General features: G+C 33.0%; 10 protein-coding genes and 2 long non-coding RNA genes across 21 annotated transcripts; 8 read left to right on the top strand and 4 right to left on the bottom strand.

The window, feature by feature from the left end:
• Window positions 1-144,979: 144,979 nt before the first annotated feature.
• On the top strand, window positions 144,980-292,100 carry LOC147068591 (uncharacterized). 6 transcript variants are annotated; one of them, XM_085953210.1, is made up of 8 exons: window positions 145,015-145,044; window positions 145,408-145,552; window positions 199,568-199,665; window positions 261,760-261,982; window positions 263,800-263,939; window positions 287,834-287,912; window positions 289,507-289,675; window positions 290,402-292,094. In XM_085953210.1, exons 4-8 carry the CDS (start codon window positions 261,892-261,894, stop codon window positions 291,273-291,275), a joined length of 1,353 nt encoding a protein of 450 aa, XP_085809336.1. In that variant the 5' UTR covers window positions 145,015-145,044; window positions 145,408-145,552; window positions 199,568-199,665; window positions 261,760-261,891; the 3' UTR covers window positions 291,276-292,094. The 6 variants fall into 6 exon arrangements, with proteins under 6 accessions (XP_085809338.1, XP_085809336.1, XP_085809337.1 ...); XM_085953211.1 differs by having other exon boundaries at window positions 145,021-145,142; XM_085953212.1 differs by lacking the exon at window positions 199,568-199,665 and having other exon boundaries at window positions 144,980-145,044.
• Window positions 292,101-320,370: 28,270 nt separating this feature from the next.
• On the top strand, window positions 320,371-340,704 carry LOC147068590 (uncharacterized). Its single transcript, XM_085952799.1, has 8 exons — window positions 320,371-320,428; window positions 329,333-329,458; window positions 331,284-331,439; window positions 332,087-332,248; window positions 334,198-334,350; window positions 335,558-335,875; window positions 337,729-339,246; window positions 340,428-340,704. Exons 1-8 carry the CDS (start codon window positions 320,398-320,400, stop codon window positions 340,502-340,504), a joined length of 2,541 nt encoding a protein of 846 aa, XP_085808925.1. The 5' UTR covers window positions 320,371-320,397; the 3' UTR covers window positions 340,505-340,704.
• A 2,010-nt stretch (window positions 340,705-342,714) lies between these two features.
• On the top strand, window positions 342,715-349,373 carry eIF4E1 (eukaryotic translation initiation factor 4E1). 2 transcript variants are annotated; one of them, XM_085951982.1, is made up of 5 exons: window positions 342,715-342,784; window positions 343,210-343,391; window positions 345,072-345,249; window positions 347,893-347,980; window positions 348,126-349,373. In XM_085951982.1, the coding sequence occupies exons 1-5, from the start codon at window positions 342,755-342,757 to the stop codon at window positions 348,278-348,280; spliced, it is 633 nt and encodes a 210-aa protein (XP_085808108.1). In that variant the 5' UTR covers window positions 342,715-342,754; the 3' UTR covers window positions 348,281-349,373. The 2 variants fall into 2 exon arrangements, with proteins under 2 accessions (XP_085808108.1, XP_085808106.1); XM_085951980.1 differs by having other exon boundaries at window positions 342,715-342,799.
• Window positions 349,374-352,602: 3,229 nt separating this feature from the next.
• Window positions 352,603-364,168, top strand: Sms (spermine synthase). 3 transcript variants are annotated; one of them, XM_085951979.1, is made up of 8 exons: window positions 352,603-352,989; window positions 354,311-354,422; window positions 356,248-356,356; window positions 358,717-358,839; window positions 359,920-360,006; window positions 360,954-361,111; window positions 361,416-361,607; window positions 363,636-364,168. In XM_085951979.1, the coding sequence occupies exons 2-8, from the start codon at window positions 354,402-354,404 to the stop codon at window positions 363,801-363,803; spliced, it is 858 nt and encodes a 285-aa protein (XP_085808105.1). In that variant the 5' UTR covers window positions 352,603-352,989; window positions 354,311-354,401; the 3' UTR covers window positions 363,804-364,168. The 3 variants fall into 3 exon arrangements, with proteins under 3 accessions (XP_085808105.1, XP_085808104.1, XP_085808103.1); XM_085951978.1 differs by lacking the exon at window positions 354,311-354,422; XM_085951977.1 differs by lacking the exon at window positions 356,248-356,356.
• A 652-nt stretch (window positions 364,169-364,820) lies between these two features.
• Chmp1 (charged multivesicular body protein 1) lies at window positions 364,821-369,178 on the bottom strand. Its single transcript, XM_085951976.1, has 4 exons — window positions 368,987-369,178; window positions 368,205-368,449; window positions 366,425-366,645; window positions 364,821-366,047 (listed from the first exon to the last, which is right to left on the bottom strand). The coding sequence occupies exons 1-4, from the start codon at window positions 369,006-369,008 to the stop codon at window positions 365,924-365,926; spliced, it is 612 nt and encodes a 203-aa protein (XP_085808102.1). The 5' UTR covers window positions 369,009-369,178; the 3' UTR covers window positions 364,821-365,923.
• Window positions 369,179-369,504: 326 nt separating this feature from the next.
• Window positions 369,505-386,452, top strand: LOC147068586 (uncharacterized). Its single transcript, XM_085952551.1, has 10 exons — window positions 369,505-369,904; window positions 369,996-370,159; window positions 371,201-371,313; window positions 371,536-371,660; window positions 372,434-372,508; window positions 382,232-382,391; window positions 382,796-382,928; window positions 383,283-383,482; window positions 383,570-383,673; window positions 385,508-386,452. The coding sequence occupies exons 1-10, from the start codon at window positions 369,728-369,730 to the stop codon at window positions 386,324-386,326; spliced, it is 2,070 nt and encodes a 689-aa protein (XP_085808677.1). The 5' UTR covers window positions 369,505-369,727; the 3' UTR covers window positions 386,327-386,452.
• Window positions 386,453-392,264: 5,812 nt separating this feature from the next.
• Window positions 392,265-402,086, bottom strand: LOC147068585 (akirin-like). Its single transcript, XM_085953077.1, has 3 exons — window positions 401,669-402,086; window positions 395,810-396,184; window positions 392,265-394,234 (listed from the first exon to the last, which is right to left on the bottom strand). Exons 1-3 carry the CDS (start codon window positions 401,850-401,852, stop codon window positions 394,224-394,226), a joined length of 570 nt encoding a protein of 189 aa, XP_085809203.1. The 5' UTR covers window positions 401,853-402,086; the 3' UTR covers window positions 392,265-394,223.
• Window positions 402,087-414,450: 12,364 nt separating this feature from the next.
• On the top strand, window positions 414,451-441,633 carry app (Palmitoyltransferase app). Its single transcript, XM_085952550.1, has 11 exons — window positions 414,451-414,689; window positions 418,860-419,053; window positions 423,384-423,544; window positions 424,240-424,424; window positions 425,678-425,789; window positions 426,595-426,755; window positions 426,897-427,018; window positions 427,597-427,654; window positions 430,683-430,755; window positions 430,893-431,162; window positions 431,618-441,633. Exons 2-11 carry the CDS (start codon window positions 418,881-418,883, stop codon window positions 432,025-432,027), a joined length of 1,725 nt encoding a protein of 574 aa, XP_085808676.1. The 5' UTR covers window positions 414,451-414,689; window positions 418,860-418,880; the 3' UTR covers window positions 432,028-441,633.
• Window positions 441,634-491,621: 49,988 nt separating this feature from the next.
• On the top strand, window positions 491,622-926,792 carry LOC147068583 (uncharacterized). Its single transcript, XM_085953004.1, has 33 exons — window positions 491,622-492,018; window positions 585,358-585,514; window positions 631,308-631,387; window positions 681,340-681,462; window positions 691,384-691,559; window positions 692,695-692,867; window positions 747,881-748,061; window positions 758,340-758,499; window positions 788,221-789,088; window positions 793,908-794,102; window positions 808,378-808,589; window positions 808,910-809,203; window positions 809,740-810,167; window positions 810,361-810,605; window positions 817,952-818,160; window positions 822,925-823,071; window positions 829,740-829,861; window positions 894,145-894,308; window positions 896,796-896,919; window positions 902,683-902,794; window positions 903,858-904,142; window positions 905,222-905,399; window positions 910,258-910,637; window positions 911,476-911,646; window positions 912,320-912,505; window positions 914,056-914,254; window positions 915,522-915,659; window positions 916,462-916,545; window positions 916,756-916,900; window positions 917,205-917,277; window positions 922,048-922,152; window positions 923,273-923,351; window positions 923,543-926,792. Exons 2-33 carry the CDS (start codon window positions 585,403-585,405, stop codon window positions 923,557-923,559), a joined length of 6,165 nt encoding a protein of 2,054 aa, XP_085809130.1. The 5' UTR covers window positions 491,622-492,018; window positions 585,358-585,402; the 3' UTR covers window positions 923,560-926,792.
• A 7,900-nt stretch (window positions 926,793-934,692) lies between these two features.
• On the bottom strand, window positions 934,693-996,918 carry LOC147068580 (protein FAM13A). Of its 2 annotated transcripts, none has more exons than XM_085952545.1 (4): window positions 996,780-996,918; window positions 937,989-939,926; window positions 936,318-936,533; window positions 934,693-935,327 (listed from the first exon to the last, which is right to left on the bottom strand). In XM_085952545.1, the coding sequence occupies exons 1-4, from the start codon at window positions 996,795-996,797 to the stop codon at window positions 934,824-934,826; spliced, it is 2,676 nt and encodes an 891-aa protein (XP_085808671.1). In that variant the 5' UTR covers window positions 996,798-996,918; the 3' UTR covers window positions 934,693-934,823. The 2 variants fall into 2 exon arrangements, with proteins under 2 accessions (XP_085808671.1, XP_085808672.1); XM_085952546.1 differs by having other exon boundaries at window positions 996,887-996,918.
• LOC147068582 (uncharacterized) lies at window positions 978,436-981,778 on the bottom strand. Its single transcript, XR_015071350.1, has 3 exons — window positions 981,036-981,778; window positions 980,368-980,806; window positions 978,436-979,399 (listed from the first exon to the last, which is right to left on the bottom strand). It is a non-coding gene; the product is annotated as an uncharacterized LOC147068582 (long non-coding RNA).
• On the top strand, window positions 986,177-989,131 carry LOC147068581 (uncharacterized). The gene is made up of 3 exons (XR_015071349.1): window positions 986,177-986,684; window positions 987,019-987,418; window positions 987,471-989,131. It is a non-coding gene; the product is annotated as an uncharacterized LOC147068581 (long non-coding RNA).
• Window positions 996,919-1,094,148: the final 97,230 nt, after the last annotated feature.

The raw sequence follows: 1,094,148 nt of genomic DNA, 5'->3' as shown, positions 1-1,094,148 counted from the left end.
TATCAGCGTGTAGATTTGGTATCTAATATATAGTATGATTCATCGGCTTGGCGTATGTACAAATATTACATAAAAAATACAATAAATGGCTAAAACACCAAAAATATTGGACACAATACAAAGTGTAAAGACCTCGAACTTAAGATGAACAGACCACATCGATCTAGGAACAGATCATTGCTAGATAAATATGATAATCAAGTGGTAACCAAGAGGTATTGAAAGAGCTAAGAGTTAAACCTCAAACAATTGAACAACTACACCTATCTGGGACGACAATAAATTATGTATCGATAGATGTTTAATAACCATTTCATTTATTCAACGAATAATTCACAAGATTTTAGAATGCAACATTCTATATATTGAACATACATAACTTTGAAAACACCTGAGATTAGCAGCATTTAGTTGAAATTATCGTTATTAAGTAGGAGGCTCGTAGCTTAATTGGTTAAAGCACATTGGCACGATACCAATGGATATACGAGTTCAAATTCCTGTCGGGCGTCGTATTTTTTCAGATGTGATTTTTTCTAGTGGGTATATATCTGAGGTGTTTTCAAGTTATATATTTTCAACATATAATCTATATAGATAGATGTTTCTTTGCATGTAACGACACACGGCGCACCCATGATGTTCCTTAGAGTAAGTGGTGGTAACGATGAATCCATTGGATCGATGAGATGATCAAGTTTAGCGGAAGTAGGTACATGGTAACGAAAGACTGACGACGAATAGAGTGGATACAGCAAATAGAGACCTTAGCCCAACAGTTAATCGATATTACCTAACCTAGTTAAACATGATTACATAGAAACATATTCAATACCACTACGATAATCTCCCATCTTCTACGAATATAAGAGAATAAACGGTGTACAAAAGAGAATTTGATAAAGGAACTTATAAAACTCGTTGTCTATGGAATATAATTAAAACAGTGAAAAGAATAAAATCATTGCTTGTCCTGTTATTGTAAATAGTTGCGCAACCATGTTTGATGGTGTTGACAGGTAAACTGTCGTTGGTCTCCCCTGTAAACTGCAGGGAATAAATAATACCTGCACGGTCACATTGGCATACGTGTCGAAGCGAAGAGACGGAATACGTTTTGTTAGGCATACTGCACATACCTTCAGCTGGCTGGCTCAACAGTGATGAAGTGCTCATATTAAACGCAGAGAACTAATGCAATTAAACCCGACAATAAACTTTAAATGCTTTTTAATTGTGTGGCGTTTAGACCTAATCTGAAATCGGGACCCGCTTCAGAAAGGCCATAGTGAAAAAATGGCGAATTTTTCGTGTGGAATATTTTGTAAAAGATTGTTAACATGTCGATACTACAAATGGTCTTTTAACTACTTGAGTTGGGTATATCCTTAATTCTGTTCTGCCAGATAAATATGAAACTGAATCCAGTCGCCCTTGCTTTGTACTGTGACCTTCCCCGCATATTGTTAGCCTATTCTGGGAAATTACTAGTCAACATTGGTTTTACCACTTGACCGAAATGATGTGGCTTTAGTTAATTATTTACGTTTACTACTAAAAAATCATCATCAGCTGGTGTCGATCCATTGTTTTACTCTTCACCGTGCGTAACTAATCCTACATTTCAGGATCGAGAGATGTGCGTTGGGATCTAACTCAGTGACTGGTGGTTTGCGTCGGCAAACTGCTTTAACACTTATTGAATATCTACATACACATATTTATCAACAATTAACTACCTACTCACTGTGCAATGTATCCCGCTCATTTATAAGTCCATCATATCGCACACATCATTATATACAAAACTTTATTATGTATAATTCGAAACTGTCATTCTAATATTTACGTTAGATTTGTGGGAACACACTACAATATTTTAGGAAAAAATATTGTATGAATTTAATAAATTAAGATTTCGTGTTATAGACTAAAAATGGTTAAATAATATTTTGCATAGTCATTCAGAAAGTATCATTGCATCTTTCGGTGTAATATAGTCATTGTGTCCGCGAGAGTTGCGACCCACTCTATCTAGCTTACGACGCGATGTCTACTTGCCATGTCCATAAATGAAATACGAGGGTGTTTGCCTGATTTCATTTTATTCTGTTTGATCGCCGTGCCCACCACTAGGGTTGGCGATCGCGTAATTGACCGACTTCTTGACCATTAAATAATACGTAATCAACATTATCTACAATTCTACAACTTGACGGTCGTGCCCTGCTTTAGCATTCACCTACATATACTGTAAAATAGTGAGATATATTAAGAGGGAAGAATAATATCAAACCCACGCCCTGGATATATATATGTATTTGTATAAAAGGTGTTAAATATGTATGTTTGTTTAAAATATATTTATAATTACTGGAGAGAAAGGTAAAATGCAACAAGAGCGTAGGTAGAAATGATTCTCTTGACTACGTAACCACAATGTCAATAGTGCAAGTAGCCAACCCACGATAGGGAGATATTCTACAAATTCAACCAACCTTCAATAGAAGATGTCACTAAGATATGTTAAATAATATGTAGCTAGAGCGGAACTGAATCCAAGACGTCAGCTTGGTGTGTTGAGAGTAATATTAAAAAGTATCTATCACTAATTTTCGTTAACATTTGATTATTTTGCAATATTGTATGATACCCAGAGACAGAGGTTTCTTGAGGATCTAAGTTAACATAAGTACCAATTGCCACTAGATCTTGCGATATTTTTGGCTCAGCCGAATATCAAGGCGTTCCAGTGTATCGAAGTGTTTCTGAGGGAGTGTGGCCTTCAAGTGTAAATTGTATTTTTTTTTCTTTTTTTTTTGTAAATTTAAATTGTAATTATATTACATGATTAATTGTAATAATAATATTGTAATCGAGTGTATGCTATCTAACTAAGTATGTAAACGTAAATCCAAATCCGATGAGACTTCAGACTTCAAAAAATGATAACTCAGGTTTCCTATATTTCTTTCATGATTTCAATATGTATTTGTCAATTTATGAATGACATGACAAAAACATTACATACTTACATGACTAGTTTAGTAGTAGTCTACAGAATGTTTATATCGCTTGGTGCTAATGAGTAACCACATATAAAACATATAAAATATGTGTTTACCTCTATAGTAAGTTTTATCAAATGTAAAGTACTCAATCAGTTAAATGTAGCAATCAGTTTTATTACAACACCACAATAGGCATAACCCTAAATTCTCAATGGGACAGTATATTATATAGGAAAATTGAGTAGCATAAAAATAGCCTGCTATGGAAAAACATAATAATATACATATACGTTGATAAATTACTTCCATATTTAATTACTGAGTGTAAGACCTATCATTTAAAATTTGCATCTTAAATAATCTATTGTATTCAAACATTTTTTTCAATCTTTGCATGTATGAAATAAGTAAGGTAAATATCATTATTGCTCCAATATGGAACGTATGGGCCTCCACAAAATGGAGGTTACCTTACACGAGAAACTTCTGAATGTGTGGGTTTTTAAAAAAATTAATTTGTGAAATAATATGAACCTACATAAATCACAGATATTTTAAATATTTTTTTATATTTATTTAGAATCTACTCCTACTTATTTAGAATTACTCTTACATTGTAAGTTTCATCCGATTATTATCTTAAAAGCATATGAGCCAAATATTTCAAGATATTAAAACTGTAGATAGACTACAAAGGTACATTGTAAAATCTGTTTTGTATTAGCAAAACACGAATTTGTGGAATAAGAATCGCATCTTTGAATTTGTTTCGTGACTCTACCATCAAGATTCGCATTGCCTTTTAAACGGAACTTGATTGATGGACATAAATGGAGATTATTTGTTATAATTTTGGGTTTGATTGCTCTAAGCGGTACAGAGGAGTGTATGGTGGTCCATTTTCTATCATCTATACTTTCTGTTTTTGATTAGTAATCAGTAATAAATCATATGTAAAATCTCGAATTTAAAACGTTTTCACAACCTTTCATGTGGATATTTCTAATCATTTTGAATTGCAGCAATAACTGCCATCAAGTTTCCATAATCTATAATTCAAATTGAATTGACTGTATAATTAATTTGATAAATCGTAAATGTCTTGCCTATCACAAAAAAAAATATAACACATAAAACTCTAACCAATAGAATCATTATGTTATGTTTATACTTATATACACAATTATTTACACTAATTTATATTATAATAGCACGACACTTACTATATACCTACATACTTTTAACGTAAAATGAATGTGATCTTTATGACGTGTTTCAAAAGAGCATAAGTTTAGAACAACCCACCTGCAACTACTAAAATAAGCATAATCTCATCCATGGCCCACACATCCTGTAGCGGGCCCCCAGCAGCCCGATTTCCTAACTATCGTCTGGTGCCACACGAGACGATAGTTAGGAAATCGGGCCCCAGGCCAAGATCTTTGCGGGCCCACCTAGCTATCGCTAAGGTTAAGGGCAGTGTGACGCTCTACATCAGTGTTTCCAAAATTCTACACGGGATTTATTATTTAAGTCCATCAATCAACATATCACATCAAATTACAACGCATAACTACACATTTAAAACATTTAATACCTAGTCCTGGAGTAAAGTAGCAGGCGATTTTTTTTTACTGTTAGAGTAAATTTTCGATTTGTGTTAATCTCACTTAGCTGGTCGACCCTCCACGCTGGGCCTTTAGGCTGGAGCCTTGTCACTCCCCCATCGTGGGGGTCATGCCCTCATCACTTCCCGCATATTACAAGATGAGGAGGTCGACTAAAGTTAATACAATTATTTTCAGTAAAAATAATTTACTTTTACCGTGCGGGTAAACATAGGGAGAGATAACTAATTAGGTAACAAAAACAAAACAGTTAAATGACGATTAAATTTTATTTTTATCACATAGTTTACATAGTTACACATGGTTTGGGCAAATTATAGTCCGCGGTGATACAAGACTAAATTTAAAAAAAATATACAAATTTAGAAAACGTCATATAATGTTTTCTTTCGTTGCAACGTGTTATTTAAATTATATCGATAAAATTATCAGGTTTTGCTCTACGGTCAGACGAGAATGTCTCGCCATAGCAAAAGAATGCACCGTGTAACAAATACAAGTGATAACAAGATAATATTCCAAGTACCTATTAGCGACAACTAGGATGGCTCGATGGCATGAGGCAGCTTAGGCGTAATATTTCAGACACCTAATAGTTCCCTACAAACAAACCCACCCCGCACCACACTCCAAATCACCTGCTACGCATTGTGAAATAGATGATAATCTATACTATAATTTGAAGAATATATTTGGATGTGGCTACGACCGCGTCGGTTTTTCTTTATACAAATCGACACGCGCAGTCTGATTTCGAAAAAAATTGGAGGGTATGCGGAGGCCAACGAGCCGGAGTACGTGGTCGGGGTTTCGAATTACAGATTTAACCCGTTGCACCCCAGGGACAGTTTTACGGTTTTTGCGGAAAAAGGGCGCGCCGCGTACAGGGCCTTGAAACGCGGAAGTTAATGCTGCAACCCCCATTTTTACATATTACATATTTTGAAAAACACATCTGAGAAAATATGTTATGACCAATAGAAAAAATCTTTTTGAAAAATGTAAGACACCCGGAAGGAATCTGTTCAATAATTAGAGTGGTACATTCTTAAATCTTGTGAATTATTCGTTGAATAAAAGAAATAGTTAATTTAGATAGATTAGTTTACAAATATATTTTTCTTACTCGTGATAAATAATATTATTTATTAATCATTAAATGAAAAAAAACAATTTCGAGGTGAATATAGTGTAAAGCGAATGATAAAACGTTTGTTAATTATTTTATAATTTTTTGTGAGTAATTCATTTGATATGGCGACTCTAACCTTGGCTTTGTGTTTGTAAAACAGATAATCGGTACGCCACTGAACATTGTATTGTTGAGACATTTGTATTATTTCATTCGGACAGATTCGTATCTCAGTAAATCCATTAATAATTTTAACTTATTTCAGATCAGTTCTTAAATAAATTAGGTATATTATAAATGAATCATAGATTGATACTTTCGAGCAAATTGGGAACTATTGTTGTAAACGTAAACAATGTGTATGCATCTTCGTTTCGTGAGATGTAATCTATTTTAACAAATAGTATTATTTATTGTATTGATCGAATCTTGTCAGTCAATGTTAAAACAATTCTGTAACTAATAGCTAATTAGCTAATATTTATATTTATTATTATTATTTAATAATGATTTGAGCTGACACTTACTTTTCAGTAAATAATTAAAAAAATCTATGTACAAAAATTGACAAGATCTTCTCCTTTATTTGCACAGATGATTACTATATAAAATATGTTATTATATTATTATGTATCAAACTTGACGAGTAACATTAGGCATTTTCTGTCACCAGTATTTTTTCAGATCAGATTGGGCAGAATCAAAATTATTAATCCACCAATTACAGACCCATGATTTGCGGTACATCTCTACCCGCCATGTATAATAATATGCAGCCGCGATTTGTGTACGACCTTTTCCATCACGCTATAAACGCGTCAGAATTAAAACGGACCCATCTGACCGTACTTATATTTAATAATTATTAAACAAATTAAATTATTAACGGCCCACGTGCTCAGCGTACGTCAAAATGGAGCTTTTATGCTATTTTCAAAGCATGATCCTGGACATTCCTTAAACGTGGTAGAGGTGTCCAGGATCATGCTGTCAAAATAGCATAATCCATCCATTTTGACGTACGCTGAGCATGTCCCCCCTTAATAAAATGTATTTTGTTTCGTTTCCTTTCCCTAGATTCTTCCAGTAAAACTACAAGCACTGCAGTTCGTCATAATATTATAATAAAATGTAATATAATTTTAATAAATATTTTTTTATTCAACAAATAAGACACAAGATTTCAGAATGTAACATTCTATATACTGAATATACATAATTTGAAAACATCTCATGGATATACAACACACTAGAACAAATCGTTTTTGCAGAAAAAAATAGGACGCCCGACGGGACTTGAACCTGTATCTGCATAATATGTAATATCATGTAGGTATATGCATGAGATGTTTTCAAATTGTGTAGGTATATTCAGTACATATATAGAATGTTACAATCTGAAATCTTGTGTCTTATTCGTTGAATAAAAAAATAGTTTATTAAAATTATTAGCAAGTATAAGTACGTTATAAAAATGAAATAATGGAGTAATCCGCGACGTCGGTTAGTAATAAAGGAATTAATTGATACGTACCTTAATTTAATATACCAAAACCGATAACCAACCTTATAACGCAATTCGATAAGCATTTCAGTTAACAGCTACTAGTTAAAATCGTTGCAATTATCTAAGACGCCCGTAGTTTAATGGTAAAACATTCTGGCGCGAATCCAGCAGATACAGTCTCGTCGGGCGTCGTATTTTTTTTCTGCAAAAAGATTTTTTTTCTAGTGTGTATATGCATGAGATGTTTTCAAATTATGTATATTCAATAATAATATAGTTAAACTAATTAATAATTAAACTAAAGGATATCATAGAATTTTACAATGTGGAGACTATTAACATATTTTTACGGTTTCTTTATATTAATTCGTGGGCTTATTTATATGCGCTGAATACAATGACATTAATATGGACGACGCATCTGGAAAGAAAAATGACACTCACTTTTTTGTCGGGTCTGCCGAATGGCATAATCTGTTCTAACGCCATTGTGATATTGCTATAAATTCCCGATGCTTTGTGTCGGGTCTGCCGAATGGTTCGGTTCGAACGGGTTCGCTCAAATGATGATTGTCACTAGAAAAACTGTTCTAAGGCCATTACAATAAAGGTGATATTGCTATAAATTCCCGATGCGTGATGTCGCATAATGGAAATTGCGTGACGTCTACCTATACATGTGCGAATGTCGCTATGCGTGAATTTATTTGCTAACTACTGTATTGAGTGAGTCGTCCATTAATAATGTCATTGGCTGAATACAATATAAAATATAAGTACTATTATTTACTTATAACTTATTTATAACATTTTAGATATTATAATATTGATTTAATAATACAACTTTTTTTTCTTTTTTTAATAAAAATAATTTGTAGCTTCAACATTAGAATATTATAATACCCATGTAAAGTAGTTTGACGAAACCAAACTTAACTAGAATTGTATATTACGAAATTATTGTTGAAACTGGATCAATTTTGTCGAGTCATTATTTTGTTATTGAATGCATTCGATAGTTTCCGATTCCGAGAAAAAAATTAAGACGAATTTGTATGTTTGTTTATAGATCGTTGACCTGATATGTTTCACAATATACACACGTAGTACGTACACACCAAGCTACATACACTTTCCTGAACATAATAATGTATGTAGTTCAAATATATCGAGTACCTATATATATTGTACTATTTTGATTTTCAATAAATGCCCAACTATTATTTTATTGATTTGAAATTAAGGGGAAAACTGGCCATCTCTCTAACTCGTATTGAGTAGGTACTTCGGTAACTTTTGGAAGTTCCAATGAAACATAAGTATCATGATCTGGTATGATGACAATAGATCTACATACTATTAATATACTATGTATGTATATTTATTTCTCTCGGTGTTATACCACCTACCATGGAACACGGGTTAGCGCGCTAATCTTCTCTAAGCTAAACGATGGCTCCTGAATACTAATCTCAATAGATTTCACGACTCTACGTAGGCAACTTGTACATAAACAATTATTGTAGGTTTGATAAAAAATTATCAGGCCAATTCACAGAAGGCAGGAAAGCATATTTTTTCATCAATCAGCTCTTTGTAGTTAGTACGATTTTACAACGTTTTTATTAGCTCGTATACTTGTTTGTCCGGTGGTTGTTTTTCCAGTACAAATCTTGCAATCGATTTTTAACTAACTTCCCGACTAGCTAGACATTTGAAACTTTTAGAATATATCAGAACACGATGCCAATGCATTTTTTAATACTTTTAGCCTTCTTTAAGCAGAATTGAATTCATTTTCGGTTAATTCCGTTTTGTATGGAAAGTCATTTCAGAAAAATCCGTAAAAAGTAAAAGACTATTATTGGTTGTTAAGGGGGTGGTCCTAGCAACTAAATTATTAATATATTATATGTTCGTTACAATGAAAATCAAAATGACATTTCAGTATTCTATATTATTTGTTTGTTTGTTTGTTTTTTATTTACTTCATATCAAGTACAAGTTTGAGCATATTGAGCATAATAATTCAACAGAAATTACAATTTTGTAATTATTTTTATTATTTGAGATTTGTAAATTTGATAAATTTATATTAAAATTATTTAATCTCTAACCCGAAGTTCTCGGCCAAGACCCTTCAAGCAAGACTGCTTATTATTTTTAATTATAACTTGAGTTGAAAAACTTTGCTCCAAGAATTTTGAATCCGAAGATATTCTTTATTACCCGAAATCCAGAAAATACCCAATGGAACATCGGCAAAGTTCAGTTTTAGCATCCCGTTGTTTCCCAAATTCAACCAATCCCTCTCTAATTTATAGGGAAATCGCTTCTATAGAATTTTCGTCATTGATTGCAAAAGGGTTTCGAATCCAGTCGTATTGATTGTATGAAAGTAATGATGAAATTTCTTTTGCAGCAACGTTAAATGTTTTTGAGACGGATCGAAAATTAATTGTCTGTTTTCAATGGTGGTCTCGTAGGTCCTTTGGTACATTTGTAGAGATTCTTGTCTTAACTCCTAATTTATCAGAGCACGTCAATATATTTTTTATTCTGATTTTCACTGTTTTATTAAGTCCATGCAGGTGCTCAAATATATTACCAGTCTAACCAGTCAGTTACTCATTTTTATCTCGTACACCATTTAGAAAAAGCGTCACGTTGCCTTTGACATTAGCGATAGGCAGGGGGGGGCGCCAAAGACTCTGGCCTAGGGGCCCGTTTCAGGATGTGGGGGCCAAGATCATCTCGAAAACCAACAATAATAAATAATATATACATGTATTTTTAATGAAACTTACTTCCTACAAGAAACCTTTGCGAGATTATTGAGATACATATTATTAAAGGGTGAAGTATACGTGAGGTCAGTACTCCATCGCTTGCGTACCCTGCATTCTGATCATGTGATATCACAGCTGCCAATTACGTCAAACAAAGGCGTTTCATGTCACTCGGATCCTGACTGTACCTACAGTAAATCGACTGCTCTTTGGACAGCCTGATTGATGATGCATCCGTAGCTTACCTTCCGAGAAGACCGCATGAAGAAATTCCTCAACCCTTCCGACAGCATTGTAGTTATTTTTTTTACCGCAAGCATGTTTGTATTTTGCTAATAAAAATACAGGCATTCTAATATTCAATGAAGTGGAAAACAACATAACAATATTATGGAATATTGGTGTCTACGAGTTATACAAGTTGGTTTATGTATAATTGTATAATATAATAAATGGTGCGGAAAGATGTTGCAATTTGCAAATTATTTTCTGTGTGGCATAGCCGTTGCAACGTAATATTGTTTGTTTATTTATGCCAGTGATGCACAACACAGTTAGCCAATATATACATTTTCTAATTGTGCGTGCTCCTCATAGGGTACAATTATTATTGTCGCGGATAACGATATAGGTACCTACGCGCAATTCCGGTTCGTGAAACCCTTTAAAATAGCGCTCCGTCTCATGGAATAATTAAAAACTGTGTTTTGGTTCGTGAATCGTTGATAAACTAATTAAATCTAATTATTAAATATATTTTTTTCTTAATGCAGTATAGAAATAAGACAGTAGATATATTTGTACAGTATATATACTTATTTAACATACTTTCATAATTCTGAAAACACTTCTGAGAAAATATATTATAACCAATAGAAAAAATCTTTTTTGAAAAAATCGAATCTGCATCTCTCGGGTATCACGCATGGCTTTTAATATTCACTGAAGCGCTTTCCAAATGAAGCTACTATTGGCGATCTGCTTTTGTATTTTGTAGAGGTATTTTGTAAAAATTAGATAGCGTTGATAAGCTATGCTTGCCCGAATCTTATTGACGTAATATTGACGTTAGAAGTTTAAATACTGTTTACCATTTATTGGTTCAAAGTAAGTAAGGAGAATAGTGTCAAATTCTTTTGGCAATGCAGGCTACTCATTTAGATGTTGGTATAGTTACTTTCAAATGACACTAACATTGTTAAAAAGTGATTTCATCGAGACCGCATTTGCCAAAAAAGCCTGCCCTTCCTCTACTTATAAAGCAACATATCCAGCACACGTATTTCGGAAAATTATAGTACCTACACTCCGGTTCGTGAAAAAGTCTATTTAGAGCTATTACCTAAGTACTATAAGAATATGTTATGTTATACAACGTGGGTATGTGGTCGTGATATCCGCTCACTCACCGTATGACACCGCATTTTTTTAATGTAGTAAAATTGACATATATGCAAAGCAGGTCGGTCGGCCCGATGTCCCCAACAGTTGGTTGAATACAGAATGGTTATTCTATTTTGGTACACATTTCAGGAATATTACTAAGGGTAGGTACGATGATAACACTGTAGTGATAAGGTACAAGAAAGCATATTTTGAAACCAAAATAAACTTGAGAGATTTGTCTACTTGTAATACTCATAGTAAGTACCTATCTTCCGTGCGTCTGCTGCAAATAAATTATAAATACGGATTCAGTGGGTCGTGCGAATTTAGATAATAAAGTGTCAAATATTCCCTGGTTAAGATAAAATTTATTGCTCAACACCATAATGTATCAGTTTCATTTAAGGTGTTAGAGCGAAGTTTGTGTTGAGGAGATAAATAATAATGTACACAAACAAAACAACAACAAAAAAAAAACTAATTGAGCTTAGTCACATTCGTTGGAATGGAAATGAAAATGTTTAGTGCTACACAGGAAATGCAAATAACAGGTCGTGTTTATACAAAGAAAAAAAGTGATAAACTTTTGATTGCCTGAGATGGCAACACCGATATGAAATATTTAAATTTTGGCAGGTTTCAAGTCTCAGGCAAGGATATTCTACCTGTAGGGGCAATTTTCAAACAATGGCGAAAGAAAATACACAAACTAATATATTTTTTATTCGCAGATTTTAAAATTAAAAATACAATTTCGCTCTCATCTATAAATTAGCTACCTACTTATCTACTAAAAAACGTTGATTGTACTAAGACAAAAACTTTAATTAACAATCCTAAAGATTTATATGCAAATGTCGCTTTTATAAGTATCGATTAAAAATTCCACCTAATTAAATAAACGTATTATATTCACTATTTTCTGTACCTGTGGGCCAGACTATCTACTTCTAAAAAAAACTTTCGGAAAAACTAAATTTTAGATTTTTCATGCCCGTGATGTTAATGCAATCACGGCTTTATTGTTTTAAGAATTTCGGATTTATTCAATGAATAGACTCGTTGGACGTGACAGATATGATATTTCAGGCAGACAATCCGTACTATATGCTTACATACATTATCGGAAAATTCTATTAGTTAAAACTTTCTGGTTTCATACACAGAATTCAAATAAAATATAATACTTTTTATTCATTTATTATTTTACATGTTTGATATTAGTTCTTGAAATGAAAAATATCGCAGATGTTTACAATTAGGTTGCAATGCAGTGTGCACTTGCCACTTACTACCTACAAATTTTAATACTAACTCTACTATAATAACCGAGGAATCTCTAAAGATGGCTCCCCAAGCCCAACAGGTTTGGGCAGCCATGATCTAAGGAATATAGTATCACGCTAGAAGTATGATACTCATACAAGGATCGTCTCCACGGTATAAACAATGGCTCCAGTACAAGGACTCAATGGGTTGGGCGATTGTCTAAAAAATATTCCTTATAATAAATGGATGTTGATATAACCTCCACTTTACGGAGGTATAAACTTATGCCCTGCTTAGGACCAAACATGGTAATTTACTTTTTTATTTAATAAATACTAGTTCTTCGTCTTCATCTTCAAGGAAGGCATCTGGCGACGTATTCGTAATCATGGAGTCCACGAAGTACTTCGATCAAATATCCCACGGATAGGCCGACCACATGTCATATGTGGATGAACAAGAGCATCACGGGAAGACCACAACTTCTATGATGTGATGGCTTCAATGAGATTTACAAGCACTATAAGAGACTGGAGAAGGAAAGCGAAGAACCGGACATAGTGGAAAAGTCTGTTTGAGGCGGCTAAGCTTCTCACGGGCTGTTGTGCTGGGGAGGAGAATTTAATAAAATAGTTTAAATTATATTTCTAAGAATTATTTTAGTTGAGTTGATCTATAATTTTATTTATGGAATACAATTGAAGGATATAAATTGCTCTACACTGATCGTTATTATTTAATTATAACTACTCGTATTTTTTACTGATCGTTGTATATTTTTGATGGTGTTATTTTATGGTAATATCATGGCACCTTATGAAAGTTTAAATAAACCATGCACCGAGTTTTAGGAATATATGCTTATGGCGGATGCTGTAACGAGGAACTATGCTTTCTTTCATCATATCGAAATTCAAAGACAGGCTAAGCCACATGCGTCAAGAAAGTCTCAACCTGTCCTGATTGTTCTTTTCCAACCGGACTCCGGCGTTCTGTAAAACCACAAAATACCATCCACAGGGAATAATATACGCCATAACTGCGGGACGTTGGCGTGATCTTGGAAAAGTTGAAAGCGACAGTAATTCTTGAAGGCCGACCGTTTGATATATTATGTACGAAGAAGAAGTATATTATGATTGGTAGACAATATGGTTTCTTATTGGTGACTATGAATATAATATTAATGTTGACATGTATTCGTAGTGAATGACAGTTAAACTGTAAAATTATAGATGACTAGTCATAGCTTAGTAAAATATACATGTACTGAATACTGATATTTTGATAGTTTTAACTCTACTATTTTAGAGTTAACTATTTCGTGCTGTAAAATTAAACGATAACTAAGGAAATTCTACTCTATATAAAAATATTATATTTTCAATTGATCACCGACTAAGCTGGAGTAATCGTATAATGGATCTATTAAAAATACAATACGAAGGAGCGTATTTACATAATTATTATAATACTGTCCATTTAGAATATTAACAATAAACCAACAACAAACCGTTAGTTAATAAGTTATATTGATAAAATTGTAGCATAGAAACTTAATTTAAAGTAGGCATAGTCGATTAATAGATAACTAGCTCAAGTGTGAAATTATACATAACTATCCCGTGGATTTAAAATTTTTCTCTCAACATCAATCTTCTTCTATTTTATTCAAAGTTAATAACTAGCTACTGCGTTCAATTGAATGCAAAACGGATGTAACAGCCAAAGAATCAAAAGATTTGCATATTTGTAACCCATGATAGGCGATGGGCGCATACCGATGTTAATTTGGTATGAAGTATGATGTCATAACATAATCACAATTTGGGATCTTACGGCTGAGTCGCCTTGACCATCCATTGATCGAATTTTGATCGCTGTACTCTGACATGATTTGTATCTGCTCATCAATAAACTAAGTATTAATTTATTTCTCCATTAGCAAAAAAAACTTCAGAGTTCATCTTCACGGCCTGTGAGTTATGGGGCAAAGAACTGTGGCACAAAAACCTATTACCGTCACACCTTTTAATGATATGCATCGACGAAATATGCCTGAAACTAGTAGGTAGGTAGAGTTTCTTTTTTTAATAAATATAATATAGTTGTCTCTGAATATTTGAATATTGATTGATAAAGGATCTGGAGCAAAAATGGTGATTAACATTAAACCATTAAATACATACGTTAATTTCATGCGATCATTTAATTTTAAAACTATGAATGACACTGATTTAGACTAAAATAAAATAATACGATGGCCGCGTGGCTTAAGCGTCGGCCTATGACGAAGTGGGTACCAGGTTCGAATCCTGCGTCTGGTAAGTACCTACACATATTGTTTTTCAAATTGTGTATGAATCAAAGTATGGACATAATAGGTTGAGCAAGTGGCCGACATCGATTTCTCGTAAAAAAAAAGAAAATCTGTTAATACAAATCTTCACTTTGTGGAGGCCTATATTATGATCTTATTAGGATCAGACATGGTCGAAAAAATGCTGATTATATCACCAAAAACTCGTGAATAGTTTTATATTCACTCGTATGTTGGCGACAGTATCGAAATATTCAAACAAGATCATATTATCAATATAGAACAACACTATAATATATAGAGCCACCGGTAAAGCCTCAATCCATGCCAGCGTGTTTTTATCAACTTAATGGATGGCAGTCTCCCAAGTGTAGCATATAGTGCGCAAGTCCACACACGTAAAGGACAGGGATTTAATATCCACATATGCATGCAATAATGGTGAACGGAGTCGATCCTTGTTGTCATATTTTATGATGTTTCATTTTATTTAAAATAATGGTTTTTCACCATGAATCGACAGTGAGTATGATTTAAAATACGAATGGAAATATATTTATTGAGTAAAGTTATACCCCCGTGGTGATGTTGGTCGTGGGCCGCGGATTTGTATTTCGCGTCTGGCCAATTCACATATTATTTTCAATGCTTAAACCATGCAGACATATTAGTTTGAGCGAATGGACAAAACCAATTCCCTTAAAAATCTATTAAGAATCCTCATTGGCGGACGGACGAAATTCACGCCAGATTGTATAGCAATTAAAAACTATATGTATGTACGTATGTATTACTAATGCTTTTATACCAGCGTTGCTAGTCATCCAGATTTTTCCGGGACGTCCCGTTTTAAAAGCAAAAATAGATTGTCCCGCGCGGGACAGCTAAATTCACGATTATTCAACAAAAATACAAATAAGACGTTTAGAATAAGACAAAAGAACGCCATCTCATGCTGTTGAGAGAATAATCAATGTTTAGCCGGATTTAAAATCGTATTTCATGGAGCCAGGAAAAGAGAATTGTCCAAAAATTATTGAAAAAATCTTCAAATTAAAAGAGAAAATAAAAACTCTTGCTTCTTTACATTTCGTTTATAACAATAAATGAGTTATTTGGGTAGAGTTATGAAAGAAAATCAGTCAAATGAAATAGTTACAATAGAAATGTACGAATAATTATACCAGTTCTGAAATAAACTAGATTCAAGGATAAGTACATGACAATTTCTTTGGATTTCAAACAAAACAGCAACAAAACACAGCTCGATAGCGTGAACCATATCGTATTTTATATAATATTATTATATTTCGGATACTTACAAAATTAATATACTAATTATACACTAATAATAAAAGAAATAGAATAATATATTCACTGAGCCGTAACCTATAAAAAATACACTTTCTCTAGTTATGCTTACATACTGTAACTTAAAATTGAGAAGGGATCTTTATTTAGCTACATATTTTTCCGACTTTTACGCGACCTAAATGGAAACTCTGCCATTCTTGGTGGTGTTGGCTTGTGTGTCTCTGATAATTATCTTAGGAATCGACGGCACCCGTTGTTTATTCTCTCAAGGTGCAGAACTAACATGCCATTAGTGATGCCAATTGGGAGGGCAATAACCATGTTTAATGAAATCGCTTCAGAAATTGATATATTCCACTTACGTGAGGGTGAATTTAGGTGGATGTTGTTTTATAAGTTTTTAAGATAGGGTCTATCAATAGTTTACGCTATGTACTTCCATCTACTTTTATTTATGTTATTTTATTTATTTTCTTATTTTATTACTTATTGCATTATTAACTCACATTGCTCTATATTTAAATTTCAAAAATTGTTAACACTTATTTTGTGTCATGTCGTGAACGCTGTAAATCTATAATTTGTTATGTTCATTATATGCAAAATAAATAAATTTGAATTCTCTACCATTAGTCGTGTCGATATTTTCAGTACGAAAACACCTGTTAGACATGTCTATTTCTAGTTAGTTAGACCCTGTTTATTACTGCTAGGGTGTGCCCATAATATGGATGTGTCGTTGTGAGACTAGCTTCAATTAGCGTATGTTTGACTTTCTCGAATATCAACACGTGAAAACCTCTTTGATGCTTATGTGGAAGTCGAATTGCTTCGCGTTTTAGAGTCGAGAATTTATAGCCTTCCACGTTCGTGTTCATCTTTGAAAGATTGCCATCATTCAAATCTATAATTTTACATTTACGGTTACTGAGCGAAAAATAATGAATGAAATTATTGAAGCAAACAGAATAATAATTATTGTTCACTGGATTTTCGTAGTTGATTCGATGTCGAGTTTGACTCGGCAAACGTTACGAATGACTCAAGAAACTGGCCTGCTTTTTATTCAAGTCAACCGGATTACTGCGTCTTAGAAGGCTTATGAATACTATCGGTAGATTTTGTGGAGTTACACTAGTTACAGGATGGTTACGTGACCTGAAGATTTAAAAAGATGTACGAAAAAGAAGACATTTTTTTCTTACATCTTTCTTATTGTGTTAAATGTCATTCATGGTGGAAATAGATTGTATTATTAATGTAAATAAAACGCAAATTTTATTGTACTGAAATATCCCTCGCTGAAAACGACGAAACCGGTAAAATTTGCGTTTTATTAAATTAAGACAATTATTACTTCACAACTAACATTGAAATGCTTATATAAGTATAAGTGGGTAGATATACCGCCGAAAAAGGGGAATGACATAAACCATTGCAGTTAACTTCAGTACAACCCAATTTGGATCTTGGCCGACCCTAGAAAAGGTAGATGTAGATTTCTTAATTCTAATGGATTTACGTTTTGTACTATTCCATTTGAGTATTTTTTTGCGCCCCGGGTTTCGCCTTTCGGCATCTTCAGACACTATATTGTGCACACACCAAAAGGTAAATACACATAACGAATACAGTAAAGGCTATACCTCAGCTGAGGCATGGTCTAAAAAGATCGTGACTAGGCGATGCGCGGAATGCGGGTCGCGGGTGCAAATGACGGAAGCCGAACGAAATATAATTTGTCATAAAAGTTCAACATGCGTCCTTTTTGTCCGAACGAATCGACGTGCAGACGTCTCGACTATCGGTCTCCGAATGACAACGCGGCCGTAATTTCGTTCTACATACAGTTGAAAATTATTTGCCGTTTCACTTATGTACGCTCTTAATTCTAACTTATATAATAGATTAATACAATAAAGTATGTAAAAACTTGATCACCTGCCTATTAAAGTCAAGGATCGCAATAGAAGAAATATATTTCTAAACATACACACAACATAATAAACACATAGCATTCGAACCCGCTGCCCGCGACATCATAAATAAATTGACACTTTACTACTTGCACATTCAGTTACACATATTTTATAATTATAATTACACATGCATTTTCCGCATATATTATATTACAATATAAAGACTTTATAAAACTTAGTAGGTAACTACTTATTGTGAGACCCTATAAAAGCATGTGTTGAGCACTCATGTATTATGATGACGTAACACATATCGCTTAAATTAACTGTATATTATAAACTCCAATATTGTAGTGAATGTACAGTGATTTTAAACTAAGTATCAATTTCGTTTTATTATTATGCACGAACAAGGTAAAGATGAGAGTGCAATCAATTGAAATCTCTGTTTTTAGCAATAATTTATTAATTATACGTATCATATTATTATGTAGGTATTTCAAAATACAGATAAAAAACAAAGCTTGTCTATGGTCACGAAGGATGTCTACCACCTGTCCGTAAGTCGAGTTGTATTTTTTTATGTCCTAAGAACCGAACAGGTTTAAAGGTTGAACTCGAAGATCCACTTTCCCATTTTGACGATGTCAAAAATTTCGTCACAGTTTTTTGATCAGCTGACGGTCGAATTCTGACCCAAATTTTGGCCGGTAAAAACATGCATGACAGGATATAAGTAAGCAGTAGAGATTCTGCTACAATATAACCTGTTTGGTATTTCGAAGACAATACAAACATGTTCAAAAAATCAATTCCCTAACCTTGAATTTGAAAATGAGAATATTTTGTAGGTGCATAATAGGTAATTGAATACAATCGATGTTTAAATATCCATCTTAGATGGCGGTGTAACCGCATGCGTGATTATAGATAATAGACAACATTCTTATAGAAAATACATATTGCCAACCGCTAAAAAAACTGTGATTTTGACATGACATTCGAAAAGTGTAGCTATGTAGAAGATGATAAAAACGTTCATTGAGCGTGCAGGTGTCGATGCAGTGCAGTTCAACGTGAGGTGACCTCATTTTTGTTCTGGTAATTTCGGCAGATTTTGCCAACTGACAATGTTAGTTTAAAGGTTCAAAATGTACTACGGAATGGGAGCACCAGTCTGATAACATTTTAAACACCAAGAAAAACGACATTACACACTTTTTTCCCGTAGCGGCAGCTTACTGTGCCATCACGTGATAATCCGCGACACCTCAATTGGTTCGTGCTTTATGCATCGATACTGGACTATGACAGAGTGAAAATATATCAAAGTAATGTGAAATACCGATGTCACAGTAGCTAACCATTATTGAAATCGGAACTAGGTATGTAACTTATACAATTTTATTGAAGGTTCAGTTCCAATGAAAAATAAATGCAAGGATTCCATTCAGTTAAAAAACAATCAACCCCGGAAATAAATCGCTTCTAATATTTTTTTTTCCAAAAAACGTAGAAATAGACCATCGCTCAAGTTAGTGTAAAATGCAATAGGTAGGTAGACTTTATGACGGATTGGTACACAGAGCCTGGCGACATTTCATTTATATTGTCCGTCCCAGCCGCGTAATGCCAAAGTATAGGTACCTATCGGTTAGCGAAGCAGCGGGGTTTCTATCAACCTATTTCTACCCACTATATTCAGGTCGCGACACGAAACTATGAATTTCGATCGCAGTGCTAGTTATTGCTTATACTTAGAATGCAATATGGTAAACTATTTGTAAAAAAAATATGATTGTTTCATATTGAAAATAATGGTTATACCTTAATATTAACCAAATATGCAATAAAACAATCCTCATTTACTACGAACGTTGCATCATAAGTATAAGCAATAATTAGCACTACCATCGGAACTCACCGATTAGTGCCGCGACCTGATTATAGGCAATCTTATTTTATGCAGCTGGGACGCTGCAGGTATACTTGGGAAAGCGCATTATATCACCACTTATTTATATAAACTAAGTAATGTGAATATATACTATAGACCTACTCATGACACCCACATCCTGAAGCGGCCCCCCAGGCTAGAAACTTTGGCGGCCCCCCCTACCTATCGCTAAGGATTAAAGCAGTGTGACACTCTAGTAGCGTTTTTCAAATGATGTACGCGGTAAAATTAATGTGTATATTTAGTGTTTTTTAACATCTTTTAATATATCTATTCATTTGAATTATGGGGTTGTCGAGTGTCGATACACAATTAAAAATTGTATCGTACAACCACATAATTGTAAATAAAAACATCATTGAAGGAAACTTTTTTTATTATTAAAGCAAATTTGTGATGTGTGTTTATCTCACTTATCTAGACGACTCACCTCGCCGGGCCCCCAGGCTAGAGCCCTGTCAGCCCCTCCCTTGTGGGGGCCATGGACCTACAACTCAGACACAAGTGCAAATGCGGAGATTTGTTTTACATTACAACATAATATGTACAGATACATTTTTATTAGCACTATAAATAAGACCCATTAACAGTGGTGTAGCCCAGACAATGAAATCAAGGTCAAAACTAAGATGGTATGAAACACTTTTGACAAATTAAATTAAGCATCTCTTCAACAACCAAGACATAAGTTTGTGTACATTTCAACCGTATCGGTCTAGACCAGTGGTTCTCATGTGCGGCCACCAGAGGATTTTGCTGTGGCTATCGACTTCATTTTCAGTATTTAATTTAATTAACTGGGCTAACGTTAAATATGCGTTATTGGAAATGAGTCATGACCAAGTTCTTAAAAACCATTTAAATAATACCACGGTTGAAAAATTTTGGTCGAAGTTATACGTTGACCAAGAATCAAGTCAATTCAAAGAATTGGCAACAGTTTCTTTATTAATATTGTCGATTTTTCCTACTACTGCATACTATGAAAGATCATTCAGCGTAATGCACTTCATAAAAAAACAAATATCGAAGTCAGTTGACAGATGTAAACTTAGAAGCAGAAATGCGGCTCGCATTGGAAAAAAGGAGTATTGAAGAATTTCCTTTTGCATTATTTTTAAATAAATAGATATGTAAGTACTAAAATGTTCAAATATCTTTTATTAAATGGACTTGATTTGAGTTGCCCCATCTCCACCCGCCATGTATATGCAGCCGCGGTTTGTGCACGGCCGCCTTCCATGACGCTATAAACGTGTCAGAGTGAAAAGATTTTAGTGCCACACTGCCTTCTCCCGAAGCGATGCTGCACGGGACTGATGTAGCAACCGTGCACCTTGCCTATAAATAAATCGATCCATTTCTTTAGTAAATAAAATTTAGCTTTAAATCGTTCAATTACAACAAAAGTGACATTTGGTGTGGCCACCAGACATCTCCATAGAACTGTCAATGTCAATTGTGCGACCACAGTTAAATTTCACGTGAGAACCACTGGTCTAGACTAGTCTAGAGAGTCGAAGCCTGGGCGTTAAAAGTACGGGCCATTAGAAGACTGAAGGTTTTCAAGATTTGGCTGAATCGATGAACGATGAGGAATTGAATTCCTGGATTGCCGTTATCAATTAGGCGGTTTCAAGTGAGACAATGAGCTAAAAGAACTAACATCTACAAGTCAGAGCTCGTACCATCACCGAATCATCCAACCCATAATGCAGGGTAAGTTAGAGGGATTGAAGGGTGTTAGAAACAATTTTCTTTGATACACAATCTCTGTAAATAGCTCATTATCCAGTAATCTGATATGACTAGCACAGGATAGGGAATTAATTATACTGCAATTTAGTCACTACCTAACCTTCGATATAGGGTGGCAACCAAAAGAAGAAAAATTATAATGCTTCCATTTATACTCGTATTATAACCTTTAACCGTATCAAAGGCTATTCACAAAGAACATTCATTATGTAAATTAAAAAGTAATCTATATCTACATGTAAAAATTGAATATGATCTCAAACATAATAATAAGCAAACTTTTAGAAAGTGATTGTATCAAATGAAGGAAACGAAAAAAAAAACTTTATTTGTGTGGGTTGCATTTTATACTTTCTAAAATCTTAAAATGACAGTTTACAATAATTTTATAACCCGTATTGTTCATTTGTCTATTATACTGCTGGGTTATTTATCGTGCGTCAAATTTACTATAAAATATTTTTCATTAACTGCATTTTGACAGCGGGTTGTTTCGCGCACGACACTATTAATTTTTATCAAATAAGTGAATTTGAATTATTGCAGTCTTTCCAATCTAATCTAACATTTAAAATCTATGGTAAGAAAATTATTCATAGATAATTTTGCACAGTAAAGTCTCGTAATACTTTGTAAAAAGTTAATGTAAAACATTTTAGCCTTAAGATATTAATTCAAGAATATATAACATTAAGTATGTTACATAATTTACATTTTGAAAAATTAATATATAGATGTATTAGAAATATTCTCAAATTAAAAACTAACAAAACATCACGTCTGAGCTGATGTTTTCAATGTATTGTTATTCGCCTGAAGCCATTATAATTGTAATTGAAATAAATATAAGGTGGGTAGGTATTTAGCTTAATTATTTAATCAAAGAATTTAAAAAATAATCTGGAACGGTTGCTTCTCTCAATTAGACATCAATATTATAAAATCTCTATTTTACATTGACACGCCCCAGTCTATCGTCACATCTCGCTCCTTCCTCCATGTGAAACCTATAGCGTGTAGATCACTTTTGTAGCACTGTTGAAAGGGCAGGAGGGTCGGCCACGGCGACGGAACCGTTGAGGTCGTGCCACAAGGGTACGGAGTGTCGCATTCCCTAGCTGCATCAGGAACACACGTGTCACCCACGACTGACATCGAGACATTCATCTGACAAAATCCATGTGAATCTGCATGCATTGACGCCGATACTCCTTTGCGGATTTCCGGTCTGCCTGTCGAGTTGCTGACTAGGTTCAAATACTTAGGTACCAATGTTGCCCATTGATGGCAGTCTTTCCAGTGAACTTGGAATCCGCATGGGTGTGGCGGGGTCTGCATACATCTAACTTGAAGTCTCATGGAAGTCATGGCTGTATTCTGTGAATACCAGATATCGTGTACTCAATCCTACGTGCTACCTGTGTTCATGTATGGCTGTGAGCATGGCATCTTAACATAGTTAAAAAGTCTCGACTTTTGAGCTTTGCGAATCGATGTTTCTGCCGAATTTTATGGGTACATTGATACGACCACGTTACAAACACTTGAGTTCGTAAGCAAAGATGACAGCACTCGGAGATTGAAGTAGTAGGTGTCGTTTATGAGCATATGCACAATTGCACAACTTTCGCTAAACAACAGCTGCAGTGTTTCGTTGTTCTACAATCTACGCGATTAATACACACTTTTAAAATTTATTTGGAGGTAAAATGAAACAAAATAATATAAAGGTCTTGTAATGCTATTCTTTGAGACCAGTATGTAGACTGGAAAAAATATAAATATAAAAATAAGTGAATGACAAAAAGACAACAGAACATCGTTTTTCGTCTCTATGACATTTTACCTGTCGGTTTTACGGTCTTTTACGGATAGTTTATGTACCTAAGTAGTTACCCATTATTTTTATAGGTAAAGATTCGATAACGTCATCATTTGTGCATACAAATATTTTTTGATTCGATTGCAACGTAATTATTTCTAGCTTAACTTAGTTTCCAGAGACCAATATTACGAACGGAAAAGTATAACCTCAGCAATTCACTATTACGGTCTTAAAAAACTACAATCTCTTAAATACTTAAACGATACAGTATTATTATTATCACTCCCCTACTACCATTCTAATACTTTGTCCGACGCGAAGTGCATTTGATATATTATTATGTAAGCTTCTACCTTATACGCGAAACGAGTTTTGTGTGCGTACAAGGGTAAATGCATAATATACATTACCAACCTATAAAGTTAAAAAGGTAGGTATCTCGAAGCTCGTACATACCGTTAAAACGAGTTGCATTGCGATATGTTTCGAATAAAAGAAAAACAAGTCATCTGTTTGCAAGTAAGCAGTACCTTGGATACACAGGGTATGCCATCATCGTAAAATCAATCATTGAAAAGTGGTAGTAACTGATGCTATCGGTATCGCTCAGCCAGTCCAAAGAACTTTACTGAACCGCGTGTGAATCCTTTTATGATTAATAGAAATCATCATTCATTCTTGACACGCTACAGTACGCTTCTGATGGTTAAGTCTGCGAAACTATTGTTCTAAATATGGGCGAATATTTTTTTAGATCTGATAGCGGTTACCATCTTGGTCATCCGGAGAACTGGACAGTTATTCAATCATCCGGTGTTTTAATTAATAAACTACGATGAAAACAATCGCATTAAATCGTCCATTTTTTGAATGACAAAGATAAAAAAAAATAAACAAAACGCCGTTGATATTAAATATTTACTCTATTTTTTTAATTAATCTATTTTATAGTACAATTAAAATTGAAAACTCTACACATGAGTGAAACTCGGGTAGGTATAATACAGAATTATAAAAAATATAGTGTAAATCCGTAAGATTAGGTAAGATTAAATGTTTAAAACTAGGGCTCGAAATGAACCAGAGCGAACCGGAGCGTCTGATGAAGTGTTCAAGACTATCACAGCGTTTCGTGAAAATTTTAAAAATTGCGTTCATTATTAGGAAAATAATTATATTCATTTTATTTGTACAAGCCATAATGATATGTTGCACTATTTTATGAAATTCGTATGTCTATTCAACATCAGCGAACAGACATCGTTTTTATTGTTTGTTTCTCACAAAAACTAATTCTGTTATTTGGAATTAAGATCCCGGGTAGCGCAATTAGAAATCATCTAGGTATGTGGATATATTGTATATTATTACAAAATATCTAACTAATCTATAGTAACTAAGTGCAAAGCAGTGTAGTAGAGTAGGCAGACAGCATAATATAAGAGAAGAAATGAAAATAATTCAATTTTTGTGAGTATATTTCGTACAGGTGAGTTTTTTTCGCGTGACAAATATTGCCTGACCAAATCGACAGTATATAATGCATGTCAGAAATTAAAATTTAAGGCTGTTATTCTATTTTTCTGTCCAAGGTAAAGATATAACAAATAAATCGAGCACACTATTATTTTTCTTTGGATAATTCGTCAAAGACAAGGCATGCTTATTTTTCACTCTCTTGAATCTCGTAGGTCTCTTCTGCTCTTGAAACATGTTTGCCTGTTATCGCGAGGGATGGTTTCCAATCCTGGTGTCCTGTTGAATTTACATGCGCCTGTCAATTACCTACGTGTTCGCAGCCATGATTTTTTCTAGATAGGAACCGTTTCCTCGTGTCAAGCCTATCAGGCACCATTATCGAGCGGTGCAAGACTAATCAATGCGCTCCTCAAAAACGTAGACATTTTCTTATTTATTATTTTGTATTCGAAGTTTTATTTTTTTGTAAGTATAACATTGTACTTTTTTATTATTATTATTATATTCCCTTCTTCTCTCTTGTGAGGGTAATATTCGTTATAATGTAAATCTAATGTTGTGAACGTCTTGAATTTAGATTTTTTATATGTCCACAATGTTTTGTTTTCTTAAATAAACAAATAAATAAATACATTTTCGGCAAATTTTCGAGCGCTCCAGTTCGTAAAAAATATACTTCGAGCGCTGTAGTTAAAACTCTATAGAGGACAAAATACTGAGAGTAATGCGAATTTGTATGTATAATAAATTAATGAGATGAAAACTATATTTAAAAAGCGATGAACCTGTATTTTTCGAAGTGTATATGTATCTTTTATTTTGTTAACTGTCAATTTTATTCATGGTGGAACTGCATTGTATTGTTGTTTTTATTTAATAAAACGCAATTTTTTGTAGTACTTATTCCACTTTTAATCCATAGATTAGGACCGGTTTCGTCCGCCTCTTCTTTCGTGTCCCTCTGAGGCGGACGAAACCGGTCCTAATCTATTGATTAAAAGTGGAATAAGCACTACAAAAATTTTATTAACTAAAAAAAACTTTATTAAATAAAAACAACAATGTATAGGTATCATCATTATTTAAAATTCTCCGAATCAAATCGATCTGGCTCTGGCAGGTTAGTCTTTGGAATAATAAACATGCTGTGGAAACAATTAGTAATTTCTATAAATACCTTGCGTTGTCACACAGCCTTAAAATTTATTTCGTGCAGTGGGAGGAAATGGACGAGTTTACGACTTGCACCATGAGCTCTATGGCCGATGAGCGGAGGCTGACAATGATATTAATATGACCTAAGAAGCATGATTTGTGTTATAGACACGGTGACCATACAACTTACGCCCATTATTAATATGAACAATTCTTCAGTTATTGCCGTTGATGCCTCGGAGCCGAATGCTTCGAATTCCTTGAACACGTGGTGTGGTGAACACACCACAGAATGAAACAAACAATCATCCAGATACTTAATAAAAGAACTGCAGTCAATAATATATTTGCTACGTATACTGCAATTTTCGACAAGTATTACTTATCATGGAACAGAGGATTTGGAGATTGGTGGTTTTGGGTAGCCTTCGGGTAAGACGAAACAGTGGAAAGCTTCGGAGCGCTGTAGAAATGAAATAGCTTACTAGGGCCAGCCTTCGCTTTGCACTGAAAGAAGCAGATGATCGTAAGAGGTGAAGTGGTTTGGTTACGGAGAAGATAACAGAGTTTTAACGCCGTGACGAGGGAACAACCGAGAAGAGATGAAAGTCCTATATGTAATATTTAATTTTTTTCAAAAATCCTGTTTATGCCCTTGTTATTATTTAATGTATAGAAATTTAGCTTTATACGTCGTGAAACAGTTGTTGTTGATTTCTTGACGCACGTTTTGTCGTAAATATTCTTCTTTATATTCTAAATTATCTTCTAAATACCTACTGTGATAGGAAAAATAGCATAGACTGACAGGATTTAATTAAATTATGTCTATGTTTTAAAATTGAAGGTCATGGGTCCAAAACGAAATCGATTGATCATAATAATATGATTCTAACTTTACACAAAACATGTAGGAATGCATTTCATTTCTAAAAAGTATATAATATATATTATAAAAATGTACGTTTATAATTATTCAATATTCTTTTTCTATTTTTCTTCTCTAATTTATTTATACTTTATGTTATCGCTATCTTGTTAGGCTTTACTATATTATATTTTATATATGGAAACTTTGCTTTAAAGGTTGCTACATCTTCTTTCTAATCTATGCTAATCAATGTTAATAAATATTTGTTTTCCTTAATACAATTAATAAATTAATCAAATATGTGAAATTGTATACTAAATTCAGTATTTCAAATAGTGATAAGAGCTGTAATTTTAATACAAAAATCAAAATACGAAAAGGCGCATGTCACGATATCTTTTTTTTTATTAGCACACACGCATGTCCGTTTAAATTTAATAGTATATTTTTAGTTGATTTGCATTCTCCCGGATTTTACTCCCGTTTTCTTTTCGGGAATGTCCTTTAACATTTCAAAGAAACTATCAGTGGCGAAGGGTGACTTTTGAAAAGAAGTAGGCTGTGGATATCAAAGGAAAAGAGCACAGTTGTCAAGTATACTTACGGGAAATAAGAACATAATACGATGTTACTACTGATGAATAGATACACACTAATTCGATGAAATGTCAATAGCTCACTGACAATATAAAATTGAGCGATGAGTTGAAATTATGTATTTTCCTAAACATTTATACACATCAAAAATCATTAAATAAAATATTTTTTTATTTTTCAAAGCAATCAATATTTATGTGATTAAATGCCATAGATTTTTTTTAATTATCTTATTAATTATTTTGGACAAAGCTGCAGTCATAGACAATAATATTATGCGCTAAGGTATTAGGCTTCGCCTTTAAAACCTTTTAGAGCCTGCCGTATTGCATACATTGCGGTAGACGGGCTGAGATCACGTGAGGTAAAGTCCATCATTCCTTGCTGAATAATTCGATACAATAGTTACAGACAGATGGCGCTCTGCCATATTTTTTTTAACCTTTGACAGATGGTTAAATACATTTCTATATATTATACGACAGATGTGGTTGGCAAATTAAATTATTTTATAGGATATAAAATAATCAATGTATTATTTAAATACGTGGCTTAATAATTAAATAATCCCATAGTATTGAGTCTTCGCTACTTGAAAATATGGTCACCGTAGTTATAGATTGTGTAAGTGAAACAAAGTAATCATATTGACAGTATTACAGTGGTTAACCGGTCACGGAGGTTTCCTAGTCTGTCAGCTGGTTGGCCTTATAGAAGTATCTAGTTAGATACTTAAGTGGAAAGATATACGATGCTGATCGACTGATCATATTCTCCAATCTCAAGGAGTGCCTCTACATTGTAGGTATCTATCTATTGGTAGGGAAGAGCTTCTTCAGTCGTTGGATTGGTCGCGATTTGATTTCTACAATTACACCGAATTATATTATACAATAATTGAGTCAATAACTGTTTGATTTTTATATCGACGCAAAAATAATTTTTGTTGTTTAAATAACGGAACCATTTTTAAATGAAAATAATAATCATACAGTGTATGTATCCTGGAGCCAATAATGGAGATGGAATGGACAACATAACTACGAAGCCAACAAGGAATTTGATGAACCCAACATAATACAAAGCAACAAAATTTTCCCATCTAATATGTAATATCCAACGAATGAAGGAAGGAGAAGATAACGAAATATATCTCTGAATGCGGATGGCTACTACACGTGTCTAGTCTAGAACCCACCTTGGGCTGTTGCGCTACAAAAATGATGATGACACTCTACCCTAGATAATATAGTAAAATTGCTCAAGGTGGTAGAGAAACTCCTAACAAAAATGAGGTTATTAATATTCGTTGCGCCACGGTGTACTCCCGTTCAGCAAGTATGCATACAATGCAGGTGGTAGAATGTATGGTATGCAATACATTGAAATTAATTTATAATGTTTTAAACGGTAGGTACTGAAATAAATGGGCAAATAAAAAATAACGTCTAAATCTAGTGCCGTTTATAAAATTGCACTTGTTTAAAATCGGTAGACTGGTAAATTTCATTTTATGTATTATATTCCGGTAGTAAAAGAAAATCGTATTAATTCTTGAACTTTCCAGTGCGCGGTCAATGTGAAGGCATTCGTATTGTTAGGATAAAATGCAGTGTTATTTTATCAGTGGCGTGGTAGCTTGGAGTTCAAATTATAAAAGGTTGATTCGTACTCTTCTCTTCTTCTTGGTCGTGCACTAATGGCTGAGGATCGTGACCACATTTAAATTTCGCCATCCTTTGAGCGACCAAGACTTTCCATCCTTCTCGATCTTCCGCTTCTCTCAGGGCAGAATAGATGGTGCCCCCAGTCAGCTCTTACACTTGGTCGCTCCATCGCGCAGATGCTCTTCCTCTGCTTCGCCTTCCCTGGAGGCTACCCAAAACTACCAGTCTCTCCACTTCCCAATTGATTCTCCCATTGATTAGTACATTGATATAATTTGGGAAATTATAGTATAATAGGTAGGTATCTAGAGTTGAATACATTAAGCTAAAAAGACTCTAATGCGATAGATAGCACTGGGAACAAAATTTGGAAGGAAGAGCTTAAAAAATCGTGGATTTTGGACGGATTTTTTATTTGTCTAGAAGAGCTAAAAAAGCTCTTGATTTTTCTGTCACATAAGCTTAAATCTACCGGTTACGTTTGTATTTGATTACATTTTGCAATCGAGGTATTGACAACGCTGGAATCTCAGGATTTGGAGATCGAAGGTATTTTTATAAACGACAAAAATATTACTTAAATCAAGGGAACCATAATTACTAAAAAATGCACGAAAACTCTAGTTAAGCTCTTGGAATCTGTGAAAGAATTACATCTTATAAATGTTTATATCTTTTTATAATTTTAATAAACAACATTTTGTTCCATTGTGTGAAATATCGTAGTTAATATTATTCTATTTCATCGAAATAAAAGGGAAAATCAGCTTGAATAATAAATATTTATTTTATTCAACGAATAATACACAAGATTTTGAGAATGTTACATTCCATATATTGAACAGACATAACTTGAAAACACCTCAGATATATATATACACACTAGAAAAAATCATATTTCAAAAAAAATACGATGCTCGACGGGATTTGAACCCGTATAACCACTGGTATCGCGCCACTATGCATTAACCAATTATGCTACGAGCCTCGTATCTAATTGCGACAATTTAAACTAGTAGGGCCTACATGAAAATGGTTATCAAATTGGGCTATTATTGTCTATCGGTTTCAGTGTATTAAATCAAGGTATATTAATTAGGTACATTTATTACTAACCGACGCCCGGCTCTCACCAAATATTTTAGTTATAACGTCTACTTGAACTTGCTAACAATTTTAAATAAACCATTTCTTTTATTCAACGAATAATTCACAAGAATTTGAGAATGTAACATTCCATATACTGAACATATATAACTGGAAAGCACCTTAGATTTATTCCCACTAGAAAATTAGATTAGATAGATACGTAGCATAATTGGATAATGCACAGTGGCGCGATACCAGTGGTTATATGGGTTCAAATCCCGTCGAGTATCGTATTTCTTTTTCAAATATGATTTTTTCTAGTGGGTGTGGTATAAATATCTGAGGTGTTTTCAAGTTTCGTAAGTTCAATATACTATGTATAAAAAAAATAAAAACATAAGGCGGCCATAGACGGACAGTTCTCGTAACAGGTTGAACATGGCACAGACAAAAACTGTTCAATAACTGTACGTTAGTGGCCACACCACAGATCAGTTTAACTACCCCATTTAAATCTGTCGAACTGTCAACAGACGTGCCCATATACGTACAGTTATTGTCTGTGGCAGATCAAGTGTCAAAAACTGTGGAGGTTAAGTTCGCGGAGATCATACACAGGGGTACCTACCTAGTGTTAAATTAGTTTTAAGTAGGGTATATTGAACGATATTGATTTTGTTAGATTTATTATGATTACAATTTATTGTTTGTGTAAATATATGTCCAGATTCTTTTATTGTGAATAAATTATTCATAGTATACTAATTGTTGTTTTAATAAAATGTAATTAAGATAAAATACATACGTATTGTTTTATTTAAATCAGGGTTATATACATTAAATTTATGTAATATGTTTTATTCACTCACCAAAACAATTTACTTATTGGTTTTGAATAATATATATTAATTTGGTACAGACATATTTTCTACAGACATACTTTGTCTAGATTTATTTTACATCAACAATAAGAACATCGTATTTTGTTACATCAAAAATTTATATATTTTATTACTATTGCCATTTTTCATCGTAAGGGCAACTATAAAAAAACCTAGTCGACACTTCACAATATTCGTAATTATATAATATGAGTAGCAAAAGAATACGCAACAAAAATAATATACTTCTTATCGAACGAACTTAGAAGATTATGACAGAACTGTCAAAATTAGCCGCCAAATCGCGCCAGCTACTCTTACTTTACGAGCAACGTCACCCGAAAACTTTCGGTGAGTTGAAATTCCAACAGTTTTACAAAAACACGGGAGTGGGGGGTCGCTGAACATGGCACACATCTAACAGGTCGAAAACTGTCCGTCTATGGGCGCAGCAGATTATCTAACAAAGATAACTGTATGGCCGCCATTACGTATTAACTGGTATGTTCAACCTCTTACGAAAACTGTACGTATATGGCCGCCTATAATGTAACTGTCTCTCGATTTCGGGACTGGTAAAAAAATTTACTCGAAAAATTACAAAAACATAACATTAAATATGAAATATTCGATTCGATTATTTCACTTTAACCCTTCTTTGTGTATATTTCCTGAATGTCACTGTCGTAAATATAGCAATGCATTATAATATGATTGCATTCACCTTTATCGAAGCAACCACATTGCGTGTATATTTTACAATAATAATTGATTGTTGTCATGGTTTTGAATTAGACATGTTATGTAATTATTTCAGGCGGCCATTTAAAACCCGTTAGACGTGACAGAATAGTTTTGCAATTTATATTACTTTTAACATGCTCAGTAGCATGGCGTAAAGATTAAATCTGCGATAGGAAGTTTAGTACTACCATAGGGTAGATAAGATAATGTATCGCATATTATGAACTTGCGTGAAATGAATTAATAAATTATTAATGTTTCACTATTAAAACAAACCTGTAAAATATACAGTGGTTTAATGAGGCAAGGCGCATAATATTATTATCTATGTAAGTATGAAGCAAGATTCATATATTATGCTTATAGCATTGGTAATGTCGTTATTTTCATAGAAACGTTTCTACTGCCTAACTTATCCTCAAACACTAGAGACATAAATAAATATAAATAAATGTCAATATAATTTTTAGTACTTATATTAATAACGCAGCATTTGAGCACAATAACTCACTTTGAGAATTAGTTGAAGTACGGCCTTATGATGGAGAGAAGAAATTTCTGAGATTTCTTTACTTTAGCCCAGAGGGGGGCAAACTGCGGCCCGCGGGCCGCATGTGGCCCGCCGGGTATTTTTTTGCGGCCCGATATTATTAATTGTACTTCTGATTACGAATAACTTTTTTATATATATTTTTAAAAAATATTGACAATAGATTAAAATTTGTTTAGCAATAGTACGCGATCCATTTTCAATAGATATTGATAGTGTACCGACAGAGCTACAACTTGAGATTATTGATCTGCCGTGTGACACTGATTTAAGAGAATTGCATCGTCGTGAAGAAATCCCCAAATTTTACAATGCCCTTAATTCAGACAAATTCAACCAACTTAAAGATTATGCAAGAAAAATGTTCGTTATTTTTGGATCAACCTATATATGTGAACAAACATTTTCGATCATGAACCTCAATAAAAATTCTTTACGATCAAATATCTCCGATGCCCATTTACAAGCAGTTTTGAGAATATCAACTACAAAATTAACACCTGAATTAAAAAAAATGTAAAACAGTTTAATTCTTCTCATTATTTTTTTTTGTAATGTTTATTTTTCATGATAATAAATAGTGTATATCTAAAAATGGTATTTTACTTGCGGCCCGCCGCTCATTTTGAATTCTTGAATTTGGCCCTCCAGCCAGAAAGTTTGCTCCCCCTTGCTTAGCCTATATGGATATTATCCGATGCTCCATCGGACTGATTTTGTCTTAGGTAAGCTGACATAACATATGTAATTTAAAGTCGCCACATTTTCTCCCGATTTATACTCACATGTGAATGAAAACTCTGCCATTCTTGATAGTATTGACTTGTACGTCCATAATAATTATCTTAGAAATCGGGAGCATCCATTGTTTGTTCTCCCAAGGTGCAGAACTAACCTGCTATTGGTAATGCCAATTAGGAGGCTAAAAATTGTATTCAATCAAATCGTTTTGGATATTGATATATTCCACTTACGTGACGGTGAGTTCAGGTGGAAGTTGTATTATAAGTTTTTAAGATAGGGTATACTTAGTTCACTCGGTGTGCTTCCATGTAAGTACCTACTTAAAAGTATTTTTGACACTTATTTTTTATGTCATGTCGCAAACGCTTTAAATTTGTAATTTTCCATGTTCATTATAAAATGTAAATAAAGAAATTTGAATGTAAATAATTTTTAACAGTTAAATAAGCATGTATGTAGAATTTACAGCTCACCGGTGCAATAATTATATTCGTAAAATAATTATTATGTAAGAATTATTCAATTGATTAATTATTACCCATGATGGCCGCGCGGCTTAAGCGTTGGCCTATAGCGTCATGGGTCCCAGGTTCAAATCCTAGGTCTGACAAGTACACATATTGTTTTTCAATTTGTGTATGAGTCAGAGTATGGAGATGGACCTAATATGTTGAGCAAGCGTCTAACATCCATTTCTCGTAGAAACAAAATCAGTCAATACAAACCTCCACTCTGTGGAGGCCCCCATATGATCTTATTAGGATCGGACATGGTAGAACAAAAAAATCGTTTTTCGACCTTTCGTTCGTTTAAAAAGGATTGCTTTTTCCGCTGTTAAATATTTATTTATTTAATAATACAAAACATTGTGGATATAACAAATCTAAATTCAAGACCTACACAACATGAGATTTACATTATAAGTCAAACATTACCCTCACAAGAGAGAAGAAGAGAATATAGAAAAAAATATAAGTATATATAATAACAATAATAATAATAAATCAAAACATACTTAAGTACAATTTAATACAGAAAAATATAATTTTTGAAAAAAAAAAACACAATTTTATACAGAAAAATAGCAAAATGCAAAGTACCTACATCATTGAAAATGTCTGTCTTTAGGGAGCGCATTTACTAATCTTGCACCCCTCGCTAATGGTGCCTGATAGGCTTGACACGAGGAAACGGTTCCAATCCAGAATAAATCATGGCTGCGATCACGTAGGTAATTGACATGCGCATGTAAATTCAAATTCATTAGAACACCAGGATTGGAAACCATCCCTCGATATCATCCTTCAATATTGATAGTGATAATCGTTAGTTACCTACTCCATGTGTTGTCACCTGGTGAGACGGCGTGGTTATAGCTTAAGAAGCAATGATTCAGGTTACCCCATCTCCACTCAGCATGCATATGCAGACGCGATTTGTGCATAGCCGCTTTCCATGACGCTATATACGTGTCAGAATGAAAAGGTTTTAATGCGACACTTCCTTGTCCCGAAACGTAGCTGCGGGACTGAAGTAGCAAGCATGCACCAGTCTCGCGCGTGATATAATTACTCAAGCCGGTAGCAGTAAGTAAATCCGTGCCGGTGATATTTCTAGTATTTAGATATAGAAAAGTGGTTATTCGTCTTCCAGCTGTCTTTCGGGGCCACTTTCTCGTCATGGCCGGACTTCTTTGTCGCCGCCCACTCATCTCCGGCCCGATTTGTGCATCGCCGTACAAGGGCATGCAACTTCACATCCAGACGGTGACGTGTTTACCAGTCCGGCGAGATATCAAAATAAACACCTTCCTATTATTAAAATATTATGTACATACCTCCATGCGCATAGTATTTAACAGTAGCGAAGGGTGGAGGTAGACTGTTAAGATCCGCCATAAATAGTGCACATTAAACGTTGTTAGCAATACGTATTTGTTTTTATTGAAGTATGACTACAATTTACAAACAGTGTTGGTTAGTTTTTAATTAGTAAAGCAATTAAACCCTGCCTAAACCAAACCATAATAGTTTTGGTATATTTTGGGCGATACGACAAAATTGTGCAAACTTTTTCATTCATAATTATTTGTTACAAATATCGTTGGTTCATCTTTATAAATTTATTAAGCCCTGCCTAAACCAAATTACAATAGATAAAAAATATTATTCTATCTATAAAATATCCAAAGTTATGTATGATTTAATTGCATAATTTTAGATATTTTATAGATAGACGAGTGCTTTTTGACTATTACCTATAATGGTTTGGTTTTTGCAGGGTTTAATTGAATTTTGAAAACTAACCAACACCATCTGTAAATTGTAGTCTTATTTCAATGAAAACAAATACGTATGATTGTCAAAGTTTAATCTGGACTATTTATAGCTAACAGCCTACCTCCACCCTTCGCCACTGGTATTTAATGTATGTATCTATAACCGGGACTGAATTTTTTTTATTACCATTTAGAATTATTATTAACCATGTCTTGCTTTTTCGTACAAGGTGGTTGTTAGTAAGTAATTTTGAACAATCACAAACACCCAGGCTTTAAGAAAAACACATAAATATTGTGTCCTCACCGGGAATCGAACCCAGAACTCTCGGGTGGAAGAGCAGCGCCTTACGCACTGCATCACGAGAGCCGCATAACCGGGACCGAATTACGATTCATCAAAACATGACCTAATAAGTTAAGAGATGGTTTCTGGTGTATGAAGTGAAGGGAAACATCAATTATTGCATTTTTTAATCAGATTATTTACCAAAAACATACATTTCGTAAAACAAACAAATTGATAAAGGTTCTTCAAGTCTTTTTATGTCGTGTCTGTGTGATTTTCCGGTCCATACACGACCAAACACCTTTGTATGTCGGTTTTGGCGGGTGTCCAGTGAAACAAGTGTGACACTTCTGATATCCATCTTATTAAGAGTTTATTATACCTATATTATAATGATATTTAAATTTATTAACGTGTGTATTAATTACAAGTCGGCGTGTGCTCCGTCCTGAGGTCCACCATGGACACATGGATAGACTTTTGAGCCAGGACACTACACCTGTTTGCTGAAGCAACTGCCAGCTGGGCATCCATGATACGCTTTCAACGTAATGTACTCAGATTTGGAAGCTGGTAGTCGATGGAGGGGTTGGACTGGAGTGACCAGATGAACGAGGACACTGTAGTCTCAATACAACTGACACTCAGTGTTGCGGCGTCCAGAAAATAATGGCGGAGGATTGACAAGGGTGATGTTCTTGTTCCAGTCAGTGGAGATCGAGACCATTAATAGGAAAGGCCAATGACTCAGAATTAAATAAAAATAGTGGAAAATCAGATTTAATAATTGAGCTTTGATCGTAAGGTGAACAACGTTAGTTATATCTGCAGGCCAGTTGTTATCGCTAGACTCAAATTGAGGAGTGTCTGGATATGTGGAATGTATGTGCGGTATTCCGCTGTCGAAGTGATGATAAGCTATAAGTATTGGCGAAGTAAATGTGGATGTCAGTAGCACCTGCTAGATTTTCTTATCCTCGCCGCTCCTGTCACCAATCAATAAAAAATATGGATATCTTTTCAAAATGGAATCCCCTCCTAAACCATGTTTCTGTGTGCACGCTTGCTACAGGTAAGTATATTATAAATTATTATATACCACACTGGACATTCTTTAAATGTACTTATATTTATTTTAATGTGTTATCATTATTGTCTGCCTCCGTCCGTCGAACAGTTTTCGCAAATGATATCTACTTATTTATTGCCTATTAACAATTAATATAAAATAAGTTTCAATTCAATTTAATAAATATCGTGATATTCAGTGACGTCCCTAGATAAAATGCCGCCCTTAGGCAGGGCCAAAATGCCGCCTCATTTTTTATACATTATTTTTATCATCCTTTCATGAGTCCTACATCTAAGAAATGTGTTGTATGGAAAAATTACCAACAAAATATCAAACTAATTATTCGCAAATCTGCACGTGTCGTTTCTGGTCACCAAGGACGTCGAAGATCAAAAGAAGTATACTAGATATCGCGAGCCCGACAAAATCAGTGAGCTGATTTTTTTAATGGAAAGATACTTTCGTTATCACTAAGTTAGATAGCGATTTCTATAAATATTCCAAATGATTTTCCTCGATTTGCCGCCCTTCGAGTAATTGCCGCCCCCAAGCGACGCTCAATCTGCCTACCCCCACGGGCGGTCACTGGTGATATTGACAAAATGGTTTGATTCTATATTGCATTTGTAGTCAAATATTGTATTTTAGTTAAGCCGAGCCGATACGTTGCGATGAGTCAACGTCGAACTTTGATTATTTCCAGTGGGTGCTCTTCCGCCGCCTTCTTTTTGCTGACATAAGGTAGGTCCTCTTTTTGAGCCTGGCATAATAAAACATGCATGCAAGTACTAAGTATATCGAAATGCGGTCAACAGGTTTGTAGTTATTCACTTTTCATTGTTTTAACGACGTGATTGCGTGAAAATGTAGGCTTTCAAGGTTGACTTTGCAACTTCATGATAAAGATATGAAAAATAAAGTCTCTTAGTCGAATTTCACCAAATTTGCTTTTTTTTTTAATTAAGTATCACGGAATTAAGTGGATTGTATTGTTTTTTATGGAAATATAATTTAAATGAATATATAGAAATAAAACTGGATTTTTACTTTCTAATGTTAAAAGAACACATCGCACCCCCAGTAAAATACTGTCGTAAGTCTGAAATGGGCGTTTTCGAGTTATGGATGTGGTTGGATTCGTATTTTTTTTTGCTATTTTAATAAAATACTATCGTATCTCAAACTCAAATAGTGTCGGAGAGAAAGCACTTAATACAGTACATTACTTTCCGAAAACTGTTGAATAGATAATAAAATAGTGTTGTAACTAAGTTACGACAGTATTTTACAAGAAGCTTTCTAAAAAACTAAAACAATACTTTTCAAAAAAATACTGTTGTAACTCTGTTACTACAGGAAAATCTTGAGATACAGCGTAATTTTCTCACTAATTGCATGGATATTATTGTTCTAAAGTATTCAAACAAAAAAAACTGGAAGCAGCAGAGGCAACAATTTTTGTTATCAACAATTAAATGGAAGTAAAATACAAGAAGTATGCAAAAAATACTTTATCAACACATTTGGGGTGAGTGAAAGGTACTGCTTTACTGCATGGAAAACAAGAGATCTTCTTTCCGGAACGCCAATTCCAGAACAAAGAGATCACAAAAATCACAAAAAAAATAGTGTTGTTTAAAAAAATGATATAAGAGCTCACATTAAGTCTTTCCCAGTGATCGAGTAACATTATTTGCGTGCACAGACGTCCAAATTGTATTTAGATGGTAAATTAACAATTGCTGAAATGTATCGGTTATACAAAAAACAACAAGCTGACAGCAATATGCCATTTGGAAAAGAACACTATTATACGCATCTATATTTAATGACGAATTTAATATTGGCTTCTTTAAGCCTAAAAAAAGATTTGTGCGTTGAATGCGACCTATACAATAATTCTTCACCACCAGATGAAAAAAAACAACTTCAAGAAAAATATGAGACACATCAACCTGGAAAAAAGAGGCAAGGGATGAAAAGATCAAAGACGTAGCAGAGTCCCGAACTAATGGCCAAAATAGCGTCATTAATGTAGCTGTATATGATTTGCAGGCTGTTTTACCGCTTCCTTGCGGAAATGTGTCAAATTTCTATTATAAACGAAAGTTTGGCAATGTACAATCGTACAGTCTATAATATCACTGAAAATATTGCAAACTGATACATGTGGGACGAGAGTCAAGCTGCATGAGGATCCAATAAAATTGGTAGCTGTGTACTCGATTACAATGCATGTAAAAAATATCACCACAATGAGCATTTTATTTTTTACAGTGACAATTGTGCCGGGCAGAATAAAAATAAATACATTGCTGCAATGTATTTATATGCCACCGGGAATTCACAAAAAAATACAACGATCTCTCATAAGTTTTTGGTCACCGGGCATAAACAAAATGAAGGCGATATCGTCCATTCTACAATTGAGCAGCAGAAAACCAGGGCTCTAAAAAGTGGACCATTATTTGTGCCCAGCCAAATGATTACCATTGTACAAACAAGTAAGAAAACAGGACAACCATACATAGTTAAACCCATGACGACAAATAATTTTCTCAACATGAAAAAACTAGCAGATGAAATCGGTAAAAATTACAACACGGATGAAAATGGAGAAAAAGTTTTGTGGCAGAAGATTAAAGTTATAAAAGTAGACAGAGACTATCCATACATTATTTTTTTTAAAACCAGTTATCATGAAGAATGTAGGAAATTGAATGTTTGACAACAGCAAATAGGCAAACCGTTACCAATGGATGGTCTCAATATATCCAAAGCATATCAAGAGTGGCCAAAAATAACGACAATTAAAAAGAAGGATTTGCTTTCCTCTGCACCGCTAAACATCGTGAATTTTATTATGATTTTTTGCTTCTCTTCCAAGTGATGTTTAAAAATTAAAAATCGTATGTAAAAATTTTATTTTCCCATTAAATTAAATAATTAAGTATTTTTTTGTTGTTTTGAACTAATAATTGTATTTTTCTTTTTTTTTTCAATAAATCTTTAAAGATTGTACCATAACTTAATATTTTGAAAACCTTCCTTTACAGTGCCCAACAAATTAGTTGAAATTATTAGAGTGATGGTAGGGAAATTTACATAGAAAGTATTGAGTTGATTCAAATTTTAACATGAAATTGTCAAATATCCTAATAAAATACAGTCGTAACTCAGAAATATTCAAATATCTCCGTTTGTATATGTTTTAGAGAAAAATGATGAATACAGTTGAAAATAGATCATGTTTTTCCATAAAAATGAGTAATAATTTTTACATTCAGACTTTTCCTGTATTTACAAAGAATATTTGAAACTTCAAATGGCTCTCCTGCAAAATGCCAATTTTTGACTTACTACAGTATTTTACTGGGGGTGCGGTTTTATATTAAATTTAGTAAATTAAATAATTCCAACCAATCAATACCGGATGTGCTTAATTATGTGTATCATAAGGTCAAAGCACATTGCGAGAGGCAGTACGATGCAAATGTCGTTTAGGCGCCGTGCGTGAATCGCACGGCTTCTTGCAGTGTGCTCCGCCATTAAGACGCAAAAGTTGATGTGACATATCACTACGTGAAAGCAACGTGGGATAAAGTAGAATAAAACTGTATTTTGAGATAAGTATGTCAATTGATAGCTGAATGCTCTACCTACATAATGAATAACTGAGATTTAAAAAAAATGTAATATCCCATTTAAAAGAGAAAATGCTAATGTTGCAATGCAACTTCAAAGCAACAGTGGGATACTGAAACCCCCAACCCACTGTTAATCGAAATTCTGCCATTATCATCCATTATAAGCCGCCGATCCCGGGAACCCGGGATCCCGAGCTATTTGCGATACCTATAAATCCCGGGATTGATAAACATAATCCCGAAACTTTCGGGATTGATTTTTGTATCAATTTTTATGGAAAATAAAGTAAAAATGAAAATATAACAGAAAAAATACTTTTAATAACAAATAACTACATTAGAAATAAACTGAGTTTGAATGAAGTTTGATTTATACCCATGTGTAAAGTTGCCGATTCATTTTATTTTTTCACATAAATTAATAAAAATGAGAAAGATTGGAAAAAAATGCTTCGCACTTTTAACAAAGTAATTCCACCATGATCTCATACGTTTTACGATAGTTTCATTTGTCTGACAGATTTATGAAGCGGAAAGGCCATAAGTACACCATGATTTGCTTAACTATTTTAAATCTCGCTAACCCGTTCATTAAGTCTTTACTATCAGAAACAGCAATCTCATATTAAATTCACATTATTATTTATATTACAATATTATTTACTCCATTAAACTTATATATATTTCCAAGATTGAACGTATACAATATTAACAATAAATGTCTTCAATAGCATAAATTATACTAGATTTATTTTTGACCGATTTTATCAATGTTATTTGTAAATATAAAAATTTTATAGTCCCGGGATCGCGGAATTGTCAAATTAAAATCCCGAAACACCTGTATCAGAATTTTGGCTCGGGATTGCATTCCCTAGCCATAATATTTTGTCCACATTCGAAGGCGATGTTATTTATGCGAAATAGTATTTATTTGGAACATCTACTAATAAATATTTTAAAAGAAGTCCAAATATTGATGTTCGTAAAATCAATCATGCATAAAGTATACATAATTATGAAGCAATCTTTTATTTATGGCTGCAGGCGGTAGGTGTGCTATATACTATATAGTATATAGGTACCTAAAATAATTAAATTTATGTAGGTAGATATCTGCATAAAAATATGAATATCGTCTCACACAACGAACTAATTTTCAACACAATATACCTAATAATGTATAGATTGGACGTAGGTAATAAGATGTATTTTTACAATGTTTTATAGCTGTTTTTTTTAATCATCATCACTATAAGTCTTAAATTTACAGTTTTCGGAATAATAAAATAGTATTATTACACTTATTACAGCAAGTAAAAAAATCGCATAGTAGGTGAATGTTTTCCTATTATTTTCACCGGACGCGTTTGTTTTATACAGACATCTATTTTTGACTAGCAACAGCTTATTATAATATGGTGTGAATCTGTGGTGGTTTTGATGATACATTTCCATCATAGATGGACTCTATATTAATATTAATTCGCTATTTACTACATTTTATAAAATAATACGGATTCGAATAAATTATATCTATTATAATTATATAATATATTCAACCGAAGTATAAGAATTAAATATCAAGGAGCTTGGACTATAAACTAGGAAAAGTCATATAAATTTTTGAATTTTCTTGATGGTGATTCCACAACGTTTTTCGATGTGATTTATGGTTGATATACTTACTAAATTCAGTGACCATTATTATCGTGGTGTAAGTATATTATTGGCAATATCTGTACTATGCAATATGCAATTGACTGATTGAGTGAATCTAAAACTGTGTACGATAGAGGGTGATAAGACTAGAAAGTTTACAAAAGAAAATGCAAGCATCAATGCGAAATGACTTAGAACTAATTTAATCATTAGCTCACTAGGCTAGATTATTATTATATTATATGTTATCTATTTTAAATAATTTATTATTTACGTTAAATTACAAAACCTACTACATATTATTTAGTACTCTTTTATTCAGTATTGTATATATAATACCTATATTTGAATGCACATAAGTTGTGTTTGAATGATATTATGTTTGTGTAGTCTGTAGTAAAATAGTAATAAAATATCGATAACATTACCAGCTATTTTAAGAAATGAAACAGTCATAATATTCGCAATGACGCAAAAACAAAACAATAAATCAGGGCTAGAAATGGATAGGAGCACAGCTCCGGTTCGTGAACTCCTCGAAGTTGGCACGGTAGCAACTAGCAATAATAAAATTTATTTACTTTACATTACTATTTCTTAAAATTTCATAATAAAAATATACTTAAAAAAATAATATAATTGAGCTTCTTTTCTGTATTATTTTACTACAAAGAACATTAGACGATTTCAATTTATATTTAATGTCGTCCTCCAGCAAACAGACATAGCTTTTTTTATGTTTTTGTTATAACTTTAAAAATCATAATAAATGGGTAATGAATATACCTAATGGAGTTTTAGGTTTCTCATTTTATAAATTGAAAAAATATAACTAGCCTTCAATCAAAAATCAATCAATTGTTATAACTGAACTGTGATTTATAAATACAAAGCATAATGCATGTTCAAAAAACTTAGCGAAACCAAGTCCTGATTAAGTAAGGAAAGAAAAGACAATAATACAATTTTCACAGTACCTATACTTGATAGAAATAATTATTTTCGCCTGCGTCGCTAACGATTTTCGACTAATCTATTCTGTACTAGATATAAATGTCAGAAGTTTAAAAACTGTTATTGTATTTATCCGTCCAATGTATGTGTACATATATGGATATAACAAAAACATCGAACACACTTTTAATATATTATTCTATAAAATGACGAGTACTACGATTAGTAAAATTTTCTATTTCGAGCACTGCATAACATAGGAAATACTACCGTACGTTAGGGCTACTAAAACACTTTAGTACCTACTTCTTCTTCGCCTTATTGAAATATTCATATAACGTTCCGTAAAGTCACTTTACTGGTTTAATATAAGATTGAAAACATAGAATAAAAAATACATTATTGCCAGGTAACCGAGATTTGGAGCAACCTTGTGTGTGGATCATAAAATGCGGGATATGGTTTTAAATTTGAATGTACACTAGAATAATAAGTTATTTAAAGCATATGAAATTGCCGGCGACCGTCACACCAGCTGAAAATCAGTCGTTTCCGCAGAAAATAAATACAAAACGTAAAATTCAAGACTGCATATGATATTAAGGACTCACATTTGGGGTAATCACGATCATCATCATCAGCCTGAATCTGTCCACTGCTGGATGAATAACTGAAGTGAGTGATGACTGATGAGTGTTTTTTTATTTCCATGTATCCAGTGACGTCCCATGGGGGTAGGCAGATTGAGCGTCGCTTGGGGGCGGCAGTTACCTAAAGGGCGGCAAATCGAGGAGAATCATTAAGTATATATAGAAATAGCTACCTAAACTTAGTAATAACGGAAATATCTTACCATTAAAAAAAATCAGCTCACTGGTTGGAAACAAAATGTATTTATTAGGTACCTACTATAAAAGTTTAACAGGACTTTTTTGTCGAGTTCGCGATGTCTAGTTTACTTCCGTTGTCTTTGGACGTCACGTTCTTGGTGTAATGTCCACAATATGTTAAAAATAAAAATAAATAAATTGAATTGAAATTGAATTGAAACAGCAATGACACGTGCATACCTAATTTAAAATTTATCCAAATATGTACCTACCTATCTGAAACCGTAGACTCGCAATATTGGCTATTGAAGCAGAGATGGCATTTAAATTAGATTTAGTGGTATAAGTATATCTTGTTAGTAATGTATCCATACAACACATTTCTTAGATATATGAGTCACGAAAGGATGATAAAAAGTAGGTACTGTATAAAAAAATGTGGTGGCATTTTGGCACTGCCTAGAGGCGGCATTTTGTCTAGGGACGTCACTGCATATTATTATATTCTGTACCGCACTGGGAATATTGCACGTGGGCGTTGGTTATTTGCGATCGGTGGGGTTGACAAAATTAAAAATTGAAAGATGTATTTTTACTACCTATTAAAATATTTTTCTTCGACCATATCCGATCCTAATAAGATCATAGGCCTTGCCTCTACATAGTGGAGGTTTGTATTAACAGATTTTGTTTTTGTCAGTCTTGTTTCGTTTTTCAGTTTTGTTGTCAGACCCAGGATTCGAACCTGGGACCCACGACGCTATAGGTCGACGCTTCATAAAAATGTAGATTAAACACATAAATCGCACGAAAATCTGTAAAAAAAAAAATGGAAGGAAAGCTCGAGAGATTAATCTCGACGTTGATTTTGAAACCGATTAGATAGGAGAAAATTTCAGAAGGAAAAATTAAAGAACAGCTGTCGATTTTGATTTTGAATGATTTTTTTAGAAATACTAAGGTACCTCTTGCATGATTTTTGCTGAGAGGCCCAATATTTCCAGCCACATCACTGTTTACACGGTTATCTTGTTTCTGTCCCGTGTTTTTCCCTCTTGTTATTCTCCAATACTTTACTGATGATATCAGTGACAAAAATGGTAAATTCAGGCGATGAATTCACCATTACATGTAAATTGTTCGTAAAACATTTCACCGTGGCACAGTTTTTCGTGAGCTTTCTTATCGGAAAGAGAAAAAGAGTAATTGTATTAGATTCAATAAGAACATTAAGTCAATTTTCATAGATGATTTTGGCTCACCTAACCTTACCTAACAAATAATCCAGTATATCGGCTATTTTCAAAATTTGTTTGCTGCTGGCTTAAGTGTAAACCGACAAGAACCGTGTTTATTTACACATGAATTTTATTTCAGTACTTTACGACCCAAAGAGGTTGGACGGTCTTTACTATACGGCCATATTATATTTCCGATACAAGAATGGCGAATACGGCGAACGAGAAACGTACAAGTTTCCGGACACGATGAATATGTGCCCCAAACCAATGCCAACATTTTCATTACGTTACATTAGATTCTGGATGAATTTGTTTCTTATTATCGCTTTGGATGTTAGATTCCTTTTGAAGTGCGACCTTGTTTATCGCCAATGCTTACTTAATTACAAGGATGCAAAGTGGTGATGAGTTTTAATTAAATTCAGAGTATATGACGTACTTAATTCAGAATGCCTCGGGCAGGCAGCAGAGGAAATCTACGTGCCACGTGTCAACAAGATAAACGGGCCCTTTCGTGAAAACTTAATTCTAATGTGGCTAGGTGAATTGTTAAGTTGACATACTCCGGGGCACGTGCGAAAATGTCAGATAACCTTCGCCCTTTGGCGGTCTATTTATTCAACTTGATCGGGAAAATTAAATGACAGTGAAAACGAGCATTATTTTCCACTCATCTTTCTACCTACAGCAAACACAATTTCTTAGTGTAAATATGATTTTAAAACGTAAGGCAAGTATAAGTATAATTAATTTGTTTAAATTAATTTAAATTGTTATTACCTTCTTAGCTTCATGGTAAGCTTTTTTCGTGAATAACGTAGTGAAATGGATAAAACAAACTTGATAGTAATTACATCAGTGATTTCAAATATTTTCCTTTCGCGGCAAGCTATGTATACATTATTTTGATTAGGTACTTTATTTTCCACATCACTTCATTTTTTAAATTCTGGTTTTAACACCGAGAGATTTTGCACATAGTTTAGGTTGAAAGAGTCTTATGCCCGGTCCACACTGGCAACATGTCGCGCGACAACCTCGTTAAATTGTACGATAAGTATGATAATTATCGTAAAATTTCTTAAGCAATTATGATAATTATCGTAAAATTTAACGAGGTTGTCGCGCGACATGTTGCCAGTGTGGACCCGGCATTACATACCGCGTCAACTTTACTGTCTACACTTGTACGTGAAATACTTTTAATTTTTGCACGAGAAGCAGTGTCACATTTTTATAATGTTGATTTTAATACAAAAATGATAAAAATATAGGTAGGTACTTCGTATTTTTTGTTTAATTAAAATATAGTAAGTATAATATGCTATTATACATTTTTTGCGGGAATCATTCGATTGGCAACGAATGTAACCATACTAAAGATCGATTGATATCTACCTAAAAGTAAAAAATGATTTTATTTTATACAAATTTTAATTTTTTATACAAACTGTTGTTTTATTAAAATGAATTATAAAATACATTTTCTGGAATTATATCGTTTTTTAAACATTCTACAGCGCCTTTGTGGATTGATTGCGGCGAACGCTCAAACTTATCACTTATGTCTGAGATTACATCATAAGAATCGTCCAGTGGTGCCTTTAGCTACATGGAGACCTGAGTCACTGACAGATTTGAAGGTTCGAGAAACTGAAAGGTATGGAAGCCTTCTGCCAAAGAAAATAATGTGCGATAAACCACCATTGAGATTACAATGAATACAGTAATTATTGTCACATCTACAAGATTTGTACACTCTGTGAAAAATAATATGTACTCACCTACATATATTTCAGATTATTTTCATACTTTTTGATGAAACGATCGCCTCGTCTGCTTCATAGAACTGTACACTTGTCGTGACTGAAATATCTATAATACTTGATAATGTTGACAATATCCCTTTGAAGCGAACGAAACCGATACTGACTAATATTAAAAGAAGTGGAACTAGTACTTACTACATATTATTGTGTTTTATTTTAATTAATACAATGGATTTCCACCAAGTATTGACTTAACACCATAAAAGAAAACTATAATAATAGTTCGGTCTTTTTGTCGATCAGCTGTTTCGCCACTATTATTTTCGGGAAGGTTTTTCCTTTATGGAATAAGTATTATGCATTATCTGTTAAGTAATAATTATCAGAGAGATGCATCGATAAAACTGCACTTTGTTTAAATGACGTTGCCTGACATTAATGATACTATTGTTAAATCTATTACAGGCAGAATCTTCTCCTTAATTAATTGTATGTACATAGTATATCATTGTTTTGATCTATGTACTCACACATCTATGTACACATAATATTCTAAATTGATAATATACGTTGGTATGCGACATGCTTATAGAAACCTATTACGTATCGTTTATTGGTTGATTGTTTCATCCTCACGAGTCAAGACTCAAAGTCAAGAGCAAGGACAGTATTTGAATGTAAATATATAGCTGTCTAAAGATAGTAAATAATTAGTGGTGGGGTTCATTCGGTTCGATAAAAATGTGCCTAACATTTCTGGAGTTCGCCGAACCGATATTAATCCTTGTTTCACTGTGTAGGTCAATTCAATAAACTATTTCACGGTAAATTTGACATAATTATTAATTTATGCGATAATCACGAAATTCCAAAAGTTCAAAAGTCGAAAAATATTATATGTAGGTATTCAGTACTGTTGCAGTTGGTCCTGCAGACGTATAAAGAGGGGCTGCAATGAATAATATGTATTACATACATTAAGATATTTGAAGCCACCTTCCATTAGATGCTTAGGACCATCTTGGACCAAATTTGGTAAATAAAATGTAACCATTATTATAGTCTAATCTAATCTTTATTTTATTTCTAGATGGACGCTAAGTTCGTGAGAAACCAGAAATTTTCAAAGAAGCACAACCTGAATCCCAAGAATCTGATTAAGAGACAAGAACAGAAACAACCATAGACTACGACCTCTTAATTACCACAAAACAAAAATGTTTTACGTTTACATGAATATAATTTATTGTAACACTTAAGGGCGGAAGTGCTCAGCGTGGGTCAAAATGGAGCTTTTTTCTATTTTCAAAGCATGATCCTGGACATACCTTAAACGTTGTAGATAATCTATTTGTATAATTTTGAAGCATTATTATCCTTTATATTTATTTTAAACATTTGATGACTGCATAAAGTATTTTTATTACATAAAATAGTATTATTTTAAACCTCTCGCTCTAATGTTTTAGAATATAGTCATATTTCAGTACATAAATGTGCAGTGGTGTTAAGATTTTTTACATTTATTAATTTTTTAACGCATTTATAAAACCATCAGTATAATTTATGTCGACATTATTATAGTGAAATATTTACGATAAAAATATATTGATAATCTCTGTGATCCCAAATTTGACAAGAATTAGACATTTTATTATTCAAAAAATGGGCAAAATTAACACATTTGAAGATAATTCTAAAGATACTCATTATAAGCTATGTCTTTGACCATTCAAGTGTGATAAACATCCTACGAATAATGATTGCTTTATAATAATTATTGACCTAAAAATAAGGTAGTGTTTTTTTGAAATACGCCATTTCTTTTGGCATTCCCCAGTGGTTAAGCTACAACATACGGCCGTAGCCATAAATTGACAAACTATAATTGATGTAGGGAGTAAAATGATGTTAACGCGCGTGTTTGAACATGTACCTAACCAAATTTATTTTTTGAACTGTACATGTTCAAACACGCGCGTTAACATCATTGACAGGGTTTCCCAAACTATGTTACGTGGTGAATAGGTGTTCAGGGAAAATCTGAATGGTTTTATATTATGCTGCAACGACTTCAAAAAATTGAAACATCTTTGAGTTTATTACGAACATCATTAGGAACTTCATTCAAATATATATTTATGTGTTATGTTTTAAAAATATTTACTAAATAAATAATTATTTCTTTTTCCTATTTTTAATTGTATTGATTATGCACTATTTACCTACACTACAAAATAAACAACGTGTTCCGTTAAAATTTCCGGATTTGTTAAGTGTTAAATGGCAGGAAAAGTTTGGGAAACATACAGTTTGATAACCAAGAATCAATTTGGAAGTATTTGAATAAAACTGAAAAAAGGAAAGTGGCGAACCGGTTGTTAAAATATGTTTAATCCCATCACTGTTTAGAGTAGTAGCGATTACTGATTGTGATTAGCAACATATATTTATTATTACTAGCAATCCGCGGCGCAGGAAAATGTCGAATAATGAAAAGATTTTTTTTTGTTTGTTAAAATTAAAATTGGATTGGTTTGGGCAATAATGCGAAAAAAATATATATGTACTATGACGTAGGTATGTACGTAACTACAGAATATTATATAAATGAAACCCGCAACAAAAAAAGTAAGTACTTACCTATTTAATTCGGCCATCGTAAAAAGAAATGTCGCCCATCACTGCCTTACAGGATACAGTTGAATATTTAAAAGGGACGTTGGCATATTATTCTATAAGATAAGAGGGACAAAAATACCCAAGCAAACATAGTTGTTCAAACTTTGCAATAAACTCTCCAACCTTCAGAGTACCTACTCTAAAATTTAAGATGCGGTCAGAAGATACAAATAGCCATTGAAAGTTCATGAAATGATGAAACTCGTTTACAACCTACAATGAATCGGTGAAGTTTGTTTCTTTCAAAAATATTATCATAATATCATCAGTACATTGATACCAGAGAGGGAGGATTATGAATAGTTCTAGGGAAAGTAACCAATGTTATACTACAATAATTTCTATTTTATATCAATAGATACTTACATAAAAATGAAAATAAAAATCTTTTTCCAATATTTTTCGAAGAATGATTCCATTTTTACGATAGCTAATAGTAACCAGTGATTTCCCGCCATATTTGCAAAAATATGCTTATTTTTAAAAATCGAACCGAATGGCGAAACTCACTCAAACGTCTTTTCTTCTTAGAAATTCTTTATAGATTTTTTTCTAATATTTACGTTTCTGAGGTTTTTAAAAATTATGTTTTGTCTAATGATAAATAATTGCTTTACTGACCCAAAAGCAATCCTTATCAATGGCACTCATATCGAGAGGTTCAACAACTACGTCTATCCGGACAATAAATGTCAATTGATGGCGGTAAGTATGAGCCAAATTAACATTGAACGCATTTGAGTGTGTGAATGGTGACCTGAGTATTATCCCAATTCTTCAATAGTGTATAAATACATGTAGAACATGGAAAATTCATAAAATAAATTCATAAACTACGAATAGTCCAACGTGGCATGAAAAGGTGCATGGTGGGCATAACGCGGAAAGACCACAAAATAAACCAATGAATAACGAGGCAGACAACAATATGCAATGTGACATAGGTCGTCAGGCTGATAAAATGGCAATGAGTGGAAAACCGCTGGACAAATGCAATCATACCCATAGGGCAGCAAACCACCACTAAATGCCCTAAAACCCGCTAGATCGATGAACTCATAAAGTTAGGCGGATGTACGTGGCAACGAAGAACTAGGTAAATACCTACTGAGAAGAGAGGAAGGAGCTAGGGGAGGCCCTCATCCAGCAGTGGATCGACTACAGCTGATGATGATGACGATACATATTATTAGTAACATCATAATAATGTTGTAGATACATACTATTGGTGTAACTATTAATGTCATGGCCCCCACATCCTGAAGCGGGCTCCCAGGCTAGGGTGTTTGGCGGCCCCCCCCCTACCTATCGCTAGGGGTAAAGGCAGTGAGACGCACTGCAGTAGCGTTTTCCAAATGGTGTACACGGTAAAATTATGTGTATTTTTAAGGATTTTTTGTATTTTTAATATGTACCTACCTACATCCATTTCTATTATGGAGTTGATGAGTATATCAGCACACAGTGCATCGTACAACCAATTTTTTTAATTAATAATATCATTGAAGTCAAATAGCGCCCTTAGTCAGCCCCTCGCCCCCTTGTGGGGGCCATGAGTGTAATATTTCATACTATATAAATGAGACGTAACCTTCTTCACTGTCTGCCGTGTTCTATCGAAGGTTAGCAATGGTATTATTGAACTCTACCTGTGCTTTTGCTGTTACTTACCATTCCCTGATTTACAATTAATTTTTATTGCAAAAATTATGATTAGTTAACAAAATAATAATGCCTACTTTCATGCGCAAAAAATGCGAGCTGACGATTTCAAAATGCATTAGGCATAATATGCCTAATATTATATTACATTTATTAGAACACATTCCCAAGATATGAAATTTTTGTGATCAATATCGTGAGGGAATTTTTAGTATGCTGCAGGCTATATTATAATACTGTAGGTTCCTGCTCTAATTCAAAATAAATGAAGACATCTTACACACATAAGACGAAGTAATCGAAGTAGGTACTACCTTATAAACGTATTTTTATATATTTTTTAAACATTTTTTATTTTTAGCAGCAGGACAAACTTGATTTATTATATTATTATCAAAAGAGAGAAAAAATCGTTTCTAAATAATTAATATACCCTAGTATTTTTTAATATTATAAAATATGAATGTAGCCATCTGTTGACTAAATTATAGAATACATCTTCGTAACGAGTTTTTACAGTGACATCTGTTTGTCAATAGTGTTTTTATTTTAACTTCTGATTTCTATATTTGAATAGATGCATTATTTTTATTGCTTTACTAGTATAACTACTTACCACGAGATGCCGCTAGCAGTTAATTTTTAATTAAATATGTAATGGTAAATTTCTGTGAAATAATAATACATAATTTGTATGACTATAATATATTTCTGTCAGGCAGCTATCTTATCGCCATCGGCTTATAAGATTTGTAATGTTGTTGTCATAATCATTGAAATATTATCATCACCAGCCGAGGTCGATCCACCGCTGGATGAAGGCCTCTCCTTGTTTAATCTCCATTGTTTTCGGTGTTTTTCGTTGTCAAGTACCTACTTCCGCTAAATATTATGAGGACTCTTGGTTGCCAATTAGATTTTTTTATCTCTGGGGCGCCACTGGATGATGTGACTTGTTTAGCGATGTACGATGTACGTAATATGTAGATAACCAGTGACGTCCCGTGGGGGTAGGCAGATTGAGCGTTACTCGAAGAGCGGCAAATCGAGGAAAATCATTTGGAATATATAGAAATAGCTATCTAAACTTAGTAATAACAAAAATATCTTTCCATTAAAAAAATCAGCTCGCTGATTTTGTCGGGTTCGCGATATCTAGTTTACTTCCGTTGCTCTTCGACGCCCTTGGTGACCATAAACGACACGTGCAGATTTGCGAATAATTAGTCTGATATTTTGTTAGTAATGTATACATACAACACATTTCTTAGATATTGGACTCAAGAAAGGATGATAAAAATAATGTATAAAAAATGAAGCGGCATTTTGGCGCTGCCTAGGGGCGGCTTTTTATCTAGGGATAACAATCTCCGAATTTAATTATATTGTCTATGCATTATACCTATTATCAATACCAATAGTATTTATTTATCCGAATAGAAAATAGGGAGAATATAAAATTATTATATATTATATACCTATTATAACCAATAATATACCAAATAGTACAAGAAAGTTTTCTGCTCCACACACTTAGTATCTACACTACAGTCTACACTCTACAGTTATAGGTATTAGAATATTAGATGATGTTGAATTTTGTTTAGTGATGAAGATCATCCCGCATGAAAATTTGATGCACGCGCCGACGCCCTACCACCTTCCGTGGACTTTGCGCCTAAGTGATGACATTTTAAATGATACACTAGTGACAGCTTTAATTACTTTGAAATCACAGAGTTTATAATATTAATTTGTTTGATCATAGGTGAATCCGTAGTTACTTTGAAGAAACAAGAAATACTTAATTAATTTCAAAATTAAACTTTAAATATTCATTAATTATTAGTATATAACTACTTACATTATTGTTTGATTGACAAAAAAAATCTGTTTGAAAAAAAATGTCTAGTATTTTCTAGGTAAGTACCTAGTTGTATATTTCTCTGAGTTGTTTTCAAAGTATGTGTGTTCAATAAATAATGTTACATTCTGAAACCTTATGAATTGCCTATATAGGTATACTTACATTATCATTATATTAGTATTATCAGTTATCATATTGATCACTAATCTAAATTTGAATTGTAATACTTTTACTTACATTATTATTTCGTTTCTTATACTTATTTACCTCGATCCAATAGGCGGTCTGCATTTTTTAATATAATATTATGTACATACACACTCTGTCCGCTTTTCTTCGTCCACATATAAATTTAATATTAATATCAATATTAATGAATATAATAGACTGGGAGCAACTGGAGACATTGAAAACGACAAGGTCACATTATTAGTTTAGCCTTCAATTGGACAAGGAAATTAAATATTTTTTATTGAAGCTCTCTTCTGCTCTAGAGGCCTAGACAGAAGAATTCCCAATTGCCATCCGTTATATTTTCCATTGCTCAAAATAATGCGATTTTAATTGATTTATGACTCCCGAACGAGAGATATCGTTTATTAGCAGAGCTATGCTCAATAGATAGATGTCTATATCAATTACACATTTTTTCTTCCGTATTGCACGTTATCAAAATAAATTGTAAAAGTCTACCACATAATGATACGGATACAGATTATTTAGTATCTATCTATCCATATTTGTCATCACTGCGTAAATTTAATATTTTGTTCAATTAAAATGTTACGTACCTACCTATATTCTTTAACATGGACTCTCAATAAAAGAAAGGTCCCGCAACTTATCACAGCACGGTATGTATGAAAAATTTCATGCTGGGCATAACATGCAAGGTAAGGAAAAATAATGAAAACCTAATTGGATAAGGGAACAGATAAGAGTATTAGATGGGCCGATCCTTTCTTGTAAAATGTAGACAGATGTAAGACATATAAGAATAGGACTACAATGACATCAGCGAAAATTTTGAACACATTTTTAAGCACATTATTAATCTGTAAACGAAAGAATGAACTCCGTATGAGCACACTTAGATATTATCTACGAGCAAAAAAAGTTTAAAAATTACAATATTTTGAGTTCTTGAGATCGTATCATTTGGTCGTGTTTCTAGCCGAATGCATATCTTTTATTCTTTGAATATTTTTTCCTTGTTTTCAAGATGTTGATGACTACTATGAACATTCGTAATTTATTCTATATGACTCTACTTTGTTTTAGCGCAGTGGCCTTAAGATTTATTTTACTTTTAAAAGCATATTAACTATTATTTGTTCAGGTCTGGCATGGTGGGAAGCTCGAGAATTGGCGATTAACTATTATTTGTTCAGGTCTGGCATGGTGGGAAGCTCGAGAATTGGCGATGGCGAACTTTTGCTTGCCCTATGCACCAATCCTGGGGCGTGACAAGGTGAAAGAAGAAGAATTGTTCTTTATTTCGATATCCGTACTTTATTTTCGCTGATATTTTGGAAAAAAAATAATTTAATAAATACCCAAAAAATACTTAGCATATTAATTACTACATTGAAACGGAGAAAAATGGTTTTACGTCTGATTTTGATAATGACATTTTCGACCATAGATCTTTCGATATAATAGGCAAATCGGACAAGTTATTAGATTTGATATAAGTAATTATTACTTATCAATGAGAATTTTTCCATATATTATGCTGCTCTGAAAATATAAAGAGCACTAAGAAATTCATTTATCAACTCTATTTTCTCCGAAATACCTACGAACCTATAACGGTTTTGAATCAATAATTTATTATCGATTACATCACAATTTTATTAATGTTGTGTTATTGTTATTTTACTATCAGCCAAAAATGTATGATATAATACTCCTGATGTAGGGTTTCCAACTGTCGGTTTGATCGGTCCAGAATCCCGGTTGAAGCTTACCAGTGATGCACAGTGTCCTGGAGCCACGTATTAATATCATACTATGTACTTTGATAAAAGTCAATACTCGGCAAAATACTGTAAAGATTTGACCGGATTTTTTTTGCGTTTGTTCAACTTTATGAATATACTTATCATGGCCCCCACAAGGGGGTGGCTGATAGGGCTCTAGCCTAGGCGCCCGGGCTCGGGAGGGGCCCGACGTGGCGGATCAACCACTTAAGTGAGATAAACACACACTACAAATTCGCACTAATACTTAAAAAATGTCGGCTGCGGCGCTATTTCACAGGTGAAATGTGTGTGTTCCTTGACTAATAAAAATGACTATCCGATATGGCGAAGGGTCGCATGTTACTTAGCTATCACAAAAGGGGGTCGCGAGCAGTGTTTCATAATATGATACCGATTGCCGACAATTTAATTGGCTTTATTTAAAAATGTCCATTTTTTTCGAAAAATACACGGAATACCCTTTATTTTACAAGGAACCCTGGAGTTCCTGTTGTTCAACATTACACTGCCCTTAACCTTAGTAATAGGTTGGGGGGCCCGCCAAACATCGTGGCCTGGGGGCCCCGCTTCAAGATGTGGGGGCCATGATACTTATATAAACATTTTATTGATTGTTTAATTATTATTATTAATAATAAATAAAATGGCTTTCATTTAATGTAAATAGAGAAGTTACTACCCCTACCCTTACACGAGAACCTACTAGTTTAAAGTGTCGCAATTACGTACAAGGCTCGTAGCATAATTGGTTAATGTACAGTTGGCGCGATACTAGTGTTATACAGGCTCAAATCCCGTCGAGCATCATATTTTTTTCAAATATGATTTTTTCTAGTGGGCATATCTGAGGTGTTTTCAAGTTATGTATGTCAAAAAGAGAAGTATTAGAATTGATCTGGGAAAAAAATACCGATAACTAACAACCAATTTATAGAATACTTTTTTCCACATATTATATTATTAATATAGGTAACTTGAAAAAAATATCATCTGCAATATTTGGCAAACATATTATTATACACACACTGGGATAAAACCATTAAATGAGATGTTTGCTCAATTACATTCTCGCAGTTTGTAACATATAGGTATTAGTAAAAAAAAACAAAGAAAAACGATATTTACTCGCGTATCGGTAATCTACGGACAAGCTGGTGAAAAAAATTACATAAATACATGATTTCCCCATACATATATTATGTGAGTTTGACGCAAAAATTCGATCTAATTAAAAGTAAATTGGCCACCCCTATCGACATACTCCTGGACTTCCCGTCTTCAATGGGGAGCCGGAATAAAGTTTTGTAGGCCTAAACGTGCAGTTTGGTCACATAGTCAATTAACAGAATATGAAAGACTTATGACGTATCACTTGGCTATCTGGATAAAAACGGAAAATGTTAAATTTACAATGCTGATTATCATATGTACCTAGATATAAAATTTTAAACTAATAGCTTTAAGTGTAATATTAAGATTGATAGCATTAAAATTGTAATTAATTTAGTAATAGGAATATTTTTTGAAGGTAAAAGATTTTGTTTTATGAGTTTGAAAGAGATGGGTGTAAAAGATGTAAGAGTGGAAGAGTGGAAGAGTGTTAGCATGAAAGTTCTTTTGTAGTAACTGTACTCGGTAAATTATCACGCGAGAATTTTTAAACATTCAAAGAGGCAGTCGGAAGAAACACGAGTCGAGAACGGACGCATACTCCCGCGCCAAAAATAAAACTAATGTGTTAATAATTATTAGGATATAAGTGTGTAAAAAAGAAAACCATTGAAAATATAAAGCCACGTGCTTACAAAAAAAGACAAAGACTTTTTATTTAATCTAATTTTTTGTGAATCCTGAGTTCGACACATACCCTGAGCTAGGCCAGAACTCGGGATATCTCACTATGATATAATTAGGTAAATCATTCTACAGTGACACCATAGGCGATTCGCACGTGTATTGAATTGCTTGCGACAATGCCTGTTTCAATGCTAGCAAACAATACCACTACAACTGCAAGCCGCATTTGCCGTACCCATGGTGCCTCTGTAAAACGATTTACCTATAATATGTGGTAATCAAACACCTTTCATATTTTTGTTTCGGAAAAATATCCCGGAATTTTCTTTAAAAAAGTTGGCAACCCTATCTCTATAACGTATTTTGACTGGCTTGAAATAATAATATGTTCAAAATCCAATTCATCTCGTGATAGAATAAAGTGTATCGAGTATGTTAAACATGTTACAGATCGTGTCTGAAATGCAAATTACTGAATATATTTGCACATTTCGGATGTATAGTAACGCTAAACTGCGTGATTTGCAATGACTAGACGCCTCAGTCATTTGCAAATCATTCTCATTAGCCCAAGTAATTTATAGACCGTTTTAAAATGCCAATCAGAACATGGTTACACCATCATCATGACATCAGACCGCTCTACAACACGTTTTCTAATAGATACGTGATAATAATATAATAATGAATATTGTGATGTGATTGAATTATTTTGACCTGATTGTATCGATGAAGTATCGACGCCATATTGAATGGAATATATTAATTATTGTCTAGACTGGATTAAATAAAATTACTTAAGTAATTGAAAATTAATTTATCCATGATATTATAATATAACTTACTCGTCGGAAGGGAATCCAATCCCTAGCCAAAATTCTGATCACGGGATTTCGAGATTACAATTTGTCAATCCCGGAATTGGCATTTTTTTCCATTGTTAATATAAAAAAAATAGATTCACAAATAACATTGATAAAATCGTTCAAAAACAAATCTAGTATAATTTATACTATTTAAGACATTTATTGTTATTGATGGGGAGGATTGCTGACAGGACTGTAGCCTAGGAGCCCGCCTGGAGGGTCGGCCAGCTAAGTGAGATTAACACACACATCACAAATTTACTATAATAGTAAAAAAAAGTCGCATGTGGCGCTTCTTTACTTCAGGACTGTTAAATATTTTAAATATGTGGTTGTGCGTTGATAAGATAAGATGATTGATATCATAGATGTATTAAAAGTAGAGATAGGCAACGATTTGGCTTCCTCATAGAACTAAATGAAGCATGCCGACAACAGCCGATAACTCACGAGAAATGGCGATGCGATAAAAAAAATGCAGTGCATCACGGAGGATTTACTTGTGTCATTATAACGTACCCATATAATATAATATTAACGTGGAAATTTTGCCGAAAATTGATTACCAATCTGTTTCACCATACTTTTTCGCCATACTTGCCGGCTTCACCATACTTTCATATACCATGCCGCCCCATGATTGATATACTTAAATGATAATTCCCGTTTAGAATTTGGGAAACACTACTGTAGAGCATCACACTACACTTAACCTAGTGATATGTAGGTGACCTCGCCAAAGATCCTGGGCTGGGTGCCATGGTGCTCGCACGTGACAACCAGTTGTTGGTGCGATAGGTCACAGGCCATGTCCTCATTACACGGACTGTTTGGACATGATGAATAGATGCTGGGAAGTGTGGGGTACCGCTGCGGAAGCGATGAGTAGCACAAGAAGGTATTAATTTTATTAAGTAGTAGATTCCTTAATTACCTAGAAATATTAAAAAAAAAATAGAAAAATGCTATATCTACTTATTGTGAAAGTTAAACTATTAACCAATTTAATTCAACCTTTTTACTCTATAAACTTATTAAGTATAAGTAATTATAATACATACATACTAATAGGCAGACTTTACCGAATAAACTAAAGGAATATTTATTATCAGTTGAGCGGTGAAGTCATTCGAATTCCTATAATATTCATTATCTATCTTAAAACGACAATTATTGAAGAATTAATCAACAGTAAATAAATTATGAAACAGTTCATGTTTAAATTATCTCAATGGAGTCACGCATTTATTATTATTTATTAATCAACCATGCCAATATCCTGTATATAAAAAAAATATATTGGTAGGTAGGTATAATCACAAGCTTAAACAGCTTTTCTGTTATCATTATCAATTATCATGTTATCAAGAATGAAATCTAAACAAACATACCTATACGAGTATTGGGTAACAATGTATACATACACAATATATATTATAAAAGCCGAGTATCCTGTCCATTACCCTTTGCTTAAGATTGTATTCAGTGTTAATAACTATAAGATGCATTTAAAACTAGTGTTATGTTATACGATAAGTTAATAGTAGTCTACCAATTATTAGTAATATGTAGGTTACTAAAATATGCATGCTGGAAAACAGGTTATATCTTGTTTGCTTAAGACTCAGCTGAACAGGAACAAGGTCATTCATAGTTTAGTCAGAAATAAACCTCAGCGTTGAAAGTACGTCATTTTAATTCAGTCTAACCTCAAAAACCTCTAACCATCGGGGATTTATTTTAAGAAACGCAATAATTATTAATTACAATTCTCGGTCGAACGAATATCATTATTATTATTCCCTTCAAACATAACATGTATGCGACGTAATCTGAAACCGGCCGAACGAATACAGGGCTGTCAAAATAATATCAATCTAATTTTACGTTTTAAAGAGTTACAAATTTAAAGTTAAAAATAGCTTACTGTACCGATGAAATAATTACATACTTCCAAGCGTCAAACGGCATACAACATTCATCTAAAATAATTATGAAAAGACTAGCTGATTATGTTATGTTATTTTTGTATTGTTCTTATTTTTTTGCTTATCAAAATATTTCACATATTATCTGATGATGTGTATTTTGGATATATCGTCATATGTATCTGGTCTCATTAAAATTGCTATTAAGTTGATATAACATAGGAAAATCTGTAAATCATTAAAATGTTAATTTCGTTATAGTTTTTAATTAAACCGGTGCAATTACATATTAGATTTAAACACTGTTGTACTGTGTGACTTTTATAATATCAGATAAAACTGTAGGATGTCAGCAAAAGAGTAAACAAAACCCAGCTCATGGGATAACCGAATGGTAAGCAACTGTATATATTATATTTTCCCGCCAAATTGCACACAATTAAAAACAATTTATCATAAAAACAAGTAAGACGTCTTCGACAGCCCTGGGTGATTGATTCGATAAAGTTGGCAGTTTTTTTTGTCTTGTTCTCTGCGATCGCTAGCTTTGAATAAAAAAAAATCTATGGGTGACCATTTTTTATGAGTATAAATTATTTCTTGCATTGGCTTTTATTAATTAATAATTATTGTACCTACCAACTAAAAGTAAAGTTGCGTTACTTGTTTGTAAAAGTGTCAGACTAAATTAATTAAACTAATCGGGTAAGTAATAAAAAGTCATTAATTGAGTTAGCATTTACTTGGTAGAATTCCATTTTAAAAGAAATGAAAATATAATTAATTATATTTTCATTTCTTTTAATAAAAAGTCACTTTCTTTTATAATAAACAGACATCACTATATTAATTTTTTTTTAAATATGCATTAGAATTAAACAATATGTACCCATTTTTTTTAAATAGTTATGTAATAGGTCTTACATATTCAAAATAAATACTATTCATTAATAATGTTTTTTGGATAGCACATGAAATAAAAATGTAGGTAGATATGTATTTCAACATCCTTCGTATGTTTAGCTCTCGGACAATTTCAGGTTAAAACGTTATTAATATATTATTATTAAGTTTATATCGTGGCTATCCATCATATTGGTTGCAATGTTTTCCACCAAACACCTGATTAACAAATTGAATTTAGTAACATTTACGTATATTAGAAGATATCATTTTTTGGTCACCCCATATTTTATACACTTTGACAGTGTTATGATTTAAATTAAATAAGAGATCATTATTATTACTTTAGACCAAAGCATTGTCGGCGACCTTTGCATATTACCAGTAGAGCAACAATTCCGGACCACATGTAAAAAAATCATATTTTCAATTCTCAAGGGCAATTCTGTAGAGCGTCCCCTTAAGCAAAAAGGGTATACGAGACATTTAGGCGAAAAATAAAACATCTTCTGATCTATCTTTTCAGGGATTGGGGAACTTTTGTAACCTAGAAAATCTTAGGGGTACATAATGAATAAAAAAAAACAAATCAGAGTCAAAGAAGCGACAATGATAGTAGTTACTTACTGTGTTTTGGAACAACCTACATTTATTTATATATTACTAGCTGAAGTACCCGGCTTCGCACAGGGTCGCTTCGTGGTTATATTTATCTTCGATATTTAAAAAATAATAAGAAGTAATTATTTTTTTAATATTAAAATATCTGTGTAATACAATATGGCAATATGAAAATAATTCTAATAGGAGTAAAGCTCAAACAAAAGAACACTAAATTAAAATCGAATCCAAAATATGAAAACGTTAATAATGTTATTAATATGTAGTAAAAAAAATCAAAATTGGATGGAACAAACTTTGTATTTTATGTAATACTAATTTAGAAACCATCGCAGGTGTGCGCACAACAACTGACAAAAGTTTCATCGCAATCGGATGAATGGTATAGGAACGCATAAGAATAGAAGAAAAAGATGATTTTCTAATTCAGAAATCTTTGCGGGCATGCGCACGACAACTCACCAAAGTTTCATTGCAATCGGATGAATGGTATAGGAACGCATACGAATAGAAGAAGATGGTTGTACTAATTCAGAAACCTTCGCGGGCATGCGCACAACAACTGGTCAAAATTTCATCGCAATCGGATGAATGGTATAAGAACGCATACGAATAGAAGAAGAAGAAGATGGTTGTACTAATTCAGAAACCTTCGTGGGCGTGCGCACGACAACTCACCAAAGTTTCATTGCAATCGGATGAATGGTATAGGAACGCATACGAATAGAAGAAGATAGAAGAAAAGAAAAAGAAGAAGAAAATGGTTGTATCAATTCAAAAACCTTTGCGGGCGTGAGAACGACACTTGATCAAAATTTCATTGCAATCGGATGAATGGTATAGGAACGCATACGAATAGAAGGAGAAGAAGATGGATGTACTAATTCAGAAACCTTCGCGGGTGTTACCACAACAACTGCCGAAGGTTTCATCGCAATTGGATGAATGGTATACGGACCATACGAATACAAGAAGACATAATGAAGAAGAAGAAGAAGATGGTTTTTCTAATTTAGAAACCTTTGCGGGTGTGCGTACAATAACTGACGAAAGTTTCGTCGCAATCGGATGAATGGTATAGGAACGCATACGGGACAGACAAACAGACAGACAGACATTCAGTTTTATATATAAGATATAGCCTATACTCTTCGCGCAAGTGCAAGCAATAAGTTGACAAAGTTTTATCGCAATCGGATGAACGGTATGGCAGCACATAAAATACGAACAAACAAACAAACAAATATTGATTTTTATATATTAAATTAAACTTTGATTCCTGAGAGACAGTGGCGCGTTTTTTTGACGCAACTGATTCGTCAGAAATTTTAAAAGGGGCCTCCGATAGTTCTAAGTATTAAAACCAATCACAAAGTGATGAAATTGTATTGAAATTTAAGAAAAAAGATACATACTTACGTATTTCTCATAATCCGAGTGTAAAATATTACCCATAACATAATTATTGCATTTATAATATGTATGTTAAGCTAAATATTGTTTGTATAATTTATACAAAATTAAAATAATACTTAGATGGTTTGAATGCATGGATTTATTTGGGAAATTAAAACTAAATTGTTATTTTATTTTCGTAGGGGGCTTCTACTTCACTAAAAGCACCACTGCTGAGATATTATATCATTAAAAAGCTCCTCAAGTTCATACGTCGTTGAATAAGTCGACTTCAAAATTATTGTTCTCCGGGAGCTTTTAATATTAAATTTCCCTAAAATCCCGTCATACATATTATATTCTTTCATTTCAGATGGTTTTGTACGGGGGGTTATAATATCATTTAATACAAATAAACATTACGTGAAAATAAAAAAGTTCTCCGACACCTGGTTTATAATACATATAAAAAATTATCGCACTTCGTCTAAACTGCGTTATGTCACGTCTTAATTTTAACTATTATGTCGAATTTATTAAAGCTTGTTTTTCCACAACATAATCAGAAAATAGAAGCTTTCCGTCTTTACTCATTATGCCTGCATGAAATGTTACGTCATCGCACCACACTACAGCACGTGTTAATTATTGCTTGTTCCACGTGTCGAATCATCGGTTCGGGATTAAAAATATCCGCGACTGTTAGCTTAACGTTTTTGTAACATCTTCTGTGTGTAAAACACTCTCCGTTTTTCCAACCTGTAACCAGCACAAATTCATAAACTAATAAACTGACAACCGAGATAACCACGACATTGGTTAGTTAGTTAGGTTATTGGTTTGTTTACTAATATAGTGAAATGCTGAAGTTTTAATGTATAGACAAATTTAACTATTAACGAGACACGTCGTTGGGCTGAATAAAGCAAATTTCGAACGTTTATCTGCCTTAATTTTATAATCGTGGTGTGATGATATAAATATAAATATAAATATGAATATAAATATAAATATGAATATGAATATGAATATGAATATGAATATGAATATAAATATAAATATAAATATAAATATAAATATAAATATAAATATAAATATAAATAAAAATATAAATAAAAATATAAATATAAATATAAATATAAATATCAATATATATATAAATAAAAGAAACGCGCACACAATTATTATCTAATCTAAGAAACACAATTTTTTAAATATGTAAAGTGAAGAAAATATATTATAAACTTAAACACATGTTAAAGAATATGTTATTTTCATAGTTATGTCTGTATGACAATAATGTGCATTAAAGTTTGTCACGTCAACCCATATTATTGTATCCAAGGGTTGAAACTAAACACATAACATCGCGTATACACCAGTGGCGAAGGGTGCAGGTAGGCTGTTAAGATTCGACATAAATAGTGCACAGTAAAATTTGTCAGTCATACTTATATGTTTTCATTGAACTAAGGATACAATTTTCAGATGGTGCTGGTTAGTTTTTAAAATTTAATTAAACCCTGCCGACCAAACCATAATAGTTTAGGTATGCTATGGGTGATCCGTCAAAAGTAGTGCATACTTTTCCAGTCATATTTATTTTGTTTGTTTTCGTTGAATTAAGAATACATATAGTTAGGCGGTTTTGTTTAGTTTTTTTTAAATTCATTAAGCAGTAATCAATAAAAATTATTGTTCTATCTATGGTTTAATGGCATAATTTTAGATATTTTATAGATAAACGAATATTTTTTGACTATATGTATATCGACTATGGCTCGGATTAGGTAGGTTTGTTTAATTGAATTTTAAAAACTAACAAACATTATCTACAGTCTACACGTCTTTGATGTCCAGTGACGTCCCGTGGGTGTAGGGAGATTGAGCGTCGCTTGGGGGCGGCAGTTACTCGAAGGGCGGCAAATCGAGGAGAATCATTAAATATATTTAGGAATAGGTACATAAACTTAGTAATAACCGAAATATTTTTCCATTAAAAAATTCAGCTCACTGGTTGGAAACAAAGTGTATTAATTAGCATAAAAGGTTTAACAAGACTGTATTTTTTCGTCGGGTTCGCGATGTCTAGTTTACCTCCGTTGTCTTTGGACATCACTCCTTCATGACAATGACACGTGCAGATTTGCGAATTATATTTGAATTATGGGTAGGTACATACTTAGGTACCTAATTAATTAATCTAAATATTTTTGTTAGTCATTCGCGAGTTTTGAAAGTTGTGAGAATTTTTAAATATATCTGAAACCGTGGACTCGCAATATTGTCTATTGAAGTAGAGATGACATTTAAATTAAATTTTGTGGTATATATTTTGTTAATAAATGTTGAAAATGTCCCTCTCTCTGAGGCGGACGAAACCGGTCCTAATCTATTGATTAAAAGTGGAATAAGTACTACAAAAAAATTGCGTTTTATTAAATTAAAACAACAATACAATGCAGTTCCACCATGAATTGACAGTTAATAAAATAAAAGAAAATAATGTATTTCTTAGATATTGAAGTCATGAAAGGATAATAAAAAATACTGTATAATGGGGTGGCATTTTGACGCTGCCTATGGGCGGCATTTTGTCTAGTGACGTCACTGTTGATGTCTTAGTTCAATGAAAACAAATAAGTTTGACTGGCAAAGTTTAGTGTGCAGTATTTATGTCAGATCTTAACAGCCTACCTCCACCCTTCGGCTCTGGTACATGCTTAATATTATGAGATTATGACTATTATGAGTATGTACTTTCCAGCATAATATTATTATTTTTGGCTCAAAGGAGTTCATAAGGGGTTATAGCTCTCGCCGCATTGCATCGAATTAATTATTAATACTGACCGAAAATATTTCGCATGCCACAGCGAGATCAATTTCTTTGATTTGTACTTAGCGAATTTCAATGACGTAGTTCTTTTTAAAAATAAAGTCGATAAAGGTACTTACTCACTTTTGTGTGGTCGACTTACTGTGCGGTAGAATCTGCTTATATTGTTAGCAATATTAAATTCATTAAAATTGCTATGTATCATTTCATTACAATTCTTTTATCAACCGAACCCATTCAGACCATCTTACTAAATTAAAAAAACAATGCAAATTATTACTCATTTAATTGGATAATTAATTACCTAACTTATTTTAATATTATATATATATATATTACGATGTGATGACCAAAATAAATATTCTAAGAAAAATATTAGCGAATCATCAGGTGCAGCATTTTTTATTATGGGTATTTGTTTGATAATTAATTTATTTATAGAATCACCTATTTACTTATAGACATGAGTTAGACAATGAACGTAGGTATTACTATTTAGTTGAGGCTGTCGTTATAATCAGCTTTATGGCTCGATTATATTGAGCTACTTTACAAGCTGCTTGTAACAAGCTAACAAGCAGATTGTAAACAATCTACCGGGAAAAGTTGAAAGCCGGGCTACTTTACACGCTACACGCTGGCGTGTGGGCCGATATGCATCTGCGCAGTAGAGCGATAGTGGCGACCTCCCGGTAAAAAAACAACTACTCAATACGTCCTATCAAAATAGTACAAAAAATGACGGTTTCAACTCGCTAGCTTGTTGGCATCTAAGCGAGTAGAAGGTTTTGTGTGTCATCATTACAATCACACTAGCTGACTCGCCCGCTTTTAAACTCGCCAACAAGCAGCTTTAAAGTAGCTCAATGTCATCGACGCATTAGTAGTTGTTCGCCGCCACCCGTAGTGTTTTCTTAATATTTACAAGAAATAGTTAGCCACACAGCAGGTACCCAATCTGTTATGGCTATGGTCTGGATCTGCTGGACACTGAACTCCACAATCCGCTACCTACCTCAAAAATTAAATAATAATTTCTACTATAATTGCAGTCTATCATTTCCACCGCGTACAAGACCAGTGTTACAAACTGGAGATAAGAAAATAAGATATTTATCAAAAAAAATAGATGAATTAAAGTTAAATAATAATAAATGATAAAACTAAAGTTTTGTCGTCAGCGTAAAAAATATCTTCGAAATAACGAAGTGGAGACCTCATTAATTAGGTGTACCAATGGAAATTCAATTTTGTAAATTTTGTTCATGCAGAGCTCATCAGAAATCTAACATTCTAAATTTAAAACATTCATGATTTTCTTTTCATGTGTTACGATGTCCAATTTACTCAACGTACAGATTGGTTTTAACTCCATCGGCAAGAGAACGTTTCAAATTCACATCGAATTAAAACATTTTGAACTATGAAACGTCGGAGATTTTATTTGAAGCTAGTTTTTTCATGAAAATGCTATTTGCGATATTAAAAGTTTCTAGCAATAAAATTTATAATAATATAAACTTAACAAATAACTTCATCTTTATCGTTATATTGATCTTTCATACTGATATCTAGTAGTGCGAGGTGGTACTCCATCCACCGCGACTTTATACATGGATGTTGATTTCCATAACCAGTCAAGTATCCCTAGTTAATTAATAAACATGTTTTAATCCCTTATTCGAGTGCAGGGTTGTTGCCATGTTGTAGTAGTTTCCTGATGTGGGTTATCGCCTAAATAATATTCCTCGTCGTTACCCTAATACTAGATGATAGTGATCTCTTTGAGAATACTGACACATTCTGAATTACTTTTCTCCATCTTTCCCAATCTTCTGATAACCTTGTGGCGGATGCTATGGGTAATCCAGAAAAAATCTTCACCCGATCACTCTACCTTTCCGTCTTACCTGGCACACTACCCAACATAATGATTATTTCGAGGCTTTCTGAGTCTTAGGGAACAGTGTGTCCAAATAATGGCATTATACAGTACTCTGCTCCTATAGTATCGAGGCATTGGTTCTGTACAGTTTTTCTAACGAAAAATATACGACGAGGTAAGAAAATAAGCCATCTTGGCAGGAAAAAATGGTAAATTTTCCTGATAATAATAAAATGACGAGTAAAAAAATATACTTATTGATAGTGAAATAAAATAATAAATAAAAAGAATGTCTTAATAAACTCACAAATAATTGTGAAAGGTCTTTTTAACTCGTCCACTGAACAATCGTCTGCCAAATAGGATTTTGTTTTGTTCGAAGGTTCCTATTAGGATCGGTCGCGAGCTAATTTCTAGTAAATAATAGTAAACGCGTTGTAAAAAAATGCTGGATTTAATATCAATTATGCCAGATGCGATTTTTGCAAGCTAGGCGAATACCAACACAAATATTCTAGATCTTGCAAGGAAAACGCTAAGTTGGCAACACTGGGCCTGTGTTACATCCGGTCCGGAAAATTAACAGTGTTGCCATGTCTACTGAAATTTCAGTAGATCTACTGATATTTTTTGCCAATATACTGAATTTTTGATTTTTTTTCGAAATTCAAGAAATCTACTGATATTTGTGTTTCTCCATAATTGTAAATTAACTGATGATTCTTTTAATAATAAACTTGAAATGATTTACGCACGACCTTTTTTGATATGTTACACTTCTAAATTGATGTAGGAAGCATTGTAACTCTACCCAAGAGCGCCATTTTACCCATGAGTATCATCATTATTTACAATAAATTAATATTATTAGTTATTGTTATTCTTATTAGTTTTAAATCATATCTAATATACTACATTTTCCAAAATATACTAATATTTTATGAAATCTACTGATTTTTTTTGTGAAAATCTACTGAAATTTTAAATTTTGACTTGGCAACACTGCCGGATATCATCAGCTCAGCAATCGTCGCCAGAACCACACGTATAATAATGCTAAGCCTGACAAGAAACACGCTTACCAGGTAACGCTGACATTTATGAATTTATGACATCAAACACCTTGAATAAAGTAAAATACATTTATAACAATGGAAGGGCTTCCGAGCGGATGTAGAATAATAGTGTAGGCATAACGCAATATAATTCAATAAAGTCCGAATAATTTATTTACTACTGTAGTTGTACTGGAGGAAGGTTTATATAATTTTATAAGTATGGACATAAGCAGACCTGTCCTAGGGTAAAGGGCCTGCTTTCCAAACCACAAAAATTGAAAATTCCACAACGGCGACGTACAATTTTCGACTCCTTCAATATCTTCAATAAACATTTCATACTTACTTCTAAAAATATATAGCTAGGTACCTAATACATACAAAAAATAAACTAATTATACTTACCCAGATAAACGTGGTTATCTCGTGGTAAATCTCTGCTCTAAAATCATTGTAAAGTAAATTAATGATATTGTGCCCACAAAATAACCAGATTTTGAGTGGTCAAATTAGCTAGGATAATACACTTTTGCAAAGAACATTATTTAATATCTACCTGGTTTAGTGTATTACTTTATGATTATTACAGTTTTTAATGATTTATACCAGGGTTGGCGAACCTTTTTACGTACGCGTGCCAAAATTTCCCAGATATTATTTTTCGACTGTCTGACGTGCCGATCAGTTTTTCATGGGGGAAAAAAAGTTTTTAAGAAACATATTTAAAAAATGATGATGTTCTAGATACCACTCATAGAACACACATATAACTTTATCACGTTTCTCAATTACGACATACATTTCGGTCCACCAATTTTGAAACTGTCTGCTAGAATTATTGCTTGTAGCTTCACCAAGTTTTTGTTTCTTATTTGGTGCAACCATTTTTTGTGAGTAGAAATTGTTTGTTAATGTATTAATTAATTTGGTTATTTACGCTCAAACTGACACCATGATTGCTCCGATCAAATGAGGCATTCTCTCGCTACAGTGATCTCAAGCATTGTAAATCGATGAAAATTAGAGGTTAGTACCGCCTGATAAGGTTAGTGCGATAATATTATATGTGACGCACGAAGCATAAGGACCGACCTATTCAATTATATACTATTTACATTAAACGTAATGCTTAATTCTTGGAGAGTATTTGCCTGCTATTTTTTATACAATGCGGTGTCATATTTTATTATTGTTTTTCTCTTCAAACGAATGCCATGCAAAATCATCTCGCGTGCCACTGGTGGCACGCGTGCCATAGGTTCGCCACCACTGATTTATACAAAACGATTCGTTGGGAAAAACCTATACTATTAATTGTGGTTAAAAATAAATAAAACATGTAAAAACAAAAATTAACGATTTTTGGCCGCCCTCGTGCATTCATTGCATATTGTGCGCGGGACGGGCCTGTACTATGTTTGTATGGAAGGTAATATGACCTAAGTGCCCACCAAGTACAAGGTTTCTATTGGTTTTGTATTCCAGCACAAAGCCGAACGGTTGTAAATCGTAATGCGACACCTGAATATCGAATTAATTTCACACTTCACAAGCACTCCAATGGGGTTCAAATGCATGACGGATTTAGAACATTGGTTTTTTATTACTTTACCAACTCTGGAATACTGAATAGTTCATAATATTTTAATACCCATTGTTTGTAGACAATATATATTGGTTATTTACTGCGCGTACAGGAGTTCGTGCGACAATTTTTTGACAAACGATTGACACGGTTCAGCCAATTCTGCGGGTCAAAGAAATAGTATTTTGATCGATATATTATTTTATTATCATGTCAGAATGTTAGATAAAAAAGTTCATCAGTTGATAAGGGAAGTATACAATGGATTTAGGTGAATAATTGTCTTAAACCCGTTCCATTCATATTGAATTAGCCCCTATCCCTATTAATAACCTCTACTCCTACTCTGTTCTTATCGGTGATTGTGATAAACTGATAAATTAGGAGTATTTTTTTATTTTCGCAATACAGTTCATTTTATAGGTAGTTATAAGTACTGTTATTAATGTTATTATAAATAATAATGCTCTGCAACTAACATTTTGATTAATGAGGTATGTTATACTGAATTTTACCAATTCTGCTTATGTATCTCAGTGTACAAAAGTGCATAGTATGTCCATAATATTAATTGCAGGAACAAAAATGCAGGTCACACAATACTTTAGCTGGTTATTAGTATCATCAACATGGATAATCCACTGCTCTCTCGATGCTGGTTACATTTATCTCGATACTGTGCCTTACTACCTAATATAATATTACGCCGATCCAGCGGCCTCTAGTAGATACTGCGCATTATCTTCATTTGAGTACCGCAAGCTGACTAATACCGTATCCACACTGGCAACAAGTTGCTGGCAACCTCATTAAATTTTACGACAATTATCATAATTATCGTAAAATCTAACGACGGTGCCAGCAACTTGTTGCCAGTGAGGACCCGGCATAAGACTTCTCAGTGATAATCTCTTCTTCGAACTACGTAGGTATAATGCCCGTTTCCATTCGTATTTAGCAAACTCCGTCACATTCTTCTTTTATCTAATTATATTGTTTTCTCCTCCATGCCCGTTAAACGTAGGGTGCATATTTACTTATTACGCTGTTCAATTTCAATTTATTTATTTTACATATTGTGGACATTACAAATTATAAGTTAAAGACGTTCACAACATGACATATAGAAACAAAGAAATATTATTAAAACAGTATTAGGTACATAACAAAAGAGATAGATCAGTATTAAGTTATTCTACAATATAAATATGTAAATACAAGAAATATAAAGTATATAGGTACAAGGAAGTACACCGGATGAGTTAAGCAGACCCTATTTTAAGAATTTATAAAATAACGTCCACCTATACTCATCCTCACGTAGATGGAATATATCAACATCCGAAGCGATTTGGTTGAACAGAGTTATTGCCCTCCCAATTGGCATCACCAATGGCAGGTTAGTTCTGCTCCTCGGGAGGAGCACATTTAGGTAATCCGTACCTATCTTATGATATAATAGATAAGCCCCGCCTAAAAATATTTTGAAGACGCGAAGGCACCGATAAACAGCTACCGGTACGTCACCCTCTCTGGAACACTTCGAATAGAAAAGGTCACAAACCACATGAGAGATGGGACATTGTTGAAGTGAAAAAACGGCTGTATAATATAAAGTGACTGTGTAGCCCACGTTTATTGAGGAATCATTTATTAAACATATTTAACACATTTATCACAGCATACTAAACACTTTACAAGGTGATACTTATTTTTATTATCACCGTGACCTAGGTCCTAGACAACTACATAATACGTCCTGAACGGTGTGCTGTATGGATTTGACGAATACTAACAAAAGAAAGCTGGTACAACTTCTTCAAACAGATTGTGAATTATATGGATAGACGTAGATAAGTCATCACTCATCATCATAATCGTGATATCCAGCATTCACTACCCACTGAAACGTTTCACAGATACACTGAACCAGGGCTTTTTAAAAAAAAAAAAAATGGTGCCGGAACTCACTTCTTGCCAAATAATTTACCTACTGTAATAACGTCATATATTTGAATAAAAGTATATAGTGATTTCCATGGATAGGTACATCCTGAAGCGGACCCCCTACCTATCACTAAGGTTAAAGGCAGTGTGATGCTCTATAGTAGCGTTTTTCAAATGGAGTTCGAGGTAAAATTAAAGGTGTTCAGTGTATCAACAAACATTAACCAAAAAATGCAATTACACAACCATATATTTTAAAATGTGAATATGTCCGTAGGAAATTAGCGCCGCAGGCGATTTTTTTTACATTTAGAACAAATTTGTGATGTACGTTATTTCAATTATCTGGTCGATCCCCCAGGCTAAAACCCTGACAACCCCCGGTCATGGTGATTTCCAAAGTTCAGTCCAATTTTCGTCCGACTAATCGTCTCGATTCGTTTTCTTATAGTTAAAGTCTATGGCCGAATGTCTTCTTCCACTGAGTCACCACCGATCAATGTATTTTGAATGATCGAAAAGTGTCAAATGTGGTCCGACGAGTTTGATGACCAAAAGTGCCAAAACTGTTTTGGTCTTCAACGAAGCTCTTATTGGGGTAATAATTAGATTCATTTGCGAAAATTCGCGTTCATATTCACTTGAAGAAATGGTAATAGAATTCAATGCACATATCAAACGCGATAATTTTTCAGGATATGTCTTTTCATATGAGATGATTCAGGAAAATTAACTAAAAGGAAAAGTACTATGTAATCGTGAACAATGTTTCATCTCATTGCTTTTGAAACGTTAAAAATATCATGAAAAAAGGTGGCGGAATGCCGTTCCACCGCGTTACATTACAAAAAAATCCCTGCACTGAACTATTTACAAATTATTTAAATTCATTACAATAAATTCATTGCCCGGAAGCTTTACCAGTGATCCATTTTAAAAGCTCTCTGCATTCTTGATGTGCTGTTTTGTAACCGTATCATTCGTTATATGATCCAATAATAATATTCTTTCACATTAAAATAAGCAATGAGAATGCGTTTGATATTGTGGTAAGCATCAGTAAAGCTTTTCAAAGCGACTGTTTAAATATTATTGAATTTCAAGTGGATGAGGCAACGCAGCGCAAAAGCCACGTGAAGCTTATTCAATTAATTATCTTCTGTGAAATGGATTGGATTGATAAGCAGGAAGTAAGCCCGACTAAAGGTGGTTTTTGCATTTCCTGGTTTATGTCTTCATACTTCATATCACAATGAATTACATAAACAAATAGTATTGCGATATTTTAAGTAGGTGTCTGTACTGATTAAATTTGTGTAACGGTTTACAGATAGATTTAAAATAATTACTTATTATTTATCCATCTTGGTAGATCATAAATTAGTACAATAAATTATTATATCATCAAATAAATATCATAGCCCAATCGATACAGTGATAATGTGATTGATGTCAATACTTCAATAAAATAGACGTCAATAAACAGTTCACAGGCTCAGTCAGTTTAGAGAGATGCAGACTAATCATTAATGATTGCAATTCCGGATAAGATTTTCAATTCCTTTGAATACGGCATTAATATTTTTTTCAACTAGGAATTCCGGGATTAGACATAATTATTATACAGGGATATTTAAAGTTTCCTACATTTTTCAAAATTATTTATACTTACTTTATAATATATCCAAACGTTTTTTTTTAAACTTATAACACCTACCCATTTTTTTCTTATTAGACGTTTTAAAACATATTTAAGTAGGTAGTAAATTTCTGCATTTTTATTCTTTTCTGTTTTGTGGAATTGTAATTTAACTAAAAGTTAGATGTTACTTAAGTTATTTTATATATCTAGGTAACTACCTACATTTCTAAACAGATCTTACGGTAGTCTCAATTATTTGAGCAGTATGTATGTCTTATCATTTTTAATAATATGTAGTGAGAAATATAGTATGGTAAAATTATTTATTTTCGATTATTATTAGGATGTAAGTTTTGATTTTCGCAGCTGCAAAATACGTCCACTGAATTTTGGCGCGAAATTTTGTACATTACCTGTATACTAGAGATTATTATCAGAGCGTTGGAGCGGACCCTTTTTTGAGTTGCTCCGCTCCGGGACCTAATACTTGCTCCGGCTCCGCTCCAGGGTCTGCTCCGCTCCAGGTAGTAGGTTTTAATAAGTATTATATGTATACAAATGTTAAAAAAAATAAAAAAATAAGTAAGTAGTTTTAAAATAATCATCATTTTCATTATTAATTCTATTAACCAAAAACTGACAGCAAATCGTCTCTCATTATTTGCCTCTTCTGTCAAAAAATTGAGGTTATTGATCATTCGGCAGTGTTGCCATATTTCAAATAATTCCAGTGTTGCCAAGTGTCAAAATATACTATTTTCATTGGATTTTAGGACGAAAATAAAAAAAAAACATCCGGAGCAGTGGAGGACTACAAATTTTCCGTGCTCCGGCTCCGCTCCTGCTCCGGGTAAAATCACATTGCTCCAGTGCTCCTGCTCCGAGCTCCGCTCCAACGCTCTGATAATTATCATTATAATCAAGATAAGACGGCCTTCTATACTCCTCTAAGTGTATGTTTACTTATTTACCAAGAATTAATGGTGAAAATGACAATTGCTATGTAATACAGGAGTGTAATGTATGTGATGAAGTGCAGAAGATGGTTATGCAATAGTTTCCCCCCTCTGATTGACAGAAGAGTAGTGCGAAACGAGAAAGAATGGTTAAATAAGGATCTCGCACATACAAACTCAATACAAGTAAAACTTTATTTAAACATTCACAAAACAACCCTACTCGATGCACTGAACGAAGCTCAGTTAATTGATTCGACATTGTTGATTGGAAAAAAAAAAGATTTTGTCTTGCAACTAAATTGGCAGTGACTCGGCACGTTTATAAATAAAGTTACCGGCATCCCTTTACGTTAAACGTAACTTAGCGCAACCATTGTTTTTTGAGCGCGATTCTGCGCAATGCTGACAAATACCTTGCAACAATAGATTAACAACACCGTATTTTCTGCCTACCTTTCATTCAATTTATATAAAAGTACACTACTATTTCGTCGGATGACATTTTAATTTTAATCACATTTTGTCGATTTTAGTCGATGTTGACATTTTGATAATAATAATATGTATCAATCAATTTGTTGGGTTTGATGAGTTGGAATTATGGTGAAGTCGTGCCAATTATCTATTTGAATGGTCGCTTAAGTTGTGATTATATTGAGATACATGTCACGTACTACGCTATCACGGCGACAAATTTGGTCTATGATTTCGTCATTTTGCAGAATATTTTGAACGAACATGATCTCTGTAAATTCAATGATGGAATAATCTAGTAACGAGTCTCTGTAAATTCAATAATATTTTGAAAATAACAGAACCGAACCCGCAAACCATAGATAATAGATAACATTATTATAGAAAATAAATAGTGCATAACATGTGTAGGCATGTAGAAATGATAAAAAAACGTTCATTGAGTCATGCAGGTGTCGATGCAGTGCTGTAAAACGTGAGGTGACCTCATTGTTGTTCTGGTGATTTCAGCAGATTTTGCTAACTGGCAATGTTCGTTTAAAGGTTCGAAATGTGTTACGGGATCAGTCTGATAACATCAGTCTGATAACATTTTAAACACCAAGAAAAACGACATTACACACATTTTACCAAGCGGCCGCTTACTGTGACGGTACGTGATAGTACACGACAATCGACGTGCACCATAATATATTTCGCGCTTAAAAATACGATTTGAAAAGGAGGGCGAATAACTTTACTTGTTTGTCTGACGATAAACAAAAGAAATGGTGTTTGGATCAGTATTGCTCATGGTTTGACAAGATTTTTACTTATTTTTTGCTAATTGTGCAAATGAAAGCATTTATTGAAGTATTGTGACCATCGTTTACCAAACTACAAATTTGTTGATGCAACAATTTTATCGTAAATTTTCATTTATGTCATGCGCACGTTTGCAAGATGTGTGGTCTTGAAAACGTCATTGTGAATATCCAATAAAATTCTATAAACACAAGTAAATGACAGCAGAAGAAATAAAAAATGTGTTAACGTCTTATTCCACGGAGATAATGGGAACAATAAATTGAAGACTGCCTTGAAATTTCTTAAATCTTCATACACAGTTAATCGCTAACTGCATGACTTGATTAAAACAAACTCTTTTTATGCGGAACCATGACGGGGACAGCATTTTAATTGCCTAATAAAAATTGTCTCATAAAATCAATGGTTCAATTCGGAAATCTGTAATGCGAATAATGTGAAGTCAAGTGGTAGAACGAGCCGACGCTTCGCCTTTTTAATTATGGCCATTAATCAATCCGGCATTCCGCTACCGATTATAACAACAGCCATCTTCGCTTTACATACTTACATAATATTACAGCATCCAGTAACCTCGGCTACTTCGAAATGGTTCCAGCTGGTTCCAATCATGATCCGCCTACGAAACCGTTTCTACCAGCTGTTGTCGCAGAGCCGTTACCTTAATAGGTACCTACAGGGAACTCAGATGTTCTGTGGGTACCTACTAATATTGAACATTTCCTGGACAATGTTCCCTGGAAGGTGTACGCGCGCACACCCACAAAAATGTGTCCGCACCATTGATATACTATCAATGGTCCGCACACATGTTTTCATCCCCCGCGCAGTCCTCACACAAAAATATTGTAAAATAAAGTTTCCTTTGCCAGATTTTAGTTTTGCTCGAATCTACGTAACCATCACATGCACAATTCTTCGACTCATTTCTCGGAAGACGAAAGTCAAGTACGACTAATGCGAGCACGCAAGTGAAATTTTGCGTCGAGCGTCGAGAAATTATCGTTGTTATATAAAATCACTGAAATTAATAAATGCCTTCAAAATATAAGTTTTAATGAAAAATTGTATGTGTGTGTTTGTGGGGTGGTGTGTAAATTTACCCCACCGGGTGACACCAACCCTAGTTACGCCACTGCTCAGATGCGTTGATGATCCGCACACACAATAGAAAAATTAGAGGGAACGTTGGTCCTGGGGTATACCTATCATTGTTGACTACGATGAATACCCATTTCGACTGCAGTACAGGGCAGATTCTATACCCAGAGTGCTCACCTATTACATCATTATTTGTTTATTTGACTATTTAAATATTTCGCATAACTATGAACGATCTCACGTCAAAAATGATAGGTTAAAAACGCAACATGAGTAAGTAATCCCGGCTTTAATTCAAATTTCTAACTGTAACATGTAAATGAGAATTCTGCCATTCTTGGTGTCCCTAATAACTATCTTACAAATCGGGAGTATCAGTTGTTTATTCTCCCAAAGAGCAGAACTAACCTGCCATTGATGATGCCAATTGGGAGGACAATAACTTTGTTCAACCAATACGTGAGGATGAGTATAGGTGGGCGCTGTTTTCTAAATTCTTAAAGTAGGGTTCACTTAGCTCATTTGTTGTGCTTTCATGCTTTATAATTTTTATATATTTTTTAATTTTTGTACATTTTACTTTACTTTTTATACTGTTTTTGTGATACGTACTGCATATATTCATTTTTCTTTACACTGTTTCTTTGTTTTTAAATGTCATGTCGAGAACGCCTAAAATTTATAATTTGTAATGTTGACCGTATTTAAAAAAATTAATTAATTTTAATATTGCGTATGCCTGGTCACACGTATACACACAAACAAAGCTAGTCATCGCGACTGAGGACTGCTCGTATCTCACATATTTCCTTACCGTACCTCGTTGCTTTTAAAGCGGACCCCACGTAATTTCCCGAGTATATTTCCCATTCCCAGACACTCCGTAATTTAATTATAATCTCGAACACCTAGCCTGCATCTATAACCACTGTTGGAATGCTCAACCCCGAATTGTTGCGACTTGTGTGGTTATTATGCCGGGTCCATACGGGCAACATGTCGCGCGATAATCTCGTTAAATTTTACGATAAGTATGATAATTATCGTAAAATTTAACGAGGTTGTCGCGCGACATGATGCCAGTGTGGACCCGGCATTATGTGCGCGTGGCTTTAATAGTGTTTTATTCAGACTACCTACAAGACAGACGGAGTCCAAACAAAAACGTTTGCATGTAATTCACGATTCTGAAATGGAACCTTCTGAAAGTAACCGGATTGTTTAATGAGAATGACAACAATTCATGACATCAGAGATGATTATTTTGCTCACTGGACATGTTTAGGAGTTAACACACTAGAATACGAAGAATTTCTTGTTATGATAGCAATCTCCCATTCATTTGTCTATGGCTTCAGTTAATTGCTATATTAGGAATGATATTTTCTGTGACATCAACTGTATCGAATTATGCCTAGCCTTTTCTATGCTAGCCTAATGTCGAGATGGAGAAAAGAGGTCGATAGAGGTTGTCAGGTGGATCGTTTCCGTTTGTGATTTCCTCACTCCTCAGGGCAAAAATATCGTCTATTTTCATGAAATTGATGACTTAAAATTACCAAGGCCTAAAACGCTTCTAATCTTGTATAGACATACCTCCAGACAAGAGAAAGCATGAGGCTAGAAGCATTGTCAAGCTCAGGTGCGTGGTACTGAATTGCAAATTACGACGGTGGTGCTAGTTATTTTTGAATGCAATGCGGTAACCTGTTCCTAATAATAATAACGATTTTCGATTGAATATTTCGTTAAAATCATTACCATTTATTTCAATACGTACGCAACAATTATCATTTTCTACAAACAGTTGAAGTTAGAAACTACCATTGAAGATTACAGTTTAGTGTCATAATGACTATAATAGTGAAAATTGGCACCTGCATTGGACACCAAACCTCTGCGCCTTTCTGTTGTCTATTGTAATGATTAGTAATCAAAATCATCGTGTGCGGAGAAACTTACTTAATTTATACAAAATATTTTTTAAGAGATTGGTTGCTTGACAAAAAAAAGATTCTGTCAGGCATCATCTTCCAATCGTTAAAATGTTGAGAAGTAATCATAATAAATTACTTAAATTAGTATGTAAATTTTGCCAGCCCATTTCGACTTGTCTTAAATGATAATGGTCTTGTATCACCATTAATAATTGTGTTGAGTTAGGCGACTAAATGTCAGAACAACTACTACCTACTTACTTAAGTAAAATTAAAAATTTATCTAGTAACTGGGTAGTAGGTACTTACCTACTTATTAATATTAACTGTCATAGTATAAATTATTTGAAGGAGATTCGTGTAAATGAGCCTTTAGCATCACGGGTGAGGGTTGTATCATTTCTCATTGTAACTCACTTTTGGAAACAAAAATTCTGAATGTAGATACAATTTTTAGATATAAAATTAGTACCTAATGATTTCCTGTTGAATACGTAGGCATGTTTTTTTCATATACATAACGACAGTCATTATTTGAATAAATTTATGGTTAACATAAAGTCAAGTTTTATTTACAAAATTTGATGTCAGTTTATAAATGTTTCGTTTTACGTGTCAATATGTCAAGGCTATCCTTTTTAAAGAATCACACACGTTTTATTATTTATGCATACATGCTGACTTACTACGAGAATGAGATTTCCGGGGAGACGAGCGTTAATTTACTACGAAATTTTAATTTCTTGGCAAAAGCTCTGGCTTGAAAAAAGTGACAAATTAAATTAAAATAACACGACAACAGATACGCTGAGAGATTGTTTCAAAAATAAAAATGCACCAGGAACATGTAAATCTTTTTTAATACCTACGATGACAATGAACGTACTTCATACTTCAAGTAATTATGTCATAAATATTACATCAGCGATGCCCAACTAGTAGACTGCGAGTTTGAAACCTTTTTGGTAATTAATATATTATGAAATTACAACACATAATTATAATATAATGCCGGGGCCACACCGGCAACAAGTCGCGCGACAACTCGTTAAATTTTACGATAATTATCATGCTTATCGTAAAATTTAACGAGTTGTCGCGCGACTTGTTTTCGGTGTGGCCGCACTTTTATATAAAGATAATTCGTTTACCAAATGCCGGGTCCACACTGGCAACATGTCGCGCGACAACCTCGTTAAATTTTACGATAAGTATGATAATTATCGTAAAATTTCTTAAGCAAATATGATAATTGTTGTAAAATTTAACGAGGTTGTCGCGCGACATGTTGCCAATGTGGACCCTATTTTTATATAATTTATTACTACTAATACTAGTTACTCAGCGAGTAGACAACCGCTGGACAAGTGCCGGCATACATTGGTACCCAAGGTGTACTAAAATCCGCTTGATATACGAACTCATGTCCTCCACATCTTGTAGCGGGTCCCCAGGCCTGGATCTTTTGCGCCCCCCCCACCCATCGCTAGGGGTAAAGGCAATGGGATTTTTTTACAGAATCGTTTTCTAAATATTGTTTCAGGTGAAATTAAGGGTATTCTGTGTATTTTTAGCGTTTTTTTTGTGTTGTTGTATACATCCATTTGAATTATGGAGTTGTCGAATATCGACACACAGTCATCAAAAGTTGCATCATACAACTAGACATTTTAAAATGTTAAGACTCTAGAAATAAAATAGCACCACAGGCGACTTTTTCCGCATTAGAGAACATTTGTAATGTATGTTTATCTCACTTATCAGGTCTACCTGCCACGCCGGGCCCCTAGGCTAGAGCCCTGTCAGCCCCCCCCTTTGTGGGGGCCATGGACAAACTCATAAAGTTCGGTGGATGTACCTACGTGGCAGCGAAGAACTAGGGACTGACAAGATTATAAGGAGCTAAGGGAGGCCTTTATCTAGCAGTTGATTAACATCGGCTGATGATGATGTACTAATGCTATTAAATTGACAGTGACATCCCGAGAAGGTAGATAGGTCATGCATTGCTTAGATGAGGCACTTTCTAATAGGACGATAAAATAATGAAAGGAGGCGAATAATAATAAGTTTTTATATTAAATTCTGTGAAGATTATATTTTTACGTCTTCGCAAATGAATTCTCAATCATTATGTACGCGTATAGGTATATCACACTTTTAATCATGTTCTTTGCATATATCCAGTTAGCTAATAATATTATTATATTAAATACTATATTCACTGTTTTTTAGATAGCTTTTTGAAATACGCCATTTCTATTGGCATTTCCCAGTGGCTAAGCTACAACGTACGGCCGTAGCCATATATTGACAAACGATAAATGAAGTAGGGAGTAAGATCATGGTAACACGCGTGTTTGAACATGAACATGAACAGAGGTTTAAAAGAATACTATTTTATGTAATACTTTATGCAGGCATCAAATGTTTAAAATAAATATAAAGGATAATAAGGCTTCAAAATTATGTAAATAGATTATCTACAACGTTTAAGGAATGTCCAGAATCATGCTTTGAAAATAGCATAAAAGCTCCATTTTGACGTACGCTGAGCATGTACCCACTTAACCGTTGTCAATTTATGGTATGAAGAAAAGAAATTAATGAGACATAATGTGAGAGAAACGTCCCTTAACTAGTTGAACTAATTTCGCTTGTGCATCGCGTTGAAAGAAAGTTCTAGGAAGCAGTAAATTGGACAGAATTAACTTGCCCGTCAATGAATCAAAACGTATCTCAAATTCAGAACAGGCCGTGTGTGGTCTCATAAGAATTGATGCACTGCCAATAATATAATAAAAAAATCGTTGCAAACTCGCAGTGGCGCACCCAGGGGGCCCTGGCACCCCTCAAACATGAAAATTATCAGAATGATTTTAAACATTGAAATTGAAAGGCAATAAACTATACCTTGAGCTTAGACAAATAAAAATACGGCAAAAAAATAATGATTTGGATTCTCCAGCACACTTTTTAGAAAAATTAATTAATAATTAAAAAAAACACAAAAATTTCGAAACACTAATGTCGGGTTTTTATAGAAACCCAATCCCTGATGTAACTGTCAAAAAATTCTCGGTGTCCACCTGAATTCCGGAGTGGTGTAGGTCATGGCTGGTGAGGGCTAATAGGGCTCTAGCCTGGGGGCCCGGCGTGTCGGGTTGACCAGATAAGTGAGATAAACACACATCATAAATTAGCTTTAATAGTAAAAAAAAGTCACCTGCGGCGCTATTCATGGCCATGAACATTTTAAATTATATAATTGTGCAATATATTTTTTGATTATTATGTGTCGATACGCGACAGCTCCATTATTAAAGTAGATGTACTAAAAATCGCCAATAATTCACTGTATAAGTAGATACCCTTAATTTGAACTAAAACACAATTTGAAAAACGTTAATGTAGTGTTTCACACTGCCTTTAATCTTAGCAGTAGGTAGGGGGCCCGCCAAATATCCTAGTCTGAGGGCCCGTTTCAGGATGTGGGGGCCATAGTGTAGGTACACGGAGTGCAATAGACAAAAGACCGATAAACGAGAAATTAGGCTGTGTTGTGTTGAGTAGGTTTGTGTATAAGTTAAATGCAATAATACTTTTTTTTGTCCATTTTCAATTAATATTTTGAAAGCTCAATAAAAAAACCAAAAATCGACGATAAACATTCGGCGAAAAGAACGACCACCCACTACAGTCGGTGGTGGTGTAAATCAAAAGAATACTTTTTCTCAGTTTAGCATACTAGGCCCACATGTCCAGCATGGTCGCTGTTATTCACTTCCAATCCGCCAGTCGCTGATGACACGCTCAACGGATACCGCCGTTATGCTTCCAATTTAATAAAAACGAGGAGAAACTGTAAAAATATACCACCGTGTATTGTGAAAATATGTAAAAATAATTATATGAAGAAGAAAAAGAGCCTATGGGACTAATTTATATTCTCTTCCTTGCCCCCCCCCCCCCCCCAATATTAAATCCTGAGTGCGCCACTGCTTAATGGCCATGAAAATTTTCAATTATATAATTGTGCAACATATTTTTTGATTATTATGTGTCGATACTCGACAGCTCTATTATTAAAGTAGATGTATTAAAAATCACCAATAATTCACTGTATAAGTACGCGTAGTTTGAACTAAAACACAATTTGAAAAACGTTAATGAGGTGTTTACACTGCCTTTAGTCTTAGCGGTAGGTAGGGGGCCCGCCAAATATCCTAGCCTGAGGGCCCGTTTCAGGATGTGGGGACCATGGTGTAGGTACACCGAGTGCAATAGACAGAAGGACGTTAAACGATAAATTAGGCTGTGAAGAAGAAAAAGAGCATATGTGACTAATTTACATTCTCCTCCATGCCCCCCCCCCAATATTAAATCCTGGGTGCGCCACTGCAAACTCGTCACTACTAATAATTTACATTTTATATGCAATCATATATTATTATGTCATGTCTGATATGAATACCAGTGACAGAAAACAATATATCATTATACTATGTTGAATTTTCAAGATATTAGATATTAGAAGATCATGTCAATGCAATTGTATGGATTAGTTGGGATTGCAGTAACGATAAAATAATATAGGTAGATAATAAAATAGATACTTTGTGTTCCTATTTATTGAAATGATATATTTTACTGACAATGAGCTGAAATCAGTAGGTACACTCATAATGTTTTAATGGATTACATATTATACAAGACGTGTTTTCCAAACTGTGATAAATACACGTATTCTTGGTGGCAGTGACGTACCGTGGGGCAGGCAGGTAGTGCGTTGCAGAGAAGTTGCGCATTATAAAGGGCGACGAATCAAGGGAAAAAAAAATTGTTTCCATGTTTTTCAATGGTAATTATAGTATAAAGGTGATATAATTTCATTTTTCACGTACTTCATCAAAATTAATAGTAATACATAAAATTAAATACGGAACGTGGAACGGATACAAATATTAAACTTTTGAGAGCAATAGCGGTCATCGCAGTTTCAAAAATAAAAGACGTAAAAAAAATCCTGACACCATAGCTATTATCGTAATACATATTGCAATGGCGGTTTATCGCACAGGATTTTTTTTCATAAGGGTGCCTCCAAACCTGCGCCACAGACCTCGAGTACGTAAAACCACCACTGTTTGAGGGTAGGTTTTACGGAAATAATAGTCTGTGTGTCAATTTAACGATTTTTTGTGTATTTGTCTGTGGAAGATAGCCTAGAAAGAAATGCGCAAAGTGACCGATATGTAGGCACCGGACAAAATTGGCCTTTAACGGCAAACCTATTTACAGCGCTCGAAATGGAAAATTTTACGAACCGGAGCGCTCGATAACTTACGAAAATATTAGCTATATATTATACTATATTAATTGTATGTATACCTGCTTATGTATTTTATAAAAAGAAGTGTGTTAGATTTTTTATTATATGACATATCTAGCTCAGACGATCAAATTAATATACATAATTTGAAAACATCTTGAGCATGTATGTATACACTATAAAAAATCATTTTGTAGAAAAAAAAAACAACACCCGACAGGATTTGAAGATTTTGCTGGATTCGCGCCATCATGCTTTTCCAATTAAGCTACAGACATTTTATTGAACTACGACGATTGTAACTGGTAGTTGTGGTGACACGAAATGCTTTTTCTAGAGTTGTTTTCAAATTATGTGTATTCAGTATATAGAATATTACATTCTAAAATCTGGTGTCTTATTCGTTGAATAAAAGTAATAGTGTATTAGGTCAAATTAATATTGCCACGAAACAGAGCGATAATTTTGGGAATTTTATGAACCGGAACGGCGCTCCGGTGCGTTCCGATCCATTTCGAGGCCTGAACCTATAAAAAAACACATTAAATTGGTGGACGTAACCTTTTTTTGAACCAAAGTTTGGTATGAGATTCTACAGTTTTCTATTATTTTTGTCAAACGTCAGTTACCTACCTACGCCATTTTTCCCCCTAAAAGGACCATGGAAAAAAATAATCGTAATAAAAATATACTTACCAATATTTCCGGATTTTGTAAATATCATTATGTACCTACCTATTAAAACAATTATTAAATTTATAGGTTATAAATAAGTATAAATATAGTATGTATTACCTTCTTATAAACTTGTGTACGTATGCTATGAATGCTGGTGCCTGGATCCGGTTCATAAAGAAATGTCTCCCAAAAACAAAATGGCTTCATACTACTGCAAGGAAATATATCAAAACAAATTAATAATTCAGTTAAGTATAATATTTTATTATCTAACATCACAATACGCTACGAAGCATTATTCATAGGTCATAAAGTTGGTGCAGCGATAGGAATTTATTGGAAACAATATAAAATTATAACAGTACCTATGGTGCAACGGAAAAGAATTAATCATAACAAACAACTCACGAAAAAATAAGAAGAAGAAAAAAACTAAATAATATTACTTACCAACAATAAATTTGAATACATTTATTTATTATAAGTTTTTTCAATTCCCTCCTGACAGTTCAAGTTCAAAACGTTTACATTACATAATCTTAAAAGAGCTCAGAGAAAAAATATTAAAGCATTAACGTTGATTTATAGGTCATGAAAAAATGTAATTCGGCTCATTACGTTCCTGCTTATTTTCCGAGCAAGTGAAAGAGAAATGAATAAATTCTGCTGTTTTTTTATTGCGTTTTATTTAATCTTGGCCTCATGGTAATATTTTTCTCGATCGATTCCATTCCGTATTGGCCCTCAAATTTTGTTGCAGTTATATTTATGTTAATCAGATGCTGGACGAGTTTGTTTACTTGATGTATTTCGGAGAAACGCTGCAGCAAGACTTGGTACACATGGCGCCTGACAGAATCCATTTTCTTTTAAAGAATTGTTTACCCATCCCGTGTTAAAGCTCTAATCGTTTTCTTTTATAAAAGAGATTTTCCAACGATGCCGAATGCTGCTACAAAGAGATGTGGAATTTTAGATCTAAATCACTTTCAATTCATTTCATTCAATACTAAACAGGCAAAACACAATAAAAATTAATGTTAAAATTGGGTATAATATCGTGGGATTGCTGCTAAAAGTTGGTGCCGAACAAAATATAATTTGTCATAAAAATTCAACACGCGTCCATTTAATGTTATGTTATTGTTATATTAGTAATAATAATAATAGTATATTCATTGAGATGTTTTCTTTTTCAAGTAAATGGGTAACGTTTTTTAGTCATCTTTACACGATTTAAGAATATATTCCTCCGATGCCATCACAAAACAAATTGATGTGCTCACACCTCGACTGTCGGTCTCCGATTGGCGACGAGTGAAAAATTCCGTCCCACCTACTGTTGAAAACTATTTCCGTTTCACTTATGTCTCTTAAGACGGTACTTCAGTGAAACGGCAAATAATTTTCAACTATAGGTGCGACGAAATGTCGGACTGGCTGGCAATCGGAGAGCGAAAGTCGTGCTGTGCACAAGTCAATTTGTTTTGTGATGGCGACGGGGGAATTAATTCTTAAATCGTTTAAAGATTATTATTACTAATATAACAATAAACATGACATTAAATGGGCGCATGTTGAATTTTTATGATAAATTATCTTTTGTTCGTAACGCGTCGTTTGCACAATCTGCGCGTCGCGTAGTCACGATCTTTTTAGACAATGCCTCAGCTGAAGTATAGCCTTAAAATTACACTATAATATCTTGAACCTTTCTTTCACCATCTGATTGATATTAATGAAACAGTAAGTTCCCATGGTATTTTATCATTGACTGAAGCAAGGATCTTGCACAGTTTTCTGTAGGCACGATCCATCATTGTTTCCATAGTATTACAACGTACAACGCACTAGTATTGAATAAAATGTATAACAGCACTGACGTCATTCTCTGGGGTGGTCATTCGTTACTTCGTGGTTATCGGTCCATATGCACTTCAATTAATTTAAAAATAAATTCCTGTGTCTCTTCGTGAAGTATGATGCCATGTTTCGCCGCAGACGGTCATTCGTCACGGTTTTATTCACAAACAATCATTTCGGATGATTCCGCCTACATGGCGTCTCCGCCCAAGGCTAAACCGCCCATAAAACTAGGCAATAAACGGCAAACCTTGCCTCGCCCGCTTGAATGAAATGGACCTTGCATATCGTTCAAGGTTATTCAAGTTTGGGAATTTATCATTGTTTATTAATATGATTTATCGCTATTTTTAATTTGACACTTGAAAACAATGGTGGAAATAATTCGGAAAAATGCGACAAATTACGTCACCAAGAAAATAATTTGATAAAGTAAAAGAAACTATGACAACCTGAATCCTCAATGCACAAAAGTGTTGTCTTCCATACTGTGTTTGGTAGTAATAATGATATTGGGAAACCGGACTCCCGTGAGCACTACAACATAAATTCTGCGATACTATCTACCTAAATATATTATATTTTGTCTAAGGTCGCTACGCTATGATCCAATTTCTTTGAAACTGAAATTATGAGATGTTAGGTTATGTTACTTGGATAGCCCAGATCTAAACCCATGTTAGGCATAAAGTCCACTAAAGCGGACTTGCGGGGCGCTCGCGCATATTCTATGTGAATCATCGAAAATACAACGTAATCAAATACGCCAGCGCACACTGGATTTGACGACGCATTGTGCCCGCCCGCCCCATGAGTCACCGTTGTGTGGCTTCTCAGCGGCACGAATTAACGAAAATACAACGTAGTCCATTCATTGAACACGGCAAACAAATCACGCTTCTGGCAGCGTCGTCGATAAGACGGGCGAGAAGGCATTATTTAATAACAGTGAACTCTTTGTTTAGTTATTGCGTGCCGATATTTCGCTGGTAGAATGATGTCATCGTGAATATTAATTACAAGCCCCGAGAAATTTAATAATATTTTTATTGCTTTGTTATGAGAGACGCTGATAATAATAATTATTTTGTGCTCCTTGAGCCCCTTATTACATAGGTGAAGGGTAATGCGCGGGTGGGAGGATGTCAAAAGAATTCAATAAACATTATAGTACCATCACGTCATCATCGCAGGCTTATAGCGCCTGTACAGTGCATGGATTTACTGACGGCAATAGTGCTTATTTTAAACTATCGTTACAATAACTGTTTACACGTAAAAGTGCTGACTGTCTCTCCAATTCATTCTTTAAGAGTAAGCGCGACGCGATGTTGTCATTTTATGGTAGGTAGGTAATATTTCGTTTTATTTGACAGGTATCTAGTGAAAATCTGTCAACCTGAAAATTCGTTCGTAGTTCGTTTTTTTGCCGGCAGGTTCACCACTATCGTTCTATTGCGCAGGCGCAGATCGAAGTAGCTTACTGTCGCATGAAAATCCAAGCTTTCTTGATTCATGCATGCAATCTTGCCAACTGCATGATACTACGCATACATTTTCTTTCTGTCAACAGTAAATATATGCACGCGTAAACGGGCTATTAGGATAGTACCGTCGTAGAGGTTCGCTTTCTGGTTTATCATTAGATACCTATCAATGTCACCGTAAAAACTCTTATTCAGATAAGACAGCTCGACGCGTACTCACAAACCATCTTTGGCGATCTAAATTGTAAATCGATGTAAGTACTGACGGCGTGACATGAATTAAAGTTACCTATTAAATGTTTAAAAAGATCACAACCACGAAATATTCTTAATCAAAAAACATCAGATATTATGGGGCTCTTGACGCATACCTATTTCAAGTGAGCGCCTCCTGGTTCTGTAGAATAAGCCGTCATTTATTCGCTTGAACCCCACATATAATATTGTCTACGGTTATAACCAGGGAACTCAGAAATAGGGGAACTGAAATACCTAACGGGTAAGAAGTAGCAGGCAACCGATCTCGAGTGCGGAAGAATACGGGACAAACTTTAACACAACGTCAAGAATACGTCGAATACTGAGAACTGCTCTCGATTTATGCATTGACGCTCATTTAATATTGGTGTATTACACACACTATTGGACGTCCATAATGCATGGTTCATTTTCGTAGGACACGCACACATTCAAAACCCTGCGTCAAAATGTTGTGTACTTCTTGAATATAGCCTATCGGAATTCTATTTATTAATGCTATACCTCAGCTGAGGCATCTCTAAAAAGATCGTAACTATGCGACGCGCGAATTGTGCTAATGACGCGTGCCGAACGGAACATAATTTGTCATAAAAATTCAACATGCGTCCATTTAGTGCTATATTTATTGTTATATTAGTAATAATAATTAATATTTTCTTTTTCGAGTGCAGGCATAACGTTTTTTCGTCATCATTACACGATATAAGAATATATTTTTACGACGCCATCACAAAAAAAAATCGACCATCTCGAATGCCGCTCGGCGATTGGCGTTTAATGCGAAATTTCGTCCCACCTATTGTTGAAAATTATTTGCCGTTTCACTTATGTATGCTTTTAATCTGCTCTGTGGTTATAACGTTATTAGATAGAGTTGCTTCTATTCGTAATACATTCTAAAAATATTTATTATCTATTTATTTTCTTATTACTTACTACATTTATTAATACACGTGTGACGTGAATAACATTCGATTTAATTTTATGCGAGGCAATTAGGCAAAGATGCGAATCAGTGTAGTTAAAAGTGAAAAAAGTGCAAAGTTATCGAAGTTATAAAACGTATACCCTACATCTCCAGTCTTCTACGTCTAGTTTTCTGCACTACGAGAGCCGCACGTAGGTACGTACTGCACCTTGGTCGCCAATCCTTGATCGCAGACGGCACCAAAAGAAGAATACCTACGATATTATGTGGTAAAATCATTATATTATAACACAAATATAATACATATATACCTAGTACAATATAGTACAAATATAATAATCAACACTTTTCATTTTACGAATGGTGCTGAATATTTGAACATATTAAAAATACATCAAATTCAATGAAATAAATTGTTTTTTTTTCAATAAGTGTTTGTATAAAATACTAATTTACATTTACGTAGGAAGTACCTACGCATATTTTTATTTTAGTATGTTTATTTCGTTATGTTGGATGCTGTCTACGTATTTTGGGCATTTGAATCCAAACAAAAAACGAATACCTACCTACGCAATGTTTTCTCGCAAAAGTGACCGCCTTTTGTTTGAAGATTGAAAGCAGTTTAGTCTGGCATTCATCAGGAATTTTTGGTGCTTTGTTAGAACTGCCCGAAGAATTTAGTCACGGGGATTGTCGAATGTCTCGTTAAATCCCCGAATAGCTGACAAATATACAACACACCTTTGAAAGCGTTCGCTTATCGCTGTGACCATTTTCATATTCGCAGATTTCATGGCAATAAAACGATAATTGGATTGCGTTAGTGCTATGTTTATGTCGTAGTTTCCTATGATAAAATAATCTTATAGACGTAATTATTTAATGTCATGTCATAAGAATTCCGAGTTCCAAATATTATACTAGCATGCGAGACAACAGGGAAATACTATTATCATCATATTATCAGATAAGTAACATCTAACATCTAGCTAGAATCTAGATTGGTGTATTTTGCATCAATGTAGAGTAACTTAAAATAAACCCATAATATAACAAAGATGAAAGAAATATGAATTCATATAACTATTTCATAAAAATAATAACATTGACTAAAGTCAAAAGGGTCAAGATTACTTGAAATTATCTACTAAACTAAGTTTAGTATAATATTGAATATACTTACATAGTTTGAAAACATCTCATGCATATATTATTATGTAAGTACACCATATTTACACTAGAAAAAATCATTTTGTAGTGTGTATAATAAATAAATGCATGAGATGTTTTCAAATTATGCATATGCACTATATATAACAGGGGGGGGGGCAAACTGCGGCCGCATGTGGCCCGCCGGGTATTTTTTTGCGGCCCGCCATCATTAATTGTACTTCTGATTACGAATAACTTTTTTATATATATTTTTAAAAAAATATTGACAATAGATTAAAATTTGAAGAATTTGTTGTTTCGTAAATGTATTATCTCAGTACGTCTTCCTAGCGTCTCGTCTCACACTATGTAACCACCATTTTCTACGTTGAACATCGTGACACATTTAAATACTTTTAACTCCGCGTTGCAAGGAAAAAAAATATATGCCCATGATATGGCAAAAAGGTTTGAATCGATTTCAATTAAAACTCAAGTTATTCCTTTGACAAATATCGAATAACAACGTGGACCATTTTCCAACTTTGTAGTTGCTGAATATACCAGAATATAAATTTAAAGAATATGGTAAAATTATTAAAGCTCTGAATGACGATTTTTCACAAAGATTTGGTGACTTCCGAAAAATTGAGACAAGTTTAGCAATAGTACGGGATCCATTTTCAATAGATATTGATAGTGTACCAACAGAGCTACAACTTGAGATCATTCATCTGCAGTGTGACACTGATTTAAGAGAATTGCATCGTCGTGAAGAAATCTCCAAATTTTACAATGCCCTTAATTCAGACAAATTCGACCAACTTAAAGATTATGCAAGAAAAATATTCGTTATTTTTGGATCAACCTATATATGTGAACAAACATTTTCGATCATGAACCTCAATAAAAATTCTTTACGATCAAATATCTCCGATGCCCATTGTTACCAAATATCATAATTCCTAAATCCCCCATCAACAATCCTCCAATCGACAGAGTTGAGAATATAATGATAATATTATTGTAACTGTAAATGAGTCAAGGCTATAAACGATGGTCGACGATGCACAGCGAAACAAACAAAAAGTACGTTACCGTTATCTGTTTCTAGGCAAACGAGGGATCGAGGGTAGGTACGGCCAGTCGGCTACCTACCCCCGTTGAGCCCTTACGTCGCCTCTAAATACGATTCGCTACCTTTTTCGCGCCACAGCGCGCCTTTACAAATGTTATTAACAATTATTTGTTTATCGTCAAGCGAAATATACTTACTTAATGTCCCTGAATCGGTGTTTTTAATAAGTGGAAAAGTGTAAATCAACACCCTCCGCAAACCCATACCTATCTCCATTTACAAGCAGTTTTGAGAATATCAACTACAAAATTAACACCTGAATTTCAAAAAATGTTAAAATATGTAAGTACAACAGTTTCATTCTTCTCATTAATTTTTTTGTAATGTTTATTTTCCATGATAATATAGTGTATATCTAAAAATGGTATTTAACTTCCGGCCCGCCGCTCATTTTGAATTCTTGAATTTGGCCCTCCATCCAAAAAGTTTGCCCCCCCCTGATAGAATGTTACATTCTAAAATCTTGTGTCTTATTCGTTGAATTTAAATATAGTTTATTACTATATTTCACTGATTCTACGGTAGTAGATATATCTACATATTTTTTATGAACCTCCGTCTATTACGACGGCCAACCGTTACAACGGCTAGTGGGTGAGCATAACTACACGCAGTCCACGTAGATTATGTACTGTCTGGGTATGGAGAGATAGGAAGCGGGTTATAGCGGAGCTTCGCTGCGGAAGTAATAAGGTCAGTCAAGGTACGCATGAGGTTGCACGTTGGTAAGGAACATAACTGATTCGAAAACGTCTGGTGGTTAGCCCACCTACCAGCAGTTGCGCCAAGTTTCAGCAGCTGGCCGTAGTAATGGGAGGGGGGTTCTAAGAAAATTAAAATAGTAAAATAGGGATAGTGACAACTCGGTTAACTTTGACTCTTTTGCCCATCAGATGACTATGGGTATCTACTTAATGTTTGGCGTTTTCGATACAGCATTGATCGAAAATGAAAAAAAATGCCTACTCAAATTGTTTTTATCTCTTTACCTGGGTGTATCAAACATATGATTTATTAGAATAGATTTAGTTTCAGTATTTTTTTTCTTATGGTAAAATGAATGTTTTAAAAAAATGTAAGTACTATAAGACAAAATAGAATACATACTATACTACACGTTTGACCTTCACCAATGCAGTCACCATATTTTGTAAGTATATTGTTTAAATTCTATATTATATCATAACTGTTATAAAAAATAGACATTGTCCATAATAGACGTGTTTATAGTATGAAAAACGTAACTAACAATGTGTCAACTAGCTTCACTGCTTCAGGCATAATAAATTAATTACAAAACACGACAGGACTTTATTATAATCGAAGTATCTAGGTATGTTTGTTGCATTGACTTCTACACTTTATAAGTCAAAAGTTCATTGAGTCTCTAGGTCAATTTTATTAAGCCAAAACAAAAACAATGTATAGTTTTTGCAGATTTCTTCAAGACTCACTCACTATCAACATTATTTATGCATTTAAGAAAGTCGACGAATTCATAATATTGTATATACATAAGATCACGTAACATTCTTCGGTGTCAAGACATCAGAAAAAAATATAAGAATAATTAAACTAACAAGGACAAACAATTTCTATCCACTACTGTTTACAGACACACTTCTGGTTAAGACAGCTCTGGAGAAAAACTAAAATAAATCAACCCTTACCCGTATTAAATTTTTGAAAGAAGGTTATTCAGAGACATGATTATATGAAAAACACCTGGCATGAAAAGAATCACGAATTGCATACAATATAGACACAAACATAGACCCGTTCAAACCAACCGTCCTGCACCACACCTGGTCTTAATCGAGTGTATCACAAAGTTTGGTGTGAAGCATTAGCAGTTTTTTACGGCTGGGAATGTCTCAACAGCAGATACCCAAGGTCCCCATATACTTAAGTGTGCTTTGACTGATTTTATTGTGGCTCATTTTTTAGAAAAGTACCCATGTGAGAAAGGAGCATAGTGAAATAACAAAATATTATTCAAAAATAATATTGATAAACAAGACTATGCGAGGAAATCTTCATGTCCGCAATCAGACGCCGCATTTTTTTTTTTAAAGCAATAAAGTTGGCCTTTGATGCGACTAAGTTGGACGCCCAATAGGTCTGCTGGTTGGACTGACATATGGACATGTTGGTCGGGTGACAAGTCCAGGTTCATAGAGATCAAGTCTTTGATGTCACGTCCAGCGTCATTTGACGTATTGTCAACTTGCTCAATAATAATTTTTCAGGGTTTGGAGACGAGGTAAGACTTTATCGTATTTGAGGAGAATCGTGGATGTACCGCGTACCTGTATCTGCAAGTCAAAGGAGAGGGTCCGGCTATGAAAGGGCGTCCGTGGAGGTTGTACGGTAGGGTTAGTAATAGACAATTAAGAGAACACTGCTCTGCCCACTTAATAGAGCAGATCTCATGAAAATGGCAGCTATGCTATTTTGAGTGCCTTTACTTTTAAACCTCATCCATCACCAGCCATACGGTCGACTCTTTGGAAGACCGTCCCATCCTTATGGACGTGGGATCTGGTATTGTGATTAAATATTAACATTGTATCTACTTGCAAGCCGATATAGGTTATTGGTTTGGATCACTAGTATCCCCACGCTGTATTATTCGGTGAGAATAACACTCTAGAACTAGATAGTTTCCCATATATTATACAATGATCCATATTATATTAATGTAGCTACTTATTTTGGCAGTCCAGGTTTCAATGATGAAAGACACATAAAAGGATACCTACCCAAGCTAATGTGACTGAACGGTTTAGAATGTAGAATATACGCGGTAGCTTATGGTAGATAAAGGGGAGAAGACGTTTTCTGGATGAGGCCAAGATATTGCTTTCTTTATTTGCTTTTATTTATTTGCACTCCCTAATTTTATATCACCGGCCGCAACTGATTCTAGTGTCGATGGTGACTGATGATGTACCTATATTCGTCCCGCCAGACGTTTATATTATTGGACACAATAATTGCACATGAGCTAAGGCCTAAGTGCAAGTAAAATTTTCTATTTTCGTCTGACACTTATATTGTAGACAGCCCAAGTTCAAAAGAGTTGTACAATAATAGCACTTACAGAATTCGCTGCAAATCACTCAATGTCTATTTCGGAATGCAAAAAATAACAATCCTGCATTGAAATTCAGTATGTAACGTTTAATATTTGAAATTGCTTTGATTTCGTTTTCACGTCAATACAATAGTTTAATTTTAAAGTAATTGATAGGTAGCTCATAAAATCGGATACATACACCCACCTGGTTGGGCCATTTTTATATTCGTATTCATCCTTTCTTTCCACCAACCTCAAATCCTCAATAATTATTGTCATACGACCACCAGTCGCGTCACGTCAGTCATGATCGACCGTGATGAAAGATACGTTTAGTTAGCTCATGACGACTGGTGTGTGTAGTTTGTAACACAGTTTATTGATTAATTCAATTATACAGACTGATTCAGAGTTGTTCGTGGGCCACGGCCGGGTCAGCTTGATATAGTGTGTCCGTCGTCCGAGCGATGCTTCTGAATACCTGGTAAACCGTGATACCGGCTCATATTCATACAACCTATCATCATCATCCATCAACAGTATACCGTCAAGTGCCGCGCACCGGGTAACCCAACAAAGAATACCGCGGGAGTGATAGTGCAACTAGACCACGGAGCCATCATCAACAACATAAAAGGTCAGTGACTGGCATCCTATTAACCCCCCCTCCTCTAGATCAGGAATCAACCGGCATCACCTTCAAATTACAGTCCACTGCAAAAAGCGCCACCACTACCTATAATTATTTTGTATGATTGTTCTAAAATTTATTACGAAGTTGTAATAGGATTAGAGCAGCGGTCCCCAACCTTTTGGACCTCGCGGACCATTAAACTCAAAATCATGAATCCGCGGACCACTACCACGTATTTTATCCACACTTGTTAAAAATTCGATATGTCAATATAATGCTAAAATAATTATAATAAATAAACTTATTTACACAGATATTCATTACGAAATGCAAAATACAAATTATTAAAAAAGAATTAATACAATAATTATTAAATTAATATGAATTCTACGTCGACATAGACGTATATAAAAGATTAATTACAGGTAACAGAAAGATAATCAGTGTGGCTTTGTATCTGCTTGTTTGAAACAAGCTGTTGGATTCTTAGTTCCAATGACTTTTTAATAAATACGAAAATTGCAAATATATTCAAATTATATTGTTGTTTTTATTTAATAAAACGCATTTTTTTTATAGTACTTTTTCCACTTTAATTAATATATTAGGACCGGTTTCGTCCGCCTAAGTGGGACATTTTCAACTGAATACATTTTTTTAAAACAATATTTATCAAACAAAATTCAAAGCGATAGAAATAATATAACAATAGGTACATAATAATTTTAATTTTTATTTATTTTGACTCGTATTTTGGTTGTATTTGTTTTTTATTCGATCTCACTTCAATTGATAATATTGTTTTATTTTATTTTTATAAAAATTTTATTGTAAATTTTGACTAATCATAATTATTTGTTGATATTGATATTAATGTTATTGTAAGTGTAGATTGTTTCATTTTTTGTGGTTTGCTAATATTTTAAATAATTTGTTTAATGTACCTGACGTAGTATGAAATATTAATGTCCAACCTCATTAGTTTTAAATTAGTCTGTTATTGGGAAGGTATTATTGGACGGATAATTATAGTACTTAACTATAAAAAAAAAATTGCGTTTTATTAAATAAAAACAACAATACAATGCAGTTCCACCATGAATTGACAGTTAACAAAATAAAAGAAATATTCAAATTACTCTGCGGACCACCAAAATTCTCTCACGGACCACCAGTTGGGGACCGTTGGATTAGAGTGCCTACTAACGATTATGATATTTATAATATAACACTGGGGTTTGTTCAGGATTTACATGACAAGCCGGAAGTCTTAAAAATGGTTCATGACGGAAGCTTTAGCAGCTGTATTTAATGATCGAATAATGAATGCCGGTTCGCAATTTAATCCGCATAATAATAATATAAAGTCTTCTCAGAATAACTGTCATAATTCACGAAACCGCTCTCGCACAAGTCTTGTTTGTTTGCATCCTTCGTCTCATTAACTTTCGAGAGCGCATACATTTCAAGGAAGTGCACATGATATGGAAATCACTCGATAGGATAGACTAGAGGGTAAATATGGATAGGTATACAAACATTTATCATTGCGTAAACAGTTTGTTGTAACTAGAGCAGGGATTACTAAAAATTTTCAGATCGCGGAGCCCAAAAGTTATTCTTTTTATGTAAGTATTTTCGCCAACATATATTTTTCCGACGTCTCGTTTTTTTAGTAAAAATATTGGAATTTCGCATTGTCATACAGTTGAACTAGATTATAATAAAGAATATATCTTAATGTCGAAGAAGGGCAATGATAACAAAAAATTTGTAGCAGGCAACGACCTCGGGCCTTGTCAGCGTTATTTCGAGGACGTAAGAAGTACGTAGGAAGTCATTTAACGATCGCACAATCGACGCATCGTCAATAAGCATATTCTACAAGTGTGACATACTTCGATGAGGTTCGACTACCTAAAGCTTGGTCATCAAAACCTCTCTAAGTTGAATAAATGCAGCGGTCAAAAGATTTCCCAATTGCGAACTACACTAACAATGACTCTCGCAATTTACCGAATATTCATGAATATAAATAGTTTATAAAGTTATTAAGTCATAGTTGGTGGGTTACCTCAGTCAGATCTTAGTGTCAGTCAGAAGTCAGTCGCAGTCAAATCTCAGTCTCGATATCACTCCGCATAGCATCACTTCCACCGAGCCTCGGACCAGTAACATAACTCCTGTATCATTAATTACGCTTGTACCAACTGTATTCTGTTTACGCAGCAATAAACTCTTGCTCCCACATTCATCTGAGTAACCTCCAATCCGACTTTCATCTCAACATCTCAACCCCTAAAGGGTAAGAGGGTAAAAGGGTTGTAAAGGAACGAGACCGGCCAAAAATATTATACCTTTAATTAATGGCTTCGTATCTTACATTAAAATTTATGCAAATTGTTAAGTATACGTCTTATTGAGCCAGTAACCAATCGGCAATCATTTCGCACTATTATTCCCAACGTATAGAAACTGTCGTTTTTGCCACTCGATTCATCCTCACCCTGAAACTAGGGATTGCAATACCGGTATTAAGAAAGCACACTCGTTTACGTTTTTGAAAATGAATTACAAGTTATGTGCAGCTAAAATGCAAATATATTGAGTGAATCCCAACAGAGGTGAAAAAATAATACATAAAACAAATTTCATCAAATATATTTAGGTATATAAGTAATTGTCGCGATGAATTATCATAATATTATTTCGAAATAGAAAACATCCGTGACAAAAATGTTCAATAATTATTCTATAATTATTATTGATGACTGCACAAGCGTTGAATTTAAGAAGCTTTTCCTGCAGCCGGACTTATGTTCACTTGATGAACTTTTGAGGGCTTTTGTTAAAATTATCAATATATTCAATTTATTTGTAAAAAATCACCAGTTCTTCAATTATGATCAATACATATTTTAAATGTCAACATAATAAATGTAGATAGGTATATAGGCTTTTGCTATAAAATAATATTTTAAAAGATTTTAATACCTAGCTATATTTTTATTGATAAGCACCTACTTCTGTTTTTTTATGTTTAAGAAATACCGGTATTCAATAAGAAATACCGAAAAATCGGTATTGACATTTTCATTCGGTATTGCAATTCCTACCAGCAACGAAACGATCAATGCGCAGTGGCATAGCTATCAAGCTATCCTATCTCAAGACTCTCCAATCATTGGGGCCCAGCTGCACAAGGCACCTAAATCTCAGTCCGGCAAACGTAAAAGAATTTCTATTTTATAGTATTACACCGTTGACATTTATTAATAGATTTAAAAAAATATAACTAAAACTTCTCGACACCTGAGAAGAACCAAGAAATGAAAGAAAAAGCGAAAAAACGTCGCGACTTTGATTTTGGAAGTCTAGCTTGATTTTTATTTAGGGACCCAATAAATTATATCTAGCTACGCCACTGCCGATAATAACAATGCTACATACTTTAAAATTAATGTGCCCGTTTCATACTAGCGGTACATATTTATTCGATAAAAACCCGCTAAAAAACCTTATAGATTATGTTTTCCATGAAAACATGAAAAACTGAAAACATATATAATAAGTATTACACATTAACTTCTAACTACTGTTGCAGACTAAATACAAACAATATATTACATACGATTATAATTTGGTTGTAAAACTGCTTACTTTTAAAGTTTGCTTATATTATATTTAATTAAATGGATGAAGTTCTTTGAAAGATGACTTCACCAGATGACAGCTTAGTATAAACAAAAGACTCTTTGATGATGTGATCCGATCATTAGAACTTGTTTCACATCAAATAATATATCTACGTACACTTAAAGTTTTAACTCTTCAGTTAAATAAATAAACAATTAAATTTGAAATAAAATCAGATCATAATATTGTTAATACAATTTTATTTGTGAGTGGGATTTCTGATAGGGTTGATCAAATAAGAAGCTTTAAAGCTCCCGTTCATATTTTCATAATGTTAAAGTTTATGCACAAGCGTGATAGTAGATAGTTTATCTTCATTATAACACTGTGTTTTACTAATTATTTAATCTAGTTAGAGTAGGGACTTGTAAAATTATTTTTTATGCTCTCTAGCGATATTATTTTTTAATAATGAATAATGTTGTGGTTATTTAGTAGGTTTTGTTATGTGACACACGTATTGAATCAGTTATATAAATTATTATTATCTAGAATTATTAGAAAAAATAGTAAAAGGGAGATGACGTAGTAATCATGTCACTATTGCATTCAATGCATAGCATCTATGCATGCGTAGAACCGACGACTGCGTAAAATGCAACCGTATGTATTTGTGTATTTGTGTACGCCGTCTATTAGTAAAATAAGCTTTTAAAAACCGAATCTGCTAGGAGGCGTTAAATGTACTTAACATTTTTTATGTCGCGAATAATTATAAAGTTTTTTTTTAAAGCGAAGATTTATTGATAATTATTAGTCTCTTTTAGATCCTGATAGGAATAAATTGTCCCTTTCACCGATATTGCGCACAAAGACTTAATAAAACCTTGCACATTTTCTCCTGCAGTTTTTGGACTGCATTGACGATAGATGTGAAAATACATATTGTTTCTAATAACTTAGATCTAATATTGTGTTATTAAACATACCAACAAAATTTTGATTTGCCCTTGCTTGTATCGTGATGCAATCAATGCCCAGAGTTTGTATACTTTTGGCGTGCGAACGACATAGTTATAAAATATTTTCAATGTTTATTATTGCCCTAATCTAAATAAATAAATATGTGTACGTACAAAGTCTAAATGAAATGACGGCCCTCGTAGTCCAGTTTTACAATATATTTACTTAAGCATTTTCTCAATGTCTGGATGTTTGATTGTTTCACTTCCATTACTACTTACTACAGCACTGAAATTGGGCCACATGACCTGTCGTAGTGTTAAAAATAACATATATGTAATAAATAACCAAATGGATTAATATTTAAGACAGTTGAAACTTAAAACACCCCCCTGTTGAGACAACTGCAGTAATAATAACAACAGACTAAATTATAGTTAAAACAGATATATTATTACTTTCATTTATTGTATCGGTATTGTGTTTGAGAAAAGACATTTTAAGTAATATATTAAGATGGATAGGTATATAGTATGTTGATCGCGATAATCAGGCGTTCCATAATTATGTTATATAACATGGTTCCTGAATTTTTCATTAAAATATCATCCATTTTCAATATTAAAAACAGAACTAAATCTTATTATAATCGATTGAAGTTGGTTTTATACTATTCCATTTGACTAGTTTTTTGCGACTTGGCTGTCGCCTTTCGTCATCTTCAAGCACTGCGTGCACTCACTAATAGCAAATGTACACTGACAATGAATACAGTCATTTCTCGTGTATATAACAAAATAATACAATAAAATAACGTAAAACCTTATTAAGTACCTATTGAGTTAAGGAGCAAATTTAGTATAAAAATATTTTATGATAAATTTGAAGTGTTTGTAAAAACCCGTAGAAACTAGATTAGATACTCACTATTATGAGGCGAACACACTACCATCACTTCACGTGATATAAAGTGCTGTCACATGATGTCACGGTAAGCTCTATGGGAAAAAGTGTGCGATATCGTTTTTCTTGGTATTTAAAATGTTTTCAGATTGAAGTTCTTATCCCGTAGCACATTTTGATCCAATGAATATTTTCAGTTAGCAAAATCTGTCGAAATGACCAGAACAACAATGAGGTCACCTCACGCGTGTCACGCCCCATCACCAACCGCATGAGTAAGTGAACTTTTTTTCTTCATTTTTACACATTTTCGACTCAAGTGACATATATGTATAATTATCTAACGGGGCGAACACATTACCATCACGTCACGAGCTGTGTATCACGAGTATAGTTGGTGCTGTCACGTGATACCTATAAGGTGACTTCATTATAACTCTTTGATTTAAATACAAAATAAAACGACCTGCACATCTTTTCCCCGATATGTAAGCTTAGGTAGGACGTGATTTCAATACTTGAGCTCACGTGACGTGAAAGCAGTCCGTGTTAAAATATAATATCATATCGAAAAATCACATTTCATATTATGGTTAGATAAAGTTTATTCCATGCTTTAATATAAGATTGTCAAAAAACAACTATATTGGTACGCTTTAAATATAAGTAGATATAGAAAATATACTTACCTATATAGTGATTATATTTATGTAATAAATATTCATGGATGCGATCGTGTTTCAATGTTATGTAAATAGTTTATTGACAAGATGAAAAATAGGATTTTTTTTAATTTACGCCAGCTGAATAGAAAAATATTGAGAAGATGCAAATATATTTGTCAACAGTAGCTGGGTGATGTCATTTAATTTACATGGGCGATACAAGATAATCCATACATTACTATCACAATAGGCTGCGAGAAGATTGCATTCATGTCACGTAAACGACTAAACAAAGCCAAGAATAAGAGATTTCGACCGAGAAATGGATTACGGTAAAGTTCATTGTCCGAAAAGACTTTTTATTCACTCCTCAAAACGTTTGAAAAATAATGTTTTATTCATCCATGGGCAAACTACAGTCGTAAAAATGGGCGGTGGATATATTTCCCAGGGAAACAATTTGATTGAGTGGTCTAGTCGGATTGTATTTTAGATTTATTATTTTTATGTAATACCCACATCATAGTTTTGTTTCTCACCTACATTCGAGTTGAGGCCGTTTCATTTAATCATGCTGCTCACTATAAATGTAAATAATTCATCTTCACTCAGCGCTCGATATGGAAAATTTTACGAACCGGAGCACTCGATAATTTTATGAAAATATTAACGTAGTTATTTAATGTTATGTGTATTTTATAGATATAAGTGTATTAGATTTATTGTAATATAGGCAATGTGGCATATCTAGCTCAGACGGTCAAATTATTTTTTCTACGAGATAGCGATAATTTTGGGGATTTTATGAGCCGGAACGGCACTCCAGTTCATTTCAAGTCTTGTCTTTACCTTTCATGTAGATGAGTAATAATTAATTAGTAAAAAATATGTAAATTATCTTTAAAATAATTAAACTATATCCCCGTGTACGAGTAATACTGTCATCCACAACTTTCCGTTTCGGCCTCTTTACAAAGGCATTTCTCGAAGACAGATTAAGACGAGATATAGTTAGCTTGCCGGCAACACCGAGTTGAGTCCCGTTTAAATAAAGCCTTCCAGCGATTAGGAATGCAGAAATTATACAATTTGATTTGATTTTTTACGGCGTATTGAAAATCTGTGCTATTCAAAATCTAAACATATGGAGATAGGTACGACAATTTCAAAACTAGATGTTATATTTTCCTGAAAGGTCATCATCTGCTTATGGTCGACTTTCTGCTCAAGTGTATTATCACAGCCTACTACAGGGTTGGCGAACCTTTTTATGTACGCGGGCCAAAATTTCCGAAATATTATTTTTCAACTGTCTGACGTGCCGAGCAGTTTTTCGTGAAGAGAAAATACTTTACTCGTGAGGTGAAAATACTCACAGCACACAAATGTTTTTGTTAATGTATTAATTAGTTTGGTTCTTATCGCACAAATTGACACGAGAATTGCTCCGATTAGATTAGGCATTCTCTCGCTACAGTGGTCTCAAGCATAGTAAATCGATCAAAATTACAGGTTCGTGGCGCGGCATCCTTCGCCGCCTGATAACGTTAGTGTGATAGGTAATATTATATGTCACGCATAAAGTTTAAGGACCGACCTATGCAATTATATATTTATATTAAACGTAATGCTTATTCTTGAAGAGTATTTGCCTGCTATTTTTTATACAATGCGATCTGTCATTGATTATTATTATAGATAGGTTTATTTTTTTCTCTTCAAACGCGTGCCATGCAAAATCATCTCGCATGCCACCAGTGGTACGCGTGCCATAGGTTCGCCACCCCTGGCCTACTGGTTAGCGAGGGCATTTTGTAATTTATCACCCTGGGCCTTAAAAATTAAAAAAAAAATGTCTAAAGAGTTCTCCCAAACAAAAAATGTTGAGTCACTGGGTTATACTACCATACTTTTTACGAGGAATGGTTACAAGCAGAGACGAGTCCTCTACCAATCACTCCACCGTGAGGTGTAAGCATATCAATTAATGCAATAAACTATTTAACAGCAATAAAACTGTCCATATAAATTCAATTGTAATATTCTACAATCTGTATATACAGGAGCACCTTGTTTAAATCAGGAGAGAGAGAGTGGAATCATTCCGGGTAAAAGACTCCATAGTATTGATTTATTTTACCCAACAAAGCATAATAAAACTATTTTAGATTGAATAATTCGAAGGCTATTATTTTTATGTCATCGTTTAGTTTGATGACAAGATTGTTTCGTTTTTTTTTTTTTTTTTTTTTTTAAATATTTTCGTTGTTGTGAATTCTTAATACCAATAAATAAATATCATATAAATATCTTTATTTAGGCAAAGATATTTTTATGAATTGATAGTGAACTTATATATATTTCACTACTCTCTTATTTTATAATTTATAATATAAAATCATTATTGACGTCTAAATAATACATTCAAAATATAGCCTCCCACCATTATTGCTGAAACTTAAGATGTTTAACCAATATGTCGTTCCAGTATTGTTAAGTGTTGGGTGGATACGATACATCATAATATTCAAAAGAGATCAAAACACTACGAGGTATTGCCTGAATCAAATGGACAAGGAAACAAACAAAAACAGGAAACGTAATAAAATATATCATGCGTTGAAATAACGATCGATATGCCAAAAAAATGAAGATAGACATGGCGGCGTACCGGTAACGCAAGAGCAAGAAACTAAAACAGTGGAGAGATAGTAAGAAGAGGAGACCTTCATTCAGATTGAGAGCGGCTAAGATGGTGGCAAATATATATTAATATGTAGGGTGAATACCCTACCATCCGCATGACTTGGAAGGAAACCATTTATTTATAATTACAATGTATCTTGCAACATAATATTGTTAAAATTGAAAATCAAGCGATGTATGTGAATCAATCAAATTTTAACAAAGCTAATTTAGCAAAAATAATTCAATAATTATATTAATCAATTATTTATAATTTACAAAACGATTTATCATGATATGCACAAAAGTTGTTTATATGAAAATCAATCTTGCCTAATTATTAAAAACTGCCTAATTGTTCAAATTAAAATCAATTATTTACAAACGAGCCATGCATTACACCATGAACCTAATAAGCATGATTATCAAAATATTCAAGTAGTGATAGCAGCATTTTCTATTGTATCGAATCACTATAAAAATACTCATTGCATGAAATCAATATGTCAGTCAGCTATCAAAGATTTAACCGTAAGGTTATCGTTCAGCTTCACCCGGTCGATTTCGTAAATCCGTCAGAACGCACAATCGTGATTTCACCCATCTAAATTATAATCTGTAATCGTACCTGTAATAATTAAATTAATATTTATTTGGAAGGAGATAATAAAACCAGGGTTCATTTCATTCACGCACCAAATTCTGAGTTATTCATTGGAGTCAACCTACCCCCGGTTCCTTATTCCATCTCACTTCTAAAAATATGTCAATTTTAATGATCGTGTATTGTAGTTTCAAGTACTTGCCAAAAATCGCTCAATTTGAGAAATATACTTTCGATCATAATGTTATGTACCTAATTTATTTATTGGCAGGTAGATTATATTGTTAATAACGTGGATTATATGATTATTCATTTATAAATAATAATATGATATTTACTGCATGTTGGTGGGTAAGTAGTTTTTTTTCATTGATAATGAATGGTTAAAAATATTTAATTCAATACTTTGATGATAGAATGAATAAATTGACGTGCATAAATTGAACACACAGATTATATATTATTTACTTGTAGATTTATATAATTATTTAGTTATAATTATCAAATTAATGGTAATAAAAAATTCATTGTTATATATTCAGGTAATAATATGTATTTACGTACACATTTCCATGAAATAAAATCATATCTTAGCATTACTATATATGTATATATGCCATAAACAATACGATTAGGTAATAAATAATATTCCTCCATTGAATGATAAGATTGATAAGTATATAATATTGTAATTAAATGAAAAGGTTTTCTCCTTCAAACGCACCACACACAGTTTTACGACACCATTGTGTCCACGTAATTTGTGTAATGCATGAATACGTGTTACTATTATGAAAGTATTTAATTAAATCATTCAATTGGCAATGATAAATAATTGATCTTTAAAGAATTGATAGTATTAATATTACATAATCCACTGCTTTCTATCAACATTGTATTCCATTAACTGTTGTCTGTTGTCTATAGATAATTTTTGTCACATTAAAATTGTCACATTTAATAAGAAAACATCTTCCATTGAAATTACGTCACTAAACTTTTGGTCATTATTCGTAGGTCAGAAAATAAACTAAGCCGAACTTAATGGCCACCATTAATCGTCCATTTGACCTTCGGTGGTCATCGATAAGTAATTTAGATGCCATAATACAATTTGATGAACAACCCGAAGAGTGGTTTTATCTTGTGCGTAAACAAATAAATTAGGATTATGAAAATATTCGGAATACAAAAATAATTGACTTTTGATTTCCAAATTTGGAACATGTATACAGTATATGCCGATAAATTAATAGCTTATCTATGGTAAAACATTGCCATAGATGCTATATAAAAAATAATACTTATGTTCTCTTTTCAAAATTACATAATGTTTTTTTGTCAAGATAATCAGTTTGACATTCACGATCTGTCAGACATAAAAATAATAGACAAACAATTTGAATTGTCTACAAATAATCAAGAAACGATAAATTTCAGCATTGAATAGCAAAAGTGTGTGAAGGATAATGCATAATTTATAATATCTTGCTCGACACCAAGATAGTATGCAAAAAAAAAACATCAAGAGAAAAAGGAAAATAATTGGTTCGCTCTTTTAATAGTTTCTCAATTACAAAAAAACGATATTGCCGCAAGTCAATAATTATTAATGGTTACATTTTTAAATTTGATAAATTTACCTAACTATTTTATATTAATTAATTTGAACTTGAAACATAGTTTTTAAAAAACAAAAAATATTCTTAAATGATACGATGCAGAATAAAATTACAACACATATTATTTAAATCCCACCCAAGAATAGGTATATTCTTATATGAACAACATTTCCCATTAGTTAAAATGCCTATTTCGAATTATTAATTAAAATTCAATTAAAATACGAAAATAAAGTAGAAAAGCCACCCAGGCATTTGCATAGTCAAGTTGGTTGAATGATCGCAGTAAATCGCCATTTTATTATGATTAAATTATTATGTTCATCAAAAAAACGCCCAATGATAATAACAATAAAACAGTATTTAATGGCCGGAGGTGGAGTGGTTCCATTGCAGGTATTGACGGCATATTATGTCGTTTAGGTATTGCAGATTACATGCCATCAAGCGGCATTTGCGGCGTTGTAATCTTTAATAAATTGTACTAGTCGCTCGCCTTGGAAGAAATGCCCCAAGAGAAAGAATATTATGCACGTCGCACTGTACCGTAAAGAAGATCTGTATTATAATCACTATGCATTATAGCAAATAGCTGCTCTACAAAAATGCGCATAAATAATTTTTGGAGATAAATGCATCTCGGTGTGTAGTTTTCTAAGCATTGATTAAATAATATAATATCTATTATATAGAGTGAGGTCATGAATTAGTATAGGAAATAATAAGCTGTCGCCTCAGTATTTCCCTCTGATCCCGTACTACCCAGCTTCATGTCCACTACCTGTAAAGGTCGATTCAGATTAGTCGAGTAGTTTAGTCGAGTGGCGAGTAATTTAGTAGCTAAACTTGTATGAACAGACAAATTTAGTCGAGTAATTTAGTAAAACCGAGTAAATCCATTTTGTTCTAATTTTTCGGTCGAGTAGCGACCACCACCACCTTCCAATTAACACTAAACAAGCCACGAGACAAGTCTGAACACGTTATTTTTAGTCAAGTTGACAAGTTCATTAGTTGTCGTAGAAATGACGTTTCGTTGGAGCAAACATACTATCTATAAATTTGTTTCGGAATATTTCAACCATGAGTGCCTTTGTTTCTTCTCCTCTCTTTCTTCCTCTAATTCTTTTGATATACCTAGCCATTACAACTGAAGTTTTGTTACGTTGTGCTCTGTTCATTTTGACACGTAACGCACTAATGTCCTGTGTTCGGACACTTTTCAGTTACTAAATCATTTAGTGGTAACTAAATCATTCGTCACTCAACTAAACAACTCGACTAATCCGAATCGGCCTTTATATTTGAAAATGGATACGTCCAGTTCATAATATTAGTTAATCACAGCTTAGCTTACCGATCGACTCGGTAAGCGACGATATGTCATATCAATCAAAGAAAATGTTATATTATCCAATTAATTGTATAATAAATATGGTTTGTGTGGTACTTCCACATGGTAATAAATCCCATTGGCTTTTTTGTACCTTCAAAAAATAGGTTTTTGATGGCATTTTTGACAGTTTTACTATTGTATTGTATGACTATGACACATTATCGGCTGATCGACTGAAAGTAACCGATAGCGAGTCCTAGAAAAATCGCACAAACTGGAATACTAAAAAATCCCTCGATTAAAATCGACTGTGCTTTGTGGTTGAGAAGCAGTGACGTCTCTAGATAAAATGCCGCCCCAATTGTATACAGTATTTTTTATCATCCTTTCATGACTCTAATATCTAATAAATCTCTTGTATGGATACAACACTAACAAAATATATAGGTACCACTAATACATACAAAATTAAATTTAGATATAAAAAGCGAATAAATAATACCCAAATCATCAGAGTCTGAGATTATATGTGGTTCATATTTTACACACATTTCGTTTGTACCATTAAATTTAGCAATATACAGATTTATTATTTCCACATCATTTTTACTATGCTATTATTGTAGGCATGTAAACAAAATAATTTTAGCTATGTCTATATATACCAATTAATTCTCTTCGATTTGCCGCCCTTCGAGTAACTGCCGCCCGCAAGTGACGCTCAATCTGCCTACCCCCACGGGACGTCACTGTTGAGAAGTTAAGATAAGTACCAGGGTTGTCCGCCAATTTTCGATTGGTGGTGTGCCTCTTAGTAAAATTTCTCACCCCAAATTGTGTGGATTTTGAAATTTAAAAATCACCGGGGTTATCGATAAATTAAGTCAAGCACAAGACTACAACGTGTCACACGTCTTGATTACTATTACGTTGGTAGCCATAGGTAACCATTACCTACTTAACTTTCAATGAAATATATTATACCTAACATCGTTTACCTCTCTCCAATAGGCAGTCTTCGCCATTCCTCAATAATGGCTATTGAGGAAGACTTCAATAAAACAAACATTATTAGTTGTTCAGTATTGCTGATATCAAAGAATAATTATTCTTTTATTATAACATGCATTTAAAATTTTAAATAAGTCATTAGGAAATCAAGGAGTTGTTGGTTTATGTTAATTGATTTTTTTACAGTCGATAAATTATCAAAAATAAACAATTCATGATTATTGATAATACTTTTACAGTGAATGCGTAAAGAATACACATTTCCAAGGTCTTCCACAATAAAAATAATTATTAAAACATCCGTAAAGCAATCTCACATAATTAATTTATTTTTTAAAGCACACGTAAATGAATTGTAAATATTAGTTTATTTTATTTGTTTTACATATTATTAAGAATAATGCAGTCCGAAAATTTATAGCATTGCATTTATCTACATATCAGGCGTAGTCCGCACCCATAGAGTAGTATTCACAGAACAGATAATAAATAGAATACCGATAGGCTATATTCAATACGCCGCATGGTGAAGCAGGCTTTTGAATGTGTGAGTGTCCTACGAAAATGAAGTACGCATTATGCACGTGCAATAGTGTGTGTAATACACCAACATTAAATGAGCGTAATTGCATAAACCGAGAGCAGTTTTCAGTATTCGGTGTAAAACGTATTCTTGACACGTGTGTAAGTTTAACCCGTATTCTTCTTTACTCGAGTCGGGTACCTGCTATCGCCTTACCCGTTATGTATTTCAGTTCCCATTATTTCTGAGTTCCCTGGTAGTATTTGTGGTTCTTAAGCGGTATGTATTAAGTCGATAACAAGAAAAATATAGATCGATTCTTAAATTTAAATAACCATCGCATCTTCTCATTGTTAACATAATGCGATTTTAATAAAAAATTGATTCTTTCACGGTATTGTAGTTATATGTACTGATAATTCATGCAAATCTTGACGAAATCACAAATATGTATTAATTGTGACTTCACTAGGAATCGAACCCGACACTCCCTGTGTGATAAGTATGTGCTTTACACATTTAAATATAAAAGTCATAGTATCAAGTATAAGTATTTCATTTAATGATCTGGTTTCCATGGTCGAAATAAAGCCATTATTTTAACAGACATTCATGAAAATAACGTAGGTACTTAATCTTTAGTGAAGTAGAGATATGCAGATTATATATGAAAAATAATGTTGCTAGGATCGAAAGTGATTAACTGTTTTCGCTCTCACTTAAGGAAAATTAATGATATCGTTTAAATTGCAACCTCTTATCATTTCTGATCAGCCACCGCACCAGTTTTGCTAAATAATTTCGATGTAACTATCCACGATATCAGGTATTGTGAACCTATAATATTCCCGAAAATATTAATTAAAAAATGTGGTTTGTGTATCGTGCCAAATAAGTTTTATACTTACAATTATAGTGTTCACATACTTTCTTTTAGATCAGGGGGGGCAAACTTTTCGGATGAATGGCCAAAATTCAGGAATTCAAAATGAGCGGCGGGCCACAAGTAAAATACCGGTTTCATATGACGTACACTATTTATTAACAAAAATAAAACAATCAAATGATTATTTTGCGCTCGAAGACAGCTAATTTGTTTTCCTCGTTTTGAGTTAAGCACCAAGTCTCACAGCCATAAGTGACCACTGGCCTTATAATTGTTTTATAAATTAGAAGTTTACTTCTTCGGCCTAGAATTTTCGACCCCACCAGTCCCTTGCAGGCATGCCAGCATTTATTCCCGGAGATAAGGCGGATTTTTATCTCCTCTGCTGTCTTATTTTGGGTATTTAGGCTGGATCCGAGATACGTGAACTTGTCCACCCCTTCATATGAATGCTGTCCTATGTCTATATTCTGCAGCGGTACCTGATCGCGTGTGCTGACCATATACTTAGTTTTTGACTGGTTTATTTGCAGCCCAGCGTTTTCTGCTTTTATTTTCATAGTGCCACCATGGTCGATCACCCTCTGTTTGGATCTGCTTGTAATTACTATGTCGTCAGCATAAGCACACATCTGCGTTGTACTGTTATCTACCCATCCTCTTATGTTGGTTTCACGAGCTATGGATTCCACCACAAGGTTAAATACCATAGTGGATAGCGCATCCCCTTGTCTCACACCTGATTCGATTTTGAAGCTTTCAGTTTGCTCATTTTGCACAGTGACAACTGCTTGAGTATCCGTCAGTGTGGTCTTTATTAGCCTTACTAGTTTTAAGGGAATTCACAGTATTTTTAGGCTTTGCAGCATCTTATCCCTATTCACGCTGTCGAAAGCTTGTTTAAAATCAATAAACAGGTGGTGGAGTGTAAGGTTGTATTCGTGCGCTTTATCCATAGTTTGCCTCATGAGATGGATGTGATCTATGGTGGATCTATTTGGTCGGAAGCCGCATTGGTATTCTCCCAGGATTTCCTCACCATAGATCATTAACCTGCCATACAATACACATGAGAAAACTTTATAAGCTGTGTTTAGAATTGTGATCCCTCTGTAGTTATCGCACATTGTTTTGTCTCCCTTTTTCAGAATAGGCACGATTATACCCATCTTCCATTCCTCAGGTAGAATTTCTTTTTCCCAAATATTGAGAATTATCCTGTGGATATTTGCTTCCAGTGTTGGGCCACCACTCTTTATCAGCTCGGCTGTTATCCTGTCGGTTCCAGGTGCTTTATTGTTTTTCAGCGTTCTTAATGCTCTTCTTACTTCAGGCAGAGTAGGCTCATCAATAAATTCCTCAGCAGTGTGATACAATACTTCTTCTGTTTCCTCGTGACCATTGCTATAAGCCCGATTTAAAAGTGTTATGAAATAGCCTTTCCATCTTTCCATAATGTCCTCTTTTTCGATCAGCATTTGTCCTTCACTATCCTTACAGGAGTTTAATCTGGGCTGATAGGATTTCGTTAGATTCCGAAGAGTCTTGTAAAATTTTCTGGGATCATTGTTTCTTTGACATTCCATGTCTTGGAGTATTCTCTTGAGCATCATTCGCTTTTTCTCTCGACAGAGTTTTGTTGCAATTTTTCTCTTTTCTTTATAAGTTTCGTAATTTTGGCGCGTTTCCCTTTGTAGGCATTTCTTCTTTGCTTCATTTTTTTCAAACAATGCTCGCCTGCAATCATCATCAAACCATCCTGCATATATTTTTGCTTTGTTTTCCCCCAGAATTTCTGTGGCACTCGTGATAATACAGTTTTTTGTATTTTCCCAGTCCACATTCACATCATCGGTTATTAACTTATTGTGTATAAAATAGATGCCCTGAAAGTATTATACCTCTTACGGAATCCCGCCTCCACTGGAATTCAAGAAATTATTATTAAATGACTGAGTCAACATCAAGAGTTAAGACAATCCGAATATGGAAAGGTATTTATTTTAGATATCCAATAAGTGTGAAATACTTTAATGTTAAACAAATTATAAACTTACAATTAAACTAAATTATCCAATTAAATTATTTCTAAAGAAAGTGTATCAGAATCAATACAATTTATGTTGATACAATAAATCATAGGGTTTCTTGAACATTTTTATTTCAAGTAAATTGAAAAAAATGATTCATTATTGTCAAATTCAATTAATAAAAAGAGGGAAACATAACAGTTTAACGATTTATTGACTACAAACAATGGTAGACATGGAACAGATTATCACTCTAATGGTGTTAACTCATTGTCAATTCTTGGTGGAAAACATTCCATTAATTATAATAAAACACGATATATTATAAAATTTATAATAATAATCAAGACTGTTTATTTATAATACAATAAAATAATATGTGAAATACATATTATACACATATTGTGTTTTATTTTAATTAATACAACACAAGATGTTACCATTTGTCACTCATGTGGTAGGTATAAGAAAGGAAGCTACATAATATTATATTATTTTTAATTGGTATGTCCTTATTTCCTATAACGGCATGTAATAATATAATTATGATTAATTAGATTATTTAATAAAGTTTCTTTTTGCGAAACTAACCCTTGTTGAAATCGAAAATATCTACATTTCGATCCTAATATCAATTAACTCACGAATAATATATTGGAAAGGGTTTTTTTTATATAATAATGTATACACTGCCTATTGGTTTTTTTTAGATAAACTACCTTGTTCACTTTTTTTGTGATTTTACCGAGGCTTTGACTGCGACTCGCTGTCATATCGCCTCTTCTCTTCTAGAAGGGGATCCGTCGATCAGGTCCTCACTCCTATTCTGTTAAACAACTTTACAATTTTGCCTAGCTCCTCCGTCTTACCCACCGCCAGGTCACCCTTCAATTCATCGACATTCTCATAGATATCCGCAATTCGCAGCTGTACTCTGTGAAGTTCATATTTAGGGCATTGTAGTTCTATATGTACAATGTCCTCTAAAACATGACATTCATCGCAGAGCTGCGATTCGCTTCTTCCCATGAGGACATCAAATCTTTTGCCCATGGTGTGCCCTGTTCTTATCCTCAGTATTAACTTAAGCTCATTCGTCGTCAAAGAAGACTCTACAAACCAGGGCATCTCTCGTGGTGATGGTAGAATAGACTTACTTAATTTCCCCTTTTCTAATGATGCCCTATGGTGAAAATCTATCCACATGCTTTGGCACATTTTCTTTATAATCTCATTCCAGTCCAGGTTTTCTGGTATCTACTGATCTGGTACCCCTGAATGGCCAGCTTCCTTTGCCAGATCATCTGCCCTTTCATTGCCCTCAATGCCCATGTGCGCTAGGATCCATTGAAGGCATAGATCTCCTTACCTTGTTCACTTGTATTTTGGATAGCCACGGATAAATAAATTGCAATTATGAGCTAGTAAAAATAACTTTACTAAAATGTTTCTACAATAGTAATAATTAAATATTTAAATACTGTACCTTTTACAGAGACAGTGCTTGAATGTGTTATTTTTATTCTAATAATAATGGTGATAGAAATGTAAGTATATATCTACCAAATATAGAAAAAAAAAACATAGTGATAAGATGATAAGACTGATAATAATATAAATAACAAAATAGAATAAAACCTGTTATTACAAACAATAACATGCACATATAATTTTATGTAAATGCTCTATAATTTAGTTACGGATATAATAAAACCGTTCAACGTAGCTATAAATTTGTTTTTTTTTTACACTATGAAATTATTAATTTCATGATTTTTTTACAATAGCCTTGCCTTGGCACCAAATTTTACACGCTGCAAATCTTTGTCCAAAAGTTCACATTCCCATAACGGCCAATGCCCATACTCTATCTATCCAACAACAACAAAACATAATACACTATTTGGATTTTAACCTTTAAAATCAAAATTAACATTTCACACTTTATATGTATTTCAAAGTTGGCGATTGAAATCGTTCCATTCATAATTTCGCTCGCGTGAAACCTTAAATATAAAAATCTCGAATTCTGGAGAATAAAAATATTTGATGCATCGAATAAGTCACAATCTCTATACCTACGAATACATATGTATGTTATTATAGAGAACAGAATCAGTAGGGTCTGTCGGGGCTATTTTCACACTAGTAGGTATATGACATAATGTTCCGGATGTCGCCAAAGAGTGCGACACTTCGTACCCTTGTGGCACAGCCTCAAGGGTTCCGTTGCCGTGGTCGGCCCTCCCTCACCATGCAGCGGTGCTACAAAAGCGACCTACATGCTGCAGGTCTGACATGGCGGGAGGCGCAAGAGTTGGCGATAGACCGAGGGAAGTGGCGCGAGTTTGTGCTTGCCCTATGCCCTAATGCTGGGTCGTGACAGGGTGGAAGAAGAAGAAGAATATTATGACATATATACATATAGACATATATAGTTATGGGCAAAATGGCTACGGTTATGGGAATACTATTCGTTGAGGAACATGGATCCTGATTTTGATAAAGAAAATGACGTTCGCCAATGAGGTGGAGTGATCAAGACAAAGAATTAGTTATGAGTTATGATTATCATTAATTTCATTAAATTTATTACTGTATAAGAAAGGTGAGATAGGTAGCTACAGACCTACAAACTTATCTAAAGAATGGATGGGGGAGCCACTGTCGAAAACTACCCAATGAAGACTCGCAACTGGACATAATCTGACATTCGAATGACGTCCATATGGTAGTTCGTAGTTCCATTTTTGACCGTTCTTTAGATAAGTTTGTAGGACTGTTACTAGCTGATTAGGAATCCGGCATTGTTCCAGTACGGTCTCGATTCTCATTCATCAGACATACAACAAAGAAGAATATTTTATTATTTTTCAATGTAATAAATAAATGTATTTTATTTTAAGTTTATAATAATAATGCGAACCACTAGGACTAGCAACATTTGGTTTCGAATCACTGAAATATAAAAACAAATTCAAATCCACATTTACGGAAATTCTACCTTTGTGAAGTAGGTATATTAATTTAATGTAGCATACATATTTTTAACGTTTACTGAACTTGATTACGATGACACGTAATAATTAATTCATTCATAATATTATAATAATATTTTATCGCGTTTTAAAAATAATTAACAAATAAAACGTTTTGATATTTTGACCCCGGTAATGATTGAGTGATTATTTAAATTTATTTAAAGACATATTTTTTTCCCATTTTGAATAATCAGAATACACGTTGATAGGAAGCGTGTATATTATTGCAATTCGATTATATATATAGTATATTTGCCTATCCTAGGGTACCTACTTCATAATATAATAATTAGTTTCGTTGTATACTATCAATCGCTGGCATTGTGGTTCAAATCGTGGCATGCCTTTATTTTGTCTTATACATTCCTATATCAAACATGTTCACCGTGGTATTTATTAATAACTTGTATATTAAACAGACTTTACCTAATATTAAGTAGGTATTCTAAATTCTTAGATCTTGTGTATACTATATACCTAGTCATTATTGCATGGCAACCACAAAGGGGGTGAATGACAGGGCTCTAGTCTAGGGGCCCGGGCAGAGGGGCGGGCGGCGTGGCGGTCGACCAGATAAATGAGATAAACACACATCTTAAATTTGCTCTAATAAGTAGTAAACAATAGCCTGCGGCGCTATTTTACTTAAAGTTTATTTCTATTTTAAAATATATGGTTGTGCGACATAATTTTTGGTTGTTGTGTGTTAAAAAAATCTGCACTGAATTTTATTTGACTTCAAACACCACCATTTCGAAAACGCCACTGTAGAGCATCAAACTACCTATCTATATGGGGTATGTATGTGGGGGCCATGCTTTATTGCATTAACTTACTTGGTTGAATTACAATTTTATAACATTGTTATTCTTTGTTTTCATCAATAATATAAAATGCATAAACCGATACTGTACGAGCTGTGAAACAAAAAATCATTGAAAAACCGATACTAACCACCGGCTAGAGCACAGGCATAGTTGGAAAAAGTTATTCCAGAATAATTCAGCAGTACCTGTGCCGGATTTATTACTAAGTTATGAGGGTGACGACGGGGTAAAATGACTTCGAGGCTTGTCAAAATTTCCTACCCAAAATTACCCACCCTAAGTTTGTTTTTAGTGGATTATACATTTCGGAATGATACGATAATAATGTAAATTTTACCAAGAACACTAGATTGAGAAACTACGCTAAATTTAATTGTAGTCGGTACCTGGGTGTTGAATTAACATACTTACTATAACATCAACATGATAAGAATTTTTTAATTTATTAACAAAATATATTATTTTTCATTCAGTACATAAAGTGTGTTGTATGGATTTTGTTTTTTCGCAATGATCCTGAATTGTGTGGTTAATATAAACTTATAATACATACAAAATAAAATCTGTTGATGTATTTATAGTCAAACTATAGATATTTAATGGATCAAAAATAAATATCATTATGTAGTTGATATCAATTGTCTTCATCATGAATGTCTTTGGTTAACTTTTTATAGCGTCATAAAAGTGAATCATCTAAACGATTTATGTTTTTTTTAAATCATTGGCACACACCCTGTGTGACTATTTCGTTATTTTTAAATATAATTTATTGTGTGTTTGACGGTTCTCTCATCGTGTGTAACGATTTTTTCACTATACGCTAGGGGTGGTACCACATATTATAACATTAATGAATCGAGATGTAAAGCCAGTCGCCGTAGGAATTTCAAGCAAGATTTGCTTAATGACTCACTCCACAAACGATTTTTCAGACGAGAGCACCGATAAATAATGCTAAAAAGTGTATTTATTAAATTTAAACAGTACATTTACAGCTACAGTTACATTTTCAAAAAAATTTCAAAACGCTCCAATTAAAAAATACGCATGAAGACGGTTCATTCTCACTTATAAATACGCTGACCATATTTCACTGGTGGAAATTGAAGTAAAATTTGTTTTTTTATGCCAATTTTTCGGAGCAATTGTAAATTTCAACAACATAATTCTCTTCTGAATTTCTACATTTTTTGCCCTCTTTCCATGTTTGTTCTATCCGTCCCGTTTCCCTGTAAAGATATGTGCACGCCAGTATTTAATTCACACTTTCCCCCAATATCCATAATTCAATAATTTACCACTGAAATCCGGAAACCGGATGTTCTTTGGGGTACAGTAGAAACACAGTATCCTATGATTTTCAAAATAAAGATCAAAACTAAGTTTTTCTGAGAAAAATAAATATTAAGGACACCACGCAAAACCCATTCGCTGCGGACCTTTTAATTAATATTACATCACATGCTAATTATATTTAATGGCCACCTGATGGGCAACCCACCAGTTGGGTTGGATGCAGTTTAAAAAAGAACTGTCCTCTTAAAAATAATCATTGTTCACTGTACGTAATAAATGTGCCACACTGTACTTATATAATATTTTTCGAGGACGCGATATGACATGTCGAGTGTGTCGTAGTGAAAGCCTTTATAATTTATAAAAAAGTTTCGATAGTTCTGGCCTATTCCGATACGTCAGGAGTAGGTGATCGGTCACGAGCATGGCTACATAATCATAATTATTAACCTAACCTAACTTTTTGTGCACAGGAATAGATTGTATGGGGATAAAAAAATTCAATCCGCTCAATCCGTGTCAGAATATTGATCGGCGATATTAAATATCCATTTCCCGTAGTGTCAAATTATGGCGAACTCGGCAAATACCATACTGCCATGATTATTTCCGCGATATCCATTTTTCCACATAGTCATCTATTTCCGATGATGCACACTCCATAGCTGACTCAATTATAACATTTATAACTATTGTTTCTTAAATATTATTTTGATTGTGAGTATATCAATAAATAGCGGATTAAAATTCATTGGACATGTCACTAGTATAAGTACCCGGTCTGATAGAATCTCAGTCTCAATATCGCTCCGTACAACATCTCATTCTATCGAGATTCGAACCTCGGAACAGTATCATAAGTATTGTGACATAACTACCGTATGGATCGCGCAACCAGAGTTGGTGCGACACAGATACGAAAGATTGTGTGTAATGGTGAATTTCTGAAGAATACAGTATTCTTTTACAGTTTGTTCTTTTTTGAATGTGTCTATGTGAGTATTCGGACGCCTCAACTCTGGTTACGCGATCTATAACATACTCTTGTACCGACTGCTTGCACTGCAAATAAAACTCGCTCCTCCATCCATCGGAGCAACCGCCAAATCTTGACTTCATCATCCACCATCCATGGCTCCCACATTAATGACCCTCAACAATTATAATATATGCGCAAGTTACATTTTCTCACTATATTAGTTGAGTCTACGATCGGCGATTCTTGTAATCTTCATTCACTAAAGTAGGCAGCCCTACAGTCCACCCACCCTATTTAGCGCAATGCTGACACGGATGATCCAAATATTTCGGATGCTGCTGTCTGTGATATCATTTTTATGCTAGACGCATGTCCATTACGCATTAGGAAGTATTATTATTATTAGTGTTTCGGCGGGTCAGTTTTAATGAAAAAATATTTCTCGTTTGACGGCGCTCGTTCGCAGAGCTTTCAATTATTACGGGAACGTGTTGATGCGAGCTTTGGCAGTAATGTTCTCGTGGAGCATAATAATCCCAAGGCTATGCTGAATCTATTACCGCTGCAGCACTTAACACACAATAATTCAATCTTCAAAGATTTATAACTCGTTTTGAATAAATTCCTCGTAAATTATGCAAACTATTTTGACAAAATCTTAAAAAAAAATACACGCACTTTTATCAATGTTCCACAGTAAACAAACGTTTTCTTGAATATTTTTTTTATAACCCGCGATCTATTATAGAACCTAGATAAATGTTAAAATTACTCTTAAAAATCCCGGATGCGATTTCCAAGGTTTATAATATTATTTCTATCATGAATGTCGTTGGTAGGTATATAAATAATTTCATAGAAAATTTATCTATGATATTTTTTCTATAACCCCCTCCACAAAAATTTACTAAATTCACTGAAAACTCTATATATTTATAATTATCTATTTGAGAATCATAAGGATTAATAAATAACCTGCTGCAGAATACGAAGACAGGACGAATGGCATGTGCTTTAGGGGATATCCTTTAAGACAGTGTTTCCCAACCTTATTTCTGCCAAGGCCCACTTCAACGATTCAAAAATCCTCACCTATCAAAATTTTATAGTTACTTAACTAATTCTGAAAAAAAAATGAATTGCTTCAAATAAAAAATGCACATAGGAAATACTATTTTTAATTACGTTACATGTACCTACAACTCGGAAGAAAAGTAGTGCGATACTAATTATTGTGCTATGCTTCGTCTTCAAATGATCTTCAAAATGGCCTTTTGCCTCCCAAAACATTCAAATTTCCCCCCGGTGGGGCGTACGCCTCGTTGGGAATCACTGCTTTAAGATATTTCACTCACGGCTTCAATTGATACAGATGACGCAATGTATTCGTCTGAAGATTTAAAACGGTGTCTTGGCTTGAAAGATTCGCTGATTAGAACACCAATTAATAAACTGTTCGCAGATTAAAACGCCAATAGAGAATTAAGAGTAAGGAACATGTACCTAATAAGATTGACAATCAAATATCAATATCAGTTATTTTCACTACCTATTATAATACAACTCAAATAATGATTCGATGAGCGCGTTTTAAGTTTTGGCCATGTCGTACTTACTTCTGCCTGTGTACACCACTATAATCTATCCGCAAACAAAATCTAAATCAAACAACCAATTTTTTCAAATTTTGCCGCGCATGAAAACACCTCGTGCATAATAATATAACATCTAAGTTTGCTCATATTTGAGTTTTTTTTACTGTTTCATAATTATCATACTTATCGCAAAATTTAACGAGGTTGCCGGCGACATTTTGCCAGTGTGGACCCGGCATAAGTAACGATATTAATACAATCGACCGAAGGTACTTGATGGAATTTGAATTTAAATTCTAATTGATGTAAGTATTGTACTATTCCATTTGAGTCGTTTCTTGCGACCCGGGTTTCACATATCGGCATCTTCAGACACATTGTGCACTCACCAAAGGGTAAATACACACTGACAATGACTGAATACAAATAATTCTAACTTATATAATAAATTAATTAAAGCAGTTAAAACTTTATCATCTATCTATTAAGTCAAGAATCACAATAAAAATATAACAAACAAATTATGAATAGTTGAAGTCGTCTCTGTTCTGGCAGAATACACTAACTGGAGAATACTAGTTTTGAGTAATTTGACTTTGAAGTTGTTAAAATGTTTGAAATAATGGTCTATCGTGTGAGTTTATTAAGTAATCGTAAAAAGGATGACTTTAAAATAAAGACTGTTTATTTATTAAGGTTTCCAGACGGTAAAGTTTGAAATAAGGAACATTTTGGTACTAACTCAATATGTCATTTTTTCGAATTAGTGTCTTCTGCCAGAACAGTGACGGTGTTTGTATAACGACTCAAATGGAATAGCAAGTACCTACAAAACTTAAATCCATAAAAATGTAAGTAAAGATGCTTGTAAATTTTTGTTTTTATTAAAACTGTTAATTTTAAAGCAATATTTGCAGGTGTGGGTGGATTCGTGTAAAATATAATTTGTTTGCGGGTATTTGTTCTGGATTAAGTTTTACATGTCTTTAATAATATTACCTGTTCTATCATCGTTTGCTTGTTAAAATGTACTATAATGAATGAAACAAGAGCACGATGTTAAAGTGCGGCCACACCGAAAACAAGTCGCGCGACAACTCGTTAAATTTTACGATAAGCATGATGATTATCGTAAAATTTCTTAAGCAATTATGATAATTATCGTAAAATTTAACGAGTTGTCGCGCGACTTGTTGCCGGTGTGGACCCGGCATTAGAGATGGTCCATTGTTTCCAAATAAACGGCTTAAAAGCTTTGTAAAACCAATAATACAAGTAATAAATACTAGTTATTGAAGCTTTATCGGATAAAATAAATTATTTACTTGGCGTAATGTTCATATAAAAAAGATAGAAATAAATCGCTAGGAAAGACAATTTGAGCACTTTGAGTTGATCGGTGTTTTATTGTGTAATAGATTTTAAAGTGCGTTAAATGGACGGTCGTAAAGTTTTATGAGAAACAATGATAGAGATCATAAAAATAGGATCAAATAATGTTAGTTCAATATAATTTGGTGAGTCAATAATAACATGTTCAAATGATTTTTCTTTTGCATATAGTATATTTTTATTTAAAACAATAACTCTTTAACTACCCATTATTTTTTAATGCAATTATTTGGTCATAATAATCATAAGATATAATACTCAATCATAACTTCACCCATATCAATGAATAATTAAATATTACTGATTTATCGTATTGCCCCTTCCCAACTATTTGTGAATGAATGTATATTTTACGTTTCAGAACAACAAACTGTATAGATGAAATCACAGAACAGATTAATATAAATGTAAAAAGCCATCCCCAAGGTTTTGAAGCAGGGTACATTATGACGGTCAAGCTATAAAACCCAAGTAAAGCAATGAGCGATTCATGTACCTGACAAAATTTAATGCATATTATGTATTATTATGATATGCATAACATGAAAACATCTCATATATATATATACCAACTATAAAAAAATATATTTGAAAAAATACGAAACTCGACGGGATTTCAACCCATATAACCATTGGTGTCGCGCTAATTAATGCACGGATTTGCGCGACACCAATGGTTATACGGGTTTCAAGCCCGTCGAGTTTCGTATTTTTTTTTAAATATATTTTTTTCTAGTGGGTATATAGGTAGGTATCTGAGGTGTTTTCAAGTTATATATGTTCAATATATGGAATGTTACATTCTGAAAATCTTGTGAATTATTCATTTGAATATAAGAAATGGTTTAATATGATATAGATGTGTAGGTAACTGTTGAAAATATTAATATACCTATTATTTAATATTTAAGTTTAATATACTTACCATATTTTTTCACAGTCGATATCAGTAGTCTGTTATGACTTATACGAGGGTGGGTCAATAATTCCTTAGAAAAAAGCATTAAAACAGTTTTTATTTTTGTATTTTTTTTTATTTCTCAACATAATCTCCTTGGAGCTCAATACACTTGGTTAGACGTTTCTATTTTTTTTAAACCGACAGAAAAATAAGTTTTCGGAAGGTCCTCAAAATAAGCATTTGTCCGATCGATGACTTCTTCATTTGAAAAAAAACGTTGTCCACTTAGCCATTTTTTTAAGTTTGGGAAAAGGAAAAAGTCACTGGGGGCTAAATCTGGCGAATACGGTGGGTGGTCGACCAATTCGAACTTCAATTCTTCAATTTTAGCCATTGATCGTAAACATGTGTGAACACGGGCATTGTCCTGATGAAAGAGGATTTTTTTCCTGTTTAAATGAGGCCGTTTTTCTTCAATTTTGTTTTTTAGCTGGTCCAATAAAGATGCATAATAATCCCCTGTTATTGTTTTTCCTTTTTCCAAATAGTCAACGAAAATAATTTCACGTGCATCCCAAAATACAGTAGCCATAACCTTGCCAGCTGATTTTACGGTTTTCACCTTCTTTGGACATGGTTTGCCTTCGCAATCCACTGCTTTGACTGTTCTTTCGTCTCGGGAGTATAGTGGTGTATCCATGTTTCATCTACAGTCACAAAGCGACGAAAAAATCCATCCGGATTGCGTTGCATGAGCGACAACAGGACTTTAGAGTCCACCACCTTATTGCGTTTATTGTCGACTGTGAGCAAACGCGGCACCCATCTTGCAGAAATATTTTTCATGCCCAATTTGTCATGTAAAATAGAAATGACGCTACCTTTTGTGATCCCTGTAACCTCAATTATCTCACTCAACTTTAATCTTCGGTCACTTAACACCATATCGTGGATTTTATTGATCATTTCTGGTGTAGTCAACTCTACAAGACGTCCTGAGCGTGGTTCATCCTTTGTTGATGTACGACCACGTTTAAATTCATTTAACCAGTTATAAATAGTTGCAAGTGAAGGAGCAGATATGCCGTGAACTAAATCCAACTCATTTTTTATTTCCTTTGCTGTTAACCCTTTTATATTAAAATGTTTAATAACAGCTCTAAACTCAATTTTCTCCATTTTCCATTTTTCCATTTTCCACAAGCAATTTTTTTTTAAATGTACGAGAAACACACAACAACCCGACCAATCTGATTGAAACTTCGCAGCATACCGAATCGGTAGTGCCGCTGCATGAAAACAAACCGCTTACAGTACTAGTCGCGCCACCTGTCGGCTTTTCTAAGGACTTATTGACCCACCCTCGTACCACACCAGGTAGTTTAAAATTTACCTACCATTCTTATTCTTCTTCCGTCCATCTAACACTGGTGCATATAACCACCATAAAAGATCTTCAGATGTGTCCGTTGTTTGGCAGTTTACTTGAACTACTTCCGCGTGATTCCTGCATCCCACATACAGTCTGATTGTATGACAGGTCATCAACGAACTACCAGAACGGTAGAAGTCTTCTGAGGTTGATGGGTATGTTTTTTATTGTCTTCGTAACTAAATACTGGTGTGTTCTGATCCGTGTATCATCGTTTCTATCGAAGTCGTTCCATAATATTCTTTCATCGAGTGTTCGTTTTTTGCACCCTCAAAATCACTACCTACCTAATGAGACTTTATACTAGAGATTTTATACTAGTTTACTTTTATTAAAGTTACCAAAAACTGATCGTTGTTGAATTGTTAAAAAAGGTACCTACCCATGAGATTGGTATAATAGTATAGTTACTATACTATAGTACAATATTAGGCTCACTTGGTAATCGGATACTTTCCGCTATTGATACTGCAATGAGACAAATTTATAAGAAAAACCTAGTGAAATAATACCTACATGTAGTAGAAAAATAAAGCACATAACGAAACTGGCAATAGGTACCTACCTTGTTTATATAAATGTTTTTATTTAGTTTTTTGTTTAATCTTACGTACCAACTTAAAGTGTTTAGTAAAAAAAATTCTATGATAACATATTTATTTGTATACTAACTTAATTACGCTGGTTGTAATTTAAGTGGACTGTATGAATAGGTAGGGTAGGAGCGGTAGAGTGTGGGGTTCATAGGCATTAACCTTGATGTTTTCTGTGGACGATGAGAATTCCAATATTATGTGTACTAACTTATTGACAGAGTTGACGAACGCGGACTAACTGAATTTTTAATCAACCTGTCTAATTGGTTCCTGTGGGTCTATTCTATACTTATCGAACACTAAATTGATAAATAGTATCAAACTTAGGGTAGGTTTGTATCAAAATATTAGCACTTATTGTAACAATTACACGAAGCCGGTTTTTATTGTTGCAATAAGTGCGATATTTTAACAGCAGCAAGATAGGTGCTGTTAAAATATAGCACTTATTGCAACAATAAAAACCGGCTTCGTGTAATTGTTACAATAAGTGCTAATATTTTGATACAAACCTACCCTAAGTGTGATAATATTTTTCACTTTATCACTTTAGCGGTCGATAAGCATAGAATAGACCCACTGGTTGCAGTTGCGTATGATAATCCTGCAATACACTAGTACTGGCGTGTTGACTGACAGTAGTACTCTTTGCGTTGATGGCGTGTAAGACTATATGTTGTATTTGTAACACTTATTTTTACACTACACGGATTTTTTCGGTGTCACTAAAATTCTCAGTAAGGTAAAAAAGATGTATGGATATAGGGGTTTGGCGTAAACATACGGTTATACTCGTATTTTTTTTAATAATCACTAGATTGGTTTAATAAGAAACAAGATCTCGTCTCTTTTTGTATGTAAAATACTACAAATCGTTTATTTTTATCTAGGGGCGGCAGGTTATATACAAGTATGGTGAAGCAGGCTAATATGGGGAAAAGTATGGTGAGGCAGTGACACGAGCAGAAACGCCGACCTTCAGTTAGTGTTTGTGGCAGAGTATGGTTTAACGACATAACTATACAAATCTAGCCTTGTAGTCAATTCTACTTCTCAATAGCCTTGCGACAACCTCACGACACGGTTCAGACAGGATATATAAGTCCCATGGTTCTAAATTATGGAAGAAGCAGAGAAGAAATGGTCGAAAGAGACCTTGAACAGGTAACCAGTAACGTAATCGTTTAGTAATAGGAAGTAAAATGTATGTTGTTAACCTTTCCTTTGTAAATGTAATAAAATTTTACGTAAAAAATTTTCGCCTCCGAAAATCGAGACTGCTAAAGTGTAATTGGAACGCTGTGACCACAGGCCTCGAAATGTCACATCGCGTAAATTCAGCGCGATGTATTTTGGAAATAATTTCCGGGAAATCTCCATTAAACTTAGAAAATAAGTTATGGGAGAGATTGTTTACGTAAAATTTAGCAAGTACATGCTTCAATAACTTTTATAGCAATAATGGAAATGTATGAAAATTGAAAAAGAAAATTGAATATTTATAAATTTATATACTGTATAATTATGAATAAAGAATTTTAATACTAATTTTATCAATACAAGATAGAAGCTAACTACCGTTATAAAAATACTGCAAACGCGTGCCTATACTTATAGACGCGTAATTATAATTATAGATTTTGTTAATGCTATAACTTGCTGACTATAATGAATATTGTAAAAGTAACAATTGGAAAAACTTAAGATTCTGGTATAGATGGGTTTCTACCCATAAACAATAATAAATCTTAATCGCATCCTAAGTAATAAAAGAATCAAATACTGCAACTAAAAATACAAATTGACGTGTGACCTTGAACTTTAACTGAATTCTGTTCGACTCGAATTTACGGCCCAGCTGTGCTGGCTCGCGAGGTAAAAATAGATTCAAGGTTACATTCAGATTACTATGTAAAAGTCACTATGCAAGATTAAATAAGTTAGTAACTGCTCGTGTATAACATCTTGTTAGGATTAAGCATTTATATATTTAAGTTGAAATGTTAAGTATAATATTATAGAGTTTCTACGTAATAATGTTCGTCCGACAGGTAAATATCGAATGAGAAAGTTTCTGCGGCACCAAACAGTTTTATTAAAACTTAGTAAAATTCTATTGGCCTAAAAAGGCCAAGAGTGGTGGAAAGGACTAGTACATGGGTGTCAACCTTTCGTTTTGACATTTTAAATTTAAAGACTGCCATTCCCTTATTTAGTACCCGAATACCTATTCCGATACCTCGTTGGAAAGCTAGAAACTTTCCCCTTCGTTTGAACACGAAAAATCATATAAAATCAACTATTTTGCTTACGTCATCCTAACTGCGCATTTAAGGGACATGTTCTAGAGGGTGCTTGAAACACCCCTATTGAGTCTTAATTTTGCGAAAATAAAGTAGAGTAAATTTAACCCGACTAAATTAGAAGATATCTCTATTAGAAAGTTGCCAGGAACGGGAGATATACGTAAATTTATCCCGTGAGAGAAAGATATACATCTGCTATCCCTTACGGACTGTTTCCTGTTAAACCTCTATCCGAAGGGTATAAAAGGCGACCACTTTTCCCGTAAAATCATTAGTTTCTACACTCTTCACCAGCGATCTTCAGCAAGCAGCAGTCCTCACTGCAAAGTTGTGAGACATGGTTCTCAGTACATTCGCGATTCATACGTACCAGTAAGTCCCCTTCGGCGGGCAAAACGTAGCGCGAATATCTCGTATCTGTCGGTAGTGACGTCGGCCGCTAAAACGTAGCACGAATACCACGTATCTGTCGATAGTGACGCGCTCGCGGAGTAATTTTATTTTTCATTACTCATCATACGAGGTGACGTAATCGGGATAAATTACGCGATCAGATTTGTTTTATAAAAACAAATTAATAAACTCAGTCTGTAATAATAAATTTTACAAATCTTTTCGGGATTATAAAATAAATTTTTTGAAACTTTATTAAGTAAACATAATTATAAAACAAGTTTTGGTAAATAAATTTGTAAACATAAAAACAAATTTTAGTGAATAAATTTGTAAACATTAAGCAAACCTTTTGTAAACAAGTTTGTAAACACAAATAAATATTTGTAAACATGCTGTGAACATAAATAAACTTTATAAACAACAATAAAATAAATTCTATTCTTTTTATAAACCTAATACTGTGTGACCAAAGAATAAATTATATTTTCTTTCTTATGGGAAAATATTTCATGAATTAAAAATATCCAAAGAATATCTGCGTATACATTCTCTGAATTAGGTGTGACTTTTTGGGAATTTGTGAAAGATTTCACAGAGATCCTATAGTGAACAAATAAATAGTTTACTGATACTTTAATGAGATTTAATTACGGGAACAATGACAGTTAACCTTATTGTGTGACCGTGAACTCTGGTACCTGGATAAATTCGGCACCACACCAGCTGAGAGTTTTATTCGGGAATTCAAAAGTTGTGATACTACAAAGGAGATCCACCTCTCCTAGTTCATCACTAGTCTCCTCAGTGACGGCCCGGTAGCTTTATTGAGCTAGCCGTGAGCCGGGTCATGTCAGCAGGCTGGTAATCGTAATCAACTTGCGGCAAGATTTCCACATTAACATTATATCATATGATTTCGTTATAATGACCATAGTAAATCCTCCGTGATGCCCTGCATTTTTTATCGGGTCGCTATTTCTCGTAGTTGTCGGCTATTGTTGGCCTGCTTCATTCAGTTGTATGAGAAAGCCGATTCCTTGCCCCTCTTTATATTTAATACCTCTATGATTTTTATAGTCGTGATGATAGCCGCCGAAGTTGCTATCGAGTAACAAGAACAAATTTGTGAAATTAATGCACTTAATATAATTAAAATTGCACTGTTATACACTTTAATGTTCATTCATTTTTACGTTGACTTTTATCTCTTTATAATAGGAAAAGATTTTTTTAGACAGTGTGTAAACATTTCAGAAATAACTTACTTACATCGTTTAATTTTCATACAATATTCATACGATACACCAGGCGCGTCCACAGAAAAATAATGATATGTGAGGGATTTTCCATTATGATTAAGGCTATACTTCAGTTGAGGCATGGTCTAAAGCCTAAAAAGATCGTGGCTAGGCGATGCGTGGATTGTGCAAATGACGCGTGCCGAACGAAATATAATTTGTCATAAAAATTCAACATGCGTCCATTTAATGTTATGTTTATTGTTATATTACTAATAATAATAGTATATTCATTGACATGTTTTCTTTTTCAAGTACATGCGTTATGTTTTTTAGTCATCTTTACACCATTTAAGAATATATTCATCCGACGCCATGACAAAACAAATCGACGTGCGCACACCTCGACTGTCAGTCTACGATTGGCGATTTCGTCGCACCTACTGTTGAAAATCATTTGCCGTTTCACTGAAATACGCTCTTAAATACCTGCAATATACTTAATAATTTTTTATTGATTTTTTAGGAGATGATTTATAACGCTATTTTGATATTACCTACTAAAATAAAGTGACTATTACTTATCACACCTCGTCGCTTTTACCGCGGATCCACGAACTTCGCGGGTACATTCCTCGTGCCCAGACATTTATGGCCTGGTCCCCTGACATGCAGCTACAGCCATTGGCTCAATTCTAACCAATGAGTCACTGCGATAGTAATCGTGTGCGCGTGGCCATTTGTATCATCCACGCCATGCTTTCTCACAGGCATAACACACGACAATATTTAAAGTAAACATTTATTTATTTTTATTATCACCGTGGTAACCAATTTTTTTTCGTTGCCAGGAGGATTCTCCCTCCCCCCAGCAATTGTATGGGACTGCTGGGTACAGAGATGAATATATATTATTATTTTATTACCTATCGAAAGTCTGCAATATGTTCGGTTTTTATATGACTTCAGTTGTTGATACTTTGCCAATAATCTCTTTGAAGAGATTCGAAAAATAAGTCCGGTCTGTTTGCGCGTGCCAATTTTATTTAATCTGTTTAAATTAATAAATTATTTGATATCACAAGCGGAAAATCGGTTTCTTATTATGCTTAAATTTATTTCAAAGTAAAAATAATATTCACAGAGACCGCACGAAAATAACGCTTCGCATAATAAGTAGATTTTTTAAAACACAGAATATATTTATATATATTTAGGTATTACGTAAGGATATTCATGTGACTATTTAAAAATTTCCTAGGTTGGTGTAATAGTACCACCTGTTTATTCTAAGTAGGTAGCATCGAAAATTAAAATTCAATACTTTTAATTAGTGCTGCTAACTGACATTTACAAAAGTATGCCAGATGTAAGAAAATATGCTACATTATTTCATAAAAATTCAAATAGTATCTACATCTAGAAGCTAGTTTATAAATGTTTATCATACGTTAATTTATAAATGAATATGAAATAATAATTATTACTTATTGTGTTCACAAGAACAAAAATCAAAGATGGTTTTCGTGTTTTACAACTAATAATAAAATAACTCGTAAAATTAATGCATTTAAGAAGTTTAGTCAGCATTTTGTATGTAGCATTAATTTTACTGAACGTTCAAAAGATCAGCATATTGATTTTCCAGCAAATCTGGTATACTATTCTAGCATTATTATGACAATTGTTAGCTGTTAGCAGTATCGATAAAAGATAGATTTAACGCCGAATGTTCAAACACGCACGTTAACATCATTTTACTCCCTACTTCAATTATAGTTTGTCAATTTATGGCTACGGCCGTATGTTGTAGCTTAACTACTGGGGAATGCCAAAAGAAATGGCGTATTTCAAAAAAACACCACCTTATTCTTAGGTCAATAATTATTATAAAGCAATCATTCTTCATAGGATGTTTATCACACTTGAATGGTGAAAGACATGGCTTATAATCAGTATCTTTAGAATTATCTTCAAATGTGTTAATCTTGCCCATTTTTTGAATAATAAAATGCCTAATTCTTGTCAAATTTGGGATCACAGAGATTATCAATATAATTTTTTATCGTAAATATTTCACTATAATAATGTCGACATAAATTATACTGATGGTTTTGTAAATGCGTTTAAAAATTAATAAATGTAAAAAATCTTAACACCACTGCACATTTATGTACTGAAATATGACTATATTCTAAAACATTAGAGAGAGAGGTAAGAATATTATTTTATGTAATAAAAATACTTTATGCAGTCATCAAATGTTTAAAATAAATATAAAGGATAATAAGGCTTTAAAATTATATAAATAGATTATGTATAACGTTTAAGGAATGTCCAGGATCATGATTTGAAAATCGAAAAAAAAGCTCCATTTTGACCCACGCTGAGCACGTCCGCCCTTAAAGAAGCTATAGGGGGCATTATAACCTGGAGAGACTGGTGGTTTTGGTAGCCTCCTGGGAATGTGAAGTAGAGAAGGGCGTCGGTGCGCTGGAGCAACCAATTTCAAGAGCTTACTGGTGGCAGCCTTTACACTGCCCTGAGAGATGCAGTGAGTGGTGTAGAGTTTTATTCTTACAGAAGATTACTGCATGTCAGGGTGGTAATGATCTCCAACCATGAAGGATCGACTGAAAAGAGAGAGATGTCCCATAATACTATTATAAAAGTTCCAGTAATGTCGCCATCAACAAAACTTAATGCTCAAAAACTATTACAATGAACGAAAATAAAACTATTATAATCATCTTTTCGTCTGATATTGCCAATAAATATAGTGGTACTTACTAGATTTCGTGTCATATTATAATAAGAGAAAAATACCCGTTTAAGATTAGTTTGAGGCTGTCACTAAATATTGGCTGTTAGATACTAATTATTGCCCGCAGTCCATCCGACCCAACATAGCTAACAATTAATGCCACGTGAACTAAAAAGAATTTGCTCTTGTATAGAGTTTATGTTATGTTTCACTTATGATAATCGAAAACCATTTAATGTCGTATCGTATACTAGAACACACAGAATTGAATATCTATGGGCCTTATGGCTATATAATGTAATATATTATTATAAATGACCCAGTTTGATAAAGAAAAGTTAAATACAATGAAATGGTTTTTGCTGATCGTTAATATTCTTTGTAATAATAACTTTTTATATCTAGTTGAAAGGTCCTGTGTGAAAAATTACGTTAAATAATATGGTGATTAATTTTATTATGTAGATGTAGGCAGTATAGGTACGTTGCGAATGGTAATATTTACAAAGTAATATGTGACAATAATACTATCACAATGATGATGAATATTATTATGATGACATTATTTTACCACGCCTATCGAGAAAAAAATGTTACGGACATGATCAATGATCATGTTACCTGCTAAAAAAATATGTTGTGATAGTAATATTTCCAGGTAATATGATACTCATATGAATTTTGTAATATTTAGGTAGGTATGAATTATGTATACTTTTTGTCGTTGATATTTCTATGAATTAATATCTGTCATACGCATTATCATGGAATATCAATGATCACGGGAATGGCATAATATTTGCAGAGCCGCATCGAGGCATATGCGAAATTATTTTTTTAATTTTTTAAAGAAATTGCTGTAAATATGTTTAATTTCGTATGATGTTAAATATATTAGAGTTGTAGGTATTTCGTGTATCTAATATAAAGATTATGATTAACTACGTTGCTGGTCGAAAATAAATTCTCAGCAACGGCATTTGCAATGGTGAATAATGACATAATATTATATCTAACTGTGACAACAAAAAACCTAGACGTATGGGCGTAAGTTCTGCGAAAGCATAAAAATTAGAGAAATGCAATTAGCATGGAGAAGCTTTCATCCAGAGGTTAATTCACAAAATCTGATAATGATTGATGAATGATGAAATATACTATATCACTACGAAATGTAACGTAAGTAAATTAATATATACATGCGGTTAGCGTATTTTTCTTCAACTGTGAAGCATATAAAATACAGTAAAATGATTGCTGTTATTTCGTTTTAATAGACCAGTTGTAAATAATTCTCAACCATTTTCAATACAAGAAAATAGAAAAGATTTTTTATCTGAATTACAATATCTGTCAGGCCCAATTCACACTTTAAGTCTATTCGCAATCGCAATAGAAATCCGAAAATCTTAAAACAATTATTTACACCATTATCAATCATCATAATATGATACACAATCATTAATTACACCAATAACTAGGAAAAATCTTAAATTTCGTTTTCCGGAAAGTGTTATTTTTACAACGTTTTTCTTATGTCGTATTCTTATTTGTCCGGTACAAATCTTGCAATCGATTTTTAACTAACTTCCCGACTAGCTAGACATTTGAAACTTTTATAATATATCAGAACACGATGCCAATGCATTTTTAATACTTTTAGCCATCTTTAAGTAGAATTGAATTCATTTATAGTTAATTCTGTTTTGTATGAAAAGTTATATTTCGATACCATTATTGGTTGCTAGGGGGTCCTAGCAACTAAATTATTAATAAATAATATATACGTGCATTGCTATGGAAATCAATATGAATGACATTTCATTATTCAGTATTTCTATCAAGTACAAATTTTTTTGATCGTTTAAGCTTGTCAAGTCAAGTTTATAATATGATTCAACAGAAAATTTAAAAACGTTGTAAGTATATAAAAAGTTCTTTTTATCTTGTAATTATTTTTGAACTTTAGGTAGTATGGCTCATAGGCTCAAATATTTGTATTCAGTAGGTACATACATTTATGATTTAAATTTTAAAGCACTAGTGATCCAATTTTTTGTTTCACTGTGGACTAAAAAAATGAAAGTTCTGTGGTTATTCAGAATAGCGCAAATTATCCCACCAATAGGTAGGTACTCCATAATATGCTCCACATTGTCGAAAAATATTGAAATCCGATATAATATAATATATAATATATTACCATGTTCGATCCAAAGAAGATTATAATTATGGACCTCCACAGGGTGAAGATTGAATTCAAAGATATTTTTGACTTTACAAGAAATGTAATCTGGGTCTGAACACACGTTGAAAAACAACATTTGAATTTGCGGGTAACCGTTCGGCCATCGCGTTAAATTATGGACGCTGAAGACGCACATGCGCGTAATGACCAGGCGGCCGATCGACGTAATTAACGAGCATTTTAAAGGTGCTAATTAAAACATCATTATCTACTCAGCAGCGAATGCGTTAAGTAGGTACTTTATAATGACAAAGAAATTCTACTTGAAGTAACGTTTGAAATTTTGCCACTCGAACAAAAACGGTGGCCATAATGTCAATTTTCTATAATTTACCATTTGATTTGATTGATTTTCAATTTTCAACAATTAACACTGAAAACTGATTCGAAGTTACACTTGACATGCTGCAATTGCGAAGCCTATGAAATACCAAGATGGCAGCCAAAAAGAAAATGTTTTTTTCTCTAGTTTGATTGATTATATTTTATACATTTATTATATTTTGTATACAAAAAGGTACTACATTTTAATGTTATGAGTATTGAATACTGCCTACCTGCTCACCTACTCAATTATAATATTTTGTTTTACGTTTAATCTAGCAATCTACCTGTCATCATATCACAGCGAACCAGGAAATTTTTCTCACATAATTTAAATAAACAGTTGAATTCTGTTTATTTAAAAATAGAATCATTCACGAATCACGATAGAATGGTTCGTAAATAGGCGCACATTTGATTCTGTGCGTTACCGTAAACTCGGTCAAAGTCAAACGAGCTTATTAAAAATTGGCGTCGGTATTTTCGGATCACTGTGTCAATTATTCATATTGGCAGCACACCCACTTGATATTAAATAAAATCGAATCCAGAAGAAATTAATGAACTTGATATAGATATGTGGGTAATATCACTGATATTATGTTAGTATAGAAACCTGATTGGTATAGAATTAATCTAATAATATGTAGGTATAGTTACAAGTTTGCATGTTATTATACCTAACGATAGGATGGTCCGGGTTCGAACTTCAATACCTTGATTGCTTATTTTTGTCTTTGAAACACTGTGTATTTATTTTGTCTCTAAATTCCGAGCATTGTACTAACAGACATCGAAATATGTTATTAATTTGGTGGGAAATTGTGGTTTGCTTTTTGGCACTATTTTTAAAACTGTCTACGCATAGAAACAAATAATTAATTGTTAGCTGGACCTTGCAGGTCGCTTGGCGTCCTAATCTAATAGAAATAAGTCTAATATTTTAATAAAATCATAAAAAAGTCTAATCATCATGAAACCCATTGACTTGGTTCGCTAGTTTCTTTATGTAGTTTTTTGTAGTAGGTAGTTTGGATAGAATCATAATGGATTTTAATTGAAAGGATAGTCTTATTTTTCATACATTTAGATTATTGCAGTACAAATAATACGTTTTGTTAATTCAATGGAGGAACATCCCATTAGATTGAAAACACGACTAAAAATTATTTCTCGTAAACAGTCTTTAAAGATAATTACCACACTGAAAGGGTGGGTCCATCTGCTTTGCTTAAAAGTAAAAATTATATCTTATTTTAAATTTCAACATGCTTAATTTATTATTTAACAAATTTTTAGAGTTTTGATTATTTGTAAGTCGTTACTGACAATGTAAAGTTGGGGATATATGGGCCTAGTAGCCTATGGGCGAGATTGTAGATCCAATGAAGAAAAAAAAAGATTAATGAAACTTCCTCGTAATGAAAATAATTTCGTAGATACCTATAACATTATTGATCATAACCATCGACACGCATAAGACAGCATGTCAATGGTTTCAACAGTCGTTTTTTTTAGCTAATTCGTCAATGAATGAAGATTGATTTTGTATTAAACTTGCGTAAAAGTAGAACATAAATAATGACGCGCTGTAGAAGTTGTAATAAGATGTTTACATAAATAATATTATTGTTGAAGTATATTTAAAATTAGAATTAATGTGTCTATGAAATTGCAGTAAAGTCGCGCTGTTTACTCATTTCCCACACGTCCATCGACTTTATTTCCATGCCGCCCACAGACCGACACACATTCGCTTTTAAAAGCCTCAAACTCTGACGTTTAGATATTTTAAAATACACAATCGTATGAGCAAAACGTTAAAATGTGGCCTGGCAAACGGACAGCAGACAATATCTGTTTAAATTGTTAAAATATCATCGAGCCGATTGATGTAAACAGCATATCGATACTTTGATTTTAATGTGATGTAAAAGTATTCAAAGCATTTAATCAAAACAAGTGGTACCTAGTTATTCAATACTGGCAACATAATGTGTGTGTTGCTACATTTAAAAAAATCCAGAATATTTCAAGTCCATGGCGCATTTAGATATTATGTTAAAATATTACTTAGGTAGGGAATTTTCTTATATACATAGGTGCTAGTGAGGTGCGGTAACTTTTGCTTGTAGGGATGCTGTTGAAAAATACAAAGTATATGCCTATTATTTGTCACATAGTACTTAAGTACTTAATAACGCTTTTGTCACTAGTTGAATCTTAGCGGGCGCCCGATGAAGTTAATATATTGTGTGGTTTTGCTTGCCTTGCATTGCTTGGCTTGCCTGTCCTTCAAGCCGACCGGATTCCGGCGTCCTGGAAGGCCGCTAAATACAATCTACAGAGTGTATACGGCGGAGCTACGGGATGGTGGTTTGACCTGGAACGAAGCAAGAAGACTGGCGAGCGACAGGTATTCTTGGAGGTCCCGCGTGGTGTCCATATGCTCCAGTTAAGGGGCGGATATGGCCAAAGAAGAAAAAGAAGAAGTGGTTTTGCAGCTTGCAGCCCGATAGATTCGATATATATATTTTAATAGTAATAATATAGAACTTTTATAAATATAATTTAGCAAACGTAATATGTACATATTGATTATGTCTGGGGGTGCGGAGCATCTACAGATCTACAAACTAAAACTGTTTCCCAATCTTATTACTGCTAAGCCCCACTTCAACGCTTCAAAAATCTTCATGTCCCCAATAAATTAAAATTGTATTTTATTATTTTATTTTAACTAAGTATCACTTTATGGAGACGGCAGTTCGGAAATTAAAAATGTATATTTTCACAAATTTATAATAATCAATTAATACTATTAATAAATAAACATGTGGTTCCTAATTTATAATTTATTTTATTATGTTAACTGTTAATTCATGGTGGAACTGCATTGTTTTATTGATTAATTTAATAAAACACATTTTTTGGTACTTACCTACTTATTAAATAATAAAAGTGGAAGAAGTACTAAAAAAATGATTTTATTAAATTAATCAATAATTCTAATTTATAATTTACCCATATTAGCCATTGGCACGCCACTCATTATTACGAATATTTTGGCAAGTAAGAATAGAAAGGTTCGACATCGCTGATGTATACCTACATAAAAAAATACTTGGAAATCGTAGCATATTAGAAATAAATAGTTGTAGAAAAATACATAATTAGTTGGTACCTATACTTGGATAGGTACTTTCTAAGAGGTACAGATAGTTTTCTTTATTTAATATACCTATTCATTAAACTAATATAGGTATAACGTCTCCATGTCATATAATAAAGACTTATTTTCATATTTTGAACTCCTTGTGAGAGAAAAAATCTTTCTAAAGTTTCTCGGAAAATACCAGTTGATTGATCCAGATGAAAACATGTTTATAGTATTTACTGAAACATCAAAAACAAGTCAAGCAAAATGTTTTTTTTTCTTTGTGCACGAAAACATAAACATTTATATAAATAATTGATGATAACCTGTTGCCTCATGCTTCAGCCAACTGTAACATCTAATCTAATTGCAACTTACTTATAAAAATAAAATGAATGGAGATCCATTGTCCTTAGTTTATATTTCATGACCAATAGTTATTTATCCGTCCATCTTATCTTTTTTAATGTTTTATAGGGAAAGTTTACATGGGAATTATTTAGTATTAATTAAGATAGAATCCATATGTGTTAATTAAAGTGAAACACAGCATGTAGTCCTTATTCCACTAATAATAATCAGGACCGGTCAAGCGAAGCGGTTGAAACCGATCCTGGTTATTATCAAACGATGTAGACTCAATAGAGCAGTGTTTCCCAAAGTGTGGTACGCGTACCCCCTGGGGTACGGGAAGAGTTTGATGGGGTACGCGCAATGGTACGCGCTACACCAGGTTTTGGCTGCGCCTGGTGCAACAAGCATTAATACGAAATCAATACAACATCCGTGCTAGAGGGTTTATCGCATGCGGAAGAAGAGCAATTGTTGGAATTAGCTTCAGACGGATTCTTGAAAAATAAATATAAGGAGTGTACTTTAACATCATTCTGATTGCAAATGCAACATATGTATCCAGTTGTTAGTTGTAACAGAGAAAGTCCTGAAATTTATTTTGCTTTTTCCAACTTCATATTCAACAGGCGTTTCGATGTGGACCCGCATCTCAGATTAAAATTAACAACCAGAGAACCAAATTATGGTGATCTGTCTCAACATAAACAATTTCATTAATCTCATTGATTATAATGCATGTTATTTATAATATAAATTTTATTTATTTATATTTTATTTTTCGTTTATTATTATTTTGTTTATGTACGAAAAATGGAAAAAATAAATATATTTTGATTGTACTCAGCGTTAGAAAAATTATACAAGGGTTACACAGATGTCGAAAGTTTGGGAAACACTGCAGTAGAGTAACAAGTAACAACTGACTATATATTGTGTTTTATCTTAATTAATACAATATTTTTTCAGAAAGAATTGACAGTTGGCACGATTCAAAAAATAAACGATAGCAATAATGGTGTACTTTTAAATTGATATATCTTATATCAACAATAATGTATATATCCCTAAGCTTTTATACTAAAATAAGCCCGATCGTATTTAATTATTCCATTGATGGAGTCAATCTATCACCAGTCACTGAAACTCGCGACCTAGGTATTATTTTCGATCAGTATAAAAATTAGTAGAACAATTATTGATTCCTTTGCCATCATTTTCATATGCTTATACTCTATCTCTAGAGAGTACAGAATCCCAAACATATTTGGCCCACCTTTACAGAAAAATAAACTTAGGTAACGCCCCCCTGGAGATATACCTTTTTAACCAAACAAACAGAAAAATGCTTTGACAAATTTACCTTGCATCTATATTTTTTACCTACGAAACATAGTATAAAAATATGTTATAAATATGATGCCCTGATTCTTAAATTACAAAATTATTTATTAAAATTAACCATGCCCATAGTAAAATAATATGCTTTAAGTAAACATATATATTTTTTTTAATTTAACGTATTTATAACGTCGTTGAATCCACGTTCCACTAAATATGATAAAGGTAATGTAATTACAAACGGTTGAACTTTTTGTCGACGGATAAGGTGCATCTGTACCTAGAATTTGCATGTTGTGAGTTTATTGAGACAATATGGTAATCACTACTAGGGAATCCAATCCCGAGCCAAAATTCTGATCCCGGGATTTCGGGATTACAATTTGATATTTACAAATAACATTGATAAAATCGGTCAAAAATAAATCTAGTATAATTTATACTATTTAAGACATTTATTGTTAATATTGTATACGTTCAATCTTGGAAATACACAAGTTTAATGGAGTAAATAATATTGTAATATAAATAATAATGTGAATTTAATATGAGATTGCTGTCTCTGATAGTAAAGACATAATGAATGGATTAGCGAGATTTCAAATAGTAAAGCAAATAATCATGGCGTACTTATGGCCTTTCCGCATCATAAATCTAATTAGTCAGCCAAATATGAAACTGCCGTATAACGTATGATATCATGGTAGAACTACTTTGTTAAAAGTGCGAAGCATTGTTTTTCCCCAATCTTTCTCATTTTTAATAATTCATGTGAAAAAATAAAATGAATCGGCAACCTACACATGGGTACAAATCAAACTTCATTCAAACTCAGTTTATTTCTAATGTAGTTATTTTTTATTAAAAGTATTTTTTCTGTTTAATTTTATTTTCCATAAAAATTGATAAAAAAATCAATCCCGAAATCCCGGGATTATGTTTATCAATCCCGGGATTCATAGGTATCGAAAATAGCTCGGGATGCCGGGATTCCGGGATTGGAATCCCTAATCACTACGAATTTAATTGTATGTAGGTACACAATACATGAAACATATACCTAAGTTTTTAATTTTTTTCTGGTTCTTTCTGCTTCTTCCACCACCTTATTTATATCCAACGCCCCCCAATTACTTTCAAGGCTACTGCCTATCAATGTTCCCTGTAAGGTGTGCGTGTGTGCGCGCGCACACCTACCAAAATGTGTCTGCACACATGTTTTCATCCCCGCACAGTCCTCACAAAAATATTGTGAAAGAAAGTTTCCTTTGCCAGATTTTACTAATAACTACAGGTGTGTTCAGTGTACGTAACAAACAATAATTCAAGTGACTAATACGATTGCTTGAACAGTTACATATTATATAGTACAATAATTATACTTATTAATTACTTATCCCCTAAAAATGTCAAAAAGGAGTCGATATGATATTTCAAATGCGATCGTTAAGAATAAATCCTGCGATAAATTTAAATTGGAAAGGCTCTCTGAAATCGTCGAAACAGAAATGCCATCATCAATGCATTCGCAAAGAGTAAGAATTGGTGATATATTTGTTCATTCGGAAACAGATGATTGTGTCAAACGAATCATATGCTCCGCAACAAATATGCAAGGAGAATTCACATCCGGAAAGAAGTGGATTGAATGGAGGTTGTATCTTTTAAAAAGGCATTTGAGTCAAAAAGTACACCGGGATGGTATTACGAAATTAAAAATTTGAAAAGAGGTGGGATTTTGAAAATAATAACCCGAAGAACGAAAGAATGTGATTGAGATCGCTGAGCGCAAAAAATCTGGTTGCGATCTAGTCAGAGTGTTAATTGATAATGTACCTACTATTTATTGGCTATAAAAATAAATGCTTCTATGCTTTCTGTACAAGATATTCATAATCATGTATCTAATTACACAGATATTCCCGAAAGCTGGTGAAGTAAAAATAAAATTGTGCGACTTTGTCGAATATGCAGTCATTGAAAAAGATTTTTTTGACACATTACGGAAATCTCGGTTTCATACATTAATTGTTGATCTGTGCAAAAAATGCTAATTTTGTACGTTAATTACGAAATTAATAAATACCTTACAAATATAAGTTGTAATGAAAAATTGTACTTGTGTTTGTGGGGGGGGGGGGGGTTGTAAATTTAAATGTAAGTTAGGTGTATGAATGAAACAATATTTGAGACTTTTACGGTTGTTTGTTATCATAATACAATAATAACAAATTATCTTTTGAGAATGGCTTCTGCAACGAGCCTGAAACGTCGAAGAAAGAAGGACGAAGTATATGTGGTGACAACATGAAAATCTATTACGTAATACGAATGAATCTAATATATTGATGTTGTAAAAAACCATATCGCTGATTATGAATAAAAAAACATTATTTTTGAATTTTAATTGTACCTATCTAGGTATGTTTTTTCAACGCAATCTAAACCAATGTTTCTCAACTGTTCTATCCGACCGAACTTTTTATTGTAAAAATAATATTTGTCTTCAGTGATTCATTCACACATATTATGTGCTACTTGCTAACCGTATTATAATTATTATAATCTGTGTGTTATCATTTTGGTCCAGATATTAGGTTTGTGTACTTACTAAGTAAACAGTGTTGCCATCTTTTTATATGCTGAGTATAGTACAAAGGTGTAAAAATTATAATATTTCGGAAAAATATATACTACAGGAACATTTTACGTCTTGAATCCTTTAAAATTATAGTATTTTGGCATGTTTGACGTAAAACTATAGTATTTAATATTTTTCGCAAAATTAAAATTATAGTATTGTACTATAATTATAGTACGGTTGGCATCACTGTAAGTAAATATATGTATTAACCATAATCCCATACTTCGCTGTATATACTTATGCTCTTTTGTTAACACGAACATACGCTAACCTCGATTATATCATCGATTATTCATCGAATTATCATGAAAATTTCTTGAATACCACTGGACGATGAGATTTGTTCAGTGATGATCTGTTCCTCGGACGTTGTGGTCTACCCGTCTCCACTTGAAGGTGACATTATACTATTATTATGCCCAAAACTGTTCTTTGCTTTCTTCTCCACTCAGACCCTATAGAGTGCAAGACACGATTGGGTCCGATCGATCCAATCGTCCTAAGACCGGGTCGGGCCTATCTGGTTTAATCTAATCTGGTTCTGAAGGGAAAGCTTTCAATTGATGGCTTGTTATTCATCGTCAAAACTCAAAAGCAAAGCTGGATTTACCATAGGGATCGGGCTAAAGGGGCTATAATCCCCGCCCCCAAACTGGTAAGGGACCCCGGATCCGAAAAATATTGAATAAAGGATCTGATGAATAAACACAGTTAATAACAAAGGAGATACAATTTTAATAGAATTTTCCGTAACTACGTGGTAAATTTCAGATATAAAAAGATTTTAACAATAATTTGATTGTAAGTAGGTAAGTATGTACCTATTATATTATTTCTGAATTGGAAATATGTATAGGAAAAATGCAAATCTATTGCACCTATATCAGCAATTAACATAATTTTCTATACTGTCATTGTATATAATATACCATTGGCCAAAATTGATTGTTCACTTGCAAAATGACAATGTTGAATCTTAAATTTTAAAAATATTAAAATTTGATACATTTTATTATTATAAATAAATAAATAATATATATGTTCAAAAAATATATTTAGAATATAAGTTATGAAACATATAGGTACCTACGCTAGTAAAATCTATGTCTCTAAGGCATAAAGCCCATTGACGCAGCGAGTGCGGCGCTCGCGCAAAATTTCTACAAGTGGCGCGTAAATCATCAAAAATACAACGTAATCAAATACGCCAGCGCCCACTGGACTTAACGATGCCTTGCGCCCCACCTGCCGCATGAGTCACCGTTTTTCGCTTCTCGGCGATACGATTTAATGAAAATACAAAGAAGTCCATTCATTGAACACGGCTACCAAAATTACGCTGCTCGTGGCTTCGTCGTTCGACGGGCGAAAAGCAATTATTTAATTACAGAGAAGTCATTGTTCCGTGTCCTATATTTCGCTGGTTGAATAATGTCGTCGTAAATATTAATGACAAGCCCCGAAATAATATAATATTTTTATTGCTTTGTTATGAGAGACACTGTAAAAATAATTATTTTGTGCTGCTTGGGCCGCTTATTACATAGGTGAAGGGTAATGCGCGGGAAGAGACGTGTGATTATGGTTATGAATAAACACTGCATTCGCCGAATTCGCCCGCTCGACGCGTTCTATGAGCACTATCGCTAAAGGGATATTAGCATGCTGTAAGTGTGAGAAACACTGCTTTAAAGATTGTTACTATACAGTTGATTGTGAATAGGTTATAATATACCAAATATTTTTTTTGAATCTACATAAATCACAACATCTCACTCAATAAATACTTTCTGGTTATTTATTCGTTAAATTAACATACATTCATAACTTTGGCATGCGTATTGCGTACACACACCTGTTTTCCTTTGGAAAAATCTTTTCTAATCTAAACACAATATTATGTTTAACACAGCAAATTTTCAAATGTGATAAAAGGTGTTAGTTGCGCAAGAGATACGTAGAAAAACATCTTTTGTTATTGATAAAACCTAATCTGTGCGTGAAAATTCTTTTTTTCTCTCTTTGAAAATACTTTACACACACGATGTTTGTTTCAGGTTTCAGAATTATTATTATTACTACGACCAAGATTCACCTATGTACACAATAAAATGCGTGAGGATAGTGCTGTGTGTGTATTTATGTACATACTACATCCGAAGCCGTTGTCATAGTATTTGTGTGCAAGTAACCGATTACGCGCCAGGGAATGATAATGCATTCACAGTGGCCCAAAATAGTAAAATATTAAATAATTAAGTGTAGGTACTTATTAATTTTTTTCAATTAAAATATATTGTTTTATTTAAGCTTTAATGTTATTTAAAACACAATTAACATGTAGATACAAAAGAGATATGATCTGGAAAAAGATCAATGCTTGCGAAATCTCTTTTGGACACTGAAAAAAGTGGGAGAGACCAAATTTGACTTAAGATGTAGCGCTGCGAAGAAGGACATGAATATAGTAGAAGTGAAATAGTACACACATAAAAAGACCTAATATAGTATTATTAACAGTGGGGAAGGACAGATTCTTGTGGCATTGCAGCAACGACTTTGGAACGGTGTTAGTGTCATTTGACACCTAAATGAGTCGCCTGCGCTCCCAGAAAAATCTGGCACTATTCTACTTAGTTAATATTGTTTGTTAATAAAAAAATATTGAATGTACTGTTGACAGTGATGGCTGCAAACGGAGCGAATCAATTTTCAAAAGGTCAGAACGGAACACTACTACAAATACATATATATCAGATATTGTCATGTTGAAAATGCCTTATTAACTATTCATATACTATATACATATTAAAATGTCTATAGATTGTAATGGCATCATAATAATATGTATACACTATTTATATACGGTAATAGTTTATGAGGAACAGATATATTTAAAAATGATATTTGTTATTTTGCACGGCTAACTAAATACCTTGCCTACTGATTGTGTGTTGTGTAATTTTGAATCGAATATATATTTTATATTTTGTCATTATCTCCGTGAACCGTATATGAGACTCAATTGTTTTTCTTGATTAATTATCACTACGCACCAGTAACACACTAAACTAATAACTTTGACAAGACATTGACTAAAGACTTTGAAAGTAATGCTTTGATTTTCATTATATTTGAATATTTTTATGTAAATATATCTTATATATTACATTTTCGTGTAAAAATAACCAAATATCATCCATATAAAACATACTCGTGTCATAATGTAATTTGCTTTATTGGAAAATATCTAAGTATATTTATTATAAAGTTGTATTTTATTGCAATAATTATAAGTCTGTAATATTTAACATCTCGGCATTTGATCTAACCATCCAAAATAACGTGACAATAATCCTAGGGTTTATCTTTATTGTATTAGTAATTTGAACTATATAAAAAAAGTGCATTGCAGGCAGTATTATTTATAAAAGGTACTTGACATCCCCTGATTTAGATCTCGTTCGTTTGTTATACCTTCCTGCCGCTCGCGTTCAGTCTTGCGACGATCTGGCTTGCGGTACGGTGCAGCGCACAGCCTTCATTCAATTTCACATCCACCAAATTCAATTTGCCGATAATATATCGAACGATATCACGCGACTAAATTCACACGCCGTTACTATATTGATCTAACTATACAAATTAGCAGTAAACTTTGCGCGCGGATTCTTTTTTTAAATCTCAATAATTTTCATCGAAAAGAAAATCAGTATCATTTTCAAATTTAGAATAGAGCAGCGCTAAATTTTGTAAAATCGCCGAACTAAACTTTGACACATGTTTTGGCGGGATTTTTACAATAATTATTAATTACGTGGTGACGTGATATAAATTATCTGTTTATTTCCTGAATGATAATTAGTTTATGGTTTTTTTACAGTGACATACATAGTCGTAAAAATAAACTAATTTGGCTGTAAAGTGACTATTTAGCCGGTGTTGTGGTTTGCCGAACATTTATACCGGTCCGGAGAGCGAAAGGCGTGTGCTTATTTTGGACAAAAAGGACGATCAAGTTTTGAACTGTAAGTTTTTTTTTAAATGTCAATTCGATTATTGTATTATACGCATGACTGCGCCGCTATCACGATTTGTGGACGAAAGAATTCTGATTATGAAATAATTATTGGTTAAATCATAATAATTACTGTCATTCACTATATATCAACAATATGTTATTAAGTTATTATATTGTTTCATTGTGTATTTAGTGTGAATTGTTATTTTTATGGTACATACGTGATACCTCTGTAAATAATATGTATAAACAGACTTATTTTAGCATGGAAGTATTGATAGGTAGGTAGGTATACAAAATACATTTACATTCACCAAGTACCTATGTATTGTTTGTATATTAAAATTAGAAAAAGAAATACAGCAGTCACTATCACCGATGTAAAATTAGCCAAATATTCAAAGTTTACTCATTTTATAAACATAATAATTATGGATATTTAATAGATATCTGTATAATAATAAAATTAAGAAATACTTACTTTTTTATTTTTTATTGATTTTATATATTTTATTTATTTGTTGTACCGGCACTATTGTTGGTAGGTACATATTATACGTTATGCCGGGTCCACACTGGCAACATGTCGCCGGCAACCTCGTTTAATTTTATGATAAGTATGATAATTATCGTAAAATTTCTTACGCAATTATGATAATTATCGTAAAATTTAACGAGGTTGCCGGCGACATGTTGCCAGTGTGGACCCGGCATTATATTCATAATAATATTCACAAATTTCGGCATTATTTAGTATAAAAATAATACAACCTAACAAGTAAGTATGTAGGTTCTGCCAAAAAAGTAAAGTAGTTTTGTGTTTGAAATTGATTTCGACTGCATATTTCCACTTAGGCTTATTTTCTTTCCAAATATATTCACTTTGATTGATGAAAACAACGACAAAATGCTCATTCTGAATTGTTTTTTTAGAATAATGAATCCGAATTAATGTTTTTAAAAAAATCAGAAATGGGACGTGTTCTAATTTTCATAATTTATATTTTCACAAAACAGATCGCGTTTTATATTTTAATTTAGTGATGAAAGAATTCAATGAAAACATTTTTTACCGTTAGAATTTTTTTTACATCAAAGAATTAAAAACAAACATATCTACGGTACGTACACATACATCATATTTTATTCTCCGATTATAAGACGGTAACTAGGTAGGTAGGTACTAGGCAAGTTAATATTTTATAATCATAATAAGTACCTACTTTATCGCGAAAAGTCACCAAAACACTATTAAATAAGTAATGTCTTGTCTTGATTTATAGGTAAATATAATTTGATGAATTGTTACATAAGGAAAAAAATCGCAGTGTAGCCGAAATATGGCATATTAATTTTAATTATCTGATACAATCTTTCCGGATCACCGAAGTACGTTTGACATGGAAACACTTTTTTCGTTTTATTTGTGACCTATCATGTTAATTTTTAATTATCTTATCACATGTCATAAAAAAATTAGCCGATGTTTTATTGAAGTGTTGGCGCCAACTGTAAATGTATATTTATTACAGGTGTAGAAGTTTTTGTATTAAATATACATACCTACCTACGTATTTACGAGAAATGGATGTCAGCCACTTGCTCAACCTATTAGGTCCATACCCTGGACACACACAAATTGAAAAACAATAATATGTGTACTTGCCTGATCCAGGATTCGAACCTGGGACCCACGGCGTTATAGGCCGCGCGGCTTAAAATGCGTAAAAGTACAAAATACGAACGTGAGAATTGTGTTGAAAAAATAAATTATGACACGGACGTGGATTGAATGCATGTGGATGTGGCTTCTCAATACTAGATAGGTATTTCGTTTTCTGAATTCAACTCACGGGGTTGATACCTACCAGTGTTGCCATCTTTTAAAAGTGGAATTATAGTACAGAGCCTCCAAAATTATAGTATTTGGGGAAAAAATATAGTACGCGTTGTCATCTGTTGAAAATGTATAGGTTTTTTTTTTCTCAGAAAAAAAAATAACGGAAAATTTGAAAAACTCCGAGACTATTTTTTATTTAGGTATCTCTTCAGACCAAAAATGCTTACCGAAGAATTCAAGAAATTTCATTTAAAACCAGTGAATGGATTATTTTACGTTTTTCGAGAATTTTTTTTTCAAGTTCTTCAAATCTTATATTGCGAAATTATAGTACTTAATTTGTTTATTTATCGAACGTTATTGAAATTTTTGTACTTTTTACATATTTTTTCCAATATTCAAAATTATAGTATTTTGGGCGTACTATACCTGTTTTTTATTGTGCATAGTACGTGGACCAAAATTATAGTACAAATACTATAATTATAGCACGGTTGGCAACACTGGTACCTACCTAAATAACACCGACGTTGACATAGGTGGGTTGGTGGTCCGTGACAACAGCCCCAGAAATTTTCTAGTATTGTACCTACCTAACCCTAGTACGTGACCATGACATTGAAAATTTAATCGTATAATAATTTTACATACTTACTAGATAAGAGTATTTTTATTGGCGAATAATTTATTGACATTATTTTACTAAAATAAATCGATGAACTTTAAATAATATCTACTTGCCATCTGCGAAATTCAGATGAGCGCGTTTATTTTTTTCGGGTCAGGAATAAATTTATTGCTTATTTATCTGACTGATGTAATAATCACTTCGGTTGTATGAGTTACAATAGTTACATCATTGGAGCATACGTTATATTTCTTTCTCCAACTGAAAAAAACCGCGCATTTAACTTTTCACAGTTATTTTAAGATATTGGTCATATTCGTACACAAAGTATGCAAGTAGATAGGTACCTACCTACAAACATGCCGAAAGACATGTGGAAGTATTTACATAGCAAGAATTATTCGAACAAATCTTCAAGCTATTTCCCAATAGGCAAAGTGGAACATTGTTTTACATGGAGTTTTTATTGTAATGTACCTAATGTTTATAACACGAGTATTTTGCAAGCGAACTCAGTTTTATGCTCGCATGTGACATTCGATGTGTTTTATGTCGCTTGGCTGTTTTTAATGGAGTCTGAGCCCGGCTGTCAGATCAATCACGCCGGCAGACTTTTTTAGTGTATATTTTATAGAAACGATAACTGAATTATGCTTTTATTGTAATGTAAGTCAAAATAAAGTTTCGTATATTATATTTATATTTATTTTAAAATTCTAAATAAAATATGCATACGTCATAGTGTCTTACCATACCTATGTTATCTAAACTCCCGTCAAATTTTCAACACTATAATGATATTTACAACATTCCAACGATATTGGAAATACTGTCAAAATATTATAAAATACTTCCACTACCAACAATATATTGACCATTTATTATATACTTTCCAATCAATATAGATACTGTCAAATTACCTAAAAATTATAAAATACCAGCAAATGATTGTGAAAAAGTATGATGATTGAAAATACAGGCTATTCGGATATCTTACCTACTATATATAATTAATTGCTTTACCGTTTATATCAAGATATTTTCACAAAAGACACCCCATCACTAACTTGTCTGACACGCTACTTAATTATAATACTGAGATGCTGCTTACATGGTTTACCGGTTTCAAATTTATTATTATTATTTAAAATAAACGGTAAGTATTTAGTTGTATTATAAATACATGTTAAACAACTTTTGTGTAAGATTAACCACTCATTAATTTTATCTAGTGCAACATTAATAAGATTGAAGAGAAGTATCTGATTAAAATTTCTCAAAATAAAATATACATACCTATGTCATACCTAACAACAACTTATATTATGGAATTTTACAGTCGGGTTAAACATATTATTATTATAATGTAAGTATGCAGTTACAGTAGGTTTTGTTTGAGTACCTATTATTTTATATTTCTCAGAATGTACCTAGATAACTCACTATTATAATCTAGTTAGTTACCCAATATGAATTTATTTATGATACCTACATAATATTATGTAGATAATTTTACCGCAAACCTCAAATTTATCTAGCATGAATCACATATGTTAGGAGGGTATGTACCTAGTAACTATTTTAGTGATGATTGTTAGTAGATTCAAACGATTTTAGTCATGCCTGTACCAACGAATCTAGGATCGTTGAAATAATTACTTACGTGTAATTTTGTCAACTAAATACGAACCGCAAACATTATTGTAGTATAGGCAAAAATAGAGTACATTATCGGACATGCGTTAGGGTGAGTGACTAAGAATCTGAAAACATTCTTATAGTTCAGGCCCAGTCGCACATTGAAATGCAGCCCAGCTGGCAATATAGTCATTAATCAAAACTGGGCGCAACATTGCAACTTTTTCCGTGTGCATAGGCGAGGCAATGCCGGGACAGTGACGTTACCCGGCTAGCCAAAATGAATGACGAAGTGCAACATTTTGGGATTACACCTGCACCGCATGTCAGGTGAAATTTGTTGCATGCGACACCAGCTGTTTTTTCAAACTACAAGGTTGCAATTGCAATCATGCGGTATATTTAGTGACATGTGTTTTGTGAATACCAACAAAATCACATCGACAAATTCGACGTGTGCAGTCGAGATGAGTTTGTATACGTGACCCGGCTTCGAGAGTGTTTTGTACATTAGTGATCAGTGCAACCCATCGGATTCAAACTCTCAACCATGCCCTCAGAGACAGGCTTCTACCACTATTCCACTCTGTTCACTCTAAACCAGGGTTGGCGAACCTTTTTACGTACGCGTGCCAAAATTTCCCAAAAAAATATTCTTTGACTGACGGGCCGAGCATCTTTTCATAGAGAAAAATGTTACAAGAATTCTCTGCGTCCAACGCAACTGGTGCGTTGCCCATCAGGTGGCCATTAAATATAATTAGCATGTTATTTAAATGTGGTAATTAAATATAATTGTAAATCGATCAAAATCAGAGGTTCTACCTAGAGAACCTAGCAATTTAAATCAAATGTAGGTAATGCTTATTCTTAAAGACTATCTGCCTGCTATTTATTATCTATTATTTATGCATGAATTTCGTCGTTTCCATATTATCAAAAACCAAAGAAAATACGCATGGCTATGTCATTATTTTTTAATAATGCCTACTTAAAATATTTAATTGTATTTTTTTTTTAAATTATTATAAGTGATTTTTTTCTCTTCAACATAAAATTTAATTCGCGTGCCATGCAAAATCATCTCGCGTGTCACTATTGGCACGCGTGCCACAGGTTCGCCATCACTGCAGTCTAAAATATATTTTACAGTCAGTATTTTGTAGAGATAATTAATATAAATGTATGGCAAAAGGTATTCAATAAAATACGTATGGTTCCACCTATAATAAATGATAAATGTTTATTATATATCTCGTAGAAAATGCAAGCACACATACCTAGTGCGATATGTGTTTATTCAGACTAATAAATTAAGCAATTATTTTTAATTTCCTATAGTTTACGTACCTACATTAATCATTGAGTCTAAAAGTAACATACATTACATTACTAATAACTAGCTTTTTGCTATACTTGAAACATTTCTAAGAAAACTTTAATTAATAGCCAATTTCCCATAAAGAAAGCGTAAAATCATAATGCATCAAGTTGTTTGTAAAATATTCTGCTATCAGTAATAATAATAGAGTTGAGTAAATCGTTTTTAATAAATGTATATATTATGGTAAACAGGTAAAACACTGGTTGTAAAACATGTAATTATTTTTCAAGTGGGTATCGAAGATTCAAAAGTGACCGATTGAATCTGATATTAGAATAAGTGCATGCATATTAATAATCATTATCGATTTAACGGGTAACACTGGTTGAACTCATTTGCATACTTAATAAAACATGTGAGATTCAAAAAAAAAAATGTTGGCTAAAAGCTGCTCCAACAAATAAATAAATATCCGGTAAATGTAAATAAATAATTAAGTGTAGTTGTTGGAGGCAGACGATCTCAAAGTATGCACCTTGCCAGCCATCCTCGGGCGCCGCATCTAGTTTGAGAATTCAGACGTAGGTAATCGTAATTAAATTTAATGTCACAATAATAGAACCTCACACCTTTGTGACTGTTTTATTTATGGGTTTACAAAATTTCATCGCACTCTTCTTTTATCATTCACCGATCGACATGTTTCGCCTTGCCATTTCAGTAAACAGCGATTTTTTTTAAGTATCACTAGTAACACCAGGGAACTCTGAAATAATGAGAACTGAAACACCTGACGGGTGTCAAGTAACAGGCAATGAATATGGGATTAATTTAAACACATGTCGAGAATACGCTTGTCCTTCGTTCTGACAACTACTCTCGGTTTATTCACGGACGCTCATTCAATATCGGTGCATTTGAAGGTTGCAACACACACTATTGCACGTCTATAATGTGTTGTTAATTTTCGTAGGATACTTACACAATCAAAACCCTCCGTCAAAATGTGTATTGGGGTATAGCCTATCGGAATTCTACTTATTCTGTTCTGTGAATAACAACTAACATTGAATGTGCATCACGTTGTTGCCTCGCTATAATTATAAATACATAAGGGTAACTATGCTAATTGAGTCCAAGATTTTGCTGAACAGGCTACTTACCTGGTCCATTGATTATTATTCATAGACCTCCGTGAAAAAAGTACACACACAAAAGGGCGCCGTGAAACGAATTAGTTTGAAAATCACTGTATATTATGAAAATAGATAGAACGATACAAACTGTGTGCATTAAATTTTCGCTTAGGTACTTCGAATCAATACCGATTACTGCATTACCGTTTAATATCATATTGATTAAAAAAAATTATCTAATAGAAATACTTACAAGTTTATTGTGGTCGGTACTTGAATTATATTTTTTATGATAATATTATATATTATATGGCCGTGAGTAATATCATTCTACTGATAATATCATATTATTTTTTAATCGCATCATGTTTATATTATTATGTAACCATTTGTTTACCTTTTTGTAATCTTCTTATTTTACTATTGAAAATATAAATACTTTATTTTTAATTAGTTTTTAATTGCGAGTAGAGAAATATTATATTATATCAGTGATTCCCAACTGGTTTTAATTTACCCTGAAGGTAGTATAATTTTAGATAAACATGCAGGATTCCAAAAGCTATCCATCTGTCGTAAACGATCTCATCATTATATTATTTGTAAAGTCAAATACCGTCGTTTGGGGTGAATAGAGACTGTGGGGTGAAAAGAGACAAAAACATGGTATGAATTTCAACACAACTTTAATAAGTATCCTACGTATTTATCATGAGTATGTGAATATTTTTTGACTGCTGGTAATCTCATATTTTGGATGACAACACCAAAGCAACTCTATAATCTGTCAAAATTTAAACAACTGCGTTAGACTTCGGTGTCCGTGAATCGTTACTTTTCGACTGCTCAAAAACTTTGATATTATTCCAGAAAACGTAAGTATAACTGTGTTAACATAATAATTTACATTTACCGCAAGTGTTTTTTATACTATAAACACAAGTTTGTATAGTATTTCATCGAATTTCGGCATTATTGGGCTCTTTTTACAGAACTTGAAATTTTCACATATTTTGGGGTGAATAGAGACGAGAAGGGGGTGAATAGAGATGCCATAAGGGGTGAATAGAGACGCAATACGGGGTGAATAAGGACAGCCTGTGGGTGAATAGAGACAGTGATGATACAGAAAACTTAAATTTAAATAGTTTGAAAAGTGACTATGTTTGGTATAATATTTCTTCTTTTTCTTTTTTTAGAAAGATCACTGTACAATATAAACATGCCAAGTGTTTTAAACCAGATCCCCGAAGCACCAAAAGACACCTCAAACACAACCCATAGGTTTTGAAGAATGCTGTACAAGCTATTATATTGGGAAAACTTCCAATAATACTAATTAATGTTAATAACTAAATAATAATGATTTTATTCATTGATAAATATCTTTTTAAATAGTGCACATGTAAAATTAATAATTTCATTTAATACCTAAACTCCATAGATTTGAGCATTTTTAATTTTCAGTTACCTACTCATCTACCTAATAAACTCACAATATTAATTTTATGTAACTAGATACCTACCTATTTTATAATTTTTTCATAATTGATTGATAATTATCTTTCAAAAAGAAACCTAGTGCAATAATTGTAAAATAAATATTTTGATTTTATAAATTCCATAAATGTATGTAAAGTTAGTGTAAGGAAACCAAATGCTTATATATTTTATATATTGATAAATATTATGTTTTATAAAATTGCACTTGTAACATTATAATTCGATTTAATAATCTCAAATGTATGAATGTTTATAAATGACCTACATCTACCTACCTCCCTATACATTTTGTCTCTATTCACCTTCCAAGTCTCTATTCACCCCCCTCTCGTCTCTATTCACCCCAATTCAAGTTAAATAGAGACATCGAACAAAATTGGCTGTTCTTTAATAACCTTAAAGGATATTTGAAAAATATGTCCATAAACATGTAGAAGGACTATAAAAACAAGTTTTAAGCTAATCGTGTTGATATAATTTGGAATAAGTATGCAGATACATTATCGTCAAGGGAAAAAAGTGTCTCTATCCACCCCATTCGACGGTACCTGTTTCGAAATCAACATCAACGGTTTTTACTTACACAAAATTATCTAGATACGTGATGATTGATTTCGCTGATTTTTTTATTTGTTCTACAAACCGACGTTAATCTTGGTCGCCTTACGAAGAGGTATCTAATGCCGGGTCCACACTGGCAACATGTCGCGCGACAACCTCGTTAAAATTTACGATAAGTATGATAATTATCGTAAAATTTAACGAGGTTGTCGCGCGACATGTTGCCAATGTGGACCCGGCATAATAGTTTTTTGTTGTTGCACCTTTTCAACCTATTTGGCTCCAAACAACGTGTCAATTAGACAGACCAGGGATACGAATCTTATGCCGGGTCCACACTGGCAACATGTCGCCGGCAACCTCATCAAATTTTACGGTAAGTATGATAATTATCGTAAAATTTAACGAGGTTGTCGCGCAACTTGTTGCCGGTGTGGACCCGGCATTAGTCTAACGACTTCATAAGCGGACACGTTACCATTCGTCCATCGTGGGGCGAGATATCGATGATAAAACTACCATAATGATTTCATTAGGTGAGTAAGTACAATAGATTATCTTCGTATTTTGACTTCGACTTATAAATTATAAAGTACCTATGTAATAATTATATTATATCAGTTGTCAAAATTTTGCAATGGGCGCACATGCGTCCACAGTCTTCGAAGCCTTTGTGCTACACTGTATGCTAAATAATTGTATTATATTATTATGATAATTGATGACTACGATAAATGTCTTAATTTTTTAATTAAATTTAGTTGTAATAAAACGAATAATAATAAATTACCCATTGTTTTTATAACAATATGATACAAAATATATTCATGGAAGTATAACGTAACTAACTACATAAATGTTATTTAAATTTTAATTGATGGGAGTTTTGCTTGGATCGCATCTTTAAACATAATGTCTTTAAATAAACAGAATAATTTTGTTATTTTTTTAGTACCCAATACCTACAATCAGTTTCGATTTCATCTTTCAGGATATTATTTTACTGATATTACAATACAATTTGATATTTAATTACGATATCTTTCAACCAAGAGTTAGTAATTATTACTATGTTATGAAACTAATGGAATTTCATTAATAATATTGATGGGAAACGTGTTAAATTATCTTTACAATAATATAATAATGGTATCGCCATTCCTTCAAAGTTCATTGTCCTTATAAGTATGTATAATATAAATATAACAATTTAATTGGATCGTTATGAGTGTTATGTTACTTTGTCAGGAATTAATCATATCAGGGTTATAATATCTCCCACCAGTATGTACATAATATTATCATTTATCACCTTATCAGTTTTCTTTATTATATTATATCCCTCATCAATTTAAATTAATTAATAAAAGGAAATGTTAACAAAACCACTAAACATGGTGTGCGATCTTATAAAAACCGCACAGATAATAATTCATCGCCATTTTCATTGACCAGTCAGAAAACCTTTTTAGTAATACCTAGTCCAGGCCAAGATGCATTGGTTTTGATACAATAAAAAATTGTTGTGCTTACATTTTTGTTTTCTGACGGGGATGCATAACATTCTTCATATAGGTGCAGACGTTCTTAGTCTGGACTAGGCTTTAAGTGTCTAGGTCAGGGTTGGCGAACCTTTTTATGTACGCGTGCCAAAATTTCCCAAATATTATTTTTTAACTGTCTGACGTGCCGAGCAGTTTTTCATGAGGAAAAAATAGTTTTTAAAAATTCTATTAAATATTCTAGATAGGTACCACTCACAGAACAGCACACATATATCTTTATCACTTTTTTCAATCACGCCATACATTTCGGTCCACCAATTTTAAAACTGTCTGTCAGAATTACTACTACCAGCTTCACCAAGGTTTTGTTTGTTATTTGGTCATTTTTTTGGGTAGAAATGATTTTTTTTGTTAATGTATTAATTAATTTGGTTCTTATCGCACAAATTGACACGAGCATTGCTCCGATCAAATGAGGCATTCTCTCGCTACAACAGTGGTCTCGAGCACCGTAAATAAGTCAACATTAGAGGCTCGCGGTGGGGCATTCTCCGTCGCCTGATGAGGTTAGTATGATAATATTATTTGTAACGCATAACGTCTAAGGAGCGACCTATGTAATTATACATTTACATTAAACATAATGTTTATTCTTGAAGAAAATTTTCCTGCTCTTTTGTATACAAAGTGATCTGTCATTTATTATTATTATAGGTATTTTTTCTCTCTAAACGCGTGCCATGCAAAATCATCTCGCGTGCCATAGGTTCGCAACCCCCGATCTAGGTTATAGACCAGCGACGGCGAACCCATGGGACACGAAAGAATTGTAGGTGACATCAATTTTACAATTTATATATTGTTAGAAAAATAATATTGGTTACACACTTGAAATGCCTACTGCATTTTATTGAGAGTTGACCCGACGGATTTCTTCATCATTATTATTATGAACAAGCAACTGATTTTAATTGTTTTTGCTAATTGCTAATATTGTAAGTATTTGCATGATTTTTTTTCGGTATTTAGGTATATGTTGATCTGATTGTGTGTAATTTTATGATTTGTCGTACTGACACAAATTTAAAACACAATTTAATAGGTACATAGTAGTAGTGTTCATAATTTTAAATTTTCGCATAATACCTATTCACCGGTCGCTCGCCGCCTTTTAGTACACATGTTTTGCCTTATAAACACAAAAAAAGGAAATCATAGGCCAGGGGAAGCAAACCATGATCAAGTGCCTAAAAAAATATAAAATATTTGGTATTATGGGGGGCGTGCCAAGAGATTTTTGAAAAAAAATTAACAACATTTTTCGCTTGTTCCTTTAACATATTTTTTTAAATCTCGCAAATCTCCCCTGCCTGGTGGAAACATATTAAGGGTCGGATTAGCTACATTAGGAAAAGATTAGATGTGTCAACCAGTGGAAATGTTATATCTACTGAGACAAATTCTCACCTGTGAGCATAGGTTCTTTTTATTTATGCGTGACTGTTACAAACGGTTACATTCAAAAGAAAACTTGAAAATTCTGATATACTCATCGACAAAATATGCTTTCGGTCAGTGCTGCAGGCGAAATTTTTTATCATCCATGGATTCTACTTACCGCTGTAAAACTTGTATTATTTGCATTCCTTATTAATTGGCCACCCCCTATAATTTGGCGCCTAGTTACTAGCATAGCTCGATACTGACAGTAGGGTTAATACTGTTAGTATTTAAATAATTAATAACTGCAGTTTGGAAAAATGTTTATTTAATTTTATTACGTAGGTACCAAATAGCTTTCAAGTCGCATCAACTTTTTCGCAAAATTTCCCAGAACTTGGTTAGGAATCACTGATCTTGTCCCTCCCCCCCAACCTTCGTACTACGGCGTTGGCTCTAAAAACGTCCAGATTACGCGACGATTCCCACTTCTGTTTTCCCAGGTGCGACATCTCCCTATTTGCAATTCTTTCGCGTGCCACACGTTCGCTACCGCTGTTCTGGGCCCGTATCATAGCACGACAGTATATTGTCATACTTACTTAGGCATTCATTTTTCAATGACTATGGAGTCCTAGACTAGGATAAAGTAGAGTAGCTATCTACATATTATTGTATGTAAGAAAGCAATTTATTGTTGACAATTGTTTTCTACATAGTGTTCAAGAGTATCCAATTATTAGAGTAAAAAGTAGAAATATTTATCACATTTCTAACGTCGACCATTCATGCTAAGTAGAATGATATATTTTTATTTTATTAATTTACTACCCAGAGTGGCCCGTGGTTGCTTACTGAAATTATAGCAAAAGTTTTTACGAGGAATACATTTTTGTGATTCAAATTCGGATACCTATAGAGGTTGTCGTTCTATTTGTTTTTTCACCGCGATCATCCACCTTAAAGTACCTACTTACAATATTATTCAACTGCTTACAAAATAATATTACATAATATTATGTCGTATAAACTTTAGTAAAGTAGGTATTTGTTATTAAGTAGGTACGTCAGTACCCACCTTAGACATTAAATTATTTATACTACCACCAAATTCTACTACAATTTCCACAAATTTATTACATTTATTAATTAATTGTAAATGTAAACTGTAAAGTTTAAACCATGTACCTACTGTAATATATTTTTACGCAACGGGGGAACGGAACTGCACTCGTGTCCTTTGGTAAAATAACCTCTATTGTATTGTGTAATCGGGAACTTTGGTTAGGGATGATCACTCCCTATATAAATTCCCCCCTAATTTTAACAAAAAAACGCGGCTTCATACAGCTGAACAATACACACTCTCTATATATTATTACTCTGGAGTATAAATCGATTCTTTTTAGGTAAATACATTATTTATGTTTAATTTCATGTTTTATAAAAATAAATTCAATCAAATCCTAATCAAAATTGTATTTCAATAAGAAATTAAACCCTGACGGCTAAAATTATTAAACATGGATACATGCTTTGCCTACTGATTCTCTGAATGCTGGTTGTCCAAATTCGAAAGAAAATAAAATAAATTGCGGGGCGCGGGTTTACACGTCATTCCCGAAACGCCGATGACGGCCGCAGTGTTGCCAAGTTCAAAATTAAAATTTCAGTAGATTTTGACAAAAAAATCAGTAGACTCCATAAAATATCAGTAGATTTTGGAAAAAGTAGTAGTATTAGTAAGTATTAGATATAATTTAAGTCTATTAAGAATAACAATAACTAATAATATTCATTTATTATAAACAATGATGATGTTAGTGGGTAAAATAACTGGGTAGAGTTACAATGCTTTTTTTGTCAATTTAGAAGTGTCACACACAATGACAAAAAAGGGCGTGCGTAAATCATGTCAAGTTTATTATTAAAATAATCATCAGTTTACTTAAAATTATGGAAAAAAACACAAATATCAGTAGATTTCTTGAATTTCGAAAAAAAATCAAAAATTCTGTATATTGGCAAAAAATATCAGTAGATCTACTGAAATTTCAGTAGACATGGCAACACTGGACGGCCGACTGGAGTCTCTCGCGGCCGCGATACTTTTGCGACGTTATTTTTCGTTACGCCTGTGCGATTTTTCGTAACGAATCCGCCTGGGAGGTCAAGACAAAGGAATGTATCCATCCTAAAAGATACCACACTATTCATGCCGGGTCCACACTGGCAACATGTCGCGCGACAACCTCGTTAAATTTTACGATACTTAATCATACTTATCGTAAAATTTAACGAGGTTGTCACGCGACATGTTGCCAGTGTGGACCCGGCATTTATTTAGAATCACTAAAACGGCACTATGAAAATAGTAAATCTAAATTCTTGGAAACGTCATCAACTCTTTTAAGAATGTCAAAGCAATCAATTATTTTGTCACCATTTATTTTAACTGGCTTTAAAATCGATAGTTAACCCGATTTGACCTATTCGCGTAATTGTCGCGTAACAGCATATAATGCCACATATTATTATGTTGGACGCGACTGACGGGTGACCATAGCTTCTTGGCACATCGGGCAACAGCTATTTATGATGAACTATGTGGACGTGGTCGGAATACACAGCAATAATACAATGCATTCGGAACATGTATTTGGAAGCAATGGACATTTATGATGGCATTTTGAATAGCGCCATTTCATTTTATTGGTTTCTTTCATAAATATTATATGACAATTTTAATATTTTGTACATTTATTTTTTGTATTTTTAATTGAAAAAAATATATTCTCTTTTAGCAATACAACAGGTCACGGAGCCCAATGACAGTGATGTAGGTAGTAATAGAAGTGAAACAATCACAAACACCTAGGCTTTGAGAAACTCGTGTAAATATATTGTGACCTCACCGGGTTCGGACTCGGAGCCTCCGGATGAAAGGCCTTACGCACTTATGAGAGCCGCTAAAATGAAATACACGACCCAAAAAATGTTCCTAATAATAAGTAAAAGTAAGTTACTATTTTAAATACTGAGCGGAGCATATTATGAGCATTCACAGAGTGGAGATTATATTAATTAACCAGCATATTGGATCCGTGCACTGGATCACTAACACATTGAAAAATAACATGATTTTTGGTCCAGCCGTAGGATGAGAGTCGAACCCGACGGTTTGCATTGTTTCATCTGTTTCAAATGACAGTAACAATCCTACTAAGTTTTGAAAATATTTGTGGTTGATGAACCCACTGGATTTTAAATGACTTTATTTTTGTCAGCCAAGTTACTTAGGTGTAACCGATCGATCGGAGGTCAAAGCTTTCGACTTATCTAAGAGAACATTGTCAAAGAAAGGTATGCAGAGAATAAATTTAATTCATTAAGTCCAAATGAAAAAAAAGCTCAATTGACGTATCGCGTGCCGCACCTAATGACTCCAGCAATGTGTGAAAGTCCACTCTAACGTTCTATGTAATTAAAATTAACTCGATAATTATAAACTAAATTGTATAATAAGATTCAATTTAGATGAAAGACTGCGGGAATATATTAATATTCAAATAAAGATGCTGATGCGATGACATTAATTTAAATTCATTCAACTTATTACCCGGAAAATTATACAGCGTTTCTATAGAGCTTTAGCATCAGTTGAAAGCTTTATAAATTTAAAGCTAACAAATACTTAGTCATATTTTTTATCTCAAAAATTCTTATTTTTTACGAGTTAGCTTAAAGGGTTTGTTTAACATAATAATTTGATGAGAATGATGAGATGTTATAGTTATCCCTTTAATATTTCATCTAGGTACCTACTTATAAAAAGAGACAACTCCGTTAGGCATGCCATTTTCAAGACTTTCAAGCATGGAAGACATCCAACCACACGAGTCTCGTCTTTAGTAGACGTTAATAGTAATCTGGAGACGTAGCTTGTGGTGTTTGAAATATGTAGAAAGGGGAGCAGTATATTACATATTTCTAAGGCTGTGGAGTGGGTTTCCGGGGGACTGAAGGATGTGAAGACTTTCCAAAACCCACATTTCCTCATACCAGATCTTTGATTTTACCCAAATAGTCCAAACGATGACATTTTATAATTCACGTTTTTCACAAATTTGTTTCTCACGTGACAATGATGTCGTACGTTATTCAATTTTAGCCCCCACAGTTTCGGGATAATACTTTGACGAGTTCCTTTATCTACGCAAAAAGGTGTGAATGTTATGCGAAAATATTTTTTCCAGACTAATCATATTATGTGCGATCCGCACACACAATTGGAAATTTCGAAGGAACATAGAGTATGGTCGTATGTAGGTAATTATTATTTCTCTGTTCATGCCGTGTCATACAGGAGCATTACTCGAGATTAAAGTATCACATAACCTTCTCAATGATTCGCAATAAAGAACACAATAATCCAGGTTGCTATGAAACAACCCACACAATTTTGATATGAAAGAAAATATCCTTCTACAAAATCATCTGGAACGATTGGAGAACAGCTAGATTTACTATCTGGTGTATGGTAAAGATTCCACAAACACATGATATAGGTAGGTAGTGCAATATTATTTAGCAAATTTATTTATATAGCAATTTTTAGACCAACAAAAAAAAATACATCAAATTAACAAAGCACTTTTTAGTTAGGTATGTATTTACTAATCTAATCCTTGAGTGTTATATTATGTAACGTAAATTTTAAATAATCCCTAGATCAATAATTTAATAAGTGTGACTATTGAATTACCTGTCTATGTAGGTACTTTTATTATGTATATTAAAACAAATATAGGTGTGGTACTTATGTGGTCACAGTCGTATCGTATCTATACATCAATGATTATACTTTATCTATAATCTAAGTAAGTATATAATAATAATGTGCTGAATAATTGAGAAGTAGTCAGATTGAAATCAATTGCATTTATTTACTCAGCAGTCGACACTTACATGGTTTCAATTTTAATGTTTTTACACTGTTTTAATAATTCTGATTGCAAATTGTCTGTTTCTAACGCTTGACCATAATGATCCATTATAACCGACGAAACTGGTCTTTTTTTTTTTTTTTTAATAAAGAATTACAAAAATTGTGTTGTTTATTTTCTATGGTGACCTTCTACCACGGATTAATCAATAAACAAAATGAATTATCTTTGCATTTTATTACCCATTATGTTGTATAGTCTACATTTCTACATTTTATTGTTCGATTTATGAAGCCTTGACGTACATTTCGTACTTCAAACTGATTTTTTTGGCTAAATGAATTGTTATCGATTGGCGTGTGCATATTATGAAAGTAGTTATCAAAAAGTTCTTCCAATTATATAATTTTAACATTTTGTATGAAACTCGATTTACACAACTTATGAGTAGGACGTATATCGGTTGTAAGTCGTAGTACACATATAGGGAATGGACAACTGGACGCCAGGATAATTGGGCGCCGCACAGTCGAATTTTCATCAGTTTCTATCTAAGTAACTATTTAATAATTTTAATTCATTTTGCTCTAAACATATGGTTTTTTATTGTGGTTTAAGAGTTATCGAGAGGCTTTATATAAAAATAAAAGACTCTTTTATTGTTGGAACTTGCACAAATGCACAATTAAATCATTATTTACATGTGCATATCTTAATTCTCACCAATTATTAAATAATAATATAAATCATATCATTAAAATATATATTTTAAAAGTCTATAATTTTATTCACGAACGTCTATTTATTTTCTAATTTCATTCGATTGCGTAGCGCCAGTTGTCCCGGCACCGAATCGACCTAGGCCCTCCATGGCCTACATGTATTTACTGGGAGGAGATTGATTACGTGCAAGTACCAAATATCGCAAATTATAACACTTTAAAAAACTACCCATACTTATTTAATTTTATGATGAAAATTATATTGTCTGTTGAATAAATTCATGAATAATACATACATTTAATATGTATCTTTATTGTAAGTCTTTAGAAGTCAATAAATTACAAAAGCTGTTCCTATATTTTAGAAACTAGTTGACAGCAAAATAAAAATATATTATTTCATTGCCGAATAAGTTTGTTGAAATATCGTGGTAGTACTAAAACTGTTGAAAAATATCCAAACACAGCTTTAACGAGCGTCATAAATATATTAATATTTTAGCAATAAAATGGAAAAATATTTTTATGTGCGTTGGAAATGTGGCATAAAATTCACGCTTAAAACATTGAAATAAGGAAATAATAAAATAATCCAGGGCCATTAACGGAACCGGAACTGAACCCAGGAAGAGAACCGCATGATTATTTTTTTGGTGCCTGAACCTTCTCCTCATAATTCCCTGAATCGGAACTCTATAAAAGTTTTGGGTTTCCCACAGTATTGCGTTAACTAACGTTAAAATAATAAATTATAAAAAGTAGAACCAACTAACCATTATTTAGTATTTTAGTAGATTGTTCCGGAGCATATTAAGTAAATTATATAAAGGCTAGTAAATCTGGGTAGAAATTAAGTAAACCTTTTCAACCACAGCGCGTTTCGAATTTTGTATCACGAAAACTGAATCCAAGGTGTTCTTCGTTGGAACCACTTTTCCGTTAAAAATCCAAGGGTTCAACAGCTCTGGCAGCCGATTTCAATCTAATTTAGGATATGAACCTCTTTAAACTTCTGTTATGTTTTATTGTCCTTGAAGTTGGTATTCTTATCCCAGAGCATTTTTTATACAAATTACTTCATCAAACAATTATTATTATTATTAAGAATGATACAATCATTCTTCATGTAACTGAATGTGTGATAAAATCAATTAAGCATTACATTAATAATGTTTAATATACGAAGATAACGCAATTACAATGACATCAAATGAATCTTATGCAATAGAATGAATAGAATAATAATTAACACTTCTATTAGTATGTATGATAATTTTAAGTTAGATACAATGACATTTCTCACAAGTTACTAAAGAAATTTTACCTATCATGGCTACTGGTTTTGGATAAAAATCTTAAACCTGAATAGGTATTCCATTATTATAATTGCATTATATGGAAGTTTTTTGTCCCAAATTTTCATGGCATATACCTATTATATTTTTTATTACTTAGATAAACGGTATGGTGTATCAGAACATTTTATTACGTATTATTCTAAGCTATTCTTGTATGGTGGTGTACCACATTTGCACATAAAATATTAGAAATCTTTATGGCTACTAAAATTACTGCAGCTATATAAATATGACGGACATAAAAAAATATTCTCATTTCAAATAACAAGATATTTAATTATTATGATTTCTCAAAATTCGTGTGTACACGTATATATATTTCACAATTGATGTCAGTTTGCGGTAAAATTTTACAACTTTCGGTTCAGAAATTAGAGCTTACAAAATTTCGATATAGATTGAGTTTTTTTTTTAATAATCTAGTTTAAATTAAATTAAGTGCGTGTGATTAATTACACATTTTGCATACACCTGTTTTAATCACAAACTCTTACTTTTATTAACATTTTAAATGAAAATTGAATATGATTGGGTGAATAATATTTATGTATACCTAGAGGCTACAGCAGGGATGGCGAACATTTTTACTTACGCGTGCCAAAATTTCCCAAATAATATTTTTCAAGCAGTTTTTTCGGCGTTTTTTTTTAGTTTTCTTAAAAATAGTTTTTAAGAGTTCTATTAAAAAGGTTTGAAAATTACAATTGAGTTATTGATATTCTTTCACCGTATTTCTAGCCGAAGGGATATCTTCGATTCTTTGAATATTTTTTTCCTTGTTTTCAAATCACTCCGATTCCATGAGATCGTGGAAGCATTTAAACCTTTCTCTTCTTTCATATTATATTCTCCATCACTGAGCGGTTTTCCATTTTTAGAGATTATGTTTGAGGTAAAATTTAATAACGAGCAGTTAATATATTTGAGTGACTGCCGATAATTAATTTCATAAGGTTTGTTGATTGTACCTATATTTTTTTATTAATTCCCCGATCCTAAGAACCGACCTATGCAATCGTATATTTACATTGAACGTAATGATTATTCTTTAAAATTTCCCTGCAGTTTTTTATACAATGCGATTTATCATTATGTATGGATGTATTTCGTCGTTTCCGTTTCCGCATCGATTGGTAGGTCCCTAAACATAATATGAAAAACCGAAGGAAATACGCATGGCTATGTCGTAAGACTATGATATATAAGTACTTACTTAACTATATAAGTATTTATTTGTATAACTTTTTATATAAAAAATATTTTTAAATATACCTAAATAAAATAATAATATTTCTAAATGAAAAATTCGCGTGCCATGCAAAACCATCTCGCGTGCCATAGGTTCGCCATCCCTGGGCTACAGGTTCGTCATAGTTTTCAGTTTTATAGATCTTCTAGAAATCTAGCTGGATAATAAAAACTGCGTCACTGATTTTCATAGAAATATAAGAAAATTATTTCGATATTTTACAACATAATATGGTCATATAAAGGCCCTTTTGTGAAATTGATTAACCAATAGTTTTAAAAAATACACAGATTCTACACTTATTAGTTAAGTTAATGTAAATAGGTAGCTGAAATTAAAATTTCTTCATATAAAATCGCGGTCTAAATATACGGAGTTAAGACGGTACTTCAGTGAAACGGCAAATAATTTTTAACTATAGGTGCGACGAAATTTCGGCCTCGCTGGCAATCGGAGAGCGAAAATCAAGCTGTGAACACGTCAATTTGTTTTGAGATGGCGACGGGGGAATTAATTCTTAAATTGTGTAAAGATCACTAAAAAACGTTACCCATTTACTTGAAAAAGAAAACATGTCAATTAATATTTTATTAGTAATAGAACAATAAACGCATGTTGACTTTTTATGACAAATTATGTTTTAGTCTGCAAGCGTCATTTGCACAATCTTCGCGTCGCGTAGTCACGATCGTTTTAGACCGTGCCCCAGCTGAAGTATAGCCTTAACCAAATCTCTTATATTTAGTAGGTACATAGATTATTTGTGTTATAAACTACCTGTCTAGCTACACAGTTCCGAGAAGGCAGACACTAGGGACCTAGGTACCCTGCCGTGCTACCCTAAGGCGAGATTGACCGCTTGTCTGGTCTATATCTATCTATATAGACTGCTTAAAATATTGTATACTCGTAGGTAGAGTATCCTCCACGTAACCATGCCATTGTACACAGTGCATGTATTATTGTGTGTATACGCAACCGTGTAATTGTATTTGTAAAAGCTAGGCACTTGATTGGTTTACTCACGTACGCCGTATAATTGCATTAGAAAATTCCAAGCATTTGATTGGTTTACTCGCGTTTTAATTCAAAAAAATTTATTCCAAATGGCAAGGTTGCGTGGAGGATACTCTACTTACACTGATCGTAACCTTAGTTTTTACATTAACACCGTTCTCCGCTACATCTCTCGATTTTGGATCCACTTTACACCGCATCCTGATAAGAAACAGGCGCCGGCTTAGAGCCACGTTCCACATACGTATCACTAAGTTAGATGTCATCTGTAGATACTGTGGGCACATCGGTGAATCCAAATTAATATATTATTTGGTTACCTATGCTATTAGTAGGTATCCCGCATTCTAAATTTACGGTGTACTTTGTATTAGAGATGTGTAATTCGATTACGACTACATCGATGCATGTATATTTTTTCAAAATGCATGACCTTTTTACATGTAATTATTCTGTTTTACAAACTGTGCTCAGAATAGAATAGTTACAATGTAATATAAAACTTACTTGCTTTAAAGCCTGCTCAAAATGTGGCACGCTATTACATACTAGTATCAAGCATTCAAGCACTATTAAGTAATGTAGGTACATTCATCATCATCAGCCTGTATTTATCCACTGCTGGATGAAGGCCTCTTCATGCTACTTTCATTTCTCTCGGTCCTGTGCGTTGCGTTGCCACGTACTTCCGCAGAACTTTATCATTTCATCGATCCAGCGGCGTCTAGGTCTACCTTGGGGACGTTTTGTACCTCTTGGATACCACTGGATGACTAAATTTGTCCAACGATTGTCTCTTCATCTAGCAATGTGTCCAGCTCATCTCTATTTGAGGCTTTTAATGAACTCTATCACATCGCAAACCCTTGTCTGCTTCCTTATCCACTCATTCCTCTTTTTGTCCTTTCGCGTTATGCCCAGCATGCACCTCTCCATACTGCGTTGTGCTACTCTAAGTTTCTGGATCTCTCTTTTACTTAGGGTCCATGTTTCACACTCATATGTGATTACGGGAAGCACACACTAGTTGAACACTTTGCACTTTGGTACATTATTCATTGTACATCATTGTGGTTGCTGTCTGCTGACGACAACGTGTCGGAAGACCCTTCTTCTTTCAAAGATATCCTACTTCCACTTTGAATCTAAATACTATTTTAAATACATAGATGGAATATTAAAAAAAACCAGATTTTGAATTTGGCGTAGAATCTTCTTCAGTATGATGTGATATTCCTTCTCTACAACAACTCTGAACTCAATCTCTTGTGACCAGCGCTCGCAATAGAAAAGTTTATGAACCGGAACGCTCGATAATCTATTCCAAACATATTAAAATGTGTGAGTTGTTTAGTTCTTAGTGCATAGTGCATAGTGCATAGTTTGTCTACTCCCGCGGGACGTCATTGCTTTGTACTTGTAATTACTGTAGTATTGACAATCATTTAATTAGTTAATTTAGTAATATCATACAATATCCACAGACATTGAAGATGTCGGATGGCAAATACTGCAATTCTTCTTCTTTCTTTCAACCATGTCCGATCCTAATAGGATCATATGGGCATGTTTTTTTTATTAAACTTTATTAAAACTATAAATTAATGTAATAGTTTTCTTATTAATTCCCGGACTGGAGCACCATTTTTAATTTACCCACGAGACGGGAGCGGTAGCTTCGAGAATTTCATGAACCGGAGCAGCGCTCCGGTGCGTTCCAGTCCATTCCGAGCGCTGCGTGTGACTTGCCGCTACTTCCAAGACCTTGCAGAACGTTTTTAATCTCTATATTATGCAATTACTGCACCGACTGCCGTTCATTCTCTTTCTCTTCGGTTCCATTCCAATCACATTTTTTATTGTTTTGCGGATATTGTATTTTCAATTTATTAATATAATTAATTATTGTTGAGTATCCTTACTTGCTCTAGTTTAGAGTCTAGCTAATAAACTGACCGGAATACGGTGGACGCGGTTCAAGCGCCGCTTGGCACCTATTTTTTTTTCAATTAAAAAAAATATATAATGTGTTTCTGATGTGTTGTAGAATTTTGTATAAATTATGTTAAGTAGGTACATTCTCAAATTTTATGAATTATTCGTTAAATAAAAAAATAGTTTAATATATTTATTTGAAAGTTTAAAATAAGTAGTTTATTTTTAAATCACCATCAAGCAAAATCAGATGATTATATTATTTTTATGATATTAATTATGTTTTTAGTTTGTTTAGAAACAAAAACGACAGTCTGTAAGAATATTTTTCTTATATAGCATAATTTCTGAAAAAAGTACCAAGTACTAATAAATATGTATATGACGTTTTAAAAACCAGCATTTTTCAAAAATGAAGCCCTTAAACGAACATTTTAATGCCAATAGAAAGGTCAGAAAGTGGTAAAATCAATGACATGCAAGATAGCTTTATGGTTGATGCTTCATACGTACATATTATTTAAACTCAAAATAAAAAGGGTCGCAACCTAAAACATTTTGAGATGATCTAATTATTTGTATATGCACGTACATAGTTTGTAAACGGAGTAAGATTTTTTATCAGGTGACTTGCGACCGACATTGCGTAACTGAGCTTCCTACATCTTCAACAAACCAAAGAACTATGTATGCTTCACAGTTAAATAATCAACTGATAAGTAGTGATAACAGCAGTTGATACTTAGATATTATTATACTCTTCCTGTACATACGAAAGTATCATAAAAATTCTTCAGATTCCGAAGCACGAACAATTCCAACGAATTTAATCATAGTCGTACTAGTGAAATTCTTACGAAACTGGATCATAAATACTTGACTCCAGGCTTAAGGTATCTACTATAGTCGAACAACATCTTCTTGGCTACGTGTTAAAACTGAACTAACATGCTCCTCCCATTTTTAGCCGCACTTCCATTATAAACTAACAAGCTCCTCCCATTTAGTCGACAACAGCGCCTTCCGGCTTGTGCCTAAATCTTCTTGTTGGACAGCAGCTACCCAAACATAGGTGGACATGAGTGGCGTGCGGTGACTTATTCTTGTAGGGATACAGTTACCATTTGTCACATACTATCTACTTACGGTTTTGTAACTAATTTAAATTTGTCACGTGATCGACGAAGTCCATTATATTGCAATTGTAAATTTACTATGTCCTAAAAATACTTACGTAATATAAATCGAGTTAGTGAAATTAACGATACAATAAATTACACATTTATAATATTATTGATTATTTCTGGGGATGCTCCGCATCTACAGCATCCATAGACCGCACGTCACTGGTGAATATTATGCAAGTAGGGTTAACAGATGAAAAATAACGAATCAATTACAAAATTACTTAGATTGGAGGACATTATGGTAAAGCTATAGACCGCACGCCACTGGTGAATATTATGCAAGTAGGGTTAACAGATAAAAAATAACGAATCAATTACAAAATTACTTAGATTGGAGGACATTATGGTAAAGTTATTCAGATTTGAATTAAAAAGTAATTAACAGAATTGTTTATTTAATGTATAGGCCGATCTACGTTGTATCGTTGCTGGAAAAAATCTGTGGAACTGCAATCGTACCAATAATGCTGCGTCATCATCTGCCACGTTTACTACTGTACTCTCCAATAATAAAGAGTTAATGCTGTACTTTTTCCTATGATGAACCTATTGTAGTTTTCCGGTTTTGATACTAGGGAGAATTTCTCGGTCCTTTCCAATTTGTTTGAGGGCATCAAAATGTATCTTCCCGTCAGTCCAAGGAATTTTGAGAATTCACCATTTAGTCAATGTAACATGGCGATAGAGAACACTATATCTATTATAATAAGTATCAGTCGGTACCATACTTTTCGTTGTTCACCGGTCACGTTGTTAGATGCGATGGATCTAGAGAGCTTTCCATAAAGTTTATGAAAGAGCCCATGGGATTAGGGATTGCAACACCGGGATTCCAGTATTTATCAATACCGAAATACCGGTTTTAAAAATCCAAAATACCGAAATTTTCGGTATTAAGAAACCACGCTCGTTTACGTTTTAGACGATGAATTTAATGTTATTTCTTCATTAATTTGTACTATATTTCCTATCCAATTGAGTGTATAAGTTATGTGCTGATAAAATGCAAAATATTGACTGAAAACATAGGTGAAATAACAATAAAACACAATTCCTTAAATATACCCATTTATAAAATTGTCTCTATAAATTAACATAACGATATTATTTCGAAATAAAAAACATCCGTGACAAATGTTCAGTTATTCTATAATAACATTATTGATGATTGTACAAGTGTTGAATTGATGAAGCTTTTCCTGCAGCCGTGCTTATTTACACTTAATGAGCTAGCCTTTTTGAGCGCTTTAGTTGAAATTATCAATATGTATATTCAAATTATTTGTGAAAATCACCAATAATTTTACAATATTGTGATTAATAGGTTCATATTTTTAAATGTCACCGGCATTGATATTTTCATTCGGTATTGCAATCCCTACCTGGAATGCCCCCGGATTAGATGGGCGGATAACGTTAAGAGGGACACAGAGGGGCTGAGTGTGACTGACAGGAGAGAGAGAACTCGGGATAGAGATCCTGAAGGACGGTTGTGCAGTTGGTGCAGTAATTATGATGTTATTACTTGGCAAATTTATTCAACCTTGTTTTAGAAATCAGGTCACATTAATGCAATAATGAAGCAAATGTACTAGAGTCTGTCTTCTATAAGCTGGCGTGCGATTTCCCCCCGTTGAAAACAGTCGAACGCGGTGACACAATGTTCTCCGTCCACGAACGACGTGACGTGACCCCAGCTTTTAGAATACAGACTACTTCTCTGTAATTTTCTCGGCTAATTTTTTTTTAATAATAATTGGTTAATATCGATGTAAAATGTATTTACATTAGGTACTTGTTAAATGTCTTATCTCTGATATATTTTTATATCCAGTGCGAAAGTCTTTAAAAAATCGTCCACGTAAACACATCAATCGTTTTTATCTATGCGGGGGGTGATTGTAAACATTATCGAACGTGTGCAATAAAATGCGATATAAAAACAACATTTAAATTAAATGAATGTTGCATAATACTAGTTTAGTATTTAATCTGTCTTGATCGACATTAAAGAAACGTTTTTTTATTATTATTTTATAAATTATTGACCGGTCCACCAGGCGCCTAATTTTATGAAGTGTACAATAATATTACATATAACTCGTTTACTCGACAGTTAGGTTTAGACATTCACCCCGGCAAAAAAAACTGATCAGATCATAGTCTTTTTCATAGGCTCTGTAATTTAATTTATATTGAGAAGTCAATAAAACTCTTGCATTTGTATCATTTTATTAGTCTGCACCTACGATGTGTTTGTAACGCGAGATGGTTTGTTTATTTATAGATTTATGGAACTTCTAATTAAAACAACGGTCTGGTATTTATGGAAGGTAGAATACATAGGCTTTATAAATTTGCACTTTTTATTACACTGATACGCCTCTGCTTGATTACTTGAAAATAAATTGATAATAAGCTGTTTAATTATGTAAAAAAAATATTTTTAGAATATAAGTACCTACATCATTTTCATCCTAGAGCCGGAGTGCAAAGTTATAAAGTGGCAATTCTACATCTGATGTATGATTTTCACTACCAATAACCTCTCCAGCCGGACCCAAATGATACGTGGAAGGTCTTACGGCCAAAGCACACTGGGAGTGGCCGTGCGATGCGCGTGTGGCACGAGAGGCGTAAAAAGTACTTCGCTTATGAGAAAACAATACCTCGTATGTCTCAAAACACGAAATGAAGAAAACTCTCTATAGTCACTATTGATGCATAAAAATTCTTCAATTTTTGTATCTCACTATTAAGAGTAGAATACAAACATACGTGATAAATTTGATGGAATCATAGAGATTATATAGATTTTTTTCATCTCATGTACAATTAGTGTCATGTGGCATACGAGGTATTGTTTTTTCATGAGCGACTTGTTTTTCGTCACTTTTAATTAGCATCTTCGCTCCGGTAAGGAACGATATAATATTGGTCCAGGTGAAATGTTTGTTGCACACCTTATAGCTAATTGTGAATCTTTACAACACTGTTTAAATAAAACGTAAAAGTAACATTAATTTGTCTGTATTTGTTGCCAACTTCTTGTTATAAGATCAGCAGAAGCCAGTTGCAGCTTAATCCTCGAAATGGGATCAATTTAGTGGATGTCGTTGGTACGTAATAATCTACATATTTCGTATGTATGTAATTATTTTGATTGCGATAAAATATAACGTCTCCTGAAACCTTCTCCCTTTCTGATGACGAAAACGGATAGAGACTGAAAAGAGGATACTTAAGAAGATGTGGATAAATAAGTAACTCACTAACGTCAGTTATGCAAGTAATCCTACCACGAGCAATGCCATCGATATCAATGAAATGATATCATATTGCATTTGACCCAATTAAGCTTTTTTGTTTTACAATTTTTCATTAGTTCCAGCCTACCTAGTCAATTACTGGCGATTAGCTTGATGAGTCAACCAAATGAAAATTAATTGATATGGGACACGTGCGGTCCGGTTATCAGCCATATTGGAAATGACAGAATTCAATGGAAACGGAAAACTGCGGTTTCTTTAAATCCCCAAGGAAGGCGGCGCCAAGGTGATTCGTAGATTTCCATGAATCGTTTGGATACATTGTGAAAAATACCTTATGTCAGTCATGTGGTTTATGTGTGCTTTGTGTTTTAATTAATAAATTGGTATTTGTAAAAGTAGTGCCCTGATTCGTGTTGTCAACATCATGCAATCGAATTCACGGGTCGCGGCTCGACTCATTCATTAAATCTTGGTAAAATCATTAAAGTGTATCTTTTTCTCTATACCTATATATTTTCATCTATTTTCTCTATGTGGACAGAGTTTGTTTAAATCTTTAAAGAAAACCCAGTTATTAGCAAGTAATAAAGGAGGTTAGGATTTTTTTAAAATACCACGTTAATAAATACATAATGCACATATCATTTAAAGGTTGTAATGGAATCTGGAAATTTCGTGTCAGGAATTAAATCAGAAAAAGCCAATCTCGAATTTCGATAAATTAATTTTCCGAAATTTTTAGACAAAAAATCAATGAGATTCTCGAGACATTGAGAAATTGTTACTAAGAAGAACTAAAAAAAACTCTTGACTTTGATTCTTAAAGAATTTTCTTACCTTATCTGACTTATTTTTGTGAATGAGAATTAATTAGTAATACTACTTATAAATTATATTTATTCATTTCTGAATCGGATTGATGGTTTCGGCTTATTGTCTTACTTACAAATTACCAGACACACATTCAACGGTGTAAGCAGTAAAATACTGCCATGCTTAGTAAAATACAGTATCTTGATTTTAGTGAAGTCAAAGAACCCAAGTTTTAAACTAGGTACCTTTTTACGTACATAATGTAGAATTGTAGAACTATTGGATCGTTGTTTTGACATCATTAAAAAAAACGTATCTTTTTAGAGATTATGTCAAAAGATTTCAATAATTTTATATAGTTTGAGAGAAAAGGTAGTTTAAAAAATGGGTTCTCTGACTTCACTAAAACCAAAATACTGTCGTTTTACTTAGCAGGGTAGAATAGTAGACATTTTAATAAAAAAAAAAACCATCTCACTACATTTGCAGTATGTACATTTGTCTATCTACATTCTACACGAAGATGCCACTAGTATTTATATATTGTTTGTTTGCGTTCAGGTTACCTTGAAAAATAACCGAGTTTTTAAGCCGTCGTCTCTATTTAATCAAACAGTAACTCATCGAGCAATTTATCAAAAGAAATTTAATCATACAAAGCAGTCTGGCGTGTTTGATATCGCGTACCGAAAATAAAATAAATAATTAATAGTTCGTAAAGCTGAATGTGTAACCCACAATTCCGACACATTAAATTTAGAATAAAAATTATATTTACGTTAGAAAAAAAAATTCAATGATTTTATTAGGTTCGGAAATAATATTTAGAGCAGGTTAGTAGAGGTTTGCGTCACTGCTATAAGATTCAGAGTCACAAGAGATACGCGAAAATAGCTGATACTAAAACGTGAATTACTCATAGACGATTTTAGATTTACGAAGCATTTTCATCTAGTACATGTTTTTAATTTATTGCTTTGACTATCGACACAGTTTCCCCTGTGATTTCGTCGGTAAAATAAAATTAAATTGCCACGGGACTACTGAATTAAAACTGTTCTGGTGAATTGCCATTGGTCATATTGAAAGATAAAATAATAGAGTGTCTTAATGAATTTAAAAAAAATATTAATCACAAACCTATCCTCAAAACGATCATCCTCAAATGACATAGAATTACCATAAAGAAGATTTATTTCAAAACCAGTATACATAGGTACCTATTGGGAAGTCTACCACGTAAACGCCAGTTAAATTAATAAATAAAATGTAATTTATTTATTTATAGAAAAGGGTATTAGGTATACAAATTATGGCATTATAGATATAGGCCAATGCGCCACAATCATGGACCCCATAAGGGGAGGAGCTGACAGGGCCCTAACCTGGGGGCCGGCATGGTGGGTCGACCAGATAAGTGAGAATAACACATACATCACAAATATGCTCTAATAGTATAAAAAAGTCGCCAACTTAAAATGTGTGTTTGTGCAATGCAATTTTTTATTAATATTTGTCGATATTCGACAACTCCATAATTCAAGTGGATGTTTTAACAATAACAAAAAATCGCTAACAATACATTGAATGAATACTCTTAATTTTACCTTAAACATTATTTGGAAAACGCTACTGTAGAGTGTAGGGCATGCTTTAACATTGGCATAGGAAGGGGCCCCGCCAAAGATCCCAGCCCGAGGGCCCGCATCAGGATGGGGGGGAAAGGCCATAATCCATACGAAAATACAATACAAAATGAAATTATAAATAGTCGTAAAATGAATAAAAAGAGAAGCAGCAATAATAATTATTTGGTTGTTCTAAGAACAAACTGAGACAACGTTATCGATAAGTAAAAGGGTTTTCTCTATTTTATAAAACAGTATTGAACGAATGAACTGACAAAATAATAATATGCTTGGTTAATCAGCTTATAATAAGCTGGTCAGTTACACTTTTTTATTGTTAGGAAACACTTGTCTTATAAATTACATAGTGGATATAGGTATCAGTTTGTTGTAATTATGTATATCTGGAAAGTTTAGATCTAGTTCATACCATACCATGGACATTTGTATAATATGTTCAATGTTTTCTATCCACGTTGGGAAACAAAAATCCAAGCTCACTTGTATCAGAACAAACTATTAAAATGTACCTATGTAAATATTCGTATACAAATATTTGGAAACAATTTTAATACACCTTTCGAACAGTTTGTATACGTACAGTGTTCAATGCACACCGATCCGATGTATCTAAGCCTGGACCAGATAGATATGAGATACTCTTTATCACAAACATAATTAACAAAAGAAAGCAACCATTTTCGATGCAATTTTTGATCCTACGTGAATCATTTTTAGTTATAAGTTGCATACATTTAATTAATATCAAATAGTTGTATGACTTTTATTGAAGTAGGTACTGGTTTGGTCTGGACAGAGTAGAATGAATTAATAATGATTTGTCTCATATTCATTGTCGTACGAAGAGAACAGTTATTGAAAACGAAGAACTCACTAATATCAAAGTGGGTTCTATTGACCACTGCTATAAAGAAATTTCCATTTGGCTCAACAATAACAGCGTCTACCTGTCACGCGTTCAACGATAAAAACGACGGAACTGTCCATTGTCTTCTTCTTTTCTTATTTTTTTCATGTTCAATTTTAATCTTCACAATTGCTGTCAGTTTGTGAAGCAGTGACGGTATATTAATACTATGATGCAATAATACGGAAATGACTGAAACCCATGGGTGCGAATACATAATATTACTCACAAGTAGGTATTATTATACTTTCTTTTCTTTCTTTCGACCATGTCCGATCCCAATAGGATCATATGGGCCTCCACAGAGTAGAGGTTTGTATTGACAGATTTTGTTTTTTACGAGAAATGGATGTCAGCCACTTGCCCAACCTATTAGGTCCATACCCTGACACACACAAATTGAAAAACAATATGTGTACTTGCCAGACCCAGGATTCGAACCTGGGACCCACGGCGTTATAGTCCAACGCCTAAGCCGCGCAGCCACCGTGGGCGTTAGGTATTATACTAGGTACCAAAAATTAAATTAAGTACAATCTAGGTATAGGTATATTATTCTATAATTCCTATCACAGCTTATTGAAACATATATTTTTTGAAGGTGACTCGATGTTTGAGAACACCATAAAATATGCATCTCATGCCAAATAAATAAAGCACCATCCAGTGACCATATTATATCGCACCTGTCACGTTGTGGATACGTACCTATACGTAATTTGAGAGTAGGTAAATTCTCACCGATAGAAGAGGAAGCAAGATCGATTCTCTTTCACACAAACCCCCACTCTGCGGCCGTTGCTGATACCTACTTGTACTTTGGCGGACAGGAGGGTTGCACCTTTATCGATCTCGTTCACTTTTACCCTGACTTCTCAACTGGATGGATCTTTCAACTTAACTTACTTTTGTGAACGGCCGGTACGGGACGCCGGCCACACATAAAAATCAGTTTTTCTTTCACTTTATTGAACTTTTATTAACATTAATTTCTAAAATTCAGTGTCTACAATTTGAAGGGATGCAGAGCAGATGAGTACCCTATTATTTTTATTTATAATGTTTTTTTTGTAGAATAGCATGTCTTCGCATAAAAAAGATCACCGAGTCTCCTTAATTTCAATTGTTATACTTGTCAAAATAAATTTAATGTTTTTTTGCCTATAATAAACAACTATTGTTATCTCTACATCTAGTGTTTTCTTTATTTACATGGTATTTAATTATGTACACACTTAGACAGCACTTGGCGCCCTTTTTATCAATTCAATTTTATCACACACTTATAAGTCTCTTTTATACATAGTTTTCTCAGTCTATTTAAATTCCTTTTTTTACATATTTTATAGATGCTGGTTCTCTGTTAATCACATACAATTGTCAGCAAACTGATATTTACAAATTTGTTACTCTATAAAACTTGTGTTTAAATTAGGTATGATGATTTTGTAATTTTGTATTGTAAATAATATACTTAAATGACGTATGAATTACTTAAAATATTGCATTTAAGATAATACATTTACTTTTTTTCTCTTTTCCAATTAGTTTTATCTTTTAGTATTATACGTTACATCTGTTATCGAGATTTCTTTTGTTCAAAATTAAGATTAAAACAAAATCTTACAAATTTTATTATATGTTTTCAAATATTCTTTCAACATGTTGTGACAATTTTAATCTACATAATTGTTTTATCTCATTCAAGGTTCACAACTACAACACTGAAAGCTTTTATTGGATGAAAAGCAATGTCGGCTTGCAGAGATTTGTGTCGCAGTATTCCAGTGGTCAACAGCCAAATGCAATCCTGTTTTTTTTTAATTGTGTCTATTACTTTATGGTTGAGGACGTTCAACATCTTCAATCTTAAGTTTTGCTAGGTTGTGGTCATGAGGGCTTTTACGCAAATGCTTGCAAGGACAATTCAGTTTTCACACTAAAACATGTTTTTTCTTTCTTTTGTATTTCTCTTTTTACAACTGTACTGTGTACAGAAATTTTCTTTATGAAATTTATTGTTACTTGACTATCTTATTTGTTAAATCAATCTGCAAAATGGTTTGGTTTCACTTTAGGGTTGTATTTTTTTTATTCTTAGTATTATTAATTAATTTTGTGAAATGAAAATTGAGCTTGTATTTGATAGGAAGTAAGTGTTAGTGACTATAAGTTCGGAGGTCTAGTTTTTTTCAATCTTACTCTATTGTGGATGATTGCTATGCAAAACTTTTAATTTTTATACATCTCCATACTCTCTTTAATTGCGAAGTCGCGGACATTTAGGATTGGTCCTTTACTTTGTAGTTTATCTGTGTCGCTCACAGATACTTTGATTTGGGTCGGGAACATTTAGTGAGGAGCTTTACCCAATCACTCTATATAGTCATTAGTCTTATGGCATGAGTTTCATAAGCTATTGCACTACTATTCTTATTTAAGGTTGAGAAGAAGCAGATCTTATGAATGAATTTGTCACGGAACGGGCTCTAAATTCAGAATGTTTTCCTTGCATGAAAGCATAGTGGTGGCTTGTTTAGCTTAATTCTCGAAACATGACTAAATTCTTTGTTTTGTGATGGATTTTACTTGAATTAGTAATTATCCATGGATATCGTTGGTGGTATCTAACAGTAATTTCGCACTAGCTTTCGATGTAGTTTTTGATGTAGCTGTGTTGCAGCTCTCGTTTATTATGGTTTCTCGTTAGATTCGTTTATTTTGTAATTCTCGCACATTTTTGTTCATGAATGGTCTCACATTAGGTTAATTTTAGATAGTAAGAAAGTGAGTCCAAGAAAGTATATATTTGTGGTAATGGAGAAGTCTCTTTGTTTTCCTTTGCAAGCTTGATGTCCACTTCTACCTTGCAGTAATTAAGCTAGAATTAAATGGAAACTCACCCTTGGTTGTTTCATGTAATTTATCGCACGATTTTCATATGGAACTTCCGATGGATATACAACGATCTATAATCTCCAGTTATGTAACTTGTATAAAACTTAGTGTACCCTTGAAGAAAGAATTGTTGAAGTGTGGCTTCGAAGGAGCATAGAAACACAAATAGCAGACATTAAAGCTAGAATTTTTTTGATTAGATTTTTGTTTTTTTGTCAACAGTAATCGTAATTTTTCTTTATTATTAGTTCGCTAATAAGCCTAATATTATTTGTTAGTAGATTCATGTAGAGAAATCATGGTAGACAGATTTGTGACTAGATATTTCTTAGTGCATCATTTTTCTAAATAACGTTTCGTAGAAGATTTCCACGCATTATCACGCTGGGTTAGTATCCTCGTGGGATAAACAGAATAGTCTGCATACTGATCTGAAATTTCAATTGTATTTAATTTTAATTATAAATGTACGGACTGCTTACAAATAGTGAGATAGTATATAACCGTTGAGTGAAAACCTTGAAGTGAACACCATTCCAGCAACTAAGAAATTCATGGGAAGTAGGAATTTTATTTGAGGCAGTGGCTTGTATTCTTTTTATGCATTTCATTGTACTGCTTCAATCTTTTATGTTATTATTTTTTCCACCTGTTATCCTTATGTGCTTATCGTAGGATCTACTGGTTATTAATAACTACTCTTTAACGCAATAATTGGCTTGGTCGCTTTCTGTTTTCTTTTATACCAACACAATTTTTTGCACTAAATCAACTTCCCAAGAGTTATCTTATCTTTATCTAAACTTATCTATGCATTTCTCTTTGTAAAATATTACTTATATTATCAAAGAATTGTAACTTGATACTTTACATCTTTAAACTTTTATGTTGTATAAGTCATTATTATTATGATGTTGCTTGTGCAATACTAGATTTTGTATTATTTTAAATATTACATTGTCTACTTAATGTAATGTATTTACCTAAGCATTACCATTAAAAGGTAAGCTATTTTGTCAAATCAGTTTACTTAATTGTAAACATATTTTCCTTTTTTTTTAAAGCTATTTCAACTCGATTAAATGAGAATGTCATAAATTATGGCGAGCTTAAAGATAAATTAATTAATGTTCTCGATATCACGTAACGGTATTAAACTGAAGACTAAATTAAAAATAGTATTTTTTTTGCTGGTAGTTTTTTAATTTGGAAATGGACATACTGATAGATGTTATTTTAAATTGCTTATGTATCTTTTTCTTTCATTTATTTGATAACTTATTACTACGCTTTAATTTTATCTTTGCTTGTTCTTCATAAAGCTTTTTATTATTGACGAATCATTGATATCATCTTTTGCAAATGTTTTCTATTTGAAAACTTAAAACCATTTTTTCATTTGCTATGCTGGCAGACTAACAACATGTATAAATTGTATTGGTATTGTTTAACATAAGTTTTTGAATTTTTGTATATTTACTGTATAATTTTATTATTATTTTTTCTGAGACTTTTTGAGACTTCGTGATCAATTTTATTTCTGGTATTTGCTATCATTATCATCAACATCAAGTTTTTTTTTTTCTCAACGTGAAAATGACAATTTTACCTTTGAAGAAACATTCAGTGAAAGTGAAAACAAGGAACGTAATTTCCTTTAGTGAAAAAATAAGGAACGAAATTTCCTTAAGTGAAAAGAATCCAAAGTGAACAAAACGCCTGTGTTGCGAAGTGTTTTTCTCAAACGATGCTCAAAGATTTTCGAGGAAAGACAAGCCCTTGGAACAAACCACTCTGCAAGATGAGGAACTGCTCTCCACTACTGATCTTGGGTCAGTGTATCACACGATGGTCTACTACTTAGCTACTCTGGCAGAGGCAACTGAACTTCAATGGTCGAGATGCTGACGAGCTGTGGGCAAATTCAACCACGATAAGTCACACCATGAACAGCTGACTGCCAATGGAAACCCTAGGAGGAGTTCAATCTTTTTTTCTCTTGGAGTGGAAAAGGGGTGTTGTCACGTTGTGGATACGTACCTATACGTAATTTGAGAGTAGGTAAATTCTCACCGATAGAAGAGGAAGCAAGATCGATTCTCTTTCACACAAACCCCCACTCTGCGGCCGTTGCTGATACCTACTTGTACTTTGGCGGACAGGAGGGTTGCACCTTTATCGATCTCGTTCACTTTTACCCTGACTTCTCAACTGGATGGATCTTTCAACTTAACTTACTTTTGTGAACGGCCGGTACGGGACGCCGGCCACACATAAAAATCAGTTTTTCTTTCACTTTATTGAACTTTTATTAACATTAATTTCTAAAATTCAGTGTCTACAATTTGAAGGGATGCAGAGCAGATGAGTACCCTATTATTTTTATTTATAATGTTTTTTTTGTAGAATAGCATGTCTTCGCATAAAAAAGATCACCGAGTCTCCTTAATTTCAATTGTTATACTTGTCAAAATAAATTTAATGTTTTTTTGCCTATAATAAACAACTATTGTTATCTCTACATCTAGTGTTTTCTTTATTTACATGGTATTTAATTATGTACACACTTAGACAGCACTTGGCGCCCTTTTTATCAATTCAATTTTATCACACACTTATAAGTCTCTTTTATACATAGTTTTCTCAGTCTATTTAAATTCCTTTTTTTACATATTTTATAGATGCTGGTTCTCTGTTAATCACATACAATTGTCAGCGCGATCTCATGGCCCTGAATAATTCAATTATCCGATTTTACTATTCACGCTTAAATCTAATCATGCTCTACCTTTAACTTGCAATTTCTACAATTTATATTTTTATTCACACATTCTCTCCTCTATTTTATTCACATATTTATAATACAGTTTATAGCTAATATTACACACCCCCAGTAAGATACTGTCGTAAGTCTGAAATCGGCGTTTTCGAGTTATGGATGTGGTTGGATTCGTATTTTTTTTTGCTATTTTAATAAAATATTGTCATATCTCAAACTCAAATATTGTCAGAGAGAAAGCATTTAATACAGTACATTACTTTCCGAAAACTGTTAAATCGATAATAAAATAGTGTTGTAACTAAGTTACGACAGTATTTTACAAGAAGCTTTCTAAAAAACTAAAACAATATTTTTCAAAAAAATACTGTTGTAACTCTGTTACTACAGTAAGATCTTGAGATACATCGTAATTTTCTCACTAGTTGCATGGATATTATTGTTCCAAAGTATTCAAACAAAAAAACTGGAAGCAGCAGAGGCAACAATGTTTGTTATCAACTTCAATTAAATGGAAGTAAAATACAAGAAGTATGCAAAAAATACTTTATCAACACTTTGGGGTGAGTGAAAGGTACTGCTCCACTGTGTGGAAAACAAGGGATCTTCTTTTCGGAACGCCAATTCCAGAACAAAGAGGTCACCATGGCAATCACAAAAAAATTGAAGATGATTTAAAAAATGATATAAGAACTCACATTAAGTCTTTCCAGTGATCGAGTAACAATATTTGCGTGCACAGACATCTAGATTGTATTTAGATGGTAAATTAACAATTGCTGAAATGTATCGGTTATACAAAAAACAACAAGCTGACAGCAATATGCCATTTGGAAAAGAACACTATTATACACATCCATATTTAATGACGAATTTAATATTGGCTTCTTTAAGCCTAAAAAAGATTTGTGGGTTGAATGCGACCCATACAATAATTGTTCACCAGAAGAAAAAGAACAACTTCAAGAAAAGTATGAGACACATCAACCTGGAAAAAAAGAGGCAAGGGATGAAAAGACCAAAGACGTAGCAGAGTCCCGAACTAATGGCCAAAACAGCGTCATTAATGTAGCTGTATATGATTTGCAGGCTGTTTTACCGCTTCCTTGCGGAAATGTGTCAACTTTCTATTATAAACGAAAGTCGGCAATGTACAATCTTACAGTCTATAATATCACTGAAAATATTGCAAACTGATACATGTGGGATGAGAGTCAAGCTGCATGAAGATCCAATGAAATTGGTAGCTGTGTACTCGATTACATTGCATGTGAAAAATATCATCACATTGAGCATTTTATTTTTTACAGAGACAATTGTGCCGGGTAGAATAAAAATAAATACATTGCTGCAATGTATTTATATGCCATCAGGAATTCACAAAAAAATAAAACGATCTCTCATAAGTTTTTGGTCATCGGGCATACCCAAAATGAAGGCGATATTGTCCATTCTACAATTGAGCAGCAGAAGACTAGGGCTCTAAAAAGTGGACCAATATTTGTGCCCGGCCAAATGATTACCATTGTACAAACAAGTTATAAAACAGGACAACCATACATTGTTAAACCCATGACAACAAATAATTTTCACAACAAGAAAAAACTAGCAGATGAAATCGGTAAAAATTACAACACGGATGAAAATGGAGAAAAATTTTTGTGGCAGAAGATTAAAGTTATAAAAGTAGACAGAGACTATCCATACATTATTTTTTTAAAACAAGTTATCATGAAGAATGTAGTAGTGTAGAATGTTCGTCAATGGAAAATAGGTAAACCGTTACCGATGGATGGTCTCGATTCATCCAAAGCATATCAAGAGCGGCCAAAAATAACGACAATTAAAAAGAAGGATTTGCTTTCTCTCTGAAATGCTAAACATCGTGAATTTTATCATGATTTTGTTGCTTCTCTTCCAAGTGATGTTTAAAAATTAAAAATCGTATCTAGAAATTTTATTTGCCCATTAAATAAAATAATTAATTATTTTTTTGTTGTTTTGAACTAATAATTGTATTTTTCTTGTTTTTTTTCAATAAATCTTTAAAGATTGTACCATAACTTAATATTTTGAAAACCTTCCTTTACAGTGCCCAACAAATTAGTTGAAATTATTAGAGTGATGGTAGGGAAATTTACATAGAAAATATTGAGTTGATTCAAATTTTACCATGAAATTTTCAAATATCCTAATAAAATACTGTCGTAACTCAGAAATATTCAAATATCTTTATTTGTATATGTTTTAGAGAAAAATGATGGATACAGTTGAAAATAGATCATGTTTTTCCATAAAAATGATGAATAATTTTTACATTCAGACTTTTCCTGTATTTACAAAGAATATTTGAAACTTCAAATGGCTCTCCTGCAAAATGCCATTTTTTGGATTACTACAGTATTTTACTGGGGGTGCGATATTATGAATACCACGAGAGATTTACTCAAGTATAGATTTTCAAAAAATATTTAGTAGTATTGAACACTTTTCAAAGTACGTATTGTTAATTTTTATATACTGATCAGATAGTGATGAATATTTTAAAAGCGATCTTATGATTGTTGCCTTGAGTTATAACTCACATTTTTAATTTTTGAGATACCAAGTGATAAAGGCATCAATCAATAGGTATAAGCTATAAAGAAAAATAGTTCGCTATCAAAGGTCACTTTAAACTTAAACCATGTGAAAATCGTTGACAAAGTTGACTGTTGGTGTCATCATAACTCACATTTTTCAACGAATGATGTGAGTTCTGTCATTCAGGTCAGGCCTTTCTAACCAATCAGGGAACTCTATTTCTCATAGTGTGCCGTTAATTTATATAATATTAGTTTCTTTTGTTTTGTTAACTGTCCATTCATGGTGGAACTGCATTGTATTGTTGTTTTTATTTGATAAAACGCATTTTTTTTGTAGTACTTATTCCACTTTTATACAATAGATTAGGACCGGTTTCGTCCGCCTCAGAGGGACATTTTCAACTGAAGTTGAAAATGTCCTAATCTATTGTATAAAAGTGGAATAAGTACTACAAAAAAAATGCGTTTTATAAAATAAAAACAACAATAATATTAGTTAGTATTATATAATATTTAAAAAAAATGTAAATCGAGTCATTCACTTATTAATATTCAAGGGAGTTAAATACTTTTCAGATAATTACAAAAAACAGTGCTCTGGTGGTTTTTTGCGATTATCTCAAAAAATGATTTTTTGAATATGTGATCTATGACTCAATTAATTGTCTTATGCATGAAAAATATTTTTTTAAATTCACTATGGATGCATTTTATATAATGTGTAGGTTAACTACGTAGCTGATAATCCTAGCGGCATATTTTTTTTTTACAAAACTAAATTATACTTACAGAAAAATTTTAATGTCCGGCTCTTGTCGTAAAACCATCATCATTCCGAATTCGAGTCATATTATAAATGCAAACCTACATTAGTATTAATTCAGATGACAATCTGAATACAGCGTTATTTTGTTTCTTTTTTTCTTTTTCGCTAACTATTCCTGTTTGCCAAGTCTCTTATCTATTAATTTGCATACAATGACCTTCCGTTTGGCGAGACTAATTTGCTTTTAAAATACAAAACAGTGAATGGGTCCAATCAATACGCATTCATCTAAAATGCGGATATATATCAGCCCATGTCGGTAGGTATGTAAATTTAAACGTTATTTTTATCAGAATTTTACACGCGTGCCTAAGCCAGTTATTAAAATGTATGCAGTTGGAACTAGCAATTTAATATGCAAATTGCATATAAATTTTAATATGTATTTATAAATACAATCCACATAATAATAATAATATCAAAATGTTATTTCGCTAATTTTATTCCGAATTAATCTAATTCGCCAAATAAAATTTGCCAAATTCGGGATTTTGAATCATTTGAAGACTCATTATTATGTATCATTAAGCCAGCGCATAACCTGTTCGAATCGCCAATACTTTGGAGTCCAATGTTGCCATCCTTTTCTGTGCTGATTATAGTACGAAGGTGTATAAAATATAATATTTCCTGAAAAAATCTAGTATTTTATATTTTTATGGGGAATCGAAATTATAGTACCTATTGTGCTATAATTATAGAACGGTTAGCAACACTGCTTTGGACCCATATTCCGTAAAGCACGATTGATGTCTATGTGTGTGTGTGGTATGTGAATAAATTATTTCTATATGTATGTATTTTCCTAGTCTGGACATATTATTTTTAATTAAGTACAGATTTTTAGTTTATAATATAATATTTTTATTATAAGTATATTAGTATTATACTACATATGAGAGTATTATTATTTGTATAGCGCCCTCTGTACATGAACATTGTTCATTTTATACATGCACATATTATAACAAGAAACAAAAACCATCTTCCAATACGGCTGGTCACCGAGGAAGATCACGACCATAACCCTCCAAAGGAAAATACAAACACGCAATACAACAAACCTTGCGTCTATGTCCTATGTGTCTATCTTGAGTCCAGTGGGATATCTTTCTTTGGAGGAGGCCTTCACCCGAAGAGGGGTTCTTACAAACCAAACAAACAAACAAACCAAAATATTATTTAAGTTACAAATACAAAAATATATAGATACTATATAAACGTTACATAGCACTGTTTAATATATAAAAAATATTTATCAGTATTATATACAAAATAAAAATCTTAATATATGTATGTATTATATAAAAATATACTTAGATAAAATATAAAAAATCATAGATAGATATATATATACATAACAGATATAATTATAGTTTATATATACATTAGATATAGTCAATTCACTGTCATTTACTCGGTGTCTGTAAGAAATAAAAAGGCTTTTTTATTTTTTATTTATTTATTATTATATAATATATATTATTAATATTTAATAGTTTCCTAGTTTAGACATATTATTTTTAATTACAGATTTTTAGTTTATAATATAATATTTTTATTATATGTGTATAGCAGCTATACATAAAAATATGTATAATATTTAATATTTTCCTAGTCTAGGCATATTATTTTGAATTACATATTTTTAGTTGCTATCTTCGCGCAAATGCATATTTTAAGGCACATTTTCATAACGGTAGTGTTGACCAATCGCGAGATCGCATCGATATCTCCACTTCTCAATGCTTTGCCCGTCTTCGTACGTATATATACGCTATAATATATATATAATACTTAAAATAAATTATCTTCAATGCGTAAATGAAACAAAAAATACTGTGTGTTGTTTGAACTCGCCACTTGATAGAAATTCATTATTATATGCGCCCCGCACCAACTTTTTTATGTGGGTAATAATATACTTACCTCTTTAGTTATCCGAGAAAGTCTATCTATCTATCAAGCTACACATTTATATAATTATAATAGGTAAAAATAGGTAGATTTCCGTTTTCAGGCCCTCCGACCTCCGACCTCCGCACATTGCAGTAGACATGCGTCGTTCATGTACGACTGAATTTCATGTGAGTCAGTGGCTGCCCGTGAAACAGTCGTACAGTCCTACAAACTTATCTAAAGAACGGTCAAAATGAAACTACGAACTACCACATGGAAGCCATTTTGAAAACGTCATTCGAATGTCAGATTCTGTCCAGTTGCGAATCTTGATTGGGTAGTTTTCGACAGTGCCTCCCCTATCCATTATTTAGATAAGTTTGTGAATCTGTACGTCAGGTTTTATGTGAATGTGTCATGACTGAATCAGATGTCATAACTAATTACTCCGTTTCCACGTCTTTAGTGAACGCTAAGCTAGGAGAGAGACATTGGGTAGGTACTTTTTGAATTCTGTGAAGGCAGGAGCGAGTCAAACGGTACGTCATACTGAACGATGTGAAAACAGAAGTCCGTGTGATCTCCGCGAATGTGTTCGATGAGACTTTTGGTTATTCGTGTTTCGAATGATCTACCAAGACATAATAATTTATTTATGTCAAACTTTAAGCGACTGGTTTCCGATCTGCAATGCTTGTTATATTATCAGCTTTATATTTTTCTGCGAATAATAATAATTGTCGTTAGCTATTTGCCCAACTCGCTCTGGATCAAACACATATTATTATGTATTCACAAGACAACATAGGTTTTTTGCCATACGAAGGATTTGAACCCGCATTCACGCCATCATACCCTCTATTTATTTTTATTATGAATTACACATGTGGTTATTTGCCAAAATGATTTCATTTTGAGGTAAGTAGGTACCTACTTTTGTATTGTGACATAATTAACCAAACTGACATAATTATCATAATTCTTGGCACCGCAACTCCTGATAAATCTTGGCAATCTCAAGCACCATTTCCAGGATTCATGATCTTCCACTGGCAAGCGTTATCAAATGACATGTGTCAAATTAATTTCAACGAAAATAAACTTAACTCATATTCTTTTAAAAAGTGAAAGTGCGGTTAAAGCGTACTTAGTAATTGTGGCAGACAGTCACATTAATTTTTGGCAACAAAAAAATTGGCACCCGACTGCGTGAAAATAACATTAATAGTATAATGACAACATGCCCGCTTTGAAAACTGAGCAAAGATACCTCTCAAAAATTTTATTTGCATATCAAGTGTATTTATGAACAGATAACTGCAGGTCTTATTTTTAATTGCAAAATAAACTTCATCTGACGTGATAAGCATTTAAATTACAGTCTTTACGATAACGGCTTTTCTGAGAAGATTTGTGATGATTTTATTCAACTATTCTATTAAAAAAACCAGGTCTCTAAAATGTATAAATTTACAGCCAGGTTTCCAAAAATTGGTTTTTGAAATAAGCTGTAAATTATTCTAATGTGTACATATCTCACACTTATTTAATATTTTGTTGGCTGCGTCAATGGAAGCTATAGTTAATTTACCTGTTATGAGTGAATGAAAACTGAACTAGCGAATACTCATTAAACTTTAATTACGATCATACAAATATATGCAATTAATGCAAGTCGATTTCTTTGCGTGTATTTGTATAACTAGTAACATTTAGGTATTTAGTTTGGAGGGCAATGCATCCGATACGAGCCGGAGTAACTAGGACCAAAACTCCTTAACTTGATGCTAAATAAAAGGAAAATATTGCCGAGTGAGAAAAATGCCTTTAGGGCCCACATGCTCAGCGTAGCAAAATGGAGCTTTTATGGTATTTTCAGAGCATAACCCTGGACATTCCTTAAACGTTGTAGATAATCTATTTATATAATTTTGAAGCCTTATTATCCTTTATATTTATTTTAAACATTTGATGACTGCATAAAGTATTTTTATTACATAAAATAGTATTCTTTTAAACCTCTCGCTCTAATGTTTTATGATGTTTTTATTCGTATGATGTTTATCACATTTCAATGGTGAAAGACATAGCTGATAATCAGTATCTTTAGAATTATCTTCAAATGTGTTAATCGTGCCCATTTTTGAATAATAAAATGCGTAATACTTGTCAAATTTGGGATCAAAAAGATTTTAAAAATTATTAAATCTAAAAAATCTTAACACCACTGCACATGGACGTACTTAAATATGACTATATTCTAAAACATTAAAGCGAGAGGTTTAAAAGAATACTATTTTATGTAATACAAATACTTAATGTGGTAATCAAATGTTTAAAATAAATATAAAGGATAATAAGGCATCAAAATTATATAAATAGATTATCTACAACGTTTAAGGTATGTCCAGGATCATGCTTTGAAAATAGAACAAAAGCTCCATTTTGACCTACGCTGAGCATGTCCCCCCTTGTACTGATTCGGCCAGGGTCTATGCATATAAAACCGCCTTGCAAAAACCCTAGAAAATTCTTTGTAGTACCTACAAGGCGGTGTTTTAATTAATTAATTATAGAAAATTTAATATTTTCTATGAATTTTGGATTCCCATCGATTTCATCATTCATCGATGTTGCATGTGGGTGTAATAGTACCTAATATCATAGTTTTTCATAATATTATTATTTTGGACAATTTGGTAGATATTCAAATTACGTAAGTAGATATTTACTTAATTTCCCTGATAATTATGGATCGATCGACATAACATGTTTTCCTTACTGTGTAATGAAACGGACTAATGAAAATGTTTTATTGATTGTTTCCTGACAATTCAAGGCCACATGGTTATTTTTCTCCATGTTTTATACACAGACTGAATGAAAAAGAAGCCTCACACTGGCAACCGGAAATTGCAAAAACTTCGAAACTTTTTCCCATTAATGTAAATTTGCATACTTTCTGTTGGACTACTGAGAATCTTAAATAAATAATAGTTTTTTTTTTCAAATTAATGTTCTATTCTTCTATCCACGCACATTACCAGTACATACCAAATAGTCTGTTAAGTCGAATCCATATTAATTAAATTTGTTACCGCACACCGCTCAGTTGCGGGTCCTATTGTATTTGTCTGTTACCTGGTAACAGAACATGTTGACGGTATCCTGATACCTCATAACATGACTTGTTACCCAGCTCGGCTGCTTCAGTAATATGTCGATAAAATCACATACTCCAAAAAAAGTAACGCGTTACCCGGTGACAGGTTTGCACAAATTAGACAATATATTGTTACTCGTTACCGCAGACAATGAATGCAGTGTGATAATATGTCAGCCAGCAGGATAGATATGGTCTGGAAAACTGAAACGCGATTGAGTCATGGCCTTAAATGTGGGTCAGAGCAGCTGTGAGTTTTGTGATGTTATCCAACCTCATTACCACACAGTAAAGTAACAGTGCCTATCGTGATAAACTAACAAATTGCCCTTAGCCGGCTCTCACATCTAAACTTGCCTCGTCCGCCGCACAGCCATAAATCAAACCTTCCAAGATCGGCCATCCGGTGTTGCATAAGATTACCTAGCTAGATCGTATAATCGTATAGAAACGTATAGATTTTTAGATGTGGCGATCGGCGAGCCGGTATAGGAATTACCAATTCGTAGGTCGAAGCCCGAGAAGCGTGCAACTTGTCGCCCTTGTCGATTGCAACAGCAGATGTTTTTTTTCAACCTAGACAGTCACATTCGACTAATCTACGGAGCTCCATTTGGCAACGTGTGTTTTGTGAACAACGATGACGTCACATCGACGTATTCGACACGTTGCAGGCGAGGTGAGTTTTGATGTCAAAGCCGGCTTAAAATGCATAACAGCTGATCTTACAGACGGAAAGTTTAATTTTAGTGATTGCCATCCAAATAATGAAGCAAAACAATATATTAAGTTGATTTTAAGTGGAATACAAATTCCACAAAGTGCCTATAGTCAGGGTACTGATAGGATAATCCAGTAATGCCTATATTTTACTATGGGTCTAGTGATGCCAACCGTACTATAATTATAGTACAATACTATAATTTCGATTTCGCGAAAAATGTAAAATACTATAATTTTACACCAAATATACCAACATACTATAATTTTAAGGGATTCAAGACGAAAAATGTTCCTGTACTATATATTTTTCAGAAATACAATAATTTTTACGCCTTTGTACTATAATCAGCATATAAAAATATGGCAACACTGTATGGGTCCCAAAATCATTTATCTATTTGGCAACCGACTGTCTTCATACGACATTGTAGTACCTACCTAATCTTATTTTTATGATGTCTCTTATCAATATTATACATTAGTAAGTTTTTACGATGCTATAAAACTTTTCCTCCTATTTGGCTAAGCAGGTAACTTTTTCATTAGAATGTTTACAAAAAAATAATGCTAACATATGGTAGGTGACCATCCATTTAAGGTACCTGCCTCAAATCACATTATTAATTTATAAAAAAAAAAATCCAATCAGATTTATAAGCACTATAAAAGGGACCGCAGTTTTTTCAAAAAAATATGTCAATCTTGGTATTCGTAACCAAACAGATTGCGAAGTAGTATTTTTTACCCAGTAAGTGGGCAAGTGATTAATTGCAACATTTGATCTTATTACTGAACAACAAATCGAATTCATATTTCATTTTTTTTTATTAACCACTGTTGAACTAAACATCCATCCCCTCTTATTGTAATAAAAAAACGGGTTATAATAATATTATGTAAAAGCAGTGTAGGACCCTTCTGAGATTTAATATAAATTAGTATATTTTTCGAGCTATTGTAACATTGTAAGAACATATTACTAATAATAAAATTATTATACGTGTCTGCAACTTAAGCATACCTTTTCTATATGATAATTATTATGCCATAAGAATGTTGCTGACAATTTACAACATTACAGAAGAAAACTTTGAATATAAAATGATAATGTTTTTTCAGTCTCTTTTATTGTGTTAACTGTCAATTATTGTGGCTGACATGAAACTATGTCTAATAATTATGAATACAATATTTGTACCGATCAGTTGAATGAATAAATAAGCTAACAAATGATGTTTAGATGCCTTCATACTATCGACTATCGAGGTAAATTATGCTCCACCTTGGAGCAGGCATGTAGATTTAGCTTAAACAATAAGTATGTACTAATATCCCTTCGGGGATTAGGCCGGAATTGGTTTCTGACAGTCTTATAACTAGAATTGGACTTCAATTCAAGATTAATCTAATGTTATATTATTATAATATGCTTGTAGGTATACATATTTAATTAGCTGTACGATTGTAATTTATCTTTAGGTCCTTGTATGTTCTGCAGTAAAATCAACAAGCACTTGGTACCGGAAGAGGAAGCCGATTAAATATTATCTATTGACGATTGACTAGGTATTTATCCAATATGGCGAAGGGTCGCATCTTACTTGGCTATCACAAAAAGGGTTCGCTATCAGGGCTTCATAGTATGATGCCGAGTGCCGAAAATTCAAGTGGATTTATTTAAAAATACAAAAAAATGCTAAAAATACACAGAATACTCTTTATTTTACACTGAACCCTGGAGTTCCGCGGAATATCATTTGTGGAATACTAATATTTAACATTGGCCTTAACCTTAGCGATCGGTTGGGGGTCCCGCCAAAGATCGTGGCCTAGGGGCCCGCTTCGGGAATGGGGCCCATGATTATGATAATAATTGATAATATTATTCATTTTGTATGATAATTGTAATCCTTATCACTAAAAAAATGACTTAGTTATTCACTTACCTATGCACTGTTGCAAAATGCAGTCTTGTCAACAGATGCATTGTTGTTGTTGACAATGATTCACAATGGAATCATACAATAAAGATTAAGATTTGACAAACGATATTGCTAATCTTTGCATATTAAATTATGGAAATATTAAATCCTCCTAAATAATACGAGGAAAAATGTTGAACGATGGTACGGATTATTCAACCAAACAAAAACAAGGTTACAGTTCCCACGGGAATCAAAAGGGGGCAACCATTTCGGTGTTTTTATAATATCGTATTACATTTTGATGCGGTTATGAACTGTATCAATATGTACCTACTTACATTTAAACTATTTTGTACACGGTGTCCAAAAACTAATAGAGGAGGCCAGATTTCTAAACAATTAGGTACGAGAAGATACGTACATAATAAATAGATTTGTACGTATATATACATATAAATATCTAAATGCTTTTATGAGATTCCAAATTATAGACACCTATATATTCTAATACTTATCATTACTTTCCCATTAGTAATAATTAATAAATAGCACATCAATAACCACATAACATCACATTTTTTTGCTTGTAAGTATAATATAATATTATCTTTATTGTTATTTTTCTTATTGTTTGTTTACTTATCGAACATACATAATTCCTCATGTATGTTCGAGACCTCAGATATAACTATTCCCTACTAGAAAAAATCTACGACTTGATCCCGTATCCACCTGATTCGCGCCAATGTGGTTTACCAATAAGCCACAGGCGTCCTATCTAATTACGACGAAATTAACTACCTAGTAGATTTTACGTAGGTACCTATTGAAATGCTTATCATATTGCGTTTTACTTATCGTTTACCCATCATCTACTTTTCCGAATTTCATCACTAGTGCATCCAATAACATGACCAGAAAGTTTTGTAAGTTGGAGCTTTGAAAAATCCTTAAGGATATGTTTTAATGTTTGCAATTTTTGTGATGTTTCATGTAAATATTATAAATAATGACTCATTGTAGGTATTACTTGTAGACTTGCTTTACGCCTGTAATACTAATATTTTATCTCTGTGCCACCCTGCTAAATAAATCTAGTGTAGAGCGCAATTCCATTGTGTACGATTGTGTACAGTCGTTGCGATGTTATGTGATTTTTCATTTACAAATATAATAAATTTCAATTTCACGGGTAATCTTGGGAATATCTGCACATTTAATAATAGTTAATAGATTTCGATAACAGTATGAAAACTTTGAAGATGATTACAAATTAACGTGCAATTCGGAATGATTTGCAGCCAGTGGCATTTCATCATTTCATCACCAGAATATACTAAGCATTGTTTCCATAATTTTATAGTTATTGAATTTTGAAATTGTAAGGAAAGCTAAAAAACGATTCTGACAATGATTTTGTGCAAAAAATGGGTGCGGAAAGCCAATTAGATTCGAGAAAAATTTGATAGGACGAACTAAAAAAATCTCGATTTTGGACGTTTTTTTTAGAAACACCGAGGGGGACGACTTTCATGATTGCTCAGTAATTAATAATTCTAACAGCGCTACTGCACCCTTTTTCAGTTTCACTTTCATATATTTAGATTAAGTGTTATAATAATTGATCTAAGGTTTTCTTCATTTTCATCTGTCAATGAATAAGTACGTCAACATATTCATCAGAATCTCCACTGCTTTGAGACGGTGATTTCCAATAAGGCATTGTGGCATAATGTTAAGATTTAATTTATTTCCATCACGTAGGTAGACTAAGCCCTTAGAAACGTCGATGGTAAACGCGGGTAAATAAAGGCATTTACATTTAGAAAGAATACAAAATGTTTGGCTACAGTCCAATTTTTTTGTGGATATCTTGTAGATGTAAATATATACCTACCTACCTACTTCACGTAGTATCACGTTTTGGCTTTGTAAATACATCAACTAGCTACCGGTGCCCGCAGTGTCAACATTGCTTTTTTCGTAACTGGACACCGACTGTCTTTTCTTCGTTGTGAAAATGATTGATCGCATACATTAGAGGTCATTTTACAAATTCAATGGTCAACTGCAATTGAATTCAACTAAAACTATCTCCAATAAAATTTTCGCCTTTAACTCTTTCATCGGTGGACTTTGGGCTTAAATAATTCGATATTCAGATAACTAATAATAATTATCTATTTGCTTAACATATTTTTTTTTCAAAAGACACGTTGAGTACATTATTATTTCAGGACGTTCACAACATGACATTTAGAATAAAAATTACAAGTAATCAGTTAGAGAAAAAACAAGGTAGAGAAAAAAAAACAAAGCAAAAATAGTTTTATACAAAATAAATCATCTACTAACTAGTTGACCTATGTACCTCTCGACACTTTATTAATTAATGTACCTACATGTTCTATTCATAGGACACTTTACATACTGATATTTTACAACGCTTTAGCTCCGCGCATTCTCAATTATCTCATCCATCACCCATACACCCATTATCCTATTCCACGTCTTAATCGGCGAGTCGCGATTTCGAATTATTATTCGTCTGAAAAACCAAAATTCAGTATTTTTGTTTCTACACTGGACTGTAGAACCTATAACAAACTCAGAAAATATTAATAGTTTATCTTCCTATTGTGTAGTAGGCAATTGAATCGTATTTTTTCACGATATTTTAGGCTAGTTACAGAGGCCATTCTCAAGAGGAAAAAGATACAGAACATGGCTATAATGCAAATATGTGGCCCCATAGCCTCAAACAATAATAATACTGTTATGTTCAGGGGCGGCTCTACCTTACGGGACCGAGGGGACGATCCCCACCCCCATCATTCTATAATCAATATTCAATTAAATATTCATGTATTCATGTTACATGTGCCTGCCACAATACATTGATTTTGTTAAGTATAAATTAATTATATATTTTATTTGTACCGTTTGTCCATCCTTGATTCTTGTTTTTTGGCGCAACCCTGTTAATGCTACTGCACTACTGTCTACCTACATAGTAGGTATATACAACGATACTGGCGGGGCACAGAACTTCTGAGAACAGATTTATGAGTACATAGTTCCCTGTGGCGGGGACTTGGGAAATGGACCCTTACAAATCAAAGCAATGCTTATATTATAACATGCTATATGCGATTGTCAGTTATGATTCTCAAAATTCTGTATCGCGTAACTGTGTAGAACATTAAGCACGTCATATGCACATTTAGCCCTACATGTATTGCTGCTGGTTCGGGGATGCGATTCAAAATATCCAGTCCTGCATAAATGTGAGTACCTAGGTAAGAGTTGGCGTAGGTACATATTATTATTATATTATCTTGTCGGTCGGGGCATGTCCTGTCACACACCGCTTTAGTTTGCCAGTCAGACAACAGTGATAAACGGTCATCTATCTATTAAATAAGTTTTAAATTATATTATTTGTTAATACAGACTCTTTATTAGTATTGTAAAGTACTATTTGTAGATAGTTTTCATTTCACGTTAGTAAAATAAATTTGATAAATAATATTACGTACTAGATATGATGAATGAGGTGGATTATTTATTGAAATATAAGTTTAGTACATTGACATAGAATCTACAGCAACAGCCACTACACAAAATAAATGACTTGCATACAAGTAATGTAATATACGTTTTGATTTATATTAATTAGGTATAATATGCATTAGATATTTCACGCCATCTGACCCCACTTACTAAAATATGCTAGAGCCGCCACTGGTTATGTTATCAATTTATTATATTGTTGTGAATGTGATTTTATAGCACGAAACAATATGGTAAAAATATTGTCTTAAAAATTAATTATTGAAATAGTGGTAGGTACATATACATTATACATGATTGAGTTGAACCACGCAAATAATTAATACAATGCAAGTAAGTATCTTTACTTTAGCTTTATCGCATAGTTATACGATTTGTCTATCTGCCTATCGATATTGAGACCAAAACTTCAATACCTAGGTATTTATTTTTTAATACTGTTTCATATTGGACACGCCTTTAACGTATAGTTTTAAATGAGATCAATTTCTCTGATGCTGGCAACTAATAACTAACAACGGTCTCACAAAATCTGATTGACGGGTCGCGGTGTGGCGTCTGCTCGTCGATCAACCGTACACTCATACCAGGGTTTGCTATCTCGGGCAGAACAGAATCCCGGGATTTCAGAAATAGGTTTCCCGAATATTAATTTATTAATTGAAAATATTGAAATATAAATAGTGTTTTTTTCAATAAAAAAAACAATATTTCACATTTAGTGACTTCTTTTAATTTTGATTTCAGGTGTAAACAATAATTATATTTCTGTAAATACATCAATATGAGATGAAATGAGATTTGATTAGGTACATGTTTTATTAATAATGTAAAATGAAATTTTGTACATTTTCTATTTTTTCCAAAGTAGCTTGATTTGGAAGAGCGCTGATGAGTAGGTATAACAAATATGTATTTTCAATAATTAGAATGATACATTCTTAAATCTAGTGAATTATTCGTTGAATAAAAGAAATACATAGTTAATTATAAATCATTAGCAAGTGCAAGTAAATTATATCATAAAAAATATTGGAGAAATCCACGACGTCGGTTAGTAATCGAAGTATCTACTTTGATTTAAGAAACAAAAATCGATTGCCAAAGTAGCTTGATTTGGAAGAGCGTTGATGAGTAAGTATTAAAATTGACCAATACTTAAAATTTGTCGCGTTAGTATGTCACTGCGTAGCATAGTGGTAATGCACGGATGGGGCGTAAACCCGGGAGATGCAGGGTTCGATTCCCCGCCGGGGTGGCTTACTTTTTTCAAAAAAAAAGATTTTTTCCATTGGTTATAATATATTCTCTCAGAAAGCGTTTTTCAAAAATTATGAATTTTTATATAAATATATATTATAGTATGTGTTAATCTTGCCGATTTTTTTAATAATAAAATGCCTAATTGTCAAATTTGGGATCACAGAGATTATCAATATAATTTTTTACCGTAAATATTTTACTAAAATTATCTCGTCATAAATTATACTAATGGTTTTATAAATGCGTTTAAAAATTAATAAATGTAAAAAATCTTAACACCACTGCACATTCATGTACTATATTCTAAAATATTAGAGCGAGAGGTTTAAAAGAATACTATTTTATGTAACAAAAATACTTTATGCAGTCATCAAATGCTTAAAATAATAATATAAAGGATAATAAGGCTTCAAAATTATATAAATAGATTATCTACAACGTTTAAGGAATGTCCAGGATCATGGTTTGAAAATGCAATAAAAGTTCCATTTTGACCTACGCTGAGTATGTCCCCCCTTAATATATATTTTTTACTGTATTCTAGCGAACATTCTATTCGTGTTGTAAATAATTCTTGGATCATTTTCCAAGTCAGTAAATCAATTGATATTGACTGGGCAATTTATCTGCAAAATATGACCTGTCAGTCTAGTTGATATCATTATTATCAAGCAGCAATTTTTTCAACAGTTTTATCATTTATTTATCTAATGTTTCTTAAATATCATTCTGGTAGGTAGTCATTAAAAACTTACATACCACTACAAAAAAACATATTATTTATGAATCGAGATTTAAATTGTAAGCATTGTTAATAATAAATTGTTGGTTTTATGTAACTCCGTGTTTTTTTTTCTAGAATAAAAGATTGTATGCTGTATTGTTTTTTTTAAAAGAGGTGTGTATATTTTAACGTTTTTTTAACGTAAAAATCATTAAACATATACCTACTTGCACAATGCACGCATAGATACTACCGATATTTCTTGAAGTACTCCATTGGACAACAGTGTTCCCATTATTTTACATGCCTTGGCGGGGAAAATGTTTTTTTTTTCATTTACACAACACGGATTAAAAATGAACTAAGTAACATCTAAACGTAATGCCGAACACTTTTAAAACTTCAAATAAATTGAATTTTAAAAACAAACATATTATTTTAAAGGTGGACAAAGGTTTTTACAAAACACTTCTTCGTTCACACGTGTTAGTAGAAGATTCGATAGACTTTGTTACAGTATGTATATTATCAGCTATGTGTATCCTAAATTAGTAAGTACCTATTTTTATACATTTTAAATGTCTAGGTTATTTTTAATGCCTTGTATTGAGTCTCCGCACATGCGGCGCTGGATTATGCCTAGTATCCACCTTGTCATATCGCGATGCGCCACTCTGATTCTGGAGCTCTATTTTACTGAAAGTCATTTTTAATATTTTTTTTAGGTTTTGATTATTGGATAAGTACCTAGTTAGAAATATTGAGGTCTTGCAACATTAATTGTATGGAGGAAAAACAATGTAATCCAGAATCTAGCTAGATCAAACAAAATAGGTAATAATAACCTGTTATTTTTTTTTACACTTTTAATTCCTCATATTAATATGTATTATGTTCAAGAACATTAAAAGCTCATCAGTATTGATTTACAATTAAATTTCGTCGCTTATCCGACCTTTATTTCCTTTATTTCACCATGATCATAGACATGGTCTAAGAAATTTCTCTTATTTTTTGTTTTTCATTTTTTTTAGATTCATCGTTTCGCAGATCATCTTCATCCCCGAATTACTCTGGATTAACCCCGAATTAATCGATGTTCTTCTGTACTTGACAGTCAAAACGATAATAGGTAATATAATATACATAATCTGCTATTTAATTTATAACACGTTATTAAAAATACGGTATGGTTTCAAAAATGTGTCCGAACTCCGTTTTCATAATATTATTATCTATGACTGATGCTTTCGCTGAATTAACACATTACACCACACCACATGCATTTTAAATAATTGCAGTAATAAAATTCAAGCAAAAACGATGCTATCTCTATTTTTAATGTGTTTAATCTCATCATCTGCATTGTTTTACACCTGTTTACTCATTGCATTGTCATTTTGATATAGCTTAAAAATAGAACAGATTAAATAAATTACACTCATAATAAATTCAAATCACTGTTTTTTATGAAGGTCAGTTGTTCTTATTGTCTTTGAACAAAAGCTCATCTGGTACCTCAAATATTATCTTACTGAATTTAAAATACCATAATAATAATTTTGACGTATTTACCCACGTGTTTATCAACATATGTTTTTTAGATAAATCTGTTGCATTTTTATCAGGCGCATGGTCATGGGTTCAATGGATTTAACTAATATTATAGGTAGGTACCTTCTTAGGTTTAATGCAGAAATGTTAATACGTAGGTACTTCACAGCCCCATAAGCAAGGAGACTGACAGGGCTCTAGCCTGGGGGACCGGCCATAGGAGGGGCCCGGCGTGGCGGGTCGACCAGCTAAGTGAGATTAACACTCATCACAAATTTACTCCAATAGTAAAAATAAATATACAAGTATTTTAATAATATTACTATACTTAGTCAAAGATTTTAAACAAAAACATTATAAGTAAGTATGCAATACGAAAGCGAAGCTATACAGATGGCTAAATACCTACTAAAAATAGTAACGCTGACCATTAAGCTATCCGCTAGCTTCTTCTTAGAATCGGATATGGTTAATATAATATATTATATTATATTGAACCAAGAAGACGATGGCACAGTAACGACTCACGAGATACTTAACCATGTTTTAATATTTTGAATATTTTACAATACTTACACAAGATTTGACAAGTTTTAAAAGGATACATGTCAGAATGTATCTATTTTAAATTGAAACGTATGGTCAATCGACAGTTTTAAATGGAAACAATTCGAAATGGATCTGTACAAAACTGGTTTTGTTTGAAAGTATGTAAAATTTCAATTTCAAGTATGGGTTTTTTGGCTCTCAAGGTCTAAATTATTTTTTTAATAATTGTATTATATTTATTTAAATTATATTATATAATATAAAATATAATAATTATATTATATTTAATAATAAATAAATATCTAAATTATTTTTTTTGAATTGTTTCTGTAAAAAACCGACAAGAGCTCATTTTTACGAGTTCATACCAATATCGCGAAATGTCGAATTTTTGACTTGTTACCGTTCAATACTGGGTCATCGAAGAGTTACCTGTATTCGATTACATATTGTCTTCAAATTGAATCGGGAGTCGAAGCGAGTTGACTTGTGTATTATATTGTCAACTTGGATGTGTCCAGTCTTATATGGTAGGTATTTCAATCGTTTTGGTTATCCCTAACCCATAAAAATTATTAGTTTTCGGAACTATGCCATACTTCAGAAAAACAAACAAAATCAGGGGTCACATTGCACGTCAGGAATGCTGCAGCCTGTCCATAATGGTTTTATTTGCCAATTAGTTATGTTGCATTGAGTTGGACTGCCTCCCTATAGGTACTCCTCAAATAACTTCTGCACATTATTGTTAACGTTGCTTTTGTGTAATCAAACAATGTCAGTCGCGTATTAAATTTATTGCCCGGCCATTATGCAAGGCGATACCACACGGGGACATGCGTTTTACCAGCGGGCCACGTGTTCTCGCGTATGCATTATGCACCTAATGTTGTTAACAGGCCCGTATTAAGAGTTCCCTAATTCCGATTGGACCATCATCCTAGTAGGTATATACATTAAACATAAATATATCGTTCCATCCAATATGGATATTGATTTCAAATTAAAAATTATATAAAATGTGTTTACCAAACTGCAGAAAGGTAAATACGAATTACAATCGATACAAAAGTGTATTTTTTTAATTATGATTAGGTGTATAAAATTAAAATTGGTGTTGTAATGTAATAGCATATTGCTTACGTGCCCGTTAAATTTTACGTATTTATTCGCCTAATCCCCTAATGGCTTTATACATATTGCAGTCAGCTTTTGTACCGACAACAGATGGCAATATAGCATTGATAAACCATTTAACCGAATCGTATTTTTGTATGCATGTGCATTTTTAGATACTTACTTACATTTTTTTCCTTGAGATGGATGTTCCAATTACATTTAAATAGATTAGGCATTAATTTATATCAAATGTTTTATAAAAATTACGTTGTCTAATAACGAGTACCTAACCTATCTACTTTTAGATAATTCAGAATTATTCCGGTATTTGAATTTGCATGTTATTATAAATATGATTTTGTGACATTCCCTAGCTAGGTAGATTACCAAAAATGTGCTGCGCCCATATAACGCGTTTCTTTTGGCACTGAACAAGCTAGATGACGTAATTCATTTTTGAATTTGATAATACAGATTGATAACTCTATCGTGACGCACGGCTGATTTGAGATTTAATATGTCGCGATATACTGGCAACATACAGTGTTGCCATCTTTTAAAAGTGGAATTATAGTACAGAGCCTCCAAAATTATAGTATTTGGGGAAAAAATATAGTACGCGTTGTCATCTGTTGAAAATGTTTAGGTTTTTTGTTTCTTAGAAAAAAAAATAACGGAAAATTTGAGAAACTCCGAGACTCCTTTTTATTTAGGTATCTCTTCCGACCAAAAATGCTTAACGAAGAAATCAAGAAATTTCATTTTAAACCAGTCAATGGATTATTTTACGTTTTTCGAGCATTTTTTTTCAAGTTCTCCAAATCTTCTTATATTGCGAAATTATAGTACTTTGCACCAATTTATCGAACGTAAATATCGAAATTTTTGTACTTTTTACATATTTTTTTCTGATATTCAAAATTATAGTAATTTGGGCGTACTATACCTGTTTTATATCGTACATAGTACGAGGACCAAAATTATAGTACAAATACTATAATTATAGTATGGTTGGCAAAACTGAAGATATATTCTTAGCAGTGTACAAGCTGGGTAACAATATTCATTTTTGAATGGGCATAAACAATGTCGCCTCGAGCGGCGAGGCGGTCGACATCACAGGGTGCTTGAGGCGCAACACGCGCGTACTCGAGAGTCTGGCGATCGCGCGAGAGATGATACGCTCAATGAGGTCACCAGTACCTAGAATGCGCGCGAGATATTACGCGCAAGTCAAATCGCGCCATCTTGACAAGGCCATAGGGTCATGTGCAAGGTCGCATCATATCAACCATGCGTCGCCTAGATCGGCCTTATTGCATCGCTGGTGGGTTAGGGAAGGTGGGTCACGACCAGTGGCGGCTGGTGGTTTCCAAAATTGCTTTCATTGGGGGTGCACTCAAAATTTTCTTACCTTATTTAAAAAGCATATCAATTCAGCGTTGTTTCTGTTTACACAGGTAGACATGTTAAGTCAGCCCTGATTCATGGTAAGTATTTCTGAAAGACGATTTAATTCTTTTAATGGTTGAAAAACACTTTTCAATTTCCACAGATGTCATCGGACCATCCTTTTTTTATTCTGACTCTCATTATTATTATTGATAAAGTCTATGTTTACCGACATCATTTTAAAACACATACACTTCACTGATTGAACTATAATTATAAGTATTAAGTATTATAAATCTTTTATTCAAAATTTATCATTTTAAAACACATACACTTCCCTGATTAAACAATAAGTATATATTGTTATGAATTTATTTTTATGAACAAAACTATCGAAATAACGTGACAAAACACCTAAAAAAGCCGACTATAACGACGACCGCAGAAATCATACTGAATTGTATGTAAGAAATAATATTTGAAGAAAATATTAAAAAAACAAAACTATCGATTGTTTTGAATAGGTAGGTACGTATTTTTCGACTCTCGACAAATCGTCAGTTTCTTCGTCTACAAAAAGCAATAAAACTCCAGCAAAATGCCTGCATTGTTAAAAATATGACATCATGTTATACATATTCACTCACTATGAGAAAGAACATGGTAACTGAGATTTTAATTTTTTTATAAATTATATTCAAATATTTGCAAATATAGAAGGAATAAAGGATCGATCCAAAATATTTATGTTGATAATCAATTTTTATTCAATATCAGCCTATTTTCAATGAATTTATATGAGATTTAAATAAAAAAAAATCTATTTTTTTATCAATCCTGCTAAATCTCAGTTACTACATTTTTCCGCGTAACTTTTGAGCTGCGTCCCTAATGGTCATAAAATTTTATGTATTCATGAGTTATTTATCGTTTTCACGTGTCGGCTTGAACTGTTATTACCCAATGTAATATGAACGGCAAATTAAGATCCATATTTGTGCGTTCCGACGAGCGCACGAATTCGGTGACTGTTTACTGAGTATATGCTTTTGGTATAAATTTACATGGATTAAATTGCGATAAACGAGTGATGACTTATGAATAGCATTGTTGCACATTGAGTGATGTTTAGGAAAAAGCAGTGCAGCGCACATGCATGGTGTTAGAGGAGCCGCCGCTGGTCACGACGTCGAACTTATACCTAATCAGATAATAATTATTTGAATAAATTATATTAATGGGAACATTTTGTATATTATCTACTCTTTGGTGTACATATTACATTATATTATATTATCAGCATTATCGAAAAAAACTAATTACGACCCTGACACTGAATCCGAACAGAGTCGGCAGTAAATCACTTGGTGCCAAATCCTAATGTTCTACAAACGAGATAACCTGAATAATTTGACATGGCTACCTGCATGCTTCGGGCAGTCATTAAAATAAAACACACAATGTGACATCGGTATACGTTATAGGCATATAATATTTTAAAAGCAACTGTAATTATTATAATTAGATTTTTCATGACTCAGTGAATACATATTCTGATAGGTATCGAATCTAGGCGGAGTCAACTGCTTTTCTATAATTGGATTGAATAGCAATTATTTGTTTAGTGAGTTTAGTCCTTCCATTTATATCGGATTAGAAAATTAAAGCAATAATATGTCATCCATTACGTACCTAAATCATTGAGCTTGAAATATTGGTTATACAGAGAAAATAAATTACCTATTTAATAATATTACCTACCTACACGGTACTATTGAAACTTTATCGACCATCAAATAACATTTATAGTTTATTGTAAGTAGGTATACCAATCACGTTTGCGGTGCTCTTCTGATTTCTATATTGGGTCACGTGGTGAGGTTTCAACTTGTTTACAAAACTGATAACGCCTGTACACGTGCATGGATTTACTGCCAGCAATAATAGTGCGTATATCGCGGCCATATCAAGAAAATGCACCTATTGTAAATATGTATTATCCTGCAGTTGGCAAGATTGCATGCATGAATCAAAAAAGTTCGGAAGCATAGTTTAGCTTAGCTAGAGTAAATCCATGCATGTGTAAAGTGGGTATGGAGTTAAGTACCTACATTTATATTTAGGTTGTTTATTATTTATGATCTTTCCCTAAGTGGATGTATTTAATTAATTTAATAACTTGATAAAATAATAACTGAACACGTGGATACGCCCACCAGGGTTTTTTTTAATTTAGCGTTTGTGTGTATAGAAGGGAATAAGTTAAAGAAAAAAACGCAAACACAGATGTCGTTAATGGGCGCGGAAGCTTAATTTTACGATTAACAACGTACATAGTTAACACATAGGTCATTATGTGCACAATGATTTATTTGAAACTCAGCACTTGTTCACATCAGCAACTATTGCTATAAAATTAAATGTAGCTTGGACAGTCCACAAGGTAAAAATTTGCGCACTTGAATCAAAATAGAATTCCATAAGAGATTTCCGATGAAAATTTTCCCCTAGATACTACATTTGCATATATTTTCCATCGGTAAGTATCCAAAAGCATGCTTATTTGTATAAAAATATTAAATGTCTTTGTAAACAGTTTTTATGAGTAAGTACAATGTTTTTTTGCTTGCGGTCAGATGGACGGCTCAATGAGGTCACATGTACCTGGAATGCGCGCGTGTCAAATCGCTCCGTCTGGACAAGGCCTTAGCAGCTTAGCCAATGTAACATGAGCGTATGAAAGTTGAAGTAAACGGCATTTCCATAAAAGTTACTGGGTAGGTACGACGGAAAATATAAAAGTAATGAATTCTAAAGAACCTGATCCCATAATGATCATTTGACATTCCGTTACATCATGTTGATGCAGTATTCTTGAGAAATGAAGACAATTAATAATTAAGAGCCCGATAGCTATTAGGTACCTACCTATGTAAGATTACTGTAATATTAACCCAAAAAATCACCCAGTGGCGCACCCAGGATTTAATATTGGGGGGGCCCAAGGACGAGAATGTAAATTAGTTCTATAGGCTCTTATTCTTCAAAGCCTAATTTCTCGTTTATCGGTCTTTTGTCTATTGCACTCGGTGTACCTACACTATGGTCCCCACATCCTGAAACGGGCCCTCAGGTTAGGATATTTGGGGGCCTCCCTACCTACCGCTAAGATTAAAGGCAGTGTTAAACACTGCATTAACGTTGTGTTTTAGTACAAATTAAGGGTACTTATACAGTGAATTATTGGCGATTTTTAATACATCTACTTTAATAATGGAGCTGTCGAGTATCGACACTTAACCCTTATCATACCGGACCCGGAAATTTCCGTGATTAATGTTTATTCCTTTTAATACCGGACCCGGAAATTTCCGGTTTTTTTCCTGGCCGTAATTAATTTAATATTTTCAGCTATCTATAGAATTTTTCGAAAAATTTTGTTTTCTGAAAAATTCGGAAAATTCCGAATCGGAGATATTGGAGACAGTTGGCGAAAGTTGAAGACAGCTGGCGAGAGTTGGGGACAGTTGGCAAGAGTTGGAGACAGTTGACGTGAGTTGGAGACAGTTGAAAACAGTTTTAGACAATTGGAGACAGTTGAAGACAGTTGGCAAGAGTTGGAGACAGTTGACGTGAGTTGGAGACAGTTGAAGACAGTTGGAAACATTTAGAGACAGTTGGTGAGAGTTGGAGACAGTTGACAAGAGTTGGAGACAGTTGACGTGAGTTGGAGACAGTTGAAGACAGTTGGAAACATTTAGAGACAGTTGGTGAGAGTTGGAGACAGTTGACGAGAGTTGAAGACAGCTGGAGACAGTTTTAGACAATTGGAGACAGTTGAAGACAGTTGGAAACATTTGGAGATAGTTGGCGAGAGTTGGGGACAGTTGAAGACAGTTGCAGATAGTTGGAGACAGTTGGCGAGAGTTGGGGACAGTCGGAGACAGTTGGCAAGAGTTGGAGACAGTTGACGAGAGTTGGAGACAGTTGGAGACAGTTTTAGACAATTGCAGACAGTTGAAGACAGTTTGAAACATTTGGAGATAGTTGGTGAGAGTTGGAGACAGTTGACGAGAGTTGAAGACAGCTGGAGACAGTTTTAGACAATTGGAGACAGTTGAAGAGAGTTGGAAACATTTGGAGATAGTTGGCGAGAGTTGACGAGAGTTGGAGACAGTTGAAGATAGTTGAAAACAGTTTTAGACAGTTGGAGATAGATGGCGAGAGTTGGAGACAGTTGGAGACATTTGAAGACAGTTGAAAACATTTGGATACAGTTGGCGAGAGTTGGGGACAGTTGGAGACAGGTGACGAAAGTTGGAGAGAGTTGAAGACAGTTGGAGACAGTTGACGAGAGGTTTTCTATTTATTTTTTGCCGGTATTGAAAAGGTTAATAATCAAAAAATATATTGCACAATTATATAAGTAATTGAAAATGTTCATGGCCACGAAGTATAATAGCGCCGCAGGCGATTTTTTTACTATTAAAGCTAATTTATGGTGTGTGTTTATCTCATTTATCTGGTCAACCCGACACGCCAGGCCCCCCACAGTCCGGGCCCCCAGGCTAGAGCCCTGTCAGCCCTTCCCAGCCATGACCTACAACACTCCGGAATTCGGGTGGACACCGAGAATTTTTTGACAGTTCCCTTAGGGATTGGGTTTCTAAAAAAACCTGACATTAGTGTTTCGAAATTTTTGTGTTAGAAATTAAAATCTAAGAAATTTTTCTAAAAAGGGTGCTGGAGAATTAATACAAATCATTTTTTGCCGTGTTTTTATTTGTCTTAGCCCAAAGGTATAGTTTATTGGCTTTAAATCTCAATGTTTAAAATCATTCTGATAATTTTCATTTTTGGGGGGTGCCAGGGGCCCTTGCCCCCCCCCCCTGGGTGCGCCACTGAAATCACCAATCAAGCATCATAGTTTGAGCTTTTTTTTTAAAAGCTTCTTAGTAAGTAGGAATTTAATCTAGTGATTTTAGGGGTGCCGGACGAAATCCCGAAAATTAAAAAAATACAAACATCAATATTTGCGCAATCTTAAATTGCGCAATTTTCGCAAGAGAGACAAAAAACCCATTTTTTGTGGAAATATAAAAAAAAAAATTCAAACCTAAATAATTGCGCAATCTTGAATTGCGCAATTGTTGTACGAGAGACAAAATCCATGTGTTCTAGAAAATTGTTTCTCCTGTAAAAACCCATTGAAATGCAAAACCCATTTTCCGCTGTAAATGGGGTTTTGTCTTGCGAAAATTGCGCAATTCAATATTGCGCAATTATTGGTGTTTATATTTTTCGTTTTTTATATTTCCAGAAAAAATGGGCTTATGTTTGTATTTTTTTATATTTCGGGATTTCGGCCTTCGGGATTTCGATCCAAACCCGATTTTAGGAAGCGCTATATTTGGCGTGTAATGAATTGACTACATTTTTGTACATTTATAATGCAGGTGTCATATGAAAGTAGTTACTATACGCAATTCCTAAAATAACAGTCGACTAATATGAAAACACTTTACCTCTCAGATATAAAAACAATAATAATAATTCTCCATAGGACATTACTCACTTTAGTTACTCATTGTAAGAATGCAAATTAGTTTGCTTTTTTGTATTGTGTAATGGACTGTGTCATTTTAGGCATTATTTGAATACTGACACTTTTTATTTGAAAAGTAAGGTAGGTACGTATATTAATGTTACTCGTGTAACTTCTTTATTAACAGAAGTCAGAAATAGCAATTTTGAATACAAAGTGTCTTTGCTCATTGTGTAGGTAGCTGATTGTATACAAACAACTAAAATAACAAATAATGCTACATTGTTGTTACGTCATCGTCATGTATATCGACCCTTAATCGGCAGAACAACGTAAGCGACACTTTTTGGTAAATTGCGTTTTAAATGGAGAACTGTTCAATATCACCTAGCGCATAAGTGACAAAAATATTAGAGCCCGATCTCAATCGCGTGACATTTTTTTAGGGTCTGTGCCTTTTAGCGTTTTAACTTGTATCGCATTATAAAGTAGAGCAAAACAACGTAACCGACGTTATTTGATAGTGTAAGCTACGGTACGGTTTATTCGGTGGTCCGTCTGGTAGTGAGTTGTGCGAAAACCGATTTGGGAGCAAAGCTCGCGCCGTCCAGTAAAACTGGCTGAGATAAAATAAACCTGGTAATAGAGTTTATTAAACAATAATTACCCGCCGTTACATCTCACTACTGTCGGAATAATCTACGAAGAATAGTATCTTCCTATAGATTTTTGAAATGTTAAAAATGTATAAGTATAAAATTTATACTGAAAATTTGGATTCTTTGAATGAATCCACTAATGTCGTGATTCGGAATGTTTTCAGAAACGTATTTAATAGAAAGTAAGTTCAACTTGGTTAAAGTAACAAATTTAATATGTCTGAGGAGAGACTTCGGCTAATTGAAACGGATACTTACAAATGTCCCCTTACCGTAAAGGATAAATGCAAGGAGATGTTCTTTAATGATCTGGCCAAAAGTAAAAATCACAATGACATTTTGTGCGCAAGTTTTGACCTCGAGAAGGTGCTAAACACTCCCTAGTCGAAATACGCATACTATAATGAAAGTATCTACGAAAGTGGAACAAATAATGGATACTGCTTTTTATGGGGTGAAACTGATGGTAAACGTGGCAGTAATGAGATCTCAGCAATCATGCACAAATCTTTGGACAGGACTGATAAAGTGATAAATATTATCAAACTTAGGGTAGGTTTGTATTATAGAATTAGCACTTATTATAACAATTACAATACGTTGATTATAATTGTTGCAATAAGTACTAACACTTTTATATAAACCTACCCTAAGTTTGATAATATCTATCACTTTAGCGGTCGATAAGTATAGAATAGACCCACTGGTCGTACTACGATGCCGGTCGATTCCATTCATGCGACAATTGAGTCATTTATATAGTAGTTTGGGCACTATCAAAATGACCCACCATCATTTCCAACGCTAGGTCATCATGTCATATGCAGAATTCCGTGACTGGAAATCTTTCGCTGCTACTTGCATTCCTTCAAAGTTCAAAATTAAATTTGGTGAATTATGAAAGGCATAATTTAAAAAACTTACCAAATATTGTACCTACTCTGGTGACAGTAGGACTAAACTGTTAGACCTAGAAAACGTCATCAGATCCCGATCAAGTGCTGTGATGCTTTAAGCGCAGCCACCCTTGCTGTATAGTGCTAAATCACCAATATCGGAAATCCAGTATAACGAGTAACAGTATAAAAGTCTCTGTGTTAAATGTAATATCCCTCAGAGATGACGGATGAGTTTATGAAACTGCCACATGGATTATCAGTGGAAGATACTTTACACCGGAATCCGATCAGGAAGATGTGAATGAGGATAATACAGCGATTACTGCTTAAAAAATGTGGGACAATAATTTTTTTGTAAAACTGAATAGTTGATTACAATTTTATTTTATCATAATTAGTAGGTCCCCATATTTAATTATGTACGAGTAGATACGTACCTATTTCATTTTGAAAAATAACAATACCTGATAATATTAATAATATAAGCGAAACCTTAAAAATACCAATCATTTATTTTTATTTTACCTATATGTGATTAAGTATCTACAAGCAAAAATATTAATTTAAAAAGTCAAAGTATTTTTAATTTATTTAACAACGTCCCCTTTCGTAAAATAAATGGGTGCTTATGTTATTTATTTTAATACTTAATTAGTAATGCCCTGTGATGATAATTAGCATGAAATTTATAAATAAAAACGACTACGCCAAATAGCGTAAGCGACATGCCTGGAAAAAATATCGTGTCATAGACATATGCAAAACAGCGTTACCGCCACTATCTCTAAAACTAAAAGCACTAATGCAATTGTTTTATAATTTCCGTATAGGCAGTAACCAATTATTATTAACCACATTAACAGAATTCATTTTTGGAACTAATTACGGAAATAATTAAAAAAAAACCTTCTCCTGTAAAATTTATGAATTGTCGCTTACGTTGTTCTGCCGATTAAGGGTCGATATGGTGGCTTTAAAATAAGATAGGTATGCTGAAAAAAAAACATACGGCGCCAATATTCTGTGTCGCGTTTCAACAACCACCTTGTATTAATTCGACACGTTTGGACTCCAAATTAAGTATTTATCAGTATGACCTAATCAAGACTGTCCAATCCTCAGTTGGGCCGATCGGTTATTGCGAGCAATTTTCTTCTCACGTACATGTGTACGGCATCGAACCCGACTACCAAGAGTCCAGTGATGGCGAACCTATGGCACGCGAGATGATTTTGCATGGCACGCGTTTGAAGAGAAAAAAATACCTATAATAATAATAAATTACAGATCGCATTGTATAAAAAATAACAGGTAAACTTAATATTCTTCAAGAATAAGCATTACATTTAATGTACATATGTAATCGAACAGGTCAGTCCTTAGATGCGTCACATATAATATTATCGCACTAACCTCATCAGGCGGCGGTGGATGCCGCGCCGCGAACCTCGAATTTTAGCGAAAGAATGCCTCATCTGATCGGAGAAATTCTGGTGTCAATTTGTGCGTAAAGAACCAAACTAATGAATAAATTAACAAACAATTTCATTTCTACACACAAAAAAATGACCCACAATGAAAATAAGAAACAAAAACTTAGGCAGTAGTAATTCTGGCAGACAGTTTCAAAATTGGTGGACCGAATGGCGTAATTGAAAATATTAATAAAGCTATATGTGTCCTATGTTCTGTGAGTGGTGTAGAACAAGATCATTTTTAATAGAATTTTTTAAAAACTATTTTTTCCCATGAAAAACTGCTCGGCACGTCACAGTCGAAAAATAATATTTGAGAAATTTTGGCACGCATACGTAAAAGGGTTCGCCAACCCTGACCTAGACATTGATTATCTTCGAATGCAATGCAGTCACCTGTTCGCAATAGATGCAAGATTTTCGACTGAATATTTCGTTTAAGGCTATACTTCAGTTGAGGCATGGTCTAAAAAGATCGTGTCTAGGCGATGCGCGGATTGTGCAAATGACGCGTGCCGAACGAATTATAATTGTCATAAAAATCCAACATGCGTCCAATTAATGTTATGTTTATTGTTATATTACTAATAATAATAGTATATTCATTGACATGTTTTCTTTTTTAAGTACATGCGTAAAGTTTTTTAATCATCTTTGCACAATTTAAGAATGTTTTCATCCGACGCCATGACAAAACAAATCGACGTGCGCACACCTCGACTGTCGGTCTCCGATTGGCGACTGGTGAGAAATTTCGTCGCACCTACTGTTGAAAATTATTTGCCGTTTCACTGAAATACGCTCTTTGTATGACCATTTTACAACAATAATCATTTTCTGTTTACCATATTGCATTCGAAGAATAAGCAACAACTAGCACAACTTCGTATCACGCCCTAAGTATTTTCAGTCATGGAACGGCTAACCAGGAACTTGGTAAGTTCTCCCTTGGAAACCGTCGACTTGCAATAATTGTCTATTGAAGCAGAGATGACATTTAAATTAGATTTAGTGGTATTATAGGTCTTGTTAGTAATGTATCATACAACACATTTCTTAGATATCGGTGTCATGAAAGGATGATAAAAAATACGGTAAGTATAAAAAATGGGGCGGCATTTTGGCGATGCCTAGGGGCGGCATTTTGTCTTGGAACGTCACTGATTACAGTACAAGGGCGGATTAGTGTCTTGAGATCGACTCGGAATATTTATAGCAAATCGGCCCAAAAGTATTCATAGTAATATAACACTTGTAAATCTTTAACATGAAAATGAATGATCGTATTGTTGATTAACAGCTTGGAGGGAGGGCCAGTCATATAAATCCAATACGACAATGCGCCGGAATTACTGCATTTCATCTTATTCTACAGTTTCACATTTGTATTTGCATTCTATACTAATTCTTCACGATTGTCAATAAAAGTATTTAAAAGATATTTTTGAAAGGTTGTTGCAAGACGCAGAATACTTATCGATTGATATCATCGATCGAATTAAAAATTACAAATAGATTACATCATAATACAAATATGAGATTTAGACTATGACAACATGGACAGGTATTTCTGTTAATGACATTCACCGTTATGGCTCGGGCTTTTGTACCTACAACTTTAAATCTCCAATAATTCCTGTAATTTACAAATAACGAACCACTCATCTATCTGTCATCCATAAGGTGTGTATATAATATTAATAACCTTATTTACCCGGTAACTATATGTTATTAAATAGCTCAAGTTGCATTTCGCAACGTCATTTGAAGGTATTCATTATCTATGAATGATGCATCTTTCTTGACTATGCGATCAAGTTGTTAATAATAAGTATATAGGTACCTATATTTTAATCAAAATATTTAATCTTTATCTTTACCCATTTTCGACTACTATTTATCTACACTAAACACTTTAAATCCTATAGTCATTTGGTATGAGATCTCTGTAAAAATATTTAGGTTAAATAATATGTAAGAAGTGCTAATAATTAATAAACTTCTTAGTATTAATGTAAGTTTTTTTTAAATATTATGAGATGTACTTAGAACAGGGGTCGGCATAAGCGGCTCTTTGCATATACGTTTTTGGCTCTCCAGATATATACTTACTCCAATTTCACCTCATCTCAAGTAGCCTTATTATAACTTACGAGTTTTGATTTATCAGCACAAGTGGACACTGTGGACAGCTATAAAACAACTGCCTAAAAGAAAAACAATAATATTTGATAAAAGGAATAGTTTGCCTGAAACATATGAAGCGTTAAAAAAACTGGCTTTTGGTATTCTCACAATCTTCGGCTCTACATAACAAACATTCTCATCTATGAACAAAATAAAAAATAAACTTAGAAGCAGAATAATGGATGATAATTTACCAGATATTTGCCAGATAGTAAAGCTATCAAAAGCGATGCATAGACGCCGTTCTTTTCCCCCATAAAAATCCATATCCATAATTATACATTACATTTATATGCGGCTCTTTGGTATCTTTATAATCCTGTTTCCTTGACAATTTGGCTCTTCTCACTTGACAAACTGTCGACCCCTGACTTAGAACAATGCCACCGAAAAAGGCCGTTGTGTTATTGTTAGAATCTTTAAGACTGCACTTTTTCAGTCCAGAAGTTTCTCACAAAATATTACAGGATCGTGTAAGTAAGTAAATTCATCAACATTATACATATTTTATCTGTATCTTTTCGCGAGTTTATCAGTAAAACCACTGCGCAAACACAGACTCTGATCTGTCCAAACACACCTTTTATTTTTTAAGATAATATTGTGTAAGCGTGCGCCATTCTTTTACATGTAACTTTGTGACACATTTGGCCATGATGACAGGTTGAACGAACTCACCTATTTAAACATTAACATTACCCATCTAACTAATTTATTATTTCACGAAAGAAAATCAATTCATCGAATTATTGATGATAAATAAATAATCAGACATCAAAAATTACAATTTTATTCTTGCTATTGGAGTTGGGCATTTCCCGAGAAAATCTCAATCTCGAGATTCGGGAATTCCAGAAAATAATTCTCGGGAATTCTCGAGATATCGGGAAATTTAAAAAAGCCTGTAAAAATCCTAAAATCAGTGTAAAAACAAACAAATTCCAAAAAAATATGATTTTTTTTATTTACTTATGTAAGAAAACAAACAAAACAAAAGTAGGAAAACATGGAATTTCAAAAAACACCGACTGTCAATCGCATACGCTTTTGAGACACAAAATTCCCTGATGTTGCAAAAATTGCGCACATTTTGAGTCGACGTTGGCTTTGAATTGGAATTTTGCTTTGGAATTTGAACGTTTTGTTTTTTCTGTCCACTTTTTTCATATAGAAATCATTTTTTCAATTATTATATGATTATAAAGAAATCCCGAATCCCGAGAAAAGATTCTCGAGATACGGGATTTCCCGAAATGTTGAAAATTTCCATTCTCGAGATTCGGGATGGAAAATTTCGAAAATTTCTCGAGAATTCCCGTCGGGAAATTCCCGAAACCCAACTCTACTTGCTATCACTATGTAGGTACTTCCTCTATTTATTGCCCGAATAGTTTGGGGACAGGGTTCTGTATCCTCAGGTTTGTTTGCAATGACATAACCTTCTTCTATACCAGTGTTTCTCAAAAAATTTCATACCATGGCCCCCGAAATTAGAAAAAAAATCCAAGGCTCCCTCCCGCCCCTCCCCAAAAATTTTAGTATATGTACATTTTTATTAAAAATAACATGTCATTTACAATTTATATATTTAAAACAAAACAAACAAAAAATAACTTTAAATGTGTTACAGTTACAGCCTACAAAATCAATTTAATGAGAAGGGGGTGACTGAATGTTTTTACATAAATAATTTATAAAATATCAGTAAATTATTTATCCATATCCGATAATATATTGTGATCGTGTGAAAATTCGACCTCGAGATTTTAATTGATTTGTACCGGGTTTTTATGTTATTTTTTGCAAATACTGAAATATTTCGCTGGAGCTCCAGGGCCCCCCAGTTTGAGATGTACTGTTCTATATGACTGCACCAACACATCCAGCTGTGACAATGAGCAAACTCATTATATTAAAAAATAGAACACACAGAATCTGGATCACTTTTTGTATGAGACAAATGAGAATAATATGGGCCTCCTCTCGCTATACATATTATATTATGATATTATGTTATGGGCCTCCTCTCGCTGTACATATTATATTATGAAATTATATTATATGCATCTTTCTGCGTATTCCAATGGTCGTAGCAGACGAATTATCGGTGTGGTGCACAAGTTAGAAATTTCTGTATCATTGAGTGAAGTGGACAATAGCAGAACTGCTCCCTGCCAACTTCAGGTAACGAGAAAGAAGTCATCTGCCTACATTTGATACGAATAAATGTCAAATGGTCTAATTCAATCAAATCGGAGCATTACGGATTTCAAATATACGACAATAATTGGCGAAAAGTTTAAAATATCTGCAAATTACCACTCGGTATGCTTGACGAATAACGCGCCACCCGGTCTCAATACCTACTATACCAATAATGTTATTTGAATAAATGTTCAAGGTCATAATGTATTTAAGTACAACTGTATACGTACAAATTACAAAATGTAACCATTTAGTTATGCGTACGCAAGGAAATTCAAACTGTCCCGTCGCTTGTGCAATATTATCAAACATAATATCGTCTTTGTTCTGGCAGAACACACTAACTGGAGAATACTAGTTTTGAGTAATTTGACTTTGAAGTTGTTAAAATGTTTGAAATTGTCTATCATGTGAGTTTATTAAGTAATTAAAATAAAGGCTGTTTATTTATTAAGAAGGTTTCCAGACGGTAAAGTTTGAAATAAGGAACATTTTGGTATAACTAACTCGATATGTAATTTTTTCGAATTAGTGTCTTCTGCCAGAACAGTGACGATATTATCATCGCTCAAGTAAGCAGTTTCAAATAAGCTTAACTTACACGTTGGGAAACAAGATCAGGATATAATACAATTGTAAATATTTCATAATATATGCTTGCGTGTGCTACTTTCGACAATAAAGTAAAAAAATCTTAATTGCCGTAATAAAAAATAATTATGAATATTCTCTAAACGGATGGATTTTCCTCGAAAAGCATCTTGTTAACATTTTTATTGACATTCGTTCTTCTCATGGTTGCGTCCTGTATTATAACGATTTTATATTTTGCTCGTTATTATAAGCCCAAAATATTTATAACCGTGGGAATATATTTATGACACTTCCCACACGAAACGTAAGGCGTAATCATGAAACAAATTTGGTAAATTTGTAATAAATTTGAGAATAGGAAAACAAAGTTTAATTGCATTGGTAATCAATCATTATAGTTATAAGGCCTGTTGTTATGGTCAATGTCCTTCCGCATGATATTATTTTCTTTGCAATCACTGCTTTTGTTTTCCTCTGCTCTACAAAATGAATTTCCCCATTTTTTAAAAACCTGTCAGTTTTATAAATGTATTATCTGAAGGCCTTCTTTAAATTGACTATAGTTACCTACCTAACTGGTATATGGCGGTGAATTTGGATCAATAATATCATTGATAAGATAACATAATATAGTGTTAATAAATCAATTTTACAATTCAAATCAATCAAGTCTTGTCGGCATTTCGTTTGATATTTTGGCAACCATTTTATTTAAGTACTTATACATATCTACCTGTAGAGGTAGAAATATTTAATAATATTATAGCCAATGCGATTTTTATATTTGTCAAAATAAAGCACTTGTTTTTCAATAGCTAAACAAATGTATTCTGAATCAGTGTTTATTTACCTCTTTGACCTGAAGCTCAGAGTAATAATATAAAGAGAGTGGGTATTGTTCGGCAAAATAAAGCCGTTTTTCTTATGTATAACACACAATAGAACCTCAATATTGTTATAATCAACTTAACTGTGGAACGTTATACCATCATGTTGCAAGTACAGCTACCAAATTTAAACACAACCTTATTTTCTACTAAATTAACTAAAAATTATAACCACTAACTTTATATTTAACACAAAAACAATAGCAGTTTTTAAATGACTGTAGTCATCTAAATCAATATTTACCGGCGACGTGTACAAAAAAATATTTAATTCAACCGTAGAAATTCTATCTTACTCTAACGCACATTGCGGAGATATAAGGGTGCCAAATGCTTTCTCACTCGCACTTATGGTTCGTTTTTGTTCAAGCCTTCACCTGGAGCCTCCTTTTGAGTTTAATGTAATATATTTGTGGTTCCCTCGCACAGGGAGGAAGAAAAAACATGAAAAAACGAGCTGTTTATTTTATCATTACAAAATGAACTTCAATGGTGCGTTTGGTAGCGTGTTTGACTCTACAACTGAAACGTTGATAGTTTGAGGCTTACCGTTTTCGAATCAGTTATGGTTTTTCGTTACACATCAGCCGGATTCGCTTTACCGGTGAAATTGTTGTACTGCACGTAAAAAGTTATTCTTAAAAAAAATCATAATCGATGAAATATGTCGGCAACATTTTTAGTTCTCCGGTAAGACACTTTTTTTGTAAGTCTCAATGCCTAGGTACATGTGCTATGTTTACATTACTTATTTTTGACGGTCCATGCCGAGGAACGTATACAATACATATTGAAAATCTCCAACTTAGAGAAATATAAGTGACTATCTCAAATTAAAACAGTTTAACGATGTTATTTGGGAGTGTCTAGAATCAAAACCGTTTGCCTTGAACTTGCGCAGATTACGATTTCTTATACTGCGCACGAAACTACATAGGGTGAATTCAATTATTGTCACCGCTATTATTTCCGACTGCTCTTACATGAGGCATCATATTACATCGTTTTCTCTCGCTCGGCAACTACGTCGTACTTTATGTCAAAACTATCGAACTTCACGCATATGTGATATGTTTATAACAAGCCGATGATTCTATCAACCATTGCGAAATTCAATTCTAATGCATAAAGTAAATTCTTTATCAGTGTACATAATTTTTACCAACACTTATTGCAGTATTGAATTTCGCAGTTTGATAATTTCAAATTACTTACTTATCTCGAAGAAGATAAGCATTTAAATTTTTGTAGTAACTACGTAAATATTTTTATCTTGAGTAAAATAAGTCATTTGATAATATAATGTATCTTTGATAATTATTGTTACGAAATATCAGTTGTCTGTTTTCCAAATGTGTATAACTAACCTGCCACCGTGTTGGCGATTTGGTGGGGAATAAACGTATTCAACCAAATCGCTTCATTCAATCGAATTGATCACTTGTTTCAAATTTTAAATCGACGCTGTTTTTTTTTCCTACATATTACTCACAGTTCTCTGTTAACAATATGCTCATTGTATTTTTATATTAGGTTTATTTTATGTATATCCATTCTTTTCTATCTAAATGTCACAATGTGAACATCTTCAATTAATTACCTTTAATCTCTACACAAATGAATTGAATCGTTATCTGAACAAAAATAAATCAATTCTGTCATATTGATGGCCTAATTTGAATAACAATAAATAAAATTAACGCACTGTTTTGACTAAAAGTATCCACATTCATCTCGTATAAATATTTTTTCTGACAGAATGATGTGTCCAGCACCTACGGCTAAAAGATTCGGTAAATAATTAATTTTTTCGCCCACTGTCTCTTTTAACTAAGGTCTTCTTTTGCAATATTTTATCAAAGTAGGCATTATGTCATACGTAGACAATAAGCAGGTTACGTGATGTTTCATAATGAATTCTTAAAAATGCTGTCACATATTAATATGTCAGTTTTTTTTGGGTTGAGGTAATAAAATTAACTCCAAAAATCTTCAAAATAACCACTACATCGATGTGTGGAACGAAAGAGATCTACCTTATAGGCAGGCACTTAGACCATGACCTGCATTATGAGCTTTTTTATATCGCAGGATAAACTGGGTGTTAAAACATGACGTGTGATATCATATCATTTATTTAAATTATTGTAGAAATGACAACTGACACTGTATCGTAAATTAGTGTGTGTTGGAGTGTGTGCAGTCATGTATATAAACAGATTTATCTCCAGTTTAAGGGGGTACATGCTCAGCGTAGGTCAAAATGAAGCTTTTGTTCTATTTTCAAAGCATGATCCTGGACATTCTTTAAACGTTGTAGATAATCTATTTATATAATTTTGAAGCCTTATTATCATTTATATTTATTTTAAACATTTGATGACTGCATAAAGTATCTTTATTACATAAAATTGTATTCTTTTAAACCTCTCGCTCTAATGTTTTAGAATATAGTCATATTTCAGTACATGCATGTGCAGTGGTGTTAAGATTTTTTACATTTATTAATTTTTAAACGCATTTATAAAACCATCAGTATAATTTATATCGACATTATTATAGTGAAATATTCACGATAAAAAATTATATTGATAATCTCTGTGATCCCAAATTTGACAAAAATTAGGCATTTTATTATTCAAAAAATGGGCAAGATTAACACATTTGAAGATAATTCTAAAGATACTAATTATTAGCTATGTCTTTGACCATTCAAGTGTGATATGAGTGATGCGAGGCTGTTCCACTATTATAATATTTCTTTCTTCTAGTTTTTAAATGTGATATTGTTGTGAATGTGAATTCATTATACCCGTCTTTTACGCACTAATTATTTCAGACATTATTGTGACCCAGAATATTTTTTTGCTAACCACCAGCATACTCAGTAGGTATTACGCATGTAACGCCATGGTATAATGTGACTTCAGTAATTGCTATCTTATTACTATTACCTAGGTCCTAGAATATTATTAAAAAACAAGCGGTTTGCATTCGATCAAATAAAAAATATCGACCACCGGTTCGCACGAGTAGATGTGGGCTGTATGTATGAAGGCTTAATTACATTGGCAGCGCCCAGACCCAACCCGATCCAACGATCCACGCCGACCGTCGTGGCCAACGTTTTACACTATTTGCAATTACACGCAACGATTCAATCGCATTGGTCCTTGTTTTTGATTGTTTTACAATAAACATAGTGTTGCTATAATTAAAAATATAGGTTGACCGAAAACTATTTCTTCGTTAGATTGGTGGCAGCACTGAACAGTATTCCCGCGCAAATTTACGTCAAAACTGAGCTGTCAAACCTAGTGGGCGGTGTTCGGATATCTTCGTACGTTCTTTGCAATCTTCGCTTGGATCGAGACGACGGAAAATAGAATTTATCCCACTTCACTCACGATCGCTCCCGATCATTGAAAACCATAGAGAATAGATTTTGACAGTCGTGGCAGACGAACGGGCCAGACGCAATCTGCCAATATAATTTGAGCTTGACACCGTTGACGGTAACTATTATAATTTATAATATTACTAGCTGACCCGGCAAACGTTGTTCTGCCATATAAATTATTTCTAGTGAATATTTTGGTTGTTAAATAAAAAAATAACGAATGTATCGTAAGTGTGTGGGGATGGGATCTATGACAGAAAGAGAAATAGAGCGCTGTAGACGATGACCGCCGATAAAAACAAAAAAACATCAACCATTCATTTTCTCAATTCAAAATGAGTAATTATGTTCATAATGAATGAATTACCTGTGACAGGATCTCTTTGTTTAATGTTTATGCAATATCCGTCTTGTCCCTTCCAGAAAATTAGCGGATATTGGAGAGCATCGTATGAACGGTGTGTGTCAGCGATGAACTCCAGATTATTGTTTCTTCTTTGAATCACGATTTCTCGCGTCGATGTGCGGTCGCCAACCATGATTCCAGCAATGTCGTCAACAACATGCGCATTGAATCGACGCACGTGCTCTCCAGCTGGTGTTTTATCAGGATTGATGACAATAGCGTGATTGTCACTTTGCAATTCGTGCATGTGTGCTTTGAAGAATTTCAATAATTCATTGTGCTCATTCAACAGGGCGTGTAGTTCGCCGACGATGCGCCTGGCATTAGGCGAATTGAGGCTATTGTAGCCACAACGTGCATCCACATGATTGATGTCCTCACCGCCCATGAAGTAGATTTGTAAAATTTTATGTGGTTCGTTTGGCATTGGCAGCAATGAGCCTACTTTGTGGTATACTTGGCCTTTGATTTTGAACGTAGAATGGAATTGTTGACCATTTGCCGCAATATTGTGAACTATTTCTGTTGCTCCGAACGAAGTCATTTGGAAGCATGGATTGAAAGTGCGAATGGACTTCAGGAACAGGTTTGAATCTGGAACCGTGCCGATGAGCAAGCCGTTCAATGGTTCTGGTGGTATCTCAATTTCTGCTAGTTGCACTTTTCCTGATGCGCAACACATCCCGGTTGACTCATGTTTGAATTTGAGCGCATGACAATGGGGGCATTCTTTGTCCATAGCACCAATCAGCACTTTGGGGTGAGCGGAATATTCAATATCTGGCTCGTACTCGAATGCGAAACGAAGGAACGAAGCGGATGTAAATGTTCGATGTACGTGTTGGCGTTGTCGGTTATTTGCTCTGCGTGTGTTAACTACGAACCGGCGCGCTTGGCTCCGTTCCAATTGTCGTTGTTGATTTCGTTCAGCTCGTGCCTCTTGTGATTGGGGTGCACGCAATTGCAACATGCTTACACGCACGTTTTTGTTATCTTGTTGGATTTGTTCGTCTGTTCTTTCTGCTCTACTATTTCGCATGTTTGTTGCTTTGCACTTTTTGTTTGTTTGATTGTAATACACGCACATAAAAATAGATAAATTAAAATAAATCGTACAAAATTTGGCACGCACTGCGTTGTGATATGCCAAATAAAATGTCAAAATGACGCGACGCTTCTCTTGAATTCTTCTCGGACGTAGTGCCATCTGTCATTCAACAACATAAATAATTTCGTTCTGTTTGAAATACAAACGACGATTAAATTTGTTCATACAAAAATAATAAAATCGCGATTAAAAAATGGTAGGGTGGAGGTAGGAGGGTGAAAATTTGGGGTTATAGGTATTTTTTTATGCCAAATAATTAAAAAAATATAAAAAAAAATTGTCAAAAAAATAAAAGAAAATTTTTCTGGATAGAGATACCCTAATAACCTAGCGGTATGAAATATACTTGTTGACCTATTCTCATACCTAAAAAAAATATATAAAAAATTCATAAAAATCGGTCGAGCCATTTCGGAGGAGTTCGACCACAAACATCGTGACACGAGATTTTTATATATATAGAGATTCTGAGCCACGTGAATTTTTACATAGTCTGATTATAACTTGGAATTTATAAGGACTTTTGTTATATTGTTTTTAATTAAATAGCGCCGATAATAAATAATATTATTGACAGTTTGGGTGTGCTTCGCCTTGGCAATATTATGAGGAGTGATCTCAGTGACCCTGGTTAGGGATTATCAGTCGTCTGCATCAGAAAATAATATCCTCACGGCACGGAGGAGAGGTGTGGTTTTTGATTCATTGAATCATCACGCGGAATATTTGAACGAATCGAGGTGCATTTCGATGGCAAACAGCCTGCTTAAGTGCATTATCCCAATGTCTCCCAACCTTTTTAAACCTGTGGACAGGTGAAAATAGGAGAAATATAACGCGGACCACTAACAAATAAATAAAAACTATTATTTTAACTAGTTTTTAAAAATATATATATCAGTTTTTAAATCATACCTATATTCTTACAGACATCGCAGTTTGAAAGTTTGCAAGAAATATATTTTTTCAATTTTATTTATTAAGGAAACAAAACAGTTACATACCTACAAACTTATCTGAAGAATGGGATGGGGGAACCACTGTCGAAAACTACCCAATCAAAATCTAACACTCGAATGAAATTTTCAAAATGGCGTCCTATGGTAGTTCGTAGTTCCATTTTTGGCCATTCTACATATAAGTTTGTAGGTCTGTACATTTTGATTAAAAAAACATATTCAAAAATAGAATACTGAAAAGTTATTGCAACCAGCAAAGTTTCCATATACTTATAAATTATAATATAGTTAAGCCTAACAAGATAGAAAGTAAGAAGAAACATGGAAATTCTATTGTTAATTGAAATAATCAGTAAATAAATTGTTAATAATAGATTGGTATTTATTCAAAATCTGCTGCTAATATCTTTGCTAGAATAGTTAACCATGTCTTCAGTGCTGTTTCAGAGAGATTTGACATACATTCGGTTGCTCTATTTTGTTTTTATTAATTACTGACATGGGTAAAAAGCCTTCTCGCGTTGACAATCCGGAAAATAATTTAGTAGATTTGTAACTCAGTGATGAATATTGTACTCCTTTTTAAAATGAACCTTCAGAAAATATCTGCGGACCGGCGGTTGGGAAACACTGCATTATCCGATGCAAATAATCGAACATTTTTGTTTGTATTAACATAGTGCAGTCGAACAAACATAATTATTATTTTGTACGTAGAACATACGGAATTATTATTTGGGACACAAAACAGTGTCAAGCGTTTGCTAAGAAGTCACTAATTATATAGTGTTTTCTATAATAATACTCGTACCTAGTTGAAATAGTGATGGATACGTACATACTTGTAAATGAATAGATTACCTATTAATTATTAGATACCTAGGTACTTCAATCAATATAATAAAATGCTTGTTTCATATGACATTATTTTACACTATAAAAACATGGTGTCAGTGAAATATTAATCTCACTTCAAATGTCAAAATAATTAATTATGCATAATGTATGTCTGTAGGTGGGTAAGCATTTTCATTATCAAGATTATAATGATGTAATTTAGCATTATTTCCTTGATCATGTGTAAGTTTTAAGTTTAAAAGAATGTGTGGAAAAAAATCTCAAGAAGTATACCTAATATGATAACTAATTTAAATTATCTTCTACACAATATTACTCAGTATTTTCGTTTTTTTATTTTGTGTTTAATTATCTTGTGAATTGTTTGATATTTAAGTAAAGTTAACACCATGTTTAAGCTATTAAATCCCATTCTATGACCCTGCATCATCCATAATCTAAATATCCATAATCATAATCATCATCCATAATCTTGACTTTCGCAAAAATTAAACAAAAAAAACACGTATATATATAAATCGTCACCTTATTATTAAGACCTCGTAAGTCCGATATTATGGAAAAATAAAGTTTATTCGACAAAATTTAAACAAAAAACATTTTAAATCATATCAAAACCTCGATTTCTAGACTAGTATGCTGTCCATATATCAACAAATTTTAGAAAATTCGTAAATCTCGTGGTTTCAAACATATAATTAAAACCTCGTATTTCACTACCAGTGTTGGCAGATTCAACAATTAGAGAGGTGCTTAAATTTAAAATATTGTTGTATTACGTTTTTTCCTTCCCCTCAACATTCTTCTCAAACAGACTTACGAGGTTTTAATAGTAAGGTGACGAAATAGACATTCGTTCTCACAGAACGCAATATTTTCATGTTTTTTCCACCCCAAAAAGATACTAGAAAAACGGTCCTGCAACATTATAAGAAATCTTTTGCGTCTTTCTACCAAATAATCTGGAATAATAAAGAGCTCATAATGAGTTTCGCCGCGTTGTTAGAATAATATGCGGTATCTATGATGAATGTAATACTAATCTATAGATTATATAAAAATTAATGTTTGTTTGTTTGTTTGTCCCGTATGCGTTCCTATACCATTCATACGCACGCCCGCGAAGGTTTCTGAATTAGTACAACTATCTTCTTCTTCTTCTATTCTATCTTCTACTATTCGTATGTGTTCCTATACCGAATTTGGAAAATCCATGCTTCTCACATGGACAGCTGTATGTGGCCTGCTCACGCGTTGGAAAACCTTCTGATTTATTCGTGTACGCACCAGACGGAAAAACAAAAAATATGTGTATCCAAAAGCACTTCAATAAACAGAATTAAAATTTCTTTCGCCTTCTTTCGACCATGTCCGATCCTAATAGGATCATATGGGCCTCCACAGAGTAGAGGTTTGTATTGACAGATTTTGTTTTTTACGAGAAATGGATGTCAGCCACTTGCTCAACCTATTAGGTCCATACCCTGACAGAGACAAATTGGAAAACAATGTGTACTTGCCAGACCCAGGATTCGAACCTGGGACCCACGACGTTATAGTCCAACGGTTAGGCCGCGTGGCCAACGTGGGCATACAAATTTTAAACACTTTATTTCTTTGGGTGGCATTGCAACGCATGCCGGGTACTCGCTAGTTTAATTATAAGTGTAGATACGAATGTCTACATTATCAGGTTTCCGATAACCGTTTTAAGGATTGGAAACGAAAATGTGTACAATTATATTTTTTTTTTGATAATTATCTACTAGTTTATTATTTATCCTCTACGCGTAGGCGTCATGCATTGCTCAGAGCGGCACATTCTAAGGATTATGCAAATAATTAAGGAAACAATGCGAATAAATATATCGTTTGAATGTAGATTACGCAGAGATGAGAAATATTTTGTGTGTATCTGTTATATAAGATAGCCACGTAAAGTAATAACATATACCTAGTAGATGATGAAAAGACATGGGGGGTGGCATGTTGAGTCTGCTTATGGGTGGCACATTGCGTAGGGATGTCATCAGTAGCGAAGGGCAGAGGTAGGCTGATAAGATCCGCCATAAATAGTGTACATTAAACTTTGTTACTCTACAATGTACAGATGATGTTGGTTAGTTTTTAAAAATCAATTAAACCCTGCCTAAACCAAACCATAATAGTTTTGGTATATTTTGGGCGATACGACAAAATTGTGCACACTTTTGCATTCATACTTTTGTTTTCGTTGGATAAGAATACATACCTACCTATTACACTAATTGTTGGTTCATTTTTTTTAAATTCAGTAAACCCTGCCTAAACCAAACTGTAATAGATAAAATATATTATTCTATCTATAAAATATCCAACGTTATGTATGACTTAATTGCACAATATTAGATATTTTATAGATAGGCGAGTATTTTTTTGACTATTATCTATTATGGCTTGGTTTCGTAGGGTTTAATTGAATTTTAAAAATTAACCAACACCATCTGTAAATTGTAGTCTTATTTATATCAATGAAAACAAATACGTCTGACTGACAAACTTTAATGTGCACTATTTATAGCGGATCTTAACAGCCTACATCCATCCTTCGCCACTGGATGTCATTACCCAGGCAACTACTATACGCATATATGTATTTTACAGATTATCAGAATATTCATATTAGAATATTCTCAGAATAACTCTCACGTGAGAATGAACTTTGTACCGAACCCGAAACGTTTAAAATATAGGTAAAAAATACACAAATTAAGTGATAAAAGTATAGTAAACGTTACTCCGGCATGTAACACATAATAATATTATGTTTGAAAAAAAAGCAACAATATGAAATATCACGTTACAAAACAGATAAAACTGCTTCCGACAGATTTATTAGCGTGAATATTTGATTAATTCTTTAGCTGTTTTTGTATAAATTGTAGCGCAAAGAAAATACAAAGAAAACTCGACAAAACAACAAAAAAAAGCTGTTGAACCGATTATTTCAGAGATAACCAGGCGTGGATGAATAAATACATTTTTTTTATTAAAACCCCTCCAACCGAAAACGAGGTATGATTTATGATTACTTTGCTTTTCTTTTCTATTTCTAGAAACGTATTTATTTACTTAGGTTGGAATTTGTGTAGATTATTATTTGTTTTGTGCGTAAGTCGGTGGCAAGCCAGCAAGAAAAAATAGTCCCTACAAGCAGTAAAGAAGTCACTGCTGACTCGTTTATCAAACGGTAATTGTACCAGAGGCGTGTGACGAGAAGGTGTTCCTCAGACAGGTTGAATTATAAAAGGAATAATTTTACGATTGCCTCTGTCACTCATAATTAATTTTATGAACTTAGTAACTTGTTGCTAATATCACAATTGCATCAAGTATCTAATCGAAATCAGGCGCTGTCGCATAGATTTTATATTGTTGTGAAGATTGGCTTGGGAAAGGGCCTTAAAACATTAACCTATCGTAATTATAAATCACCTTAACCTAACCGATATTTTGGAATTTTGATTATCGGAATTCTGATCGGTAAATATTTATAACACACTTGTTTATTTTATTTTATAATTTATAATAGATGAAATTATACAATAACGCATAGTTTCTTCGATGGCCCAGTATTGAACAGCAACAACTCAAAAACGTAGTTTTGAGATAATCATGTTTTAATATTTAAATATTTTACAATACACAAGATTTGACAAGTTTTAAAAGAAAACATGTCAGAATGTATCTATTCGAAATTGAAACGTATGGTCAATTGCCAGTTTTAAATGGAAGCAAATTGAAACGGATCTGTACAAAACTTCTTTTGTTTGAAAGTTTGTAAAATTTCATATGGGCTTTTTTGCTCTCAAGGTATCTAAATTATTTTTTCGAATTGTTTGTGTACAAAACTGCCAAGAGCTCATTTTTACGAATATTTTGATATCAATATCGCGAAATGTCGAATTTTTGACTTGTTGACCCTTCAATACTGGGCCATCGATATGGCGAATTCGCGAATTAAAGCGTGATTAATTTTAATGTAATTACATATCCCAATACATTTCCTCATTTATCTAGGTAACTCAATATTGTATTGATGTTTTTCTATAGATTTAATAAAATAATATTTCAACATTTATCAGTTACGTTATTTATTTTTTCTTATACAGTTTTGAAATACCTACGTTATTTATCGTAACTAGATGACAGCTTACAAAATAAATGAAGATAGTGAAGTTGATATTCGCATTCAAAATTCATTACGCACCGAAAAATAGTAACTAAAATATTTTGGAATGTGAAAAAGTCATGTTATTTGAGTACCTCCATACCTACATATTAAAATTATTTACGCATGTCCTTCGATCAGCCACTATTTATAGGTAATAAACTAATCATGAATAAAGTTGCATGCTCTTGTTTTTGGCTATACCTCAGTTGAGGCATGGTCTAAAAAGATCGTGGCTAGGCGATGGGCGGATTGCGGGTCGCGGGTGCAAATGACGCATGCCGAACGAAATATAATTTGTCATATAAATCCAACATGCGTCCACTTAATCATGGTTGCAGCATCAGTCCCGTGAGGCTCCGTCTCGGGACGGAATGAGCACTTAAAATCACTTCTTTCAGACGCGTTTAAAGCGTCATAGAAAGCGGCCGTGCATATCCACGGCTGTGCATATATGACGGGTGGTGGTGGGCACTTTAACGTATGTTCTATTAGTAACAATACTAATATATCCATTGAAATGTTTTCTCTTTCAAGTAAATGGGTAACGTTTTTAGTCATCTTTACACGATTTAAGAATTAATACCCCCGTCGCCATCACGAAACAAATTGACGTATTCACACCTCGACGTTCGCTCTCCGAATGCCAGCGAGTCCAAAATTTCTTCGCGCCTATAGCTGAAAATTATTTGCCGTTTCACTGATATATCGTCTTATAAATGATTAAGATAGTAAATGTAAGTGACAATGTGTTATAATGTCTTCGGACTCATAAAAATGTAATCAAAAACCAGCGTGATACGAAAAAGTCCCTTTATATAAATCGTGTACTTACCTATCTTGCTCATAAATACATCAATTACCTCGTTATTCTCTAAAAAGGAGAGTCATTGGTTTGTTAACATGATGCTGGTAGAGTTTTCTTAATTAATTTTGATGGTTCATAGTATAAAAAGTCTCGGAACATTTGATGGCATTAGTTACAAGATGGACACATTTTTTATTCTGTCTCAAAAATATATCTTGTAGGAATGTGATGATTGTCCTATACCTATATCATATCCATATCCTATGTTGATATTGTCAGTTTCAAAAGCTTGCTATTGGATAGGAATTATAATATGATTCAAATTGTTAACCAAATTATACTTTTATGTCCTGTTTTAGTTTGTAAGAAAAAATGTCTACGAATTCTGCATAAACGATAATAATATTATTACATCGTTGAAGTAGGTATTTACCTATTTAATGTCGATTAAAAAACTGAAAACTTCGAAATCTTGGAGTGAAGTGAAGTGAGCTCAGCTCGAAGCACATACCTTTCATCCGAGGCTCCGGGTTCGATCCTTGTGAGGTCACAATATACTGAAGTGATTTTTTCACTACTATTATTAATTACACTACTGTTTCACTACATTACTGTCATTGGGCCTCATGTCATGTATAGTGCTAAAAAGAATATATATGTATACTTATATTATTTTTTAACGTATATGTATATGAAATACCTACCTACAGTGAGAGGTTACTTTTAAGACGTTATACAGGTTCCGAATGTGTTCCATGTCAGTTTGGTAGAGAATTACCTACGTAGAATAATGATTATCAATAATTCCATAACTGATATATTGAAAATATTTATTTGGTTAAACTAGAATGTCATCGTATAGGCATTTCAAATAAAATAGTCATATTAAAATTCGAGTGCTTAAAGTCAGACAACGTTATCTACAAAAAAGTGTTTTTTTTAGATAACGTTATTTTACATTTACGGCTCATGAATAGTCAAACAACGTTATGTCAATCTTTTCTAATTTCTTATTAAATCTTCAGTAAAGTTTAACGCTAACTACATAAGTTACCCTTGTTTTCATATTTTTTTTAAACTATCCCTATACATTTTAACATCATCAAAGCAAGATAAATGTACAATACACAATAAATTATAAAATATTAACATTAGGTTTTAAATAAACATTTCCCTTGTTGAGTTACAAGAATCTAAAATAACGATTTTTGGCTCTCCTGTAAAGTTGCACTTTTGTAGATAGTGTTGTTTGACACTAAGCCCTCGAATTATAAACATTGTTTTATGAGAAAATAATTCATTATTCCACAATTAATAAATAAGTATACTTATAATACAACTAAAAATTAAAGAAGTTACCTGCAAACTTTGGTAATCATTTTATTAGCAAGATAATAGGTAGGTAGATACTAAAGGCTATCGTATTGATTTTAAAGCAGTGTAGGTATAATATTCTGACGTTTTCATAAGACATTTTAAACAGTTTTCAATGTCAGATAATTAATCACTAGATTTAACTTATCGCCATATTATGCCAAATCTGTACTTTGCAATCCTGATGCCTGGAGGGAAGAAAGTTGGCAACGCCGATTACCATTATTGCAGATCTGATTCGTCACCATGTGTGTGATAATATCCAACATGTGCACAAATACCTTTATTTAGATAAAATAGAAAAAATACCCTCTGACCTCAAGCGTGTATCGGGCACGCCATTGTGGCAATTCTCAATCCGTAAGTCGCGAGTTTCGCTCTCCTTGTATGGATAAAACAAGAATTCAGAATAATCGCAGTTTAATCGTTCCACATATTTACTAGATACTTCTTAAATGGAAAATCTTTGTAGTCGCTGCCCACTTAATAAAGGTTGTTTAATTCTTTCGGCTGTCCGTTACGACTTATTTGATCCCACAGAGATAGTGCTTATTGGGATATGTTGCAGTTGCGTAAAGCCAGCCGGAATTAATTGCATGTTTTTTGCACGTTATTATTATGACAGACAGCCAAAATTTGCGAAGGAGGTTTGATATTGAGAAGTCATGCGTTTCACTGTTCATTTTTCAAACCACGGATCAATATTGTAATTAGAATATATTTGAATTTTTTTTTTTTTTTTTGAAAATGTCAATCATTTTATGTCAGACTGAAATTAAAAGAGTGTATGCAACAATTTGTAACTTGTCCACCCTAACCAATTTTATTGGTCTCTTCATATTATATTATTTTTCACGTGTCACCATATCAAATAATTACAAGATAAAAAGAACTTTGTATATACCATGTTTTTAAATTTTCTGTTGAATCATATAAACTTGACAATTCTACGTAGGATTAATAATTTAGGACAAATAAGGCAACAAATCATTTTTTTGCTATTTTGCAACAAACAAACAAATATAGAATACTGAAATGTCATTTTGATTTCCATAGTAACACACGTATATATTAATAATTTAGTTGCTAGGACCACCCCCTTAGCAACCAATAATAGTGGATTGGATTACGGATTTCTTCCGAAATAACTTTTCATACAAAACAGAATTAACTGAAAATGAATTCAATTCTACTTAAAGATGGCTAAAAGTATTAAAAGAATGCATTGGCACCGTGTTCTGATATATTCTAAAAGTTTCAAAATGTCTAGCTAGTCGGGAAGTTAGTTAAAAATCGATTGCAAGATTTGTACTGGATAAACAACCACCGGACAAACAAGAATACGAGCTAAGAAAAACGTGGTAATAATAAAAAATAGTTGTAACTTGTCACAGGATAATTAATTCTTGCTAAGGCACTTTTGGGAAAGTGAATATTACATTAAAAAAATGTAACTGCTTAAGTTGTTGAAAATTGGAGCCTAAATGAATGAAATTAGTTACTCTGCTCTGCTCCACTGATTAAATTAGCTGTGACTTCACCTTGCCTGTTTATTTGAAAAGAATTTCACACTACTTCTACTACGACATTCCACAATAATTTCAGATCCACCCAATTATAATTATAGTTACATACATACATAGCTGATTGCATGGCCCCCACAAGGAGGGGGTTGACAGGGCTCTAGCCTGTGGGCCCGGGCTTAAAGGGGGCCGGCCTGGCGGATCGACCAGCCAAGTGAGTTAAACACATTACAAAATTGCACTTAGGCATAAAGCCCATCAAAACGGACGAGCGGGCGCAATCGGCGTAAGAAGCGTATATTCATAACCATAATCACACGCTTCTTGCCGCGCATTACCCTTCACCTATGTAATAAGGGGCCCAAGAAGCACAAAATAATTATTATTACAGCGCCTCTCATAACAAAGCAATAAAAATATTATATTATTTCTCGGGGCTTGTAATTTAATATCGGACACGCAATAACTAAACAAAGCGTACACTGTTCTTAATAATGGCTTCTCGCCCGTCTTATCGACGACGCTTCGACCAGCGTGATTTTGCTTGCTGTGTTCAATGAATGGACTCTGTTGTATTTTCGTTAAATCGTATCGCTGAGAAGCGAAAAACGGTGACTCATGCGGCAGGCGGGGCACAAGGCATCGTCAAATCCAGTGTGCGCTTGCGTATTTGATTACGTTGTATTTTCGATGATTTACGCGCCACTTGTAGAAATTTTGCGCGAGCGCCGCACTCGCTGCGTCAATGGGCTTTATGCCTTATAGTAAAAAAATTGCTATGCAATTTTGGATTATTATTATTTGTCAATATTCGATAACTTCATTATTCAAGTGGGTGTACTAAAAAAATACAAAAAATCGATAAAAAAAATACCATAAATTTTACCTAAAACACTATTTGGAATATACTCCTGTAGATCGTCACACTGCCTTTAACTTTAGCAATAGGTAGGGGTCCCGCTTCAGGATGTGGGGGCCATGCCTGATTGTATTCATTGGATTGGATAGTTTATAAATGCATTTAATTTAAATTTAACGCATCTCGAATATTGCCGTATCGAAGCAGATATTTAAATATACTATTCAATAATAAATACATATGGACGGATACTTCCTCGTCAATTTAATGTAGGCAGTCAAAAGCGATACATAGACCATTATTTTTTAAGATGAATAATGGTTACGTAAAACACCGAGAAATGCGTACGCAGGTTTTATGTAAACAATGCCACTGACTTCAAAAACCAGAACGCGAGTCACCGTTTTATCATTAGCTATCAATTTAACCACAACTTCTCGTATCGCCATCAAGTGTTGTACTTATTAATCCAAAAAGCTCATTATTATTACTTCAATTAGGCGAAATCAAGGTCTAAATCAAGTCATTAATCAGAATATTAATCCTTGAGGTTCTTTAAATTTCTACCTAGAGCATTCGATTTTAGAAAATAGATGTTTCATCTCATCAACGTAAATATTATTATGTATTAATTTAAATGTCTCTATCCATCACTGGGGATTCATAAAAATCAATTGTGTGCGGGGATTCATAAAAATCAATTGTGTGCATTCCAAAGTTGTCACTACGTTGATTTGAATTATGTTTACTTTTGTTATTTAACAGTACACACAGGTAAGTATGAATTCGCAGGTATTAAAACAATTTAGTATTTTCAAGAAAATTTCTATTTGCTTATGTAAAACGCTAGCATGCCAATTAAATTTACTACACGGTTGGCGATAACAACAAAAGATTTACGTTTTCTAACTGTTAACTTTTTATGGTTTACAATAACAGTAAATTTTTCTGAAAAGGGTACCTACTACCTAACTGATAAACGTGAGATTTGAAGTTTCTAAAATAACCGCAGAAGTAATAATGGTTTGTCGCTAAATGAATTTTCTTTTAAGAAAACTTTCCCTGTACTTTCTTCTATACTATCCGCAAACTACCTGACATCATTTCTATGGTTTCAGATGTGCGCACGGAATCTATTATCATTCAATTTCAATGAAAAGAATTCAATTCTTGTAAGATACACTTTACGATTACACTTATTTTCAAGTTTTTGCTCTTATATTATTGTTTGGACCGTTTGGAGTACTGGTTCACAAAATTATTTAAGTCGCTAAACTCTTTTATAATAGACAAGTAACTTGCGATCCTCCTGGCCACATTTTTAATTTGATGAAGGTACCAATCAACCATAAGATTTTCTTTCACTTTGACTATGCTTGGATAAACGTTATTTTAACCTGTATTTTGAATACGTAATTACCCATCAATCATCACATCTTCGCTCACTTAGACTATGTTTATATGTGAATTCGCAATAATCACAGTATACTCTCATTGTTCATAATCACATTACCTTTATTTCAATTATTTTTCGTTGTATTATTATTTATACTCAAACTGTCTGTTCTCATTTTTAGCCGAAGTTTATTACTTCTTATTTGCGAGGTTAATCGAGTTGCGTATACATATATAATTTTTAAGACAAATAAATCAAAATATTTATCTCTGTACCAAAGAAGGTAGATGTGTTTGTACATCTTCGGTATAGAATTTCTTATTCAGTCAGTCTGTTATCTAAACATCTGAGTATTAAATTGTTTAAGCAATGTGTGTTTCCATTGATTGTAAGAAATAACAAGAAACTGAGAAGGGTGCAGCTGTGGAAAATGCTGTTGCTGCTAATAATTATGATAATATATTTTAAAGAAGCTTTTTCTTAAATCAACTACTTAGGTTTTTTTATGTAAAGAAGCGAATGAAGTGTGTCAGCAGTGATCGCATTGATTTTCTTCTGAAACGTCGAAATTATTTTATTTACCCTGCGAACCTAATATACTTAATGTCCTTCCAACAAGAATTGACAGTTAAACCCATTAAATGCATTTAATTGTGGCAGCTAAGCATTGGGGCGGTTTTTACTACATGCTGAATTAAATAGAATCCTGCACGTGTGTTTCATTATAATAAATGCGTAGGTGATTCAAAATGTTTATTTCAATTTTATTGTATTCGTGTATATAGGGATTGCAATACCGAATGAAAATACCAATACCGTTATTTCGGTATTTCCTATTGAATACCGATATTAATACTGATAGTCGTAAAATAATTAAAAAAGTGTCTAATAAATATTATATACCTATGTAAAAATCTCTTTCAAATATTAATATGTTATAGTACCTACTACGTGTAATTGCTAGTCACCAAGGAAGAACCACGGAAGTAAACCAGCCATCGCGTAACCCGACAAAAAATAATTACAGTCCTGTTGAGCCTTTTATGTTAATTAATACAAAAATTATTACAATGTTAATACATAATAAATAGTTTCCACTTATACTTACCGAATATATCGGTATCGTATTATTTTTAAAACCGGTATTTCGAGTTATCGGTTTTAAAATACCGGTATTGGAATCCCTACGTGTATGGTTATTCACATGGTAGGTAATACCTAGATTGTTACTTTTTATTGTTCCTATCTTTTATACAGTTACTTCAATCATTCTACCAATGATGTCCAAGGACTCCTTCCTTCCCAACGGGTTTGACACGTGATATTGAATAAAACGTATAGGCAGTCTGCAGTCACTGATTGTTTGAATTTACTGGCGAAGTGGTCTTGCTCGAAGAAGTCCATAAAAGCCAATCTGCGCGAAGGCTGTATATTAACGGTGGTTTATGCGAGCCAGCTTCTGGTTGGGCAGTGAAACTTCAGAATTCTAGAGATTGCGACCAGCACTCAGAAATAATACTCACATTCATTCATTCATTGTTTTTTACGTACCTACTTCACATATAAATCATTCACATTTTATTATGTACCACGGTCAAAAATCCGGCACGTTTCTGAATATTAATATCATTCATCATTTTTTTCATAATAATAAATAAACTAATAATAATAAAAATAAAATTCATATGTCAGAAAAGTCTTGTGGTTATTTTTGGGGATGCTAAAAACTGCTTGAATAATAAAATTTCTCGTTTACTGCTTTCCCAGTGCATATTGTGTATCTTATTCTCCCTTTGTTCAGGAAAACATAGATCATATTATTATAATTCATACTTTTAACATTCAGAGTTACGTAAAGGGACAGGATAATACCTATGTCATTTTGACATTTTGTTCTACTTAGATAAAAAAATTTGGTGTTGTACCTACCTATATTTAGTACTTATATTATTTATATATTTAACCAATGTTCAGTGTTGTCAACCACACTGTAATTGTAAGTATAATTATAGTAAGTAACAATATGTACTATACTTACTTAATTTTATTTTGATTCTACGAAAAATGTTAAATATTAAATTGTATTATAGTTTTGCGACTATAAACTACTACAAATATAAACTATAAAAATACTATAATTTTGAAAAAAATATAATCATTTTTACGGACTCACTCAGTGCTCTCCAATGTCTACTTTTTCCAAAATTTGGCGTAAAAACCAATTTATATAAACCTGAGATTAAAAAAAGGTTTAACAAATTTATACAAACAACTTCAAATACGAGTATAACAGCACAATTACAATCTACTGGATTCCTTCACACATTGGAATTCTGGGGAACGAGAACGCAGATAGCCTTGCAAAAACAGCAACTCTTGAGAGGAGCATTGATAAACTCCCCGTATACAGACTTTTTTGAAACATTCAAGAAAATAGCCACAACTGAAACAGATAATTTATTAAAAGAACAAGGTCTAACAAAAGGGAAAAAGTACTTTCAAAGTTATTACAATTCTGAAACAAAACCATGGTATACCAATAAAATGCTAAATAGGGAAACAATCGTCACAATCAATCGCTGCAGAGCGGACCATTATAATCTTGCCTCATCCCTGGCTCGCTTGGGTATAATAAATGACCCTGGGTGCCGGTGCGGAAGTGAGACTGAAGATGTTAACCACGTTGTTTCGCAATGTTCTCTGTATGATACCCAGAGACAGCGGCTTCTTAAAGATTTAAGTAAACATAAGTACCAATTGCCACTGGATCTCACGATATTTTTGGCTCGGCCGAAAAAAAAAACTGTAATTTTGAAACGTTCTAAACGAAAAATATTCCGTGTGTTGTAGCGTTTTTCATAATAAATACTATAATTCTTACACCTTGAAACAACGAGTATCATAGAAAATAGGTCAAAGGTTCTAGGGGCTAAAGTTGTTTATTCAACACGTTAACACGTAGATAATTTCACTAACATACTGAACTAAATGTTTCCTTATTGAGCTGCTGCAAGAAGGGATTAAATAATATAATATTAATATTTCTGTATAACACAGGTGTCCAGTATCTTGACTTTCCTGAGCTAGGTATTTAGTGAAGGAGAATTGTTTTGGGCTGTACATAAAAATAAATATATTATAGTACCTATATTAGTGTATAAGTAATAAAACTTTTTATGTATTAAATTTAGATTAAATAAGGAACTAAGTACTATGTTTTTCCGAAAATCTTGGAACCAGTTTTCAAAGTCAAAATGCAGAGGTTTTTGAATATTCCCCGAAGCAAAGTTATCTCATAAATACATCCCCTTATAATGGAATCGATTTATCAAACATCATTGCATAGGATATAATGTACTCATATAAATAGCGCTCCCTCACGCTGCGTGCTGTATCATTTGTAATTAGAGCTTATTTTGTCATGGCGAACCATTACCGTGATTTATTGTGGCGATTTAGCGTAGATTTACCACACTTTATCAAAACATATCACAGTGTATCTGTATCATTACGATACATATAGATATTTAATACACGACTACCAAATTATTAATATCTTATATTATAATAATGAGAGTCGCTAACATTATTCTGTATATTGATCAGTTCTGTACGTTTCCATATCATTAAAACCAATAAAAATTCTAATGGATTTAAGTTTTGTATTATTCCATTTGAGTCGTTTTTTGCGACCCGGGTTTCGGCTTTCGGCAACTTCAGGTACTGTGTACACTCACCAAAAGGCAAACACAGATTCACAATTTAAATTCAAATTCCATCAACTACCTACCTTCGGTCGATAGCATTAATATTAAAACCAATAAACCTGTGATTTTGAGTATCTGCTATATTAAGGCTATACCTCAGTTGAGGCACGGTCTAAAAAGATCGTGGCTAGGCGTGCAAATGACGCAAGCCAAACGAAATATAATTTGTCATATAAATCCAACATGCGTCCATTTAATGTTCTGTTTATTGTTCTATTAGTAACAATAATAATATATTCATTGACATGTTTTCTTTTTCAAGTAAATGGGTAACGTTTTTAGTCATCTTTACACGATTTAAGAATTAATACCCCCGTCGCCATCACGAAACAAATTGACGTGTTCCCAGCTCGGCGTTCTCTCCGAATGGCAGCGAGTCCAAAATTTCGGCGCGCCTATACCTAGTTGAAAATTATTTGCTGTTTCACGGATGTATCGCCTTAAAAGTAAATCACTGAACAGCAGCCACAACCCACCACGTATTCATTCCTGTTACTAAATAAAACTATACATTAGAGTTATACCACGTATACTCCGTTTACCCGTGCATGGATTTACTGCTGACAGTTCGTATTATCGCTGCCATAACAAGAAAATGCACGTGTAAACATGTATTATCTTGCAAGTTGCATCAAAAAGTTCGAAAGCTTCTGAATTTTCACGCGACAGGTGGGATTCGTTCGATATCTGTGAAAAAAAACGAACTAAACCGCACAGACTCATTTTGAGGTTAACCAATTTTCACGACCTGTCAAATAGTACTATAAAATGACAACATCGCGTCTCGCTTCCTCTTGAAGAATGAGATTGGCGAGACAGTTAACACTTGTACGTGTAAACAGTGACTGGATTATCGCGATAGTTTAATTTAATATATACACACTATTGCTGCAAGTAAATCCATGCACGTCTACTGGCAATATTAGTTTGGAAGATTTGCGTTATCTTATTATATATAAACAAATTTCGATTATTTTATCAAGCGATTGGGGGATTTACAACAAAGTCTAAAATAAAAAAATCTAATAAAGTCTAAAATCACTACTTTTCAGGAAAGTCCAAAGTCGATTGACTTTTTGACAACTTCGTACCTAGGGTATGTGAAATTTCGTCCAGTTAATTAATATGTTAAAATATGTATTAAATCGGAAGTTTATACTTTCATTCTGGTTGTATGTAATATAAAACATTGAGAGTTTTACTTGAACGAACTGAAAATACAAAAATAAAACATTTTGACCGAATAATCCACAAAACAGAACTGTGTACACTAATCGCGTCGGAGGTTTTTAAAAGCTTACGAGTTAAGCAGTGAAACGGCAAATAATTTTAACAGTAGGTGCGACGAAATTTCTCACTAGTCGCCAATCGGAGACAGACAGCGAGGTGTCCCTCACATCGATTTGTTTTGTCGTGGCGTCGGATGAAAATATTCTTAAATCGTGTAAAGATGACTAAAAAACTTTACGTATGTACTTAAAAAAGAAAACAAGTCAATGAATATACTATTATTATTAGTAATATAACAATAAACATAACATTAAATGGACGCATGTTGGATTTTTATGACAAATTATATTTCGTTCGGCACGCGTAATTTTGCACAATCCGCGCATCGCCTAGCCACGATCTTTTTAGATCATGCCTCAACTGAAGTATAGCCTTAACTGTCGGAATATCGGTAAGTACCTATTAATATTTCAGACAAAAATGTATCCCTTTTCTCTCTCACAAAAATATATCAAACGAAATAACAAACCATGATATAGATTTGAGACTTTAAATCTAAGAAACGAAAGATAATATTTTTTGTATCATATTAAATATTTAAAGCATAATCCCATTTTGCATAAAATTCCGTTTGTGATTATTTTATAGTATATTATAGAATAAGTATATAACATTGTCGATAGTGACTCATATTATTATTATTATTAGTTAACAGGTTTTTATTATTTCCGATAAAATAAAATAAAACATTAATAGAAATAAAATCCATGTACAGTATTAAATATGTGCACATATTTGTATAATTATATGTAAATAAATATTTTAATAAAGCCTTAAATTTCGTGAGGGAAACGTTTAAAAATTAGTCACAAAAACAGTCACTGTCTCAACTTTGGTAGGTAAAGTAAGAAAGACATTATCAAAAAATCATAGTTCAAACCAGCGAAGAATAATTATTTAAAATCATTTTAATGTAGTTTTAAGCTCTGCGGGGCATCCGTGCCATTTAAACATAACAGAGCAGACAGAATATTGCTGTGAATGTTGCCATATTATTTAGATTTAAAAAGAATGGCTATTTACATAAAATTACATGTTGAATCTACGAATTTGCACAGATAAATACGTTGGATAAAACCATGAATGATTTAAATATTCCGTTACTTGAAAATCGTGACTGTTTTCGCACAATTTTGCTATAGCCCGGACACGAACCGATTAATCTAGTCTGCCATCAAGCTAACGCCTCGGGCTATAAAATAAAATTCACCACCGACTGACACGACAACGGCATCAAGCGGTCAAAGACCAAAGTTTTGATCATATATGAAAATTTATTTCTCTGGATATACATAACATAAATTTTACCACAATTATAAATGCATTATTCAAGCTAAAGACCCCTAGTGGGTGTGTGGGTGTAGAAGTAGGTAAGTATACAAAAATAATGGCTCTGATTGTGTGGGGGTAACTAATATCTTCTCTTTGTTATTTTCAGTGTTTCATTTCTTTTGCTCATTTTATGGGTTTTGCATTAATACGCATAAATTATATGACTCATAATCCTAGAAAAAATACAAAATGCACATTGTGTTATCTGGATAGTGGTTATGTTATTATGGTCCATGCTTTACCGGATGAGTTTCAGTCGCACACCGAGCTGAACCGGAGGCTGTTGTGTGGATTGATGTTTTGTCGGTTTCGCTGTGATTTGTTATGTGACTAGTTTTGTGATTTTGTTTTGTACCTACTGTATGTTTCTAACAGAATTTTTGTCTTACTATCGTCGTATGATTATACAATACATTATCGTTAAGTATAGTAGGTATAGTAATGCTATGTTTATCAATATCTAGCAAGCTTAACCTACCATTTCAATGTATATTTACATTTATGACGTGTGACAGTAACTGACATGTACGAGGATTCGTTAGGTACTAGTCAGTTGCTAAATCTGGATTCATACAGTTCATCTACTTAAATCACTGTACCCCAACCTTTTTACACCAACAGACCGGTAAAAACAGGAAAAATATTTCGGAACGTTGATTGATTTAAGTTTGTGCACATTGATGAGTGCGCATAGTGCCTGAAGATGCCAAAAGGCAAAAACCCGGGTCGCAAACAATTACTGAATCAATCAACAGAATTATTATTTTTAGACATAATATAACAGTCTAATAGTGAATGCAAAAAAATACGTGAAAATTCTATCTAGAATGAGAAACCGACTAGCAAATAAATTGTTAATAGTATATAATTCTGGAAATTTGATAAAGTTAGTTTTAATTTAAACAATAGATAGGTAGTGCTAAATTTGCTGCTGCAGCTTTGCTAGTATAGTTGATAACCATGGCTTTAGTGTTTGTTTCGGAGAGACCAAGCGCTATATTGACATCCATTCGAATTCTCTGTATCGTTTTTTACTGACATGGCCGACTTACGTGATTTAAACATTTATTGATTGAACAAACAACATAATATGATAACCTATTCTTAACTAGCAACGTACGGACATTTTGACCCACCTGTCAAAAACGTAACATGCTTAGGTACCTCTGCTCCAACAAACGGTTCTTTGATTATAATGCACCCACCTGTCAAAAACGTAACATGCTTAGGTACCTCTGCTCCAACAAACGGTTCTTTGATTATAATGCGATATTTCAACGATGAAAGTGAAAACTAATTGTTTTTTTCTTTTAGAATGATTTGTGTGGGGATATACGGATTTCCAAATAATAGATAAATAATAATGAAAGTAATTGAGGACCGTCCTTTAACTTAAATATCAAAGGTCGCATATAACACAGTTTTATAATAATTTACTACATCATGTGTGGATCTTGGCTTATGTCCAGGATATCTCTCCACCGCAGCCTATCTTGAGCTGTGGTCCAGTTTTGAAGACCCAGTGTAGTATATTAACTAACTCAAGCCATGCTATTTTAGGTTTCCGATTTTTTAATAATTTCACACGTTTTTCGATCTCGTAATTTCATATTAGCCCACTTTTCTACTTTTATTAACAGCATGTCTTTTTTTTATCAAAGTTCATACTATAGATTTCAAGATTTTTAATCCCAGCATTTTGGAATCAAAAATTGAACGCGATTTGGTATCTCGGGATTTTAAACCCTGGCACCTACCTACCTATAAAAAAACGTCCGACTTGTTCTTTATTATAACAGTGGCAAAATTACAATTTAAAAAAACCGAAGTATTTCGTGCGTGATGGCTATTCAATATATTAATTAAATTTTAACATCGCATCCGAGCTACACATTACAACATTACTTCATATTAAACTGGCAACAAGATAGTTTTTAATTTACTGCACAGAGATTATCAGCTTATTGACAGATTCATGTTTCCATCAGACATAAAAAAGGGCAGATCAAAATCGCATAGGCCCATTTCTTTCTCTCGATGAGTTATTCGACAGTGACATTAAATATTGCATCTGCCCACGAGAAATGTAAGTGAATACACAATCAAATCGTAGAACATTTACCCAACAGGAGAGCGGTGTTGATAATGTCAGTAAGCAACAATTACGATAAATATTTTAATAATATTGAGCCTATTTCATGTCCACCGTACGTCCGCCCCTCTGAATAGGTATATCATAATTTTCTGTCAAAACTATCGAACTTCACGCTTATGTGGTATATTTATAGCAGTGGCGAAGGGTGGAGGTAGGCTGTTAAGATCCGCCATAAATAGTGCAGATTAAACATTGTCAGTCATACGTATTTGTTTTCATTGAGATTATACTACAATTTACAGATAGATAGATGGTGTTGGTTAGTTTTTAAAACTCAATTAAACCCTGCGAAATCAAACCATAACAGATAATAGTCAAAAAATACTCGTCTATCTATAAAATCTCTAATATTATGCCATTAAATCATACATAATTTTGGATATTTCATGAATAGAATAATATTTTTTATCTATTATAGTTTGATTTAGGCAGGGGTTAATGAATTTTAAAAGATTAACCAACAACATGTGTAATAATTATGTACCTACCTATTTCTAAATAAACAAATATTAATGAAAAAATGTGCATAATTTTGTCGGATCGCCCAAAATATTCCAAAACTATTATGGTTTGGTTAGGCAGGTTTTCATTAATTTTTAAAAACTAACCAACACCATAAATTGTAATCTTAGTTCAATAAAAACAAAAAAGTATAACTAACAAAGTTTAATGTGTACTATTTATGTCGGATCTTGACAGGCTACCTCCACCCTTCGCCACTGATTTGAATTTAAACTATGTAACGTTTATTTTCTCATTTATCTATCGTTAGCAAACTATTGTCAGACAACAAGAATTCAGCGATAACAGGAAGTCGCTGTAATCGCAAGTAAAATATTTCTAGAGATGTACCTAACTGTCATTTTGGCAACGCGTGTTTATCGGCTATCCTTTTAGATGCTAATCTTTTTCTTCTTCGAAATAAACAAATTGTTTACTAATAATAATTTTAACATCATTCCTGATTGTTTTAGATATAGGTTTATTATAAAACGCTTCAAATTACATAAATTCAAAACAGATCCGTACACCAGGGAGCGTAATTTGAAATGATAAATTTGGGGGCGTTCCTTATTTGAAAATGGAAGTGTGATTAACTGCACTGGAGGGGATTGTTAGTTCACAGTTTTACACGTGGACAAAAAGTTCTTTTTCGTTAGTAAACATGATATTCTGGATCATTCATAAATAATCATAACTAATCTGTATAGCTTACCTCTTTCGAATTGACATACAAATGAAGACAGTTACTATATACTTATTCATTTATACAATTTATTAAACGTGCGTGGGTTTCAAAAAAATGCACTTTCTGATCTTTGATGACAGCTCTAAATAACATTAACACTTACAACAAAATCTGTCTTCAGCTTGTTAATTTCTACGTCTAAACGGAATATCTACTAAATAATATGTAAATTTATTCATGTTGATTCTCGTGAGGACTTGCCATGAAAAAATTGAATCTGGTTTTGAGCGTAATTTATTATTTTATGATAGAATGAGATCGAACTATAAAAAAACTGTTCTCTACGTTTATATTAGATAATAATTTTGGGTACTGTTTGGTTATCAGGAATACAGCGGAAAACACATTTTGAAAATACCCGATATACTGGATTATTTGTTTTCCGCTGTATTCCTGATAACCGAACAGTACCCAATTTTATGATAAAGGGGTCGTTCAAAAATGACGACACAAAATTTCAGATATTTTGTAACCCCCACTCTCCCATCATCAAATATCGTCAAAAAATCCTTTCCCTCGTATTTAAATTATTTAACTTGACCACCCCCATTTGTTAAAAAAACTATTTCTTTAAAATGTATCAATTTCAGTGCAATGTTCCATCGGAATATTTTATTCTCAGAATAAAAATGAGTTTTTAATTTGTTAGTTTTGTGACGTCACATTGTCTACACCTCCCATATCCAACTCCTCACAAATCATCATCCCCTTCCCTATTTATTGCGTAACATTAAATTTCAAATTTAAGACGTTCACAATATGGCATAAAAAAGATAATGGAATATGAACAGTATTTAAAAAAGGATACATACTGAGTATATAAATATAAAAAATATAAAGTACATGGACGATCTCTAATACAATTGTAATCATTAGAGAAGAGATAATTTAACATATTGATGGTATGATTTTTTTAAATGTCTTTATTTTATATTAGGTAAAATAAAAGATATTTTGGGTCGCATTTATGGCAGCAGTTGAAAAATCTGAATATTACCATTTTGTCCCAAATCTATAACTCCAGTATTTATAGAAATATCACTCGATCCTAAATGTATACAAAGAAGATTTTCTTTGATCAACCATTGCTGTTATATTTGTTTACATAGTTAGTGTAGTTTTCCAGGCACATAGTCCATTTCACAATTCGATACCGCAACTTAAATAAGCCATAAATCAAAATTAAAACGACGTAACTGTTGTCAATTGCTTGTACTGGGAACTGGGAACGGATGATCTTAAAAGCAGACACTGCGTCTCGTTCGTTGCAGAGCCATGTTCATTGATTCTTGGATCTTGATAAATAGCATCGCCTCGACATTTTGTAAAAACTGCAACACTACACTAACTATCTCAGTAGGTAGCGCATTTAAATTGTACATTAAAAAGCATGTGGGATACACAAATGAAGCATCCACGTCCTAAATAGTTACATTATGCAATTTCTTCATTGTCTAAAACAGTGGTTTCCAAACTTTACGTTACTATGCCCTCCCTTTTAAAACAATCTAATCTTGGCGCCTCCCCCCCTTATTTCATTAAATACATTTTTACACAAAAATTGCTTTTTTCTACCAAACGGGCTCGATATATGGATTTCATTGCATCTAATGCAGAAAATTCCGTTTCGCATAAATATGGTGTTACAAATGGTAGCAATTCCTACTTGCATTGCTTTTCTTGAGAAAGTATTATATTATTCTTCAGTTCGATTCAACGAAAATTGAACAAAGGTTTTTGTTTCCATATAGCCATTTTTATTAGTCAGGAAATACACTACAAATAATTATAAAATAAAATTGTACTTGTGAATTATCATCAATTATACACACCACACAATCACATCAAATTGTGTCATACGATTTTTTTACTAATAGAACGAATTTGTGGTGTGTGTTTATCTCACTTAACTGGTCGATCCGCAACACCGGGCCCCCAGGCTGGAACCCTGTCAGCCCCCCTCTTGTGGGGGGCATGCACAATAGTATAGAAAAGAGATATAATAAAATTAGTCTCCATATCTTCATACAGGTTTGCAAACAACCTAACTTTTATAGGACTGTTTTTTTATATAGTTTATAACTAGCTGGCATTTTATAAACTATGCACTTGCAAACTGCAAACCTGTGGCTACATTATTGTGTTAAACTTTTCGGGCCTCCCTTTGCAACAGTCCGCGCCTCCTCTGTTTGGAAATCGCTGGTCTAAAAATATGTAATCAGATAACTTCATATAAAAAACTTTTCATAATCGTCCATAGAATAGTGAAGTTCTTTGATCCCTATCATTTGGGTACATACTCAATTTTAAACTGTCGTTCTACAATCTATTTTATAAAAAAATACGAGTAGCATAACAATATTCTTTTTAAATACTAAATACTGATAATATTTAACCTTATTTTTTTATATCTTATTAAAATTAATAACGAATGACTCAGTTTAATAGGGTATACGTCTTAAGGGTGCACCCAGACGCATCCTCTACAATAGACCGGAAGTTAAAATGAGGAACGACAGACCTTTATCTTAATGCCGTTCGATTAAATGAGAAATAAATTTACTTTTATTAGCTCTGGTATAAACACAGCTCAAGTTATGATTTTTAATGTCACAATATAATTATCTAATATGTTGTGTTTATATCAAACAAAATTCAGGATTGAACTCAGTATTCATATGTATGCTAACGGTGCTTTACTATATTTTGTAGCTAGACTACTCGCTTGATCATAAAACTCGATCCCAAATTGAACACTTGAAATTGATTATACCTACTTATTGTAAGGTTTATCTTTCAAACGGTTTTTGCAGTAAAGTTATTAAATTTGTTTATTTGCATAATATTATAAGCCATCGACAATACAGATAGCCTTGCTCTGTCCAGGGCAGAGAAGCGCTTAAGTCAAATGTCACTGTATAAGCTACAGAAACCAGTTTTCGTCGGCAAAACTAGCGAAACGTCATTAGACTTCTTATAATTACATCAAAAATAATTTATAACTACTTAGTACGATTATAGCGCGGTACTCACATTTCTACCAATAGTACCAACTGGAATTTCTTAGGCTTAACCTAACAGTTTACACAAAGCCGAGAAAATAAAATCGACGACATTCCTGCTTTAATGAAAAGCGCACACCTTTAATACATGTGCAACCTATTCATTCCAACGAGAAATTAATTAACTATTTTCCCGCTATTTTTAATTACACGTGTGTTTATACAACACCAGCACAGAAGCTCTCCAATAATCTTTTATCATAATATATAGATTAATGCCACTCGTTTCAAATGTCTCATATCCCATTTCTTAATTACATAGAAAAATAAAAAATCAAAATTGATTTGACAGTTTTAAAGCTTGAATGTAGTGTTACACCCCCGAATGGTCCCCATTTGGGGATGTCTCTGTAAATCTAGAGGCCCAAATCGATACCAAATCGACAAATAGTAAGGGTTAATTACGAAAATAAATAAATAATAAAACTGACAATAGTATTCTAATATGTAATTTAACAAGAATGGCAACACACCATTTTGCGCATTGCTTTCTGCGCCGGACCTTGGCGCGCATGCGCAGAAGAGGGAAGAAGGATTTTGATAGTAAAATAAAAAACACGTTTATTCGAGCTCCGCAAAAGATTGAAATTATATAAAATGTAGCCCCAAATATTCACTTAAATAAACCTCGTCGTTTCCACCACAATTCCGGTGTGTTATTTGTCCACCTCCAAATCCCGAATCCAGATGAAAAACCATACGAGAATAAAAGTGACAGCGTGTTTTCACTTTCTAAAATGGAGGGAAATGACAGTAGGTGTGGTGATAGCTTTTAAATGCCTTACTTACTTACATTACCTACTCAAAAAGTTTAATATTTATACGACTAGTTAAAATAAAATAACGTTAAGTTTAGCAACTTATATAATATCCGTGATTTTTTTTCATGTTTTTTTACTGTGTATAATATTATAATCTCACGCAACATAACCTAACCCACCAAACCAAAAGTATTAGCCCGGATTCCTCAACTAAAGACATAGATAACCTATGCTCGGTTGTTACAATATTAACTATTGTAGAATTATATTGTATTTTGGGTAATTATGCTCACAATGTATGTAGGTATATTGATTTTAGACAAAATTAAATGATGCCCACCAACTAAGGCCGTCTCGTACCACACCTAGTCTTAAAGGTAGTGCATCATGGGTGATAAATGGTGATGTGGCCCATCTGCAGTTATTATGGTCTGATACTGTCTCAGGAGTAACTCTGAAGGCTTAGGTATCCACGCAGTGATGTGTGCTAAATGAATTTATTATTGTTAAGCAGTATTTTTTCGATAACATAGATGATTATTATTTTCCGCCTGTTTATTTTTTATGGGTTTCTTAACTCCAGTCTACCAGCCATAGCGTGAAAAAGTGCATGTCAAATTGATGCTTAATCTTCATTTCCATTTCCATTGCCACAGCAAAAATAGCTCGGTATTTACGAAAATCAGTCAGCAATGTGTGATCGTAAAAAAATAATTAATCACCTATAATACTTTTAAACTTCAAATGTCTGCATGTGCAAAATGGTAAAAAATAAACATCGTCTTATTTTTAACGTGGGAAGTCAGCGTGTATAAAATAATAACTTTATAAAATCCTATTTACAACAAAAAATCTGTGAGAAATCTAGCTGTGGGTTTTTCATAATAATCAGATTATTAGGGGGCGGATTTATATGCAACAAAAAACATTATTACATACGTATGCACTTAAAATCAATAAAATATGCACTAAAACCGAAGAAATATGCAGTTAAAAATTGACATTTTTAGTGGGAAAAATTGTAAATACCCACTTTACCCAATATTACTGACAAAAAATCGAACACGTAGTTAATACTTTTTCAACATAATACGATAGCAGAACAAAAAAACACAAACAATGAATATAAAGTTAATCAATTACAATTTTCAAAATAGCTTTTTCACAAGTACAAATAATTGAATAATAAATGCAATGTAAACCAAACATAACTTAGAAAACAAAAACAACACACTTAACTATTCCTAAATACTATTTTCTGTTTTTTGCCCGAAAAAAAATTACCTACAATTTTTTTTCAATATGCTCTGGCATTAAATTTTTCCGCATAGGTATCTGTCAGTATTTTGTTTATATGCGGAAAACGACCTCTCAACGTCCACAGAGGTGACTAAAGTAACTGACTGAAGAAGTGACTAGGTAAACTAAGGGGGCTAAATAAAAGTGCCCAAGTTGACTTCACTTTTTCTGATAAATCCACAGCTCGGAGAAGGCATTAAAGATGCAAGTGCATCTAAACTATCTACCTTCCTAACTTAGTTATATTTCGATAAAATAATTTAAAAAAACTAAAATTATAAATCCAAAAGCTCTAAAATATGCATTTACTTATGAAATATGCACTAATGTCTCAAATATGCTCTAAAGTCTCAAATATGCATTTATATGCACAATAAAATTTTATTTTTGGATTCAGTGTCTTTCAAAACAGATTTCTGTGCAACTCTCATAGCTGTGCATACACCCTAACAAAACATGCACTAGCACATAAATCCGGGCCCTACAGATTATACATAGGTATATTGGCCAAATAGTGTATTTTAAGTAAGTATATTTTATCAATCTGCAAGTATACCTAGTAAGGTTTTGCAAGTAAATAATTTCTCCAGACTACCTGTTCTATGCTGCTCATAATACATAATTGACGCTGGTCAGACTGCTTTAGTCTGTGATCTATAAAAGTATGATATCCCACGTTTTCCCCGCTTTAAATGGTCGTGTCAAGATCAGGTTTCCGCATACTATTAGTATTATCTATCTATATGGTATAATATTATATAAATTTGAAACGATGCGGCACAGCAAAAATAAAGTCGGCCAATGACACAAAATATTTTTTCTTTTTTGCATAAACTCGTCAACTTAAATTTGCAGTTTATCGTATTAATTACTAGACTCGGTTTCGATTTTGAACTAGTGAAACGATATGTAGATAGGACGATAATATGTATTTTAAATGAACAGATTAATAATTATTGTAGGTACAATTGGATTATAAGTCAAAGAATTATAATTGAATATTGCCGGTATTCTCTATATTTAAATCTTTGTGTGTCTATTAAAGCATCATGTTTAACTGAACAAAAAAAATATTACATCAATAAAAGAATGTTTTGAATTTTTTGCGCGTTTTGTAAACGTTGAAAATAAATAAGTTTAGATATATTAGGGGCCCAAACCTGAACAATATATAACCCTTTTAAGAAATTTATATCATTATTATGTCCTATTTTCTCTCATCATAAGAGTAAACATGTATAATGGTTTTGTTTAAAATCTTTGTAATAAAATTTAAAACAAAACCATATTTTTAGTTTCATGCGATATGCATGCATTTTTCCAAATTATTATTTTGTGCATGCAATTGATACTCAATAAATAATGTAGTATAATTTACTGAAATATTTTGTGGTTATAGCTATTTGTCACTATTTTACGATGCTTTAGTACAGGTGGTATATCTCAGTATCCTTCATAATATTATATAATATTATAATACAATACTTATACCATTCAATAATTTTTATAATGGAACGTGATATTTCGTAGTTATGTATTTCTAATCTTCATCAGATTACCGATGAAAAATCACGTGGTATCAATTATTTTCCCTCTCGAAATAAAATATTAAAAATGCAGCAATTTATAAAATAATAACAAATATAAATATTTGATTTCTTAGCACGTACCTACGTACTTACCCACGCTTTATATGTCGACTAGAATGCATTAAAATATACAAGGTGACATATTTTAATAGCCGTGATTGTTTATCATTTTGCTACGTACCCTAGGTACTTTAAAATCAGGTGCAAGTATTTCACGCCTACGAGCGAGCATCTCATTCATTCATACTAAAACAGTAAACACGACGAATTTAGCCATACTAAAAATTGCACGCGAAACTGTATTCAATATTCATCAAGGTCTAGTGATACCAGACTTGAAAAATAATATATTTCCGCCAATTTTGTAGTTATGAGTCTGTAAATATTATTTTTCTTCAATGTACACATTATGTAATTCTAAATGATAAAGTCGTTTAATTTGAATATGATATTAAAACTTGATTTATCTGCCCACAGCTTTTCGATGCCCACTCTTGCTTTTATCAATAAACGTTTATTTGAAATTCAATTTGATCGGGACACATTTATGGCTATTGGCTATGACCATTAAGATAACTGCATAATATATTGTCTGGAGTGAAACATCTTTTTTCGGTGACAATTTTTACTATTTTTTTTTGTTAATAGTCATGGTAGTCGAAAGATTTTTTTAATCAAATTATAAATAACCTCTTTTTGATAAATTAAATTATTATTCAAACAATAAAATTAGTTGTATCATTAATTATTAGTTAAAATGTTCTCGGCCCTACTCAAAGATTACATACGATAATATTGTTCACTTATTTTTTCCAGAATATCAATGAATAAAATAAGTTTATATTTGGCACATAATTAATACATACAATTCAGTAATTACAGATTAGAACCAGTTTAGCACTATCAAATTATTTTTGTTAAAAATGCTTGTAACTGTACATAAAATTATGTCTACTCCCACTATTTATTAAATCGTGTTATTGATTAATTTAATACATAAAAGTACCTACATAAAATAAAATTGTTTCATTTAAAATTTGCTAAGTAAGTAATCAAAAATATATGTATTTAATCATTGTTTAAATTTACTGAAAAATACACCAAAGTGTAGGTACTTATGTGTATTTAAAAATCAAAAATCTCACAATTGGCGTCTTTTCAAAAATGGGCTGTTTGTGTACACTGAATTTTTATTGCTGTGTTTTACCTTATCAATACATTATTTATAATCAACACGAGCTAGTTAGTTGAGATGATTTTTTTATTAATATTTCATTTATTACAATTTTAATATGCCTAGGTACCTAATTGCATTGTAATCAAAGCAATTCATCGAAAACCTTTATATTAGGTAGTTATTTAATTATCTTTTTAATGAGGAGGGAAGGAAAACAAAATAAAAAAAGCAATTCACTAATTGCTGCAAAATACGTTGTGAAAATTTAGACAACATTACTTGTATATACGACATAAATACAAATAATTAATGATGCATGCAGCCGAGCTGGAAAATTGCTAGATTACGTGCTTTAATGCATTTTTTATATTTTATATTAAAAATATATTCGATGAATGGATGTGTGTTGTTATTACAGCAAAAATATTTAAAATAAAAAATAAATCTTTCCATACGGGTATTGCAATAACCGCCGCATGCTGATACGCTTGGAAACTTTACTGTGGGTTACCTACAAATAATTAGATTGGTTAATTGTCTTGAATTATATTATTAGTACAAAATAATAATAATATCTATCTAGACCAGTGGTTCCCAAAGTTGACTGGGCTCCGACCCATCTAACGAAAATTTCCAATCTTGGGACCCACCTCTTAGCTGTCTTAGAGAAAAGAGGGCATAAATATTAGTAATGCTCAGATTCCCAGTGGGGAGTCGTGGAACTACTTAATGCTGTCTTATTTGTTCTAATTGAAATAAAAAAAATATTTTAAGTGTTACCAATATGAACGAAAGACTGTTGAAATACGAAACACAACTTAAATAAAAAAAAATATTACTGAAATACCTACGCCTGCAAGGATTTTTTAGGGCTAGCTGGCGATATTCCGCGACTGTACTGCCATTAATAGTGCATTGACAATTCAAATTATTATTATTTTATCACAATATTTTCCGTATTTTAAGTTTATTTCAATTTTTAGGAATTATAAATAGCTGAATGAAATATCAATTTTATCACTTCCTATTTTTTTAAATTCATGTATACAGTGGCGAGGGCCCACTCAACATTCGCGCGCGACCCATAGTTTGGGAAACCATGATCTAGACGAAACCGGTCCAGATTTATTTATTAAAAGTGAAACAACTACTAAAACAAATTTGCGTTTTATTAAATTAGTCAATAAATAATGCAGTTTCACCATTGATTGATAGTTAACAGAAAAAATGGTTATAGCTTCATTTTTCAATATTAAAAGCCACATATGACCCGATTTCGGGTTTTTACACGTGTATTTTTTCTCATCAATTGCTGTCATATTATTTTTCACCAATGGCGAAGGGTGCAAGTAGGCTGCTAAATACCGACATGAATAGTGCACACTAAACTTTGTCACTCATGAGTACTTGTTTTTATTGAACTAAGACTACAAATTGGAGATAATATTGGTGCAACCAAGCAAACCATAGGTAGCCATAACCATAACCTATAGATAGATAATTTTTTTTTAGATAGATAATAGTCATAAAATATCCATACATCAATAAAATATTTAAAATTGAGCCATTAAAACGTCAGTTTTAGAATTAGGTTATTTATTAATTTAATAACAATATTATATATCGATTATAGTTTGTTCTAGAATAATAACGTCTATCAAAATTAAAATTTTCTGAAAAAAAATAAGAATCTTAAAGAATTTTGACCATAAGTAATAGAAGACGCCTTATACATTATTTCTATGTATATATTATTTATTTATTGTCGTATATAATTAAATCACTAGGTAGGTACGTCATATTCTTCCATCACAAACATCATCAATTTATGGGAACTGTAGATGGTTCCGTGATCGTCCTCGCATAATACCATTCCATATCGATTTGCACAAAGGTTTTTCGTGTACCTATTATTGATATTCATTGAGAATTCTTCTTACCTACATGACAAATATTCGTAAAAGTTTAAAACGCCAGTATAAATTACATTTTGATTATGCAAGTATTTTATATTTTATGCTAAATGTAGTACAAATAAATGTTTTACTATATAAAAATTAATTTCATGTTTATATTATTACAAATAATAGTCGATTAACTATTCAAAACAATAAACTTGATCAAATATTTCGCTTACTGGTCTAGTATTCAGATTATAGTTAAAAATAAAATGATCCAAAACATTTATTGACATGCATGCGTGGTGTATTGTTTCTCGTATTATCATTTTGTTTATTTTTCTTTTCCGCGGAAAATGCTACACAAACGCTTGTGCTATATTTGGTACCGTATGCATTTAATTAGTAATACCCGATCTTGTTTTCAGCGAGGTCGAGAATTTTTCATCAGCCCCGCATACTATAACCCGAATTGTGTACATCTGAACATATCAGTGGCGAAGACTCCATACTAGGCGATTATTTAATGCCTACCTTCTTAAGAAAAATATTTTTACAATTTTATATTGACATATTAAATAATATAATCACATAATAACATTATATTAAATATGCCCAACGACATCTATCGTATAATTGTCATAATAATTTTACGATCTTTTCCCCTATTTCAATAAGCACTATTTATGTCATGACGTCTCGAAAGCTTAAAAAAATAAGCGACATCTCGTTTCGCTTCACATATTGTATGGATTATGTTCGCGTGTATCGAAAGTTTTTTTTTATATGAAGTTTGTTTCTCATAATTTCCATACGTCTGCGGGGCGGCCCATAGAAATCGGTAAGCTATTTAACGAGCGCTTACATATTACGTAAGAGCACATTTATTCAAAATAATTAATAAGATAAATTCTATGGGATTCAATCACATAAATATTGATTATTGTTAAAAATATAAAATAATTTATCTCGTTATTTTTATTTAACAGTTAGTTCATTTATAGACTAAGACAATTTATTCAGTCAGTTATGTCAGTTAACCTAAGTCTGTGTTTTAGATATAGAAGTATTTTAAAATGTCTAGTTTTACGGGTTAAATTATAAATTGTTATGGAACAGATACACAACAATGGATTTTTTCTAAAGATGACAATATATTTTGAGCGTATCTTGCGTTTATAAAATACATAATTCAAATTAATTGCTTAATTTTATACCATCAGTGAGCTTTTGGAATTTCATCGATTTTTGTGTACCTATTAATCAGTAGTAATGTCGGATTATCTTCTTATGTCCCGTAAATATATCTAACAATTTTCTTCTCAGCCTACCTCTTTACAAAAGTCACCCTTCGCCACTGGAACATATTATTATAAATAGAAATAGTTCTGCAAAAATTAAGTAGCAAATGTGTCCAAAATAGAAAGCTTGTGTTTATTCAAAAACATCACATATTTGTATTGATGGTTTGGTATGCCATTATTATGTTCTCATATTTATAGCGTGAGCTTTCGCTCGACTTATTCCAAAACGATTACGAAAAACAAAAACAAATGCTAATTAGATATTACGATTTGAAAGCTTACGTGCTCTTGTAATTTTCATGGTCTAAAATTATTACTCGCCAGATTTATTAATGCCAGTATGATTTTGATTTAATAAAATTTATTGACTGAAAGGTCATGGTTCGGAGACCTTACATATGGTTTGTTTAACCTTGATATTTGTTATTTTTTAACGTTTTTGATAACAAAGAAAAGCTGTAGGTATACCTTAATAAAAAAATTGTACAGAACTTATATAATACGACACGTCAAGGAACTTTTTCATAAATGGTAAATAAACAGCTAGAGATATGTACCTACCTACCAAGTTAGTACAGTATGACCTCTAATAAATGTACCCATGTCATTATAATAAAATAATACAAACAGATTGAAGTACATATCACTCAATTATAATAAAATTGACAATAACATTTCCTTCAAATTAATGCATAAATAATGAAATCACTTTACTCTGGCATCATGGGTACGACAAATGTCGATTTGCTGTTGTATTTTGTATCATTGGTACCTAATGATTGTTATCATTGTAGTGTTTCATACGAATCGTTCTCTTATAAAGTCTTGTGATTTAGTAAAATAATTCATCTTCTGTTGGTAGTGATAAGTGTGATAACAATATACTCTGGTCAAGATACGGTCACTACAAAGAAAATAACATATATTCACACAGGAGATTATAACGAGTGTTCTCAGCAGGTGTCAAATTTAATGTCCCCTTTCGTGAAAAATCCAAATAGGTACATATAACAAAATAAATCAAACCTACTTAAGATTTCACCATATCAATTATGTAAATTCCGATAATTTTTTTACCTACAGTAAAAAAACTCCTATCTTTATCGATAAAAATTACCTAATCTTTATCCATAGTTCTATCAGTTGAACGGTTGATTTTTTTTAAATAATGATGACAATTTTATTTAGGTCTAATATGGAAAATTGTATATTTTTTTTTACAAAATAACTATGAATATTATGTCCAACGTTGTAAAATAAAAGTCTCTATTTTCTACCCACGTTATATAAATACTTTTACACTTTTAAATTACTGAGTAATTTATCCATGCTCAGTAATTGTATGTATTTTCTTTAGTGTTCACGTATCTATAAATTCGTGATGATGGTAAACAATAGTGTGTCATTCGCCTGCATTACAAGATGGATGCAATATAAACAGCAGATGTTTTTAATCAATAATGAGAACAATACAAAATTATTACTGAACCTTATTTCTCCACATAGACCAACTCAACGACTGTTCAAACAAATCGCAAGGCTGACTGTTCAAACTGTTGAAACGAGATTTGCAGAGGTGATAATATATTATATAAAATATGTACGCATGCACATTGTTCGATCATTTCTATCTCAACGTAGAGTGAGGATTACTATCATTCATAGACTATAGATACATTCAAATCATTCAAACGTATAATGGTCTGGATAACGGATCTCTTTGTCGTCTTTATAGCCACATTAACATTATTTGGTAAGTATAATAATATTGATAATATTATCAGTATAATTCATAATTCTCATAATTCTCACCGTTTTGCACGAATTTGCTGATTGAAAACTATGGTGTTTCGTTGGTGTTACCGTTATGGGTTTTAAGTTTTTTCTTTACTTCATTCTAAAATAAAAACGAAACAAATTTTCCATAAGTACCCACACAGTCAAAATAATAATAATAACATACATTGGCATTAATCGACTAATACACGCGAGAAGAAAGAAAATCGGGGAAACTTTTATTTAGCTATTGATCGGTTTAATAGCCGATGATTATCTACAAAAAAACAATAATCGCTAAAGAAACGTCAAAGTATATGATTTATTATTGTTTGCAGGCGCCTACTTTACTATCAAAATTATTGAGAGATTGTCAAATCACCTGCTCGATGATAATCCTGAAAAGACTATAAAATGCCATAATTTCTGCCTTATGAAAAGCAGTTTGTCAGAATAGGTAGGTATATTGAAGGCTGGTAAGAAAAATAATTACAGGGTATATTTGTTTGTTAATTGTTATAAAATGGAATTTAAAGATAAAAAATAAAGTGAGTGATAATATCTGGCTGGTCCCTTATTTATTATATTTTTTCGTTGGTTTAATAATAAGAAAAGTATAAAGCGCGGTTTCGAGTAATTGTGATTAAAATCAGCGCAAAGTTCCGTTATCTGATTAACTTTCTCTTTAATTATATAATCGAGTTGCGTAGTCGCGAATAAAATAAATTGCATTGTCCAATTTCGGCAACAAAACCAGATTGCCTTCAGACACAAGTAACCTGACCGACCTCACAAATAATAAGTGTCACATGGCGATCTTGCACGCTTAATTGACAGCCATATAAGTGAGATAAAAAAAGAAACAATTCATTCCGAAATAGCGGCCGCAAATAACTTTTACTGGCCGAAGCTCTATGGTTGCGTCTGATTTATCGCGCGAGAGTTCGAAATTCGAAATGCTGAACAAACAATAATTAAACTGTCACGACTGCATAACTTGCAAAAGCTAAATCGCGCGTACCAACCTATTATTCGTAAAACGGATTGTCAAAATTGTAAAGAATACTGATACACCTAATTCAGGGGTCGGCAGAAGCGGCTCTTTGCATAGACGTTTGCGGCTCTTCAGACATAAACTCCAATTTTACATATGAGTTTATGAGATAGAGCCGCCGACACCGTTCCTGGTTCACTCCAGTTGCAGTTAATAGATTTAAAAAGCAAAAGACTGTGGAGCAACAAATTCGCAGATCTGACCAGTCGCTTGGAAGAACTTGAAAGAGAGAAATCCAATTTGATCTCTCAGCACAAGTGGACAGCTATAAAATAACTGCCTATGATAGAAACAATAATATTTGATATATGGAATAGTTTGCCTATGACGCGTTAAAAAAACTAGCTTTTGGATTTTCACAATCTTTGGCTCTACATAATATTATTATATATGCGAACAAACATTCTCATCTTTGAACCAAATAAAAAATAAACTTTGAAGCAGAATAACGGATGAAAATGTACAATCATGCATTCAATTAAAAATAAGTTGGTAGCTATTTGCCAGATATAGTAAAGCTATCAAAAGCGATGCATGGACGCCGTTCTAATTATTTTTTTTAATAAAAAATCTTGAACTTCCCCCCCTTAAAAATCCATATACAAATATGCATATGTATTACATAAATGAGGCTCTTTGGTACCATTGTTATCCTGTTTCCTTAACAATTTGGCTCTTCTTACTTGACAAACTGCCAACCCCTGACCTAATTGATTAAAAATACGCAAGATGCGAGATATGAGGGTTCGGAATGAAAATAGGATAATATTGTAAATATACCACTCAAATAAAATATTAAGCGTTTATAGAAATTTTATGTACATTTAATGGCGTAGTTCCCTCGTTCATAATAAAAACACGAAATATGTAGTACCTACTTACTATATCTATGCATGTAGATTAATGAAATGACCTAAAATGTAGAATCCGGTATTCCAATCGCTCGTGGATCCTGGACCACGTAATCTAACCACCGCAATTTGAGTCTCCAAAAATTTCTCCGCCCAGCCCATTCTAGTCAAGAAGTTTTGATGATTTGGATGGACCATATTGGGTTAACCAAATTCCTAGTCGTACATTTAAAGCTTTTAATTAATCAAAGTGTATCTAGAAACATTGGAAAGATCAATATTTTTTTTAAATTCATAGATAATCGTACAATTTAAAAAAAGCTGTTATAAGCTTTCACCTTATTATTACATTTCCTATGATTATTTTTCAATTTAAATGTATTTTGATAGGTATTATACTTATTGATATTTATTGATTATTTTCGAATACAATGCAGTAACCAGTTTTCAAACATCTTCGATTAGGTACATAAATTTCGACAAACAGTTCTTCTTATGGCCTGAATAGCGGTGTTTGGCCACAGTACTCTCAACACAAAAAGTGATTGTCGTGGGTTTCATTCTATTGATCGCAACACATTCTAATTATATCCACCGTAGGTATATTATAATGATCTAACACTAACATTCTTCTTCTTCGATGGCGCTACAGCTCAAGTCGAGTCCTGGCCTCCTCCACCGCCGTCCTCCAGCCGGAACGGTCCTCTGCACGTCTTTTCCAGTTTCTGATATTTAGCAGGTGGTTGGCATCTTTTGCGATGTTATCACTAGGGATTCCAATCCCGGGATCCCGAGCTATTTTCGATACCTATGAATCCCGGGATTGATAAACATAATTCCGAAACTTTCGGGATTGATTTTTCAATCAATTTTTATGGAAAATAAAATAAAAACGAAAATATAACAGAAAAAATACTTTTAATATCAAATAACTACATTAGAAATAAACTGAGTATGAATGAAGTTTGATTTATACCCATGTGTAAGTTGCCCATTTATTTTATTTTGTCACGTAAATTAATAAAAATGAGAAAGATTGAAAAAAAACAATTCTTCGCACTATTAACAAAGTAATTCCACCATGATCTCATACGTTTTACGGCAGTTTCATATTTGGCTGACTAATTAGATTTATGAAGCGGAAAGGCCATAAGTAGGTACACCATGATTTGCTTTACTATTTTATTAATCATTTTCATTAATTAAATCTTTACTATCAGAAACAGTAATCTCATATTAAATTCACATTATTATTTATATTACGATATTATTTACTCCATTAAACTTATGTATTTCCAAGATTGAACGTATACAATATTAACAAGTCTTAAATAGTATAAATTATACTAGATTTATTTTTGACTGATTTTATCAATGTTATTTGTAAATATATTTTTTTATATTAAAAATGGAAAAAATGCCAATCCCGGGACCAGTCCCGGGATTGTCAAATTGTAATCCCGAAATCCCGGGATCAGAATTTTGGCTCGGGATTGGATTCCCTAGTTATCACCCCATCGTGTGCGTGGCTTTCCCACTGGTCTTTTCCCCCCTGGGTTTCGTTCGAGGATCTTCTTCGGTATCCGTGACTCAGGCATGCGCTGGACATGGCCTGCCCAGTTTAGACTCTGGAGTTGTATGAAGGTGGAGAGTTTTGAATCTTGGTATAAGCGGTATAGTTCCGTGCTAACACTAACATATTATGACATGTATATTTTCAGCCGGGGCAATCCACTCCTGGATGAAGGCCTCCCCCAGCTCCCTCCACTCTTCTCGGTTCCTTGCTTTTCACTGCCAATTACTTACACCAAACCTGACAAGTTCGTCAATCCAGCGGGTTTTGGGGCGCCCCTGTGGCCGCTTAGAGCCCCATGCAGAATCCATGATTTCGATGTTAAGGATAAGTTGCCGAAAAGCATGACTTAACTATAGACTATACTGACTATAGAGTTAAGGAATCCTTAACCATAGACTACTTTTGTTATGAACACGCCTTCTTCTGTATTACCATTTACCACTGACAGCTGCTGTCAAAATAAATTCGCGTGTCTATAAAACAGTCCATACACTCATATTCATTTAACAATTTATCTCAATATGGATATTGATGTTAATTCGTTTAGCATGTATATGCAGAATATTATTTTACTTTTTATACACTAGTCCGCAGAAATACAAAATGCCAGACAGAATGACACTGGACGCTAGTGTTACCATGTTAAAAAAATATCTTGCGGTGCCTGTGAAATCACCTATAATGACTGATAACGGAGACATAAGAGTATTATAATTAAATATTAATTATGTATTTATAGTTATTGCATTTATAAAGTGCAGTTGTCATATTTTTGTCATCGTTTAACAATTACAAAATAATTTACCTAAACTATAGAAAAGAGAATTTTGAAATATGGTATTATTTTCAATAGAAAAAATGAACGAAGCTTTTAAGACAAGGCGAACCATAGACAACCTGATCTTAACTAACGACATGTTTCTGCATAGTGTTTTCTGCTAAGGAAATTTTAGTTATGATAAATGTTTCTGCATTCCGCTCGTCCCTCGGTTACCACTGAATGAGTGTATTCGTCCATCGGTTGTCCGTTCGCCGTGCGATATGTCCGGCCCACCGCCATTTCATCAATTTTGTGACTTCTATCACATGTACTTGACGTTATTTTTTTCTTTCTTTCCAGGCCACTGCGCGGCCCACAAACTGCTGCTGACGACAATACAAATTAACGTAATGACGTTATTACGTCAGTTTTAATGCAACTGTAGCAAATGAAAACATCAATAAAATAAAGTTTTGAAAAAGTGATTTAAGAATGGGGACCATAAAACAAAGTCTACTGCCAAGATGGATTGGTTTCGGAAACTGCATTCCAGCTATATTTTTTATCATTGCAAATTTACAATGTAAGTATAATGTCATATCTATTTTGTGTTTGTTTACTAAGTTTACTTCAGAGTACGTGCACCTGGTGGCCCGTTGTGTTTTATTTTTAAAAAAATCAATGTTCAGCTTTCACCTCTAAAAAATATTTATTTCTAATTCCATCACAAAAAAATATAGTGTACCTATGATAATGTATATATATTATAACCTTTCAAAGAGATTCGGTGTATTCCTACTGATTGTAAATTCACGATAATTTATAATAAATAATATTGTAATAGGTACTCTGTACTTTCCACATAAATGTATACTGAAAGGTTCTTTTACGATATAGGGATATTACACTCACCTGCACATCTAATCTATACAGAAGGCTGCTATCGGCAGCTATCGAGGGTAGTGTATCATATTTATGTATTGAGGCTAGAGATGGGTATTTCCCGATAAAATCTCAATCTCGAGTTTCGGGATTTCCCGAAATGATGAAATTTTGAATTCTTGAGATCCGAGATTTCCAGAAAAGGATTCTCGAGAATTCTCAATAAATCGGCAAATTTAAAAAAAAAACCTGTAAAAATCAGTGTAAAAACAGACAAATTCCAAAAAAATATGATTTTTTTATTTATATAAGAAGACGAACAAAGTAGAAGTAGGAAAACAAAAATAATCCAAAACACTACTTATTAAAATAAAATTTTTAAAAAAATGTCAATCACTGCGTCTGACAATCGCGTACGTTTTTGAGACACAAAATTCCCTGATGTTGCAAAAATTGCGCTCATTTTGAGTCGACGTTGGCTTAATTGTGTTGAATGCCCCGATCAGTCTTTGAACGTTTTGTGTTTTCTATCCACTTTTTTCATAAAGAAAATCGTTTTTTTTTTTCAATTAATATTTGTTAATAAAAAAATCCCGAATCCCTAGGAAAAAGTCTCGGGATCCGGGATTTCCCGAAATGTTAAAAATTTCAATTATCAAGATTCGGGATGGAAAATCTCGAAAATTTCTCGAGAATTCCCGTCGGGAAATTCCTGAAACCCAACTCTAACTGATGCGATTAATTGATACAATTATTTAACTGTTCGAACTGTCAATAAGTGCTATGCTTTATCTCTTAATATCACCTTTCTTGGCTGTGTTAACCTTTAGAGATAGACAGTTTTGACGGCTAGATTACTTATTGTAACAATAATTATATACCCTCGATAGCAGCCTTGTGTATAGAATAGATTCGCTGGTGAGATTTATTTACGTAGGTACCTACCTACCTATTTATATTAATACCAAAATTTAACGTTATATTTAATAAATATACCTACCTACTTTTCCTAAAACATTATAAATATAAGTACCTACTTACTTACAAATATTATTATAAAACATTTTTGAAAAATATTTACATCGAATCTGTGACCGTCGCATTCCGGCATTTTTGAGCAAAGGTGCTATATTCTAGCATAAACATGAATACAAATAATTTAATTATTATCTTCAATATATGTAGTACCTACTTAGTTCTAATTATTTTATACGAGAGGGTTTACAAATTCTAATTATTAATACGTGGTGAACACCAAGTAGTAAACACATTATTTATAAGTAGCGTTTTTTCCTTTTCTTCTCTCAACCCTTTTTTCCAAAAGCTTAAATAATGACAGTCACTAAATACCTACTGCTAATATATAGATGATCAATATGATTGAGCAAATCGTATAAAATTAGTTAAGACTTGAATAATTTTAAGAAAGTTTTCGGGATTTCTATCGAAATAGTAACCGATTCTCCCTTCAAGAAAAGTAGTATAAGTACCTAATTATTTTTTTCATCAACTTTTCAGTTTCTTCAGCATCGTCAGAAGCAAACAACTCCAGATCCATGTACTACGTCTGTCCCCCTGAATTCTCCAGATTGGGCAGCAGCTGTTATTATTTCTCTCCCACCATGGCAACATGGCAGGATGCTCATTTTGCCTGCAAGGTCAGTATTTTCTTTACATTTCCTTCATTGTAATATTATTGTTGCAAAATGACCTACACGCCACTTCTTTTATTGTACGTAGTAGGTATATTTAGAATTTATATGCAATTCACTAGAACTTGTATTGTACGTTACGATGGTTGAATACTATTTTATATGTGTAAATATTAGTAAAATTAAATGATTATAATATAATATATTATAATCATAATATATAATCATATTTCGAATTTTTTCACGAACTTTTCTGTCAGTTTCAAACCCACGATCATATAGACATAATTATGTTATTGAGTAGTTTATTAAGGAAACAACTCAATCATTCCCATGTGGACAAAGTTTAGTAAAAATAATGATTATGCTAAGAAAGGGTTATTCAATTATATTACACATTCAAGATTTTTTGTTACCTTTTATTTAAGTATAGAATTATAAAAAAAAAATGTCTAACGAATGGAAACAATATCTCAAAACCAACAAAACCTTAGTTATTTCCTGAGGGAGGTATCGAAATTATTTCATAATACATTATAACAGGGTTGGTGAACCTTTTTATGTACGCGTGCCAAAATTTCCCAAATATTAATTTTTGACTGTTTGACGTGCCGAGCAGTTTTTTGAGTAATTTCAGCAGGAAAAAAATGAAAAAAATAGTTCTAAGAATTATATTAAAAAGGTTCAAAATTTTCTTCAAAGGAGTTCTTGAGTATTACTATAATGCCTAATTAGTTTGGTTGTTTACGCACAATTGACACCAAATTTTCTCGGATAAGATGAGGCATGCTCTCCGCGACGCGGCTTGCCCCGCCGCCTGATGAGGCCTGTGCTATAATATTATTATGTGTGACGTATAAAACCTACGGGCCGATCTATGCAATTTAAAGTAAATATAATGCTTATTCTTGAAGAGTATCTGCCTGTTATTTTTTATACAATGCGATCTGTCATTTATGCATGAATTTCGTCGTTTCCGTTTGCGCATCTATTGATAAATATTGTTGGTAAAAATATTATTAAAAACTGAAAAATATATGCACTTTTAATATTATATAATATGTATTTAGGAATTCGTAGATTTTTTTTAAAAATTATATCTAATTTTTTACTCTTTAACATAATACATTCGCGTGCCATGCAAAATCATCTCGCGTACCATAAGTTCGCCATCTCTGCATTATAATAATATATTCCTGGAATATATTATTACATCTCAAAGACGTTAGTTACCTACGAATAAAAGTAAAGAAAACACATCACTGAAAAGTAAACCATTATGTACCGTTAAAATCGTAAAAAAATATTTTAATGAGGGTTACTTTATCGCTCTCATTCTTTTCAAATAAAGTACTTACTCGAAACTAGACCACCACAAATTGCCCCAAACTAGGGCGAATATTCTTTTAGGGCATTTTCACTTTTTTGTGTCAAAAGTGGGGCGGCCGGAACATAATTACAATTATCTACTAAAGATAAATATCTATCAGGACAACAACGTGTTCGACAGAATGATCCGTGCATATAGAATAATTATAATGGATTGGTCAAGTGGTTCAGAATATTGCATGCGCGGTTTCCCTCAAAAACAAGGCCAGTCCCAGGAAGTGTGAGGCGCGACTGGAGCTTTTGCGCGAGGTCGCTCTAGTTGCGAGGCATGACAATTATATTCACGTATAAGATGAACATATTTTACACTAAAAATCTCATCTCCGAGAGTTACTCTGAAAAGAAAGTGATAATCACTATTCACTCCCATTCGTTTATTACCGCACGCACCATAGATGTGCTAAATTTGGAGTGCTTCTAACCACTCCAAATTTAAAAAAAAAAAAAAAAAACAGCAAGGGACATTTTTTCGAGAAATTATTTTATTGTATTTTTAAATACCCAATCTCCTAATACCCGAAATATTTTAATCAGCTGTCTAAAAGTATGTTTTTATTCATATTGAGTTAATTTGACTCAAATATATTTATATAATATGTAGGAACGATTTTAATGTCCCCTTTTATATTTTTTTTTCTTCATTTTCTCATGGTAAGTAAAGTACTTACCCAGTTTTTTGGAAATATTTTCTTGAATTAAATAATATTACTAATAACATCTACCTACTAAATTTTGAGAAAAAATCATTTTGAATCATTACAATTTTAATTCTAAAACGATTTTGAATAACTCCCTTTCTGGGTTTTGAATTTTGACTACCGAGCTTGCAGTGTACAGACCTATAAACTTATCTGGAGAATGGCCAAAAATGGAATTACGAACTACCATAGCACACCATATTGAAAAACGTCATCCGAATGTCAGATTTTACCAGTTACGACTCGTGGGTAGTTTTCGACAGTGGCTCCTCCATCTCATTCTCCAGATAAGTTTGTAGGTCTGTACAGGCTTTTCTCGGTACTACTCATTTCGGTAATACATCTTATGAGCATTCACACCAATTATTATTATGCATATATCTATCGGACACGTCTCTAGCTGTCACAGCCATTGTTGTTTATGGCGGTTGACATGGGGTCTACAATCAAGGACGGCATCAAACTAGGCCTCTTTTATTCTCCTGCCAATATTATTTGCCCCCCGAGATAGTGATCCTGAATTTATTAAAAGTATGTCCAAGATGTTTACCTTGGTTTTGACTAAATGCCATGAAGTTTTATTATTTTGTGTGATATATATTAGTGTTATATCGCCGGTGTGATGCATATCTAACTTATATTAAAATAAAAAAATATTATTTTGCATGCATAATAGGTGCATAATCAAATAAAGGGAATGCATATAGAATATATTATATTCATATATGTGAATAATAACTATTGGCACGATATATTATTTTACATGTCAAAAGCGTGCTTCACATTTTAAAGGTATGTCGTTAAAGTCTTCATTTTAATAGTAAAAGTCAACGGAAATGTTATATTGTAGGGAAATATTTTCTTGCAAATTTACTGCATTATCTTTCTATTTTCAAACGGTTTGTTAGCTACGAGCGGTGTCATACCAACATGAGAAATATTACTATCTATATAGGTCAGTGGCGCACCCAGGAATTATTATTGGGGGGGGCCCAAGGAGGAGAATGTAAATTAGTCCCATAGGCTCTTTTTCTTCTTCATATAAATATTTTTACATATTTTCACAATACATGGCGATATACATAGTTTCAACTAGTTGAAAATGTCCCTCTGAGGCGGACGAAACCGGTCCTAATCTATTTAGTAAAAGTGGAATAAGTAAGTACTAAAAAAAAATGCGTTTTATTAAATTAAAACAACCGAATTCCGAATTCCACCGAAAAAAATGTTCTTTTGATTTACACCACCACCGTAGTGAGTGTAGTCGTTCTTTTCGCAGAATGTTTATCGCAGATTTTTGGTTTTTTATTAATATTGAGGTTCCAACATATTAATTGAAAATGGACAAAAAAAGTATTATTGCATAATTTGTAAATTGCACAACCTACTCAATACAACACTGCCTTATATCTCGTTTATCGGTCTTTTGTCTATTGCACTAGGTGTACCTACACCATGGCCCCCACATCCTGAAACGGGCCCTCAGGCTAGGGCAGTGGTCGGCAAACTGCGGCTCTTTGGCCCCTTGAGTGCGGCTCTGCCACAGATGCTCTCTGTCATATTTGACATGGCTACAAAGAAGAAGCAAAGAAAATGGAAGAGGATAACCGTAAATGTGATGTTGAATAGACCGAGACTTCGCGTTTATTCAAAACTTAAATGGCTTCCCGACCTGTATTTATGTGTCGGCAAAAATTGGCGCATTCAAATTTAGAGAGATACTACAACGAAAAACTCGTAATTTTTCGCTAAATATTCTGCCGATGTTGCAAGGAAGAAAGCAGCTGAGGAGAAGAGTCAATAAAAATAAAGTTCTGTATTTAATTAGGTACTGAATAAAATCTGTCAACAATGTTAATATTGCAAGTTTTGTGGTTGGTAAAAAGATTTCCAAGAGAGGAAATTAAGAAATCGATTTATTGATGAGAACCTGGAATCGTGCTTAAAATTAAATCAACAACATACGAACCTGACTTACCCAAACTTTACAAGGAGATGCAAGGCCATTATTCACATTGAGTTTGTCAGTCATTGTCATGATTCAATTTTATGGATACCTGACTTACAATTTAATTTTTATTAATAAATAAGATCATTATTACGTATGATATTCAGTTTTATTCAGTGTACCTACCTATAATTTAATTAGGACTTAAAACTTTAACTAAAGTTTATTAAGTAAATTAGCAGTGTACCTACTTACTACCTACGTATATAATTTAAGTTTAAGAAATTTGGCTCTCAAAAGAAATCTCAATCGTTGTACTGTTGATATTTGGCTCTATTGACTAATGAGTTTGCCGACCACTGGGCTAGGGTATTTGACGGGCCCCCTATCCACTGCTTAGATTAAAGGCAGTGTAAAACACTACATTAACGTTTTTCAAATTGTGTTTTAGTTCAAATTGAGGGTACTTATACAGTGAATTATTGGCGATTTTCAATACATCTACTTTAATAATGGAGCTGTCGAGTATCGACACATAATAATCAGAAAATATATTGGACATTTATATAAATTTAAATGTTCATAGTCATGAAGCATAATAGCGCCGCAGGCGAATTTTTTTTACTATTAAAGCTAATTTATGATGTGTGTTTATCTCACTTATCTGGTCAACCCGACACGCCGGGCCCCCCACAGCCCGGGCCCCCAGGCTAGAACCCTGTCAACCCTCCCCAGCCATGACCTATACCACTCCGGAATTCGGGTGGACACCGAGAATTTCATTAGGGAACAGGTTTCTAAAAAAACCTGACATTAGTGTTTCGAAATTTTTGTATTAGAAATTAAAATCTAAGAAATATTACTAAAAAGGGTGCTGGAGAATTACAAATCATTTTTTGCCGTGTTGTTTGTCTAAACCCAAGGTATAGTTTATTGGCTTTCGATTTCAATATGTAAAATCATTCTGATGGTTTTCATATTTTGGGTGCGCTACTGATATAGGTACTAGGTATACCTATAACTTATTAAAAATAATTGATCATAAATTGTATTATTTTGGCAACACTGTAAACACAAAACATTGTTGTTCGATTTTTAAGTTATTTTGTTTTGAATATTGATGGTATTTAAATATGAAATGCTTCATTACGCATGTCGCATTTATATGCGGGTAGTGTCTTTTGTCATTACTCATTATGCACATTTTCTGTGCACATGAAACCCGATCGTCAATCATTTTCAAAGGCAGTTATGTTGGCGGTCTGCCTAGATCTCTATCAGATGGATACTTTCCACTAATAAGCGTCATGTCCTCAGTTTTCACGGAAATGTGTAAGAATTCTAAGCACATAAGATTGTGTGTTAAATTTGGTCTCTGGAAATTTCAAATTTAAACTAAAATCAAGTACCTACCTTCTGTCGATAGTATTAATTATATACTTCAAAATATTAAATTAAATTTGTTCTCATTATAGTGTCTATACAAAATCGACATAACTAAAATAATGCATAATGCACAGAGAGGTAACGAATTAATTTTTCATTCTCAATATACATTGCAGTCGATAATAATATTCTACAATGGTGAATGGGTAATATTCCATTTAGGGAGTACCTATTTATGATGACCTCTAATCAATTCAATGGAACCGCCCACCATGGAGCATACGTCTGCGCTGAACGCTTGCAAACTGTTGCGATATGTGGGTAGGGGTTCGATATATTACAAAAATTGACTATAGTGTGTTTTCATTCAATGGGTACAAGATTTACTTGTTAATTTATATTTCTTTGATACAAACCTTGGGGGTGCCTGTGACGTCACCACTAGCGAAACATAAAACACAAGCGTGAAGTTAGATAGTTTTGACAGAACATAATATATATCATAGTTATACCAACGCCGAGCGAAAGAAAACGATGCAATATGCTTTATGTAAGAAGTCAGAAATAATAACGGTAACAATCATTAAATTTCCTCCATGTAATTCGTGCGCGCAGTTGAAGAAATAGCAATCTGCGCAGTTGTTCCACTATAATTACTAATCCTAGCAAAAAATATTCAGATATTATGTGATGTGCTTCTACTTGTGAAAGTCTATATTTTTGAATAGTATGAATAAATCATCACACATTGTCATATAGCAGGGATGGCCTGTGCGTCGATCGTGATCGACCGGTCGATCGCGAAGGTATTTTTTGTCGATCGCGGACATAATAATTTATTGTACTGTCTTGTTCAAACGAGTCAAAACTACTCGACGTTCCAGCTCTTAAAATCCGCTAGTTCTTATCACTTCTCTTACCATTATCAAGAAATACACTCATGCGAAGAACATAAGTGATGAGAACTTGGAAGAAATTCTACAGGAAAACATTAATAAAATAGATGTATATTAATACTTTCGACCGAAGGTACTTGATGGAATTTGAATTTAAATTCTAATGGATTCAAGCTCTGTACTATTCCATTTAAGTCGTTTTTTTGCGACCCGGGTTTCGCCTTTCGGCATCTTCAGGCGTCGTGTACACTCACCAAAGGCAAACACACACTGACAACGAACACCCTTAACTCTACCTTATATAGTAAAACAATACAATAAAGTAGGTAAAAACTCCATTACAGAAGAACGATCCAAAAGAGAAGATATATTTAATGCATTTCAGTCGTATATTAATCGTACTCGATTTTTTATTCATAAACTACTATCAGTAACGACTGATGGAGCTTCTGCTATGGTTGGAAATCATGTTGGGTTTATTACTTTATGTACAAATGAGGAAACAGTACCCACTTTTATCAGTTATCATTGCATTATACGCCAGTAGGCATGGCTCCCACAAGGGGGGGTCTGACAGGGCTCTAGCCTGAGGGGAGCCCGGCGTAGCGGGTCGACCAGTTAAGTAAGAAAAACACAAATCACAAATTTGCTCGACTAGTGAAAAAGTCGCCTGCGGCGCTATTATCCTCAGAGGATATTTAAATTTTAAAATACATGGCTGTGCGATGCAATTTGATGTGATATGGTTATTGATGTAATTAAATTATATTAATTCATATTGTGTAGAATTTATTTATTTCCTGGCGAAGGGTTGCATGTTACTTGGCTACTACAAAAATTTTAATATTGGATTTACAGGTAAATTGTGTAACTATGTCAAAATTACAATTAATGTGTACATACTTAATTTTTTTAGAAGTGAAAGACATAATAATATTGCTTAAGTATATTATTCTCGTTAATTCGATGTTTCTGTATCGTTATTTTTTATATGTATAAAATATTAATTTGTTTTCAAAATACATATTTGAATTATAAAAAATGGGTTTTTATTGTTCTCCTATGATATAATTACTAGTGATATCAGTCGATCGCCATTAATATTTTTTTCAACTAGTCGATCCTAGAAAATAAAATTGTGGTCACCCCTGTCATATAGGTATTAAGTAAAGTAAAATCAGGCATAAATTTTACGGAATGACCGGGTATATGTTTTTATATAATACTGTATACCTACCATAGATAAGTATATCATAATAGAAAAATAAGATATATCATAATAATTATCATCCTCTAGGTCAGAGCTTTCCAACCCTTTTTGGTTGGAGGGATCCCGTATCATGTAAATCTTAGGGTAACCGCTACCAGAGTGACCCAGTATAAAGATCTAAGGGCCCTTTTAAAACATCACACATATTTTAAAACTTTCTATATACTTTTTAATCAATTCTTAAAGACCACGTGAATATCTAACCGGGTTACGTCGTCTAAAAATCTTAATTTAAATTTATTTTTACTAAACTATACATTTTTGCGAATTCTCGCAGAACATTGATTAGAAAACATTGCTACAGAGATCTAGTTTCTAGCTAGGGCAATATAACATCATGAGATATAATATATATGTTAAAAATAGTATTATAAAATTGACCTTCTCATAAAATATTATTGAAATAGTTATTCCATGATCTTCAGTATAGTAATACTCCCACAAACCTTGCTTTTAGTGCCCACTCGATGTGTAATAAAATCAAAGGCGTTCCTGCAAGTATCGTAAATTCAAGTATTATGATACCAATAACCAAACCATGCAATTAAAACCACATTCAATACATTCACATTTTATAGATTATTATATTTTGTAATGCACATGATGCATTTTTACCTTTTATTGTTAGGTATTTATACGTGTGTCATGAAAAGACACTCAACAACTTTCCATAATGTAACTGATTCAACGTTTTTAAAGAAAACAGAGTTACTTTAACGGCCCACGTGCCAAACGTAGGTCAACATGGAGGTTTTATGGTATTTTCAAAGCATTAGCCTGAACATTCCTTAAACGTTGTAGATAATCTATTTATATAATTTTGAAGCATTATCCTTTATATTTATTTCAAAATATTTGATGACTGCATTAAGAATTTTTATTACATAAAATAGTATTCTTTTAACCCTCTCCATCTAATTTAGAATATAGTCATATTTCAGTACATCCATGTGCAGTGGTGTTAGGATTTTTTAGATTTATTATTTTTTAAACGCATTTATAAAACCAATAGTAAAATTACTATTAACATTATATAGTGAAATATTTACGATAAAAAATTATATTTTATAATCGCTGTGATCCCAAATTTGACAAGAATTAGGCATTTTATTATTCAAAAAATGTGCACGATTAACACATTTGAAGATAATTCTAAAGATACTGATTATAAGCTGTGTTTTTGACCATTCAAATGTGATAAAACATCCTACGAATAATGATTGTTTTATAATAATTATTGAGTTATTAAGATAGTATTTTTTTGAAATACGCCATTTCTATTGGCATTTCCCAGTGGTTATGCTACAACATACGGCCGTGGTTTTGGAGGTTCAACTGGCTCATAACTTTAAAAATTGTAATATATTTATTTTAATTACTTTTGGATATAGTTGAATTATGCTTAAGTCAGTCATTCCCAATGACATAATATGGACGAATCATCTGGGGAAAAAATGACACTCACTTTATTGTCGGGTCTGCCGAATGGTTCGGTTCGAACGGGTTCGCTCAAATGAACATTGACATTAGAAACACTGCTCTAACGCCATTACAATAAAGGTCATATTGCTATAAATTCCCGATGCGTGATATCGCATAATGAAAATTTCGTGGCGTCTACCTATACATGCGAATTTACTTGCTAGCTACTGTATTGAGTGCGTCGTCCATTAATAATGTCATTGGTCATTCCACACAATTATGAATTAATATATTATTATTATACAATATCACAAATACATTCTGAACAACTGGAATTGTAACCAATAAACGGGGGGGTTCCTATTTTTGATCTGACTGACAAAACCGAGTACCATTCGATTCTTCCATTGGATACTTGATAAAATATGGGTTCCAACTTTCAAATTTACGTAAACGTTTCAATTTACCTCGTTTTCCTACAATTTACACACTCATTTGTCTTGAGTCCATTTTATACGTCATCATTAGGGGTTTTAAGTACTTTCAGAATATACCTAGTAATAGTTATGGCATCAGAATTTAATAAAACTTTCACTTTTTTTACACTCGCATCTGCGTACTTTCTACGAAGCGACCGCTCTCATCTGTTTATGAAAAACCGAGCAACTGTCCGTGGTGTTTACATATCAATATCGTCTCAATTTACTGGCTACAAATAATACTTCAAATATTTGTTGTGATAGGCAATCAACACTTCATTACAGTCATCAATCAAAATATATGTCAAGTGAACAGATTCAGATTAACAAAGATCAATCATCGAATGATATCGACAATGTACTGCTTATTGACTTCCCCCAAGTTTGATGCTATTTTAATACATTGTATAAAATAGAGAGGTTAAAATCAATTTGATAAATCAACACAAAATTCACGTGAGTATTTGAAAAAAGAATTTGTTAAAATGTATTGAGTAGCGGCAGCTATCGGAACTAAAATAATAGGTACCAACACAATACGTTGAAGAAACATTCCTATAAAATATATGTCTAACGGTGGCAAAGAATAGAGGTAGGCTGTTAAAATCCGCCATAAATAGTGCATACTAAACTTTGTCAGACAGAGTATTTGTTTTCATTGAAATAAGACTACAATTAAGTATTTACAGATGGTACTTACTGGTCAGTTTTTAAAATTCCATTAAACCATGCGAAAACCACGCCATAATAGATAATAGTCAAAAAATATATAATTATAATCTATCTATAAAATATCTAAAATTATGCAATTAAATCATACATCACTTTGGATATTTTACAGATAAAATAATATTTTTTATCTATTATAGTTCGGTTAGGCAGGGCTTTTTAAGAATTTAAAAAAAATCGACAATATGTGTAATATGTATTCTTAATCCAACGAAAACAAATAAGTATGAATGAAAAAGTCTGCACAATTTTGTCGTATCGCCCTAAATATACCAAAGCTATTATGGTTTGGTTAGGCAGGGTTTAGTTGGCTTTAAACACTAACCGACACCATCCATTTCTACATTGTAGTCTTAGTTCAATAAAAACAAATACGTATGACTAACAAAGTTTAACTTGTACTATTTATGGCGGATCTTAACAGCCTACCTCCATCCTTCGCTATTGATGTGTGGTAAGTATCAACGTCATGGCCCCCATATCTTGAAGCGGGGTCCCAGGCTAGGATTTTTAGCGCCCCCCCCCCCCTACCCATCTCTAGGGTTAATGGCAGTGGGACTTTTTACAGAATCGTTTTCTAAATGTTGTTTCAGGTAAAATTAAGGGTATTCGGTGCATTTTTAGCGATTTTTTGTATTGAATAAACCCATTTGAATTATGGATTTGTCGAATATCGACACACAGTCATCAAAAGTTGCATCATACAACTAGACATTTTAAAATGTTAAGACTCTAGAAAGAAAATAGCTCCGCAAGCGAGTTTTTTCCCCATTAGGGCAAATTTGTGATGTGTATTTATCTCACTTATCGGGTCGACCTGCCACGCCCCCCCCCCCTCCGAGAGCCCGGGACCCCAGGCTAGAGCCCTGTCAGCCCCCCCTTTGTGGGGGCCATGATCAACGTATTAATAAAAACATGTTAACCACTCTCATTTTGTTATAATTTATTTTATTGTATTCACTGTCAATACATGGTGGAGCTGCATTGTATTATTGATTAATATTAATAAAACGCAAAATTTATTTGTACTTATTCGACTATTTAATAAATTTTGACCGGTTTCGTCCGCCTCAAAGGGACATTTTCAACTGAATAATTGCCATAGGTAAATTTATTTTGACATATACAACGAATAATATTGAAATGAATATGACGTTTTACAATGTTTTACAAATGTAACTAAATAATCTAATATGGCGAATAATCTAGCATCGCAGACGAGCAATTCGAAATAGTGTCTGTGGATTTATTTTCAAGCCAATGAATGTTTATTTCCGAATCAAACTAAAACGTAAAGGAGCAAGAGGAGATGTGTGGTCTATTGATTTTTTTATGACTCGCAAACAGATGCGATCCACTGCATTACTAATGCATTTCGTGGCGATCGTCGATCTCAATGCATACGCGAAATATTTACACTAGCTAAGCACGTTTTTCTAAGGTAACCAAATGCCAACAGAGGCAAGACACGTCTCTACAGATTTACAGAATTACAATCTTTAATTAAATATTTTTTTTATTCAACAAATAATTCACAAGATTTAACGGCCCACATGCTCAGCATACGTCAAAATGAAGATTTTATGCTATTTTCAGAGCACAACCCTGGACATTCCTTAAACATTGTTGATAATCTATTTATATAATTTTGAAGCCTTATTATCCTTTATATATATTTAGATGACTGCATAAAGTATTTTTATTACATAAAATAGTATTCTTTTAAACCTCTCGCTCTAATGTTTTAGAATATAGTTATATTTCAGTACATCCATGTGAAGTGGTGTTAAGATTTTTTATATTTATTATTTTTTAAAAGCATTTATAAAACCATTAGTAAATTTTATGTCGACACACTATGTGACACACAATTTATGTCGTAACACTCTAATTATTGAAGATACATAATTTTGAAAACACTTATGAGAAAATATATTATTATTTTGAAAAAAGACACTCCGGAAATTGGTATTTTTTATACTTAAATCATGACCAGTAAAATATGTCACACCGAACGAAGCTCTCAACACCCCCCCCCCCGCTAGTCAATCGATGTCCTTCCGCCGTAGGAAATGTAGAAGCCAGTTGGCGCGGTATCCCCCCGCGGGTTATATAGGTAAACGTAACCACCAGATGGCGTAATGGGCGGGGAGCTTCAATAAAAGTGTAAGGGTCCCACAGACGTCGATTTTATCAGATCAGAAGTAATATCATATCGTGACAGCATGACCAAATTAGGTTATCTGTCACCTTGATAGATTTTTTGGTGCCAATACGGATAGCTATATAGATTGATGGGTACGTTATTTTGTTTCACTAACTATGTTCTCATATTTTGTCTTTCTTCTATGCTGCTGCTAGCGTGATCAAGGGCATACATAAGGGAAACGGCAAATAATTTTCAACAGTAGGTGGAACAAAATTTCGCAGTCGTCGCCAATCGGAGACTGACAGTCGAGGTGTGAGCACGTCAATTTGTTTTGTGATGGCATCGGAGGAATATATTCTTAAATCGTGTAAAGATGACTAAAAAACCTTCCGAATGTGCTTGAAAAAGAAAACATGTCAATAAATATACTATCTATTATTATTACGAATATAATAATAAACATAACATTAAAAGGACGCATTTTGAATTTTTATGACAAATTATATTTCGTTCGGCTCGCGTTATTTGCACAATCCGCGCATCGCCTAGTCACGATCTTTTTAGACCATGCCCCAGCTGAAGTATAGCCTTATTTTTTCGGCGATAAGTCAAACCGTCTGGCGCAACACCTGTTTAGGTCAGGTTGATTGTCAGGCTGATTAAATCAGAGCCTTGAAGGGCTTTATATTACCTACTTAATGTAATTTGTAATTAAAATTAAACATTTTATTACAGGCGCCTACTCACGATGTTATTTTATTTAAACATTCACCATTGATTACCTACATATTCAATTTTATTATAATACTCACGATGTTATTTTATTTAAACATTAACCATTGATTACCTACATATTCAATTTTATTATAATATCGTAAAATCGATAGCATCGTGTCATTACCTGACTTAACTGAGTGTTTATGTAGATCAGGGATGGCGAACCTATAGCACGCGTGCCGCCAGTGGCACGCGAGATGATTTTGCATGGCACGCGAATGTATTATGTTGATGGGAAAAAAATAGATATCTATAATTTAAAATATTAATTAAAAATACTTTTTTTTTACAAAAAGTTTTACACATAAGTACCTACCCAAATATCATATTATATAATATAAAAAATGCGTATTTTCTTCGGTTTTTAATAATATTTTTACCAAGAATATTTTATCTATCGATGCGCAAACGGAAACGACGAAATTCATGCATAAATGACAGATCGCATTGTATACAAAATAACCGGCAGATACTCTTCAAGAATAAGCATTATAATTAATTTAAATTGCATAGATCGGTCCTTAGGTTTTATGCGTCAAACATAATAATATTATAGCACTGACCTCATCAGGCGGCGGGAGAAGCCGCGTTACGGAGAGGATGCCGCATCTGATCCGAGCATTTTTGGCGTCAATTTGTGCGTAAAGAACCAAACTAAGTAGGTATTATAAGTAATACTCAAGAACTCGATTACTATGTTTTTAGAATTTATTTAATATAATTCTTATAACTATTTTTCATTTTTTTCCTAATCGAACTACTCGAAAAACTGCTCGGCAGGTCAGACAGTCAAAAAATAATATTTGGGAATTTTTGGCACGCGTACGTAAAAAGGTACGCTAACCCTGATGTAGATACTAGGTACTTTTATAGTATTACCGGAGTGACCACTGTTTAGCAATTTATTTATTTTGCGGGGATGATCTAATGATACTAGAGCCACTTCAATGATGTCACGTATATATGAAATGTAGGTCTCGCTAATAATGATTGAAGCATTTACCAGTACGGAGTATTTATGAATAACCTTGCGTTAAATGGTTGTAACTCATTGAATAAAACCAGCATTAATCAGGGTTCGCTTAGCAGCACACTTTACGAATTTCGTAATAGTGATAATTACCATAAATTACTGCAATTTTTCATTCATAAACAAATTTCATTGATTTATTAACGTGTTTTATGCTGTTAGTTTTTTTCTTCAATCGAGTTACGTAATGAGTTGTTTGAAAAAATTGAAACATTTAAAATCATTTAAATAAAAACTTGAAATAATAAAATGAAATTTATAGTATCAATAATATCCAACTTTTTTTAATTTACCTGACACTCGGAATATACCTATAATGTACCTCCCTAAGTCATAAGTAAGTAAAAAAAACCTCATTTTTATTATGATATTAAGAGAATGATGGGAAACACAAAATTATGGTTATGCATCATTGTCAGTTCTCAGGGTGTTCGTCAAAATTAATTTAATAGGGAGGTACTTACTAATTTCACTCAACGTGTGCTTCACCCTTGAAAATAGTTGCTCACATAATAACATTAAAAGTTTACGTCGCATCATTGTTTTATTTTATTTTATTTTTTATCGTTGTCGATTTTCTGGAGCATTACTACCTGTCTTGGGGTACATGTGAACGACGGGCCATAGGCTGGACACGTCACTCTGGTATAGATTTTCCATGCCTATTGTCTGATTATAATTCACTCAAATTATGTTGGTTTTTTGAAGTTACACAAAATTATGAATGAAACATATTTTGTTGTAATGAAAAGACTTTGCAACCCTAAGACACACCATATGGAATTCGACTATTTCATTATTATTACCACGTTTTTATTAGCTCGTATTCTTGTTTTCCAGTACAAATTTTTTCTTGTTTGTCCAAGATTTGTATTGAACGATTGAAGATTTTTTAACTAACTTCCCGACTAGCTAGACATTTGAAACTTTTTGAAATATCAGAACACGACGACAATTCATTCTTTTGATACTTTTGGCCATCTTTAAGCAGAATTCATTTTCAGTTAATTCTGTTTTGCTATTTTACTTTTGCTACACTATTGTTGGTTGCTAAGGGGGTCCTAGCAACTAAATTATTAATATATGTGTGTGTTACTATGGAAATCAATATGAAATGTCAAAATGACATTTCAGTATTCTAATTTATTCAGTATTTCTATCAGGTACAAAAAAGGTATTTATTAATACATAGAATTGTCAAGTTTATATGATTCAACAGAAAATTTAAAAACGTGGTATATAAAAAGATCGTTTTTCTTGTAATTGTTTTCTATAATCTATAAAAGGTAATCAAATTTCAACGGTTTATTAAATGTTTGTATTTTCAATAAAATAATTAATGTATCTGGATCTATTGTTTTATCTTTGTACTTTCTATCTTCACCTCGATAACAGTGATTGAGAAAACGACTAATAATGTCCTATATTACCGTTTCAATATGTCTATCCTTTACTTCTCTGGCGAGCCTTAAAATGCTGGTGTTCAGCATTCCTGGCTCTTGATATCTCTGGCTATAGATCGGCCATAAAACAAAAAAACCTAACACTTACTCATAATTTTAGATAACTATGTAAATATTTTCGTAAAATCATCGAGCGCTCCGGTTCGTAAAATTTTCCATTTCGAGCGCTGATCCTGGTCCGAAATAGTAAAAGAGTTCAATTTATACCGTATTAATTATTATTATCTATGATATTATTATGTTAACGCTATTCCTAATCTTTTTAAACAACAGAAAATCTTTACAGTTTCAATTTTCATGCATCAAGTCGAGTAGACAAAAAACGGGGAAAATGTATTTTTTACAACAAACAACACATGATACTAATCTCGTAATATATCGTTACTATTTTAATATCATGTAGTGTAGAACATAGATAGTAGATATTCAAATAAATTATACCGCCAGTTTCGAAATATCGATCTAACAAATTTAAAAATGTTAAATGTATCTAATTAAAACTTTGCATTTATTTTTAGGCGCCTGTGAAAGTCAAATAAATAATACACAAAATAATTGACGAAGTGCACATCTCATAAATTCAAATTAAGCTCTAGGCGTTTCTTTTGACAGTCGGTCAAAGCGAAAAAATATAAATTAATACGGCGCTTCGTCAACCTGCCCAATCAAAATCGGCCGGACGAATAATGCATTATTATTTCCATCCCGAGGGTTTTGACAGGCGAATATTATCTTCGGCCGAGATCTCACCAAACAATAATGACTTCATTCAATTAAACAGTGTTGCAACTCGCCAGACTTATACACATTCAATTATAATCGGACCGGTTTGCGCTGCTGGTGCTAACATTTTCAGGCCTACGCTTTGTATATTTAGATTTATTTCACTGGCAGTAAAATAATTATATTTAAGCCAGGAAGATAATATCGTTCCAATGTATATTTCGTGGTATCACTGTTATCAACTGGGAATCCATTGCTGGATGAAAGTATCCCCCAGATCTTTCATCTCGATTAGTCGTCTCTACCACATACCTATATTAAATTGTATCCTTATTAAATTACTTATTACTTACTTTTATACCGTCATGTAGCCGTTTTCGTGTTATTTTTTATAGAGGATCGTGAAGAAAATATGTTATATGCAACTAGATGTTCGACATCTTGGCTGCTTCCTGATCCATTAGTTTCGTCTATGTTCTTTTTGCGGTGTTACCCAATATGCTCATTACTGTTTTATGTAGCGATTCTCTTATTTGTTTCTATTTATGGTTTATATATAAATACAGATGTAGATTGAAGCTACTAAAAGTAAGTCTAACAATGTCCAAAATTATTGAAAGTTGTTTTCAATCAATTTTGAAATGAAAGATAATTTATTCAACTAGATGAAGTTTTATTAGCTTGGCTGCAAATGTCCCAAAGTCCTCGAGTAGTTATTTGTTTCTAAGTCCCAAAGTTAGACGCAGTCAGCAATCTGAATTATTAATCTGTGGGTGAACAAGCTTGTAACACTTTGTAAAATAATTCCATCATAACACCAATAAGATAATCAATTTCCTCAAATTAATTGTCATTATCGACGTCCTCGAGCTTCTCAAGAGAAAGACGATAAATAATACTCAATTAAATTGGATTTTATAGATAATCTTGATATTATTTATCTACTAATGAATCTCAAAAAGTGCGCTAAATTTAAGCTTTCTATTTTACTATTGAGATTTTAGATTAATTTTGGAATAACCTTTACTGGCCATATGCAGGTGTTATAAATAATATTGCAACAGCAGATAAGACTTCATTTAGGATTATACTTACAAGTAATAACGAAACATAATTGTAAGCTCTTTTAACAATGGGAAGTAAGCAAACTTTTTGTCTGGTTAGTGATTTACAACTGTCGATTAGCACTAACAATGCACGACTGAGAAATATTAATGCAAAATTTATATTAACCAGATGCCATCTAAGATATCTATTTACAAGAACAATACTCATTTCAGTCTTATTTTCTTGATTGGATGAACTCAATCGAAACGGCATCCATGTTGAATATCGTTGCGAAAATTTCTGCCAAAATATTTCTTTTGTCTTCTCATTATAACAGCTTCACGAATTATTTTTTGTGCGAGCTTTCTTAGTAGTAATTTAATGAATTAATGATACAACCTACACACATCAAAAATAATCAATCACACTTCATTGCGTTTTAAATAAATACAATTACCAAGATATTATTAATGAACATATAGGTACAATGGAATACAAAACACAAACTCATCCAGTGTCCAGAAATAATATGGCTTTTATAAACTTCATAATTATTAGTATAATACATACAAGTCAATAACAGTAACTTTTCAGGATAATAATTTAAGATGTATAAACTGGTTGATAAATGTAATGCTATTGGCGTAGTAACGAAATAATTTTGCCCACTTATATGTATCTAAATCTGATTCATCATTTTATTAATTGCCGATATCAAGGAACCGAAGATTGCCAAATTCCTATGTAGGTATTCTTATGATCAAATCAATATTGTCGTTGTAATCAAAGACAATACTGATAGAATACGTCTTATGTAGGTACCCTTAATCTTAATCCCGTGTGAAACTTATGCCCCGAATATTCAACAATTTCTACAACTGAACATTTTTGACTGATACGTCGTGTGTAGGGAATCCCGTGCCAAAATTCTGATCCCGGGATTTCGGGATTACAACTTGACAATCCCGGGATCCCTGGACTAGTCCCGGAATTGACATTTTTTCCATTGTTAATATAAAAAAATATATTTACAAATAACATTGATAAAATCAATCAAAAATAAATCTAGTATAATTTATACTATTTAAGACATTTATTGTTAATATTGTATACGTTCAATCTTGGAAATACACAAGTTTGATGGAGTAAATAATATTGTAATATAAATAATAATATGAATTTAATATGATATTGCTGTTTCTGATAGTAAAGACTTAATGAATGGGTTAGCGAGATTTAAAATAGTAAAGCAAATCATGATGTACTTATGGCCTTTCCGTTTCATAAATCTAATTAGTCAGCCAAATATGAAACTGCAGTAAAACGTATGAGATCATGGTGGAATTACTTTGTTAATAGTAGGAAGCATTGTTTTTTTCAATATTTCTCATTTTTATTAATTTATGTGAAAAAATAAAATGAATCGGCAACTTACACATGGGTATAAATCAAACTTCATTCAAACTCAGTTTATTTCTAATGTATTTATTTGTTATTTAAAGTATTTTTTCTGTTATATTTTCGTATTTATTTTATTTTACATAAAAGTTGATAAAAAAATCAATCCCGAAAATTTCGGGATTATGTTTATCAATCCCGGGATTCATGGGTATCGAAAATAGCTCGGGATCCCGGGATTGGAATCCCTAGTCGTGTGTGTACGTATCATAGGTAATACTATATTATATAAATCAACTCGTAAATGCATATTTTTCTCAGCTATATATTGTATTGTACGCAGTGCATATTATTCTTGGATAATATTCATTATCTTTTAGCTTTTGAAAGGATCTCTCATTCACGCCATTCTCATTGTAAAACAAATTACAATATGACTATAATTTGAATGAAACATGTTTCATACAAAACGTGTGCACAATAATTATACTGTAGGTAATTAATTATGGTGATTTTTCTTCTAATGCCTATTATATCAATGGATCTAAAAATAAATTTAGCTATATTTATAAACTCATCGCATATTGGTGGTATTGTCCAGTGGTTGTATAATAATAATAATATATTCGATTCGAATTAGGATTGCATATAGCTGGAATATACATGTATCGCTTCACGTTTTTCTCGTGTAGTGAAAAATACAATTAAGCGCAGTTTCTGCCACGTGTTATTTAATATCAACATTTAACATTAAACTGTTTATATTTTTGATTTTTACTGTTCTTCAGCTGTGTTTTTACCGTGACTGATAAATAAGTAATTAAAGGACAGTGTCATGAAGCTGAGGCATGGTCTAAAAAGATCGTGACTACGCGACGCGCAGATTGTGCAAACGATGCGTCCGGAACAAAACATAACTTGTCATAAAAATTCAACATGCGTCCATTTAATGTTATGTTTATTGTTATATTAGTAATAATAATATATTCATTGACATGTTTTCTTTTTCGACTACATGCGTAACGTTTTTAGTCATCTTTACACGATTTAAGAATAATATATTCCTTCGACGCCATCACAAAACAAATTGACGTATTCACATCTTGATTACCTCTCTCCGATTGGCAACGAGTGCGAAATTTCGTTCCACCTATTGTTGAAAATTATTTGCCGTTTCACTGATGTATGCTCTTAACTATGCGATTGGCTGTTTTGTCAAAAGACGTGGACAGCAAATCTGATTTAGCTATCTGATTTATGTTTATATGTATCTTATTTGGAAATATTCCTACGACTCACCTTCAGATAAGACAACTGTCCCTAAATAGTTACTATATTATATTGATCATAATCGTCCAACCCCTCATGACTAAGAATCGTGGTAACTGTGATGGGGAATTCTGGATTAGCTTTCTCCGTCTTTCCTTGTAGCGGATGTTGTAGTTTTACCAGTAAATTTCTTCATATGGTCATTCCACCTTCATCATCCCATTTATTCCATGCCCCTTTTACCTGGTAAGTATTTATACCTACTGCCAAAAATAAAATAACTTTTCAAAGCTTTCTGGGTTTCGATGAACAGTGTGTTCAGAAAATCACACATTAGTACGCAGGCAAACAAAAGACAGTCTCTCATCGATGCTCAACATCGGTTATATTGATATATAGACACTATTCCAGTGTTGGCGAACTTTTTTTCGTACGCGTGCCAAAATTTCCCAAATATTATTTTTCGACTGTCTGACGTGCCAAGCAGTTTTTCATTGGGAAAGAGTTTTTTTTAATGATGATGTTCTAGATACCACTCATATAACATAGCACACATAATAGCTTTATCACTTTTTTCAATTACGCCATACATTTCGGTCCACCAATTTTGAAACTGTCTGAACAAACTGAATTACTACTACTAGATCCATCTAGTTTTTGTTTCTTTTTTGGTGCAGACATTTTTTGTGGAAAGACATCGAATTGTTTGTTAATGTAATGTGGTTCTCTACGCACAAATTGACACCAGAATTTCTCCGATCAGATGAGACATTCTCTAGCTACAGTGGTCTCAAACATTGTAAATTGATGAAAATTAGAGGTTTGCGGCGCGGCATCTCCTGCCACCTGATGGGGTTAGTGCGATAATGTTATATGTGACGCATAAAGCCTAAGGACCGACCTGTACACTTATATATTTACATTAAACGTAATGCTTATTCTTGAAGAGTATTTGCCTGTAATTTTTTATACAATGCGATCTGTCATTTATTATTATTATGTATAGGTATTTTTTCTCGTCAAATGCGTGCCATGCAAAATTATCTCGCATGCCACACGTTCGCCACCACTGCACTATTCGCACAGCATATTATTATAACTATGTAGATACAGTATTAATTCCTCTGCTGCGAATTTCAAGTAAGCGTTGGAAAATTTATTTTTTAAAACCACTTTCTGAAGGCAATTTTCACAATTATTATCGAAGTCAGATAAGTTTCTGAATGCTATGGATTATCGTATGCAATCCTAAGTTGATGTATCATATTAATTGTAATTGTCATTATACTTTCATTTATTAGATTAATGAAACTGTAATGAAATTGAAAACAAAAGTTCCTTCTAGGTTACTAATGCCAATTATAGCACAGCTATCTTAAGAAGACATAAGAATCAGTTTCGAACCGATTTGTTAGATTGCCAAAATTGTAATTCCACATTACTATTCAACTCATTGATAGTGATCTCGCATATCAATCTGTCTACAGACGAGAATAGGCTATTTGATTAATGAGAGCTTTCACAGGCACACGCCTTTCCGAGCTTCGCCATCTTAATTAGACTGTGTGAAAGCTTGATTTTATACCGGAAGATACATACCCTTATATTAATTAAAATCTATATATTTACAACATCGTAGACAATTTCGTTGGAATTAGTTGATTTAAGTTATTTATGTTAGTGCCTACCTGTATAATTACTAATATTTTCCCAGTAACACTATGTAGTTAATTAAAATAAAACACATTATATAACATGTATTCCACATAATTTAATAAAAATATCAGGATTGCCTTCGTCCGCGTAGCAGGCTATTATGTACCAACGAACAAGTGAGTTAAGACTAATTAATTAAGACTGTTCTTCTAGTGGATGAAACTGGTATTTATTATGTAGAATAAATATATATTACCTATATATTTAATTTAATTAAAATTTATATAATACCTTTTGATTATTATCGCCATTAAAGTGGGTAATAGTAGCTATTAACTTTCTTTAGTTCATTCAGGTTTTATTTTTAAAGAAGTGGTAATGTTTTCACTAAACATTTTCTTAAATTTAAAAGTATATATTATCTTCTGAAATTACTATTAATGCTACAATCTTATATAAGATTTAGTCGACATTGATGCAATCAAAAAAAATCATTGATTACATAATATTTTATGCGCATTTATCATTGTTTGATATTTAATATGGATCTAAATCTGTATTTAACTTATTCAGAAACTCTGTCTATTAAATTTCTCAAAGCTTTAGAAATGCACATTCAATATAATAATATGTACCTACATTCAACGCAGCTTTTACGATGTTTCGTTTATCAATTTTATAGTTATTATGGATCCCACATTCAGCAAGCTTCGGCATTTTTAAATATTTTGTTTTCCAAAGATTTGAAAACATGGAGTATATTTTTAGTTTCTCATAAAAATATATCTTTATAAAAATAGGCTTTTTAAAATGCATTTTTGTTATATATTATAACCACTTACATAATATACAGAAACTAATTAAATTATCTCTCTATTTAGTTATTATAATCCGTGAATTTTAGCTAAAGGGTTGCATGATAAACCTAGTAGTTAGGTATCCGTTGTAGACTGAAAAGTGAAATGCCACGTGGTGTTGTGACAAGTTTGTTTTGTCCGCGTCATGTTATCCTTTTTGAATCATTCTAGGTAGCAATGCATAGTAATGAATATTGTTGTTAGATTTTCCACAATTAATTATGCGCGGTTTGGAATATTTCCCAATCATACGAACAGCAAAATTAATAAAACTAAAGTGAAATAATTATATCCAATGAAATATTCTCATTTTTCTTACCGTACCTACCAATGTACTTACATGAGTAAAGTTGGTATTCTATGAATATTTCTATGAATGTTCACTATATATTAATTGTCGCTAACATAAATATGTAAACGATTTTTTATTTCGCTGTAAATTTCATCCATAACTATGTTGAAACGCATTTAATTGCATTGTCAAATTACATACATTTACGGACGAAAATTATTAAAATATTGAACATACATAATTTCAAAACATCTAGGGAAGATAGAGCCTACTTACTAGAAAAAAATCTTGAAATCCGAAAGAAATCCTTGTGAATAAAAATATTCGTTGAATAAAAAAAATGTTAGAAAATATTATAATGATAGGTATCCAACAAGTGTGTACAATATTATTTTGTGCAACATTATATTATCAAATAAATTCTCTCAAGTTCATATAATCCAAATAACAAATATTACCAATATGAATAATGAAGATGCATTTTTGTGTAATGTTGTGTAATATTGAATAAAAAAATAATTTAATTTATTATAACCATTAGCAAGTGCAAGGATATCATAATTAGAGTAGGATAACTCCTGATACCAGCAGACAGCTGTTTGTACACCATGCTAGTAACTTTGATTTAAATTACTAAGTTGATTGCCGTTTATTGGCACTTGAAATGCATCAGATGACGTAGTTAGTCGTATGAGTCATAAACTAATTATTGTTAGTTTAATCGATAAGAGCACTCACCCGGACAGTGAAAATTACCAATGTAAGTTCGAATCTCACTCGATTCACCCTTTTCGTAGTATGTTTGTGATGTTTTTCAAAACTATGTGTAAGAATTTCACATTTGTAAATCATGGGTTTATTCAGTTTTGAATAAAAAAATATTTTATTCATTAATATGTATGATCATATAAGTCGTAATAATAAATAAATGGTTACTTCTTTGTGACTGTGACCATAAAATTAATTGATTAATTAATTTAACAGTTTAATTAAAATATGTATATGTTTTTCTTTCTTTTTAGGATCGAGATAGCAACCTGTCGTCTCCTCTGCGGTGGGAGGATCGAAATGTGAGGAAATACCTCAACAGGCCTGAGATCTGTGAGTAAATATTTATGGCAACACTGCCATAATAACGTTTGCATTAGAAATTGGTTTCCACGTTAGATCCTCACATGTATGAGTGTTGGTTAAATTGGAATATTCTAAGCCATGTGTCCAATATTTGAACTTCGCAAGGCGACATTGAATGAAGAGAATTTGTAATAGAATTTTTTTTTTTAAATATTGTTTGTTTAAAAAAATGGGGAAATATAAAACCATCGAGATATGTATGGTGACCATATTTTCTTGGCGGAAATAGGAATGACATAATATTGTTTTTTTTTTTTTACATATTCTGTCTATTTAGTTTTCTTTCACAGTCCAGCAGGCCTATTCTGACATATCACTTAGGAGAAAAAAGAGCCAATTGTGATAAATATATCACATTTATCACGTATTCTGGTTATTAACCGTCTGAACTGTCAAAAAGCCCCTCGCTTAGCCGTGCTAACTTTGAGAGCGAGACAGAGTATGTCAATGTTACATATTGAGAATTAAGACGCAAAATCCTACTGTTTTACTGCAATCGCATTGACATGAGTAAGAAAATTGCATGTTATGTTTATATGTTTGACGTGTCAATACAAAATTCTTGTGTTCGGCTCATTACCGACTAGATGGCGCTCGTTTGGCTCTATTCGCTTGTGTTCGGTTTTATCCGCTTGTGTTCGGCATTATGAACATATCCGAATTTGACCGACATGTCTATCAACCTAAATTGTTGCCGTATTATGGATTAGAGATAGCGGCCGATAACATTTTTGTTTCTAAAATTACACGGAAGGTAAAGTGATAACAGTTAAGAATAGACCTGCAGGTTTGAGAGTTTCTTTTTTTGTTTTTCCAAAAAATATTTTCCCTCCAAAACGAGTCCATTTCTATATTTATTTTCTTCATTGATTTTCTAAAATCGTTTTTCTTCAAAATGTCATTCTCTAATATGAGTTAGGATGAATGTTGTCTCGGGTTCGAAAAAAAAGAAATGCGACTTTCAAAATAAAATATGCTTAAGACAAAATTGGGATTTTCCGAATAAAATAAATCTAAAGGACACACCATAAAGGACGAAAACTGTATTTTTGCTGTACAATTACGTGGGCCACATTTCTAATTGTAATAAACATGCCTGTTCTAAGTAAAGATTTCCATAATGCAATAAGGCTGCTTATAGATTGTCTTGGCTAATTTTCACCAACAATAATATACTCGATGTTATGTATGTATTTATATCAAGGGTCATATTACATATTACTTTAGTATATTTTGTTCAATTATGTAAATACATACATAATATTATTTCCTTTTTCTAAAAAAAATCGTTTGGTATTGTTTCACATTTCACATTAACTAGCAATATCTAAGTATGTTTTGCATGCTATGCTGACTATGCATTGGAAAGCAAGTATTATTTATAATGTTGGAATCTAACTTACAAATAATACTCATTTAAACTGTGATATCCAAGAGAGGATTGGTCTAAATTCCTCCAATCAATAATATTTATTAAACAAAGCTTATTTCTGTCACACCCATTTGAAATGAAACATAATATATTATGAACTACAAATTTATTGCATTGCTTTTTCTACAGCTCCTCTGGAGAGGTGGATTGGAGGGGTGTACGACTACGAAGCAAGGGCGTGGAAGTGGGGTGGAGAGATGCGCAAAATGAACTACCAGTCATTCTCGAGGATGCGACACCTGCAGCCAGACTCCCTCCGGTGGCATTGCGTCGCCATGGACCCCTTGATTAAATACAGGTAATTTTGATTTACTCAAATGATTTTTAGAAACACTTGTACTGTGTATTTATAATGCTATTATTTTGCCTTAAGTTAAGTAATATTTAATTGGAGCTTAATTTTCTTTTTCAATGGTTTTATGGCCATTTTCGGGCCTTGGTTTCCTCTTATCGATTTGGTTTACGGCAGGTCCCCTATTATACATGAGTGGCTTAGAAACAAAACGGCCGTTTTCATTTTCGTAAATTATTGGGGAGTCATTAAAAATGTCTTTCTAATATGTATAATTTATGATAAACTATTTTAAAATGTTTTTTATATACTTATTATTAATTTAAAATATAGTTTTGAGAAAAAATGCATATAAAAGAGATAAGGATAAGAGAGTAAGGACATTTTTATTGACTTGTAAACATTTTTTAAACATGGAAACTGCCGTTTTTGTTTCTAGAGTTCTCATAATATTGAGCAGAATCCTACCATCTTTCTTGTATAATTAATACACTCACAGTATTATTAACCTCCGATAATCGAAAACAGAATATTATTAAATACTTCCATATTTTTTAAATGTTCTACATTTTCTGTAGCATCCTTTAAAAATAGATTGTAGTCGAATATAACACGTGTACAATTTTACATCTGTATAATAAAATTGAAACGTGACTTGTATTCGTAATATTCTGCAGAATTTTATAAAACTCACCAATTCATAATTGATTTTGATTTTTTTTTTGTTCTTAGGTGGGCCCCAAGAAGCTGTGTTGAAAACAAACATTTCATCTGCCAAACAAAATTACGAAAAGTTCCCAAAGCTGATCGCAACCGACTTCGGAAAAAATGGAACCAAAACGGCAATGGTCAAAAACCGAATGAAATATCCGCACCTGACCTAAGGGACTACGACGCACTACGCAAGCAAGTTTTGATTAACAATGATCTGAATCCCAACCCCCAAATTAACTATAACCTCGACCCGAATGTTATTCAATTAGACCCTCATGGAAGTAGAGGAAATAATCCTGATGATTACATAAATAATAATGTGACTCCGAGACCAGTAATGGAAAATCCTAAATCGTATGAACCGGGATCGTTAGTTCGACCTGACAATACTGCATTTGGTCATAGACCCACGCCAAGAAGAAATGGAAACCGTGTTAATAATAGGAAAAAGAAGCCATTCCGCGGTTACAAGTGGAGCAAAGAAGATCCAGAAGCTGCCTACCTCCACAATGTTAACGCACTAAAATCCGGTAAAACAGGATTATCCAATGCTCAAATAGAGAAGCATTTACAAAGACTGGAAAGATTGCGAAAGAAAGAAGCAGCAAATAGAAAACGAAAAGAAAAAATAAGAGAAGAACAAAATAGAGAAAGAAATATTGTAAACAATGAAGAACGAGACTCAGCGCTAGCAGCACGAGTAAGTAATAAGAGAAGCAGAACTATTCTCGAAAAGAGAAAACAGAACAAGATCAGTAACAGAATAGATCCAGTTAAAAAATCTTCCCACTCCATCGAAAATGTCACCCAGAGGACTTATGTTGAAGACAATCACTTGAGTGCTCTGCATCCTAAGAATATTGTTGAGGTCCACGATTTTTCGTCTTCTTGAATAGATTAAAAGTTAACCCAGTAAACTGAAACCTGTGTCCGAATTTAATAAAGTGCTTGCCTCTTTATTATTGTCCGTTTGTTGATGTGCCGGTCAAATTAAATTTATATCGTGATTAATTCTCTCGAGAAGAATTTCATGTGATGTAAATTTTAAGATATCCAAAACGGTTTTAAATAAAGTATTTATATTTAAAGATAAAACTATTTTTGTATGTTTTATAGCTGTGTAGAATTATTACAACCCAGATCTGCTGGTATTCTTCATTATTCTTCTTTCAATCTATGAGCGTCTTTCATGAACACTCATTTTCAATGTAAGTACCTATCCTTGTAATTTCTTTTGATAATAATTATTATTGTTTATCTAAGTATTTATTTGTGTTTTAAATCTTTAGTCGCATATTCCTAAACAGAATAGGTGTTCAAGTTAAAGTATAGTGCACACATTACATACTTTTACATAGTATAAGAAATGCCAATTTATATACCCATTATAATATATGTATTTTAGTTGTTACTATAATATATAGAAATCCTTAATTTCATGCTAAGTTCTTTTACATACATTTTACTGGTGATTGTACAAAAATGTCATAATGTTTATTACTACGAGTATATACGTACATATTTTAAAGATCTTCAATTGTGTAAGTCTTTAAAAGTCAAAAATATTTTGTATTAAATTTTTCAGAACAAATTTATTTTTAAAAATTGTTTCTTCTTCACCAGTGACTAGGACTTCATTAAATTTTGTTGAAATAATAAAAATTCACAATATTCTATTAAACGTATTATTAATATCGAAAATATTTTGGTGAAATTCAAAAAAAAAAGTCAAATTTTATATAAATCAAGTGATGACGTTGGGCGATATTTTAATTTTAAAATGTTATATAACTTTACTATTACAAATACATACTGTTCTGTGTGACCATAAAAGTTATATAAGGCTTCAAGTTATGTTACCTTTTATATTATTTGTTAAATATAAACACAAATTATTGGATATCCAAAATTGTGTATACCTATCTATATTGATTCGCATTATGCGTTTGTCAATCAAGCGACATTTTATATACATATACAAAAGATTTATGGTACTTGTTTGTTTGTGTTCACAGTCAAAAGTTTAATATAGGACCATCTTCTATTGTAGGAGTTTTAAAGCGCCATTGTATGGATAGCATTCATACTAAACTTATTATATGTCGCTTAGTTTATAAACGCATAACATAATTCAATTACAATTACGTGTATGTTAGTATTATGTGATTCCTATGAGGCATAAGTCATTATTATACGTATTTTTATGCTACTAAAACATTCACTTAATTAAAAAAAACGCATTGTTAATAATAAAATAAATATTTATTGAATAAACCTATCTAGTAATTGATAGATATTTTTAGATGTACCTACGGTTATTTTTTTAATAATAATTTTATTATATTCATTTCAGGCAAATAATATTTACTGATATGAAAATATTAATCCTATTAAAATATATTTTTATTATTTGGCATTGTTATTATGAATGATGCTGTAATAGTAAATTTTCGTATATTATTTAATTTTTGGCGAGACTTTAAAATATCTTCAAACATTACATAAAAATTTACCAAGTAAGTCTATAGATGGTCGCAAATATATTTATTGGCAAATTTTGCTTGAAACTATTGATGTAATTAATGATTAAAATTGAAAAATGAAAAACGTAATTATGTAAATGTCTAGAATAAGCTTGTATAGTGTATGAATAAAAATGTATTGAAAAAAACTGTGTTTCATTGCATTAATAAATAGAATTTTTAAAAAATAAAAAAAAATCCTTCGAAGATGAAACATTGACCCCAGCTCGGTCTAATGCCTCAAGAAAGTCCCAAACCACGCGTCTTTTCTGGATTCTGGCATTCCGGAAGTCAGCTAATTAATATTTATTTATTTATTTATTTAAGAATACAAAACATTGTGGACATAACAAATCTAAATTCAAGACGTACACAACATGAGATTTACATTATAAGTCAAACATTACCCTCACAAGAGAGAAGAGAATATAGAAAAAGAAATATATATATAATAACAATAATAATAACAAAAAAAATATATAATCAAAACATACTTAAGTATAATTTAATACAGAAAAATATAATTTTTGAGAACGAAAAATATACAATTTTATACAGAAAAATACAGTTTCAAAAATAAAATGCAAAGTACATCATTGAAAATGTCTATGTCTTTAGGGAGCGCATTTACTAGTCTTGCACCCCTCGCTAATGGTGCCTGATAGGCTTGACGCGAGGAAACGGTTCCAATCCAGAATAAATCATGACTGCGACCACGTAGGTAATTGACAGGCGCATGGAAATTCAAATTCATTAGGACACCGGGATTGGAAACCATCCCTCGCGATAACAGGCAATATGGCAAAGCTAGGAGATACTACCACGACCTGGGAAAGGAAGACAGTGAAGAAGAGTCTCGTAAGGAGTGGACATTGACAAAGCAGAAAAAAACATTAAGGAGATCAATAATTTAAGACAGGTAATAAGGTAAACTTGATAGTAACATATCGTCACTGTACATGCCAATAATTTTCGTAAGCCTCAAATATAAAATTGTTCAGGAAGTGAAAAAAACTGTGGGCATTGGATTTACTTATTATTTTATATAATATTTATTTATTAATATATATATATATATTATTACAAATTGTGTGGCTTACTCTGTACGTACCCTGTGTGGGTTACGTTTAGAGAGGATTACAGCATTTATTTTGTCTAGAATATTTTTTGTCAAGTTACAAATGGCTTTAAAAATAGTTTTGAATTATTTTGACATGAAATATTTTTTGGGATTTATGATACTTAGCTAGTTCGTGTAAGAGTACTATGCAATAAGTCCATTACCATCAAAATGTCACTTTCGTGAAAAGTGAGGGTTACGGCAATTGGCTTGTACAGTGACGATATTAATACTACGACCCTAGATAACCTTGTCTTTTGTTGCATAATTTACACTTTTTAATTTAGGGTCGCAACAGGATATCGCAAGTTACTGCAAGTTGGTGTGGCGCAGTTCGGGTATGTTATGTGACCCTAAACTACTTCAAAAATGTTAAGAAATAAGAAAATAATGTTCACTAATATCTGATCTAAGGCATTGAGTATAATAATTGGTGAATCGCTAAAAATCAATTTGGGAAAGTACACATTATATTCTAAATGATTTAAGTTTTGTACTACATATTCCATTTGAATTGTTTTTTTGCGGCCCGTATTTCGCCTTTCGGCATCTGAAGGCACTATGCCAGTGGCTCTTAACCTTTTCGAAGTCACGATGCACTTTTGATCATACGAAAAAATTGCGGTGCACCAAATTCCAACTGTCAGAAAACAACGAGAAATATGCGGACATAACTTTTATTACAAATCAAACAGATTACATAACAGTCAATGAAAAGAATCATTAAAGCAACGATATAAGTATACATATATGGAAAAACTGTAGGCTATTAAAATTACCGTTAACAAAATGGAATTTATTTGATGTGAAAATCAATTAATGTTATATCTGAGCTTGTCAGATTTTGATTTCAAAAATATTAAGTCGAATATTTGACATATGTACTTACATATATTTTTTTTTCGCGGTGCATCAGTGGTCCGCGGTGCACCACTCCACCACTGCACTATGCGCATTCACCGATGATAAATACACACTGACAACAATGCAGTGAGAATCTAACTGGAAATATACACCTACCAGTGGCGTGCAGTCTATAGATGCTGTGGATGCTGTGGATATTATTAAAAAGTACTCATATTTAAAAGTACCATACGAAATATTATAAATACGCTCTTATTGGATAAGCATCAGTCAATTCGATCACCGCACGCTACTTATACCTACATATACAAAATGCCTATGGCAGTGGTGGCGAACCTATGGCACGCGAGATGATGTTGCATGGCACGCGAATGATTTATTTTGAAGAGAAAAAATACCTATAATAATAAATTATAGATCGAATTGTATAAAAATTAACAGGCAAATCATAGGATTTAATTTAATAAATAGTTATTAATAAGCATTACATTTAATGTATAATTCCATAGGTTAGGCTTTATGCGACACGTATCAACGCACTAACCTCGGCGGGAGAAGCCACGCCGCGAACCTCTGATTTCGCTTGAGACCACAGTGTAGCGAGAGAATTCCTAATCTAACCGGAGCAGTTCTGATGTCAATTTGTGCATGAACCAAACTAAGTAATATAGTAACAAACAATTTCATTTCTACCCATAAAAATGGCTTTACCATTATGGCAGACTGAAAAATTGGCCGACTGAAATTTATGGCGTAATTGAAAAAAAGTGATATGTGTGTGAACATCATCGTTTTTAATGAGTTTCTTAAAAACTATTTTTCCCCATTAAAAACTGCTTGGCACGTCAGACAGTCGAAAATGATATTGGGAAATTTTGGCACGCGTACGTAAAAAGGTTCGCCCACCCTGGCCTATGGCTTGATGAAAATAATATAATAAATTTAATAATTATTTAACATGTACGCAATTATTTAATTTTGCTTAATATCTAGTATTGTTGAACCTAAAAAACATGGACTGCAATAACGTTCAAAAATTTGTCAGACGTTCTACAGTCAATTCAGTTCGTTTGTCCGAAAGGTCAACAGCATTAGACTTGTATTTATAAACGAGAATCAATAATGGACATGTGAATGGATGTTGTACTTAGTGACAAAGATAACCATGTTTACATATCGTATTATCAACTCATATGTAATGTAATTTTATAATACATTATTATGAATTTTACCTGTATGTATGTAAGTTACCTTATGAAGCGCAATTTTTCATTTTCCTTTTCTGCATCTTCATTTTTAGAGAACATTTGTATATTAAGGCTCATTTACACGAGTCACTGCGGATGATCCTCCGCAGGGAATTGGATTCAGGCATTCACTTTTTGTTTCCACGTGTCACCGAAAGTGAAACACTCGATTCACTCCAAAATGGCGTCAAGTGAAATAGCGAACACAGAAATCACAGAAACAGCAACCAAGAACCACAAAACAACACTCCGTTTATTACAAATACTATCATAATACAATAACTATCAAATATGTGGACTGCAGGAATATCTATTTAACCGGTTTGTTTTCAATTATTCAAAATGACAGTTTACGTACCATAACAGTACTCAGGGGCGCAGTGCGCATGCGCGGAATCATCCGCAGTGATCAAAAAATGATCCAAAGTCCAACTTCATTCACTTTTGATTCCGGATGATCACTTTCGATGATTCGTTGATGAACGTGCTTTTACACGGATCACTGCGGATGATACCTCCGTGATGATCGTCAAAAGTGAACCATGTAAACTGGACTAGACGAATATATCAAATAAAAGATAATACTCGTATTATATAATATATATTGAACGTTTCTCTCAATAAGTTGATTGTGTCACGAGCTATAAATGGCATGTTGCATCATCTTGTTGGAACTACATATCGTCCAGATCAAAATCATCTAATTTATGCCAGAAAAAATCAATAATCATGTTTCTGTAGCATTTACCATTGACTGCATTGTAATTTTCGTTTTCAAAAAAATACGGACCAATTACAGTATTTACACCTTCAAACCGTAAATCACACAAAACTGTTAATTTTTGTGGATGTGAAGGTGTTTCAAGAATAGCATGTGGATTTTCATTACCTACTCCAAATACTCATCACTGAAGATGATTTTTCATGAAATAATGGGTCTGTTTCAAGTTACTCTATCATATTACCAATCAGCAAAATTTCGACGTACCAAATTTAACCATTTTGGATTTTCATCCACTATTTGATTTACAACATCGATATTTTCAGCAGTCCGTTTACGTTTTTGACGGGTCGGATTCTTAAATTACGAATAGTAAACTCTGTAGGTCGATTATTTTGACCTTACATTTCACGTAATGCCCGAAACGTAACACGAATAGATTCATTATTTTTGTAATAAATTTTACAAATATGTATACGTTGCACAACTGTGTATCTTTCCATGACGATTTGCCAAACAATACTGAACACAAATGTCAATTTTGGTGGGAAACAGAAAAAATGGCTGCTATAATGTTTTAAAAATCTATAGTAGATACCAACTAATCTGATAACCCTATAATACCTACATATTGTGTATTATAATATTATGATTTTAACATTTTATCGAACCACAACTCTTCCTAACCACATTTCTTCGCATAGAAAATTTTTTGTCGCATGTAATTTAATTTTATATGGCATGAAGCTATGCATGCTAAACCAGGAGATATCAAGGAGACTTGAGGCTTTCCGAGATGTGGATCTGAAGTTGTATCCACAAAATTACATGAACGGACCATCAAATTCGCATCATATCAAAACCACAAAATCACAGAACGTCAGCCACGTTATGAGAATACAAAATTACAGCATTCCCCAACTCACTATCCAAGGAAACGTAAAAGAGGACGACTCTGCATTTCGTGACTTAGAACCGCTGTGAAATTGTTGCTGAAAACATTGCACACAAAGATAGCCAATTTAACTGTTGATATAGGTTGATATTGATATATATATATACCTACTAAGGGTAAATAATTTAAATTTTGTGTACTTATTATTTCTCTATTTTGTCGTACGTAGTGGCAAATAATTTAATATTTAAAATAATACTATTTTATGTAATAAAAATACTTTATGCAGTCATCAAATGTTTAAAATAAATATAAAGGATAATAAGGCTTCAAAATTATGTAAATAGATTATCTACAACGTTTAAGGAATGTCCAGGATCATGCTTTGAAAATAGAAAAAAAGCTCCATTTTGACCCACGCTGAGCAATGTCCCTCCTTAACAAAACGATCAAAAGCCGCCAAATTTGAATATCACTATAGATCATATTACGCAAGTATGTTCGAAATTCGAAAAATATCTAATCATTTTTTCACTTGTCGCATATACCGACCATAGAAAACTCAAATGTTCATACGACGGTTGCTGTATGGTAGATCAAATGCAATGTATTTTATAATTTATAATCAAACTATCCCATGCATTTGACTGTAAAATATTCCCCTATCGCAACACCCCCATGTAAAGGGTACTCTGTTTGAAGCAATCCATCGAATTGTCGGTCGTAATAGATGGCGTGCATGTCAATTCTGTCCGAAGCCATCACGAAACCTCCGCCGCGTCGGCTCGCTGCTGCAACAACGCCATGGGAATAGATAAAAACCATAGATAACAGTGTTTTTCTTTTAACACACATCAAAGGCGTATCAAAGCTCTCGTGCTTTTGTGTTTATGGCGCTTTCCGTGATCGATTTGAATTGTTTTCATTTGGAATTAATAGACGTTTCTAATCTAATTGAATTACTGAATTATTATTTCCGATCTGACTTTTTAGAACAACTAAAACTAGTTCTAAGACAAAAATTCTTGTCATTAGAATTTACAAGTTTGAAATAATATGTCGATTTTTCGCTAGTATTTATAACAATCAGGAAAGATTTTAACTAGCTTGTCGAAGAAAATCAAGACAACATATTAAAAACTACATATATATTTGGAAAACGCTTCTTCTGTATAGGGATTCTCATCGTAGAGCAGACGCTACACACTTGATACCAAGATTTCAGATTTAAATCACATTGTGGGTTCATTTCAAAAACACTTCAAGCCCAGCCCGGGGTATTCGTTCAGACCATTTATCACCATTCAGTCCACTAGTTCTGGTATCACATTTTTGAGGTCATTCGGAGCTCTTGAAAAAACGACATCCACAAGCGAAGGTGAATGTCTATGTGTTGTTGTCAATTAAGTTGTATGAACACATTTTCGAGAGTAGCCGTAAAAGGTAACGGTAAGATTGTATGTAAATTGTATGTATGTAGAAAGCAGAAGATTGAGAAGGATGGAAAGTCTTGGTCGCTCAAAAGATGACAAAATTCAAAGGTGCTCACGATCCTCAGCCATGAAGGAACGACCAAGAAAAAGATTGTAACAACTTAGGGAGGAAATGCTTACCTTGACTGCTAGATAAGACGATGGGTTGAAATTAATTCGGTTGAGGAGTTGTCCCACGGGATCTGCAATAAAGAACACTTCCACGAAGTACTTAAACAAATAATCAGTCGGAAGACAGAAAGAAGAAAGGGTTAATTTCACATATCACTTTTCTAACTAATATACCAACCTATAGTATGCTTGAATCCAGTCATTAGATTGAGCAAATAGGTAGCCACCAATCATAGTAAAAATCATGTCCGGAAACTTGTACGTATAGAGCTCGCCGTATCACACTAAATCGTGAAGTGTTGTATCGGAAATATACGGCCGTATATTAAAGACCGTCAGACCTATTTGGGTCGTGTAGTACTGACATAAAATACATGTCTAAATAAAACACGGTTCTTGTCGGTTTACACTGTATAGGAAGCCAGCATGAAAAAAAAATGAAAATAGCTGATATACCCACTAGATTAATTTTTAGGTTAGGTTAGGTGTTCATTCTTGAATTAATGAATGTTGCCAAAATCAGCTATGAAAATTGAATTAATGTTCATATTGAATCTAATAAAATTTGATACCGTATAGTATACGGCAGTGGCGAAGGGTGGAAGTAGGCTGTTAAGATTCGCTATAAATAGTGCACACTAAACTTTTTTAGTCATATGTATTTGTTTTTATTGAACTAAGACTACAATTTACAGATGGTGTTAGTTAGTTTTTAAAAATCAATTAAATCCTGCCTAAACGAAACCATAATAGTTTTGGTCTAATTTGGGCAATACGATAAAATTGTGCACACTTTTTCATTCATAGTTATTTGTTTTCGTTGGATTAAAAATACATATTACACATATTGTAGGTTAATTTTTTTAATTCATTAAGCCCTGCCTACACCAAACTATAATAAGTAAAAAATATTATTCTATTTATAAAATATTCAAAGCTATGTATGATTTAATTGCATATTTTTAGATATTTTATAGATAGACATGTATTTTTTGACTAGTATCTATTATGGCTTGGTTTCTCAGGGTTTAATTGAATTTTAAAAACTAACCAACACTATCTGTAAATTGTAGTCTTATATCAATGAAAACAAATATATATGTCTGAAAAAGTTTAATGTGCACTGTTTATGGCGGATCTTAACAGCCCACCTCCACCCTTCGCCACTGGTATACGGTCATCTCTTTCCGACAGAAAACTCACAGCGCACTGTGCCACGGTAAAATGTTTTGCGTACAATTTACATGTAACCAGTAAAAATAGTATGTGTCAAGATACAACCCACGTTATGGAGACAGTTATTTACCTTAACTTATTTTGCATGCAACACAGGTGTTACATCTAAAAAGCAAAATATTACTGAAATAATTCTTTTGTATTAAAACTTATTACTTTTCTAAATCACAATTTACCATAATATTCATAATCGGTCTAATCAGCGGTTCATAACCCTTTATTAAATAAATATCTCCATGACAAATCTTTCGAGCGTTCATTACCCAACTTGTCCCCTACTACTGCCGTGGGTACCCACCTACCCATTATTATATTTTCTAAATATGAAGGTTAAGTACCCTCTTCCCTCTAGCGAACAACTGCGTAAACCACTGTGTAGAAAAATATCAACATACATCTATCACCTGTAAAATGGCGTGCTTTTAAAGAGTGATGTCATTATAGATAAATTTTGAAAGAAAATCGATATTCAGTTCATGTCTATCGCGGGTTTAGCGTTAACTTATGGAATATAGATATCTATATAAACAATATAAAGCGATACACAATAAACTGTCAATGATGACTAACCTGTGTAATGAATACTGCATGTTCATAAATCATAACAATATGTTATACTAAAATATATCCTAGTTAGGTATGTTTACATACAGTCTGCAATTTAGAAGAGATCTTTATTTGCTACGTATTTTTTTCGACTTTTACGAGGTATAAATTAGAACTCTGCCAGTCTGGGCAGTGTTGACCTGTGTGTCCCTGATAACTTACTATCTTAGAAATAGAGAGCATCAGTTGTTTATTCTCCCAAGGTGCAGAACCAACCTGCCACCGGTAATGCCAATTGGGAGGGCGATAACTAAGTTCAACCAAATTGCTTCGTCTGTTGATATATTTCACTTGCGTGAGGGTGAGTTTAGGTGGACGCTATTTTATAAATTCTTAAAATAGGGTCTCCTTAGTAAACTCGGTGCACTTCTTTGAACTTCTATATAGGTATATTTTCACTGCTTATGTATGTTTATATTATGTTCTCCTTTTATATTTTCATTTTTATCGCTTTTATTACTTTTTTCTTCTTCTTTATAATAATGTTTCATGTCGTGTTGTGAACGTCTTAAACATATAATTTGTAATGTCCACAAAAAAAATTGAATTGCATTGAAAATTGTACCTAAAATGAAAAGTACCTATTCAACCAGTGTGTTCGTAAGGTCGCGAAAAATATAAAACTTATAATTGTAGACTATTAATTGATAATTTACGTACCTATTTAAGTGTTTTAATCATTTTCATCATCATCAGCCGGGGTATTTGACTTCTATATGAAAGTCTCCCCTAGCTTCCTCCACTCTTCTCGGTCCCTAATTCTTCGCTGCTATCCACCGAAATTTACGAGTTTGTCTATCCAGCGGGTTTTTGGGCTTTAGTTCCCCTTGTGTACCACTGTATGACAGCATTATTGTCCAGGACCGCGATTTCCTAACTATCGACTCGTGTGGCACCAGACGACATGACGTAATTGTGACGTCAGCCAATACACGCTCGAGGCATGCCGCCCAGCGCACAGTGCTCACCATAGATATTAATATGATGAAAAACCTATATGTGTATGGTGACAATGAATAGCGCCACTGTCTGAGTAGCGTTATTTTCTCGAATGCTATTATCACTCCGGTAGTACGTCACAATGATGTCATATGACGTCATGTCGACCGGGCAGCTGGCACTCGCAAGTTCTAACATAGGGGGCCAGCTCGCCACTCGCCGAGCGACATGTCCAATCTAAAACATTAAAAAGAATAAAAAATTAAACTCATAGATTAGCTTAGGTACAATTGTTACAAAAAAACAAAATGTGAATTCGTTCAACGTTTGAGGATCCCATATTTTTATTACGTATTATTTGATGATTATTTTTATCATTAAAATTTAGTTTCTTATGTTTTCTTATACGCAGGTAGGTACTTCCTAAAAATATTTCATAGTTTAAATGTATTTATATTTATTGATTAAAAAAAACATGTTTTTTTATAATTTATTATAATGTGTTTATAACTTGAAATTATTTTTATTTAAATCAAAGGGAGCTTGTAAAACACACACAGCCAAGATATCTATTTGGATCATTGGATGCTGTGTTACTATTTGTGATGTATGTAGGTACCTGGGTAGGAAAATGCCCCTATCTCACTCGGTTACATGTAAATTGTACGTATACCATTTCATTGTAGCACAGTTCGCCGTGAGCTTTCTTATCGGAAAGAGATGACCATATACTATACTGTCATCTCTATTTTCATAGCCGATTTTGGCAAAATTCATGAATTCAACAATGAAAACCTAACCTAACCTAACTTAACCTAACAAATAATCAAGTATATCGGCTATTTACAAAATGTGTTTGCCGCTATCTTCCTGTAAATTGACAAGAACCATGTTTTATTTATACATGAATTGTATCTCAGTACTATACGACCCAAAGAGGTTGGACTGTCTTTAACACAATTACTGGTGACCTGTTAATATTTAATTACCACATTTAAATAGCATGTTAATTATATCTAATGGCCAACTAATGCAAACGCGCCAGTCGCGTTGTCAGCACTAAATGAGTTAAGAGCGTACTTCAGTGAAATGGCAAATAATTTTCAACAGTAGGTGCGACGAAATTTCTCACTAGTCGCCAATCAGAGACAGACAGTTGAGCTGTCTGCACGTCGATTTGTTTTGTCATTGCATCGGATGAAAATATTCTTAAATCATGTAAAGATGACTAAAAAACTTTATGTAGGTATGTACACACAATGATAGCGAATTTAACTGTTGATATAGGTACCTACTTAGGGTAGATAATTTAAATTTTGTGTAGTTATTATTTCTTCAGTGAAACGGCAAATAATTTTCAACAGTAGTTGCGACGAAATTTCTCACTAGTCGCCAATCGGAGACCGACAGTTGAGCTGTCTGCACGTCGATTTGTTTTGTCATTGCATCGGATGAAAATATTCTTAAATCGTGTAGATTACTAAAAAACTTTACGTATGTACTTAAAAAAGAAAACATGTCAATGAATATACAATTATTATTAGTAATATAACAATATACATAACATTAAATGGACGAATGTTGGATTTTTATGACAAATTATATTTCGTTCGGCACTCGTCATTTGCACAATCCGCGCATCGCCTAGACACGATCTTTTTAGACCAAGCCTCAACTGAAGTATAGCCTTATATATTTCCGAAACAACATTTCACCATAAAGTGTGATACGGTGAACTGCATACGTACAAATTTCCGGACACGATCTGACTCATTGGTATGTTCGCGTGTAGTGGAAGTCTCGGTCCCTTGTTATTAAAATTCGTCAATGGTGAATCTGTGGGGTTGAATGAGTGATTTTCTTGTTTCTTCAGTTTCTTCATTGCGATGTTATCGTAAAGCGACGCGAGTTGTTTACTAGTCTGTGATTTGTTTTCAGTCTGTGTGGTATATAAATTCAATCTTTGTGGGCTTCGGACTTCTGGGGTATCTTATTGCTGTGCTTGCAATATGATTTATTTGAGCGTTTTGGACATGTTACTTATTTATTTAGTGTGTTTTTTACATATTGGTAGCATCCATTTGGCTTCTGGACGAAGTATTTCTAGTTCTTAGACCTATAAAGGCGAATGCTAGATGTTGAATACGGTTACAAAATGTCAAAAGATTTAGATACTTTGAAAAATCAACGTAGAAATATAATTATTATAGTCAAACTATCGATCAATACGCTTGCCAACGTTTCCCAAATAGGGTTCTGCTAGGTAAAACTATGGGCTCTACCCAATTTTATTCTCAAACTAAGAAACTGAAGTATTATGACAAAAGCTATTTATTATTTGGATTCACAAACGTAGAAAATGAATATTGTCCTGAAGGACAATGCGTATTTCTGCAAGAAAATATTAGATATAGAAAGCGACAATGATATTTGTGTTAGCAAAATGACAAGCTATGCTGCGGGCCTTTCCCCTGGAAAAAAAGTAGGTTCCGTTCACTTTACATCTTCGGCATTTTTTATTCATGTGCTTCTTCTAAACATATTTAAAGGGTTCCGTTATATTCTACAAATTAATATAACACGTTTCCGTGACTAAATTCAATTCGGTTACGTTGCTATGGATGTTTATAAAAGAATATGTCTTCCATTTGCGTCACCGATATTTTAAAATAAAAGTTAACTATCTACGATTAGGCCATCCGCTCACGTGAATACTCAAAAAAGACGAGACTGAAACTTCAGTATCTAGCTAATGTATTTCAATGACGGCTCGCTGACGACAAGACTGGAATCTCTCAGTTTCAAAACGTCCACAACTGAAACCAAGGAGACAGTGGTACCAATATCAGTAGATTCGATGAAAAATCATATTTTCTTACCAAAATTGGTAGCACTGAACTGAATTAAATAAGCAATAACAAGTCAACACGTCAAAAGTTAAAGATGGGCGAACCGATTTCTAATTTAAAATATGAGAAATACTCCTGCCTGTATAATTACAGGCTGCCAGAATATTCCCGTAAAGATATTACGGAAAAGGCTTAGAATAAAGTATGAAAAACAATGGGTTTGACAGTTTGAGGTTATGAGATTATTAGGTTTCAGTAGCTCCGTGTACGAAGTATCAGTCACTGGCCAGTTTATGAGATCCACCATCAACCAGTTCGTCAGATTTCAGTTTCCGCGTGAGCGGATGGCCTTAGATGTAATTAAGGAAAATTGGTCGCAACTATTTGATCGATTCACAAATGGAAGACAACCAACCATAGTGGAATTTTCAACAAGTTTAGCATCTCTGCCGAAGTGTTAATTTATACTAATTTTATTTCACCAAAGTTCTTTAGTCTGTTGAGATTTGACAAGCATCTACGATCGTAAACGTTGAACATTAAAATCTATGGTATTTGTATTTTATCCATGGGATCCATTCTTTCAAATACACTTGCGCATCGTATTAAATAGTATTATTTTCTTTTACACTAGGAAATAATCGTAAAAAAATATTGTTACTTGATAAAAAATCTACATTTTAGTAAAAATCTAGCACGTCGTTCGCAACGTCGTTGTATTTTTTAATATTTAAAATATTTCTCTTTCTATAGTTCATTAACTTAATCTAATCGACGCCCTAATCTAAATCTTTAATTTCACTATTGATCGCCCCTCCCCCGCGCCACTTCCAGGGTGGGTGGAGCGGAATTCCCTAGAGTTGCGAAATACTAGAAAAATTATGAAAAAAATTAACTACACCAATTTATTTGAGCACAAAAATAAACACGAAGGTTTAGAAGGCCGATTGACCATAAACATAAGTTAGTTTAGTATATTATTTGATTTTATTCGGTATTTAACTGTTTTGCGTAGAAATATTGTATAATACCGACTTATAATATATAGTTTTAATTATTTTTAGCTATTTTTAGCTTTTTTTGTGATTTAACTATTTTTAGCTAAGCGTGATTAATTATATTATTATATTATAGCGTGACATCAATATTTGATACAAAATTCTAATTATAAAAACAAAGTTCACAAAATTACCTTATATTATTACCTTCAAGATTTCAAACTCTCGTTCGGCCAGTTTTTTCATACAATTCAGTGCTGGACAAGAAGAAACAGGGGTGACTATTTTCGAGAGAAGAGTCCTTCCTGTAAGAAAATGTGCAATCATAATTTGTATTATACACCACATTCGATCTGATGACTTCCGTGGTTAGGACAGACACATGAAGTATGGATAACAGAATGGTGCAAACAGGTGTTTTGCGAGACTCAAACGAAAAAGCTAAGTACATACATCAGTACTGTCGAGCTTTTAATCCATTACTTGAGGACCCATAAATATTGTTATGACCATGATAACGAACATAATGAATAATAAATTAATAATATCTACCAAGAACAAGTAAAAAATCAATATTATATTCAAAATTATCCAAACTATGTCGAGATCTAGGTAGGTAGTAGGTTCATATATTATTTTAGGTATTTTATGAAGTTATACAGTGACACCCCGATTCTACGGTTTTCAGGGGACCCTAAAATAAAAACGATAAATGCGGGAAACGATAAATGGGGGATACCTCGTTTTTCTCCTGTATTTTTTTCGAGGTCTTGAATTATTTTCTGTTTCTCAACTAGAGTTCTAGTTTTCTTTTATGAGGCATAAGAGGCCTTTTATCTAGGCATTTTAGTTGCGACTTATAAAAAAAATAAAATAAATTTAAAAAAAATATCCGCCAAATAAGTGAGCTTGAGAATGAATTCTTCGTCCAGTAGATGTTTAAAAATATATTCAGTTTTCTGAATGAAATATCAAATTTATCACTTCCTATTTTTTTTAATTCATGTATACAGTGGCGAGGGCCCACTCAATATTCGCTCGCGACCCATAGTTTGGGAAACCATGATTTAGACGATAGATCGAGGAAAACGATGAATCGGGATTCGGGGAACGGGTTAATGCGGGATTATTTAACATTGTTCTTATGAGTGTTTGGCGGGACTTTCAAATGAACGATCCTAAAACGATGTATGCGAGAACGGTAGATTGGGATTCCACTGTAGTACCAAATAAACATATCACCCCAATACTACCACTGTGTTACTTTATGTACGCTGTTTTTGAGAATGACGTCTTTATATTATTATAATGCATTCAATAGAAAAAATACGCATAACTTGATGGTAACGGTACGTGTAGGCTTTGGGAAAACAAAGATTCACAACTTTTTTTTCATTTTCTACGTTCTATTCTTGCATGTACCAGTATACTAGAGATAAGTTGGAAATACTTTGTGTACTCAAGTTTCGGATGAAACTACCCATACTCAGTATGTGTTTTCCAATAAACTTATTCCAAAAAACTTGTGAAGTGACGTCATCGCGAGTCGCTGTTCTGTGCACTCGCTAGTTGGTAGACTTTCAACACTATTGACATTAAATGCGCGCGAACGAAATAGCACTTGAATATAGGTATATTTCAATTTATTAGTCTATTGCGTTCGAATGTTTAATAATAGGTCATAAATTTTGTGTCGCAGCACAGTGGTGAGATGACGCATAGACGGCTTGTTATACGACCACTCAAAACAAGTTTAAAATTTTTAAAAAAATCACTGTTATTCATTTTTGTTAACAAGAATATTGTAACCTAACAGAAAAACAACTCATAAATTTAAAATGTGTTTAAAATTTTATAATAAATGGGACTATTCGACAAGCGGAGCTCAGCATATTTTTAGCGATTCTATTGAAGCCGATACACAGTCTGAGTTTCCTGAGCCGATACGTATTTCAAATACCAATGTGGTTTTAGTTTCAGTTGAGTATGAAACTTTTGTCACATACGCACGCCAAACGCTCTATATAGTATTCCAAATACTAGTATAGTATTTAGTAGTCTATTTAGTAGTCTATAGTATTTTGGAACGAGTTTCTATACTAAGTATTTTTTATACTGGTAGTAAGTATAATTAGTCTTCAAAATCGACGAGTTTTCCCATCTCTACAGTATACCACCAAAACTCGTCGGAAACATTGAGTTTTAAAAATATCTAAATCATTTCACCTTTGGTTTTTTATCTTGGTATTTCGGCATGCTTTTTTTCATTGGCTCTATAATTCGACGTGGAACTTGGCCGCTTCAGAGGTTTCGTAACGATATTTTTTTTAGAAATATATAATGTTAGCTACTACTTGCTCAACTTATTAGGTTCACACACATTTAGAAAAACAAAATGCCAATTTGCCAGACTTTGGATTCGAACTCGAAACTCACGACTCAATAAGCGGACACATTAGCACTCTTGCATAGCCGGCGATTTAATTTATTTAGGGGAAGAAATACGCAAAACAAAGCATTATTGTTTTAATTATTTTAAATAGACATCTAGCTTTCTACTCAATATTTAAATCAACATATAATATTGTACTGGGGTTAATGAACCAGTTTTAGTTCGTTTTAAAATAAAGTATCAAATTAATAACCTTTGTCCACGTGCTGGCTATATTAATTTATATGGCATATTTCTAATAATTATTCAAAATTATTGATTACCTACCTATATACAACCTTATAAGTAGCTGGCAGGGTGGAAATTGCAGTCGGTGGTAGGGCCTGTAATTCCGGGATCCTGCTGGATTAATACAAATGATAACGTGTTTTGGAAATCTTAAAGGCGGACGTGCTCAGTGTGGGTCAAAATGGAGCTTTTTTTCTATTTCCAAAGCATGATCCTGGACATACCTTAAACGTTGTAGATAATCTATTTATATAATTTTGAAGCCTTATTATCCTTTATATTTATTTTAAACATTATTTGATGGCTGCATAAAGTATTTTTATTACATAAAATAGTATTCTTTTAAACCTCTCGCTCTAATGTTTTAGAATATAGTCATATTTCAGTACATAAATGTGCAGTGGTGTTACTATTTTTTACATTTATTAATTTTTAAACGCATTTATAAAACCATCAGTATAATTTATATCGACATTATAGTGAAATATTTACGATACAAAATTATACTATTATACTAATTATAAGCTACGTCATTGACCATTCAAGTGTGATAAACATCCTACGAATAATCATTGCTTTATAATAATTATTGACTTAAGAATAAGGTAGTGTTTTTTTGAAATACGCCATTTCTTTTGGCATTCCCCAGTGGTTAAGCTACAACATACGGCCGTAGTCATAAATTGACAAACTATAATTGAAGTAGGGAGTAAAATGATGTTAACGCGCGTGTTTGAACATGTACCTAACCTATTTTTTTTAAACGGTAAATAAAAGTAGTTAAAGATATAGGTAGAATGTTTGCCAAAATCATTTTTTATAACCTCCCCTGTTAATCAATGACAAATTATATATTCAGTTCATTGCGTTGACAAGTCAAATAAAATAAAAATTTTATGGGGCATATTAAAGCTTTCCGATTGTTATTTATAAAGAATATAACATTTTAAAACAAACCTTCAATATCGATATAAATAACCATCTCTTTTTGTAACACAAGTAAAAACTATTTATTTCAATATAGATTTTTTTTATTTGTGGAGCAGGTTAAGGGGCCCACAAAATGCCGGTGCTGTAGTGCGAAAATGTCTTAATTCGTCAATGGATGTATCTACAAAATATTAAGGAATAAGGAAAACGTAACTCGCTTAGCACCTACCAATTATTTTAATTGCAAATAATTTTCACAGTGACGCTGTATTTCATGATTCTTTAGAATTCAATTAAAAGAAAAATGTTTTAAAAAAATTTAAAGCTCTTTATTGTAGTGGATAAGACTGATTTTATCAAAGAGCTTTATAGTTATTTTGGGAATGTAAATCGGTCATAAATCTCAATACATTATTAATAAGTGTTATATTCACACTACTTCAGGTACCTACTCAGACAATAATTGTTATAGTAGTTAAAAGAGCTTTTAAAAAAAGCACAAGTCACTTGCGAAAATATGACATTGCTTGACCTCGAATTTTCTTAAGAATACGTAATGTAGTTGAATTATACTATTAGGTTTAAACATGTAGGTACTCACAATAAAAATGATTATTTTTTTCACTTACTTTTAAGCTAGAACAAATAATTACATAGCAAGGGTAATAAGGTAGCTGGCTACATTAGTTTGGAAAACCAAATGTTATAACATTACAGATTTTCTTATCGCAAATAAACGTACTTAGATCCTAAATCTGTAAAGTTATAGAAACACGAACAGAAGTGGAGCTTATGAGTTCAGCGTTACTAAAAAAACACTTTATGATTATGCCTGATAATAAAAATAGAGCGCAAACTTTGCTGTTGTTTTTACATTGTATTAAATAAATAACTTACTTAGTTTATATTATTTACATATATTACGCATTTATTCGCGTAATTATTTGCAGGAAACACGCAACGAGGTTTGAGGACCTGTGGAACGGGACTGAATAAATACACTACTTATTTAATTATAAACTACATAAATCGTCTTTGGACATTGTGATAATATAGACTTGTGGCGAAGACTGTATGTTGGTAAACGACTATAACAAACTAAAATACCCATCTGGAAATGGAACCGGAACCGAACTCCCGATATCCGTTAATAAATTTGTAATTGGAATCGGGACAGGAACCCTTTATGCTGAGCCTTATATGAGGTGTGCGCATAGTGACTGACGATGCCAAAAGGTGAAACCCGGGTCGCAAATCATTAGAATTATAAAAAAAAAACACTTTTTAAATAGGCTAAAACCTCATACAATTTTTTTAGTAACATGTAAAACCATGTATGTTCTACGACGGGGTAGACTGTAGAGCAGTGGTTCTCACGTGAAATTTAACTGTGGCCGCACAATTGACATTGACAGTTCTATGGAAACGTCTGGTGGCCGGACCAAATTTCACTTTTGTTGTGATTGAAAAAATTAAAGCTAAATTTTATTTACTAAAATAATAGATCAATATATTTATAGACAAGTCCATTTATTTTAATAAAAGACATTTGAACATTTTAGTACATATCAATTTATTTGAAAAAATAATGCAAATGGAAATTACTCAATACTCCTTTTTTCCAATGCGAGCCGCATGACTGTTTCTAAGTTTACATCACTGTCAACTGGCTTCAATATTTGTTTTTTTATGAAGTGCAGTACACTGAATGATCTTTCACATTATACAGTAGTAGGAAAAATCGACAATATTAATAAAGCAATTGTTGCCAATTCTTTGAATTGACTTTATTCTCAGAAACGGACTATTTCACACACGATTTCATCACAAAAACATATTATCGATCATTTGAGCGTGGAAAGAAATTTAAGAAAAGTCATGTTTATTCAACTAATCTCATAATTTAATAAATAAATTTTTGAAATATTATTCCGTAAAGCGCTGGTGGCCGCACATGAAAACCACTGCTGTAGAGCATATGCTTCATAACTTTGCACGTCGGCTCTAGGATGAAAGTGATGTAGGCAATATATTCTAAAAAATAAATATTGTTTTGACATGTATTATCTATTTATTTATTTATTACTACATTATTACTAAAAGTGAATGTCATTTGATTTAATTTTATGCGAGGTAATCAGACAACTAGGCGTATCAGTGTAGAAAAAAGTGCAAAGTTATAAAACGCATACTCTATTCGGCCTAAGACCGCAGAATTACGGTCGTTGCTGATGTGATTATGTGACCTCTAGTGTACAAAATAAGTTTTCAAACGTACCTACATAAGAGTAAATACAATATAATTACATAATGATATTTTTTTATATATAACCAGTGCTATAAGAATGAAAAACCATTTCATATAAAGATCTAAAGTACCTACATTTTTTATTTTAAAATAAACTGCAAAAACTACCACGAAAATTTAAATTTTATCAAAGGTAAAGAAAACATTTTATTACCACTTCACGAGGGAGAGTAACAATGTTTAGGTTAGTGTAATTTCCAAACAATGATCAATGTTGAATAAAAATAAAATAAAATATTTAGTAAGCACTTAATCCACATTATAATTATATTTATAATATCCTGGCCAGTTTCATTCTATTAGATGGATGTTATCAACTGATATTGATTAATTACGTATTTACACAATCCATTCGCTCCACGCCATGGCTCCAAATGATGAAATGAAATCAATGTGGCTGCAGAGGGGAAGGGGTTTGAACCCATAACCAACCCCACGATGAGTCAGATGCTCCAACCTCTACTGCAAGATGGATGTCATAGTTTTACCAAACAATAGCATAATTATTGTGCTTAAAATTCATTTGGATGATAAACGTAGAGGCCAATCAAAAATACATATTAAATATATAGCGGTGATTCTCAAGTATGTTAAATATTAGTAAAAATTTAAGTGAAATCGAGGAAACTAGTTTGCCCAATAGTTTTAGACATTTTTATTTACATTCGTTAGTACGCTGTGGAATTTGAGACGAAAAATAATAAGAAGCGACGTTTTAAGCCTAATTAACTGTTGAAAACGGTACTTTACGAGGTACGTTACCCTTAGTTTCACACGTATATTTTGTAACTCTATAATAATCTTAATATCAGCCAGGTAGGAGAGTTCCATGAGATTCTAGAAAATATGACACGGCTTCCACCAATCAAAAAAGGTTGGGAGCCAGTGTTATATAGGGATGAGCGAATGGCTAACATCAAACAATTAAAGGCTCGCAGTCTTATACACAACCAGTTATGGAAGTAAATATTGGGAAATGCTAAGGATCTTTGCAATATTGTGAAACCCGGGAAAATTGTGAAGGTGAATAGAATTATGAATAATAAAATGAAATCATTCGCAATTTTAAGAAAAGTTATATTACTGTTCAGCACATAGAAGTTACACACAATAAATTTAATTACACATAATTATCAAACCACTATAACGTATGTACGTATTATATTTTATTTCAACAGCAATAGAAATGAAATATTATTCGTCAACCGCGCGTTTACGTACAGCCAGTGGGAAAAGCTTAGTGACGTCATATCCGATACAGTAAAGCTCTGACGTTTTTATTTTCGACGCCGGGAAGTTTCTATTTGGGAACATGTTGATTATGTCCAGTCGCCCGACGCCACTTTCTGTGAATAATTACCACCTCACAATAATCGATAGGAATTACGCTACGTCACCATATATACATATTATGTTGTGTCAAACGTAAAACCTTAATAAATTTAATAATATATCCTGTATCATTATCACTGTGGAAGTATTAACAAATTGAGAAGGAGATCTATGCTAAAGAATAGATTGGTTGAGGAAGATTGGAGCACCATGCGAATGTCTGGGAGTGGCAGGAGGCAAAGAAGCAAAATTCTGGACTGGATTCTAGAGCCGTGGAGAAGAAGAAGTAGATATGTCTATGTATATCTACTCTCAGCGGCCGGCTCCGAAGCTGTAGGCTACGACCTCAAATGCCTTATGCTATGGTAGGCTATGGGTTGATTGGGCTGTAGCTCCTACGAAGAAGATCATAATAATTATTATTTTTTGAGAGACCGTGACGCCATCTAGGAATTAAGCTAGTATTATTGCTCATACGAGTCATACATGCATTCAAAATGACAAAAGATAGTCACTAATATTGAAGGAATAAAATTGAGTGAGAAGGAAGGAACAAAAAAATCAAAAAAATAATGATTAAAAACGAAGAAATTCTAGATATTACCTAAGTTATATATAAAACGTAAATATATTACTTATCAGATTAGATGACTGTCTGCAAATTGTATACATATTCAAATATATTTGTCAATTATCTCAGTACTGTGTGAATACGTCAGCTAAGAGCTTTGTAAAAGTATTTTTTATAGAAGAATCTGGAAAATGATTATTTTCTGTACATTCTCTAGAATTTGCCATTTGAGTAATAAATACCTACTGATTTTTCGGTGGATATCAAATCGATAAATTTGAACTAAGTGTTACAAATTTACGTTAAACTACTTTGGCGACATGTGTATACTTCCCAGAAAACAAATTTTCTATCACTCATAAATTCTGTGTAACACATTTTTAATGTTATGAATAAATTCTATGTAAATATTCAAGACTGGAGAAGTTTCTTAGCGTCGAGTTGGTAGGTAGCTACGTGGTCACGTCGAGTCGGAAGTAAATTCGACTTATAAGTACTCTCTAATCTAGAACACAATAGGGAAAGTAAACCAAAGTATAATGCGTATGGGGTGACCACTTTATCACTATAGAATATATAATAGAATATGTATATAGTCTTGTAACCTATAGTACCAGCGCTCGAAATGGAATTTTTTACGAACCGAAGCGCTTGATAATTTTACGAAAATATCAACTATATTATAATATAATACTACATTGATTGTAAATGTGATTTATAAAACTAAATGTGTTATTTTTTTATTATATGAAATATCTAGCTAAGCCGGTCAAAATAATATTTCCACGAGACGGAGCGATAATTTTGTGGTTTTTATGAACCGGAACGGCGCCCCGGTGCGTTCCGGTCCATTTCGAGCCCTAAACCTAAACCATAATACATCCATATGTACCTACACTATAAACATCTCCATTCTTCAGAAGAGCGATTCCCAACCTTCTTTGGTTGGCAGAACCGTTTGTCAAATCTCTAAAACCCCCTACTTGACTGACATAACATTAGAAAAGAAGAAAGAAAACAAAACTTGTGGACATAATAAATCTAAATTCAAGACGATTACAATATACGTTTAAAATATTACCCTCACAAGAAAGAAGACCTATATAATATTGTTATGTCTTGAGTAATATGTTATAAGTAGATCGATACTGGGTTTGTAAAAAATACGCGCCTTTTTAAGATGTTGCTATATTTTTTTTAATAAACTATTTTTTTTATTCAACGAACAAGACACAAGATGTCAGAATGCCGCGCGAATATGGTGCCCGTAGTTTAATGGTAAAACATACTGGCTCGAATCCAGCAGATACAGGTTCAAGTCCCGTCGGTCGACGTATTTTTTTTCAGCAAAAACGATTTTTTTCTAGTGTCTATATGCATGAGATATTTTCAAATTATGTATATTCAATATTTTTAATATGACTGGTTTGGACTCTTTCGAGGCCCCCTTTTAAGTCTTCTGACGAATGGATTGCGTTATCTGCGTCAAAGAAAATCTCCGCTACTCCAAATAATATATTATGATTTATAATCCTTCTATATTTATTAGTGTATCTAGCTGATCACAAGTTCGCATTTTACCTTGAAAAGATTTGGAACCTAATTTATTGTTTCAATAGATACCTAATTCCCATGATAAAATACATGTAGCATTTTGAAAGCAGTGAAAGATATATTTTTTTAATTGAATTTACTATAAAGTCTAAAACAATGGTTTGAATCTTTTTGAGTCCATCAAACATAACATAACAACAATCGTACATACTACAATATATTGCGAACAGAAAAATATACAAAACTCGTCTATCACAATATTAATATACCACGCAAACTATGAATATAATTAAGTTATTAAATATATTCACTTAAAAAGAACATAATTCAAAACGCACATAAAATATTGTAATACTTGCCAAGTGTAATATTTTTATGAGTGTTATTTATTTATAAATCGTACCCTTTAAATGCCACAGTCACATTACTCAAGACTTCAACCCTAGGGTCAGACAATGGGGTGGTCAAGTATATTCATACGAATGTAAAAATATGGCTGTATAATAACGCATGCGCAGCTATAAAAGCAACCTGGAAAGTTTCAGAATTTGCATGACACACTTAGAAGTTCAATGGACTTATAGGCTGGCATCAAAATTATGATAAATATATGCTCTTAAATTTAATAATATGTCTATTGAATTAATTGCGTTTTCGGCTATTGTTTCTGGTGTAGGTTGTAAGGTGTGTCAACACAAAAATAAATTTAAGTTGAAACGAACCATTTATTGTAGTGTTCTCAAATGCTGAATGTTTCGCTGTTTTATATGCGATGGTGAGATTATTGACGTGGATACCCGACGCACTGACTGATTTTAAGGGCCCTCACGATAAAAATAAAATAAAACTTATAAATGGCACCCCTTTAATAAAAACAATTATTATTGAGGACGACAGTGATGACTCATGAGACATATAATATCAGTAGTTTATTTTGTTATGTATTTAGGTGCAAATGCACATAAATAAAAACACGATAAATATATCTGCACCTACTTAGAGCACCTCATATTATTATAGGACTGATGCGTCACCTCGTGTACTCGATTGTATGTAACGCGGTAGAATCAGTGTATCCCTAAGATTCGGAGGGACATCGATTCTAAAAGATCAAATGTCGCGGCTTGAACATATTGTATTTCGGATGCCGTGGTTGATACTATTTAGTGTTGAATTACGTATTTCACCCAAAGGTAAAATGAAAAAAATACTTTCAAACTATTTTTGAAACTCATAATATCAGACAAAAATTGATTATTAACCTGAAAATCACAGGTTTTGGATTCAATCTTGAATAATCATAACTGAAAGCTGATACAATAACGCACGCTACTCGTGATGAGTGAATTGGAATACATTAGCTGATTCATGGCCCCCACAAGGGGTTGGCGGGTCGACTAATTGTGAGATAAACACATACCAGAATTTTGTTACGAGTATATTAGTAAAAAAAGTCGCAATCGGCTCTGTTTCACTTATTAGATATTAACATTTTAAACTATGTAGCTGTATAATGCAATTTAGAATGGTATGATGATTGATATAACTCAGTGACGTCCCGTGGGGGTAGGCAGATTGAGCGTCGCTTGGGGGCGGCAGTTACTCGAAGGGCGGCAAATTGAGGACAATTATTTGGAATATATTATAGAAATAGCTACTTAAACTTAGTAATCACGAAAATATCTTTCCATTAAAAAAATCAGCTCACTGGTTTTATCGGGTTCGCGATATATAGTTTACTTCCGTTGCCCTTCGACGTACTTGGTGACCAAAAACGACACGTGCAGATTTTCGAATAATTAGTCTGATATTTTATTAGTAATGTATCCATACAACACATTTATAAGATATTGGACTCATGAAAGGATGATAATAATACTGTATAAAAATGAGGCGGCTTTTTGGTGCTGCCTAGGGGCGGCATTTTATCTAGGTACGTCACTGATATAACTAAATGATAATTCACATGTATAATTTTATATTATAATTATTAATAAGTTGGTTCATAATAATACGATGGCGAGTGCCGGCAAATCAATAATTCAAGGAGATTTATTTAAAAAAATAGAAAATCGCTAAAATACACGGAATACCATTGAATTTGGGAAACACTACTGTAGAAAATCACACTGCCCTTAACCTTAATGATAGGTAGGGGGAGGGGCGCCAAACATCCTGTCCTGGGGGTCCGTTTTAGGATGTGGGGGGCATGAGCTGATTATAACAAACTAAATCATTAAATACCCTTTTTATATGTATATTTTTAACTGAAAATCATAGTAACCATTATTTAGTTCCTATATGTTCGTCATCAGACATTCTGCTAAGACAAAAGAGCATAGCGAATATTTTGGTGACAAATATAGTTATTTATGTAGTTAAAATTGACTAGTTCCTTTTCAGTGTCCCAGAAATATGTCAACAAGAGATATTCCCTAACAAATCATAAAGTAGGATATTTGACTAACAATACGCAATAAAACCAATAAAAAAAATACTTCAAACTGCTCTCCTGTAAAGTTTCCAATTGATACGTTTTTTTTCACTTTGCAAGTTAAATACATTCCAATCAAATGATTTTGCATTGAAGTGATCATATAATAATTACAAGATAAAAAGAACTTTTTATATACAACGTTTTTAAATTTTCTGTTGAATCATATAAACTTGACTTGACTAGTTTAAACGATCAAAAAAATGTGTACTTGATAGAAATACTGAAATGTCATTTTGACATTTCATATTGATTTCCATAGTAACGCACGTATATATTAAAATTTAGTTGCTAGGACCCCAGACCCCCTAGCAACCAATAATAGTGTTTTATTTTTTACGGATTTCTTCTGAAATAACTTTTCATACAAAACAGAATTAACTGAAAATGAATTCAATTATACTTAAAGATGGCTAAAAGTATTAAAAGAATGCATTGGCATCGTGTTCTGATATATTCTAAAAGTTTCAAATGTCTAGCTAGTCGGGAAGTAAGTTAAAAATCGATTGCAAGATTTTTACTGGATAAACAACCACCGGACAAACAAGAATACGACCTAATAAAAACGTTGTAAAAATACATCGTATGTATAGAATACGGAAAAAATATAGGTACCTAATATATTGAAATACAATTACGAAAATAATTTTCAAAAATATCATTTTAATATTTTTTTCACTTATTGATAATATCCAAATATTAATATAATATTATATAAAATATAGCTTTTAGTATGTACTTAAACCAATAAATTTAATTATTTTGCATAATATGAACTTTGTATACAGTATGGATCAAGATTTTAAAAATAAGAATAGAAAATCAATATTCGAGCAATTTTCTTTTTATTACATTATAAGGCTATTATTATCGGCATTTTAATGTTGTGCAGTAAAATGCCCACGTAAATTATCGGCCAAAACTTATTTCAAGTATGTAATTTATTTTTATAAATTATTATTACTAGTACCTATTGAATAAAAATAAATTAATACGCACACAATAATAAAACCTACCCCCAAACCCTTTCCTCTTTATTTACACACACCCATACATGGACACGCATACATAAATAATCGTAATCTATTATCAATACACTCGCACAAATAAAACATACAGATTTTCCAGGGTTCCCACTTGACCCTTTACCTATCTGAACAAAAATATTATATTATTCGAGATAGCCGAATTTTTTTGATTCCATGAGCTGTAGCCCTAGAAAAAAAGAAGTCTCTCAGAACAACATCAATCGATATAATATTATTATAATGTAAATTTAAATTATCATTATTAAAGTTGAATGTTTACTAACAAATTGTATTATTAAGTCATGCCGTTTGATCTGTGAATGAAACCATTATTGATAATCAAGGCCGACTATATTCAGGCCATAACACTGAATTGTGAATTACGATGGTAGGTAGTGCTAGTTATTGATTATCTTTGAAAACAATGCGGTAACCTTTTCGCAATAAACGCAGATTTTCGAATATAAAATTATTACCATTTATTTCAATATGCAAAAATCATCATTTTCTACAAACAGTTTGCCATGTTGCATTCAACAGTATGAGCAATAACTAGCACTCAGTGGCGAAGGGTGGAGATAGGCTGAATCCGACATAAATAGTGTACATTAAACTTTGTCAGTCATTCGTATTTGTTTTTATTGAATTAGACTACAATTTACAGATGGTGTTGGTTAGTTTTTAAAAATCAATTAAACTTTGCCTAAACCAAGTCATAATAGTTTTGGCATGTTATGGGCGATTCGACAAAATAGTGCACAAATTTTCATTCATACTTATATCATCATCATCATCAGCCTGAATCTATCCACTGCTGGATGAAGGCCTCTTCAAGTTGCTTCCACTTCTCTCGGTCCTGTGCATTGCGTTGCCACGTACTTCCGCAGAACTTTATCATTTCATCGATCCAGCTTATACCATACTTATATATTTTCCTTGAATTACATAATTGAATTACAACAAGAAATGTTGTTGGTTAGTTTTTATAATTTATTAAACCCTGCCTAAACCAAACCATAGTAGTTAAAAATATTATTCTATCTATTAAATTTCCAAAATTATATATGATTTAATGATATAATTTTAAATATTTTATGGATAGATGAGTATTTTTTGACTAATATCTATTATGGCTTGGTTTTCGTAAAACTAACCAATACCATCTGTAAATTGTAGTCTTAGTTCAATGAAAACAAATACGTATGACTGATAAAGTTTAGTCTGTACTATCTACTAAGCACTAGGTACCATCGAACTATACAATTTCGTGTCACGACCTGACTATAGTGGACCTCGTTAATAGTGCAGTAGGTTCATAAATAACCATGCTAGATATTCTCGCGCAAACTTTCTATTGTCAGACATAGTTCCACGAGTCTTAATGATCTGGAAAATTCGCTGAAAATGTTGCCACCCCTATCGCTAGTTCTGCCCCCAACTGACCAGTACTTATTATTCATTGAACTGGTTAGTTTCAACTTTCAGTAACAGCCTGACCGTCCCATGTGCAGCAGCAATGTCGCTCGCCTCGGAATTAGATATTCCAGGTTTGTTGCAAATCATAAAAAGTAACAATCAAGGCATCACAAATCACAATTAATAACCAAATAATGTCGTATATTTACATTCCAACAAATATCGATCTGAAAAGATCAATCATTATTAGTAAAGGCCCGATCGCTTTTCCGGCGTTCCGTGTTCAATACGTCAAATGTTTACGAAGAATTTAAAATGATGTAAATGGAGACAAATTAGCAATTTCAAATCGATTAGCATGAAATAACTGAATCTATACACATTATTTTCGACTTTACAACATCGGTATTGTGTTTAAAAGTTTTACGGATGTTTATTTATTTCTAATACAGTGTATCCAGTGTCGAATGGATAGTGTTTTACAATAACAGTTAAACGGAAAATCAGTGCCATGGCAACAAGGACTACACACGTATCATTGCAATTTATTTAAAATATACGCACATTTCTTTTTTCATTACATACTACTCGTAGTTTCTTTTGTAGGTGCATTTTGGTTTTGCATAACAATGAAGATTTTATTATATCGTATCTACTCGGTATTGTAATATGTGCCTAGTAATATTTTATTTGAATATGTCCTAAGATTAGGGGCGGATTTAAATATTCGGAGGGCCCTTTTGCAACACCTAATATTAAAAAAACCTTTTTCAACTAATTTTACCTACCTATTTAAAATGGCACGAAAACCTTAATTTCATTTTTTTAATTCAAGTCAATAGTAATAGCAAGTACTTACTAATTATTTTTTAATATTCTCATTTCCTATCTTTCAAAACTGTTTTGAAGTCTTCTTTACTATTGAATACTTTTTTTTACGTTGTGTTACACTTCTGGAATCGTAATCGAGATTATTGATAACATCCTTCAAAGACAATGCATTTCTCTCAATACTCAAAAAAACTTTCGTTATTTCGTTATTCAACATACAATGTATAGAGAAAAGAAGATAATAATACTGCAGCTATTAATAAATATGTATAAATTCTTTATGATAAACAGTTCCATTAAATTGTAAAAAAAGCATTTTCACATTATTATTTTTTAATGTAGTCACCAATTAATATTTGGTTATGATTGCTTATTATTTTTTTTTGACATTAATTTAGGGGACATCTATCAGCGTATGACTATAGTTTTATCAATTATTACAAAATTATCTAAATACGTGGAAAATATAATATACATATTATAGGAGAATTATCCCATATATCATACGCGGGTTATATGCTATACATCCCACCTAACTATTTATTTCAAAACGTTAATATTCATAAGTTTATATTGAAGTTTTTATTTTCTACTTATTTTTTGCATCCATCTATAGATTTAATATTTAACTTTTTAAGTCTAAAAATAATCTTATGGTAATACATGCTTTTTGTTTTAAAAAAGGGACTGCATATAAATAGGTGTAGTTATGAATTATTATGATTTTAAAAGATTTACATATTATTTCAATCTTAACACCTATATAATAATTTATGAAGGTAACATTCGGTTAAATAATACGATTGTAATTAATTTGTTGCTTGGTATAATAATTGTAGCCAATTTGCTTTGAAGCTTAATAATACGTATTCTATATTTTCTATATACCTAGCATATTATCTGTATTTTTTTTATTAATTTTTCTTATCATTTTGACCGCTCACAATGAAGTAGATGTATGTGAGTAGCTTTTGTGATCTGAATACTGATTGGCTACGGAAAATTCACATCTTGTTTATTCATAATATTAAAATGAGTATTTGAAACCAGGGCATGGGTCCAAGGATTTAAGCAAACGGCTGATAACTGACCCTCGTAAGCGTGTGTCATTATACTATTATAAATATACCCCATAGTATGGTGGACCATATGCTTCGTATAACAACTGCAATGATTAATTTAATAAACTGATATAATTTTATTGCCAGTAACAAAGGTTAACTAATTAAATATCGGATAAACTTTTATATTCAGTTTTAAAAAAGATATTACTCATTCTTTTTTAATTACACACTTTCAAAATATATCTTATGATTACAATATAATACAATCTCTCTATGGACACGCCTTTAATAGTTATTCATTTCGACTAACCCTATTGTATATTGTCAAACCTACATACCTAAGTCAATAATGAGTGGGTATCAAATAAATAATTGCTAAGGCGCACAAATTCACCGTCAATAACATAAATAGTATTTCTGAATTTATTCAATAAAATTAAATATGATTAAGTAACTTCAATTATGTTTTAATAAAGTTGAAATCCTCCCGTAAGCATTATCAGGGGGTCTAGGATGATTTGGCACCGGGACAACTGGACGCCACGGTATTCGTAAAAAAAAATAGATGTTATGTACTTATAGGTATTTAATATTATTATTTATATTTAAATGATTTAATAGTTGGTGAGAATGTAAATATGCAGACGTAAATAATGATTTAATCGTGCATATGTTTAAGTTCCAACGAAAAAAGAGTTTTTTATTTTATATAAAGCCTTAGGCATGGTAATTCTCAATCCGCAATAAAGGAGTAAAATGAATTAAAACTACTAAGTAGTAGATAGAAACTGATTAAAATACCACGTCTACGTTCTGTATACGTGTCTACGACAGTTGTCCGGAGTCCAGTCGTCCCATTCCCTTATCAGGCATACATAATAAATTATGATATTTTAAAATGCAATATAAAAAAATCTTCACAATATTGTTATTTACTGGTCAGTAATCTTAATTTAATCATTTCTCCTAATCCTCTAATCCAGTTGTCACCTGTCTGTCTGCATAAGAAATTTCAAACAGAGCTTTTACGAGCTTTTTCAAACATACTTCATAATACGAGTTTATCATAACCAATCAACTTAAAAACGTAGTAATATTATATTTATAAATATTATTTAAATATATTAATTAATTGACATTTGAAAATAACTACAGTCGAACTCGGTTATTACGATCACGGAAATAGCGAGGTCTTGGATGTAATTCGTTGTGTTACACCCCCGTATGGTCCCCATTTGGGGATGTCTCTGTGTATCTGGAGAGGCCCGATTCGGTATCAAATCCAACAAATAGTAAAGCGCTGATTACGAAAATAAATAATAATAGAGCCGAGCCGGCAATGCCGTAGATTATGACCGTTGAAAAATATGTCGCCGTTTTTCGACAACGGCTCTCGTTGAAAGCGAAACACAAGATGACGGGAAGAACGCTGCAACAGCCAAATCGCAAACACGTACATTTCGTCCTCCGTAAAATAAATTATTAAAAATGTAACTATTATATAATATTAACGTAAATATACCTTGCCGTTTCCAAAACAATTCCGGTGTGTTATTTGTTCACCTCCAAGTCCTAAAATCCAGACGAAAAACCAGACAACAAAATAAAAATGACAGCTTGCTAGTCACTTCGAAAATGGAGGTAAATGACAGTTGACATATTAGTTTATAATTTTCTCCATACATTTATTCACTTTTATAACGAGCTACTTATCGGATATACCGAGCAAAAATATCGTCAAAAATTTTCTTAAAACTGTCAATGTGTCGATCGTTTAAAAACATTTTCGACCCTAAGCAATGAAATTCGGATTACGTTTATTACACTTGTTAAGTGTCTAAGTAGCTACCTAATTTGTGTTTTCGCCGACAACATTGAAAAGTATCCACGCATATGGTTGAAATTGTATGTAAAAAAATCCAAGCTTTGTCAAGTCAGTAGGTATGTACCTACCAGCGTTCATTACAATAAAAAACTTATTTTGTAGTTTTTGGATTTTTACGATGGTTTTCATATTTTTTTATGTTCTATGCTTAAATAGAACGTGGCGCGAAAAATGTTTTCACGATATTACGAGTAATGCTTATAACGAGCAAATTCAGTCGGTCCCATCTTCCACGTAATAACCATGTTCGACTGTTTGTTGTTTAATAAGAAATCGAATAATACAGAAATTTTATCTATAGTCAGTTCTATTATACGAATATTCTATCATATTATATTATGTAGTATATAAGAATCTCTAGTAGGTACTTTCCCATAACATGGTATTTAGTTATAATATAATATAACATACGAGGAAGTATCATTGTGAAATCATTTATCATAGAAATTTCAAATTCAATATTATTAATATTATAAATGTCAAGTTAAGTACGTATCATCCATATAAGTAGGACGTAGGTACACATCCATTATGCTCCGTGATATTATTTACACTGATTGTATCTGCAAATACCATTTTATTTGTTATGGAAACAATAAAATTTTCAGCGGAATATACCAATTATTATCATTTTGAAAAATCTAGCTATGAAAGTAAATGATACAATAGTTATTTTTAAAATTCTTAGAAGTAGTAAGTGTTCGAATAACGTAATAAGTTAAAATTAGGTATTATGAACACTTTCTAAAGATTCTAAAGGAATGAGATTCTACATTAATAGTTTTACACTAGTCTTTAAGATTAATTAGTTATTGTTTTTTTATTAAAAATTGATACTAGTGTTTAAGATTAATTAGTTATTGTTTTTTTTTATTAAACATTGATTGTAGGTACACACGATTCAAGAATATAAGATACTTGTCATTGAAAATACATCATTTATATTTTTATTAGAGGAAAACTTTTTCTATAATGTTTTCCAAAATTGTTAATTATTTTCTGTAAGTATTATTTATTTTTGACGGAAATATACGATAATAATATGTAGTTCATAGAAATATCAGCACAAAGTTCATACTTTTAATAGGTACCTATTTGTTTAGTATTTTTTAATTATAGTAAATTCTCCACACTCATGATAATAATTATTATGCTATACCCAGTTTAGTGACGAGGAGGCCCGACGCACTGAACGATTTTGAGACAACCCACCATACGATAAAATAAAAACCATAACAAAAATTAGTACACAATATATCAATGTATCTCTTTCCTAGAATCTTATACTTTAACATTAACTAAATGTAATTTTTATTAAAGACTAGCTGAAGTACCCGGCTTCGCACAGGGTCGCTTCGTGGTTATATTTATCTTAGATATTTGAAAAATAATAAGAGGTTATTATTTTTTTTAATATTAAAATATCTGTGTAATACAATATGGCAATATGAAAATAATTCTAATAGGAGTAAAGGTCAAACATAAGAACACTAAATTAAAATCGAATCCAAAATATGAAAACGTTATTAATGTTATTAATATGTAGTAAAAAAAAAAATCAAAATTGGATGGGACAAACAAACTACAAACTTTGTATGTTATATAATAATAATTTAGAAACCTTCGTAGGTGTGCGCACACAACTGACAAAAGTTTCATCGCAATCGGATGAATGGTATAGGAACGCATACGAATAGTAGAAGAAGATGATTTTCTAATTCAGAAATCTTCGTGGGCATGCGCATGACAACTCACCAAAGTTTCATTGCAATCGGATTAATGGTATAGGAACGCATACGAATAGAAGAAGAAGAAGATGGTTGTACTAATTCAAAAACCTTCGCGGGCGTGCGCACAACAACTGGTCAAAATTTCATCACAATCGGATGAATGGCATAAGAACGCATACAAATAGAAGAAGAAAAAGATGGTTGTACTAATTCAGAAACCTTTGCGGGCGTGTGCACAACAACTGGTCAAAATTTCATCACAATCGGATGAATGGCATAAGAATGCATACAAATAGGAGAAGAAAAAGATGATTGTACTAATTCAGAAACCTTTGCAGGCAAGGGCACAACACTTGATCAAAATGTCATTGCAATCCGATGAATGGTATAGGAACGCATACGAATAGAAGTAGAAGATGATTTTCTAATTCAGAAATCTTCGTGGGCATGCGCACGACAACTCACTAAAGTTTCATTGCAATCGGATGAATGGTTTAGGTAGGCATTCGAATAGAAGAAGAAGATGATGGTTGTACTAATTCAGAAACCTTCGCAGGCGTGCGCACGACAACTCACCAAAGTTTCATTGCAATCGGATCAATGGTATAGGAACGTATACAAATAGAAGAAGAAGAAGACGGTTGTACTAATTTAGAAACCTTCGCGGGCTTGCGCACAACAACTGGTCAAAATTTCATCGCAATTGGATGAATGGTATAAGAACGCATACGAATAGAAGAAGATAGAATAGAAGAAAAAGAAGATGAAAATGGTTGTATCAATTCAGAAACCTTTGCGGGCGTGAACACAACACTTAATCAAATTTTCATTGTAATCGGATGAATGGTATAGGAACGCATACGAATAGAAGAAGTAGAAGATGGTTGTACTAATTCAGAACTCTTCGCGGGCGTGCTCACAACAACTGTTCAAAATTCCATCGCATCGGATGAATGGTATAAGAACGCATACAAACAGAAGAAAAAGAAAATAGTTGTAACAATTCAGAAACCTTTGCGGCGTGAGCACAACACTTGATCAAAATTTCATTGCAATCGGATGAATGGTAAAGGAACGCATACGAATAGAAGGTAGAATAGAAGAAGAAGATGGTTGTACTAATTCAGAAACCTTCGCGGGTGTTGGCACAATTACTGACGAAAATTTTATTGCAATCGGATGAATGGAATAGGAACGCATACGAATAGAAGAATATAGAATAGAAGAAGAAGAAGAAGATGGTTGTACTAATTCAAAAACCATTGCGGGTGTTACCACAACAACTGACGAAGGTTTCATTGCAATCGGATGAATGGTATAGGGACCATACAAATAAAAGAAGATAGAATGAAGAAGAAGAAGAAGATGATAATTTTTCTAATTCAGAAACCTTCATGGGTGTGCATGCAACCACTTACCAAAATTTCATTGCAATCGGATGAATGGTATAGGAACCATACGTATAAAAGAAAATATAATGAAGAAGAAGAAGAAGATGATGATTTTTCTAATTCAGAAACCTTCATGGGTGTGCATGCAACCACTTACCAAAATTTCATTGCAATCGGATGAATGGTATAGGAACGCATACGGGACAGATACACAGACAGACAGACATACAGACATTCATTTTTATATATTAGTATAGCCTATACTCTTCCCGCAAGTGCAAGCAATAAGTTTACAAAGTTTTATCGCAATCGGATGAACGGTATGGCTGCGCATTAAATACGAACAAACAAACACACAAATATTAATTTTTATATATTAGAAGATAACAAAGATGACACATAATAATATTAAGTATTGTTTCTTTTTTATGTTTAAATAATGATATGTGTGGTTATATGGGTCCTTTTGATGTTAGTTATTTTTTTATGTTTCCAGTAATATCGTATACTTACATACTACTGAGAAATGCGCATCTTTTTAAGATTTTGGTATTATTTAATAATTGTTTGAAGACCTGTTTCGAGGCCCACATTTAAATCTTCTGACGAATCGATTGCGTCATTTGCGTCAAAGAAAATCGCCGCTGGCTATGCCTAAACTAGTCTTGACTGACGAACGCTGTTCAATAATTTAACTAAGTACATTATTATCTATTTTAACCAAACGAATGTACATAATATACACACGTTTCATATGTGCATGTTTATAAATAAATAAAATAATCTATCAATCTAGCAGTAGGTATGCAGATACCATACAACCTCCACTCTTTGGAGGACAATAACGTGATCCTCTTGGGATCGGACATAATTTTTTTTATATAAAGTTGACCAATGGTTCGAAGGCGACTAAATATATTTGAATAATTAATTATATAATCGAGTTAGTTATGCCTTATATGCCAAAGGGGGTTGGAGTCACAATTTGCAACTTTACAGGAGAGCTAAATATAATAATAATTTTATTGGTTTTGTATGATATATGTAGGTACCTATTATTACATATTATTTTTCACCAACACCATGTAAAAACCGCTTACATGTAAATTGTACGTAAAACATTTCACCGTGGCAAGTTCGCCGTGAGCTTTCATCGGAAAGAGATGACCGTATACTGTGCGGTCTCCAATTTTATTAGATTCAATATGAACATTAATTCAATTTTCATAGCTGATTTTGGCAAAATTCATGAATTCAAGAATGAAAACCTAACCTAACCTAATAAATAATCCAGTATATCAATTTCAATTTCAATTTTCAATTAATTTTTTTTTTTTTAAACATATTGTGGACATTACAAATTATAAGTTTTAGACGTTCACAACATGACATTTAGAAACAAAGAAATATTATTAAAAACAATATTGTGTAATACTGTAATTATGCAATATTAAGTTATTCTACAGTATAAATGTGTAAATACAAAAAATATGAAGTATATAGGTACAAGGAAGTACACCAGATGAGTTAAGCAGACCCTATTTTAAGAATTTATAAAATAACGTCCACCTATACTCATTCTCACGTAGATGGAATATACCATCATTTTCAAAATTTGCTGCTGGCTTCTTGTAAAGTGTAAACCGACAAGAACCGTGTTTTATTTAGACATGAATTGTATGTCAGTACTAAACGACCCAAAGAGGTTGGACGGTCTTTTAATATACCTACTTACGGCCATATATTTCCGATACAACATTAATTCACAGTGAAGTGTAATACTGCATACGTACAAGTTTTCGGACATGTTTAAAACTTAATACCTCTATGGTTATAACCGTTGTAACTTCGTAGATAAATAGTTATAGATAGGACAATAATAAATAAATTCTAAACAATTAAACCCAATTTTCGTCTGAATTTCCCTTACACTGTAACTATTTTATTGAACACATTCCTCGATATGATATAAAATTCACCATGTGGCAAAAACACTTTATACACTATCTTAGTATATAAGTCCCTAAAATATATTATATATTTTTTTTTTGTTAAAATGAAAATGTTTTGGTTTACAGGGAAAGTTGTGTCGAATTCATCTATTTTAATAATAATCAGTAATTTCTTTTTTCAGAAACGGGTGCCGTTTTCACGTTTGGAAAATCTCATTTTGCTGACAACGAGCCGAGTCATTTCTTTATCAAAAATGATCCTGTTGTCTTTATCGCTTGTGGAGATGAACACACAACTGTCATTTGTCGTACGTAATATTTTGCAATAACTAATATATGTATATTTAGTTAGAAATTAATGTTAGCTTATAATTTATTATTATCATATGTGTGATAAAATTTGGTTTTTGGGGCTGGGAAAATGGGTGATATATAAACACCACTTTTGGATCAGCTATTTGACATTTTTGCAGCAAAAAAAAATCGAATAAATCGTATTATTATCTAGAGCTTGTGAATTGTGATTTCTCGATTTCTTTCGATTCGAGAATTCGAGATTGTTTATTGACTTTTTGAGATTCTCAAGAATTGTCGAGTAATATTTATTATATTATATATAATATTTATAGTCCAGGAGGTTTTCTCAATTTAAAAAATCCGTCCGCATATGAGTGTATTTGGGCGCCTATTATTAGTACCATGATTAAAAATTACAAAAGCTGGTGGTCAATATTAACAAAATTTGGGAAGCACTTCAGTTGCATGGTAAGTTAATTTCGTCGTAATTAAGTAGAGCGCAAGTGGCCAAATTGGTAAAGCATATTGGTCGGAATCCGACTGATGCAGGACTATTTATCTTTTTTTTGACCATGTCCGATCCTTAAGATCATATTATGTGCCTCCACATAGTGGAGGTTTGTATTAACAGGTTTTGTTTTTACGAGAAAAGTATATTGGCCACTTCCTCAACCTATAAGGTCCATACTCTGACTCATACACAGATTGAAAAACAACATGTGTACTTGAGAGTCACGATGGCCGCGCGACTTAAACGTCGGCCTATAACGTCGTGGGTCCCAGGTTCAATAATTTATCTTACACGAGGGAAATATTTCCCATGTTTATTTTGTTTTAAAATAATCCGGCCAAAATCAAAGTGGAGAGTTTTTTGTTCTTTTAATTTCACCTTCATTAAATCTTACAGACTGAATATATTCGTGGCGAACCTCGAGAAATGAGAATCTAGAAATTTTCAATATAATCTAAAGATGCGAGAACCAAGTTTTCTTGCGAATTGAGTCGTCTAATAACAAAAACCGAGTCCACAATTCAATATTTTAGTGGGAAATTACGTTTTTGTGCTTATTGCTATAATATTCCTTAATTATGCTATTTTTTCCTATCGTATTTTATTTTCAACCTGAAAGAATATGTTTATTTCCATTAGATGATTCACCTCTTTTTGCAATAAATATAATTAAATAAATGATTGGATAAAATAATATTGGATGTGTCAACATTTATTTATATCAATTTAAATAATCGGTTTTTTGTAAATCATTAGGTTTTTAATTTTGTCTATGTTATTTTGGGGCGTTTCAGACGTTATAGACAATTACATATTGTGACAAATTAGACACAGAATATTTACGTAGTTTTCGTCAGATTTTGACCGTATCTGTGACTTATCGGTTTTTTTTATTAGACGCCTCAATTTGTCGATCACAACCTCTATTATCATCTAATCTCTAAAGGTATAAGTATAGTAATATTTATTAACATTCCAAAAAAATAGTGTTTTATTTTGTTTATCAAAACAACGAATTATTTACACATACCTACTGACAATACAGTATACAGTGGGTATCAGGGGGTTTCCAATGTTTTAAAAATATTTTTAAATGTACAATAAAAATACCTAGGTACCTACCTATTCATATAAAAAAAACATACTAGTGCATATTGATCGTTATTAATAAAGCAACTTTACTACTAGCCAGTTATGGTTGTGAAATTATTGCGCGTGTCCTAGATTTAGGAAAAGGCCAATAAAAACATAACTGATGGGGAATGGTGACTGATGTACATGATGTATAATATATTCAGAACACAATATGTTTATTTATTTCATAGAGAATGGAAGAGTGTTTGGTTTTGGAGCAAATAGCCATGGCCAACTGGGACTCGGTCACACAAACACCGTAGAGAGACCAGCGTGCCTCAAATGGCTGAAACCAAGAAAAGCGAAGCAGATTGCATGTGGAAGAGGACATACTTTCATATTAACAGGTACCTACTAATCAATATAATTAAATTTCTTCATATTAGGGAATTTTAAACCTTAGTTATCTTTCCTACGTTACACATAATTGAGTTCATTTGAATTTTAGACCTAAATTTATATCTTATATTGTCAATTTTAACAAGATGTAGATAGTTATAATCATGGACCCCCCACATCTTGAAGCGGGCCCCCAGGCCAGGACGTGTGGGGGGCCCTTATACATATCGCTAAGGTAAAGGGCAGTGTGATGTGTTTAGTGATTTTTATATAAACCCACTTGACATAAGTATTCAGTTGTCAGCACTCGGCATTCTCACTTAACTGATCGACCTGCCACGCCGGGCCAGACTAGAACCCTGTCAGTCCCCCCCCCCCCCCTTGTGGTGGCCATGGTTATAATGATATGCTATTGTAAACCACAGGATCTGCATTTCGTTTTATTTTATATTGAGTACCGCTTAATATTTCTTCTGAATACATTTTCATTGGTTTTCATATAGGTGTGGCAAGCTGCTCTTACAATTTTTTTTTAAATTTAAAATATAATAATACGTCTTATGAACATAATTATGACACGATTATTACAACCTTATAATAAGCGAACATACTTCATATTATTATATACCTATGTTAAATTCACACTATTTTTCAGAAAACAACCAATTATTCGCATGCGGAGACAATTCTGAAGGCCAACTTGGCACTGGATGCCAAGAGCCGCAGCTGGTGCCTCAATTCGTGGAGATAGAGGGTGAAGAAGACAGCAATATTATTCAAATTACGTGTGGAGCTGAACATACACTTGTTCTTTTTGGTAACTATAGTTTTGTTTTTCCAAATGTTCTCTTTTCAAAACTAGAATTAAACACAATTAAAATATAAAACTAGGTGGGTAGGTAATTTTTAATTTATTTCTTTGAGTGCTGTGTGAAGGTATAAAATGACCAATTTGGAATATCTTTGCGAGCTTAGCCTAGATAATCTGTAGTGGGAAAAATGTATATAATCTGATGTCATATAATATAGAAAACTTGTATTTTCTTATTGTATAACTTAACATTTATTTTAACGACCACATAAAATATATATTTTTTTAAATTGGCTTTACAATCCTATGTGGATTTGCGTCGCCTCACAAAGGGGTTTCTAACAAACATAAATTAATATAATATTAAGGCGAAATCTACGTATACATTAGCTGGCAATTTGAAACATTCTTTAGATAATTTACAATTTAAACTTATTAATTAATAAATATGTATCTAAAAACATTAAAAAGAATAATATTTTTTTTAATTTTAAGTCAAAGATAATCTTACAATTTAAAAAAAAAATGTTATAGAATGTGAATTGGTTAAGATCCCATCTTATTATTACTTACATATTATTTTATGGTCATATGTATTTAATATTAAAATTTAGTTTATTAAGTTTTCTCTATTGTAATGAGGAGATTTTTGACTAATTCGTAGTTTTGATACGTTTTATATTTATTTAAAAAACATCGATTTATATAAAAAAAATATATAAATGTGTATAGCTCGAAATCCTTTTTATTTATATCAAATCGAGCTTCAATATTGGGACTATACCTAAATAAGATTTGATAAAAACCAATGTTTTTTAAAATAAATATGAAAATTATTAAAACTATGAATTAATCAAAAATCTACGCATTACAATATAATACCCCGTTTACACGTGCATGGATGTACACTGCACAGTAAGAAAATGTATGGGGAAATATGTATTATCCTGCAGTTGGCAAGATTGCGTGCATAAATCAAACAAGATTGGAAGATTCCAAATTGTGATGATTTATTGCGCGCAAGTAAAATTATTGTCAATGCGCCTGCGCAGTAGAGCGATAGAGAACATGCCGGTAAAAAAAAAACGAACTACTCATTTTGAGCTCCGATTTTCAATAGGACCTGTCAGATCAGTCAGCACTTTTACGTGTATACCAGCGCTCGAAATGGAAAAAATTACGAACCGGAGCGCTCGATAATTTTACGAAAATATTAACACAATTATCTAATTTTATGCGTATTTTATAAAAAGAGTGTGTAAGATTCTTTTGTTATATTGCCGATCTAGCGCAGATGGTCAAAGTATTTTTCCACGAGACGGAGCGAAAATTTTGGGGATCTTATGAACCGGAACGGCGCTCCGGTGCGTTCCTGTCCATTTCGAGCCCTGGTGTATACAGTTATTTTCATGACAGTTTAAAATAAGCACAATTGCCGACAGTACTTCCATGCATGTGTACAGGCGCTATAATTAGTTATTTTTGTGCAAAAGTTTTTGGGACCTTGATATATTGTATTACATAGTATTGTTTTATACCCGCTACTCCATTATTGTATGATTTGACCGGTTTGTCGCGTAAATCTCAATTTGTTTGAACTATGCATATTATGTAAACCTAGGGGCGGCAGGTTATATGAAAGTATGGTGAAGCAAGCTGGTATGGTGAGGCGGGCTGGTAATTAAGTTGCGGCAAAATTTTCCACGTACGTTATGATGAGCAAAGTAAATCCTCCGTGATGCCCTGATTTTTTTTTTATCGCGTCGCTATTTCTCGTAAGTTGTCCGCTATTGTTGTCTTTCTTCGTTCAGTTGTATGAGAATGCCGATTCCTTACCCCTTTTCTGTGTGCGATGCTGAACGTTATTATATCCATTTTCCTTATTCCGAATAGGTTTTAATAAAATTATAATGAATATAATATGTATTTGATAACAATATTTTATTTTATTTCAGACAGCGGTAGAGCGTACGCCTGTGGCTCAAATAGTGATGGGCAGCTAGGCCTGGGCGAAAAGGTGAAAAAATCTCCAACCTTCCAATTTGTCCCGTTTGAAGATCGTATCAAAGTTATCGCGTGTGGATACTACAATTCAATATTTATCGCAGGTACGTGAAATTATGTAAGATTCTAATTGTTTTGTTAGTAGTTAGTTATTAAGCCACGCGTACATAATAACCACTTGTGGGTTCGGCAGGTTGCAACGACTCGTAGATGAGCATCCCACCAAAAATCAAAGTGCGGATTATCTGGATTATATGGCAATACGCGCGGCAAGGTGCAGGAGGTATTAGGCGGGATGTAAATTGTACGTAAAACATTTCACCGTGGCACAGTTTGCCATGAGCTCTCTTATCGGAAAAAGATGACCATATACTATACGGTCTCCAATTTTATTAGATTCAATATGAACATTAATTCAATTTTCATAGCTGATTTTGGCAAAATTCATGAATTCAAGAATGAAAACCTAACCTAACCTAACCTAATAAATAATCCAGTATATCGGCTATTTTCAAAATCTGTTTGCTGCTGGCTTCCTGTAAAGTGTAAACCAACAAGAACCGTGTTTTATTTAGACATGAATTTTATGTCAGCACTATACGACCAAAAGAGGTTGGACGGTCTTTAATATACGGCCATATATTTCCGATACAACAATTCACGGTGAAATGCGATACAGCGAATTACATACGTACAAGTTTCCGGACACGCGTCGCTGTGCGGTGTATGTGGACGTCCCATACAAATAGTGTGGAAAATGTAGTCCGCATTGTCTGATTAGTAAATGTGAAAAAAATAGGTTAAGTTAGTATTATTTTTTGTCAATTATGGTTTGAAAATTATTTATTTATTTATTTAAGAATACAAAACATTGTGGACATAACAAATCTAAATCAAGAGGTACACAACGTGAGATTTACATTATAACAAATTTAATATTACCCTCACAAGAGAGAAGAAGAGAATGTAGGATATAATAATAATAATAACAGAAAAGAATTAAATCAAAACATACTTAAGTACCATAATTAAAAACATAAATTTTTTTACAGTCAAATAAAGTTTCAAAAACAAAATGCTAAGTACATCATTGAAAATGTCTATGTCTTTTGAGAGCACATTTACTAATCTAGCACACCTCGCTAATGGTGCCTGATAGGCTTGACACGAGGAAACGGGTATGGCTGCGACCACGTAGGTAATTGACAGGCGCATGTAAATTCAAATTCATTAGGACACCAGGATTGGAAACCATCCCTGATTCTGTCTGATTTAATAAATTATTTGATTAATTTTTTCCTCTTTTTCCAGACACGGGAGAAGCATTCGCATGCGGTGAAAATGACAATCAATATCTTGGAACGCCAAGTGTGTTAATGAGGATTTTCGAACCTGAAATAGTGTCACTGGAGCGACCCATAATTGATGCATCCAGCGGAGCAAACCACACCTTCTTTGTGGTGGAGGGTGGCAGTGTCTATGCTGTTGGTTCCAATGCTAGAGGACAGCTAGGCCTTCCAAAGACTATCGAGGATGAAACTCGTCCGAAGAAGATAACAGAGAAACTTTTCACAGGTTGCAAGATTGCCAAAGTAGCATGCGGCTCGATGCACACAGCATTTGTTACAAGTAAGTGTTTTTTTCTATATTTGCACTACCTACAGCTCAAATTTACAATCTCATTGTATACCTACATATTTTTTTCAAAAATCAACATTTAAAAACCTAGCAACTACGCCTTGCTGATTTACAAATTCATTACACGGTATCGAACAAAACATTTTGAAACTAGTGCCTGAAGATGCCGTAAGACGAAACGCGGGTCGCAAAAAACGACTCAAATAGAATAGTATATAACTTAATCTTAAATCCATTAGAATATTATTTTATAATAATTATTATAGCAATGGAGTCATTGAAATGTGTTTTATGGTTTTCCTTTTTCTAAACATTTTTTCAGAAGTCCCTTACTGGGTTTTGAATTAATAATAATAGTATTAAAATAGGAATATTTGAGAAAATTACCAACAGCAAATCCTCATGGGATGTATTATGCTACACCTGAAGAATGAAATATTTTTATTAATAAAAAACACTAGGTATAAGTAGGTAAGTACTATTAATTTACTGAAGACGTGAAGTAGTCCGGTCACAAAAGCCATGCAAAAATAGCTACTCACTTTTGAAAAGCATTGATATAATATTATAATATAAATAAAACAGCTTTTAAATCTGTACTTCAGAATCAGTGTGGCACCTAGAGTATTGTTTCTTTCAGAGCCAATTTACTCTTTGAGTCTATTTATTCATAATAGAATCATTATATCTGTAGCTGCAGAATAATAAGCGATCGAATATCTATTGTTTATAAAAATATCAAATTACTTTGCAGTAATATATTCCCAGCGAATCCATTTCCAGTAAACAATTCAGCTAGACCAGCAAGTCGACTGGCGAAATTAGAGACGGTGTATTATTACATCATATCACAGCACATTATACCATTACGGTGTATTAGCTGAATAATCATTTTTTATAGTATTTTATAACACTGTAATAACAAATAATATTTCTTTTTGCCACTCAATTTAAAACGCTGACTCTATATTTAGTTTAATATGATTATGTAACAGAATTTAATGTTAATGTACTACCTTTTATTGTATAAATAACGAAGAACAATTTATCTCAATGTCACTCGAATCAGAGTACTTAGCTAGTAACTATCATGTATAATGTACTATTGTACCGATACGCTGCTAATAAATCTCACCCTGCTACATCGTAGACTTCGTCATTATCGTCATCCTCTACCTACACATCGACACCACACTAGAGTGACCCAACATATCTTAAAATCAAAAATAGTCCAGAAACGTCACACGGCTGAAAAATCTTATACTTATTGCCTTTTTTCTGAAACTGATCTTTTAGAACATACTATACGCTGGCTCTTAGGTACATAAATTATAATTTGATGGGAGTTTTGTGTTATTCCATAAAAATCATTTAAATAATTAACTTTTAATAAATTAATAATTTAATTCATATAACTAAATTTGAATCTGATTAATTTGTATTAAAATTCAATTTCCATCAAATGCCCACAGTCGATAGTATGAAAAAATATTAACATCAAGATTTAAGATGACTACATGGATAGGATGGTACAGTACGAATCAGGAAACTGTATGTCAAATAGGAGAATAAAATTCTAATGACTAACTCTAACAAAGTACTATATTTTACTCCTGATAAACTTGATTTTACATTAGTAGGTGCCTAGTACCTACCTAATTACTCAGATATTTTCAATTTATCCCATCTAAATTTTTATGATAATAAATGTTGATAGTAGTACTTAATTATATTCGATCTTGCCAAATTCTTCACAATTTGTTGTGACAGAGTATATAGATGACTCCAATGGTCGCAGGCTTAATTTACATAAACTAATAAACATGAAATTAATTGATTTTTAGCTGATGGACACATGTTTACCTGTGGGGACTCATCTCATCAGAAACTATGCTTAGATTCAGAAGACATTGGAAACAATAACATTGAGAACACTGACTCGCATCATAATCAGTTTCTACCAACTTTAGTAACAGTACTCGAAGGTTTTATCATTGATAATGTCGCTTGCGGAGGTTGTCACACTATCTTATCAGCCACCAAGGATCCATCTTTTCAAAATAACAATTTGGATCCAGAGAATCCAGAGAATCCAGAACATATACATAGCTTAACACTTGGAGAGCTACCTCCCTTACAAAAAGTCCCGTTGTCCATTTTAAATCGGAATTCAGGATCTTCACTCGGACATCATGAAAATGGTACAGAAGAGTTACCCGGAATTAATGGAGAACACGACATAAACTATGCTGAAACCAGTGTTATTACAGACGAAACGGTAAAAGAAAATTCTAAAAGATCGCCCATAGAAATAGATGAAGACGACAATGATGAAAGTGATGAAAACTTGGAAAAGGATACCGAACAAAATGGTGAAGGAAACCCAACTGAAAATTCAGCTGAAAATGATGAAGAAACTACCAGAGAACTTCTTGATGAAAAAATTGAAACAGATAGTCCATATAAAATGGTCAGTGTTTTGTCTACCAATTTGGCCAATATCGAAGAATTGGAAAGTGAAAAAATGGATATTACCGATGAAGCAAAAATCGAGTCAATTGTAAATGTTGAAGTATTGGCTTTAACAGAAAATTGTTATGAAGAATTGAATGGGAACGATGCTTCTGTAGATACCACCGATAAACAATCGATAAACTCTTTGGAACCGAATGTGAGCGGCTCACATATTTTACAAATAAATGATTTAGACTGTACCACAATAATGCCGGTTTCCGTTATAGACATCGTGGAAAACAATGAAGAAATTCAAAATATCCAAGACCATAAAACTGTGATTGAGCATGTAAGTAATGAAACCGTGAATGATTTATCAATGATAGCACATGATTTAACTATTGAAGCAATCGAAATAGTGACACCGATAGAGACTAAAATAGCCGAAGAAGTTAAAGATATTGGTACAATAGTTGAATGTTTGGAACAGGAAACTGATGCCATAAGAAATGATATAAGATTGGAAAGTATTGGATCCCCGATGAAACCCTCATTGCTCAGTGTACCTGAAGGCTTACAGCACAGTCCAATAATGAGCACTAAAAGTGAGTGTAGTCAAAAATCAATCAAATCGAGCACCGGTAGTCCAAAGTCAGAAAATGAGACCATCATCTGTCACTCAGATAAATCCAGCCCCCAAATGGCAAAAATATCGAAGACGCAAGCAGTAATCCCAATATTGAGGTCTGAAGACTCCTCAACCATAATTAATGAACTAATAGACGATGAGACAGATATTGTTCAATCTAAGATATCCAAAACCGTTGACAACGAAGGAAAGATTAGTAAATTTTTCCATGGCTCGTGCATGGGAAAAACGAGAGTATTATCCAGTGTCGACGTTAAAGGTAAAATAAACAGTATTAATATAGATAGTATTTACTCAGTAGAAACTCATTTTACAACAGTATAACGTAATAATAATCATATTGATTTCTATTATTAGTCTATAGCTATTTCAGTTGTCATAATATTGTCAACACTAACATAAAGATTAAAATATAATCTTGACTATGGTAAACTAAAGTATCGATAATGAGGTGAAAACTGTTATAGCTATCAATTAAAAAACATATTTGTGAAATATAATATAGGTAATTGTTATTACATTACGCAGTCACAATGGTCAAGCGGTAACGTATCGACTTGGTATGTCGGGGGTTCTTGGGTTCGAATCCCAGGTCTGACAAAATTTGGACCTAATCTCTTGAGCAAGTGGCTAACATTAATTTCTCATTAAAAAACGTCTGTTACGAAACCTCTTTGTGAGGCGGCTAAGATTCACACCCGGCCCTCTTAGTCCAGTGCGTAAGACATTGTCTTCTCTTTGGGGGCTCTAGGTTCGACTCAGTGTTGAAAAGAATATATATATATCGCATGTGAGTGTAAAACCATAGTAAGCACAAATGACGTAGTTCAGAAATATGAGGGCTTAAATTTTAAAGTTTTCATTTTGTCAAGATTTCTTCATAATATTGTAAAACCAAATTAACTGTCTTCTTTAATGAAAATTATTTATTGTCAATTTCTTCATTTCTACATTAAGAATAGAGTTCTTGACATTTCAAACTGTTTCTTATTTAAATCTCAAAATCAAAATTGCACATGGTTTATGGTTTTACACTCACGGTGCGATTTGTATATAAATATGTATTTATTTAACTATATTGTAGAGCCGATGAACAAAATAATTGTAATTACAATAATAAAATAGAAATAAACATAATAATATGTCACTTAGATTAGTGTTGGGATTTGTAGATTTCACCACCACAGTGCGTATTCTATACACACAGCATTGTCAGCATCCAATTCTTTTGATTAATTCCATCTAAACATGGTGCACCGGATTGAAAAAATTCATTATACATAAGAAATTGACAACTATATTTTAGAATTTTTGCTGTATCAAACGTGTATTCATGAAATTTATTGATTTTCCAAAAAGAAATCAGTGAGTTTCAATTCAAATTAGGTAATTCAATTAAATAGGCCATAATATTATATTTTTCTTCATGTATCTTTTCAGAAGGAAGTACCGATGCTGCTGATGCTTCTATTCAGCTAGCTGACCAAACGAATTCAAAAACATGTGTGATACTTTAAAAAACAATCTTGGTACCTTGTTAGAATGGTCCATATTGAATTAATAAATATATTTTTATCGCTGTAAACCAACTTCCTTTATGTACACTTGACTCATGATTTGATTGTTACCATTGTAGTTATTAAAGTTATATTACTATAGATTTGTACAAATTTTAATATCTGTGTAAGTAAATTTTAAAATAAAAATATTATTCACCAACTTGTGTATTATTGTTCAAATCCATGGAGGTAATAAGTGAAGTGGAGGACAGAGAGTTGCCTGATGTAAAAATTGTGCGTGATAGTAACCATAAACATAAACAATATACGAAATAGCCCCATAAACTTCTTGGTACATTATTAAATAAAAATGATTTTTAATAAATGCACATTTCTATTTTTTTTATAAAAATGATACCTATTATAAAAAAAATATATTAAAACCATAAAATTATTTTTTTAAAATCTTAATAGGTAATAACTTCAGCTTGTTTTGGAATAAAATGAACCCCTTTAAAATTAATACGAAATACCTGCGCATCTCTTCATATCCTTTGCCCAAAAGAGATTGAAGATTGGGAGGAGTCCAATCTCTTTGCCTTTGCCTCATTATTGAGAACGGTTTTCACTTTTCACTGAAATTGCAGGTATTGCCAACAATGTCCTTCCATCTAGCTAGAGTGATCCTGCACTGATCTTGTTGCTACAGTTGCTTTTTTGATGATGTCGGTCCATCGGGAAAGCGCACGGTTTCAAAACCTCATGCTTTTGACGCTACTTAAGATTACTCTTCTCTCCAAACTGTTTGGATCTCTTCTTACAATGTGATTGAAGAATTATTGAAAAATGTGTCTCTTGGTCAGGAGACGTTCTTGGATGCCAAGCTCTCTCAGTATAGCGACATTTGTATGCCTGACCATCCACAGAATACAGGGAATCCTCCACCAGCACCACATTACGAACGCATTGATAGTCTTCTAATTGAATTCTCTGAAAGTCCAGGATCCAACATCATTAAATTTATAGAAATAGGTACCTAGTAAAGTTGGCTAATTGACTGGATCATTAATACACATTGAAAAACATGATGCTTTTTTTTGACCAGCCGCGGGCTCGAACCCGTAAACCACGGTTTTGTAATATGTATATAAACAGCGGTGATCAGTGACGTCCCGTGGGGGTAAGCAGATTGATCGTCGCTTGGGGGCGGCAGTTACTCGAAGGGCGGCAAATCGAGGAGAATCATTTGGAATATATAGAAATAGCTAGGTGGTATAGAAATTTAATGCTTACAACGCGACTGGCGCGTTTGCATTAGTTGGCCATTAGATATAATTAACATGATATTTAAATGTGGTAATTAATCAGTCATTATCTGGTCAGCAGTAAATGTGTTAACTTAGTAATAACGAAAATATCTTTTCATTAACAAATTCAGCTCACTGGTTTTTTCGGGTTCGCGATATCTGGTTTACTGCCGTTGCCCTTCGACGTCCTTGATGACCAGAAACGACACGGGCAGATTTGCGAATAATTAGTCTGATATTTTGTTAGTAATGGATCCATACAGCACATTTCTTAGATACTGCACTCATTAAAGGATGGTAAAAATACTGTATAAAAAATGGGGCGGCATTTTGGCGCTGCCTAGGGGCGGCATTTTATCTAGGGACGTCACTGGCGGTGATCTATGTACCGGGCTAACGCAAATAAAATTAGCTCTTCAATAATTATTTAGATACAGGCAAACTTGATTTATTTAGATACCAACTTATTATCGGAAACTCCCCAAATGAAAATAATAAAATTACTTACTACCACTCATGAAAATACTACGATTAGAACCATGAACTAAACAATGTGGCAATTTTTTTAGTAAATAATGAACTATATCTATAAGAACTTTATCTTATTTTATTTTTAATAATATTATGCCCAATTCAATCTCTTTGTGCCCAATACTATATTTCATTATTTACCAATTAATATAATTATAAATTTAATTATGTAGGTACCTTATTCATTAATTGTAATGTAATTATATCATTTATCACTCTATTTTTACAAAGTATTTAAATAATATAGTTTGTTGTTGAAGGATCAAAAAAATGAGAATTACATTAATAATTCTAACATGGTGGAGTACTGTAGATTTGGCATCATAGTTTTCCTCCTGGTTTCTTTAAAAGTATTATTAGTCTATGGTTTCTATTTTCTGGCAATACTTTCCTTGCGGTTTCGCTGACACCTGGAAAGGTTGGGTAAAATATGGAAGTTGCGAGGGCTGAAGAAGTACAGGTATTTACTCAATTTGTAAGCATATTTTATCTCTTAATAAATGTACGGTTTTCTATTCTTCACTACGTGCCTGTATACATATTTGTTTTCTGTAAGAAATTCGTGCCAGCAAGATATTTTTGTCTCCCGGCTGCCATATTGCTTTTTCAAATGCCCGAATTGACATGCTGCATTCGTGCCATATTCAAATATCGACGTTTTTATTTTATGATATATTATTGACTTTTGCGTAAACATCAATTTCGCCGATATTTAGAATCGATAGACCCTTGTATATTTGTATAAAAATAGCTTTGTATTTTGAGTACTGTCATCGACCTATCACGAATGCATTATCGGGCTTTCATATAAATTTCAATAAATCACACTTGTTGACTCATCCGACCAAAAAGAGATTCTATAAAGATGTATTGTTCTGTTTTCAGCCTCTAGCTGTCGATCCTCCCTCGAAAGAAAATGAGGTGACAGAAATACCCCCTGAATTTCTAATAAAACATCCTTTAGAAAATGTTTGGACTTTATGGTATTTCGAACAAATCAAAGGTATGGGCTGGGAAGAATGCCAAAAAGAAATAACATCCTTTGACACTGTTGAAGACTTTTGGAGGTATGTTAATTTTCATTACAATATTATTGATTAATTGTTACCTGTTGTGACAATAGCTGCTACACTTGGCTGGCATTGAATTATTATTGACTAATCCAAATAGTTATTCTAGATCATTTGCCATTGACCTATATTGTCCGAAGAAAGTGGTGAGGCTTATTACTTATTACCAATGTAAATATAATAATAATTGCCTTTCGCAAATCTGCCTTTAATGGTAGGTGTTTTGACAAATTAATTAAACCTAAAGAGACTAATAATCAAGTAATCTTATGTATTAAGTGACCTTTATATTTTAACATCAGCTGTATTTAATTAATATAACCTATATTGTTTGTTGAAAAGTTATCCTATCAGTAACTAGGTCAAAGTCCTTTCCTGTATAATCAAGGTGTACAACTAGTACTTCTTTACATAATAATTATTGATATTCATAATATTGTAATTTTAATAATATTCGTACCGATTCCATAAAATCAAGATACGTTTTTCAAACATTTAGACGACTACGCCCCTTTTTTACAATTGTTTTTAGATCGGATAATTGCATTCCTATAAGGATAGGTTTGTGCAATGAGTATACTTCAATTAATGAAACCACCGTGTTCAGAATTTTGCCTGTGGTTTTATATGTATCAAATTATTACTCTCTTAACAGTCTTAACATTTTTAGCAATAACTAACATCGCCGAGTATCTAGTATTCTCTCCCGTCAAACGATAATCCTAATGTATTCGAGTAGAACTACATACTTTTCCAACCAGGCGCGCGCACAAAGGAGGGGTTTTTGGGTCAGCACCCCACCCCGCCCAAAAATGAAAAAAATACAAATTGTTTAGGTGAATGGAATATCTATTACTTTTATCTTCATCGAGACGTCAAGACCTCATGACTGAGGATAGTAACCACATATGATTTAGTTATCGAATAGCATTCTCGACAGCTTATCCCCTTTCTCTTGGCATTGTCGATATGTAAAGCCTATGTCAGTGGAAGACCCGTGGCACTCATGAATTAGTACACCCATAGTTATAGATGCCTGCCAAGTATTCATCATTATACCTAAAGTGGGAGGTGTCTGGGTATGGGGAATGTACCTGGAAAATGTGAGTACAGTTGATGCGACAAGAAGCAATAGTCGGTAGGCGGGGTAAATGTTAAAGTCTGTGGCACCTGCTAGATTTTATGCACTCTGCCCTCTCCCCCCACCTTAAAAAATCAGTAATCATTTATTATTAATATTTTTTGAAATGGACCCCCTCCATATCATTTTCTGTGCCAGTCTCCCGACTGTTCTGATGAGTGTGTGTTATTTGTGAGAAGGGTGCTGCGTAGCATATTATACATTTATGGCCTTTGTACTAGAAGTGGATAAATGATGTACACAACAATCTGGAGTTCTACAACATCTTTCAAGAAGAATGTATCTTGCAAATTCGTTAAAGAATCGACAGTGCCCAGTCGCTAAGGAGCATCTGGATAGCAGGTCAACTGGTAGGCGCCAAGTTTAGTTTAGTGGTGAATGGTGCCAAGGAAGATGTTTGAGCGACCAGTGCAATCACCTGAAGGATATTGATTCTGGTCTAAGATAGGAGTTGGAGGAGGCTAGAACGCGCCCTGGGTTTGTAATGAATGATATTAACAAATGTAAACAAAAAGTGTTTTTCTTTGATTATTTAGTGTATACAACCACATCAAACCTGCATCAGAGCTTAAGCAAGGGAGTGATTATTCAATATTCAAAAGTGGCATTCGTCCCATGTGGGAAGATCCAGGCAACAGACAAGGCGGGCGATGGCTTATTAACTTGGAAAAGAAACAGCGATATAACGACTTGGACAAATACTGGCTAGATGTTGTAAGCATAATCTACTAATTATATTTTTCATGTTTCTTGATATATTTATACATGACGTAATCTTAGCAATTCAGATTATTCACAACCTTCTTATCTCATTTTTTATGTACCTACATTTCACATTTTAAATCGCAGAGTTGATATAAATTTGAGGAAACCATACAATGCAATTTTCTGGTGTGTTGTTCCATTTCGCAACTTTGTTCTCAACTTCAATGAAACCCCGATTTTACATTTTGGAAGAACTATTGAAAAATTAATAAAAAAAAAATTGGCTTTGTAAAACACTCTTCACACCTATTATAAATTGATTTTCATGTTTCGTCTTTTACGTCATCAATTTTAGTAAAATAGGTTTTTTAGCCCTCGATATACCTCATGGCATCTTTTGTTGTTGGCATTGGATTTGAGTTCAACTCTTTTTCAACGGACAAGTTTTCTTGGATATGGCTCCACTGTGTCATCAATTTTGAATATTTCAGACATAAATTGCAGGAAATAAAAACATAAAACCGGCTATTAAATTTACTACATTGAAATGGGGTTGCGGAATATGAATTATTTATATTATGACAATATGAATTCTGGACATGTAAAATCGGGTTCCACTGTATTTGTATTTTTGAATCGGTGTTCGAGATCTCCCTAATGCAGGAGCCATGTTTTCATACTAATTTAAGTTCGGCCCATGATAATGTACGTTCATATTGCTATTATACTGTAGGTTACCAAAAAAAACCAACTATTTTTCAATTGACAAGGGAAGTGAATGATCACATGCATGATTGCTAATCATGGAACTCTATATGCCCCACAGAACAGATATTTAGCCAAACTGATTATTCATAAAAAATTATATTGTTGAATTACAACGGTATTTTGTTAATGCAGATTCTTCTAATGGGGCGAACGCATTTCCATCTGATATATTTAATCTATGGTTTCATCATTCCGCAATATATTTTTATTGATCACTATTTCTATAAATCCACGTATGGAAAGTGCCACTCGACTATTCCTCAGATTGGGTAGAGGATATCAAAGCTGTTGTTGCTTTTGCAGTTTTCGATCAACAAGATAAAAAAGCGAAAATAGTACGGACGGGTCCATGGTATAAATTAATACATAAGGAGAAGCATTGGGTCAAGCAATCATTCATTGGCAGTCAAATTACGTATAGCGATTTCCGTTTTTGTGTGCATTTTGAAGAAACATTTTTATAGTGATATCTATTTATTTTTACAAAAAAACATTAACAATTCTTGCTTGGTAGATAAATGCACTGTTGATTACCCAAACCAAAAATGTCATTTTCGGTCTTTAATTTTATCGATGTCTATCAGGTGACGAAAAATAAATTCGGTAACAACAATGCTTGACATTTGATAATATTTCGAATTATTATTCATGATTCATTAATTTTAACAGTTTCTAGTGTGGCTATGTCAAAATTACTTGCAATATTGCATACATAGATAATATTTTTAACAGAACCCAACAGCAGACCATAGAGCAAACCACTAAAAACATTGAGCAGGCGGTTTTGGGCGTGAGTTGACAAAATAAAAAAAAATTCACTTGATGTAGCGTGATATGCATGAGATGACCTCATTGATCTGACCATTTCGGCTGATTTTGCTAACTGACAATATTCATTTTGGGTTAAAATGTGCTACAGAATGGGAGCATCAGTCTGATAACATTTTAAATACAAAGAAAAACGAGCTTACCGTGATGGTAATGTATTCGCCCCATAAGCCCAGTCGTACATTGAAAATCGTCTCGACTGGGATAATAGTCGTAAATCAAAACTGAACACAACATGCTACTTTATTATAAATAGTTGCATGTGCCTCCTGATGTTTTTTTGAAACTAAAATGTAGTCCAGCAGTGTGCGAAGGTCCATAAGAGAACGTGCATTTTGTGAATAACGATGACGTGACATCGATCTATTCGACAAGTTGTAGGCAAGACGAGTTTTGATGTGAGAGCCGGCTAAGAGTTTTACCTCACTATACAGGTTATCATCGCGGGGGATACAATCTGAACATGATCGCGATAAGCGAAATTTCGTGATCAACGAGGGATTCCCCTTTTTGGTCTCTACATTTATTGTGCAAAATTTGCGATTACACACTGTCAAGTAATGCATTACAGTCACATTTTACAGCACTCACTAGCTCGTATTCTTCGTCGTTCTCGTCTAACTCCATGCATTGATTGTGAAGAGAAAGGGCTTTTTCAATTTTGCACGGGAACAGGTTCAGGGACGTCAATTTCTAGGGACGTATGGCAGTCCATTTCCTGCAGCTCTTCATTAGTTAAGGGTTCGCCATGTGATTTTAACGTCTGAATATCATCTACATCTACCTACACCTTCGATGCCTCCGGATATGGTTATAAGGCTACATAATCTCTTCGATGATATTTTGAATATCATTTTCATAATTGCAGTGAACTGCAACAATTTCACTGAACAACCTTTTCCAAACACCACTCATACACGACTGGGTGACTTATTACACGTTTCATCGATGTTTCTGATAGCTTTCATAATATAACCTGCTTAGGAGTGAAAATTGGAATTTACCTAATAACTAAATACGATCGATATACATAATGCAATATTTAATTTTTTTCAGTGTTTATGTCTTATTGGAGAAGCCTTCGAAAACGCTGACGATGTTTGCGGAGCAGTAGTTAATATTAGACCAAAACAAGATAAAATTGGTGAGGGACTTTTATATATTTTTCTATTTCACACCGATTGGACTAATTTTGATGATGCTCTTATTTTTTTGATCATCTTCAATCTCAGTCTTTTAATGTGATCAAACCTGCATTATTTATCATTTTTTTTAATGTTATTTTCTAGCACTTTGGACGGCAGATGCTACAAGACATGTGGGAATAATGGAAATTGGGAAGAAATTAAAAGATAAACTTAAAGTGAGAAGCGTGATGGTGTATCAACTACATTCAAATTCACAAAAGTCTGGATCAACTATTAAAAATACGTTTACCCTCTGAGTGTATTCAATACAATAATCTTCCACAGATTTGCGTTAAAATATTTAATTAATGTTTTAAGTTTACTCATTTCACATCTATATATTTAAATTAATTGTAATAAGGTAGCAATAATGTAAAACAGCTTCAAATAATCAACATCACCTTAATATTATTATTTATGAAGTTTTGTGTTGAAAAAGGAAATACAAATACACATTTATGATAAAACTCATATTGTTAATTTGAATACCCATTGTAATTGTATTCATGGATATTCAACACAAAAATATGTTCTTTCATATCAGATTTGTTCATAATGAAGAAACTCCTGAGGTGCTGGTTAATAAATTACATTTCAAACCTGCCAAAACTATGTTGATTCTAAAATACAACTAATATATTGTAATATGTTACTTTAATATTCTTATAATGTGCAGCTCGCTGAAAATGTTTTTTACCTTTCCGTGCTAATATAATTTCCATCACGTTGTAAAAGAATTCATAACCATCATGAAGGGATAGTTATCTCATGCGTAACTGCCTTGTAAAACCCAACTTTTTCACAAATGTATACATATATTTTATAATATGTATACTTTGTATCATTTGTGTTGCAAAAAGATGATCGTAAGATCTCTTTCCTCCATGGCGGAATATGATTGTAAAACTTTTTATGGGCCTTTAAGTATTGTATCATTTGTCTGGTTAGACAGCTTAATTTGTAAGTTTTTTTCTCTTCGCCTAATGGATGACAGTTGATAATTTACACATCATTAAATAATAATAAGGGTTTCTGCATAATGAGTAGGATATCTTTTTTATTAGGCGTAACGAAAGTGTTGTTTTCTTTGTATTTCTACAAAACGTCGTCAGATTATGATTTTTTCTTAGTATGTATGATTGGTTAATTATGAAAGTGTACTAATAGAAAAGATATTCCCTCATATATTATGCTGGAGTAAGAAAAATATATTTTCTTTATTTTTGTAAATTTTAGCACGTTTTTAGCCAAGATCTTGATTTTCATCATAATATTACATTTGTTTGATCACATAGAGAATGTATTTTTTTCAACCTTTATTAATTAAAATAAACTTTTATTACTTTGTGATACTGTTCTTTTATTGCATTTATATTCCCACATTTTCTTTCGTACAAATTTATAGCTGTGTTTACTAATTTTTGACTTCCATACCTAGAGATGTCTTATCCAGAGTGTTGGAGCAGAGCACGGATCAGTGGAGCAATGGGATTTTACCGGACCAGGAAAATTTATAACACTCCACTGCTCCGGATGTTTTTAAATTTTCACCCTAAAATTCTAAGTGAGAAGAGGCAGATAATGAAGGATAATTTGCTGTCAGCATTTTTGTTAAACAGGGTTAATAATGAAAATGGCGAATAATAGACCTTATTTCAAAACAACTTATTTTTTAACATACATACAATACATATAAAAAAAAATTACCCAGAGCGGAGCTGGAGAGAATTAGTTTACTTAGTGGAGCATCTAAAAAAAAAGTTCGCTCCAACCCATGTCTTATCGAAAGAAAACGTACCAATACTGCTGTCAGGAAAAACATTGATAGTTTTAGAATGTAGACATGTTTTTTTTCTGTGCCAGACAAGAATTTTCCTAGGCTCAAGAAAGAGGTAGAATAGCGAAACAAATCGACACCTATGTAAAAGGTCAGAACCACGTTTTTGGCTATTTCGACTTAGTTACATTTATTAAATATTTTATATGTAAAACGAAGAAAGAAAACAAAAGTTCAATCAATATTTTATAAGCATAACTAAAAAATTACCATTCCTGCACTTAAATTTACGTTGTGGTATCATTAAAATAGTATTACTGAACACCCGCGCGGTGTCGTGGGTCAGACAAGTACACACATTGTTTTTCAATAATTTGTGTATGAATCGGAGTATGGACCTAATAGGTTGAGCAAGTGGCTGACATCCATTTCTCGTAAAAACAAAATCTGTTAATACAAACCTCCACCCTGTGGAGGCCTATAATATCGTCTCTGTTCGTATATTATCTATGGTTCTGGCAGAACACACTAACTGGAGAATACTAGTTTTGAGTAATTTGAAGTTGTTAAAATGTTTGAAATGGTCTATCATGTGAGTTTATTAAGTAATCGTAAAAAGATGACTTTAAAATAAAGACTGATTATTTATTAAGAATGTTTCCAGACGGCTAAGTTTGAAGTAAGGAACATTTTGGTATAACTAACTCAATGTCATTTTTTCGAATTAGTGTCTTCTGCCAGAACAGTGACGATATGATCCTATTAGGATCGAACAGAAAAGTTACTATTTTGCAGTTCCGACATAGGTGTCGAAATGTTCTGTAAAATAAACATAATAAATAGTATATAAGGCCCTCCGTCTTATAGAAAAATTTTAAATGACGACATTACTAAAGTCTGAAAATAATCTCTTACCTAGAAATAACCCCCCTAAAGGGAGGTTTTGCATACTAGTGCCCAGATATAGCCTGATTACATGATTTTTCAGCCATATCACATGGCTGGAAATATCGTAAATTGTTTCAAATGAAAGTGGAAGAGCATTAAAAATACGTAATGAAAATAATCTTTATCTGCAACGGCTACTGAGCTGTGGGACAGAGAAAAGGATATACTCGTATCAAAAATTATAATAGCAAGGTTTTAGTAAAATGCTTATTTTTCAGAATTTCATTTTTTTTTCCGGATCGCAAAAATTAAAGTGACAAGCTTAAATACAAACTGAAATTTTCTTTTTTAATTTTTGCATGCGATGATCTAAATTGAATGAATGTTATCAAATGCCGGAAATTTTATTTGTGTATTCGATTATAGTTTGTGTGCTATTTTACTTGCGATTATCGCAACGGTCAATTATTTATTTTCCTTCTATGTGATTATCGCTTTCAGCTGAATTGAATGTGTACATTCAAAATGGCAGTGATTTTGCTCCTGTGATGATTGCATAGCAGTGGCGAAGGGTGGAGGTAGGCTGTTAAGATCCACCATAAATGGTGCACACTAAACTTTATCAGTCATACATATTTGTTTTCATTCAAATAAGACTATACATAATTACAGATGGTGTTGGTTAGTTTTAAAAATTCAATTAAACACTGCGAAATCCAAGCCATAATAGATAATATCGTCACTGTTCTGGCAGAAGACATTAATTCGAAAAAAATACATATTGAGTTAGTTATACCAAAATTTTCCTTATTTCAAACTTTACCGTCTGGAAACCTTCTTAATAAATAAACAGTCTTTATTTTAAGTCATCCTATTTACGATTACTTAAACTCACATGATGGACCATTTCAAACATTTTAACAACTTCAAAGTCAAATTACTCAAAATTAGTATTCTCCAGTTAGTGTGTTCTGCCAGAACAGAGACGATATTCAAAAAATAATTAAAATTATGCAATTCAATCATACATAACTTAATATTTTATAGATATAATAATATTTTTAATCTTTTATAGTTTGGCTTAGGCAGGGATTAATGAATTTAAAAAAAATGTGGGTAATAAATGTATTCTTATCCAACGAAAACTAATATCTAAGTATGAATGAAAAAGTGTGCACAATTTTGTCGTATCGCCCAAAATATACCAAAACTATGATGGTCTGGTTGGGTTTAATATTGATTTTTAAAAACTAACGAATACCATCAACTGTAAATAATTGTAGTATTAGTGCAATAAAAACAAATACGTATGACTAACAAAGTTTAATGTGCACTTTTTATAGCGGATTTTAACAGCCTACCTCCACCCTTCGCTGCTGTTGCATAGTAGAGCCATGAAATTAATCATTAAAAAATCTAAAAAAAATACCTAGTCTGAAATTCTAAAAATAAATATTTTCAATTCAAAGATGATTTTACCATAAGTTATTATAAAACAACTTACTGTTGTAAAATGAGTTTATCACAAGGCTCGAAATGTACAGGAGCGCCGTTCCAGTTCGTGAAATCGGTAAAATTATCGCTGTCTCGTGGAAAAAAATAATTTGACCGTCTAAGCTAGATAGGCCATATAAAATACATCTATTTTTTTTTTAATAAAATACACAAAATTTGATTACCTACTATATTAATATCTTCAGAATTTTTCGAGCGCTCCGGTTCGTAAACTTTTCCATTTCGAGCACTGCTATCAACTATTATAAAATCTGATTATTATTATTTCCCCATTATTTTATTAAAAACTTTAATTATTATGACCCTCAAAATAAAGACTACTAGAAACACTACTGATTTTTATTTTGTCGGTTGAAAATGGAATATGGACAAGTTTATTTTATATGGCAACTATTGATTGATTTTTAAGTGTCAGTTTGCCGCTAGAACGTGAAATTTTAGGAATCGATTTATAAAATTCCTTGGGGATTTGAAAATTATTTTATTACATAATATTCCCCTAAAATGTCAGTGCAGACCGTATTGCTCGATTTTTCTCTAGATCCCAATAGAGTGGGAGACGAATTAGGTCAGAGAACCTTGTTTAACAAAATCGAGTCGATTTTGAAAGACCATGTTCCTAATCTCATTTTGGCGAGCGATATTAATGTTGTCGGCGGATCCCTCAAAATTTTGACCGGTAAAAACGGATGCACGGTCTCTGTGAGATTTTTTGATCAAGGCCTTATCACCATTAATATTGAATATTACAAGCAAGACGATGTAGACCCACTTATCACATTTGAGGTAAGCCTCTAATATTGGTAGGTACCCATCATAAAAATATAAACTGTATGTAAACGTGCTAGTATTTTTAGAATCGTGCGATTGTTTAAATATTACCAATATTACATACACCGCATTTCTTTAAAATAACTGAATGTTACAAACATAGATGTTAATTAATACAAACTATTCATTGTTCAATGCTATACCTACATACAGTTAAGTAGGTGCATATATTGTGCAAATACTGATTTATTTTTCATGGATGCTGTAGAAAAATGTTTTTTAGTTTTTTTTTTTGTTACAATACCTATCTATATTTCTTACATTGGTGATATTGATTCAGCGGAATTTATGCCCAATAAGTTGATATCCCTGTTTTGTTTAGGATTTAAAAACAATGTTGACTGTTAAACATATACATTTATTTATATTGATGCCAGGTGAATGATGCATCAAGATTTATTATAAATGTTGACAATGGACATGCACTAAAGCTTTTTAATATATTATTTTAAGTATTATTTTTATGCATTACCGGTGAGGCAATTGTTGGAAACTTATTAAAAGAATTGCTGAACCAGACTTCCTTCCTTATTATTTTTTTTATTTTTTCATATCGATTAATATACCAACATAGAATTAAAGAAATAAAACAATATCATTCATTTTTGAATTTAGTTTAATCAAACCATACCTACTGATTTTACTATCGCCTCTACACAACCCATATAATTACTTAATAGTGTGCAAGTATCTAGTTACTTTTACCTACCTAATTATAATCTAAAGAAAGTGGGACCACTTTCCAAGAAATATGGCATGTATTATCAAGTACCTACCCATAAATACATAGTTCGTAGGTATCCAATTTAGATATTAAAATTAAACTAATGTGACTAGATCAAATTATATAGGTGCCTTAATTATAAGATAATATTATTTTGTTTGGTTTACTTTAGTAAGTATATTAAAACATATCCTTGATTACTTATTATGAATTTTATGTCTTGTTACTGAAGTATTATAGTACCTATTAGAAATTAAAAAATATGCCAAATGCTGTCATAATATGGACAATAATAATAAAATTAATGTTTCCATTATTACCATTACTAATTTCATTGACCATATATTTTTTTCTATGTGCACTTTACTTTGATGGGTTATGATCACTGTTCTGAAAGTCCTTACTAGAATAGTTGGACCCTGTTCCCTATCCCTCATAAAAAGCAATTAATATAAAAGTTTTTCAATACCTACTTAGCTAAATTGAAAAAAACCTAGTTGTTAAATAAAATAAAATTGGTTAATGTATTTTTGCATTATATCTGAATTTTAGTGTTCTAAACTTCTGGAAAATTCTATAAGGCTGACGTTGGGATGTGACAGAGCAAAATTATTTCCAACTATAAAAAGAGGATACAAATACGATGTTTATCTCACTAGTTCAGGTCAGGATAACAATCATCCTGGTAGCTATTAATATATAATGTAGCTTTTTTCATGTTATATTCTGTTTGATTTTCATTACCTTTCCCTTGCTGCTTTTATTTTGTTCATGTTATGCTTCCTTTTGTTTTCTCTCCCGCATGCTACGGTGACATGTCATCCGTCCGTGCATTTCAATAAGTAATCGTTCGATGATATCATAGGTATTTTATAGAAAATGCGAAAAGTTATTTGCAATTTTAGTGTTGCAACATCAAAAAAGAATCTAACCGCACCTGGGAGATTTTTTTTATTGAATTGAAATATTTCGATCGGTCCACTGTTACGTAAAGAAACGATAACGGTTATAATTATTTTCCAATAATAAATCCAACGGTTACTTACTTTTTAGAACTATCACGCACTAATTATGCACACGCACAATATGCAGTCATAAATCGTTATTCAATATTCATTTATTTTTCACATAGTTATTGGGTCTAAAATTAAATTTATATTGCTCACTTACATATAACTAAAAAGTACAGTAGATTTTCCTAAAAGCAACAGTCTTTGTGCATGCTTTTATTTAATTTGCATTCACAATCACGCTGAAAGTAACATGTCATCTCTTGTTTGATAAATAATAATGCATTCAATAATTCAAAAGTTACCTCTTGTGACTGCAGTAATTTTATGATACCACCAATGTAAGAAATTACACAGCGTTATGTTTAATAGGTAGTCGTAAGTTTCCCAACATTTATGGGTTAACTGTTTTTATTAAATAGAATCACATTTTAAAAGAGACCAGTTGTTTTGAAACACTAATTTTTGATTTATAAACTTTTAGTAGGTAGGTACCATATAAAAATGTCTTCGTCATCCAATTTGTCTCGTGATGTTTTGTCACAGCTAATGAACGTTTATTGTTTTTTGTGTGCCGTTTTCTTAACACAATTCATATTTTGTAAAATGAAATTTGCACTATTATAGCCTATTTTATTACTTAATTGTGGTATATTTAAAATATCGGCATCACATACAATGTAAAAGATTAATATGTAATATATCTGATAAAGTAAGTATGTATTTGCCTTAGCAGCAATATATTTCTTCCAAGAATTATTCTATATAAGCTTTACATACTTTAAATATTGTCTAGTTTTACTATTATAAATTATAATACTATTATGATTACAAACATACTCTGCAAGCAATTAGCGAGTTTTTAATATACCTGCTATCATTAATAAATTTATTGCTTGTACATTTATAGATATAAAATTTAAAGTTTTATATTATGTAGGTATTTAATTATTTCTATCATATTTATAATACCTACGTATCAAAATATTTCAATTAAAATTTGTAGAGATATGAAATTAGTAGGTGGGTATATTCTTGTAATACGATAGCATTTAGTAGTTGAAGGACAGTCTAAAATGTCTCCAGCAAATAAGAAAGAAATAATTTTAAATATCAAGTTTTTCCATTACTAAACAAATTACAATGACTAAACTGAAATTATTTCATTGGAATTATATTCTCACCATTGCAATCGTTAATGGGACTCCATTTCGCCGACAATTATGGCATTAAAATTTTAATGAAACCCTTTTCGGTCGGCAAATAATTTGTTTAAAATCTATATTGCTCATTAACATTGTTAGCTTGTTTATTTCTATTATTAGAAAATCAAACAACACTGTCAATGATTTTTTGACAGACCTTCAATAATGAAGATTATTTTTGCATCAAAGTATATTTTGCATTTTAGCATGGTTATTTTGTAAATTTATTCCCCAATTTTTGGTTTGTTTTTCTTTTGTTTCATTTATACCATAGACAGCCCGCGTGATGGAGGGTAAAATGATAAAGCAGATTTCTGCTTTCAAGGGGCAGGCCTATCCTCCTCTCAAGCGGACATTGTTTGGGAGATATTTCCCCAGCTCAGGTATGCCTTTTTTATATTATTGTTATCTTTATTTTCAATTAAAATTTAATCACTAACATGATGAATCAGGTAAGGAGGGCACAGACCGGTGGCGGCGAACCTATGGCACGGGTGCCACCTGTTGACATGCAAAAGAATTGTAGATTTTTATAATGTATATTTAGAAAGCCATGCAAAAAGAGGATCGGGTGCACTGATATAATTTCTTTTATCAATTCATTAACACTAATCAGTTGAAATGGATGTAACACATGGGCAATAAAACTCAAGTTCAAAAACAAAACAAATAATAAATTCACATAGTACATGCCATTCTTCGAAACAATCAGGACATAATGGCGGCTTATTATCACATCCTTTGCAAGGATAACTAGTTTCTTTACGAATTTTTTTCTGGTACACAACCCTTCAGAAAAACACATTTCCTTTGTGATCCAGGAATCGATGGATTTTTCTCTGGAAAGTGTTCACCGGCTTGCGAAGTAGAAGCAGCTGATGGCAGGTGGGATTGTACATTTATTGTACTTCTGAGTCATCTTCTGGAGCATATTCCGAAACTGGATTTGGATCCTGGTAATCAGGCACAAGTACTGAATTCCAATTCCTCTTCCTGAGGTGAATCGGTACTGACTGATTTGCCGCTTTCATTGTTTGGATCGTAATCTTCGTCAGAATTAAACTCTTCATCATCGCTTAAAGGGTCATGATCTGAGCCTTCTTCAAATTCAGCAAGAAGAGAGTTGAGTCTTCTTTGCTCCTTCTCATATGGATAGTTAGAACCGGCCATCTATCATAAAAATATAATATTTAGACATATTATATACATACAACAGAACATAAAATCCAAGTACCTATCAATGTATGAATACTATACCTACACAAGAAATCCATATCATATGTGCATCAATAAATAATATTCTAAACAAATTTTATGTTGACCAAAATCAATTAGATTACACATGCAAAGTATTCTAGGAAAAAATGCTTCAATGTAGAATAAACAAAAATCTATATTAGCATGCAGTATCTAATCATGAAATAGAGTAGACGCTCGGTAATCCGGTGTTGACCAATCCGGCACGTCCAATAGTCTGGCATTTTGCAACTCAGCTCTCCTGCTATTATCTATAATATATATATTATATATAATCTGGCAGGTTTCACATTAAGCTGCCGGATTACAGAGCGGAGAGCCGTTCGCTTAGCTTTGACAGATTATTTATTATTTCTTATGGAAATCCAATAATCCGGTAAATCTGGCATAGGTGAAAAAATATGGGTGCCGGATTACCAAGCGCCTACTGTAATTCCGGATTATTAAAAATATTAATTCTTTTTACAGCTAATTTATCATAAAATAAAATATTTACCTTAGATATGTATTGACCGAACAATAGTTATTCAAGTATTAATTGTCCTTACAGTCGGACACAGCGGAAGTTACTAATGAGAAATTCATAGTGTCACAATGTGCATATGATGACATTATCTAATGAAAATACGTTCGTACTGTGACACAAGTAGATAGGGAACCTAATGTTTTAATCCAAAATACGACTTCTATAGATGTCGTGTCGTTTTACATTGTATAGTACAGTACGTCTATGGACGCTCTGTCATATCACACTTCTAAAAAACGTGTCCGCGAACGTGTTGCCCATACTACAATTTTTTTATTTTTTTGGGACGTAAGCATAAAAAGGTTCGCCGTCACAGGCATACGCCATAGGGTGAGTATTAAAACTGTTGAAAGGAAGTTTATTTACATATTCTATTTACTCGAATATAAGGTAAAGTTTTATTTCATATGGTGAATTTGAAAATTATCTGTCATGATATATGTATTTTATGTAAAAAGATTCTTTGAATTTCTCGGCATTAATATATTATCATCATTTGCTGAATGCAGCAATACTGAATACTGATGCCATGTCACATGAATAACGAGGAAAAAATATGATAAAGTATCGTAATTTGATACGATATTAGCAAAAAAGAATCAATATCAGAAAGTATCGGTTACATTACAGAAGGGCAGAATTGAATAGGAATTGGTATGTAGATAGAAGGCAAATATCCGAGATTGGATTGGCATTTGAAGACTTACGGAATTGTTCCACATCACACAAGATAGAAATGCCTTCGCACAAAGTAGTCACCGATATTGGAGGACCTGATATGGCACATGAATGAGTTCATTCTATCCTTCGTCTGTCTCATTGTGGAAATAGTACTACATATGAGTTAATAATATTCATTGTTTTCTGTAAACCTTTAATTGGCCGATATTGTGAATTTCATTTGTCAATTTGGAAATATAATACAATACTCTTATATCGATGTGAAATAATTGTTTTCAGACGAAAGACTTTTGGAATATGACATAGATTCTGTGGTATTTGAAAAACATTCACCTTTTCAAAAGATCCAAATTGTACATTCGAAGAGCTTGGGAAATATGCTCGTGCTTGATGAATTGCAAAGTAAGTTATCGCTTATAACTACATGTAAATTTACAACACAAGTTATCTCACAATATACCTTGAAAATATGATAAAATTATTATGGCTTAATTACATTGGCAGACGCGCAGACCCAACCCGATCCAACGATCCACGCCGACCGTCGTCACCAACGTTTTTACACTATTTGCAATTACACGCAACGATTCAATCGCGTTGTCCTTGCTTTTGATTGGCTTAAAATAAACATAGTGTTGCTATTATTAAAAATATAGGTTGACCGAAAACTAGATATTTCTTAGATTGGTGGCTACACTGAACGCATTCCAGCGCAATTTTACGTCAAAAAAACTGAGCTGTCAGCTGTCAAACCTAGCGAGCATCTGTTAAAATTTACGCGGCCGTTTGACATTATTTATAGAAAGTTTGTATACTTATTGATAATTTACATCATGAATAACTGGGCGAGCTTGAATCTCCAAACCAATTGAGTAATTCGAATATCGAATAATCCAAAGACTAATTTATTGTAGCGAGTATGGCTATATTTCAACTGGCTCAGGCGGTCAGGACTCGCCGTAAACGAAAACACCGGGTCAAAAGTTGGCTAACTGAAGAACAGCGTGATCGCCATTGAATATAGCGGGTTTTTTACGTTCCACACTATATCTTTGGCGTGTATTAATTCGACGAGGTGATACTCCATATATATATTTTTTGAGTTTTCGCCATCTTGTAGTTGTTCAGTTGAAATCGACCAGTAGAATGAAATGAACGACCGTTTGCATGACTCGCGAGCAGGCGCATATTCGGCCATTTTCGTACGCTTTCGGCAATCTTCGCTTGATAATGAATGGATCGCACGACGGAATAATAGAAAATTTTCCACTTTCGTCCCGATCGCTCACGATCCTTGAAAACCATAGAGAATAGAGTTTGACAGTCGTGGCAGACGATCGGGCCAGACGCAATCTGCCAATGGAATTTGGGCTTTAGGAAAAACGATAAATTTTATAATTATTGCATTATCCTTGTGAAATCCATTAATGTGTAATTTGTATTGGCATTATTAAATAAGTGATGTAAAAAATGTTATTGCAGATATAGCGGAAGCTGATCTTATATATACGGAAACTTTAATGCAGAGAGGCAAGGAGAATTATGAAAATAAAGAAATAATTATATTAGGTATGTAAATAATAAATGCACAGAAATATGCATTCCTAATGTTGCAAAAATGAGATGGTAATGTCACTTTATACTGCAAATTTAATGTGTATGCAGATTTACTCGAAACTACAAAAAGTTTCAAAACAGGTTTTGATTCATTGGAATTCATCTATAGGAAAGAAAACAGATGTTTTGTACTAAGAATAATAGTATATTTTGTGGCGTTTACAATGAGGTTTTAAATTGAACATACAATATTTGAAAACATCTGACCTGTAATCGCTGGATTCTCGCCAGTATGCTTTTCCAATTAAGCTACGGGCATCCTACTTAATTATGATAATTTTAACTAGCAGTTCTTACATAAAATGCTTATCAAATTGCGTTAATAATGTGCACATCAGTTTTTGTATATTAAATTGGAGACCTAGGTATTAATTAAATACCTTAATTATTAACCAACGTCATGGATTACTCCAAGTATTTAGTTTTTATAATGTACTTGCACTTACTAATAATTTAATAAACCATTTCTTTTATTGAACGAATATTCACAAGATTTGAGAATGTAACATTCTATATATTGAAGATAAATAATTTGAAAATATTTCATGCATATATCTTCTAGAAAAAATCCATTTTAGAAAAAAATACGACTGTTTTAAATCTTTTGTTTTGCTCACAGACACATCTTTGTAAGCCAAAATCATACGTTTTTTTCACGTTTCAGTTTGGGCACACTTGCGCCTTAGCAGTAAAGTTATAAAACCTCATTGGCTGCAAACTATTCCATGCAATTAGCCGAAACTTCATTAGCTCCATACCGCCTAATACCAATAGGATGACCAATGAACGGCCCTGATTGTTTTATGAAATGTCAAAACTTATATAGGCATTAAACCAATGCGAAATTAGTTAAAAGCCTATCCTATATGATGAATCAATGTCCTTACTGTTGTTGAAAGGTGGTGGAGATGGCGCACTTCTTTATGAACTGTTGAAAGAAAAACCAAAGTACACTTGGATGTTGGAGATTGACGAAGATGTGATGACCGCCTGCAACAAACACATGAAGTCCATCTGTGGAGACGTACTTGAGACTAGGAAGGCTGCTAACTATGAAGTAAGATACTTACCTCTGAATTTCACATTGCCCACATTAAAAGGTTTTTATAGTGGACCATTTTACCTTAGATTTTTTTGAATAATTTTTCGTGAATGGAATTTTGCAAAAACATATTAAGATGTATCCATCTCTAATTAAATACCTGTTTAAAAACACATCTGAAAACTGTTACATAGTATGCATGCTAAAATTCACTTAATATCAAATAAGTCACACTGTGTACAGACTCGCTTAATTATTTTGGGCCCTTCTATTAAAAATACTTGTTATATAATAATATGTATAAATGTTTTTTTTTCAGATAATTGTGGATGACTGTATGGTGACTTTGAATAAACTCGTTTCCCAAGGAAAGAAAGTGGATTATATTTTCGGCGATCTCACGGACATTCCCATATCTGACACGCCGAGTGGGGAAATATGGGACTTCATTATGCTCATATTGGAGACAGCATTCAAAGTCCTGAAACCGTCTGGGAAATTCATGACACACGTATGTCATTTAATATTATTATATTACAGGGTGCTATTTAAAAAAATAATGCAATCGACTGAGGGTATTGGCTAAGGTTGTACTTTTCCAATTGAATATTTTTTTGCAACCACGGTTTCGCCTTTGAGCGTCTTCACGTCTAATGAAAAATTATTTAATTGTAAAAGTACAATAATTGTATCAGATAGGATTTAAATTCTTTCTTTGTCGATTTTATTGTCTATTGATTGGAAATTCAATTTTGTCTATTTTTTTTTTATCAATTACCTACATAATACTGTTTTAAAACATTATAAATCATTGAATCTTAATTAGCAGATGTTTATATAAATGCATCGTTGTAATAATTAAAATCGGAATTGTAAATAATTAACTCATTACTTTTAATTAGTTAATAATTATTTTTTATTCCCCACATGGTGAAATTACACACAATGACGATCTGGCACATATATTATGCTAAGAGCGTTTTAGTGTCTATGATCATATCTATGCCATCCCGACATATTATATGATAGCTATGACATTGTATTTACACTCTTTGACATAGGACGCCAACATAAGAAACGGGTTTTTCGGCAATTATGTGACAGATCGTCATTGTGTGTAATTTCATCATTATTTATCATGTATCTGGTATTATCTAAAAAAAATCTTACAATCTTTGGATCCGTTCGGTCATATAGACTTATTATATATCTATATATCATATAGAAAAATTATGTATGGCCGACAATGAAGCGGTAAACTGAGTCTAAATGTGACAGCCAAAGTTCAATTCGAGCTGTGTCGCCACAGAAGATGAAGGAGCTACAAATTAAGCGTGCAATGGTGCAATTACATTATGATCACGTCACGTACGTTACGATCATGTCACGGCGACAAATTTAGTCTGGTTTCGTCATTCCGCAGAATATATTAAATGATCATTATCTCTATAAATTCAATGATGGAGAGTGTCAACTCTAATGTATTAGTATTTTGAATTGCTATTCATTATTCATGCTAATTTCAATTAATTTTAACAGTTTCTATGTGTACGTATGTTAAAATTACATACTTGCAATATTGCATCCATAGATAATATTTTGTACAGAACCCAACCCGAAGACCATAGGTACACACCAGACATAGATAATAATTTAATAGAAAATCTGCAGAGAAAACCACTAAAAACAACGAACACGCGGTTTTGACGTGAGTTGAAATGTTGTAGACGTGCAGAAAATCGAAAAAAACGTTAACTGGCTAGTCCGGTTCGTGATGTAGCACGATATGCGTCGACACCGCCCAAACCATGGCATCCTCAGAGGCTCCAAGGCCATGAGGCCTGAATCGTCATTGGGCGGATTCATGCAGACATAATCAGATCAACTACGATACAGAAATTTCTAACCCGTTATTTCGAAAAAAATATGTCAAATCATGCATCGACTCAATATGGCGTCACCTGCGCAGTCGAATCTATTTCTTGGGTGTGCAGTGACAGATGGTTCAGCCAGCACGCGCCGACGCATGCGCAAGATACCGCCCGGTCGCTTCGAGCGAGATTGGTTCGTTTTTGCTCTCGCCTTGCGTCGGTCGCTTGGAACCAACGTACCTCGAATTATTTATTTTTAAAATATTATGTAAAGATATTCCGAAAATAAAAAGCCGTTTCCGCCGTAAATCCGCATTGTCAATAAAACCCGCATGTCCCCGAAAGGAGAAGCCACCAAACCTAATCTAGACATTGCATCATCTCAGGGGGGTCCAGCGCCTCCTACGCCCCCCCCCCCTTCTTTCGGAGGTGACCTCATTGTCATTTTAGCGATTTCGGCAGAATTTGCTAACTGACAATGTTCATTTAAAGGTTCAAAATGTGGTACGGGATGTGAGCATCAGTCTGATAAAATTTTAAATACCAAGAAAAACAACATTATATGTACACTCTTTTCCCGTAGCGGCAGCTTACTGTGACAGTAGATAATGTGATGACAATGTATTTAACGCTTTATACAGACTTATCTTAGATTATTTTGTCCATAGGCAAATGGTGCTAGCTGTCCCGAAGCATTGAAGATGTATGAAGACCAATTGGGAAAACTGACTCCAGCGGTAAAGTTCACTAAAACGAGTGCTTTTGTACCGTCATTCTTGGAAGATTGGCTTTTTTATCAGATATCTTTCAAAACCGACAACAATGGGACGGCTTAACACCCGACTGCAGAGTACTTATCCAAATATTTTAAAACTTATCTAGTGATGCAGCGTAACTTCTTACATGCAATAAATACTTCTCATAATGTTAAGCGACGTATACTTAAATGGCCAAAGACTAATGAGGTTTCCATCCATTTTTTTCTTCACTCGTTTATTCACACCCCAGTGAATGCTTATAAGTCTTTTTCTTCTCTATTTACTGTAATGAATATATTGTTACAAGTAGTCATAGCATTGTGTTTAAAATCCTTAATAGCTTTTATTGTGATATTGTTTGAATTAGTTTTAACTTTGTTGAAATATGGCGATTCTATTAGTTGTAAAGTTTTTAAATATATTATGTTATCGATTCCATTTAACTTTATTTAAACACCACTCACTCTCCAATTTTACAATGTCCCATTGCGGCCTGCCCTACATGGACCAAAACGTGCACATGATTCACAAAATGCAGTCGTGCTTTGTTCAACTACGGTTGCTATATAAACTCTTAATATTTAGTTTGACTGCAGCAGTTTTGTGTGGGAAATAACTATGTACAGTAAAAACAAAACAATGATTCGGTTCGTGGATTGTATGCGTACGAATATGTATACCGTCGTCAGCGCTACGAGCACTTCGGCTGCGAGGTAATTTGTAGCACTAGTAGGGGGAAACTTCCGCACGCACACCATCCACCAACCGAAGCATCGTTTTGTTTTTACTGTACTCCGGTCTGATTTGCATCAAAATATGTACATTCCAAGTCGGACGGGCCTAATATGTATCCCCCAAATTATTTGACTATTTATAGGATATTTTTATATGTATAATAAAACTTGAATGTATATATACATACAATAAAGTGATTTTTTTTTGTATGTACGCATCACATCACCTAATTAAATATTACAGGCGAGAGAAAACCGTTGAGAAATCAATTTTTCTTTCTTTAATAATTCTAATTGACTATCGTTTATTTTATAATGACTAATGTATATTTATAAGGATAAAGACAGTGAAAAGACAATGTAAAATATAAGCCAGTATATTATTAAATAATATCATTTACAGTAAAAAATATAAAGTATGTGCCTCTGAAATGTGACAATCGACTCTTTTTGTTTTTCAATGAATGCCTAAAGTCATATCATTAGAACAACAGGCATCACGTTATGGAGTCGATTTTGCAGTAGAGTAACTTTTGTAATATATTACATATATATAAATTACATAGACTTATTGAAACTGTGTTTCTGTATTGCCAAATATGTATCCTAATGGATGGTAATATTAAGTATGTATCGTGTACAACTAAGATCACCGTTCTGATCGCACAAAAGCAGTAAAGTTGTCAAGCAAGCCAGTTACATATAATCCACTTTAGATGATGTGAAAGATGACTTTAGCAGTCTGTAATAAATTATGAAATATCAACAGTTTGCGTAAGTGAAAATTCTTAGTCATTGATTTTGAAATCTATTGTAATATGAATAAAAAAGCTACCTATAACACCACACTTTGTGTGTACATACATATTCAACTTTTTTGTGGTGTAATTCATAATACTACGAACATCGAAATTCTGTTCAAGCTGATGAAGATGAAGTAATGTATATTAAGACACTTTAATTTTGTTTGAAACGATTGCGTGAAGACATTCAAAGAAAAGCAACATTATGCTAGATTATAAAATATAAATAATACATAAGCAATTATAAATCTTCAGCAATTGACCTGACGATGGAGATTGCAAATGGTAATATTTCATACCATGAAACAATCTAATATTTGAATGACAAAAACTATTGACTTGCTATAAATGATAAATCTCTAACAGTAAACACCAAAACTCCTCGTATTTACAATGAAATATAATGTAACTTAATCCAACTGAAAAAAATCACAGAAAAGGTACTGGCAACTAATCCAGCCATGAATTAAAAAGATGTTGTAATTATTTTCAATAATGAATTCATTGTGAGGTAGTTAGGTCATTTACCACTGTTTACAAAATTCAGCATGAAATATCAATCGTAAACTGCAAAGATTCATGTTTTAGTTTTAACTGTGTCAATACTCGACAGAAATATTTGGGAATGGCAGAATTATAATTTCATGTACATCTATTACATCTATTCAGCCTGGCGCAGCCTTGCCAACCGTTGAGTCAATTCATCTTGCTCTTGAGACACGGCAGTGCTACTTCCAATAGTGCTACCGGCGACGCCTTGCGGTAATTCCATGTTCAATTCCAGACTGCAAAATTAGAAACAATTATAAAGTGATTCAACGTGTATTTTGATCATTTTCAGATAAATAAATTATTGGTGAATAAAGGTGATTTCCATTGGTTTTGTGGCTCTCCTATAATAGCAAGTTTCTATACAACTATACGTGCCTTAGTCTAGTAGAACATTGTCATCGGTCACGGGTTCATATTCCGTGTTACCATAACAAACCAGGAACCCAATAGAATGGTTGAATAGATCAATCTGAAATTGAACCCGTGACATATAAGAAACTCATGATTACCATATTCAAGACTGACTCATCGTCCATTCTATACTTGTGCTATTCTTCGAAAAGTCATAGGTGATACATAAATTATACAGAAATGATATAATGGTACAAACCCAGCTTCTTCGGCTACTTGCTGCATCAGAGAATCAACATCACCCTGCGGCACAGTGGTTGTTGTGGTCTGTGACATAGCATTTTCCATGTAAGACGACTGCACGTCCAAATCTTCGAACTGGCTTTCGAATTTATCCATAAGGCCGGATATTTTTTCCAGATTCATTGACTTCATTGCGGCGTCCATCGCTTTGACGACTCCTGCCATGGAATTGGTTACCTATTCAGACAATCACAACAATTCACCAATGCAATTGAGTATTTCAATCACAACACCATGCAGGGCATTACCTACCCAAAATATTGCAATCAGGGCATTTCAACAAAAACGTGTGGTTTTTTAAAAATTTTAATCTGAGGAAGAAAATATAAAATGCTAGTTTTTGTCCATGGTACCCAATGACATTATTAATGGACGACGCACTCAATACAGTAGCTAGCAAGTAAATTCGCATGTATAGGTAGACGTCACGCAATTTCCAATATGCGATATCACGCATCGGAAATTTATAGCAATATGACCTTTATTGTAATGGCGTTAGAGCAGTATTTCTAAAGTCAATGTTCATTTGAGCGAACCCATTCGGCAGACCCAACAAAAAGCATCAGGAATTTATAGCAATATCACCTTTATTGTAATGGCGTAAGAACAGATTATGCCATTCGGCAGACCCGACAATAAAGTGAGTGTCATTTTCTTTTCCAGATGATTCGTCCATATTAATGTCATTGATGGTACCTATTTCATATTATTTATTTAGCTAAGCTATGTCATATTCCAAAGTCAAAAATGTTTCCATTTTAAAATTCCGATTATAATTCAAATATTTTTTAATTGACATCTATTTAATGGTAAAAGTATGAAAACTGCACAATATAAATTGAATAATCATTAATAAATATGGTCTTATCATGTATATATTTTTTTTTATTGACATGGCAAGGAAATTTTATATTAAGATGATGTCTGTTTACATAGACATTGACAGTATAAACAATATAATATGTATTGAGGGTAAGGGTTTACGTAGGGTGTTGATTTACACTTTCCACTTATTAAAAACACTGATTCAGGGACATTAAGTATTACGTCAGTATATTTCGCTTGACAAGTAACAATTAATTATTAGCAACATTATTTTATAAACGCACGCTTTGGCGCGAAAGGTGGCAAATTATTGTATTTAGAGGCAACGTTTAAGGTTCAAAGGTAGGTTACCGACTGACCGTACTACCTACTCTCGATCCTTCGTCTGCCCAGAAACACATAACGGTAACTTTCTTTTTGTTTGTTTCGCTGTGCGTGCATCCTGGTCTAGCCTTGACTCATTTACAGTTACAATAATATCATTATATTCCCAACTCTGTCGATTGGAGGATTTTTGATGGGGGATTTAGGCATTATGATAATATAATAAATATTATTTGGTATCAGTATATAATACTGCTAGTATTTCATATTTATATATCCGATACTCAAAATAGTTTTCCTTTGTTGGAAACTAGTATAAAAAGAACATTAAATATGACAGCTGTCAGATTTCCAAGTTATCCTTTGCGTGTGTATACCATGTACGCAACATGTGTGTGTGCATATTTTATCTCCATTATACACTAGTTACTCGAAAACAGACATAATTAGTGTTTACTGAGATTCTACGCATCTCAGGCTAAATCTGTAAAACTTGTTGATTATCAAGGACATACTTATTATTATATTAATTAGGTCAATAGGTATGTGAAATACATAATAAAATTAAAGAGATGAAAATAATTTACCTTTCTTGTAGTTAGAGCTGTCTGCACTCTACTCGATACAGCATCTACTCTGGCGGACATTCTGAGATAATTTAGGGCTTGATTTTTTTGCCGTATAGCATTTTCAGCATGGATTCTGGCACCTTCCATGTTTCCTTTTTGAATAGCTTTCTTTGTTTTCGCCTTCTCGATTCTTTCTTCCTTCTCACATTTTTTTGAATTTCTCTCTAGCTCTTTCACCGCAAATTTTAAATTAAATAGATGTTCTGAGAAATAATTAGTTAAGGAAAAAATCACATAGTAATCCCAAATAGCCAAACAAAATAACTGATAGGTGCACCTGAACTCAAATTAATATTTAAATCCATATTACATATTGATACACATAAAAATGATAAATTTGTGGGTAATTTACAAATCACCCACTTATTGAGTTTTTGTAGGTAAGTATTGCACCAAGGTCGTAGAGATACAAGAAATAATAATATATGACGTGCAGCTATAAAATTAGTGTGACTGCAAGGAGTAATACTAGATTTACTAGGTTTGTTGGATTTTCAATAAATAAGTAAATTTTGACAAGAAAGGGTGTGATGATGTCAACTAAATTGGGATGAATAGATTCCCATTGCCGCAGCTTGCAACAGTGAAATCCTGCATATAATTAATGGAATTAGTAGCACACATTACAACAAAGAATTAATGAATAAAATTATAGACTGACACTAATGAAAAATTGGACATAACAGCCCTTCAAACATGTCAACATTAAAGAAGTCTTGAAGTGCGTAGAAAAAGGATACTTTCCATTACCGAGGAAGACATTTCGTTACCCGTTTTGAGGCCGTTTAAAGCACAGATATATAAAGAAAAAATATAATTCTATGGGGATAGAATTATGACAACCAGTTCTCCAAATCTTCTTAGAATATTACGATTTTAAGTGAAATTGACAGGTGACTCACTCGCTAAATAAATTGACAATTTACTTTAGTGACTTTTAGTCAAACAGTGATACCAGCCTTGAGGAAAGTAGTAAACAATAAAATTATTCCCTTCCCTTGCCATACACGAAAAAATCATTCTTGATGATTAAGGAAAAATCATAACGGCAAAGAGGTTGGCGGCGCCTATAATCTCCCTGTGTAACGGGTGTAAAAAATATATAATTTTTATGTAAAATAAAACGATTATTATTTTCCTACAAAATTGAAAATAAATCGTAGGTATCCTTATATTATTATACGTGACCTTATATTTTTACCTATCGAACTCGTAGCGGTTTATTTTTAACACAGTAAACACCGTCTATTTCTATTTCGTTGTAATTCTGGCTGTCAAAACCAAAATATTATTTATTGTCGATCGGGTCAAGTGTCTGATGAAATTAATGAAAGACAGTCTAACGCGATGTGAAGAATTCCGCTTATAACTTTTTGATGCAATGAAGATCAATTTTAAAATGCCTTTAAGATCTTTAAATGACTGACAGGGCGTCAGTCGTGTAGATATAAAGTAGTGTAAATTTTCCATACTCCTTAGACATGGGAGGATGTCTAAGTCAAGTTTTCCAGAATGGTAGTGCATTGTTGTCGAATAGTCACGGTCACAGAATATCCGAGGGGACAGCCGCTAAGGTGCGAATTGTTTTTGACGCGCTCGTAGCAAACCCGAAGGCGTCTCTGCAAAGATTGGAAGCTCTTTTGGTTCAAATTCCCAAGGTATTGATGAATCTTTCAACAGCTACACATCTTTAGCAATTACGTGTCTATTTTTATTATGTATATACATACAATGATTCATTGTTTCTAGAATGAAAATATTCTTCTGATCCATGATGATGCCGGCTACAATCTTCTTCAAAAATGTGTGGGTCTCAACCATGTAGATTTGGTTAGATGGCTACTCACTCGACACAATTTGGATGTAAACAGATGCCCCTGCTCACTGCCACTCCATATTGCCTGCCTCAAAGGGTAATTTTCATATCTTATTTTGTCCTTAATGGTCCTAGTAGAAAAACAAATCTTCCTCTGTTTTAAAATTTAAAAAGAAGTTTTTCGTCTTATACACCACAATCTGTATGTAATAAACAAATTGCAAGATAATCACTGGATAAATTCAGTGGTACCTGAAAGGTAAAATTAGAGGCAGCTGGACCAATGTAATAGTTAAGTTCTGCTGAAGTTCATGGCAATGCAACGCACGCAGCCAAAAAGAATCAAATCAGTTTAGAGAATGTAGTAGAACTCATCATCCGGTAGTGAATTTATCCAGGCTGATGACAATGATGATATATTCCTGGATCAAAATTATCTCATATACTTTCGTTACTATATATATATATATTATAATATATAAGTACAGTCGAGCTCGGTTATTACAATCACGGATATAGCAAGATCTCAGATGTAACGAGGAAACATTTGTTGACATTTTAGTTTATGATTTTCTCCATACATTTATTCACTTTTATAACAAGCTCCTTATCGGATATACCGAGCTAAAATATCGTCAAAAATTTTCTTAAAGCTGTTAATGTGTCACTTAATGTCACTTAAAAACATTTCGACCCTAAGCAATAAAATCCGACCGAACAGGATGCCGCCGGGGTCGGATTACGTTTATGACAATAGTTAAGTGTCTAAGTACCTAGGTAGGTACTTTCGTTTCGTACTTGGTGTTTTCGCCGACAATATTGAAAAAGTATCCACGCACATGGTTGAAATTCCATGTAAAAAATCCAAGGTTTGTGAAGTCGGTAGGTACCTACTAGCGTTCATTACAATAAACAACTTCTTTTGTAGTTTATGAATGCCATGCTTATTTCGGGGAAAAATTCTAATTGTGTATTTTTGTTTGAATTGCGACTTTTTGTGTTATGTGACCACTCATTTAAAAATACCTATTCTCTGATATGACGAGTAACGCTTATAACGAGCAAATACAGTCGGTCCCGTCTTCCTCGTAATAACCAAGTTCGACTATATTATAACTATTTTTTCACAAACCCTTAGGTATGAGGAATGTGTGGAACTATTACTGCGACATGGAGCCCGAACCGATGCTGAAGCTCGCATGTGCTTTCCCGGCACACATCTGCACAACTGCGAAGAAAGTGGAAAATATTGTAAGACATCTTACATTTCTAGTTATCTCCATGTTATTATCATCATTAAATGAACGAATTTTATACCTAGTTAACTAAAAAAAAAAACAAAATATCTATGGTCCTTGGTTATATTTTGATACAGGCAACCTGGTTAATTAATTGAACTGGTGTGTACGTGGTAGGCTTCCATTATGTCTTCATTATTCTGCTATTTATTCATTCTTTTCTGTTTATCTATAGCCATGTCCGATGGAGGGATTCCTGGTAGACAAATGGGGAAACTTCAAAGTGCCATCTGTTATGCTGTGGATGGTGATCAGATCAATATTGTCAATATTCTATCCCAGAAAATGGAGGAACCCTGGGTATACATTAAATTTATAAATTCATACCAAATATTATAATAATATTTTGTAATGCAATATTGTAGATAAACTTTAATAATTGACTAGAATTTGTAATATTATAATATATAGGAAATGGTTTTAATGATTCGTGTTTTACATTTCGCCATCATCAGGCTTTTCATAATATAAAATCTGAACATGTTGAAAGGTGAAACTTGGGTTGCTAACACTAATTATTATCGAAATTCGAATGGCACAAAACTCTCATCAATCCGAAATTCAATTTCCATTGAGTAGCCCCTTTTGATAGTATTAATTTTAAATATTGTAGAATCTTCTCAATTTATGTAAGTGCCTAAAATATAGGTACTCAGTACATATTGTTGCCATACGATTAATGAATATTTATCCAGTGTTGGTTTTATATTTACATGGCTTTTTATTGCACATTATCACTGTACAGCGTGGTGTTTATATCGAAAGTACATTTGCTGCATGAACATCCGGCTGCTTTGAGTATGCGGTGTACAACAGCATATTTTCATTCCCCGTTTCTCACCATTTGATTTAATGGGAAAACAGCACCATATGGAATTGTATTACCTATGTAACCTGTCTTTATATGGAACATTTGCTCTTTGATTGGTCACATTTAATATTTTATCTAATTTACTTACTTGTGGCTTGTTTAAAGGCAGGTTTATGGCATATTTAACTAAAAAATTGTCATTTGTGCTGATCGTGACTTACTGGAACTGTGATGTTTATGTTCTTTATCTCTTGTCTTTCAGGTGCCTTTTCGCGTTAGAAAACCTTTGTTGCATATAGCATGTGAAAGAGCGGCATGGAATTGTGTTCAACATCTGGTAAATATGAAATTGTACATCAGTACTTAATTACTTGGTTGGTTCTGTTTGTTGCCTTTAAGTCAATAAAATTTAAGCAGCATTTGCTGTATTCAAAATATTAACTAAAGACATACATATTATTCGCATTTCTAACGTTAAGGTTCCCCTAAACGAGCAACTTTTTATGGCAATATGATACCGCAGTTGTGTTGCTATTAATAGTTCCACAAACCACGAAAATAATAGTGTATGCAGCCAAAATTTTCCGTCCATTGCCCACACTTACTGGCTGCACGGTCGGTCAATACATTGAATATTAAATGGAATCAAAAATACGGCAATAATTATTCATAGACAAATTTATTTCCATAGCAACATCACAGTGACAGCCGATTCGATTTCTCGTGGTGTTATAATTATTATTATTGCTAATCGTCGAATAACATTTTGCAATGAATTAATGCGGTATTCATATGGCAGAAGGGACCATCTGCAAATTTTCCTGTTTTTAAGTTTTGTTCTACAAACGGTTTGAAATGCATTAATCTTTAATGTGGCAAAAGGATACATCTGCAAGTGCACTACAAACACTAAAAATGCTGAAAGAGCCATCTGAAAATGTAAAAAAATAACGGACTATATGCCGGTTGGCACTTCTGCCATAGAAACTTCTGAGGATTTTTACAGATGGCATGTTATACATCACATGCGGACCATCAAATATGCACCTTATGAACAATATTTAGTATAGCTTGGTATTGAAAATAGGGTGTCCTCTGGTGGACTTGTGCAGCTACTGTGGTCGCATATGAGAACCACTGGTATAGATATATTCTTCAACCTAAAAAATATCTATTTAAATACACATTCTCACAATAACGGAAAAAAATATTTTTTTTACTACCAATCTGAACAATCGTAAGCAAACGAGTGAAACATTTAATTATTGGGATCGAACCAGTCAACCCAAAGATCATGTGACTGCGAATTAAAGGAATTTTCTTCAATTACTCATTTATAGTACATGCCCCTACAGAGGATAAGTCGGATGAGGAAAAAATAATACTCGGTGATCTAAATGCCAAAATAGGACGGGAGGAGATCTACACTGCCATTGTCGGAAAACATAGTCTTCAGAATGAAAGTAATGACAATGGTACCCGACTAATTAACTGTGCAGCGTCACTAAATATGGTTATTGGTAGCACAATGTTTCCCCGTAAGGATATATATAAGGGAACTTGGAAATCCCCGGATGGGTGCACAATAAACCAAAGAGACGATATTTTGATAGACAACAGGCACAGATCGGATCTAATGAGCGTCCGGACATACAGAGGGGCTAATGTAGACTCAGACCATTTCCTAGTGTGTGGAAAAGTTAGAGCAAAGATCTCAAACACCAAAAAGGAAATGGGAGCAAGAGCATAACCCTTTGACACAGAGAAACTGAAGATTCCGCAGGAACTGGCTCGGTACCAGGAGAGCTTGAACACTCACCTGAGCGACAATGTTGAGGTTGGAGACCATGAAGAGGTGAATCAACACTGGGAAGAGTGCAAGACTGCCATAGTATCCTCAGCTAATGATACCTTAGGACGCCGAAAAACAGGTGAACGATCAGAATGGTTTGACGAAGATTGCCGCGAAGTCACTACGAGAAAGAATGAGGCTTACTTAATGATGCTACAGAAGAAAACACGGGCATCAGACGATGAGTATAAAAAGCGCCGGCGTGACGAAAAGAAACTACACAAGAAAAAGAAACGTGATTATTTAAAAAAGGAAATGATCCTACTCCAAGAACACTATCAAGCCCAAGAAAGTCGGCTGTTCTATAGAAAGATAATTAATGTTAGGAAGGGTTTCAAGCCTCGTATCACAATGTGCAAGGATGACAATGGCATGATACTCACAGAAAAGCACCGTATTGTTGCCCGGTGGGTGGGTTTCTTTGATCAACATTTAAATACCCCCCATAATGATGCCGGCAACACTAACATTAATACTCATGACCAGGAATTAGTACAAAGTGGCATGGATGATAACGAAGAACGACCGACATTAAATGAGGTAAAAGGTGCCATGTCAAGGTTAAAAACAAACAAATCGCCTGGAATAGATAACCTACAGAGTGAATTAATAAAATGTGGGGGAGAAAGCCTGCTCAAACATTTACATAGCCTAATCCACCAAGTATGGACTTCAGAAAAGATGCCAGAGGAGTGGAAGGATGGGCTGATTTGTCCCCTGCACAAGAAAGGAGACCAACTAGAATGTAGTAACTACAGAGGGGTGACACTCCTTAACTCTGCATATAAACTGTTGTCGATTCTGATATTCCAGCGGCTGGAACCCATTGTAGAAGGAATACTCGGGCACTACCAAGGAGGCTTTCGACGAGTGAGATATGTGTTACTCACATATTCACTCTAAGGCAGATTCTAGAAAAGACCACTGAATTCAATATTAACACGTATCACCTGTTCATCGATTTTAAGGCAGCTTATGATAGTATTAATCGATACCGGTTATACGAAGCAATGCGAGAATTTGAAATTCCGACGAAAATAATTAAACTTGTAGAGATGACAATGACACCAGTACAATGCTGGGTAAAGCTTCAAGCGGAAATATCCGAGCCATTTGTATCACTGAATGGCCTAAGGCAAGGTGACGCTCTGGCATGCCTTCTTTTCAATATTGCGCTAGAAAACGCGATACGGGATGCAAAGATTGATGCCCGTGGTAGCGGCACGATATTTACTAAGCCTGTGCAGCTGCTGGCGTATGCTGATGATATCGACATCATTGCCATATCAGTATTGGCACTGAAAAAGGCATTCACAGCACTAGAAGCCTTTGCCAAAAGAATGGGTTTACAAATAAACGAGGCAAAAACTAAATACATGCCTGTCTATGTCACACCACGAGAAGTTGCACCAAAGTTAGATATTGGTGCATACAAGTTTGATACGGTTGACAGTTTCATATACCTTGGATCTCTTGTAACTCGACATAATGATATTACAGAAGAAATCAACAAGAGAATCATGTCTGCGAATAAATGCTACTTTGGTCTGTTAAGACATTTTAAGTCCCGCTTAACGCCCACGGTGGCCGCGCGGCATAAGCGTTGGACTATAAAGCCGTAGGTCCCAGGTTCGAATCCTGGGTCTGGCAAGTACACATATTGTTTTTCAATTTGTGTGTGTCAGGGTATGGACCTAATAGGTTGAGCAAGTGGCTGACATCCATTTCTCGTAAAAAAAAAAAAAAAAATCTGTCAATACAAACCTCCACTCTGTGGAGGCCCATATGATCCTATCAGGATCGGACATGGTCAAAAAAAAAAAAAAAAGTCCCGCTTACTATCTTGTCGAACTAAAAGCACTCTTTACAAGACACTTGTAAAGCCAGTGCTCACCTACGCATCGGAAACCTGGACATTAACTCTGCGAAATGAACGAGCCCTGAACATCTTTGAAAGAAAAATTCTCCGCCGTATATATGGACCGATCAGGGATGGCACCAATTGGAGGAGAAGATATAATGCTGAGCTCTACGGGCTGTACGAAGATTGCAGCGCAGTTCAATCAATTAAGATTGGGAGACTGCGATGGCTAGGTCATGTGCACCGTATGAATGACAATGAACCGGCAAAGAGAGTGATGTCCAGCAATCCAATAGGACATAGAAGAAGAGGGAGGCCAACGATTCGCTGGTTAGATGGAGCTGCCAGTGACTGCCGTATTCTGGGGGTACCAAATTGGAAAGCGGCCACACTGGATAGGGACAGGTGGAGGGAGCTGTTGGAGGAGGCCAGGACCCACACTGGGTTGTCTCGCCCCTGATGATGATGACCAATCTGAACAAGACAAAATCAGACATCTGACAAAATTGCAATAACACTTTGATGGCAAAAGGGGCCATTTGCAATACATTGTCATATATCTCAGTTAAACCGAATATGATTATTTTTTTCCTTAAACTAAACTTACTAAAAACTAAACAACACCCCAATAGGTTAAACAACACTATTAAATTTGACTTAAACAGTGAAGAAGTTTATAAAAAATTTAAATGTGAGAACCTACAACTTCACTGTCGGCCATTGTTTTCACATGTACGCACAAAATACATTGGCCTCACTTGCCCGGCAATGATGTCGGGCCATACATTGCCCAGCAACTGGGCAATAGTGTCACCAGTTTTTTGGAAATTGTATCGGCAATCTGCAATTTTTGATGCTCGTTTACAGGCCCTTGCCAAGGCATTGATGATAACCTTCTTTCTAAGTCAGGGGGGGGCAAACTGCGGCCCGTGGGCCGCATGTGGCCCGCCGGGTATTTTTTTGCGGCCCGCCATCATTAATTGTACTTCTGATTACGAATAACTTTTTTATATATGAGGCGCCGAGTGCCAAAGGAGCTCAAGCGCCAACTTTACGATTTTTGACATTTGAATGTAGGTTTTTTCTATAAATCGATATGTATCATGCCACAAAGTCTTATCGCTCAAATAATTATAGATATTTTACAATAGAGATTTATTTTCTGTGGCATAATTGTTTTGGTCGTTATGTCGGCACGCCACAGAAGCTTATCCGCCATTATACTATGGAGAGCGCGAGACCAAAACAGCTGTCAGATTTGTCTTATTGAATATGCGTTCTCAACAGTGAAAAAAACTAAAAATGAGCTCAAGAAGGATTAGAAAAATAGTTTCAATGTGTGTTAAACCTGTAAATGAGGAAAATCGCGGTAAGTTTAACATGTTTTATTCGTTTTTCATTCACATACGCTGTTGTTTAAAATATTTTAGATTACTTTTGAAATATGGTTATTAACGTCATTTTAGTAATTATGTCCACTAAACTTTTACTTCCATGAAAGAAAATAACTCTTATTTTTAATTTCATCTTGTTTTACATCCAATTACGATTGATATACACTAAAAAAAGTATTTAAAAAATCACCCGAATCCTTGAGAAAAAATGATGGTGTTAAATTTGAATAATGATTTTGTTATTTTGGCTAGTTTGGAGTAACGATTTGATTTAGTATTATTAATAATATTGGGTATATAGACGGTTATTACGAAAAAAAACAATCCAAAGGCTTTGAAATCATTGCTGTAATGGCAAAAACGTATTTAATATTATAAGGCAAATTTTATGCCAAACAAACTCATGTAACAATCATAACAAATTTGACCATTTTTTCAGTGTTTATTTGGCATAATAAAATTTGTTTATATCAAAATGTTTTTTTATTGCTATCCAAACCCTTACATTGAAACATTTTTTTTAAATGATTTATTTTTTTAAATTAACGCCATTATTTGAGTTTGAAAATGTTAATGCCACAGAAGCTTATGCAACAAAAAAAAGTATCAAGTGCCACCTATTTTCATTTTTCTATATGCCAAAGAGGCTCAAACACCATTTTTTTTGGAATCCAGTAGATATTTTTCATTAAATATTATTGCAAATAATACTTTGATTTTTTTAAATTTGCTTTGCTTAGAAAATAATTGTCCAGTTCAACATACAAGTTTAAAATTTAAAAAATAAATTCACTGAAAACTTGTCGGCCATTTTGTAGCACTTTTGTTAAATGGTGCTTGAGCTCCTTTGGCGCTCGGCGCCTCATATATTTTTTAAAATATTGACAATAGATTAAAATTTGAAGAATTTGTTGTTTCGTATATGTATTATCTCAGTATGTCTGCCTTGCGTCTCGTCTCTTACTATGTAACCACTATTTTTTACGTTGAACATCGTGACACATTTAAATACTTTTAACTCCGCGTTTCAAGGAAAAAAATATATGCCCATGATAAATGGTAAAAAGTTTGAATGGATTTCAATTAAAACTCAAGCTATTCCTTCGACAAATATTGAATAACAACGTGGACCACTTTCCAACTTTGAAGTTGCTGAATATACCAGAATATAAATTTGAAGAATATGGTAAAATTATTAAAGCTCTGAATGACGATTTTTCACAAAATGTGGTGACTTCCAAAAAATTGAGACAAGTTTAGCAATAGTACGCGACCCATTTTCAATAGATATTGATAGTGTACCTACAGAGCTACAACTTGAGATTACTGATCAGCAGTGTGACACTTATTTAAGAGAATTGCATCGTCGTGAAGAAATCTCCAAATTTTACAATGCCCTTAATTCAGACAAATTCGACCAACTTAGAGATTATGAAAAAAAATGTTCGTTATTTTTGGATCAACCTATATATCGTCGTTGCACAAAAAAAACCTCCAATGTGCCATTTTTACGAAAATTGGTTTTTGATGCAAAAATATTCTACGATTTTTTCTGCATCGTTGACAAGAACCTCCAATGTGATATCACTTTTTGGTTTAAAGTTATTTTCGAAAAACTAAACCTCCAATGTGATGGGTCTCATATTTAAAAGTGGATAAATCTCCGATGTGCTGACTTATCACATTGGAGGTATTGTTGTGCACGCACTCGGCACATCGGAGCTAATGAGTACGCTAATATTGCGCCGGTAAACTATCAGTTGCTAAATGTGTGTTATTCGTGATATAAATAAGCTGTTATTCTAGATACTTTACAGTAAGATACTTTGAAGTAAGTTATTTGTATGATTTACATGTATTATTCATCAATTTCGTCGTCCTTCTTTTTGTTTTAATGCTTAATTTGGACATTAAAAGTAAAAAAAAACCAAACGAAAAGACTTCTCGGAAAATCGTATACCGGACAGAAAGTTGTAGAAGGGAAAAAAACAAAAGATATACCGTGAAGAAGGCTTGTGGGCCGTTGTGGTCGTATTATGACCACACCTAAAAGTAAATATTCTTTACTTTGCGGAAATATTTCTTTCCTTTTAAGATTTTTTTCCTTAACACACTTGGCATAAAAGAAGATATTTATAAACAATGGACAAAACATAATGATATAATACGTCTTCCAAATAACTATATAGAAAACAGTACTCTAAGCAGTGTATATGAAGTATCATTTACCAAGGGACATCGACAAGATAAACTCAAGGACGTCAGAAAATGACTCAATCTAATACCTTTAGTACCCAGCCACTATTGTAGAGCTTCTTCCAATAGAAAGTATGTGGAGTCAAATTTTATATCCATTCTGCATATGCATAACATATATAAAGAATGGTGTTTGGAGAATAATCTTGACGCCGTTAATCGAAATATTTTTAGTAAAATACTACATGAAGAAAAAATTTCAATCCACAGGCCTAGAAAAGACCAGTGTAATTTTTGTTTCGGATTTAAGCTCGGCAATGTAAACGAAGAAGATTATGAATTACACATAAAGAAAAAAGAAGAACGTCGTATTGCCAAAAGTGAAGCCAAAGAATGTGCCAACAGCAAAAGAATGTTTATCACCATGGATTTGCAAAGTGTTTTGCTATGTCCGAAGATATTAGCGTCATCCGCATATTACAAATATTTTGCATATTTCAACCATCCATATTGCAATCCGCATATTTCAACTTCACAACTTTACCATCTATCAGTTAAATGATGCAGATGTAATTCTTTATGCTTGGCATGAAGCAGATCGTAATGTAACAAATTCACATCTTGCATTATTGACTATTTAAGGAAATTGTCCAATGAATACGAAGAAATTGTAATGATGTCGGATGGTTGTAACTATCAAAATAGGAACAATGTTCTTGGGAGTGCATTGAGCGATTTCGCAAAATCCCACAATAAAGTGATAGAACAGTTGTATCTAGAAAAAGGGCACACTATAATTGAGGCAGACGCTGTGCATTCAACTTTAGAACATTATTTTAAGCCGCCAATTTTCTCACCTTCCGTTTACATTGCGAGAATGCATTTAGCTGGGCCTAGTCAGCCATACAAAGTAAATTCTACACATTACGATTGTTTCAAAAAATATGACGATTTAAAAACAAATCTATCTTCACTTCGCCCAGTAATGAAAGTTGGTGATCCAGCAGTTGTTGACATTCGTGGTTTAAAATATCTACCGATATTTTATTTAAACTCAATTACTCTGAAGAGTGGCAAACTTTATCTCAAAGACGCAAATTATGTCCAATAATTGTTGAGTCACCTGCATTGTATACTGAGCCTCTATCCATATCTGAATCAAAATATAAGCACCTTCAAGAGTTGAAGGATGTAATTGATAGAAACCTCTAAAATATAAGCCAGATAAGAAACAATAGATAACTTCCAGTATTCCGTTAATATTAGATTTTTTCTTTTAATATTCAAATTCAAATTCACATTTTCAATTTTTCTTTTAGTATCTATTCAATTTTAGCAACGAGAGCAATACTTTTGAATAGGTAGCACATTCTTCGTTTTCGTATCCCTCATTGTTTAAGATCGTGACTCTTTGGAAATGTCCTAGTAACATCTCTTCAGCGATCCCTGCGCTTTGCATAGTTGAAGGTATTGAAAGCCGCGTAGTATCCTACACTTGGTCGGACCATCTTGTTGGCGACTTTCCTCTCCCGTGTCGACCCTCGATATTTCCGCTAACAATGAGCCTTTCCAAATTATTGAATAAATAAGGATAATCTAATAATACAATTTAAATAATAGTATGGCTTTTTTCAATTTTCTCATTGATTCTTCTTATAAAGTTATGGTATAAAGTGTTGTACAAGGATGACAACGCATAATAAATATTTCCAATGTGCCAAAACTGTGCAACACTTACCTCCTATGTGACAGTGTAAACATGTTATTTCTTTTATTGTAAAACTGATGAACATTATCGATCATTTTAACAACTGATAGAGTGTAATTAATATTACTCCGATAAACTGCAGTACTATTAAATTCAAAATGATTTTTTAAAACTGTCTTTTGTCTTTATCTCAAAACAACAATGACAACGCATAATAAATATCTCCAATGTGCCAAAATTGTGCTACACTTACCTCCTATGTGACAGTGTAAACATGTTATTTCTTTTATTGTAAAACTGATAAGCATTATCGATCATTTTAACAACTGAAATAGTGTAATTAATATTACTCCAAAAAAATGCAGTACCTACTATTAAATTAAAAATCATTCTCTTGATTTTTTAAAACTGTTTTTTGTCTTTATCTCAAAACAAGATTTTTGCACATCGGAGGTTTTTTTTGTGCAACGACGATATGTGAACAAACATTTTCGATCATGAACCTCAATAAAAATTCTTTACGATCAAATATCTCCGATGCCCATTTACAAGCAGTTTTGAGAATATCAACTACAAAATTAACACCTGAATTTAAAAAAATGTTAAAAAATGTACAACAGTTTAGTTCTTCTCATTAATTTTTTTGTAATGTTTATTTTTCGTGATAATAAATAGTGTATATCTAAAAATGGTATTTTACTTGCGGCCCGCCGCTCATTTTCAATTCTTGAATTTGGCCCTCCATCCAAAAAGTTTGCCCCCCTCTGTTCTAAGTAAAGTAAATTGCCATGTTCACTATTAATTGAAATCTCCTTTACTAGTAGTGAAGAGTCTGTCCGTGCTAGGCGATTATTTAAAGTAAAGTAAATTTTACTAACCTAAAGACATTTCAATTACAGCTGCCTATAAGCAAGATTTTATTGTCGCCATTTTACAAAATGACAAACTATAGAATGTTATTTTTTATATGGCTACCGATTCAACTGCAATCTCTTGTTATTGTCCAAACTCTTTGCTTAGGTATAATATGTCTTTTATTTTAAATTTAGGTGAATGTTAGATCAGATGAACTGCATATTATAAAAGATGAATACTATCCGATCCATCAAGCTGTGTTACACGATCTGAAGTTTTTGGAATTGTTAATAAGCCACGGCGCTGAGACATCTGTCAGGACATGTACACAACAAATGACATTATTACATGTTGGTAAGGAAATATTATTTCATATTTTATTATGTAGCATAATTTCATTTTCGTGTTCTTCACTGTTGAAGATTTTGACTTTTTTAAATACCCTAGTTAGGTATATCCCTTTAGTAACTCCATTTTTGACATTCGGACAGATATTGTTAATTGCTTGATTTGAGATCGTTTCCTAGAGAGATCAACCCTTGTGAAGTTTTCATAAATGTTATACGGGATGACAGCTTTGACAATCTACTACACGTAATCCAAGCTCGCCTAATATGGCCCCCACTCCCCTCTTTTGATAGTTTTCTGAACCCGTAGGTAAATTGGTAAAACACATTGGCGCAAATGCAGTGAATATACTACTTACCTACTGTAATGTTTCTAAATTGTTTTAGAAAATAAATTTCCATCTGTTTCAGTTCTTCTCGTAGCGAGAAAGAGCGCTGAAGACACCCTCAGTACTGTAAGGCTTCTTTTAGAAAGGGGGTGCAAGGAAGTAATCAATGCACCTGATAGTCTCGGAAATACACCATTGCACGCACTTATAGTCAGGTATTGAAGTACATATATTTAAATTATCAAGCCTTTGTAATTTTATATCGAAAACGCTTTTGACTCATTATGATGGCGACCCTCGTAGACCAATGCTTAAGGCACTGGTTTCTTATCCGGGAGCTCCAGGTTTGATCCCGGTGAAATCACAATGCATGTATGTGATTTTCTGAAAGCCTGAGTGTTTCTGTAGTTGTTTCACTGTTACTACTACAATACGGTTTCACTACTATTAAACTACTGTCATTGAGGTTCATTGCCTGTTGTAGTGTTAAAATGATAAAGAAACATGTTCAAAAAAAAAAAAACTAATTTCATAAAGTTGGTTATATCTCACACGTCATATTGCTTCAGATATGCATTGGAAGAAGCACAATATGGCTACGACCGTTGGAACAAATGGGGGGCATTGAATTTAGCCCGACATCTATTGAGAGCTGGCGCCCGTCCTTCCATCAATAGGCCGGGAAATAGCGCCCTGGCTAGCACCCTTCGTCACGTACGCGATTGGGATGTTTGCTACGAGTTACTCAACATGATGCTGGCACACGGAGGTATGCAGAAATTTGTTGGATATAGTAAACATCCGCATTCGATAACTGGAAACATCCTTATAATTATTATCTTTTTATTTTTTACAGGTGAACCTAACATGGTCGGGAGAGATGGGTCTGTGCCCATTATGGTATGTCTTGTGCCTCTTATCAATAAGGATCCCCTGCATCATTTCACGCATTCAATGAAGGTGATTGTCATTTATTTTTTCCACTGTATTTATTGGTGAAAAGTCTTAATACAAGTATTCTAAAGGGGCTCATAAACGAACATCTTTTTACGGCAATTTGATACGCCAATTGTGTTGCTGTTAATAGTTCCCCAATACACGAAAATATTAGTCTACGTTGCCGAAACTTTACATCTATTGCCTTTGCGTTCTGGCAGCATGGTTGGTCGATATATTGAATATCAAACTCAATTGAAAATACGGCAATAATTGCTAGATAAATCTATTTCATTCTCTCTCTGCTCCATATGTGCGTCTCTGTTTGACCTCACCCCTAGCAACAATAAAAACATTAGTGACAGCCGATTCGACAATACATTGTAATAATTTTTCGCCATGTCGTTATTAATATTATTATGGTGTTATTACTAATCGTCAATTCACACTACTTGCAATGAATAAATGGACAAACGACAGGGTATTGGAGCTTATTAATGAAGTTTATTTATGTCCGGAGCTATGGAACATCGAATCCAAACTATATTATAATGATCCTAATATTATGAAAAGGCCAACTACAAAGCTGCACAAATGTCAAATTTTGACATTCTTTTAAAGTTTTTAAATAAATAATTATCAAGAACTAATTCTTGGCTTATATTAGTTATTGTTTCACGTTTGTTCAAGTAGGGCCTGATCCACATCCTTCTTTTCTTTTTTGATTTGTTAATGTCATTACATATTCAGGATGATATATGCTGCAGAAACAAAAACAATTTCACTGTCGGCCATTGTTGTCACGTGTATGCACAAATTATATCGGCCTCATTTGCCCGACACTGATGACGGGTCATACATTGCCCAGCAACTGAGCAATAGTTGCATCATTTTTTTGACAATTGTATCGGCAATCTGAAATTTGTGATGCTCGTTTACGGGCCCCTTTAGGTGTATTATTATTGTAGTTTTTAATTCTGTGTAAGGAAAAATATTATTTGAATGATCAGTTATCACTAGGGAGCGGATTTATATGCAAAAGAAACATGATTATATGCATGCACATAATATGCACTTAAAATCATTAAAAATATGCAGTTAAAAATTTACATTTATATTACTGATAAAAAATCGAATAACAAATTAATAATCTTAATCAATATAATACAATAACAAAAAAACACAAGTAATCAATATAAAGTTAATCAATTACAATTTTCAATATAATTTGTTAATACAAGTACAGTTGAATATGAAATGCAATGTAAACTAAACACAACTTTATAAAACAGAAACGACACAATTAATTATTCCTAAATACTATTTACTGTTTTTTTGTCTGAAAAAAAAAGGTTACAATATTTTTTTCAATAGTATTCTCTGGGATTAAATTTTTCCACATATATCTATCTGTCAGTATTTTGATTATATGCGAAAAACGACCTCTCAATGTCCACAGAGGTGATTACGCAAAATTTAAATAAAGGTGCCCGCCCAAGTTGACTATTGAGTTTTTCTAATAAATCTACAGCTAGGGGATGCCATTAAAAATCCAAGTGCATCTAAACTATCTACCTACCTAATTTCGTTATATTTCGATAAAATAATTTATAAAAACTAAAAGTATAAATGCAAAAGCCCTAAAATATGCATTTATTTAAGAAATATGCACTAATGTGTCAAATATGCATTTATATGCACAATAAAATTTTATTTTTGAATTCTGCGTTTTTCAAAACAGATTTCTGTGCGACTCTCATAGCTGTGCGTACACCCTAACAAAACATGCACTAGCATATAAATCCGGTCCCTAGTTATTATGAATGTGTGCAGTAAATGTGATTTTTTTGGTTGACAGGTCTGCTATTTGAATTGCATTCGAATATTACTTCAGTACGGAGCGAATCCCAACTGTTCATACCGTTGCAACCTGACGCCCCTGCATGTTCTCATTTTTACCATTAGCGAGAATATAACCCTGAACTGTGGCACTCAAAAGAAATGCAACTTCGAATTTATCAAGAATCTTCTAGTCCTGCTGTTGCAGCACGGGCTGGACTGCAACGTCCGAGTGTCCATCCACACGCAGCACATCTTGCAGAGCTGCGCCGATATGGTTCAGAATGTGAGATGCGCCGAAGACATCTCTTGCATCCACCAGTTGACGTTGACTCTCATGCAGTACGGCGCCGATCCGGATACCCATCTCTCCAGCAAGAGTCTGGTCTCCATATTTTGTAACGAGAACGACACCCAGAGCAATAATCACATCTACCCGACTCCCGAGGCTCTGGAGAGCCGCAACTCATTCAGAAACGGATCCAAGAACTACATCCTCTACTATTATATCACGCTCATCATGAAGAAGGAGAGCATCCTGGTCGACCCTGTGATGCACTTTGCCAAGATCATCTATTTGTTCTATTTTTCGATGGAACACGATCCCCTGTACGCCTGTCTTAAGAGTCTTTACACGCAGTATATCGCCCAGGTGCCGGCAAAGACCACCGAAAATCTCGTCACCCTCATTAAAGATTTGTACAAAGTGCCGCGCACCCTTAAGCAGATAACCAGACTGAAAATCTACAAGTGCATCGGCAGAAAGCCGGCTGCCAATGTTGGAAAACTTAATTTACCGGCTCCGCTGAAAGAATATATTCTTAATTTTGAACTGTGATTGTACCGCATGCACAAATCGTGTTTAATAAATTGGTAAACTTTGCAAAAGAGAATCGACTTACATACTTAGTTGTTTTTTTTTTTTACTTCTATATGTTACCACTATGTCCACAATTTCTTGTGGAGTTATCTTAGTGTATTTTTGTTACAGATTAAACTGTATGTTTGCCATCTTCCTGGTAGTCAGGGGAAAATATCAAGACAGTCTTGCCATGCATCGAAATACATAAATATTTTATCTTCTTCGGCTCGCACAATGCACTGACATTTAGATCTGACAATAAATTAATATTTCACAGCTAGAGAGTATAAAACTCAAGCTTCTTAAAACGTAACCTAATATCCATTTCCAGCACACTCATAGAATGCATCTAATTCCCTATAAACAATTCATTACATAGTTGGCTCTCTTTTGCATAAGACCATTAATTTTATACACATATGAGTGATTTCAACAACTTTACTATGTAAGTTTAAAAAATATATACATACTTCCCCACATTGAATTGTGGTTAAAATACTGCATACCCGCAATTAAAATTTATATTGTTGTAATCAAAGTGTTTGAAATAATCAAACATAATTATTTTAGGAGGTAATATTTAATTTTATGTATGCCCACATATTGATTAATGATTAATGTAAGGTTTATTGTCAATTATCCAATTGACGGCTGCCATATTATTGCTGTGTAAAATTTTTACTGAAAGTTATGTAGCTAAAATTATAAATACAATGAGCTTTTGGTAATTAAAACAAAATGGGTCCTGCCCATTTTTATCAGGCACTATTGTTAAAACTGCCACTACACGATACATTTAGTGGTTAGGAAATAAATTAATGTTCTAATATTTTAAATAATCATAAATAAATTGATTTAGCAGCCATGGAGGATGGGGGATTATTCAGCTACGTTCGGACCGGTGTGGTGACATGAACATAGCAACATACAAAATAACTTCCAACCCTTACACTATACGCACATTAATGTGGCCACGTCAAGAGTTATTGCGGCTACTGATGTTCGATATGGTAACATGCTATTCAACGCACGCTCGGTAGTTATGCTTAGCCCGCTGATGAGTGCGTTGGATATCACAATTTCATAATGTTAAATGACGATTGGTGACTGCAATGACTGATCTGAGTCGTGTCCAAATTGTGAGCATGTATCGTTGGACTAAAGTTACAAGTTTTAAAACTATATTTATTTACACTGGGCATTCCTAAGGCTGAATGGCAAAAGAATGTTTAAATCTTTATTATAAGAAAAACACCGTTTTTTAATTTTCATTTGCAGGTACAAGAGCGATAGTATCATTTATGTTTTTCACCATTATACAAATAAACAGTGGAGTAACTAGAATCTATACTAGCCCGTAATGTGAGATCTCTACAGTCTGGAGGCGCACAACCATATTCAGTAAATTCAGATTGTAGTATAGCAGTTTTTACGAATACATTTAAAATTCTCATTTTACCTTTTTTTACAATGCACATGTTTATTTATATTGTTAGTTATTTTTATACACGATAGTAAATTTTATTTATTACCTACTCTAGATAAAAATTAATAATATTATATCTGACAGATATTTGTAATTGTTTCATTGACAATGTTTTTTTCTTGTTACTGATGAGTAAGGCAAAATGTACGCTGTCACCATCGTAAAGAGGGCGACATATGTGTCGTGTGGTCCATGGCCGGTAAATGTTTGACACAGTGTAAATATTTCAACACACATGGGCACCGACATTCACCTTGCTTGAGTCATTGTGAAGGGGAAGCGTTAGATAATGCGTTGATTTGTAGTTATTTCCAAAGAGAAGGTAGGGGCAGTGACTGGGTTTTGCACTCTTCTCTTATTTGTGTATCTATCACTCGATGAATCTGCCTTTGAATCTATGTATTTTCTATTCCCTATGGTTTCCGTACAAAAATGTTGACGAAACCCTTGTTTGTTTCCATAGGTGTTTTTCCAGTTATAGATGTCAAGTTGAATTATTTCAGAATATATATACATTATCATTGTTATCAAATTTACGATTCTTTATAATATTGTTAATAGTATAATAATTGTGTGTACATAATTATTAAATGAAATGTTGAAACATGACATCATTGCATCAGATTAATTTGTGCATTGATTCATCTCATATTGCATACATAATATATCGTATCTTATAATTAAGTGCAACACTAAAAATCTCAAAAGACAAGTTGACTAACCAACCTAACAATAATAATTATTGAAATTTCATTGCGATGTTACCATATTGTTACTGATCTATAACCGCACTGAACTAAAATCTGCCATCTTTTCTGTTAAAATGAGACATTAAAAATAAGATCTTTTATATCTAAATAAATAATATTTATATGTATGTATTTGTTAATATTTAAATGTGCACATGTTAAGAAATTGGTGTACCTATGTATATAAAATATATTATTATTGTAATAATGAATATTCCACAGTACAATTATTCTAAAGTTGCTGATGGCTCAGACTGAAATATCTAACACAGTTAGAATATAATTTATTTTGTTGTTTCGCTAAATCATTTTATTAGTCTCCGCTTTATGTTATATTGATTTATTTGCTACGTTTATTTACTTCTATGTACAACATTTTGTATTTTTCATTATTAATTTTATTTCAATTTTTAAACCAATATTTTCTTGATTCTAGTTAGCATATTATTATGTATGGTATAATTATTGTTAAATCGACCACAAATCACAAGATAGGCTGTGCCAAGCCATTTTTAAATCATGCAGTACATTTTGTTGTAATATTTGTACAATAACTACTACACTGTTTGATGGCAAAGAAAAATGCAATAAAAATGCGAATGTTATAGAATCAAGGAAGTATGGTAAATAATTACTTATACATATTTTGCAATAATGTTTTCGGAGAAAGCGGATGAACTATAAATATCTTATAATAAACTGTTCTCTTTAAATTAAAAAAGATAGTTATCAACCACGTCTTATTATTTTATTTTTATGTCAAAAGTTATATCCATCACAGTGAATTGTGTCAACAATGTCCTTTTTTAAAAAAATTATTTGGTTTGAACTACGTATTAATACGGCAAGGTAGGTCACACATACAAACTCAGTGCAAAATAGACTGACTGTATATTGTGATCTATGGGGTGAACACATTACCATGACGTTACGTGCTGTCACATGCACTCATTGTAAGCTTACGCTAAGGGAAAAAGTATATAATGTCGTTTTTCTTGGTATTTAAAATGTCAGACGGACGCTGCCTCCCATCGCGTAGCACATTTAGAACCAAAAACAAATATTGTCAGTTACCAAAATGAGATTACCTCACGTGTATCGCCCTATATTAACAACCACATGAGTCGTTGAACATTTATTTTTATTTTCTGCAGGCCTACACATTTTCGATTCAAAAACCGCATACTCGTATTTGGTGGTTTGGTCTAAGGATTTTCTGATCGATTATTATCTATGATTGGTGTTTACGTATATTATCAGATCTATGGTCTGCTGGTTGGGTTATGTTCAAAATGTTATATACAGTGCGAAAATGATTAGTCGTGGCGCTGCGATCTGTGTCAATGTTGTAGTTCTCGAAACGGCCACGCTTCACGTTAAACTTGCCGCACAGTATGCATACCATATCACAAGTAATTTGACGTGCACACATCTAGAAACTGTTTGAATTAATTGAAATTACAATGAATCATGAATAAATTTAAAAATATCAAATCTAAAACATTATTCTTACCTTACCTATCGAATTATTTTCTAAGTTGTAGTCTCCAGGAAGACATCGAAAACGTCATTTTTGGTTTGGGTAGTGTATTCAATCTAAGAATTATTAGATGTTTTTTGTAAAAATAATCAGATGTCATTACAAGAATGTTTTTTTCAAAAACACATGCAAAAACGTAAATTGCTTTATGTAATTTTTACTGCCAATAATTGCTTGAACCAATGCTTCTCGTTTTCTATTAATTTATATAATATAGATCAAGGATGGCGAACCTATAGCAGGCAAGATGATTTTGCATGGCACGCGAATGTTTTGTGTTGAAGAGAAAAAAAATAGATAAATGATTAAAAATATTTTTTTTACAAATACCTAAATATATATTGGGTATATAATATCAAAAATGCATATTTTCTTCGGTACGGTTTTTAATAATATAAGTATATCAATCGATGCGCAAACGGAATCGACAAAATTCATGGATAAATGACAGATCGCATTGTATAGATAGGCAGGCAGCTGATACTCTTGAAGAATAAGCATTATAATCAATGTAAATTGCATAGATGGGTTCTTAGGTTTTATGCGTCACACATAATAATATTATAGCACTGATCTCATCAGGCGGCGGGGTAAGCCGTGTCGCGAATCTCAGGTTTTGATCGATTTACAATCATTTTACGATGGTTGAGACCACTGTAGCGAGGATGCCTCTCTGATCCAAGAAATTTTGGTGTCAATTTGTACGTAAAGAACCAAACTAAGTAGGTATTATAGTAATAATACTCTAGAATTGCTCATTTTTTTCCTGCTCGAACTCCTCGGCACGTTAGTCAAAAAATAATTTTTGGGAAATTTTGGCACGTGTACGTAAAAGGTTCGCCACCCCTGATATAGATACATGCTCTTTCTTTATTCTGTTAATCGATAACTGCAAGAGATTATACATATCAGTTTCAATCTCTTCTTGGCAATCTGAAGAACTACTCGTGTTAGCACTTTCCATAACTGAATACATGGAGATAGTGATCATTCAAAATGACGAAACCATAGACTAAATTTACCAGTATAACACGTAACGTGATGATAATGTGTTCGCCCATTATATTATATGAATTAGTAATTGCACAGCATTGTTTGTTAAGACAACTTGCAATTTAGCTCCTTATGGTTAAAAAAACTGATCTCATTTAGAATTGGTACTTGACGTAAAATAACATATTACATTAATAGGACGAACACATTATCATCGAGTCACGCAGAAAATTTTTATCTATGGTTTCATCTTACAGGTATTTGCGTTGCGTGTAAGGGTCCTTAATACCAAAGTTGTTTAATCCAGATGCCTTCTGTTATTTCCCTATAAAAATCACTGAATCATGTTCCAGTTTTAATTAAGTGCCATTGGATGCAAAAAAACAATGTGTGTACTATGTACGCGCATTAGAAGTTATACTTCTTTGGCGTAACAAAACTTGCGATAACCTAGATTCTTCTACTAGCTCTTAATTATCTTATTAAATTACACACTCAAGAAAAGGGGCCGCTTATTGGAGGCGCGTTGGTTTATTTCTATACACTTTAACGTATATTACTAAATTATCTCATTTTTATTTTTAAAGTAACAACTGTCACTACGACGTTTAATTGTTTGTTTACGGAAGGAATTGCAAATGGCCGACAACAATAAATTCATTGCCTAGGCAATGGAACAATAATTCTACTAATCAAACTTACGTTTGTATACAGCTGACTGATTCGCAGCTAACTTCATACTGTCGTGCATTTTCGTAACAGTGTGCGTGCGGGCTCTCAATTTCACTCTACTTCAAAAATGGTAATCTATCTTTGCCTAATTCAGATGACTGTCTGGTTTGAGAATTGACAATTCAACTCTACAAATCAAAGTGTCACAGGGCAAATCTAGGAAAGTTCCACGCTGTTTTTTTTACATCAATATCTGGAAACCGAGCATAAGAAACATCGCGGAAAGGAATCAGTTTGACATCAGCAAAAATATTATTTACTTTGTAAGAACATAAAGCATCAGCTTACCTGTGTGCTGAATTTCCAGTCTGTGTAGACAGGAAATAGGCCAAGGCAAGTACAAAATGAAAGAGATGTCCAGAGAAAGAGTGAAAGATTGTTGGGAGCAATGAACGAACAAATGAAACAAATAGAGAAGTTTTTAATTAAATAAGTAATTTATTTCAAAGTTACATTTTATCAGTGAAGGTTTGGTGTTACAGAGTAAGCAAATAATAAAAGAAAAGAAATGAGATGCCAAATACTTTTGGGCACTGACATGACAGACATGGTAATGTTTTTATCTTCACCGGTCACGTACTTTGGCAAGGTGGCTATAAATTTTGTTACATCTAATATGCTAGTTTTTTTTTAACAGACAACCGACTAAACATTGGAAAAGAAATACCTTAAAAAATACATAACTTAAATAAATCCTAACTATATGCAGTCATCGGAGATCGGTATCATTCAATAATAATTGCAGCATCGTCTCTGCATCATTTTGAAGTGATCTGCAAGGATTCGATTCCTCCTTAAAAATCCCAAAGAATATACCGCAACTCCACGCCATACATAATAATGTTCACTTTCCACTCGGCATCAATTTATAACTAAGGAGACGGACCTACCGAAACAATATTTTACTAAAAAAAATGTATTAGGACACGTAGGGTCGTGCCTTTCTCCCCCTGAGTCTCTATAGTGAGATGTCAGATGCGACACTAGAAAAGAAATAACGCATTTTTACTCTGATATAATATTATAAGGCCTTATATGGCTTCTCAATTCAGCACGTATCAATATCATAATTGCTTCTTAACTTACAGGAAAAAACCCGCCCACTTCAAACATTACAAATATTTTATTCTAACACATGGAATTTTACATTACACTCGTATTTTTTATAAGATATGAATACATACAATTTATTCTTTTGAGCGAAACAATCTATAAATATTTCAAATAAAACTACAAGGACCAAAAACTCACATTATTGTAGTCCTGTCCTGAAGAACAAAAAGGTAGTTCTTCGAAGAAACCATTTTTACGCAAAATTAAAAACATAAAATTGAACTATCACTCATGTTGAAGATAAATCTTAACTTCATAAAGCGAATGGAAAACAAATATATTTAATTAAAAATTTAAACCGAGGGGCACTGAAATTATTACTTTATTTTCTTGACACACGGCGATGAGTCTTTTCTGATATATTATTCGATTTGTAAAAGGCTACATATTCAGTCACTAGGCTATACTTATGTGTGCCCCCGCCCCGCCTAAAAGTAACAATTTAAAGATGCAGACTTACTTTAAGTGCGCCACCGTAAAGCACAAGCGAAGCATTTTTTACAATATTGTATTTCAGGATATGAAACTGATTTTGATGACAGAAGAATATGTTTGCAAGTAGGTATATTAGTAAGGTACACATGTTCAAAGGATACTATTTCGATGTTGTCAAAGCAAAACAGAAAAAAAATATCAAAATGTTCATATTTTTTTATATTCAGTTACATTTCTCAGGCTCATACACGTAATTCGCGGGAGTGATTTGTTTATTATATTAATTAAGTGAATATAATGTATACAATTACATTTTGGAAATATATCGGTGGGAGCGTGAAGAGATGAAATCAATCCGAGAAAATTGCACAGCATAATAGTAGAGAGTAGATATAGAGCGCACCGCAGCGTTTAGGCACAGCTGCCAATCCGGCGGAGAGAGTAAGAAAATATCATATAACCAAGTTCTTTTGAGTCTACTCAGTGTACCCTGAATATGTATATACATACATTCACACATTGTTAGATCACATACATATTATATATACCCATTTTCATCGAATCGTCCATGTTTACAACTAATGGGAGTAACGTAAGTAAATTTAATAATGACTTGCAAAGCATGGCTGTTTTAATGAGGGTGACGTGTGATCGGCGTTCCATAGTCGACGGCTGCTACGGAGAACGCTCTCTGCCTGCCGAGCCGAGGATTATCATTTTTGTTTCTGTCTCTAATCCTCTTTTATATTAAAAAAAAAAAAACATTTTTTTATCGATTCGATATCATTTCTCCTGTCAATTTTGTTTGTTCCATACTCCAAGTTATTATGAAAGATCTGAAAGGAAAAAAATAACAAGAGTCAGTTTTAAGGGTATTCGTTATTCATAACATTATTATGTGTTCAAATATCAAAGGTGATTTGATATGAAAGTGGAAAACAAAAACTGACAATAGCTATGTTTACTTGTTCACTTCAACGTCTACTTTGCTTCAACTTTAAATTCTCATTTAAACAGCAGTTTAAGAGTAGTTTTACGCATGGAACGTTTGGAACGCACTCGGTCAACTGTCTACAGTTTTACATCAAATAGTTCTCAATGTTCCACTACTTCACAATTAGCAGGATCAACTATTATACATTTTTCGCAGAATCTTCGGTTGGTAACACTGGCGTAATGTTGAACAGGAATCCAATGCTGATGAAGCTACGCAGCTACTAGTTTGAGGTACTAGTTTGAGGCAGCCAATGTGTACGTTACGCATACACTACAATGAGTTCCTATAGCGAACGAAAATATGCACAAATGTAGACCATACTTAATAGGAAAGAGCGGTCGGTTTAAAATTAAATCGAAATGGCCAACCGGTTTTGATAAAATTTAAGAGTCAGTAAATCTGAAAATCCATAATGACATATTATAGTCTTACGCAGAAAAGAACTTGGATTATGTAGGTCAGGAACGAACATACACACGAGTAATTTCAATTAGTCCCTTTCCATTATTTATTTACACCCAAAGTTTGTAGTTGTTTAAAAGATTCACTGTTTACTTGGTAAGTTTTTAACTAACAGTAAGCACTGCTACTAAAGATGTTGGAGAAATTCTTCTTGTATTGATGGGAGTCTAAAAGTACGAAAGCGAAGCAAAAAAGGGCCCTCCAATAAATCTGATTCAAACTCTCAATGTTCTTTTTTTATTCTTCTATACAAAAATGGTTTTCTTGTCAAATTGAAACTTGCTTCAGTGATTTTTATAGGCAAACCACTGAAAGCTCCAGCTGGATAAAGATTCAACATATTTAATTTTCATGTTGTTAATACTTTTTTTTTGAACAGATGTAGCAATCGACGTTCAACATGAAATTATTCATGACACTTATTTCGACGGTGAAAGAAAAAAATTTGCTCCTAACCTGTGCATATGGGCCTCCCCAAAGTGGAGGTTACATGAGCAGACTATCTTTTACAAAGAATGGTTTTTAACCATATTAAACTTATAAAAATCAAAAATCTACATTTTTTTTAAATTATAAATAATTGAAAAACTACCTATGTTGAATGAATTGCATAAAGGCGTGAAAAAGGGATATCCAGTAAATTCCCAAATTATGTTATATAGAAACATAATTTTATAATATGCTATCACCCCATTTCTAACATACAAAAGGATGTTTATTTTCTATCAATCGAATTTCAAGATCGACTAAAAATATTGAGTGAAAACAGGGGCGTAAGAAATGAATTTTAAAATTACAATACAGGTTCGCTATTGATAATATGCTATGAGAGACATCATATCAATAGAGCTTGAATATAGTCACCCCTGATGTGGAAAATAATAGATAAATGAAATCGAAAATTTTTACATGAAATGAAATAAAGAGAGGGGATGTAAAATGGGAGACTAACAAGTGAGATCCTGGGCGTTGTGGTGCAGCCGCTGCACCTGGTCGAGGTTGAAGCGGACGAAGGTGTCGTACTGCTCGGCCAAGCGACCGCTCAGCGCCGCCTCGTACTCCGTCCGCAGGGCCGCCTCTTGTTCACGCAGCATGCGCTCGCAGATTACGCGCACCTGCTTGAAGGTGAAGAGCGCGCGAGCGTGTGGGTGGTGCGGCGAGTCTCCTTCCGAACCGCTGGACGATCCGTCGCTGTCTGCCCGCCCCGCACGCTGGGAGGAAGGACCGCCTCCCGATCCCCCCGCGCCCGCGTTCCCTGCTCGCAGCCGCAGTTGCTTGCGGTGATGGAGGCGCTTGATCTCGTCGCATATCTCCTGTGCCATGCGCTCTGCAAGCAAATAATCATTATCATTATCTTTGTTTCATAACTTCAATAATTGAGCATAGTTATACGCAAAGCAGCCATTCCACACCAACCTCAATCAAAGATAGAAGCACTTTTATATAAAGTGTTTCTTCAAATCCACAAAGCCAGTGTATACTGTTTAAACATTTTGAATGATAGATATTATATATATATGATTTTGTGTAACTTTTAAAAAGCATAAAAACTATGAAATTATGGTGTTTTAGCAGTCCAGCTATTATATAGCAACTATTTTCTTTAAAAAAACCTTCTAAGTTACTCAGGTATTATGGGAATTTCAAAGTTCTGAAAATAATTCGAAAAACTTGTAAATTATAAATTAATATTTAGCTGCCTGGCACTAATTTTTACATGAAAAATCGGTACTGTTCGGTTAAAGCGGATACAGCGGAAAACGCATTTTGAAAATAGCCGATAAACTGGATTATTTGTTAGTTTGGGTTAGTTTAGGTTAGGTTAGGTTTGGTTAGGTTAACCTAACAAATAATCCAGTTTATCGGCTATTTTCAAAATGCGTTTTCCGCTGTGTCCGCTTTAACCGAACAGTACCGAAAAATCTATATATTAAATTATATTATGTATAATAAAATGAAAAACATATAATGTAATTGAGAAAATAATGTTCATTAATTGAATCTAGAAAAACACACTTTACACAGTTAAGATTTTAATAATTAGGTACATAATATAGGCGGACCTTGACTTTCGAACGTTTGACTTTCGCACAATTTGATATTTCGCACATTTAAAAAAATCGTTTTTTTAAAACGTCGCGCTGTGGGGTAAAGATATCACCCTGTCGGTCGCTCACAAGCAAGTGCATTTCTTGCATCCTGCTCACACCTGTCACTTTGCTTGTGAGCTAGCTAGGATAGGTTTAGTGAGTGAGAAACGGAAAAACTGCAGTGTTGATACGAACAAAAAGAAATCAACGACGCATAAAATTCACACGATCGAGACAAAGATGGAAATTATTAGACATTCTGATAGCGGTGAATCTTTTGCATCAATCGGACGTTCGTATGATACAAACAGGTCTACGATATGTTGTGATAATTGTGGAAATATATCTTTAAAGATTGTTTCCAAAAGCCACGGCATATTTATGGATGAAATGGAAAAATCTTTGTCATCATGGATCGATGACCAACATCGAAAAGATGTCCCTCTGAGTATTTCAATTATTCAAGCGAAGGCTCTTAGTTTGCACAAAGATTGGAAGGCTAGATTAAAAGAAGATTCTAACACGATTTTTCAAGCAAGTAACGGTTTAAATTCACTGGAGAATCTGCTGATGCGGATAAAGATGCTGCAAAAGAATTTAATTCCTTATTATCCAAAATTATTGAAGATGGAGAATATTCCTCTAGCCAAATATTTAATGTAGATGAGACAGGTTTATTTTGGAAAAAAATGCCTAGTCGTACATTCTTATCTAAGGAAGAATCAGTTGCCCATGGGCATAAACCTTCCAAAAACCGATTGACATTGCTTCTTGGTGGAAACTTAGCTGGTGAATTAAAGTTGATGCCAATGTTAATTTATCAACCAGAAAATACCAGAGCATTGAAAGGGAAAGATAAAGAATTGCTTCCAGTCATTTGGTAATCAAATAAAAAAGCCTGGGTTACTGCGTTAATATTTAAAGATTGGTTCACTTTACATTTCTTGCCAGCAGTTAAGCAATATTGTAAAGTTAATAATTTGCCATTTAAAATATTTTATTTAAAATAAGAAAAAGAAGAGTGACAAACAGTTAATTCTTAATAACTTTTTATGGGAAACACCCGCAAACCCCACTTAAACATGTCTCTTAAACGCCTCTTAAACTTCTTATATTTACTTGATAAATAAATATTTTAAAATACACAATTTAATTTTTTTTACTTCCCTCTACTTTCGAACATTTAACATTCGCACACACTTTCAGGAACCAATTATGTGCGAAAGTCGAGGTCCTCCCGTATTATCATATGGTTGCTTCATGCAGATCGAAAAAGTCATATTCTGCGATTTGTAAAATCTTTAAAACGCATTTATATGAGATTTTTATGACAGCAGCTTGGCTGATTTGTGCAGAACGTAAAACAAAGATGTGAGATTATGGAAATCACAATAACTCATTTTTCTCAAAATTGTGGCTTGACTGCTTTGTGTATAGTTCTACGCTCAATTATACCATCGAAAGCTATAAATGTAAAATGGGTATAAAAATCTATATTTTCTATTCAATAACATGATTATTACAATTAGCACATTTCTTTTGACAGCAATCAAAACATATCTAGCATTCATGTAAAGAGTTGAAAGTTCAAATAATAAAGTTGCATGTAGTCCTGAGTCAATTAAACAGTAATTAATTATCCATATTTGCTACATTACTTTAACTGATTTAGGACTAGGTACACGCTGTCCTCATTGTAGTGTATATAGTGTAAGCTATAAATAATGATAATAGGTATCAGCACAAACTACCCAATGATGCCGGCTATTCTGCTACATATGCAATAAAAAAGTGGGTGTCAACAATCCAGTTGAGAATATGCCATTGATGTGGACAAAACTGGTCCAGATCATTATTAAATTATGTCAAATAAATATTATAGGTATAATTGTTTTGTTTTAATTACTTTAGAAATAATATCCTAACACTGACTAATCAGAAATAGGTATCTCCCTTTGCAATTACTAATTTAAACTGTGATTTAAGTAACTTAGAAATTTGTATTATTTAAGTAACTTAAATAATACAAATTACTATTTTTATTGTACATATTTAAAAAAAAAACCTGTATAAATAGATTCACAGAACCAAACCGACATGGAGTGCATTTGGGTGTCTGAATAGTATTTTCAAAAGTGACCTCACATTATCTTAAGCGAAAAGTGTTCAACAGAAGTGTGCTACCAGTGCTCATGTATGCATGTGAAACATGGATTCTTAATGAAAGAGAAATCAATGTTGGGCATAACATGTAAGGATCACAGAAGAAACGAAACAGACAGGAGTATATGGGGATAGGAGATAGAGGTCGCTAAGGAGATGAAATGGCAATAGGCTGGAATGTCGCTCGGTTAATAGACAACCGCTGGACAAATGCCATCATACAGTGGGACCCAAAGGGCACCAAACGCCCACAGGGACGCACTACAACCCAGCTCATAAAGTTTGGTAGATTACGTGGCAGCAAAGATCTAGGGACTGAGAAGAGTGGAGAGAGTTAGGGTAGGCCTTCATCCAGCAGTCAATCGACCCCGGCGGCTGATGATGATAATTATATAAATACACTTTGGTATTATGACGTAAATCTATGTAGGTTCTCACATAACGCATGATTAGGTATAACAATTAAAATAAATTCACTATAATATGAAGGGCCTAGTTTCAAAAGCCCCTAAAACGGTTTTCATAAAATTTTGAGTTACATATGTATTTGTCCACTATATGTTGGACAAAGTTATAGTTTCAGAAAAGGCCTAAAACCGTCAATATTTATTATCAAAAATTAGGCTTAATTTCAAATCCCCCTAAAATGAATAAGCCAATCAGCGGCTGGCTGCTCAGAACTGTCAAAAGTCGTTTTAGGGGCTTTTGAAACTAGACGCTTCATATTTATGAATAAAAGCGGTCATCGACTTTTGTACATTCTTCTACTTTCATACATTTTTTAAAGTTTAGAATTTCGTATGTAATGCAAAAACTGTACACTTCCATACAGTCGCTCCCCTCTCCCCCTAAAATTTTTAAAATACACCTTTTGATTTTTACATTCCTTTACTTTCATACTGACACATTTTCAGGAACCAATTATGTATGAAAATCGAGGACTGATGTTTAAACATCTCCAGTGTAAAATCATTTCTAAATCGAAAATGTAAATGCAATTTGGCATTTGTTTATCTAAAAGCGGACAACTTTATTTGATACATTGGAAATAAAATATCTGTGTCGACAAAAACAGAAGAGTCAATGATTCCATCATACATACTAACAATTTTTAGAATGAAAGAAACAACTGAAAGTACTTATAAATGCATTACATAAATTAATTTCAAATAATAAAACAATAAAATTACCATCATGCCTAGTCCAAAACAATATACATAATAAATATCCACATACACTCATTACAGTAGTTTGAAAACTTTTATCACAACACAAATCAGTCATTACTTGAAAGATTGAAAATTCTTAGCACATTCACACCTGTACACATTGTCAGCAAACTAAATAGATAGTCCGCATCATATAAATTTGTGTTTTATACTTAAGTATTAAACATTTCACACGATTGCGCATCATCACTTCCGAAACAGTAAAATCTTCCGGAAAATAAGGTAACGTTTGTTCGTTAGTCAGTACCTACATTCACACATTTGCATAAAAATATTTAGTGTATTTTTACAAATGTTTACAAACTGTTTTTGTTTATAGTGCAGCAGATGATCCCATGACCATATATCATTACTTTTTTGGCAGAAACAGTTAATTCCACGTAGTCATCTGCGGCACCATTAGCCCGTTTTTATACAATATTTGTTTACGCCACGGACAGACGTATCTCGGCCTGGACTAGGCATTCTTAAATTCGATTTACCATATTTATTGTTACAAATTAATTCAAATGTAAGATTTTATTTTTGTACAGATGTGTGAAAATAAAATCATAAGCATCTTCACCATATTAGCTCAAAACGAATTTTTGACAGATGGGAGGTACCTACCTGTAAAGTCTTGGAAAAGTACAAATTTTCGCTGACTTTATTTTCAAAATTTCTACATACGCTCTACAGAAACCCGTGGGAATGTGAATATAAGCAAGAATATAAAATACCAACAATGTGGTCTCCAGATATGAAAAATCACCATTCTTCAAGATTTCTCTAGTGTAAGAAAATAAGGCATAGGTACATACTTAAGGGAGCTGCAATGTTTTTTTTAATATTATATTTTTATAAATTTCAATTGTAACATCGCACAGACATCGTATTTAGCTAATTGCTAACCAAGACATTTTTCTCATTTTAATCCAATAATTTAGTACCCATCACGATTTAAATGAGGAACGGAAAAAAAACAAATGCAATAAATTCATTACACACAATTATTTTTATTTATTCACACTTAATCGATATTGCCTACCTGACAGGTTGAAAATATTGTTGCTACAAGTAAATTCGATCAATTAAATGCGATGAGTTACGAAATACAATAAGAAAATAATTATGACAAAGCAAAACACTTACAACAGTGTAATCGACATTGGTCAAATGTCGTCGATAAGTACAAAGTAATAATTAATTACCATTTATGGACTAGCATTGGTAGTCGTAACAGCTGTTGTAAAACATAAATTTGATTAGAATTTATCAAAAGTATATGACTTTGTCACAATTATTGTCCTCATGCGCCTTTGTTTTCAATAGATAGAAAAATAAACAAACCTGGAGTTAGCTTGGGATTTCCGACATTACTATCTCCGAATGGTGAAACTCGAGTCTCGGCTATTTTTAAACCGGGACTTGAACTTGAGGTGCTAGGAGAAAACGGCGAGCATCTCATACGCTTCGCAGGCATTTGGGACATTGACTCCCAATCCAAATTTCTCTTTAGTGTAGCGCACGCCATTTTCTTTTTACACCCAGTGAAATGATCGTTAGTACACTATATTTTAAGTAAGCTTTGTCATTAAATTATTGCCGAGACGCGTTAAATAGTAAGTGAAAAATATTTAAAATATACTGGCACAAAATATGAAGGCGTATTTTCTTATAAAGAGGAGTCGAAATGTACGATTATTCAGGATTATTGCAATTACTTTTGTAATGGAATTTAGGCGACTCGGACATACATACAGAAGTCACGAAAGCATATTGTTGCCAGATGCAACTACTTGAAAATGATAAGTGAAAAAAATTCCCTAAAATTCTAGTTGAATTTTTCCCTAGTTTACGCCAATATTTAAATGAATTTCGGTAACACTATCAATAATACACATAGAAATCAATAGATAAATATAAAATAGATATCACAGTTTAAAAAATTGGAAAGATCAATGCATATTATTACCATTGTTTATGTTAAAATACAAAATATCATTGGACTTAGGTACTAAGACAAATAAACTTCATTGAAATGTGTCAATATAGTACAATATTATATATCCGATATAATTATATCAATTATTATATTGTTATAGCTCTGTAGGGATCCATATATTATTATATACTGTTTCAATTTTGATTTAATTTTACATTATTCGAATTTGACTTTGAAGTCCTTGAGATAGGGTTTGCTCTTCCTTCTTCGCGTGAGGTGTTATTCTACTAATTTAATTTCCTTTTTCTTGTCGTTGGTCATTCCTCCCTGTTTATTTACTGGTCATACCCGCGCGTTCATTTTTTTATGTAGGGAGTTTGGGACTCCTTTGTCTTCATTCTGGATTTGGCTTTCTTACTGTTTAAAAGTTGCGTTTGACATTTCATTTCTAACTATCAAAAACATTATCTTGCACGACCGTTAAGTGATAGTTAAGTGATCAGTGATTATGGCGCAAAATCTGAATGACCGTGAGGAGGATATTCTAAAAGCAATGGACACCAGACGGCGGAGCAGACTGCTACAGGGGGAAAAATTCAACGTACGAGCGTCGATTAAGATGCTGATGTTTGAGGTATCCTCGCTACGTACCTTATTTCAGCAGGGGGATCGGCAAGGAGTGGCACAACGCCCAAAAACAATTCTTGGCGGCCCCTACGTTTGTAGAATTAGGTCTAAATGACGAGTTGCGTCGGTACGACCACTCGTCATCAGCTAACTATCTGACGGAGAAGACCTTCGCGGCTCTCCAGAATGCGATGTTTTCCAAACGGGACAGCTTCTGGTATGGTATGCAAGGGTTAGTGGATTGAACAATCAATCCTCAAAACATCATAACAGCGATGGGCCTGTACCAAAAAATTGTAGAGTTTTGGGGACAACGCATAATCAATTTTGCGAGTTCATGACTCAGATGCTTACAGATTATGCAAGCTCGGCGCCAGGTGATTTCGTCCTAAGTGAAGGATACCTTCACTCGGGAGGCACTATCAAGGATTCCTCCGAGCTCAGAGTCCCGGAAGGCCCTCGAACTCACATTATAGCCGGGGTACCCCCAAGGGGAGACGTCCTGTGGGAAGGGAGTTCTCAAGGGGAGGTACGGGCTCCACCAGGTGTCCGTACTCCAAGTGGAGGTTACCGCATCTGGACGACCAACAACATTGGGGGCTGCCTAAGAGACTTTCGGGGAGTCTGAATGGCGTAGGGTACCCCCCCAACATTGGTAAAAAAAAACCGTAGCCCCAGCGCTCGAAATGGAAAAGTTTACGAACCGGAGCGCTCGACAAATTTTCTGAAGATATTTACATAGTCATCAAGTTGTATGTGTATTTTATAAAAATAAGTGTGTCAGATTTTCTATTCTATGGCCTATCTAGCTTAGATGGTCAACATATTTTTTCCACGAGACGGAGCGATAATTTTTCGAATTTCACGAGCCGGAACGGCGCTCCGGTGCGTTCCGTTCCATTTCGAGCCCTGCGTAGCCCGCATATCTTTTGTGCGGGCATCACCATTGGTTAGTCCTTCTTTACTTTTACGGAAAGAATTTCAAACGCAACAATCAGCAGATGTCACTCTCGAGATCGAGGAGTTAAAGAACTTAGGAATTCTAGAAGAAGCGGGTCCAACCGCTAGTTTTCTATCAACCCTGTTTCTGATAAAGAAACAAGACGGGACCCTATGCACTGTTTTCACAGCCAAAGCCATTCAAACTAATTCAACATTACAAGGTTCCAGCCGTCTTACAAAAAGAAGACTGGCTAGTGATAATAGATCTAAGCCAGGTGTACCTCCAGGTACCCAGAGCTTCTCAACATCGTCGATTCGTTCGACTAGCCTACCGAGGGAAGCTCCTACAATTCACGTGTCTCCCATTCGTGCTGTCAGCCGCTCCGATTATGTTTGCATTCCTGACCAATTGGGTCGCCTACGAAAGAATGACTGAGAATATTCACTTACCTAGACGACTTCTCAGTAGCCAACCAATCCGAGAAACAGTCTCGGTTCAGGTGGAATACAGGATAACTTGCCTACAGTCTTTAGGGTGGTTAATAAATATAAAAAGATTCTGTCTGATCCCAAGCCAACAATGAGGGTTCCTGGACGTGGGACACACAACAAGCGGAGGTTTCTGTCACCGGAGAAGTGTGTAGCACTCCGTCACCATCTGCTAACGTAGGTACCAAAAGGCAGTTGGTCCCTCAGACAGCCACATATCCAATCCCTTCTGGGGCGACTCAACTTCACATCCTACCTCCACGAGGAAGGTTGCATTGCCGACGGCTACAACGCTCCAGTCATCAATATGGCCGAGGTCCCATCCTCGCCAATTGATGACAATCCTACCACAGGCCCAACAGAACATCAGGTGGTGGCTCTAGGCGATAGGATCCTAAGAGTTGACACAACGCAGGTACAAAAAGGCAGTTGGTCCATCAGACAGGCACATATCCAATCCTTTCTGGGGCGACTCACTTCACATCCTACCTCCACAAGGAAGGTTGCATTGCCGTCGGCTACAACGCTCCAGTCATCAATATGGCCGAGGTCCCATCTTTGCCAATTTATGACAATCCCACCACAGGCCCAACAGAACATCATGTGGGGCTCTAGGCGATAGGATCCTCAGAGTTGACACAACATAGGTACAAAAAGGCAGTTGGTCCCTAAAACAGTCACATGTTCAATCCCTTCTGGGGCGACTTAACTTCGCATCCTACCTCCACGAGGAAGGTTACATTGCAGACGGCTACAAAGCTCCAGTCACCAATATTGTCAAGGTCCAATTCTCGCCAATATACGACAATCCCACCACAGGCCTAACAGGACATCATGTGGTGGTTCCAGGTGATAGGATCCTCAGAGTTGACACACATAACGACATTCAATCACTTCCTGATGACAGACTCAGCCGACACAGTCTGGGGAGCCAACTGAATGAACACCACCTACCAGGTACGTGGAAACAAGACCAGTTAGCATGGCATGGCATTCCAACAGGAAGGAAATATTTGCAATTCAATCGCGGGTACAAGCAATCATAGGATCAGATCTGTTTCTGCAGACAGACAACAAAACAGTGGTGGCATAGATCGAAAACGAGGGCGGCACAAAATCTGTCACCCTACTAAACCTATGCCGAGAGATACTAGTATTTACCAGTCGAGCTAACATCACGTTACTGCACAATACCTCCGCAGAAATTACAACTGCGTGGCAGATCATCTCTCCCGCAGATAACTCATTCCCGAATGGCACCTTATCAACACCGCAACGACCCCCCTGTTTCAAAGATGGGGAGTTCCCGAGGTGGATTTACTCGCAAGCGAAACAGCACATGTCGTGGCAACATACGTCTCACGAGACATTACAGACAGTGGAGCGCTGTTTCACGACGCCTTCAGCCGAGTATAGGACTTCAGAGTGGCGTGGATATTTCCCCTACTAAACTTACTTCCACGAGTCCTAGCGCACCTGAACTCAGCAAAAGGGAAGTACTTACTAGTGGCACCGAGCTGGAAACAATACTTTTGGGGAGTGGACTTACGAAAAAGGGCGATAGTACCTTCTTATACAATACCTCACCTACATACGATACTTACTAGTAGGTACGGAGACCAACCGTCTACCTCCAAGGACCCAGGACCTGTCCCTTTAACAATGGATAATTTCGGGTGGGGTGAAACAACATCATATTGAATGGTGGAAGAAAGGGCACTCCTTACTTCCAGATCGCGGTCTTCGACCTTAAAAACTTACAAACCAGTTTGGAACAAATGGAAGCCAATGACACGGTGTACACGAACCTAATGGATCATAATAACCCTCAACCAATGGAATTGGCCAGAAACCTAGGCTACTTGTACATCACGGAGGGTTTGTCGTACAACACCATCCTGGTGCATAAGTCAGCCATAGTCACATTTTGCAAACCGATGATTATTGGAGATATCAGCGTCAACGTGGTAGTACAACGCAATGTGTTAAAGGCAATTTCGGTACATAAAACCAAACCCGTCAAATCACCGGTTTGGGATCCAGGACGAGTGGTACCTAGATCATCTTAGGAAAACAACACTGGTGGAGTACAACCTATACGAAACGTCTCGCAGGACAGCTACTCGGCTGCTTCTCGCATCGGGACGAAGGGTTCATGACCGCACACTACTCAGTAATTAATAGTAGACAATGGATTAGTGGATAAAGGTGACCACATAATTGTATGGCCAATGTTTGGCGCAAAGACAGATACCGCCAAGCATCGTCAATCGGAATGTAAGCTAAGCGCTTTCACGTGTCAGAACATCGACCCAGTATTCTGGTTACGGAAACTCGTCTGTATGTCAAACCCAAGGAGAGAGGAAGGTGGGGTTATTTCGGAATTACCTATTTATATCTTCAAGAGGACCACAAAAACTAGCCACCAGGACAGTTATAGGGAATTGGATAAGGTCAGTACTGTTAGAAGCAGGGGTACAAGAACCACCTGGCAGTGTCCGCTTAGTGGTGGCTTCCTTAAATTGTAAATATACCCAATATATGAGATCTTAACGAGAGGTAACTGGCGTAGTGAGTCGACATTTCACGACAACTACCAGAGAATGATGGACACACCACCATCAGAAGGGGAAAAGAACCAATTAATTTCTCTATTCAACCCTATACATTGAACGTCACGATGGCCTATACCTCGTCAATGAATCATTGTCACATATAGGAATTTGGCATACCCAACACCAGGTGATAACAAACAGATATCTCAAGGACTTCAAAGTCAAATTCAAATAATGAAAAGAGTTTTACCTATCAATAAAACTCTTATTATTCATGTTGACTTTGAAGTCCAGGTAACTTCTACCTGGTTCCTTGAGCCATATCATAATGAAGACAAAGGAGTCCCAAACTCCCTACACAAAAAATGAACGCACGGGTATGACCGGTAAATAAAAAGGGAGGAATGACCAACGACAAGAAAAAGGAAATTAAATTAGTAGGATAACACCTCACGCGAAGAAGGAAGAGCAAACCCTATCTCAAGGACTTCAAAGTCAACATGAATAATAAGAGTTTTATTGGTAGGTAAAACTCCTTTCATTATAATTATTTATGTAAGTATCTAATTTATTTAATTTGTATAGGTAGATAGGTACCTACTATTAATATATTTTTATTTTTTTACAAAATGTGTACACTTTTTACTTATTATAATAAGTACAAATATAATATATTTAGGTAGGTACCTACTTTTTAGGACATACCTAGGTATATTGGTGAATTTTAAAATAAGAGGAAATTAAATGAAGGTCATTGTGTCTAAGTAGATGTCATTGGTCGTAAATATTTATACATTATTCGCTATTGACTCTGAAGTCCCTTGAGATGTTGATCGTATTTTTTGCCTTGTGTTCTTCTGTGCTGGCCCCTTTTTACCTCCTTTTCTTCTCGATTACTTATCTCTCTGGTTGCTCATCTTGTTTTGCCGGCTGGCAGGACTGACGCTTCTATCGTAGCGTGCTTTGTCTTTGGTTATTCAATTAGTTGATTGTTTTCCCTTTGTTCAGAAGCGAAAAGATTTTGTCAAACGTTTAAGTGCAGTTAAATTGTGAAATTTGTGCAATAATGGAGCGTAATGAAGCCAGCAACGTCGCGGAGGGACTAGCGATGGAGACCGACTCGAATGAGTCGGAATTGCTGTTGGACGATCCAGTGGGTGAACTGAGGGCAACAGTAATGTCACTGGACAACAAGGTATCGCAGATTTTTTCAATCTTGACCCAGCAGGATCTGCCTGCAGTGGTGCCTACTCCGCAGAAGCCGACGGAAAACATAGACTCTCCGGAAAGTTTTTTACAGCCACCAGCAAGGCCTGAAACAGCGGAAAAACCCAACAGGATTCCGTTGCCTGTATTTAGTGTCGTATTACAGGAGCCTGCTTTTCCGACGCCAGACAGAGCTCGGGTAGCGGAACTTATCAGGCTCCAGCTGTTCGACACAGATAATTGGGCGGGGGTTCGCTACGCTGAAACTCAAAAACAATATTTGGCGGCCCCGTCTTTCGTTGAGTTGGGACTCAACGACGAGTTGCGCCCCTACGATCGTTCATCGCAAACGATACATCTAATGGAGCGTACGATCGCCAGCCTCCAAAATGCGATGCTCGCTCAAAAGGAGTGTATTCAGGACGCGTTACAGTGAGTGGTCGACTCTGTCAGCGACCACACCATCGGTACGGCTCTTTTTGAGACGGTCGTAAAGGAGTTCGGGCCCTCTTCGGCACTCAACAAAGTGTTTGAGGACGTCACCCGAATCCTTTGTGGAAAACGGGCAGAGTTGGTTCAGACGAGGCGGAAGAAAATCTTCTCCGGTATAAAAGATACCTTCACCCGAGAGGCTCTTAACAAGATCCCACCTAGCGCCGAACATATCTTCAATAAAGATAAACTGCCGGTGTTCCTAGAAAGAGGTGGGGGTCGTGAGAAGGTCTTCGATCAGACCACCAAAGTGGTTGACCAGGGCAGGGAGAGTCAACCTAGCACTTCGTCAGGTGGACACAGGGACACCTTTCGGAGGCAGGGATACACGAGGAGGATACCAAACCAGGTTAGGGGTGGCTTGCCGAGAGGCCTACGCCCATCCAACCGAGGTTTTCCCAGAGATAACCGAGGTGGTGCGAGGGGCACTAACCCTAGACGCAGGTGACCAGGTCTCCCTCACCACGTTCAAAGGGGGACGCCTCCAGCATTTACAGGAAATCTGGCAGGCCAAGAGTGCACCACCACCATTATTAAAAATAATAACGGGAACCCGTATTCCGTTTATAAAGAAACCCCCTCTAATAATGCCTTCCGTACTATTCCAGAAGGATTTCCAAACGCCACAATTGCCGGAGATCATTTCACAAATCATGGAACTGAAGAAATCGGGAGTATTGGAATTGGCAGAACCATCTCCGAGCTTCCTCTCAACCCTGTTCCTAGTAAGGAAGCAAGACGACAGTCAACGACCCGTCTTCAACCTAAAACGCCTAAACGGTTACCTACAACCAAGGCCGTTCAAACTGTTTTCAAACCATTTCAAGGTCCCAACATTCCTGCAAAGGGAAGACTGGTTAGTAAAAATAGACCTTAGCCAAGCGTACCATATGTACCTATAGCTATACAACATCGCCGATTTCTTCGGCTAGTTTACCAAGGAGAACTCCTTCAATTCACGTGCCTTCCATTCGGACTGTCGGCAGCACCAAGACTGTTTGCCTCATTAACAAACTGGGTGGCTGAACACCTCCGGGGAAAGGGTATGAGAATCGTCACTTACTTAGACGACTTTCTAATGGCAAATCAGTCCAGAGAGATTCCTCTGTCGCAACTGACTTATATGATAGATTTCATGCAGGCACTAGGCTGGATAATCAACAAGAAAAAATCTTGTCTGATTCCATGCCAACAGCGGGAGTTCTTGGGTATCACGTGGGATACTCACAACAATCGGAAATATCTATCAACAGAGAATTGCACATCACTTAGTCACCACCTGCAATTGCAGATCCAAAAAGGCAGTTGGTCGCTCAGGCAGGCCCAACGCCTCCTCGGGCGACTCATTTTTGCAACCTTCGTCACTCCACAGGGGAGGTTGCATTGCCGACGTCTACAATGTACGAGCGGTCAATTATCAAGGAGCCACCCTCACAAATCAACATCGATTCCACCACAAGCTCGAGAGGACATCATGTGGTGGATTCGAGCGGTGGGCTCCTCAGGAAAGATTCACAGGGCAACCTACAATCACTTCCTCACCACAGACGCAGCCGATTCAGGCTGGGGAGCGCAGTTAGACGAGTGCCACCTATCAGGTACATGGACAAAACGCCAATCCACGTGGCACTCCAACCGAAAAGAGCTGTATGCAGTACTCTCAGCCATACAACTCCGGGAGCAAACGCTCAAGGGATCAGAATTACTCCTACAAACCGACAACAAGACAGTGGTGGCCTACATCAACAACGAAGGGGGCACAAAGTCTTCAACCTTACTGAGTCTTTGCCAACAGATCCTGAAAATCGCCAACCAGGCCAGTATATCATTGACTGCATAATACCTTCCAGGAAAATACAACTGCGTGGCAGACCATCGCTCACGCAGCAAAATTATCCCAGAATGGCACCTAGTTATGGCGGCTACAGCTCCCCTATTTCAAAGATGGGGACTCCCAGACGTAGACCTGTTCGCGTCCAACACAGCCCATGTTGTCGCAACGTATGTCTCACGAAATCCGAACGATGCCCTTGCACTGTTCCACGATGCCTTCAGTCGACAGTGGGACTTCAAACTAGCCTGGATATTCCCGCCAACGAATCTTATTCCACAAGTATTGGCACACCTGAACATGGCAAGGGGAAAATATTTACTAGTGGCCCCATGGTGGAAGAAGTGTTTTTGGAGCGCAGACCTACAGCAGAGATCACTGGAACCCCCCTACCCGATCCCGCACTTGGAGTCATTTCTAGTGGATACGGTGACAAACCATCCACCTCCACAAGTCCGGGACCTATCACTCCAGTTATGGATAATTGGGTGGGCAGAGTTACTTTCTAGCTGGTCGATAGAGGACAGATCACTTCTCACTTCCGGCTGGCGACCATCCACTTTGAAGACTTATAGACCTGCATGGGACAAATGGAAAACATGGTGCATGGCCAACACGATAAGCTATAATACCCCCGAGCCTATTGAAGTGGCTAGATACCTGGGTCACTTATACAATAAGGAAGGTCTTTCATATAACACTATTCTTGTACATAAGTCAGCCATAGCTACCTTTTGCAAACCTATGATCAGTAAAGACATCAGCAGTAACATAGTAGTGCATCATATGTTAAAAGCCATATCCACCCGCAAGACTAGACCTACAAAACCACCGATTTGGGATCCAAGAATAATCGTGGATTACCTCAAGAAAACAACACCACTAGTATACAACCTATATGAAGTTTCACGCAGAACAGCTATATTATTATTATTCACATCGGGACGACGGGTTCGTGACGTTACCCTACTCAGTGTAGCGGATAATGGCCTAGTCGATAATGGCGACCATATAATTCTATGGCCAGTGTTTGGTTCCAAGACAGACACATCAAGGCACTGCCAATCTGGATGGAAATTAAGCGCTTCCAGTTGCCAAAACATCGATCCAGTATTTTGGCTACGAAAACTTATCTGCGTTTCCAATGAGAGAAGAGAAGAGAGTGGTAATTAGAGGTGGGAAAACTGGTCGATTTTGAAGACTAAGCATACTTACTACCAGTATTAAAAAATACTTAGTATCGAAACTTGTTCCAAAATACTTACTAGTATTTGAAATATCGGCTATAATAGAATCGTTAAAAATACATCCGCTTTTCGGAAAGTCCCATTTTCGAGACAGGTATAGCTGGAACTATGGCACTATATATCTACCATCGTAAGTTGGCGGCCGGTCGAATTTGAAACTAAAATTGTCTATCGAGGATAAATTTGTTACAAATGCCATTTAATTTTACAACATGTTTGGATTGCATAATATTTGTACAGAAATCTACTACCAATAAAAAATTATAAATTACCATTTTTTGTTAGTTATGGTAATATTCTCAATGTCATACTAGCGCCCTCCCTGAAACGCCAATTTATGATGGTAGATCTATAGTCACTCCTGTTTCAGTAGAAAATACTGGAGCATTAAAAGCACTGGTTTCATTTATCTGTAAAGCATTTTCATTTACAGGTGGAGCTATATTTTGCCTGGCAAATTCAATATGAATAGTTGGGTGCTTGCGCTGTAAAAGTTTCTTCAAATTTGACATTGACTTGTATGAATTTTTTATTTTACAAACATTACAGATGGCATAATTTGTAACTATTTCTTTGGAACGATTCCACACGAAACTTAACCTTTTAGTAGCCATTTTTACACAAATTGTTTATTAAGTATAATATAATTATTATCCATTTATACAATCACGCATACAATTTGAATTCAGTTTATGTTTATAAGTTCCAATTATAACACTAAAAAATCGAGAAAGTCGACGTGACAAAACCAGATAAACGCGTAGTCAGTTAGCGTTATCAGAACTCCGCTATTCCGGCTTGCGACTGACGTCAACTCGATGTAAATGTCTTACTCAACTGAAACTAAAACTAAAGCCAGTCGCATACTAAACATACGCGAGTCGCGACGCTGAGGTGTGATGATTTCATACGTAGCAAGACTACGAACTATCTAGCTGACGGCGAGATCACATACCATGCGTCGAACTACGGAACTCGATAAAGTCTCATACTCAACTGAAACTTAAAACTCTTAAAACTAAAACTAAGGCGAACTCAAATAGTATACTATAAAACGAGTGACCATTTCTGTCCTTCACTATACCAACTTTACAACAGAGGAGAAAGGGAGAACAATGACAGTTGAGTATAATATCACGGCTAGACATACGTGTATCATAATATCTCGCTCGCGCGCATTTAATATCAATAGCGTTGAAAGTCAACCAGCATTACGCGAGTCACTGCGATGACATCATCGAATGCGTTCGAATTCGAACATCTAATACGTTTCAAGTTTCTTGAAACAAGTTTATTGGGCCACAAATACTTAGTATGGATAGTTTCATCCGAAACTTAAGTACACAAACTGGTGACAGTATTTCCAACTCACCTTTAGTGGTAATATCCCGGCATTATTTATCTCATCAAGAGGCCCCCCAAAACCTGCGACTCGAGCAGTCATCGGAAATTGGGTGAAGTCAGTACTCGCTGATGCAGGGGTACAGGAATCACCAGGCAGTACTCGATCAGCAGTCGCCTCTCTAAATTAGTTAGAGAACTACCCCATAGATGACATCCTGCAGAGAGGTAATTGGCGCCAAGAAGCTACTTTTAAAACATTTTACCAGAGACCGATAGACACACAGACTTCTACAGCGGGGGAACAAAATATGTTGACCTCTCTGTTCAGCCCGGTGCACTGAGCCTAAAAGCAAGGAGATTTTATACCTAATTCTCATGTTAGGTTCATCCACCTTATCTTGGAGGATCTATCTTGTTTTACCAGGTAATAACAAACAGATATCTCAAGGGACTTCAGAGTCAATAGCGAATAATGAAAGGAGTTTTACCTACCGTTCAGTACGAGTCCAGAGAACACCTGCCTGGTTTCCTTGAGACATATCAAATTGAATAACTAAAGACAAAGCACGCTACGATAGAAGCGTCAGTCCTGCCAGCCGGAAAAACAAGATGAGTAACCAGAGAGATAAGTAATCGAGAAGAAAAGGGGGTAAAAAGGGGCCAGCACAGAAGAACACAAGGCAAAAAATACGATCAACATCTCAAGGGACTTCAGAGTCAACAAGAATAATAAGAGTTTTAATGGAAGGTAAAACTCCATTCATTATTAAATTGTTTTTCTGTTAGGTATTTATTGATGGAAAGACATTATGGCATGTATTGAAAGAATTAATAACAAATCAAGTACTTATGTACTATTTATTTAACTTATATTAAAACCCCATAATTGATTTCGTCTTGCGACATATTTTATTCGTCTAAGTTTTACTTAGATGACATTTCAATATGAACTATGGATATAATATGGAATGTAGATGTTTTTCGTGCTGATAATAATTTGTATGTCTTCAATATTTGATTCGTATGTACCTACCTAGGTACTTAATATAAAAAGATTGGACGGTGCGTTTAATCACTAAATTGTCGAGGAAGGTAGGTAGATAATTAGTAGTTTTCAAATTTTCTTTTTACCCGACTGTCTTTTATTTGTACTTTAATATTGTCAACTTTACATAGGTAGGTAATTATTTCGTGTTATTATTATTAGAACATGTTGTCAACCAATCAGGTACTATTTTAAATGTGCTAATGAAAAAAAATATACCATAAAAAATGAAGATTTCTATAAAATGCATTAATAAAATTTTATTAAAGTTTAACTGTATATATTATAATACATTATATAAATATTAAATTGTATACGAAGTTAAAAAAATAGTATGCATAAGCATAGAGGACGATTCAAAGGGTAAAGTAAGTTTAGTGGTATTGTAACACCGCATCTTTCGTAAGTCACTTTCCGTCATGTATACTAAGGACAACATTGGTGGTTTATGTTATTTTGCCAATTGTATTTTGTTTCTTTTATAGTATTTGATTTCAATTTCTAACGTTAACAGTTATTGCATAACAAATCTATATCATCTTGTGGCGTTAGTGCATATATCAAGTGAAAATATGTGACACTGGGCTGAAACAATGAGACTGCCGAACGATTGATTCCTTCAATTAAATCTACCAGCTGATAAATTAGGTAAGGTTGATCACACTTCATTTGATTCCATTCTATTTTCGTTTACCTGTTGTATCTAATTGGTTTTTCGATAAAGCACTGGTCGAAGTAAATGATGTTTATAAACACGAAAAGCCATAGGTAAAACGTATAGTCAAAAGGGTTGGTAACTTTTAAATAAATCTAAAAAAAATACCAAACTCTTTGATTTGTTACCTAGTCCAATAAAATCTAAAGTACACGTAAACTATTTAACTTATTGTAATAAAGTTGTATGTAATCTAGTTCTGGCAATGGTCAAGGCTACAATGAAATTGTAGGCCAGTATTACGTTTTGGGGCAGTGGTCACTCCTGGGATTGTTGAGTAACATTCTCTTCCATTGCAGTTTGTTTGAGTAATTTTATAGTACTCCATATCGTTTTTTGATCGAGATATTTTGAGACCCAAAACCAAACCAAAACCTAACACAACCAACTGTAACCCAAAAATAAGTAGGTTGTGTTAGGTTTTGAGTTTTTTTTCAGTAGATTGTGTTAGGTTTTGGTCCGGTTTTTGGTATGAAAACACCTTAACCACAATGACAAGATGGAATATTATAAAATAACTGTTGTTTGACCAACTGCTGGTTCTACGGGTGAAAATGTATCCTTATTTTGTTTCAATATCAAATTTAGATTTATTAATGTTGCCATATTTATTATCTTGCAGTTCAGTGCAGCTTTTCATCCAGCATTGAATACTGTACAGAAGTTCGTAGCGCTGTTTTTAAGTTTTCCTACGAAAATTGTTTTTTTTTGTATAGTCAAATGATTTCAATTCAATTGAAATAAATTATAAACCAGGTAAAGAGGTAAACCGCTAACGTTTATATTTGATGTGAGTGAAACACGTGCCACATTTATTTTTATACATATGGCGAATACTGTCTTGGATTACCACAAAGTAAATGCTGAATTTCCTAAAAAGATTAATTCAAATACTACATGGATACTTCATACAGCGAACATTACACATCGTAAGTTTAAAGCTTTCTGCCCATGGAGGTATTTAACTGTCTTGGACTGTCATAAACTTAGTATCTAATATTTTCCACACAGTGCTGCGTATATTAATTATAATTAATGCAGTAAACTTTGGAGATTTAGTACTAATATAAAGTCGAGTGACAAAAAAAGGGGATTACTTCATTTTCGATATTAAATATTCTGGCAGCCTGTAATTATACACACTTCTGTCATTTCAAAAAATTTCACTCATATTTCAATGTTTTGTTTTGAGTGTAGCCTAGCAGCTAGCATGCTGTATCTCTAGTGATAAATGACAGACATGTTATAAACAATTAGAAACTAATCGGTTCCGTGAGCGATGACGGTGATTTGCAAGCTACTGTTTGGTAATTTAAATTTCAGTCGTGTCTTTGAATATCTAATGCCTAAAACATCCACACCATGTAAAAATTGATATATACATGAAATATAATGTGCTATATTATATGAGTCGCTTAGTTGCCAAACCCGCTCTGGGCGATTTTTCAATATTAGTTTTGAATGTACGTATGTGTCCACTCTGTGGAGGCCCATATGGCCTTATTAGGAACGGACATGGTAAAATATAATATATATGTATATATTGTGCTATATTGATTGGTCTGGTCTACCAGCCTATCGAGGTGCGAGTTTTACATTCTGCCCGGTTTTATCAAAAAATCAAAATGATTATTGAGTTGAGTCGCCAAAGCCACTCTAAAAATAAATAACAATTTACAAAATCCTGTCAACTAACTAATTAAGCCTTCTATACTTGTGAATTATTGTATTTTTATAACATAATAATCGAAGGAAGTTGTTTTTACTATCATATTAATTTTTGTATTAACGTTAGGAGAGTTTTGTAGGAGTAACAGAGTTATTAATGTTCAAATTGTTTTTAATTCTTTGATTATATAACACAATCTCTTGATTTTAAATAAACATTGATCCTCTTACGTATACAAAATAAAAATTATTTTAGATAAACACATGAATGAAAGTTAAATACATGCGATGTGATATATAAATATATACAAATATGGGCCGCTACTGAATTACCGTTTCTTGTCGTCAATGTCCAATGCCGTGTCCAAATTGTCCTGTTGACAAATGTATGACACCAAACCTGTTGTGTTGGGAAGTTATTGACTAAACCCGCTCTTGTGATAATTCAAATGCCTTTATTTGTAATACTGCGCCACATAAATTGGATTTAACGTTTTATTTTACATTTTTTTATGTACCGGAAGAAATATAACAACTTAAATTACATTAACAATCATCGTGAATGCAGATAACAGTTTTTCATGACTTACTCGAAACTCAAAAACACCTCTAGAGCGGGTTTAGCGACTAAGCGACTCATATATGATTCATCAAGGAAATACTCAAGAATGAGCTAAACAGATTTTCAAAATTGATAAAATGATACTAGTCGAAATTCACTCTATTCAATATTTATCTAATAGCTTATATAATTTGGTTTAACATAGCCATTTCCATCCCAGTTTTATCAGAATTACCAAAGTCAGGTTAGTTATACACTTCGGGAGAATTTCCAGTTCAAATGTATGTTATATTTCCAGCAGCGAACATTCAAAAATTACAAGTTCAAGACGATCAAAGTGGTTACATGTAAATTGTTTGTATGTAGATCATCATAATATACAGTTCACTGTGAGCTATTGTACCAGAAACTGATGGCCGTTAAGCATTCAGAATAAAAAAATGACGCGTTGTTCGTGGATTATTTCACGTGCTAACCTACTTTTGAATCATTCATAATTATATATAAATATATATGATAATATTGTATTTCTAATTTACTTACCTACCTATTTTCTTCAGTCTTTCCCTTGTATACTGTGATTTTTATTACATATTTTTTACGTGTTTCATTTAGACATGAATTTGATTTCAATGTTATTATATGGCCATCTGTTTCTGATACAACAGCTCATGGTGAACTGTGATGCGAACTGCATAAGTGTACAATTTTCGGACACAGTTGGAAACATCACTTGAAAAATATAAAGAAAAAAAAGTCCTACACAATACAAACAGCGAAATACTTTACATAATAATATGAATATTAAGAAGAAATAACTGATGTTCTGATTTCCATTAGCCAAAATGGCAGAATTCTCAATTATAATATTATCATGTATATGTCAGAAATAAGTAAACAACCATTCCGGTATAAAAGTTAATATGGGGCTATTGGTTTTCAAGTTGGATATCACCATTTTTGTTGTTCATTTTCTTCACAATTCTGGTTATTCAAGTACATACTTTCAATGTGTAAGTTCATTAATTGTCGAATTCAGCTCCTTTTACTTCTTCTTCTTCTTCTACCCTGTCACGTCCCAACATTGGGGCATAGGGCAAGCACAAGTTGGCGCCACTTCCCTCGGCGCCTCCCACCATGTCAGACCTGCAGCACGTAGGTCGCTCTTGTAGCACCGCTGCAGGGTGAGGGAGGGCCGGCCACGGCGACGAAACCCTTGAGGCTGTGCCACAAAGGTACGAAGTGCCGCACTCTTTGGCGGCATCTGGAATACGTGTCCCAGTTACATAAAGCGTCTCTTCGTGATAACTTCACCTTTTACACCTTTTACTAGTAACAGAGTATTAAACCAGCGGGTCTATTCTATACACAAGGCGACTATCGACCGCTAAAGTAATCAAGTGATAGTATTTATTACATATTTGTATTGAGGTATTATAATTATTACGATAAGTTAGCCATCTAAACAGTCAAAACTGTCTATCTCTCTCTAAATTTTATCACAGCCAAGAGAGGTGCTGTTAAAATATAGCACTTATTGCAACAATAGCGGTCATAACATAACAACATTAGCGGTCGATAAGTATAGAATAGACCCACAGAGGTTGGTTACAGTCATTCATCAGCCGCCATTATTTATATTTTTAGACCAACTCTAAACACGGTTTTCTAATTTAAGTTTAAGTTTAATGTGTTTTAGGGAATTTTATTTCCTTCATAATGCGTAAAAACCACAACAGTTGTGGTTGCACTGTTATTGCAGCAGGAAAATTGTATTTTCAAGTTTCAGTTTATTACTAAATTAATTTGTGCAGCTGAAAGGATTACAACATGTGACAGTCGACTCAAACTGATTACATCTGTATTATTTTAGATATGGAATCACTTTGGTGAGATGACATGCGATGAGAAGATGACTTCCAAGAAGGTAACAAGGAAATGGGAGTCGTTTGCCGGCCGCAACAAGTTCCTGTGCAACGGCCGGCTGATGACCGCCCCGCACAACAGAATATTCTACCTCACCGTACTCCTCATCACTAGTACCAGTATATTGTTTTTTATTTTCGAGTAAGTAACTAAATGTCATCTACTACGATAATTGCTATAATTATGATACATAGAACACTAATACTTATCCTATTCAAACATTACATATCAATTTGACTTTATTGTGCTTGATTACGAACATTGACTGAACGATGCCGAATGGCATAATCCAGCATGCGGTAAAGACTCCGTACTGAACGTTTATTTAATATTTATTATGATTTAATAATTTAAATATGAGAATTCACTTACCTAACATAATACAATTGCCATGAATATTGTGAACCAATTTATTATCCCATCCATAAGTAACAAGATTAGAAACTATCGTCATCATTTCATAGTACGAGGGTGGGTCAATAATTCCTTAGAAAAAAGCATTAAAACAGTTTTTATTTTTGTATTTTTTTTTTATTTCTCAACATAATCTCCTTGGAGCTCAATACACTTGGTTATACGTTTCTCAATTTTTTTTAAACCGTCAGAAAAATAAGTTTTCGGAAGGTCCTCAAAATAAGCATTTGTCCGATCGATGACTTCTTCATTTGAAAAAAAACGTTGTCCACTTAGCCATTTTTTTAAGTTTGGGAAAAGGAAAAAGTCACTGGGGGCTAAATCTGGCGAATACGGTGAGTGGTCGACCAATTCGAACTTCAATTCTTCAATTTTAGCCATTGATCGTAAACATGTGTGAACACGGGCATTGTCCTGATGAAAGAGGATTTTTTTCCTGTTTAAATGAGGCCGTTTTTCTTCAATTTTGTTTTTTAGCTGGTCCAATAAAGATGCATAATAATCCCCTGTTATTGTTTTTCCTTTTTCCAAATAGTCAACGAAAATAATTCCACGTGCATCCCAAAATACAGTAGCCATAACCTTACCAGCTGATTTTACGGTTTTTGCCTTCTTTGGACATGGTTCGCCTTTCGCAATCCACTGCTTTGACTGTTCTTTCGTCTCGGGAGTATAGTGGTGTATCCATGTTTCATCTACAGTCACAAAGCGACGAAAAAATTCATCCGGATTGCGTTGCATGAGCGACAACAGGGCTTTAGAGGCCACCACCCTATTGCGTTTATTGTCGACTGTGAGCAAACGCGGCACCCATCTTGCAGAAATTTTTTTCATGCCCAATTTGTCATGTAAAATAGAAATGACGCTACCTTTTGAGATCCCTGTAACCTCAATTATCTCACTCAACTTTAATCTTCGGTCACTTAACACCATATCGTGGATTTTATTGATCATTTCTGGTGTAGTCACCTCTACAGGACGTCCTGAGCGTGGTTCATCCTTTGTTGATGTACGACCACGTTTAAATTCATTTAACCAGTTATAAATAGTTGCAAGTGAAGGAGCAGATATGCCGTGAACTAAATCCAACTCATTTTTTATTTCCTTTGCTGTTAACCCTTTTATATTAAAATGTTTAATAACAGCTCTAAACTCAATTTTCTCCATTTTTGTAAACAAGCAAATTTTTTTTTTTAAATGTACGAGAAACACACAACAACCCGACCAATCTGATTGAAACTTCGCAGCATACTGAATCGGTAGTGCCGCTGCATGAAAACAAACCGCTTACAGTACTAGTCGCGCCACCTGTCGGCTTTTCTAAGGACTTATTGACCCACCCTCGTATGATATATTGGTCTGTAGTTGTAACTAATATTTTTATGAAGATAACTATCGTCACACGTAGGGAGATTTAGAAGACTCCATACAAAAAATGATTTCAAGGTATTCAATTTATTTTGAATCTTTTGAGTTTAGCCGAATATGCTAGGATAAATTGATACACGTTATTATCTACTGTAGGTTTATTATAATACAGTAGAACCTCGATTACCCGGATTTTTGATTATCCGGATTATTTTTAATATTACCGATATGTCATCAAAAAGGAAACGTGTCGTATTATCATTAAAAGATAAATTGGATATAATCGATGCTTTCTAATACTCTAATCTAATACATATGGTGTCGGAACGTCAACTATCTCGCATATAAAAAAAACAAAGTGAAACTATTACGAAGTTTACTAATTGTTTAACGTCAGAAGATGGAAGCTCAGAGCGGAAAGTTATGAAAAAATCAGGATATAAAGAAGTCGAAGAGTGTATTTTTATGTGGTTCATACAAAGACGAAAGAGTCACATTGGTAATACAACCGATGGATCAGGGTGTAATAGAAACATTCAAATGTTTATATAGAAAACATATGCTTCGATGATCATTGCTAGCAGACGAAAATAATGAAGAAACAGTTATCAGCTTCTACAAGAAAATAAATTTAAAAGATTGTTGCTACATGGCAGCAGATAGTTAGAATTTTTTTGATGTGTCAACTTTGAAAAAATCATGGAACAAAATTTTGAAAAGACCATTTATTAGTAAGTTATAGTAACGCGGTAGACCTGCTTTAAGCTTTAAGGGGGGACATGCTCAGTGTAGGTCAAAATGGAGCTTTTGTTCTATTTTCAAAGCATGATCCTGGACATACCTTAAACGTTGTAGATAATCTATTTATATAATTTTGAAGCCTTATTATCCTTTATATTTATTTTAAACATTTGATGACTGCAAAAGTATTTTTATTACATAAAATAGTATTCTTTTAAACCTCTCGCTCTAATGTTTTAGAATATAGTCATATTTCAGTACATAACTGTGCAGTGGTGTTAAGATTTTTTACGTTTATTAATTTTTAAACGCATTTATAAAACCATCAGTATAATTTATATCGACATTATTATAGTGAAATATTTACGATAAAAAATTATATTGATAATCTCTGTGATCCCAAATTTGACAAGAATTTGGCATTTTATTATTCAAAAAATGGGCAAGATTAACACATTTGAAGATAATTCTAAAGATAGTCATTATAAGCTATGTCTTTGGCCATTCAAGTGTGATAAACATCCTACGAATAATGATTGCTTTATAATAATTATTGACCTAAGAATAAGGTAGTGTTTTTTTGAAATACGCCATTTCTTTTGGCATTCCCCAGTGGTTAAGCTACAACATACGGCCATAGCCATAAATTGACAAACTATAATTGAAGTAGGGAGTAAAATGATGTTAACGTGCGTGTTTGAACATGTACCTAACCAATTTTTTTTTTTTTTAAACGGTACATGTTCAAACACGCGCGTTAACATCATTTTACTCCCTACTTCAATTATAGTTTGTCAATTTACGGCTACGGCCGTATGTTGTAGCTTAACCACTGGGGAATGCCAAAAGAATGGAGGTGAATCGAGGCAAATGACAAGTTATAAGTAAAAAAGAGTGAAACACAATTTGAAATCAATGTGAACTTATATTTTACCACGTTTTTATTAGATCGTATTCTTGTTTGTTCAGTACAAATTTTTTCTTGTTTGTCCAAATCTTGCAATCGATTTTTAACTGACTTGCCGATTAGATAAACATTTGAAACTTTTAGAATATATCAGAACACAATGACAATGCATTCTTTTAGTACTTTTAGCCATCTTTATACAGAATTGAATTCATTTTCAGTTAATTCTGTTTTGTAATTCCTAAAAAGTAAAACACTATTATTCGTTGCTAAGGTTTGCACGGTGGCCGCGCGGCTTAAGCGTTGGACTATAACGCTGTGGGTCCCAGGTTCGAATCCTGGGTCTGGCAAGTACACATATTATTTTTCAATTTGTGTCTGTCAGGGTATGGACCTAATAGGTTGAGCAAGTGGCTGACATCCGTTTCTCGTAAAAAAACAAAATCTGTTAATACAAACCTCTACTCTGTGGAGGCCCATATGATCCTATTAGGATCGGACATGGTCGAAAGAAGGGTTCCTAGCAACTAAATTATTAATGTGTGTTACTATGGAAATCAATATGAAATGTCAAAATGATATTTCAGTATTCTATATTTATTCAGTATTTCTATCAAGTACAAAAAAAAGTATTTATTAATGTATAGTATTGTCAAGTTTATATGATTCAACAAAAAATTTTAAAACGTGTATAAAAAGTTCTTTTTATCTTGTAATTATTTATATCAAGCACCCTCAGTCGATAGTAAGTATTAGTTTTCAATGTCTATATAAAAATTGTGCCCATGGAATAATAGATACCACCAAGAAAGAGTCTATTTCTGTACTAAAAAATATTATCGCACTATCAAAAAAAAAGAATACAAATTACTATACTCTGATACATATTTAATTCACATGTATCTTGTAACAATTGATTTCACACATTTATAATTTCGACACTGACCGCTGTATTAACAAATTTAAATACACAGCATGCCTCAGCATTACATTGCAATGCCTCTGTCCCATTATGATCATTGGTTACGTTTACTATTTCAGCTGTCCATTTTTGGCGGAGAGAATAACATTTGCAATTCCATGCATTGGTGCTATTTTGTTTGTATTTACAATGGGGTCTCTCCTACGGACCTCTTTTAGTGATCCTGGGATCATACCCCGCGCCGCACACGACGAAGCCCGCTATATAGAAAAACAAATAGGTTTGTTATTATATTATGTCATAAATCAATTGTTTATAATTTCCAGAGACTCATATTATGATAACATGATTTGTCAACCTTACAACAACTACTTATTGTATCTCATTAAAATTTACTAGGAAATAATTATCATATGCAGCAGGTTTTATTATTTACAGTACATGGTATATTTAAGTATGAGTGTTTTGATTTTATAATGTTTATTGTCTGCAGTATTTCGCATATTGCATATAATTAGCTAATTATTGCTACTTGAACCAATATAAAGTATTTTCATACCATACCAATTTCATTGAAACTCATCATTTGCCTTAGGGGTCTATTAATCCTTTCTATGCCGCAATTAGTTAATTGATAGTAATTAAAGGAAGAATCGGTGTAATTAAGGCGTCCAAAGACGCTCTGGGCACTTAACCGGTTAAATGATGTATGCAACACAATTTTTGTTATATTTTGGCTTTCTTGTTCTTCCATGTACATTATAATATGTTCATCCTTTACTCTTAATATGAAATCACAATTATGCCATCCACGTTGGCTATAGAATAGGTACATTTAAAGTTGTTGGAACGATCTGCCAATATTATCTTAATGCAATAATATCAACAAAGCAATTTGATTTAAGTCACATTATACATTGCTTAAGTAAAATCATCATAAACAATAATATTATGATGTTGACTTGTTTTTTCTAGAGGTTCCCAATTCGTGTAATTCGCCCACGTTGAGGCCACCCCCGAGAACAAAAGAGGTGTTTGTTTGCGGGCAATCGGTGAAACTAAAATACTGTTACACGTGCAAGATTTTCCGGCCGCCTCGTGCTTCCCACTGTTCGCTATGTGATAATTGTGTAGATAGATTCGACCATCACTGTCCATGGGTAACTAATTATCATACGACATAACAATAGAATATGATAAAATATACATACAAATAATAAGGATTGGCATTTAGGTAATCCAAGTGAAAATTACTGAAAATGCTGAAAGCATTATATAATTCCTTTAATCAGAAATGAGTTTAAGGGGGTGTAATAGGTACCGGAGACATGCAGTCACGGAATTACAAGTCATGAAATTAAATACTATTGTGATACTAAAAACAATATAAATTCAACTAAAAACTATAAGAAAAATAATAAATATTTTTTAAATTCAAAGAAAATTTTTTACACAATGAGTGATAATTGAATCATTTATTATCATTTATTTTTATGAGTGAAATTAATTTACTTTAATATTAATTATACCATCAATCCAATTTATATTATAATTTAAAAAAATGGTGTTTTTAGGAAATCTAAGGTTTCTAATTTGAAATCCTAATTGAATTGCCCTTTAGTGATGATGATATATTTATTTAACGAATAATTCACAAGATTTCAGATTGTAACAGTCTTTTTATTGAACATAGATAATAATTATGAAAACTCTTCTGAGAAAATAAATAACCAATAGAAAAAATCCTTTTTGAAAAAAATACAACACCCAGCAGGTTCGAACCTGCGTCTCTCAGGTTTCGCCCCCACGCACATTGACCGCAATGCTATAGATATCCTATCTAATTGCGACAAATTTTAGCTAATGGCTCTTGAAGACTGACTCACTGAAGCGCTTTCCAAATTGATTTACTATTGGCGATCGACTTTATTACTAACCGACGTCACGGATCACTCTAATATTTTTTGTTGTAACTTACTTGAACTTGTTGATAATTTAATTAATTTTTTTTTTTATTCAAAGAATAATTCACAAGATTTCAGAATATAACATTCTTTTTATTGAACATACATAATTTTTTTCTATTGGTGATTTTCTCAGAAGTGTTTTCAAAATTATGCAATTTTTTATGTTTAGTAATATTAAATTACCTTTGAAATTATTTGTGTTGGTGTAAAATTTATTTATAGACTCCTGATGACAATATAAATCAGGAAATATTTTAATAAATTACCTTTGTTTAATTAACTACCATACATTGTTTTATGAAATCAATACATATAAATTATTGTTAAATTTTTCATTGAAAATGCACCGACAGTCATTCTCTGCACGATTGTGAATTAGTCATTGATTATCTGGTTTATTATTATTTATAAGAATGTGCTCTAAAGTATAATATTATTATTTTCAGGTAGGGAATTGTGTTGGAAAAAGAAACTACCGTTTCTTTTATATGTTTATAGTGTCTCTCGCATTCCTCGCAGTTTTCATATTCGCTTGCGCTATAACACATCTAATATTATGTAAGTATCTTATAGTCACACAGTCACCTTCATTGAAATTAATTAAAAATCTAAGTAAGACACTGGATAGGTATTCTACATATTTTTATATATTTCTTCTTCAACCATGTCCGATCCTGATAGGATCATATGGGCCTCCACAGAGTGGAGGTTTGTTTTAACAGATTTTGTCTTTATGAGAAATGGATGTCAGCCACTTGCTCAACCTATTAGGTCCATACTCTGACTCATACTCTGACTCATACACAAATTCTTTATTATTAAACTATGGTGTTACTTCCTTTCCTAGGCACTCCTCGTAAAGAGGGAGGACAGGAACAATATACGAGTTATTATTGAAGAAAAAGCTTGGGTTGTAATGTAAAGTGACTGGACAGCACACGTTTATTTGAACATATTAGATATTAAAAGCTACAAAGCTACGTGGCAACAAATTATTTATTTATTTTTGTAGCCAGACAATAATGACCATGGAATGAATCTTGAAAAAAGAAGTACAAATGAAAACTTAATAGATCTTAGGTATCTGGAGAGACAAGGATGGGATATTAATTGCGAAAAGGGATGCCATGACATGCCTCCAGGCTTCAGATACCATTTGTGCACACTGAAACACATTAAGAATGCCGAAGAAGACAGTTGAAACCTATTTTTAATTACATGTAAAATACGCCAGTCACTTTGATTCTCTTATTAAACGTTGTTATAAATTATTCTGCCTATATAATTAATTATTGAACTTTGCAATATCTATATTAATCAATATAAATAAAAGTGAATTTTAATAATTTTTAATTTTTTACAGTGGCCCGCGATCCACCAACGAGGGCTTTATTGGATGCGTTGCGTGCAAGTCCAACGTCTGCAATTGTTTGCGCTGTTTGCTTTCTCTCCGTTTGGTCAGTTCTGGGCATGGCGGGCTTCCACACATATCTTATAACCACTGATCAAACGACTAACGAAGATGTAAGTGTACAAGACAGATGACTGATTAAGTTGTCTCTCATTTCTCATTATAACCAATAATAGTCAATTTTAAATCATCACCATGATGTAAAATTAAATGTGTGATGCAGTGTGCATTTAATTTTTGTTTTTTGTTTTTAGATAAAGGGTTCATTTTCTTCGAAGCGAGGTCAAGATAGTCCGAATCCTTATTCTCGAGGTGGAGTATGTAGTAATTGCTGGCATGTGCTGTGTGGACCTGTGGCGCCGTCTCTTATTGACAGGTTTTTGTTTCAATAATACGAATATCAATAGAATAAACTAGCATGCTATCATTTTTGATATCACCACTTATCTCAAGTGTCCATTTAACCCGATTCTGTTGGATTATTTTTTTTATCGATTTTTTGAAACAATAGTTATTTTATTTTGACTATTTGTTAAGGATCAATCAAATCTGCTTATTGATTAAGATAAAACAGTTATTCGAGTTTTATTTTCTGTTACTGAGAGGTGATGGAACCATAGATAGCTATTTTTACCAATTTAAATATTCATGTTCTCAGGGTATCCTTTTGCCAGTGTCCTGTGGTTAGTGACGTCAATATCCATTTCAGTTTTTTTCTTTATAATATTTATATTAATGAGATTACGCAATAGCCTCTGGTTTGGCTTGATGTATGGCTGAAATTCCTCCATGAAGACATACAAGCTGGAGGACTCCACTATGTGGTCTGTTGCCTGAATCTCACCACACTCGCAAAGTGAGGACTCATTGAATACCCACTTATGCATAAATATTATTATCCGGCATGTTAATTGTCATTGAGGGGATAATTAATTCCTTTTATTTTTATTACAGACGGGGTATTGTAACGAATGAATTCCGATTGGAAATGGCAGTAGAAAATCGACCAACGGTAAATGTCTTTTTATTATATTTTAATTTTAATCGAATCAGTGTTATGCTCAAATTACATTGACAGATTCCGTCTGGCCCGACCTTCTGCCCTGATTCCCGAAAGCTATTATCTATGGTTACAAATCACTTTTCTAGAATAGTGAGGAGCAAATTGGAACAATTCCTATTTCCATCTGCCACGATTCATCTACAGCCTTAGCGAAGATTGCCGAGAATGTACGAAAATATCCGAAGTTACCGCCTGCTTTGCGAGTCACTGCGCCATAGTTAGCCATAGTTAGCCATGCCATTTTGAATTCATCAATAATTCAACTGTCAACATCTCTCTCTCCAGTAGACGTAAATTTAATATTTAAGAAGGTCACTAACTCCAACATAATATTTGTTATCCGATAGAATTTGCTTGATATGTATTTGTGCAGTCTAGCTCCCTCATTGGCTGAATTCAAAATTGTTATTAATGTAACAACGTGGCCTAAAACAAGGCGCTTGAATATACACGTTATTCGGACATCTTTTTGTTTAATTTTCAACTACCTACGTTCATTTTTATTATTACCAGTAATATCTTTATCCGGATAATTTATACGATGTTATCAAAAATTGGACGTGGTATTTCTTTGAATCGACAGAGTAAGGAAATTATTATTACATAATGCAATAGATTTTTTAAGTCACACTTGTACTGTGTTTTTGGCCGTCACCCGTTTCGTCGAGTGTTTTACTGTGTTTAAGGATTAAAAAAAAATCTATAATCAAACATTATTTGGCTTGGTTTACGCAGGATTTAACTATTTTTTTAAAAACTTACAATCACTATCTGCCTATTGTAGTCTTAGTTCAATGAAAACAAATACTTATGACAGGCAAATTTTAGTGTGCACTATTTATGTCAGATTTTAACAGCCTCATTCAGCCAAAAATTCATCAAATTTATACAATATTACACAAGTTTGTTGTTATTTTTTAAATTTTTTATTATCATTTTTATGTTTGCATCGTGTGTAATGGCTTAAGATATACCTGTAATTATTATTATTAAGAAAATATAATTTTAAATGATATTATCTTACACGTTTTATTACATATTTAAAATCTCAAGTCCATAGTATTGATTATACTATAGACACTTTAGAGCAGATAGTGCGAAGTCCAATAATTTCCCAATTATGAATTAATAAAAAATAAAACAGTCTAACCTCGAATGGCCTTTACAATTCACAAATTTAGCAAAATAATTGAGGATATCTGAACAGATTCATTTGTAGAGACATTTGACTGATTGTTTTGGTCCTCAAGACGGCAAATAACTGAAATGTAAATTAATAATAATAAGTATCCAAATTCAAGTATTTTTTATATGTCAAATAGACTGTACTTGCATACAATATATTTATAGTTAGCTTTGACAGCTGAGTGTTGATGTAAAAATGCGAAGGGAAACTGTTCAGTGTAGCCACCAATCTAACGAACAAATAGTTTTTGGTTAACCTATATTTAAAAATTTTTTTTTCCGACCATGTCCGATCCTAATAGGATCATATGGGCCTCCACAGAGTAGAGGTTTGTATTAACAGATTTTGTTTTTTACGAGAAATGGATGTCAGCCACTTGCTCAACCTATTAGGTCCATACCCTGACTCACACAAATTGAAAAACAATAATATGTGTACTTGCCAGACCCAGGATTCGAACCTGGGACCCACGGCGTGATAGTCCAACGCTTATGCCGCGCGGCCACCGTGGGCGTAATTATAGCAGCACTATGTTTATTTTAAACCAATCAATGGCAAGGATCAACGCGATCGAATCGTTGCGTGTAATTGCTTATAGTGTTAAGACGATTGGTCACGACGGTCGGTGTGGATCGTTGGATCTGGTTGGATCTGTGGTAATAATATTTTAGTGGGATTATAATACGTATGTACTACACATTTATTATATGTAGACAATTAAATTCAGATTGGTGTCCTAACCACATAGGAGGTAGTGAATTTTATTATAATAATGAAATACATTTATAAAATAATTAACTTGGGGTGCCTGGTGTTTTCTGTAATTGGTATTTAGAATGGGGGGGGGGGGGGGGGCATGATTTGTGCATTGGGGCATACATTCACTTTCATGGCAGTTTGATATAAATTTTTCACTTATGTGAGGCTTGCTTTATTTTTTGTACATTTAGGTCTTTAAGTAGATAGTTGAAGTAAAAATTATAGGTACCTACTTAGGTACATTATGTTTTTTCAATGGAGTAAGAATCCATTGGATTGATCGAATAGCTAACATCTATTTCTTGTAAAATGTATTTTAATATAGGTATAGGGAGGGGCGGGGGGCTATGGTTCAGTAATCGCTCTACTGAATGAATTGGGGCAATATCATTGTACGTAGACCTGTGAAATTAAATGGAATTTAATAATTACTTAACAGTCGGCAATAAATATGGTTCATGCCCCAAGATTATCTTAAATATGCTTAGTTGGCGAGCTTATGATACAATATTTTTTCCTCTATCACTTTCCAATGAATGACTAGAAAACATTAAGTATCAAAAGTATTCTTAGGTACTTGATATTGTATCATTCCAAATAATATGAAGGATAACCATGTATTTTATATGGAGGTAGGTAATATGAATAATATGACAAGAACATCCATAATTGTGATTTGTGATATATTGACAGGAAAATATAAAGAAGTATGGTGGTGCATAGAAAACACGATTTCGAAAAAGATATATTTCTGATTATGTAAATTTTTTTATGATTATGCTCGATTATGGAGTGCATAAATCAAAGTGAAAATGTTGATATTCAACAAAACGGTGTTTAAATAATAAAGTAATTATTATAGGGATACTGTTGCTCACACTGAGGCATTAAATTTGGCAATGAATAGTGAAATAGATTCTATGCATGATAAATTATCAAATATAATGTGAAACAGAGCACACATTAATTAATGTTGGTATTTTATTGTTCTATCGTAAGTTTAACATGTATTTTATGATTTATTATTTTCAGGTTGTTTCTATACCTCCTCCGATCTCGATAGGTCCCACTTATGCCAAATATCCTCTGCCGGTGTTACCCAATGGTAAGTACTTTAAAATTTTTTATGTTACAATATTTACTTTCAATGACATTGTTATTACACAATATGTAATCACTGGCAACGTTTACATCACAAATAATTTGTCAAAATGATAAGTGTTATTTCATTTCCACGCGTAGAGGTGAACGAGCCCATCGGAGCGTACATGAGGCCCCACAATGGAAGCTACACAAATCTATACCGAGTAGAGGAGAGGGACGGTGAAATGGAAATAGCCGAAAATGTACCGCCGCACAATGAAAGTCGTGCGAGCTCGTCCCATTTGAAAGACCCGCACGGGACAGTGACGACTGTGACTCCCGACACCAAGGAGAGGCATCTGTATTCCAACCTCACTGATTCGGGATACATGAATCATAACTTGGATTTAGATCCTGTTGTGCTCACAGGTGAGGTTATGTCCTTACAATTTGCCATTTTATAAGTCAACGGATAACCTAAGTTTTAAAATTAATTATACGAATTAGATTGAATATTTATTTGAAGAGTTAAGAAATTACACACATCAGATCAGATTAAATTGGACCCACAATGCGATCCAAGTATAACACCATAAAATGATAAATTAATTATTAATTAACAATAATTATTTACACGTGTGTTACACACTACTTACATACTGTTTTATGCTCACGGTACGATTATTTAATATGAAAATGTATTCAAATATGAATGAATAATATAGATTGTATATAGGAAAATCACTCTTCAAAGGATGGGTCATAATTTTTATGCACATGTAAAAGATTTTATGAAACCATAAGGAAGTTACTGGTTCGACCAATGTAAATCTTGCAAAATCACCCCAAAGATTACATAGGTTCTGATAACCTGTCATTTTCAGGATCTAAAGAAAATTTAGTGTCTAGCAGAGAAGCCAGACAGCACATTGAAATGCTTCACAAAAGCGCGCCATCGAAACTGCCCGCCGACCCTTCTTCCCAGAATGTCAGCTACAGACGAGAGAGAGAAGCCGTCACCCTCAGTGACGAACTGAACCACAACGTCAGAACTCCTCAGAAGATGAGCGGCGGAGAATCCATTGTGGTGACCACCCCCACGCAGACGCAGACGTGGGCGGACAGACTGCCCCGGACCGACAACCGCGTTAACAACAACAACAACAACGGCAGTGTCACCGTTCTGAGTGCCAGTAGGCTTCGTCTTCTGCATGACACCACCATGATCGACACCGCTCTGGACTTGGACAGCTTGGACGGGTCCACCGTCTCCTTGTGGCCCGCCACCGTCTGACATCAGGACACGCGGGTCATTCACATGTAGCATAGGAGGTCGAATAACCCGCGCTTTTTCAGCATACCTTTTGAAATCGATTCTGAATACCGATCTTCAAACAGGCACTCGGTGCATCTCAGGATATGTGAAAATGAAACATTGAATATTTAAAACATTTTTAATGGTTAAGTGATCTTTATCAGTGGACCGGAGTCACCAAAGGTAAATGAATATTTTTGTGTTATATGTATGTGTACAGTGAGAAATGATATATTTTGATTTGGTTTGCCAGTATTCATAGGGTTGGCTTTTTAAGACTTTTGATAAAGTTTCATTTATTTAGTAGATGAAATACCATAATATTTTGAATTTGAATTTTTCAGAAATATTTACTCCGTTTAAAACAAGCGTGAAATGTTATAAATTATCTAGAAATTTGTCTGCTCTGGTAAAGTGGGTTGATTCTAGAATATCTAGACATTTTGTAGCTGTTTTTTATACTAAATACAGTAAACCTCGATTTAATGGATTTTTCAGTCTATTCAATTCATACACAATATTCGGCGCATGTGATCACACAGCAATGCGTGTGGAAATTGGTTATGTTATCGCGTGATGTGACTTATTACAGCAGTTTTAAATGTATGCCGTCCGATGTTCTGACATGTAAACAGCATTTTTTTGTGTTCTTATAAAATTAAAATTTTGTATTGTGTTTAAACACATTATTTATTTGTGTGGGTAAATACATAAAATTACTAATTTGTTAAATTTTAAACATGCAACAAACATTCGGAAATATACTTTATTATATATCGTCGCTTAAGAAACAACACCGCGGAAGTCAATTAATAAAAATTTTCAGGGGAAACAAAAAACGTCTCAAAAAATTGAAAATTGATACCTTTTAACTTATTTTTTTTTTGTGTTTAGTTAAAAGAAACATTTTTTTAACTAAACACAAAAAAAAATATGTTAAAAGGTATCAATTTTCAATTTTTTGAGACGTTTTTTGTTTAATTAATTGACTTCCGCGGTGTTGTTTCTTAAGCGACGATATGTGACTTTCAGCTTTATCGGATACTCACTCAAATTAGTCAGTTACATCGAGGTTTTATTGTATGTAATTCGAAATACATATTTATACAGTACAGTAAGTCCTCGACTTACGTGATTAATTTGTTCCGAAGATTTTCGTGTAAGTCTAAAAATTGCTCAAGTCGAATAAAACTTATAATCATGCAATTTTTTACATAATATGTGGTAGTTTCAAAGGATAAGTGAAAATAAAATGAACCTTCATACATACATTTAAGAAAACATTATTGATTGATGAAGTGGTTTGTTTTGCAATCCCCAGCAGTATTTCCACCAAGTAAAAGGGTTACGGCTCGTCTTAGGTAAGCGCGTTCGGCGGTGCATTGAGCGGCGCGCGCAACTCAAACGTATAACCTTATAAACGTATAACCAAAAAAAGATGTTGTCTACGAACATTTTCACACACGGTTATACGTTTGAGTTCCGCGCGCTGCTCAATGTGCAGCCGACTTTGCCCACGTAAGACGCCCAGTTAGCCTATCTATTGACACTTTGAAACCTGGCATAGATTTTTCTAGTTGGGATATATTATATTATGTCAGATCAGGCATTTTGTCCAATAAGCCCAATTCGTCCACATTAAAAATTTTGTTGTGGCAGGTAATCCTCATTTTTATGATTTCTGCTAGACTCTTGATGAAATTCATAGCTTCCTCTGTATCTGCACAACTTGGCAGCCTCACCTGTTACTTTGATGTTGTGTAGTTTATTACAGCTTTTAAATTTTTGAAACCGTCTGTGGCTTGCAGTCAATGTATTAGTATCAACACTGTCATCATTTTTACACTTTACGTCTTCAAAACAACTCAAGACTTTATCCTGAATGAGTATGAGAGTGGAATTTGTTGTTGCTGTATATATTCCATCCATATAACCAATGTGCTTTCCATTTATTCTATTATTATTACTCTTTTCTTGGTATCAATAGTTTGCATTACTACTAATTTTTTTACATGATCCGTAATATATAACATAATATTTTCTGAAAACACAGCGCAGAAAAACAAATTGCAGCAAAAAAAACATATTTTTAAAAATCGCGGAAGTACGAATTCACGCAAGTCGAATTCGCGTAAGTCGAGGACTTACTGTACAGCAAATGGTAAAAAAATAAGTAATTCTATATTTGCCCGACTGGCATTTTTCATTTTACAAATGATACATTGTCGTAGTGAACGATATTATGGATACGAGTTATAATAAATTGACATCTTGTCCCTTGCTCCTAAAATATTTCTGTAAGTAAATAAATAAAATATTGTCGTAAGTGTCTTATAAGAAAAATGCATTTTTTTGAAAGCCGCCAGTGTTTTCTGTCGGAATGTTACATGTCGATATAGCTTTCATTAAGCTAATGTCTTTGTTTTGATCCCGTACTAATTCCAAGTTACATTAGTGTTATGACCGGATTTAAACACATAACAAAAATATGATCTCTCGAGCAATATTATATCAGTCAAGAGCGGTCGCCCCGTGTCTGAACCCATGACAGAGCTTCCGGCTTTAGCCTGGTGGACAGGTGAGAGTCTTCTAATGACGATATGCAGGTATCCGGAATTACCATGCATGCAATGGTGATCACTGCAATATAATTGGACAACGATTGAAATATTCTCGAATTGTGAACGATTGCTATATTACGAACTCACAGAATCTGTCGCACAAATAGAATATGAAAAAAGTAACTATTTTTAAATATCATATTATTATTGTAATCTTGTTGAAGTCAATTAGTATCACATATTTGTTATATTTTGATAGTACTTTTCTCTTGTAATTATTATTTTTTTATATATTAAGTAATATCAATACTAATGTTATTTACCGTCAACAATCGGTGGTATGCTATTATAAAATGACATACATTACATTACACGTAATTCTTGTTCAATGAAAATTTTCATTCCGTAAAAATTGTCTGATAATTTAAATGTAATCTCAAATCGCTTTATTTTTTAATCAAAAATAATGTAAAACAAGTTTTCAATTCTGTTATAGTGACATTCCTTATGCGTGTGAATATTCGTTAAGCAAGAGTTAAGTGTAGTTATACCGCACTACTTTCACGTTTAAGGCTCCGATAGACCAAAGCGAAATATTCACAGCGCTGACGGTGATGTTTGCTAAATCACTTTTACTGTAACACAATATCATCTGAAGATGAATATTTTATTGGCCAATAAAATCAAATCTAATCATAATTCTTCATGTCATGCATAATTCTTGACAGAGTATCAGTTTTTTTTAATTTGTAGATTTGATAGTGTTTACTAATTTATTCGAAACTAATTAATAACACAATTGGCATTTTGTACTCTCGGACAGTTCGGAAACCATTTTAATGTATATGTAGCTTCTATAATTTAAACATAATTATAGTAATACTTATCATTTTTATTTAATTCTTTTCCAATTTCAGTCCATATTTTGTCTTCCTTCTGTTGGTTTTTCAGTTTTTATGAGAAAAATCATATGCATGCAATTGGATAATATCAAACCATTTCTATTGTCTTTTATATGCGCTATGATGTTGGACTGCCGTGCATATCACCACTGTGATTTCACTTTGGTCTCTGGATACCTTCATTTAAATGACTTTGACTACATTATACATTATCAAGTAAAAATGCATATCGGATAGGCATAGCCGGTACTAATTTTATTATTATAAAGTTTTGAAAATAGTGTGCGCGTGTGTCAACTCATTACTAATTTATAATAGTATGTCAGCTGACAATCATTTGATTGTATTAAATTGTCATCTTTACCACAGAGAACAGAATGTGGAAGCGATTCGTATTACAAAGTTTTTTCTTTGAATTTATTATTATTTAGATATGTAGTACTAATATTTATTAGGTTTTATCATATTGTTCATCCGAAGAGTTGGTAAAAAATGTGATTTTAATGTAGGTGCAACATGAGCTTCTTAGTTATACCAATTATATCATAATAAATGAATTTAATCATAACGGATCGTCTTAGCATTTTTCTTTTATGATTTGTGCCTTTGGGTTTTGCGAACCGAATTATTGTGATGATGTATTTATTCTGAAGTATATCCAATAATTAAGTAACGTGACATATTTGTAACATGTTTTCACGAATGAGCACCTCATATTATGTATGTACTAATATTTTTTTTCTTCATAAAAAAACATTTTTTAGTCTTTCGAAAAGGATTTAGAATGTCTTCTTTTTTCTTGTGAAGTAATCTATCATATTATGTAGGCACAGTTATATTAGAGAATTTACTGTGGTAATACGTGATACAGTCGAACTCTGTTATTACGATCTCAGACATTGTGAGATCTCGGATGTAATGAGGAAACATTCGTTGACATTTGGTTTATGATTTTCTCCATACATTTATTCACTGTTATAACCAGCAACATATCGGATATACCGAGCTAAAATACTGTTAATTTGTCGATCGTTTAAAAACATTTCGACCCTAAGCAATAAAATCCGATCGGACAGGATGCCGCCGGGGACGGATTACGTTTATGACACTAGTTAAGTGTCTTAATTGTTGTTTTCGCCGACAATAATGAAAAAGTATCCACGCACATGGTTGAAAAATCCAAGGTTTGTGAAGTCTGTAGGTACCTGTCAGCGTTCATAACAATAAACAACTTCTTTTATAGTTTATGAAGGCCATGCTTGTTTCGGGGATTTTTACGACGGTTTTCAGATTTTTTATTTTTGACTTTTTTTGTCCGATCGCTCATTTAAAAATATCTATTCTCTGATAGAACGAGTACCGCTTATAACAAGCAAATTTAGTCGGTCCCATCTTTGTAATAACCAAGTTCGACTGTAATTTAAAAATATTTTCACATGTAAGTCGGATTCGCCATATATGAAAATAATTTATTTCGGTTTGAAGAAGTAATCTTCTTGTCTGTCCTTATACTTGAATATTTTTGTGTTACCTTCTATATAATTTACAAGGCACTATTAATACAGAAGTCAAATATTTTTCAACTCATTTCTAACTTCTTCTAAAGCAATAATGATTAATTACAGCATTTATCATATATGTATAGTTTTGTTCTCTTTTCGGTGTATATCGCCATATTTTATCAATTGATTTCTCTTAGCCAATTAGAATTCTACTCTGATGTATCAATGTACCAACATTCCATAATATACCTATTTGGATTTCAGCTTCAATCACAACTTACTCGAGACTAATAAGTTTCACTTAAGCCAAGTTAGAACTGGAATGACAATATGAGGTGTCTGTTGTTCAATATTTGTGGGAAACAACGTTATTATGTTTCAAGTTTCAATTATTTGTTTTAACGTGAGATAATTTTTTCCATTGTATTCTATATCGAAATTAGAACCAAATGGCAATTTGTTTCAGCCGATAAACTCATTAATTTAATGTAATAAATACCTATAGGCAAAATAAAATTGGACGTAGCGCTACTTGTATCTCACTTTTTATTTTTTTCCGCATAAGGCACATATTTCCGTGGCACTCTCATGAATTTACCGGATTCTACAGCATGGGAGAACGTTCCCTTATTGGTTGACTTAAACACGCGCGATATCAACCAAGCTTTAAATAATATGAAACACGGACGTGGCACTTTTTGTAATAAATCGAGACTTAAAATATTTTTTTTGTAGGGTTTTGTCGCGTTTTGGAATTTTTCGATCAATACATATTGTGTAAAATTACATAAAGAATACGTGCATATTTTAGAATTAGACGCCTCATATGTCAACTGCAATATTGCTGTTTAATAAAATTCTAAAGTTTTCTCTATACTATAAGTATTACCACAGGAAATTTGATATGAATCTAATGGAAACCTTAAAATATTATTTATTACCAATTGAGTGAGCCCCTTTGAAAAATTAGTATTATCCTGAAACTCTCTTTCTGGGATGATGGTGATTAAACGCAATATGCCACTTCAAACCTACTTTGGTGCTTTTAGTGCCATTTCTTGTTTTTAATATTGATTTTTAGGTGTTATGTGGATAAAATGTATGTCACTTGCGTGTCGTTGGAACTGATTTTCCCAAAACTAACATTATTTCACTAATGCTCTTTTGCAGAGAAAGGCTCAGTTCATTTTATGTACAATTGGTTGAACTTTGTTAAAACAATATTTATTGGGGTGTTCGAATTTTCTTTATTTATATATTATATTTTTTATGAAAATGCTGTTTTTTTCATAGCGTTAAATGCATTAAGTATTTCCCTTTTCTCTTTAATAAGTACAGTCAACAAAAAAAGCTCTCTGACTAAAAACTATTCACAATATGTACTTTGCAATATTCTTCGTACTGAGAACTACAATTTTATTTTTGAATTAATGAGATTTTTTAGTTATATTATTTATTAAAATGTTATATTGGATAAAATTCTAAATGGATACATTTAAATTAAGTTAACTTTAGTAGTGTATTACATTTTTACATAAACATTTTTTTTTATCATGTGTTTAACCTAATTTAGCGTAGATGTACATTATTTTGTGTTTTTAATAATATGTTTAAATCCATATTTTTAAAGCATGTATATGTCGAGCGATAATGAAAACGGTTCATTTGTGTTTATTCAATTTGATTTCTGATTGTTGAATTAGTCTCTCTTCCATTACATTCTTATAACTTACTGACTCTTCCTCGAAAATTGTATTCACGATTTTTATAGAAAAAATTTACATTATTATTTTAAAACAAAGACTGGTAATCGAAGTGGGAGAGTATTCATCTACTGTTATAAAGTGAGGATGATTTTTATACAAAAAAATAATGTTTATAATGTAATGACAATAAATTCTTCTGTGAATTTCAGCTGAGGATTATTTTATAAATGTACAATGTTGTATATAAAATAAAACAACTGGTCGATATGAATCAGTTTGGAATCGTTCGAAGTAGTTATATCTGTAAAAAAATGGTGTTTAAATTTTATATAATTTATTTAATAGGTTTTAGTTTACAACAGCACATTCTATATTATTATTATAAATGTTAATTAAAGAAGATATTGTGATAAACAAATAATTATATTTTATGTCATAAATGTTTCATAGACATATTATAGCCATATCAATATGCAAATTGAGTTTACAACTATCTCAAAAGATCTTTCAGGTAGCGTTAAACTTTCTTTTTTATGGATGCGGTCTATCTAACTGTAAGCACAATTTAATGTTAAATAATAAATAAAGTAAATGTTTTATTTTGCCACATAAAATATTGTTTTACAATAAATGTTTGGTTCTGTAAATAATATATAATTTTTATAGACACTGTATCATTTGACTAGGTAATTCAAGCTAGAGTGGGATGATTTTAATTAGATTGTCATCTGAATATCGTGTGTTGCTGCCAAAAGTCTTGAAAGTCATGTCATGGTGTAATTTTTTTGTAAATTGAAGTTTGACATGCCCTCTATAATCGGGCATAATGCTAATATCTTTGCGCTTTATGTGCATGTTCTATATATCGGACGGCCTTGATTTTTTTTATCTAACATACATATTTTTATATAGACACATAATCCATTGTTAACCCTAAATACCTAAATTATCGACTTACCAAGATTTGTCACCAACTTCACAATATAGAAATTGATATGCCATTTCCTTCTTTCAAACCTATTTTTCAATGTGTGTTTTGATTCTGACCAATTCGAGTGGTTAAAGTCAAACAACGTTATCTACAAAAGTTTTTTTTTTTTTTTTTAATATAACGTTATTTTATATTCTCGGCTACATGATAGTCAAATAACTTTATGTCAATCTTTTCGAGTTTCTTCCTAAATCGTCAGTAAAGTTTGTTGTTTTCATATTTTTTTAAAAACATACCTATAAATTTTAACATTACCATAGGCAAGATAAATGTACAATACACAATAAATTATATTTTGTTGAGTTACAAAACACTAAAAAAAACGTTTTTAGGATCTCCTGTAAAGTTGTAGATAGTGTTGTTTGACGTTAACACATTGGACACAATGGACTGAGAAAATGGTTAAAGTCTTAAGAAAACCTCAATCCTAGAGACATGTCCTTTGGGATGTAAATGGTGTAATGTAAATTATGTTATTGTAGGCCACCATCTCTCCTTTCACTCCTGATCGAATTCAGCTCTTCACTCATGTACAGTGAAACCCCGATTCTACTAGTATTCTACTATTTTCAAGGGACCCTGAAAAATATCGATAAACGCGGGAAACGATAAATGCAGGATATATAAACTCAACTCAGTCAACTCGTTTTTCTCCTGGATTTTTTTCGACGTCTTGAATTATTTTAAGTTTCTCAGATAGACTTCTAGTTTTCTTCATTTTACTTGCGACTTATAAAAATTCGCGATACGAGATGGGAGGCAAGCCTGAGCGGCCTGTGCAAACAAAGCATAATAAAAAGTATCATAAACAATTCTGCGAAAGCCAAATGAAAAATATTCAAAAAAAAACAGTCAATCAGGATAATATTTATGACTGGACCATAATATCTGCACGATAGATCGAGAAAAACGATAAATCGGGGAACGGTTAATGCGGGATTATTTAACATTGTTCTTATGGGTGTTTGGCGGGACTTTCAAAAATGAACGATCCGTGCGGGAAAACGATTTATGCGAGAATGGTAGATCGGGGTTTCACTGTATTTACAAACGTTATGAAGGCTCAATAAATATAAATAAATTCAGACATTGATTCACATACTGTAAGTTGCATTGTCAATCTCTTAAGAAGAGCCTAAAGGATTGACGAGAGGCACTTTCTGAACTGCAACTATGAAGCACACATTGAATTTAAGAACAAAGCAGATCTGTTATTTCTTTGATTTTTGAGCTGGAAATGTCAAAATTGCACACGAAGAAGCGATAACAATGTTGCTGCCGTTTGAAACACCCATTTTTGCAACATGCGTTTTCCACTTTCATGAACTTTTAAAATAAAGTACAGAAATTGGTTGAACTCCGATGATAATATCCAAAATGTTCTGATATCAATAAGTGTCAAAGTTGATGTTTTCCCAAAGACTCATTCAACTGGTGCCGGTAATATCATTGTAAATAAATACATAATACATTATGGGGTAATTAATACACAAAAAAAGTTTCTGTACCCCTGATCATCGATTACATTGCATGCTTTTCAATATTTTGTTATAAACTGATTTATTTGAACTCGGAAGCTTGTATTCCTAAATGTTCTACTTATTTTAAATTTAATATAATATTTTTTCTATAAACTCGCTACTTTTTAGAATTAAAAAATAAATCGAAAATGGGTGTAACAGGATAAGACTAAATTATTGAAACTGAATGACCCGACCCTGCTTGATGTAATAGTCAAGTGATGTTTGTAGAATTGATTAATGATGAACATTGATCATCTTTCTATAATCATAATGATTTATTTCATTCGGATATATTTTTGTAAATAGTATTTTTATTCCTGTACATAATCATTCCAATTTTGTTAAACTTTTCGGCCCACGCAGGTTTTTTTGTGTTCTCTTTAACTCAATAAAATTTTTATATTACAAATAATTTTGTTTTTATTCACAGTTTCTTCCAATTTATTTATTCATAAATGGTGCATACTCGTTAGGACAATTTTTATAAAGTTTCGGATACAAATGAGAATGACATACTTACATAAACCAATAATAATAAATATTACAATAATTTGGTAAAATAAATATAGGTATTATGAATAAAATTTCTATGCCTTCAGCGAGTTTTCTCGCTCTATGTGGCCGTGATCGCAGGCCACACATACAAATTCGCAAGTTATCTTGTCCGACTTTATAAACTCAAATTACTAGCCACTGTCGATTGATTTGCATAATCAAAAAAATTAAACACACGGTGACATCTGTCATGAAATACTAAGCCACAAATTATCAGTATTACATCGATTTTAGTAAGAGCTTTACTCTACAAGACAACGCACAGGATCGAGAGAAGTGGACTCAGCTTGGAGAGGCCTTCATCCAGCAGTGGATAGATTCAGGCTGATGATGATGAATGCAGTATAATGTGAGATTTGCTTAGTAAGTTTATGGCTCAAATCAGGAGACACTACCTTATCTGTTCTGTGGTTCAAATGAATTTTTTATGAAGATTCCTAATCAAAAAAGCAGTAACATATTTTTTGATAATTGTCAGTTTCTATTTTTCTCAATTTTTCATCCAAATTTAAAGTCGAGACCAAAGTTTTCTTCCCTCCACCTGGCTTTTCTTTCCAATTTTATTTTCAGCACAGATAGATTTTTTCCCATTTTTTTTCGCTCCAGATTCGATTCAGTCTTCTTTCTAATCGAAGGTGAGATGTTTTTTTCGGGTCGACAAAAATAAAGTACGATACATATTCAAAATAACGGACAAAATTTGGCTTAACAAAATAAAATAAATGTAAACACCACGGTCAAAATAAAGATTGAATGATCATAGTAATTATGATGAATGACATCAGATTTTGTCTTAGTACCATTGGTTGACTTAAACTGATTGAGAGCATTCTTGGAAAACTCTTCCAGTACCTCCTCTGTCTGTAGGCGTGAATCACTGGATGTTCACTGGACTCGTCAAGCCTGGTTGACACAAAGACTAATTTTATTACATCAACAAAGCAACACACCAAAATACATCATTCAATTTTTAAGCCATGTCCGATCTCATCCTTAGAAAATCATATGGGCCTCCAGAGTGTGGGGGTTGTACTACTTAAAAGTTTTCTTTAAGAGTAATGGATGTTAGCCACTTGTTCAATCTACTATGTCCAAGCACACATTAAAAAATAACATGTACATTTACCAGATCCGGGATTCGACTCCAGGCGTAATCACTCGATCATCGTGGGCGTAAAAATAAATATTTAGATGGACTGTCCAACAACGCATTTTCATTAAAACAATATTTCTTTTTTTTTTTCTTTCGACCATGTCCGATCCTAATAGGATCATATGGGCCTCCACAGAGTGGAGGTTTGTATTGACAGATTTTTTGTTTTTACGAGAAATGGATGTCAGCCACTTGCTCAACCTATTAGGTCCATACTCTGACTCATACACAAATTGAAAAACAATATGTGTACTAGCCAGACCCAGGATTCGAACCTGGGACCCTCGACTCTATAGGCCGGCATTTAAGCCACTCGGCCATCATATATCACCATAATTAATAGCTGATATATTTGGCTGGATGCGTAACCGGCAATTCCCATGAAAATTGCGCCGTATGCAACCTTAAGGGCTCTAGGCTTAAGTCCACAATTGCTGCCCGCCATTCGGGCCATTCTCTGATAGGCCGAATTGGCCTTAGAGACGGCCGTCTTGGCGTAGTGAACGAAAGACAGTTTGTCATCAAGAATTACTCCCAGATACGTAACCTTTTAGGAGAAACGCACTGAGGTCTGGCCAAAACGAACCGTGGGCGGCCGTCGAGTTATGTTGACCCGAGAACTACCCCTGAGGAGGACAGCTTCCGTCTTACTCGGGGCAAAGGTCAGCTTGTTCAGCAACCCCCAATTAAGCATTCTGCCCAAGGTGTCCGTGGCTGCACGCTCAAGTGCCGGTCGGCTCGTCGCCCCAACAAGCAGGAGCAAGTCGTCGGCATACGCAACGAGCGTGCAGCCCGGAGGACAATCGGCCGAGGCCAGTTCGCGGTGCCAAATCGTCCTAGACCCCTCGAGTAGGTACCAATATAAATAACGGCATTAGTCCAGTGGTTGTCTGCTCAGTGAGCGACATGCCCAGCCAATTACCGTATCATTTTCTAAACGACCTCTATCACATCGCGTACTCGTGTCTGCTTTATTATTCATTGGTATATTTCGTGGTCTTCACACGTTATGCAGAACATGCACCTCTCCATGCCATTAATACTATGAATTTTAATAACAATCATAATATCATTTTAATAGTAAAAAATATTTGATTTAAAAATTAAAAGACATTAGAAAACTAAACCACAAAGAATCATATAACAAGTCACAGTGAAACGTTTTGACCTGGTGTATGGCTGAAACTCCACAGGGGAAGGTATCCTGTAGCATCTATAGATGCTACAGGACTCCACGATGTGCTCTGTAATCTGAATCTCAGCTTCATCTTTAAATTCCACTTACACATCATATTATGAGCACATCAAGAATGCTCACACCGGATTCGCTTCAGACTTTAGACTTACCTATACTATATTTGCGTGGAAGCCTAAAGTCAGGAAAGTCATCTAAAGGATAAAGAATTAGAAGGGAGTTCATCACGCTTGATGCTAGCCAGTATCCTCTTTGTCGGTCTCAGCAGTTGTCAATATAGCCTCCACATTGTGGCATCTCACTAACATTTAATGTTAATGTACGTTCAATAATTCCACCAATACTATTTTCCGATAAAACTCCTTCTTGCAACTATATTATATCCTCCTAATAATTATTTACGTGACTGGTGTCATGATAAATGTTGTCATTTTTTTGTAACTGTTTCTTTGCATTAAGTTTATGAGATGTACGGTGTTCGACTCATAAATTGAATGCACTATAGAAAAATACCTGCATAGGCATATTCTGTATTTCGTTATCTTTATAAACATTTGTTGCTGTCTAAATTTTTAAAACTATAAGTTTAAAACTGCTTCCAGTTTAGTTTGTGAACGTTTATATAAAATAAATATTTAGATGGACTGTCCAACAACGCATTTTCATTAAAACAATATTATGGCTCCATAATTAATAGCTGATATATTACTTAATACTATTAGATTCTGAATGAGATACAGATGCTGGTCTATATTAGGGGTACCAAACCTTTTATATTCATGTGCCAAAAAAAAATGTGATACGTACCACGTGGCGTACCAAGGGATTTATAAAAAAATAGGAACAGAATTTTAAATTGTAAACCAGGATCAGCACATCTATTTTATACACACGACTGCTATCTGCAATCGTCGAGGGTAGTTTTTCATATGTTTGTATCGAAGTATTATAATTATTACAATAAGTTGGCCGTCTAAACAGTCAAAATTGTCTATCTCGCTCTAAAATTTAGCACAGCCAAGGGAGGTGATGTTAAAGCATAGCATTTATTGTAACACTTACAACTAACTTACTGTAATTGTTTCAATAAGTGCTAATACTTCGATACAAAAATACGGAAAACTACCCTCGATAGCTGCCAATAGCGGCCGATAGCAGTCTTGCAGTGGCAAAGAGTGTAGGTAGGCTGTTAAGATTCGACATAGATAGTGCACACTAAACTTTGTTGGTCAAAGGTATTTGTTTTTATTGAACTAAGACTACAATTTACAGATGGTATTAGTAAGTTTTTAAAAATCAATTAAACCCTGCCTAAACCTAAGCATAATAGTTTTGGAATACTTTGGGCGATATAAGAAATAGAGACCACCAGTTGTTTATTCTCCCAAGGTGCAGAACCAACCTGCCACTGGTAATGCCAATTGGGAGAGTGATAACTATGTTCAACGAAATTGCTTCGGGTGTTGATATATTCCACCTACGTGAGAATGAGTTTAGGTGGATGTTGTTTTATAAAATCTTAAAATAGGGTCTGCTTAGCTCATCCGGTGTACTTCCTTGTACCTATCTAATTCATCTACTGATATATCTCTTTTTTTATGTAATACTGTTATATTTATATATCTTTGTTTCTAAATGTCATGTTGTGAACGTCTTAAACTTATAATTTGTAATGTCCACAATATGTTAAAAAAATAAATGAATTGAATTGAATTGAATAACAAATATGTGCACACTTTTTCAGACATACTTATTTGTATTCGTTGGATTAAAAATACAAATTTATTTTTATTTTCCATTATTATTGGTTATTTTCATTAGGCCCTGCCTAAACCAAACTATAATAGGTAAACAATATTATTATATCTTCAAAATATCCAAAGTTATGTTTGATTTAATTAAATGTATAATTTTAGATATTTTTTAGATACTTAGATGAATAGTTTTTGACTATTATCTGTTATGGCTTGGTTTTCGCAAATTTTAATTGAATCTTAAAAACTTAGTAACACTATCTACACATTGTAGTTTTAGTTCAATGAAAACAAATATGTATTACTGAGGGAATTTAGTGTGAAATATTTATGTCGGGTCTTAACAGCCTACCTCCACCCTTCGCCACTGCAGTATTGTATATAGAATGGATGCGCTGAGTTATTTAAAAAAAAATATTCCGAATTTATTCCATTTAGCAATGCATATCCCATCGTCATAGATCGGCCACTTTCAGAGCCTTTCGTGAGACTTTTATTATTGCAGTATAACCTCGATATAACGGACTAATGCGGGTGAAGGAGTGTCCGTTAAGGCCGAAAGTCCGTTATATAAAAATACAAACAAAATCCTGTGTTGCTTGCTTTCAGCAATCCTGCTTTGAAAAAAGAATCAAGTTTTGTTAGCACTTTTGAAGTCTGTCTAATCAAATCTCTAAAATTACGAAAATGCGTGTAATATAGGTAGTTGAATTTCGTTAACTGACGAATAGTCAATAAAAATAATATTGATTATAATGCGCAGAACATTGTTTGCAAGCGGTGACACGTGGATTTATACATGTATGACAGTAACAGTAGGGATTGCAATACCGAATGAAAATATCAATACCGGTTTTTCGGTATTTCTTATTGAATACCGGTATTTCTTAAACATTAAAAAAACAGAAGTAGGTGCTTATTAATAAATACAGCTATTAAAATCTTTTCAAAAAAATATGTATTGATCATAATTGTAGAACTAGTGATTTTTTACAAATAATTTGAATATATTGATAATTTTAACTAAAGCCATCAAAAGTTCATCAATTGCAAATAAGTCCGGCTGCAGGAAAAGCTTCTTAAATTCAACGCATATAGAATAATTGAACATTTTTGTCACGGATGTTTTCTATTTCGAAATAATATGATATATTTGATGACATTTGTTTTACTATTTTTTCACCTCTGTTGGATTCACTCAATATATTTGCATTTTAGCAGCATATAACTTATAATTCATTTTAAAAAACGTAAACGAGTGTGCTGTAATTCCGGTATTTTGGATTTTTAAAACCGGTATTTCGGTATTGATAAATACTGGAATACCGGTTTTGAAATACCGGTATTGCAATACTTAATTAACAGGATTTTTTAAAAATAATTTTCGCATTTGACCGGATATTTTGAGCCTTGATGCCTAATGATTCTCCTCGATTTGCCGCCCTTCGAGTAACTGTCGCCCCCTAGCGACGCTCAATCTGCCTATCCCCACGGGACGTCATTGATATGATTGCTACAGTTATTTTAACACGCATCAAATGGTACCAATATTTGTTTGACTTGGGACATTGTAACAGATGTGTAAGAGGACGTAGATAGACGAGAGTATTATTAATTATTGTAGTAGAAAAATGACCCAAAGAAATAGATAGTTTATAAATAAATAGATTTTCACGAAAATATGATGACCTGTAGTCTATTGGCACTGGGGCCATGGTCGGTCATACCTACCTGATAATTTGGGTCTTTTCAACTCTGAGAAAATCAGACGTAGGTACTAACTACTTAGTGCATTTTGAACCGTGCTCCAAGACAAATCGTGGATCGTTGGAGAATAACAAATGAAAGATTTACAATGTCTAGACAGTTGCAAAGAAAATTCACAAACTCTTTTTTGACGCATATTAACTTGATTTGTGGTAGATGAATTTTATAACGCTAAGATAAAGCAAATTCTGGAAACACTGACTAAAATATTTTATTTATAGATCTTTGTAATACATACTATTTATCTCATACGATGAGATAAATAATAATGTAGTTACGTGCATACATAAATTGATAGATTCTATTAGATACCTACTTTAATTGAGATAAACTTAAATGTATTATAAATGGTACCTAATCATCCATTACGATTATTAATTTGTCACAGATAATATTCTATTTAGGTAGTTAGCAGGGGCGGGTAGCGGCCGCGTGGGGCCCCGAGGTACCAAGGGGCCCCGAGATCTTGGAATGTCTTTAAAGAATTGTCTTACAGACGGAGTACTATAGTGGAGGTGTCTTCACTACTAAAGAAAATGGACAAATACAAAACCGCCCTAATGACAGTGATTTGGAATACTATTTTACAAAGACTAAATGCTACTAGTAAATCACTGCAAACAGTGGAATGCGAACTATTGAAAGGATCTATCCTACGGAAGTCATTAGAAAAGTTCATCAATAATTCCTGAGAAGAATATGAACAAGTTGAAAAAGAGGCAACTGATTTATAAGGATTATCCTTTAATGATGAATATGGACAAACTCGCAGACAGTAAAAAAGAAAAATGTTTTTTGATGAAAACAAAGATGTCGGACAACAACTTACAACTTAAAACTAGAGAAGATTTCAAAATGAATTCATTTTATGTCATATGTGGATAAGACCAAGAAAGAACTATCGCAAAGAACACAATCATATTATGAAATAGTTATAGAGCCTTTTCGAATATTTTTTGATTGTAATCTATCAATGGAAGAAAAAAAGAACGCGATAAAAACGTTGATGGATATTTACAAAGAGGAAATTGATGTTTGCACTTTTCAAGATGAATTTGACCATTTTTTAATATTCCTTAAAGAAAACAAGGGCACTATTAAAGTACAAGCCGCCAATGAAATGTCTTGCACATTCTGAAATGTAGAAATATTATTGACTTTTTTTAACAATCCCCTTATCTAATGCGTCTGGTGAAAGATCGTTTTCTGTTTTAAAGAATATTTGAGAAGTACCTACTAAGGGAGAAGAAAGATTAAATAGTATGGCCATTTTGTATATAGAGCAAGAAATTTTAAACCGAATTATTGACACTGCCAAAATAATTGACAAATTTGCAAGAAATAAAGAAAGACGAAAATTTATTTTAAAAATATGTTTTTTTTTTTTTAAATTTTATTTCTATTACCTTTGTTATATTTTATGTTAACAAATTAATGAGTGATTCTATGCATAAAACTTTTTTTTCGAACTCATTTTTGGGGGCCCCGAAATTTTTACCGCTCAGGGCCTCCACTTGACTTGATCCGCTACTGGTAGGTAGATATCCTTACAAACGGTAACCAAAATGTAGCTGCAATATATTATTTATTACGTTGGATTTTTTTGATGGAAAAGTGCGGTGCTAATAACCAGGCATGTATTTATAATATAAATATTAGTTACAATACTTATTTCAGATTAATTTTATTTGAGTTGTCGTTGATAACGTTGTAATTACATTATTTACGGATGGAATAATAAATAAAATGTAACCCAGTGGCATAGCTTAAAAGTGTACACTTCTGTATAACAGCATTATGAATAAGCATATTTTTTTCCTGATGGTATGTTTTCTAAGATATTGAGCCATTTCAAAATTTACCTTAAATTCTAAAATTTCGAAGAAAAAATATTTTTGAAGTTATACTTCTTTAGGCGCGTTTGGAAAATCAGATCAGAGTGTATTTTTGGCCTGTGACATGTAACACATAATTTATTTTTTCACACGAAAAAAATCGCACTCGATTGTGTTCGAACCACGATTGTTCGGTTATCAGCCGAACGCACTGCCTTTACGCCACAGTATGATAATGCAATCGTGACGATTATACAGTATACCATGGTTTCCCAAGCTATGGGTCGCGACCCACCAGTGGGTCGCGAGCTAATATTGAGTGGGCCCTCGCCACAGTATACATAAATTAAAAAAAAAATAGGAAGTAATAAATTTGATATTTCATTTAGCTATTTATAATTCCTAAAAATTGAAATAAACTTAAGTTACGGAAAATATTGTGATAAAATAATAATAATTTTGAATTGCCAATGCACTATGTGAAGAAATGGGTAGCCGCCATTACATCTCTTCTTCTGCATACAGAAGTTCGCTGGTTATCCAGGGGAAAAGTACTGACACGATTAGTGGAATTGCGTAATAAAATTACAATTTACTTGAAAGGAAAAACTGAATATATTAAACATCTACAGGATGAAGAATTCATTCTCAAGCTCACTTATTTGGCGGATATTTTTTTGAAATTAAACTAACTTAATTAGTATTTGCAAGAATCAAACGGATCAGACATTTTTGCAGTTCACGATAAAATTCGAGCGTTCATGAAAAAGCTTATGTTGTGGAAAAGTTGTATTGGGAATGGCAAGCATGATTGTTTTGAAACACTTATTGGTAACACTTATGAAAAATATTTTTTTTATTTCAATTAGAACAAATAAGACAGCATTAAGTAGTTCCACGACTCGCCACTATGGAATCTGAGCATTACCAATATTTATGCCCTCTTTTCTCTAAGACAGTTAAGAGGTGGGTCCCAAAATTGGAGATTTTTCTTAGATGGGTCGGAGCCCAGTCAATTTTGGGAACCACTGCAGTATACTATTATAGTTTTGAATTGTTCTGTTACCTAGGCAGCGAATGTATTATTATATATTATATGTACGAAGAATTGTTCCGTTGCCTAGGAAACGAATTTATTATTGTCGACCATTTGCAATTTCTTACGTAAACAAACTATTAAACATCATAGTTGTTACTTTAAAAATAAAAAAAACAATGATAAATAATTATTATATAATTTAGTAATATAAGTTAAAGTGTATAGAAATAAACCTACGGCGTTCCAATAAGCGTTCCTTTTTCTTGAGTGTGTACTTTAACAAGATAATTAAGAGCTAGTCGAAGAATCTATGTTATCACAAGTTTTGTTTTTGTTTTGTTATCCCAAAGAAGTATAACTTCTAATGCGCGTAACCGATTTTTTTTTGTACTAACCAACTTCCATTTTGGACATGTATTTTATAGCTATGAATACTAATTTGAAGTTAATTTTGACATCTTGCAATAGATGGCCTCTAAGATGGTGGCCACAATTTCAAATTTCTATATATAATAAACGAGTATGACTAGGACGTTAACATTATTAATGTTTACTGATGTTGTCAGTAAAGAAAGTGGTTAGAAAACTATTTTCCATAAAAGATTATTACAGCAATGGCAAGTTTCAAACAACTTGATTAAGAATTTTATTGTCTCTTTCAGATGCCGTAAAACAATAAAGTGGTACTTAAGTAACTAGGTATATAAAATGCAATGAAACCGCGGAACGAGGTGTGTCTCGAGCAGTCAATCCTCGGGGATTGTGCCGCTTGAAAGCACCCCAAAGGATTTTCCAATATTCCTTCCGCATGACTTGAAAACTTTTCATATATTTCAACATATCTCTTGAAATATGCAAGATATGTGGAGGAAATGCCTGTTCAGTAAACATTGAGCATTGCTCGGATTGATGTCGTTTTGCACATCAAATTAAATGATAAGTTTGCGTAAAAAATGTGCCATTAAATATTTTCATGAAAATGGAACGTATAAATTTATTACTTAATATATTTTTACCGCTAGCTTTACACCGTTAGAAATTTCATCGTGCAGAAATCTATGATAATATTATATATTATGTATTTTTCAACTATAACTTTCTCGTCAAGAAGAGCATTAAGGTCTAAAAAACCCTTTAATAAGGATTGGTTGTGAAGCGTTCGTTCAACCTCTTTTTAGAAGCTTGGAGTGAAATGGGATTACAAACGCATATTTATTGAAAAAAATAATATGTCCGAGATATAGCCCAGCGGACGTGATTCGAATCCAAATATTTTTTTATTTTTATTTTTTAACTATGTCTGATCCTAATAAGATCGTATTATAGGCCTCAACAGAGTATTAAAAGATTTTTGTTTTTACAAGAAATGGATGGTAGCCACTTACTCAACATATTAGGTCCATTTAATTTAGTATATAAGCACAAAACAACAAAATCTTAGTCAGTTAAATATTTACAATAAGTTAATTTGCACACGAGGTTATAATTTTTCGCTGCGCTAATAGTGACATTCTTACAAACGTAAAACGTACATTGCCCACCTTGGGAAAACCCGATATAGAATTTAATTGGCTGACCAATTGAAACCACTCAGACGATATCTCATTGGCTGCATTCCATTTAATAGCAATACGACGGCCGTGAATGGGTAAAAACCAGGGAACTCAGAAATAATGGGAACTGAAATACACAACGGGTAAGGCGATAACAGGTAACCGACTCGAGTAAGGATGAATCCGGGTTAAACTTACACACGTGTCTAGAATACGTTTAACGTCGAATACTGAAAACTGCTCTCGGTTTATGCATTTACGCTGATTTAATGTTGGTATATTACACACACTATTGCACGTGCATAATGCGTGCTTCATTTTCGTAGGACACTCACACATTCTAAAGCCTGCTTCACCATGCGGCGTATTGAATATAGCCTATTAGTATTCTATTTATTATCTGTTCTGTGGTAAAAACGCTTTACATACTCGTGTCTGGAAACTTGTATGTATGCAGTTCGCCGTATTACACTTCACCGTGAAATGTTGTATCGGAAATATATGGCCGTATATATTAAACGGTCCAACTTCTTTGGGTCGTATAAGTACTGACATAAAATTCATGTCTAAATAAAACACGTTTCTTGTCGGTTTACACTTTACAGGAAGACAGCAGCAAACAAATTTTGAAAAAAGCCGATATAGTGCATTATTTGTTAGGTTAGGTTTTCATTGTTGAATTCATGAATTTTACCAAAATCAGCTATGAAAATTGAATTAATGTTCATATTGAATCTAATAAAATTGGAGACCGTATAATATACGGTCATCTTTTTCCGATAGAAAGCTCACGGTGAAATGTTTTACGTACAATTTACATGTAACCTTACATACTACCAGAAAATAGGTAATGTGTATGCATCAAATCTATGTGAATGCTAAATGCTTGTCGTAAATCAATGCCTGAGAAAATTGAAATTACAGAAATACTCACAATAGTATTATTTTTGTAAGCAATGTTTGAGGAATTTAATTTTGAAACGATATTAATATTTTTTATTTTCTCTTTCGGCACTGGTTGCATAGCAAGCAGTAAAGTTGATGATAATATATTTACGCTCCGAAGGAAAAGCGGGAGATATATTTTACCTTGCTGTCGTATCGGAAACTTCTATTGCACACTTGTGTGACGTAGTCAATGGCGTACCAAAACTGTGAATAATTAATATCAAAGAGAAAATATAGCGTAGGATTTTATTTATATTATTAAATATACATACGTTAGAGCAAGGTTTCCCAAACTATGTTCCGCGGAACACCAGTGTTCCGCCGAACCTGAATAGGTGTTCCGCGACAATTTGGAAAGGTTTTATACACTGCAACACATTTAAAGATCTTCTACTATGTAGAAGTAAAATAAGTAAAACTAAAATAAGTAAAGAATCTACTTCGTATTGAAAGGCGAGTGATGATCAATTTCCAATGATGTTTATGACGTCAAGTATCTAGGTCATGGCCCTTACAGGGGGGGAGTGGCGTGAGATATCGACCAGCTAAATGAGATAAACACACATTACAAGCATGCACTAATAGTCAAAAAATTCAAGCATACTAACATTTAATAATATTATGTGGTTTTGCCATACAATTTTTGATTATTGTCGATATTTGACAAGTCCATAATTGTGCATATCAACATAAAGGTGGGTGTATTAAAAATACAAAAAAATGCTATAAATACCCTTAATTTTACCTCGAACACCATTTCAAATATGCAACTGTAGATCGTCACATTGCCTTTAACCTTCGCGATAAGTAGGGGGCCCGCCAAAGATCCTAGCCTGGGAGCCCGCTTCGGGATGTGGGGCCCACGATCTAGGTACAGGCGGAGGACCATACTTACACCGTGCGCATGAATGATATGGGGTACCTATATTGTTTTTACCTGACCGGCTGACAAGTCTTGTCAGTTTAACGACAGTTGCCAAAATTGACAGAACGGCTAGCCGCGCTAATAAATAACCTAATAAATAAATTAAGAGTTCCGTTATAATTTCCGGGTTTGCGAAATGTTCCATTGCAGAAAAAGGTTGGGAAGCCCTGCGTTAGAGCACTGTTTTTAAAACTGTGGTATCCGTGGCCCTAGTGGTAAGTGAATGAAAGAGGTTGAATTAGACGTGCGGAATAACATGGAATGGGACAAATGAGCGCCGCACTGTCGAATGAAATATATAGACGTTCGTTATCTACTACTTAGTAGTTTTAATTCATGTCGATCTTAACATAATAGTTTTTATTGCGGATTGAGAATCCTGTCTTTATTGCATTATGGTGTAGGTACCTACAGCACCTTATATGATATGCTTTCCAAGATAATATTTTTGCAAAAGAAATTGTACCTGGAGGTGGGGGAGAGGTACTAGTCACGCCACTGCCTGTGATTGAAGCCACATTGAGTAGAGAGTATACGTACTCCTGATATCATTCTGTTCTGTGACTCACTTCCAGATATCATCTGATATTCCCTCAAAGGAAATGTTATTGACGAAAATGTAGCAACAACTCTCGGGATACTGAATTGAACACGTCGATATAATAATATGTATATACCTACCTAATACTCACAACGTAGTGGTTTACAAGTTGAATATTATTTAGATTCCTAGTAATCGCAATGTTCGATCCGTACTTACTTCATTGACAGTTATTTGACATATTTCAATTTGGTAATGGATTCAAAGATATGACATATTAGGGTTTATTTGAAAAATTCTCTCGATGTAGTATTAATAAATGAGGGTATTATTGAATTGACAAGCCGTTGACAGAATTCCCTTTCATTTAAATTATTTATTAATCCGAGCTTGGTATGAAATAATTCAAGGCTACCCTTTTCAATTTTACGGAGGTGTTTTTAAACAGAAACTTTTTTTGTAGCGTTGTTGGCGTCATTTAAAATCAGTGTTTCACAACTGTGGGTCCGCAGATTTTTCGGCCGGTCCACAAATAGTTGTCCCAGTGGTCGTTGTATTCATTGTAAAATTATGTATTATATTATGTTAAAAATTTCAAACATATATATTAAAAAATAACCCGTTCATGGAAGATGACAATCCATGCCCAGTTAATACTCGAGACATAAAATACAGACATTGTTAGTTACAAACATTAAATTGTCGTTCATATTTTCGACTACCTATTCAAGTGTGAAGACGTATTTGACCATGTCACTAATAAAAACGAAATAGAGAAACAGAATGGATGTCAATGCAATACTTCAACTTTCCCAAGCAACACTGAAGCCCAGGGTTTGACACCCCCCAAACATGAAAATTATCAGAATGATTTTAAACATTGAAATTGAAAGCCAATAAAGCCTTTGAGCTTAGACAAATAAAAACACGGCAAAAAAATGATTTGTAATTTTCCAGCACCCTTTTTAGAAAAATTTCTTAAATTTTAATTTCTAACACAAAAATTTCGAAACACTGTCAGGTTTTTTTAGAAACCCAATCCCTAATGGAACTCTCAAAAAATTCTCGGTGTCCACCTGAATTCCGGAGTGGTGTAGGTCATGGCTGGGGAGGGCTGACAGGGCTCTAGCCTGGGGGGCCGGCGTATCGGGTTGACCAGATAAGTGAAATAAACACACATCATAAATTAGCTTTAATAGTGAAAAAGTCGCCTGCGGCGCTATTATACTTCATGGCCATGAACATTTTCAGTTATATATAATTGTGCAATATATTTTTTGATTATTATATGTCGATACTCGACAGCTCCATTGTAAAAGTAGATGTATTAAAAATCGCCAATAATTCACTGTATAAGTATCCTTAATTTGGACTAAAACACAATTTGAAAAACGTAAATGTAGTGTTTCACACTGCCTTTAATCTTAGCGGTAGGTAGGGGGCCCGCCAAACATCCTAGCCTGAGGGCCTGTTTCAGGATGTGGGGACCATGGTGTAGGTACACCGAGTGCAATAGACAAAAAGGCGACAAATGAGAAATTAGGCTGTGAAGAAGAAAAAGAGCCTATGGGACTAATTTACATTCTCCTCCTTGGCCCCCTCCCCATTATTAAATCCTGGGTGAGCCACTGTAAGTAAAAATATAATTTTGTCGTTTACAATCGTTTTTCATTGTGTATTTGATATATAACAAAATACCCGATGTGTAACGGATACTAATGATTTATAGTATCAAGTTTGTTAATATAACCTCAACTCAGTACATATACGGAAATGTGTAAAAAACTAACCTTTTTTGACATAATATATACAAATTAAGACATTTTTTTATCTTCTACATTTACTTGCATACTCCCACCATCATTGGCTTTACAATGGCGTATGTATCTTATCCGTTTTTATATTTATAATATTTCTCCACGCCTGCCTGTTCTGTGGTTCTCCAGTGGTAGCATCTCTATTTACGCAGACAATGCCCCTTAAATTATGTCTTTCAATTTTTCCACTTCTCTCTTTTATTCCCATCAATATTGTTAGCGGCTGGTTCTTCAATCCTTGCCACATGATCCGTAAAATATTAAGCGTCATACCAATGTGCTATTCTTGTGTCCTCGGCCTTCGTTCTCTAGACCCTATATTATTGTACGGCAGTGGCGAAGGGTGGATGTAGGCTGTTAAGATCTGCTATAAAAAGTGCACATTAAACTATGTTAGTCATACGTATTTGTTTTCATTGAAATTCGACCACAATTTACAGACGGTGTTAGTTAGTTTTCAAAATTAAATTAAACCCTGCGAAAACCAAGCCATAATAGATAATAATCAAAAAATACACGTCTATTTATAAAATAAATAAAAATATGCACTTAAATTTTACATAACTTTGGATATTGTATATATATATAATATTATGTTGTATCTATTATAGTTTGGTTTCTTCTTCTTCCACCCTGTCACGTTGCAACATTGGGGCATAGGGCAAGCGCGAGTTGGCGCCACTTCCCTCGGTCCATCGCCAACTCCTGCTCCCGGGAGTTGCCGATAGTTTGGTTTAGGCAAGGCTTAATGAATTGTATGAAATTGAACCAACAATATGTGTAATGTGTATTCTTTCTTAATCCAACGAAAACAAATAAGTATGAATGAAAAAGTCTACACAATTTTCCCGTATTGCCCAAAATATACCAAAACTATTATGGTTGGTTTAGGCAGGGTTTAGTTTATTTTCAAAAACAAACCTACGCCATCTGTAAATTGTAGTTTTAGTTCAATAAAAACAAATACGTACGGCTAACAAAGTTTAATGTGTACTATTTAAGACTGATCTTAATAGCCTACCTCCACCCTTCGCTACTGTTGTATGGCTCCAAAAGTCAAGGGTCTTCTCATATTTTTTTTCGAAGCATTTAAAATGGATCTGATGAGCGTTTTGTAATGTCTGTTTTTTGTAATGTGTGCCTTCATTTATTATATTTATGGAGATCAATAATTCTACTATATTTTAGAAGTATTTATTATTGACTAACATTATTGTATTTTTACCATATCAATTTTTTAATCTTACTGTACAGTTTTTTTAATTTTTTTTTAATTTTATTTATTAAGGAAACAAACAGTTACATTTTGATTACAAAAATTTAAAATATAGGTAATAATGAAAAGTTATTGCAACCAGCAAAGTTATTTCTAACACTATATTGTGTCATTTACTAAATATAAAAATAAAATGACATGCTTTTTTAGGTGTTACATATTATTTTGGAAGTAAACGGATGTAGATTTACAAAATTTAAAACCTTCCTCGAATTTCACAGACATTTATGCTAGTAGAGATACATCCTTAGTCATGTCTGACGTCACAGGTGTAACTTTTAGCATCGTAACTTTTCACGTCTACGGAGCGTGCTAAGTTCATTCCTCATGGATGAAAAATCTCGCGCAGATGTGAGCCGAGCTGTCCCGCTACAACGACGACTTTATTTTATAGTGTTTCTTCTCATTTAGACATCTTTTGATAAAGGAAGCGTGCGAAAATCACGTTTTTTTGGTAAAACAGAATTTAGAGAATTTTAATAAAAAGTACCTCCGTGAAAATACATACCTTCTTCACCTTATTTTGACTTGAACCGTCACTAGGGAATCCAATCCCGAGCCAAAATTCTAATCCCGGAATTTCGGGATTACAATTTGACAATTTCGGGATCTGGTCCAGGGATTGGCATTTTTTTCCATTGTTAATATAAAATTTTTATATTTAAAAATAACATTGATAAAATCGGTCAAAAATAAATCTAGTATAATTTATACTATTTAAGACATTTATTGTTAATATTGTATATCTACGTCCAATCTTGGAAATACATAACTTTAATGGAGTAAATAATATTGTAATATAAATAATAATGTGAATTTAATATGAGATTGCTGTTTCTGATAGTAAAGACTAAATGAATGGATTAGCGAGATTTAAAATAGTAAAGCAAATAATCATGGTGTACTTATGGCCTTTCCCCTTCATACATCTAATTAGTCAGCCAAATATGAAACTGCCGTAAAACATATGAGATCACGGTGAAATTACTTTGTTAAAAGTGCGAAGCATTGTTTTTTTCCCATCTTTCTCATTTTTATTAATTTATGTGAAAAAATAAAATGAATCGGCAACTTACACATGGGTATAAATCAAACTACATTAAAACTCAGTTTATTTTTAATGTAGTTATTTTGTTATTAAAAGTATTTTTTCTGCTATATTTTCGTTTTTATTTTATTTTCCATAAAAATTGATAAAAAAATCAATCCCGAGAGTTTCGGGACTAAGTTTATCAATGCCGGGATTCATAGGAATCGAAAATGGCTCGGGATCCCGGGATTGGAATCCCTAACCGTGACAGACTTCTCCATTCTATTCTAGTTCGATTTCCTTATTCAGTTGATTATTCCAAGAGCTCACAAATCTTTCTATAGGCCATTCAAGCGTGAATTATATTATAGTGCATGTCGCGGACTATCACGTGACGTCGCAGTAAGCTGCCGCTACGGGAAAAAGTGTAATATTGTTTTACTTGGTGTTTAAAATGTTATTAGACTCCCCTCCCGTAAAAAAATTGAACCTTTAAACGAAAATTGTCAGTTGGCAAAATCTGCCGAAATCACCAAAACAACAATGAGGTTATCTCACGCTGAACCGCACTGCATCGACACCTGCATGACGTTTTGAACGTTTTTATCTTTTATACATGTCTACTCTTTTTCGAATCAAGTCAAAATCACGTTTTTTTGTTTTTAGTGGTAGGCACTATGTATTTTCTATAATAATATTGTCTATTATCTATTGTCTGCAGGTTGGGTTCTGTTCAAAATATTATCTATGGATATAATGTTGCAAGTAATTTTAACGTACGCACACGTAGAAACTGTTAAAAATAATTGAAATTAGCATGAATAATTATTAATAATTCAAAATACTAATACATTAGAGTTGGCACTCTCCATAATTGAATTTAGAGAGGTGGTGATCGTTCAAAATATTCTGCAAAATGACGAAACCATGGAATAATTTTTTCGCCGTGACAGTATGACAGTGACGTGACATGCATCTCAATTTGATCAAAACTTAATGCAGCGAAGTCGTAGCCTTCCCGTACTATTTTTACCACGTTTTTCTTAGCTCGTATTCTCGTTTGTCCGGTGGTTGTTTATCCAGTACAAATCTTGCAATCGATTTTTAACTAATTTCCCAACTAGCTAGACATTTGAAACTTTTAGAATATATTAGAACACGATGCCAATGCATTCTTTTAATACCTTTAGCCATCTTTAAGTAGAATTGAATTCATTTTCAGTTAATTCTGTTTTGTATGAAAAGTTATTTCAGAAGAAATCCGTAATCCAATCGACTATTATTGGTTGCTAAGGGGGTGGTCCTAGCAACAAAATTACGTTAGCATTACTATGGAAATCAAAATGACATTTAAGTATTCTATATTTGTTTGTTTGTTGCAAAATAGCAATAAAATGATTTGTTGACAATTGTCTTATTTGTTCTAAATTATTAATACATAGAATTGTCAAGTTTATATTATGATTCAACAAATTTTTTTAAAACGTGGTATATAACAAGTTCTTTTTATCTTGTAATTATTTTTAATTATGAGGCACTTTATCTGTGCTTAATTATTCATAAGTAAAATTTGGCAAGCCCATTGTAAGCATAAAGTATTTGTAGAGGTCACGATTTTTGTTAGATGACATCTGTATCTTCTAGGAAACGCTGAAGTTAGTTTCTATGTGATATATTAATATTTTGTAGTTGTGATCCTTATCGTCACAACTACAAAATAAAAGAGAAACTGACGACAGGTAGGATGGAAAATAAAGTAGAGTTAAAGAGAGCATGAGACATAAAAGAGCCATGGGTTACGTGCATCCTTTTCAAGCTGAACAATAATTACTTCCGTAACCTCGCCACTGACAACTGTACAAATTTAAATTAGAATACAAAAAGGAATTGCACGGCTGAAGGCACGTGCAATCTATGATTAAAGATGTACTTATTAAAGTCCTGGACGCCACACGGTCTTGATACCGTGAAAGATTATAATTATATAGCAGTGTGGAATAAAGGGGAAATAATAAATGAAAGAGCAATTTATGTACTTGACCGAAACTATATTATAGCAAAAAACAAGAATATTACATTAAAAGGTTATTAAGGAAATACTATAATAAAAGCAAGCAGCTAAGTTTTAAAAGAAACATTGGAAGATAAGCGAATCAAATATTACATTTCTGAACTATAGCAGAGTAATGGTCTCAAGATTGCGTACCAATTTAATAATAAATATAAATCCAAGAAAAAATTTTCAGAAAATAAATGATTATTCGGTAAATTAGGACATTGTAAGTATCGCCTACTATAAACTACAAAGGAAATTTGTGAAATATATACTTACTCATAAGCTCTACACAAATTCTCTGCCGTAGCTATGAATCAATCAGGCAACAATATTAGGAGATTTCTACAGTCGGTATGAAGTTAAAGTATATTCTATGCAATATTGTTAGGAGACTGCGTTACCTGGGTTATATACATGGCCCCCACAAGGGGGGCTGACAGGGCTCTAGCCTGGGGGACTGGCGAGGCCAGTCGACCAGATAAGTGAGATAAACACACAACCCAATTTCGCTTTATTAGTAATAATTTCCTGCGCTATTTTCCTTAAATATTGTAATATTGTTGTACGATTTTTTTTTAAATTACCTATGTATCGACACTCGACAACTCCTTAATTCGAATGGATGTATTAAAATATACAACAAAAAACACTAAATATACACATTAATTTTACAGCGTACACCATTTGGAAAACGCTACTGTAGAGTATCACACTGCTTTTATCTCTAGAGATAGATAGGGGGGCCCGCCAAAGATCCTAGTATGGGAGCCCGGTTCAGGATGTGGGGGGCATGGTTATGTACACCGTATAAACGACAACTCTTGTAGAATAATGCGCGGTATAAGAGAGGGGAGGTAGTAAATGAACATACCTATGATTGCTTTATGCTTTGGCTACCAAAATGAAAAGCGAAACTATTCAAAAGAACAGGTGAAGAGAGTTGTCAGAGAAAGCCAAGATATAGCTCATAGCTTATGACGCTAACATGCACCCAATATTCTGAAGATTTCTCTAAGATTGTTGCGAAGATGATTTTTTCAATCAAGAATAAATTATTGATCGCATTTACCCATTGCCTATGGCTGCTATGAACATTGTCTGTTTCAACATACACATAATATATCTTAATAAGGCGTAGTTAACCCCAGTTTTTAATCTTTAAATCTTTAAAATGATTATGTACCTACCTAGCCATTTACAATTTAAGTATTTTCATATATTATTATATTATATATTATATATATCAAATTTGAAGTAACTCCTGACACATTTTATGAATCAAATGTTTATTATAGCGCCTGTACACGTGCATGGATTTACTTGCACCTATAGTGTGTATATTAAACTATCGCGATAGTAACTGTTTACACGTAAATGTGCTGACTGTCTCACCAATATCATTCTCCAAGTGTAAGCGAGACGTGATGTTATGATTATTTGGTACTATTTGACAGATCGTGAAAATCGGTTAACCTCAAAGTGAGCGGTGTAGTTCGTTTTTTTACCGACAGGTTTGCTACCATCGTTCTATTGCGCAGGCGCAAATATTGCACGGTCCAATTGTCGTGTGAAAATTCAGAAGCTTCTGAACTTTTTTGATTCATGCATGCAATCTTGCAATTTGCAAGATAAAACATGTTTACCCATACATTTTCTTACTGTGAACAGTAAATCCATGCACGTGTAAAAGTGATAATATCTTGGAAAGATTATCTTAGTAGGTATGTTGCCTACGCCATCATGCAATAAAGACAAGATTCTTTTTATTTTTATTATCAATCGAAATGGCATTAAAGGAAGTCTGCACTATATACGTTTACACGTGCATTTTTTTTTTGTTATGGCTGCGATAATACGAACTGTTAGCAGTAAATGCATGCATGTCGTAAACGGGGTACCTATTAGGCTATTACATTGATTCAATATAAAAACAATACGTATATGTTTTGATATTTTTTCGGTATTAGGGAACACATCTGCCAGAAGAATACTTGGGTCGATAGTTTAATGGTTAGAACACTCACCATACAACAAGTGAATGAATGATGTTTGATTGAATAAAAAATATTGTAATACCGAGCTATGTTTCAGAAATTTCAAGTAATGTATCTTAAACTTATTCTTCCGTATATAATATTACATATTTTATTATCATACTGAATATGTTTTTAATTGCAAAATATAAAAGAAATAAAATTAAAAACATTTTTAAAATTTTAATTTATAGTAAATAATATTTAAGAAAATATCAGTGGATATCAAGGAGTTATTGACATGATAGGAAAACTTATAATGTTATTGAGTATGTAAATATTATAATAAAGTAGAGTTAGTAATGTAAAAAAAAATAACTTCTATATGAAGAAAAAACTGACTTTAAAATATTGTGTTGAGATTTTTCCGAATACAATAATTGAGAAAAACGTGTGGCTGACGTTAATATAGCGAAAAAAATAGATTGAATGAGAACTTCTGTACTTGACAGTATGCACATACAAAATGAAATTATGATCATTATAACATGTGAATTCAACCCGCTTAAAAAGAGCAAACCCTTGTATATTTATTCTTTGCAAGCCTGATTTCGAACCAGCCGTCAGTCGATATTAAAAAAAAGCGTTTGAAAAAAATCTAACTTCGTTTACCTTCCTTTGGCATTTGGTAACGATTTAAGAAAAAAATCATTTAGATGTGGAAAACGATCATCGCCCCGCGCACCACATGACTGAACAAAATGGTTTTCAGCGCCATCTTTTCAAAATATGGCTCGCGTTGTATGACGCACAGGTCGGTTTTACAGCTATGAAGATTTTAGCATATGGATGGCTTTCTGCAAAATACCTAATCTTCAAAAGTGACTTTACGTCATGCCTAAAGCGTAAAGTTTTGAACCGATGCGTGCTAACAGTGTGCAGGTAAAACATGTGATCTTGATAAAGAGAAATTCAAAATCAATGATTACCTCACGGTGGCATGGGAAGTTGATATTGGGCATAACGCGAAAAGACCATACAATAAATAAGAAGCAGTACGCGATGTGTTACATATCGCCAATCTGATGAAATGACAATGAACCGAACATGACGCTCGGATAGTGGAAAAATAGCTGGACAAAAAAAATCATACAGTGGTACCAAAGCGCCATTAAATGGCCACATGGCCGCCCTAAAACCTACTCTATCGACGAACTCACCGTGTATGCGGAAGCGAACAGTTATTGGCCGATAATAGTGAAAAGAGGTAGGGGAGGTCTTAATCGAGTCGTTGATTGACCCCGCCTGATGATGATAATTGCCATGCATATGTATACCTACTGAATTAATCATTGAATTATTTTCGTCTCCCTATCATACTCCAGCATCGGAGAAAAAGGTAAGTAAAATCGCCCCATTTGTCTAAGTTTGGCATAATATCCCATACCTCTTTCCATAGAAGACCTACATCGCGTAAATCCGGAACACTGCTTGTATTACGACAATAACCAAACTGCGCCTCGTCGATTCATGCATATATTCCCCACGCTCAATCACTCCATGATTTGATTGACACCTGGCCTACATATTATATAATTACTGGTGGGATGTTCACATACGAGTCGCTGCGACCTGTCGTACTAGTAAGTGGTATATACTGGCTGAAAAAAAACTATTAAACCCTGATAAATTTTATAACCAAATCAATATATTTGGTGATCGTTCATGATGATTTAGAAATCACTTAAAAGGATCATAGTATTTTATTATCAACAGATGTGTGATTTACTGATACCATATTGTTGGGTAAGATATCTAAAAGATTATTAACGTCTAGAAAAAGACGTATACGGGATAAAACTGGATAGAAGAAACTTGTATTCTAGAAACAGAGAGAGTTTATTCCACTTTATTTTCGTCGCCGGTTCCTTCATAAAAAAGTTTTAGTGCCCGCAGTTTATAGTTAAGTGTGAGGAAATATATTTGAGCGTCTTTATTGACACGCGGTAAGGAAGGGTAGGTTTAGTGTGAGGTAGAAGGGGGAAGGGAAGCGCAGTTACTTTTCATAGCTTGTTTCATACATTTGTCAAATTGAAAAAGGGAACACAGCAGGATTGGTCCTAATTTTTGGTACTAAAATCCTTAACCAGTCTTGATCTCTTCCATAACCATTCTTCATCCTAGATGATCCAGTACTCTTACTAAATCCCATGTAGCGCAGCTGAGACATCCCAGTTACGTGTATCCAGATTTTCTCTTAAATATGTCTTATGGATTTATTTGTGCTTTGTATAATACCTCGTTTAGTAATAATAAATCAGTGTAAATTCTGATAGAAGAGGATAATGCAAAGTGCCTAATAAAACAATAATTGGATGGACAAAACAAACGCCAATATTTTATATGGTCGCTATTGTCTTCTGTTCATAACACTTAGCTGGCTGACTTTCCAATCCGCTCTCCCTCTAAACCCGGTGTCTCAGGCTAGAGCAGTGGTTCTCATGTGTGGCCACCAACATCATTTTCAGTATTTAATTAAATTAACCGGGCTAACGTTAAATATACGTTATTGGAAATGAGTCATGTCATGACCAAGTACTTAAAAACCATTTTAATAATACCACTGTTGAAAAATGTTGCTTGAAGTTATACGTTGACCAAGAATCAAGTCAATTCAAAGAATTGGCAACAATTGCTTTATTAATATTGTCGATTTTTCCTACTACTGTATACTCTGAAAGATCATTCAGTGTAATGGACTTCATAAAAAACAAATATCGAAGCCAGTTGACAGATGTAAACTAAGAAGCAGCTGTGCGGCTCGCATTGGAAAAAATGAGTACATATTGAGGAATTTCCATTTGCATTATTTTTAAATAAATAGATATGTACTAAAATGTTCAAATAATGTCTTTTATTGAATGGACTTGTCTACAAATAAATAATCCATTTTTTTAGTAAATAAAATTTAGCTTTCACAACAAAAGTGAAATTTGGTGCGGCCACCAGACGTTTCCATATAACTGTCAATGTCAATTGTGCGGCCACAGTTAAATTTCACATGAGAACCACTGGGCTAGAGTACTGTCATCCCTTTTTTGTGAGGGCCATGCCATTAGGTATGTTTTATTCAGATTTAGTCTTGGCTGTCTTTTCATCTTATGGGAAGTCTTCCGGGAAGACGACGGCCAGCTAGTTTTTCATATAGTGTGATTCATGGAAAACTAGTGATTAGTCATCCTTTCCAACTTCTTGAAACTATATAGAATATGTTCGTTTTTATATGTTCTTTTAGAGTTTATCTTGCGATGCATCTGAACGTCCATTTTTCTACGCTTTGTTATATACATTATCCCATAACATAATAAATTATTGATTTTGACACGTTTTATAGACACGTGCGCATCTATTCTAGCACGAGACGGCTATCGGCCGTTATCGAGGGTAGTTTTGTATCGAAGTATTAGCACTTATTGTAAAAATTACAATACAAACAGTACCTGTATTGGGTGTGCTAAATTTTAGAGCGAGATAGACAGTTTGACTATTTAAACGGCTAACTTATTGTAACAATTATAATACTTCGATACAAACATATGAAAAACTACCCTCGATAGCTGCCAATAACAGTCTTGTATATAGAATAGATGCGGCGGTTTGCTGTACAAATATTATATTGTCATTTTTTGTTTTTCCATTGTTATTTAATTAAATACATCGAATACTGTGTTTCTCTGCATTTTTTAAATGGTGGTGTTAATGATGGACTCTGTAAAATAATAAATGGTGACATGTAATGGTTGATGATTCATGTCTTTCAGATCTAGTGACTGCAGTCATTTAAGATAGGTTAAGTATATGCTCAGAATATCAGTCTAATGCGACATTTTTTTACCACGGGAAAAATCGGCTATAAATCGCAATTCTCAGTTCCCAATGAATACGAAAAAATATTCATCAGAATCTCCACCGCCTTGCGATACAAAGACTTTTCCAGGGTTTTTGAAAGGCAGTTTCATAGGCTTCGAATTCGAATTAGCAAAGAAGAAGAATAGTTTTCAATAAGACATATTCTCTCAGCCGGCACAATTTTCATTTGTCTAGCATCAAGTAGAGTAGTTTGCGTGCCAAAGTTCTTAAAGAAACGCCGATAGTAAATGCGAGGTATACATAAAGGCATCTAGAAAAAAAAATGCTATGCAGCTAATTTGTCGATTGATTGGGTCGAAGTAAGGGGAGTAAATGGGTTTCCCGTGGGTGTAACAACCTTTGATGCGACGGCGACGTCTACGGCAACCTGCTCGCTGAGTGAAGGAGAAAAGCGTGACCCAGTTTACTTATTCCGATGAAAAATGTCGCCACTGCCGGTAGATTATGCAAACAATCTAAAATAACTTACGCGGCCGCCAAGAAATGACATAAAAATAGTCGTAAATTGTTATAAAACAACATAACATCTTATGCCGACCGCATAATAATATTTATCATTCAACACATGAACAGTTTAGTAACACCCTTCAGGTAAAATTCAATATGTATGATATTATAATACTAGTGACTGTAATATTATATGCTGGTCTTTTTTGCATACACAATGGAGTAGAGCAGGGATAGTCAACCTTTTTATACCTACCGCCCACTTTTGTATCTCTATTAGTAGTAAAATGTTATAACCGCCCACCGGTTCCACAGTTATGGTAATTTATAAAGTAGGGAATTAACTTTACTTTATAAAATTTATAAAGCAGAGTTACAGCAAGTTAAAGCATATAATTACTTATCAAATACTTTATGCCGACTTTCGCTAATTTTGGCAGAATAAATCTTTATAAAACAACTTACTGTAGTTATATATATCTTTTTATTTATACTTTGCATGAATGACATTAATATGGACGAATCATCTGGGAATAAAAATGACACTCACTTTTTAGTCGGGTCTGCCGAATGGCATAATCTGTTCTAACGCTATTATAATAAAGGTGATATTGTTATAAATTCCCGATACTTTTAGTCCGGTCTGCCGAACGGTTCGGTTCGAACGGGTTCGCTCAAATGAACATTGACACTAGAAATACTATTCTAACGCCATTACAATAAAAGTGATATCGCTATAAATTCCCGATGCGTGTTATCGCATAATGGAAATTGCGTGACGTCTACCTCTACATGTGCGAGTGTCGCTGTGCGTGAATTTAATTGCTAGCTACTGTATTGAGTGCGTTGTCCATTAATAATGTCATTGCTTTGCATATATAAAAGTCTGATGAAATTACATTTAATTAATTAAATTATTAATGAGATCCCTGAAGCTGAAGCTGAGAAACTAAATACTGGATATCTGGCTCAATTTTATGAAATTATAATGAAAATATTTTTAAAACTCCTACCGCCCACCATGAAAGCTGGAACGCCCACTAGTGGGCGGTAAGGACCAGGTTGACTACCCCTGGAGTAGAGCATCAATAAATGCACTCGTATTTCGTATCTATGTCATGATTATTTTTTATAGTTAAGTTGCTTTTTACTAATAAGAATAATCTTGTTTTCATTGTCTGGTAGGTACTATAACTTTTAACTTTCGGTTCCTTCCTATTATAAATCTTATACATATTACTTTCTAATTGATGATAGGGACCTGTGTTGTTGTGATTTTATTTCAAGTGAGTTTAGTAGTAAATTATTACATGTAATTTATTTACAGATGGTTGGGATTCCATCGATTAAATTTATTTTTCATGAATACTATAATATTATGACATATTTAATCAGCGACCTCCCTAGACAAAATGCCGCCCCTAGGCAGCGCAAAAATGCCACCCCATTTTATACAATATTTTTTATCACCCTTTCATGACTCCAATATCTAAAAAATGTGTTGTATTAATTAATAAAAAAAATAATTAAAAAAAAAAAATTCCCCAAAAGTGGGGATTTTTTGACGTTGGTAATACAGTTTTTCCACAAATCCTGCACTAAACTGGAAATCTGTACGTGCAGTTTCTGGTCACCAAGGACGTCAAAAGACAACGGAAGTAAACTAGACATCGCGTCAAAAAATTAAAGACTTGTTAAACCTTTTATGTTAATTAATACATTCTGTTTCCAACTAGTGAATTGAATTTTTAATTTAAGATATTTTCGTATTACTAAATTTAGGTAGCTATTTCTATATGCCTATAGCAAATTAATGATTCTCTTAATTTGCCGCCCTTCGAGTAACTGCCGCCCCCAAGCGACGCTCAATCTGCCTACCCCCACGGGATGTCACTGCACTTAATTACAGACAAATGGTTAGAAGGATGGTTGTATATACCTCTTAACCTACAAAATAACAAAATAGCGCCGTTTTTCGGAGTGGTTGGGAACTGTTCAGTTGAAGGCGAAAACCACCCTAAATTACAATTTTTTAGGTTAAATTACACACTAATACAATAATACATCGCCTCAAACCTTGATGTATTGTGATAGTGACAGTAACTACGATTATAATAAAGGCGGAAATTAAATGTATATTGGAAAGGCAGTCTTGACAGTTCGAATTGATCATGCCAACATTTTATCAAGATCATATTTGCATTGTTTTAAAACCGAAAAGGATTAATCCAACGAATTATTTATGACTTTTACCTCCACATACCTGCTTATTGTTTATTATTAAGTTAAATTTACAATTACCCAGAATGATCAACTTAATAAACACCAACTAAAGATAATACACAGCGAGTAGGCACATATTCAAAATTTAAAAATTCGAGACGACTTAATAACTCGTGTGAGTTATATAAACGGTGATCATGATATTTTGTTAGAGTAAATAGAGGATATTATTGATTTTTTTATTGTGCGTCAATTTTAAAATTTTTTTTTTTCAAAAACGGTCTTCAGATATTAAAAAAAAAATCTTTTTAATTTTTTACCACCCAGATTAATATATGATTATCTAAATAACAAGCGAGTGGATGTTTCAAAATAAAATAAATCTAAAGGACACCACGCTCAAAACAAATAAAAAAATAACATAAGGGGTAGATTTCTACTCAATGGGGTGGGTTTAAGTATACTATACATATAATTATTTCGTAATAGAGAAAGGTCGATTAGAAGAAAAAAAAATGAGTCGATTATTTTGGCTTACGCAAGATATATCGATACCCTAGTCTAGTAGACCCTTAAAATACATTGTTCTAAGCAAAATACCTGTTTGAAAATTTTGCACAAATTCTCATTTAATGTTAACGCCTTGAGTTTTGAAGTAAATGTGTTTACTTTTTATTATTACAACGTTTTTTATTATTATTATTACAACGTTGTTCTTAGGTCGTATTCTTATTTGTCCGGTACTAATCTCGCAATCGATTTTACTTATTTAACTAACTTCCCGACTAGCTAGACATTTGAAACTTTTAGAATATATCAGAACACGATGCCAATGCATTTTTTTAATACTTTTAATCTTTAAGCGGAACTGAATTCATTTTTAATTAATTCTGTTTTATATGAAAAGTTATTTCGATAACATTACTGGTTGCTAGAGGGTCCTAGCAACTAAATTATTAAATAATATATACGTGCTGTGGCACCCCCGTATAGACCCCATTTGGGGATGGCTCTGTGTTTTTGGAGAGGCCCGAATCGGTATCAAACCCAACAAATAATAAAGCGCTGATTACGAAAATAAATAATGTTGAATATCTGCTGGCAACAATACCATAATTTTGACCGTTGGAGATATTGCAACGTCGCCTTGAAAAAAACCGTTAAAAGCGGAATACAAGATGGCGCAGAGAACGCTGCAAGCAGCAAAATCGCGAACACGTACATTTCGTCCTCCGTAGAATTAAATTATTAAAAATGTAACTATTATAATATAATATTAACGTAAATATACCTTGCCGTTTCCAAAACAATTCCGGTGTGTCATTGTTCACCTCCCCATCCCGAATCAGACGAAAAATCAGACAACAAAATAAAAGTGACAATTTGCTATCCGCCATACCAAAATGGAGTGAAATGATAGTGCGTTACTATGGAAATCAATAAGAAATGACATTTCATTATTCAGTATTTCTACCAAGTACACATTTTTTTGATCGTTTAAGCTAGTCAAGTCAAGTTTATATGATTCAACAGAAAATTTAAAAACGATGTATATAAAAAGTTCTTTTTATCTTGTTATTATTTAGTTAAAATTAACTTAGCAATTTAAAATGAAATGTTACAGTTTAATAAATAATTAACTCAGATATTCCCGTTTATAATAAATTGAATTAATGATTAATCCCAGAAAGGGTTATTCGATTTTTTGACCCGTTGAAGAGATTTTTGAATATTTTTTTTTATTGAATTATTAAGATAAGACCTTTCTACATTGAATGGCATTATTAACTCAAAACCTTGAAGTTTTGAGTTATTTCCCTATACAACTAGGGTATCGATATAATATTATCTCACACCTGCTTCTGTAGTATACAACCTACGTCTTATCAAAGAGACAATAATAAAGAAATGTTGCGAAATTTTCATATTTTCAATTTCCATCAACAAAAATTCAAATGGAATGATGATTTAATCAATACCTACCTAAAAGTATGACGGATGTAGAACGTGTCAACAAAGCATACATACATATTATAACATGTTGCATTAATAAATTTGGAAAAAAATACAGAGAAAATGGAAAAAAGCAAATGTGTTGATGTTTGTTTAGGGTAATCATAGCATATTTTTGATAACTTTTGTGACGACATTATTATTATTATTACCTTCGGAAGTTTTTGTGTATTATTTACATAAAACTTTTGCAAATATTATTCGACATTTTCCGTAATTCACCCGTCCCCCCCCCCGCTCCCCGCCTGTTTATTTAGGATGGATATCAAGCCAGCGAAAACTTGTCCCAACAGATATTCAATATTATCGAAGGAAAAAGAAATTTCGACGAAAGTTTTTTTTTGTACATTCCATATTATTCTATTCCATTCGTGGAACTTTCGCGATATTTCATTTCAGCACTTTGGCTTGAAATAATGTGCGGGAACTTTTAGAAATAACCGACCGTTCTTTCTCAATGTTATACCTATATTTTATTTACACAAGAAAAATCCATACATTGAAAATATATTCGTTAAGGGCCGGAGTGCTGTGTGAAGGTTGAAAATTAATAATTTGGAATATATTTGCGAGCTTAGCATAGATAATCTGTAGATTTTGTAGAAAAAAAGTGTAATACCTTGTATTTTTTCATTTTAGAAATTAACATTTAATGACAACATAACATATAATATTACCTAATACTTTAAAAAGATATTGTCGTTAAAGCGATACCTCTACCTACCAGAGGCACCTGCCGGAAAATACAAAAAAGATTTCAAGTTATAAACATTTATATTTTTATAAAAACCGATGATTTTTAAAATAAATATAAAAATATTAAAACTATGAAACAGTCAAAAATCTCTAAGATACAATATAGAAAACTTAATAAACTAAATTGTAATAATATTTTTTTCCTGACCATGTCCGATCCTAATAGGATCATATAGGTCTCCACAGAGTAGAGGTTTGTATTAACAGATTTTTGCTTTTTTTACGAGAAATGGATGTCAGCCACTTGCTCAACCTATTAGGTCCATACCCTGACTCACACATAAATTGAAAAATAATATGTGTACTTGCGAGACCCACGATTAAGAACCTGGAACCCACGGCGTTATAGTCAAATGCTTAAGCCGTGCGGCCACTGTGGGTGTAATAATAAATATGACCATAAAATAATATGTAACAATACGACGGGATCCTTTGACAAATTCACATTTATAACATTTTTTTACAATAATTGTAAGTTCATCTTTGACTTAAAATAAAAAATATTTTTCTTTTTTGTGTTTTCAGATATATATTTATTAATTAATACAGTTTAAATTATGAATTATCAAAAAATGTCTCAAATTGCAAGCTTCGTCTTTTTCCGCTAGATACCTCTGGTAGGTAGGAGGTATCGGTTTAACAACTCAAATCAAAAATCGAGAATAATGCCGTATTTGTACATCAGATGTCCGAGGTTATAGCAATTTTTTTTAAAATTATGATATTGATAACATACGTCATCTTCAATTTTTATAAAATTATACTTACTACATTTCCATTATTTATAATATAATGAAGCAAAATTAGTTTCATCTTAAGAAATTTTCAATTGATAGCAACAAATTATTGATTCAATTTGCTGTTTGCAACTTTTATTGCATTGAAAACTATTCCATGCGAGAGCAGGCAAACTTGTTTTAAAAGTAGATTTTCAAGCTTCAAGTGAGTGAAAAGCGAGCATGTCTTGAACAAAGATAGTTAGTAAATACCTACTAGTTTGTAGAATTGCCAATAGGAAAATATTTGTAATATATATTATGGTAAAATATTTTTTTTCTTCTGAACGCGCTTTAAAATAAGTCTGTAGAAGCTTCACAATGACAATGGATGTCAAACAAACTTTTTTCTTCTTTAATTTATGACATCATAATGGTTATAACATTAAGTTCTCTCTAATGAAGATACTTCAAGATATTTTAACAAAAAAATCATTAAAAAAAAGACATTAAAAAGATAAAGTTAATACAAGGCATGTCAAGTAATAAGGTACACTCTAAATATAATGACAATCTCGTTAAAGGGTTTAAATTTAAGTTATTTAAACTTATAGTTTTTAAAGTATCTATTAATTAATTGGTTGGACCAATTGTGGTGGCCGTCGTTCCTTATTTCACTACCTATCTCAAATCCTTATTTATTATTGTCACAAGACCAAACAACCAGCAATTACCGGTCATAACACAACCGTGATTGCGAATAACCTGTTACTACTAAACCACCGTTTATTCATTAATTCAATTATACGGACTGATTCAAGAGTTAGCTCAAGTGATATCCAGAAAGCGGACGTGTGCAACCTGTTATACTTAGCATTACCGTCGCTAACTACAGCGTGACTCATACAAAATGTATCTGTTTGACCTTCGTTGCACTAAATCTGTTAGGGTTTGAGTGACCGTCGCGTCGATATCATCCACCCTGGACTTATCATCATCATTTATCAACCTCATATATCATTCATCAAAAGTGTACCGTCTGTTTACCAGTGCGTGAGTGCGTGAACACCAAAACGGCACCAGCGCGCGCCAGCTCCCTCAACTTAACGGTCAGTATCTGGCATCATGTGCAAACTCCCCCCCTAGATCCGTAATCCACCTCCTTCAAAATTACAGTCTACTGCAAAAAGCGCAATCGTTAATTATATATGTATGAATTATTAAATATTATCTATATGTACTTCTAGATAAAAACTGTCTTGGATTGGAATATAATATGAAAACACTTGTTGGACAACGGACATAACACGGTAAAAATGACAAGATAAATAATCCGTAAAGACAATGCGTCAAAATCGTTGAAAATATTCTAATAATTTAATATGGAAGTGATAAATGAATGCGGTAGAGCGAATTTAAATCCAATTTATTAAGGCGAAAAAGAAAAAAAAACAATTCGACTGTAAACATAATATCATTATTTAAATTGGGCACACACTCCACTGGAAGACATATTGATTTTAAGGGTCTTATAAGCCAGTGGCGTGAAATAATTAAATAATAAATTAGCCATCAAGATCAAAGGAATTCTCAGTTTGCCGTGATTACTAGACAGTAAACTAATCTAAAAAATATACACTATGCTGTTGACATAGTTCAAAGTTTTTTTTATCGTGTTTAATATGGTAATTAAATCATTACTCTAGCGAATGGGTCTAGGACGATTTGGCACCGCGAACTGGCCTCCGCCGATTGGCCTCTGGTAATTGGCCGCCGGTACAATCGGACGCCGGCCCAATTGGACGCCGACCCAATTCGACGCCGACCCAACTGGCCTCCGGGAGATTGGACGCCGCACAGTTGAATTAAATGCGCAAAGGAATAGACGTACGTTACGATTTGTTGGAGTAAATAAGCAAGTCAGTTTAATATGCTTCTATCTTCTCATTAGTCGTACCTTATACATTTCGCGCTTGACACATTTTTAATATAGATTGAGAAAAATTATTATGCCTTATGATGTTTATTAAAAGAAAATAATTCTTCCCTCGCTAAAACTTAAAGATGTGCATAATCAATTAATTTATTGTCTATACATGGGTACTTATTTATATTTACAACAAATATTAAAAATAATGTTAGATGTTAGAATGAAAATTACATTATATTTCAGCGTTTTATCGACTTAATATTATAATAAAGCTTAAACATGTATATTATTATGCATAAATGCGTATTTTAAGATAGTATGAAATTACAAACAAAATATTAAGTAAGTTATCTGCTAAGTATAAATGTTTTAGTAGTTTGATTGATAAACTACTTAGGTACTGGGTGCCGGACGAAATCTCGAAGGCCGAAATCCCGAAAGCCTAAATCCCGAAAGCCGAAATACCGAATATCGAAATCCCGAACGCTGAAATCCCGAATGGCCGGAATCCCGAAAAATAAAAAAAATACAAACATCAATAATTGCGCAATTTTTGCAAGAGACACAAAAACCCATTTTTTGTGGAAATATAAAAAAAATGTAAAATACAAACATCAATAATTGCGCAATCGTGAATTGCGCAATTTTTGTGAGATGCACAAAATCCATTCGTTCTACAAAATGGTCTCTCCTGAAAAAAATTGCGCAATCAGAAAAACCCATTTTCAGAAAAAATGGGATTTGTCTCTCTTACAAAAATTGCGCTCACGATTGCGCAATTATTGATGTTTGTATTTTTTCATTTTTCGGGATTTCGGCCATTCGGGATTTCAGCATTCGGGATTTCATCCGGCATCCAGTACCTAAGTAGTTTATCAATCAAACTACTGAAACATTTATACTTAGCAGATAACTTACTTAATATTTTGTTTGTAATTTCATACTATCTTAAAATACGCATTTATGCATAATAATATACATATTTAAGCTTTATTATAATATTAAGTCGATAAAACGCTGAAATATAATGTAATTTTCATTCTAACATCTAACATTATTTTTAATATTTGTTGTAAATATAAATAAGTACCCATGTATAGACAATAAATTAATTGATTATGCACATCTTTAAGTTTTAGCGAGGGAAGAATTATTTTCTTTTAATAAACATCATCAGGCATAATAATTTTTCTCAATCTATATTAAAAATGTGTCAAGCGCGAAATGTATAAGGTACACCTACTGAGAAGATAGAAGCATATTAAACTGACTTGCTTATTTACTCCAACAAATCGTAACGTACGTCTATTCCTTTGCGCATTTAATTCAACTGTGCGGCGTCCAATCTCCCGGAGGCCAGTTGGGTCGGCGTCGAATTGGGTCGGCGTCCAATTGGGCCGGCGTCCGATTGTACCGGCGGCCAATTACCGGAGGCCAATCGGCGGAGGCCAGTTCGCGGTGCCAAATCGTCCCATTCCCCTAGCGAATTGATCACAATACTTAACATTATAAAAGTTCATTAGAAAATTCGTGATGTGTGAATATATTCAACATATTGCATTAAAAACTTCAAGATTCAATAAGTATTTTTGATTGTCACAGAATCATTTGAATACCCATCCTTGGTACATTTTTTATGAGTGTCAAAGTAACGAAAGAGTAAGGCTTCGGTCACATAGGCGGGTGCTTCGCTAGTCCTGAGCTAGATGCTATGCTTGTCTACTAAAAACACTACTACCATATTGCAGGCTACGTGCTTAGGTACAAATTCATTTGACATTTGGGAGCGCTCAAGTCAACAACGATATGTCATTCTCAAAACTAAACAGAAAGCTACTTCTTACAGAGAATTTATGTTTAAAATTTCGAAAGTCTCAAATTCGAACTTGTTGGATGCATTCATCCCATGCGTCATTATTCATAACCTCAAAATATACGGTGTTTGACGTTTGTCATACTGAAGAAACATACGCCATCTTGCAAAATCCATAGACAATGACAAAATCACTAAGTGACACAATAAAAATAACCAACACGTTTGTTCGCTGGGAGACTCACGAGGCGACTCATAATCACGTAGAGAGACGTGAAGCGTGCAGTGTGGCCATTGCGATACAAAACATAATTTGTCATAAAAAGTCAACATGCGTCCATTTAATGTTATGTTTATTGTTCTATTACTAATAATAATAATACATTCATTGACATGTTTTATTTTTCAAATAAATGGGTAACGTTTTTTAGTCATCTTTACACGATTTAAGAATTAATTCCCCCGTCGTCATCACAAAACAAATTGACGTGTTCACAGCTCTACTGTCGCTCTCCGATTGCCAGCCAGTCCGAAATTTCGTCGCACCTATAGTTGAAAATTATTTGCCGTTTCACTGAAGTACCGTCTTAAGAATTACTAAACAAAACTGAACAAAAAAATAATGCTACTTTCAAAAATGTCGTCATAAATGGGTTAATTAAATATTGGTTTATATATTATTTTAAAGTGTGTCTTGATCTATCGAACAAAATAAATATTATTCAAATGAGCAATGGTTACTTTTGGTTCAAAATGTTTCATTTTTGTGATGTATGTATTGGCGGTGCCTTCATTTACCTATATAATATACATATTATTATGTATGTAGATCAACATTCACACCTTCTCTTAGCAGACTGCCACGTTAGCAGTGCCGTGCCCCCACGTTACGCCCGCTGGCTGTCACTCCACTCTACTACGTCACTGTCATATATGGGGCCTATTTAAATGTGAAAGCCTCGATTGGCACACCCTTTTGACCTTTTCAATTTCTTCTTTTCAGTCGTACCAGCTACTTCGATTCACAGCGTTATTAATCTAAACCTCGAATTTTCAATTGCACGAACCCGCACTTTTAAGTCTGAGCTTGAGTTGATTATGGCACGTGCTTCTATTTTGGCTTGTATCAGTACTTAAAGGTCCATCTAAGTGGACGAAACAGATCTTGGTTGTTATTTAATTATGTGGGTTAATTAATATAAAATTTGTTTTATTTCAGACGACCTGAATTACACGTTTTCGCTGAAATTTGAAAATGTTATTTAATATTTCAAATGCGCGCGCTTTTCATTCTTTTATTGGTTTTTTAAAAATTTAATATTTCGAGATCAATCGTTTGTTTTGAAATATAGAATAATAAAATGTTTAAAGTAAATCAACAACGCTCACATTTTTTTTGTATTGGTACTAACAACGTACCCTATACAAAAGCATGTTAAATAATATGCTAGTTCATTTGTTTTTAAGTTATAAGCAAATACGTTGAAATAGACAGATAGACAAATTATCGATTTATTTTATTAATTAGTATACCTACTAAATGTAAGAGATTTAGAAAAAAACACGCAAATCACGCGTAAACGCTACTTATGTTGATTATTTTAGACGTTCAATTCGATTTATACACACACCGCAATATATTCAAACCGGACTGAGAACAATCTATTGCAAATTGGCATTTAAAAAGATATTGAATGTTAAAAATCGTCTTTTCTACGAAACTAAATATTTTCTGCAACATTTTAAACGGTCTGTTAAAAATGACAGTCCAGCGATATTGACCTGTAGTAAAAATAATTAAATATCATTCCGCTGTATTATTAAAAAAATATACGCAAACGCCACAGTAGTTTTGAAATAAGGTTTATTTTTCGTCCTTTTAATTAGGTATATTAAACAAAATTTCCGACAGCAAATCATCTTTCATTATCTGCCTCTTCTGTAAAAAAAGTGAAGTTATTTATCACTCGGCATTGTTGCCGTATTTCAAATAAATCCAGTGTTGCAAAGTGTAAAATGTAATACCTTCATCGGATTTTAGGACGAAAATGTAATAATAAAAAGAAACATCTGGAGTAGCAAATTTTTGGTGTCCCGGCTCCGGTCCTGCTTCGGGTAAAACCCCATTGCTCTACTGCTCCATTCTCCTGCTCCGAGCTCCATTCCAACGCTCTGGTGTCCGAGGTAAAATCGGTATAGATTATTAAAATCAATTGAATTTCACGACACTAATAATAATAATATACACAAACAATTTGCCTCGCATTTATTTACTGTAAGTATATATTTGGTAAATGTAGTTTACTCAATTTATTAATTGTTCACCTTTCGTATAATAGGCAATATTTACCAAAATAATATATTTATAATAAATAAGTGTTAAATGATACCTTTCGATATATTCATCATCATCAGCCTGAATCAATCAACTGCTAGATGAGGGGTGATTATTGTCAGTCCTCTCCGTTGTATTGCCACCGCGCATAACTTAACTATTTTGTCAATCTAGTGGCCTCTGTAGATCCTTATAATATATTGGTTGAATAGCACTTTTGAATACACTATTCAAGCGGCCAAAAGATTTTAGTCTAGCCTATAAACTACCAGTGACGTCCCGTGAGGGTAGGCAGATTGAGCGTCGCTTGGGGGCGGCAGCTACTCGAAGAGCGGCAAATCGAGGAGAATCATTTGGTAGGTATACCTATATAGAAATAGCTACATAAACCTAGTAATAACGAAAATATCTTTCCATTAAAAAAATCAACTCACTAGTTGGAAACAAAATGTATTAATTAACATAAAAGGTTTAACGGTGCTGTATTTTTTTTGTTGGTTTCGCGATGTCTACTTTACTTCCGTACTTTGTTAGTAATGTATCCATACAACACATTTCTTAGATATTGGAGTCATGAAATTATGATAAAAAATACAGTATAAAAAATGTGGCGACATTGTGGCGTTGCCTAGGGGCGGCATTTTGTCTAGGGACGTCACTGTATACTGAAGTAAAATGGTATTTTGTTATTGCAAATATGAGTTTAATATTAATTATTAATCGGATACTCGTTAATATAATATTTTTTATAGATCTTTCAGCCGCTACTGTTTTCAAATCAACTTTTCGAGTCTTTTCGAGTCAAACGTCTCGTAAAAATATTTTACTCAATAGGAACTTTTATAATATAAAATAATAACACTTAAAAAGCATCGGATGATTTTTAATTTATAACCAATCTTTTAAAAATCATCTGTTTTTATTATATAAAGAAAATCGTTTCAAGTAAGTCTTTAAAATCCAAAAAAAATAAGAAAATTTCCGAAGGCAATCTCACCGTTTGTAACACTCATTGGCCCAGCTTGATATTTGAATAATGCCTTCGCTTTCTCCAGATGCCTTTTCCATTTCCCTGTTAACGTTTGCTCACTAAAGACATAACAAAAGAAACGTAAAAATAACGTTCAAATAGCTTATTTAAAATATTTCCACTTTTATCTACGCCAAGTATATCTATCCATTGTTTTCGTGTATTATTATTTCTCCACGACCAATCCCTACGACTTTTTTCCAATCCACATTTTTTCAATTTTGGAAACATCTTGAAATAAGAAAGAGTAAACCCAGATAAGGTAAGTATATCAATATTGAGAGAAAAAATAAATTGAGAAACGAATAGTTTTTTTTGTATCAAAGTTGTTGATAGTTTTGGGTCATACACCCCAGAAGACAATCAAATCCGCCTCGAATTGTTACGATTTCATATTGTAAATATAAATAATTACAAGATAAAAAGATTTTTTTATATACCACGTTTTTAAATTTTCTGTTGAATCATATAAACTTGACTTGGCTAGCTTAAACGATCAAAATAAATTGTATTTGATAGAAATAATACTGAAATGTCATTTTGACACTCATATTGATTTCCATAGTAACGCACGTATATATTAATAATTTCCTAGTAACTAATAATAGTGGATTGGATTACGGATTTCTTCCGAAATAACTTTTCATATAAAACAGAATTAACTGAAAATGAATTCTATTCTGCTTAAAGATGGCTACAAGTATTAAAAGAATGCATTGACATCGTGTTCTGATATATTCTAAAAGTTTCAAATGTCTAGCTAGTAAGGAAGTTAGTTAAAAATCGATTGCATGATTTGTACTGGACAAAAAATCACCGGACAAACAAGAATACGAGCTAATAAAAACGTAGTAAAATAGGTTAAAACCCCATCAAAGAATGTACGAAAATTCTTGTTAATTATTGGGAACTTTTTGCTGATATCTATAATTTAAGAAAGTACCTAATGTAAAATAATAGAAAAAATTGCTGAAATTCCTCCAATAAATTGGGTACTTATTATTCTCCGACCATGTCCGATTCTAATAGGATCATATGGGCCTCCACACATGAGACGGGATTTTAACCCACCGACAATGTTTGAAAATTACTTGTTTAAATTGCCCAATCGATAAAATCCACTCGTCAAAATAAAGAAAATTACTGTTTGAATAACTAAAATCGGAAAAGTTTTCGACTAACATGTATATGGTGGCGTAGCAGTGGCGTAGAGTCTACGGCGTAGACGATGGCCAATTATTCCTCTACGTCGTAGAGGAATGTGTTTGTACGGAAAAGTGGGTAATCAATTACGTAAATACTCAGGCAAAGTGCAGACCTATTGGATCAGGTAACGCCTGATGTGGCAATATATTCCGCCAGAGTAAACATTGCTCTTATAGTTTTTCTTTCTCTTAACTGAAACTGTTTGTATTGGACTTAAGTAAGTAGGTATCTACTTGGAAACAAACAGTACCGATAGTAGTTGAACAAATTCATTGCCATAAAAACTATGGTAACAAGAATTAAATGAGTATGTCTAGAATTTTATGTTAAAAAAAATTAAAGATTATATTGAGTACCTAAATAACAATGTTTAGTAATTTTTCCACTATATATTATATTAAAAATAAATCAAGCAAAAATAACAATTTACATATATTGTACTGAACGATTGGTTAACATTTTGTTTAATAAATACTATGAAAGCTTGCCACAGTATAAAAAGTATGTTTAATGGAATTATAAAAACAAAAAAAGTTGAAATACTCAGATGGGTACTTAATTATTTTATTTTGATCAATATACATATTGAAACAAAAATTATCTCATAACAAATTATTTATTGAGTATCATTATAATATTGAAAAATTGTGTACTGTTACGTTAAATTATTTAAAATTATCTGTACATATAAATATTGAAGAGTTTATGGAAAACATAATAACTATTATTGAATCAAATTTATGCGAAAAATTCCGTTTTAATTTTGACAGCTTTATATCTTAGGTAGTTAATATATTTCAACATTAGATTCATGTTTATGTAATTGAATTAAATGCATTAAATACGATTAGTTAAAAGACGTTTGCATTTGTCGCCCCGTGGAATCCTGCTCACCATATATACCTTGGGTATGTCAAACATCTAAGAAAGTGTGTTAAACACATTGATTACTTGAAAGGGAACATAACAGGGAACGAAATTGGGACATAATATTAATGGAGGATTTCTCTTACACTATTTACCTTATCTACAAATAATTTTCTCTATACTAGTAAAGAGTTATGCGCTATCAAATCCACATGTATTGTAGAAATATAAAGAAAACATGGATAAGGATATTCTTAGAAAACAATACATAACTATGTGATTATCTGACATATTTAATGAAATTCTAAAGATGATTGATGATAAATGTAAGTACAGTTATAGTACATAGATACCTATGGTGTTATTTTTTGTTGCTTTGATAGAACTTACGAAGGGGTTAACTATCCGACCAGTGATACAGGGCTCACTTTTTTACATTTATGATCGGTTGGTATAGTCTGAAAAATTATCATAACAATACCAAAGTATTAAAATTTACTTTGAAAATCAATCATCGAATTGTGCAACTTTTAGAGGTTGTTTTACCACAAAATTGCGTTAAGCGATAAGGTTCATTTTTGACTTAACGAGTTTGTTCATAAGAAAATTGCCGCATGTGTAGTGAAACCAATCCAGATAAAATCATACATATTAATGAATCCACAAAAATTCAACGTTTGGTCCGGTTTCACGCTGGTGGCATCATCGGACCGTATTATTAGAAATAGGCTGGAGCTCACGTTACGGTCAATGGAGATAGTTACCTGACCAAAAATACGGATGACATTGACATGTAATGTAGTTTTATCAATATGGCAATACTTGCCAGACGGCGACTGTAACTATCGACTTATTGAAATCAAAATTTGTCGAAAGGTTGATTTCGAGATATGGATCTGTCAATTTATTGGTCTCCAAAGTCAAGCGATTTGATACTTTTGGATTATTAATTGTGATACTATGTAAAGTTACTGACTTATGCTGATAAAACAGCAACAATTGATACACTGGAAGCTAAGATATATGGCCAGCAGCATTCTCAAAAAAGTGCCCCAAAATGGGACGTCCAGAATGCGCTTCGTCAAGAACAGTCGCGGTGGCTTTTTGGCAGAATCATTAATTTTATTTTAAATTAACTATTTTTTTATTCAACGAATAATTCACAAGATTTAAGAATGTAACATTCTAATTATTGAATATATATAATTTTGAAAACACTTCTGAAAAAATATATTATAACCAATAGAAAAAATCTTTTTGAAAAAAGGGAATCGAACCTGCATCTCTTGGGTATCGCGCCCGAAAAGTAATACCTACATCGATTTAAAATTCAAAAGCCGAAAAATAGCTCAAATTGGAAAACGCTTCAGAGAAAATTAAAAGCCATTAGTTAAAATGTGTCGCAATTAAGTATGACGCCTTTAGCACAGTGGTCTATGTGCATGGGCGCGATACCCGAGAAATGCAGGTTCGATTCCTGCGGGGTGTCTTACTTTTTTCAACAAGATTTTTTCTATTGGTTATAATATATTATTATATTCTCAGAAGTGATTTCAAAATTATGTATGTTCATTAATTTTATGTTATTTTTTACAATTTCAAGTTCTATCGGGCTTAAAAAACACTAGTAATTTTGTAAATGAATTAGTCAAGCATAATATTGGTTTACTAGTAAAATTCTAAACACTTGTAAATCTAATGGAAAGAGAAAAAGCTAGTAGCAGAATATATTTTCTGGTGCAAACTTAAACATGCTGAGAGATATTGAACATATTATTTTCGCGTTAGCACGTGTTGGCACGTTTTGATTTATATTAATTTATAGATAAGTCTTCATAATGAAATAGTGTAGTAGTGATTGATCTAATTAGTTATCGTTATCAAATTAGATTGATTCGTTTAATCAACTGCATCCAATGTTTGTATAGAATGAATTGATTATTAAATGACATGCTTATTTATGATTTCTAGTAAAAATCAATCATGTATTATATTGTATACACTACAATAATTATTGCTATAGTTAATTGTATAGTGACTAATGATAATAACGAGATATAGATATATCGTCACATTAATACTACAACTAGATAACTCTTATTTGGTCATTGTTGGAGAAATCAAATTTAAAATTTAGTTGATTAACATAAATCTAGGCTATAATTTTTATTTTAAATAGAAATGGAAGATTGTGCTTGTCTAATTAGGAACAATTAAACAATGTTCAATTGTATGGAAAAATATTGTAGATATATTATTTTATTTATTTAATGCATTCATGATTTTAAAGTTATCTAATATTTTCAAACACAACATTAATATAGTTCCCATTAACTTCTGACTTACCTAGTTTTATCATTTTGTACAGAAGGAAATGTAGAATCATATTCAATAACACTTGAAACTCAAGTTATCTAGTTGTACCTAGTATCTAAGTGACGATATATATTTATATATATATCAGGTGCGCACACAGAAAAATGTTTTGGGGGGTCGATTTTGAAAAAAACATCAATAATATTTTTTATTGATTCTTAAGGCAGCGGGAGGAGACGGGGTTAACAAAATCTAGCAAGTGTCACTTGCTTCCACATTTACCCCGCCTACTGGTTAAAGCTTCTCGTTGATTCAATCGCGGAATACCATAATTTTTCGGATAGATTACCCATACCCAGACACTCCGTACTTTGAATCTAGCGGTAAACACCTGGCTTGCAGGTATATCTAAAGATGTTTACTTCCTATCTATTGCGAGCTGTCTCATTCACAAGTGGTTATCTAGTGTGCATGGCTTAACGGTGATAATTTATTATTAAGACCATCAGTGTCCGTTTATGTTATCCGCGCTGTCTTGTTTTTAAGAAACGCTGCATCGGAGTATTGCAGCAATCATTGGATGGACCATTGACAAGGTTTTTCGGCAATCACGTCATCTGGGCACGATCCTTAGTCGTGAGGTCGTGACGAAGAATAAGAAATATTTTATTCACTTAAATAATTTGATTTTTTGCCATTCCGCCCTCGTGTCCGCGCATGATACTTATATATACGATTTGATTAAATTTATGTTAGGTACTAAGTACGATTATTTGTAGTAAGCAGATGAGAAAGTTAAACAATAAATTGGTTTTTCTATATATCTTTTCGCAATAAATGTCTTCGTAATAGATAATAAATGTTCATTCTTTGCTTAATTCCACTTTATCGTAAGAAGCAATATATTATTTTATAAATATATTCTTTTAGTATACTATTAAATAAAAGACAAAGAAAATTATCATTATGCAGTCTAAGAGGAGCATGTGGCCACCCATTATATTATTATCAGACACTTTAAAACACTGTAAAAATAAGATTTTTTTATCAGGCGCAGAATCAAACCATTGACCTATGCCTTTAGAGACGGGTCTTCTACCAACTATATCACTGTGGATATCTTATCTTATTATATAATATACTACTTCACCATATCAGATCATGCGTTTAAAAATTAATAAATGTAAAAAATCTTAACACCACTGCACATTTATGTACTGAAATATGACTATATTCTAAAATATTAGAGCGAGAGGTTTAAAAGAATACTATTTTATGTAATAAAAATGCTTTATGCAGTTATCAAATGTTTAAAATAAATATAACGGATAATAAGGCTTCAAAATTAAATAAATAGATTATCTATAACATTTCAGGTATGTCCAGGATCATGCTTTGAAAATAGAAAAAAAGCTCCATTTTGACCCATGCTGAGCACGTCCGCCCTTAATAGATTTTGTTTTTACGTGAAATGGATGTTAGCCACTTGCTCAACCTAATAGATTCATACTCTGACTCCAAACACAAATTGAAAAACAGTACATGTATTTAATTGTCAGACCCAGGATTCGGCTCTGGGACCCACGATATGACAAGCCAATGCTTAAGCCACTCGGCCATCGTGGGCGTGAATATATATACTCTATTAAGTACCTAATTAAACCGGTGATAAGAAAAATTTAGCCATACAAATGAATTTATTATCAATCAAGTAAAGTTTTTAAAATGGCCGCTTATGGAAAATACAGAAAAATAAAACAAAAATTGCAATACACAATAACATTAGTGCTAAAAATCTGAAATAATATTGGATTTTCATAATTTTGAAAAACTTCGGAAACCCACCCATTAGAAAAATAAAAAATAAGTTGTGTCGTATGGATTCAAACTCACATTTTTCACTTTTTTGATGAGTGCTCTATCCTTTAAGCCAGTGTTTTTCAACATTTTTGAGCTTGTGATATACTTTAAAACTAATAAGGATTCCATGGGAGGCCACATTTATTATTTTAAATGTTTTGCTTGAAATAATAACACCTTTGCACTAATGTATTTTAGCTAATGAAACCAGGGGCCGTGATAAACTTTTTAGTAAACACTGCTTTAAGTTATCGATCCGATTGAGGTTTTTCAACATTTTGTATATTCTGTAATAAAGAATTGTCTAATATGTATTTCATGGCCCCACATCTTGAAGCGGGCCCCCATGCTAGGATCTTTGGCGGCCCCCCTACCTATCGCTAAGGATAAAGGCAGTCTGACGCTCTACAGTAGCATTTTCCAAATAGTGTAGGTACGCGGTAAAATAAGTGTGTATATTTGGTGTTTTTGTATATTTTAATGCATCTATTTGAATTATTATGAAGTTGCCGAGTACACAATAAAAAATTGTATCGTACAACCACATAATTTTAAATAATAACATTGAAGGAAAATAGCGCTTTTTTACTAGTAAAACAAATTTGTGAGGTGTGTTTATCTCACTTATCTGGTCAACTAGCCTCTCCTGAGCACGGGCGCCAGGCCACTGTGGGGACCATGGTGTATATATTCTGTAGATATGGAATAAAAAAAATGGATTATTAATCTTAGGTAATATAAAATATTGAGTAATGCTAATAAGAAAATGCAGAACGCATTGTTCAACAAACGCATATATTTGCACTATTGCACCTTTATGGTAATTAAAATAAATAATTCAATACGTTGATTGGCTATATTTGTGTTGAGTAATTTCTAGATGCAGTTCGAATTCTCCGTTATTCTTGCCATTATTTCATCAGAACTAACCTGCCATTGGTGATGCTAATTAGGCATGCAAATACTGCGTCCATTCAAATTGCTTTGGATATTCACATATGTATTCCATTCCATTGAGCTTAGGTGGAAAGTGTTTTATGATTTTTTTTAAATCTGGTATTTTTCGCTCACTCACTTCTTTTACACACATATATAATATACTAGCTGAAGTACTCGGCTTCGCACAGGGTCGCTTCGTAGATACATTTATTTTAGATTTTAAAAAAATAATAAAAAGCAATTATTTTTTAATATTACATATCTGTAATACAATATGGCAATATGAAAATAATTCTCATAGGAGTAAAGGTCAAACAAAAGAACACTAAATTAATTAATCGAATCCAAAATATACAAACGTTTTAGATAGTATTAATATGTTGTAAAAAAAATCAAAATTGGATGGAACAAACAAACTTTGCATTTTATATAATACTAATTCAAAAACCTTCGCGGGTCTGCACACAACAACTCATCAAAGTTTCATCGCAATTGGATGAATGGTATAGGAACCGTACGAATAAAATAAGATAGAATGAAGAAAAAGAAGAAGCGGGTTAAATCTGAAATTCGAGACCCATACCACGCACTCCGGCTCGTTGGCCTCCATCTACCCTCCAAATTTTGTCGAAACCCGACTGCGCGTGTGGATTTGTATAAAGAAAAACCGACACGACGGTACAAACAAATATATTTTCGAAATTATAGTATAGATTCGGCGTCCATTTTAAAATCGCGATAAGTCATTCAATATTTATTGCAAATTTTTTTTTTCAAATCAGAAATCCATTATTTTAGCAAATAGTTCATTTACTGCAATAAATATAAGCAAAACAAAATTTAACATTATATCTATATTTACTTATATCAATTTAATTAATATAATATGTCACAAATTTAAAAAAAAAAATTCAGTATGCTTTGGAGTAAAGTATTTTTTAACGAAATGTGGCAATGATCATAAATTGAAATTTTTACAATATAATAAAACGATGCTATGTTTATTGAATTGTAATTTCTGTGTGTTCAACGAGTGTGTACTCCCTTAATCACATGTTCAAGTAAGCATGCACTCTCGGTTAAAGAGGGGCGCATTTATAAACTTAGTTTTGCACAGCATGTTTTGGAAAGGGGTATGTTGGACGTACGCAATGGAAAAAAATTGAAATAATTGGGCAAGTAAATAAACGAGGGTACGCGATCTAATAGAGTTATGTAAAAACTTTAAACATAAATAAGTGGGTCACATAGCTTGAAGAAGAGATAAATTTGGTCGTCCAGAAGTACTCAAGAGCTACAAAACATCCGAAAGGTTAACTTACAGACAGTTGGATAAACGAGATAGGTTCTTAGCTAAATTTTGTGGAAATGCAATACAGTACAACAACGATTTCCAAACTGGAGGCGCGGGCTAGTGCAAATAGAGGCGCGAAAATTTAAACAGAAATGTAACTACAAGTTTGCAGTTTGCAAGTACCATAGTTCATAAAACGGCATCTTGTTAGGTATAATAAAAGAGTCCTTTAAAATTTAGTTTGTTTGCAAATCTGTGTGAAGATATGGAAGCTAATTATAGGTACCTACCTCACTTCTAAATTATTGTGGATTGCGCTGGGTGTCTCATGCAAAAAGGATTCAAATCGTGTTTGAACTCAAAAAGATTGTCTTGATGACAATCATAATGAAGAGGCAAATCTGTTCAGGAACGATAACTTTAATATAAAATTTGCCTATTTGGTTGATTTTTTTTTAGAAAATTGTGTGTTTTAAATAAATCACTGCAAGGACCACAAATGCATTCACTGATTCAAAAATACAAAGTGAAAGCGTTCATAAAAAAATTGGAGCTATGGAAATCAAAATTCTTTCATGACATGTTTCCACTTTTAAATGCTTTTTGCGCCAGAGTTAATATTGAAGCAAACAAAAATCTCTTTACTGAACATTTGCATGGTTTGCTAATGCACTTTTCACATAATTTGTATTCGCGTGGATACAGAATCCATTTGTCAATTAACAAGAAGATGAATTTGAATTGGCTACTATTTAAAAATAAAAATTGATAGAATTATCTTGCGATAGGTGCTACATTGAAACAAAAAAAATCAGAGTGAAACCATAGTTAAATTTCGGTTGAATCGAAGTGAAGACTGTAACACTTTGCCAAGCAAAGCCATGCATGTACTTCTACCATTCATAACATCATATGTATGCGAAACGAGATTTTCTGCATTAGCTGCAATGAAATCCAAATATCGAAATGATTAGTAATAGAAAAAGAGCTACGAGTGGCACTCTCCTGAATGACACCCAGATTTGATAAACTTTGTGCTAATAAACAAGCACGTCCGTCGCATTAAAAATATAGTAAAACCTTGTTATTATTCTGTCAATTAGGTAAGTTTTTTTTCATTTTTTATATAACACACTTATAAAAATTGTGTGTATTAAATAAAAGGGGGGGGGGGAGAAGGCGCCAATATTAAGATTTTTTAAAAGGAGGCGTAGCAACATAAAGTTTGGAAACCACTGCAGTACAATATTTATAAGACAGAGGGCAATATTGTCAGTTTACAGAAAATGTCTACCAGCGGTAGGCTGGTCTAGGCTTGGCTCATGCGTAAATATTGACTTGTACTATTTAAGAAAGTCTGTGTTGTATTTCGAGCAATGCACTATCTATACCAGCGGTGGCAAACCTATGGAACGTGTTGAAATTTTGCTGGTACGTGAAAGAAAAATTGTCAAATCTCAACTACGAAATGACGCATAATGACCCTTTTTTAAAGCACTGAAAATTTTCTTGGACTAATATTTTCTTTACAATGAAAAAGCTGATCAGAAAAAAACTAAAATGAGGCTATGTTTAACGTTGACACCCCACTGTCCAATGAGGTTTTATTTATTGGAAGAAAGAGATAAAAAAATCTTGATTCTAGGTGGGAAGAAGCTCATGAAAATTGTGCGCCCCCTATTTGGAGTTGCTTTTCACCTAATGTGCTTCAGCACTATAAAAGTTGGACTAAGTTGGTAAAAAAAGGTTCAAATATAATATTATGATTTTATGATCTGTCACGTGATGTCACAGTAAGCTGCCAATATGGGAAAAAGTGTGTAATGTCATTTTTCTTGGTGTTTAAAATGTTATCAGACTAATGCTATCATCCGGAGCACATTTTGAACCTTTAAACGGACATTGTCAGTTAGAAAAATCTGTCGAAATCACCAGAACAACAATGATGTCACCTCATGCGTACCGTATTGCATCGATACCTGTATGACTCAATAATTTTTTTTTTATCATTTTCTACATGCCTATACATTTTCGACTCATGTCAAAATCGCGTGTTTTTTGTTTTTAGTGGTTTTCTATAGGTAATAGTGTTGTCCATTATCTATGGTCTGCAGGTTGGGTTCTGTTTAAAATATGATCAATAGATGCAATATCGCAAGTACTTTTAGCGTACGCACGCATATAAACTGTTAAAACTAATTGAAATTAGCATGAATAATGAATAATAATTCAAAATACTAATTCATTAGAGTTGGCACTCTCCATCATCGATTTTATAGAGATAGTGATCGTTCAAAATATTCTGAGGAATGAGAAAACCATAGACTAAATTTGTCGCCGTGACAGCATGACACTAAGAGACGTCCATCATAATGTATTTGAACGTTTTTGCTCTAATAAAAAATTATTTGAGGAATAGCGCTTGGTCAAATCTTATAAATGCTGCTACTATTAAAAAAAATCGGTGTGTGTACTTATGTACGCGCGTTAGAAGTTATACTTCGTTGGCGTAACAAAACAAGAACAAAACTTATGATAACCTAGCTAGATTCTTCGACTAGCTCTTAATTATCTTGTTAAATTACACACTCAAAAAAAGGGCCGCTTATTGGAGCGCCGTTGATTTATTTCTATACGCTTTAACGTATATTACTAAATTATATAATTGTTTCTCGTTGTTTTTATTTTTAAAGTAACAACTGTCACTCTGACGTTTCAACAATTCTACTATCAAACTTGCGTTTGTATACAGCTGACTGATTCGCAGCTAACTTTATACCGTCGCGCACTTTCGTAACGGTGTGCACGCGCAGCTCTCAATTTGCTCTCTACCAAACGCTCCAAAAGAAGTATAACTTCAAAAACCCTTAATACAAATATTTTTGGAGTAAAATATTTGGCTTTTGCTTATTTTATTTTCGTTATCAATGTGAGAATGTCACGAAATATAATATAATGATAGAGCTCTTTTATGTTGTGGTGGCTTCTTTTGATTAAATCGGTGCTTATATTTTTGTATGGAAGATAACGAGGAGGCCTACAAAGCCTTTGAATGGACACGCAAATCGTACGTGGAAATGTGATCGATGTATTCACGCTGGCAGAGTACGTAAGCCGATTGCTACCGCCGTACAAAGGAAAGGGACAATTCAAAGCCCATCCCGATGCCCAGATAGGCATACATACTCCTTAATAACCAGATAATGGTCACCCGTACAGTATGCGCGCGCAGCTCCGCGATCCTAGCCGACTTTTCACGGCTTTTCCCGAACATCCCAGGCTGAGTTTAGTCCCGCATTGTCAAGCCTGGCCGTTCTGAATGCGCGCGCGTTCGCCGGCGATGGATTTTTCCTCGTGCCTTCGACGTCTGCTACCTGAAAAACATTTTCGCGCGTCCTAGGCCATTATCTGTTGAGCTTCGGGCGTCAGTGTATTGGGAGACTTCGCGAAGTACGCGTGCGTGGAAATTCGCGGCATTTCGAAAACACTTTGAAAAATAATGCACTATTTCAAAATATACACACTTTACGCCGGCGGTGTAACAGTGATACAGTGAATTACATTCAGTAAAGGAAAATATTTACCACACTTTGTGGTTATTTATTGTGTGTTTTAAAATATACAATTTCCAATCATAATAATATCAGTTTATTTCTTAGTGTTTTAAGTACGGGTAGCGGATATCAGCTGGGTGTAAGTATAAACATTTGGCGTGTTATAATGTAAACAAACAACATACACACTTCTTAACTAAATGTATAAACTATTACTAACTTACTTGATTAGCGGTATCTCAATTTTTATTTAAAGATCCTTATCATGTGGATTTATACACTGTTAATTACCGTTTAGTTAATTCCAATGCCAATATGTAATTAATGTTTGGTTGTGATTCTAAGAATTATTCTCTAGACATTAGGCAAACAATTTTATTATTAGGTAATTGCAGAACAGTCTGATTCAGAAAATATGAACACTTTTGAATGCGGTACACGATAAATGCAGTCTTAGGAAATTAATTAATTATCTATTTGTACCATCGTCAAAAAGTCAAAACTATTAAAATTATAATAACTAAAAAACTATTAAAGACAATATTAAAACAATAAGTTGTAAGTTAGGTTAATATAATGAAAATAGTAGTATAATTTTATAATATTATGTGCAATGCCTTTGTAACCGAATGAGACTAGTTCTGCCTATTATAAAGTTATGTAAATTAGGTACTAGGTACTACGATGTATGTTATTTCATGAATTACATTCATATTATTTATTTAATTTAAATATAGTGAATTTTTCAAATTACAAATTCAAAACTGTCACAACGTATGTAGGTAATGGGCTTACGCTGGAATTTATAATTAATAACACACATTACAGTGACAATTTTCAGTTATAAGTTAAATATAATTAATTGAAACAGTTTCTCAATTTAATACTGGACGCAACTGGTGCGTTGACCATCAGGTACCCATTAGATATAATTAGCATGTTATTTAAATGTGGTAACTACATATTAATTAAAAGGTCCGCAGCGAATGGGGTTTGATTAGTATGGTAGTAACTCAATCTGGAAAGCGCTTCAGAGTGTCTTCTCTCTTCTCCTCAGTCTTTCTTCGTCATTAGTTAAAATTTGTCGCGATTGAGTATGGTATAGTGGTCTATGTGCATGGGTGCAAAACCAGAGAGATACAGGTTCGATGAATGCTGGGTGTCTTATTTTTTCAAAAAAGATTTTTTCCATTGTTCCAAGTGTTTTCAAAATTATGTATGTTCTGTATGGTATAATTATATATTTCTGTTTTTAATATAAAATAAAGTTGGCACCGTGTAATCTAGTATATAGGGATATATATTATATCTAGGATATAAGATACATATATGGTAAATATACATATTATTAAGATGTATATATTTGCTTATCTTATATATATATATAATTGAAGAAATCTCGTATATTATAAAGACACTCAATTAAAATTACACATTTCACAATGTTGCGTGGTATTTTCCTCGAGCGATAGGACAATACATTTTCTCATAAAAGATTCAGTTTCTGCTGTCGTACCGTTGAATGTAGATACAAAAAATACGACTTGGAAAATATGAAATATCATTCCAAAATAACAAAAGATCCTTTGAAAATGATTTCCCCAGGCGCCCAAATCCCGGGGAAGTCCTTATTATACCTACACAAAATTTATTAAGGTATTCTTCACCAACTAACTTTATTGTAAACATTGCAGAATAAAGCATTGGGAAGCTTTCTTCGTTGACAAAAAAAAACCAACATACATTATCAAGTCAGCGGCAAATATGTGTATCGTAAACATTGGGCGATTGTTATAATATACATCTTACAATTTATGTCGAAGTGAAACAGCTTGTTAACAAAGTATCTGTCTTGTCTTTTTAGATTTTATATGTGATATATTTAGTAGTTTTTTTTTTTCACCGAATAGGATTTGAGCTATAATAATCACAGGGCCCACATGCGCCACGTAGGTCAAAATGGAGATTTGCGCCATTTATATTGGGCCAATAGAAATGGCGTATTTCAAAAAAATACTATCTTATTCTTATGTCAATAATTATTATAAAACAATCATTATTCGTAAGATGTTCTATCACATTTGAATGGTCGAAGACATAGCTTATACTCAATATATTTAGAATTATCTTAAAATGTGTTAATCGTGCCCATTTATTGAATAATAAAATGCCTAATTCTTGTCAAATTTGGGATCACAGAGATTATAAATATAATTTTTTATCGTAAACATTTCACTATATAATGTTAACAAAAATTTTACTAATGGTTTTATAAATGCGTTTAAAAATTAATAAATCTAAAAAATCTAAACACCACTGCACATGGATGTACTGAAATATGACTATATTCTAAAACATTAGATCGAGAGGTTTAAAAGAATACTATTTTATGTAATAAAAATACTTAATGCAGTCATCAAATGTTTAAAATAAATATAAAGGATAATAACGCTTCAAAATTATATAAATAGATTATCTACAACGTTTAAGGAATGTTCAGGCTAATGTTTTGAAAATACCATAATCTCCATTTTGATCTACGTTGGGTATGTGGGCCGTTAAACTATGGGTCTTCTCACTAATCACGATGAAATTTAAGTATGTCACTGAGGTGTTATTTATAATTATTTTACTTTTGAAAAAAGGTGTTTTGTACAAGCCTTCATTCCTAGATGCCTTCAGGATATCTCTAAATTTTAGTTAAAGCGTACTTTAAACTATTTTATATTTTTTATTCAATACAAAATACACACGGTCTTAAAATCGTATTTTTATCAATTTTTTAATTAGGAATGAATATTAAACAATATTTAATATTCATGGAAAAGTAAATCTATTATTAAGAGAGTTTAATTTTATCTGTTTTGTATTGAGATTAATATTTTTGCATACAAACATATTATATACAATATTTGAATGCTTATAAACGTTGTCCATACAAATTATAAATTATAGAAAGTTCGCTCTATATCATTCAGTATTACTTTAAATCTTCCTAAAGGCTTGTTTATATGGGTTTAGTACTCGCTACTGGAATAATATTAATGCATATTACTAATTCAGTAGTGCTAGTGTAGTGAATACTTTGAATGAGTACTAGGCCCGCGTGAACAAGCCCTTACTCAACGTTTATTGTTGATTTACAATTTACATTGTTAATGGTTATTGTGAACAATTACTTATATTTATAATTCATACGGCAAGATTATATAAATGCGTACACAATAAAATTAAAAATACATTAAAGCCAGTATTTTATACTTTGCACTATATCTCTATATCATTTTTTTATTCGATACAGAATGCACACAATATTTAAGAATGTTCGATTCTTATGCCTACCATAGTCATGCTAAGTGGGAGGGTAATAATAATGTTCTGCCAAAACGTTTCGGATATTCCACCAACGTATGAGTATAGGCGTTATTTTATAAATTTAAAAATTCGGGTCAACTTGACTCATTCGGCGTATTTATATGTACTTACTTTATAATTTTTGTATTTTCGTATCACGTTGTGAACATCTTAAATTTATAATTTGTGAAGTTCACTAAATACAATTGAATTTATTATTGAAAATACATTACATTGGCCAATTTATTCTGGCATAGTTTGACGCGCCGTCGAGGACACATATTTGATTTTATTCGCATGATAGGTGGACCGATAGCTCAAATGATAAGAGCTATCACTCACCGTGAAAGAAGTGACGTTCGAATCCGACTGTGTTTAGATTTTTCCTAGATTTTTTTTTTAAAGTTATGTTTTCTGAGGTTTTTAAAAATAATGTAATTATAGTCATCATCATTATCAGGTTGGTAATAATTATACAACCTTGTGAAAATTTGAGTCTCCTTCCATATTTATTGATATCTTTTTCCATCCCAGCTCTAATGTGAATGATTCATAAAGGTTGCTGTACGAGTGTAGTTTGTTAGCCACTCACTTATGGCTGGAGTACTATACTATACCATAAACAATTCAACTTCGTTAAAAATTAAGACAATGGAATTTAAAACGACATTACATACTTGCAGAATTAAGGTAGTACGTCGTAGCAATTAAAATACTTTTTTAGACATGCCATTGCAATTTTATTCTGAGATATGATAATATTATGACGTGATTATGAGCCTAATATATATTTAAAATAACAATATTAATTGGTATTTTTAAATTCATCGGAAAATGATAAAGCTTTGTAGCAGCTTTCCATTTTCATATAAAACGTATAAGTAAACGGATACCGGCCAACTAAAAACCGCTTTCCGTTAGAGGCAGGCACCACCTGCCCAAAAACTAAGCCACGTGAAATTGCTAATAAGGTTATTCCCACAACGCGTTGAAAATGATGGGGAGCTGCTTACTGAGGTAGGTATAATACATTACCTATATGAATTTCACATATGAGTCAGCACTTCTGAAATGTTTTCCATATACCAAAATTTTCATATTCTATTTGGTAAATAAGCTCATAGTTCGATAAAGTGGTGTGTTATTGATTTTATTAAAATAATTTTTTGAAAGGGGTTTTATTGTAGATAGTTTTTCCACACATAGAAAATAGTCAATTACTTCTTAGATAGGTAGGTATATAGAACACGTCCGTCATTTTTATGTTATACAATGAAGAGATATTTATAATCCGTGTTAATATTTTTGAAGTTGCGAAGAACAGAATAACAAATAATAACATTCGATGTTTATTAATCTTTTTTGTGCTCAATGTAAATTCTTGGTGGAAAGACATTAATTGACTAAAAGAAATTATAATTGTATTTTTAATTAACTATTTTGTTAGTCAACGAATAATTCACAAGATTTAAGAATGTTACATTCTAATTATTGAATATACATAATTTTGAAAACACTAAAACGCAATTAAGTATAGCGCCTATAGTTTTTAGCGCCTTTTGTTACAGTATATTATAAATGATTTATTAAAATACATTTTATTTCTAATTAACTATTTTTTATTCAACACAACTCAATTCGGAAAGCGCTTTAGAGAGTATTAAGAACCAAAAGTTAAATTTTGTCGCAATTAAGTATGGCACCTATAGCATAGTGGTATATGTGAATGTTCGCGAAACTCGAAAGATGCTGGTTCGATTCCCGCTGGGTGTCTTACTTTTTTCAAAAAGATTTTTTTCTATTGGTTATAACATAACATATTTTCTCAGAAGTGTTTTCAAAAGTATGTATGTTTATAATTGTATTTTAATTTATCAAACTTTCTAATCTTAAAAATTCAATTGATAGTAGATATTTGATACTTTGGTATCGATATTGTTATTTCGATATAGATTCGTACGTAGATAATACCAATATAAATATGATTCACTTTGTCCCATATATTAATACAATCAATATTTACAGACGTTAGACAACCTCCCTCTATAAAGACGGCCCCTAAATATGACATATGAACGTGAAGTGATCAGTCAATAATACTAAGCATAATATACAATAAACGCATTTATTAGCCCCGTGATAGAAATCGCATCTACGCAGCTAATAGTTAAACGATTCTAATATAATATTCTTTTTATGGCTACTGGCTACCAATTAAACCACGTCTAAAACAAAATATCAATAAATATATTGTTATGCAAAGTTCACACTAAGATAAATCTATGTGTAAACAGATGAACATTGTATAAAAACTCTTCAAAAGTTGTATAAAACAACGGCTTTTTACGAACATTTAAAATGTTATAATATAAATTTAATATCTATGTTATTTTTTTGTATTTTCCTTTGAATCGAAAACTTTGTTCGCATACAGATATTCTTGGTATTGACTGATAATAATACAAGAAATTTATATGAACCCTTATAGGTTAAGTCTAAAGTTAAACCTAAACTATTTGCACTCAAATTACTACACTTAGGATAATATTTGAATATACGGTGACAATATTATTCAAGTTATATACCCAACGTATTCGAGAAACTCTGTCATATCCAATAAACGAGTAATTACTTGTAAGCATACTATTCTAAACTGGAGGTAACATATTAAATTAAATTAAACTGATTGATGTTGGTAATTCTCTTCAAATGTGTAAGTGAGCTTTCAAAATGGTTTCCCACCCAACAGCGAGCTTTTACCTGATTAATTAATAAGTAATAATCACTCAAACGTGAAACTAAAAAAGCTCATTGCGCATTGGCTGTTAGTATTTATTTATTTTGATCAAAACACATGTTTATTTATTCTTACGTAATACATTTTTAATCATTTTTCGGTGAAATTGAAAAAAAGTGTTGTATAGTATAATATTAAAAATTCCAAATAATCTATGGATACAAAAAAAAATGTATTATATTATATTTTATAATTTCGTAACGAACAAGATTGAATTTACTTGCTTAACCAAGCATTATAAATTAAGTTGATTACACTTTGTTTAGCTAAGATTTTTAATCCAATTATCTGAAAATATTTGAATAAGCCTGCAAAAATTCTCTTCTTTATTAATTTGTGAAATAATAATATAATCCATTTTTTTTCATATAATTATTTCGAGCTCAGTGATTTCTAGTCTTCGGCATAGAAGAAAAAATAATACAAAAAATTTACAGGGTTTGAGCAATCGGCATTCCATATTATATAAAATAATATAAGTAATGTAATTTCAATGATGTATCTGTATATTATGAGTTGTATAATGTATGTATTTGTAAGATATATTAATAGAATCGATTGAATATTCTATATTTTAGTTGTTACTTTCTTGTGTGGCCATATCTGGCAGTGTTTGTATGAATTTCAATATGAAAACTAACACGAATTTACCAGTTTCAAACCGACTAACTACATTATAACTACAGTATAACCTCGTTTTTACGTGCCCGGTATTCACGTTTTCCCGGCAATTGCGTGTAATTTTTTCGGTCCCGATGTATTTCAGTACATTTAATACCCGCATTTACGTCTTTCTATCCCGCGATTTACGTCGGAAATATTCAGAATATGCAAGTTACGCGCGCTTCTGAAGAACTGTCTGATGAAGAAGAGGTTGATATTCCAACAAAAGAAGAAGCAATGAGGTTCACCGAGGGTTTAAAAACCCACTTTACAAACTTTTCTGATATCCAAGATGACACTTTTAAATGTTTATATAGTCTTGAAAGAGAATTACATAACAAAAAAAACAAAAATGCAACAAACTAATATACATATTATGTACATGATTTTTTCAATAAAAATTTAAATTGAATGTTGTTTTTTAATAAAACGTTATTTTTTTAGAAACATAAAATTTTAATGTTCTTTTTTTCAATACCCCCCTTTTACATTTTCCCTCCAATTAGGTTTTTTTTTCCAGTCCAATACATTTAAAGTCTAACGGAATATGATAGTGTTATATTATATACAAAACAGTTAATTGTGTGTATTTATTGAAAATATTAGTTTAATTCTTATTTTTAAACTCGCCTTTCATCATCATCTTCGGCCAAGGTAGGCATTCTGGAGTAGTTGATTATAATCTCGGCGGTTCTCTGCTGTCAATCAGACACCAATGTATTCAGTATTGACAGTGAAATCATCAGTCTATAGAATCCTCAGTGTCCAATACCTGTTCGCCCATTTGAGCTTACGTAAAACACATGCGTGCATGGGTCACCGTTATCCGTGTGCTGTTTGTGTCCTGCCCACCGAAGTCATCCAACCGAGATACGGACTACGATTCTCTCAGTTCATCATTGAACGGTACAATTTTCTCTATAATATTTCATTTGAATGAGTGGGCATAATAAAACAAAATGAGTCATTATTATAATTGTAATATATATATATACATAATATATCATACCATTGACTACCATAAAACTAGTTAATATGAATAAATATTTATATAGAAAATAGATTATGACCTCCACGACAAAAAAATGTTTATATAACAATAATATGCTGGGTACATATCGAAATTGGTTTCAGTACATAAACTCAGTCACGATTATACTCGTCAATACTAATTTCAGTGTGTACTTATTTCTTACACTACGAAGCAAATAATTCAAAACAGCACTTGTGTTAAATTAACGGTATTGATTGAACAAACATAATATATTATTCATTACTTGTTGGCTGTATGGAGTATCAGCATGTTTTAGCCAACTGAATTATGTACGAGGACGTAGGGATAGGAAATACTCATTTACCTAAATGTCAATATTTCTGCTGTATCGAATGTATATAATTTCGCTTGACATATCATATTATCATCATCATTATAGTCAGTATTATAACCCAGTGTGAAGACATACTCGTTGTCTGTCGCAAAATCTTTCAACTGCATTAGTATAAAAAAAGTTGTGTCTTTTCTACATAGTAGAATCACCATTTGCCACAGTCGACTGGATGCCGCCAACAGAATGAATAGACGACAGGACTAGGGATTGCAATACCAGTATTTAAAAACCGGTATTCCAGTATTTATCAATACCAAAATACCGGTTTTAAAAATCCAAAATACCGGAATTTTCGGTATTAGGAAACCACAATCGTTTACGTTGTTGAAGATGAATTTAATGTTATTTCTTCATTACTTTGTACTGTATTGCATATTTAATTGAGTGTATTAGTTATGTGCTGCTAAAATGAAAATATATCGACTGAATCCAACAGAAGTGAAATAATAATAAAACAAAATCCATCTAATATACTTACCTATATATAAAATTGTCGCGATAAATTAACATAATATTATTTAGAAATAGAAAACATCCATGATAAATTTTCAATTATTCTATAATAAAATTATTGATGACTGTACAAGCGTTGAATTGAAGAAGCTTTTCCTGCAACCACACTTATTTGCACTTACTGAACTAGCTTTTTGAGGGCTTTAATTAAAATTATCAATATATTTAAATTATTTGTAAAAATCACCAGTTTTACAGTAGTATGATCAATATATATTTGTCAACTGTCAAATGTCAACATAATATACGTAGGTAGGTAGGATTATGCTGTAAAATAATGTTTGAAAGAGATTTTGATAGCTATATTTCCTGATAACTACATATGTTTATGTTTTAACGATTACCGGTATTCACTAAGAAATACCGAAAAACCGGTATTTATATTTTCTTTCGGTATTGAAATCCCTAGACAGGACATATGGTCGATTGGCATATGAGTGCCGTAAAAATAAAATACATTTAGGTACGTCACGGCTCCTCGTCTGTAATAAAACAAAGTTTATTGTTAAAAATGTCAGTGAGTTTTCACATTCAGATCTTGCAATAAACTGCACTAATATTATATATAACAATTAGGTCTCTTCTAAGTAAAACTTTACCATAATATATTAAAACAGAATATAAATCACGCAAACTGGAGTTAACGCCAACTTAGTTATTGTAAGTGTTGTTGCTGTTGGATACACCCAACGGTTATATATAATTATACGTATTACATTTCACCGTAACACAGTTCGCCGTAAGCTTTCTTATCGGATAGGTATGCGATCATCTCTATAGCACCGAGATGAAGAAATTACGCGTTGTTCGTGGAGCATTTTCATATCCGATTTAGGCAAATTCATGAATTCAAGAATGAAAACCTAACCTAACCTACCTAATAAATAATCCAGAATATCGGCTATTTTCAAAATTTGCTTGCCGCTGGCTTCTTGTAAACCGACAAGAACCATGTTTTATTTAGACATGGATTTTATCTCAGTACTATACTACCCAAAGAGGTTGGACGGTATACAACCATATATTTCCGATACAACATTTCACGGTGAAGTGTGATACGGCGAACTGCATACGTACAAATTTCCGGATACACACCCGACATATCTTTCGAAAGTGCTTACTGTTCGTTACGCCGCAGTATTCTACCACAAAACGTGTGTGGAGATAAGGAGAATCTATATCGGTAAACTGAATGGTCAATTTTTAAAATATATATTTTCATCCACATCATTACCACAATATATCGTCACCGTACAGACTAATTGTCGTAAACCTTACTTTTAATCGAAGTGACATTTTGATAGAAATTGACTTATTGCATACTCTTACATGAACTGGCCAAGTATAATAAATCCCAAAAATTATTTCATATCAAAATAATTCAATACTATTTTTAAGCCATTTCTAACTTGAAAAAACATATTCCAGCCAAATGCTGTAACCCTATGGTGTGTCAATAAAAGAAAATTCTCAATTTGTAATAAAATAATATTTCAAATAAAATTGTCAGTGTTCAAAATGAGTTAATTTTTTGTACGCAATTCCTCCAAAGTGCTCCGAGTCAAGTATCGTAACCCTAATTTTTGATGAAAAACATTAATAGTTAAATATCTACTAGTCATATCATTGTGAAAATTTTAACAGAGCTTTGAAGTCCGTTTTCAATCAAATGTGATTGATAATTTTGATTAATATTACAATAAATCCAATACCTACCTACAGTTTTCTCCACTCTTGAACAATTTGATATTTAAAGAGATTATCGCATGACAAGTATATGCCACATAATTATGAAATTGTTGATTTTGAATAAAAACAATTCCGCGGGTACACACTCACGTTTTACTAAAGATACTTTTTAAAAAAAATTACACAGTTCTCTTTCTATATTATCTATGTGCAGTTCTTGCAAATTCAAATTATAACAACAACAAAAATGGTTATAACATGGTATGCCACAACAAAATAATTATTTGTGCAATGCATATATCGAACATTTTAAATGAGGATAGTGATTTTCCCTGTTACAATAGTAATGTTGATCAAGAATATGTGAACAACGAACAGGAACATTAAATTGCCCATACTCCAAACTATGTTTCTGTGGCATATCATTATCTTGGAATGACCCCTTCATTTGACGGTTACAACACTTAATTGGCTTGGACAGTGACGTTTTATAAAATTATAGTTTCGTATGTAAAATCTTAGATTTCACTTAGTTGGTAGGTCTTCCAGATCGCAAAAAACGACTAAAATAGAATAGTAATTTAAATTGAAATTCCACCAAGTATACTCCGTCGATAGTATTAATTTTATAATTACTATGTTATTTAAAATATTACGTATCTACCTAAGTTTGTTTTTGTAGTAGTTACCTTGAAAGCAAAGTCGTTACTGAAAGATTTAGAGTCTAAATATTAAGAGCTCAAAGATAAATAATGACCAAAGTATAAATAATTTTACAACGGACAGAGTTTTATTTTGGTTCCGTGAATAAATATGATCGACGAGGCAATGTGATAGCAGAATAGCTTGCATATATGTTGTTCTGAGCATTTTTTTAGTTAGGCTTGTACTATGTATGTAATTAATAAAATTATAATTAAGTAAACATTTAATAAAATATATTTGTCATTTCCAATAACCTTCCGCTAAAAATGAATAGTGAATATAATAATAAGTTACCTTTTTGGCTTATAGTGTCATGGGCTTGAATCCCGGTTCTGGAAAATTAATATGTTGTTTTTTAATGTGTTTTTGGATCTGAGTAAAAGACTTAATATATTGAGTAACTGGCTAACATCTCTTAATGTATAAATAAAAATCTATTAATACAACATCCATATTATAATATGATCTTTTTAGGATCGGTCACTGAAAAATAAACAAATAATAATTAAAGAAAATTCCGTAAAATGTCTTACCGCAATAGAAGGATTGAGGAATTGTAATATTATCATTAAAATTATACATTTCGTCACAATTTTTAATTTCCGGTATTGAGCAGTGGCGGTTTTAAGTACACGGAGGCCCACGGCGCTGATAGATTTGTAGATCCCATCGTAAATAGTTTTCTTGTCCGATAAACCGTGAGTATTGAAGATAAAGTTGTATTTATTTTGCCAGGAGTGTTTTATTTATAATTAATTGAATTGGCGTTGACGTGCTAGAATAATGCGTTTAAAACAAAGTTTTTTTAGTAATCGGATAATCGATCGAGTGCAAGATTAGTCAATGCGCTCCCCAAAACATATACATTTTCAGTATTTTGTTTTTCAAATTTATTTTATTATATTTTTATCATTTTTTATTTCTTATCTCTCGCGAGAGTAATATTAAACTTAGTATATATTATGTAATATTGTATTTTTATTTAATTTGCTTAAATAGTACCAGTTTAAAAAAATCTCATATTATGAGCGTCCTAAATTCAAATTTGATATGTCTAAAATGTTTTTTTTTTTAATAAATAAATAACTACATTAAAGCAATTGATGCCTTTGAAATGTGGCGTTGGTGCTGAACGACCTAATTAATCATTTAGACTTTAGAGGTTCAAGCTAAAAGAGCTTTTGTCAAATATTTGTATATACTCTAAAAAAAGCTCCCTTGTTCTTTGGTTTAGTTTGCGGTTTTTCCACGTTTTGGCCAAAGTGCATTTTTTCAAGCGACGCAACGATATTTTTTATTATTGAACTTCACTTACATTGCGGGTTCGTGTTTTGCATACTAACGTTACGAGAGTATTGGTAGAATATACAGAACAGTGTATGCATACTTCTCCCAGGGATATAATTCAAGTGCTACATTGCAAAAATAAAAGACAACATAATGAATTGAGAGAAATAATTGTACGGATAAGTTAGTTACATAATATTATTATTTATCAATCATGTAGCAGTGTCCAAAGATTAGACAAAAACTTAGAGTTATAGTCTAATTATATGAAATTGAAACAAAAAAGAACCTGGTTAACTGATTAAGTTAGCTACAAGTGAATTTGCATTGCATGTTTATTTGCAGAGAACTTCATTCTACTGCTATGACATTTATTTGCCAATTTGCAGTGCATATGAAAAGAGAATTCATCAATATGAGTATATAAGTAGCATATAATAACTACACATAATGTAAAATTTGTGTAAAACCATTTAAAACCGCAATCGAGTAAGGAATAGCAAATGAGCGATGTTAATATTTGTGGATTTAAGCCGTGTGGTTCATGCGATTGCTAAATAATTTCAATTAATGTCAAATGGAAGACAAGTAACATAATACAAGGGTCCTTCTATTTATAGTCCAAATTCTTTGAGTAAGACCAAAATATTAATATAAATCATTATTCTAATAATTATCATCAGTCTGGATAAATTCGCTGTTGGATAAACGCCTCTCCATATGTACATACATAATTTTGAAAACACTTCTGAGAAAATATACCTATTATAACCATAGAAAAAATCTTTTTTGAAAAAAGTAAGACACCTAGCAGGAATCGAACCTGCATCTCTCCGGCTTCGCGCCCATGCACATATACTACTATGATATAGGCGTCATCCTTAATTGCGACCAATTTTAGCTTTACAGAGTATTAAGAGCCATTAGTTAAAATTTGTTATAATATATTTTCTCAGAAGTGTTTTCAAAATTATGTATGTTCATTAACTAGAATGTTAAATTTTTAAATCTTGTGAATTATTCGTTGAATAAAAAAAAATCCCTATATGTGTTGCGTTGGCATGTATTTACGCAGAACTTGACTATTTCGTTGATCTAGCGGTCTATACGTCTGATGTTTTATACGGATTTTTTATGGATTTCAAACCCTGATATTAACTAAATACTTACTTCTCACCGCATGCGAAATGAATAATCAAACATTTCTAATTTCTACTGTGCTGTGTAAATCCGTTTTCATAAGCATTGTTCATTTTGAAGCAATCCTCCCACTAAATAATTCCACCTGTGATTTCTCCCCGTATTCGTCTGGAGCCAAAGGGCGGTTTGTTAGTCAAGTTAGTCACATTATTATTTTGTTTAATTTTTCAGTTTTCAATATAATATATCATGTACCTACGTTAAATACGTTATGTAAAATTAGATGGGAGAGTTTCTAAAATGGTTACTAGAGAAGCTCTCTTGAGATTTCGCAAATGAAATAATATTATTAACTGACTTCTGACCTAGCAGAGGATCAGTCATCAGCAAAAAAACCCTCCCCAAGTTTCGACTATTTAAAAATTCTAACCATACGTGTTTATATGAATGACCACGCGCACTTTTCATATTGGATGCCGGTCACGTTCTCTTGGGTTGTACTACCCTAATTTGTAATCCTCTTGGAAAAGATTTTCGAGTAGTGGAATCACGTGATAGTGTCTCCCGCAGGATGAATTCACATTTTAAGGGTTTCTTTTCAAACAATCAAGTCCCGACTTCTTCGCGTTTGGATGAAATTAAGGCAATCCTAGGGTCGTGACTTAGATAACATATTATTTACAAACGACGCGAAGTGATAGCAACAATGCAGCCATATGTTATTGTTATAATTTATGTGATCGTGCCTCAACACAACTGAAAGAGAAAGGATTATAACGGTTTCTCAATAGTTGTTGACGAAAAAGTTTTAATATGAGATTTTAAAAGCAATAACATAATCAATAGTACCGTGTAACTTAAATCTACTAAAATATATAATTTATTTTAGATAAAAAATCTTTAATTTAAAATAAATTAAATTGAAAACTAATACTAGAGGATAAAATAATAAATTGTATAGTGTTATTACCAGGGATCTCAGAAATAATGGGAACTGAAATACCTAACGGGTAAGGAGAAGCAGGCAACCGATCTCGAGTAAGGCAGAATATGGGATAAATTTAAACGCGTGTTAAGAATATGTCATACGTCGAATACTGACAACTGCTCTCGGTTTATGCATTGACGCTCATTTAATATTGGTGTATTACACACACTATTGCACGTCTATAATGCGTGGTTCATTTTTGTAGGATACTCACAAATTCAAAACTTTGCTTCAAAATTTACTGTATTGGTATATAGCCTACAGGAATTCTATTTATTTTCTGTTCTGTGGTTATTACCCAGATTTAATTAAAAAATATGGTGGTAATTTGTTGATGTAAACATGAAACACCTTCAAATCGTATGTTTTAGAAAAGCTCTGCAAGGAAAAAGCTTGGATCGATAGCTCAATAATTCAGACGGCTAACTTATTGTAACAATTATAATACCTCAATACATAAATATGATAAACTACCTTCGATGGCCGCCGATAGCAGCCTTGTTTATAGAATAGATGCGCTGGTATGTTTATAGTAACACATTTTACGGTTGAGTGTATGTAATATTATAATTATAGTTAATATTATGTGGTGGGGTTAGAAAATAAGTTATGATAATATGTGGTGTGGGAAATTGAGTAAAATTTTATTTATGAAATGAGTTATTTATTATATTATAATACATATAACAATTAGTGCTAAACTCTTTTTTTTTATAAATTTTAATGAATTATCACTTAAACCTCTTGAACATTTAAAATTCCAAATTATAATTGAGTACATGAAATAACATCAACTAAATGTGTTGCATTTTTTACAACGTTTTTATTAGCTCGTATTCTTGTTTGTCCGGTGGTTGTTTGTCCAGTACAAATCTTGCAATCGATTTTAACTAACTTACCGACTAGCTAGACATTTGAAACTTTTAGAATATATCAAAACACGATGCCAATGCATTCTTTTAATACATTTAGCCATCTTTAAGCAGAATTGAATTCATTTTCAGTTAGTTCTGTTTTGTATGAAAAGTTATTTCAGAAAAATCCGTAAAAAGTAAAAGACTATTATTGGATGCTAAGGAGGTGGTCCTAGCAACTAAATTATTAATATATACGTGCGTTAATATGGAAATCAAAATGAAATGAAAATGACATTTCAGTATTCTATATTTGTTTGTTTGTTTGTTTTTTATTTACTTCATATCAAGTACAAGTTTGAGCATATTGAGCATAATAATTCAACAGAAAATTTAAAAACGTTATCAAAAAAGTTCTTTTTATCTTGTAATTATTTTGTTAATTTTTAACGAAGCTAGGATATTCTTAAAATTATTGTAGTGTTTAGACCAGCGATACTTAACCTGCGGTCCGCGGGCCACATGCGGCCATTTAAGCTTTTATGTGCGGCCCGAAACACATTATCAAGAATTTTGTATATTTTGAGATTCGTTTCGACTTTGACGCACATAATATAGTGACACCCGAAGAGGATTGTCATTATGGTCCACATCAGATCTGGTATAAGAGTGTTGCTATTGCACACGATTAATTTAAAAAACATGCATAATTTTTAAAATCTCAAAAATGTTTTGTAAAAAAGGGGGGGTTTCATGATTTTTTTCGTCACATCAGTAGTGATGCGGCCCGCGTTACTTTACAAATATATGTATTTGGCCCGAAGAAAAAAAAAGGTTGAGTATCATTGGTTTAGACTGTTCAGAGTATTAGAAGTCTTCTATTAGTATTTATTTCATGTTTGTTTTTGACGTAGGTAGACAGTACTAATTAACAATAAGATTTGATAGTCGTAGCATATAATATGTCTTAGCTACGTGGCTTTAAATATCGTGCGTATATTTATACTGTATCTTATCTTACTCACAGTATTATTAGGGATTGCAATACTGAATGAAAATGTCAATACCGGTTTTTTGGTAGTTCTTATTGGATACCGGTATTAATACCGGTATTTCTTAAACATTAAAAAAAAACAAAAGTATGTGATTGTCAATAGATATAGCTATTAAAATCTTTTTAAAATATTATTTTATGGCAAAAACCTACATACCTATATTTATTATGTTAAGATTTAAAAATATATATTGGTCATGATTATTGTATAACTAGTGATTTTTTTTAAAAATAATTTGAATATATTGATAATTTCAACTAAAGCCCTCAAAAGTTCATCAAGTGCAGATAAGTCCGGCTGCATGAAAAGCTTCTCAAATTCAACGCTTGTACAGTCATTAATAATTATAGAATAATTGAACATTTTTGTCACGGATGTTTTATATTTAGAAATAATATTATGATAATTCATCGCGACAATTATATATATAAATATATTTGATAAAATTTATTTTATTATTTTTTCACTTCTGTTGGATTCGCTCAATATATTTGCATTTTAGCAGAACATAACGTATAATTCATTTTCAAAAACGTGAACGAGTGTGCTTTCTTAATACCGGAAATTCCAGTATTTTGGATTTTTAAAACCGGTATTGCAATTTCTAAGTATTATATACTAAGTATTGTCTTATTCTGTAATGTTGAACATCTTCATTTAGGTACTGGCATCATGACATCTGGTACGAAGGAACAATGAACGCATTGAAGATTCTAGAATATTCTCGCAGGTGATTTATATTTTATGTAAGAATATTAACGGTTACATGTGTTTTACTTGATAGATTCTACTTTAGAAAGAATATATTATATAGTATTAATTATATTACATTTAACAAATTAGTTTTATAAGAGATAGCTATTTTGGTTATTATTCTATTATCATTTTGTTTTGTAAAGCAGAGTTTCCAAGTAGATGCCATTTCAATTACTAATCTATTTATTTGTGTTGAAGCAATAAATGATAAATAATATAAATTCACACCTCTAATGCTGCGATTACATTATGATTACGTCACGTGCTATCACGTGCTGGTACGGCGACAAATTTAGTCTATAATTTCGTCACTCTGCAGAATATTTTGAATAATTACTATGTCTATAAATTCAATTATGAAGAGTGCCAACTCTAATTTATTACTACCTATTTTGAATTATTTAATTATTTTTTTATACATAGGTATATAATTTAGCAGTACATAATATGCTGTCATGTTATTTTATAACATAACACACTAAGTCAAGGAAGTCTTTACGAGGGCAACACTACGCAAAAGTACGACCGGATCGCGCCTGCGCACGGGATAGTTTGTACGGAGTTCGTGACGCTATTTCCGGCGCTATAGGAGATAGCGGGCTTTTTACACGAAGGCGAAGCAGGAGTCGTTCTCTCAGTCTTGATCGTTCGAAGGAAGCAGACGTCTTGGCCAGTTCCGAGCCTCGGACCCTGGGCACAGGGCTTTCGATTTCCTGACGTTTTGGAGACGACGACGATGGCCATCTGAAGGACGTCCCGCCCACGCCAGGAGATCGGAGGAACTCCACGGTCCCCACACGTTTGAAGACGCACTCCTCGATTCCGTCCTGGAAGGAATCAAGGGCAGCGAATAGGCTGGAGAGCCTTTTGTGTAATCGGTATTTATTGTTCATTTATGTTACGGTCCACCGACCGAATTAGCTTTTGGGTTTTTTGTTCTTATTTATCTAAATATTGTATCGCTTTAGGTGCTCGTGATTCACTTAAGTAATTATACATTTTTATACACTGTAGCCCGCAAGTTATCTTATTTATTAATATACAATTGTTGAAATTTCTCTACTTGCTTTTCATTTAATTATCCTTCACTATTGTCTCTATGCATCATCATAGAGTGGCGCTCAAACCGAGATATTTATATTTATTCCATCTTTATGTACTTTATTATTATACAGGAACTTCCAACGAATGAGCGAAGTAACCGGACAGGTAACTGAGGTCTTAGAGGTAATAAGTCAAACCATCCACGACCCTGCATCCTATTTCCCCGAGTCTCATGCTTATCCCCAACTTATCCCTATCCTACATCCCCAAACCTATCCCTATTCCCTATATCCCCATCCTATATTCCCATCCATACCTATTCCTAACCCCCCATTAAAGCGATTCCGTGATAATGCATACGTTAAAATTACTTACGATATTACATCCAAAGAAAATATTTTCTACAGAACCCAATCTGCAGACCATAGATAATGTAAACACCACATATAAATAATAATTTAATAGAAAATCCATAGAGAATAAAATAAAAAAAAACGAAGGGCGCACGTTTTGAGGTGAGTTGAAAATATGTAGGCACGTAGACTGTAATAAACAACGTTCGTTGATTCATAAGGTTGCCGATGTAGCGACGTACGCGTGAGGTGACCTCATTGTTGTTCTGGTAATTTCAGCAGATTTTGCTAACTGACAATGTTCGTTTAAAGGTTCAAATTGTGCTACGGTATGGGCATGGGATTAAATACTAAGAAAAACGACATTGGACAATAATTTTCTCCCGTAGTGGCAGATTACTGTAACAGCATCTGAAAGCACATAACGTGATGATAATGTATTTGACGCGTATGAGGTAATGAGAATTTCTTAAGAATGTTCATTTATTTCGTTAGAATAAATGCTCATTAATTCAACATGAAACCTTATCTATAAGAAAAAATAAAATGCTCCGAACACGTTAAGATATTTTCGCTAATAATATGGTTTCCATATTACATTATTTTTATAATGAAAATTGAAGGAAAGCCTTGAAAACGAAACAACATGGCCTACCTATAAGTTTTCAGAATATCCCATATCGCGTTTAGCAATCTCCGGTGTTGATTGAGATTCCGTGTTTCCCGGTTTCCCTTAGTAGATACTTCTTGGAAAGTTTCCCATTCAAGCTAGTTGTTCAAAGTTATTTTTATCATAATAATATTAGTATACGTTTTCGCACCCAATCTCAAAATATAACTAAATACAGTTAAGTTACTTTCAAGTATTAATATTTTCTCTTAAAACCATATTATTTATACTAATATTATATAAAAGATATGTGTTGTATATATTATGCATTTGATAAGGAAAAAGTTTTGTTCTTATATAAGCTTTTAATGTTTTTTTTATTTCGTTCTGATTTAATTTCTGTTTAATCGTATCTTATATTTATTTTTATTACCTTGACTACTACCTACTTCACTATGTTTGATATTGAGAGAATTATTTATAGGCCTCCACAGATTGGAGGTTGTATTAACAGATTTTTTTTACGAGAAATGGATGTTAGCCACTTGTTCAACCTATTACACATTAAATCTTTGGAGTAGAGACCAAGAGCAATTAGACGCTGCAAACGATATAGAATTTTTCTTACTCCGCAAAACCATTCGGAAAAAGACAGAACACATTAATAAATTTAATGTAAACCTCATACAAGTAATTATTGTAAAGTCGAGTAAGAGTTTGAACAAAAATAAACAATGGTTGTTGTTAATAAAATGCCAAATAAAAAGGGAAAGAAAGTTGTTGAGTTTAATTTATTTTAGTGTTAAGGGCCCACATGCTCAGCGTAGGTCAAAATGGAGCTTTTATGGTATTTTCAGAGCATAACCCTGGACATTCCTTAAACGTTGTAGATAATCTATTTATATAATTTTGAAGCCTTATTATCCTTTATATTTATTTTAAATATTTGATGACTGCATAAAGTATTTTTATTACATAAAATAGTATTCTTTTAAACCTCTCGCTCTAATGTTTTAGAATATAGTCATATTTCAGTACATCCATGTGCAGTGGTGAGATAGAGACTGGAGAGAAAGATTTTTTATGTTTATTAATTTTTAAACGCATTTACAAAACCATTAGTAAAATTAATGTTAAAATTATATAGTGACATATTTACGATACAAAAATATATTTTATAATCTTTGTAATCCCAAAGTTGACAAGAATTGGGCATTTTATTATTCAAAAAATGGGCACGATTAACACATTTGAAGATAATCTAAAGATACTGAAAATACGCCATTACTATTGGCATTTCCCAGTGGCTAAGCTACAACATACGGCCGTAGCCATACATTGACATGGCACGAAATGACACAGAAATGGCTTATTTCAAAAAAAAAATACTACCTTTTTTATTTTTCACAAAAAGCAACAGAAGTTTTTCGTCTAATCATTCTCGTCTCTATTTTCTAGACTTTTCTCAAATCGACGAATCGAAGACGAAAATCAACCAAGAGAACAATGCGGATTTTGAGAAGGATAGCTAGTATTCAGAGAAATCATAGAGCACTGTAAAGAATACAAAGTGTCACTTATATAATTATATAATATGTGTTTTATGGATTGTGAGAAGGTATATAATATATTGGTAGTTCCATCACTTGGATAAAAATAAACACTGTTAGATGAATGGTTGTGTATTGTATTAAATTGAATTATTCTGTACGAAATTGAAAATTAATATTAATAATGACTCCAACACTCCAAAAATAAGTCAGAAGAAATTTGATTTTTTAGTAATATGTTTTGTGTACGCATACTTCATATTGTATTATGTAAACATCTGCTATTTAGAAGTAGCTAGTTTTTATACTGTTAGAGAAATACTCAATAAAAACCAGTGGAAAGCTATTTTTATTTGATTTGATAAAGCACTCAAGTGAACATGCTGAAATAATATCAAAACAGATTGCACTCACCAACAAAATGAGTCTTTTTGTGATTCACTTACTTTTATAGCGAATAAAAAATATCAATAGTATTTCTATCTATTTTAGAAACATCTAAACTTGAACTAAAAATGACAACAATATTGAAAATACATAATCTGAAAGACTTCTGAAACATACACAGTATTCTCAATAAGTAAATTATTATACATTGCACTATACGCGATTCGCATGTGTATTAATTGCCATTGTTTGCTACAATGCTAGCAAATAACACTACTACGACTGCAAATTGCTTTTGCTGTAACCATGGTGCCATTGTAGAATAATTAGCCCATTTCAAGCGAGACCCGAATCTGCACCCATCTGATTTCGGCCAATGTGCTTTACCAAATTAAGCCACCTGCACCATAGCACATTGAATGAATGTGATATTATTAGATATAATGTATTCGTCAATGAACGAAAAAAGTTATTTTAATGCGATATATTATTAAAAGTTATCATCATATTACTCATGTAATTTGGTTATATTCGGACTTACAGCAGTGGCGAAAACTGCTTTTTGGACTGAGATAAATGATTGTAACGCTGTAGAAGAAGATGAATACACACATAGACAATAATTAATATAATATATGCATTTTAATAACGCACAACAATTTGTGCTGGTTAATATATTTTAAATATTATTTTTATATATTATAAGAAAATCTTTCGTATTTCTCCCGCATTTCTGTAGGCCATGTTCACACAAATGAGGATGTTTGTTTCAAAGTCAATAACCTCCATATTCCTCCATTTTGAGGTAGTCGTAAAAAGCCATCAAGCAAATTATTTAGGACTATTAAACATTATTATTAATAGCACCTGTACACGTGCACTGGCACCAATAGTGTGTATTTTAAACTATCGTGATAATCACTGTTTTCACGTGAAAGTACTGATTGTCTCAATAATCTCATTCTTCAAGCGTAAAGGAGACGCGATGTTGTAATCGGTACTATTTGACAGGTTGTGAAAATTGGTAAACGTCAAAAAATAATGTTTTGCGAGGTGTCGAAAGTTTTTTTTTCTGGTAGGTTTGCTACTAACGTTCTACTGCGCAGGCGCAGATATCTTACACGTTCCTATTATCACGTGAAAATTCAGAAGCTTCTGATTTTTTTAAATTCATGGGTGCAATCTTACAATTTGCACGATAATACGTGTTTACACGTGCAATTTCTTGTTATGGCTGCAATAATACGTACTGTCAGCTCAGCAGTAAATCCGTGCACGTGTATAACTAATTAGAAAAGCGATTAGCACATATTTGAAGTTAGTCTTAAAGTATAAACAAGTTTGCAATCAACCTCCGGTTTAATTCTATTTAACTAACAAATAGAGCAGGATTTCATATTTTAGACAATATACATACGATGAAAAAGTACTTACATAATCAGAATCAACAAACACATTAAATATAAAAATGGCAGTTACCGACTTTGGAACTACTAGCTATAAATATTAAGTAGGTAGTGAATTAATAAAGTTTTTACTTATTTACGGGTGGAATTATAAATATTTTTTAAAAGTATATGTTAAGAAAAAAAAAACCCTGACGGCTAAAATTATTAAAAATGGAACATGCTTTGCCTACTGATTCTCTGAATGCTGGTTGTCCAAATTCGAAAGAAAATAAAATAAATTGCGGGGCGCGGGTTTACACGTCATTCCCGAAGCGCCGTCCACGACCGACTGGGGTCTCTCGAGGCCGTGCTATTTTTGTGACTATATTTTTCGTTACGCCTGTGCAATTTTTCGTAACGAATCCGCCCGAGAGGTCAAGATAAAAGCGTGTATCTATGCTAAAAAAATGTATTGGTTTTTATACAAGTTACATGTCCATGTTCTTTTATTTTCTTTAAGCAATAATGAAACTTTTCCGAAAGTTGGTTTTACCTATTCGACTGTTTTTTGTTAGCAAGGCATGTCAATATTATATACAGATAAGGCCTGAATCTGAATTCATAATATTATTATATATACATAAAACAATAATAAAAAATGTTACTGAATAGGTCAGGGATGGCGAACGTATGGCACGCGAGATGATTTTGCATGGCACGCGAACGATTCATTCTGAAGAGAAAAGAAATTACTATTTATATATATTTAAAAAATGTTTTTTTATAAGGATTCGTTACAAATAATACAATAAGTAATTAAATAAAAAAATATTGACGACATAGCCATGTGTACTCTCTTCGGTTTTTCATATTATATTTATTTACCAATCGATGCGCAAACGGAAACGAAGAAAATCATGCATAAACGACAAATCGCAATGTATAAAAAATAGCAGGCAAATACTTTTCAAGAATAATCATTACTTCAATAAATTAATTATCGGCAGTCATTCAAATATAATAACTGCTTGTTATTTTGGCTCAAACATAATCTCTAAAAATGGAAAACCGTTTAGTAATGGAGAATATAATATGAAAGAAGTGTGGTTTAAATGCTTCCACGATCTCTGAGGAACTTGAAAACAAGGAAAAAATTATTAAATGAATAAAAGATATGGATTCAGCTAGAAATACGATAAAAGATAGAATATCAAGAACGCAGTTGTAATTTTAAACTTTTTTTTCGCGATGAAAAACTGCTTGGCACGTCAGACAGTCGAAAAATATTATTCGGAAAATTTTGGCACGCGTACGTAAAAAGGTTCGCCAACCATGGAATAGGTGGTATCTGTGCCAAAATCAAATATGCAGCTACGATAGCTAAATGTAAGTAAATAATCATATAGTATAGAAGCACAAAAATAAATTAATATTGTAGAATATTATTATTATGTAATTGACAAAATTGTCTTGACGCCAGATAGTTTTCTGTTCAAAAGCAATGAATGAGATTTCTATCAATGACTAAATGAAGTTCCATTTAACTCTTTTAAGCCTTGATTAAAGTGCATTCAAAGCACTTTAGAGCGTAAACAGTTAATCACTTTTCAGTATTGGATAACTAAAACAAATAGCCCGGCTTCGGTGTTTGCATACATGCCAATCAGTAAGTCATAATATTAATCCGATATTTACATACATTGGTCTCACAGTAGAGAACTGTGTTTAAACGCCATTCAAACAGGGTGGTTATTAATTTAATATTAATTGAATTATCATTTAATTAAAAATTAACTTAAAAGTTTATTAATTTCTATACTTGATTATTATATTTTTGTTCAAAATTATGTATTTTCAAAAATAAACTTGGCTAGCAACATACGTCGGCTACAAATCGAATCATTATCCCCCATGCAATATAGTGAACTTTTAAAATTATTAATTTAAGACAAAATGACATTTAAAAACAAAGAAATAATATGAAAAAAGTATAATGTATTAAAAAAGAAATAAATACAATATTACGTTATTAAACAGTATAAAGAGTAAATACGAAAATTATAAATTGGATACCAGGAAGTAGGTACACTAAATGAGCTAAGTAGACCCTATTTTAAGTATTTGAAAAACAATACCCACCTACATTCATCCTCATTTAGATGGAATATATCAACATCTGAAGTAATTTGGTTGTTATGTCCCTCCCAATTGGCATTACCAATGGCAGGTTAGTTCTGCACATTGGGAGAACAAACAACTGATGCTTCCGATTTATAAGATAGTTATCAGGGATATACGTGGCCAAATATAAAAATCGTCCAGTGTTTAAACTACTGTATGTAAGCATACCTAAGAGAAAGCCAGCTAGATAGAGCCACGCATAATATCCATACAACCTTAATAAAGTTAGTAACGTCATTTATGTTAATTGATTATAAAGCCGATCGCATTTCGTTTGGATTTTGAAGTACATATATAAATCATAGATGCATCGATAGCTTATACTCAGACTGAAAGTGAAAGATGTCAGCTGTCCCGATTGGTCTAATTTTTTTTCAGAAAGATTTTCTGAGATTTTTCAAAGTGGTGTATTTTCTTCTCATTGTTAAATCAGCGTGTATTCACTATTCAACGACAAATTATGTTTTTGTTATCGAATAAACAATTTTTTATTCTCGAAAAAGTCACTGTAAAGGCGGTAATGTCATACGAAGATTGCAGCGCAGTTAAAATAATACATATTGGGACACTGTACTGACTAAGGCATGTATACTGTATGAATGATAATGTGGCAAAAAGTAATGTCAAGCATTGCAATAGGACGCAAAAGTAGACACATATAGGGCTATCATGCTGGCGTATACTTTAACTGTAAACTTGAAAGCGGACAATATAGACAGGGATGCGTAGAAAGGGTTTGTGGAGAAAGCCAGGACCCGCTCCGGGTTGTCGCACTCCTGATGATGATGATGCTTTTATTTTATTTTATATATTGGTCATTCAAAAGTTTAGAACTTTTCTGGTAAAATAATGACAGAACCATATAATATAGTATTCATAATATACCAACCAGATTTTTTTTTCAAAAAAATACGACAACGGGACAAACCCACGTATATTGAATTTCGGTCAATGTGCTTTATCAACTGAACCACATGCGTTTTACCTAATAACGACGAAAAATAATTAGTATTCATATCGACTGTTTTGTAGGTGTTTTTTTTTTAAATTATTTACATTCAATAAAGAATGTTACATTGTGAAATCTTGTGAATTATTTGTTAAATAATATATATATATATATATATATTTAAGACTTATATACCTTTACTTATGTAAGTACTATATTTTTAATCTCATTGAGTTGCAACTATGTAGAAATGGAGTCAATAGGTTAAACAATTCGCCTTTAAGAAGCAACAAAGAAAAAGCAGACGAGATTTTTTTGTAATACTGTACTTTTCCTCCTCGCCTTTCCTATCTCTTGAATAATGCTCAAGCAATTGACTAACGACCCTTATTCATAAAAAAAATATTTATTTCACCCTCTTACGTACCAGTCTCAAAGCACCAAGTAGAAAAAATAAAAAAGAACAATAAATTTATGAAATATATATAATGAGTGAACAGTCATAGTATTAAAATTTCAGACATTTTCGTTTAGTTACACATTGTTTACTCTACAAAGGCACACTTTGCCACTGATAGTTAATGATATTTCGTTTACGACCTAATCAAGTTTTTAAGTCTGATGGTGAAAAGTTTTAACGATAAGAGCCTTAAATTTGCAAACAAGTCACAAACGAAAGGGTCACTGGTACCCCCTTTAGACGCAGTGGTTTTATAGCTTAAATGTAAAATACCCACTGTAGAAATACAAATGCGTGCCACTGACCGAAATAGAGATTCAAAACTAGGGATGCGGCATTAATACGTAGCGTCGTATCATATTATGTAAATATTTTTTTCTTTGCCAATATCGTATTTGAAGAATCTCGTATCACAGAACAGATAAATAAATAAAAATGAATCAGCCATCGCCGTGGACCGAAGATCTGAAGGAGCGTAGTTTTTGGCCTGACCGCCAAAAACCGAAGTAAAAAAACCGCGTCGACTGTTTCCAAAGATTGAAAGCACGTTACATTAACGTGACAAACTAAAATACATATTATTAACTATAATAGCATGTTCCTTAAGACGTGTTTAAATTTATCCCATATTTTTCCACACTCGAGATATCTAGTCGGTTATAACACACCCAGTAGGGTAAGCCAGTTCCCATTAATTTTGTGTTCCATGTATGATAAAAAATATTTTTGAGACCTTTCCATTGAGTAATAAACAGTGACATCCCGTGATGGTAGGTAGATCATGCGTTGCTTAGGGATGGCACATTATAAAGGGCGGCAAACGAAGGTACGAATACGAGTGTTATAACTTTTGAGAGCAGTGGCAGTTTTTAGTGAAGCAGACGATGCATCTTAGTTTATAAAATAATGGAAGCAATAACTAATGTAATAAACAATGACGAGTTGTAATAACTAATGACGATTTATCGCACAGGAAAAGTGGGGGGCTCTAAACTTTTCAGGGTTTCAGACCTCCACGCACCTAAAACACCGTTATTTGACACCATGATTCGTAAGAATGCTGTGATCCTCAGTAGATGATGACTAATAAAATAGGTCGGTAGGTACTCAACAAATTTACATTCAATTTGAGACTAAAATGAAACTTTGCTTAGGGACGTTACTGGTAATAAAAGGTTCGGAAGGTAGATATTGATTGTGAAAATATTCGACAATACAGAGTATGGTGGTTATAAGTCTTCGTTTATTTTAATATAAGTGGGTACATTGCTTTTAAATATCTATTGAAAACAAAATGGACCCTTTTAAGGAAAAGTAGCGTTATCCCGAAATCATAGTGTTGGGATAATAAGATTTAACATGACGCACCCGTTCAAAAAACATGTGATACGTGCTGCTTATCACCACTCTAACAATTCTACTGCCATCTGTTATCACGATAATACTCTTTTTCTGGAGAAGGGCTCAATTATCGTACGTATATTATAGAATATACATATATAACGTAACAAATTTATTCATTATCATCTTTGACAAAACAATATTTGGCGGTTTTTGGCTTCCTACAAAGATTTTTCTAACCCGGAAGACCCAGTGTCATCTATTTCTGAATAATTTTCCGATTTAAGATGAAGACCTCCAATATCTTCTTTTACTATTCTAGATCTTTAGTTATTCACTGCCAAGTAAATCAGTCAAACTTTATTATTTCGTTGATCCAAAGTTTTTTTTAAATTTAATTAGTTGCAATTAACGGCACTTGGATACTGCTGTATGATTTTGTTACTAGTTTGACTCCAGTGGTTGTCCACTCACAGGGCGGAATGTGTGGCCCATTGCAATTTTACAAGTTTGGCGTACTCTATAATATAGATTACTATTGTCTGCTCCTAATCCACTGGATTATTTTGTAGTCTTTCTGCGTTTTTTCCAACTTGATTCATTCTATGTATTACATATTGGTTAACAATCTAGGCATAATAAGTCAGTTTTGAAGTTACTATAGGTACTAGATGTTTAGCAGATATTGACATAAAATGTCAAAGCTTTAAAGAACCATATAAATGCCTGTATTGCACAAAGTCTGTATGAGTTTCTTCATTCATGAATGGATTCACAAGTTTCATAATGAAAATACACAATATTGTTTCATGTCAATTTCATCCAGTTTCTACGCTTTCTCGTGCAGCACCAATATGTTTACCTAAATAACCCACCATTTATTTGGTTTATATTTCGATCTTCTTGGCTGAGACAATCACATGGTCATTATTTTTCATATAATAAATAAATAATAAAAAAGCCTTTTTATTTCTTACAGATGAAAAGTAAATGACAGTGAATTGACTATATCTAATGTAAATATAACCTATAATTATATCTGTTATGTATATATATCTATCTATCTATGTATGATTTTTTATATTTTATCTGAGTATATTTTTGTATAATACATATATATATATATTATGATTTTTATTTTGTATATAATATTGATAAATAATGTTTATATATTAAACAGTGTTATGTAACATTTATATAGTATATAGTATTTATATAGTATTTGTAACTAAAATAATATTTTGGATTGTTTGTTTGTTTGGTTTGTAAGAACCCCTCTTCGGGTGAAGGCCTCCTCCAAAGAAAGAAATCCCACTGGACTCTGGGATAGATGCAAGGTTTGTTGTATTGCATGGTTGTATTTTCCTTTTGAGGATTTTTCATATCATCATCATCAGCCTGAATCTATCCACTGCTGGATGAAGGCCTCTTCAAGCTGCTTCCACTTCTCTCGGTCCTGTGCATTGCGTTGCCACGTACTTCCGCATAACTTTATCATTTCATCGATCCAGCGGCGTCTAGGTCTACCTTGCGGTTTTTCATATATTCATATATTATAATATATTTCACCAAAAATTACTGAATGCAGAACTTATGTAATGTTTAATATTATACGCAGTAACAACTTGACGTTTAAATATGCTAGTATTTGTTATATTGTACATAGTGCCGTTGATGACTTAAAATGAGCCATTAGAATAATATGTACAAATGTAACAGACGGTCTAATCTACAAGCCACGTGTATCGTAACAGACCGAATTTTGTTTAATGTCTGGCACATAAACCCTCCCCAAATATTTGTATTGATTTTCTTTGCAACCGACGGCCGCATTTGTATTGTTATTATCGCCGTCGCAGAATCGTTGTCTTTGTTCTTTTAGTGGCTATTAAAAGACAATTAGTGATTCTGTCTTGTTTCTCCATCGTGAACTAATTTCTTTCGTACACGGCCTATCCGTAAAAATCATATATTTGTTTCTAGGTATATTAAAATCGTAAAGGCTACGAGTTTTCAGCCATGCCAAATTCCATTTTTGAAAAAGAGTATTGACATTATTGATTCGATGAAGGATTGTCAAATCAAAAGTTAAAACAAATGATTGTCTTTACTGTAGCTGTCATTAGTTTCTAGTTGTTGATACAATTTATTTTTCAGAGCTTATACATACTAAATATAGGGCAAATTTTTGATGGTGGATAAATCTAGGCAGATTTATTTTTAAACAGCATCAAAACCAATCATTTCATCGCAAAGAGAGACACAATATTGCTGAATGCCATGCATTATTAAGAGCATACATCAGTGAAACGGCAAATAATTTTCAACAGTATGTGAAACGAAATTTCGCACTCACCGCCAATTGGAGACCGACAGTTGAGGTGTGAGCACGTCAATTTGTTTTGTGATGGCGTCGGAGGAATATATTCTTAAATCGTGTAATGATGACTAAAAAACGTTACGCAAGTACTTGAAAAAGAAAACATGTCAATGAATATACTATTATTATTACTAATATAACATTAAATAGACGCATGTGGAATTTTTATGATGAATTATATCTCGTTCGGCACGCGTCATTTGCACAATCCACGCATCGCCTAGTCACGATTTTTTTAGACCATGCCTCAGCTGAAGTATAGCGTTAAGGTAATCAGAGAGATGGCGTCTTTTTTTAATGCTGTAATAGTGAAAACAAACTTTTTAGGAATAATATCGTAGTTTATTGTTTCAAAAAATGGTTTGACCAAATTTGAAAATTTATTATCTCTTGAATTATACGTGCAAGCGATTGACGGTATTTTTTTCAAATAATGGAATGTATGAAAAAAAAATGTGAATAAATTTTAGTAGGTAATCTGACCACATTTTATATTGTTACTTAACCTAATTGTAAATATTGTGAAATTGCGAAATATCATTGTTACTTCAACACAATATAAAATACGTCTATTTTGCTAATATTGTGATGAATGAAATTTCATCCAATATCTTGAGCAAGTATAGTTCTAAAAATGCCCATCTAACAAGTTTACATGTGGAGTGGGTAATGTAAATTGTATCAATTTATTTATACTTTATTCTTCTTCTTCTTCCACCCTGTCACGTCCCAACATTGGGGCATAGGGCAAACACAAGTTGGCGCCACTTCCCTCGGTCCATCGCCAACTCCTGCGCCTCCCGCCATGTCAGATATGCAGCACGTAGGTCACTTTTATAGCACCGCTGCAGGGTGAGGGAGGGCCGGCCTACGGTACTTTATTAGAGACCTATTCATATTTTTTTAAATGACAAAATTATTTTATTTTTCACTACAAAATAACAAGTTCTATACCACACCATATTGGCTCTCATATGAAGCAGTATCAGGTAATTAATATATGTAAACAATACCGATTTACTGAGTGTATTGGGATATCAATTTTTTTTAATACTTTCTGTACGGCACTGTTCATTTTTTAACAATGTAGGCCAGTCCTGTTTGCATTTTAAATACATGTACACGTCTTTAATTTAACAGCAAGTTGAAAATGCAAGGCCGTTTTCAACCAGTAAAATATTAATCAGATCAACAACACGAGTTCCACAAAGTCACTGGTATTATAGATGGTAAGACATTATAAAATGATAAAATATTTTCTCTATTTCTTCCACGTATTTAATTTAAACAATATAAAATGGTTTCATTTTTTAAGAGATTTTTTTTTATTTGATCTGTTGAAAATGTCTAAATCAGTGATGCACATACCGTGACCCGTGTTCCGTATGTGGCCCAAAATAACAAGTACCTTATCACCAATATGTAACTATTAAATGTAAAATACTGAAATGTCGTGTCCGAAAACTTGTACGTATACAGTTCGCCGTATAACATTTCACCATGATATGTTGTATCGGAAATATATGGCCGTATATTAAAGACCGTCCAACCTATTTGAGTCGTATAGTACTGACATAAAATTCATGTCTAAATAAAACACGATTCTTGTCGGCTTACACTCAGCAAACAAGTTTTGAAAATAGCTGATATACTGGATTATTTGTTAGATTAGGTTAGGATAGGTTTTCATTCTTGAATTCATGAATTTTGCCAAAATCAGCTATGAAAATTGAATTATCGTTCATATTGAATCTAATAAAATTGGTGATCGTATAGTATACGATAAGAAAGCTTACGGCGAACTGTGCCACGGTGAAATGTTTTACGTACAATTTTACATGTAACCCTAAAATGCATGTGTCGTCTCGTATAATATATCGTTATTTTTCAACACTTTTACCCACTGCGGCCCGTGAAAAAATATGAAATGGATAAATTGAGTTGTACGCCACTGGTCTAAATCGACGATAATATGGATGTTATTTTTGATATTTTTAAGTGCCGTTAATATGTGCTATTTTTTTGTTTTTAAATAAAATGCCGTTTTCGAATATTCATGTATTGAATATATGACTATGTTATTAACGGAAAAATTGCACTAAGAACTGGATATTACTGAAAATTAGAACTATTATTATGTTAAAATGAATTATCATTGCATTCATAATCTCTGTACATTATATAACATTTTAAGCGCATTGGATTTTACTGACCTATTAATAGAAGTTCTGGGTCGCAAAAAAATGAGGATACGTCTTCGGTTTCTTCCAGTATAAATTATTTTTTACAGCTGTTTATAAATACTTGTAAAATTTGATTCATTTATATGAGGATCCTGTAAATAGTTTCGTTTACCATTTTTATGTTGGTTATGCTTAGGTAAACAATCGAAAGTAATGTTTACCATTATTAAATTATAAGTATAAGAACTATTACTCAATTTATATCACTATAATCTTATTCTGTAATACAAAGTCATCGAAATAGCACGTAGCATCGGCAAGTAAACAGAATATATAAAGTTTATAATATGATAGAATACTGCGGTTTTCCAAGAGTTTATATTTCAAAGCACTAAACTTGGATGTGATACAAATTTACAATCTCCTTGTGAAGTGAGTAGAAGTAACATAGAATTTGTAGTTTACTAAAGTAATTATTTACTATAGTGACGTTGGTTTTGGCCCGACCCATATGCAAACAACGTTAATGTATCAGCATTATGAAACACAAGACTATTATAATAAGTACTTAATTGTATTACTGCTAGCAGAAATCCAGTTAAAACTTTCAAAAATATTTAATTTATTAATAAAATACTAGGAATAGATGACCGTATGTACGGGTATCGTTGAAGTATTTGTTCTTGAATCATTTAGCAAAATATGTATCTAGTGAAGTAACATTTTAGTCTGGGAGTCGTTAATTCTATTAATGTTACTATTGTCTGACAACAAGGAATTCGCGATAACAGGAAGTTGCTGTAGTCGCATGTAGTTTTAGTGACGTACCTGTCATGGCAGCAACGCGTGCTAGAGGCATATTTAAATAATGTATCATGTATCGACTTTTTTCTTCTTTACAATAAATTAAAAGCATACTAATAATAATTATAACATCACTCCTGATCGTTTTAGACATATTTTTATTATAAAAAGCTTAAAATTAAGTAAATTGATATATCCATATACCACGGGAGCGAGAGATGAAATGATAAATTTGAGGGCGTTCCTCATTTGAAAACAGTGCGATTAGTTGTACTGGATGGGATTGTTAGTTCACAGTTTTAAACACATGGACAAGAAGTTTTTATTCGACAGTATATTTTATTTCCTCTTGACCAGACAATCATTCGTAAGGTAGATATTTGTATGGATACATTAAGCTATTTATCTTTTTGTCATTGTCGAATATTTGTCTCAGCAGGTAGTCTTAGAGCTAATCAAACATGTATAGAAACATAACATAATATATAATAAAACTAAATTATACTCCTAGTTATATTCATAAAGGCTGGATCGGACTGATCGAGTGATTTAGTCGAGGAGCGTCTGATTATTTAGTGATTTAGTGATTGAAAATTGTCCGAACACAGTACATTAGTAAGTGATGTGTCAAAATGAACAGACCACAACGTAACAAAGCAAAATGAACTATTTTTTTATTCAACGGATATTTCACAAGATTTAAGAAAATAACATTATTTTTATTGAAATTTTTATAAATAAAAAATAAAAAGTTAATAACTTCGTATATTAGAAAAATTGGAGGAAGAAATTCTACAACAACTAATGAGCTTGACTAAACATAACGTGTTCAGACTTGCCTCTAGTATTAATTTGGTGAGAGGTGGTGGGGGTCGCTACTCGACTGAAAAATAGAACAAAATGGATCGACTCGACTAAATGATTTTACTAAACTACTCGACTAAATCACTCGACCAGTCCGAACCAGCCTTAAGAGTATTGGCCTACTACCCGAAAGGGGGTCAATTTAGTGAATATTGTTACTCATGTCCCTTATGAATGTTATGTTATGATATTTGAGGATACTGATAAAGGTACATTAAACAAAATTTAACTGCGTTTTAAAATATATGGTATAAATTTAATACTCGGCCATAAATGGTGGCAATCAGTTAATGAAATGAGCCCTGCAGAGTCCCCAACCGCTCAGAGTTTATCGTCGTTGTGTAAATATGCAACTTCAAAGAACTAATCATCAATTTGTGCTTGACGGCGCGTTAGTAATATGTATTTACATAAGCGAAGCCTGCCTGACCAAACCAAAGGGTATCATCTGCTACGGGCAGAGGCAAGCGAAAACTTTTGATTTTCTTTCCATGCATGGGAGATATTTATCGGGGTTAATTCGCTCACGTGTTATTAATTATGGGGAGAAACCGAATGGAATAATGTTTATTCCTGAGAATACAACAGTATAGTTAAATCAAAATCTTTCAAATATATATTTTTTTTCGACCCTAATACAATGATATTAATATGGACGAAGCATCTGGAAAAAAAATGACACTCACTTTTTTGTCGGGTCTGCCGAATGGCATAATCTATTCTAACGCCATTACAATAAAGGTGATATTGCTATAAATTCCCGATGCTTTTTGTCGGGTCTGCCGAATGGTTCGGTTCGAACGGGTTCGCTCAAGTGAACATTGACACTAGAAACACTGTTCTAACGCCATTACAATAAAGGTGATATTGCATAATGGAAATTGCGTGACGTCTACCTATACATGTGCGAATGTCGCTATGCGTGAATTTACTTGCTAGCTACTGTATTGAGTGCGTTGTCCATTAATAATGTCATTGCCCTAATAAGATCATTTGGGCCTGCCTACGCAGAGTGTAAATTTTGTTTTAACGAGAAATGGATGTTAGCCACTTGCTCAACCTATTTGGTCTATACTCTGACTCGTACATGAATTGAAAAAATATAAGTGTACTTGTCAGATCCATGATTCGAACCTGGAACCCACGACGCTATAGGCCGACGCTTAAGCCGTTGTTTACACTGTTAATAATTTAGTCAGTGGCAATTTACTTTTACGCAGATGACGCAATCGATCAAAATATTTAAAAAAGGCCTCGAAACAGTTCAAAATAGTCATACAGTTATTAAATTTCTCTTCAATTGAGCAAATCCAAAGCTTCCCAAAGCTTTAAAAAATATTTGAAATTAACACCAAAGGGACCCATAATATACCGGATACCCACTCAAACAGATATGTAGGTATAAAACCACTAATATTATTATGTGTCATTACTGCCAATTTCATTATTTTAGGTTAAAGGTGTGATTCTAAGAAAGAAATACCTATATTGATATTTTTACTAAGTACGTTGGCTATTGGAATTTGTGATTTATATTTTTTTTTATAGTAGGGGCCTCAAAATCAGTCAGTGCTTCGGACTCTAAAACCCTAAACCTGCCCTTTCACGGGATTTTAACCATGTTCAAATTGAATCCCTCCTTTATAATCGCCAATTAATCTGCGAAAAAGGTTATCATATTCAATTGTCTGTTATTCAAATATCATGGCATCGTTTAAAAATGATTTTTGCATGAAAATTAATATTTTTTCAATGTACTATTTAGTAATGGGCGAGCATTTAGCTGTTTCATTTTTTTCTACTGACACGTCATAATATTAGTAAAGCCCGGGACAGAGATTTTTTTACGTTTAACCATTGTTAAATTATTAATGTTTTTAAGTTAAATCAACATATATTATTGTGATTTAAAAACTAGCTAAAACAGTATTAATAAAAAAAATGTAAATATGCCATCGTCTTAACTTAATGAACGATTTATTAGCATTATATCAATATTGATTTAAAATAAGTAATATGTAATATATAAGGTTGTAGCATTTTGAATTCATTGTCCAAACCAGACCACCCCTAAATTGTAATGACCCAATCGCCCATGTATCAAACTTCAAGTAGGTACATAATATGTCTCCAGGGAGTGATCGAAGAACAAGTTGAAGTTTAAGAGAAAAATATGCCTAAGTGGTAAAGGTAATAAATACACATGGATAATTATCTATGTCATGTGTACTTATGACCAACTGCTCCTCTAATGTTTCTATTGTGTGCGCGAAACATAAACTAATGTACGCGAATATCCACCATTTTTGCATAGACAAATGAGTTCGTCAAATTATTATGCCGCGAAAGTAGTCGCATAACAAGCAAGTAATTATTTGTCCATAAATTATACAAATATGTTTACTCGATTTTGGTACTGTAAACCGAAAATCGTATACTACTTACAAAATTTGAGTGTGCGGAGGTTTGGAAACTGTACGGTTTTTTTTTTCTGGAACGTTCCTTGGTTATGACAGTAATATCATTAATATAATTGTCATAAATAATTTTTATTTGTTGTATTTACTTATAATATCGTCACTGTACAGGCCAATATTGTCGTAACCCTCACTTTTTACACAGTGGCATTTTGATGGCAATGGACTTATTGTTTACTCTTATACGAACTGGCCAAGTATCATAAATCCCAAAAAATATTTTATATAAAAATAATTCGAAACTACTTTTAAGCCATTTGTAACTTTACTAAAAATATTCCAGACAAATGCGGTAACAACCCTCTAAACGTAAGCCACTGGTGTGTCAATAAAAGAAAATTCTCAATTTGTAATAAAATAATTATTAAATATTATATAAAATAATAAGTAAATCAATGCCTACAGTTATTTTTCACTTCTTGAACAATTTTATATTTGAGGGTTACGCCAATTGGCCTGTACAGTGACAATATGTCAATAAATTTAAGATGAAAATTAGATTACTAAGAGTATAATAATATTTGTTCACAATTCGGCAAACAATCAATGACTCGATTTCAAATGTTTTGATATTGTAGTTAAATCAGTTATTTTGTAATTTTTACAATTGTACTTGTACTAAAATGGCAGAATTAACAAAAAAATCATTTCAAAATCATTGTAATTGAATTCCATCTCATAAAATTGATCAATTAATATTAGCCGTGTTATAATATAATATCAATTAGGTAATAGTAATTTTTGTTTGAAACTTTCACTGTTGTTTGTTTTTATATTATGATTTTTGAGCTGACACCGTGTATTCTGCCTTCTTCTTCACTCAATGGTATGGGCTCGTTATATAGGTAATTTTTAAGAGATAACATAATGTACTCATAGTAGATGCAGTTAGGAACGTGTAAACACGTCGCTTGAGAAGTGTAGAAAAGTATTTGGTTTAGCTAACAGTCAATGTTTGGATTCAGCGGACGTCCGTGAGGTAAAGTGTCGCGGATGTATGAATAAATATATTGGCCAGACTTTACGAACGACGAAAACTTATTTATTACGTCTTTAATAAAATTTAAAAATACATTTTAAATATGTGGGTTTACGGAATAACAGTTAAATCGACGCTTATAAAAGGTGTAAAAGGAGATAAAACTAATTAAATATATGCAATTATTGATATTAATACTGTTATTTATTAAAAAAAAAAATACGTTAGAATGTCTACACTCTACATATTATTAGCAAAATATTGTACTCGAAATATGAGACGTCGTCACATTCGCTACTTAACGCTAATATCTAAAGCTCGCTTAGTGAAATTCAAAGCATATTATGAATCGTGGCATAAAACATTTGCCATTAATCATAACAGACATAAAGCCTATTGTCCCATGTCATTCTGGCAACAGACAATGCGGCCCTGCTCAAAATTTGAGGTAAAGTGCTCTAAGCACGTCATATATTACATTAAATAATTTCTCAGCTATCTCATAATTCATTTCACACAACGATGGGGAAAAATGTCAAACCGTATTGCCTAATTTATCTTTCCATACTTTTGACAATATTTCAAAGTTTTAAACGAACGCAATGTTGCGCTGCTTAGCATATTATTCAAATTAATCCATCCAATCCCTGTGTTGCCCACCTCAATTATTTCAATAAAAATATAAGTTATCATTTTTCTTCTTCCATTGACGTTAGAGCGCAAATCGAACAGCGGTCTCCTTAATTAATGTCGTTCATTTAAACCTACTCTTTTTTTTCGTTTTCGTTCAGTCCTGCATGCCTGGCTAGGGATTAGAATACCGGTATTTCAAAACCGGCATTTCAGTATTTATTAATACCGAAATACCGGTTTTAATAATCCAAAATACCGGAATTTTCAGTATTAACAAAGCACACTCATTTACATTTTTGAAAATTAATTATAAGTTATGTGCTGCTAAAATACAAATATATTGCCCGAGGTGAAATAGTAATAAAACAAAATTCATCAAATATATTCACATAATTGTTACGATAAATTATCATAATATTATTTCTAAATATAAAACATCCGTGACAAATATACAATTGTTCTATAATAATTATTGATGACTATACAAGCGTTGAATTTAAGAAGCTTTTCCTGCAGCCGGACTTATTTGCACTTGATTAACTAATTTTATTTAGGGATTTGGTTAGAATTTTCAATATATTAAAGTTATTTCTTAAAATTACTAGTTCTACAATATTATGATCAATACATATTTTTAAATGTCAACATAATAAATGTAGGTAGGTAGATTATTGATATAAAATAATGTTTTAAAGAGATTTTAATATGTATATTTACTGATAAGTATTACATATGTAGTATACTAGGTATTAATACTGGTATTTAATAAGAAATACAGAAAAACCGGTATTCACATTTTCATTCGGTATTGCAATCCCTATGCCTGAAATCCCTAATTTCACGTGTGTTAGTCGTGATATTTCTGCAACATAGGTGAACACATAAAACAGTGAGAACTATCTTTGGAACCCTTTATACAGCTCTTTGTTGTTTCATATTTTCCAGGATCTCCTTTCTGCAGACTTAATTTGGTATTTTTGTATGTATTTAATTAAGTGTGGACTGTGTGGAAGTATGGAATAATGAGGATATACTTTTTTTCACTACTGTCAAACTTTGCAATTCTTTATAAAATCCCTTGCTATACTTGATGATATAAGATCCCAGCTATCTTTTAATTGGATCATTATCCTACTTAACTCGAAATTCCATTGTTAAAAAACCGCCATAGATGTGTCACAAGAATTTTAATACAATGTACAATGCCAAGGTCATTTACATGCTTTTATCTGTAATGGTCGCATCGCAAATCGTCGTTGAAACTAGAAAATTGTGTAACTCCGTTTTGATCGAAAATTGACTTTGAATGCCATCTAGTGGCCGTTGATAACATCTATCTGTATTGCAAATTTTGTAATTCCAGAAAAATTGTATCATTGTTAAATCATGGATGATTTCACTCCAAAACCATACATTTGTATAGGAAACCATAATGTTTTTTGTCTCTCCTGTAAAGTAGTGTTTTTTGAGTTACACAATTTTCTAGTTTCAACGACGAAATGTAATATTAAAACTTGGCCCCACAATTAGATTGAATACGACTTTAGTAGGTACTAAATTGCTTTGTAAATTTAGGTATCATCCACTGAATCTAAATCAATCAACTCTAAAATAGACTGAATATATTTTGAATTATTAGATTGAATTCTACAAATTACTCTTTTTTAGTCAGTATCAAATTTCGTTGTCACGCAATCTATCGAAGCATACCTCTATAACAGGGCAACTCTATAAATATGGCAAACCTTTTTATGTATGCGTGCCAAAATTTCCCAAATTATATTTTTCGACTGTCTGACGTGCCAAGCAGTTTTTTTATGACGAATTTTTTTTTAGTTTTCTGAAAAAATAGTTTTTAGGAGTTCTATTAAAAAGGTTTCAAAATTACAATTGAGTTATTAATATTTTATCTTTCACCGAATTTCTAGCCGAAGGCATAATATCTTTTATTTTTTGAATATATTTTTCCTTGTATTTAAACCACTCTTCTTTCATATTATATTCTCCATCACTGAGCGGTTTTCCATTTTTAGAGATTATGTTTGAGGTAAAATAACAAGCAATTATTATATTTGAGTGACTGCCGATAATTAATTTCATAAGGTTTGTAGATTGAATATTTTTATTTTTAATTCCCCGATCCTAAGGACGGACCTATGCAATCGTATATTTACATCAAACGTAATGTAGATTCTTTAAAATGATTTGTCTGCAATTTTTTATACAATGCGATTCGTCATTATTTTATGCATGAATTTCGTCGTTTCCGTTTCCGCATCGATTGGTACCTAAACATAATATGAAAAACCGAAGAAAATACGCATGGCTATGTCGTCATTATTTTTTAATATTATAAGCAAGTAATTAAGTAGATACTTGTAATTATATTTATTTGTAAAACTTTTTTTATAAAAAAAAACATTTTGAAATATATATAAAATAGTAATATTTTTTTTCTCTTCAAAATGAAACATTCGCGTGCCATAGGTTCGCCATCCCTGCTCTATAACCTGGTCTTTGTCTTTTCATATAAAGTTATGATTTATTTTCTCATATTGACCTTAGTAATTATTTTTAAAAACAATGACAGTATTGCAGCTTAACATGGTATTATTGACAGGATTGTTATTTTCATGCAATTAGGTATTAATTAGGATTTGTTATAATAATTATTATTAAAAGAAAAATTCATTCTCAATAAAAATCTGAATTAATAAACCAAAACCATGTTATATAAAAATGTTAATGTACGCATAACTAAATTGTATTAATTATGTATAGCTATTTATTAATTTTAACCTGTTATAATAATAGTTAACAAATGGAAACATTGAAGGCGAATCCTGTTTTATATGCGAACGTTATGTTTAAATTTCAGATGTCGTATTGAAGGTATCTAAATATGCACAGAGAAAACCTTTCCTCCCAGATATCGAACGTACAACTTACTCAATAAATCGGTTATCTATCGAAAGTTTGCACACATACGGGTTCCTTCCAAGCGATTAAAATAAAATTGTTATAGACTATGTGTGAAACCCTTTTAGATATCTCAAAGAACCCTTTTATCCGATTCGTTTCTGACAGGTGCTTCAAACGATTTTATTTCGAAGGAACTTGTTTCAAGCTTATTATTATAATTTTCGTATGCTTTCAAATATATACTACACACCCTAGCAGTATGTACATAATGTATACTAAACCGGATACTGAATGATATTATAATAGAACATTTTTAAGTTTTTAATTCTGTTTGGTTACGATATTTTTTAATTTCTCCGGCAATTTATTTTTTGGACCAGATAGAATCACATAAGTCGATGTTCGACAAAAAAATTCTATACATAATTGTTACAATTGAAGACCTTTAATTTCACTCTCTTTTAAATTGGGACAATCAAAGTATCAACATCATAAATTTATCGCACGTATATAATATTTCTCTTTCACAATTCTGCCTGGTTTTACTCCCCATGGGAGAAAGTGTTCTATTTATTAGTGAAAATAAAACTATTATAGTGGAAATATTTAGTCCCAATTTGTCGTTGGTGAGAAGTAGCTGCTAATCTTGCTGGTTCCTGTGAATCCATGTAGGAGAATAAGTAAGTCAGTCAGTGCTATATCAGGAGCAGAAAGAAAATACAAAAGTCGTGATCATCGTATACCTATCGATAGATAAAATACGTTTTAGAAATATTATTTTCGACTTTAACACTAATATGCTTTTTTTGAATATCATTTCTCCGAAAACTGTCATAGAAACATAGATAGTAGTATGCACTGATATTAGATACGAGTATCACGTTCGTTTTTTATTTTTAATCCTGCATATAATGAGGATTCGATTTTCAGAATAATGAATTTTAAAATTGGAATAACGGAAACGGAAGTGGTTACATATTTTAATATCGGAAAATATCCATTATGATTTTAATATATAATATTAATATATTGTATCGTTTTCAAATCAAATATATAAACATTGTAATTATGTAAACGGTAAGTGTAACCAACAGCAAAAAAGTGATCTTAAACTTGAATGAAAAAATAAACTTACACTCATTTCTTCAACAAATCAGTCATAATATGTATTAAACCAACAACAACTATAATATAAGATAATGACCCTAATATTATATTATAGCAGTTTCTTATAAAAATGACGGGGAAAACTGTTATTTTCGCAGAAGAGAAGGCCGGGGCCTGTATTTAAAAGGGGTATGCCCCGTTCTAAATGGGACGCATGGCCAGCCTTACTACAACGTGGCAAAGAGGTAGATGACGCGATCAGAGTTTCAAAGGGATGAACACGAAGCTCGTGATTCTGATTACAGAGAGAAAACTTCTAAAGCTTGTTAAACAGATTACCATAATGGCATTGCTGAGTTATGAACAAACTCCGAACTTCCCGGACAAAAGATTTTTATTTATCTACCTATTGTGGAAATGCCCCGTAGCAGGTCAGTATGCCAGATATCAGTATAGCAAATAAAGTTTGAATTATTTTCAAAATGCTCTTTACAATAATATACAATATTAAATATAACGATACGAATAAGCTGGTGTGAGTTGTTAGTTATTTACCATTATATAATTTACGCCATTTAAAAAACGCAGGATGAAAGCTTACCAATAATTCTTTCCACTCTTTGTCACGTACTTCCGCCTAAAATAATTAGATTATCTCAGCGGAGAAGGGTGGAGGTAGGCTGTTAAGATCAGACATAAATGGTGCACACTAAACTTTTTCAGTCAAACGTATTTTGTTTTGTGTAAAAATTGTTTGTTTGTTTTTAAAATTCAATTAAACCACGCCTTATCTAAGCCATAGTAGATAATAGTAAAAAAATATTTGTTTATCTGTAAAATAACTAAAATTATGCCATTAAAACACACACAATTTTAAGTATTTTATAGATAGAGGAACATTTTTTAACGATTATGGTTTGGGTAGCCAGGGGGGCTTAATGAAAAAAATTAACTAATATATTGTTTGCTTAACTCAACAAAAACAAAAAAGCATGACTATAAAGTGCGCACTATTTTTGCATTATTGCCCATAGCATAACTAAACGATTATGGTTTGGTTTAGTCAGACTTTATTTGAATTAAAAACAACTATCCAGCACCATTTGCAAATTGTATTCTTAGTTCAATGAAAACAAATAAGTATGACGTGTGCACTATTTATACTGAATTTTAACTGCCTACCTCTACCTCTCGTCCCTGGATTATCTACCTAGTGTATTTTAAGCAGGCCAATGGTCCTTTAGTTACCCTTGCATACTTACCTTAGCTGACGGTACAGATCATTCATGCCCTATGGTCGACTGCACAACCATCCTGCAGGAATCTCTATCTCAAGATCTCCTTTTCCAATCAGTCACACTCAGCCTCTCTACGCCCCTCTTGACGTTATTCCCCCATCTCCTCCAGGGGTGGCCCAGGGGTCCTTCAAAAACTTAATGGATATCTTTAGATGCATCGTATCTAACAACGTGACTGGCCCATCTGAGTCTTCTCACCCTTAAAACATTGACTATCAAGAGCTTAAATTATTCTCCGAGCTTTCCCTTAATATGACTGAATTTTTTTAAATCGACTATTCATTCAGTTAGCCATAGTTCGAGTATATTGACATTTTATTAGCTTGTCAGTCTCCATCTGACTTTTTATCCATCAGTTTATTTTGTAGTCTTTTAGAGTAATACATACTCAATATTCCGTACCATGATGAGCCACTAATCATTTTAAAATTACTCTTACGTTATAGTATATATTTTAAGCGCCAGCTAGATGTTCATGCTTTACCACAAGCTTACCTGCGCAAATCGGTTTGTATCGGGAAACCCGTGTGTATGGACGGGAAAACTGTAGCTCGAGCAAACCGAAAAGCGTGTAAAGTGTTCGGTATTTTTTGCACAAAATATACCGTGCAGGCAAGTCGCTTCCATCTAGTCAGCGAATTACAGATGTATTATCTTCAGTCTTCACTGATATCTGTGGCTCGACCACTGATGCCTCAAAAGTGTCTCGCAGTAGCCTGCCATTTCTTCAAGCCAAACGGATTCTGATATCCTGGAACACTGCCCAATACCATTCGCATGGTGAATACGGCAAAGTTACAAGATTGGTGAGCTATAGTAGTATTCCTTGGAGGCGTGGTGTCCATAATAGACTCCTCGACTCCTAATCGAGGGCATCCGTTGATTGTTCTCCCACGGTGCAGAACTAACCTGCCATTAGTAATGCCAATTGGGAGGGCAATAACCATGTTTAATGAAATCGCTTCGGATATTGATATATTCCACTTACGTGAGGGTGAATTTAGGTGGACGTTGTTTTTTAAATTCTTAAAATAGGGTCTGCTTAACTCATCCGGTGTACTTCCTTGTACCTATATACCTAATATTTTTTGTATTTACATATTTATACTGTACATAAAACTAATTTAATAATATTTCTTTGTTTCTAAATGTCATGTTGTGAACGTCTTAAACTTATAATTTGTAATGTCCACAATGTGTAAAATAAATAAATAAATTGAAAAAAAAAAAATTGAAAATTGTTTCCACCAAGGGAGTGGATATAGTCAAAGAAAAAGACTAAATATTTATTCAAAATATATGTTTTCGAAAAGCGTTCAAAACTTTCGGATAAAGCTTTTGCGTATGTTTTTGAAAACGACTCAATCCAATATTTTTATGATTATAGATCGAAGACCGTATTTACCATGTAAAGATGTCTACATACTTACATCTTGTGTATATTCAACGTCGAACAAATAATAATGAAATATATTCATAAATTCTGGGTACTTGTTTTAGATTTTAATTGGTCATTATTTTTATTTCTACTGGTATTTTTCTATTAGATGTAAAATGTGGGTATATTAAAACCAATACAAATCTATATTAAATACTGTAATCTGTCTTCTAATGTATAATAAAAATAAACATTTATTTATGACAGTAATTGTTATTATTAAAGTTTTCCATTTTATGAATCTCACGTTCTCTCAAGAAAAAATATAATAACTCAATACAAAACTCCTCTGCCCCAATATTTACTTATGTATCAGGATAAGAAAAATATGGCTATCTTTGAGAAGAATTTTTGGGGTTGTTCATGAAGATGGCATTTAGAGGTCGAGAGTCGAGGTATAATGGGGCGCTCTAAGTACTCACATTATGGGAGCAAAAAGATCACGATGCATATGAAAATGCATAGACTTCGTTGGGTCGGCTACGTGTATATGAGGAGTAATCAGCAAGGTGGGCTATGCAGGTATCCCTTGAGGGTTGGATGGCCAAAATTGAGATGGGTGGACTGTGCACAGGGAAATTAAAAATAATGGGAACTGAAATACCTAACGAGTGTGGAGAAATAGGGAACCGATCTCGAGTGTGGAAGAATACACCTGTATTTCTGACAGCTGCTCTCGTTTTATCTCATCCAATATTGGTTGCAACACACACTATTGCACGTATATAATGTATGGTTTATTTTCTTAGGACATTCATACATTCAAAACCTTGCATCAATGTAGTGTATTGGGATATAGTCTATCAGAATTATATGTATTAATTTGTTCTGTGACTGCGCAATAGGAGATTTAGGAATGCTTGACCAATGCAACTGCAGAGTGTCAGCAATGGACAGTCCAGGATCGAGGTTTTTGAAGGACGCCAAAACCTGGCAAAGTTTGTAGTGCCGTACACGTATATGGGTTCAGAATACGTTGATTAAAACGCTATCAATCATTTCACATATGAAACAAAATTATACGTAACCGGGAGGTGACCAAATTTCTTTTGTTATTGTAGGCAATTAAAAACAATATATAATAATAATAAAAATGCTACTTATATTTTATTTTAAAATATAATATTGAGTTTATAAAAAAAATAATGTTCATTTTATTTTATTTAACATACATTTTAATGAAAAAAGAATGTTGATGTAATCATAAAAAAATCCACTCAGGTTGGAGGAAATGATTATGTTTGCGTATTAAAAAAGCACGTCTGGTAATTGGGTTAATGAAAAAGCTAAGAGCTATAATTAAGTTAGTTAAAAGTTTGTTTTATTCCAAGAAGATTACATGGCTTTTAAAAATTGCTTTCCTTCCAATAAAGGTGAAACGTATACCTACAAAAAGCTATGTTTAGATTTTCTGAACTGAAATACAGTATTTTAATATCCTGCTAGAAAAAAAAACCAATATTTTCTTAAGAACAAAAGAATATTTCCACATGTTATGTATAATATATTTCATCAATATTTATGTTTGGCTAATATTAAAAAAAAAAAAACTTCACTTCAACTTACAATATCTAAGATATGCATATAGTAAACATATAAATCCTAAAATTATATTTAGTTATGCGAAATTTATTGAAAGTTTTATAATATACTGAATGGATTTTTAAAAACAATATGTAGGTAATCAGCCTTCCTACTTTACATTAGTGAGATTAAGATACTTGCTTAAATATAATATATAATATAATAAAAAGGATTTCAAGTTATACACATTTATATTTTTTATAAAAATTGATGTTTTTTAAAATAGATATAAAAATATTAAAACTGTGAATTAGTCAAAAATCTCTTAGGTGATGCTTAGAAAACTTAATAAACTAAATTTTAATAATAAATATGACCAATATATATATATATATATAATAGGGTGCGGTCCGATTCAACAAATTCACATTTTATTAGATTTTTTACAATTGTAAGTTTATCTTTGACTTAAAATAAAAAATATTTTTCTTTTTAATGTTTTCAGATACATATTTATTAATTAATACAGTTGAAATTGTAAATTATCAAAAAAAAAATCTCAAATTGCAAGCTTCGTATTTTTCCGCTAGGTGCCTCTTTAAAATAGGCGCAGTAAAGGCTTCACCTTAATATTACCTGTTGTATTCTGGTTCGGCGGAGGTTAGGTATTGCAGATGAAAGACGGTAGTAGTTGTTCGTCATGATGGAGGAGATGAAAATTTATTTACTGTTTCAAATAACTACAATCGATGCAATATAATAAATATAACGGTAGTTCGGTACGATGTGTCTTTAACGGAAACTTGTAATCGAGTGAGATGTCCAATCAATTCTGACCCGCTATTTATTGACTGGCGCACTATGAAATAATATGTTGGAAGTATTATGAAATCATATTCGTAATGTTATGAAAATGCCGATCCGCTATCTCATAACATTAATCATAACGAAATCATATTAAATATAGGTACCGACTGATTGTACGTGAAAAATGAATATTTAATAAATAATAGCCATGTACCTAATATATTCGTAATATAAATTTGTCGATTTGTTGTTTGATCGAAATATTTCTTCCTCCTGGCACTACAACAGCCCTATGTGGGTCTTGGCTTCCTCTACAATTCGCACTCATTTAGATTTATACAGAGCCACTTTTTTTTCAGTTTTAAACTCTTAAGGTCTTTAAAACTGATTCAGTAGGTATCATATATCCACCATCTACGAGGTCGACAAACTTTTTAGATATATTTACTTGTTAATATATCATAATTAAATATTAATATTATTGTGGTATGACAGAAATTTCTTTGTCAAAATAAATATATTACAATCAATAATTTAGTTAATTTAGTATATAAAGCATGATACACTGTAATATTTGTTACTTTTAATATATTATATAAGATATGAGGTAGGTATACAATGCCAAAAGGCAAAATCCGGGTCGGTAAAACAGATTCCAATATAATAGTACAACACTGTCATTAATTTATTATTAGAATTTAAATTCAGTTTCTATTAAGTATTAATAGCATATAGTATTCAGAGATGTATTTTTTTATATGCAGTAATAATATTCAAATTATAAATAATATAGGAAAAATCGTAATATATAAGTATATATTTAAAAAAAATAACGTTTGCCAACTTATATAAAAAAAATATATAAAAGAAAACAAGATTTTAATGCTAATTAATTACCCTGATAATTTTCAAAAACATGTTTTTTTAGTTTTCCTCAGTCGTAATCCAATAATTATACGTAATTACCAGAACTTTTCCTAATTGTCTCCCATACTTTTGACAACGCTTAAAAGCCTTGACCTGGTCGTCTCCGAGTCGTTTATTGTTCTGCAATTGTCAGTTATGCCTGTCTTCCCTTCCTGTTGGAAGTCTGCCAAAAACTGGGGCTTATCAGGAAGCGGTCAATCAAACAACACGAGGGTAGCTTGGTTTAAAATTCAGAGCACATCCCAAGACATTTTATTAATTTTGTACCTACTTATAAAATGAAATGAAAAGAGAAAGTTTAGTACAGAACGTGATAAGACTTTTGAAACTTCTTAGATATAGATTAATAAGAATCACCAAAGCATGGATATACCGATACGTTAAAACTTTTTTATGAAGTTTTATTTCCAGAGGCATGGATTAAATAATTTAAAAACTTTTTAGTAAGATAGTAATTTGTTCACTAACATTATGTAAAACTGAGCATATACAATTCTACGTGCAATACAGCAATTTTGTTCGCAGAGTGAATTAAGGTAATCTATAACGAAAAACCTTCTTTATCGTATAGTTTCCATGGGGCTCGTTCGATGGGTCCATAATTAGGAGGTAGTTCCTCGCGCCCGTAGTCAGGCATTCTCCTTCTCGTTCTGAAGTAGCTATTGTGATGCAATCCAGAGATGATATTTCAATCAAAGATGTTTCTCTGTTGGAGACGTTATGTTGGTATAAAATCACTGTGGCCATGTTACGCCATATTTTTGGTGGAACTATTATTTGAAATCACATGCAGCCATTTCATAGTATTAGTAGTATGTATGAGAATAATGTGCTAATGTGCACAAATGGCACAGGTAAAGTTGAAATATGACTTGAGAAGATTACATTAAAATTAAAATTAACACAAATATCTTTAAAAAAGAAAAATCTAAAAAAGCATCAGACTGACATTTCAAAAAGCAAACCTATTTATAATTTAAAATCGTGAATAAAAAGGCATCGTCCCGTTTCAATTTTATCGCGCGAAATAGAATTTAATGGACTAAATTTGCAGGTACAAAATATTTTTTTTTGTCTCATTACTTTGCATTTGACGTCTGGCCTGGGGTAAATATTTGGAATTAATTTAAAAATAACAGCTCGTTATGCAATTCTGAGGTAATCTTTTTTTTACTTGGCAACCCATTTTGAAAGAGTAAACAGAAATGTCAAAAATATAAATTGAAGCACTAGCGCCGCAGCTTGCCCCGAGGCGGTACACTTTCATACGAAATGTTCATCATACTATAATAATAATAATAATATGATTCACGAGAGAAGTTCGAATAAAAGAGTTCTACGAATAGAGTAATATTATGTAAGTGTTTACTCTTCAGAAATATTTTTTTTATTGAATTTATAGTAGAATAAAATTATTTGGGTGTTGGTATCACATTTACCCCTTCTAAATTAGCGTTTTTTTAAAACGTCACATTCAGACACGTAAGTATGTCTAGGCCGACTCGCACATATATACTCGCCTCGCCTGCCGCAACGATATTGCATATGAAGAAATTTTGGCACGCGTACGTAAAAAGGTTCGCCATCCCTGTTCTAGAATATCCCAGGAAGAACCAAGATCCTGGCTGTGAATGGTGTGTATTAAAGTATGCAGTCTAAGACATGATTTACCCGACAAAGTCGCATAATTTTTCACATGGAAGCCCCCTTTCACACATAGCTAATATTATCGCGCGAGACGAAGTCCTCAGTGTACAAGTTTGTTTCGGTTTTTTAGGAGTATTTCATCAAAAATCGGGTCTGAAGTCCCTACTCAATATCATTTAAAAGCATCCAAGCACCGTTTAAAAAGAAAATGTTTTGAAACTTCAATAAATTTACGTCATGTGCATGTAGTCAGTTTATTAAAAATATCCATAATAAGTAATATTTGTATAAAATATTAGCGAATGTCAGAATGGAGTAATAGAGAAAATTTTCATCGTTTGCAGGCGGAAAAAAAAACCAAATCTTTTAAAATGTCGTTTGGTGTGTCTGAAATACACCTAATTTACGTATAATACCCTGCCCTTTCATTTCTCAGACGAGAAATCCGATTCGGCGAACTGAAAATGAGATTTTCTTCATTTTTTATTCAAATTACGTTGAGTTATAAATGGCCATGTTGCAAATTTTTCGCTCTCTTTGTCGCTTTTGTATCGCATTGCTATCAAAAACATTTTGGAATTTACACTAATAAAATATTATTAACTAAGTTTGGGTTATTATGAGTGATTTGTCTTTATAATTATAATAATGGTAGCGAAAGTAAATTTACTGATCTCTAAATCATGGTTGTGTTTCTTACAACATGGTTTCTAAGAAGAAATTAAGTAATATGTTTTAGCCATATTTAATTTAATGTAGTTTTTGTACTTACTTTGTAATGTTAACATCAATTGGATTTTATATATTATATTTATAAATGTAGCTAGTAGGTATATAATGCGGAAAGCTCTCAATCAGCAGAATACTACTTGGTGGCCAGAAAATAAATAACTCGAACTAGATTCGAAGCTGACAACTAATCGATGCTGACGTCTGCACGACGATTCCAATGTAATTAAATCAATCAAAACTGTGAAACTGTGATGATTAAGCAATCTATACAATATCAGGACGTAATTTTCAAATCTTGTTAAATCCACTTTTTGATAAATTGTGCAAATGCGATATTTTCACTCCTTCCTAAAAGGTTTGTGTTTACTAGCAACCAAATAAATGGTTCGTCTCTTTGATCGCGTTCATAATGTGTAGAGTTTAGCAAAAATGGATTCGAATCTGTTTGAAAATAAACTACTGAATTTATCCACGATTGATATATAATCCCATATTTCGTAGATTGAAAAAATAATTTGACGGGTTCTGATGATTACATAGTGTCAAGAATTCTTTAAAGACTAACATTGCTAGAAAAAATATATATTTTTTGGAGTTGACTACTTTTGAAAATTACCTCTATAGACTACGACTATGGACGGCCAATGAGGTCACTATGTAGTAGGGCTCAGGAGAACATGCTGCTATAACATTCGCTGATTTTATGGTGCTATGGATGATTGGCATTATATCACAATGGACCCACTCCTTATTATTGCTTTTCTGAAGATGATGATGTACAATTTCCTCATAAATATTATGAAAGGTTAAAACAAAAACTTTTTCCTTGACCAACATATCTAATAATTAATATTCGTAGCTGGAGCGGAGCTCAGATATTAGAGAAAACGTTCAGCATAACATTATGATGATAAAACCTTCGACATATTGTGTCATATAACGATGGAGAATGCGAAAATATTATCATTATAATATTAATATTGTACGAGCGTCATTCAATACCATTAATTATTTTTATGTTATTAAAATTTAAAAAAAAGAATCATACAAACTGTCACAATATTATATAGCACGTAAAGGCGGGTCTTCATTTTCCTTTTGTATTAAAACAGGTCCTTTCAAGATGTCACATATTATAAAACAACAAACAGAGCAGGCAGACAGATGTAATATTTAAACATTTAGAAATAATACTTTACGAGTACATACATTCATGTATTTAATTCAACAGAGGTAAAAGCATGAAAACTTCTAGTCTAATATTTTTCTCTGTGTAATGGTAGATATATGATTTGACATCGTAGGTAAACTGACAGAATACACGCGACGCTTGTATTGTATTGCTGAACATAATGTTGAATTTAGTTTTATAGTGAAGCCAAGTGGTATCATGTAGTTTTTCAACAAGCGGTTCGCAAATTATTAAAGTTGTAGGCACTTATTAAATTAGCAATCGCTCTTTTATACAATTTTTAAGTGAAAATTTATTACATGTGGTACACCAATTTTGCTTGTAAAGTGAATCCGGAATCTGTAACGAAAAACCGTTATGGCTGATCGAAAATAGAACCGAGCACTTGACTACAAATTATAAATCTTTCGATTGACATCCAATTGAACAATTGATGCCATGGAAAATATAACAAAATACTTAATATTTGGTAAAAATGTAATAATATGATGGTAATGGATTTTTTTAAAATGTGGTTAGCGGGTCTAAACACGGGTTCTCCTTGTAACAAACTTCCAAAGAATTAACATTTTTGTTAATCCTGCTATCGAACAACTTTATATCACATTTAGTTGACTGATGTAATGATTATGCAAATAATGTTATGAGATTTTTTTTTAAATTCTATAACACATCGTTCCATCAAAAATTAACTACAAAAATATTATATAACCTATGTAAATGCAAAAGCCCAATTTTGGGTTTATCACTGTTTTGCATGTACACGCATATTACTTTAAGTTATCATGATATTGAAATGGTACATGCTGATTCAATAAGAAAAGATTTGTCAAAGCCACGCTTTAAATTTTTTTTATGTTGTGGCTAAGGGTTGTGCGATTTACTAAAATTGATGTTAATTTACATTTAGAATTCACGACAACAATCGGCACTAAAATGTATCATATTTTGACAACAGGTTCCGACAATGATGTTTCGCCTCATAGAAGTCAATCGCAAACTATATTATATACATATGTACGTGTTTAGAAATAAGTACACGAGCCGTTAATGTTATGTTTTCGTTACATAGTATTTTGCACAGGGACGTCTCTTGACAAAGTGCCGCCTTTATGCGGTTAAAAATTCCGCCCCCTAAAATTGTATGTAAATTTATTACTTACTCTAATTTATTATTTCTTCTTATTTATCTTAATCAGACAAATATTACGAAAATATTCAAAATTTTCTGTGTACTATAATATACACTTAATACTAACGTTGTTAGTATTACGAGTCAAAATAAGCTGATCTTTATGAAACTTATGCTGCGATTACATTATATATTGAGTATATCACGTCATGTGGTGTCACATGCTGGTACGTTGACAAATTTAGTCACTCTATGGTTTCGTCATTCCGCAGAATATTTTGAATGATCACTATCTCTATTAATTCAATTATGGAAAGAGTAATTTATTAGTATTTTGAATTATTTTATACGTGTGCATACGTTAAAATTACTTGCGATATTGCATCCATAGATAATATCTTGAACAAAAGCCAACCAGAAAACCATAGATAATAGACGTAAAAACCGACCATAGATAATAATTTAATAGAAAATCCTAAGAGAAAAAAAATAAAAACAAAGAGCGCACGTTTTGACGTGAGTCGAAAATGTGGAGGAATGCAGAACATAATAAAAAAACTTTTATTGAGTCATGCGGTTGCCGATGTAGCGCGGTACGCGTGAGGTGACCCTATTATTATTCCGGCGATTTTGGCAGATTTTGTCAACTGACAATGTTCGTTTAAAGGTTTAAAATGTGCTACGGGATAGGAACATCAATTTGATAAAATTTTAGATAGGTACCAAGAAAAACGACATTACACACCCTTTTCCCGTAGCGGTAGCGGGATGTTGTGACATCACGTGACAGCACATAACATGATATATTTGTATCACAATGTATTTGACGCATTACTAATAAAAAAATTATATCCACATAGATTTTTTAATTTATAAGACTGTAGAAAATATTATGGTATCAGGTTTAATCCTGGAGTGAAAACAAGAATGGTAAGATGCTAGGTAAATCTTTTCGGAGTGGACGGAAAACGGAGTGGAGGCGTGGAAACTCATGGAAACTATACTCAGAAGACTCGAAGTGTGTACAGATACGTCTTTAATATAAAATCGGAAGACAAAGAATATCGTCAAGGTGATGTTGATGATGAAATAATCAAAAAGTTAAATCTGGAAAGTATACTTTAGCCACGTCATGTGGAATCTCATGATTTATTAAATTCTGCGTCGTATCGTTCAAATTAAGATTTCTGGTAGGTAATTACTTTAGGCTATACTTCAGCTGGGGCACGGTCTAAAACGATCGTGACTATTGTATTGAAGATTGTGCAAACGACGCGTGCAGAACAAAACATAATTTGTCATAAAAATTCAACATGAGTCCATTTAATGTCATGTTTATTGTTATATTAGTAATAATATATTCATTGACGTGTTTTCTTTTTTAAGTAAATGGTTAACGTTTTGTAGTCATCTTTACACGATTTAAGAATTAATTCCCCCGACGCCATCACAAAACAAATTGACGTATTCAAAGCTCAACTTTCGCTCTCCGATTGGCAGCGAGTCCGAAATTTCGTCGTACCTATAGTTAAAAATTATTTGCCGTTTCACTTGGGATGCTCTCAAAATATTGTCACCAGATGAATGTCTTGATTAAGAATCTCAGAGACTGGTTCGAGCTCAGCACTATATCCTCGAACAGAGAGAGCATCGACAAAAATCATCGCCAACGTCTGATAACTGATGCGACATAAAAAATAAATTCATTTATTCTTTTATAATGTGTGACTACTAAATAATTCGTGATTTCCCTGACCCACGGGACGCCACTGAGTGTGTGTATTGTCTGCATCAACCCGCTACTGCTGATGATTACTCTTGTCGGCGTAATTTTCAAAGCCTATTCGTTCCAGTGACTGATACACGCATGGGCGAAGGGCTTCCACCTCACTCATCACATATCACAAACAGAAGCTACAATGTAGCGCACAAGCGAAGTTAAGACTAAGAGAGTTTTTCCTTTTGAAAGTTGGATACTGACATGTAACTTAAAATTTCTTTTGATATGAAAAACGAAAGAGTTTAGATTAAAACGTTCGCGGAATTTGATGAAAAATTACGGAGAATTTTAATATTAAATTCGTCAGCCTTCTTGTTTAACCATAAAAAGTATTTTTGCTATATATTTACAGGTACAATAATTATATTTTCTCATAATCATATTGTTTGTCCAACGATTGTCGAGGCATTTTGTCATCCAGTGGTATCCAAGAGGTAAAAAACATCCGCAAGGTAGACCTAGAGGCCGCTGAATCGATTAAATGATAAAGTTCTGCGGAAGTACGTGCAAACGCAACGCGCAGGACCGAGAGAAGTGAAAGCAGCTTGTAGAGGCCTTCATCCAGCAGTGGATAGATTCAGGCTGATGATGATATTGTTTAATTATTATTGAAAACGAATTTACTCTCTTGTTGATGTAAATATTTTAAATCATACGAAAAAATGTCAAATAATCACAAACTGAAATTTATGACAACGGATGTCAATTCATAAAACGCATGAGGAACGTGGCGATTCAACGCATTTTGAGAGATTTTTTTTTGATTGTAAGGATTTGGCAATTAATTTAATTTTGTATATAATAAAAGTGTAGAATAATCGTATACCTAAGTCACAAATAGCCATATAGTTAAAGATGGTGGAGGAGGTCCTAATATAACAATGGTTAAATAAAATTTACTAGGTACCTACCTATTGTCAATGATAAGTCAGTGATAATAGTTTGTATAGTATTTTTTTTGTATCTATTGACATTTCTACTTTTTTAATTTAAATTAATTGCATGGGTCGGTTTATGACAGATTTACCTCTTGAAACAACTTGTTATGTGGTTGGCAACGGAAATGCTTGTCATCAAACTCTGATACTCCACGTTTTACAATAAGTTAGTTGTATTGTTACAATAAATGCTATGTTTTAACAGCACCTCTCTTGGCTGTGATAACTTTAGAGCGAGATAGACAGTTTTGACTTTTTAGACGTTTAACTTATTGTAACAATTATTATAATACCTCAATACAAAAATATGATAAACTACCCTCTAGTATAAGTATAAGTAATATTAAGAGCATAATAGTTATAATTGTGAAAGAATTCAGGTGAGTATGATTCGCAATGAAACTGGAAAAATAGAGCTGAATTGAGTTATATTACAATGGTTAACAATATAAAAAAATTGAAATAGTTAGTAAGTAATTAGTAACGCTTGGTTCACGTACAAGATTTTCATATATGTATAGGAACAATGTTAGATAAGGTAAAATATATTTTCCCATACCTATTAAAAGTTTTATAAGAATACACGACTTCTACATGATCATATTAAGATTTTTAACTAGCAAAACAGAGTAAGTTTACATACGACGCTATAAAAATGTTTACTAAAGCTCTCAATGGCTGCGCACTAAACTTTTTCGAGCTTTTGAGGGAGAGCTTATTGTCAGAAAAGGTCCATTTATAATGAAAGTTTGTGCAAGTTTATCTCGAAAAGTCTAATATTTCACAGTTCGTTGTGTTTATGAACGACCGCTTTTAATGCACGAACCGTGTATGAGCCGACCTTTACGTGAACTTGATGAGTTTTCCATGCGTATGACTGTGCAGTTAAATGTTGGTAGGTAGTAGAGTTTAGGGTACTGGGTAAGTACCCAAAAGGTATCGGAGCCCAAAAAACTATTTTGACCAAACGACGACATGTAATGTAAATACTAATGATCTATTACGTGCGGATTCGATGTTCCAATTCAAATTAAAACTCAATTTAAAATTTATTTATTGATATTATTAAAAGGTCTGTATAATTTGATTTTAGCCGTGACCGACACGTATGGTCGTCAAATGCGCGATATAATATGGTTTTGTTTACTAAATTTAAAGTGATCATTGTTTCTTTTCATTATTTTCATGTTGGAAATGGGAAGCACCTTGCCATTCTACACCCAATAGCAAATAGTTATAGAATATTGTAATAATTTATCTGTTATGAGGAGCCAAACGTGGCAAGGGGAGAAAGCCAGATGGGCGACGTAGCCCCACTACAAACTTATTCTATTCAATTTATATTAAGTTTACTTATTTGTAGCATATTGTGGACATTAAAAATTATACGTTTAAGACATTCACGATATGAAAAAATATTATAAAGAAGAAAAAAGTAATAAAAGAGATAAAAATGAAAATATAAAAAGAGAACATAATATAAACATACAAAAGCAGTGAAAATACAATTATACATCATCTATGGAAGTTCAAAGAAGTACACCGAGTTTGCTAAGGAGGCCCTATTTAAAAAAATATGAAATAGCGTCCACCTAAACTCACCTTCACGCTAGTGGAATATATCAACACCCGAAGCAATTTGGTTGAACATAGTTATCGCCCTCCTAATTAGCATTACCAGTGGCGGTTGGTTCTGCATCTTGGGAGAATAAACAACTGATGCTCTCTAATTTTAAGATAGTTATCAGGGACGTACGGGTCACCTCTCCCCAGAATGGCAGAGTTCTAATTTATACCTCGTATAAGTGATAATATAGTCCAAAGTATGAGAAAAATAAAACATAGACCCACCAAACTTCCCTACGTAGACGTTTATATGTTAACCACACTCTAGTGCGGTTTGACTGAATTGAAATTGACTTCGTTAATAAAATGTATCCATGGTAGAGAGGAGTACGAAAAACTAACAAAAAATACCAATGCTAATTCAAAACTGACGAATATTCTATGTGAAAAGATTTTCAAGTCCGCAGTAAGTTGCCGCAATTTTTTCAAATTCAATAAAATTGGGTTTTGAGGCAACCAATTTGGATGGCTTGATAGGGCCAACTGATGGTTGTGTATCCTATATTTCTCCGCCATATGGATTATACAGCTTGGCATTGAATCCAACGTCCCACTAATTGGTGTAGTATCCAAGAGCTAGTGCGGTTATCTCCAATCGGCATTAAACACTAGGAAAATACAAATATTTCACTGCCAGGTTTTCGACGCCACATCTAGAGTCATAGCATCTATTAATTGTCCGCTTACTAAAATATACGTTTTCATCTTTAGAGGCAGCGCATGATGAAAGTTACTGATTACCGCATTCTTGCCCTATGGCTGAAGAATTACAGTTGACAAGCAAGTAAAATACATGTGGTTCTGATACATGGATTCAGAGACAGACGCTTTACCAATTATGCCCACCATAGGGTAAGAATACATGGAAGCTCTTTTTTTAAAAACTGACATTGGTTGTTAGTCATTTGCCCAATTCAATGCATCCTAAAATAATGAATTTAATAGTTTTGTAATTAAGTCTTGTAAAAAAAATGCGGTGAATGTGCCGCAGAGGTGGCCATAAAACTTTCTTTTTAAACGAAACCAAACCTAACCTAACCTAACCTAATCTATCTTACCCCAACCTAATATTACCTCATATAATCTTAGTTTGTGATAATGGTGTATCAAAATGTATGGAAATTTCAAATTTTCAATTAACGATTTTTTGATCGAAAAGCCCATGCGCCGACATAAAAAGGTATTTATTATAATTGTCTACATGGAATAAACTGTTTTTGTAAAATAAAAATATAAAAGCTCATGGCTACCGCGGCACAATTACCAAAAATGCAACAGTGTTTATTGTCCGTGTATAAATGAACGTGTAGATTTTGATTGAAAGTTTATTATTTTGAATGGAAATGTAACCGAATCATAAATGATTAAATATAACATAATACTGTTCGGTAGTTGTAATAATAAGGAACTACCTGTACCAAGTATAATAATAAAATTGTAATTTAATATTTACATTACATACATTTTCCATTTTCACAAATGATGAAAACATTTATAACACAGATTCAAAGTTTTCCAACGCCACATTGTGATTAATCTAAAAAGGGTTTAAAATTAATAATCAGGTAGCCCGTGAAATATACCATTATTATTATCATTATCGCACTATAATATTATTATTATCACGTTAGTGAAAAGTTTTCAAATGAAATTTGGGTAAAATGGGAAATGTATTTAACTTTAATAACTTCTGTTGGAATTGAATGGACGCAAAATTACAATGGGCTGTCATTTTCAGGCATGTCCCGGGCGTCAAATAAAACTAGGTTAAACGTACCTAACCCAGGTTATTAAAAATTCATATCGTAGTTTATGTTCCGTTTTCTTTCCGGCCCGTAGTTAAACATACGTTGCACAGTTTAAAGAAATACTATTTTGTTTTTCATAGTCTGGTTTTAAAAAAAACTGTTTTAAGGTGATTAAAAATTAAAAATTTCATTTAAACTACTTCTCATTCAATTAATAATACTAATGATTGAGGAGCATTATTTATTGAACATGCACAATTTAAAACAATATAGAAACATATATAATTTAGAAAAAAACTTTCTGGGAGAGTATATTATAACCAATAGAAAAAATCTTTTTTTGAAAAAAGTAAGGGGTGACTTACTTTTTTGCCAAAGTAGCTTGATTTGGAAGAGCGCTGATGAGTAGGTATTAAAATTTACCAATAGTTAAAATTTGTCGCAATTAGTTTGTTACGCCGTAGGATATTGGTTAAATGCGACGGATGGGGCGTAAACCCGGGAGATACGGGGTTCGATTCCCCATCGGGGTGACTTACTTTTTTCAAAAAAAGATTTTTTCTATTGGTTATAATATACTCTCTCAGAAAGTGTTTTTCTAAATTATATATGTTCAATAATCAGAATGATATATTCTTAAATCTTGTGAATTATTCGTTGAATAAAAGAAATAGTTGATTATACAATATAGAAACATAAATAGTAATAAAGAAATAAAAATATTTAGGTATGGTCAAATGGGACCATCATCTTTATTACTTACTTGATTTTAAATTACAAAAGATTGTCGCCAATAATAATGGAATTTGAATTATTTATACATCGATGTCACATAATTTGTAATTTAGCTGTAATCAGTGATTGCATCGATAGCATAATTGGTGAAAAACATCACCCGGCTGTGGGTAACAGAACCACTTGGCACGTTATTCCATTTTCTTCTTCTAATACGAATGTTTCTGAGGTGTACCTACCAATCTATGTTCATTTACAAAAACGAGGATGAAACGTTATTTGTAAAAATAAATGAAAAATTACGTATTTTATGAACTTTGGAAATCTTTACCTAGATACATACTGAATTTTTTAAAAATAAAGTTTTAGTTACAATAAATGTAGTTTTTTCACATCTGTAAGGGGATAGCAACATGGAAAAAATGATATTAATTATAAAATACGATGTAGGTATTAATTAATGTTAAAGGAACGCACACTCTATAATGATTTTTTTTAAATTGTTAGTCTATCTTTCATGTTTAAAAATACCAGTTGTAGTTTTTAGTTTTATTTTAAATGTTTTTAGACGAACATTGATAAATTAATTAAAATATTTTTTACCGTAAATTATCAACGTTTGTGTTTAACTACATAAGCTACATAATATAATGTCATTTGAGATAATATGTATCATTATTATCATTATGATCCCCTTTAAATCTTGTAACCAATAATAAAAAAAAAACTATTAATAGAATATTCTAAAATAAACTTGAATATCATGAAATATTTAACGTGGTACGTTTTTCTTGCGAACAATTATTATATAATGCGCTCCCCCTTCTATATTTATAGATAATAATATTTTTTGGTTTCTAAAGTAAATTTATAAGAATATCATGAAATATATAACGTGACACGTTTTTCCCGAGAAATAAATTATACAATACATTTGACTGCTCGTTGAAAGTTTGGTAATGATAAAAATATACATTTTTAATGGTCTACGAAAACTTCTCCATGGTCGACCCTGAAGAGGAATAAAAATAATCGTATTTATCTAGGACCATGGGTACTTCTATTTACATGACCATTATTAAAAATAAGTAGATACATGACTTATTTGTTGATACAAATGAATGATACCTGTAGTAAAAAGACAAGTTAAATCGAATTAATAATATAATTATGGTTCTATCGACGTACGATTTTACAAATTACGAATGAGGAGGGTTTGAGACTAATTAATAAATAACTCAGGAAAATTTATAGCTCTTAGAAAGTGAAAGAAGGCTGCATATATCGGCCATATTTTCTGTACTGTAAAACTATGATTTTCTCCAGCTCACAGTATAAGGAAGGATAGAGGGTAGTAGATAGATAACGACTCAATGTCCAAGATGTTAGTGATCATAATATAAAGCATACAAGAAAAAAAAATCTAAAATAGGTACTTACATAGCACTACACCAAAAATGTTTACATCTATGTGTAGTGGATTGATTAGTCTCGAAGCCTTAGCTATCTTGAAATGATTTTTGATAAAGAAAAAAAAGAGAATGATTGGATCTCGCAAGTAATTGAGAGATGGATAAACAGTTAAAATTTGTTAGTAAGAGTAAAACTTGCCCACAAGCTTTATGACAGTTAAAACCGATCAATGATAATAATACTTGTATAATAATTGTACAATCTGCACGGGTATGGCGTAGTCTGCATTTAGCGAACTTGAAGTCGCATGGAGGTCAAGGCTGTGTCTGTAAAAAAATGTCGTTTGTTTAATGTGTGCGTGGTACCTATGCTCCTGTATGGCTGTGAGACGTGGTATCTTACTATATTTCAAAGGTCTCGGCTTTTGAGCTTTGAGAATTGATGTCTCCGCCGAATCTTAGGGGTATATTGGTACGACCACGTTGCAAACACTGGAATTGATTGAGTTAATCACGAAAAAGCGCTTCACGTGGCTGGGACATGTGTTCCTGATGCCATCAGAGAGTGCGATTCTGTGTACTGTGTATTCGGCATAGCCTTGAGGATTTTATCGACATAGCCGGCCCTCCCTCATCCTGCAGCGGGGAGCTACAAAAGCGATCTACGCACTGCAGGCCTGGCATGGTGGGGGGCGAAAGAGTTGGCGATGGATTGTGCTTGCTCTATCCCCCCTGTGATGTGGCGTGACAGGGTGCAAAAGCAGAAAGAAGAAGAAATGAAGAATCTTCTCACCGTTGAGGACTACCTCGACTACATTTAAAAATTCTTCTTGCGGTAATTGTTCAACGAATATTTCCTGTGTTTTGCTGTCGGCATCTAAATGCAACGACATATGTTTCCATTGTGTTTCCATGAAAGCTTGTAATTATTATATTAAGTTATACTTCTTTTAGGGCGTTTGGTAGAGAGTGAAATTGAAACGTTACGAAAGTGCGCGATAGTGCGCGAAAGTATGACGTTATCTGCGAATCAGTCAGCTGTATACAAACGCAAGTTTGATAGTAGAATTTTTCCGGTTGTTCCATTGCAACGATTTTATTATTGTCGGCCATTTGCAATTCCTTACATAAACAAACGATTAAATGTCAGAGTGACAGTTGTTACTTTAAAAATAAAAACAACGAGAAATAATTATATAATTATATAAAAAAATATAAGTTAAAGTGTAAATAAATAAACAAACAGCGCTTTAATTAGCGGTCCCTTTTCTTGAGTGTGTAATTTAACAAGATAATTAGGAGCTAGTCGAAGAATCTAGGCAATCTAGGTTATCACAAGTTTCGTTTTTGTTTTTTTACGCCAAAGTACACGTAACGATTTTATTTATTTATTGGTAGCATTGCATTGGTAGGACTGCGTTCGTAATTTGAAATTTCGCGCAGCGCGTTGAGTATACAAGGCACAGGACCATTATCAGTTTGAAAATTTCTCTCTCAATCCGGCATTATATGGCGGCTTGGGTGCGGAAAACGGTGCTGATTGATACTACTATTCGTACCTAACGCAAGTAATTTCACGGGAAACGGGCGAAGGGTCTAAACGCCAGCCAGTTTCTCAGACAATGCGAAGACATTCTGTTCTCCTATAGGCGATTACTAAAATCTATTAGACCGTGCCTTAATTAAATAACGGAAAGAACAAAGAGGTCCGCGTCTCGATTCGTATCTTTGACTCTGTTCCATGCGAACGGGTTGGACAAGGCACTTGGAATTGTGTTCTGAAGGCACACTTACGCCGATTGCTTTCGAAGATACTATTAATTATTGTTGTCAGACGTTTATATTGTATCTTTAGTATTAAATTCTTACCCTTAAAGCTTGAAAATATATTTCAATTAAATGAAATGAAATAATAAATAAATAAAAAAATCGGTGCGTCTACTTATGTTCGCGCGTTAGAAGCTATACTTCTTTGGCGTAACAAAACAAAATAATCGCAGCGTTAGTCAAAATTCACATCAACCAAATACATTCAAACATTTAAAAAATAGTTTTCACATAAACTAAATAATACCAAACAATTGTAACGTACCTATCACACTTAAAAATATAAGTAAGCTTAGTTTTGACAGCTAATCACATAGAAAACGGAGTACATAAAATTCACAAAACGAAACAATATTTTTCACCACACAAGAGTCAAGCAAAAGTCATGTTTCAGATCTGTCAAATAAAGTATGATATTAGATAGAATTGACGTTTTAATTGCCCTATATCAATAAAAACTAGAATAAAGGAGGGCCGCTTATTGGAGTGCCGCTGGTTTATTTCTATACTCTTTAACTTTAATTATATAATTATTTCTCGTTGTTTTCATTTTATTTTGGCCAACAATAGTAAATTCGTTCGGATTCGAACGAAAGAATCAAAGTTGCGTTTATATACAGCTGACTGATTCGCAGCTAACTTTATACTGTCAATTACTTTCGTAACGGCTCTCAATTTCACTCTCTACCAAACGCCGAAAAAGAAGTATAACTTCAAAAACACGATGGTGTTCAACCAGCAATTGAGATCTTGAATTATCGTGGAATCAAAAGTTAAATAATAAGCACATTTGGGCTAACGAATTTTGTACAGTGCAACTTTCATATCGAGTTTTCTACGTCACCACGATCGTTTCTGCGCATCTATTCTATACCCAAGACTGCTTTCGGCAGCTACAACAGCTATCTACGGTAAGAAAGTATCGGAATATTAGCCCTTATTGTAACAATTATAATACCACGTTAGTTGTAATTGTTACAATAAGTGTTATGTTTTGACAGCACCTCTCTTAGCTATGATGAATTTCAGAGCAAGATAATCAGTTTTTACTGTTTAGACGGCTGACTTAGTGTAATTGTTACTGTAAGTGTTCATACTTCGATACTTTCCTACCCTAAATAGCTGCCCTAGCGGGCCAAAATCAGTCTTGTGTATATAATAGATGCGCTGGAACTAAAACCCTGTCCACGCATTTACTTTCACCACTACTACAATCCTCGCGCCCGTAATTCAGAGTATATTCGATATCACGTAGAGTTTTATTAACATTAAAATAGCCAAACCTTTACGAAAGCAAACGTTTAGAATTATTTCAAATGTAGAAGTATTGTGAGGAGGGAAAACAGAAAATAAAGCTTTTAATTCTCTCATTAGTGCCATGATTAATTCTGTCAATAGTGTATCTGCGATGACATTGAAGTTAACGGCCCCACCAAACCACACACGCCCCACACCACACCCGGTATTCATCGGGCGTATCATGGGACCCTACGTTTGATGTCAAGCATCATTTTTTTATGACTGGAAATGTCTCAAGAGCAGTTAGCCAAGACTAAGGTCGTCATGCATTCAAATGTGCTTTGACTGAATTTACATGACTTTAAGTTACGGTACCCATGGGAGAGATGAGCACGCATAGGCAATATTAAAAATTGTAGTACGTAACAAATTAAATCTAATACAAAACTGCCGAACATTCTAAGTGAAGAGATCTTCACGTTGGCAGTATGACGCCGCAAATTTTTCTAAATGCAATAATGTCAGTGTAATGTGGCGCTGTGACGTAGAAGGCTTGGTATAGAAGTTGGTCTATAGTTAATAATCAGAAATATAAATAAATAAAAAGTGAACTAAAATAGTCCAATAATAGAAAATTCTAATTGTAAACCCATCATCAATAATATGTCATAGTCAAATATGAGGGCTATTTCTTTCCGCATCGAATAAGAATTGATGTAAATATTACAATGCGAGATTTATCAGTATTTAACAGTTTTATCTATTTCGCAGTTCATCCAAACTCTCGAAAAGTAAATCGACGGCACCCATTTTTTTGCATTTCTAGCTGGAAACTTACTGGAATTTGTAATTGTTTAAAACACAATTCAATTGGATAATCTAATTATAGGATAATGTGATATTTAAATTTCAATTTATTTTTTAACATATTGTGGACATTAAAAATTATATATTAGTATAAGACGTTCACAACATGACATGAAAAATTATTATAAAGAAAAAAAGTAATAAAATCGATAAAAATGAAAATATAAAAAGAGAACATAATATAAACATTCAAAAGCAGTAAAAATACAAATATACATCTATACAAGTTCAAAGAAGTACACCGAGTTTGCTAAGGAGACCCTATTTTAAGAATTTATAAAATAGCGTCCACCTAAACTCACTCTCACGTAAGTGGAATATATCAACACCCTTATTTTACATTATTGTATGTAGTTACTGTTTTGCATAATTTTTGATTTTTGCTTATATACGTGAAATATATGTGTTCATCATACGGGAGGTGTTATAAATTCACTGTTATGATGAATCATTATATTTTTTACAAATCAGGTTAATGTTAAATAACCGTTCATTAACGTTTATTCGCGAAAATATACGATGTAAAAATCAGACGACCAAATAAATATTGACAAATTTAATCGTGACGGTGAATATTGGTTTTTGTTAAAATTAAAACACGTTTTTTGGACGAATACACTGCGATAGTAAAAAAAAACATGGCGTGTACTTTGATTAATTATAATTTTTATTTAATTAAATTTGATGGCGTGACAACTTCCGTCACATCGTAAAAATATAATACATACGCGCCTACTAATTTTGCCTGTATAAAATGTATTTTTATTTCAACGTTATATTGGTATTTTTTCGTGACTTTTCTCAGAGTTTTTTTTAAATTTTATGGTCTATTTCACGCTTCGTTTTTCCATTTAATAACAGTGAATTTCAGTGTGTTTATGTTTGGTATGCTATTCAAAAACTAAAGCGTCATATAGCGTAATTTAAGAAAATACTGAGTAAAAGATAAAAGGAAAATTCGTAAAGCGTTTAATTCAACCGAGTCATAAAATATAAAGTGCCTACTAAAATATACTAGTAAAATCTCACTTTCTTTTTTTTTGTTTGTCACTATGGCAACGTTGTCAAGTAAAAGGTGAATCACTACTTCCGTTCAATTTGTTGACTTTTACAAAGGATACTTTACTCTTTTAATGAGCATCTTATTTTGAATCAAATACACATTGAAAAAGTGAACGTCAGCACGGATTTATAGAAATATTTATATATACTTTAATCGGTACTAGTCGGTTATCCCGGATACAGCGGCAAACACATTTTTAAAATAGCCGATATACTGGATTATTGTACGTTGTAATAAACTGGTGAAAATACCAAACTGTGTTTAAATCCACGTTAAAATATGCTATGAAAGTGTCATCATCATCAGCCACACTACTCCCAGACCTTCTTCTTTGTTGATCACCAGCCAGGGTTGAGCTAGCCAAGCCTGGTGCATCACACGACGCATAGTAAGAGTTGATTGCGAGAATAAATAAATAAATACCTTATAATAAATAATATAAAACCGGCAACATTGTCCAAGTGCCGTAAAAATATATATATGTAAATGGCTACGCCGCATTTTGTACCCAATGACAGTAAACGATTTTTCCGCGCAGCAAACGCCCCTGAATATCGACATTGTAAACACGTACATTTCGACATCCGCAAAAATTATAACAAATTGTATAAAAATGTAGCACCAAATAGTATTAAGCAGATAAAAAGTCACCGTTTTCGACCATTTTGGTATTATTTTGTTCACTCTCAAGTCCCAAATGACAGAAGATGACGAAACACCAGCATAATGAGCGAGAAAAGGAAGCATGGAAGCATCTTCCCGCTCCCAACTTGACGGGAGATGTCAATACATAATTTTTGAAAACACTTCTGAGAAAATATATAAAAACCAATAGAAAAAATCTTTTTGAAAAAAGTAGACACCGCGGGAAATAATGAATAAAAAAATCGGTGTGTGTACCTACTTATGTACGCGCGTTAGAAGTTATACTTCTTTGGCGTAACAAAACAAAAACAAGACTTGTGATAAATTAGATTCTTTGACTAGCTCTTAATTATCTTGTTAAATTACACACTCAAGATTTTTCTTGAGCTTATTGGAGCGCGGTTGGTTTATTTCTATACACTTTAACTTATATTACTAAATTATATAATTATTTCTCGTTGTTTTTATTTTTAAATGAACAACTGTCACTCTGACGTTTAATGGTTTGTTTACGTAAGGAATTGCAAATGGCCGACAACAATACATTCGCTGCCTAGGCAACGGAACAATTCTAAGCTATAATATTATACTGTATAATCGTCACGATTGCAGTACAATCGGTGGTTCGAATCCAATCGAGTGCGTTTTTTTTCGTGTGAAAAAATAAATTAATGTTACATGTCACACGCCAAAAATACACTCTGATTTCCTAAACGCGCCAAAAGAGTACAACTTCAAAAAGTAATTAATTAAATATCATCATTTTAGTCATCAATCCTTTGGCGGATTATGGCGTCTTAATGTATTCCGGGTGATCTACTACCGACGCTTTTCAATTACATTGGCTGAGTATTCTCAAATCCTCCGTGGCGCAGTCCAGCCAACTCAGTTTCGGCCGCCCATGTCTTATCTTGATCTCAGGGGACACGTAAATAGCCTGCCTTGCTGGCAGTTTCTCCGACATAATATTTACGCCACTGCTCCAGTGCAGTCTTTGTATATTCATATGCCCATTGATCTATATTTTCGTCTCCGTAAAGTGATGAAGTATATCTTCTCAATATAAACCGAGCTCCAAATTCCCTATTTTTGAAGTTATACTTCTTTTGGCGCGTTTGGGAAAACAGATAAGTGTGTATTTTTGGTGTGGGACGAAGTTGCGCGCGCAAAAGTAACGCATTAATTTGGCGTGGGACGGAAGTTTTGCCCGCCGATGCAACATAATTTATTTTGCGCGGCGACATTGGGGTGTTCTAAATGCTGGAGGTTTGTAAATTTCAGCTGTGATATTGAGGGCTGTGGCTTGGGCCAGTTGGGTAAAGATTGAATGTTGAAACTTTTTTTTATGAGTAAAATTATATATCAATAAATAAATAAATTTTGTGAATGAGTTGGTAAATAATTCAAACAATGGTATGTTGTAAATTTATAATATTTGACACTTCATACATAAAAATACATATTTTTACAGTTTATGATAATATTTGTTGTACATCCCACGTTAATTTATTTATTAGCGGTTTATAATAATTGAAGACAATAATAATTATTATGTTTCATCACAAAAGCCAATATCACGTTTCAATTAAACCATTAAATAGGGCATTCACCTTCTAAATTTTATGATTTCTGAAATACGTATCCACAAATATTCAAAGAATGGCCTCTACGGAATTTATTCCCAGAAGTTGTGTTATACGACTTATACGCAATAAATACTTAAATTTCTGCCCCCTTATAATGTGATCCCTTAAAACAATGATACTAAACCTTTTTTTTCTTCGGGCTAAATACATATATTTGTAAAGTAACGCGGGCCGCATCACTACTGGTGTGACGAAAAAAATCATGAAACCCCCCCTTTTTGAGATTTTAAAAATTATGCGTGTTTTTTAAATTAATCGTGTGCAAAAGCAACACTCTTATACGAGATCTGATGTGGACCATAATGACAATCCTCTTCGGGTGTCACTATCTGTGCGTCAAAGTCGAAACGAATCTCAAGATATACGAAATTCCTGATAATAAATGTTTCGGGCCGCACATAAAAGCTTAAAGGGTCGCAGGTTGAGTATCACTGCCTTAAAATAACAAATGATCTACCTATCTATACGGACAGATTCAGTCAATAATAATTAACTAATAATTTCACAAAAAAGTCTACACATACACGCTGGTGGTTTAAAAATATAGCATTGTTAAAAATAGTGTTAAACCTTTTTTTTTGTTCTATTGCTAAAAAGTTTATGCGAATTATCGCCAAACCAGTGACACTAATGTATCATTAATGAAAAATCGTTAAACTCAAATAGAATATCTCATGGTAATTTGCGTGGACATTGCTGTTTTGATTTTAATATATAAAAAAAATATTCAAATACATTAATTTGTCATAAAATGTAAACTGTTTGACAAAAAATGTAAGCACAATTGGTAAGCCAGCAGGGCAACGATTTTCAGCATTTGGCTTTGTCGGCATCTGGTCTAATTGGCGCGCCAAATTATCGGACAGAAGCGCCAACAGAAACACTGCAGTGACGTTCTGTTCTGTAAAATACTAATTTTACCTTGTAATACGATTAAAAAAATACATTAAATGTTATATTTTGTCATTAATAAAGGGCAATATAAATAATTGTCCTAACCATTTCATTCAGACAAAAAGTTTTGTAACATAAGTTTTATCTAGATATTTAATGCAAATTTATAAAGCAAACACTGTATTAAAAGAACATGTGCTTTTACCGTCGATTTTATCAAAAGCTAAAAGATATAAAAGCAGTCCGTGCATTATTTTTATGATGAATAAATGGACTTTGAAAAGGTTCCTAATAATATTCTGCCTTTAAGCTAACCAATCCCGATGATCTTCTGCGTACACATAAATAATTCTGTCTGTTTGTGATTTTAATTACATTCAATATTATATATAAGTGTTAATTATTATATTGTAGGTTTTTGACAATGTTAATTTAACACGACCGAAACATTGGACACAGTAAGATGTAAGTAGTTAAGTAAAAATATGATATTATTACTATCAACCAATTGTACTTGATAGAGTTTGAATTTTATGAGTTAATTACACTGAGAAAGAGTGAATACAAAAAATTACTAGAAAGTCTTCCTTCTAAAATAAGCCTTATTTTATTATAAATCGACCATGGTCGCTATTATTATGTAGAGAAAATATTATATTTTGCAATTTATTTATGTTGGTATTAACTGTTTTATTGAATTGCGAAACATCTACGCCACTGAATACCTAACCTTACCCAAAGCCAAGCCTGCGTCAGCTTTGAAAACGTTCTAATTAGCAGAGCTCGGCTTAAATGAAAACTTCATTTCGGTGCGGTCGTAACTGAAACCGAATACTTTTAGGTTAAGTACATGCCCCAACTAAAATTTAATAACGTTATGGTTTATAAATTAGTCGCTACGCCAATGGATAAATGTAGCAATTTGCGAAATCTCTTTTATGTAGGTACGCCGTATATTACAATAATTATTTCAATATAAAGTTATTTTGTGTCCACTTACGGCTATGAAAATTTAATTAAAACAATATTTTAATAATAATGTTATATACAGTATCGCTGAGGTGGTGAAATTACAATGAATTGTAAATCCACTCATATCATATAATAGTATCCAAGAGGCACTAGGGCTACCCTAAAGTTCACTATCTACATCAACGAACTCATGTTAAAAAATGATGAATGTCATGAAAAGAGTAGAAAGAGCTAAAGAGGCTTTTATCTAGCAGTGAATCGACTCCAGCTATTGATGGTCATAATGATAAAATGATTATATTTGATAATCCAGGCACGTACACACGGATGATTATTACTTCTTCTTCTTCTTTAATAGGACCTCATAACTGATGATCGTGATCCGGATGATTTTCTTGTCAAACAGCCTTCTCAACGACATGACCCCTATCCTCTTGGAATTCTACGACACGCTAAGCCAGTGTCAGTGGAAAACCATGAATTGGTGCAATAATTTGAGACATCCAATGTTTGCCTTAATATTCCAACATAACTAAAAGACAAAACAGCACAGATGATACAAATGGACACGAATGATCCTAGTAATATTATGACCATTGGGCCTCGCGCGTTCTATAACCACTTGCGACACGTTTCTATAACATGTAGGCATACCTATAGTTATACCTGCAAGATAGATATTCATTGCTAGAATCAAAAAGCGGAATGTCTGGGTATGAGAAATGTGCTCGGAAAAGTGCGAAATTGAAACGACGAGAAGCTGTAAGTAGTAAGCGGGGAAAATGTTGAGGTTCTCTTTCTCCTGCCGCATTAAAAAAATAATTTATTCCAGATATTCCAGATGGGGGTAGGCAGATTGAGCATCGCTTGGGGCGGCAGTTACTCGAAGGGCGGCAAATCGAGGAGAATCATTTGGAATATATAGAAATAGCTACCTAAACTTAGTAATAACGAAAATATCTTTCCATTAAAAAATCAGGTTATCTGGTTTACTTCCGTTGTCCTTCGACGTCCTTGATGACCAGAAACGACACGTGCAGATTTGCGAATAATTAGTCCGATAGTTTGTCAGTAATGTATCCATACAATACATTTCTTAGATATTGGACTCATGAAAGGATGATAAAAATATTGTTTAAAAAAATGCGGCGGCTTTTTGACGCTGCCTAGGGGCGGCATTTTATCTAGAGACGTCACTGCATTACACACTTTTTCCCGTAGCTGCAGCTTACCGTGACAGCACATAACGTGAATATAATGTATTTGAAGCATAAGATTCTCGAGGCACGTTGTCGAGTCAGGTGCAACGTTGCATTTTCACCCTGAATGTGACAAGAGGTTGAATAGTCTATCTCTCTTATCTGATAACTGAAACATCTGAAATCATTGCGCACCGTGAGTACTTTAGTGTATTAAGTCAAAAATCATCATTTTGTAGTAAATAATGCAGTTTTATTCAGAATTTATTGCTTTTACGTAGTAACTCAAACAAAATGTGAAATTCGTTGTAATTGAGTTACTTCACTAAAGTATTTTGAAAATATTTTAAGAAGCTGACTGCTTTACTATATTATTATTAAGATATACTATGGTAATGCATTAATGATTAATGTGATGTATTTGTGATATGGTAATGCATCAATGTGATGTATATTTTGGTGCATTAGTGCATTATTTTGATACTTCTCATTGCTGCCCATATTCAAATCCAGAAATGTCCACAGAAAAGACCCGGCTCTATAAAATCGTCACAGTCGTTGCATACGGGTGCGAGTCATGGACGCTAAATGTGAAAGCAGCTGAAATGGTGGTGGTTTGAGAGAAAGATCCTGAGGCGGATATACGGACCCATGAATGATAGTGGGGAGTGGAGAATTAGGTACAACACGGAACTATACCGCTTATACCATGATTCAAAACTCTCCATCTTCATAAAACTACAGAGGCTAAACTGGGCAGGCCATGTCCAGCGCATGCCTGAGTCATGGATACCAAAGAAGATCCTCGAAGGAAACCCAGGGGGGGGGGGGAAGAGCTGTAGCGCAATCGAAGAAGAAATAGTGTATTATTTTGATTTGAAATACTAAAGTAGGTATTAAGCTCATACGAAGTTCTTAAACTTACCGCAATATTACAGATATAAATGATTTGTAACTTCAAACGTTGTTATCTCAAAACTATACTTTTGGAGTTAATAAACTAAAGTACTCATGGTGCGATGTATCGGTGCATTTAGTCATTAAAATCGTTATTACATATTACATAAACGTACTGCGCAGTTATGCAAGACTATTAAAAATCGGTATTGACCGTAAAAATATTTAATGAATTTTAAAATAACACAATATTATAGCATGTTAAAAATACGGGTACGGATAAAATGATTTAAGAGTAAAAATGAGACGGCAGTCAATTTTATGACAGAGATTATAAAGTAGTGGCATCACTCGGTGATAAAAGAATGTCACCAATATAACCGAAACATCCACGAATAAAGAAAAATACATTATTCCTTCCATTATCAAGGGGGTTGAGAAAAACGAAAAAATAATCGCCATCGTTACATTTCATGCAAATTTACGACGCCCATGCTGCGATTTAAATATCTGGCTGTTTTGAAAACTCGTAGAACCAAAACCTCGTACAGGGCCGGGCCGTGGTTCCTTGGCGCTCCGGGCAAATGATGTTTTACCACATTTATTTCTAATATTTTCATTCCGTTATACCCCGTTTACACCTTCATGGATTTACTGTTGACAGTACGTATTATCGAGGCCATAACAAGAAAGTGCACGTGTTATTATAGGCGGCTCTCGTGGTGCAGTACGTCAGGCGCTGGCCTTCCACCCGAGAGTTCTGGGTTTGATTCCTGGTGAGGACACAATATTTATGTGTATTCCTCAAAGCCTGGATGTTTGTAATCGTTCAGAATTAATAACAACCATCTTGTACGAAATAGCAATAGCATGATTATTAATAATTCTTTAAAAAAACGACATATTATCGTGCAAGTTGCAATATTGCATACATAGATTAAAAAGTTTAGAAGCTTCTGAATTTTAACGCAACAATTAATTGATACTTGCATGGTGGATGCGCATGCGCAATATAACTATAGTGGCGAACCTGGCGGAAGAAATATGAACTACTATATGAAATATGAACTGTCTGAATATGTCAAATAGCACCATACAATGACAACATCGCGTCTTGATTCCGCTTGCAGAATGAGATTGGCGAGATAGTCTGCACTAATACGTGTAAAGAGTTATTATTGCGATAGTTAAAAATACACACTGTTGGTGCCAGTAAATCTATGCACGTGTACAGGCACTATTATAATAACAAACTAAACCCCAATATGAGTGTTGGCATATTTTGAAGACCTTTATCTTTGCAAACAGCATTTAAAAATATATGAGAAGTGCTATTCATTAAAAATAATCGTGTAACAATCGTAAACATCTTGTAAAAAAATATTTCAATTGATTGTCTCTTAATAAAATGATTAAGTACTGAGATTTGTTAAATTCATATTATATTATGTAGTGCAAACTGTCAGCTGATTATAGTACAGTTTTGATTCCCGATGATGTAAAAATACATACTATGTCTGATTTTATTAAAGAACGGGTGTTTCTGTGATTATTTTATTGTTGTACTACGCTAATTAAACGAATAAATAAACAAAATTAACAATGCAAAAATCACCCAATCAGTTAGAGTAAGATGACAATATTCATAAAAAAAATAAATAAAAAAAGTACTTATGTACGTTGCGCGTTATGCGCGTTAGAAGTTATACTTCTTTGGCGTAACTGTAACAAAAGAAAATAATCGCACACCGCGTTAGTCAAAATTCACATCAACCAAAAATATTCAAACAGTTAGAAAATAGTTTTCACATAAACTAAATATGTACCTAATACCAAACAAAAGTAACGTACCTATCACACTTAAAAATATTAAGCTTAGTTTTGACAACATACAAAAAGGAGTAGGTACAATTCACAACGCGAAAGAATATTTTTCACCAAGCAAAATAAATTCGTCTCCTAGGCAACGGAACAATTCTTCGTACATATAATAATAAATTCGCTGCCTAGGCAACGGAATAAAATGTTATATTATACTGTATAATAGTCACGATTGCATTATCATACTGTGGCGTAAAGGCAGTGCGTTCGGCTGATAACCGAACAATCGTGGTTCGAATCCAATCGAGTGCGATTTTTTTCGTGTGAAAAAATAAATTATGTGTTACATGTCACACGGCAAAAATACACTTTGATCTGATTTTCCAAACACGCCTAAAGAAGTATGACTGAAAAAAATGTGATACCTACGTTATATTGGTTTGGTATTATTTAGTTTATGTAAAAACTATTTTATAAATTCTAAAAAAATACATTATACAGTTGGTTTGAAAAATGTATTGCCTCTAAATCTCGGTGCCCCGACCGACCCTGCTTTCGTAGAGGCATGAAATTCGTAGAGGCGCAAAACTCGTAGAGGGTAAAGCTCGTAGAGGTATAACCGCGTAGGGGTTTTCACGGTAGGTGTGTCGGCGAGAGAACATGTCCGTAACATGAAAAAGTAGCGTGACCGGGAAACCTACTACATACATAGGTCATTAATACTGCGTGCCTACCTGCTTCTTTTCGCTCTACGGGGCTGGTTTAGAGTATATTGGTTTCTCACTGTATTCTGTAAATTTATGTGAAAGCGTTGTTGGCATATTTTAATATGAAATAGAAAATAAAGGTATATGCCGAACGGCCATTGGATTTACGTGCATTAATTTATAATATCTTCTCTTTCGCTGTAGTTTTACATGTCTGTGGATCACATACTTTCTGGAAAATTGAATGTCTCTGCATCAGATGCTTGAATTTTATAATGTATTCTGTCACTCTTTGGTTAAATATTAGAGTTATTCATTTGTATAGTATGAAACGCCATAGTAGTATATCTATATTTTTAAAACGGCAATTGGTATACCATTTAACACAATGCTTACGGGCCCTTTTAATTAATTTTGTAATTAACGTGTTAATTTGCATTTTAAAAGTAATTAGCAAAAACACAATTTTATGCGGCTCGTAAGCTATGGGTTAAAACTGTAAGTAAAGCGTCAATGACATTGAGCTACTTTACGAGCTGTTTGTTGGGGAATTTACAATCTGCCTGTAAAGTCGCCCAGTATCATCATCGAACAAGCTAACAAGCAGATTGTAAACAATCTACCGAGAAAAGTTGAAAGCCGGTCAACTTTACACGCTACACGCTGGCGTGTGGGCCTACTGCGTCTGCGCAGTAGAGTGTAGTAGTGACCTCCCGGTAAAAACCGAACTACGTTCTGTCAAAATAATCGCTAGCTTGTTGGCTTCTCAGCGAATGGAAAGTTTTGTGTGTCATCATCACAATCGCAGTAGCTGAATCGCCCGCATTTAAATTCGCCAACAAACAGCTCGTAAAGTAGCTCAATGTAATTGACGCATAAGAAAGCTCACATGCAGATACTCTCGCACTGCCCATATTACTATCGAAATAATGAAAATTGTTTGTTTTTTTGTGAATTTTCACATTTTATATGGGAACCGACCACAGAGAATCGATTAGCGAATAATTTTGTAGGGTCAATAACAAAAAATATAATGTAAACCGCATGGTTGTATTAGCCAGACGTGTGTGGATAATCTATTATTGACGGAGTACTTCACGTATGGTGTACCAGAAAGAGAATTGAGTATTGTACGATTAAGACTTCAGTGGCTTAAATACAAAAAGATATTCAAGCGCAGATAAATATCAACTGGAGAAGAAGTGAAAAATATCGAGCAGAATGGAGAAGTATGTTTAAAGCAGCAAAGATACATCTTGTGATGGACATAGTGGATTCGCTGCCACGCTCAATGAACATCGACTTGTTACCACACTAATGAACTACAGGATGCAAAGTACATCTTCTGGAAATGTGTACGATAAGATAATATGTCCAAGTCAATTCAACCGACCGTTAGGCCCATCGGGTCGTCCAACTTGGTCACCAGCAATGCCATTAATTTTATTGCTTTAAAAAAAATGCGGCGTCTTACTGCGGATGTGAATTTGGAAGTTCACTATTCTCCTCTTTCATGAGTATTTTTGTTAGAATGAGTAAGAGTAAAATCGATCAAAGACGCGGTGAACTTAGTTTTGAGTATCTGCTCCTGAGACATTCCCAGAAGTAAAAAAACTGCTGATGTTTTACAATAAAACGTAGGGTCTCGTGGCACACTCGATGGAGTGTGGTGCGGTGTGAGTTGGTTAGGAGGGGTTTATGTTTGTGTTCTGGTATAGCGTTACAATAAAAGAAGCAACAAAAGCAATAGCATTTATTAAACATTTCAAAAATGGTATTTGAATTGATCGTTTGGTTCTTAACACAATGCTTACGGGCCGTTTTAATTAATTTTGTAATTAACGTGTTAATTTGCATTTGAAAAGTAATTAGCAAAAACACAATTTTGTGCGGCCCGTAAGTATTGGGTTAAGAGAAGATATTTATGTATATGTATATAAAATAATATTAGGTACCTAAACTTATTAATATATGGGAAGGTCTCGTATCCCCTATACATCTTGCTGAACTTGCCGGTAGAAGGTTGCGGCAGGGAAAGTTATGTCACACCACCTCAGTATCTTATTGAATTTACTGATCAGACGGTTGTGAAGTTCTCAAGTCGGGTGTCACCACTGTGGGGGTGTCATCAGTGTGGGGTTCGGTTTGAATTACCACTGTGGGAGTCATTGACGTGTACAGGTCATGGTGTTGAGGATGATGACGAAGAAGTCGAAGATGGATGAAGGAGCGAGTTTTATTTGCATCGTAATGGTCGGTACAATAGTATGTTACAGTAGTTATGTTAAAATAATTATGATATAGTTCCGAGGTCCGAAGATAGATGAATAGATATTCAAGCGACAAGTCCGATGAATTATTATTCGCTATTTATACAATCAAAATAATATTCTTTTTATTAAATATGTAATCAAGTCAGCTACTATCTGGCGTTTGTCTCACGTGATGACTGACTAAGTGAAAAACGGATATGCAGAATTTATTATTGAGGTCAGCTCCTTACCGAGTTTGCTATAATTTGTCACTACGAAAAATAGATATTTAATTTGTAATTCTATATCTCTATAAATATTATCAGGGATTGTATTCAAATAGATATAGCGTGATGCATTTGTATTGTCTCTAAATAGAGCATGTATCGCAAAATTGTTTACTGTAATCATTGTGTTGTATAAGAAAAATTAATACCGATAGAGAAAATAGGTTTCCCATTTTCCTTTCAGTGGATTTTTGCAGACGGGTAAAATTGAATACCATTAGAAGCAGGACAAAAAGGTTTTCCGATGGGAATCATAAATTTGAAATACGCACATTTTGGTTTAACGCTGTGTTACATAGAATTTTCTACAGCGAGTCAGATAAGAGGATTTGAATTTTAATGAACTGCAAACTTTGCGGGAAATCTTCAACAATTTGAAAAGTAAACGGATTAAGCGCAATTGGAGAAAATCAACTAAAAGAGTTCTTGAATAACATGCATGAATTATTAAATAGCGTCTGTTAACGACTGGACTTTCTGTAATCTAATATAATTTGTGGGATTTACTTTAGTCATATAAAACTTCTGAAATTAATCCAGACAATGAATTCAAAAAATTATATGAGTGACTGTAATTTGATCTGTCATATATTAACAGATTCAGTGCTGACCAATTAATTACTTTTTAATTACCACATTTAAATATCATGTTAATTATATGTTATTATAATGTTAATTATAACTACTGCAAAGTCGCGTTGTTAGCGCTAAATGAGTTGAGTTATTTTATGGTGTAAATTATATTTAAAAAAAATGTTAACATTAACAATGAATGAGTTTCCACAACGCTTGTTAGGTTAGGTTAATAGCAAATAATCTCGTGTGCAGTCAATAATATAGCACAGAAACGCAAACAATTTTTACACATTATATCAAACGACTTTCAGTGTGAAAATACGCCGATATTCGAGCATACAAAGACGTAGACCGTTCGTCTAGATTTTGTCACGAAATTTCGCAAGAAATTCACACAATACAGTACACTCTCAGTAATCCGCCGCTCGATTATACGACAACTACTATAATCCTCCGTTATTTTTACTAGCTGAAAGCACAAAATCAAACTCTATAATCCACCGGTATTCGATTATCAAATTCAGTAGTCCGCCGCAGTATACAACGCAGACGATTTATTTTGGAAACTTCTTCTTCGTAAACCGTACGTTTATCGCGAAGAAAGTAATGTACCAGGGAGGAAAATGCCCAAGGACCGAATCACAATTTATTATGCCGTGCTCCAATGCAACCGGGATACACAAATTGAAGCTTTTGGTCATAGGGAAAGCCAGGAACCCTACGCGATTCAAGAATATCTGCCTCACTGAACAAATGGTTATGTCAAGTGATTTATTGTTTAATATTTAGTTAATAAACCTAGTTTATAAATATATATAATTTAGTAAATACTTGATTTAGATTATAAATAAAACCGTAATTCGCTAATAGAAATTTCTCAAAAAAAAGCTATTTTTACGAAATACCTGTTGTAATTTTTACCATATTTGTATGTATGCACTATAATCCGCTGCTTTCACTAATTGGACACTTATCTGGTGTGTGGAGTGGTGGATTACTGAGAGAGTACTGTATATTTTTTCTTCGACCGAATAATGTTGCTACGCATGATTAGTTATTTCGTATTGCAGATTAATTTGTAGCGAATTTCACACTATTATAGCATTTGCAAGCATTTCAAAAATAGTTTTTAATATATGAAATCAGTGGATTCTGGACATTACTAAATGTATAAGTATAATATTGACAAGATAATAATCAAACAACTTGAATTTTATTAGTGGATGATATTTTTTTTACCATCAAGTATTTTGATAAAAAAGGCTTATAAGAGTCACTTAGTAAGTACTCTTTGTAATTTGTCTTATTTATATTGCATCAATGGAATTGTGGTAATACACCCATAACACACAATAAAATAAATTACAAAATTATAAACAATACAAAATTATAAAAAATCATGAAATAAATAAAAATACTTAATTAATAATAATTATTAAGAAGAAGATAAAGTAAGTAATTATGTAAATATTAATTAAGATAAAATAACAAAACTAATTATACATTTAACTTATTTAACACGTCCACAAATATTATATACTTAGTTATAAAAAAATAAATCAACCTCTATCGATTAATCGCACGATACACAGCATCAACATCCGTCCCGCATAACATTATATGGTGCGTAAATAAAATGAGAAGAATATAATTATACCTACTTGGCGTACAATGTATGGTTTCGGCTCAAATCGTGACCAATCCAAATCGTGGGTTCAAATCTAAACATGACAAATTAAAAATTCATGATATAAAAATAATTTATATTTATTATATTCAACTAAAAATACAGTGTAATAAATGAGTAAAAAAACTACATGGAAGCACACGTTAAAAATATATAAAAATAATTACAAGATAAAAAGAACTTTTTATATACCATTTTCTGTTGAATCATATAAACCTGACAATTCTATGTATTGATAAATATTTTTTTTGTACTTGATAGAAATACTGAATAAACATAGAATACTAAAATGTCATTTTGACATTTCATATTGATTTCCATAGTAATGCACGTATATATTAATAATTTAGTTGCTAGGACCCCCTTAGCAACCAATAATAATGTTTTACTTTTAACGAATTTTTTCCCGAAACACACAAAACAGAATTAACTGAAAATGAATTCAATTTTGCTTAAAGATGGCCAAAAGTATTAAAATAATGTATTGTCGTCGTGTTCTGATATATTCTAAAAGTTTCAAATGTCTAGCTAGTCGGGAAGTTAGTTAAAAATCTTCAATCGTCCAATACAAATCTTGGACAAACAAGAGATAATTCGTGCTGGACACACAAGAAAAAATCTGTACCGGACAAACAAGCATACGAGCTAATAAAAACGTGTTAAATGAATCATATGCTTAAGGGCCCACATGCTCAGCGTAAGACCATGTTAACGTGCGTGTTTGAACATGTACCGAACAAAAAAAAAATATTTTTTAAAAAACGGTACATGTTAAAACATGCGCGTTACCATGATCTTACTCCCTACTTCATTTATCGTTTGTCAATTTATGGCTACGGCCGTATGTTGTAGCTTAACCACTGGGAAATGCCAATAGAAATGGCGTATTTCAAAAAATTACTACCTTATTCTTAGGTCAATAATTATTATAAAGCAATCATTATTCGTAGGATGTTTATCAAATTTGAATGGTCAAAGACATCGCTTATAATCACTATCTTTAGAATTATCTTGAAATGTGTTAATCGTGCCCATTTTTTAATAATAAAATGCCTAATTCTTGTAAAATTTGGGATCACAAAGATTATAAAATATATTTTTTTTATCGTAAATATGTCACTATAAAATGTAAACATTAATTTTACTAATGGTTTTGTAAATGCGTTTAAAAATTAATAAAACTAAAAATTCTTAACACCACTGCACATGGATCTACTGAAATATGACTATATTCTAAAACATTAGAGCGAGAGGTTTAAATGAATACTATTTTATGTAATAAAAATACTTTACGCAGTCATCAAATGTTTAAAATAAATATAAAGGATAATAAGGCTTCAAAATTATATAAATAGATTATCTACAACGTTTAAGAAATGTTCAGGGTTATGCTCTGAAAATACCATAAAAGCTCCATTTTGATCTACCCTTAGCATGTGGGCCGTTAATAATCGAAACAAAACAATGTATAACAAAAATGTATAGTTATAAAAAAATATATTAAATTACACGTCTAAAAATCTAACAGCAAATAAATATATAAAATTCTCTCGTACAAAGTGGTATGGATTTTATTTCATCAACGTCTACTGTAAAATGGCTGACCAAACCAATTAAATTGTTTCCCGGTCATTTTTCTCCCCACAGAGTGGATTAAGCCATTATGTACCCTCATAACGTCACCTTTATCTCGCGTCTCAGTTGCTGTAAATTGATATTTTTCTCGCATGACCTACATTCGAGGTGAGTGCTTCGAAATGAAAATAGAAGAAAGGATTTCGGTATTATTGTTTAGGTAAGTAACTGTAATGAAAAATGTTTTTAACGTCAAATTAGCTTTATCAACACTAAAAAATTTCAGCAGGTTTTTTGAATAGGGTCTGTAATCCAGGGAATCCGCTCAATTTCCTACTCACGAAATTCCGGGATTTCGGGATTCTGTTTTATATAACTTTTGAAAAAAAAAACAATACATTTTTTCAAATATGAAAGTGTGATTTAATGAAGACCTCTCCTTCGTTTTTAAGTGACACATCCTCTGCGAAGGTAACAGCTCTCGAATTGGAAAATTTCACGAACCGGAGCGCTCGATAATTTTACAAAAATATTAACATAGTTATCTAATTGTAAGTGTATTTTATAAAAATAAATGCGTTCGATTTTTATTATATGGCGTATATAGCTCAGACGGTCAAATTAATATGTTCACGAGACAAAGCGATAATCTTGAGGATTTTATGAACCGGAAAGGCACTGAGGTGCGCTCCGTTCCATTTCGAGCCCTGGAAGGTAAGCAATCATCAAATCAATCCTTAACTTTGAAACCGTTGTGTTACAAAAAGCGATACTGAACATTGTAACGGAATTTGATAAGAATTTTATGAAAAAACCACTAGTTAAAATCGTCGCAATTAAGTAGGATGCCTGTAGATTAATTTAAAAAGCACGCTGGCGCAATGTTTATTGAACAAAGATATTATTTAATCACGGTGTTCACCTATTTTTTAAGAAAGATGATTTTTTGGAAAGATGATATTTTTCAACATTTCTGGTGGCGCTTTTAGCAGTGGACTGTAATTTTAGAATGCTGGTGGATTACGGATCTAGGGGTGGAGGGGTTGCCAGGATGCCAGACACTGACCTTTTATGTTGAGAATACTGGCGCGCGCTGGAGCCGGTTCGGTATTCACGCACTCACGCACTGTTCGGAGTGTCACTCTCGCGGTTTCACTTGGTTTTGGGACGACTGATGATGAAACGTTCAGGATGGATGATAGACACGACGTTCGCTCAAATCGTATCAGATTTAGCGTAAAAAGGTGAAACATATGCGTTTTGAGTCACTATGTAGTTAACGACGGCTAAGCTATAACAAGCCCGCACGTGCCCGTTTTTTGATGTCACTCGAGCTAACTAAATGTTATTCGCAATCACGGTCGTCTCATGACCCGTAACTGCTGGTCGCCCTGGTCTTGCGACAATAATAAATAACGATATGAGGTATGTGGGGAAATAAGGAATGACGGCCACCATGTTTGGCTCAACCAATGTCAAAAATACTCTAGCTTCTAAAACGTTTTGGTGTGTAATAGTTCTTTCTAATTATCTATACTACCATATCATTTTTTACTTTGTCTTCTTTCCACGATATTTTAATCATACCTACGTATATATTATATTCAAAACATAGAAGACCGGATGCTTTTTCATTATGACTTGTTTATAATCCATGCTTTTACGCTGGAGAATTGAACACATGTGGAGTGGAGTGGAGAACTTTTAGATTTGTGTTGCATAATAATTATACAGTGATTTGTTAATAGAAAAATGTTTTAACCTATAATTAATATTGCAATTACGTGATTAACAAACAAGATTACTTACACGAAAAAAAGTGTTTATCAAAATTTCACATGATTATAATATCTGACTTCGATATATCGGGATCCCGGGATTGTAAACTACTAATCCCGGTATTTAAAATTCTGTCCGGGATTGCTATCTCAAGTTTCGACATAAAAAGTTTTGTTTTGAAGTTAGTGGAGCGAAAAAAATATTCCATAAAGCCTCCGTGCAATTTGTAACGTTTTGTAAATGGAGTATAAAATAAAAGATGGCCAACTTGTGGAGAGTGAAATACTCGTATTATAAAGAATATAATAATATAATATGAACTATCGCTTCATACCATATATGTCGGCTGAAGATAATATTAGTATTATTGTTAATGGACAAAATCAGCCATTCAGTGGTACCTAAGAGTTAGAAAACTGTAAATGCGGCTTCCTAAATGCCACTGAATTATGTAGTAAATTTTATAGAAGCATACGGACTTCTACATAATACAGGCTTTATTAGCAGGCATTTTTTTAAAATGAACAATGGCAGTCAGCCATTCACTAAACCCATTGGGGTTGTGCCTTTAATTGTTCTAGACTGTAATGGTTCTAGACCAAAAGAAACATACCTATAACAATAACATGATAAATTGCCAGACACGATATTCAAACGCGGACATACGTGTATAAAAACAAAATGCTCTACCAGTGGCGAACTAATATCTGGTAGAGAAATATTATAAATTACATAATAACGGAAGCACTTTTAAGAAATACGAAAGGTCTGTATTATTTATTAAAATAAACTGAATGTATTTTTGAGTTAAGCCGAATATAATTTATTAAATTAATACGTTTATTGGATGTACTTATAACATATATTGTTATTTTTTTTACAATTAGATTTTTTAGCTTTACGATATTTGACGGATTTTGGTTTACCCGATAAACTTTGTTTATTGCAGACGATCCAGCACAGTCGTTTTACAATCTCTTTGACCAAGTATTTTCAAATCCCCCATGGCGTAATCCGGATATCTCAGTTTCGACCAGACCTTATATCAGTATTAGGGAATGCGTAGTATAATGCGACTTTTTGGTAGTTCCTCTGATGTTCTATGTAAATGCGTTTCAGCGATCCACCTACATAAAGTGTGTACCTATATCGACCACCAACTATCATTTTCTTCAATATTCTTTTCCGAATTTTCCTCTTTAAGATAATTACTCTCTGTTTGTTTGGCAATTACAAAGCAATCTGACATATACATTAATATTGGGTAAAGAATAGTTTTGTTGGTTTTCTTTGAAAGGGCTCTGCTCTTCAGAAGCTTTTGGATGATTCCAAAATAATACTGTTTTGAAAAATAGATTAGATCGTAGAAATATAAATTTATACGCCCACGGTGGCCGCGCGGCTTAAGCGTTGGACTATAACGCCGTGGGTCCCAGGTTTGAATCCTGGGTCTGGCAAGTACACATATTGTTTTTCAATTTGTGTGTGTCAGGGTATGGACCTAATAGGTTGAGCAAGTGGCTGACATCCATTTCTCGTAAAAAACAACATCTGTCAATACATACCTCTACTAGGATCTATTAGGATCGAGCATGGTCGAAAGAAAAGAAAAAAATATTTGTAGTGTAAAATGGTTTCAAAAGCATCGCCGCCAGTGAAAAGGTTGGTATTATCATTATGATGTGGATGTATAGTAAATAACTGGCATATTTTGTTTTGATTTCGTTTATTCGAATACTCATGCTTGCTGTAGTTGACTTTGCTGTAAAAATGTCTATTCAGAGCTTCCATAATAATTCCTGAATTATCAGATTATGTTAATAATTACTTTGGTTTATGAAATATTATGCAATTGGCTTCTATTTTTGCAACACATACATATTTTTTTATGTGATACATTAAACAGAAGTCAGACAAGTACTTCATCTTGTCTAAGATTATTTCTTGTCAGTAGTGATGATGATAGACTATTTTGAACCCTCGGGGTTGAAACAACCCTTGACATAGGTACTTAATTATTATTGTTATAGCTTGTTATAAACACTTGCCTTTCATCCAATATGCAGCTTTAGTCACTGAATCATCATACTGACGTGACTGACGTTACCAATCATTTACACATTCATATAATTATAATATATTCATAATATTAATACTATCGACCGAAGGTACTTGATGGAATTAGAATGCATTTATGTTTTGTACTATTCCATTTGAGTCGTTTTTGCAACCCGGCATCTTATACGTGTGTATATACATATATATTATGTGCGTTTATTTGTGGATTTGTTATATTTTAAAAATAATTTTATAAAATTAAAATAGGTTTCATGTAAGAATATTATTCCATTGAATATTAATTGTTTAACTAATAACTTTTAAAGACTGATGATATTATAGATATATCATTCTCATGAGTTAACTCCATATTAATTCCTAATACGTTACCATTGTTCCCAGAATGGACGATTTCACACCTCTGGAGTTTTTTTTATTTTTTATAATTACTAATGATCTATTATTAGGTTTTGACGATTTATTATATGAATATCGAGTGAGTTTTTTTACATACAACTATTCATAATTTGTTTGTTATATTTTTTTATTGTGACCCTTAATTTGATAGGTAGGTAATGGAGTTTTTACCTACTTTATTGTATTGATTTGTTATATAAGTTAGAGTTAATAGTATTCGTTCAGTGTTTATTTGCCTTTTGCTGAGTGTACACAGTGCCTGAAGAAGCCGAAAGGCAAAACCCGAGTCGTAAAAAAACGATTCAAATGGAATAGTATAAAACTTAAATTCATTAGAATATAATATATTAATTTTTTTCAACAATATAATATGCTGTTTAATATGCCGTAATTGAATAAACTCATTCAATATACACGTGCCTAAGTAATCGACAATATACTACTGACACAATAGCAAATCAACACTAAGCTATGTGTGAGGTTGGCCAAACATGATACGGAATAATAAAACGGACACCAACACCTGTTTATAATCAAAAAGCTATTTTTCACAACAACTGTTAAAAAAGCGGTCGTTAAGCTCTATAACCCGGCAGTAAAAGTTTCGAAAACAGTTTCCGGTAAACTGAACATAATATATATACCTATCTACTTATACAGGTTAAAAAAATTATATTGGTATTTTTTGTAGATTATCTACAATGATAATGCAATAATATTTCAAAATTAATAAAATATATTGTTGATTACCTGAAATATTCAGCTTATTTTTGGTTTCTTATTCTGAATTGGAACAAAAGAAAAATGTTATCCATGCTGTGTCGGGTGGTTGCACAAATTAGTCTGGTTGTTATCAAGGAAGTTAAGGTTACATGTAAATTGTACGTCAACTATTTCACCGTGACATAGTTCGCCGTGAGCTTTCTTATCGGAAAGAGATGATCGTATACTATACGGTCTCCAACTTTATTAGATTCAATATGAACAATAATTCAATTTTCATAGCCGAGGCAAAATTCATGAATTCAATAATGAAACCCTAACCTAATAAATAATCCAGTATATCGGCTATTTTCAAAAAAGTTTAAACCGACAGCAACCTGTAGAGGTCTTATCAGCAACAATAACTGTTATACTGTTGTTTATGCTCATGCTGTCGTATAGACAACAGTAGAAATGGATACCTCGAATGACAGTGCTCTAATCACTTTCTTCTATCAGTGGAGTTACGCTTGGAAACACCTGTTCGCCAAAAATGCTACGCGCGAAAGTATTGTAAAATATTATATTATAATATAAGATGTACATATGTTTGTTATTAATAATATGTAACCGTATGATTAAATACACGTACTACGAAACGACCAATCGAGTGTTTTCCAAGTACACGCGCAAGAAACAACCTTCAACCAAACATAAGAGATGTTGTATTCGTACCACCAAGAAACAAGGACGGTCTTTAATATACGGCAATATATTTCCGATACAATATTTCACGGTGAAGTGTGATACAGCGAACTGCATACGTACAAGTTAACGGAGACGGGAAGACAAATAGTCAATAATTCATTCCCCGAAAATTAAACAAATACAAATACCTGTACCGATAGAATTCAAATTAATAAATATGCAATTGTAAATTTTACATAACTATTTTTAAACAACCTTTTATAAATAAGGTTTCTTCTCAAATAATTGTTTATTACTATTCCACAATCCAATACGGCTGACACAACCATCTTCCAATACGGCTGGTCACCGAAGAAGATCACGACCATAAGCCTCCAAAGGAAAATACAACCACGCAATACAACAAACCTTGCATCTATCTCAGAGTCCAGTGGGATTTTTTTCTTTGGAGGAGGCCTTCACCCGAAGAGGGGTTCTTACAAACAAACCAAAATATTAATTAAGTTATAAATACAAAAATATATAATATATAAACGTTACATAGCACTGTTTAATATATAAACATTATTTATCAGTATTATATATAAAATAAAAATCTTAATATAATATATATGTATTATACAAAAATATAAAAATATACTTAGATAAAATATAAAAAAATCATAGATAGATAGATATATATACATAACAGATATAATTATAGGTTATATATACATTAGATATAGTCAATTCACTGTCATTTACTTTTTATCTGTCAGAAATAAAAAGGCTTTTTTATTTTATTTTAATTTTATTATTCCATAAAATAATAATGGTATTTCTTATCTTCATTAATATTTTCAGTTATGTCTATTATACTCGTTTTACCGTTTTTTAACATTTTTTTTTAAATTCAGTAATATTTATCGTAAACAAACTCGTAGAATAAACAATAAACATAATATGTTTGTATTATTATATACATAATATTGTAAATGGGATATACTTACATGTCAGGAATAAAATGCTTAAATATGGGTCTTCATCTGAATGCGGAGCATCTGAAGACAAAATCCATGTGCAGTGCTGCATGCATTAACGCCGACACTCCTCTGCGGGTTTCCGGTTTGCCCGTCGAGCTAGTATCCAGGTTCAAATACTTGGGTGCCACGGTTGCCGACGATGGTGGTATTTCTAGTGAACTTGGAATCCGCATGGGTATGGCGTGGTATGCATTCAGCCAACTTGGAGTCGCATGGAGGTCAAGGCTGTATTCTGTGAGGACCAAATAAATTTCGTTTGTTCAACGCGTGCATGCTACCTGTGCTCCTGTATGGCTGTGAGACATGGCATCTTACTAAGCTTCAAGAGTCTCGGCTTTTGAGCTTTGAGAATCGATGTCTCCGCCGAATCTTAGAGGTACATTGGTACGACCGCGTCACAAACACCCGAGTTCGTGAGCAGACAGTAGCCTTCGGTGATTGAGGTAATCACGAAGAGACGTTTTACGTGGCTGGGTCATGTGTTCCGGATGCCGCCAAAGAGTGCGACACTTCGTATCCTTGTGGCACAGCCTCAAGGGTTCCATCGTTGTGGGCGGCCCTCCCTCACGCTGCAGCGGTGCTACAAAAGCGATCTACGCGCTGCAGGTCAGAAATGGGGGAGGCGCAATAGTTGGCAATGTGTCGAGGGAAGTGGCGTGAACTTGTGCTTGCCCTATGCCCCAATGCTGGGTCATGATAGGGTGAAAGAAGAAGATTAATATAATATATTTTTAATAATATCAAAACAATTAAATGTTTGTAGCTTGTTTACCTATTTTGCGAGGTAAAAAGTGGTCTTAACTTATAATTTGTAAATTATATGTATTACAGCAGTGCTCGTTTCATTGATAAATGATAGACATGATTATGTTCAGATGATATGAGATGATACAGAAGAAGAAGTTTTAGAGGTGCTATTCTACAAACACGTTAGTTTGGTCATAATTTCCGGCACTATCCACGTTAAGTATTTTCTAAATGAGCAGATGATACTTATAGTAAAACAATCGGTCTAACTTTGTCTCTGTAAGTTGTAGGAACAAAAGCTATTACGCTCAACGTTGCAATAACATTATTTGACGTTATCTCTTAGCCAAAGTTCACTTACGACCGCCGCCATTATGCAGCTAACATTTCACCAAAGTACCATCGCGAACTATCCTAAAATACATAATAATAATATAGGTATACGTCATTAATAGAGACCGGATTATATGCAACATAAAAAGCTTGAAATATGCATATAAAGTTCTTAAGGCGATACTTCAGTGAAACGGCAAATAATTTTTAACTATAGACGCGATGAAATTTTGGACTCGCTGGCAGTCTGAGCGCGAACGTCTAGGTGTGAATACGTCAATTTGTTTCGTGATGGCGACGGGGGTATTAATTCTTAAAACGTGTAAAGATGACTAAAAACGTCACCCATTTACTTTAAAAAGAAAACATGTCAATGCATATGTTATTATTGTTACTAATAGAACAATAAACAGAACATTAAATGGACGCATGTTGGATTTATATGACAAATTATATTTCGTTCGGCATGCGTCATTTGCACCCGCGACCCGCGACCCGCAATCCGCAATCCGCAATCCGCGCATCGCCTAGCCACGATCTTTTTAGACCATGCTTCAACTGAGGTATAGCCTTAATATATGCATGAAAAGTGTCAAAATATGCAATAATAAAAATAGTAATTTTTAGTTTTTTTTCTTCAAAATCAGCACACAATTAGTAAGTATCGTCGATAATAATTATTAATTATTAATTAACAATTATTTAACATTTTGTTACTCTTGTAAACGTTAACAATCAGGTACTGTTCCAAATGTTCGGTAGCAAGATTGTCTTCGATCACTCAAAATATTTTTATAAGAAGTGGAAAAGGACCGTTCCACATCCACTGAGGTAACTGGGCAGTATTTGATTTTGGGTGCTATGTTAGGACTTATTGTTTCTGGCAAAAGTTCACTCGTCCCATTAGTAGAACTATCAATTTGACACAAAGTTTCAAAACCTGCGCTATTTTTCAAAATGTTTACAAATTTTTCTCTTAGTTTACGCGGGAATACCTCTGGCAATGCGGAGTTCATTTGGCGGATTTTATTCATTAACTGAATAGATTCAGTCAACGCGTTGAGTTTCAAGCTTTTTAATACTAGAAGGTATGTGGGAAAAATGAGAACTCATCAGGATAATATTTGTCGTATATCCCATGTCAATTTATTTTTTAGCGGTTTATAATAAATGAAGACATTAATAATTATTATGTTTCACCACAAAAGCCAATATCACGTTTCAGTTAAACCATTAAATAGGCTGTTTTACTTTTGATTTGTAATGAATTATCATTGTTAACGAAAATAGTTGTACAGTCATCTGTTTAAGCAAAGATGGTCGATATAGCGGTTCGCAAAATTTTTCAAACACAGGTTTTGAGATTTTTCGCTTCCAAAGTAGGTACATTCTGCAATAATATTATTTATTCGCATACATAATATTATTGCTGACGGTACATATCGATAAAATTCCCTCGAGACCGAAATTAATATTATCATAATAACACGCCAATAAAATTTATTTATTTATTAATTCATCATGGGCATTTCTGAATCGATTATAACCGCTTTATGGCAAATATGAGTTTTGGTCCAATACAATAATTAAATTACAATTATCATGTGCTATAACAGACACAGATTAATCGCATACGTTTTCATCAACCTAATCTACTGTAAGATTAATAGACTCAGGTAACGGCTTATTTTGTTTTGTTACGCCAAAGAAGTATAACTTCTAACGCGCGTACATAAGTACACACACCGATTTTTTTATACTAGAATCATTAAATGCTTCCTTGGACTGACAAACTGTCATGGCCTCTGCACTATCAGAGTCGTTTACTACACCTTTGATGGCGAAAATATGCATCATCACTAGATGTTATGTAAAATATTATGCAATAACTGGTGAGAATGGGCTAAATATGCATATAATCCGGTCTCTAGTCATTAATATATATATATATATTATGTAAGAAGATTTAGAAGCTATTCAAATGCTTATGTTACGGTAGGTAAGCACGAAGATTTTTGTTGACAGTGTCGCACTAAAAATATCGATTTATAGAAGGAGTGCTGTGTCTGCATACTTAAAACTCACAATATTTAATTATCGGGATGGGTAGATTTACACACTATAGCTCCGAAATACGTTTATGCTTTATAATCATTATTCATTTTTTTTACCTGCCACTGTGATATAGTATATGGTAGCATGCATGGGCCCACATGGCCACGATGTTTGGAGACTTCCCCCCAACCTATCACTAAGGTTAATGGTAGTTTAATGTTCTACAGTAATTTTCCCCAAATGTTATTATGCGAAAATTCAGGGTTTTATGTTAAGTAAAGTGTATTCGATGTATTTTTTTTAGCCATTTTTGGTATTTTAAAATAAATCCACTTGAATCGACGGCTTTCGGCATCATATTATAAAGCACTAATTGCGACCCTGCTTTGTGACACCTAAGTAATATTATGCAACCCTTCGCCATATTGGATAAATAATCATTTTTATTAGTAAGAAAACACACTAAAAACAATTATAATGTAAAATCCGTCTCGGCGAGTGTGTGATCATGCACAATATATTGTTCTGAAGACACGTGAACCATAACTCAAGGGTCAATATCATGAAATCATATTGTGTTTATTTTTTAATAAACGTGTGATGTGCAGCCATTTTTTCAATTTTTAATTCACAATAATTCGTATCTTACTAATATGTTTATAATGTGCTTGTTTTCTCAGCAAAGATGTGAAATCTATCCACCCTTCCCTCTTTGAGGTAATAATATTTATTCTACAAGTAACAAAAAATCGGTTTCAAAATCAAAACAACTATACAACTAATAATTTAGTATTTTTTATTATTTATCCAGGCCGAGTAATTGATACGTGACAAGATACGCTAGATTGTTGTCAAAAAACAGTAGAGAAAAAGAAAATAAAATATAATGAAGTAAAGTAAGTCAATTGAGAAAATTGTCTACGCCACTGTTTTTTTGTAAATATACAAATAATGTAAATATGAGAACAAAGAAAAGACGACAATGGCGTTATGCTGATTCAGCGCCATTAGCCTTCGTGAAAAATAAATTTTCTCAGTTGATGCTAACTAATGACTACATTAAATGATCATATTATTATTATCATGGAAGAAGAATATAAAAAAAAAACAAAGCAAGAAAATCGTTATTTTGTAGATGTAAACTTACCGAATTTTCGTTTGTCTTGCTGTTTATTTACCTCTGAATAATTCTGAGTTTTGTGACATGGATTAAATCGGTTTGTGTATTTATTTTAATGTGGTTTTATCTTATTTTTATTATAGTTTTTCATCAATATCTTTTTTCGGTACTGTTCGGTTATCAGGAATACAGCGGAAAACACATTTTGAAAATATCCGATAAAGTTGATTATTTGTTAGGTTAACCTAATCTAACCTAACCTAACATAACCTAACCTAACCCAACCTAACCTAACCTAAACTATCCCAAATTAACAAATAATCCAGTTTATCGGGTATTTTCAAAATGTGTTTTCCGCTGTATTTCTGATTACCAAACAGTACCCTTTTTTCATTGAACGCACCTGTAAATACAAGTTTCTCAAAAGAAAATAGCGTATTTTATGAGTTGAATTTTAGTAGTGATTTATTGAAATATTTTCATAAAACAACTTAAAATCACTAATCTATCTTAGCTAATAACATTGAAGTATTTACCCAGTCGCATATCGATGGCTTAATGTTAATATCCCGTAAGTGACTTTTTACAAATTGTGCAGGAAGCTAAAAAAACTAAATATTTAATATCACGTATCTGAACACATATTGTAACTACATAGCATGCCAATAACCCGTAACCACAGAACAGATAATAAATAGAATACCGATAGGCTATATTCAATATGCCGCATGTTGAAGCAGGCTTTTGAATGTGTGAGTGTCCTACGACAATGAAGCACGCATTATGCACGTGCAATTGTGTGTGTAAGACACCAACATTAAATGAGCGTAAATGTATAAACCGAGAGCAGTTTTCAGTATTCAACGTAAAACGCATTCTTGACACGTGTGTAAGTTTAACACGGATTCTTCCTTACTCGAGTTGGTTACCTGCTATCGCCTTACCTTTTATGTATTTTAGTTCCCATTATTTCTGAGTTCCCTGCCCGTAACGTAAAAAGTGGTAAAGCAAAGCACATAACGCCTAATATAATGATAACATCCAATAAAATCTAATATTATATTATATATAAAGATAAACATCCAAATTTGTTATATTACTTACTATTTTACCTTTTAAATAATTCGAATGTGACATTTTGAAGCTGAATTCAACACACGGCATGCAACACGCTTGACAGCTTAAAGGCAAGATGCGGGCTATTACAGGTTTACTCTTGCAATGTTTAGATACAGGAAATTACTAAAATGGCTGTATCATTTTTGTTAAAATAACTACAGATACGAGAATTTCGCAGTCGATGGGTAGTATTTTTTTTCCATATAGGTCAGATACGGGGTATTAAGATTAGACCATCGATATACAAACTTACTTCACAAAACAAATGTAACGGGGCAACATTTTTCGTAAAAAACATCAGCTGTCGCATGCAACATATTGTACACGACACGTGCCGAATATAGAATAGTATAATCACGTAGAAAAAAAAATGAATATACCTACATTTTAATAGGGGTGATTATTTCAAATTCGAAGTTGAGTTTTTGTACGTGAGAGTGTCCTGGTATAATGGAATAAAATATTTGATGTAAAATAATTTTACCACTCATACTGAGAAATCTCATTGTGTTTTTTTTGTATTGCAGTTGCGGTGAAAAGAGGGAGGCCGCGAGGGTGGGCAGGATTCCAGGATGTCGGTCCCGGAAACAGTCGTGATGGAGACCCTCCAAGGGTACTCCAGGAGTGCAGACAAGTGGCCTTGCCCACGACTTGTCAAGATCTTCGTGTCGAGTGCATTCAATGGTAAGGATCGCCTTTGTACTTTATAATACACTCCCCTATTTTTATTATAGCGTGAACTTTTTGTATGAAATATTCTTGTATTAAGGTTAAAGGCAATGCCACCTTTTCTACTGTTGGATTTTATGTTGGGGTATTTTATTTTGAATTTTCTTTATGTTCCTTAGAATACTTTAACTTTCATAATATCTATTTTTTTATATCATAAAATAGATTTTTTACAAATAGGTACTATTTAAAAATGTATTAAAATTTACGTGACAATCAAAAACTCCAATAAAAAGTTTTATCGAAAATATTTACATAAATACACGATGACCGAGCGGTTACGCGTCTGGTTTATAAAGCCGTGTTTCAAATCCCGGGTCTGACAAATTCACATGTTGTTTTAAAATGTGTGTTTGTACCCAGAGTTAGACTTATTTATCGTAAAAAATAAAATAAATCTATTAATACAAACAACCTCCACTCTGTGGTGGAGGCTCTTATAATTTTCTACGGATCGAATGTGGTAAAAAAAATACATTTTAGTTAGAGTTAGAGGTTAAATTTAATTAAATAAATTTGGATCGTGTTTTCAAAAATAATCTGAAAAATAGCAATAACCACGATTATAATTAAATATTTTGTCCCTAAGTTTTGACCCTAAGCCAAAAGAGAGATCCAGAAACTTAGAGTAGCACAACATGGTATGGAGAGGTGCATGCTGGGCTTATGCGCGAAAGGACAAAAAGAGGAATGAGTGGATAAGCCTCAAATGGAGATGGGCTGGACACATAGCTCGAAGAAAAGACAATCGTTGGACAAATTTAGTCATCCAGTGGTATCCAAGAGGTACAAAACGTCCGCAAAGGTAGACGTAGAGGCCGCTGGATCGATGAAATGATAAAGTTCTGCGGAAGTACGTGGCAACGCAACGCACAGGACCAAGAGAAGTGTAAGCAGCTTGAAGAGGCCTTCATCCAGCAGTGGATAGATTCATGCTGATGATGATGATATAAAGGCGTTTAAAATGAAATAATTACAAGATAAAAAGAACTTTTTATATACAACGTTTTTAAATTTTCTGTTGAATCATATAAACTTGACTTGATTAGCTTAAACCAATGACATTAAATTGGTACTTGATAGACATAATACTGAAATGTTATTTTGACATTTCATATTGATTTCCATAGTAACGCACGTATATATTATTAATTTAATTGCTAGGACCCCAGACCCCTAGCAATCAATAATAGTGGATTGGATTACGGATTTCTTCCGAAATAATTTTTCATACAAAACAAAATTAACTGAAAATGAATTTAATTCTACTTAAAGATGGCTAAAAGTATTAAAAGAATGCATTGACATCGTGTTCTGATATATTCTAAAAGTTTCAAATGTCTAGCTAGTCGGGAAGTAAGTTAAAAATCGATTGCAAGATTTGTACTTGATAAACAACCACCGGACAAATAAGAATACGACCTGATAAAAACGTTGTAATAATATTATATTATATTATTATAAAATATGTTAATATTAATATATTATGTAATATGTATTATGATCATTATATTTCATTTATATAGCAAGAATACACATTTTATGGCTTGTTCCAGAAAGATTCTTTGTTTTATACCTATTTAATGCACTTACTTAATCAAAAATTCTCTTATTGTTTCTCACTTTCGAACAATTGTTTATTAGATGTTTTCCATTATTAAATTAGTACAGATACATTTTAGTATCACGTTACATGATGAAATGAAGCATATTCAGAACACGAAACATTTGCAAATGACTGTCGGTTTTGTCTAGTTAACCTTGACTGATCGATGTTTTCAAGTGATGTATATATAGGTACCTATGTACTAATAATTATTTCTTTTAAGTTTATTGGATTGTTATTTAACCATTCAATATAGTCAGGCTCTAAGTAAGAAATCATGTTAACGCGTGAATTATTCACCTGTGATGTTGCCACCATTAACACGCACACTTATTTACGTCAATATTATCCATCTTATTTCATTATGAATTATATACTTACCTAATACCAATGTGATACTAATTCTTAATGATTTTGTTAGAATAAACGGCGCCGTGGTATTAAATTCTCATAATGTACCTATATAATCATAGTAGTTTTAAAACGTTAATAGAACACTATAAATTATGTAGATTTTTTTACCAGCTTTAAGCCATACCTGAAGTTGAATAACTTATGTTTTTATTATTATAAAATAAATCTAATGAAAAATAGTGACAAAACAATAAAAACCTGTCTGCGTTGAGGGTCGTCTAGGAACCGCGACGGAAATTTTATACAAATATGTATATTTTCGGATATTTTATATTATTACATTTAACAATACAATATCACATAAGAAATACTTTCAGATCAATGTCTTCTTAAACAAACAAAATTCGCCATATATGGGTATTAAATTATTTTTATTTTCTACAGTTCCCTCATATTTCGTTTGAAATAATTGAATAGTCAATCGTATACGAATATTGGTCGTATCAAATCGTATACAATTATTCAGTATATTATATTTACAGTTTTTATGATATTTAAGAGGTTATAACAATATGTATGTTTTTAATGCTACTTAGCGAAGTTTGAAGTAACATTATTATATATTTTTTTCAATCTACTGGTGTTCTAAAAGTAAAAAAAAAAAAAATATACTGACTGAATTTTGAAAAAATCATTCGGCAACACTGCTTTAGTGTTAAAATAAACTTCAATACGGCTACATAATAAAGGGTTATCAGATTAGTACTATACGATTTTAAAATGTCATAGCAGCCATTTTTTTTTCTCTGATAACCACCAAAATTGACATTTGTGTTCAGTATTGTTTGTGCAAACATCATATAGAAAGATACGTTGTACAGCGTATACAAACTGTTATTTTTGTTTACAGCAATCGTTCTCAAGAACTTGAACTTTTTTATGGAACTGCATGGAATATTCTTCATAATAATTTAAATTTGTAGATGTATAAAATACAGTTAACACAAGAACTTAATCTGGTTGACCATTTGGTGCGTCTAAATTTTTCTGTTTGGGCTATATAGTAACTTGAAATAGACCTATTATTTCATGCTCAGCTATGAAGCTCATTTTTGGTTAAATGGCTTCGTGAATAAGCACAAATATCGCATTTTGAACAATGAAAACCCACACACTATTCTTGAAACACCTTCACATTCATAAAAATTAACAGTTTTGCGTGGTTTATGTTCTGGAGGTGTAATTGGATCGTATCTTTTGAAAAAGGAAATGAAAATGCATTTACTGTCAGTGGAGAACGCTACAGAAACATGATTACTGATTTTTTCTGGTATATTAGATGATTTTTATCTTGATAATATGTGGTTTTAACAAGATGGTGCAATATGCCATACAGCTTGTGACAAAATCAACTTATTAAGAGTTAAAAAAAATATATCTCTTATTATTCATAACAGTATATTATATAATTACAAGTGCCGGTTAAATTAATCGCGTTTCACCATCTAGTAGTATTATATCAATCATATCTATTAATAACTAAACAATATATAAATATCGTGTAATATACTTATAAGCCTGTATATATTCGGAATTATAGTATCCAATTATGGTCGAGTCTAACGTCAACAATTAAAGTTCTCCATTTTACGCTCACCCTTCCTCTCATGTGGTCGCAGTTAGGGATTGCAATATCGAATGAATATATCAATACCGGTATATCGGTATTTATTATTTAATACCGGTATTTGTCAAAACGTATTGTAGACGTAAACATATTAAAATGTATTTAAAGTATTATTTTATAGCAACCTACATTTATTATGTTGACCTTTATAAATATGTATAGATCATAATAAATCCGGATACAAGAATATCTCTCTCAAATTCAACGTTTGTTGGATGTACTATTAATATTGTTATATATATATATATATATTGTTATAATATAGTTTATTATAATTAATTATTATAGTTATAAAATAATTGGAAATATTTGGCACGAATATTTTCTTTTTCAAAATATGTCAATTCATCGCGACAATTATATACATAAGTACTTAATATATTCGAGGGATTTCGTTTTAATATTATTTAAGTTTTGTTGGTTTCAGTCAAAATATTTGCGTTTTGGCAGCATAATACTTATACACTAAATACAATATAGTAGTAAAAAATGAAAAAAATAACATTAAATTCATTTTTGATAAACATAAACGTGTATGCTTTCTTAATACCGGAAAGACCGGTATTTTGAATTTTGGAAACCGGTATTTCGGTATCTATAAATAATTAAATACCGGTATTGCAATCCCTAGTCGCAGTTACCTAACCCAAATACCCACTTAAATTTTCTACTCGATAAGTACTCAAATCAATATTATGATTATTAAACATTCATTACTTTCGTTTATTAGTATACATTTTTATTTGAGTTAAAATACAATTATTGAATTGACATCCATATAATACTATGTGTGTGTAAATTACTATAATTATTATAATAGTATATCGTTTCAAAGTCCAATTGCAAAGTTAACGGGTCCTAAGTGTAAGTTTGTTTGTGTTTAAAACTCATCGAAGTTTCGGAATGGAAGGCGTCGCAAACAGCGGGCCTGCGGGCACAATAAAAACCAATTCGCAACTTACTTACAATCCCCGTGCGCCTTCGCTTATCTCATTGTGGTATTGAGACAACAGAACTTTGGTCGGGCGTTAGAACATTGGATTTATTCGAAAACCTTGTTGTTCCAGCCAACTAACGAAACAATATTAGTGTTAATAAGCCGGGGTAATTATTTTGATTAATGAACTTGATAAATTAGAAAGCAATGCAATAATTAAATGTTATACAAACGAATTTAAGATTAATGAATACTTCAGAATGAATATATTGTTATTTGTGGTGAAAATTAAGGTAAGCAACAATTAGATATTAAAACAAGAGAATGGAATATATTTTAATTATCAATACTATTATATTGTATGAACATAACACTAGAATATGTTTGATATTCATTATTAGACATGACGCATACATGATGGAGCATAATAATATTATAATGTTTGGAGAAGAGAAATAATGGTTAATAGGTTTGTTGAGCCTATTTGGTTATTTAGTTAGTACGAAGAGATTCGTGAACATACTAACATAATATGTATGTTGTTTTTTCAATGTATACTGGATCCGGAGTATGGACTCAATGGACAGGGAGATTTTTATTAAATTAATTATAACTATGTTTCGCTAATGACAGCGGTGGTGAACAATGCGTGCCAAAGAGAATTCTTTTGACAAGCGAAAGATTTATATATGACATCAACATATTATATAGAAAATAAATCTTCTTATTTAATAAAATATGTACGTCCTCAAATGTTATTAGTAGTTATGGAAAACCATTTACTGATGACGAATAGGTATATAAAAGAAAGTATTGACGATATTAGTGTGCAATATAAATAAATATAACAAATATAATAAGGTTTTTACCAGTTTCTATGTGCAATTATGTTTAATTTTGAGTGGTAACGCATTTCGCGTATGTACTAATAAACATCGCATATAAATAGGCTTTCATCAGTACTTATTTTGGTTTTCAAGCAGTTTAAAGTAGTTAAACTTTAGTAACCTAAGTAGTTATATTTTGTATATTAACAGACATCGCATTCAAGGTGGTTTCATGTAAATTTACATTTTTTTTTAAAACATTGTTTATTACAATATTTTAAAATTCAATTGTGAATACTAAGAGCGAGATTGTAATATATTATAATATTATGTTGTGTAAAATGAATATTTGATATAATATCTGGAGATTTTATGAACTAATGAAGAATTGACATAGCATTAAAAGGGTTTTAATAAGCCGCTTTAGATAAAATATTACACGCTTTTAATTAAGGTTGCTGTTCTTGAGGTGCACATAAGAAAGCCACAAGAAATTTTATGCTCAGAAAATTTTGATACCCTTTAGAAAATTCAAGGAAAATTACACTATCCAAGGAGCGCTGAAATTGTTCCAATTATATATATTTCATTTTTACGATACCAATAAACGAACGTAATATAACCATGGGCGAAGTATATAAACGGGCTAATAATAATTTCTGGGATAAAATGGCACAATTCCTATACAAGTTATTTATAGAGCAACATAATATTTTAATATTCTTTCATGTGCATGGATTACTTTAATGAGAAATATGTGAAAATGTTTTTAATTATGGTATATAGCTATATTGGACATTGGCCCTAATCTCTGCCAAGGCTTTTCCATATCTCTCTCTTTGCAACATGCGCAAGATCAATACTCACAATGCAATCTTTAAGTTCCGTTATTTCTAAAAGAAAATCGATGTAATCCATGTTTTTTACATAACTATCTGGAAACCGTCTACCAATAATTTATTAGTGAAATTTGTATATTAATTCATGGATCATTTTTGTAGTATCAGACCACTTCCAAGTTTTAATAGAATATATTTTCACTGATTTAGCAATTGTGTACTGACTTTGAGGTTTCAACAGAAAAACGTTTCAAGATTTTACCATATCTTTTTTTATATTATAGAGTAGATTCTATTATTAAAATGTAAAATAATAGTTACAATATAATATTTTGTATGGTAGGATTATTGTTATTCGACTGATAGTTTAGTACCTACACCAGACATATAAAAATGTTCTTAGGACGTTAAAACAAATTAAAATTGTTTCCGAAATTATGATTTTTGTTATTTTTAATTGTACAGAGTACAATCTATTTAGAGTTAAATTTATACTAAGAGAGAGAACAGACAAAAGTTTAAATTCTGCTCTTGATGAAATTTAATATCTCCGCGAGTTAAATCTATCCCGTCTTGAAAGAGGTTTTATTAGAAGTACCAAGGGGGGAGAATGAAACGTTGTTAAGTGTTAACTTTAAACTTAATAGATTAAAGAAAGGGCAATTATCATGGAATTGTGGGAGCAGCTATTAAATGGATTTCCATTAGATTCGACTATTTGCTCAAAATTCAAGAGTGTGGTTATCTATATGAAATTAATTTACGAGATTAAACTTAGATAATTATACTTGGTTTAGTTTAAGGATAGACTATTATTATTAATTGTAGGATTGGATTAATACAATTATAAATTAGTTATAAATATAATTACGAGAGTGAGAGAATAAAGGCGCATTAACACGGGTTATATTGAATGGTTCATTCAAAGCGACCCGTGTAAATATGGCTTAATCGGAAGTCACTTGTATACTTTATTTGGTCATCTAATAATTGGGAGTAAGTACAAAACTGTACCTATTTATTATGTATTTTTTTTAATTGGCCCTGAAATAATAATATGTGTAACAGTCGTAAAAATTATACCATGGCAAATATAAAGTGTAAAATGTTGCAATTTCTCCAAAATTACCAGTCAATTGTAAATTCCGATACAAAGTAAAATAATGTATAGTGCACGTATTAACAAAATAATACGAGTAATTTAAATAGGTGCTATAACCTACCAATATGCGGATTTATTGAAATATGTCTTTATTCTCAATTTAAAATGATGACGATATTATTTTACTCTGAAATATTATTTTCTCAAGTGAGATTAAAAATGACAAATAATGACATATACCTACATCTTGCCAACAAAAGATTATTCAGGTTTAGGACCCAAAGATATCCCAAATTATTTTCTCTTTCAATATTTAAATGATATGTTGGTCCCTAGTTTACTTATATTTAGCAGTTTTTGCCAATCTTGCCACACCGCGATCTGGTTTTCTATTTCAACTGCCTAAATCAAGCAATTCCAAAAGTAATTAACTATATTTCTGCCTTTTAACCTATACCCACTTCCCTCTAAGTTACGCAAAACAAAAACTAAACGAAGACACAATAGAGCTATGGAACCACAGATACACAACATCCGCCACAGGATAAATAACGCATAAATTTATTCCAAACATAAACTGTGCCATCACTCTTGCCAGGAACTTAAAAATAGCACACGAAATCACACAGATGCTAACAGGCCACGGAGCGGTGCGAGCTTATCTAAAAAGATTTAAATTGAGGGATGATGACTGTTGTCCATGTGATGGCAACACATCTCAAACTGTGTGGCATGTTATCAACGACTGCCTTATACTAGAAAGGGAGCGATGGAACGATGTAGACAGCATAATCATGAAATTGACCTCCAAAAGCCTCACGAAGTACTAAGCAATAGAACAACACAAGAACACTACACTAAATATTTAATCCTGGCCATAAAGAAAATTAAAGATATAAATGGAGGCACCTAATTAGCCCCACATCAATGCAACTAACCCACCCAACCACCTTACACGAAAAAGCAAGGGCACGGTTATTAATAACAAAAAAAAAACTATATTTCTGCTCAATTATGTACTAATATTACAATTTATTTCTATCTAGAATCCTGGATGAAATGTCATTTTACATTCGTACTTTTACACGTTTCGTCTTGTAGAAAGTAATTGCTTCTGCATACAGTTGATTCGGCGAAGGCCACCGAGAGAAATCCAAACTAATGCAATGCAAACAAAATGTCCGCCTTGCGTAATATTTATTTTATCCACAGCCATGTTTGTTTTACCGCTTAACTGAACCTACTATGTATAAGTATGAAACATAGCGTCGTAAAGGAAAAATTACAAGACGCCACCTGCTATGCTGAGCTATTATGTTTTGATTCAGATACCTACCATTTCACCTAAGAATTCTCGTTGGTAATATATTTCTTTAATGTAATCAATGTGAATCAAAATATATTTATTAATATTTTAAAACGTTATGTTTCGGCACTGACGTCCCATGAGGGTACGCAGGTCATGCGTTGCTCAGGGTGGCACAATATCCGTGGCTTTATCCAACTGACTTTCTCTTAGGCATGCTTACATACTGCAGTCTACAATTTAGAAGAAATCTTTATTTAGCTACGTATTTTTTTCGACTTACGAGGTATAAATGAGAACTCTGCCATTCTGGGCAGTGTTGACCTGTGTGTTCCTGATAACTATCTTAGAAATAGAGACCATCAGTTGTTTATTCTCCCAAGGTGCAAAACTAATCTGCCACTGGTAATGCCAATTGGGAGGGCGATAACTATGTTCAACGAAATTGCTTCGGGTGTTGATATATTCCACCTCCGTGAGAATGAGTTTTGGTGGACGTTGTTTTATAAATTCTTAAAATAGGGTCTGCTTAACTCATCCGGTGTACTTCCTTGTACCTATCTAATTTATCTACTGATCTATCTCTTTTTTATGTAATACTGTTTTATATATCTTTGTTTCTAAATGTCATGTTGTGAACGTCTTAAACTTATAATTTGTAATCTCCACAATATGTTAAAAAAATAAATAAATTGAAATTGAAATTGAATATTGTAAAGGGCGGCGAATGAAGGAACGGATACAAATATTACAACTTTTCAGAGCAGTGGCAGTTTTTCATGAAGCTGATGATGCATAAAACAAATAAATAATCGAAACGTAAAAATCCTCACAACATAATTGAGTCGCTTAGAGTCATAACTCACATTTTTCAGTTTTGTCATTATTGAGTTAAATATATTAGATGATTTTATAGGCATTAATCTATATAAAGCAAAATAATTGGCTATCAAAAGTCCTTTAAACCATGTGAAAATCGTTGAAAAAGTTGACTGTTGGTGTCATAACTCACATTTTTCAATGAATAATGTGAGTTCTGTCATCGAGGCCTTTCTAACCAATCAGGGAGCTCTATTTCTCATAGTGTGCTGTGTGTCTGCAGCTTTCGGAGTATTATATATATTATGTATATAAAAAAGATTGTAAATCGACTTACTCACTCATTGATATTCAAGGGAGTTCAATAATTTTCTTCTAATTATAAAAAACAGTGCTCTGGTGGTTTTTTTGCGATCATCTCAAAACTCGATTTTTGGAATATGTGAGTTATGACTCTAGGCAACTTAATTATTGTAATACATACTGTAGTGATGGTTTATCGCATATTCCAAATTTCTACCAGGGTACCTCCAAACCTGTCAGCGCCACGATCTTCACGTGTCTAAAACCACCACTGTCTAAGAGTAGGAAAAGCTTTAATCCTTAGTAAATGGTGTGAATGTCATTGAAAATAAATAAAAAAAATGGTAAATAGATACTTAACAAATTTTCAGATAAATTGAAAGTAAAAACGAAGGTTTTCCTTTATATTTGTTTTTTTTTGTAATATTTATATGTTTAAAAAAAATAACTCTGCTTGGTGACCTCAGTTTTAGGTAATTGGTCCTAAGATAAGCATACAAATGTAGACGTTATAGCAGGCCAGATATGATACGCGGTAGGTTCTGTTATGTTTAATATTTGTATATGAAATTTAATAATTGTTACCGGAATCAGTTCGTAAATTTGATTGTACGTTATTCGGAAAGAGTTACGCTGTGTTTAAATACCATTAAAATATAATGCAATCAACTTCTTAATCGTGGACTAAAAAGGAAAACTTATATAGATTTATGATTATGGTTTACGTTTACACTATCTAGGTACCTAAAGTGTAGTATCGCTAGTATATCAGAGCGAATTTGAAAGTTAATAATAGTAAAAAATAGATTCCCTATTCTCTATAAAGATTTCATGAAATCTCTTTTCAAACCAAGCTATTCCAACTGAATTATGGTGACACAGATATGATTAAAAAGATCAATAAATAAATACAACTGTGTTTACCGAGCGCGCCCACTATAACGTCTGGTTGTCTTGACTTTACCCCATTATACTAAATATAAGAGCGAGTTGGCGCGGTATGTGTGCGCGGGGTTTAGAGGTAAACATCTGTTACGAAACAATTTCAGGAGATGGCCAAGATCCACACTGGATTTTCTACTTTATCTACTTACTTTTTGGAACAATTTTTTATCTACTTACTTTTTTATGTCCAGAGGTTTGCAATTCTGTACAAACATTGTAATGCGATGGCATATCATTGTTAATTCACAAATAGATTTGTCATGAACAGTCTCTACATATATATATATATATATATAAGGTTCTGTCTGTTTAATTTCCGAGATAATCTAATTAAAAAAAATTACGTGTTAATATGTAATTACGAATTTATCAAAAATAACACAATATTATATTATGATAGTTATTCGATACTGACGCACTAATCATAAAAGTTCTCATCATCATCATCATCATCAAGTTTTACTTATTCCGAAATCGTAAAATTGTAAATACGTTTTTTTTTATCTTTCACACTTTTCAGTTTCTGATTTCTTATACTTACCCTATATTGGGTAAATTACAAACATGTTTTTTTTTCTATTTTAAAAAGACGTACAAAAATCATTAGTAGTGAAATACACCCTATCCTATCAATAGGTATTATGAAATTCTCGAGACAAGGACTTTAGAATTTAGATTATATAGTAAGAAAAATATGTTTTCCCTAAAGCTTCATCAGAGACCGGTTTGAAAAAGAAGCCTTATTAACGCCTGTCGTAAAAAGAACCATAATAATTGTTATTAGAATTGCTTGGGTCTGGTATTATATTACACCATAACCTACCAGAGGTAAAAAGAAAATTGAGAAAAAGATAAAATTAATTTACCAGCTAATGAAAAAGTTATTTTATTTAATGAAGTAAATATACAATATAATATTACTAATTATATTGGGCTTCATATGTGTGTATTCTAATTTATAATACACTTATATATAATATGTTGCTCGATGACATTACGTGGTAGAAAAGAAGAAGGGACCGAAAAGATTGGATAGAGCTTGAGAAGACCTTCATTCGGTAGTGGATTGAAACAGGCCGATTATGATATCTCTTTTTCTGTTATATCCTAGTTTATTCATATGTATACATTTTAATAATATTCTTAACACACGTCTTAATATATTATATATTATAGAAATGTTACCCTTTCGTCTATTTTTCTTATTTTTAATAAACTATTTTTTTTATTCAACGAATAAGTCACATGATTTCAGAATGTAACATTCTATATACTGAATATACGTAATTTGAAAACTTCTCATGCATACACACACTAGAAAAAATCGTTTATGTAGAAAAAAATACGATGCCCGACGGGACTTGAAACTGTATCTGCTGGATTCGCGCCTTATAAAGCAATTCGATAAGCATTTTATGTAACAACTACTAGTTAAAATCGTCCTAATTATCTAAGGCGCCCGTAGTTTATTGGTAAAATATACTGGCGCGAATCCAGCAGATTCAGGTTCAAGTCTCGTCGGGCGTTGTATTTTTTTCTACATAAAGGATTTTTTCTAGCGTGTATATGCATGATATGTTTTCAAATTATGTACATTTTTCTTATTTGTAATTTATTTCTATTTTATGTTCTTCTTACTTTCTATCTAGTTATGTTTTACTATATTATAATTTAAATATAAAATTTGCTGAATATCTATTCTCTAATATATTTTATATATTATATTTATAATTAATGTAACTATTTTTTCCCTTAAAACTATCGACGGGTTTTTTGACCGTTTCCTGTGTACATGAGACTTGAAAATACTGTAGGTACACACGTATTAACGGGTGAAAATAGATAATATTTAGATTAAGGGGCGGTCCTGAAGTTCTAATATTTCCACGTTATTTTCTGTTTCAGGTCATAATATAGACGAGATTTTTCGCAATTTTCGTTAATATTTACCAGCGTCAATATGGCAACCGTCCAGTTGTTCTGGCATCCGTTGACAAGTGAGCATTGTCAGACTACGCCAAATCATCTCACTCTTACATTTAGGTAAAATACAATTGAGTCTAACACGGATTTATCAATGTTACTTATATTGGAACGATTGATCCCAAGGATTATGACATTTCCAAGGCGAAAATCTAATTAATTTGGTTGATAAAATATAATACGATTAATTTGAAAGCTACGATTGAAATTTTCCGTAATCTCGGCTTCCTAATCGAGGGTTTCACCCGCGGGATTATAACAATAATAATATGGAGGTTCCAGTAATTCCCAGAGCAAATCAAATTATGTATTTATTGTATAATCTGAAAATCGAAGAGCTGGATTTTGCGAGTCATACGGTAATATTATTAGTGTTAAAAGTTGACTATTGGTTTACTGGGGAAGTAGGTATTAACCAAAAAGCAGATAAACCATGATATAATCTTCTATAACAGTGGTCCCCAACTTTTTGGACCTCGCGGACTACTAAACTCAAAATCTTGAATCCCGCGGACCACTACTACGTATTTTCCCACACTTGTTAAAAATTCAATTTGTCGATATAATGATAAAATAAATATAATAAATAAACTTATTAACACTGATATTCATTACGAAAAATGCAAAAAAATATTTAAAACTTCATATTATTAGATACAATCATTAAAATAATATGAATTCTACGTCGATATAGAGGTGCATAAAAGATTAATTACATGTAACAGAAAGATAATCAGTGTGACCTTTGTTGCTGCTTGTTTGAAACAAGCTGTTGGATTCTTGGTTCCAATATTATCCACCTATTTCCGTGTCTGGGATCCTCTTCCTTTGGATAATAATGGCAGAAAGAGTCAGTGAGCGTCTGTAAGTGGTATCGAACAAGAGTTATTACCTGTCGGTTGACATCTTCCTGTTTCACATAATCATCAAAATTAGGGAACATTTGCAGATCTTTTTCAGCCAACAGCGTTTGCCACAGAAATTCTTCCTTTGAAATGTATCAATTTTGCCTCGCAATGTGAACACATCCGTATGCAGTCCTTGCAATGACGCGTGCAGCTCGTTCAACAGAGAAAAAATGTCTGCTATGTATGCAACCTTCGCCAGCCAATCGTCGTCAGACAAGAGATCTTGGAACTTCGAAGTATTTTGCTGTTGAAAAAATAACTTGACTTCTTGGCGTAGGTCAAACAATTGGGTTAGTACTTTGCCCCTCGACAGCCATCTCACATCGGCGTGAAGAAAAAAGATGAGTATGCTGAAGGCATCGGCAAGGAAAAATATTCTATAATAATCTTTGCTTAACCTTATCTTTACGGTGCCAATAAATTCCATCCGCTCCTATGATGTCACCTTGGTTACGATAAGAGATTGACAAAATTACAGTATTTAAAATGAAAATTCATATTTTGGTAACATACATAAGTCTAATAAGGTTTCATCGTCAATATGTTTTATTTATCAAAATATCAAAAAGGCTTAACTTAATTATAATCATAAGAGTACTTTTACACATTGTTATAGCTTACAAATCATAATACTATCTTGATTTCACCGCTTACTTTCATATACCTTTTCTCACTTTTGAATATGTCTCTCTTTGTCGCATACTTATACTACTTTTAGAGCTATCTCTTTTTTCGTAATGGAACGAGTCTTGATTCTCATTCACAAGAAAGTACCAATAGGTACCTTTTTTAAAAAATAAAACATCCGGGAAATACGAGTATGACAAATTCCATTTAGAATTAAAGTCGAAAGTTTATTTTCTTATTTCCGGTCAATATAACCGAGTAATTAAATTTTCTTAGGCTGCTTACCTTCTGACAATTTCTTGAGATTTGAAAAATGAGAATTCTTCAAATTACGAAAAATTAATTTCTAGAATTTGGCTGTTTATAATTATTTCTCAAAACTTCTCGATTACAGCCTCTAATTAATACCATTTACAAAAAGGAATTATCATTAATAATGCAATTAAACCACTATATTGATTACGATTATGGATTACATTTGAGGGGATATTTATATCAATTTATTCTTCAACATTTAAATGTTGAACAAGATGGATGATGGATGTGATTCTAGAGAAAGTTCACTAACAAAATATACACGTGAGAACGCTACATTACACATGAAAATGGGGTGAATCTGTTGAACAGGTTATGTCTCAGGGATGGAAGCCGCCCAACCCAAGAGGCACCTCCTCATTGACTAGAAAGGAGAAAAATGGGTCGGGTAATAAAACTGAGATGATTGGAGTTTGGACTTGGTAAACAACACATTAATCCTGGGTCTAAAGTAACGGAGAGGTTGAGGGATATAACTAGTAGTGTAGGCGTATCCTGATGGCAGCACAAACCATATTTTGTTGAAGTTCCAGTGATGATGATGAAGGTACACCAAATGAGAAGTGGTAATTGAGCGTAGTTATACGCAAAGCAGCCAAGCCACACAAACCTCAAACAGAGATAGAAGCACTTTTATGTAAAGTGTGTTTCTTTAAATCCACAAAGCCTCTGTATACCATTTATACCTTTTGAATGATAGATATTATATATTTATATGATTTTGTGTAACTTATAAAGAGATAAAAGCATAAAATCTATGAAATTTTGGTGTTTTAGCAGTCCAGGCTGTTTTGTGCAAAACGGGTTTTTTAGAATGTTTATTCTTGAATGCAGTCAACTCTTATTTTTGTAAGAAAAAATCGTTATTTTTGCATCTATTTTCTTTAAAAAAAACCTTCTAAGTTATTCAAGTATTATGGGAATTTCAAAATTCTGGAAATAATTCGAAAAACTTGTAAATTATACATTAATATTTAGCTGCCTGGCACTATTTTTAATATGAAAAATCTGTATATTATACTCGTATTATATATAATAAAATGAAAAACATATAATGTAATTGAGAAAATAATGTTTATTAATTGAATGTAGAAAAACACACCTTACAGTCAGGATTTTAATAATTAGGTAAGTACATAATATTATCATTTGGCTGCTTTTTGCAGAACGAATATGGCATATTTTTAGAACGCATTTATATGGCATTCTTGTATGACAGCAGCTTGGTTGCTTTATGCAAATCGAAAATGTCATATTCTGCGATTTGCAAAATCTTTAAAACGCATTTATCTGAGATTGTTGTATGACAGCAGCTTGGCTGATTTGTACAGAACGTAAAACAAACGTGTGAGATTATGGAAATCACAATATCTCATTTTTTTCAAAATTGTGGCTTGGCTGCATTGTGCATAACTACGGGTATCGGGTAATAATTATTATTATTATTACCCGATATTTTTATTCTATTTTTATGTATGTAAACATTTTTCACATGTGAAGTAAAAATAGCCAAGAGATTATAATTTTCATTGATAACTTTGTTGACCGGGAACTCTATCAACCTACCGTGGGTAATCGACTCGGTGACTGAGTGGATGGATGTATTTGAAGATAAGTAATTGAAAATTAAAAAAACCAACATAAAAGGTTATGAAGATAAGTATTTCAGCATAATACATTGATTTCTACGACAATTATGGTTTGCGTCCACGCGGCCAGAAAATATAATGGAACAATCGGCGAAATCCGGTTGGTTACTAACTAATTCATTAATTTAATATTGAAAACTATCTCATAAATAGATCTTTCTACGTTCAATAAAAATGAACCGTGTTTCAAAGCCAATATGGACAAAGTTCAAAATTATGTTAGCTACTTTAAAACTATTTTTCATATCACCTATCTTTAGAGCAAAATATTTACGAAGATTAATATTTTCCGTGCAAATAAATACACCCTGGGACATAAAATGGCGTGGGCGACAGAGAATAATGGCTATTCGGAGTATGGTAATGAAAAATGCCCGCCGAGTTTGTTTGCGCGGGAAAATTGCGAGCGGAGGTTGCCAGTGCATAAAGATAATAATTTTCCCTGAGACAACGAGCGACATCTTTGTTTAATTTACATAGTAAGATGTAGAATAAGATTCACGGCGGGAATTTAAATATTTAATATTTATCTACAGTCGGGTCAAAGAATATCAAATTCAAAATTAGAATAACCTGGTAATCGAATTGTTCCAAATTTAATTATTGTTAAAATGCAAGTACCTACTATTTGGCGGCAATTTTCTATATTTTAATTTCAGCTAATGCTATTAATATAACGTTGAAAAATATTGAAAATAATTATATAATAATCCGACTAAGATAAATGTTTTCCTAGCCCTTAAGGGTAATAATTGCATAGACGGATAAAACTTTCGCCAGCATTACAAATTATTATTTAAGTTTTTAATGTTATTAGCTGTTAATAATTGTTGAAGGAATAATAAAAAAAAATGACTGCTCATCTGATTTAATGTTCTGAGTCAGGTTTTCTAGGGAAAACGAACAACAAGAATAAGTCAGTCAGTTAAAGTGGAGTGCAATATGTATTTGAGATATGTCTCAAATGACGGAATGATGTGTCATGAAATATAACCCAATTGATTGTAATTAATATGTAAGTATCTAAATCAATAATAAAAAAATATTTATTTTTATAGTTTATAAAAATATAAAATATATTTAGTTTTATAGTTGATGAGTTAGTTAGTCTAAATAAATATTAGTATAATCGTAATCTCGGTACAATCAGTAAGCTTCATGTCATTCGCTCCTCACAGCATTTTATTCCACCGACCTCTGACCTCGGAACAGTATCAAAAGTATTGCAATATAATGCTCTTGTAACATACTCTTGTAATGACTGTTAACGCTGCAAATAAAACTCGCTCCTCCATCCATCGGAGCAACCATCAAATCTTGACTTCTCATCTCTCTTCCTGAAGATTCTCCATTTAAAACTCCTGGTCATCCCAAATCACAGCGGTCTCGTCCCTCAACAACAAGACCCGCCAATAGTATTACTTGAGTCCAAGTTTCGACATTTTTATGATTATTTTTATAAATACAAATATAGTTTAATAAGTTGTCTCCACTAGATATTCTTGAAAATGATAGAGTGGGTAGTAAAAAATATGTCTGTAGTTAAAAAATTAAAAGATTATAACAAGTAAAATTGAGCATTTGTTATTTTGTCAATTATGTCTTAGGCCAAGATATACTTGTAGAAGTGAAAAAAATAAAACAAAACTATGCTTTAATATTACACAACTTATAGATTTTACCAAACGAAATTTGTTACGCCTATTAATTTTATTCATTAAAATAGATACGAGGGGCGTTCATTATAGTATCTGTACCAGTAGGAAAATATTGTAAGATCAAAAATATTTATTATTTTACTTTTTAATATAGACCTCTCATAGTAAATACACTTTACTCACAACTTCTGCAGCGACGATAAGCCATTTGAAAATAATATTGTTCGAAAAAGCAGATCCCCATCTACTCATTGGCTTCTTGTTGCATACAAATCTTTATTCTCCGATATATTAAAAAAAATAGAAATAAGAAATAATCCAATATTCTGAGGGGACCAGGGTTTCCGAGTAGTTTCGCTATCGGACTCATCTAGTGATTCCAAGTTTTCCTAGTAGCATTGGAGAATACGGTTCTACTAAAATAGGTTTCAGCATTCATCTTGCACAACATTTGGACATGAAAATATTCAAGAATTATTATTTTACAAACTATACCTGCTATGATTCACATGTATATGGTTATTTTAGAAACATTTGATCATCTATCGGTGAAAATTAAACATTCAATTTTCTTGCACAGTTCTTCGGATATTGCTTCCACGGATCACACAGTGCGACTTTAATAAATGTATCTTACTTACACTACCTGCTTCAAATTTTGACTTTATATTTTGAAAAAGTAAATTTTCCATGAACTATCACTTCGACTTTTCTGGGTGGTATTAACGCAATTTCTTGATAGGCTCACACGACTACCCGCTTGTCACTTTTTCACTTTGAATATCAGAATCGCATTGAGCCAAAACTGTACATGCCACATACAAAATTATTTTATTTCATACTGAGGTGGATAATAATAATAATATATTGAACAGTGGCGAAGGGTGGAGGTAGGCTATTAGGATCCGCATTAAATAGTGCACATTAAACATTGCCAGTCATACGTAATTGTTGTCATTGAAATAAGACCACCATTTACATATGGTGTTGGTTGATTTTTTAAAATTCAATTAAACCCTGCGAAAGCCAATCCATAACTATATAATAGCCAAAAATACTCGTGTATCTATAAAATATCTTAAATCATACATAACTTTGGATATTTTATAGATAGAATAATATTTTTTATCTCTTATAAATTGGTTAAGCAGGGTTTAATGAATATAAAAAAAATGAACCAACAATAAGTATAATATGTATTCTTTCAAACGAAAACAAATAAGTATGAATGAAAAACTGTGCTCAATTTTGTCGTATCGCCCAAAATATACCAAAAATATTATGGTTTGGTTAGGCAGGGCTTAATTGATTTTTAAAAACCAATAAACATCATCTGTTATCTTAGTTCAATAAAAACAAATAGGTACGTATGACTAAAAAAAATTAATATGTACTATTTATGGCGGATCTTAATAGGCTATTTTCATCCTTCGCTACTGATATTGAACACCTTACTTAGTTTTTGTCGCTTTGTCATTATGCGTTCAGCCATTTTTTATATAAAACTTTAAGATTTTTGTTCGAAAAAAAATATTAAAGATAATAAAATATAATTAATGAAGCTTTGACAGCGTTTCTTATAAAAATAATCGCACGGCGCGGATGAAGGATCGAAAAAAGTAAATTTTGACAGATTGTTATTAAAACTTCTTTGTGCCGGTACTCACTTAGGCAATATTTAAAGTGTCAATCATGACCAGAAACGGCTAAATTAAAATTATAAACTCTAACAGATGCTATAAACACCTGCTGTTTTCTAAATATTCCAATTTGATTAAATAATTTCAAAAATTAACTCCAAGCAAACTTTTTTAATCACGTTTAAATCTCACTGGATTTTTTGGTTTAATTCTATAATACAAAATTTTAATTACTAATGGATTACTACAGGCACATCCATTATCTAACTTCAAGTAGGCTGTGATCTACTATGCAGTATCAATACTGGCAATAATCTACCGTACTCTCCCATTACCATTCTTCAAGTTGAACAAACATATTATATTTGGATGAGGACATTGAGCCGTTAAGAATTAAACAATAAAACTAACCATCATGTCTAAAAATAGTACGTAATCTCTCATTCGCAGGAAGCTCTCGTGGTGTAGTGCGTAAGGCGCTTGCCTTCCACCCGAGAGTTCCTGGGTTCGATTCCCGGTCAGGACACACAATATTTATGTGTTTTTCTCAAAGCCTGGGTGTTTGTGATTGTTCAAAATTTGTACGAAAAAGCAAGGACATGGTTATTAATAATTCTAAAAAAAAAAATCCCATTCGCCATGAAGAGCTTTGGCCTTCCTTCAAGCACTCATCGTCAAACTATTTCGATACCATGCGAATAGTCAAAGGAAAATACACACCCTTTTTAAGCGCGGGGATTCACATCTTCCTTTTCTCTCCCTCCTGTGGCAGGCTATGTATGATTCAATCTGAAGCAAGTAATATGACGAAGTCACGCAGGTATCCTCATTGTTAATTTTAAAAGGTCTTTCATAAAAGCTGGTAATGGAAATTGAAATATACCCGACATGCAGCGCAGGTATTATTCCGAAATGTCGCACTTCGGCATTCATTTTGGCTTTCCGTGTGACGTCACTGTCCTCGCACGGCCTTGAACGGCCACATAAGAAGGTTGCATGTTGCGCTCAGTTTTAATTTATGACTATTATCCCAGTCGAGATGATTTTCAATGTGCGACTGGGCTAAGGAATGGCATCTTTCATGTAAAAATTGTAAGAAATATAATAGGTTCACTGAAATATAATTCAGTGAATATATATGTGGTATCTATGTATATAATTATTCTGTGAGTACATTTTCAAAAAAAAACATAGGTGAATATTATTTTACAATTAGTATAATGTCGTTTGATGAATAAATAACTCGTCTGTGATATTTAAAATTAGGTAGGTATTTATTTGTACGCGATACTTAATTACTACCTAATATTTAACTAACACATTTAAATAACATGCTAATTATATATAATGGCTACCTGATAGGTAAAAAGGCGCCGGGATATTGGTAATATACATGTATTTCATGATGGCTGTTATAAAATTTAAATGGCCATTAGAGGAGGTGTTTCTTATCAACAATAATTGAAAGGTATGTCTCAAAGTACGACTTGTAAAAAAATGGCGTTTTTGTCTGGTGTATTCACATTCAGCTCCAATTCATCGTTAAGACGGTACTTCAGTGAAACGGCAAATAGTTTTCAACTTTTAGATAGAGGTGCGACAAAATTTTGGACTCGCTGGCAATCGGAGAGCGAACGTCGAGCTATGAACGCGTCAATTTGTTTCGTGATGGCGACGGGGGTATTAATTCTTTAATCGTGTAAAGATGACTAAAAAACGTTACCCATTTACTTGAAAAAGAAAACATGTCAATGAGTATATTATTATTGTTACTAATAGAACAATAAACAGAAAATTAAATGGACGCATGTTGGATTTATATGAAAAATTATATTTCGTTCGGCACGCGTCATTTGCACAATCCGCGCATCGCCTAGCCACGATCTTTTTAGACCATGCCTCAACTGAGGTATAACCTTAAGGCTATACTTCAGCTGAGGCATGGTCTTAACTAAAACGATCGTGACTAAACGACACGTAGATTGTACAAACAAAACATAATTTGTCATAAAAATTCAACAATCGTCCATTTAATGTTATGTTTATTGTTATTTAAGTAATAATAATAATATATTCGTTGAGATGTTTTGTTTTTCGAGTAAATACGTAACGTTTTTTAGTCATCTTTACACGATTTAAGAATTAATTCCTCCGACGCCATCACAAAACAAATTGACGTGCTCACAGGTCGACTATCGCTCTCCGAGTGGCAATGCGGGCGAAATTACGTCCTACCTATTGCTGAAAATTATTTGCCGTTTCACTGAAGTATGCTCTTAAGCACACCGAGAGGAGGGCACCATGGTAAAACCGCCCAGACATTGCCGCCAAACCAAATGCGCCCGTACTAGTGCTTGTAAATATCGCCCGAACAAATCCGCCAAGACAAAACCACCCGCAAAAATAAATAAATAAAACAAGTGCTTTTTTTTATTTTTAGAATTGCGTATCGATAGAAAATTACATACCTACTTACGATAATCAATGTAATTTAAGATTTAAACCGTCGCAGCTGTTAAGTGAGTAATAACTTAAAATCATCAGCTTTTAACACTTTGATAATACGTGTTTAATTCGATGCAGCTACCTACGTAGCTTATACCTGAGTTCCCTAATGGAATATGGAACACCTGTAATATCTACGAAATCCCGCGAGAAATGCTGATAACGGGTCATAAAGTCTACTTATATACAAATATGGAATGAAAATAGTTTATATTTTTTTATATCTTTTTTTTTATAAATCTATATTCGTATGTTTTTTTATTTGTGTACCTATACAAAATATAATATTATGTAAAAATAAAAATTATCTCATTTCTAAATTGTTTTGACGCTAATGTCTGCCCGGCAATGTCTGGGCGGTTTTGGTTCGGGCGGTTTTGGTTCGGGTGGTTTTGTTGGGACCTGGAGAGGAGGCGTTATGTTTGGAAAATACACGGAAAACAACGAAAGCTTTGATTGCGCATAGGGCAACCTCACATTTTTTGGCACACATGAGGAAGCAAGAACAATAGTTTGAATAACATGTAATTATCTAGAGGCCAATTATATTTAAAACTAAAACTGTAGTTATATTTTACACTATTTGGTTTATATTAAACTCGCGTTTTTTACCGTTTGGCAATATTTGTGACAAACTACTGTAATTAAAACTTCCGCGCGATAAAATGTAGCACACTTTGTCAAATATGTACGTATTTAATGTGGCGTAGATTTATTTTTTTATTCGAGAACGTTCAGCCCTTTACCTCCCCACACACAAGTGGAAATAAGTTATTTCCCTGTGGAATCGACCGTTATTTAATATCCGGCAACCAAATCGTACAACGTTCGTTACTCGGAAAGAAAAAAAATCGGACTGAAGCATTTTGAATGCCGGCAATAGGTTTGCCGACTTAGCAAAAAAAAAACCAGTTTTTAATGCTAGCCAATAATAATATAACCAAAATTGTCAGAAATTCAATTTCATTTCGATATTTATTCTACAAAATAGATTGATCTTTGCTTATCTTATTTCATATTTCTTGGTACTGTCGAAATAGGCCACCGTTTGACATTTTTAAAATAACTAATGAATGAGGTATTTTTCATAGAGAAAATGGTATTATTATTTTATATACAATACGAAATAAAGTATTTGCTTCAAAATCTATGAGTTCGAACTCCGTGTCTGTTCAAATATAATATAACAGCTATCCAAAAGTCACGTACAAATTATTGTATCCAAAAGTAAGCCAAATACAATATTCACGCCAAAAAAATAAGTGGCTTGTTTTTTAATATCTTTTGATGCAGGACATAAAAATCTTTATTAAAATCTCTTAAGATGCCTCCAAATGAGATGGTAAAGATCTTGATTAAATTGTAGGAGAAATGAAAATAAATGTGTTCTTTTGGTATTAAAGAAACTTTAAGTAGAAAATTCAAACATACGTATAGCGTCCACAACCAAACGATATATACATACATGAATATAATATGTTGTCGCTATGTACATACATTATAATTTATATATTATTAGCGATTACCTACCCGGCATGCGTTGCAATGCCACTCAAAGAAATAAAATGTTTGTGTTTTAATTCTGTTCATTGAAGTGCTTTTGGATACACAATATTTTTTGTTTTTTCGTTCGAGTACGCACTGCTCAAGCTCGTTCGTCTGAAATAGATGATCAACGGGAAGCAAGACAGGAAACCACTTTTTAGATTTTTTTTCATAAAGCTTCGCGGGTGTGCGCAAAACAATTCACCAAAGTTTCATCGCAATCGGATGAATGGTATAGGAACGCATACGGGACAGACAGACAAACAAAAAAACATCAATTTTCATATATTATATAGATAGATTATGTAGCTATGGATTTGAACCATGAACTGGAAACACTAATATCATTCTACTAACCAAACAACATATGAAATCACCGGAATGTTACTAATTTCGGCATAATCAGACTGTAATTGCTTTCCCTCCTCAAGTCAATCCGTCAACAAAAGTAATTCGATTCAAAACTGAATATTAAAATATCACGCCATATTCGGGACGTTCGAATTCATCCATCATGATGGATTTATATCATCAATGTGTACAGTGAAAAGGTAAACAACTCGATGAATCTAAATCATCCTTTCAATATTTACCCTGCCTTATTTTAGTGACCAGTTCATGACCTTCGTCCAACATCGTAAATAATATAACGTGTGATGTTTAGCTACAGAATCACAGAGTCACAGCCAATTCTACAGATGCAATAAATTCAAGAATGCACTTGGAGGACGATGTGATGAAAAAAAAGTGCAAAATGACATAAGTGTTGGAAGAAAACAAGAAGACTAGACCAAGTCATGAATTGAATTGCTTCAGAAAAGAAGGAATAACTATATGGAAAACTATGGATCGTTTCGAAATTAATTTCGAATAATATTTTCATAACAAGCGATTAGTTATGTATTGTCTCCAAAAAAAAACTATATTTTCCATTATCCTTGCATGGTATCCCTCAGGTGTCTTAATCAAAGTAGTGCATATTAATTTCTTGTTTAAATTTCATCAAATAATTTCTTACCATAAATGAATTATCTCATCTATTTTACCTTTATGAGTCCAATGAAATATGTTACATCGCTGTTTTTTGTACTTTGATAATTAATATAATATTATACCATGTATATTATGATAATAGTCTTGTCTTTTTGACTTGATGTAATTTTTGAAAGATAAAGTTATATTTAAGTATCCACCGTATGTAAGCTCGAGGGTAAAAAACATCGCAGAAACTTTCCAGACTTTCGATGTAATAAAATTCGCAGCGCAGAGGTGGCACCACTGAAGTGTGCAATGCCGCGGAGTGTTTGCGCGGGTAAAGCGAAAAAAGCTCTCACGTCCGCGGAAAATGGCGGGCTTTGTTTGAGAATTAATTCTTAATTATGCCCGGGGCGAGCCGGCTGGGATCGTAATTCACCGAGCAACGCTGCCGAGCCGACAGTGACGTGCCGAATCGAATAATAATGGGAAATCAATAAATAACGAATGGATCACCATAAACAATAGATTAGCTTAATCTATGTGACTTTAAAATATGTTTGAATACCTACTACAAGACTTTTAGAGGGATATATATAATGGATTGCGATATTTTTTTGTAAAAATGGTGAGCTGTAGACTTTGTACTTAAATATTCTGATTTATAGCACAAAATGTACATTTAATATTTTATAATTAAAACTGTTGAAGTAACAAAAAAAATCTTACCTTATGACAACTATCTTTAATTGTGGAAGAGAATTGAGAATTTAGATAAAAGGGAAAAGGCGATATATATATATATTTTAACACAACAAAATACCAAGACGTTGAATAACAGTAGTGTAGCTAGTAATAGAATTGAAACAATATAGATTTTGAGAAAATCACATAAATATAATAATATGGTGACCTCACCGGATCGAATCCGGATCCCCCGGATTAAAGGCCAGGGATTTGCGTACTGGACTACAATGGCCGAGTTTTTAACTGTTATCAAAAAGCGTAGTAAGACTGCGTTATTTGATCTATTCCAGTATTTAAAGGAAATGTCATTTAAATGAATACCTATGTAGGGTGAATACCCTACCATCCAGCATGACTTGGCAGGAAACCATTAATTTATAACTACAATGTATCTTGCAACATAATATTGTTAAAATTGAAAAACAAGCGATTTATGTGAGTCAATCAAATTTAAACAAAAAGATAATTTAGCAAAATAATATAATAATTCAATTAATCAATAATATCGCAAATTAGGAAATAATGCCATGCAAGTTTACCATGATATGCACAAAAGTTGTTTGTATGAAAATCAATCTTGCTCAATTATTAAAACTGCATAATTGTTAAAATTAAAATCAATTGTTTATAATTTACAGAAAGAATCATGCGTTGCACTATAAACGTCATTAGCATGATATCAAAAATATTCAAGTAGTTGATAGCAGCATTTTCTATTGTATCGAATCAATATAAAACACTCAGTAGAAGAAAGCAACATCGTCTTTCAGTTATCAAACGTTGAACCGTAAGGTTATCGTTTCGCTTCGCCCCGTCAATCTCGTAACATCAGAGCGCATACTTGTGATTTCACCCAGCTAAATTATAATCTGTAAACTTATCTGTAATAATTAAATTGATATTTATTTGGAAGGAGATAATAAAACCAGGGTTCGTTTAATGCACGCATCAACCTTCTTATTATTGGAGTCAAACCAACCTACCCTCCGGTTCCCTATTCCATCTCATTTCCGAAACCCATATTTTTTTCTAGTGTTCAAACTACAGAAAATCTGCTACATATCAAGCTGTACAAGTAAACTGGGTATCCTAGTTTAAAAAATATAGTTACCCTATAAATAAGACTATTATATAATTTGATGTAACTTGTATATCAATACAACATTATATGCGTATGTTTGTAAATAGTCATGTTGGTAGATGTTATATACATAGTAGTATTTTGCCATTATATGTATTTTAATTGCCACTAGTCTACGCCACTGCGGCCATTATATGTTCAGACCTCGTATATTATGCTTTTAACTAATTACTCGGGGGCAGAAAAGATACATAACCGTTCACTACATCGTTCGTACTGAATACATAACTCTCTTATTAGAGAATTAAGCCTGCGGAATTGCTGTGTGACAATCCATTATTACCTACTTAGTTGCTTTCCATTTACCTACCCAACACTCCCTTTTTATCAAGGGTGTGTATAGTAACGCGTGTTAGACGCATTTCAAAATTGTTCCAGAAGTGTTGCGAGAGCAACCTTCAAAGATCTTGGTTGATTTGCCGCGGAGTGTGCGTGATTTTCGCCTGGCACTGTTATAATCAAGACAAGACAAGATAAGAGATCTTCGTGTTTATTGTAACGACTCGTACTATATCATCGCATTATAAAATAACCGAATGACAGACAACGTTACCAACTTTTCTTTTTTATTGCCAGTTAAAATATTTTACCAGCGGGTCTATTCTATACACAAGGCCGCTAAAGTGATAAAGAGATAGTATGCATTACATACATTATGTATTGATGTATTATAATTGTAACAATAAGTAAGCCGTATCATCAGTCAAAACTGTCTCTCTCTCTCGCTCTCGCGCTAAATTTTATCACAGCCAATAGACGCACTGTTAAAATATAGCACTTATTGCAACAATACTAACCAACTTATTGTAATTGTTACAATAAGTGCTAATAACTCCATGAAACCTACCCTAGTTAGCCGTAAATACTATCACTTTATCACTATAGCAGCCTTGCGCATTGAATAGACCCGCAGGTCTACGTAATATCCCAACTTGAGCTCTTTAGTAGGTCTTTTGTAGGACTGTCCGAGTTATGGATATGTTTACTACATTAGAAAGTCCGGAATATGGGACCAAATCATATCATTCAATAATACTCAATTATTTAGATCTTGAACCTGAATCTCAACCTGATCCCAGAACCTGAACTCTTTAGTAGATCTTTTGTAGGACTGTCCGAGTTATGGAGATGTTTACTACCTTGGAAAGTCCGGAATATGGGACCAAATAATATCATCCAATAATACTCAATTATTCAGATCTTGAACCTGAATCTCAACCTGATCCAGAACCTGAACTCTTTAGTAGGTCTTTTGTAGGACTGTCTGAGTTATGAAGATGTTTACTACCTTGGAAAGTCCGGAATATGGGACCAAATCATATCATCCAATGATACTCAGTTATTCAGATACTTAAAAACCGAACAAGCTTGATAAATAAAATGGTTTTGGTCATAAATTCGCGTAAAATTTTCTTCGAATATTTTTGAAATTATACCTCTTTCGGCGCGTTTAGTAGAGGGTAAAATTGAGAGCTCCGCCCGCACACCGTTACGAAAGTGCGACATGATGAAGTTAGCCGTGAACGTGATCGGGGTAAACCCAACACGCATGTGCGAATCAGTCAGCTGTATACAAACGCAAGGTACTAAGCATTGCAGGGTACTCATCTGCAAGGTACTCATACTGCAAGGTACTCGTCATCCATTGTGAAGCAGTTCATGTATTACATTTTATTTATGTTTATTAATTTTTTTATTTAATTTAATTGTGTAAAAATAATTTTACTGTGTATAAATAAATATCATTTTAATTTGATAATGATTTTTAATCAAAGCTTTATTCATTGCATTAAATATCTTTCTTCAATTATTTTATCGTATTTTCTACTTACGTAAATTATTGGCACACGGGATACAATTTTTTGTTTGTTTGTTTTTTTATTTTGCTTAATTGTCTAACAATAATTTTACTGTGTATAAATAAATATCATTTTAATTTGATTATGCTTTTCAATCAAAACTTTATTATTGTATTCAATTTCTTTCTTCAATTATTTTATCGTATCTTTTACATACGTAAGTTGTTTTGTTTTTGTTTCGTTACGCCAAAGAGTAAAGTACACGCACCGATTTTTTTTTATAATATGATAACATTAAAATAATCGATATTGATTCGTATTTCGTTTAAAATGTAACTTAAAAATTATTATAAAATATAATAAGTATGGTATTTTTATGAATGCGAACAATATTAATTTTTCTAAAGGCAATGTTTACCTCTAAAATAATTGGGTGTGTTAAGTTGAAGATTTTATGATTAAATTCATAAAACCAGACGTCTCGAGGGTAAATTAAATCACAAGTTTCCTAATGACTAATTCACTGCTCACTGAAACTTTTAGTTAAATTTAACACAGCTTTCAACTGGTTAGATTTCGAGTTTTAAATTGGATGCACAGGGTCATTTCAAATGAAGAAATCTGGCAATAAATAAATGTTTCGATTCCAAATTCCGATTAAAATATGATAATTAACTGGTAACGCTTTTAAAGTTGGCAACACTCGTTACGTATGACTGATTTATCTGACGGTTCATTTATTTTACAACGTTTTTATTAGCTCGTATTCTTGTTTGTCCGGTGGTTGTTTGTCCAGTACAAATATTTCAATCGATTTTTAACTAACTTCCCGACTAGCTAGACATTTGAAACTTTTAGAATATATCAGAACACGATGCCAATGCATTCTTTTAATACTTTTAGCCATATTTAAGCAGAATTGAATTCATTTTCAGTTAATTCTGTTTTCTATGGAAAGTTATTTCAGAAAAATCCGTAAAAAGTAAAAGACTATTATTGGTTGGTAAGGGGGTGGTCCTAGCAACTAAATTATTAATATATACCTACGTGCGTTACTATGGAAATCAAAATGACATTTCAGAATTCTATATTTGTTTGTTTTTTATTTACTTCATATTATTAAGTACAAGTTTGAGCATATTGAGCATAAATAATTCAACAGAAAATTTAAAAACGGTGTATATAAAAAGCTGAAATGGTGGATTGCTTTGAGAGAAAGATCCTTAGGCGGATATACGGACCCACGAACGATGGTGGGGAGTGGAGAATTAGGTACAACACGGAACTATACCGCTTATACCAAGATTCAAAACTCTCCAACTTCATAAAACTCCAGAGGCTAAACTGGGCAGGCCATGTCCAGCGCATGCCTGAGTCACGGATACCGAAGAAGATCCTCGAAGGAAACCCAGGAGGGAAAAGGCCAGTGGGAAAGCCACGCACACGATGGGGTGATAATGTTAGAAAAGATGCCAACCAGATACTAAAAATCAGGAACTGGAAAAGACGTGCGGAGGACCGTTCCGGCTGGAGGACAGCGGTGGAGGAGACCAGGGCTCGACTTGAGCTGTAGCGCCATCGAAGAAGAAGAAGTATATAAAAAGTTCTTTTTATCTTGGAATTATTTGCTGTGATGTTGACAAAACTACCTAGCTACTTACTTCTTTTCGAATTATATTTATTAGATATTTCTAATTCTACATTATGATTTGATTCGAGTATATAAAAAAAATTATAATAGTTTAATAATTTTTAGGTTGGTATCTTAATATAATATCTTATATCATACGAATATATGATCATACCATTTTTTTTCTGACCATGTCCGATCCTAATAAGATCATAATTAATATGGGCCTAAGTATAACTAATTCTGAGGTCGTTTGTTTGTACATATCAATTCAATGTTTTTTTTACAATTTTCCCACCAGGAATGGATTGATAAGATTTCAGTTCGACAGCATCACTATCAAACATGTTAGTTTATTTCGAAGAAAGTTATCTGGGGGGCGTGTTTATAGCACTGGACTGCCCCCAATTGTTTACAAAACTTTTTGTAATGGCACAACCATAGACTATAGATACATCTAGAGTCTAGACGCCACCCGTTGCATTGCTAAATGAAGCTGCGTGCCGTGCGTTTGGTTTGTGGGCGAGCGAACGCATTCGTCTATAAATGTTCGAGACCATAGACCATTTCGCTAGTGCTCACCCAAAATGCTCGCACTAGACGCTCAGAATTAAAATATAATTTTCTATTTTTTACGTTATATAGTATTTTTAAGCGGTTTAAAATGCAACCATTAGGTAAAGATATCCATAATTTAAGTTATTTTAAAGAAACACTAGGTCACTGATATTAAAATATATAATAATATACAAATAAATTTTCACGAACATGTATCAACTTACCTATGATACGTAATACCATCTTCTTGCATATCAGTACGGTTACCATATTTTAATACAACACACAGAACCATCTTTCCTAATTAATTAAGGGCACAACATTTGAATGCCGAATTTCAAGTCTGGCTGTACGGAAAATATGCGAAAAAGTCATGACAGTTTAAATATTAAATATATATGTTCATATATATATATAATATATGTATACATATTTTTATATTCAGTCGGCTTATACAGTCATGGGTCTCGGGATTTAATCTCCTCGTGTCTGGAAAATTTACATGTTATTTTTTCAATGTGTGTATGGATCCAAAGCATATATTATTCTAATAGGTTGAGTAAGTAGCTAATATCCATTTATCGTAAAACAAAAATCCATTCATAAACCTCTTCGGTTCAGAATCACATAGAATAATAAATTGTAGAGGTAATTATAAAAAAATATATGGAGCCCATATGGAGTTAATATTATAAAGTTTGAAATAAATTGCTTTAAGGACGTTTTAGTTTAAATTCAAAAGTTTTCTGACAGTAATAATAATATGTATTTACGTTCAATTTTTAATCCATAATTAATTTATTATTTTAATTTTCAATTTCAACATTTAGTCATGCAGTGGTATCCAAGAGGTACAAAACGTCCGCAAGGTAGAACTAGAGGCCGCTGGATCGATAAAATGATAAAGTTCTGCGGAAGTACGTGGCAACGCAACGCACAGGATTGAGAGAAGTGGAAACAGCTTGAAGAGGCCTTCATCCAGCAGTGGATAGATTCAGGCTGATGATGATGATATTTATTATATTTGTGGGTTTGTTTATATGTAGGATTTAGGATCGTTCATTTGGTTAATTAAATATTAATACTCAATTCAATGTTACACACACACAAAATTATATTCAAAATATTAAAATGGTTGCCCCTTGGCCTTTCAGAAGTGAAATGTATTCCATATTCCATATTCCATTGTAATTCTATTTATGTCGCTCATTAATTGGAGCGGAGTTCAGAATTCGAAATCCATTGAAGCAAAATGTCGCGAGGGTTTCAGAATAGGTACATATCGTGATACACAGTTTCCATTATTCTCTAGCGCAGTGTTATATTATGATTCAAAACTAGCGTCGCTTTAGATTTCTCCATTTCTAAAGCCATACAACTGTAACGTGTTCATAAAAATAAAAATATCAGAGATATTGCATTCAGAAGGAATAACATTTCTGCAACAAAGTGTTTGAAATTTTATTGAGATTCCAAGACATTTATAAGTAAAACTCTTTAGTTGTATCATTATTAATTTTCTCTTATAAGTAGGTATTTCTTAGTCGAAGAATATGAAATTTAAAAGAAATAACAACCTAATTATTGTTAATATCAAAGGTGTCGAATAAAACCTTTTAACATAGAGAGAGAGCAGGTATGAAATTGAAGCAAAAAAGGACACACGCATAATAAAATGCCCACGACACACATGTCATACGTCGATTTAAAAAAAAATCTATCTTAAAAAGAAATTTATTCGTTATAGAAAAACCACGGTTGAAAATATCTACACCTTTTTAAATACGAGTAGTATAAAATAAAGTTTATATCTACAGTAAAATACCATTCAAAGGGAATTAGTGTATTGTAAAATAGAAAAGAAACCAAAGACACTATTTTTAAATATAATAAATAATATTAATATGTTAGTAGATAGGTATATTAAAAAAACTAAAAATAATTTCAAACTATTTCTTAACACTCTCACTAGATAATTACTTTTTAATTACCACAATTAAATAACATGCTAATTATATCGAATGGCCACCTTAATCGTTACGCGCTGGGCGCGTCTTTAGCGTTCAATGTATTAATCTGAATTAGGTAACTACTCTCGAAAACAATTTATAAATTAAAACACAGTCACTTTATTTATGACGTTTATATATTTTTATATCCAACAAATAAGATTTTTTTTCAGAAATATTAAATAATATTTCAACAAAAATTCTAAAGGGATAAAGAGGTATCTGATATAAATTGAATCGGTTTTATTGAACTAGGGTTCGTCTATCTATGGATTTTGGATGTATTTTACCAATTAAGCAAAAATGGTGCAATACTAATCAAGCCGAATTTTTTTAACAATATAAATTATCCGAGATATTATCGATCTCATATTATTATAATTTTAAATCAAGGTATTAAGAATAAGTTTGTACTTTCCTTGATTATTAGCCGGCATCAGGATCTCTCCAAATATTAGTTTTCACGTACTCGATCTTGCTAAAAACTTGTAATTAAAATATTTTTAATTTTATAACATACACAATTTCATAGGCTCCACATCATGAAGCAGGCCTCGAAGCTAGAATCTTTGGCGGCTCCCCCTACTTATCGCTAGGAATAAAGGCATTGTGATGCTCTACAGTAGTGTTTTCCAAAATGGTGTACACGGTAAAATTCATGTGTATATTTAGTGTTTTTTTGTATATTTTAATAAATCCATTTGAATTATGAAGTTGTCGTGTATCGATATACAATTAAAAATTGTATCGTTCAAGCACATAATTTTAAATAATAACATTATTGAAGGAAAATAGCGCCACAGGTGATTTTTTTTACTATTGTAGCAAATTCGTGATGTATGTTTATCTCACTTATCTAGTCGACTCGCAATGCCGAGTCCGTCCTGAGTCCGGGCCCCCAGGTTAGAGCCCTGTCAGCCCCCCCACAATTTGCAATGCGCCAGAAACTATTAGAATAAAAATATTAGTATTCTTAAATATTGTGTATGTTAAATTATGTTTAAAATGATGTATGAGATAAAATTAATTATTGCTATTAAGAATACGTCACTCAGGGGAGCTAGCGTCGCTTAGTTGTGGCTTAGTCATTGTAATGGAACATTAATTAGTTGCAAAGTTGATCGCTGGACCAGTTGCCGGTTATTCGGTTATTCGGTTATTCGACGGTCGGAATGTTGTTGTGGCTCCGCAGAAACTATTTCAATTAGGACGTGCAACGGAAAAGTTACGTCGGATGATACTTCAACTTTTTGTACTTCGCTGAGCTTTATGCCGCATCTGCATACGTCCTACACAATATGAATATTTTAACAGTAAAACCATTCCGCTTCCAACTAAATGTGAAAGCAGAGTTCTGGGTTAGCTGTAATTGAATAAGTAATGCAATTTATAATAACATGGTAATTCATTGTGAAAACTTCTCTAGAATAATGAAGAGGTGCTAATAACGTAATTAATTAATTTTAATGCTATACACTAATCAAAATACCACTTCCTATTTTGAATGTTGTATGTAATTACTACAGAGCATAATCGTCTTCTTTTTTCACCCTGTCACGACCCAGCATTGAGGCATAGAGCAAGCACAAGTTCGCGCCACTTCCCTCGATCCGTCGCCAACTCCCGTCAGGATCTCTTCAAATTTGCCAAGTTTTCTAATATTTCTAATTCAATGGTTAATACACAGGGTAAGTAAATAGTTCATAGTATAATTTGGGGTAGCAAATTCTTAAGCCTATGGATAAAACTACATCAGTGATGAATGATGCATCGTTCATGAGCTACATGCAGTTTTCCATGGTGGTTAATGCGGAGTTCCGATTACATGAAAAAATATTCGAAAAAATTTCAAGTTTCTCCTAGACTAGATTTTCAGTGGAATAAATTAAAATAGTTTTATTCGTTAATTATAACTTTATTGTGCAAGACATAATAAATAATAAGTATTCGCTGTAATATTACGCTCGCAATAGCTTGGTGCACGGCGCATTTAACGATAAAAGCGCATCAAATTTGGAGTATAAAAATACAGCTAATGAGATGATTGCTGAAAACAGTGGGATAGTGTTTCTCCTCACTATCTGCATGAACTTGGAAACATAAATTGGGATTACTGATAAAAGGTATGTGCAACACTTAAATTCCGTAAGCTCTACTGAAAAGGCACCAAAACCACACAGGTACACGTGTGAAAACTGATGATATTTCAAAAAATCATTTTGCCCTTACCATAGTTAGACAGGTGATGATATTATTTAATTTACGGTAAGTACCTATTTTTTTTCAAATCTCTAAGTAGGCAGATATTATAATACCAATATGAAAATAATCCATTTTTTGGGAGCGAAATTCAAGCTTTCAACCGCTTGATATATAATATAGATTTTCGGCGTTTTGGTTTTAGGAATATCATATAAGAATACCACAGAACAGATAATAAATAGAATACCGATAGGCTATATTCAATACGCCGCATAGTGATGCAGGCTTTTTAATGTATGAGTGTCCTACGAAAATGAAGCACGCATTATGCACGTGCAATGGTGTGTGTAATACACCAACATTAAATGAGCGTAAACGCATAAACCGAGAGCAGTTTTCAGTATTCGACGTAAAACGTATTCTTGACACGTGTGTAAGTTTAACCCGGATTCTTCCTTACTCGAGTCGGTTACCTGCTATCGCCTTACCCGTTATGTATTTCAGTTCCCATTATTTCTGAGTTCCCTGAAGAATACACTCAAAAGGTGGATTGGTTCTAAAATACGGTTCACAGACAATTCACCGTAGTCAATTTATCGCGACTATTTTACCATAAGGGTAATAAATTCCATGCTGGGACAAATCACCGTGCGGACAATTCACTGAGATTATAAAATTATTTTTATGTTTTAGCCCTCATTTATAAATTGAACAGAAGAATGGTTTAACTCATACAGCGCTGACGACACGGCTGCCGTGTCGGCATTAGATGGCCGTTAGATATAATTAGCATGTTATTTAAATGTGGTAATTAAATATTGATTAACTGGTCCGCAGTGAATGAGTTTGGTCATTTCGGTATTTTTATAAATTTTGACTATCGTATAATAAAAGTGAAAAATATTTTTATAAGATTTTTTTATACATTGTTATAATGGTGAATTGTCGTTACAATGAATAGTTATTATCCTCTTGTTGAATTGATATAAAATCTGTAAGACCATTGATCTGAGTTACAGAATAATTAATATTTAATCAGTATGTACAGGGTGGTCGCCGTGAAGGTTTACCACTTTAATTTTATATAACTTTATGGAAAATGAAAACAAAATGGTTTAATGCTGATAAATGTTTTATTAAATGTTGGGAATTATTTATGGAAGACAATGCCAGCTAAATGTCCGCCTCTTTTAACCTAACAAATGCGAGATTTTTTTCATCACATTTTCACACATTTCAACCGGTTTTATTTCATTAATTTAGTCACGACGTTGCTAATGTGTTTCTGGTTTGTTCCCTACAAAAATAAGTCCAGGGCTGTTAAATCTGGTGACCGTGGAGGCCAATCAAGATCACCATTTTTTAAAGATAATTTGTTGTGGAAACAGATCTCTCAGTAATGCCATTGTACGATTAGCTGTATGTGATGTACGGCATCGCAAATGGTCTTGTGTCAACTGAATATTAAATGGCTACAAATGCAAATCTGCACAATTTCCCACAAAGTTGTTGTTGTAAGTCCAATTTCTTGAACACGGTGTCGAATTGAAGTTGATGGATTGTTTTTAACACTTTCTAGGACATCAGCAATCTTTTCAGCTGATCATCTCGTACGTTGTGGCCCAGGCCAGTAATTATCTCCTACAGAGCCTCTTTCTTCAAAATCATTTACTAAACAATAAATAGTGGGTTTTGATGGCACATTATTTCTACCAAAAAATTGACATCATTTTCTAGTCGTCACAATAATTGATGATTGATTTTGATAAAATGTTTTACGATTATAAAGCACATTGGTTTATCGAATATTTTTCCATAATAAATTTTCCACGTCTATACGTCACGATTTCCAAATATAAACTGTCAAAATTCATTTATACCAAAATGGCGACCAAACAAAGTAGTAAACCTTTCCGGCGAACACCCTGTACATTCAATTGATTTTTATGTTTATAGCGCGCCGAGCCTGCATAATATTAAAACGAATGATGTACATATTTTTTTCATTACATGACTTGTAATTTATTCTTTATTACACGAAAGCTGTAGATTGCTGAGAATTAATTAATCAAAATATTTCATGATGCCTGTAATAATTAATTATAACACGTTCTGAAGTTAAAATTCAACTTAAAATATTGTAAGTATAAAAAGAGTAAAAAGTGAATTAAAAAAAAACAAACTTTATAACACTATACAATTTTTTACATAGTTATTACCTTCGTTATAAAAATAATCACACTTATTAAACACGTCCTCACTGAAGTAGGGCTAGCAATAGTAATCATTTTTGCAGCTTTCGCAATATTTAAAAAAGTACCAACTTGATTTTTTCGGACATTTTTAATTATACAGGAACGTGGCGTATATTTTTATTTTCAATTTTTCTGAATGTCAAATTCTTTTGTGTCTCACTTGCCAAGCGTATCAAATGTTGTGGCACGCTATTTTATCCAAATTTACCACAACACAGGTTTTAATACTTGCATACTTGCGTTGTTATAACATATTACATTTTTTGCTAAACAGCGAAACATTCACTCGTGAATACCGAAGTTATTTGATTTATTAAAGTGAAATATTTTCAGATATAATGGTCTGAAAAAAACAAGAAAGTGAGTTATCTTCTGCGTGTGGCTGTAAGAAGGTACGCTTTTCGAGAATGACGAAATTTAAGATAAACTTACAAAAGTGTTAAAGAATAATATAATATTATTATAAATATTTACGTCTGTATCACAATATGCATTAAAGTTGGTCACGTGGACGAAAGGCGCATTCAATATTGATAATAATTGAGGACATTTAAGGAGCTTTGATTTTTTTATTTACTGGCATGACCAAGCATGATTAAGCTATAAGCCACAGTTACTTTGTCCACCACAGTCTTGGTTTATGGTGACTGGCTTTTGCATTTTTAGCATACTAATAAATATTCTCAAGAAAAAATAAACAAAATTCAAGAGTGTTAACTTACACAACAATGTATATTTTTTAATTATTACACCTGAAAATCTACTTATATGATAATAATCAGGACTCGAAATGAACCGGAGCGCACCGGAATACAGCTTCGTATCGTAGAAAAAAATTAAAAAATACGATCCGGTTCGTGAATTATTAAAGAATAAAGTAAAGTTAATAAAGTTTGAAACGAAACTTGTTGCATTCATTTGTAAGCCCCATTATTTGCCTGCGGCGCTGACAAAGTTTATATACTACACATTTAAAGACTGTTTATGTAATTATATATCATGTTATACATCGTACTATATTTGGTAAGAATTTAACTAATACAGCACTGGAAGATCTATTGTTAATATATAAAATATACCAAAAATTATGTTGAAAAACTATCCATATCTTATACTAACACGGAAAATATTTCATTAGAACATATAGGTAGGTGATGGACATACATAATTTTTAAAATACTTCTAAATGTATTATAACCAATAGAAAAAGTCTTTTAAAAAAAGTAAGACATCCCACAGGAATCTAACCTGCATCTCTTGGGTTTCGCGCCCATACACATTGACAACAACATTAAAGACGCCGTACTTAATTGCGACAAATTTGAAATAACGGCCCTTATAATACTCTCTAAACCGATTTTCAAAATTGAGCTACATTGTCTATCGGATTTTGTACTTTAAATCAAAGTAGGTATTACTCTGATTACTAACCGACGTCAGGGATTACTCCAAGATATTTTTGTGTTGTAACTTACTAGCCCAACAAGATGTTCTTGGCTATGTGCTAAAACTGTGAACTAACAAGTTCCTCCCATTTTTAACTGAACTTCGATTGAAGCGCCTTCCGGTTAGCGAAAACTGTGAACTAAGAAGCTCCTCCTACTTTTAATTGCACTAGCGACTTCCGGTTTTTGCCTAGATATTGTTGCCGGACAGACTTGCTAATACTTTTTAATTAACTATTTTTTTTATTCCATAAATAATTCACAAGATTTAAGAATGTAATATTCTAAGTATTGAACATATATAATTTTGAAAACACTTCTGGGAAAATGTATTATAACCAATAATTTTTTTTTTATATGTACCTAAGTGACTTAGGTGATATGAATATTTTTATCAAAATACATTTAAGTATAAAGGAAGGAAAATCACTTTAAATTCTACAAAGGTAGGTAAGTCAGATTATTATTCCAATATATTAAGAGAGTATCTAACCATGAGTCAATATTCGATATCTAGTTAATCACGATTCGAAGTGTATGTATAGCCGGTACCGTTTTAACGCGTCCGCTGGGAATCGTAAAACTTACAACTCACTTAGATCCTATATCGCCGCTGTTTAGGCATTAATCTTTTTACCCGAGAGTATAGCGGATAGAAATTCGGGAGAGTGAGCAGACAAGAGAGGAGATGATAAGCGGATTAGCGGATGCCGGTAAGCCAGGCACATAATGCCGTATAGAAATATCACGTTCTAGAATATTGGGATCTCGTGGGAAATATGGCCATTTGTACCGCCCGTTAGGCGAAGCTTTGCAGCAAACCTATGCGGTAAAGTTTAGAAAGTTTTGCGGTTTTTTTAGAATGTTTGAAATCGCCACGTATCGTTAGTGTCAGCGTTTCTCAAACTTTGCATAGCGACGACCGTAACAATTTGTCGACGACAGTTCTAGAAGTCCACAGAACAGATAATAAATAGAATTCCGATTGGCTTGGATTTGATGCAGGGTTTTGAATGTGTGAGTGTCCTATGCAAATGAAACACGCATTATGCACATGCAATAGTGTTCGTAATACACCAATATTAAATGAGCCTCAATACATAAACCGAGAGTACTTGTCGGTATTCGACGTATGACGTATTCTTGACGCGTGTTTACGTTTATCCCGAATTATTCCTTACTCGACATCGGTTACCTGCTACTGCTTACCGGTTAGGTATTTCAGTTCCCATTATTTCTGAGTTCCCTGTAGAAGCCTACAGAGAAATGTAATTTTTATAGTGCAAAAGTTTATTGACTTTACTTAACATATTGAGTATTGTGTGTTGAGTAAATATTTACTATTTCCACATTATATTACAATAATATAATTTAATGTGGATATCGCTCTGGTCATAGAAAGCAGTAAAATACTCAACACCTAACACTTTCTTTTATTATGTCACTCTAAAAAAAGGAATTACGTATATGGTATATCACGATTAGTAATTAAAGATTAGAAATTGTTCGCGGAGTAAAGCTCGGCTGAAGTGCTTTTGGCCGCCTGAATAACATCTTCAAAAGTGACCTCCCACTCTGCCTAAAGCGTAAAGTGTTCAACCACTGTGTGCATCCCGTAATCAAATATGCGTGTGAAACATGTACTCTAAGTAATTCGCGATTCAGAAACACAGAATAGCACAATATGGTATGGAGAGGTGCATGTTGGACATAATGCGAAAGGGCAAAAATATGAATGAGTAGATAAGGAAACAGAAAAAAGGTTTGCGAAATGGGCTGGACACAGCTCGAAGAAGGAACTATAGTTGGACAAATCAAGTCATCCAGTGGTACCCAATAGCTACAAAACGCCTGCAAGACAGACCTAGAGGCCGCTGGATCGATGAAATGATAAGTTATGCGGAAGTACGTGACAACGCAACGCAAAGGACCGAGATAAGTGGAATCAGCTTGGAGAGACCTTCATCCAGCAGTGGATAGATATGATTGATGATGATGAATTATTGTTGTATTATATAAAATGGCGTTTATAATATATAGGTATGTTTATATTATATAATGTTTGAGACTTTCACGGTTGTTTGTTATGGAAATAGATGTTTGGGTTATCACCGTGTGTTATTTCTCCTTTCTCCAACGTTTGCTCTCAGCCAAACAGATCTGGTCTCATTTAAAAGTTTTAAATATGTGTATTAGGTAATATTTATTAACTAGGTAGGTATATGAATAAATATTATTTTAATTTAAGAAAAATAGTTTGAATTTGAGACTTTTGTGTGCTTTCCATAATTCTGCCAGGCCAATCCGCCCCTGGTATACACTATCATAGATTGTTTACGTATGTATAGTGTATTATAGGTGTAACATTGATTAGCTTTTCTGTTTGCATTTTCCACAGTAAATGAGAGCTTAAAATTGCGAAGCTTAAGTGATGTCTTCTCACGTCGTGCTTTATTGAAAATTATGCGTCGACGTAAATGAAACGCGAAATTCAACATTCACCTGTCTAAAGATAAAGCCTGTAAACTGAAATGTAATCTGGGAATAATAGGAAATCCTGAAAAATTAAAAAAGTTTTTTTGCGTTAAAATTTTTTGTATAATTATTTAATTTATGCTGTATTTTTTTCGTTTGTTCCATCTAAACAAGTGCTTTCTAAAGTGGGCAATATTTTTTCACAAATACTCATATTATTATATTTATTTAACTATTTTTTTTCAACGATTAATTCACAAGACTTAAGAATGTAACATTCTAATTATTGAACATACATAATTTTTAACTGAGAAAATATAATATGATAACCAATAGAAAAAATATTTTTTCAAAAAAGTCAGACAACCAGCAGGATCGAACCTGCATCTCTCTGGTTTCTTAAGAGTATTAAGAGCCATTAGTTAAAATTTGTCGCAATTAAGTTAATTAACACCAATAGCGTAGTGGTCTATGTGCATGGGCGCGAAACCCGAGAGATGCAGGTTCAATTGTCTTACTTTTTTCAAAAAAGATTTTTTCTATTGTTTATAATATATTTTTTCAGTAGTGTTTTCAAAATAATGTATGTTATATCTTTATGTTCTCTAAATAAACTGAGGCGTAGTTTTCTTTTACCGTCGCGTAGTAGGCTCTTTGTCCAGTAGGAAAATATTTTGACGATGAGTGCCCAAAAGAAAACTGAAATTGATTATTTTCATGACGAATGGGAAATTGAGTATCTCTTGTAATAGTGAAAGACACGTGTGTGTTGTTATTTATTTTTTCGTGCCTCAATTTCATCAGCCAAATATAATACGTATGTTTAAGTTGACGAATGGTAACGCAAGAGTGTGGTAGATCACTGTCAGTATTATGGTTGATGCTTAAAATGCTTACGATTTATGAAATTATACTGTATGGAGATGTTGACATTTTTTTGATACCATACACGTGCCAAAATGCACCATTTATATGGACAACAAAAATATTTTCATTGAAATATATAAAGTCATATTTAGTATAATACTGACATGATTTAGAATAATTTAAATATATCAGTCTATTTCACAGGTCGTTAACAATTACAGTTTATTGACAAGACTCCCAATATTTTTCTGTATAATGAATAATAGTTTAACTTTTATCTACTAATCACTGTTACTAATGCAACGAAGCATATATATATATTTATATATATATATTTTTTTTTTAAATTTTTTTACGTTTTTCGGATTTGACGGATTTCTACACGAACATAAAAATGGAAAACAGCAAGGCATGCATAAGCCATATCTTTTTTTATTTTTTGAGATATTACGATCTGTTCATAAACGTGTCAAGGTATGAGGCGGGTCAAAGCAAAATTGGATATTGTCGCTCTGCGTTTTATTTCTTTCTTTCACTTATATAATATAATCGACCCCAGATATAGTATCATGCACTATATTTATTTATTTAAGAAAACAAAACATTGTTGACATGACAAATCAAAATTTAGGACGTTCACAACATGAGATTTACATTATAATAAATATTACGCTCACAAGAGAGAATAATAATAATAATAATAATACAAAAAAAATTAACAATTATATACAATAAAATAAAGTTTCAAAAACAAAATGCAAAGTAGATAATTGAAAATGTCTATGTCTTTAGGGAGCGCATTTACTAATCATGCACTCCTCGCTAATGGTGCCTGATAGGCTTGACTCGAGGAACCCTGAATAGGTCATGGCTGCGACCATGTTGGTAATTGACCTTTCCTTCTTTAGGAAGCCAGGATTAGAAACCATCCCTCGTGATCCCTTGCAGGAAAAAATGTTTCAAGAGCAGAAGTGACCTACGAGATTCAAGAGAGTGAAAAGTGAGCATGCCTTGTAGAAAAGCAGTCGGAAAGAAATCGTTTGACGAATTATTAAAAGGAGAATAGTTATATATATATATCGAAGTGTTTGTATAATACATACAATCTTTTTCAAAGTGGGCAATAATTCCCCCTTGTGGGCGCTGGAGGCTTTCAGGGGGGCAGTAGAAGGCTCAAAGAAAATTAGGGGGAATTTAAGAAATCTAGAGGCTATAAAAATCCTAGATTAGAAGAACTTATTGAACTGACAAGAAACGAAGAATTAAAAATTAAAATCAAGAATGGCTACCAAGAATTTTGGCTGCAGAAGCGAATCTCTCAACTGTACTCTGGGTTATGGTTCGTTGTTTAACGATTTCTCATAGCATTCCCATCGTCGTATTTATGGGAACCTGGATTTACTGCTGTAGCAACGTTGCTAACTAAAAAGAGAAATCGGCTGCAAGTTACTGAACGCGGTGACTTACAGCTGTTTTTAAGTGAATTCGAGCCTGATATTAAAAAACTCGTCGAAATGCATCAGATTCATCCTTCACATCAGATAAGTTTTAAATTCAAAGCCTTCTTTTAATGTGAATAAAAAAAATTCTAAATACGATTAAGTATGAGTTTTATTTCTTCTCATTAGGATATGGGTCACACCCTATCTATTCTATCCACATTATAATAATGCATGTTTAAAAATTATATTTTCAACAACTGTTTTTAAGATATGCAACATATGGCAATGTAAAAAGGTGAGTTAAAAATATGGGGGGCACTAGATTTTTTTAAATCTCAAAGTGGGCGGTGGTCGAAATAAGTTTGAGAACCTGTGGTTTAATACAATAGTTAATATCAAGTTATTAATATGTCATTTATTGATTCTCCGTTAATGCTGCCAGCTAGTGCTGTATATTATGTATTATCAATAAATAAATAAAAGACAGACATGACAGTTATGTCCGACCACTAAAGTACTATAAACATTTTATATATAAAGTTTATTTTAATAAAAACGTGAATTCGATATTTATTACGATATATTTACAATAAAAAACGTATTTCGCAAGAGAGTACCGTTACAATAAACATAAAATAAATGTGTTGCTCCAAAGTAAAGCCTTGTTCGTATCAAAAGAAAATAATCCAGAGTTCTTATTGTAATATATGCGTTCAATAATACTCGAAATTTTCCCTTTCTTTCGCTGAATATTTACAACAAGCTGTGAGTTTTTCCCAAACGAGGCTTAAAATTTAATATCAAAATAATGTTCAAAAATTCTATGCGGTCTCTGTGAAAAATGTGAGTTTACGACTTAAGGGCTGCAGAGTCTGCGTGCGACCTTTTTGTTGTTTTTTAATGAAAGTATTCAGTTACTGAATCACAAAGAGGACTTTGTCAAATTTTGATTCAGGTATAGCATTCCTTCAAAAATTCAACGTGCTCGAATAACATTCATTAATTTACCTATGAAAGTGGTAGCATTTTAGATATTATTGTGCTATTTGTACACCGTTGCTAGTAGTTCGAGTAGGTATGTGATACAAGCTTTGAACATAATTCTTATTTTTTTTTGATATTGCTATCGTAATGTAATAAATTCGTGACGTATTTTCGGTATGTTTATAATAATCATTCAATTATATTTGTAATACATCTTAATCTTGATTTATTTAACCTATTTTGAATTCGTAAAAGTAATTATTGACACAATGAGTGCTAACCTTTTTATTAGTCTTGATATGTGGTTAGTTATTTGTAAACATATTTGCTTTTAGTTTATTGATTTGAATGTTAAGAGTGATATGACAATTGTATCGGTATGTTAAAATAATTATGCAATTATATTTGAAACACATCTTAATCTTGATTTAACCCATTTTGAATTCGTAAAAGTAATTATTGACACAATGAGTGCTGATTTATTTAAAATATATTAGAAACTTTTTATCAGTCTTGATATGTGGTTAGTTATTTGTAAACTTATTTGGTTTTAGCTTATTGATTTGGTATTATAAGTGCTATGACAATTGTATTATATAATATATGGAAAGTGTACTTAAACATGAATTATTTTGGAGATACTTAACATTATCTACATTTTGACCTTACGATGTATTTTTAAAAGTCTGTTTTCATATTGTCTACATCAATTCATTAAATAACTGGTCTCGATCCACTGCTGGATAAAGCCCCCTGAGCTGTTTCCATTCTTCGTGATATCTAGTGCTTTACTGCCATGTATTCCGACAAGCGGTTCGATTTGGCGAACTTTAGGACGACCCCGTAGTCATTTAGTATCTCTTTGATACCTACCACTATACGAGTAAATTTGATCAGCGGTTTCAGTTTCTCAAGTTTCAATATACATGTACTTACCTATAATATTTGAGATTTTCACGAATAGATTTTTCGCCTTTCACCGTGTGTTCTATATCCGTCTTTCTTTGAAGATTATCTCTTCACAACATATGGCATCTTAAGAATGGTTCTGCAATAAGCCCAAAACGTTTCCCTAACGTTCTCCCAGAAGGGGAAAGAACACGCGGTGGAAACACAAAAATCTGTTACTATATATATTTGTACCTATAAAATAATAAATTCATATTTCAATTCATAATAATATATTTGTGAAGGTACAATATAGGTTTTAAGAAATGGAGACAAAAAGAGAAAAAACAAATCTCTGGTAAGTATTTTCCACACAGTGATCGTGATCTCATCCGTCAAAAATACTCAGTTACCCCAATAGAGACACACGAAGTCGCAGTGAAATAAGGCGAGTTCAATGACCAATCACAGCTAAGCCATGGCCGCATGTATTAAAAGGTTTAATCGTTGAGACCTGCGCCTTGTATGCCTTCTGGAGGAATTTCTGCCATACACCAAAACGGTCAATTGAGGCTCTACCGTGCTTCTATAGTGCTGTTGAAATTGTATATCTCAATGCCGTCATGAGCACCCTGTTGCCATACGAGCAGATGAATTTATTATACTGAGATGCACTTTATACTATTGTATAGCATTATTCTGTTACATGAGTTTGTTTAAAATATTTCCCTAAAACTTTATACGTAGTAATCATTTTAATTTTTGATTTTTTGCAGATTTTAGAGAAGAACGAAAGCAGTTACTCGAGATTGTTGGTCCAGAGTTACAGTCTATGTATGACGACAGACAGATTGAGGTAAGTCAAACTTCTTTTTTAGTTATAACGACTGCATTTTATCATATCGTCACTGTTCTGGCAGAAGACACTAATTCGAAAAAATTACATATTGAGTTAGCTATACCAAAATGTTCCTTATTTCAAACTTTACCGTCTGGAAACCTTCTTAATAAATAAACAGTCTTTATTTTAAAGTCATCCTTTTTACGATTACTTAATAAACTCACATGATAGACCATTTAAAACATTTTAACAACTTCAAAGTCAAATTACTCAAAACTAGTATTCTCCAGTTTGTGTGTTCTGCCAGAACAGAGACGATATTATCTCAAAAATCATCAACACATATCTGGTCTGGTCCACTAATGGAGCTCCTCAACTAATAATTGTTCATGCCCGATGGTCCTCAGTTTCCATGCACCATTCGTGAATATTGGTATAATTACTATACATGACGTATAGAATTCATTATTACACGAAAACAGCCGGCGGTAGTGGTGGTTTATGGTATGTGGAAACCCAAAGCGAAGACTGACCCATACAATAAAAAATAATCCAATAAACTATACACAATTCGGAACAACGACATCAAAAATTATAAGAAATAAATCTTGCACAATAATTATCAAGAGTCATTCATTTATGACAGTTACCAGCTTACCAGTTTATTGCCAGATCTAATATTTTTTGCGTTAAATCTAGCATTTTTCGCCGCTACATATAGATAGAATATTAAACCAGATTTGCTTGAAAATCAAGATACTGGTCTCTTGTACTTTAAATTTTACAAATAAAATAAAATTTTTGATAAAAAATATCGACTAAATTTTTTATTATTTTTAATAATTGATCTATTTTATTAGTTGTAAAATACAAAATTCTACTTCGATCATGGTTCTTGTAGAAATAATGTTTTAATGTATGACATATTTAAAAACAGTTTTGAATTTTAAACTATCTAGATTATATTTTATTATTCTAGTATATTTTTGTGAATGTCAGTTGGCAACACTGCCAATAACGCTAGATAAAGCACATAATTATTATGTTGGACGTTAATCCGCTTTTTTCTCACTGTCATTAGTAAATTACAAACACATGAATTAACAACTCTATGTTTGCACTCTAAAAATAATGCATTCCAATGAATATTTATTTCAGCACTTAAAATAAAAAATAACGTCTATATCTAAAACCTACGAAAAAGTAAGATTTAAATAATCATTTTATATCGTGTATTTGATGGCACGTTTGTACGTTTTTCTCTACTAGTGTATACTTTAAAGGTTAGTTTTAAATATTCCTTGCCGCCTTTATCCAATTTTTGATATGTGTCATACGGGAAATGCAATTTTCTCGCTGAGATTTACCGTTAAAGTAAATACGACGTGCTTATTTACCCCGGACAAGTGTCAATCGAGATGTCAATAATAATTCATTTTGTATGAATATTTCCCCTAAAAAGGAATATATTCATAAAGGTAACTCGAAAATCCAGCTCTTCACACAAACAAACAACGTCATCGCAAGCTTACTGAGCGAGCTTCAGCCGGAATACAAATTACATTGCGCTACATTACGTTTTCTTCTTAAAAAACAGACACCACGTAAGTATTTTGTTTTTACGAAAGTATCTCTATATACAGCGCCCTGGAAATTGTTTTCCTGCTTGCGCAATATTATGCTGAAATAATTACGAGATAAAAGTGTACATTGGATACGCAATTCGCCAGGATGTAGTATTTTTCTTGCTGAAAGTGGTTATATTTCACGATCCGAAAAGTAAACTGGGACATTCAATGAGTGAAACAGACAAAACGAAATCAACTCATCTAAAATTCATGCGAGTTTATTTTGAATATGGGTGGTTTACAATAATTATGGATCAAGTCCGTCAAAATGGAACCTGAGATATTTGGACCTAAAGTTAAAAAACCTTTTGTAAAATACAGGAACGTTTTCACTGTATCTACTTAAAATATTTTTATAAAACATGGATCTATATAAATAAATTGTCGAAACATAACGTATATTTAGGCTTTATTAATATTAGCAAATACCTCTTTATACTGCTGAAGGAACTGTAAAAATGTACATGATTCACATTCAATTTGATGTCTAATCAATATTAGTATTGCCGTTTATGTGGAAAATTGTACAGCTACGATTGTGATATTAATACATAATATAGAAATCTGTTTTATCTAGCCACTGAAATAAATTTTATGAAAATTGGACATGATCCAGAATTATTATAGTGTCTTGTTACATCATGATGATAATATTATGTTGGGTGAAAACAAGAAGAAAATTTGGTTTTTTGTCTCAATTGAAACAGTAATATTTTTGTTAGATTATACAAAAGAAACTATTTTGTAGGTTTTTAATTGGCTAGATTACAGAAAATTTACTTCTAAAATGATCTTGAAAGACTTGACTTAGTTTCATCATCTTTAATTTTAGAATATACGAGTATATTGTTTCACTAACGTGTATCTAATGTTACAAAAATTGAGTCCAGTGTGTTAAATATGTCCAAAAATGTTATGAAAATTAAGATTAAGAAAATTAAGTTAATGAAAGAAAACAGACACCTGACCTTTTACTTCTGATGCACATAATTAAATCGATAAAGTTAATTTTGAATCTGTCTTCTATTCTAGTCAGCTGTTCCATGTCCACAGTGAACGGCGGATGTAATTAATTTAGTATTCTAATATGGAGTTATGCGCATATCAGGCAAGTTAATTATTCTCGTGGGAGTGGAGAATTGAAATTGCTAAGGCAGCTAAATGCTGCTGCATACACTGCCTACGTTTTCTTAACGGCCGTAAAGCGTCACGTAATTTGTTACTTGCATTTCGTTTTTACCACCTGTTGAAAAAATAATCGTGACTGAAATACGTTTTAGGAATTGCTGTTAAATGTTTTGTAAAAAAAATTGAACTTACTTAAAATTCCATTTATTATTTTCAATTCAAGATAAATTAATCACTGTGTACAATTTGAGCGCAGACGAGAATTATATTTTAATTCCAAAATTTTAAACCATTTATTTATTGAAATTATAGTTGCCACATTATTGATGAAAAATCTAATGGTTCAACTAATTAAATTTGCTGTCATTCTAATTATGGGAAATTAAATGGGAGTGGTGGCGCTTTTAGCAGTGGACTGTATAATTTTAAGGTGATGTGGATTCCGGATCTAGGGGTGGGGGCAATTTAACAGACTGCCAGACACTGACCTTTATGATGATTAATTTATGATGGCTTTGTGGTCTGGTTGCACTGTTACTCGCGCGGTATTGTTTGTCGGATTACCCGGTGCGCGGCAGTTGCCGGTGCACTGTTAATGGATGATATAATATGGGGTGGATGATTGATGAGGATAGATATGTATGTAGGTGTGAATTAATCAATAAACTGTGGTTTAGCAATAAAAGGCCAACACACACCAGTGTCTTGAACTAACTTTTTAATCACTCAGTAGTTAACCACGGCCAGGCTTTTAACAGGCCCGCAACATGACCGTTTTCTTGATGTCTTGAAGTCACTCTTGAGCCACGCTGTAGGTAGAAAGCGACGGTAAAGTATTACAACTGGTCCACGTCCGCTTGTTGCATATCATTTGAGCTAACTCAATGTTATCTGAATCACGGTCTATCATGACCCGTGACTGCCGTCACTTAGTCTTGTGACAATAATACTGGGATTTTATGGAGGTAGGAAGTAAGGATTAATGCAAATATAAATGGCCCAAACAGGGAGATTCGAATCTATATTATTAAATGTAATTTATGGTAAAATAAAGTGACCAATATAAGTGGCATTAATTTAAATTTTGTATTTTTTACAAGTGGTAAGTGGGTAAGTAATAATTTTTCAATAATATTGTGAATCGGTACAATACTATCGTTTGGTCACAAAAATACGTATGTAAATTACTACGAACCTTCTTGTGATAAATTTTACAAAAATTAAGCGGTTTCCATGCATTACCGATGCACTGTCACGATTGTTATATTACATTTACATTATTTAATTTTTTTAATTAATTAAATAATATATAAATAATTACGTAAGTGAAATAATGCAATATTAAATACTAGATTATGTATAAAAAGTCTTCTAAAAATAACATACTTTGTAAATTTTAGTGGCGTGTATATTATTTCTAAGAAAGGTAGATTAGTTTCTATTGAAACGTTTCAATCAGATAATGAAAAGACACCCGGAGAGAGTTTACGCACATACTTACCGTGAATATAGTTCAAGCCACTTCAATTAAAGGGTCTAACATCCAATAAATAAACAAAAGTTATAATGGAACTGAAATAAAATAGACTTTGAACCAACCAGTTTTGGTGACACTCGTTTATATTATGTTGTTTTTACCGCATCTCTCAATTATTTTCCCCAAATGAAATATGCTGTCGTTGGTTTAGAGCCTCGAAGATTATTGAAAGACGTTTCTCTTGTTTTTATAGTGTAAGAAACAAATTAATGGGCTTTTAATTTGAAAGGGATTACTTTACTTCTCTGGGAGAAAAATAAATAATTTTCTATAAACAGCTCCAGTAGAAAAATAATTTTACTTAGAAACATTGCAGTCTCAATTTTCCATTAGCCTACTTTTGTCATTTGATACTTGTATTGAATTATATTTAATTGAAAATAACATCTGCATAAATAATCAAAGGAAATTATTACAATAAATTTTAGCAGCTTTCGTCATTTCGTTAGTGACTTATTGATATTATCTAGGTACCCATAAACATACCACAATTCATGTGGTAATGCACTTTTATAATAAATAGTCGATTTTAAACTGTCTATGCTGCCAACTCCAAGGTATCTCTAACCAGTTTGAAAATATTTACCCATCACTACTAATCCATTCTAGCTTCTCAACGCCCTACTGCAGGTGGTATGTATTCTCCTTCTTCGTAATTATGCTGTCAATAAAAGATACTTACAAAGCTTTTATGTTTGACATATTCTTTGGGGTAGGTACTAAAATATAACTGTAAGTTGGTTGAACTAGTGACGTTGATTTTTCACCCAAGTAAAGCATCGGATTTCTTATATCATTGTCCTTTCTATCATTATTAACTTCACTTAAGAGCGTACATAAGTGAAACGGCAAATAATTTTCAACTGTATGTGGAACAAAATTACGGCCGCGTTGCCATTGGGAGAGCGATAGTTCAGGTGTCTGCACGTCGATTCGTTTTGTCACGGTGTCGGATGAAAATATTCTTAAAACGTGTAAAGATGGCTAAAAAACTTTACGTATGTACTTAAAAAAGAAAACATGTCAATGAATATACTATTATTATTACGAATATAATAATAAACATAACATAAAAAGGACGCATGTTGAACTTTTATGACAAATTATATTTCGTTCGGCTTGCGTCATTTGCACCCGAGACCCGCAATCCGCGCATCGCCTAGTCACGATCTTTTTAGACCATGCCTCAGCTGAGGTATATACGTGTCGTTACATTTCAAAATCAGCCAAGTCCACCTTTAGGTATTTTTGACTTTTTTGTGAATTGCTTAAGAACTAATGCTTTCTAACATTTCTGCATTTTCAAAATGTGAAATTTATTAATTTTAAATATTCTATACTCGAAATAATATAAACTTTCACCATTGTGACTGTGTATTTGAAGAAAAAAAAGCTGTTTTTCTCCTATTCATCTATTATGGTGGTACCTTGGGTGATTTTGAAATCTAGTGACACATATAGCCTTAACCGCAGCGGCGTATATTTATTACTTTCAAAGAATTTATGTTTTAGTTTTATCAGATTCCTATGTGTTATTAATAAAAAATATTATATCGTTACACATACTGCGTTTTCATAATATCATTATAGTGAGAATATATGACAACGCTGTACCTGTATAGATTTTAATAATGGTATCGGTAATGATTTCATCAAACTAAGTGAAATCACTTCTTACCTATTTAATCCGGGATTTTATATCCCAATTTTGATCACATTCTGAGTATTCCTATTTATTGGTCAGGATATTTTTTAGCTATCGGTTGTTTATTTTCATAATTCTTATTTCCATGAGAGGTTTAGAAAATTCATTACTCACTTTAATTCTAACAATTTGTATGTAACACTAGTTGAAAGACTATCGATCACAATGCTCTACCTACGTGGTCAACCACGTGATCGATTATATAATATGATTTCATATTTATATCTTATAATAATTATTGTAAAAATGACAATTCGTTCATAGTATATTCGGCTATAAGAGAAATAATTTCATAAGAAAATTAATTGGAAATGAATACCGACAAAAATGTTTTTCAAACAAAATGAGCACATCTGTATTTTAGGTACCCATCTAGAACTCAAATGAATGATAAATTGAATTTATTGACATTTTCATTTAAAGGATTTGAAACAAAAAAAAAAGAATCCTTTAGTGTTTTTGAAATCCAAAAACATTCACAAAAAAATATTCGATTATGCTTATAAATCAGTTCTGAGATAGTACACGTTGATGTAGGCGTTATTTTCTCAGCGGTAAGTTTTTTTTTGTGGACTGTAATTTTGAAGAATGCTTGTAGATTCCGGATCTGGGTAGGGTGAGGCGACTTAAACAGGATGGCAGGCACTGACCTTTGATGTTGAGAGGGCTTGCGCGCGCTTGAACTGGTCCCGGGTCATGCACTCACGCACTAGTAGGTAAATAGTTTTGGAGTGTTACTCTCACTGTCACACTTGGGGTAATATGAATGATGATGACGTTTGTATGCATGATCAGACGCCCTGTGCCGGCAACACGGCTTGAATAGGAGTTCTGATTTACTGAACTCTTACGGAGACTCATATTGAGTTCTTGTTTAAATGACGGCCACACTGTAGCAAGTTGACTCATTCATTGTCTACGAATAACTGATTATGACCCGTGATTGTAAAGTGCCTGGATGACAATAATATAACGATGGTAGGTGTGACATATTTTTGCGGGTTTAATTATTATTGGGATCATATTCGGCCCAACCAAGTATGTTTATTTTTTTCATGTTCAATATTTTGTTAGAATCGCGCACGCATTTCAAAAAGCAACATGTAGATCATGAGCCATAATTTGACATCCGTTAGATTATATCATCGCTAAACCAAGAGATGTCACGGAGACTTGAAGCTTTCGAGATGTGGCTGTATAGACGCATCCTCAAAATTCCTTGGACTGACCGGGTGACAAATGTTGAAGTTGTCAATCGAATGGAGAAGGACCGAGAAGTTCTACGTAGTATTAAAACCAGGAAACTACAATACCTCGGCCACATTATGAGAGTACAAAAATACAGCATTCCCCAACTTGTCATTCAAGGAAAGATCAATGGGAAGCGTAGCAGAGGACGGCGCCGCATTTCGTGGCTTAAGAACCTCCGTGATTGGTACGAGTGCAGCTCCGCCAAACTGTTCCGGGTTGCAGACGACAAAGATAAGATCGCCTTGATGGTGGCCGACCTCCGCTAGGAGATGGCACAATAAGAAGAAGATTATATCAACAATGGAAAATAATATTTTTTTTTGTAAATTATTTACGGCAGTATTTTTCTTTTTGCGACTATTTCATATTACCGATTCTTCCAACTCATTAGATATCTATATTATAAGTATACTTATACTATTTAAAGCGACAACTATAAGTATAAGATATAGTATTCAAGTATTGATAAAACAATATGCTGTGCTGCTAAAAATAATTCGAACCTAAAAGCAAGCTGAAAGAAAATGTCACTCGAAAAGCATTTTCTTGTGTGGCTGTCTATTGACACACCATGGGAGATGACGTGAAAACAATCGTGACGAGGGAGAGCACCGTAAAAGATGAAGAATAATAAGTCCTAATTGAATGAGATGGAGGGTTCAGTAATTGAGAAGTGACTGTCGTCAGCCCCGTCGTGCCGATTACACTCATACAATATTATGAGAAAGAAAATATTAAATTGGAGAGTTTATATTGGCGGTAGGTTGTTTTATCAATAAAAGAGGATATTTTTAGAAAATTCATAATATTGTATTTTTGGTAAATGTGCCGCAGATGCCATCATGAGATTTTATAAATTTCTTTTTAGACCAAACTAAACCTAACCTAACATAACCTAGCCCAACCTAATATAATCGTAGTTTGTGATAATGATGCATAAAAATGTGTGAAAATTTCAAATTTTAAATTAACAATTATTGGATCGAAAAGCCTATGCGCCGACAGAAAAAGGGTATTTATTATAATGTTTGTTTATTATAAGTTTTTGTAAAAAAAAACACATAAGCCCATGACGGCATCTGCGGCACAATTACCGTATTTTTCTATGCGAGTTGCTTTTGTGTTCAGTAAGATTACATTTTTTTTCCGACCATGTCCGATCCTAATATGATCATATCGGCCTCCACAGAGTGGAGGTTTGTATTGACAGATATTGTTTTTACGAGAAATGGATGTCAGCCACTTGCTCAACCTATTAGGTTCATACTCTGACTCATACACAAATTGAAAAACAATATGTGTACTTGTCAGAACTAGGATTCGAACCTGAGACCCACGACGCAATAGGCCAACGTTTAAGCCGCGCGGCCATTGTGGGTGTAAGGTTACATAATTAAACATAAAATTTCTGATGAATATTTTGAATTGAGTTACACCAATTTATTATCATTGATATGAAAACAATTGGACGGAAGGGAGCTGTATAAAATGAAACACTATCATGCTTGATATACCTACTTGCAATGCCTTATCTCAGTCACTTCCTTACTTAAATGCAAAACGCAATGCAATACTTGTCTGCCTCTATGTGACAAAACTGCACTTAACATAATATATATTAAATAATGTTAACAATTTCCAAAAATATTAATAGGTGTAGACTGAGGGCACTTGATAGAATTTGAATTGTCATTCTTATTGATTTAAGGGGGAGGGTTGTACCTACAGAGGCACCTAGCGGAAAAATACGAAGCTTGTAATTTGAGATTTTTTTTGATAATTTACAATTTCAACTGTATTAATTAATAAATATGTCTCTGAAAACATTAAAAAGATTTTTTAAAGTCCATAAACGTACAATTGTAAAAAAATGTGAATTTGTTACATATTTAATTCCCCAGTTACGTTATTATAACATTATATTTTATGGTCATATTTATTATTAGAATTTAGTTTATTAAGTTTTAAATTTTTTGTCGTGTAGATTTTTGACTTATTAATCGTTTTAATATCTTTTATATTTATTTAAAAAAAAAACAATTTTTATAAAAATATAAATGTGTATAACTTGAAATCCTTTTTTTTCTATTTTCCATTGATATTATTTTATGCTACTAGGTTTTCGCCTTTTGGTATCTTCAGGCGCTATTTATACATGATATAGTTAATTACCGTTCATATAGGTGCCAAATTCATACATTAAAATGTCATGTATTCCAAGCAAATGAGCTGCACAGTGAAATATTGGAAACATTATACAAAATTATGTAATTTGACATGTCAATAATAAGTGAAAACAACGATAGCCGAGCGGCTAATGCGTTGGTTTATAATGTTGTGAATCCCGAGTTCGAATTTCGGGTTTGGTAGATTTACATTTCAATGTGTGTTTGAACCAGAGTATGGACCTACTCATAATAGGTTGAGCAAGTGACAAATATAAATTTCTCGTAAAAACTAAAATCTGTTAATACAACTTCCAGGATCCAGGTTTTAGTATCGGATACGGTAATATATCTATAATATATATATATATAATATGTAATGTATAATTATTATTATGTTTGTGGACGTATTCATCATCATCATCAGCCTGAATCTATCCACTGCTGGATGAAGGCCTCTTCAAGCTGCTTCCACTTCTCTCGGTCCTGTGCGTTGCGTTGGCACTTACTTCCACAGAACTTTATCATTTCATCGATCCATCGGCCAATAGGTTTACCTTGCGGACGTTTTATACCTCTTGGATATAACTGGATGACTAAATTCGTCCAACGATTGTCTCTTCTTCTAGCAATGTGTCCAGCCCATCTCCATTTGAGGCTTTTAATGAACGGACGTATTAAATAAGTTAAATGTATAATTGTATTTGTCATTTTACTTTAACATCTACATAAGCACATACTTTCTTTTCTACTTTCTTGTTATATTGGTTGTTATTTGTAATTAAGTAATTTTTGTAATTTTTAATATTTATTATGTATTATGGCGCATTGGCCAACCGCTGTAATGCCATAATACTATTTTTCTAAATAAATATTTAGTAAATACAAAATAAATTTAATATAAATAATGTTAAAGTATGATTTATAAGTGAATAGGTTATAAGCAAAAGAATTTTTCTTCATGACGTACACATTGTGATATGCGTATTAAAATAATGATATAGTTCTGATAGGTTTTTGGGTACATTAGAAGATATTTTATATTATATTAATAGAGTATAAATTGAGCTAGTGAACATTTAATATTTAATTTTAACTTACTCAAGTAGGTAAATAATTTGTACCCACATGCAATACAATATTTTTTTTATTATAGGTTAAAAAAATACTTATATTCTTATCAACAAAGTTTTTATTCACGTTGAAATTTGATCGGTTTTTGTTTTGGAAACCTTCAGATAATTGTGTAGACAGAGGTTTCTTTCATTTAGTGGGGTGGTTGACGCCGAAAGTAGGCTGACGCGATGGGACAGGGAGGGAGGACGTCGAGTGGCTTTCCCGGCCACTTAGGCTTTTTTTTAATCAGCCTACAAATTGATATTCACATGAGGCCGGTCAAACGATTCGCCCTTATTGGATTTTTTTGTGTTCTGTCTCTTCACTCTTGCGCAAAGAGTTTGAATGGAAATAAAATTTAAACGTGGTTTTATTCTAAAAAACGTTTAAAATTTTTGTCTGGCTTGGAATACGTTTCATCTTATTACCATTCAAAATGCGTTTTATCAAAGCTTTACAGTATTATGAGACGGAATTACAAATGATTTTGGGACATTTTAGAAAAAAACAGTACCTATCTATTATATTTATTAATTAAAATAAAACATCATTTATAATATGGTACTTATTCTATATAGATTTATAGTCATCAGCACTGATTTTATCTGCTTGAATGGGACATTATAAATCGACATAAATTATATTATAATCAATGTAACTAAGAAATTGATACTATTAACCATAAATAAATACGATATTCTAAATCTAAATCGTGCATTAAATACAATTTACATAGCTTTTCAATATTATTCAACATGCTTTCCCAATCAGGTAGAATGCATGTGGTTAAATTGGTAAACCGCAATGGTCGAAATCTGATGGACGCAGGTTCGACTCCAGTCCGGCAGCATATTTTTTTTCAAGATTTTTTTTTTGACAAGTATGTTTCCGAATTACGTATATTCAATAAAGCATATTACATTGTTAAATTTTGTGAACTATTTGTTGAATAAAAAAATAATTCACTTGCGTAATGCAATCAGTTAGCCGTAAACTCAAAAAAAGTATCACTCCATACTCCAAATATTATTTGTGTTAACATAATGATAATTACCTAGGTTCCCATCACCACCCATCATATATGTAAAGCCGTGGATATGCACGGCCGCCTTCCATGACGCTATGAACGTGTCTGAAAGAAGTGATTTAAAAATATATGTTTGTAATGACATAGGAACTAGGTAGTGATTTTCAATTGGCTGCTAAGAACATAAAAGTGGACGCCTTTGAAAATCTATCTCTCAAGTCAAAATACGAACGTGACCTATTTTGATCATTGTTAAAATTATGCAGTTTAAATACCTACTATACCTAGATTAATTCGTTTTATTTTGTTAAATATATTGATGTCTACTTAAATAACATTTTTACATTTTGAAACAAAATTGTTAAACTATAGAATGCATTTTAATGATAAAATATAAACTCACATATTACCTACATAATATATATTAAATTTATAAGAAAGTCTTACAGAGAAATAACCTATGTTATAATATAATATACATTTTAATATACAACATGATCCACATAATTTTAACAATATTATTGGTATAGTTGAGAATGTTAATTGAATGCTAAGTGCCTCTAATAATTTCACAAAGGTAAGGCTCATTCAGTTAGGAGCTTTTAGTGAAACATTTCCTCCAAAGGCGACATAAATTCGTCTACCTATTCAATTATCTAATTAATAATCAAATATCTACCTGCTTCATTCAAATCTATCTACATAAACTATTTATATCTGAACGAAGATTTGCATTACCAATTCCAAAAGTAATATATTTTGGCAAGACGGGAATAATATCGTTTATAAAACATATTATATACCTTTAGACATGTTAAAAGTATAATGACAATAAAATTATAATGAATTTTCGGTACAGTTCGGTCATGAGGAATACAGCGGAAAACACATTTTGAAAATAGCCGATATATTTAATTATTTGTTAGGTTAACCTAACCAAACCTAACCTAACCTAACCTAACCCAAACTAACAAATAATCCAGTATATTTGGTATTTTCAAAATGTGTTTTCCGCTGTATTCCTCATAACAGAACTGTACCAACTTTTCATCATTAATGACATATTTATTATATTAACGGCATCTAAACCTTGGTATATTTTATTGGATTTGGTTACCAACGTATGAAATAATTTTCTCGTATATTAAAAAAAAGAGCAATAATAATTAATAATAATATATGTGGATACTACAGTAAAGTTATAATAATTATATAGTTACCGTGTTCACTTCATAGTATAAAAGCCCAAAATATATAAGCACCTGTGTATTTTTTTCTTATTTCGATTAAGCATAATAAAATTTCAATAATTACAATAACAATTTGAAAATACGTATTTTTTATTCTAATTATTTGTTTGGAGATATCCTTGAGATATATTGATACATATTAAAAAACTTCCTAAACACTTCTTCTTTATTTTTAGGCCATATCCGTCCCTTAGTTGGAGCATATGGACACTACGCGGCGCCTTCAAGAATCCTTGTCGCTCGCCAGTCTTCTTGCGTCGTTCCAGGTCAAACCAGCATCCCGTAGCTCCACCGTATACACTCTATAGATAGTATTTAGCGGCCTTTCAAGACGCCGGAATCCGCTCGGCTTGAAGAACAGGCAAGCCAGATTGAGGTTCTCTTCTGTCATTTGCAGCACGTGGCCGAGCCAGGTCCAACATCGCCTCTTCACTCTCAGTGTGATGAGAGACTGATGGGTGCGTTTTTTTATCTCCTCGTTGCTCCTAAAGTCATACCACCGCACTCCCAGTATCCGTCGCAAACATCTGTTTTCGAAGCTCAATATACGGTAGCTCTGATCCTTCGTAAGGTGCCATGATTCGCTACCACAAAGCAGCACCAGACAGAATGCAAGCGTCGAATAGACGGCATTTGGTTTTGATTTTTAACACACATATTAGAAAACAAAATGATAAAAATGGACCGTGTGGGATTTTTTATTCCAGGTATTTTAAAATTCTCTAATGGAAGATAAATCAGCTTTGTAATTAAGCAAGTTAAGCAATGATATTAATAAAATGTATATATAATTGACGTCATTGCACTTGTACCATTTTTTTAAATACTGCCTTTATATTATTACATACATTATACGAAAAATTTAGAAACCAAATTTTAATTGTTTTAAATGAAACTGTTTTTAGACCTTTATTGATTTAATTTGACCAAATAGCACGATTTTGTCAAGCTTTCCTTCAAAGCATATAGAGTCTATCGCAAATATCCTGATGATAGACTCTTTAATTATTTTAGGAGTACAGGAAACTCTCAGTATTTGATCTCACAATCGTATTTTTAATAGCGTAATATAATATGTGTATTTTTAATTGTATGCATAATAATATAATAATGAATATATGTAAATTTATCAAGAATCATACAATACAGTACAATAATTTAATATTAAATCTGATAGATGGTTTTGCGTGTTAAGAATCATTGGAGTATATTTGTTACACGTCCTGTTCATTGAAGTGATTTGATTGGCTGCTACGTGAGGTGCTAGTTACATCCGGGAGGAAACGGAAGGTAATCTCGCTCAAATGTTGTGTCTCCACAACGCGTTCAAAATAGCTTTGGGCCCACGTGTTTTGTTTTGCGCGATATGTATGACGTATTCAACCATAAATTGAGTAGGAGAAATCAATGAACAATAAATATTTTGATAAAACAGCATACCGATGGCTACCTATTATAATATGGTTAATGTACGAATATACAAACATAATCCATAAATTTGTCTATGGATTTGCCGTAATATGACATTATCATATTGTATATAATATTTCTTTTGGAGGTTAGTTAGATTTTCGTTTCACGCCGGTACGAGAATGAAATACTACTTGTAAGAGAGATGTAAACGTGGAGATTTTTATCGAGATGATGTACTGACGAGATTAATATGATCAAGAGATTATTTATAAGAATGAATTGAGTGACTAGGAGTGGAATAACTGATGTAGGTAATATGAAATTATTAGCACGTCTTGTGACGGACTCGATGAGTTGAGTGTAGATTCATAGGTTGCTATTCTTATTTATATTAATGCAGTACATATTATATTACCATAGATATAATTCTCAATCAAAACAAACACTACTGACTGGTATATGATTTAGAAAACGATGGCAATTATTATTGCTATAATATTTTGTTTTTATAACAACACATACAAATTAAAGAGTGTCATTCATTTAATGCTGAGTGGTATGATTACTACATTTATATTTTTTAATTGCTCAAATATAATAATGTTTTATATTTGATGTATATATAGCAAAGATATTATCTAACTTAACTTGAATTGGAAAATAAAATGATAAAAAATGGAAATATATACTTAATCGTTTATTTTTAGATTAATTTATGGTTAAACCTATAGTGAAATAGACTAGGACGCTCATACGTGTTTCATGTTTCCTGAGTTCAGATTGCTCAAACTAGCATATCGTTTTTTTTTTAATAATATTTTTTGAAATAACATTAGTCTTCGATTTTACATTATTCCTTTCTGCACTGCGTAATTCTGAAGGTCGTTAGGTAAGAGAAATCTCGTGATATCCTAAGCACTCAATCAAGTTTGAACGACATCTTTAATTTATAATATTTACAAATGTCTCTAAATTTCCTGCGTTTCTGTTGGCAATATGACCAAATAAACCGATTATCGACCAAATAAAATAATCATACGCATATAACAGATTAATAATATAGAAACGCGACCGTTAGTCACCGTAGACCAAGATTTTGGCGGCGATTTTGGTTTATGACTTAATGAGGGGCATGGCAATAAACGTAAACAACATAAAGCTCCTCTATATGTCCTCAAATATTACCAATATTGAAAGCACGTTGAAACTTTAATATAAAAATGAGCATATGACTGAAAATAACATAACATTATTCTTTAACACGTGTTAAAGTTTTCCTAATATTTCTCCATACTCGAGAATTGTATCTTCTTACACTCACATTCAGAAGGTACCTAATCCAATTTCAATAATTTTTTTCTTCTCTGGTCGTACGCTTAACGTAGTAAGCCAATTCTGAAACCAATGAGCAAAATGTATTAAGATACTAAATAATGTGATCTAATGTGTAGTCATGAACATAATATTATAACATATACTTTATTAATTTGAGATAGTTGCAAACATGAGTAAATGCAAACACGATTGCAGTATCATACTGTGGCGTAAAGGTAGTGCGTTCGGCTGATAACCGAATAATCGGTGGTTGGAATCCAATCGATTGCGTTTTTTTTCGTGTGGAAAAATAAATTATGTGTCACACGCCAATCTGATCTGATTTCCCAAACGCGCCAAAAGAAGTATAACTTCAAAAAAAAAATGTGTTTTATTAAAATTATTAACTGAATATTATTATATAACTTACTACCTATCTATGTTTTAATCTATGTGCGATAACATATCTTTACTTAGTACATATTTTTATTTTGTATTACCTAAGAGACAATATTAATTTTATTCTTCTTTTGTTCAGGCTAACAGATTATAAACATTGTAAGCTTTTCACTGCTCTAAGAGGCGTAAGCTTCTTTGGAGAGCTTTTTCCTCAGAATGAAATTTTACTTTGTAGCAAAAGTAGAGTGACTGAAAACATCATTCAAGCGTTCGAGGGCTTTATTTTTTTTACTTAACTGGAATTTAGATAGAAAGAAGTGTTAGATGTGTATACATACTAGATAATATTATGTTATAATATAACTATCTATAGTATTATAGGTATATAATATTACTTAATAATTCCAGTTCTAAAAGCTTCGACTATTTAAAATAAGTTAGATTAAATAATCATTTGACCAAATACTAAATGATGTTCGTTAATCAAGATTACGCACACAGCTTATTTATAATTCAAAAATTGTATTAATAACTAAGTTTTTGTATTATTAATATTCTTAATAATCCAAATTCTATTATTATTTTAATATTAAATCGATCGTAAAATTTGATTTATTATTTGGGACCTACGTTCGAAGTAGGGATCCGAATGAAAATGTCAATACCAGTTTTTCAGTATTTCTTATTGAATACTGGTATAAATACCGGTATTCGTTAAAACATTAAAAAGTAGAAGTACTAATCAATGAATAGGTATAGCTATTAAAATCTCTTTAAAACATTAATTTAGCTAAAACCCATCTACCTACATGTATTATGTTGACATCTAAAAATATGTATTGATCATAATATTAGTAGAACTATTGATTTTTACAAATAGTTTGAATATATTGATAATGTAAACTAAAGCCCTCAAAAAGACGTCTAGTTCATCAAGTGCAAATAAGAGCGGCTGCAGAAAAAGCGTCTTAAATTCAACGCTTGTACAGATCAATAATTATTATAGAATAATTGAACATTTTTGTCACGAATATTTTCTATTTTGAAATAATGTTATGATAATTCATCGCGACAATTATATAAGAATTTTGTTTTATTATTATTTCACCCCTGTAGGATTTAGTCAATATATTTGAATTTTAGCAGCACAAAACGTAAACGAGCGTGCTTTCTTAATACCGAAAATTCCGGTATTTTGAATTTCTAAAACCGGTATTTCGGTATTGATAAATACTGGAATACCGGTTTTGAAATACCGGTATTGCAATCCCTAGTTCGAAGGTATTTAATACACACTTCAAAATATATCCCGTACAAATACCAATAAGACTAGCTGTCATGTATGGCTCGGAAACCTGGTGCATGACCGAAAACAAGGTTGCTTGACTATTTTGAGTAGATATTGTTGTTATATAAACGTTCATCTTTATATTTTATGAGAGACAAGGTAGAAATCTAAGATTTGAAGAATGCTCCATCAATTCAAAGATATTATTTCTGTAAATTCTGTTTGACTACATACACGACAAAAGAAAAATGGATATCTTTAAAAAAAAAAGATCAGGATTTATAAATAGGTTGGTATCTCTTTTAAGCATCGATCCAAATATACAAATTTATTCTCTTGAACAACGCGAGCATATTATTAATATAATATGCGAATGTACATGCATTAATTGGAGAGTGTAACAAAATATTGTTCCCCACTGAAGTGTGAATATTGTGCCATGACGCGAAAATGTTTGGGAAGCATTTACTTATATTGTGGAAAAATTTTAAATTTTCCTTTCGAAATTTTCTTGTTTTATAAAATTAGAGGAAAACATTTTTGAAAGAAGTGAATAGAAAATATGAAAGCATTTGAAAATAAAATATCATTTTATGAAGGTAAATACATTTTATTCTATTCAACCATTTATTTAATATATAAAAATGTGTCATAAAATCCTACTCACTCGTAATTTTGAAGCTTTTATGTCATTTTAAACGCCACAAAATGAAATAACAAAACAAAAAATAAAAGATTACGATGGTGGTGATACAATTTTTGCCGCGCCAAAGCAATTTTTTGACTCGCTAATCTGTTCGCTTCGCACAAAGCGAGGAATAAAAAAAATAACACACTGAGAGACTACACTGTACAGCGTAGAGAGCTTTTTTTGCGCTGCTTCGCTCGACTTTCGGAGAACTTATAACGTCGATGAGTAGTTCAAAACAAGAATGTCAACTTTCACTAAAATTACTCCATAAAAGTTATATCGCCGCGATGAAACTAAAAAAAAAGCTCGTGACAGTTTTATGTAGGTACGGAGTTTTTTATTGAAAAGAAAAACTTACCCTTTGACAGACGACATAATAATAATCACTAGAATTACATTATTTTCAAAAAAAAATAATACACTGAAATAAATATAACTGTGTACTAAAATGATGCTTGTTAATTGATGAAGTCTTAACACCGTCTTCTGGAGTATTTTAAAATACTTATAATAATTAAATCGTCATTATCATTATCAATCGAGGAAAATCTACTGCTGGATGAAATCTTCCCCATTGCATCTTCCACTTTTATTACTCACCATTAATGTTGTGCTATTGATCTGCCATTAGTTTGATCTGATACATAAGTAATCATCTTAAATTACCAATCATTAACATTGAGCGCTTTCAACAATAGTTGGCACAAAATTTCGCATCGTCGCCAATCGCCGAGCGGCATTCGAGGTAGCACGTCGATTTTTTTTTGTGATGGCATCGTAAGAATATATTATTATATTGTGTAAAGATGACTTAAAAACGTTGTGTCTGTACTCGAAAAAGCAAACATGTCTATGAATATATTATTATTACTAATATAACAATAAACATAGCACTAAATGGACGCATGTTGAATTTTTAGTCATTGGCACAATCCGCGCGTCCCATAGTTACGACCATAGATGTATTAAAAGTAGAGATAGGCAACGATTTGGCTTCCTAATAGAACTGAATGAAGCATGCTGATAACAGCCGATAACTCACAAGAAATGGCGACGTGATAAAAAAAATGCAGGGCATCACGGAGGATTTACTTTGATCATTATAACGTACCCATATAATATAATGTTAACGTGGAGATTTTGCCGCAAATTGATTACCAACCTGTTTCATCATACTTTTTCGCCATACTTGCCGGCTTCACCATACTTTCATATACCATGCCGCCCCTAGGTTACGACCATGCCTCAGCTGAGGCCTTAACGATTCAAAATTTTAGACTGGCGCCATAAGTAATATATGGGTATCTTACCAAATACCATTTCACAAAATCAACTAGGTATATAGCGTTAAATAAAATTAACATCTTTGTAAAATACGATAGATTATATATATAGTATATAAGTTAATAATTAGGAGGTAACAACTAAGTTTATCTCTGACAACAGAATATGTCAATTGACGGAAGTATGTATGGCGAGATTGTTCGCAGAATCAAACTTGTATCGAAATTTTTATATACCTGTGTAGTATCTTCGATAATCAATTTCCATTGTACCTAAGGCATAAAGTATTCAACCAATGTGTTGTGCCAGTGCTCACGTATGCACGTGAAACATAAACTCTAAGTTGTGATTATATTGAGATTCACGTCGCGTACGGTCATGGTGTCACGGCGACAATTTTCGTCTATGGTTTCATTTTGCAGAATATTTTGAACGATCACCACCTTTGTAAATTCAATGATAGAGAGTGCCAACTCTAATGTATTAGTATTTTGAATTATTATTCATTATTTATGATAATTTCAATTAATTTTAAGTTTCTACGTGTGCGTATGTTAAAATCCATATGTAATATTTTGAAGAGAATCCAACCTGCAGACCATAGATAATAGACCACGTTATTATAGAAAATATATATTGTGCCAACCGCTAAAAACAAAAAACTTGCGACTTTGACTTGAGTCGAAAATGTGTAGGCATGTAAGACAATGTTCGTTCAAAATGTGCTACGGGATGGGAGCATCAGTCTGATAATATTTTTAACACCCAGAAAAACGACACTATACACTTTTTTCCCGTAGCTGCAGCTTACTGTGACGTCACGTAAGTGCGCGACGTGCATCTCAATATAATCACAACTCTAACGTAAGAAAAATTTAAAAACTGCGATTAGCATAACGTGTCATATAAATCAGTACTAGACCACAAAATACGATCCACGAATCCAGTGGATGTGGGTTCGATGATAGTTCTTGTAGATGAGAGCTTATGAATACGAAACTGCTGAATCAAGATGATGAGATAATTTCATAGAACTGCCCGCTTCTGCCCCTTGATTGTCCATCGTTGTGCGCTGCACATATTGCACATGGAGAAGCATCGTCTATACCAGGAATGGCGAACCTATGACCCGCGGGTCAGACACTGACCCACGCAGGCTTTTTAAATGAGCCATGCTTTGATTTTTATAAACTTATTTTTTATATCACAAAAGAGAGAACAGACAATCAAAAATATTAAAAACATAAAGTACATAATATATATTTTAAACGATCGGTACCTAAATGAAGTCTCGTACTTAAATAATACATTATTCCTATATCGACAAATACTATATTATTTCTTTATGTTTTTTAGTATTCGGAGGGGTACAAATAGCCCCCACAACAGGACGGGCTGACAGGGTTCTAAGCCTGGAGGGCCGACATGACTGGTCGACTAATTAAGTGAGATAAACACATCACAAAGAAACACATACATAATAAAAAAAGTCGCCTGCGGTGCTATTTTCTTTTATGGATATATTTTAACTTATGCGTCAATTACATTGAGCTACTTTAACAACTATGTGTTGTCGAATTTAATAGCGAGCGATTCAGCTACTGCGATTGTGATGATGACACACAAAACTTTCCATTCGCTGAGAAGCCACAAGCCAGCGACTATTTTGACAGAACATAGTTAGTTTTTTTACCGGGAGGTTGCTACTACGCTCTACTGCCCACACGCCGGCGTGTAGCAGGTAAAGTTGGCCGGCTTTTTACTTTTCTCGGTAGATTGTTTACAATCTGCTTGTTAGCTTGTTCAATGATGACACTGGGCGACTTTACAGGCAGATTTTAAATTCGCCAACAAACAGCTCGTAAAGTAGCTCCATGTAATTGACGCATGAGTGACCCACGAGCTACCTAGTACCTAAAAAAATAACGAACGAAATTTGACCCAATTCTCAAAAAGGTTCGCCATCTCTGGTCTATACTCTACACTCAAATTTTAAAAGACATAAGCAGTGTCGATTTATTTGTTGGAATAATTGATCTCGTCCAATAAAAACTATTCTAATACATTAATATTACATGTTAATATACCTGAAACTACTCTACATATTGTATTAAATTAGTTTGTTGGTGTGGTAATTGACACGTACATTCTATGCAACTTAGGTTCATTGGATCTACATGATCAAAGCGTGAGATTCAATTAATATGAGGCATCGTTGGCCTACTGTTTAACAGACTTACTCAGGACACACCCTTTGATGATTACACATAAGACCTAGCGCTCGCGCTCGCTCGATGAGCCGATATTCAAAGAGAGATTGCTTGAACTAATTTTAATTGAAAATAGTTTTTGCTTGAAACGATTTCAAATATAAATATCGATAGAAAGTACATAATAATATCATGTTACATAAAGGGAATACTTTGATATGATTTTCAGCATATTCCATATTCACAATCACTGCTGAGCTGTTAATTAATTTTTAATTACCACATTTAAATAACATGTTAATTATATCGAATGGCCAGGTAACGCAAACGCGCCAGTCGCGGTGTCAGCACTAAATGAGTAAATACGCATCTCTTAACAATTTAAAGAATGTATTTTGAAATAATTTGGAGACACATTAGATTAGATACATACATATTAGAAATAAGGCAATAAAAAGGTTTTATCAATTTAGCCATCCTCATCTTACCTAATTACGAAGAAATTGAGTAAGTAATGCAATGAAAGCGTCCATTTTTCATAAACATTTTTTTTGATAATATGTATCTCTATCTCGCTTTCTCCATTTCCAATCGGTCATATTTAGGGAATCCCGAGCTATTTTCGATACCTATGAATCCCGGGATTGATAAACATAATCCCGGGATTTCGGGATTGATTTTTTTATCAATTTTTATGGAAAATATAACAGAAAAAATACTTTTAATACAAAATAACTACATTAGAAATAAACTGAGTTTGAATGAAGTTTGATGTGTAGGTTGCCGATTCATTTTATTTTTTCACATAGATTATTAAAAATGAGAAAGATTGGTGAAAAAACAATGCTTCGCACTTTTATCAAAGTAATTCCACCATGATATCATACTTTTTACGGCAGTTTCATATTTGGCTGACTAATTAGATTTATGAAGCGGAAAGGCCATAAGTACGCCATGATTATTTGCTTTACTATTTTAAATCTCGCTGATCTATTCATTATGTCTTTACTATCAGAAATAGCAATCTCATATTAAATTCACATTATTATTTATATTACAATATTATTTACTCCATTAAACTTGTGTATTTCCAAGATTTAACGTATACAATATTAACAATAAATATCTTAAATAGTATAAATTATACTAGATTTATTTTTGACCGATTTTATCAATGTTATTTGTAAATATAAAAATTTTATATTAACAATGGAAAAAAATCCCAATCCCGGGACCAGTCCCGGGATCCCGGGATTGTCAAATTGTAATCCCGAAATCCCGGGATCAGAATTTTGGCTCGGGATTGGATTCCCTAGTCATATTCTACCTCTCTGCATCACTATTAAAATTATTCGATAATATCCTTCGGGGATGACTCAAGAATCCCATTCGGTGTATGGAAAAAAAGAATATCTGGGGTTCCTATATTATAACTCTTGACCTATTTTTTTACCACGTTTTTATTAGCTCGTATTCTTGTTTGTCTAAGATTTGTATTGGATGATTGAAGATTTTTAACTAACTTCCCGAGTAGACATTTGAAACTTTTAGAATACATCAGAACACGACGACAATATTTTCTTTTAATACTTTTAGCCATCTTTAAGCAGAATTGAATTCATTTTCATTTAATTCTGTTTTGTATGGAAACTTATTTCGGAAAAAAATCGTAAAAAGTAAAACACTATTATTGGTTGCTAAGGGGGTCCTAGCAACTAAATTATTAATATATACGAGCGTTAATATGGAAATCAATATGAAATAAAATGACATTTCAGTATTCTATATTTATTCAGTATTTATCTCTCTTCTTGGTCGTGCGCTCATGGCTGAGAATCGTGACCACATTTAAATTTTGCCATCCTTTGAGCGACCAAGACTTTCCATCCTTCTCGATCTTCCGCTTCTCTCAGGGCAGAATGGATGGTGCCCCCAGTCAGCTCTTTCACTTAGTCGCTCCATCGCGCAGACGCTCTTCATCTGCTTCGCCTTCCCTGGAGGCTACCCAAAACTACCAGTCTCTCCAGGTTGTCCGGTCCGCGCCTGACAATATGTCAAGAAAACTGCAGAATTCTTCTCAGACATATCGTCGAGAGCCGTTCCTTTATCTTCAGTCTCTGGATGATTAACTGGTTCGTCCTGTGCTCCGTCCAAGAAATGCGAAGCATTCGGCGCCAACACCACATCTCAAAGGCATCAATTGCCTTCCGTTCTTTTGCCTTCAGGGTCCACGACTCGACTTCGTATAGAAATATCGAGAACACTTATGTTTGCACAAGCATCATTTTTGTGGCAATCGAAATTCCCCAATCCTTCCATATACATACACTTGGCGTGTCATCGCATTTTTTGCAATCTGTGTGCGCCTTCTTATTTTCGCTTCGCATCCACCCTTTCCACTGATAGTATCAAGTACAAAAGTATTAAAGTATTAAGTTATAAAATATCAGTATTTATATCAAGTACAAAAAAAGTATTTATTAATACATAGAATTGTCAAGTTTATATGATTCAACAGAAATTTAAAAACGTGGTATATAAAAAGTTCTTTTTATCTTGTAATTATTTTGAGTAGTTGAACTCAACCGTTCAATTTTCACAAACATTACATTTCAAAAGGAAGTTTACGGTGACCTCTAGTGGCCGTAAAAAGTACAATGTGGCCTTAATCCGGCTTACAGTCGGCAGACTATCGACTCCACAAACCCGATTTCCTTCGCCCCAATGACTCCACCAATATTCTACTTATGTCCCCGGACGCAAAACCTACTAATAATCATCGTATATTCTGTTCGACCTATAATAATATAACCCTTTTTATCGCACGCGGTATTTCTGCCACCCCTAAAAAAGGTTTTTTTCATTATTTATGGGAGGGTTTTTTTGAATAAAATTGAATTAATTTTTTATTTGTGTCAATATTATGTTATTTTTTCGATCCGTTTTCCGATCGAAAAATATTATGAAAAGGTAGAGTATTTTCCAGTATTGGAACACTGTTTTTTTATTATTATTAGATAAATTATATTATATATTACATACATAAAATGATATTCTCAAGAGTTTAGATTAATGAATCATTTGTAAATTTTATCTATAATATATTATAAAATATAAACGAATTATTATTTTCAATTTTTCTTTCGATACACTTTATATAGTGATTCAATCACTTGAGGATTTCTCCCGGATGCTATTTAAAATTAATTTATTGTCATTAAACCAAAGGTAATGATTCTCTTTGAGATCTCAAGAGATCACGATTTTTTATTTTAAGATATTATGCGAGCAAATATTTGTGTGTTGTATCAAAAAAAAAAAACAGCCAGATTCGGAGCTCTTCCAGACAACAAAAAATACTTGAATTTTTAACTCTTCTTGGCCAACATTCTTTTTCTTTCTGAAACAAATTTGTCAGTTTTTATAATCAAATTCAGTTTGGATTTCCTAATCTCATTTTATAAAAATATTCTCAGGTTTGAGAATTAACTTTGAAATAAAGATACTCAAAACGTCGGGATAGACGGAAATACAGTGATATCTGAAATACCAGAAGATCCAACTGTAATATTATTATACATACATCTATCATTTGTCGCCTTTTTAATGCATGATGAAGTAATTATGAAAATACTTGAACGAATATAGTTGGCCGAAACCATCACAAATGTGATTTTTAAATATAACTAACATTTTGTTTGAAATTTCAGAATTACGATTCAGAATCACTAAAAGATAATTAAATAAATACTGATTGTACATAATCATTATCGAATTTAAATGAAATCGAAATCATTCTTACATAAATGGCCTAAGTATCACAAATATGTATTTTTTTAATTTGTAAAAATCAATGTTCGGAAAAAAGCTGATCAATGAAAATTCCATTCGGTTTGAATACATTCATGCGATTTCGACGAGATCCAAAAAGCCCAGGAAAATGGTGTTGCCTCCGCCAACTTCTGGAGCGACACATTATAGCTATTGAAGACCCGACACGATGAAGATGCGGTTTGTGAATCGTATCTGGAAATTTGTACGTAAACAGTTCACCGCAGGACACTTATTCGTGTAACTTTTAATCAAATGACGAGTTCTTCGTTGAAAATTTCACCGTGGAGTATATTTGTACATATGCTACAACATGTGGCAAATTTTATGAGATGTCTTTACTAGGTTAGGTTAGGGTTAATCTAATTGGAACAGTACTATTTGCAAACTATCGCCGCATTTTGTAAGATACGTACAAATGTATTCCACGGTGAAATGTTCAACGAAGAACTCGTCATTTGATAAAATGTTATACGAACTCATGTTTTACGTACTGCAGCGCACGAATAAGTGTCCCACGATGAACTGCATACGTACAACTTACATATAACTTTTGAGAACGCACTTGATGATTTCGGCGAATTCTCTTTTTTTCAAGTGTATTAAAACCTATAAGGTATACTATAATGCATTAAAATTACGACATAATGATTAAAAATATTATTGTTGATTGAATCATAGTTATTAATATCAGATAATGACATAATTATATAAACTATTTTAAACCACTTTCGACCATCTTGGATTGGCATAATTTCATTCGGCTCGATTTTTTTTCTGACATTATTTGTGAATCGGCATGTAGGCTTCGGCCAATTTTATTTTAAAGAAATATTTTTGTATAAATTATTGAACGCGATAATGTATTATGTAAAAGGTAGAATATTATACCTGTGTAGCTTAAATTGTACCGAGTTAATAGCGAAGTATAAATATAAGTTTTGTGTGTTATAAATGTTACAATATATTTATATTGTAAACATATTATAATGTAATGGTAAATTCATGTTTGAACTTTATCAATGTCCAAAGTTCATAAAAAACTATTAGTAAGGAACTGTGCTTCAACCAAATATTCCATATTGGGATATGTTTATTGACATTGAGTAAATATTTGCTAATAAATAATATTTATTATAAACGTATCGTATTTTGCTGACATCATAAAATATACCCATGTTATCCATCATCGTAAATTCTCCAAAAGCATAAATAAAATGACGTATATACACGCAGATATAATTTGATATGAGAATCTATTTATAAGTACGGAGATCTGTCTGAAATTTGGTATTGAAATGGCAGCGCCCCCTATAAAAAATGTATTGGGAATAAGTATTCCCCGCTTTGAATATTGATGCCCTCTCGATAGACGTTAACGTTTATTTGCACTTCCATTTTTTGTCATCTTGCGTCTTTATCTTATTCGTAGCATTCAACGCCGGCTTCCAACCTTTATAGAGTCAAGATCCCCTCTTTTAATAGACAAGTAACCTAACATGTTATATTTGCAAAAAAATTCTTTGTTAATAGGGTGAAGAAAGTTAATTAATAAAAACGCGTTGTATATGTTTATATGTCAATCCGTAATAACATATATTATAATATTTATATGTGAATTCGCAATTATCACTATATTTCTACGACTCAATTATAAATCGAACATAATATACTCGTATAATTTGAAAACACCTACTAGAAACAATCTTCGAATCAAGACCTGAACGCATATTCACTGGATTCGTGCGAATGTGCTTTACCAATTAAGCCACCGGCGTTTTATCAAATTACAACGAAATTAACTAGTATTTTTTTAAATATTGAAATACTTATTAATACGTGTTAATTTTGACTGTCGAATTTTGTGTTTTAAATCAAGATATCAATTAAGTGCCCTAATTACTAACCGATGCCCAGATTACTCAAAATTTTAGTTATAATGTACTTGCACTTTTATTCAACGAATAATTCATAATGTTTGAGAATAGAACAATAAAAAGAATGTTTCATTTTCAAAGCTTGTGAATTATTGGTTTGTTTTTTAAATAATTTATTTTATTATTAATCATCAAATTAGCAAGTATTATAAATCTGTTTCACATTACTAGTATTTTTTCAAACGTATCTACACTTTGTTTATTCTTTTAAAGTATTTTTTTTCATCGCAAACTGCTTTTTAACTATGGATATATTATGATAATTTCAGTTATATTAATTCCGTAAAAACTGAAACTATGTATTTCTACGTTCAGCTGAATTCTATGATTTTCGATTGACGGGGTTAATCGAGTATCACTTTTCCTAGTGTCACATAAATAATAATATATACATATGCACATTATTTTACACATAATAAATATTAATACGAAATTCTATCTGAAAAAGTTGACGTTCGACAGTATGTTATTTAAATATCGTCACTTCGACTAAAAATGTATACATCATAATAAATATTTTTATCACTCTTATTATTTAACTGGCAGCCCACAGGTTGGAAATCCGTGCACTGAAGGAATATGGATCCACAATGTTTTTTTTATAATAAAGCAGAAAGAAATTCTAATAAACACATTCATAAAAATCGCTAAAAGATAAAGATGTTGAAGAAATTTCTTTTCTATAAATAAGGAGCCTAAATATACAGTAGTGAAGCTTAAAACAAAACTAATAAGTTTATTGATTAAATTATATATAAATTAGTCATATTGTTGATTAAATTATTATCATATAGGTTTAATACCCGTAAGCCCACAAATTTTAACGAAAAACAAATGAGAATTCTAGAAAACATGTGTCATTATTAATTGCCCGGAAATTTGAATTTGTTATGAATTATTCTCATGATTATTATTTATATCGACCGCTTTGAATAATAAATAAAATGGTTGACTTGTACTGGAACTATAACATTCAAATTAATGACTATTTTCTAAATGATTAGCAATTATAATTTGTTTAAGTATATTTATTTCTAAGATTTATCATATTTATTATCATATTATCAAGTAAATAATATTAAGATCATTAATTTAATTATTAGTAGCATTTCTTGATAATAGAGTGGTAATCGAAACACATAGTTATCGGTGAAAACGACAACTTTGTTGAGTATATTATTATTATTATAATATTATCGTATGGTGACTTCCCTCGTTAATACCGACCCTCCCTTATCCTGCAGCACTGCTACAAGACCAATTTACGCCTGGTTGTACGCATGATTGATGTATCAGAAACCACTAGACTGAGGCAAGTGATGCTACCTTGGACTTACGTTACGCTCCGAGGCTGGAACGTGATATGGCAGTCAGTAGACTATTGTAAAATGTAATATTCGCCCAAGTAGTAACTTATACGATTAATAAGAAAATATAAATGCAGGTTATGTCATTTCAATTCTAGACACTGCATATGGGCAGTCGTAGAGCATCCATAGATAGTAGTAATATTATGAATAAAATATTTTTTATAATGTAATATGTGACGTGAACAAAAAATATTCTGGCTGTGCAATATATTTCTGGGGAATAAAAGACTCAAGACATTTTTTGGTATGCACATATGTTTGAACCCTTCGTAAATATATATATAAAGTTATCCGCTAACATATTTTATTTGCTTTGTTCACACGACACCTTTTCCATACAAAAAGCTTGCAAGATAATATTATATGTGTGTGTATAAAAAAGTGTAAGTCGATGGGTTTAGAAGGAATTCAGTCTACAACAATGGAATGTGAGAAGAGGAATGCCTGCTACGCGATACATTCTTTGAATAGTTGTTTTCTTTTAAAATATATATTTTTACTGAAGTGCCCTTTGGTCCGTGATAAAGCTGCATTGCAAAATATTATATAAAATATTTCCCTATACTATACATCAGCGCTGTCCAACTTCTTTTAGGCCGCGGGCCATTTTTTCTTTAGCAAGTATTTCGGGACCAAAGAGGATAGATAAATGAAAAGTCAAAAATAATTACAAGATAAAAAGGACAATTTGTATACCAGGTTTTTAAATTTTCTGTTGAATCATATAAACTTGAAAATTCTATGTATTATTAATTCTTTTTTTTGTAAGAAATACTGAATAGAATAGAATAACTTGATAGAAATACTGAATAAATATAGAATACTGAAATGTCATTTTGACATTTCATATTGATTTCCATAGTAACGCAGGTATATATTAATAATTTTGTTGCAAGGACCCCTTAGCAACCAATTATAGTGTTTTATGTTTAACGATTTTTTCCGAAACATACAAAACAGAATTAACTGAAAATGAATTCAATTCTGTTTAAAGATGGCCAAAAGTATTAAAAGAATGCATCGTCGTCGTGTTCTGATATATTCTAAAAGTTTCAAATGTCTAGCTATTCGGGAAGTCAGTTAAAAATCTTCAATCGTCCAATATAAATCTTGGACACACAAGAAAAAATCTGTACCGGACAAACAAGAATACGAGATAATAAAAACGTGGTAATAACACATAACTAGAAATTATAAAAACAATAATATATCAAGTTCTTCATCTATATTATAGTATATTCATCATAAATTAATTACGTTTAAAAAGATTATACTTATACGCACTTATAAGTTATTTAATGGGAGCATTGTGGCCTTAGTTGTTGATCAACAATTTCTTTTTTTATCAATATCAACTTTTGTTGTGGCAAATCTAACTATATTTTCAAGCGTGGAGTACTTCAAGCTGTTTCTATATTTTGATTGTATGTATTTAATGACAGAGAAGGCACGCTCGCAGAGACGAACATATAAATGATTTGAAGTCCAAAATCTTTCATTTTTGGGTATTTTTCTATATCCAAAAGTTTGAACACTTCTATACCAGTTGCTCCACTAAATGCAATAAATGGGTCAGCCTGAAGGTCGTATAATTCCAATTGATATTTAGGATCAACAAAGGTAATATCGATATTGAATGGATCACTGAATAAATTAATACTCAGCTTAAGGTCATCAAATTGAGAAAATCTTGTATTAAAATCTTCAATCAGGGTATGTAAATTAGGTAAAAAAAATCGAAATTCACTTCTATATTACATTCCTTCATTTGTTCATAGAACTATTATTTTTAATATTTAGTATTATAATGAAATGTTTACATATTTTAATGTATGATGGGTAATTTTCTCCCCAACGTTTGATGAAAAATTTGCTGTACAGCTCGCGAGCCGCAATTTTTTTTAGCGGGCCGCCAGTTGGACAGCGCTGCTATACATATTACTTTGAGTGATGTAATTAGCGTCACAGGTTAAGTGTTGAATCAGCTTCTAAAGCTGTAGGTTGCAGGATTAAATCCAGAGTATGGATTTAGAGAATGAATACAATAAGATAAAAAAAAATGATAACCATTTCTCGTAAACATTTTTTATTGAAAAAATTCCTGCGTTTACGTGATGGTGGCTTTATAAAGTTTATCTATTATTTAGTATTCACAATATATAACAAATAAAAAAGGCGATTTGCTTATTTGTATTATCGTATAAACTCAAATGTCAAATGATAGTATACTTGATAAACCTTACAATGTATGGTCTTAAATATTTTTTTATATTAATATATTCTGGTGAATATCAACGGAAAAGTAAATTATATATATTTAGAAATTTTATTATTTTTGTTATTTTTGTAAAATAAATGTAATGTTAACCGCAACAAAATTTTCAGGGTTTGTCTAAATATTTAATATTGGAATATAAAAATAACTTTTAAGTGCATTTTATTTGTTGAAATTTAATTAAAAGTCGTTTCTGTAAGTTTTATTAACAACAAAATCAACTGCGAGCCGATATTCTAATCGATATCAATGTGGGCTTTATTCTATTTTACTAAATAAAAATTCTACCGTATATATGAAATTAACAGAATAATATACATTTCTTTCTTATCTAATAAAAATAAAAATATTACTAATTACATAGCATTATCACCTACGGCTATCGCTAAACGAAGGCGTCTCCGTAGCTTCCTGTGGCCGTTTAATTTATAAATAAAAAGGATTTCAAATTATACAACTTTTACTTATAAAAATTGATGTCCTATTTAAATAAATATAAAAATGAAGAATTGGGTAAAAAATCTTTTCAATATGTACATTAGATAAAAACGAATATAAGTAATAGCTTTTCATGATAAACATGAACATAAAAGAATATGACGTAATAAGACAGGATTCTTCAACAAATTGACATAGTATTTTTTATGCCTGCGTATTTGTTAATAACAATTATTAAAAATGTAAATACTCAAAAAATGTTTCAAATTTTGAGCATAATATTATATTTTCTGCTAGGTGGTTATCCACATATCCTTATACTATAATTGAAAGAATATATTTGTACGTGTATACCGTCCTGCGGTTTTTCTTTATATAAATCCACAAGCGCAGTCGGATTTCGATAAAATTTAGAGAGTAGACAGAGGCCAACAAGCCGGAGTGCGTGGTTGGAGTTTCGAATTTCAAATTTAATCCGTTGCACCCCGGGGACAGTTTTACAGTTTTTGCGGAAAAGGGCCACCGCGTACAGGGCCTGGAAACGCAGAAGTTGATGCTGAAATCCCCATTTTATTAAAAATATCGCTAGAACGTGTACATTAAAAAAAATTGGCGTTTATTTCAGCTCGATTGGAGGTCAAATGGAAAAGTTAGATGCAAATAATTGTGTTATTAGAATCGCTAATCGGCAGGAAGCCAACCGAGCCGGCGCGGCGCGGGTAACGCTGTGCTGCTACATTAGATCGGAATGCTTCAATCACGGACAATTGTATGTGGCGGCATCAAAAGTGGGGAGTAGTAAAAATCTATATATTTTGGCACCAAATGGAAAAGCCACAAATATTGTATATCGAAAAGCCTTAAAATAATAAATTAAATATGTACTACTTTTTAAGATATTTGAATGCAATAAATGTACAAAAATATACCATATTATGTTAAAAATTTTAATCATTAATATTACATATTTTTTTTAATTCAATCCTTTGAACTCTATGTATCAAATTTAGAATTTCTATTTTCAAATATAAACCATTCCACTCCCGGGCAGCACCGGGTGATACTGCTAGTAATATAATAAATAGTATTGGTAGTCTACGTATCTTATTACAGTTTGTTTTATATTATTAAATTTGAAAACTGATGAAAGCATATTATAATATGATTTTGTAGATTATACAGAAATGGCAAATGAGAAAAGCTTTCAGAATTTTATTCCGAATGTATGTAAAGAATTCAAATCAAATAAAATATAAAGTTTGCGAGCAATGAATTTTATAAAAACACGTTATTGAAAAAGATTATTTTTGATGAAATTTCTCGGGCGGATAAGATGATTCAAGAGATTACCATTTGTTTCGAATGCAAATTTTTAGCTGATTCCGCTTTTTAAGAGGAAATCGTTCGGATTTTTCTCTATATTATAAAAAAGAGATGAAAGCAAATTGATGAGGAAAAAATCTGATTTCATAGGCATCTCGATTGCTCTCGCTGAGTTGTCAGGATTCAATTATGGATGAATTAATATCTGGAGCTACTCACATTTCAAACGTTTCGATTCTTTTGAGAGCTCATTCATAATAATGTTGTTATTTAGTATTATACTTGATGAAATTGTTACTGAATCAATCTTGACTCAAGATTAGTTTTTATACCAATTACCTTCACACCATTTATTAAACGGTAGATGTCAAATTTATACGTCTTTTTGATATTTTTTAATTATAATAAACTTCCATAAAAAATTAATGATCAAGTAAATTTATCACAGTTCTTCTACTCGATCTTCCTCTCGCATTCTCTAGTTATTCGTTTCTGGTATAGTCACTAGACGTGATGTCGCCGACAGTTGACCAGTAAAACATATATTAGCTTTTAAGTTTATCTTTGTAGTTTTATAGTTCCTTGTGACCAATAGTAGACTAATAATAACGGCCGGTCGGTGGGATAACCACCAGATGTCGTCGACGCACAGAATTACTCTCGTGCGTACTTAATTAATTGAATAATTTAGCGTAATTTTGCTTTATCCCGTTTCATTTCTCTCCATACCCAGACAGTTCACAATCTACACAAACTGCGAATGGTTATGCTTACCTACCGAACGTTGCTTCGAGTTGCAACGACCGGCCGTCCTTATGGACGGTGGCTTTTATGCGTTAGTTTTTTTTTTGCAGTTATACTTTTAGTTTAATTCTACATGACGCTACGATTTGTACCCGGCCTCTTTTCATGACACTTTAAATGTCTCAGAAAGTAGTAGGAATATATTGCCTCACTTCCATACTCCAAGTGCGGCCAATTGTCAAAAACTATTTGTCTGAAGACATTATAATATAAAATAAACATATATATTTGTTTTTATATCACCCACTTTAGCCACTTAATTTAATAATAATTGCCTATGCCCCAGAAGTGTATTAGCATCATTGATAAACTTCTAAAAAAACTTACTGTATTAATTGTCGTTGTTACGATAAAATACCTGGATAAAGTGCTATTTGTTTTATAATATTTAAGTATAATATTCAAAGATTAATTGTATCCTTTTTGCAGGTGTAAAAAACGTATCACTATTCAAATATAATGTTTAACTAGAATTCTAATATGTTATAAAAGCGGTAAAAGATGTATGTAGGTATATAAAAGGTATGTTAAATAAAAAAATATTATATATTGCTGATGACTAACAAAATAATCTGACATATAAGCTGAACATTGAAATGCCAATATTACTGACATATTTTATTTTTGCATTGAATATATTATTATTATATTTCTATTTAAATATAAATTGATGATCATTTTACCAAACTCGGTCATATCAATACAATCTATAGGAAGGTCAATTGACCATATATGACAATTTCTTGGCAAATATGTTTACAAATATGAAAAATATATTATATGTAAATACATAAATCGGAAAGCATACTTCAATTGAAACGTATCATATGTATTCCGAACAGCTATTGTGATAAGATGAAGATAGCTAAAATCCAATAATTGAAAAACCAAGAAGAATGTTATTACAGATATAATCATCAATATTAATCACTGATAACGTATGAGCACTCGTGAGAATTTGTATTTAAGTATATTTTTTGTTAAAAACAATGGGCTTCTTTTGTTAATGACCATTAATTAACTTATAATTCGTAATGATTTATTGAATATGCAGCTTCTATAGGAAGGTCAATTGACCATATATGACAATTTCTTGGCAAATATGTTTACAAATATGAAAAATATATTATATGTAAATACATAAATCGGAAAGCATACTTCAATTGAAACGTGTCATATGTATTCCGAACAGCTATTGTGATAAGATGAAGATAGCTAAAATCCAATAATTAATACACCAAGAAGAATATTATTACAGATATAATCATCAATATTAATCACTGATAACGTATGAGCACTCGTGAGAATTTGTATTTAAGTATATTTTTTGTTAAAAACAATGGGCTTCTTTTGTTAATGACCATTAATTAACTTATAATTCGTAATGATTTATTGAATATGCAGCCTTAGTACCTACATACGATTATTTGGGCCTCCACATGGTGGAAGTTTTGTATAAACATTTTTTTTTGTTCTTACGAGACATGGGTGTGCGACTTGCTCAATCTATTAGGTCCATCCTCTGACTCATATACAAATTGAAAAAAATATGTGCACTTGCCAGACCCAGGATTCGAACCAGGGACACACAACTTTATAGGTTATACTAAATTTAATAATGTTTTATGAAAAGCTAGGTAAATTTAATTGATTTATTTTTGATCAGAGAATTTTATACAGTTTTATTTAATTATTTTCTATTTCTTCAATAAATAAGTATTAGTTTAAAAATTGTTAGTATACTGATATATCTGTAATATTAAATAGTTTGTATCAGTTGACGATATCCCATCGAATGTTAAACCAAATGGTATATGTACCTACTACGTGTGTTTTATTTTAATTATTATTTATGTTTATTTATTTATTCATTATAAAAAATGGACAACATTAAGAAATATTCATGAAATTTTTCAAATGTTTACTTTAACGGCATACATACATATAAATGACAACAAACACTTCCGCTATAATGTTGCCATAATATTATAAATTTATGAGAAAGCGCATTTCCTGGGTGACTTCGGTCGTAATTATTAACTGCTAGTCGAGCGTAGATATATTTTTCAGCTTCCGATGCAGAATTTCCCGCCTGTGTCTCAAGGGAGTTTACCATTTTCTGTTGACTTTTTCTAAAGCGTGGAAATATCATTTATATGTTCTTGGTGTATTCACATGATATATGTATTAATACAATTAAATATTTAAAACAAGATAAGTAAAGTTAGTCCGATTTAAATGTATATAAAATATACTAGTCTTAAAATTGATGAAAAACATACTCTTGGAATAATATTGAAAATAAATAATTTTTTTCTTAGATTTTTTGGTAAGATTGTAGAAACCCAAACACATTTTGCACTTTGCGAATGCATGTTCTTACAAATAAAGCCATTTATTCAAGTGTATTTCATTGCGAATAATTAATATTAAATAAGCGGAAGACCGAGCAGAGTGGAAAAAACACACATTGAAAAACAATTTGCCTATTTGCCAGACCCATGATTCCCGGGGACATACGACATTATAAGCCGACGCGTAAGCCGCTCGGCCATCGAGGACGTTTGTATGGTGGATATTTATATCACTGGTAATACATTAGGAATCACACAATTGATTTTCACAGAAACTATGGTCGTTCTTCTCGTCCCGGCTAACATAATTATATTAGGATAATAATTATAAACTTCACTGACTGAGATTCTCATAGAAATTCTCTTGATTGGTCCGATATCTGATTAATACATAAGACGCTAAAGATGCACCCAGAACGATTAAGGTGGTCATTGGATATAATTAGCATGTTATTTATATGTGGTAATTAAAAAGTAATTATCTAGTCAGCATTGTGTTAAGAAGCCGATTATCGCATAAGCGACCGCCGCTATCTCGGTTTTTATATGATATTAGGGCGGGGCCTATCGACATTTGTTGAAATTAGTAACAATGGCATCCCGAGAAATTGAATTTTTTTATTTAATAATAAAATGATATGCGTTTTGGTCAAGTTAAATCTCAGTGATACTAATATTAACACATCGATTTACAAACCTTGTATTGTTATGATGGTAACAATGTTTATTCACAATTGTTTATAAAGCAGCACTCTTGCGTCGTTATAAGAGAGCTTAAAATGTTACTTGAGCTTTCGTGAGCTGTAAGTTTTTAATTAACGTTTCACCTGATGGTAGGCAGCGCCAACTGAAACATGCAGACCGTTCTCCAGTTTGCGCAGACGTTATGACCGCAACTAGGACTGTAAAATTTTACGTTCGCATAAAAAAACACATTGTCCTTTTACATCTGCTCATATTCAACGAATACGATGTAAATTTGAATGTAATACTGCGCAATGTCATATGTATATATTTTATCATTAAAGTTACATAACAATAATAATATATTATATACAGTGTGTACATATCATTATAGCCTCCTTATTACCATAAAGGTGTTATTATTCAAACTGATCTAGTAGAATTGAGATATTTAGGTACTACATGTTGGTATATAATTAGTTATATTTACGTAATATCAGTACTGCATTCGGTTAAAACCAAGTGTTGCCTATTCCATACTTGCATTCTGATGGTGCTGCTTTACGGTAGCGAGTTATGGCGCCTTACGTAAACTGAGAACAGCCGTGTACTTGCTTGGAGAACAGATGTTTGTAGCGGTTACTGGGTGTACGGTGGTAGAACTTCAGGAGTAACGAGGAGATAAGGGAACGCACTAAGCATCCTCTCATTATGCTGAGAGTGAAGAAACGACGTTGGACCTGGCTCGGCCACGTGCTGCGGATTACAGAAGAGAACCTCAACCTGGCTTGCCTGTTCTTCAAGCCGACCAGATTCCGGCATCCTGGAAGGCCCCTAAATACTATCTATAGAGAGTATACGGCGTAGCTACGGCATGCTGGTTTGACTTGGAATGAAACAAGAAGACTGGCGAGCGACAGGAATTCTTGGAGGCGCCGCGTGGCGTCCATATCCTTCAACTAAGGGGCAGATATGGCCGAAGAAGAAGAAGATATTTCAATTAACTTGTGAATTCATCCACGCGGTACATTATCCGGATATACTTTTGTTGGTTTTTTGAATAATTACTGCGCCAATTATTATGTTTTAATTCATTTTCTATTAATAATTGAGCGCTCTCTACTCACAGACCGAATACAGACGCAAATGGTGCCCATTAAAAGAAGATGGGTAAAGGTTGAAGCAAAGTAACTGAAAAAAAGTGCATCGGACATCCATATTTACGGATCTAGAATTAGAATTTCAGTATTTTACCTATACAATTTACTGAAGATGAAATATTATATTTTACTTTTTTATAATATTCTAAAAAGAAAACATGTGCAAAAATAGGTATTTTACTAAAAAAAAGTAATGCCTAACCGTGATTTCAACTTGCGCCAAGGGTCCATTTGAGTGATCAGTAAGTAGAATCACGGAGAAGACAATAATATATTCATCGTAGGGCTAGGTTTGAAAGAAAGATCTTCACAAATTAAAAGCTTGCCCGAGATAATCATATTCTTCGACAAGTTCATTTAATACTAAATGAAATAAGTAACTATACATAAAACTAGTGATGGATTTTTATTAAAATACACTAAAATATGAAAGACTTACCTGCTTGATAATTATCGCAATTATCTTAAATTGTGAAATTAAATTAGGTATGTAATGTTCCTTCTCTCAAATGAAAATAATATTATGATCCTTTACCTTTACAGGGTATGAAAGGTATTTTCATTGTTTTCCTCAGTAATAAATAATATATCAGTTTCCCAATTAATATAATCCCTAGCGTATGGCTGCGGTTCTTACAAAATTATATCGTTAAATTTTAAGACTGCGTTATAAGATTTTCCAAAGTAATATTATGAAAATTCAAACCGGCCAGGCGCCACCAAATAATACCACTATTTTAAATAATATTAAAGTACTTACAATTTGACCCAGCAGTGACAGAAATATAAAAATTCATATGTTTAAACTTATATTTAATATTTTTTGTATTATTCTTATTCTTTTTTATCAAATCTCATAACGATTTATTATTGAAAAAATTCATTAAAATTCATTTTGTACAGTTTAAACCGATATAATAATGATTTTTGAAAAGCTAAGTAAATTTAATTGATCTATTTTTAACATCGAATTTCTAAGTATTTTATTAAAATATTATTCTTCATAATATTATCCTTAGGCGGCTCTCGTGGTGCAGTGGGTAAGGCGCTGGCCTTCCATCCGAGATTTCTGGGTTCGATCCCGGTCATGGCAAAAAATGTGTTTTTCTCAAAGCCTGGATGTTTGCGATTGTTCAAAATTATTAACAACCACCTTGTACGAAAAAGCAAGGACATGGTTATTAATAATTCTAAAAAAAAATATTATCCTTTCACTAATTTTGGTTTTGAAAATTTGAAAGTATAACGGCCCACGATGGCCGAGCGGCTACGCGTCTTGCTTGTAATGTCGTGGGTTTCGGGTTTGAATCCCGGGTCTGGCAAATACTAGGTTGAGCGAGTCACTAACAATCTTTCTCGTAAAGCAAACATCTATTAAGAACCCTCTTTGTGAGGCGGTCCAGGTTCATATAGGATTGTAGAACCAATTAGAAATATATCAAAATGTGTTATATTTTCATTATAAAACAGAATATTTCCACGAAGATTTGACAGTTCATAAATTACTTTGCTGAATTAAAAAAGATCCTCATAAATGGCACTCAAATCGAGCAGATCAATAACTAATTATATTTCGGAAACAAACATCATTTGACGGTAATGTTATGTATGATGGGATCGCTTGCAGAATTAAACTGCCATGGAGCGCATTTCTGAATAGTATCTTCAAAAGTGACCTCCCATTTAGAGATAAGTGTAAAATGTAGAACCGATCTGTATTATTAGTGCTCTCGTGTATGTATGTGAAACGTATACCCTTAATATAAGAGAATTCAAAAAATACGAATAGCGCAACGAGTTATGGAAACATGCACGTTGGGAATAACGCGGAAAGACCATACAATAAATCAACGCCTAAAGAAACAGACGAGAGTACGTGATGTGATAGTGGTTACCAAGCAGATGAAATAGTAATGGGCTGAACAAATCACTCGGCGGATGGATAGCCGTAGGACAAATACATTCATACAATGGTACCAAATGTGCATTAAACGACCACAGGAATTTCCTAAAACCTGGTGAGACGACGAACTCTTATGTACGTAACAGCAAAGAACGAGGGACCGAGATTTATTGATTTGTTTATTTATAAACCGCGCATGCAAAAATGTAACATTAAAATACACAGAATAATAAAAAAATATTACAGTAGGGTAAAATATAATACATACCTAATAGAATACAATATTGTTAAATTTTAAATAAAAAAAAGAAAAAGTACTATAAAATAAAAACAGCATATCAAATTATGAAAACTAGTTAGGAAGGTAGACACAAATATCATTTAATACAGTGTTTAAATGCCTGAACAGAGGAATTGAACATGTCAATAGAAGAATTATTCAAAAGAGAGTGAATCCTTGTTATTGAAAAGTGAATAGAGAATAGAGAAGGATCGATCCCAGCTGATGATGATTAGTTGGTAGTAGTGGAATTGAGTGGTAAATACACATAGTTTTATTGTGTGTTAATTAATTTTATTAAATAGTGCAGTAAGTAGGTAATATATTTTTAATTCGGATAGCTAGCTCTCTTTGCAAAATGCTATCTCCCGTGATGTGTACCCCCATTTTGTAGAGAGAGCTCACTATCCGAATGTGAATGGCTGGAGCAACATTCAACTCGATGCAGTGTCTGGGACTCACGATTGTGCTCGGTCAAAACCAAATGCCGCCAATTCGACGCTTGGATTCTGACGGTGCTGCTTTACGGTAGCGAATCATGCCACCTTACGAAGGCTCAGAGCGACCGTATACTGAGCTTCGTAAACAGATGTTTGCGCCGGTTAATGGGTATGCGGTGGTATGACTTTAGGAGCAACGAGGAGATAAGGGAACGCACTAAGCAGCCTCTCATTATGCTGAGAGTGAAGAAACGACGTTGGACCTGGCTCAGCCACGTGCTGCTGATTGCAGAAGAGAACCTCAACCTGGCTTGCCTGTTCTTTAAGCCGATTCCGGCATCCTGGATGGCCGGTAAATACTATCTATATAGTGTATACGGCGGAGGTACGGGATGCTCGTTTGACCTGGAATGAAGCAAGAAGACTGGCGAGCGACAGGGATTTTTGGAGGCGCCGCATGGTGTCCATAATATGCTCCAACTAAGGGGCGGATATGGTCGAAGAAGAAGAAGAAGAATATATTTTAATTAACTTGTGAATTCATCCACGCGGTACTTTTAGTAATAATTGAGCGCTCTCTACTCACAGACCGCCTGTTAAATAAAAATTTGCAAGTTAAAATGGGTCATTTATCTTGTTGGCACATAATTCATCCTAATTATAAAGGATCATTTTTACCTTTTCGGTGAGCCAAAATTTTTGGTTAATTAATTCCGTGATATATTTGGTTTATACCCCTCCAATACGTTACTTTGGTTTATTTTTAGTATTATAACGTAGGCACATTAATTGCCTAAGCATACGTTTGATATCAGCTTAATATTACCTGCAGAAACTTTTTAAATTTTTAATCCCATAGTACCAGAGGTAAAATTAAGTCGATACCTATATAAGTTAATTAATAGACTAATCTTTTTGATGGAACTGTTAAAACTAAAGAGATAGGATCATATACAAAATGACTCATATATTATACTTTATGTATTAAAACTTACAGTAAAGTTCATGGCGATTCTTTTTTTTCCTAGCAAAAAACTATTTTTCTTTATAATATATAAGAGTATTGAAAAATGACTGCCACAAACAACATAATATAGTACTATTTGTGATTGTTCATTAAATAGATACATTAAATGATGTGTAAAATCATTGATAAAACTTTTTGTGGTTGGAACACTATCGCGAGGCATTTTATCTCTGGTAAATAAACATCCGTATATGGTCAGCACACGCGATCAGGTATCGCTGCAGAATATATACATATGACAGCATGCATATGAAGGGGGGAAGTTCACGTATCTCGGATCCAGCCTAAATACCCAAAATAAGACAGCAGAAGAGAAAAAATCCGCCCTATCTCCGGGAATAAATGCTGGCATGCCTGCAAGCTACTGGTGGGGTCGAAAATTCTAGGCCGAAGAAGTAAACTTCTAATATATAAAACAATTATAAGGCCAGTGGTCACTTATGGCTTGGTGAGACTTGGTGCTTAACTCAAAACGAGGAAAATAAATTAGCTGTCTTCGAGCGCAAAATACTCCGAAAAATCTTTGGACCCACGTTGGAAAATGGGAATTACAGAATAAAAATGAACCACGAGTTGGAAGAGCTGATCGAACAGCAAACAATCATAAGATACTGTAAGTCCCAATGACTAAGACGGGCGGGACATGTGGAGAGAATGCCTGAAGTTAGAGCGCCAATGATCATGACGAAGTGGCTACCCCAGCGGAAGAGACCCAGAGGCCGACCAAGAAGGAGATGGGCTGACGCCGTAGAAGTGGACTGGCTTCATATAGGAAGACCCGGTAACTGGAGAAGTGCGGCGAGAGACCGGAGTGAGTGGAGAGCGGTGGAAGAGGCGAAATCCCACCCCGGGATGTAGCGCGGTGGAAGAAGAAGAAGAAAAAATAATCATCCGAGTGCAAAAGCGAGATATCTGTTAAAAATGATTTTACAATACGAAATGACTTGTAGGTACATAATCATTATCTTTAGAAACTAGTTTTTTTCTATATTAAGACTTTGTCTTTATACAATATGCATTTTTTCAACGTCTTTCGTATAAGTATCCTATAATAAATTTAAGAAAATATATTAATTATTATTGGAAATTTCAGATTATATTATCTTACTTTGTTTTTTTAGTGTAAATGTGCATTTACACTTAAAAGTTGTAAATTTAAACACTTTAAAATATATAGCGTATGTGATGATAAAAAATAAACACTCACGTTACTTTAAATGCATTCTCATTTTTGCACACGGAAATTAGTCTCCTCAAAAAACTTTCTTCACCCCAGATGGCGTCGAAGTCTTCTCTTGCCCTCAAGAGATGTATATATGACCCGACTTGCATGTAGCTCCTTCTGAATCATAATAAATAAACCTGACCGATCCAGAGCAGTTTCGTCTAATACGTCACGTGATCTATTCACCTCAGCTCCTTATTACATCAAACTCAAAATGCAAATTTATTTTAACAGCTCCATGGTTCTTATCCGGCATTTTCTCTCAAAGATATCTAACATTCTCTCACCTTTAAAAGGCACATTAAAATGCAATGCTTGAGTTTCCAACTTTCGATCATTCTTTCAAATCGGTGATAGTTTGCAGCAGGTGATAAAAGATTGCAATGAGTGTTAAAACATCCACGATACGAGTAGAATCTGACGTGTATAGTAAGAATTTAAATACGAGTGAATTTGTCATAAAATATTGCTTGTATTTTAGTAAAAAAATAATTATTGGTATGTTAGCAAGACAACGATATTCAGCATTTGGTTTTGTCTATTTAATTGGCCATAATTTCAATGCAAATAAATATAATATTGAATATACACAAGGTTTAAAGAATGTTTCTTTATTATACTCGTAGATCTGTTGTATATGGTTGCGATTTTTGCAGTGGACTGTAATTTGAAGATGCTTGTAAATTGCGAATCCAGAGAGGGGGGGGGGGGTTAAACAGCATGCCAGGCACTAACCTTCAGTATTGAGAGGGCTACCACGCGCTGCTAAACAGACGGTTCAGAATGTCACTCTCACGGTGTCACGCGACGTTCACTCAAACCGTATCAGATTTAGCGCAACAAAGGTCGAGCAGATGCGTTTTAGATGGGTCACTCTGTGGTTAACGACGGCGTAGCTTCAACAAGCCTAGGTGCGTCCGCTCTCTGAAATTAACTAGATATATCGTACTCACGTGACTGTTGGTCGACTGGTCTTGTGAAAATACCTGGGGATTTGAGGTAGGTAGGAAAAGCGCACACAATTGGCCCAACCAATATATTTTCGTTATAAAATCATTCTTATCATTTTATAAACTTATAGCATGCCTTAAGGGGGGACATGCTCAGCGTTGGTCAAAATGGAGCTTTTGTTCTATTTTCAAAGCATGATCCTGGACATACCTGAAACGTTGTAGATAATCTATTTATTTAATTTTGAAGCCTTATTATCCTTTATATTTATTTTAAACATTTGATGACTGCATAAAGTATTTTTATTTCATAAAATAGTATTCTTTTAAACCTCTCGCTCTAATGTTTTAGAATATAGTCATAAATGTGCAGTGGTGTTAAGATTTTTTACATTTATTAATTTTTAAACGCATTTATAAAACCATCAGTATAATTTATATCGACATTATTATAGTGAAATATTTACGATAAAAAATTATATTGATAATCTCTGTGATCCCAAATTTGACAAGAATTAGGCATTTTATTATTAAAAAATGAGCAAGATTAACACATTTGAAGATAATTCTAATGCTACTAATTATAAGCTATGTTTTTGACCATTCAAGTGTGATAAACATCCTACGAATAATGATTGCTTTCTAATAATTATTGACCTAAGAATAAGGTAGTGTTTTTTTGAAATACGCCATTTCTTTTGGCATTCCCCAGTGGTTAAGCTACAACATACGGCCGTAGCCATAAATTGACAAACTATAATTGAAGTAGGGAGTAAAATGATGTTAACGCGCGTAATTGAACATGTACCGTTTAAAAAAAAAATTTTTTTCATCAAATGTATAAAATAAATATAACGGATAATAAGGCTTCAAAATTATATAAATAGATTATCTACAACGTTCAAGGTATGTCCAGGATCATGCTATGAAAATAGAAAAAAAAATCCATTTTGACCCACGCTGAGCACGTCCGCCCTTAATTAGAAATACACCAGATTCATAGATTGAAGTATAATATAAATAATCGATGAACAAATTGAGTCATCAAGTTATACCCAACAGGGTATGATCCTTGATCAATAGAAGTAAATAACTTAAGTTCATAATATGACTAAAGAGAATGTAAACACTAATCAGCTTGTCTGTGGATGCCCTACTCCATCAAGGCAGTTGGTGATAATGAAACGTTGTATTATTTAAAAAAAAAATGTGAATAATAGAATATTTTCTCATCTCAATTTTCATTTAAGTATTTATATTTCATACCTACAGCGGTAATAAATAAATTGATTAAGATCATTGATTCTAAAGAAAATAAATTGAAAATTTATCTGAACATTGGAATTTACTTAAATTTCTCCCATTATTCTCCCTGCGCATATTTCAGCGAACAAACCAATTTATCGAGAAGGCGTGCTATTTTTTTAGGATTTATTTTCGAGTCATACTGTTTTTTTTTATTTTAATGAAAAGCACGGTCGTTCCTCGGAAGAGCAATTTATCTTTGAGTGTAAAAATCTGTCAACTGTCACACTTTTCTTAGAATCGGCAAGTGCCTCAAAAATGGCTGACAGTGGACAGTAAAAAATATTTAAAAAAAATAATAAAATATAATATTTTAATTTCAATATCCATCTGTAGTAAAATACTCACTATAATTGGCTATATTTTATTAAAATTAACGACTGTACAATATAAAAGTTTTAATAATTATATCATCATCATTATTTATGGCACTACAACTCTTGGTTTGGCCTCCTTCAAAAACTTCCTCCATCCTGGACGATCCTGCGCCGACACTCTCCAATTATTTTGACCGAGCATTTTTAAATCTCCCGTGGAACAGTCCAGCCATCAATTTCGGCCGTCCAGGTCTTCTCTTGCAATCGGGGATTGTGAATTATATAACCTGGGAAAAGTCTCTGAAACACAACCTTGTATAATATATTGAGGTTGTATTAATACTCGTACTATACGTGGCTTTATCCAACTGACTTCCTCTAAGGTTTGCTTACATACTGTGGTTTAAATACTACCTATTTTCCCTATTTATTCTTGGTAGTATTGACCTATGTGTTCTTGATAATTATTTTAGACATCGGTAGCATCAGTTGTTTATTCTCGCAAAGTTTAGAACCAACCGGCCATTGGTAATGTCAGTTGGGAGGGCAATAACTCTGTTCAACCAAATCGCTTCGGATGTTGACATATTCCACCTACGCGCGAATGAGTTTAAGTGGGCATTGTTTTATAGATTCTTTAAATAGGGTCTACTTAGCTCATTAGGTGTACTTCCTTGTATCCATTTTATAATTTTTGTAGGTATTTACTCTTTCTACTGTTTGACATTGTTTGATAACTTTACTTATTACTGTATCTTTTTTATATAATAATATACTGTTTTAATACTATCTCTTTATATTAAAATGCCATTTTATGAACGTCTTTAATTAATAATTTGTAAAGTTCACTCTATCTAAAAATAAATAAAATTCGATTGATAACTGTAATCCATCGTCGGTGTATTCAAATTCCGTAAATTTTAAGAAATTTAAATTAAATAACAAACGATCTTATTTTTATAATTATTATAAATAGTTATGTTGTAAACAATAAGATTTTTTAAGACTAGACTACAACTAACAGGCCACGGCACATAATTACAGTCGTATAGTAGTAGCAGTGAAACAATCATTGGATCATCTGGATATGAAAAAAATCACATATAGGTATTATGTATCGTCTATCAATCAAAAAGATTCAGCTGGTTTTAGGAAAATACTAGTTAAGTATGGCGACAACTATACTACGCATATTAATGAAAAATATATTTATCAGTCTCGCATGTATTTTAGCGAAAGCTTTACACCCTACGAAGCGCTTGTCGGAAATATGTTAATTTATTATGTACACAAATACTGCCGTAAAGTTTGGTTCGAAACCATAATATTGTATAAGATTTTATATCTAACACAAATGAGACATACTGTGTGTAGTTTCTTATTATTATGAAGTTTATTTAAATATGGAGCACACTTCGATGCTTGAGTAATCAAAAGTAACATTCTGAAGTAATATAATCATGTAGAATATATTATATAATTGAGGTTGCATTCTGGCCACATGAAATTCTCTGTGATATTTCCTCATTATGTCTATGGGGTAGTTAATGTTACCAAAAATATAGAAAATTTCTCTGGACTAAACAGCTCTAGTTTATCGCCCTTTCTTCTCTGTATATTACTCACTACCTATTTAGTATAATTTCACTATAGCCAGTGAGATTTGAACCATGGACTCATCGCAGTCCTAAAACCTGTTAGAAAGAAAAAAGGGCGTAACCCTCGGTTTTTTCAAAATAGGTTTTATTGGATAATAATGTTGTACACGACTAAATATACGCTGTGTCCAAAGTATATAGGTTGGCTGCAAACGCTGATTTATTATCTAAATTTATCTGTCAATTAAAAAACAGGTAAAGTGAAGTGGGAAAAACGACTTAACCATCATTTTTGTTGGTTTTTATTTAATTAACTCAATAATTAATATCAGATTGGGAATATAAGAACCAAATTATTAATTACGAGGGTGGGTCAATAATTCCTTAGAAAAAAGCATTAAAACAGTTTTTATTTTTGTATTTTTTTTTTATTTCTCAACATAATCTCCTTGGAGCTCAATACACTTGGTTAGACGTTTCTTAATTTTTTTTAAACCGTCAGAAAAATAAGTTTTCGGAAAGTCCTCAAAATAAGCATTTGTCCGATCGATGACTTCTTCATTTGAAAAAAAACGTTGTCCACTTAGCCATTTTTTTAAATAAAAAGTAAAAAGTCACTGGGGGGGGGGGGCTAAATCTGGCGAATACGGTAGGTGGTCGACCAATTCGAACTTAAATTCTTCAATTTTAGCCATTGATCGTAAACATGTGTGAACACGGGCATTGTCCTGATGAAAGAGGATTTTTTTCCTGTTTAAATGAGGCCGTTTTTCTTCAATTTCGTTTTTTAGCTGGTCCAGTAAAGATGCATAATAATCCCCTGTTATTGTTTTTCCTTTTTCCAAATAGTCAACGAAAATAATTTCACGTGCATCCCAAAATACAGTAACCATAACCTTACCAGCTGATTTTACGGTTTTCGCCTTCTTTGGACATGGTTTGCCTTCGCAATCCACTGCTTTGACTGTTCTTTCGTCTCGGGAGTATAGTGGTGTATCCATGTTTCATCTACAGTCACAAAGCGACGAAAAAATTCATCCGGATTGCGTTGCATGAGCGACAACAGGGCTTTAGAGGCCACCACCCTATTGCGTTTATTGTCGAATGTGAGCAAACGCGGCACCCATCTTGCAGAAATATTTTTCATGCCCAATTTGTCATGTAAAATAGAAATGACGCTACCTTTTGAGATCCCTGTAACCTCAATTATCTCACTCAACTTTAATCTTCGGTCACTTAACACCATATCGTGGATTTTATTGATCATTTCTGGTGTAGTCACCTCTACAGGACGTCCTGAGCGTGGTTCATCCTTTGTTGATGTACGACCACGTTTAAATTCATTTAACCAGTTATAAATAGTTGCAAGTGAAGGAGCAGATATGCCGTGAACTAAATCCAACTCATTTTTTATTTCCTTTGCTGTTAACCCTTTTATATTAAAATGTTTAATAACAGCTCTAAACTCAATTTTCTCCATTTTCCATTTTTCCATTTTCCACAAGCAAATTTTTTTTTTAAATGTACGAGAAACACACAACAACCCGACCAATCTGATTGAAACTTCGCAGCATACTGAATCGGTAGTGCCGCTGCATGAAAACAAACCGCTTACAGTACTAGTCGCGCCACCTGTCGGCTTTTCTAAGGACTTATTGACCCACCCTCGTACCATACACTTCATGGTTATGTCTAATTTGTATTTTAACTTTGAGCAAAAACCATATCAAAAACGTTTTTGTGCTTCCTGTAAAATTTGATTTGTGTGGATTACGCCTTTTTTCTTTTCTACAGTCGATATATATATATTATATGTGTCGCTACATTTCAAAATCAGCCAAGTCCAATATATAGTAATATGTACTTATATGGTATTGATTCACTGAGGCCCATCCAAATGATCAAAAAAAAAGAACAACGCCTATTCAAATGCATAAATTTGTTTGTGGTTTATGGCATTTTTTATGGCGCCGTTAATGTAAAAATTCCAATGTATTGGAGAACCATTCCGGGTCAATTTTCATGAGAAGTTTCATTAAAAACACCAACCATAAAACGTACGATTCTATCCCGAATTCATTTATTTTGGTTCTTTTTATTAGGTAGAGACTAAATTTACATAACATATTCTTGCAATCAAGAAGCCTATCATCCATCTATATTAAGAATATACTTTTCTTTTATAATTTATGTGTTTGTGTTATGGCGATGAATACATTTGTAAAAGTCTTTTTCCTGACGCCAATTAAATGTGATAACTGAAATTAAATTGTGCCAAAGTATTATTACAACTTAGCTTGTGATCTCCGTAGGTTTCATGTAAGCTGTTAAAAAATAAATAAAACTGCAATTGTAAATGCTTCTCCTTCAAATGGAATCGTATTATATTATACCTGAATATACACAATTTTAGATTTTTATGACTCAATTCATATTATGGGCACATAGTCCGATCGACCAAAATCTATATTGAAATCGACGCGTTGTAGGTATATGCCCGTTCTAGTTGGCATACGGATGGCATCAGAAAAGTCGCCAGACCGGGTTGAGTGCCGAATGTATACTACCGGTCAAAATTAGGGATTGGAAACCGGTATCCTGGTATATAACGATACTGAAATACCGGTATTTTAGGTATTAGAACGCAGTGAAATTGAAAAAGAAACTATACAATTACTGAATCAACCATACATTTTGATCTCGGCGTGGATGGAATATTGTCAAGAAGATCTAAAAAAAAGCTGTCGACTTTCGCTTACAATGAAATTTTTGCAAGAGTTATTTATAAAAAACTCTGGTACAAGTCGGTTATCCTGGATACAGCGGCAAACACATTTTGAAAATAGCCGATATACTGGATTTGCCGCTGTATCCAGGATAAACATATATAACCAAAACTCTTTCTCAACATTGAATTGAAAACAGATTTTTTTTTCATCTTATGCGAAGAAAACTTATGCTCAGTGCCGTCTTTAAAGTAGGGTGCATTGAACTTTTTTCTCGATATGTTTTTAACGAATACCGGTAATAAATATGAATTACTGGTATTCATATTTTCATTTGGTCTTCCATTGCAATCCATAGTCGCAGTGGAGAGATAAATTAAACACGAGAAAGTCACACTATGTCCATTAGTCAATTAGCAACCAATATACTTATTATTGAATTTAAAATGTTTAGCATTGGTGAGGGTGTCGACCACTAAATATTTGAACTTGTTGGTGTACTATATATGTATGTATGTATATTATGTACACTGTATTTGATTTGTAATTAACATTGTAGTTACTAATAATTGACAAAACTTTTATAGTAATATATTTTTTATTATTATTTACAGATCGAACTCGTGGATATGCACTACGGCTGCAATGAATTTGAAATAGAAGAACCTCACCTACTAAATAATCACCTACAAGAAATTCGAATCTGCCATGACACTTCTAGAGCTTGTTTTTTCTTGGTAAGATAATAATATAATGTATTTTTATAATATTCTATATTATTTCTGTAAGGATGTATTTAGGTGAATGTTGTTTTGACCATACACAATTTGAAACAATCTCATGCACCCACTAGAAAAATCTTTTTTAGATGTAATAAAAAAATATGACAACCGACGATACTTGAACCTGTAACCGCTAAATTCGCGCCCGTGTCTTTTTCCAATTAAGTTACGGGCACCCTACTAAATTATGATTTTAACTAGTAATTCTTCTTGCATTGCGTTACAATGTTGGCTATCGGTTTTTGTATATTAAATCAATGTAGGTATTAATCAAATGCATTAATTACTAAACGACGTCACGGATCACTCCATTATTTAGTTTTTATAACGTACTTAGACTTGCTAATAATTTAATAAACTACTTCTTTTTTTCAATTAATAATTTAATAAGCATTGCATGTAAGAACTACTAGTTAAAACTGTAGTAATTAAATAGGATTCCCGTAGCTTTATTTGAAAAACATACTGGCGTGAATCTAGCGGTTAGCGATCGTATTTTTTTTCTAGTGGGTATATGTGTAGAGTTTTACTCAACCCTATAACTGACGCATTATTGTCTATGCTCATTTATATAGCATAGCCATGGATAATAAATACGAACAGGAAATAAATTAGTTACATTCCGGTTCTTCAACGGTTTAGTCAAATTATGCGCGCAACTCCGCATAACGTTGAACCTAAAATCAAATTCCAAATTATAATGTAAACATATCAAACCAGCAAAAAACTAATGCGACAGTTCTGTATATTGCCGTGTGTATCCAAACTTATTATCTACAATACAAAACCAAGAAATGCAACCAATGTGTATCATTCCACATTACCCGAAGTACCATATCACGCATACTCAACCTAACCTTCCAATGGGTCTATTCTATACTTATCGAACACTAAAGTGATAAATAGTATCAAACTTAGGGTAGGTTTGTATCAAAATATTAGCACTTATTGTAACAATTACACGAAGTTGGTTTTTATTGTTGCAATAAGTGCGATATTTTAACAGCAGCAAGATAGGTGCTGTTAAAATATAGCACTTATTGCAACAATAAAAACCTACTTCGTGTAATTGTTACAATAAGTGCTAATATTTTGATACAAACCTACCCTAAGTTTGATAATATTTATCACTTTATCACTTTAGCGGTCGATAAGTATAGAATAGACCCACATACCAGATATTAATAACATCGGGGCTACATCTTTAGAGCAACCCCCGATATATGCACAAGATGTTTTCAAATGATATATATTCAATATATAAAATGTTACATGCTTAAATCTTGTGGATTATTCGTTGAATAAAAAAAGTGGTTTATTGAATGTTTTAATTTTTTTTTAATATTAAATTTAAAAAAACGATTTGTAATAAGTACTACAATACTTAATTTGAAAGAAAAATTCTCCGCCGTATATGTGGACCGATCAGGGACGGCACCAATTGGAAGAGAAGATATAATACTGAGCTCTACGGGCTGTACGAAGATTGCAGCGCAGTTCAATCAATTAAGATTAGGAGACTGCGATGGCTAGGTCATGTGCACCGTATGAATGACAATGAACCGGCAAAGAGAATAATGTCCAGCAATCCAATAGGGCGTAGAATAAAAGGCAGGCCAAAGATTCGCTGGTTGGATGGAGCTGCCAGTGACTGCCGTATTCTGGGGGTACCGAATTGGAAAGCGGCCACACTGGATAGGGACAGGTGGAGGGAGCTGTTGGAAGAGGCCAGGACCCATACCGGGTTGTCGCTCCCCCGATGATGATGACTACAATACCTAATAACTAAATCTATCGCTAAACATCTTTAAAACACTATTTTCATTTAAAAGTATTATTTTGATTTCACGTAAGGGTCGTATGCATGAGATTCTCAAAAACCTTATAGGCTATATACTGCACGTTTGTATGCATGAGTACAAACTAACGTAATTAGCTGTAAAGTGACGTCTCGAATTTGACTTCTCATGTGTCATGGTGTTCGTATTATAAAATTTCATTCCCCGATAAATAATTCAAAATTTTGAAATTGTAAATGTGTCTGAAAGTGTGCGAACGGTACCATATAAATTTAATAATTATACATGAATAATTATTATGAACTTTAAATAATTTATCAGCTATTTTATCACATGTATTTTATAATTATTCTACTGTACGAAAGGTTGTATTGCCAGTAAACTTTTCCATTTGGTGGCAACACTGAATACATTTGGTGGCAATACTGAAGATTATTATGACTAACTTCACTTCAATAGATGTCAAAACAGAATAAGAATAAATGACAGAAAATGAAAATGATTTTGACAATAATATGTAATGATCTCTGTATAATATTATCATTTATACCAATCACCGTATGACAACTATTGATGTTTCCAGTGTATTTGAGAGTTGTGCCTTGTTAATTACAGTTATCTTACAATAATTAACTAGGTAGGTAGGTACCATAATATTTTGAAGAACGTAGAATGCTTCCAATTGTATATTTTAATGCCAGATACAGCAGTAGGTACATATTTTTGCGGTGGTTTAGCGGAGATATTTTATCGTAATCTTACGTAAGTCCATTTTATGTCTCCATGAGAAATATTGCAAGCGAAATAGGTACGAGGCATTTTATCAGTTACCTACTATCTAGATTATAGACTAGGGATCAAAATTATACGTATTTTGTAAACAGCACGACTAGGAACTGTTTTTAAAGTTCGCAAATGTTTTACAGAATCTACAAAACGAACAAGGGCTTCAACCAAACGTTTGTTGCAATGAATGCAAAATTAGAATGACATTTGAAAGTGACAGCTGAGGCAGCCATTTTTAATGGCGCGTGACGTCAGATCGCTTACGTCACAAACAGTGTTATAAGCTATTCGATGGAAAATCGGTTAAATAGCTTATAAAGAATTTGGGAATCTCATACATACGGCCCCTAGTTCCTATATTCAGTTCAATCTGCAATGTGGATTAATTAATTTTCCATTTTCTCATATCTGATTAAAATCAGAGGTCTAGGCGTGTTGTAGAAAGGTCAGACAATATCACCTATCTTTGACTGTGATTCTGATTACATTTCGCTTGACGTCATTGCATCGGAGTCTGTACTTGACATTATAATATTATAGTTCAACCTATATCTGTCTCTATAGAGTACAGGTATGTCTAGTATACCCCCGGTATTTGCAGGTGTGTATGATGGAATGCTATTCGCGGCGGCCATGTATCATATTGCGATTTGATCAAATCATAATAATGTTAATGTATGTATAATATTGCTATAACTCACATCACCACATACTTATTTAACAAATGTACAACAGTACCTATTAAAACGTCATTTAGTTGCTTTGTGTAAAAAGTAATCAGAATTTTTGTTAATAACATTGTAGTATTACCTATCGATATGGTATATAAAATGTGTACTATATCGCAGTGGCGAAGGGTGACTTTTGGAAAGAGGTAGTCTGTGGAGTAGCCAAGCTTGTCAGATATATTTACGGGAAATAAGAAGATAACCCAATATTACTACTGATGAATAGGTACACTAAATCGATGAAATTTCAAAATCTCAATTAGTTTTATATAAATAATTTATAAATAAGCAATTTGATTGAATTATGTATTTTCCTCGCTTCTTTCTACGCTCAAAATATATTATCTATCATCTTTGGTTGTGTATAATATGTTCCATAACAATTAATAATTTAACCCGTAAAACTAGACATTTTAAAATACTTATATATTTAAAAGACAGACTTAGGTATAAATAACTGATAAATAAACATCGCGAGATAGATTATTTAATATGTTTAACAACAATCAATATTTATATGTGATTGAATACCATAGAAATTATTTTTAAATCATCTTCTTATTAATTATTTTGAATAAATGTGCGGATGTAAGCGCTAACTAAACAGCCTATGATTTCGGAATAAAAAGCCAGACAGAGACTGGCGTCAGTGGCGTCACGTGACTAAAAACGCATACAAACCAATCTTAAATTCCCATCGAATATTTCATAACATAGTTGAATCCATGCGGCAGTAGTTATGGCTATAAACCTTACTAATTTATAAAATAAAGCTATGTACTTCTGAATTTTGACAATAGATGTCTATCAATTATCTTGGATTTTTCAGTGTATTTTTTTTTTTTTAATTTAAATTATTTGCTTGAAGATCTATTTTTCTTAGTAGGTAGGCTTTAAATAATCTCCTACTATGGAGCCTTCGCCACTGCTATATTCTTATCTTAGCAACGTATATAATTTTAATGTTTTGACCTGACTTGTTCTTTCAAACATACTATGTTTATTTTAATCATGACTAATTTTAAGATCATAATATGGGCCTCCATAGAGTAGTGGTTGTATTGCCATATTTTTGTGTTTACGAGTAAATCATTTAACAAGCTTGATAAAATATTTTTTTCGTGACTTATTAAAATGAATTATTCGATAACAATACATTATACAGGCAATACAATAATGAAAACAGTGATGTAGAATGTACAACCGCACTTTTCACTTTGAAATCGATTTGTTAATTTTAGTCAATAGTATACCTACTCACAAATGTGTGCAACAGTTGTCATTTAATTCTCAGCACCTCAATAACTGAGGTAGTATAATTTATTATACTACTGGATAAATAAAATTGTCATAGGATCGCTCATTTTGAAAAATGGTAGATTTATTAGTGATATATTATTACAAATATGGAGTAGAGGTGTATGGTGCGATTTCATATAATATGTACCTTGTACCTTATATTCACAATACGAGTAAAGCTACCTACAAAGTATTATAATCATTTAAGTTGAGAATGTAAAAATATTATAAAATTTACAAATATCTCAATATAACATATTCAAATTTCTATTTAAAACGTTTTTATTTACATGTTGTACGAAAAATCAATGAATTGGCCACAAACACAGTACATAAAATTGAACCAAGACTGATATACTTACATTTTTAATGTAAAATAATAAATAAGAAGTCCGTCGCAAGTACATCATTATCGTAGATGAGAATATTTGTGTGCTCATTAAATCAATGTCAACTAAATGTGACATGATAGAGAATTTAATATGTTTAATTACGAATTTATCAACAATCTCACAATTTTATTTCATATCGTGTTTAATTGCAATTTTACGATATTAGCAAGCGTATTTATGATGTGATATTATTTTACATTTAAAATGTATCTTGATATTGGTTTTTTATTTTTATGATAATGGGACGAACCTATCAATTTATTTATCAAATATTTCTAAGCTGATATCCTGATCGATTATTTGGAACGGATTTATCTGCTTCAATGTATACATTATTAATTACTAAAATAGTTATTTATAATAAAACATGTAATTATTAAGGGGGGACATGCTCGGCGTGGGTCAAAATTGAGCTTTTTTTCTATTTTCAAAGCATGATTCTGGACATACCTTAAACGTTGTAGATAATCTATTTATAAAATTTTGAAGCCTTATTATCCTTTATATTTATTTTAAACATTTGATGACTGCATAAAGTATTTTTATTACATAAAATAGTATTCTTTTAAACCTCTCGTTCTAATGTTTTAGAATATAGTCATATTTCGGTACATAACTGTGCAGTGGTGTCAAGATTTTTTACATTTATTCATTTTTAAACGCATTTATAAAACTATTAGTATAATTTATGATGAGATAATTTTAGTAAAATATTCACGATAAAAAATTATATTGATAATCTCTGTGATCCCAAATTTGACAAGAATTAGGCATTTTATTATTCAAAAAATGGGCAAGATTAACACATTTAAAGTTAATTCTAAAGATACTCATTATAAGCTATGTCTTTGACCATTTAAGTGTGATAAACATCCTACGAATAATGATTGCTTTATAATAATTATTGACCTAAGAATAAGGTAGTGATTTTTTGAAATACGCCATTTCTTTTGGAATTCCCCAGTGGTTAAGCTACAACATACGGTCGTAGTCATAAATTTCCAAAATATAATTGAAGTAGGGAGTAAAATGATGTTAACGCGCGTGTTTGAACATGTACTGTTTACTGTTTTTTTCTCGGTTAGGTTAGCTCAATTTTGACCCACGCCGAGCACGTCCGCCCTTAAACATCACCATCATATTAGAGCATGTACTATTAGATTGAGATGCAAGTTTTGTGTATACGATGGTTTTTATAAAATATCTATTATTATAGTTTTATGATTCATAATATCGTCTTCAAAACTATTAGAAGAAGAAACTTTGGCGAACTAATTGCATCGTCAACAAAATAATTACATACTGGTAAAAGCATGTTATCTTTGCAAACCATGGAACAATATGTTGTGAAGTTTGCATCAGTAATGGTTTGCATATTATGGCCGGATGAAAAGCAATAAAGGCAGGACCCCGTTAGAATATCACCATAGGCTTTCAAACAGAGGCAAAAGCAGAAGTTGCTTCAGCAAGGTGTCTACGTAATACACAATTATATTTTTATACAAATGAGCATTAAATATGGTATAACATTGATTTAGTTAGTACAGCCTTTACAGTAATTGAACATGTACACTTGGACTTTCTAATTATATAAATTTGAGGGTATTTATATGTATATTATATATTATTATCTCATACTCCATTCTTGTTTTCGATTTAAGGACGACGACATTTATAATAAATAACTAATATATTTAATGTGATGATGAAAATTAGTTTTTTTGAGAACGCAAATAATAGGACATCGTAATAACATAAATTATATATCTTTTATATACATATAATATCTGCTACAGATTGCACAGTCATTGCTCAAAAAGATTTTTGCGCTGTATTTATTAGACGGGGTTTAAAAAAATATTAATATACACTGTAGAAACTCAAAAAATACCATTTTGAAAAAGAAGTATTTGAGATCTTTCAAATATTCTCTGAAAAAACAGGAAATGTCTGGATCTATAAATGAGTCTGTATTTGTTTTTAGAAAAAACATACTTTCTCTCCTTTTTACTTTATTTCTTAGTTTTCTTCAAAATATAAGAAAATGAAATATTTTAATATTTATGAGTTACTACAGTATTTAATTAGGACATTATTAAAAAAAGTTCTAGTTGTTCTGATAGCAAGTTGTTTGTATCGTAACTTAGTTACGACAGTATTACACTGGATTGAACAGTGTTCGAAAAGTAATAATACACTGTAGTTATAAAGCGTCCTGGGATACAAAAGTTTTTTTTTTAATTGAAAAAAAACATCAAATCTAACCATGTTCAGAACTCTCAATTTAAGACTAATTGCGATAGTTTTTTTTAACAGAGGGTGCGGTGTGTGAAAAATATTTGATTTAATGATAAATATATACAAGAGTTACTAAATTTAATCTTCTTTGTCTAAACATTTCAAGGGGTTTATTATTTCGAGTGGAATTAACAATTCCGCATCCCTAAATTCGCTTCTGTCGGTTTATGAATTATAAACTCGATGTCAAAGCCATGTATAATGTTGTTGAAGGTGAGCTGTGCTATGCTGTGCTGTGTTGTTGACAGGACTGACAGGGGCCTGACCGCTGACATTAATGCAGCGGATGTGCATTATGCATGATGAAAATGGATTTCTATTGCGAATCGCGTTTAATTTAAGAGCAGGAAATGAAGGACACACTATACACTCTATCAATAACTATCGAAAGTTAATTCGTATACGTAAATATGTATCTTATGATAATTTTTCACGACTTCACTTTAATTGACGTTCATTTTTAACAACCACCCTATTTGGTTCCTCCACATAAAACCTTTAGATGGTGACTTAATTTTCTAGTTATATGGATGAAAACTAAAAATACAGAACATCGAATGTTGATAAACGAAACATAGTAGATTATTAATTAACTATTTTTTTTATTCAACGAATAATTCATAAGATTTAAGAATATAATATGCTAAGTATTGAACATATACATAATTTTGAAAACACTTATGAGAAAATGTATTATAACCAATATAAAAAATCTTTTTGAAAAAAGTAAGACACCCGCAGGAATCGAACCTGCATCTCTCGGGTTTACGCCCCGTCCGCACATTGTCCACTATGCTACTAGGTGACACACTAATTACGACAAATTTTAACTATTGGCCTTTTAATACTTGCTCATCAGCGTTCTTCCAAATCAAGCTACTATTGGCAATCGGTTTCTGTTTATTAAATCAAAGTAGATACCTACTACTTCAATTACTAACCGACGTCACGGATCTCTCCAATATTTTATGATGTAACTTACTTGAACTTGCTAATAATTTAATAATTAACTATTTATTTTATTCAACGAATAATTCAAGATTTAAGAATAAACCATTCTAATTATTGAACATACAACTTCTGAGAAAAATCTTAAAAAAAAAAAGTAAGACACCACGCAGGAATCGAACCTCTGTCTCTCGGGTATCGCGCCCGCCGCGCATAGACCAATATGCTAAAGCTGCCATACTAATCATATACGTTGAATAAAAAAAATAGTTAATTAAAAATTATTAGCAAGTTCAACTAATTTACAACACTAAAATATCTTGGAGTAATCCTTGACGTCGGTTAGTAATCAAAAGTAATACCTACTTTGATTTAAAATACAAAAACCGATAGCCAGTCATAGCTTAATTTGGAAAGTACGTCAAAGAGTATTATAAGAGCCAATAGATAAAAAAAATTGCAATTAGTATGGCAGCTTTAGCATAGTGGTCTATGAGCGGCGGGCGCGATGCCCGAGATATGCAGGTTTGATCCTGCGGGGTGTTTTACTTTTTTGAAAAAGATTTTTTCTATTCGTTATAAAACATTTTCTCAGAAGTGTTTTCAAAATTATGTATAATATGTTTAATAGTAGGTTATGTTAGGGAGAAAATACCCTTTGTGTGTGATAAATTTATAAATGATATTATATAATCCTCTGCAAGTGAGTTAAATAACAATACAATATTATTCGAAATTACCGACGTATATAGTTTTGAGGATGGAGTTATACCCCGAAATAGATGTAAACATTAAAAACAATAATTTTATAATTTAAAAAAGCTAAAACCGTTATAGTGGAGTTCTACCACATAAATTTCAATTAGCACGACGCATGCAAATCAAAGACAGACTGTCTCGAATACTTATCTAGCTGACGATAGCGGTCGTTTGAATTTTTCATTTAATTTAAACCCAGTGACATTTACATAAAATACGTCTAATTTTTATCAATGTTCTCTTACATTTAAATGCTTCTAGAGCAGTGGCCGCACAATTGACATTGACAATTCTATGGAAACGTCTGGTGGCCGCACCAAAGTTCACTTTTGGTGTGATCGAAAAAATTAAAGCTAAATCTTATTTACTAAAAAAATGGATCAATTTATTTATAGACAATCCATCTCTCTCCATATTTGGTCCCATATTTAACAAATGCGTGATATTGTATACCAATATAAGTCAGAAACGGACTATTTCACACATGATCTCATCACAAGAACACAATCTGGATAATTTGAGCGTGGAAAGAAATTTAACCAATTTCATAATTTTATAAATAAATTTTTGAAATATTATTCTGTGGCCACAACAAAATCCTCTGGTGGCCGCACATGAGAACCACTGTTTTAGAGTTTATATACAAATTGGGAAGACCAATGATGCGTCAAATCAGACTACAAATACCTGTTTAATATTTCATTAATTACTAGCAGAGCCAACTGGCGGCCGCTAGTCTAACTCGCTAGGTCTTGCAGACAGCTTGCCGATGTTGGATAGTAATATAATTGTGAAGTATGCATAGACGAAAATACAATCCACCGTAACCGTATTAATCATAATATATTATTTTGCTTTACCTTACAGTGGCTGTGCAGTAGTGAAAGTTTTAACAGTGAAGCCGCGCTACCTTCGCAAATCGAACAGTCGGTGTTCGAATCCCTGCTTGGAAAATGTGAGACTTTAAGACTAGACGATAAACTCTTGAAGAATTGGTACATACAAGAGGGAACCAACTACAGAATAGACCAACGGAGAGGATGGTATGCAACTTACATTATATTTATTACGCATTTTCCCGCATGACATGCCTGCGTTAAAAATGTCCCTGTATTGAGTACTAAGCCTACATCTAGACCTCGTCTTGTGCAAAGAGCTCAAACGAGAAAAAAATCAACATCACTATAATAATTTATATTATAATATAATTTTATATATTAATATAAAAATCCAAAGTATTTTGAGATTATAATATATATATTATATATGATTTTTTAACCACGCTTAATTCTATTTATTTCAATAAGAAATCATTTTATACAAGCTGTTTATATAAAATTTATTGTTATTCTCATTACATACTGGGGTGGAGTTAAAAAGGTTCCAACATTTTATTTTAACGCTACAACTTATTTAAAAATTACATTCTTATAGTAATATATGAAAATCATATTCCACTTTTATAATATATTACTTGAGCAACATTTAAATTTATACTATACTTATTTTATTTATCACTACCAAATTACAAGCCCACGATGGCCGAGCGGTCACTGTGTCGGATTATAATGTCTAAATAAAACTATCAAACTTTATTAAATTTATTTATTTTACATATTGTGGACATTACAAATTATAAGTTTAAGACGTTCACAACATGACATAAAGCAGTATTATAAAGAAGAAAGAAAAAGAAAAGTAATTATAAGGGATAAAAATAAAAATATAAAAAGAGAACATAATATAAACATTTAAACGCAGTGAAAATATAATTATTCAAGTAGTTCAAAGAAGTAGACCGAATTGGACCGAGGAGACTCTATTTTAATAATTTATAAAATAGTGTCTACCTAAACTCACCTCACGCAAGTGGAATATATCAACAGCCGAAGCAATTTGGTTGAACATAGTTATCGCTCTCCCAATTGGCATCACTAGTGGTAGGTAGGTTGGTAAATTGCAGACTGCAGTATGTAAGCATACCTAAGCGAAAGTCAGTTGGATAATGCCACGGATAGTATCCATACAACCTCAAGTAAAGGAGTCTCAAGAATTTTTTTCTGAACCCTCTCGACCATAAGGCCATACTTCAACTGATGCGGTGCCCAAACAATAGACTCTCTCTCTATGTATGTTTATATTATTCACAATAGCAATTAAAATTGTTTTTATTTTCAGGGACCTAACCAACGACCGAAAAAATGTGTACGAAGAAAGAAAACAAGTGATAGAAGTACTTTCGAAATGTGTGGAGAGTCTCATCGAGGGATGCGATGCCGACAGCCCTGACGCCGAGAAATATGGAGAAATTTTACAAAGCCCGATGGAGAGACACTGTCAAGTGGCACTTGGTGAGTACAACCACAAAAATATATATAAATCTAATGGTTTATTTCCAACTTTTTTGTATTTCACTTTTTACTTCGCTAATAATAGCTCAGTTTTTTCCGAGCTCATTATTTCTATCGTTTTTTTTTTGTGTTTTATCCACCATCCGTATTTTAGAAAGTAAATTATTACTGTAAGTACTACAAAAAAAAACTCTTTGTAGCATTTTTCATACTATTTTTATTGTTCTTCCTAATGAACTACAGTGAATAAATATTTTGCAATATATTGAGTTTTTTTTAAAATTCAAAATCAATCATTGTAAGATAAATATATTTTGGCGTCCACGTTATATTATATTTAAAGTATGTACAACAAAAATCTATTTAAATTAAAAGTGGAGAATGTTTTACTTACTTGATTTCCTAATTTAGGTATATATTATTGACAAACTTCAAATATATGGCGTCTTCTTCAGTTCCATGACATCTTTTGTGCCTTTTGATATATATTATAGCGTCGTGGTAGAGTTAACGGTATATAATTATATATACGAAAATTCGATATTTATTTTCGATTTATTCAATTACTCGTATGGCGGCAGAATGTAGTTGACAGCAGAGAAATATTCAAATAAATGAACAGCCCAAGTAACAAAATCAAACTGCATGACAACAGCGTACTAGACAGGTATCGATAGAGCCTTAATCCATGGCAAGACTTAGTTATCAGCTTGGTGGAAGGCGTATTAAATATTTTATGTTTATAAATACTACTTTCTGACGTTCAATAAACTATTTTTTTTTTCAGCAAATAGGACACAAGATTTGAGAGTGTAACATTCTATATATAGAATATACATTATTTTAAAACATCTCAAGCACACACTAGAAAAAATCATTTTATAGAGAAAAAATACGACACCCGACGGGACTTGAACCTGTCTCTGCTGGATTCGCGCCAGTATGCTTTCTTTTCCAATTAAGCTACGAGAATATTATTTAATTACAACGATTTTAACTAGTGGTTGTTACATGGAATGCTTATCAAATTGCGTTATAATGTTGGCTATCGGTTTTAGTATATTAAATTAAGGTAGGTATCAATTAATTCCTTAATTACTAACCGACGTCCTTCAATTTGTTATGCTTCAATATCGGAACATAGAGAAAATACAAGACTCATATTTATTTGGATGACAAAATTACAGACCTTACAGTGAGTAAACCGTTCTTGTAACAAGCCTGCAGGATTAGGCGCGGTCGACCACGACGACGGAATCTATGCGGTTATGCCATAACCCTGCGGAGCATTATATCGAGTACATGTTCTAACTACATCACAAAGGGTTTCATCTGTTGCATTTTGAAAAGTTATATTTTCAAATTCATTTTTTTTTACATACTATAGTGAACATTACAAATTATTAATTTAAGACATTCATAAGATGACATTATTTAGAAATAAAGAAATATGATATAAAAAGAAAGACATCAATATCAAGTTATTAAACAGTAGAAAAGTGTGAATAGAAAAAATAGAAATTAGATACTTACAATGAACGAACAACGGAACAAGTATACCGAATGAGATAAGCAATCAGAATTTATAAAACAACGTCTACCTATACTCATCCTCACGTATGTGGAATATAATTATCAACATCCGAAGCGATTTGGTTGACCAAAGTTATTGCCTTCCCAACTGGCATCATTGGCATGGCTTAGTTCTGTTCTTTGGGAGAACAAACAATTGATGCTCCCGATTTTTAACATAGTTATCAGGGACACACAAGTCAATACTACCAATAATAGCAGAGTTATTATTTACACCACGTATAAGTCGAAAAAAATACGTGGCAAAATATTGATATCTTCTAGCATTTTTAAACTACAGTATGTAAGCATACATATGAGAAAGGCAATTCGATAAAGCCACGAATAGTATCCATATAATATCATGTTGCTGCTGGAGTATACACCAGTTCAAACACGTTACAATCACATGTCATGGATAACTTGTGTGATCACAAAGATAGAAGCACTTTGTATTAATAATTTACACATAACAATGAACTTATCAAAGCAAATTTATTGTGTTGAACAACTTATTTGATGAACCTGATTTTCGTAATAAAATTGGTTGCTTTTATTTCAAATTTTCCAATATTCTGGTACTAGAAAATCATTAAAGCGAATTAAGGCTTCTGTCGGAAGCCGCAAAAAGCTTTTCCTGTCCGAATGATAAGGCTTTGCCGATCTCAAATTGTTGGGGCCTGCATATTCTTTGGGGAAAATTCCTATGAATAAATTCTAATTATTCATTGAATTAATCAAAAATATTAAAACGGCAAGGTGTATTTCTAGTAATAATTTGTGTAAACATTAAAAATCAAAATAAATATATTTTTTAGTATTGCTATATAAATAATCACCATTCTGGGACATTTTTTTGACACTTTGTATTTCATTTTCAACGAATAATTCAAAACTTTATTCCCAACAGTAGCGTGTGCGGATAATAAATTAATTAGATATTAAAATATTTCATAACTGTTATCAGTTGAAAATATTCTAGTGGACGAAAATGGTAATTATTTGTTTTTAAATTGGAAAGTGAAAAAAAGTACAAAATTTATAATTATAACTTTCATGACTATAAGTTAAGTAATGAATGTTAATTATAAATAATTAATGATCGTTATAGAAAACCTTATTGTATAGAGACGGAGCCTAAATGTATGAAAATAGTGACATAGGACGAGCACTTCCCTCGGTCCGTCACCCCGTCTTGCGCCTCCACCCACCCCCCAGACCCGCTGCGCGTATATCATATGAACAGTTGAAGTAATTTTGTATACAACCTCTAAAAAAAGAGATAGCTTACTAAAATTGTGTTGAAACATTTTTTATATGGAAACCATTGAAGGCTCCGTCTAGAAGAAGATTCAACATTTTTGTATTAATGAAAATATTTGAAACGGAAAAATATATAACAATATACAATATTGTGTCTTAAATAATATTTTCCCTAAAAACACAATTTTATAGGAATTATTAATGGGGATAAGACCAAGTTAATGGTTATCGATTAATCTAACCTGCTACCCACATCAAGTAAACTCAGAAAATTAGAAAAAGAGGACGAGTTTGTATATTTTGGATCAACCAGTAGTGGATAAAGCAGATGTGAAGCAGAATTAAGAAGGCACATGCAGATTGCGAAAAATGAGATGACACGTCTTATATGGAAGGATCGAGGAATTTCAATTGCCATACAAATGGTTTGTGCAAAAATTAGTGTTTTCTATATTTTTATACGGTGTCGAGTCATGAAGAAAGGAAGTGGAAGGCAATTGATGCCTACGAAATGTGGTGTTGGTGCCGAATGGTTTGTATTTCTTGAAAAAAGCATACGACGAACGACTCAATCATTGAAATTCCAAGCAAGGAAACGGCCCTCGACAATGTTTCGGAGACGCATTCTACAGTTTTTTGATACCTGAGAGGCTGGTAGTTTTGGTTAGCTTCCAAGGAAGGCGGAAGGCCTGCAAGAAGCAGAGGACCGAGAAGAGTGGAGACTCTGAACATGACTGGATTTCAGGATGGTCATAATTTTCAGTCAAGAGAGAACGATCAATATGAGAAATATTATCATCATCACTAATCATCTATATACCTAATAATAAAATAATATAATATAATAAAAATATATATAATAAAAAAAAAATATAATAAAACAATTTAGGAATATTACTGACAATTAATAACTTACCAATATTATTATATTTATTCTTCTGATGTTGTATAAAAAACAACACGGAACGTCTGACTAATATGTGAGAACATTTAAGAAAGTTGAGAAAATCTACGTGTCCATACTTGGTAGGTGTGTAACACCCGGGTGAATGATTTATCTGAAACGAACACGGCCAAGTGTTGCCTGCATACATGAAGTCAGAATCGAATAAAATGCCAAAGCCTTATAATATTTACTCGACAGTGATGGAATGAGAAAAAAAGACCATAATACTATATTGTGATGATGACATACCTAAATATTTACTATGCATTACACATTAGTTAAATTTTAAGGTGTGTCTATATGTATTTGACAACGAGAGAATATAGCGAAAATGATTAATTTATACTTTTTATGTTATAGCACTTGATGTTATGTCAATACTAGAAAGTTTTGAATTAACATCTGTAGAAATAATAACAGCATAAATAAAATGGCGACCTGTTTTGGTATTTTGTTATGATGTATGTATATCGTAAAGTTATTAATGATTTAAAACAATTATTATCGTTTGATGTATAAAAAAAACTCTTTTTACGCTTGTAACAAAAAAGTAATGCACTTTTTGATCGCAGTGCAGCCCATGCAAATAAATCTAAGAGCACAGAAGTGTAAATTTACTATGTATAAATTGAGTTTTGATTAATTTTAATCATTATAATATTTCATGTTAGTTTAAATATTTTTTTAAAAAGCTATGTCAAACGGAATCAAAAATATGTGTCGAAATATACAGGGTCCATAAAAGGAATTGTGGGATATAATAATGAAGGGATATCAAAGTATTATTTAATTTAATATTATCATTATATAATTCGTCTGCGGGATCCTGCACAAGAAGTTAATATTATAATCTTTTCTTTCACTTAGAAATTGAATTTTTGAAATATTACGTCTTATTGCGATTGACTCGGACTAAAATAATTAATTTTACAGGTATTCCAGTTACTTTGCGCCTAGTTCGTAGGCAGGATACTAATTTCGTGTCACAGTTATCATGCGCTTGCTTTTAAATATAATTCAAAAACATTCTTGAAAAATTCTATGGTTTCGTTAAAAAAAGAAAGCATTCTATTGATAGCTTATTTCAACATAAATCTAATATAAAATTGTGATTAGTTTGCATTTAGTAGATTAATGAAAAATATGATCACACTATAAGATTATTATTTTTCATTATTAAATTCTTACAGTTATATCAGTTTGGGATAACTTGACTTGTACACAGCTCCAATGCAGAAAAAACCAAATTGAACTCCAACTACAAAATATTTAGTTTTGATAGCTAGTTGCATTTTAAACTACGTACTGGCTTAATAAAAAATAATTTACAATTTAATTAATTATCTGACAATATATAAATCAAAGGACAATATATTATTATATTTCGATGTTGGCAATATTTGTTGTTAGAAGGGTAAAAACCCGATACTGAAACTTAGCAAAGTTTATTCCCTAGTACAGCAATAAACCTTTTGTCTTCCATACAAACATATTGACTTCCTTCCATCGGCACGCAGGGGTTTTTTGTTCATAGAAAATCTATATCGGCCTAATTTATGTTAAACAAGTTTGCTTCTACACATTCTTGTACATCTATCATATTTTATAGCATTTACGTAGATAGGTTTGATAGTTTTTGATTATATAAATACATAGGTCCATTGTCAGTTCTCGAGGACATATTCTAGCATTTTAAAGTCAAACTTTGTTATACACGTTACAGAAATTTTGCCGGCAGAGTGAATTTATTTGATGGGTAACAAAAAACCCCCTTGGTCAGAGTCAAGCCACCAAAGTTTCGGTTGATAGCCGAACAAGCTACTAAATATTATATTATTGAGTCCGTGACAAAATAAAACAGTTTATAATATTCAGTACACACAGATATTGTGGATAAAGTAGATTGGATTAATTATTTAGAGTAGGGTATGGAATTTTTATTAATAATATACAAAAAATCGCCAGATAACACTTAACTTTTAGTGCATCATACATTTTGAAGTATAAACGACAAGCCATAATGGATGCACCTAATAATTAATGAGTAACTCTGTGACTATGTGGGTATGAGGTGGTTTACAGTGATGACGAGAATTCCGTGCGCAGTTGCTATATATATATATATATATTGACGAATATGAAAATGGAGAGCCAATTTTATCGCATGTTGCTCGCAACATAACACATTCATTTTTTCCCCCAAGTATTTTATACTTTGCTTGTTGCTTTCGTCAGAATTAATCAATTGGTAAATCCAGTGTATTTTAGAGCACGGTATGTTTTTGTTTTTAGATGTTACTAGAGATTTTTTAATGAGATTATCCAGTATTTGATCGAAATTCACATGCCATGTCTAAAGTTCAATCGTGTTATATCAACAATCTATCATCCCATGTCCTATAAGCTCATTTTAGAACGCGTCCTGAAGAAATTTCTTCGATGTCTTTACTTTAAATCATTTAAATATTTTACTTTCGATAATTTGTCAGATGATTATTTTCCGACTGCCTTTCTGCAAGGCATGCTTACTTTTCACTCTCTTGACTCTCGTCGGTCTCTTCTGATATTGAAACACTTTTTCCTGTTATCGCGAGGGATGGTTTCCAATCCTGGTGCCCCAATGAATTAAAATTTACATGCGCCTGTCAATTATCTACGTAGTCGCAGCCATGATTTATTCTGGATTGAAACCCTTTCCTCGTGGCAAGCCTATCAGGCACCATTAGCGAGTGGTGCAAGATTAGTAAATGCGCTCCCTAAAGACATAGACATTTTCAATGATGTATTTTGCATTTTGTTTTTGAAACTGTATTTTTCTGTATAAAATTGTATGTTTTTTGTTTTCAAAAATTATATTTTTCTGTATTAAATTGTACTTAAGTATGTTTTAGTATTTTTTTTGTTATAATTATTATTATTATTGTTATTATATATATATTTATATATTTCTATATTCTCTTCTTCTCTCTTGTGAGGGTAATGTTTGACTTTTAATGTAAATCTCATGTTGTGTACGTCTTGAATTTAGATTTTTTATGTCCACAATGTTTTGTATTCTTAAATAAATAAATATCACGATTTATAGACTTTGGAACTCTTTTCTATTAAGATTGTGGGTAGTGCATAACTAAATTGCAGGCTCAAATTTTTACCGAATTTGAGTTATTACCTATACAAAAATGCCTATCTACATCATTCATCTATAATGTAAAGTATTGTACGTCCAAATATCACGATTCATTGCTCTTCGACTTTGGACCATCTTGTATTGAGATTGTGGGTAGTGTATAACTAAATTATAGGCTCAACATTTTACCGAATTTGAGTTATTATATACAAAATGCCTATCTACATCATTCATTTATGCTGTAAAGTATTGTACGTCCAAATATAGTATTTTGGAAAGTATTGTCTCAAATATAGTTCAACCGCGTAGCCTTCAAATTTTTTTTTACATCAAATATTAGTATTTTATTAATAATTCAATGAAACAGTGTTTCTATTAATTTATAAAATACAATCTAAGCAACATAATTATTTCGAATTAGTTTCTAAATTATTTATTCAAATGTCATCACGAATTTTAAAATGAAATCATTATAAAATGTATAGACTCACCAAACGAACATAAATATTTAATTTACGTTAAAAAAAACATGACGTCTCTTTTCATTAATGGCTCCCTGGGGTGTGCGTTTTGAATGGGACAAATTGGTTTATAATTCTGATACTTTTATAAACTCCTTTCTCGCAATTCCGTATCAAAATTTGTATGCTGAAAAGAAAGACGAAATGGTTTTGTAAAAAATAAATTACATGGATTAGTAAAATTTGAATTTTTTATAATGGAGCTCATTTAAAAGTTGTAGCGTTTTTTTAGAATTTTAAATGTCTGTTATTATAAATTCATTATGCTGCCAGTGAAATAATTGTCTATTACTGATTTTATTCTAATAACAATGAGCAAAGAAAGAATAAATTAATATAATTTTATATAATATTATACTTACTTCTTTCTGAATTTTCTTCATTTAAAACGTTCTCTTTTAAATATATATGAGTTATATAAAATCTAAAATACATCTATTAATAATGTTATATTTAGATGTGGCAATTATAACGTTTTTTTTTTTGTAAATCATTATTCTTGTAATACGTACATATTATTTACATTCCAACAAAGAGTGGATTTTGTAATTTAAAAAAATATTTATTTATTTATAAAAAAAGAGTATTACGGCATTACAGCTTTTGGCCAATGCGCCATAATACATAATACATACAAATATATAAAAATATCTTAATTACAAATAACAACTAATATGACAAGAAAGAGGAAAAGACAGCATGTGTAAATATTAAAGAAATATGATAATATATACAATTATAAATTTATCCTATTTAAAACGTCTAAAAACATTATACAATTAATAAAAAACAAATCAACCTTTATGGTGCCATCAAATAAGCTAATTGCACGATACACAGCATCATGAAACATAACATCTGTCCTGCGACGAGGTATCTTGAAGACCGTGGAGCTGCGAGTGATATTGGTGGGAACATGACAATTAATATTTGCCAGTATATGCGGATTGTAAATGAACCCACGAAGAAGTAAAAAGAAATGCTTTAAAAGAACAATCACTCTTCGGGTAGACAGGGATTGCATTGATAGCATACCCAGAAGAAAACGAGTCGGGAAATTCATTTTATTGTCATTATCATAAGGAAAGAGCCCGTATGTTCTTAAGTAGAGAAATCTAAGAAATCTATTGTGGACTCGATCCAGCTTAATTGTGTGCATGAACCTATTAGGACTCCAAATAATGCTGGCATATTCAAGAATACTCAACACAAATGATACGTATAATGTACGTAGCACTCGGACATTTTCAAATGATTTTGAAACCCTCATAACAAAACCAAGCATTTTGCTAGATCTAGTACTGATGTTAAGAATATGCTGATTGAAAGTGAACTTTGTATCATACAATACTCCCAAATCTTTTATCTCCGTTACCCTACTCAATATTATACCAGACAATGTGTATGGGAACAATAAGGTGTGCCTTGAACGATTGAATGAAATAATATTACATTTGGAGGTAGCGAATTCAAGTTTATTTAAGATAGACCATTGCGAGATAGCATCTTAGTCAGACTGCAACATCGCACAGCATAATGGGGTTTCAATAGTTCGAAAAAGTTTAAGATCATCTGCGAATAGCAAACAAAAAGAATTGGTTATAACTTTGACAATATCATCAAAAAATATTAAAAACAAAATTGGGCCAAGATTTGAACCTTGAGGAACACCAGAGTTTGTTCTCAATATATAATCATAATAAGTAGTTACTTAAAAGTTACATGATGTTTTTATTGAAAGCCCTATATATATATTAAAATAAGCTACTTTTGATTATATATAACATTTGTCATAGGTTTAAAATTATTATATATTTTACGTGATTCGATAACTTAATTAATAGTGGGCGGTGAAATAGTTAACATGCCTCTGTTGTAACTTTTGTCTTGTCTTTTTAACTCTTTATTCCTTCTATCTAAATGGACATTAAAGCAATTATTGTACAACAATAACAGCAAAAAAGCTATGCTAAATGACCACAAAGCCGTCCTAAACCAACTGGATTAAAGAATTTATTATTTTGCTTATGACAATGGAAGTCGATGGAAAATTCCGGTTGTTTTTTTTTGTTTATGGTTAGGTAGTAGCGATATACTGTCCACCCTAATAGCACTTTTTGTTCTATATCTCTTCTTATTTTATCATTGACAGTTTTCTTTTATTTATATATTATTATTGGCATTCGTCGTTAGGACATTTTGAATAATATCTAGACAAATTAGTTATCCAGTGATACCCAAGAGGAATGTCTGATAGCTAGATCAAAAAAATGGTTAAATTATGCAAATATATATATAGAAACACAATATACTGAACCGATGCGAATGGAATCAACTTAGAAATGCCTTCATCTGATGATACTAATCATTATTGTGATACTATATATTTTTACATACATAATTTTGAAAATACTTCTGAGAAAATATATTATAACCAATAGATTTTGAAAAAAGTAAGACACCCCGCAGGAATCGCACCTGTATCTCTTAGGTATCGCGCCCACGCACATAGTCCACTATGCTAAATGAGTCATACTTAATTACGACAAATTTTGACTAATGCTTTTTAATACTCACTGAATCGCTTTCTAAATTGAGCTATATTGGCGATCGGCTTTTGTATTTGTAAATCAAAGTAGGTATTACTTTAATTACTAACCGACGTCACGGATCACATCATTTCATCACACAAGATTTTTTGTTGTAACTTACTTGATTTTGCTAATACTTTTTAATTAACTATTTTTCCATTGGTTACAATATATTTTCTCAGAAGTGTTTTCAAAACTATCTATTTTCAATAGTTGAAATGTTACATTCTTAAATTTTGTGAATTATTCGTTGAATAAAAATAATAGTTCATTAAAAATATATTTTTACGTTATTGTCGAAAGGGTAGTGGGCAACATTAATATTAAATGCATAATATTCTTATATGAAATAAAGCTACAGAATATAATTTTGTGTTGTTTATTTTGTCACAAAATAAATATAGATACATTAATACGACGGATATCCTCTCGCGTCGCACGGTCTCATTTTAGGTCGGAAGCAACGCAATGTAAACAGGTTTGCTTCCATAGAACCCAACCTCCACCCTTTCCCACTAACTACCTTATGGCTAATGCTGAGTTGTAATGTAATGTCAGGTGGTTCTGGAGTAAGATAAATATTGCGTGCAGGCCACTCCTACTTTAAGTAATATAATGCTACGTCGACACGTTGCTTGTGTTTAATTGAAATTAGACGAAATGTATGGATTGATAAGAAACTAATTTCATGAGATAATTAGCAATCATCATCATCATCATCATCAGCCTGAATCTATCCACTGCTGAATGAAGGCCTCTCCAAGCTGATTCCACTTCTCTCGATCCTGTGCGTTGCCAACAGATGCCCATTGCTACTTATACCTAATGCGAGAACATTGTCCAGCGATGGCAAACTTAAAGAGTTACAAGAAGAACTCACGAATATCCACTGGGACGTTGTCGGACTCAGCGATGTTGGACGTAAAGGTGAGGGTATTATCACTTTGCAGAGCGGACATATGTTATTATATATTACAAAGGAATCCCTGAAGGACACACGAGCGGTGCTGGATTTATAATAATAGCAATTTTATCGATTAAACCTCTAATTTAAAAGTGGGCATGAAAAATTATACCTTCTCGTAAAATATTGTAAAGATAAGGTTCACATCAGACAGTATTTATTTTTTTAGTATAAAATGGTAAAGCATATATTATACGTTATGATATAGTACATATCCATGAACTATATGCGTTGTACGAAGATCCCCCTGTAGTCTCACACGTGAAAGTGGGGCGACTTCGTTGGGCAAGCCATGTCTCAAGAATGGAAGACACCCAACCACCAAAGAGGCTTCTCTTCAACAGACCAGAAGGGAAAAGGAGGGTCAGGAGACCTAGACTCCAGTGGCTGGACTGTATAAAAAGAGACACAGCATCCCTGAGACTACGGCTGTGGAAAAAGCTTGCGGCAGACAGAGGGGAGTGGAGACGTTTTCTGGAGGCGGCCAAGACCCCACATTGGGTTGTACTGCCGATGATAATGATATAGTACATATACGAAATTACATAATTTAAAAACAGTTCTGTGAAATATATAATCACTAGAAAAGAAATACGTGATTTTTTCAAAATGTTTTTTTCTAAAGGTTATAATAATGTATTTATCAGAAGTGTTTTGAAATTAAGTATGTTCAATAAAGTAAACTTATACTATTAGATCTTGTGAATTATCCGTTGATTAAAAAAATTATCAGCAAGTGCAAGAACGTTATAATAAAAATTTGGTGCAATACTTTGATTTAAAAATACAATAGCCGATTGCCAATAAGTAACGCAATTTAGAAAGCATTACAGAGTATTGTAAAAACTAATATCTAGTTAAATTTGTCGCAATTACATAAGAAACATATTATAGTATATTGGTTAGTTAAATGGAGACGAATCCCGACGGGCGCATGTTCGCATCCTGTTGGGAGTCGTATTTTTTCAAAACGATTTTTTTTTATGGTTATATATTTCTCAGAAGTATTTCCAAATTATGTATACACGAAATCATTTTATAACGTATATATCGTAGCAAATATATAACGTAAAATTTTACGATTTGTTAAAAATACATGTTATTTGCAAATTACAATTATTAACAATAATTTTAATGCTGTCAGAAAATTATCCATACCCAATATGGAGCCAATAAAAATGAATACGAAATGAATTTATGAAATAATTATGGTGTTTTAAATAATCATTTAGTGTATTGAATACGAATATAAACGAAATATATTATCATTAATGTACATTCTTGATGTACAATAATTTAATAAACTATTTCTTTTTTCAACAAATGATCCGCAAGATTTGAGAATGTAGCATTATTTATATTGACATACATAATTTGAAAACACCTACCGAAGAGAGCTCGCACATCAAAACTCGCCGCATGCGTCTTACGACGAATTCGTCGATGTGACGTCATCGTAAACCAAGAAACAAACGTTATCAAATGGAGCTTCGCAGATTGGCCGATGCAACTCGATGCTGCGACGATCCTGCATGCAACATGTCGCATTTTGCTACAGCCTGCATGTTGTATCTAAAAAAAGTCGACTCCGCGCAAGCGCACAGCCCGCGGCCATCGGCCATTTCTGTCTCTATCTCTGTCTACACTGTCATTGCTCGCTCATTGCTGGTCACCGCGTTTGACGTTTGTTCATATAATCAACACAATATAAATGGCAGACGAGAGACTCTCCGATGCGGCGAATGTCGATATCGCTAGGCAGATGTGCGAGGTTTTATCAAGGAACACCGCCTGCCCGTTCTCGGAAGCTTTGATTTATGGCGGTTAGGCACACGAGGCGAGTTGTGATGTGCAAGCCGGCTAACAGAAAAAATATTTTTGAAGCGCATTGGCGCGAATCCAGTAAGTGCAAGTTCAAGTCCCGCCAGGCATCGTTATAATAATTAAGCATTATGATTAAGAAATAATAATTTAATGTTAAATACGACGCAATATTGTACCAATCTGGAAATTAATTAACAACTAAGTACCACTTACGTGAACTCCCACTTTGGGGCAGATACAGGGTTATTAAGGTTAAATATAAACGTGAACTAGATACAAAGCTAAAGGCTTTCTTCTACTAAATTCTTACTTTGTATAATTTGGTTAATTGTGACATTTTGAGATCATCATGTTGTTTTGTAAAACAATTTAATTATAACAGAATTATATTTGCTGAGAAACAGGCATTGTTAATTAATTGATTACTCCAAAATTAAATTAAAGTGAAATAATTAAGTAATTAATATCGGTTGTTTCGCTGGAATACCACCATAATTTTCAGGTACAAGAAATAGCAGGTATATTATTCAATGTCTTAATAGTATTTTTAAAGGTGAATTTCTATTGTGTTTTATGTAAAAACTTTATAAATAGGGGTTGGTAGTTAACAGTCGTGCAACGTGGTTTGGAATGATGCATGTGGGGCATGGCGCAAAATAACACAAATCAAGAGATAGAGAAAAGACAAATGAGTGATGTGATAGATATCGTCAAACTGCTGAAATAAAAATAATATAATGCTAGTTAACTAATTGAAATATTTTGGAAGATGTTCAGGTGTAGTGGGAGCTAGGTGAAAGCTCTATTCTGAATTATATCGATCCCAGCTGATGGTATTATTCGATTGCCGATTCAAATTAAAATAAAAATTTTCATTGTGCAGGTATATAATAGATAATTTATTTGAATTATCTTGACTGAATGAAAGTCAAATCCTATTCGGATTCCTTCTCATAAATTTATAACATGCCTAGTAAGGTGGTAATTTATCTTTTTAAAATTATTTATTAAGGTCAAACAACAGGACCAATCACGTAAGAATACAATATGGTTAGTATAAGATATAAAATAGTTGAATAATTAGTGATTGTCCTTAATAAGAGATGGACATAAAGTTATTCAATTAGTTAATTAATTAAATATACTATTTAGAGCTAGAATATTTTGACAGTTTTTTTAATACCGCGTAGAATAAAGATAAATGAACATTGATGAATAATGAAGACTATTATTATTATTATTACTGAAAACCGCAAGCCAATGTAAGCCAAGTATTATAAAATATGATATGCCATAATTTAATAATGATTAGAAGCGGTTTTGCCCACTTTAATTAATACGATGTCTTATAAAGAATTGACAGTCAGCACGGTTACGCTTCTTTCACATTATACGGTTTTGACCGTACTGCAAAAAAACGAACGAATTTTTTTTTTTAGTGGCGTGAAGAAGAGCATGACCCTTTTCACATTACACGGCGACGGTTAAAAACCGAAACGGCGCCGTATAGCAGCCGTTCATTGCCTCTGTATTCACGGAGCCCGGACTTTTTCGGCTTTTTTTTGTTATTTCATAATTCATTATTAATCGTATTTCAAATGTAATAGTTATGTTTCAAGATGCATTGAAACACAAAAACCATGCTAAATACTATTATAAGCTAGGTGAGAATAGAGGATATTGACATTTTAAATACATACATACATGTATTTTAGGATCTCATTAAATATTAACAAAAAATAACAGTTATCTCGCAATAATCCAGTGTTGACGGTCAGGGTTTAAGCACGCGGCTCACACCAACAATCGATAGAACACACACAAGAAGGACATGTTAGGGAAACCTGGAAAACATACCTGTTTATTTATTCAGGCTCACCGTGGGCGGAATTGCCCCGGTCTACTTGGTCGGACCTTTCTTTGGCCCTTTAGTTTCTCGGATTGGGTAAAGTGCGCTGTAGTGCCTGAAAATTTTATGATATGGACTATGTATATAGTTTATTTATCGCTAGGCGGTGACGTGTGTCTGTCGTTTGTCATCATGTTCTCTACTGAAACTAGTTGACAGTAAACAATTCCAACTACGATATTAATTTATTTTATTACGCTAATTTTGAAAAGGAGATTGACGAAGAAGTTTCAATTATTTTTATTTAATAAATGTATGGAACAATTCCGACCAAACCATGACGGATGGCACCCCTAGTCAGTATATATAATATAATATAGTATTTGTGCTTGATAGCAGAATATAATCGGCCTTGGAATATATTCAATGAGAAGCCAGTGTTTTATTTATATCTGTAAAAAAATACGTACTTAAACTTCATTTTCTTACTAAATAAATTGTGTTTAGAAAATATTTCTCAAAATCATAAGTATAATTAATTATACACAATAAAATATTATAATTATATTAGTCATCAATTATTTACCTTTTTATTCAAAGAATAATTAACAAGATTTAAGAATGTAACATTCTAATTATTGAACATACATAATTTTGAAAATATGTTACATTCTTAAACCTTGTGAATTATTCGTTGAATAAAAAATAATTAATTAAAAATTATTAGCAAGTTCAAGGAAACTACAACACTAAAATATCTTGGAGTGATCCGTGACGTCGGTTATTAATTAAAGTAGTACCTACTTTGATTTAAAATACAAAAGCCGATAGCCAATAGAAGCTCAATTTAGAAAACGCTTCAGAGAGTATTAAAAGACATAAGTTAAAATTTGTCGCAATTAAGTATGCCTCCTTTAGCGTAGTGGTCTATGTGCGTGGGCGCGATACCCGAGAGATGCAGGTTCGATTTCTGCGGAGTCTTACTTTTTTCAAAAAGATTTTTACTATTGGTTATAATATATTTTGTCAGAAGTGTTTTCGAAATTATGTATATTATATTAATAGATACTATCGACTGAGGATACTTGATGGAATTTGAATTTAAATCATTTAGAGCGTGTAACGATATTACCCTTTTCTAGATAACATTCAAAGTGCTTATAATGTAAAAGAAAAATGGTAACAAAATGGGAAGTAATCATTATAATATGTTTCTCAAAGAAAAACTTTGCCTGGTTCCATCCACTCATCTTCGTCTCAAGCATTTTGTTTCCACCCATTTGCGCTGATTTTAGGACAAGTGCTTGTTAACTTATCCGTTTCGCTATATCAACATTTTTGTTTAATTTTAATACCAATTGGTTTCTTTTGTAGTTCTTCCGTGTCATACACGGTTCGGCAGAATAGTTGGATGGTATTTATATAATAAAATTACCGCTTAACTAAACAATATTTTTTACAGTCCATTTATCATAAATTATTTATTAATTGTGTTCATTATACCTAATATACCGTTCAACTCCTCTGCCAGACCCTCTACTAAACTTGTACCTTTACTTGCCAACTTTTTATAAGTACTCTAATATATTTTGAAATATTAGTGTACCTATTTGATAAAATGTAATATAAATTTTAAATGAAGCATAAAAATAATGAAATTAATTCATATGTAATAAATTTTTTTAGTTGTGTTTTGTTTAATAAAGTGATAAGTAGTGTTGATAATAAATTGATTAATTACTAAACCGCAACTCTTTAAACTTTAATGAGATCATTATTTTTTAAATTTGTAAAGTTTATTTCTACTTTATATTATAAACTTAATATTTAATATAATATAAATGATAACTACTGTTTGATCTTTTATTATTTGTATTAGCCAAATGAACGATGTCACACGTTACAAATTCCTATGATAATGATATAAATAAATTTTCTTTGATGTGTTTATTTATGTTAAAGCATAAATTAAAATTAACAAAATTTTAATTGTGTTTATAGATAACATCAGTAAAAAGATACTAAAAAATCCTAATTTAGGTCACCTGTATACATATCGACGTAATTAATTTTTATAGACTTAGTATATTATAGTAAAATTTAAGTGTCTACTAAATGTCATGCTTCGATTAGATTATAAATCTTTTTGCATCGTTATTACAAATCATTTGGAAATTCCATCTTTCAATGAAAAAAAAATATAGCTTTTAGATCATAGACATGAGTGATTAGTTGAAAGTTATTCATTAAGCTAAACTTTGCTTGAGATTTATCTACTTATATTGCAGGAATATCATACATGGCTTTATTTGACTGACCGTCTCTTAGAAATATGACATATTATTACTAACAACTGACTTATTATAAAAACTGATATTTTTGGTGATGATCTGTGGGGACCTGATAACTATTTAAGAAATCCAGGGCAGCGATTATTTTTTGTTATTTTATAAATTCATAAAATAATGTCTATTAGATAGATGTAATCCGATGCACATATTATATTATTATAACTTTGCATATTTTTATCACGCTGTTTTTACATTTTACATGTACCTAGTTTTAACTATTTTTGAGTTTGAGTTAATTATTTTTCTTTTTGTGTTTTGATATCAATTGCCCACGACTTATACGTCGGATATAAATACGAGAAGAAAAACTAGGTACAATAAAGAATTATGCTGATTCTTATTATTAATTGTTTGATGTCCAGACGAATGCTTGTCTACCCGTACTTCACATCAGATTGTTGCAAGTGCGATGTTTTCAAGATTTTTTTTTTCACATCGAGAATCAAGATGAAAGTTTAATACATAATACCAACAATGTAATCAATAATCTTTCTAAGTTTCATCAATATTGGTCCAGTAGTTTTTGAGCACTAACCAAACTATTGACAGACATGTACTTAGTATTGATACCATCGCATATATTCTATACACAAGATTGCTATCGGCAGCTATCGAGGATAGTTTTTCATATTTTAGTATCGAAGTATTAGCACGTATTGTAACAATTACAATAAGTGCTATGTTTTAACAGCACCTCTCTCTGCTGTGCTAAATTTTAGAACGAGATAGACAGTTTTGACTATTTAGACGGCTAACTTATTGTAACAATTATAATACTTCGATACAAACATGTGAAAAACTACCCTCGATAGCTGCCGATGGCGGTCTTGTGTATAGAATAGATGCGCATACTATGAATAATATATACCTTGAACTTGCAATGTTCTCTAATGAAAATAAATAAATGAGAGCTCTGAAAACAAACATGGTAATTTTCACTCTCGTAAAATGTAGGCAAGTCAATAAAATGTTTTATTTTTTTCTTTTAAAAAACTTCTTAAAAAAACTAAATTGTTATTTTTTACATACTTACTTTTTTTAGAATACCTTATAATAAGAAAGAAAATTATACCTTGTTGTTACTTACCAACATTTTACGATAATAATATAAACTGCCGTGTTTGTTTCCAGATCCTTCATTTATGAATTTGAATTGAATTTCGATATATTGTTTCTGCGATCATTAAATCGTACCAAAAACAATATTATATCGATAAATCCCAAAAAATAACACGCCTGCATTTCGTATCTCGCCATTTATCAAATTGTATTGAACATAACATAATATTATCTGTATACGTTATTTTGAGCCCATTATTTACGAACACGGTCGGTAGATCAATATGCACGGCGGGCCGCTATGTTGGATGTGGATGGGTGGCCGTATTATAGAAATCGCGGTCGGCGAAACAAGCCCTGGGTTGTGTGCGGAGATGGGGTAGGCTGGGGACGACCGACCCTCCTATAAATAGGTGAAGTTTGTCGGGAAAATTACGCATATCATAGTCGCTTACTTTGAACACATCCATTACAATTTTTTCTCTTTTATTATAGTATTATAACACAACTGTGTATTAAACCCTCGACTGTCAACTTTGTTGGGGTCACTCGTGTGTGGTGTTCGATGTGTTGGTTGAGGATGATGATAATGACGAAGTCTACGATGTTGCAGGGCGAGATTTATTAGCAGCGTATCGGTACAATAGTATATTATACATGATAGTTACGAGCTAGGTACTTGGATTCAAGTGACATCTAGATAAATTATTCTTCGTTATTTATACAATAAAAAGTAACACATTAACATTAAAATTCTGTTACATAATCACGTTGAACTTAATATATAATCAGCGTTTTAAATTGAGTAGCGAAAAGAAATATTATTTGTTATTACAGTTGTAAGAAAATATGATACTATGAAAAATGATTATTGAGCTAATACACCGTAATGGTATAATGTGCTGTGATATGATGTAATAATACACCGTCTCTAATTTCGCCAATCGACTTGCTGGTCTAGCTAAGTTGTTGCTATTATTCTGCAGCTACAACTTATAACTACACATATATTTTATACGTTTTATACACGTTTTGTATTCTTATTACTAACTCTTTATTCTTATTTTAACATCCATGATGGCCGCGTGGCTGAAGCGTCGGCCTATAGCGTCGTGGGTCCCAGGTCCTGGGTCTGGAAAGTACACGTATTGTTTTTCAATTTGTGTATGAGTCAGAGTATGGACCTAATTGGTTGAGCAAGTGGTTGACATCCATTTCTCGTAAAAACAAAATCTATTAATACAAACCTCTACTCTATGGAAGCCCATAATATGATCTTATTAGGATCGGACATGGTTGAATAAATAATAATAACAACACTTTTCCTGATATTCCGTCTATTGATACATTCAATTCATTTGTTCAGACACTCAAGCATTAATTACAGTTATTGAAGGTTTTGTGTTGGGTTGGGTTTTATAATTTAAAATATTTTCCATTTCTATTTAATTTAAAATTATTCGTTTATAATTAATTTAGAAATTTTTACAACAGAACAGTAATAGCTTATTGATAACTTCAAATGTGTTCAGTAACCTATGTAATCCATGGCTTTATCTGATTGACACGTAGGAGTATATATTTTATTTAATTATAATATTATACTATTTTTATTGTTATTAGTTTATGTATGTTATTCTTATGTATAAACGAAGAAATGTAAATTGTTATTCTAATGTAGGTAGGTACTTATTGAGCCGTTTGTAATCAAATATGTATTTTACAAAATAATACTATTAAATTCTACAGCTTAGGTTATTAGTCGATAACTATTTAGGTTGATAATGGTGAGTTATTGTTATTATCATTTTATAAAATTGAATGGTGTTTTAATTAATGAATATGTACATTGTCATTTCGTTATATTCTCATAAAAAAATAATATTCATTGATAGCACGAATCCAAATAAAACTCCTATCATTTGTGACTTCCTTGATGTAAACAATTTAGTTGTTACATCTGCTATATAATCAGCTATAAGTGGTTAACATTAATTATTTTGATGCATAAATGGCTTTAGGCTAATTGTGTCGCTAGATTTCAAAATTAGCCACGTCCATAATAGATGAATAGAAGAAAAACAGCTTTTTGTTTTCTCAAATACACAGTCACAAGGGTGAAAGTTTATATTATTTCGAGTATAGAATATTTAAAATTAATAAATTCTACATTGTGATAATGCAAAAATGTTAGAAAGCAGTAGTTCTTCATCAATTCACAAAAAAGTAAAAATACCTAAAGGTGGACTGATTTTGAAATGTAGCGACAAACATCTAGTAATTTTTTCAATTACTCGTCCCAGTCAACATTTTTTCATTGTAATCAGTTTGTATTCACTAAATAATATAACAATATTTTAAAAATTTACAATCTTCCTCAGATTTTTTAAAATATTTATTACGTCACTGCACTTGCTATTTCCTGAAACCGCAAGAATTAGTAATGTAAATTTGTTTTGATTGTAAAAACATAACTATCAAAATGAATAAAAATCAGAAGCAGACTTATTTGAGGATCGCATGGTGTGCGGTATATTCAGACGAACTAATGGCACATATTCAGAATGGAAGCATATACATATAATAATTAGCTTTACGCTATCTATAAGAAATCGCACACATGGTAGTACCACCCGAAAGAAGGAGAGGAAAAAAGTGTGTTAAACAAAATAATTACAAGATAAAAAGAACTTTTTATATACAACGTTTTTAAATTTTCTGTTGAATCATATAAACTTGACTTGACTAGCTTAAACGATCAAAAAAATTTGTACTAGAAATAATACTGAAATGTCATTTTGACATTTCATATTGATTTCCATTTTCCAATAATTTAGTTGCTAGGACCCCAGATCCCTAGCAACCAATAATAGTGGATTGGATTACGGATTTCTTCCGAAATAACTTTGTATACATAACAAAATTAACTGAAAATGTATTCAATTCTACGTACATATAAATATGGCTGAACGTATTAAAAAATGCATTGGCATCGTGTTCTGATATATTCTAAAAGTTTCAAATGTCTAGCTAGTCGGGAAGTTAGTTTAAAAATCGATTGCAAGATTTGTACTGGATAAACAACCACCGGACAAATAAGAATACGACCTAATAAAAACGTTGTAAAATACTGGTGATAAATGTGATTATGATCTGTCAAGATACTAACTTCTAAAGGAGCGTTTATAATAGATTGATTGCCTCACATATAACTAATTAAAAGCGTGATTAACAGTTGAAGAATAAATTTATAAATTCCCGTATATATAAAATTATTAGTATGATTCTTTTTAAGACCGGAACAAGCCATGAAACCAAAATATACTAGTGCAGTGAAACAGTAGTACAGTAGTAGTAGTGAAACGATCTCATAAATATCCAGGTTTTGAGAAAACTATATAAATATATTGTGACATCACCTGGAGAAGAACCCAGTACCTCCAGAATCTGTGAATCTAACAACTCTATATCATCTGAATTCTGGTTAATTGAATATCTGTATAGTTAGTAGTGTATTTCTGCACAAGAGCTTTTTAAATTTAAGTAAAAACTTCAAAATTCAACATCAAATTAAAAATAATACGTACTGGAATTAAATTAAATAAAAACGGTGTGTGTACTTATGTACGCGCGTTAGAAGTTATACTTCTTTGGCGTAACAAAACAAAAACAAAAATTGTGATAAACTAGATTCTTTAACTAGCTCTTAATTAACTTGTTAAATTACACACTCAAGAAAAAGGACCGCTTATTGGAACGCCGTTGGTTTATTTATATACACTTTAACTTATATTACTAAATTATATAATGGTTTCTCGTTGTTTTTTTATTTTTAAAGTACCAACTGTCACTCTGACGTTTAACTGATTGTTTGCGTAAGAAATTGCAAATGGCCGACAATAATAAATTCGCTGCCTAGGCAACGGAACAATTATAAACTATAATACTATACTGTATAATCGTCACGTTTGCTGTGGCGTAAAGGTAGTAAAGGCTATCAGCCGAACAATCAGTGGTTCGAATCCAATCTAGTGCGTTTTTTTTGTGTGAAAAAATAAATTATGTGTTACATGTCATACGCCAAAAATACACTCTGATCTGTGGGTCTATTCTATACCTATCGACCGCTAAAGTGATAAAGTGATAAATATTATCAAACTTAGGGTAGGTTTGTATCAAAATATTAGCACTTATTGTAACAATTACACAAAGTTGGTTTTTATTGTTGCAATAAGAGCTATATTTTAACAGCACCTATCTTACTGCTGTTAAAATAAAGCACTTATTGCAACAATAAAAACCAACTTCGTGTAATTGTTAAAATAATTGCTAATATTTTGGTACAAACCTACCCTAAGTTTGATACTATTTATCACTTTAGCGTTCGATAAGTATAGAATAGACCCACTGATTGCCCAAACGCGCCAAAAGAAGTAAAACTTCAAAAAAATGAAGTCAAGGTAACCTTAAAGTATTGTTCATTGTGGAATCTTTACCACTGGAATATTATACAAGAGTTTTCTTTACCGGAAAAAAATGTTTAGTATATTTAGACTAACGTAAGGGTGCTCGTTGTATCTGATGGAGATTGAGTGCTATGGTGGTAGTAATATGCGTTCAGCGGCGATTGAATAACGACCCTCCCCAGCAGAGCTTATGGGGGTGCAGACCTCCCCCTCTAACCTGGCTGTCGGATGGCGTTATCGAATACGGAAATGTATATGTATATTTTAAATCATTTTTGATAATCGGATAAACAAGCAATTTGTCATTGTAATTGGCCATTCGTTTCCTCTGCGTGTATATTTGGATTAGTGGTCTTGTTGTTTGAAGGTTTTTGTGTATATACCTACAATTTATCAAGCGTATAACGAAAATATACATTAAATATAAAAACAACGCTGTTTGACCCAATTTATCTTCCTATCCACCTTCCCTTTCCTAGTCCTATCTAATTGTGGGTACAGAACAGTGACTTAGAGACACTTAAGGAAAGTAAGTGAAATTCAGACATTAAACTAGTGTAACACCTGCTCAAGTGTAAAACGAAACCTTAAGAGCGTACATAAGTGAAACGGCAAATAATTTTCAACAGTATGTGGAACGAAATTTCGCCGAAAAAGGATTTTAAGTTATACACATTTATATTTTTATAAAAATCGATGTATTTAAAATATGTATAAAAAATATTAAAACGATGAATTAGTCAAAAATCTATACCACATAAAATCTAAAACTTAATAAACTAAATTTTAATGATAATTATGACCATAAAATATAATGCAATAATAAGATTTGACCCTGCAACGAATTCACATTTTATTACATTTTTTTACAATTGTAAGTTTATCTTTAAGTTTAAAAAAAAATAAAAAATCTTTTTAATGTTTTCGGATACATATTCATTAAATAATACAGTTGAAATTGTAAATTATCAAAAAAAAATCTCAAATTGCAAGCTTCGTATATTTCCGCTAGGTTCTCTGCTGGCATGCGTCTCCCCCTTAAATGAAGGTTTATAATAATTACAAGATAAAAAGAACTTTTTATATACAACGTTTTTAAATTTTTTGTTGAATTATTATGCTCAATATGCTCAAACTTGTACTTGATATGCTGTAAATAATTAACAAACAAACAAACAAATATAGAATACTGAAATGTCATTTTGACATTTCATTTTGATTTCCATAGTAACGCACGTATATATTAATAATTTAGTTGCTAGGACCACCTTATCAACCAATAATAGTCTTTTACTTTTTATGGATTTTTCTGAAATAAATTTCCATGCAAAACAGAATTAACTGCTTAAAGATGGCTAAAAGTATTAAAAGAATGCATTAGCATCGTGTTCTGATATATTTTAAAAGTTTCAAATGCCTAGCTAGTCAGGAAGTTAGTTAAAAATCGATTGCAAGATTTTTACTGGGCAAAAAACCACCGGACAAACAAAAATACGAGCTAATAAAAACGTTGTAAAAATAAAAATAAAAATAACAGTCATACATAAATTTTATTTCACTTTGGCTGTAAAATAATTTACTGATGATAATATTATTACGTCGACTAAGCACTTAAGACCGGTGCAAATTTTAAGTCAGTTGACAATTCGCTTTATGACTACCAACCACATTGATTTTCTCCCTTTAACCTTTTAGCTCTTAAGTAACTTAAATACATTTACTTAGGCTCTTTGTAAAGTGCTGCATTAATTATTATTTCACTAGAGTGCGTACTATTAAAACTTTCTGTTCCGACGGAATTAAATTTGACCGAAGGTAAATATTATGTAAATGAGATGAATAAAATGCGTTGATCGTGCTTAAAAGTCGTTACGAAAATTACAAACAATGTGATAGCTGTATAAATTGAAATATTTCGAAATAAATTGTTTGTTTAATACCCCTTTAGAATAATAAACCAAATCTATTCTTATTTCAGATACTGACAATTTTATGTACTTCCGTAAATTATTGACGTTCGCAATGAAGTAGTGGAGTAGTTGCGTAGCGTACAGTAAAAATAAAACAATGATTCGGTAGGCCGATGGTGTGCGTGCGGGTGTTTAGCCATGCTAGTGCTACTAATTACCTGGCAGTCGGTGTGCCCGTAGCGCTGAAAATGGTATACGTATTCGTACGCATACAATCCATGAACCGAATCATTGTTTTGTTTTTACTGTAGGTACCTACGATCAAGCCATGCAACTTTTTGCGATATTCAGAATTCCACAGCTAGACTGTGCCATGCTTACCAGAGTATCACGCTTCTACTGATTACCGCACTGTATCCGCGTACATTCATCATGCCCAGACACTCTGCACTTAGATTTTAGTAACACCAGGCATGGAACTATAAATTGAATATACATATTTTGAAAATATCTCATGCATATAAACACGAGAAAAAATCGTTTTGTAGGAAAAAATACGACACCCGATGGGACTTGAACCTGTATTTGCTGGATTCGCGCCAGTATATTTTACCAATTAAACTACGGGTGCCTTAGATTATTGCAACGATTTTAACTAATAGTTGTTACATGAAATGCTTATCGAATTATGTATATAGAATGTTACGTTCTGAAATCGTGTGTCTTATTCGTTGAATAAATGAAATAGTTTATTAGAACTACAAATTACTAGTAGAATATTTACCGATCAGTTGCGGCGACCTGTTACTCTTATACTTGACGTTGTGAGTGTAAGCTTGTGGCCTAAGTATTCTATGCAGAATTGCGGAAACGAGTTACGTTGCCGTTTTTTCCACAACGCGTATTGATTATTGATATGGATAACGCCACACTACTCCGGAAAGGAGCACGTAAACACAGTGCCAGCGTTTTGTAGGGCGGGGCGTGCGGCGTGCATGTTAAACAAGTGCACAAACTATGTACACTGCACTATCTGGTCTGCAAAACGCTGTGACTGAGATCTTACCCTAAGTATAAGGGACAAGCCCACCAAACGCGGCGGATCAGGGCGCTGACCAGGTAGTTGGCCCGTGAAGCATGAATACAACCGAAATGACACTCCTTTCACCCGCGCATTACCCTTCACCTATGTAATAAGGAGCGCGAGAAGCACAAAATAATTATTTTAATCTAAATAATCTCAATACGTAAAATATTTTGATCTATTTTAGAACTGGTCTACTCATGCTGTCGTATTTTAGTAAAGACTGATGATTAAATTACAGTACAGCCCCCTTGTTCTGGGACAGTCGTATCATATCACTAATGCTTTGATCATTGGACCTCTTATAGAGGTAGAATTATCAAGAGAATTTTCCCGTACGCCTTTCACTGTATTACGAGTTCATGTAAATCAGGGGTGGCCAACCGTTTGCATACCGTGCGCCAATTTTTTTCACAGACGAGTTCATATGTGCCATACAACTCGTGCATCTTTTCTATTTTCATACGTTCACGGTTGAGGTTGGAAAATAGGGATAGGGGTAGGATCTGCTTAGCTTAGGGGAGGAAAAGGAATAACTCAATCACGCAATTAAATTAATTAATTTAAGCCAGTTCAAAAAACACAAGTTTATTGGAGCACCAATTTACAATAGTCAGAAATGATCTCTTGGATGAGAGGATGCTCGCTGACTTGGATGCTCGCTGATGGCGCTACAGCTGCCGGAGAGTCTCGTTTGGTGAAGATAACCACAGTTGTTGGATGTGATGAGAGGAGAGAGAACTCTGATCGGGATGGAGCACTGAGAGCTTTTGAGCGTTTGGATTTCGCTATTCTTTCAATGTTTGGTGTTAAATTTGTTACTGAGAGCAGCAGAGAATTCTTCAAATTTGAATCAGTTATTCGCAATCTTGTTTTGTTTTTAATCAATTTCATGGATGAAAATGCTTGTTCACATCTGTCTGTCGATTCAAAGTGACATATATAACTTTTTGCAAATTTTCTTAGCTCTGGGAAATGTTTACAGGGTAATTAATGAACGCCAGAAATTAATTGTGTCAGAAGCATTGAGAAGCATGATCTGGCAAAAGCTCATCAAATTTCATTCAATCAGTTCCATTTGCATGTTACTAGGCATCTGCATTATATTTTGTTCACTAAGTGAAAATGGGTTTATAAATGCGAGCATGCAGTTTTGCGATTTTTTCATGACCCTTGCAATATCTTGATTTTTTCAATATATTTGGTCAAATTGCTATTATCCGCAGCACATTCATTGTGCTCTTTCAAGTATGGAAATTGATTTAAATCCTCATTTTCTAACTGAGAGATGGACAGTTTTAATTTAATTTTAAATAAACTGATAGTATTTACTAACCTAAAAATTTATTCTTGCTTTGTAGTTTTAAATTTAGATCATTGAGATGGCTAGTAATATCAATTACTAAGATGCGCAAAAGACGCTATGCGCCATTTTTGTAATCATCCAATGCGCCATGGTTTGGCCACCACTGAAGTCATATATGAACATGCGCAGATACGATCTTTTTAGTACGCAAAAGTTAAGCAACAAAATAGTGATTATTGTTATAGTTGCTATAGTGGACTATATTTACATTAACAATATTGCATCACCTTCTCTTGTTTCGCCTCCTTCTGACTATAGTTTTCTGTAAAAAATATCAAACTTCACGCTAATATGATATACATATTTATAACTGTAAGTTTACTAGGGTTATTGGTTTGCATGTATGAATATTTTTAATATGTTATAATTCCATCGTTGATATTTCGTTATAGCCATAGATTTGTGTGTTCATTAAACAATAAACTCGATTAAACTTTTTCGGAAGCAAAAGCTTTGAGTGGGTAGAAAAAAGTTTCAATCAGTAAGCTGCCTTTTTTCGCCAGCCGAGCAACTGTTTACCCAACAAATGGAAAAGCATTGTTTTGAGTTTTATACATTATTTGGAAAATAAACAAGAGGGCGTCCGCCCTACTTCTAACATAAACACGAAATGGAACAAAACCAAACATAAAGTTTTGCCTTGTGATTATTTCGCTTCGGCTCAGATCATCTGCAGCTAACCGTATTTTTGCGGAACAGATCAACAAAACTTTATAATAATAATTCATATTATGTAATAATTTATTATATTATTCTTTCGCGATATTTTTAACCAAATAGACATTCGAAAATATTAACATTTAACAAAATTAAGGATTGTTCGTTAGTAGATACATTCGCGCATGTACAAAATGATGAGTGAAAAATTCGATATGATAAAACAGTAATTCCCAACCAGTTTTGGAATCCGCTCCGGGTTCCCAAAAGTTGACAAAAATACCTTAAAATTTTTAGTATTATAGTCCTGTTTTTAAATAATGGAACATTCAGTTTGGTTAAGAATAGCGTCATAGTTATTACGTAACAAAATATTTTTAAATCTACGTGGAATGTAAATTGATGAATTTACTAAAATGAGTGCCATATCTTTTGTCTATTTCAATTTATTTTACATATTGTGGACATTACAAATTATAAGTTTAAGACGTTTACAACATGACATTTAGAAACAAAGAAATATTAATAAAACAGTATTATGTAATAGTGTAATTATGTAATATTAAGTTATTCTACAGTCTAAATGTGTAAATACAAAAAAATATTAAGTATATAGGTACAAGGAAGAACACCGGATGAGTTAAGCAGACCCTATTTTAAGAATTTATAAAATAACTTCCACCTATACTCATCCTCACGTAGGTGGAATATATCAACATTCGAAGCGATTTGGTTGAACAGAGTTATTGCCCTCCCAATTGGCATCACCAATGGCAGGTTAGTTCTGCTCCTTGGTAGAACAAACAACTGATGCTCCCGATTTCTAAGATAGTCTATGTTTTACCAAGATTGCCGAACGCCGAATAAAGCCGATGTTTACTAACTCTACCTGCCAGTACTCTGGTTTGTTTCATTACACGTTGCTTTATCGATGGGTTTTTTGATGATTTACCCAATAAACATCTTTTTATGTCACCTTTTACCCATCTCACTTTCTTAATAGTATGAAAAAACAAAAATATAGCATCGGTGAGGATATTAAAATCATTTTGATAAAACAAGGCTGTTGATTTATTTAAATTCGTATTTCCCGCCAATTTTTACTACTTTACTAAAATCCCGACATCCGTAGAGATGGTTAAGAAAATAAAATGGGAACAAGATTTGGAAAACTATCAAATTGACTGTGGGCTGCCTTATGTGGCTCTTGGGTAGGTGACAATTAAGGTATCTGAATATTCAGTTAAATTTTTAATATAAATTATTACGTTAACTATTGTTTCGGTAGATCCAAGGAACAAGCCATCCTTTAAAGTTGCATTCTATATTATGTTAAGCTAAGAAATCCCGACTACTTTAAATCCAAAAAGAACACTTTCAGGAAAAAATAATTTTATATGTTTCATACCCGTAATGTTAATGTACAATACCTATGATAATTTAGGTAGGTATACAATCTGTACTTAACTTATAGTTTGGCTATAAGATGCATATGTTATATAATATTATGTTGTTGTTTCTGTTTATTAATAAGTTTATTAATAAAGTTACCATAGATTATTATTATTATCTTTACTATTAATAATTATCGCACAATTTGTATTTTTTTTTCTGTGTATTATGGTGCATTAGCCACTAGCTGTTTTGCCATAATATTTTTTTAATGAATAAATAAACACAGTTCTCTGGTGGGAATGGGACGATTTGGCACCGCGAACTGGCCTCCGCCGATTGGCCTCCGGTAATTGGCCGCCGGTACAATCGGACACCGGCCCAATTGGACGCCAACCCAATTCGACGCCGACCCAATTAGCCTCCGAGAGGATTGGACGCCACACAGTTGAATTAAATTACTCCAACAAATCGTAACGTATGTCTATTCCTTTGCGCATTTAATTCAACTGTGCGGCGTCCAATCCTCCCAGAGGCCAATTGGGTCGGCGTCGAATTGGGTTGGCGTCCAATTGGGCCGGTGTCCGATTGTACCGGCGGCCAATTACCGGAGGCCAATCGGCGGAGGCCAGTTCGCGGTGCCAAATCGTCCTAGACCCTTCTCTGGTAAAATAAAGATTTTTGATAGGCTTTTGTACAGTGAAAGGTGACCATACAAGTCGTAAGGTTATTTTTAATAAATAAGTATTCGCAAATCATATTATTCAACAATAATCAAATATGACAGAATAAAATCGAAATATATCTGGTAAAATATTTTATAAATAAAATAATACGAAGAAGAAAAAGCATCAATATGAAGAAAATATTAGATATTATCTTTAAATTTATTCATCACAGCCGTCTCAATAAAAGACAAACAGATAAATGACATGTAACTGTGCACAGACTTTTCATTCTCAGTTTGAGACATTGGTAGAGATGAAGCCTTCCGCAAAAATATTCCAAGACCAGTCTTGTCCCGTCGTGATTGATCGTTGCTGGAGAAACGGAGAGATTGATGGAGACTGATGCTTATCAATATGGGTTTATCCTTCTTTGGTTACCATTTTACAAACATGTTTTTGTTTGAGTATACGTGTTTTTGTACATCAATTTAATCGAGTATTTGCCGGTAGTACTAAATTCAGCAATTACTTAAAGTAGTAAGAGTTACCTATTTAATACGTAAGGGCCACCATGAAAATACAGTCGATTATGTGTTGCCAGTCAAATACAACATGTTACTAATTTATCATTAACACAATATGTCAGCACGTTTCGCTTACAAAACTTTTTTGGGCTTTTAACTCTTTTTAACTCTACTATTATACATAGTCCATAATTCGTTATTTGCTGAAATAATAATCGAAAATTACAAATATTTTTTATGATTTTACTGAGGCTTTGACTGCGACTTGGTGTCATATCGCCTCTTCTCATTTAGAAGAGGATCCGCCGATCAGGCCCTCACTCCAATTCTGTTAGAGAACTTTACAATTCTGCTAAGCTCTTCTGTCCTACGCACTGCCAGGGCACCTTTCAATTCGTCGACATTCTCAAAGATATCCACAATTCGCAGCTGTAACCTGTGTTGGTCATATTTGGGGCATGGTACTGATAATATGTACAATGTCCTCCAAAACATCACATTCATCGCAGAGCTGTGAATCGCTTCTTTCCATTAGGACATCAAATTGTTTACCCATTGTGTGTCAGGTTAAACTCATTTTTCTTCAAAAAAGAATACAAACCAGGGCACCGAACGTGGGGATGGTAGAATGAACTTACTCCATTTCTCCTTTTCTAGGGATGCCCTGTGGTGAAAATCTGTCCTTATGCTTTGGCACATTTTCTTAAGGGCCTCATTCCAGTCCATGTATTCTGGTACCCACTGATATGGCATCCCTGATCGGCCAGCTTCCTTTGCCAGATCATCCGCCCTTTCATTGCTCTCAATACCCACGTAAGGCATATGTCTCCCATTACAATTCATTAACATTGCACACTTCAATAATTAAATTGTCGCGAAAATCACCGAACGCGAACCGTTGGATCGGCTACCTGTATGCGCCACATTTCACATAAAGATACTAGGCACTCTTGAATTTCATAGCGTTACTCGGTCTATTGATTTGTATTAAATTCTAAATATTTCTTTACACATTCTACTGAATATAATATATAATAATTATGATTGATTTCTTTCTTAAAATGTATAGCCATATAATAATTGAAGGGTTTTTTGTGATTGATACAAAGAAACGTTAGTTTCAATTCGCATTCATTTTGGTACATACGTACGTATTTTTTTAACACTACAATAGGCCACGAGGCCTAATAAGAGTAGTGTAATGGAACAGTAGTGTATTTAAAGATATAAGTGAAACAATCACAAACACCCAGGCTTTGAGAAAATCAATAAATATAATATTGTGACCTCTCCAGATCGAACCCGGAGCCCCCGGATGAAAGACCAGCGTCTTACGCACGGGACTACGAGGGCCGACATTAATTCAGTGGCAATTTTCTTTGGGGCAAATGATGCAAACAGTTCGTCAGAAAAATTATAAGGGCGCCTCTAAATAGTTAAAACTATTAAATTATACCAAAATATATTAAAAGGTGTGTATTTCTCAAAAATTGATATTTTTTTTCTTTTACTTTATACTTCTCTACTTCTATACTTTTCTTTTATACTTCTCTTGGGGCGTTTGGTAGAGAGTGAAATTGAGATCTGCGTGCGCACACCGTTACGAAAGTGAGTGCCAGTATGAAGTTAGCTGCGAATCAGTCAGCTGTATACAAACGCAAATTTGATAGTAGAATATTGCTCCGTTGCCTCGGCAACGAATTTATTATTGTCGGCCATTTGCAATTCCTTACGTAAAAAACGATTAAACGTCAGACTGGTAGTTGTTTAAAAATAAAAACAACGAGAAATAATTATAAAATTTAGTAATATAAGTTATAGTGTATAGATATAAACCAACTGCGCTCCAATAAGCTGCTCTTTTTCTTGAGTGTGTAATTTAACAAGATAATTAAGAGCTAGTCGAAGAATCTAGGTTATCACACAAGTTTTGTTTTTGACCGATTTTATCAATGTTATTTGTAAATATAAATATTTTATATTAACAATGGAAAAAAATGCTAATCCCGGGATTGTCAAATTGTAATCCTGAAATCCCGGGATCAGAATTTTGGCTCGGGATTGGATTCCCTAGATTCGAACCACCGATTGTTCGGTTATCAGCCGAACGCACTACCTTTACGCCACAGCAATCGTGAAGATTATACAGTATAATATTATAGTTTAGAATTGTTCCGCTCCCTAGGCAGCGAATTTATTATTGTCGGTCATTTGCAATTCCTTACGCAAACAAACAGTTAAACGTCAGAGCGACAGTTGGTACTTTAAAAATAAAAACAACGAGAAACCATTATATAATTTATTTTAATTTATTTAAGTGTATAGAAATAAACCAACGGCGTTCCAATAAGCGGTCCCTTTTCTTGAGTGTGTAATTTAACAAGATAATTAAGAGCTAGTCGGAGAATCTAGGTTATCACAAGTTTTGTTTTTGTTTTGTTACGCCAAAGAAGTATAACTTTTAACGCACGTACATAAGTAGGTACACACACCGATTTTTTTTTTAATAATATTGATTTATATTTCACAGAACAAACGCTTCACTGCCATTCAACAATGTTAAAATCAGCGTCGTCACATGAGAGTAGGCAGCAAATTGGAAATATTATATACCTACGTCTTCTATAGTAGATGTCATTGTCGCAAAATTGATGATTTTTTGTCGTAGTGGGCCTCAAATCAGACGGTGCGTGAGGCAAACGCACTAATGCATCAATTTTATATTATGTATCAGAATGTAGGGTATTATCATTATTAATATACTCCTCTACCCATCCCGTGAAGATTGTATGTGTGGTCAACAATTAATCCTCAAACAAATCTTTTTACAAAAAATAAAGAAGACGTAGGTATCTCCCAAGGTGCAAAACTAACCTGCCATTAGTGATGCCAATAATTGAGATAATACATATACAATAACCATGTTTAATGAAATCGCTTCGAATATTGATATATTCCACTTACGTGAGAGTGATTTTTTTAAGATAGAGTCTATCAATAGTTCACTCTGTGTGCTTCCATCTACTTTTACTTTTATTTTTGTTATTTCTTTTCTTATTTTATTACTTACTTAATTGTATTATTAACTTACATTTCTCTGTATTTTTATTTACACTTATTTTATGTTATGTCGTGAACGCTTTTAATTTATAATTTGTTGTATTCATTATGTGTAAAATAAATAAATTTGATTTGAATTTGATTTGATCTTACAAATTTAATTATTTTAGAGCATCTTTTATAAGTCATACAAGCAAATTTCCTACTCATGTTTATTGATATAATTTTATCGTTTTATTATTCATTATGAAAATTGACTTACATAAAAAAATATTGTATTCAAATTGGGAATAATAAATGCCCATGATAATAATATCTTCAAGCAATATTATTTTTAAATACAAACTTGGTTGAAGATGTTTATTTGAAATTCTAAATAAGACTTTCATGAGTTATTTGATTTACGAAGGGGTTTTGTAGTAATATCAAATCAATATACTCGTTTACTTTATTCGAAGAACTCTAAATCTCTGATAAAATGGCAACCACAAAAAATATTTTCTACTAGATAAAAACGTCGTGATTTATAAAAAATCGTTACTGAAATTGATAGTTGATTGTCTCAGCGAACGAAAAAGGTTTGTACTTGCCTAAATCGATTCTACGGGTTCCGAATTTTGCTTTATGCCCATTGTAAAACAGCTATACTATTTATTAGATAGAGTGTATGTAAACGTATGATGTCTTTCGAGTCACGTGAGCTCCGAAGACCGTAAACGTGGAATCATTTTTGGTTCACACTCCTCATAAATTTATTTATTAGAATATTCGAAATACGACGTGCCTTTATTGTTCAGAGGGAATAAATTTTCTTTACTACAAGATAACAGTGGATTAAACTCTGACTCTATTAAATATAGTATTACTATCCGAAATTTAGTACCACCACGCAAAAAAATCAATAAACATAATAGTATTCTAGTGTTGGTATTTTATATTTTTATTTTTTATACAGAATAATGTTATAAGAAGGTTTATCATTGGTCATGCATGAAAAAGGCGATGGTGTAAGTGTAAGGTATATAGTAGCACGATTTAACCTTGAACATGCGTAGCTACGGGAGTCGTTTCTTTGTCTGAAGTTTATGGAAGATTGACTGGTTCGGTCTGTCCTCTGTCAAAGAATTAAAAAAAACATTCGGCGCCAATACCACATTTCGGAGAACACTAATATTTGCACGTGCATGAATTTACTGCTGACAGTACTTATTGTCGTGGCCATAACAAGAAAAAGCACCTGTAAACACGTATTATCGTGCAAGTTGCAAGATTCCATGCATGTATCAAAAGGTTCAGAAGCTTTTGAATTTTCACGCAATAATTGGTACTTGCATGGCGGTGCGCATGCGCAGAACAACGGCCGTGGCGGATCTACCGGAAAAAATACGAAGTACACCGCACAGAATATTTTTACGTTTACCGATTATCTACGAACTTGTCCGAACCTGTTTTAATCTGTCAATAACCAATACGAGGATAATATCGCGTCTCGCTTAAAGCGCGTTAACACAGTCCAAGTACAATCCAAGTACACTTGGACCGAGTGCCATCCGAGTGCACTTGTATGAGACATCTTCATACTAATTATTCAAGCTACTTGGGCCGCGTCCTACTCATCCAAGTTAGTTTGGATAGAAATAATTAGTATGAAGCTGTCACTTGGATGGCATTCGGTCCAAGTATACTTGGATCGTACAAGGACTGTGTCAACGCGGCTTTATTGTGCTTGAAGAATGTGATTGGAGAGACAGTCGGCAATTTTACGTGTAAACAGTTATTATCGCGATATTTTAAAATACACACTATTGTTGCAAGTAAATCCATTCACGTTAATTAAACTTTGTGGTAGGTATATTTATGGTATTAGAAAAGTATTATATTACCCACACGCTAATGCATTATTTATTTTGATTTTTTTTTAAATTTTTCACATAAAACTCCTGTTTGATTTTTATTAGTAATAAAAGGAATAATGATTATTTTTGTATACGGTTTTGTTCTTTTAGGATCAAATTCATTTCTCACTCGAACATGTCACTCCACTAACTGCTCTATAATAATATATTTTTTGACATAAGTGGAATTCTAACAATATGTACCCGACATGTGGAGGCCCATATGATCCTATTAGGATCGGACATGGTCGAAAGAAGGAAGAAGAATATCGCTCGTAATATTGAATGTTAATTTTTATATGGTTTTTAACACAATAAAGCTTTAACATGGAAGTTTGTCATTGTAATAAATACACTAACGCTTCAAGTTGAAATCCTCACCTGGTGGCTCTCTTGCCATCGTTGTGGAAGGTTTCCGCGAGGTGGCAGGTTTCAGTACCTATGTCGTGGGTATATAATAATGACTTTAATACCTACTAAGTATTATCTGATTGTATTATTATACGTTCGTCACATGTTTACTATACAGTATTGTATTATCAACTATGTAACTGATTATTGTCAATTTCAAAGAATCAGTATTTTCAATTTATGTTTTCAATACAACTAGAAATAACAAATTAGTGTGACATCGTTTATATTTTATAAAATAAGTACATATATAACTAAAAGAACTTACTAATAGTTATAAGATAATTTATATATATTATAACTATTCCTAGATTGAGTAGGATACGGTGACTTTGATTGGAACATAAAATTAATATTTCCTTGTTGCAATCAGCCTCACGAATTACAAAGAAAGACTTTTCACTAAATACTTGTGATATTTCTTTGGATTGATAGTAGGTAGGTAACTTTTTAATGATATGATATATTTAATGTGGTCTTTGAGTGTGTAAAGATATATTACTAAGACTTAGTACCCAAGCTACTTGTCAAAGACCTTGAGTGACATTTGGTCATTAGGATGAATAGAATTTCATTTTCAACTTTTCTTAGACAATATATAAGATGGTTGACACTGTAAGATATCACAGTTATTTATAAAATGAAAATGCTGTGACCTCCTATCTCTGACTATTTACTCAGAGAGAGCCATCAAGCGAGATTTAATTTTTAAGTAGAGTTATTTTAATATTACTAGTGGTGGTAGATCGGCCACAAATATATCTTTTACATGGAATTGACAATTTATGTATACCACAATTTATTATAAAATATATATTTACAAATATAGGAGTTCAATTTTCTGTTCCGGAAATATGGAGGAATAAAACACTTTGTACAAAGCGATCAATACAACTGACTTTCTCAGGCTCGAGACGATGAAGAACGACACCGTATACATTAACAATCATTTCGGATATATCCTGCTTTTGGTAAAACTATTTATGAATTTAAAAAAACAATTAATAATTAATGTATGTCACAAAATCTAAATTCCGTACCAGAAGAATTTATTATTATTTATATTCCGTACTGATTACTTATTATTTGGGTAACAGTACCTGTACTGCACCTTTCAACCTGACTTGTCTATTCTTCAAGCCAACCGATTCCTGCGTCCTAAAGTGCCGCTAAATACTATCTACACAGAGTGTATACGGTGGAGCTACGGAATGCTGGTGGTATGACCTGGGATAACGCTAGAAGAGTCTAGCGAGCGGCATGGATTCATGGATGCGCGTATGGTGTCCATACTCCATATTATGCTTTAGCTAAGGGGCGAATTTAATACTAGCTACCTACTAATATAATTAATTTTAATGTCGATGTGATATCAATGATAGAATTTGAAAAAAAATTGATCACATCAGTAGACACATACAATCACAAAATAATGTCAGGCAGTTCATAGGTGGTGGTTGAGTGTCTATTTGCGTAAAAGCATTTGGTTTACCTTGATAGATAGTATAAACTAATATAAAGAAGGCATATAGAGAATAAGAATCCATAATATTATGATCAATAGGTGGAATTTATCCCCATTCATACAAAATAACTAGTTTAGTATATATTTATGAATCATGCTCTTTTATCCTAAAATTAAAGTTATAGTAAACTCCCAATTTTAATTATGATACTGAAGACTAAAAATGTCATTTGGATCGCGATTAATATAGATTGACGTCAAACCCACAGTGAAATTAAACGTTAAATGGAACGTCAGTATATTATTTTATAGCCATACATTGTTAATTGGTATTTTAGTTTATTCCGAAATGGATTAAAACAGCAATCATTCCTTCAAACTCCTTCACATCTAAATCAGTGAGTTTTTGTGTAAATATAACTAATCTCACATTATTGTGCTAAGAAAATCCATCTTCTACAGTACCATCAGTGATTGTTAACCAGGATTCTAATGGAAAGTTATTGCCACAACCATTATTTTTTTCGTAATAATTAAGATATAAAGCTTTTTTTAAAAATCAATAATGTATTTTCAATGAAAAATAATTGTAGGTTCGAAAATGCACTTAATTCGGTAGGTAATGAATGACAATAATTAATTAATAAATGAACTGGCGTTCTTGGCGACTTGAATCACATAATTAATGAAAATTTGGTAATGCATTCGTCGCCACTATTAAATATAATTTAAACACACGATTAAGACAATTTATTATACTAATAAGATTTTAATTGATTATTAATGTCAATAAATAGCCAAAGTACTCAAACACTGTAATTTTGATAAATTTTGTAAATTTTGATATCCATTTAAAAAAACCCCACTAAGGGTTTTCAAAGTATTAATAATATTACAAGTAATAATACGTGTACAAATTCATAATATTGCTGGAACGAATAAGAAAATGTATTCTGTCTCTATTTATACACGTATAGTATTTAAGCAAAGGCAAACGGCCTATCTGAATAGTCTTGATAATGGTGTTACAACCGAAATAGCTATCGACAAATCTTTTAAAAACCTGTAGAATTTAATATTAATTATATTTTCATTTCTTGTAAAATGGAATTCTACCAAGTAAATGCTAACTCAATTAATAATTTTGAAGAACTTCTGACGTAAAGTAGAATACAAGTTAGTAACAATATCTTAAAATATTTTCAATTACAAATTTGGTAGTCTTTCTTTGGCAAGATTTGAAATACCTCAAATAACGTAATCATTAGAAATATGTCAATTATTGATGGATCGATAGCTTAAGCCTTGAATGATGATAGCACTAATACAGACAGTGAAAGATGTGAATTCGAATTTCGCTCGGTCTAACATTTTTAAGATTTTTTTTCTGTTTCTTTCGGAATTTTTCTGTTTAAACAATGAAGTATTTTTTAGGCAAAACTTGGCAGGATGTTTGCGTAATGAGTTTAATTGGACATTTTAATAAAACAATAAATTTACTTACAGTATTTCCCAATATGTGGTACGAGTAACATTTGAAATGGTGGCGGTTGAATTTATTTTCGTTTTATATTTGACCTAAGTGTTAGTGATTCACCCAGTTTTTCCAACCGTAGAAAGGCCTCACAATTATTCGTCGTTAATGTGAATACTTCGACTATCAAAGGCACCTAGCTGAAATATATAAATTTTGTATTTTTTTTTCAAAGATAAATTTACAGTTAAAAAACATTACAAAATATGAATTTGTTAAAGGATACCTACCATCTTATAATTACTATATTATTATTTTATTGTCATGTTTAACAGCTAGTTCGTTTATTAAGTTTGATCGAATGTATTGAAAATATTTTAGACTAATTCATAGTTTTAATGTTTTTTATATTATTTAAAAAAACATGGATTTTTATGAAAAATAAAAATATATCTAACTTGAAATTACTCTTATTTATGTCAAATCTAATATCGGTATGGTCACAATATTGATTTTTGCTGTGTTCCCCAAAATGCTACAAAGTATATTAAGGATTCCTTAAAAATAAAAAAGGTAAACATTCACTAACTTACATTATACTAGTTATGACTTTGAAGATTGTCAAACGTCCCTAAAATACATATTTACCCTTTCACGTGCAAACAATATGCGTACTTATTAAGAGCGATGAAACTGTGGATATTAATAGCATGCTTTCATATATGAAAATTATTTTATGTTACATTTAAGTATATCATTATTTTGATGACAGTCTACATTCTCAAATCACGATTACGTTATACAATTTTTTTTATAGTATTGACTATAATTATTATTTACCTATAATAATGACACGTATTGACAATAAAGAAAACATTTTTATGAGTATTGTAAAGTTGTGATTATATTGAGATGCATGTCGCGTACTGTCACGCTGTCACGGCGATTAATATAGTCTATGGTTTCGTCATTTTTCAGAATATTTTGAACAAACGCGATCTCTGTAAATTCAATGATGGAGTAACTTAGTAACGAATCTCTGTAAATTCAATAATATTTTTAACAGAACCCAACCCGCAGACTATAGATAATAGATAAAATTCTTATGGAAAATACATAGTGCCAATCTCAAAAAATAAAAACACGCGATTTTGAAATGATTCGAAAATGTTTAGGCATATAGAAAATGATAAAAAACGTTCATTGAGTCATGCAGGTGTCGAAACAGTGCAGTACAACTTGAGGTGACCTCATTATTTTTCTGGTGATTTCGGCAGATTTTTCCAACTGATATTGTTCGTCTAAAGGTTTAAAATGTGCCACGGGATGGGAGCATCAGTCTGCTAACATTTAAAAAAAAAAAGTTAAAAAATTGAATAGGTATTCACATTTAAGAACGTCTTTATGACACTTAACAAAATCGTCATCAGAATATACAAAGTAAATTTATCTCTTATGTCACTGTGTTCTACTTTACCAATAATTAAATTTGTTCGTAATTAACAATATATCAGGATTTTCCAAACTATACATATAACTCTTAGTAATAGAGAAATTCCAAAATTAAAAGTTACACAACGTGGCATGAGTAGTGACATACGTGGCATAAGTGATTGTTGGGCATCACGCGAAAGGACAGAAATAGTATCGAATGGATAAGGCAGTAAACGAGCGTTTGCGATGTAATTAAGTATACCAAAACCTTGAAATAAAGATGAGCTGGACGCATAGCTGGCAGACAAGATGGGCGCTAGAAAAATGTGATCTGTAGTAGCTTAGAGATATAAGATGACCAATTGGCCACCGCAAGCTTCGCTAAATAATTGACGAAATATCGTGGTACAGTTGAAATACGTGACAGCTAAGAAAGAAGAACGGAGAAGACTGAGGAGGCCTTCATCCAGCAGTGGATTTAAACCAGGCTGATGATGATTCACTATAATATAACAACATACTACACGTTGTGTTTTGTTCAGACAATGAGCTTTATGACGTTCATATTCAATCCTAATCCTTCACGCTTTTCCCATTAAAACAATTAAGTACGTAAACCAATAATTATGTGTGAGATGTTTCAAAATATTTAAAAGAATCATAAGTATATTATAATATTATATGTTAAGATTATTTTTTGCATTTTATGGGTGAAAATCTAAAAGAGCTTTTTGTATAGGTATTTTCTTTTTAATACATAAGTATCGAGCAGTAAGGCTTACAGCGGCTAAGTAAAAAGCTTTCGTAATCCAATTCCACGTCTAAACAAAATTTCTCACCCGCTTCTCGTGAAACCGCAAAACAACGTTATGTTAAGTGATCAATGTTGGTGTCTCCTAATAATAATTATGGCGGGAAAACTTGGCGCGAATCTAATGAAAGTATTTCCCTCTGAATGCGCTGACCAACCTCGTTATTGGGTTAGTCTTGGTGATAATCCAACATAATTTTATATACAGGTTGATGTAGTTAAAGTATCTCGAATATTTTTTGTAACATATTAAATTGTGAAATAGGGTTAGTTTAAAAGGAGGTATTGCGACCATAATTTATATGGGGGAGGTTGAAAGTAAACCGGAGGACTGGAATCATTAATTACTTGTTGACTAAATGGTTTTGTCATCCAATTCAGAGGGTAAATAAACAGATCGATATCTGAAGATAAGCTCTATTTAATATATTATTATTGATATATCGGTTAGTAATCATCAGTTTGTTGTTTCTGTATATCACGATTATATTTGTCCAATTTGCTTGGTAGTTCTAAAGCAGTGCTTCTCAAACTTTTTCATACTACGGCCCCCTAAATCAGAAAAAATAAATCCAAGGCTCCCCTAAAATTTTAGTCTTTAGTGACCAACAGTACTTTATTTAACATTAAGTACATTTTTATTAAAAATAATAGAACATTATTCATTAATAACTTCAAATTTATTACAGCTACACCCTACAAAAACAATTGAATAAGAGGGGGGTGATTGCACATTTTTAATTAATAAATCAATATCCGGTACGATGTTTGAAATGCTAATTCGCAGGGTTTGCTCCAAAGTCTCCGTTAACAGACACGACCTGTGTTTATTTTTTATTACCAGTAATGATTAAAATGCTGTTTCGCATAGGTAGGTAATGTGTCTCTACATTTCAAAATCAGCCAAGTCCACCTTTAGGTATTTTTGACTTTTTTATGAATTGCTGAAGAACTACTGCTTTCTAACATTTTTGCATTATCAAAATGTGGAATTTATTAATTTTAAATATTATATAATATAATATAATATATATAATATAAACTTTCACCCTTGTAACTATGTATTTGAGAAAAAAAGGTGTTTTTCTCCTATTTATATATTATGGACTTGGCTGATTTTGAAATCTAGCGACACGTATGTTGTCGCAAAAGGAATCATGATTAACAATGCTGCTTTTGCGATTGATGGATATTCTGGCTGTCACTTTATCCAAAATTCTGCAAGACTTCTTTCATCTAATTCGACTTCAAGGGAATTATCTGATCTAATATCAACCAATTCTTCTTGAGCTCCCACGTAATATAATCATATTTGAAGAATTTAACAAATGATGTTCTTATGCAATTGTACTTTTGGTATTCATTAGGTTTGGGAAATAGGTATATGTTGAAAATACTTGTGATTCGACGATGTATTTACACTTTAACACTTTAATTCGAGAGTGATATTTCATTGGTGGTAAGACACTCTCAATCAAACATGTCAGTGTGTCCTCGATTAATACCTATTGACCACGAAGAAAGTTTTTTTAGAAAGCTTGAAGTTTGATATTCAGAATTAAAATGTTGATATATTTTCTCTGAAGAGAAAAATTCAATTCATTTACTAGTCCGCCAAATATGAAGCAAAACACATCCATTTTTCATCACTAAAATGGGAAGAAAGATCTGATTTTTTTTTCATGAAGAAAAAGGCGAAGTTTATTACTAAGTTCTACAATTCTAACCCATATCGGATAAAGTATTATAATTGTCTACAAATTCGACCTCGAGATTTTGACTGATTTGTATCAGGTATCGTCCAGTGATCACGTTATGATTTTTGTTTTTTCAAATACTGAAATATTTCGCGGCACCCTGGCAGGAGCTCCACGGCCCCAGTTTGAGAAGTACTGTTCTAAAGCAACAGCGATATATTCTAAAGCTAATTATCTCAAAATGCTATTTTGTGAAATACCTGACTGTAGGTTTGAGATATTGGTATAAAAATAAAACAATGTTTTATCCACAGATTTCCGTATGTTTCTTGTTCAAGTGTCAGTTGTTTGTGTCATTTGTTTTCGTAATATTCCCTTGTTTAATAAACAAAAACACATTGATATCCTATATCAAAACAACGATTTGATTGTAAAACAGCTTTATTACGTATATTAATTATTGTTTGTTTACCTCTGATATTTTTTTTTATAAATTAAGTATTATTTACGGTTGATATATTCAGGTGATTTTTTTTGTTAAAATAATAAAAATGATATGTCTGTTTAGTTTTATTCTATTTTGATTCACTGACTAAGATTGATCAAACTTGCATAGCTTATATACTAAAATATTGCTATGTCTACTGTATATTTGACGCATTTGCTAATCTTTATTATACCAATATCCTGCTTTGTCAATGAATATTTATTTCTACACAATGTTTGCATATATTTTAAATTGTTTTGTTTTGTTATGTTTTTATTTATTTGATTACATTAGTAAGTGCATCATTAAGAAAGTCTTTCCGAAGGATTCTGATTAGCCACCGAAAAAAGGCATTATATTTTGGTCAACCATTTGCATCTCAGAATTATAGTCTGCCATAGTTAGGTACATACAAATAAAAAACACACAAAAAAACACACAAAAAAACACTTAATAAATAAAATTAAAACAAAAAATAAAATACATTAAATATTTGAATTCAAACTCGAATCTTCCAAAATTAACAAATCGTTCCTTCGGGTAAATTAGAACTGGGGTGAAGATTTTTTTTAAAACGAAATAAATCAACCTGTATATTATTTTCCCGACCATTTTCCACCCGTAGTCACCTTTTCACAGTTGTGCCTACTCTCAGGAGAGTATAAAAGAGAACATATCCACAAACCAGGTCCAAAAAAGCAAAGAAGTAAGTGCCCCAAACACTCACCTTGCTCCAGTCAGCGGAGCGGCTTTTCTCACTTAAACATGGCATGGACGGAGAAAGTGTTTTTATTATGTACATTTCCATTCAAAACATTCAAATAACGTCGACTGTCTTAGGTAACTAATGGGGTTTGAAGTGAATAAAAAATCGAAGACATAATAAATACAAACTAGAAATATATATTATACACTCTATCATCATCATCATCAGCCTGAATCTATCCACTACTGGATGAAGCCTTTTTCAAGCTGCTTCCACTTTATTTGGTCCTGTGCATTGCGTTGCCACGTATTTCCGCAGAACTCTATCATTTCATCGATCCAGCGGCCTCTGAGTCTACTTTGCGAACGTATTTTACCTCTTGGATACCACTGGATGACTATATTTGTCCAACGATTGTCTCTTCTATGTGTCCAGCTATGTGTCCAGCCAATCTCCATTTGAGGCTTATATAGATTGATATATAGAAATATTCGGTAGTATGTACTTTTCTTTGTCGAGAATTCATAACTGACGATCGTGATTCGAGCCGACAGTTATTCTCCACTTGTGAAAATCTCGTAGCAATGTTAATTGGTTGCGTCCATTTGGATAAAGTTCTTTCTTATCTTCTCTGACCTTCGACCTCACCAAATGTCATGAGTTTTTACAGGTTGTAGTTCTCTCTGCGGGCTATACGATCAAACAATTGCTGTCAAATTGAGGAAAGTATTGAATTCGCTGATGACAATCTACTTTGTCCGCTTGACCATCAACGAGAGACTCAGGATCCACCTCCAGCTCCACATTAAAAATGCATCTAATCTGTCTTCGTCTTGCCTTAACCGTCGTTCAACGTTATGTGAAATACGCACATTTCCATGCTACGTGTTCGTAGTTTTTGGATTTTAATTACACGATGGGTCCATGTTTTACATGCATACGTACACTGCTAATATAAATTGGTTAAAATAATTACCCAGTCGCATATATAAACTCGTCTTGGCTGTAACACGTCGAATTAGTCGATGTGATTTTTTGTCATTTACAAATCGCATGTAACCTAATGTACAACTGCACAAAGTGTCTATGCAGCATTTTTGGTAGAAAACACACCTGCTATCGCATGCAATAAATTTCAGTTGACACATGACGTATATTTAAGGCTATACCTCAGTTGAGGCATAGTCTAAAAAGATCGTGGCTAGGTGATGCGCAGATTGCGGGTCGCGGGTACAAATGACGCATGCCTACCGAATAATTTGTCACATAAATCCAACATGCGTCCATTTAATGTTCTATTTATTGTTCTATTAGTAATACTCGTAATAATAATAATATATTCATTGACGTGTTTTCTTTTTAAAGTAAATGGGTAACGTTTTTAGTCATCTTTACACGATTTAAGAATTAATACCCCCGTCGCCATCACGAAACAAATTGACGTATTGGCACCTCGACATTCGCTCTCCGAATGCCAGCGAGTCCAAAATTTCGTCGCGCCTATAGTTGAAAATTATTTGCCGTTTCACTAGGAAGTATCGCCTTAACATAGCAGGTTTTGCAGTAGCGCATGTATAGATGCTGCGCTTTGGGGCCAGCCACTTGTTTTGACTAGCCTTGCAACTTCATTGTCGTGTGAAAGAGAGTTGCAACATTGCTGACTGTTTTGATTTTTGGCCATGCTGTAATGAAAGGTCACTATTGAAGACACTATTCATCATGCACCCAAATACATTGCATTATAACTTGGTACAACGGGTGTAAATGAATAAGATTCAATGTATTGAAATAAAGATGTCAATGTTAGAAAGAAAGCGCCAACCTTACTTAAAATGGCGGTATGTTTTTAAATTGTCGAATAACAACCACGCTTCTAATTGAAATTATTCTGAAAAGTGGCTTCACTGACTGTACTTCACCATAAGTGCATGTAATATTGAGAGGTATTTCAACAAAAACGAATAGACTGCCACCCATGTACTTGAATAAAAACAAATAACATTCCCGTATAAAATTTACTGCCAGCGTAATTTGAATGTGAAATTTTTGGGTCGTACAGCGCTTCTCATCATTAAAATAAAACAATAAAAACAATTTATATCTTACCGTTGGAATATATATTTATAAATTAGTCGAATAATTGAATTTATTAGAATATAAAATACACAATTTGAATACTAGCAATTTGTAATATTTATATGTTATGTTCAAAGCTCATAACAGTCAGATGAATTAATATTTTATTTAGGTACATATTTATGTCAATTTAGTTTTTTTCATATTGTTGTCATTTATTATTTTTGTAGTTTTTTTTGTTGCTTAACGGCGTAAAATGTATGATTTATGGTTAAAATCTTAACTATAAATAAAATAATATTTATTATTAACAATCTTACAGGGATATTTTTATATGAAGACTGGACTTATCTATCAGAATAGTTAAAAGTAATGTCTATTAAGTTGAAACTTCTGGGAGATTTAAAAAATCGCAGGGGTTGAAATGCCTTTTCGCATATTTTTTGAAAGATTTCTAGAAATAAAGAAAAGTAGAAGCTAAACCAAGCTTTGTACCATGTCAGTCGTAGCGATTCTAATTATGCAAAATACTCTTTTATTCGGCGTTCTTGTTTAAATTATAATATGTATTTCTCTTCCGTTGATTATTTCAATAATCCATATGTTTCATTAAACGCGCTATATCCAAAATTTTGTATAAATAGATATATAAACTTATATATTTATTTAAAAAAAATGTTTTACTTTTTTGTATATAATTATTCATTATTCTTATGTAATTTCTTTATATTTGTGTTATTCTTACTTTCTATCCTATTAGGCCTAACTATATTATAATTTATTTAGGGAGACTTTGCTGGTTGCAATAACTTTTCTTCAGATATTATATTTTTAAACACATTTTGTAAAAAAAATATTAACTGTTTGTTTCCTTAATAAATAAAATAAAAATAAATAGTTATTAAAAATTCAAAGGTTTTTATTAAACCATGTAAAGCGAAATATACATAGTTTGCATTAATAAAAGCGATGCTCTATCTTTTTTTAATTTTTATAACAATGCTTATATAGTTTTCCCAATACAAAAAAGACATTTCGTTTAGATTTAGTACATCAAAAACGATTATTTAAAACATCATTATTTATAATGATTGCTTAAATTCTCATATTTTGTCCATTTGCGACATCATACAATCATTTAGCGATTAGAAGGTCTTCACTTAAAACTCTTCATACAATTCATAAAAGATACATCAACCCTATATGAACATATTTAGTATATAGCATATATGAACTCCTAAAACAACTATGAGAAATATAATATAGATGTGTTATATAAACTCTTGATAGTATAAATATGCGTAGTATATTTTATTTAAAAAATGATAATAAAATATACATTTCAGCAAAAAAAAACGCGAGGAGTTCCCTTAAGTGAAAAATGTGACAAGAATAGAATAATATAATATTTCGCTTATTATTTCCATATCTGTTCGAGAATGCAAAAAAGAAAAACATGAAACGATACGTACTCGTTAGCTGCTACGGTTCATTTTACGAACACGCCTGTTAAGTTCATACCGTCTATAACATTTTTTTGCGTAAGAAAACTCTTCTTCAAATTCTTTTTGTCAATAAAAAAAGATATTTATTTTTCAGGCATTCAGCGTACATTTTTCTTACTTTATTCGGTAGATTGCGCCCTTGCGCGCTCTTTTCCGCATGATAGAGACTATTCTCTATTTTGACTTTGAATCTCTATAAATAAATAGTGGAACGAGATTTATATAAGTATTGAAATATATATCATGCAAAGAAAATATATATCTGCATTGACAGACAGAGAAATGACAATTATTATACTTTTTTCCTCTATAGGTTTACATAAATCTACAATATCACCTCTTGAAATGTAGGTATGTCTCGAAAAGCTTTAAATATAGAAGTTCTGTAAAATTTTGTTACTAGATAAACATAATTCAAACACAGTGACGTGCCGTGGGGGTAGGTAGATTAAGCGTCGCTTGGGGGCGGCAGTTACTCGAAGGGCGGCAAATCGAGGAGAATTATTAGGTATATAGAAATAGCTACCTAAACTTAGTAATAACGAAAATATCTTTCCATTAGGAGAAAAGTGACAAGGATTGTCCTTAATTCCTCAAGACATAGCAAATTAATGTATAGAAAAATGAAATGTGAGAAACTAAGAGTGTAAGAGACTGTATTAACCACAGAACATATAATAAATAGAATACCGATGCGCTATATTCAATACACCGCATGGTGAAGCAGGCTTTTGAATGTGTGAGTGTCCTATAGAAATGAAGCACGCATTATGCACGTGCAATAGTGTGTGTAATACACCAACATTAAATGAGCGTAAATGCATAAGCCGAGAGCAGTTTTCAATATTCGACGTAAAACGTATTCTAAACACGTGTGTAAGTTTAACCCGAATTCTTCCTTACTCGAGTCGGTAACCTGCTAACGCCTTACCCGTTGTATATTTCAGTTCCCATTATTTCTGAGTTCCCTGGTATTAACAATGTCAAAAAGTCCCCAATTTTGGGGGAAAATATGTATAAATTTAATTTTGTAAGTTTAAGTGGTAGGTAGGTATATATTGTATTAATAATGTACCCATACAATACATTTCTTAGATATTAGAGACATGGAAGGATGATAAAAATACTGTAGATATAAAAAATGGGGCGGCATTTTGTCTAGGGACGTCATTGTTCAAACAATATACTTGCATCAAATAAATTATAATACAATTATTTATAAACTTTTGCCACTATACAAATGCATTGATTTGAGACTCAATGCACGTACACACCTGGAAATATCGACGTATAATTACATATATTGACTGACAAGAAGATCTAGGTAATAACCGGAAGTCACTAGTATGGTTAAAAGTGGGAGGAGCTTGTTAGTTCACAGTTTTAACACGTGGACAACTCGTCGCTAACTGTAAGGTGCTTCAATCGGAGTGCGGTTAAAAATGGGAGGAGCTTATTAGTTCACAGTTTTATCATGTAGCCAAGAAGATCCTGTTGGACAGTAATGTAAACAATACTTGACGAGACCAATCGTTGTCACTTCCGATGAAAAATTTTCATCTACACTTTGCCACATTTATGAAAATATTTATTATAAAGAACTGGTTTTCAACACATGAGTATTGCTATATATTCCAAAATAAAATATACTATTCAATTCGGTTACCGCATACTTTAATAATAGTCAGGACCAGTTTAGTCCGCTTAGATTGAATACTCTTAATTAATTAAGTTGTTCAAACGCTGAGAACGTACTATTAAAGCAAATGAAACCGATCCTTTAAAATATTTCATCCCCCGAAAACTAAAAACTATTAGATAAGACCTTTCCAAATTACATTTATGTTCCCATAATCATACCCTAAATTTTATTTTAACTCATATTATGTACCTATACATTTCTCAATTTTTTTTTGTAGTTCACGATATAAATATTACAGATATGTATATAATTTACCCATTTCTAACTAATTGTATGGAGAATACTACTTCTTCTTCTACCCTGTCACGTCTTAACATTGGGGCATAGGGCAAGCACTAGTTCGCTCCACTTCTCTCGGTCCATTGTCTCCCGCCATTTCAGACCTGCAGCACGTAGGTCGCTTCTGTAGCATCGCTGCAGGGTGAGGGAGGACCGGCCACGGCGACGAAATCCTTGAAGCTGTGCCACAAGGGTACGAAGTGTCGCACTCTTTGGCGGCATCCGGAATACGTGTCTCAGTCACTTGCAAGTAGTTAGAACTTAGATGACGATAGATTACATAATTGCAAATTTTTTCAGATAAAAGCCCCATATGTTGAATTTCTAAAATATAATTACGCTGGCATAATTTATTTCTAAACCAACATGTTAGATTTTGTAACGAAGTTATGAAAGTTTTACTATAAAAATTAATCCACCACTGCTTTCTCGATCATGTTGTTTTCTTGATCAAAAACCAATTGGGAACATCTGCTTTAGATGTAAATTTAACGGAATTATTTTTGTTAATTGCACTTTTGTTATGATACGACAGCTCTTTACTTGACACATGACAGGCAGCCCACCCCTTTTTCACCTGCACCCCACGCTGTCAATTACTTTCCCAACAGGTACTACAATCACCTGCACCCCTTCGTCGGAATATCTCTCAAAATTTTCTGCCCGGAATTTTTAATTAAGTATGAAATATTTTTCCTTCATTTAATCAAGAGATTGGGCGGAATATTATTACTTCAGTTTTGACAACGTTGTAACGGGAGTTTTTTTTAATCAAAATGCTGTTAATGCCAATCAAGAAAACAATTTATAAATTGACTGACCATTTTGTAACGTTTGATGTATTCAACACAAGAATTTTCTGGAAAGGTTGTCTATATTTAAACCAATAATGTTTTGTTAAATGATTTTAAGTAAATAATAAAAAATATACGTCATGTTAAAAAACAAGGGGAAGAAGAAATCAAAATGTTAAATGTTTATAACATTGAACACAATAGCGGCTCTCGTGGTGCAGTGCGTAAGGTGCTGGCCTTCCACCTGAAAGTTCTGGGATCAATTCCCGGTGAGGACACAAAAAATTATGTGTTTTTATTAAAGCCTGGGTGTTTGTGATTGTTCAAAATTACTAACAACCACCTTGTATGAAAAAGCAAGGACATGGTTATTAACCCATAGCTTACGGGCCGCACAAAATTGTGTTTTTGCTAATTACTTTTCAAATTCAAATTAACACGTTAATTATAAAATTAATTAAAAGGGCCCGTAAGCATTGTGTTAAAAAAAAAACATTGAACACATTAAAATCATCGACTATTATACCGAACGGTTGAGTATGATCCAGTTTCGTGTCCCTACCAGGCAGACGAAAAATTGCGACAATTTTCATATATTTTTTTTAAACCCAACTTCTCTGTTTATTCTTCAATACCAATGATCCATTCTCCATCTAATATGTAATTTTTATATTGACATGTTCAATACTTCCGTTCAGGCAATCGAGCATCTGGCTTTTATGTTATTGTACATTTTCTTCAAATTTATTTAAAATTTAGCGATATGACTGTTATACTTAATATTAATCTGTGTGGTTAGCTTAACTGCTTTATTTTATATATTTAGTTTCACAGGTATATGTGCCGTTTATAAACGAACAATATGTGAACCCATTTATTCGCTTGATGAATCGATAAGTAGGTATGAGTATGGTCTCAGCAATGTATATAGATTAACATATATTTAAAATGGGATATGGCAATAACAAGCATATTATTATCTTACACGTTTTCTCATTGCATCATTATTGACTTAACATGATATATAATATATATTCAATATCGGATTTTATGTATTTAATTTAGGTGGAAAAGAGATGTACAGTTTAAAATATATATATACATATACCATGAGTTGAAGTGAAGTAAAGTTAATATTATAATGCAAGTAAAAAGTATTCATTAATCATTTCTTTTATTCAAAGAATAATTCACAAGATAAGGAACGTACCATTTTAATTATTGAAAATACATAATTTTGAAAAACACTTCTGAGAAAATATATTATAAATAATAGCTCAAAAAGGAAAATAAAGAAAAAAAGGTTTTTTTATCTATATTGGTGTATTTCAAAATTATGTGTAGCTGCAGAATAATAGCGATCAAATATCTATTGTTTAAGATATCAAATTACTCTGCAGTAATATATTCCCAGCGAATCCATTTCCAGTAAACAACTGAGCTAGATCAGCAAGTCAGTTGGCGAAATTAGAGATGGTGTATTATTACATCATATCACAGCACATTATACCATTACGGTGTATTAGCCGAATAATCATTTTTCATAGTATCATATTTTCTTACAACTGTAATAACAAATAATATTTCATTTCGCTACTCAATTTAAAACGCTGATTCTATAATTAGTCTAATATGATTATGTACCAGAATTTTATGTTAATGTGTTACTTTTTATTGTATAAATAACGAAGAATAATTTATCTAGATGTCACTCGAATTCAAGTACTTAGCTCGTAACTATCATTGTATAATATACTATTGTACCGATACGCTGCTAATAAATCTCACCCTGCTACATCGAAGACTTCATTATCATCACCCTCTACCTACACATCAAACACCACACTAGTGACCCAACATATGTATGTTCAAAAAGTATTCATATTTGATAAAACAAAAGGATAACGTAGATGTGAGAACTATCATTAGCTATACTGCCCAAATCGTACCTATTTTTGTAAATATAGTTTATTATGCAACCTCTATTATTGAGCCAATGTTGTTAATACTTTTTTTAGAATATTTATTTAAGTAATAAATTGTAATAATGATCAGCTAAGTATTTAAAACTTTCTGCATCGGTTAATGAACTTTTTTAAGGAGCTAGCGCGACATTAAAAAGCTCATAAAATTATTTTGAAGCAAGGAAAGTTTCCTAAGTAAACGGACCCGTATTGACAAAATAACTTTTGTGCCCAGCTTACGATAGATAAGTATTAAGTACCCACTGAGCTCTAAATATGTCAATAACTTTTTATCTTTTTTCTTTCTGCGTAAGAATATACGGGGAAAGCTCTCTCTGAAAGTTTTTTAATATTTAACAGCTTTAGAGACGGGTGACAACTGACCTAGATACGTACGGGGCTACCTACATAATCGATCTTATCAGAGAATCTAACGTATTTACGAGAGAATTAATTACTATAAGTGCTTTTTCCCTTCTTTCTATGCTTTCAGGCAAAAGTTTATTACGCCTGCTTGTCATAATTACTTTACATATCCTAATATTAATAATGATTGTAAACCAATAATAATGTTAGTTAACCTACAATAATTATTTGAAAAATGAGGAAAAATATAAATGACTAGACCCCTGAATAACAATTATTGTAACAGTCAGTTACGATAATTTCCTTTTAGTAGTTTCTTTTATATCACAAATTTGGTGTTTGGAAGAAATGTGTTATAGGCGTTATACCTATATTATATTATATCTTCAAGTAGCGATTGTAATATCGAATGAAAATGTCAATACCGGTTTTTCGGTATTTCTTATTGAATATCGGTATTAATACCGGTATTTCTTAAACATTAAATAAACAGAAGTAGGTGCTTATCAATAAATATAGCTATTAAAAGATTTTTTAAATATTATTTAATAGCAAAAACCTACATACCTACATTTATTATGTTGACATTTAAAAATATGTATTGATCATAATTGTAGAACTAGTAATTTTTTACGAATAATTTGAATATATTCGTTTATTGTTCAGTGATGGAGAATATAATATGAAAGAAGAGCGGTTTAAATGCTTAAAAAATCAAAGAATGAAAGATATTCATTCTGTTAAAAATACGGCGAAAGATAGAATATCAAGAACTCAATTGTAATATTTAAACTTTTTTAATGGAATTATTAAAAATATATTTTTAGAAAACATTAAAAAATTTCGAAATGAAACATTGGTTGGCACGTCTGACAATCAAAAAATATTATTTGGAAAATTTTGGCACGCATACGTAAAAAGGTTCACCATCCCTGATATATATTATTGTATAGGTGAATACATGGATGGATAATTTACTACTACGTAGTCTATATTTATTGAGACATTAAATATTACAGTATACACATTTATATCAAGAACATGCCAATAATTATATTAAATTACTACCACGGTATAGATAGACGATATTGCGTCTCAATCTCTGTATGGAATTTGTCCGACTTTTGAAACAAGAGGACCGGTCCAACTTATATATTATAATACTAAATAGATAATTTCGTAACTTCAAAGAGACAAGAATTGCTTAATGTGGTAAAAAGCTAATGCTGTCGAGTCTCTGCGTTCCCGGAAAGCACCCTTCGTCACACATATGCAACTTTACTGACATCACTATTTAAACTGGGTAAAACTGAAATTATTATTCAGTACTCCACTGATGTCCCTTGTTTTACTATTTTTCATACAAAATGAATAAAAAAAATAAACAATTTGAGAAGTTTGAATGATTGTTGTACCTATATAACTATTTCACTTAAAACTGTAATTTTCTTCAGAATTTTGTAAAGGAAACTATAAAACTATCTGTCTTTGACAAGTGATATCCATGATGTAAAAAATGACAATATATTGTTTATATTATGGTCATGTACACTCTTTGGGTGAGTCGAGTGGAACCTAGTGGCAAAGGGTGGAGGTAGGCTGCTAAGATACGACATAAATAGTCCACAATAAACTTTGTCAGTCATACATATTTGTTTTCATTGAACTAAGTCAACAACTGACATAAATGGTGTTAAAGGTTGTTAAAGGTTGGTGTTGGAGGTTAAATTAAAAAAAAAATCAATTAAACACTACGAAACCAAGCCATACTAGATGGCATAATGTAGAACTATCTAGTCTTAGTTCAATAAAAATATGACACATAAGAATGACTGACAGTGTTTAATGTGCACTATTTATGTCGGATCTTAACAGCCTACTTCCACCCTTCATCACTGGGAATCACGAGGCGATTACACGAATTCTTGTTGCTTGCGCGTCATATTATATTATATCCCCACGTCATGGCAACACCCTTTAGTTCCACTATAATATAATATAACACGTGGATAGCAGCTTTCCAATACGCCTGATTTGATTTTCAAGTAAACTTTTGACCACGCGTATTAATATCTGCAAGCATTTACAGGTTATGCGTTTATCTCTGATGCTCTATCGTCCGATGTATTTTTGTCCAGATGCACAAAAATTCATTGTTATAAAAAATAATATTATTTTCAGAAACTTAATAATCATACCGATTTTTTTGTCGGTAATTTTTGACCGAAGGTTATTATCGTTTGAATAAGAGATACTCGTCAACCTTGTATTTTATCATATACTTACAATTATAATAATATGTATAATGTAAGGGTTGTATAAAATAACAACATTATTGTGTTTGTCACTTGTCAAATGATTGTATGCTACCACCATACATATTTCTTTCGAGCTTATCCGAATGAGATGGTTTTTGCTTTCAGTATCCATTAAACTGTTTTGTACAGCAAAAAATCATTTCCAGCCACGAAATTCAGTGGCATTTTCTCACGGGAAAAAATATACATTTCCTTCCACAGTGAAAATTGTTTTCAACGGGAACATTTGGTTTTTTTACACACATATATTTATATACACACTCAAACACAGTTACATGTAAAGTTGTGCTTATATTCCATTCTGAATATAGAGTATAACGATACCATATTTGTATTTATTACTAGAACTTTTAACGTTTTTGACTATGTACAAATAGATCGGGTTAAAAAGTTATTTAAAAGGTTTAATTTACCGTTTATGTTATATTGTTTCAGAACTTTTACAATCAACCGCCGAACAAAAGGGAGCGCTGGCGGTAATAAGAGAATGGAAGAATCCGGCGGAAGCACCGGAAGTGACGTATGGACCTCTAGAAATCTTAGCCAAGGCCCGCTTAAGTAAGCTCAGAGAGAGACTCGACATTGTCCTTCCCAAGGACAACATTATACATATCAAGTAAGTAGTCATAATGACAATAAATTAATCTGAAAAATACATTGTCTAGCGCCCGTGACAGCCGAATGATAAGATGTATGCTTGTGAAGTTGTGGTAACAACCGATAATCAACCTATGCAACTGTAGATACTCTAAAACGGTTACAATATTATTATAAAGTTCATAATAATATTGAAAGAATCAATACTACTTGGTATTATAAATCATAGTCAAAAAATATCCTATAAATGATATTTAATGATTTTTTTATAAGAATGGCTAATTACATTTCACTAAATAGGAAGTCTATATTGAATTACATTTATGGCCAAGGAATGTTTGCATAAAAAAAATATCGAAAGCCAAAATAATCAATGAACACCAGAAGAAGTTATAGATATCTTGGAAGATAAACGAGCCCGAAACGTAGCAAATGGCAAAAAAACACATCGTTAAAAAAACCGCACAGATCTCATAATATAATAAATAATTCTTCTTCTTCTTCGGCCATATCCGCCCTTTAATTAGAGCATATGGACACCACGAGACGCCTTCAAGAATCCCTGTCGCTCGCTAGTCTTCTTGCATCGTGCCTGGTCAAACTAGCATCCTGTAGCTCCGCCGTATACACTCTATAGATAGTATTTAGTGGCCTTCAAGGACGCCGGAATCCGGTTGGCTTGAAGAACATTCTTTTGGCATCCGCAGCACGTCGCCGAGCCAGGTCCAACGTGGCTTCTTCACTCTCGGCGTGATGAGAGACTGCTTGGTGCGTTCTCTTATCTCCTCGTTGCTCCTAAAATGATACACACCCAGTATCCGTCGCAAACATATGTTTTCGAAGCTCAGTATACGGATGCTCTGAGTCTTCGTAAGGTGTCATGATTCGCTACCGTAAAGCAGCACCGTCAGAATACAAACGTCAAATAGGCGGTATTTGATTTTGACCAAGTACAATCGTGAGTCTCAGAATAAATACTTATTTGTAGGTAAATGAATATTAACATTATATTAATAGCGTTATCACTTACTTTGTATTATTTAATTTCACAATAGTTTTATATTAATCAGATCAAAACAAGGTTCAGACTACTGGACCTAATATAATATAAATATAGGACGAATGTGAATATCTTTGAAAGAATGTTAGTGAGAAGGGTCTTCAGACTCATAAGCGATACACGTGGAGAGAGAATTTCCACAATGATCACTTCCATCGCCCCCACAAGTGAAACTAGGCTGCCTACGTTATGCACCAAAGAGGCTCTTTTTAAATAGACCACAAGACAAAAGGTGGATCGGAGACTTAACAGCATCGGTTGCACTGTCTAAAAAAAGACACGTCGTCTCTACTACTAAAACGGTGGAGAAGATACCTGGAGGCACCTATATTGAGTTGTAGTGTCCGATAATGATAAAATTAATTATAAACAATAAATTAGCTTTGACCAGGATATTATTTTTTGTTTTTCGTTTGTTAATTAAATTTTATCGTAATTTTTGACTACGGCAACACCCATAAAGTTGTGAGTATATTGAGATGCATGTCGCATACTGTCACGCTGTCACGGCGACACATTTAGTCTATGGTTTCTTCATTTTGCAGAATTACTTGAGTGAACACGATCTCTGTAAATTCAATGATGGAGTAACTTAGTAACAAATCTTTGTAAATTCAATAATATTTTGAACATAACCCAACCCGCAGAACATAGATAATAGACAAGATTCTTATAGAACATACATAGTGCCAACCGCAAAAAACAAAAAACACACGATTTTGACATGATTCGAAAATGTTTAAAAAACGTTCATTGAGTCGTGCAGGTGTCGATGCAGTGCAGTACAACGTGAGGTTACCTCATTGTTATTCTGGTAATTTCGGCAGATTTTGTGAACTGATAATTTTTGTTTAAAGGTTCAAAATGTGCTACGGGATGGGAGCATCAGTCTGATAACATTTTAAACAAGAAATACGGCATTATACACTTTTTTCCCGTAGCGGCAGCTTACTGTAACGTCACCTGATAGTACACGACATCACGACATGCACTATAATATATTTCGCGCTTAAGGAACGTCTCAGTAAAAATAAGGTCTTCATAGGTTTATATAGTTTAAATTTGCATTTCGAAAGTCACTCGAAATTATAACTTATATTGGTTTTTTTTAAATATCATTGGTTGAGCTTTTTAAGTGGACTGTAATTATTTTTAAGGGATGTTGTGGAGGTCGAATCTAGTGGTGGGGGCGATGGAACAGAGTGGCAGACAATGACCTTTGTGATGATGTTTGATGGCTCCGTGATCTGGTTTCAACTTTCGCTCGAGCGGTATAGTTGTTCTGGGTCACTCGGTTCGTACACTCCCGCACTTTGTGACACAGTTTATGGATGATATGTGAGGGTGTATGAATGATGATGATATATTTTGAATTAGTCTGTATCTATTGAGTCAATCACTTAAGCGACGGTAAACTATTAGAAGCTCGCACACGTCCGCTGTCGAGATACAACTGAATGTTCTTTGTAACACCGTCTCTCATGACCCCTAATTGCTTATTGAATATCTTGTAACAATAACACTGGAGATTAGGAGGTGGGTGAAGAGATAAGGAGTGGAATGGGACTATAAATGGCCCTACCAATCATAGTTGGTAAAAAATAATATTATACGAAACCAATAAAATTATTATTCTTCTCCTAAGCTGCAACCTCGTTATATTATAATATATATATTACGTCCTTCTCAATTAAATAGTTTTCGGTCGAATAACCTCCCACACAATATTGTAATGTTTATAAAACACGATCCGTGTAGATTTGATTTCGTTTGAATTTTTGTTCGAAAATTGTTTCTGAATATTATAATGTATACATGCGCGACTCGAGACATGCTCCGAAAAGTAACAGGGAAGTTTTGATACAATTTTGATGAAACAATGGCCAGCGTTCTTCGCCCTTTCTCGGAAATCGAAAAATGGCGGCAAATATTTTCTTTGCTAACAGAATTAATATTCATCATTTTGGCAACCCATTCCGAAAAATGATAACAAGTTTGAATGAAAATTAAATACTGACAACAAAAATATTTGAATGTAAAAATACACACAAAGAATAATAAATTAATATTCATCTTTGTAACGAAGCAATTTGAAATATTTTTAGATGCTTCTAGAATCTAGAATATTAATGAAATAAAAATAATATTAATAGAGAATATTAATTCTACTCAACTAATCTAAACAATATTTTCTCTTCTAGACGGAGCCTAAATATATATATAAATAAAGCTGCAATTCATTTTACATTGCTATGTTTATATTGATACATATTAAGTAGGCATGATTAAGAATATTATTTAATATAGATAATACACATTTTGAAAAATCTCATAGATCATTCTATTTTTTTAATAAGCCAAGTAGAACTAGAATTCACATCTTCTGTTTTTCGGGTGAATGATCTCGCATTTGAGCTATCGATCCTTATAAGATTTATAATTTTTTTAAACTTAGTTTTATTAAGTAGGTACCTACCTCAGATAATATGTGGCGATTAGAAATAATAACAGAAATCACATACAAACCTCACTTGCAATAGCAAGACAAATATAAATTCAAAATAACAATAAAACAATGCCGCTATAAATTATGTGTAAAAATTAGTCCTTGTTAGTGATAATTAATAATATGCTACGTCTGAGATATGTAGTGTTACAACAGAGTTATTATAATTTTGAAATACATCAGAAAATATGTAAATAAAAAGGTAGATGAAATTGGAGTCAGGTGTATACTTTTGTTCTTTGAGCTATTGGTCTGCCTCACGTGAATTAAATGTATTTTCAATAATAAGCATATACAATTCTTAAATATTACTTATATATCAGTATTGAATAAAAAAAAATGAGAATATTTTATCATTATTGTAAAACATAATATTTAGATTAATCAAATTGTGAATTGAATTACTATCATACTTGATAACATTACAGATGAATTAGATTTTTTTTTAAATTCACACCTGCCGTTGGAATTTTTAATACGATAATGGTATTCCATTTACGAACACGCAGAAATTCACCGAAGCGAATGAAATATTTAAGTTTATTTTTCGAAGTGGTGTAGAATTTTCAAAATGGCGAACACATGTTCATTAATAAAATACGATCGTTTGAATTCGCAACCCGTTGTTCCGAGTTTGCCCGCAAATGGAAAATACGCATGATATAGTACTTTTAAACTCATCTATTATTACATATATTATATTGTATTGCGAGGCTCAATTTGTTCCCCGAATCGCTACTTTTGTTATCGGCATAATATTATATGTAGGTAGATACGTCGATGCGGTCGAATTTCGAACTAAACTCGAAAAGCTTATTTCTCAGTGAAAGCTTCAAAGTTTCCGCTCAATCGATTGTACATAATATAGGGAACGATTTATATTAGAACATTAAGTTACGAGTACATTTATAAGTGATATTACGATGAAATAAAATAGGTATAGTCGTATCAAGGATGTAAAAAAGTATCAATCCTATTTGACCGATACTTCAATACTGTAAGTATCGTATCTATAATTTGTATGCCTTATAATGTTGTATGTATGACTGTTAGTTTCAGAATCGGTAACCCCCCGTATTCTGCCATGTCGAGATAATCGTAAAAAAAACGTCAAGCACATTATTTAGGACTACATCTTTTTCATATTTTCTTATAATCATCCTTAAAGTTAGTCGAAAAATATAAAAAAATTGGCGACTGATGAATATATCTTCTATAATATAAAAATCAATAATTGTTTGTTTCTTTGTTTGTTGGTTGGTTTGTTTGTTTGTTTGTTCGTATTTTATGCGCTGCCATACCGTTCATCCGATTGCGATAAAACTTTGTCAACTTATTGTTTGCACTTGCGCAAAGAGTATAGGCTATATCTTATATATAAAAATGAATGTCTGTCTGTCTGTATGCCTGTTTGTCTGTCTGTCTTTCTGTCTGTCCCCTATGCGTTCCTATACCATTCATCCGATTGCGATGAAATTTTGGTAAGTGGTTGTGTGCACATCCATAAAGGTTTCTGAATTAAAAAAATCACCATCTTCTTCTTCTTCATTCTATTTTCTTTTATTCGTATGGTTCCTATACCATTCATCCGATTGCGATGAAACCTTCGTCAGTTGTTGTGGTAACACTCGCAGAGGTTTATGAATTAGTACAACCATCTTCTTCTTCTTCTTCATTCTATCTTCTTTTATTCGTATGGTCCCTATACTATTCATCCGATTGCGATGAAACTTTCGTCATTGGTTGTGACAACACCCGCAAAGATTTCTGAATTAGTACAACCATCTTCTTCTTCTTTTATTTTATCTTCTTCTATTTGCAATGAAACTTTGGTGAGTTGTCGTGCGCATGCCCACGAAGATTTCTGAATTAGAAAATCATCTTCTTCTTCTATTCGTATGCGTTCCTATACCATTCATCCGATTGCGATGAAACTTTTGACCAGTTGTTGTGCGCACGCCCGCGAATGTTTCTGAATTGATACAACCATTTTCTTCTTCTTTTTCTTCTATTCTATCTTCTTCTATTCGTATCATAATCATCTTCTTCTTCTATTCGTATGCGTTCCTATACTATTCATCCGATCGCGATGAAACTGTTGTCAGTTGTAGTGCGCACACCTGTAAAGGTTTCTAAATTAGTATTATATAAAATACAAAGTTTGTTGTTTGTTCCATGCAATTTTGATTTTTTTTTACTACATATTAATAACATTAATAACGTTTGCATATTTTGGATTCGGTTTTAATTTAGTAGTATTTTGTTTGACGTTTACTCCTATTAGAATTATTTTCATATTGCCATATTGTATTACACAGATATTTTAATATTAAAAAAATAATTACCTATTATTATTTTTTAAATATCTAAGATAAATATAACCACGAAGCGACCCTGTGTGAAGCCGGGTACTTCAGTTAGTAATATATAAATTTGCAGTCAACATTCGGCTTAATTTAATTGAACTAACAAACAGAGCTGGATTTGATATTATATTCATATACATACGATAGAAAATTATTTACAGAATCAGAATTAGATATTTAAAAAATTAAAATGATTTTCAAACTAGTAACCTTAGTTGATAGCCATAGGAAAATAATGTACGTGTCGAGTTTTTAATAATAACAGAGTATCAGTCTAGAAGTTAACTTAGGCACAACCTTTTTCAAAAGTATTATTTTCATAATATTAAATTACCTACACCATTTTGTCTTTTTAGATTTTAACACTATTGTCAAGAATATATGTATGAACAGTTACTTATTGCTTCAGTATATAATATTATGCTACTTACACAAGGAGACGTCATGTTTATTTTTATTCGTTTTAGTTATCATTTAGAAACTATTTCCAATATTGACAATAATTACTATAGGTATATAATTATTATGTTATATTACTAGAAATAAAAATCGGTGTGTATACTTATGTACGTGCGTTAGAAGTTATACTTCTTTGGCGTAACAAAACAAAAACAAAACTTGTGATAAACTAGATTCTTTGACTAGCTCTTAATTATCTTGTTAAATTACAGACTCAAGAAAAAGGACCGCTTATTGGAACGCCGTTGGTTTATTTCTATACACTTTAATTTATATTACTAACTTCTAAATTGGTTTCTCGTTGTTTTAATTTTTAATGTAACAAAATGTCAATCTGACGTTTAATCGTTTGTTTACGTAAGAAATTGCAAATGGCCGACAATAATAAATTTGCTGCCTAGGCAACGGAACAATTCTAAACTATGACATTATACTGTATAATCGTCACGATTGCAGTATAATACTGTGGCGTAAATGTAGTGCGTCGGCTGATAACCAAACAATCGGTGGTTCGAATCCAATCGAGTGCGTTTATTTTCGTGTGAAAAATAAATTATGTGTCACACGCTAAAAATAAACTCTGATCCGATTTCCCAAACGCCCCAAAATAAGTATAACTTCAAAAAATGTTGTTGTTTCCCGAATATATTGGGGCTTTGAGCGATTACTAACCAGGGATTTGTGGAACTCTGGGATTTAGAAAATGGTATCAGAGGTTCCGAAAGAATTTGCAAAAGCTTGCGAAGAAGGTAGAATTAACAAAAATAAATTCGTTTCAAAACCATTAAGAAGATATAACTCGAAATCTTTGTGGTATTAGAGTAGTAAAAAGGTTCATAATGAAACATTTTGATGTCTTTATTACATGGTGTAATAGGTCATTATTGAAGTAAAAAAGATTTTTTGGGTGAGGAACTATTATTGTAGCAACATTGTTAATCCATTGGTCTGCCCATTATGCAATTGAACGTATGTGTGCGAATACTGCAATATTTCACAATAGATTTTGAGATGAAGAATTTTCGCCTGCGGTATTAACAGGCTACTATGCCTATGTTACTAGCCATATATTTTGTCATAACTTTAATTATCTATTTAAGATGGCCATACAGAAATATTAAAATTAAATGAATGACAATTTTTTATTATTCATTAAATTTAAAACATTTAAGACAATAATATCTGTAGGAATTTTCCTACGCATGCCAATATTTTATTAGTTTCTGTTGTAATTTATCACTCTGTAACGTAATGTATTTTACCTAAGTAGAGGTTTCTTGAGATTTTATAAAATTCTTTAAACTTAAAGTTTCCAACAAGCAAAACATATCGGTAATCACTGTATAGAGAATAGATAAAAGATAATATCACTTTACTGCATAGTGTCGCAAATTTGCGACATTTCAAACTATTTCGATATAGCCAATGCCATCTGTGTAAATTATCAAATAATATCCTTTTTCGATGCCTAGAAAACTGTTTTACCATAAACCTTACCTACTTACTTACCTACTTTACCAATTTTGTTTGGACATTTCAAGAAATAAAGCATTTCTGCATTATAGTCTATGCATTTCTGCTTTGAAAGTAAAGTTGACGAATTTGTATGTACGCAAAAATCCGCATTTGTAAATAAATAAAAAAAAATGTATAGAAGATTAAAATTGGTTGAATAAAAATATCTACACATCAAATACGGTGTGTACATTAGTTTTTTATAATTGTTATCATTTGATGTTGTATTTTATCATACTGAAATGTAAGATTTCCTAATGTCGTAAATCTGCGACACCACGCAGTAACATACAAAATTTAATGGAATTTCCGAAAAAAAAATCTTTTTATTATTTTTCCTTCATTCACAAGACATTTTGACACCAAGAAAAAATAAAAATTTTCAAAAAAAAAAATCATGCAGTAAAGGGATATATTGAAAAAGCAGAGATGTGATTTTTGTCGATTCAAACCCGCAATTATGGCTTCCGAGACGAGCTCTCTATTATCATCTAGGTGGCTACTTATTTTATTTTCAACATTTAATAAGAAAAATCAAAATCAAAATCAAAGTCAAAGGTAAAGTGGTTACGGCAATGTATGTCAATCGAATGACGTCAAAAATATTAAAAAAAAAACCTTCTCAAATGACATTGTTGAGAGCTTTTGATATATCTGCTGATATAAATGATATTGTCGAAGTGTTTTTGTAAAAAATATCGATCTGTCAATGTCACATTGTTGTAAAGAAAAAAAAACACATCAAAGTGAAAGCAAAATGTTTACGCAAAGATAAACACGGGCCCAATGAATAATAGTTATTTTTAAAGGGGGGTGTAGTTACTATAAACAATTTACATAAGCGTGAAGTTTGTTAGTTTTGACGGAAAATATGACGTAGTTAGAGCGACGCTGACTGAGAGAAAATGATGCAATAAGCTTTATGTAAGACCAGTCCGAAATGATAATGGTAATAACAATACAATTTACTCTATGTAATTCGTGCGCAGTGGAAGAAATTGTTGACTGCGAAATTTTAAGATTAAGTTGTTCCACTATACTAGAAACATCTAACAGGATAATTATGTACTTACCTTTGAAAATCTACATTAAATTTCGTATATAAATAAATATTTTTAACATTTGTGTAATTGTAGTGGGCTGGAGCGCGATGTTACGGCGCTTCAGCATTTCTTCATATAGTTCTAATCAATATTATATTACACACAGTAATATTGAATTATGTGGCAATAAAATATTTGTATCGTTACTATTTTTAACTTCGGAAACAAATCAAGAAGTTAACTACGTATATACTTAGTAGATTGGGGATGAAAATGCGAAAAACATGATTGGTCAGTCCATTTCCAAAGTGATAATGGGGAAAATTTGTGACTTTAAGCACATTACCGAATTTGATGATTATTTACAGTGTAAATTTTACACCGACATTATGTTAAGACACTGGCCACGTTTTGACGGACTCCAAACATGGGGAGGGGTGTACAATAAAATAATAATTAATCAACACTTTTTTATTATTTAACACTAAACTGTCTTTCTAAGGAAGAAGGCAGTAACTGACTCTCAAACACTTTCAAGATAAATGACATAATGTGTTTTTTCTCAAACTTTAGTACTGTGAATTAATAAAAAACGGTGGTAATTTTTATTAGTAGGATGTTAAAATACAAACAAAGTAATAATAAACAAGCAGTAACTGCAATGAATAGGTGCAATTACTGCCTTTTTACTAAAAAAAATGTATTATTTTAGAAGATGTCTTTTTTTTCACTTAGTACTTTAACAGTATTTTAGTGATAATACTGATTTTAAAGTGAACTGAATATATAGCTTTCAATATTACCTAACAGATGGCATTCATAACTCAATTTCACAAACTTTGCGAGTTACTGCCTTCTTCCTTAGAAGGGTAGTACAGCGCTGATTTTAAATGAAAAGATTCTTTTGAATACTGTTGAATCTTGATTTTAAATACAAATCTTCTAAAATGATTGTGGTTTCGTTAACAATTCTCATCTTATTATAAAGAACATATGCTTTTTGGTTATTTTAATCATGACTTTAAGTTCTCTCAGATACGTAAGATCATTTTTTTAATAACTCGACGTCTTAAAATCATATTTATCATTAAAGTTATACTATAAAATAATATTTGAAAACAAGGCACTTCTTTCTTTCTTCAAATTAAAATATAAGCAATTCTCAAAGTACAAAAGTGAAGCCAGTTACAAATAAATGCATCTGCGCAGTGAAATGACGTGCATTTAATTAGCTGCATTAGTTAATATTTAAAAAATCTATCTTCATTTTAATGAAAAAAAAGTTCAATTTACATAGAAGGAATTTTTTCTACAACATCTTTGTTAATTTTTTTTTAATTTTCCGCAGAGCTCCTTGGAGAGAAGGCATTGCGGACCCTGAAGAATCCGGCCAAGCAAATTATCTGTCAGAGCTGAGGGAAGAAGTGAGAGGTGCTTTGGAGCGTCTTGTTGATCATGACCTGAGTGGAGAGCCGGACTATGGAAAAGGAAGAAAGAAAACCATACAGGTAAAAAAACACATTTCGTCGTCTATTTAAATATAGAAAGGGGAAAATAATAGTTGATTAATACTTATAATATTTCATTTCTCGATTAGCAGTTTATATCTTATGGAATGCAAAATATATTACTAAGTAGAACAATATGACAATTTATTTCATATTATTACTATGATATATTATATTATATAATATACTACATATTATTAAATTCATATTATTAAAGTAATTATTCTTATACTCGCATTTGTAAGGTTGGAAAAAAGTCAGAAAAATCATTGACGCGATATAATTTGAACGCACACATTATATAGATTTATTTTTCAATGGAAATGCTTTGTATTCTAAAAATCTTCTTTAAGCTATAGAGAGTCATCAACAAATAAAAATACTGAAAATTATTCGAATGTTATACCAAAAATTCCGAAATAATACTGGGTATTGTAGAAGTGTAGATAAATTTAGTATTGGTTTATTATTATTTTATTTCAATATGTTATTAAGTCAACGGAATTTTTAAATATTCGCGATACTTTATTATAGTTTTTACAGCATTTTATCCAATGTCCACGAAACACTGAATATTATATTATATTACTCAGATAGATGATTAGTTGTAGCGATATACATTATTAAATTAATACTTTTCTTAATAACGTGTTGTATGAGAACCTTGGACATATTGCTATAATATATTATAATATATCAGTTGACGATGCTTTATTGAAGCCGACGGAAACGGTCTTGATTTTTATTATTGGATAATTAATTTACACGTCAACTAAAAAAGTATCAATTGTATAAAAATATATAGCTATATATTCGACGAATAAAAGTCAAAAATATATAATAAGTACACCAAAAAATTTCTCGAAATGCCCACACCAAAGACGTTCGTGAAAAATCACCGGAAACTTTTTATGTCAGTGCTAACTTAGTACGAAAAAGTCCAGCATTAAAGTGATCTGTAACGTTACTTGCTTAACATTTCACATTTTATACATTAACGTATAAGTCTTATAAATTTTAAACCTAAAAAAACTAACAGTCACAAAAGGCACTTATATAAGGCTATCTAGAAGCACCGCGTAACACTTAGAACACAGTTAAAAGCTCTTCATGGTAGAATGGTCTTATAATATATGGTATTACGTTTCAGTACTAACTCAGAGAAAGAAGCTTTCGGAGGTACCGTATATATTACCTACGCTTTTAAAGTTTCTGTTATTTACGTTGTTCTAGTATATATACTTGGAAAACTAAATACTATATTGTATATCTTTGTGTTTTGGAAAGTTGTTTGAGATTTATTTCTTGATAAGGTTATTAATTTTGACATTTGAAAGACTATTTATGAATTTAGAATGAAATGAAATTAAAATGAGTATTGAAAAGTTTTACGCTCAACGTCTTTTAAGCATACGAAATAAAATAAAATTATTTACTTTTTAACTTATACAACTCATGACATATCCATTTTATATAATATAAGTACACATGCATTGTTAAGAAAAACGTCTAGAGGTGACATATGTATGTTCCAAGAATTGCAGAACTATTATTCATTCCAAGAGAAATGCTTTCTTATCTTTTACAAGTAATCAAATTGTTTTGTCATCCTATTTTTATGTGTACCTACTACAAACGTAATTGAATAAAACAACCCTTTTCTTCAGTAAAGTATTATAATGTACATACATAATTTTGAAAAACACTTCTGAGAAAATATATTATAACCAATAGAAAAAGTTTTTTGAAAAAGGTAAGATACCCGGTAGAAAACGTATTATGACATAACGTATTATATTGTATTATGACATATGACTGAGTAGTTATTAAATTATACACTCATTTCTAAAATAGAAAGGATACGATAATATATTTGTTTTCTTATCTAGCACTAAGTTATTTATTTTAATGGTACATGTCTAATTAAATATTTTGGTCTTCGGTTTTTTTGTCTCTATCGTATCATTAAACTTTTATACATCCTATTAATACTTATATAATGTTTGAGGCTTTCACGGTTATTTTTTATCGTAGTAATGCCGTATTGCCGAGAACTCGATGGATACAGGACACAAATTTGACTTTGAAACCAAGATATTGGGTCGGAATAAAGGATATTTCGCAAGATTGGTAAAGGAGACCATTGAAATCCATAGAAACCCTGAAAAAATATTAATATGGATGATGGATTACGGCCAATAAAATCCAATATACGAGCCGGTATCTCTGGTCGTAACGATTGACAGATTACTCTGAGCAACGTTTGTTCTTAGCTAATCGGATTCCTTTTGACATTCTTAGAGCGATGTTTACATTCATATACCTACACTACATTTTCATCATAAAACATATCATCTCTTGATAATGGCCTCTGCAATGAGCCCGAAACGTCGAGTAAAGAAGGAAGAAGGACACATGGTGGAAACCCAAAAATCTACTACCCATTAATACTATCGACCGAAGGTACTTAATTGAAGTTGAATTTAAATTCAAATGGATTTAAGTTTTGTACTATTCCTTTGAGTCGTTATTTGCGAGACTGGTTTCGCCTTTCGGCATCTTTAGGCACTATGTACACTCACCAAAAAGCAAATACACACTGACAATGAATACAATTAACTCTAACTTACATAACAAATCAATACAATAAAGTAGGTAAAAACTAAAAGATAAAAGGACCAAGGATCACAATAAAAAAATATAAATTATAACAAACAATAACAAAACCTAATGATAGACTATTTTATAATAATTATAAACAATAAAAATACTACACTAAAGCGGTGTAAAATCGTCCATTCTGGGAACAATGGTAAAGTATTGGGAATTAATGGTAAGTAAGATCCACTTGTCTCTTCCATATATGCCTAATGCCTATCAGAGTTCCACCGTATACTCTACGGAAGGTTTATATCTATCAACGGATATATTTGACTGATTATTTTTTGATACATCAGTTAACACGGTTTAAAAAAAATGCTAATGTAAAAAAACAGTAAATACATAGCCGCCTATCTCTTGCACATCCGTCGAAACAACACCTTATTATTAACCGTCTTGCCTCATGTTTTAGAATTATAACATAATATTTATTCAGAAATTAGCTCATAATTTTGTTTGGAAAGAATGAAGTATATTCCTAATTGTTGTATTTTATAATTATGTAACTGTGGATATTATACCTGCGCATCTATTCTGTACACAAGACTGCTTTCCGCCTCTACGGCACCTATCTAGGGTAGGAGAGTATCGAAATATTAGCACTTATTGTAACAATTACAATAAGTTAGCCGTCTGAACTGTCAAAACTGTCTATCTTGCTCTAAAATTCATCACAGCCAAGAGAGGTGCTGTTAAAACATAGCACTTATCGTAACAATTACAACTAACTTATTGTAATTGTTACAATAAGTGCTACTACTTGGATACTTTTCTACCCTAGATAGCGGCCGAAAGCAGTCTTGTGTATGCTCGTAGAATAGATACGCTGGTATTTTTAATTGTTAAACTCTGCAAACTACAGGCGGCCTTACCAACCCACGTGTCAACTTTTTTTTTAAATTGTAAATTAAATACATCGAACGTTACTTTGCTGACTTTACCTTTGTGGGTAATGAACCTAAAGATAAAATGTAAATGAATATTTATTCTTTATCTTGCTAACTAACCATTCAAACCTAAATCAGTATATGTATATGTTATTATATCTTGATAAGTAGCGTACGATTCATACATGCTGTAGATGAGGAGTATCACCATACAAATATTCTCTAAATTGCTATATTAAAATCATACATGGTATATTTTATTCTCTTGAAAGGTTTATTACTATATATTATCTAGCTACTTAAACTTTCATGGTTGGTTATTATCTTTCGTGATCTTATAGTACCTGAAGATGCCGAAAGGCGAATTCCGGGTCGCAAAAAACGACACAAATGGAATATTACAAAACGTAAATCTATTAGAATTTAAATTGAAATTCCATCAAGTACCTTCGGTCGATGGTATTAATATTATAACATTACTATACTATGAATATTTCGTAAATATGTTTTGAATATCTTATAATAGCAGTCGGAAATATCACACAATATAATACCCACACGTTTCAATAGTTTAATTAGGTAATATTTAGCAAATAGTAGTTAGGTATGCATGTATTTTTTTTTAAATAGAGTCCTTATAAGAAAAAGTCAGCGCACGCCCCTGCTATCGATGCATATCGTCGGTGTTTTGTAAAACGGGCGAATCAACCATTTTGGCGAAATCGAGATTTTAATGAAAATACAATATGTACCCCACTAGCTTTATTGTGTAAAAACGGCGAATTTGTATCTCCACAGGAAAGTACTTAAAAACGATAATCGACTAAAATTAAATTAATTAAAATTACTAAATAAAAAGCAAATGTGACATATTTGGCCTTTTAAAATATTATATAATCATACTTATTATAATGGCAGTATTCTTTCTAAGCTTTATAATAAACTTGTTAGATATTTATAATCATCTACAGGTAATAAACAAATAAATGTCAAAAATTAAAAATCCTCCTCCTGTAAAATAGCATTTTGGTTGATTCGCCCTTTTTACAAAACACCGACGATGTATTAGAAAGTTTTTGTTCTTGACAAAGAAAAACCACCATCTCCTTTACGTGAGCAAATATACTTTCGAATAACAACCTATTCAATATTATTAAAATTATCTACATACTCGTTGGAACGTTTTTTGTATATTTTTGTTTAAAATAAATACAATATTATGATCAGTGACGCCCCTAGACAAAATGCCGCCCCTGGGCAGCGCCAAAATCTCGCCCCATTTTTGTATACAGTATTTTGTATTATCCGTGCATGGTGTCGTTTCTTGACACCATGGACGTCGAAGGGCAACAGAAGTAAACTAGACATCACGAACTCGACAAAAAATTACAGTCATGAATTAATACATTTTGTTTCCAACCAGTGAACTAAATTTATTAATGGAAAGATATTTTCGTTATTACTAAGTTTTGGTAGCTAGTTCTATAATATATACCAAATGATTCTCCTCGATTTGCCGCCCTTCGAGTAACTGCCGCCCCCAAGCGATGCTCTATCTGCCTACCCCCAAGGGACGTCACTTATTATGATCTGCGTAAGTATATGATTAATGAGAATACCAAATTAAATGTCAATAAGTTTTTATGAAATAAAGATAAACAAATGGTAAGAAAATTAATATCAAACATCTGGTTATTACGACGTCGCTGAAAGCGTCGACAGCATCGGTTTATTGAATGGATTAAATTAATATTATTTGTTCAAATAGCCTATGTGAAAAAGCATGATAAATGAGTAACCGAAGCGCCAATAATTATTAAGGCATCCAAACGGCATTTCGTAAATAAATCAGCAAAGTTTGCGACAGCCCTCCGTTTCCCCCCTCCATTCTCTTTATGATCGCAATTCAGTGTTGCGCAAAAACGGCATCCATCCCATATTATTTAACCCTAATGAATTTAATCTAAGAAAATTACTCTTCTCGCGCCCTATGCCGAAATAATAAACGGGTGAGGGTTACCACACAACGCGAAACTGTCCCGACGCATTTAGACTGTGGCGGGAGGAATGACATTTCTGATTTATCATTGTCAACTGTATAAAACGGTTGTTTTTTATTCACAAAAGTCTACGCTTACACTTTTCGTTTATTTGTTTCCCTCCACGAAAACAAATGTCACAAAAAGCAGTTTTATAATCCTACGATTTTTTTTACTGGACATACAATATATTTTGAAACAATCTAGAAAATTCATAAAAAAGTATTATACCAAATATGATTAGACAAAAAATTTGATCGGATTCAACACAATCCTGCCAATTAATTTAACAGATTATGTTAAGTATCTCAATCACTATCCACACATAACTTTCTTATTTGGTTTTTCTTATTTATTATTTCAAATTCCGTTAAGAACATACATAAGTGAAACGGCAAATAATTTTCAACAATAGGTGGGACGAAATTTTGCATTCGTTGCCAATCGCCGAGCGGCATTCGAGGTGAGAGCACGTCGATTTTTTTGTGATGGCGTCGTAAGAATATATTCTTATATCGTGTACATATAAGAATACATTTTTTTGTGATGGCGTCGTAAGAATATATTCTTATATCGTTATAACTAAAAAACGTTATTACTGTACTCGAAAAAAAAAACATGTCAATGAATATATTATTATTATTACTAATATAACAATAAACATAACACTAAATGGATGCACGTTGAATTTTTATGACAAATTATGTTCCGTTCAGCACGCGTCATTAGCACAATCCGCGCGTCGCATAGTTACGATCTTTTTAGACCATGCCTCAGCTGTGGTATAGCCTTAATCTTCTTAAGTATGTTTTGTAATTTTTAAATCAATTAACAATGATAACAATTTGATTCCTGGATGTCGCAGCGTCAGAATATCTACAAATTATAATTTTGATGTAGCTTGCACTCGCTAATAATGTAATATTCGATATCGATCGATCTAAATTTTTTCTAAGATTTTTCTAATAGATAAATTTATGATATTATTTCTGAGATTATTATGTTACATTAGTAGTATTATTTCGTCTCTGTTCTGGCAGAACACACTAACTGGAGAATACTAGTTTTGAGTAAATTGACTTTGAAGTTGTTAAAATGTTTGAAATGGTCTATCATGTGAGTTTATTAAGTAATTGTAAAAATGATAACTTTAAAATAAAGACTGTTTATTGATTAAGAAGGTTTCCAGACAGTAAAGTTTGAAATAAGGAAAATTTTGGTATAACTAACTCAATATGTCATTTTTTCGAATTAGTGTCTTCTGCCAGAACAGTGACGATTTAATCTTCAATAAAAAGAATGATTAATTTGTTTAATGTCTCGATAATTAAGTACATACAAATCGCAGCCGCCTTTCAATGTGTAGTATTTTTGGAGAAATGGATATTATCCATTCGTCTATTCGCGGAATAATTGAACGGAAGAAAACACGATGTTCACTCAGAATTATGCTGATGATAAATTATACCTCCAAAAATGTAGTCAACCTAATATCATATTCTTTCATTTTTATCAATCTTTTTAATTATGATGTCAATCATAAATCAGTTATCTTGGCTGGTCTTTGATAATTAAATAAAAATAAAGGCTTTTAGAAACCACGGGACTAGTTAATCTAAGATACACTTCCCTCTGGCTTGTATACTAAAATCTAAAATAATAATAAAAATGTCATCACCGCACATATAACGTTAAAACGAAATGCGATGTAGTATTTTTTTATTGACGTCGTAATCCGGTATCGATCTCGGCCGTGCCTCGAAAATGTTTCTTAACAGTTTTTTTAGACGGGAAATGATTATTCGTATTTTTTTTCTAAAAGAAAATATCTACGATCTGGATCCAAAAAATGTGAATATGTCAGATGCATAATTTCAAACTAACAGTTTCAGGGCTTAGTCTATAGATTGATTACAGTGGGGTATTATTAGCAGTTCAATCCATATACCTATATATATTATTATATAATAAAATAAAATATCTGTTTTGAAGAAAAAAACAAATAAAATAATACAACTTATTTATTTTGATTTTAAATATAATATGATACGAATTCTATAAACGAATACTTGTGTCGCTAGATTTCAAAATCAGCCAAGTCCACATTTAGGTATTTTTGTCTTTTTTGTGAATTGTTTTAGAACTAATGCTTTTAACATTTCTGCATTATATAAATGTGGAACTTATTAATTTTAAATATTCTTTAATCGAAATAATATAAACTTTCACCCTTGTGACTAAGTACTTGAGAAAACAAAAAGCTATTTTTCTACTATTCATCCATTATGGACTTGGCTGATTAGTTGATCGATTGATTGATTTTGATCGATGATAGATTGATCTAGCGACACACTTAAATAAATTATTGTCAATTCTTAGAACACTGTACCTACTTGTGAATTTAAATAAAAATAATATGAATGTTTAGTATATAATCCACACAACTAAATAACGACCAAGGCCTTTATTATGATTAGAAAGACATTATCAAAGAATATGTATTAACTATTTAGGTAAAAAATCTTAAAAATATCCTTTGATCATAAAAAAACAAATTCAATTCACCTGACTCCACGGGCTGTATACCTACAATACCAGTTCCCTTATTAAATGTTGACCTTCAAATGCCATTTATTTTAACAGACCCAAAGATTTTTCTCCAAACTCTTCTCAAAGATATGCATCTTTCTTTCATCCTGTTTGCTGAGTACTCAGGATTCTGGACCGTACGATAAAACTGAGCGTATTAAAGGGTTGTTAAGGTTTTTTAGAGGGTCCTACTCTTCAAAAGTTTTTTGTGACCAAAATAGCATTTGTTAGGTCAATTTGAAGACATATCTCATCGTTTGTGTTATTTATTAATATTCATGACAAAGAACTAAAGAAAAACAGATTTAATGACTGCACAGTTTCAAAAGCCTTATATTATACAGGAATACTATGAAATACTGGTACGTATTCCGTTTTAACTTAAGTGGGTACCTACGCTATATTAAGAAATATATATCAGGCATGTAATTGGGTATCTAAGTAAACTATTGTAATGCTTAACTTAAAATATTGATACACTGGATGCATTTAATTTTATCATACATTTTAATTTGTAATACTTATTTTATTATATCATCCTAAAATATTAAAATATCCTGTCATTAATATGGTAAATGAGATGAAATTCAAAAACTGATTTAACAATATAAATAATATAAAATATAATGACTATAAAACATGTAATTAGCTTCTGATATACCGAGGTCATATTAACTGGATGACAGATCAACCGTGATAAAGCATAATATATGGAAGAATCATTTAAACTTGATCGATTAAATTCATACTATACATTTAGGGACAAATATTTTGAATGATTATTTTTGCTTATAATAGTAACTACTGAAAGCTAAATAATGTAAACTACGAATCGATTAACTATTTTTACCGTTTTTATTAGCTCGTATTCTTGTTTGTCCGGTGGTTGTTTGTCCAGTACAAATATTGCAATAAATTTTTAACTGACTTCCCGATTAGCTAGACATTTGAAACTTTTAGAATATATTAGAACACGATGCCAATGCATTTTTTAAACACTTTTAGCCATCTTTAAGTAGAATTGAATTAATTTTCAGTTAATTCTGTTTTGTATGAAAAGTTATTTCGGAAGAAATCCGTAATCCAATTCACTATTATTGGTTGCTAGGGGTCTGGGGTCCTACCAACTAAATTATTAAAATATACGTGCGTTACTATGGAAATCAATATGACATTTCAGTATTATTTCTATCAAGTACATGTTTTTTGATCGTTTAAGCTAGTCAAGCTTATATTATATGATCAACAGAAAAATTAAAAACGTTGTATATAAAAAGTTCTTTTTATTTTGTAATTATTTATTTTATATTATTTACGGACGACGCATTTCACATAGGCCCATTGTAATCTGAATATTCGACATTGACATTGAAATTGGGTAAAAATATTAAATAAGATTTGCATAGTCTTCAATATTAATATTGATATCTTAGAATTACTGAGAAATCAATTATCTGCAGAATAGCTTTTCACATTTATCTCAGTAAATCGAGTCAGGTATATAGAACACAGTTTATTAAGTAAATACGCTATCTTGAATTTAGAGGTATTTTCTCGTGTTAAGTAATGATGGAGATTTGAATTATTCAAACCTCTAATTTAAGTAAGTACGGCTTTCCACTTAAGGAGATTAAGATTAGTGGAGAGATATTTAACTAATGAAGAACGCTGAAGGGATGTATTATTTTATGCAATTCATTTGTCAGTGGGAAAAAGCTTTTCTTGAACACTCTTCTCCATAAAACGATCTTCATGTGATTCGTCCTTTACAGTAACGAAACCAATAAATTGAAGATGGCTGAATACCATTGGTAGCAACAGTTCATTAAATATTTGTATTGATATACAATTACTCATAATTTAATACAAAGCTTATCTGCCGAATATTTATAAATTTACTAAAACTGAAAAGTGTTTTGAAAACACTTGTGAGAAAATATATAACTAACAGGAAACGAACCGGCGTCTCTCGCGGGATTCGCGCCCACGTACATCGACTACAATACTATAATATGTATCCTATAAAATTGAGACAAATTTTAACTATGGCTCTTACAATTGCGGATTCAGTATACATAGTAATATAGGGTTATGCTGGATCCATATTACAACGTTTTTATTAGCTCGTATTCTTGTTTGTCCGGTGGTTGTTTGTCCAGTACAAATCTTGCAATCGATTTTAACTAACTTCCCGACTAGCTAGACATTTGAAACTTTTAGAATATATCAGAACACGATGCAAATGCATTATTTTAATACTTTAAGCCATCTTTAAGCAGAATTGAATTCATTTTCAGTTAATTCTGTTTTGTATGGAAAGTTATTTCAGAAAAATCCGTAAAAAGTAAAAGACTATTATTGGTTGCTAAGGGGGTGGTCCTAGCAACTAAATTATTAATATATACGTGCGTTACTATGGAAATCAAAATGAAATGTCAAAATGACATTTCAGTATTCTATATTTGTTTGTTTTGTTTGTTTTTTATTTACTTCATATGAACTACAAGTTTGAGCATATTGAGCATAATAATTTAGCAGAAAATTTAAAAACGTTGTATATAAAATCTTGTTATTATTTTTTAATGAATATGGCAATAAAATTTGTATATTTTTATCTAGGATTTTTTTTAAATAGAAACAGAAATATATCTGACGTTCTTAAAAAATATATTTAAAAAAATATATAATATATACTTTATAAAACATATTTTCAGTAATATTGTGATATTCATATGTTTAATATAATCGTTTAATTAAATTCATGCCCTATTGGCTAAAAATAATAACCTACATACGATTGATAAAAAACAAAGAGAAATCCTAGATGATGTAGTGACACAAATTACAAAGGAAAATTTTCGTACGTTGCCAGGCGGAAAACAAAAGCCCCTTTTTTCAAAGTGATTCCGCGTAATTGTTTCAAATTAAAAACTTTCATTGTGTTCTCATGACTTGGTTAGATAGTATCATCTTTAAAAGTACGCTAAATTGTCAGAAGAGGAAAACAATGGTAAGAAATTTTTATTCATTTATACAACTAAGCGATTGGTTTTTTTTTAAAACAATACTTAGATTTAATGGAGAAACCCTTTTAAATATTTTCATCTGATTCTGGTGTGACAGATCCGAGTATACTCAAGTTTAAAATTTCCATATGAATGGATGTAACCTAACGTAGCCGTTATGAAATTGTATGGTTAATTAATGTAATACAAACATGTTTTATTTCATTCTATATAATATAATGGCTATTAATAATAATAAACAATTATATTTTATTGTTAAAAACAAAGCACTAAATTTAACACGCTAATTTAATTAGTATCTATATGTGATCTACATCTTGGAATAGTTTATTAATTATAATTACTCTTCTTCGTTCTGTGCCATATCCTTTATCGGATGTTAGTGCTTATTTGGTCATGTTTTCATTATTGTTTGATGCTCTGAACTCAAATCAATCTCAGATTATTCATCCAAGAGATTTTTTTTCAACAAGTGACTTAGTTGGTGAAAATCTTATCATACATAACACGATACACAAGTCTATCATGGTGTTAATTACAATGAATTAAATTCTTCAAATTAAGATTTAAGATTAAAGGATTAAAAGTCAAACCCAAATCGATTCATATCGTTTGCCTAATTACTAAGGATCAGTGCTGATCTTGTCGCTCCACCTGGAATGCACACGCTCTCTCAACTTCCTCCCATCAATGCCGCCACCAGAGACCACTCTTTTCGTCAGGCCGCTCGTATATCTTATTAACAAGTGAGAAAAACGTGTCTTTTGATGCCAATCTCTTTCAGTATAGACACATTTATATGCCAGACCGTCCAAGTATAATGCGCCGTCTAGACGGCAGTGACTTGCCTGCGCAGTATAAACTTTTACATCGCTTTTCAGTTTGCGTGAGTTTCAGTTTTCCCGTCCATATACACGGGCTTCCCGATACAAACTGGTTCGCACAGGTAAGCTTGTCGTAAAGCATGGACGTCTATCCGGCGTTTACGATAGACATTAACACGTCTTGACAACAAACGTCGCTTCAGCCTCGCTTAGTTTCTGTTTTCCACGACGTTGAGCTGCCATTTGACGTACATTTCATAGAAGAACCCTAGTTACGGCTCGGAAACATGATAACCTGTTGTATTATCAAAGAAACAGATAGTACGCTGGATACTTTTTAATGAAGGGTGCCTTATGGTCTCTGAGTTTATAAATAAACAGTCGGCTTACGTGGAGAAATAAATACGACGAAGAACTCTATGAGTTATATAAGGAATCACATAACGTCATAATCATTCAAATAAAACGTCTCAGATAGTTGGGAAATGTACTCAGGTTGGACGAGTATCGTAAGGTACAATAACTGACATTCTGTTAGACAGTTGACAGATGAACCCAGTAACGTCCCTAGACAAAATGCCGTCCCTAGACATAGCCAAAATGCCGCCCCTTTTTTATACAGTATCTTTTATCATCCTTTCATGACATCCAATGTCTAAGAAATGTGTTGTATGGATACATAACTAAAACATATATACCACTAAATCTATTTTAAACGCCACCTCTACTTCAATAGAGAATATTGCAGTCCACGGTTTCAGATACATTTAAAAATATACCTAACAACTTTCAAAACTCGCGAGTGACTGGCAAAAATATGGATAAAATTAATTAGGTAAGTATGTTTTCTTCTTCTTCTTCTTTCACCCTGTCACGTCCCAACATTGGGGCATAGGGCAAGCACAAGTTGGCGCCACTTCCCTCGGTCCATCGCCAACTCCTATGCCTCCCGCCATGTCAGACCTGCAGCACGTAGGTCGCTTTTGTAGCATCGCTGCAGGGTGAGGGAGGGCCGGCCACGGCGATGGAACCCTTGAGGCTGTGCCACAAGGGTACGAAGTGCCGCACTATTTGGCGGCACCCGGAATACATGTCCCAGCCACGTGAATCGTCTCTTCGTGATAACTTCAATCACCGAAGGCTGTTGTGTCTGCTCACGAACTCGGATGTTTGTAACGCGGTCGTACCAATGTACCCCTAAGATTCTGCGGAGACATCGATTCTCAAAGCTCAAAAGCCGAGACTCTTGAAGCTTAGTAAGATGCCATGTCTCACAGCCATACAAGAGACTGCAGAAGGCATCGGAGAGTTGAAATATGCTCTGAGCAGGACTTCCCCGGGACAAATCCACTCTGCTGCGCACGCAAAATGTCCAGCATGGGACTTTTAATCCTGTACAGGAGAATCTGCGCCAACACCTTCCCGGGAACGCTGAGGAGAGTGATTCCTCTGTAATTATTACAGTCTTGTGGGTTACCTTTTTTGTGCAGAATAACAACGGTACCATCCCTCCAGGCTTTGGGGCACTGCTCCCTTTCCCACACCTCGTGCAGAAGGTCACACAAGGACGGCAATACAGCGCTCAGTCCGCAGAGCAGAAATTCTGCATGGATGCCATCATCTCCAGGAGCTTTCCTGCGCTTCAGTCTTTTGACAGCCTCTTTAACTTCAGCAGTTGTCGGAGGATCTTCGCAGAATCCCGATGCAGTAGTGATTCCGAGGGCGGTGATCTCCGACGGAATATCGAAGGGATGCAATGGAGGTGGGCGATTCAGGACATCACTGAAATGTTGGCGCCATAGCTCCTGGACCTTTGCAGGTTCAGTGACTGTCACTCCGTCAGAGTTGCGTAATGCAGTGACCACTGGACGTTTCTTACCGCAAATTGCTCTGGTGATGCGGAAGAGAGCACTTGGATTATTCTTGCAGGCAGCAGATTCCGCATCCCGAATGAGGTCATCCAGGCGTCGGCGCTTATCGCGGCGGGCAGAACGCTTTACCACGCGGTCCATTGTCTGGTATTCCGCGCTGCGCTGTGAGTCGTATGTACCATTGTCTCGCAATTCTTTCAGGAGCTTCCTATTCTCAATCATCTCCCATGTATGAGGTGACATCCAGTCCGGCCTGTGCGTATGCCGCTCTCCTAAGGCAGTAGTTGCGGAGCTCATTATAGCATCCCGGAATAATATCCATTTTCCTTCCAAGGGATCCGAGTCGATGGAGGACGTGAGAGTTCTAGCATCATATAAGCGCTTCTGCAACTCCAGCTCATAGGTTGCACGCACACGGGTACTTTTCAGTTTTTCCACATCGAGTCTGACCGTCCTTTTGGGTTTTGGGACTCGTTAGAGGTCTATACGGGATTTCCCGACCAAGAGTTCGTGGTCACTGTGGATGTCTGCACCTCTATATGTCCGCACGTCTAGCAGTTCATGCCGGTATTTCGCTTTGACCAAAATGTGGTCGATCTGGTTTCTTGTATTACCGTCTGGCGATGTCCATGTATATTTGTGGATGGTCTTATGAGGGAAAAGACTACCACCAATCACAAGACCATTCATTGAGGCAAAATCTACCAGACGGGAACTATTATCGTTCATTTGGCCAAGGCCATGTTTTTCCAGCACAAAGGGTCCACGCGAGGGGTCAGATCCTACTTTGGCATTTAGATCACCAAGGATAACTGCATGATCACAGCTGGGGATATTTCCAGCAGCTTCCGCCAAACTTTCGTAGAATGTATCCTTATCTGCATCGTTAGCAGCCTCTGCAGAAAAGTGATGGAGCCCAACTTGGTCTTGAAAGTAGCACGGAGTAGACGTTCGGAGATAGGTTCCCAGCTGGTGAGGCACTTGCAAGCTTCCTTGGACATCAGCAATCCGACTCCACTACGTCGCAATGTGGCGTGTCCGGAGTACAATAGACGAAACCCACGAATAAACTTCTCGCCAATGCCAGTGAGTCAACACTCACTGATCCCGAGAACATCTAACTTGTATTGAGAAAGTATTTCTGTTAGATGCTCGGCTTTTCCAGGGACATTTAGAGTACGGATATTGTAGGTTCCAAAACAAAATCGTTTACCGAAATCAGGCGAGGTCGTCAAGATGGAAACGGGGGTCCGAGGCTTCCCTGTGCTTGGATTAATCTGTTGTTTTAGGGTGTGCAGGTGATCATCCCACAGCACCCGAGTTCACTGGTGGGGCTGCCACCTTAGGGCCCGTGAACATGCCTTGGTTTTCTGTAGGGGTTTTCTTTCCCGTAGCCAGAATGTACCAGTTTTTAGGCGCTGGTGATTCGCCTTGCACCCTCCTCTATCTGCTACAGCATGCTGCATTGCCTAGGGACCCCCACGGAGAGGTTAGAGGTAGGATTTGTTGGCAGAGCTATCATGGATAGTCGACATACTCAGCATTTCAAATGGAACCACACCTGATCTGGCATCAAGGCATACCCCACTGAAGTCATACCAACCTGTATGTATGTACCTACCTATAAATCAAATATAATTTGAATTAAATCTGCACGTGTTATTGCTGGTCACTAAGGACGTGACGTAAAAGGACAACGGAAGTAAACTAGACATTGTGAACCCCACTAAAAATTAACAGTCTTGTTAAGCCTGTTATGTTAATTAATACATTTCGTTTCCAACTAGTGAGCTGATTTTTTTAACGGAAAGAAATTTCCGTTATTACTAAGTTTAGGTACCTATTTCTATATATGCTGCCTTTCGAGTAACTATCGCTCCCAAGCGACGCTCAATCTGCCTACCCCCACGAGATGAACCACGCAAACCGCAATAGTGTTGATCGCAATCTTAAGACACTGGTGGTAGAAAAGTGGATGAAAGACCATGCCATAAATTCTTACGGGTGAATTCTGGAGTAGGCCAAGACCTGCAACTGGTTTGAAGTGACAGAAAAAAAGTAATATTATTGAACTCTTCAAAATCATAAAAATAAAACATCTGAAATAGTTGGGAAATGTACACAGGATAGGCGAGTATCAGAAGGTAGAATAACTGACATTCTGTTAACCAGTTGACAGATGAACCATGTGAATCGCATAAAGATGGGTGGATACTGGAAAATATTGATCACAATCTTAAGACACTAGACAAGTAGTAGAAAACTGGATGTGAAACTATAACATAAATTCTCAGGTGTGAATTCTGGAGTAGGCCAAGACCTGCACTGGTTTGAAGTGACAGGAGAAGAAGTAATATAATTAAACTCTTGCGTACTAAGAGCTTTATAAATCATAAAAAAACTTGTCTATTATGAATTATTGAGCTAAGGATCGTCCTTCATCCCGTCGCCTATTCGATGACGCTCTATTAACTGTGACTTTATAGCTTCGCACATGCTTCGTTGCCATTACCTGTGTCCACGAGATTCTTATCCCTCCTAATAAATATTCATTTCTGTCTTCTTCAATCGACCCTTTGGCCCGAAAAATACTACGCCGGATCGCTTTGAGAAAATAAAAATTTAATGACCGCGCGTGCAAGAGAAAAAAACTCAAAAGGAAATCGCTCGCATTAAATAAGTGAGAGAAATTTCGCAAAAGAAAATTCTCTTCGATTTGAGTAACTTTCAATGTTTGCTCCTGAGTGGTTATTTGCCTCAATTTGATTATAATTTATTGATTTGGCTCAGGGGTACTTCTTATCAAATCTATTTTCGATAACTTCTGGATAAAATTTTCTACACAAAAGATCTATCTTACAATACGGATGTATTACTGCGGCATTATAAGCTAAATTAATAATGATAGATCCCCAGGTGTGGACTTTAGGGGCCTCCATCATTATTTTATATGTTATTATCACTAAAATATACATTGTTGAAAATATAATTATTTTCCAATTACCATGTTCGCTCCTACTTGGAGCATATAAGCCTCCACAGAGGGGATGTTATATTAATAGTTTTACAAAGAATAGTTGTTAGTAAATGCCCTAATCCACTAGATTAAAAACAGCTCAAAGTTCTCTGAAGCGTTTTCAAGATTGAGAATTGTAAAACACTATCCAATTCATCGCAATTAGATAGGACACATATAGCTTAGTTGGTAGAGCACATGGGGTGAATATCAGGGGGGAGGGTTCAATTTTTCAAAAATATATGGTCTAGTGATTGTATAAATTCTCTGAGTTGTATGTTCAATAAAGAATGTTACATTTTTAAATCTTGTAAATTATTCATTGAATAAAAAATGGATGTTAGCCACGTATTCAACCTAATCGGTCCATACTCCAAAACCCAAACACAAATTAAAAAAAACGGCAGGTGATTTTTTTGCCAGATTAGAGGTCCGAACCCGGGACCCATGACATTATAATATGCCGATACGTTACCAGCTCGGCCATCGTGGGTATGTTATGAAAACCTGTGATAATTATTATGATTCAGTGTCTTCTCTACGAGTAATCTGAGGAACCTAACATAATACTTTTTTCTTTCTTTGACCATGTCCGATCTAATAAGATCATATGGGCCTCCACAGGGTGGGGGTTTGTATTAACAGGTTTAGTTTTTACGAGAAATGGATGTCACCATTTGCTCAACCGAGTAGGTCCATTCTCTGACTCATACACAAATTGAAAAACAAATGTATACTTGCCAGACCCAGGATTTGAACCTGGGACCCACGATGCTATAGGCCGAAGCTTACGCCATGATGGGTGCTAATAAATAATAAAATACAAAACAACAAAACTCCTGCCTAAGATGAACTGGGTATGTATAACGAATGAACTTTTGATAGATTTGTATGCAAAGCCGTTTGGTTGGATAAACGTTGGGAAATTTTACTTACGGTGGTTGGATGGGTGGCCCAGGATGGGACATCCAAATTCGGAGGACGATATATTGGTGTGGAAACGACGACTTAAGGAGACCAGGGCCCATCCAAACTATTGTGCTATTTTTTTTTAACATATGGTGAACATTACAAATTATAAATTTAAGACGCTCACAACATGACATTTAAAATCATAGAAATAGTATTAAACAGTGGAAAGAAGAAGAAAAAAGAAAAAAAAGATACAACAATTATAAAAATTATAAAGCATGGAAGCACACTGAATGAGCTGAGTGTACCATATTTTAAGAATTTACAAAGCAACCACCTATTATACTCACCTCGCGTAGGTGGAATATTATAATTGGCAATACCAATGGCAGGTTAGTTCTGCTCCTTGGGAGAACAAACAACTGATGCTCCCGATGTCTAAGGTAGTTCTCATGAGTGCTGTGATGTGTGATAATTAGAAGTTTAATGCATAATTATAATGCGTGTGTTTTTTTTAAAATCTTAATTTTTCCTTTTGAAAATAAGACCAGAAGGCCTCATACTACGAGCCCAGACGCCAACACAGTCATAATCTCCCCCTGTTAGTGTATTCAGTAAACAAAGTTATTTATTATTTAGAACGGTAGAAAGTTTTGAGTTGTTTTGTGAATAGTTAAGGGTGATTGATGATTGTATGGAAAAATCGTATCTCTTCTCATTTATGTGGCTTTACCGAGAACTGTGCTGAACTAAAAATCTAAACAATGGAATACTGTCTAGTTTGTTACGGCATTAATCAAGTTTGTGAATAAATAGTGAAACAGTTATTTTTTTCACATCACTCAGGACTAGGGAATCCAATCCCGAGCCAAAATTCTGATCCCGGGATTTCGGGATTACAATTTGACAATCCCGGGATTGGGATTTTTTCCATAGTTAATATATTTTTTTTATATTAAAAATAACATTGATAAAATCGGTCAAAAATAAATCTATTATAATTTAAACTATTTAAGACATTTTTATTGTTAATATTGTGTACGTTCAATCTTGAAAAGACATAAGTTTAATGGAGTAAATAATATTGTAATATAAATAATAATGTGAATTTAATATGAGATTGATCTTTCTGACAGTAAAGACTTAATGAATGGGTTAGCGAGATTTAAAATAGTAAAGCAAATCGTGGTGTATGGCCTTTCCGCTTCATAAATCTAATTAGTCAGCCTAATATGAAACTGCCGTAAAACGTATGGGATCATGGTGGAATTACTTTGTTAAAAGTGCGAAGCATTGTTTTTTGCCAATCTTTCTCATTTTTATTAATTTATGTGAAAAAATAAAACGAATCGGCAACTTACATATGGGTATAAATCAAACTTCATTCAAACTCAGCTTATTTCTAATTTAGTTATTTGTTATTAAAAGTATTTTTTCTGCTATATTTTTGTTTTAATTTTGTTTTTCCATAAAAAATGATTAAAAAATCAATCCCGAAATCTTCGGGATTATGTTTTCCAATCCCGGGATTCATAGGTATCGAAAATAGTTCGGGATCCCGGTATTGGAATCCCTACTCAGGACACGTAATGAAATCGTAAAATAATTCAAATATTATTTTGAATTATTCATGTGTTTATTTTTCTGAAAGTTATTTTTCAACTCTTGTAAGCGGGTTAAATAATACATTGTACAAAAACAGAGGATTATTATTGCTATGGTTAATAAGCATGCCGAAAAATCAGCAATGCGTATAATGCATTTTATTGGTATTAATATCTAATGAATATATATATTTATCTATCTATGGTTGTATTATCTACTTATTTTATAGTTTATATACTATTAATTATTACTATTTTTTATATTTTTGTATAATACATAATATTATCTATATATTAAGATTTTTATTTTTGTATATATCTAATACTATTAGATAATGTTTATAAATTGAACAATGGTATGTAATTAGTTTGTTTGGTTTGTAAGAACCCCTCTTCGGGTGAAGGCCTCCTCCAAAGTGTTAATCTCTGGCCTCTCTGGTTTCTTTCTCCATACCCGTTTGATTTCGTAGCTAAGTATTCGTCTTGTCTGGGTTGGCCTATTTTTGCATTTAGGTCGTCCATTATTATAAAAGTTTTATGTGCTTGGTTAATAGCTTTGTTTACATTTGTATAAAAAGTATCAATTTCTTCTTTTTTCGCTCTTTCTGTGGTGCGTATACTTGTATGACTTGTATACTTTTATTGGTATTATCAGCTGGTAATTCATGACCATAAAATTAATAATATTAATTTAAAATAAAACATCGATACTCTACGCCTAATTTATTTAATACTATTTTCTAGGTATTTAAAGTTTACGTTCATAACATTCATGATAAAAAAATAATCACTTTATTTACAATCATAGATTACATTGAGAATTAATATATAGGTACATTCAATCATGGCCCGCACACAGGGTGGGGGGGGCTGACAGGGCTCTAGCCTAGGTGCCCAGGCTCAGAGGGGCCCGGCATCGCTGGTCAACCAGATAAATGAAATAAACACACATCATACATTTGCTCTAATAATAAAAAAGTCGCCTGCGGCGTTATTTCACTTCGAGATTCTTACCATTTTAAAATATATGGTTGTGCGATACAACTCTTAGTTGTTGCATATTGAACACAGTTATTTTTATTTAATTTTATATATTTTTTTATAAAAATAAATATGTTCGATTTTTTGTTATGTAGCCTATCTAGCTCAGACGGTTGAATAAATTGTTCCACGAGACGGAGCGATAGTTATGGGGATTTATGAACAGGAACGGCGCTTCGGTCCATTTCGAGCCCTGAGAACACCATTTGGAAAATGCCACTGTAGAGCGTCAGACTGCCTTTAACCTTAGCGATAGGTAGGGGGGCCTGCCAAAGATCCTGGCCTGGGGCCCCGCTTCAGGATGTGGGGGCCATGCATTCAATAGTAACAAGAGTAAAACAATTTGACATTTAGTTAACGTATACAATTAAATGACATCATATTTATAAATTACTAATATACTAATATACTGTATATAAAATATCTCCCCCAGTTCCCCGGATATCTCAATAGTACCATAAAAAAGCAACTACATTACGTATTTGGATGTACATCCTTATTCGCTGTCTCAAGTACTCAGTTGAACGATACTCATCTTTGTTATCAGTCAAGCAAGCGAGTCAGAGGATCTCAATGGTTCAAACGTTTCAAAACCAAGGAGATAGATGATATAATTTGGTCACAGACAGTCGTATTTTTTCGCTTTGTGACAATTCAACTGATTTATTCAGGTGAGATGCTGCGAGTGTATCCTCCACAGTGGCATATTATACATTGCCCTTCCATCCAAGGCATAATCGTGATAACACCAAGCCGCTTGCCATTTTGTCGAGAGGCTCCTGAGTCATATAGTCAGTCAGCATATAAGAGTACATTGCCGTACGTATATAATAATATGTTGATAAGCTATCGAAATATCAATGGTTTAAATACAGCACTAAGAAATTGTATAGTTTTTGGACAAATATGTTGTCACACCAAGGGATTGCAATATCGAACAAAAATGTCAATAGCGGTTTTTCGGTATTTCTTATTTAATACCGGTATTAATACCAGTATTTCATAAACATTAAAAAAACAGAAGTAGGTGCTTATCAATAAATTTAGCTATTAAAATCTTTTTAAAATATTATTTTATAGCAAAAACCTACACTTAAAAATATGTATTGATCATAATTGTAGAACTAGTGATTTTTTACAAATAATTTGAATATGAATATTGATAATTTTAATTAAAGCCCTCAAAAGTTCATCAAGTGCAAATAAGTCCGGCTCCAGGAAAAGCTTCTTAAATTCAACGCTTGTACAGTCATCAATAATTATAGAATAATTGAACATTTTTGTTACGGATGTTTTTTATTTCGAAATAATATTACGATAATTCATCGCGAAAATTACTTATGTACTTAAATATATTTGATGAAATTTGTTTTATTATTTTTCACCTCTGTTGGATTCACTCAATATATTTGCATTTTAGCAGCACGTAACTTATAATTCATTTTCAAAAACGTAAACCGTAATACCGAAAATTCAGGTATTTTGGATTTCGGTTTTGATAAATACTGGAAAACCGGTTTTGAAATACCGGTATTGCAATCCCTAGTCACACAAATGTGTTTTCCCAAGACGTCATAAAACTAGCTGAACCGATTAGTTCATTATGTTCAAACAAAAATGAAAAGACCTTGAAGAGGCCTTCTCCAGTAATGAATTGATGCCAGCAGGTAATAATAATAATAATGATGAATTTAATTAAATTAATCAGCCAGGCTTATCCTATACCAAATGCTAAAGTGTAAAATAATATTTGTCAGTTACGATTATAATGATTCGTAAAATTCCGCGACGGAAAAATAATAATATCCAACGACAATTTAATACTGGCTATGACATCGTCTTGTTATATGGCGTCTTAGGGATTTTCCCTCCCTCCGCTTGACTTTCATCCAAATGATAATTCGGGGCTTTCCCGTTTCCCCGGCACGTAGCTCTAACGGCACACCGAGAATGTTAATCAACGTATATTTGTTATCTACAACGACCCGAAGGCTTCGCGGGATGGATTTCTCTGGTTTTCGACCACGCGATTGGAATCCAGAGACCACTAATGAACCATTGGGAGCTTTTATTATTATTTTGGCGATAAAATATTATTTTTTTGACACATATTTATTACATTGGTACGTGATAATATGTTTTATTAATATTAATGTATTGATAACGCGTTGCTTTATCGTTTTGATATACTTCTTTATACCAATGTTATATTAACTATTTCTTTTATTCAACGAATAATTCACAAGATTTAAGAATATAACATTCTAATTATTGAACATACATGATTCTGAAAACACTCATGAGAAAATATAGCTAAAAGAAAAAATCTTTTTCGAAAAAAGTAAGACATCCTTCCATGATTGACTGCCATGCTTAATTGCGACAAATTTTAATTATTGGCCTTTTTAATACCTGCTCATAAGCGCTTTCAAGCAGAAGTCTTACTTTTTTCGAAAAAGATTTTTTTTGTTTGCCATATTTTCTCATGGGTGTTTTCAGAATTATGTATATCCAATGTTATATATTTTAGTCAGTCAATAGGTTCAAGAATTTTGTATACCCAGGGTCTTAAATTAACAGTGAGACATAACTAGTCTAAAAATTATTAAAATTAAAAGAAGAATACTATTGTGATAGTTATCTCGTTTAAGTCTAATGAAAGTGCTACGTTCAAAGGTATTGAACAGACACTCGAAATGCATATTGTACAAAATACTGATACTACCAAATATCATGTATGGCTCAAAGTGATGGACTCATTTGAGCGGAGCGTGCTGCATGGTATCTTCGAACCCACCTATGACACACAGTCACGGTGGAAACGAAAATATAATTACGAGCTATACGTTTTGTATGGGGGTTAATACATTGTACAGTCCGTCAAATTGGGCCGCCTTAGATGGCTAGGCCATGTACATAGGTTGGACAAGTTACACATGACAAAGAAACTGATATTCGGGAAGCCGGAAGATAAGCGAAGATCCGGTAAACCTCTTACTAGACGGAGGCATAGTGTCGAGTTGGATTTAAGAACCTTGGGCGTCCTAAAGTGGAGGGAAACAGTTTTAGAAAGACCTCGATGTAGGGAGATGCTGAAGGAGACCATGGCCCAGATAGGATTGTAGCATCACGAAAAAGAAAAATAATTCAGTCAATAATCTTTTAAAAACAACTAACAATGAATAATATTATATAAAATGTCAAAAATTACAAAAAATAACCGCCAATATGAACGGAATTTGAATTAATATTGTATTCGGAAAATTTGCCGAGATTAATGATTGCGTCATTAGCATTGGTGGCTTAAGTCCCAATCGGTGAAAATCTAAGAGTTATTCTGTCTTGCATGTGTCATGGAAGGCAGCCGTGTACAAAACGTGGCTGCATATACATAGCGGGTAAAGATGGGGCAACTCAAATCATTGTCAGTATTGTTTTTTGAATAAAATATATTTATTAATTAGAGTTATTTCTTCCCTGTTAGTTCACCGTACTCCTCTCTCCCATGGACACTTTTGGGGAATAAAAAAGTCTTTGAATTGAACCTAATATCAAATAAATTTATAAATTTTCTTGGTTATTATTATTTTGAATATATTAAATAATTTTATATCGGAAAAATAAAATGTTTTGTTGAATTCAATCAGTATTCTAATTTAATTATGCGTATATTGCTTACTAATAACCGATGGCATTTATAAAAGATACTTTTTCTTTCATAAAAAAAACGTGGTGATTATTGGCGGTAAAATTATAATATAAAATAACAAAAATGTAAGCAAATAAAAATATAGATCCATTTTATATTTATTATGTTGATTCCATGCGCATATTTTAATAAGATAAAACATTAAAGGCAATTCCAGTTTTGTGATGAATTTGCTGATTCTATAAGTACAAAATGCTATCCAATTTCCTTCTTCATTTCCGACAAATATTTTATCAAAAAAGGTTATGCAATGCACAATCAATATTATATTTATCACCCCAGTTATCGTATACATGACTGAAATCACATGGGTTCTTTATAGTATTATACATACCTGAATAGCGCAGGGGTTTTCTCCATATAAACTCATAATTTTTTTTAAATATTAAATACATAATAAGTAAGATACATGCAAATGTTGTGAATATTTTGAAATTAGAGCTAGTAGGTAAATAATTTATTATATTTTAATAAAATTGTACGATTAAGTTGGATGGGCCATGTATCAGGGGTTGAAAATATGGATTTCAATACCGGTATTCCAGTATTTGTCAATACCAAAATACCGGTTTTAAAATCAAAAATACCGGAATTTTCGGTATTAAGAAAGCACACTAGTTAACGTTTTTGAAAATGAATTATAAGTTATGTGCTGCTAAAATGCAAATATATCGAATGAATCCAACAGAGGTGAAAAAATATTAAAACAAATTTCATCAAATATATTTATATAAGTAATTGTCGCGATGAATTAACGTAATATTATTTCGAAATAGAAAACATCCGTGACAAACATGTTCAATTATTCTATAATTATTGATGACTGTACAAGCGTTGAATTTAAGAAGCTTTTCCTGCAGCCGGACTTATTTGCACTTGATAAACTTTTGAGGGCTTTTGTTAAAACTATCAATATATTCAAATTATTTGTAAAAAATCACTAGTTCTACAATTATGATCAATACATATTTTAAATGTCAACATATTAAATATAGGTATGTAGGTTTTTGTTATTATATTTAGATAATATTTTAAAAGATTTTAATGGCTATATTTTTATTGATAAGCACCCACTTCTGTTTTTTTAATGTTTAAGAAATACCGATATTCAAAAAGAAATACCGAAAAACCGGTATTGACATTTTCATTCGGAATTGCAATCGCTATTTGAAAATACCAAACCACTTAAGACGCTACTTTTTTAATAGACTGGAAGGGGAAAAAAGGATTACGGATATGGTTGGACTCTATAGAAAGTGACACATCAACTATTAGGCTAAAACTATGGATGTAGGGTACGGCAGACGTTTCCAAGAGGTGGCTGTAGTGTGATATGATGAGAGTATTTAGTATACATATATTAAATGAATAAAATTCTAACACTAAATACTATCTACAGTTTTAAATGTTTAAATACTCTAGATTTGCGCGGATTGTTTCTTTGTGCGAATCAATGACTTTCGCACTTTCACAAGTAAACGTAAATTGTTATCACTTTCTCTCCGGGGAAAGTTAGAAAATTTGTTTGGCTCGAGATATTTAAGGCCTCTGAGAAAGAATTACTTCAAAGATATACGATAAAAGTAGGGAATTATTCGGATCAAAGAGATGTAGGCATGATCTGTAAGGGATGGGAAGGTACGCGTATTTCTTGCAACAATTTAAATTAAATTTTAAAAAAGGTTTAAATTTTTCCTTACAGTACACTTGTTTTATTGAATTACTCAAGGCATTTTTTAGGACAAGACCCAAGAAAACATTGTGAATTGGTGAATTCTTTATAAAATCGATAGAATGCAAATTTATTACGTAGGTTGGATAACAAAACAGCCTAACAATAAATTACTTAAATATGCCGTAGTTTCCAAATTTAAAAACTTCTTCTTTTAACTAAGTATGTCTTCTATCAAAGATTGGTGACTAAATTACAATACAACTCCCTATCTTTAGTCAGTTATTATAAGATTATAAACAATGAATCAACAATTACAGAGGTTTGTAGCTAAAATTATCTCTTCTGCCATCTATTTTCCTTACATTATGGTAATTTGAAGTAAATCATATTTTTCATTCCAAATTTTTTTTAACTGATGGAAATTACAAAACATAAAAAAAATGTATAAGTACATTTTTTTATGAATTCCATACCATATAATATATTTGAAATACCGGTATTATTGGACTATGAAGATTTTACAACATCAAAAATTATTTAAATTTTCAACACTAAATATATTTAAATTTTCCACGAATATCGACTTTTTTAATTCAATATAAACAATTTTAATTAGGTAATTCAAGAGTTTTACTATTATATTTTAATCATTTTTAGTGAGCCGATTTACCTAATTTTCAATTTGAGCATCTTAAAGCACTATGCATATACACTGGTGGTAAATTATACGTATTATATATTATAGTAGCCATAATAAATTAACTAATTAAATATCACGAAAAGGCCATGATTGAATTACTAGAGCATTAGAAAAACTTTAGTATATAGAATTGGATTTTTTACATTAGAATATTTACTGTCTATTTACTAATAATGTTCATAATAAAATGTAAAGTACTGAAATTGTCCATGAATTTTAATATTATTAAGTAATTATTTGATTTTTTAGGATACTATATAATTAACTTTCCATCGTGAGAAAATAATTAGTAATAAGTGATAATATACTAAATTTATTGAAAATCAACAATGTTTTGGTATTGTTTATATATAGATAAAATATTGTGATAAAATAATATCACAGTATCGTCAAATTGTTGTGTGTTCAAATTCATATTGGTCAAATGTGTTTTTCTAATAATTTTCCTATCTGTATAATTGAGGTGTTTCTAAGATTTTATATTACATGTATGGAAGCATGGTTATATATGAGTCAATAGTATGGGCATAGAGATGGATATGGTTTCTGGAAAGATAGACTAATAAAACTTGGTATAATAAATATCGCAGGTCTCTCTAAATAAGCTTTTTGACGTCGAGAATCCACAAAGTAGCCACAAGCGTAGGTAAACGTCCACAAGTGAAACGGTTTATAACGGTTTTGTGTCGATGGAAAGAGGCTTACGGTCTACATAATTACGAGTACGTACCTCCCAAATAGAAGCAGAAGCTTTTACTCGGCAAACAGAATAAGAAAATATTTATTTTCTCAAATAATCTTCTGCCAATCTCCCAAGAGATGAAAATGAGCGATTTGATTAAAATATTTTAACTGTGTACATTTGAATGCAAATAAAATATTGCTAGTTGGTTTTAGAACGTTTATTTACAATATTTATTTTACAGTAAACAACTGTGGCCATATCATTATATTTTTAAGTATTTATAAAATTAAATATTTACAATAATGATTCATCTTATTCATTGGCAAACAAATATTTTAATTTAAATTAAATAGTTTAAAAATATTTCAGAAATATACGTTATTTTTTTTTAAATCGAGTTGGATTCAAACATATAACTGTCGATTTCTGGACAAAATTCTTATAACCAATTAAGTTACAGTCTTATTGCGGATCATTTATAATACCTACATAACATATGCAGGTAAATGATTATTTTTTTTAATTCAGTAACAATAATTCATTTTTTATATAACGCCATCAATAAATTTGAAAAAATCCTCTGTTACGTGGGTATTAACACGATATATCGAACTCTGGGTCTGAAAAATATACACAATATTTTTCAATTTGTGTATATAGTCAGAGTATTGACCAAATAGGTTGAGCGAGTGGCTAACACCCATTTTTCGTAAAAACAAAAATCTATTATTACAAACCTAACTCATTACAAAAGAAAGAAATAAAAATTAACGGCTATATATTTGAATTGGTGGTTTACTTTTTAAACGCACTTACGATATAATATGTATTTGAATCCGATTTGCTACGTTTTTAGTACTTAGTTCTACTATATTGAGTGGTAGTTTGTGTTACGGATTCTTTATCTATAATCTCAAATGATATTTTTGACAAAATTTTTATTTAATATTGACAGATTTTTACAGATAGTTTGAGGACTAAAATATACAGTAGAACTGAAACTGATTACGTTGTTAAAATAATTATACTAACACACCATCTGTAGAAAGATTTTTTACCTTTTGACTTATTTGCAGTGATTACTGGATTATATATTACTATTTTGTTCTATTGGCAGTAAAAAGTGACTTTTATAAAATTACTTCTAAGCCCTCTTGTGTTTTCTCGATGTACCTAGATATATTTTTTTGAATTAGGAATAAAACGGCAGGGCTTAAGCTATGACTGAACTGCAAGTTTTGCGTAAAAGGTTATGACGACAAGTTGAATATCTCATCTGCTTGAGTATGTGAAGCGTGAAATAAAGAGAGAAATAAGTTACATTTTCACAGATTAAGTTATTATTATATTTTATACATACTTATGTCTCTTTAATGGTTAGCTAGAAACAAATGCAAATAGTGCGGTTAACTGATACCACACGCGTATAGAGGTGACCCTCATTGGTATACATCAAAATGTAAGACGTTTTAATAAAGACTATTGTGTATAATACCTACGATATTGTATACATATGTTATGTTGCGTTCATTCCTAATCAGGTCGTGATTTTTTTTACCAAATAAATATTACCTGTATGTAAAAGATTTATTTTTATTAAATTTCATAAATTTTCAAATTTTAGTTTGACGTGTATGTTAGATAAAATGTATAATTAGGTTTGCCACACGTCCGGATTTCGTCCTGATTGTTTAGACTTTATATTTTCATTTGTACCTTTAAAGATAATTTATTATTTTTATCTTTTTTATTATTTATCATTACCATCTCTCTATCCGTAAGTGAATATCTAAATTCCGATAAAGCAGCTTTTTTGTCACATGGCAAAATAACTGCAAATAAGTTGTATCACAGTTTCAGCGGGTGATAATATTTAAAAATTAAATTAAATTAAAAGACATAGAAAAAAAATAATTATAACAGATACCTACCTTTCAAGAAATTCATTTCAGCGGACGTAATTCTTAAAAAATATGGTGACCTTGGGTATACTAGAAGTTCAAGAGATTTAGTTTTGTTGTTACTTTAAAAGAATATTATTATTTCGCTCCTGAGCGTAGCACGTATATTTTCACAGAGTGAAGATTCTATTAACAAATGTTTTACCAGAAATTATGTTCTGTCGCTTGCCTAACCCATTGATTAGTTTTGTCGGAAGCATACACACATTAAAAAAATCAACTTATTGTATTGTTTGCCAGAAGTTTATCAAACTTGGACCCATGAACTAATTAAAGCATATTTTTTTAATTTGTGTATATTTTTGAGATTTACAAATTCATTTAATTTTTTGATTATACATAATTTTAAAACACCTCAGAGAAAAATATATAACTAGGTACTAGAACAATATGTGTGTCCTATTTTTTACAATCCTCACTGAAGTGCTTTCTAAATTTCGTTATTGTTTATGGCAGTCGCCTTTCGTATTGATTAAAATAAAAGTTTATTAAATCCTATTTGTGTTTTGATTCTGTTTTAGGAAATCTTCCAAGAGCATCTCACACACATGACTTTATTCAGGGACCAACTGAATCACCAGAAACTCGACAAAGGTCCGCTAATTGACATAGCAAAGCAAATACAGGACTCGATGACTTCAAATTACTCAGCCCAAACCAGACACACCCCCGCTCTTATATACGGACCCCACAGCTCCGGAAAAACCACCCTGCTCGCTCACATCTACGAGTCATGCGAGAATTTATTCAAAAAACCTGTACTCCGAATTATCCGCTTTTCCGCCGCGACCCCCAGATCGGCGTATAATTTGGAACTCCTGCGAGTAGCGTGTCAACAGATATCTATAATACTCAAAATACCCGAGGGCTATTTACCCAAAGACGCTAGTTTCGATCCGCTGTACATTAACAATTGGTTTCAAAGCCTACTAAGAAGATGCGAAGATATGGAAAACGAAATATTACTATTATTCGTAGATAACATTCACAAAGTTAACCCATTGGAGTGTGATATAGTAAATGGGTTATCATGGCTGCCGATGACTCTGCCGAAAAACGTATTTTTCATCTGCACCAGTTCAGTTCCAATGGAGCAATTACAATTCACGCCTAACCAAAAAGAAAAATTCCGAACTAGCGGAAGCTATTATCAGCTTCCGACTTCCGGTTTGGCGGTGGATGTAGAAAAACAGCTGGACGAGTTGGAAGGGAGGTTTGGGAGGGAGGCTTTTGGAAGATTCGCGAGATACATCACGTGTGCGGAGTTCGGGCTGACGGAGACGGAGCTCTTGGAGCTGATGATGCCGACCAGTAACAGCGATGCCGTGATATTACTGCAGGATGGAAACTTTAACTTTTCAACTCTGTGCGCGGCGAAGAGACAGATGGGTAGGTGATATTATTTTAATTCTCTAAAAGTCTTTTGGAATGCCATAATATTGTTTTTGTTAAATATCAATCATAAAATAAGGTTATTGATTTCAAAGTCGTTTAACTTCATTTTTTTTAATTATAGTGTTATATTGTTATATTAAACCTGACATTAATTGCAAAGTCGGTTATCTTTATCAGTCACCATTTTTTTATTGTAATTTTTGATCAATTTTAAGCTTAGTTTTTTTTATTAATTTAAATGAATTTTAGGTCACTTGAAAAAATAAAATATTATATTTTTAGTCCTAAATGTGTTTGGCGGTTATCTCATAATGGCAGAATATGGATCTAACCAACTTGATTTATTTAATAATATATTTATTTATTTATTTAAAAAAAGACACATTGAGAACATAACAAATTATTAATTCAAGACGTTCACGACATGTTTCAACATGTTCACACATTTAGAATAAAAAGTACCTACAAGTAAATCAACCAGAGAAAAAAACAAAGCAAAAAAAATAATTTTATAGAAAAGAAATAATAAAAAACAACAATAATTAAAAAAAAATACAAATTAAACAATAAAATAGAATTTTAAAAACAGAATGCATAATGCATCGCTAAAAATGTCGACATCTCTAGGCAGTGCATTGACCAGCCGCACAGCCCTCGCTATTGGTGCCTGGACTACCTGGTGAGCCTGACACGAGAAAACAGTATTTAAAATTCTCAAAAAAAAATAAAAAAAATAAATGTTTACAGTGTACGATTATAAATTTATTGAGACTATTTTCAAACGTACCTATCTTACCTTTATTTAGTGAGAAATGTAATTGTTTTACGTAGTATATTTACTGTAGAGTGAGATTTTGTTTTTATTTCTGTAGATTTTTCCAGAGATCCCAAAACATCTCTATAGAGTGTACACTGTTCATACTTCATTTTCGGACAGACAATTTAATAATACAATAAAAACAATTTTTCAACTGTGCCTAAGGAATGATTGACTATAGCGGGCAACACACAACAATGACGTCACGTCCGCCTGTTATTTCTCACAAGAGAAGTAAAGTGATGGCGACAGTAAACAAAAATCACCATTTTCTGTTTGTTTCCATATTATCTTTTGACAAAGCGCCTTTTCGAACGTAATCACAAAGTCGCTTCCGCATAAAACAGGGCAAGTGTAAACAATATCAGAAAATGCTGAAAGACGTTATTTTTCAATATTATATTTACTAACTGTGGACGATGGGTTTCCCTTTTAATTAAAAACATTCCAAGAAAAATGTCTCAGATGTAAATGATACCAACATAAATATAAAATCTTCCGGTTTTCTTTTATTTTTTTTAAGACATTCCTAATTCAAATTATGTAGGTATTCATGAATGCTACCTGATACTCATGCTATGCAGCAACCCAGTTTACTAATTAAAAATACATAATATACAATATGGTCAATGAATGTATCTACCTACGAGGTAGATGCGAGGTCAATACGAAAAGGAGAATAATAATGGAAAAATGGTGTTTAGATGACCAAAAACATTACTGAAGCGACTAAAATGCGCCAATAAAGAACTCTTAAATGCCCAATTGGTATATAATATATAATATAGTATATATCCTAGAATCTGACGATAAATTTAAGAAAAATTTAGTGCTCAGCGGTAAAATAAAGATGTAATAGAGTATTAATATCAGTAAGTAGACTCGCGTTGTCATATAAATTTGAGATCAGGTTAATACCTTCCTTTAGACATATGAATATATACATCAGTCGAATATATATGTTTGTTTGTGTGTATGTGAGTATATTTTCCGACCATGTCCGATCTTAATAAGATTATATTATGGCCTCCACAGAGTGAAGGTTTAGTTTCTACGATAAATGGATGTCAGCCACTTGCTCAACTTATTAGATCCATACTCTGAATCATACACATATTGAAAAATAATATGTGTACTTGCTAGACCCAGGATTTAGATCTGGAACCCACGATACTATAGGGCTTAAGCCGCGCGGCTATCGTAGGTATATGGGCACCACAATATAATTTAGTGTGTAATACAATTTAGTTATGCAGTTTATTAAAAAAAAAAAAAAACTGTAATTTTGTCAGGGCTCGAAATGGACCGGAACGCACCGGAGCGCCGTTCCGGTTCATACAATTCCCAGAGTTATCGCTCCGCCACGTTGCCATATTATTTGACCGTCTGATCTAGATTTGCCATATTGTAAAAATCGAACACTTCATTTTTTATAAAATAAACATGCAATTAGATAATTATGTTAATATTTTCGTAAAATTATCGAGCGCTCCGGTTCGTAAAATATTCCATTTCGAGCGCTGAATTTTGATCTAGATTTAGAAACTAAATGGATATGAAACGCACTGGATGCGGATAGTGAGTATCGTGGATGGAAAAATAAACGAATGAGTCCATCATCAGCAAACTCCACATTTTAGACAGCCCGTATTGATTTTTCTCTGAAGAATTCTTAGATTATTTGGTTATATAGCCCACAAAGAAGATGGCAATCTGGAGAAACTTGAGAGAGGACGAAAAATAAGTCCCTGAATGGAACAAATCAAGAGATCCAAGGATTTTTAACTAGTTACTAAATGCCTGGAAGGGTAGAAGCCCTGCAGAATGCTGTAAGATACCCAAATTATCCATATCAATGTGCGTTTCTCACGAAGTAGAAAATACAAATAACCAACGTTTATTTTTAAATGTTAAAACCGGTGGTCAGCAACTCACAGCTCACGGGCTTTGTGCGGTCCATAAATGATTGACAATGATCAATATGCGACCCGTAAGTTGAATTATTAATGATAATGTTTAAATGAATAAAATTATTGAAGAAAATCTATATGTTGCAAATCTGTAGGTATCTGCAGTCAGATGTTGAATAAAAAAAGGCACGTTGGTGTTATTGAAGATTCATAACCTCAAGTTTCAACTAAAGTTATACATTTTCATAAAACATTGTTTTTAATACTAGTTAATAATATATTTTAACACTCCCTTATATTCTCTTAAATGCTTGTGGCTCTGTTATTAGAACTGATAGTAGAATAATTAGTCCGACATGTCAGGCACTCCCTGGTTGAAACTATTCAATTTGTCTACTTTTGTGTTATTTTGAACTATTTTGTTTTATTAATAATTTTAACGATATATTGTTTTAAAATACTAAAATTCAATTCTTAACATTCTATAATAATTATATAAAACATTTTCGACTTACGAATAATCATTTAGAAATATTTTCAAGTAAACTTTACACAGAAAATCCATTACATTTTGCATACTATTTAAATTTATATGTACGTCGTACAAACTTTTGATGCTATCTTACAAAAATATAATCATTTTGATTAAAATAATAATAAACACATTTTTAAATGAAATTAAGTTTTTCGTTGCGAATTAAAACTATAGGTACTTTTAATAAAATATAGTATAACTTCTTAATATTATATGTTTGTGACTGTTAAAGTATCATTTTCGTCCACATTATATAAACTGAAATTGAATAGCCAAATAATTCTCAAGCATTGGCAGAAAACGCGGGATTATCGTTTAAATAATGTTTCACTGGATGTATGTAGCTAGCGGTAATAATATTATGTGTAGCTGCCAAAAATGGTTTGATATCATAACCTAACCTAACCTAACCTAACCTAAGTGTACTTTTTATATAGGTAGGTGTTAGTGATAGTTTTAAAGTATTAATAGATTAATAGATTATTCTTCGGGAAACAAACTAAAATAACATACACAAATATGTAAAACAAAATCTGTAGGCAGTAGGATAATAATGCCATAAGAATATATTATAAGAAACTTGTAATTTTTAATGGAAAAAGAGAAATCATTATCATATTATTTCATATAAATGTACCGTTTTGTCCTATATTACGTATATTGTCATTGATCACGGTGTCCTTAAAATATTATTTTAGTTTTTAATGGTAACGGTAAATTAGGGTTAACCAATAAGTATAAATCACTCAGTTTTTTTAATATGTCCGATCCTAATAAGATCATAAATGGGACTCCACAGAGTGGATGTTTGTATTAACAGATTTTTGTTTTTACGAGAAATATATGTTAGCTACTTGCTCATCCTGTTAGGTCGATACTCTGACTCCAAACACAAATTGAAAAACAATGTGTGTATTTGCCAGACCCAGGATTTGAACCTGGACTCCACAATGTTATAGACTGACGCTTAAGCCGCTCAGCCATCGTGAGCTATTATAATTACTCAGAATAGTAAATTAGAATGTTTTGGAATTATGTAATGAAGTTATTTGTAGGCTATTAAAATTGTACATCTGGAACTTATAAAGGTTCTGCTATTCTTAGCAATAAACCATCTTTATAATCAAGGGTTTTTTAACCTTATGAACTTGAAATTTCACGAACACAGCATTCATATTATTTTGACATTACAAAATGTATCTACAATATTATTCCTAAACTTGAAGTGAAAATGTTTTTAATGGTATGCCGCAATTCTTTGACCTTAATTTTGTATATAACATACCATTCTTCTATTTATAACATTCTTTTAAGTATTTTTAATAATTCATGACACCGAGAAAAAAAATATACTTCATTTTAAGGGGTTCTTTTTGCTTAATTTGAAGTATGTGGAATAAATATCGTATAATACAAATATATTTTTGGTACAAACAGTTCTCCGACCTCTGTTGTAAAGCTCATTTGGTAGTCATATCAATGATTTCGAAAAGTAATAAATAAATACAGCTAAATATATATTTACAGGTAAATTATCTGCATTTTTTCTAGAATCGGTATTGGTGGACAAGTGGATGTCAGGAAAGGTTGTGTGTGCATGGCGGAGTGCAGCTGGCGCCGAATCAGCTCGGCGAAGGTATCTTGCTGCACAGGATCTGCTGCGAGCTGCTCATCATGAAGTCGCCAATCTCTTCTTCAGTCAATTTGAGGAGACCGACGAGACACCTTCAGATACTACTGAACCTGGTAAGTGAACATTTCAGTAAATACATCTTTCTTTGAAGGTTTAATACTCAATTTTATAATTGAGTGTTAATAATTCATCTAATGACTAGTGTATGTAGATATATTTAAATAATTTAACGATCACCGAGTTCTTTGCCGTTTCTGATACTTTTTGGATTTGTGCCATATATCCAAATACATAATAATAATATATTGATTGCTGATTATATTGTTGATTTAGGTATATTCAACCGTTCTGAAGGTGGGTTTATAGCCCGCAAAATTTTCCAACGTAAATAATTCAATTAAAGTAAAATAAAGCCATGTATTCACTAGGGAACCTAATGTCCCTCAACACGACGCGCAACATAGAGTCTACGTGACGCGGAACATGTTGCATGCTGTCGCTCCGTGAGCGAGCACACAGGCCGCGTGTCAGTCTCATGTCAAATATTGGAGAGTATAGACGAGTACGCAACATTGCTCAACAAATGATATGTCAGACATTCGAATATAACTTTCTCTTTGTAGTAAATAGTACCGCACCCACCACCCTTTTTTCTCTTACGTTACGATAAACTACTCGTTAGAATAAATATGTACACAGGACTGATGACCAACACAATCTTCTCGGGCAAAAGTTCTGCGACAACTGATCCTGAGTCCTGGTATGTACAAGTAAAATGTTTCGTGACATTGTTCTCGAGACATGGATGTTGAGCGTCATGTCTCGCGATATGTTGCTGTCACCTAGTGAAAATGAGGTTTTAACAAAAATAACAAAAATATTTGTTTCAAAACAATTATAGTGGAGTTCTACCACGTAAACGCCGTTAATTATTAACATTAATAACGAAATAATATTGGAAAGTAATTATTATGTGCAATCTGTGTGAATGATAATAAACGATAGAAATGCATTTCAATCAAGAGGGTTATATTATATTTAATTACGTTTAATTTTTATTATAACATAGAAGTTTTTTTCAAATAAGTCACCTTATTTCCGGTCCAGATATTTTTTAGACTTAGAGATCAAAATTGCGAGCTCACGGAATGTCAAACGGCGATCTTCGCGAACTTTATCATTAATTTTCTTCAATAAAACGTCACCAATTGAGAACCTCCTTCCTATCCCCTCCTCATCATGAACAACCGTTCTACCACTCGAAAACTCAGTACACCACTTCCTGACACTCCGATGGTTCATCACATTACCATAGTTGGATGTGAGAAGACGATGGATTTCAACAGGGTGAACTACCTCCTGGTTGAGAAACCGAATGATTGAACGCACCTCGTAGGTAGCGGAATTCGACAGGGGAGCGTTCATCTCAGACGGATGCAACGGTCATACTGAAGCAGCTACCAAGCCGACTCACCACTCGTTCTGGAGAGGAAAGTCTACACTATACGCCAGTGCTGCTATTTTTTGAGAAATAATATCCGCGTCGACAAAAATGAATAAAAGTCTTTATTTCTTGGACAACCCTCGTATTACAAAGGCTCAGTCGTGGAATTGAATATAATTATTCAAAGAAATATCAACTGTATTGTAGAGTATTTCTCCAGCATCTTTTTCTTTAAAAAATGATTTGAAAATATCATGAATAATAATCCCCCCCCGCACAGCCATTGAACATAATATTCTGAGGTTGATTAAATTCAATATTGTAATTTTATCGTTGCCGGCTATATTGAATGGAAGATATTACCTATACGAAGAGGCAGCTTAGAGTTTTTAAACCTTATAATCGACGATGCTTATATTAAAACTGCAAAGCCGAATATTCTGTAACATATCTATGTTTCCAAATTTCCAAAAAGTTTCAGTGTACCTATTAGTTTGTAAAATTATATTTCGTAGGATTTCCCGGAGTCCCACTAATTTTCCTACGGGATTAAACGGGATTTCGTGATTGGTACATTATATTATCTTGACAAAAACTAATTGTAATTTAAAGAGAACGATAAAGTTATGTATACAAATGTATTTAAATTAGAAACAAGAGCATTAATCACATAAAATTCACACTATTACGGGTTATGACAAAAATATTTGAATTATGACAACACATTTAAATTTTCAACCAAGAAAATGCTAATAAAATGAAAATGTGTATTTTTTGTTGGCTTATTAAATTCATATCACGTCTGAATCAGACATTGATAAAAATGAATAAAATTTCACTCGCTTTCATAAAATCCCAAGATTAAAAAAATATTATTAATCACGATACTTTTGGATCGAAAAACTGACCGAGATTGAAATTCCCATCATGTAGGCACACCTAAATACATTTTTTACAGTTGATTTAATTTATCCGAATTTTTATTAAGATAGTTTGGTTACTGTCACTTACTTTTCTTATTTTTTATGATCTATATTACATTAGTAGATAATATCGTCACCGTTTTAGCAAAACCATCTATGTGCACTTTCTCAAATTGTGCAGGAGAAGGATAAAACTGAATAAAAAAATAATGTTACATTTAAACATTAAAATTATGAAGAATGCTTTATTATAATCAGAAAATGGTCTAAGATTATTATTTTGTTTACAAAAATCTTTTATTTTTAATACAAAAATAATAAAAATACAGTTTGTGATGTCACATAAGTTGTTTTGACCGTTTTGTAAATACACATAGTTTAATTTATTCATCAAAATGTGAATAATAATAAATTCATGAAAAACTGTTACATAAATAATAGTTGAAATATACATAGTGCGTTAGTGATAAATTGCAATATCATTTTATTAATTATTAATGCAATAGTGAGATGATATTATATTTATAAGTTCGTTTACTTTCTATTAGCAGGTTTAAATGTTAGGTTATCGTAGAAATAGTGGTGATCTTTCTCTATTACACTTTTTAATTCCTGAAGATGTATGTATTTCGACTGCGATATTGGCAATGATTCATTATATATATTACAAAGGCAGTCAAACGGTTGCACTGATAAAGTTGAGTTTGTAAAAGATTGTTCCATCTGGTAGATGCTGTAACATTTTAATATCATATACAACAGGATCTCCGATTCGTTTTCCTGGTCTGATTGAACTTAATCCAGATTTAATCTTATCCACAATTCTTAAAAATTAAAAATCAATGACATTAATTTTATAAGGTTGTTTTGGTCTTGCTAGCCGCATACGTGCTATATAATCAGATGGTGAATATATTGGAGGCTTAAAATACTTTTCTTAGGTGGCATGTGCACTATCGGCCTCTATCATGGTGTGGCCTTTTTCCAGAAAAAGCTGTTGAATCTCGATGTTTTTTCTCTCTAAAGATATAACTTAGAGCAGTAGCGAATAATTTATTTCGGTTTTGATATCCACACCCATCCGATATTAGAATTAATTCATTGTATTGTCCTGCTTTCGATGAGATGAGACAAATTCATTAGAAGATACATTATGAAGAATGTATATGGTGAAATTGTGTAGTTGCAGCTTATGTTTATAATACATTTGTGCCTGTGTTTTGGACATAGCAGCACACTTTGGAGATCCATTGTGATTACTAACCGTCCAGTAATACTTCTGGTACTCTCCTTCATTTCATTTTTGGTCTTCTAGCATCTTTTTTTTTTTTTTAATAATGTGGCTATTGTATTCCATTTCTGAAACATTCTTCATTTTATAACTACAGCAGATGGCAGTGATGGCACACTGATCTTTACGTGGTTGGTGGATACTGATTTTTTGGTGGTAAATATATTTGAGTATATTCTGCTGCTTTATGACCATTTTCCAGAGACCATTTTTTATATTCATCATGCATTTGTATTTTGGATCGGAAACACGATTCCACATACATCCTGGAGGTATTTTCTCTGCAATAAAGGCTGGGAACTTTGGAATTAGATCAAACCATAATGTAACATTTTTCCACAAATCTCTCCGTTTTGATTTTTGGTTGCACTACCAATTATTTATCTTCAGTCAGATTCTTATTACCTGTCATTGTTGCTTTCAATTGGTCACTGTCATCGAGACGTTTGTAGTTGTTTATCCATCTTTTAAATTAATTCTCGCCTATACCCTATTGACCATGTAGGCATCTTCCAGAAATTATTGAATATTTCCTGTCTCTCTTTTTGAGAAAGCATCTTTCAAACCGTCGTGCAAGACCATAATGCATAGCATATAACATAGAAACAAACTATGTGTAGCCAAACTGTAAAAAAACATTACACTCTCGATATCAAAATACCATCTTACTTATATGTTACTATAATATACACATAGTTGTTTTTGTGAACCGTGGTTTTTGAACCTTACACATAGCTGTTTTTTATTTTTTGAAATAACTTCGGAGCGAGTTTACCCAACACATAGATCATTTTACTGGCCTATAGAGAAAAAAATAAGGAATGACTTGGTATTTAAAAGTCATTTTTGATAAAAGTGACACATAGATGGTTTTGCTAAAACGGTGACGATATTCAAAATTATTGATATCTAAATGACGCTTTTGATTTCTAAAATATCGCGAATTAATTTGACAATCTTTAGCTACAAAAAAGGCCTAAAAGTAACTGATCATCGTCATCACTATTGACTACCATTTTCAGAATTAGGGATTGCAATACCGAATGAAAATATCATTACCGGTTTTTCGGTATTTCTTATTGAATACCGGTATTAATACCGGTATTCGTTTAAACATGAGTACCTACTTATCGGTAAATATAGCTATTATCTCTTTAAACCATTATTTTATAGAAAAACCAACATATCTACATTTATTATAGTGACATTTAAAAATAATATGTATTAATCACAATACTGTAGATTTTTACAAATAATTTTAATATATTGATAGTTTTAAATGAATATATTGACAGAAAAAGTTCAATTCAAAACTTGTACAACCATCAATAATGTTATTATAAAATAATTGAACATTTGTCACGGATGGTTTTTATTTCGAAATAATATTAGTAGATTATTTTATCGAGACAATTTTATAACTGGGTATATTTAATGAATTGTGTGTTATTGTTATTTAACCTATATTGGATTTAGACAAAATTTTGCACTTTATCAGCACATAACTTATACACTCAATTGAATAGGAAATACAGTATAAACTAATGAAGAAATAACATTAAATTCATCGTCAAAAACGTAAACGAGCGTGGCTTCTTAATACCGAAAACTTCGGTATTTTGGATTTTTAAAACCGGTATTTCGGTATTGATAAATACTGTAATACCGGTTTTGAAATACCGGTATTCCAATCCCTAGTCAGGATTTTATGAATTTATAAAACAACGTCCATCTAAACTTATCCTTTCGTAGATGGAATATATCAATATCCAAACTAATTTGCTTGAATACTAATTGCATTTAGAAAGCCGTGAAGGTTTTTTATCACAATGCATAATGCATTGTTTGAGCTTGGTTTTTAATTGTTTACGTTTTAGATTTCTGTTCACACAGATCATTGGTCATTTTGGTTTATATCGTTAAAGAATTTTATTTATCAATGACTATTTAAATTTAAACATGAACTTAAATTAGCTTGAATTTACCATACAGGAAAGACTGTTAACTAAATTTACATAGGCTCGCGTACATAGTTTTTGATATTTTATATGGCAATCGGGGCCGTTCGTTGGTCGGCTTATTAAAATTTGATAGTATAAGATACCGGTTGATATTTAGCCGTTTGCAGCCAGTGAGGTTTTATATCGCCATGGTGGACATGAGCCTAAACCGAGTGTAGGCTATATACGATTTTTACACGTCCGGCATCTCTACTAGTGGAGCAAAAAATAATCAAACCTCACAACACAATATTGACATTAATTATAACCCTACACGAACTCAAATGTAAATTTTGCTACTAGTGCTGTATTTCGTAAAAACAATATTTATATGAGTGATGAAGTGATAACCCATTTAACATAATCTCGCTTAATTTTTTGAAAATATTTGAGGCTGTTATTTGCTAACACAGCTCATTCCCAAAAACATTATTTACGGGATTATACAATAAGCTGTTGTATAAACGAATAAAAGACTAATTTGTTTATTTTTGAAGTTATATTTCTTTTGGGGCGTTTAGGAAATCAGATCAGGGTCAACGCACTCGATTGCATTCGAACCACCGATTGTTCGGTTATCAGCCGAACGCTCTACCTTTACGCCACAGTACGATACTGCAATCGTGACGATTATAGAGTATAATATTATAGTTTAGAATTATCCCGCCATTTGCAATTCCTGACGTAAACAAATGATTAAACGTCAGTTTCAACGAGTTCGATGAGTGACAGTTGTTACTTAAAAAATAAAAACAACGAACAACCATTATATAATTTAGTAATATAAGTTAAAGTGTATAGAAATAAACCAACGGCCTTCCAATAAGCGATCCTTTTTCTTGAGTGTGTAATTTAACAAGATAATTAAAAGCTAGTCAAAGAATCTAGTTTATCACAAGTTTTGTTTTTGTTTTGTTATGCCAAAGAAGTATAACTTCTAACGCGCGTACATAATTAAGTACACACACCAATTTTATTTTTTAGTTCATTTTGTAGTGTAGTAAATTTAAAATAGAAAACAAATGGAAACTTATTCAATTCAGTATTAATAAAGAATCTATTTTTTACCTCTTATCTACATTTAATGTTTATATCAAGCCAGGTTTGAAAGCGATAGTTGGATTGAGCTGTTTCTGCAACATAATAATTTGAATTATCCGTATATGCAAGTATGCAACCAATAATATACCACTATGTTATTCACATGACCCAAAAACTGAACCCCTATTGGCTAACGTGAAACGTACCGTCTTCGAAACTAAACGTTAGTGGAATAAGCCACATTTGAAAGTTTTCATTTATTTTGTATGTGATAAGCCGGGTTTGAGGCTACTGTCTAAAAATTCATTTAAAGTTTATTTTTCTTTACAAAATGTCATTTAACGTTAACTTTTCAACAATATTGGAATGAGTCGTGTTTTCAAAAAGTGGCCTCATTTAAAACCTCATGATACGAAAAATATATTGTGGAAAACCGGTTACAAAACTCTGTTCTAGACTTCAAGAATAAGTACCATGCTTACAATACTTTCATTTAATTGCACTTCCTATGTAATAAATGAGCTTGAAATCACGTTTCGCTGTACGGGACAGACATCAAACTTCTACTATTCTGGAAAATAACAGCAAAGTGTGTCTGTCACTGTTGATGGTATTTTCCTCCGTCATTTCCATTCAGTCGCCAGAGCCGGACGAAGCGATTAATTAAATAAAATCTCCTACATTGTTTTATTCATTCATATCTTTTTCAATCCAAAAGATTATTATTATGCTAATTTAATGAAAAACGTTGTCTTTCAGGGATATCCCTTCATGTTTCATTCAATTAAATTAAACCATTTTTTTTACGTTCGAGAAAATATTATTATCTTTCGTAGGGACCGTTTCTTTTTGTTGAATTGATTGAAATATTTTATGTTTACGGCTGATGAATTCTCATCAAATTAAAAAAAAAATATAATTATAAAATAATATTATGTTATTTCGAAGCGTTATTTGGTTAAATTATTACATTATTTTATACCGTAATATTTTTTTATCTGGAAAAACAAATTATTTAACAATAATTAATATTTGCAATGAATTGAATCGTTTAACTTTTAAGGAATATCGGTAAGTATATAATTGTTTTAATAATTAATGATTAAGGGGCTACAGATTTTTTTCTATTGTAGTATATTTCGGAGTGTTATAATAGGTGACATAAAAATAAATAAACACGTTGTAAGTAGTTTTTTCATCACCACAAACTATTTTTGAAGATTTTAGAATGTAATATTCCATATATTAAACAAACATAACTTTAAAACACCTCAGATATAATATACACACTAGAAAAAAAATCATTTGAAAAAATTCGATGCTCGACGGATTTTAACCCGTATTTCCGCTAGTATCGCGTCAATTTGCTCTAAACAATTAAGCTACGAGCCTCATACCTAATTGCGATAGTTTAAACTAGTAGGCCCTACATAAAATACTCATCAAATTGCGTTATTATTGACTATCGGTTTTTGTGTTTTAAATCAAGGAATATTAATTACCCTCATTACTAACTGACGTCCGCTTCTCGCCAATTATTTAGTTATAAGTCAACTTGAACTTACTAACAACCATTTCTTTTATTCAATGAATGATTCATAAGATTTGAGAATGAAGCATTCCATATTATATTGAATATACCTACATAACGTATTTAATACATAATAATGAATCATTAAAAAAAATCACACCTCGTTTACAGTACTTATACTAAAGTGTTTATATTATTATTTATATTATCTTATATTATTAAACTTTGAAGTCTTTTTCCATAACTTGATGGCTTATGCTATTGAATCCCTTTGACCATCGGCTTGCAAGTATCCTAACTCATTTGTCAGTTATTATTGACATTTTTTTAGTTCAATACTTACGTATAAATTTAATACATAACGTGGTTAAAATAAAATTGTTATATTTATACAGTACTATGCGTACAGTAATATAGCTTAGCTTAGGCCGGTGTATTTGTTCACGGCTACAATATTACTATTTTCCCTTATAGCATTTTTTATATACGCAATATATATTCCCGTTTTCTTAATAAAACGTAATATTAAAGATTATGTCAAAAGCTTTGTTTTTCATTATGAGAAGGAAAACTATTTTTAGCAAAAGCTATTCCCACAAGAAAAATGATATTTTTGCGGAACGAGTTAGCGTTTTTTATTTGGAAAACCACGACCTCAGATAACCATTTGTATCAATTATTACGGCAGTTGGAATATTATTTCATAAAAACTTACACGGTTACAAATTCGTTTTTATACCAACTATCAAAAATAAAAAAAATCAGTGTACGTATGTACGCGCGTTAGAAGTTATACTTCTTTGGCGTAATAAAACAAAATAATCGCACACCGCGTTAATCAAAATTCACATCAACCAAAAATATTCAAACATAAAATAGTTTTCACATAAACTAATTAATACCAGACAAAAGTAACTTACTTATCACACTTAAAAATATACGTAAGCTTAGTTTTGACAGCTAATCACACAGAAAAAGAAGTACAATTCACAAAATATTTTTCACCAAGCAAAATAATCTATACTCCTGTCTGTGGTCACTATGGTCGGCTATGATCACATCATTGCGCGAGACGTCGTGTTTCAGACCTGTCAAATAAAGTATGATATTAGATAGAATTGGCGTTTTAATAGCCCCATATCAATAACAACTAGAATAAAGGAGGGCCGCTTATTGCAGTGCCGCTGGTTTATTTCTATACACTTTAACTTGTATCACTAAATAAATTTTATAATTATTTCTCGTTGTTTTTATTTTATTTTGGCCAACAATAATAAATTCGTTTCCTAGGCAACGGAACAATTCTACTATCAAACTTGCGTTTGTATACAGCTGACTGATTTTCAGCTAACTTACACTTAACTTACTTAACATACCGTCAATTACTTTCGTAACGGCTCTCAATTTCACTCTCTACCAAACGCCCCAAAAGAAGTAAAACTTCAAAAAATAGAAGGATTAGAAAACATGACTAGAATTTGTACAGAAATAAACCACAATCACCAACACAAATCATGTTTACCAACAGGCACCGCTTATACTCCAATATGAAAATGAGTATGACGAAAAATCTTCCTGTGGGTCTATTCTATACTTATCGACCGCTAAAGTGATAAAGTAATAAATATTATCATACTTAGGGTAGGTTTGTATCAAAATGTTAGCACTTATTGTAACAATTACACGAAGTTGGTTTTTATTGTTGCAATAAGTGCTATATTTTAACAGCACCTATCTTGCTGCTGTTGAAATATCGCACTTATTGCAACAATAAAAACCAACTTCGTGTAATTGTTACAATAAGTGCTAATATTTTGATACAAACCTACCCTAAGTTTGATACTATTTATCACTTTAGTGTTCGATAAGTATAGAATAGACCCACTGGTTTGGTATACATACATGATACAAGCCTCAGCGGTTTAGATTTCTTTGTATTCATATAAAGAAGATGGATTTAATCCTATACTTAATCCTAAATCCTTCGTATACATTTCTCAAACATATACCCTGCATATATTCCTAGTGTATAAGTAGTGATTTGCAACCTTTTTATTTTGTGGAATACATGAAACATTTAGTAAAATCTCGAGGAACACATACCTGGCTGAAACGGTTTGCATATAACTGGGGCTTCTCAGAGAAGACGTAAGGCCCCGTGAAACCGGTATTTTTGCGAACAAATTACGAAGTTGAGGCCCCAAAAAGCTAATTGGAAGCCCTTATGGATGACCTGGAGCATCTACCCAACCTTTATAATGATTTGTCCATAATATCTTTATATAGGTCACAGTAAACGTTGTTTACTCTGTTGCTAAAAAGGTTGCCAATTGTACTCTTTTTTCATGCTTTTGTGAATTCTAATGGAAGCCTGGTTGGGAATCATTAGTACCTACATAACATATAGCATCTTTTGCAATCCCAAATTGAAGCGTATTCTAATATACTAAGAATTTCGGCTATTCATTATAAGTACAAAAAAATATTTCGATTTCAAATCTAATACTTAATAATGTTATTATTATCTACCGTATTTCATGAAGTCTTACTTCCACAATAACACAAAGATAAGAGTGAAAATATTTATGTTGAAAATATTTTTGCAGGCTTGGCTCGGCTAACCGACATCTGACTTATATGTTTCGCGTTTTACTTGCGTATATCGTGACTCATGACGTATATATTTGCCAAAATATTTCTTAAATATATGAAGTAAAAATGTATTTCGCCAAAATCCGAAGCTTTTCGTAATCATTTTGCAAGTAATGCCATCTGTTGGCAGTGTGTTCCCTCTTTTGTTTTTCTTGAGAGATATCTATATTTATGATTTTCATTGCTTTTCTTACTATGGCCTGTAAATAAGTTTATCTCATTTATTATTACCTCTAATGGTATAATTTATGATTATTTCAACGAATAACGTATAGAGGTTTCGTGACACGAAAGACTTAATTAATTTAGATAATATTATTGAAACCTAATATCTACGTACTTTTAAAGAATCAGTATTCTTACCACAAAAGAGAATAAATTTATTTATTATTATTATTATTATTATTAAACTGGCGCTAGGGGCCGTTCAGGTCCATGGCCGACTGCACAACGTTTCTCCAGGAATCTCTGTCCAGCGCTCTCTCTTCCCAGTTGACTATCCCCAGCCATTCCGCATCCCTTTGAATGTTGTCCGCCCATCTCCGTCGAGGGCGGCCAAGAGGTCGAGTGCCAGCTGGTGTGCCTTTGTAAATCCTATAGAGAGTTCTAGATCTTTCAGATCGTACAACGTGGCCTGCCCATCTGAGCCTTCTTGACCTCAGAATATTAGTGATTCTAGGTTGGTATCGGTCGAAGAGCTCAGCGTTTGTGCGGATGCGCCACCGGTGGTTCTCATTGACGGGTCCAAGTATTCTCCGGAGGATTCTGTTTTCAAACACTTGGAGCGCCTTTTCTTGTTTTTCTGTTAAACCCCACGTTTCACATCCATACATGACGATTGGCTTGATGACCACGTTATACACCCGGAATTTCGTTTTGATGGACAACATTTTGGACCTGAACAGACGACTCAGCGCGAAGTACGCTGCATTTCCACTTCTCAGTCGGTCAGAGAGCTCTAGGGACATTTCATTTTTAGAGGTAATGTTGGAGCCCAAGTACTTGAAGAGAGAGGTTCTCTCGAACGAGGAGTTTCTTATTCCAATGTTTCCAGAGGGTTCAATGCCTCTTGTCATTTTCAAATACTTGGTCTTTCCCACATTTACTCGTAGGTTCAACCTTTTCGCTGTGTCCTCCAGAGGAGTGAATTTGTATTATAAGACTTAATATTAATAACAAAATATTTTGTAATTACGTACATATATATTTTCAGGTGACGGTCTAATCGAACTTTATTATTAATATGGTCATCACCATCGTCACCATCGTCACCATCGTCACCATTATCACTTCCTCAAGTAACAGATTTCAAGATTAAAGTCCCTGCCTATTCCAGACCAAGATAAATTGGTTCATTGAAGTTAAATTCCCTCCACCAAACCCGCCCCGCACCACACTCGGTCTTAATCGAGAGTATCACGGGACCCGTCAATTGGTGATGTGAAGCATCTAAAAATTGGCCTGGGAGTGTCCTGGGAGAAGGTGCCCAAGACTTAGGTTGCTACGCTCAGAGTGAGCTCTGACTGAGTTTACTGAGTTTACTCTAATTCAAAGTGCCAGGGAGAGAAAAAGCACATAGAAATTACTTAAAAGAAAATGAAGCTACTTATTTATTATATCAAAGAACGAAGCTAATCATACAGGCAGCAAAATTTATGTGAAGAGATCTTCACGCCCGTAGTAAGACGCCGCAAATTTTTTGAATGCAAGATAGTTGGCCTTAGTAGCAACCAGGTCGGACGGGCCGATGGGTCCAACAACTGGTTGGACCGACCTGAGCATCTCCTCCCGTTCGGAGCACATACTCAGACACTCCCACAGGATGTGATTGGCATCCTGTATTTCCCCTCCGCATGGACATGTCGGACGGCTTGCAAGTCCAAGCTCAAAGAGCCTGCCAGCGAAACCACCATGGCCAGTCACAAATTGACTGGTGTAATGGTCTGGAGTCAAATACTTGGTTATCTCCATTCGCCACTGTATGTCTGGAAAAAACGCGTATGTGAGCCGGCCCTTAGTAGATTCGTCCCACTTTCGCTGCCAGGTCTTAATGGCCGCGTCAAGCGACATGAGTCTAATTTTGCGCTTCAATAGTGCTAATCCCTCGCCGGCTTGTCGAGGGGGGGGGACGAGATGAAAATCACCAACGTCAGCCTCCTCACCTTTGAGGAGCAGCATTGAAGCGCCGCTGACCTGAATGTGCAGGTCAAGTGGGAGAATACCGGCCAGGACCGGGAGCGCGTCAGTTGAGGTTGTACGGTAGGCCTTGGTAATGGACAGGAGCACGCTGCGCTGTCCTCTTAAAAGAGAGGCTCTAAGTTTGACACTCTTGGGAATGCGCGGGCACCAAGCGCTGGCGCCGTAAGCCGCGATTCCCATAAAAATGGCGCCGTAGGCGATCTTGAGCGCCCTTACTCTTAAGCCCCATCCTTCACCAGCCATGCGGCCGACCCTCTGGAAGGCCACCCCAGCCTTGTGGACTTGGGTTTCGGCATGGTGTTGGAAATTTAGCATGGTGTCCATCTTGACGCCTAGATAGGTGACGATCTTCGACACTTTCACTCTCGTGTCACTGAATCGGACTGTGGGTGGTCTCGAGCAGTTCAGTCGTCTCGGTCCTTTGAGGACAATGGCTTCTGTCTTGGAAGGTGCGAATGATAGTCTATTTAGTTTACCCCAAGCCTCAATTGATGCTAAGGCTTCGCCAACAGTGCTCTCAATCTTCGCCCTGCTGTCGGCCTCGACCAACAGCAGCGCATCGTCTGCGTAGGCAATGACAGTACAGTCGGTTGGAAGCGGAATTCTAAGGAGATCGTCGAAGAGTACGTTCCAGAGAAGGGGCCCGAGGACTGAGCCCTGGGGACATCCCATGCTGGTGTTTCTCTCTATTGTTGTTGATCCAACTCGAAACTCGATCGATCTATTCGTGAAGTAACTTTGAATCGACGCGAACAAATTTCCTGGTAGTCTCTTCAGCCGAAGCTTTCGAAGTATAAGAGGCCAGGACGCACTATCAAACGCACCTGCAATGTCCAGGAAAACTCCTAGGACGTATTTACGGCGAGAATTTTCAGAGATGGCAATCACGTTCCTAATGGCGTCGACTGTTGATTTGCCTCTTCTGAATCCAAATTGCTTATCGGAAAGCGGCGAGTGTGTCTCCAGGTGGGCTTCAATCCTGTGGCACAGTAGCTTCTCCAGCACTTTGCCCAGGGCGGGCAGGAGTGTTAGAGGGCGGTAGGCTTTGGGGCTTGACGGTTCTCGGCTGCCAGCTTTGGGGATTACCTTAAGTAAGCCCCTCTTCCAGCAGTCGGGGAACGTGCCGCTTCTGATGCAGTCACTGAAGAGGGCTGTAATCTCTGGCGCGGCGATGGCCCATGTGCGTTTGACAAGTAAGTTGTCAATGCAGTCCGGGCCCGGGGCCTTGCCAGCAGTCAACGTGCGCATGATTTGGTTGATCTCCTGTTCGGAAGGCAACGATGAATGATCCGTGTCGATTGGAAGAGAAGCCTCAAAGCGGGTCGTCCTCATGGCGTCATCATCCCTGGACTCATCATCCAGAGGGATGAGAGCCTCGAGTAGGACCGCAGCCGTTTCAGACTCGGTACTGGTGAATCCGCCACCCGGTTTCTCGATGCCGCACAGGAGGCTCGTCGGTCTGAGTCCCAGCCTCAATGCACGGTATGGAGGACCCCAGGGGTCCGAACCTCCCTCAATGGTAACGAAATTACGCCAGTAGTCTTTCTTGGCTTGAGTGATTGCTTTCTTGTATTCCGTTCGGGTGAATTTGGCCATGGTTGCAAGGGGATCGATGGAGGCAGGTGGTTGCTTGCGCAGGCGTGCACGTTGATGGACCTTGCGCGCTTTTCTGAAAAGATCACGCAGGCGCGAAACATGCTGCGTCCACCACGGCGACTGGCTTGGTGGCTTGGGCTTGCAGCGTCCGAGTGAAGCTTCGGCTGATCCGGTGATGTCTGCAGTCAGTCGTGAGGCGGCCGAGTGTACGTCTGGAAATCGGATTCTGGATGTCCTGTCAAGCTTTTTGGAAAGCGCCTCTTCAAACTTTTCCCAATTCCCGTCGCGGGTTCTAAACCGCGCGGGCGGAGTTGGGGAAACGTCAGAGCCGCCATCGTGCGAGGAGACAGAGGCCAGCTCAAAAGTGATCAACCGGTGATCACTCATGGAAGCGCTCTCATGGACTCTCCAGCCGCTGATTCGTCTCGCAACGGATTCAGTGGCCAGGGTGATGTCGATGTGGGTGCTTCCGGAGTTTGCGTGCGACACGAAAGTCGGCATGCTGGTGGGGTCGTTGAGGACGACCAGGTTGTGCTGGTGAACTAACTCCTCGATGGCGTCCGCGTCGCACAGGGGGATATCCACGGGCGCCCAGAGGGGGGATTGCGAATTTGCATCCGCACAGATGATGACATCCCTGCCACTAACTGCGCGAAGGATGCCGTCAAGCACTGATGCCACGTGTTCCTTTGTACTCTTAAAGCTGAAGTAGGCGGAGATAACCACCACGCTGCCTCCTCCGGGAAAGCTTATGTCTGCACACGCGACTAACTCAGTTGACAGGTGCGAGAGCGACAGCACGCCAAGGCGAGGGTCAAGAGCGAAAACGCAAGCCTTCGGCTCCACACCCCTGGCATTGACGACAAGACCCGCGCACCCGAGTCCCTTTTCAGTGACCTTGGGGCCCCTTTTAGAGGCCCAGTGGTACGGTTCCTGTACCAGCGCCAGAGACAGGCCTGTGGCCCGCATAGTCTCAATTAACTCCGCCGAGCCGGCGTCGCTCAGGTTGACGTTCAACTGAGCGAAGGTAATCATCGCGTGGCAGTGTAGTCCACCATAGCCCTTTCACGCAGCTCGGCGTGGAGCCTTGCTGGGCAATCGAGACTGCCGGTGGAGTGATCAGACGGCTGCTTGTGCTTGTAGCAGGCCACGCATTTGGGTGGGTTTCCTTTGCTGGGGCAGTCCTCGCGGTCGTGGCCGGAGATGGCGCAGTGGCTGCACGTCGGCGTTTTGCTGGTGCATCCTTTGGCCATGTGACCAAAGAGGTGGCATATATTGCACTTCACTACCCCAACGTAGTCCCTAAGAGGGAAGGATTCCCACCCCATGTAGAGTCTGTCCTCTGCAATAAGGGCAGTCCAGATGGCCGCCGGGGCGAAGACCACAAAGTGGCATCTGCCGGTTCTTGGCCCGGCTTTGTGGCTCAGTCTTATGTCCGCGTATGCCTTTTCTGGCAGGCCGGTCTGTTCACGGGTGGAGGTGAAGATGGCTTCCCGGAGTTGTAGTTCTGTGAGTGTAGAGGGAAGGTTGAAAATGATTACACGAGGCTGCTTTTTCCCGGCGAGCTCGGCTCGTAGGGCAGCCTCCGAGGTCTCCAGGGCTTTAATAAGGGCCTTGGCCTCGACTTCAGAACGGGGATGAACAATTACACCTCCGTTCCTTATATTACGGATACCCGTAATTTGAACCCCAAGAGACCTGGGGTCGAAGGCCTTCTTAAGGATCTCCTTCGTGGTATCCGATTTCTTCTCCCCAGATCCGGTCGGGAAGAAGAGAACTCCCGGTCTGGGGGCGAGGGGAAGCAAGGATGGAAACTGTTGGTTGGTGGAGGCGGAGGAGGTAGAGGGTGCTGCATGTGTTGACGTCGTGGCCATGGGAAGGCGGCTTTTCCTGCCCAATGCCGTGGCCCATGACATAGGGGCAGGTGTCGTGGCGGCGGGTTGGGCATTTGCGGGCGCTTGAGGCTGGATGGTCTTAAGTATCTTGGTTTGAGCGTGCAAGTCCTTAATGGCCTTCTTTTGAATTTTGAGGCCAGAGGTCCTATCTTTGAGCAGTTGTTCCAGGTGTAGTATTCTGGCTTCTTGGACAATGGATTTTCGCTCGAGTTTGGCCATGGCGAGATTCTGCCGGCTGTGGGCTTCAGATAGGTTCAGCAGAGCATTGGATATTCGCTCTTTGGCGCCGGCCTGTTTGCCGCGGAAGGCCGATATAATCTCGTTTAGACAGGTTGAGACTTCGGTATAAATTTCGTCGTGTTGATCAGGGTCTATCCTGGAGAAGTCCATGGGTATCCCAATGTCTTCGCCAGAGGAGGAAGAGTCGTCATCATCTTGTCGAGGGGGCGCCTGATGGTTTTTTGATTTGGCCTTTTTTGGCTCCGGTTCCGTAATTGTTGGAGATGAGGTTGCTTTTTTCGTTGGCGTTTTTGGCGAACGTTGTTTAGTTTTGGCCGTCCTAGCCGAAGATGGAGCGTAGGCAGTGCATCCTGAAGTGGATGCCGTGAGGGACGAAGAGTTGTCGGGGTTGGTATGATCCGGGGCCTCCTGTGGAGGAGTGCGCACCATATTTGGCATGTAGGTGCGCAATGGTGTGAAGGTAGAGAGTGAGAGAAGGCGGATGGGATCTGTATTTAATATGAGGGATCGTTACACGGCCGGTAGTTTGGATATTGTGCAGTCTTAGTGTTTTAACACTTTTGAAATGGTGGAAGAGGGCGAAGCGATGCGATAGTGTGGTATGTTGAGTATACAACAATAGTGCCTACTCTGCTACCAGGGGTGCTCAAGTGTAGGGTCGGGGTCCAAATGGGGTCCCTTGACGTTTGGTCAGGGGAGGTCAAGTTGGGCCCGCGGTCCAAAAATGGTCCCTATCCAAAGTTGGACAGGGACACGAGGGGGGGTACGGCGGACCTCAGAGACGATGTTTTGGCGAGGTTGACGTGAGTATATGCTGTGGTAACGAGGTGACGGGGGAAAAAGCGTGAAAAAATTCTAAGTCCAAAATGGGCTTGATGTAGGTATATAATAAATAGAAAAAGAGAGAGGTTTGGTGAATCTGAGAGAGAGAATTTAAAGGTCGGAAATTGAAATATGAAATATTGGTGCGGGTAAGGCGAGGTGACCGCCCGCTTTGGACGGCCGCCAAAAAGCGACTGACGTCAAAAATTTAAAAAGTGGGCGTGGATTTTGAAGTATGGGTTTAGGATGGAGGAACAACCGCGAAAAATCACTGAGGTTTCACACTATTCACATATGAGTAACGTTATTATGTTAGGCAGACGGTTGCTCATTCACTGTACGAGTTTGAAGTGATTTGAGCGTCTGGTTCAAACTATAATAATATTGTCTTTCGATCGATGCACTGGTCGTCCCTGCATATAATATATAGCAGTTCCTACACTAAATTTATCACGCAATAAATATTATATTATTACAATAATTAATTATTATTACAATACTATTATTAAATGAAGGAATGGAAATACTTATTTTAAAACACCAAATCTAACAACAACAACGCTAATTACATCTGTTTATAACTTGTAATAATAATTAAACTAATTAATTTAATGGTTATCAATTACACGGGAGCAATAAATTTATGCAGAAATATGATTGTTCGCGAGTTCATTGCTGGTTGGCAAGGAAAAAGGCACATTTACCGGGAAAGTCCTAGGGGAAAACACACAAAAGTTTCACAAATCGTATTCCATGGGCAGGCAAAGGTATTAGTTAAAAAACGGGATCAAAAACTTGTGAATAGCAGGGTCAAAATTGAAAATAACGAAAGCGAAATGATAACGATGCAAAAACACGTCAGAACGGCTCGACCGTCGCTGTAAAATCTCTTATTCAATAAATTGGTTCAGTAAACATTCTTCTTCTTTTGCCATATCCGCCCCTTAACTGGAGCATATGGACACCACGCGGCGCCTCCAAGAATCCCTGTCGCTCGCCAGTCTTCTTGCTTCGTTCGCAGCTCCGCCGTATACACTCTGTAGATTGTATTTAGCGGCCTCTCAGGACGCCGGAATCCGGTCGGCTTGAAGAACAGGCAAGCCAGGTTGAAGTTCTCTTCTGGCATCCGCAGCACGTGGCCGAGCCAGGTCCAACGTCGCCTCTTCACTTTCAGCATGATGAGAGGCTGCTTGGTGCGTTCTCTTATCTCCTCGTTGCTCCTAAAGTCATACCACCGCACACCCAGTATTCGTCGCAAACATTTGTTTTCGAAGCTCAGTATACGGTTGCTCTGAGCCTTCGTAAGGTGCCATGATTCGCTACCGTAAAGCAGCACCGTCAGAATGCAAGCGTCGAATAGACGGCATTTGGTTTTGACCGAGTACAATCGTGAGTCACAGACATTCCGCATCGAGTTGAATGTTGCTCCAGCCATTCCCATTCGGATAGCGAGCTCTTTCTGCAAAATGCCATCTCCCGTGATGTGTACCCCCAGGTACTTGAAGCTGTCGACGCTCTCGATATTTTGTCCGTCGCTAATCAGAGGGAAATCTGAATCAGGACAGGTGCTATTACACAAGACATTGGTTTTCTTCGCGTTGATTTTCAAACCAACGCGAGAGGAGTTGTTATGCAACCTGTCGATTGTCTCTTGAATGCCCTCGATTGAGTTGTCGAATAGGACAGCGTCATCGGTATCATTGTATACCATAATTGTTTCCGAACGTTTACATAACATTCAGAACATTAATTAAAATATTATACTGGTATTAAACGTCAAAGTATTTTTGCTTATAGCGTCGTGGGTCTCAGGTACGAATCCTGGGTCTGGCAAGTACACATATTGTTTTTCAATTTGTGTATGAGCCAGAGTATGGCCTACCGAATAGGTTGAGCAAGTGGCTGAGTTCCATTTATCGTAAAAACAAAATCTGTTAATACAAACCTCCACCCTGTGGAGGCCCATAGGATCCTATTAGGATCGGACATGGTCGGGATGTATTTTTGTTTTCCGATGGGGTTAGAAAACATAATTCATATTATACAGAAGACTGGGCTTTGCATCAACGCAGACATTGTCAGCCCGTCAGAGTCTTGCTAATAAAAATTATCTTTGACCTTTTATGCCTGTCTGGCTCACAGTTATCCATAAGCTGCATATTGTGTCGAGCTTACTAAAATCGTCCAATCAAGATATGTGTGTGATGATTTTACAATATACCATACTCCGCTGACCTTAGTTGTACCATAGATTTTTTTTATCTCTAAAATTCACATGTATACCAATATTATATCAGTCAATTATGTATATATTTTTATGGGTATATCCTATAATTGACTGTATAATCCTTTACGATAGTTAATAATACGCGGTGGCAAAGGGTGGAGGTAGGCTGTTAAGATCTGCTACAAAAGTGCACATTAAACTTTGTCAGTCATACGTATTTGTTTTCATTGAAATAAGACCACAATTTACAGATGGTGTTGGTTAGTTTTCAAAATTCAATTAAAAAGCGAAAACCTAGCCATAATAGATAATAATCAAAAAATACTCGTATATTTATAAAATATCTAAAAATATGCAATTAAATCATACAAAACTTTCGATATTGTATAGATATAATAATATTTTGTATTTATTTTAGTTTGGCCTAATGAATTTAAAAAAATTGAACCAACAATATGTGTAATATGTATTCTTAATCTAACGCAATGAAATAAGTATGAATGAAAAAGTCTACACAATTTTGCCGTACTGCCCAAAATATACCAAAACTATTATGGTTGGGTTAGGCAGGGTTTAATTTATTTTTAAAAACAAACCTACACCATCTGTAAATTGTAGTTTTAGTTAAGTATAAACAAATGCGTACGGTTAACAAAGTTTAATGTGTACTATTTAAGACGGATCTTAATAGCCTACCTCCACCCTTCGCTACTGTACCATACTCCGCTGACCTTAGGCCATAAATTTTTCCAGGATTTTCTTCTTTACAATTCATATATAATAAACATTTTTTTTTATTCGACAAATAAGACACAAGCTTAGAGAATGTAACATTTTATATATTGAATATACACAATTTGAAAACATCTCATGCATATACATACTAGAAAAAATAATTTTATAGAAAAACATACGACACCCGACGGGACTTGAACCTGTATCGACCATATGTATGCTAATATATCAGTCAATTAGGTAGGTATACACTTTTTTATAGCTATATCTTATAATTGCCTGTATAATCTCTTACTAATCCTATCGGCATCTAAGTGTTGTTAATATGTAGTTTAGATATTGTTTTAAAGTCAAACTATCTCAACTTAAGACTACTAATTCTTCTTCTTCTACGTTATGTCCATTTATACGACGTGGATAGCTCATCGCAAGCATCATACCTTAAATAAATTATTCTCACCTTACTATTAAGACACAGTAAGTCCGATATTGTGGAAAAAATAAGTTTGTTCGACAAAATTTAAACAAACACATTTTAATCAAATATAATATCAAAAAAATATCAAAACCTCGGTTCTCTAGACTAGTATGCTGTCCATCTATCGACAAATTTTTAAAACTCGTAAGTCTCGTGGTTTCAAACATGGAATTAAAACCTCGTATTTCACAACCAGTGTTAGCAGATTCATCGATTAGAGAGGTCTTTAATTTTTTGTTTTTATTAGGTTTTTTCCTTCCCCTCAACGTTTTTCTCAAACGGACTTACGAGGTTTTAATAGTAAGGTAACGTTATGCTATTAATGGCTTCATGAACGCTGTAACTCTTTTTCTAGACGCCATTTTGTTTTATGTTTCCAAAAACTATTTTTATGATCTGCCTCTCAAATAATATATCAACATTATTATATTATTGAAAAAATGCATTGATAATTAATTATATTGATTGGTAACATTGGAGTCTATCACAGTGTACAAGATAGTCATTGCTATAGAAAATTGCGATCTAACTGTGTAGGACAAATCTTTTATAACGATTCCAAACTGCAAAGGATGTACGACTGTGGAAGGATAATGGCACCGAGGATCGCTTGTCGTACCGACTTTTCGGGAATTTCAGTCCTTTATTTAATGCATATAAATGTATTCAATGTGTTCTTTTTAGTATGGAGCTGTGTTAGGGACGTTTACCCTACTTATGCAAATCGTTACAGAGTAATACGCTTTAATCTTACTTGTTACGGCGTTCTATATTTTGAATAATGATTAAATACATTCATAACACAAGGTCCTATAATATTAATAATTTTAAAGGTTTAGTTAATTTATTTATATCATTTCATAATATACAAAAATCAAACAATTACAATTCGCTCCACTAATTTTGAAATACAGTGTTAATTCCACAACTTGTTGTAAAGGCCGGTTTGGATTAGTCGAGTAGTTTAGTCCATAGTGTCTTAAGCAGTGGTCCGCCGACCATTGGTGGTCCGCGAAGATTTTCGGGTGGGCCGCAAAATTTTTCTGCTGTTCAAAAATAGTTAGTATCCATTTTTAAAAGCTTATATTAAATATCTTTCAGAACTCATGCACCTTCAAGGGTTCATAATGAATTAAAAAGTCATTTCCGGAATGAATGACACTATTGTATATAGACATAAATCGTTTCATAGAAAGACGGGGGCTATGGTTTACTTAGAAACCCAAAATTTGAAATGGGGTTGTTTCAAAAATCGTGTAAATATAAATATTAATTATTTTATTCCAATATTGATGGTCCGCAAAACATTTTTTGATTTTTTTGTGGTCCGCGGATGTAAAAGGTTAAGAAACATTGGTTTAGTCGAGTGGCGAATGATTTAATAATTGAAAAGTATCCAAACACAATACATTAATAAGTGACGTGTCAAAATGAACAGGACACAACGTAACAAAGCAAAAATAAACAACTGAATAACTCCATTTGTAATGGCTATATCAAAAGAATTGGAAGAAGAAATTTACCATAAAAAAGAATGTGGGTAAGAAAATGGATCAATATGAGAGGTACACTGGGAGCTATAAATGTTTTCTCAAGGAATTATAATTAGAAGATTCCAAAGAATACTACACAGCATTAAGAATGACAAAGAGTTATTTTAATTTTCGACTTTTCTCCTTCTCACTAAATCCAGAAATATTCATTGTATTTTCCAAGTCATTATAATCAGATTGTCTAGGTAGCTTGTTTATTTGTATATAGTGGAGATTTAAAATTTAAAAGGTACTCATGGTTTAAATATTCCGAATCGAATTTTGCGGTAGTATCTTTGCTCCAACGAAACGTCATTTCTACGACAACTAATGAACTTGTAAATTTGACTAACGATAACATGTCCAGAAATTGGTTTCTTCATACACGTTTAGTTACTAAATTACTCACCACTCGACTAATCTGAACCGGCGTTTGGTACGATTTATTGAGAATTTTGAGTTAATTGAGATTTAAGATTGAATTGAATTTATATGTAAGTAGGTACTAGTGGCATGCAGTCTATAGATGCTGTTAGTAGATGTCGACCATTCCCAGAAATAATCTATAAAGTAAAAAAAACTTCTTTTAAAGGATATATATTATTATTAAAACTCATTTTTTTAAATATCGCAAAGCTATCACTTCGCAATATTACATAATATCATATTATTAGATATGTACCTAATAGTAGATATACCTACATGGTTTTTTCAACAGCATCCCTAAAAGACACCGTACGCGACTACTAGGTATCGACTAATATACTCAGAAACTTACCTAAAAATATAATATCATTAAAAAAAGTTAGACTGAGTGAGATTCGAACTCTCATATTTTACTATTTAGATGTGTGTTATATATTGAACTATATACCTGTATATAAATCATGCGAAAATTCCGTTAATGAAAGGGCCAATACCCTTTGTAATTAGATAATCAAGGTGATTGTATTACTAAAGTGATTAACGGTGGCGTCAGGTGTTAATTAAATTTATTAATGACGTCCTTGCATCCATATTTAGAAGTCAATAAAGAAAAATATTACCTAAATATATGGAATGGTGGTATATAAGTACGGCAGAGCTTTATAAATTAAAAAATATATACGAGCGCCATCATTTCATAGATCTAGAGCTCAAATTGTACACGATTTTTTGGTATTATAAAATCCTAATAAGTAATTCAAACCAAAAATCGAAGTCAAAAAAATAATATATAATGAGAAGAATTAGTCAACCTTTAATGCAGGTATTAAACTATTCGTCACCAACATACAATAATCTGACGTGTTTTATTACTGTTTTGTGACCAGAGTAAAGTTTTCACTAGATATTAATATTTATTTTTATTTTTAGAAGTGAACACCGGAGCCGGTGTGCCAGGATCTGATGCTCCACCGGAAGGCGGTGAAGACGCAGCCACCCCTTTCCAGTCCACTCGCAGAGCGACTGCTCCCTTCACTCAGAGGCACGTTGAGGAATCCTGGCTTCATCTACTGCTGGCTGGCGACTTTACAAGACTCAAAGACTTGACTATTTGCAATTTTGACTTTCTGCATGCTGCTGTAAGTCCCTGCATAATCTTAAAACCAACTTTTGATGATTTTTGACATTGTTTGAGTCGCTTCTCGCATCTTTATAAGTGATTCGCAATATTCGAAAGAATAATTTAATATGTTTTGATGTTTTCCGATGGAAGTCATACAAACCTCAAAGTATAAATATATTTTAAAGTATGCACCTACTTACTATAGTATTTTATTATTTCATACGAATATTTATTGGAAATCTTTTAAAGTTAAAAGTAATACGATAAATGAACTTTTTTGTAAATTTTTAAAGGCGTACGTAAAAAACTTTTGCAGTTCTTTTTAACAAGCCTAAAGAAGTATTGCGAAAAGTTTAGGGAGGATTATAACAAAATTCTCAACGTTTTTTTATTGAAGAGTGAACAATCTGAGTGGGTAAGTATAGAATTATATATTGTAAGATTGTAGATGTGTTCAGAAAAAGAAAACTTTCAAGTATACATACCTAATATTCAGTATTAAAATTCGATTTATTAACATATTATTGGTAGGTACTTCTTCTATATTATGTTGTTTTTGTATAAGTAACGAAAACGTGTAAGAATAGTTCACAAATTTAACACATAATTATGGCATATAATATCGACGGTGTTTAGGAAAAAAGACGTAACCCTCACTGAAGAAATTTTACAGGAGAGGCAAAAAACGTTTTTTGAGAGTTTTTAGTTTATTATGAAAAAAAATAAAAATAGGCACAGACATTGGGTGCATGATGATTGATGATTTTATGTAATATATTTTTGATCCAATAATAATTAAAGAAGTTATTACAGAAAAATCATTAAAATTGAGGATAAATGCTTTTTTCCATAAATTAAAAGTTAATTAATCTCAATTAAAACCTGAATTTAGATAATAATTCGGCATTTGCGGCTTACTTCCTTTTTATAGAGCGTGTTGTATACATTGTTAATATCTAATAAAAGTACTTTTCGAAAAATCGAAGGTTACGCCCTTTTTCCTAAACACGTATTTAGTACTTATATGCGTATTTAGTACTTCCTTAATTAAAGTCTAGCTAGGTATTACAATATTTAGGTAAATAGATATAAATACACACATAAATAAATACAATGAAAATAAAATGATGAATACATGAAAAATACGACATCGTTGAGTGTGAGAAGGAAAGCAGATCTTGTGATAATACATCTTATCATTTTATCATGATTATCTGAGCATGGGCGTTCATTATCTAAATCTTTATGATTAGCACAAAACAGAACATGACAAAACAGAACAGCCAGGGGAAAAATGAAACATTAATTTTTGTGGAATCAATTTAGGTTAGGTTAGGTTAGGTTAGGTTAGATTAGATTAGGTTAGGTTAGGCTAGGTCAGGTTAGCTTAGGTTAGGTTAGGTAAGTTTATGTTAGATTAGGTTAGGTTAGGTTAGGTCATTGTTTCGTTGTACCTAGTTTCCCAATCATTTTGAACATATTATATATTGATTAAGATGTGATATCCTAAGCTTGCCGGCAAAGTCCAGTTTATTTGAGGCTTTCTAGCAATTAGGAATGCAGAAATTAGGTATATAATTTGATTTATTATGGCGTATTGAAAATCTGTGCTATTAAAAGTATTAGGACAATTTCAATATTAAATTAATATTTTTTTTGAAAGGTCATAGATATATGTATCGTTGTTCTGTTTTGTCACTGTTCTGTTTTATCATGGAACCAGGTATTCAATAATCATAATAATTTTTAATGTTACATACATGTTACATATAATTCATGTAGGTATCATATTATCACCTGTAATATCGTGCAGTTGAGTGGGTATCGTAAAGTATCGTAATCATGGTTATTAATTCCATGGCTAGCTCGTGTTATTTTTTTTGATGTATACGACCCAGAGAACTAGTGAGTTGAGTTAATGGTTTTTAATAATTCTTTGAATAACGTCTATTCAAATAAATTTCCCTCTGAGGGAGTCCATATTCTTCACTTTTGAGTAATTTTTTAAAGATTTTTAAAATCTTTTAAATATTGTTATACTTTCTGATGAAGTGACCACCTCACTTCTTTCATAGGAAACCGCTACTGGCTATCACCAATAACTCTCCAACATTCCGAAAGTTGAAGCAATACTCTTTTAGGTCTCGTAGTCGAGAAGACGCTTCGGTTGCATGAGATCTTTTTTGCATTAGTATAATACAATATCTTTTCTTCTTTGACCATGTCTAATCTAACAATATTATATGGGCCTCCATGGAGTGGAGGTTTTTATTAACAGATTTAGTTTTTACTATAAATGGATGTCAGCCACTTGGTAAACCTATTAGGTCCATACGCATACACCAATTGAAAAATAATACGTGAACTTGCCAGATCCAGGATTCGAACCTAGGACCCACGACGCTATAGGCCGAAGCTTAAACCGCGCGGCCATCGTGGGTGTCAATATACATTGCAATGTAATAATAGATAATATTTGGTAAATTAGTATTAGTCATTTGCATAAAATATATATTAATCATGAACTAAAAGCATTCTAAATAATGTCTTATAATATTATATAAAAAATATTAGTTCAAACGGAAAAGCGTGACATTTTATTACAGCCAATACGGGATGGCTTTAATTAATTTTTTATAGTTCCAAAGGAAACACGGCGTTCTTCAACCGATGGTCCGCAAGAATTTATTACCGGTCCGCGAAAGCTTTCACCATGCTATCCACCGACCATATCGCTACACGATTCGGGGAGATTGCACTTGATGAAATGCTGGGAGAATTTTCGAATGCTGCTGATATCAACCAGAAAGTCATATTCAACATCATTAGCCAACATTTAAAAGCGTTAGCTGAAAACGTTAAATATTTCTCTGAAAATTAAGATCAATGTAAAAGTGGACCTCTAACTTCTTGATTAATAATCCCTTTATGGAAGATATTAAATCATGCGCACTTGATCTTCGTGAGAAAAAAAGCTTATCGAGCTATCTTCTGGTGTCCAGACATAAAATGCAATCATTGTCTCAATTTTGGATATCCCTTGGAAAAAAAATCCATTTCTGAATTATAAAGATTAGTAATTTTTTCAACTTCCTATTTATGTGAAAAGACTTTTTCATCTATGTCAATAATAAAAACCAAACAGAGAAATCGAATGGATGTTAATGCAGCGCTTCGTCTCTCAGAAACAATGCTGCAATCACGTATATCAAATTTGCTTACAAAGAAGCAGCAGTAGATGTAGCACTAAGTAATTTTAAAATATAAGATTTAATAAATAACATTCTAACTATAATCGTTATTATTTCTGGCTAATACCGGTCCGCGAAATATTTCTCCTATGTTCACCGGGGCGCGGGTGTTAAAAGGTTGATGTGTTAGATTCTAACACATGCACTTCACTGGTATAGATGTATTTCAGGATTATTTGTATATTAAAGATAATATATTATCATGTTACTAAGTAGAAGCACGTGCATATTTGTGTTTCCTAAAAATACTTCCCTAGTAGTGAATGTAGTAAAAAGCTTTCTATGTTTTCAAAAGAATGTAAAACTCAACTGCGAGGGTTTCAAGCGTCGCTTTGGCATATCAATAAACAGGCGCAGTCGGTGAGCTTTTCGCAAATAAAAAAGATATACTCCTCAATCCGAGCAGAACATTTTAATCTGGGGAAAGGTTCACAAGGCGTTTCTTTTTTTTTCTTTCGAAAGAGAAATGTCAATTTCTTTTTTCAGTTTGCTTCTTTCCAACACTTCAGAATCACAATTGTTTCCTACTCAAAGGCTGTGCTTTCGCCATGTTTTTATTGCGATGGTGGAACTGTATCCTGTACGTGAAGTCATTATGGATATTTCTATTTACACGAGAGATCTTTTAAACAATATTGAAGATTATTTTAAGTAGAGAGGATTTTTTAAATGTTCAGTGATATATTTTTATTATGAATTTATCTAAATTGAATCTTAACATTCAATTTTAAGTATAGTAGAGAAACGAAAAATGTTTTTAGACTTTAGACAATAAAATCACTCGTGCAATTATTAAAGATTTTTTTCCAATACTTAACTCATGTTTTCTTATAATTTTTTTGTTTTGTTTTGTTATCACTTGGTAATAATCAATAATAAATACGTCAACTCAAATTTATAAATATTTTTTTTACTAAGTAGGTAGTATGTATAAAAAATATATGTTGATAATATAATAAATGGGTAAAACATAATATGTACCTAAGTATAATGAAACGAAACCACGTAAATATAATGATAAAACCAGTTATATATCAAGTAATAGCGGAACCAGCTAAACATCATTCCATGCAACATCCTCAGGGCCACTTAGACTAATGTATGGGTGAAATCCCTCCGGGAAAAGTATAAAAAAATCTGGCCCATCCTAACGGCATTCATGGAATACCCACACCGGATTTGTTTCAGACATAAGATATATTTTTGTGGAAACTGAAAGCCAAGAAACTCATCCAGTCGATCTGTAATTATGAAAGACTTCCAGTCACCTTGCCAGGAATCTTTTTCTCTGTAGGCTATGTTTCACTTTGAAGCCGCCTCTCTTCTGCAATTCAGAAAAGATTTATTGATATTTGAAATTATAAAATAATAATAAAAATATTATGCAAACAAAGATTATATATTTACTTAATGACTCACAGCTATGTAAAGTGAAAGATATTTAATTAAAAACTAAAAGATAAAGTTTTTGAGACATTCAGTCAAATCGTGTTAGAATTTAATCAAACCTTTTGTTTATTTTATATCAGGTTCAAACCGTGACGATCTCCTACCTGCGCTGCATATTGGAGCACGTCCGATGCTACATCCTCGACAGAGACATCGAACTTGTCTACAGCGCTGTCAGGAAATCCAGTGACATCCTGACAAGAGACCACATGCAGCTAGGAGCTCAGGTACCATATATATTTCTTTTATTATGTCAATCTATTTTATGAAAGTCTATTTTTATTCGCCATTATCTTCATCATTATTTCTAGATATTGTAAAAGTTTTAATGATACTTTTTGCCAGCCTTTATTATTGCAATTTCTGTACGATAGTAAAAGGTAAGCAAAATGATATAATAATATTTTTTGTAATAATTGTATTTTAGATACTTCTATGATATAATACTATTTTATTTATAAGAATTTTTGACTTATGGCGTATTGCAGTGGCGAAGGGTGGAGGTAGGCTGTTTTTTTGGTTATTTATGAGATGATTTTAAACGCTTAATGTTTTAATTTTTAACGTCGTTTTAGTTGGTTACTTATTTATAAAATGGTAAAATAGTTTTCGTTGATAGATTTTGGCGCACATTTATTGCAATAAACAGTAAATTTCTAAACCCTACCAACCCGTTAAAAATATTTGTTAAGGTCTTACTAATTTAAAAATTTTAAATAATTCGATCTCGTTTTACAAATTTGTGTACACACCTTTATATAATATTTTTAAAGACAGAATATTTTATTATGACCGGTTGACATCGGTGCATATAAATAGGTATATATTAATTTTGAAAGTTGGCTAAATATTGTATTATTATTTTATAATAATTAAAATGACAAAAGAGGAATATTTCAATATTAAATTTAATTTAATCCATTCAATCCTCATCATAATATTATGTCATATTGAAGAAGTTTGTTGATATCTGAGATGTAAATAATGCTTTACGAATACACACAATCAACCGAAATAATATTTCCTAAATTAAACATTTTCAAAAAGCGCTAACAGATTATACGAAGAAGCAATATTAATAATAAAATACTTAATTAACGGAAAACAAACATTCGTTATAAAAGCTAATTCTACTCACCTCAAAATATTTGCACTTTTGGCTAAATAACATTTCAACATTCGAAATGAAACGTGCTTATAACGTTGTACAAGACATATTTAATTCTACAATTTTATTACTTATAATGCAACCACATATTGTTATGTTATATAATATCAAAACATACAAATTATAATAGTTTTTTTTTGTAATATTTCCGAATATTAAATTTATCCCATTATTGAGTCTTTTCTAAAGCGCCTGTATGCTCTACCATTGTTTTATTCAAAGACTTTTCCTTTTGACTTTCTGTTCTGGTGAGTGTTTATACGTAGTATCTCTAAAAATAGATATTGTTAGCAAGTCGTCAAACAACCTTTCTTATTTTACTGAGAATACGAGAAAAAATCAACAACCATCTTAATAACATTTTCTCTGGAGTTATTTTTGATGTATTGTAAAGGCCATGGCATTTTGACGATTATTGGTTGTGAACCATTATCTCCATTTATTTTAAGATATACAATATTACAATAATGTATAACTACATTAAAAATATGTATTCTCTAGGCCGGAGTTTGAAAAAAATGTTTTCAGGGGTAGAAAAAAAACATTGGAAAAGGGTAACTGTAAAATAATGTTACATTCAAATATTAATACAAATTTTTACTACTACTGTAATACAGTATTTGGGAAATTTTGGCACGCGTACATAAAAAGGTTCGCCAACCCTGGTATAATATGCGGATATACAAATATGGTAAGCTAAATCATGTCTTATAAGTGGGCAGCGCAGTGCGCTGTTGTCAATCACTAAGCCCTACCGTTCAACTTCCACGGACGCGCTCCCTATCCTACCAGGATCCTCCATCTTGACCTGCACATACAAAGTACGCAGTGCATTCACGATTTTCTTCAAAGATGAAAGACCGTTGTTGGTAACTTTCACCTTGCCCTTCCTCCAAACTTTAATGGTGAAAAGTATCATCAAGGAAACAGACAATACGTCTAATTACGCTGGATGTGGCACCGATGACCTGACAGGGAAAGTCAACTACCTCCATCAAGGGCATTAACACATATTTTTTCTTTCCTAATGTGCAATGGTTATTGGAGATAACCGCTTTGACTCCAGTTAAATTTTTGACTGGACACAGTTGATTCGCTGCCTAGCTCTATGAACATATTGTCCATGTGGCGGAGGACTACACGATACAAATCAAATCCTATGGAAATGTCTGAGAATGTTTACCGAAAGGGAAGAGCATGGCCCCCACATCCTGAAACGGGCCCCCAGGCCACGATATTTGACGGACTAAGGTTAAGGGCAGTGTAATGTTCTATAGTAGTGTTTCCCAAATGATACTCCGCGGAACTCAGTGTATTTTTACAGTGAAAATGAAAATTAAGGGTATTCCGTGTATTTTTTTAGCAATATTTGGTATTTTAAATAAATTAGCTGGAATTGTCGGCACTCTGTATCATATTATGAAGCGTTGATCGCGACCCTCTTTTGTGATAGCCAAATTACATGTGATCCTTCGCCATGTTGGATAAATAGTCGTTTTTATTAATCAGGAAACACGCTAAGAGTAATCATAATATTTTTTACTGCGACTTTTTTTACTATTAGAGCTTATAAATTTACGGTGTGTCTATCTTACTTAACTGGTTGACCTGCCACTCCGGGCCCATCCTAAGCCCGGGCTCCCAGGTTAGAGCCCTGTCAGCCCCCCCCTTTATGGGGGCCATGGGGAAGAGACACACTCAAGTCGGTCCAACCACCTGTTGGGCCCGACTAGGTCAACGACAAAGACCAACTTTATTGATTATAAAAAAATACGGCGTCTTACTGCGGACACGATTTCTTCACAGTAGTCTTATTCGTCAGTATTGTTTTAGCTTTTTTATAAATCTAAATAGTATCATATATAAATTTGAATCAATTATTTTTTGTTCCTTTAATGTGATTCTCTCTTTCATTACACTTTTTGTTAGAAAGTTAGTCCTAAAGTCACAGCACACTTTTCATACAAAACTGATAATGCTTCACTCCAAACGCAGGGCCTTGTGATACGCTCGATTATGGTTGTATGTATGAGGGGAGTTAGTTTGGTTGGTCCATGTTTATGTTTCATAATAACAAAAACTTTAACAACAAATAACTTAATGTCAAAGCCTAAGTGTCTAAATGCCTAAGTGCAGGTATCGCACAATTCCCGCAGATAAATATTAATAGCACGTAATATCTGGTAATATAATAGTATGTAAATAACTTTTCTAAATAATAAATAATATTAAAAAATATTCAAAATACAGATTCAAGTGTATGCATAGTACCTACGATAGTTTAATTTTAGTACAATATTTATGGTTCAATTAAATCACTTTAATTCCTAATATATTCCAATTACGCAAGGGTGAGTTAGATTACGTTGTTTTATAAGTATTTTTTTAAAATATGGTCTATTTAAATCACTTTATGTACTTTCATATACTTTTTTACTCATATTACCTTGTCATTTATTTAAATATTGTTAACACTTATTTTTCATTGTTGTTTAAGTAATATTGTAAACGCTTTCAATTTGTAATTTTCCATGTCCATTACATGTAATTGAAACGTTGATTTCAATTAATAGTGGTTGAAGTAGCTCGGTATAATATAAAATAATACAGCTTAAGTATCTAAAAAACCTAAAAAATAACGTAATTAGTTTTTATCCCCATACATCAATGTGTACCTGATGGAGATTATCATACTTTAATTATAAGTATCCTATAAAAAAATGTGACTGATACTAATTTTGGTTTTGCGATAATCTTTCGGTCGTTGTGCGGCTGATTTCCATTTAATTATGTCAACGTTCTCAACTCGTCGTTCGTTTTTCGTAACGGCTTTTGCATTACCATACTACCTTTCTCAATTAGCATTAGCGGTTCACATACATTTTACGTCCGACCAAAATGTACACCTCTGCCATATGTGCGGGTTTCAGGCATCCGCCGGCAATTTCAACCCTATTATGGCATGTATACTGAATTTACCACAGTTTCCTAAGGGTCGCCACACATTGCCATACCATGTCGTATATATTTTAATTTATGTATAAACCATAAACGACTTTAATGGTACTCTGTTCTACAGTAACTAAATAGATAGTAAAGTACCAGAGTATTTTTTGTTGGAAAGCTCCCCGCTTGTGCTTTTGCGAGAATTGTTGAAAGCAGTGTTGCAAAGCTCGTTAATTTGGTTTAATAGGGCGAAATCTTGACGCATGCTGCCAGGGAATAAATAATAATTTTCTCTGCCTAGAAGTTAAATGGGCAATCGCGTCAATCACAAGGCTTTCATTTTTATCGCTCTATTGTAATGTCCGACGTATTATTATGTTAGCGTATTATTATTCTATTTGGGATATTACATAATGCCAGAGAAAGCGGAATGACATGGTACTAATTTCGTATTTTTTACAATGTGTTAAGTAGGCATAATGAACGACTTGATGCATTATGTATTAATATATCTACGACGTATACGATTATGTACAAGAAAAGTTAGATGACTAGGCAATCTTGCGATTTCAATGAAAGAAAATAATATAACGTATTTACAGATATTAATTACACTTATTTATTATCTCTTATTCACTCGCCATAAAGATGTGGTTATCATTCCATCCTTCTTGATCTTCCGCTTCTATTAGGGCAGAATGGATGGTGCCCCCCAGTCAGCTCTTTCACTTGGTCGCTCCAGCGCGCAGAAGCTCTTCCTCTGCTTCGCCTTCACTGGGGGCCACCGAAAACCACCAGTCTCTCCAGGTTGTCCGGTCCGCGCCTGATAATATGTCCAAAAAAACTGCAGAAATCGTCTCAGACATATTGTCGAGAGCCGTTCCTTTATTTGCAGTCTCTGGATGATTGACTGGTTCAGGATACTAGAAACCAAATTCAGACTTTCAAAATTCAGAATTTTACAATCTATTCTATTGTTCAAATTAATAATATAAATATACATACTTTGGAGCAGACTCAGAAACATTCCCATTCGATTTGATATTTTTGCAATAGGTATATTTCTGATCAAGGAAGGAATTAATATTCTAAAATCTTCCGTATTATTTGGTATTGAATACATATTTTTAAATATTGGCTGCGCTTTTTTGTGGACTTTATGAAGGGGTGTTGAGGATTTGGATGTTGGTGAGGGACAGCGGAAGTAGGGGTGTGTCCTGGCACTAACCTTTGATGTTTAACTGGTCCGGACCGCTGGCTCTTGATGCGCTCTTCTGACTTTCGGGTCCTATTGCTGATTGTTATGTATAGCACTCTCGCTTTCACATGAATCAACCGGAACTTTCTTTATATATTATTTTATCGTGACACTTAGTTCGTAATGAATTTATGATTTGATGAATTACGGTAATTGACGCAGTGGTCGAACCGTAACTCATGACTGAATGATTGCTGTGGTGACGCGTGGCGGTCTTTATTCAACACGGTTGAACCATCACTTATGAGTCACCCTGTATGCGTTTACGATTAATTCACAAAAACCGGTATCACGGCTTGCCAGATTTTTAATTGATGGAGTTCTAAATGAGATTCGCGAATTGAATTACTGAGTTCACGACGGTCAAACTGTATCAAGTCTTGACTCGCTCGTTGTCTTGATGTCACTAACTCTTTATCAATCACGGTCGACTGATGACTCTGAAATTGAGTTGAGCGCCTGAACGGCGACAATAATGTGGATTAGAGGTTGAAGGGAAATAGTGGAATGAGGGCGACCATAATTGGCCTAACCAAATATTAATATATATTTGGATCCAGAGAATTAGTGTTGTTAGTGTAATATCTTCGGTGTCTTCTGCTAGCTTTCTATTCGGTAAAAATGTTTGAACAAGTTTAACACTGAAATATTACAAGTAATGCACGACGTTGCCAGAAAGTTACTTTGTGAATGTGCATATCTTCATCTGGAGTGAATGAATATAGTAAACAGAATATGTCAATAAAACCTATTTTATAATGTGTATACTCGTCACTATCTTTATCTTCACAAACTAGGAGTATAATATGAAGTGTCTAGTTTCAAAAGCCCCTAAAACGATTTTAGGTAGTTCTGAGAAAAATGAGAAAAACGATTTTAGGTAGTTTTGAGAAAAATGAGAAAAACTCATATCTATTACATCTGTGAACTTAATGTATTTATTTTTTAATTTGTTACATTCTAAAGAGTATTTTAGCTTTCCATTTCAGGGGTATTTGAAAAGCACACCCAACCATTTTAGCGGGTTTTGAAATTTACCCTAATTTTTGATCATACTTATTGACGGTTTTTGGCATTTTTAAAGTTCAATCTTTGGTCATCATATAGGTAACAAAAATGTCCGTCTACATACATATATAACTCAAAAATTTTCAAAAACCGTTTTAGGGGCCTTTGAAACTAGGCGCTTCATATTTCAAACTCGACAGTCCTCGGCTGCCATGTGCCATTTCTGGATATCATCATTAGCCAATACTAACTCACATCCGCTCTTATTGCAGTCACAAAAAAATGCTAGCATAGTTCAAAATATACACCCACTGTACGTTTCCTAACCACCCAAAGTCGTACAATCTAGATATAGCCAATGACGCTCTTACACTTGTAAATGTATACAATTCGTGATAATATCACAAATATTATTACCTAGATTTTTCGCAAAAGTTTATCCTAAGTACAACCAGCTCTCAACCGATACTCATAATGACTCTTTTTATTCTAATGACTATTTTTGTTTTGACCAGGTGATCAGCTGGTTGAGACCTGCAGTCTTGAAGCCTCACAGCGCCTTGGAAGGACTGGTCACCGCAGCTATGGCATGGTGCGATGGGTACACGAAGCCACTTCTGGTACCACTTAATGGCTGGTAAGTACCTACCCAATTAAACTCTGTCACACATCAATACGATGCGTTTTAATGTTGATGACGAGTGATAAGTAATGTGTGTAAGCGTCAGTGTATTTGTTAATATGAATATGTTAAAGAATGACAGCGCGTTTATCTTTAATATCCATATTTAGAACATATTATAAGAGCAATAATTAATACCATATATCGACACATTAGTAAAATACTATGAACTAACAAAGAGACTTATAATTATTGTTGTCATACACATTATCTCTGTTTATACTTCTATTTGTGAAATAGTCAATGAGATGGTTGAAGGCCGTTACAATGCGGGAAGATACATTATGTAGACAGGAGATAAGGAACCAGCTCCCTAGTTTATGCTGGCAGTTGATAAGATAATATAAGTAAGTTGGAAGTAGCGTTTTCAGTCCTTAAGGCTTTACATTGGTGGACGCGCAGATCCAACCAGATCCAAAGATTCACGCCAACCATCGTGACCAACGTCTTTACACTATAACAGGGATGGCGAACCCTTTTACGTACGCGTGCCAAAATTTCCCAAATAATATTTTTCAACTGTCCAACGTGCCAAGCAGTATTTTTATGGCAAATTTTTTTTTAAAGTTTTCAAAAAAAATAGTTAAGAATTCTATTAAAAAGGTTTAAAAACTACAATTGAGTTATTGGTATTCTATCTTTTACCGTATTTCTAACTGAAGATATATCTTTTATTCTTTGAATATTTGTTTCCTTGTTTTCAAGAGATTGTGGAAGCATTTAAACCACTCTTCTTTCATATTATATTCTCCACCACTGAGCGGTTTTCCATTTCCAGGTAAAATAACAAGCGGTTATTGTATTTGAATGACTGCTGATAAATATTAATTTCATAAGGTTTGTTGATTGTATATTTTTATGTTTAGCTCCCCAATCCTAAGGACCGAAACATGCAATCGTATATTTACATTAAACGTAATGATTATTCTTTAAAATGATTTGCCAAAAAAAATTATGCAATGCGATTTGTCATTAGGATGCATGAATTTCGTCGTTTCCGTAACGTTACCGTTACTTCTTAACATAATATGAAAAACCGAAAAAAATACGCATGGCTATGTCGTCATTATTTTTTAATATTATATGTAAGTAGGTACTTAAGTATATATTTATTTGTAATACGTGTTTTATAAAAAAAAAATCATTTTTTAAATATAGGTACTTATATAAAATAGTAATATTTCTTTTCTCTTCAAAATGAAACATTCGCGTGCCATGCAAAATCATCTCGCATGCCACTGGTGGCACGCGTACCATCGGTTCGCCATCCCTGCGTTATAAGCATTTTACACGCAATGATTCGATCGCGTTAGTCCTTGCTTTTGATTGGTTTAAAATAAACATAGTGTTGCTATTATTAAAAATATAGGTTGATCGAAAACTATTTCTTCGTTAGATTGGTGGCTGCACTGAACAGTTTTCCCTCGCAATTTTACGTCAAAACCTCTCAAACCTAACCTCGCAAGCGGGCGGTAGTTTATTTTCGTACGTTCTCGGCAATCTTCGTTTGAATCTTTATGAATCGTGGCCGACGGAAAAAGGATTGGTTCCAATTTGCTCACGATCGTTCACGATCACGAAAAACCATAGATAATAGATTTTGGCAATCGTGACAGACGATCGGGCCAGACGAAATCTGCCAATGTAATTTCAGCATTAGTCTTTCGATTCGACGTACTTCCGCTAAAATTCATTATTTCACCGACCCGCTTGGTCATTTTTAGGTCTTTTAATGTCTTTTGAGTACCATTGGATGATTTGATTATTTGATTTAATCAGTGATGGTCTGAGAATATTATTCAAAGATTTATTTGTTTTATGATATTATTAAGCGCGCTTAATTATAATATTTATGTTCGATAATTGTAAATAAAACTTATAAAAGCATTGGACATTGAATTGTGATTTCAGTTACGACTCTTTGTCCCGGATTCGTTTGATTTATGCGAAATATTTTTACTATACTGTCACAAATGCACAGTAAAAATTCATTTTTATCGCAATAACTAATGAAAATTTCTGATCCAATATGAAAAATGCTATCTATGAACGTACCTATAAACTGCATTGCAGAGTGAAGGAACTGGAATATTATCGAACAGAAAACTCATCAAAACCTGTATTATGCCAACGGAAGCTTTTAAGTGAAAAGAGATGCGCTGATTAAATTTTTCTTATATATTTTTTTACTATGATAACATTTAATACTGCATTTTTGTATAAAAGAATATCTTATGTTTAAAGGCAATATCTACCGCAAAAAAATGTATTTTTTTTGATTTCCGGAATTCTGATATTTCTCATTGGCTTTTCCGCATTTCGATACGGTTCTTGACGCTTCCTGAAGAGGTTTATTAACAGTTTTTTTTAGTTTTACAAAAAATGGATGTTGGCCACTTCCTCAACTTATAACGTCTATTTAATGGATCTTACGAAATACACATTGTATAAGTTTTACCAGAATAATGATATTATGTTAAGAATTATTTGAACATACATAATTTGAAAACACTTCTGTGAAATATATAACCACTAGAAAACATATTTTTTGAACACCTGTCAAGTTTTCAACCTGTGTTCCTCGGGAATTAAATTCATTTGAATAATAATTAAAAAAAAAATAGTTTATTAAAAATAGAGAGTCAGTATAAAGTAAATTGTGTTACAATCAAGTTACAACCGATAAAGTTTTTCATTAAAAAACTTAAATTGAGTAGTTGAATTTATAATATCTAAATTAATGGAATTAAATTATTTTTATCCGCTAATTCCATGGAATATATACTTAATGATTGTGTAATAATGAACAATATATTTATTGTTAGCGAGAAGAATATGTGATGTATATTTTAAAAAGTAATAATAATGCGTTATAAATGGTAAAACTGAATACAAGACATGTGTCAAGAATACGTCATACGTCGAATACTGACAACTGCTCTCGGTTTATGCATTGACGCTCATTTAATATTGGTGTAATACACACACTATTGCACGTGCATAATGCGCGTTTCATTTTCGTAGGATACTCAACCATTCAAAACCCTGCATCAAAATGTAGTATGTATATTGAATATAGCCTATCGGAATTCTATTTATTAATCTGTTCTGTGGTTTCAAATCTAGCATGGTAGATATAAACCCCCGCCGGAACCCCTATTCTATCTCTTACTAATGCAATATTTAAATTCCATTATCTCGGAAAGTGGAGCGAAGGCACTCATGTTATATTTTTATATCTAGAAATCGTAGGAATTTATTACTTAGTGAAGGTTTCAGATCGATAAAATCATAAGCAAAAAAAACAGTTTCACTCATTCACTGCTGACTAGATAATGATTTTTTTTTAATTACCACCTTTAAAATACACGTTAATTACATCGATCGGCCGCCTGGTCATTACGCGCCAGGTGCGTCTTCAGCGTCCAAAGTATTAATAACGTTAAACACCTGGAATACCGGAATGTACCCAAATGTTATTATAATATATTACCACCGCATTAGCACCTGTGTGCCGAATTTAGAGTTAATGTGTATACGAGAAATATGCGAAAATTGAGCGTGACAGAAAAAGTTGCAAATTTTAGCTTAACTTTTTATATTATAGAGTTGAAGTAGATATTACCATTACTTCAATACGTAGGAACTTCATAATTGTTATTACGAAGAATTACCTAACGCATGACGAAACTTTTACTATTTAGAAGAGACGTACGCTAAATACATACGTGTACCTACCAGTGGCGAAGGGTGGAGGTAAGCTGTTAAAATCTACCATACATGGTGCACACTAAACTTTGTCAATCATACGTATTTGTTTACATTTAACTAAGACTAAAATTCTTTACAGATAGTGTTGGTTAGTTTTTAAAATTCATTTAAACGCTGCGAAAACCAAGCCATAATAGATAATAGTCAAAAAATACTCGTCTATCTATAAAATATCTAAAATTATCCAATTAAATCATACATAACTTTGAATATTTTATAGATAGAATAATATTTTTTGTATCTATTATATTTTGGTTTAAATTAAAAAAAAAATAACCAACAATATGTGTAATATGTATTCTTAATCCAATTTGTCGTATCGTCCAAAATATACCAAAACTATTATGGTTTGGTTGAGGCAGGATTTAATTGAATTTTAAGAACTAACCAGCACCATCTGCGAATTGTATTATTATTTTAACGAAAAGAAATAAGTATGACTGACAAAGTTTAATGTGCAATTTTTATGGCGGATCTTAACAGCCTACCTCCACCCTTCGCTACTATTACCTACGTTTTAGGTTTAGACCACTAACACACAATGTTTACATTTTCGAGAATTTTTGCGCACTTGTTCCCTCAACGACTCAAGTATAAGGTATAATATTAAGCAGTTTCTATCAGATCGTTCGGTATTTGAAATGATACGTAATACCAACTTGTCAATTAGAATAAATTACTTTCGCACTGAAGTTGTCTAGCGTTTAACATAATAATAATTCAGTCGTCAATCAGTCATTCGTGGTATGAATTTAATAATTAATATTCGCCAAGTTGGAAAACTGGAACGGGAGATAGGTATGCAAAACAAACGCCCGCGAAATAATAATATGTTAATGAATAGGAATATGGAGATGAGTTCGTCACTCGAAATATATTGTTATGGTAATATGGCGACGATATTCCGCGAGAGAGAGAGAAATATATTATTTTACAATGCAGATTCTCCTTACTTCAGGTGATACGAGTACTTTACACTACAGTATAGCCTGCTTGTGCTGCCATCTCGTTTTGACAATGCTTTAGTTGGGATATGGAAAATAATTAGCAACGTCTAACTAATATTTACTTATGAATTGGATTTGTTTGAAAGTTTATGCATGGTAACACTGTTAAATTCTAAATTTAAAAATAATTAACATACTACACAAACCATTGAAACAATCCTTTCTTTATAGACGGAGTTTAAATATATGAAAATATGTACCTTCCTACAACAAAAAAACATCATAGCACTAGGTAACTTTATAAAATGAATGTTGAATGTTCAATAACACATCGAAAGGAATATTCCCACGTATTGATTTAAATTGAACCTATAGTTGTAATCAAAATGGCGGCAAGTTAAACAAATAAGTTTGACGCGACGATGTGAGTTGTTATCACCTTGGTTACTCTGGTGAACTTGCTAAGCAATCAGTTGACTCAAATGATGATCGAAAAATAGATTAAACAATTCAACCTACAATACAAACATATACCCCTCCAAATCAACCCGCCCTGCATCACGTTCGGTCTTAATCGAGATCACGAGACCCTTCGTTTGGATGTAAAGCATCAGCCGTTTTTACACCTGGGAACCAGATACCCAATATTGAAGTCACCACGCACTCAAGTGTGCTTTGACAGAGTTCACAGAGACTTTCTAATAAAAAAATGCCTTGATGGAGGGCACGGTGACCTAACAAAAATAAAAGATTATATTTAATAAATAAATATAGTACAAAAAAACAAAGCTAAAACAATACGGACATACAAAACTATGTGAAAAGATCTAGACGTCGTATTTTTTTTAAACGCAACAAAATTGGACTGGCGACCAGGTCAGACTGTCCGATGGACCCAACAGCTGGTTGGACCGACTAACAAATTGATTAGTTTTGTTGGCACGTGGTTCTCACTTATCAATTAAGTTTCAACTTTCATTCAACATATAGTTGAACGACAAAAATCGCCATGGTGAGAACGCGGCATAGTATTATACTGATTCCATTATTCGGTATGATTATGATCACGGTTTATTTTGGATAGAGATTAAGATACATTAATTTGAATTATTGTAAACCCATCGTAAATACTTCATCGTCATAGATAAGGGATTTTCTTTGCGGATTGTACCAGTATCAACAATGTAGTATTTTTGATTAATAGCAAATTTAGTATTACTAAAATAACTGATATCCTTTGACAGTTTTGGAATTAAGTAACAAAAACTTTCTGTCTTTAGATTCTATTAAAATATTATCAATTATGTACCAATACATATATGTGATGGCATTATTGCTATCTCATCACGATCTATGTACATACTTCACACTGTTACGCCCCAGTAATGTAGCATATGGCAATCACAAGGTCGCGCCGCTTCCCTCAGTCCTTACGGTAATCTCGCACCTCCAGTCATGCAAGATTTGCAGCACGTAGATCGCTTTGGTAGCACCGCAGCGGGGTGAGAGATTGCCAACTACGGCGATTGAACCCTTGAGGTTGTGCCATATGGGTACAGAGCGTCGCACTCTCCCATTGCCACATGGCCATAAAAAATAAGTTTCAATTTCAGAAGGTATACTTTTAACTTATAATTGGTTTAAGTATTTTAAGTAATTTTATACTAAGTATTTCATTTGCGACTCAAATTCCATTAAATACCTACCCATCAATACGCCTATGTCGAAGGGAGGGTAGCATTCTCATTTGATTATTTAAATTAAAATTATTTTTTCAACACATTAAATAAGTATTCTTCTATAAGTATATTTCACATATTTAAAATTTATATATTTAGCCATGTAACCTTTTTAGTCGCAGATGATTTTGGGTTTGACCAAAAATGCTATTAGGTAGGTATACGAAAAATCTTTTCGAACATAATAGTAGTTTTGTCGTGCACCTTTGAACGAATATTAACATTTGTATATTGATACTTACTATAAAATAATAGCTAAATATAATGCTTGAAAGATACAGCCTTAATACAACACAAAATTTAAAACAATCTCAATGATTTTCTCACAATAAATCACTTTCTTCATTGTTGAGAGTGTAATATCCAGCTTGTTGAATACTTTTGATTAGTTTTGTTGGGCTATATTAAGCACACTTGATCGAATAAAAGGACTATGTTGTACAACATCTTGAATATTCATACGAAAGGCCTTTTCATGAGGCTAATTCAATTAGTAAGTGAATACCTACTCTGTAAAGTTAAAGCTCTCGAAAGTTTGGCTCACTTCGACCCGCCCCACGCTACCTAGTACCTGCACCGTTTCATTTATCAAACTAGACTTGAACTTTGTCAAGTTTTTCAAATTATTTCGAGCTTACTGGTAATTTATTGTTGAACGTATTTTGAAGAGAGCAAACTTTTTAACTGGGCTTATTATGTAAAAGTATCTGATACTTTCAAGACTGAAGATCTCGAAAATTATGAGTTTTAATATTTTGGGAATATCCACGATAATTACATTGACCAAATTTTCTTTAAAAAAGAAGCCAAAGGAAAGGAAAATAAATGTTAAAGAATGAGCATACAAAATGAATAAAATAATACACTTATATTTTTTTAATAAAACGAGTAAGTACATATGCTTAAAAATGGAGGTTCAACATCAGCCGTTTAGTATAATGTTTCTTTTTCATGTAAAACATAATGGAAAATTCACATGTTCCATATTCCAATACTTTTGTTTTGACTCAAACCATGAACATAATAGGTTGAGCAGATGGTTAATAATACATACTTTTAAAATGTATTTTATTACCACGTTAGCTCGTAAGTATTCTTGTTTGTCCGGTGGTTGTTTATCCAGTACAAATCTTGCAATCGATTTTTAACTAACTTCCCGACTAGCTAGATATTTAAAACTTTTATAATATGTCAGAACACGATGCCAATGCATTCTTTTAATACTTTTAGCCATCTTTAAGTAGAATTGAATTCATTTTCAGTTAATTCTGTTTTGTATGAAAAGTTATTTCGGAAGAAATCCATAATCCAATTCACTATTATTGGTTGCTAAGGGGGTGGTCCTAGCAACTAAATTATTAATATATACGTGCGTTACTATGGAAATCAAAGTGACATTTCAGTATTCTATATTTGTTTGTTTGTTGCAAAATAGCAAAAAATGATTTGTTGACAATTGCCTTATTTGTCCTAAATTATTTTATTTGGCAACGTCTATATCTCTAACTGATTACTTGTAATTTTTATTCTAAATGTTATGTTGTTAACATCCTGAATTAATAATTTGTTAACAATAAAAATAAATAAATATTTAATTTGCCCAAAGTGTTTCTTTCTGTGCCTTATTTTTTGTCGTAATTGATTTCAATGATATTATATTTTATCGAACGTATCTAGTACCCACCTATTTTTTATGTATTGGCATATTAACGTCTGTTTATTCTGTCTCAAGATTTTTTCGTGAATTTTTTCAATTTATTTTTTGGGCTTAGGGTCCACACGGGGTCCTGGTCTGCCGCGTTTCCAATATAAAAAATGGTTGAACATTATCTTGGCACATCTTATTTAGGAATTGCAATACCGAATGAAATAATATCAATACCGGTGTTTCGTTATTTCTTATTGAATACCGGTATTAATACCGGTATTGCTTAAACATTAAAAAACAGAAGTAGGTGCTTATCAATTAAAATATAGCTATTAAAATCTTTTAAAAATACTATTTTATAGCAAAAAACTACATACCTACATTTATTATGTTGACATTTAAAAATATTATGTATTGATCATAATTGTAGATCTAGTGATTTTTTACAAATAATTTGAATATATTGATAATTACTAACAAAAGCCATCGAAAGATCATCAAGTGCAAATAAGCCCGGCAGCAGGAAAAGCTTCTTAAATTCCACGCTTGTACAGTCAATATACAATAATTAATATATAATGTACAATAATTATTATACACACAACATTTTTGTTACGGATGTTTTCTATTTCGAAATAATATTATGATAATTTATCGCGACAATTACTTATATAATTATATTTGATGAAATTTGTTTTATTATTTTTTCACCTCTGTTGGATTCACTCAATATATTTGCATTTTAGCAGCACGTAACTTATAATTCATTTTCAAAAACGTAAACGAGTGTGCTTTCTTAATACCGAAATTCTGGTATTTTCGATTTTTAAAACCGGTATTTCGGTATTGACAAATACTGAAACACCGGTTTTGAAATACCGGTAATACAATCCCTAATCTTATTATGATAATGTTGATCTCTTAGAGTTGATCATTGAAGAAAAAAATATTTCAAAGAGCTTTCGAAGCAGTATGCAAGGAAGATGGCTCGTGATGAGTAAGGTAGAGTATACGTTTTATAAGTTTGCACTTTTTACTACAATGATACGCCTCTTTGCCTAATTACCTCGCATCAAATTAGATCAAATGATATTCACTTCTATAATATATGTAGTAATAAATAAATACATAGATAAAATTTATATAAAAAAATATTTTTAGAATATTATATTATTTTCATCCTAGACCCGGAGTGTAAAGTTATGTGGCGTGCTCTACAACCATGCGTTTTAAAATGATCTGCATGCCGTCTCAGGCGTGGAAGTGGAAAGCAAATTGGGTAGGTTACTTCTCAAGGATGGAATATATCCAATCACCCAAGAGACTTATATTCAAAAGAGAAAATTTATATCAGAAGACCTTGACTACGGTGATAGAACTATGTAGTAATAGACACTGCGTCCCTTAGGAATGGAGACGTTTCTTAAAGGAGACTAAGGGTAGTTTACAAAAGCACAGTTTATAGTAGGTACATATAAAATTAGTAACTGTTCAATTAGTTTTAAAATCGATACTTTTTAATGACAAAAAACCAAATAAAAAACATTAGTATGGTTCGAATTAAATATGTTTATTCCGATTATGATTCACACTTGGTTGTAAATATAAAATGTCAATTTTGTATTCTTTGTATTCTGATTACCTAAATCTTTCAGCGTTTATAATAAAAACAAAAATATTCAAAACGTTTTTCCCGCACGCGCTGTAAAACGCGATTTAATAGATATTGCTATTAGGGTCACCAATATTTCTATAAAAGGGAAATATTATAATTTTTTTTAAAAATTTTATTTATTAAATAGTTACATATTGATTACAAAAATTTAAATACAATTATGAAAAGTTATTGCAACCAGCAAAGTTCCCATGTATACATTATAATATAGTTAAGCCTAACAAGATAGAGAGTAAGAATAACATAAACATAAAGAAATTACATGAGAAAAATAAGGAAGAATAATGAATAATTAAATTATATACAAAAAAGTAACATAAAAAAAATATATAAGTATATATAATATATTTATACAAAATTTTTGGAGATAGCGCGTTTAAATGAAACAGGTGAATTATTAAATGGATCAACGGTGGAGAAATACATATTGTAAATCTTGATGGACAATGGAAACCCACCCTTTCGAGTAAGTTTGGCGCGTCAACAAAACCATTGATAATTTTAAAAAGAAAATATTGATCAGATATAGAACGTCGATTTTCCAAAGATGGTATCATAAAAGTTGCAGTGGTCGAAATAGAATTAGATAAATCATAACAGTAAGCTTTAAAATTGACGTGCTTACGAAATCGCTTTTGTATCGCTTCGAGACGATTTATGTATGTATTATGATAAATTTCTTATTTTTTTTGCCTCTTGAATTGAATTTAGTAGGTTAATTTTTACAAAAATATTCTCAAAGCTATAAGAATATGTATAAATATAATAATATTATAATATGTACTTAGATAGATAGAGAAAAAATTTAATCAATCATTAGTCATTGTCTGTAATGAGCTTCGTGACATTTCCATTATACATAAACACAAAATGGTATTATGTATTTTTTTTTGTTTTTGTCCACTTACGTGTTTTTACGTTCCGTTATAACTCAAAATCTACTAGACTAATATTGTTGAAACTTGAATAAGTACTTCATGAACTACATTGGTACAAATTTTGTTGGGTGTAATCTCGATACTTTAAAAGGGTAGAGCGTCCATTACCCACGGCGTACCACATCGACCATTGGCGTTGTCTTTATAGATGCATAAATTACATAGGTACCTATCTATCTACTTTTTATTTTCATATTCCACATGGACGAAGTCATGAGCCATCACTAGTCTATGAATATAAATACACTGCGTAAACATATTTAAAAATCGTACGTATATAATTTCTACATAATATATAAATAACGCATATTTTTTTAATGTTTTGCTCAACACAAACGAACCTGGTCTTAATTATTGTTATATTATGACTTGCATTCCTCACCATAGAAATATTGAGAGACAGAAAAAATCGAGGATTGGTCGTATTTACTAGCTGTCTAATATTATTCATATATATGAATATTATTCAAAAATTAATACAATGGACCGAGAATACTTGATGGAATTTCAATTTAAATTGTAATTGATTTAAGTTTTGTACTATCCCAATTGAGTCAGTTTTTTGCGATCCAGGATTCGCATTTTGGCATCTTCAGGTACTATGCACATTTACCAATGATAAATAAATACACACTGACAACTACGGTTATTTATCGCTTATGTAATAAATTAATACCTACAATAAAATACTATTCAGATTAAATATCGCCTCTGTTCTGGCAGAACACTTTAACTAGAGAATATTCGTTTTGAGTAATTTGATTTTGAAGTTGTTAAAATGTTTGAAATGGTCTATCATGTGAGTTTATTAAGTAATCGTAAAAAGGATGACTTTAAAATAAAGACTGTTTATTTATTATCAAGGTTTCCAGACGGTAAAGTTTTAAATAAGGAACATTTTGGTATAACTAACTCAATATGTCATTTTTTCGAATTAGTGTCTTCTGCCAGAACAGTGACGAATGTATTTACCATGTGATGTGTTTTATTCTGTGTACTTAATAGTTTTTCAAAATGAATTGACAATAAGTGATTATTAGTATTATTGAGATTTGCTAACAAAATTACGAGGAATGCAACCAAATTCCATTCACAAAAAGAATATATCTTTTATTACTGCCATGGGTCCCACAAGAGGGGGGGGTGATATGGCTCTAGCCTGGGGGCCCGGGCTTGCGAGGGGCTCAGCGTAGCAAGTCGACCAGATAAGTGAGATAAGCACACATCACAAATTAGCTCTAATAGTAAAAAAAATCGCCTGCTGTCACTATTATTTAAAATTGTGTCGATAAAATTATTAATTGTGTATCGATACTCGACAACTCCATAATTCAAATGGATGTATATATTATTAAAATATACAAAAAAATACTAAATATACACATTAATTTTACCGCGTACACCATTTGATAAACGCTACTGTAGAGCATCACAGTCTTTATACTTAGAGATAGGTTGGGGGCCCGCCAAAGATCCCACCCTCGGGGACCGCTTCAAGACATGGGGGCCATGATTACCGCCCTCTATAGTAATGCAGTAAATCATTTTTTATAATGTAGGTATTGTATAATTGTTCACGATTTTTAGCTTAAATATTTAAGGTGATTTTGTTATCATAGGTGCCTATAAACACATTTAAAAAATCTTTGAAGTCCCTAAATTCAACGTGACATGGCATATTAGCATATGTGTTGCTAGATTTCAAAATCAGCCAAGTCCATAATAGATGAATAGGAGACAAACAGCTTTTTGTTTTCTCAAAAACACAGTCACAAGGGTGAAAGTTTATATTATTTCGAGTATAGAATATTTAAAATTAATAAATTCCACATTTTTATAACGCAGAAATGTTAGAAAGCAGTAGTTCTTCAGCAATTCACAAAAAAGTCAAAAATACCTAAAGGTGGACTTGGCTGATTTTGATATGTAGCAACACATATTACAAAAATAATATGACAACCCTGCAGAACGTGAGTAAAGAGGATACGAGATGTGTCAAGTTTATGGGGCATCCTCAAATAAGTCTCTTGTCGAATAACATCACGTATTTGTGAAGAATGATAACGGTTTTAAGCTAGGGCGGGCTTCAGTGGAGAGGAAAGAGGGCGGGCCCGACCGCTGCCGCGTGTCGCCCAAACGCGGGGTGAGTTACCAGAACAGTCTCCGCTTACCCTCCGAAGAAGAGGATTTATCAAAGAGTACTCGCCATTTTTCATACAGTCGAAGTTCGGCGATTTATATCTAGCTTGGCGACGCAACGTTGCTTTTGGGCGATTATTTTTCAACTTGATTGAAACTAAGTACTTATACTGGTATGGATTTTGTGATACCTCATAAAAAATCAGGCGTTAAAAGGTGCGCAGATATTTGAGTTGCCTAGAGTCATAACTCATATATTCAAAAAATCGAGTTTTTAGATAATCGCAAGAAACCACCAGAGCACAGTTTTTTTGTAATTTGAAAAAAAAACTGAATTCCCTTGAATATTAATGAGTGAGTGAGTCGATGTATATAATCTTATATATATATATATATATATATATATGTATCGACTGTGTTCAGGAAAAAGGGCGTAACCCTCGATTTTTCGAAAAGTGCTTTTATTAGATATTAACAATGTATACAACTAAATACACGTTCTGTAAAAAGGAAGTAAGCCGCAAATGCCAAATTATTATCTAAATTCAGGTTTTAATTGAGTTTTCATTAAGTTTTAATTTAAGGAAAAAACATTTACCCTCAACTTTAATGATTTTTCTGTAATAACGTCTTTAATTGTTGTTAGGTCGAAAAGATATTACATCAAATCATCAATAATCATGCACTCAATGTCTGGGCCTATTTTTTTTTTAATATTGAACCAAAAACATTAAAAAAAAACGTTTTTTGCCTCTCCTGTAAAATTTGTTCTGCGAGGGTTACGCCCGTTTTCCTAAACACAGTCGATATAATTATTATATATATTACTCATAAGGCTGCAGACACATAGAACACTATGAGAAGTTAAGCTCCCTGATTAGAAAGGCCTTGATGACAGAACTCACAGCAGGTATTTATTGAGAAATGTAAGTTATGACACTTACAGTCAACTTTATCAACGATGTTCACATGGTTTACATGACTTTTGATAGCTAATGCTAATGCCATTAGAATCACTTGGTATATTTATCTCATAGATGACAACATTGCAAAATGTGAGTTATGACTCTAGGCGACTCCTTTTTCTTTGTTCTTCCTGTCTAATATTTTATCAAACTAAATTTATGCCCACGATTAACTCGTCAGCTTGTAATCTTGGATCTAGCAAATAGGTACAAATATTGTTTTTAAATGTGTGTTTGGAGTCAGAGTATGGACATAATAGGTTTAATAAGTCGCTTAAATCAATTTATCGTAAAAACGAAAGTCTATTAATAAAAACGTTCACTCCGCGGAGGCTCATTAAATCATACATAACTTTGAATATTTTATCGATAGAATAATATTTTTCATCTATTATAGTTTGGTTTAGGCAGGGCTTAATAAATTTAACCATCAATATGTGTAATATGTATACTTAATCCAACGAAAACAAATAAGTATGAATGAAAAAGTGTGCACAATTTTTTCACATCGCCCAAAATATACCAAAATTATTATGGTTTAGTTAAGGCAGAATAATCACCGAAATAATAATGATCGAAAGTTTATTGTGAACTATTTATGGCGTATCTTAACAGCCTACCACCACCCTTCCCTACTGATGCGCCGTCTACCAGAGGCAATTAGCGGGAAAATACAAAGCATCCAATTTGTGACATCTTTTTTAGTTTTTCACATACCTATTTTTTTATTTGCATTATTTTTAGCAATACTAACATTTATTTACATCCCTAAGTAATCGTTAAATATTAAACAATTTGTTTGGCATCGTGTCTTCATCACTAGTACAGCGATGGCGAACCTTTTTACGTACGCGTGCCAAAATTTCCCAAATAATATTTTTCGACTGTCTGACGTGCCAAGCAGTTTTTTTATGGCGAAAAAAAATAGTTTTTAAGAATTCTATTAAAAAGGTTTCAAAATTACAACTGAGTTATTGATATTCTGTCTTTCACCGTATTTCTAGCCGAAGGCATATTTTTTATTCTTTGAATATTTTTTTCCTTGTTTTCAAAGTACTCGAAGAGATCGTGAAATAATCATTTTTAAACCACTCTTCTTTCTTATTATATTCTCCATCACTGCGCGGTTTTCCATTTTTAGAGATTATGTCTGAGGTAAAACAACGAGCAGTTAATATTTGAATGGCTTCCGATAATTAATTTCATACGGTTTGTTGATTGAATATTTTTATTTTTAATTCCCCGATCCTAAGGACCGATCTATGCGATCGTATATTTTACATTAAACGAAATGATTATTCTTCAAAATGGCCTGCAATTTTTCATTGTCATTATTTTGTAATATTATAATATATAAGTAAGTACTTAAGTACTTATACCTATATAGCTGTGAAGTATGGCCTTATGGTGGAGAGGGTACAGAAGAAATTCTTGAGACTCCTTTACTTGAGGTTGTATGGATACTATCCGTTGCTTTATCCAACTGACTTTCTCTTAGGCATGCGTACATACTGCAGTCTGCAATTTAGAAGAAATCTTTATTTAGCTACGTATTTTTTTCGACTTATACGAGGTATAAATGAGAACTCTGCCTTTCTGGGCAGTGTTGACCTGTGTGTCCCTGATAACTATCTTAGAAATAGAGACCATCAGTTGTTTATTCTCCCAAGGTGCAGAACCAACATGCCACTGGTAATGCCAATTGGGAGGGCGATAACTATGTTCAACGAAATTGCTTCGGGTGTTGATATATTCCACCTCCGTGAGAATAAGTTTAGGTGGGCGTTGTTTTATAAATTCTGAAAATAGGGTCTGCCTAACTGATCCGGTGTACTTCCTTGTACATATCTAATTTATCTACTCATCTATCTCTTTGTTTATGTAATACTGTTATATTTATATATCTTTGTTTCTACACGTCATGTTGTGAACGTCTTAAACTTATAATTTGTAATGTCCACAATATATTTAAAAAAAAATGAACTATATATATATTTATTTGCAAAACGTTTTTATAGAAAAAAAAAAAACATTTTTTAAATATATTACTTAGTAATTTCTTTTCTCTTCAAAATGAAACATTCGCGTGTCATGCAAAATCATCTCGTGTGCCACCGGTGGCATGCGTGCCATAGGTTCGCCATCACTGGCCTAGTATATTTTAAAGGTAAATGCTAAATAATCGCTTATTAAGGAGTCGTAATCACTGGTACGTTTTAATGGATTTATTTTGTTTCATGAATAAATCCAACATTGAAAGTTTTCTAAAACTAATAAATATATACTTATCGTAAAGATTCGTCAACATTGACATATTATATGTATAGTAATCGTTATTTACTTGTGATTTTATTTATAGTTATTGCTATAATAAATGTACTGGTATCCATCATTAAGTTTATAGATACGCGTATATTAAAATGTGTACTTAGTAAAAGTTTAGTAGCATGACAAAATATAACGACAAAGTAACATAAAAGCATCAGCGTTCGTGGTATCTGTTTTCAATATTCATAATATACTTTGAGAGCTTTTTCTTGATAATAAAATAATGTTATTGATATTATAATAACTGTCCAAATTTCGTGGAAAGACATTCTCAGAGTACCATCTCATTGCATGCCAACGTATTATTTTCAAAATAAGACAATATTTTAATTTAAACGGAAAAAATAGATTGATTAATATTTACTTATTTATCATTTTTGTTTGTTTTTTCAGTGATTCTGGGACTAGCTAAAATATAAAATAGACAACATGCAATTAAATGAAATATTAAATAATTACAAGATAAACGAACTTTTTAGATACAACGTTTTTAAATTTTCTGTTGAATTATTATGCTCAATATGCTCAAACTTGTACTTAATATGAAGTAAATAAAAAAAAAACACAATCAACTATAGAATACTGAAATGTCATTTTGACATTTCATTTTGATTTCCATAGTAACGCACGTATATATTAATAATTCAGTTGCTAGGACCACCCTCTTAGCAACTAATAATAGTCTTTTACTTTTTACGGATTTTTCTGAAATAACTTTCCATACAAAACAGAATTAACTGAAAATGAATTCAATTCTGATAAAAGATGTCTAAAAGTATTAAAATAATGCATTGGCATCGTGTTCTGATATATTCTAAAAGTGTTAAATGACTAGCTAGTCGGGAAGTTAGTTAAAAATCGATTGCAAGATTTGTACTGGACAAACAACCACCGGACAAACAAGAATACGAGCTAATAAAAACGTTGTAAAATTGAAGCAGTTGTGTAACGTGATTTGACAATAAAGTATTGGAAAGGTTAAACAACATTAAACACAGTATTATTATAAACCAATTAACCCACATGATTTAATAATGAGGATCAATTTCGGGATTATTATCCAATTATGTGGTAACCGTAAATTATCTTTTTCATGAGTAATCAGTATTGGTTTCTATTGAACCTTTACTCTATGTGAAATTATATGGATACAGTAAACTATTTTTGTTTTATTTTACATCTTAACCTACTTAATTAGACTATTTAATTAATAACACATTATTTCTTATCTCTCTCTCAGTTATTTTGCTCAAATTTTGTTGGTTAAGATGTTACGTTTAGTATTTTTAAATTGTGATGGTATTAGGTAAGTCAAAGATAACAGTAAACCAAATTAATTATATGAGGTTGCTAAGCCAAAAAGTCGAAAGGAATATTTCAACAAAAATGAGATATTATTTGAGGGGCTAAATTATTATTAATTTATTTAAGAAAACAAAACATTGTGGACATAACAAATCAAGATTCAGGACGTTCACAATATGAGATTTACATTATAACAAATATTACTCTCACAAGAGAGAATAATAATAATAATACAAACAAACAATTTTATACAATAAAATAAAGTTTCAGAAACAAAATGCAAAGTATATCATTGAAAATGTCTATGTCTTTAGGAAGCGCATTTACTAGTCTTGCACCCCTTGCTAATGGTGCCTGATAGGCTTGACTCGAGGAAACAGTTCTGACCCAGAATAAGTCATGGCTGCGCTGTGACCACGTAGGTAATTGACAGGCGCATATAAATTTAATTTCTTTAGGACGCCAAGATTAGAGACCATCCCTCGTGATAGCAGGCAAAATGTTTTATCTAGCCAATTATAGTCCATTGTTACTAAAAGTTATTCCTTAGCAAAGTTACTTTTTTCGAGTATTAGTGAACAACATGTATTATACTTCTTTGGCCATATCCGCCCCTTAACTGGATCATATGGACACCACGAGGCGCCTCAAAGAATCCCTGCCGCTCGCCAGTCTTCTTGCTTCGTTCCAGGTCAAACCAGCATCCCGTAGCTCCGCCGTATACACTATGTAGATTGTATTTAGCGGCCTTCCAGGACGCCGGAATCCGGTCGGCTTGAAGAACAGGCAAGCCAGGTTGAAGTTCTCTTCTGGCATTCGCAGCACGTGGCCGAGCCAGGTCCAACGTCGCCTCTTCACTTTCAGCGTGATGAGAGGCTGCTTGGTGCGTTCTCTTATCTCCTCGTTGCTCCTAAAGTTATACCACCGCACACCCAGTGTTCATCGCAAACATCTGTTTTCGAAGCTCAGTATACGGTTGCTTGAGCCTTCGTAAGGTGCCATGATTCGCTACCGTAAATCAGCACCGTCAGAATGCAAGCGTCGAATAGGCGGCATTTGGTTTTAACCGAGTACAATCATGAGTCCCAGACATTCCGCATCAAGTTGAATGTTGCTCCAGCCATGCCCATTCGGATAGCGAGCTCTTTCTGCAAAAAGCCATCTCTCCTGTATTATACAAAACCAATAAAATTATTATTTCTTTTACTCTAATGTATTACCTCACAAATGATCACGTACGCCTTTTTCTCTTAATGCTCTTAACCGACTTGAACTAACCTGTTATTTGTAATGCCAATTGGGAGGGATAACTCTATTCAACGAAATCGCTTCGGATGTTGATATATTCCACCTACGTGAGGATGAATATAGGTGGACGTTGTTTTATAAATTCTTAAAATAGGTTCTGCTTAACTCATTCGGTGTACTTCCCTGTATCTATCTAATTTATATTTTTGTATTTACACTAGACTTGTCTACTTTAACTTAGTTTAATAACTTAATACTGATATATTTCTTTTTTTTAAATATATAATACTGTTTTAATAGTATTTCTTTGTTTCTAAAGGTCGTGTTGTGAACGTCTTAAATTAATAATTTGTAATGTTCACTATATTAAGTATGTAAAAAAAATGCTACCTATATATTATTCAATAGCCTACCTAGTACCTACTATAATAAAATATCAACACCTCTCCATGCTCTCGGTTATTAAATTGTATATACTATACGATGTAAATATTATACCGAACAATAAGTTAATGGCATATATACGTAGATATTTAATTATATTTAATATATAGTATATTGTAGATATATTATGCAAGACGACTGTATCTCCACTTTGTCTCTGTATGTAAAGATTAAATTTTGCGCAATGTGTTTGTGGCAGTCGGAGGAAACATCCTTAAATGAGATTGGGGTTTCGCAAGCCATTTGTAATTAAAATACTTTGATAGAGTGGCATCGCGACTTGGCTCGGTACTCTTCGAACACGCCTCCCCCGGAATACAGCACCGCGTCGTGTTTGTATTTCGAAAACCGCGGGAAGGTTAATTTAAATAAATTTACACTGGAATTTCAGAGCGGGGATGATTTTCGCGCTTTTTTTCCTCCATTGAAAAGAGCTTTATCTGTTTGCGTAACGGGCTTAACTTGTATGCTTTGCGTGAGGTTTTTTTGATTGCCTAGAATGTTTCCGGCTTAATTCTCTGCTATTTAATGTTTATATAACATTTTTTGACGATCATATTGTAGTATGCATTAAATGGGCTTAGAGTAGCTTCAAACATTTTCCAGTTAAAAACATAAAAATGAGAAAAATATTCGTAAAATAAAATTAGCAAAATATAAGCGTGGCTTTTTGCTATCTCGCATTTGTTCATATTTTATAACGGTGTTATATTCCTGTCATCATATATGCCTGCTTCGATAATTATTTATCTCTCGAAAACAAATTTACACCTATTGTAAGACTGTTATACAAGGCTTCATTGCTAACCATTTCATCTATACTCCACCGATACACTACACTCCACCAATAAAGACGGCATTACACGTGGGACAACGTTCCCTCTAATTTTTCTATTGTGTGTGCTTATCATCAACGCATCTGAGCAGTGGTGTAACTAGGGTTGGTATCACCCGGGGCGGTAAATTTACATCCCCCCCCCCCCACAAACACACACATACAATTTTTCTTTAAAACTTGTATTTTAAGGTATTTATTGATTTCAGTCTTCCTCCTTTCGAGAAATGAGTCGAAGAATTGTGCATGTAATGGTTCCGTGCATTCGAACAAAACTAAAATCTGGCAAAGGAAACTAGGTATCTTTTACAATATTTTTGTGTGAGGACTGTGCGGGGAATGAAAACATGTGTGCGGATATATTTTGGTAGGTAAGGGACTCCATCAATGAATCCAAACAATATCAACTCCGTATAATTTTAATTGAGGATCAGCTCACACTGATTGCAAATAACCATGCAGTAGCTTATGATCGAGTGCAATGACTTGACAGTGTTAATTTTGCTAGGACTGCAGATTGGTTTGGTTATCGCAATACGCAAATCAAGTCATACAATTTTAACCTCACACAACAAACATTATAATATTATAATGGTAACGTCTGCAGAATGGCGTCATGAGACGGCGTCTGTTTATTATGATGCTGTGTAGGCAAAGTAGGTCTTAGCAGACCTGTGTATGGGGATGCTAATATAATATTTTCTCAAAAACTGATCGTTTGTCAGTTTACTTGAAAGAACATTTTTTTTCAAAGAATTTATTGAATATATATAACAAAACTATTTATTCGATGAATTCTTTCACTTCATCGAAAAAAATCATTCCTATAGGTATTATCAAATTTTAAATTCTTGATTAGACAACAAAATTCTTGACTGTTTTTATTCGTGCAATAATAAAGCTTCATATCAAATTTTTCATGATGCTAATAAACTCATTTCAAAAGTGTTTTCCAGAATATTTTATTAGGAACACGAATAATGAAGTTGAATTTTTCTAAGAATTCTATGATTATATTGTTTAACGTGGTTTGCATTTTTTTTTAATATTTCACAATCAAATTATTATTTAAACTCAAAATTTTTCTCTTGTCGTTCATTTTGTTGTGGCTTACAATCTTTTTTTTGGGTGCGAGGTCTCTAGGGCCTAGAGTGCGAAGCTCGATTGGATACAATCGGCCCAGTCGCCTTAAGACTATGTGCAGGGTGGTCGAGTGATCAAGAGTTGTGGCGAAGATCGGTGCTTATTTGAAGAAGTTTACTTTAATTAAGTAGTTTAGCAAATTTCAGGTGGGCAAGCATCAACGACTAATTCAGCTTCCAAAACAGACTGAATCTAAGTAATGACTCAACTATCGTCACTTATTACTGAAACTGCTGGGTAAGATAGCGTAGATGAATACATGTGAATTGCCTTATTGGAATTTGGCCAGATAACTATAGACGAATATGCAATTCTCAAAGCTAATCGTAATATAAAACACACAATAAAACTTAATATTATTATCACTATCGGCTCTCGTGGTGCAGTGCATAAGGCGCTGACCTTCCATCTGAGAGATCTGGGCTCGATTCCCGGTGAGGACACAATATTTATGTGTTTTTCTCAAGGCCTGGGTGTTTGTAATTGTTCAAAATTACTAACAACCATCTTGTACGAAAAAGAAAAGACATGGTTATTTATTAATTCTAAAAAAAATCTTATTATCACTAAAATTAAGCTAAATCGGTACTATTCGGTTATTAGGAATACAGCGGAAAACACATTTTGAAAATACCCGATATACTGGATTATTTGTTAGTTTGGGTTAGTTTAGGTGAGATTAGGTTGGATTATGTTAGGTTTGATTAGGTTAACCTAACAAATAATCCAGTTTATCGGCTATTTTCTAAATGTGTTTTCCGCTGTATTCCTGATAACCGAACAGTACCGCTAAATCTTATCTGTCTAGAAGCCGTCGGTTTTGGTCCAATCCCTAGAGAGAGGGTCAATTTAGTGGATGTCAGTACATAATAAAAGTAGTTGTTAAAATTACTTTTCCATTGGTTTGCTTATCGTCGCTATAGGATTGGTTTGTCGAATACCCGTTTTTGTCGAAATCGACCTTTGAATGCAGAATGATATTTTGTATCTAAATGGACCAGAACCATCCTTTTCTTTAAATTGCTTTGTAATGAAAACAGCATTCATAATATGCTGTAAAAACAACAATTTAAATACTTTCATGTATTTAAATATAGGATAATCAAATTTGTTTTTCGTCTCCTGAACATTTGATATTTGGTCTATTCGACAAACCAATCCTACAGCGACGTTATGACGAACGACATGAATAATAATAAAATATATCTCAAAGTACGATATCTTAATGTAATTCTTCTGATATTTTTTTGTAATTTAACCAAAGAAACGCGTAGGTCAATTATTATGTTCGACTATAAAAATGACAGATCATTTTCTTCTTGGTTTTGTTGTCGATAATATTATTGTGTTATCGTTATAAGATTTTACTGAAGGTAAATCGTCTTTTCTTCCTAGAAAAAACTCATACACAACCGGTTAGTCGAATAAATATTTACGTCAATAAAGCACCTCGGAAAAAAACAAACAGAAAACGGCGCCGATGAGAATGAATCGCATGTCGCTATTTTTAGTGACACGTCCGAAACAACAGGTGTATTTGTTTTCAAGGCGTCAAGATGGACATAATACTGTATAATAGCAAATGGCATACATACACGCATGATAATATTATAGGCCTGGCTACTAGTTTCTTAATATTCAACATAACTAGGTACATTAAAATTAGGTATTAAATCAAGATTTTGAAGCGAGGCAAGTAATGGGTTATGCAAATTTTTTACCACAATTTACGAGTAGCTCTTTTAAGCATCGACCTAGATATAAAAAAGGTTTGTAGAGGTTTTGTATATAATCCTACAACTGTCATGTTGTTGTATGTGGTCATTGATAGACCATAGACAATGACGCAACGAAAACACAGTTGTCATTGAGCCTTCCTATAATGTAGTTGACACGCGCCACTGTTCCATGTCTCTCACTATATCTAAATTACAAAGTATAATTTAAACCTTTCAACTCGAACTAAAAACAATAATATGACAGTCATTTCTTAGTGCCGTGTTACCGAACTTTATTACCATAAAATAAAACCAAGGAAATACCAACTCGTGTATTATTCATCATTGCCCGAATATATTATGTCATTCACACTCAAGTAACCATCTGAACTTAAACATAATATCGGGGGTAAGAACAAAAAATCATTCATCCCTCCGATAGGTAAGTATTCACTATGTACATATCGTCGCCCCAAAAGCAAAAGGGCACTTGTGCATAAATTGAGTTTTGAGAAAAACGCATTTTAAGTGTTTTTTGGAGTGAAAAAAAATCGTGGAGAGGTTATTACTTAATATTTTGAAATTAAATTTGGAAGACATATGACCTAATTACTCAAAATTAAAATACAATTTAAATTTTTTTTATAATTGTCAATTTTTGATTTTTAAGAGGTTTTAAGTCACATGTTACCTTTTTCCTATATGCATTTATGAATAGCTTTATCTTCATCTTTTGATTTGCGAGCGTCCACTTTACGCTTATTGTCATCTTTCAAAATATTTATTTGGGTCTCTTTGTCCGCTGCCAACATGTTTTTAAATTTTTCACAAATTTCACAAGTGCCCTTTTTCTGCAACGAATTTTTTTTTTTTGTACAAAGGCCCTTACTCACTTTTAAATAATTACACTTGTTGCCTTTTTCCTATACTATTTTTGTAAACATTGCACATAGTTCCTAAAATCGCGTACATGTTACCTTTTTCCTATACATTAAATGAAGATCAGTTTACAAATACACAAGTAACCTTTATTTTCTTAGCTCAATTGTGAATTCATGGTGTTTGCTTCACAAATGCCGTTTTGCCCATAATGTAGAGAAAAAAATTACGAAGAAAACTGCATTCATAACTCAAAACCGTCAAAATATTGCACATGTACCCTTTTGCTTTTGGGGCGACGATATTATGTGCCTGAATGAATTTATTTATTATCATTTAACTATGAAATTATGTACTGTTAATGGTCATCCAATTAAAATATGATGCTGTTAAAGTATTCATTTTTCAATCAATAATATCCACCACAACACTTTTAATGACGCGTGCCTGCTGACATTCAATTTAAATGTATGTTTCTGTGGTTACTACAATGTCATCATTGACTATTATTAAATCTCATGTAACCTAGCCATCTGAGTTTCGGCCATCAATGTCCACAAGGAACACGTTCGTCGCTTGCTTTGCTGGGAACTCCTCCGGCATTCTATGTACGTAGCCGATCCAGCGCAATCTCTGCATTGCAACTTTGTTATTTTGATGTAGTTTATACAATATAATCCATTAAGTATACAATTTACGCTATTATGAAAAGTTTCATGTGCTGTTTCTGTCAGGTGAAATAAATACTCAATATTTATTGTATAATTATGATAATTCTATAATTTGAAGAAAGTAATATCAAAAATGTACTTATTATTCTTCAGTGTCACCCAAGAATTTTATAATTCGAATAGTGTGCTGCGATCCGAAAAAGGTTTGAAAGAACTGGTTTAGAGAACTTTTAAATTTTATATTTAAACACTAGTAATAATAATATACTAAAATTTTTACAGCTATCTAATCCTACAACGTTTTTATATCTCACAAACAAATTATGGTAGTATGAATGATACAATACTTACAACTAAAGCGTCTGTACATGTGCATGGATTTACTTCCACCAATACTGTGTATTTTAAACTAACGTGATAAGTGCTGACTGTCTCCCCAATGTCATTCTTTAAGAATAAGCGAGACGCGATGTTGTCATTTTATTGTAGTATTTGACAGGGCGCGAAAATCGGTTAACCTCAAAACGAGGTACGTAAACTATCATGCTGAATAATTATTCAGCATGATAGTTTAAATTTAAATTTTAAATTTAAAACAAAAATGGTCGAATAGATGTTCCTGCAATCCTCATCATATTTGATAATAAACAAAGTGTTATTTTGTAGTTCTTGGTTGCTGTTTCTGTGATGTATGGGTTCACTATTTCACATGACGCCATTTTGGGATGAATTTGATGTATGTATGAATGAGTATTTCACTTTCGGTGACACGTGTAAACAAAAAGTGAATGCCTGAATCTCATTCCCTGCGGAGGATCATCCATGATGATCATCCGCAGTGACTCATGTAAATGACCCGTTAGTTATTAAATTCATTTGTGTTAATTCACACGTCATTACGAGCAGATTAGAATTCATATTTTATGAAGTAAAATACTCTTTGATTGACAATAAATTAATATTGTAGAATAATTATTGATTCCGGCAACGTTTCCAGTAATCATTATATATATAATCTTTGTTGCAATTCACGAGGTTCATAAAATATTTCGAAGCGCCATCGTAATACATTACATTAAAGCCATCTCATCCTTAGATCTTGATACCACATCAATCTTTAGCCTTAACCCTTGTCACTCGAAGACCAGCATCGCTTTATAGTGACGGGATACCTTTTGCAAAGCGTCTTATCAGTCAGGTGTCCTTACCCTTGCCCTACACACACTGATCTTCTTCATATACTCCATGATTCAAATAATGCTTAGCAGGAGCTCTAGAAGTCTTTCAAGCAGGGAAATAATTTATGTTTATGATGCGTATATAATTCCAATATTATATTAAATTATCCTTATATTCGCATAATAAATATTTGTCATATTACAAATAAAAGACAACATAATCAAATAATTATCAGCTCTAACGGTAAATTTACTGACATAAATGAAACAGAACATATAGAAACCCCGATTTTAATGGGACTGACAAAAACGTGATAATGAAAAATTAATATATTATATATATTAGGACATCGTTAATCTTAGTTTGGTGTATATTTTTAGCTTGTTTATATAAAAATCTTTCAATAATATAAAGCAATGGTAAAGGTAGATCCGACATAAATAGCGCATACTATTATATTCTGGTTTGTTTTTAAAATTCAATATACCCTGCCTGTCCAAGCCGTAGTAGATAATAATAGTCAAAAAATATTTATTTATCTATAAAATATGTAAAATTATGGCATTAAACCATATATAATTTTATATAATTTATAGATAGAAGAATATTTTTTATAGATTACAGTTTGGCGTAGGTAGCGCTTAATGAATTTAAAAATCACTAACCAACACGATCTTTAATATTAAACGTAAACAAATAAATATGACTGAAAAGGTGTGCACTATTTTTGTTGGAACGCTCATAACATACACTATACTGTGGCTTGGTTAGGCAGGGTTTAATAATTGAAATTTAAAAACTAGCCAGTGCCATCTGCAAATTGTATTCTTAGTTCATTAAAAACAAATAAGTATGACTAACCAAGTTTAGTTTGCTCTATTTATTTCGAATCTTGACAGCCTACCTCCACCACTCGCTACTGATATAAAGTAATTTGAATGTTTCGTCTTTCACGCCATAAATTTTAGTAAAACAGGTTTTCAAGTTCTCAATTTACTCATAGCACAAAAATACCTATACTTTGATAAAAATCACCCCCGGATTTGGAGCCATTACCAACCATTATCTACCAATGTTCAAATATAATATAACTTTATTGTCATGTCTTGTATGAAAGATGCTGAAAGGTGAAATCCCGGTCACTTAAACCTCTTTATAAAAAAGAATGTCTACTAAATTTCCAGTATTATTCATGTCGATAGAATTAAACACAGTTTTTTTAACTATGGATAAAAATACACAAAAATCAAGCTTTTCACTTGATTCAATTATTCGAGTATTGCTTTCATACTATTTTCATTGTGATAATGTTATTTTGTTGTGTATTCAGGCATTTTGGCGAACGAAATGTAAATACACCGAATGCAGTGGATTTAACGTTAATTAAATTCAAACAATAGTAACTGAACAATAGTGATTTTTGAACTAATATGAGCGAACGGTAATTTTATTATACGTGTTACTGTAAATTCTAACTAAATCTTTTTATTTGAATTAATAATAGCAAAAAAAGGAATTAAAAATTATAAAAATATAATATCAATTCACTTGACATATAAAAGACCAAAACACTAACCTTTTTTAACCTGAGGATGTTTGTACCTATAACCTTACCTATTATTGTATACAAATATAATTAACTATTTCTTTTATTCAACGAATGATTCACAAGATTTAAGAATGCACCATTCTAATTATTGAACATACATAATTTTGAAAAACACTTCTGAGAAAATATATTATAATATATTATAATTAGAATGGAACATTCTTAAATTTTGTGAATTATTCGTTGAATAAAAGAAATAGTTAATTATAAATTATTAGCAGGTTCAAGTAAGTTACATCATAAAAATATTAGAGAAATCCGTGACGTCGGTTAAGCGTCAATTACATTGAGCTTCTTTACGAGCTGTTTGTTGGCGAATTTAAAAGCGGGCGATTCAGCTACTGCAATTTGATGATTACACACAAAACTTTCCATTCGCTGAGAAGCCACAAGCCAGCGACTATTTTAGTAGGTATTTTCAGTAGGTATTAAAAGGCCAATAGTTAAAAATTTGTCGTAATTAGTATCTCACCTTGTAGCATAGAGGGCAATGCGCGGACGGGGCGTAAACCCAAGAGATGCATGGTTCGATTCCCTGCCGGGGTGTCTTACTTTTTTCAAAAAGATTTTTTCTATAGGTTATAATATATTTTCTCAGAAGTGTTTTTCAAAATTATGTATGTATACAAATATATTGTTTAGTATGTTTGAACTGACAAATTTATATGACGTAGTAAAACGCACTTACGATTTGAACAATAATCGAGATCGAGTTGATTTTCTGGAGCAACGTTAACTTTTGAAAATAAAAATCGACATTTCTGTCTTGAAACTGCCTGTGATCACGGCAGGTCGTTTAAGGAATTTTATTTGGTTTCCCCTTTGTACAATCAGACGTCGAAAACACATTCGGATGTTGCCATATCTGATTTTGTTTGAAGTCCCCGGCAAACGGAAATACTCCTTGTCATAGCCCTCAGAAGTAGGTACTTCTCATATGATGAGTTTTTGGGATTTGTTTTCTCACATGCATGTCAACACATAATAAAAAAAATATCTGAATAATCATTGTATTTGTTTTTGAAATTGGAATGTTACAAGTCAATGAAGTATATTATTGATTGCGAAAATAGATATAACTTCAAATATACTCAGGTACAGGTACCTACTGCAGAAGATTAAAGGTACGAAACACAATTCTTCAATTCAGCGAAGAAAATTGTTTTTTTTTTGTATGTATATATTTATTTATTCTGGCCCGAAATAAATCAAATTACGTCAGGTACGTATTGAGGAAAATATCAGTTTCAAAACCACATATTGAGCCGGATTTTCAACGGTCGAATAAAAAGGTCAAAAGGTATTTCAATTGAAAATATACGATATAGGTGCCGATATATATATTATATACTAAAACGAAACGGTTCATACTATTTTATACTCGTAATACATAAAAAAATATTTGCTTACAGTTTACAGATATTAAAAATTATGTATTAAGCAATATATAATTATTGTTCATACAGCTTCAAGAGTCTCGGCTTTTGAGCTTTGATAACCGATGTCTCCGCCGAATTTTAGGGGTACATTGGTACGACTGCGTTACAAACACCCGAGTTCGTGAGCAGACACAACAGCCTTCGGTGATTGAAGTTATCACGAAGAGACGTTTTACGTGGCTGGGACACGTATTCCGGAGGCCGCCAAAGAGTGCGGCACTTCGTACCCTTGTGGCACAGCCTCAAGGGTTCCGTCGCCGTGGCCGGCCCTCCCTCACCCTGCAGCGGTGCTACAAGAGCGACCTACGTACTGCATGTCTGACATGGTGGGAGGTGCAAGAGTTAACTAAGGGAAGTGGCGCCAACTTGTGCTTGCCCTATGCCCCAATGTTGGGACGTGACAGGGTGGAAGAAGAAGAATTGTTCATACTCATTATATCCTTATAAGGAAGCAGACAAGGGTTTGCGATGTAATAGAGTTCATTAAAAGCCTCAAATGTGCAAGATGCGCTGTACATATAGCTCGAAGAAGAGACAATCGTTGGACAAATTTAGTCATCCAGTAGTATCCAAGAAGTACAAAACGTCCGCAAGGTAGACCTAGAGGCCACTGGATCGATGGAATGATAAAATTCTACGGAAATAAGTGGCAACGCAACTCACAGGACCGAGAGAAGTGGAGGCAGCTTGAAGAGGCCTTCATTCAGCAGTGGATAGATTCAAGCTGATGATGATGACTCATCATATTTTACAGTATTACATTCTAAAAATGTAGACATATAAAAAGTTCCGCTACAGTAGGTATACTAGTTATCAAAAACTACAGTTATTTACTAGCACAGTTTTTTAAAGACTGGCTTATATTCAATATTTTTAATTGAAAGTACGCAAGTTGAGCAAATGCTGTACCTACCATTTAAGTAAGCTACCATAGACTATAGATACATCTAGACGCCACCTGTTGCATTGTTAAATGAAGCCGCGTGCCGTGCGTTTGGTTTGTGGGCGAGTGAACGCATTCGTCTACAAATAATGTTCGAGACCATAGACCATTTCGCTAGTGCTCGCCCAAAGTGCTCGCACTAGACGCTCAGAATTAAAATATAATTTTCTATTTTTTTACGTTATATAGTATTTTTAAGCGGTCAAAATGCAACCATTAGGTAAAGATATCCATAATTTAAGTTATTTTAAAGAAACACTAGGTCACTGATATTAAAATATATAATAATATACAAATAAATTATCACGAACATGTGACCTATGAAACGTAATACCATCTTCTTGCTTATCAGTACGGCTACCATATTTTAATACAACACACAGAACCATGTTTTCTACTTAATTAACTACAAATATTTACCACTGACTTTATGTTTAACATAAAAATAGCAATTTTAGCAACACGGTTATCGACGCTTAGTTATGCAATAAGCTAAGATTTGTCAGCTACACCGTAGCAAACCATCTCCCAGATCTGTAAACCTTTTATCTTACTCTAGCGCGTGTCGCAGAGATTATAAGGGTACCGAATATTTTCTCACTCGCACTTATGCATCGTTTTTGTTCAGGCCTCGTAAGCTACCAATAATTCAAGTAACCCAATTAATTATCGCTTGCATAATTCGCAAACTACTCCTTTGACATATGATATATATATGTGGGCTCAAATCCCACTTGGCACAAGATTATTTAACAAAGCTGTTTCTAATAGGTGATTTTGAGGTTATTCCAAGCTATGTGTTACCTATTTAGTTTTTTGTGTGATTGTCTTGTACTGTTAGTTTTAATTCGAGTATCATAACTGCATAACCTAAATCACGGTAACAGTAGTTGTGTGTATGTGTGGCGCATTATTGAGAACAAACGACAAAGCAGAAAAGCATTTTATACGAGCACACTGAATCGGGGGGGAAACCATTCAAACCAGTGTTTCCCAACGGGGGCAATGTGCAAATCATTAATATTTGGTACATATTTTTGTTTGTTGAAAAACGCATTTTCGAAAATATATTTTTGATATCGCCCATCATAATATTTAGTTGAATGCGGCATTGATATCACAAACTGTGGAGATTTAAGATTAAAATTGACCAAATTATTACATAAAAACGCTTCGCAGCTCACATCAAGCACAATGATCGCACTAATTTTCTTCCGAGTTGTACATCTAATATACTATACATCAGTGGCGAAGGGTGGAGGTAGGCTGTTAAGATCCGCCATAAACAGTGCACATTAAACTTTTTCAGACATAGATATTTGTTTTCGTTGAAATAAGACTATAATTTACAGATAATGTTGATTAGTTTTTAAAATTCAATTAAACCCTGAGAAACCAAGCCAAAATAGATAACAGTCAAAAAATACATGTATATCTATAAAATATCTACAATTATGCAATTAAATCATACATAACTTTGAATATTTTATAAATAGAATAATATTTTATATATATTATAGTTTGGTTTAGGCAGGGCTTAATGAATTTAAAAAAATAACCAACAATATGTGCAATATGTATTTTTAATCCAACGAAAACAAATTACTATGAATGAAAAAGTGTGCACAATTTTGTCGTTTTGCCCAAATTAGACCAAAACTATTATGGTTTCGTTTAGGCAGGGTTTAGTTGATTTTTAAAAACTAACTAACACCATCTGTAAATTGTAGTCTTAGTTCAATAAAAACAAATACATATGACTAAAAAAGTTTAGTGTGCACTATTTATAGCGAATCTTAACAGCCTACCTCCGCCCTTCGCCACTGCATACATAGGTACTTACCAATAAACAATACCGCGCGGTGTTAGTGCACATCAAGTTTGGTGCCTGAATCAACTCTTGCGTAAACCGCCCCCGACCCCCCCCCCCCCTACCCCTCTGGAGATGTTTGGCATGGAGGTATTTGAAGCGTTGAAGTGGGGCATGGCACAAATAAGGTTTAAATTTTAAACCCATATCGGTCCGATTTCCAATAATTCGGTACCAACTGTAGAATACCGTGCTAAAAATAAATCTAATCGAAATATTTGAAAAAGAATAAGGCAATAATAATGATAATAATAAAGCTACAAAATACAGTAGGACTTCTTTACTAATATGATTTTTTTAAATGGTGACATTTTATTACATTTCATTAATGGTAGATTCAGATATTATTTGCGGAATGTCCTAGATTCCTTAACCACTATAATATATGACCAACCGTGATTGAAAAATACTACGTATTGCGTTTCTCATATCATTGGTATAATAATATAATATACTATAATCATGCGGCGATAGTAAAAAAATAATGCATTAGAAAACAAAACCACAAAAATAAAATCACAGAGTTAATCATGCAATGCACCATTGCACCAATCACATTATTATAAAGCAATCATTATTCGTAGGATGTTTATCACAGTTAAGTGGTCAAAGACATAGCTTATAATTATTGGTATCTTTAGAATTATCTTCAAATTTGTTAATCCCATTTTTTGAATAATAAAATGCCTAATTCTTGTCAAATTTGGGATCACAGAGATTACCAATATATTTTTTTATCGTAAATATTTCACTATAATGGTTTTATAACTGCGTTTAAAATTAATAAATGTAAAAAATCTTAACACCACTGCACATGCATGTACTGAAATATGACTATATTCTAAAACATTAGAGCGAGAGGTTTAAAAGAATACTATTTTATGCAATAAAAATACTTTATGCAGTCATCAAATGCTTAAAATAAATATAAAGGATAATAAGGCTTTAAAATTATATAAATAGATTATCTACAACGTTTAAGGAATGTCCAGGATCATGCTTTGAAAATGCAATAAAAGCTCCATTTTGACCTACGCTGAGCATGTCCCCCTTTTTGAGTGCACGGCAACCCCAGTCTTGGGTAACACTCCTGAGATATTCCCAGTCATAAAAATACGGATGTTTCATTCTCAAGCGTATGGTTCCGTGATATGCCTAATTAATAAGACTAGGTCTAATGTAGTGTTTCCCAACGTGGGGCGTACACCCCACCGGGGGTCAATTTGTATGTTTTGGGGGAAAATGTGCAAATTGTTAAAATTTGTTACATTTTTTTTATGGAAAAACGCATTTTCGAGATAATTTTTTTGATATTGCTATCCAGACTTTCCGAGAAAAAGACGGCAGCACTGTTATATTTGTACTTTTCCTTATTACTTTGACTAAAAATGGCAGGAATATGAAGGAGAAATTTGAAAAAAGATCAACAATGCATTCATTATTCTCTTGTTAGGTAACTATAAAATTTTGATAGATTTTTGAAGCATAGAAGTGGGGCATGGCACAAATAAGGTTGGGAAACACTGAATTTAATTATTGAACTGAAACACTGTGAATTAGACTCTAATGCAGGGGGGGGGGGCAAACTGCGGTCCGCCGGGTATTTTTTGCGGCCCGCCATCATTAATTGTACTTCTAATTACGAATAACTTTTTTATAATTTTTTAAAAAATATTGACAATAGATAAAAATTTTAAAAATTTGTTGTTTCGTAACCACTATTTTCTACGTTGAACATCGTGACACATTTAAATACTTTTAACTCCGCGTTGAAAGGAAAAAAAATATATGCCCATGATATGGTAAAAAGTTTGAATGGATTTCAATTAAAACTCAAGTTATTCCTTCGACAAATATCGAATAACAACGTGGACCACTTTCCAACTTTGAAGTTGCTGTATATCAGAATATAAATTTGAAGAATACGGTAAAATTATTAAAGTTCTGAATGACGATTTTTCACAAAGATTTGGTGACTTCCGAAAAATTGAGACAAGTTTAGCAATAGTACGCGATCCATTTTCAATAGATATTGATAGTGTACCGACAGAGCTACAACTTGAGATTATTGATCTTCAGTGTGACACTGATTTAAGAGAATTGCATCGTCGTGAAGAAATCTCCAAATTTTACAATGCCCTTAATTCAGACAAATTCGACCAACTTAAAGATTATGCAAAAAAATGTTCGTTATTTTGGATCAACCTATATAATGTGAACAAACATTTTCGATCATGAACCTCAATAAAAATTCTTTACGATCAAATATCTCCGATGCCCATTTACAAGCAGTTTTGAGAATATCAACTACAAAATTAACACCTGAATTTTAAAAAAATATATATTTTTCGTGATAATAAATAGTGTATATCTAAAAATGGTATTTTACTTGCGGCCCGCCGCTCATTTTGAATTCTTGAATTTGGCCCTCCATCCAAAAAGTTTGCCCCCCCCCCCCTGCTCTAATGTGTGGCGGACGTGGTTTGGTGGAGCCATCATCTTCAATACCACTTGATTACAAGGAATTGATCATTTTGATGGTTTCTTTATAGAATTAAAGATATTCAGGTATTTCACATACTCCTTGAATCTTTAAAATAAATTAATACCATAAATTAAGATTATTCCAGTTATCTTTTTAATTAACAAAACAAAACACAAGTTTCTATAAATTTAGGGTAGGTACTTCCTAAAAACGGTTAGGAATACTGTAATAGGGATGGGAATGTCTTTTTTATTAGTACCCGGACACTGTGTATATTAGTGTTATAAATAATATGGGTCCCCGCCTTCATTAAACTGTGTCGCTTTGCATTAAAATTCTTCGTGGGACTCTCCGCTATTTGATATTATCGTTAAATTATTCATTAGGGACTTACCCGCGCCAAACTTCGCGCCGGCTTTTTATCTCCAGAGATGAAAATCTCGTGTTTCCTGTACATTATTTGCCAAGTTTTCGCATCTTGAGCGGGAAATTCGAAGGTGGTCTCCGCTGTACTGCCAACTACTGTTTCCAGCATTTGCTTCTTTAGTAATGCACAGGCAATAAAATGCTTTCATTTGTGCATTGAATTATTTCGTTTTGCGTATTGGCCAGAATGAAGAAAACTGATGAAAACGAATCGCATTATGTAGTAGACGCCTTAAAAAATGATGAATATATTTTAAACTTTAATAAATATGTAAAAGTCACAGCATTAAGGCGAATGTTTAGCGTAATAGAGACACCTAGTGAAAATATTCCCATATATATATTGAATAAATATTCAAATAAACAAATGAGAAATATTTTTTATTTACTTACTTACAAATTAAAAAAAAATATTAATTCGTTTCCTTGGATAAGTACCAAATTATTATTACAAATTATTTTATACAATTTTTGTTTATTAAGTTTACTCTTAATGTTTAATAATATTTATGAACTATTCATAATTTTCATGCACTATTAATTTATTATATATATATATATATATATCAATTCAAATATTATTATAATAATAATATATTGCACGAAAAATTAAAAAGTATATTTTTTAACATTAAAGAAATACTAATCACTGACAATGTAATTGATTTTTCGTCAATTTTCATCATGTTACAATCTTCAACTAAGAGGTGAAAAGCGTACATGAGAAAAGCAGCGACCCAACAATATTTAAACCACTGGAAATAATCCAAATCAATATTACTGAGTGAAAGTTTTCAAAATAAATATCTAATCACACCACCATCTTATTTCTACGCCTAGATAGATTGTTCGTGAAACTGAAATTATTATCTATTTCCTCTGTGAAGAGAAAAAACAAAACTACATTTCGTGATAAGATATTCGAATACCAAATTTTTATTGCATCGTTTATTTTTATAAAAGGAAATCCGGGTCATTAAATTTTCGCGTTGTTCTTTTTTTGAAATCGTAAAATGAATAAACAACGTCTATTGTTTTGGTGCTTTTGTACTCTGATGATGTGCACATAAACTGAAATGCTAAGAAAATGACAAATGTTACCCTATTAAAAGTTCCGATGGTATTCAATTATTTTCATTGTTTGGAACGCATTACACGAATATAATTTCCGATTTTTCACAAATGCCAGAAATGAAATCTGAGCGCAATATATTCAGGGCTGCCGCAATAATATTGATTTCAATTTTGTAAAAATATTTTTCTAGTATTCTTACAATAAATTTATTTGAGTTAAATATTTTTCTGACGATACTTGAGGACACACATTTTAAATTATATGGGGATTTTTTAAATCAGTTTTTTGCATATAATGAATAATAAACTTTTATACACACGTATGTATAATATATACAATAAAGCGGGTAACCCAAATTTATTGACAATTTCAACAGTGGGTATTCAAATATAATGTATACACTCTAGTAATACCTTACGAAGGCTCAGACCAACCGTATACTAGTCAGTACGGAAGTCAATACCACCCGACCGAGGCATACCTGTTACCCCCACGGTGAAGCTATGCGACCTGGAATACGCCGATGATGCTGTCCTACTCGACAACTCAATCGAGGGCATTCAAGAGACAGTCGACAGGTTGCATAACAACTCCTCTCGCGTTGGTTTGAAAATCAACGCGAAGAAAACCAACGTCTTGTGCAATAGCACCTGTCTTGATCCAGATTTCCCTCTGATTAGCGATGGACAAAGCATCGAGAGCGTCGACAGCTTCAAGTACCTGGGGGTACACATCACGGGAGATGGCATTTTGCAGAAAGAGCTTGCTATCCGAATGGAAATGGCTGGAGCAACATTCAACTCGATGCGAAATGTCTGGGACTCACGACTGTATTCAGTCAAAAACAAATGCCGCCTATTCGACGCTTGCATTCTGACAGTGCTGCTTTACGGTAGCGAATCATGGCACCTTACGAAGGCTCAGAGCAACCGTATACTGAGCTTCGAAAACATATGTGCGGTGGTATGACTTTAGGAGCAACGAGAAGATAAGAGAACGCACCAAGCAGCCTCTCATCACGCTAAAAGTGAAGAGGCGACGTTGGACCTGGCTTGGCCATGTGCTGCGGATGCCAGAAGAGAACTTCAACCTGGCTTGCCTGTTCTTCAAGCCGACCGGATTCCGGCGTCCTAGAAGGCCGCTAAATACAATCTACAGAGTGTATACTGCAGAGCTACGGGATGCTGGTTTGACCTGGAACGAAGCAAGAAGACTGGCGAGTGACAGGGATTCTTGGAGGCGCCGCGTGGTGTCCATATGCTCCAGTTAAGGGGCGGATATGGCAAAAGAAGAAGTAATCCAGTGCGTACCTAATGCACTGGTCTTTCACTCGTGGGCTCCGAGTTTAATACATGCGCATCTATTATATACACAAGACTGCTTTCGGCCGTTATGACAGTTATCTAGGGTAGGTTTGTATAGTATTTAGTATTAGCACTTATGGTAGCAATTACAATAAGTTAGCCGTCTAAACAGTCAAACTGTCTATCTCGTTCTAAAATTTACACACAACTGTTACAATAAGTAGCACTTATTGTAACAGTTACAACTAATTTATTGTAATTGTTACAATAAATGCTGATACTTAGATACAAACCTATCGTAGATAGCTGCCATATTGGCCGAAAGCAGTCTTGTGTATTGAATAGATGCGCTGGTGGTGAGGTCACAAAACAATATGTATGACATTTTCTCGAAGCCTTCGAGTTTACTACTGTAATATAACCAGTGTTCACTTATGGTTATGGAATATGGTGCGTAAAATGTAAAAAGAAGAAAAAAATAATCAGTATTTGAATAAAACGTATTGCATAAAATATTTGAACCCACACTAGAAAATATACTAGGTACTATTGTAATGTAGAAATTGCAACCAACAGCAGACCATTGGTACGTTGTATAAGATGGCTGGGCATATCAATAGACTTCCACACGATAGGACACTAACGACCCAAAAACATAAAACTACCTCATCGGAATCAACTGAAACTAAGATTTTCGGGCAAGGTGTGGGACATTAAATAAACCAAGAAAGGAGTGGATAGTGTGAAGCAAGATAGGAAGGCTTAAAACTGGAAAATATTGACGACAGGCCGACGTTAGTTGAAGAAATTTGTGTAGGAGACAACTTTCATCCTGGTATATAGCTTCGATAAAGAAAAATAAGAGGAAAATAATTCTTTTGATGAAATCTTTAATGGATGATTTTTTAATTAATATTTTTAATAGCTACTTACCCTAAAATTTCCATCCTGAAATGAACTACATTGAAATAATAGGCGTTAATAACAACCACACTTTCATTTACTTAATGTTTTTTTAATGAATGTTTAACTTTGCCATCATCTCACACTTTACATCGTAAGTTAACTTAAAACGTTTGTACTATATTACCATTCAACGCCAAGAAATAGTAGACCTCTTTGCCTTGGTTCAAAGCTACTTCAGCAATAGGGAGATAACCTACGACTCCGGCCCCAACCTGATTCACAAGAGGACCACCATGGGGTGTCCCCAGGGCTCCGTCCTGGGTCCCCTTTTGTGGAACATACTGTTTGACGACGTTCTGTCCCTGCCACTGCCTCCGGGCTGCACGCTCGTTGCGTACGCCGACGACTTGCTCCTGCTTGTTGGGGTGACGAGCCGACCGGCACTTGAGCGTGCAGCCATAGACGCCTTGGGCAGAATCCTTAATTGGGGGTTGCTGAACAAGCTGACCTTTGCCCCGAGCAAGACGGAAGCTGTCCTCCTCAGGGGTAGTTCTCGGGTCAACATAACTCGACGGCCACCCACGGTTCGTTTTGGCCAGACCTCAGTGCGTTTCTCCGAAAGGGTTACGTATCTGGGAGTAATTCTTGATGACAAGCTGTCTTTCGTTCACCATGCCAAGACGGCCGTCTCCAAGGCCAATTCGGCCTATCAGAGAATGGCCCAAATGGCAGGCAGCAATTGGGGACTTAAGCCTAGAGCCCTTAAGGTTGCATACGGCGCAATTTTCATGGGAATTGCCGGTTACGCCTCCAGCATTTGGCATTCCCGAGTAAACTCCTTAACTCTCGTGAGACGCGCACTACTAAGCGGGCAGCGACTTGCGCTGATCTCGCTTACCAAAGCCTACCGCACAACTTCTACTGACGCGCTTGCCGTACTCGCGGGGGTGCTACCCCTCGATCTGCACGTCCAAGTCAGAGGATCGATCACCCTCTTCTTGAGGGGGATCAGCACAACATTCGCCGGTGTCCATCTGACACCACCGCAGAGATCCGAGGACGTTCCTTACAGGAAGACTGTAAGTGACATTGTGTACAAGACCGCATTTGCGGCATGGCAGGCGAGGTGGACCGCCTCCCCCAAGGGGCGGCACACTTACCGTTTTTTTCCAGACGTATTCTGCAGGCACCAAACTAGAAGACTCCAACCTTCGCACTGGATTAGCCAGTTCCTCACTGGCCATGGCAACTTCGACGCCAGACTCCACGCGTTTGGCTTGATAGTAGATGGGCCGGGTTGTAGCTGCGGGCATGACCACCAAGATGTTGAGCACATCCTATGGGATTGCCCGCTTATGGAATTCGAACGAGCGGAGCTGTTTGCCGTCCTCACACGGGCCCAATTGGTCATGGAGATCTGGTAGCAACCGAGGCCAACTTTGCGGCATTTGAGAAATTTGCAACGTCGTATGGGGAGCGGGATAGTCCCGACTCTTCTGTAGACTCATCCATTTCAATTCGTGACACTCAGTGTGCGGGTACACAAGGCGCTTAACGTCAGCGGACAGCAGAGCCAGTCCAAAAAACAAAAATTTTCTTTCTTAACTTTCTTCTTTAAGCACTGCGGTGCATGGTTGCAGCATCAGTCCTGTGCGGCTCCGTCTCGGGACGGAATGAGCACTTAAAATCACTTCTTTCAGACACGTTTAAAGCGTCATAGAAAGCGGCCGTGCATATATGACGGGTGGTGGTGGGCACTTTAACGTATGTTCTATCAGTAACAATAATAATATATTCATTGACATGTTTTCTTTTTAAGTAAATGGGTAACGTTTTTAGTCATCTTTACACGATTTAAGAATTAATACGCCCGTCGCCATCACGAAACAAATTGACGTATTTCCAGCTCGACGTTCTCTCTCCGAATGGCAGCGAGTCCAAAATTTCGTCGCGCCTATAGTTGAAAATTATTTTCCGTTTCACTGAAGTATCACCTTAAGTCAAGGATCACAATAAAAAATATAACATACAAATTATCAATAGTTGAAGTCTTTGTAAAAACTCCCTACCTTATGAAGATGCCGAAAGTCGAAACTCGGATCACAAAAAACGACTTAAATGGATTAGCACAAAACTTAAATCCGTTAGAATTTAATTCAATTTCCATCAAGTGCCTTCGGTCGATAGTATTAATATTATTATGCAAACATTTTATATATTAGGTTAGGGATAATCATTGTAATAAATATATTAGATCTCGTAAATAAATTGCTTTATGAAGCCTTTGAAATGACCATGAAGCAATAAAACTCACGTGGAAGTATCAAATTATATCATGTCATAAGTCACAACAATATCAAACATTGCTTTTAGCAAATTGAAATCTTGCGTAATAGAAACCCTATTTCGAAAATCAAAAACCTGAAATAGAATTGACAAAATAATATTATTATATTTATGTTGTGTACCTATATACGGTATCCGTTCTCTTCGGGGAATATTGCTGTATGCCTTGGACGCTATTCGAGCCAGCGCAATGACTTTTTAGTGAGATCACTTAACCCACTAAAACTGGAAATTTTCTTGAAGTTTCGTACGAATTTTGCACTTTATTGAGTTAATATCGAACCCTTGTAACTTGACACACTTTTCACTTTGCCTGTCAGTAAACGGAAACTGGACGTTTTTGATATCTTTTCCTTTATAAATTCGACAAAACTTTTAAATATTATTCTGACAAAATGTTAACATTGCAGTTCATAGAGTTTATAAAAACAACATTTTGGTTGACTGTTAAAACTGTGCGCTCGCATTTGAGTAATAGTTGAGCTGTAATCCGCGGGTTCGATTATCGCAGCTGTAGTATTTTTCAATCTGTGTTTGATGGTTTTTTCCAATGGTTTGTTATGAACTGTTTATGAGAGGACACGGTGAATAATGGTACTTAATAAATTACTTATATACTTTATATCAAATTATATTTAGGTATGGTCCCAATATTGAAGCTCGAAATAAAAAGGATTTCAAGTTATACACATTTATATTTTTATAAAAATCGATGTTTTTTAAAACATATATTATATAAAATATTAAAACTATGAATTAGTCAAAAATCTCTTAGGCCATGCTTAGAAAATTTAATAAATTAAATTTTAATAATAAATGTGACCATAAGATATATGTAATAATAATATGGGGGTCCAATTCAACAAATTTACATTTTTTTACAATTATTGTAAGTTTATCTTTGACTTAAAATAAAAAATATTTTTCTATTTAATGTTTTCAGATTCATATTTATTAATTAACACAATTGAAATTGTAAATTATCAAAAAAATGTCTCGAATTGCAAGCTTCGTATTTTTCCGCTAGGTGCCTCTGGTAGGTAAAGACTTAGCCTTAATGAAAGAGTGTTTGATTTTTTTGTGCTTTGATCAATCCGTCATAAAACTCTCGAAAATTCTATATCTTACCACGACGCCCATTATGATTTTCTCACTAATTCAATAACGATATGTAAAAGTTCATAAGATGAATTTCTATTACGACTAGTACTAATGTAATTTGAATATGTCCCAAATATTTTTTTTAAATACAAGTACAAACACAAAAATAAAGCCAAAAGTCATGTTGATACGTGATATTCATACGTGACATGATATAACCATAATAATTTATAACAATCCTATGCATATCACATTTTCACATGGAATATTGAATATGGGTTACTATTTGACTATCTGATCAAAAGCGTAGATAAGTGCTTACACTACTTACTTTCGAATTCCACTTGACCTCTCCGATACCTTCTTTAAGGTTATTTAAGAGGTCTAACCCACTTAAAGATGATACTATTCAAATAAAGTTAAAATCATTTACAAGTTTACACCAGAAAGGTGAGTTGAGTCAAGTTATATAATAAAATAACTTTTTTAGTAGAGATAATAACTAAATTGTTACGTAGGTACTATGTCAACCAATTTATTGTTTTCGTCAATGGGACTTCCCGAGTACAACAGCCATCTCTCAAACCGTGGTTAGCGGATTCGATCCCGAGAGAATGTACAAAATTAATATTGTTTGTTGAATGTGTATTTGATTCTGTGCAACAAATCAATTAATGGCTTATAATCATTTCACGTAAGAAAGTCTATTAATATAACCTCCACTGTGTGGAAGCCCATATTATCCTCCACTTAAGAATGAATATCGTAATTTAATTTTTTTGCTCTTCTATATTCCGGGCTACATCTTGTGATTGAAGTTTTTTATATTTTTTTCCACATTATAAATAAATAAGGTTTGATAGGTTGGGTAGTTAACGAGAATGAGTCGGATTGGAGTGAGACAAGGCAATACAGCAGGAAAAATAGCGATAGTATTAATTACATTATATATTTGTTTTGATTTATCTATCTCTATGTTACTCTGTCTGTAACGCATAAGCTGTCTTCTTCTGATGCATGCACGCGTTTTTGTTGTGCGGTCGTATACATGGGACATGATATCAAAAATAGTATTTTGTTAGATAATAGTGAGTTGACAAGAATGTTGAGTTGTATTTTAATCATGACCCCCACATCCTGAAGCGGGCCCCCAGGCTAGGATCTTTAGCAGCCCCACTGGGCAATGTGATGCTCTACAGCAGCGTTTTCCATGTGGTGTCAGCGATAGAATTAATGTGTATATTTAGCGTTTTTGTATGTTTTAATACTTACATTCATTTGAAATACGGAGTTGTCGAGTATCGATACACATTAAAAATTGTGTCGTAGAATCACATAATTTTAAATAATAACACTTTTGAAGGAAAAAAGCGACTTTTTTTTAACTATTAGAATAAATTTGTGATGTGTGTTTATCAAACTTATCTGGTTGACTCGCCTCGTCGGGCACCTCCTGAGCTCGGGCCCCCGGCTAGAGCCCTGTCAGCCCCCCTTTGTGGGGGCCATGATTTTAATAGTAGATAATAAACATTATATTATCTTTGTATACTTCTCATTGCGGAAGAAATTAGATTTTCGTACGATACGACAGATAGTTTTTTCAGTCGCGGGATTCGCGGGTCCCACGGCTTCAGAAGAAAATATTCTTACAATACTCTATCACGGGTGCGCACTTGCCAAATAAAGAAATAACTGACGGAAACGTAGCATTTTGTCTTGACTGAAACGTAGCATCTTTCGTTTAATTGACTACATATTTTGGAGTCCAGAAACGATATGCTTTTCCGTAGTATCTAATTTTGTAATGTTAAGCATCAGACGAGCGTTCTGGGAATTTGGTTGGGTCTGTATCTGAATCCGAAGCATGGAAGTCTGTGGTTTTACCCCGTATCCTAATGCCCTTACGCTCCAATTCCTCGTAATTCCTTTAACTCCGTTAAGGATGTTTGACATGACATTATTACTCATCGAATAGCTACTATATTAAGAAAATATACTTATATAATATAATTTATATGGGTGCGGAGTAAAATTTAAATTTGGAAAATATTTTTAAAAACAACAAATTTTGCATTTTCTAATCTATTTATTCTTGACTATTAAAAAAAACTGTAATTTATAAGTATTACTTTCTCATTAGAAAATATTAATAAAGATCACTCATCACAAATAACGTTTTAAAAATCGAATATTCGAATTGTAAATAATTCGAGTTTACATTAGTCAGCAAACATTTTATTTATTTATTTAAAAAATATACATTGAGCACATAACAAATTATTAATTCAAGAAGTTCACAACAATATGAAATTTAGAATTAAAAGTGCAGGTAAAACAAATTAGCAGAAAAAAAACATTTTTATAGCAAAATAAATAAAATTAAAAAAAGACAATAATACTCGTAATTCAAGAACAATACAAATTAAACAATAAATTAGAATTTTTAAAATAAAATACATTTTGCATCGTTAAAAATGTCTACATCTCTAGGAAATGCACTGATCAGTCCTACGGCCCTCTCTATTGGTGCCTGATGAGATTGACACGAGGAAACAGCTTTCACCCAAAATAGGTCATGGCTGTGACCACGCATGTAATTGACGGGTGCATAAATATTCAAATTTTCGAGAATGTCAGGATTGGAAACTATGGGTCTAGGACGATTTGGCACCGGAACAACTGGATGCCACGGAATTCGAAAATAAATAGACTTTAGGTACTTATAGGTACTTTAAAAAAAATATGTCATGTTATTATTTATATTTAAATGATTATATTATGATTTAATAATTGGTGAGAATGTAAATATGCAGACGTAAATAATGATTTAATCGTGCATATGCTTAAGTTCCAACGAAAAAAGAGTTTTTTATTTTATATAAAGCCTTAGGCATGGTATTTCTCAATCCGCAATAAAGAATACATTATGTTAAGAGTAAAATAAATTAAAACTACTAAGTACTAGATAGAAACTGATTAAAATACCTCGTCTACGTTCTGTATACGCGTATACGACTGTGCGGCGTCCAATTGTCCGGAGGCCAGTCGTCCCATTCCCGAAACTATACCACGTGAGAGCAGGGAAAAATGCTTAAAGAGTAGAAGTGACCTACGAGCGTCAAGATAATGAAAAGCGAGCATGCCTTGAAGAAAGTTAGTCGAAAAATACTCGTTTGAGAAACTGTTAAAAGAAATAGAATAGTATAGAAGAATATAATATGTTATAAAGAATATATGTCATTGGATATAGATTTGAAAAAAAAAATATTGCAGTGAACATATTGGAATTAAAAATAACTTTGTATGTTTTTTGCGAGCAATCGTCCAGGTCAGCAAATTTTCTATGAACCATGGATTCAAAGAACAGATTTTTAATAAGGCATATTTTATTAGATTATTTTGTTAAAAACTTCGGTCTATAAATTTAATATTCTATCAACTTTTATAATAAAAAACATCATGGTGTAAATAAGATACACATGGAATATATCAGTTATCGTATCCCTTATTTATTTGATGTAGGCAATACACAGCAAGAGGTAATAACAGGAAGAGCTTGGCATCATGAACGTCTCTCTAGATCAACTGCAAGAGGCGCGTTCTCCAATTCATCGGTCACGTGGTAAAAAAGACCAGAGTAGCCTGAAGAGAATAGTAAGTTCTGGTGGCAACGAATGGGAGAGATGGAGCGATACCATTAAGAAAGCGACTGAATGAAAAGTAACTGGAGCAACAAGACTATCTCAGGATTGCTCTAGATCGAAGGAAAAAACGCATGTAGTGTTAGTCCCCTCAGTTAATCTCAGTAATTAGTCAAAGGATATGAATAAAGCGAGAATACCATAATAACGCCTGTAGACGTGCATGAATTTACTTACAGCAATAATGTGTATAACTGTTTAGACGTAAAAGCGCTGACTGTCTCGCCAATCTCATGCTTCAAGAGGAAGCGAGACGCGATGCTGTCATTTTATAGTACTATTTTACAGGTTCTAAAAATCAGTTAACCTCAAAATGAATCTGCGTGGTGTGGTTCGTTTTTTTATCGATAGGTTAGCCACTATTGTTCAGCAGACGCAGATATTGAAAAATCCCAACTGTCACGTGAATTCAGAACATTTCTTCTTGATTCATGAATGCAATCTTGCAACTTGCATGATAATACATGTTTACGCTGCATTTTCTTGATATAGACGCGATAATACGTACTGTCAGGAGTAAATCCATGCAGTGTAAACGGGGTATAACTGATGTACCAATGCGATCATTGCTGAAATAATATAGTTGTTAATAAAAATGACAATAGAGGCCATTTCGGAAAATATTTTTATGTAATTTAAGTAGAAGAGTTGTCTTTATATTGAGAATTTAGTTTGCAGTAAAGGCCAATTTCAATTACTTATTAGATTAGCAACTAATTTTATTTTATTGCTCGTTTGATGGATTATACGGCCTTACTTTATACACGACATCACATCGACAGCAGTGAAAATGTTCCGTGTTAGATCACAATAATTAATAGGTATACTAAAAATGAAATATCCCTTTGTAATTTAACTGGGTTAATAAAACAAACATCATAAAATCATCGAACAATAATTTAAATGGATTACATATATAATTGATCATCATTCGTTAATAATGATTTTTTAGGCATACATCATAGTCATGAGATTAGTTTTATTAAGTTATTTTGTAAAATGGGTGGTTATAGTATGTGTAAATTAAATATTCATTCAAACACTCGTCCCGCACCTTTCTAACATTGTTGCCATTACTGCAATTTAGTAGCCAACCTCAATATTCTAAATGTTTAAATAAACTATTCTATAAAATAGAGTATCGAATCAAAACGGTTTCCCTAGAATTTTCTAGAGAATTCTAAAGGAATATCGTGGGCTATAAAAATTGATATGCAACACACGGTGATAAACTTCAAAAGTGGTTTAACAATGGCTGCTTTGAATGACACTGTTCGGATTCTCGATTGTGTTCCGACTCCCCCGCACGATATATCTGAACTTTATGTCTCGCTTTTACGATTTTGATATCCTTTGAAAATACACTTTACGTTTTGCCGGAGGAAAAATTCTAATGAAAATAAGAAAGGGGGCACGGTCGTCGTAAAATAATGCCAGTGAAAATAAAACCACGCACCTGAATGTAATCAAGCCGCCATTGTTGGTGCGGTTGGGCCTATACACTCGCCTGACTTTCGCGTCATCATTTTACGACTTTTACTTTGGGTTGATGTAGTACCCCGCTCATTCACGGAGGCTGTATATCACTGGAAACCGAGAGACAGGTCGGAATAGACAGCATTCCAATATTTACCGCACGTTTTATTGGTCTGTCATTTTTTTGTGTCAAGTAGGACAATCTAAAATTGGGAGAAAAAATATTTTACAGCTTTTTGCATTTTTGTTCGAGGGTAATTAAAAAAAATAGACGATACCATACAGCAGGGGTAGTCAACCTGGCCCCTACCGCCCACTAGTGGGCAGTAGTGGTTTTAAAAACATGTTCATTATGTTTTCATACAATTCCTCGTGACAATTTAAATTTCAGAAAATATACTTGTCTTATATCCAAATATGTTGAAAATGGTATTCAGTTTTTTGATACCTTTCTCTACCTTATATCTTGTGGAGTCAGGCTTTATTGCTGTTAATCATTATATGACCAAAAAAAGAAACCGCCTGCATATTTCCAAAAGAGGAGACCTTCGTTTGTTCCTCACAAAAATTGAGCCAGATATCCAGTATTTAGTTTCGCAGTATCAGCTTTCGGGATCTCATTAATATTTTAAACACTTTGGAGCTGAAGACGCACCTGGCGCGTAATGACCAGGCGGCCGATCGATGTAATTAACGTACATTTTAAAGGTGGTAATTAAAAAATCATTATCTAGTCAGCAGCGAATGAGTTAATTAAATGTAATTTCATCATTCATGTTTAAATGTATGCAAAGTATAAATAAAAATATAGATTTAACTACAGTAAGTTGTTTTATAAAGATTTATTCTGCCAAACTTAGCGAAATTCAGACATAAAGTATTTGGTAAGGAATTATTATTATATTCTTTAACTTGTCTCGCTGTAACTGCTTTATAAATTTTATAAAGTAAAGTTTCTTTCTTACTTTATATATCACCATTTCTGTGGAACCGGTGGGCGGTTAGAAAATTTTACTACTAACAGAGATATAAAAGTGGGCGGTAGGTATAAAAAGGTTGATTACCCCTGCAATACGGCTATGTTTCTTTCTGTGATAGTCTATTTCAATGTCTATTTCTGGGATAGTCACCCATAGAACATACCAGTAGGAAAGGGTGAAGGTAGGTTGTTAAGATCCGCCATAAATAGTGCACATTATACTCTGTTAGTCATACGTATTTATTTTTATTGAACTAAGACTACAATTAACAAAAATGGTATTGGTTAGTTTTTAAAAATCAATAAACCCTGCCTAAACCAAACCTACTCTCCTCTACCTTTTTAATATTTTTATTTAATTCTGTAAAATGTTTACATTTTTTTTATTTATTATTTTATTATATTTATAATCGTTTCCATTACTAATGTGGTTTGCAAATTCTGAAAAATATGTCCGTTAACAATTACTGTAATATAGTAAAGGCTCGCTTGGTTTTTCCGATGTAGACTCAGTTACAATTATCACATGCTATTTTATAAAACAATCACAAAACAATATTTTAATATATTGTAAAGAATTACAGCATAATATTATAATCACAAATATATCTGGATTTAGGTACAATAATATTTTTTTACGAAGCTCTGCGTGCTCTTCAATGTATACACGTACAAAAGAATAGCACAGAAATAATATAATGATATGAGATAATATGAAACTAGGAAAGCATTATGTTATTACGCTGGTCGTTAATTATAATAATACTCGAGAATATAATAGCACCTGTGCACACTGCACCTGTTTCATTTCATTCTCTCGAAATTTGTTACTCTGCTACCTGAGTGGTACTCTTTGGTTAATCTTTTATAATATGTAATTATTGGAAGAAGTGAATTATAAAACATTCGTTTAAAATATTGTTGATGATAAGGCTATACCTCAGCTGAGGCACGGTCTAAAAAGATCGTGACTAGGCGATGCGCGGATTGTGCAAATGACGCGAGCCGAACGAACTATAATTTGTCATAAAAATTCAGCATGCGTCCTTTTAAGGTTATGTTTATTATTATATTCGTGATAATAATAGTATATTCATTGACATGTTTTCTTTTCCAAGTACGTTTAAGAATATATTCCTCCGACGCCATCACAAAACAAATTGACGTGCGAACAGGTCGACTATCGCTCTCCGACTGGCAACGCGGCCTAAATTACGTCCTACATACTGTTCAAAATTATTTGCCGTTTGCTTAATAATAATCGCTTAGAATGACGCTAAGATCCCGAAAATAAAATTAAACATAGCTCATATAAATAATTAATTATGTTGATAATTATTAATGTACGTAATTCACGCGTAAATACCGTTTTTGTTGATTATTTTCAATTTATTCACGAAAAATAAAAATTTACTTTTGTTTTCAACTTCATTCCAGCCCCTCTTCCAATCGATCCAAGTCTCGTACAACTTTTTTAATACTTCATATTTTCCAACTATTCCACTGCAATGTTTGAATCTATTAGGGATTGCAATACCGAATGAAAATATCAATACCGGTTTTTCGGTATTTCTTAAACATTAAAAAAACAGAAGTAGGTGCTTATCAATAAATATAACTATTAAAATCGTTTTAAAATATTATTTTATAGCAAAAACCTACATATCTACATTTATTATGTTGACATTTAAAAATAATATGTATTGATCATAATTGTAGAACTAGTCATTTTTTACAAATAATTTGAATATATTGATAATTTTAACTCTAAAGCCCTCAAAAGTTCATCAAGTGCAAATAAGTCCGGCTGCAGCTTGTACAGTCATCAATAATAGAATAATTGTACATTTTTGTCACGGATGTTTTCTATTTCGAAATAATATTATGATAATTTGTAAAATATATTTGATGAAATTTGTTTTATTATTTTTTCACCTCTGTTGCATTCACTCAATATATTTACATTTTAGCAGCACATAACTTATAATTCATTTTCAAAAACATTACGAGTACTTAATACCGAAAATTCCGGTATTTTGGAATTATAAAAGCAATATTTCGGTATTGATAAATACTGAAATACCGGTTTTGAAATACCGGTATTGCAATCCCTAGAATCTATGTATTTATATATGCCACAATAATAGCGCACAATATGTTTTAATCTGCAAACTCATTTTTCCTAACTACGCACATATTAATCTTATAATACTGTACTGATTCAATACCTGTCAAAGCGCCGTGTACGATGGTATTCTTTTTTCTTTTTATTATGTTACCTGTATATAAGTGTTTATTTTACAATGCTACCATCCCATGGCCCCCACAAAGGGGGGGCTGACCGGGCTCTAGCCTGGGGGGCCAGGCTTAAGGCGGGCCCGGCGTGGCGGATTGACCAGCCAAGTGAGATATATACATCACAAAATTGCACGAATACTAAAAAAATGTTGCTGCTAAAAAGGCGCTATTTCACTTCAGGCATACTAACGTTTAAAAACATGTGGTTTATGATGCAATTTTTTATTATTGTTTGTCGATATTTGACAACTCCATAATTTAAATGGATGTATAGAATAATTCACACCACTAATTAGAATACACAACTGTAGATCGTCACGCTGACTTTAACCTATGCGATAGGTAGGGGGGCCACTGTACCATCCACTCAAAATCCCACATAATATTAAGTAATCAAAGCAATGCGCAAGAGCACGTCGCCATTTAATTTTTTATACAAACAATGCATTCAATGCTACCTGCGAAATTAATTTTAATTTGTAAAATGAATTAAACACTCTAACATACAATACAAATTGTATCATATCGTGTGTTTCACTCACATGGTAAGCTTTGATCAACCGTACCTGGTGCTCACAAGTCACAATATGACTGAAATATCATTTAAAAAATCTTATATAGGATCAATACTAAGTCACCAAAATGATTCAGAAACCTTTCTTCTGTCGTGGTTTTCCTTTTAAAATTACTGAAGCATGTTCCTATTTGTCATAAGCGTAATTTTTCTATGAAGGCCAGGGAACTCATTGTTCTGTGATGAAGGCTCAATAATTTGCTGCTATATGTGGACAAATATGGTGTTCGATTTGGGTCATCAATGCGGGAGACGTCGACGTGTTGTAGGTCATGGTGTTGAGGATGATGATGAAGAAGTCGAAGATGGGTGCAGGAGCGAGTTTTATTTGCGGTGTAACGGTTGGTACAATAGTATGTTACCAGTGACATCCCGTGGGGGTAGGCAGATTGAGCGTCGCTTGGGGGCGGCAGTTACTCAAAGGGCGGCAAATCGAGGATAATCATTCGGTATATATAGAAAGCTACCTAAACTTAGTAATAACGGAAATGTCTTTCCATTAAAAAAATCAGCTCACTGGTTGGAAACAAAATATAAATCTATTAATTACTATGTAATATACAATTTTCAACAGGACTTTTTTGTCGGGTTCGCGATGTCTAGTTTACTTCCGTTGTCCTTGGACGTCACGTTCTTCACAGTCACTCGCGAGTTATGGAAGTTGTTAGGTGTATTTTTAAATGTACCTATCTGAAACCGTATACTCGCAATATTGTCTATTGAAGCAGAGATGGCATTTAAGTTAGATTTAGTAGTATAGGTACCTATATCTTGTTATCAATGTATCCATACAACACAATTCTTAGATATTGGAGTCATGAAAGGATGATAAAAATTACTGTATAAAAAATGTGGCGGCATTTTGGCACTGCCTAGGGGCGGCATTTTGTCTAGGGACGTCACTGTGTGTTACAGTAGTTATGTCCGAATCTCGGTACAATGAGATGTTGTGCGAAGCGATATAGAGACTGAGATTCTAATAGATCCGGATTCTAGTGACATGTCCGATGAATTATTATTCGCTATTTATACATCAAAATAATATCTACCCATTATAATGTATGAAGTAACTAGGTATATAAATCGAGTCAGCTACTACCTGTCATTTGCGTCAATGGACATCCGAGTAGCTGACTATTGTATAAAATATAGATATCGCGGAAATAACTAATGTACTATAATTTGACACTACGGAAATACATATTAAGGAATTTGTAATTCCGGTAATATATTTAATATCGCCGATCAATATGCTGACACGAATTGAGTTGGTATCACCATATATATCTCTGTAAAGTCTACATGAAAATTAGTAGACCGATGATTCTTTTGCTGCTTTTCTGTTATACGAGTATATTTAGGCTATATCGTTATATAAAAAGGTTTTCTTCAATATATAGGTGCTAGAGTTATTGTATAAGTTACCATGAACCACCAAGTAAACACCGAATCCCTTGAAAAGATCATAATACTTTTTCTATATAAATTATTATGTTATTTTTTGTTAATATAAATGTTATTATTATTCGTAACGTATTATACATGTTATGATTTATTCCCTTTCCTATAGATTATCGTGATACAACATCTTTGATAAATACGAATGGATTCATGAAATATATTACCATTATTCAAGTTGACTTTGAGGGTAAGACTGACTATTTTTATACGCATCTTTTCGCAGCCAAAATTTACCTCAATATTACATTCTATTTCATAATACAAGTAAAAGCATTTGGAAATATCAGTCGCATGATTAAGCGATGTGTTACTGTATGTATTTGTATAGAGTAGAAGTTAGTTGTCAGTCTACGACCGCAAGTAGGTATGTTTCAAGAGAGGAAGTAAGCAATTCAGAGCTTTCCGCGACCGGTGTCAAGGCTTGTATTTCAGCAAACAGGAAATGAGGCTATTAAGACTACTTCTCATCAGGCAAGTCAAATCTAAGGCCATCTGAGTATGAAAAATATTGTCAAAATAAATCTAAACGATACGCTATATTTTTAAATCTTCTTTATGATTTCGATGTAGGCTTAGAGTGGATCTATTCTTTGGATCCAGCATTAGTGGAAGTACAGCTTTATTGTGAAAAGGGTTTAAAAGATGTTTTTAGGATTTCTTTACTTGGAGGTTTATGGAATTTATCCGTACCTTTATTCGAAAGACTTTATATTAAGTATAATAATATGTACTTACATACTGTAAACTAAAACTTAGAAAATATTTATATTTGAATACGTATTTTTTTATTTGCAGTGGAACCCCGATCTACCGTTCTCGCATAAATCGTTTTCCCGCACGGATCGTTCATTTTTGAAAGTCCCGCCAAACACCCATAAGAACAATCTAAATATCATTAATTGAGTTAGCATTTACTTGGTATAATTCCATTTTAAAAGAAATGAAAATATAATTAATATTAAATTCTACAGGTTTTTTTAAAAATAAGAGAATTTCAGAGGATTAATAATAAACATAACTTTAAAATATATAGAAAACCCACCTACACGGAAACTGCTATACATAAAGGCTCGCAATATCCATGGATTCATAAGTTGGCGGCATACCATGCCTTGATCCACAGGCTAGTCAGTGTGACCATGAACAAATTAGATTTTGAGGATGAAGTACATACCATCAAACAAATAGCCTTAAGTAATGGATATGCAACATCCATGGTAGATAAAATATTATATAAAAAAACAACTTAAATTAGCTAGATCTACAATATACCCTAACGTTAAAGATTCAAATCGTTATTACAAGTCCATTGCCTATCACGGCATTATTTCAGACAAAATTTATCAAGAAATTAAACATAGCGTTAACGTAGCATTCAAATCTAATAATAATCTAGGATTAAATTTAAAAAATAGTAAAGATAAAATCAACAAACTGGAGAAAAGCGGGGCTTATAAAATAACATGTGGCACATGTAGTCTATGCTACATTGGTCAATTTGGCAGGCCTATAAAAATTCGTTTTGAAGAATATCTCCGGTCTTTCAGGAATGGTAAAACAGATTCTCGATTCGCTAAACATTTGATATCAAATTCGCATACCATCAGTGATAAAATAACGCCAGAATGTTTGCATATATGTAACAAAGGTCTAAAATTAAATTTACTCAAACAGTTGGAAATAAATCGCGAATTATCCAAAAGTAATCACATAATTAATGAAAATTTGGTAATGCATTCATCGCCACTATTAAATATAATTTAAACACATGATTAACAAAATTATACTAATAATATTTTATTGATTAATAATGTCAAGAAATAACCAAAGCACTCGAACACTGTATTTTCGATAAATTTTGTAAATTTTTATATCCATTAAAAACCCACTTAGGGTTTCAAAGTATTAATAATATTACAATTAATAGTAAGTATACAAAGTCATAATATTGTTTGAACGAATAAGAAAATGTATTCTGTCTCTATCTATGCGAATAGTATTTAAGCAAAGGCAAACGGCCTATCTGAATAGTCTTGATAATGGTGTTACAACCGAAATAGATATCGACAAACCTTTTTAAAAAACCTGTAGAATTTAATATTAATTATATTTTCATTTCTTTTAATCTAAATATCGTCTAAATATTATGGTCCCGTCACAAATATTATCCCGACTGACCGTTTTTGTCGAATATTTTTCATTTTGCTTTCGTAGAATTGTTATGATACTCGTACATACAGACCTTTCAACCGCGTCGCTTTGTTTGCACAGGTCGGTCGGCGCTCAGGCTTGCCTCGCATCTCGTATCACGAATTTTTATAAGTCGCTACTAAAATGCACCCCATGAAGAAAACTAGAACTCTAACTGAGAAACTGAAAATAATTCAACACGTCTAAAAAAATTCAGGACGAAAACAAGTTTTTTTTTTTAAATTTTAATTTTAATTTTATTTCACTGTATATAAAGTATAAATGAAAACTCTGCCTGTGTGGTCCAGAAAACTACTTATAAAATAAGGAACATCGGTTAATAATAATTGTTCTCCCAAGTTGCGGAAATAACCTGCCATCCATAATGCAGATTGATGGCGCAATAATTATTGGCTTAATCAAATCGCTTCGGATACATATTCGAATATCGGTGCTCTTATGAAGTGACTGACTCCATGCGCTGTAAAATAGAATAATATACCTTATAGTGTAACGAAAGAATCACAGACGAGGCTACCAGGCGCTCAGAACGAAAAAGATAGAACGTACTATAACATTGTTAATACTTAACTTCTGTGCTAACTTTTGAACACCACATAAATGACATTAATGCTGCGCGCTTCAAAATATGTTGGAAATATGGTTGTGTACTAAGAGCGGAATGCAGAAATATTAAATTTGTCATAACTAAAATTTCCTTAGCAGAAAGCACTATGCAGAAACAGATTGTCCTTAGTTAAGATCATTTCTATTGAAAATAATACCATATTTAAAAATTCTCTTTCCTATAGTTTAGGTAAATTATTTTATAATTGTTAAACGATGATAAAAATATGATAACTGCATTTTATAAATGCAATAACCATAAATAAATATTAATATTGTGTAGTGATTCCACAGGCACCGCAAGATATTTTTTAACATGGTAACACTAGCGTCAAGTGTCATTCTTCATCTGGCATTTTGTATTTCTGCGGGCTGGCGTATAAAAGTAAAATAATATTCTGCAAGTACATGCCAAATGAATTAAAACTATCAATATCCATATTGAGATACATTGTTAAATGAATTTGAGTGTATGGACTGTTTTATAGACATGCGAATTTATTTTGACAGCAGCTGTCACTGGTAAATGGTAATACAGAAGGGGGCGTGTTCATAACAAAAGTAGTCTATGGTTAAGGATTCCTTAACTCTATACTCAGGATTGTCTATAGTTAAGTCATGCTTTTCGGCGACTTATCCTTAGGATCGAAATCTTAGATTATGCATTCCGCTCTAAGCTACGTATGTTTTCTTTAAATATCAGTAAAATTATATCGACAAAATCGACGCATTACAGTTGAGACGAGTTTGTATTTGCAACCAGTGTTATAAGTATTTGGGTAAACAAAAGTATCTTCCAAACTGTCGAGTTTATTCTAAAAGTTAAATGGCAGTAGATGTATTGACGACTGCTTAAAGCCAATCCAAAACAGAATCGTAGATAACCACGTATCGACGTATCGATAGAAAATTGTTTTATATAAACTGTTATCTTTCAAATCTCTGCCATTACTTGGCAAGGCCGAAGAAATTTCCTAACATTTCCACAAAAATCTTATCTAATAGCTTTTCCCATTCACGCCCTTCCTGGGACCCTATAAATAATTGCAAACGATTATGGTGTTTTCCGAGCGTTTGTTTCATGCGAAGCGGTTTACCTCCAGAGAAGACTTATAATTTTTTGAGTTTAAGTATTTTAAGTGCTCTTATTTGAAAGCCTCTAATCGTCTGCCCATTAAGCTATCTTCATAATGTTTTTTTTTTTTGAAACTCTGCGTAGACTTAACAGTTTATTTGTGAAAATTTGGCATTCGTTTAACAAAGAGAAAATAAATAAATATACCTAAGTAGGCAATGAAAATTTGGTAAATAAACATAATTTCTGTCAATGTTCATTCACAAAGATCATAATGATATATTATGTAACGATACATTTCACTCACGTTGATATTACATTGATAATAATAATATTGATAATATAATTGATGTACACCCACGATGACCGCGCAGCTTAAGCGTTGGCCTTTGGCGTCGTGGGTCCCAGGTTCGAATCCTGGGTCTGGCAAGTACACAGTTGTTTTTCAATTTGTGTATGAGCCAGAGTATGGACCTAATAGGTTGAACAAGTGGCTGACATCCATTTCTCGTAAAAAACAAAATCTGTTAATAGAAACCTTCACTCTGTGGAAGCCCATCCTATTAGGATCAGACATAGTCGAGAAAAAATATTCTTAACTAAGTTTCGTTGATCTATTTGCAGCTAGATTCAGCGTTTTATTTAGTGGTAATTCCTGATAATTAAATTCATAACAAGTGAATAAGAAGTAATTTCTTCTTTCTTTTTCTTTCGACCATGTCCGATTCTAATAGGATCATATGGGCCTCCACAGAGTAGAGGTTTGTATTGACAGATTTTGTTTTTTTTTACGAGAAATGGATGTCAGCCACTTGCTCAACCTATTAGGTCCATACCTGACACCCACAAATTTAAAAACAATATGTGTACTTGCCAGACCCAGGATTCGAACCTGGGACCCACGGGGTTATAGTCAAACGCTTAAGCCGCGTGGCCACCGTGGGCAGAAGAAATAGATAGACTATATTTTTATACAATGGGTTTTGTATTCCTTTTCACCCTGATATGGCATGGATATAGGTAATATGGATATCTGCGGAAAAACCACACCAGCCATAGGATGCCTGTTTTATAATGGAAAATTGAAAACTTAGCGTTTATCTTGAATTATTGAATAGTTAAAATACCCATCAATTGTATAGCGTTCCAACCAAGCAAGTTTTCGACATATCAAACAGCTTAAAAAATCACACAAAAAGCTATAATATTATCCCGATTTCCTTTACAATCAACTTCTTGGGCTCTATATAACATATTATTTAACTCACCAATAATTTAAATGAAATCTACGATATTTAATTGATTATATAAGTATAACTTACCTATTCATACCTATTCATTAGATGCGAAACAATTAATTCTCCTTCAATATATATAAATTGAAAACCCATGAGAGAAATGTATATAACTAGGCACTAGTTTTTTAGTCTAAAATCTTTTTGACAAAAAAAATAGGACGACCAGCGGGAGTCGATCCCGCACTCCCGGGATTCGCGCCCTTGTGATTTGCCAACTAAGCTGTGTGTGTCTTATCCTCCTATCTAATTACGACAAAAATTATTTGTATTTTTTACAATACTCTTTGAAGCGCTTTCTAAATATCAATATACTTTTGTTCTTGCATTACAATGATCGAAATTACGTCGTATTTTTTGAAGAGCTCGTTTATAGACATTTTTGTTAATTTAATCGTAAGAAAATCTTGTGTTTTTTTCTGCCAACTACCTACATTAATTTCTAGAATATGTTTGTATACCTAATGAGTACATATACTACAGTATATTTGTTTATATACTTAATCCTAGACTTTGAGGTAGTATTATCGCATATTTAATAATATTGTTATATATTATTGCGGTATTGCATTGTACATAAACATACATACTTACCAATTTATTGTATGAAATATCAAAATGATCCTACTTTTCTTCGTTATATTTTAGTGTACCCACAGCTCCAATATTATAGTGACGAAAAAGTCAAAAAGGCCTACAAAGTTTCATCTCATAAAAATATCATTTAACTATAATCATTATCGATAAGGCGTAACTCCCGTTATATGTAATATAAGCATAAAATAACGGAATATTATGGTCGTAAGGATCAATATGGCTCTCGTGTATCGTTTTCTGTATCGCTTAACCACTATATTTGGCAGGTTAATACATGAGACAATGGCCGATTATGTTTCTAATCGGACAAACCTTGTATATATACTTAGTCTGGTTAGATATATAAAATAAATTATGATACTAACCCATATCATACCTTAAGTCAAAATAGACTGTGTGCTACGGAGAGTTTTGTATCCATAATATGAGAGACGTAGTATTTTTTTTGTGATTCGTCTACCAGCACATCTATTCTATACACGAGGCTGCTATGGCGGCTATCATATTTAGTTTTAGGCTAGTTTATCATATTTAAGTATTGAGGCGGTTAATTGTTACAATAGGTGAGTTAACTGTCTGAACTGTCAAAAAGTGATATACTTAAACAGCACCTCTCTTGGCTGTGTTATCTTTTAGTGCGAGATAGACAGTTTTGACAACTTAGACGGCTAACTTATTGTAACAATACCTCAATCATGGCCCCCACAAGGGGGGGCTGACAGGACTCTAGCCTGGGGGCCCGGGTTCAGGAGGGGCCCGGTGTGGCGAGTCGACCAGATAAGTGAGATAAACACACATAACAAATTTGTTTCAATAGCAAAAAAAAATCTTCGATAATGTTATTATTTAAAATTATGTGGTTGTACGATACAATTTTAATTATGTATCGATGCTCGACAAATCCATAATTCAAATGGATGTATTAAAATATACAAAAAAAAACACTGAATATAGGTACACATTAATTTTACCGCGTACACCATTAGAAAAACACTACTGTAGAGCGTCACACTGCCTTTGTTCTTAGCGATAGGTAGGGGGCCCGCAAAAGATCCCAGCCTGGGGGCCCGCTTCAGGATGTGGGGCCCATGACCTCAATACATAAATATGATAAACTACCCTAGATAATAGATGCGCTGAAACCTGATAACTATATTAGAAATAGAGAGCATCAGTTGTTTATTCTCCCAAGGTGCAGAGCCAACCTGCCACTGGTAATGCCACTTGGGAGGGCGATAATTATGTTCAACCAAATTGCTTCGGGTGTTGATATATTATTCTACTTGCCTGATGGTGAGTTTAGGTGAACGCTATTTTATTAATAATTCTTAAAATAGGGTCTCCTTAGCAAACTCGGTGTACTTATTTGAACTTCTATAATATATTTATAATTGTATTTTCACTGCTGTTGTATGTTTATATTATGTTCTCTTTTTATGTTTTCATTTTTATCGCTTTTATTATTTTTCTTTCTTTATAATAATGTTTCATGTTATGTTGTGAACGTCTTAAACTTATAATTTGTAATGTCCATAGTATGTTAAAAATAAATTGAATTGAATTGATAATTCCCCGAGTCATGGTGTCACCCACGGAAGTAGTCATGGGTCCCACGTTTCACCGCTTTAACTTCTTGATATTTTGATAAATTGTAATAATCTCCACGCCGAGTCCGCTCGCTTTACCACTTGGTTACCAACATAGGTATTTAGCATTGAGAAAACTAACTATTTCCGGACGTAAACCAAAAATATTCCGAATCATTATTAGAAACAAACAAACGCATTGTGAGCATGTTTTCATGAAAACTGGATTATATTTTTATTGAAGTCTCAAGAGCTACTTGAGCATCGGACCAATCTGTTTCGTGAAGATTGATATAAACCAATAACTTACTATAATATTAGCAGCCAAAGCTACGCATCTAGATTTATTGAATAAATCCAGTATAATAATTGGGTTGACATTTACTTCCGTTAAAATGTGAAGTTTTTGTTAATCCTATGATGTTTCATTTATTTATGTTGACAACTTACTGTGTCAGAAAATAAACCCATATTATAAATATTATAAATTAACTGTGCTGATGATACATTTTATTGCCCGAAATAGCTGTCAACAAAAGTAACTCAAATATCGTAAAATTAAAAAACGTTATTTAGAATATTATATAATGTTGTGACAAGGCTTGTAGATAGATCGCTATATATGGATAGATCATGCAGATATGACGGAATGTAACCTATGTGGCATATTTAGAATATTATTTACAATATAATAAACGCTATATAAGTACATATCAGTGGCGAAGACTCCATACTAGGCGATTATTTTAAGCTTACCTTCTTAAGAAAAATATCTTTTAATTGCATATTTACTTATTTATATAATCAGTTGATTATATATTCTATAAAATAATTTATTTTGCCAACGAAAGATGCCGTATGTGTAGGAATGTATTACACAGAAAATTACAAAACAATCTGCAAAGGTTTTAAAAAATATACCACATCGCGCCATCTGTCTTGACGTAAATAAAGGTAGGATTACATTTCAAATAATTCTCAATTTTTTTCATATTGACTTTACGTCACGTAGCCACGCCCAGTCTATCGAATTGTATGAACTAAGGTAAGCTCCGATAGCAGAGCCTAAAACCGAAAAAAAAATTCTATGGTGTTTAATCGAACATTAATAAATATAGACTATTTTTAGAAATAAAAAGAACTTTTATCTAATGATTTTCTATACCTAAATGTTTTGAAAAAATACGTAATTTAATCTGATCGCTTAAATTTATATCGTAACTGAGTTTTTGAAGTTTCATTAAATTAGTGTGTCGTTTTCATTTAGTGTGTACCTATTCATTAGTAGTAATATCGTATTATCTTCTTATTTCTCGTAAGTATACCTGACAAGTGTGTTCTTTTTATCAGATATCCACAGCCTACCTCTTTCCTAAAGTCACCCTTCGCCACTGGTACATATATTTATGATGTTAGCCACTTGCACAGTTTATTAGGTCCATTCCCCGGTCCAAACACACTTTGAAAAACAACATGTGATTTTTTTTCCTGGTCTAGGATTCGAACCCGGGATCCATGACATTATAACCCTGACGCGTTATCGTTCGGCCATGGTAGACAAAAACCTTTCAGTTGTTTACTAATTTTATGTTTTCTCTAGCTCCTCATTTCGACATTATTAAAAATATTTTTTTTCACAAATTTACAGGTAAAATTTGAATTTGGATAATAATATTTCCGACTAGTGTATATATACAAAGTAAAAGTTTTGTTTAAAAATCTGTACATAATAGTAAGTAAAAAAGAGTGTCTTTGTTTCACAAAGGAGAAAGAAAGTTATCTTCAAAGGAAAATATAATCCGTCCTTTTGGGCCACGGTGTAATCAAACGAGAGTTTGACAAACACGGATGCAGTGTTTGCGATTAACTCAACCGTGGAGATCCGTAGAGACTATTTAGCGTAAGAATCTCAGTCATGCACACATTCTCCTTTATCAGTGCGTTTAAAAATTGTCCATGGTATGGCCCACTTAATCTAAAAGATAAAATATTCACGGCTCTTGAACAGCTTCATAAGGTATTTAATGAATAATATTGTTATTACCCTATTTATTATTATTAATACCCACGATGGCCGCGCGGCTTAAGCGTTGGCATATTGCATCGTGAGTCTCAGGTTCGAATCCTGGGTCTGACAAGTATTGTTTTTCAATTTGTGTATGAGTCAGAGTATGGACCTAATAGGTTGAGCAAGTGGCTGACATCCATTTCTCGTAAAAACAAAATCTGTCAATACAAACCTCCCCTCTGTGGATATTGATGAATATGATCCTATTAGGATCGGACATGGTCGAAAAAAAAAAGTGAAAGAATTGTTATAACCTGTCAGGTAAATAATAATTTTATATTAATACTATCGACCGAGGGTACTTGATGGAATTTGAATTTAAATTCTAATGGATTTAAGTTGTGTACTATTCCATTTGAGTCGTTTTTTTGCGACCCGGGTTTAGCCTTTAGGCATCTTCAGGCACTGATTGCTATCACTTGACGACGAATACAGTTAATTGGGTAGTTCACAATAATTATGGAACAAGTCCAATTTTCATATAATTCGATTTTTTTGCTTCAGTGACCAGATAAAACAGATTTTTATATTGTTTGTTATTATCACAATCGTAGCTCTACAATTTTCCGCATAAATGGCAATACTACTTATTGATAAAACATCAGATTGCATGTGAATCATGTCCATTTTGACAGTTACTTCAGCAGTATATTAAAGAGGTATTTGCTAACATTAATTTGCTAATAATATTAATAAAACTTCAATATACCAATTTATGTTTCGACTATTTATTTAAATTGATCCATGGTCCCTCAAAATATAGTAAGTATATACAGTAAAAACATTCCTAAATTTTACGAAAGGAGTTTTAACTTTAGGTCCAAATATATCAGGATCCATTTTGATGGACTTGATCCATAATTATTGTGAACCACCCAATTCTTATTTAAGTAATTAATACAATAAAGTAGGTAAAAAATTCATCACCTACCTATTAAGTCAATGATCACAATAAAAAATATAACACTTGCTATTCCCTCCACCACCCGCCACGTCTCCACATCCGTTATGGTGTAACGAACGTTAGGCGCTCATCAAATTTGTGCCGAAAGTGTCCCATGAGCAACTTCCAAAGATCTTGGTTGGCGTGCACTAGAGTGTGCGTGATTCCTACTTCGATATAATGTATTACGGTAAATTCTCGATGAGAAAAGGCATTTTACGCTCGCCGTAAAATGCCGCAAACTTTTTAAAAGCTCAAAAATTTTCCCTCGTAGATACCAAGTCGCAATGGCCAAAATTGGCCAATGCTCAAAACCCTAATCATTAGATAATAATAAATGATAATACTATATCAAGATCAAGAGGTGTAAAATCGTCAATACTGGGAAATCAATGGCAACGTATTAGGAATTTAATGGAGTTAATCCATTAGAATTTAATAATTTTATGTTTCATGGCGTGGTAAATTTATTTGTGAAGGTGTGTTAACTAAACTGAGTAACAATTAAGTGTCCTCTCCAATCGTTATAAAGTATATGTCTGATTTTATTGAAATGTGTATATTGTGAATTAAGCCTGGAATCGATTAGCTAATCAAAGTGTAGGTATCTGCTGTTTGCTAATGCCAGGTACCTATTCTAGTCAAGTAAGGTCTACGAGAGGAGGTTAACTTTGCCGTTCGTAGTTTGTTCTGAAAAGACTGAAACAAGCATACGATATAAACTGTTTTAGGACACGGTAAAATGTACACCTTGTACATGAAACTTAAGCGTAGTATAATTAATCCATTTCAACCGTAGAGAAAGATAACATATTAGAGTCTTATCAATACAATAAAATTGAGCCGAGGTTCGAAAAGAGGCGTAGGTTGTTAACGTCATGTTGAAATAATATGTGTTTCATATTATGATAGCCCTAGTTTATTATTTTTCTTCTCTCACACTACAGCCCGGGGTATATGCACCTTAGCAGCCTCAAGCAGAGTATCCACTCTGATCGGTGCTTCGCTCTACTTTCCCAGTCAATTACTGTCAGTGGTTACAAGACTCTTTGTAAACCACCAAACACACACGATTTTTTTCTGCTTTCTGCTAAGATGCTTTGTTGGTGATTGCTCATTCATACATGTCTAGCGATTGCAATGCCGGTATTTCAAAACCAGTATTCCAGTATTTATCAATACCGAAATACCTTTTTTAAAAATCCAAATTGCAAAGCACACTCGTTTACGTTTTTGAAAATGAATTATAAGTCATGTGCTGCTAAAATGAAAATATGTTGAGTGAATCTAACAGAGGTGAAAAAATATATCAAATATATTTATATAAGTAATTGTCGCGATGAATTATCATAATATTATTTCGAAATAGAAAACATCCTTGACAAAAATGTTCAATTATTCTATAATTATTGATGACTGAACAAGCGTTGAATTTAAGAAGCTTTTCCTGCATCGTGGACTTATTTGCACTTGATGAAATTCTGAGGGCTTTAGTGAAAATATTCAAATTATTCGTAAAAAAATACTAATTCTACAATTATGATCAATACATATTTTTAAATGTCAACATTATAAATGTAGGTATGTAGGTTTTTGCTATAAAATAATATTTTAAAATGATTTTAATAGCTATATTTATTGATAAGCACCTACTTCTTTTTTTTATTGTTTAATAAATACCGGTATCAATACCGGTTTTCAATAAGAAATACCGAAAAACCGGTATTGCAATCCCTATACGTGTCATAATGTTCAGTCCGTCATAGAAGTTTGATTTTAATAAATCTGACGATGTTAGGTTCATCAAAGAAAATGTAGATTTCGTGATTATAGGATCATTGCCAGATGAAATTCTCGCAGATTGGGCCAAAGATCTTTTACAAAATTTATTCGCCCAAATAAATTATAGATTCAATAACCATAGTTTAGACAAACGATACTTTATATGACAGGAGGGACGTATTGATAGAATTAAATTTACTATCTTTAGACTTCAGAAATACGTACCTGTAAAAACTCAGTGAGAAACGTGAGACGTCAACCGAGTAAATCGAATTGAATCAAATTCTAAAAAAATATAAAACGTGAGCCGTCTGAATTCAGTCTCACGTAAGTGAATACATCAATATCCGAAGCGATTTGATTAAACACAGATATTTTCCTTTCAATGAAAAGTGTACATTTGTCAATTCAGCTTTTGAATCGAAAAAAATTACCTACACCTTAATTAATTTAAGACAAATATACGAACGTAACACATTATTGACAAAGTATATTTTCTTATTGTTTCAGGTTACAGCCACCAATAGCTCACACAGTGAAGGTACTCCAGGCCGCTGGAGGAGCACGACTACTCGCTTTGGCGCCAACTGGACAGCATCTCCTGATCGCTCCCAACGTCGGAGACCCACAATTATGGCATATCATGTCCAATTCACTTGTCCATACATTCAAAGGTTTGGATTATTTATTGAATATAAACCTTTATTGAGCATACGCGATAGAACTACATTATAATGGTGACGAATAAACTTACATTACATATTTTTCACTATATATAGTGTTATGGAAATATCTAATAGACAGTCCAGTATTTGAAATGAATTTCCTGCTAATTTTTTTACTAGATTTCTTTCTATCATTTGCCTGCCGAAAATTATTAAAAACATAAAAAAATGTAGTACCATATGTGCCAATGAGTGATGACACGCACTTGCATAGAATTGGGCATTGATTCAATAATTCCTTTATATTAAAGATGTTAACAGAATAGGTCAAAGACTTTTTTCTCTTTTATTATGTTAACTGTCAATACATGGTGAAACTGCATTGTATTATTGATTAATTTAATAAAACGCAATTTTTTTTGTTGTACTCATTCCACTTTGTTATTTAATAAATTTGGACCAGTTTCGTCCCCTACAAAGGCACATTTTCAACTAACTCAAAGACGTTAACGCTTGTTTGGAATATTGAACTATTCTTGTCATTATTAGTAAAATTCATTTCTCAGACACATGCAATAAATAATTTAGGTTGTATGTGGCATTATTATTTGTTATAATTACCTTTATTGTAATATAGTGAGCTGTTTTTAAACCGATATTCATTTGGTTTCGTATATTTAAGACATATAATTAATATTTGTAACCAGATCTCTATGAGTAGAGTCATTTACTTGGGCCCTTTTATCCTTTATCTTTACATGATACGTTCATTAGTGGCTCAATGGGTATTGAATGCCAAATTACAAATCCAAATATTATAATAAAATATAGCGTATCCACATAATATGTGCGCAACAAAACAAAATAATAGTAACATTGAGATGTTGTTGACTCATTTTTGTTGGTAATATAAAATAATGCTACCCATATATTCTTTTCTTTAGAGCCATGTCCGATCCTAATAGGATCATATGGGCCTCCACAGTGTGGAGGTTTGTGTTAACAGATTTTATTTTTACGAGAAATGGATGTCAGCCACTTGCTCAACCTATAAGGATCATACTCTGGCTCATGCACGAATTGAAAAACAATATTTGAACTTGCCAGACCCAGGATTCGAACCTGGACACTATAGACCGGCGCTTAATCCACGTGGCCATCGTGGGTGCAGATCCATCTATAGATTCACATATTTTTAATTCAATTAATAGTATGGATTCTAAGTTAAGTAGTGGACGGAATTTCCGTTTCATATTCTCAAATCTCAGTTCAAACTCTACGACTGATTCAGGGCTACAAATTATTTTTATATCTGATGAATTCAATGTATGAAGAGATTGACAAATAATGAGTAATAACCACCCCTTGTAAAAGAAATAATATATTAAAATATCGTCTCTCTAGATCAGCGGTTCTCAAACTGGGTCTGCAGTTTATGTATTACCGCGAAGAACGAACGCATATGTATACTATTTATATTTTTTTCGTTTTATCAATAAGCCATTTGTACTCTCCATTAGTGATCTGCCTTTGGAGGACAATTTAATTCAGGAACAAAAAAATTATGGGGATACAAAACATGTTTTCCGTGAAACGTGTTGTAGTGATTTTTGGATTCAAATGGCACAGTCCTATCCTGATGTTGCAAAGATGGCTCTAATGCCGTCTCCACACTGGCAACCTCATTAAATTTTACGATAATTATCATAATTGCTTAAGAAATTTTACGATAATTATTATAATTATCGTAAAATCTAACGAGGTTGCCAGCAACTTGTTGCCAGTGTGGACCCGGCATAATAATGCTGATTCCATTCGCAACCGTGAGCGTGAGACGGCTTTTTCTACACTACTTACTATCGAGACAAAATCTCGAAATAGATTATACGCGACAAATGACATGAGAGTTGCACTGGCCAAAACAAAGTCAAACATAGAAGAACTGGTTCAGGCAAACCAGATGCATCCATCCCATTAAAATTGTTATTTAAATTTAATGACTACATAACGTCTAATATTTTCTGAATATATAATTAATTGGTTGTAACAAAAAATGTTTTATTCACACCGTAGATATGTGGCACCCTTGTGCAAAGTATTTGGCGCACCCAAATTCTTTAAAATTATATAGATTTTCTGTTTTTAATAAAGGGATCCGGGAGCCATCGAATAATTTTTAAAGGACCGCCACGCAGGAAATTATAAAAAGTTTGAGAACCGCTGCTCTAGACGTTGAGATGTCTTATAAAATCCATGTACTTATGTACCATGTACTTTAATGTGATAGGTACTGGGGTTAAAATAATAAATTGACTTATCTTAATAAACACAATATTAAAATAATATGATCCCCATACGCGGTAAGGACCATAACCCATAACCTATTTATGATTGGATAATAATAATAAAAAAATATTTGATATCTGGAATTATTTTTTTAGCGTTGTTTTGTTATTACTCTATTTTGATGTTGAAGAGTAAATTTTTTATTCGCAGGTCATTCGGGTCAAGTTTTATGTATGGCCGTGACAAAGGAGTCCCAATATCTACTCACAGGGTCTGAAGACACGACTATCATTGTGTGGGATCTTCAAACGCTCACAATCAAGATGAAAATTGCGTAAGTATTTTTGATGGTTTGAAATGGTTTTTTCTTTACTGTGATTTATTATTTAATTCAATTACATTTCTCGCTAACCTGCGTAGCTTACTATGATATTTGAAAAATCGATAAACTGAGTTTAAATATTTTTGTATAACTTATCAACGTTTGAAACTTATTTCAAACGTTTATTTTCTTATAGAATAGATATGTGTGCATTTTAATTCCTAAATAAACATATTTTTTGTACACTTTTTATCTATCTACATAGAATATAATATATATATTTGTGTATTTCTTCTGTGAAGGGAAATTATTTTTGGGAAAAACTGCACGTTTGTTTGTAGGTTTGTACCAGTAGTTAAAACAGTCTGTTTAAAAATATTATCAATACTATCCGATATATACAGATCTAAGTTTCGCTACTATCTCATTAATACTTTAATTTATTATTGATGACTAAACACATAATATTATGGTCTTCCTAAAGTGCTATCTTACAATTTTCCCTTTCATAATTATAGGCGTCATTCACAGACTACTCAAACAAATTATAACAGTAGGTAGAAAGAACAGGTCAAATCTTAAGACATTGTACAGAGTATATCGTTAACGTTACAATAATAATTAAATAGTGTATATTGTAAAATATGACTTGAAACATTACTACATCTGTTTTTGTAGGTAAAACTAAGTATGTACACCAAAAATATTTACACTACATAAGAACAATTTTAAAAAGTTAGATGAAATACATAAAATTATTTTCTTATATTTTACTTGGTTAATTGGAACGGTTAAAACATATTTTCTCAAGTCAATTTATACTCAACGTAAAACTAGAGGTCAATTTTTTTATATGTATACTTTTACCTAATGACATACAGAGAAAAAATCTAAAGCTCAATTTTGCCAAAAAACCGACATAATACTCGTATTATACAGTTTTCCCGAACATCATAGACTTCGTCGCGTTTTAATTAAAAATAATAATACTATCGATCGATGGGTATTTAATCAATTAAAATTCATGTTCTATTAATTTGGTTTAATATAATATTTGAAGATTTCGGGTGAAAATATCTAACATTGTATACAAAACTCTCTTTTACAAACAGATGAAAGGATTTATTCTCTCCTTATTTAGGTCATTATATATATTATTAGACAATACTCGTGAATAATTGAAAAGAAAAGTGTTGCCAACTTCGCCAAAGTCGCCTTGTCGAAGTTTAAGATCGGGTTTTCAATGCTTAATGCTTTAATTAGTCAGGCGAATGATTTCGAAAGGAAACGTTCTCCCTCTCCGGTACTTAAATAATCAGCGCCGGAGCAAAGTTGGATCAAAGGACACGATATCTATAAATTTAATATTTACTTTCAGTTTTCTTTGAAAATCAATTCCAATTATGGATCTCGATGTGCAGCCCTCGAGAAATTTCGGACGACTTAATGATCTCAAAGGGGAAAAAAATCGCCTATTTACTCGCTGGAAATTTTATAAAATTACAATTTTTAATTAGAAAAAAACTTTATACCATTTTTTTAAATCTTGAGATGCTCCATAAAACTTCTGAAAAGATCTTTTACTACAAATTTATTGACTCTCTTTACATCATTATAATTTATTAATTTAGAAAGGCGTATAACGTTCAGAATAATTCTAGTGTGGTATCTTATATGTAGGGATTGCAATACCGAATGAAAATAGCAATACCGGTATTTCGGTATTTCCTATTAAATACCGGTATTAATACCGGTATTTGTGAAATATATAGAAAAACAGAAGTATCTACCATACATATAAAAATCTCTTTATAATATAAATATTTTATAGCAAAAATATCTAAATATGTACATATTTTATATGTAAACTTTTAAAAATAGGTAATTGAAATATATGGTAGAGTTTCTGATGTTTATAAATATGTGGATAATAGTAGAACTATTGGCACTTTCTTCATGATTATACAAACGAACAGTATTTAACCGGGATTTAAGATATATCTGCTTAAAAATACACATGATAACTTCTAAAACCCGCGGGTGACTAGCGAAAATATTTGAAAACATTTAAAATTACAGAATTAGGTACCTACAAACCTTCAATGCAAATGTATTTCGCAAATCTGCACGTGTCATTGCTGGTCACCAAGGAAGTCGAAGGGCAACGGATGTAAACCAGACAAAAAATTATAGTCCTGTTAAACTTTTTATGTTAATTGATACATTTTGTTTCCACTTTCAATACCGAATATATCTCTTTTATTTTGTTAACTGTCAATTCATGGTGGAACTGCCTGAACATGGCCTGATCATGGTGGAACTGCCTGCCTGAACTAAAGTTGAAAATGTCCCTCTGGGGCGGACGAAACCGGTCCTAATCTATTGATTAAAAGTAGAATAAGTACTACAAAAAAATTGTGTTTTATTAAATTAAAACAATATTAAAACCGAATATATCAGTATTTTATGATTTTTAAAACCGGTATTTTGGTATCGAAAAATACTGGAATACCGGTTTTTACATACCGGTATTGCAATCCCTGCTAATATGGCTATCTAGACATACAACCGTTAGTGGATCTTAGCCTCCTCAAAAACTTTCTCCATCTTGGACGATCCAGCGTTGCTGGTTTATTATAATTTTTGGGGAGCATCTTCAGGTAATATGTAGTGCTATTTGCCCATATTAATCTCCGGTGTCATGATCTTCTTTGTTCACTTTTCTTACATAACCAGCCTTGTTTACGTAGCTCCTTCTACAACATATGTACTCGTAGTCGTATGTATGTCGCCACTGGCCGATCCATGTTATACATCTATCAGCGTATCTATTCTATACACAAGACTGCTTTCAGCTGCTACGGCAGCTATATAGGGTAGATTTGTATCCAAATGTTAGCACTTATCGTAACAATTACAATAGGTTAGCCATCTAAACAGTCAAAACTATCTATCTCGCTCTAAAATTTACCACAGCCAAAAGAGGTTCTGTTAAAACATAGCACGTATTGTAACAACTACAACTTATTGTTACAATAAGATACAAACTTATCCTAGATAGCTGCCTCAGCGGCCGAAAGCAGTATTGTGTATAGAATAGATGCTCTGATGAAAAAACTCGTCTCGACAGCAACAAATTGTCAATGTGATTTTGTTATCATTCACAAAACACATGTAACTTATTGTACCGTTGCACATAGCATCGCTGCAACATTTTCGGGAGAAAAAAATTCTGTTTGAAACATGTAACAAATTTCACTCGACATAGGGCGCAGATAGAATAGTAAAATGATACTTTATCATTCCTTTCTGCTGCGTGATTGACTCGGAATGGTCGCGAGAAGTGGGCGCGAAACCCGAGAGATGCAGGTTCGATTCCTGCGGGGTGTCTTAACGTTTTCAATAATATATTTTCTCAGAAGTGTTTTCGAAAATTATGTATGTTCAAATATATCCTACTTACATAGTATTAACAGATTTGTTACTAAAATGCAAGCTTAGTTCGATTTTCTTGTATTTGATAATATATTCAAAACTTCGTCACCAGGGATTTATAATCTCCTAGATGAAAGCCTCGGGGTTCCTTCTAATTCATTTAATCCCGAGTTCGTCACCACTACATTTTAGATCGAAATCGATCAATTCGTTGAACCAGCGGCTTTTAATGCGGCCTTGTGGGCGTTTAAGTTTAAAGCCTCTTGGCCCTTGGGTATTACCTACTGGATGGCGTCATTAATTAATTTGTTCAGTGATTACCCACTTGCCGAGCCATTAAATTTGAATACTGAAACTTAAGAAAAGTCACTAAAATCGTTATAATTTAATATTGTATTATGGCATGTGTGTATACAATGTCCCGAGGGCTCTAAAATTATACAATCTAAAATTCTAAAGGTTTCTGTTCACATCAGCGCCCGAATTGAACGAATGTGTGATTTATCCTCAGATAAGAAATAATAAAGCTTTTTTTCAGGACCGCTTGGGTCCTTTTATTGCGCCAGGAGATTATTAATGACAATGGAAACCTTCATAAATCATTTTTAGTAATACTATCGGGTCAGCTTTGAAAGTCGTATAGATCAAACCTTACGGCTTCTGTTCTTAATGTAGGTATGGATTTAAGCATTTAAAATATCGTAAATTTATAACTACGTTTTTCAATTGTGTGTAGGAGCGTATTGAAAAGTGGGAGTTTTCTTCGCTTTTGTATAAAATGAGCGTCCAAATTAGAGTTCGTGTAAAAAAATAAGTATTTTAGAATTCTTAACTATTCCTAACTTAATAGTAATATAATACATTGATTTACACCGTTTTAAACTTGAACATTGCTCACCGCTCGATTTTCTCATTATATTCTCACTCCTTGAGTAGTCAAATACGACTTGGAATTATTATACCATCTATCTATTTCCTGCAACACAATACCTCCTATTCTACCCCCAATATACAGTAACCATACCCTTGCACGACTCTAATGTAATTTTCGGTACACATACTTGAAAACATATGTAAATTTTCACGTAAACACGTATCGTAGAAACAATAATAATTATCTATATCAGCGATTTCCAAACTGGGAGGCGCGGAGTGTTGCAAAGGGAGGCGCGAAAAGTTCAACACAATTAATGTAGCCACAGGTTTTCAGTTTGCAAATATATAGTTTATAAAACGGCGGTAGTTATAAACTACACAAAAAAACAGTCCCATAAAAGGTTGTTTGCAATCCTGTCTGAAAATATGGAGACTAATTTTATAATACCTCACTTCTATACTATTGTGAAGCGCGCTGGCTATCTCGTGAAAAAATGAAATAAAAGGGTCAAATCATAATGTTGAAATGTGAGGCAAATTTGATTAGGAACGATAATTTTGTTGTTAAACTTGTCTATTTGGTTGAAATTTAAAAAAAACTGAGTGAATAAATCAATGCAAGGACCACTAATGCATTCACTGATTTAAAAAGACAAAGTGGAGCTTTGGAAATCAAAATTTCAAAAAAAATAAGTTCGCCATGTCTCCACTTTTAAATGATTTCTACGCCTATTCAAGCAAACAAAAATCTATTTACTGAGATCTTGGGTAGTTTGCTAATGCACTTTTCACATTTTTTTTATCAAAAGTAAAAAAAAAGTCGCTTGCTCGTGAAGTGCGTTGCTTTGTTTCAGGACTATTAAATATTTTAAATATATGATTGAAAGATCCTGGCCTCGGGGTCCGCTTCAGGATGTGGGGCCCATGATAGAATCCATTTGTCAATGAACGATGATGAATTTGGATTGACTACTATTGAAATTGATTGTGCTAATAAACAAGCATATTCGTCGCATGAAAAACAAATTAATTTAAAAATGAATATAATATAAGTTTACTTACTCAATACCTTGTTTATTTTTATATATTTTTTTCATTGTTGTATTAGCAGGTACATTGTTGACTATATAAAAAGGTGTCTGTATTATTTAATGAAATAAAGGGGGGGAGGCGCCAAGATTAGATTTTTTTTAAAGGGAGGCGTAGTAACATAAAGTTTGGAAACTACTGATCTATATATTTATGATAAATACCAATAAAACGCTGCATCTCTAGAAAATATTGTTTTAAATATATTCACATTACTGAATTTCGAACAAGAATTAAAAACTGAAGGATGTAGAGGAAGGAGTATTGAGCTACCATAATCACTGGAATGTGGCTAATTAACTGGATTATTTTAATCAAAAGTTTTAAGTGTCCTAATAAAGAAAGTGTCAAATAATTTATTATTTTGTTTTTCAGTGAACATATTGCCGCAGTTTTATGTCTGGCTTGTGTCGTCGGCAGATCATTAGTTGTCAGCGGGGGCGAAGATTCTGCGATCATAGTTACGTCACTTGCCGATGGATCACTTGTAAGTGGATGTTTTGTATAATGTTTTTATTCTTGGAAATCGTCTGAAACATGACGTGTAGCGTTATTAGGTTGCACGTATAGCTTGTAATTTATCAACTTTTATCGAAAATCGAGAATTAGAGATTGGTTAATTGATTTCTAAATTTAAATTTAAAATAAGAAAATATTAAGATAAATGTGCCGCAGATGCCGTCATGAGATTGTATAACTTTCTTTTTAGACCAAACCAAACCTAACCTAACCTAACCTACCCCAACCTAATATTACCTAATAAAATCTTAGTTTGTGGTAATGATGCATCAAAATGTATGAACATTTCAAATTTTAAATTAACAATTATTGGATCGAAAAGCCTGTGCGCCGAAAGAAAAAGGTATTTATTATAATTGTCTGCATGGAATAAACTGTTTTCGTAAAAAAAAATATATATATAGAGCTAATGACGGCATCTGCGGCACAATTACCGATATTAAAATTTTACCTCGAAAATTTATGAAATTCTGTTTACAGTCTCTGTTGAGTCTTTTTAGTTTTTCTGAACCGATATGTTTAGCCGCAAATTTGCATTTTGGACCGAAGTTGATATCTTTTCTTCTAAATAAGGACAATTTATTTTATTATTTCAGACAATCAGAACTTACGAATATCACATTTTTCATAATAATATTTTATAAAAATTTCTCAAGAAATGAGAATCACGAAATTTCTGAAAAAAAATCTCAAGAAACTGTAAACTTTTCTCTTTATTTCTCGAGAATTCTTGAAACAAGAAATCTCAAATCTCAAACCTGTTCCAGAGTAGGTTATATAATGGTGGCTTCAGATTATACGTCGAAATTTGTTGGTTTTTAATTCAAAACGAACATAATATTTTACTTTCTGTATACTACTAATCTCTACCACGTATCCTGAGTCTCAGCGCATTATCTGGAGCCAGATTAAAGCTAGAATAATAATATATCGTCGAAAATAAAGAAGCACTAGGGTTTAAAAAATATCAATGTTCAATCATGTGAATATCTTTCTGAATTACTCTTCACTCTGAATTTTTAATTTTATAGATCATGAAACTAGACCACCATCGCGGCCCAGTGACTGGCGTGAAAGCAATCCAAGACGGCGAAGTCCTGGTCTCCTGTTCCCAGGATGGCACCGTTTGCGTCTGGTCCACCGACACTTTTGAGCTTCTAAATACCATCCATACCACGAACCGCGTCCCAATTCATATGATGGACTTATCAGAAGATTCCGTTTTCCTCGTGACGCTGGAAGGAGATAATGAACTGAGAATAAGGACTTTTATCACTGGGACAGACCTGCATACTCTAAAGAAACAGAAGGCACCGGTACTTATCTATTTTAAATATATTTTTGTGTGTTGGATTAGATAATATTTGCTTGAATAACAGACATGAACGTGTTGTAATCATATTATTATTACACATTACTGATACGTATATGTACAGATTTGATAAGATTTTCTTTAATAAGAAATTCTAAATAACCTAGGTACTAACTTGTTATCCATATACCGTAAAGAAATTATTGTCTGTAATCGAATCATCAGATTTATCTTAAAACCTCTAGAAATTTACTTTGCAAAATACAAATTTTATTGAACATACATAACTTGAAAACACCACAGAGCATATTGGCGCGATACCAGTGGATATACGGGTTCAAATCCCGTCAGGCGTTGTATTTTTTTCAAATGTGATTTTTTCTAGTAGGTATATAATATTATATAACTCAGGTATTTCCAAATTATGTATGTTCAATATATAGAATTTTACATTCCTAAATCTTGTAAATAAAATTAGAGACTAGACCAAATTCATATGCCATTTTCGATTTATAGTATGAACATACCTACTTACTTAAGCTTGCCATTCATGGCCTCTACATCCCGAAGCGGGCCCCAAGGCTAGGATCTTTGACAGGGCCCCCTACCTATCGCTAAGGCCAAAGGCTCTACAGTAGCTTTTGTTTTTGTAGTGTATTTTTTATACTTAATAATAGAAAAAATCTTTTATTTGTTAAAGTTTGTCGTAATTAAGTATTGTACCTTTAACATAATTTCAAAAATTATGTATGTTCAATAACCATTATTGACGGAAAATAGACTTTTTTTTACTATTAGAGCAAATTTGTGATGTGTGTTTATCTCACTTATCTGGTCGAATCGCCACGCCAGGCTTGAGCCAGGGCTCCTAGGCTAGAGCCCTGTCAGCCTCCCCTTTGTGGGGGCCATCGTGCCATATTATATTGCCATTTTCGACCATCTAAATTAAATAGAAACTATGACTAATTATCTGCCAATGGTTAGTTTATTTTAACGGTGACATCTCTGCATCTGGCCGTAAGTACATTTAAATAAATTTAAATTATTATAGCTATTCTAAATTCAAATATTTTATGTGCACAGGTGTCGTGCATCTGTGTGGCGCGAGACTGCTCGCGGCTCGTGGTGGGTCTACGTGCGGGAGGAGCGCTTGTCTACGAGCTGCACTCTGGTCGCGTGGCCCGCGCCCTCCCCGCCGCGCAGACGGCAGGACTCACCGCCCTACTCGCCACCGACAATGACGACTTTCTCTTCGCCGCTGGTATACACCACTTTTTTTTAGTTCGCGAAGAAATGCACAAAATAGTTTGTACCTACTGATACTTCCTTTTATCCGCAACTCTTCGAAGATGTGGTATAACCTATAAGCATATTATGCGAGAGACAGAACGAATGTACATAATATTATTATTGTAAAATTGAACATATAGATGCATAATATTATACAGTGACTACGTAGTCATTAATTATTGTTATCGTTCACACATTTATCAAAACCAAACAGTTAACATAGCGTTACCTATTTTTAAGTATAACAGTTTTTCGATCGCTTCTACAAACTAAGAGCGGAATGCACAATCTAAGATTTCGTTCCTAAGGATAAGTCGCCGAAAAGCATGACTTAACTATAGACAATCCTGAGTATAGAGTTAAGGAATCCTTAACCATAGACTACTTTTGTTTTGAACACGCCCCCTGCTGTATTACCATTTACCACTGACAGCTACTGTCAAAATAAATTCGCATGTCTATAACACAGTCCATACACTCAAATTCATTAAACAATGTATCTCAATAAGGATATTGATAGTGTTAATTCGTTTGGCATGTACTTGCAGAATACTATTTTACTTTTATACGCCAACCCACAGAAATACAAAATAACAGGTGAAGAATGACACTTGAAGCTAGTGTTACCATGTTAAAAAAATATCTTGCGGTGCCTGTGGAATCACGTATAATGACTTATAACGGAAACATAAGAGTATTATAATTAAATATTAATATGTATTTATAGTTATTACATTTATAAAATGCAGTTGTCATATTTTTGTCATCGTTTAACAATTATAAAATAATTTACCTAATTTACCTAACGAGAATTTTTAAATATGGTATTATTTTCAATAGAAATGATCTTAACTAAGGACAATGTATCTGCATAGTGTTTTCTGCAAAGGAAATTTTAGTTATGACAAATGTTTCTGCATTCCGCTCTAAACATACAGAAAAAATATTGGAAAAAAGTGAAAAGGGTGGATTAATATAGCAAAAACAGAAGGCCGTAGTCTCCGAGTTCCGAGTTCACTGTCTAAACTGGGTAAAACTGAAATTTTACAATAGGGGCAAACTGATGTCTTCATCAGGTGATGCGACTTGTATAAACATTCCACTGTAATAATTATCATAGTATAACCAAAAACTAACCGATCGAAATTATTGAGATGGTAAATTTTGGCTTGATCAATTCACATGTTGTCTTTTCAATGTGTGTTTGCATTCGTGTATATTAATCCCGTCCCAGGAAGAATTTCCCAAGAACCTGATTTTAAATGTCGGAGATATGTTAAAGCGTGCCAAATTCATATTTTCTCAAAATAGTAAAATTTGAGCAAAGTACAGTCTAACATCTATGGAATTATACATAAAATTATCTGGAGATACTTATCTCAAAAGCTATCGGTTATACCAGGGGTCGGCAAACTCAAAAAAGAGCCATATATGAGTAGCACAACGGTTAAAAAAATTCGAGAGCCAGACGTATATTTTTATAAATATGATTTATTTAAATGAATTAATTACATACATTTTATAATTGTTTATTTATTAAGTGAAGAAGATTTCCCGAATAAAACTAAGTAACGTAAATACTTAATATTATATGTTTTTATTGTTGACATTATAAATATATTTTTTACAGAATATGAATACATACGATTTGTACGCATTCCTTAAGGGGGGACATGCTCGTCGAAGGTCAAAATTGAGTTTTTATTGTATTTTCAAACCATGATCCTGGACACTCCTTAAACGTTGTAGATAATCTATTTATAAAATTTTGAAGCCTTATTATCCTTTATAGTTATTTTAAACATTTTATGACTGCATAAAGTATTTTTGATACATAAAATAGTATTCTTTTAAACCTCTCGCTCTAATGTTTTAGAATATAGTCATATATCGGTACATAACTGTGCAGTGGTGTTAAGATTTTTTATATTTATTAATTTTTAAACGCATTTATAAAACCATTAGTATAATTTATTACGAGATATTTTTAGTAAAATATTCACGATAAAAAATTATATTGATAATCTCTGTGATCCCAAAATTGACAAGAATTAGGCATTTTATTATTCAAAAAATCGGCAAGATTAACACATTTGAAGATAATTCTAAAGATATTTATTATAAGCTATGTCTTTGACCATTCAAGTGTGATAAACATCTTATGAATAATGATTGCTTTATAATAATTATTGACCTAAGAATAAGGTAGTGTTTTTTTGAAATACGCCATTTCTTTTGTCATTCCCCAGTGGTTAAGCTACAACATACGGCCGTAGCCATAATTTAACAAACTATAATTGAAGTAGGGAGTAAAATGATATTGACGCGCGTGTGGTACATGTACATAACTATAAAGGATAATAAGGCTTCAAAATTTTATAAATAGATTATCTACAACGTTTAAGGAGTGTCCAGGATCATGGTTTGAAAATACAATAAAAACTCAATTTTGACCTTCGACGAGCATGTCCCCCCTTAAAACTAATGTGAACAATGACCTTCCTTGCATTTCTTTGGAGAGTGTGTATTTGCTATGTAACTTGTAGTTTTTAATTTCAGGCGCGACTCCAAAAAATTCTCATTGGTTATTTGGCTTCTCTAAATGCTATTTATATTGTTCATATTTGAAAATGATTGTTCACATACATATTATCATGTTGACTCGAATATGAGTTCGGAAAGCTATTCCACAATATGTATTAAAATCGTAGTATCTACTTTATGTACATCTTTTAGAGCGCCCCACTTGTGTTTTGAAATTAAATTGCATTTTTCTCTCTCCAAATCCTCAATTTTGGTGGAAAGACCTACAAATTTTGAGCTCCATAACTATTTGCTTGTTAAATCCACCAATAAAATTGTATTTCAAAAGTGCTTGTGTCAATATTAAATGGAGACAAATTTGATTTGTCGACTTTTGCAATGGGCGGACTTAAAACAACAACAATCATACCTTTTTGCATCAACCATCACGGAGGAAAAATTAGGCTCGCGATAATGTCATTATATAATATAATAAGTGTACAAATCAATGACAAAAAATTTAAATTGTTAATTTTGCAAAAGTTTTTGTAAAAATTGGGAATTTGGCAAAGAGCCGCACGCCAATACCCAAAGAGCCACTTGCGGCTCGCGGGCCGCGGTTTGCCGACCCATGGGTTGTACCAAAGATTCTCAACATAGAGGTAATTGATGCCCTGGGAGATGCTTTAAGATTGAATCTATACGAATTATTTGGTGTATTTTGGAGTAATAAGAAGTCATGCGATGTTTATTCTTTTCATTCATTTAAACGCTTTTTCGCCGGAGGTCTAGCCATTTGTTTATAAATAATAATAATTAGAATAATTCGAAATTCATTTTTAATGCGTCAGTTTTGACTGACATCCTGGGATGATTATATGATATGAAATAGGCGGTAGTCAGAAAAAGTTTGGGAATCTCTGGATTATATGGTCAGCACCTACCGAACGGGTTATTTTGTGTTCAATTCCGCGTAGCAGGGACATTGTAAACTTTGGTTTCTTATTCGATTTCGAAACAGAAGCATATTTGTACCTACTATAAATATTATAAATGTCATAATAACCGAAAGTAGGAGATATCTTAATGCAGTGGCGCACCCAGGATTTAATATTGGGGGGGGGCAAGGAGGAGAATGTAAATTAGTCCCATAGGCTCTTTTTCTTCTTCATATAATTATTTTTACATATTTTCACAATACACGGCGGTATATTTGTACAGTTTCTCCTAGTTTTTATTAAATTGGCGGTAACGGCGATAACCGTTGAGCGTGTCATCAGCGACTGGCGGATTAGAAATGACTAACAGCGACCATGCTGGACATGTGCTCCTAGTATGCTAAAACATTACTCATATTTCGGCTGTGCTACCCGCTTGGTCTAGAGAGCTACAACATTTATGCCGAATTCCAATGAAAAAAATGTTCTTTTGACTTACACTACCACCAACTAGTGGGTGTAGTCGTTCTTTTCGCCGAATGTTTATTCGTCGATTTTTGGTTTTTAATATTGAGGTTCCAAAATATTAATTGAAAATGGACAAAAAAAGTATTAGTGCATTTAACTTATACACAAACCTACTCGTTTATCGGTCTTCTGTCTATTTCACCCGGTGTACCTACACCATGGCCCCCACATCCTGAAATGGACCCTCAGGCTAGGATATTTGGCGGGCCCCCTACCTACCGCTAAGATTAAAGGCAGTGTTATATACTACATTACCGTTTTTCAAATTGTGTTTTAGTTAAAATTAAGGGTACTTATAAAGTGAATTATTGGCGATTTTTAATAATGGAGCTGTCAAGTATCGATACATAATAATCAGAAAATATATTGCACACTTATATAATCTAAAATGTTCATAGCCATGAAGTATAACAGCGCCGCATGCGACTTTTTTTTACTATTAAAGCTATTTTATGATGTGTGTTTATCTCACTTATCTGGTCAACCCGACACGCCGGGCCCCCTACAGCCCGGGCCCCCAGGCTAGAGTCATGTCAGCCCTCCCCTGTCAGACCTACAACCACTCCGGAATTCGGGTGGACACCGAGACTTTTTTGACAGTTCCATTAGTGATTGCGTTTCTAAAAATACCCGACATTAGTGTTTCGAAATTTTTATGTTCGAAATTAAAAAAAAAATTTTGCCGTGTTTTTATTTGTCTAAGCCCAAGGTATAGTTTATTGGCTTTCAATTTCAATGTTTAAAATCATTCTGATAATTTTCATGTTTGGGGGGTGCCAGGGCCCCTTGCCCCCCTGGGTACGCCACTGTCTTAATGGTTTATTTTATTGTAACTTTCAGGTGGCAATCGAGTGACAATCTACTCATTCCACACGGAAGACGCCCTAACAAACTTCCGACCGACAAAAGCACCCAAGCTAAAGAGCGTCCAATCAACGTCTTCAGTGTGCCGACTGGTTCGCGAGCAGTCTCTGATCCTGCCCGTCAGCTGTCTCGACGCGTCATCAGATGGTCAGCTGGCGGTGAGCGGATGCGCGCAGGGCCTCATCAGGGTCTGGCAGCTCAACACTCACCAGTTGCAAAACACGCTGAAGGGACATGGTGGCCATGTTACATGCATCAAGTTCTCTCCGAATAATTTGCTAGTGCTGAGTGGATCTGAGGATAGGACTGTTCTAGTTTGGCAGATTGCTGATTCAACACTCACTCTAACTTATAAGGTAAAACACACTTTATTATTAAGCTGTAATTATCATCATTGTCTTTATTTTGAATTCATATCATATTTACATATAGCAGCGTTTTCAAAGTTATGTATGAGTATAAATATAATACAGTAACGGTTATAGATTGCCTGGAACTGACAGTTTTTACGCCCCCTTGCAAAAATGATGCCTATACCAGCGATGGCGAACCTATAATACTCGTACCATGTTCGACACGTGAGGAAATTTTGCTGGCACGCGAAACAATTATAGAACCTCAACCGGGACAATGGAAAACGTCCCGAAATTGTAAAGGATACCGACGATACATAGTACCTGGCAAATGTGGAAAATAAGCTCGAGCTCTGAACCCATATTTATTTTCAATGAAAATTTTTGTCGGAAAGAAAGCTAAAAACGGCTATAACGCAGGCATTTGGAACAATTTTTGTAGCTCTCGATTTTGATCCCAGGCGGATTTTTTTTTGCGTAAAGAGCTAAAAAAACTCTCTTGATTATTTTCTAAGTGCCCTCCACCCCAATGTAATTTCTTAATGTGGTTCAGCGAGGTAAAAATGTTGGACACATGCTCTAAAGATTTTTTTTGTTGTGTAAAGCAGTGGTTCGAAGATTGTTGTGAAAGTTGTGAAACATGGGTACATATACATCTTTTTAAGATTTTCATACTAATTGTTCATGAAAATACCACCTCGTATGTGTCATTCATTAATCGTGAAAAACCGCCACTATATTATGTAGATATACTTATCATCTTACGGGTATTATATTATAATTATATCAAATGCTTAAATAATTCTCGTATTATATTATGTGAATCAAATTGTAATTACAGGGCCATACTGCAGGCATCCAGGCTGTGGCAGTATTGCAGGACTCGCGAAGAGTTGCTTCATCAGACCGCGCTGGAGCCTTGCACCTATGGTTGGCAGATAGTGGGATCCTGTTACAATCCTGGGACCACGCCTGTACCAATGTTGCCGTCACTAACAACATGAAGTTTGCTGTATGTTTAAATATTATATTAATACTTTATGAACCACTATCAGTTGAGAGGTTAGTACGTGTATTAACATTAATTGGATATACTACAAAAATTATTGAGTGGGTACTGAAATCTCTTTGTAGGTTTACTAAATAATTATGTTGTTGATCTAAGTTTAATATATGAATATAATATTAGTTTTAGTATACTGTGTATATAGCATTTATTGCAACAATTACAACCAACTTGTACAACAAATTGTTACAATAAGTGCTAATACTTTGATACAAACCTACCCTAAGTTTGATAATATTTATCACTTTATCACTTTAGCGGTCGATAAATATAGAATAGACCCACTGGTCAACATTATCGTAAGTGAAAGTAGACTGAGATTTTTTTTTAATTAATTAGCTCAAATAAAAGATGATATACTATTGTGGTACCTGTATAATCCTATGTTTATAAAGATCGCAATCTTGTATACTCAAATGGATAAATATTGTCAATAATTCAACAAGCTTACTTAAATAAAGCGAGACCAGGCACTAGCGTCTTATACCAGGGCTTCCGGATTCGATTCCAGATTACATTATTATAATATAATATATCAAATATTTATGATTTTTCTCAAACCTGGGTGTTTCTGTGATTGTTTTACTACTTTAAAAATAATAACTAATGTCACTTCCAGGTGTGCACGAATAACGACAACTCCGTTCGTATCTGGTCCCTGAGCCGCGAAGAAGAGAAATGGACAGTTTGTCATGCAGAGCCAGTTACGTGCTGCGCACTCACGGCTGACTCTCTTTACCTCATCACGGGATCCAAAGACATGTCGCTCAAGGTCTGGCAGGTGAACGGAGGGAAACTTGCACAGGTAAATAAATAGCAACTATTTTCTCACCATATCCGGACCAGGCGTATCACGTGACCCCCACAGTGACAGTGTATCTTTTACTAATGTTGGTTGTTAGCATTAAAGCATTAGATGGACATTAATTTAAAAAATTGCAACGTTAATGACTGCTCATATTCGTATTATAGATCTGGTAGAAACTACTTATAAAAATGTCATTATTTCGTCAAATACATATTATATAATTCCTTAATTGTATGTGCAAATCGGGAATGGGACAACTGGGCGCCATGGAAATTGGGCGCCGGACTGTCGAATGAAATAAATAGACGTTTGTTATGATTTTACACTACATAGTAGTTTTAATTCATTTTGTTCTTAACATCATATTTTTTATTGCGGATTGAGAATTATCATGCCTGAGGCTTTATATAATATTAAAAGGACTCTCGTCTCGTTGAAACTTAAACACATGAACAAATAAATTATTATTTACGTGTGCATATTTAAATTTGCACCAGGTAAAAGAGCCTATACTTCAGGAACGTCTATTTATTTTTCAATTTCATTCGTTTGCGTGGAGCCCAGTTGTCCCTGCGCTGAATCGTCCTAGACACCACAAATCTGTGTTCGTGTATTTACAGCAATGTTATCATATTTTGCTAACGCGTCTTCATCTGTCTACAATATGCTATTGTAAAATTTTAGTTAAAATTGAGCTACACCTACATTACAATGAAACTGGTTTTCGACATATGTCTTTAACCCATTTTGCAGAACATGTCCACTTTAATATTTATATTTTTTATGTCAGAAAGTATGCTTGCTGATATTATATTAATGTTTATTAGTCATTCACTTACCACTTCTACTTTAAAAAAATCATAAAATTGTTGATAATATGAGCAACCAAAGGGGGGGGGGGGCTGATAGGGCTCTAGTCTGGGGGCCCGGCGTGGCGGATTGACCAGCCAAATGAGATAAACACACATCACAAAATTGCACAAACACTAAAAAATGTCGACTGCGGCGCTATTTAACTTCAAACATTTAAAAAACTAAGAAATATGTAGATGACCTTGTTGTACGATGCAATTTTTGATTATTGTTTGTCGATATTCGACAACTCAATTCACACCACTATTTTTTGGAATACACAACTGTAGATAGATCGTCACAATGCCATTAACCCTAGCGATAGATAGGGGGGCCCGCCAAAGATTCTAGACTAGGAGCCCGATTCAGGATGAGGGGCCCATGGACCGGGGTATAGAACTGCTTTAAATAGGTACCTATAACATTACTGTTGAGTATGTGATGTGATCAACAAAAAAATGAAATGCCAATGTTCCAGGCGTATTGGTCGATAACGAGATAATCACTGACCAAATTTAGTCATTATGTGGGTACCAAACGGTCAAAAAATTGCCGTTAGGACGCTAGGGTTGTAGAAATAATAAAGTGCCATACAATAGGAAGAATTGGAGAAACTTGAAAAGATCTTCATCCGGTAGTGGATAAACCATAGCAGCTGATGATGGTGGCATAATATTATATTTATTTATTTTTAGGTTCTCGTCGGTCACTCAGATATAGTGACATGCGTAGCTGTGTCGGTACAAAATAAAACCCAAGTGGTGTCCGGATCTTGGGACTGCAACTTAATAGTGTGGGACATCAACACCGGTTCCGACGTCCACCTCCTCTCGGGACACTTGGGGAAGGTCACATGCATTAGAGTTTCTGGAGACGGGACCATCGCTGTCTCAGGTATGCTAATAATAAAAATATATAGCGGCAGACTTGTCATCGCGACCAATTTATGCAATCTAAACATCCTCCCGCACTTTCACGTACAATAAAGATGCATAAATAGGTAAATAGCATAATTATGTTGTCAGCCCGGTATCTGTGTTTTTAAACTACATTCAGTTCGCTCACGTGTCGGTCACTATAAATTCTTTCTTCTTTCGACCATGTCCGATCCTAATAGGATCATATGGCCTCCACAGAGTAGAGGTTTGTATTGACAGATTTTTTTTACGAGAAATGGATGTCAGCCACTTGCTCAACCTATTAGGTCCATACCCTGACTCACACAAAAATTGAAAAACAATATTTGTACTTGCCAGACCCAGGATTGGAACCTGGGACCCACGGCGTTATAGTCCAACGCTTAAGTCGCGCGGCCACCGTGGGCGTTACTATAAATACCTAAGTCAAAATGTTCTTCATTCTTAAAATTCTTAGAATTTACCTAAAATTATCAGTAAAGTTCCTAGGCAAAGTGCCGTCTTTAAGTATAAATTTTTTGCTTCAAATTATCTGAAAATTTGTTAGTTACAGGATCTATTATTATTCGATTATTTTGTAAACTGAGATATTGATACTTTCGTCTGCTTCATGAAAAGCCGTCACTGCTCTCAAAAGTTGTGAGTGGTATTGGTTCCTTCATTCGTTGCCATTTATAATATGCCACCCCTATGCAATGGATCACCTGCCTAACCTTACGAGACGTTACTTCAAATGATGAATGGGTAAAGAAAGTTTTATTGATTTGCAAACAAATCAAAATCTGATCTGATCCGCTGACAATGAGCTTTCCATTCCAATTTACATATTATGAAGAAAAGGATTTATTTAACATATTTGATAAAATTATATATTTAAAACATTACATATATTTGAGTAAGTAAATCATTTATTAGGTACCTACTTTATCTTCAATATTTCCTATTTCCACATTTAATTCAAACGATAAATCGAACAGAAAATTCATTTCCCCAATATAATGAAGCATGAATTAGATTTTAAAATTCTCATTTTACAACAGGAAATTAATATAGGTTCTTAGGTGTTTATTTCGCATGATAGAAAAAAAATCAACCGTTACACAGGATATTTGAAATTCTGATATAATCGTATTTTTAATCTAAATTGTTTCCTTTTCTTTTATGATGTGGGATGTGAATTGAATTGTTTAAGCGCGCAATTTATTTATCCTTCACGTGTGTTACAAACAAGATTTCCTTTTCAGGGGCTGAAGATAAAACGTTGATCGTTTGGGAAACGAAAAGAGGTTTGGCTCTGACTTCTCTTCAGCTTCATGCACCGCTCTTAAGATTTGAGATGGCGACTGAATGTTCTAGGATAGCGATACATCTCATGGATCGAGGTTAGTCCAGAACGTTTATAAACGCAGTGTGATTAATTATAAATACTTTTAAATAATTGCTTATTTTCTAACATGTAGGTATGTATAGGTATAAGTATATAGAGATATAGAATTACAAATTAAATATCTATTTTCCATAGTGTCAAATTATAGCAATAATATATAATATCCGTATTTCACTTAGTCAGTCATCCATTGATGCAAACGCCAGATAATAGCTCACTCGATTATTTCACTAAAAAGAATATTATTTTGATTGTATAAATAGCGAATAACAATTCATCGAAAATGTCACTCGAATATAACCCGGTCTGTTAGAATCTCAATCTCCGTATCGTCCAGCACAACATCTCATTGTAACGAGATTCGGACCTCAGGACATTATCATAAGTATCGTAACATAACTACTGTAACATGACTGTTACGCCGCAAATAAAACTCGCTCCTCCATCCATCGGAGCAACGACCAAATCTTGACTTCTCATCTCTCCTTATGACGACCTCGTCATCCACCAAATCGAAACCCACATTGATGATCCAAACCGAACTCCACACATATAATTCATTATATTTTATATGAGGGGGGCTAATCTGGTATCTCAATTCTCTTTATATGCTCCCGGAAACTAAACATAGATTTTATGTTTTTAAAATAAATTCTTCTTTAAAATACCAAAGCACATGTTGCAATGGACCGACCGAATACTGAGTTGAGATGTTTTAGATTTGTATAATAATTTTCTTACTGAATTTATTTAGAGTCTACACAAATGACAAATGTTTTTCTATGATTGAATTCCAGGATGTCTACCTATAATCTGCCTTCATAATACGCCTGCTGTTTATGTGAAAATGCCAACATACTCTGCACCCAAAGAAGTTGATGGTAAACTCATAAAATGATATTTTATTTTAGATTATTACGATATAATTTAATCACTTTACAGTGACATCTATCTGCTATCACAAAAATCTTTTAAAAAGAAAACAGAAAAATCATGTAATTCTTTATATTTTTATCATAATCGATTCAATAGGAATTATTATTATAGGGAAATGACAAAATAAAAATATGTATATTTTATATTTCTTATAGACTTACGCCCACTCGCACCAAAGCGTCCAATGAAGCGGTTGTTAAAGAAGGAAGTCTCTCTGGATACTTATACATGGCAGAAGAAATATGGACACCTCACTTCATCGGCGATGATGGCACAAGTCGATGAAAGACTAAAGAGAAGGTACAGCTTAAAAATATCTAATAATACTATGTCTATTACAATATTAAATATAATTTATTCAAGAAACTCATTTCTAAAATGGTTTCTAGGAAAATGTTCATTTTATTAGTTATATTGTTTTTAAGTTATCAATTGATTAACAAGAGTAAAAAAAACATGATATAATCATTTTTGAAATTCTTGAGATGTAACCAAAGTAGCGCAATCTCAATTCATGCTATTCTACTAATGTCCATACTTTAGCGTTTAAATAATATATAAAAAAATATTCATACGTTTATGATGACATTTAACTTTTTTTCAGATTTTCTGTGTCTGCTTCGATGGAGGAAATATCTAAAATACAGCAAGAGAAGAGCAAAGAGCTTGGATCACAGGTACATAATTATATCAATCATACATCATTAAAATTTATATTGACATTTAAATTTAATAATATTTGAATCATCATCATTTGTGGTACAACAGCCCAAGGTGGCCTTGATTTCTTCCAGTAATCGTCCCCATTTCTATCCTCCACCGTCGCAACTTGGGTCTCTCAACACTCCACCGACTAGAGAGCTTTGCATCAAAAACTCTCTGGCTTGGTGAATCCAAGTTCTTTCGTTGGACATTTTAAACGGAAATTAATTACAGACATAAACTTTATTCAAACTCAACATGCAAAAGCAGTGGCAATTGCATCTCAACTACTCACTTGGACTGCAACATTTTAGACAGTGATTTTAAGATGCACCGCAAATACTCTTGTACAAGCAGAACATATAAGTTAAAAACAAATTTAATAAAGTACACATACCGGTTTTGAAACTTAAAATTGTTTCATTTATTATTTTATATATATCATTATATACCAGTGGCGAAGGGTGACTTTTGGAAAGAGGTAGGCTGTGGAGATCTCATAAAAAGAACACACTTATCAGGTATACTTAAATAAGAAGATAATACGATATTACTACCTTGAATAGGTACACACAACACACTAATTTAAGGCGAATTCTTTGCCTCAATTTACGATCAAATGTGACTTCAACGCCATCTAAAGGCATCTACAGGCATCTACCATGAATTTCTAAAAATGTGTTACTAAAAACTTTCGTCGATCGCAACCAGATGGCGATAAAATATAAAATAAAATATTGTGTGTCGCCAGATATTAAAAATCATAAGCTTGATAAAAATGCATTTAAATTTATTATATATTTACTTACCTATGTAAAAATATTTACAATTAATATTTTCCCCATAAAATATTTACAATTCTAACATATCTATTTGATTTGATTTAAAGTGTTTATGATTTTTACATTTTGTTTACCGTAGTTTTTTTTACAGTGGCAATACAAGGGTATCCTGTCCAGTCAATGAACCAGATTTTTTTACGTTGTCAATACGAATTAATATAAATATTTTTCTACAGTAAAATTCATTTATAGTAGTAAATGAACATTTAAGTACAAATGTTTATAAGATTGAGTTTAATCTTGTACAATTGACAATTACATCGAATTTCTACTAGAGGTGGAATAAAAGAATGATATGAAATGAATAGCAAAACAAATGCCATTCGAATTATTATTAAACAAAATAAGGAATATACAGTTGTACTTGGTTATTACTAGGAAGGTTGGACCGGCTGAATGTGCTCGTTATAAGCGGTACTCGTTATATCAGAGAATAGGTATTTTTATTGTCGGCGAAAACAACAATTAGACACTTAACTAGTGTCATAAACGTAATCTGTCCCCGGCGGCATCCTGTCCGATCGGATTTTATTGCTTAGGGTCGAAATGTCTTTAAACGATCAACACATTACCAGTATTTTAGCTCGGTATATCCGATAAGTATCTCGTTATAACAGTGAATAAAAATGTACGGAGAAAATCATATACCAAATGTCAACGACTGTTTCCTCATTACATCCGAGATCTCGCTATGTCCGAAATTGTAATAACCGAGTTCGACTGTAGTTATAATTATGACAATGTCGATATTATATAGACATCCCAATTCATTTCGTTTCAACCATGTCCGATCCTAATGGGTTCATATGGGCCTCCACAGAGTGGACGGTTTGTATTAACTAACTAACTATATCTGAGATAAGAATAAAGTAAGACACGCAACGAATTGAATAAAAAAGAAGTTGGAGGTAAGAAAAAACGTAAATAAACATGCGAACAAATCTTGATAAGCAAACCCAAGGACAAAATAAGTGACAAATTAAAAAAAAAATTGTAAAACGTAAGAAAAAAAATTAGAATTTGAAGTAAGTGCACCACTGATTACATAATATTCTAAGAAAAAGACAGAACGTTATTTCTTTGAAAAAATCTAATGTCGATTTTAAAGAACAGTGCAAGATAAAATAAAAGATAGTTTTATTTATTTTACCTATAAATGTGTAAGTGAAATGGATTTGGAGATATAAAAAGAAACCTTATTGGCCCAGTGGTTTCTAGGTGTGGACTTTTGTAATTCCCTGAAGATCTCGAATAAATAATTAAAAATTATCAACACCTATACCATATTCCTAGGTATCTACTATGATTGAAAAGTAGATCTTAATTTTTTGTATTTATGATTGCTTCATAAAAAAACAATATTTACGACTTTATGATGTAGCAGATAAATGAGCAACTAAATAGTGATCCAAATATTATGAAAAGTTCAACTATCAAAGCATCACGGCATAAAATTAGTAATACCACGGTTATACACAATTTATTGTACCTACCTATTGTTATAATTTTCTTAGTTCATTTAATCGTTTTTAATTTAATTTATTTTCAAATTCACCTCTTATGTGTTCATTCACTGAATTGTTTACCCTATATTTTATGGAGACTAATAATAACTTCTATTTTCTACATACTAAATTATCAACCTCCACTTTTTGACAGGACGGCATACAGTTATATAGGCACGTAGATAATAATTTTAAGGCCGTAGACAGGAATGAACGTTTGATGGCCCAAATATAGTACAATAGTATGTATGTAATTAAAATTAGGGTACAAGTCGGTTATCCTGGATACAGCGGCAAAGACATTTTGAAAATAGCCTATATACTGGATTATTTGTTAGGATTACCTAATCTAACTTAAACTAACCCAAACTAACAAATAATCCAGTATATCGGCTATTTTCAAAATGTGTTTGCCGCTGTATCCAGGATAAACATATAGAACAAAAGTTAGTGAAGTGGAAGTTTGTCGAGGCTGTTTTGATCGGGTTAATTTGTCTTTGAATAATATTGTGACTAGAAATTTTAACAATTCTTATTATTTTTAACATTGTATATTGTTCATAATTTTCGCGACTACCACGTGAATAGACGATTTTTTTTTTACTTATAACATTTTAAACACTTAACATAAATATGGATAAATTGTACAGTTACTAGACAAAGATTAAATTTGATGTGTGTCAGAAGTATCTTAGGCATTTTCGCTCGTATGCTTTCTTTATATTATTATGAAACTATATTTATTTTAAAATCGCTTTATAAAAGGTAGGTACGTCAAAACAGTAATAAATATCTGAAATAATTACACAACACTATTTCAGAAAGTGGAGGTTGATATATGTAGTCCATTGACATATTATGCTCCAATATCGCAAACAAAAATTATTGACAGCAGAATTAACACAGTTTTTGTCTTCGTACCTGGCGAACCTTTATTTTCAATGTATGTGTGTGTGTATGTATTTTTTAATCTATGCAAGTACTGTTTCAAAAATAGTTCGATTTATTTCCGCGTTAGCAGCATATGTCGATAAAGTCTTGTCAAATATTCATTTTATTTACAATCGATTCGTTCATATACAAAAATACAAGATTAAATTTAAATAACTAGCCTAAAAATTATTAAATAATATTTTTAATAGAAACGCTAATCGTTTTTTGCGATAAATTAAGTCTGAACCGAGATGTTTCGATTTTAATTGCATGCTTTCTAACCTCTAAATCGATGTTTTTTAAGTTTGAAAAAAAAGATATAAGGATATAATAAATTCCAATTAACGTTTAGCGTTTCCCTAGGTAATAGATTTACGTACATTTTTATCGTAATTTTGATAATAAATCTTATGTCATTCATTCTTACCACCCGATAGAAATGTACCGAATTTGACACGTATTTTTGGTATATAGAACTCCACGATACATCTTAATTTTTTATTTTATTTTTCTCATTACTTTTGAATATATATTTACCGATTAATAAACTTTTCTAGCTATTTTTCGATAACAACTTTACCTAGAGACATCACCTTAATGAAACTTCAAAAACACACTGACGACATAAAATTAAGCAATCAGTTTAAATTACGTATTTTTTCAAAAAAATTATACTTATTAAACACAATACAGATGTTTCTTTTTCGGTTTTAGGCTCTGCGATCGGAGCTTACCTTAGTTCATACAATTCGATAGACTGGGCGGGGCTACGTGACGTAAAGTCCATATGAAAAAAATTGAGAATTATTTGAAACATAATCCGACCTTTATTTACGTCAAGACAGATGGCGCGCGCTGTGGTATATTTTTTTAAACCTTTGCAGATTGTATTGTAATTTTCTGTCTAATACATTCCTACACATAGGGCATCTCTCGTTGGCAAAATAAATTATTTTATAGAATATAATAATATAATCAAGTGATTATATAAATAAGTCAATATGTAATTAAAAAATATTTTTCTTAAGAAGGCAGGCTTCAAATAATCGCCTAGTATGGAGTCTTCGCCACTGATATATACATACATACATAATATATATATTCTGTTCAACACTAGAACAGGCCATGAGGCTCAATGACAGTAGTGTAGTGAAACAAAAGTGTATTTAGTAATGCATAGAAGAGAGAGAATCACAATCACTTTGAGAAAGTCACATTAATATATTGTGATCTCACCGAGAATCAAACTCGGGGCCTCCGAATAAAGGCCAGCGCTTTACGCACTCAACTATTAGGGCACACCATAACACACACTCATAGAAAGCCATTTTTAGATTTTAGATCATGAAGTTTCATGGCTTCAAAATACATAAAGGTGAAAAGCATGCCGAGAATGTTTTTTATCCTTTGACACAAATTTGTATTTTTTCCACATCTCAATAATCACAATATTTTCTTTTTTCAGAGTGGTTTGGGTCCAGAGCAAGCAGCTCTCGCTCAGTCTCAACACTTTGATCAGCTGGAAGCCTTGTGGAATAAAATTTCACCACCTCGACGCCGTTCCAATAAAGTAATAACTTTGCAATAAATAAATTAAAACTGAAGTAACAATAAATTATTGTTTCCTTATTACATTATAATTATGTACTACAAAATTATTGATTTATAACTGAATGTCCCATGCGAAAAATCAAAGGGTAAATGAGTTTGCTCATACAAACTCGTCTGTCTAAATCCATAGATACATAAAGATGTATCTATGGTTAAAAATGAACTGTACTGTATCTATATTGTAATAAGGTTAAATTTGCATTAATATCTATATTTTCTTATTCATTCTAATAGATTTAAATTTTGTACTATTCCATTTGAGTTACTCAATTACTCAAATGAATGAGTGATTGAATGGATCAATGGATGAATGAATGAGGAATGAATTACTCAAATGATGGAATAGTACAAAACTTAAATCCATTAGAATTTAAATTCAAATTCCATCAAGTACCTTCGGTTGATAGTATTAATACTACAATACATTATTATTAACATGTTTTGCTAATGCCGTTGTCTTTAGTACGGCAAATATTTTTGTAAAAGTATGTAAATAATTAAAATGAATTCTGGTTATATTTCAATAAGGGTGATTTTGCAACTTTTCCCAAGATGTCTTTCACCTATTCTGCAAAACGTGCCCAATTTAATATTGTGATTTTGTATGCTAAGGTGTACCAATAGATTAAATTAGCTCCCTACATAATATTCCTCATACAACAAACTAATCATTTGCATAGATTTTTTATTTCTCAGTGGAGTAATGCACGAGTGCTGGGCTCAATTTTGTGCATAATAAAAATCACATGTTGTTTTTCAATGTGTGTTTGGCAACAATAACATGAAAAACAGTTTCTCGTGAAAAGAGTTTGTGAATATACCTTCACCCTGTAGAAGCGCACAATAATAATTACAGCTCCGCTTAAGAGTTAAAACGGTAATGAATCATTTTTTACAGACCACACGTGTAGACTAAATATAAATTATTATTTCTCATTTGAATTTATTAAAATCACCTTCATAAAAAAAAAAATCTTTACGTACCTACTATTATACTAGAATGTCTGTCTTCAGTCTAGGATTTTTAAATTTTGGCCCCCTACCCACTTCATATTTAAAATTTTTACATTGCTTTTCAGTCGCTGTCAAAGCAGAGTTCGTTAATTGAAACAAAATATGATTCATCAGATGAAGAGCATACTGCAGGAGAAGACCAAGGTATAATAATTAATTGATAGTTAAAATATTATCAAAATGATTGTATTAATATTTATATTGTATTTTAGAATTCTTGGCAAGAGATGTCAGTGCCTAAAAAATAGCACAGGTTATTTTTATTAGTAGAAAATAATAATAAAAGGAATATTAAAAATTATGTCGTCCTAATTTTCTGTACTTTTGTTTTTCAGAGCATATGGTGGACTAGATGATGAAGATTGATTTAAAATAAGTCTTAGTGCCGCCCTCAAACTTTTGAGCAATACACGCTAAGTGTCTTTCAATATACATAATTCAATGTTAGACCCTTTCTACTCTTGTTCACATTTGCCTGAGCTTTCTGAGACATTTCAAAAAGCATTTTGTTATTCGTATACCTTTCCTGAAACCAAATAATTCAATATGTATGCCGAGTCAAATAAACTTTTTGATAACTTGACTGTCAACAGAACTGTACCTACTGCTGGCTTTTTGTATCACCTATACAGGTGACTTATTTAATAATGTAAATATACTATTTTATATTCTGACCAACATGGAAAATTATAAAAGATTCCTGCATTCCTCAATTCAAATAGTTGAAGGTATTGAGAGATCAAAAGCATCCTTCAATTAATTAGAATACCGTGTAGGTGACCTTCTTCTTCCGTGTCAACCCTCGGATCTCTGATGATGAAACCTTCAAAATTTTTGTTTTATCTTCTGGCCATCTGGCTAAAGAACTACATACTCTTTGGAAACAAATGTGAATTTTTAAGATCTGGGGTTCACAGCCTAGACCTGCGACATTATAAGCCGACGCGCTAAGTGCTCGGTCATCGTCGATGCTATAAAATGTGGGAGTGTTACAATAGGAATATCACATTTCAACCCATTTATTTTCATTATTTTTATGATCATTTTTAAAATATTTTTTAATAAATAAAACATTTTGTAACAAATGACAGCTAATATTACCTGTAAAATTATTAACATTCAAGTCCCGGTATTACTATGTATATGACGATCAGTTAATCGCAGTTAAAGTTCAATAAAGGAGATATACCCTATTGTCTTTATTCATGCATGATCAATAACCTTGTCACAAGCCACGACATCATTGTGTAAAAAAAAATATATATTACACATACCAGCATGCCTTGTGTTCTTGAAATTCAACTTGCGAAGTGCATTAGTTGCGAGTAGGTACTACCATATTACTCAAAATAATATTGGATCAAAAAATGTGCCATCTGTGTTAGCTCATAATTACATGTCAAATAAATCACTGCCCGTGTCCACTAATAGTTACTCAAACGTTCTTTAAACACGCACACCAATATAAAAATACTTATTATTAATCTGTATATGGAAATTTAAAACCTAAAAAGAATCTTGCAAATTTGGAGTCTGTTATGTTTTCTAAATATAGTTCATTAACGACATCTATTGAGGAGTCGATAACCTAATATTATTATTATAAAACCCTTCTGTGATACTTAATATAGGCGAATAACAAAATGAATCCTTTTCAATGTAAAAACTATACCTAATTTTTAAAAAAATCCCTGTATGTCACAATATAGTGCTATTGTTAATTTATTTATAAGATTAATAATAAGTTTTAGAACTGTGTTGACTCAATGTTGCTTTATAAAATATTATATAACTTTACTATCTACTTAACTCAATTTATATAGTTGATATTTTTCCACTAGAAAAAATAAAAAAAATATAAGTAAAGTATATAACTATTGTCATCCCAATGCGGTGAATATGGTAATCCATAAAGCGGAGGTTATGTTATCAAACTTTCTTCACGGGAAATGGCTGTTACCCGATTTGCTCAATCCACTGAGTCCATGCTTTGAATCCTAAGCACGCGTTGAAAAACAACAAATGGATTTGATCCAGTTGCATTATTCTGATTTCAGAAATAGTTATTCTGCAACTACACCACTGTAGGCGAAAATAAAGTCATTATTAAAGATATGGACGAATTATTATTATGTATTAATAATATGTTTATATCCTTAGCGGCGGCAAAAAAAATCAAACAAAAATAATTTTCAAACATGGAACTGAATACTGAATTTATTATAAATAGGCTTTATTTTATTGTCTTCTCTTATATGCCAGAAAGATAAAAAAGATTTTTGGTAAATCTTTGTACTTTATTTCGTAAAATGCTTTTTTTTTAATTTTAATAAAAAAAGCACTCATAATGTTTAACCAATGATATTATTAAATTTGCACTTACAATAAAATTAGCATTCTTATAGTATGATTATCTCACGAAGGATCACTCACACTCTGCGAGGTATAATGCCCAGTCGCAAAATTCAAATGGGAAACTGGCCTGCACGAACGGTCAGCCGGGGTGGGGATGCACCTTCATCAGATAAATATGCTATACCTTTAGATAAGCATAAAATATAATAATGTATTGGCGATATTTTTTAGGTATTATGTTTCTAAATTTCTCAGACAATCGTCGTTACACTAAGATAGTACTCTTTATTTTCTATGTTTGTAGATAGTATTCGGTAAGACTTGAAATATTTTTCAATGAAAACCAGAATGCATCCTAACATATTAATATGCCTTCCCTTTTATGTATTAAGTATAATATTGTTAGTGTTATTTTAATACATAGGTACTATATGACCATTGTAATAAGGTATCCATATAAAACATGTTTTTATCGCAAATGTCAAAGATACTTATCACTGTATATATTATTATAATGTAGACATAATATCATAATGTATTTATCGATGATTTAAAAAGACAGTAGAATACAATATAATATTATCATTTATGATGGAGGTTAACAGTGATTAGAGACATCTAGTGACAGAATTAGGAGACATGTAATTAAATACAATTACGTTTGATAAAAAATGCTGAAGAAATTAGTATAATTAGCATCATAAGACAGAATATAATCTATATTCTGATGCATCATAAGATGATTCAACTAAAAATAAATAATCTTGAATAAAATAAGGTGGCAGGTGGGACTCGAACCTGCATCCATCGGATTCCGGTCAATGTGTTTTACCAATTTAGCCACATGCACCTTTCCTTATTACAACGAAATTAACTAATAGTCATGTGACTGAAGCATTTATCATATTTCATTAATATTGGCTAACTAAAGTGGTGTTTGAATGTCACCAAAAATAGGAATCTTGATTCCTAGGCGGCATCAGGATATCTCCAAATTTATACTTGCATTTACTAATAATTTTAATAAACGTTTTTTATTATTCAACAAATAAAATAATTCAGAAGATTTAAGAATTTTATCTTTATTGAATGTACATACCTATTATGAAATACCTCAGAAATATAAATGTTTGAAATATTTTTTAACTGCTATGTTTCTGAGGTATTTCTGAATTGTGGTATGTTCAATAAAGAATGTTATAATTTTAAATCTGAATAAAATGTGAATTATTCTTTGGATAAAAAAAATCAATTATCATATAGATATTAAATTTAGTAAAATAATAATATGACAAAAAAATATTAATAAACATTATTGCAAACAAAAATATTAACAGAGAGGCTAGATGCCTTATAAATTTTTTTAGAGTAAAATAGATTTTGGAAATAGACACCTCAAGTAACAATAACTCAATGAACAAACATTTTTATAATAGTTTTAAAAATTTTATTATCATTGAATTAAAAATGTATTTTTATTTAAGTATATTATTGTTTTTAGATACGCCCATTATATAAACACATCATTTAAAGATGATTTCTTTTTCACTCTCTAAAGTAATTTATTTTTTAATTTATGTAGTTATATGTTTCGTAGTTCCGTTACCAAATGTCCCTAGTAGCTTTCTCCTTTGAAACATTAGAATAAGATTATCTATTGAATTAATTATATAAATGCGTCACTATTATTTTGTGTATGATTGATGAACAATAGAGCTAAACGAATTAAAAGTAATTCTCAAAAAATGAGTTTAAGCAAGCTAGCTAATAATAAACTATAGATACTCTTTGGTGTTTTATATACCTACCTAATTTTATATATTTCCAAATGGCATGTACACCATCTGTGATCTCTTGCAGTGACTATCACCTTACGTCTACTAATTACTATAATATAATATCTCTCAGAACCTACCCATTTGTAGGTTTTATTGAGAGTTTTTGTACTCATAACTCGTCAAAAAAAGATAAATAATATCTATAATATGATAGGTACGAAAATGCAGTAGTATTTACCTATTTAGAATCTTAAATGTTAGACATAAATATAAAAAAAAATAATTAGCTTACTTGGTATAAACGGTACTACCTAACCCACAATATTATTGTTATGATGAGTCTAGACTATTCTAAACCAGTGGTCCCTGAACTTTTTTAACACATAAAAGATCGAAACTTAACATCAAATAACATCTTCAAAAAGAATTAGAAAGATATTCAATCAGATACTTTTTTTGTTGATTTTCAGGATAATGAATATGTTACCTGGTATTCATACAAGAGAATTAGTCGTGCAAGAATTGAGGATCACTGTTCTAGATAATTCTCATAAACTGGAAGTGTTAAGAGAGAGTGGTTATGAAGGATCACACTAAACACATACTGAAGAATGCTCAGATCCTGAGCAAGTAGGGATACATAAGATCATTCACTGTGACGTTCTAACATGAGCAACACAATACACAAAGAATATAATCTAACTCAATCTCAACTCAAAGTAAATAGCCATAATATACTACACCCATGAACCCGTGCCGTGAATACTAATACCTACACGTATTGATTGAAATATCAATGTAAAAATATTACTTAGCCAGCAAAATAAGAATCTGTGATTGGTCACTCAATTATGTAATTACATACATAATACTATGTTATGTTAGGTATAATGTACATTGTACACGCACGAATAATCTCCATAGTTCGATAGGTGGTGCCGTTGATAAATAAGTTGAAAAAATTACATGTTAAATTAATAAATATAATGTTGAAAAGAGCACTCTAGTTTGGATATCCACCTTTATGAATATGGCTAAAATTGCAAATGAGAATTAGTTATCTTCAACTAAAAGTTGCCGTATTTAATATGGATAAATCTTCATAAAAGAAATGTTTAGATATTCACCATAAATTATGATAGTTCTATTATTATTCTTAATTTACATTAGCAATAATATTTGTTTACCTGTAAATATATTGTGATGTGATGACATAAATGTTTCTTGTGGCAATTCTAACGATGTGATCATATTAATTTCATAAAATGTTTAGTATGTAATGAATAATGTAGATGACTACCTACATAAAATGATATTTATCAGTTTTTATTCATGTATTTATTCTGTATTGCAATTTACTACCATTCAGAAGATTCAATACATAAAAGTCTGAGCTAAAGATTATAATATACAATATTACTTATTGCCTAAATTTAAATACATCAAAATTCATCAATAATGGTTTTTAAACTTTTTCGTTAATTACACACAATAGACAAAAAAATATAGAATTTACAAAAAAATGCTTTAAAAGCTCTAATATCCATTAGTTCAATTAATGAATTTACTTCGAACAATTATTTTATCTACCAATTAACTGTCAAAAAATCCATTGCACAATTTATGTTTGATTTATTACTGCGTAATTAATAATTCCTGTAGCTCTATATTATAGCGCCTGTACGCATGCATGGATTTACTTACACCAATAGTGCGTATTTTAACCTATCGCGATAATAACCATTTACACGTAAAAGTGCTGACTGTCTCACCAATCTCGTTCTTCAAGAGTAAGCGAGACGCGATGTTGTCATTTTATTGTAGTATTTGACAGGTCGTGAAAATCGATTAACCTCAAAGTGAGTCTCTGTACGGTGTAGTTCGTTTTTTTACCGGCAGGTATCGTTCTACTGCGCAGGCGCAGATATTACTCAATCCAATTGTCGCGTGAAAATTCTGCAATTTGCAAGCCATCTTGCAATTTACACGTGCATTTTTTTGTCGTGGCCGCGATAATACGTACTGTCAGCAATAAATTCATGCACGCGTAAACAGGGTGATAAGGTACATGAAAGAAGTGGTATTATTATACCATATTACTCGGGACTTCTTATATTATTAATATTAATTAGGTACTTTATGATTTGACTCCAGCTGAATTTATAGCCTTCAAAATGTAACATTCATTTGTAGCTCTATTCTAGAATTTAATGATTCCCACATATCCTGTGATTAGCAATACTCAAGTCATAGTCATTAAGTTTGATAGCGAAGGTGAAAACTATAACTAATCTAAGTTTGAGTCTCATACTCAACTTTCAGAGTCTAATGGAGAATGATAAGAGTCCTTGTATTTATTTTATTGTTCAAGATACCTTACAATGTTGTCTTTCTTAATATTGATTGTTTTTATAGCAGGAAGGAAGACTTTCCAACTACCAAACGATATTTATTATTGACGTAAATCATTTGGTGCTTCTGACAATTTAGGAAGACGCATTTGTATTGTAACTCTGTAGCCCCCTATTATACTGTGTATAAATACTGTAATAATTAAATGTATGCATATTATGTATTATTTATTTGTGAATATCAATATACCAGTTATTTTTTATTCGTGATAACGAATTCAATGACAACATAAGTTTAGTAAGCTTCTGAAAACTGGCAATTTAATTATTTTTGATTTAAGGAAATGGAAAACTCAACGATTATAATATTATTCTAGTTATATATTTTAGTGAAGAAAATTATATATAAATTTATTGTTTTAGAAAATGTGTTACGTATTTAAGAATTTTACAGCATCAATTTGTTTATTTAAAATTATATGTTGAATGAAAATAATGTGTCATGTTCATAAAGGAAATAAAACAATTTGAAAAAAGAATTGTTTTGTTATTGATTATTATACCATAGATAGAACATAATGATAATAGGCGATATTAGGGCGGTGATTGATTCCCAACCTTTTTTGTTTGGCGGAACCCTTGAGACTTTTTTTTTAAATCTTGCGGAACCCTACGTAGCTGACATATTACATTAAGGTCCAGAGTGATAAATCACAAATAGCCATGTTAAGCATAGGCAGTGACTTATAATTTACAAATTATCATAGTACATTTAAAAGGCTGCTCAATATTATTTTAGTCTCAAATCTTATTTAAATCACAGATATAAGCATAAAAAATCTTTAAATTTACCTGTATCAGGATATTGGCGCTACAGATCATTTTCTTGAAGAATCATAAAGTTGTATTATTCGTATTTCTTCTTTTAATCTGCCACCCTCTCTTATAATGTCTTATCCTAAGCAATGCACGGTATGTCACTGTCAGTAGTTAGTAAATAATAAGTAGGCTAATACAAATTATTAAAAAAATATACTATAACAGTTTATAATACATCTGAACTAGGGATTGCAATACCGGTATTTCGATATTTTTTGATACCGAAATACCGGTTTTAAAAATCAGACAATACCGATATATTCGGTATTGACTTAATTAACATAAAAGGTTTAACAGGACTGTAATTTTTTTTATCAAATTACGGGATATCTGGTTTACTTCCGCCGCCATTCATCATCCTTGTGTGACCAGTAATGACACATGCTATAACATATTAATATTTTTAAGAGATTTTTACATATACTATACTTATTGGTAGATACTTCTGTTTTTTTTCAATTATTTTACGAATACCGGTATTAATGCTGCGGTATTCAATAGGAAATACCGGTTTTGATATTTACATTCAGTATTGCAATAATTTGAAGGCCTCAGTTTAAGTTCCATGGTATAGCTCTTTGAAAAATTCTATTACCAAGTAGAATTTATCAGGGATAATGGTGGGGAGAGGCGGCACGAATAATCCGAAGTATAGATTTTCTTTTTAAAATACAGCATATTACACATTTTTAAAGCAGACAATTATTTTAACATGTTTAATACTCATTATTTAACACCCATGGTGGTCGCGCGGCTTAAGCGTTGGACTATCACGCCGTGGGTCCCAGGTTCGAATCCTGGGTCTGGCAAGAACACATATTATTTTTCAATTTGTGTCTGTCAGGGTATGGACCTAATAGGTTGAGCAAGTGGCTGACATCCATTTATCGTAAAAAACAAAAATCTGTTAATACAAACCTCTACTCTGTGGAGACCCATTATGATCCTATTAGGATCGGACATGGTCGAAAGAAAAGAAAGAAGATTTATTACAAAAATCTGTGATTTTCGTTTGTTTGCAGGAATCTTTATATGATATTCTAAAATCAGTTCAAATTTTCCAAAGAGCTATATATCGTTCTACACCCACACCATATTGTGCATGAATAATCTGGAGTTACTGTATGATGTAATATCTAAACGTAAATAAACGTAACTTTCCAACACTCTATTTCTTAAAATATGTAGGTCACATGCTTACTTTTACCATATTAGCAAAAAGGTTTGAAGATGTACCTTTCATGTGAACTTTTCCAAATTCTAGCAGAGCCCCAGGAAAATCTTTCGGAGCCACAGGGTACCGTGGAATCACTGTGTCAGGGAGATGAAGGGAGTGAATGAAACAATTTTTTTTATATATTCTTTAATGTATCCGTCTAAGATAGCATATTTATTTTATACACAGGCCGGGGTTATATATACAAAAACAAACCTCCTTAATAAAATGAGACAATACACAGAACATACAAATTCTCCAATTAAAACCATAAATATTATAAGATAATCACAACAAATAAATATTGTGAATGAACAGTCCAAAAATTATTTTTCTTCGACGAGTTTAAGGGAAACCGATTAAGCTTACAAAATAATGTAGGCGTATTAAATTTATATTCTCGATTAGAAAGAATAAACAACGTATAGAATCTTTCTTTATATTTCTTACATCAATATTAAAACTTAAAAAAAACTCCAACATTGATAGCGTATTAACTTGGCACAACTAAATAACAGCGCTTACCGTACGGGCGCATTTTAAATATTGACAAAGCGTTGAAACATAAAACAAAGGCAATAAACTCTCCTAAAAAAACGATTTGTACCTTATCATTTTGTATTTTAATGGCCTTACAACTAAAGCCTTCCTGATTTCAGTTTCCAGTTTCACAATCAATATAATATTGTCGATCGAGTGATATTACGATGATTACTAAATACCAAATGTTTCAGTCTTTTTATAAAAGAGTCACTATTGTTCACTTTCAAAACACTATTTACAAAAGATCGCACCGTTTCTTACAATACTAAGGTTACACTAACTGTAAGCAACATTTTGAGTATGAACTTAGTATTTATAGTGTAGAAAGACTGCATAAAGAAGAATACATGAATGGTTTGCATATGAAATAGAATTCGATCCATGTTACCCAAAACAAGATTACTTTAAGAGGAACATTAAAAAAAAACACAGATAGAGGTAAGCACTCAATTTATGGAAAATTATAAGACTTACCAAACCGTGTAAAATTATGATATATCATTTAAAAATAATTGTAAATGGTATTTACGATTTTGATTGCTGAGAATGGTGTTGGTTTAGGTGGTGGTTTTAAAGTGTTCCTAGGAATGATAAAACAAAAACTCAATGGAATTTATAACATATTAGTATAAAATAATCATGAAACCTTGTATAATATATAATTGAAACCCGATATAATATATCGCATTGATTTTATAATGAATTATGACAGTGTAAGTAGAGATATTCTGTTGTGTTTGTAAAACATTGCATATTAATTCTAATACACAATAATAAAATTAAAGTAACACCAACTCTTACTAGATTTTTATACAATATTTATATTGTTGATTCTAAAATATGTCACAGACATTTTGTTATTACATAATATTATTCTTAATGAATAGTTTACTATAAAACATTTTTATACAATACTATCAACATAATATATATAACGAAGCAACTTGTAATATAATATAGATAGGTACTATTATATAACATATTATTATTGGAAAGAAAGAAAACTTACACATCTAAATATTATACATACCATTAAAACTTTACATGAAGCGTTTAGTTGATTCTATTATTGAAGCCTTAAGTTTTAACATATCGAGGGCTTTCAATTTTTAAATAACATTTAAACAAAATGAATCTTATAGAATACTATGCTAATCATAACACAAAAACATCAGGTAATTAAACTCATTCATAAAAATAACACATACAATAATAATTTGGATCCTTAAAAAAGGATAATATGAAATTTAAAATATTCACTCAGAGATGGCACTTTCAATTAATAATTTTAACACCTCACAGATGTTACTGTAAATTTATAGGACGTAAAATTCTACTTCAAAATGAAGAAGTGGACAGGGAAATATCAATTCTATTAAATTGCAATAAATAGAATTGTTGCATATTGCTTATAATAATCGAAACCGATGAACTAAATTTAATGAATTGAATTGTTGGAAGGCATTAAGCATGGATGACACCATTTCGATTTCCTCTCGGAAATGTAACATTTGATATCAAAATTCTCTGCAATACAATGATTGAAAGAGTTGAACAAAAGTCTTAAAATATTATGAATTCACAGTCAACTTTGAAATAACCAATTCGATATAAATAAGACTAGAATTCTTAACACTACGCCTCGGAAGTGTACGAAACACGAGATCTATGAATCGTTAAATCATAATTCAATCATGCCGTCAGCATTTATTAAACACAACACATACAAGAGAAATTTATATACATATTAGATAATTATAAATAATCACAGATATTAAAGCATTTGCGGATGTGAGACAGGGTAATGTGACCATAATTAAAAATAAAACATACCCAGCATCTCATCAGAATCTGTTACCTCAAAAAAATATGAATAATGAATGGCAATTTTGATTGTCTCTATACATATTTAGCTTCAATAATGTAAGTTAGTTCATCGATGATTATTCGCTAATGTTTCAATCCGCAAACAATTTAATATTCGTGTTATTAGGAAGCAAATACATGTAGAAGCCATCAAAGATTGGCGTAAGTAAATAACAACTATTCACCGTATGAAATTGTAAAATTTACTGGCAGTGAGTAATAAATATATGAATATATATTTTTACAAATAGTTCCTCACAGCCGTCGACAAATAATATTAGTTACTCGCCGATTCATTATGCAAAAACCTCTATTTCGGCAACAATCACTCACTCAAAAAGAATATCTAAAAATCACATCACTATGAATATCATAGAGATTGAATAAACGGATATTAAAAATAAAATAGGACTCAGCGAGGCTAGAAAAAATACCTCAGTGATAATAATCGCATTCGCTCGAGATGCTCAACTTTCAAAGATATCATAACAAAACACAAATCGACCCCAAGCACGTCTAACTAAATGCTATGAAAATCTTCATAAATCACTACAGCCGTAGTATCGAGCCCATTACAAAAATTAGGCCACATTTCTCAATGATTAAGAACCATCTTAAAAAATCATTTTCATCCATAAGATTTCTTTTGTTTATTAACCAGTGCTGTCAGAAGCCTGAGCCGCGCTTTTGTTTCTTTATATTTAGCATAAGTCGGCATGATGGCTTGTCTTTCATCTTTCAGCATTTTTCTACTGTTCTGAACTTCAAAGTCTGCTTCAAATGCCTTTATACTGGCTCTGAGCGAAGACTTTAACGCCTTCGTCTCGGTGTGCAACTTATTGAGTTCTTTCAACGACATGCAGTGCAGGTTTTCATTGACGATCTCCGACTCTTCAATTAGAGCATTGGTTTCATCGCTAGCTGTAGATTTGGCAGAGGACGATGCTGCGTCTTCAATTTCCCTCTTATCGGAGGGTGAATCGATGAAAGAAGTTGCACTATCGGGGAATATCGGTTTCTCAACTGCCTCTCCAGGACTGGAAGACTCGCACGGACTTTCCAAATTTGTGAACAGCATCGTTTCATGTTCCATTATTGTTGCTAGTTCTCCGGCACTCGTGTTCAACTTCATCTGAAAATTATAAATTAAATATATATATTATAACCGATGAAAAAACCAAATATGGAATAAACTTTTTCTTTATCAATGTAATAGCGCCTGTATGGATTTATTTGCAACAATAGTGTGTATTTTAAACTAACGCTATAATAACTGTTTGCATGAAAAGTGCTGACTGCCTCTCCAATCTTATTCTTCAAGCGGAAGCGAGACGCGATATTGTCATTGTATGGGGTGCTATTTGACACATTCAGAGAGGTTCGTAGGTAATAGGTAAACGTCCAAAAATTCTGTGCGGTGTAGTTCATATTTCTTCCGGCAGGTTCGCCACTATCGTTCTACTGTGTATGTGCACCGCCATGCAAATATCAATTATTGCGTGAAAACTTAGAAGCTCCTCAACTTTTTGATCCATGCATACAATCTTGCAACTTGCAACTTGCACGATAATACATGTTTACATGAGTATTTTATTGTTATGGCTGCGATAATACATACTGTCAGCAGTAAATCTATGCACATGTAAACGGGGTATAAAGGATGCCAAAGTAAGGATGATGGAAATATTCTATTTAAGACTAGTCTGGTCTGGTCTGGTCAGGTCATAACACAATATTCTTATTCGGAAGAGCTATTTACCAAAAAAAAAAGATAGTTATGTCTAACCTTTTGTAAAATATAATATCTGTATACATACTTTGTGAACATGCTAACCGTATTTTCTGTAATTATTTATGTTATATGCCACTGGAGTGTCCTAAATTAATAATATTTTATGTCAACAATATATAAATTAAATTTGTAATAAAAATGGTAAATAACTGAGATATTTTGCCACAATCGATACATAAATGATAACGGACACATCGTTTTTATGTATCGAGAATGTCATAGATTCATGAAATAAAAAAATATTCAGTGAAGATAATGAATGACATAAATTGCGCAGGACTACAAAAAAGGAATGCAGTTTAGGGAGGCTTCAAGAATAAAATTTCTTACTGCGTCCATCCTGGCGACGAGTCGCTTGACGGCTCGGTATCTGTCATAAAGCGGTCTTGCTGCGTCTCTGTCGGATTTTTCAGTCGGTCTTCCTCTCGCCCCCTCCAGCCACAGCAGAGCTCTCTGAACGGCCGCCTTTTCTTCCGCTAGCTGGATGCGGGAACACGCTTCAAGACGGGTGGGTCTATCGTGCAGTTCACGTTTGGCTTCTAGGCGCTAAAAACAAGAAATTATCATAAGTATGCAAAATATTAATATTTTTTTAAGTAAGCAACAAAGACAAATTATTGTGTTATTGTAAGGGTATCAGTCTAATTGGTAATGGTTAGGATTAGCGGACATTTTCAATCAGTGGATTATGAGACTACAGACTTATGGAGGATTCATAAGCACAGAGTGAATCTACATAACCCGAACTCAAAAAATGGCTTGTTCGATCTCCCATAGACATGTGATTAATTTCAAATTGATTCAACTAGACTCAACTGACTAAATGACATTGAACAAAATGTATTAGGATGAAAGAGTAGTGTTTGTGACAGTAGATGGAAAAAGTTGCAAGGGTATTTTTCAACATTAGATCGAATAATGATGATATTGCAATCATGGCTCCCATATCCTGAAGCGGGTCCCCCTACCCATCGCTAAGGTTAAGAGCCGTGTAATGTTCTACAATAGTGATCTTCAAATGGTATTCTGCGGAACTGCAGGGTCCTGTGTAAAATAAAAGGTTTTCCAAGATTTTTGGCATTTTTAAATAAATCAACTTGAATTGTCGGCCGGTATCATATGACTCAATGATCGCAACCCTCTTTTGTGATAGCCAAGTAACATGCGGCCTTTCGCCATATTGGATAATGGTTTATATGTCGTAGTAGATTTTTGGGTTTCCACCGTGTGTCCTTCTTCCTTCTTTACTCGACGTTTCGGGCTCGTTGCAGAGGCCATTATCAAGAGATGATATGATAATGGCCTCTGCAACGAGCCCGAAACGTCGAGTAAAGAAGGAAGAAGGACACACGGTGGAAACCCAAAAATCTACTACGATAAAAAACAACCGTGAAAGCCTCAAACATTATATGATTTATATGGTTTTTATTAGCCATGAAACACACTAAAAATAATTATAAAATAAAATTCTACTCGTGAAATAGCGACGGAGGTGACTTTTTTATTATTAGCGAGTATTTGTAGTGTCTTTATCTCGCTAAAGTGATCGACCCGCCACACCTCCTGGTCCCTCTTAAGCCCGGGTCCCCAGGCTAGAGCCCTGTCAGCACCGCCCTTGTGGGAGCCACGATTGCAATCAATCAAGATGATTGTGTATAATTCAATACATTTCACATATGGAAATAGTGGCAACTTAATACAGCTGAAAGCAAAAAGCAACATCTTACAATTTAGTTGCAAGCATAACGCTTTAATTCCAATATCAAAGTTCAGTTAATTCTGTGTGCAAGTGTTTTGTAAATATCAACTAAATTACTTAGACATTGTTGTCAGCTCAAGTTTGTATGACCTACAAGATCCGCTTAGAAATTAATGATTTACACTGACCTGGATTGAATTCCATTTGTAATAAATATGATAACAATATCTACTATAAAATTCATATACTATACATTGAAGTGTCTTTCATAATGAAAATATAATATAAGAATGGATACTTACTCTTTCAATTTCCACCATGATTTCCGACATCGGTTTGTTTTTCAATGAACTGTCCCCGGATGAAGAGTCAGAGGCCACCAAGCGAGCGATAGATTCTCCTGGACCAGCTTTAATACTCCTTCTCTCGTTCTTCAGTTTCCTCACTTCAGCGTACAATTTGCTAAGATTGTGGTCATTCATCTTATCGGCATGCGAGGATTTGTAGCCGTGAGATAATTCAAAATCAGATTCATACTTGGCAATCCTCTTCTTCAATGTCACCAGTTTCTTGGCAATTTTATTGAGACGCTCGTCCGGTTCCATCACAGCGTAGCCACCGGGGATTTCTACGATACCATTTTCGCATTTGTCCGGCAGGGTTCTTCTTTGACTGCGAATGTCACACATTTCTTTATTGTATCCGACGATGTTGTCATCCCTGATCGGTTCAGCTTCAATATTGAAACCTTCCAGGTCTTGAGATGTCTCAGGATCCCAGGGGAAACCGATGAATTTGATTGGTACGCTGGGAACAGGTTCGTTCTGACCTAGCTGCTCGTGTAGTGTTGATAAGTCAAGGAGTGGTGTCTTTTTTATCGGTGAGACAGATTTATGAATGGGACTTTGAGATCTGCTGCGGGAATAAACAGCTCTCTCGGGTCTGTACCCGATCATGGAGCCGGAGAAACAATGTTCTTTCTTCCTACCACATTCAGTTTCACAATAATTAACCAAATGTTCCAAATGTTCCCTGGAACTGTAGGGCAAGTGACTTTGTTCACGATTTCCACTTTTCAATTGAACACTGGGACTTGTTTCACATTTAGAATTTTTATCACCGAGACTCATTGTGTCACTTTTTTTAGAATGATGGGGTATGGCTACATCCTTATGTAAGACAAACGAGTGTGTTTTCTCCGCCGAGGAAGTCCTGCTGGAATCATTCTCTTTTGAAGAGCTCTTATGAAATTCTTGTCCATTGGCAGGTTTATGCTTGACTTGCTTTCGAGTAGGCGGTCTTCGGCCTCTCGGTGCAGGTGTTCTGGAGCGTCGTTCGCTACTGCGAAGCCTCTCGTGATCGCGTTCTGCTTCACTGGGAACACCGCGAAAAGAGACTCCGCTCCCGCTGCTGGCTTTTGGATCCCGATTCGGGGATATTCTCTTTGGAAACAGAACGTACTCGTGGATCCTCGATCTAGACGGGGAGCTGTCATTTTTGCTATATTTTTGACGCACACAATAATAGTCAGACGATGAATTGTCGCTCTCCATGTTGGGGCCAAATATGTTTGAGTATTTTTCGCCAATATCGGACGAGACGTTATCGTCTTTCAAGTAAGCAGAGTCGTAGTCCGACTCGACCGGAGCGGGCGACTTGGCAGGTGGCGGAGAATCTGCGCAGTTTTGCTCGTGCAACGGGGCAGCCGGAGTTCTCGCGACCGGCTTCTTGCACTTTTCGAAATCTTCGTGCGAGGACACGCGGCGAATGTTATCGTCAGATGGCGTTTTGGTTTCCGCGGTCCTCTCCTCGCTGTTGGACCTGATGACTTTGCGCTCTTGAACAGACGAAGAGCCGGAATCCTGTCGCTCTTTTCTCTTCCGCGTCGCCATTTCACCTCGGCGGTGCGCGGTTTCGTCGTCCAGTTCAGGCAGAAACTTTTCAACATCGGAGAGATTGTAGATGAGTTCCGAAGATGCGAAGGGCGACGAGAAAGAGACCTTCCTGGGGTCCTCGATTTCAGCTATCATAGCGACCTTGGTGTAGTTGTCGTGGGGGTCGAGTCTCACGCGATCCTGAGCCCCGGCCTCCATGCACTCGCAGGAGCGCGCCAGGCTGACGACGCTCTCCTTCACCTCGTGCACGTAATGCGCGCCGGCGAGCAGCGCTCTGCCGTGCACCCCGTGCGACACTCCTCCGCGGTCCACGGACGAGAGACTCTCCTCCTCGGTCGTGCCACACTGTAACAAGAAGAAATTCAATGTTAATTCAAACTATCAATGCATCCATTCATAAAACATGAGATTCAAAACGAATACAATTTAAAAAAAAAACTTATTTTACTGGGTACTTTGTAATACACCTAATTATCAGATACAATTTAACACTAAACTAGAAACGTATTCAAAGTACATACTTCAATTAATATGAATCTGTTAATCCTGGATCCTCTGGGGAATTTTCAATCAATTAATGGAAGAAGTTAAAGTCAAAGTTATAACAATTAATTAGTTAGGCAAGCACCTACTTACTCGAATGTATGCAAATACAAAACATAATACAATATATTATTATAAGGCATGTACAACTTCACGTAGGCTGTGATCTACTATCCAGTATCAAAACTGACAATGTTCTACCACTCAAATTGGAAAAATTTTGCCTAGGCACAAACTTAAAAAATGGTTCTTTCTCGCGGACCTTCAGAAAAATATAAATTTTCAAGTCTTCTCTTTCCGTCAGTTTTGCGGCAGGTCGTGAGTGATGCAATGCGAATCAAGTGATACGAAGAAGTCAGTCAGTTGAGCTTCCTCAAGGTTAATTTGACAACGACGGAAACGAATAAAAGAATGGTTAATGTTCCCCTTCAAAATCAATATCCATATTTACATACATTTCTATAGGTCGGGCCAATCGACCAAAATCCATCATGCAATCGACACGTTGGACATGCCTGCAATTTATATTATATTAATGGAGGAGGTCGATTATTTTTTTTATTACAATTATAGATGAGAAATAGTGTTTTCCGTTTTGTGTTGCTGTGAATACTAATATAATATCCACCAAGATCTATAAATAAGACAGCAAGTTGAAAAGGTTCTACCAGCCACACTGACCCTAACCAGCGTCGCCTGATGGGCGTTGGCGAAAAAAGTTGAGGTCGATACGTAAGAATACTCACACTGAGCACACAATGACTGGCGACTTTTGCCATGGGTTACATAATAGAAAGCCAGGTCAGTGTGTATATAGTACGGAAATCACAGGAATACACCTTTATTAGACAAGACTTTTATAAAATACATAAATTCTACATAATAAATTCGCATGTTACGTTATTAATTTGATTCATTGGTAATACTTTCGCGTACCAAATACGACTTTAGTTTCTTGTACTTAATATCTAATTTCTAGCATCCGACCATGTCCGATCCTAATAGGATCATATGGGCCTCCACAGAGTAGAGGTTTGTATTAACAGATTTTTGTTTTTTACGAGAAATGGATGTCAGCCATTTGCTCAACCTATTAGGTCCATACCCTGACTCACACACAAATTGAAAAACAATATGTGTACTTGCCAGACCCAGGATTCGAACCTGAGACCCACGGCGTGATAGTCCAACGCTTAAGCCGCGCGGCCACCGTGTGCATAATTTCTAGCATAGGAAGACGAATTAAGAACCTCCGTGATTGGGACGATCGCAGATTCACCGAAATGCTCCGAATATCATACAATAGACTGAAGGTGAAGACCTGATGATGGCCGACCTCCGATGGGAGGCAGTACAAGAAGAAGTTGGTGTATCAGTAGAAGTAATAAGTATTGTAAGTTTACCGACCAAATTAAAATGCGGTCACCAGTTGCCATAGACCAAGACTTTGACGGAAGTTTTGGTTTATGACTCATTTAGAGACAAGCCAATAAACGCAATAAATACAAATCGCCATGAGTATCCTCGAACATTACCAATACTGCAATAATGAATTTTATACTACATACGTACGTTAATATTAAAAATAAGATATTATGTTTAAGTTTATTCCATATTTCTCCACACTCGAGAATCGTACTTCCTTAAAACCACACTCGCGAGGGGGTCGCTCCATATTCACAATGAATAATGACAAATCGTCGCTTCGCGAAACGAGATAATTGGCTTAAATCATCGATTTTTCTTACACATTCGGGCAATCTGCGGAATGTGTGGCAAAATCGAAACTGTTTCAGAACTATAATATTTAATTTTATCTTATCTAATTTAATGGTTGCAGGTACTTAATAATAATAACCTGCCAACAGAAAAAGCGATGAATTTACTTCGGATATCGATATATTCCACTTGCGTGAAATGAGTTTAGGTGTCTTATAAATCCATATAAATTCTTAAAATGCGACATATTTAGCTCACTTGGTGTAGGTATTTGCTTGTACTATTTGTATATTGTATCAATTTGTTAGCAAGCTGTTTTAACATCATCTGGTATATAATTTTATGTAATGGTATAAGTTATCTTTTTAGATACACGATATATCGTTGATCATGCATATTATGTAATGTAGAAGTAAATAATATATCTACCTTAAAAAAATCCGATTATAAACTCTTAGCTATAAAAATGACTATATATGTGAGTAATATTTAATTTACACAATATTTGAATTACGTGATAATCTTCTTTCTAAAATATATAATATGTGAATAGCAATAAGTATTGACATTTGGAACACGTTTATTTTATGAACGCTTTAGCTGAGTGTTCAAACATATTCAAAAGAATATGTATACTAAATAAAAAAAAAATGTTTTATTATGGATTATATAAGACACTATCGAACAACAAAAAAAAGATCACGCGAATTGTTTTGGGAGAAATAATAAATAGTAGGCAGCCAGCATAGCCGAAATTCAAAGCGCTTCAGGCCATTAAAAAAACGTATTCAAAGTATGCCTTGGAGCAAATAATCCACTAATCATGCCGATGAAAGTTTCATGTTTTTTATTGCCAAATTAAAAAAAATACAGCGCTCCGGAATACGAAAATAAACCCGCGGCTTGTATGGACTCGAGTCACGATAGTGCTGCGAACATGACGTTGCCGATAATATTGCCGAAACAAGAAGTCGTCTATGGACTTTGTCTGAGACATGACTGAAATGGTAAGTAATAATATTAATACTGACAAAGCTTATTTCGTTAATTAGATTAGAGGAGTATTACGAAATGTCTAGCTAGATGAAGGTAAAATTCATTCAACGTTGAGAATTCATTTGCGTACCTAATAAATAAGAATCGCTACAAACGATGTCTGCTAAAACTTACTGCGAAGGGTGAAAAATAAAACTACGATTGATTTATGAAGAGAGTCTCTAAGTCCAAGGACTGTCAATTGCTATTTCCTTTTCCAGGTGGGGCACATGGGTCTCCACAAAGTGAAAGCACCCGGATAGACGCGGATCTGTGGTAACGAAAGATGTTAAAGAAAAACTTATCTATTAAACGGAGCCTGGATATATAAAAATTATGAAGATGGAAAATAGGGACCAATGGCAAATTGTTTAAATTAGTGGCAATTCTTCACCTTAATTTATTAATTCACCTGCATCTGTAACACCAGCAAGAATTTCAACAAAATAAAGATATGTAGGTATATGTATTCACCGAAACAGCCAAATGCATAAATTTCCGTAAATATTTATTTTTAAGTAGACGTTTCATTGTAGTTTTAATTTTAAATTGTACAATTACTTGGTCAATCAAGTTATATATAATATATATATATATATATATATATATATATATGAATGGTTATATAACCTTAGAATGCCGCAGGTTACCGGCGACCGACCGCGCCATCAAACATCAGTCATTGGTAGATATATAATAATTAGCCTATTTACACTAACGTTTCACCGATCGTGGGAGGAGGTATTCCAAAACCAGGAGGCGGTCGGAACGCTTCGGGAGGCGTCAGCGACCTGTTTATCCGCTGTCGCTGCACGGGTTATGTTATGTCATTGTATTATGCGTGATGTGATAACTGATAAGATTGATAAGTGTTCTGTACTCAGATTAGCCACGTTTTAAAGGTCACGTGTAGTTTGCAACATTTAGAGGCGGACGGTAGCCGGTTACCCGCGGCGTTTCACCTGCTCGTGTTGCATGGCCCTTAGATATGAAAAGAAAAGGGAAAATTAAGTATGACATGAATTATTTGTATTCATATAAAAGAAGATAGAAAACAAATACAGCAGTTTTAATCAGATGGCTTGACTGGACCACAGATCTCCCCGATACTAAGTGCAGAACTTGGTTACAAGTTTCTTAATACTTTAATTACAATTATTAATTGAGCCAGAGTTTGTACTGTATGCTGCATAAATATGGCTGATTTAATAATAATTGCTGAATTATTTATATCGACATTTTTGTAATCTTGCATAAAAGTACTTAAAGCCACGTCGTTGATTTTTAAAAGTGAAATTCTACGCGAAGATCCTGAATCACATTCGACGAGATGAATGAAATGAATATGTACTTTAATAATAATGAAAGCAACAAATTATGGGTAAGTAATAATTTTTTGACTAAACGACATTTCCTTTTTGTCAGTGATCTAGAAAAAACTACACTATAATAAAAAATAGGTGAAAAATGAAATAATTAATCAACCCCATAGTTACGAACACACAGTTATGCACAGAATTAGGGAATCCAATCCCGAGCCAAAAATCTGATACCGGGATTTCGGGATTACAATTTGAAAATCCCGGGATCCCAGGACTGGTCCTGGGATTGGCATTTTTTCCATTGTCAATATAAAATTTGTATATTTAAAAATAACATTGATAAAATCAGTCAAAAATAAATCTAGTATAATTTATACTATTTAAGACATTTATTGTTAATATTGTATACGTTCAATCTTAGAAATACATAAGTTTAATGGAGTAAATAATATTGTAATATAAATAATAATGTGAATTTAATATGAGATTGCTGTTTCTGATAGTAAAGACTTAATGAATGGGTTAGCGAGATTTAAAATAGTAAAGCAACTCATGGTGTAGGTACTTATGGCCTTTCCGCTTCATAAATCTAATTAGTCGGCTAAATATGAAACTGCCGTAAAACGTATGAGATCATGGTGAAATTACTTTGTTAATAGTGCGAAGCATTGTTTTTTTCCAATCATTCTCATTTTTATTAATTTATATGAAAAAATAAAATGAATCAGCAACTTACAAATGGATATAAATCAAACTTCATTCAAACTCAGTTTATTTCTAATGTAGTTATTTGTTATTAAAAGTATTTTTTCTGTTATATTTTTGTTTTTATTTTATTTTCCATAAAAATTGATAAAAAAATCAATCCCGAAACTTTCGGGATTATGTTTATCAATCCCGGGATTCATAGGTATCGAAAATAGCTCGGGATCCCGGGATCCCGGGATTCGGGATCCCGGGATTGGAGTCCCTACACAAAATACATTTTTTTTTTTTTAAATAGTTTAAATAATATCTATAACGAAACAATAAGTATTTAAAGCAGCTTCCATGCAGTGTCTAGGATAGATTTTATGAATGTCGTGTCCAATCGATTTCCTTTATCACGCGAACTATAAAAATTGCAATGTAGAATGACAGTGCGCGTTTTAAAATGATTGAAGGCATACTGACATCATCTACTGAAACTAAAAGACCAACTACAACTCAGTCGAGAGTTTTTTGCTCAATTAAAATCATTTATTTATAACAGCCCGGCAGAATTCTATAATTGGATTTTTTCAGTTTTTATGGTAAATAAAAAATTAATATAATCATTCGCATTTGTTAAATTGAAGCTGTTGTAAATGTGTATGTATATGTACATCATACTAGTATGCAAGAAAATAATGTCCAGGATGGTTGGGAAAAATAATTGCATCGGTTTACACAAAATGACATACTAACATTTACTGAAGGTACTATTTTCACTTAGTCACAGCACAGTTATGCTCATTTTATATAGATACATTGAAAAATACACTGGCGCATCATTTTATCTACTATTACAACTTCATTTTAGATTCTTTAATTTGTGTAGTTAAATTTAAGGCACTTCAATTGAGGCATGGTCTAAAAAAATCGTGGCTAGGCGATGCGCGGATTGTGCAAATAACGCGTGCCGAACGAAATATAATGTCAATAAAATCCAAAATGCGTCCATTTAATGTTATTTTTATTGTTATATTACTAATAATAATAGTATAAACATTGACATGTTTTCTTTTTTAAGTACATACGTAAAGTTTTTTAGTCATCTTTACACGATTTAAGAATATTCTCATCCGACGCCATGACAAAATAAATCGACGTGCGGACACCTCGACTGTCGGTCTCCGATTGGCGACTAGTCAGAAATTTCGTTGCACCTACTGTTGAAAATTATTTGCCGTTTCACTGAAGTACGCTCTTAATAAACCACTTTCTATAATTATTCTATTATTAACAATATAAATAACCATTTTACAAAGATTAGGGAAGGTAAAAAATAAAGCCAATTCATAATGTTTACACGTTCTTTAATATTCGTTCCATATTTTTGATGATCTCGTGTATTTTTATAGAAGTAAGTAATTAATACATAAAAAATAAATTCAATTTCGCAGGACACTCAGTTAAATTCAAAGCGTTCGCCGCGAGTAATCAATAAAGCCAATCTTAATTTAATACATTGATGTTACTTAGTGGCAAATAAATAATTAATGAAGGAATGCGAACAATAAAGCTTTTGACGGTGGATCTCGCGGAGTTAACATTTTTTAGAGTTAACAGATTGATTGGCATTAATCCGTTGAAGATAGCGAAATAATAAAATCAATATTGAGACTAAAAATAAGAAAGGACGATACTTTAACTAGATATGTCACTGAGTACTGTGTTTAGTTTGATTTTAATAAACAGCGTGGTTAACGACGTGCTCACCCTATCCCTTTGGCGTAAAACCCACTTAACGCAGCAAGTGTGGCTCTCGCGCAAAATTTCACAAGTGGCGCGTAAATCAACGAAAATACAACGTAATCAAATACGCCAGCGCCCACTGGATTTGACGACGCATTATGCGCGCCCGCCCCATGAGTCATCGTTTTTTAGCTCCTCGGCGATACGTATGAACGAAAATACAATGCAGTCCATTCATTGAACGCGGCGAGCAAAATCACGCTCTGGAAGCGTCGTCGATCGACGGGCGAGAAGCCATTATTTAATAACAGAGAACTCATTGTTTAATTTTATTGCGTGACCGATTTTAAAAGCCCCGAGAAATTTAATAATATTTTTAATGCTTTGTTATGACTGTTATGAGAGACGCTGATAATAATAATTATTTTGTGCTGCTTGAGCCCCTTATTACATAGGTGAAGGGTAATGCGCGGGTGGGAGGGGGCCTACTCAGTAGTGAGCGCGTCGAGCGCTTTTTTGGTGGGCTTTATGCCTTTGACTGATGTTTTTAGGACGCCGTGAAAAAATCTTTACATAAGGATGCCGTGAAACTAGAAAGTATGAAAACCACTGCTAACTGAGGAAATTGTAGTGTTTAAAGATTCTATTTCTCTGTTTTGGTTCTCTTCATAAATTGGTTCCTTTCGAGTTATTAGTGAGCTTTTATCACACAAACGTGAAATTGTGTGTGTGTACCTAATATGCTTGCATAATATACTCATACATAACTTATTTTACAATAGTATTGTCTCATGTAGGCAAGTATAACTAACCAGAGGCAAATTCCAAATTTCGCGTGTCTGATTCCATTTTTGAATACCAACATTAATTCTTAGATAACAAAAAATAATTGTGAGAGGATCATAGAGAATAAAATTATCTAAGTATAATTTAGTTTCAAAGCAGTTTTTGTAGATATTCGTGGTTTGGAGGTTATTTATTCATCAAGAAAATAAAGGTATTTTTTGTAGTAATTAAACCAAAGTACGAATACTTAAAAGCATTTTAATACTAAACTGTGGTACTCATTAACTATATAAAGTGATTTTGTTTGAGGTTCTGCGTAAAAGAGGTTTAAAATATTAATTTCATTTGAGTAGGTACTTAATCACAATAATTTCTTCGCAAAAAACAATTCACTGTTACGTCTAGGTTGAAAATAAACTCACCCAGTTCGAGATTCATGCTCCTATAATATTTTACCTTACCTATTTCGCAGAACTTTTAACGACCCTAAGTTTGAAATAACGGTGGATATAAAAGAAAGGAAAATATCGAACGAATAATCACGTGGAAATATAAAACCTCCGAGGAAAATATAAAATAAACAAAATAATAGGGAACTAAATAATGTGAAGGAAGCGACCACGGTGGCCTAGTGGCCTAGTCCAGTGGTCGGCAAACTCATTAGTCAACAGAGCTAAATATCAGCAGTACAACGATTGCGATTTATTTTGAAAACCAAATTTCTTAATCTTACTATAGGTGGGTACACTGTTAACGTGATATCATTCTTAATAATGATCTTAATTATTGATAAAAATTAAATTGTAAGTAAGGTATCCATAAAATTAAATCATAACAATGAATGACAAACACTTAATATGAACAATGGCCTTGCATCTCCTTGAACAGTTTGGGTAAGTCAGGTTTGTATGTTGTTGTTTTTAATTTTAGACACGATTCCAGGTTCTCATTAGTAAGACGACTTCTCAATTTACTCTTGATAAGGTTCATGCTTGAAAAAGATTGTTCGCATGAATATGTAGAACCGGAAAGGGAAATAACGGCAAACGCTAGTTTTTTCAACTGATCATATGGGTCAGGAATACTATTCCAGGTATTAAAAATCATCATGTCTTCCTTCTCCATGTCTTTCAAAATATACTACTAAACTTGTGCTGTGAAACATGTTCACATTTGTTTTTCTCCAATATGACCATATCATCACAGAGATGTTCAAATTTAGAGCTCCATAATTCTTTATCCATAAGCTTTATCTAAAATAGAGTTGATACTCTTAATCACCAATTCCATAACTTTGCAAATGTCTGCGCACAAAGCTCTTCTTGACGAATGATACAATGGTAAGCAAGTATCTCGTGATTTTTCTTTCTTTCAAAATAGCAACAACCCCTTTTCTTACGCCGGTCATACTTAACGCGCCGTCTGTTGAAATTGACACAATTTTATCGAGTGGAATATGATGTTTCTCCATAAACTCAATTACAGTATTTTGCAATATCCTCTCCACGTGTTTGACATTTGATTGGCAATAATCCTACAAGTTCTTCTTTAGGACCTGTAGATGAAATAAATCGTACAAAACGTGAAACTTGTGCTGTATCATTTAAGTCACAAGACTCGTTAGATGCTATTAATAAAGCTGAAACCAATTTAAGATCTTCGGCTTGCTGGTTGGTGATATTCGAAGACATTTTTACTGTTTTAGCGAGTACGTGGTCATTTGTGGCAGAGCCCCACTCAAGGGGCCAAAGAGCCACATGCGGCTCAAGAGCCACGTTTTGCCGATCACTGGCCTAGGCCCTAGTCGAATCCCGCATATAGCATTTCTTCACTGACGAATTATCAACGGTTATGCCTAAACTTAAAAAACTAACACTTTCTTCTTCTTCTTCTTTCACCCTGTCACGTCCCAACATTGGGGCATAGGGCAAGCACAAGTTGGCGCCACTTCCCTCGGTCCATCGCCAACTCCTGTGCCTCCCGCCATGTCAGACCTGCAGCACGTAGGTCGCTTTTGTAGCATCGCTGCAGGGTGAGGGAGGGCCGGCCACGGCGACGGAACCCTTGAGGCTGTGCCACAAGGGTACGAAGTGCCGCACTCTTTGGCGGCATCTGGAATACATGTCCCAGCCACGTGAATCGTCTCTTCGTGATAACTTCAATCACCGAAGGCTGTTGTGTCTGCTCACGAACTCGGATATTTGTAACGCGGTCGTACCAATGTACCCCTAAGATTCTGCGGAGACATCGATTCTCAAAGCTCAAAAGCCGTGACTCTTGAAGCTTAGTAAGATGCCATGTCTCACAGCCATACAGGAGCACAGGTAGCACGCACGCGTTAAACAAACGACATTTGGTCCTCACAGAATACAGCCTTGACCTCCATGCGACTCCAAGTTGGTTGAACGCAGAGCCCGCCACACCCATGCGGATTCCAAGCTCACTAGAAATACCACCATCATCGGCAACCGTGGCACCCAAGTACTTGAATCTGGACACCAGCTCGACGGGCAGACCAGAAACCCGCAGAGGAGTGTCGGCGTCGATGCAAGCAGCACTGCACATGGATTTGGTCTTAGCGGCATTCAGATGAAGACCCACACATATTACATTAAAACAATTTGACCAACCTTTGCTGAGAAGAAGCCACATATAGATTAAAATTTATAAGAAGTTACATACCAGTAACTGGAACTTGTGATTTCTCGAGGTTTTTCATTTCTCGAGTTTCGATAATTTTAGAATTCAAGAATATTTGGTAATCGGCATTATTACGGCGGCCTAAATAAAAATACCGATAAATAACGAATAATCGTTCGCAATCAAAGTCAAGGTCTTTTTTGCCGAGAAATCAAATTTTCTTGAAAAATTTCTTTCGATTTTTTTAATCCGGCAGCTTAAAATATTGTCAGTTTCTAGATTTCTCGACAAATGAGAATTCTCGTAATTTCGGAAAATTAATTTTTCGAGATATTATTCTTTTCAGATTATTTCTCTAGAATTCTCGAGACGAGATTTATTTCTCCTCTCCGAAACCACACTCTACTCAACAGACGCAGACAACTTTGACAGAGTATAATATTTTTAGTATGGCAAATAAATGTATTATCCAAAGAACATGAAATTAAGTTAAGTACGTTAGTTACGAAAAGTGAGAAAATTTATTGAATAAAAATAAGACCGCTATGGGGTTTGACTTTCCGAAAGACAAAGGACGAAATTTCGCAAATGCCGTAGGAAGTAAAACTAAAATCTGAACGAAAAGATATCGCTTACAAAAGATTTCCCGGAAACTTCCCATCCTGAATTGAGTGCCTTGTCTTATTTTCCTGGCGCAATGGCCTTAGAAGAAAATTCCGAGAATTTTACAATTCAGATCCTGTAATTGTGCGAAATTGAAAAGAATCAACCACAAGGTTGTTCCGAAGTATCCACACATACACACATAAAAAGTAACGATGAGGTTCATTTCGTTTTTGTCGTGTCGGCTTCTATCCATTCTAATACAAAATCGTATAGGTATGTATTATAAAAGTTTTTTATATAAGATTCTTAGAAGAGCTATGAAAATAATTATGTTTTGCACAAGTATTACAATAACCAATAATAATTATATAGACACACACACATATGGCAAGAATTTTTTGGTGTTTAATAAATCATTATGACTAAATATGTACGTACCTAATGTGGGGAATGAATATCAGAAAAATACTGTTATATGATCGATGTGCAATAATTGGGTACACAATTCGTTGAGAACCAGAAAACCACGACGCCTAATACAGATCTAAATACTGCCGGCAAACAAATAAATAACGCATAAATGTTGTATAAATGTTCACAAGCGTTTGTGTGCTATTCCAGCAAATTTGTCCACAAACAAGTGTGGAAAATTTTGCTGAATCAAAACTATATAAATAAACGGTTTCAGCTGGTCTATTCTATACACAAGTCGGCTATCGACGGCTAAAGTGATAAATATATAATCACTTTATCATACTTATGCATTGAGGTAATATAGCTGCGACAATAAGTTAGCCGTCTAAAATGTCAAAACTGTCTATCTCGCTCTAAAAGTTAACGAAGCCAAGAGAGGGGTACTTAAAACATACCACTTTTTGACAGTTTAGTTTAGACAGTTAACTTATTGTAATAATTAATCGCCTAAATACATAAATATGATAAACTACCGCCAATTGCCGCCTTGTGTATAAAATAGCTTTGTAGAGACGGGTACTGCTGGCGCTACTTCACTGAAACAATGGTGACAGATTTTTCTGGCAGTGCAGGTGACTCATTTATGTGTTGGTATCGTTACTTTCAAACGACACCAACACCGTACCAAAGTGATCTGATGAACTATGTTCTTCCTCCACTTGTACATGTAGGTATTTACATCAGTACCTATTTATAATAGGAACCTCGTGGTAGAAATAACTATACAATATAATATTATAGTCTTAAAAAACTTACATACGATTTACGAGTACAGCGTCCAAGACTTGAAGAAGGGGCAGTGAGCGGACTACGTCAATAAAATGGATGCCCGGTGGGGGAAAGGGGTAATAGAGACGTACAGAGCACCGGAGTACATATTGGAATACCCCTTAGTTCTAGTAGATCTACGGATGATGTCAGAAAAGCCAAACGGCACAATACTGAACGCAATAATTAAGATAAATGGGATAGGCCAAATGTCTTCCAGTAGACACCTGTAGGCTAGGCTTAATAGAAAAAAAAATAAGATAACTTTATGTACGCTTTATGTCGAATAAAACGCAATGTTTCTTTTGCATTTTGGGTACCTACATATACTCCGTAATAACCCTGTAGACGTCAGTGACATAATAGAATTCCCGACGATGCGAAAATAGTGTATGTAGGTACGTATAATATATGCTTAGGTCTTGTGTTGTGATGAGAAAACTGTGCCAAATTCCGACCCCGCAAGACGCCTCTCCTTTCGGGTTAACGAACGGTCTAATACAGCATTGTCCAAACTGTGGATCGCGACTCCCCGGGGGAACTAACTAAGGGGGTATGTACCATATTTTAAAAATATATATGTTGATGGAAAATAATGAAAATAATAAAATTAATAAAATATCTACTGATATCTACAGAAATTTTGAATTTTAATACTGTGGTGAGTTTAGTTCTAAATTCGAACAGCGGACAAAATGTTGGTATACCATCTATACCTACATAATATTTACATATTGAATGGAAAAACACAAAATTAATGGGAACTGGCTATCCTACAGCGTGTGGTATCAGTTTTGAAGCAGGGTTCACTTTATTACATTAGGCCATAAAACCAAGGGAAACAAAGTGCGCCGACTGTCCTCAAACAATAAATGCGCGTTATGTTTACATGACAAACTTTAATTATTAATGCATATTATGTGACAGACGTAACTATTGAAAATAACATATTCTTTAAAAAGTGTTAACGATAATCCCATATTTTTTCATACCCGTACCGTTATACCACGCCCAGTAGGGTAAGTAAGCCAGTTCCCATTATTTTTTTGTTCCATGGAAAACCCATATTTCACATATAAATCTATCCTGTTAATTGAACTGGCGTTTACATAACAGCTAAATCTATGGAAACATTTTTTTTTGTGAAATATAGATTATTTGAGTTACTTAATAATCGCTGTTTCGGGTTATAAACTCATCATCACAACGATGCAACTAGCGGTGCAATTAATTTCAAACACCGGAAGTTTAATAACGGTTTCCATATTATAATCACGTCAAGGAGAAGGTGTATTATCTTCAACTTATCCCCCACACCCATTGCACAAAACAGTGGCGTAGTGAGGTTTAATTTTAAATTATTTTTTATTATTACCCACCTACACCCACCTACAATCATTTTACATAATTATATATGAGGAAGAAGGGTTGAAAATGGGAAGCAGAAAGTGTTTAATTAAGATTTTAAAAAGAGTGATAAAAAAAGTTTTAAATAAGATTATAAAGTAGGTTGACATCTCCATTAATTATGTAATCTCTGGAATTCTCTCAATGTATTTACTTATATTATCTTATCATGGTCCGTGAAGTTAAGACGATAGCCCTTGTCACATATAGGAATTTGGGTTGAATATACAATGTTGTAAAATTATCGTTTGAATATGTTTTGAAGTAAAACTATTATTCTCAACGAATTAAAATACGGAAAGTGGGTCGTAAGTCCAATAACTTTGGAAAACGGTGGCCCCTAACGAACCAACCCTATGTGAAAAACAATCACTCTCCAACCAACTTTTCAAATTATATTAATTGATATATATATATATCTATCTACTATGTACCATTCAGTACTGAAAGTTCATAAGCCGTTACCATCTGTCTGGGTCACAGTGTAATTAAGGCTAGCGCTTACTTATTAATAATAATGTTCGTCTATCACTAATAAATTTAATAGTTGGAAAAAATAAGTCACTTGCGATAGTTTCCATGATTTCCCTCCACCACCTCGCACACCATTTTGGCCATGTACCGTGCGGTAAAGAGTGGAAAACCCAATAGGTACACAGTTACGGCAAATCCAGCGGTTACAGGTTTAAGTCCCGTCGAATGAATTATTTTCCAATATGTATATGCATGAGATGTTTTCAAATTATATATGTTCAATTGATAGAGAGATTTGAATACCAAGAACCAAACTGTGAAAACATCTAGATCGCCGTATAAATCAAATTTACTAGAAGATAGTATTGTCCGTTGTGAAAACCATGTCGCAATAACTAATCGGCTTACGTGAAGGTCCCATAGACTTTGTAGTAAGTAGTTCTTTCTTGTCAACGTACGAGAACACTCCCAGAAGGTGTGATTAGCATCCTGCAATTTTCTTATATGTACTGTAATCATTTTTGAGTATACTGACTATGATCTGCTGTTACATATAACACGTAACTATAATATTATAAATGGCGACCTGCTATTGACGTCGCGATTTTTACACAAACTTGCATACTGGTATTTGCAACCAAATCTTCCAATACACAGCATACGTGAGAATTATGATAGAAATAAACTTACAGTACAAAATGGCGTATAACTAATTTAATCATTAGCATTAACAGTCATTATGATTGAGAATTATCATTTATTCTATGATACGAACGAAGTAAAAAATATACTAAAAATTTAATTATAACTCTCCAAACCGGTGAAAATAGTATTTCGGCTTTTAGACTATTATGAAAACATTTTTTAGTTCATAGACACTGGATAATAGACCTAATAAATAGGTCTAATAGACGTAAGCGAATAATATGTAAATAATTTATTAGTTGGAACACAACCATCAAATTTTCCTATAAAAAAAATCATATTGTGATGAAACTAACGACCAAAAAAATATCAATAATTTTCAACTGGAACGAATATATAAATTTACTGAAAAATTAACGTAGCTGTCAATATTTGAATAAGTATACATTATTACATTACCTAGATTACTAATATACACCTTATATTATATTATACTGATTAATATTGCTGTAATACATTTTATGATTAGTAAAATGTGAGACATGAGTGGCATGGTATAAAGAGTAATAACAGGTAGTTTTATGCGGTGGTTGATTTAAAAGTCCAAGAACGATCTCAGAACTACCAAATTAAGGCGGCATAATAGTAGTTGCATATGGCAGCAAAACGTAGAACATTTCCATGAGATTCGTTTGAAAATTAAAGTTATGAAGCTAGGCTCTTTATACATGCATATACATACTGAACCGCCAAACACACGGATTCCATCTATATTCCACACTGAACATCCGGACGGGAAAACACGGCTCCGCTGGGTCGATTAAGTGTGGAAGGCTCGACTAAATACCGAGGAAAATGGATGACGGGAATTGAGGAAACCTATACTCGAATCGTAGGTAGGTAATATACGTGAATCGTCATTGGTAGGAATTACTTTTGAAAGTTTGAACGTCACAGAAATCAAAATGTATTACGTTATATTAATTAATGAAGACTTTCCGGTCCAATATACTTATGAATACACAATCTATACTAACAGATAATAATGGTCTGTGCCTTCGAAATTTTTGTATTTTGAACATTTCTTTCAAGCTTAAACTATTATCAGAACGTCTCTGTTCTGGCAGAACACACTAACTGGAGAATACTAGTTTTGAGTAATTTGACTTTGGAGTTGTTAAAATGTTCTATCATGTGAGTTTATTAAGTAATCGTAAAAAGGATGACTTTAAAATAAAGACTGTTTATTTATTAAGAAGGTTTCCAGGCGGTAAAGTTTGAAATAAGGAACATTTTGGTATAACTAACTCAATATGTATTTTTTTTAGAATTGGTGTCTTCTGCCAGAAGTGCCAGAAGTGAAGAACAGTGACGATAATATCGGTCAGGTAGTTACGCTATAACCCAAAAACTACGGAACCAATATTGATGAAGCTTTATAGACTATAATACTTGGGATATTTGGGTTCCGACTTCTCAAAAATAACGCAATTGCAACAATGTATTTATCCCTGAGTAGGTTAGGTGGTCATATAGTAGCGGTGGATTAGAGAGGTGAGGTGTGGGTAAAGAGTCGCGCGTATACATAAATCATTGTATCATTCCGTTGATTTGAAAAAAATAATCGAATCAAATCAAATTATTTCTTCACTCTTTATATCACTACGTTCCGTATTTTACGCGGATGTTGTCGTGGGTAATCGCTAGCATTAATAGTACATATTAGAAAATACGAATATTTATTCGTGACCATCAATTATTACCAGAGACAACATCACGAAAATATATTTTGGTTATTATTTCGTTGTTACTATGCAGCAATTAATTATTAGATATTAAAAAGTCGACGAGGAAATCAACTGCATCTCGTAATAGTTTAATCATTAACATTAAAATATTACAACGGCCTTCCATCAATGATTGACAGTAAGTAATTACATATTACATATTATTAAAAAAAAAAAAATCAATACAAGAAATAACAATTTTTGATAAGACTGATGTCCTTCGTGAATCACTGAAATATTATCAAATATTAATATACAATAGGTGTATCTACATAATATATCTGCTTATAAATATAATTATTAATCAAATTAAAGTATTGAAAGTATTTTGGTTACATGTAAAAGTTCAAGAGCAATGTAGTAACGATCAGTGGTATCAGACTGCTGAAAAGTTTCGCCGTCGATTTCTGGTCGATATCGCAAAATTAATTTGGCAAAGTCATAACAAAACTATGTATTATCGGCGCACGGAATGGTTCAAGTGCAGAATAGCGTGTTTTAAAATTGCATACGCGGAAGTATTACAATGCGGTACGACCTTTCGACCCTAAACCTTTTGTTAATCAATACTAAACTGGAGATATTTATTAGTGAAGATGTCCAACACTAGTCATTTTTAATTATTTCCAGAAGTTGCACTGAAATATCTTATCATTGTCTCTGAACCTGTGAATATTTATTTCTACCTAGCATTGAAATTGTCAAACTGAGTTGACAAACTAATATATAATTCTTGATGAAAAAATGAAATAGGTATATTAAATGAACAGTACCTATTTAATGTAGGTACGTATATTTATTATTAATTATGACCTGTTTAGTCCACGCAAAAAGACATTGTCAGTTGATTGAGTATGATTTATTTATCTTTAATGCTAAAAATAAACTCAGTTGACAACAGACGAAAACTTATACAAAATAACTACAGTAGTCTGGATATCTTGTTAAAAAAATAAATCAATTTAAGTATCCTCACAACATGATAAGTAATATTAGTTTCATGAATTTATTATTATGATTAAGGGGGGACATGCTCAGCGTACGTCAAAATGGAGCTTTTATTGAATTTTCAAAGCATGATCCTGGACATTCCTTAAACGTTGTAGATAATCTATTTATATAATTTTGAAGCCTTATTATCCTTTATATTTATTTTAAACATTATATGACTTCACATTTCACACTTCAAACACGCGCGTTAACATCATTTTACTCCCTACTTCAATTATAGTTTGTCAATTTATGGCTACGGCCGTATGTTGTAGCTTAACCACTGGACAATGTCGAAAGAAATGGCGTATTTCAAAAAAACACTACCTTATTCTTAGGTCAATAATTATTATAAAGCAATCATTATTCATAAGATGTTTATCACACTTGAATGGTCAATGACATAGCTTATAATAAGTATCTTTAGAATCATCTTTAAATGTGTTAATCTTGCCGATTTTTTGAATAATAAAATGCCTAATTCTTGTAAAATTTGGGATCACAGAGAATATCAATATAATTTTTTATCGTAAATATTTTACTAAAATTATCTCGTCATAAATTATACTAATGGTTTTATAAATGCGATTAAAAATTAATAAATGTAAAAAATCTTAACACCACTGCACATTCATGTACCGAAATATGACTATATTCCAAAACATTAGAGCGAGAGGTTTAAAAGAATACCATTTTATGTAACAAAAATACTTTATGCAGTCATCAAATGTTTAAAATAAATATAAAGGATAATAAGGCTTCAAAATTATATAAATAGATTATCTACAACGTTTGAGGAGTGTCCAGTATCATGGTTTGAAAATACAATAAAAACTCAATTTTGACCTACGACGAGCATGTGGGCCGTTAATGCTAAAAATAAACTCAGTTAACAACAGACGAAAACTTATACAAAATAACTACAGTAGTCTGAATATCTTGTTAAAAAAATAAATCAATTTACGTATCCTCACAACACGATAAGTAATATTAGTTTCATGAATTTATTATTATAATTAATAATTATTTTTTGTAAAACTTAGTTTTGCATAATTAGATAGTGTCAGGTTTCATAACCTGAGACCCAGATTAGGGCGATATTTTTGGTTTGGCGAACAAAGACAAATACAAATTCGAGAGCTTTCAATTTTTTCGTCTATCAGTTTTTCCGCAACATAAAAATTTTCCATCCAAAATCAATGACGTGAACAACTTTCCTTCCAAAAACTTTTAAAGGCCTTTTAAATTATGTAGAACCCATGTTCTAAGGCCTAAGCGTATAAAACCATTCCTTGAAGTTAGTAAAATTTGTGTATTATAATTAATTAACTACATATATATTTTATTTTAGTTAGATTAATACCTGGTAGATAAAATTTCTATATCGATTGATAATAATATAAGGCAGTAAAAAATAATTTAATACCAACGGATACAAGTAATACGTACTTACACTAATAATTAAGTAAACTTTAATAAAAGGCAGTATCATCAGAAATTAATAACAGTTTGTATTTTAAACAAATTTAATTAGATCATTGTTTGACAGTTTCTGTTTTGACGGTTTCGGTAAATAAAACATAGTAAATTGGATTAACCATTTATTTGGTTAAATTAAATCGTAATTACATTATTAAATAGTGTTACATTATTGAATTTAGCAAAGTAGTTGCTTATATTTTTCAATATTAAATAAAAACCAAATTGTGACACTTTCGATCGATTATGACATATTTGAAAGTACGGTTAATACATACCTATACATGTATTATATATTAGGTCTAATTCATTTCCAAGTAAAATAAGTAGACACGTCTCACTATAATTTATTCTATGGCATTAAGCAGACAAAACCTGCATAAAACCATCGATTACAGGTTAATGGTAATAAAGGGTGTTCGAATTTTCACTGAAAATCGATGAATTCATTTCCGCCGTCCATTATGACAAAATACACAATAAAAATAGTGGAGAAACGACAAAAAAATCAAATAACAAAAATAATTCGACGGTCATATATAATTGTAAAAGGTGGGTAATGAAAGTGGAAAGATACAAAAAAAAGTATATTTCTTTATTGGCAAGAAAAGCGATAGCATTAAGTAATTATTGTAAATGCGAACTGTGCCAAGTTAGGAGGGTATATACTGAACTAAACGTACATATATGTACCTACTGAATAAAGGAGAAATGGTCTAATTTTGTTACATTGCTGTTACACATTTGGCCCATCTTATAACTGCTTTAATAGGGCAATGTTAAAAGAGAAACTAGTTAAAAGTTTTTTTTAAACCTTAGACAGATGTATAGTACTTATTTGGAAAATGTTACGAATAATTCTTTACAAAACTCGTCACTCAGTTTTGTCTACGCTGGAGGCCACTGAAAATTCATCTAGAATTTCTATAAATGATTTAAATTAATCAAACTTCCGCTATTAACGTATTGTATGATTATTTTTATACGTTGTGTGATTCCATGAACTGAATAAACTTCCATAAATATTTAAAAATAGCTGTTGAATTCATTGAAAAACGATAAACCAGATATTAGCGTATTTTTAAATATTTACAATGATACAAGTTATTTAGAGCTTGGATTAATAGCATTTCCCAGACACGAAGGATTATATTATAAGTCTCTATATTGAGTGATTTTCCTTTAAAAATATCTTTCTATTTCTTCGTGGTTTCTTTTACAATCCTTCTATATCAACTAATATAATAATTACTAATTATTCATTTTCTCACCAACGTTTTTCGTGATTTGTAAGAATGGGAAAGAATGGGTCTTGAGTAAATAATAGGTAAGTATATTAAACATATTTATATCGCAAACGCAATAATAAATCTTAAAAATTGCAATTATCTTTTATTTAAACTGTTTTATTTAATAAATTAATTAATTAACATTTGACATATTTTTATTTTTGCGAAAAAAATGGTTCCTAAATTTGGACAGTGACTCTTGCTTTACAGGCAGTGGACATTTCAAACATGTATGCAAAATTTCACTGTTAATTAACATAATAATATGATAGTTCAAATATTTTTTTTAAAAAACGTATCCAGTGCAGATTCCTTATTAATGTTTCATTAATTACAATTAAAAATGTAGTAGCTAATGTTTAAAAGTAGGTACATTCTTAATTTAAGTACTTACTTAAATAATTACATGTATATATATATAATATACTGTTTAATTTAAATAAATAACTCGTAAAATATATATATAATTCCAAAAAAATGACCTTTAATAAATTTAATTAATCACGTGTTTAGCAGCGTGTTATGACAGTTTATTTCTCACACAAAACATTCCGCGCCAAATTTCCGGGATCGTTTCAACAACATGTCAACTAACAGGACAACACACAAAAGTCGCGGGCGTCCAGAGAGTCCAATAATAGCACAATCACATGAACACTTACAGAGTCCAACACCTGTGGCCCATTTTCTGGCGCTCATGATGATGACGTCGGATGTGACGTCCTTAGATCTGCAGAGGTCGCGAGACAATTTCGGGATATGAGTAATTCTCTACGATCGAATGCATCATAAACTGCATATTGCATGTTGCACTCAAGAATTAAGGCGGTGAGAAACAGTTGGCATTTGAAACGCATTAAGAAGCATACAGAAAAAGAAATATCTCGTTTAAATTATGTTATAAGAATAATTTACGAACCAATTAATGCTATATATTGAACGCAGAAACAAAGCTTGAGAATTCCACATCTGGTCTTAAATATATAATGACTACTAAAACGGGTAAATAACGTAAATATTTGTTGACCGTTTTTAACTGTGGGAAAATATCGTATTAAATAAAATATTCTTTATTATTATCTAATTGATGTAACTGAACTACCCATGTATTATATTTTATTGTTATCGTCACTGTACAGGCCAAATTGTCGTAACCCTCACTTTTCACCAAAGTGACGTTTTGATGACAATGGACTTATTGCATACACTTAGGCCCTCCTCCCACGGCGCAACTGAATTCAGACGGAACTAGTTGGAGATGGAACTCATAAACTGACCAATGTGATGCTTCGCACACGGCGCTACTGAAACCCGCTTGAAATAATAATCACGTAACCTCAAACTGTCAAAAGAAAATATGATTTTTCACCGAATCTACTGCAATTGGTATCACTGTTTTACGGTGACTGGAAACTTGAGAGACCGCGCGACTAACATGTCGCGTCTCTTCGCGACCGTTTTGAAACTGAGAGATTCCAGTCTCGCCGTCAGCGAGCCGCCATTGAAATACATTAGCTAGATACTGCTTGGAATTTTAGTTTCAGTTTCGTCAGATTTCAATTGTTTCGTTGGGAGGAGGGCCTTACACTTACACGAACTGGCCAAGTATCATAAATCCCAAAAAAATATTTCATATCAAAATAATTCAAAACTGTTTTTAAGCCATTTGTAACTTGACAAAAAATCTTCCAGCCAAATGGTGTAACTAAACGCAAGCCACTGGTGTGTCAATAAAATAAAATTCTCAATTTTTTAATAAAATAATAAGTAAACACAATGCCCACAATTTTTTGCACTTTCTGAACAATTTTAAATTTAGGGTTAGACCAATTGGCCTGTACAGTGCAATTTTAAATTTAGGATTAAACCAATTGGCCTGTACAGTGCCGGTATGTAAAAATTATTCTTTCAATATTTTTAAAATTTATATTTTTCTCAATTATTACCGAATATCTCATGGGTTATCATTATGTCAATGTCATTGAATGTCTTGCAATAACGCAATATTATGGCGTAGATAAGGTGAATACATATGAAGCTATAATAGATAATAATATATGACGGAGACTATTTATTTTATCGATTAAAAGCACTAATATTATAGCTTGGTAAAAATTGACTTTAAAATTACAATATTAAAAATTCATATAATACCAAATAGAAAATAGACCAATCTTTGCACGCCGGATAAAACTTTTCAAAAGTTCTTTATATTTCGACGTAGATTGCCCTAATTTAAATAACATAAAAAACAGGTATCTAAGTATTTACTCAACAATCGGTAACACAAATCCCACTAATCTTTGATTTATTCAAAAAGTTATAATACTTACGTATTATAACGTAACTCAGTGTTTTTTGCGTGACCATTAAGTCTACGGCGCCCAATATATTATTATTATGCGCGAGTACAGTGATGTAGACTGTAGAGCAGGGGGGGGGCAAACTGCGGCCCGCGGGCCGCATGTGGCCCACCGGGTATTTTTTTGCGGCCCGCCATTATTAATTATTGTACTTCTGATTACGAATAACTTTTTTATAAATTTTTAAAAAATATTGACAATAGATTAAAATTTGTTTAGCAATAGTACGCGATCCATTTTCAATAGATATTGATAGTGTACCGACAGAGCTACAACTTGAGATTATTAATCTGCAGTGTGACACTGATTTAAGATAATTGCATCGTCGTGAAGAAATATCCAAATTTTACAATGCACTTAATTCAGACAAATTCGACCAACTTAAAGATTATGCAAGAAAAATGTTCGTTATTTTTGGATCAACCTATATATGTGAACAAACATTTTCGATCATGAACCTCAATAAAAATTCTTTACGATAAAATATCTCCGATGCCCGTTTACAAGCAGTTTTGAGAATATCAGCTACAAAATTGACACCTGAATAAAAAAAATGTTAAAAAAATGTACAACAGTTTCATTCTTATCATTAATTTTTTTGTAATTTTTATTTTTCGTGATAATAAATAGTGTATATCTAAAACTGGTATTTTATTTGCGACCCGCTGCTCATTTTGAATTCTTGAATTTGGCCCTCCATCCAAAAAGTTTGCCCCCCTCTGCTGTAGAGTGTAGAGGTTAAGGCTACGGTTTAGAGGTGCTACGACAAAATTACTACGTAGAGTCGTAGAACATAAATTTAAATATCAGCGACCAGCCCGCCCTGTAGTTATTATAAACACACGCACGCTTTTTCTTTCATAACTTGTTACGCGTTATTTTTTATATATAATAATGAGTAAGTAATATAAGTAGGTAAATTGCAAAAATGTTGACCTTTTATATTACAATATAATGGTTTGTTTATATTTTTTCATATCGTTTTGGCAGAAGGGCGAATTAGTATTTATGACGAAATTCAGATGTTATTTTGTTGAAATTGGTGAAACGGTTCGTCTATAAAAAAATTAATAAGTAGGTACATATAGAGACATATAAGTGTAAAAGAAAAATGTAAATTTGGGCGAATGTATAATCTATTCTGACAAAGGTATAAGTTTGCCTTATACTTCATCACCTTCCAACTTCATGTCACGAACAAATTTGATAGCTGTAAAGCAGATAACCCACAGAGACCGTCGTAGCAAGAGTATGCGGGGTGCATATCTCGTATGCTCAACACACACCAAAAGGAGACGCACACCCGGCACACCGCACTGCCCAGTGGAGTGACGAAGTCGTGAAATATTTGTTTTTACTAATCTCGGAAAGTAGATCGACGTTTTTTTTTACATTTATATATATTTGTAAAATCGATTGGTGAAGATCTCAGATTGATTTGATCAGTAACGTGGCGTGAAATGCGCCTGCCGTTAAACATAGCCTCTAATGGTGATAAAATGGGCCATCAGCACCCCGTATCATTATCGACACTCCTTGTGTTATCTGAATTATTCCTCTGTACTACTATATTTTGGTAGTAATGTTATTTTTTCTACATTTAAACAATCTGTTTTAATCTGTAAACAAAATTCGATATTAAATTATTAGTATACCTACCTAATACACAAAAATTAAGTATTCGTTCAAACATATACACACAGAAGATGAGGCCATATTTAAAGAATCATTTTTGTGGGATAAGCTAGTGAAAATGACCAGTATTAAATGTCTATTACAATATGGTTTCTATTTTTTTTTTATTTCGGGAGAATAAAAAATCGGCTTTTTGAATTCTTGAAAAGTTGTTAAAAAGCATATTTTTATATTTTGTCAAAACTAGGATGGTGTACCTGGATACCTTTTAGAAATAACATAATTAACTATGATATTACGGTTTTGGCATCCCCACCATTTTAAATTTTTAAATATTAATTGATTAAATAGAAATAATTAGAAGTAGTGTGTAGTAAAGCACAGTAGGTATCCGAATTTCTGTGAAAATTCCTTCGAGAATACATACTATAGAAACACTTACTTAAATATATTTAAAACATAATATTTTACACAAGTTTTGAACGGTAGGACTTTAAGTAAATTATTATGGGTTCTCGACTAAGTAACGTAAAACAATTAGGACGACACGTGACTTAGCAATGTACATTAATTGACTGTGAGTATCTACCCTATTACACAGAACCGATGTGTTCATTAACTATTCAGAATATTTAAATATAGGTACCGACAGTATTTGAATAGGAGCCACGATATACATACAGGGGCGGCTCTACCTTAAGGGTTCATAGGGACCGTCCCCATATCGTAATCTTGTAAAAAATCCGATAGTTTTATCATTGCTATAATATACACCTACTTAATTATATGATTAAATGAACTATTTAACTTATTTTATCCATCTAAACCAGTCGCAATTTATTGAGATATGTATTATTATTATACAAACAAATAAAGCAATGATTGTAAATTATGTAATAACATAATGATGATTACTCGGTATTAACATATTTATTAATTTAATTAAATACGCCAACACATACGGTGACACCTACGTACAAATTAAGAAAGCTATAGCGTTTATTTTTCGCTGACCGGGGTCTCTTAGTCCCATCCCGTCCACGCGGTACAAATCTAATTCTACAAAGGATGTGAATGCATTAACGTTAGTATATGCATTCTGGGGAGCGAATCAAATGACCCCTACGTGAGTAAAAAAGGCCACTGTATGTCGTTGTTCAAAACTGATAATGGTATGTCTATAATAGTAATTATTATTAATTAAGTTATTATTCTTAAGTAGGCTTTTTACATGTGATTAAGTAACAACTCAGATAATCATATTATTTATTCTGAAAAATTACTCATTTTCTCATTAATAAAATTATATTATTATAAGTAGCTTGGTACATAATGCATAATATAAGAATCTAAGTAGGTAAGTATATTTAATAATTAATGGCCAAACCCCACCACCTAGAAAGTCGTCGAGCCGCCACTGTATACATATGTCGTAAAAGATGAATTAGCTCGTTTCCTTCTAACGCTTTTCCCACCACCTATTCCCCAACTACCTACGTACGCATAGTATAGTTATATGGTGGTACGCCATATAAGTGGTTCGACATCATTTTTATTGTATACGTGTCAATTCATGATGGATATATTAAGAATATGAATGAACATTGTTTTACTTTCGAAATCATTCACTAATGATACCTACTGTTGATGTGAGTAAGTCATCCAGGTATAATTATTGCATACATCCCAATGATACGCTCAGTGGTATGGATTTCTCCGCGCTCACACAGAGATTGATGCAACGTGAGTTTTTTTCGGGCGTTATAATACTGCTCACGTGCTATTGCTTAAAATATTGAATTGAGTAACTGTGTTGGTACCTACCCACTGTGTTTACATGTCAGTTACATATCATGACAGTTTTAAAAAATGCAATAATAATGAACAATACACACCTACTAGCGACACGCATGTTTTCCACACCGCTAACAACAATAATATACCGGTCTTATTAAATTACAGTAATATTGTAAGCATGTGAACGGTATGTCAGAATAGATTTATACGATACGAGGATAAAAAAAGATTTTTTTCCTATAATGAATGACGTGGATATATATGCAAGACTCTAATATAGCCTATTCATTAATAATACACAATAATCTGTTTTACTCACGTCAGATGTTTCTTCGTTTTCCATTGAAGAATTTGCATTTCTGTACAAGCACTCTTCAGTACGATTAGTTATCAATGTTGTTATCATCATCTTGTCAGGATACAACACTTTCGATTGAATCATTCTTTCAGCTGGTCACGGCGATATAAACACATCGGCTGTTTGCTGCAGACTCAGAAACACAATGATAGTTTCTCGGAACGATTGTTTTTACGGTGTATTATTTGCACGACTGGCCTGACCCGACCATGTTGTGTTTTGTCCAGACATAATACCAACAGGATCGTACTGTGTGAATTTTCCACTAGTTTTTTTTAATTAAACAATTAAATGTCAAATAATAGTAAATATATACCTACCATGTTAAATACGAGTAACAAGGCGATTATAAACTCATAAAAAGTCACATTGAGAGCTCGCGTAAGTTTAGTTTTAGAGTTTATATTGACCGTATACGAAATTATGTGTGCGAAATAAAGATAAGTCTAAAATCACTACTTTTCAGAAGATCCAAAAGAATATTGAGTTGTGGACCGCTTTGTATGTGAATTTCTGTATTTTTGTTTATTAAGGTTACTAATTATTATAAATGTAGATTCGTTGTTTTTATTTAATAAAACGTCATTTTTTTTTTGTAGTACTTATTCCACTTTTAATCAATAGATTAGGACCGGTTTCGTCCGCCTCAGTGGGACATATATTATATACAGACATAAAAGAAATGTAGATTCGATTACCTTATATCATTTAAGGATAAGTAAGACGTTTATTAATAATTATGGTTATGTCGGCATATTTTATATTAATTTTTAGAAGTTCACAGAATTAATATATATACATACACATATGAATATAATAATGTATCCTCATACGTTCGTTGTTCGTTGACAATAGGTTATTTTTAAGTGTTGCCCTTTACATTTGTATTTTTCCAGATCCCCACATTTGTCCTTTAAAGTTTCTATAGACGTTCAGATTTTGAAATCATGTAACATTCGCCGCTACAAACAAAATATATGCGGAGTATGCTTTGATCACATAACAAATACGGTGTTGATATTTATTAGGATCAGACGTGCAAACAGTCCTCGGGTCCGGACCCTCCTCCCAAAACGAAATAAAAATTATTTGTAATAATGAAGTATTACTTATTGTAATATTTCAAAAAAAATTCTTCTAAATGACAGGACAGCGCGGCGCGGACAAAAAATATATTTAAGCAGTTTAAAACCACTTAATTTTGTAAACAATCACATCCTCCATCAAAATTTGATTAATACATAGTCCCCTCCTTCGTTAAGTTAATACTTAGTAAATTAGGATACCCGGCTTCGATAATAATGTGCCATCAAATATTATGGTCGAGGAATGCCTTAGCTTGGTCCTGTTCGCCTCTAAAAGAGACCTGGCACAATGTCAAGCTTATTACAGCCAATCCAGATCATAAACAAAATCCATTCTACCTATAGATTATTTATTTTAGTAGTAGACACGCGGTGAGTCGGGCGATGTTAAACACATGGGCTGATGTGATTAATGGCTGAAGTTTATGTTAGCCAAGGAAAACAGTTGCTTGCAGTAAGCAAGCACAGGATTCGATTAACTAGGAAAAACTTGCCTGAAGTCTTTTCGTTATACAGTCAAGTTGTTAAATAAAAAGGAAGAGGGATGAAATATGGAGCTAACTAACTGTGTTTGTAGAATCTGAGAAAATTTAAATTCCAATTCAGGCAATAAATTACGTTGCGTATACAAAACAAAGAATGTAAGTAAATGATTTCCAAAGAATTTCACTTTCTTCGAAATGCCAGATGGTACATTGTACCAGGTACAAACACGGAAGGACTACAGTCTGAATCTATGTAGAGAGTCTATATCTATGTCAGAGTATAAATAATTTATGTATACCTATATGTATAACAAAACATCTTATTTTATTAAAATCAAATTTTACTTCCAAAAAAACGCGTGTTACTTACATAACACATTCTGCTCAAAAAAGCTACTTGTGCATGTATTTTTGTATACTTTTTTATAAAAACAAAAAGCTCTCAGCGTCATATTTTTGGCAATACATGCGCAAACATAACTGCAGAGCTATCATAACATTGAGGTCGAGATAGGAATTTGCTATGGATGTCATAAAATCGTCACATACATTATCATGCTTATATTGTGTATAAGTGTGTCCAAAAATATAACAAACTATTCGTATAAATTATTGATAAAAATCAAAGAGACTAACATTTTATATCTTATAAAATATAGTTAATTTTAGATTCTACTAATAAAGCAATTAAGTACCTACTTGAACCTTTTAAAGGTTTGAGTACCGACCTATTTCAGTTCGATATCGATCGCGAATGGTGACCGACATTGAGTCAATGGGTAGGTACTCAATAAAATCACTGTATAAATTGTGAAAAGATATTTAGGTAGTAAGTACTAAGTAGGTACATATACAAAATGATTCACTTACATGTCGTATTTTTTTTACATAATACACGATATATACGTGATTATAGACACATCCAAAACATTAAATAATATAGGGTTTATTGCGTACGATAGAACGAAGAGTTGAGATTGGTTTATCAAAATAGTACTTAAAAATAACAGGGCGTAATTTCCTATATTAATCGACAATGTTAATAATTATCGTGTAATAAATTTTAGTTTTCTTTTAAATGGACGAAATGTCATCATAATTATTGTATAAAACAATTTCTAGTACTCTTTAAGGCGAGTACAGACATGAGGCAAAGGCTTCCTCAGTACGCATAGTTAGTTAGTAGTTTCTGCTTGATATCTGTACTCACCTTTACATAAACTATTACTATATTTCAGTGTTTTTTTAATAAGATTTTTCAAAATCAGAAAGATAAAAATGTGCTATTATTTGCCAACATAATACAAATAAGATCTTGTAATAGTTATCTCGACTTTTGTCGAATCTCGAGAAAGGAGAATTGAGTTGCGTATTATTTTTTACATGAATCTCGAGACGTGGATTCTCGATCACAACCTTCAATACTAATACCAAGCATGGACATGTCTTTTGATATTTTTATAAATTTTTCACACCGAAATAAACAATGAGTTAATATCTACAACCAGAGTTGATAGATTTTTTACAAACTAAAAAAATTAAGTGGTCTCCGGATAAAAAATACTTATCTAACTAAGTAACAAAAGGTAAGTACTATATTATATTATAAGTAAGTACCTACCTACTACCTACGTACATATACAGAAAAAATACCCAAGCTTTGATAGTCTAATTTAGCTAGCCATGTGTGTATATTTTTTATTAACAAATTATAACCACGCTTATAAATCGATATCACACCATTTATCCAAGCCGATTTTTTTTATCAACAATAAAATTCGCTACAAAAAAAGACAAAATTGTTTATGCTTGATTTGTGATTCAGCTCAAGGGAACTGCGATAAACAGCGAGAGCATATTATATTTGCACGGATCTAGCGTCACTCGCCATTCTCGCGACTGCGAGAAAACCTCGTCCCAATGGCAAGGGTAAATATAACTTTGAAGGGCCTGCCCTAGACTAACCTCCAGTGTTCCGACGGTTAAGGTTAGATAAGCATTGACATTACACGTCATTAGTGAGGTGTAATTTATTATATTAGTGTTACGTATTCTAGCGTAGACAATTTGGTTGACACACCTTAGTAATTTAGCGGGGTATCCGGCCATAAGATTGACATTATTATACGGTCTATGTCCTATGGGATGGAATTACGGACAAAATTTTCAATCCGGGATAACGTTTTTTCAGGTAATTGTGCCGTAGATACCTGCATGAGCTTTTATAAATATATTTTTTAGCGAAAACAGTTTATTCTATGTAGACAATTATATTAAATACCTCTTTTCTGTCGGCGCAGATGCTTTTCGATCCAATAATTGTTAATATAAAATTTTCATACATTTCGATGCATAATTATTATAAGCTAAGATTATATTATTAGGTTGGGGTAGGTGAGGTTTGGTTAGGTTAGGTTAGGTTAGGTTAGGTTAGGTTAGGTCAGATTAGGTTTAGTTTTCTCACGCGGGCATCTGCGGCATATTTACCTTTTTCAATCTGAGAATCTTGTAACTAGACAGAAAACAGTGAATTTGGCCCATTTTCCCCACTGTCTAGTAACGACGTAATAAGAATTTACATTACCAAAAAAAACCTACTCTCGATTTATACCTTCTTTAGGGGAATACCTACATATTTGAGTTTTGAGCTCAGATTCCATTAAAATATACACATCGATCTACTATTGTCAACAAATTAATGAAAAGATTCTAATTAACACAGATATACGTACCTAATCAACAAAACTACTCTGTAAAAAAAAACAGAGAATATCCGACGCAAAAACCTGTTCATATTGTCACTGACTCTGAAGTCTAGAAATGTCCACAGAAAAACATTGATTATTCTTTAAAAAACACCAATAGGTACCGTATGAAAGCGAATCGTGGAAAATTACGACGAAAATAGTTGGACTGATCGGAAACATCGAAAGGAGGATTCTGTGACGGATAAAAGGGTCCGTGTCTATATAAAGGTATAATCAGCTGTATCCGTAAAATCCTTCATAAAACTCCTGAGAATGAACAGGGTGGGTTGTATCAGCGCATAACGGCAACACGGGTACAAAGATGATACCCGATGGGAATCCAGGAGGACGAAATCTAATCCATCCCAGTCCCAGTGTGAAGATGACGTAAAACCTCGTATCAACGTTGAAGACTGTGGAATGGCACCAGTTGGAGAAGGTCATGGCTCGAATTGAGGTATAGCGACAACGAAAGAAGGAAATGGAGTTCATGTACTTACATACTTATTTTAATATGTAGAAATATCAAAGGAAACAATTATTAGGAAATAATTGGTAAGTCGCTATCATAATCAAAAATTTTACATCAAGTCATTAAACGAATACGGTAATCATACGTGATGTGATTGTCAAAACAATCAGCACCGCAGGGTAAATATACATAACATTATTTTATTACACTTGTCCTTGTCCAAATATTTTAAAAATTAAAAGTGCGCGTGTACCTACTGATATGGCGTGTGACATTTATTATGCCAACTGATAAGAAAGACAATACTATAAAACATTCATATTCTTATTAATTTCTATTTGCTTACCTTGAGGGAAAATTGTATTGAAATTACTATGTCTGACTGATCACTCACTTCCGACGTACCTATTGACACGAAATACAACAACTTAATGTCACGGAGTTGTGCAGCCATGCCGTGAATTGATATTTATTTAATTTAAAAACTCTATGTGCAAATCGCAATTTATATTACACCATTAATAATATGGATTCTGTGGCTGCATCACTCGTAAAATTTAATTAGCGGATAAAATTGGATTATCTTCAATACCTATCGAAGGACACATAGACTGGTAATTTGCGACTAGAGTTGGGTTTCGGGAATTTTCCGACGGGAATTCTCAAGAATTCCCGTCGGGAAATTCATCTACCATAACTTCCTGAGTATATATTTATTCCAGGGTTACGATGGTTGTATTAAATTTTAGATCATTTTAATATTGAAACGACGTTATAAAATGTCATATATCTTATACTGTTTGTAATTATCTGTTTTTCGTAACGCAGAAATAAATTGTTACTTAGTAAAATTAGTTAATATCACCATAGTGTAAAAATCCTGGCCTGGAGAGTGGGGGCCCGGTTCAGGTTATGTGGGCCATCCTTTCCTTAAAGGACGACACTTTCTTTCGATACGATACCCATTCCATGTATCGATACTTTTTCAATGGATAGACAGGCCTATTCTCCCCTTCTCTACTTATGTTCGCCTGATACCGCGCAAAAAACAAGAGTGTTACCATGTTAAAAAAATATCTTGCGGTGCCTGTAGAATCACGTATAATGACTTACAACGGAAACATAAGAGTATTATAATTAAATATTAATATGTATTTATAATTTTTGCATTTATAAAGTGCAGTTGTCATATTTTTGTCATCGTTTAACAATTATAAAATAATTTACCTAAACTATAGGAAAGAGAATTTTTCAATATGGTATTATTTTCAACAGAAAAAACGACCGAAGCTTTAAGACGAGGTGAACCATAGACAACATGATCTTAGCTAAGGACGATGTTTGTGCATAGTGTTTTGTCCTGAGGAAATCTTAGTTAAGACAAATGTTTCTGCATCAGGCTCTTAGTTAATACTAAGATTTGGGTTCATTATAAGTAAACAAACTATATTGCCGGGGCGCAAACGATTTCAATGAGGATGACGTATACGGTGCATAGTGCCTGTATTATCTATATTTACGCATGTATATTTATTTAATGCTACCTGAGTGATTTAAAAAAATATTTTCTTACAGTAACATATTTTTTAGACGTTTTAATCGACTATTTTATAGTGAAATTTGTCTTCCAAAGTTCACTTAATTGACAGACATTAATAAATTATATGTATGCAGGCATATTCTAGCTAAACACATTAAGAAATTATTAATTTAAAAAAAATGTCAACTGGTGACAATGTCCCTTTGAAGCAGACGAAACCGTTCCAGTATAATAATAAAAAAGTTACTAAGTGGTTAAACATTGTCTTTTATTTAATTATTAATAGAATGCATTTCCGTCATGAATTGATAGAAGAAAAAAGTAATAAGAAATACAACATAAGTATAATAATTAACACAATATGCAAACATACACAATTGTCATAGTTAAGACAGTTTGCGCGGGTGGTAAATTCCGCTTCAACAATTACCACGGCAGCGTGAATAAGCCTCATGATATATATGGCTATGAATATTACCGTATCCATTAACACAGTCAATATAAGTTAATTATATACTTAGATAATAAGAAAAATAAATAACCATTAGGATGTCAGTGTCCAGTAAGATTTAAATGAAAAACGTCAACAAGTGACGCCAGATTTAAGTCGTCGAAATTCATTGGTAAATAGACGTCGATGTGGATGGTACTGGTTAGTATCGGACAGATCCTGTACATAGAATATACAAGTATACATTGTCAGATTTTAATCTATTGACCAATGTAAATGATCATAATCACAAAAAAACAGATATAATATTACCAACTAAAGCTTAGAAGCACTCCAACAGCATGCGCACTGACCTAGTGTTGCAATATTTACTTGCAACTCAAGTAGTATTTACTATCCAAATGCCTAGGTACACTGTGCTCCGTACATTTATTAAAATAAAAAAACTAATAAATAAACCATTAAATTATATTATTTTTTATAAATATTCATTCTAAATCGTGCAAATTTCAAAATGTTGACTAATGGAAAATCGGAATTTAAAAAATAGCAGCACCTTCGATCGCCAAAAATAAGTATTTTAATAAACTGACAAAGGGTTCATAAGTTTATTAGTATTAGGCTATATAAGTGAATAATCACCGAATGACCGAATGAAAATTCTGATCATAAACAAACCACTACAACAAATTAAATAAAACAACAAACTATTAATGAATTGGACGATAAAAATGTATTACAAAATCGCTAACCAACTTGTATATTATTCATATTATTGAGATTGAACTAAATTAAGTATAAGTAGAAAAGCAATCAAAGTGAACGGCATATATTTTGCTAAAAATAATACAAGTGTGCGAAAAAACAGCTCCGTGTATTTTTGTCATAATTTGCGGGAATCCTCGACTATTTACAGATTTTCGCACATATTTTTGCCAAGTTTGCTACGGAAATTATCAATCAGCGAAGGAAAATAGTCAAATCAAAAAAATGCCTTTTGAAAAAATGATTGAATGTTCAATGTCAAAACTAAGAATAGACCGTGAACTTGTAAACGGGTTTTTATATAACTTTTTTATAGCACATAATTTAGTTACTAAGAGTTCAACCGATTGTGCTATATATTTTTTTAATAATAAAACGTGGTTACGTAACTACGTTAATGGCAAGTCTACGTGATTTATAATATAAGCAATTTTGCATTACCATAGAACTTATATACGTAGTTAGTCATGACTCTAAATAAATATAAAAATGTAGTTTTATCGATAAAGACTTATTACATGGAACAACGATTTCGTATAGATTTGTCACGTGTTTTGAAAATTAATAATACGGCTGCTTGGAAATAGTCGATAAGGCATACATTAAATCTGATTCAAACAACCGAAAAACACGCGAAAATCAAGTAATAAATACACAAATAATAATATTGCCATAAAATAAAATGAGCAATATACAGCCGTATTGAAAATCGTTTTACGTTATTTAACTTTATACGTTTCAATCCAATACGTATATAAGTACTAATGTACCGCATAAACGACTTTAATCACAATACAATAACTTTATTTGACTATAAAAACCACAATAAGATTCACAGATTATTGAAGATTAATAAAATTCCATATTATAATGTTACCTATTACATGTAAGAGAATAGTCACTAATCATATTAATTGCGCCACAAATTACATATTAAGAGTAGATTGTACAATATAGGTAATAAGTAACCGTATTAAATTATGAATTTTGAATAGCTATTGCAATATATTATATTCTTTGTTATAAATTAACATTTCATGAAATTCACTTATATTTATATTTCTTTAATTTTGGGTATAGGTATGGTATTGTTTAAAACAATAATACGGTTACCATATTATTGATTTACGTTACGTACAAGCGGTAACGTGTCGGCTTACAATGTCGTAGTATCCCGCATTCAAATCCCGGATCTGGTAATTGAACCCAGAATATGGATCTAATAGATTGAGCAAGTGGCTAACATCCATTTTTCATTAAAAAAAAAAAAAAAACAATCTGTTAATATAACCTCCGTGGAGACACATAATGATCCTCTTTTGGGGAGATGTTATGTAATATAATTGTCCTGTGTATCTTCCGGCATCATGTAGGTACAGTCGCTAATGTCATATTAATCACAGACGCAGAATCTACATAATAACCGTTTAATTATATCCAAACTTAATACATTGAAGGATCATGAAAACATTATTATTAAGTAAATAATTATTACATGAAGTGTTAGAAACATTGTAAATTAACAACATATTCATTGGTCTATTAAAATTACATTAATTAGAATTTAAATTCAAATTACATTAATCAAGTAAACATAGCCGATAGTATTCATTTTCTGATATGGTTATCGTTTTCATTTCATAGATATAGGTGCCAAACCTACTATTATGTTTTGGTATTTCGTTTGATACATGTAAAAAGCTCGATAAAAATAGTAAAATTATAAGAAAACTCTTGATAATGGTTATCTTTAATATATATTATAACGGGTAGGTATATTTTTTTTATCTAGAATGCGTGTGCTCATTTTATTATAGCCACAAAATTTCAAAGTAGTACATCTTTAGCAATTCCCGTTTATCAAGATGATTTTAAACTGTAAGAAGACAATATACTTATAGTATGCGAATCTATATTACACGTGTCTTCGTTGTAATATGCTTTTAGTCGTCTGCTTGTGTAGGAAACAATACATTTAAAGTACAAGGTCAAGCTTGCAAAAGTTATGAGGTCATAGCGTAGCATGATAAAATTAAATTTGTTTAAAACATTGTTTTCCATCGATTGGAAGGCGTCTGAAAGAGGGAATTGTTTCGGAACTTTCGGCTCACTTGGAATAACTTGGCCCTGTTCAAGGTAATGAGACCCCAATAAGAAACCGTAACAGCCTGTATCACCTATTAAAAGAATGACGAACGATTTTGGCATCTCGGTACAAAAAAGATAACAATCGATTTTTTTATCTTCGGCAAAATTTGAATTAGTAATAATAAATAATACATGGTGTACAGTAAATTCCATAGCAAATAAAAGTATTCTAAATTTTCAACGGTGCGTTTTGTCAGTTAACCATATTTTAAGGTTTTCAATTCATGACAAAATAAATTTCTTCGCTTTTTTCCCATTACCAAAATATTTTTTCCGCTCACCCGGCTTTTCCTCGGAAAAAATTCGTATAAATTTGTCCATACCACAATTAGCACAATGGCATACGGACATGCGGATGAAAAAAATACGTCTAAGTTACATTGTATATATAGGTAAGTATTACATGCAAATACAGAACAAAACAATATTCACAGGAGATAAGATATATAAAAAAAATGATAACCGCATATATATTTAATAGATTTAAACATAAAAACTTCATCAATGATGAATGTTTTATGTAAGTATTGAACGTAAGTTGAAAAAACAATTCGTGCAATTCATACAAAGCGTTGGTTAAACTTAACTTGTTAAGGTACATGCTAGGTAGGGTTTGCAACTTGCAATACCGATTAAAAACATCAAAACCAGTAGGTATTCGTTAAAAGCATATCAAGAAAATTCTCTCATAGCCTTTAATGATTTTTCTCAGTACCAAAAAAAACGAAATAAAATTCCGTGTAGAAACGGAAGTCGACAAAGAGTTTTTTTGCATTTTTAACTCTAACCAAATTCCGTCTAATACCAAATATTGTAGCTCTTCTTACATAATAATTAATTCCATCCAAAACAGTAGTCAATGGCTTTTTTCGGATGATTCATTCAATTTAGATATCGTTTTTTTATCAATTTCTCTGTTTCCTTAATATCTAAAATATGGATAAATTGGAAAATATGGATAAACCGGTAGGTGCCTATTTCAGTATCAATGAATACCGGAATTCCGATTTTCGTTATACTGATATTGCAATTATTTCTAATCCTAGGGATGTCATATCGATTGGTAAAGATACTTTCTGGAATCCCCAAATGGAGCCTGTTTATTTTTTGACATGTCATTGACATCTCAAAAATGTAATTTTGATTTCCATAGTAACGCACGTATATATTAATAATTTAGTTGCTAGGACCACCCCCTTCCCTCAGCAACCAATAATAGTTTTTTTTTTACTTTTTACGGATTTTTCTTAAATAACTTTCCATACAAAACCGAATTAACTGAAAATGAATTCAATTCTGCTTAAAGATGGCTAAAAGTATTAAAAAATGCATTGGGATCATGTTCTGATATATTCTAAAAGTTCGGGAAGTTAGTTAAAAATCGATTGCAAGGTTTGTACTGGATTAACATCCACCGGACAAACAAGAATACGAGCTAAGAAAAACGTGGTAAAAATAAAAACAATTGGACCGCGTTATGCCGAAGTCAGCAATTTTTATGAACTTACTTAAGTATAAACATATTGATTTGTGAACTTAAGAAATTTATAATAAACAATTACTTTTCAATACAGGTATATTTTTAAAAGCAAGTTTGGCAAAAATACTCTGTGACATACAGACACCTACCTACTTATATTAAAATTTAAATATTGTAAGACACAAACTATTAACAAAACCATTTGCTAGAAAAACCTTCAAGATAAATAAGAAAATTATATATTCAAAAATAATGACCGACGTTGTCTTGAGAGAGTATTAATTAAACGTCGCTGAACTGATTATATACAATATATTTATGAACAGATAAACGTTTAATTCTATTTATATCAATAATAATTAAGTGTGCACTGACTTTCATTAGTAGTCGTGTTTAATTATGAAAATTAATAAACATAGAAATTCTAAATAAATAAATGCCTAATTGAAGCTGTATTAAACGCATGGCCCCCACAAGGGGGGAGCTGACAGGTCTCCAGCCTGGGGGCCCGGGCTCAGGAAGGGCCCGGCGAGGCGAGTCGACCAGATAAGTGAGATAAACACAAATCACAAATTTGCTTGAATAGTAAATAAAAAGTCGCCTGCATTTTCCTACAATGTTATTATTTAAAATAATGTGGCTGTACGATACAATTTTTAATTGTGTATCTCGACAACTCCATAATTCAAATGGATGTATTAAAATATACAAAAAAACACTAAATATACACATTAATTTTACGGCGTACACCGTTTGGAAAACGCAATTGTAAAGCGTCACACTGCCTTTATCCTTAGCGATAGGTAAGGGGCCCGCCAAATATCCTAGCCTGGGGGCCCGCTTCAGGATGTGGGGACCATGATTAAACGATTACGAACAGCAGTTTCATAGCAATGAAGTGTGAAAAAGTTCTGCGAGAATTTTGGTTTCATTTTAAAAGAATGTACTAAGGACAGTTTTGAGAATAAAACACAGATGTATAAAGCTTTTCATAAGTACATATTAAACTGATGATTCTCAGATAGGGGTAGGTCATATTGTATACAGTATCAGTCAATGGCGAAGGGTGGAGGTAGGCTGTTAAGATCCGCCATAAATAGTGCACCTAACCGATTTTTTTTTTTTTTTAAACGGTACATGTTCAAACACGCGCGTTAACATAATTTTACTCCCTACTTAAATTATAGTTTGTCAATTTATGGCTACGGCCGTATGTTGTAGCTTAACCACTGGGTAATGACAAAAGAAATGGCGTATTTCAAAAAAACACTACCTTATTCTTAGGTCAATAATTATTATAAAGCAATCATTATTCGTAGGATGTTTATCACACTTGAATGGTCAAAGACATAGCTTATAATGGGTATCTTTAGAATTATCTTCAAATGTGTTAATCTTGCCGATTTTTTGAATAATAAAATGCCTAATTCTTGTCAAATTTGGGATCACAGAGATTATCAATATAATTTTTTATCGTAAATATTTTACAAAAATTATCTCGTAATAAATTATACTAATGGTTTTATAAATGCGTTTAAAAATTAATAAATGTAAAAAATCTTAACACCACTGCACAGTTATGTACCGAAATATGACTATATTCTAAAACATTAGAGCGAGAGGTTTAAAAGAATACTATTTTATGTAACAAAAATACTTTATACAGTCATCAAATGTTTAAAATAACTATAAAAGATAATAAGGTTTCAAAATTATATAAATAGATTATCTACAACGTTTAAGGAGTGTCTAGGATCATGGTTTGAAAATACAATAAAAACTCAATTTTGACCTTCGACGAGCATGTACCCCCTTAAATAATGAATTTAAAAAAATAACAAACAATATGTGTAATAATAATATGTATTCTTAATCCAACGAAAACAAATAATGTATGAAAAAGTATGCACAATTTTGTCGTATCGCCCAAAATATACCAAAACTATTATGGTTTAGTTTAGGCAGGGTTTAGGTAATTGATTTTTAAAAACTAACTAATACTATTTGTAAATTGTAGACTTAGTCCAATAAAAACAAATACATAATGACGAACAAAATTAAATGTGCACTATTTATGGCGGATCTTAAAACACTACCTTCACCCTTCGCTACTGGTATCAGTGGCACATTCACTAACGTAGAGGCCCATCGCGTTAACTGATTTTAGGCCCCCCAAATAAACCATGCATTCGAACGAATTTTTATTTTCAAATTGTCTATTTTTTTATGTATCTTTATTTATGATTGGTTCGAATCGGTTGCGTCATTTGCGTCAAAGAAAATCTTTTTTTCCACACACATGAAATTGCAGGAGGATAATTAATGAAACCAATGCTCAATTTGGGTTAAGTAGATATAGAAAAAGAAAAAAAATGTAACTTCTAAAATTGAATTACAAAATATGTTAATAAGCGTCAGATAGATGTATTTTTGTGTGAAATGCAAAGTAAACGCACCGATGCTGTGCGAACTAATAACAATTCGCACTCCGAGAGCGATAATCAATGTAAATAAAGCGCTATCAAATATAAAATGTAACTAAAAAAGTCCTTGAGTATTTTTTGTTTACGCTAAACGTTATCGAAAAGAAGAGATAACAAAGCCCGATTGCAAAGTAAGTGTACATATGCAAATCGTAAACAAATACTCAAATTACATTACATTACCTTAAGTCAATGATTGAGCACTTAGTCTTATTAAGATTTTTTTTTAAATAACACGTAATATTACAGGTATTTTGTGTTTACTTTCAATGTCAATGTCAGGTAGATATTAGCAATTCAGAAATCAATACCAATATTGTGTTGTTAATAATGTTGGAAACGGATTTGCCTGAATGTGCTGTTAAACAGTTTGACAGAATTTGCAACAGAATCGTGAAGTGTCCAAAAAAATAGATTAATCTCAATGGTGCTATCAAAAAGGTTTTCCGCGCGATAGAAAGCGTCATGAAACACCACATCAGTCGTGTGATTGGGTATCTTCACGTTTGTCAGACCATCCTACAAAATGAAGAAAAGAATGTTTTAATTTAAATGAAAAATAGTTTTTAGAGTAGACGCTGATTGTATTGATATCATATAAAGAAGGGAACGTAAGGTAAAATTCCTTTCAATAGTACTGTTGTCATAAAAGGATTCAACAATATATACCATCGCATCGTGAGAGGGGAGGTCTGATAAAATGGGATGATTTGTGATGAAAGGATTACGGAGGTAATATAATAAGGTATGTGATGTTACACAACCAACAAAATATTAACTCTATTCTGAGAATAAAAAATCAGTGAGATCTATACCAAAATCGATCATTTTTAACAATGATGGGGTGTTGAAAAATGTGACGAAATTTAGAAAGGGGTTATTTAGTTTAAAATTGTGATGGGATGAGAGACGTCAGAAATGGATGACCTATAAAAAAAGAATCCAAGACCAAGATACAACATCGGTTCGGTAAACATTAAACATTGTATCGTCGTTTCCATTGCAAAATTGTATATCTGCAAAATAGGTGCCGGACGAAATCCCGAATGATGAAATCCCGAATGGCCAAAATCCCGAAAGCCGAAATCCCGAAGGCCGAAATCCCGAATGCCGAAATCCCGAATGCTTTCGGCCTTCGGGATTGCGACTTTCGGGATTTAGGCTTTCGGGAATTCGGCCATTCGGGATTTCAGCATTCGGGATTTCAGCATTCGGGATTTCGGCCTTCGGGATTTCGACCCAAACCCCTGCAAAATATGCGTTTTTGAAATTTTTGTATAATTAAAACCGCAAAAATCGCCTTTACATACATGCAAAATAACGCAATTTACAAAAATTGCATTCTCGTTGAAATTATGAAAACATTGATTCAAATGCCATACAAATCTGACGTTTAATGGTGAACCGCGTATCGTGCTCAGGATATTATTTGTTTTAAAAGGTAAATATTAATAAATTTTCCTAATTTCACGTATTTTTATGTTTGTTCATTTATTATTTATGAGATTATAATGTGGTAATTTTGCTTTTGTCATGGATAATTCAAACAAAAAAAGGTTATCTGAAGGTGGTATAACAGAGAGTTTACTATATTATATAAGCGAAGATAATGTTGAATTCAATAATATAATATTATTAATTCTTCATATCCAATCAGCCTGGTCGAGAAAATAGATAAATGCTTAATTATATTTAGAGAATTACAGTAGATGCTATTTTGTCATTTTAGGAAACAGAATCTTATCAGAACCTCACTGTTTTTTGATCGAAAATGAAAACAGAGAATTCTAATTCCATCAAGTACCCTCGGTAGATAATATCGATTAATATTGAAAAGAGACAAGACGAACGACGAAAAGAGAAACGACGGTATACAAACTGTTCCATTTAACATGACGTTCTGATTTGTTCTATTTTTTCCGATGGGGATGGAAAGCATTTATCATAATATACGTTATTGGTATTGGACTAGGCTTATCGCACAAAAAAAAATATTGTAGAACCGATCCGGCTTCATTGTATTGTGACAATTGATAATACTATCAAAATTCAATAAATAATTAATATAATAATATAAGACATATTAACTGGTATTGTCATTTTTCTAGCATCATCAGCGATAAGCCTTATCAGAACATCAGTTTGTGAAAAAGTAGATAAACTACACCCAACATTATGCCACTCGACTCACTGCAATGTTAATTGCGGAATACTATTAAACATTGACTTCACATAAATAAAGCCTAGTTCAGACCAAGAAGATATTCTGTATTTGAACATTTATTTCCAATCGCGTCGGATAACAAAAATACGCCGACATCTGAATCAGAATAATTATATAAAATGTTCATTTGTTCACCCAACCGACGTATCTCGGTCTAGAATAGGTAAATAAATACATAATAATTATGATGATGAAAAAATATAGAATATAATTGCAAAGTCGCTTAGTATTTACCTGAGCAAACATACTATTTCTTAAATCGGATTGTTATAAATATTATCCGTTGGTTGGACTGTGGCAACGGAAATGCTAAAGCGGCCGGTGTAGACAACTGGTGAATACTGGCCGAGGATAAGGGGATATCGAGGAGTTCTTGGAGTAGGATACGACCCGCTCTGGGTTATTGAGCCACTTATGATGATCGTAGTATATTCTTGGGTTTTCACCGTGTCTCCTTCTTCCTTCTTTACTCGACGTTTCGGGCTCGTTGCAGAGGCCATTATCAAGAGATATGTTTATATTGTAGTGTAGGTATGTAAATGTAAACGTTGCTCTAAGAATGTCAAAATGAATCCGATTATCTAAGAGCAAACGTTGCTCAGAGTAATCTGTCAATCATTACGACCGGGTATACTGGCTCGAATATTAGATTTTGCTGATAGTGCCGGAAGCCATGACGTTTTTAACCGTAATCCATCATCCCTATTGATATTTTCAGGGTTTCTGTGGATTTCAATGGCCTCCTCCTCCCGAAACGTCGAGTAAAGAAGGAAGAAGGAGACACGGTGAAAACCCAAGAATATACTACGATAAAAAACAACCGCCAAAGCCTCAAACATTATACTTATGATGATGTTTCCATAAAACTATCTATTATGTATTATGCACAAGCCCTATCTACCCATAATGAAAAAAATCTTGCTACCACAATATCGTTTATAGGTGTGTGTGTGTGTATGTAATAAGTTATTATTATGTATTGTGATTGAAATGCATAAGATAACTTGTTAATGCAAAAGCTTGATCGTGTAGATTGATTATACAGATCATAAACTGTCCAGCTTTTTAAATCAAAAAAATATAAATACTAAATGACGTCGATTAAAATCAAAGCATTCAATCTTTAAAATATCAAACGGCATAGGTAGTATATAAACAATTTTCTGTATATAATATTACGGCAGTAGTCAGCCAATGTAGATAACTATGGCAGAGAGTGCTTTCATTGGATAGTTAAGCAGTATATTATTATTGCAATAATTATAACATAGGCAGTAAGTACACTGGTTAAAGTTGATGATTATTCGATTACAACACATTTTAGTATGTTTTTCAATACAAATTATCAAATAATAACTTTGGTATGTCATCTTTTATACTTGCGTTTATTATTTTCAATGAATGCGATAATACGCACGTGAATGTAAACAGGAAAAGGCATTTAATTAAAAATCAATTTGTTTGAAAAAAACAAAAAATCGACAAGTTAATGAATAGGTAAAGAAATATGATAAGATAATAAATGGATACAATTGAATGTTGTCTCTACAAGTTAAATAATTATATTATAATAATTGTCATACTTTTCCAGGACCTTAATTTTTAAAAACAAGATTTGTTTTTTTTTGGTAAAAATTTTAGCATCAAGACACTTTCAACTGATGATTAATTAAAATGTCGTAACAAACGAAACTAGTCTTAATTTAAAAACCAAAAAACAGTGAAAGAAATACAAAAAATACGTAATATTGTTGAATCCTAGTGGGTATGGATTAAAATAAAACAAAAATAATTTTATTACCCAAGTACGCAATGTGAAATAAGGGTGAGATATACCTAAGACTAGCTACTTACATACTTTTGAAACATTTTTATTTTTGAAAAAGCTTTAAATTTTCGCGATAAAATAACCATAATTTATTTAGTAGGTACTAACATAATTTGGCATTCCAAAAATAATAAGAAAAATTACATCACGCGATATAACTAAAATTAATGTTAGGTTTAGGCACCATTAATAATTTCCGTAATAAAATATACATGGATCTGAAACTAAGACCCCACGTATGTAATAAAGCATGATAATATTATTAAACACTGACATTTTAATATTAATACTATCGACCAGTAGCGAAGGATGGAGGTAGGCTGTTAAGATCCGCCATAAATAATGCACATAAAACTTAGTCATACGTGCCTATTTGTTTTTTTTGAACTAAGACTACAATTTACAGATATTGGTTAGTTTGTAAAAATAATTAATGCACTATTCATGGCGGATCTCAAGAGCCTACGAGCTATCGACCGAAGAACTTGATGGAATTTGAATTAAAATTCTAATGGATCCCTTAGAATTTACTGAAATTTGATTATTAAACTATTTTTTTATTTATTTAATAATAGTTATCTACCTATTATACCTATTAAATACCACTTAATTCAAGAATGTATGCATTACTATTTATTGAGTGTACATAATTTGCAACACCTCATTCGAATCAAACATAAGTACTAATTCGTTTAAGAAAAATAGTTGTAGCGAATGGGACTTGAACCCACTCCTAACGCCGTCTATGGATTAAGTCAGGTTTTGCGAACCTTTTTAAGTAAACGTGCCAAAATTTCCCAAATATTATCTTTAGACTGTCTGACGTGCCGAGCAGTTTTTCATGGAGAAAAAATGGTTTTTAAGAATACTATTAAAAATGATGATATTATTAAATATCACTCACAGAACATACCACACATATTAGCTTTAGCACTTTTTCAATTAAGCCATACATTTCGGTCCAACAATTTTGAAACTATCTGCCAGAATTACGACAAGCTAAACCAAGTTTTTGTTTTTTGTTCGGTACAGCTATTTTTGTAGGTCGAAATGAAATTATTTGTCGTTATATTACTTAGTATGGTTATTTACGCATAAATTGATAGTAGAATTGCTCCGATCAGATGAGGCATTCTCTCGCTACAGTGGTCTTAAGCATTGTAAATCGATCAAAATCAGAGGTTCGCGGCACGGCTCCACCCGCTGCCTGATGAGGTTAGTGCGATAAAATTATATGTGACGCATAAAGCCTAAAGACCGACATATTCAATTACATATTTACATTAAACGTAATGCTTATTCTTGAAGAGTATTTACCTGCTATTTTTTTATACAATATTATTATTAATATAGGTATATTTTTGCTCTTCAAAATAAAACATTCGCGTGCCATTCAAAATCATCTCGCGTGCCATAGGTTCTCCACCACTAGATTAAGTAGTTAGTGGTGTACATGTAGGTAATGAAATAGCTAGATCCTTTCACTACAAAGAACGACGTACACGACACAATGTGCGTTGTTTGACATTCTACTTCATTCACACGAAATTATTCCAAATTGACAAAAATAAACATTCATAATAATATTATGTCACCACATGTTTATGAATACTCCCAAGATCATCGCATAAATGTTATCTATTTACAATATTTACATATTCAAACGACTCTTATATAAGTAATAGTATTTTTTTAAAACAGGTTTTAATCGGCGCCGGTCGAAATCTGTTGAAAACATCCAAATATTTTCGCGCAAAAATTTCGACTTCACTATATTTTAGACTTATTAATATTATGCAGATCAACAAAAAAACAAATGTATATAAATAATTGCCTGGCCAATGTGGAAATATACCTAGTCATCATTGTTTTGCATTCTTTAAATACCGTCTGCCGATGAATCAATTATTGAGTAAATATTTTTAAATGCCTATGTATATCTATCTACCTACGCGCCAGAATAGTCGTTCATCAATGTAATTATATGTTCACAGATGCAACACAAAAACCAAACATTGTCCATATCGTGAATTATAAATATTAATGATGTTTTATAGTGATTGATTGCCGTTCGTAGAAAAAAACTCGGATTTTAGAAAAAGTCCGCAACAAGTGGAATCATCCATTGAATACTATAATTATCTAATAAATATAATAAAATATTTGAGGAGCAACTGATTTATCGTAAAATAAAACATAATATGTACCTATGCATCCAATTAACGACTACACACTATTCCCATCGCCTTATTTGTACTTTTTTAAAATAAAATATCAGTCTGAAACATAAATTCTTCACTTCCGGACAAAATAAATCGACTACTTAATTGGTAGTACACCGATTATATCTCGGAAACCGTTGGGAATTCGACAAATATGTATAGAAACAATTTTATAGGAAATTTAATTAGCTTTCATTTTTATTTGACATATTTTTTTCTACATGCACCGTTTCAGAGATATAAGCGAAAACCCAAAAAATGGGACCTTTCGACCCCTCTCCCGCCTTTAGCTCACCTCAAAGGGGCGGAGACTTTTAGTATGTTTACTTACTACTCCAAACAAAGTCCTGAAGCATTGCCGACTCAAGTAGTCCTACTTTTTCCGCCCCTCCCGTTGTTGTCAATGTATGAACTGTCATTGTCTGTCATTGTTCTATAGAGTGCTCATACTGACGCGTCTGTCGTGTTCACACAGGAAATGGTTTGATTTGAATAAATAAGTTACATGATTAATAATACACTAGCATTAACACACCTTCTACAAATGTAATGCATAGATCAATGCTACCTACATATTTTTTGGAAATCGATATTACCACCGGTTTTTGTGTGAAGGACTAGTCTGACTTTGACAGCTGATGAATAACAGGAATGTATATTATTTATTAATAACACTGATGGTTAATATATTTGATTTGAGAATTTTTTATAATTCAATTTGAAACGAGAAAGGGTGAATCAATATGTCAAGCAATCTGGGATCTGATTTTGACAGCTGAAAAGTGCACCACTCGTTGCTTGTGCAAAAAGTTATGCTCAGGCTTTATTAATCTAAAGATGGCGGTGCCTGAAGTCAAAAATTCTCGCACATTCCATGCGAGTGCATCCCATCCTTTGAGCACTCGTTGACTGGAATATTTGGTGTGGCAAAGGAACTTCGATCTATCATAAGAGGTCACCTCCCATTGTACGTTAATAGTTAAGATTTAAATTACTAATAATAATTTATATGTATTACCTGCGTATATACATAAATATCAGTGGCGAAGGGTGGAGGTAGGCTGTTAAGATCCGACATAAATAGTGCACACTAAACTTTGTCAGTCAGACAGATGGTGTTTGTTAGTTTTTAAAAATCAATTAAACCCTGCGAAACCAAGCCATAATAGATAATAGTCAAAAAATACTCGTCTATCTATAAAATATCTAAAATTATGCAATTAAATCACACATAACTTTGAATATTTTATAGATATAATAATAATATATTTTATCAATAATTATAGTTAGATTTAGGCAGGAATTAAAATTTGTATTCTTAATCCAACGAAAAAAAATAAGTACGGATGAAAAAGTGTGCACTGTTGTATCGCCCAAAGTACGATAACTATTCCGGTTTGGTTTAGGCAGGGTTTAATTGATTTTTAAAAACTAATACGTATGACTAACAAAGTTTAATGTGAACTATTTATGGCGGACCTTAAAAGCCTACCTCCACCCTTCGCTACTGATAAATAGTATAGTTATAGTAACTAATTAGATTATCATTGCCTTGACGTGAGACATATTGCACTATATTTTTATTGTATTCAGTAGGAATTTACGTTAAATTTCATTGCCAACCTTGAGAGACTAAATCAAAGTCAACAGCTGAATCAAAAAAAAATATCCATTCGACAATTGGATTGTAACTACGGAATACATTAACAATGCTAATATGCAATGTAAGAACAAAATATATGAAAAAACGCTCTAGCTAGAAGACAAAGCGCCATTAATTAATTTCCGCGATGCCTTAGTAAACATAACACACGCGGCCTTTCGTTTTCCGGTTTACAAAACGGATCTTGAATAAAAAATAAATGGACTCTTAAGAAAATAATGTAACAAATTGCACTAAAAAATAATATTGCATCGCTAATAAAAAAATGCTTCGATTGTATTAAGAACAAGGAACAAGAGTTGGTAAAAATAATTTGCCCTTCATAACATGCATTATAAAACGAGTGATACAAAAAATATTTAAGTCTGATCTCTTTATTACAGACTACCTCGTGTATCTACGAGGAACTTACGTAAAGACGTTATCTAGTTCGTTAGTGTTGCATAGTATATCCTTCAGAGTCAATTCGCAAAAATTATTAAAGATATGGCCCTTTCTCTTTCGCTGTCAGGAACTAAAGACTTGAAGATATTGAATATTGCAATTATCATTTGAGAATATAATTTATGATTTCAAAAAACAATTATAGAATAATAAATTAGGTTAATATACCTACTCAATTTGAAAACATCTCATGCATAATATATATTATATAAGTACACACCAGAAAAAAATACGAAACCCGACGGGACTTGAATCTGTATCTGCTGGATTCGCGCCAGTATGCATTTCCAATTAAGCGACGGACATGCTAAGGTACCTTAATTTAATTTACTACAACCGATAGCCAACATTATAACGCAATTCGATAAGCATTTCATGTAACAACTATAACTACTAGTTAAAATGGTCGTAATTAACTAAAGTCTGTCTTCTATCCGCTGGCGTGCGGTTTCCCCCCGGTTCAGCATTAAGCACTGCATTCCCTCTCGTTCCCTACCATTGAAAACGTGCAACAGTCGAACGCTATGGCACAATGCTCTCCGTCCGCGAACGACGTGACGTGAACGCCAGCTTATAGAATACAGACTCTAAGATGCCAGTAGCTTAATTGGAAAAGCATACTGGCGCGAATTCAGCAGATACAGGTTCAAATCCTGTCGGGTGTCATATTTTTTTTCTAAAAATGATTTTTTTCTGGTGTGTTTCAAAATATGTATAAGTAATATATAGTGTTAAATTCTCAAATCTTGTGTCTTATTCGTTGAATAAATAATAAAAAAAGTTTATCAAGTTAAGTAATGTCGAAGGGATTGGTAAATCACCATGTTATCTTCAACAAGAAGAAACGTACATGAGCATCCAGCCTGAAGGCGTTCTTACGACGATGTGTTGGATTTTCAATTTGATTCATGCGCTCGATTTATACACACAACAATATTGATTAAAAACTGAATGTGAGTCAATGGATAAGTCAATTCTGCATCCCAAGGAACACGAGACAAACGTTCTAGCCACTTAGTTTAATATTAATCAGGACCAGTTTCGTCAGTTTCAAAATAAATTCAGTTGTAAAATGAAAACGTGTCACTGCAATAATTACTTATTTATATGTTTAATGATGATTAATGATTATATTATTAATAATATTAATACTTTCGACCGAAGGTACTTGATGGAATTTGAATTTAAATTCTAATGGATTCAAGCTCTGTACTATTCCATTTAAGTCGTTTTTTACACCTCTTGAGTGTAGTATTTTTATTGTTATAAAGAATTTTGACCTATTATTAGGTTTGACGATTTATTATAATAATATGCTGTCCAGTGTATTGTTATTAATAAGAGAGGGTTTTTACTAATTAGGTTTTTTACTTCAGCTATTCATAATTTGTTTATTGTATTTTTTGTTGTAATTTCTGACTAAATAGGTAGGTAATGGAGTTTTTACCTACTTTATTGTATTGATTTACTATATAAGGTAGAGTTAAGGGTGTTCGTTGTCAGTGTGTATTTGCCTTTGGTGAGTGTACACGACGCCTGAAGATGCCGAAAGGCGAAACCCGGGTCGCAAAAAACGACTTAAATGGAATTGTACAGAGCTTGAATCCATTAGAATTTTAATGATTATATGTTTAATGTATAAGACAGAATTTAACATATAAGGTTTCGACGAAAACGGTAAAAAAATAATAAGTACTTGTTGTGAAAAATATTTTCAAATATGAATAAAAACATCGTAAAATATTGGCATAATATTTACGGAATACACTATTTTATTTTTAATTATAAAAATAATATTATGCGCAAAACGTAATATGGAATCGGCTCGATTTTATATGTGTGGTATAAATTAATAGTGATGTAATGCAAATATAATTCGCATTGATGACTACTTTTTATTTTGCAATTATAATGTTATTGTTTAACTTGTTATACAGAATTCAACGGTAGATTGTCACAGGTGTACGAAAAAATTTCTATGCACCTGAAAAAATCGTTTCATATGCTGTTTACCGAATCCGTCAATACTTAAAGAAGAAGAAACTGTTTGACGAACAAAAATAAATAAATTTATAGGATGGCACCACAGTCTAGGTTCTAGCATAGAAATTATGTCATTAATGAGACAATACTTTAATGAATACCTGTTCATAATGGAAAATCTATTTCGATCACTTAATATATTATGTATATCTATTTTATTACAACGTTTTTATTAGATCGTATTTTTATTTGTCCGGTAAAAATCTTGCAATCGATTTTAACTAACTTCCCGACTAGCCAGACATTTGAAACTTTTAGAATATATCAGAACACGATTCCAATGCATTTTTTAATACTTTTAGCCATCTTTAAGTAGAATTGAATTCATTTTCAGTTAATTCTGTTTTGTATGAAAAGTTATTACGGAAGAAATCCGTAATCCAATGCACTATTATTGGTTGCTAGGGGTCTGGGGTCCTGGCAACTAAATTATTAATATATACGTGCGTTACTATGGAAATCAATATGAAATGTCAAAATGACATTTCAGTATTATTTCTATCAAATACTTACAAATTTTTTGATCGTTTAAGCTAGTCAAGTCAAGTTTATATGATTCAACAGAAAATTTTAAAACGTTGTACTTATATAAAAAGTTATTTTTATCTTGTAATTATAATATTATTATTACTATGAAATGATCCGAATGCTATTCTAAAATTATAATAAAAAAAATTCAAAAACCCTACTCTAATAGGCACTAAGAAAACAGAATGTTAAACATATCTTTGATCATTTAATCGATAGTGATTATGATCTTAGAATAAGTTAAATCATGATTAATTCCCCATTTATGCGTGCATGGATTTACTGCTGACAATACGTATTATCGCGGATATAATAAGAAAATGCACGCGTAAAGACGTATTATCGTGAAAGTTTATGTGCACGGTTAAAAAAAGTTCGAAAGCTTCAGAATTTTTACGCAATAATTGGTATTTGAACGGTGGGTGCGCATGCGAAGTAGAACGATAGTGGCGAACCTGCCGGAAGAAATCTGAACTACAACGCACAGAACATTTTGACGTCTACCGATTATCAACAAAATTGTCCGAACCTTTCTGAATCTGTCAAATAACACCATACGATGACAACATAGCGTCTCGCTTACGCTTGAAGAATGAGATTGGAGAGACAGTCAGCACTCTTACTTGAAAACAGTTATTATCGTTATAGTTTAAAATACACACAATTGGTGCAAGTAAATACATGTCGTGTACAGGCGCTATAAGATACATTTTCGTTTAAAACAATTATAAACACATCGTCAAAGATGAATACTTTTGCTTTGTAATGGCATCAGTGTTGATTATTATAATGTAAAGTAGTGGCAATGGGTTAGGGATAAACAATATAATACATTAAGGTATTTAACAGTAGCTTTCTTTAACATTATGTCGTCAAATAGGCAAATGATAATTAAAAATGTGCGTATGAAATCTACGATTTTAGATAAATAATTATAAAATTGAATGTAAATCCATCGCGCGATTCGCACCCATGGAATATTATGAAGTATTATGATATGAATAAAATAAGTACTTTTGCAACTCAATAAACAGCAGCAAAGTAACAAATGAATAAACAACATGTATCGATCGTAAAGTTCGTAAATAATATTACTTGAGAAATTAGGTATGTACCTGTCTCGAAATATAGAATTTATAAAGTAAAACTTGTCAAGAGCGATCATTTGATAAAATTATAATGCTATTTCGCATGCTTATTACATTATTTATTACACTTCACAGTACAGTGTATTTCCGAGATTTTAATGCTTTTTAGGTGTTGACGTTTAAGTATTAAATATATTTAATTAGTGTAATAAGAAGTAATAGATTATTAATGAACAATATAAGCAAATACTAAAGAAGCGAATAAACAATACAACCGTATTTGTCTAATCAATCATACAAAGATAAAGAAAACTACTAGGTATTCCACGGATATAATAACTTAACCATTATATTACAATAATGTTTTTGCTTCCTACTCGTGAGATCTTAATGAGTGGTTGGAAATATATATATAAGAAATAATAATATGTAATCATCATTTTTTTACACTAGTGCAAAAAATATACTAAGCCTGTTGCTCGCAAAAAATGTACTAACTTTTGACTAACAGGCATACAGGAGGTACCAATGAGGTGTATTTGAATCGAATAAATAAACTGTTACGTAAGATAGGAATATGCATGGTTGTATCATACAATTTAAATTAAAGCGATCAAACAGGATAATATATTAAAGTAACCGCAAATTAATCATGGAAGAAACAGAGCTACCTTTGTAAAGGGATAATTGAGCATAGTTATACACAAAGAAGCCAAGCCACAATTTTGAAAAAAATGAGTTATTGCGATTTCCATAATCTCGCACGTTTATTTTACGTTCTGTACAAATCAGCCAAGCTGCCTGCTGTCATACAAAAATCACATATAAATGCGTTTTAAAGATTTTACAAATCGCAGAATATGACTATTTCGGTCTGCATAAAGGAACCATTTATGATAATATTATGTATCTAATTATTAAAATCCTAATTGTGTAAGGTGTGTTTTTCTACATTCAATTAATAAACATTATTTTCTCAATTACATTATATGTTTTTCATTTTATTATATATAATTTAATATATATATTTCTCATGTAAAATTTAGTGCCAGGCAGCTAAATATTAATTTATAATTTACCAGTTTTTCGAACTATTTTCAGAACTTTGAAATTCCCATAATACTTGAGTAATTTAGAAGGTTTTTTAAAGAAAATAGTTGCAAAAATAAAGATTTTTCTTACAAAAATAAAAGTTGGCTGCAGTCCAGAATGAACACTCATTAAAAAAAACTGTTTTGCACAAAACAGCCTGGACTGCTAAAACACCATAATTACATAGATTTTACGCTTTTATCTTTTGGAAAGTTATACAAAATCATATAAGTATATAATATCTATCATTCAAAATGTATAAACAGTATACACAGGCTTTGTGGATTTAAAGAAACACACTTTGTGTAAAGGTGCTTCTATCTCTGATTGAGGTTGGTGTGGAATGGCTGCTTTGCGTATAACTACGCTCAATTTTGGGTTGGTCGAATCGGAAACCGAATATAACATTTTAGTAAAAATAAACCACGAGGAGAGTAATTTTATTGTTATGTATATTATGGGTCATCGATAATTTTATTCCTCAGCTTAATACTACCTCACTAGGAAATTTACTTTTAAGTAGTTCTCGTCGATAAGTAAATTTAATATATTTATTACACATACAAAATATTAATATAACTACTTGTGTAATCTAACAATAAAAAAAAATAATCATGTTGTTGTGTTTTAAAAAATCAGTTAGTTCATAATAGAAATAATCGTGAAAGATGTTTACTATTACATACGACTCGGCACCATAATTGATTATTTACCAAAACTAAATGATATACGAACTTAGTAAGTAAAATTGGTACTGGTTTAATATTTTGATTATCTTACATCTTCATTAATATCTATTCCGCTCAAAATTGACAGCATATTAATTTAAGATGATGCTATATAAATAAACATAATATAATACATGGCAATAATAATTATCATTTTAAGCAGACTTCATACAACATTGTCATATTCATAATATAAATACATAATATTATTAAACATACATTATTCATATCTTGTTATACACGAATTTAAAAGGAGAACAGTGGTCAGTCGATTATCAGACATCGGGTCATCACTCAGCAAATTGATATTAATAGGAATAATAACAAATAAATTATGCTAAAACTGCGCAGTTTATTATGAAGTACAATCAAATTAATCTATGTCAACCGCAGACGGAAGTTTGCGTAATTGCAATAGGTATACTGTAATAATACATTATGTAAATTTTTAAATATACATATGCAAAAACAATTAAAAGAGCGTAGGTACCTACTCTGAATAATTACGTACATTTTAGAATACGATGTATAAAAATTACAATAGGCTCAGTACCTAGCTGGTCTTATGCGTAAGACACTTCTCACCCGAGGGCTCCGGGTTCGAGCTCCGGTGAGTTCACAATACATATGCGATTTTCCTAAAGTCCGAGCGTTTCAGTGATTATTTTACTGCTACTACTAGTAAGGTATCATGGTTTAAGTGTTAAAAATATATTTTCAAAAATTACGAATCAATTGCAAAGTTGAATAAAAAAGTTGTCGAATAACGTTATTTCTTGCCGAATGAAATTTCTAATGTTTGTTTTAACAAAAATGAAATACTGTTTCCACGGACATCTGTGGGTCTATTCTATACTTATCGAACACTAAATTGATAAATAGTATCAAACTTAGGGTAGGTTTGTATCAAAATATTAGCACTTATTGTAACAATTACACGAAGCCGGTTTTTATTGTTGCAATAAGTGCGATATTTTAACAGCAGCAAGATAGGTGCTGTTAAAATATATCACTTATTGCAACAATAAAAACCGGCTTCGTGTAATTGTTACAATAAGTGCTAATATTTTGATACAAACCTACCCTAAGTGTGATAATATTTTTCACTTTATCACTTTAGCGGTCGATAAGCATAGAATAGACCCACTGGTGTAGGTACCAAATTATAGCTTTATTCTCAATTTCAAACAATGTATATATAAGAATATACCCTTTTATGGTATTAATATATTTTATGTAATCATGACGGTTTATTTTATAAGATGAGAAAAGACGGTGCAATATATTGACTTGCACGTCTTTCCTGCAAGGTCTACAGAAGTCTACAATTAATTGAAAAACGATTATTGAAAACAGTCATCATCGCTTGTCTATTTGGACATTTTCAACTTACCATCAGTTGACTTTAGTATCTATATATTATTATAATGTCCATTAAAACGGATCAAACCAGTCGTGGTTGTTATTAAATTCCAGTGGAACCCCGATCTACCGTTCTCGCATAAATCGTTTTCCCACGTGGACCGTTCATTTTTGAAAGTCCCGCCAAACACCCATAAGAACAATGTTAAAATAATCCCGCATTAACCGTTCCTCGATTTATCGTTTTCCTCGATCTATGGTCCCGTCACAAATATTATCACGATTGACCGTTTTTGTTGAATATTTTTCATTTCGCTTTCGCGAACTATGCGTGGTCTTTATTTTAAAATTGAAGTGCCAAACTGCAAAGAAGCAACTTAGTACCTAATAAAGATTTTTTTAAATGAATGTGTAATATATATGTATGTAATACATAATGTAATAATGTACATATTTGTAATAAAAAAAGGTGTAATAAATAAATATTTATGTAAATTTTTTATTAAATTTTTATATATCCCGAATTTATCGTTTTTTAGGGTCCCTTGAAAATCGTAGAATCGGGGTTTCACAGTATTTGGAATAAGTGCAATACATATTTTGTTTCATTTTACTATATACGTAGATTTTATGAAATATTCAAAGATGTTTTAATCAAGTGAATAAAAATAGATGTTATCTATTTGCTGAATTAATTATACATTATTTAGATACGAGAAAAATGGCATGTACCTACTTATTTTTATTCACTTGTCTCAGTGTGGCAGCGAAAACGACATTTTGACAAGACATCACCACAAGTGCCGGCCATCGGTGGACAGTGTCAATAAAAATAAATTTGGCACAATTAAAACTGACATTTACGCTTAATAATTTAAATATCAATAAGCCGAATCAATTTAATTTCCAAAGCACAAGAGCATGCCGCGAACATAATCTCGTGGATATTATTGTAGTATCCGTCAGACTATATCAAATTGAATTTTCGATCACGGAAGATGTTATGTTTGCCTAATGGTATTATTATCAACGGATTATAAAAGCCGGCGCCTTCCCGGATTGGAAGCGTGTTTCCCTAAGGCTACGGCGCGTAGAGGGCGCCACATGCCTAATTTTGTTTACATTACAAACACATTTTCGCTAAGTGGATGTATCAATCCGACACAAATGTAAACAAAACGAATAAGAAACAAAAGAAGAATATACGAATATGAAAAACAAATATATTGATAAAAAAGAAAAAAGCAACACCTACCCGAGAACTATATAATATTTTGGTTTATTAAATAATATATAACTAATATTAGTACTTATGCTTGATTTAATAAATAAAAATACACAAGCCTTTTATTCAAATAGACTGAAAAAAATGTTGTTTACTAAATTAGAATCACAGTCTGTATAATAATAATAAGTTAGTCAGAGAATAAATTTAATAATGGCATCTGAGAGAATTTAATTGTATTATTGTCATATTCTGATAAAATATACAATATTGTCCCGTTTATAATCTTTAAGTGTTTACACATTGTATATATCTGCGTAGAATGTTTCCATAACAGCATACGCAAATTTAAGTCAATATTGTATTGTATTAACTGCATAGTGTATTCATAAATGTTGATGAAATAATAAACTTTCAATATACATCGAAGTATCGGATAATATAAATAAATAATAATATATACTTCCCAGGTAAGTATGAAATTTAGGAATATTAAAAAAGTGTATCGATAAAGTAAAATTCTGCAAAAAAAAAATATTTACATATAGTAACGCCAGCATGTCGGTATCAGGAACACAGCTTCCGTCAGCAGGTAGACAGATATATATCCGTAACGAGTAGTATTGTTTTGCAGAGTGGTTTTACTTACGATGCAGTATCTGGCGGCGCCCACGATCGACTGCAGGAGGTGAGCAATGGCGGTGGCAGGGCGGCGCGCCCAGCCGCGATAACGGCCCGCCGCGGCGGAGCCCCCCTCGTCGGCCGCTGAGCCCCCTCGCTTGCCCGCCCGCTTGCCCCGCGCGCGCTGCCGCTGTCGTGGCTCCGCGCAAAGCAGGGACAGATTTGCCCCTTGGTCGTCGAGCAGGGGAAACCGGCAATCGGGATTATCCTCGATCGACCCAATCGCGTCAGCTCGCAGAAAAATTATCACGAAAAAACTATGCAACTTCTCGATCACACCAGTTGTATTCGCATTGATTTGAAAACACTATACCATGCAATGAAGCTTTGTTTTAAATTTATAAATACTTCAGTTATATTTTTTTGGTATTTTTAATTGATTGAACCAAAAATTAAGATTTATCCATCCAGATTTTAACTTACAAGTAAATAATAATATTCTTTTAATCCACCGATTTCTGCAAGACGTCTTTACCTTAATTGCTTTTAATTAAGTTTTCCTGACGATACTTATGCAGCCATGTATTGTCATGCAAGTAGTTAATTGTTGTATATCGTGTAGATATTTTATCCAGCAAATCGTTGTAAAGATCTATCCAACTTCGTAAAAGTAGTCAATTAACAACACTAAATCCAGTGGTAAACTCAACTTCAATTTAGAGAGCTTTTTGTTACAAAGTAACTTTTCCAACTACTGAATATAATCCCATTATGTTTTGTTCATTATTGGAAAGCAACGAGAATGCGACACGGTTTTATTTTTATCTGGTGATAATTTGCTCACTTTTTTGACGATGTTATCCTGATGGGATTCAGTAAATGTCTGTGACAGTTTTATCTTGACATGTAGCCACGAAAATTACTCCCAGTTTTATCTTGATGGGAATCCAAACAATCAGATTATAAGTCAAATGAGTCCGCGGACACTACACTATCACTAAGATTTATGTAGGTATATTACGAAGTTTTTCCTTCATTCAACCGGCATCGACTGAATCTTAGCAAATTCGCTGTGCTTAATCAACTAGTTTCTATTTTCACATAAGATTTAGTTTACATTATATTTCGATATCATACCAAATTGATTTATTTTTAAGTTAATATTTTTAAGAGAACGCGTATTTCACTGTCTCTTTTCAAACAATGGTTATTTTTATGATAATACAAAAGTTTATTTAAATTAGCAGAATAATTATTAACTTCTGCATGCCATTTACTTGATTATACCGACGATTGAAACAAATTACAGTGATTATGTATTATTAGTTTGTCACTTATGATTTAGACACACATATTTACGAATACAATAGGTAACGAGTCTTTTAAAAATTATCGTGGATCATTTATAATTATTACGGTGTCAATTAAAAGTGTTTAACTTGACGGTGTAGGAGAGTTTTCGGTTTAAATTCCCGCCTTTATTACAATTAAAACACCTCCGTAGTGTGTACCAGACCTCACCTATGTGAGTAAACACTGTCCATTGCTATTTGGCTCAGTTTCCAGCGACGCGAACAGATGCAAACACGCCGATGTATTCAAAGCCAATATATGCTCAAATAATAATCGCTAATCGACTGTGAGATATAAATAAATCTATAAGATCCAGACGTGTAAAGATTAGATGCCAAATGAGATAGATGTTTTTAAGTCATAGGTGATTTTGATCGTATCTAAAAAAGAGTATTCCTTCCATATTATTATAGTACGTGTTTTGTGGTTTGTTAGAGAGCTGTTATGTTTCATACGAACACCTTGAAGCGTCTTCTAGTAAACGAATGTAAACACGGATTTAATTCCGGAACGATGCCAGCGACATCTTCCGTGAATTTCGGGAAAGCGTGCTTCGACTGGAAAGAAGAAAATGATGCGCCGCGGAAATTCCGATTTTCCTATCCAACGCTTAGCTTTAATGTGGTGAGATTTTTAATGTTTTCATTTTACGAGATGCACAGAATAGAACGAGCACTTCTCTAGGACAAGCCCGACGGGTTTACGACATGTTTTTAAGGTCTTCTTCTTCGGTCATTCAGGCGATGCCGGCAAATTGATTAAACTGCTTTAATCGCGGCATTAATAAATGATTTTACTCACAGTCTTCTATATAATGAAGATCATTCAAATGTTAAATATAGATAACATGATTTTGTTATATTTTCGAGTGTTATTTAAGTCACAAAGCACGTTGTCACTGTGCCATAGCGTCTGCACTGGGTATAGTCACTGGTTTGTCATATTATTCGTTGATTGGGGGTGTCTATGGTCCTGGGGGTGCGGCGGGCAGGGCGGGCATGTCCCACTCGCGACACATGGTGATGATCGCCTAAGGCTGCTTCAGGAAATGTGTGGACACCAATCGGTAGGTGAGCATGGAGTGGCGAGCGAGGCGTCAGCAGGAGCGTCGCCTCATGATCGCGTCGTCTGCAAAAAAGGAGAAGAAAATAAAACACAGTTCAAATTACCAACAGTTTTGATTGCAATTTCGCCTGCGGTATCAATTTCTAAAAAAAACTTTAGAGGTAACAGAAAGCATGTCGTCTTACCATACTAACCTTCCGTGTCCAAATTATCAGTCTTTTTTAACGATCAGTAATCCTATTATGTAACATTCGTGTTAACATGAAATTTATCACCAGCATGAGCACTTATAAATGTATGTTCATTATTTATTATTAGGTAAGTAAGGGGTGGTTAGGCTAGTTGTTACAAGGGCATGACTTGCACATTTGATTTTTGTGCCAAAGGCGTAAATGTAAGGCGACAAGCGCCATATTTATGACATGATCAAACTCGTCCGCATCAGCAGTCTGTCAAACGTCAATCGTCAATCAATCCTATCGGACAGTTTTCTAAATAGCTACAACAAAAAAATACTTGTCTCTTTCCAAAATTTGAAGTTCAAAATGTATAAAGTATGTAATATATCAGGGATGTGCATACATAAGGTCAACGAGAGCCACATTCTGGATTTTCATATAGTATATATTTTATAAAGAGCCACACCATAGTCACGTTCTCATGTACGTAGTATTAAAATTTTGACACAGAGACTTACTCCACACATCAATCACTATACGTCAATTTGACTTTGACTGATATTTAGGCATGTAACGCCAAATGAAAATCTAGGAATATCAAAAAAAAAATATTTATATTACATATAGGTACTTAGTGAACATTACAAATTATTAATTTAAGACGTTGACACGTTAAGATCTGAAAATTCCCGGGGAATACGAAAGACGAAGCCCAACAAGTGTAGTGGCTTTTTACAAATGACAGCCATGTGGCCACTAAATGGCGGCTTACTATCAAACGTAATGCCAAGATCCCTTACATACCTATATGTAATTATTACAATCAATAATATTTTTAGACAGAATGATTAAGCAGATAGAAATATTTTTTTGATTATTTTACGTATTAAATGACTAGTATTTTACCGTTAGTTTATTTAGTCGTGTTTTTCATTCAATCCTTCAAATACCGAAATACGTTTATTATTTTTAGCATACTTTCAAGTTACAATACGGAATCATATATCAGGATAATAAGCTAGGCGTACATTTTCCCTGCCAGAGCCAGGATAAGAGATGAGTTATACGTTTGTGTTATTCAATCATCAAGCATGTTTATGATTCGAAACATGGGCCACCAAAGCATTCGTGAAAATGTGGATTATTTTTGTGCTTTTAGACACTATCATTTGATTCGAGTTAGAAACATAAATGTATGCAATAAATTATACCAAAGCCATTATGAAAATTTAATATAAGTGCCAACAAAAACAATGATTCCTTTTACTGACACAAAATAATAATTTTATTATGATCATGTACCTACTCGCTTATGCACATTATTTGGTGACTGTAATTTCTTTTTCTCCGAATTTTTATTTTTTACCGCATAATTTTGTTATCTTGCACTCAAAATAATAAAATTTAGTGAGACAATACAAACCCGTTTATTTAAACAGGGTTTAAAAATATGAACAGAAAATTTACAACACAATGCTAATAGACGTTGAGTGCCCGTCATATAAATTTGATTCCTTGATGTTATCTAACGATATTATTTGTATAAAACAGTGTTATTTAACCCATTTCCTAAACTGCGGTACGCGTACCACTCGAGTACCTACGCGAAAGTTTTTAAAGGATTTAACTATATTTTCCGTAAAAATATTTCTTACCAATCCGCGCAATGTTACGAACTAGAGACCGAAAAGTTTAACGTGAGGCTTGGCGGCGGCGCTCGCATCTTTTTCGATTTCGAAGTATTATAGTATAGTATTGCCCAGTGGCGAAGGGTGGAGGTAGGCTGTTAAGATCCGCCATAAACAGTGCACATTAAACTTTTTCAGACATAGATATTTGTTTTCGTTGAAATAAGACTACAATTTACAGATAATGTTGGTTAGTTTTTAAAATTCAATTAAACCCTGAGAAACCAAGCCATAATAGATAATAGTCAAAAAATACATGTATATCTATAAAATATCTAAAATTATGCAATTAAATCATACATAACTTTGAATATTTTATAAATAGAATAATATTTTATATATATTATAGTTTGGTGGAGGCAGGGCTTAATGAATTAAAAAAAAATAACCAAGAATATGTGCAATATGTATTTTTAATCCAACAAAAACAAATAACTATGAATGAAAAAGTGTGCACAATTTTGTCGTATTGCCCAAATTAGACTAAAACTATTATGGTTTCGTTTAGGCAGGGTTGAGTTGATTTTTAAAAACTAACTAACACCATCTGTAAATTGTAGTCTTAGTTCAATAAAAACGAATACATATGACTAAAAAAGTTTAGTGTGCACTATTTATAGCGAATCTTAACAGCCTACCTCCACCCTTCGCCACTGGTATTGCCAGTATTGGAAGATATTATTTCCTACTTCCTTAAACATTTTCGCAAATTTTCCAAATTTTAAATACATTACATTTATTTCCCAATAATTTAGGATAACTTTTATATGCCAACATTAAAATTTCAAGTGTGTTTTGAAGCTGTCATCGTGGCAACTATTTCGATAACGTTGTTGAAGAGCCGAATGATCTTATTTTGTCGTTTTTGTTCTTCACAGTAGGAGATAAGGTGACTTATAATCTGCTGTCACTTTTCAAAACTTTTGTCATTATTAACACGTCTAAATGACTGATACCGCGCACTTATAAGAAACGTCAAATGCTTTTAAGTTGAAGGGAATGGATACTGAAACGCGAGAAGAGGAGATTCAAGTTCTTCAAGCCACCGCACATTAACATAAACTTTTCGCACTGTATGTACAATGGTGAATATGTATAGAACGCAAAAAATATTACGGTCGCGACCCTAATAGCACATATTTTCTGTATACAAAAAACGTGACGCGATACCAAAGATACATCGACATAGTGTACGGGATTTTAGGGGCTCAACAGTAATGGTACTTCAACGCAACCATTTTCATGCAGCGGCGTAACTACTTTATCTCAAGTGTATGTAAATGTCCTAAATCTAACTGTTAGATGTATGATGACAGGGTTTCTTAAACGTTTTGAACCGCGACACAGATTATGGTAAAAGTTTTGATTACGGTACCTACCCAAGAAAGAAAAATCTCCGCAGAATTAAAGTTTACAGTCTTTTTAGCTCTTCCATCCAAAACAAAATTTAATATATCTATCTAATCCGAATGTTTTTTTAAATGATATTTGTACATTTGAAATGTACCTACGCAATTATTTAAAAAAAAAAAGTGTTGAAAACATCGCGTTATTCACTCAATTTGACAATAAATCCAATTACGGATATCGATCCATAGTTTGCGAACCTCCGATCTAGTGCGATATTTACTTTTAATGAATACAATTATTCTTATTATGTAATACTATTATTTTTATTTAATGTTATCGTTAACAAATGATAATAATATTTTTAATCTGCCATAGATAGTTTGACAGACCTATAATTTAAGAATAATGGAAAACTGGAAAAATACTTGGATGCTATAATGAGAATAGGTCAGTCTATTTAAAATGTATTAAAGTACATATTTTATTCAGCAGGTACATATAAACGTTACGAGATATGCGCCTGAAGTGCTACGATTTGTTTGCTACGCTACGATTTCATTAAAGATATAGGTGTCGCGACTCGCGGTTAACTACGATGATAATCGTCGGAGTGAGCTATCCGCATCGGACATTAAACATTATTTAACAATATTTTAAATCTTAATTATCTCTCTACTGACAACTTACGATTTTCCACTTCACAGGGCTTCTCCTATGACAGGGTTGGCGAACCTTTTTACGTACGCGAGCCAAAATTTCCCAAATATTATTTTTCGACTGTCTGACGTGCCGAGCAGTTTTTCATGGGGGAAAATAGTTTTTAAAAATCTTATTAAAATGATGATGTTCTAGATACCACTCATAGAATATAGCATAAATATAGCTTTTACACTTTTTTTCAATTAGGTACGTAGGTACGCCATACATTTCGGTCCACCAATTTTGAAACTGTCTGCCAGAATTAGCTATGCCTAAATACCCGTAGAAAGATACTTTCTCGTCATTTTTATATAGGTATCCAAAAACAGTTAATTGACTATTAGTTCTAAAATGAATAATCACGCAAAACACCGAGACATCGTAGGTTACGTAAACAAAACAAAATACTTCAAACCAAAACGCGAGCCGCCATTTTGGTTTCGGGGCTGCCAATAAAAGAAAAAAAGTAATGAACTTATTACTTATAGTTACTTATATTATTTCGTATTACTTACTTATTAATATATAGAACCACGGGGAACTATTTTCAAAATTCCTAATAAAAAATGTGTATAAGATCCATATATTATCTAGAATCCAAATTATTTAAAAGCTTAGTATGCGAGTGAAATGCGTGTCACATTAAATAATATAAATTTTAAAATTTTATAATTAATTACTAAGGAAACCATAAATATTTTCAAAAGAGAAAATACCTTTTTTTTATAGATAAAACAAGGTTTCTGATATGTGAAAGAAAATGGATAAATATATCACACAACAGAAAACAGAATATCGGCCAGCGACTGGTTATATTTATTAATGTTCACATATAACTAAACAAAAGATAAATGATTGACGAGTCGGAGTTTACTTAGATAAGATTAGAGTTCTGGCCACTCCATTATAATCCATATAAGTTTTTATTCACATTAACAGAGCGAAAGAAGAATTATTACTATTGCGAAGGCCAAAGCGATCTTTAAAAAGCGCGAAGATATTTTCTGAATAGAGACGGGTCACAAAAAAACCATCGACAATGGTGGTTATTAATTGTCATTTCAATGTTTCGAATAGGCTGAACAAGGTATGTAAGGTACCCACGGTATTAAATAAATATACCACTAGATTTATATATAGGTATCTATCTAATAATGGATTAGTAATGGGGAAGTATGTAGAAGAATCATTTGTAATATAATTTTTATACATTGGTAAAATAAATGGAATATTTTTTGTACTTATCAGATGAGTTAGATGTTACGATTGCGAATAGTGAAATGTTTAGAAGACTACTCTGGCATATACCTACCATTATTGGCATCTTTTCTCAAAGGTAGGTAAGTAGTGTTTGTCTTAAAAGGGTAGGCTTTAAATATTCGCGTAGTACAGAGTCTACGACCCTGATATGTCATTTTGACCGTATTGATGTCGTCAAGTGAAGTGTATGTCTAAATAAAGATAATATGCACTTTACGAAAATTGCCAGTCATTTAAAAATTCCACTCTACAAATGGCTAACCATCAATATACTGCTTTCACTAGTAGGTATTTACGTGGTACAGTTAATTGCATAAGGAAAAATATGTTTTAATTTTAAGCTTTCATTATCAGTTAGGTAGGTACCTACTTAATTGTCTTTATGTTTCATACCATATCGTGAACGTCTTAAACGTGTAATTTGTAACGTTAACGTATGTACATAAATAAATAAATGATTTGAATCAAAAACTTTTAGATGTCAACCCATGCAGCAGAACTTACGATGGTTTAACAGTCCTGAATTCGATATACGTAGGTACTAATTAATATGCCATTTTTAATGTGTGTTTGGATCCACTATCAGCCACGTCCCCACACTGTTTAAGGCGTATACTGTGGTGCAATGAAGAAGGCGCCCTTCAACGTTGTATTGAGATCGACCCAGGTAGTACTTTCCAAGATCCTTTTTTGTGAATGGCGTTGCACTATAGTACTTATACAGAATACCGAATTTGACTTAGTATAGACGAGAATAGATCTTCTTTCTCGCCATATGATACCGCACGCCATGGGTTAAACGAATAGCTTACAACCAAACGGCGTAAAAAAACTTTGATAAGATATCTTTACCAGATGTATTCGATAAATGTTGTACCTAACTTGTATTAAATTGATTCATAACATGACATTGTTGGCGGCTCTCGTGGTGCAGTGGGTAAGGCGCTGGCCTTCCACCCGAGAGTTATGGGTTCGATTCCCGGTCATGGCAAAAAACATTTATGTGTTTTTCTCAAAGCCTGGGTGTTTGTGATTGTTCAAAATTACTAACAACCACCTTGTACGAAAAAGCAAGGACATGGTTATTAATAATTCTAAAAAAAAAAAAAAACATGACATTGTTTCATACCATGACAGTTATATTAATTGTATAATGGTATCGAAGGTGTCTTATTGATGATGTACATTATTCGTAATAAAAAAAATGTCTAGCCACTTTCCGTTCATAATAAATCAATAAATTATTTGACCAATATTGCAACTTAAACTTGTGACTGACTCACGATCGAACGATTCGTTCGCCAGGTGAATCAAATTAAGATTACTTTCTTTTAGCACATCCCATTCCAAGCTCACGAATCACGGCTTTTTACAAACCTAAAGAATAGCCTTGACCTATGCCGGATTTCTAAAAATAATCACTCATACCGACTACACAGCTAGCTAGCGAATAATAACTAATTAGATTTGCAAGTAAACACAGTACAAAATCGAAACATGTTTTCGCTCAGAAGGTATACACGTATAGGTATTATTACGATAGAGCCGCATCACTGAGAGTGCGTAAACAACAAGCGATGGAACACCATTACAATCTATTCAATGCCACACGTTGGCCGAATATGAAGATATTAGGATGTTTTAATAATCTACCCTGGGACGGATTTACCGATACTTACTATGAGTGTGTGCAGGAGTTGGGCACAAGCTGACAAGGGGTTCTAAAAAAACCACAAAAAAATAAATACCCAGTCATTCAGTAAATATTTTTCATTTTCACTCCATAGAAAATTGATGCAGCAAGAATAAATAGGGAATCAAGGAATATCAAGGGGGAATAACTTTATTCCCCCGTGATATTCCCAGCTAACATTTTTTCGGGAAATGAAGGATGTCGCATTTTAAAGTACTTACCGATATTTTACCATACATTAACTTAACATAAATTAACTTTATTCGATTTCAAAATATTACACAATAATGTGTATGTATATTATAATAATGTAGATACGAACACCAAGGTGGGCCCGGCCCGGTCACGTTGTTAGCCGCGATGGTAGAGCTCTCCATATGGGTTATAAAGGAACCCTAACAGCCACGCTCGGCCCTGTACCGCACCAGCGCATCTATTCTATAAGCCTTCTATTGGCCGCTTCGGCAGCTATCTAGGGTAGGTTTGTATCGAAGTATTAGTACTTATTGTACAATAAGTTGGCCGTTTAAACAGTCAAAACTATCTATCTCGCGCTAAAATTAAGCATAGCCAAGATAGGTGCTATTAATACATATCACTTATTGTAACAATTACAACTAACTTATAGTAATTGTTACAATAAGTGCTAATACTTCGATACAAACCTACCCTAGATTCCTGCCGTAGCGACCGATAGAAGTCTTGTGTATAGAATAGACGCGCTGGAGTAGATGGGTGTACACCGGGAAGATAACGCAGAAGCCAACTAAAGAAAACTCGTGATAAAAATTCCTGAAGAATGGCTGTGCTGTTAGTCATGGATCTAAATTGCCTGTATTATCAGATTAAGTAAATATGTAGTAATATAATATGAGAAATTAAAACAATGATTATAAAATGAGGGTATTTATGTTATTTTCTATTTTTAAGTGGGTGGTTTGATGTTTAGTATTAATAACATTTTCGCTCGCAAGGTGGAGGTACCTAAGTGTTATTAACTAACGTTTCAACGGGGAATAGTTGCTAGATGTTCGCACAACCATTGGGTCCATGCTTCGGATCAAATACACACCGAAACGGTGTTTGAAATTTTGTGAAAAATATAAATAAATACATTGATGCTATGAGCAGCATCGCCGACTGGTTACATCCACCCTAAATTACTCGGATTACTTATTATTAAACAATTCATAAAGCAATCGACGAACGGAATACCGAAGCAATTCTTAATTTATTATAAGAGTTGAACAGGTGGTAAATGCTATACAGTTTTCGACCCTTTCGTATGTTGATAGCGTCCCAGAAAAAAATTCCTAATACTTTGGTTGTGAATGGCATGTATTTGAATAAGAAAACTATTTTTTTGATTGTTAGATTGATTGAGCCTAGTTTAGAAGAAACCTTCTCGTGGTAAACAGGTCGTAATAGTCAATTGGCCTAACTGAACATAGGGTAGACGTAATTAGCTATTTTCGTTTAATCGGTAATATGAACACACACACAGAGGAAGTGATCGGCATCCTGGAAGAGTTCTGGAAAGTGTGTCTGAAAAGATTCAGAGAAAATGCAGATATCAGAGAAAGAAAAATACCGAAAATGATATATTATTCACCACAAGGGTGGTAAAAGATAATACAATATTCGAGTGGGCTACACTGATTTTTTTAATGTTGGAAAGCATTAATAGACAAAAGCAATATTATGAAGATTATATGCAAGAAAGTAAAAATACCTACTATTTTTAAAAATTACACAGTCCGGATGTCTTATTGCTATCTGGTCTGTTTACAGTAATAAACTGTTAATGGCACACTTTGTAATGGACAGTGTGGCCTTCACTTTGATTATAAATTGAAATGCCTAATTCATTTATAGATCAAGTGAGTTTTCACAAAACTCACATAATAAACGCCATAAGTAAGGAATCATTGCAAATAAGCTAAATTACAAAGGAACACGGAAAGTATATTTTCTTTTAAATTTAAGGTTTCTTTACGAGCTGTTTATTGGCGAATTTAAAAGCGGGCGATTCAGCTACTGCGATTTGATGATTACACACAAAACTTTCCATTCGCTGAGAAGCCACAAGCCAGCGACTATTTTGATAGAACGTAGTTCGTTTTTTTTACCGGGAGGTTGGTACTGCGCTCTACTACGCAGACGCAGTAGGGGCCCACACGCCGGCGTGTAGCGTGTATAGTTGACCGGCTTTCAACTTTTCTCGGTAGAGTGTTTACAACCTGCTTATTAGCTTATTCGATGATTACACTGGGCGACTTTACAGGCAGATTGTAAATTCGCCAATAAACAGCTCGTAAAGAAGCTCAATGTAATTGACGCTTTACTGGCAATTCTCAAGTATAGTCACTTGCATAACTAGGTTTAGCACACTCCCGATTTGACGATGGGTCATTTTGTCCCAGTTTATAATGTTAGAATACAGATGCACACGAAACAGATCAATAATTTAAGCCCTAAAACGAAATTGTATTTTTAAAAAGCTCTATAGAATAGTACTAAAATAATAAATCCATATAGCACATAAATATGTATATATTTAACCAAAATTGTTAACTTTTAGAAATGGCATCAAGTCAAATCACATTTTGCCTCTGACGTATTGATAATAATTGTCTTAAGCATATTATTTATTTACATAATACATATAAGCTTTAAAATGTCTGATGAACGCACTTCTGAAATAATATTTATACGTTTTTTGATTTTATGAATGATCAATAATTATTATTAGTTTTATTTTTCATCTTATTTTATCCCGGTTTCGGTATATAATTGAGAGAACCGTCGCTAATAGAACGGATATGGAAAGGGGAAGAGGTTGATGATGAAAGCCAGAAGCCACATTGGTTAACGACACTATTGATGATGATTATGCTATGTTAAAACACCTACAGGTGTTGTATTTCCCAGAAACCTCGAAACAGAACGAAATCAGATCTAATTGCGCGAGAAAGAAAATAATCTAGCGTTTTATTTGAACTACTAAATCTCGATAACAGATACGTACCTACGTAGGCAGGTACTGACTGGTTGAAACTGAATATTTCGACTAAATTCCGAATAGGTTGCACCCGGCACACCTCAATCGAATTAGTTTGTCGGAAAATATGTCTACGTGACTTTTGCACGTTTGACATTTTTAAAGTAACGCACTAACGATGCCTTTTTTCTATTATTTCGCGTTATGTGGAGATGATGGCAACTAGAGGAGCTACTTAGTTGAAAGTGTGGTAAGCAGAGAATTTATTTATGATGTATGCCAACACCACCATCCCCCAAGTTACATTATTTGTCAGTTTACATTTATGATTATGTTTAAGTAAGAAAAATTCAACAGTTTTGGTAGGAACATGAGTAAATAACAGATGTGTACCGTTGAAAACTCAATAGCTTTTAATTAGAATGCGTTTATATACTTACAGTAACTACTTGGAATGTATAAAGTGAAGTTAAATGACATTCCAAAACGAACTTAGTTCAAAATGAAAAACTTTCATATTATGTTGATGGGATTTTATAGATATAGTGTATTGAGATAATGAAATAATTAGCAACATAATATTACTAATAAGTATCGGTATTACGATATTTCCTACTGAATACCAGTAGGCATTCGTGAAATATATGGAAAAACCGAAGTATCTACCAATAAACATATATAATACTTAATGAACATACATAATTTTGAAAATACTTGTAAGAAAATATATTATAACATAACCAATGAAAAATAATCTTTTTGAAAAAGTAAGACACCCCCGCAGGAAACGAACCTACATCTCTCGGGCTCACGCACATAGACCACTATGCACCTTTCTCAGTAGTGTTTTCAAAATTATGTATATTCAATAATTAGAATGTTACTTTCTTAAATCTTGTGAATTATTTGTTAAATAAAAAATATAGTTACCTAATTAAATATATATACTTAAGTATCTATATAAATCTCTTTAAAATATTATTATGTTATAGCACATGCCATTCCTGGTCTCAAAGGGCATTGAAAGACAACGGAAGTAAACCAAACATCGCGTAACCCGGCAAAAAATATACTCATGTTAATTAATTGATTTTGTTTCCACACGATATTACCTATCTGGTTTTTAAAACCCGTATTTCGGTATCTAAAAATACTGGAATACCGGTATTGCAATCGCTAGATGAGACAAGTTAAGTTTATATTTTTATTATGATTTCAAGGTACTTTTGTATCTGTAAACAAATGTACACACACACGAGTTGGCAACATCATGAGAACGGCAACTTGGCTCGACACGCGCGTTGAATCTTGGAAAAAAGTATTAAAAAATGAAGCCATTTAACTTCTTTGCATGGACGGAATTAAGTTCATTACACGTAGGTACTCAAGAAAATCCGATATTACCGACTATACCTACGTATTATCTTCTCAATAGTATGTTATCTTAAGTTATAATTCTAAAAATATCGACATTTGACATGTCACGAACATAAATATCATCGCAAATAACTATGTCGAACAAATTGTTCCTATTGCCATGTATGCCACTCTAAATATACACTGGCAACTCGATTTAAGACACCGTCGCATTTATTTATAGTATTGGAATAATATATTATTTATTGTGATATAAAATAATGGGGCATGCGTGCACAATCGTCCATGAGAGCAAATAAATACGAATAAGTTGTTTTCAATCCTCAATTGCGACGAGTCAAATAAATTGACTCTGTATCTATATGTACCGCGTTCGGAACAAAGTCTTCTCGCGTGCGCGAAGGCAGAAAACGAATTGCTATTTCCTTATTTTGGGGATTTAAAATTTAAACTGTCATAATGAACACGTACTGGCTATACATTTCTGACAGAGTGTTGGCTGACAGTGAATCAACTCATCTCCAAGCGTGTGTCTTCTAATTAGTGTATTTACCCAAGTATATCCATCTTCCTTACGGTGTCGAGACTGATGCCTTTAAAATATTGACTTACATAGAAAATCTCAATATTATAGTACATTTGTTAGCAGAATCAGTCAAAGATATGGAGGCAAATTTGCGATTGCGACCCTGATTCTAATGCAAGTACTTATACTCATGGCCCCCACATTCTGAAGCAGGCCCCCAGGCTAGGATCGTTGGCGGGCCCCCCTACCTATCGCTAAGGATAAAAGCAGTATGAGGCTCTATACTAGTGTTTTCCAAATGGTGTACATGGTAATATTAATGTGTATATTTAGTGTTTTTTGTATATTTGAATACATCCATTTGAATTATGGAGTTGCCGAGTATCGATACACAATTAAAATTTTTATCACACAACCACATAATTTTAAATAATAACATTATTAAAGGCAAATAGCGCCGCAGGCGACTTTTTTTACTATTAAAGCAAATTTGTGATGGTGTTTATCTCATTTATTCGGTCGACTCGCCTCGTCGGGCCCCTCATAAGTTCGGGTCCCCAGGCTAGAACCCTGTCAGCCCTCCCTTTGTGGGGATCATGCCTATACTATATTTTTTAATCTCCTCCCGTGCGTAAGATAGTGGGCTTTCACCCGGGGGCTCCAGGTTGGATCCGGTGAGGTAACAATATATTTATGTGGTTTTTTTTTTTAAAAACCTGTCGACTGTGACCGACGTTACGGGCGTCTCGACACTTTCAACCGTGTCGAAGACGGAATGCAGACCGTTGGAGGGTAGCTTTTGAGTGGAGTGACAACTCCTAAACACTGTGACGAATACGAGAACGTAGAGATTTTTACGCATATTAATAAAAATACGTAAATATATAATAACTATATGTGAAAACCCTAAGTTTAGTACCGACGCCACAATTAAAATTCGATTAATTGGTATAAGATTCGTATAGTCGTTTATCCGTGCATTATCATCGATAAACCTCAACATTGTTGTATTTTAAAATATTATTAGGACTACCAGTATGCCGTATTTATTGAATTTAGCTGCGAGTTGATACTGAACATTGACTAATATTGGATTACCAGACAATGTCGCACTTTCTATATCATTTAAGTGGCAATTAATATCGTTTATAAGTTATTGAACTCTAGCCAAAGCCACGATAATCATAGGCTCCGTTGGTTTGTAATGCATTATATCACGCTATCATAGATTTTTTTATTTGAATAACTTCATAATGGTATAAAAGCCGAAATAGCTGATGACCAATTTCAATATTATGATAGTGTTATTAAAATTTCATCTAGATTTCATTTTTCTTTTAGGTAATAGCGCATCATTTTAAAGATAATCAAAAACAATGAGATAATAATTGGACGATATAAATTATAAAAGAAAACTGTAATGTTTAGTTTATTCAACAATGAAGATTGTGAGCCTAAAATATTCCGATGAAACTACCAGCATTTGTGGAGATGTCAAAAAACTCGATGAAAAAGAATCAATAATATGCCAGCAACAACTCATTTCGTCAATTTTAAAGAAATTCAACATTTATTTAGTGACTGAATGTTATAAAATCTATCAATTAGTACCTACCTATAAGCCACATACAAAAATCAATGTTTAAGATCACTTGTTTCACTCACATAGTAAGTTTAGCAAGTGAAAGTATTTTGGAGGCACAAAGTAATGAAGCAAAGGCTTTGCTGTTTTTGGCTGTACCATCATTGAAGAAAAATAGATGTCATCAAGCAAAAACATGAACACAATTTTACTATAATTACATAATAAGATTGTAAAACTACTCATTATTTTTATTTGCTTGTTACATGACTAATAAAGAGAACCAGCTATGGTGCGACGTCTGTGTTGTGGTTGACACGTCATAGCGGCCATCTAGAGAGGTAAAAACAATTTCTTCCCTGATCTTTCAAGTATAGCTTATAGAGCCCACCCCCGATAGCAGTAGCACTAGCCTCGTGACCGTAAAAATTCACTGTAATAAAATAAACGGCTATACTAAACTTGGCCACAAATCTAAAAGGGAATTTTATGATTCCATAACATAAATGCCGGCAATTCGCCATATCATTTCGGTGCCAGAAAATTCCTTGCAGTGAGAAAATCCAACACTCGCAAAACAGGTGATTTAGCCCACATGATCTGTACACAAACATACATATCAGAATTATTGTGCATTTGGCATAACCAAGGAGTCACAATAACAAATTGTGCCAAAAATAATCTCACAGCTTTGAAGGATGACGCAAGGCGAAAAAAAAATCGTGTCAGAAACAATGCAAAATGTCAGACAATAATTGGAAATATCAAACGAATGCTTTTTGGCAACGCATGTGGGTTGGTGTATAGATTTTGCAAAAAATAATCGAGAATAAATAATAAGAATAAAACAGAGAGATACGAGAAGTACATTCGCATAGCAAACGTCTAATAAATAAAACAAAATATAAATACTTTGACAGGTACATACATCTCCCTGAATATTACTAAATTAAACTTGTTTTCAAAGTTTAATTTAGATATTAAAAGTTCATAGATTCATTCAGAAAAGCAATTTCTGACGAAATATCGAAATAAAAGCGATACAGTGACTTTAAAACTTTGTTGTTTGATTCGCTTGAAAATTAGATTGCTGATCTGATACAAAATTATTACAATTTTCTTTGACTTATGAGATCATATTCCCAAGCAGAAGCACTAGTGATATTCAACCTCTCTCAGTCTAGTTTAGTCAGCGTTTCATAGTAATTTTAATACTAAATTTATATAAACATACAATATTTTTAAATATACTCGTAACTAAAGGTTGCACTGAAAAAGCATTCTAACGAATATTTTGTCCCCGCACGTAAATAACGACAAAATTGCTGTGATACTTTGTATTGTGAAAACAGAAAGCTTAATTTATGAAACCATCGTCAATTTTTAAATTCGTATAGGTCAGTGGTGCCAAACCTATGGCACGCGAGATGTTTTATTTTGAAGAGAAAAAATATACATATAATATAAAAAATATAATGAATGACAGATCGCATTGTATAAAAATAGCAGACAAATACTGTTCAACAATAAGCATTGCATTTGATGTAATATAATTGCATAGGTCGTTCTTTAGGCTTTTTGCGTCACAAATAATATAACCGCAGTATCCTCATCAGGCGGCGGAAAAGTAACGCCGCGAACCTCTGATTTTGATCGATTTACAATGCTTGAGACCATCGTAGCGGAGAATGCCTTATCTGATCAGAGTAATTCTGATGTCAATTTGGGCGTAAAAAACAAAACTAAGTAATACATACAGTTATAAAAAAAATCATTTCTATCCACAAAATGGGTGTAACAAATAGGAAACAAAAACTTGGTGGAGCTTGTAGTAATAATTCTGGTAGACAATTTCAAAATTGGTGGACCGAAATGTGTGGCGTAATTGAAAACAACGATAAAGCTATATGTGTGGTGTTTTTAATATAATTTTTAGAACTATTTTTCTCCATGAGAAAGTTCTGAAAAACAGTTGAAAAATAATATTTCGGAAATTTTGGCACGAGTACATAAAAAGGTTCGCAAACCCTGGTATAGGTGAATTACTGAAAGATTCGCAAGTCACAGATCAATTTCGTGATCAATGGGCAAACTGACAATTTGTAATTTAACTATATCAACCAGTGCCTAAATATTATGTTATGCAGGTATGCGATTTAATTTCAGCAAAGGGTGCGGAAAAAGAGCATGGAATAAGAATATAATATGATCACATAAACCCATGTTACGAATCCGAATAGAACAATAATTATTGAAAAAATGGTATATTAAATCTAGAATCTAACAAAGAAATTTAAATATAGAATAATAATGGGCTATGAATACACGTGTGATCATGGTTTAGTCCGGTCTAGTGTTGAGTTTGGGAAGTAGGTAAAGGCGTATGTTTAAAATATCGTGGAAAGACAAGATAATAAACGAGACAGTATCACCGAGAATAAAAAATCAGCTAGAGCTATTTGTTACTCACCAAACAGGGCAGAACACAGGAGTATTATGGACACGTGGTGCTTCGTGAAAAATTTAACCTCCTATAACTTATTATACAGAGGGAGAACTTCAGGATAAAGAGGTTCGGGCAGAAGACGAATAGAATGACTAAAGAATGGATGTGGTTTCATAAGAAGATAGCCTCGTTGTTCCGATCAGTGGTGTCACTTTTGATGATTTAGATTATTTAGAAGAAAAAATATTAAATCAATATTATGTATATGAGGCGACGAATTCAAAAAAGCGATAAGTCTACATTTGGTCAAAATCGAAAAAAAATACGCACGTATTCTTTGTATAATTTTACACAATATGTATTGATCTATAAATTCCAAAACGCGACATAACCCTACGAAAAAAAATATTTTAAGTCTCGATTTTTTACAAAAAGCGCCAAGTCTGTGTTTCATAATATTTAAAGCTTGGTTGATTTCGCGCGTGTCAACCAATAAGGGAACGTTCAATATTGAAAAGGGCGTCTCATATGCTGTAGCATCTGGTAAACTCATGACAGTGCCACGGAAATATGTGCCTTATGCGGAATAAATTTAAAAGTGAGGTATAAATAGCGCTACGTCCAATTTTATTTTGTCTATATTTTTTACATTAAGAGTTTATCGGCTGAAACAAATTGCCATTTGGTTCTTATTTCGAAATAGAATACAACGAAAAAAATAATCTCATGTTAATACAAATAATTGAAGCTTGAAACATAAAAACGTTGTTTCCCGAAAATATTGAATTGTGGACTTGTCGCTTTTTGTAATTAGACGCCTCATATACAGTATAGTAGTAATACAATCTAGAAAGCATATTTCGTTGAGACGAAGAAAATAATGATGTTTGATATCAGAATTTTAAATGCAATTATGGCTTACATTTTTCATAAAAAAATGACTCTTATTTAATATTTTTACAGTTATTATGATGACGCAAAATTTTAAATGCAATCAAAGTAATGGTTTCGAAGTTCGAAATAGCTTTTGATCATTCCCAATTATTTGAAACAGTAGAATTGAAAACAATTGAACAATAATTACTTAAGATAAATTATACTCATGTTGTGTATATTATAATATGAATTCGGGGTAATATACCAATAAAATTAAGGAGTGAGAAGGGGTATTTTTTTTTAGTAAAACGGAAACACACCTGTTAGAAAAAATCCTACTTTGAGCTATCTATCCGTTTATGACGCATGCGAATTGAATATAGTGACGGGGCCCTCTACTGCCACGGCTAGTTCCAAGGGTTTGGAAGCAGAGGTTGTCAATGCCTTGAGGAGTCGCAGGCCAAGGTCTGCAGATGGATGGTCATCAGAATAAAACTCATAGTCGGTAGATGTTCCATATATTGTTCAAGTTCACAAAAGTTCACAAAAGTTCACAATGGTTCATCATATTATAATTATTAGTGTTCAAAAAGTTAATATTATTCACATAAATGTTCGAAGCACAGTATACGGTCATCCGTCAAATGATAAAGTACATTAACACTCGTAACAAAGAAATATTAATTCGGAGAAAAGTTTCATATATTAAACTTAGATTGACAGTCAGGTTCATGCGACCCGATGAGCAGCGGTTAAAAGTCGAAAAGATTTAGGGCCTCCGTTGAGGAACCACTGTACGAAACTATACTTCTCGTTCGAAAATACTAAAGTACCAGATAGGTATTTATGTTCGAAAATTATTCGCGAAATTTTTCTAAGTCGGGGTTAGGTATTTATAAATGATTTCTCGCGCCGAAACGACAGAGTCCAACTTTAGGTATTTTACCCGCAGAAGGAAAGGGGGAGTTGGGTGGTCCCAAACTCCTGTGCGACTTGCACAACTATATGAATTTGTATGGAAATGTCATACCGACGTCCAACGTGGACTCGGCCTCGGAGGCAGTGAAAAACTGGATACAGGATACAAAAATCCTGGGTTTTTATTTGAATCGGGAGATTTCATCCCCTAGGACGAGCGTTCTACGGGTCAAAAATCCGCATATCATTTTCACTATGAGATTTGGACTTAATCGATTGCCCCGCGAAACCGCAAGTCGCGAGAGAGCTGAAATCAACTGTATTCGGTGGGCGCGGGCTGCCGGCATAAATCCGTCTTCGCGGTATCCCGCCGAGCGTGGGATTTCACTTAGCTCTCCATACAATGAGTGCGTTTTTTAGCTTGTATTGTATTTTTTGATTTTAATTAACCAAGCGAAAACTCAACGCATCGAAGAGTGTGATACGTCAATCTGCTCGTCACCGTTCAAGCTAGCATATGAGTATACACCCTGCGATGTAAGTCTCTCCCTGGCTGAGTGGCGGGAGCCACAAGTTCGGACCTATAAGTGGGCCGCCCACGCGCCACGTGTACATTTATGATAAAAATTTAAATTATTAAAATACTAGGTCTTATTCTCTATGTATACATATAAATGTTATTTCTAATTAACTTATATTTAAGGCGCTAAAATTAATCCTGTCCTGAGCTCTATATCTCGCGAACCTTTATGGTTACGCGTACTATGGAATAACTGAAATCTCCGCGGTCCGTAGACGCGTACGTCATTTCAAATTTTACGTTGATCGGACACGCGCAGCTCTAGCTATCATTAATAATGTGTTTGTATGGAGATCTCGCGGCCGTCACAGATTGCGTAACAAGGATGGGGCTCCACACATGAGCGAGGAGGCTGCAGTCGCGGTCGGGATAGGGAATTGATCCAGTTGTGCGAGGGAGACAACTGTCCGGTTACCGACTGGCGAACGCAGCCCCAAGAGCCGGTCATATGTGGAGACAGGATCGTATAATCCCGTCCCCATATGGCCCGCGAGAAAATCCGCGGGGTGATCGCGCGCGAGATTCGTTGATTCCGCGCACGATATTTAATATGGACGTGATGAAAATTAGAAGTCAGAGGTATTCAGTACCTCGTGAATGTTTTAGATGCTATGTAGATGCTATGTATGGGGCTCAGGTCCTAGATCGATTCTCGTCTAATTAAATTAATTAAAATATTGATTAATTATTATCTAGCTTAATTTCGCGGATCGAATTATGTTAACATTATACTCTAATTATGGGTACATATTTATATACTAATGTCGGTTTACAATTACACACGCTGACAATACCTAATCATCGCAATTATACAATACTAGGTCCATTTATCTTAATTACATTATTACATTTACTCGAAGTCCAATACAGTATTATGCTATTTTAATATTTATATACCTATCAAATATTTATTTAACATGGCAAAATATCTATTACTAACATGATATACCTATTACTACCATCTTAATTAGGACACATAATCTTCGTGCTACATCTTATTAATTGGATTTTAATCACTACTTTATTACTACTCCGTCGTTATTTACATTCTTACCATCACTCCTCATGGTCCTTGTGACCGACTTATCTCATCTACAGTTCACCCTGGGGAGCAGTGGGACCTGCTGGGGCAACTGCAGGACTTCCTCATACATCATATATGGCTTGTCTTTGTCGGGGGTCGTAAGCCTATTACCTTATAACCGGTGGTACATTGACTATTTTGATCAGATCGAGCGATTGGATGGTACCACTCCTTATGGGAGTGTCCTCTCAAGAGCACACTAAACGTGTTCGTGACAATAGGTAGGTACCATATACACTATCTGTGGTATTTAAAATTTCGCTAACTAAAGGCAACCAGCTTTGTGTAGTAACATTCTTAAATCTTGTGTATTTTCCGGTAGATATTACATAAAATAGAAAAAAATATATTTAATTTAATTGACATGGATATATAGTATAAGAGGTACACTAAGAAATTACATTTCTAAGAACGCGGTGCATGTCTTGAATAGATACATAACATCTTAATCCAATAAAATTCGAAAGGTCAGATTTGCGTGGCAGTTTATATTCGATCAATATATTACGACGCATGTAATGCCTAGTACATACCGAGATATATAAACGTGAACACATGAACATTATACAAAACTGTCCAACATTTAAAATGTTCAGATACAAAATGTCTATGTTTTTTAAAATTTCGCCGTGGATGGAACACATTGTAGATAATGAAAAATGGTGAAATTTATACTAGTTAGTCAGTCATTTTTCAATTTAAACATAGCAAACAGTTCTCACAGTGGTAACGTTTAGAAGTTGTCGTGTGCGCGGTCACTCAATATGTTGTGAATAAAAACATATGTGGCGATAGGATGACATAAACATTTTCTGATTTGCTTCTTTGCCATTGTATGTCTTGGCATCAGCACCCCGAAAAAACAGCCCGGACATTGCCGCTCAGACATTACCGCCCAGACATTGCCGCCAAACCAAATGCGCCCGTACCAGTACACATCAATACCGCCCGGACAAATCCGCCTAGACAAAACCGCCCACAACAATACAAAAATATATAAAACAAGTGCTTTTTTGGTTTTTCGAATTGCGTATCCATAGAAATTTACATACGATATGTAATCAGTGTAATTTGAGATTTAGTCCGTAGCTTATGTTAGTAGAGTAATAACTTAAAATCATCAGCTTTTAACACTTAGTTAATAGCTTTGTATGGTAGTATTAATTTAGAACATTTAAGAATGTTAGCACACAATATTGAAATGTAATTTTAATAATTTATATTTTTTTTATATCATTATTCGTATGTTTTTTTTTATTTGTGAACATATCTAAACTATAATATTATGTAAAAATAAAAATTGTCTCATTTCTAAATTGTTTTGGCGGCAATGTCTGGGCAGTAATGTCCGGGCGGTTTTGTCGGGACCCCCTTGGCATCACATAAAAAGTAACCGACAAAAAACTAATCAAAGTAAATTATATTCACGGATTAAATTAGTATGTAAATGTATATATCAGTGACGAATGGCAGAGGTGGGCTGTACAGATTCTACATAATTAGTGCACCATAAACTTTGTCAGTCATACTTATTTGTTTTCATTGAACTAGGAATACAAATTGCAGATGATATTTGTTGTAAATACGGAGAGAAAATTTGTTTTATATTACCTATAACAATTTCAACATCCTGATGTCTGTGGAAGACATGAAGGGATTGTATAAAGACAATACTGTCGTCGGCAAAGAGCCAGTGACTAAGATATTCGTCGCTATTGGGAAGTTTTCTGACGGTGCCTGCATACATCTTCAAAACTACCGGTTAGTTAGCTAGTTAGCGTGAGATTGTATCACCTTGACATAAACCTTTGTTGATAGGAAATCTGTGAAAACTGACGTTAGACTGGTGTCTTAGAGATAGATGGTGGTAATGACAGTCAGCAAGTGGATAGTGCCTGACAAACGCCGAAATACAGTTGTACCCAATATTATTGAAAAAAGTTTGTAAAATCCAGGGCTAGGAGAACCCATTAAGCCAGTATATTATTATGTTTGACTAAGGTAAAAATAATAATACACATTTTCATTTTAAGTATAGATTAAGCTTAAATATTACAATAAAACATTGTGTATTATACTTTATAATGATTTTGTGTCAATATAAAGGGTTTGTTTTAATATTTGCTACAAGGCAAATGAAGATTAGGCGAATTTTCGAGGAACACAGAGACTACGTAGATATTGCAATAGACACAAACGAACGAAAATTCATTTATTTACATGAACGAACATCAAAAAGGTTTAAGACATAAAGCGAGATTCGTTCAGCAGTATAAATAAAAAAAAATAGTAGCATGTAAACTTATTAAAGACAGATTGGTATTATTGATATAACTATTATAACTCATTAGTTAACTCCATTAAATTCCAAGAATATTTGTTTAATTAAAATAACTTTTTAAAGACTGATAGGTATTATTGATATATCTCATTAGTTAACTTCATTAAATTCCTAGTATTGACGATTTTAGACCTCCTGAATGTAGTATTTATTGATTGATTTATTATTAGGGTTTGACGATATATACGCATGTCTATGGTTGTATTATTAGTGATAAGGGGTATTTTACAAACATTTGTTGACTTAATAAGTGAGTGATAAAGTTTTTACCTACTTTATTGTATTAATCTATTATATAAGTTAGAATTAATTGTATTCCTTGTCAGTGTGTATTTACCTTTTGGTGAGTGCACATAGTGGCCGAAGATGCCGAAAGGCGAAACCCGGGTCGCAAAAAACAATAGTACAAAACTTAAATTTATTAGAATTTAAATTTAAATTCCAACAAGCACCTTCGGTCGATAGTATTAATATTATAAATATATTTTAACTTAATGAGCCGCAGTTTATTACAAAGTCTAAATACTCTAAATCATCAAGAACGTAAACAGTAAGGTAAACTGCTTTGTTTGCAATTTTATCATATAATACAAATTCCTAAAATTACCGTGTTCATTATATCAAAGCTGTTTGTTTGAAAATCTAGACAGATTTCTTAGAATTTGTAATGTATCGGGTTTTGATCGGCTTTAACAAAATATTAATTATACTCGGTGCGGAAATCATAATTACGTCAAAATTACGAGTCGATTACAAATTCCATTAAATAATTTACCGAATATATTTAATTATAATCTGTTAAATTTTATAAAACTTGAAGATAAAATGCGAAATGATAATTTGAAAAAGTGTTATAACCAAGTACACCTGATGTACCAAATACGGTTTTATTCTCAATTTTAACACAACGACGTTTAGACTTTAATAGTCTTTTATGGTATTATATTTTACGTGGTTATTTCTAAGATGAGAAAAGACAACGTATCATAATGACATATACATTATTTCTACAAAGTCTACAGATGTGTGCTTTCATCTATTTTTATTTATGTTATTTTATTTCTTTTCCTATTTTATTTCTTATTTTATTACTTATTGTATTATTAACTCACATTGCTCTGTATTTATATTTCAAAAATTGTTTTTCTTAAACACTTTTTTTTTAGAATTATTAATAACCATGTCCTTGCTTTTTCTTACAAGGTGGTTGTTATTAATTTTGAACAATCACACACACCCAGGCTTTGAGAAAAATACATAAATATTGTGTCCTCGCCGGGAATTGAACCCAGACCTCTCCGGCGGAAGGCCAGCGCCTTACCCACTGCACCACGAGAGCCGCCTGTTAACACTTATTGTGTGTCATGTCGTGAACGCTTTAAATTTATAATTTGTTATGTTTATTATAATATGTAAAATAAATAAATTTTAATTTGAATTTCAAAAAGCTATCCCAAATTCTTTATTTTCGACCTTCACACAGCACTCCGGCATTAAGGGCCCACATGCTCAGCGTAGGTCAAACGGAGCTTTTATTTTATTTTTCAGAGCATAACCCTGAACATTCCTTAAACGTTGTAGATAACCTATTTATATAATTTTGAAGCCTTATTATCCTTTTTATTTATTTTAAACATTTGATGACTGCATAAAGTATTTTTATTACATAAAATAGTATCTATTCTTTTAAACCTCTCCGCTCTAATGTTTTAGAATATAGTCATATTTCAGTACGTCCATCTGCAGTGGTGTTAAGATTTTTAGATGTCTTTATTAATTTTTAAACGCATTTACAAAACCAGAAGTAAAATTAATGTTAACATTATTATAGTGCCATATTTACGATACAAAAATATATTTTAAAATCTTTGTGATCCCAAATTTGACCAGAATTAGGCATTTTATTATTCAAAAATGGGCACGATTAACACATTTGAAGATAATTCTAAAGATACTGATTATAAGCTATGTCTTTAACCATTCAAATGTGATAAACATCCTACGAATAATGATTGCTTTATAATAATTATTGACCTAAGAATAAGGTAGTATTTTTTTTGAAATACGCCATTTCTATTGGCATTTCCCAGTGGCTAAGCTACAACATACGGCCGTAGCCATGAATTGACAAACGATAAATGAAGTAGGGGGTAAGATGATGGTAACGCGCGTGTTTGAACATGTACCTAACCGAAAAAATATATATTTTAAAAAACGGTATACAGCACAAACGAGATTTATTTTCCGCGGCAATTAGATAAAAAAAATATTTTGGATTAGTGTGACATGCATTACATAATGTTTAATGAATCGCGCATTTTACGTAAAATAAATAGGTCGCCTCCGTTCAATGAGCAATGCACAGTATATTTTTATGACTACCAATGGGAATCGTCCTGGATTCGCCACGGGATGTTAAAACATAAAAAGTTCATACTAATGCTTCCAGGTCCGAACCGTTTGGGCGTTGCATAACACGATTCAGCAAGGCCCAATGAAGCATGAATAATAGTGAAGCTATTGGGAGCCAGGTGGGAAGTTATTTTACGTCTGGATCACATTTAACGGGTGGGTGGGTGCCTTGTGTATTTTGTAAACAAAGCGTCGACCAGCGGGCTTCTAGCGGCCGTCTGATGAATATTTAACAAAATAATGAGACGAGACAGGACGGTGTCAAGTTAATACCAGAAGAACTGAAACATCGACAAGATATTCTGAAATCATATGGAATTTTTACACTACCTAATAGTTACAGTGGCGAAGAGTGGAGGTAGGCTGTTAAGATCCGATATAAATAGTGCCGGTGATGCACCCAGGGAGGGGCAAGGGGCCCGGGCACCCCCCAAACATAAAAATAATCAGAATGATTTTAAAAATTGAAATCTAATAAACTATACCTTGGGCTTAGACAAATAAAAACACGGCAAAAAATGATTTGTAATTCTCCAGCACCCTTTTTTGCCCGCCAGCACCCGATGCGCGGATTGTGCAAATGACGCGTGCCGAACAAAATATAATTTGTCATAAAAATCCAAAATGCGTCCATTTCATGTTATGTTTATTGTTATATTACTAATAATAATAGTATATTCATTGACATGTTTTCTTTTTTAAGTACATGCGTAAAGTTTTGTAGTCATCTTTACACGATTTAAGAATATTTTCATCCGACGCAATGACAAAACAAATTGACGTGCGGACACCTCGACTGTCGGTCTCCGATTGGCGACTAGTGAGAAATTTCGTCGAATCTACTGTTGAAAATTATTTGCCGTTTCACTGAAGAACGCTCTTAATGAATTTTAAAAAAACTAACGAATACCATGTGCAACATGTACCTATTCTTAATTTAACGAAAACAAATAAATACGACATACATAAGTGTGCACTATTTTGTCGGATCGCCCATATGCCGGCCACAGACGGACAGTTCTCGTAACAGGTTGAACATGCCAGTTAATAACCATACAGTTATCTTTGGTAGATAATCTGCTGCGCCCATAGACGGACACTTTTCGACCTTTCAGATGTGTGCCATGTTCAAACTGCCAGCGACCTCCCACTCCCGTGTTTTTGTAAAACTGTTGGAATTTCAACTCACCGAAAGTTTTCGGGTGACGTTAGCTAGCTGTGTCGTAAAGTAGGAGTAACTGGCGCGATTTGGCGGCAAATTTTGACAGTTCTGTCTTAATCTTCTAAGTTCGTTCGATAAGAAGTATATTATTTTTGTTGCGTATTCTTTTGCTACTCATATTATATAATTACGAATATTGTGAAGTGTCAACTAGGTACCGCAAACAATATTTATTGTGTGTTGTTAATATGTCTGTACCAAATTAATATATTATATTATTCAAAACCAATAAGTAAATTGTTTTGGTGATTGAATAAAACATATTACATAAATTTAATGTATATAACCCTGATTTAAATAAAACAATACGTATGTATTTTATCTTAATTAAATTTTATTAAAACAACAATTAGTATACTATGAATAATTTATTCAAAATAAAAGAATCTGGACAAATATTTACACAAACAATAAATTGTAATCATAATAAATCTAACAAAGTAAAAATATTCGTAGATCAATCGTTCGTTCAAGTATACCCTACTTAAAACTAATTTAACACATGGTACCCCTGTGTATGATCTCGGCGAACATAACCTCCATAGTTTTTGACACTTGATCTGCCACAGACAATAACTGTACGTATATGGGCACGTCTGTTGACAGTTCGACAGATTTAAATGGGGTAGTTAAACTGATCTGTGGTGTGTCCACTAACGTACAGTTATTGAACAGTTATTGTCTGTGCCATGTTCAAACTGCTACGAAAACTGTCCGTCTATGGCCGCCTATAGCATATCTAAACTGTTATGTTTGGTTTAGGGAGTGTTTAATGGATTTTGAAAACTAACCAATAGTATCTGCACATTGTGGTCCTCTAGTTCACGAAAAACAAAAACGTATGATTGGTAAAGTTTAGTGTGCACTCTCAACAGCCTATCTCCACCCTTCGCCAGTGCTACCTATGAAGTATGTAAGTATTTAATTGCAAAAAAATAAACATGTCCATATATTGTAAAGTCCGCCAACATAAAACATTGCTGAAACGAATTTAGTATGCTACAATTTGTAGGCATAGACATTAATAATCACTCAACACTTAAGAATTTAGAGTAGAATATTTGGCCACGTCTGCGAGTATGGCATCTTGCTACAACAGCATCAGCCCCAGTGACGTCCCGTGGGGGTAGGCAGATTGAGCGTCGCTTGGGGGCGGCAGTTACTCGAAGGGCGGCAAATCGAGGAGAATCATTAGGTATACCTACCTCTATAGAAATAGGTATGCATATAAACTCGGTAATAACGGAAATATCTTTCCAATAAAAAAATCAGCTCACTGGTTGGAAACAAAATGTATTAATAATTAACATTCTTAAAAGGTTTTACAGGACTGCAATTTTAATGTCGGTTTCGCGATGTCTAGTTTACTTCCGCTGTCCTTGGACGTCACGTCCTTGATGACCAGCAATGACACGTGCAAATTTTCGAATTATATTTTCAATTATAGGTACATATCCAAATCTTTTTGCCAGTCACTCGCGAGTTTTGAAAGTTGTCAAGTGTATTTTTAAATATATGTATTTGAAATCGTGGACTCGCAATATTTTAAATTAGATTTAGTGGTATATATTTTAGTACCTAATTCATCCATTCAACACATTTCTTAGATAGTAGAGTGATGAAAGGATGAAACAAAATACTGTATAAAAAATGGGGCGGCATTTTGGCGCTGCCTAGGGGCGGAATTTTGTCTAGGGACGTCACTGATCAGCCCGATAAACCTTTTTGCCTACGGTGGCCAGGCGACGTGACATGAATGAACGATCAATCAACATGGTTTTAGCAACAATAAAAGAAAAACATACATAATTTTGAAAACACAATAAATAACCAATAGAAAAAATCTTTTTGAAAAAAGTAAGAATCGAACCTGCATCTCTTGGGTTTCGCGCCCATGCACATATACCACTATGCTAAAGGTACCATACTTAATTACGACAAATTTTAACTAATGGCTCTTATAATAAATACTCTCTGAAACGCTTTCTTTTATATATTTTCTACATTTTCTCAGAAGTGTTTTCAAAATTATGTATGTTCAATAATTAGAATGGGTTATATTAATTAGAACTTGGTGGCTACGTGCTAGATGACATATCCCAGCGAACGGACGCACTGCACGCTTTGCGCCTCGCTACGTGATTATTAGTCACCTCGTGAGTCTCCCGGCGAACAAACGTGTTGGTTATTTTTATTGTGTCACCTAGTGATTTTGCAAGATGGCGGATGTTTCTTCAGTATGACAAACATCAAACACCGTATATTTTGAGGTTATGAATAATGACACATGTGATGAATTGACATATTATGCACCCAACAAGTTCGAATTTGAGACTTTCGAAATTTTAAACTTCTTTTACTACTTTTTAGCTTTCTAGTTAGTTTTGAGAGTGTCATATCGTTGTTGACTTGAGCGCTACCAAATGTCAAATGAATTTGTACCTAAACACGTAGCGTGCAATGTGGCAGTAGTGTTTTTAGTAGACAAGCATAGCACTTATCTCAGCACTAGCGAAGCACCTACCTATATGGCCGAAGCCTTATAGAATAAAGCTTATAAGGCATCCGATCCACAGGCTATGAGTTTGCTACATGCAACCTCCATAAGGCGTTGGTGACCGGGCCTTATGTTAGAACTTGCGAGTCCCAGTCGCCCGGTCGACATGACGTCATTGTGACGTACTACCGGAGTGATAATAGCATTCGAGAAATTAACGCTGCTCAAACACTGGCGCTATCCATTGTCCCCATACACAAATAGGTGTTTCAGCATGTTTGAGCCGTGTGCGTTGGGCGGCTTGCCTCGACCGTGTATTGGCTTACGTCACAATTACGTCATGTCGTCGGGTGACTTAATGTCACAAGTTAGAACATAAGGCCCCTGATACGACAGACCCATGAACGAGGAGATGCACTACAAGTTGTTCGCCAACTTTCAATAAAAGATAGTAAGAAAAGCAGTATAAAATATAATAAAATATGCGGAATAAACGATACATTAATTAAACTAATACTTATCCAAAACATGAGAAACACAAATAGTCTCGTCAAAAGATAATGTTAATTTCTCAAAATAGAAATACGAGCTTCCTTCTTCGCCCATCTCCAAGTGACTTAATGATTTCCATGGGTGCCTCGCGGTGCTTGCCAAAAATACCGAAAGCAAATTCATTTCCCTCGGAACAAAGATGCGGAAAATTCATACCAATTTATTTCTTTTTAACCGCGTAGGTACTATTTTTGTGTTTTTGACAGCCGCCGCTACGTCTGCGCTGTGTTTATTTAAATTGAATACGACCGAATGACATTTAACACGCATACATTAAAATATGACGTATTTTCAGGGCCGTCGCGAGGGGTAGGTATAGCTTATTAACGTACGAAACAAAATGTTAAAAATACCCTACCAACATACTTTTTACTCATTTATTAGCGACATAATAAAATGTCATCGCATTTCACATTCGAAACGTCCAACTACACGAAATTCTTCAAAAATGTGCACTTAATGGTTGTTTGTAACAAATCAAGCATCTTTTCACAAAATCAATTATATACCAGTGCTCCGAAACCTTTTCTCACCCACGTCACACCACACGTAAAACTATACACCAAAACATGTACCCCACATCCTGAAGGGGGACCCCAGGCCAGAATCTTTGACGGGCCCCCCTACCTATCGCTACGGTTAAAGACAGTGCGATACTCTAAAATAGCGTTATTAAATGAGGTAAAATTAATGGTATTGATTGTATGTTTAGCGATTTTTTGTATTTATTAATACACCCACTCGAATTGTGGTTAGTTGTCGGGTTAAGAATAATTTTATTATATGTCAAGTATTGACAAAATAATAATAAATTGTATCCTACAATCGCATGCTTATACCAGCATAGTAAAATAGCGTCGCAGGCGATATTTTTGCTATTACAGCAAATTTGTAATTTGTGTTTATCTCACTTATCTGGTTGACCTGCCACGCCGCCGTATATTGTATAATATACAATATTATTTGTGTTTTCTTTGGGACCAATACACCGCGGCACACTTAGCATCGTCTCGCGGCGCACCAGTTGCGTAGCACTGCTCTATACAATACGACATTATTATTAATATTAAATTAATAATAATTAAAGAGTTTTATCACTGTCGTTTTTACAAGCTAATATTATATAAAACTTCGCTTACATTTTTGTATGATATTATTAATGAATCATTCATGAAGACCGCCGAATCAAAGGGCGGAAGGAACGAAGACCATTACTAGACGACGGCCTGTGGACGCTTTTACTTCAGCCACCCATGTGCACCACACTTAAGGATGGGGCGCCCCTGTAATATTTTCATACAACTTGGTAGATGGACTTCAAAAAGCGTGGGAGCTTGTTGTGAATCACATTGAAATAATAAATTGAAAGACTATTTCCAACTATGAAGGCAACTTGCTTAAAATACGATGCATAAACAAACAAGTCGTGAAGAAATATCTGTGTATACTTAAAACGATTATTACTCATTAAAATCGATGTACCCACTTAGATTATTCAACGCAGAGATATATAAACCATAATATTATTATATAAACTTATTTAACCCTTTCCCGGCGACCGTATTCCAGTAGGATACGGCTAGTACGTAACACATGGGCGACCGTATAGCAGTCAGATACGCAAACCTTGACCTGTGGATAACGCAATAAATATTTTTCATGCGGCATTGAGAATTTTATTAAAAAATAGCCCGATCCATCCGCCTACTTCCACTTATATAACTTTATCAAAAATATGTTGTTTTAATTTCATAATCATCGATCTTTCGAACCCTCTCGATCTATTGAGATTCGCCGGTACGATTGCATCAGTTCAAATCTACGCGGTATTTTAGAGCGCCTGCGCACTAGGTATACAAAATATTTTCATTCGCGTTGAGTGTGCGCCGAGTGATTTACCTTGTAAAGTTGAATATTCACCGCGATCTTTACAACACCATGTTTGCGGGAATAAAAGACAACCAAAAAACCGAACCGAAAACAATAATGTGTCGTCAAAATATTTATAAATATGTACTTGAACTTGTGTTCTGGATTATGTCATTTATTTTTATTACTCATGGTCGTGTGTCACCCCAATTGTTTAAGAAGTCATAAATCGAGCTCATTATTGAAAGACGTAAATATGTGGTAAAGATTCGTCCACACGGAATGACAAACTAGATTAAACTTTTCAGTTTTATTGAGCATTGTGTTATGTTAGTGATTGTTGAATATAATATATTATTATATTTTAGTTAGGACGATTGCGAGTTTTACCAATAAATTACGAATTACTATGAAGGAATATATAAAACGTATAAATAAACGTAAGTATAAAAAAAACACACACGGGTACACAACATAATATAAAATATAAATCATGGAATATTGACTTTTCAACTATATTACATATTATCTTTGCATGCAATTTAATGTTTATAAAATTTTAAAACCTCACGCAAAAAAATGTTTTTTTTAAATTACGCAGATCTTACAAAATAAATATTGTTTTTTTTATAAAATATAAAACGACAATCACTAACATAACACAATGCTCAATAAAACTGAAAAGTTTAATCTAGTAAAAATCCAAATTACACTAAAAAAAGAACAAAAGAAATTATTACAATATTTCAACCATGTGGACTCAACTTTACGCGACCCATAAAACTTGTAATAATATGCGACACAATAAAAGCTATTATTTTCAATATTTTTAATGGCATTTTTAAGTGTTTCTAACATGACTAAAATAAAATTAGTGTCAGTGATTTATTTCTTTTCATAGGCGCACAATCAAGATGACGCGTTTTTACGTCATCAAAGATGGCTCCGAAATTTTTCAGTTCACTGGACTATGGACGTTTTTATTCAAGTAAACACAGCTAAATTCAACAATCGATTCTATTTTTTAGTGTGGCACTTCGAACCTTATGTATCTAGGCATGATAACAGTAATACCAGCTATTTTTAATTGCCGTATTTATCATAATACAGCGAAGCAAAGCATTTAGAAAAACCGTACCGCAGACGGAGCTACTGTCATGTTTAAACTTACGCGGCGGCCGGGTTAAAGCAATATATAACATACAAAATAGGTACAGTATTATAATATTATATACATAGAGTGAAACCGCATATTATGGTTTGAACCGTGTACCATATTATTAAACGTATGCTTACTGTTCATGGAAATATATTTTCACCGAGTATATGAGCGTGTATATAAACGGATACGGTTAGAAGATTACACATTTAGTGAAATTATATTTTAATTAACAGAATCATAAGTCAAATACGGCATTTTGTACAAGACCACATACGGTTTCCGTCTACGGATGTCACCTAGCTTGTAACTTTCACAGCTATTTGTTTTTGGGCTGCACGGTATATTCTTCCTTTTCCATGCTTACTCAACATTTCGCATTGCAAATGTTATTCTCAAAAGGTGTTTTGGTAAAAGTGTAGTGTTAAGTGAATGAATATAAATGCTGCCATACAAAGTATACCCAAATCAGACAATTTATAGCACTACAGTACCTATATTAGTATATGTGTAGTCGCAATTAAATAATATGTTATATACATAAATATAATCCTGACAATCTGAGCATTCTGACAATATGGCCCAGCTGACATTTTTACTGAAATTCACCATTCAATGTCAAATAATCTTGCGAATCTTTTGCAATTTGTCCCATGTGTTAAAAAAATATTTCCAAAATTATAAGGGAAAAAAACAATTTGTCCCTATCACATTAAATAAAATTGACGGCAATATGACCTATCATCATTCCTTTGATAGCTGACTTGTTGTGTGCGTTTTTTAAACCATAATAAAACACTAATTAAATAATATTGATAAAAAAACTACAGCAAAGGAAGATTCAGCAGCATGTATTAATTTGCAATCAACAACATATCATATGAAACATAACATGAAACAGAAAACCTGTTTTTATATATCCTTATTTTTTTTTTTAATTTTACGTGTATTTTTATATATTGAATAAACAACATATTTACCAATGTACCCAATTGTTTTTTTTTATATTCAATAAATATAATTTATAATATTAATACTATCGACTGAAGGTACTTGATGGAATTTGAATTTAAATTCGAATGGGTTTAAATTTTGTACTATTCCGTTTGAGTCGATTTTTGCGACCCGGGCTTTGACCCGCGATCTTCAGGCGCTGTCTACAAGTCAGTGTGTATTTGCCTTTTGGTGAGTGTAAATAGTGTATGAAGATGCCGAAAGGCGAAACCCGGGTCGCAAAAAACGACTCAAATGGAATAGTTCAAAACTTAAATCCATTAGAATTTAAATATAATTTAGATTATATTATTTGCGCACTTAAAAATGAATGGCAAGCGCCACATTTTTTTAAAAAAATCGGCTTATTTTGACAAGGTGATCAATTCTTATTTGCCATCCCTGTTATAAGGAATACTTAAAAACAACAAGAAAAATAAACATTCTGAACGGGTAATGGAATAGTATTATTGGTGTTTATTCTTTTCTATTTTTAAATGGGTCAGTATTCTAAACACGAAAGAATCAACCGTATATCTACTCGAATATTACAAAATTTGCCTAGCTCGTAGTTATCATGTGGCATTAAAAGGTAATTTGATTAAAGGTTGAAGGCCTGGCATGTAAAGGCAAAATTGTGTCAAGCTATGACGAAAAATATCCCAAATGAGAGCAAATGTAGCCAGTATGCTGAAAGAGAGAGCGCTCATAACGTTGGGGTACTTTCCGAGTCGCTTGTATAGGATAACGTAGCGGGCATATAATAACGTTCAGCTTGAAAGTTACCCGCCGAGCTGGCAAGTTACAGTTGTCGGAGGGCACAATTCATTGATCGCCCACGTAATTGACAATGAAAGCTAATTTTAAAAAGATATTATCGGCAAATTAAAAAAAAAAACTAGTCACGAATATATGTCATCAAGAGTACTTTTTAGGACATACCTACAATTTATATTTAAGCACCCTATACCTATAAATTTTCTGTTACACGATTTTATTGTAATTATAAAATAAATACATTGTAAGCACATTTTATTATTTTTATCATAATTATCAAATAATATTCCTTTATTATATTTTTGCGTGGAAATTTTGTTAACATTTTTTACTTCATAGTAATAAATATCTAATAGTTTTGATTGATTAAAATCCTTAAAACTGCCATTGGGATTGAATTATTGGCACACAATTTATATAACCTGAAGTGTGTACAATAAACAGTGTATACGGTGGTAATTTAGTTGAATATTTTTTATCAGAGAAGTTAGCTACAGATGTTGTATTTTTATGTATTTATACATGACGGCTATAATATAGCATCAACATGGCACGCTTCAACCATGTCGTGTAGCTTGTACAAGTCTCTGCTACAAACGATCAGATACACCTGCGCAAGTAGGTATACATACAGTATAGACATCTAAACAGCTTCATGTCACTTGTTCATTCAAAAGACTTATGATACTTGTGCAAAAATTGCGCAAGTTACTGCTCAACTACGCCGTTACGTTTGTAGCTGGCTTTAGTATTTTATATTTAATTAGTGTGCATGTCTGCAATAGTAATTGTTAGTATAGGTGAGAATGCCGAAGAGATGGAGTGAAAAAATTAGGGATTTATTGGAGTAATTCAGAAAGATCATGATCCTCAGTCACGAAGGAATAAAATAAGTAGTAGTAAGGTTACCACCAGAGAGTGACACACTCTGTTCCATTGTGACACAATCTCAAGAGGTCGTGGCCGACCCTCTCTCACCCTGCAGCGGTGCTACAAAGTCGATTTACGCGCTGCAGGTCTCACATGGCGGGAGTCGCAAGACGTGGCGGTGGACTGAGGGAAGTGGCGCGACCCTTTGCTTGCCCTCAACACTGGGGCGTAACGGGATGAAGTAGTAGTATATATCAACTCAATCTTCGCCGACATGCGTAATACCAGTTTTCTCAAACCTTACTTGGTTCAGTAGCTTGAATAAATCGCTCACTCGGTAAGCAAAAGTTAGCATTCGAGTCTCCGAGGCTAGTAAGTAATGTAAAATATATAAAGCCATAATTTTCAAATATAATATAGGTAAGTATATTAATGTTTATTATATCTACATACTACATATTAACACACCTATGTATTTTTTAACTATATGGGAATTATATAATTATTCACTAATTTTTCCTTTCACATTTCAGAGGATTTAGTATTCTCATCAAAACCAATCCATAATTAGATAATATCTAAACGCGTAGTAAAACTAATAATTATTTTGGTAACTGACTTACAGTTTTTTAAATTAACATTATGAAGCAAAAACATTAAAAGGATATCATAATGCTCATACAAATACTACTAAATACCGTTGCATTAGAATGCACATATTAATGACGCGTAAATAATCAAACGGTCGATACGTAGGACTTCCGTAGACGCCCCATAGAAAACTGCGTTCCAAACAATGTAGAGGCAATACACGTAGCACCCTCTACGCGAAGTACTACGATCGGTTCTACGCCGCACAGCAGGCTGCCCGGCATAGGTATGGCACAAACAAAAAGGCCAATAAAATGCCTACGAGGGAGGCGTCTCGCACAACACGGTTGACCTTCAAACGAAGGACGCGAGGACGCCAGATCTACTACCTACGCGGCGTCGGTACGCCAGGAGACGCCGAAAGTGCGACGGATCGCTTCCTAGTCGTAATACTATTAACGTTTCACGTTACATATGCAACTGATCTGGAAACCTTCAGCTAACAAAGGCGGGCTGTGGAGCGATGTCTATGATGCAATGCAACACAATTAAATGGCTAAACATTACGGATATCATAGTAAAAATTGTTTATAATATAATTATACATGTAGGACTTTAAATTCAAACTGAAACATTAAGTTTATTACTATAAAATTTTATAATACTTAGAAACCGTTTCTGACCCAACCATACCTAAAGAAATCCGCTATACCGCTAATAAAAAACATACAATTTCAAGGTTTATTAAAAAGAAATAAGTCTCCATGTTAGTTTTGTATTCAACATCTACGAAAAAATGTTTGCATAAACCGGACAAAGGACGTAAATAAATTGAATAAGCTTTTTTAATTCAAGTAGTCAATGTATATGAAATAGAAAATTGAACCAATTCGATTTAAAAGCGGAAGAGCTTAATTATATGCATGAAAGTATTATGAAGGTCAGGAAAATGGCTATTACGGGCATAAGTGTAGTAAATATTTATCTACTGAACAAAGACTCTAATTAGTATAATCTAACTATACTATATAGAAGGTTAATTATTTTGCCTTAGCATTTAAACTAGTTTCACAAAAAAGGCTATTAAAAATTAAACTTTAAGTATAATATAAAAAATACGGTACTATAAATATATTTAAAATACTATATTACATCACAATATAAATATAAACGGACTCAAAGAGAACTGAAAGAAGAGCTACGAGCGATACGTAAATAAACTTTTGTAGAGGACGCCTACGCGAAAACGTAGAACACAATAATACTTAGCGCATGCAACTTTTAACAAACCGTAGAGGTTCACCTTACCGTGCTAACAAAGACCGAAGAGACTACGGAACGTAGTAAATTAACAATATAACATAAACATTTTCATATCGTAACTATATATAATTATGTTTTATTATTTGTGTATTTTACATTTTGGGACACTCACCAATCAATATGAAGAATATTCCACTGGCACTATACACTTCGTTTCACTGGTAAATTGGATTTAGCAAAGCGGTACGATTCGTGGTATTTGGATAGAAACGACCGTCTCGCTTAGAGCCAAAGGCTGGTTTGATGTCGGCCGAGTGAAATGGGTGAGTGTGTTTCGAGGGGCACAGACAGTTCGTCACGTGCGAATTTAATTACATTCACTGTTAATAAATAATATTAAGTTAATAGCATAACCATACTTTTGTACAAAGTTAACTGTTATGTCAGTATCGCGTGCTGTAAACAAACATTAACGTTACATGTAAAAAAAAGACAAGTGTAAGACTGCTGTACAATTAGATGTCCAAATCTTAACAGTCAATAGAGATCATGTTCTACAATAAAACTTATAAGTCGTTTTTCGACTCTTTTACAGTTAAGATTATTTTTTTTAATAAGAAATAGGCCCTTTTTTTTCGAACATTTTAAATTTCCAAGCAACTAATTGGATACAATTTTAATACAGATTATAACATTACAGTAAATTAAACAAAAATGATTATAAATTACTGTAAAAAAATAATCAACGACCTTCATTTAATATACTTTGTAGCACATAGCTTGCCATTTTGTTACATCCAAGTGCCACTCAACCTGAACATGACGTATCTACTTTTTTCTATTAAAATGGTAGTAATAATATGGACATATAAGCCAATATTCCAATCAATCTAGTCATCTACTAGACGTCATACTGTAAAAGTGTTTAAGTTTATTACTACTATAATATATGACAGTTCATATTAAAATATATTTACATCAATTGAATAAGTCATTCTGGTTATCATATCAGCAACAACAGCCGCATTATATTCAGCAATCAATAGTGCCGTTTCACACTGGACACCTGTGTCAAGCCATCGGTGTGTCAAGTGGCTACATTTACACATAAATGAATGGACGCGTTCAGACGAAGACACACGAGTGTCGCGTTCATTTAAATTATGTAAATGCGGCATCTTGACACACCGGTGGCTAGACACGTGGAACTATCCCGTGTGGAACGGCTCTAATATTCAGCAATCATCGAGCAGTGCGTTCATTCGGGATGTATACTACCTAATATCACATGACCCGTGTTAAATATTCAAATACAACAGCTTAAAATTCGAAAAGCATAAATTATATAAATTTGTCTACAAACTTTCTGAACGGTAGGCCAATGGATAATCAAACCGGGCGGCTCAATAAATGCGGTGTGAGTATTAACTTATAAAATGGAAAATTGTCCAGGAACCACACTTTCCTCGCGCGAGTCGTAGTTGCTGATTGCAGTGCGCCTGCGCGTAAAAGGAGGCTTCTCGGCCGACCGTGGAAGAAGGCTCGCCGGGGAAGGAAAGCGTTTATGCAGCCCCACCCTCCCGACAATACATTCTCTCTTTCTGGCGCGCATGCTTCACTCGAAAACACGACATCGTGTCTCGCTCGCTCGCACAATCGTGTTACGGCGGAATTTAAAGTTTTCAGGGATATATTTTAAGCGTTTTTTAACAGTATTAAATTCGAATTATCAAAACAAACAGCGGGTGAACAAAAGTGTGAGAAAAACTATTTTTAATTGTTTTAAAAATACCAATTGGATTACTAATAAACTTTTAATTTAAGTACCTATTTTATATAAGCATTTTTTTTTATTTTATAATTATATTCACTAACTGAAATTACTCAGTCGATAACAAAAACGTCGCATTAGGGTTTAATTTTCTCAACATATACAATGACATACTTAGTGTATGAAAAATATGACAAAACAATGGGAGAGGAAACATTATCATAGTGCTTAAGTAAACTACAGGCAATTACTATGCATCTATGTTAATAAGCTTTTTACAAAGAACAATTGTTGGATTCTCTAGGTCAATTACAAACTGAACACGTCAGCTCTCGTGGTCCAAACGCACTAGTTTCTCATCGGGAGGATCCGGGTTCAATTAAAAAAAAAACCCCTATATTTTGTTGCCAGAGTCGAGATGGAACCCGCACCCACGACCTGAAAGACAGACGCTTTACCAACTAGGGCACCACGACCCCATCATAGTACCTATATATATATTTTTTAATTTATAGATTTTTCCCACTTGTCATATATTAAAAGTATTCTGAATTCCATTTTCAATATGATAATATGAATATAAAAGGTCAAGAGTCAAGACTATATTAAAGAGATTCATTTGGCCGTTTTCCTTTTTTATCAACAATCGATCTATTTAATCGTAAGTTGGGATGAGGCGAAAAAATGATAATAAGGCGATTACACAATCAAAGAAGTGCCGAGATCAAGCGGCAGAAACGCAAAATGGGATGAAAACCAATGTGTAAATTGGATGAAAGAAGCGAAATAATGTCCTGCGCAATATTTTGTCCATGCTCCCCCGCTCGGAAAAGGTAAAGCTGGCGCTTCCACGCAATCTAGAGCACAGGCTCCCAATCCATAAGTCGCGACACCCAGAGGGATCATAAAATGTTTTCTAGTGGGTCATCACATCAACTATGCTGCAAATTTCATGTTTAATTAGTGTCTCGATGTTTGAATAGAATACCGCGTAATATGGACCTTCTCCCGACGGAATTTCACATAGGTACACATTTATTTATTTTGTGTAACATTATGTTTGATGTTTATGCGATACTCGGGAAATTGACACTCGATTGACCACGACGACCGTTAATCAGAGAATTCGACTAAAAGTGGGAACAAACACTATCAATTTAAAACATTGGGCAGACATAATTCTAAGACGAGACCAAATGCAATGTACTCGTAGTAAATTAATATTTGACAGTAAACACACAGAATGAATAAAAATCAGATGTACGATTATTTTAAATATTATTCATAAGGCTAATAAAAATGCCTTATTGTGCTAATGTGACAGGGGGTGCAGGCAGCGTTGTCAACTTATTGTTTTTTTGCCAGGTATAGCATTTTCCAATAAGTATCTAGTTTGCAAAAAATGCATCTAGCTTATGGCGTTTTTGTTTGCGTTTTTGATGCCTTCAACAGCTTTAAATGAGCTGAAAATAAGTTAGACATTTAGTTTATTAATTTTATTGCACATAAAATATCTGACCATCAGATAGGTATTTAATGAATGTAGTACGTAATTACGAAATAAAACAACACGATGAAACAATATGAGCATTCTAGGCGTTATAGTGATATCATGGTATCAGATAATATTATAATTTAATGTGTGTTTAGGCATGTGGCATCGGATTGACGATCATCGGGAATTCCACTCTCTGGTATTACTTACCTAATTATTACTTAACGTGGGTTGTTGGATAAATATAATTTTTTTTCAATTTTAAAATGAGTTTCTGGGAAGATTTTTACACGTATACAGATTTTTATTCAATTTTTGCACTTTTTTTCGATAGGCAAAAAAGTGATATTTTTACTAAATCTAGCGTTTTTTTATGCCAAATAGCTTCATTTTTTTTTCGTTCCCCATCTAGCATGTTTTTATCAACGATAGTTGGCAACACTGGTCGCACGTTACTTCAAAATTATAAAAAAGGATCAAGACTCGAAAAAAGTTGGGAATCCGTGACTGTGATCCGTGAGATTCTAGGGTGACATATAATGCTGATACTAATAAATAAATATACTCCTTTTACGGACAGTAAATATACCTACAAGGCACTGCGATGGAGTGGGCGTAATGTTCTCTATTTTCGGTAGGGAATTGTACATTAAACCGTAAACTCGAGAGATCTTAAAAACGAGCTGAAACGAAACTTGCAATATACCTATTATTGAAAGTACGTCTACCTACAAGTCAACAATAACAACAAATCCCCGTAGTATTCATTCGTACTGAGGTAAAGTAAATACGATAAACTCAATATTCTGCTACAATTTCCTTGAAGATCGGATTTCACTTTGCGGCATATTTAGATTTGAATATACACAATTTCATAACATCCCATGCATAAGGTAGGCATCGATTAATTCCTTAATTACTAACCGACGTCGGCCCGATATTGGCGCGAATCCAGCAGATAGAGGTTCAAGTCCCGTCGGGTGTCGTATTTTTTTTTTCAAAATGATTTTTTCTAGTGTCTATATGCATGAGATGTTTTCGAATTATATATGTTCAATATATAGAATGTTACATCCTGAAATCTTGTATCTTATCGTTGAATAAAAAAATAGTTTATATTTAGGCTTGTATATAAACTAACACCCACGATGGCTGCGCGGCTTCTGGCAAGTACCTGCACATATTATTGTTTTTTAATTTATTTTACATTTTTTTTTCAACGGACCTAATAGGTTGAGCAAGTGGCCAACATCCATTTATCATAAAAACAAAATCTGTTAATACAAGCCTCCACGCTGTGGAGGTCTATAGGATCTTATTAGGATCGGACATGGATATTGATCGTAAAAAAAATAGTTGGTACAAACAGAGATAAAGCCAATCACAAATACCCATAATTGAACGTAGTTATGCAGAATGTAGCCAGTCCACAATAATGTCGAGCTGAGATAATGGCACTTTAGTAACAATATGATTATTAAAAATGTAAAATGTCAAATTGTAAATAGTATTTTATTTCAAGAATATTTTTTTTGCGGCTTGGCTATTTTCAGCAGAATGTAGAGAAAACCTTCGCATCTGATCTATATGAAATATGATTTTTTTATTTTTTGTGGACTGGCTACTTTCTGCATAACCATGTCCAATTTTAATTACGCAAAAACTATTTAATTTATTCAAATTCAGAAAGTTTTAAATATCGAGATTATTTTTAATATTAGAAGCATACCTACACGTATATTTTAAAAATCTAATTATCCGTCATACATCATTGATATTATTGTTATAGTAGATTCATTCAATTTACAATTATTTCAAAGTTGAATAAAATAAACACAAAACAATCCTAAATAATCGTGGAATACGTATATTTTCATGTATACCTGCCGATGTATATTTTGTATTATTAGTTGACAATATTCTTTAAAACGGATGAAACCGGTACTGATCGTAGTCAAATTATATGAGTTTAGTATTACGTTGTTGTAGTTTATTTAATATAATGACTTTCCGCTAGAAATTAATAGTTAACGGTGTTTGATAATGATAACACTATCAAAGTGATTGTTCCAACATCGCTATGATTACCACCCAAAATATTTTTGTTATAAACTAGAAAAAAATACCAGGTGGCAGTGTCGCCTGTCAAACATTCTTGGCGTAGTCCTGCAATAGAAAATATTTTGATTAACCACCACCGCCAGACAGCATATTATATTGTTTATTCATAGCTTACCGTTAATCTGTCACAAATTAATTGTAATTATGTTTAATACTTTATAATACGTCGTTTTCAATTTTTCACCGTGTAGATTTTTGACTAATTCATCGTTTTAATATTTTTTAAAGGATTTCAAGTTATATACATTTATATTTTTATAAAGATCGTTGTTTTTTAAAATATTAAAAAAAAAAAAATGTTTTCAGATACATAATTATTAATTAATACAGTTCAAATTGGAAATTATCAAAAAAATGTCTCAAATTGCAAGCTTCGTATTTTTCCGCTAGGTGCATCTGCTGATATAAAAAAACCCCCTTAAACGAAGTTATTTTTGTTAATTCTACTTTAATTTACAACAATAAGTTTATGGTATAAATTATCATAGAGTATTACCTCGTAAACGCTAGTTCAAATTAATGTAGTTATTTATTTTGATAGGTGTTTCACAGGCATTCGATATATTCTATGTCATTGATTCATTCCATAAACTCATTCGTCTACGCAAATTATCAAATTTATTAACATATTTAATATTAAAAAAAGAGCGTACCTACTATTGGAGTGCATACCTTAACTTAATATTATGAGATGCTGTAATGATCAGCTTTTGAGAAACAGTAGGGGAAGCTGCCTCAGTACGAGTTCTCCATAGAAATACTTTTAGAAGTGTCAGCATGAAAATGTCTGTTATTAAAATATGTAAACAAAGGAATAGGATGTCCTTGGAACAGAATAAGTAGCGTACCTACAAAAGTCGGCGAAAACGCTTGGAGCGAGACATTGTATTGATTTTGAATGTTTACTTTAGTAACTTCGGGAGAAACGTATTATTTTTGTTGGGGAACTTATTCTCAACAAAAATATATACCTAGGTTTCTTTGTTATATATTAAAATAATACTAATATAGTAAGGTACAACGTAACTTACTGATATATATATATTTTAATGTGGTGAATTTTAGCCACCTGACAATGAGGTTTCTTACGAAAACGAAAGATTTCTTTAAAAAAAAAATTGCATCCGAAAATTTCAGGCGCGCAAGCAGATATTCTGCCACTTAAGAGCATACATAAGTGAAACGGAAAATAATTTTCAACAGTAGGTGGGACGACATTTTTCACTCGTCGCCAATCAGAAACCGACAGTCGAGGTGTAAGCACGTCAATTTGTTTTGTGATGGCGTCGGAGGAATATATTCTTAAATCGTGTAAAGATAAAAAACGTTACCCATTTACTTGAAAAAGAAAACATGTCAATGAATATACCTACTATTATTATTACTAATATTACAATAACATAACATTAAATGGATGCGTGTTGAATTTTTATGAAAAATTATATTTCTTTCGGCTCGCGTCATTTGCACAATCCGCGCATCGCCTAGTCACGGTCTTTTTAGACCATGCCTCAACTGAAGTATAGCCTTAACCATTACGGGTGCTATATTATACAAACATGGAATTCAATGAAATATGATGTTGGCGTTGAATGCTTCCAATTCCTTGGAATATCCACAGAACGACCCAAATCATTATCCAAGGACTGACAACAGAGGATCAATGTTGTGCCATGGTATTTTGTTGCTCTTCATGGACTAAATAATCTGGAGAGATTAGTGGTGTTGGGTTGGCAATGCGATGAATAGCCACGTATGGGTGACTTGACTTGACTTGGGATAATCCTCGATTATGGGGCGCCTGTGCGTTAGCTCTTATCCCCTTCTGCTGTAGTGTTAGATCTGTAGGTTAGGTCGGAAGTCATCGATTAGGAATATAACTGCATACAACCTTCACTCTCTATCTGAAGAAAAACAGATGACCGTGATGAGTGGAGAGTATTGTTGCAAAAATTACAACTGAACTGCAAGACAATAATTTTATGAATAGGTACACATTTCTTGCCGCTTTCAAAACAAGTTGCTTCGAAGCAATTCACCGTTTATAAAAAAAACTGAATGTGTGCGTTTTTGTTGTTATACTGCCTATCGATTTTTGTTTAATCATTCTTTGATGACTTGCATAATACACGGACATTTTTTTTGTATTCGTTTGAATTTCTCCACCCATTGTATAAATTCAGGCGATTTAAAAAAAACTGTAAATTATCTGCTTTAATATGTATTGTTACCTGCTGTTGCTACCATCACATAATGAAAGGTTAATACAATATTTTCACCTACAATGGTATAGTTTTGTCGGTTTCAATTTCGCCTCATGTTGTTGTTTGTCAATTTGTGTTTGATCCAAGGACCCAATTGGTTGAGCAAACAGTTGATAATTAGGCCTAATAAAAATATGTTTACATTACCTTCACGCTTTGGATGCTTTGCTTAGAAGCAAATATTATAGGTGCCTAATTAATAAGAATATACAAAGAAGCAGCGAACCATGAGAAGTGGAGATTATTTGGTCGCAGAAATAATAACTGCATAGTATAGTGATTTTCAGATATAAGTGATTGAACAGGAAGATACATTTATTTCAATTGAGAAAATCGCTTTAACCTTGTCAGATTTTTTTATATTCTCATTCTAAAATCTTCCTGTGAGTTACTACTAAAACTGTACATAATAAAAAAATATTACGGATTTAGGAAATATAACATAGATTTCCGGATGAAATATGAAAATCAATTTCCCTTTAGGATGAAAAAAAATCATTTGGTTTGAGGGAAAATGTCGCGGTAGACGGGATAATATTATTTTCGATTGTGTAATTATTTACATTTTAAGATACGAAACTTAGAAATGTGAAAAATATTTTTTGGGGAGATAGAGAAATGTATATGAAAATGAAAGTTACCGAAATACTTGCGTAACGAACGTAGACGCGTATTTTATTAATAAGATTTATGACTCGGCAGGACGCCACATTAAAATGGAAGAAGATTTCTCAACTAGACTCGGGGGAAGTTTCAATCACGTGAACTCTCTTAAGTTGTATGTGTGTCTGGGCTATTCATCGCAGACGCGCCGGAGTGACCTACCTATTCATGCGCGAAAAAAGTAAATCGAAAAGTGGAGGCGGTACATTGTATTCTGAATGTGTTACACTTCACTCATCGCAGGATGTAAAAAATATATCAAGGCAATATTTCGTTTCCATGATGTTTGACAGATTTGGAGCATTCTAATACAAATTGATAGGTTTCCAGAAAAGCTTCTACTTGATACACGTGTGGAATACTTTCAGATTATTAACTTTTTATTGATCGAATATTAATCTATGAGGTTCACGACCAGACATTCAACAAACAAATATAATAAAAAGGTTTCTGAGGTTTTATTGTTAAAATTTTATATAATTACTCAAATTGTGCAGTAACGAAAACTACAATATTAAATCTGGTGTATCAATTATTCATTAAATAAAAAGTAGTTGAATTAAAAAATATTTCTAACTCCATGTACGTTAGAGGGCTCGCACATCAGAACTCGCCGCATGCGTCTTACGACGAATTCGTCGATGTGACGTCATCGTAAACCAAGAAACAAACGTTATCAAATGGAGCTTCGCAGATTGGCCGATGCAACTCGACGCTGCGACGATCCTGCATGCAACATGTCGCATTCTGCTACAGCCTGCATGTTGTATCTAAAAAGAGTCGACTCCGCGCAAGCGCACAGCCCGCGGCCATCGGCCATTTCTGTCTCTATCTCTGTCTACACTGTCATTGCTCGCTCATCGCTGGTCACCGCGTTTGACGTTTGTTCATACAATCAACACAATAAAAATGGCAGACGACTCGGAGACTCTCCGATGCGGCGAATGTCGATATCGCTAGGCAGATGTGCGAGGTTTTATCAAGGAACACCGCCTGCCCGTTCTCGGAAGCTTTGATTTATGGCGGTTAGGCACACGAGGCGAGTTGTGATGTGCGAGCCGGCTTAAAATTAAAATGTTAAGATATCCTGACGACATCTAGAAATCAAGGTAATAGTTAAGGCTATACCTCAGTTGAGGCATGGTCTAAAAAGATCGTGGCTAGGCAATGCGCGGATTGCGGGTCGCGGGTGCAAATGACACATGCCGAACGAAATATAATTTGTCATATAAATCCAACATGCGTCCATTTATGTTGTGTTCATTGTTCTATTAGTAACAATAATTATATATTCATTGACATTTTTCTTCAAGTAAATGGGTAACGTTTTTAGTCATCTTTACACGATTTAAGAATTAATACCCCCGTCGCCATCACGAAACAAATTGACGTGTTCTCGACGTTCCTTCTCAGAATGCCAGCAAGTCCAAAATTTCGTCGCGCCTATAGTTGAAAATTATTTGCCGTTTCACTGATGTATCGTCTTAATACATTCTAGTCAAAATCACAAACGATTCGAGAAACACGTTTTTCTCAAAACCTCTATTTCGCCGTAATTAGGTACCATGCAGGTGACTAAATTGGTATAGCACATTGATCGGAATCCGTTCCTGTTCGGTCGGACGTCATATATTTTTTTAAGATTTTTTGTAATATGTACGTTTCTGAGGTGTTTCCAAATGATGTATGTTTAATAAAAAAGGTTACATTCTCACGTCTTGTGAATTGGTCGTAAAATAAAATAAATAGTTTATTAAATTACATGTGTTATATGTGACAAGCGTGTCTATGAAAAGGTATGTTTTAAGAATATAATTGTAATTATAATACTATCGACCGAGGGTACCTGATGCAATTAGAAAGAAGTAAAGGATCAAGTAGTATAAGAAAAAACAAACAAATTATGAAAGGTAGTTGAAGTGTTCGTAAAAACCCGTGCCTAATAGATAATTAATAGTAAAAATCACTATTAATAGGTACATTCAATAAGCACATAAATCTTCATTGGGTAACGAATTGGGAATTTAATAAAGTTACCTAACTAATGACAAATGTCAATAATAGACGTAAGTACCTACCTACCAATATTAATAATTTAGAAAGTACCTATTTAGTAAATTATTGTAAGAAAAATCTATAGTGGCCAACCCAATCGAAATATTACTATATATAATCGAAATAAGAAACCATGGTAGCTTAGAAGTACCTAGATATCGCGTAGAAAGCTTCAGATTCGAAAACGCAAGTTTTATCAAAGCGAGAAACATGGTTTTACATTGCAAAATAATGTTCCTAGTTGGACAAATTCCAATTCCAGACAGCATAAATTGTTAACGGAATGTGAGTTTAATTTACGCAAGCATTTATATTTCTTCCGAGAATATGTTCTATCATTGATGTTTGCACAACGATGGAACTAGCATAGTGGCAATTATTCACTTGGCGTGACATAATATAAACCAACTGCGAAATATGTTACTTAATACCTTCAAAATAATACAAGTAGATATTTTTATTTCCAATAAAGACAATCAAATAAAATAACAGATATATATACAAAATCGTTAGCCGAGCTCGAGAGCTTTCCGCCGCCGACTAATCGCTTTAAAAGTGACCTAGTAAGTTTACAGTATTCAGCTACTAATAACACATTATGTATGATATTCACGGACCCTTAGTACACTTAGTAGCATATCGTGGGATACACAGCTTCATGCTGGGCAAAACGCGTAAAAATAAAAAATAAATGAAACAATTAAAGAAGGGAACCAGAGTTTCAGATGTAAAAAGTAATTGTTTGCTAAAAAACTTACATGGAAATTAACAGAACTTATAGTTCGAAGAAAAGACTATCGCCGGACAAATCTAGTAATTGTAGAAAATGTCCGAAATGTAGATTTAAGGGCCAATATATATACAATCATAAGATAACTTGGATGATATAATTATTTAATAACAAGATTTGAATATTATTATAATAATAATATTATTTCATTCAGTCGTTCAAGGCACTCCTTTTGTTACCTGTTATAATATTGAGTAGGGGTAACTGAGATAAAAGATTTGTATGATGCAAAGTTCACTTTCAATCAGCATAGAAGTTAGATCGAGTGCATAATAGATTTCTTAGATTTCTCTACTTGAAGGCATATGGATTCTTTCCTTACGATAATGATAATAAAAAGAATTTTCCAACTCAGTTTCTTCTGGGTATGATATCAATGCAATACCTTCCGTCCATCCGAAGAGTGATTGCTTTTTTAACGCATTTTTTGTACTTCTTAGTGGGTTCATTTACAATCCGTTTATACTGGCAAATATTAATTTTCATGTTCCCACCAATATCACTAGTAACTCTGCGGTCTTCATGATCAGTGACGTCCCGTGGGGGTAGGCAGATTGAGCATCGCTTGGGGGCGGCAGTCACTCGAAGGGCGGCAAATCGTGAAGAATCATTTGGTATAATATATAGAAATAGGCACCTAAACTTAGCAATAACGAAAATATCTTTCCACTAAAAAAATCAGCTCAGTGGTTGGCGACAAAATGTATTAATTGACATAAAAGTTTTAACAGTTGTCAGGTGTATCTTTTCAGTACCTCAGACTCTGGTGATTTGTGTAAGTGTCTAACTTAGTTATATTATATTTTTTTTTTTTTCGACCATGTCCGATCCTGATAGGATCATATGGGCCTCCACAGAGTGGAGGTTTGTATTGACAGATTTTGTTTTTTACGAGAAATGGATGTCAGCCACTTGCTCAACCTATTAGGTCCATACCCTGACACACACAAATTGAAAAACAATTTTTGTACTTGCCAGACCCAGGATTCGAACCTGGGACCCACGGCTTTGTAGTCCAACGCTTAATCCTTATTAAATTTTATATGTTTTAGTAGTATTATTTTGTTAGTAATGTATACATACAACAAATTTTTTAGATATTGGATGAAAAGTTGGTCATGAAAGTATGGCAAAAATTACTGCATAAAAAATGGGGCGGAATTTTGGCGCTGCCTAGGGGCGGCGTTTTGTCCAGGGACGTCACTGTTCGTGATACCCCATCGCAGGGATGTTTCATGATGCTGTGTATCGTTCGATTAACCTGTTTGATGGCACCATAAAGGTTGATTTTTTTAAACAATATAATATTCGTGTAAGTGTTAAATAGGTTAAATTTGTAATTGTTTTTTAATTTTACTTTAATATTTACAAGATACTTTTTTCTACATTATTGTTATATTGGTTGTCATTTGTAATAAAATCTTATTGTATGTATTATGGCGCATTAGCCAATAATACTCTTCTTTCTAAATAAATATATAGATACATATTATATAATTCAATTAAATACAGTCTTTTAAGAAAGTAGGCGAAGTTGGTCTGAATATTATCAATAATAATTTATATGCATGAAGTACCTACTAAATATTCTGATTTATTTAATTGAATAAACTTGACGGCCTCTCAACAATGATTAAATAATAATAAGGAAATAATATGTACACGATGAAAATAGAAATATGTACCTCACTAAAAAAAATGTAATGAAAGAATGAGGCATAAACAGCGGCTACAATTTTCGGCGGCGCGGTAGTATGTTGGTTGTATTTAGGGATCGATTTTGCTCTTGTGTTTCTTAAGCAAGTGTTTTAATTGCAGAGATCGCCAATATGTAAACTCCAGAAATTTGTGAGAATCACTAGTTACCTTCATATTATCTTTTTGGGGTATACATATTGAATGATTGATTCAATTTGATATCTACAATTTTTAATGACGCTCTACACCGGTTTCGTCTCTGAAATAGATATTTTTTCTTAAACACAAATGGATAAGTTAGTAAACTTAAATCAATTAAAAGATATTGTATGTAGTGCGACTTCATAGAACCCTGGTATAATAAGCCAATCAATGGGTACATTACACATTGAACCACGAGGACCGCCAATAGATATAGATAAGTATTTATTTAATGCGAAACGACTTTTGTGAAAACCCTAAATGATAGACAAGAATTTTTTTAAATCGATATGAGTAATACAATCAATTAGGTATTTTCTCTGTAGGTAGAATGGTGTCGGACTCTTGAAACATTGTGGGAGACTTATTTAGATGTTGGTATCGTTACTTTCAAACGATACTGATACCATTCCAAAGCAGTGGCGAAGACTCCATACTAGGCGATTATTTGAAAAATATTTTTTAATTGCATATTGACTTATTTATTATAATCACTTGATTATATATTCTATAAAATAATTCATTTTGCCAACGAGAGATGCCGTATGTGTAGGAATGTATTACACAGAATAGAACCAAAATATACTACAGCACGCCGAAAAAACAATAACCGAAAAAAATAATTCTATGATGTTTAATCGAATATTAAGACTTAAGATTAAGGTACTTCAGTGAAACGGCAAATAATTTCCAACTATAGGTGCGACGAAATTTCGGACTGGCTGGCAATCGGAGAGCGAAAGTCGAGCTGTGAACACGTCAATTTGTTTTGTGATGGCGACGGGGGAATTAATTCTTAAGTCGTGTAAAAATGACTAAAAAACGTTAACCATTTACATGAAAAAGAAAACGTGTCAATGAATATATTATTATTATTAGTAATAGAACAATAAACATAACATTAAATGGGCGCATGATGACTTTTTATGACAAATTATGTTTTGTTCTGCACGCGTCATTTGCACAATCTTCGCGTCGCGTAGTCACGATCGTTTTAGACCATGCCCCAGCTGAAGTATAGCCTTAATAAATATAGACTGTTTTTTTTTTTTTTAAATAAAAAGAACTTTTATCTAATGATTTTTGATGTGTATACATGTTTGAAAAAATACGTAATTTAAACTGATCGCTTAATTTTATGTCGTCAGTGAGTTTTTGATGTTTCATTAAATTAGTGTGTCGTTGTCATTAGTGTGTACCTATTCATTAGTAGTAATATCGTATTATCTTCTTATTCCTCGTAAGTATACCTGACATGTGTGTTCTTTTTATCAGATCTCCACAGCCTACCTCTTTCCAAAAGTCACCCTTCGCCACCGTTCGAAAGTAATTTTGTCGTGGCCGCAATGTCAGAAGAATATGTCCTTCCTCTATTTAGCTAATTCTCAAAATGACTTAAAATATTCATGTGAGAATAATATTTATTTCCTACATGTTTGATAATGTAAATATATAGGTACGTAAGTGTGTGGTCGTTTTAGTTTTTCACGATTATTTTCAAAGTTTTCCTCGGCATTTTAAAGAGGCTTTACTCCGAAAAAATCGATCGGGATAGGTTTGTTTATTCTGTCAAAGCGGGTTAAGAGTGCGTCTCAAACTGTGGAAAAGTAAGCACAGAACGCGGAATTATTAAGACAGGCGAGTCTGTCTTGTTTGAGCTTTTCGGGAAGGCTTCGAAGGAGGCGAGGCTGGGCGAGGAGGCTGCACGGTCGATAAGGATTGCACATGCGCGCCGAAGTCAATACAACTTTCCCTTCGCCCCCCAACACTCGCCGTTTCAACCTTAGGCCCTTCCGCAAATACAGCCTTTTCTTTTCATCGTAACTTGACTTTGTAGGTTGTAGTAATGTTATTAAATGTCAGTCGTTGAAGTAATGCTATTCAAGCATTATGTAAGAAAATAGATTCATTATTTGTATCTATTTTGGGGATAAAAAAAAGACTGTTGTTCCTAAAGTAAAATCAAAGCGCGGTACAATAGTCGATATTATTATACATCGTTCATTTCAGCCCTCATTACTGGAAGCAAACATTACAAGGGATGGCAGTATCGCATCGAATGAAAGTATCAGATTTAATTTTTATGACATCCTTATTTATTACATTATTACAATGTGATCTACGACCCCCAATCAATTGTACGCAATTCAAATCATTAATTGGACGACGTGGTGCTTGCGCGCCTTTACACACATTGTTTTTCAATTTGTGTATGAGTCAGAGTATGGACGTAATAGGTTGAGCAAGTGGCTAAACATCCATTTCTCGTAAAAGCGAAATCTGTAATATAAACCTCCACTATATACTACTATTATATAGGCACTATATTAAAATCATGGATGCTTGCGCGCAGATAATAATAACACGGTGCGGACCGTATTTCCAATACTTTTTACATGCGATACTCTACGGAGTTCAGAAAATCCAATGATGCCAACAATATATAAACAAAAAAAACAGCATAATAAAAAGAGTAAATACAAAAATCATAAAATAGGTAATACTGTACAATTTGAAGCGAACGCTAACAATAATTTACGTGTTATACATTAAGAGCGAAACCACACGGGCGCTGCGTACGCGCTGCGTCGCGAGACCGCTGTATTCCGACTGCGAGTGGGAGTGAGTACGCAACAGCGGTGAATTTTTACTTCTGCTCGCAGTCGGAATACAGCGGTCTCACGACGCAGCGCATACGCAACGCTCGTGTGGCTTCGCTCTGAGGTAGATAAAGGTGCTCTCTGCACACATCCTTGTAAACGAACCGATTCACAGAAGCTCACAAATCTTATTCTTTCGTAAACATATAAATCCCGATGAATGAGTTTGATAAATAAATCATATCAATATTACAATAAGAATGTATGTTGTCATAGTCTGCTAACATGTCTGCATATACCCGAGCATTATGTTCTGCAATGCACATTGTATGTCATTTAAAAAAATTAGCATTACCTATATTTCAATAAGGATGATTATTGTAAATTCGCGTTGTTGTGTTTGACATATTGTGCTAACATATTCACTTTAATGTTGACTTGTTAATGTGATTAAGCGTCCTGATATAAATAAGTCAATGAATCAATGAATGCATACCTAATATTATTATGTAAGTATGTTAGTTATTAGATGGGTACATAATGTTTGCCAATTATTATTGTACCACTGCAGACCTGGAAATACGAGGGTGGGTCAATAAGTCCTTAGAAAAGCCGACAGGTGGCGCGACTAGTACTGTAAGCGGTTTGTTTTCATGCAGCGGCACTACCGATTCAGTATGCTGCGAAGTTTCAATCAGATTGGTCGGGTTGTTGTTTTTTATTTTCGTACATTTAAAAAAAAATTTGCTTGTTTACAAAAATGGAGAAAATTGAGTTTAGAGCTGTTATTAAACATTTTAATATAAAAGGGTTAACAGCAAAAGAAATAAAAAATGAGTTGGATTTAGTTCACGGCATATCTGCTCCTTCACTTGCAACTATTTATAACTGGTTAAATGAATTTAAACGTGGTCGTACATCAACAAAGGATGAACCACGCTCAGGACGTCCTGTAGAGGTGACTACACCAGAAATGATCAATAAAATCCACGATATGGTGTTAAGTGACCGAAGATTAAAGTTGAGTGAGATAATTGAGGTTACAGGGATCTCAAAAGGTAGCGTCATTTCTATTTTACATGACAAATTGTACATGAAAAAAGTTTGTGCAAGATGGGTGCCGCGTTTGCTCACAGTCGACAATAAACGCAATAGGGTGGTGGCCTCTAAAGCCCTGTTGTCGCTCATGCAACGCAATCCGGATGAATTTTTTCGTCGCTTTGTGACTGTAGATGAAACATGGATACACCACTATACTCCCGAGACGAAAGAACAGTCAAAGCAGTGGATTGCGAAAGGCGAACCATGTCCAAAGAAGGCGAAAACCGTAAAATCAGCTGGTAAGGTTATGGCTACTGTATTTTGGGATGCCGTGGAATTATTTTCGTTGACTATTTGGAAAAAGGAAAAACAATAACAGGGGATTATTATGCATCTTTATTGGACCAGCTAAAAAACGAAATTGAAGAAAAACGGCCTCATTTAAACAGGAAAAAAATCCTCTTTCATCAGGACAATGCCCGTGTTCACACATGTTTACGATCAATGGCTAAAATTGAAGAATTGAAGTTCGAATTGGTCGACCACCCACCGTATTCGCCAGATTTAGCCCCCAGTGACTTTTTCCTTTTCCCAAACTTAAAAAAATGGCTAAGTGGACAACGTTTTTTTTCAAATGAAGAAGTCATCGATCGGACAAATGCTTATTTTGAGGACCTTCCGAAAACTTATTTTTCTGACGGTTTAAAAAAAATTGAGAAACGTCTAACCAAGTGTATTAAGCTCCAAGGAGATTATGTTGAGAAATAAAAAAAAATACAAAAATAAAAACTGTTTTAATGCTTTTTTCTAAGGAATTATTGACCCACCCTCGTATCAGGGTTTCGCTTCCATGTTTATACTTCCTGTTGTCATATCCTTATAAAGAAGTAAGATTTCAATCGTATTGTTTCTGATGAATTCGTACGCTAATTATTATGGCTAACGACTGTTACAATTATACACAGGTATTTCGTAGAATGAAGAACGGGTAACACAAATAACATTCAATAATTATTCAACTTAAATGACACCCATTTCTCCACAAATGGAGCAGACATAGATGATGGAAAGAAAAAAAATTGTGACAGCTTATTCCCTCTGCTTCACAAATACACGTAGCGCTATCTCTTACCTTAATATACATACATTAAAGCGGAATATATTCACACAATCAAATAGACCTTTTTCACGAACCACTGACAGCACCGAAAAGATGGATGGCACTTTGTAAACGGAAGGTTTTCACTAATTACCAAAAACGGCCAAACAGTATATTTGCTTTTGGGTAGGAATAGTTTTCAATTGTAATTACTTACTCGTTGATTATTTTTAACCGAGTACTATCATTCAAAAATAAGTAGTAGGCCAGTAATGTCTTGTATGTATCTTTAATGTGTCCACGTTTGTAGTGAGTTTTACTCTTGTGGATTAAAATATTTGGCGTTGTTAAATTTTATCATGTAACTGTAACACTTGAGGACCTTAGTTTTACTAATAAACCTAATTGTGCGTTTTCGCTATTAAATAATATGTGTAGGTTTCTTCGTGTTATGGATGAAGACGTCGAAATTTGGTGGTTGCTCCGATGGTTGGAGGAGCGAGTTTTATTTGCAGCGTAAACAGTCGGTACAAGAGTATGTTGCAGTAGTTATGTTACAATGCTTATGATACTGTTCCGAGGTCCGAGTCTCGGGAGACTGAGATACTAACAGACCGGGAACTTATATCCGAGTGACATGCCTAACGAATTATGATCCGCTATTTATTGACGTACCTACTCACAATCAAAATAATGTCTTGAAAAGAATATTTAGAAAATAATTATTATAATTGAGTCAGCTACTATATGGAGTTTGCGTCATCGGATATAATATCTGACTATGTGAAAAATGGGTATCGCGGAAATAATAATTGCAGTAAGCTATTTACCTACTAAGTTTGCCTTAATTGGACGCTACGGGAAATGGATGTTAAAGAATTTTTAATTGCGGTAATGTATTTAATATCACCGATCAATATGCTTACACGGATTGAGTTATTTATCCCGATATATGTTAGGTATCTTACATTTAACTTAATTCTGTGTGCATAGTGGAAAGGTAGATTAATCTACATCTACAATCACTAATGTTCAGGAGAGACAAACGAAGATTGAGTTGTGGGCAACTCTGTATGTCAAATTCTATTTAGTAATTCGTTAATTCGATTTATCCGTTTTCTCTAGAACATTCGTTCAGCTAAAGCACCGACATATTCCCTATTCCGTTCCCACACAATTATTCCTCCGTAAGAACTGTCATTAAAATATAATTTTATGTTAAAAGAACATTATTAGTGATTTCAATTCTAATTGATTTAAGTTTTGTACTATTTCATTTGAGTCATTTTTGCGACCCGGGTTTCGCTTTTCGGCATTTTCATGCACTATGCGCACTCACAAATGGCAAATACACACTGATAACGATTAAAGTTAATTCTATCTTAGGTATATATTAAATTAATACAATAAAGTATGTAAAAACTGTATTATTCCATTACATTCCCTATAAGTTACCCAGTGCCAATGTTTTCCTAGTAATGACGATTTATTTTCATATTTAATGTATTATTAGTGATTCAGTATCTAATTATTTATTACGTAGGGTTTTTTACAAACACTTCAGCTAGTTTTAACTATATTAATTGAGTTATCATTTACTTGGTAGAATTCCATTTTACAAGAAATGAAAATATAAATAATATTAAATTCTACAGTTTTTTTAACTTAAGTTTGATATATTTTTTTTATTTTTATATCAGATCATCGACTTAATAGGTAGGTAATTAAATGTTTTCCTACTTTATTGGATTAATTCATTATATAAGTTAGAATTAACTGTATTTTTTGTCAGTGTGTATTTATCATTGGTGAGTGCGCATAGCGCCTGAAGACGCCGAAAGGCGAAACCCGGGTCGGAAAAATGAGTCAAATTGAATAGTACAAAACTTAAATCTATTGAAATTTAAATTCAAATTCCATCAAGTACCCTATGTCGATAGTATTAGTGATTTCAATTAAATTATTATAATTAATATTACTGCAAAATATTTTTTTGAAACAAGGATTTTTAGTGAATTTTGATGCTATACCTATAACGTTTATCTAGTTGTCGCCGTTAATTAAATTGCCTTTAGTACAAAGCCAAGGTATCTATAAACTATAAATAATTACGAAAATCCGTACTAAAATAGCTTGCTTTTTTATGTTTGAGAATCTCCTATATATTATTATCCTAAGAAATTTTGGAAAATACGTCAACTTTTTTATTTAAACACCGTTTTGTTGATTTTTAAAGGAATTCACTTCAATTTCTAGAGTCCCGAATCTACTTCCATTTGAATCGGGCACAATCTGATAAAACTCGACACAATCAACAGATACTATCGTTTTTAAATCGCGTTTTATATCCGTCACCATACATTTTCGCATCTTACAGTCCGTGTACTTCAAATTGATTATGATGTCGTTTAAGGGCACACATGCTTACCTAGAGTTTCTGTTTTTTCATTTAAAGTTGAACTATGACATTGAATACTAGGTATAAATTTTAAAGTGAAAGTGATATTATGTTGCATCTCTTTTACGCATGCTAATATGATTAAAAGGTTAATCTTTCTCTTTCTGTCACATCTGAATTCGATAACAAATAATTAAACATAGGACATGCGTTTTACGTACGTGGTTGTGCTTTACGAATTAACAAAATAGATTTGTACATAATGAAATACGTAATACATTTGGTAAAATACACACATTTTTTGTTTCTCTATTAACATTAACACTATTTAATTTCAGGCATATAAAATGTTTATGCTATTTTTAAATTTATCATTTAACTGGCTAAATAATAAAGTGCACTTTAGCCTTTACGACTTGTGGCTAGCTTCAGGTGCATGTAAACTATTGTAAACGTCACTTTTTATAATGGATTCTAAAATGATAATAATACCTTTTCATATAATGCGATATTTCAAAAAGTAAGTAAAACAAATTTAATGATTATTATAGTTGTATTTTGTGTAATACATTGTATCATTTATGCATTATTATCATCTATGTCTTATAATAGACATAGATGATAATTATTAAAATTTGATAATTTAGTGATTAGTCCATATCATTTTGAGGTTATGTGCATTGTTAATATTTGCGTTTTCGTCTCATAATGTCATTACTTTAAGATGTTTTTTTAACATTATACCTGTTATGATTACATTATTTTCAGAATACTTTTGCAGTAGGGACATCGAAGAATCAAATGTTTAATCAAATAAATTACAAAAGCAAGATAAATCGCTGAGGCTGTAATTTTATTTGCCAGTTACCAAACAGCATCTGTTTAGAAACAGGTAACTAACCCGTAAATTAAATATTATTATACTAGCTATCTGATTCTATACAGTGATTTCCAACTGGGTTCTGCGAGCAGTGTAGTATATATCAGTTTTTTATGAATTTACTTGCATACGTCCATTGTAAAAATAAAATGCAATAGTAAATTACATTAATATTTTTTAATAAAAATCGTAAGGGCGAAAATGTCTGCTTGTAGGTGACAATTTTCTTCGGTGTGTCACTGCTTCCGTCAACCAGACGAGGTTAAAAATCACTGTTCTAAAAACTATGTACTTAATATTTTTTACAGATTCGGATAACATCATTACTGGTCAATGGGTTCATATGAATAAGACGGAACAAATGGAACAAAATAAATCTATACTAAGCAACCGATACACATGCGAGTAACTCGTAAGGGTCATCAGCTCTTTTCAACTGACTTTCCGGACATGGTGTAGGCCGTGTAGGGGCAGAGGAAATCACATGGCGCAAGTCACCGGAATGCCAGAACATGCCCCATGAGCGTATTTTAGTAGCAGTGGCAAAAGGTGGAAGTAGGCTGTTAAAATCTGACATAAATAGTGTACACTAAACTTTGTCATTCAAACGTATTTGTTTTTATTTAACTAAGACTGCAATGTGTAGATAGCGTTCGTTAGTTTTTAAAATTCAATCAAACCTTGCCATGATTCATGCCACTGTAGATAATAGTCAAAAAATATTCATTAATCTATAAAACATCATGCCGATGATATCGACATCATTGCCATATCAGAATTGGCGCTAAAAAAAGGCATTTACAGCACTAGAAGCCTCTGCCAAAAGAATGGGCTTACAAATAAACGAGGCAAAAACTAAATACATGCCTGTCTATGTCACACCACGAGAAGGCGCACCAAAGTTAGATATTGGTGCATACAAGTTTGATACAGTCGACAGTTTCATATACCTTGGATCTCTTGTAACTCGACATAATGATATTACAGAAGAAATCAACAAGAGAATCATGTCTGCGAATAAATGCTACTTTGGCCTGTTAAAACATTTTAAGTCCCGCATACTATCTCGCCGAACTAAAAGCACTCTTTACAAGACACTTGTAAAGCCAGTGCTCACTTACGCATCGGAAACCTGGACATTAACTCTGCGAAATGAACGAGCCCTGAACATCTTTGAAAGAAAAATTCTCCGCTGTATATATGGACCGATCAGGGATGGCACCAATTGGAGGAGAAGATATAATGCTAAGCTCTACGGGCTATACGAAGATTGCAGCGCAGTTCAATCAATTAAGATTGGGAGACTGCGATGGCTAGGTCATGTGCACCGTATGAATGACAATGAACCGGCAAAGAAAGTGATGTCCAGCAATCCAATAGGACGTAGAAGAAGAGGGAGGCCAAAGATTCACTGGTTGGGTGGAGCTTTCAGTGACTGCCGTATTCTGGGGGTACCAAATTGGAAAGCTTCCACACTAGATAGGGACAGGTGGAGGGAGCTGTTGGAGGAGGCTAGGACCCACACCGGGTTGTCGCGCCCCTGATGATGATAAAACATCTAAATGTATGCAATTAAACCATGGATAATTTTATAGATCGAAGAATATTTTTAATCGATTATGGTGTAGGTAGGCCTGAATGAATTAAAAAAAAAAAACTAACCGACGCAATCTGTAATATGTATTCTCAATTCAATGAAAACAAAAAAGTATGACTGAAAAACTATTATGGTTTAGAGTTCGGATAGAGCGTCGACAGTTCGAGCGTTCGACAGTTCAAATACTTGGAGGTACACATCACGGGATGGAATATTGCAGAGAGAGCTTGCTATCCGAATGGGAATGTCTGGATCAACATTCAACTCGATGCGGAGTGTCTGGGATTCAAGATTGTACTCGCCAAATACCGCCTATTCGACGCTTGCATTCTGACGGTGCTGCTTTACGGTAGCGAATCATGGCACTTTACGAAGGCTCAGAGCAAAATTATACTGAGCTTCGAAAACAGATGTTTGCGATGGATATTGGGTGTGCGGTGTATGACTTTAGGAGTAACGAGGAGATAAGAGAACGCACCAAGCAGCCTCACGTCACACTGAGAGTGAAGAAGCGACGTTGGACCCGGCTCAGTCACGTGCTGCTGATGCCAGAAGAGAACTTCAACCTGGCTTGCCTGTTCTTCAAGACAACCGGATTCCGGCGTCCTGGAAAGCCTATCTATAGAGTGTATACTATCTAAATACTATCTATAGAGTGTATACGGCGGACTGGAATGCTGCAAGAAAACTAGCGAGCAACAGGGATTTTTGGAGGCGCCTCGTGGTGTCCATATGCTCCAACTAAGGGGCGGTTATGGCCGAAGTAGAAGATGGAGTAGGCAGGGATTATTTGAATTTTATAAACTAACCTGCACCATCTGCAAATTGTATTCTTAATTCAATAAAAACAAATAAGTATGGCTAACAAAGTTAAGTGTGCATTATTTATGTCGAATTTTAATAGCCTACCTCGCCGCTGGTTAGTCGTATATTTTCTATATCGTATTACTAGCTAGAAAAGCGTTAAGCTAACATGTGTATACATAGTTACTTATCATCAAGCATCCGAGCTTCTCGCATGTGTATCTGAGCCTATACATACTTAATGTACTAGGTACCTATTCTTTGTTTATATGTTTTATAGACTTCTATTCAATGATTCAACATCACTCCATTTTTTGTCCATCCTATAACTATTTTGGACACAATTGTTTAATTTCTTGGCATTCAAATGTTTTAAATTCGTAATTATAACTTTATTTAAAAAAAAAAAAAAAGGCTTCAAGTTCTCTGAGAGTTGTATATTATTAACATAAAGCTATTTAGATATAAAAAATATCCAGTAGAATGATTACATTGTGCAAAGGGAATGATAATTGATCACAATCCATCTCAAGTTTAAGATATTAGTTCATATTATTTATGTGATACATCATTAATTAAATACCTACTCTACATGAAAATTGACATGTGTCTTCCCTACCTACAAATGACCATAATTATTATAAAAATACGCAAAATGTACTTTCGCGAGATAATTACCAAATGTAAACCAAACTTTTCTGTGAAATGTGGACTTTTCAAATATGTATGTTTTATGAATAATTGTGTCAAACTATAAATAATAATTTAGAACCTTTGTTTTATTAATATTTCCTTGTATTAATACATTGTATTAATATTTCCAATTTCTCTCCTTCTTGAAATTTCCAGCCATTGGATAATGAAAACGCGGCATTTTGTGTAAGTAGGTATAAATAAATGCATTAATATTGTTATATAAAGAACTAAAAAGGTAGAAAATTTCGCATTCCCGCTCAAATAAATTTACGTGAAATTTTCGAAATTAAATGGTTAGTTTTTTTCAAAAAAATATTAAATTGGAAAATATGTACGGGCATCCATTATTATGTCATTTGATGAAAGTATTCTTTAAAATCATCTCATCAATCAGTCAAAAAAAAAAATATATCAGTACCTAACCTAGGTAGATTCATAATTTGGGACAATACATCGCTAAGTAAAAAATATAGCTATTTTCACTTCGCGATGTGTTTGAGGTGTTAAAAATTATATAAGTATGTTTAATAACAAATGTGAAATTCGTAAAACCTCATGTGTATTATTTATTTAATAAAAAATAGTTAAACTAGTACCTACAGCTGGTGAAAAAACTCATTTTATCACCTATTTACTAAAATATCAATCCAATAATATTTTAGTAGATATGGCAACACATGACGACCCGATAAATTTCACTGAAATAAAAAATCTATCACAACTAAAAAAATACCTATCCTATTGTACAATCATAATAAATTAATTTTGAATATAGAGCAAGATAGTAATAGAAAGGGACAGAAAACCGATTGCTATGTTGCAATATTAGGGACAAATAGATTGCAACAGTGTAAAAATATAGATGGATATATGATTTAGTATGACATGACGTAGAATTGACGCAAATACAAATTTCTTCAGATGTTTTTTGCTATTGTCTTCATCTGTCAAAATATCTTTTCCTTTTGAATAATATGTTCGAATTTGTGTTTGTTTCGCCTATTTTTGTGTTCAATTTGTAGCATTCACTTTTATAAACATATTTTTGTACAATACTTGTGTGTTGGCGTATTTTTTTGGTCATAGAAAGTGAAAATAATACCAGCTAAAGATTCCATACATCTTACACCAATTCGCAGGCGGGTCTGACGGATATCAAGATGGTCGAATATTTCGTGGAAACAGTTGTTTTAAAAAGGTCTCTATTTAGTATTATAAATTTATAACTAACAAGATATTTCATCATTTATTCAATGATTAATGATAAACCTTCTGATACGTAGCTTTATATTATTTCGTATGTCTATAATTGTAGCATATTTAAATAACAAAATGTCCACTCGCTTCCATTAGATTTAGAACCAATAGAAACTGCAAATATTATAATTATACTGAATATATTTTACTACATTATGTTTTATAACATTACAACTATCTATAATAAATCGTTTGAGATAATAATTAGGGGAAAAATTTGTCATCATCACAGCCTATTAATGTCACAAAAATATGGCTTCGTTCTCAATTATCACGTTTCACGGTTTCAAAGAATATTATTTTACGTCATAAAAATACTTTATGTAGTTATCAAATGTTTTACATAAATATTTGACGATGAATAAGCTTCATAATTATATAAATAGTTTTTCTACAAATCTTACGTACTATTCAGGCTTAACCTCTGAAAATACCAGAAAATAGCTGACATGGAACACCTTCCCCCTTAATACTTTTTATATAATCAATATTGCAAAATATCTAAATTAATATTCCACAAAATTATTCAAATCTGTAAGTAGCACATTGGCGTATTCTTGAGTTTTAACACAAAATAAATACATATTTCCTCACTAATTACTACGAAAATATAATCTAAAACCATGTCACTGCTTTTTATCTGTCAAACTAATAGACTTAGATTGTCATTTGTTTTCTTTCGCAAAACAAGTTCATTTGACGTATCAGATTTCAAATTTAGAATTTGCAGGAATAAGTAATCGAAAAAATGTGACATTTCTATTAGCACATGAATAATCAATTTCAATCAAGACATTTATTGTAAGATGAAGATAATTTTAATAATTCCATCAATAAATTGAATATTTTCAGACTTAATAAATAAGATACTACATTATATAGGTACATATTACGCTCTTCTCAATATTATAGTAAGTCGACTGTGATCTGACAATAGTATCTATCTGCAGTTTTGGCAAATTCTAGGTTATTGGTGTATTTTGTACAAAATGGTGACGGATCGAATGGAAATATTATTGTTCTACGAAAAAAATCCTAAAATGCTCAAATTTGACGTGGAAAATAGTGTCTATCTGCATCGAAGTGTCTAGAAACTAAAAAGAAATATTATTTATCTGCGTGATTTATTTAATTATGACATTACAATTTTCATACATCTTTAAATGACTGTTTTAGTACTAATATTAAATCATTTCACTTGAAAAATAAAATAATACTGATACCGACAAAAACAGTTTTTTGAACCCCCTGAAAAATTGACTATAAATGTCAGATAGATACTATTGTCAGATCAACGTCGAAGTATCACACACTTCCATATAAAATAGATAGGTAGTTATCGTGATTCAGTAATAATTGTATTATTTTTACATTTCGTTGGTTTTCGTTGGACGTTTAATACAAGTAATTAAACATTAATAATGTTTAGGTATATATTTTATAATAATAATTACATATAAAATTACAGTAACCTTTCTTCTTCTTTTATATCATTAGTAACTATTAATATTAATAAAAATTAAATTGCAATAATGTTTCTTTTGATAATGATATTATGCATGTTGTTTGCTATTTCATATTTTATTTCTTCTAAGTGAAATATATACGTATAGTCAAATATAGTCGATTATGACCTTTATACGACACAATTAGGTACAATTAGTAAGTACCTACCTGTTTCTTTTTCCATTTTTGTACATGATAAAAATAATATTTTTTTTATTTCCCCACAAAGATAATTTGTTAAATAATAATTTTAGCATGTTGAAATTTATTCATTAGTATATTAAGAACTTACGAATTTTAAAATAAAGTACCATTTTTGCTCCTAAGCAAAGCATATGGACACACCCCTTCAGAGTGGTAATTACGAGTATCTTAAAAGACTTATTATAAGAAATAGTGGGTGCAATCTAAGGTGATCCCATTGAATAAATAAAACGTATTATATCGCAATAATCTAAATGTATGAAAAATAAAACTATCCTGCAGTGGCGATGGGTGGAGGTAGGGTGAATCCACCATAGATAGTACAGACTAAACGTTGTTAGTTATACGTATTTATTTACATTGAACTAAGACTACAGTTTACAGATAGTGTTCTCATTCATTCATATTTATTTTCGTTAAACTATGAACATACATTACACCGTCATGTTGTTGGTTAGTTTTTTAAATTCAATTAAACCCTGGGAAACCAAGCCATAATACGCATCTGTCTATAAAATATTTAAAATTATGCCATTAAATCATACATCATTTTGGATATTTAATAGATAGAATAATATTTTAACTACTATTGTTTGGTTTAGGCAGGGTTTAATGAATTATAAAAACCTAACCAACAATATGACGTGTAATGTATGTTCTTAGTTTAACGAAAATAAATAAGAATGAATGAGAAAGTGCAATATATAAACATATTAGGTATATTCTATTAAAATGTCAGTAGTAGCAATCGGCGATTGCCAGCTGTTCTGCTAGGCCTATCAGTCTGAAGTGGTGTCAGACGATATTGTAAAGGCCAGACTCCAGAATAGACTACGCATATGACCCCGAATTTATATTGGCAGTGACGACTTGCAAATCGTAAAACTGACAAATCAGCGAAATATCAAACTGTCTGAGGTGAATGAAAATCTATGACGAAAGGAAAATTATGGCGCCGCCTATGCATACTTCACAATTATATTAATATCCAATACCGCCAAGCCGTCTGCAAGACCTAGCGAGACAGACTGGCGAGAGCCAGCTGGCTCAGCTAGTCTCCTATATATTATTATCCTAAGAGATTTTGGAAAATACGTCAACTTTTTTATTTAAATACCACTTTGTTGATTATTAAAGGAATTCACTTCAATTTTTAGAGTCCCGAATCTACTTCCATTTGAATCGGACACAATCTGATAAAACTCGACACAATCACAGATAAAATCATTTTTAAATCGCGTTTTATATCCGTCACCATACATTTTCGCATCTTGCCTTTCGTCTACCGCAAATCGATTATAATGTCGCTTAATTCTTTCTATATAATCAATATTGCAAGATATCTAAATTAATATTCCATAAAACTATTCAAATCTATAAGCGGCACATTGGCGTACGAACAAGAAATAAATACATATTTCCTCACTAATTACTACGAAAATATAATCTAAAACCATGTCACTGCTATTTATCTGTCAAACTGAAATAATAGATGATTGATTTTCAATTGTTTTCTTTTGTGATATAAACAAGTTCATTTGACGTATCAGAATTCAAATTTAGAATTTGCAGAAATAATCGAAAAAATGTGACATTTCTATTAGCATATTAAATAATCAATTTCAATCAAGACATTTTTATTGTAAGATGAGTTTTCTATTAATTAATAATCATAGAGAATTTTATTGATTATATGGTATGATGATATGCAATTATTCCATAGATAACGTTATTGTATTCCAAATTTGTTTTTTTTTAATACTTCTTTGTGGCTGTTCATGCACTCTTTTTAATTGAATAATTACGTAGGCTACTAATTTCCATAGATTGTAATATAGTCATATTAAGTAGCCATTGCAAACAATGAAATAAATTAATACGAATTGTTATAGTTAACAAAATTTGTGATATTGTATAATATCTACCTATTTTTATCATCCTTAGCATCATCAATCTGGACCTATCCATGGCTGGATGAAGGCCTCCTTAGCCTTATTCTACTCCTTACTTACACATGAATTATTATATTTATCAAAACCAGTAATATTATATTATCTACCTATCTATATTATTATAATGCCATTATTATCTCGAGCCTCAATAAATCCACTGCTGGATAATGGCTTCTCTACGTTGATTGTATTCTTGACAGTCTTGAATTTCATCATCATCATCAATCCACTGCTGGATGAAAGGTTCCGTAACGTGATTATACTACTATCGGTTTAACGAATTTGTGATATTATACCTATTTCTATCATCCTTATCATCATCGACTTGAACCAATCCACTGCTGGATAAAGGCCTCCCATAGCCTGATTATACTCCTTTCTGTCATATGAATTGCTGTATTTATCAAAATCGGTGATATTATATTTATCGACATATTCATATCGTCACCATCATCAACCACAATCAATCCACTGCTGGATGAAGGGTTCCGCTACCTGATTCTACTACTATAGGTTTAACGAATTTGTGATATTATACATATTCCTATCGTCCTTATCATCATCGACCTGAACCAATCCACTGCTGGATAAAGGCCTCCCTAGCCTGATTCTACTCCTTTATGTCATTTGAATTGCCGTATGTATCAAAATTGGTGATATTATATATATTAATATTGCAATTGGCATCATGAGCCTGAATCAATCCACTGATGGATGAAGGCCTAGAACTAATTTGTTTGTATTTCTGTCGATCATATGAATTGCTATATTTATCAAAATTGCTGATATTATATTTACCCATTCATAATATCGTCATTATCATCATCAACCAAGATCAATCCACTGCTGGATGAAGGTTATCCCAACCTAATTCTACTCTTCTTAGTCACATAAACTGCCATATTTTTTTAAAATTTGTGATTTTACGAGTATATACCTACCTATTTATATCGTCATCAACCTGTATCAATCCACTGCTGAATGAAGGCCTCTTTAAGCTGATTCTACATTTTTAGGTTTTATAAATTCCTGTTTTTATCAGAATTGGTCTATTCCTCTCAGATATAATATGTATTGCTTTATTATTTATTAACATTTGTCTCAATATGAATGTCCCGCACCGGGAAACTATATTGGCTAAGGTTAATTTTGAATTCAAAATTTGATTTGTAAATATTATTCTATTTTTTACATACATTTATTTTTTATAGACAATGAAACAAAACAAAAATTTGTTTTTTATGCTGCTAATCTTTTTCTATTATGTAAATAGGACCCGAAAGAGATTAATATTTGGATATAATGGGTCGCTTTTTATGATAATCACATAATATTGCTGTATATTGGAATGAATGAGATGTATAATTATTTATCATATTTAAATGCACATACCTACACATATATTGTATTAAAATTAATATGTCATTGGTAGAAATCGGCGATTGTTAGCTGTTCTGCTAGGCCTAGCAGCCTGAAGTGGTGTCAGGTGATATTGTGAAGGCCTGACTCCAGAATAGACTACGCATATCACTCCAAATTTGTATTGGCAGTGACGAGATGCAAATCGTAAAACTGACAAATCAGCGAAATGTCAAAATGTCTGACGTAAATGAAAATCCATCCCGAAGGGAAAACTATGGCGCCGTTTATGCATACTTCACAATTATATTAATATACAATACCGCCAAGCCGTCTGCAAGACCTAGTGAGACAGACTGGCAAGAGCCAGCTGGCTCAGCTAGTATAAATAATTACAAGATAAAAAGAACTTTTTATATACATTCTAAAACTTCATTTTGACATCTCATACTGATTTCCATAGTAACGCACGTATATATTAATAATTTAGTTGCTAGGACCCCCTTAGCAACCAACAATAATAACTTTCCATACAAAAAGGAATTAACTGAAAATCAATTCAATTCTGCTTAAAATGGCTAAAAGTATTAAAAGACTGCATTGTCGTCGTATTCTGATATATTCTAAAAGTTTCAAATGTCTAGCTAGTCGGGAAGTTAGTTGAAAATCTTCAATCGTCCAATACAAATCTTGGACAAACAAGAAAAAATGTATACTGCACACGCAAGAAAAAATCTGTACCGGACAAACAAGAATACGAGCTAATGACAACGTGGTAAAATACGAGGTGAAAAAATTGTATTTTGATGAATCATTTAAACATGTATTTTTTAAATACTACGAGTACGCTGCAAATAGCAGTGATACATAACCTTTTTATCAGTAGGGAGGGTTAGTGATAAAAATTCATTTAGACGTTTAAAGTGACTCAAATCTAGTCAAATCCTTGACCGTAGCACGCAATTCCGATATATTCAGAATAATAAAACCTATTATTAACCGATAAAAGCAATTTAACATGTTTTACTGTATCTAAACCTAATCTAGCCAATTATTGTTAGAAAATTTTCATTAGTCGGTGAGCCACAATAAACGATGTTGCGGGTTATGCACGACTGGCATATAGTAATATTTTTAGAAATATCCTCTGTAAGCAATATTATACTCAATATTGCTCAGTCATGTATGCTATTTCCGACTACATACTATCGAAAATCGTGCGAGCTTCATTACGAAATTCACGTGTGAGTAAACAATTTGATAAACGAGTTAGTAAGTTCGCACAAGTCCTAATACAAAAAATACAGAAAAGGCCGATGAAATCATCAAGTGTATCTAATTTAAATAAAGCTATTTTAATGTGACAGTCAAACAGATACCACTTTGAATAATATTATCAATATTCTTGCTCCCCGTCAATAAACAGTAGGTAAGTAAAAATCATTACGGATATGTTATTATAATGATAAACCAATCTACTGTTCCAACGTCAACTTCCTTTATTCATTAGGGCAATCTTCATTTGCAATTATCAAGATCATGCCCCCCACAGGAGGGGGGCTGACAGGGTTCTAGTCTGGGGGCCCGGCGTGGCGGGTCACCAGTTAGATGAAAAATACCACAAATTTTCTTTTATAGTAAAAAAAAAGGCGCTATTTTCCTAAAGTTCCTCAGTTGAGACATGGTCTAAAAAGATCGTGGCTAGGCGATGCGCGGATTGTGCAAATGACGCGTACCGAACGAAATATAATTCGTCATATAAATACAACATGCATCCATTTAATGTTCTGTTTATTGTTCTATTAATAACAATAATAATATATTCATTGACATGTTTTCTTTTTCAAGTAAATTGGTAACGTTTTTAGTCATCTTTACACGATTTAAGAATTAATACCCCCGTCGCCATCACGAAACAAATCTACGTGTTCACAGCTCGACGTTCGCTCTCCGATTGCCAACGAGTCCAAAATGTCGTCGCACCTATAGTTGAAAATTATTTGCCGTTTCACTGAAGTACCGTCTTAAGACCTGCCTACGTCAAACCATGATCGATAAAAAATATTCTTCTATCTACAATATATCAAAAATTAATTATGACTTAATGGCATAATTTTAGATATTCTATAGATAGATGAATAGTTTTTGACTATTATCTTATTATATTAACATTAAAAAATATGTGATCCGATAGAAAGCTCACGGCGAATTGTGCAACGGTAAAATGTTTTACGTACCTCTACAATTTACATGTAACCGTAAAATCCGGGATAGTGAATAGCTATGGACTTACTGATGAATACAGTATGGAAAAAGGGAGAGATACACATCTTGATTTCCCCATACAATTTTTTGAATATACCTACCTACTCACGATTTAAAAATATGAGAAATACGACAAATAATATACCAATGAACGCTATCTCACTAAAGTTTAATCTGCGTCACTTTACAAAGCGATAGAGCCGTTTCAGACGGGACACCGGTGTCGCGCTCCGAGTACCGGGCACGCGTTGACTCATTGGCTCTGGGGCGTTCATAATCATAATACAAAGGCCTCCTATATTATAACGAGCGTGACACCGGTGTCCCGTCTGAAACGGGCCTTAATGACATATTAGCTTATATAACGATTAATAATTAACGCACGAGTACTTATTATGTAGGCATTAAGTAAACGATTCAAACTGACCTGTATGTAGGTATAACCCCACGAACGTTGACCACAGAGAGCTAAAAATATATCGACTGCATAACACGCGAATCCAAACGGTCACGCGTTCACTTTAAACCATGTTTTTTATTCAATAGCAAAGCAACAAGTTGTGAACTTCTCCAATAAACGATCTATTTTAAGCGAGTAACCAGTGGAGGAAGGCGTTTTCCGGTTAACGAAGTCTTTGAAATTTTCATTCAAAAGTTATTAAAAATTATCCAAAAACTCTTAGCTACAACATACCGGCAAGGGCGACCAGTAACTTTACGGAAGATAAGAATAAATGAATACTTCTTGCATTATTAGAATGAACAGGGAAGGATTGGCCAATTCGAAAGTCCGGGATGATAAAATGTTGGTTTTCTTTACTAAACATTTGTAGGTCAAATCTTGAATGAATGCATATGCACATAAATTTGAAACTGCTGAACTGAATAATATATACAGTAATTCTTAGTACCTTGCAGTGTTGTGTTTATTACACTTGTCTTGTATTATTCCCTGAGCCGTTCAATATTCGACGATAACATTAATTCAGTTATATTTGCTCATACACAATAGGTAGATACGGTGTGGTATAGAAAAGGTGAATACTAAGTACCTACGATCACAGTGATTTGGCAACCGCTATTAGTCTGTTCATTATACTTGCATTACCTACAGTTTTAAGCAGTGTAAACAATCATTGACAATGTTTTAAATAAATATAAACTAATAGAGGAAAGCAAAAGTATCTATTGTAACCAGCGAAGTTAAACACAAATAGGTATTCGGTACATCATAGTAAACGATATTTAACATAAAATAGAATGAAATCTGAAGATGGTAAACGGAACATTAAAAGGATAATAGACTATTTTTTATTCACGAATAATTCACAAGATGTAAAAATGTAACATAATTTTATTGGAACAGACCTACATAATTTTTGAAAATATTTCTGAGAAAATAATATACCTATAACCACTACAAAAAAAACCCCCAGCAGGTCCGAATCGGCGCTCCCCAGGATTTACGCCCATGTGTTTAACCGCCAAGCTATTATACGTGTCCAATCTAATTGCGACGAACCAGAGAAAGAGCGTCAACGCGCTAGAGCATCCACGTGAAGAATCTTACTTAAGGCAGCCTTCACTCTGCCCTAAGAAAAACAGAGGACGGTGAGGGGTGAAGAGTCATGGTCGCTTAGAAGATGACTGCATATCACGGTGGTCACGATCCTCAGCCATGAGGGAACGTCCTATAAGTGAGAGATAAGAGGCTGTGGTATCTACCTTGAAACAAATGTGGATGTGATGTTGATTTTCCATGACGCTATCCATAAACTAAGCTTCACTATTAAAATTACCAGTTACTAAGACAATACATAAATTTTATATTAAAATAGTAGATAGATGTGAATTTATAAATAAGAGCGTTGTAATCTATTAAATTATATCGATTAGGATAAAATGCTGGTGACATCAAGTAGGTCGTAGGTCACTCGTAGGGCATGAATGTTTTTTTTACATAGTTTGTCAAAGGCTGTAGAGTAAGTGCAGGGATTGTGGAACACCCTTTTTATTTTTGACTCTAGTACCGAAAATTGTAGTAGTTTAATCAACCTGAAACATTTATTTAATAGATAATTTAATTGGGTATATGTAGTGAAACGCTGAATAGTGGAAAATATAAACTTTATTTTATATTGAATTAAATTTTAAAAAAAAGAGTAAATTCCATAATACCTGCATATTGAAGGTAATGTGGAATACTATTTCAGATGTTACATAGTTCTGTAAAAAAAATGATGAACAACAATATTCGCAAAAAAAAGGATTCAATTCACCATTGGAACAAACCTCATGAGCCCAATTCTGACAAACTACACCTCGTATCTACCCATACATCTCCTTCAACATCTTTTGAAAATGGTTCAGTGCATAACATGCTCAAGGCATCCACTGATTTTTTTGTGCTTGAAAAATTTCAATAGATTCCATGTGCAGTGAAGAGTCTTCGGAGTCTTCGTTAATGACATCAAAACTATCACAACTCGAATCAGATTCCGTTTCACTTTTAACCTTTGGAATATATTCCACATTACTTTCAACAAAGTATTCCACAATACCAACTTGGACCCAATTTCAATCCAATAAGTATAAAATATTAAAGGCTTAAATATATAATAAATCACGTGGTGATATTTAATCTACATAAAATAAGGATGGCTTTAAAATTACACACAAATAATTTACTTACTTTTTACCGGAGAATCAGCAAATAAACACGAGCGGGAAAAAAGTGTGACCTTCCATAAACATGGTTCTCGTAAACTGTTTAGCCAACAATGCCGTGAGTTACCGACGACATTATGTTAGTTTTAACATTAAACTAGAGATGGAACTATTTACGTATTCCACATTCCCTGCACTTACTCTAACATGTGCAAAATTAACAATGACAACGGGTATAAAATTAGATGAATAATTATTTTTATTGTATGACATACTTTATATAACATGATATACTGCCACGTTACAAAATTTTAATTGAAATAATAGGTGTAGATACCCTACCTACCTACCCACCAATCCGCTAATTCACCAGCAAAGTTTACATCAGTCTATTTAATCCACTTAAGCCACGTAGTGACATAAGCCGCGAGTCAATTATTATTAAAATAATCGCTTTAAACCCACACAATGTTGTACAAACTTCACAATGACAAACTGCCAAGCGACACTCCATTGAAATACGATCATACATATTGATTGATGAATCGAATGGTTAGTAGGTACAGTGTTTGCGAAAATTACGTCAAGGTAGTAAGTAACCCACCCCTTTGACAATTTATATAATTTTTATAGCTTGCAATTTAATAAGATTGTTTTTTGATAATTTACAATTTCAAATATATTAATTAATAAATATGTATCTGAAAACATTAAAAAGAAAAATATTTTTTATTTTAAGTCAAAGATAAACTTACAATTGTAAAAAATGTAATAAAATGTGAATTTGTTGAATCGGACCGCATCTTATTATTACATATTATATTTTATGGAGCTTGATTTGATATAAATAAAAAGGATTTCAAGTTATACACATTTATATTTTTTATAAAAATCGATGTTTTTTTAAATATTAAAACTATGAATTAGTCAAAAATCTCTTAGGCGATGCTTAGAAAACTTAATAAACTCAATTTTCATAATAAATATGACCATAAAATATATGTAATAATAAGATGCGGTCCGATTCAACAAATTCAAATTTTTTACAATTGTAAGTTTATCTTCGACTTAAAATAAAAAATATTTTTCTTTTTAATGTTTTCAGATACATATTTATTAATTAATACAGTTGAAATTGTAAATTATCAAAAAAAAAACTCAAATTGCAAGCTTCGTATTTTTCCGCTAAGTGTCTCTTTAAAAACGGCTCAGTAAAGGCTTCACCTTAATCACCGTATTGTATTAATTCAAATAAACCACAATATTATGTACTTAGTACGTATTATCTGGCAGAATTGAGTAGTTAACAATGTCAAATTGAAGAGGATGAAATCGGTTCATAATAATATTTAAAAAGTTGAATTAGTACTAAATATTGTGTTGTATGTATTTCAATTAAACCTTCGATTGGTTCTGAGCAGTCAAATGAATAGTTTCCGATTCGAGTCAGATTCGAGACTGCGTTAATTTTTCTTAGCTTCCATTTGAAAATCTGCCTTCCTTCCTTCATATTCCCAAATTAGAGTGCTGATGGGTAGGGCTAGGGAATCCAATCCCGAGCCAAAATTGTGATCCCGGGATATCGGGATTTTTCCATTGTTAATATAAAAATTTTATATTTACTTTTATTATTTTATTACTTTGTTAATAGTGCTAAGCATTGTTTTTTTCCAATCTTTCTCATTTTTATTAATTTATGTGAAAAAATAAAATGAATCAGCAACTTACAAATGGGTATAAATTAAAGTTCATTCAAACTCAGTTTATTTCTAATGTAGTTATTTGTTATTAAAAATATTTTTTCTGTTATATTTTCGTTTTTATTTTATTTTCCATAAAAATTGATAAAAAAATCGATCCCGAAAGTTTCGGGATTATGTTTATAAATCCCGGGATTCATAGGTATCGAAAATAGCTCGTAATCCCGTGATCCCGGGATTGGTATCCCTAGGTAGGGCTAGTATGTTTATATTCCAGTCTGGACACCCACCCACCCGACCGGCGCGCCGTGGCGTGGGCAAATTGGAAATTTATAAAAATCATTTTTTTATACTTAATTAAAATACGAATCTTCACACCTTACCATTATTGTCACCTAATGACATAGTGACACTTTTTAAGTTGTTTTGACACTTGGCTATTAGATAAAGGCACAGTAAAAACGAAACAATGATGCGGTTCGTCGATTGCATATGGACGTATACGTACGAATACGCGGTATTGGCTGCCAGGCATTTATTACGGCTCCCCATACGCACGCACACTATCGACCGACCGCATTATTGTTTCGTTTTTACTGTACCGTGTTATGCAATATTTTCAAAATATATACTTAATGATAAAAAATAAATAAACAATCTTCAAAAGTTCGGACGAAATATTAGTCCGGATAATACGAACACATTGTAAGCAATCATAATATGAATAAGTCAAATATTACAATTTTATTAAGGTTTACTCCGTTCAATAATAATTATACCTACATATTATCTTTGCGATATCAACAATTTTATTTTATCAGTATTTACGATGTTTCATTGTTGTCAATCTACTGCCCACGTAGATAAGCACTTAATTAGGTACACCATGGCGAGTAGATACCTACCATCCTACAACTTGTCACTAGAGTAGATAATCAAAACAGAAAACAAACTACTGACATATTATGAAACATGGTTGAGTTAACATGGTGAACCTTACTAAGGTAAACCGAGTGTAAGTTCGTTTAATGCAAATTGAAACCGAATGGCGTGTATCGTTCGCTGGAGTCATTGCTGACAAATGAACTGCCAGTTCTTTGCTACGGTTCGAATGAGGTGGATGGATGGTGGATGAATGGATTTGAAGCTTCGTAATAATTACACATTGTAATATTAATAGGGAGTATTATTTTCTGTAAAGCCTATGAGGACCAACAATGGTTTTCAGCAGTGACGTCCCGTGGGGGTAGGCAGATTGAGCGTCGCTAGGGGGCGGCAGTTACTCGAAGGGCGGCAAATTGAGGAGAATCATTTGGTATACAGTATAACCCCTATTTTACGTTTTTTAAGGGACTGGAAAAAAATCTAATTGGAGGGGAAATGTAAAAGGGGGGTATTGAAAAAAATAACATTAAAATTTTATGTTTCTAAAAAAAATAACGTTTTATTAAAAAACAACATTCAATTTAAATTTTTATTGAAAAAATCATGTAGGTACATGTATATTAGTTTGTTGCATTTTTGTTTTTTTGTTATGTAATTCTCTTTCAAGACTATATAAACATTTAAAAGTGTCATCTTGGATATCAGCAAAGTTTGTAAAGTAGGTTTTTAAACCCTCGGTAAACCTCATTGCTTCTTCTTTTGTTGGAATATCAACCTCGTTTTCATCAGACAGTTCTTCAGAAGCGCGCGTAACTCACATATTTTGAATATTTCCGACGTAAATCGCGGGAAAGAAAAACGTAAATGCGGGTATTAAATGTACTGAAATACATCGGGACCGAAAAAATTACACGCAATTTCCGGGAAAACGTGAATACCGGGCACGTAAAAACGAGGTTATACTGTATATAGAAATAGCTACCTCAACTTAGTAATAACGAAAATATTTTTTCATTAAAAAAATCTGCTCACTGGTTGAGTCTCTCTGATTTTTGTATAACCTCTGTTGGGCTGTTTTTAGATCTGCTTTCACATTTCTCTCTGTATTCCCTGTGATCAACACACTATATTATACTGAAAAGAGTTAAATGAAAACCTAAAAATATCGATGACATTAAAATAACCTTAATAACGCATACTCATAATATGGTCCTTAATAAATCAATAAGTATACCTATCTAGTTCCTATTTTTTTTGTTTAACCGGACTCCTACATATTTATTTAATCCATACAACAGTTTACGGTATTAAGTTCATGATGGGTGATTAAAAATTTCGCTGAAAAAATAGCGGCGGCATTTCGGCGCTGCCCAGGGGCGGCATTTTTTCAGGGACATCACTGGGTGGATGACTACGATTGACAGTATTTGCTAAATATTTATAATAATTACTACATTGTATCGTGGGCATACAGGCAGAAGTCACTAACTCCAGTTTTGACGAAATTGAGATTTTAATGTCATTATATAGCAAAATTAATGCTGATTGACTAGTATAAGTCACGAATTAAGATTATTGAACATATAAAAAAATAAAAGTAATGAATAACTCAAAAAATAAAGATTTTACAACCATTTTAAGAACACCAAAAACACAAAACATTGATTATCTCAGAAGTGTGTATTTGGAGTTAGTGACTTCTGCCTATACGACAACGATATGACTTACGTAAGTATCATATTTTAATGATCATAATAATAAAGAAAATTTCATTCACCACTAAAATATGATTTTAACAATGTCTTATATAATAATATCATGTTTGTTATACCAACAAATGGTAGTACCTACGTAACAGGTGGTTTTCGAGACATGGCTACCATCAACTAGCCACGACATTGCGAGAAGTGAATTACCGATGCCAAAACCAAATAAGTTCACATCGAATGAAAATATGGCGTGATCGGATAAGTAAGTTTCACCAGCATCGTACGTGTTCCACATACATATAAAAATTAATTACTCGATCTTCATCACTTTAAAAAGATTCACTATTTTAACAGAATATGTGTTTCGTTTTTTAGTGGGTTAGGATTAGAACAAAAACATCTAAGTTTGAGTTAATATAATATGATATGTACTTACCAAATATAATAAATACTGGGTGTGCGGGAGAGACGAGCAATAAAATACGCAAATTTCCAAAGTACCTATGACCTTCTTGATGATATAGGTATGAGACGAATTCTGCAGTTTTTTGGACATATTGTCAGTCGCGGACCAGACAACCGGGAGGGACTGGTGGTTTTGGGTGGCCTCTAGGGAAGGCGAAGCAGAGGAAGAGCGTCTGCGCGCTGGACCGACCAAGTGAAAGAGCTGACTGGGGGCACCATCCATTCTGCTCTGAGAGAAGCGGAAGATCGAGAAGGATGGAAAGTCTTGGTCGATCAAAGGATGATGAAATTCAAATGTGGTACGATCCTCAGCCATGAGTGTAGGATCAAGAAGAAAAATTAATAATGACATATTATGTAGTGGGAAGTCGTACTTTCTTTCGCTTCGACATTAAATGATTACAAGAATATAGTTTGTATCAATAAATTGATTTGAATTGAATTACCAAAAAACATTGTGATTAATAAACATTTTACAAAAGTTAAATATTATCAGTTTTCTTTCTTAATTCTTTACTGTGCCACCTACCATTGAATAGTCTTGATGGAACTTTCGATTGAACAAAAAAATTGTATAATTCAATTGTAACTAGATAGTATATAGGTACCTACTTATTTTCATTAAAACAATACCCAATGAATACTTGAATTTAAAAAAAAAATGGATGTAATTAACATTGTATGAAATAATTGAAGATCTTGGCATAAAAACAACAAATGTCCACTTTTTTCCATTTTCATTTTATTGCATTTCTATATTCCTTGTGTATGATTACATACAACTGTACAGATAATTTTTTTTTAAAATCCTTCAAATCTGCTCTCAAAAATATGCCACTTTTCTAAAAACCGCAATATTCCAGGCATTTTTGTTATATATTCTTTATTTTATTTGATAAAATTATAGTTTTAGTCATACTATTTACATTTCAATCTTTTCAATTTTGCAATAAAAACAACAAAGGTCCAAAAACTGTGTAAAAACAACAAATGTCACACTCATTCTTTTTTAAATATCTACTTAACCGAAATAAATTTAATATTTTTTTTACATTCATATAGTGCATTTAAGGTCTCTCTATAATTCCTCATTGTCAAATTAATAAAATTTCTTTTGAAAACCAAAAGTTATCCTTTTTAGGATTACTTAATAAACTCACATGATAGACCATTTCAAACATTTGAAAAACTTCAAAGTCAAATTACTCAAAACTAGTATTCTCCAATTAGTGTGTTCTGCCAGAACAGAGACGATATTATGTTTTTACCCTCTCCTGAAAAAAAAGTGTTTTGAAACATTTGCTGTTTTTATGACAAGATCTTCAATTGAAATCAACACTTTCAATTCAAACCGTCAATACAATTTAAAATTCGGCGTTTTCACATTTTTGACCGTTTTGAAGTCAATCAATATTATGTTGGTTATAATTTTTAAGGTTAATAATTTGTTAATTAAATGACTAACTAGCGATTATTGATAACTTTATTATGTTACAAATTTATGATACAAACTACTATAAATTCTAATGCATTAAATTTTGTATTGTTCCATTTGAGTCGTTTTTGCGACCCGGGTTGCGCCTTTCATGCGCACTCACTAATGGTAAATGGATACTGGCAACAAATACAGTTAATTCTAACTTATATAATAAAGTAATAGGATAAAGTAGGTAAACACTTTATTGCCAACATATTAAGTCAAGGATCAAGTATAATATATATACATATATATATCAATAGCTGAAGCGTTTGTAAAAAACCCTACCTAATAGATATATAATATACACTTATTTAGCATTGGTGAGTACGCCTGAAGATGCCGAAATGCGAATCCCGGATCGCAAAAAACAACTCAAATAGAATAAGTAGTACAAAACTTTAATCCATTAGAATTTAAATTCAAATTCCATCAAGTACCTACCCTCGGTCGATAGTATTAATATTAAAACTATAATAAGGCGTGCGGTGTCTTTCGAGATCGATATGCTCTTTTGTATTAGCATATTCATAGAAAAGAGTATTTTCAGATACTTTACTAATATTTTTCGACAAGCCGGAAGTTCCAATTTTGAAATCAGTCTATTAAATAGTCGATGACAGATTTTCAAATAAAATTAATTTAGTGACGATTTTAAAATGATGAGGAACAATAGAAAGATACCCCTCAATCATAACGCCACATATGGTCCCACAAGTAGCAGTATCGGTAACTAATAGGTCATTATATTTATTTATTGGTTTTATGGATACTTACACCAATTATATGAATATTTTGTATACTTAAGGCATGCGCCGCACCCACAGCATATATGCACCGCACGGCACTGATGATTACATAACATAATACAATGATTATAATAGCGTCTGAGACTGTTCTTATGTAAAGAATTTCACATTCTTAAATCTTGGATTTTCAATAAAAAAAAATGGGTAATTAATTATCGTACATTATCAATTCATAAACAAAAATTGCGAATAGGTATGAGCAGGAACTTTTTAACAATATGCCATTAGGCACTGTTGACACTAATGATAGGTTTGAAGGAATTCTTGTATTTTTTTTTATATTGCCCGCCTACTGTAACATGAATTTTATTGCACTTCCTGGCTGACAATCCAAACAATAAAACAGGAGATACTTATATTAATTAGCTACAACAGGTATGGCGAACCCATGACACGATGAGATGATTTTTCATGGCACGCGTTTTGTGTTGGAGAGAAAAAAATAGATTTATAATTTAAAAGATATTTTTTTTTTAAAAAGTTTTACAAATACCTAAATATAGGTTTATTGTATAATATTAAAAATGCGTATTTTCTTCGTTTTTAATAATATTTTTATCAATCGATGCATCATATCAATGCATAAATGACAGATTGCATTGTATAAAAAATAACAGGCAGAAACTGATACTCTTGAAGAATAAATATAATAATTAATTTAAAATCCATAGATGGGTCCTTAGGCTTTATGTGTCACACATAATAATAGTATAGCACTGATCTCATCAGGCGGCGGGGTAAGCCGTGTCGCGAACCTCCGATTTTGATCGATTTACAATCATTTTACAATGCTTGAGACCGCTATAGTGAGAGGATGCCTCATCTGATCCGAGAAATTTTGACGTCAATTAGTGCGTAAAGAACCAAACTAAGTAGGTATTATAGTAATAATATTCAAGAACTCAATTACTTATAATTTTTGACCTTTTTTAATATAATTCTTATAACTATTTTTTCATTTTTTCTTGCTCGAACTACTCGAAAAACTGTTCAGCACGTCAGACAGCCAAAAAAATATTTGGGAAATTTTGGTAGGTGTACATAAAAAGGTTCGCCATCCCTGTATGTACCAATATGTATGTATGAAGGATAGAAAAAAATTGCGCTATGATCCTGATTCATGATTTTGCGTACCGATACCCCACCACAACTTACGAATAATGTTATGTATAGGCATCTGACATAATACCTATAAACATGTATGTACAAAACGCACAATCGGCACAATGCACTTTCGTTTCCTAGATCTAAATTCTAAAGACACGAATCCTTCAAATTCTAGACCTGCTGTAAAATGTCAATAACCGAAAAATGGAACGTATTGGAATAACACTTATTAATTTTATTAAAAAGCCATATTTTAAATTCGACGCATGTAGGTAGTTATGTAAATATTATATTAATAAACATTTATATTCAGCAGACAACTGCTTTATTGAATATTATAGACACTACGGGATGCAATGCGATTTTCGCTGAATTGAAACAATTATTCATTAAAGTCGGATTTTGTGTATTAAGTTGTGATCAAATTGAGATGCATGTCACGTCACTATCACGGCGACAAATTTAGTCTATGGTTTTGTAATTTTTCAGAATATTTTCAACGATCACCACCTCTCTTAATTCAATTATAGAGAGTTCCAATTTTAATGCATTAGTATTTTGAATTATTATAATTATTCATGCTAATTTCAATTAATTTTAACAGTTTCTACGTGTGCGTACGTTAAAATTACCCATAGATAATATTTTGAACAGAACCTAACCTGCAAACCATAGAATATATATTATAGAAAATACATAGTGCCAACCACTAAAAACAAAAAACGTGATTTTGAAATGAGTCGAAAATATGGAGGCATGTAGAAAATGATAAAAAACGTTCATTGAGTAATGCAGGTGTAGATGCAGTGCAGTTCAACGTGAGGTGACTGACCTTATTGTTGTTTTGGTGATTTGGGTAGATTTTGCCAACTGAAAATGTTCGTTTAAAGGTTCAAAATGAGCTACAGGATGGGAGCATCAGTCTGATAACATTTTAAACACCAAGAAAAACGACATTACATACTTTTTTCCCGTAGCGGCAGCTTAATGTACGTCACGTGATAGTAGGCGACGTGCACCTCAATTTCATCAGAACTTTACTTACATGACGTGTACGTACATGTTGTGTATTTGGTATTGTATCTTCTAATATATTATTTAAAGCCTGACACGCAATATGATTGAAAGAATCATTAAGAGAAAAAATAAATTGGCATTAGATTCATCGATTATGAGAATTGAAATTTAACAGTATAACAACCAATTAAATCCATCGAACAATAAATTATATCAGATTTTTATTCCATCATGTTTTACGATCTAATGTTGTCTACTTTATGTATTTATACTGAGATTTATTTATAAAGTCGGTCGCAATTATTGATGCAAGTCGATGACTTTGACCTTAATTGAAAAATGTGCGATCAAACGCATAAAGTTGTATACGAACCTCGTATGGATGATCGCGGATATTGATTCTGATGAAAATATCAATACAATAACATACCTACCTCGGCAATTAATCAATAGAAAACTCCATTTTCGTACAATACCGGAGTACGCTTTATAAAAAAAATATCAAATCAGACGCAAGTACCAATACCTACAGTACGACCATAGATGACTACTTAAATATCAGTATATTAAGTACAGTGAATAATAAGTATTAGTGTAGTAGGTATCTATGCATCATCATCATCGGCATTACAACCTACTGCGAATATTGAACGCATTCAGAAAATAATTACTATATTCCCATTAGTCTGGTGTTTCTGACAATACAGCATGGCCCCCACAAGGGGGGGCTGACAGAGATCTAGCCAAGGGGCCCGGCGTGGCGGGTAGATCAGATATGTTAGATAAACACACATCACGAATTCTCTCTAATAATAAAAAGTCGCCTGCGGACCTATTACACGGCATGAGGTTGTGCGGTGTAATTTTGACTTGTTTTGTGTTGATACTCGATGTATCAAAACTACAAAAAAAATACACCGAAGGCCCTTACTTTACCTCTTAACACAATTTTGAAAACGCTTGTGTTGATCGTCACGCATGCCATTAAACTTAGCGATAGGTAGGGGGGCCCGCTTTATGATGCTGGAGCCATACACAGTTCGATCACCTCACTTTAGGTCTAATGAGGTTCACTTAATATTGAACATGAAGTGTTGGATGTCTTTCACCGTTGTTTAAAATATGGCTCCAGTGACTTTTATCTACACCAAATTTAAAAGATGTGTAAATATCGGTCTCTCGTCCTAAGTATTTGATGCGGCCAAGCACTGCGATTATTTTCTATGTGAGGTATGGATATTAAACAAATAAATACTATGACACACTAATGCCTTCGAGGTGTGGTTGTTTCTCTCTGACTGACAGGGTGACTAATGATGACGTGCTCAAACGAATGCGAAAGGACCGAGAAGTTTTAAAAACTACAGTAAGTACCTACCTCATTACGAGAAGTCAAACGTACATCATTCCTCGTCTAAGTATTCAATACGTGGCAAAAGAAGATGCCACATTCCGTCTTTAATATCCATGACTGGTAGCAGACAATAAAGTGAAGATCACCCTGGTGTTGGCTAACCTCCAATAACGGATAGTACAATACAGCCGTTGAATAATGTGTCGGCTCTCATTTTAGATTTGTCTCCTTTTCTTCTTCGCAATAAACCAAAAGTTTATCAATAAAAATTCTAACATCACTCCTGATCCTTTTAGACGTATTTGTATTATAAAAAGCATCAAATGACGTAAATTGATAGATTCGTACACCACGGAAGCGTAAGTAAGGAAAACGGAAGTGCGATTAACTGCACAGGAGGGGCTTGTTAGTTCACAGTTTTAACACGTGGACAAGAAGTTCTTGTTCGACAATACTAATACAAACGCAGTATTGTCGCGTGTCTTGCGCAACAATACATATCGGTTCGAGCGCGAAATGTCATTCATTACCTACTATGAAAGCAGTAGCTACATAAATATTGTATATATATATATTATGATAAGTACTGTAAAAACAAAACAATGATTCGGTTGGCCGATGGTGTGCGTGCGGATGTTTAGCCCTACTAGTGCTACTAATTACCTGGCAGTCGATGTGCCCGTAGCGCTGACAACGGTATACGTATTCGTACGCATACAATCCACAAACCGAATCATTGTTTTGTTTTTAATATACCTATGTATCAGTATATCAAGATTACACATTTTCTGGTGTCCCCCAGGGCTCTAACTTAGGGCCGTTGCTGTTTACGATTTTTATAAATGACATAGCATTGGTAATAAAAAATGCTATGTTTTTGTTGTTCGCTGATGACTTGAAACTCTTTTTGGAAGTTGTCACCTTGGACAATTGTCGTCAGCTCCAACTTGATATAGATAATATATTAAATTGGGGTAGGCGTAACAAACTAGAATTCAATATTGATAAATGCAATCTTTTGTCGTTTACCAGAGCCTCAAACGTGTTGTTTTTCCAATACTCGATGCATGGCAGAGTTCTGTCACGAATATTATCTGTAAGGGATCTTGGCATTACGTTTGAGAGTAAACTGACATTTATTATCCATATAGTTACAATTTGTAACAAAGCGCTTAAAATGTTGGGCTTCGTCATGCGTACTTCCCGGGTCTTTTCAGATGTTACGGCAGGGGGGGGGCAAACTTTTTGGATGGAGGGCCAAATTCAATAATTCAAAATGAGCGGCGGGCCGCAAGTAAAATACCATTTTTAGATATCTTCTTCTTCCAGCCTGTCACGTCCCAACATTGGGGCATAGAGCAAGCACAAGTTGGCGCCACTTCCCTCGGTCCATCGCCAACTCCTGCGCCTCCCGCCATGTCAGACCTGCAGCACCTAGGTCGCTTTTGTAGCACCGCTGCAGGGTGAGGGAGGGCCAGCCCTTGAGGCTGTGCCACAAGGGTACGAAGTGCTGCACTCTTTGTTATTACACTATTTACACTTACACTATTTATTATCACGAAAAAAATTAATGAGAAAAATGAAACTGTTGTATATTTTTTAACATTTTTTTAAATTGAGGTGTTAATTTTGTAGTTGATATTCTCAAAACTGCTAGTACATGGGCATCGGAGATATTTGATCGTAAAGAATTTTTATTGTGGTTCATGATCGAAAATGTTTGTTCACATATATAGGTTGATCCAAAAATAACGAACATTTTTCTTGCATAGTCTTTAAGTTGGTCGATTTTTTCTGAATTAAGGGCATTGTAAAATTTGGAGATTTCTTCACGACGATGCAATTCTCTTAAATCAGTGTCACACTGCAGATCAATAATCTCAAGTTGTAGCTCTGTCGGTACACTATCAATATCTATTGAAAATGGATCGCGTACTATTGCTAAACTTGTCTCAATTTTTCGGAAGTCACCAAATCTTTGTGAGAAATCGTCATTCAGAGCTTTAATAATTTTACCATATTCTTCAAATTTATATTCTGGTATATTCAGCAACTTCAAAGTTGGAAAGTGGTCCACGTTGTTATTCGATATTTGTCGAAGGAATAACTTCAGTTTTAATAGAAATCCATTCAAACTTTTTAACATATCATGGGCATATATTTTTTTTTCCTTGCAACGCGGAGTTAAACGTATTTAAATGTGTCACGATGTCTAGAGAAAATGCAAAATCACAAATCCAGTCATTATCAGTTAATTCGGGAAAATCCGTAATATTCTTCATTTCCAAAAATAAAATAATATTATCTTTTATATCCCAAACTCTCCGAAGCACTTTTCCCAAGCTAAGCCAACGAATTTGACTGTGATAAGGAATATCTGTATACTCAGACTCCATATCTTCAAGAAAACTAATGAATTGTCTGTGGTTCAGGCCCCTCGATCGTATTAAATTTACGAGTTTTATAATGCAAGATGTGACGTGTTCAATTTTTAAAACATTTTTACACAATATTTGTTGATGTATAATACAATAAATTGTAATTAAATTATAATCAGGATAGTTTTCGCAAATTTTATCCTGAATTTTCTTTAACGCTCCTATATTTTTACCCGTCAAACTTGGTGCTCCATCAGTTGTTACGCTTACCATCTTGTTCCATGGTAAATTTTATTTTGTTAAACAATTTTCAACTTTTTCAAATATATCGGCTCCTGTTGTTTGGCCTTTAAGAGATTCCATCGAAAAAAGCTCTTCATAAATTTCAAATGTAGAGGTACATCCACGTATGAAAATCAATAACTGTGCGGTATCCTTTCGATCGTTGCTTTCGTCGAGAGCTATCGAGTACCATGTTATCGATTCTAGTATTGATTGTAATTGCTCGTTTAAATTTTTATCGATATCTTCAATTCTTCTTACTACGGTTCGCCGAGATAAGCATATCTTCTCAAATTTGTTTTTGATATCAGGGCATATAATTTCACAAGCTTCAATCATACACTCTTTAATATAGTCTCCATCACAAAACGGTTTGTTGCTTTTTGCAATTATATGTGAAATAACAAAACCTGCCTCTGTAGTAGCTTCTTCTTCATTTTTTTGTCGGATAAACACATTCTGTTGACTGGTTAATTTTTTTATCAATCCATCAGCTTTTATCCTTTTTGCTTCCCGAGTTAAATTAGCACCATATTCGCTATGTTTAGATATGAAATGCCTTTTAACATTGTACTCTTTCATCACTGATACACTCTCCTGGCAAATAAGACAAATAGCCATTTTATTTACGTCAGCAAAAAAATATTTCGTTTTCCACTCTTCATTGAACACGCGATGCTCATCGGCAATTTTTCGTTTTTTATTCATTTTATAAAAGGGTGTAAATATTATTCGTATCCCTACTAATGCAAACACGAACCACCAACTCAACGTGAAATAATCAACTGCAGGATGACTGTATCGGGATTTGGTCGACTTGAAGCTTGACAAGTCTAAACTTGTAAAGACCTACTATTCCTACCAAGAGAAATGTGACGTCATGAGGCCCCGATTGTTTATAAGCTTCAGCCTATTGTGGCATCGAGTAATGGCGAGTGTTGACAGGTCAGAAAATGCGATATTAGAAAATAAGTTCACGCCATCGTTCATCACTGATGTGTTCCGAAATGTACATCCAGAGCGAGATTACAATTCGAAATGTCTTTCTATTCATTCCCAATCGATGTTCAACGTAGAAAATAGTGGTTACATAGTGTAAGACGAGACGCAAGGAAGACGTACTGAGATAATGCATTTACGAATCAACAAATTCTTCAAATTTTAATCTATTGTCAATATTTTTTAAAAAAGTTATTCATAATCAGAAGTACAATTAATTAATGATGGCGGGCCGCAAAAAAATACCCGGCGGGCCACATGCGGCCCGCGGGCCGCAGTTTGCCCCCCCCTGTGTTACGGTATTAAAACTTTTATGTAATTCTTTAGTTCGAAGCAGACTTGAGAGTGGGTCTATTGTTTGGGCACCGCATCAGTTGAAGTATGGCCTTATGGTGGAGAAGGTACAGAAGAACTTCTTGAGACTCCTTTACTTGAGGTTGTATGGATACTATCCGTGGCTTTATCCAACTGACTTTCTCTTAGGCATCTTAGACACTATCTTAGAAATAGAGACCATCAGTTGTTTATTTTCCCAAGGTGCAGAACTAACCTGCCACTGGTAATGCCAATTGGGAGGGCGATAACTATGTTCAACGAAATTGCTTCGGGTGTTGATATATTCCACCTACGTGAGAATGAGTTTAGGTGGACGTTGTTTTATAAATTCTTAAAATAGGGTCTGCTTAACTCATCCGGTGTACTTCATTGTACCTATCTAATTTATCTACTCATCTATTTTTTTTTTAATGTAATACTGTTATATTTATATATCTTTGTTTCTAAGTGTCATGTTGTGAACGTCTTAAACTTATAATTTGTAATGTCCACAATATGTTAAAAAAAAAAAAAAAAATTAAAATTAAAATTGAAAAAGATCGCAGTGCTCCAACGTCTAGCTTTATAAGAAACGCTGCATTGCGTAAATCAGTTTGGGCCCAATGAGGGTACTGTACCTAATTTGAATTTGTATATCGACATATTGTGATGTCTCTATATAAACTGTAGTAAAATTTTTGTTTGCCGGTGTAATTATTCTATTCACTTGTCGACTGATGTCATTTTGGGGCGTGATCCCACCCACATGTATGCATACGACTCGTCTATTTACCACGGCAATTCTCAACCAAGTCCGCGAGAATTCGCAAAATCTTGCTGCAAAAAAGAAAACGTGTTTGTAATCGGTAAATAAGCCAGAAGTAATGTGCCCCAGTCGAATATTGTCAGTCTGATAGGGTTCTCCGACATTTCAGCAAATATTTCAAGGTGCCTCCAAAAAAAGGTTGAGAGTCTTGAGGTCCTACAACTCAACGCGTAGGTATACACTAGTCGTGAGCGATGATTCTGGATTAGCCTACCAACATAAGTAGAGATTGCCGACATATTGCGTCTTTTCTTCAGACTAGTGAAGTCAGTTATTAGTGCGGTAAGACCATGGCCCCCACATCTTGAAGCGGGCCCCCAGGCTAGGATCTTTGGCGGGCCCCCCTACCTATCACTAAGGATGAAGGCAGTGTGATGCTGTGCAGTAGCGTTTTCCAAAATGGTATACGCTGTAAAATTAATGAGTAGGTACGAGGGTGGGTCAATAAGTCCTTAGAAAAGCCGACAGGTGGCGCGACTAGTACTGTAAGCGGTTTGTTTTCATGCAGCGGCACTACCAATTCAGTATGCTGCGAAGTTTCAATCAGATTGGTCGGGTTGTTGTGTGTTTCTCGTACATTTAAAAAAAAAATTTGCTTGTGGAAAATGGAAAAATGGAAAATGGAGAAAATTGAGTTTAGAGCTGTTATTAAACATTTTAATATAAAAGGGTTAACAGCAAAGGAAATAAAAAATGAGTTGGATTTAGTTCACGGCATATCTGCTCCTTCACTTGCAACTATTTATAACTGGTTAAATGAATTTAAACGTGGTCGTACATCAACAAATGATGAACCACGCTCAGGACGTCCTGTAGAGGTGACTACACCAGAAATGATCAATAAAATCCACGATATGGTGTTAAGTGACCGAAGATTAAAGTTGAGTGAGATAATTGAGGTTACAGCACCGCGATTTCCTAACTCTCGTCTCGTGTGGCACCAGACGAGATGACGTAATTGTGACGTCACGCTCGAGGCATGCCGACCGCGCACAGAATAACCATAGAAAATTTTATTATGATACACCTATATGTGTATGGTGACAATGAATAGCGCCGCTGTCTGACCACTCGCTATTTTCTCGAATGCTATTATCACTCCGGTAGTACGTCATAATGATGTCATATGACGTCATCTCGACCGGGAAGCTTGCACTCGCAAGTTCTAACATAGAGCCCCAGGGGCCCGATTTCCTAACTATCGTCTCGTGTGGCACCAGACGACATGACGTAATTGTGACGTCAGCCAATACATGCCGCCCGCTCGAGTGTGTATTGGCTGACGTCACAATTACGTCATGTCGTCTGGTGCCACACGAGACGATAGTTAGGAAATCGGGCTGCAGGGATCTCAAAAGGTAGCGTCATTTCTATTTTACATGACAAATTGGGCATGAAAAATATTTCTGCAAGATGGGTGCCGCGTTTGCTCACAGTCGACAATAAACGCAATATGGTGGTGGCCTCTAAAGCCCTGTTGTCGCTCATGCAACGCAATCCGGATGAATTTTTTCGTCGCTTTGTGACTGTAGATGAAACATGGATACACCACTATACTCTAACATACTATACTATAACAGTCAAAGCAGTGGATTGCGAAGGCAAACCATGTCCAAAGAAGGCGAAAACCGTAAAATCAGCTGGTAAGGTTATGGCTACTGTATTTTGGGATGCACGTGAAATTATTTTCGTTGACTATTTGGAAAAAGGAAAAACAATAACAGGGGATTATTATGCATCTTTATTGGACCAGCTAAAAAACAAAATTGAAGAAAAACGGCCTCATTTAAACAGGAAAAAAATCCTCTTTCATCAGGACAATGCCCGTGTTCACACATGTTTACGATCAATGGCTAAAATTGAAGAATTGAAGTTCGAATTGGTCGACCACCCACCGTATTCGCCAGATTTAGCCCCCAGTGACTTTTTCCTTTTCCCAAACTTAAAAAAATGGCTAAGTGGACAACGTTTTTTTTCAAATGAAGAAGTCATCGATCGGACAAATGCTTATTTTGAGGACCTTCCGAAAACTTATTTTTCTGACGGTTTAAAAAATATTGAGAAACGTCTAACCAAGTGTATTGAGCTCCAAGGAGATTATGTTGAGAAATAAAAAAAAAATACAAAAATAAAAACTGTTTTAATGCTTTTTTCTAAGGAATTATTGACCCACCCTCGTATATTTAGTGTAGTTTTTTTGTATATTTTAATACATCCATTTGAATTATGGAGTTGTCGAGTATAGATACACAATTAAAAATTGTATCGTACAACCACATAATTTAAAATAATAACATTATTGAAGCAAAACAGCGCCGCAGGCGACTTTTTTTACTGTTAGAGAGAATTTGTGATGCGTGTATCTGGTCGACTCGACATACCGGGCCCTTCTTGAGCCCGGGCCTTCAGGCTAGAGCCCTGTCAGCCCCCCTTTGTGGAGGTCATGGGTAAGACACGTCATGCAAGGGTGGTACTATTATAATCTCCATTCTTATAGAAACATGCCAATCATTTTTAGTTAACACTCCGTACACCTTATGTCGTACCTGTATGCACATACATAAAAAATATTTCTGCAAGATGGGTGCCGCGTTTGCTCACAGTCGACAATAAACGCAATATGGTGGTGGCCTCTAAAGCCCTGTTGTCGCTCATGCAACGCAATCCGGATGAATATGTCGTACCTGTATGCACATACATAAAAAAAACCGATGGATGTTGTACGTAATATACTTATAGAAATATATTTTTATTACGATAAGTATTTAGTCAGAGATCCCAATCAGGGTTCCGCGAACTGAGTCAGGGGTTCCCCGAGAATTCGTGATAGCTGGCGGAGAGAGTATAACTTTAATCTGCTTTACGGACCTTAAAATGTGTCGGCCAAGTTTTAGAATTTTAGATTTTACAAAATGTTTTAAGGGTTCCGACACCCAAAAAACGTTGGGCATCACTGCGATAAGTGGACTCCACACTACCACATTTAGTAACGTAAAACAACTCCACGATTATAACCAACAATTTAACGTTTTGTCATTATATACCTAATTGTGCACCAATAGCTAAGTTATGACACAGAATGGAGGTTGAATTGACAGATTTTTGATTTTACGAAAAAACGTATGTTCATTACTTCCTCAACGTATTAGATTCGTACTCTGGATCGAAACACACATTAAAAAACAACATGTGAATTTAGCAGACCTGGAATTAAGCCGACACGTTATTGCTCGGCCATCGCGCACCTTGGCCAAGATTTATACTAATGAATAACAAAGATGTTGAAGAAAACCTTATTCTATAGAGATGGAGCCGTATGAAAGTGGTGGCAAAAAGGACAACTAGGACAAAATGAAGTATGTATGTAGTTAGCTGCGGGCTTGGATAAGTAAGTAGGTAGGTACTAGGTACTATGTAAAAATTAAACATTTATTTATATGTCGTACTGGTACGACCATGGACCATGTGCAATAAATCGCTACATTCGAGTCCAAAGTATTTATGCATTATATTAAGCGTAAAATATTCAAAAAACACACACATGTCACATACGCCAAGGAAGTCATCATGCTTAGTTCAGACACGATATATTGGTTCGGTGAACATTTAACATTGTATACAAACTGTTCGAAAGTTGTATCAAAATTGTTGTTTCCGAACATTAACGTAAGTACCTAGATACATTTACAAAAATTGATCATAGTATACAAAATGTTCTTGGTCTGGACTTAATAATAATGTTGACCTACCTAATTCATTGTTTTAGTTGGTCAACCCATCTATTCTATACACAAGGCTGCTATCGCCGGCTATCGAGGGTGGCTTATCATATTTATGTATTGAGGCTGTTAATGTTACAATAAGTTAACCTTCTGAACTTTCAAAAAGTGATATGTTTTAACAATTTAACAGGACCTCTCTTGGCTGTGTTATCTTTTGGAGCGAGATGGACAGTTTTGACAGTTTAGACGGCAAACTGATTGTAACAATTATAACACTAAATACATAAATATGATAAACTACCCTCGATAGCCGCCGATAACGGCCGATAGCAGCCTTGTGTATAGAATAGATGGGCAAGAACACTTTTCCGATTTTTTTGAAATACCTGTCAAGCCAACTATAAGTGGATATTGTAAAGCCTAGTCCAGACCAACATACATAAATCACATGGTAAACAAATACAGGTAAGCAGGTATATAAAAACTAGGTTTTTTTTATCATGGAATGGAAACAATGTGAGCAATAAACAAGTAATTCTGGCACAAAATGTGGCAAAAAAAATACTGCTTCGTCGGAAGTAGCGACGCGAGGTCTTGTGGAATGTTGTTTTTGTTAAAGTGCGCAAATGTGTACAATGTAAACTGACTCTACTACATTTAAGTTGATTTGATAACAACCTTTGCAGCGTATCTATTCTATACGCAAGACTGCTTTCGGCCGCTATCTAGGGTAGGAAAGTATCCAAGTAAGTGCTACGTTTTAACAGCACCTCTCTTGACTGTGATAAATTTTAGAGTGAGATAGACAGTTTTTACAGTTCAAACGGCTAACTTATTGTAATTGTTACAATAAGTGTTAATATTTCGATACTTTCCTACCCTAGTGAGCTGCCGTAAAGGCCGAAAGCAGTCTTGTGTATAGAATATATGCGCAGGTTGTGGATATACGTTGATTTTCAAATAAACGATTGAGCAAATGTGTTTAATGTAGCAGCAAAAGTAAAGTTTACAAACCATTGTATATAGGTAACTTACCTACAAATCTTTGCGGGCATATCTACCACCTACAACTACATTATACTACAAGGTTGTAAGTGTTCGTCCTTGAGAAAACAAACCCAACAATGAAGTACTATTCTTAGCTGCCTCAATGTTACTTTTGTTTCGCCAAGGACAAACACTTAGAACCTTGTAGTTCTCCACGTCTGGAAAAACATTGTTCGTCTTCACCACAGAACAGAATTATTTCTGAGTTCCCTGGTCTTCACTCTTCGTAATAGTATAATTAAGTACCTCTTAAAGATATCGTCTTTATTCTTTGCACATACCATTCGTTTATAAATTTTATACAGGGGCCAAAACATAGACGCAACATAATATTTTTATCTGCATTCATTGATTCCACTGCTTACCTAATAAAATATATTGACAACACTATCATAATGACTTGATTTACAAGTAAATTCTAAGCTTTAATTAATTTGTATTGTTATGTTGTCGGATTCAAATAAATTGTGTTTATTATTAATTTGTTTACGGCAGGAAGATGACAGTAGGTATATAAACAATAACATAGCCGTTGTATCTATGTTGTAAATATTATTATTTATTCTAATCTATCTAATTTATGACAGTTTTCAATTAATGAGGGTATATGATTGTTTCCGAGATGTCTCGGTTGAAACTATATCAATTCTAAAACAGTATTAAATGAATTACTTACCAATATCTAAGTTAGCGAAGGAATTCGATAAAATCACAAATAATTGAAGTGAACACGAAATGCAGCGGAAAGTGTAAAAAAATAAGTCGCGCCCTTTGGATACAGTATTTTTAAAGTACCGAAACACTGAAAGTACAATCTGTCCTTCTTTCTATTTTTATAACATACATTTCAATAGCCATATTTATATACACTTCACTTTATTGATACTCGATAGTTAGAAAACGCAATGAACAGCAATGAACACATCAACCAACATTCGATTTCACTTCGCGATGACAGCCGAATGTTGCTGCCGCCATATTGATTTGTAAACAAAAAAATCACCGCTAGATGTCGTGTTTGATTAGTTTAAAAAAAATATTTTGTTTACATCATTAGTAAACAGTGAACTAGGTAATAAAATAAACACCAATCTAATCATGAGCTAATATATTTTTTTTTAATGTATGTAAAAGACACCACAGTAATAATTACGGTATTTACGGTAACTATTATTATTGTTATCATTTTGCATTATTATAATCAAGGAGTAAGTGCCTGCAATTGAGCCGGATTCCCCATGGGTGCCATAGCCATGCCATTTAGTGCTAACACCGCGACTGGCGCGTTTGGAGTACTTGGCCATTAGATATAATTAACGTGTTATTTAAATGTGGTATTTAAAAGGTCAGCAGTGATTGTATTAATTACCACATTTAAATAGCATGCTAATTATATCTAATAGCCACCTAATCGTTACGCTCCTAGCGCGTCTTTAACGCTGAAAGACTTTTAATGGTAGAAGGCCGAGGCCCAGAAAAAAAACAAATCGGTGTGTGTACTTATGTAAGCGGGTTAGAAGTTATACTTCTTTGACGTAACCTAACAAAAAATAACAAAACAAAATATTATTGCAGAATGTAAAAAAAAAAAAAGCATGCGAAATCATGTTTTTTGTCTCTCCTGTAAAGTAGTGTTTTTGGAGTTACACAATTTCCTAATTTCAACGAGGATAATATGAAAACGCGTCAGATATATTAGTACTAAAAAAAATCTTTTTGAAAAAAGTACGACGCCCAGCAGGACTTGTATCCGCATCCACCGGATTCGTGCCAATGTGCTTTACCAATTGAGACAATGTGCATCTTATCGTATTACAGTAAGTCCTCGACTTCTGCGAATTCGACTTACGTGAATTCGTACCAACGCGATTTTAAAAAATATGTATTTTTTTATTTGGCTGCACTTTGTTTCTCTACAAGTCATACATTTAAAAAGTATTACCTACGGAATACGTTTAGGCAAGCAGCAGTGTTGCCATATTTTTCTATGCTGATTATAATACGAAGGCGTAAAAATTATAGTATTTCTGTAAAAAATATAGTACAGGAACATTTTTCGGCTCGAATCGTTTAAAATTATAGTATTTTGGCATATTTGGCGGAAAAATTATAGTATTTTACATTTTTTGCAGAATCAAAATTATAGTATTGTACTATAATTATAGTACAGTTGGCAACACTGGCAGGCAGTTAGAGCTATCGATGGACAAAATAGAAAATCGTTAACCCAATTCTGGAAAGAATATAACATTATTTCGGCTGTGGAAACGAAAATGAGCGTAATCCACACAAATAAATTTCACAGGAGGCACAAAAACATTTTTGTTATGGTTTTCAGTCAAAGTTAAAATATATCACCTTAGGATGCATGATAATTAATTATTTGCTTTTTATATCCCTAATCTGACATTAATTATTAAGTTAATTAAAGAAAACCAACAAAAATGGTGGTGAAGTCGTTTTTCCCATGTCACTTCCTTTTTTTTTTAATTGTTAGCTAATTTTAGATAATAAATCGGCATTTGCAACTTACATCCTTTGGACAGTGTATTTAGTCGTATGTTATTATGCAATAAAACATATTCTGAAAAAACTAAAAACTTTTCCTTTCTAGTCGATTTATAAAGCTGTTAAAAATATTGGTGATGTAATGAAATAATTTCAATATCTATGATGGGTAACGTATGGAATGAGCTCATCCCCCAATTAATCAAGGATAGTATGCAAACTGAAGAAGTTGATAATGTATTAACGAACTAGTCGAAATTACCAACGAACTGAACCCAAAAAAAAAGAAAAGCGGTACCAGGCAAACACCACTGGACCAGTATGTTCTTTAATAAGTAGTTTGTACTTGTATGTACGCAGAAATTATTATGTACCTATCTGAATAAATAATAATTTCTATAAATAATGTTTTCTTAAATGCATATTTGTAGGTACATTTTACTTTCACCTATCCTTTGAAAATCACACATATTATTTAAAATATTGCTTGATTTTAAGTTTTATTTGATGACTTATAGTGTATTATATTAGTCTATGACTTACGCGATTTTTTGACAAACACGAAAATCTTCGAAACAAATTAATCATGTAAGTCGAAGACTTACCATGTATATGGCAAAATTAACGAGCAATTTTTACATCTTGAAGTGCTTCACAAAGTGCATTAACTTTTTCCAGTCAGCTTTTGTTTTAAATCAATGTATTTCATAATTTGTTTGTTGTATTTTTTCTAACCTTTGACTTGATAGGTAGGTAATTGAGTTTTTACCTACTTTATTATATAAGCTAGAGTTAAGAGTGATCGTTGTCAGTGTGTGTTTACCTTTGGTGAGTGTACACGGGGCCTGAATATGCCGAAAGGCGAAACCCGGGTCGCAAAAAACGACTTATATGAAATAGTACAAAACTTAAATCCACTACAATTTAAACTCAAATTCCATCAAGTACCTTCAGTCGATGGTATTAATATTATAATAAACAATTTTTTTAACTATGTAGTCATCAATGTCTTTGATGAAAAAAAATGCTGCAGAACAAGATGATGATAATATGACAAGGGAAGGAACAGGAAATTAATAACCGT

The sequence above is a fragment of the Rhyacophila brunnea genome, unplaced genomic scaffold (genome assembly GCF_057557595.1).
Source record: "Rhyacophila brunnea isolate RB1 unplaced genomic scaffold, BYU_Rbru_1.0 scaffold_3, whole genome shotgun sequence".
NCBI classification, from domain to species: Eukaryota; Metazoa; Arthropoda; class Insecta; order Trichoptera; family Rhyacophilidae; genus Rhyacophila; species Rhyacophila brunnea.
Note: the sequence above shows the minus strand (reverse complement) of the source record. Positions and strands in the feature narration are given on the sequence as shown.

Bases quoted from the DNA above. Each gene is read 5' to 3' on its own strand.
- LOC147068591 (XM_085953208.1), top strand. From the start codon at position 261,892: ATGGGGACCATAAAACAAAGTCTACTGCCAAGATGGATTGGTTTCGGA. The intron at 261,983-263,799 runs GTAAGTATAATG...TCAACTTTTCAG, and splicing joins TATCATTGCAAATTTACAAT to TTTCTTCAGCATCGTCAGAA. The intron at 289,676-290,401 runs GTAATTTTGATT...TTTTGTTCTTAG, and splicing joins GACCCCTTGATTAAATACAG to GTGGGCCCCAAGAAGCTGTG.
- LOC147068590 (XM_085952799.1), top strand. From the start codon at position 320,398: ATGTCGCTCGCCTCGGAATTAGATATTCCAG. The intron at 320,429-329,332 runs GTTTGTTGCAAA...TTCTTTTTTCAG, and splicing joins CTCGGAATTAGATATTCCAG to AAACGGGTGCCGTTTTCACG. The intron at 334,351-335,557 runs GTACGTGAAATT...CTCTTTTTCCAG, and splicing joins CAATTCAATATTTATCGCAG to ACACGGGAGAAGCATTCGCA.
- eIF4E1 (XM_085951980.1), top strand. From the start codon at position 342,755: ATGGAAGTTGCGAGGGCTGAAGAAGTACAGGTATTTACTCAATTT. The intron at 343,392-345,071 runs GTATGTTAATTT...TTGATTATTTAG, and splicing joins ACTGTTGAAGACTTTTGGAG to TGTATACAACCACATCAAAC. The intron at 347,981-348,125 runs GTGAGGGACTTT...GTTATTTTCTAG, and splicing joins ACCAAAACAAGATAAAATTG to CACTTTGGACGGCAGATGCT.
- Sms (XM_085951977.1), top strand. From the start codon at position 352,708: ATGTCAGTGCAGACCGTATTGCTCGATTTTTCTCTAGATCCCAATAGA. The intron at 352,990-354,310 runs GTAAGCCTCTAA...TCTGAATTTTAG, and splicing joins ACCCACTTATCACATTTGAG to TGTTCTAAACTTCTGGAAAA. The intron at 358,840-359,919 runs GTAAGTTATCGC...ATGTTATTGCAG, and splicing joins CGTGCTTGATGAATTGCAAA to ATATAGCGGAAGCTGATCTT.
- Chmp1 (XM_085951976.1), bottom strand. From the start codon at position 369,008: ATGTCTTCCTCGGTAATGGAAA. The intron at 368,450-368,986 runs GTATCCTTTTTC...ATTATTTCTCAG, and splicing joins GTCTTCCTCGGTAATGGAAA to AACATCTATTTAATTTAAAA. The intron at 366,048-366,424 runs GTTTGTACCATT...CTAATTTTGCAG, and splicing joins CAAGTAGCCGAAGAAGCTGG to TCTGGAATTGAACATGGAAT.
- LOC147068586 (XM_085952551.1), top strand. From the start codon at position 369,728: ATGGGAGGATGTCTAAGTCAAGTTTTCCAGAATGGTAGTGCATTGTTG. The intron at 369,905-369,995 runs GTATTGATGAAT...CATTGTTTCTAG, and splicing joins TTTTGGTTCAAATTCCCAAG to AATGAAAATATTCTTCTGAT. The intron at 372,509-382,231 runs GTAAATATGAAA...TTTTAAATTTAG, and splicing joins GGAATTGTGTTCAACATCTG to GTGAATGTTAGATCAGATGA.
- LOC147068585 (XM_085953077.1), bottom strand. From the start codon at position 401,852: ATGGCGTGCGCTACACTAAAGAGAAATTTGGATTGGGAGTCAATGTCC. The intron at 396,185-401,668 runs GTTTGTTTATTT...ATTTGCTTGCAG, and splicing joins AAATCCCAAGCTAACTCCAG to AGCGCATGGCACAGGAGATA.
- app (XM_085952550.1), top strand. From the start codon at position 418,881: ATGACATGCGATGAGAAGATGACTTCCAAGAAGGTAACAAGGAAATGG. The intron at 423,545-424,239 runs GTTTGTTATTAT...TGTTTTTTCTAG, and splicing joins CTATATAGAAAAACAAATAG to AGGTTCCCAATTCGTGTAAT. The intron at 430,756-430,892 runs GTAAGTACTTTA...TTCCACGCGTAG, and splicing joins TCTGCCGGTGTTACCCAATG to AGGTGAACGAGCCCATCGGA.
- LOC147068583 (XM_085953004.1), top strand. From the start codon at position 585,403: ATGTCGGTCCCGGAAACAGTCGTGATGGAGACCCTCCAAGGGTACTCC. The intron at 681,463-691,383 runs GTAAGATAATAA...TTTACCTTACAG, and splicing joins CTAGAGCTTGTTTTTTCTTG to TGGCTGTGCAGTAGTGAAAG. The intron at 809,204-809,739 runs GTGAACTAACTC...CCTTTCACGCAG, and splicing joins AGGACGACCAGGTTGTGCTG to CTCGGCGTGGAGCCTTGCTG.
- LOC147068580 (XM_085952545.1), bottom strand. The intron at 936,534-937,988 runs GTAAGTATCCAT...TCTTGTTTTTAG, and splicing joins TCATGGTGGAAATTGAAAGA to CGCCTAGAAGCCAAACGTGA. The intron at 935,328-936,317 runs GTAAGAAATTTT...TATAATTTTCAG, and splicing joins TCGTCGCCAGGATGGACGCA to ATGAAGTTGAACACGAGTGC.